The 1,153,433-nt window shown below is 39.8% G+C and overlaps 11 protein-coding genes, 6 long non-coding RNA genes, 4 other non-coding genes and 1 pseudogene across 47 annotated transcripts in view; 10 read left to right on the forward strand and 12 right to left on the reverse strand.

Moving 5' to 3' along the window:
- Nucleotides 1–25,556: 25,556 nt before the first annotated feature.
- HIBCH (3-hydroxyisobutyryl-CoA hydrolase) lies at nucleotides 25,557–152,273 on the reverse strand. Of its 4 annotated transcripts, XM_057303587.1 has the most exons (18): nucleotides 152,046–152,273; nucleotides 144,934–144,976; nucleotides 127,780–127,917; nucleotides 126,010–126,094; nucleotides 123,443–123,523; nucleotides 118,317–118,369; nucleotides 88,039–88,117; nucleotides 77,258–77,403; nucleotides 75,184–75,270; nucleotides 70,483–70,541; nucleotides 69,691–69,772; nucleotides 51,473–51,592; nucleotides 40,361–40,394; nucleotides 37,330–37,446; nucleotides 36,369–36,417; nucleotides 32,401–35,236; nucleotides 32,184–32,299; nucleotides 25,557–25,838 (listed from the first exon to the last, which is right to left on the reverse strand). In XM_057303587.1, the coding sequence occupies exons 1-14, from the start codon at nucleotides 152,078–152,080 to the stop codon at nucleotides 37,331–37,333; spliced, it is 1,158 nt and encodes a 385-aa protein (XP_057159570.1). In that variant the 5' UTR covers nucleotides 152,081–152,273; the 3' UTR covers nucleotides 25,557–25,838; nucleotides 32,184–32,299; nucleotides 32,401–35,236; nucleotides 36,369–36,417; nucleotide 37,330. The 4 variants fall into 4 exon arrangements, with proteins under 4 accessions (XP_057159570.1, XP_057159575.1, XP_057159562.1 ...); XM_057303592.1 differs by lacking the exon at nucleotides 32,184–32,299; XM_057303579.1 differs by having other exon boundaries at nucleotides 36,369–37,446.
- Nucleotides 32,295–36,180, forward strand: CUNH2orf88 (chromosome unknown C2orf88 homolog). Its single transcript, XM_026492331.4, has one exon. The coding sequence runs from the start codon at nucleotides 32,295–32,297 to the stop codon at nucleotides 32,580–32,582; it is 288 nt and encodes a 95-aa protein (XP_026348116.1). The 3' UTR covers nucleotides 32,583–36,180.
- On the reverse strand, nucleotides 145,065–149,663 carry LOC113247829 (protein SET-like; annotated as a pseudogene).
- A 17,751-nt stretch (nucleotides 152,274–170,024) lies between the features above and the next one.
- Nucleotides 170,025–195,582, forward strand: INPP1 (inositol polyphosphate-1-phosphatase). Of its 3 annotated transcripts, none has more exons than XM_057303577.1 (6): nucleotides 170,025–170,473; nucleotides 185,454–185,721; nucleotides 188,034–188,094; nucleotides 190,444–190,644; nucleotides 192,868–193,042; nucleotides 194,829–195,582. In XM_057303577.1, exons 2-6 carry the CDS (start codon nucleotides 185,518–185,520, stop codon nucleotides 195,400–195,402), a joined length of 1,215 nt encoding a protein of 404 aa, XP_057159560.1. In that variant the 5' UTR covers nucleotides 170,025–170,473; nucleotides 185,454–185,517; the 3' UTR covers nucleotides 195,403–195,582. The 3 variants fall into 3 exon arrangements, with proteins under 3 accessions (XP_057159560.1, XP_026348105.1, XP_057159561.1); XM_026492320.4 differs by having other exon boundaries at nucleotides 170,026–170,360; XM_057303578.1 differs by having other exon boundaries at nucleotides 170,368–170,477.
- Nucleotides 172,594–227,364, reverse strand: LOC113250662 (uncharacterized). 2 transcript variants are annotated; one of them, XR_007188440.2, is made up of 5 exons: nucleotides 227,173–227,364; nucleotides 223,742–223,927; nucleotides 218,675–218,723; nucleotides 191,907–192,033; nucleotides 172,594–178,364 (listed from the first exon to the last, which is right to left on the reverse strand). It is a non-coding gene; the product is annotated as an uncharacterized LOC113250662 (long non-coding RNA). The 2 variants fall into 2 exon arrangements; XR_008956035.1 differs by having other exon boundaries at nucleotides 191,907–192,036; nucleotides 223,742–223,930.
- On the forward strand, nucleotides 226,913–300,067 carry MFSD6 (major facilitator superfamily domain containing 6). 4 transcript variants are annotated; one of them, XM_026492305.4, is made up of 7 exons: nucleotides 226,913–227,047; nucleotides 248,592–250,191; nucleotides 276,170–276,267; nucleotides 287,827–287,988; nucleotides 288,887–288,985; nucleotides 290,356–290,636; nucleotides 292,583–300,067. In XM_026492305.4, exons 2-7 carry the CDS (start codon nucleotides 248,645–248,647, stop codon nucleotides 292,784–292,786), a joined length of 2,391 nt encoding a protein of 796 aa, XP_026348090.1. In that variant the 5' UTR covers nucleotides 226,913–227,047; nucleotides 248,592–248,644; the 3' UTR covers nucleotides 292,787–300,067. The 4 variants fall into 4 exon arrangements, with proteins under 4 accessions (XP_026348090.1, XP_048069973.1, XP_048069974.1 ...); XM_048214016.2 differs by lacking the exon at nucleotides 226,913–227,047 and adding an exon at nucleotides 239,492–239,771; XM_048214017.2 differs by lacking the exon at nucleotides 226,913–227,047 and adding an exon at nucleotides 239,492–239,654.
- On the reverse strand, nucleotides 249,056–256,697 carry LOC130541928 (uncharacterized). Its single transcript, XR_008956036.1, has 2 exons — nucleotides 256,108–256,697; nucleotides 249,056–249,607 (listed from the first exon to the last, which is right to left on the reverse strand). It is a non-coding gene; the product is annotated as an uncharacterized LOC130541928 (long non-coding RNA).
- Nucleotides 299,705–636,561, reverse strand: NEMP2 (nuclear envelope integral membrane protein 2). 3 transcript variants are annotated; one of them, XM_057303573.1, is made up of 13 exons: nucleotides 636,426–636,561; nucleotides 631,467–631,563; nucleotides 559,314–559,416; nucleotides 348,884–348,924; nucleotides 344,703–344,770; nucleotides 315,863–315,978; nucleotides 310,485–310,716; nucleotides 310,277–310,349; nucleotides 309,082–309,175; nucleotides 308,139–308,253; nucleotides 305,890–306,115; nucleotides 302,605–302,781; nucleotides 299,705–301,905 (listed from the first exon to the last, which is right to left on the reverse strand). In XM_057303573.1, exons 6-13 carry the CDS (start codon nucleotides 315,950–315,952, stop codon nucleotides 301,782–301,784), a joined length of 1,131 nt encoding a protein of 376 aa, XP_057159556.1. In that variant the 5' UTR covers nucleotides 315,953–315,978; nucleotides 344,703–344,770; nucleotides 348,884–348,924; nucleotides 559,314–559,416; nucleotides 631,467–631,563; nucleotides 636,426–636,561; the 3' UTR covers nucleotides 299,705–301,781. The 3 variants fall into 3 exon arrangements, with proteins under 3 accessions (XP_057159556.1, XP_026348099.1, XP_048069976.1); XM_026492314.4 differs by lacking the exons at nucleotides 344,703–344,770; nucleotides 348,884–348,924; nucleotides 559,314–559,416; nucleotides 631,467–631,563; nucleotides 636,426–636,561 and adding an exon at nucleotides 325,517–326,052; XM_048214019.2 differs by lacking the exons at nucleotides 309,082–309,175; nucleotides 310,277–310,349; nucleotides 344,703–344,770; ... (2 more) ...; nucleotides 631,467–631,563; nucleotides 636,426–636,561 and adding an exon at nucleotides 325,517–326,054 and having other exon boundaries at nucleotides 308,139–308,207.
- LOC113250927 (small Cajal body-specific RNA 20) lies at nucleotides 317,788–317,927 on the forward strand. The gene has a single exon (XR_003314259.1). It is a non-coding gene; the product is annotated as a small Cajal body-specific RNA 20 (non-coding RNA).
- On the reverse strand, nucleotides 381,726–381,827 carry LOC113250933 (small nucleolar RNA U13). The gene has a single exon (XR_003314263.1). It is a non-coding gene; the product is annotated as a small nucleolar RNA U13 (small nucleolar RNA).
- NAB1 (NGFI-A binding protein 1) lies at nucleotides 417,316–461,928 on the forward strand. 2 transcript variants are annotated; one of them, XM_026492312.4, is made up of 8 exons: nucleotides 417,316–417,422; nucleotides 427,667–428,504; nucleotides 440,418–440,551; nucleotides 443,119–443,170; nucleotides 453,535–453,624; nucleotides 455,471–455,633; nucleotides 457,374–457,487; nucleotides 459,420–461,928. In XM_026492312.4, exons 2-8 carry the CDS (start codon nucleotides 427,686–427,688, stop codon nucleotides 459,506–459,508), a joined length of 1,461 nt encoding a protein of 486 aa, XP_026348097.1. In that variant the 5' UTR covers nucleotides 417,316–417,422; nucleotides 427,667–427,685; the 3' UTR covers nucleotides 459,509–461,928. The 2 variants fall into 2 exon arrangements, with proteins under 2 accessions (XP_026348097.1, XP_026348098.1); XM_026492313.4 differs by having other exon boundaries at nucleotides 455,474–455,633.
- LOC113250950 (U6 spliceosomal RNA) lies at nucleotides 521,644–521,750 on the reverse strand. Its single transcript, XR_003314273.1, has one exon. It is a non-coding gene; the product is annotated as a U6 spliceosomal RNA (small nuclear RNA).
- GLS (glutaminase) lies at nucleotides 635,343–716,930 on the forward strand. Of its 3 annotated transcripts, XM_026492306.4 has the most exons (18): nucleotides 635,343–635,978; nucleotides 650,943–651,039; nucleotides 651,401–651,522; nucleotides 656,177–656,306; nucleotides 657,029–657,108; nucleotides 659,570–659,733; nucleotides 665,029–665,087; nucleotides 672,951–672,983; nucleotides 673,069–673,127; nucleotides 676,579–676,645; nucleotides 677,190–677,240; nucleotides 679,701–679,877; nucleotides 681,746–681,877; nucleotides 685,152–685,244; nucleotides 710,104–710,165; nucleotides 711,285–711,361; nucleotides 711,441–711,504; nucleotides 714,239–716,930. In XM_026492306.4, the coding sequence occupies exons 1-18, from the start codon at nucleotides 635,590–635,592 to the stop codon at nucleotides 714,393–714,395; spliced, it is 2,013 nt and encodes a 670-aa protein (XP_026348091.1). In that variant the 5' UTR covers nucleotides 635,343–635,589; the 3' UTR covers nucleotides 714,396–716,930. The 3 variants fall into 3 exon arrangements, with proteins under 3 accessions (XP_026348091.1, XP_026348093.1, XP_026348092.1); XM_026492308.4 differs by lacking the exons at nucleotides 710,104–710,165; nucleotides 711,285–711,361; nucleotides 711,441–711,504; nucleotides 714,239–716,930 and adding an exon at nucleotides 686,240–686,914 and having other exon boundaries at nucleotides 635,345–635,978; XM_026492307.4 differs by lacking the exons at nucleotides 710,104–710,165; nucleotides 711,285–711,361; nucleotides 711,441–711,504; nucleotides 714,239–716,930 and adding an exon at nucleotides 686,299–688,977 and having other exon boundaries at nucleotides 635,346–635,978.
- Nucleotides 716,931–721,007: 4,077 nt separating this feature from the next.
- On the reverse strand, nucleotides 721,008–759,608 carry STAT1 (signal transducer and activator of transcription 1). Of its 6 annotated transcripts, XM_026492310.4 has the most exons (26): nucleotides 759,396–759,608; nucleotides 758,936–759,088; nucleotides 757,365–757,528; nucleotides 756,071–756,199; nucleotides 754,771–754,915; nucleotides 753,394–753,492; nucleotides 747,147–747,236; nucleotides 746,050–746,128; nucleotides 745,013–745,104; nucleotides 744,657–744,808; nucleotides 742,878–743,036; nucleotides 741,132–741,224; nucleotides 739,530–739,589; nucleotides 737,487–737,516; nucleotides 737,304–737,397; nucleotides 736,140–736,181; nucleotides 734,767–734,850; nucleotides 734,254–734,352; nucleotides 733,068–733,203; nucleotides 731,592–731,641; nucleotides 730,796–730,890; nucleotides 729,856–730,001; nucleotides 728,064–728,249; nucleotides 726,930–727,005; nucleotides 725,901–726,003; nucleotides 721,008–722,181 (listed from the first exon to the last, which is right to left on the reverse strand). In XM_026492310.4, exons 4-26 carry the CDS (start codon nucleotides 756,196–756,198, stop codon nucleotides 722,167–722,169), a joined length of 2,253 nt encoding a protein of 750 aa, XP_026348095.1. In that variant the 5' UTR covers nucleotide 756,199; nucleotides 757,365–757,528; nucleotides 758,936–759,088; nucleotides 759,396–759,608; the 3' UTR covers nucleotides 721,008–722,166. The 6 variants fall into 6 exon arrangements, with proteins under 6 accessions (XP_026348095.1, XP_026348094.1, XP_057159515.1 ...); XM_026492309.4 differs by lacking the exon at nucleotides 757,365–757,528; XM_057303532.1 differs by having other exon boundaries at nucleotides 721,008–726,003; nucleotides 759,396–759,572.
- A 128-nt stretch (nucleotides 759,609–759,736) lies between these two features.
- LOC113250661 (uncharacterized) lies at nucleotides 759,737–769,523 on the forward strand. Of its 2 annotated transcripts, XR_003314150.3 has the most exons (5): nucleotides 759,737–759,897; nucleotides 762,408–762,529; nucleotides 762,751–762,818; nucleotides 764,579–764,835; nucleotides 767,786–769,523. It is a non-coding gene; the product is annotated as an uncharacterized LOC113250661 (long non-coding RNA). The 2 variants fall into 2 exon arrangements; XR_008956037.1 differs by lacking the exons at nucleotides 759,737–759,897; nucleotides 762,408–762,529; nucleotides 762,751–762,818; nucleotides 764,579–764,835 and adding an exon at nucleotides 764,855–765,014.
- A 1,457-nt stretch (nucleotides 769,524–770,980) lies between these two features.
- On the reverse strand, nucleotides 770,981–858,044 carry STAT4 (signal transducer and activator of transcription 4). Of its 2 annotated transcripts, XM_026492300.4 has the most exons (24): nucleotides 857,952–858,044; nucleotides 854,938–855,066; nucleotides 853,484–853,628; nucleotides 805,861–805,959; nucleotides 803,680–803,772; nucleotides 802,716–802,794; nucleotides 799,611–799,696; nucleotides 797,751–797,902; nucleotides 795,924–796,082; nucleotides 794,888–794,980; nucleotides 792,630–792,689; nucleotides 792,301–792,318; nucleotides 792,118–792,211; nucleotides 790,244–790,288; nucleotides 781,727–781,810; nucleotides 780,100–780,198; nucleotides 777,596–777,731; nucleotides 776,021–776,070; nucleotides 775,466–775,560; nucleotides 775,035–775,171; nucleotides 774,500–774,691; nucleotides 773,285–773,351; nucleotides 772,798–772,906; nucleotides 770,981–771,264 (listed from the first exon to the last, which is right to left on the reverse strand). In XM_026492300.4, the coding sequence occupies exons 2-24, from the start codon at nucleotides 855,063–855,065 to the stop codon at nucleotides 771,238–771,240; spliced, it is 2,247 nt and encodes a 748-aa protein (XP_026348085.1). In that variant the 5' UTR covers nucleotide 855,066; nucleotides 857,952–858,044; the 3' UTR covers nucleotides 770,981–771,237. The 2 variants fall into 2 exon arrangements, with proteins under 2 accessions (XP_026348085.1, XP_057159585.1); XM_057303602.1 differs by lacking the exon at nucleotides 770,981–771,264 and having other exon boundaries at nucleotides 772,594–772,906.
- Nucleotides 858,045–940,823: 82,779 nt separating this feature from the next.
- LOC130544410 (translation initiation factor IF-2-like) lies at nucleotides 940,824–943,295 on the reverse strand. The gene is made up of 3 exons (XM_057316029.1): nucleotides 943,149–943,295; nucleotides 942,580–942,657; nucleotides 940,824–941,966 (listed from the first exon to the last, which is right to left on the reverse strand). Exons 1-3 carry the CDS (start codon nucleotides 943,293–943,295, stop codon nucleotides 940,824–940,826), a joined length of 1,368 nt encoding a protein of 455 aa, XP_057172012.1.
- Nucleotides 941,150–1,115,896, forward strand: MYO1B (myosin IB). 6 transcript variants are annotated; one of them, XM_026492296.4, is made up of 31 exons: nucleotides 941,150–941,367; nucleotides 972,678–972,821; nucleotides 991,063–991,178; nucleotides 1,025,008–1,025,102; nucleotides 1,039,510–1,039,614; nucleotides 1,043,458–1,043,504; nucleotides 1,048,692–1,048,755; nucleotides 1,060,380–1,060,478; nucleotides 1,061,642–1,061,745; nucleotides 1,063,150–1,063,297; nucleotides 1,063,571–1,063,689; nucleotides 1,069,164–1,069,250; nucleotides 1,069,893–1,069,958; nucleotides 1,077,546–1,077,650; nucleotides 1,079,869–1,079,931; nucleotides 1,083,990–1,084,190; nucleotides 1,085,391–1,085,617; nucleotides 1,087,906–1,088,106; nucleotides 1,089,756–1,089,849; nucleotides 1,090,684–1,090,833; nucleotides 1,093,817–1,093,885; nucleotides 1,095,651–1,095,737; nucleotides 1,096,019–1,096,105; nucleotides 1,097,911–1,097,997; nucleotides 1,101,199–1,101,273; nucleotides 1,102,777–1,102,911; nucleotides 1,104,817–1,104,923; nucleotides 1,107,448–1,107,580; nucleotides 1,107,936–1,108,088; nucleotides 1,109,571–1,109,698; nucleotides 1,114,573–1,115,896. In XM_026492296.4, the coding sequence occupies exons 2-31, from the start codon at nucleotides 972,687–972,689 to the stop codon at nucleotides 1,114,694–1,114,696; spliced, it is 3,411 nt and encodes a 1,136-aa protein (XP_026348081.2). In that variant the 5' UTR covers nucleotides 941,150–941,367; nucleotides 972,678–972,686; the 3' UTR covers nucleotides 1,114,697–1,115,896. The 6 variants fall into 6 exon arrangements, with proteins under 6 accessions (XP_026348081.2, XP_048070392.1, XP_048070393.1 ...); XM_026492297.4 differs by lacking the exon at nucleotides 941,150–941,367 and adding an exon at nucleotides 958,245–958,705; XM_048214435.2 differs by lacking the exon at nucleotides 1,096,019–1,096,105 and having other exon boundaries at nucleotides 941,152–941,367.
- LOC130541933 (uncharacterized) lies at nucleotides 945,330–958,164 on the reverse strand. Its single transcript, XR_008956047.1, has 2 exons — nucleotides 958,075–958,164; nucleotides 945,330–949,191 (listed from the first exon to the last, which is right to left on the reverse strand). It is a non-coding gene; the product is annotated as an uncharacterized LOC130541933 (long non-coding RNA).
- On the forward strand, nucleotides 949,849–949,921 carry TRNAK-CUU (transfer RNA lysine (anticodon CUU)). Its single transcript has one exon. It is a non-coding gene; the product is annotated as a tRNA-Lys (tRNA).
- LOC130541934 (uncharacterized) lies at nucleotides 972,828–981,153 on the forward strand. The gene is made up of 2 exons (XR_008956064.1): nucleotides 972,828–974,378; nucleotides 975,266–981,153. It is a non-coding gene; the product is annotated as an uncharacterized LOC130541934 (long non-coding RNA).
- Nucleotides 1,115,897–1,152,281: 36,385 nt separating the features above from the next.
- LOC130541935 (uncharacterized) overlaps nucleotides 1,152,282–1,153,433 on the reverse strand; it is a 25,480-nt gene continuing 24,328 nt past the window's right edge. The window contains exon 3 of the long non-coding RNA XR_008956066.1: nucleotides 1,152,282–1,152,519. This is a non-coding gene — a long non-coding RNA (uncharacterized LOC130541935). The remainder of the gene's footprint in view (nucleotides 1,152,520–1,153,433) is intronic.

A 1,153,433-nucleotide genomic window follows, 5' to 3' on the forward strand; every position in this document is an offset into this window, starting at 1 on the left:
ATTCATTTATCAGTTCTAATGGGTTTTTTCATGGAGTCTTTAGGGTTTTTTTCTTAATTTTATTTATTTGAGAGAGAGAGTTAGAGAGGGAGAGAGAGTGCACAAGCAGGGGGAGGAGCAGAGGGAGAGAGAGAAGCAGACTCCCTGCCGATCAGGGATCCCAATGCAGGGCTCAGTCCCAGGACCCTGAGATCATGATCTGAGCTGAAGGCAGATGCTTAACAGTCTGAGCCATGCAGGTGCCCTCTTCAGGGTTTTTTAATGTACACTATTATGTCAACTGCAAATACTTAAAGTTTACTTCTTCCTTACCAGTTTGGATGCCTTTTATTCCTTTCTCTTGTCTGATTGCTGTGGCTAGGATTTCTAGTAATATGGTTACTAAAGGTATGAGAGTGATAGCAGCAATGTCCACAATAGCTAAATCGTGGAAGGAGCCGAGATGCCCTGCAACAGATGACTGGATTAAGAAGTTGTGGTCCATATATACAATGGAATATTACTCAGCAATCAGAAAGAATGAGTTCTCAACATTTGCTACAACATGGACGGCACTGGAGGAGATAATGCTTAGTGAAATAAGTCAAGCAGAGAAAGACAACTATCATATGATTTCTCTCATCTATGGAACATAAGAACTAGAATGATTGGTAGGGGAAGAAAGGGATAAAGAAAGGGGGGGTAATCAGAAGGGGGAATGAAACATGAGAGACTATGGACTATGAGAAACAAACTGAGGGCTACAGAGGGGAGGGGGGTGGGGGAATGGGATAGACCGGTGATGGGTAGTAAGGAGGGCACATATTGCATGGTGCACTGGGTGTTATACACAACTAATGAATCATCGAGCCTTACATCGAAAACCGGGGATGTACTGTATGGTGACTAACATAATATAATAAAAAATCATTATTAATAAAAAAATAAAAATAAAAATAAAGGTATGAGAGTGAACATCCTTGTCTTTTTCCTGACCTTAGGGGAAAAGTTCTCAGTTTTTCACCATTGAGTATAATGTTATCTGTGGGTTTTCATATAAGTTCTTTAATATGTTGAGGTATGGTCTCTTTAAACCTATTTTATTAAGAGTTTTTATCATGAATGGATATTGTCCTTTGTCAAATGCTTTTTCTGTTTTTAATCATATGGTTTTTACCCTATCTCTTATTGATGTTGATTGACTTGTGAATATTGAACCACCCCTACAATTCCTCTTTCATTTCTGATTTTGTTTGCGTCCTCTCTCATTCTATCTCATAAGTTTGGCTGAAGGTTTATCAATTCTATTGTTCCTTTCAAAGAAACAGCTCCTGGTTTCATTGATCTGTTCTATTGGTTTCTTTGTTTTATTTTGTTTTTAGTTTCTATTTCATTTATTTCTGTTCTAATCTTTAAGATTTCCTTCTTTCTACTGGTTTTGGGTTTTGTTTGTTCTTCTTTTCCTAGCTCCTTCAGGTGTAAAGTCCAGTTGTTCATCTGAGATTTGCTTCTTGGGTTAGGCCCATATTGCTATAAACTAACCTCTTAGAACAGCTTTTGCTGTATTTCAAAGATTTTGGACTATTGTATTTTCGTTTCCGTTTTTCTCCATGATTTTTTTTTTTAATTTCCTCTTTGATTTCTTGGTTGACCTATTCATTATCTAGTAGCATGTTATTTAACTTCCATGAATTTGTGCTCTTTCCAGATTTATTCTTGTGGTTGATTTCTAGTTTCATAGCATTGTGGTCAGAAAAGATGCATGGTATAACTTTGACCTTTTTGAATTTGTTGAGACGTGTTTTATGGCCTAAAGTATCACTTATTTTGGAGAATGTTCCATATGCACTTGATAAGAATGTGTATTCTGTTTTAGGATGGAATGTTCTGAATCTATCTGTTAGATCCATCTGGTCCAATATGCCAGTCAAAGCCACTGTTTCCTTGTTGATTTTCTGTTTGGATGCTCTATCCATTGATGTACGTGGGGTGTTAAAGTCCTCTACTATTATTCTGTTACTATTGATTACTTTATGTTTGGTAATAACTGCTTTATATATTTGGGTGCTCCAGTGTTGAGTGCATAGATAATTACAATTATTACATCTTCATGTTGGATTGTTCTCTTTATGATTATATAGTGTCCTTCTTTGTCTCTAATTACAAACTTTGTTTTAAAGCCTGTTTTGACCTATACAAGTATTGCTTTCTTTACACATCCATTTTCATGATAAATGCTTTTCCAGCCCTTCACTTACAATCTGCATGTGTCTTTAGATTTGAAATGGGTCTCCTGTAGGCAGCATATGGATGGGTCTTGGTTTTTTATCCATCTGTCACCCTATGTCTCTTGACTGGAACATTTAGTCTATTTACATTCAGAGTAATTATTGATAAGTATGTACTTATTGCCATTTTGTTACTTGTTTTATGGTTGCGTTTGTAGTTCTTCTGTTCCCTTGCTCTCTTCTATCATGATTAGTTGGCTTTCTTTAGTGATACACTTAGATTCCTTTCTCCTTATGTGTTGCATATTTATGACTGGTTTTTGATTTGTGGTTACCATTCAGTTTATATATATAACATCTTATGCTTATAGCAGCCTATACTAAGTTGATGGTTGCTTAAGTTTGAACCCATTCTTCAGTCCTTCCACCACCTACTACATTTTAGGTATATGGTGTCATACTTTACAGCCTTTTCTTTTGTGATTCCCTTGACTGATTTTTTTATAGATATACTTAATTTTATTGCTTTTGTGCTTTCTACTTTTCTTATTCCTCCTTATGGTCTTTCCTTTCCACTCAGAGTCCCCTTTAACATTTCTTGTAGGGCTGGTATAGGGGTCATGAAGTCCTTTAACTTTTTTTTTGTCTGGGAAACTCCTTCTATTCTGAATGATAGCCTTGTTGGATGAGTATTCTTGTCTGTAAGGTTTTTTCCTTTCAGCACTTTGAATATATCATGCCACTTTCTTCTGGCCTGCCAAGTTCCTGCTAAAAAATCAACTGATAGCCTTATGGGGTTGCCCTTATATGTAACTGTTTTCTTTTCTCTTGTTCCTTTTAAAATTCTCTCTTTATCACTACTTTTTGCCATTTTAATTACTACGTGTCTTGGTGTGGACCCCCTTGGGTTGATTTTGTTGGGTGCTCTCTGTGCCTCCTGGATCTGGATTTCCATCTCCTTCCCCAGATTTGGGAAGTCTTCAGCTATTTCTTCAATAAATTTCTGCCCCCTTTCTCTCTTCTTCTTCTGGAATCCCTATGATGCAAATGCTGTTACACTTGATGGTGTTGCTAAATTCCTTTAATCTAGTCTTACTTTTCTTCTTTCTCTCTCCTGTTCAGCTTGATTGCTTTCCATTACTCTGTCCTCAAGATTTCTGATCCATTCTTCTGCTTCCTCTAGTCTACTATTTATTCCTACTAGTGTATTTTCAATTTCAGTTAAGGAGTTCTTCATCTCTGATTCATTCTTTTTTATGCTTTCTGTTGTAGATCTCACTGAAATCCTCCTCTCTTTTCTCAAGTCCAGTGAATATCTTTATGACCATTACTTTAATAGATAGAGAATATCAGGCATATTACTTATTTCCATTTCATTTAGCTGTCTTGGTGTGATTTTTTGTCTTCTTTCATCTGAGACATATTCCTCTGTCTCATTTTTTTCTAACTCTCTGTTTCTGTGTGTTAGGAAAGTCAGCTATGTCTCCTGATCATGAAAGTAGTGGCCTTATGAAAAAGAGAACCTGTAGTGCCCTGCAGTGCAGTGTCCTCTGTTCACCAGAACCTGGCACTTCAGGTGTGTCTTCTATGTGTGTTGCATGCACCCTATTATTGTTGCTAAGCCACATTTGCCTTCAGTGCAGTTATCTGCAATTGGTCTCTTTGCCTATTGTGGGCAGGGGTTGGTCCCTCTGTTATTAGTGGGCCAGTCTGGGGCCACTTTGGGCTTGAGTTGGGTCAGATCAAGCATTTGCCAGGGCTGCAGTAGCACCAAACTGCAGGGCTTTTGTTGGTAGGTGGGGCCTGCAGTCAGACCAGCCATCTGCCTCCGGCCCACTGCTGGTGCCCCAGTTGGGCTGGTATGTGTGGTTATCTTCTCTTCCCCCCAGGGCAGAAGTCACTTTGAAGTGGCACTGGCCCCTGTTGGGGCTGCTTGCACAATGCCATGCTTGGGCTGTGCTTTAGATGGACTCCTGCCCAGTGCAGGTTGGATGGGGCAGGTCCATAGGAGTATGCAGGAGTGTGGTGGGTGGTGTTAGCAAGGTTTATACTGGTCCACTGTGGGAGGAGACCCCTTTGCAGAACTCCTCTGGAGGAGGGATGAAGAGGGTGGGACTGCAGAAGAATGTAGGATTGGGGCATGCTATTAGCAAGCTAGGTTAGAGAATGTTCATGTTGGTTCCCACAGGTGGCTATGTATCTGGGGGCAGGGGAGGAAAATGGTGCCTGCCAGCTCTTCTGTTCCTAGAGAAGTCTCCTAAAGATCCCTGTCCCTCCAGCACATGTTCTGAGATTAATAAATAAATCTCCTTCCCTATGTACCTGAGACATTTTTCAAACTGCTGCTTCTGTGCTATATGTCAAGACTGTTTGTTGTGCTCTCTCTTTAAGGCTAAGGACTCGGTGTCCTGTATCCTTCTGGGTCTCCCAGGGCCAAGCCAGCTGATTTTTAAAGTTCCAGTCATTAAGCCTCACTGATTGTAAGAACTTTCAAAGTTAAGCCCCTCTGGTTTTCAAAGCCAAATGTTGTAGGGATTTGTCTCCTCCGTGTGGGTCCCCCATGTCTCAGGTGCTGGGGTGGGGTTTTTCTTCTTCCCTCTCCATGCCTGGAGTGGTGTCCCTCTCTCCTGTGGACAGTCTTGTGGGTTAGTTTGGTTCCTCACTACATCTCCACCCTTTCAGCCATTTTTGATGTTGCTTTTTCTCTATGTGTAGTTGTGAAGAGTCTGTTCTGCTAGTCTTTGGGTCATTTTTTGGGTGACTTTTACTGATGCAGGTGTTATTTAGGTGTATACATGGGATGAGGTGAGCTTAGGATCCTCCTACTCTGTCATCTTCCCTGAGAGCCTCGAGGTGTCTTTTTTTTTTTTTTTTGTTAAGAACCTTGGTCAGGATCTGCCCTCAAAGAAATGAGAAATGGTTTCACAAAAAAGGATTTTACCAAACCCTAAAATCTCAAACAACTTTTCCCTTCCTCCTGTACATATAGTGTTAACATTAATAAAAGGCACACTGTACACAGCACATAGAACAGTGCTGCCCCCAAAGTTTACATAGGTAGGGTGGAATGTAAGATTCAGGAATATTTAGGTAAATCACAGATGATAAGTACTGAATTTATGGGAGATAGAGGAGTTGCTCAGCTTTAATATTCTAATGTGTAAACCTTGATCTTTTGGAACCACTGCCACGAAGGGCATCTACCATATCTCCTCACAAACTTGTGCTTGGTTCTGACCAATTTTGCATTATTTTAACCCTCTCATTTGACTTAGCTTGATGGTTTCTTTCTTTTTTTTTAATTTAGATGTATTATAGTCATATTGACTATTTTTACTTGCTAATTAAGTACTACCAGTTGAATTGGTGGGTCCAGTGCTGTTCTTTCTTCACGAAGTGGTGAATCTCACATTAGTGTTAAATCTGGGTTTGAAGCAGCTAAAATGTATTACATCAAGTTGTAAGTTTGATTTTTTTTAAAAAGTCTTATTTCTGATAAAATAATGTGTATTTGAAAAAATTTGGGAAAAAGGGAAAAGCATGAAGAGGAAATTTAAGTTATGCATAATGCCACCATCCAAAGATCAACTCTGTTGATGTTTTCCTAATTCTTTTTAAAGCATATAAACTTTAAAAATTAGAATCATACATATATGTTTTTCTGCTTTTAAAAATTATCAATTTTGAAGACTTGGCTAAATCTTCTAATCTTTGTAAATTTTTACTGTATTTTAGGAGGCAGACTATAATATTTTCCATGTTTGGTGTCTTTTTTAAGCTAATAATTGTACTTGAAAATTATATGATATTACAAGATAGGCTTTATAACAATTTTGAAAATATTTTCAGTGAATGGAAATGTAGAAAATTAATAGTTCAAACAACAAATATGTGAGTACACAGCACATGTTTTTAAACAATATTTTTGTTATTAGAAATCTAAGTTTTTTGTTTTGCCATAAATAAACCATTTGACTAGTAATTTAAAAGCTTAACAGGAGTACATCCTCATGTTACTAAGTATTCTTTTAAAAAGTATCTATGTATCTATGTATCTATGTATCTATCTATCTATCTATCTATCTATCTAAGGCAGGGTGGGGCAGAGGGAGAATGAGAGAGAGAATCTTAAGCAGGCTCCACACCCAGTGCAGAGCCCAACATGGGGCTCAGTCTCACAACCTTGAGATCATGACCTGAGCTGAAATCAGGAGTCAGGCACTTAACTGACTGAGCCACCCAGGCACCCCAGAAGTTATCATCTATTTATTATGAACTACCCTAAAACTAGGTGGCTTAAAATAACAAACATTAATTTCACAGTCTCTGTAGATCAGGAATTTGGGGGCAACTTAACTGAGTACCTCTCCCTCAGAGCCTCTCACAGTTGTCAACTGGGGATGTGATCTTATCTGAAGGCTTAATTGGGGAACAATCCAGTCCCACACACACTGCTGTACAGAGATGTCCCTCATTTCCTTGACTCATGGGCCTCTCCATAGGGCTTCTCACAACACAGAAGTTGACTTCTATCAGAGTAAGAGAAGGGGTTCAAGACAGAAGCCATGTTCTCTTTGAAATTTAATCTTGAAAATGACATCCCATCACTTTTGCTGTGCTCTATTGTTTGAAATGAATCATTAGTCCTAAAAAGATAGGGAATTAAACAAGGGATGGAGATTCCAGGAGGCAGAGATTACTGGGAGCCATTTTAGAGGCTATCTACCACAGTTATTTAATATTTAACTAATATTCCAAGATATAGACCTATGATAACAAATCTCATATCATTGTACATGTAGGTTATTTTCAATTCTTCTAATTATAAAAAGACTACCCTGAAAATTTTTTTTTTTTAAGATTTTATTTATTTATTCGACAGAGATAGAAACAGCCAGCGAGAGAGGGAACACAAGCAGGGGGAGTGGGAGAAGAAGCAGGCTCATAGCGGAGGAGCCTGATGTGGGGCTCGATCCCATAACACCGGGATCACGCCCTGAGCCGAAGGCAGATGCTTAACCGCTGTGCCACCCAGGCACCCCAACCCTGAAAATTTTTATATATAAATTTTGGTTGGCAACTTTGATAATTTCTTTTAGATTTCTGAAAGTGGGATATTTGGGTTAGAGCTTCTAACATGAATTATTATGCTATTATCGAACCAGTTTACACTACTATCTGTGTTTGAGAGTATTCATTGCACCCGATCCCCTTAAAGACAATTATTTTGAAGAATGGGTTTGTAAAATAAGTTGTTCCATAAATACACGTTTATCTGATTTAGCACAGACCATGAAATCTGAAAGGCAGTGTGATATAGCAGTGAGATCCCTGAAGCCATATTCAAAAGATTTGAGTTCTAGAACAGGCAGTACAATTTGTCTCTCCTGCATTGTTATCAAGGCCACTTGCTTCTCCAGGTAGGATATTTAACTTGCTTACATACAGTTCTACATCAATGTACTTTGCAAAATGTGGAAAAATAATTCCTTTCTGTTGCATAAAATCACAGTAAGACACCAGGGAAAGAGTAAAGGGGAAATTGGAAATGTGATATGCTCAATAGAAACAGAGATAGATAGGGGTGCCTGGTGGCTCAGTGGTTGAGTGTCCAGATCTTGATTTTGGCTCAGGGGTGATCTCAGGGTCTTGGGATAGGGCCCTACATGAGGTTTGCTGCTCAGGAGGGAGTCTGCTTCTCTCTCTCCTCCCTCTCTCTCCTTTTGCCCTTCCCCCATGCTCTAAAATCAAATAATCTTAAAAAAAAAAAAAAAAGAGATGGATAATTACTCTGAAAAGCTCCAGATACTTGGTTATCATTTGTAACTTAGAGTTACACGTACTCTTGCTCTTTTTATAGGCGTACGGGCATACCTTGTTTTATTGTGCTTTGCTTTATTGCACTTTGTAGATATTGCATTTTTTACAAATTGAAGGTTTGTGGCAACCCTGTGTTGAGCTAGTCTATCTGTGCCATTTTTCCAACAGCATTTGCTCACTTCATGTCTCTGTGTCATATTTTGGTAATTCTCACAATATTTTGAACTTTACATTATTATTGGTTATGGTAATCTCTGCTCAGTGACTACAACTTACTGAAAGCTCAGATGGTGGTTAGCAGTTTTTAACAAAGTATTTTTTTCTTTAAGTTATGTACATTGGGTTTTTTTTTTTTAGACATAAAGCAATTGTACACTTAGACTACAGTATACTGTAAACATAACTTACATGTACTGGTAAACCAAAACATTCTTTGCACTTGCTTTATTGTGATATATTTTTTTAAGATTTTATTTATTTATTTGACAGAGATAGAGACAGCCAGAGAGAGAGGGAACACAAGCAGGGGGAGTGGGAGAGGAAGAAGCAGGCTCATAGCGGAGGAGCCTGATGTGGGGCTCGATCCCATAACACCGGGATCACGCCCTGAGCCGAAGGCAGACACTTAACCGCTGTGCCACCCAGGCGCCTCTGCTTTATTGTGATATTTAACAGTGGTCTGGAACCAAACCCACAGTACCTCTGAGGTATTCCTCTATAGGAATTTCTTTCAAACATCTACAGTTAAATTATTTAAATCAGTTAACATTTACTGAGGCCCTTCATCATGCTCTGCATATAGAAGTGAGATGCAAAGATGAATAACAATGACTTATTACCTGTCTCCTTTTTTAAAGCATTTAAGTGCTGTGGTCATGTTCCTGCCTTCAAGAGTCCATCTGGTATGGGCACAGACTTGTAAATAAGGCAGAATGGGAAAGTACAGTGTTGGAGATAAATGTATCATGGAAACCCAAGAGCATGATAGAGTAATATTAGGTAGTGAGATGGCCTTTATACAGAAAGTGTACTTGAGATGGACACTCAGGAAAGGGTAAGTTTTTAAAAAGAAGAAACCTGTGTGTAGTAATAGTAGGAAGAAGGGGGGAAATGATAAAAAAAAAAAAAAAGCCTTTTTAAAAAAGAAAGCATTTTACAAATGTGAGGTAGGAGTCTATGGAGTAATTGGCTTAGCATATAAGGATGATTGGATCATGGTTTTCAGATTGCAGTGAGTTTAGGACTGAACATTCATTTTTGGTTTCATGTTCTGATTCAAGCTCAGGTTCCTAGTTTCAGCTACAGGATCTAAAGAATAGTCCAGCTGTAACAAACCAAAGGCCATATTCTGACATTGTTACCTGGTTCTTCATACTCCCACCCCACCTCCATTTAAGAACAGTGGCTTAAGGAACTGGCTTCAGAATTTTGCAGAGCTTAATTCATGCATCACGAGAGCAGCTGTGTCATCTAGCTGGGGCATGACATGACTAAGAAATGAGTATAGAATATAAAGTTTAAATGTTTTACATTCTTGGTAGTGATCTAGGTCACATTTTTTTTCTTCATCTAGTTTTTTCTCAACTAATTGGTGAAAAGCTACTCTCCGTTTTCCTGCAAGGATTTATATTTATAGTACTGGAAGGATTACTGTGAAGTGAAGTTCAGTATTCCTAGTCATGAATGGGGCTGGTTAGGTGAAGCCAGACATGCACCCAGAGTAAAGCTCAGAGGGGCCAGGAGAAATGCCTGTTTCTCTTCTCCACCTGCAGGACTTGGTAAATGAGATGAAGCATTGATAGCTGCCTTAGGTCTATCACGTGATTGTAGTGATTCGAAATCCCGATCAGCATTCTTAGATTATATTCTCTTTCCTTAATTGCAATCTTAAAGTATAGTAACTAAAGCACAAAAATAATTTGATACTATTAGTGTTAGGTGACAAGCTAAGATAAGGAAGGGAAATAACACTTACTGAACATCTTGCATGTTCCAAGGCAATTCTAGATGTTTTACATCAATTTTTATGTTGAAATCTGAGGTAAATCTCAGTTCACAGGTGAAGTCCTACCACACAGCTCTACTCAGGTTTATTAGAATTTCAAACATCATCCTTTCACTTAATAATACTGTTTTCCCTTCCTCTCCATTGAGAACATTTGACCCTAACTGTGACCTCATGAAGAGTCATCCTGAAACCACCCTGTAGGTGCAGAGCTACACACACGTGTGCTCTGTGTGCCCGAGGATGAATCGGGCTAGTCAGTTTCCAAAGACCACACGGTAGTGCTCTTCAGGCAGCCTTCAAACTGGCCAAAATTGTACTTCCTGTATTTTCCAGCTTTTACTTCTTGGTGTGAATAGTAGAGTTTATTTCTGTTTGCCAGTTTAACTAGTATCATTTGATCCTGTTACGAATTTAAAGTCTAAGTCAGTGATTCTCAGTATTACTAGGACAAAGACCTCTGTTCAAAGTCCAATTTTCATGGAACCCTTACAAGAAAGAAAATACGCTCTCAGTACCCATTATTAGAGAACAAATAATGACAAATATGTTATTAGGAACTCCATCATTTTTTAATGAATTTTTATATTTTTAATGAATTAGCATTTATTAATCACATCTACATTGAAATTTGAAAAGTAGTGTATATATGCATAAGGCTTCTTTTTAAAGACTATAATTTTTTTAAATTATATAGAGATTTGCATTAATTCAGGGCTAGGGTTCATTTTAAATCACAACTTGAGATATAAAACATCTTAGAAATCTGCTTAGAGGCTTAGAATATGATATAAAGTAGGACAATAGTAATAACCATTTCTGTTAATCTAGTATTTAAGATAGAGTTTCAGGGACTTAGAGGCCTATTCATTTTCAGGGCATATTTTAGAAATTACTTAGTTTTTGGCTAGAGCTTTGTGTTTGAGCCTAACTCATATTCAAGTTATGGCTTTTTTGACACCTTCCCTGGCATATTCCCAAAGAGCTTACTCACCAGGCTCGATTTGATGACATTGCATTCAGGGTGGAGCACCACAGCTCTCAGGTGAACAGCACAGAATGATGGGCTGCAGCAATTTAAATCTTCTGCTTGAACAATCCAACAGAAGACCCAGTAGTTGGCAGACCGATTCCGAAGGGAAGTGCCAGAGCTGTGGCCTGACACACTCTATATGTTTAGTGCTTTGAGGCTCCTAAGTAACATTGAGGGAAACAAGTAAAAATAGCTTTCTTTTGTTTTTGTGTGTGTGTGTGTGTGTGTGTGTGTGTGTGTGTGTGTGTGTGTTGGGATCTGGGGGGTAAAGAGGAGGATGTGGAGGGGGAGGCTTCCTCATATTTTATTTAGCTGCCAGTGGCATGAACAAAAAAAGGCCACATTAGCTATTAAGGCAAAGATAAACAAATTAAAGCCCTTCTCTGGAAATCTACACTACTTATAGCCTGAGTAAGTTGTCATCTTGTTCTTACTCTATCTCTGTTTTGTTCAATAAGTTTGAAAACACTTACATATTGGTCCTGAACACATAACAGAGACTCATTAAAGACTGGCTGGATGGATAAGGACTGTTCTCACTGACAGCCTTTTTTTTTTTTTTTTTTTTTAAGATTTTATTTATTTATTTAGAGAGCACGAGCACAAGTGGGGGGAGGGGCAGAGGGAGAGAGAATCTCAAGCAGGCTCTGCACTGAGTGCCGACACAGGGCTGAATCTTACAACCCTGGGATCATAGCCTGAGCCAAAATCAGGAGTCAGATGCTTAACAGACCGAGCCACCCAGGTGCCCCTCATTGACAGCTATTTGTGTATCTTTTTTTAAGATTTTATTATAGAGAGTATACATATAAATCACATCCTCTTTATCCATTCATCTGTTGATAGACTTGGGTTGCTTCCATATCTTGGCTATTGTAAATAATGCTACAGTAACATAGTGGTGCATGTATCTCTTTGAATTAGTGTTTTTGTATCCTTTGGGTAAATACCCAATGGTGGAATTACTGGATCCTGTGGCATTTCTATTTTAACTTTTTTAGGAACTGCCATGTTGTTTTCCACAATGTCTGCACTAGTTTGCATTCCCAACAGTGCACACGCGTTCCTTTTTCTCCACATCCTCACCAACACTTGTTATTTCTTTTTTGATTCTAGCCATTCTGACAGGTATATGGTGATATCTCATTGTGGTTTTGATTTGCATTTCCCTGATGACTAATGATGTTGAGTATCTTTTCATGTGTCTGTTGGCCATATATATGTCTTCTTTGGAAAGATCTCTATTCAGGTCTTCTGCCCATTTTTTGATCAGATTGTGTTTGGGTCGTAGAAGTTCTTTATATATTTTGGATGTTAATCCCTTTTCAGATACATCATTTGCAAAATCTTCTCCCATTCAGTAGGTTGCCTTTGCATTTTATTGATGATTTCCTTTGCTGTGCAAAAGCTTTTTATTCTGATATAGTTCCAGTAGTTCAGTTTTGCTTTTGTTTCCCTTATCTCAGGAAACCTATCTAAAAAAATGTTTCTACAGCTGATATCAGAGAGATTACTGCCAGGATGCCTGGGTGGTGCAGTGGCTGTGTCCAATCAAGCCCTGTGTGGTGCTCTGTGCTCAGAGCCGCTCCCTCTAAAAATAAATAAATAAATCTTTTAAAAAAAAAAAAAGTTTACTGCCTATGTTTTCTTCTAGGAGTTTTAAGTTTTTAGATCTCACATTTAGGTCTTTAATCTATTTTATTTCTGTATATGGTGTGAGAAAGTGGTCCACTTCCATTCTTTTGCATGTAGCTGTCTAGTTTCCCCCTTGTATATACTTTTTTTTTTTTATGATATGTTAGTCACCATACAGTACATCATTAGTGTTTGATGTAGTGTTCCATGATTCATTGTTTGTGTATAACACCCAGTGCTCCATGTAATATGTGCCCTCCTTAATACCCTTCACTGGGCTAGCCCATCCCTCCAACCCCCTCCCCTCTAAATCTCTGTTTGTTTCCTGGAGTCCATAGTCTCTCATGGTTCATTTCCCCCTCTGTTTACTCCCCCTTCATTTTTCCCTTCCTTCTAACGATCTCCCTGCTATTCCTTATGTTCCACAAATGAGTGAAACCATATGATGATTGTCTTTCTCTGCTTGACTTATTTCACTTAGCATAATCTCCTCCAGTCCCGTCTATGTTGATGCAAATGTTGGGTAATTGTTCTTTCTGATGGCTGAGTAATATTCCATTGTATATATGGACCACATCTTCTTTCTCCATTCGTCTGTTGAAGGGCATCTTGGCTCCCTCCGCAGTTTGGCTATTGCGGACAATGCTGCTATGAACATTGGGGTGCATATGGCTATTCTTTTCACTACTTCTGTATCTTTGGGGTAAATACCCAGTAGTGCAATTGCTGGGTCATATGGTAGCTCTATTTTTAATTGTTTGAGGAACCTCCATACTGTTTTCCAAAGTGGCTGTACCAACTTGCATTCCCACCAACAATGTAAGAGGGTTCCCCTTTCTCCACATCCTCTCCAACATTTGTTGTTTCTTGCCTTGTCAATTTTTGCCATTCTTACTGGTGTAAGGTGGTATCTCATTGTGGTTTTGATTTGAATTTCACTGATGGCTAATGATGTTGACCATTTTTTTAATGTCTGTTAGCCATTTGTATGTCTTCATTGGAAAAGTGTCTGTTCATATTTTCTGCCCATTTTTTAATTTATTTGTTTCTTGAGTATTGAGTTTGAGAAGTTCTTTATAGATCTTGGATACCAGTCTTTGTAGTGTCATTTGCAAATATCTTCTCCCATTCCGTGGGTTGCCTCTTTGTTTTGTTGAGTGTTTCCTTTGCTGCGCAGAAGATTTTTATCTTGATGAAGTCCCAAAAGTTCATTTTTTCTTTTGTTTCCCTTGCCTTTGGAGACATGTCATGAAACAAGTTGTTGTGGCCTAGGTCAAAGAGGTTACAGCCTATGTTCTCTCCTATGATTTTTGTGGATTCCTGTCTCACATTGAGGTCTTTCATCCATTTGGAGTTTATCTTTATGTATGGTGTGAGAGTGGTCAAGTTTCATTCTTCTAAATACCCATAACTGGTGATGGGTATTAAGGAGGGCACATATTGCATGGAGCACTGGGTGTTATACACAAATAACGAATCATGGAACACTACATCAAAAACTAAGGATGTACTGTATGGAGACTAACATAACATAATAAAAAATTATTTAAAAAAACTTTCATTCTTCTGTATGTAACTGTCCAATTTTCCCAGCACCATTTCTTGAAGAGACTGTCTTTTTTCCACTTGATGTTTTTTCCTGCTTTGTCAAAGATTAGTTGACCATAGAGTTGAAGGTCCATTTATGGAGTCTCTATTCTGTTCCATTGGTCTGTGTTTGTTTTTGTGTCAGTACCATGCTGTCTTGGTTATCATAGCTTTGTAGTATAGCTTGAAATCAAGCAATGTGATGCCCCCAGCTTTGTTTTTCTTTCTCAACATTTCCTTGGCGATTCAGGGTCTTTTCCGATTCCACACAAATTTTAGGATTGTTTGTTCCAACACTTTGAAAAATGTTATTGGTATTTTGATCAGGATGGCGTTGAAAGCGTAGATTGCTCTGGGTAGCATAGACATTTTAACTATGTTTATTCTTCTGATCCATGAGCATGGAATGTTTTTCCATCTTTTTGTGTCTTCTTCAATGTCTTTCATCAGTGTTCTGTAGTTTCTAGAGTATAGATCCTTTATCTCTCTGGTTAAGTTTATTCCGAGATATCTTATAGGTTTTTAGTGCTATTGTAAATGGAATCGATTCCCTAATTTCTCTTTCTTCAGTTTCATTGCTAGTGTATAGAAATGCAAGTGATTTCTGAGCATTGATTTTGTATCCTGCCACATTACGGAATTGTTGTATGAATTCTAGTGATTTGGGGGTGGAGTGTTTTGGGTTTTCCACATAAAGTATCATGTCATCTGCGAAGAGAGACGGTTTGACTCCTTTGCCAATTTGAATACCTTTTATTCTTTTTTGTTGTCTGATTGCTGTTGCTAGGACTTCTAGTACTATGTTGAACAATAATGGCGAGAGTGGGCATCCTTGTCATGCTCCTGATCTTAAGGGAAAGGCTCTCAGCTTTTCCCCATTGAGAATGATATTCGCAGTAGGCTTTTCATAGATAGTTTTTATGAAATTGAGGAATGTACCCTCTATCCCTACACTCTGAAGGGTTTTAATCAGGAAAGGATGCTGTATTTTGTCAAATGCTTTTTCTGCATCAATTGAGAGGATCATATGGTTCCTGTCTCTTCTCTTATTAATGTCTTATCACACTGATTGATTTGCGAATATTGAGCCACCCTTGCATCCCAGGGATGAATCCCACTTGGTCATGATGGATAATCCTTTTAATGTACTGTTGGATCCTGTTAGCTAGGATCTTGTTGAGAATTTTGGCATCCATATTCATCAGGGATATTGGTCTGTAATTCTCCTTTTTGATGGGGTCTTTGCCTGGTTTGGGGATCAAGGTAATGCTGGCCTCATAGAATGAGTTTGGTAGTTTTCCTTCTATTTTTTGAAATAGCTTTAGGAGAATAGGTATTATTTCTTCTTTGAATGCTTGGTAGTATTCCCCAGGGAATCCATCAGGCCCTGGACTCTTGTTTTGGGGGAGGTTTTTAATCACTACTTCAATCTCTTCACTGCTAATCAGTCTATTTAGATTATCAATTTCTTCCTGTTTCAGTCTTGGTAGTTTATAGGTTTCCAGGAAGGCATCCATTTCTTCCAGGTTGCTTAATTTATTGGCATATAGTTGTTGATAATAGTTTCTAATGATTGTTTCTGTTTCCTTGGTGTTAGTCATGATCTCTCCCCTTTCATTCATAATTTTATTAATTTTAGTCCTTTATCTATTCTTTTGAATAAGTCTGGCCAGTGGCTTATCGATCTTTTTAATTCTTTCAAAGAACCAGCTTCTGGTTTTGTTGATCTACTCTACTGTATTTCTGGTTTCTAATTCATTGATCTCTGCTCTAATCTTAATCGGTTGTCTTTTTGTGCTTTGGCTTAGGCCTGTTCTTTTGTTCCAGCTCCAGCTGTTTAAGATGTGAGTATAAGGACTGCATTTTAGATATTTCTATTCTTTTGAGTGAGGCTTGCATGGCTATGTATTTCCCACCTTAGGACCACCTTTGCATTGTCCCATAGGTTTTGGAATGATGTGTTTTCATTTCATTGGTTTCCATAAATTGCTTAAGTTCTTCTTTAATTTTCTGGTTTACCCAAACATTTTTTTTTTTAAAGATTTTATTTATTTATTTGACAGAGAGACAGCCAGTGAGAGAGGGAACACAAGCAGGGCGAGTAGGAGAGGAAGAAGCAGGTTCCAAGCAGAGGAGCCTGATGCGGGGCTCGATCCTAAAATGCCAGGATCATGCCCTGAGCCATAAGGCAGATGCTTAACAACTGAGCCACTTAGGTGCCCCTACCCAAACATTCTTAACCAGGATGGCCCTTAGTTTCCAAGTGTTTGAGTTTCTTCCACATTTTTTCTTGTGACTGAGTTCCAGTTTCAAAGCATTGTGGTCTGAGAATATGCAGGGAATAATCTCAGTCTTTTGGTATCCGTTGAGACCTGTTTTGTGATCGAGTATATGGTCTATTTTGGAGAACATTCCATGTGCACTTGAAAAGAATGAGTATTCTGTTGTTTTAGGGTGGCGTGTTCTGTATATATCTATGAGGTCCATCTGGTCCAGTGTGTCATTCTTGTTTCTTTGTTGATTTTCTGCTTAGATGATCTGTCTATTGCTGAGAGTGGAGTGTTGAGGTCCCCTGCTATTAACATATTATCTATATGTCTCTTTATTTTGGTTAACAGTTGGCTTATGTAGTTGGCTGCTTCCCTGTTGGGGCCATAGATATTTATAATTGTTAGATCCTCTTGTTGGATACATCCTTTAAGAATAATATAGTGTCCTTCTGTATCTCTAACTACAGTCTTTAGCTTAGAATCTAATTTGTCTGATATGAGAATTGCTACCCCAGCTTTCTTTTGAGGTCCATTGGCATGAAAAATGGTTCTCCATCCCTTCACTTTCAGTCTGAATGTATCTTTGGGTTCAAAGTGAGTCTCTTGTAGACAACATACAGATGGGTCATGTCTTTTTATCCAATCTGCAACCCTGTGGTGTTTCGTGGGAGCATTTAGGCCATTCACATTGAGAGTGATTATTGAGAGATATGATTTTAATGTCATCATGTTGCCTGTGAAGTCCTTGTTTCTATAGATTGTCTCTGTAAATTTCTGTTCTATATCACTCTTGGGATCTTCCTACTTTTATAACCCCCCCCCCCAATAATATTTCTTGCAGGGCTGGTTTGGTGGTCACATATTCTTTCAGTTTCTGCTGGTCTTGGAAACTCCTTGTCTCTCCATCCATTCTGAATGACAGCCTTCCTGGATAAAGGATCCTTGGCTGCATGTTCTTCTCACTTAGTGCTCTGAATATGTCTTGCCAGCTTTTTAAGGCTTGTCCAGGTCTCTGTAGACAGGTCTGACATTTTTCTGATGTTCCTCCCTCTGTACATGAGGAATCTCTTCCCCCTCACTGCTTTCAAGATTGTTTCCTTGGATCTAAGATTTGTGAATTCTACTATTATATGTTGTGGTGTTGGTCTGTTCTCATTGATCTTGGGAGGGGTCCTATCTGCCTCTTGGATACGAATTCTTGTTTCCTTCACCAGATTAGTGAAGTTCTCAGCTACAATTTGTTCAAATATCTCTTCTAGACCTCTCTCTTTCTCCAACCCCTCTGGGATGCTGATAATTCTGACATTGGAACATTTCATTGAATCAGTAATCTCCTGTAGCTTTTTTTCATGAAAATGATTTTTTTGCCCCATGTTACCTCTCTTTCCTTCTTTTTTATCATCTCATCCTCTAACTCACTAATTCATCTTCTGCCTCATTTACCCTGGCAGTCAGAGCATCCAGTTTAGACTGCATTTCATTCATAGAATTCTTAATTCTTGCCAGATTCATTCTCATTTTAGCCCTTAGAGAATCTATATTTTTGTTAATATTTTTCTCAAGTCTACACATCATCTTTTTTTTGAAAATAGAGATAATTTTTATTTATTATTTTTTTTATTTTAATTTTTTTTATTATGTTAGTCACCATACAGTACATCCCTGGTTTTTGATGTAAAGTTTGATGATTCATTAGTTGTGTATAACACCCAGTGCAACATGCAATACGTGCCCTCCTTACTACCCATCACCAGTCTATCCCATTCCCCCACCCCCCTCCCCTCTGAAGCCCTCAGTTTGTTTCTCAGAGTCCATAGTCTGTCATGCTTCATTCCCCCTTCTGTTTACCCCCCCTTTCTTTATCCCTTTCTTACCCTACCGATCTTCCTAGTTCTTATGTTCCATAGATGAGAGAAATCATATGATAATTGTCTTTCTCTGCTTGACTTCACTTAGCATTATCTCCTCCAGTGCCGTCCATGTTGCAGCAAATGTCAAGAACTTGTTCTTTCTGATAGCTGAGTAATATTCCATTGTATATATGGACCACAGCTTCTTAATTCAGTCATGTGTTGAAGGGCATCTCGGTTCCTTCCACAATTTAGCTATTGTGGACAATGCTGCTATGAACATTGGGGTTGCATATGGCCCTTCTCTTCACTACGTCTGTATCTTTGGGGTAAATACCCAGTATTGCAATGGCTGGGTCATAGGGTAGCTCAATTTTTAACTTTTTAAGGGACCTCCACACTGTTTTCCAGAGTGGCTGCACCAACCTGCATTCCCACCAACAATGTAGGAGGGATCCCCTTTTCTCCACATCCTCTCCAGCAATTGCTGTTTCCTGTCTTGTCAATTTTTGCCATTCTAACTGGCATAAGGTGGTATCTTAGTGTGGTTTTGATTTGAATTTCCCTGATGGCTAATGATTTTGAACATTTTTTCATGTGTCTGTTAGCCATTTGTATGTCATCATTGGAAAAGTGTCTCTTCATATCTTCTGCCAATTTTATGATATGTTTATTTTTTTCTTGCGTATTGAGTTTGAGAAGTTCTTTGTAGATCTTGGATACCAGTCTTTTACCTGTAGTATCATTTGCAAACATATTCTTCCATTCCTTGGGCTGCCTCTTAGTTTTTTTGACTGTTTCCTTGGCTGTGCAGAAGCTTTTGATCTTGATGAAGTCCCATAAGTTCATTTTATCTTTTGGTTCTCTTGCCTTTGGAGATGTGTCATGAAAAAGGTTGCTTTGGCCGATGTCGTAGAGGTTGCTGCCTATGTTCTCCTCTATGATTTTGAGGGATTCCTGTCTCACATCGAGGTCTTTCATCCATTTGGAGTTTATCTTTGTGTATGGTGTGAGAGAGTGGTCAAGTTTCATTCTTTTGCATGTAGCTGTCCAATTTTCCCAGCACCATTTATTGAAGAGACTGTCTTTTTCCCACCGGATGTTTTTTCCTGCTTTATCAAATATTAGTTGCCCAAAGAGCCGAGGGTCCATTTCTGGGTTCTCTATTCTGTTCCATTGGTCTATGTATCTCTTTCTCTGCCAGTACCATGCTGTCTTTGTGATCACAGCTTTGTAGTACAGCTCGAAATCCAGCATTGTGATGCCCTCAGCTTTGTTTTTCCTTTTCAACAGTTCCTTGGCGATTCTGGGCATTTTCTGGTTCCATACAAATTTAAGGACTATTTGTTCCAGTTCTTTGAAAAATGTCATTGGTATTTTGATCGGGATAGCATTGAAAGTGTAGATTGCTCTGGGTAGCATGGACATTTTAACTATGTTAATTCTTCTGATCCATGAGCATGGAATATTTTTCCATCTTTTTGTGTCTTCCTCAATGTCTTTCAAGAATGATTTATACTTTCTAGAATATAGATCCTTTATGTCTCTGGTTAAGTTAATTCCAAGGTTACGTATGGTTTTTGGTGCTATTGTAAATGGGACGGATTCCCTAATTTCTCTTTCTTCAGTCTCATTATTCATGTATAGAAATGCAGCTGATTTCTGAGCATTGATTTTGTATCCCGCCACATTACTGAATTGCTCTATAAGTTCTAATAGTTTGGGAGTGGATTCTTTTGGGTTTTTTCATATAGAGTATCATGTCATCTGCGAAGAGAGACTGTTTGACGTCTTCTTTGCCGATTTGGATACCTTTTATCCCTTTTTGTTGTCTGATTGCCGTTGCGAGGACTTCTAGTACTATGTTGAATCATAGTGGCGAGAGCGGGCATCCTTGTCGTGTTCCTGATCTTAAGGGAAAGACTTCCAGCTTTTCCCCATTGAGAATGATATTTGCTGTAGGCTTTTCATAGATGGTTCTTATGAGATTGAGGAATGTACCCTCTATCCCTGCACTCTGAAGGGTTTTAATCAGGAAAGGATGCTATATTTTGTCAAATGCTTTTTCTGCATCTATTGAGAGAATCATATGATTTTTGAATTTTTCCTTCTGGATAAAATCTAAGACACTGATAGATTTGTGAATGTTGAACCACCCTTGCATCCCAGGGATGAATCCCACTTGGTCATGATGGCTAATCCTTTTAATGTACTGTTGGATTCTATTAGCCAGGATCTTGTTGAGGATTTTGGCGTCCATATTCATTAGGGAAATCGGTCTGTAATTCTCCTTTTTGATGGGGTCTTTCCTGGTTTGGGGATCAAGGTAATATTGGCCTCATAGAATGAGTTTGGTAGCTTTCCTTCTGTTTCTACTTTTTGAAATAGCTTTAGGAGAATAGGTATTATTTCTTCTTTGAATATTTGGTAGAATTCCCCAGGAAAACAGTCCAGGCCTGGAGTTTTGTTTTTTGGAAGGTTGTTAATCACTGATTCAATCTCTTCATAATTAATTGGCCTGTTTAAAAAATCAATTTCTCCCTGTTTCAGTCTTGGTAGTTTATAGGTTTCCAGGAAGGCCTCCATCTCTTCCAGATTGCTTAATTTATTGGCATAAAGCGGTTGATAAAAGTTTCTAATAATCCTTCCAATTTCATTGGCGTTGGTTGTGACCTCTCCTTTTTCATTCATAATTTTATTAATTTGGGTCCTTTCTCTATTCTTTTGGATAAGTCTTGCCAGTGGTTTGTCAATTTTATTAATTCTCCCAAAGAACCAGCTTTTAGTTCTGTTGATCTGCTCTACTGTACTCCTGGTTTCTAATTCATTGATTTCTGCTCTAATGTTGGTCAACTGCTTCCTCTTGCGTGGATTAGGCCTGTCCCTCTGTTGCTGTTTCAGCTTCTTGAGGTGAGAATATAAAAACTGCATTTTAGATTTTTCTATTCTTTTGAGTGAGGCTTGGATGGCTATGTATTTCTCCCTTAGGACCGCCTTTGCAGTATCCCATAGGTTTTGGACCGTTGTGTTTTCATTCTTGTTGGTCTCCATAAATTGTTTAAATTGATTTTTGATTTCCTGGGTTATCGAATCATTCCTGAGCATGATGGTTCTTAGTCTTCAAGTGTTTGAGTTTCTTCCAAATTTTTCCTTGTGGTTGAGTTCCAATTTCAAAGCGTTGTGGTCTGAGAATATGCAGGGAATAATTTCAGTCTTTTGGTATCGGTTGAGACCTGTTTTGTGTCCCAGAACATGGTCTATTGAGAATGTTCCATGGGCATTAGAGCAGAATGAATATTCTTTGGTTCTGGGGTATAGTGATCTATATATATCTATGAGGTCCAACTTGTCGAGTATGGCATTCAAAGCCTTTGTTTCTTTGTTGAGTTTTTGCTTGGGTGTTCTATTTCTGATAGTAGGGTGTTGAGGTCCCCTACTATTAATGTATTTTTATCTATATGTCTCTTTATTCTGGTTAGGAGTTGGCTTGTGTATCTTGCTGCTCCCCTGTTGGGGGCATATATATTTATAATTGTCATATCCACTTGTTGGATACACCCTTTAAGAATAATATAGTGCCCTTCTGTGTCTCTAACTATAATCTTTAGTTTAAAATCCAATCTATCTGATATGAGAATTGCTACCCCAGCTTTCTTTTGAGGTCCATTGGCATGAAAGATGGTATTCCATCCCTTAACTTTCAGTCTGAATGTATCTTTAGGTTCAAAATGAGTCTCTTGTAGACAGCAAATGGATGGGTCATGTCTTTTTATCCAATCTGCAACCCTGTGGCATTATATGGGAACATTTAGGCCATTTACATTGAGACTGATTATTGAGAGATATGATTTTAATGATGCCATGTTGCCAGTAAAGTCTTTGTTTCTATGGGTTGTGACTTTCTGTTCTGTATCACTGTTGGGGCCTTTTTACCTTTATAGAACCCCCCTTAATATCTCCTGTAGGGCTGGTTTCGTGGTTACGAAATTGGTCAATGACTGGCGATTCTGGAAGGTCTTTATTTCTCCATCAATTCTGAATGACAGCCTTGCTGGATAAAGGATCCTTGGCTGCATGTTTTTCTCTAAAAGAGTTTTAAAAATGCCCTCCAACCCTTTCTCTCATTCCAGGTCTGTGTAGACAGGTCTGACATAATTCTGATACCTTTGCCTTGGTACGTGAGAAATTTCTTTGCCCTGGCTGCTTTCAATACTGTATCCTTGGATTTAATATTTGCAAAATGCACGATGATGTGACGTGGCATAGGTTTGTCATGGTTGAGCTTGGGAGGGGTCCCCTCTGCCTCTTGGACACGAATATTTGTTTCCCTTGCTAGATTAGGGAAGTTTTCAGCTACAATTTGTTCAACTACCTCTTCTAGAACTCTGTTATTCTCCACCCCCTTGGGGATGCCGATGATCCTGACATTGGAACGTTTCATTGAGTCAGTAATCTCCCGTAACCTACATTCTTGGGCGTGGATTTTTTTAAGTCCCGATTCTATTTTAGCTTTTTCTTCTACTAACCCATCCTCCAATTCGCTGATACGTTCTTCTGCCTCATTCACACTGGCCATCAGAGCCTCTAGCTTTGACTGCATTTGGCTCATAGAATATTTAATTTCTGCCAGATTCGCTCTCATTTCTGCCCTTAGAGATTCTATATTCTCATTAACATTTTCGTTAATACTTTTTTCAAGTCTACACATCATCTTGACCATTGTTACTCTGAGCTCCAGTTCCGATAATTTGGTTATATCCATATCCATTAGTTGTGTGGCAGAGGCCACAGACTCATTGTCTTTTTTTGCTGGGGGGGATTTCTCCTTCTCATCTTCCTGATGAGGAGAGGTTGCGGGGTTTTCCAGAGCCCAAATTATTGACCAGGACCCAGGCAGTGTGCACTTGTTTTATAGGGATCTTAGGGATGTGGGCTTCTTGATTTTTCAGCCTGCCTTCTGTGTTCTGGGGGAGGGGCCTGCTGCGCCGATACTCAGGCTACCCTGTTTGGGTAGAGTCTCCGTGTTCCCTGCGAGGGGGGATGAGGATGGGCACAGTGCGAACCGTTTTTTGGGGGCTTTTGTTTTCTGGAAGCTTTCCCTGTCAGTTCTCTGTGTCTCTTCTGAGAGAGCAGCAGTGACTGTATCCTAGCCTCTGCCTCAGAACAGAGAGATTGCAGTCTGCTCTCCACTGAGCTCTCCTGGTCACTCTAACTCTGTTTCTGTCGGTGCTGCTAAAACCCCACAGTGTCCGGGTTGTGCGCCCATAGCCGCTTTCCTGGTCCTTGCTCCCAGGGCCAGCTCATCTCTGCCCTTTGTGTTTCTAACACCTCCAGCTGCCCCAGGTTCCTGCATGTGCTCTCGAGCTCCCGGTTTCAGTCTGGTTTCCCTGCTGCTACTGGTCTGCGAGTCTGGGCCACTCCCCATTGCGGGAGGCTTCTGCCTTCCCGGCGCCCAAGCATGGCAGCTCCCTCCCCCTTCCATTTATCTTCCGATATCTGCGCACAGACTCTCAGCTCCCGCTTCGCTCCTCAATTCCAAGCACTGGAGATGTTCGTTTGTAGAGATCCAGATGTATCCTCTTATGTCTCAGCCTGATTTCATGGGTGTTCAGGATGGTCTGGTAGATCTCCAGCTCGATTCAGGCGACTGGTTGAAATAGGGTCCCCTACTCCTCTGCCATCTTTTTCTGTTCCTCCCCATTGTATATTCTTGACTCCTTTGTCATAGATTAATTGGCCAAATAGTATGAGTTTATTTCTGGACTCAATTTTGAAAACTGTATTTTTAAGACATTTTATATTTCTGTAGCCAGCCAGTTAAAATGACAAGAGCTAAGACACTTTTCTTGGTTAATATCCAGCATTTATTGTATTATGCCTTCAACTGATAGCCATAGTAACTTCCCAACCTGAGAGATGAATAATAGTCTTAAAATTAACTAACTTAGGACAGCTGATCCCATATGCTACCCTAAGAAAGCTAATTGTATGATCTGCTAAACTATTGACATGTATTAATAACTAACACTGTTGAAACTTTATTTCTTTTTGTGAACCAACTAATTAGGGAAGATGAAAATTATACAAAGCTTATTCTTTAATTGTATTTGCCTTTTAAGATGTCCATCAAGTATTTGAATAGCTACTATAAACAGTAGTAGCATAAACACTTTGGTTTGGGGTCTGACTTTCCTTTAAGGATCACACTTCCTTATTCATGATAAACCTCAAGAGACTTCTGTGGGATAGAAACTGCGAACTACAATCTGATTAAGCAAAATGTGGGGCAGTTTACCAGACCCATTCTATCAGGGCAACTGCATCTGCTGTGAGGATGTAATGAGCAATTCCATTAGTTATTGGATCAGCTGATCACCTAATGACATGAATATATCAATGCCATTTTACCCAAGACAGGACCTGAAGGCCAGAGTTGACAGCTAGCCCTAGGGTGGTGGTCTGTTTGGGAGACTGGGAAGCTCTGGGCCATAATGTACCTGCTGATGGAGACCATGCCAAGGACTGGGGCAATAAGCAAAGTAACAAGATCCTGGAAAGGAAGCATGTTGGTCTTTATTGGCAAAAATCAACTTCAAAACTAGTTCTGTAATTCAAGTTTTGAATATAATTCAATTTAGTGAAGTTCTATAAATTCAAGAGGAAGTTTAATACTTAAAAACATAAGCTATGATTAGATAAGGTGTTGTTGGAGCAGCTGTTACTCCAAGAAGAGCTTGAATTAGGGATGGACGTTCCATGATTACTTGCCATGTGATTTCTCCGAGTCAGTTTCCTCTGCAAGGGGAAATAACACCTGTTCGCCATTTCATCCATTAGTTGGGAAGGAGGAGATGGTAAACATAATTAGTAAATTGAAGTGATGAGCAACTATAGAACGGTAGTCTTCTATCCTTGATAGAAGCACTATGGCTAAACTAGCTGAAAGTTACGAAATAAATATCTTACTACGTACTTTGAGGTCCTATAGACAAATTGAGAGATGTGCTCAAACTAATAATACTCCATCCCTTACAACACTCTAGTTCTTTTGGTAAGTTATATAAGTTAAATATCCTTCTCCTCACTCCACCCCCTTTAGCTACAAGTTCAGAAACAATACTGTTAAGGACAAAAGACTCTCACACGCAATTTCCAAGTTGATTTCTCTTTTATTGACATTATTCCAACCCAAGGCAGTCTTCAAGTTCCCAAAGGAAGTAAGAAATGGATAAAGCCTTTGAACTGGTAATGGTGGGTAGAAGGCGGCTTCTTGCTCTTCTGTAGGTGCTAAAGAATATGACCACTGATGGGCGCCTGGGTGGCTCAGGTCATGATCCCAAGTCCTGGGATCGAGCCCTGCATTGGGCTCCCTGCTCCACAGGGAGACGGCTTCTCCCTCTACCACTGCCTGCCGCTCCCCCTGCTTGTTCTCTGTCAAATAAAATAAAAAAAAATATATGACCACTGAGTTTAGGCTAGTGTGAGAACAAAGGAAACCATATGGTTATTATAGGAATCATACAGCACCATGAGCTAGTCTGTGCTCTGGACGCTGCCCCACAACTTTAAGAGCTAGAATTTTAGACTGATATTAAAATTTGGTGTGACTGATTCAAGCAAGCAACCCTTTTCAGGTATAAATCTATCAGTCCTCTGGATTTAGGTCTCCCAGAATGTTCTCAAAAACTGTTACATACATTTTATTGGAGTAAAAATTGCAGTGGAATAACATAGATATTAAGAGTACAATTTAACAAGTTTTGACAAATGTAAATACCCATGTAATCAACACTATAATCAAAATGTGCATTTCCATCACTCAGAAAATTCTTTCATTTCCCCTTCCAAGTAGCCCTTACCCTATGAGAACCACTTATGGTGTCCATTCATGGGATTAATATTGTCTATTCTTGAAATTCATAGAAATATGATCAGCCTTTTATATCTAGCTCAACATATTTCTGAGACCCAAATGCAACAACATGGTTATCTACAGCTCATTCTTTTTTATTGTCAACTAGTATTCCATTTGATGGAGTTTCCCAGTTTGCTTATCCATTAAGCCTGCGGATGGACATGTCAGTTGTTTCCAGCTTTGACTGCTGTGAATAAAATTTCTATGTATATTAGTATACAAGTTTTTTTTGCAGACACGTTTCAATGTCTTAGATGAATACTAAAAATATATACACATCAATTTGGGGAGCTGTGACACCTTACCAGTATTGTCTTTGACATCATAAACACTTCATCCCTGGTTAGATTTTCTCAGTAACAATTTGTATTATTCATACAAATATACAAATACGATATACAATGTAGTTCTTTCATATATTTTGTTACATTTATCCTTGTTTATACTTTTCACCCAATTGCAAGTGGCATTAATTTCTTCTTCCAATTATTCACTAAGTACAAATGGTTGATTTTTGTATATCAATTTTAGATCTTGAGATAGACTATCAGACTAATTTCTCTTATGCTAGTTTTGGTCATGTGGTATTGATATAATATTCCCTTGTTGGTCTTGTATACAGCATCTATACTAATGTCTCTTTTCTTAGATACATCTTGGCAATGTGTGTCCTGTCATTTTTCTTAATCAGACTAGAGACTTATCTATTAAATCTTCTTTAAAAACCAGCATTGGTTCCATTGCTTTTCTCTATTTGCCCTTTTTGCTTCATTGATTTCTGCTCTTATCCATATTATTTCCTCCTTACTTTGGGTTTACTTTTCTTTTTCTAGCTTCTTATAGTAAAAGCTCAGATGACTGATTTAAACTAAACCTTTTTCGCTACAAGCATTTAAATCTATCAATTTCCCTCTAAGCTTTCGAGGTGCGTTTCAAAGATTTTGGTACATTATGGTTTCTATTTAGCTGGAAACATTTTAATTTCCTTGTGATTTCTTCTGTGCCCCATGGTTTATTCAGAAATGTGATAGTTTCCAAGTATCTGAGGGATTTTCTGGGTTTTTTATTGCCACTTATTTCTAATTTAACTGTAGTGGTTGGAAAATATACTTTAAGGTTTCAAGCTTTTCTTTTGAGACCACCATGTAGTCTATTTTAAGAATATGTATCTACTGTTGGGGATAGCCTTTTATAAATGTCAGCTCAAGTTGAATCCTAGTGTTGTTCAAAACTTGAATTCCTTATTTTTCCTTTGGATATTCTATCAGTTACTGAGAGTGCAATGTTTATTTCTCCCTTTAGTTCTGTCAGTTTTTTCTTCATGTATTTTCAAACTCTGTTAATAGTTACATATACATTTATGATTGTCATGTCTTCCTCATTGACACATACAATATCCCTCTTTATATCTGGTAATCTCCCTGGTCTTGAAGTCTGTCTGAATGTATTTTTTTATGCTTCCTATTTGCATGGTGTATACTTTCTAACCCTCTCGCTTGCAACCTTTATATTTAAAGTACCTCTCTTGTAGGTAGCATATAGTTGGATTTTTAAAGACTATTTTTTTAGACCAGTTTTAGGGTCACAGCAAAATTGCGCAGGCAGTACAGATAGCCCCTGCACCCCCACATACAGCCTCACCACTATCAATATCCCACTCCAGAGTGGTACATTCATTACATTAACGTACCATCATTACTCAGTCCATAGTTACATTAGGGTTCACTCTTGGTTTACATTCTATGGATTTTGACAAATGTATAATGGTATGTATCCACCATTGTAGTATCATATGGAGTAGTTCACTGCCCTACATATGCTCTGTGTTCCATCTATTCAACCCTCCCTCCTCTCTAACCCCTGGCAACAACCACTGGACTTTTTACTATTGCTACTGTTTTACCCTCTCCAGAATATTAGACAGTTGGAAAGACTGGCTTCTTTAAGGTTCCTCCTTTTCTTTTCATGGCTTGATAACTCACTTCTTTTTAGCACTTAATATTCCATTGTCTGGATATATCACTGTTTATCCATTCACCTGAAGGACACTTTGGATGCTTCCAACTTTTGGCAATTAAGAACAAAACTACTATAAACATCCATATGTTGTTTTTTGTGTGGACACAATTTTTCAGTTCATTTGGATAAATACCAAGGAGCATGACTACTGGTTCATACGGTAAGATTAGGTTTAGTTTTGTAAGAAACCACCACCCTGTCTTCCAAAGTGGCTGTACTATTTTGCATTCTCACCAGCAGGGAATGAGTTCCTGTTGTTCCCCATCGTTGTTGGCATTTGATGTCATCAGTGTTTGAATTTTCACGATTTTAATAAGTTATAATGATATCTCAGTGTTAATTTGTAGTTCCCTAAGGTAGAATGTTGAACATCTTTTCATAGGCTTGCCATCTGCATGTCTTCTTTGGTGAGGTATCTGTTCAGGTCTGTTGCCCATTTACTTGTTGAGTTTTTAGATAATCCTTTATCAGATAGAGTTTTGCAAATACTTTCTCCTAGTCGGTGGCTTCTCATTGTCTTAACAGTGTCCTCCACAGAGCAGAAGTTTTTAACATGATGAAGTCCAAATTCTCAGTTATTTCTTTCATGGATCATCCCTTTGGTGTTCTGGATTTAACTCCTAAACGTTATCTTCTAGGAGTCTTACAGTTTCATGTTTTACAATTAAATCTGTGATCCATTTTGAGTTAATTTTTGTGAAGGGTATAAGGTCTGTGTCTGGATTTTTTTTTTTTTTAACATGTGGCTACATGGTTGTTTCAGCACATGTTGAAAAGAAAGACTATCTTTGCTCTGCTGTATTACCTTTGCTCCTTTGTCAAAGATCTGTTGACTATGTGTAGCTTGAATCTTACTTTTTAACTAGCTTGCTTTTTAGCTGAAATTTTTAGTCCATTTCCTTCCAAATTTTTGATATGTAAGGGTTTAAGTCAGCCATTTCGTTGTTTTCTAATTGTCCCATTTTCTTCTTTCTTCCTATATTCTTCCTTTCCTGCTGTGCTCTGGGTTCAATGTGTCTAACTAACTCCTTATTGTTTATCATCTTTTCCCCCACTTCTCAGATTGGACAGATCTACAGATGTATGTTCAAGTTCATTCATGAGCTATTGGCTACTTAGAGAATTAGTTTTTCATTTTAGTTCTTGAGTTTGCTCTTTATAATTTTCATCGCTCTGATGAGATTCTCTACTTGTTCAGTCTATCACTTATGTTCTTGAACATAACACAACTTAATAGAACTGTAAAGCTGCTTAATTACCAAGTGCTGGGTCATTTTGGGGTCTAATAACTTTTTTCTTGGATGTGGGGCACACTTTCCTGTTTTGCATAGCAAGTAGTTTTTTGTTCTAGGATGGATATTGTGGATAATACTCTTGAAGGAGTCTGGATTATGTCATCTTCCTTTAAATCATATTGTTTTATTCTTTGTTTGAACTTAGTCCAATATGGCCTATGGCTGGCTAGACTGTTTTTGTAAAGTTTTATTGGAACATAGCCACTGCCCACTTGTTGACATGTTGTCTATGACTACTTTTTTTTTTGAGAGTGAGTATGCACAAACAGGGGGAGGGGCAGAGGGAGAAGAAGACTCTCTTAAGCAGCCTCCATGCCCAGTGTGGAGCCCAACCCAGGGCTTGAACTCACAGCTCTGAGATCATGATCTTAGCTGAAATCAAGAGTCAGACACTTAACCAACCAACTGAGCACCCATGCACCCCTCTATAGCTAGCAGAACTGCATAGTTGTGACATAGACCATATGGCTCACAAACCTAAATTCTATGCTACCTAGCCCTTTGAGAAAGTTTGCCAACCTCTGCTCTAGGATTCACACCTGACTCCTAAGGTTACTGTGAGGTTTCTCCACTGGGGTTGGTCTTGGAACGCCAAGGATTCCACAGCACTAACTTATAATTGTTCAATGCTCAGTCTTAGCAAATCCTTTTCCTGTACATGCACATCTTAAGTCCTCAAGTGGACTTGATGACACCCCATCAAATGGGAGACCCCATTTCTGCCTCTCCCCACAGCTCCCTTGTCTTTTGAAATTTCATCTACCTTCAACATTCCAACCTCTTCAACTCAGCAGGACTGCCACTCTGCTGGGGCCCAAACTCCCCAAGATAATGCTGGAAGATGTTCCCACGCAGGATGCTTAATTGTCAAGTTTAACATTCTGTGTTTCCTTTCTCTTGAAGATCACAGTCCTATGCTGTTGTTCGCATATATTTTGTCCAGGTTTAAAGTTGGTTTTGGTGAGGGTAAATCTGGCAGTACTTTGAAAGCTGCTTTTGCAAAACCAAAGATCCTAGAAAGCAGGACATTATGTTGACTGTACTCATTTTTTTTTTTAAGATTTTGAGAGAGAAAAAACAAGTGGGGGGGAGGGGCAGAAGGAGAAGCAGGGAACCCTATGTGGGACCTGATTCCAGGACTCTAGGATCATGACCTGAGCTGAAGGCAGATGCTTAACTGAGTGAGCCACCCAGGCAGCCTCCTCCTTGCCTTTTATTTGACATTCACTGAATAATCATTTTCAGGTTAACTATGTACTATGAGGAATGGATAAGGGAATTGTACAAACAGATACTATGAAAGTCGTTACATGCTGGTGATGTACAACCAGGACAGTTCCTGTCTTCAAAGAGTTGTCTAGTAAACCAGACAGACATTATACCTATATCTTGCTCCATTTTTGAAATACATCTTTAGAAAGGCATATGGAACTAAGAGAGCTAGATTTCCTCCAGTCTCTGACCATATATCATTATTAGGGGTAGTATTATGGGAGAAATTGGGTAGACTTTGTAGAAATCTATTGTCAAATGGCAAAGGTCACCTTTTCTGGACTTAAAATGCATTTAAATTCATTTTAAGTAATTTATATCTTAAGATCAAATTCAGTTGACTAACTTCTGAAACTATTGATTTTATGAATTTTTCTAGAGCTATGTCTTTTTGGTCCAAGAACTATGCCATAATCTGGGACCACAGTGTTATAGAGACTTCACCTGTGCTTTCTTATGGCTAGACTCCCTCGAGTGTTCCGTGATTCATTATTTGCATATAACACCCAGTGCTCATTGCAATACATGAGACCTTATTTTAGTCTGAGCTTTTCATATAGTTTCACAGGGAGCATCTAATTCAGAAGAAAAAAGAGGTGGCTTTGCCACATCTAACTTGTGTTGCCCAAAGGCTGTCATTCTGTCTCTTTAATTGTAAACATCTAACCAGGGGACAGAGCCTGACTCTAACAACAGTCCAAGATGTGTAGGCTCATGAGGTTTGAGGCAGGAACAAATGTTATATATATGCTTGCTTTCCTCAACAGTACAGATCAGGGGTTGGCAAACATTATCTATAAAGGGCCAGATAGTCATTACTTCAGGCCACATAGTCTCCGTCAAAACCATCTCTGCCATTGTAGCATGAAAGTAGCCACAGCCAACACACAAATAGCATAGCTATGTTCTAATAAACTCAATTTACAACAACAGCTAGAATTTTACCCAAACGCTAGAGTTGGCTGAACCCTAGTGTAAATAAATCTAAACTAGCAAAAGTTAAACTGTGTTTTTAGTTTTATAAAATTTTCAAGATCTTGAAAAAAGATTTTCCTATTTTGTAAATTGCAAGTTTTACTGAGTGGTTTTCTTTCTATTGATAAGATAAAGCTGTTATTACCTCACAGGTGACCAAAGCGGTAAAGAGGACTATTTCTACGTGCTACCTAATCACACGGTATTTTGCATTTGGTAACTTCAAAACGAAACTTTTCTTTTCACAGATAAACACTACAGGTGAAGACTGGTAAAAAGAAACATTGATTTCTGAAGTACCTGGAAAGGAAAGGCACCGGTCGGTATCACGTGGACAAGCTCAGTGTTTCCCAGAGATGCTGCTGACGTAGTCTTTGCTCCTGCTTTTCTTCACTCAAAGCTCTTCATAACATGGGCTGCATGAAATCAAAGCAAACTTTCCCATTTCCTACCACATTCGAGAGTGAGAAGCGACATGCAAGTGAAGAAAGCTTTATGTCTGAAGAGAGATTTCTACCTAGGATGCCTTCTCCAGTGAATGTTGAAGAGGAAGTGAAGGAACCACCAGGGCCCGAAACTGTGGTCTTCGAATTTGCACACCGCCTATCCCAGGAAATCTTGAGTGACGCCTTGCAGCAGTGGGCAGGCAATAACATCAAGTACTATGACATCCCATACATTGAGAGTGAGGGGCCTTGACGCCGTAGGATGATGATAACCTTCTTGAATTGTGGATAAAGTTGGTGCTAGTTTAAATACATGAAATCATAGCAAAAACTGGTGTGAATAAATACAAATAACTCCATCTAGATGTAAAAAAAAATGTCTATGATAATATCAAGAGTATAGGAGTACCTAAAATGAAATACATTAAGCACTTTTATGTTAATAGCAATTTCTATCTGCTTGGTCTTGGATTTGAGTCAAAGGTTAGCCCTGTACCACAGTAATCAGCTCTATGTCGTACCACTTTCTTCCTGTGGCACTAATAGTATCACCAAAGAAATGATTATTGTAAAGACACTCCTTTTAAAATAACTATTTAATTCACACACACAAACAAGTTATGAAAGGGATTTTTCAGCTGTCTTGGCAAGGAAATGGCACTTAAGCCACAGTAATTAATAGTGGGTCATTTGTCAAAACCATTTGTGTCAAGGACCCCTACTTAACACACATGATCAAGCAGTAAAAAGCACCCCTTGTAGAAGTCCACCTTCAAACCTGTCCTAAACTACCACCTTAAACCTCAGGGCCCTAACCACAGCGGTTACTGGATGACTGGAGACTTCGCACATAAGGCATCTGAACAGGATACAATTTACAGAAGTCATGATAGTAATGTTTATGGCATTGAGTTAAGCAGCCCAGTGATACAACAAAACAAGAATTTTTTACAAACAGCAATCCAGTAAATTTTAAAATAACAGGAGCCCTAGTCAAGGTAGAAAGCAGAACTTGTTCTCAGTGCTGCATGTATATGAAGTTTTACTGTCTCAAAGATGTAGAGAGTTGGTATAATAGACACTCGTTCTCATTTTTATTATTGACTAGGGGGGCAGTCCCCATTCACATTACTGTGGAACCAGTCTATGCACGAGGCTATACCGTTGCATTACAAAACAGAAGATCAAACACTCCTCCAAAGAGAGTACTCATGTATTTTTTTTATGGTAACAATGCCCATAAGGCATTTACAGCTATATACTATTTTCTTAAATTTGGCTTTTTGGGGAAGCTTCCCCCCGCCCCCAAGAATTAAGTACTGTTTAAAATCAATGGTAACAGGTACTGAGAAAACATAACCTGTAGAAAAATTGGAACTCAGTCCCTAGAATGGTCTTTTCATCCAGATTTGCTACACACTGAGTTTAGCTGGAAAGGGAATTATTTAAGTCTGTGTGCATTAAATTCTTTTATTAAGATTCAACAGACCCTTGTCACTGACAGCTAAAGCAAGGCAGAAAAAGACTTGTAACCTTTTTAATGAGATAAATATGTATTTGACCTTGTAAGCAGGCAGAAATGTTACCTCTGATTTTAACAACTGTTCTTTGAAACCCACAAATAGAGTGAATTCTCCCAGTTGCATGGAAAAAGAGAGTACTTTGAAGTGAGTCATGTGCCATCTTTCAGGTGCCTTTGGACACCTGGCATTCAACTTTCATTTCACCTAGTCCCAAGCTCTGAACTGTCCTGTTGTACTTGCAATCTAGAAACTTACAAAGTAGAAAAACCACCATCCCTGTTTATATAAGGATCTGAACTCCTAAGGCTAAGGAACAAAAGTTTTCTGAAAATGCGAAACATCTTTCGAGCTCACGAAGAAAAATTTAGGTTTTTGAGTATACTAATGACTTGGACAAAAGCCTAGATGTTGCCATTTTTCATTTTATATCTCACTTTTGCTGCAAAGTCATTTACTATATAAAAGATAGAATATTATGGTGAGAACACAAAGCCATAGCCACACTAAATTTTTCAGTGTACATACGGATGTAGACTGTTGAGTTTCCTCATAAATATTTTAACCTCAGGTTCCTCCTGTGCCTGGGCCCCTGTTTCCCAGGGGTGTAGCAGGGATGCTTGCCAGATCCATATCTAGCTAGAATTCTCATCTCTGTTGCCACTCTGACGCTACAGCAGTACGGTTTTGTCACCAAGCACCACCCTCTCGCTCCTGAATCATTTTAACAGAGTATAAGCTCTTGCAACATAGAATTCTTTTGGAAATATATGCTGTATTATGTCAAACCATGGACAAGGAACTACAAGCCTTGCATAATCAGTGAGTTAATAAACCAAGTTGGAGGCAGGGAGGAAAAAGAACCAGATAAACAAATTTGTGGTGCATGTGATAATCATCAAGATATAGTTTGGCCTTGATGACAAGACAGTGAGAACATCTTTGATAGGATAACTTCTTTTGCACCTTCATATCTAAACATTGGATTTACTTCATTTTGAACTTTTACGAACAGTAAAAGACTGGAAGATCTATTTGAGAAGGAAGGAACATATAAAACAGAAGACTGAAAGAATTATTAGCTACTGGAAAGGGAAACATTTGTTCCAACTTACACATCACAAACGCAGATGAAATAATAGTGGCCAAATTATAAGGGAAAGGAAACCGGAGAAAAGAGGGCCCAAGAAACAGCACTCACGTCAGGCTCCATCAGAGGACACTGCAAAAACAAGTCTCCACTGTTCTTGACTGTGGGAAGGGACACAGTAGCAGGTTCCTTTCTTCACCACATGGACACGTGCCCAGCCACTGAATCTTTTCCCTTGAGAACAGCCAGGATAGGGGCACAAGAGCGGCCACCAATGTGACGGAACTCAGACGGCAACTGTAAGCGCAGCAGATTATCACAGGAAGTGTGCCGGTCCCTCGCGGAACCCCACAGCAGCTTCACTGCCCCCTTCCCCAGGTAAAGGTCTCTTGTGTGCTATCACCTTTCAGCTGCAAGTCTCTGATGCCAGAGTTCTCAATTTTCAGTTGCCTTATCTCTTCTTTGCAAGCTACCTATGGTCATTAGCACTTTGTCAAAGCATAATTTAAGGGGATAAAAATGATCTCAGTTCCAAAGGAATAATTTGTGTCAAACTGCCTTATTAGTATTAAAAACAGACACAATGAAGGAGATAGCGTGACACTCATATCCTACTTAATATCACTGGCATTTTATGAGAAGAGGGAACTATACTTTTGTATTCTGTAGTTTAAGAAATCAAAGTTAGAGACTGTCAAGGAATAGTAAGTTAAAAACAAAGTTCCAACAAATATATTGTTTGCTTGATCATATGCCCTCATCCTGTATTTGTGTGGCCAAATAGGACATATCTTCCTTGGAGCAGTGGGCATAAGCTCCGATGTACTACCTGTATCTTACTTGGCAAAACTGAAGTTTAGTTCATTCTTTTCCCTGTAAGACTTAGCTATGAAATGGTATTTTTCCAAATATTTTTGTGAAAACTTTTTTTTTTCCTAACCATACAAAAGTCTAGTTGCCATTAACTAGCTGTGAGTTCTGATTAAAGCAAATGCCTATCAATATTGTGTACTGCCAAATTTTTTGATATAAAGAACTTAACATTTTCTGCATTTCTAGTGAATACAAAGTGAATAAAAATCCCGATACAAATAATTTCTTGGATCATTCAGGTCCAATTTAAGAGCTTTAAGAGTATAAAGGTAAACATGTCTATTATCATGCCATCAGTATTCTACATCTGTTCTTGACTTTTGGGGGGAAAATGCTTCATGTTAAATATTTAGAAAATGTAAAGCAACTCCTAGATTGCAATTTCCTCATCTAGGGGAAGGGTGCAGGATATGACCCCTGAGGTCTTTTTTAGTTCTGCCACTTTTTGTTCTTAAAAACCAGAAATTCTCTTAGTTTCTGAGTGATTTGGGATGAAGGAAAAACTATAATAAGTCATAAAATAAATGATAAAACGACCTTTAAAGATAATTCTTACCTTGAATTTAATGTCCCAAGTCTGGAACACCCTGCAGTTTCTTGTGTACCTTAAGAAAAACTTATTTTGTCAACGGTTTTTGAACGTATTTCTATTTTGAACAAAAAGTCCTTTTTCCCCCCTCCTGATTTACACTATGTAACAGCAAATAACTTAACACACACAAATTTAATGTAAATTGCAGAAAGCAATGTGTCTCTATTTTTGAGACTGGAGTTTCCTCATTTCTCATTCTTTCAGACTAACAAATCCTACAAAACAACCATCACTTTGACCATAGGAAGAGATTCTGGTTAACTTTAGGGAGGACCAAAGCTAAGTTAATAATACTAGAGAGAGAACCTCATAAAAACCTTTTCGCTTTGCCTGAGATTTCTAATATTATAAAAGGAACACTTCTATAATAATTTATAATTACTTTAAAACAGATTTATATACGCAGAAAATTCTCTGAAGCATTAACACAATAGCCAAAAAACTTCAGGATTATTTTTTAATAATCTATACATAAGTTTATTTAATCAACATAAAAACTACTACCCAAAGCCAAAACATAAAGTTCTCATTTCAATTAGATATTTAAGACCTTCAAATTTTCCCATTTTTATAAAACGGGTTGGCAAAGATTTTCTGAAAAGGATCAGATAGTAAGTATTCTAGCCTTTGCAGGCCTTACAATCTCTGTTGCAACTACGCAAAGCAGCCATAGACAATATGTAAACAGCTGAGCATAGCAATGTTCCAATAAAGCTTTATTTATGAACACTGATATTTGAATTTCATGTAATTTTCACGTATCATGACATACTAGTCTTTGATTTTTTTTTTTTCCTCAGCCATTTAAAAATGCAGAAACCATTCTTAGCTTGTGGAAAACTAAACAAGCAGCAGGCCAGATTTGACCCATGAACTATAGTTTGCCAAAACTTGTTCCAAAATAATCCCTTAAAAATCTAGTCACCTTAAAATTTCAAATCATTACTTCCCAGAGATTTAAAGTAATTATTCAAATCTTCATCAGTAACTTCTTTTAGATCAGCTGGTTTCCACTTTGGACTCTGGTCTTTATCTATTAAAACTGTCAAATGAAGACATAAGAAATGTTAGTACGTTTCTTTCGGGTATTACCAGATTTTAATTACCAAATTGACAGAAAGTACCTTACACGAGGTATATTTTCTATTGCACATTTTTTTTTCTGCTAAGTTAAAATTTTTGTCTGTGTTCCATTTTTCTTTTAAATTAAGGCCCCATAGGATTTGGATGAATAGCAATGTACCGATAATGACTCATGTGGTTATTTCCCAACCTAAGTCTAACGCCTGTAGCTTGAATACAGCCTATGAACTAATGTGACTTAAGCCTTAGCCTTCTTCAAACAAAATCGTAAATGAAATCTTCCTGTTATAAAACAGCTAAAACCAGAGTTGGTGTGGTTTAAAGGGAAGGCAGGAGAGGGTGCAGGGCCCAGATCTGCCTTCTCAACTCCTCCACGTTGAATTGAAAGGAAAATTACTTGAAGTAGAGGGAAGGGGATGACTTTATGCATAATTAAATGTGGATACTGCTGTTCTGCTGAACCCTCTAGTTCACACAGCTCGGAATTAAAATAGCAGACCACCTTCAGGTTATCCTAAGGAACTACTTCTCTTATTTCGGTGTAGTCATCATTTAGTGTGGCCACATAGCATCCCCACTGGATCGTTAAGTATGAGGCAATTGGCAATCCTCTCCTTTAAAAAGGGAAGGGGATGTCAGGTTCCTGGTTGTGACAGTATGCTATTGTTATATAAACGTTACTGTTTAGGAAAACATGGTGAAGGATACACAGGATCTTTCTATATTATTTCTTACAACTGTATGTTAATCTACAATTATCTCAAAAAAAATTTTTAAAAAAGAAAGAGAAGGGGGCTATACTTAGTATAGTTATGGTAGAGAATTTTAACTGTGCTTAAAGTGTGCATAATTCTTGTGGATACTGGAGGTTTGTTTTGTTGTTGTTGTTGTTAAAGGTTTATTTGAGAGAGTGAGCAAACAAGGGGGCAAGAGGGGCCCAGGGAGAGGAAGAGAGAATCTCAAGCAGACTCCCTGTTGAGGGTGGAGCCTGATGGGGGGCTTGATCTCATGACCCTGAGATCTGACCTGACACAACCAAGAGTCAACGCTTTAACTGCCTGTGCACTCAGGTGCCCCGCACTGGTGGTTTTTAAGGCTGGGCTGCTAGCTACAGGATTTTAGCTCGTATCAGATCAGTGGTAACACTGATGTTATGATCCTTGCCAATTTGACAGTTTTACATTCCCCAAACAGCATAAATAAAAACAATTCTGGAACATTCTTCAAGAATCTCTCCCCTTTTAAGCCCTCTGGCCAATGCTATCATGGTATCTACCTCCTTGACAGTCTGCTGAAGGGCAAAAGGAAAGAATATTAATAAAATCTGTATGTTCTTTTCACACATAGTTTTTTACTTAGCATAGATATAACAAGTTCCTGCCATGTAGACAGCTCAGGTTTTTTCAAGTCTCATGAGGCACCCACTCAAATTCCTTTTGGTAACTGTCTAGTTCTGCTGAAATCTATATTTATTTTCTTCTAAAACCAGGAAGAAGCTTATTCTAGCTGTTAAGAGTAAGAATTTTTGACAACCATTCCCCTAATTTGCTAGTTTATTTTATCTAATTTGCTAACATATTTTATAATTAGCAAACTGTAGCAAACATTTGGTTATTATGCAAGAACACCAGTTTTACCCAGAATAGATGTTGCTTGCAAAACAGGGAGGCTATGCTAAAAGATGAGGCAGTATACTTCCTCTTCATTGAAAAGTAGCTTGATAAGCTCCTGCATTATGAATCATAACCTTGATTCTGCTTTGTTTCAACGGTTTCCGTTAAATAATTGACAGTGTATATGAAAACAATACCTTTGTTTTTTTAAGTTTAAGAGGGCTGCTATAACATAGAGTGAATGCATTCAAACCCAAGTAGCACACAGGTCCTCCTAATATCAGAGGTCTAGGCTCTGATCCACATGCAGCAAGAACTTGCAGGGAATTAGTGCGGAAAAATGCATGTTTTACTTGTTTTTATAAAACATATAGCCATCTCCTCTGACTCAATTCCCTGGGTCCTCTAAAAGGATTTGAACCCCTGCTTATTTCTGATATTATATCATGCCGTAAGTTAAGAGAATTCTGTAACAGTGACCAGTCTTTATCAAAGCTTCCAGCTCAGAGAATATAATCTTTTATTCAGATAAAGTATATACACAGTCTCTACTATATTAAAGAGATCAATAAAAACATTAAATAATTAGATATGCAAAACACATACAAAGGGAAAAACTAATTTTATGCAACATAAATAACAGCTATTATTTATGGGGATATGGGCTTATACATAAGCTGTTTTGCAAATTTGCTAAGAACAAAAAACCATTTCACTTTTTCTAAATATGCTGACTTTGGAGATGATAAAAATTCATAAGAACATTAGCAGATGTTACTAATTATGTCATAAGTTTTTTCTCAATGTCAATGTTTAACTGCTCAGGTACAGGCAAAGAGGTAAGGGTAGGGTTCAACGCTGCTGGGAATGGCCAGGCCGGTACTAGAGAGGGGAGTGGTAGGGGACTTGAGGGCTTCTTGCAAGGGAATAAATGCACCTTTCCAAGGCTCCAGCAGCAGAATGAGTTTTCAAGCCCAGCTGTACTTAGCAGAGGCAGTCCATGGGATTGAAGAAGCAGGATAACCTCTTACATATAAATTAGGGGGCAGTGACACAGGTTATATGAATTTTTCAAACAATATTGGTTTCAAAAGACTGATATTCCCTTATGTGCTAGTTGGTAATATAAAAAAGCAATAACTTTGCAATCTTTATGAAAGCGGAATTTTCACTAATAAAACAACTATCATCCTTGATTAACAGTATATGCTCACAAATCCTATTTCCATAAGATCCAGGAAGAAAACAATCACCACTTACCTGCCCTGACACCTTCATAAAAGTCATGGCCTCCCTGAGAGAAAATTGAGATTAAATGGTGAATCTCCAGGCATCCTTCTTCCCAGTGATGATCTGTCTCCTCCACCCACTCTAGTCTCCCACTCCCACGGCCAAAGCCTGAAATAAACAGTCAGAGACTGGGCCGCCTTTATGACCCACTCCTTATCGCCACCTCCGATTCTTATCTGCTCAAGTGCATTCACTGTTGTGCTACTACTGGTCCTACAACTTTTTCACCACTCACTTTATTGTGGTCACTTTCCTTGAAAATGCCCTCATCTCCCTCAAGGCTTTTTCTCCCCTTAAAGTCACTCCTAGTAGGACGTAAGTAGCAGCTGAGGTCTATTGTTAAGAGAAGTACTTTGACAGGCACTTTAGACGTATCCTCTCCATTAAATTTCACACTATTTCTACAATGATAGGAACTATTCTTGTCTCCACTTTACAGATGAGGAAACTGGCATAAGAGAAGTCTTGGCAAAATCCCAGCACCAGCTGCCCCTACCATTTTTCTCTGCCTGCTTTTGAGGAGCTCAATCTTGCTGCAGAAAAGTCTATGATTGGTTTCATTTAAAATTCATGATCACGAATCTCAAACAGGCATGAAAAACTGCCCACCAATCCATGTTCTCTTCTCCACTTTCCAAGATAATCGTTTTAACGGCCTTCTGCCTTCTCAACCTCTACCTCTAGCAAATTTTACTCCCACTGTGTTCTCAGCTAATGACTTAACCTTCTATTTCATTACAAAAAGAGAAGCTCTAAGCCATGAACATTCTCTTCTTCCCACCCCTAAAATGCCTGCAGCCCAACTACACCCAACTGTACCATGCCTTCGCTTTCCTGACTATGGAGGAAGGGACCAACCCTCTTTCAAAGGCCCGTTTTCCCCACACTCCCACTCACATCTCTTCTCAAGGACTGGGCTTGAGAAGGTTATCTCTGTTTTTTCCCCTGGCATCATCAATGTCGGCAGCATAACCCAGTGACTGACTGTAGTTCAAATGTCTGGGCTCAGAAGAATGGATAAAGAAGATGTGGTATATGTATAATGGAATATTATTCAGCCATCAAAAAAAGGGAAATCTTCCCATTTGCAATGATGTGGATGGACCTAGAGGGTATTATGCTAAGCGAAATAAGTCAGTCAAAGACAATTATCATATGATCTCACTGATATGTGGAATTTAAGAAACAAAAGAGAGGATCATAGGGGAAGAGAGGGAAAAATAAAACAAGATGAAACCAGAGAGGGAGATAAACCATAAGAGACTCTTAATCATAGGAAACAAACTGAAGGTTGCTGGAGTGGAGGGGGGTGGAGGATGGGGTAACTGGGTGATGGTCATTAAGGAGGGCACAGGACGTGTTATCTAAGACCGAGGAATCAGAGACCTGTACTTCTGAAACCAATAATACATTATATGTTAATTTAAAAAAACAACAAATGCCTGGGCTCACCTGCTGGCCTCTACTACACAGTAACGACATGGCCTCGGGCTAGTAACTTCCCTAATGCCAAGTTTCCTTATATGAAATGGCAATATCAATACATCCATCAGAGGATTATCTTACTCCCAGCGCAGTGTCTGACATATAGTGAGTGTTCAGTAAATGTTAACTGCTTTTGGTATCAACAATCTTTTTTCTCTATTGGGTCATTCCCTACCATTTATAAACATGTTCTAGTATCTTCCACTCACTTGATTCCACAGTCTCAGCTCCTACCCTATTTGTTTCAGGAAGAAAAAGTTGTGTACATATAGCCTCCACTTGGCCATATCCCATTTACTCATTTACTCTCCAACTCGCCACACTCTAACTTCTGTCCCAACGCTCCTCTGAAATGGCTTGCCAAAATCCCCTGTAACTTCAGTGTTGCCATATGCTAAAGATGTCTTTATCCTCCCCTACTAGACACTTTGGCAATACTCTCTCCTCCTTGGAACACTCATTTCTTGCTTTCACGACCCCACACTCTCCTGATTCTCCCAGCTCTGTCCTTTTTCTCTCCCATTGCTCTTTCTCCTCTAACCCACTCAAAATGCTGGATTTCTTGGGGCTCAGATCGAGCTCTCTCATTTTCCCTCCATATGATCTTATCCATTCTTTACTTGACACATCAGCACTTGACTTACCGATTCTGTTAAAATGTAGAATCATGTCACTCCTCTACTTGAAAACATCCAGTGGCTTCCCGTTTGACTCAGAACAAAAACCAAAGTTTTTCACAGACTTTCCAGGCCATCCGTGCTCTGCACAGCCTTTCTCTACCCTGTTAACTCTGACCTCATCTCTCTCACTCACCGACCCTCCTCCTCTGCCCACACTGTCCACAGCTTTCTGCAGCTCCTAGGACAGGCAACACATTTCTGCCTCAGAGCTTTGTACCTGCCTCTGCCCGGATGCTCCTCCCCAAATCCCTGCACAGCTCATTCCCTCACTTCCTTCAGGTTTCACTCAAACAACACCTTCTCAGTCAGGTCTTCTCTGGTCATCCTACCTATAAGTTCAACCACACACCCCCTTTATGCCATATCCACCTTCCCACTTTACTTTCGCTCCTTGGTACTTATAATAATATGCTGTATATTTTACAATTTTATCTGTTTACAATCTATCTCCCCCACTGTAAAGTAAGTTCCAGGAGGGCAGGGATTTTGTCTATTTTGTTTACCTATGGATTCTTGGTGCCTCTAACAGTGCCTAGCACATGGCAAGCTTTCTTGTTTATTAAGTAAATAAATCTTCAAAAAAATTTTTTTAAAGATTTTATTTATTCAGGGGCGCCTGGGTGGTGCAGTCGTTAAGCGTCTGCTTTCGGCTCAGGGCGTAATCCCAGGGTTCTGGGATCGAGCCCCACATCAGGCTTCTCCGCTATGAGCCTGCTTCTCCCTCTCCCACTCCCCCTGCTGGTGTTCCCTCTCTTGCTGGCTGTGTCTCTCTCTCTGTCAAATAAATAAATAAAATCTTTAAAAAAAAAAGATTTTATTTATTCATAGAGAGAGCACACACATGAGCAGGGGGAGGGGCAGAGGAAGAGTGAGAAACAATCTCAAGCAGACTCCCTGCTGGGCATGGAGCCCAACGCAGGGACTCGGGATGACCTGAGCTGAAATTAAGAGTCGGATGCTTAACCCAATGAGCCACCCAGGCGCCCCTTCAAAGTTTTTTTTTTAAAAAGTGGCTCTAATGTCTTTCAGACTTAAATCTTTCACACACACCTCCAAACTCTGACTCCTAAATGCACTCTCTCCTTCCCTCACATTCATCATCAAGGCCTATCAGTTCTATTGCCTACACTGGTCCTCAAAACCATTCACCTCTCTCCAGTGCCACCACCCTCGTCTAAGCCACTACAACTTTGCAGCCTGACTACTGCCATAAACTCACATCTGGTCTCTACATTCACTCTTGAACCCTTCCAACCCCATCTCCATCCAGTGGCAATAAGTACCTTCTTAAAGCAAATGGAACCAAATCATCCACTGCTGGAACCCAAGAGACTTCTCAACATACTCATTTCTTACATTTTAGGTCACAGAGGAGCTGACAACTCAAAGATGTCTTCCCTTTGTCTCTCCCACTCCCTCCTGTCCCTGCATCATTCTCTTCTATCATCAACTTGTAGGTTTCCTTTGGAGCACTAACCACAATTTGTAATTATATTACTTATTTTGTTTACTTGTTCTTCCCAGTCTCAGTAGACTATAAATTCCATGAGAACAAGGACCGGTCATTCTTTCCACCACATAACACCTAGCACAGTGCCTGGCGATACAGCTAACATACTTGCTGAAGGAAGGAAGGAACTGATCAGTCCAGGCAGTGTGGTAAATGTACAGTGGAAAACACAGACTGTGAGCTATACTGGGTAGTGGTCAAGAGTGCAGGCCTGGAGTGAGCCCACCTGGTTTCACACAACATGTGCCTGCCACTTAATAGCTATACCACCTTAGGCAGGTTACTTCTCTTATGCCAGTTTCCTCATCTGTAAAGTGGAGACAAGAATAGTTCCTATCATTGTAGAAATAGTGTACAATTTAATGGAGAGGATACATCTAAAGTGCCTGTCAAGGAGTTAAGATGGCGGAGGAGTAGGAGACACCGTTTTCAGCCGGTCCTCCGAGTCGAGCTGGATAGGTACCAGACCAGCCTGAACAACCACGGAACCAGCCTGAGACGCAGGAAGACGCATCTGGATCTCTACAAATGAACATCTCCAGCTCTGAGTATTGAGGTACGAAGCGGGGAGCCATGAAACTGTGCACAGATATCGGAAGATAAACGGAAGGGGGAGGGAGCCGCCATGTTTGGGCGCCGGGAAGCGGAAGCCGCTTGCACGGGGGAGCGGGCAGGGCGCGCGGACGGCACCCACAAAACAGCAGACTGAGACCGTGAGCCGGGTGCGCGCGCCACCAGGCATCTCGCGGAACACCGGAATCCCGGTGCGCTCACTGGATCCAGACTGAGACCGGGAGATCCGGGAGCGCGCGCGGGGCGGCTGGAGGCTGGCGGCATTAGAAACACAAAGGACAGAGACGCGCCGGCCCTGGAAGTGAGGGCTGGGACGCCGGGTGTGGGGCGCACATCCCGGGACGCTGCAGGGTTGAGCAGCACCACAAGAACAGAGTTAAAGTGGCCAGAACATTAGTAGAGAATGGGCCGCAATCCCTCTGTTCTGTGACAGAGGCTGAAATTTGGCCGCTGCTGCTCTGACTCTCAGAAGAGGCACAGCAAACCGGCAGGGAAAGCCGCCAGAGAACAAAAGCCTGGAAATACCGGCTCAGGGAGTGCCCCTCCCCATCCCCCCTCGCAGGGGACGCGGAGACTCTACCCAAACAGGGTTGCCTGAGTATCGGCGCGGCAGGCCCCTCCCCCAGAACACAGAAGGCAGGCTGAAAAATCAAGAAGCCCACAACCCGGGCGCCTGGGTGGCGCAGTCATTGAGCGCCTGCCTTCGGCTTAGGGCGTGATCCCGGCGTTCCGGAAAGGAGTCCGTCATCGGGCTCCTCCGCTGGGAGCCTGCTTCTTCCTCTCCCACTCCCCTGCTTCTGTTCCCTCTCTCGCTGGTTGGCTGCCACAAAATAAATAAATAAAATCTTTAAAGAAGAAGCCCACATCCCTAAGATCCCTATAAAACAAGGGGCACGGCCTGGGACCCAGTCAATAATTTGGGCTCTGGAAACCCCGTAAACTCTCTTCATCAGAATGACAAGAAGGAGAAGCCCCCCCCAGCAAAGAAAAGACAGTGAGTCTGTGGCCTCTGCCACAGAAATAATGGATATGGATGTAACCAAATTATCAGAAATGGAATTCAGAGTAACAATGGTCAAAATGATGAGTAGAATTGAAAAAACTATTAACGAAAAGGTTACTGAGAATATAGAATCCCTAAGGACAGAAATGAGAGCGAATCTGACAGAAATTAAAAATTCTATGAGCCAAATGCAGGCAAAACTAGAGGCTCTGACGGGCAGGGTCGCAGAAGCAGAGGAACGGGTTAGTGAATTGGAGGATGGGTTAATAGAGGAAAAAATGAAAATAGAAGATGGTCTTAAAAAAATCCACGCCCACGAATGTAGGTTACGGGAGATTACTGACTCAATGAAACGATCCAATGTTAGAATCATCGGCATCCCCGAGGGGGTGGAGAAAAACAGAGGTCTAGAAGAGATATTTGAACAAATTGTAGCTGAAAACTTCCCTAATCTAGCAAGGGAAACAAACATTCGTGTCCAAGAGGCAGAGAGGACCCCTCCCAAGCTCAACCACGACAAACCTACGCCACGTCACGTCATAGTGCAATTCGCAAATATTAGATGCAAGGATACAGTATTGAAAGCGGCCAGGGCAAAGAAATTTCTCACGTACCAAGGCAAAAGCATCAGAATTACGTCAGACCTGTCTACACAGACCTGGAATGAGAGAAAGGGTTGGGGGAGCATATTTAAAGCTCTTTCAGAGAAAAACATGCACCCAAGGATCCTTTATCCAGCAAGGCTGTCATTCAGAATTGATGGAGAAATAAAGACATTTCAGAATCGCCAGTCACTAACCAATTTTGTAACCACAAAACCAGCCCTACAGGAGATATTACGGGGGGTTCTATAAAAGTAAAAAGGCCCCAAGAGTGATACAGAACAGAAAGTCACAGCCAATACAAACAAAGACTTTACTGGCAACATGGCAACATTAAAATCATATCTCTCAGTAATCAGCCTTAATGTAAATGGTTTGAACCATCCCATAAAACGCCACAGGGTTGCAGATTGGATAAAAAGAAATGACCCATCCATTTGCTGTCTACAAGAGACTCATTTCAAACCCAAAGATGCATTCAGACTGAGAGTAAGGGGATGGAGTACCATTTTTCACGCAAATGGACCTCAAAAGAAAGCTGGGGTAGCAATTCTCATATCAGATAAATTGGATTTTAAACTACAGACTATAGTTAGAGACGCAGAAGGGCACTATATTATTCTTAAGGGAAGTATTCAACAAGTAGATATGACAATTATAAATATATATGCCCCCAACAGGGGAGCAGCAAGATACACAAGCCAACTCTTAACCAGAATAAAGAGACATATAAATAAAAATACATTAATAGTAGGGGACCTCAACACTCCACTATCAGAAATAGACAGAACACCCTGGCAAAAACTAAGCAAAGAATCAAAGGCTTTGAATGCCATACTCGACGAGTTGGACCTCTTAGATATATATAGAACAATACACCCCAGAACCAAAGAATACTCATTCTATTCTAATGCCCATGGAACATTCTCAAGAATAGACCATGTTCTGGGACACAAAACAGGTCTCAACCGATACCAAAAGATTGAAATTATCCCCTGCATATTCTCAGACCACAACGCTCTGAAATTGGAACTCAACCACAAGGAAAAATTTGGAAGAAACTCAAACACTTGGAGACTAAGAACCATCCTGCTCAGGAATGACTCGATAAACCAGGAAATCAAAAATCAAATTAAACAATTTATGGAGACCAATGAGAATGAAAATACAACAGTCCAAAACCTATGGGATACTGCAAAGGCAGTCCTAAGGGGGAAATACATAGCCATCCAAGCCTCACTCAAAAGAATAGAAAAATCTAAAATGCAGTTTTTATATTCTCACCTCAAGAAGCTGGAACAGCAACAGAGGGACAGGCCTAATCCACGCACGAGGAAGCAGTTGACCAAAATTAGAGCTGAAATCAATCAAGCAGAAACCAGAAGTACAGTAGAGCAGATCAACAGGACTAGAAGCTGGTTCTTTGAGAGAATCAATAAAATTGACAGACCACTGGGAAGACTTATCCAAAAGAAAAGAGAAAGGACCCAGATTATTAAAATTATGAATGAAAAAGGAGAGGTCACGACGAGCACCATTGAAATTGGAAGGATTATTAGAAATTTTTATCAACAGCTATATGCCAATAAACTAAGCAATCTGGAAGAGATGGAATCCTTCCTGGAAACCTATAAACTACCAAGATTGAAACCGGAAGAAATTGATTCCTTAAACAGGCCAATTAATTATGAAGAAATTGAGTCAGTGATAAACAACCTTCCAAATAACAAAACTCCAGGTCCGGACGGTTTTCCTGGGGAATTCTACCAAACATTCAAAGAAGAAATAATACCTATTCTCCTAAAGCTATTTCAAAAAATAGAAACAGAAGGAAAGCTACCAAATTCATTCTATGAGGCCAATATTACCTTGATCCCCAAACCAGGCAAAGACCCCATCAAAAAGGAGAATTACAGACCGATTTCCCTAATGAATATGGACGCAAAAATCCTCAACAAGATACTTGCTAATAGAATCCAACAGTACATTAAAAGGATTATCCATCACGATCAGGTGGGATTCATACCTGGGATGCAAGCGTGGTTCAATATTCGCAAATCAATCAGCGTGATTCATCATATCAACAAGAAAAGACTCAGGAACCATATGATCCTCTCAATCGATGCCGAAAAAGCATTTGACAAAATACAGCATCCTTTCCTGATTAAAACCCTTCAGAGTGTAGGAATAGAAGTTACATTTCTCAATCTCATAAAAGCCATCTATGAAAAGCCTACTGCAAATATTATTCTCAATGGGGAAAAGCTGGAAGCCTTTCCCTTAAGATCAGGAACTCGACAAGGATGCCCACTCTCGCCACTATTATTCAACATAGTACTAGAAGTCCTTGCAACAGCAATCAGACGACAAAAAGGGATCAAAGGTATTCAAATTGGCAAAGAAGAAGTCAAAATGTCTCTCTTTGCAGATGACATGATACTCTATATGGAAAACCCAAAAGAAACCACTCCCAAACTATTAGAAGTTATAGAGCAATTCAGTAACGTGGCAGGATACAAAATAAATGCTCAGAAATCAGTTGCATTTCTATACACGAATAACGAGACCGAAGAAAGAGAAATTAGGGAATCCATCCCATTTACAATAGCACCAAAAACCATACGTTACCTTGGAATTAACTTAACCAGAGACGTAAAGGACCTATATTCTAGAAACTATAAATCACTCTTGAAAGACACTGAGGAAGACATAAAAAGATGGAAAGATATTCCATGCTCATGGATCAGAAGAATTAACATAGTTAAAATGTCCATGCTACCCAGAGCAATCTACACTTTCAATGCTATCCCGATCAAAATACCAAGGACATTTTTCAAAGAAATGGAACAAACAGTCCTTAAATTTGTATGGAAACAGAAAAGGCCCCGAATCTCCAAGGAACTGTTGAAAAGGAAAAACAAAGCTGGGGGCATCACAATGCCGGATTTCGAGCTGTACTACAAAGCTGTGATCACAAAGACAGCATGGTACTGGCACAAAAACAGACACATAGACCAATGGAACAGAATAGAGAGCCCAGAAATGGACCCTCGGCTCTTTGGGCAACTAATCTTTGATAAAGCAGGAAAAAACATCCGGTGGGAAAAAGACAGTCTCTTCAATAAATGGTGCTGGGAAAATTGGACAGCTACATGCAAGAGAATGAAACTTGACCACTATCTCACACCATACACAAAAATAAACTCCAAATGGATGAAAGACCTCAATGTGAGACAGGAATCCATCAAAATTCTAGAGGAGAACATAGGCAACAACCTCTACGACATCGGCCAAAGCAACCTTTTTCATGACACATCCTCAAAGACAAGAGAAACAAAAGACAAAATGAACTTGTGGGACTTCATCAAGATTAAAAGTTTCTGCACATCCAAGGAAATAGTCAGAAAAACTAAGAGGCAGCCCACGGAATGGGAGAATATATTTGCAAATGACACTACAGATAAAGGACTGGTATCCAAGATCTACAAAGAACTTCTCAAACTCAATACACGAGAAACAAATAAACAAATCAAAAAATGGGCAGAAGATATGAACAGACACTTTTCCAATGAAGACATACAAATGGCTAACAGACACATGAAAAAATGTTCAAAATCATTAGCCATCGAGGAAATTCAAATCAAAACCACACTGAGATACCACCTTACGCCAGTTAGAATGGCAAAAATAGACAAGGCAAGAAACAACAATTGTTGGAGAGGATGTGGAGAAAGGGGATCCCTCCTACATTGTTGGTGGGAATGCAAGTTGGTACAGCCACTCTGGAAAACAGTGTGGAGGTCACTTAAAAAGTTAAAAATTGAGCTACCCTATGATCCAGCCATTGCACTACTGGGCATTTACCCCAAAGATACAGACGTAGTGAAGAGAAGGGCCATATGCACCCCAATGTTCATAGCAGCAATGTCCACAATAGCTAAATCGTGGAAGGAGCCGAGATGCCCTTCAACAGATGACTGGATTAAGAAGTTGTGGTCCATATATACGATGGAATATTACTCAGCTATCAGAAAGAACGAGTTCTCAACATTTGCTACAACATGGACAGCACTGGAGGAGATAATGCTAAGTGAAATAAGTCAAGCAGAGAAAGACAACTATCATATGATTTCTCTCATCTATGGAACATAAGAACTAGGATGATCGGTAGGGGAAGAAAGGGATAAAGAAAGGGGGGGTAATCAGAAGGGGGAATGAAACATGAGAGACTATGGACTATGAGAAACAAACTGAGGACTTCAGAGGGGAGGGGGGTGGGGGAATGGGATAGACCGGTGATGGGTAGTAAGGAGGGCACGTATTGCATGGTGCACTGGGTGTTATACACAACTAATGAATCATCGAGCCTTACATCGGAAACCGGGGATGTACTGTATGGTGACTAACATAATAAAAAATCATTAAATAAATAAATAAATAAATAAAGTGCCTGTCAAAGTACTTCTCTTAACAATAGACCTCAGCTGCTACTTACATCCTACTAGGAGTGACTTTAAGATTAAAGTGACTAATAGAGTTTTATTTATAGTTTGATGAACTACTTTGAATACCTTAATAACTCTTTCAAGACATGAAAGTCCATTAGGGAGACCTACTTTCTAGTTATTAAACAAAATACTCCTTTAGGCTGTAAATTAATCTTAGGGCCCTCTACATATAACACAAAAGTGATGATTCTGCTTTCAAAGAGTTTATCACCCAGAAGAAGAAATCTCTATGACTCTGAAATGTTTCATAAAATTATTATTCTATGTGATTAGTCTATTTTAAGTGTATTTATAATGGCATTTTCAATGCTGATCTATTAAAACATGTAACACACTAATAACACCCATTCATACATTTTATATATACATATATTGCTCGTTTTACTAATGAGGAAATTCAGATTTACAGAGTTTACACTTCTTGCCCCAAGGCCAGAGACGGTGCCTAAAAAATGGTTAATTCTATTTTGAACTCCAGCTGAGATTAGAGGCCTTCTTACACTTATACACAAATATAACTGCTCTTTCTAAGGGCTTAAGAACAATGTGAGAGCAATAGTTCCACATACCTTTAGCTAATTGGCCTGTTGGGTTTCCACAGAGTAGATTTACAGGTAGTTTTAAGGTTTTTGTTTATAGTTTTCTGTATTTTACATGCCCCGCAATGAACACCTATTACTTTCATAAATAGAAAATAAGTACATATTTTTAAAATTCTTACCATACAAGCTTGACTCAGCCGATATTCCATAGTTAATACTTCTTGTAAGGTCTTTGAAGACCCCTCTTTGAGTTGCCTTAGTGTGATCTTTAGGGATGTTGGAGACATTTTATTAATTACCTGTGAGAGGAAAAAAAAATTATTTTTTTTTTTTACTAGTTTTAGCCCAAGAGTTCCTTTACTGTCTATAACAAACTGAGTTTTAATATAAATCTTACTAAAATTTGTTCCTTAAACAGTACTTTCACATGACACTTTCATAAAAGTGAGATTATGCCATAGCTTCATCCTGTCAAAGCACCAATGGTTTTCTATCTCTTGTAATAACAAAACATCATTCCACCAGTGAAATAAATGCTGTACCCATAATTAATAAAAGAAATCTATATTTTTGTAGCTTCCTGACATAAATTATGATCCCAACTAGGTAAGCAAACAATGATTACGCTTAAGTAAAATTAATACACATCTTACAAACAACTAAGATATCGGAAAACATTATACTTTATAATATAAAGAAGGTAGAGTTAGAAATATAGCTCATTCCTTCCCATTTTGTGACTACAGAGAAGTGTTTGAACTGAACTGTAGTCTTTATCTATAAATAAATCTACTTACCTTAAAAGTAAGGAGAGAAACAATTCGAGACCATGAGGTGGTCTTGTCTAGTATTTCAATATTTAGTAAATAAGAATAACAGGCCTGAGTCCTTGGCTACAGTGCTATGCGCCCCTTCCTTTTGAATTTAAAATGCTATTACTAGTGTTCGGACACGTGTACAACTGTGACAACAGGTGCTACAAGAGCTCCCTTGCTATGCAAATCTGATGCCTGCCCTGTTCTTTATAATTGCAATATACAGTTTTCAGGCCTGTTGTTGAGCGATTGCCTCAAAGGTAGAAATTTTACTTTCTGAGTTCAAAGAATTCCCCACATCAAGATTCCAGGTTCTTTGTAGCATCCTCAAGTGTGGCACACAGAGTCAGAGAACAGACTGAGTGGATAGGGCTATATCTTACCTAGCAGCTGCTAAAACTTAAACAGATGACTACTGTACAGGAAAAGTTCAGGGAAGATCAGTTTCCTACCTACAGTCACAACACTGAAGAAAAGGTGAGAAAGAGAAAAGCAATTAAGGCTTTTTATGCATCTGATTCATTTCCTGGGAACTCACTCTTCTGCCCTCAGTGCCATATGTACATGATCTCATTTAATGCCCCTGGAGCAATCCCACTCCATGTTCTCGCCTTTCTGGTTACAGACCATGAGGACAATGGCACCTGTCTAGCAGTCTGCATACTGTGCTAGGAGGCCCCTCCTTTCCACAGGCAAGTAGACAAGGGGTCCGTTCTGCTGACGAAACCACTGGTTTTCTCTAGCAAGAGCAATGCCCACGTGATTATAGGCGAACATCTGGAAGAACTTCATTCTCAATGCTGAAAGGTGTACTTAAACCAGCGACATAGCCACCTTCTATCTTTTCTAGTCTACAAAGTCAATGAAGCTATGATTCCCTTTCCAAAAGGCTGTAGTATATAGCCCCACAATCGTGTACCTCAGAACTACCATTATGGCTAACTGCCTATGTCCTCTTTCTTGTATACAACCTAGAATTCGAAAAACACAAACTCTGTCTTTGCTATACCTCCTCAGTTGGCTACCAATTAATTTCATTAAAAAGGTCACTTAATAAGAAAACCATCCCATTTACAATTGCACCCAAAATAATAAAATACCAAGGAATAAACTTAACCAAGGAGGTGAAAGACTTATATGCTGAAAACTATAGAACACTGATGAAAGAAACTGAAGATGACAAAAACAAACGGAAAGATATTCTGTGCTCGTGGATTAGAAAAACCAGTATTGTTATAATGTCCATACTACCCAAAGCAATCTACAGATTTAATGCAATCCCTATCACAATGCCAGCAGCATTTTCCGAAGAACTAGAATAATGTTAAAATTCATATGGACCCACAAAAGACCCCAATAGCCAAAGCAATCTTGAGAAAAAAAGAATAAAGCTAAAGGTATTACAATCCCAGATTTCAAGATAATACTACAAAGCTGTAGTAATCAAAACAGTATGGTACTGGCACAAAAATAAACAGAACAATGGAACACAAAGAGAGAACCCAGAAATAAGTCCACACTTATATGGTCAATTAACCTATAAGAAATGAGGCAAGAATATAAAATGGGGAAAAGATAGGCTCTTTAATAAATGGTGTTGGGAAAACTAGACAGCTACATGCAAAAGAAACTGGACCACTTTCTCATAGCATATAAAAAATAAGCTTAAAATGGATCAACGACCTAAATGTGATACCTGAAACCATAAAACTCCTAAAAGAAAATGTAGGAAGTAATTCTGACACAGTAGAGACATTTTTCTAGATATGTCTTCTAAGGCAAGGGAAACAATAGCAAAAATAAATTAGCGGGACTACACCAAGATAGCAAGATTTTGAACAGTGAAGGAGACCATCAACAAAATGACAAGGCAACCTACTGAATGGGGAAGATATATGCAAATGATATATCCAATAAGGGATTAATATCCAAAATATATAAAGAATTTATACAACTCAACACAAACAATCCAATTAAACAGGCAAAAGCCATGAACATTTTTCCAAAGAAGACATACACGTGGCCAATAAACACATGAAAAGATATTCAACATCACTAATCAGCAGCAAAATGCAAATCAAAACCACCATGAGATATCACTGTATTCCTGCCAGAATGGCCAGTATCAAAAAGATAAACAATTGTTGGTGAGGATATGGAGAAAAAAGGAACCTTCATGCACTGTTGGTAGGAATGCAAACTGGTGCAGTCACTGTGGAAAATATGGAGGTTCCTCAAAAAATTAAAAATAGAATTACCATGCAATCCAGTAATCCCAATTCTAGGTCCTTACCCAAAGAAAACAAAAACACTAATCTGAGAAGATACATGCACCCCTATGTTTACTGCAACATTTACAATAGCCAAGATACGGAAGCAACCCAAGTGTCCATCAATAGACGAATGAATAAAGAAGATGTGTTATGTATATACAATGGAGTATTACCCAGTCATAAAGCAGAATGAGATCTTGACTTTTGCAACAACATGGATGGACCTCATGCATATAACACTAGGTGAAATAAGTCTGAGAAAAAGAAATACCATATGATTTCACTCATGTGGTATTTAAGAAACAAAACAAATGAGCAAAGAAAAAACGAGAAACAAAAAAACAGACTTAAGGGGGCGCCTGGGTGGCACAGCGGTTAAGCGCCTGCCTTCGGCTCAGGGCGTGATCCCGGCGTTATGGGATCGAGCCCCACATCAGGCTCCTCTGCTATGAGCCTGCTTCTTCCTCTTCCACTCCCCCTGCTTGTGTTCCCTCTCTCGCTGGCTGTCTCTATCTCTGTCAAATAAATATATAAAAATCTTTAAAAAAAAAAAAAACAGACTTAAATACAGAGAACTGTTGGTTGTCAGGGGGCAAGGCTGGGTGGAGGAATGGATGAAACAGACAGGAAAAAATGGCCATGTAAGGGGTCCAGTTGTTTGTGCTTTTGTCATGCACACGTAAATACAGTAGGGGGAAAAAAAGAAAATTTCAATTGAAAAGCTCCACTGGTTCAGACATTTCATGAATAAGTAATTAAAGAGATTTCCTGTTAACGGACACCATATTAATAAAATAGTGCACTGAGGAGTTAAGATGGCAGAGGAGTAGGGGTCCCCTTTTTCAGCCGGTCCCCTGAGTCGAGCTGGATAGGTACCAGACCAGCCTGAACATCCACGGAATCAGCCTGAGACGTAGGAATATACATCTGGATCTCTACAAATGAACATCTCCAGCACTGAGTATTGAGGTATGAAGCAGGGATCCGTGAAACCGCGCACAGATATCAGAAGATAAACGGAAGGGGGAGGGAGCCGCCACGTTCGGTGCCGGGAAGCGGTAGCCACCAGCACGGGGGAGCGGGCAGACTCACGGACAGCACCTGCGAGAGAGCGGACTGAGACCGGTGAGCCGGGGAGCGCGTGCCACCAGACTGAAACGGAGCTCTGGTGCGCTCACTGGAACCAGACTGAGACCAGGAGCTCCGGAGCCCGCGGGGGCGGCTGGCGGCTGGCGGTGTTAGAAACACAAAGGACAGACACGCGCCGGCCCTGGAAGTGAGGGCTGGGATGCCGGGTGTGGGGCGCACATCCCGGGACACTGCAGGGTTGAGCAGCACCAACAGTAACAGAGTTAAAGTGGCCAGAACATCAGTGGAGAATGGGCCGCAATCCCTCTGTTCTGAGACAAAGGCTGAGATTCGGCTACTGCTGCTCTGACTCTCAGAAGAGGCACAAACCGCCAGGGAAAGCCGCCAGAGAACAAAAGCCTGGAAAGACCGGCTCACAGTGTGCCCATCCTCATCCCCCCTTGCAGGGGACACGGAGACTTGACCCGTGTAGAGTATCGGCGCAGCAGGCCCCTCCCCCAGAAGGCAGGCTGAAAAATCAAGAAGCCCACATCCCTAAGATCCCTATAAAACAAGTGCACACTGCCTGGGTCCTGGTCAATAATGTGGGCTCTGGACAACCACTCAACCTCTCCTCATCAGAATGACAAGAAGGAGAAATCCCCCCCAGCAAAGAAAAGACAACGTGTCTGTGGCCTCTGCCACAGAACTAATGGATATGGATATAACCAAATTATCAGAACTGGAGTTCAGAGTAACAATGGTCAAGATGATGTGTAGACTTGAAAAAAGTATTAACGAAAATGTTAATGAGAATATAGAATCTCTAAGGGCGGAAATGAGAGCGAATCTGGAAGAAATTAAAAATTCTATGAGCCAAATGCAGTCAAAACTAGAGGTTCTGACGGCCAGGATGAATGAGGCAGAAGAACGTATCAGCAAATTGGAGGATGGGTTAGTAGAAGAGAAAGCAAAAATAGAAACTTGGCTCAAAAAAATCCAATCTCAAGAATGTAGGTTACGGGAGATTACTGACTCAATGAAACGTTCCAATGGCAGAATCATCGGCATCCCCGAGGAGGTGGAGAAAAACAGAGGTCTGGAAGAGATATTTGAACAAATTGTAGCTGAAAACTTCCCTAATCTAGCAAGGGAAACAAATATTCGTGTCCAAGAGGCAGAGAGGACCCCTCCCAAGCTCAACCATGACAAACCTACGCCACGTCACGTCATAGTGCAATTCACAAATATTAGATGCAAGGATACAGTATTGAAAGCGGCCAGGGCAAAGAAATTTCTCACGTACCAAGGCAAAGGTATCAGAATTACGTCAGACCTGTCTACACAGACCTGGAATGAGAGAAAGGGTTGGGGTGGGGGCATTTTTAAAGCTCTTTTAGAGAAAAACATGCAGCCAAGGATCCTTTATCTAGCAAGGCTGTCATTCAGAATTGATGGAGAGATAAAGATCTTCCAGAATCAACAGTCATTGACCAATTTCGTAACCATGAAACCAGCCCTACAGGAGATATTAAGGGGGGGTTCTATAAAAGTAAAAAGGCCCCAAGAGTGATACAGAACAGAAAGTCACAATCTATAGAAACAAAGACTTTACTGGCAACATGGCATCACTAAAATCACATCTCTCAATAATCAGTCTCAATGTAAATGGGTTAAATTCTCCCATAAAGTGCCACAGGGTTGCAGATTAGATAAAAAGACATGACCCATCCATTTGCTGTCTACAAGAGACTCATTTTGAACCTAAAGATACATCCAGACTGAAAGTAAAGGGATGGAATACCATCTTTCACGCCAATGGACCTCAAAAGAAAGCTAGGGTAGCAATTCTCAAATCAGACAGATTGGATTTTAAACTAAAGACTATAGTTAGAGATACAGAAGGGCACTATATTATTCTTAAAGGGTGTATCCAACAAGTGGATATGACAATTATAAATATATATGCCCCCAACAGGGGAGCAGCAAAATACACAAGCCAACTCTTAACCAGAATAAAGAGACATATAGATAAAAATACATTAATAGTAGGGGACCTCAAAACTCCACTATCAGAAATAGAACACCCATACAAAAAATTGACAAAGAAACAAGAGCTTTGAATGCCAAACTCGACGAGTTGGACCCCATAGATATACATAGAACACTACACCCCAGAACCAAAGAATATTCATTCTGCTCTAATGCCCATGGAACATTCTTAAGAATAGACCATGTTCTGGGTCACAAAACAGGTCTCAATTGATACCAAAAGACTGAAATTATTCCCTGCATATTCTCAGACCACAACGCTTTGAAATTGGAACTCAACCACAAGGAAAAATTTGGAAGAAACTCAAACACTTGGAGACTAAGAACCATCGTGCTCAGGAATGATTCGATAACCCAGGAAATCAAAAATCAATTTAAACAATTTATGGAGACCAACAAGAATGAAAACACAACGGTCCAAAACCTATGGGATATGCAAAGGCAGTCCTAAGGGGGAAATACATAGCCATCCAAGCCTCACTCAAAAGAATAGAAAAATATAAAATGCAGTTTTTATATTCTCACCTCAAGAAGCTGGAACAGCAACAGAGGAACAGGCCTAATCCACACATGAGGAAGCAGTTGACCAAGATTAGAGCAGAAATCAATGAATTAGAAACCAGGAGCACAGTAGAACAGATCAACAGAACTAGAAACTGGTTCTTTGAAAGAGTAAATGAAATTGACAAACCACTGGCAAGACTTATCCAAAAGAATAGAGAAAGGACCCAAATTAATAAAATTATGAATGAAAAGGGAGAGGTCACAACCAACACCAATGAAATTGGAAGGATTGTTAGAAACTTTTATCAACAGCTTTATGCCAATAAATTAAGCAATCTGGAAGAGATGGAGGCCTTCCTGGAAACCTATAAACTACCAAGACTGAAACAGGAAGAAATTGATTTTTTAAACAGGCCAATTAATTATGAAGAGATTGAAACAGTGATAAAAAAACCTTCCAGAAAACAAAACTCCAGGACCGGATGGTTTTCCCGGGGAATTCTACCAAACATTCAAAGAAGAAATAATACCTATTCTCCTAAAGCTATTTCAAAAATAGAAACAGAAGGAAAGCTACCAAACTCATTCTATGAGGCCAATATTACCTTGATCCCCAAACCAGGAAAAGACCCCAGCAAAAAGGAGAATTACAGACCGATTTCCCTAATGAATATGGACGCCAAAATCCTCAACAAGATCCTGGCTAATAGAATCCAACAGTACATTAAAAGGATTAGCCATCATGACCAAATGGGATTCATCCTTGGGATGCAAGGGTGGTTAAACATTCGCAAATCTATCAGTGTCATAGACTTTATCAGCAAAAAAAAAAAAAAAAAAGCCAAAAATCATGATTCTCTCAATAGATGCAGAAAAAGCATTTGACAAAATACAGCATCCTTTCCTGATTAAAACCCTTCAGAGTGTAGGGGTAGAGCGTACATTCCTCAATCTCATAAAAACCATCTATGAAAAGCCTACAGCAAATATCATTCTCAATGGGGAAAAGCTGGAAGCCTCTCCCTTAAGATCAGGAACACGACAAGGATGCCCACTCTCGCCATTATTATTCAACATAGTACTAGAAGTCTTTGCAACAGCAATCAGACAACAAAAAGGGATAAAAGGTATCCAAATCGGCAAAGAAGACGTCAAACTGTCTCTCTTCGCAGATGACATGATACTCTATATGGAAAACCCAAAAGAAACCACTCCCAAAGTATTAGAAGTTATAGAGCAATTCAGTAATGTGGCGGGATATAAAATCAATGCTCAGAAATCAGTTGCATTTCTATACACGAATGAGACTGAAGAAAGAGAAATTAGGGAATCCATCGCCTTTACAATAGCACCAAAAATCATACGTTACCTTGGAATTAACTTAACCAGAGATGTAAAGGATCTATATTCTAGGAACTACAAATCACTCTTGAAAGACATTGAAGAAGACACAAAAAGATGGAAAAATATTCCATGCTCATGGATCGGAAGAATTAACATAGTTAAAATGTCCATGCTACCCAGAGCAATCTACACTTTCAGTGCTATCCCGATCAAAATACCAATGACATTTTTCAAAGAATTGGAACAAATAGTCCTTAAATTTGTATGGAACCAGAAAATGCCCAGAATCGCCAAGGAACTGTTGAAAAGGAAAAACAAAGCTGGGGGCATCACAATGCCGGATTTCGAGCTATACTACAAAGCTGTGATCACAAAGACAGCATGGTACTGGCACAAAAACAGACACATAGACCAATGGAACAGAATAGAGCACCCAGAAATGGACCCTAGGCTCTTTGGGCAACTAATCTTTGATAAAGCAGGAAAAAACATCCGGTGGGAAAAAGACAGTCACTTCCATAAATGGTGCTGGGAAAATTGGACAGCTACATGCAAAAGAATGAAACTTGACCACTCTCTCACCATACACAAAGATAAACTCCAAATGGATGAAAGACCTCGATGTGAGACAGGAATCCATCAAAATCCTAGAGGAGAGCATAGGCAGCAACCTCTACGACATCAGCCACAGCAAACCTTTTCATGACACATCTCCAAAGGCAAGAGAAACAAAAGATAAAATGAACTTGTGGGACTTCATCAAGATAAATAGCTTCTGCACAGCCAAGGAAACAGTCAAAAAAACTAAGAGGCAGCCCACGGAATGGGAGAATATATTTGCAAATGATACTACAGGTAAAAGACTGGTATCCAAGATCTACAAAGAACTTCTCAAACTCAATACACGAGAAACAAATAAATCATAAAATGGGCAGAAGATATGAACACTTTTCCAATGATGACATACAAATGGCCAAGAGACACATGAAAAAATGTTCAAAATCATTAGCCATCAGGGAAACTCAAATCAAAACCACACTAAGATACCACCTTATGCCAGTTAGAATGGCAAAAATTGACAAGGCAAGAAACAACAATTGTTGGAGAGGATGTGGAGAAAGGGGAACACTCTTACACTGTTGGTGGGAATGCAAGTTGGTACAGCCACTCTGGAAAACAGTGTGGAGGTCCCTTAAAAAGTTAAAAATTGAGCTACCCTATGATCCAGCCATTGCACTACTGGGTATTTACCGCAAAGATACAGATGTAGTGAAGAAAAGGGCCACATGCACCCCAATGTTCATAGCAGCTCTGTCCCCAATAGCTAAATCGTGGAAGGAGCCAAGATGCCCTTCAACAGATGACTGGATTAAGAAGTTTTGGTCCATATATACAATGGAATATTATTCAGCTATCTAAAAGAATGATTTCTCAACATTTGCTGCAACATGGATGGCACTGGAGGAGATAATGCTAAGTGAAATAAGTCAAGCGGAGAAAGACAATTATCATATGGTTTCTCTCATCTATGGAACATAAGAACTAGGAAGACTGGTAGGAGAAGAAAGGGATAAAGAAAGGGGAGGTAATCAGAGGGGGGAGTGAAGCATGAGAGACTATGGACTCCGAGAAACAAACTGAGTGCTTCGGAGGGGAGAGCGGTGGGGGAATGGGATAGGCTGGTGATGAGTAGTAAGGAGGGCACGTATTGCATGGTGCACTGGGTGTTATACGCAACTAATGAATCATCGAACTTTACATCAAAAACAAGGGATGTACTGTATGGTGACTAACATAACAAAAAATATTTTAAAGAAAGGAATGCCAAATTCAAAAAATAAAAAATAAAATAGTGCATTGACAACCCAAGGAAAACTAGTTTCCAACAATTCTTAGTATACTGGCAATTTGGCACAGAGACTCAGGGTTTGAACTATAAAGTCCAACAACTCAGCATAGAATTCCAGCTCCACCACCTCTGACATGATTGATCTAGTTTCCTCATTTGTAAATGGACACTGTAATACTACCCACCTCAAAAATGGATAGTGCAAAGTGTCAGAAACCAAGCCAAAAAGGGAAGGGAAGGGATGGAATACGTACTGAGCACATTTCCCTTAGCTCTCAAAGATGTTCACATGTATGCACACTGTATAAATGAGGAAACCAGCCTGATAAGAATTTATGCAAGGTCACACAGAGAGGAATCCAAACCCAACCCTGTCAACTCCAAAGCCTACTTCTTTCTACATGCAAGGCTATAAAGGTATCAATGTCGAAGGCTGATGAAAAGTCAAAAAGAACAAAGATGGAGAAGACATTATGTCAGGTGGTAGAAAGAAGTTAATAAAAACTTACTTGTGTAATTTTGATGGAAAGAGAGGGAAGACTAAGTCAGGATTGTAGCTTGATTAAAAACTGTTAAGAGAAGGCTTTTGGTAAGAGTAGGAAAGCTTTTGAAAATAAGGGCAGAAGGAAATGTGCATTCACCTAAGAAGGTAACATTTTGAAGATAACTGAAAGAGGGAGAGGACTGATGCCAAGTAGTTTCTAAATGAGGCAGGAAAGGATGGAATGAAAGCACAAATGGGGATGTTTCCCTCGGCAAGAAAGTGAGACACGTTAGGGGAATCAAAAGGATGATGGAAGAGAGTTAAAGGAGCTCAGGTAATATAGCCTCATTCATTAAAAAGGGAACACAGAGACTATTCCAGAAAATTGGATACATGTTTAGGACTTGGATCTTCAGCTATGTCAGACAGGTGTACGGCTACAATGTTGCAACCACACAACCTGATGAACATATTTCTACTTCTTGGTAAAACACTGGTTAGTGTTGTAACTAAATTATCTGACCCTTTAAAAATTAGCTGTCTCATGTATGCCAAAGAGCCACTTCTTTTTTCCTTTATTTTTATCAAATAATTCACATTCTCATCAATTCAATATTAGTGAGCATCTACTATACATTAGACACTTCAGAGGAGACAACAGTAAACAGGACATTCATTCCTGCATTCAGGGTGTTATCGGCATTATAGTCATTGCCTTTTTGGTAAGAATCCTAAGAACCCTTCTTTTGTTAAGCTTTATCAAATCCTAGGGAATTTCCAGCAAAAGAAAAACTCAGGATACTCCCTCTGCCCTTCCCCTCAGCATCTACCGGAATACTCAATAACATACATGCATTGACATGCATTACCCAAAAAACCTATATTGATACAATTAAAAGAACAGTATTCAACAAGCCTATGATGATACAATTAGAAGAATTCTACCAAGAAGGCCTCAAGGTTGACTGAAGGGCTGATACAGACGTAGAAGTCCAACCCCTTCTCTGATTTAGTAGGTGATCTTAGAAAATGAGCTTTAGAGGTTTTTTTTTTTCTTTATAAAAAAAGGATGTCATTTATGACATTCTCTAAAAGTCTAGGCTCTGTCGGATTTAACTCCAAAAGAAGGAACCCCAACAATTAGGAATTCATGTATATTTAGATCATTTATATTTACTATACTATGAACTGTGAATACTTTTCTAAATAATCTTAACATATTTTGTACTTTTATCTATAAATCTTTTCCAGAAGTGTTCAGATTGACAGTAAACCAACAGAAATATAAAATACCTGAACTAGAGCAAGTCAGTCTAATTCACGGTATACTGCAGTTTCTCAGAAATATTTTTTTAAAATATACTCTATATCATTCTGGAGGGTCATATTATTATATAAAGACCAAATAGCATTTTAAAGAAATGGGCACTGGTATTTCTTTTATCTTCAGCAAAGGCTTAGAGCCAGTCCAACAAGAGTGCTTTATGCAATCTTAAGACTTTTCCAGTAATTCCTTAAAAGCCGTAACAATTTAAATAAAATGCAAAGATAATGTCTAAAGAATCAAGTACTGCTCTTTCATGATATCCCAAATGCTCATGATACTGTTTTAGGATCACTGATAATCAATCCATCAGTGGACTGGAAAGCTATTTTCCTGTTTACATAAATTGATGTATTTTCTCCTTAAGGTTTATTGTACTCCTTCCCCAAAGACACAATGTACGCATCAATACTGCCATTAAATTACTCTTACTGGTAGCAATAAACAGCACAGTGTAATGGGCACCTTTAGCAAACATAATGCCTACTTCTATAGGTCAAACTTTTTTTTTAAATATAATTTGGTATGTCATTTTGATTTTTTTAAATAATTAGCTTTACTCAGGTGTAACTTAGATATAAAATTCACTCTTTTAAGTGTAGAGTTCTGTAACCTTTGATAAATGTATACAGTTGTGCAACTACTCCCACAATCAAGATTTGGAATATTTCCATCACCCCGAAGAGTTCTCCTTCCCTCAGACTCTACCCGCAGGTAACTGTTTTTTATCCCTATAATTTTGTATTCTCTAGAATTTCATAAAAATAAAATCATAAGTAAGTAGTCCTGTGTGTCGTGTCTGCTTTCTTTCACTTGGCACAACGCTTCTGAGATTCATCCATGTTGTTTCGTGTAGCGCTCTTCCCTTCTTACAGTTGAGCAGTATTCCAGTTTTTGGCCATTATAATAAAGTTACTATGAACGTGTGAGTACAGGCATCTGTGTGGCCATATGTTTACATCTTTCTTGGGTAAATCTCTCGGGGTGGGACTGTTGGGTCTTGCAGTAAATGTACATCTAACTTGTAAGAGACTGCCAAACTGCTTCCCTGCTGGCAATGTGTGAGTGGTCGACGTTCCATATCCTTACCAACACTGGGGCTGGTACTGTCAACCTTTTAAATTCTAGCCACTCTAACAGATACACAGTGACATCTCACTGTGGTTTGAATTTGCATTTTCCTAATGATTAAACATCTAGAGCATTTTTACATGTGTTTACTGGCCATTCACACATGCTCTTTGGTGAAGTGTCTAGATTCCCATTTTCTAGGGGCACTGTTTGTATTCTCATTAACTTGTACGTGTTCTTTATATACAATAAAGTCCTGTTATCAGATACAAGTTTTGCAAATATATTTCTTCCCAATCTGTGGTTTCTTTATTTTCTTCAAAAAAGAAAAGTATTTAATTATAATAAAGATCAATTTATCAGTTTTTTTCTTTTGCAGTTCTTGCTTTTTGCATTAAAAAATCTTGGCTAACCCAAAGTCACAAAGATTTTCTATGTTTTCTTTTAGAAGTGGCACAGCTTTATCTCCTACTATTAGGTGCATAATCCGCTTTGAATTGCATACGGTGGGAAGGAGTTCAGAGCATGTTACCTCAAGATATGACACTTCGGCATATTGATTATTTAGAGTTAAAGGCACTGAAGAAATAATATGACCCACCTTTTTTTCCAGGAAATAAAACTCCCATGTGAAAGATGCCCTCCGTGTAGCAGCAGGAAGACATTCTTATCATCAGAGACAGGGAACATGGGGCCAAGACATCTATACAAATAAACTTTGCTACACTAACCCTTATCTTCCCAGTTACTTCTTCACCATTTACTACCACTAGACCAAACTGCTTTCTCTTGTCAATTCTTCACAAATTTGTCTAAAAGGTACAAAAGCTTCCTGCTCTGGTTGTTTGTTTAGATCTTCATTCTCTTGTGCTCCCATGTACATGTAAAAATTTAATAAAATCTGTATGCTTTTCTCCTGTTAATCTATCTGGCTTATGTCAGTTTAATTCTTAGGCTGGGCTGGAGACCCTAAGAAGACAGGAGAATTTTCTCTTCCCCTACAGGTGCAAGGGAAGAGTCAAGTATTTTTTTTCTCTTGCATATGGATATTCAATTGTTCCAGGACCATTTGTTGAAAAGACTATCTTTTCCCCACTGAATTATCTTGGGAGTTCTGGGCAGCCTTTACTTTAGTGTTAATTTACCCCCACTACTAAAGTGTAAACCTTCTGGCTGATGGCAACACAAACTCTTCCCAGACCCGTGTGAGTCTTGTTAACTGTTCAGGCTACAGCTTTCCTCTGGTTCTTTCCCTGGTCTGGTAGAGTTTTACCTAAAACATGTATAGATCAATGTTCTGAAAATTCCTGCAGGAAGGAGGCCAAGTCAATCTTAGGGTTTTCCTATTTGTTTCCTTCCTCTCAGGAATCACAGTCCTGTGCTGCCTGCATTGTCCAACATTAACAAGGTTGTTTCATATATTTTGTCCAGTTTTCTAGTTGTTTTCAACAGAAGAACAATTTCTGTAGCACTTAATTTTTCATGAACACCTGTCACTTTATTTTTAAATAATACAGTACATGGCTAACTCTTAAAGCTTACAGAAAGTTTAGTACTCTTTTAAATTTAATTTCTCTAATATTTTGCTGCTGTCCTTTCTTAAAATCTATGCTTAATTATTCTTAGCTTTCCTTTTTCCCCAGTTTTTCACATGTATGACTTTATAGGAGCTTGTCATATTCTTATACATTAACTTCAAGTATAAGACTGAGTTTCTTTTATTCTTCACAAAATGAGCATTCAAAATCAAATAAATACATAAATCCCACACTGGTAATTAGAAAGAAGAAATTCCAAAGAATTTTAAAAGTTTTTTAATATTAAAAAAAGGAACTTATATGCCCTTTCAGCCTTTAACACAATAGGCTATCCTATTACATTATATTATCATATTACATTATGTCATATATTATGTCATATTATATCAATCACCAAGTATAAACACGTAAAAGACACGTCAAAAGCAACACTGGTTTCCCTGGCCATTTGCTCAGGAACACCTTCCTGGATACTAATTAGACCCACTGTTCCTTGTTCTCGTTTCTCTGGCCATGGACTTCGTACTCCAGCACTCCTAAGGATTAGTGATCCTACTGAAATACCTTTCCTTGGCTTAGTGTCCTTGCTGACACAGTTGGGCTTTGGGAGAGTAGGGTCTCAATCTCTTCTACTCATATTTGATTATTGGTATCACTTGCAATTCTACAAAAATGAACACTTCCCTCATTGGCCCTGAAGAACCTTCTTTACTTTGGCAAACGTGCTAGTCTTATTACCGGAAAAGGGAGATGAAACAGGATAGCACTTCCTACAGCTCAAAGTTAAAAACCAAAACCCAACTAAAAACTAAGCAGAGGACTTGAACTAGACATGTCCAGCAAGCATATGAAAAGATGTTCAGTATCACTAATCATTAGGGAAATGTAAGTCAAAATCACAATGAGCTATCACCTCATAGCCATCAGGATGGTAGAAAAAAGATAGAAAATAATGAGTTGGCAAACTATATGCACTGTTATTGGTGGGAATATAAAATGGTGCAACTGCTATGGAAAACAGCATGGAGTTTCCTCAAACAATTAAAAACAGAATTACCATATAATGCAGAAATTCTGCTTCTGGGTATATATCCAAAAGAATTAAACGCAGGGTCTTGAAGAGATATTTGTATACCCATGTTTATAGCAGCATTGTTCACAAAAGCAAAAAGGTAGAAGCAACCCAAATTAAATGCCCATCAATGATGGATGAGCAAAATGTGGTATATACATACAATGGAATATTATTCTGCCTTAAAAGGGAGTGAAATTTTGGTACATGCTACAACATGTTTCAACATTACGGTAGGTGATATAAGTCAATCACAACAGGACAAATGCTGTATGATTCCACTTACGGGGATAACCAGAGGAGTCAAATTTACAGCAACAGAAAGTAGAATAGTGGTTGCCAGGAACTGGGGTAAGAGGAAAATGGGGAGTTGTTATTTAATAGGTGTAAAGTTTCACTCAGTTTTGTAAGATGACAATGTTCTGGAGATTGGTTGTACAACCAGGTGAACATACTCAACAAAACTGAATTATATCCTTAAAAATGGTTAAGATGGTCTTTTTTAAATGTACTTTACCACAAATAAAATGTGCACGCACACACACAAGGGTATGGCAATTGGAGACTTTGGTTCAGGTCTCCCTAATGCGAGCTATGCACTGTGACATCTGAATTGCCCAAATAGCTTACGTGGATTGTTTGGCATCATGAACAACACACACCTAAAGGGGGATTAAAAGGAGATAAGAGGAATTCCAACCACAAGTATTAAAAAAAGTATTGAACTTTGAAGGAAAATCTAAGAAAGGACATGAGAAGCCATAAACTAAGGTACTATGAAAATTGCATCAGTTGTAAAGAATTTATGAGTCACTCCTATTTGTTATTTTTTTAACCCATGCTATCCTACAGTGATTAGCAGTAAAAAAAAAAAAAAAAAAAAAAAAAAAAAAAAAAAAAAAAAAAAAATTAGAAATCTAAAGAAAGGATTTACAAAAACTTATGTTTTTATTTAATGATAAGTAAGTATGTGGAAAAGATTATGTCCTTCCCCATGGGCAACATGAGTAGATGGCTGCAACTTGGACCATAAAAAGACTAGATGAAGACAGGAGTCCCTGAAGGGCCCACAGGGGTTAGGAGCAATCCTAGAAGCTTACTGACACAAGTATTAGAATCTTTTCAAAAATTTGTTCAAACATCTCATCTGCAAACCTTTCACTGAGGCACCAAGAGCTATTTTCACCTTCAGGGCTGTTTTTGGCGTATGTTTCTGGTTGAGACCATTAAAATGAACCCTGCATCTAAGCTCCATCAGGGAAGCCTCCGTGGGGATTTTCTGATCCTCACATCATGTTGTTCCCAGCAGATACTAATATTTTGGAGTCATATTTGAGCTATAGACCAACTGAATAAAAATCCAAACCTGTCCTTCTGATGAGAGTGCTTACACTCATCCTAGCCTACAGTGATCCTAGCTATGATGAGTGGCTTGCCAGGTACCCTCTTCTCAATGCAGAATAATCGTAATGCCAGAAGAATTGAAAGAAAACTGAAAAAATATTGAGTTCTATCCCTCAGTTCTGGGGTAGGACAGTAGTTTTAAAATAATATGTCATTTTGCATATCTGTACTGCTTTAAAGTGACACCATATAGGTATGAGGTAATGTGCTGCATGACTCTTCTCAAATGAAATTACTAAGTGCATACTTAATTGGGCCCTATTGCTCGGGGGAAAAAAAGAGGAATACTAGTTTCTATATTGCTCTGGAAACAAAAGAACCAGCTTAACATTAGAATCCTTGAAATATAAAATGATTATCTAGATTTAAGCAAGCATTCCTAAAAGCTGTTAAAACTCACACTAATTTACTATTGTGAGTTAAGAAAACATACGACTGATCTATCTACTCTAATTTATGCCTATCCTTGAAAGTTAACAGAATTCCAATTACTAAATAAGACCCTAAGAGACTAATTTGGGATTTCCACCTTAAGAATATAGTTAACAATGAGAGGGGTGTCTGCGTAGTTGGTTAAGTGGTTAAGTGTCTGCCTTCTGCTCAGGTCAGGGGGTCCTAGGATGGAGGCCCCCCCCTTGGGCTGTCAGGCTCCTGCTCAGTGGGGAGTCTGCTTATCCCTCTCCCTCTGCCCCTCCCTCCCCACCCTGGTGTGCAAGAGCAGCTCTCAAATAAAATCTTTTAAAAAAAGACAGACAATACAGTAACAATGGGGAAGTGTTTTCATCTTCACAGGTGAAACTTAAAATTTTTTGTAAGTTTTGTGACAACTGAAATGTGACAATTATACCTATCAACTGAAAAATACTATCAGATAAGGGCAAGCTATTAACACCTTTTCTATAAAGTAAAAGGAAACACACTTTTTTCTCTCCTCTGTGTATGTCTGAAACATTCCAAGTCTCATGCTCATGGTTCCAAGCATGTCAGTACTCGTGCACTCCTTTATACAAAAACAGCTTTTGTTTTGCTGTTACCAGCTGAGTCACATCGTAGAAAGATCCAAGTGTGCCTAACACTGACAAACACTGCTTAAAACTCAGCTTAGATGGGGCCTCTTACTAGTTTAAAAGTTTTTTTTTTTTTTAATCAAACCTACTGCTTAGAAAGACCATATACTGATCTGACCATATTCAACTGAATTTATAGATTAATGGCAGAATTTCAATATATTATAAAAAGACTACACTCCAGTAGGCCAACCTATCTAATAAAAATGTCCTTAATGCTTGTCCCCAGGACAAGGAGGACTCCTGGGAGATGAGACATGCCTACTGAAGTCTTTCTCTGTTACAGTCCCAGGACCTAAAAACAGCTCAGCTTTACTGTCAACATCCAACAGGTAGACAAGGCACGTGGGTTTAGATAAAGGTTTTGTGAAAATGCTTTCTGAGGCTCAAATGAGTTCAGAAAAAAAACAAAAACAAAAACCTGTGCAGTGGTCTGGGTCACCACCATGGAGCTCTGAAACAAGAGGCTTCAGAGAGGCTTCCTTACCACAAGGATTCACCACACTTAGGACAGAAATGATCCATACATTACCTTCAACTGTTCTAGGGCAAAAGATGAACCATCTTGCTGTAAATTTTCAACTATCTGTTCCACAGTATTGGCTGAGAACCAACTAGAAAAAAGGAAACACATGATTTTACCAATCTGCAAGCGATTTCTTCTTTCCAAAATAGAAATGACTCTAAACACAGGTTTTCCCCAAACTCCATTTCAATTATGAAAAATTTTCCAAGCTATTTTACAGGATGGTGAAATAAAACCTTGCTTCTCTGGGTAAGTGTTTGCAGTCTACTTTTATTAATGCAAAATAAAGCCTAAATTTTCTCTTATGCTTTTTTGCATCTATTACCTACAAATAAATATCTTAACTGTGAAAAACTGATGCTTCTAAAATGTGGAGATAGTTATCTTATTTTCCAATAGTTTGTATCCTCCCCTTCTGTTCCTTAAGCCAGTCTATCAATCTCTCAAATCACTGCACAAAAAATCTTTTGCTGATCAGCTTCATAAGACCTTCATAAAAAATGACTCTATGAAGATAAAAGATAATTCAATTATTATTTTCTAGCCTCTTTCCCATCAAAAAAAAAAAAAAAGTTTTGCACTAAATGAATCAACACGATAGATTATTTCAGTATAATGGACTTATTTCTTCCCTGAAAGAGTAGACAAGAAGCTACTTCCAAGAGAAAAAATAAAAGCACTATACTATCTGATCTCAGAATTCAGTGCATTAAACACAATGCAATTACAGTGTTAGCAAATTCAATTTAATATAGTCCTTCCAAAAGAATAGATGTACTGAGACCTCTCTTTAAGTACCTGTTTATTTTGTCCATGTGTTCCTCAAGTATAAAAGACTTGTCTTGATCAATCTTGGACTGTTTAAAAAAGAAAAATCTTGTAATTCACTTGAAGTAACCCAAATCTTCTAAAAATCCTTTAAAATGTCATCCTATTTAATGATACACTTTGTGACAGATTATCACTTTCAGTCAAATTATATCCAACAGCCTCATAAATAGCTACCACATGTTCGAAATTCAGATGGTGTTATTCCAGACTAGCTCTTAAATGTGCCAAAGGCAAAATATGTTCCTTCACTTTTATTTATATATTATTATATATGCTACATTATCATTAAAGTATGGCAATGAATTAAAGATTGTAAAGGACCTGAGACATCATCCAGCCCAAATTTCCATTTGATACAGAAAACTCCTACCACATCCCTGATATCTGTGTAGCACTGACCTCCAGGGAGAGAAAACAGTAGCTTGAGAAGGAACTCCCAGTGCTTGAATAACTATACTTAGGATTTTTTTCAAAAATTCTGGACCGAATAAGTCCTCTCATGTTTATAGGCCTAGTGAATCCTGCTTCCACCTCTTTTCTCACAAAATGCAGTTTTGTGTCCCCTCACAGTCAGGCCCTTGTTACATACAAGTTCCAGTTTATCAAGTGTGGAATGTACACATTAGCTATGGGTATGACTAAATCATAGCAAAGGGCATCAGGGCTGCACATATCCTTGTTTGTTTGGATACAACGCTTTTACTAATAGGACTAAGTCTGAGTTAGTTTGGGGGCAGTTCTATTATGTTGCCTTTTTGTTTTTTTTTTAACCCAGTGTTATTGTAGGCTACATTTTTCCAATGCTGTACTTTATAAATTTGGTACTTTGGACTGAAATACAAAATTTTCACTTATCTCTATTGTGATCCTGTGATTTATTTTTTTTAAAGATTTTATTTATTTTTAATAATATTTTTTATTATGTTAGTCACCATACAGTACATCCCCAGTTTTTGATGTAAAGTTCCATGATTCATTACTTGCGTACAACACCCAGTACACCATGCAACACGTGCCCTCCTTAATACCCATCACCAGCCTAAGATTTATTTATTTGACAGAGAGACAGCCAGCGAGAGAGGGAACACAAGCAGGGGGAGTGGGAGAGGAAGAAGCAGGTTCCCAGCGTAGGAGCCTGATGTGGGGCTCGATCCCAAGACCCCGGGATCACGCCCTGAGCCAAAGGCAGATGCTTAATGACTGAGCCACCCAGGCGCCCCTCTGATTCTGTGATTTAAAATAAGAAATACAGGGGCACCTGGCTGGCTCAGGTGGTAGAGCATGCGACTCTCGATCTTGTAAGTTTGAGCCTCACATTGGGTATAGAGATTATTTAAAAATAAAATCTTAAAAAATAAAATAAAATAATAAATACATATTTGGTCTTTGCCCATGTATTTGTTCTTTGTTCCTGGCTCACAGCTCCCCAAGACTTTGAAATTTCTTTAAGAAGAGTATCTTTTGTTGTATTTGGTCTTTTGTCCTGAAATTAAGGTGAAATGGGCCATTTGTTATTCATAACAAGCCCCTTTCCATCATGGTTATGTTAACAGGGTGACTTCTGGAAAGCTCCTAAGAACGGGGCTGGTCTCCAGGGGAACCAACCAGTTATTAGAAGATTGGAACTTTCAGTCCCACTTTCTAATCAAACCCCATACCAACACTACCACCATTTCTCACCTCCCTCCCTCCACCCCCAGTGAGGAAAAAGGGGTTGGAGATTGAGTTCAATCACCAATGACTAATAACTTAATCAATAGTGACTATGTAATAAAGCTTCCATAAAAATCCAAAAGGATGGAGTCTGGAGAGCTCCAGGTTAATGAACACATGCACGAGTGGGGAGAGTAGTACATCCCAACTTCATTGGGACAGAAGCTCCTGGGCTTGAGACCCTTCCAGACCTTGCCCTGTGTACCCTTTACTGGACTATTCATTCATATCCTTTACCGTATCCTTTATAATAAACCAACAAACACTAAGTGTTTCCGAGTTCTGTGAGAAATTCTAGCAAATTATCAAACCCAAGGAAGGGGTCATGAGAACCCTGATTTGTGGCCAATCAGAAGTACAGGTGACAAGCTAGGACTTGTGACTGGCATCTGAAGTGGGGTCAGTCTTGTGGGACTGAGCTCTTAGGTTGTAGGATCTGATGCTAACTCCAGGTAGACAGTGTCACTACAAAAATGAATTCTAGGACACCCAAGTGGTGTTGCATTGAATTGCTTGATGTGTAGAAAACCCACATATCTGATGTCAGAAGTGTTGTGAATGTGGTAGTAGTGTGAGAATAAAGGAAAACACAGGGAGTGTTTTCCCATACATTTATTACCTTTCCCACTGATACTATTAAACGGGTCACTCTAAACTTGAAGGCTTTTTTTAAATCCATATTCTTTTACCTTTTTTTCTTAGTTTCAAATCAATTTGATCAAAATGCTGTCAATGTTCTCACCCAAATCACTGAGAAAAAACTGAAAAGGCCAAGACGACTTCATCTGTAGACTAATACCCCCATGTTTAGCAGAGCTCTCTAAAGCCCTTCAAGTCCCACCCACGCCAACCCATGCTATATTTCCCCAACACGAGAGACTGCCAAATGCTTTGACAGAACTGGATGAAATCCTCACGTGCTCTGTGTTCATGTTCATTGCACTGAGCGTTCAGGGGTTCGGTCAATCCATTTTCATCTTCTTCAGTTCTGAATAAATTTTTATATTATTTTTCTAAATATTTCCTCCCCTATCTCTTCTCTGTTATGAATTCCTAATAATTAGATGTAGATCTCTTGGAATGATACCTCTAATGTTCCTTTCTCTCCATTTTCCATCTTATTATCCTTTTTGTCCTTGTATAGTTCTCCGCAACCTTCAATTTTAATCTAATCTGTTGTGGGGGTTTTTTCCCTTTTGTTATCACATTTCTTTTTTATTCTTTGACTACTATATTACATCTATTCTTATTTCACAGATGAAATATTTTCCTCTTAACAATTACAGTTTTAACAATTACAGTTTTTCTAAGTTTCCTTTTCCCTGCACTGCTTGAAGTGCCTTTTTTATTTTGACCAATTTGTTTTTATGCTTGCCATAAAAAAATTTTTAGCATGAAGTACTAAAATTAAGTAGCTTTATGTGTAAAGTTGATCACGGTTATAGGCCTGTCAACTGTCTGAGGCATTATAAAATGATTAGGCAAAGACCTGGATGTTTCATTGTTGAGGGGGGAATGTCCTCAAATGTCAATATCTACAGGTTTTTTCCTTTTTCTTCAAATGTACTGCTTAGGACTGGGATGGTACTATTGACTGAATGTTTGTGTCACCCCAAAATTCACATTGAAACTCTAATCCCCAAAGTGATGGTACTTGGAGGTGGGGCCTTTGAGAGGTAATTAGGTCAAGAGGGTGGAGTCCTTATGATGGGATTAGTACCCTTATAAGAAGAGACCTGAGAGAGCTCACTTTGCTGTGTGAAGATATAGAAAGAAGGTGTCTGTCTATCTGTAAACCAGGAACAGGTCCTCACCAAGAATCTAATTGTCTGACACCTGATCTTGGAGTTCCCAGCCTCCAGAACTGTGAAAAATAAATTTCTATTGTTTAAGCCACTCAGCCTATGGTATTTTTGTTACAGGTGCCCAAACTGAGAGGATATTTAATAGTCTGGAAGCTAACTAGGCAAAGAGGCTAGAGGTCTTCCTATTTATATGTTCTGCCTCTTTTTAGTAGAGCACTTCACTTCACCCTCCCCTGCGGTCAGCTAGGTCTATCTGATTTGACCTAAGCAGTAAATTTCTACTCTTCAGCCAAGCCATGAAAGGGTAGCTGGTGCTACAAGAGGGAGACTCCCGGAGGCCTAACTGCTCCTTATAAAAATTTGCAGGGATCCTCTTGTTTTTCTGCCCATCTCCACATCCCAGTCTTCAGGGGACTCTGGTACCTTACAGAGGGTATAGAGCAAGAACTGGCTTGCCTCTTACTGGCTTCCCCTACTGAAGGATAAGATATTTCAGTGCTCTCAAATGTAAAGTAGCTGCCCTTATCCTTCTGTTTTCAAGTTTCCAAAATATTGACATCTCATACCTGCCGCTGTCTCCTCTTCCGTTCTATTTGTCTTTGAGGATTTGTGCCTTTTTTATTCCTTTGTTACAATCTTAGTGGGGTTCTAGAAGGGAGCATGTATTCAACCCGTCATGTTTTACCAGAAGTCATGTACATTTTTATAGATTTTTGGCTCTTAAAAGAAAATTTAAGTTACACAACATAAATCAGGAATTAAAAGTGAACACTGAAATATATTTTATCATTATATTTAGATATGCGCCAGAGTTTCACTTTAGCAGCTCAACAGCGTCAACACTGAACCATCCATTAGAGAAATGTCACGGTGCACTGCAAAATGCCCTTGCAAGGGCCAATCACAAGGCTACACGCTGAAATTCACCAGCAATGAGAAGATAAGCTGTGTTGTTGTGTGGCAAAGAAGTCATCTTCTTGGATGTCTATCCTAACAATTCTGAAGCTCTGATCCTTCCATCAAGCCTTCAAGTTAATAAATCCCAGCATCCTTATATCTACAAACTATAACATTCACCAACTGCTAATTTTTCAATCATTTCCCCTTCCCCATGAATTAAAATCTGAAGTTAGAATACTGATGAGATTACCTTTGCATGGTAAGCATCTAAGACATCTGCAATATTTTCCTTTGAAGGAGATTTTAGGGCTAACAAATCTTCTTCTAACATGCCCAACTAAAAGAGAAAAAAAAAAAGGAAAACAGATTCGAACCCCAATACAAACACGGACTTTTTTTTTTTAAGAAACCTTGTACTCTTTTTAAAAATACGTGTCTTAAAATTATGATGTGCTCTCTTCAGCTGAATCAGTGAAGGAAATTTTCTCTGAAGTTGAATGCACACACATTCCCACACAGCAAATGCTGCTTTACAAGGAATTAGATAAAGATGGAAGAAACTAAAGAGGAGAGAGACATTCATGTTTGTTTCTCTCTATTAAACACTTGAAATGCAGTACTGCAACCAAAGATCTGAATTATAAATTTTATTTCAATTAATTTTCACTAAAATTGCCACATGTGACTAATGGTTACTACAGTCAATGCAGAGCTCTACAATATAGCCACACTTAACTCTCCCATCTATATCCCTCACATACTAGTCTATGCTCAGCCAAATGGGACTTTTTATTGTTCCCAAAACATAGCTAAGCTTTCCTGCCCACTCGCTTGCTCATTACATGTTTCCTCTATCTAGAATGCCTTTTCCTGACAATACTCATCTTATGGCCCAGCTGAACTGCAACCTCTATGAGAAAAATTCCAGTCTTTTAAGTTTTCCCTCCTTTCAATCTATTGAATACTTTCTCTATATTCTTTGTTTACACTTCTCATATTCTACTTTGTCAGATGAGACAGATGGTTATTTATCTTTTATCTTTTGTGCCCACCTCGAGTCTCATCGCCAACATTCATTACTCCTTTCTGTTATCCTGTATAGGCCCTGTGAATGGCAGTCTACACACTGTAGAGATTATTACCGGGCAGGCTGACAAAGGGAATAAGCTGTGGATCAGCACTCTCTCCCATCCTTAACTAAATTCCACCCTAATAAAGGGTGCCCCTCCAGAGTAGATAAGGGAGTCCCACGTTTGCTTCCTGTTACAGCTCAAGGGAAAGATGGGACAGCCACCTACTCCATGTGGCTGTGGATGCCCTTAACGTGGAGAAAGATCTGAAACTTCAAGCAATGTGATAGAAGGTTCTCATACTTTTTTATAACATCCCTTCTCCTATCCCGAACATGCCTCGCTCAAGATCAGATATCCATCTGGAGATCTATGTGCTTCCTCCTGGAAAGCTAAGTTCACCCCATAGTTTCAGAAATGGAACACATTAGCAAGGTCGGTTAGTCGATGTAGTCCAACTGGCTTATGGGCTCAAGGGTAATATAAGCCAGTTCAAGGAGAGTGAGTTCCCAGTTGAGGCAGAATAAATCCCAAATTTCTTGCTCGAAATTCTGAGGCAAAACCACCTTGAACTAGATTTTCTGTTACACTGACCACAAAGAGATTCAACTACTATGGTAGGAACTGCCATCGCCATATAGAGATGGATAAACTAGTGGATAAGAAAGTAAATTCAAGCTAGGATTTAAACCTAACTTGTCTGTCTGTACGTTCTTTGCCACTATGCTATTCTGTGCTAAGAAATTGGCCACAATATTAAAAAAAAAAAAAAAAAGACAAAGCTAAGTAATATGTGTCCCTTGCAAGAGCCTTTAGAAAAGTTTTTAAAACCATATTTTACAAATGTAACTCTTAAATGCACTAGTAGGGAAACTCATAACCAAGAGGACCTTTCAAAAATGTTTTTACAAAATAAAAGCCTATCTTTTTATATATAAATTTAGATTCTTATATATTAGATTTTCTTAAAGTAGGTATTTTTTTAACCGAAGTGTAATTATTCATGAAAAAATATTTACTGAAGGTGCCAGGCAAAACAGTCCTGAATCCAGACATAATTGTCTCCATTTCTCACATGAGGAAACATGATTGGAGAGCTTAATTACCTTCCCAAAGGTCATAAAGCTTTAAACAGTAGCTCCTGGATTCAGACCCATGTCTAACCAAAAGCCTGGGATCTCAAACACTTATAGTGCCTTCCTGTGCAGTATGAGTTATTCCAACTACACCAAATGCAATAATCCAAGTAATTACCTTTTCAGAATCTACAAAATGTGTAGCAATTCCTGCTGCATACACATCTCTTCCTTTCAGCCTGAATCCCGTCAATGCAAGGAAGTAACCAAGTTCTCCTTGAAGTCGTGGCAAGAAATAACCTCCACCCACATCAGGGAACAGTCCTGTAATTAAATAATGATGAGCGATAATAATGATTCAAATTAAAAAGATGAATATAACTCTTTATTTGAGATCATATGGCCATTTCTCTCCAGTATTTGAATCTATACTAAAAATATTACTAAGTACTTTCCAATGCAATCAGTATCACAAAAGACTTGCTATTAAATTGTTCTAACTTGAATATTTTTCAAAATTTTCATGTCTCATTTCTATAGAAGTTGATAAAGTACTTGATGGCATAATTTTGTATATAAGTAGTACTCATTAAATATTACCTAAAATTTCCTTATCACTATTTTTAATAATCTCTGAAACAGTAAAAAATGAAAATGAATCATTGAACACTACATCAAAAACTAATGATGCACTATATGTTGGCTAATTGAATTTAAATAAAAAAAATATTTTCTTTCCAAATGATAAGCAAAGAAAAAATACACATAATCTAAAGCTATATTATGTGAAAATTCATTATTACCATTCAAAAATCATAGTCTATTCTGTTAATCAATTATCTAATATTCAGGGTATTTAAAGTGATGCAATAACCTTTAGTCCTACACCAAGAGTGTTTATACCTAAGAAAATCACTTGCATTTCCTCTTTTCTTGGCCACCTTTTTTTTAAATTCCCTTATTCTCTCTACTGGTAACAACTGAAAATAGCATATATGCAAATTCTTGCCAGTACAGTACTTTTTGGTATTTAAGAGCTCCATAAACAACTGTGACCCTCTAGTTTTATAAACTAGATACCTATTCTAAGATTGCTTCACTTAATGAAATTGAGATAAAAACACAAGCATTCAAAATTCTTTCCAATTCTACTTGACAAAAAGTTCCTAGACTTGAAAGAATTAGCAGCATTCTACTGTAAATATCTCTTGGCACCTCGAACAAGATAGCTCTAAAGTTGAATTCATGACTTCCCCTGACTCCTATCATCTCTCTTCTAGTATCACTTACCTCAAAGAGTACTCAACCATCCAGTCTTGACACCTTCCTCTCAGACCACCAATGACTATGACCTATTGATACCTTCTCCTGAAAGTTCTCCATACAGTAGCCAGAGTGATCTTTTTAATAACACAAATCTTAAAGAGTTTTGCCTTCTACTGCTTAAAACTCTTCCATAACCATTTCCCCTAGATTAAAACCAACACTTTATCAAAGTCTTCAAGGTCCCCAGTCACTTTTTCAAGTACATCTCTTACCACTCATTTACTACATTTCAGCCACTCTGTTCTTTCAGTTCCCCAACATTCTACACTCTACATGCCTTCTACATTATATATTACCTGCCCCACAGCCTCAGCAGCACTCTGCCCAACTGAAAACACAGTCTGTTCTGAAATACGTTCCTCTGTTCCAGGGTACTACATTCTCTCTTTTTGCCCCTGTCTCAATGGCTGCTTCTTTCCATTCCCCCTTGCTGCGTCTACTTCCTTCACCTGACCCCTACATGCTGCTGTGCCTAGGCTTGATCTTAGGCTATCCCTAGACCCACATTTCCTTAGCACTTATGGCTCTAGATAACATTTATATACTGATAAATCCCTGTTATGGACTGAATTGTGTCCCCCACAAAAGTTTTCACTTTATGAAAAACTTTATGCTAATAAATTGGACAAATTTCTTAAAAGATCCACCCTACCAAAGTCTGTGCAAGAAACAGATAATTTGAATAGTCCTACATATTTAAAAACTTTGAATTTGTAGTTGAAAACCTTCCCCCAAAGAAAACCTGAGGTCTAGACGGCTTCATTGATGAATTCTACCAAACACAGAAAAAGATTATACCAATTATACAGAAACTTCTCCAGAAAATGAGGCCAGCATTACTCCCATACCAGAAGCAAGGACATTACAAGAAAGCCACAGACCAATGTCTTTCATGAACACAGATGCAAAAATTCCAAACAAAATTTTAGTATATCAAACTTAACAACATATAAAAAGTATAACACCTCATACTAGAGTGAGATTCATCCTAATAATGCAAGGCTAGTTTAATGTTGAAAAATCAATCAAAACAATTCATCATTAACAAATTGAAAAAGAAAAACCAATAATCACCTCAACTGATGCAGAAAAAGTTTTGGCTTTTTAGATTCAAAATCCATTCCTAATAAAAACCCTCAGCAATTTAGGAATAGAAGAAAATATCATCCTGATAAAGGGCACCTATGAAAAACTTATACCTAACCACCCACTTTATTGAAGGACTGAATGTTTTCCCTAAGATCGAGAATGAGGCAAGAAGGCCCACACTCAGCACCTCTATTCAACATTGTATTGGGGGTTCTACCCAGTGTAATAAGGCAAGAAAAATAAAGAGTATCCATATTGTAAAGGAAAATGTAAAAGTGACTTTATTTGTAAATGATGTAATTATTTATACAAAAAAAATCTGATACAATCTACAAAAAAATCTACTAGAGCTAATAAATGAGTTTAGGAAGTTTGCAGGACACAAAGTCAATACGGAATCAACTGTACTTCAGGTGGCAGTCCAAGATGGTGGCTTAGGAAGACCCTGAATTCATCTTCTTCCACAAAGACACCAGATCTACATCTACATATCGAGCAATTCCTGTTAAAAAAGAACTGAGAACCAAGTGAACAGCTTCTGGACAAAAAATGATAGAAGGAACCACATATACAACAGCAGGAGAGACAGAGATACAGGCAGTAAGACAGGAACACCACTCCCAATGTGATGCACAGTAAGGAGGGATATCACTGAGGGGCCCCTGCACAGACTCACCCACCCTGAGCACAGTGGGAAAAAATCAAAACAAAACAAACACAGCTGTTTAAAGAGCAATTAGAATGTAAGTGAAGAAAATCCACTTACTAACCTTACAGCATCCACCAAATAGGAAGGGCGCTGCTGGAACTCTCTGGGGTCAGAAGTGCCAACAAGCACCACATTTTACATTCCACCCCCCGCCCCCACCCAATCCACTTTCACAGTGCAGACGGGAGCAAGGTTCAGGCACTCTAGTCAACCTACTAGACCTACCTAAGCAAGTCCCAGATCCCTAGCCCACACAAATTGTGCCTGTCCACTAAAGGTGCCTACCCCAGTCCCAGCCGTCCTGTTAAGGTAACCCCAGAGAGCAGCATACTCCTGGCCCATCCCTGCTCCAGCTGCAACCAGCCAAAGCTGCCAAGCACACCAGTCTACAGGGAGGAAGCTCCCGCTCAAGGCCACTCCTTCCAGACTAGGAGAGGTATGTAGCTGTTCTAACTCACAGAAACAAACACAGAAAGTCAAACGAAATGAGGAGACAGAGGAACACATTCCAAACAAAAGAAGATAAAACCCTGGGAGTGGGGGGAACCTTAATGGAACAGAGATAAGTAATTTATCAGATAAACCACCTGATAAAGAGTTCAAAGTCATAGTCATAAAGATGCTCACTGCACTTAAGAATGAAGGAACTTCAACAAAGAGAAAATATAAGAACCAGAGCTGAAAGACAACTGAAATGATACAGAAGGACAAATCAGCATTTGAGAGACAGAACAGTAGAAATTACCTAATCAGAACAGCAAAAAGAAAAAAGAATTTTTAAAAATGAGGGTAGCTTTAGAGATCTCTAGGAAAACATCAAGTGTACATATATTCACATTACAGGGGCCCTAGGAGAAGAGAGAGAAAGGGGCAGAAAACTTATTAGAAGAAATAATGGCTGACAACTTCCCTAATCCAGGGAAGGAAACAGACATTGTTCAGGTCCAAGAATCAAAGAAAGTACCAAACAAGATGAACCCAAAGAGACCCACACCAAGACATAATAATTAAAAGTAGTGAAACTTAAAAATAAAGAATCTTAAAGGCAGCAAAAGAAAAATAGTCACATAAGAGGGAAACTCCATAAGACAATCAGCTGATTTTTTCCCAAAAAACTTTACAGGCCAAAAGAGAGTGGCAGGATATATTCAAAGCGTTGAAAAGAAAAACTTACAACTAAGAATACTTTATCCAGCAAGGCTATCATTCAGAATTGAAGGGGAGATAGAATTGAAGGAGTTCATCACCACTAAACTGGCTTTACAAGAAATGTTAAAGGGTCTTTTTTTTTTTTTTTTTAAAGATTTTATTTATTTATTTTTTATTTATTTATTTATTTGAGGGAGAGCAAAGGTGAGAGAGATCACAGAGGAAGAGGGAGAGGGAGAAACAGACTCACTGCTGAATGGAAAGCCTGATGCAGGGCTTGATCCCAGGACCCTGAAATCATGACCTGAGCCAAAGGCAGATGCTTAACTGATTGAGTTACCCAGGCTCCCCAAGGGTCTTCTTTAACAGAAAAAAGAAGGCCATAACTACAAATAAGAAAACATATGAAAGAAAAAAAAATCTCACTGATAAAGGCAAATACATAGTAAAGTAAAATATAGTAAAAGTAAATATATAGTAAAAAAATATATATATATATCAACCATTTAAAAAGCTAATATGAAAATTAAAAGACAAAAATAGTAAAATCAACTGTAACTACAATAAGTAGTCAAGGGATACATAAAATAAAAAGATGTAAAATATGACATCAAAAGGAGGGGGAGGAGTAAAAATGTAGGGCTTTTAGAATGTGTTTGAACTTAAGCAACTTTCAACTTAAAATAGACTGATATATTGATATATATATATCAATATATGTATGTATATATATCAGATCTCATATATGATATATGATATATATATATAAATATAAATATATAAAAGACATATATATATATCTATACACACACACACACACACACACACAGATTGATACATGTGAACCTCATGGTAACCACAAACCAAAATCCATAATAGATATACAAAAAAATGAAGAGAAAGAAACCCAAACATAATACTAAAGAAAACCGTCCAAGGGAATACACCAGTAAGAAAGGAACAGAGAAGAATTACAAAACAACCAGAAAACAACAAAATGACAATAAGTACATACCTATTAATAATTACTTTTAATGTAAATGTACTAAATGCTACAGCCAAAAGATATAGGTGGCTGAAGGGATTAAAAAAAAATGTCCCATCTATGCTGCCCACAAGAGACTCACTTCAGATCTAAAGGCACACACAGACCTAAAATGATATTCCATGCAAATGGAAAAGAGAAAGCTGGTTAGTGATACTCATGTAAGACAAAACCAACTTTAAAATTGTAACAAAAGACAAAGAAAAACATTACATGATGATAAAGAGGTCAATCCAAGAAGAGGATATAACATTTATAAATATTTATGCACCTAACACAGAATCCTCTAAATATATAAAGTAAATATTAACAGACAAAAAGGGAGTAATCCAGTAATACAATAATAAAAGGGAACATTAATACCCCACTCACATCAATGGACAGATCACACAGAAAATCAACATGTTAGACCATATGGACTTAGTAGATATAAACAGAACATTACTTTAAAAATGCACATGGAATATTTTTCATGATAGATCACAAGTTAGGCCATAAAACAAGTCTCAATAAATTCAAGGCAACTACAATTATATCAAGCCTTAACTGTATGAAACTGGAAATTAATTACAAGAAGGAAACTGGAAAAAAACCCACAAACACATGAAGACTAAGTAACATGTTACTAAATAACCAATGGGTTAAATAAAATAGGAATAAAAAGGAAACACAAAATCTATGGGATGCAGCAAAAGCAGTACTAAGAGGGATATTCATAGGGAAATACCCACCTCAAAAAAACAAGAAAAAATTCCCCAAATAAACAGTCTAACTTTATATCTAAAGGAATTAGATTGAAAAAAAAATAAAGGCTAAAATTTGCAGAAGAAAAGATCAGAGAAGAAATAAATGGACTAAAAAAAAAAAAATCAATGAAACTAAAATCTGACCCCTTGAACAAACTAAATCGATAAACCCACAGCCACACTCATAAAGAAAAAGAGCCCAAATAAATAAAATCAGAAATGAAAGAAGTTACAACTGACATCACAGAAATAAAGATTACTGTGTACACATAACAGATTACTACGAACAATTATCATATGCCAACAAATTGGAAAACCTAGAAGAAATAAATTCCTAGAAACACACAACCCTCCAAGACTAATCTCAAAGAAAATCTAAATAGACCAATTACAAGAATGAAACTCATTCAGCATTTTAAAACTCCCCCAAAACAAGAGTCCAGGACCAGAAGCCCTCACAGGTGAATTCTACCAAACATTTAAAGAAAAGTGAATACTTAACCTTCTCAAATTATTACAAAAAATAGAAGAGGAAAAATGCTTCCAAACTCATTTTATGAGGCTAGCATTACCTTGATATTGAAACTAAAGACGCCACTGAAACAAACAAAAATTACATACCACTATCCCTGATGAATATAGATGCAAAAATCCTTAACAAAGTATTAGCAAACCAATTCAACAATACAGTAAAAGAATCATACACCACAATCAAGTGGGATTTATTCCAGAAATGCAAGGACTTTAACATCCACCTATCAGGGGGCCTGGATGACTCAGTCAGTTAAGCATCTGCCTTCAGCTAGGGTCATGATCCCAGGGTCCTGGGATAGAGCCCCGTGTTGGACTCTCTGATTGTGAGGAGCCTGCTTCTCCCTCTCCTCCCCATTTGTGCTCTCTCTCTCGCTATCTCTCTCTCTCTGAAATAAATTTTAAAAATCTTTTTTAAAAATCCACATATCAATCAATACATAGCACTGTATTGATTGTATATGTAACACAAAGGATAAAATATGAAAATCATTTGATAAAATTCAACATCCATTTATGATAAAAAAAAAAAAAACCACCTCTCAACAAAGTGGGTATAGAAGGAATGTACAATGTATGGCCCCAATGTAATAAAGGCCATGTATTACAAATCCACAGCTAACATCATATTCAATGGTGAAAAGCTGAAACTGTTTCCTCTAAAATCAGGAACAAGACAAGGATGTCCACTCTTGATGCTTTTAGTCAACATTGTACTGGAAGTCCTATCCATGGCAATCGGCAAGAAAACAAAATAAAAGGCATCTGAATTGGAAAGGAAGAAATAAAACTGTCATCATTTGCAGATAACATGATACTATACAGAAAACCGTGAAGAGTCCACCAAAAAACTGTTAGAATAAGTGAATTCAATGAAGTCCCAGGATACAAAATTAATACACAGAAATCAGTTGTGTTTCTAAACCCTAATAAATGAGCTATCAGAAAGAGAAATTAAGAAGTCAATCCAAAAAAGAAATCCATTTACAACTGCATAAGAAAATAAATAAAATACCTAGGAGTAAATCTAACCAAGGAGGTAAAAGACTCTGAAAACTGCACAGCACTGATGAGAAAAACTGAAGACAGCACAAATAAACAGAAAGACATTCCATGCTCATGGACTGGAAGAATTAATATTGTTAAAATGTCCATACTACCAAAAGCAACATACAGATCCAAAGTGATCCCTATCAAAATTCTAGTATATTTTCACAGAATTAGAATAATCCTAAAATACCAAAGGAACCACAAGAGACCCCAATAGCCAGCATAGCCTTGATAAAGAAGAACAAAGCTAGAGGCATAATGCTCCTTGATTTCAAACTGTACTACAAAACTATACAAATTAAAACAGTATGGAACTGACACAACAACAGACACATAGATCAATGGAATAGAGACCTCAGAAATAAAACCACATGTATATGGTCAATTTATCTACGGCAATGGAGGGAAAAATACAGTCGGGAAAAGATAGTCTCTTCAATAAGTGGTATTAGGAAAACTGGACAGCAGCTCACAAAAGAATGAAACAGGACCACTTTCTTACACCATACACAAAAGTAAACTCAAAATGGATTAAGGACCTAAATGTGAGACCTGAAACCATAAAAATCCTAAAAGAGAGCACAGGCAGCAATTTCTCTGACATCAGCCATAATAACATCATTCTATATATCTCCTGAGGCAGGGAAAATAAAAGCAAAAATAAACTACTGGGACTACATCAAAATAAAAAGCTTCTGCACAGTGAAGGAAACAATCAATAAAACTAAAAGAGAACCTACTGAATGGGAGAAGATATTTAAATAATCAACAAAAGTAATAGGCAACCTATTGAATGAGAGAGGATATTTGCAAATGACATATCTGATAAGGGATTAGTATCTAAAATATATGAAGAACTTATACAACTCAACACCCCAAAAAACAATTGAATTAAAAACGGGAAGACATGAATAGACATTTCTCCAAAGAAGACATCCAGATGGCCAACAGACACATTAGATACTCAACATTACTCATCATCAAGGAAACAAATCAAAACTACAGTGAGATATTACCTCACACCTATCAGAATGGCTAAAATCAAAAATACAAGAAATAAGTGTTGGCAAGGATGTGGAGAAAAAGGAATCCTTTTGCACTGTTGCTGGAAATGCAAACTGGTACAGCCACTGTGGAAAACAGCATGGAGTTTCCTCAAAAAGTTAAAAATAGAATTATCCTACAATCCAGTATTTGTACTACTGGGTATGTACCCCCCAAAATACAAAAACACTAATTCGATGGGATATATGCACCCCTATGTTTACAGCAGCATTATTTACAATAGCCAAATTGTGGAAGCAGTCCAAGTGTCCACTGATAGATAAATGGGTAAAGAGATCTCTCTTTCTCTCTCTCTCTCTCTCTCTCACACACACACACACAGCAATATTATTCAGCCACAAAAAAAAGAATGAAATCTTGCCATATGCAATGACATGGATGGAGCTAGAGAGTATAATGCTTAGAAAAATAAGTCAGTCACAGAAAGACAAATACCATATGATTTCACTCATATGTAGAATTTAAGAAACAAATGGGCAAAGGAAAAAAGAGAGATAAACCAAGAAGCAAACTTTTAACTACAGACAACAAACTGGTGGTTATCAGAGAGGAGGTGGATAGGGGGATGGGTGAAATAACTGATGGGTATTAAGGAGGATACTTGTGCTGAGTACTGAAGTACTGGGTGATGTATGGAAGTGATAAATCAATATATTGTACACCTGAAACTAATATAACATTGTATGTTAACTATACCAGAATATAAAAACTTCATTTAAAAAATAAAATAAAATTTTAAAAGAAAACCACAATGAGATATCACCACACACCTGTCAGATTGTCTATCATCAAAAAGCCAAAAACCAGTGTTGGTAAGGATGCAGAAAAAAAGGGAACCCTCATGTACTGCTGGTGGAAATATAAATTGGGACAGCCACTGTGGAAAGTTAAGGGGGTTCCTCAAAAAATTAAAAATAGAACTACCACATAATCCACCTATTCCACTTCCGGGTATGTATCTGAAAAAATATAAAAATACCATATGCACCCCTATGTTCACTGCAACATTATTTACAATAGCCAAGATATGGAAGCAACCGAAGTGTCCATCAATAGATGAATGGATAAAAAAGATGTGGTAGACATACATATACGATGGAATATTACTTTCGCCACAAAAAAGGAATGAAATTTTGGCATTTGTAACAGTATCGATAGACGTAGGCGTATTACGCTAAGTGAAATAAATCAGAGAAGGACAAATACCGTATGATTTCACAATCCTAATCAAAATCCTAGAAGGTTTTCTAGTTGAAATTGACAAACTGACTCTAAAATTCATATAGAAATACAAAGGATTTTATAGCCAAAACAACTTGGGGAAAACAACAAAATGGGAGGATTATCGCTACATTGATTTCTACTACAAAGCAACAGTAATCAAGACTAGTGTTGGCACCAATATAACACATATAAAAGTACAAAAGCCATCAGTGGAGAAACAACAGCTTTTTCAAAATGTAGTGTGTGAACGACTATATCTTCATGTGCAAAATAATAAAATTTGATCCATACCTTTGATCCATATTTCACACCACGTACAAAAATTTCAAAATGGGGGCACCTGGGTGGCTCAGTCGGGTAAGTGTCCAACTATTGACTTCAGCTCAGGTCATGATCTCAGTCATGAGACCAAGCAGAGAGTATTGAGCCTGCTTGGGATTCTCTCCCTCTGCCACTTCCCACCCAACTCAGGCACACTCTCTCTCTCTCCATAAAAAAAAAAAAAAAAAAAAAAAAAAAATTCAAAATGGATCATAGATCTCAAAATAAGACTATTTTCTCCTAATAATCTTTTATCTAAAATTAACGACCAGTGTGTTAGTGTTGCCAGTTAAATATTCTTTTCTTTTGTGTTTTCAGATACAATTACTGAGCTAATATAACTTTGAGGTATCTTCCTTTCTTAAGAATTCTTCCACTGCTGAGGCGCCTGGGTGGCACAGCGGTTAAGCATTTGCCTTCGGCTCAGGGCGTGATCTCGGCGTTCTGGGATCGAGCCCCACATCAGGCTCCTCCGCTATGAGCCTGCTTCTTCCTCTCCCACTCCCCCTGCTTGTGTTCCCTCTCTCGCTGGCTGTCTCTCTCTCTGTCGAATAAATAAATAAAATCTTAAAAAAAAAAAAAAAAAAGAATTCTTCCACTGCTATATCTCAGTAAGATTCCATCAATTCCTTTAACAACAGTGTAATCTGAAATGCATCCAAAGATAATTCTAAAAGTGATGATGAAAAATTGGGGGTTTTTACCTATTGCTGTTTCTGGCATCGCAAAAAGAGACTTTTCTGTGGCCACTCGGAATTGCCCATGAACTGAGAGACCAACTCCCTAGGAAAATAAGGCAAAAAGTTGTTTAAAAATACTGTAAAAAAAAATATAAACAAACTCATATACACACAAACATTTTAAACCAAGTAAATTATTTTTACGGAATTTCTTTTAGGAGCTACACTGGAGAAAAACACTAAAACACATAATTTCAGGAATACTGGACAAAAAAATATATGGGTATCCCTGGTACCTGCAATAGGCTTGTTTTAGCTGTTTTCAATCAGTATTTTGTGTTATGTTTAATGTACTCTTCCCCATTCCCTCTCATTTTCAAATCCAGTATAGCGTTATAGACTAGTGACTGTTCCCAGAATGACTGCGTGTTGTCATCAGTGGAACCAGTCATCAAAAGAGCACAACCAAGCCATTCTAGCTAATTTCAGTACTTTGAACAGTATCTTAACACATTTATTCACATATTTCATCATTTATTACATAGTTCATAACATTAGTAACATCATTTTTCTTAGATACAACATTTAACAGGGCCTACTGTACACCTCTTAAAAACTGATTACTAAACATAAGTTTTAGAAAATAAGATTTGGCTGAAAGTCTCTATCTCTAATTTGTTGAATGTCACTGAAAAGGGAAAACTTAACAGTAATCTTTGAATAAAGATATTTGAAAAAACATAGTTTGAATAAAACGAAATAAGAGGTATACATGTGATGACAAAGTATCCAGCTAACACCAGTGCTCACACTATAACATGCATTTCCTATGTTATGTTCTTTTCACATTATTCAGAACTTCTGTTAGACTGTTTTTGTTCTCATTCTTGATCCTTTTTAACCAGTGTATTCTATCTTTGTCAGCATAGTATTAAATGAGTTAAAACAAAGTATTCAGAGCAATACCAGGCACTTCAGAGTTCTGTAAGCATTAACTAAATAGAAAGGGCCTCATTTCTATCTGGTTCTTCTAATCTTTCACTACAATTTCTTCAACTCTTTCAAGTGTTTTCATACTCAGTTCAGCCATTTAAAAGTTCTTGAAACTTTTCCCACGTTGGGTGTAGAGATTACTTAAAATAGTGTAGAGATTACTTAAAATATAAAATCTTAAAAAATAAAAAAGGAAAAGAAAAAGAAAAAGTATGGGGGTGGGGAGGCCTGGTTCAGTCAGTGGAGCGTGTGACTCTTGATCTTGGGGCTGTGGGTTCAAGTCCCACGTTGGGTGTAGAGACCACTTAAAAATAAAATCTTTAAGAAGAATAGCAAAATAAAAGTTCTTGAAACTTTAAAACCCACTTAAGAAACACTAAAACACACATGCAATTTCTTATAAATTTTACATACTATATGCTAAGCTTAAGTTTTAGAAGACCATGTAAATAAACATGAAAGTGAATAAAATTCTTCAGCCACTACCTGCATCTTCTGGTGTCAACACTTATAAGTTAAATCCACAATGTCTGATATTCTTCATACAGGCAAATATCATGTTATAGGTATTCTATTATGACACAGTCAACTGACAATACTGACCCAAATTTGACTGTATATACTTTAAGATTATGAAATCTTACAAATTTTAAATAAGAGTTACTTGTTTTAGTATTAACTTATTACATTATTTTAGAGGTCCTTGATTCATATTCTCTCCACTTTTAGTTTATCACATCGTAGCTGAAACTTATTAATGTTCAGGAATGTCTTGCTAAGAACTTAAGAGTTGGACTGGATTCCCAGTTTTCCAACTTTGTTCCTTTGAGTCCTAGGGCTCAGAACTGCCTCCATGGGGATGCACAGTAGGTAAATCACCAGGTTTCATGGACAGACCCTGCTTCAAACCATACTCCTCTGGTCATTGTCTCCTATCTCTTTTAATTAACTCTGATTCGACAAACAGCAATGTCTATATCCCCCTTTACTTAATATTTATGTATAAAGGTAAAATCTGACCACTGACCACAACCCCAATCCTAGTTTCCTCCCTCTTTCCAGAGAAAGAGTTACTATTAATTTGGTATGTAACCCTCCAGATTTTACCTTATGTATCTCTAATACATATTTGAACAAACGTGGATATTTATCTGAGAGACACACACACACACACACACACACACACACACACACTTCAAACTCTATTCATGGCATGCAGGGCTCTACATAGTATGGCCCAGTGTACCTCTGACTACATCTCCCACTATTCTTTTTTTTTTTTTTTTAAAGATTTTATTTATTTATTCGACAGAGATAGAGACAGCCAGCGAGAGAGGGAACACAAGCAGGGGGAGTGGGAGAGGAAAAAGCAGGCTCATAGCGGAGGAGCCTGATGTGGGGCTCGATCCCATAATGCCGGGATCATGCCCTGAGCCGAAGGCAGACGCTTAACCGCTGTGCCACCCAGGCGCCCCACATCTCCCACTATTCTTGCACACTTATTTCACCAACCACAGGGCCTTCATGCTGTTCCTCCAAAATTCCAAGCCTTTACAATTTCAATTAATCATATAATTTTAAAGAGAGAAAGACATACTAGAGAAGGCCTATCTGTCTGTCCCATCACTGCCCTTTCTCTACCCAAAGACTTTGCCCTTCCCTGAGCAGTGGCTGAACTAGGGATGGGTACCCAAGGGTAGCCATTCAAGGGTAACCAGAACTGAAAGGCCCAGGGAGCAAAGGGAGAGAAAGAAAAGTGCATTAGACAAGATTTTCACCCGTAGGAATTTAAACTAAAATACAGTGGACTGCTGTGAGTCAATGACAGCCAAAGCTTAAAGGTCATTTGAAATTTGAGCTGAAGAAGACATGACAGCCAAGTTAAAGCAGAAATTATAAAGGGTGATGATGAATAAACTGAGAAGGCTGCATGCAGTCCACAGAGCAAACAAAGCAAACCTACAAAAAAGCAGCAGAGATCGCTTGCAGTTCAATTTTTAGGAAGACAAGCGATGCTGCCCATTTTTGTCCATGGATTCCCATTTGATCCCCACACTTATCTAATAACTGCTCCATTCTCTCTTCTGGATCTGTGTGAGTCCATGTTCTTTTCAATTAAAAAAGTCTCTTGCTACATTTTCAATTAGAACCAGATCTATATCCTGTCATGCTTCAGCATCACACAATATAAGCTGTCTTGTATGCCTCTTCCTGCTAACACTGCTCATCCCAGACTAGTCACCCCATTACATCTTCTGAAATCCTCCTTGTTTGGCATGAGAACCACTTCACAGCCCAACTTCTCTATAGAGGGCCTTTATCTACCTCCTGAAATCAAAAGAGAAAGAAATTTATGAGCCCTGTATTCTTTGACATAGAAACTACAGATCCTATTTTCACTGAGTTATCTTGTATTACATATTATTTTGTATAATCCATAGCTGATAAAATGAATGAAATCAAAGACTTCAAGACTTTAGAAAGAATTAATAATAAGCTTTCAGAATAAGAGATGCTTGACATAAGTACCATTAAGAGCCAATTTTAAAAACCTTTTAATTAAGAGGAAGGCTGGAAAAGATGCAAGTCAGTGCACTTGGAGGTACTAAGAATAAAATGCTGATCAGCACTGAAAAGGATGTAGCACCTTCGTGGCAGATTCGGATCTGATTTTTGTATCTTATATAAAAGAATCCGTTATGGTTGTTTATAAGAAGTCCCCCTTGAAACTTTCAAAATTTACTGTTACATACTTTTTAACCATTAACCTGAGCTGGTACCCTTTGCTAGACTAAAGACTTCAAAGCCTTCGATTTTTATTGTATTAACGGTTATACTGCACAGATTCATTCCCCAAATGTAAGATGCCATTCTAATTCCTAACTCTCCTCAAATACTCTCCCTGCATCCTACCAAACCCCCTATTCAAATCTCATCATCTAAGTGGATATCTCAGTAGCATCTGGCACAGCTGCTTAGTCCCTACTTCAGGAAACACTTCACTTGACTTTGAGACACCATACTCTGCTGGTTTTCCTTCTATCTCCGTAGTTGCTCTTTCTCTTCTTCTTGACATCCAAATGTTGATCTGCCCGCACCAATGATCAGATGTCATTCCTCTACTCCACTTCACCTGCACTCTGTTCATTCTACATTCATTCTACATTAACGACTGAAATCAATTCCCTGTCCTGATTTCCCTAGAATTTTATATCTACCTGCCTACTTAATGTCTCCACTTATATATCTAATATTTTTCTCAATGTTCATACATCAGAAGTAAATCTCTTGATATCTCCTTAAATGCGGTGCTCCCTCAGTAAATAGCACCACCATTCACCCAGCTTCTCAGGCCAAAAACCTCAGCATCATCCTCTTTCTTTCTGATCTCCCAATCTAATCTACGAACAGGTCTTTACAGCTCTAACCTCAAAACATACTTTAGATCGGGCCACTGTTCACATCCCCACTGTTACAACCCTAGTTGAAGTCACTAGTATCTCTTGCCTGGGCTGGTCGCTCTTGCTTCTGTTCTTGCCACAATCCATTCTCTACACAGCAGCCAAGTAAGCTTATTAAATGTAAATCGGTTAAGGCTTTCTCCTGCCCAAAATTCTCCAGTGACTTCCTATTACATTAAAATATTACCAAAATTCCTCCTCATGGCTGATAAGGCCATTGTCTGGTCCCTTTCTAGCTCCCTGGTCTTGGAGTTTACCATTCTCTACTTTCCTCACTGGCGCTCAGGTCAGCCACATTGGCTTTTTAAAAAAACGTTCTTAATTGACACATAATACACATTCAAAAATATACAAATAGTTGCAAATGGTAAGTATACATGTCCAATGAATCACCCAAAAGTTAACACACCTATGTAACCAAAATGTAGATAAAAATTATCAGAAATTATTTTTTGTACCCTGTAAGTCATCATTCCCTCCTTCAGGCAACCACTATCCTGACTTCCAACAAAATAACATTTATGCTTTCTGATTTTATCTTGATATAATTAGAATCATAGAGTATATACTATTTATCATTTAGTCAACTCTATTTGAGATTCGTTCACGTTGTATGCATTTTTTTTTCATCGTACAGCATTCCTTTGTACAAATAACTTATTGATCTACAGTAAATAGCTAGTTAGGTTTTCTGGCTTGGGGCTACTGCAAATAATGATTCGATGACCATTCTCACGCATGTCTTTTGGTGCATGAGTGCACACATTTTGTTTGGGTATATACCAGGAAATAAAACTACTGGGTCAAAGGAAACTAATTTAATTTTTTAAAATAAGAAGTTTCCAAAGCAGTAGTACCAATTTTCTACTCTACCAGCACTACATGAGTTTGTTATTCCCCATCCTCACCAATACTTCAACTTGTCTTTCATAATTTTAGCCACTTTAATGAGTGTTAGTATTTCACTGATTTCAATTTCCATTTCCTTGACTAATACAGTTGAATGTTTTGTTATATTTGTTATCTGGATATCTCTGTAATATGTCTACTCTCATCTATTGTTCGTTTTTTCCATGGAATTTTTGAATGGACTGTAGAAATTCTTTATACATTCTGGATAGGATTCCTTTGTCAGATATATGCATTCTAAGACTTACTTTGCAGTCCATGATTTGCCTTTTCTCTCTTAATGATGTCTGAGAATGCACAGTTCTTAGTTTTGAAGTCTAATTTGTTATTTTTATGGTGCATTTATATAATATGTAAAGTAATCCTTCCCTACCCTGTAGGCAAAGCCATAAGTATATGTTCCAAACATTTAGAATCTTCCAGTTTCTGTTATTGCTTGCTAGCTTAATTCCACTGGGGCCAGAGAACAGTCTGTAAGATTAATCCTTTTATGTTGAGACTAATTCTGTGGCCAATTTTGGTCAATGTCCCATGCGCACATGAAATGAACATATCTGCAATTACTGAGTACTATTAATTGGATCAAGTTTATTGGACAATGTTCAAATTATGTGCATGCATGAAACATATGTGTATATATATATGTACTTATACTGAGTAGTTGTCTACTCCATTGTTGAAAGAAGTGTGTTAACTCTTCTCCTTGGATTGTGGTTTTTGTCTATTTCCCCTTTTAGGACTTACTTTTTGCAGAGATCAAACATTTTTAAATGTTTGACAATATGACACCAGTAGAGTTATTTCACATAGAGGTTTGCACCCATAGTTTCTCAGTTTTAGCATTACTGTCATATTGTATGCTATGGAACTCATTGAGTTCAGCTAGCTTCATATTCAGTTATAAAGAGTTTCAGACAAATATTTATAAACTATATTTCTACAGTTGATTGAGGTCAATAAAATTTTCAGAATCTGACCTTGGTCATCTTTTTTTAAATTTTTATTTATTTATTTTTATTTTTAGAAAGAGAGAGAGAGCACAGGGGCAGGGGGAGAGAATCTTAAGCAGGCTCCACAGCCAGTGGGAGCCTGACTTGGAGCTCTATCCCACCACCCTGAGATCATGACCTGAGCTCAAATCAAGAGTCAGATGCTTAACCAACTGAGCAGGTACCCCGACCTTGGTGATCTTAAGAGGGTGAAGATCTGAACAGAGTTTAATAGACTGAATTAAGCCCTACCTGCTAAGGAAACAAATAATGGAAATTAGGGCTTGCCAAACTGGGTCCCCTAATGCTACACTCTAGGAGTTTGGATGCCCTGGATTCAGACCAACTCTCACTTGGAGTGAAGCTCAGCTACAAATCCTTCTATTCCCAACTGGATCTAGATGATCTGGAATTACTAGTCCCCTCAGCCTACTAAACACAAAGGTACATCTTCCTTGGAGGAAGGTAATGTCACCCTAGGGTTCAAATAACAGCCAATTAGAAATAAGTAGCACCTGATTTGAAATAATCCAACATATACCACAGGACTAACACCAAAGAGAAGCAATACACAACAGATTCACAGGGCATACAAAGTTAGATTTATTAGAGCTAACCATTTTATAACTATGGAATATCCTTCTATATTAAAGTTTGTCATAAAATTTACCTTACTGGTTATTAAAATACATCAGCTTTCTTTCAGTTTACTGCTGGTATGGCATCTTTCTATTTCACATTTAACCCCTCTGTTCCTTTTAGTTATGGTGTCCCAAGCACTCTGACAGTTTTTGACATTCTTTACTTGTATTATTAGTAAATAATCATCATTGCAGTGCTGAGCTAACACTGAACTGATAAAGTAAAATTAATTTGATCCATTTTTATAATCTAGTATAAAAATTCTAATATAAACAAAAAAACTAAACAAATATATGAATGTAGTCAACCACATACTGTCACAGGAATGACAATGTACTTAATTTTCTAATCTTTAAAGGTAAAATTTAGTCACTCTAAGACTGTTTTTTAATTAAGAGACATAGATGAGTTTTTAGACTGTTCAGTAAAGGGAAAAGGCTGGCATAGCTTTATTTAAGGCTTTAAAAAAGATCTTATGATAGTTACTTTAAAAGCACAGTTAAATCCTTCAAATTAAAATATGTTAATTACCCACTAGAAGTAAGCATCATTTCTATATTTCCAGATAATATACTATTTGAAACAAAAGGTAACATTTTAAAAAATGGATAATTAGGGAGGAGGAGTGGGTGACTCCGATTCAATCAGTCCCCTGAATTTAGCTGGATATCTACCAAGCCATTCTGAACACCCACGAAATCAGCCTGAGATGTATGGATCTCTACAGGCAGAGGATCAGAGGTCATGAGGTATGGGACAGAGTTGTAATTCTGTGGACAGATATCAGAGGATAAACAGGAGGAGGCTGGGAGCCACCAGAAGCTGGTCCCTGGAAAGTGATATAACACCCAAGCACAAAAGCATCCTGCACTGGGGGACTGGCTATAGCTTGCAGAGCGGTGACAGCAGGATGGGAAGGGCCTGATAACAGTGCTCAGACAGGATCCAGGAGCTGAGGGGGGTGCGAGCCCAGACAGTGTGTGGCGGGGAGGGGGGGGGCACGGGTCCCTTGGACCTGCACCCTTGGACCCGCACCCGTGGACCTGGGACCGATCATGGTTTTAGAAGCACAGAGTGCAGAGACAAGCAGTGTCCTGAGTCAACTGCTGAGAGGGTCTCTGGGGACATGCACTGCTTGTGGGAGGCTGTGGTTTTCAGCGGTGCTTACAGAAAGGGAGACTGTGTGTTCTGGAGGGTTCAGAGAAGAACAGACTGTGACTTCTCTGCCCTGGGGCGGAGGTCTGGATGAGGACATTTTCCTTTGCTCTGATCCTCTGAAAGGGCACAAAAGCTGCCAGAGAACAAAAGCCCAAAAAACCGGTTTCCTTGGAGCCCAGCCCATGGGGTTGGGGCAGGGCAACTCCACCCAAGCAGGGTTGCCTGAAAAACAGTGAGGCAGGTCCCTCCCCCAGAAGACAAGCTAGAAGAACAAGAGGAAGACAACCCTAGGGTCCCCATAAAACTTTAAAACCCTAATACCAGTGGGAAACAGTATATTGAGCTCCAGGTGTTGCCTCTCGGCTTGTGTATTTCTAAGATACTTTTTTTTCTTTTTATTCTTTCTCATGTTTCTTCTGTTTTTTTTTTTTTTACCTATTTCTTATTTCAACTAGATGTTTAACATATTCCATAATAGCTTTTTAACTTGTACTTTTTCACACCTATATTTTATATATATATAGAGAGAGAGAGAGAGATAAGCTTCAGTGTAGTCTTTTTTTCCCTATTCAATATTACCTTTATATATATACCAATTTTCATTTTCCTGTAACTCTGGAAAGTAGTGTCCTCTAACAAAGAGAACAGAATACACCCAGGAAAAACTGAAACACCCTACCTTGCCCACACTGACAGATTGTAGCCCACCCCCTTTTTTTTTATTTTATAAATCTTATTCTTGGGTTTCATTTTGGCTGTGTTTTTTCGGTGGTGGCTTCCTACCACTCCAAATATTCCCAGGGTGCATCTTGTCTGGATTGTGGTTGATATTTTGGACTCTGTACATCCCCTCAACAGAATAACTAGGAGGAGGAACTCCCAACAGAGAAAAGAACCAGAGATAATAACCTCTCCCACAGACCTAATGGATACAGATATCAGCAAGATGTCAGAAATAGACTTCAGGGTAGCAATTATGAAGACAATAATTAGGCTTGAGAAAACCATTAATGGCAACATAGAATCTCTAAGGGCTGAAATGAGAGCTAATCAGGCTGAACTTAAAAATGCTATGAATGAGATGCAATCTAAACTGGATACTCTAACAGCTAGGGTAAATGAGGCAGAAGAATGAATTAGTGATCTAGAAGATAAACTGATAGAAAGGAAGGAACAGGAGAAGGCCTGGGACAAACAACTTAAAATCCATGAGAACAAACTTAGAGAGATTAATGATGCCATAAAACGTTCCAATGTCAGAATTATAGGGATCCCTGAGGGGATGGGGAGACAGAGGACTAGAAGATCTATTTGAGCAAATCATAGCTGAGAACTTCCCCAATGTAGGGAATGAAACAAGCATTCGTGTCCTAGAGGCAGAGAGGACCCCTCCCAAGATCAAGGAGAACAGACCAATGCCCTGGCATGTAATAGTAAAACTCCCAAATCTTACAACCAAGGAAGCAATCCTAAGAGCAGCTAGGGGGAAGAGATTTCTTATGTACGGAGGGAGGGCCATCAAAATAATGTCAGACCTGTCCACAGAGACCTGTCAAGCCAGAAAGGGCTGGGAAGACATATTCAGGGTACTAAATGAGAAGAACATGCAGCCAAGAATACTTTATCCAGCAAGGCTGTCATTTAGAATGGATGGAGAGATAAAGAGCTTCCAGGACCACCAAAAACTGAAAGAATATGTGACCACCAAGCCAGCCCTGCAAGAAATACTAAGGAGGATTCTATAAAAGAAGAAAGACCCAAGAGTTCCATAGAAACAAGGACTGTACAGACAAAGGATAACAATAAATACATATATTTCAGTAGTAACTCTTAACATGAATGGCCTAAATGCTCCCATGAAATGGCACAGGGCTGCAGATTGGATACAAAGACAGGACCCATCCATATGCTGTCCACAAGAGACTCATTTTGAACCTAAAGATACCTCCCAACTGAAAGTGAGGGTACATGTAGAAGCATTTATCATGCCAACAGACCTCAAAAGAAAGCTGGAGTAGCAATTCTTATATCAAATTAGAATTTAAACCAAAGACTGTAATAAGAGATCCAGAGGGACACTATATAGTTCTTAAAGAATCTATAAAACAAGAAAATCTAACAATTGTAAATATCTATGCTCCCAACATGAAAGCCAACTACATGAGCCAACTGTTAACCAAAATAAAGAGTCAGATTGATGATAACACATTAATAGGAGATTTTAACACTCCACTCTCAGTACTGGACAGATCATCTAAACAGAAGATCAACAAAGAAACAAGAGCTTTGAATGACACACTGGACCAGATGGACTTCATAGATACATACAGAACATTCCACCCTAAAACAACAGAATATTCATTCTTCTAGAATGTGCATGGAACTTTCTCCAAAATAGATCACATACTGGGTCACAAATCAGGTCTCAGCCAATACTAAAAGATTGAGATTATTCCTTGTATGTTATCAGACCACAATGCCTTGAATCTAGAACTCAATCACAACAAAAAATTTGGAAGGAATTAAAACACTTGGAAGTTAAAGAGCATCCTGCTAAAGAATGAATGGGTCAACAAGGAAATTAAAGAAGAACTTAAACAATTCATGGAAAGTAATGAGCATGAAAACACTTCAGTCCAAAACCTATGGGATACTGCAAAGGCGGTTCTATGAGGGTAATACATAGCCATCCAAGCCTCTCTCAGAAAATTAGAAAAGTCCCAAATGCACAAGCTAACCTTATACCTAAAGGAGCTGGAGTTGGGGCACCTGGGTGGCTCGGTCGTTAAGCATCTGCCTTTGGCTCAGGGTGTGATCCCAGGGTCCTGGGATCGAGCTCCTTATCAGGCTCCCTGCTCTGCTGGGAGCCTGCTTCTTCCTCTCCAAATTCCCCTATTGTGTTCCCTCTCTCACTGGCTATCTCTCTGTCAAATAAATAAATAAAATCTTTTAAAAATAATAATAAAGGAGCTAGAGAAAGAACAGCAAATAAAACCTAAACCAAGCAGGAGAAGAGAAATAATAAAGATCAGAACAGAGATCAATGAAATAGAAACCAGAAAAACAGCAGAACAGAGCAATGAAACTAGAAGCTGGTTCTTTGAAAGAATAAGGTTGATAAACCACTGGCCAAACTTATCCAAAAGAAAGGACAAAGGACCCAAATAAATAAAATCATGAATGAAAGAGGAGAGATCATGACTAACACCAAGGAAACAAACAATTATTAGAAATTATTACCAGCTTTCTTTATCTCTTTCTTCTCCTACCAATCTTCATATTTCTTATGTTCCATAGATGAGAGAAACCATACAAAGAGATAAAGAAAGGGGGGGGTAATCAGAAGGGGGAATGATGCATGAGAGACTATGGACTCTGAGAAACAAACTGAGGGCTTCAGAGGGGAGGGGGGTGGGGGAATGGTATAGGCTGGTGATGGGTGGTAGGGAGGGCATGTATTGCATGGTGCACTGGGTGTTATACGCAACTAATGAACCATCAAACTTTACATCAAAAATCAGGGATGTACTGTATGGTGACTAACATAATATAATAAAAAAATATTTTAAAAAATAATAAAAAAAGAAAAAAAGAAAAGAAATTATTACCAGCAACCATATGCCAACAAATTAAGCAACCTGGAAGAAATGGATGCCTTCCTGGAAACCTATAAATTACCAAGACTGAAACAGGAAGAAATTAATAATCTAAATAGACCGATTAGCAGTGAAGAGATTGAAGCGGTGATCAAAAACCTCCCCCAAGAGTCCAGTGCCTGATGGAGTCCCTGGGGAATTCTACCAAACATTTAAAGAAGAAATAACACCTATTCTACTGAAGCTCTTTCAAAAAATAGAAACAGAAGGAAAACTTCCAAACTCCTTCTATGAGGCCAGCATTACCCCGATTCCAAAACCAGGCAAAGACCCCACCAAAAAGGAGAATTATAGACCAATATCCCTGATGAACATGGATGCCAAAATACTCAACAAGATCCTAGATAATAGGATCTAACAGTACATTAAAAGAATTATTCACCACGACCAAGTGGGTTTTATGCCTGGGATGCAAGGGTGGTTCGACATTCACAAATCAATCAACGTGATACAGCACATCAACAAAAGAAAAGACAAGAACCATATGATCTTCTCAATTGATGCAGAAAAGGCATTTGACAAAATACAACATCCGTTCCTGATTAGAACTCTTCAGAGTATAGGGATAGAGGGAACACTCCTCAATATCATAAAACCATCTACGAAAAGCCCACAGTGAATATAATTATCAATGGGGAAAAGCTGAGAGCTTTTTCCTTAAAGGACATAGTGCTAGAACTCCTAGCTTCAGCAATCAGACAACAAAAAGAAATAAAAAGCATCCAAATTGGGAAAGAAGTAGCCAAACTCTCCCTCTTCTCAGATGACATGACACTTTATGTGGAAAACCCAAAAGACTCCACCCCCAAAATTACTAGAACTCATACAGCAATTCAGCAATGTGGCAGGTTACAAAATCAATGCAAATAAATCAATTGCTTTTCTATATGCTAACAATGTAACTGTAGAAAAAGAAATTAAGGAATAGAATCCATTTACAATAGCAACAAAAACCAAAAGATACCTAGATATAAACCTAACCAAAGAGGTAAAGGATCTATACTCTAGAAACTACAGAGCACTAATGAAAGACATTTAAGAAGACACAAAAAGATGGAAAAACATTCCACGCTCATGGATCGGAAGAATAAACATTGTTAAAATGTTTATCCTGCCCAGAGCAATCTACACGTTCAATACCATCCCTATTAAAATACCATTGGCATTTTTCAAAGAGCTGGAACAAACAATTCTAAAATTTGTATGGAACCAGAAAACCCCCGAATCATGAAGGGAATGATGAAGAAGAAAAACAAAGCTGGGGGCATCACGTTGCCTGACTCCAAGCTATATTACAAAGCTGTGATCACTAAGACAGCATGGTATTGGCGAAAAAACAGACACATAGACCAGTGGAACAGAATAGAGGCTCCAGAAATGGACCCTCAACTCTATGGTCAACTAATCTTTGACAAATCAGGAAAAAATATCCAATGGAAAAAAGACAGCCTCTTCAATAAGTGGTGCTGGGAAAATTGGACAGCTACATATAGAAGAATGAAAGTGGACCATTCCCTTACAGCATACACAAAGATAAACTCAAAATGGATGAAATACCTCAATGTGAGACAGGAATCCATCAAAATCCTAGAGGAGAACATAGGCAGTAACCTTTTCATCAGCCACAGTAACTTCTTTCATGACATGTCTCCAAAGGCAAGTGAGACAAAAGCAAAAATGAACTTTTGGGACTTCAAAATAAAACTTCTTCACAGCAAAGGAAACAATCAACAAAACTAAGAGCCAGCCCACAGATTGGGAGATGATATTTGCAAATGACATTACAGATAAAGGGCTGATATCCAAGATTTATAAAGAACTTCTCAAACTCAACACTCAAAAAACAAATAACCCAGTCAAAAAATGGGCAGAAGACATGAACAGACACTTTTCCAAAGAAGACATACAAATGGCTAACAGACACATGAAAAAATGCTCATCACTAGCCCTCAGGGAAATACAAATCAAAACCACAATGAGGTACCACCTTACACCAGTTAGAATGGCAAGACAGGAAATAACAAATGTTGGCGAGGATGTGGAGAAATGGGAACCTTCTTACACTGTTGGTGGGAATGCAAGCTGGTACAGCCACTCTAGAAAACAGTATGGAGGTTCCTCAAGATGGTAAAAATAAAGCTACCCTATGACCCAGCAATTGCACTGCTAGGTATTTAACCCAAAGATACAGATATAGTGAAAAGAAGGGGCACATGCACCCCAGTGTTCATAGCAGCAATGTCCACAACAGCCAAACTGTGGAAGGAGCCGAGATGCCCTTCAACAGTTGAATGGATAAAGAAGATATGGTACATATATACAACAGAATATTATTCAACTATCAGAAAGGATGAATACCCACCATTTACATCGACATGGATGGAACTGGAAGGGATTATGCTAAGTAAGTCAAGCAGAGAAAGACAATTATCATATGGTTTCACTTATATGTGGAACATAAGCAATAGCACGGAGGACGATAGGGGAAGGGAAATCTGAAGGGGGAGAAACCAGAGAAGGAGATGAACCATGAGAGACTATGGACCCAGGGAAATAAACTGAGGGTTTCAGAGGGGAGGGGGTGGGGGGAGAGGGTCACAGGGTGATGGGTATTAAGGAGGGCACATGTTGTGATGAGCACTGGATGTTATATAAAACTAATGAATCATTGAACACTATGTCAAAAAGTAATGATGTACTAACAGTGGCTAACTGAACATTATAAAAAAATAAAAATAAAAATGAAATACAAACTGCTAAAAAATAAAATACGAACTGCAAAAAAAATATGAAAAAAAGGAAAAAATAAAAAATGGATAATTACAAAGATTTTTTAAACATTTACTTATTTATTTTAGAGACAGAGTGAGAGAGCTCACAGGAATGCTCCCATGTGCAAGAGCGGGGGGCGGGGAGGAGGAGCAGAGGGAAAGGGAGAGAATCTCAAACAGACTCCCCACTGAGCCCATTGACAGGCTTGATCCCATGACCCTGAGATCATGACCTGAGCTGAAATCAAGGGTCAGATGCTTAACCAACTGAGCCACCCAGGTGCCCTGATAATTATAAGGATATTTAAAGTTAACTTAAGACATAGTCAACAACTCCATGATTTATATTAATGGCAAGATTAATCCCCCAATAAGCAAACAAGGACATATGTAGAGCAATTTAATTTGGTGCTTGAAAAAGAAATGTTCCAAATAACAGTACTGGATCAGTGTTAAATTTCTTGATTTTGGTGTCCTTATCCTTAGACAATACACACTGAACAATTTAACAATAGTTATCATGTCTTCAACTTTTTCTCAAATGGTTAAAAAGAAATTCTTCATAGATGTAGGAGAGAGGAAGAAAGAATGATAAAACAAATGTGGAAATAACAGGAAATATGAAGAATATATTAAAGTTCTCTGTACTATTATTGCATCTTTTCTGTAAAATTTGAAGTTGTCTCACAAAAAGGTTTTTTAACTAAAAAATAAAAATTAAAAACAAATGTTACAAAGGAAACAGTCAACAACCACAGTTAAGAAGGCAACTAACTCAGAAAGGCATACAATGGGGTGATATGACTAATGCTTATACAAAGGGTCGTGGATTTAAATTCTAGTCAGGGAGAATGACTAAGCTCCTGCCCAGAATGAACACTGCATCACAGTATCAGAGTATGTGAGAGTCCTCTCTCATCATCATTCAGGATTATAAACAGTGCTTTGAAATAGGTACATATTTTTGTTAGAAATTCAAATAGGTTTTCATCATACGTTATTTCACTACAGTATAAAAGTTAATATCATAACTATAAAATTAGTTTCATAATGTATCTCTGGGACCACATGCATTAGATTAGCAGTCTGACCAGCAGTCTCCACAGTAAAAACAAAGACTTTATTATGCTCCTCACATTAATATTAATAGGCTAGTATTGCATATTAATGATACTAATATACGGATTATATAATGTTAATGTATTTTAACAGACTGCAGAGATCAGCACTAAACAAAAATTTCCCCCCCTGCTTTCGATACATAATTCATATTATTTTTGGATAAAAATTATATTCAGCAGAAATAAATAACTGAAGTAGAAATATTTATTTATATGTTAACAGTCTACCATCCTTCAGGTACAGTTTTAAATAAAAAAGCCAGGGGGACACTTGAAAGTTGTTAAAAGAATAAATCTTATAAGCTCTCATCACAAGAAAAAAAAGATTCGTGTTAACCATGTGTGGTGATGGATGTTAACCTATCGTGGTAATCGCTTTGTAGAATATACACATACCAAATAATTATGTTGAATACCTAAAACTAATACAATGTTATAGGTCGATTATATTTCAATTTTTTTTAAATCCAGGGAACAGAAAAATTCTAGTATGTCATACATTAAAGCATAAATAAGAAATAGCTTAAAGATGCACACCTCCTAGATTCACACTCAAGGTTTTTTTACCTGAATGAGCACATCCCCCAAAGTATTCATATTTACAATTAAACATGTACATATACATATCACATATTATAAATACATATTTAACAAAAGTTTAAAAAGGAGGTCTAAGAAGCCACTGCTTTATATCATATACTCAAACAAAATGGATTATTATAATAGGAGTACTCTTAATCACCCTGATTTACCAAAAATTTCCATTAATTCTATAAAATATGTTAACTAACGTCTGTATTAACTAGCATCCTGAAAGCTACTCTCTGGCTATTTTTTGATACAACTGCATACTTTTCTGATCTGTTGAGTTTAGAGTTCACCAAATGTCAGTCATAGGTATTTCCAATCTGTGCCAGTTGTACTTGTTATGGTAAGTATGTACTTCAAATATTATTCATCATAAACTGATAGGAGTATAAAAATAAAGAGTTGTTTCTATGAGAACCAGGCTGAATAGAAAAATATGAAAAAGACAAGTCACCCCGCCCCCCCCCCAAAAAAAAAACTCTGGTATAGGGCAAACAGAACTATTTCAGTGGTTTTATCTTAAGGAATAATCCTGGTACTGTTATCCTAAAACTATTATATTTATTAGGACAAAGCAAATCTGAAACAATGTTAATGTTATTAAAAAAATTCAACGTAATAAGATACAAATATCAAAGAAGTAAAAATCTAAATTTGAATAGGATGTATTAAACTCAGGATCTATCTTCTCTTAAAAACAAGATCTATATTCTTAGCTCTGTTCACTGAAAAGGTATAGAAACAATTACCAACTTAACTAGTGCCCAGACTGTTATTGCTAACTACCATTTTCTACTAAGAGTAATCAGGGCTGTCTTGGAGAAACAGCTGACATGTAGGTCTAGGGAAGACAACATACAAGAACCTAGGATACGTTCTTAACCACACAGCAAAGAAACTGTCAAAGACTTCTGGGGCACAGGAAACCAACTGGAAGGTTCCCACTTTTCTGATTTGCCCCTTCTGTACCCCCCCCTTTTTTTTTCAGTGTCTCCTATAGACTCCTTGTTCTGCCCCTGGCCAATAAACATTGGGTGAGTTTGTTTTGTTTTTAAGATTTTATTTATTTATTTGTCAGAGAGACAGAGAGAGTACAAGCACAAGCAAGGGGAGCAGCAGGCAGAGGGAGAAGCAGGCTCCCCACGGAGCAAGGAGCCTGATGTGGGACTCAATCCCATGACCCTTGGATCACAACCTGAGCCGAAGGCAAACACTTAACTGACTGAGCCACCCAGGTGTCCTTGTTTTGTTTTTAACATTCTGGACTTGCTTTGGTTGTCGCTCTATTTCTGTCACATCTCTTTGCATAATAATCTTTTCTACTAATTTAGAAAACAAAGCATGTCTGCTCTAAGATAATGAATTCATGAAAAAATCCTCAGGTTCTGCAAAACCACACAGAGCTTATAGGAAAAACAGAGTTTGGGCAGTCTGCTCAAAACTTAGGCACAACTTTGTAATCTGAATCATAATAAAAACTATAAATGGTCCCAGGGATCTGATTTAGACCACCCAGTCAGGCATCTCATTATGAACAAAGAATGTCACAGCAGATATTTAAAATGCATAAAAATAAAGTGTGAAGAATGGCAATACTTTAATCAGGGCAGGGCCAATCCAATACGCGCAGACAAAGCAGGTAGAAGGACACCTGTAAGTCAGCGGGGCTCTGCCGTCAACATCCAAGTGCCAGGTGTAAGGAGTTTATCTTAGAGGTTGCCCAAAGAATAGGCATTTAATTTTTTTAAAATACAGACAAGAGAATTCCTATTCACTGTACATCGAGATAAGCACTTTTTTCTGCCTAGTTGATTATATATTTATTGCCACTTATCCTATCTCCCTTGTCTAGAAAAAAACTGCATATGAACCAACACTTTTACGTTATCCTAACATTATTTCACCATTTACCAATCCATTATGAGCTAATTCACATTATAGAAGCCCACACTGTCAAGAATACTGTGCCTACATGAGTCCCAAACTTACACTTCTTGCCCAGGCAACACCCTGAGTTTCAGACTTGCATAACCAACACTTTTATTCAGACAAAACACACCCACATGGATAGTTTGCAGGCATCTCGCATTTAACAAGCCCAAAATTAAACACATCTCCTTTTACCCTTCCTGGCCCACACCCCTAGCCATTCTTCCTCCAAAATCTTAGTGAACAGTCCACCATTCATTCCAGTGCCCAGTCTAGACCTGGAAGTCACACTTGCCTCCTTCTCCTCTTTATCCCTCCATGTCCAATCCTTCATCAAATCCCAAGTCTCCTCCTAAATCTCTCTCATAAATCTAATTTTTGGTTACTTCATTATCTCTACCCTACTTCAAAATCACCATAATCTCTCACCTGGATCTCTGCAATAACTTCCTAAACAATCCCTTTACTTTCCATTCTAACCCCCTCCAATCTGTTCTTCCCACAAAAGACTTATCATTCTAAAATGCAAGTCTGTTCAAGCCATCTCTCCACCTAAAAGCACTTAAAAGCTCTCCCTACTGATTTCAGGATAAACTACTTAACATATCTTATATAAGAGGACTGATCTGGTTTCTTGCTTACCTTTCTGGCCTCAGACTTCATCCACTATCTCCTTCATACTCCAAAATCCAGGCATACTGAACTTTACCCAAACATTCATTCATTCTCGCAACTCATTTTCACATAGGCTGCTAACTTCTCATTTAGTCCTTCCATACTGCATGAACCCCTTGCACACTAGCAGCAACCATATCACATTTCTCCACTATTCCCAACTTGTCCTTTCCTGGCTGCTTATATAACTTCCTCCAAGATGCTTCCCCTACACCATCCCCTTCACTAAAATACTCACATATACTCACACAGTTGAAGCTGGTACTCTTTTGTGTATTTCCAGAACACCCTATGCTTGCCTCTCTAGACAGGAAGCTCCATGAGGAAAGAAACATATCTACCTTGCTCGCTATTTTATCCCCAGAGCTTAACCAGTATCTAGCACATAGCACATATCCAATAAGTTTTGATGGTTGGGTGAAATGGTTGAGAACAATCTCAAATAATGGCTAAAATCATAATGAACCTTTAGTTAGTATTCAACGTCTTAAGTCAATATAGCTAGAATGAGTTCATTCTAGGGGCAAGAGGAACTCCCCTCCCTCTTCCTTCTTTGTGCAATAACATGATGCCTCAATAATGAACAGAGCCCTCTAGATCACAAATTATTCAACCCAACATGGTGCATGGATGGCACGGTGGATGAAAGAGAGGCAGGCTGAGGATGGCACAGGGAGGAGGTGCCTGACACTTGACCAAGAACCTAGGGGGTTTTCACAATTAAAAACAAAATGAACCAAAATCCTGACAAAAAGATCCACAGAAAAGGGCCAAGGAAAAAGGAAAACAACTCCCTGTAGATCTAAGAATCTGCAAGTCTCAGAAAGTTGCCAAGAATACCCATACTCCTAGAAAATCAAAGCTCTGTTTCTCAGAACTCAATAACTTAAAATGGTGGGTGGAGGGAGGCAGCAAAGCCAAGGTCCTGGTAGGGAAATACAAGCCCTTCCCAATTCTGTACTAGATATTCCTGGGCTAAAAGTCAAGGAGAAAAGAATAAAGTATAGAATCAAGAGCTCTATCTAATGAGACAGACAAGGAGCAAGATGGAGTTAAAAAGTATAGGAACATCTGTTAAAGATAATCCACTGCAATTTCAAAAATATAACCAAATGCTTACCCATGAAAAAGGCTGAGAAACTAAATGACCCTAAAAATTTACTATCAGAAATTGTACAACTAAAAGCCATCCTAACTCCCCCCGAATAAGGCCGAAGGAAATCACAGAATACCATAGGGAGAGAGGGAGACCCTACCACTATCAAGGAAAAAAAAAAAATCATCCACACTTGGAAAAGTTCAACAATGAACAGAGATAAAAATAAATGCAAATAAGCACATATTCTACACACTTAGAAATCCAAGGGAAACTTGCTCTCTAAATCTTCCTTTCACAGCCCCTACAGTCTGATTAATATTTCATATTCTTTTTCATATTTTCTTTTGATTATTCTTCCACTCTTGGTATATTTTATTGCTGTCTCTGTAGACAAGTTCACCTGTCAATATAGCTCCTTTTATTTTTACTTCCCAGGGCAACTGCACTGCAGTACCTTTCTTCAGTCCTGATGGTCATCCTTTATCTTTGCACATCAACTTCAAGTCTAGTTTCATCACTCTTGCAGTTGGCAACTGCTACCCTAAACCCACAAAGGACAAATAAGAATCACAAAGCCCACTAGGTATTTATCCAAAGGACACAAACATAGTGATTCCAAGGGGCACATGCACCCCAACGTTTATATCAGCAATGTCCACAATAGCCAAAGGATGGAAAGAGCCCAGATATCCATCTATAGATGAATGGATAAAGAAGATGTGATATATATATCACATTTATTTTATATTAATTATATTATTTTATATATATTTATATATATAATCACATATGTGAGTTCATATATATAATGTAATATGTATTTATATATGCATAATATTACATAGATAGATAATGGAATATTATTCAGCCATCAAAAAGAATGAAATCTTGCCATTTGCAACAATGGGATGGAACTACAGGGTATTATGTTAAGTGAAATAAGTCATAGAAAGATAAATACCATATGATTTCACTCATACATGGAATTTAAGAAACAAAACAGTTGAACATAGTGGAAAGGAAAGAAAAATAAGATAAAAACAGAGAGGTAGGCAAACCATAAGAGACTCTGAACTACAGGAAACAGAGGTTTGATAGAGCGGAGGTGGGTAGTGAGATGGGGTAATTGAATGATGGGCATTAAGGAGGGCACTTGATGTAATGAGAACTGGGTGTTATATGCAACTGATGAATCACTAAATTCTACCCCTCAAATTAATATACTACATGTTAACTAAGTTGAATTTAAAAAAAAATCACAGAGCCCAATTTGTATATGAATTATTTTCATGTATCTGAAATCAGGTCATCCTGATGTACACAACCTGACTTAGCAATATGAGTATCATTAGATAAGAATGCTACAAGAAACAAAAATTACAGGCCAATACTCTTGATGAACAGTGCAAAAATCCAAAACATATTAGCAAACTGAAATCAACATTACATTAAAAGAATCTTATACCATGATCCAGTGAAGTTTATTCCTAAGATGCAAGGATGGTTCAAAACACACAAATCAATCAATATGATATACCACATTAACAAAATGAAGGATAAAAATCATATGATCATCTCCATAAAAATCATATGATCATTTTGATACAGAAAAAGCATTTGACAAAATTCAACATTGTTTCATGATAAAAAGCCTCAACAATTTAGGTATAGATGGAATGTACCTCGACATAATAAAGGCCATACATGACAAACCCAAAGCTAACATCATACTCCAAGGTGAAAAGCTGAAGGCTTTTCCTCTAAGATCAGGAACAAGACAAAGGATATCCACTCTTGCCACTTTTTACTTAACATAGTACTAGAAGTCCTAACCCAAGCAATTAAGCAAGAAAAATAAATAAAAGGCATCCAAATTAGAAGGGAAGAAATAAAACTGTGTTTAAGGATGACATGATACTACATTTAGAAAACTCTAAAGACTCCTCCCCCCCAGCAAAACAAACTGTTAGAATAAAATAATTTCATAAAGTTTCAGGATACAAAATTGATACATAAAAATCAGTTGTGTTTCTTCTACATAACAGTGAATTTTCAGAAAGAGAAGAAAACAATCCCATTAACAATTGCATCAAAAAGAATAACTAGAAATTAATTTAAACAAGGAGCTGAAAGATTTATACACTGAAAACTGTAAGACATTGGTGAAAGGAATTGAAGAAGACACAAATAAATGGAAAAATATTCTGTGCTCGTGGATTGGAAGAATACTATTAAAATGTCCATACCATCCAAAGCAATCTACAGATACAATGCAACCCCTATCAAAATTCCAATAGCATTTTTCACAGAAATAGAACAATCTTGAAGTTTGTACAGAACCACAAAAGATCCCAAACAGCCAAAACAAACTTGAGAAAGGACAATGATGAAACATCACCCTTCCTGATTTCAAGCTATGTTACAAAGCTATAGTGATCAAAACACTACAGTACTTATATGTTGGCTAACTGAACATCACACACACACACACACACACACACCTGTGCTGACATTAAAAAAAAAAAAAAGCCACATAGATCAAATGGAAAATAGAGCCACATATATATGGTCAATTAATTTTCAACAAAGGAGCCCAGAATATACAATGGAGTAAGGACAATTACTTCAATAAACGGTGCTGGAAAAACTGGATAGCCACATAGAAAAAAATGAAACTGGACCCCTATCTTACACCATACACAAAAATCAACTCAAAACGCATTAAAGAATGTAATACCTGAAATCATAAAATGCCTAGATGAAAACATGGGTAAACTCCTTGATATTGGTCTTGGCAAAGATTTTTTTAGATGTGACACCAAAAGCAAAGGCAACAAAAGCAAAATAAACAAGTGGATTACTCAAACTAAAAGCCTCTGCTCAGCAAAGGTAACCACCAACAAAATGAAAAGACAACCTATGGACTGAGAGAAAATATTTGCAAACCATGTATCTAATAAGGGGTTCATATCCAAAATATACAAGGAACTCCTACAACTCAATAGCAAAAACATCAACAATCTGATTAAAAATAAAACTGAATAGACATTTTCCCAAAGACAACATACAAGATAGCCAACAAGTACACAAAACGGTGTTCAACATTCGGTAGTATCAGGGAAATGCAAATCAATACCACACTGAGATATCATCTCACACCTGTTAGAATGTCTATAATCAAAAAGATAAGGGGGTGCCTGGGTGACTTAGTCGGTTAAGTGTCTGCCCTTGGCTCAGGTCATGATCCCAGGTGCCTGGGATCGAGTCTCGCATTGGGCTCCCTGCTCAACGAGGAGTCTGCTTCTCCACCTCCCTCTTTTCACTGGTGTTCGTGCTCTCGCTCTCTCACGCTCTCTCTCTCAAATAAATAAATAAAATCTTGGGGGGGGGGGAAGACAAGGGATAATAAATGCCAGCAAGAATGTGAAGAGAACCTTACCTAGTACATTGTCAGTGGGAATACAAACTGGTACAGCCACTATGGAAAATAGTACAGAGGGGTTCCTTGAGAAATTAAAAATAGAACTACCATATGATCCAGCAATTCCACTCTGGACGTATATCCAAAGGAAACAAAATCATTATCTCCAAGAGTTATCTGCACTCCTGTGCTCACTGCAGCATTATTCACAACAGTAAAGATATGAAAACAACTGTCTACCCACAGATGAATGGATAAAGAAAATGCGATTTATGTATTTATATATATATATATATATACATACATATATATATATACACACACACATATATACACACACACACACACACATATATATATATACACACACACACACACACACATACACATATAATGGAATTTTATTCAGCCTTAAAAAAGAAAGAAATCCTGCCATTTTTGACAACATGGATGAAGATGGAGGGCATTATGCTAAGTAAAATGAGTCAAACAGAAAAAAACAAATACTACCTGGTATCACTTATACGTGGAACATTAAAAAAAAAAAAAAAGTCTAACTCATAGAAACACAGTAGAACGGTGGTTGCCAGGGACTGGAGGGATGGGAAAATAGGGAGAGACTTGTATTAGGATACAAAATTTCAGTTATAAGATGAATAAGGTCTGAGGTGGGAATCCTTTCACAATGTACTGGTATATCAAATAATCACATTGTACACTTTAAAAGTATGTTATAACTTTCCTTGTCAGTTATAACTCAATAAACCCGAAGAAAAAGAACATTAAAGATTATGTTTTATCATAACAGTAATTATGATTCTTATGTCTATCATAAAAATATTCCCACTCACTGGACAAAGGTTGGCTATTCCAACGCTTTGTTAATGACTTCATATTTAATCTTTTGAAAGCTGCTTGGATTTTCCATTTTAAAATGGGATGGCCCTTGGGCGCCTGGGTGGCCCAGTCAATTAACCGTCAGCCTTCGGCTCAGGTCATGATCCTGGGGTCCTGTGATCGAGCCCCACATCAGGCTCCCCACTCAGCAGGGAGTCAGCTTCTCTCTTGTTCCCTCTGCCCTTCCCCTCCCCCACCACCGTGTGTTCTCTCTCTCTCTAGCACTCACTCTCTCAAATAAATAAAATCCTTAAAAAGATAAAAAATAAAATTTTAAAAATAAAAATGGCATGGCCCAAAGGCGCCTGGATGGCTCAGTTGGTTAAAAATTCGATTCTTGATTTCAGTTCAGGTGATGATCTCAGGGTCGTCAGATCAAACCCTCTGTCGGGCTCTGAGCTGGGCATGGAACCTGCTTAAGGTTCTCTCTCTCCCTCTGCCCCACCCATCCCCATACATGCTCTCTTTGAAAAAAAAAAAAAAAGGCATGGCCCATGCATGTCTCTGTGTTTTCATTATACAATGTAAACACATTAAAGAGTACTATAATTTATCTTTTTAAATCAAGAGATTTAAATGATGTGGGGGAAAGAAGTATACTAAAGTAAGCTGAACTCAAAAGTTTCTTTAAAAATCTTCTTTAACGTAGCTAATAAAATCATTGCATCTCTTCTTTCATAAGGTCTGAAGTTCTTAACTAAATAGTATTACAAAAAAACACAGCATTTTATAATAAAAATGGTTTCATAAATTAACATTTATTCAGTTGTCACTAAAACAGAATACTTTTTAAAACTGAAAATGCAACTATTATTTCACAGACCTTTGCAATATATTAATATAATTCAATCTTTGAGGACTATTAATTCTTCTTATTAAAAAAGGACATGTATCAATGACATTTATGAGTGGTTAAACTTATTCTGATTCAGTAATTGAGCACTAGTCTATTCTGCATGTGGTTAACTTGTGTCCCATAAAGTCATGTGGGTATTGTCTATACTCACTATTCCCAATCCAATGCCCACTTCTCTATTCATTAGAACATATCCCTTTCTAAAGTATGCCTTAAACTTTACATTTTCCATTATTTTGATCACAAAACCTGTTGCTAGCAGCATGTTAGGACACTTTGAGAGACACAACAATACCATATTGTACCCATATTTTGAGTTGGCTTGGGGGAGCTAACCTTATTTCTACTGTAAAGTGCACTGTGGGGATAGAAGAGAAAAGAAGGAATGGAGAAAAGAAGAAACGAAGGAAGAAAGAAATTTGAAAGTTCTATAACACCAGTTGAGAGGGAAATATGGGTGGTACTACACATACAGAGTAAAAATTTAAAGACTTTCTGTTCTATATTTACTTAAAATTAATATTGATTTTTAATCATTTGTCTTTCTAAATATATTAACTTGAGAAAATATGAATTCAGATATTTAAAAGTGAAGGGGAAAGGAATTAAAAATCTGTCTTTCTGGGAAACAGAAATGAACTATTCTTTCACATTTTTATTCATTAAAAAATTGTTTATCTCTTGCAGAAACATCTTGGGATGACATAACCTTAAATAATTTTGATCAACCAAGTGAAGAAGCACTCAGAAACATTCATTTTTATTTTACCAAAGACCAAAATATCGAGTAATGGTCAAATCTGAAATATAATGGAATCTAGCCATCCCTTCTACTAAGTGCTGTGCTACTTACTCTTTGTGATAGATAACAAAAGATGGTAAAATTGTTATTGTCCTTGATGGAAAAAAACTTTTTCTATAGTACAAAGAAAAAAAAAATACAAAAACAAAAACAAGCTCTATGGTGCCATCTTTGGGACTGTTCAAATTTTCTTAACAAAAATTCCTTCTTACATTATAAGAAACAATTTATTGATCAGTATCAAGATAAAAACAATTACTATTTGTACACTTTAAGCCATATATGCTCTTATACCATACTTCTGTATTAGGATTTAAGATATATTTATATTAAACAATTTTATATAATACTAAAATTCTACTAACAATTCTGAAAATAAAGGCTTTTTGAATAACACATGACATGCTTTCAACACCTGCAGTAGTGGGTCCTCAAGTGAGTCATCCCCACTATCACCAGCAGCAGCATCAGAGAACTTGTTAGAAATGCAAATTCTTGGGCCACACTTCACACGGAGGAAACTGGAATGACGGTGGGAGAAGTCTGCATTTCAACAAGCCCTCAAAGTGATTCTGATACAAGCTTACCTGCAAAAACCAATGTTCCATGGGATTTTGAAAAAGGTCCACAGGTAACACTGAACCACACATTAGTGAAGAATCACTAGTAGATCAGCAGTTCATAACCTTAGCTACACATTGGGATCACCAAAGAGCTTTAAAAATACCTGGGTCCCATTCCAGTGCCTGATTTAATAGTTCTGCGAGGTGAGTAAAGCCTGGGCACTGGAACTTTAAGTCTCCCAAGAGATTCTAAAATGCAGCCAAGGTTGAAAGCCAGTATCTAGAGGATTATATTTTCAAAAGGAAGACTTCATTAAGAGTCTTAGATTAAGCATAGTTTGAAATGAGACATGAAAAGTAAGCCTTCAAAACCAAGATACATTCAGAATACCATTACAAAAAAAACCAGTTCACTTCAAGTCTGTAAATTTTACATTTTCAAAGGCTACATAAGATGTTATTTAGAGAATTGTTTTAATAAATAAATACATACTATGCATTCCTGGTTGTTGAGAGGGTAAAAAAAAAAAAAAAAAAAAAAAGAGGATATGATAGCCTTTGCCCTTTATAGACCACCTAATATATTTGGGCATATTTCATAATAAGTAACAAAGTATAAATGCCAAATATGGAATAGAGATTGAAGAATCAATGGAGGAAAAAATCACATCTAATCATAGTGTATTTAAGACTGTCAAAAAATAGATTAGAATGTCAGTCTTTAAGAATGAATTACACATAGAGTATTTGTGAGGTATGTAGGTGGGCAGACCTGATGGGAGAAAAGACTCATAGGGGTTGTTGGATTTTTTTGAAGGGGGAGGGGGCTGATTATATGTAATATAAAAGAACCTTGCTCATTGAGGGATTTCTCATGACTTGACTATTTTGTCAGTTGTCCCAAGGATGGTACATAACTGGCACCATTCCAGAAACACAGGACAGGCATGAGAGAAGTTAACTCGTTACATACAATGGATGCCTTCTGGCATCCATTTTCACACTTAAGATGACCCAGAATCACTTGGAGGGCTTGTTAAAGCAGACTGCTGGGCCCCACCTCTAGAGTCTAACTCTGGGGTAGGGCCCAAGAATGTATATTTCTAACAAATTCTTAAACGCTGCTGATATTGCTAGTGTAAAAATAACACCTTGAAAACCATTGCCTTAGGGCACTAAGACTCAATTCTCTGGTGGTTTTCTCCTTAAGGCTGATATAAAGTATATTTTCATTTTTATTTTGGAAGTCACTCATACTCATTAAAGTAAATACAGAAAACAGACAAGTAGAAAGAAGCAGCATCACCCTTACTCCCTCTATTCAAGACATTATCTTGGTATGTTTAACTGCAGTCTTCTCTTTAGAAATAAATGGAGTGTTCTTGACTGTAACATACATAGGAATGTATGCAAACACTGTACCAACTGATACATGTCATGGAGGCCAAAAGGCACAGCCAATTCACTCAGATGTAGTATGTAAGGGCAATAATTCTTCTCAGGCTCCTTGAAAAGATGGAATTTCTGTTCACTGATAGTACAAAAGGGCAGTTCACCAACCCTTTCATACCAAAACTAGTCTTGTGTTATTAAACTTGAGTGATCTCTTGGTCAACTGGACCAAGTATTTATTGAAATATTTTCAACAATGGTACGTCAGCAACATATTTTCTAAGCCCTTTCATTTCTGAGAATATTTTTCTTTTACGATTATACTAAATGACAACTTGGTTGGGTAGGAAACTCTTGAGTCTTAACCACTTTATTTCATAACTTTCTCAATCCATTGACTACTGGCACTTAGCGTAACAAACTCTGAAACCAGAACGGATTTACCTTCCTTGGTATGTAACTTGTATTCACTAACCACTCCTTCATCCCTACTCCCTGGCCTAAACACTTACACATTTTTTTCCCTAAAGCTTGTAATTTAGAAAAACTTACCTAAGCTTTTACCTAGATGTGGATCTCTTTTCAATGATTTTTATCTGAAAGACTGTGTTTCCCTTAATTATACATACCTCAGGTTTGAGAGGTTTTTGTTTTTAATTAAAGGAAGTCATCTTTAACTATATCGGACCATTATTTTTGTTCCAAGTGCTTGATTTACTTTCCATGAATTATCATTCCTTTGTTGGGTTCCCAGTATCCATCTTTTGCATTCATTACCTCAAAATGTTCCTTCACATCATTTTCATCCTTGTCCTTTTATGGTTAGTGCTTTTCAAGTTTGTCCTCCAGAGATATAGTTTTATTATCTATAATATTAAATTCAACTCCTTCTAATATATTGCTCTAAGGGGAACGTCAGTTTTGCTATTCCCCTCACCCTTTTTTTTTTTTAAGATTTTATTTATTTATTTATTTATTTATTTATTTGACAGAGAGAGAGAGAGAGACAGCCAGCGAGAGAGGAAACACAAGCAGGGAGAGTGGGAGAGAAAGAAGCAGTCTCCCAATGGAGGAGCCTTATGTGGGGCTCGATCTCAGAGTCCTGGGTTCACGACCTGAGCCAAAGGCAGACGCTTAACGACTGAGCCACCCAGGCGCTCCCCTCCTTCCTTATGTTGCCTGTTGCTCTTTCATCTGACCTTATTGTCTCCTGATGGGCTGTCTCTCCTATTTCATGGGAGCTACATCTTTTTATGTGTTATTAAGTATGCCCAACGTTTTTATTTTCATTTTTTCCTGGTTCCTTTCACATTCACAGGGCAGCTCTTCCTTCAACATTTCAGTTATTTTCCTTCCTCTTATCTGCAGTAATTTTTCAGGGATTTTTTGTTCAGTATTTTCCTCATGGTAACACTTCCTTGACAAAGAGAGCGTGATCAACTCATGCTCAGTAAATGTTAACAAGCCAAGAGGTACACATTGTCCCTTGATCCTGCTTTCTAACCACAGCTGCTAGTGGAATCCCTTCCCAAAATGACATGCAAGATCTAAGCAATTCTCAGTGCTCAAGAGGCTCTATCTAGTTTGGTTGGATCAGAAAAAGAGGGGGACTTCTTGTATTCCCAATGACTAAATCTCTGAAACACTGAACGTGGAATCTTTTAAAATTCTTTCCTTTGGCCTCCTACTACCTACCTAAATCATACCTTTTCCTGCCATGAAGACCCATTCTGACCTCTCACTTCTTTAATGGCTTGTCTTTGGTGTAGCTACTGTCCTACAGTTTTCCACTTTTTCCTGTCATTATTTCATGTTTTTCCAACTCTACAAGTTATTCAAGGCCAAAAACATTTAAGACTTCTTTGCAATTACACAGACATAAAATACTTTGTCAACTGATAAAAAATGCTGTTTCAGAGAACTTCATAAAGTATCCAGACACTTTCACTAAGGTGAGATTTTGGATAACAGATATAATTTAGGCAAACACATCCCCAAGATTCAGTCTAAAAATCCCTTAACATTCCAGTTTCTTTTCTGAAGCTGTTGGAAGCGATCAGTTTACTTAGAAGTAGAAAAAGGGCTCTATGTAACAACAGTAACAGAAAATTCAATCTATTCTGGTAGTTAAAAAAGCTTGCTAATTCAAGAAGCTAAAATAGTATATAACATTATTAAGAACATATTATTTTGGGTAGTTGTCTAAAAGTGTTATAAGCAAATATTATATCCTAAACCTGCAAGGATCCAAAATCCAAACAGGATTTTGCTTCAACAAGTTCTACTATATTACATTCATCGCCTCACTTCTGATCAGTAATGATTAATTTATTTTTAGTAAGCTCACATATCAGTGATGAGAGTAAGATAGTCTACTTACCCCACCCATCGTAATTCCATGAATAAGTGCAACATACGGTTTCCGGCAAGAACCTGAAGAAAAAAAAAAAAAAAAACCCAGAGCTATAATTAATTACGATGTTTAAAATACATTTACTTTTCCAAAAATCTCATGTTACATGAACTCTGAATATTTTCTTTAGGAAATTTTTTCAAGAAATACCAAAGTAGCTAAATATATGGCTTCTAAAATATGTTCATTTTAAAATGTCAATCCCTACACAATCCTGATAGTCTATTATCATTTAACAACTCAACACTTCCATTTAAAACAAATGAAAGCCTTTTATAGCTCAGCTACTGAAAAATATAATTAAGATTTACCTTATAAGCCATGGATGTTTATGTATACAGTTGTATTTTAAGGAACATAATTTGTTTTCAATACAAAGAGAAGTGCAGCATACAGTAAAAAGCAAGGACTGGGAGTTAGAAGACCCAGATTCCAGTTTCATCTCTGTTATTAACTGGCAAATCAAGTATATTCAATATATATATACTGAAATGAGATATACACACACACACAAATACTGGCAATTCAATATATATACTAGCATGAGGTATATATACATCTACACACACAAGTTAATGTATTGTATATGTGGATATCATATGTATGTATATGATTTATAGATAAATTTCCTCATCTATTAAATAATGAGATTTAATATATGGCCTCAGAAGTGCCTTTCAGCTCAAAAATTCTGTAAAATTTTACTGTGTTCCTTTTTCCTTTTTCCTCTGATAGAGGGAGTTGCTTATAACATAAAAATGTAAATCACTGAGCTTCTGTTACTGCTTGTTGCCAATATTACTTCCTTACTGAAGACCAATATAAAAATTCAGTTTTCTGGGTTTCTGTTTGGACTTTTTTTTGATTGAAGTATAGTAGACACAAAATGTTACATTAGTTGCAGGTGTACAAAACAGTGACTCAACAAGTTTATATACATTATGTTATGCTCACCACAAGTGCAGTTACCATCCGTCACCATGCAACACCATTATAATACCACTGACTATATTCCCTATGCTGTGCCTTTTATTCCTGCGACTTTTTCATTCCATAATGGGAAGACTGTATTGCTCACTCCCCTCTTCAACCATCTTACCTATCCCTCTACTCCCCTCCTCTCCGGCAACCATCAGTTTGCTCTCTGTATTTACAGGACTGTTTCTGCTGTTTATTCATTTGTTTTTTAGATTCCACATATAAGTGAAATCACATGGTATTTGTCTTTCTCTGACTCATTTCACTTAGCATAATACCCTGTAGATTCATCCGTGTTGTTGCAAATGGCAAGATCTCATTCCTTTTTATGGCTAAGTAATATTCCAGGCAATGTGGAAGGATAAAACTGCAGTTTCAATCCATCTAGCAGTTCTGTAAATATTTCCAGTTTGCCAAATGAGCCATTGAGCCATTGAAATTCTAGAATGAGTTTCATCCTAATTTCATATTTGCAAGTTCACTTCTATAGCCTTCAATCTTGAACTATAATTCCCTTCAATCTTGAACTATAATTCCCTTGGAAACTAGAATTCCCTAGAAACTATGGAAAGAAATTTCTCTATTGATTGAGATGGAGATACATACACACTTCATTTCAGCTATAGATATAGTTCAGATATAAAATATTAGAAGATAACTGATGCAGGAAATAAAGCCAGAATCTGTCAAATTCCTTATTAAACAAAATAGATCATTACAATGTATAGAAATTAAACCTTGAAGGCTTTCTCTCTGTATATTAATATTAAACAAACTCCTTAAACTTCTTAGAGGTTTTCTCCCACCTCCTTTTATTTAGTATAGAACTGCCCTAATAGAGTAGCCAAAGGTAGATACTGAAATTAAAATTAATTACAATTAAGTAAAGTTTAAAATTCAGTTTCTTGCTCACTCTAGCCCCATTTCAAGTTCTCATTAGCCACATGAATAAGCCACTCTAAGTAAATCTGATACATAGAATTTTAGACTCAAAGAGGAGATGTCCATTCAATGTAGCTCACTGAGCTAAATCAAGAAAGTCTCTTTTCCCCACTCCTACTTCAAATACATAGTAATTCTATGAAAAAAAATTTCAATGTACATCCAAGTTCAAAGCCAAAGAAAGGAAATCCACCAGTGCCAGAATAAACTCAAAATCAATAGCTGAGTGAAGCTACAGCCAGTGATTATGAGTGAACGTGCATTTGAGTCAGAAATAAATTCTGGCCCGCATAATTTACAAAATGGACTACCAGAAAAAAAACTCATCCGAGGGAGCTATTAGAATCACAACACATGACTAGAAAAACTATCTGCTGAGTCAGGAAGTCAATAAATTCCTTCCAAGAAAGGGAGAGAAAAAGCCAAAGAAAGTGAATGCTCAAGCAGATAATAAACACCACCACTACCACCGAACAAAAAAACATAACACCCCTAAGAAATTTGTAATAGAAGTAATATCTGTAACTTATTGTAAAAAAAAAAAAATGTGAGTACAAAAAGATTAAACTTAAAATTGAAAATTTAAAAGCTTTCCTGTGGACATCAGAAATAAGACAACATAGAATCATTCAACATTACAATAGAGGTCCCAGCCAAAATATAAGAAAAGTCATAATATAAAGATGGGAAAGACAGAAGTGAAAAAAATTATGTGCAGATGGTATAACTGCCTATGTAGAAAAGCCAAGAAAATCTACAGAAATATCATTAGAATAACAAATTTCAGCAGGGTTGCAGGATATAAGAACTTTAAAATCCAAAGCACTTCAATATGCCAAAAACAATAAATTACAAAATGTAACAGTAAAATTACCATTAAATGTACTAATAAAAAAAGTAAGCTACCTAAGAATAAAACTTCAAAAAAAAGGCAGCAACATCTTTATGGATAAAGTTACAAAACATTATTAAAGGACATAAAAAATCAAATCTAATTAAAAGTTCCAAACTGGTTTAGGGTGATAGTTACACAAGTTTACTAAAAGTTATTGAATTATACATTTGAAATGGGTTTTATAGTATGTAAATTATGATTCTGCAAGTTCTTAAGTCTGCATAAATAAAGAGACATGCCACATGCATTGATGGGAAGACTCAATGTGAAATATGTCATTTCACCCTAAATTAATCTATAATTGTCGTTTCAATCAAAACCTCAACAGAATCTTCTGTGGAACCAGAAAAAATAATTCTATCATATGGAAGCCCAAGAGCAGCCTAGACAATTCTAAAAGAAAACAAGGGCAACTTACACTACTAAACAGAAACATATCTTAAAGCTGTAATAATTTTGACATTGTAGTTGCATCATAAGTACAAACAGACCAGTGAACAAAGTAGCCCAGAAACAAACAAGGTTATGTATATGAACTTGATATATGACAAAGGTATCATTAAAATCAGTGAAAAAGTCATGAACTTTATAATAAAAGGCATTACAATATCTGGCTTTCTAGTTGAAAAATAAAAGTTAAATGATGTCACATGCAAAAAACAATTCCAAGTACATTAAAGACTTAAGAGTATAAAGAAAATACTGAAGCTATTAAAAGAAAATATGAGAACATTTTAATAACCTTAGTGTTATTAAGTGGTTTTTTTAATGCAAAAAAGCAGAAATCATAAAGAAAAACAATGGATACATTTCAACTCATCAAATAAAAACTTGTATATAACAAAAGATAAAGTAGCAGAGAGAAGTGTTCTCATGTATAATCCTTAAAAGTGAGAAACCCAGAATATATAAAGACCTATACCATCAGTAAGAAAAAGACAAATAATCCAACAGAAAGATGAGCAAAGGATAAGAAAATCTAAATGATTACTTAACACAAGCAAACACCTTCTATCTCACCAATATTCAATGAAATGCAAATTAAAGTTACAATCAGATATCAGACGTGCAAAGTTTAACACAAAAAATGATGGAAAAGACACGCAGAAAATAAAGTCTTATACTTTAGAGAAGAATCTGGAAACAACTGAAGACATATAAACTATGATCCATTCATCCTGCTTCTATTATTTCTAGAGAAACTTTTGTACATAGACACTAAGGGGACATACCTAACAATCTGTCCCAGTAAAAATTTGAAATAACCTAAAATATCAATTAATGTAGAAAAGATAAGTCCAGAGGGGTACATTCATAATACAAAATACTACGTAACAGTTACATTCCATGTTATTAAAAACTTTGAGGGGTGCCTGGGTGGCTCAGTTGGTTAAGCATCTGCCTTCGGCTCGGGTCATGATCCCAGGGTTCTGGGATCGAGCCCCGCATCAGGCTCCCTACTCAGTGGGGAACCTGCTTCTCCCTATCCCTCTGTCTGCTGCTCCCCCTACTTGTGCTATCAAATAAATAAATCTTAAAAAAGAAAATAACTTTGGTATTTACAGTAAATTATTATTTACATAAATTTCAAAAACAGAAAGCAATAACATTTTTGTTCATAAATATGTAGCAAAAATATTAAGTATGGTCTAGTACACTAAAAATTAATGACAATGGTTACTTCTTGAGAGATAATGGTTGCTTCTGGGGAGAGAAAATAATGGTACTAAGGAAAGCAACAAAGTGGACTGAAGTTTACAACCTGTAGTATTGTATTTCTTTCAAATAAATCTTAAAACATCAAGCAAAAATAAAATATTAAGTCTGTTAATTCTGGCTGGTGGGTACATAACTATTTTATTATTCCCTGCAATTTAACATTTGAAACACGTTTGATAAAAGTACTGCTTCACTTCCAGTGAAATCTGGAACATCAACTACAAAGACACTTTCATCTCAAGAGTTCAAGAATTAAGAAATGCTATTTCATTTTACATAGAAAACTGAGACCCAAGTTTTTTATTTTTCAAGAAAGCCAGTCTTATGATCAGAATCTGTGTTTTCATATTGATTGCAGGACAAATAGTAATTAAGTATAGCTTACTAATATTAAAGTGTGAATTGTTCTGGAATATGCCGAATACTCAGTTTTATTTATGCCTGACATATAGCACATAGAAGAGTAAATAAGAGTATCTACTGATACATTTTTAACAATTAATACTATGCAGCTTATTTCTTGATTCCACTTCCAAAGCTCTCAGTAGAGCATACATACCAATGGCATTGTTCAGCATATATTCTTCTCTAAAGAAATCTTGAGCTATCTTCTGGTTTGCCCCTCCAGCTTCAGAGATTGCTACAAGGAAAAAAAAAGTGAAGGAAGGAAGGAAGAAGAAAAAGGAAAGATTACAAATTTTTTAAAAAGTGCTTTCTAGTGGGGCGCCTGGCTGGCTCACTTGGTAGAGCATGCTGACTCTTGATCTCAGGGTTGTGAATGCAAGCTCCATGGTGGGTATAGAGATTACTTAAAATTTTTTTAAAAAGTGCTTTCTAGTTAATACAAAGAGAATAAATTCAAAATATTGTGATACTAAGTACTGGGGAAACTCTAGAATGGTTTGTTCAAGTTTTGAAGTGTCCATGCCACCGTTAGCCCTAGATCCATGGTCCATGTCAAAACTTCAAGGCAAAAATTCTAAGGACTTCTTACAAAGTGTCATACCTAATTTAGAACATACATATTGCTACAAAATTTATTTTGACACTTTTCTGTAGCACTTGAATAAACAGTTGCTGGATATATATTTCCAATGGTAATATGGCTTAACACAAAGTACATTATACATACAGAAAAATGTAAGTGCATGTGTGTACGCACATTTGCAGTTCAATATACTCCATCTAGTTAAATATTTCTGCCACATTCATTTCACCATGAAACATTTATTGAACATCTACTGTATTCCTATTCCAGTCAGTGGTAAGACTACTATCAAAACACTCTCTTCCATACACTGCAAGCTCATATGCCTTCCTGTCTTTAAATCTTATGAAAAATTATCTATTAAAATACAAATTAAAATATAAATGTATTTCTTCTTCTATGGGAAAGAGTTACATAAAAATTGTTGACTATAGATTTTTAGACTAATTTTAGAAGTCTGATACATCTTCCTTCAAAATGTTAAAAATGTTCACTTCTTTTCCTAGTTTTTGAAAGAAAGATTTGATGTCTATTTTTGTCCTTCTGTGGCTTTCACTTATATATGCACACCCCCAAACCCTCACCTATTGTTTCTTATTCAGTCCTTACCACTACTTAGCAATTCTAAAAGAGTGCAAATTACATTACCTATGGAATGTAGCACTTTTACCTCAAAAATCTTCTTTGATTTCCTCTTTTATTCTAATCAATTCCATAGAAGTTAAAATTAAATGACATTCATAATCACATTTAAAAATTTTTTTTCTGAGTGCCCATTTATCATCCTGGACTATAATCTTTAAAGCAACTAAATTTCCTGGAATTGAAGATCACTGTTTTATACACGTTAACCAGAATAAATCTGTGATCTGTAACTGTATTTCCAAACATCAATGTAAAGTTAGGCCTATATGCAAAAATAGCTCACAGTTAGAAGAAGCTAAAAACAATACATAAGGCTCTGCCTATCTGTAAACTGACAAGATCACAGGCCCAACTCCAGAGAAATGTTAGCTCTATGCTGGAAAACAGTATTTTAAAAATATTCATGTTGTGGGCAAAACAAATTCAAACACAATTCAGTTAACAAATCTATCTAAGCAACTGAAAATTTTAAGAATTAAAAATAGAATAAAAATTGATAGAATTAAAAAAATTAAAATTCAGTTACTTTAAATTTAATAGGTATCTGAAATTATGTCCTAAATCAAACTTGTTTCTTCCCATTCCAAATATAACAGTTTATGTAAACTCGTAAATTTGGTAAATAGATAAAACATATGTGTATATATGTGTGTATATCTATATATACACATATATTATATTATCTATATATACATATAGATAAAACATATATAAATGTGTATATCTATACACATACAGATATACACACATATATATACATACATACGAACACACACAAAATAAAAACCCAAAGGAAAAAACCATCCCTGGACTCCACAAGTTCCATAAAAAACAAAATACAAAATGCAAAAACAGTTTTCAGTATATATAAAATACTGACAACCAGTGGTGAGAAGTACATGACTTTGATCCTGAGATCAAACATTTCTTCTCTCTTTTGTCTTAAATAGTTAAATGTATACAGATTGACCTACAGAACTAGAAAGGAGAATTAATCTTTTTATCCCATCTCAGCATATTTAATTAGACACCTATAAAAATACATTAACAACAGGATGAATTCTACAAGTAAGGGCATTCTTGCTTTGGGATTATGCACTGGGGGAAAGCACAGGCGCAGTCAAGGAAACATGGGAAGGAATGTCATATTTGGAGAATGGCAAGTCACTCAACAAGGCCAGATTGTCAGGTTATATGACAAACTGAACTGCTGAATATCAGCTAACCGAAAATAAAAAGTGGACTCACAAAGCATAACTGGACATTTTGTTTAGGGTGATTCAGGGAGAAAGATAGGATATATGAAGGGCACACATGTAGTTTTAAAAAAACGCTATTCTCATTTTTCTAATATTAACTACAATGGCTAAGTCATTATAACAAAAAAATTCTAAGACGTAAAGCAAATTACGAAATATTACAAAAATTTCCTATTAGTTTTATCAGTCTACTGGGAGGGGGAAAAAAAACATTTGGGGGGGGGTAGTTTTTACCTCTGATATCACCCCCAGCACAGAAAGCCTTTCCTCCAGCTCCTTTTATAATGATCAGGAAAGTTTCAGGATCTTGTTCCCAATTCTAGCCAAATGTAAAAGAAGATGGTAAGGCATATTATAAATACAAACTACAAAAAAAAAAAAATCCATATGCATATATATGCATACATATGTACATATACATCTGTATAGATATATACCAATACATATAAAGTACAAGCTTTATAAAGTATATCCAAAAGAATGGATCCCAACTTCATTTTCTTTTCTGACATAAATTAGAGACTATTTCAACAAGTTGCTAGATGAATACATTTTGTGATCCAAATTGCATGATGGCTTCTGAAATCTTTGCCATGACAACTTTGAGACCAAAATGAAAAAAATATGGGCTTAAAAATATGTTACAGAAGCTTATAAATCAGTGAAAAAATAGAGAAAGAACATTTCTATTGCAGTGATATAGGGCTCTGCCCTGACAAATTTATAAGCAATCAACTGAAACCATGTATACTGATTAAATCTTGAAGTGATTTGAGCTTGGTAAGGACAGCTAATAAATAAGTAGGATGAAAGAGTCAAGAGCCAATGGAAATTCAAAAGGCGATAGACTAAAAAATCAGTTAACCAGAGACAGAAAAATCAACAGGAGCTCTATAAATTCTACACTTGAGAACAGAAATATAAACACACAAGGAAGATATGTAGCTGGACAGATGTGGCTGTCCAAAAGGCTAATGCAATATTGGACTACATTAACAGAAATATGGCATTCTAACATGGAAGTTTCTACTTTCCTCCACTCTGGTCTAATTCCAATCTGAAACACTTGGCTTATTTCTGTTTATTATATTTAAAGACACACTATACGGCGTCCCAAACAGACATGACACTATGGAAAAGAGACTCATCAAATGAAAAATTAAGGAATTGGTAACCAGGGGAGAATTAGTCTTTGTGGCTGACTATGTGAGGTACACTATTTCACTTCGTCTCCACCACAATCCTGTGAGATATAATCATCCCCATTTCACAGCTGAAGAAAATGAAGGACAGAGAGATTAACACTGCCAAGCTACGCAGTTAATAAAAAGAAATACAAGTTTTAAACAAAGTAGTCGGACTGTAAGTCATACTTTTCCACTGCACCATGCCGTTCACTTAGAACAGAAAAGCTTATGGCCTTTTCTGAGATAGGCTGGCCAAGCAGTTCAAAAACAGCTGTCAAAAAGCTGTCACATGGGGACGATGCAGACACCTGGGTGGCTCAGTCGGTTAAGGGGCTGCCTTCAGCTCAGGTCATGACCTCACAGTCCTGGGATCAGGCCCACAATGGGTTCCTTGCTCAGTGGGGAGTCTGCTTCGCCTTTTCCCTCTCCGCACTGCTTGTGCGCTCTCTCTGTCTCAAATAAAATCCTTAAAAAAAAAAAAAAAAAAAAAAAAGGCCGTCACATGTAAGGAGATTGGATTTGTATACTCATGTCGCAAGAGGCAGAACCAGTACCACTGGTTAAAAGGTCAGAGAAGTAAAGTGGCGAAACACACAAAGAAACTTGGAGCCATGTAAAAGTGGAAGGGGCTATCTCAGGAGGCCACAAACTCCCTGTCACTAGGGATGCCCAGGATAATCACACAGGGAAAGCACAGAAGAAATCAACAGGGCTTGGACGCTGATCCCAGATAGTCCATGGAAGAAAATACCAGAAATGTTCTACTGAGATACACTTTTAAAAGGATCCATATAATATTTTTAGGGAAATTACAAACCTTTAGCTGTGGATAAATGTGCCGAATCATACTAAGATTCAGAGCATTTAGGAACTTTGGTCTGTTTAGTGTTATCACTCCCGCACAACCTTTTCTTTCCAACAGTACTTCCACTGCATCCGTGTGCTTAGACATTCTCTGTGTGAAAAAAATAAAAACTTTAGGATAAAATTCATTAAGGTTTTGTCACAAGCCAACATCAAACCATATACAGGTATACCTCAGACATACTGTGGGTTCAGTTCAAGACCACCACAATAAAGGAAATATTGCAATAAAGTCAAATGATTTTTGTTTTGTTTTCCCAGTGCATATAACAGTTACTGTTATGCTAACTGTAGTCTAAGTATGGAATAGCATTATGTCTGAAAAAACAATGTACATATCTTAATTAAAAAGTAACTTATTGAGAGGAAAATGATGGAGGTGTAGGAGGACCCCAGGCTCATCTTGTCCCACTAACACAACTAGATAACTATCAAATCATTCTAAATACCCCAGAAATCAACCTGAAGACTGAAAGAACAAATTCCACAACTAAAGGGAGAGAAGAGGCTACTTTGAAGAAGCAGCCAAGTTAAATACATGGTAAAATATCATCAACTGTGGAAGTGTGAACCTGCTTGATAATTATGTTAAACCAGCTTTATGACTGAATAAAGTTGATATTGTGAAAAGAAAAAAAAATAACTTATTGCTAAAAATGCTAACCATCATCTGAACTTTCAGTGAGTCAGATTCTTCTCGCTGGTGGAGGGTCTTGCCTCAATGTTGATGGCTGCTGACTGATCAGGGTGGAAAGTGCTGATGGTGGGGGTGGCTGTGGTAATTTCTTAAAATAAGACAACAGTCAAGTTTGCTTATTGACTGACTCTTCCTTTCACAATTTCTCTGTAGCATGCAATGCTGTCTGATAGCATTGTACCCACATTGTAGAACTTCCAAAATTAGAGTCAATCCTCTCAAACCCTGCTGCTGCTTTATCTTCGAGGCTTATGTAACAGTCTAGATCCTTTGTTGTCATTCCAACGATCTTCACAGCATCTTCACAAGTAGATTCCATCTCAAGAAATCCTTTTTCTTGTTTGTCCATAAGAAGCAACTTCTCACTCATTAAAGTTTTATCATGAAATTCCCAGCAATTCAGTCACATCTTCAGGTTCCACTTCTAATTCTACTTCTCTTGCTATTCCCACCATAGCTGCAGTTATTTACTCCACTAAAGTCTTGAACCCCTCAGTCATCCATGAGGGTTGGAATCAACTTCTTCCAAACTCCTGTGAATGTTGATATTTTGACCTCTTCCCATAAATCATGAATGTTCTTAATGGCATCTAGAATGAGGAATCCTTTCTAGAACTTTTTCAATTTATTTTGCCCAGATCCATCAAAGAAATCACTCTCTTTTAGCAGCTATAGCCTTATGAAATATATTTCTTAAATAATAAGACTTGAAAATCAAAACTGCTCCTTGATCCAGGGCTGCAGAACAGGTGCTATGTGAGCAAGCTCCATGAGAACTCTTGGCTGACCAGGTGCATTGTCAATTAGCCGTATTTTGAAAGGCATCTTCTTTTCTGAGCAGGTTTCAACAACAGGCTTAAAAATTTCAGTAAACCATGTTGTATACAGATATGCTGTCATCCAGGCTTTGTTGTTCCATTTATAAGGCATAGCAGATTTAGCATAATTCTTAAAGGCCCCAGGATTTTCAGAATGGTCAGTGAGCACTGGCTTTAACTTAGAGTCAACTGGTGCATTAACCCCTATTAAGAAAGTTGGCCTGTCCTCTGAAGCTCTGAAACCAGCCATTGACTTCTCCTCTCCAGCTATGCAAGTCCTAGATGGCATCTTCTTCCAATAGAAGCCTGTTTCATCTATATTGAAGCTCTTGTTTAGTGTAGTCACCTTCATTATCTTAGCGAGACCTTCTGGATTACGAGCTGCATCTTCTACATCAGCATTTGCTGCTTCACCTTGCATTTTTACATTATAGAGATGGCTCCTTTCTTTAAACCTCATTTTACTAACCTCTGCTAGCTTCAAACTTTTTTTCTGCAGGTACCTCACTTCTCTCAGCCTTCACAGAACTGAAGAGACTTAGGGCCTTATTCTGCATTAGGCTTGGATTAAGAAAATGTTGTAGCTGGTTTGATTTATCCCAACTAAAACTTTCTCCATATCAGTAAAAGACTATTTCACTTTCTTACTCATGTGTTCACTGGAGCAGCACTTGTAATTTCCTTCAAGAACTTTTCCTTTGCATTCACAACTTGGCTAACTGGTGCAAGAGGCCTAGCTTTTGACCTATTTTAGCTTTTGCAATGCCTTCCTCACTAAGCTTAATCATTTCTTAGCTTTTGATTTAAAGTGTGAGGCATGTGACTCTTCCTTTCACTTGGAGGCCACAGTAGGATTACTAATTGACCTAATTTCAATGCTGTTGTATTGAATAGGGAGGCCTATGGAGAGGGAGATGAGAGAGAAGGAGATTGATGGAGCAGTCAGAACAGACACAACATTTATCAATTAAGTTCACCATCTTATATGGGCACAGTCCATGGTGCCTCCAAAACAATTACAAGAATAACATCAAAGATCACTGATCATTGTTCACCAAAACAATAGTGAAAATTTTGAAACATTCTGAGAATTACCAAAATGTGACACAGAGACACACAGTGAGAAAATGCTGTTGGAAAAATAGCACCAATAGATTTGTTCTACTGATGCAGGGTTGCCACAAACCTTCCATTTGTAAAAAACACAGTGCCTGCAAAACACAATAATACGAGGTATGCCTGTACATCAACACAAATCTTTCACACAATGGTAACTCATAAAATGGATTACTAGGTACATCTGACAAAGATTTCTAAAATTATTTAGATTCTGTAGGTAATCAAAATATCCATACCAAAACTACATACACAGTATATAAAAAATATACACATAGTAATTAAATCTTTTAATTTTTGAACGAATGGAGTCAACTGATTTAGAATAGAACCTAGTCCTAGAATTACTTGAACTATGAATAATCAAGACAATGTGTTTACAATGCTACCCACCCACTCTTCATGGACACCTATATATTTACATATAGAATGTATCTCTAGAAAGATACATAAGACACTGCTAAAATGGTTGTCTCCAGGAATGAAAATCAGACATATGAGAGAGGGGTGGGAAGACTTTTTGCTGCATGGCCCCTTTGAACTTTTTTAATTTTGTACCATATATATTTACTACCTATTCAATCCAGTATTTGAATATTAAAAAAAATAAGAGTAATAAATTAGATTTAAAAGGTCCTAAGCCATCTCCAGAAGGGAACTTCATTAATAGGCTTTATTCCAGAGGACTTTTGTTTGACTACGGGGTCCCCTGTAACCCCAGTAATGATCCCACATGTGTGGGGGTGTTGGAAAGACAGGACACATGCATATACATGTGCACTGACAGCAGCCCCTATTTCCTGCTAAACCATACACTGGCTTCATGGAGCACTCCAGAAGGTTGTAAGGCAGGGTTTTCATGAAGGAAGGCCCAGAGAGCCATGAGCATCTCTGTTCTCCCACTGGATATTCAACTGTATATAAGGAAAAACGAATGTTAAATCATTTAAGGAGAGTACATAAATTTGTTTCAGTACATGTTGTTGTAAAATAGTGTTTCTACTTATGTTCTTATACATCTGTTGTTGTGTTTATTCATGCTCTAAGTTCTGACTTTAAGAAATAACAGTAAGTCTATTTTTTTAATCTGTTCAAAAAAAAAAGTACTAAGCTATAGGACTTGTTTTCTTACCTTATTGGTACTAAAAAAAATAAAAAATAAAAAAGTGGTAAAAGGAAACTATACACAAAAATCACAAAAGAAACCAGACCAAAAGGATACCAAGTCCACAAGCAGACACAGCCTTCCCCAGACTTCACCTACCGCCTTCTCCTTCACAGTCTGACTCTAGCAGCTGAAAGTGCCTGGCTTCTTAGATTTTCTTCCAAGTTCCTACTGACCCACTTGTGTTATTAGTAGGTGAGTAGGAAGATGAAGTAGGAAGGTAACTTTTCTGACCCTCCAACTCCTCCTCTAGACCCTTTCCTAGCTTCTGTCAGTATCGTGGAAGATCTTATTCCCATAATCTTTTATTCCATAAAACTGTAGGGGAGGAAAAATAATTTTCCCTCTACACTTCCAGGTTCTTAGCTAAGAGCCCCCCCTGTTATAAAGACTATTAACAGTAGAAAATTTTCATTTCTTAAGGGGGCCCTACAAAGATGTGTGATCCAAAGGCAGCCAGGCAACTGAGGCTCATAAACCATCTTGAGCTAAGGAAAGAAACAGGGTCTGGGGCTTCAAAGGGGAGGAAAGCAATTCGCCAGGAAGGAAAAAGAGCAAATGTTTAGTAAACAAGTATTTGCCCTCCCATGCAGATAAGTCTCAAATATAAAAAAGTTATACTATGTGTATCCTTGCTCTCTTCCTGGTACAATTCTCCTTTCTAATTTCTTTCAGTCAGTTGAGAGGGAGGGGAAAAAGCGTTTCCTCAGTCTGCTGGATCTTGATTGCCTTCAACCCAAAATAATTCACATGCCAAAGTGACAGATTTTAAGGGTGGTATATTCTGCTCCCCTTTGAGACTTTTCTTGCTTCTTGAGGCAGGCCTGTATTGCTATATATTTCTCTCTTATGATGCTGTTGCTGCATCCCAAAGATTTGGACCATCGTGTTTTCATTTTCATTTGTTTCCATGTATTTTTTAAAATTTCTTCTTTAATTTCCTGGTTAACCCATTCATTATTTAGTAGGATGTTCTTTAACCTTCATGTACTTGTGATCCTTCCAAATTTTTTCTTGTGGTTGACTTCAAATTTCATAGCATTGTGGTTGTAAAATATGCATGGTATGATCTCACTCTTTTTGAACTTGTTGAGGCTGATTTGTGACCCAGTATGCGATCTATTCTGAAGAATGTTCCATGTGCACTCAAAAAGGATGTGTATTCTGCTGTTTCAGGATGAAATGCTCTGAATATATCTGTAAGGTCCAACTAGTCCACTGTGTCATTCAAAGCCCATGTTTCCTTGTTGATTTTCTGCTTAGATGATCCAACCATTGCTGTAAGCGAGGTGTTAAAGTCCCCTATTATTGCATTATTATCAATGAGTTTCCTTATGTTTGTGATTTATATACTTTACTGCTCCCAGGTTGGGCACATAAATATTTACAACTGTTAGATCTTCCTGTTGGACAGACCCCTTTGTTATGATACAGTGCCCTTCATCTTTTGTAACAGCCTTTGGTTTAAAATCTAGTTTGTCTAATGTAAGTATCACTTCTGACTTTCTTTTGATGTCCATTAGCAGGATAGATGGTTTTCCATCTCCTTTCAATTTGCAGGTATCTTTAGGTCTAAAATGAGTCTCTTGTAGGCAGCATATAAATGGGTCTTTTTTATCCATTCTGATACCTTATGTCTGATTGGAGCATTTAGTCCAGTTATATTCAGAGTGATTATTGATAGATATGAAAATAGTGCCACTGTATTACCTGTGAAGTTGGTGTTTCTGGATATTTTCTCTGTTCCTTTCTAGTCTTTGCTGCTTTTGGTCTTCTTTCCCACTCAGTCCCATTTAATATTTCTTGCAGGACTAGTTTAGTGGTCATGAATGCCTTTAGTTTTTGTCTGGAAAACTCTCTCTCTCTCCTTCTCTTCTGAATGACAGCCTTGCTGGATAAAGTATTCTTGGCTGGGTATTTTTCCCATTCAGCATACTGAACGTTCATGCCACTCTCCTCTGCCTGGACAAATTTTCTGTGGAGAGATCTGCTGCTCACCTTATTTTCCCCTGTAGGTTAAGGATTTCTTTTCCCTTGCTGCTTTCAGGATTCTTTCTAGATCTCTGTATTTTGCAAATTTTACTATGATGTGTTGGTGTTGGCTTGCTTTTGTTGATTTTGATAGGAGTTCTCTGTACCTCCTGGATTTGGATGTCTGTTTCCTTCCCCAGATTAGGGAAGTTTTCAGCTATAATTTGCCAAAATACACCTGCCTTTTTTTCCTTCTCTTCTTCTTCTGGGGTTCCTATGATATGAATGTTACTAAGCTTTATGGAGTCGCTGAGTTCCCTAAGTCTACATTTGTGATCCAATATTTTTCTTTCCCTCTTCTTTTCAGTTGGGCTTTTTTTGTGGTTTTTTTTTGGGGGGGGGGGGGTTAGATTTGAGAGAGAGAGAATATGTGTACACATGAGCGGGAGGAGGGGCAGAGGGAAAGGGAGAAACCAGCTCCCCACAGAGCAGGGAGCCCGACACAGGGCCTGATCCCAGGACCCTGAGATCATGACCTGAGCCAAAGGCAGCCACTTAACCAAATGAGCCACCAAGGCACCCCTCAGCTTCATTATTTTCCATAATTTTATCTTCTGTATCACTTATTCATTCCTTTGTTTCTTCCATCCTCGTGGTCATTAGATCTAGTCAGTTTTGCATTTTGGTTATAGCATTTTTTATATTGGCCTGACTAGTTTTTAGGTCTTTATCTCTTCAGTAAGGGACTCCTTGGCATCTTCTATGCTTTTCTCAAACCCAGTTAGTATCCTTACGATTGTTGTTTTAAATTCTGGTTCAGGCACATTACTTATATCTGTTTTATTAGATCCCTGGCCATGATCTCTTCTTGTTCTTTCTTTTGGGATGAATTCCTCCATCTTGGCATTTTGTCTAGGTATCCGTGTATGTGTTATGAAAGCCTGTTATGTTTCCTGCTCCTGAGAGTAATGGCTACATTAAGAAGAGGTCATATACTGTCCAGGGCCTGACACTTCAGAAAGGGTTTCTGGTTTATACTGTATGCATTCTGCTGTTGTGTTTTCACTGCTCTTTCCTTCAGGTCAGTCCTCTGAAGAGTTTCTCCTTCCCTGCAGCGGAGAATATTTGGACCTTGTCCACTGTGTGGCAAGTTTTAACTAGAGGTGTTTTGGTCTGCTTCTTAAAAGCAGCTAGATCCTATTTCCCCTACAGCTGAAGCTTTACAGTACTCTATGGTCAATAGACTGGTAGGTGAGAGGTGGGGGGGGGGGAGCACACTTGCTCTAGTGAAAAAAAGCACTGCACAGGGAGGTGAGGCTTGGTGTATGCGGCTCAAGCCTCCACTGCAGGCACTGTGCTACTCACTGAAGCTCGTCTGTGCCGATGGGTGGGGGTAAAAATGATATCAGTCAACTCTCTTGTCTCCAGAGAGGGGAGTTCGTGCCTGCCACTGTTCAGCAAACACTCACAAAAGAGAAAACAATCTCCCCTCATTTGTCCCAGGCTTCCCTCAGATCCCTGCCTTCACCCTTTGTCCGAGCTGTCTGCCCACCCGGTGGCCCAGTGCTCCTCTGTTTTATCTCAAGCATGCTGGCTGGGTTTCAAAACCCCACATTTTAGGTACACAGCATGGTGCCAATGTGCGCGGATCCTTTGGGGGAGGGTCTCACCAGGCTCTGGCTGGTGCCGCTTTGTCCCAGAAAGGCAGGTGCATGAATGCACAGGGGCTTGGAGTTTATGGTTAAATGCAGCAAAAAGCTGGCATCCACGTTAGCTGTCCTCTGCAGCTGTCTTTACTGCTATGCTAATGAACCGGGCAGCTCAATGGTGCCCATCGGCTCATTTGTCCCTGCAGAGGCAGTGCCATGTCTCCCAAATACACTCCAAGAAAGGGAACTGTCTCCCAGTGCAACCCAGGGGACCTTTAGACCACGCTGTCCACTCCTGGGCCTCTGCCGTCCTCCACAGACCACCTCTATACCTGCCAGGCTCTACCCCAGTGATAGCACAGACTTCTACAATTTCAGACTTTGAGCTCCGCTGCTTGTAAAAACTTGTGATTATCAGCCCCTCTTGTTTTGGGGAAGTGTTCTTCTTGTGCAATGCCCTGTGCCCTGCATGCACACTTGCGCTCACACTCAGCCTTTCTCTCCTCTCTCCCTGATCAGGGCTCCCTCCCTCCAAAGCACCCATGATTCTTTTCTCCCCCAAATCAGGTCTCCACACCTCCTATCTTCCACTACCTGCAGTTTGTTCTCTCAGTCTTTAGTTCTACTTCCTTGGTGTTGGAATGATTTGGTATCCAGCTGTGTTCAAAGGGTGAGGAAACTGCTCCCCTTCAATACCCATAGTGATGCTATTTCCTGGATTAATGCTTACTCATATGAAAAGACAGATGATACACTACAAAAGCTGCACTTTTAGATACCCACATCATTCTAAATCTTAAAATACAGATAAAAGTTTTCATATCATATAAACATGTTAAATACAAGTATTAATAAACTTTCTCTCTATACTAATTAAATTTCTTTTTGAACGAGGTCATTTACACCAGTCCCCCACCAAAAAAAAGTTTATGATCGTTTTCACTGAACAGTTTATATAAATTATCACCCAATACCAGAGGCAAATCCTTTAAAACTTTATTTGGTTTCAGCTCAGAGATGTTGAGAGCTGAAAAGATGCTCATCCTGACCTTGTAACAAGAAAAAAGACTGAACAGACTGCAAAGTAATGGTTTCTGGTAAGCTCAATCACAGGACTGAGGTGACAGGGCAAATGGCTGCAATAAAATCTGGAGAGAGACAGGTGCTTTCAGAGAGACACAGGACCAGAATATTTGCTAACTTCAGGCAAAAGCTTTCAGGAAGATTAATTAGAATTCTTGATGACTTGCTAGAGGCCAGTGTGGGCAAATGTGATAATATGAAGCTCCTGGGGGTGACAGTCATGCAGGGATTTCCATTCTGGCTGGCTTTTCCTCCTGGAACCCAACCAGGCTCTCCCAGGGAAGACTAGAGAAAGCTTCTGTGTGTGGTGTTGGCTGGGGTAGAGAAACAGCAGGTACAGCTAAATCCTTTCCCCTTGTCTTCCATAAAAAACAAAAAGGCTAAATTTGCAGGGGAGTAAGGAAGGACTTCAAAGCCTGTAGCCCAGGGTTCTGGTGGAGCCTCACTGCAGTGGGGGAAGGAAATGGAGGCCTACAAAAATAAAAGCCTTAATCTCAAGGGAGAGGCACCTTAAAACCATTGCCAAGGACTTCAGTGTTCACCAAATGCAACTGGGGAAAAGAAACAGGGGGCAAAGGAAAAGGAGAAAAAAAGCAGCCTATCCCTGGAGGAGGGACAGGAACATTTGTGAGGGCCACATCCCTGAAACTCTGGTTCACAGTGCCCTCCAAACATTAAGGCTCAATGGAATGCAACACAAAAAGCATGATCCTAAAAGAAAAACATTGATAAACTGAATTTCATCAACATTAAAAACTTCCATTCTGCAAAAGATACTATTAAGAGAATGAAAGAAAAGCCAGAAATTGGAAGAAAATACTTGCCTTACACATATCTCAGTAAGAAAGGGGCACCTGGGTGGCTCAGTCAGTTGATTTTGGCTCAGGTCATGATCTCAGAGTCAGGAGATTAAGCCCCGTGTCGGGATCCACGCTGGGCATGGAGCCTGCTTAAGATTCTCTGTCTTCCTCTCCCTCTGTCCCTCCCCACCAACCACTCTCTCTCTTTTAAAACACACAACACACACACACACACACACACACACACAACACACCCCAGCAAGAAAAACAACCCAATATTAAAAGGGGCAAAAAAAACCCAAAAAATAAAACTGAAGATCTTCACCAAACATAGAAGGATGACAAACACAGAAAATGCTCAAAAATCATAAGATCATTAGCAAAATGCAAACTAAAACCACAATGAGATACCACCACACACATTAAAATGGCTAAAGATACAGAACAATAGACACCCTCATTCTTCGTTGGTGAAAATGTAAAATCGTATGACCACTTTGGGAGGCAATCTGGCAAATTTTTATAAAGTTACACATAGATTTACCATACAACCCAGCTGTTGCACCACACGTGTTTACCCAAGTGAATTAAAAATTTATGTTCACACAAAAACCTGCACAAAAATGTTTGGCAGCTTCACTCATAATTGGTAAAAACTGAAAGCAACCAAAATGCTCTTCGACACAGAAATGGACAATTTATCCCAAAATGGAATACCATTCAGTGATAAAAAGGACCAAGTTATCAATTCACACAACACAGATGAATCTTAAATGCATTGTCAAGTGAAAGGATCCAAACCCCAAAGCTTATATATTGTATGACTCCATTCATAAGACATTCTATAAAGGACAAAACTATAGAGGGATAAAACAGATCAGTGGTTGGGGATAGAAGAAGCTGACTAAGGGAAAGCACCGGGAAAGTTTTAGGGTGATGGAACTGCTTATATGGTCTTGGGGTGGTGGATGCATGATTTATGCATCTGTCACAACCCACAGACACGTAGGTCACAAAAAGTAAACCTTTTTCTTTTGTATAGTCTGTTTACATTGAAGACAGCTAAGATGTAATGGGATCCCAACATGGAACGCAGACTGTGACAAATCTAATTGAATTACACATGTACGACAACCTCACTGAGTAATCATGGTGGTAGCTGCAGGGGAGCTGACCTAAGTAACTTCAGAAAACAGTCATCTGAGTATAAAAGGAACTGTACATCAATACCGTGCTCTAATTGGTAAATTAATTTTTCATGGGGGGTGGTTAACAATTGTGCAACTGCTTTGAATGTACACTAAGGTGAAACAAGTAACAGAGGAAAGTGACAGATAAGCAAGAAGGGAAGCTATAATGAACCCTGCCTTATGGTACTGGGGATGTCATCAAGTATGAACTCCTGCTTAGCTTATATATATATACACATAAAATAGAGAAACCACCATAGGTATGTAGAGATACATGTGTTAGTACACATTATATATTGCTATACACACATACCTTACCCTAGCTCTCTCCCCCTGGAGAAAGCCATCATACCCCAGTATCAAAGAGCACTCCCAGAGCTCAGATCTTGATTTCTAAATGCTATTCTCCAATAAAGACAACCAGGGCTCCTTGAAGAAATGGCTAACTCCAGATAAGGAAAACATGAGGAGCCGAGAGCACACATTCTAGTACCAAAAAGTAAGGAGGTGTTAAAATATATATATTATAAGGAAAAACAAAGCTGGGGGCATCACGTTGCCAGATTTCAAGCTATACTACAAAGCTGTGATCACAAAGACAGCATGGTACTGGCACAAAAACAGACACATAGACCAACGGAACAGAATAGAGAACCCAGAAATGGACCCTCGGCTCTATGGGCAACTAATCTTTGACAAAGCGGGAAAAAACATCCAGTGGAAAAAAGACAGTCTCTTCAATAAATGGTGCTGGGAAAATTGGACAGCTATATGCAAAAGAATGAAACTTGACCACTCTCTCACACCATACACAAAGATAAACTCCAAATGGATGAAAGACCTCGATGTGAGACAGGAATCCATCAAAATCATAGAGGAGAACATAGGCTGCAACCTCTTTGACATTGGCCACAGCAACCTTTTCCATGACATATCTCCAAAGGCAAGAGAAATAAAAGAAAACATGAACTTGTGGGACTTGATCAAGATAAAAAGCTTCTGCACAGCCAAGGAAACAGTCAAAAAAACTAAGAGGCAGCCCATGGAATGGGAGAATATATTTGCAAATGACACTACAGATAAAAGACTGGTATCCAAGATCTACAAAGAACTTCTCAAACTCAATACATGAGAAACAAATAATCAAATCAAAAAATGGGCAGAAGATATGAACAGATGCTTTTCCAATGAAGACATACAAATGGCTATCAGACACATGAAAAAAATGTTCAAAATCATTAGCCATCAGGGAAATTCAAATCAAAATCACACTGAGATACCACCTTACACCAGTTAGAATGGCAAAAATGGACAAGGCAGGAAACAACAAATGTTGGAGAGAATGTGGAGAAAGGGAATCCTTCTTACACTGTTGGTGGGAATGCAAGTTGGTACAGCCACTTTGGAAAACAGTGTGGAGATCCCTTAGAAAGGTAAAAACAGAGCTACCCTATGATCCAGCAATTGCACTACTGGGTATTTACCCCAAAGATACAGACGTAGTGAAGAGAAGGGCCATATGCACCCCAATGTTCATAGCAGCATTGTCCACAATAGCTAAATTGTGGAAGGAGCCGAGATGCCCTTCAACAGATGACTGGATTAAGATGTGGTCCATATATACAATGGAACATTACTCTGCCATCAGAAAGAACGATTACCCAACATTTGCAGCCACATGGACGGGACTGGAGGAGATTATGCTAAGTGAAATAAGCAGAGAAAGACAATTATCATATGGTTTCACTCATTTATGGAACGTAAGAAATAGCAGGAAGATCGGTAGGAGAAAGAAGGGAAGAATGAAGGGGGGGGGGTAAACAGAAGGGGGAATGAACCATGAGAGACTATGGACTCTGGGAAACAAACTGAGGGCTTCACAGGGGGAGGGGGGTGGGGGATTGGGCCTAGGCCGGTGATGGGTATTAAGGATGGTACACTATTGCATGGAGAACTGGGTGTTAAACGCAAATAATGAATCATGGAACAACTACATCAAAAAGTAAGGATGTACTGGGGCGCCTGGGTAGCACAGTCGTTAAGCATCTGCCTTCGGCTCAGGGCGTGATCCTGGCATTATGTGGATCGAGCCCCACATCAGGCTCCTCCACTGGGAGCCTGCTTCTTCCTCTCCCACTCCCCCTGCTTGTGTTCCCTCTCTCGCTGGCTGTCTCTCTCTGTCAAATAAATAAATAAAATCTTTAAAAAAAAAAAAACAACCTAAGGATGTACTGTATGGTGACTAACATAACATAATAAAAATTATTATATATATATAATATATATTATATATTAAAAGAATAGGATCATATCAAAAGGACACAAGAGCCAAAATGAAGGAATTCCTAATGGCCAAAGCTAGAAGAATCTGAGTAACAACATAATGTGATACTGGAGTATAACCCAAAGAATAAAGTACCAATGAGTCCACTCTGATATAAATAACCGAATAAATAAATGGAGAGGGATCTTCTCTACAGAAGATTTCTAAATAATACATGTAGAAATCCCCCTTCCATTAGGCAGAGCTCACTCCCCTCACCCTCTGAGTGTGGGATGAACTTGCTCCAAAGAACAGAATATGAAAAGGGGAAAATAAGTTGAGAGAGGAGAAACCCAACAAACACAACTTTAACCAAGTAATAAAGGTCAGCATCACCAGCAATGTTATATGACTGTCACTGCATCCCAGATGCATTCATCAAAACCCACAGATACTCTCTGTTGTGGTGTGATGAGAAGGGGGAGTTTCTTTTGTGATATTCTCTCCAAAAAACTTTTAACTGCAGTCTAATTATTAAAAACAAAACAAAAACACCAGACACAGCCCAGTTAGAGGATATTCTATAGGCTAGCTGGCTAATACTTCCCCCAAACATTCGAGGTCATAAAAAGTAAGACTCAGAAACTGTCACAGACCAGAAAAACTAAGGAGACATGACAAAGAAATGCAATATGTATTCTGGATTGGATCCTGGAACAGAAAATTAAGGGAAAGATTGGTGAAATTCAAATACAGTTTAAAGTTAATAGTAATATACCAATGCTCTTAATTTTGACAAACATACCATGGGAATTGTACTCATTTGCTAGCACTGTTGTAACAAAGGACCACAAACTAAGTGGCTTCAACAACAGAGAGTTAATCAAGGTATCAGCAGGACCACATTTCCTCTAAAGATGGCTAGGGGAAGGATCTGTTCCAGGCTGGTCTCCTAGCTTCTGGTCGTTCCTTAACTGGTAGCAGCCTAATTCCATTCTTTACATGGCATTCTCCCACTATACCGATCTCCAAATTTTCCCTTTATGTAAGGACAACCGTCATACTGGATTAGTCCAGTAATCCCTACTCCAGTATGACCTCATTTTACTATTTATGTCTGCAATGACCCTATTTCTAACTTGGCTGCTAGAAGAAGTTATCTGCCATGGGCCCTGAGGTTTCCTTGTACTTTAATGCTATATATGTCATGAACCCAAGGGCCTGACGTCTCTTTTTGCCTGGGTCATTTTCAGGGTTGTATTTGCTGCAAGCAACTTTAAAGAAAAGGTGATGTCTCCCTCTGGGACAAGAGAGCAGGCTTGCTTACAGCTTGCTACAAACCAGCAGGTTCCCCATATTCAATACTGCTGCCCTGTAGTGTAATCCGCTGCATATGCAAGCTTTCATCTGGGTCTTCCGTGTCACCCCTGTGGAACTTGGGGAGCAAGGGAAAACCAATACAAACATGATGCTCAGTGCTGCTCCATGTGCCACTAGTAACAGAATCCTTAGTCTCTCACTCAGGAGTTTCACATCTTCTGCCAGCTTCCATAAAATAGTAAAAGGCTAACTATTAGTTTGTAATTGGGACAAAAACAAAAAAAAACAAAAAACAAATCCCAAACCCAATGTTGTCCAGCCAGCCCCAAAAGCCCTTAGCCCTCCACCTGCCCCATCTCAATCACAGGCCTCTCCCTCTCTATAAAAATATAACTATCCTGGTTTTTATAGTAAACACAAAGTGTACATGCAAAAATACACCATCTGTTTGGTTTTTTTTTTAATGGATATACTTTTCAACTCTTTTTTTTTTTTCTTTTAAGAGAGGGAGATGGAAGGAGGGGCAGAGGGAGAGGGAGAAAGAGAATCTTAAGCAGGCTCCATGCCCAGCGCTGAGTCAAATGCAGGGCTTGAGCTCAACAACCCTGAGGACCATGCCCTGAGACAAAAATCAAGACTCAAACACTTAGCCGACTGAGCCACCCAGGCACCCCCTGTTTTTCAAGCGTTTTAATCTACAAGTTCTCCCTTCATCCCTCTCTTTTCCTTCCAATTTGCTGAAAACAGGCCATTTATCCTTTAAAATTTCCCAGGATTTTGCTGATTGCACATGCATGCTACCTACTTATTTTTAACAGCTGTGCATTCTTACATATCAATCAGTCCCCTACCAATAAACATTGAGTATATTTTCGATTTTTGCTATTACAGTGATGCAGGAATATAAAGCATGGATCTCCAAGAACTTAAGCCAAGTGTTTTTGCAGGACATTTACAGAGGGTCAGACTTTGAGCAAAGGATATTCCAGAATATCCTGTTAATGCCACTGGAATGATGTAAATGAATAGATAAAAGGATTTTTTTTCCTACCTGAAGAAATTCATGGCCTTTTCAAAACCTAAATAGAACTATTAGTGCATTAATCAAAATTATTCAAACAAAAGGGTAGAAGAAAAAAGATGAACTTTCCAGTATTAGCATAATTTGTATGTTAATTCTGCAGAAAAAATTAAATCCCTTTTCCAAAAATATCAAATTTTTAACTAAAACTTAGAAAAGGTTTCTATGAAGAAAAATTTATATTAGGAAAGATTAGAGAGCCTAGAGTCAGAAATGAAATTCTCATACAACCCAAAGTTGGGGGGCAGTGAGAACGAGGAGACAGAAGGGATATAGGGGAACAGAGAAGGGAAAGAAGAAATGTTTCTGGCCAGAGCTATTTTTAAAATAGGAGGAAAAGCAATTTAAGGTGAGACTTAGAACTTTCTTAAATCGTTATTGTTCATCCAGAAAAGACAACTGGTTCACATTAACTTTTATTTTCAAATATTTTATTAGGCAATCAGCAAAAGCTGTTTCTTATTTTTAACTTGCTATTTGAAAGTTTTCTATGGACACTATGCTGAACACTTGACTAAACTCTTCACTTATTCGTCAAAATCCCCCTAATGAATTATATACCAGGAACTCCTTTCCATAGATAAGGACTCTGAGGCCCAGAGAAGTTAGATCACTTGCTTGGAATCACACAGCTTTGGGGAAGGACCAAGATTCAAATCTAGGTTTTTCTCATTCTAGAACTAGAACTAATGCTCTGACCATTACAGTCCCTAAGCTGACTCTCCCAATTATCTTCTTCAAGTGATATGATCTCACCCACTTGAACCCACTCTGCAGAACTTTTTCCCCTCCTGTAAGGCCTGAGTGACCCATTATTTACATCTATTCAAAAGAGAAATGAAGGAAACTTGCTAAAGTGTATGAACACCATCAACACACAGCTGTGCTGAACTGAATGCATGAAGCCTGCCAAAATAAAATCTCTAAGACGTGCACATCTTTAGAATACCTTCTCTGCTAGAATGTGAAACTATTCTGCCAAAATCATAATAGCAACATTTCCCAAAGCGTCAAAAGGATGATTACCGCTGCTATGTAGAAAGATAAAATGACCCATGGTCAAATCAGTTTGGAAAAAAACAAATCAATGTAAATAAGTTTCATCCCTGTAAGACATTTTTGGATTTAATATGCAAATATTAAATATAAACTTTTAAAATACAATGAGCAGTTTTCTTACTTGTAAACTTTTTTTTTCCCCATGGATTATTTACCTCTTGGGACTTGTATTTTGCGGGCTACATTTTGGAAAACACTTTAGTGCCTTCATAAACATTGTGAGAAATGAACCTTTCCTTTGAGGAAAATCCAGTACCTGGTACATAGCAGGTATCCCAAAAATGTTTCATTAGCTGAATGAACAATCCAACATTCTAGTGATGCATTCCTGCTGTAACACAAGCCTAAAGCAAGCTGCGCATTGTCGATACCCAAATCCCAATCTTGAGCATACACCTTTCATTATATGTAACATCTGCTACCATCAAACAAGGCTGCAACCCAAAGACACATCCAAGAAAATATACTACCTTAAGCAGAACATAATTTCTTTTGACATCTGACTTTCCTCTTTATTCAATCACATATCCTTCCGACTCCTAAGATTTTCATCAATTTCCAGCTAATGTTGAATGTCATTAAATTTAATTTTTAAATTACTGTAACCCAATAGGACACCAAAGCATAATACAAGCAAGATTCTTAGTGTAATCTACCAAAATTAAGTAGTGGACCCATTACTTAAACCCAAGCATTCTGACTTGAAGATCCATGCTCTTATTCATAACCTTTTACCACCTCCTAGTTATGTGTCAAGTCTTGACACTATAAAATTGGGAACCATGGCACATGAAGAGCAACAAACTCTGCCAGTATTCCTCTACTTCCCTAACAATGACATTTTACATTACACATCATAATCTAACAATGCCAACAAAACAAAATCCAAACTTACCAAATGTTGCAGTATGATATTAGTCCTTTTGAATGAATTAAACCTGAAACAAACACAGAATACAATGAACACAGTAATGTGAGTAGTCATGTCTCAATGTATAAATATATTTCCTTTTGTTTTACCCTTTTCTAAAAGGTATTAGGGAAAAAATGAATTTGGAACAAAAAAAGGGTAGAGATTCTTTTCCCACTGTATTCTGTTCAAGGTATCTCCCCAAAAAATAAATCAAAAACCAAGGAATAAAGGAGAAGGGACCTCAAAAAAACAGAGCAACTGAACACAAGAGGGTGGGGGAGGTGGGAAGACTGCAACTTGCTCCCAGGGCATGGAGAAAATTTAAAAAGGTTAGAATCCATTAAAGTTCCATTAGTCATTCGTCTTTCATCCTCCTCTCCTTCCTCCCACTCATCATTATCATCTCCTTCATCATCATGCCAAGAACCAAGTAGCACTATAGTGGATTTGGCCAAATAGCATCTTTGATGACCTCCCCTGAGCTCATCTGCACCTCCAAAAGAATCATCGGTAAACCAGAAAAAGAGCTCTCTGGGTCTCTCATGCTCTCTCTTCCTGCTGGCTTTATTCTGCATTTAACTTGAACATTTTGTCAAATCCTTTCTAGATTTCCATTTGATTTCAGTGGACTTTGAAGATGGATCACCACTCTCATTTGGATGAAATTCTTTGGAAAGAACTTTATTTTCAAAGTAAGGTTTTCCATCCAAATAAAGATCTATTCTGTAACCTTATTTAACATCTTTGAATTCTGTCAACTTTTGCCGAACAATGCATTGCAGACACTTGGTGGATGAGTGATAAATGTTAACCCAAAAATGTAGGATCTGGGCAATCACTTCCAATCTCTCCTGAAAAAAGTGGTCAGCAGTGTCATCTGTCTGTTCTACTTTCAAAATCTCATTGGCTTGTTCAAGTCTACTGCATTCTGTACTTCATTAATATATTCGCCTGCTCCTTGCTGTTCTTTTTCTGAGGTCTCATGGGCTCCATTGTGGTTGAAGCTGAGTTCCTCTTTACTGACCTTGGTGGGGTTGGGAATAGGGGAGGCAAAGGGTGCAGGCAGCAACTTGGTCCAGCTGCCTCTAGTAATATTTTATAAATGGTCATCTTACAAAGCCAATAAAAATATTTACTTAAAAAAATTTAAATAATACTTAACATATGGAAAATAGTCATGACAGAAATTACAAAAAGCAAGCAAGCTATAAAATAAACATAACACACTTCCAAGTTTGTTTTAAAAGTGTTAGGCTAGGCATACAAAGCTTAAGACACAGCTTGGCAAAAGTGATCAATCAGTAATAACAGAAGTCGAAATGGTAGAGAGTGGGGGAAGCTGGGAGAGGGCAGGAGGAAATCTGGAGTGGTAGAAATTATCTCTATCCAGATGATGGTTAGAGGACTGTATATAAACGCAAAAGTTAACTGAGCTACAGACTTCAGAATAGTACATTTCAGTACTTCATGTGCATCACAACTAAGTAAAAGCACCATGGGGGTGGAGAGTGACTAGAAGGGGCATGAGGAGGGCCTCTGAGATGCGGATACTATCATTTTTTCTTGATCCAGGTGCCAGTGAAATGGATATGTTCAGTTTGTGAAAATTCGTCATATTTTTATGCTTCGGGCCTCTTTTTTTAAGATTATATTTATTTGACAGAGCGAGCACAAGCAGGGAGAGCAGGAGAGGGAGAAGCAGGCTCCCCAGTGAGCAGGAAGCCCGATGTGGGGCTTGATGGGATCACAACCTGAGCCGAAGGCCGAGGCTTAACTGATTGAGCCACCCAGGCACCCCTATGCCTCGGGCCTTTTTAAAAAGTTTCCCAGGGGCACCTGGGTGGCGCAGTTGTTAAGCGTCGGCCTTCAGCTCAGGGCGTGATCCCGGCATTATGGGATCGAGCCCCACATCAGGCTCCTCTGCTATGAGCCTGCTTCTTCCTCTCCCATTCCCCCTGCTTGTGTTCCCTCTCTCGCTGGCTGTCTCTGTCAAATAAATAAATAAAATCTTTTAAAAAAAATAAAATAAATTTAAAAAAATAAAATAAAAAGTTCCCCAAAAGATATTGCTCTTGCCTTCAAGCAACTCAAAGTATAGTGAAGAGAGATGCATATAAAAATAATGTTATTGGGGCGCCTGGGTGGCACAGCGGTTAAGCGTCTGCCTTCGGCTCAGGGTGTGATCCCAGCGTTATGGGATCGAGCCCCACATAAGGCTCTTCTGCTATGAGCCTGCTTCTTCCTCTCCCACTCCCCCTGCTTGTGTTCCCTCTCTCGCTGGCTGTCTCTATCTCTGTCAAATAAATAAATAAAATCTTTAAAAAAAATAATAATAATGTTATTAAGATATACTGGGATGCATGCTAAACAAGAAGTGAAATTTGAGACGTATGAAGTAAGGTCAAAGGTGGAATCCGCAGCAGCAGCAGCCTGATTAAGGACTGTGAACATGTACAGATACATATACTATCTGAGGGAGCTCATAAATCACCAACTTACTAATTTTTCCAGGATATTTCGAGATTTGAGGGGCAACTGTTTAGCTGAGGCATTAAAAAAAAAAAGGTAATATGCCCGTTGTCACCACTGTAGCCACATTTTAGGTGACTGAATTTATAAAAATATTTGTAATACATCTTTCCAGAGTTCTTACTTTCCTCTTAGATTACATTTAAATTGAATATTACTATCCCCCAAAAAAGGGAAACCACTAATTTGTTTAAATCAGTCACACTTCACATTCCTAGACTAGCATATTTTGAATCTGTCTTACCACAAGTAAAATATTCTTATTCTAGCCCAGTAATTCCATAACTTGTCTGCACATTAGAATCACCTGGAAACTCTAGTAAACATTCCAAAGCCCAGTTCACATCCAAGACCAATTAAAAATCAAACTCTGGAGGTGGGACACAGACATAAGTATTTTTGTTTGAAGCTCCCCCAAATGATTCCAAAGCACAAACAAGTTGTCATTAAAATCAATATTTTATAAAAATTAAACTGAAGTGACAGATACTAGCTTATTTAGGGGTATTTCTAAACGGAGAATTTCATATAGACTTTTAAAATCTGAACTATATTTATCCTGAAACACCATTTAAATTTTTTTTGAACTTAAAGACTTCCAAAAAGATAAAATTGAATTAAGAAAAAGTTAAGCACTAAGTCCTTTAGATCAAGAATAACCCTGAATTCCTTAATGAGACCAGTACCGAAATGCCAGTTCAAGGTTAAAGATGGTGCTGCCAGACTGGCAAGTCTTATCCAACAGCTTAAGCACCACCTGTGGCACAGAGACACACAGACCTAGCTTCAAGTCCTAGTTTCATTCCTGAGATAGAATTTTAGCTCATTCAAATAAAGGTAATGTAAACCTACAAATGCAAGTACACAGCACTGTGCACAGCATTTTGATCCCAAAAGCTCTGGACCAATTGCTACCAAACAGAAAAACCTAAGTACAACTAAGTTCCTTACCAGACTCTATAAAATCATATTCATTTTATTTGTTCCAATTTCTACTCAACCGTTATTTAAAATCTGCTATTAACTTTTACATCTCAAAAATATATTTGAATATTCAGAGTCCCCAAATAATTCTGAATTGAAGGTCTTCTCTTTCCTTCCTGTTGGCTCCAGAACTGCCATCTGGTGGAGGGGAAGAGGACATGCACCTTCCAGCTACAGCTAATTTACTAAATCATTTTAACAGACTTATTTCCTTCAGGTGACGGTCAGCTTATCTGCTTGGGGCAGTTGTTCTCAAAGTGTGGTTCCTGGACCAGCACCATCAGCATCTCAGGGGCACATGTCAGAAATGCAAATTGTTGGCCCCATCCCAGACCTACTGAATTCGAAACTGTGGGGTGAGCCCAAAAATCTGTGTTTAACAAACCCTCCAGGTGATTCTGACACACGCTGAAGTTAAAAACAACTGTCTTGGAAGGATGAGAACATTATCATTTAGGAGATTTCTGCAATTATCCAACAAATCACACATGAGTTTACAAAATTAAACAACTTTACATGGAACTGTTTAAGATGAGATAATGAAAACAGTGCTTGATGAAGATTACAGCAGAAGTAGGCAAGTTAGAAGGTGAATAGAACAGAAAATCAAGGCCAAGTAATTCAGGCATGAACTGATGAACAGCAGCTGTGGAAACAAAGGAATGATTAGGAGATATTATGAAGTTAAAACCTAATGGAAAAGAAAAGAACTTTGTCAATAACAATTCCAAGAATTCAAGCTAGGATAGCTAAGAGAATATAGGTACTGAAAAGGCTGGCAAGCAAACTAACTGGTTTGTAGAATGAAATATGAAGTCCATTTTCAGTTTCTTGAGCCTGTATTGACATAAGTGGAAACATTCAACAGCAAGTAGAGAGACTGGAGTTTGAAAGAAAAGGTACAACTGAAGCTATGTCACAAAGTCACGTGCATAGATAATCACTGAGGCATAAGAACGCCTCAGCTGTCCTTGAGGAATGAAAAAGCTGCAGCTGGAAATTAGTGGCCTGAATGCTGACTGGGTCTACTAATGTGCTTTGTCTGGTCAGCTGTGTTTTAAAACTAGACATTTAAAATCAAGAGATTGCACCAAAAAATTCAGTTTCCCAGAAAAATTAGTAGTTATAGAAACCGTGGGTCTACAGTCTACAATGGCAACATCCGCCTGGGGCTGAGAAGCCAGCTCCTTTAGAGCCATTTCTCTAGCTCACTAGTTCCCTACTAGTCCCCAGTGCTGTTGTCTAGCCAGCATTACTGAATGCTTCCTTCTTAGCCTCTGCATTGGGGTCTGTGACTCTTAACACAGACAAAATATAACAGAGAATCAAATACTGAGCCTTCGGAAACAACTACGTAGAAGAAAAGAGGCAGCTCAAGAAGCAAACACGGAAACAATGCAGTTCAGCAGAGTATAGAGCAGATGGAGAAAGGAGTACTATTAACAACTTAAAAGATCTACCTCTTTGAAGAGCCTCCCCCGACCCTTCACTTTCATTTCTAAATCTGACTCTGTCATACTTGTACTTTTCCTTAAATCTTTTCCTTTAAGACACTTATCAAAGTTTGTAACTAAGTATTAGTTTTGTTTAAATATTCGTTTGTCTGCTTTCTTTTGGGACTTCGAGGGCCTTAAGAAACAATAGCAAGTAGTCCAGATTGGCTACAGGGTAAAAAAAAAGTGCCTAGAACTTCCAGAAGCTAGAATATAACACTGAGTATTGTAGAATTCATGAAGTAAATTAGGGCCAAATCTTTGAAATCGGGCTGGGAAATTTTTATTGAATTCCGTAAGTAGGAGGACACCTCTAAGAACTTCTTAGCAGAAGAATGGCAGGCCCTGAATTGAACTTTAGCAAGATTAACCTGGCAATCACACACAGAAGCTATTCAAATTGGGAAGAAGTGCACCAATCAAGTTTCTGAAAAATGAACTAAAAATTTTGAGAGGATTGTTTAAATTTGAATCAGCAGGAAGAGATAAGGATTGGGAGTGTGGGAGAACTTAAATAACTTTAAAAATCTAGAAGAATAATAGCTTCAAGAAGAAAGTGCAGATGAGTACGGGTTACACTTACGTGCAAATTAACACCTGAGGTGCAAATGAGACATTCAGGTGGTTGTGACTTGCACTAGCATTTAGAATACATCAAGATCAGACATACAAATTTGAGTTATCTTCAGAGAGGTAATTTGGGAACTCCCCCCAAAATGCCCAGGATCTGTACTGGCACCACAAGAATTAGTGGAGAGGTAAGTGGGAAAGACAGTGCCAGAGAGCCAAGGAAGACCAGAGTTCAAGAGGGATTGCCCAACAACGTCAACGTTTATTTCCTCTCAAAAACACTCTGTGGCACCCTATTCCTTAATACAATTGTGGGTTAGGCTGTTACAGACTAGGTAACACTGGCCTCAGGTCTCTGCTTTGCTAAGGCAATACCCACTCCAAAGCCCTGGAAAAGGCATCCCTGATCAAAGGCCCCAAACTGCTCCAGAACTCAATCAGTCTGCACCTCGAGATGAGGGGTGGAATAAAGCCAGCCTGAACTCTGGGGATGACAGACTCTTTTCCAAGTCAGTTAATTTTGTTAACAGTTCTTCCCAATCTGTTTCTCAAATAATTTGGTATTTGCTCACAACTTCAAAAAGCAGCAGCAATAATGACATGTGATTTTCTTAATATTTGCCACGTCTCTCCCTGAGCTGTTCAGAGACACATGGACAGCTAATTTCGAGGTATTAAAAAAATGAAGAAGGAAAGCAACTCTTCCATTTTTCTTCATTGATTGAGAACCAGGTCTGTGGATACAATGTTAAACAAGCAGACGCTTATCTCTAGAGACATAACTATTCTTCTTAAACCAAAGAAACATTCCCATCCTTTTCCCCCAAGGCAAACTCAAAGGCTAAAGAACCCAGCAACTGAAGTTATGGAGTAAACAGGATGGTTCTCCCTTCAAGTGGTCACACCTGCTACCTGAATGCACATAGGCAGGCAATAGGCCTCAAGACTAACTCATCCCAGCTTCCTAAACTCAGGACCACCAGATTTACTTAGCAGAACTCAAGCTGCAGTCAGTAGCACTTTCAGGAGTTAAGCACGATGTTTGCACACACACTCCAGGCCACGTTATGTGTCCACAGCACTAGCCTGAAAGGTCCACACACCTGGATTAAGGCTGGAGCCATCCGGCAGAACTGAACAACAGAGTCACACCACGAGCGCCGGTGCAACAACTGCCAAAGCAGGAGCGGTTGCTAGCAGCACCAAGCATACCACAAAATTCCTCCACGCTGAAACCCTGCCCGTCCCCCAAGCTAGACTCAGCTCTGAAGAAAGGAAATGGGGGTCAAGGCTGAATAAGAGCCAGCGAGGCAGAAAACGAACGGGATGCTGCAAAGGCGCTAAACGCAATAAGCGCGAAACACAGAGAGGCGCCGGGCTCGGGTCTAAGATCTGCGCCTCCAAGCGTCACTAGAAACTTCGAGGCCAGGCCGTCCCCACCGGCGCGACAGCCTCTGTCACCTCGGCGAGCGCAGCCCAGGAGCCTGCGCTAGACAGGTCGCTCCCTCGCTCACTCACCTCGACATGAGCCTCCACACCTGCTGCAGCCCCATGGCAAACACACCCGCCCACCTAAAGTAGTAGGAGGCGGCGCACCCGAGAATCTCGTGGCACCTCACGTCAGACCCACCCACCGCCGCCCCTGCTCCTCCCCGCGCCGCCGGACACAGATGACAAGTCCTCCAGGCGGCCAGAGAGGCCCACGACGGGATTGTCAGCGGCGCGGCGCTGAGGGGCGGGGCGAGAACCGCTGCGGGAGGAAATGGGTTGAGGACAGGGGAAGAGGGTGGGGTGGGGCTTGGTTAGGGGGCGGGGCGGGGGCGGAGGCGGAGGCGGAGGCTGAGGGCGGGGTGGGGCAGGACTGAAGGAGTGGCGGGGAGCGGAGCCCGGCTGACCGGGAGAAAAGAAATTGTTTCCTAGAGGGGTTCCTGGGTGGTTCAGTAGATTACGCATCAGACTCTTGGTTTTGGCTGGGATCAGGATCTCAGGATCGTCGGATCGAGCCCCATGTTGGGCTCCCCTCTCAGTGGGGAGTTTGCTTGAGATTCTCCCTCTGTCCCTGCCCCCTCTCAAATAAATAAATAAATCTGGAAAGAAAGAAAGAAATTGTTCTCTAGAGGCTTTCTTGGGGATAGGCTTGACCAGCAAGGATTGCCATCAAACACTTTGCTTGAATTTAAAGATTTTTTAAATAAAAATTTAGTATTCTCTTCTTGGAGAATCAGATGAAATACACTTGATAATAGGACGCTGATGTAGTTTAATACTAGCCTTACCACAGCAGTTCTTTAATATTAGGATTGGTATATTTCAAGTTTTTTGGAAAAATGATAGAGCCCCCACTCTTCCTCAATGGCAGACAAAATTTGTCTCATTAGGAGGTGATAGATGCATCTTTACCAACAAAACTGAAAGTTACTGTTATCAGTGAAAACATAATTATATTCAGAAAGTAGCTTACTATCAAATGAAATTAAGATTCACCTTATCCATTAGGATCCACTGTTAAGTTGATTCAGGAGAATGTTTCTCTGTATCCAGATACACCCAGATGTCCAGCAGCAAACATTTCATCACCACTAAAGTATTGACACATTTGTCAGAAAAAAAGGAATTCAGTGAAGAATTCAGAGGGAGGGAAGTTAAAGGAATTAGTCTTAGCAAGTTAACATTTAAGAAGATACTATCAAGACTTTGATGAAAAATTACTTTTCTAACTTAGGTCAAATGTAATTACCAAATGCCCACTGAACAGAAGACAAACAGGCTTCACAGAAGGAACTACTGACCCGTAATTCAGTTTTTAACCAGCTCTGGAACATCAGTACCTGATATCAGCACCTGACATTGCCATCATGTCTCACAGCATGCCCAAAAAATGAACGGATCATTCAATCCAGTATGGTTTACTGGAAAGAGTGAGCTTTCCTGTTAAACAGCCCAAGATTCAAATCTTCCCTGTTCCCACAACTTCATGCTCATGCAACCTCCATCTCATAAGGCCCCATGTTTAGAAGGGCCCTGTGTTTGGTTTAATGTTCTACTTTTAACAATTTTTTAACAAGGTGCCCCACATTTTCTTTTTGCTGTAGGCAGGTCTACAAATTATGTAGTCGGTCCTGTCCTGTCCCTAGCATGCTAATAGTTTAGTTACCTTGGGCAAATCACGTAACCCAAGATGTTTTTCAAAAGTATTTAAACCTTTTTGTTGTTGTTGTTGTTTTGTTTTGTTTTGTTTAAAGATTTTATTTATTTATTTGACAGAGAGAGAGACAGCCAGCGAGAGAGGGAACACAAGCAGGGGGAGTGGGAGAGGAAGAAGCAGGCTCCCAGCATAGGAGCCTGATATGGGGCTCGACCCCAGGACCCCGGGATCACGCCCTGAGCCGAAGGCAGACGCTTAATGACTGAGCCACCCAGGCGCCCCTATATTGTTTTGGACTAAGAGTTCTAGTTGCAGACAACCCACAGAATAGGAAAAAAAAATGCAAAAGATATATTTAATAAGGATTTTGTACCTAGAATATGTAAAGAACTATTCAAACTTAATAATAATTTAAAAAGCATTCCATTTCAAGGTGAGCAATGTATCTGAATAGACAGAACTGAACAATAAAGTCTTCCAAAGAAGATCTACAAGTGATCAATAATCATATGCAAAGATCCTCAACATGATTAGGGATCAAGGAAGTGCAAATCAAAACCATAATAAGATATGACTTCATACCAACTAAGATGGTTATAATCAAAAAGACAGAAAATAACAAGTATTGGTGAAGATGTAGAGAAATAGGAATCTTCATACACTGTTGGTGGGAATGTAAAATTTAACGGCCATCCCTCAATTGGTTAAATATAGAGTTACCATAAGACCTAGTAATTCCGCCCAAATATATACCCAAAAGAAATGAAAGTGCAGTCCACACAAATGTTTATAGCTACTCATAATAACCAAAAGCTGGAAACAACTCAAATGTATATCAATGGATGGATTTTTAAAAAGTGATATATCTGGGGTGCCTGGGTGGCTCAGTCGGTTAATGTCTGCCTTCAGCCCTGGAGTCCTGGGATCCAGCCCCACATCGGGATCCAGCCCCACATCGGACTCCCTGCTCAGTGGAGAGCCTGCTTCTCCCTCTGCCCCTCACCCTGCTCCTGCGCATGCTCTCTCTCTCAAATAAATAAATATGATCTTTTTTTAAAAAAAGTGATATATCCATATAATGAAATAGTATTTGGCAATGAAGAAAATGAAGTACTGATACATGCTACAACATAGATGAACCTTGAAAACGCTATACTAAGTGAAAGAAACCAAGCACAAAAGACCCCATGGTGTACAACTTCATTCAAATGAGTGTCCAGAATAAGCAAATGTATAGAGACAGAAAGTAGGCTAGGGTTCAGAAGGGGTGGTAGAATAATTGGAGGGTGCCAGCTAAGAGGTACTGGGTTTCTTTCTGGAGTCATAAAAATATTTTTAAATGTATTGTGGTGATGGTTGCACTATACTAAAAGCCATTGAATTGTTTTGTTTTGTTTTAAGATTTTATTTATTTGACTGAGAGAGAGACAGCCAGCGAGAAAGGGAACACAAGCAGGGAGAGTGGGAGAGGAAGAAGCAGGGTCCCAGCAGAGGAGCCTGACGTGGGGCTCGATCCCAGGACTCCGGGATCGCGCCCTGAGCCAAAGGCAGACGCTTAACGACTGAGCCACCCAGGCGCCCCATAAAAGCCATGAATTGTATACTTTAAATGGGTGAACTGTATGGTATGTGAACTATATCTCAATTCTAAAATAAAAGAATTCTGGTTGCTCCACATCCTCATTACATTTTCGTGCTGTCCATCTTCAATTTTAGCCTGCTGATGTGTGTGTCACCTCATTGTGGTTTTAATTTGCATTTCCCTGGTGTCTAATGATATTGAGAGCTTTTTTGTATGCTTACAATCTTTTTTGGCAAAGTGGCTATTCAATTCTTTTGCCCCTTTTAAATTAGGTTATCTTTTTATTATTGTTTGATGTAGTCACTATCTAGTGCTGTTACAAACTGCTCCAAGATTCAGCAGCTTAAAATAACAAACATTTATTATCTCTCTCAGATTCTGAGACTCAGGAATCAGAGAGAAGCTGAGAAATGGTTCTGGCTCAGAGTCTCTCCTGAGGTTGCAGTCATGGTGTTTGCTGGGACTGTAGTCATCTGAATGCTTAACCAGGGCAGGAGGACCCCCTTCCAACCTCGCTCATGGCCCCATTGGCAAGCTTCAGTTCCTCGCCACATGGTCCTCTCCACGGGGCTGCTCACAGTGGAGCAGCTCCATTTCTCCAGAGTGCGTGATCCAAGAGAGAGAACCACCAAAACAGAAGCATAGTATCTTTTATAACCTCATCTTGGAAGTGACGTACCATCACTACCGCCTCATTCTATTGGTCACACGTACCACACCTGGTACAGTGTGGGAGGGGACTGCACCAGGGTGTGCATACTAGGTGGCTAGAATCATTGGGAGCTGTTTGGAAGCTGGCTACCACTCTTGATTTTTTTTCTTTTCCCATTCCCAACCAGTCATCAAGGCACGCCAATTATTTCTTTGAAGCATCTCTCAGATTTGTCCTATCCTCTTAACACTCCAATGCTACCATTCTAGTACCCACATGAAACTCATTCCAGATCTAACTTCTCTCTTCTCTCACAATCATCACACCCTTCAATTCACTTTGCATTTCACTGATGACAAATCCTCCTAAGATACCATGTATCTTTGACTTATTTTTCAGCTGCTAAATCATCTCACAATTGTCTATAGCTATGTTGTCCAATACTAGACACCAGTGGCTATTGAACACTTGAAATGTGATCCATGCAACTGAGGAACTAAATTTTTCCTTAATTTAAATTTAAAAACTGAAGCAGTGTAAAATGTTTTTAATATTGATTACATGTCAAAATGGTAGTATTTTAGATATATTGGGTTAGGGAAAATATATTATTAAAATGAACTTCACCTTTTTTTTTAGTGTGGTATAGAAAATTTTAAATTACATATGTGGCATTGAACAGCAGTGGTCTATAATATTGAGTTCATTGACTGACCTTTGAGGCAAAAAAAACAGGGCTCTGCGTCAACTACCCAAATTTATTTCTCATGTAACCTCCTCCTTCCTGTCACAATCTCTCCTGGATGTCCCTGAGGACAGTGTTGATTTCTTGCCTCTGTTCTGTGGCTCATGTGATTCCTCAGGGCAAGAAAGCTGTTCTTCAATCCTCTTCTAAAATTTTTCCATCCTGGGATGCCTGGGTGGCTCAGTCGTTTTAGCGTCTGCCTTCAGCTCAGGGTGTGATCCCAGCGTTCTGGGATTGAGCCCCACATCAGGCTCCTCCGCTGGAAGCCTGCTTCTTCCTCTCCCACTCCCCCTGCTTGTGTTCCCTCTCTCGCTGGCTGTCTCTATCTCTGTCAAATAAATAAATAAAATAAAATAATCTTTAAAAAAATAAAAAATAAATAAAATAAAATTTTTCCATCCTGAAGACCTATCTGGAGTCTTATCTTCCTGCAATAGTCTCTTATTCTAACCTGTACTGGGCTCTTTATTTATTTTTTTTCCTGAATTCAAGTTATACTTCTAACCAGCACCACAGTTCATCATTCATTTCTTGCTCAATTATTTGTTGAACGCTAATTTTCTCTCTCGAATTATACATTTCTTGAGGATAGAAACTATATTTTATATGTTGTCTGAATTTTTCAAAAACCCAGTGTTGGGAACATGATAAACAGCCATACAAATTTGATATATTGATTAACTAATTATGAAATATATTTTGCATACAAATAACTCTGTGTGTATTTTGATCAGTGTAAACCTGGCATTGGTATGGAAAAATAAGGTTGTAAAATTTATTTTTCAAAACACAGATGCTCCTCACAGATGAATTATGTACCCACATCATGTGAAAGATTATCCAGAAGACAGCACCAGGACTGAATGGCAGGGAAGTGACTCCTCCTACTTTTTCCTGTTAGAAATCAATGATTGGTAATCAATGAAAGGCTCTGAAAAGCTTGCAAAAAGGCCACCATTGTTGAGTTGAGGTCCCTCAACACACCAAGCCCCACCCCTCACCCTGAGCTCCACCACCAGACAAAGATCTCTTCCAGTGCCAGAAATGAGCTGCTTACTCTGACTGTCCCAATAGCCCGCTTCTAGAAGAGCCTCTGCAGCTCTGCCTTTTCTTCCCTCGAACCAGCCTGAGGCTGTGCTGCCTGGTCAGATCTACCCTGCTCTGTCGCCAGTGAGCTAGGTAAGAAGTCGTAAGGCTCAACCCTCCACCCCTTTCTATCAGACCTCTTGGAAGAGTACTGAAACCCACTCATTTCACCCTCTTTCCATTCCTGAATTTCCCCAAATTTTGCAAACTGGCCTTTTGTGGAAAAAGTGTTTTGAGTCAAAGCTGTTTTTGTTTTTGTTTTTTTGTCAAGCCCCAGGGAAAAAACCTGACCTAGAATGATCTTCCTGATCATACAACCCAAGGCTGTATAAGTGTAGTCTCAGTGTACCCCGTTGGCCAGCACCCACCACGGGATGCATAGAGAATAGTAGACCACCTGCACAGAGTCTCAGGTGTCCTCCCAAACAAAAGGAATTGAGTCATACAACTGGAGGCCAAGAAGCAAAGCATTGTTCAACTATTACTAACAAGCAGTGCAGAAAACAGATCTTTTTTTTTTTAAGATTTTATTTATTCATTTGACAGAGAGAGAGACAGCCAGCGAGAGAGGGAACACAAGCAGGGGGAGTGGGAGAGGAAAAAGCAGGCTCCCAGCGGAGGAGCCTGATGTGGGGCTCGATCCCATAATGCCGGGATCACGCCCTGAGCTGAAGGCAGACGCTTAACGACTGAGCCACCCAGGCGCCCCAGAAAACAGATCTTGATCCAATGATTATGTCAATTCAACTTATTGATCCCAAAAGGGTATCAACATTCTCTCTTATATGTAACAAGGTGAACAGTATGAGATACCGTAGAGCCTGTGACCCAAGAGCACTTCTCTTAAGATAGTTATGATTTTCTCCCTTGTACGATGGGCAGGATGAGTAGCCTCATAGACCTCAGAGTTTTGGAGATGTCCAAGGTTGAGTAATGATATCTGGGTCCCTTCCTTTTCCTCTTGCTCAGTTCCCAGTGCAAATTAAATAAGCCCTTCTGCAAGGCTAATATTCAGTAAATAAGCATCAGTATGGCCACATGATTGTTAAGGCATTGAAATATTTCTAAACCAATCAATAAATACCCACAGTCCATGTCAGTGAATCTGGTCAGTATGGCCCCAAGAACCCCAGGTGGGCCCTACTGAGAAAACCAACCTGGCACCTGCCAGCCAGCAGACCACAGCTGTCCACACTAGACCACACTGCCATGTGTTCATAGTGAACCGCGTCCTCTTAGGGAAGATAATAGTGCTTGTGTACCAGCAGGCACGTGCCTGGTGCCCATCAGGCTGCCCGTCCCTTGGTTGAGACCACCTGCTGCAGGCTGACCCCAGAGCTGCCCTCACAGCACTGCAGTGCACCATAGCTGTTCAATATTTTTAACCTTACCCTTGCCCTTTTGTACGTTTGTGCTACTCACTGCATGCCACCCAATGAACAGGACTGGACTATACGCGTTATAGTGCAGTTACTCCAAGGACCACATACACCAAAGCTGGATCAGAAAAATCTCAGACGTAGAACCACATCTGGGTGCCCTTTCTTCTCTATCTCCCTTTTCTTGGCCACATGCAATCTCATGCAGACTTGCGAAATATCTGTTCTTCTCTTGGTGCTTTGTCCAGTCATTGAGGGCATATTATAATCCAGGTACTATGTTAGGTGTTGGGTCCTGCAGCCTTGGAGTTTACACAACTCTATGGAAGCACTGGTAAGGCCACCTGTTATAATCTAGAAATCAGAGAGGGCTTCTCAGAAGAAGAAACTGCTTTAAACATAGGAGAACTCTGCATGGATAGAGCAGAGCATGGGATTCCAGCGTTCTGATAGTGGCACTAGACAGGCAGGGTGGGATCAGATCACGAAGGCCCATGAAGCCACCTTTAAAGGGTATTTAAGCAGAAATATGACATAATCAGATTTTAGTTCTATCAGTATCACTTTGAAGTATAGCCAGTGGATCAGAGAAAACATGTCTGGATCCCCGCACCCCTCCCTATATGTTTTCTGCACTTTCACACTTACTTGACTTGCAAGAAGTTTTGGTTTGCCCTGGCTTGTCTGATTCCAATTGTATTTCATGACATCATCTCACCATATGGCTTTTAATAGCTATTTATTTACATATTCCTTTGAGGGGATTCCTTGTCATATTTGCTAACTAGCCAATCTGTTTCTCATTTTCTTTTTTTTTTTTTTTAAAGATTTTGTTTATTCATTTGACAGAGAGAGAGAGCCAGCGAGAGAGGGAACACAAGCAGGGGGAGTGGGAGAGGAAGAAGCAGGCTCCCAGCGGAGGAGCCCAACGTGGGGCTTGATCCCACAACGCCGGGATCACGCCCTGAGCTGAAGGCAGACACTTAACGACTGAGCCACCCAGGCGCCCCTGTTTCTCATTTTCTGAACTCAGCGGAGCAATCTGATTAGCCTACCTTCGCCTTTCTGAGCTATGAATGTGCCACCTTGGATCAAGGGGCCATGGGATTTAATCATCTATTTGAATACTGGGCATGTTCATGGCTTCCAAGATTATGTGGGTTTGGCAGGGAAGGATGGCTTATTTCTCAGATTATCAACCAGTCTCCACACCAAGAGTAGTGATGCAAAGAGCAGCCAATAAAGCTAGGAGCATTAATAAAATAGAAAAATTTAAAAACAAAAATGGTTCCTGTAAGAAAAAAAAAAACATGCACAGAAACATTCTAGAAGAATATCTACCCCAAATGTTAACAGCAGTTATTCTTAGGTGGTGGTGAAAATATGGGTGACTCAGTACTTTTCTATAATTCTTCATATTTTCTACTGTTTCTCATTAGAACAGATGTTTTATTTTTAAAAAGTGGTTTTAAGGAAATAACAAATATTGCATAAAACCTACCATATTTTTCTTTACAAGTAATTCTCAAAATATTTTTTGGACAAGTTTTCTCTTTACTACATGCACCGGATTTCTAGGGAGTTGCCACCAGGTGGTGAATGTACCACATCAAAGAAGACTGAAAGGCTTCAAAAGAAAAAAAAAAAAAAAAGGCTGAAAGGCTTACGTTTTTTCCATAAAATACTCTCTCCAAATATAATTCTTAGAGAAGCTTTAATACGGCCGGTATGAAGGTAGTGAGTTATCACAACTGATTGTTTATAGTCAAGTTACAAATCAAACTCCTTGTTCTACTCTTTCCCCCCTTCTCACACTAATGCATTTGACTAAAAAAAAAAAAAAAAAGAGAGAGAGAATTTTAAAAAGAAAAAAAAGCTTTAATACTTTTCTTGATTCTGATATATTGCTTGTCAAATTATATCTCTAATTAAAAATACATACATAACACATACACAACGTAAGATGTAATACTAACATTGTAAAGACTGCAAAAAACATAGGCCTTGGTATATAATAATAGTACAGTGTCTATTTGTATATTTCTAATAACTGGTATATTCCTAATATGCAATGTCGAATTATCTTCATTATTTAAAAATATGTATATTATATAGGTACAGTCTTGAGGACCTCAGTTTAGCAATATATATTTAAAATTACCTCCTCGAATGAGTAAATGAGTAAACTGTTCTGTCCTACCAAGTTTGGTAAGCTGGGTTACAAATTCTGTGATGTTAGCAAGTCCCACAAGGAACTGTAATCAGGAAGATCTTTTGTAACAGTAATAGCCTTTAAACTCTTCTGGGTTTCCCTAAAACTGTTTGTATGTATGCACACATAGCAATAATAATTACAAAAATGTAAGTAGATTAAAATTTGTTTTAAAGCATAGACTTTCCTCTATGAACATTAGGTTCCCTAATACCTGGTATCTCTTTCGGGAAGGAGAAATAAAATCAATTGAATGTCAAAATAATATGTTTTTCTTGGGGCACCTGGGTAGCACAGTGGTTAAGCATCTGCCTTCGGCTCAGGGCGTGATCCCGGCATTATGGAATCGAGCCCCACATCAGGCTCCTCCGCTATGAGCCTGCTTCTTCCTCTCCCACTCCCCCTGCTTGTGTTCCCTCTCTCACTGGCTGTCTCTATCTCTGTCCAATAAATAAATAAAATCTTTAAAAAAATAATAATAATATGTTTTTCTACTTATACAAGAAAGCTTTGAGTCCTTTTCAGAGTCACTTTTATATTGTTCTAGTGCTCAGTTGGTGAGACTTTCTATTTTCTTAATACTAAATTCACTTTCCCCAAGAGCTAATGAAAGAAAGTTGTAATTATCAGTATTCCATGCAGCTACAATGCTCAAAAACCCTCCTTCCATCCTCCTTCCTCCAAATTCTAAATCAAAGAACAAAAATAATTCATCCCATGATGTTAGTGGTAAAATCAATGGAAATTTGTGAAATTTCTGCCTATATTTAGGAGCAAAAGAGTTGCTTAGAGCAAACAGATGGTGGAAGGCAAGACAGCAATGTTTGGTATGTGTTTTTAAGATTCAGAGTGGATGAAGTAGGAAATAATTTGCAGCCGATCAAAGATTTCTTTTTTTCAAGTTTTAATGTGTGACTTCAAGGACAACAACTTAGAGACAGCTGCTGCTATAGGCCGACCGCCTCCCAGACTCTGGAGTGTGTTAAGGACAGAACCTCCACACAGGCTGGAAGATAAGATTAGGGAAAGGGTTGGAGAGCAGGAGGCCAGAAACCGTATGGAGAAGTGCGTGGTGGCTGGGAATTCACTTCCTTTTCCTCATCTTGGTGTCAAGTAATGGTCTGCACCCTCATTTAACTCACTGGTCGTCACAGAAGCATCTGTTGAACTGCATTTACTATTATTTCCAAGATAAAATTTAACAGTATTTATCAGGCAATATATTTAACTTTTCTTGTCGAAAGAGGGGGAAAACCTGTATGAAGAAAGAAACTGTGAAATAAATTTAAAAAAGAGAGAGAGAGAGAGACAAGTGTATGTTCTTTCTAATTTTCCAAGGTTTTCTTTCCATTTATTACATTTCTTTTGTGGAAACTCGAGATTAGTCACAATAAGCAGACATTTCAGTGTCAGTATATTCTATAAAAACACTTGTGAAAATCATTTAGGGTCAGATTTAATATTTGTGAAGGCATTTTAAAAGCTAGGATTATTTTTAAGTTGTAAGGTATTAGGGGTCATAGCACAGTCCCATGTGCCCAAATATAGGTCTCCAAATATTACTGAAATAATGAGGCACTTAAATATCAGAGAAAGAAGTTACTTAACAAATTAAAAACCCAGTACAATCAGCATATGAGAGATCCACTTCTTGTCTCCTCTTGTCTTTCCAGTCTCGTGTTGGCTTACGTTTTTACCAGAATGATTTGGTAATACGATGTACACAGGAGATAATATGGGTGTGGGTTAGGAAAAGAACTTGACTCTGGGTGTTAAACATTTTAAAGAAGCCTCTTAAAGTTCTATCATGGAATGCTTAAGAAATTAAAAGATTTTTAATGTCCTATTCCCTATGAAATGAATGTCATAATCATCCTTGTCATGTAATATCCAAAAGATAGATTATGAAATTGTTAGCAGTTCTAAAAATAAAGCTAGGCAAACTCACTCCAAAGCAAAGCACACAAGAGGAATAAGCAATCAGGATTTAATATTCCGAATAACCAAGGATGCAATAAACTGATCTTACAAACTAAGGAGTATCACGGGGGGATTCAACAATAAGTTGATTTTAGGTTTTCTCTGGATAGCTAAAGAACACAAGAAAATATCCAGGAAAGTTTAAGAATTGGAGGAAATGACTCGTTGATAATATGAGGGCTCCAGCCGGTAACCTTTGTACTGAACAGCAGAACACCGGACACCTAATCAGCAGGGGCTGGGCTGGGCGGTTTACTAAGGAATGTTCAAATGAAGCCCAGGGGAAGGCAAGCCTGGGTCCCTTCCCTGAACTTTTGGCTCTCAGATTCCAGCATTTCTTTACTTTACTTCACTTTACTTTACTTTACTTTACTTTACTTTACTTTACTTTACTTTACTTTTTAATCCAGTGCTGAGTCAGAGGGGAGCTGAGACCCTAAGGATCCATATACTTCAAGCCTTTGGCATTTACTACTTTTTACTTCTAGGAATTCAGTAAGCAACATGTCTGTGGAAAAGTAAGTGAGAATGCATATAATTCCTATTTTATGAATGTATATACACACTGTGTGTGTGTGTGTGTGTGTGTGTGTGTGTGTGTGCGCGCGTGTGTGTGTGTGTAGAATAAAGATAAATACTTAAGCCCAGAAAATTTTGTTAGGCAGAAGCCTATATGCTCATGCACCAGAAAACACCTATAAATATACTTGCATGACTTGTTCTAAAAATTCATCCTTTGCTTTTGATACCTTCAACCACTTGTAGCCCTCAATACCATATCCAATTCCCTTTAGTTTATGTAGCTCAGTAAATTTGCACTGTAACTGAAGGAAGACTCAAAAAGTTGTAACATTCTATCACAAATGTTAAGGATTTCCACCTCAAATCTAAAAAAAATCATAGATACGCTTTGTTCTCACAAGAGTTGTTCAATCTTTTCTAAGACAAGTATAAATGATTCATACTAGTTAATGATTTAAAAGGAACACCAAAATAAGATTGTGCAATATGGTGCTAGGAATCTCTTACAACTAAATCAATTCAAATCTATTCCTTGTGTGGCTAACCTCCATTTTTCTATTTGTTAACTACATGATATCCTATAGTCAAGTCATCTTTACATACGTCTATGCATGTACATCTTTACCTATGACAGAAGATACATAGATGGCAAATGCTGCATGACTCATTAAAACCCAGTGAACTACAGTCAAAACCAAGTGTCCAGCAGCTGACTTCAGGTTGTGAGTTGTGCTAGTGGCAGGCATGCAACGTTGATCTATGTGAGAGCAACTGGTGACTTTCCATGCTAGTTTGATATGCCTGAGTCCAGAAAGGCTGTGAGAGCTGCCTGTGGCCACTGCTACTGCTGACCCTTATTCGAGAGGCTTTGGCTAATGCGCCATTAAAAATCATATTTCAAAAAAATATAAAGCGTATTTAACGATATGGTGAAATGCTCATATATGATGACTAGACAACAGTTCACAAAACAACATGTTTAGTAATATTTGTAAAAATAAATACACATGCAGAGAGAAGATGAAACATTAGACTGTAAAATGCTGATCAGTACAGTATTGGGGGTGGGTTTGTTTCCTTCTTTACATTTTTTCGTATTTTTGAGTTTCCACAAACTTCTCTTCATAATGCATTAATTTTATAACCAGGAAAAAGTCAACAATTTCATCTAAAGGCATTTATTTAGAATACTTAGAATATTTTGAAAAAGTGAATTTTGGCAGACAGTTACTCTATTGATATTAAGAAGCTATGCCATTGGCACAGTAATCCAGAAGACGGTGAAAGAAAGAAAATAGAAGGCTCAGAAATATGGCCTAGTGCACAGAATAGCTTAATGTATACATTGGCCATCACACATTCGTGGGAAAAGGATGTTTGCTCAAGAACAATGTCAGGAAAATTGGCTAGATATTTGGGGGTGGGGCAAGGAATCAACTTTGAGCCTCTCAAAATAATTTCCAGATCACTAAGAACTTAATTCCTAAAAATCAAAAGTAAAAGGTATTAGGAGAAATACAAGTGAATATTGGTCTGATCTCTTAAAAAGGCTTTCCTGGGCATAAAAACAAAGATACAGAGACAACCCCATAAAAAAAAATTTCGATTTTGTAAATAATAAAAACCCTACAATACAATGAAAAGGCAAACTAAGAAAATTATTCATAACAAATATGACAAAGGGTTGCCATTCTTAACATACTGTCAATGGAATTGAACAAGATAAATACTAAGACTAATATATTGCTAGTCTTGAGCTCCAGGAGGGCAGAGACATAGCTACGTTGTTTACTGTTTATACCCTTTAGCATTGTGCCCAGATACGTTACAAGGAATTGATCTGTATTGAATGAACAGAGAAATGGCCAAAAATGCAAAGGTGGCTAAAGAAGGGGAGAAGGCAGAAGAGGAGAAAAGGAAACACAAATGGCAAATAGACATGAAAAAAATTCTCTCAGCAATAATAAAAATGCAATTAAGACTATTATGAGAAATTAGAGAGGGTTTTTCATGTGTATTTGATAAGAGATGCGGTAATGAGATAGGCAACATTGCTCACAGCGAGGAGTGTTTTGAAGGGCAATTGATAAAGTCATAGTAGACTATATAATTCTAAGAGTCTGACCTAAAGAAGTACAATAGACACTGGATATTTATGAAGGATATATCTCTAGAACCCTTGGACTCTTTAAATCTGTGTTCTGCAGGGAGGTCCCACAGTATGCCTCGAAGATGAGGAAGAAGTTTCCTTTAACTCTGCATCTGACTTTAATGTATGTATTACAGGCGATATAAGAACATTTTCTTAAAGATTCCACGGAAAACATAAAAGTTTGAGCACCACTATATTGTACCATTTGATTTCTTCAATAAAATGCAATGGACTGTTACTTCTCAAAAACTACTGGAGAAGTGGGAAACAATAGCCAGAGAGTTACATTCCCCAACACTGGCCTCACAGTTAGTAATTTAAATTCCTGCTTTAGGAAACTTGTAAATATGTCTATAATTACCTTGCAAATGGTCAAAATCTCAGATATAAAATCTGAGAATATCCAGGCCTGCCACTTGAGAAATAAAAGATTCGTGTTCTGTGATGTTCACCAGTGTGCTTTAATATTATCAGTCTGTCCTAACAAGAACCAACTTCCACTCAGATGTCTCAACAGGAGAGATTTTATTGAAATGACTATTTACAGAAGTTCTGGGTTAGGTTTAGGGTAGGGTGAAGGGATACAGCATGACATGGAGATGATAAGAGATGTGAAGGTACCCAGGCTCTTGCAACCTAAGAAGCTGTTACCACCGCTAGGACTGAAGGGATAAGGGGAGGAGTTCAAATCAGTGGAGCAGTGAAGGGGAGCTGCCTTGCCTTAGAGGTCCAAACTGGCAAAAGACGTGGGAATAAATATCCCAACTTTTCTCCTTTTCCACCCTCCAACCCATGGGTATCACCCATTGGTTAATCTTACCTGGAAGCCAGCTGGCAAGAGAGCCCAGAGAAAATAGTTAATGAAAGTTCTGCCTTCAGAGAGACAAGAATCTAGCAGAGAAGGATGGAAAATGGATCTGGCAGAGACCTAGTAGAAAATAACCAGCATATGTACAATAGTGAAATATTGGGATCCCTGATCCAATAACAGAGCAATGCTTAACTAAATGATGGTATTAACCATTCTCTAATTAAGTCAATAATGGTACTCAAAAGACCATTATGCATTCAAGGAGCACAGAAGAGACAGCAAACAGCTCCATCTGAGAGAATGAATTCAGGGCAGATTTTCTCAAATTGACAACCTAAGGTGCTTTGCTGTTGCCTAAGTGAAGTTTCCTATAGCTTTGCTTATTACAAAAGAACACGTATCCACTATGGGAAGCACACACATAACAGAAAACCAAATATCTACAATCTCACCCCTACCCCAAGACCACTATCAACATCTTAGCGTGTTTACATCTTTCCAGATCCTTTTCCTCTACATACATACACAGGATTATGTTGTATTTGGGATGATAACATAGATACGGTTTTCTTAATTGAGTTATTCCTGTAAGAAGTCGTGAATACTATTTCATGCAATAAATATCATTCTGCAACTTTTTAAAAGATTTTAAACTTTTAAAATACTTGTTTCCTCATATCTGGTTATAACTAATTTCTATCCTCAGACATTTAGTGTTCTTTCTCTTTTGGCTATTACCAAACACACGGTGATGAACTTTCTTATAGTCTGCTCTTCCCACACATCACTGCCCTCACGCCAATTTCAGGCCACAGCCTGTTTTTCTACAGCCCTCAAGCTAATAGTTCTCATATTTTTAAAGGGTTTTAAAAACAGAAGCATATACACAAAGAAGAAAAGCAACAGAGACATATGTGGCTTGCAAAGCCTAAAGTATTTACTATCTGGGCTTTTACAGAAAACATTTGTCAATTCCTGTATTATGAATTCCCAGAAATGCAGTTTTTGAGTCAAAGGGTGTGAACATTTTTGAGGCTTTTACTGCATTTGGCCAAACTGCCCTCCAGAAACACTGAAGCAATTTATGTCCTTCTCAGTACTGAGTTTGGTAACTTGCCATGCATCCTGCCTCAAGGGTCCCTGGCCTAAATCACTAGCTTTTATTCTCAGTCACTTGATGGTACATTATCATTTTAAGTTTTCGCTTCCCTTAAAAATATGTTTGGCCATTTACATTTTTCTTTCATGACTTAGCTAATTTACATTTTTGTCCATTTTTTAACAGGATATTTATACTTTCTTTGTAAGACCTCTATTTTTTTTAAAAAATGTTACTCTCTTATCTCATATATATTGCAAATTTCTGGTAGTTTTTACTCGTCTTTTAATTTAATGGGTCTTTTTGATGAAAGAAATTAAAAATTCTATAGTCAAGTCTGTCATTTTTTCTTTGTGATTTTGCCCTTTGTTCCAAGCTTACTTTCAAATTAAAAGCAATTCAGTTATATTTTCTCCTTGAACTTTTAAGACTTCTTTTTTTAAAAAAGATTTTATTTATTTATTTGACAGAGAAAGAGAGAGCATGCGCAAGAGCAGGGAGAGGGGCAGAGAGAGAAGCAGACTCCCCTGCTGAGCAGGGAGCCCCAGGCGGGGCTCCATCCCAGAACCCTGAGATCATGACCTGAGCCGAAGGTAGACGCTTAACCGACTGAGCCACCCAGGCCTCCCCAAACTTTTAAGGGTTCTAAAAAATGTAAATATTTTAATCCTTCTCAAATTTAGTGTCTGAGAAAGGTTTTTAAAGCATGAATAGGTAATATAATGTGAGTCCTGCAGTCATATTGCTGGGTTCAAATTTGGCCTCACCACATACTACATGTTTAAATAAATTATCTAACTTGTCAAAGTCAGTTTTATTCTTTTTTAAGTGGCGATAACAGTAATGCCTACCACGGATTCACATAAGAATGAACAGCTATAAAATACAAAAAGCACCTAGCATAGTGCCATCAGCTATTATTATAGCAGCCAGAGAATCCTCCAGGCAAAAGAACTTGTGTTCTTTCAAGCAAGACACCACAGAAGCAGGATGGGAGCGGAAAGATGAATTCAGTCCAGGAGATGTAAAGTTCTAAGCACCATTTCCTGGAGTCTGACAAGACCAGTCGTCGAGTATTGCGCCCGTCTCCTGTCTTGGTGGTTACTCATTGTTGGAGGACCAAGTGTTGGGAACTCAACGGAGTCTTGGGCAGTTTGGGAAAACACAGATAAGAAAACCTGCAGCTGGAACTATACAACAGAACCTCCCAATTTCTTGCCAGGGAGTGAGTTACAGTATATAGATACTGATCTCCTTGGCCCTCCAGGTGGAAGGGCCCAGTTACTCCTACAGGAGCAGCCTCTTTGGTTTACCCTATTTGGGGCCTTGCAGGCTTGATCATTTCCTAGGCGTGCCATGGAGGGAAAGGATGTGCAGAAGGCCCAGTGCATTCACAAAAAACATTCCACTTGCTGGGCCAGCTGCCAGGCCCCTTCTACTCAAAATTTTATGTTGCTTTTTCAAAACTTCGACTCCTCCCCCGATTCAAAACCATTTTTTTTTAAGATTTTTTTATTTATTTATTCGACAGAAACAGCCAGCGAGAGAGGGAACACAAGCAGGAGGAGTGGGAGAGGAAGAAGCAGGCTCATAGCGGGGGAGCCTGATGTGGGGCTCGATCCCATAATGCCGGGATCACGCCCTGAGCGGAAGGCAGACGCTTAACCGCTGTGCCACCCAGGCGCCCCCAAAACCATTTTTAAGGTATACTGAATGCCACAGTTTAAAGGGTTGAAGAGAGAGAAGTTCCCTACTCATGATGTGCTTCCTGTCAAGGTGCCCTAGGCCCACACCTTATAAGGCAAGCGCCCAGGAGACACTGCTGTGGTTTGAACCACAACCAGCACACTTGACATTTCTATTAGAATAATGGGGCCCGATTGCCACGGGCAGGAAGTCTTATCTTCCCAGCTGCCAACACTTGTGCCAAACCCTTCATCTCCAAAGAAGTGGACGGGAAAATGGAGGAGCAAGATTTTACAAGCCAGTTTGTGGGCGGCTACCAAGAAAGAACAGAAACAGTGGATGAGGTGACCGGGAGCCCTCTTCTTCCTATCACCCCCACCCTGAATCATCACGCCGCACTTGTGACGTCGCAGACGCCTGGCCTCGGCGGGCGTGGGATGCCCTCGCCCGCCCCGGGAGCCTCGAGGCGTCGCCGCGTTTCCACGCCACGGTCCCTGGGGAGCCGAGGGGGCGGCAGCCCCGCGGATGCTGAGGTCTGCGAGCCGGGGCCCAGCCCGGCGGCGAGCGCGACGGCCGGCTTCGCCCTCCCCTGCGGCGACCTCCGCCGTGCTCCCGGCCCCTCGCCGTCGCGCCGAGCCCGCGGCCGGACGCCTGCAGCCCCTCGGCTAGCCTCCGCGCCGGCCACCTCCGCCGCCGCCGCATTTTCCTCCTCCTCCTCCCCCGCCTCTTCCGTTTCTGGAGGGAAAGGCTGCAGCCTCCTTCGCTCCGCATCCCCGGCTTAGGTAATACGTTTTCCTTCTTACGTGCCCCTCGCGTCCCGCCACTGCTTCCCTACTCCTCGGATCTGGGTCCCCGGGCTGGGCGACCGGCACGCGCCCCATCGCGCCCGCGGAAGGTAGGTGAGTAGATGGGGGCCGGGAGGCTCCGGGCTTCTCCGCCCGGCCTGTGACGACCTCTGCCCGCGGCAGCCGGGCTGCCACCCGCCCCGGCCCGCCCCGCAAAGGGGCCGCAGCCAGCCCGGCGGAGGAGCTCGCGAATCCCGCGGCTCCCTCGGCCCGGCGGAAACGAGCGGAAAGAAATAGAGGGTGGGAAGGAAGGTTAGCGAACAACTTGGTTTTGTTTTGTTTTGTTTTTTAAATCGATCATCATTAGCACTTCTAGGTCGAGGAACCTGACAGTTGTCGAGAGCAGTGGCCCAGGTTCAACAGGTAGATGGCGTAGCTGTCAAGCGCCCCTGGGTTTTGCTTTGGGGGATGCTTCTAAGAGTGTCCATAGCTGCTGGCTGCCGCTAGTGACCTACTAGATGAGTGTAAAATAGACATGATGGGACTATATTTAGAAAAGTCTTTACTTCCTTGCTTTTAATTCTCTGCATTTTGAAAGGCGGTTTTGTGAGATATGCATTCATAGTTGGTGTGGCCGGAATAGTAGGTGGGAAAAATTTAATGGGGGTTTGGCTGAGTCATGTACACTGTTGGACACAAAGAACATGAAAAAACAATCCCTAGATTATTTAGTCCTTCCATGAAGACTACATATAAACAAGGTGTATATTTTGAAGATTTCCAGTTCTAAAGCTGATTTTAAGGCGTTATAAGTAAAAGTTAGCTCCCTGTGTAAATGGAATTCACTTCAAAGAACAGTGGGTTAAGGCTATGTGGACAGACCACTTAAGTGGATCCCACACGTTGAATAAAACATTTTTTGGCCCTTTTCCTGTGATTCCTAACTTTGACACCAAACAAGTTGATAAGGATCAGCCCTGCTCAGCCCTATAATAGTCTAATGATGAAAATAATCCACTGAACTACTATTGACTGATGAATTAGCTAAGCGACCTCATTTTTTAACTTTAAAAATAGGGAATATAAAGAAAAAAAATAAAGGCAATGGAAGAGTTCATTTTTCAACACATATCTGTCTGAATTATTTAGAAGCTACTTTATTTTTAAGCTTTTGTGGCTTTTTAGACTAATCTTGCAGTTAGTTCTTGGTCATAAAAAGGATTACATAAGATGCATAAAGTTACACTTTTTGCATAGAATAAGCTACCATTTCTATTCATGCTTTTGGACTAAACCACCACGTGCTTGGAGACTGTAGCCTGGACTTGCCATTTGATGTGAAATATCTCATTACAAATTTAAATTATAATTATGCTTGTTGTAGTCCTAAAAAAAAAAAACAAAACAAAACCGAAACTCTGTCTTATTGGACATAGAAGTACTGTGAAATGAAAGTTATAAAGTTATTCATTATGTATGTATTTTTCTTTTATTTCTGTCTCTGATAATAATTAGGAAATGTCTTATTCTACTTCATCTTGTAGATAAATTGTGTAAAAAATGATGCTATATAAAGTGATTAATAAAAATAAGTGTTTTCCTCATTTATTAAAGGTGAGGATGGTATATCTGAGAACTTTTTCTGGATGTGTGTCCTTCATAAATGTCCTCGTTAAAATATTTTGAATCTTGTAATGAAGCTAATAAAACTCTGTACATGGATGTTTTTGTTTGGCTTAGAGTTTAGAAACAAAAGCAGAGTTGAAGCATTTTTCTTCCCATCTCTGTGGTTAGCGTAGTGTTTCCCAAATTTGCCTGATTTAAAAATTACGTCTGGTGGTGGATACATGGGGAAGGGAGTAACAAAAGTGGTTTAAAAAGATTCCCAGGTTGCAACTTGGGACTTCCTGAATCAAAATCTCTATGGTTAGGAGATGATACTTCAAATAGGTCAAAATGATACAATTAAAAAAAAAAAAAGGCAAGGTTGGGAAACACAGGTGGGAAATACTGCTGCTGGAATGAATAGCTGACATAACCTCTTCTCATTCCTGTACATAAAATGTTCTTAAATGGAAGCTATGGTTTTACCCATTTAGGAAATCTGAAACTTTTATATCCTTTTGTAGTCAAGCCTCCTGGTTACTGAACCTAGCAAACATTTTTGCATGTTTAGTCTCTTTTATGTGGTATGCAATGTTAGTTCAAGTCCTCTAATGTTATAGGAAACTTTTATTAATGGGCTTTTAATGCAGATTCCTGTGACTAGTGAACTACAGCAAAAAAACGTGCTTGATTGTTTCTCTTTCATATAACAACTTATTTTCTACCCCTTTTGTGCCCTTATCTAGAGAAGACAACCAAGCAAATTTTAATAACTTATTTATAGCTTTTATTAAAATGACTTAACCCCATGCAAAAAAAAAAAAAAAAAAAAAAAAAAGCTTTACTTGGGCATAAAATATGGTCAATTATATATAAAAACAAATTAGCAAAATAAAGTATTAAACATCTATAAAAGAATTTAAGATGAATGACCACAATGGAAAGGGTCAGAGTTTTCTTTCCTTTTCTTCTCTCCCCATTCCTTTTATTTCTCTTGTTTTCTTTTCTTTTGAGGGGTGAAGAGGGTTGTTTGCTGGCTTGTTTTTACTTTTAATCAACTAAATATTTAAAATCTCCTAACTTAATTATCCAAGTTTAAATTAATGTAAATATTTGCTAATTTTATCAATAGATACTTGTCCTTTTCTTTATACAGAGCAATGATGTAGGTTTCCCACAATGCTAATGAGAGTTATAATTAATAGCAAAAGAGTTAAATTCAAATGACCAAAGGAAACTGGTCTTTTAATATTGCTTAAGGAGAACCTAATTTAGTTACAGTGATGTCATAATTTTTCATTATCAGTTGCTTTTTAAATAGGATCTGATCTTCCAAATTCTAGAACACTTCTCAGTTTTTTTCTGGGAGTTTGTAAGAATCATATATAATCACATATAATCCCAGTTTGATCTGGGAATAACAGGTCTGTTTTAAAAATATGGCTGATGGTTGGGGCATCTGGGTGGCTCAGAGGTTGAGCATCTGCCTTGGGCTCAGGTCATGATCTCCAGGTCCTGGGATGGAGTCCCATGGCTGGCTCCCAGCTCAGTGGGGAGCCTGCTTCTCCCTCCCCCTCTCTCCCTGCATGTGCACGCGCTCTCTCTCTCTCTCAAAGGAGTAAATAAAATATTTTTTAAAATATGGCTGATGGTAAGCATCATTAATAGCAAAGAAAGGTGGCGATAGAAATGAAGAATCAGATCGAGAAGATAAATATTACCCAGCTTAGACAGTTATCCTTGGTGCAGGACTAGCACAAATGCAAGAGAATTTAGTAGATTTATATATTGGCTCTAACAAAACATTTATGTCTTTTTTCTATTTTGAACTTTTCAGGTAAAAAGGACTATATTCTTTTATTTGTGTTTCTTTAAAGGCAAATGTTACATTCAATATATTGGGTATTGATTTATTCAGCACTAGTAAATATCTGTTAAAAATCAACTTTTGCCTCTACAAAGTGGAAGTAGAATGACAAGAGGTATCCTGCTAAACCCAGTCTGCAAAAAATGATACATAACGTGATTTACGACCTTTGCTTTCCTGCTATAATATTCAGAGAATGTATTTTGGTCATGTTATTTTATCATTACAGTAAAAAAATAATAGCCATCTTCCAAAAAATCTGTAAAGAACTCCTTTGAATCACATTTTTACCTGTTATAACCTGAAAATTTGCATAATGCATAATCCCTTATGGATGAAGTTGGGTGGAAGATAATCCTTTTAAACATGTTTATCTCCAATGGAATGAAAACCAATCAATTAACTAACACAACTCCCACTGTGTGTCATGAGGAGATGGGAAAAAAATGTGTATCCTGCTCTTAAGGAATTTATAGTCTGTTAGAGAATAATGATGGCCAGGCTGGCTTGGGTGAGGGCCTTTGGCCCTCTTAATGTTCATTAGCCACTCCGCCCACACCCAAACTACTGCATATGAACATATAATCCAAGTATTAAAAACCAGTGTGATTCCTGTAAAAAATCAACTTCAAAACAATAGCCTAGTGCCCTTCTTTCAAACTAATTTTTCATGCCCCTCCCCCAACCTCATTTTTCCATATAATCAACAAATATTTAATATGCCCTCATTAGGTAGATGATAAATATCAACAGTTTTTAAAATGTGCATTTTGGGGGCGCCTGGGTGGCTCAGACCGTTAAGCATTTGCCTTTAGCAACCGTCGTGATCCCAGGGTCCTGGGTTTGAGCCCAGTGTCAGGCTCCCTGCTCAGTGGGGAGTCTGCTTCTTCCTCTCCCTCTGCCGTTCCCCCCACCCCAGCTCATGCTGTCTCTGCTCTCTCTTGCACGCACACACACTCTCTCTCAAATAATTAAAAATAAAATAAAATGTGCCTTTTTGAAACTATAATTTTATTTTTTACTTTTTAAAAATTGTAGTAAAATATATATAACATAAAATTTACTATCTTAGCCATTTTCAAGTGTGTAATTCACCGGCATTAAGTACTCCCTTTGCTATGCAACCGTCACCACCATCCATCTCCAGAACTTTTTCCTCATCTCAAACTGATGCTCTGGACCCATTAAACAATAACTCCCCACTCTCCTCTTCCTCCAGCCTCATTAACCACCATTCTACTTTCTGTCTCTACAAATTTGACTACTCTGGGTGCCTCACATAAGTGGAATCATACAATATTTGTTCTTTTGAGTCTGGCTTATTTCACTTAGCATAATGTTTCCAAGGTTCATCACATTATAGAATGTACCAGAATTCCATTCCTTTTCAAGGCTGGATAATAGTCCCCAACTTTTATTTGGAAAATAAGTATAAAAAACAGGTAAGTTTTGAACTAGAACAGATCCTAGAAATCATCTCCTTCAAGCTCTGTGTCCCTCCTTTCCTTTCCTTTTTTATGTTTACAAAAATAAGGAACACAAATCCCTTGTTGAGGGACTTGGAACACCTGGTTGATTCAAGGCAAAGCAGAGCCCAAGAACCAGCTCTCTTATGGCCTAAACAAAAGCTTCCTATCCTACCAGGAGTCCCAGGCAGACAATAAAAGGCAAGTGTTAAATGAGTTGGTGCCAAAAGTAAGTGTTGCAGGTGTTCAGAAAAAAAGATAAAATGATTGAAAAATGTTACCTTTGAAAGGAAACATTGAAACAGATTTGAAGAGTAGTAAGACTAGATTCTGATTAACAATTATCACAACTAAAAATTATATCCTACTGGAAAAGATTCTTTCTACAAGTCCTACATCTCTTGTCTTTTCTTTCTGCCTTGAATTATACATTACATTTGTATTCTTAAAAATATGTATTCTTTCCTACAGTTAAGATAGTTACACTGAATCTGCTTCTATTTTTCGTATTCTGTGGGATTTTGGACTATATTTGTGACACCATGGTTGTTCCAATCACCTCCTTGACAATATATATAAAAGTTTAAACATATAGCTGAAACGCAGCAAAAAGAAAACTATCTAAATGAATGGAGTTTCTATTTAGTGAAAATGTTCCTAACTCTGGAGAAGAGGCTAAAAAAGGGTCATTATCAAAGTTAAAGGTATTTTTACATAGTTTTCAAATGAATTCTGGGAAATCTTTGAATGGATACTTTAAGCAAGTGTCATGCTAATGTGGAATACTAATTAGGTAGGTCAACGCATTTTTTTTCTTGCCTGCATTTAATTTTTGTTACAAAGAAGGCAATGTAAGTTGACCCTTTAGCCGACCAGGCCCATCATTCTTGGTTGCAGTAGCTATAAAATTCCCTGTTCTGCTTCTGAGTAACCAGACACAGAGCTGACTGGTGCACCTCACGTTTCCTGAAATTGTCAGATAAAAATCAGCAGAGCGATGTTCCCTGTCCTCAATCTAGATCTCCTGAATCAATATATCCAGGGGGAAAGTCTAAATATCTGTATTCTTTTTTTTTTTTTTAAAGATTTTATTTATTTATTTGGCAGAGAAACAGCCAGCGAGAGAGGGAACACAGCAGGGGAGTGGGAGTGGAAGAAACAGGCTCCCAGCGGAGGAGCCCGATGTGGGACTCGATCCCGGAACGCCGGGATCACGCCCTGAGCTGAAGGCAGACACTTAACGACTGCGCTACCCAGGCGCCCTAAATATCTGTATTCTTAACAAGTGTCGCAAGTAGTTCTTGATCTTACTAATTTGGAAAACACTGCTTCAGCACGAGATCCCATTTATAAGCTACCAGAACATTGGAGACAGGACATTTTTGTGGTCTATGCTTTAAGCAGCATCCGTGAGCAAAAACATGGATTACTGTGGTCTGCCAGCAGCCTTGATAGAGCTGCGGTGAGGCAGATTGATCAGCTTAGAAGTAGCATGTGTGCCAATGCAATCGAAGGTTAGGAAGGAGGGAGGGAGAAATGTGAAGATTAAATAGATAGATTTACATACCCCATATTTAATGTCTTTTCCAACGAAACCGAATTAAACTTACTATTTTGGTCTTTTAATCAACTAAATTAATCTTAGTAAGATAGGTCACCTCTAGATGACAAAGCATAACCTCAGATTCTGATTTGGCACAAAATGTGGCTCAGTTGCTAGTCATCCAGATACAACTTTGGTTCACTTTTGTAAAGGAGTACAGAATACACGTAGACTTTCACATAAATCAATATGGGCCCACATACCTAACAGCACCTGGGTGATGCTGATAAAGTCCAAGTACAATAAACAATATCGCGAGGATGAATTCCGTGTTTACAAAGCTAAGAGGAAGTTCATCGGCTGACATTTGTTGAACACCTCTCAAGTATATGCTAAGAGTTATAGGAAACCGCACGCACCTTTAAATCTCCTGGCAGACAGAGCACAGATAAGCAAACCAAGGTACAAGTGCTGGTGAGATGGGATAGAGATTTGGCCTGCCTCTCTGCTCCCATGGCCCAGGTGCACGAGATGAAGGGAAGTCAGGAATGGTTCCTGGAGGAGCCAACTGTTGCATGGACTGTCCTCTTTCTCTCTCCACACACACATACTTTTAAAAATACTTCTTATCGAATTAGAAATACAGAAAAGTATACAGGTTCTAAGGGCACAGCTTGATGAATTTACACAAAGTCAACCTACTCATGCAGCCATCACTCAGATCCAGAATTAGCAATGCCTAAAAGCCCCCTTCATATCCTCCGTCAATAACTCCTCCCGCTTTTCCAAGGGGAACCACCATTGTGACCTCTAACACCATAAGTTAGTTTTGCCTATTTTCAAACTTCAAATAAATTCGGTTGCACAGTGTACGTATTCTGTGGCTGACTTCTTTCCCTCAGCTGTTTGTTTCTGTGAGGCGCGTCTGTGTTGCTGCCTATGGTAGTAACTCGTTCATTCTCACGGCTGATGTGACGATGTTATCTTATGTGAACAGGCCACAGGTTAGTCCAGCTTCTTATTGGTGATTGCATTATTTCTAGTGTTATGTCATTCCAAATTATGCTACTCATATATATTCTTGTGCATGTCTTTGAAGACATACATGCATGAATTTCTGTTGGGTATATGTCTACGAGGAAAACGGTTATGCTTCTATTCAACAACTTCCAAATAACTTCCAACATTGGCTTTACCAATTTCATCCACACCCCAGTGTAGGAGTCTCATTGCTCCACATCCTCACCAAACCTTGGGATTTTTAGTCTTTACATTTGAGCTATTCCATTGGATATGCAGTGGTATCCTGTTGTGATCTGAAGTTGCATTGTCCTGATAACTGATGAGGTGGAATATTTTTCCGTATGTTTCTTGGCCACTTGAATATCCTCTTTTATGAAGTTATCTGTTCAAGTTTCTTGACCATGAACTGATGATGAGAAGGTAAGTTAAACGTCAGGCATAGAAGGCAGGTGGACGGGCATCATCAACCAGAGAAGCAGCATTTCCAAGTTAAGAATCTGCCCAGAGCAAAGGAGTAAATGGACAGATAGTGGGAAATCAGTTATTAAATACTAAACTTAGAACCTATGAAGTGCTAACAGCAATATCACACAGATCGAAGTAAAATAACACCAAAAGAGTACGGGTGGTCCCAAACCGTACTACATAATGGATTCTGAGAGATGTGTGACAGTTGCATACCTGAAGGTTGAGCATGGCTTATCCCCTGGAAAGGGAAGTTAGTTTCCAGCGAGCTAAAAGGTAGTATTTAAATACCTAGTAATGCTTATGATACAGTTCCCCTCTGGCAGCGGTAACAGCTGGGCAGATGAAAGATCCACAGTGGTATCAGGAGAGGCTATTTTTAGCATGTTGCATGTTAGCCCTCGCTGGTGGCTCCAGCTGAGCCGGTGGAGACCCCCGACATCCTTTGCGTGGGCCCACTTCTGTTCCCTAGCCCATCTGCCAGGGCGGCCACCACTCGTAACGCTACTACCTAAAGCAGTGCTGAGTAGGGAGCAGGAAATGGAGGGGGAGCAAAGTCTGTTTCCCCTACAACAGCAGTGTGTGCCGAGTGGAGCCTTGGCCAGCCCCTCGGCATGTGCCCACCTAGGGAGACTCCTTGACAGAGGCCGCCACAAACACCTTCTTGTAAACACCCGGGTATCTCCTGGAAGTCTGGCCTTCTCCCCCAATGGCAATGACTGTCAGGCAGGGCCACCACACACTCGCTTCAAACTGTCCAGCGTCAGAGGACGAGTGAAAAACTGAATTCAGGATATGAATGGTGGGGGTGGGGTGGAGTCACTGTCTACTGGGCAAAAATGTAGGCTGTGTACAAGTCGTGGATTATCTGCAGGAAGAAACAAATGTCAACGGAAATGCTTTGACCTACTTGCTTATTCATGAGAGAGCAGTTCTGTTTTGTTGAGGGCCCTTATCCATGTGGTCACACTTCTGTCACTGTGAACAGCGAAAGGGCATGGCCAGCTTCTGGTACAGCCGGGCTCTTCACACAAGAGTGGACACACTTGGCCCTCGAATCCCCACAAAATATCCTGACAAAACGTCCTCCCTGACAGCATTATGATCCTGCCAAGCCGCCCACAGATGGCCCACCATGACGCCAGAGTAGTCGTGCAGCCTCTAGGAGCCAGGTTTCCAGCCAGACGCCCAGAAACCGAAGCAATCAGATCTGGCCTGCATAAAGGAACCTTATTCTGGGTCATTCAAAGAATCACAAGTAGTTCCCAGCCTTTGGGATTTAATGGACTAGTAAATTTTCAGAAAAGATTTCGGTGACCCATATAAAGTTGCCAGCCTCTTATTTTCTCAAGTAAGAACACGTGACTGTGGTTTCTGTGAAGTTGTATTTAAAAGCCATAGCTGTCATTTGTTATCCACTATACGCAAAGCTCTGGGCTGGGTACTTTTCCAGAAATATCTCATTTGATCTTCACAGTGTTCTGGCAACTAAGTATTATATCCATATTACAGATGAGGAGAGAGGCTCAGATCGGGTAAAGTAAATTACCTGATGCCACACAGCTAGTTAATGGCCAAGCAAGGAAAGCCTGCGTCTTTCCCACTATACTATTTATCACATCTGAAATATGTGTGTATTATTCAAATGTGATTTTTTTTTTTTTTTTTTTTAGATTTTATTTATTTACTTGAGAGAGAGCGCAAGCTGGGCAGAGAGGGAGAGGGAGAAGCAGACTCTCCACTAAGCAAGAAGCCTAATGTGGGGCTCGCTCCCAGGACCCCGAGATCATGACCTGAGCTGAAGGCAGACATGTAACTGACTGAACCACCCAGGTGCCCCTCAAATGTGATTTTTAAAACACTGGTGTTTTGATGAAAGACAGAATGGTTAGGAATCAAAATTGAGTTTTATCTGTATAGAGAGATTTGGGCTTCCATGAAAAGTCTTAAGAGCATTTACTCCCCACTTCAATTTATTCAACATTTCTCCAACTGGAGATGAAAAATCCCACAAAAGCTAAAGAGACTATTTCTATCTGACATTGTGATATACTTACATAAACATACATTTGGTCTAATGGTGAGGAATATAACTTTTTTAAACCTGTTCCAATCAGGGACGCATGGGTGGCTCAGTGGGTTAAGCGTCTGCTTTCAGCTCAGGTCATGATCCCAGGGTCCTGGGATTGAGTCCCACATTGGGCTCCCTGCTCAGCGGGGAACCTGCTTCTCCCTCTACTTGCCACTCCCACTGCTTGCTCTCTCTCTCTCTCTGAAAAATAAATAAAATCTTTAAAATAAAAACCTGTTCTGATCAAATATGCCTTGAAATAGGTTGTCACAAAGGCTTATGAGAGGTTATTTCAGTGTTCACTACCTCATTAATGATTTGGCTATTAAAGTGAATGGCTCCTAGTAGGAAAGATTGACTCACAGAATTAAATTTATTCACCATATAAATGGGGAGGAGAACCCTACTCCTTTTTTACTATTTGGCCAGAAAGCAAAAAACAAAGGAGTGGATTTTGTTGACATTTGCTAAGATTATCAAGGTCTTTCTTTCAGGAGAAGTGTTAGGGGATAAGGAGTAGTCCCCCAAATTCATATGTTGAAGCCCTAATCCCTAGTACCTCAGAATGTGACTGTATTTGAGACAGGGCCTTCAAAGAGGTGATTAAGGTTAATGAGGTCATATAGGTGAGCCCTAGTCCAATCTGACTGGCCTCTCTATAGAAAGAGGGAGAGAGGGGCACCTGGGTGGCTCAGTCAGTTCAGTATCCACCTTCAGCTCAGGTCATGACCCCAGGGTCCTGGGATGGAGCCCCAAGTCAGGCTCCCTGCTGGGTGGGGAGCCTGCTTTTCTCTCTCCCACTCCCCCTGCTTGTGCTCTCTTTCTCTCTCTCTGTCAAATAAATAAATAAAATCTTTAAAAAAATAAAAAATAATTAAATTTTTTAAAAAAGAGGGAGAGACACCAGGGATTCTCATGCACAGAGGAAAGGCTGTATGAGGACATAGCAAGAAGGTGGCCATCTGCACGGCACAGAGAGAGAGGCTTCCAAAGAAGCCAAACCTGCTGACACTTTGCTCTTGGAACTTCAGGACTGTGAGAAAACAAATGTCTGTTGTTTAAGCCACCCGGTCCGTGGTGTTCTGTTATGGCGGCCCGAGCGCACTAATACTAGAGGAGTCAGGTATTTGGCCTGAGCTAAGCCCTTCCCACTGATGCCAAGGCAGCCAGCTAAGAGAGACATCAGTAGAAATGATGGATGGGATTTTATTATCTAGCAAAGATGGTTTACATTGAGAGTTAGCGGGGAAAAAATATTTTTTTAGAAAGGAAGTCAAGTGTCAGATAGTGATTTTAATGGTCAAACTAGTGACTGCTATCAGCTAGGTCTGTTTCTGTATTTTTGCTATATAATGTACCTTATAATAATATGCTTATGATTATTTACCCAATAATTACTCCTCCCCTGAGTTAACAGCTAAGAATTTATGGAAGAATTCTCTTGGCTAGAGTGCTGGCTAACGGTGAGGATATCTGCCAGTCTCCTGAATCTTGTCCCGGCCACTTCCTTAGCTGTGTGATTTGGGGCAAATTACTTAAACATCACATCTTGGTTTCTTCACCTGTAAAATAGAGAGGATAGTACTTTCCTCATCAGTTGTGTGTAAATTACATGACTCATATATATAAAGGGCTTAGAAGGATCCCTGGCATACAGTAAGCACTGAACTCATTAGCTACTATTTTCACTAGGGCCTCTCTCTGCACAGGGATAACGGGTAGCAGAGCCATTGCGGCTACATGGTTCCACTGAGCTCTCTGCCAGCACGTGCAGCCCCCGTGGACTCGCCAGCATGGCGTTCAAGAAGAACGAGCGGGCCTGAAGAACAGTAGCTATTAAATCTCAGTGTTCAGCATCATCTAGGAGGCTGACAAAAATACGGATTCCTGGGCCCTGTCCCCAGAGACTCTGATTCACCAAGTTGGGGTACAGTCCAGGAATCTGTCTCTTTAGTGGGCACCTTGGTTAGTTCTGATACAGGTGGTTCTCAGATCCACTATGAAGAAATACTAATCGAGAAGAATTTCTTCTATAGTCAAAGCTATTAAATTATGGTAAATGTCATAACTTACTAATCACGACTCTATAATACATTTCATTTAAAGTATTTGAAATGTTTAAATAAAACTATCTGAGGTAAAAAATGAGCATGTAAACTTGCTTTTAAAAATCCTCTGAAAGTGGGGCCCCTGGGTGGCTCAGTCGGTTAAGTATCTGACTCTTGATTTTTGGCTCAGGTCATGATCTCAGGGTCGTGAGATCAAGCCCTATGTTGGGCTCTGCACTCAGCATGGAGTCTGCTTGAGATTCTCTCTCTTCCTCTCCACTCCCAGGCGCACTCTCTCTCTTTCTCTCTCTTTTTAAAATAAATAAAATATTTTTAAAAAATCATCTGAAAAATACTTTCTGCATGTGTTGGTAAGAGTTATGGATAAACCTGAAGAAATTTAGCATGGAATGCAAACCTCAGTTTCTCCACAGACTATTGGAGTTATGCTAGTTGAGTCATTCCTGGTGAGGATGAATTGTCCAGTGCCCACCTCAGGGTTATGGCCTTACTGAACTGAGGTGAGGACAGGTGGGGAGAGATCTACGAAAGCAGCTTACGGAGAAGCAGGGAGAATGGTGGTTCGGTTCTTCTGGAAGCAATGGTTCATTTGGTGAGAAAGTAGCAGGTTAGTTGTGCGAATTAATCAGAAAGTTTTGCATGTAGATAATGATAGCTGTGAGAGATATTTTTAGGGAGCCAGGACCCTGAAGAAAGGCAAAGAGTGCTAGGCTCTCTAGGATGGCTGGAGAAAGTTTAGTCCCAAGTTGAAACTGGTCGTTCAACCTGGAGCTTGACAAAAATATCATAGTGTTTCCCAGGATCAGAATAAAGAGTGATTAAGGTTGGACTCTAGGATAACTTTGGAACTGAAAAACCTGATTAATGTGTTATGATGAATTCCTAAAATCTGTACACCTGTTAACTGCAGGACTGAAGTTTGCAGGTGATGCTTCCTTCCTACTGGTCAAGTTGCTGTGCCCGAGTTGTGGGATGATGGTCATTATTGAGGAAATAGAGTAAAGTTCACAGGGGAGAAACTCGAGATCCCTGGGGCAGCTACGCAGAAACTTACCAGTGCTAAGCTGATGAGCTTTCTGTGTGAGTGAAGGGGGAGTGCTGCTTCCTGGAGTTTGTAGCCTCTGTGAGTAGCTCACCTGAGGGTTCCGAGAGCATCATGGGGCAAGTTTCTTGGTTATGCAACAGTGCAATGGTATAATGTTTCTTTAAAAAAATTTTTTTTTTTTGGTTTTAGTAAAGTTGAGGAAAATAGACAATACTGATATTGTTTATCTAGAAAGCTTTCAAGTTAGAGCCCTTAAAATCTTCATGCTGCTTTTCAGATAAGCTATTTGGATACTACTGGTTCACCAGATTATTTTCTCTTCACTTATAATCACTTAGAACATTTACTGAGAAACCAAAATTATCTAAGTTATTGAATTTACACTTTTGGGGCGTGTGTATTCCAAGATCTGTATGTATCCACGTGTGTATACATTTTATGCGTATTACTTTTAATTTATGTTTGTAACTTCTAATTTACAGCATACAGGTGCCATTAATTATTTCTTTTTGCTACTGTAAATAATATTAATCCTTCTTTTGCAGAAATATCTTAACCCAACTCTGACTTTTTTTTTTTTAACACGAATTAAGGCAAAATGGAATTACTGGTTAAAAGTAGTGACATGTCTAGGGATCTTGATACATTTTTCACAGACACCTTCTAGAAGCCCACTTGTTTGCATGCCTTAGAGCAGAGTATCAGCACGTGCTTCGACGTGCCTGCAGGAATGAATGCTAACTCACAACAGCCTTGTCCATCTAATAGTAAAGGAGGATGTCTTGTTTTTATTCACTTTCCTTTTCTTGCTGTTGAGGTTGGATATATTTTCTTATGGTGGTTGACCCATAATCTTAAGAAAATAGCATTTTGGGGGCAACCTGAAGACAAAGCAGCTGTGACCATTCACAATTAACTCCGTTGCCACTGGCATCGTTGTATCAATCCTCAGCCTCCAAGAGCCCATTAAGGGCATTTTTTTTTTTTTAAGACGGAGGGTGTTGATTATGAGACTAGAGAGCGTGGGCTTGTGTGTAAGACTGACTCAGAGCCCTGCCGTTTAGGCTTGTGTAACCCTGAAGAAGTTACCCAATCTCTCTCGGCTTCGGTTTCCTTGACTGTAAAACAAGGCTGACAGCCCTCACCGTAATTCTAACGATGACATCGCACGTTAAGCCTTTTGAAGCTTTCAGACAAATGTAGCTACTACTGAAAAATGAGAAACGTCTCTCTCCTAATTACCCAATAGCTCAAGGTATGACAACATACCTCTGAGAAGCCAGAACTTGGAAGTCCCAGCAAGCTGCGCGTTTTACTTTATTCTTTAAACATGTGCAGCAGTGCAGATAGTGGGACCTTTTTTTTTTTTTTCATTAAAAAAAATGTGGCTGGAAGATAGGTTGGCTGCCAGCCCAAGAGTGGCCTCAGAGTCTTCCAGGACACAATGGTACTTGCTGATGTGGTGCTTAGTACTTTAGAAAGTTGGCCCCAAACTGATAGGATAAGTCCTCTTCCACTTCGCCCTTCTTCCCAGTATGGTGAAAGAAAGCATTACTTCAAGTGCCACGAAGCCGGTGTGATCATTCTAAGGTTATTCCAAGACTTGGGCTTTTCTTTTAACATGAAACAAAGACGTCTTATCTATCTGCCTGTCAGGGATTTCTGAGGTAGATTCCCAAAGACTTTCTTTCACTGAGAATTCAATTCTTTGCATAATGGATTTTTGAGACTAAACGTATCTTTTGAAGCATTTAAAAAAATAAGTTTCAAATTTTAGGTGCTCTCTGGTCTTCCCCACGGACGGTGTGACTGACACACAGGGCTGTTCAGCCCTGCTGACCAGGTTGACCGCCAGATGGGTTGTTTAATAGTCCCAGATGCACCCTGACATCATTCCCTGAACCGCTTTCTCTTTCACATTCTTGTACTTTTCCAGCTGACGGCCCAGGGGGTGGGTGCCAATTCCACCAGCAGCTGCAACTGGAAAGCAAGGTTCAGAAATGTCAGATATCCTCCGGGAGCTGCTCCGTGTCTCTGAAAAAGCTGCCAACATCGCCCGGGCATGCAGGCAGCAGGAAGCCCTCTTCCAGCTGTTGATCGAAGAAAAGAAAGACGGAGAAAAGAACAAGAAGTTCGCAGTTGACTTCAAGACCCTGGCTGATGTACTGGTACAGGAAGTTATAAAACAGAATATGGAGAACAAGGTAAGAAAGGTCACAGCCAAGGTAATTGCAAAATATTTGCCTTGCGGTTTTTTTTCCAGTAGAAAAGCATGCCTTTTCCTTTTCCCTCCCCACCTCAGAATACTAGCATCTAGGATTCTAATAAGCAACTTGGGTTTTCCCCCCTTGTTTTGACTGCAAAATTACTAAAATGTTCATTGCAGGAAAAATTAAAAATACAGGAAAGCAAATACAGAAAAAAAATCACAGTTCTGACAGCTGAGGAGAAACATTTGGTTATGGAGCTTTTATTTATTAATGAGTTTCTTTTAAATAAGTAATACATGTTCTCCAGAAAAATAAGCAAAAATAAGAATCCTTAATCCTACCCCGAGAGAGAACCACAGTGATGTTTTACTAAATAGTGTAGGGACATTTTCCTTCTATGTGTATTTGTGAACATAGCACATTGAATTTGTTTCAGTAGAAATGAGAGCATACTGTTTTATTGACTTCTTTTTTTAACTTGACATATCATGTCCCACCTTTTGATGTCATCTTTTATCTAATGGTTTCCTCAGTTATGGGCTGGTGCAGTCCTGAAGACTGAAAATCCCCATTTATTCTAATAGAAGATCATTGTTTCTAACTAACAATGATTGTGATTCTAGGTATCTTAAGCTGGCTGGGAAAAGAAACTATTCATAAGTAGTAATAACAAATAATAACACCAGCAGATACTTATGAGTCCTTACTGTGTCAGGCACTTCTAAAGGCTTTAAATGTATTCAATTTAACAGTTATGATTTTATGAGGTAAGAACTATTATTTCAATGTAACGGATGAGAAAAGGGAAGCACAGAGAGGTTAAGTAACTTGCCGAAGGTTACCCAGCAAGTGAATGGCAGGGCTGGCTCTTGAACACAGGCTGACTCCCTCCAGAGTTTACGCTCTTTGCAATACTATGTTGCCTTTATGTGATAATCTAATAATTATACATTTTTTTAAGATTTGGGAGGATAGAACTTTACGACAGAAAGCACTACAAAATATTGGAATAGTTCCTATTGAAATTCTCAAAATATTGGGAATCATATGGAATCATTTAAGTGAATTCTTGACCATGGGCAGAAAGGGAATAAATGGCCCCTTGAAATCTCTACACACTATACTTTTTCATGCTCTGTAATATCTGGCTCCAATAAATGAAGTAAATTTATTTTTATCAAGGTATTTGGGTATAAGGGATCATTGAGCAATTGAATTAGAAATGTATCTATTAGTTAATATTTGCCCCAAAGCAGTTCAGCACTTGTTCATTCATGAAGTATATGACAGGACTTATGAACAAAGAAATGATATGCACTTGTGGCTAGATAAGACGTCTTTGTTTCATGACCCGTACATCCTGTAACCTCAGAAGCCGGTCTTTAAGCAGGCTTGGGAGACAGAGCTGCAGCCCTTGATGAATGGGCTCATTGCAGCCCCTGTCGACTTGCACTGTTCTTCCAAAGAGGGAAAAATAACAAGTGGTAATGGGCACTATTAAAATTATTGGCCATCTGCAAATTTCTGAGTTCAAATATTGGAAGCATTTCCTTGCTTTTGTTCCCTGAGAACATCACCCATATCATGATTCAGCATATAGTTGGAGAAAAGTTCTCTTTACTACAGAGGGGATCAGAAGCAAAATGTATCCAAAAGCTTCCTCGTCCTGCAGAGATGAGAGAAGATTCTTACTTAGCTCCATTTTTTTTCATTCTATATTGCTGCATTATCAGTCAATAAAATATTTCCCTTCTGTTTTTGCTATATTGCCTTCCTTGCCTGAAGTCCAATGATACCCCCAGTAGGTGCAGAAAACCCCTGAAAATGAAAGCAAACTAATGTTATCCTCTAAACTTAATTAGTAGTCGTCTCAGGTACTTGGGCAATGCTACTAGCTCACAGAAGCTACGAGGGTGCTGTTGAAGAGCGACAGTTAATACGTCTCCTTTGCAAATATTCTAGTTCTGTGGCCATTAGCTGGAAGGATGAAGTTTCTAAAGTATGGCAAACTCAACAGAACATAAGGAAAGCAGACTTCTACCACGATCTGGACTTCCTGGAGGGGCAGGGGAGCAGGAAACTGTTAGAAAACTAAGTACTGAACCAAACTGACTTGACTTTTTATACTCGGACTCATTTCTGGAATTGTAAATTTCTGAATTTCAGATTTAGTTGTGCTATTTAATTTGAAGCACAAAATAAAAATATGATCAGAATCGACCAAGTATGTGGGATTTGGGGGGGGTTGTTTTTGTTTTGTCTTTATTTTGTTTTTTGGTTTCTTTGTCATACTCTGAATCATTCAGTTTCCAGGCTTGGGGAAAAAGATTTTGGGAGAAGAATCGAATGAATTTACTAATGATTTGGGTGAGTATAATAATTTGAATGTATTTTTATAACTTAATTATCTTATGGTATTCTAATTTTCAACAACATCATGAAATAAATGTTTGGAAGCCTTTCCTGTAAATAACATATTTGAACGTTAAGCTTCATTCAGTACCTCAGAATATCATGCCATATACATTACAGAGGTGTAGTATCTTCAAATTATTTAGCAAGCCCACATGTATTCTTTCAGCTTTAAATAAATCCATAGCACTTAATATATGACAATCTTTGGGGAAGGTGCATGGCCCTTCGGGAATCTAGCAGCAGTTGAGATGCTCTCAGGAAGATGCACGTTACATGGACAGTTTTAGGTCCAAGTTTTAAGCCCATTCATGGGCCTCCTGGGGGAGTCCACAGACCTTGCCTGAGAATCCAGAGAGGCCCCCTCTCTTGAGCAAAGAAAATGTGTTCACCTCATCAGTTTTCTGGTCTCAGAACCTCTGTAAAAGGAGTGGGATTAAAGAAAAGGGTCCTTTTAGTACCAAATTTTAAGTCTTTAATTAGTTTCCTGTGGGCCAGATTATCCACTGGTGTCCCTCCACATTTCCCACATGGTGGAGAGAAAATATCAAAATCTCTGATCCTTTACAGCAAAACAAATTACTTTAAGTTTGTCTGGGTGTTCTGTTTGTTTAATGGTAGAAGATTAAAATAGTGAACTTTATCATTGATCATGTGACCAGTAGTTAAACACCCAGAGGCACAGTTGCAAAGAAAAAAAAAAACCTAATTTCTGGATTAACGCTGGAAGATTGTCTCCTTCATGGGCTATGTATTACGACGCAATTAGTTCTATGATGCTCAGAGAAATCTCATTTAAACTTAAGGATAAAAAACACCTGTGAATAACTGATAAGAAATCCTATGCTTGAAATCCTGTGTTTGGCTACCTCCAACACAGTTATTTTAATATTTCACTTATCTAGAATTATAGGGGCAAAAGACATTCCACATGCATATTCCTGAGAGCCGAAGGGGAGGATGAGGTTAGCACGCTGGGGGGCAGAGAAGTGCAGCATGGGATGGAGGAGGTAAGCGCAGGCAGGAGCAGGACGCGAAGTCTGCAGAAGGAGTCTGCATCTTCCTCTAAGTGTGATGGGGATTCGCTGGAGCATCTGAAGCACGGGGTGATGTGCGAGGAGTCGCTCCTTGCGTTGATCCTGTGACTTTTCCCGAGCCCGGTGTCGGGGCTTGGTTAAGTGGCAGTGATGAGCCTCATTATTCTCCAACTTCAACAGTTCAATTAAATTTGAATTTAACTTCACTAAATGCAACGGAATGTTTCTTGCTGCTTCCAAGCCATCACTGTAATAGAGTCACACTGTGCTTCCCAAACTTTAGTGATCACACGAATCACCCGGGGAGCTCTAGAGCTCAGCTGCGGGAGGGGGCCTGGAGTTCTGACTGTCAGCAGGCTCCCAGGTGATGACGCAGACGCTGCTCGCCCTTGAAATGGCCGGGGTAGCTGGGAGCGCTTGTCTGTGTCCCCCAGAAGCCCCCAAAGTGCCAGGTCTTGTTCTTTTGAAAAGTTCATATTCACCACTGCTCTCACTTTTTGTTGCTCTCAGTTTGCCTATTTTTGCCAGCCTCTTTCCTCCCTTTTGTTGGGAGCTGGCGCCCAGGTTCACCAAGGGTCTAAGAAGCATGCCTGAAGTGATGGTGGAGCGCCTGCATTTGGTAACCTGGTGTCACTGGGAGAAGTAGCTTTGCTTACGTCCCCATCTCCAGTGGGGCTCCCAGAGGAGAGCTATTTCTGTGGATGTCATTTCAGGCCACACAGTTTGCCACATGTGACGATTAGTTATACTTCATCTTATCGTACTTTACTGAGCAGAAACACTTTTTAGTTAAAAGCAGTATCACAGAGGGAGATAGAAACACTTCTGTGTGCTGATAAAACCTCTCCTCTCTTCAATAACATGGGCAAACATTAACAGGTTGACCTATGTATATTAAGAGGCAAAAGGCAAAAAACATAAATATCATCAAGGACTCGGTTCAGGGGTTCCTAACTGGTTCACAAGCCCCCTTAGACTCGATACAGAATTGTGTGCATGTGCCCACGCGGACATTTTTCTGGGAAGACATTTCTTTGATACTTGGAATGCATCCCTCACTTATATTAGGTATATGCGTGACTCCTGGGCACTGTGACCTTGTGAAGCCACCTGGGTGATTCTGGCAGTCAGCCAGGTTAGGAGCCACGAGTATGAACATTCCGCCCTCACCTAATCTAAGTGCACAGCTTCTGCTCCCCCCACCCCTCTGTTGTTTTCCTCCCAGGGAACTCTTGGGATGTAATGGCTTTTAATGTCTTTATCCTAGGGGAGAAGATCACCCTGAGACTGTGTCCAACAGAGGAAGAAACAGTAGAGCTTCTGAGCAAAGTCCTTAGTGGTAACAAGTCGGCGTCTGGAGCCTTAGCCAAAGTAGTTCATCAGGATGTCACCTTTACTGACCCGACTCTGGATTCAGTAGAGATCAACATTCCACAGGACATTTTGGGAATTTGGGTGGATCCCATAGGTAAGTAGTGGAGAGTGTTTGCTTTTATTTGTTCTTGTTAGTAATCCCTTTGTGGGGGAAGGCTTGGAAAAATAAAAATTGAGCTTGTAGTTAAATTCTCCTAGAAGTCTTTCACATTTGAAAGTTGTAAAATGAATAATGGAGAGTGGAGGTCTGTGTGTGATGATGTGTTGTTATAGATACGTGCATATTTATAACATTTCCAGAACAGTTATGTAGTTCTGTGTGTCTGTGCGTGTATCAGTGTACACACAGATACATATATGTAAGGCTGAATTAACTCTCTTTGAAAGACTTCAGGGGCCAGACTGGTAAAGATAACGGAGTAACGAAGCGATAGAGGCTATGACTAACTGAACGCACCTGCCGTTTGAAGAACAGTCAGCTTTAGCAGATTGTTGCCAATAGGAGTACGGTCCAGATTTTCAAGTTTTTTTTTTTTTTTTTAAGATTTTATTTATTTATTTGACAGAGATAGAGACAGCCAGCGAGAGAGGGAACACAAGCAGGGGGAGTGGGAGAGGAAGAAGCAGGCTTATAGCTGAGGAGCCTGATGTGGGGCTCGATCCCATAACACTGGGATCACGCCCTGAGCTGAAGGCAGACGCTTAACGACTGCGCCACCCAGGCGCCCCCAGATTTTCAAGTTTTTAAAGAGAAACCAAAATCCAGGTTTTTAAGTGGTGCCTCCCAATTTTTAACCACTGACTAATTCCATTAAACAAGCAAATAGTCAAAACCACTGTGTAGATGAAGCAAAACACAGCTGAGTGGGACTCACAGTTTGTGAGCCTTTTGTAAATTTACCTAATATTTTTTTGATCCTGACTGTGGTAGAACCCTAATCGAAGCTCCGTGTTAAGAGTGTAGGTCTGTTTCGGTGATGCTGTGAATACAGCGCCCTGGCTGTTGATTTGCAGCGTCCCTCCTTTCTTTCGTTCCCACTTGCTGGCATATTCCACCCAACACGACGGGGACCATTCCCAGGCAGATGCCCCATCCTCCCGTCTTGCAAGCATACTAGTATAACATTACCAAATGCCTTCAATCATCAGGGAATTCTAGAACATTCAATCAGCGGTTTACATATGCAGACTAAGACTCTTTCCCACAATCTTTTATCACTTCATGGTCAATTAACATTAGTTGAGGTTTCTGAGGGACAGGGATCTCCTATGTCTTGGTTCTATCCTGAGTTGATTCTGTTAGCCAGCTATGTGGCTCTTTCTGCCCCCCACACTCTTAACTGGGTGTTAACTCACCAGATGTTGGCAGTCAGCTGCTGGCGTGCATGTCTCTTAAAGAGAAACCTGGTTCCTCAGCTTGTTTTTCACAGGAGCACCATCAGTTTCTTCCTTTTGTGCCACCATCATGGTCTCTTTCCTTCTTCTACTTTGAGGTATCAAAAAAAAAAAAAAAAAGAAAAAAGAAAAAAAAAAAGGTAATTCCACCTCCAAGAGCTTTCTGGAAGGAGATTTTCCCATCCATCCATATGATACTTGCCCTTTGATTAGAATCAAATGTTATCCTGACAACTGGTTATCCAAACCAGTTATCCTGAGTCATTAGCTTTTAAATGCTTTTGACATGTGATGAATATTTGAGTGCTTATCGTATGCAAGGTGCCATGCTAGATGCCACAGGAGGTAGAGATGCGTCCTCCCCCCTCAAGAGTTCCCTTAGAGTTGGGGAAAATGGAACACAAGTGTTAAAAATGAAGTACGAGGGGTCAAATAACAATTCGATACAAGTGACACCCAAAGGTAAAACTTGATTGATTACTCTCTCAGTCTGTTCAGGCTGCTATAAAGAAATACCGTGGACTAGGTAGCTTAGAAACAACAGAAACTTTTTTCTCAAAGTTCTGAAGGCTGGGAAGTCCAAGATCAAGGCGCTGACATGGTAAGATGAGGGCCCTCTTTCTGTTTCGTAGCTAGCAGCTTCTCGCCGTGTCCCTGCATAGCACAAGGGACTAAGAATGTCTCTAGAGCCTCTTTTATAAGGCACTAATCACATTAATGAGGGCTCCACCCTCAAAGTCCTCACTAACTAATAGCATCCCCTTTGGGGGGTTAGAATTTGGGGAGGACACACTCACACCATAGCAGTTACCAAATTAGTAGAGGACAGAAATGATACAGGACAGAGTTTATAGATGTATCTGTCATTATCTTTTAAATAATCATTTCCTGAATCCAAACAAATTTGCTTCATCTTTTTCAGATTCCACTTATCAGTATATAAAAGGTTCTGCTGACATTAAGTCCAACCAAGGAATCTTCCCCAGTGGACTTCAGTGTGTCACCATTTTAATTGGTGTCTATGACCTACACACAGGGGTGCCCCTGATGGGAGTCATCAACCAACCTTTTGTATCACAAGACCTAAACACCCTCAGGTAAAGATGAACATCTCTGGTAGGCTGTGGTTTGGGGAGTTCGCCACCTCAGTTTTGCTCATTGTCTAGATGACCACTTGACATGACATTACCATGACCTGATACACTGAGGTATTCCTACTAAAGCCTCCAGGTTTGACTTAAAACTCTTTCTCTTGTCAGTCTCAGGTTTAATATAATTTTAGTAGGGGCTGGGTGCATGCTGACAGAAACTTTTAAAGAAAGTCTATCTTGGAGAAATCATAGTTTTGCATTTGGAATATGTTCCCTGTTTTCTAGAATCCATTCAAGACCAGATTGATAAAACAGTGGTAACACTGTCTTCCACTACATTTGAAACAAGGTCGATGCTATCATTATACAGCCAAGTCAAACATTCATGTAATTTTAGAAGAAATTCAAAACAAATACGAAAATTATCCAATGAAAAGACGAATAGGTACAGCCTGGATTAGACCTTGACTATGGGGTACTCTCCCTATAAATACTGCCTCTCCCCTTCTCCCCCTTGCACAGACTCCGGCAGGGAGCATGGTGGTGGCCAGGCTGGCCGTTGCCTCTGCTCCATGGCCTGTACTTGGGTTGATTCCAGCACATGGTAGAGTCCAAGTGGAAGCAAGCAGCTTTTCTCCCGAGGTTTCAGTTTTGAAACAGGCCCTATCTTTCCATGTGTATATGACTACACATTTTTGTTGAACTTTGAGTTGCTTTTACGCAACTAAGATTTGTTCTTTAATGGACATAAAGTACGCCTCTGCAATTTTGACATTTTGTTTCTCTACCCTGCCTTCTTTCAAACTGAAAATGTGTCTCTGTTATCTTTAAAGGGTTAAGAAATTAAAAAGAACTAGGACTGGATGCAGACATAATCGTGGCCTAGAAATGATTGGCAAAGTAATTCGTGCTGCCAGTTGTGGGGTGAGGCTTCCTGGACTTACATGAGATCCCAGCGCTGACTGACACACTCAGTTATATTCTGTAGTTCAGTTGCCCCCTCTGTAAATAGCGTAATGACCCAACGTGATAGAATAAGTTAACCATGGAGAAATAAGTGCTACTGGTGGAGTTGTGACCACAAATAATGAGTCCATCTTTCTTGGTGTGAAAGCCAAAGTGGAGCTAGTGAATAAGAGAATGAAAAGGGGTCACCAAATAAAGAAAAACTGGTAAGGATGGTAAAAGATTTGCAGGTTGAAAAGAGAGTTGGTTTATCTGTTCATTTTTTCCCTATTTAACTTTAAACGTGAAAAGTGGCAAATGAAATTCTGCTGTGTTCCTGGAGGCCAGAAATCCCAGAGATACTTTCCCATTGTCCTAGATCACATCTAAAACCCACAGCAGGGGTGCCTGGGTGGCTCCATTGACTAAGCATCGGTTGATGAAGCAACTGCCTTCAGCTAAGGTCTTGATCTCCAGCCCCTGGGATCGAGCCCCCTCCCCCTTCAAGCCCTCCCCCCTGGGGGCTCCCTGCTCAGTGGGGAGTCTGCTTCTCCCTCGGTCTCTGCCGCCCCCCCCCTCTTGCTCTCACACCCTCTCTCTCTCAAACACATAAAATTAAAAACAAAACAAAACCAAACCACAGCATTTCTAATCCACAGCAACATGGCAGCTGCAAGCCTGAGTTACTTTCACGAACGAGTGAGCTGCTTGCTCTCTATTTCTAGGCTGCAGGGTATCGAGACTCACTGCATTATCTATTTTCACATCCTTAAGCTGGAAAACAACATGAGTAATAAAAACAAATGTGGTAGCCTACCTCGCCAAACTGAAAAGTTCTCTTCCGCAGGTGGAAAGGACAGTGCTACTGGGGCCTTTCTTACTTGGGGACCAACATCCATTCACTTCAGCTTCCCGCCTCTAAAAGAAAGAGCTGTGACACACGGAGCCGGAGCCGAGTGCCTGAAGACCGCAGTGCCGAGGCCGAATGCTCCCACCGGTTTTCAGCCGTCATTAGTACAAGTGAGAAGGACGCTATCAAAGCCGCTTTGTCACGTGTGTGTGGCGAGCGCATATTCCCAGCAGCTGGGGCTGGTTACAAGAGCCTTTGTGTCGTCCAAGGCCTTGCTGACATCTACATCTTTTCAGAGGACACCACGTTCAAGTGGGACTCTTGCGCTGCTCACGCCATACTCAGGGCCATGGGAGGGGGAATGGTGGATTTAAGGCAATGCCTGCAAAGAAGTTCCGAAACGGGGCTTGACTTGCCACAGCTGGTGTACCACGTGGAAAATGAAGGTGCCGTGGGCGTGGATCGGTGGGCCAACAAGGGAGGACTGATTGCATACAGATCAAGGAAGCAGCTGGAGACATTCCTGAGCCTCCTCATCCCAAACCTCGCACCTGTGGGTACGCAGACATAGACCAACCCGTCCTCGGGGCCTCAAAACCCAACTGTGAAACAGTTTCCCACATCTCTTATCTTCTGGGGATAGCTTTGTCCTACTGATGGTCAGCATTCTCCTTCCTCTCCTGAGGAGCATTTTTCCATTATGTGTTCGTAAGAATGTTAATTTCAATAAATGAATGGTATTTGTGCAGCAGTTAAATGTGTGAAATTCTTCATAGTGGATATTGTGCTCTTACTGTTGCTTGAAACACTTCAATGAAATATCGAAGAGGAAAAATTTCTGCTCAGTTAGTAACACTCCTCTGAGCATCTAAGTCTTAAGTAAAATGTCACTGAAATATTAGGGAGAGCACAAAAAAACGCTGTGCTTGGGTTTTGTTTCCTGTCCTGAAGGGAAAATCTGCAGCTTTAGCCTTTGGCAGAACACTTAGAACTATGAATTTGATGCATAATTTAGCCAAGTTCATGTACTTTCAACAGTATTCTTATGTTTCGTTAAAGAATTAAAGCCTGGAGCACTGCATGTCCCCTCCTACTCTCTCTCACAGTCTGTCTTTCACATGGGCACTCTCTCTCTCTCACACACACTCTCTCTCTAATATTCCCTCATTCTCTAATATCCTCACAGACACACTCCGTTTCTATCAGTACGGCAGAAGGGGATAAAGACGCTTCTGCAATTCTTGCAATTTTTACACTTCAAAAACCAGGGGTAGAGCTAAATATAGACAGTCCTTGTGTCTACTAGAATCCCATATTGAATGTCCTCTGAGGGGAACGTGGACATCTTTTCCTATTCGCTTTAGCAGCCTTGGTAAGGACCCAGTGCCCCAGCTGGAGGGATCCGACTCTCCGCTCTGATTTCTTTCTGCCTTGCGCCCTCTGGGGGCCAAAGGATATTTCTACAGCAGCTTCTATTTTTCTATAATTACAAACAAATGAAAATGACAAACTTTTTTAATAGTATTGTGTGGCATACAGCAGATGCAATAATTAGTTGATAATCCAGCTATAGCATTTAAAGCCATCATTGTGCTTTGTGATGGATTGTTGGCTCTCGACCTCTATATGCTTACCACATAGAGTGTTATCTTAAAGGTTGATTTTAAATAAAAGTGAGCTCATTCTCCACGAACCACATTAAAAATGAAAGCCCAGAAACTAGTCCTGCTCCCTGATATGCGCCAGAATGGAGAAGCGGAATAGAGTTCAAGAAAAGGCATTTATTGTCCACATGAATTTTTAGAGCATGTAGATTATCAGTAAAATGCAGTGAGAACAGTCCTCTTCAATCCGGTCTGAACAAGCAGTTTATCAGTTTATAAGAGAAGAAGAGCTAGATAAGACCGGAAATCACGTCTTCTCTGCTAACATCCGCTATGCACGCTCCCTGCCAATCTGCAGGAAAGCCAAGGCCCGCCCTTGAGCGTGTGTCTGAGGACAGGTCTGCAGTTTTTCTCACATAAACGACACCCTGGGAGGATGATCTCTAGTATCGACTTCTTTAGAAGAAAAAACTTAAAAATACTTGCAAAGTGATCTGAGGACACATTCTGGATTTAAAATTTTTCCCTCTCTGTTTACAATTGTCTCATACTCTATTGTTTTAAGACTCACCTTTACCACTGGCTGGCTCGGTCTGTGGGGGGGATGCAACTCTTGATCTTGGGATTGTGAGTTTGAGCCCCATATCAGGTGTAGAGATTACTTAAAAAAATAGTCTTAAAGAGAGAGAGACCTTTATCAACCCTTTCCAAAACCTTTAATTCTTTGTTTTCAAAATCATGTGCCATCATTTTATATGTAATTACTCTATTAAAAGTACAATCAGGATGTATAGTTTTGGAAAGTAGTCAACAACTCTTGGCAAACATACAACTCACTTGACAGGAATGGGGGTGGGGGTAGTGATGGATGGTGGGGCAGGAATGAGAGAGCTTGCAGTAGCTGGAGTTTGAGGAAAACTGGCCACCTCTCTCTCCAGTAAAAGCTAAGCCTTTCAGTCGGGTTTGGGAACCAGTAGCTTGAGACACAATGCTGTGTAAATGTGTCTACCTTAAGCCAAGTATTTCCATAGGCCCAGAGTTCCATGCCAGGCTGGCTTACCAGCCTCACCGTTTCAAAGGGCTGAAAGCCCTCAGCCCATGGCTGAGCCCAGCTATGCCCTTGATGTATCAGGACAGCTTGCTGCAGGGACAAACTCGTCATTCAGTTAAATTGATATATCAAGTCTTAGAGTATAGAAGTAGGCAAAAGAATGAAAAGCCAGAGAGAGTAAATTATTTTTATCCTTAGGATACAGGAAGGAGTGCCATTCATTACAGGGAGAAATTGGTAGCTTTGATATTATTTTCCCCCCAGGATAGATATTTCTATCAATTTATCACACTAATATAAGCAAGGTCATACATGTGAAAAGTTATTTTTTAAAAATAAATTCTAAGGATTATAATTTCATTATCCAGATTACTTTGAGAATCCAATCTATAGGTAATCTAGGCTTGTACTTCCCAAATGATATCCACTAGCCTCGGGGGGCTATTGAGCCCTTGAAATGCATCTACTCTGAATTGAGATGTGCTACAAATGGAAATACATACAAGATTTTATGAAAAAAGTAAAATATTCATAATTTGTTATAGACATCTCTATAACACAATTTTTGCAATGGGACAATGGTTTTAAATTTTAGAACAAAATACCTTAACTTGCAATTTGATGAATATTGTAACAAAGCCAATAGTTCAGTAAGGCATTACGTTCACTATTAAAAGCAATTAGTAAATATTTAATAATAGTTTTATTTTCTAGATCCTATCTGTAAGTACCTCATTTACATTTTATTTCTCACATTTCCTATGTTGTAACTACTGATTTATTCCTTCTTTCTTGCAATCATACGCTACTGTATCTTCAATCACTGATTTAAATTCTATTAAAAGTAACACGACTATGGGAAAATTCTTGTCCACCATTTTGTTTCAATAGGCCAGAGTGAACCACAAACGAAACTTGACATATACCTTGCTACCAAACAAGGAATAACAATTGGTACAAGGGAAAGAACCTGGGTTTTAGGATAAACAGACCTGGGTTCACTGCCGCTTACAATGTGATCTTAAATTGGATACAAAGCCATGTAATCTCTTTGAATCCCAGTTCCTTCATCCAGTAAAATCAATGCCATCTCTCAGGAATATTGTAAGAGGCAGATGAAATAATGTACATACATATCTAACACTGTTGATAGATACTCAATAAAAATAGTTATGGATACCTTTATTATTCATATATAATGCAGTCAGTCTAAAAATTATCAGGAACCAAAAACATAAGTTAAAAGTGAAACAATAAGTTAAAGGAGAGACCTCACTTCACTTAGCAGTGTGGTTTGTTAATGGATATGGACTAATCTGGGAAGTTTAATTATTTTGTTGTAGTATAATAACATAATATTATACTAGCAGTTAACACATACTGATCACTATTCTCCAAGTGCTGTGTTAGACATTTACTTACACTCTTTTATTTACAATAATGAGCGAATTTGTGTATCCCTAGATGCCATGGCATAACACTGTCTTTTCCTCCTAACTAGATATTTTGCTTACATTAAAGCACTAAATTAGGGCACCAGGGTGGCTCAGTCAGTTGATCATCTGCCTTCAGCTGGGGTCAGATCCCGGAGTCCTAGGATCGAGTCCCGCATCGGGCTTCTGATGCCAGAGGGGAGTCTGCTTCTCTCTCTTCCTCTGACCCTCCCCCCTCTTATGCTTTCTCTCTCTCAAATAAAGTCTTAAAAAAAAAAAAGAACTAAGTTAATAATTTTTCAAGATCTTCTTTTTAAAACATTTTCTACAGATTCCGTTCACCTGTTACTCTATACCAGCCACTTGCTTGCTCCTATCACCACCCCTAACTCAGCCCAACTGTTCTTAAGGACTGGCTCCCATGTTGAGTAGGGTCCTAAAGATCACTGCCTTTTAGTGCACTTTATATGTTGCCAATCTTCTGCCCTGGCTTCTGACCCCTTAGTTATAGGCTCCCTGTATGAAATTTTGAAGTGCCAAGAGATGTGTATTCTATAAAAGGCTTTCTGCTATGTTATAATGATGGGAAGATAAAAAGCAGACCTTTGCACCTATGTGTAAAGTCTGTAAGATAGCCCTTCTGTCCGGAAGAAGTCCAGCCAGGCTAAGCCTGCCATAATCCTTTCTACCAGTAAGCAGTAGCTTTAACTATGAGCAAAATGCCAAAAGAACCACAGCTTAAATAAGATAAAGAGAGCTGGTAAGCTGAAAGCTGGCTCTACCCTAACGTCCCCAGGGACTCAGGCTCCTTCCATCCCCAGACTATGGCCCTTCTTCTCATGGTCTAAGGCAACAGGATCTGCATTTTGGGCAGCAAGATAGAGGAAAAGACAGAAAGGAAAGAGCAGGTGATTTTTCAGCTCATTGACCAGAACTAGTCATGTGACTATACTTATTTACAGAGAGCTGGAAAATGTACCCCGCCACGTAGCCAGCAGCCATGCACCCAGCTCAAACCAGGCATTTTATCACCCTGGAAGAGAGGCAACAGGCATTGGAGAACAAACAGCAATCTCTATCACTCAGTCTGACTGAACTGTCCGGGCTTTGGCCGTGGTCTGACCTCTGATCACACATCCCTTGTTCTTATCACTAATGTCTCATGACCTTTACAGCCAGACTAGTCCAACCCTTAGCCACACTCACTTATCTACTTATGCTGTACTTATCTACTGCATCCCCCAAAGAATTAAAAGTGCCATAAATATATACACTTATCAAAATGATAAAGGGAACTTCCTGCCAGTAAAAGCACAGATGAAAATACAAGATGAACATAAGCAGTTATTTCTCTCCCCAGATCTATAGAAGTAGCTGGGATTCCTGACCCTGCCAATTTCCCTACTGCCCCCTCTTATCAAACTACACCCTCTGCCTCTGTCTGTTGAATGTTTAGCATGCAGACAAGCTCGTGTCAAGTCTATACCGTGCTTAGCCATTGCCCTTAGGAGTCTGCTCAGCCCCGTCCACAGAAGCTGATCTAACTCCTTGTCCTACATCCACAGCCCGGAGTGTTTGCTGCAACCAGCTGAAACAGCACTGTCCATCGCGTGGGAGAGAAAGTCAAACACAGATACACAGGTAGATACACACATAGATACACACACAGATACACAATACACACACAGATATACACACAGATACACACACAGATACACACATAGATACACAGCAAAAGGTTACATTTGCCTTCTTGTCCCCCAGATTTGTTTTCATTTTTTTCTCTAAATGAGAAGAGAGAGTAAAAATAGTCAGTTGTAACCTTTTACACCCGTAGTTAACAACTCTAATTGTATCTGGCTTGGTACAGACTGGTTGAAACAGACGTTCATAAAGCAAGCCTAAGTAACTGCAAATGTCCCCTTAGAATGGCAAGGAGCACAATGAAAGCCTCCTATGTGCACAAGTAAATGTGTGAAACTGATCCAGGGGAAGTAGCTGTTTTGAGCATTGACATTTCTTAAAAGGTTTTATTTGTTTACTATTTCTATCTGATAATCAGACTAGCCAGAATTCTGGCTCTGTAACAAAATTACTGTAATCTTAATACGATTTTTCTTTTTCAGGCTGTATTTTCAATGCTCCTGATCCTGAAGGAGTCATGACTGTGCAGGATTAAGAGCTTATTTCTTTACCTGTTAGGAAGAAAGGAAGGAAGGAAGGGAAGGAGGAAGGGAGGGAAAGAAAGAAGGGAGGAGGAGAGGGGAGATGGAGGAGGGAAAGGGAGAGGAGAGGACTTGTGCAGCTGTAAAAGGCTCCTCACTCAGAAAGGCACTGTACTTGGCTCTGCCATTGCCATCTCAAAATTTTTAAAGTTTTTCTCTTTAAGGAGGTGGGCAGGGAGATAGGCAAAATAGGTGATGGTGATTAAGGAGGGAACTTGTGATGAGCACTGTGTGTTGTATGGAAGTAATGGGTCACTAAATTCTACACCAGAAACCAATATTACACTGCATGTTAACTAACGGAAATTTAAATAAAAATTTGGAGGAAAAAATAAAATAAAATCCTTTCCTTACCAAAAAAATTATCTTTGAACTTGTAAGTTAAGTCAAAAAGACATGAACGCATGAACAGGGACACGACATACAGTATGCGTCTCCCCACACCCACCCCACTACCCCCAACCCATTCACTCAACGTTCACGGTGCCTGGTGAGCATGGAATCCCCACAGGCCCATGATGTTCAATGAGACTCAAAGTGAGTACAAGGTAAGTATATTACATTTACGATCAAGTGGGGGCACTGACAGCCCCCAAGAACCAGAACTTGCTTCCAATACAGAAAGAAGGCAATGGCATTCTGAAAAACATGAGTGAACAACTAAGTGAAGCTATCACAACCTTTCTTATCTGTGTTATTTCTCGGTATTAGCAAATCACATCAGCTGAAAACCATGGCATGGAAGGAAAGGGAAAGACAGGGTCACCTATAATTCCTTCCCTTTCTTGTCCTACCTTGCCAATAAGCTGAAGGTAGAGAGGGCTGGCAGAAGGTGTGAGTATCAAGAAAAGAAATAAAAACAGTCAAGTTAGTTTCGTGGACTGTTTCCACTGTTCTGGTGAGAATAAAATACGTATTCATGTAGGAGCGATAAGAAATGGATCATGTAATTTTGGCAATTCCACATATGAGTTAAATGCTCTTATACCTGCATTTAAAACTGGCATTACACAATATAAAGATGAATAAAATCCATGATAATAAACTAAATTTTTAAATTTTCTTTAAATAGAATGACATTAAACAGCAAATAAACAATATTATGACAGGTTGAGAGAGACCATGGAAGAAAGGAAATATGTTTTATTTTAGTACCTTGAAGTACTTAAATACTTTAGTACTTTCCCCCCTGCTTTTCGAACAAAGGCCCCACATTTTCATTTTGCACTGGGTGCCACGAATGATGTAGCTGGCCCTGTATTGGTCTCATTTTCACTTCTAACCTCATTGTCTTTTGCTCTGTCTGAATTTTTGTCATATTTGCTGGTCAGGCCGAAAGCGAGCCCCCTGGTGAGTGAGGTCTCCCCCCGCTGAGAAGGGTCTTTTCTGTTATCCAAAACTGAGGTGATAAGGGAACCAGACTGTGTTTTGTATACATTTCTCACCCGGCAAGGAAGCTGGCCCTTTACGCTGTGGCATTTCAAGCACATTTGCTGCAAACTTACTATTCACACCCTCCACCAGATGTCTCCAGGAGATCTGTGCAGGCTCTTATGTAATATTAAAGGCGAATAAATTCTAACAAGGTTCATGTCTTGGCTAACCTCTTCCAATATGCTGCTTTTAAACTACATCATTATGCTTTAAGTATGCTGCTTTCTTTAAACAACTCATTTCTTTTATTATGTTTAGGGTATTCTTTTCATTACATGCTTCTTAAAGAGGTAGAACATAAGGGCGCCTGGGTGGCTCAGTCGTTAAGCGTCTGCCTTCCGCTCAGGGCGTGATCCCGGCGTTCTGGGATCGAGCCCCACATCAGGCTCCTCCGCTAGGAGCCTGCTTCTTCCTCTCCCACTCCCCTGCTGTGGTCCCTCTCTCGCTGGCTGTCTCTCTCTCTCTGTCAAATAAATAAATAAAATCTTAAAAAAAAAAAAAGAGGTAGAACATAGGAAGAAGTAAAAACAAGGAGGAAAATTTATCACCCAGACACGACTGCTGACATTTTAGTCTGTTTCCCTAGAGTTGTTTTCCTTCTTGTGCAAAAAAGAGTGAAAACATGAGCCACAGAGTGGGAGAAGATCTCTGTAATATATATCTGGTAAGGGACCTGTACCCCAAAGAGATAAAGGACTCCTACAGATCAACCAGAAAAATAAAGCCCAATTTAAAAATGGCCACAAGGTTTTTTGCAGTGGGTTTGCTGCCAGAACACAGGTGAACACGGAACACAGAAAAACACTGTGAAACCTGAACCACAATAGGAAAAGACTCCTATCAACGTTGTCGTCTTTGGATGCGTAGACTCGGGCAGGTCCTACCACTACTGGTTATCTGATCCCCAAGTGTGGTGGGCAGGTCCTACCACTACTGGTTATCTGATCCCCAAGTGTGGTGGGCAGGTCCTACCACTACTGGTTATCTGATCCCCAAGTGTGGTGGGATCGACAAAAGAACTATCGAAAACTTCGAGAAGGAAGTAGAGAGGGAGAAAGGCTCCTTCAAGGGTGCCTGGGTCTTGGATAAACTGAAAGCTGAACGCGAATGTGCTACCACCATTGATATCTCCCTGTGAACATTCGAGGCCAGCAAGTACTATGTGACCATCATTGATACTCCAGGACACAAAGACTTTCTCAAAAACACGACTGCAGGCACACGTCAGGCTGAGTTTGAAGCAGGTGTCTCCGAGAACCGGCAGGCCCGTGAGCACGCCCCTCTGGCGCACACACTGGGTGCAAAACCACCAATGGTGGGATTGGCAAATGGCTTCCACCGAGCCACCCTACAGCCAGCAGAGATATGGGAAACCATTAAGGTCAGCACCTACATTAAGCAAATTGGCTACAACCCCAACACAGTAGCATTTGTGCCAATTTCTGGCTGGAATGGTGACAACATGCTGGAGCCACGTGCTAACATGCCTCAGTTCAAGGGAGGGAAAGTCACCGGTAAAGATGGGAACGCCAGTGGAACCATACTGCTTGAATGCTTGAATGGACTCTGGATTGCATTCTGCCACCAACTCATCCAGCTGACAAGCCCTTGCATCTGCCTCCCCAGGACGTCTACAAAGTTGGTGGTGCTGGTACCTTCCCTGCGGGCCGAGTGGAGACTGGTGTTCTTACACCTGGCAGGGTGGTCACCTTTGCTCCAGTCAGTGTTACAACCGAAGCAAAGTCTGTTGAAGGGAGGCTCTTCTTGGGGACATTCTGGGCTTCAGTGTCAAAAAGATGTTCGTCGTGGCATTGTGGCTGGTGACAGCAAAAATGACCCACCCATGGAAGCAGCTGGCTTCACATCTCAGGTGGTGACCCTGAACCATCCAGGCCACATCAGTGCTGGGTACGCACTTGTGCGGATTGTCACGCAGCTCACATCGCTTGCAAGGTTGCTGAGCTGAAGGAGATTGATCGTCGTTCTGGAAAAAAGCTGCAAGATGGTCCCAGGTTCTTGAAATCGGTGACGCTGCCATCACAGATATGGCCCATGGCAAGCCTACGTGTGTTGAGAGCCTCTCTGACTTCCGTCATCTGGGCTGTTCTGCTGGTCATGACATGGGAGGGACGCTTGCTGTGGGTGCCATCAAAGCAATGGACAAGAAGGCTGCTGGCGCTGGCGAGGTCACCAAGTCTGCCCAGAAAGCTCAGAAGCCCCAGCACCTGCCAGCCTGGGCTTCCTCAGCGGTGGAAGAATGGTCTCAGAACTGTTTGTGTCACTGGCCACTGAAGTTTAATAGTAACAGACTGGTTAACGATGACAGCGCATCGTAAACACTTCAGAGGGAAAGGAGAATGTCTTCTGTGGGCCATTTGTTTTGTGTATGTGTGTGCGGCAGTTTTTAAGTTATTAGTTTTTAAGATCAGTACTTTTTAACAGAAACAACTTGACCAGAAATCTGTCACGGAATTTGGAGACCCATCAAAACAAATTTTAACGAGAAAAAAAAAAAAAAATGGCCACAAGACCCTTCACAAAAAAGAGAGTGCTTAAACAGCCATTAAGCATACGAAAGGGCGCTCGACATCCCTAGTCACCAAGAAAAGGCATTAAAACCACATCAAGGAGCCACTACACCCACCAGAATAACATGTATTCCCGAGAATTCAGAACAACTAAACATCTCTTCTCTTGCTGGTGGGAGCAGAAATCTGTACAACTACTTTAGAAAACTAACACATAGTTGAACAGCCACTTTAGAAAAATATTTAATAAAGCTGAACATATGTTTATTCTATGACCTTTTTCTAGGTATATGCCCAACAGAACTGCATGTAAATATACATCGAGAAACACTTTCAAGAATATCCATAGCAACAGTATTTATAATAGCCAAATCCTGAAAATCAAGCAAATGCTCAAACAACAGTAGAAAGGGTAAATAGATCCTGGTATACTAAAACAGTGAAACACCATGGACCAATCTCATGTACATTATGCCGAATGAAAGAAGTAACACAGAAAAATCGTGTTGTATATGATACCATTCATCATTCATAAGATGTTCAAAGCCAAGCAGAACTAATGGAAAGCGCTATCAAGATCCCTCTGCAGGAGTGGTCTCCTTCGGAAATGCCTCAGCTCACCCAAGATCACATCCCCAACCCTGGGGCTGGGTGTGAAGGCCTTTGTTGACATTTGGGATGACTCTTTGGAGCCTTCTGAGCTTCAGAGCTCCTGTACAGTCAGTTGAAGACTTTGTTGACATTGCAATTAAACTCAACTCCTACCTCTGCTCGACCATGCTTCTTTCCTTCCCCTTCTCTTCCCTCCCACAATGATTGGTCCCAGCTGCACAGCAATCTGGGTCCGCTGCCATGGGAACTTAATCTAAGTGACAGTAGTAGTTACCTTTGGGGTGGCAATGACTGGAGGAGGGCAAGAGAGACCTTTCTGGGGTGTCAGTAACGTTCTACACCTTGGTGGCCGATACATAGGAGTGTTCACTTTGTCAAAATTCATCGATATATTTTGTATATTTTACTATATGTATGTTATACCTCAATTTTAAAAAGCCAATGAATATACTTGAAGAATGTGTGTATTTGAACATTTCTCTAATTATTCCATCAAGATAAATTCCTAGAAGTGAAATTGCTAGATCAGAAATGGGCATTCTAAATTTGGGTGCCTATTGACAAAGGGTCCTCCAGAAAACGTTTACCAACTGATACCTTATCAGCAGAGGATGAGAATGTTCATTCCCCACATCCTTGCCAACACTAGAGAGCATCAGTTGTCTAATCCATGAAAAAAGTAGATCATGTTGTTTTAATATTCTATTGCTCTTTTTTAGAATTAATTACATGCTGATGATTAGTCAGCCAATTTTAAGTAATTAGTGAAGTCACTGCATTCCTTGAATTATACCATTTTATTATGCAAAATAAATAAAAGCTTAAATATTTATATTAAAAAAACAATATGCAGACATTATAGACAGGCAAGTTTGAATTCAACACAAGAAGCTTTTTGAAGGATTCAAGATGTCCGCCCATGGAATGAACTTCATTCTAACTACCGTTTATCCTATAGGCATTGGACAGGGGCTACTAAACTCTAGATGACCCTTTTTCTAGGAGTCGAGGCATGAGATCTAGTTTTCATGATGAATCGGATTATCTATATTGGGGTTTTTTAATCATAAAATTCTAATATACCATGCTTTTTAAAAATTATTTTCTTTATGTAGTTTTTCACTTAAAGATCTCATTCATTTCTGCAACTTCAACTATATATTTGATTCCCAAATTTATAAAAGGAAAAATGGAAAAGAGGAGGGCATAGATTGGAATATGGAAAAAGCCCTGATCTCTCTTTCAAACCCCAGACCTCTATTTCTATTTTTTTTTTTTTAAAGATTTTATTTATTTATGTGACAGAGAGACAGCCAGAGAGAGAGGGAACACAGCAGGGGGAGTGGGAGAGGAAGAAGCAGGCTCACAGCAGAGGAGCCCGATGTGGGACTCGATCCCGGTACGCCAGGATCACGCCCTGAGCCGAAGGCAGACGCTTTAACGACTGCGCTACCCAGGCGCCCCAAGACCTCTATTTCTAAATTGCCTGCCCGCCATTTCCACTTCCATGTCCTGCCAGTCCATGCAACTCAACAGCTCCCAAAGTAATCGCCTTTCCCATTCTGCCCTCCCCTCCTCGATTAGACTCCTAGTAGACTCCTCTCACACTCTAATTTTCTGATTTGAGGTCTCCTCTTCCGTATCCTGCCCTGAGGGAGAACTCTGGGGTCCTGTTCTCTTCCTTGAGCTCTTCCTCCCCACTCTCTCCCCATTTCCTGGCCTCCAACATCCCTTCATCCTTCAAACTCCCCAGTCACCACTTTTGGCCAGACCTTTCCCCGCCTCTGACTCCCCCTTACACAAGTACTGCAACAGGGCTTTGAGGAACCTGTATAGTTTAAGAAAACCTAGACTGGAGTCAGAGTGAAATCTGCTGCCGTGGGTGATTTGTGGCTATGGATGGGGACAACTCCCTGTGCTGCGGTCTCTTCATTGGCGGGACAGTCACAAGAGGCCCTTTCGATGCCAGGACTGTACAACTGATTCTAAGCCAGGCTTTCATTTCCCTCAGAACCCTCTGGTGACTTTTTATTACTCCTAGGCTTTAGCTCGGCATACAAGGCCTTCATCCTGTCTCCCACTGCCTGCCCCCCCAACCCCCCAAGGAAATGAAGAAAGAAAAATAGATGAGACTGTCAAAATCTTTTCTTAGATTTTGGGACACTCATCACCTAGCTGATTTTCACAGGGCTTCTCATCCTTTTACCCTCAGCGTGTTCAACTTAGGAACTGCAAAAAAAAAAAAAAAAAAAAAAAGCCTTCAAGGGAAATCGCATGCAAAGCACCAGGCTCACTGCTCTATATTCTTTTCTCTGGGATGTTAAGCCCTTAGATCCTGGCTGCCCAATCTCTAAATTCCAATTTGTCTCCCTAGTCCAGTGAGACAGCTGTGAGCTAGAGCTCTCTCTGTCTTTAGGTCTCACAATGTGAATTTGAGGATACCTTGGGGTAAGCAAAGACTTCTTGAGCAAAACACTAATCATAGTGGGAAAACTGGAGATAAGCTCAATGATCATTAATAAAAGAATGGCTAAAATAACTTGCAGTCTATATATAATGGTATGTTATGCAACCAATGAACAGAAAGAGTTAGGTGTTATGAAAATACACTCCGGGTACAGGGTGATGGTATATTGTGTACTGTGTTGCTAAGTGAAAAAAAACAATGTATAAAAGAGTGATTTGGTTTGTAAATTTAAAAAAAAATTTTTTTAACCTGTAAGTATATATACCAAACTATTTGTGTAATTATGCCAATAGATAGGATTACAAAAGAATCTTCATTTTCTGTATCATGGTTCTTTTATAAAAGAATTACTTTTATAACTAGGGGAAAGAGTGAAATAAAGTTGAACAACATTTCTTTAAGAACAAAGTAACATTTTGGGTCACCTGGGTGGCTCAGTTGGTTAAATGTCCGACTCTTGATTTCAGATGGGGTCATGATTGCAGGGTTGTGAGATCAAACCCTGCGTCAGGCTCCGTGCTCCGCACAGAGTCTGTTTGTCCCTCTTTCTCTACTTCTCCTTACTCTCTGTCTCTCTCTCTCTTTCTGAAATAAATAAATAAAATCTTTTTAAAAAAGTAACATTCGGGCTGCAGGTTATATACGCCCTCTGCAATGAAAACTTGATGAGAATAGGGACTTTTAGATACATGTAGCTGTGTTCCCAGTACCTAGAACAGTGTGACTAAGTGGGCGCTTAGTAGTAAATATTGGTCAAATGAACAAATATGTCCAAGACTTTGACATGAATGTTAAGATTGTGAAGCTAGTTTCCTATATTTAGTAATCTCCAAGGAGTAATACACATGATATTATGAAAAATACATTTTAAGGGGGATCACTTGAATATAGACATGTACTTTTCCTCAAATAACATACATTCCTAAAATAGGCTTTAAGTATATATTTTTCTCTGCGAAGACTGCGAGCTCCTTAATCTCATGGTCTGTTGTTTTTGTGTGTGCTCTGTATTACTCCATTTCAACAAGGACTGTACCAGAACTTTGAGCACCTAATAAATATTAACTGAAAAACTGCTCAATAGTTGATATTTTATTACTTATTATCAGTGATAAAAATGATTTATCACTGATATTGAAGGATGTAAATTTTATTCCTATTTTAGCAATATTAAATGCAGTAGAAAGTCAAATTACAATCTAGTTAAATGAAGACAGATGGAATAATGGTTCCTTTTACATCCTCTATGTGTCATGTCCTAATATTTCCATATAGGACACACAGAGGACCAATGATATTACAATCAGATTTTCAACAATAGCAATGCAAAACTTATGTTTACCCCACAGGATTTTTGTTTTAAAGGGAAACACTGTTTACTGCATAATTTTTTAAAAGCAGAGATTAAAATACTTGACAGGTACAGATTACAGAGAATCACAAAAACATTTACAAAAAGAGACCTTAAAGATGACCAATTCCAAGTTCATTTTATATAAGAGACTCTCATAACTATAAATGTTTTGTTATATGTATATGCTGAGGGAATTCAGTGCCCTCAGGCTTTAGGGTCCCAGAGTGAACTGCTGGGATGTTTTTAATAATAAATACTATTTGATTCAACAAAACTAAAAGGCAATTTATGGAATGGGAGAAGATATTTGCAAATGACGTATCTGATAAAGGGTTAGTATCCAAAATATATAAAGAACTTATAAAACTCAACACCTAAAAAATGAATAACCCAATTTAAAAAATGGGCAGAAGACATTAATAGACATTTTCCCAAAGAAGACATACAAATGGTTAACAGACACATGAAAAAAAACCTCAAAATCACTGATCATCAGGGAGATACAAATCTAAAGCATAATGAGATATCACCTCACCCCTGTCAAAATGACTAAAATCCAAAACGCAAGAGACAACAGGTGTTGGTAGAGATGTGGAGAAAAGGGAACCCTCTTGCACTGTTGGCGGGAGTGCAAACTGGTGCAGCCACTGTGGGAAACAGTATGGAGGCTCCTCAAAAAGTTAAAAGCAGAACTACCCTACAATCCAGCAACTGTACTACTAGGTATTTACCCAAAGAATACAAAAATATTAACTCAAAGGGATACATGCACCCTGCTGTTTACAGCAGCATTTTCTGTAATACCCCAACTATGCAAACAGCCCAAGTGTCCATAGATAGATGAATGGATAAAGATGTGTGTGTGTGTGTGTGTGTGTGTATACACACGTGTGTGTGTGTGTGTGTATATATATACACATGTATACACACACACAATGGAATATTACTCAGCCATAAAAAATGCAGTGCATTTGCAATTAACATGGATGGAGCTAGCGAGTATAATGCTAAGCAAAATAAGTCAGAGAAAAACAAATACCATATGATTTCACTCATATGGTATTTGTGGAATTTAAGAAACAAAACAAGCAAGGTGGGAAAAAAAGAGAAAGAGGCAAACCAAGAAACAGACTTTTTCTTTACAAGACTTTATTTTACTTATTTTTTTTTAGAGAGAGAGCAAGGGGGGGGGGCAAAGGGAAAAGGGAAGCCGACGCCCCACTGAATGGGGAGCCACCACGAAGCTTGATCTTGACCTGGGCCAAAACCAAGAGTCAGATGCTCAACCAACCGAGCCACCCATGAGCCCCAACCTAATTTTAGTTCTAATCATTCTTCATTTTGATTCCCCTGAATTTCTAGGTAAACAATCAAATTTTTATAACATGTTTCAGAGAGCAAACTTCTTAATTTTGATAAAGTCCAATTTATTATTTTCTTTTATAGTTTGTATTTCAAATATCCTATTTAAGAAAAATTGCCAGATTAAATGTAAATAAAGTTTTCCCCTGGAAGTTTTATGGTTTTATCTACTATGTTTAGTTGTATGATTAATTTTGAGTTAATTTTGTATGTGGTATGAGGTAAGGTGGAGATCCATTTTTAATTTTTTTATTACTTTTATTTTTATTTTTTTAAATAGGCTCCACACCCAACACAGGGCTTAAACTCATGACTCTGAGATCAGGAGTCACATGCTCTATCGATTGAGCCAGTTAGGCCCCCCTAAAAGGTTTTTAACAAAAAGGTTTTTTAACAGGTCAAAAATAAGTATATTTTTGATGTCATGTAAGTGGTAATACCTTATAAATGCAAATTACTTGTAAATTGCTTGTCACTACCCATACATGGAAATACAATTAATTTTTAATTGATTTTTGTATCCAGCAAACTGGATATACTCACTTATGAGTTCTATCAGTTCTTTCATTGTAGATTATTTAGGATTTTCCACATATACAAACATGTCATCTATGAATAAAGGCAGTTTGACTTTTTTCTCTCTTCAATCTTGATGCTTTTTATTTTTCTTGACTAATTATATTACACAGAACCTCTAGTGCCGTGTTGAATAGAGGTTGGATTTTGTCAGTTTGTTCTGTTGAGATAATCATGTTTTCTTTTTATTCTGTTAACACAGTATATTACATTGATTGGATTTTAAATATTGACCCAACCTGCATTCCTGGAACAAACCCCAGTGGGTCCTAGTGTGTTATGTATGGTCTTTAATATATTGCTGGATGCAATTTGTTAAAATTTCATTAAGAATTTTTGCATCTATGTTAGGGATGTTGGCTTGTAGTTTTATTTTCTTATAATATTTTTGTCTGGTTTTGGGATCCGGGTAATGCTGGTCTCATAAATTGAGTTGGGAAGAGTTCAAGATCTCCTCTTCGGTTTCTGGAAGTAGTTATATAGAAGTGGTATTATTTCTTAGTTAAACGTTTGGTAGGACTTAACCAGTGAAGCCATCAAGGCCTAGAATTTCCTTTGTGGAAAAGTGTTAAAGTACAAATTCAATTTCTTTAATAGATATATGGCTATTCATGTTCTCTATTTCTTGTTCAAGTAGCTTTGATAGTTTATCTCTGAAGAAATTTGTGTATTTCATCTAAGTTGAAAATTTTATTAGCATAAAATTGTTCATAATATTGTTATCCTTTTAATAGGGTTGGTAATGATAGTCTCTCTCTTTTTTTTTTTTTTTTTTGGTACTGGTAACTCCTATTTTCTCTTTTTATTTCCTGTTCAATCTGGTTCGAAGTTTATCGATTTCATTGATCTTATCAAAGAACCAATCTTTAATTTTATTGATTTGGCAAAGACGTTTCAGATACAACACCAAAAGCATAATCCATAAAATTAAAAGGTTGATAAGTCAGATTTTATAAAAATTAAAAACTTTGCCCTGCAAAAGGCACTGTAAAGAGAATGAAAAGACAAGCTATGGACTTGGAGTAACATTTGCAAATTACATATCTGGTAGAGGACTTATTTCCACAATATATAAGGAACTCTCAAAACTCAATAAGAATATAAACAACCCAATAAAAATGGGCAAAAGAAAGTGTCCCCCAATGGATGAATGGATAAAGATGTGATATACATAGGTATATAATATAATATTATATATATATGTGTGTGTATATATATATATAAAATGAACTATTAACCATAAAAAAGAATGAAATCTTGGGGCTCCTGAGTGGCTTACTCAGTTAGGCATCTGGCTCTTGATCTCAGCTCAGGTCTTGATCTCAGAGTTGTAAGTTCAAGTCCTGCACTGGGCTCCAAAAAAATAAAAAAAAAATAAAAATGAGATCTTGCCATTTGTGATAACATGGATGGACCTAGAGGGTATTATGTTATGAATTAAGTCAGACAGAGAAAGACAAATACCATACGACTTCACTTACATGTGGAATCTAAAAAACAAAGGAACAAACAGAACAAAACAGAAATAGACTCATAGATACAGAAAGATAGATACTGTTGGTTACCACAGGGGAAAAGAGTGAAATAGTGAAGGGAATTAAGAGGTATAAACTTCCAGTTATAAAATAAATTAAGTCATGGGATGTAATTTACAGCATAGAGAATATAGTTACAATATTGTAATAACTTTGTATGGTAACAGATGGTAACTAATCATAATCATTTTATAATGTATAAAAATACAGAATCAAGATTTTATACACCTAAAACTAATAGGATATTATTATGTCAACTGTACTTCAATTAAAAAAAGAAATACTTATTGCTTTTAAATAAACTTTCCAATAGAAATGTTTCTAAGCCTCAAAAGAAACCTAACAAGGCATAACGGATAGTAAAGTATCATCAATCTAGCTATGTGACCTTAGTGAGGTTAAGATCTGTGACCTCATGTTTTTCTTCTGCAAAATAGGAATAATAACAACTACCTTGGAATATTGTAAAATTTAGAGTTTGTGCATATTAATTAGCACTCGTATATGTTAATCTCTGGCATAGGTCCAAGTTCATGGTAAGTATTCAATCAGTGGTAGCCATTAACAGCTTCTTATGCTTATAATTACGGTGATTCCTTTATCTATATGCCTCCCTCATTAGACAATTGGTTCCTTAAAGGTAGTTACCATGCTTTTGAATTCATTTCTGTATCCTTATCCCTGTTCCAAATTTACTAACGTATGGTGCAGTGCCTTGTACTTAGAAAGTTTTTTTTATTTCAATAAAAGTTGCCTAAACTTATTCAATTTAAAAAAATGGGTGAAAGATCTGACAGACACTTTACCAAAGAAGAGACACATAAGCATATGTAAAGATGCTCAATATTTTTAGTCTTAGGAAAAGGCAAATGAAAGCCAGAATGCTATGCCACCGCCCACCAATTAGAAGGGTTAAAGTGAAACACTGTAAATAACGAGGGCTGGCAAAGTGTTGCCCCGTCGGGCTGGTGAGAATGCAGCATTACAGCTGCACTGAAAAGAGTTTGGCCCTTTCTTATAAAGTTAAACATACATTTAAACCATGCGCCCCAGCAATCTCACTCTTAGGTATTTAATCAAGTGAAATTTTCTTTACACAAAATTTGTATACAAATATTTGTACAAGTTTTATTAATAATAATCAATAACTAGAAACAGCCCAGATACCCTTCAATCAGGGAGTGGATGAAAGATTGTGCTATGTCTCTACGATGGAATGGTACTCAACGGTAAGAGGAATAAACCATTGATTCATAAAATATCAGTGGATCTTAAACAGATATTGCTAAGTGAAAAAAAGTCAGACCTAAAGGGCTACATTTTGTATGATTCCCTTTCTATGACACTCTGGAAAAGGCAAACAGTAGGCTCTGATGTGATGAGTGGTTGGCAGCAGTTGGAGATTAATTAAAAAGTGACTGAGCACAAGGGAATTTTTAAGGTGATGGAACTGTTCCTCACGTTACTGAGCTGATAGGTACATGCCTCTGTGCATCTTCTAATAACCCACAGAACAATACACCAAAATCCGTGAATTCTATCGTATGTGGGAAGGCGACTCAAGATAAAATGCAAAATGTTGGCAACTGATTCTAACTGCGGCACAAATCTAATTGCGTTACATGGGAGTGACCGCATTGAAGGGTTGGGTGAGAAGGGAGCTGACCCAAGCAGCTTTGGAAAACAGTGTTTTAAATTTTTTTTAACGATATTTTCAATTTGTAAGTCTTTATTGGGGGACTTAATTTATTTTTAATTTAAATTAAATTAATATATAATGTATTATTGGTTTCAGAGTTAGAGTTCAGTGATTCATCAGTCTTATATAACACCCACTGCTCATTACATGCCCTCCTTAATATCTATCACCCAGTTACCCCATCCCTCCCACCTCCCCCTCCTCCAGCAACCTTCAGTGTGTTTCCTATGATTAAGAGTCTCTTATGGTTTGTCTCCCTCTCAGATTTTGTCTTGTTTTATTTTTTCCTCTCTTCCCCTATGATCCTCTCCTTTGTTTCTTAAATTCCACATATCAGTGAGATCATATAATTACTGTCCGGAAAACAGTGTTTTGACTGGATATTATAAGGCCAAAAAAAAAAAAAAAAATTTCCCAAACACTATACTCTACTTTCTCTGGGGTATTAGTGAAACTACTTAAACTACTTGACATGCATCCTTGCTTTGAACAAATAAGTATCTTGTAGATAAAGCAAGCCAGGTTTCTCACTGGTAAAGAAAAGTTATAAATAAGCAAAGGGGGAATGCTAGAAGGAACCCTGTAATGCTGGACTGGAGTTGAAAATATCAGTATGAACGCATGTTTTGTTTTGAACTGTACATACAGTTAGATGTGTACAGAAATACGTACAGATGTATAGGGGTAAATGGGTTAGTAAACATACATACATTTCCTACTCTGTCCACTGATAGGGCCTAGAAGCAGTGACATTCCAGTTACAATGAGCACAATCAGCTGGTCTCTAAATTCCATCCTCCAGCGAAAAGAACCACAGCTCTCTGGAGAAGGAGTTGATGCTAGCGTTGGGACACGTAAGCTGGGCCTAGAGCACCCTGTGATGCCAAAGCCCCTAAAAATAAATAAATAACTAGGCCCAGAAATACACACCGAGTGGTCTGTCCCTACAACGGAGTGTTGCTCAACCTTATAAAGGAAAGGAATTCTGACACACACGACAACACGGATGAACCCTGAGAACATCAGGCTAAGTGAACCAAGCCAGACACAAAAGGACAAATACTGTATGATTTCACTTACACGAGGCACCTAGAGTAGTCAAATTCATACAGAAAGCAGAAGGGTGGTTTCCAGGGCCTGGGGGGAGGGGCGGGTGGGACGTACTGCTCAATGTGTGTAGTTGCAGCGTGGGCAGATGAGGTGGTTACAAGGACAGATGAAGATGATGCTTGCACAACAGTGGGGACGCGCTTAATGCTACTGAACTAGACACTCAAATATGGTTACAATGGGAAATATTATGGTATGTATTTCCACAATTTTTTAAAAAAATGAGTTTATGAAGCAACTAATGTGAAGCGTGATTTTAGAAAATATTTTGGCAAGGTTCGTGCCAAAATTATCCTGATTATATATTTAAAATTCTACTAAAAATAATAAATTATACTCCAATCCCACCTTGAAGAAAAGATACAAAAGTCAACCCGAAAAGAATAGCCCCAATGGCTAAATATGGAACAATTTGAGAAAGAAAATAAATAATGAAAATATTGAATTTCATTTTATTTTTTTAAAGATCTATTTATTTATTTGAGAGAGAGAGTGAGAGAGAGTGCGAGTGTGGGAGAGACAGAGAGTGATTCCCAAGTGGGTTCCATGTCTGGTGTGGAGCCCAACTCGGGGCTTGATCTCAGGACTCCGAGTTCATGATCTGAGCCGAAATAAAAAGTCAGACACTTAACCAACTGAGCTACCCAGCTGCCCCACATTTAAAAGATTTATTTATTTGAGAGAGATTGAATTTTAAGTCAAAGAATAGAATAATTATCCATGAGTCAATACTGATATAACTAACTGATTAAGTAAGTAAGTGGAAAAGAGGGGCACCTGGGCGGCTCAGTCAGTTAAATGTCTGCCTTTGGCTCAGGTCATGATCTTGGGGTCCTGGGATTGAGTCCCACATCAGGCTCTCTGCTCAGTGGGGAGTCTGCTTCTCCTTCTCCCTCTGTCCCTCCCCCTGCTCATGCTCTCTCTCTCTCTCTCAAATAAAGTCAAAGAATAGAATAAACATCCATGAGGCAATACTGATATAAATAATTGATTAACTAAGTAAATAAGTGGAGAAGAAGGGAAAACTTTTCTCTACAAAAGAATTCTAGTTGATAAATGTGTAAGTAATAAGGACAATATAAAATCTCCATTAGAATATGACAGTAATAATAGCTGTCAGCAAGAACAACCAATGAATGCTAAAATTAATGAATAAAGGTTTAAACAGAAATGGCATATTTGCATAAAGCATCAGTGTCTCCTTCCAAATATTGTCAATCAGAAAGGGAAAGATAGTGACTTGACAGTGGAGAGATCTAGGAGACATCACCTTTCTCAAGGGATCAAGATTAACATCACGGGTAATGGGACACAGGATGCGTGCGCTGCCTGGTATGATGTGAGAAGGGCACATACCTCAGTGACATTCTTCCCCATGGCCTCGCTGTAACCATGAGAAAGTATCAGTAAAACAAACCGAGAGTCATTCTATTAACTACCTGACTAGTATCCTAGGACTAGTAGCAAGGGAAACGAAGGGACAGGGAAGACTGAGGAGCCGTCACAGATTGAAGGAGAGACTAGGGAGACACGAGTGTTATGTGGAATCCTGGATTCGACCCTGGAACAGAAAAAGGATGTTGATGGAAAGACTGGTGCGATCCGAATAGGATCTGTATCAGGGTTTAGCAAAGTCAATGTCTTTGTTCTGATCACTGGACTGCAGCTATGTCGAATGTTAGCACTGGAGGAAGCTGGCGAGGGAGCTCTCTGTTCTACCTTTGCAAGTTCTCTGTAAGTAATAATTTATCTCAAAATAAAAGATTTAAAAACGAAAAGAAGACTGAAAATACCAGGGCAAGGATATGAAACAAGAAAGAAGTAGAAATACTTGCAACCCCCTTGGGAATTTGTTTGGTACTAACTCATAAAGATGAAATCTTGCATATCCTATGATTTAGCAATTATACTCCGAGGTATATGTGATAGAAATCCATGCATATGTGAACCAACAGACGAGTATAGGAGTGGTCGTAGCAGCACTACTGGTAATTGTCAAGGAATATAAATAACCCAAATGCCCAACAACTGAAGAATAAAAAAATAATGTGGTATCTTTGTATGTTGGAAATGAAATCACTTTACACAGCACTGTAATTTTGAGCAAAAGCAATCAAGTATAAAAGACTGTATACTTTAAATTCCTTTTACATAAAATTTAAAAACAGGCAAAACTAATCTAAACTAAAACTCTAAACTAAACTAACTCTAAAACTAAAAAAGTTTACAAATCAGAATGATGGTTACCTTTGGGAAGAAGGGAGGAGTAGTGATTTGTAAGGGAACCTTTTGGGGAGTTAGTAATATCCAATTTCTTGCTATTGTGATGATCACACAGAGTTTTTATTAAATTTATTATAACTTATTGAATTTTACCCTTATGATTTATATACTGTTCTACATATACTCTAAGAAAAAGTTTTAAAGATTAAGAAGCAAGTATATTTTTAGAAATTACATAACTGTGATCCATATTAAGTGCCTTGGTTTGTACTGAAGAGATCTGCAAGGCTGGAGACAGAGAAACCAATTCGGGCACCTTTTCATGAAGACCTTAGAGTAGCATGTGTAGGGAGGGGTAAGATGAAACCTAATTCTACACTTCCTTATATACCCAGGGCTTAACTCTACGCCACACTTCCGAGGATTTATTGTCATCTAAGAAACAACATATGATGATGATATGGTACTGGACTGCGAATGGACAAGAAAACATTTTAGAAAGTACATGAAGAAAATCACATTAAAACACTTACTCTTAATTTTTAAAACTCTTATTACATCATAAATTCTTATTTAAACTCAAGAAATATATAGAGGGATATTTTAGCAAACTAATGAAGAATTATCTACCTCACAGCGCTAGTCAGTCTTATTCCCAGTGGTGAAGCAAGAGGGGCACCTGTAAAAAAAAAAAAAAAAAAAAGTAATAACACAAGGGAACGACTATTGATCATCATGAATATTTATAATTGTTTTGTCAATGGGATCGTATTTTCAAAAACAGATATAAAGACTGGAAAGGAGACCACAATATTATCTATAGGTTGATATGATTATCCACCTGGAAAACTCCAGAGAAGTAAGCAAAAAGATACTAGAATAAAGGATTTCTCTAAGCTGGCCTTCTTTCCTCCTATTTAGATTTTAAGCCATCTTTTGAGTCTTTTGAGTCTACTGTAAGTTGCACTTTCTCCATGAAGCCAACGCCAAGGAAAGAAGGGACGATGGTAGAGGGAGCTAAGAGGAACCAACTTCATTACTCTTGTCACCTTGGAATTTTTCCATTTATTATCATCCATTTATTCAACAAATATTTATCACCTCTCCCTCCATGCCCCTTCCATTTCCTCCCATATGAGGCAATCAACCTCAAGAGTGTGGAGTTAATCCTCCCCACCTTTCCCTAGGTTCATACAAGCCAATTCCAACAGTCAGGTTCAGGGATGAGTGACGATGAACGGTATGGGAGGGCTGCTGCTTGCATCAAGTATCTGTTCTCTCTTCCTTGCACAGTAATAGAATTTTGTGTCTGTGCACATGCTTCTCAAGACTGTATTTGCCCGCCTTCCTTATGGCTAGATGAGGCCATATGCTATGTTCTGCCCCTGGAATTTAACTATAAGTAATATGTACAACTTCCGGTCATGTGCTTAAAAGAAAGGAACATGTCTTTCTCTTCTCCTTTTTCTCTTTCCCAATGACTGGAATGTGAACACAACAGGCAAAGCTGGAGAAGCCAGGCTGGGTTTTGAGATGGAAACTTTATGTTGAAAGTGACGGAACAGTAAGACCAAAAGAACACAAATCTCCTGGTCCCCAACACCCCTGAGCCCCCTATTTATGGAAACTTTGATATGGGGGAGAAACATACCTTGTTTAAACCCCCCTATGTGGACTGTTACATGCTAACAAATACAAATAACACAAATCTTGAACAAGACAAGCTGTTTCCTGTCTTTAAGGAGCTCACAGCCCAGCATTAAAATGCTATTTAATCAGCAGCACGGTAGGGCCGGCGCCTGGCACATGAAGCCCTTTAGGGACAGCAAGCCTAGTCTACAAGGATGTCCTGTTGTATCTGGCATGGGAAGGAAGAAAGGTGATGTGGTTCAAACCTGCTTTTAAAAAAAGTTCTTCTCGGATGCCTGCGTGGGTCAGTGGGTTAAGCGTCTGCATTTGGCTCAGGTCATGATCTCAGGACCCGGGGATCGAGTCCTGCAATGGGCTCCCTGCTCACTGGGGAGTCTGCTTCTCCCTCTACCCTTCCCCCCTGCTCGTGACCTCTCTTTCTATCTCAAATAATCTTTTTTTAAAAAAAGTTTTTCTCCAGGCTTCCGTGACAACACCCTCCTGAAATTCGTCCTCCTTCTGTGGCTGACCCTGCTTTGTCCCTCCTCCCATACCAACTGGTAAATGCTGACCTTTCCCGGGGCTCTTGTGTATTATCTCTCCAGGTGATCCCCTTACTCCCACGACAGGCAGTACGTAGCCGCTCAGTGCCGACGACTGCTGACCCCAGGCCTCTCTTCTGAGCTCTCGACTCCTATTTAATTGCCCACTTCACAGCCCCACCTGCGAGTCTTACAGGATCTCAAACGTATTATGCCAAAATGTGAACCCTTCCTTTCTTCCCTCCAACCTGCTCCTCCCACAGGCTTCTCCCTCTCAGTAAAGGTTATCACCATCCACCCAGTTTGTGTGAGCCAGAAACTTGTGAGTCATTCTTACCACCTCCTTTCCCTTGCCTCCCACACCCAATACATCATCAAGCGTGCTGATGCATTTCCAAAAACTCTCTCTCAGATCCACCCATTTCTCTCCAGCCCCACTGCTACCACTAAGCTCCGAGCTACTGTTAATCTCTCTCCTCACCGATGGGTATTTTTTAAGTGAGTCTCACTTCACTCTGCCCCCCTCCATGCCATTCTCCACACAGCAGCCACAGCGACCTTTTAAAGGTACATATCAGACCTCTTAAATGTCCTTCAACGGATTGCACTGAACGTAAGCTGGAATCCAAAATGCTTAATATGAGGCACAGGTGGCTGCCTCCCACCAACTTGTCCAACCTTATCTCTTGACATTTACCCTTCACTCCCCACTCATTCTGCTCCTCACCAGAGCTTAGCTCTTTGCTGCCTCATAGCTGCCCCTTCTGTGGGGAAAGGTGCGCCCCGAACTCTTTTCCTGGCCATCTCCTACTTATGTCTCAGGTCTTAGTGTACTACTTCCTCAGAGGCCTTCTGCCCCTCCAGTCTTCTCTTCCAGAGCTCTTTGTTTCGCTCCCTGTGGAAGACTGCCGGTTGACTCCCCAAATCCACTCACCCTTTCTTTTGTGGTAATAGTTTTAGCTGCTCAGCTAAACTGCGTCTCCCTCCTTCGCACCCAGATGTAGACGGGTGACCGTTGTAGCCAGAGGGATATGAATGGCGTGACGTGTACAAACACTAGGCCTTCCCTTTAGGTGACTGGGCTTATACTTCCCCATCCCCTGTGCTGGGAGTGGTGGGATCTGAAGCAGTCCCCTGGGACCAGGGATGGAATCCATGGGTTGTATGGGGCCACACTAACAAACTCGGCCTGCCTACTTATGGACGGTTATATGAGCAAAACAGATTTTAATCATATTTCACTACCAGCATTTTGAATCTCTTTGTCATAGTCCAGGGGCCTCGGCTGGGTTTTCAGTAGAGGAGTAAGTTCTGCTGGCAGCACGTCCAGGAGGCATGACACAATGGGAACGGTGCCCCCACAGTATTGTGCTGCACTGTGGGACTGCGAAGAAGTGACATGGTCAGATGTTCCCAAAGATGACTCTGGTTACAACAGGGAAAACTGAATGGATGAGAGAACACATTGAGGCAGAGAGGCCAGAGAAATGGTTGTTGTAAGGCAGAAGAGAGAGAACCTTATGGATGAACATAACACAGGGACAGAGCGCGGACGACAAATCCCAGTGATATTTTGAAAGGTGGTCTCCAGAGGGCTTGGTGTTGACTGGGTGTGGGAGGCAAAATCATTGCCTCCTAGAGATGCCCATGTCTTCTTTCCGGGACCCTGTGGAATGTGACCTTACATGGCCAAAGTGACTTTGCAGATGCGATTAAGTTAAGGCTCTTGAGAGGAGAAGATTATCCTGGATTATCAGGATGAACCCAGTGTAACCACAAGGGTCCGTATAAGAAGGAGGCACAGGAGGCCAGTGCCGGGAAGGCAAGCTGACACCTGAAGCTGAAGTTCGAGTGCTGTGCTCTGAAGATGGAGGACAGGGCTGTAAGCCAAGGGATGTGAGCAGCCTCTAGAAGCTGGAAAGAGTAAGAAGTGGATTCTCCTCTAACGCCTACAGATGGAAGACGCTTGAAGACAGCTTGATTTTAGTCCAGTAACACCCACGTTGGACTCCAGACCTCTAGGTAGGAAATCTGTGTTGTCTGATCTGCTAAGTCTCCGGTAACTTGGTGCAGCAGCCAGAAACTAAGACACTGGGGGCGTGGGTAAGGCTGAAGGGGACATCAACTGGGCAGATGACCGTTTGGGAACCCAGAAGTAAGACCGAGTGGAGGAGGGGCACAAGATAATGAAGGGATGACGTGGATCTCAGGCCTGTGAAACAACCCGCTGGACAACTGACCTTATGGTTCTGGCACTCAAGAGAAAAACTGTCCCAGAGAGAGGGATTTGGGGGCATCCTCGAGCATTCTGTGACTGAAGCGAAGGGAGCAGATGAGAGCAAGCACGGAAAAACAGTTAAAAGAGAGAAAGGCCAAGTTAGAATGGCAAAAATAGACAAGGCAAGAAACAACAATTGTTGGAGAGGATGCGGAGAAAGGGGATCCCTCCTACATTGTTGGTGGGAATGCAAGTTGGTACAGCCACTCTGGAAAACAGTGTGGAGGTCACTTAAAAAGTTAAAAATTGAGCTACCCTATGACCCAGCCATTGCACTACTGGGTATTTACCCCAAAGATACAGACGTAGTGAAGAGAAGGGCCATATGCACCCCAATGTTCATAGCAGCAATGTCCACAATAGCTAAATTGTGGAAGGAGCCGAGATGCCCTTCAACAGATGACTGGATTAAGAAGTTGTGGTCCATATATACGATGGAATATTACTCAGCTATCAGAAAGAGCGAGTTCTCAACATTTGCTACAACATGGACAGCACTGGAGGAGATAATGCTAAGTGAAATAAGTCAAGCAGAGAAAGACAACTATCATATGATTTCTCTCATCTATGGAACATAAGAACTAGGATGATCGGTAGGGGAAGAAAGGGATAAAGAAAGGGGGGGTAATCAGAAGGGGGAATGAAACATGAGAGACTATGGACTATGAGAAACAAACTGAGGACTTCAGAGGGGAGGGGGGTGGGGGAATGGGATAGACCGGTGATGGGTAGTAAGGAGGGCACGTATTGCATGGTGCACTGGGTGTTATACACAACTAATGAATCATCGAGCCTTACATCGGAAACTGGGGGTGTACTGTATGGTGACTAACATAATATAATAAAAAATCATTAAAAAAAAAAAAAAAAAAGAGAGAGAGAAAGGCCAAGAACAAAAGCCAAGTGGAGTATGCAAAGGCCAAAGAGGAAAAGAAAAACTCAGGGCTTGTGTTGTGGGTCACAGAAATCAGAGGAAGGGAGAGTTTCAAGGAAGGGACAGTCAATACAGCAGTCCTCCCTTGTCCCTGGGGGAGACATTTTGAGACCCTGAGTGGAACCTTGAAACTGCAGGTAGTACCAAACCCTATACATACAAATTTATGGTAAAGTTTCATTCACAAATTAGGCACAGCTAAGAGATCAACAACGTTAACTGGGACTAAAATATAATAATTATAACAATACACTGTAATAAAAATTATGTGAACGTGGTCTCTCTTTCAAAATACCTGATTGTATGGTACTCACCCTTCTTCTTGTGCTGATGGGAGATGATGAAATGTGATGAGACGACGTGAGGTGAACAACGTAGGCACTGTGCCATACCACAGGCTGGTAAGGGGGATCATCTGCTTCCAGACCTCGGGTCACCTCCGGTAATGGAACTCAGGAGAGCAACACCACACTAAGGGGGAGCTGTTGTTGCGTCCAATGCTGCTAATGGGGGGACAGAGAAAAGTAAATGACGCCATTTGCATACAAGTAAAATCCCCAACCCTCCGTATGGGAATATAGATGCTGGTGTTTCTATGAGCGAGGAAGAAGGACCGGTTAAGAGCCAGACTGATGCCAGACTACTTTGACTTGAATGTGGATTCTATCACTTAGTGGTGCGACCCTGGTTAAGTTACTTAACTTTGACGTGCACCAGGTTTCCCACTTGTAAAATGGGATAGGAACAGCTCCTACTTACATCTGATTGTTGGGAGAATTAAATGAATAAATAAATATACGGAAAGTACCCTGCCCAGAGTAAGTCCTATTAAGTGCTAGCTCTTGCTGCTATTACCATTATTACATATTGTAATGTGTTTGTTGTTGCCTTAGAACAATAAAGTCTGCCAAAGGAAATAAGAGAAACAAACATTATAGGGAGGAAATATCAAATTAAAGTAGAAGCGAGTGGCTTGTGAGCCAAAATAGTGTGTATGTGAGCGGACCACGGAGGAAGAGCTCAAAGGTCTGAGTGTGCACCAAATACGCTTGACGTGTAAATATTCATGAAGCACATGAGACTCAGTATTAGGAATAATAAAATGGCTAAAAGGTTAAACCGGCTACTCACTAGTGACATCTACACGGCTTCCATTTGTGCTTTGCCTGAGAAATGCAGATCAAATCCACAGCTACTCAGGAGGCTAACTGGTGAGCCAGAGCCAGAGCCAGAACTAGACATCCTGGTTCCTGCGTCTCAGCAGAGAAAGCATCTGCTGCCTCCCGCCCTGGGCATTGTCTGTCAAGTCCCCTGATTCCACCTTGGTTCTGGTCCTTGTCCCCATACTAGCAACACAAGGAAGGCTGAATCAAGGAGAAAGGGAGAGGGAGAGAAAGGCCCAGGTTCTATTCGTATTTCATAACATAAACCACCCACGTGTCCCCAATCCCAAGTGTGTTCATCCATCCTCTCTTCTTCCCCTGGCTTCTTACCCTGTATTGTACATTGACTCAAAAAGCATGTGATCTCAACATCTTAATTTTGGTTTTGCGCCTTTCCGTGGGGTGACCTCTGGGATAGCCCGCCTGGCAGTAAGTTGGGAAGCTAACCACCACACCCACAAATTACCTCACGGGGGTAGGAAGATGCAGGAGTGGCAGGTCACTTTTCTTTGGGCATGTGTGTATCTTTTCCTTAGTTATACTGAAAAGGGAAGGAGCTGCCAGGAAAAAATTCCCACCCTAACGAGGCCAACGAAAACAACATTTTCTGCTATGCTGACCCTTGAGGCTACACTGTCCTGTCTGAAACAGAAACACCAGCTTAAATCTCTAGGATGACTTGGCTTCATTATTCAACATGGAGCCGCCTTTGGGCATCTATAGTTTAAGAGTTACCCTTTTTTTCTCCAATTTCTTCCTGCACTCCTTTCCCTCCTTCTATAGGCAGGGGAGAACTTGAGCCATGTTAGACCTAGAATCTGTTCACTTTCTTCCCTTTTTTTTTTTTTAATTCAAAGGTTGCTTCTTTAATAGCTGGATGGAAAAGAATGGTAATTCTACTACGATAGCTACCAGCTGGGTACTTTGTGAGCTTTCAGTTCCAATAATGCAGTAGGAAACCGCACTAGACCCAAATCTCTCAATTCTCTAACAATCCACCTTAATCTCTTTCATTTGAAATTTTAGCATTCACTGCCTTTGTTTTTGCTTTTCTGCAAAAGTATTGCAACTGGATTTAGCATGAGGCTGATGTAGTTTAAGCTTCTGGGACCCTTCCTGTGCTCCAGCAAGGGTGATAGTGATTTTGTACTTGTAATTCTGTTTTATTTTTCCTAAAGAAGGACCTCAAATCCTAAAGCCTGCAGGGCCTATAAAATTCTCATCAATATAATTTCGTGGTTGAGAGCTTAAATCCTGGAGACAAAAGAAGACTTCCTTTTATTATTTAGTAATTTTGGAGAGGTCACCTAAAGTTGCAGCCTCGGTTTTATCAGTTGTAAAGTGGGAATGGTATTACCTGTACTTTTAGGATTATGGTAACGTGAAATAGCCCTTAAACAGTGTTTCATATATAAGAAATGTTCCTAAATGCTAGTTGTCATTATTATTGTTGTTGGTATTGCCTGAACAGAACCATAAGCCCCCTGAGAACGGTATCCGGCACCCCCAAAGCCCACCACAGGCGCACACTTACTGAGGGAATGCTTCCTTTTACAGCCAACTCCACTCTCCCCACCTTCTCATCGCGTCTAACCAGAAATACAACTTTCATCACGTTCTTAGCGCAACTCACACGGTTACCTCTTCAGCGACGCGCCACTCAGTAGCACCTTCCCAGTTTGAAAGGCTGATTAGCTTCGTTGCATCCTTCCCCGGGGAGTCCTGAAACCCCCACTGTTGGCCTCCAGACCACTGGCCCCTTCCCCTCTCCCCGGTCAACTGAGGACAGTCTGCCAAGGTCAGGGCTATAGGCGCTGAGATAACTCGTTAAGAACGTCAGCATTGTGTTTGCACTTAATAAGCGCTCAATAAATGACGGTGATGATGATTCCCAAGCAGGCGGCCATCTACGCCTCGCAGCCTCCCCGGGAGCTAGGCCTGCATCACTAGCCCGGGGAGGGACCCGGGGTGGGGTGGGTCGGCTCGGGCGCGGGCAAAGAACCGCCGTCCGCTCTCCCCGCGTCGGCGCGCTGCCCCGCAGAACCGGTTCCGGGGGTCCCCCGGGGCCGCCGGGGCGGGCGGGAGGCCGGGAGGAGCGGCCGCCGACGCAACCGCCGCCGCCGCAGGAGGCGGAGCGCTGCACCTGGCGGCGGGTCCTCGGCGCTCAGCCCTGAAACGGGTCCAGCCGGTAGCGAGCTGCGGAGGCACGGGGCCGCGGGGAAAGAGAGAAGGTCGCGCCGACGGGTGCGCTGGGTTCGCCGCGGCGGGTCGCCCCGGTCGGCACGCATCCCTCGGCCTCGCCCCGCCCGCCGCCACCCCCGAGGAGCCAGCGACCCGCCCGAGATGGTGCGCGCCGCCCCGACAGCCGCCGCCCCGGCGCCCCGAGCCGCCGCCCCGCGCCGGGGGGAGAAGGCTCCCCGCGCCCCACGCAGCTGAGCGCAGCGCCGCCTGCAGCAGGTGAGTCCCGGCCGGGCGCGCGGGGAGGGGGCGCTCGGCTGGGGGCGGCGCGGCAGCCCCGCCCTAGCTTCCCCTGCGGGGGCGGCAGGCCCGGGGGGCTGGGAGCTCCTCTCCGGCGCGCACACCTGCTGTCGGGGGAGGGGGTCTCAGAGGCGCGGCTCCCCGGGCCGGCAGGTGTGGGTGTCTCTGCTCCCAGCCCGGCTCGCCCGCGGCTGCCTCCCTTCCTCCCTCCCTCCCCTCGGCTTCTGTGTCGGTTGTCATCTTTATGGGGCGCTGGGGAGGCTGCAGCCGGCACCCCCGGCGCGCCGGGCGCAGGCAGCACTTCCGCAAACGTAACTGGAGTAGGGAAAACAAAGGCGCTGCCCGAGGGAGCCCTCGCCGGGCGCTGGCAGCTGCAGGGGGTGGGGGATGCTGGGAGAGGGCTGGGCCCCTACGTCCAGGCCCTTCTCCGCCCAGCTCGCCGGGCGCCCTTGCAGTAAACATCCTCAGGGGAAAGGGGGAAGCGAGAACCTCCGGACGGCCCCAGTGACAAGAGCGTAGCACTTGTGTGCCAAGAGAAGGAAATTGACAGCGTCTGATTCCCCAGGTGAATAAATACGAAAAATTACCTTTACCCCCATGCCTGCTGCCACCTCGTGCTTCTTTACTTAACTAAAGCCTAACATGGTCTAACATGTCCCTGGAGCTCTTTTGAGATACGAATGGGGATTACTAGCCTTTCTGGGTCCTATTTATCCCCCAATCCCCTGTAATTTTAAGTAGGAAGGGGGAAATTTTCAAATGCGACTTCTCCCTTCATTTCTCTCTTCCACACGCAGACAGGTGGATTAATTACCCTTAAGACAGGCACACGGGGCATTTTACCTCTCCCGCACACATTCACAACCACAAGCATTTCCTTTTCATCCAAAAATACGTAACAAACACCTTACAGAGCTCCTGGAAAGGATAAAACCTTGCCTAATAGTTGTAGAAAAGAACCTTAAATTAAAGAGTTGAGGTTCTAATAACAATTGGTATCTAAATAGTTACGTGTCCTTGGGCACATCACATCTTCCTGAGCCTAGGTGTTCCCACATGTAAAAGGAGATGGTTGGATAGTATGGTGGCCAAGTTTCCCCTTAATTGTTCTAGAAGTCCAGGATTTTGTGGAAATCTAACCTCTTCAATATAGAGGACTATGAGGGGTGGGTGGACAAACATCACTACCAACAACAGATGTGTATTTAGTCGATTGCTGGTGTGTGCGGAGCATCCCTTCCCAGGGACATGGAAACTAGCCAGCTAAAGGTGTCTGCATCCCTCCTGGCCTTGCTAAGTACCCGGCGAGGCTAGGAACCCTAGTCATTGGTAAGACTGGCTTCTGACAGTTTAAGCAGCTGACCATTAGCAGACAAGCAAGATATTTTCAGTTATTTAGAGAGCCAGATGGCTTGTGTTTATCCCAAGTTGGAAGTAAAATTTAGGATTGCTTGGGAGGAGGCTGGGATATTGCTACTGAGCCCAGCAAAGACACTGGGTGAGTAGGAGAGAGGATCACATTCCAATAATGCATTAAAGCTACTAAGCATGTTTACAATAATTTATTTCTAAGGTCCCTTCTGTTTCTGTACAGCTGAGGCACGCTGAAACACAGAGATAAACAGCAAGGGTTGCATGTTTGGTGGTATGAAGTACTGGATCACCAAGTCTACCTGGATTGGTGACAGTCACTTTATGAGCACCTACTATGTTCAAAACACCGTCTTACGCTAGTTTTAAGTCTCTGTGAGAGAAGTCTTTCCCCCAGCATTGTGGATGATGAAAAGGAAGCTGAGAAGACTTACAGAATTTACACAAACCACATAATCAGTGAGAAGGGGAGTTGGATTTGACCCCATGCCTCTGGCTCCAAAGCCTGGGAAATTTCCACATGGTGTCTTTCCTTATTCAGGACCCATTGGGCCTACACAGGTGCCCTCCTTCGTTTTTTGACTTTGAAAATTAACAGCATTTCAGTGTACATATATTACATATGTTAACATTTATCTATGTAAGATAATCTGTGTATTTATAGTGCATGCATATTAATGCATATATATTTACCCATTTGTTCTCACCATTTTTAGGTTGAAGGCAAGTGTAAGAAAAATGAAAATAACCAAAGATATATTTAGTATTAGGCCTACAGGTATTCTTGGCTTTCCTTTTTTCGATATTCAGGAAATCTTGATTTAGCAATCACATTGTAGGGAAAGGGAGATATGCAATAAATGTAAATATGTCTGTTAGCCACTTTGGTACATTGTCTTGGGAAAAATCAAGATATAGTAAGTGAAAACAGGAAACTGAAAAAAGAGATATAGATGCATATACTTAAACGTGCACGCAGGCACACGTATGCCTCGTTGTCCCCAAACCATCGACATTGGCTATGTGAAGGAAGTAGGATGGGGTGGGGTGATAAGAGGGTGCTTTTACTTTTTTCTTTATGAAGTTACATTTGGACTTGTCTTTCAAGGGTCCGTGGGAGCCTGATTGGTTGCCCTAAATCCCAAATGACACATTATGTAGTACTTAGCCCTGTTGTTGCTTTCAGTAACATTTGCTTCCTAGCTGGCTTCCTTCTCCATGTTTAGAAGACACTTATTTACTATTTTGTAAAATGGCACTGTCTTAATTTAGCTGGCCAGGAAGCTTTTGGAAACTCTCAGAGTCATTTGTTAAAACCATGAATTATTGGTGCAGAGCCCAAAGAAAAAAAACCAAACCAAAACAAAATAATCTAAATGTGAAGCCCCTAAACCTTGAGCCTGTATGTCAATACGTTGCCATAGATAATGCAACTTGTCTTGCTAGTCGGTGGGTCTAAGCAGCTCCCAAGCATGCCCACACCCCCACCTCGGCACTGACAAGGACCACCCAGAGCGTTGTATTAGAAGCAGCCTCCACAAGCCTGGGTCCAGTGTAACGTAAATGGTAAATGCGGCCGAGTAGAGGCTCTGCGGATCGCCTTGACGGGACGTGTGAGCTTGACCTGTGAACGTGAGAACCCTGTATCACCTCATGACCGGGCGGTCCTGCTGCATTTTAGGCTGGGGTGGGGGGGCAGATGGAATGAAATGTAGGCTCTGAGAAAAACCCATACTCCAGAAGTAGGAAAGAGGATTGAGTAAAGGAGGGCCGAGACACCTTTTCTGACATCTGTTCTGGCATGTCTTTGAGAAGGGAAGACAAATCCAGGGAACATTTTGCAAACAGAAAGCAAGAAAGTCCAACTTTGAATAACTCTGAGGAAATGTTTTGATCTGAGACCAAGAGTGGAACTGGGGGAGAGTGGGAGTCTGGTCCTCCTGAGTCAGCAGTGGCCAGAGGGAGCTGTGGTGTGGCTTTGTGGAGGATAAAAGAAGAACTAGAAAGAGGAACTGATGTTGTCTCAACAAGCCTGATTTGTGGGTTCACTGTGCCAAGGGAAAGTGAGTAAGGAGCCTGGGGCGGTAGTGAGCTGCCCGTGTGGCTAAGTAGAGAGACCTCCACTGCACAGACAGGTGCCCTCTGCCTTCCACGAGCTGCCTCAGCGTGGGCCCTGTGGCCCGTGGAGTGCCGAGTGGAGATGTGGCCAGAAACTCTAGAACCTGGAACAGCGGAGGAGCAGGTCCCTGGGAGCCATGTGGCAAATTCTTGTCTCCTAACTGCGCTGGGTACTTTTAGGGACAAGATTAAGAAAGAACATGCTTGGGCCCCAGGTAAACAAGGCCTCTCTTACCAGAGCGAAGTGTGAAGCCCCTACAGTAAACGTGAAGCAGAACCATACAAAGCGACATGCACACCATCTATGATTTAAAGAAATACACTGAGCTCCAGCATGGTCAAGCTTCTGTGGCTAATATGGAGTGCCTTCTTAATTCTGTTCCAAAGTAATTTCTGCGGAACTGTGTTTAATGAGCAAATGAAACCCAAATTCACCTTTATGAGGGAGTATGAATAAAAGATTTTATTGTTATACTTTCACAGGGTAAAAATGACACATTTTAATTTTACTTACTTTTATAGTCAGCTTTCCTATATTTTGAAGGTGTAACATCTTTTTTAAAATGATTTTTTATTGAAGTATACTTAACATAAAATGTTACATTAGTTTCAGGTATATAACATAGTGATTCTCTCCATTACACAATCGTTACTTCAATAAGTATTAGTTACCATGTGTCACCTTACAAAGTTGTTGCAATATTATTGACTGTATTCCCTATGCTGTACTTTTCATCCCCATGACTTCACTGGAAATTTGTACCTCTTAATCCCCTTTGCCTATTTTGTCCATCCCCCCAACATCCTCCCCTGTGGCAACCACCAGTTCTCTGTCTTTATGAGTCTGATTCTATTTTTTTGTTTGCTCATTCGTTTTGTTTTTTAGATTCCACATGTAAGTGAAATCATATGGTATTTGTCTTCTTGTCTGACTTATTTCACTTAGCATAATACCCTCTAGGTCCATCCACGTTGTTGCGACTGGCAAGATTTCATTCTTTTTTGCGGCTCAGTAATATTCCATCGTATGTACAGATACCACCTCTTCTTTATCCATTCATCCGTCGATGGACACGTGGGTTGTTTCTACAACTTGGCTGTGGTAATGCTGTAGTAAACACAGCATTTTTGAATTTGTGTTTTCATTTTCTTTGGGTAAAACACCCAGCAATGGAATTACTGGATCCTGTGGTAATTCCATTTTCCATTTTTTTGAGGAATCTCCATAGTGTTTTTCATAGTGTCTGCACCAGTTTACATTCCATCAGTAGCGCACAGGTGTTCCCCTTTTTCCACATTCTCGCTGTCATGAAGATACAAAATCTTTTAAGGGTATCTCAAAGCCCTTGTTACAGGCCTTTTCAGTTGTCTCTACAAGTAAGCAGAATCAGCCTAAGGGGAAGCAGACTTCAATTTAGCAACTCGCTGTGACTTTTCAGAAACTTCAGGATCAACGGTGTCCTGATTCCAACTCAAATGCCTTGTTTTTTAATTTTTTAAAAGGATTTTATTTATTTATTTATTTGAGAGAGAGAGCACGCGCAGAGGGTGCAGCAGAGGGAGAGGGAGAAGCAGGCTCCCCACTGAGCAGGGAGCCCAACCCAACCCAGAGGCTGGGTCCCAGGACCCTGGGATCATGACCTGAGCCAAAGGCAGACGCTTAACCAACTGAGCCACCAGGCACCCCGTCAAATTCCTTGTTTTTAAAATAATGCCTCTTTTGTATTTTGAAAGTGATAAATGCTCATTGAAGGAAAATCCAGCAAAGTATAAGAAAAAAAATTAAAGTAACTCCTAATTTCTCAGAGATATCCCTACTAACATCTTGTTATTATTTTCAAGTTTTTTTCTAAAACATATTTCATATGAAGTACATAGACTTATAAGTATAAACTTTTGCAATACATAGGGGTTTGTGTCCTGCTTTTTTTCACTTAATGTGATGCATACATAGATGATGAGCATTTCTCCATATTCTATTAATTCCTTTCTATTAGGTTCTATTTTGCTCTCATTGGATATACCATGATTTATTTAATTGCTCCTATTACTGATTGCTTCCTATGTTTCCAGTTGTGATTATTATGAAAAGTACTGAAATGAACATCTTTACATTTAAATTGTTGCATTCTAGAAAGGTTATAATTTTCTCAGTTAATGAGAGTCCCTATCAGTCTTATCCTTACCAGCACTGAATATTTTCATTTTCAAAAGTATTGGTAAGGCATGTGTGTATTTTTACTTTAATGGGCTAAGTGATCAGTCTTTTTCTGAAAGAAATTGATAGCTCATGTTAACTCTATCAGAGTTCTAACAGTATAAGAAACAATTATAGATTACATATACAGGAATGTGCTTAGGATATAAGTTATTGTTTTAGATGATAGCATTTAGGAGATATAAATAAAAATCAGAGATGGTAGCTGCATGTCTGTAGAAAAATGTACTTTAAATCTTGAGGTCTAGAGTTTGATCTAAATTATAAATTCATAAAAGTGTGTCTGAGCACCTGTAATTTTCTGTTTAAAATGTCTTGTCTCATGGGTAGAGTGTACTTTCTTTAACCCTCTTAACTTCCTCAGTGTCTTAACAGTGTCAGGCCGGCCAGGTAAAAACACCAGTCTTTTACTGAATAAGCTTTCATCAAATACCCATTATAAATATAACATTATTTTACATATGTATCCCCGTATGCCCCTGAGTGCTCTAACGTAATGTTAGAGCTCTAACGTAACACCTGGCATTGTGTTTTTATTTCTCCTTATAATTCTTATTTTTCCACAGTCTGCTTTTCCTGTGTTCCTAGTATTTTTAGATCTCGAACCCATTGTCCTATACTAATATATGTACCTGAGTCAGCCCTTTTCTGAAAAGATATGAAAAAAAAATGTGTCTCTATGTATAAAACAGATTCACATAACAAGGTTTAAAAATAAACCAAAAAGCATTTTAATAGAATTGTAATTTGTCTTTTTTTTAAACGAATGTATCTTCTCTATAAATTGCTTCTCAAGTATAGCAAGCAAAATTTACCGAGGAAAATCTTTCTCTAAAACCTTAAGCAAATCACTTCTTTCAGTATCAACCTTTTAAAAACCCTTCGTTTCATGCTTTGAAAAGATAAGTGTGAGATTTTCCATGTTGGCTTCTTGGCAAAGAAACAAAGATTGCGTTTATATTCATTAAAATAGAAAAGCATTTGATAATAGGGTTTCCGAAGGGTCAGCGTTGACTTGCGGTAGCCAGGTTCCCTGTGGCCTGGGCTGGCGCTGACCGGTTCCACCCTGCCCTCTTTCTCCTCTGACCCTGTACCTCTTCTCTTACCTGGAAGGGGTCTGAAGACACCATTTCAGTGTGAATAGATTTTCCAGGCGTTCACATGGAAATAGTTGTGCTTGTAGGGTACCCTGTCTCAGAAAAGGCAGGCTAGAAAGCTAAGAAGAATTATGTTAACATTTGAAAATGAGTAGAACGCTTATGTGCGACACACGTGTTTAGTGCTTTCAGAGACTTCTGGCAAAGACTCGTGGCTCCCACAGGTTGGAACTGTTGCCCAGGAGGACGCAGGTGGCCGGGATTCCATGCCCACTGCTGTGCCTACAGGGGAGTGAGTAGGGATGCTCTGGATGGGCCTGTCTGGGGGCACGTGTTGCTGGCATTCCAGATCGAAAAACAGTATTTCCTCTACTTTAAAAGTTACGCCCTCTGGGGGCGCCTGGCTGGCCCGGTCGGTGGAGTGTGCGACTCTTGATGTCAGGGTTGTGAGTTCAAGCCCTACATTGGGTGCAGAGATCACTGAAAAATAAAATCTTTTTAAAAATAAATAAATGAGAGTCAGGCACTCTGCGGCGCCTAGGTTCCTCCAGCACTCTGCTTCAGGCATCTGGGCTCCGCTGCTCCTGATCGTGGTTCAGAGCGAACCGGTTTCTAAGCTTCGGCACTTGAAGTACAGTGACTCTGGGAAACCCAGTCCGTTCAGCAGCTCGGTTATCCGCAGCCGACAGTTTCCTTGCGCGCTGCGGCTATTGCTGGCTGTTGATGGATAGCTGACTGCGCTTCGGGTGTGCGTGTGCAAAGGTCCTGTGGCCCGGCCGGCCCCCTTCGAGCCCTTTCTCTCCTTCCTGGCAATGAGTGTGAGCGGCGGCGTGTTCAGCATCTCTCACCCCATTTCCAACGGCCACTGGGGTTTGTTGTTGTTGCGGAGGCTCACAGGATCCAAGTATCTTTAAAAACACCCAACATTCTGTTCATGCTGTAGTTTGAACTGTTACATATTCCTCACACTGGGCTTGTCGTAAGGCAGGAAGTTAAATAAAGGCGTAGAAGGAAACGAGGCTCTGGGGCCCGCTTCACATTCATGCTGTAAGCTATTGGCACAGCACTTAATCAGAAACCTAAAACAAATAAGTAGGAATTTGCTTCCATGATGATTGATAAGGTCTAAGGATCTAAATTGCCAATTTTTGAATTATATTTATTTGTATCTTCCACAAAGTGAAAGTGAAAATCCACTTGGCTTATTGCTAAAGCCACATCTAGGATTAAAGCCTATCTCCTCCCCCACAACCACACCCTTGAGAGATGAGAATAACTTTTTCCTTTCACTCTCTTAGCAGTATGAAGGGAAATATGGTAGGATTTCAGCTCCAGTCTTTCACATTTCTTATGTCACAGATAGAACTAAAATGTTCCTACAGGTGGCTCGATTCTAAATGAATAGGCATTTCTGGCCTGGAGATAGCTGATTATCATTCCAGCCCCTAATGAACCATGTGTTCTCTGGTGAGCTGGTGTGCTTCCTCCTCCTACCCCATGCCCCTGCCCCCCCCCCCAAAAAAAATTAGGCTGGGGATGTGGAAATGGATATGAACATAAATTCACTCTTGCTCTCTCTAAAATAAATGAATAAATCTTTAAGAAAAAAAAGAAAAATGCTTTTTCATACATTATTTCATTTAAGCCTTAGAATCCTTCTGTGAGTTAGTTGAGTTAGGTTTGTGTTTCGATCCCCATTTCACAGTGAATAAAGGGAGGCTCAAAGAGCCACTGATTGGTCAAAGCCAGGAGAGCAACTGGACCTTCTCTCTGCACGTCCTAAAATTAACCTCTGTCACATTAAACTTTAGTAGAATATTGGTATATATATCCATCAGGTGCTTGTCAAAAATAATCTTTATTGTGAGCTTACAAGAGTAAAGGGCAATATGCTAAGTACTGGATTCCTCATTCAAGGAGTTTATAATCTAATTGGGAAGACAGGAAGTACCTATAAAAAAAGTAATAAAATTATCCACAAGTCTTACCACACTCAGGTATGAGAGTAATCGAAGGACTCAGGAAAATATGGTGTTTATTCTATTTCCAGATGTTATAAAAGATTGCATTAGCTGCAATTCATAGAGTACTGTCCAATTCTAGGGTCACCTGGGTCCTGGGCTCAGTCAGTTAAGCATCTGCCTTTGGCTCAGGTCGTGATCTCAGGGTCCTGGGATCTGAGTCCCTCCTCTCAGACTCCCTGCTCACTGGGGAGTCTGCCTCTCCCTCTGCCCCTCTCCCTGTTCCTGCTCTCAATCTCTCTGTCTCTCTTTCTCTTTCTCTCAAATAAGTAATAAAATCTTAAAAAAAAAAAAGTAATTCTATCAAGGATATTAATATTTATAATCAGTGTTAAGACCAGTGCACTAAAATAAAACATCAAGTGTTAGGAAATTCTTGGGAGTTGCAGTAGCAAAATATTGCCATTCTGTTTTCCACACTGAAACTTTAATGATCTTCGTAAAATACAGATGTGGCCATTGTATTCTCCTGTTTAATTCTCTTCAGTGGCTCTCTATTGTGCTCAAAATGAATAATACCAACAAGTTCTTACTATATGTCAGCTGCTGTGCCAAGAGGTCAACACGCATCATACTTTCCCATCCCCCACCGTCCCCCGCCGCAGCTACCCTGACGGAAAAGTCTTATGATGGTCCCCACTTTGTAGATGAGGAGACTGGGAGAAGTGGCTTCCTCAAGGCTACAGAACTAGTCAGTGACAAAGCTAGGATTCTAATGTCTGCCAGTCTCTCATCCCCGACTCAGCAAGCCCTTCACAGCGGGTAGAAGGCCCTTCTGGGTCAGGCCCTCCCCTGCTCCTCCTCTTGTGCGTTTCTCTCTCGTCCTCGAAGACTTCTTCAAGGCCCCACCGCAGAGACTCCTGTGTCAACTCCGCCGTCAGCACAGTGTCTCGTGGCTGGGTTTACCCCTCTCTCTTACCACTGGCCTTGACAGCAACGACTGGGTCTTCCCCACTGGAATTACCGATCGCCAAACACGCAGTCCATCCAATGGATGGTGCTAAATTTATATTTGTTGGATTAATGAACATCTTTAACTTTCAACAGAAGTCTCTAATGTGGTATTCTGTGTCCTCTCCTGTCACCCCTCAGTTTGAGTTGTAGGGCCCTCTGTGATCTGTTGCTGATGCCCCTCAGCCCCCAGTATTAACATTATAAGGATCTCCTGTTATCTCTTCTTTTCCCCTATCCTGGAATAGTTTTCCCACTCATCTTTGCCCAAGGCAAATCGTACACATCTTTTGGGGTTCAAGTTAAGTCCCTCATTCTCTTGACAACCTCTATCTGAAGTTTGGGCTCTCTGCTCTGAGCTCCAGAAGCACCCTATTGTCTGTAACATTTCCTGTTAATTATGCAGGGCTATGTAGCTTCTGTTATCCTTGCCACTTGTCATTTAAATCTTCATTGTGTTTTGGGTCCATCTTGTGAACCATAAAGCAAGCCTTTGAGGCTCAAGACCACATTTTAGACATCGCTGCCTAGGAGCTACGCAGTGCGTTGAGACATAGCCGCTGCACAGACTGCCTGGATTTGAAAGCCAGCTGGGCTTCTTGCTCCCCACTGACCTTGGGCTAATCATTTACCTTCTCTGTGGTTCATTTTCCTCATTGTAAAGTTGGGAAAGTAATCTTACCCCAGAGAACTGTTGTGATGATTAAATGAGTTAATACATTTAAACCCGTAGCAGATATTACTTAAGTGTTGTTGTGTTGTCGTTGGTAGTAACTGTGATAATAACATAGCCCACTGAGCCCTTATTAAAGTACAAATATGTCATCAAGATGGCCAACCACAAGGTGCGTATTAGCCGCCATGTGAGTCAGTTTGTTTGTCACCCAGCAGACAGGTTTTGCTATGAGCCTGGAAAGGTCCACCAAGAATAAAAGGGATGGCAGGTTGTGGGAGGAGTTTCTGTCTAAGTGGAATGATGTTGGTAGCAGCTGTGGGAAGCAGTGAGTGTCTGGAGGGCTCAAGCTGGACGTTGGAGGATCGAGCTGGGCTGACAGGACTAGAAGCAGTTCTGATTCTTTTACAATTTGATTTAGCCATAAGAGGAACCATGTCAAAATGCTCCAAAAGGAAGAGGAAGATTCCAAAATAGTCATTCACCTCTCTAGACCTTAATGCCCTTGTAGCTTGTGTAACTGTTATAAAACCAACCTTATGTTTCTTTTCCATGACATTGGCTGAAGGTCTAGCAGATGCTACAGCAATCCTCACGGGAAAAAGATCTGTTGGAAGTGACATTGAGTGCTCAGCCTCTGAGGCAAGTTCTTTCTGGAAAATTCTGGGGATTGAAATCAATGTTCAAAAATGTAGTGGCTGAATACCAGGACTCTAAGTCTTGTTTGGAGTGGTTTCTCTATGTCTCTATGTCTGTGCAGTTAGAGACCAGCCCTGAGACTCACATTGCTTAAAGGCATAAAGAATGGTAACAGTTAACAGTGCAGAGCTAGCTCTGAGGGTTTAACACGTGGATTTTCTCATTTTGCAGCCTCAGTACTGGTCTCTGGGCAATCCTGAGTTATGATGGAAATGGTGCCAAGAGGGGACTGTCCTTTCTGGGTTATCCAGGCACTGTTTCCTCTCCATCACTGATCGTTATGTCGCTGCTGTTATGTTCGTAAATCTGACCTTTGGCAATTATTATTCCAAACGATATATTCAGGTTTAAGGTTGGTTTTCGTTTTTTTTTTTTTTTTCTCCCTGAAAAGCTGAATCCATTTCCATACTCAATTATTTGTGGATACCTCGATATATGTTTGAACAGTTTCCATTTAATTGCATAATGAAGATAGCTATCAATTTTAACAAGAATTATTTCATCACCTGTCATCAATAATTCAGAAATACCTGCTAGTTGAATGACTCAATGTAAGTACTGGTAGAATGTCTTTCCAGGTTTTAAAAGGCTGTGCTATATTTTCACAGTAATGGTGTTGATTACTATCATTAGAGTGCTAGGTGAGAAAAGTTTTCTGCTTTTCTAATAAATAAAAGCCCTTCTTATGCAAGTAGGATTAACTGCAAACCTACAGCGGAGAGTTCCTGGAGAAGTTCATAAATCTAATTCTGTGTATAATTTGAAATGTCTTCTCTCCTTTTTAAAAGTTTCTTTTAAAAAAATCTTTTAAAAAAAGACTCAGAGGTTTAAACAAAATGTTAGCTTAATGGGTTCATGTTGTTAGACTACTTAATCAACAGCACCTCTCCTTGGTTTGTAAACAGATTAAGTACTTCATCCAGCATATAAATACTTTACTGCTCTTTATACTTGCTCTGTCAATCCTTACGGCAAATTAAATGTAATCTAAGTCAGCCAGAGCATGCCCTACTTTGGAGCATGTTTTAGTTTTATTAAAATACAGAGTTTGTTTTGGTTCATTTGCTTCTTTTTGTCCCTGATCCTGTGACTGCACAGATGACTGTAGTTAAACTGTATTTTGTCACTGTGTTTTAAATGTGATTGTTTTGGTTCCTTTTCCTCAAAAATCTAAATATAACCTGAAAATATTTAGTCTAAACATTAGTGTCCTGCCTGAATTGAAGCTAAAAGTTTTTGTTTATATTTTTAGAATTGAAATTCTTATAAAAGTCACTGGATTTGGCATTCATACAAAGGTACTGAATGTTATAGGAGAGGAACATTCCTGTAACCACTTTGCATTTCTTGATATTTAGGGAACCTCTTAACATCTGGACTCATGGAACAAGAGAAACCTTGCATGACCTTATGATAATCAAAATCATTGAATAAGATGGTGAGGAAAGAATGGTTTGGGAGAAAGTCACTCATCAATGTTTAAATCAACGTTCGAATGTAAGGTATTTTGCAGCTTTGAATTAGCATTTGGGCATCAGTTCCCAGCATCACTTGGGTAAGTCAGAGAGACTTACGCCCTTTTAAAAGGACTTGGTGTCCTTCTATGACCTACTTGTTGAAGACTCAGTGGTTGATTTATGGAAGATAATTAAAGCCCACCTGATTGGAATTCATAGTCAGAATTCACTCTGTACTCTAAAAACTATTTTTAGTCTGTGATAGAAGGGTATTGGTAGCTGCTTTTAATTATTGTCTTTTACAGAGATAAAGCTCACATGACTGCATATTTCTTTTTTAGTTTTGATTTTTATTTTTCAAAGAAGAGATAGGCATGTACAAAGTTGTTTTAAGAAGATGAACAAGTTTATAAAGCTTGTTTAAAAGTAAAACAACAACCAGTTTCTACCCCATCACTCATTTCCCTACCAGAGGCGACTCCTTCCTCTGCATTTTAGTCTTCCATTTTGATATTCACCTGTGTATTTTTAAATAAAATCCTTGTATTCTTAACTCCTGATTTTTAAGAGTAGGCATTATCTACTGACTTCTCACCATGGAAGATACAGAGTTAACTCTTCTTTCCTGCCCCAGCTCTCTATACCTCTTCAGCCTTCTCATTTCGAATCTTCCCAATGTGGTGATGTGGCAATTTGGTGACATAGTATTCACTGTTTGCATTAGTATGACTGTGTAATCACAGCTGAGACATGTAGTAAACTATGATTATTTTTCTTCTCCTGTGCAACTTTTCGTTTTCTTGTAATGTTTTGTGTACTTAACTTTCTCTGTACTTGCCGCTAATTCATCCCTAAACTCTTCACCAATTATCTAAATTTCCTCTTGGGACATTCAGATGTACTGTTATTCTGTCGGTGTCATTTTGCTGTCACAGGCTGTCTGGGGGCCTTCAGACCCACCCCCTGCTAGACCCGCTGCCCTGTGTGTCTGGCGTGCGGCTGTCACGCGGGGGTCTCCAGTCACCAGCGTGCTGTGTCTCTGCCTCTCTCCCACGTCAGGTCTTTTATGTCCTGTATCCCCTGTCTTACTCTCTCTTGATTTACTCCCTTGTTTTGGTGGCACACAATCTGAGAAAGGGTACACAAGAGGAATGTTTTTTGAGAAATTACGTAGGTAAAATGTCTTTATTTCACCTGTAAACTTGAATAATAATCTGGCTGGCCAGAGCTCCCACTGTTATTGTTGAGAAATCTGAAGCCATCTCTGGTTCCTGATCCTCAGTGTGTGATCCATTTTCTTCTCTGAAACTCTGCGGGGTCATCTGTGTGTCCCAGCGCTCTGAGATCTTCATCGTGTGCTTTGGCTTGGGTCTGTTTTATTCTCTGCGTTGGGCACTCAGTGGGTCATTTCAGTCAGATAATTCAGAGCTTTCAGTTCTAAGAATTTTTTTTGGATTAAAACAATTTCCTTTTCTTAATTTTCCTCATTTTCTCTTCTTGGAGTTCCAATTTTTTTAGATACTTGACTTTCTGGTTGATCCTATATTTTCCTTGTCCTTTCTCTCCTACTTTCACCTCTCTTCTTTTTTTCTTCTTCATATTTCAAGTTCTTAAGTTCATTTTTATTGAAAAAAATAATATACATCAGTGACCTTTTTACACATTGAATGCATCCATACGATAAAGACCCAGCTTGCAAATATTTTCTCCTATTATAATTTGTCTTTTCATCCTCTTAGTAGAGATGTTTGCAGAACAAAAAAATCATAAAATTCTCAACACCCTAGAACCCCATCTAGTCACTACCTTCCCCAAGGGGAACTCCTATTTTAAAAATTAAGCTTATTGTTTTGAGATAACTGTAGATTCACACCCAGTTGTAAGAAGTTATACATAGTTATACATACTATATACGTGGATAGTCCGTGTATGCCGTGCTCACTTCTCCCCGGTGGTAACATCTTGTAAAACTTTAGTACAACAGTACACCAGGATACTGACATGGATACGGTCAAGATTTAGAACATTCTATCACCACCTGAATTTCTCATGTCTCCCTTCTGTGGCTACCACTGCTTTCCTTCTGCCTCTGCTCCCCATGGAACCCCGGCAATCCCTTATGTGTTCTCCATTTCAATAATTTGTCATTCCGAGAATGATACATGAGTGGAATCATACAGTGCGGAATCTTTTGAGATCTCTGGAGATCTCGTCAGGTTACTGTATGTACCGGTAGTTTGTTCCCTTTTATTGCTGCGTGATATTCCATGCTGTCGATGTGCCACAGTTTGTAGACCTGTTTGTCCACTGAAGGACATCTGGTCATTTCCAGTTTGGGCATATTACAAATAGAGCTGCTATAAATATCTGTGTCTTGGTTTTTGTGTGAAATTTTTTTCATTTCTCTGAGATAAATGCCCAGAAGCGCGATTGCTGGGTCATATGGTCGTCACGTGTTTTGATTGTTAAGAAACTGCCAAACTGCTTTCCAGAGCGGCTGTACCATTTTATATCCATACCAGCAATGTATGAGTGATCTGGTTTCTTCTTATCCTTGTCAGAATATGGCGTTGTCACTATTTTAACTTGAGCCATTGTTACACATGTGTAGTGATATGTTTTTAATTAAATTTACATTTCCCTAATGGCTAGTGACAAGGGACATCTTTTCCTACGGTTATTTGCATCTCTATATCCTGTATCTCCTCTTTGGTGAAATGTCTTTTCATGTCTTATGTCTATTTTCTAATTGGATTGTTCAGATTTTATTTATTTATTTATTTATTTATTTATTTATTTATTTATTTATTTTTTACTGTTGAGTTTTGAGAATTCTTTATATATTCTAGATATTGGTCATTTGTTGAATGTGTCTTGCAAATATTTTCTCCTATTATAATTTGTCTTTTCTTTCTTTTTTTTTTTTTTTTAAGATTTTATTTATTTATGTGACAGAGAGACAGCCAGCGAGAGAGGGAACACAGCAGGGGGAGTGGGAGAGGAAGAAGCAGGCTCCTAGCAGAGGAACCCGATGTGGGACTCGATCCCGGAACGCCGGGATTACGCCCTGAGCCGAAGGCAGACGCTTTAACAACTGCGCTACCCAGGCGCCCCTATAATTTGTCTTTTCATCCTCTTAGTAGAGATGTTTGCAGAACAAGATTTTTTAATTTTGATGAAGTCTGATTTATCAATTTTTCCTTTTATGAATCATGCATTTGGTATTAAGTCTAAGAACTCTTTGCCTAGCACTAAAGCCTGAAGATTTCCTCCTGGATTTTTTTTCCCTAAAAGTTATGTAGTTTTACATTTTACATTTAAATGCACACTCCATTTTGAGTTAATAGTTATATAGGGTGTGAGACTTAGGCTGATGTTCATTTTTTTGCTCTAGCACCATTTGTTGAAAAGATTATCTTCTCTCCATCAAATTGTTTTTGAAATACCAGTTGGGCATATTTGTATAGTTTATTCCTGGGTTCTCTGTTCTGTTCCATTGATGTGTTTCTATTCTTCTGCCAGGGCCACATAGTCGTGATTACTCTGTAGCCATAATAAATCTTCTTTTTCAAAATTGCTTTAGCTTTTTTAGCTTTTTTTTTCCTTTTCTTTTCATATAAATTTTAGAATAATCTTTTCTATATCTATAAGAAAATCTTGCTCAGATTTCGGTAGGGATTGTGTTAAACCTGCGTATAAATTTAAGGAGAATTGAAATCTTTGCTGCATTGAATGTCCCAATTCATGAACATGGGTATGTTTCTCCTTTCTTTTTTTAAGTGGGCTCCATGCTGGGCCCAATGTAGGGCTTGAATTCATGACCCTGAGGTCAAGACCTGAGCTGAGATGAAGAGTCAGATGCTTAACTGACTGAGCCAACCAGGTGCCTCTGTCCATTTATTTAGATTTTTATTTCTTTCAACAGTATCTTATAGTTTTCAGCATATAGTCCCTTGTATTAATTTATATTCAAATATTTCTTCTTTTCAGGAGATTTTGTAGATTTCTTGGGATTTCCTACACAGACAATCATGTCAGCTGCAAACAGACACCATTTCTTTCTTTCTTTTTGATCTGTATACCCTTTGTTTTCTTTTTTGTCCTTACTGAAATGGCTAGAGCTCCCAACGCTTTGTTGCATAAGAGTGGTAAGACCAGATGGTCTCGCCTTGTTCCCTATCTTAGAGAAAAAGCATTCAGTCTTTCACCACTAAGTGTAATGTTACCTACCTGTAGGTTTTTGTAGATGATCTTTATCTAATTGAGGAAGTTTCTCTCTATTCCTATTTTTCTGAGACTTTTCATGAATGAGTGTTTAATTTTGTCAAAATCTTTTTCTGCATTAATTAATAGGATTGTTACTTTTTTTTCGTTAGCTTGTTAATCTGGTGGATTTACATTGATTGGTTTTCAAATATTGTACCATCCTTGTATCCTTGGAATAGATCTCACTTGGTCAAAGTGTACCATTCTTTTTATACATTGCCAAATTTTCTTTTCTAATAGTTTGTTAAGGATTTTTGTTAAGGATTTTTTCATTTTTTTCCAAGCATGTTTGTAATTGCTTGTTGAGGCACTTTTTGAAGTCTCGCTGGTTCTTGGTATGCATTATTTTTATTGAAACTTGGACATTTGGGGTATTGTGTTATGAAACTCTGGATCGTATTTAAGCCTCTGTTTTAGCTGGATTTTTCTGACATGCTCTAGCAGGGGAATTGGAGATATTGCCTCATTACAGCTAGATGGAGGTTGAAGTCCAGGTTCCCCACTCACTCCCCTTCTTGATACCTGCGGGTGAAGGAGCTCCTTGTTACTGTGAAGTAGAGATGGGTGTTCTGGCTCACCATTAGGTATCCACCGATACTTCCCTGCCTAGAAGAGATAGGAGTGCCTCATTATTGTTCCTTATGTGTTTTCCACTGACACCACAATGGGGGCGGGGAGAGGAATCTTGTTAGTGCTAGGTGGTGGTAAAAGTCATGAGTCTCTATTAGGCCCTCCTCACACCACCCCGGGTGGGGTTGTAAGTCCAGGATCCCCCAGTGTTCTCCACTGATGATGTCTTGGGGACATGGCCTCATTACCACCTAGCAGTGATGAAAGTCCCAGCTCCCTACTTGGCATTCTCTGATACTACCTCAGCTTAGGGGTTGGGGTGCTCTGTTATAGCCTGGTGAGTGTAGAAGTCTGTGCTCCCCCTGTAACCTTTGCTGGTGGGGGTGGGAGTCAGGACACATTACCCCACAACCCCAAGCCCCACTCTGTAGTATTTGGCTGGAGTAGAGCAGTTATCATTTAAGTTTTCTGTTTTTCTAGGCTGCATTTTTCCTCATCCTTTAGCCAGAGAGGGCTTTGTGGGTTTTTTGTTCTGGTTTTTGTTGTTGTTGTTGTTGTTGTTTGTTGTTTGGTTTTGAGTTTCTTTTGTGTTTGTTTGGTTTGCACTCGCTGGTCTTTCCAAGTTCTTTAGCCCCATTCATCCCTGTGTTGTTCTTTGGGTACCAGGGTCCTAGCTGGTTCGTCGTCTTCTGTCTACCTTTCAGAGTCTTCTGTATTTGCTTTATATATAATGTCCGAGATTTTTAGTTGTACTTAGCAGGAGCAGTAGGGAAAACTGTGTCTACTTAATTTCTTTGGAAGCAAAAGTCTACCCTGACTTTTAACACCATAAATTAGTTTTGCTTGCTTCTGTAACTCTATATAAATGGAATCATATGGGATGTGCTCTTCTGCTTCTTTTCTCAGTCCATATTATGTTTGTAAGATGCATCTTTGTCATTGTATGAAACTGTAATTGTTCATTTTTACTGCTGTACAGTATTTCATTATATGAATATAACAGTTTATTTATTCTGCTATAGATAGGTTGTTCCCAGTTTTGAGCTATTAAAACTGTTCTGCTGTGAACGTTTTTGTAGATGTCATTTGGTGAATACATTACTATTTAGTACATGTCAAGGAGCTGTCACCCGGTGTACCTTCAGGTCTGACAGCCGCCCCCAAACAGTTATCAGAGTAGTGTACCGATTTACGTTCCTCAACCTCATCCCTTCATCATTGATGCTATTTTTTCCACAAAAAATTTCTGTAACTTTTTCATTCAAGCATTCCTTTTATTTCCCTTCATCCTCCTTCTTCTTAAAAAATATGTATTATCTTATTTTTGTTTCATAGTTGCATTTCTTTTCTTCTGAAAATAATATATTTAGGAAATATTTTCCTCCTCACATAGCTCCTGTCTTCTCCATGTTGGTTTTTTTTTCTGTTTGTTTTGGTTCTAACTTTCACGTAAGGTACTTTCTTCAAATGTCTTACAATTCTGGATGACTGTTCATATTTAGTGATAGGGCTTGATTACTCTGAACTTCCATGTAGAGTGATTTGGTGGGTTGTTCAGTTAGGGAGGCTTCAGTGTCAGGATCCTCAGAGAAGAAACTTCCAGTTTCCTGCACGGAGGATGATAGCCTTGCCAGCTTCTGGAAACCTCGTGAGGGAAGTGGGATGGGGGTTCGGGGCAGGGCTAAGGCTTGGAATCAGGATGTACATGTTCATTAATGCCTTTTTTCAGTATGGTACCCCTACTCTCAACTCCAGCTGTTTCGTACGGCAGCAGAACCTCTGTTTTATTCTTTCCAGAGGGGAAAAACCTCTAGTTGTCTGGTTAGCTATGTGGAATGAAGGGGATTGAGTGTTCTTAGTTGGAATTCAGACTTTCCATTAGCAGCAGCCTCCCCCCACACACACACACTCACACACACACACACTCACACACACACTCACTCACACACTCACACACACTCTCACACACACACACACACACACACACACACACACTCACACTCTTACTTGCACTTCAACCTCATATGGCCAACCCATGAGACTCTGAAGGATTCGGAGTAATAAATTCTATTACTGGCTTTCCCCACTGTCGACCAAGGTTTCAGTTTTCTGAGATCTACTAAGTTATTTACCAATTGTCTAATTCTGGCTTCCAGAATCTTATTTTATTGCTCCATTTATGAGCTCTTTAATTCTTCTAGCTTGGATTATGGCTTTAAAAATGTGTGTGTGTGTGTGTGTGTGTGGTCATTTTAGTGGCGTCTAGGGATGGAAGTTGGATGTGCTCAGTCTGCCATCTTCACCCAGAACTGTCGTATAATTTTTATACACTTTAAAAACAACAAATATTTCTTTTAAGTTTGAGCTCAGAAATGAAACTAATTTAGAAAATAAGTCCAAAGGAGAATTATTGTTCTTCAGGTGATGAGATGGAATTGGAGCTGCTGACCTGGATTGGTGAAGGCACTGATGATGGAAGAAACATAAGTCTAGAACGTTGAGAAAAAAAAAAGACAGGGTTTTGCTTTTCCTTGATGTTTTGTGGGGAAGACAGGTTTTCCTTTCACGTGAAGGAAAACATGACTTGGGAACTAGATAGAGGTGGGGGCTGCACAACATTGTGAATGCACTAAATTCCACTGAATTGTTTACTTAAAACGGTTAATTTATTGTTGTGTGAATTTTACCTCAAATAAAAAGATTGCTTAAATCTAAAAATAAGCACATGAACATTTTTAATACTTACAGCTACATTGACACCTGGCTTCGGGGGGTAAAAGATCAACGGACTTATTACGCAGGTCTTATTACATGGTGTTTCCACTGTCCACCTAGCAGCTCTTTTTTAAATGTTTGCAAGCCTGATTCTGGAAGATTTTCAGCAAGTTAGTCTTCCTTTTGGGAAAAAGGGAGAGCAAGATCTATTCCAAGGGGTAGCAAGTGAAGTTATTCCTCTCTGGTAGAGAAGGAATTACTATGTATTTAACGTATATACCTCCTACATCAGAATATATTGATCGCAGCTTGACAAATCTTGATGCAAGCAAGACCTTCGGACTCTTTAATTATCTGTATAATGGAAGAAAGGGAAATTCTGATGGGACGTGGCACAGTTCCTATAAATTTATGCCACTGATGTATTGCTTATCTTTCATATGAAGCACCCTGTCTTATAAAAAGGTTTAATAGTATTTTATTGCCCAGAATGTAGCATTTGGCAGTTTATTGTGGTGCCTTAGAGAGTGCAGCTTAAAGCCATGATATTAGGATTCGGACCCTCATTCTGCCACTTCTGTTATTGAAGCTCACCGTGCCTCATTTTTCTCTTCTGTAGCATGGAGAAGATGATAGGGATATTGTGATAAATATGAATTAACACACAAAGATCTTTAAGTGTTGCCTGGCACAGAGTAAGCACTCAATAAATGGTATCTGCTATTTTTTTTCTGACGTTTTCTTAAAACTTCAATCCATAAAAGCACATCTGGAGAAACATATGGAATATATACAACATAAAGACTATTTCTTTACCAGGATATCTTTGTCGTGGCTGTTGTGACCAACTCCAGCTGCCAACGTGCAGTTGACTCCCTCTTTCTCATCACATTTGTGGTTGTGGTTAAAAGCTTATTTCTGTTTTTCTATAGAAACTGAACAGTTTTAGCTACCTTCATTTTCTAAAAGTTCTGCACTTCAAACATGCAATGGATTTGTTTGAAAAGTAAAACCAAGAAACTGTAAATACTATTTATTTTCAATTCTCTATATTTGGTTTAGACATAATCCCTATCATTTGTACAATTTCTCCAGGAATCAATGAAAAGATCTGAGAATGAACCTGAGCTATAAACCTGCCATTAGAACATGCAATTAGTCAGTCAGTGGCCACAAAGAGTATTTGATTCTTTGAAAGCTATTTTTCTCTTTTAGTATTGTATGGCTGCAAGTGATGAATGGGAGAATTCTCTCTCACAATTACTATTTTTAGGTGTAATTTGAAACTCCTCAGCTTCTTGCAAGATGAAACTCTGGGTTTAGATATTATTTTCATACTAAACCACCTTTTAAATTTTACTTTACAGATCAACAATCACGATTCTGAAGGTCATAACCTTTCTGATGGTGGTGGTGAGCCATGGCGTCAGACGATAAAGTCGCCATCTTAACTGATGATGAAGAGGAACAGAAGAGAAAGTATGTGCTTGCTGATCCCTTTAATGGTATTTCCAGGGAACCAGAACCACCTTCCAATGAAACACCCACCTCCACAGAGACAGCAGCCATTCCTGAGGAGGAAATAGACTGGATAGAGAAACATTGTGTCAAAATAAACAATGATCTTCTGATATCCAAGGTCTTCTATTTTTTCTTTTACTCTGCATATGGCTCTCTTTACCCACTTTTGCCTGTGTATTATAAACAGCTGGGAATGTCACCGAGCCAGAGTGGATTGCTAGTAGGTATCCGATACTTCATCGAATTCTGCAGTGCCCCCTTTTGGGGTGTAGTTGCAGATCGCTTTAAAAAAGGCAAAATTGTCCTCCTCTTTTCTCTTTTGTGTTGGGTTTTATTCAACCTGGGCATCGGATTTGTCAAACCTGCTACCTTGAGATGTGTACCAAAGATTCCCCCAACATCTCGCCCCACTAATTCAAGTCACCTGTTAACTATCCCGCCAACCAACTCTTCCATTCCCACATCACCAAGAATGCGTGAGAAAAGGAGCCTGCTCCCTTCCACGTGGCCAGTGATATTAGAAACAGGGCCCAATGTCACAGAAACTGTCATCTTTTCGACAGCTCCAAACAAGACCAGTGCGCCCACCCTGCAACCTCAGACAGATGAAATTACTGACCATATTATGGACTTTACCTTGAGTCCGAGCACAGCAACTCCTGCCTTCCCAGGGAACATAACCAGAGAGACAAGCACCACTATTGTCACTACCACCAAATCTTTACCTTCTGATCAAGTCACTCTTGTTTATGATCAACAAGAAGTTGAGGCTATATTCCTGGTGATCCTGGTAGTCGTCATAATAGGAGAATTTTTCAGTGCCTCTTCTGTCACCATTGTGGACACAGTAACACTCCAGTATCTGGGAAAACACAGAGATCGCTATGGATTGCAGCGGATGTGGGGCTCCCTGGGCTGGGGCCTGGCAATGCTGTCTGTTGGCATCGGGATTGACTACACTCACATAGAAGTGCTCATCGATGGAAAGGGGTGTAAACCCCCTGAGTATCGGAACTACCAGATCGTCTTCATTGTCTTTGGAGTTCTCATGACCATGGCTTTGATCGTTGCCACTCAGTTCCGGTTCCGCTACAACCATTTCAAAAACAATGAAAATAAAGGCAAAGAGGTGGAGATCCCTCAAGTGGAGAGGAACAGCTCCACAGAGTCCTCTGAGGAGACACCAACCACCGTGAGCCACTCACAGGCCTTCAACTTTTGGGACTTAATCAGACTGCTCTGCAGTGTGCAGTATGGCTCTGTGTTGTTCGTGGCATGGTTCATGGGGTTTGGATACGGCTTTGTGTTCACCTTTCTCTACTGGCATTTGGAAGACTTGAATGGAACTACAACCCTCTTTGGGGTCTGTTCAGTCCTGAGTCATGTGTCTGAGCTGACAGCTTATTTTTTTAGTCACAAGCTTATTGAATTGATTGGCCACATCAGGTAAGAACATGCTTACTATTGCTGCCCCTCAGCAATTGAATCTCATCTTTTTATAATTTACAGCTCCTTTTAGCACATGTAAGGAAATTGTCATTTGTGTTGGGGGTGGGGTTGGAATGGCAATGGGGCTTTCTGTTGCTCTTCCTCCTTAAAATAGAAACAAAAGGAAGTAAGTATTGAACCTACTTGGCTTATCTAAAACCAACAAAAAACGCTGCTTCCTGTCTGTACGCTAAGAGGCTCTTGCAGTAAATGTTTTCAGGTATAGGAGCACAAATTTAGTGAACTAGATTATTCTGTGGACTTTGAAGGGTCCACTGGTCCGATGCATTTGTGAAGGAGGCTTTAAGTGAATAAAGTGGATTAGGTTCTTTCAGCCTTCAGTTACTCTCAGCCCCTCGCTGACACAGAGCTCGAACACATGGTCGATGAAGATGTCCATTATATTTAATGAGGCTGTAACCCACCATAATCGCTAATCCATGGTATTACATGGAGGAGATTCTTACATGATTTTTTTCTGATTATTACAGCCATCTCTGCATTGTTGTCTGCCATGAAGACATGGGACATTTAAAAATCTTCCTTTTACCTAAATTTCCCATGTAATCTTTTTAGTTAAAAAACTATAAATGTCTAGTGTTTCTTATGTAATATTTTTCACCGTTAATGTTTGAAGTTGACTGAACAGTACCTTGCTTTTTACAAGTCTTCCTGCTCTGTTGTTGCATCTAAAATGTAGAGCCAGCTACATTTAAGCATCCTTACCTCAGAGAACAGTATGGCATATCTCTCCCTAAAATTTGAAATTGCTGTAACTGAAAGCAAGCAAGCATGTGCATTTGTGTGTGGTAATTGTTAAGTCTGTCTCTGAGAAATTAAAAAGGAGAAATAGATACTGACAAGATTTAAGAAACAGTGATCATTTTTCCTTTCCTATTAACTGAAGACTTTAATTAATTAATAACTTAAATAGTTTGATTTAATTTAAAGCTTCAGCCTCGAATCATTCTTTTCCCCAAACAATTGTGAATATTTTTTTCTTGTTTGGTTGGTTTTGCTTTGGGAGGCTGTGTCCTGCTGCTTTTGTTTCTCGAATCTTTGACCCGTTTGTTGTCACTAAACAAAGTCAAGCATTGTGTAGATGGTTCCCAGACCCACAGGGTCCCCAAGGCACATTCAGTGGGACCAATTTGAAAAGAGTCTTGTAATGTTAAGGACTTGGAATGTCCTTTAACTCTGTCCAGGTCATGTTTACATTCTCTGAACTTTGTGGATTGACCATGATGCATTTAGACACTTCTTTTCAGTTTGAGTGTCTGAGGGGCTTCTCTCCTCAACTAAGCATCATTTAAAAAAAATATTTTATTTATTTATTTGTCAGAGAGAGAGCACACAAGCAGGGGGAGCAGCAGGCAGAGGGATAACAGGACTTGATCCCAGGGCCCTGAGATCCCAGGGCCCTAAGCTGAACGTGGACGCTTAACTGACTGAGCCACCCAGGGGTCCCTCAAAGAAGCATCTTTACAATCACATTTATTCCCGGAAAGGTACTCCATTAGGTCTTACAAGCGCGCAGAGTTCCTGGATGTTATGGTTTCATCAGTCACTAGCATTAATTAAATATTGACTCTGTATAGAGTATGAGTATGCGTTCTGTTTTCAAAGAAATTGTTAGGCTCTTCTCACGTGCTAAGAAAAGAAGTTTCTTTTCTGTCTTTGCCTTTTTTCTGAGGTGTATATTTTCATGATAAAATCCTAGCAGTTTTACTACTAATTTTGGTAGTAAACCATGAAGCTTATACTTGTTTGTTTTTTTGTTTTTTGTTTTTTCCCTAAGCATTATTAGTTACTCATTACTTAAAAACCTTACAGCTCAGGGGCACCTGGGTGGCTCAGTTGGTTAGGTGTCTGCCTTTGGCTCAGGTCATGATCTCAGGGTCCTGGGATCGAGGCCTGTTGTGGGGCTCCCTGCTCAGCAACTGTGCCCCTTCCCCTTGCTTGTGTTCTCTTTCTCAAATAAATAAAATCTTAAAAAAACAAAAACCTACAGCTCATTCTACCTTAATTTTCTGGTTTTATGTACAGAAAATATCTTCCTTTTCTTATTTAATGATGTGATGGAAGAAAAAGGCTCTTGTGGTCACACTGCTGTCCCTGGAGTCTACTGGGATTCCATCAATTTGTGGTCATTTATCTCTTTTGGATTTTAATTCTGTCCATTAAACATATTATCTTAACCACTTTTTAAAGATTCTATGAGCCGGATTGTGCTTATGCCCACTATTCAAGCAGAACAGATGTGTTTCTTGTGGTAAGAATTTGGGGAGCCCAGTCAGGTGGTGGTGGTTGAGATCTAAGGGGTTTGAGAGTGCGATGAGGACAGTTCTAAACTTCTCACTAGAAGACTATCATATATTAAATAGTTGAAAAAAAGAAATTATCTTTCCATGATTGATAGTCTTCTATGTTTTCCTTATAGGATCATAAGGAGGAATCTGTCTGTGGCTCCAATGTATGCATGTATGTTTTTTCAGTATTCTGTGACTGTCTTATTGGGAGTTTGTTTTCAGGAGTCAGTACTGCCATAAAAATTGTAAATATCCTAGTTGGTCAGAAGTGGATTTGCCACACTTTTTTATATGGATTCATAGTGAATAAAAATTCATGCCAGAAAACAATTTTTTAAAATAGCATGTCCAATTTTGAAGTACGTAGTATTTTAACAGTTACACAGTTGGGGCCCAGTCTTTCGGTGAATAAACTATCAGTCTAACTACATACACACACACAGAGTAAATGATTTCTGGTTTTGATCTTGGATTTTGTCCTTCTCTGGAAAGTAGCTTTCTCCGGCAAGTAGGATAATGCTTAATATTTCCCCTCAAAAGGTAAATTTCTTTTGATGTGAAATCACAAGACTGTGGAATTTAGAGCAAGTATATTTCTAGGCGAATTTATGTAGAGGTGATAACTAGATTCTTTAACTAGAAATGTAAATGTATCTTAAGGGTATATTTATCCTGCTGAGTGTTTAACAGCCATGAGTAGGGTTGTGATCAATATGCATTACAATTAATCATTTGTAAATTTGTAAATCATTACTATCCAGTATTAGGCCATCACCTATGTTATTTGATTGAAATTTATTTATATTTTAAGGGACACAAAAATCTATTCAATCAACTTGACTTTGCCCTAAAATTCTTGTACTCGAGGTCAGTTTTGCCATGCAAATGTTATCTGGAAGGGATAATAGATTAACCATTTTTAGCCATTAATCACTTCTTAATAGTAGCTAAGTATCCCAGTGATCTAGCCAGTCAGCTTGGGAAAGAAGGAAATATATGACGCAAATAGCAAGAGGAGGAAAACAGGTTTTCCTGGTGTGGGAAGACCAAGAACAGAGAACAAGACACTGGGCTACCAGCTGAGGACACATGGGAGGTAGGATGTGACATTTTGTCACTGGAGGAACAGCAATCAGCATTTTAAGAAGGAAGAAACTCTGCTGTTGGGGTGTTCAGGGAAGGCTTCACAGAGAAGGTGCCTGCCACTGAAGGATTTGGAGAAATCTTGTTCATTTACTTAGATTTTGCTGCTTCTCCTCTGCCTTGTTCTTACCATGGTTTCGTGCCATAGTAGCTGATTGTAGGTCTGCTGGTTCTCAGATCCTGTCCTCACCGTGCATGGCAGGGTGCTGATTTCTGCGGGCAGCTTCCCCCAAGACCTGGTCTCCCGGCTTCTGCCTGGGCCCGCCCCTGCAGTAGTTCTCAAGCAGCAGACTTCACAGGAATGCCTTTCGGACTCCTACTGCCCAGGCTGCACTCAGACCTATTACTTAAGACTCTCGAGGCTGAACCCAGGCATTCACCTTTTTTAAAGTTCCCCAGCTGATTCCACCGCGTGACCAAGGTTGATAACCACCAAGCTGGTGAGAGGTGCAAGTGGAGGACTTGAGGGAGGGAGGAAGGGAAAAAATCCAGGGCATTTCCTTCTCCTTTTTTTAGCTCAGGCAGTGTCTTATGTGGGTTTTGTCCACTGTTCCCTCCAGTCCTTTCCGGTGGTTCTTTCCCGGCCTCCAGCACTTTACTCAGAGGCGGATCAGTGCTCAGCCACTGGGGCTCTCTCTGTGCCGCCCTTTGCTCCCTAGTCTCCACGCTGCTCCCCAGACTCTGGAGATCTGGAGATCTCTGCGCCCTGTCAGGCAGCCTCTCTGAGAGCCGCTGCACCACCGTGGGGCCCTGAGCCCTGCAGCCTTCCAACTGGGACCTGACAGAGGCTGCCTGAGTTCTCTCACCAGACTGGGCTTCTCAGCTCGTCCTCACAGCTCTTGATAAAAAAGCAAAAAGGATGTGGACCTTAAGCAAATTTTTTTCTCTCCTTATTTCTTAAAGGAGTATTATTATTATTTTTCTTCAGGGTGGGGGGAGGGGCATAGAGAGAGCGAATCCCTAAACAGGCTTCATACCCAGTGTGGAGCTCGACCTGGGGCTCGATCATACAACCCTGAGATCATGACCTGAGCTGAAATCAAGGGTCAGATGCTTGACTGACTGAGCCACCCAGGTGCCCCAAGGAATCCTATCTCTTTTTTAAAAAATGACTTTTACCATAATAAAAAAATTTTTAAAGACTTAATTTTCACAGTAAATATGAAATTATGTAATACATTATCTGAAGGAGCAAATGTTACTCTTACTTAAAGATCAATCTGCCCCTCTCCCACTGCTCCTCCCCCACCCCCATGCACTAGTCCTCTCTCTCTCTCTCTCAAAATCAATCAATAAAGATCAAAACCCTGCATGTTTGTTGAGTTTAGCTGAACAGTTATTTAGGCTTAGAGAATGCCAGGTTCACGGGATGCAGGGACTAGCGCTAAGACTGGCAGGTTGAAGGCCAGGTGGGTGCTGGGATGAACTTCATCCGTGAGGCAGCAGGGAATCTTTGCAGGTTTCAGAGCAGGGCAGTACCACAGATTTGCATTTACTTGCAATGCAGTGGGTAACTTTGAAGCAGGGCACCCACTGAGAAGGTTCTTAAAATAGTCCAAGGGAGAGGTGATACAGGGAGAAGTGATACAGGCCTGAGCTGCAGTGGCACCAACAGGAACTGAGGGAAGAGATGGATTTGGGAGACAAAATTGACAGAATGGTTTGGATGTGGGAAATGAGGTAGAGATCCCCAGGTTTCCAGTTTGGGTATGGTGGTTCCACTAAAACTAACAGGAAATTCAGGAAGGAGATACCGATTTGGGGGATTTGGGGGAATGTGATCTGAATTCAGTATTGCGTTTATTTAGTTTGAAATTGGAACGTCTAGATGGAAATGTCTAACAGATAGTTGACTACTACATGCTTGAAGCTTAAATTGTATCTCCAAGTTTAGGATTGGGGATACGGATTTGGGATAGTTCAAACTGTGAACACAGATAAGATCAACAAGGAAATTTTGTGGTCAAAGAAGAGAAATGGGCCGAGGAAAATCAATTATGGTTGTCTTCAAGATTGTATTCCAAATTTCTGACCTTATTGAAATGTTGGTCTATGCTTTATTGCTTAAAGTAGGTATTCTCATGCTTAAGAATGTTTTGTGTTGGGGGAAGTGTGTGGTACGGTATTTACTGTAACCTTTTTCTACATCTGCTTGCTACATCAAGGAAATGACTTTCTGAGCTCCCCTCCAATGCCATCAGCTGAGCCAGGAGCCCTCTATGAGTGTTTATAAAGTGGACCTACAACATAAACAGAGGAGAGACAAAAATAAAGGGAGAAGGAATGTAAGGAGTAGAAAGGGAAAGAAAGAAAAGTAGAGAAAGGAAATGCTGCTTTCTCAAGGGGAAGGTTTCTTCCTGCCCTTATTCATGAAAGGCAGTGCTCCATAATGGTTATAAGCAGAGGCTTGAAGTCACGTTACCTGGTTCAGAGCCCGGCTTTGCCATTTAGAACTGTGTGGCCTTGGACAAGTTATGTAAGTTTCTGCATCTCTGTTCTGTCATCTGTAAATAGGGATACTTTTAGTACCTACCTCTTAGTTTGGGGGGTTAATAAAGACGTATGAGATAAAACATGGCAACTGCTTAGCACAGTGAAGGGCATTCAGTTGATTTTTAAAAATTATTACTACTATGTCAGTCTTCAGATATATTATGTTGCTACAAGGGCCACTGAATAAGATAAAAACACAGGTGCTTAATACGATATCATAAGTGTACATACAGATTATTAAGGTTGCAAAGTGAAAATGTCTGTGATTTTCAAAACTACATTCTTCTCAAAAACATCTTGGTCAAATTGAGATTTTCTCCCCCCTCTGTATGATGACTATAGATTATTTATAGACTTCTTCGTGCCATTTTTTAGAGCTGTAAATAGCTGGCATACAGAATGGTTATAATTGTCGCTGTCATTAATTATATGCGATAGATTTCCATTTTTTCTATTCCCTTCCCACTTTACCTTCAAAGACATTGATATCCATTTTTATAGGAAAAGCCTTTTAGAGCTATTTCAAGCAAATACAGATCTCATTATTAAAAAACTGTAAGCTGTATAATCTCAAAAGTAGAAGAATTTATGATCAAGAGTTGAAAGAAAGTAATTTGGTTTTTATAGTCCCTTGAAAAGAACAACTTTGTAAAGAAATACGTGACCATATTATAGCTACCAGGCTGACTTGTTAATAACAGCATTACTGATAATTGAGCCATTCCTAGTTGAGAACAAAAGGCCATTATTGCAAGGTAGTATAAGTGAATCCAGGTGTCATATTTGGTTTGTTTTCTACCTTTGGTTGACTGAGGCACTGAATGAAAGACAGCAGAACTCACTCCATTTAAGCTATAACTTGTGGTTGCAGGCAGTCGCCTTCACCATCTCACAAGCTGACGGAATGTTCGTCAGAGCGTGCACCAACAAGAGTAAAGACAGCTCCTACAAATTCATTACCTAGACAACAGTGTGGAGACAATGCTGCAGTCCAGGGTAGGCTCAAGTTAGACATTTTCTATGGCCTGCAAATTGCATTGTGAGCGATATACCAACCTGGAAAAACTTACATGCAAAAAGACATGTACATGGATGTTTACTTGCTAATGCAGCTTTCTAACAGTGGAAAAGAGAAACAGTCTAAATATCCATCAAATGGAGAATGAGTATATTCAATATAGTATAGTTATAAGATGGAAGATTATGCAGAAGTTAAAAGGAGTGGACTAGATCAATATGTCAACATGAAAAGCTCTTAAAATACATTGAATGGGAAAAAAAGCAAGTTTCAGAATGAGGCATAGTTTGGTACATTTATGTACATTTTAACAATGGATTTTAAAAGTTATAACATTTTTATGGGTATACCTATATGTACAGAAGGAAGTTTAAATTTGGAGAAGAAAAAATACATTTCAAATTCATATTAGCCCCAGTTTTCTGGACAGGATGTAGAAAGGAGGGGACTGGGATGGGGAACAAAGAGGACAAGGAGAACCTCCACTTTATCTGTAATATTTTATTTTTTTAAGGAAATATGGAAAAATATTCATAATTTTCCATTTTCAGTGCTGGATATATGTATTCTCTGCAGAGTTTTTGTTGTTGTTGGAAAATAGCTGAAAGCTTGTCTATTTATAGTGAATCTAGTATAATTATCCTCATATAGAAGAATTGTGTGTGTGTGTAGCTGTATATATTTTAGAGACATATTGTATCCAAATATATCAAACACTGAGAATTTGTGCCCCTGATATGTACATTGCCCATGTATTTCCCCCTAAGTAGCATAAATATAAATGACTAAAAATCTACCTTACATAAGTATCATGGCCTCAGGTTTCTTTAAAATGAGATAGGTTGCAAATTTAAAGTATCTTATTGGGAATTAACATCAAAGTGCCCAACATCCCTGACTTGGGTAGTAATTATATTTCTTCATATATAAAAAGAAATTAAGGTACCAAAAAGCCAGGTGAATTCCCGAAGATCATACAGTTTATTACACGCAGTGAGTCTAAGTATGCACCAGTTGTTTATCTTGAGTCAGACAGTGTAGATTTACTGCCTTTTTCTTTGTTTTTGTACAAGTCAAAAATCTAAGTAATCTGGCTAACTGTATTTCTACTTATCCATGGAAATATTTGGCAGACTGCAGTTATATAATTGTGTAGGATACTTTGAAGAGTGGATAAGAAGGAGATTTTCTTAGTTTACCTCATAGCATACCTCTCCAAAGCCGTTCCAGCTGTAAGGAAGAACACCACTCCATTCTTATTTCTGATGTTTTAAGCATCTTTTCTTCATCCTTTCACTGCTGAAAACAGCATCTCTGATTAGTAATCTGTAAGCAAACAGTAACTTGTTAACTTGCCCCGCAGACTGACGCTCAGACATCATCAACGAGAGTAAATGTTATTTGTCTCGGTCCTGTACCTGTGAACCATGCCACTGTGTGCGGCCGCTGCCCGCTGAGCACGCTGAGCAATCCTCATGGACCGAGGGCGGGGACGGTCCTTGGCTGAATCTGTGGCATGTTGGCCAGACATTTTATTCCATTTAGAATGAGAAGGAGATGGGACCACATTGGTTTAGTCTTGACGTCAGTCATTTTCTCAAGCCCTGGTAGAATTTTTGGGTGGTCTGGTAGCTATCCTGTTTTTTTTATTCTTCTTTTTGCCAGTTTACCTATAGGGAGCATGTGTGTGTATGCACACGTGCACACTTGATCTAGGTTAAAATCCCACACTTACCATATGTCTGACCTTAGATAAGTCAGCAGGTTAATGTTGTTAAGGCTTTTAGGTTCCTCATTGATAAAGTGAGGTTAATAATTATATCTAACTTCAGAGCATTGTTAAGATTACATGAGATAATGGATAGCAGCACTAAGCGCTCAACTATAAACGGTAGGCAGTTTGACTACTGCTGTTAGTAATTGACTCCTTCAACAAGTATTTATTAAGCACACACTAGGTGGCAGGCACTTTTTCTAGACCCTGGGGATATATCAAGTGTGTAATAAGATAAACAGAGGCTCCCCATGGGACTAACAAAATGTGGGGGTAGACAATAAACGGTAAACGGGTTATTTTATGTCCAATAATGATGAGTGACATGTGGCAAAAATAATGCAGGATGAGGATTCACAGAGTGAGGAGAGGTGACTGTTTTAGCTTGGGGAGGCTGGGAGGCTTCCTCTGAGGAAATGACATTTGAGCAGAGTCCTGAAGAGAAGCCACCCAGTGAAGACTTGGGGCACAGAGGAACCCACAAGCATGAACGGCGTGAGGCGAGAGTGAGGGATAACAGGAAGTCCGCAAGGCGGGCAGGGATACTGAGGGCCTTGAGGACCACATGAAGAGATGGCATGTTACACATCGAAGACAAGTGGGAGCCAGTGGCGAGTCTGAGCAAGGGGTGACGTGAACAGATTTCTGCTTCCATGGTTTTTTTTAAAATGCCTACATGGGTGGTGAATTTATCATCATTATTTACCTTGCTCTAGTTTAGAAGGGGCCCGTTTTACTTCATTCTTGAATTACAGAGAAATTGAGTCTTTTTCTTCCTGAGTCACAAGCCGCTAATAATACACTACCTTTGTTGATTTAGCGCTTTCCGGCCAATCCAGATGAAGGGTTCGGGTTCGGTTTGGTTTTGTGTTTTCGCAGCTTCAGAATTTCAGAAGAGCCATACAGTCTAGAGAGTAAACAACAAAAAAATTAAGACATCTCCAACCTTAACAAAAAATATAATTACAGGATGACATAAAAAAAATAATAGTTGGGATGGTATCATTTGAAGGCTTACTACAGAAAAGTGCTTATAAAGACATGTACTAAATGCTTCACCTCCAAGCCCTCATTTAACCTTTTTAACGGCCTTCTGAGTTAGGCACTGGTATGTCTGTCTTAGAGAGGAGGGGTTCAGAGTGGTTACGTAAGTTGCCCATGGTGACACAGCTAGCTAGTAAATACCAGAGGTAAGATTCAAACTCAAGCCCATGATTCAGACTCCAAAGCCCATGATCTCAGCTACTTTATTTATTTATTTTTGATCTTAGCTACTTTATAGATTCATGGGCACAGGTGTAGGGAAGCAAGTATTTTGTCCTTTGAAGCAACCCTGTCTCACCTCTTAGTTTTCCCTTTTACTATTCTGAGTGACCAGTGTCTGGTACAACTTTTTCACCAGTCTCAAGCACTCTTCCATATCTTCCTGGTAAAATCTCCATTCCTCTAAAATGCCGCATTCTCTCAAATTATTCCTTTCACCCCCCCCAATGAAATTCTTATTTCTCCATATTAGCTGCCTTTAAGTAGTGTGTGGTTGAGAGTAAAACTCACGCTGAATATAAATGGCAAAAATTAATGTTTCTAATGATTACTGTGTATCATATAGAGTTAGTTCAAAATTAAATATGCTCACTCAGTGTTTTCTTTTTTTTTTTTTTTTAAAGATTTTATTTATTTAATTGACAGAGATAGAGACAGGCAGCGAGAGAGGGAACACAAGCAGGGGGAGTGGGAGAGGAAGAAGCAGGCTCATAGCGGAGGAGCCTGATGTGGGGCTCGATCCCACAACGCCGGGATCACGCCCTGAGCCGAAGGCAGGCGCTTAACCGCTGTGCCACCCAGGCGCCCCTCACTCAGTGTTTTCTTAAAGAAAGTCTTTATTAAAGACCAGGTTCTGTTCTAGGATACAGTGTTGAACAAGATAAACAAGGCACCTCTCTCATGGGGTTCACATGGCATGGAAGACCATAAAACAAACAAAAATGTTGGGTGCTACAGAAATGTTAACTTAGGCACCTAAGACACTGGAAATGGGAAAAGAGTAAAGCAAATCAAAGTGAGAGTACCTTGGGGTAGGATTTAGCATAGATGGAGCAAGGGAGAAGTTATTTTATGAACTGGATACCAGAGAGGTGTTGGTGCCACTCAACCAAGAAAGGGAACCCAGGGAGGGGTAAGAGGATACTGGAGTATGGAACTTAGGGAAATCTTATGAGACAGTGGAGATGCCCATTGGGAAGTTGTATTTGTAAGTCTAGATCTTGGAAGAGGATGAGGCTGGAGATGTCTTTCGGGAAACACTGATGTGTATGTAGGACAGCTAGCTCCATCCCATGATTTGAAGTTTTCGGTAACCATCTTCCTCCCCTAATTCCCTCCCTTCCCTTCAGCTAGTAAATCCATTTTGGGAAATCATCTGCCCCAAACAAGGAACATGGTACTATCAGTGTTATCTCTAGAAGCAGTATCAGAGAGCAGAACTATTGAAAAGAGACAAGTTCAGTGCTTCTAAGATGGGGATGAAAATTATATCCTAAAGTCAGAACATGAAGTTTTGGTAAATATATCCCTAATGTTCTCTTGATGTTATTCACTCATAACTCAAGACCTTCATCCTAGGGTGAGCCTCCATTCACCCTTAGGCATGGTGGCCCCTGCATTTCTGAGGCACTGGAGAAACACACTACTGGAGGGAATATGATGCCCAAAATAGCCTAATGGCTTAGGTGTGATTTCTGTGCCTAGGCTTATTTGATAAGTGCAATGTAAACTAAGAAAGCACACCAAGACCAGCAAACAAACCAATTATTATTTTTTAATACACATGCCTGAGTGTAGGATTATTTTTACATTGCCTTCCCTCAAGAATGCTACTGATAGCTGGAATATACATTATTCCAGAGATGATTCTTGTATCTTTTAAAGGGAACCATTTTATTCTGTTTCCTAATTAGGCTAAATCAGAAGATCACTTTTTCCATTTCTAATTTCTAGATCACCAATAAAAATAAAGGGAAAAATATTATTGTAGGCTTTATAATTTATAGTTTTCATAAATATTTTTATTTTTACAACTACCTTACAAAACAGTTATGTTATATTCATTTTACAGTAGCTTGTTGAGAGCCAGATATCCTCTATTGCTGGAAAGATCATGTTGACTCCCTGGGGGCCTAGGGTAGAGCACCTGAGAACCTGCAGCCAGGGTTCACGGAGCCCTAGGGTGGGTTCCTAATTGTGTCAGAGAGTGTGGGTATTGGGAACAGAGAAGCCTGTTGCTATGGACTGAATTGTGTCCCCCTGAAATCCATGTGTTGGTGCCCTAACCCCCACCCAGTGTGATGGTATTTGGAGATGAGGCCTTTAGGAGGTGACGAAGATTACATGAAATCATGAGGGTGGGGCCTTCATGATAGGATTAGTGCCCTTATAAAAAAGAAACCAGTGATCTTGCTCTGGCTCTTTCTATCAGCCATGGCAAGACACAGAGAAGGTGGCCTTCTGCAAGCCAGGAAGAGGGTCCTCCCCAGAATCTGACAGTGTTGGCACCCTGTTCTCAGATTTCCAGCTTCCAGAACTGTTAGGAAATAAATTTCTGTTGTTTAAGCCACCGGTTTTGTAGTATTTTGTTATGGAAGCCTGAGGTGACTAAGACATGTATCCTAACAGATAGAGCACGGAGAGCCTTAGCTGAGTATAGAGGGCTGGGATTCCCAAAGGTTGTAAGAGTCAGGGGAGACTAGAATAGGAGGGACCTGTGGCTTAACATTGAGTTGACTGTGGGAGTGAGTCAGTCAGTGACAAACTTATTTTTTGCATGTGTACTCATTCCTGGTAGCATGTACGGTGGCTGAATGGGCAGATCCACCATGAAAGCCTAGGAAGGAACAGATTTGCTATGATTTGCCCAAGGTCTACCCTTCTGAGTGGTGGAGTGGAGACACAGTCGGGGTTTCTGGCTTGCAGATCCCATACTCTTTTCAGTATATCAGATAATAACGTTGGCATCCATCAAAGTAGATGAAGACTGGTTTCATTACCACTTCATTACTCTTAATCAAGTTACTATTAATTACTAATACTCTTTCATTTCTACTAAGTTATTAAGTTATTCTTAGTTCTATTAATAAGATTTTGTTAGAAACCTAATATGTTTCCAATACGGGTAGAATATCACAGCAAATTTTTGTGAAACAAGATTTTTAAGGTAGAATGGTGATTAATTTTTGTGTGTTTATGAAAAAGAGCACCTTTTAAATTTCCCTCAGTTTGCCTCAAAGCCTTATGATCAGGGTGGAGGAGCTCTGCTGACTCTGGGAAGGGTGTGGGATTTGACAGAAGACCTCAAGTTGAGTCTTGGTTCTGCGATCTGTCTAGCTTTGTGATCCTGGCAACTTGGCTAACCTTTCAGGGCCTTGATTTCTTCAGCTGTAAAGTAGGACTCATTATAACTCTTGCCCTTTCTGTTTCAGAAGATTATTTGCAGGAATAAATGAGATACTAAGTGGGGAAAGTGCTAAAGAATTGGAGAACGTTATAGAAATATTAGTATGAGGCCTTAGGCATGGTGAGGGGCCTGCAGCAAGCAGAGGTCTCGGGGCAATTGACGTTGATTGATGCTCTTTTTTCCTGAATATCACAGAAAGGGAGACATGAGTGGATTTGAACAAAATCTAATATTCAGTGAGAGTTTCCTATTTTAAAAAAGAATAGAACAAAATTTCTAGTCATAAAAATATATTTAACAAGTTTGGGGCAGGAGTTTACTGTAGTTGTTTTTGCACTATTTTTTCCTTTCTTGAAAAACCCATAACCTAATTTTCTCTTCAGGGAAGGTGTTTAGCATTGTGATTTGGGATTACATTGAATTAAGTCTGAAAGCCAGTAAAAGTTTAAGAAAGAGAGGAAGAGAGGGTGATGACTCAAAACCAGTGTTGCTAGGGCTGCTGACTCCTCACCATGGCTTCTGTGGAGCAACTTCAGGGATCAGGAAATGGAAAAGATCAGGGCTCCTTTCAACCCATCTCAGAGACGTCCCAGGCTCGTCTAGAGACCCACAGTGTTGATGAACACAGCCTGTGCCTGTGGTCGGACCAACCCAAGATGGAGACTCTTAGGCAGCCCCTGTCTTTACTCTCTCCTCACAAACCTGTTAGGGGTGTGTGTGCAGGGTGCCCCTCCCTAGTTTCTGTTCCTTATCCAGCCCAAGCCAGATAGTCAATTTCTGCTTATATGACTTCAAAGTCTGCCGGCTTGGGGCAGAAATCCTGGCTCACCTTGTGTCCTCCCTCAACACTGACACCTGAGCTTTCTCCGGCTACCTTAGCAGAAATGGGCTTTTGGCCCTTTTTTTCTCATAACAAAATTTTGCTTCTCAGTAAACTTTTCTTTCGTGATCCAGGATATAGGACCGCTGTTGACTGGCATTTGCTTTACTGCTTTCCTCTTATGCCAATCCTCCTAATGATTCATCAAAGTTTAAAATGTTAACTGTCTTCTAAAGCCAACTCAAACATATATCCAACTTCCTTGATCCAAGAGCACAGCTGTTACCAGATACGTAACCACGCTGACATTGCCAGGCCCTGTCGCTGCTGGTCCAATCCGGGGGTACTTCTCAGGCCCTTGTCCAGGTCTGACTTCATGCAGGAACACAGCACATTGTTATAATCTATCAAAAGAGCCATGGGGGGCACCTGGGTGGCACAGCGGTTAAGCGTCTGCCTTCGGCTCAGGGCGTGATCCCAGCGTTATGGGATCGAGCCCCGTATCAGGCTCCTCCGCTCTGAGCCTGCTTGTTCCTCTCCCACTCCCCCTGCTTGTGTTCCCTCTCCAGCTGACTGTCTCTATCTCTGTCGAATAAATAAATAAAATCTTAAAAAAAAAAAAAAAAAAAAGCCATCAGGCAAGCAGGCAGGGACCTTGGCCTTGCACTGGTCAACCGATTTTGCGGCCCTGTTCTGCCTCGCTGGACCTCTGTTTCCTTGTCTCTATAAGAGGGTTGGACTTGATGTCGTGGATTCTTTGAGCTCTGACTGGAATGATTTAACTTTCTACTGCGGTGGGTTTTAGTGTGTGAAAAACCACACATCAGACCTCACTGCTCCCTCCCCACCCCCCACTCCTGCAAGGACTCAGACTCCAAATGGCTTTTGCTGATAAGTCAGAAATGTGCACAAAGCCATTCATGCAAATTCATCCAGGCCATGTCATGACAATAGACTTTCTGGTCAGAGATAGGCGATGTAATTTATGATAGCAGTCGCTGGGAATTGCAGAGAGGATTTTCTTTCTGGAAAGCCAGCTGACTTGAATGGAGGTTAGAATCCTAACCTTGGACATTTCTTCATGCACTGGCTCAGAAAGAATTTGTTAAAGACTTGGCTGCCCTTGCTGAAATATTTGCATTTAATTTAATGGTACTTGACACATCTGCACAGTACTGTGCAGTTTTTCTTTATGTGTTTATTTGATCTTTTCAGAACCTCTATAGTATAAGCAAGGCAGTTCTGACCATTCCTGAGAAAAGTCGGCTTCCAGGACGTCTGTGCCGCGGACTCCACCACCTCAGCCGGGGTGCAGCTGGCGCCCCACCGTGCTGCCCGTTGTACAAACGCGCTAATTAGCGCTGTTTGGCAAACCCTTTCACTTTACCTCAAGCACTGGAAAAGTAAATAGCAATCCCCTAGATTACATAAATGAATAAATGTAAGTCAGATTGGATTGTGCGAACTGCTCACAATCCTTTTCTAAGGGCGCAGCCTCGCTCTGACTTAGAAGCCCAGGGAGGCCGCAACTGCTATCACACATTTTATTCCTGATCGGGGGAGGAGAGAGCTCTTGAGTAAAACACTGGCATTCTTTACTAAATTTTGTTGGAACTGTCAGTAACCTTGCAGGTCATCTTTGTGGTCTGAATTGTGTCCCCGCAAAATGCATATGTGGAAGTCCTAACCCCAAGCACCTCAGAATATGACTGCATTTGGAGATAGGCTCTTTAAAGAGGTAGTTAAGTTAGACTGAGGTTGTTGGGATAGACCCCAGTCTAATATGATTGGTGTCCTTATGAGAAAAGGAGACTGGGACACAGACACACAGAGAGAAAAGACCATGTGAGGACACAGGGAGAAGATGGCCATCTACAAGACAAGGAGGGAGGCCTCAGAAGAAACGAATCCAGCTGATACTTTGATCTCAGACTTCCAGGCTCCAGAATCATGAGAAAATCAATTCTGCTATTTAAGTCCCCCAGTCTGAGGTATTTGTTATGGTAGAACTAGCAAACTAATACCATCACGGAGGCCTAGCTTGATCCCAGTTTAGGTTTCCTTCCCGCTAGCCCTTGGCAGATGGTTACTTACTGCTTTCAGTGATATGGAACTTGCTACCTCACAGGGTAGCCAAGATCTTGTGTCACTTAGGACTCTTTCATTTGAGGAGGCAGAAAACTCATTCCAAGTGGCTTAAGCAAAACAGGGAATCATTGTCTGAGAAGTCGAGCAATGGCTGCAGGTGTAGCTTTAACCAGGGCCTAATGATGCGATCAGAACCTGGGTTTCTTCATCTCCCAACTCTGTCTCCTATTGGGTAGGCTTCCTAGGCCTGAGCTGAAGTCTCAGGCAGGTCCAGGATCAAGTCTAGCTGAAAAGAGAGAATGCTGCATTCTCTTAGTTTCTGCTTAGCAGCTAAAGCAATTTCTGTTGTACTGACTGCTCGCAAGTAGTTAACACAGCCCATTCCCTCTTCAGCAGAAAAGGCCTTTATGCATTTGACTGTCCCCTCCTATAGCTTTGCCTCTCCAGGTCTCTCGTGGATTTTCCACAGAGCATCTTATCCCAGACTCCCTACTGTTCTTTCCCCTCCTGATTCTGGCTCCTTTCTTTTTTGTCAGTGATCTCCTAATTGTTACGACTTCCTGCTGTCCTCTGGCCAAAGCCAAGGACAGTGAGACTATTATCTCCTTTTGGTTTGGTCATGATACTCCTTCAGCCTGAATTTTGATGAACTTGTTTAATTCCCTCAAATTTAGCTTAGGGTCAAGTAAAACTCTTGAGGCCTTTTTCAAATTAATGGCTATACCAAATGTCAATGACTCTTGTCTGGAAATGATAGAATTTGTATTTTATGTATACGTCAGGTCATCTCATGGAAAATTTTTAAACAAAAATTTATATGGGGTGTGTGCATGTGTGTGTGTTTGGTCATTTGTATGTTACTCAAATGGAAACTAAAATGAAACAGCATATTGTGCTTTCCAAGTAGTTCAGTTCCATTAACTAAGGTTCTATTTTGTTTTGAACATCCTTATTTTTCTACCTAGAGATATACACAATCTAAAAAAAAGTAGACTGAGTAACTAAAGGAACAACAGAGAGATGTAAATATGGACAGGAACCGGCACAGTGACCCGACTGATGGTTTCCATAATTAGTGCAATCATTGGGAGAGGAAATATTTGAAGGAAACAAAATAAAGAATGACTTAAGACCAACAGAGGCTTAGAGTTCACTTTCACATTTTCTTTTTCTAACAGAAATAATGGAAGTATTGGTAGCTACACAAAACATAGGTAAATGAATAGTCTTTTTTCCTCCATTCACTCTTCTGACATACAATATGGTTCTTACGCTCTGTTCTACAAGGATGGGTCAGTGGCCAGTTACACCTGCCTAGTGATAGAAGCTTAGAAGCTTGGTGTCACTACTGGTGATCCCCTTGGCTGTGCTGTGGTTGGTAAGGGAGTGCCATTGACTCTTTTGAGCTTTGTGGCATGGATGCTCTTAGTCTTCTAGTGAGATAGGCCTGTGGGTACCCAAGAACCCTGTCATCTGCTTGTGCACATGTGTTGAAGGTCCATTGCATGATGCTTCAGGACGCCCCAAATGAACAAACCACAGACAGCTGTTCATTAAACTATTGCTTGTTCATACAAATGACTTAATATGTATCTTCAACCATAGCCTATTAACATTAATCACAAATGGTGCCAAATATGGGCATCCATTTTTTTAATCATCCTAGTTCTAGGTCTTTTTTATAGGTCAGTTCATTCTCTCACATACCCATCTCTTATACACACACATACACACACACACACACACACATAAAATTATAAGCATAATATGTACATAGTTCATATCTTGTTCACCACCATATCCCTGGCACTTAGCACCGTGTATTTAATAAATATTTGTTGAGTGATGTTCTATTTAAAGTGTTCATATTTTCCCTATGGTTGATGAACATTTGTTGAGTGCCTGCTGTATGCCAAGCACCAGGGATCAAACTCAGCCAACATTACATGAAATTGACCTTATCCTGCACAGACCATACATGGCTGGAGGACAGAGAGCTGGGCAGAGCACTGTGCCAAATAGGCTGCAAAGAAAGATGTTTTATAATGGAATCTTGTTTCTATTAGAAGCTTTGATTCAAAGGTTCCCATTGTGTTGACATATACTTTCTGATGAACCAAGCGGGCCTTGAAGCAAATAAGCACTTTTCTTAAGACTCTACAGACTGCCATTTGCTTTGTCTAGAAAGAATACAATAATGGCAATGCTGATTATTTCATGCACTTTTCTTAAATATTTGTATGTTTGTATGGTTTACTTATACCTGATCTCACAATAAGTTCAAAAGATAGAAAGAATATTGAATTCTAACTAGGATGTCACATTGTTTTTAAGCCAAAATAGAGACTCAGATAATGATCCCTTCAGGTTGGAGAACTATTGGCCAAGCACCATACATCATTTACTGTGCATATTTATAGCTACATGAAACATAGTGACTGATCTTTATTCATTCTTTGATAAAGTAAGTATATGCATGGGAAAAAATTCAAGAAGTACTAAAAGATATTCAGTAAAGTCTCTCTCCCACCCTGGGACAGCGTCCCAGTCCTCCTCTCTAGAGGCAATCAGTGTCATGAGGTTTTAGTGTATCTTCTCAGAGGTATTCTGTTCACATGTAAGTGCATACACATATGTGCAACTCTCCTTCTCTGACATAAATATTAGAATGTTATAGTTACTATTCTGTAGTGATCTTTAGCTTGCTTTAGATGGCAGCATGAAGGAGTTAGTGGTTGGCAGATTAATGATAAAACATAACATTCAAAATTTAAATATTATAAAACAAAAATATAAAAGTGCTAAGCTTTTGACGTAGGGTCAGACATTTTTCTTTGAAAACAATTTTGCTGGTTGGGGTTAAACCAAATGTATAATCTATGATTTCTGTCAGTTTTGGTTTCTTTAATGTGGAACACTAACTTATATTTTCAAAACAACCTGAGAGCTGAATTCTTCTGGTTTGTTTTTTTTTAACCCAGATTTTTTATGGTTGCCTTTCCTATGTCTAATCTGACAGTTTTAAATCTTGATTGTTATATAATTATCTTGACCTTTTAAATCTTGATCGTTATATAATTATCAAAAATACATAACTGCACAGCAAAGGAAGCAACCAACAAAACTAAAACAACATACTAAATGGGAGAAGATATTTGTGAATGACATATCCAATAAAGAGTTAGTATCCAAAATATATAAAGATCTTATACAACCCAACACCAAAAAAAAAAAATCACATAATCCAATCAAGAAATGGGCAGAAGACATGATCAGACACTTTTCCAAAGAAGACATACAGATGGCCAACAGACACATGAAAAGATGCTCAACATCACTCATCATCAGAATTATGCAAATCAAAACCACAGTGAGATATCACCTCACACTTGTCAGAATGGCTAAAATCAAAAGTTCAAGAAACAAATGTTGGTAAGGATGTGGAGAAAAAGGAACCCTTGTGTACTGTTGGTGGGAATGCAAACTGGTGCAGCCACTGCAGAAAATAGTATGGAGGTTCCTCAAAGAGTTATAGAACTACCCTACAATCCAGCAAGAGAACAGTGCTTCTTTTTGCCCTCCTATTTTATTAAAGTAAGATTACATTAAATTGTGTTACTGTAGGTTCATTGAGCACTTGAGCAAGGCAGGCTCTTTTTGAGTACAAGGATAAAGACATCTTCTTAGTCTCCCAGGAACTCACGATCTTCTGTGTGCAAGGTGTAGACTGTGACAAATAGTCTAATGGAAACAAATAGTCTAATAGTATAAAAAAAGAACAGGAGGAGATAGGATCAGTTGTTTCTGGAGACATTTGGTGACACTTCTCGGAAGGGATGATCCCTTTCAAAAATGGACTCTTTCAATCACAGATGCCAGTGTCAAGGACAGGTATGTTATCAGCTCTGGCATTGCTACGTAAGCACTTGGTCTGAGCATGAGGTGTGGGAGCTCCTGCCACATGTTCAAGTCACTGACTGTGGCCACATCTCCTTCCCTGTATCTTGTTGCTTTTGCTACCATGGGGGCATGAGAAGAGTATACCGTGATGGTGGCTTGGGTCACTTCCTTAGAGTGGGAATTCTAAGCAATGCTAGCTATGATCCTTTCAAACCAGTGGGCCATGGGAATGGAACACAGAATGGCAGGAAAGGACACGGAGAGAACAAGAAGAGGGAGGGAAGACAGGAGATTCCAGATAGTGATGATAAAAACCTATCTGCTAGACAGGGGCAGAAAAATCCTGGCAGGACATCCACAGTAACATTAATGGAGGTTGGTTGGGAAGAGGGAGATGGATATGAGAAAACATGAGTTTTCTAGATTGACATTTAACTCTTTAAAGGCTTAAACCTTGTATTTTAATGATTTTCCAGAGTTTGGATATATTTTTTCCTACCTTTTTAAAATTAACCATTATAGGAAACTTCATCTTCTTAAGGTCATCAGTATAAATTGGTGGTTATGCTTGAAATAAGCTTCCTTCTTGGGGAGGAGGGCACTGCTTACATTTGAATGCTTACATTAAGCTCCAAAATCTTGACTGTAATTAGCAGCTGATGTCTGCCTGGTCTAGAAAGACATCTGTAACAATATCTGAAGGAGTCTTTTTTACTGACAAGTTTATATAGGCTATAAAAGTATGATCTGCGAATAATGGAACCCAACTTAGGGGTGAGACCATATAATGTTCACCATACAGAAAACCTAAGCTGATTCATGCATGAGGAAGACTATAGACTGTGCTCCAAGTATCTGGTATAAATGACCAATTCTATCTCATTAGGAGCTGCTAAAAACTCCAGCCAGATGTAGCTGAGGAAATTGTCCAAGTCGTTTGTAACCTGTTCAAAATGTTTTCTGAATCTTAGTCTGTTGCTAGTCTGTCTTCATCTCCCACTGGGCCCTTGAGCAACACCTTCCGTGCATTGGAATGTGTGCATCTTTGTGTGTGGGCTTGTAACACAGGGGGCATAGAATTTTCAGTCTCTCTGCAAATACTCCACTTCCGATTGCTAAAAACAGTCTTCATCCGGGGTATTTTGTTTTTATTTAGTGGTTTTTCCTTTTTGAGGAGGTTTTAGGTTTCTCCAGTAGAGGCTTTGCAAATGCTTGCTGCCAATTCATTTAGCTGAGAATGGGATCCCTTTGTGTGGTATTGCTCTTTTGTCTCTCGGATCTGAGCATTGTCTGATAATCCTGCTTGGGTCTTTCTTTGAGGCTCATAGCCTGTGTTGTCTCTGGAATAAAGAATAATTTCCAGACTGGATCTGGACTGGAGAAGTTCAGTCACCTCTTCCTAAATCCTTACACTTTGTTTCTCCTTATATCTTTCAGACAACCTGTGTGTCTGCAAACACTTGAGGTTTACGGTTAACATTGTTCCCGTTGTTTCTCTGTCTGTGATGTTCTTCCCAGTTACTTCTGTCCAGTTAGTTCTAACTCAGGTGCCCTGGCACCCCCAGGGATAGCTAAGGGCCTCTCCTTTGTGCTCCCATAGTGCTCTGTGCATACCTTTTAGTATTTAACTTATTTGCTTATATTTCTGTCTCTCCGCTAGACTGCAAGTTCCTTGAAGGCAAGGAGGAATTCTCTTCATTTTTATTCCCCTTGAGTACAGCATACTATATGATACATAATGGTATCTCAATTACATTTACTGAGCAAAATTCATATTGTGGTTTAGAGAGACTTTCAGGGGGTATTCAGCCACATTATAGATGGGTTAAAATTAGAAAAGTAGGCATCATAACTAATCTACACTTTGTAAGGAATTGCAGAATGGGTCACAGTTATATCTGTATCGTGAATATTGTGTCTAAGATAACCACCAATTTGTCCTGCCAATACAATTCTGGTTACATAAATTAGAATGTCATAAGCACTTTTTCTTCTTTTATATTTTGCTCAAATACAGAATCAAGGTATTTGACAAGGGATTTGGGTTTTCCATGGTGTAGTTGTTTTCTGCTAAATCATTTGCTTCTTACCAATTGTGTTCCTCCTCTTTATAGGTAAGTTCACTTACACCACCAACCTATTCTAAAAATGCCTTTATTTCTTGCCTAATTTTATACTTACTTCCTGTTGTGATATAGGAAAGTGATGATGTTGTCTCCGAACATCTTTATTTTAGTGTTCAATAGATATCTGTATCTCACTGAGAAGCATTTTTCACCCCATTCTTCTGTATTCCCAGACATCTTAGTGCTCACGAATACCCTCAGGCTCTGAACGTGTGCTCTGTAGTCAGTATGAACGATCTGATTGCCCAGAAGATGATCAGGAAAACAGTTTAAATTTCTTTTTATCAGCAAATCCTTAATTTCAGGAAGAGTACATGAATTCATCTGCTAGGGCTGCAATAACAAAGCACCACAGACTGGATGGCTTAAAAAACCAGAAATTTATTTCCTTACAGTTCCGAAGCTAAAAGTCCAAGATCAAGATGGCAGCAAGTTGTATTTCTTCTGAGGGACTCTCCTCCTTGGCTTGTCTTCTTCCAGTATCTTCACCTGGTCTTCTCTCTGTGCCTGTCTCTGACCTCTTCTCTTTCTTCTTAGCAGAAGGATTAGGACCCACCCATACGACATCATTTTACCTTGATTACCTCTTTACAGGCCCTGTCTCCATACAGAGTCACACTCCAGGGTACTGGGGGTTAGGACTTAGGACTTCAGTGTAGGAATTTCATGGGGACACAATTCAGCCCATAACGGTGAATAATATCTCAGTTTAAATATTGCATTCAGGTATTAAAGAGATTCTTTTAGGTTGCTGAAATACTTTTAAGTGACTATTTAATAAATACATGCCTACTTCTTTTCCTTCTCATAGATCAAAATGTCTTCCTTTCCGCTCACAATTTTACCCTGGCCGCCCCAGAATCATTGGTGAGGAAGAAATGCTAGTGCTCCTCTCTCTCTTGGAATTCTGGCTTACAAGTTTTGTCAGAAAACAAAAGGGTACTCAGATACTTCTCTTCAAAATGAGGAGGAGGAGGAGGAAGATGATGCTGATGCCGCTGATGTAATTTTTTGAGTGCTTATTTTGGGTGATTCACTGTATTGCTATTATCACAAGCCTGCACCATAGATGTTATTATCTCTGCTTGATATAGGAAGAAACTGAGGCTCAGAGAGATGAAGTAACTTTCCCTGGATACTTCTTGTTCCGCTTTTCTCCTGTAAGGCATCTGTTTGGTCCTGAAGGACTATCAATTGTGAGATTAGAAATGTGGGACAGAAGCAAAAGATATCAAGCTGATAGCCACCTGGATTCTTGGTGGCAATCAGAGCCCTAAGGGTCCCAGAAGTTATAGACTCCAGTGGCTGAATTCCACACGGTAGAGGTTTGAAGGCACAGCACAATCAACCTCTTAAACTGGGCTGATTGACTTTGGGTTACTTTTAGGCTAGGACCTGTGGATTATGGCCTGCATTGAATAACAGTTGTCAGGATAACTGATTCAGAGGTGGTCTCAAAAGAAAGGTTCAGGAGATGCAATATGAACACAAGATATGTTACCAAAATTTTTTTATAATGGAATTATGGGAAAGTATTAGTGGGAGCTGCTTGGAATGAGCTAGACCAGTGGTTCTTCACCCTGGCTTAGTATCTGAATAAATTGGGAGGCTTTCTAAAGCATTATGCCTGGGTTCCAACCATAGAGATCTTTACTGAGACTAGCATGGGCCTGGACATCTGTTGTTTTTAGTAGTCACCTGAGTAAATGTGACATATAGCCAAAGTTAACAAGAACTAATGAGCTAGATCTGGGGTTAGCAAGCTACAGCCCATAGGCTAAATCTGGCCTGCTACCTGTTTTTATATGACCCAGAACTAAGAATGGTTTCTATACTTTTAAGTGGTTGAAAAAAAATCAAAGAATAATAATATTTTTGATGCAATAAAATTATGGTTGACCCTTGAACAACATGGGTTTGAACGGTGAAGGTCCACTAATACACAGATTTCTTTTCAATAAATACAGTACAGTACTGCAAATGTATTTTCCTTATGTTTTTCTTAACATTTTTCTCTATCTTATTTTATTATAATATAGTATATAATACATATAACATATAAAATGTGTGAACTGACTGTTTTTGTTATTGGTAAGGCTTCCAGTCAATAGTAGACTACTTATTCTGGGGGGAGCCAAAAGTTACATGTGGATTTTCTACTGTGCAGGGGGCTGGCACCTCCTAACCCCTGCATTGTTCAGAAATTTAAATTTCACTGTTCATAATTCCAATTTTATTGGAACACATCCATCCATGCTCATTCATACACTTAGTGTCTGTGGTTGCTTTCACACTACAATGGCAGGGTTGAGTAGTTGCAAGAGACATACAAAGCCTAAACTACTTATGGTATGGCCCTTTATAGGAAATGATTACTAACCCCTGAGATAGGCTATGTCAAGGTCATCAACAGAGCTAGATTAGAACTTAAAAAGAAGACATAGGTTTGTGTAACTTGTATGCTTGTGTAGTGTATTTTGCACTTTAATTTCCTGTGGGCTTTTTTTGTCGCTGTTGTTGTTTCTAACAGAAGGACCCTAGTTGATGGATCTGTAGCTAGTCTGTTCAGGAAATTTTTTATAAAACAGGACTGAAACATACACTTTTTTCCTCAAAACATACCAGTACAAAGAACGTAATGTCCACAGAATATGATAACCCAGAAATTTTCAATACTGAAGCTCTCCTAAATCCCTTTTAATATCCATTTCCTATCCCATCTCTGCCCCTCAACCCTTTTTTGTCTTTCTCCCATCCTTCTATCCTATATTTGCAGTTAATACCAGCTGGATTCCTCAAGCTTTCCTTTCCTTGATTCAAGGTTGAGAAAAGAGAACAGTGTTTACTGGAATGATTTTAATATAAAAATGTAGTTGAGCAAGATTAGGAAAATACCACTGACTGTCCTATTGGCTTATTTCTTTTACCTTCGAGTTTTCATCCACTTGAATTTAGAAAAAAAGAAAAGCATTAAGATTAGGAAGATTAACAGAAAATGGAAAACAAACTAGAAAGAGAAATCCCTACCATCATGTTATGTTTTGTACAAAGCAGCAGCCACCATTTGCTTCCAAACCAGCTTATCCAGTTCAGAACGAGAAAGAATGTAACTTTATGCTTGGATGCACCACTTAGGCCTTTATTTATTTTGTTTTTCTCATAACTTTGGTGGTGCTGTTTGTGAGGGAGAAAGCAATGTTGATATATATTTATTAGTTTGGTCAGCATATATCATGGATTTATTTTTAAATAATGAAGATGTATCAGTTGAACTGATAGGAAAAAGTATTTGATTTCCAAATAGTTTATTATTCATCATTGGATGATAGTTTTTGATGACCTTGAGAGTCTCCTTACAAAACTCCTTGATGTCTTGGGTATTGCATGTGAGACCACGTTCATATTCACGTTCTCATTTTTATCCTGTCCTTGCCCCATCATAGTGAAGCAGCTATAATCCCAGGCATATTTACCCTACAGTCATCTGGAAGGAGTCCAGTAATGTCATTACAGATGGCAGTGTGCCCAGACTACCTTAAAAAAGCATTGGCTGTGCTACTAATTAAGTTTCAGGAAGGGTGATGTTCGCTTTTATATTAACAAGTGTTTTGAAAAGACTGACGGCAGATATGTTAGAAGCAGTTTTCTTATTCCTCAGAGTTCATGGTTGAATTTAGTTGTCCTTTAGCTTCCCGACTCCTAACTTTGAACACTGCTGGATGATGGATGGTGTGGACAGGAGAAAATATACGTACTATTTGCATGTTTTATGTTTCATACAGGGCCTCAACTTATTTCCTTTTTTTCTTTTAAAGGGTTCTTTACATTGGTCTGGCCTGCAATACAGCTCGCTATATTTATATTTCCTATCTGGAAAATGCCTGGACTGTTCTCCCCATGGAAGTTCTTCAAGGTAAGTTAACAGCTGGAATGAGAATTATTTTTCTACCTGACTGAGCTATGACTATGTAAAAGTTTAGTGGCCTTGAGCATCTGACTCTGAAAGGAAGGGCAGACCTACTGTTTTATACGATTTTGAAGTGGTTGTTAAGGAAGAGGTGACATCAGGGGGTTGGCTCTTCAGTTACGCTGAGTGTTCTGTGTTTGTTGAGCCAAACAAAGCTGGATTTGTCTCACACCCTTGTGATTAAACAAAGAAGAAGGAACTCTGGAATAAACTCCATGTACAACTGTTAAGCGTATACATCCAAAGGTAGTTTTAAGTATAAAATGATTTATCTTTTAAAGACTTTGATGTTTTGGTGTTTGTAGGTTAACTGTACATATTAAAATAAGGTTGTCGTAATTATTCTGTTTCTTCAGTTTCTTTTATCACATCTAGTGATTTACAACTAAAGCTTTATAGTCAAGCTGTTATTTTCCCATGAACCTTTTAAATCTTTGCTCGAACATCCTGACCAGAGTTCCTCTCTTTGCTTCACTGGACTGTTTCCCTTCAATAGATAACTTTAAAAAAAATTTCTAGGGGGCTTTTGCCATGTGGCGTAGGAGCAATAAAAACCGGATTTCTATACAAAGCATGGCCACATTAGCTCATATAATTTAGACTATCTACTGAAGACCCTTGTTAACTGCTTGGCTGAACCATTTGGTGGCTGGCATAATGATTAAAGTAAAGGTTTAGGACAAGGTTATCAGAAGTGAGGTCTTCTGGGACGGCCCAGGCTACTAAATCATTAATTGTACTGAACGGTCTGTGATTGTATACAATTTAATTAGCTTTATAGACTGCCATTATCATTTTCCCTAAACCTGAGGATACAAATATAGCACAATCAACATAATTTCTCATCATGATGTCTAAGATGAAAGACTCATTATTATACATCTAAACAAAATGTACAAAATGCAAGCTCATTCATCAAATCCCATTGTGGCAATGAAAAAAAATCTTATTGAAAGGAGATATAATTTTTATTCACATTATAATTATAAAATTAAAATATATACATACTCTAAAGGTGCTTTTCTCAGGCCTGATGCAATGGTATAATTGGTGAAAAGAGATTTTGTTTAAAATAGAAAATGGAAATTTGGTCTTATAATAAATTATTGTTTATAATAATTGGAACTCTGGAAGAGTCTTGAGGTAGAGCACGTCTCAGCATTGTGTCATTTAAGAATAACAAAGCACTAAATATGGACCGTAGGAAAGAACTGTGTAATAACAAGGTCAATGCAACACAGTTCTTAGGATTTCTCATCATTAGTCCTATTTTATGGGGCAGGATCCTTGCCTTACTTAACTGCTTTATTGTTGGTATAGCAGCGTGCAGACTCTGTATTAAAAAACAAACTCACTAACTGGTATGCCCACAGAAAAGAAAGGACATCATAATAATATATGCATACATATTTTTTCTCCTTTTAATTTAACATGAATTAGATGGAAAAGGACATAAATGACTCAAGAATTAAGAGAGCAAAAGAGAGAAGCTTTTTAAATGAAATGGATAAAGGAACAACAAAGGAATTTTATAAGAGGGGGAAAAAATAAATGCTGTTATGAATCAAAAAACTTTTTCCTGTTCATTTACCCAAGATAAATTAAATAACTACAAGAGTCAGGTAGCATGCTAGGAATGTCATAAATGCAATAAAATGTAATAAAAAATAATATATTAACTTAGGCCCCAAGGCCCCGCCATCTGTTGTGGAAGCTGGATGTGTAAACATAATTACTAGTGTGTTAGATGGAATCAGAAAAATGTGCCAGGTAACAGAGAAGCTCCTTGGAAGGAGCAGGGGATAGAATGATAAAGATATTACTGAAAGATTCCCCCCAGGAAATCACATATGAACTGGATTTTGAAGGCTGCCCAGGAATCCACTATGGCATAGAGAAAATGCCACAAAGCCATGTGCCAAAGCCAAGAAGTGGAAAGCAGAGTGGCAATGTCAGGGAAACAAAGTGTATGCCGTGGCCATAGTTAAATATTTATGGATACCTCAGGGCAATTATCCTAGCATTTCTGGAGTTGGCCATGTTTGAAATCCAAACAGGCATTTTGCTTCCCGTGGCAGGCTACAATTTATACCTCTATGGTTCATTTTCTTTTCCCCTGTGCCAGTAGAAATCTAGTTACTGATCTGAAGCAAGTAAAAGGGGCTATCTGTAAATACATAGAGTCTCCTTGTCTCATAGAGGACTCTGTGACCACTTCTAAGAGCTCTTTGTGTCTAAGACTGGAGGAGACAGTCTCATTCCTTGGGAGAAGTGAGTGTTAGTATGTTTCCATTGTACAATGAAAACAAAATCCCTTGCCTTTGGTAGACCCATACCCACCCCACAGAAAACAGTGGATCACCCACGTGGAGTAAAATCCTGCATCACATGGACTGAAGAGGTTTGTTCTGCCAGTCTGGTTTCTTCCCCCTTTACAGATATTGTCCAAATGACTTTATAGTCTCTGTGCTTAAGGCAGCTCTACTTAGGGTATGGTAAAGACAAGGACTAATGATGACAAAACACTGATTTAATTACAGGACAAGCCCATGGTCATGATATAGATGCTCCTTAATTCCTTGACTAGAATTGTTACTGATGATTACCAAAGACCTAGTCTCAATGGGGTGGTGGCTGGGAAGTGGGATTTTGGCTCTCTTCAATGATCTTGACACTGAATAGTGCCCACTTCTATTCTTTGATTCCCAACCAGTGCCACACCAGATGGTCTTCTTTAAAAAAAAAAAGAGAGGTGAGGTCTGTCTCTTCATCCTGTTAGCCCTTGCTTCTTCCCCCAATACCACGAGAACTAGTACCACCTAGAGGGCAACTGAAGGGGAGGAGACAGGGATGTACTTTACTCCCTATCCTCCATTGCCTAGCTCGTCCTCTTTGAGTGATATGTAACCAACAGAGGAGGATCCCTTGTTATCCTTCATTCTTTGGAGCTCTTGATCATCATTTCAGCATTCATCTCCTTAGGTCATGTTGGTAATAATTAGCAAGTGAGATGGGGATGAAGTAAATTTCTTCCTCTCTGGGCCCCTAGGAAGGAGACTCTGCAGGTATCCATTTGGGGATCAAGGTAAGACTCCTGGATACTGTTGGGAATTGTAAGGATGTTTCTTTCCCACGATCTTCCTCACATTTAGTGGCCAGTATTCTTGCAAGCTTATGCTTTTAGCAGCCTGGCTACCATCTGCAGCAAACACGTTCTCTAGGCAACTGGCAGCACCATATAAAGAAGCAGAAGACATATTTCCTGCCCATAAGGAGCCTGCAATTTATTTTAAAAAGAGACAGGGAGTCTAAGTCCTGAAAGTATTGCTGGGTGAAGTAGAGGGGGTGTGAGCTTATATTTACTTGCAAGATCTCATTTTTAAAAACCCATAGCAATTTTCTCTATTACTTTTCTATAAGAAGCATTTAAACATTCATGGTTATGATGAGGTATATATACTTTACTATATATATAACAAGTCAAACCCAGATTTGTTATGCTCCTTCCTATGCGGATATTGGTTGTGAATCCTTACAAACTTTGAGACAAACGTGATCAAAATTATTCTTGCTATTAAAATGCATTTAACGAAATTAGGGCCAGCCCAGGGCTGCTGTAACCAAAGTCCTTTTGAGGTACTTGACTGAATGGTCTGAGCACTGAGGGGTGAAAATGAGGTCTGTGTCAGGTCCTTCTCTGCAGGATGCTCAATCAGTGGGAGCTGGGTTAAGATTTTGATGAAAGATGGCTTTTTAGTGTCACCAGTAGCAGGGCTTGAACTGGTATTTATGAAGCTTTGCTCTTATTTAGTATGCCTGTTCAGCAAGTAAGGACCATGTTTTCCTTCCCCTTGTGTTCTGGAAGATCATAGAGACATTATGAAAGGGTTACTATGCAGTCCTTCTCTGATGGTGGAAATCCTAGACGTGATTCCAATCTGTTAGCATCCATATTGGAAATTTTCCGTCTGGCTTAACCCTTGAAACACAAGTAGCTTGCCACATGAATATGCAGGATAGACAAATGCTTCCAGGTTTAGCATTTCAGTTGATAAACTGGCGTATAAAAGTCACTGGTGCTGTTAAAATCATAGTTTTAATCATTTAGTTTTAATCAGAACAGTCTTAGAAATTGTAATAGAGCAGTTTTATTCTTTGTCACACCCTTGGTTTGTTTGCAGTTAAAAGGTTCTTATATACACTTTTCTTCAAAATAGGCATTATTTTGTCCATTTAAAATTCACATTAAATGTTTCCGCTTCAAGAATCCTGTTCTGGCAACTGCATTTCACACTGAGCTCTTCCTTTTCTGAAGTGTTCTCAGATTTATGGACTGATACACAGTTTAGCACTTAATTGCTACCCAATTATTTTACCAATACTAGTTTTACTTCCTTAGTTTTAACTCTTAAATGTGAAGACCATGCTTATGCTTTTTGAATTCTCCAAAGAAACATGCACATAGGAAGATATACTGTAACTGCTTATTGTATGATTTTATAGTCTCCTGCAAAATGTACTGTAATTATGTGTTCTAATTTTTAAAGCCCTTGAGTAATACAGAAAGTCCTATCTCAAAAATTTATAAATGTGTAAAGAAAATTTGAAAACTAAATCTGAAAGCTGAACCTTCAATATGATAACTTTTTTCCTAGGATATCATCCTTGTACATCTATAAAACATCAGTGGGTTTTTAATAATTTATTCATGTTCCCACCTCATTCTAGAAATTATATAAGACAACTTACCAAAATATGCAATAATCTACAAGCTATTAAGTGCTTAGGCTTGAATTAGACTGTCTTGTATTCCAGCTCCCCTACCTACAAACTAGGTGTTTTGGGGCAAGATACTTAAGTCTGAGTCTTAGATTCTTATGCTATAGAATAGACTGCTATGAGTATTAAATAAACTAATAATCCATGCAAAGTATTTAGCATATTAGCTGGTACATAGTTAGCCTTCAATAAATGTTAGATAATATAACAATGAAAGTAAAATAAAAAATTATAAATAAAAATCAGGACCAAGGGCAATATAATGTAGAAGATTCTACTCTACGAGATGAAATTGCAGTTATGCATTAAAACCTGGCCATAAATGACTAGTCAGTGCACACTGTTCTTCAAGGTATCTTTGGGAAGTGAAATTTTTACTGTCTTTGATATGACAGCAGTTTTCACGTGAGGCTTGATATGGGGAAATACTGAGCATATAGCAGAATTTGTTGGCAACTCTTGACATCAAACAGTTTGGGTGGTGGTCTCCTAAAACTTCTTTTAAGGTATGCTGAGGGCATGGTGCCAGCAGGTAAAATTCACAAGGGCCTGTAAAACATTGTTGTATATTGTGTATACAATAAAGTGTATACACACAAAAAGTGTATACACACTTTTTTTTTTTAACGCAACCCACATCTTTTTTTTTTTTTCTTGAACTTGTAAAGTGAAGTTTAGAAACTTACAGAAGCTTCATTTCCTCTGTTCATTTTTCCTCATACATGGGATTTGGAACTTTTCTCCAACCTTTCCCAGGGCCCCTTTTATCTCCAAATGCTTTCCTCCTCATCCCCCAACATGCGGACCACTGCCTGCTTAGTTTCAACATTCTTTTGCTCCTCTGCCGACGTGTGTCAAGGCACTGCGTATGTTTGTTCTCAGGGAGCTCAGTCTCTCTCTCTCAGATCAGTGCTGGCCCTTTTCACCCACTAGACTGTGAACTCCATGGTGGTTTAAGAGGTGTTTTGTACATTATCATATCTTCAAAGCAGAGCAGGGGCTCTGGCACACAGTCTGTGTGCTCATTAAGTCCTATTGAATGAATGCATGAAGGTGATTCTTGTAGTGCTATACGTTGGTGGATAGGGAGCTTTGGTGTTTAACAATAATTGTTGCGTGCCTTATATAAAGTCTCTTTCACTCAATGCACAGGTGCTTCATGAAGGTGGCTGCTAGGTCCACTGTTCTTCGTAGGGTTCTCTGCTATTTTTGGAATGTCCGTTGCTGTTGGTGGCCCTGACTTTAGCAGAGACACTGGGCTTGCTGTTTACCTGATGTTTCCTTTTCTTCATGGACACATAGTTGGATGCTATTTCCCAGCCTCCACTGCAGTTAGATATGACCATTTGGCTAATTCTTTCCAGTGGAATGTGAGCAGAAATGATAGTGTCACCTCTAAACCCAGACCATAATATTTTCCATGTGCCATCCTCTCCTCCCCCCTCTGCCACCTGGATATTGGTACCCAATATAACCAGGTGTTGAAGATAGCAGAGTCTCTGCAGCCTGGATCCCTGAATGACTGTATGGAGCACAGCTGCTACTCCTCTTGATTCATGCCCATTAGACTTCATATGAGCAAGAAAAACACAAAACATCTAATGTATGAAACTAAGATTCCAAGGTTTATCTGTTACAACAGCTATCATTACTTTAACCACTACAGATTCTGTTTATTGTGAGCCCAATGGAGACTTTTTTTTTCTTTTCTTTTCTTTTTTTTTTTTTGGAAAGAACAGTCTCTTTTCACTAGGTTGATCTTTCAGAAGCTTTTTTTTTTTTTTTTAATCCTAGCATTTGAGAGGTACCCTGAAGTAACTGAAACGTATGCTTTGGTCCATCAATGCATAAGGTTTGTCACAACTGATTCAGTGTGCCAGTGCTACGGGAATACTTATGTTTTGTTTAGTGAGCATAAGTCAGTGGCAGAGCAAGAAAAACAAAACAAAAAATCCTAGTTCTCCAGTACTTTGTCAGTTCTTACCCCTCCCAGCCATTATGATGTGATTTCCTCAAGCCAAGCAGCATTTTACAAAAGAGCAGCTGTCTATTTGGGAAGAAAGGATTTTTTTTCTTGCTCATCCCTGTATACATTTATGGCAATAGAGTATTCTTCTGGGCCAAGACTGAACAATCTTGAAAATCATGTTACAGGATCAGATACCAATGCTGAATATTATACGGTAAAGAGTTATTTGGGACATAGAAAAAACTTGATAATATGTATGATGTGAGCTCTTTAGAGAAGAAGGAGAAGTAGGTAGTAAGACTATACTTCTTTTTCTTTTTTCATAGCGAGAGCGTGAGTGGGGAGGGGCAGAGAAAAGGAGAGAAGGAATCCCAAGCAGGCTCCATGCTCAGCACAGAGCCCAGTGTGGAGCTTGATCTCACAACCCTGAGATCATGACCTGAACCGAAATCAAGAACTGGACGCTTAACCAACTGAGCCACCCAGGCGCCCTGAATATACATTTTTTTAAATTGATAGATTGTTGGATATGTTTGATATTATCAAACAACCTCTTGAAGTAGATTGTTATATTTACTATATAATATTTTTAATAGTTGTTGTGAGGGTGTATAGTACTTAAGTTCTCAACTTATATACCTTAGGTTCAAATCCTGTTCTATCCTGTTGTCTGTGTGACTTTGGACAAGGCACTTTAATCTCTCTGTGCCTAGTTTCCTTTTTTGGAAAAGGAAGAAAAAAAATATTACTGAGAGGAATAAATGAGATAACCTATATAAAACAGCATAATTCCCAGTAAACTGCTATATTATTATTAATGAAAAAATTTAATGTTAGTCATAATTATTTCTCATGGTTCTTGATTATTCATATGTAGTGTATTCCCAAACAGTTAAGGTCTTGGTTGTAGGTACTGTGAAGCTATCTCTATGTTTCTGTTAGGCTTTGTAGGTAACCCTGAGGGGCCCCAGAAAAGGTAAGGAAAGACTGAGAAGCTAAGTTTCTGTGACCTATGTGGTCTTTGAGAGTCATACATCAGCAGTTAACATACAGTGTTGAATCACCACTCAAACATACACATTCAGTTAATGCTCTGAATTGCTTTAAGGAATGTAGTTCCCAATTATCTAATTAGTCCCAAAAAGCAGTAAGGAAACTCTAGAAATCTGACTACAGAGAATCTTTTAAAACTGCCACATAATACTAGCCCCCAAATTCTAAGAATAGTTTAGAATCTTTAATAAGAATCCTGACTTAAGTCATCCTGCTGGAAGATGCTTTAATTATCTTAGAAGACTCAATGTTTTAGAAAACCTTTAGAATTTTGAAGAAAAAGAAAGAAAGAAACCCCATTACTGCTAGAACTATATTTGACCTGGAATTATAACAAAAATATATTTGTTATTGTTTTGGTCACATAAATACATAGGCCCATCTTTGTCTACCTGTAAATCCAGCAATCGACTGCTCACACACAGACATACGATAGATTTGGCTTCACTATTAAAGGTAATTTATAATCATTTGATGCAGTTTCAGGTCTTTGACGATTCATCTTTAAGAACTGATTTCCACATCTATGTTGGATTTTACTAATCTAATTTTGAATACATTCACCTTATTTCTTGGACTATTTTTTTTCTTTAGTGTTGTTAATGAAGAAATATGTGTATCTGAAAAGAAATGGAATTAGCAGCATCTTTAATTATATAAAGGGAAATATTTAAACATATTTCCATTGTGTACTTTGTCAACATTTATAATTAAGACTCTAGGGGGCGCCTGGGTGGCTCAGTCAGTTGAGCTTCCAACTTCTGATTTCTGTGGTCATGATCTCAGAGTCCTGGGATCAAGCCCCTAGTCAGGCTCCACGCTTGGAGTTGGGGGGGAGTCTGCTTGGATTCTCTTTCTCCCTCTCCCTTCCTCCCTGCTCGCTCGCTCTCTAAAATAAATAAATAAATCTTAAAAAAAAAATCTACCAGGAATTATTCAGCTCTGAGAAAGCTGGCATTATCTAAGGTATTACAATTGTTTAGTCAGATAAAGCAAATACTTTGACTTCGTGGAAATTAAGTATGCATAATATTCCTAATCTAGACCATTTTTCTAGTTAAAAAATAACCTAGTTGAAATGATTACTGAAACATATATAAACCTCACAAAAATTATTTTTATTATTTAACTGTAGGGCATATATCTAACCTATCCAGTAAAAACAGTATTTATTCCATTATTGGATCCACTTAAGATCATCCCTGGTAATTTAATTGTATGCTAGACATTGTGAATTTTATGTTGTTGGGTGCTGGATATTTTTGTATTTCTATAAATATTCTTGAGCTTTGTACTGGGATACAAATAAATTACTTGGAAATAGTATGATCCTTTTGGGGTTTGCTTGTGAAGATTACTTAGGTGGGACCAGAGCAGTATTCAGACTAATTCCCATTCTTTCATAATACTAACACATGGCCCTTTTGAGTACTCTCCCAATCCCAGGAATCATGAGTTTTCCAGTTGGGTGGAAACAGGTACTATTCCTGGCCCTGTGTGGGTTCTGAGTAGTGTTTTCTGTAATGCTTGTGGATGGTTCTTTCCCTGGTTGTGGACAGTCGGTACCGTGCTTTTGCTGCAGCACTCTGTGCTGAGCACGTGAGGGAAACCCCCTACAGATGCCCGTGGTTTCTCTCTGTAAGGCTCTCTCCTCTCTTGTACTCTGCCCTGGAACTCTAGCTGCTGTGGTCTCTCCAGACTGTCAGCTTCATCTTCTCAACTCAGTGGCTCTCCCTCTATGCCTTATAGATTTTAAACTCTAAAGCTCCTCATTTGTTTCCTATCAGTCAGAGATCACTGTCCTTAATTGTTGATGTCCAGTGTCTTGGGAACTATTGTTTCATATATTGTGTCCAATTTTTGATTATTTCAGAAGGAGGGCAAGTCCAGTCCATTATTCCACTTTGGTCAGAAGCAGACTAATGTCAGATTAAATCTTAATATTAATCTTTTAGTTTAATATTTCAAAATATAAGTTATGAGATGCTATTATCTCCAAATGAGATTATTTTTCAGGGAGCAAGCTCATGACTTAATCTAGGCAGAACCAGATGATTTCTTAACCCCTTCTAGCTATAACATCTGTTGTGGCAGTATCTTTTTATTACATTTAAAGCAGTGCTCTAATAAAGATTTAAATTCAGACAATGCACAGTTACTATTACAAAATTAGTTTTCATCTGTTATCCTTTCCTCCCTCCCAACAAATGATGAAAATATAACGAAACGGGTATCAAGGCACTATAAATGGTCTCTACACTTTTTTGGAAAACAAATTGGACTATATATTAAAAGTCATAAAAATTATTATATCTTTTGAATCAGTAACCTTATTTGTAGAATTATAGCCAAATAAATAATCTCAGATGTGTAAAAAGCTGTATCTCTAGAAATGTTAGTCATGGTGCTCATTATAATGGAAAAAAATGGAAATAATTTTGTCATAATAGGTGTCCAGTAAGGGGTTAAAACCCAAAATATATAAAGAACTCCTACAACTCAACAGCAAAAACCCCCAGATAACCCAGTTCAAAAATGGGCAAAGGAGGGGCGCCTGGGTGGCACAGCGGTTAAGCGTCTGCCTTCCGCTCAGGGCGTGATCCCGGCATTATGGGATCGAGTCCCACATCAGGCTCCTCCGCTATGAGCCTGCTTCTTCCTCTCCCGCTCCCCCTGCTTGTGTTCCCTCTCTTGCTGGCTGTCTCTATCTCTGTCAAATAAATAAATAAAATCTTTAAAAAAAAATGGGCAAAGGACTTGAACAGACATTTCTCCAAAGAAGATGCATAAATGGCCAGTAAACATATAAAAAGATGTTCAGCATCACTAGCCATTAGGGAATGCAAATCAAAACCACAATGACATACCACTTCATACCTGTTAGGAAAGCTACACATGAAAAATGACAAGTGCTGGGGAGGGTGTGGAGAAATTGGAACTAACTCTTGTGCATTTCTCAGGGGAATATAAAACGGTGTGGCAACTGTGGAAAGCAGGCAGTTCCTCAAGGTGTTGAACATAGTATTACCACCCTAGGACCTAGTAATTCCACTTCCAGGTGTACACACCAAACAACAGACAGCAGGCACCCAAGCAGATACTTAACACCCATACACGTAGCAGCAGTATTCACAATAGCCAAAAGGTGGAAACAACTGAAATGTCCATCAACAGCTGAATGAATAAAATGTGTTATATCCTTGCAAGACAATATAAAAAAAGAGGGGAATTCTGACACATGCTACAACTTGGATGACCTCTGGAGACATTATGCTAAGTGAATAAGCCAGACATCAGAGGACATGTACCAATTCCACTGATAAATGGTTCCACTTATATGAGGTACCCAGAGTAGTCAGATTCAGAGACAGAAAGTAGAATGGTGGTTTCTAGGACCTAAGTGGAGTTATTGTTTAATGGGTACAGAGTTTCAGTTTGGGATGATAAAAAAAAATTCTGGAGATGGATGCCGTTTGCATACCACTCTGCACCTAATGCTGCTGAACTATGCACTTACAAATGGTTAAGATAGTATATTTCATGTTATGCATATTTTACTGGAAATCAAGTGTATGTCTTTATTAAGTGTGTGTGTGTGTGTGTGTGTGTGTGTGTGTGTGTGTAATTAAGTAAATATTTTGCACTCCAAAAAAGAGTAACCTAAGGAACGCTCATCAGACACTCCCACTCTTCTTCCTCTCCAGGAGTGACGCACGCAGCCATCTGGGCAGCATGCATTTCTTACCTCAGTGCAGCTGTTCCCCCTGAGCTGAGGACATCTGCTCAGGGCATCCTGCAGGGCCTTCACTTGGGTTTGGGGAGAGGTTGTGGTGCCATGATCGGAGGAGTATTAGTCAATTATTTTGGTAAGAATGGCTTTCACTTTTTCCCTTTCTTCTTTGTTGAAAACTTACGAATTTTCAGCAACACCTCAGTAAACACTCAAATTATTACTGAAGATTGCTAGAAGCTAAACTCCAGTATTCATATTATCTTTCTCACATTCATGGTAGTCATAATGGTAGAGCAGGGTGCTTAAGTCATTACGATGGTTAGAGCCAGCCCATAACTGTGCACACTTCTATGACAAACAGCCTAATGGGATGCTACACGATACCTCAAAGGAGCCAAACAAATGAATAAGCACATGTGCTTTGGTTTGAAGCAAGGTACCCTAAACCTGCTGATAATAATGCCAGAGGAAAAATTCATCACTGTTATTTCAGAAAAATCTAGCTATTTGCTGCCTTTGGTAATGTCACTACAACTCTGATAACACAATCTGTCTGCCCTGTCTGATCTCGCTTATCGGAAATACAAGGGGTGGGGTAGAGATGAAATTATCCTGCTCAAGGGATCTGAACTGCTCAGTCATCTGTGCAAGGTGGGCCCAGGGTATCTGAATATACAGCACTATTTGAGCTCCGCTGTTCCAACTACTGATTAATAGAGCTGTTTAACAGGTAAATGGTCTTTATGAAGAAGAGAACACCACTGAGTTTTATGGTAAGAGGCACTCAGAGACAATCTTTTATAAATGTAGTTTTAAAATCTGATGAGTGACCAATCCAATACCAGCATCTGGGGCTCCTGGCACCTACCAAGCCTGTGTTTTTCCACTATGTGAAGTGACTGGCTAGTCATCATTCTCTGGTTCATCCCAAGCTCTGCTGCCTTTGCCCTGAACTTCAGCACATTGACGGTTTGGGATGAAGGCTATCTGCACTTCTTGGAATTACTCTACATAGCGCTCTGTTTTCACAGGGGCTGCTGCGACCTTTCGAGGAATCGGTATGGCCTGCCTCGTGATCCTCCTGCTTTTTGCCCTGATCCAGTGGCTGGCAGTGCCAGATGAGGAAGAAGGTAAACCTGTCCATACCCTCTTACTGGTTCTAAAGGTTGAAGCCATGGAGAATTCTATACGTACCCCTCAGAAACCCAGAGGTGGCAACAGACCTGCCTGGCTAGATTTTCTCAGTGGTGTGTATCAATGAATTTATGTGTACCACTGCTAGAGAGAAGCTGTCTCCTGTCTTGAAACGAATGCTGGTCATTTTAAATAGCCTGGGGTTTTCTTGTTTTTGTTTTGTTTTGTAGTATAAGGTAGTATGGGAAGAACTGGTTTTAAATTTCTCTGGTATTCTAAAGGGATTTCAAATTTAAATCATATTTAAGCTATACAGTAATTTTACTATGAGGGATAGGGAGTGGTATTAATTGCTACGCTCTTACAATTATTTGAAAAAAAGTATCTTAAAACTTAAATTTGAAGTTTTCCCTTAACCAGGCATGACCCTCATTAAAATTGTCATACAGAAAGGAGGTTATATCAAATATAATGTACAAGTTGAATCAACTTTTTTTTTTTTTTAATTAAGAAAACCAACCAGTAGAATGGAAATATTCTTGCTTAGTTCTTGGGTCCCAGAACAAGGCTCATCTTCTTTGGTGTCCTATTCTTTTTCTTTTCTTTTTAAAGATTTTATTTATTTATTTGAGAGCAAGACAGAGCATGCACAAGCAGGGGAAGGGGCAGAGGAAGAGGAAATAGCAGACTCCCCACTGAGCAGGAAACCTGATGAGGGACTGGATCCCAGAACCCTGGGATTATGACCTAAGCCAAAGGCAGACGCTTAACCTACTGAGCCACCCAGGTGCCCCTGGTGTCCTATTCTTCAAGGAGCATTTGCCTCAAGCACCTCAAGTGCTTCTGTTTAGGGAAAAACTAGCTTGTTACAGAAAACCCCAGAGGCAGATTTTAATACTAACGAGTTATACAGAAAGAAAGACCAATGCTGATTTTTCTCATTTTTTTTTTAATCCTAAATGGATTATACAGTGTTAGTCCATACCTTCAGTAAAAGGCCAATAAAAACAGCTATTACTGTTTTGATGCTTATCTTTAAAAACTCAGTACTAGAAGTCGGCCTAAGACCACATTCATGATAACCCATGCCCATAGATTAAATTACGTCTAAGTGTAATGAAGAATACATTTCATAAATAAATGTAAGTTAGTATCTATTAATACCTATAAAGAGATCCTGGAAGATAAACATCACATCTATTGTTCAGTACTTGCACCAAGAGGCCCTTGATACATAGCAATTTACTAATGTTGCCAAGTACACTAGAATGGGGTTACGGGATTGTCTGCTTATTTATTTATTTTTATGTTTGTTTAAATACGTAGAAAATTCTGAAAAATGATTTAAACATGATTTTCTCTCCAGACAAGACAATGCTCGCAGAAAGGATTCCTGTTCCCTCTAGTCCAGTTCCCATAGCAACCATTGACTTGGTACAGCAACAGACAGAGGATGTCATGCCACGCATTGAGCCTAGACTTCCGCCCAAGAAAACCAAGCACCAGGAAGAACAGGAGGATGTGAACAAGCCAGCCTGGGGGGTCAGCTCCTCTCCCTGGGTGACCTTTGTCTATGCACTCTACCAAATTAAAGAGATGATGCAGCTAACAAGAGACAACCGTGCTCCTGAGATACAGCCTTTGCAGGTAAAGGTGCTCCCTTAAGTGGGCTCAGCTGTGTTAATTATTCACTCACCAAGATTTATGGAAGGTCTGGTGGGCAAAACAGACATGCAGACAAATAATTTTAGTATTCTGTGACAAGTGCATTATAGAGATGTATACAAGGTTCCACAGAGGGAAAATTCTGCCTTATGGAGCTCAGGAAGGCTTCACAGAGAAGATATTTCTTGAAAGAAAGAAAAATAAATCCAAGAAATTGTACATTTCTTCAAAATTTCAGTGTTGACAGATACCAGTTCTAGTGAGGATAGATGGTTCTTGCCATGGGAGACCATTATTTATTAATCTCTGTAATTCTGAAATTCTAGTGAGGACATTATATATTATAGGACTTCAATAAATATCTGATGGATTAATACCCTGAGCCACTGAATGAGTCTAATGGAATACTCAACTTAGTGGAGGTGTTGTTTTGCTGGTGGCCTCACATGAAAAATTCTGTTTTTTTTCTTGTCCCTAGAGATGTGGTCTCTCCTGAATAAAGTCAGATCATGTTGATAAAACAGTATGGGTAATTGTTAACTAAAGCTATATACCACTGCCTTTGGAAACGATCAAGTGTGACTTCAATGAATAGTTCGGCTGAAGTAATGAGTCTGCTTCCCTGTTTATATTAATCACATCCTTTTACTTGATGAGTCATGTCAGCTCTATATCTAAAGTAGCTTCGGAGGGTACATAAGAAAGACAAAAATAAAGAGTAATTTGGATAATTTCCTTTTTAGAAAATTTTAACTACCTTAAACTTATCATGACTTTGTAAACTAACATGTAATATTTCTAAAATTTAAACCAAGCCTGATTCTTCACCCATACTCATAATTCATCCTGGTCTGTGCATGATCTTATTTATCAAGATGATGAACTCACATGCTCAGTCAGAAAGGAGAGTCTTGGGGCGGGAGGAGCATATAAAGGGTATGAAGCAGCGAGGTCAGGCAGAAGAAAGGATGAGAGTTTCTGCTTGGATAGCAGTGTTTTCCGTACTCATTCTCATTTTCACGGAAACCTATTAGGCCTACATATCATCATTACATTTTTTTTCTGGCATGTTAAGATTAATAAAAACTGGCTGGTATGGCTTAGTTATTCTTATGAATAAGTGGTCATCATATTAAGATTTCTTTACATTTTAGAATCGATCACAGAAATAAAACTTTTTCTTTGGTGGTCAGCTATTTGAAGTGATGTATACTAATTCAGAAGAAAATCTGTTTTTAAAGAAGCATGTTTCCTGATTTCTATCAATCAGGAATGTATCATGGACTGTGGCGATGTGGACAGACATGCAGGGGTGATATGCTGCAGTATGTGTGGACTCACAGTTACTTACAATTGGTGACCTAAATGCTTGTTTCCAGTCCCCTTTTTTACACAGATGTTCTGTCTTGTTTAAACTTTTACTGTATACTTTAAATCCCAAATATTCATCAGGACTCTAATTTCAGAACATTCTTTTGCTGGCCTTGTCTCTGAGGCTGAGAATGCCTTACTTACTTTCTGTCAGACAGGTGCTTCCGGCTCTTGAATTCTATGTTCTCAGCAAATGGCCTGAGTTTCACTTCCATGCTGCTTGCTCAGTGACTTGTCACAATGGTGGCAGCTCAGTAAATATCTGATGTAAATTGTTTTCCTAGTAGTACCAGGCATTTTGGTAGAGATGTTCCTTTATCCACACGATACGTCTGCTTAAAGTGTTTGTGTTTTTCATGCGGCTTTGGCAGTTGCACATAGGAAAGGAGATGAAAGGTAAGACATTCTATCTTTATTCCTCTATTATTTGTTGCCTGAAGTTACTTCAGGATGATCTCCCCATGTTTCCTGTATCTTACTTGAAGGCGTATAAAAAATGTTGGATTTATTTGCAAGCAGCCCTGACTACAGAACATCTTCTCTTTTTATCCTTCCAGGGGACCAATGAGAATCAGGAAAATTCTCTAGCTGGTGGAGTCCGGCCTGTCCCATGTGAGACTCACTCTGACCCATCTAGAAACCAGCCATCCCCTCAAGCAGCAGCATCTCAGACGCAAAGCAGCCCCACTCCCCCCAGTGTGGACCAGCGTGTGGAAGAGAGGGAGGACCAGCAGGCTCAGCCTGCCGCTGGGGGACACTGAGGGCTCCCACTCATCTCACACCCTGCATGGAACTGGGCTCCTCTGCCAGGACAGACGGAGAGGCTCCCTGAACCTAAGACATGCCTCACCTTGAGAAGCATAGCACTATATACGCTTCTAAATACCTGAACTCATCAACACGGAAACACACACACATACACAGGAGCTACAGTACATATTGGCAGAAACAGGTAAACTTCCATAATCCCAGTGGAATCACAGAAGGGAAATGGGAGTTCGGTGAAGACTTCCAGTTCTTTGATTGGTTAGGTTCAGGACTATAGGACTTCTTTGCCAGTGCAGTAAGGGTTGAAGGCAGCAGTTACACTAAGTAAGTGGAGGGAAAGAATTGTTTCAAGGTAAATGCTGATACAGTTTCCCTCTTCTGATTATTTATTCTTATTGGGTTCTTAATGCAAACCGGGAAGAAATAAAATATACCTATAATTTTGTTTCTCTTGGAGAGAACTATTTAAAAAATTACATGACATATTTAAAAAAGTAGCCAGATAAAAGTTACTAGCTTATATGCTTTTGTTTAAAAAAAAAAAAAAAAGGAAAAAGTTTCATTAGAAACTTGGCATATCTCTAGGAAATATATTTTTATATGTATATGGTATATAATGAAAATAGTCAATTCTCGGAGCAGCAAAAGCCGCACTGACTACTGCAAACTAAGCTGAGCTTTAAAATGCCTTTTGTTTTAAATGGGCTTTAAGACCAGAGGAGGGAATATTTCAAATAAACCAACCAACTCAGTATCCTGTGGCTTGACAGACAAGGGTTTACTAAATATTATCGATACTGTAAATAGCCTCTATCACTATTTAACAATTTTATAGTGATTTGGGCTCTAAGTAGCTGATGGAATTTTTAAAAATCACTGAATTCCTAAGGGTTTCTTTAATTAAGCAACTATTTACAAATAACAGTATAAGATTTAAGTGCCTGGGAGAGGGATACAATTTTTAAAAACTCACGCAATGGGTAAGTTTTCGTTTTGTTTTTGGTGAGGGGAAAAGGTGATGAATAGGAAGCCAGGAATGGAAAGGATGAGAATAAGAAGTAACTATATTTTCCAATGACTAAAGAAACAAATCTCATATATTCTTTTCCATGAGGATACTGTCAGACACTGGACAGATCAGATAGGGATGTGCTACTGTAAGTATCATAGCTACAGTCAGAACAGTGGCTGGGTGATTGACGCATAAAGCCTGCTGCTAAAAATGAAAAGCTGAGAATACAAGGAAGCCCTGGGGGAGGGCTGTGGAAAAGGGAATGCTGCTTTAGCTGAATGAAGGTCAGTTATGGAATGTGTAATAACTGTAAGTGAGCATAGGAGAGAGGAAAGAAAAGAACAGAGTTAAAAATGAGCAACTCACCTTACCTCCTGACCCTGATTAGACAGGATGAGTTGTAAACTGAGGGCTTCTCCATGACACCATACTTCTGCCCAATACTGCATCTGGGAGAAGAAATTCTATACTTGGATGTCTAGCTTTGCCACAAAACACAGCTTAGAAATAAAATAACGGAAAGAAATAGAATTAAGCAAATAGTTATTTTTGCACTTGAACTGAAACGTACTGTACTGTAAATTATCATGACTCATTTTAAGTGACCTTTAAAATCAGATGTATTTATTATGCTTATGTAATTATAGAAATAAAGAAATGGATGACAGGCTGAACCTCACCTATGAATGTACAGTATGTGGATTTGTGACACTGACTTTAGGAAGTCAAAAACTTATACTGTGTCTTGTGTTTACAGTTCTGATTTATTCCTTTGAAAAGCCTGCTGTTTTGGAAATGCACAGTTGACATGCTGAAATAAAAATAAATATCATTTTTAAAAATTTCTTAAATGATAAAGATGTGACCAAATAAAAGCCCTTTACTCTAATGACTGAGACCAAATTCAACAGGCCTTTGTTATGGAACATTTACTATGAGAGCTGATTGAGTAATGCAGTAATTTCTAGCCTTTTAGGGCAGACACCTTCATGGGTTTGTGGACTTCCTTTTTCTTACTGTCGCCAAAGCACCATTTGGCATTTCACTATTTTTTAAATTTTCTATTTATTTATGGCATTTTACTGTTTTTTAAATTTTCTGTTTATTTACTTTTTAAGTAGGCTCCACGCCCAGCATGGGGCTTGAACTCACGAGCCTGAGATCAAGAGTCACATGCTCTACTGTCTGAGCCAGCCAGGCGCCCTTAAAAAAATATTAAAGTGGATTCAAATTAAATTTTGAGAATTTCATAACCCCAGTTGAGACTCCCTGGAAATCCCCAGAGTAATCACAAAGCCTGGGCTGATGTAATCACTGTCTTAATGTCTTATTTCATACTCTTTCTGACTGTAGAAAAAGTGAATTAGCTGAGTGCTGAGCTTGTATGGATCCAGAGAGGTTAGTTGCTAATTATTAGACTATTATTCAAAACCTTAAGTAGAATATTAGATGATTACAATACACATAGATCTACTAGCTAGTAAACCTCACAAAAAGCCTCAGTTATTCATAGGAAGAACATGCTGCTTTACTGGCATATTAATCTTGCCATGGGCCACAAGAAGTGGTTGGCTAAGCACCTCCCTGATTTGCATTTATCCAGTACTGTGGGGGGGGGGGGGGGGCTGCTCGTGCTACTGGGACCATTATTTAAGCAATTACTAGGCCAATCTGGAGTTAAGCAGTGAATCTTGGAAAAGGAGAACCACATCCACAGTTACGAGTGGGGTTGCGCGCTGAGGAGATTCTTTGTCCTTACAATAACCCAATACGGTATATACATACCACTTTCCCCATTTTAAATACTGGAGTAGCTCCTAGAATAGGTGAAGTCTGCAGCTAACAGAGCTTACCCCATGGGACCAAGATCACAAAGCCAGAATACCAATGATACAAATTCAAACCTGCCCAATGCCAAACTGAGGTCCACCAGCACCTACCCTCCCCCCTCCCCCCCCGCCCAGGAGGTGGGGAGGCCACTCCATGCTTCTGTGGTAGAACAAGTGAAAGCAGCCCTGGCCCGAACGTGTGCCTGATACATGTGTGTGGTTGTATTTCCATTAGGATTTCTAGATATTCCTAGATGCCTAGAAATCCAGTACCTTCAAACTCCTGGTGTTTGTTAGCTGTGAGTGTCAGACCCCTTACATGCTGGAGAACGACCTGCACTGTTTGCAACCCTGCAGAGAAAACTTGGGAGGTTGGCAGGGACCCTGAAGGCCAGCATCACAGGAGTCAGGAAGGACAAGCAGACAGATCTATTCAGTATCCAGGAGCACTGTTGCGTATGGTAGCTGTTAAAGCACTTGTAATGTGGCCAGTACATCTGAAGAAATTAGATTTCTCATTGTATTGAAATTTAAACAGCCACATGAGGCTCTTGGCTACCATTCTGGACAGTATAGTTACAGAGGAAGAGATCAGTTTGGGGAGATCTCTGGGCCTCAGTTTTCTCATCTCAGTGTGAAAGGCTGGACCCTAACATCTTACTCTGTGAAGATGAGGAATGATGTGACACAGCTGACTGTAAGCAAGTAAAAGGTGATTTTCCTTTTAGAAGGTCTTCTCTCCTCTGCCTCATGAGGACAAGATGAAGCTACTTCTGAAGCCCCAAAAGACTCCTATGCCATTTCAGCAAAGCTCTAGGAATACCTGGCTCAAGAATTCCAAACCATCAAGCAGATGGGGAGAGACGGGGACAGAATAAAGGGGTGAGAGAAAGGGGGAGTGGTCTCTCAAATCAGAAAGTAATTGACCTTATGCCAGGACAAACTGTGGCTTAAGAGAGTACCTGGAAACATGTTGATGTCTAGACTGGGGGAGAAATGAGCCAGTCCAGGGGGTGCCCAACTCCCACTCAGCTCGCATCTGCTTCCAGTGGCTGATGCAGGACCGCCTGCCCTACTGCAGCTCCAGGAAGATATTCGATGGCAACCCGGGAACCTTACAGTGCTGCGGGTGAAGTGCAAGTTCTGAGCCCCAAGTCTGGATTCGAGTCTCTGCTTTGCCAGTGAGAACTTACATATATAACTTCTCCGCACCTCAGAGCCCTCCTCTGTAAAACGACAGTGATTACAGTATCTACCTTACAGGTGGTTTTGAGGTTTAAATGAGGTACTTGACACACAGCGCACACTCTATAAATATTGCCTTCATTGTGTGACAAACAGCCCATGGCAAGAGGAGTGCTGTCTCACTTCCCCAACCAGGGCCTAGCTCCCTAGTAGTTTGTTAACATTTAAATCCGTAATACTACATTCTCCCAAATGTCTGCCTACACCCAGCAAGCATTCAGGTCCAACATGCATTATAACCATTAAGCTGCTTGCAGATATGAGTTAACTAAGAGATAAAATTAAGCAAAATATAAATTGAAGAGCTGGGAAAAATGACGAGTAACAAGGGCAATTCTATAGTGTGCAAGAGCCATAGACAGGAGAGGTTATAAGACATTTGTTCCACAGTTTCAATATTTTTTTTCCTTCTAAGGGATGTCAAAAAATGTTAAGCAAGAATTTTATAATCATTTAACAAGTCACATACCAATACTCTCTGCCAAATAGTTAGCTGAGGCTATTATTCTCTTCAAATGTAAACTTGTATTTTGAAAAGGTCAGGAACTTTTTGTTCCCCGAAAAGATCAATGGGGGTCTCGAAAAATAACATGGAGACCAGTGCTACTCAACTTAATTCTCTTTTATTCTTAGTGTACAAAAGTACCGGTCTGTGGTTGACGTAAGGTGGGGAAACTGGTCCACTGCCCTGGAGTTGGCACGCACCTAACATCAGATGTCGTCATCTCTTCAACTAATTAGCCACAGAGCCACTTACCTGACTCTTTTTTAAAGATGGCAGTAAAGGCAACACGAAGGCACGGGCCAGGACGCTGAGGCTCACCTTCTGATTCTTCCACTTTAGCTACATATGTCCTTTAGCAACCTTCTCTGAGTCTGTCCTCAGTTGAAAAATGGAAACAATGCTAAAGTGTATCACAGACTGATTAGAAGTCCAAATGAAGAGGCACAGAAAGGGCCTAGTATAGCACTTTATAGATCACTAAAAAATGCTGGTACTCCTCCCCTTTCTCCTTTTGATGACTGCCTTCTTGGAAAACGGGCCAAATCTAAAAAGTAAACTGATTCCCCCAAACAACTTAAACAAGAAACAGCGCAGCTACCCCACTGAATGTGTCTTCCTAGATTTATCCTAGTAAATATACACTCAACCCAAATCTCCAGTGACCTATTAAGGTATCACATTCAGGGGTCACAGCAAAAATAAGCAGTTACCCGAAAAAAGTAACTAGACTCCCCAGGCCAGAGACAGACTGCAGATTTTAACAAGAACATACCCAGTAGAAGGGGGTAGAGGTGCTGGTCAATGACCAAAAGAATTACAAAACAACAATCACAGAAAGGAAAAGGTGGTAGGGCCTGCATAAAGAAAGGGTGGTCTTTACTAACAGATTGAGTATCTCATCACATTAGCAACCGTAGCCCCACTGAGGGGGTTGCATTAGACTTTGGCCTGGTGACATTAAACATGTGAATTATGTAACAAACTCCCTTTGTTCTCTTTCTGCTCAAGCAACCTTCTTACCACCATTTGACCCCTCAGGGGTCTTCTGGGAGAGAATCGGCTGCTTTTATCAATTCAAGTGTTTTTAATCCTTAAGGCGGTTTTATTTTGGCTGTGAATCACTTAATAGACTATGTGAATTGGCTAATGTGAGACAGGTTTTCCTACGGTGCAACTAACAAAAATCAGGGTAATGAATCAATAAGGTCAAGATTCACACTCACGTGGTTAAGTCATCAATGTCATATCACCTACTGGGGGTCTCTCAGAAGGCAGCTTCCTAGGGTCACCTACAAGCACCTCTTACGGCAGGCTTCTTTAAAATTCTACATCCATTATGCGTAACAGCTGGACAAAAAAAGCTGATTTTAAAAAATTCTACTTCTTGGGGCGCCTGGGTGGCACAGCGGTTAAGCGTCTGCCTTCGGCTCAGGGCGTGATCCCGGCGTTATGGGATCGAGCCCCACATCAGGCTCCTCCGCTATGAGCCTGCTTCTTCCTCTCCCACTCCCCCTGCTTGTGTTCCCTCTCTCGCTGGCTGTCTCTATCTCTGTCAAATAAATAAAATCTTTAAAAAAAAGTAAAAATAAAAAAAAATTCTACTTCTTTAACTGGGAAATAATCACATACAGAATACTCCTTTTTCTTTTCTTGACACAATTGCAGGGGTCTTAATTCACCCACATGTTTAGCTGTATTGATAATCTATCGTCTATTCCAAGCCTCTTAAAATCTGAAATTTCTAGATTAAAAAAAAAAGGTCATAAATTCAAATATTATCCTAAACATCAGGTGGATACTCCCCTCTAATTCAGCCCTTAGTATTATTGGCAAATTGTACAACCAATTCACAAAGCATTTTTTGTGATATGTAAAATGTGTTTTAAAACCTTTAAAAATAACATTTGAATGATATAATTGTTTAAGCATGGCCACCTACGCTAAATCTCACCCACACATTTTGGTGTCAAATAGTCCCAACTTGCTAACAACAGTAAGCTTTTATGAGGCACCTTGCATAAGCAATAACAGAAAGGGTTCAGTTATGCTCCGTAATTGCACACCTATGGCTATAGGAAGCACGAGGCCAACTTTCAACCACCTGTGAAGGGCAGAGCCATTTTACTGAATAATCATTTACACAGTTTAAAGAGTTTTCAATAAATAATGGAGGGGGAGAGGAGGGAGAGAGAAAGGAAGGGAGGAAGAAGAGAAAAAAATCTATGGGAGTCATCAATATATTGCTTCATGGGGATTAGAACTGTGATCAGCACTGTAATAAACCCCAAATCAAATGAACACAACAGAAATACACCAAATGTATCACAAGTAATGCTTGTAATTGTTCAGCTTCTCACCATTCTCACATAACAGAAACGGACAAATCCATGATTTCCTCTAAAAATAAACATGAAAAACAGTATCTGGAAGACTCTTCTTTTCCTTTTGTTGTGATGGTTACATCCAGCTTGACCCACGAGAAGCTGCTTCCTTCTGTAGTCAGCACCTCTTCAAACTGGCAAAGGCAAGCCCCAGGGGGTCTGGCTGGGACAGCCCCTGGGAACTCCAGCTGATTGTTCACATGTTATTCACACACACATTCTGTCAAAAACCACCTCCTGGGAGGTGAATGTGGTGAGCACAAGCATTGATACATCTGATACATTTAGATCAGCAATAAATTTAATTATAAAAAAATCAGATTGAACTGTAACAAAAATGACATTAGAACCATTGATACTTACAAAACATCCTCATCATAATCATAAATTTGAATGGAAGATTCTTTGGTATTTGAATCAGTCTATGTGAAAGCACAGACTGAATTTAGTGCATTTCAAAAAATTGCAAAGCTCCTAATATTAAGAGGTACCTGGCCAAAAGAGAAACTTGTAAAACACTGACACACTGTTTCAAAGAGGAAATATCACTTGAAAATCAACCTAGAAAGTTCCAAACGGGAGCCATGCTTTATTCAACAATTTAGAAACACTCTACTGAACTTGGCTCAGGAAAGCGGCTCCTAAATTCTCTGTATGTCCTTCCTCCATATCCCTTCCTCTAGTAAAAGGAGAGTCCTCATTCTTTATGCCTCTATTCTTTAAGAACCCATCACAGCAAAAAAAAAAAAAAAAAAGGCTATGTTTGATTCTTAAAGTGAATCAACTTAGCACATCTTAACCCTTGGATTGTTTCCCCGTGTTCATATCTTTTCTCAGCTCTTATGGTTTGGCCTTCTTTCCCCAGGGTCAAAGTTTATAGTCAGTCCTCATTTCACTCTGGAGAATCACGAAAAAAAGATTTGTTCTCTCAAGAAAGATCACAAATCTGTTTTGTAGGAAACTACTGCAAATATATATAACTAAATTTGTAAAAATGGACCAGTCAACTCAAAATGTCCTAAGAAGTTGAATGTTTTCAATTTCAACATACAAAAAACTACAGAAAATAATTCTAATTTTTACATGTCTATAAAGATCTTATCAAGCTTTAAAATATCTTAAGAAATGCTTCTCTACTGTAGTTATCAAGTAGCTAATTGTCCATTATTAAAAAATAAAAAAGTCACCAATACGGTGAGATCAAGGCTGTAGGGAGATGGCCCCTAGGCTCACCTCTGAAGGTCTCTTCTTAACCCTGAGTTGTAGGAAACACTAGGGTTGGAGTTCTAGTTTGTAGTTTTCGACAAGTTATTTAACCTCCCAAACCTCAATTCTGCAACCATTAGCATTTTCTAAACTGTTCAAAGGAATATTAATTTCATGAAAAAGGGTTCTGTGGTCAAATTAAGTCAAACTGCTGCACACAATTTTTCTTTAGGAGATTCACAATGTGCATCAGCATTAATGGCTCTGAGAAGTCCTACAGTACATTTGTTTAACTTTGTATCAATCTTAGATGACCTCAGAATCCCTTTACTGACTAGCACTTATTAGCGTCCTGTGGATTATACGTTGGAAAATACTGGTCCAGTGTATCTCAGGTCTCTTCCAGCACTTACACTGATAGCATGTAGGAAGACCAATACAGTCTTTTGACACAGGTTCTGAAGGTTAAGAGAAGATGTAATGTCCTGGTGTTGACAAGGCAGAAGTTCGTGTTAACTCGCTCCTTGAAGATCAACATGATTCCCCTATTTCTAAGGGAAGTCTTCATTCAAGGAAAGTGGTAATGACTCTCACAGAATCTTGATGGCTACCTATAGTACAGTAAGTAGCAGAACTCCCCAAGAATGAAACGTTACCTTCCATATAGGTTAGTTTTCCTTTCCAGTATGACTCCTTCCCATAGAAAATGCTTTTGCCACTGTTCCCTAGAACAGTTCTGCCCAACGTTAACAGGATCCTTGCCCTTAACCCATTTCCTTGTCCAAAATGAAGTCAATGCACAGGCGGTCATCAAGCAGTCCTCAGGTTAAACAGCTGCTCTTCCAAGAAGGCACCCCCAAAACCATATTGCTCTTCATGTAGACTAATCTCTTCAGGTGACAAGTGGCTTCCTCCAAGAACAAAGTCTGCAAATCTAATAAGTATGTTTTTGTTTTAAATAAAGTTAGTGTTATCACAGGAAGGTTTATTTGGAAGATAACATGTTCTCTTGTTATTTATCTTCTTCAATTAAATTTGACTTTATGTCAATAAAGAACACCATTTATACATTGGATATAAAAATGGCAATGGCTTATGTGATCCTTCTAGAGATAATCAGGAAAAGAACAGAGAAACAGGCAGACTTAGAAGCACTGAGTGCTGCTGAACATACCCACTCCTGTTTTCTAATTCCTTCTCTCTTTCTTATTAGATTCATGATTCATTTGTTATTTTAGTACGTCAATACTTTCCCCCTCCAATGTTTAATTTGAGGGCACTGTTATTTGGATAAAGCTATGAAGAAGGGGAAGCAGTAAGGAAAAAGATGTTGGGGCAAAGATGTCTTTCTTGGTAAACTTTGAAAATGATCTTCCATACCAGTAACTTCCCACATGTAAGTTATCTTTCTGACCTTCCCTATCAAACACGTCAGGTGAGAATTTGTCCCGACATCGGCAGTTCTATGCAAGGCAGGGCACTGCAGAAAAAGCAGACCTTCCGACAGCCTCCACACCATCTGTTACCCAGGGCAGGAGTCTGTTCCTAGTCTGAGGTACGTGTAACAAACCACCACAGTATTTTCACACTCATTCTAACCCATGTTTAGTCCAAGCAGCTGAGCCGGGCTTACTTGTTGGGAGCCTGGAGTCTGGAGACGACCAACCACGCTGGGAAGTCAGGCCTGCGGCAGGCGCGGCGCAGCTCCTCCAGGGCGCTGCTCGTTTCCATATCCGCCTGTTCCCTGTACTCGTCTTCAGTGAGATACTTAACCACCAGCTTTTCTGATGTAAACCATTTCTTCATTTTCCTAAAACATGTGGCATTTGGTTGCTAGATTCCTGGTCATATTTGACTGTTCAATTCAACCCTTAAGATTTATAAAAATACATTTCTTAGAAAGGAACAGTAATACTTAACTTCCTTGATGTCACACTGTACTCCCATGGTTCTTACCGTGACTGAGGTATAGAGAACGTGCACCGTTTGGGCCTAACAGTACATTTCCTCTCTTCCTGGACCATCCTAAATTATGTTCCTAGGAATGTGAGGCTCAATTTCCGAGAGACATATTAATTGCATTTTTCTTCTCAGTGATTTTTAATTGCACAATCAGACCACTAAAAGTCTGGCTCTTTTATGCTTGGTCTGCTCATTATCTTGGGCACTAATGGAAGCAATTCTTTGAGATGCTTTTTTACAGAGACCTGGTAGAATCAATGACCACTTAGTCACTAGCCCCCCCCCCGCCAAAAAAAGACAAAAAAGAAGGGAGGATTTGTGGGATATCGCCTCCATCTAGTGGCTGAGATTCTGACTAATCCTAGAGAGGAGAAGTAAATATTGTACAAGGATCGTTTATGTACAATAATTTATAATAACTCCTCCTTCGCTACATACTAAGGAGCTCATAACTGGAATTTTTTTTTTCCAACCAGGAAAGTCCTAAAGGGAAGAATCTCATAAAAATGGCAATGACGATAAGGTTTTAACATATATGTTACATTTATCAATGAGTTTTTTAAGATATTCTTGGGCGGTTTAAAATTTAATTTAACCAGAGAGTCCCAAATGTAGATGAGTATAAGAATTACCAGGAGGTGGTTTAAACATATATTCTCTTGAGGGTTGGGACCTGAAAAAACCTTAACATTTTAAAGATTGTATGGTGTGAAGAGTCAGATTGGGGCACCACTGACATTATTTCCTTCTCCTTTTCTGAATACCTAGCCTGGTCTCCCTAGAGGAAAACCACTGGTCTCTGAGCAGAAGACTGGGGCACAGTCCCGGCTTTGAGGTTTCTCCACTGTGTCAACTGTGAATAACCGTTCTGAGCCTCACTTGCTCATATGAACAAAGTGAAAGCAATAACATCTACCTCATGAGGTCATTGTAGAGATTAAATATTTTGTGTATTTTGTGTAAAGTGCTTAGCACAGTGAGTGGCCTATAGTGAGAGTTCAACAAGGATAATTAAGACAGTAGCTACCATATGCTAGGATATATTCAAACAGCTCTTTGTAAAACTAAAATACTATACAAATCAAGGTATTATTTTTCTGGTTTGTAATTTAACCTGTATGTTCCTGTTTTATCCTTTTGTTCTTCACATAATTATTTACTAGCAAAATGAAAAGCTAAGGAAGTTACAAAACACTGTATTAGGTTCATGTTAACAGAATGCATAGCAAGTGCATAGAAGGACCATCATGCAGATAACACAACACACTTTACACTTGGCAGGGCAGCTGGATGTTTAAAGGGAAAGAGGCCCAAATTCTATCCTGGGTTCCTCAAGCCACGAGCCTGGCCAAAGGCCAGAGGGCTGGCAGATGTGGACTGGCCAGCCTCCTCCTAGCAGAGGGACCTCTGGTAATCCCAGTCACGTCGGCCTCTGAGATAGGACAGAAAGCAGCAGCTAACAGCAGCCCCTCTGACCCAGCCCTGCTGCCTTTCAGCCTTGCCAGCATTCTCTGCACAAGGGCCCTGTCCTGTCACTGGTACATTTTTAACACTGTGACACGGTTACATATGCAGTCCCAGATCCATAAACTACTACTTACCAGAGTCTCCTTCTTCTCAGCTAGGTTTACCTCACTGTCTCACAGCCCGACTCTAGGCCCTCATCACCTCTTGCCCGCACCGCTGTGATGTCACTGCCTCGGGGCCTCCTAGGTACATACACTCTCTGTGCCAGAAGGCAGTTGGGCCACATCCTGCCACCCAGGGAGGTTCATGGTCTCTGCTTTGATCTTGACTGTTGAATGTATTTTTATTTTCATATTAGTTGCCAACATTCAAAAATACTAAGATTTCACATTCAAATCCATATTCCCAGCTTTTCTAAAAAAGAACCCAAAAAATAAAAACCAGAAGATCTGGCAAGGCAGGGCCCATATTCCTACATGGCAACAATCAGCTCAAGCTGAATAGTAACTGCCCCCTTTTTGATGAGGCTGCACTGCAGAATTTCCCACAGTCCTCATGATGGCCCCACTGCCTTACCCTTGCTCAGCATCACCCACTCAGTACCAGCCCCAAGCAACTGGATTTATAACTCCGGTCCAAGCAGTAGGCAGAGAATGCCGCCTGAAATACGTAATGGCTTCTGGCCTCCACTACATACAGGATCAGACTAGATTCCTTAACACAGCCTGTGAAGCCTCCACAACCTTGCAGATGCCCACCTCGCTCACCGGCCTCATGATGCTACCAGACTGGGCCTTCTCCCTGTCAGGAAAGTCCTTTCCACATTTATTCACCTGGCTGTTTTAATTCATGAAGATTCAGCCTAGTAATGTCTTCTTCAGAAACTCTCCTGAACTCTACGTGCCATAGTCCCTGAACAGGTATATCTTAACACTTCAGAGATATAGAAAGGTATGCTGCTGTCTCAACAAGTACACCTCAAGGGGAGAAACTATCTCCTTCGTTTGTGCACCTGACACGAAACAGGTGTTCAGACTCAATGACTAAGAAGAGACATAATAAAGCTTAACTTAAAACCTAAAAAAAAGGTCCTACACATAAATAATACATTTCAGTCATTTTTCTAGTGCTATTTCATAAGCACAACAAATAACTTTAAAGCAATCTTGGGCCCTAATGAAAGGAAATGTAGAATGAAAGTAGAAATTTCAGGCAACCCAGAGTGCAAGTAATTTTGCTACTGATTTTAGTGAATTCTGGGTGAGCTGTAATTACTTAGTAATTGGGAAAGTCCTCTGAAAGATTAATGAAGACTAGAATGGAGATGGGATTCGATGCTTAGATTCTCTATCCTCCTCCTCTCTCAAATCTCCAGATGAAATGCAGTTAATTATGAGACTAAATATGACACGTGCAAGAAACTTACCAAAACAATAAATAAAACCAGAGCTCAAAATGTCAAATTTACAAGGCAAAAAAATACACGCACCACGTCATATAACTGAATGCTTTCAGTGGGTAGCGCAGACTCCTGGAGGACAGGACGAGGATCATAACTGCATACGAGCACTGGGGCACAGTGACACCACAATAGATCAGGAGCAGGGCGAGGAGCCGCAGTGTCCACGTCAGGAGATTTACGCTCCTTTCGTCAACAAGGGGCCCGTGTTTGTAACAAACAGCAAAGCTGAGAAATCCCACTGTTAGGACATAGCCTGTAAAAAAGCAGAACTTGAAAATTTGAACTTGAGAAGCTGTAGGAAAAATCCTGGCAAAGCCTTGACTTAAGCTAAGAACATATCAGAAAGCCTTCATATTTATGACTTCTTTTTCCGAAGAAGTAAGATTGAAAAACACATACAGGGGTAGTTATTCCTTCCATGTGAGATACTACGCTGCCTTTTGTAATAATTAAGGCTATTTAATAATAAATTATTATGATATATATCTGTTTTTTAGTCCAGAGTCCTAGATGGACAAATGTTATCATGGTTGCTTTGGTCAGGATTTAAGCCTCAGCATATATCACAGTTGGCTACAAACCCTATTTTTTAATTTTTACTTTCTAGTTAAAAAAGGAAAACACAGTTTTATAGTGGAGGGATCAGGCTGCACCCTAGTGCAGTGCTCAGTTTCTGCACTAATAATGGTGGGATGGGGACGCCTGGGTGGCTCAGTCGGTTAAGCAGCTGCCTTCAGCTGGGGTCATGATCCCCGGGGCCTCAGATCGAGTCCTGCATCAGGCTCCTTGCTCAGCAGGGAGCCTGCTTCTCCCTCTGCCTGCTGCTCCCCCTGCTTGTGCTCTCTCTCTGACAAATAAAATCTTAAAAAAAAATAATAATGGTGGGGAGATGCGATATTCTGCATCTCCTGCTGGGATCCAATGTGAAATCCACATCTCCTCTTATGTATTCCACCAAAAGTGTTTCACTCATATCTAAGCAAGCTTCAAGATCTAATTTCCAGTTTAGAAAATACAGGGGAGAGAGGAGCAAGTTAAATTACACCACAAAAGAGTAATCAGAGAAATCCAGAAAGCGGGACACTCTATAGGACAACTAGATTGGTCTCAGCAATGAAAAAAGGAATTGTTATGGATTAAAAAAGACTTAAGAGACACGGTAGATGCAAAATATGGTTCTGGACTATATCCCCCCCTTATACAGATCAACCATCAAGGATGCTTAGGAAATTTAAACATGACTTGAGTAATTTATGTAATTATTATTTTTTTAGACTTAATTGTTATTTAACTGTAGAGGAAAATGCTCTTATTTTTTAGAGATACTTACTGAAGTAGTTAGGGGAACATACCATGATACCTATAATTTACTTTAAAAAATATTTTATCATAGGGGCACCTGGGTGGCTCAGTCTGTTAAGTGGTCTACTCTTGATTTCAGCTCAGGTCATGATCTCAGGGTCCTGGGATGGAGCCCCGCAGCTGAGTTCCTGTCCAGCTGCAAGCTCAGCGGGGAGTCTGCTTAAGGATTTCTCTCCTGCCTCGGCCCCTCCCCTCTCCTGTGCATGCACTCTTTCTCTCTCAAATAAAAAAAAATAAATCTTTTTTAAAAATACTTTATCAAAAAAAGGAGAGTGAGCTAAAGACATAAAATCTTCAAGTAAAACAGAAAACTTACTGCTTTTGTTTTGGGTGGGTGGACTTTTGTGAAAAATTTGGTGCTTAGGGGTTAGGAGAAAACTGATCCTCCCATTCTCCATTATTTCCCAATTAAAACAAATAAATAAAAAGTTATAAAAAGTTGTTTGTGGTTACATGAAATACGAACAAGTGGTTTCTTAATAGCCTCTCTGTTTCTGAAAATTCAAGTTTTCATTAGTCATTTATATTTAGAATTTCTCACCTTTCATGCTGCATATATTAAGAAAAAGAAAGAGCCACATTTCAGAGAATTTTTTTCATTACAAATCAGACTTGGTTAGAGCTTAGCCACAATTCAATGGCATAAAGGCAGTCAAAAGAAACAAATACTTCTTTGCTCTTTTGATCATTAGTACAGAAAACTAAGAAAGATGTCATAGAGAAATAGTTTAAAATGAGATCTAATGAACTGAAATCATCAACTGTAGGAATAAAATAAAATATTTTTAATAGCACTTTTCCTTAGTTCAAAAGGAAAATTTAGATGTTGGAGAAAAACATATTTCCAAAGAAGGCCTCCAGTTGTACTTTTCAGCTTTACTGATAAAAGGACATATTTTTAAAAAATTACCTACCTAATATATATATCCTGTTTTCACGCCATAGCCACTTCAGATCCTCCATCAACTGGCACACAACATAAACTGAAGCAAACCAACAACCAACCATTAGAGCCCCAAAGGTGCTATACTGTGTGTGGAAAAAAATAAATGACACAGCTTTTGGTTCATTCACTCTCACAAAAATAGGAGTAAACAAATAAACCCTTTGTATTAGAAACTTCTACTTCAAATTGCATTGAAGTCAATTCAAGATACTCTCTAGAGTCTTGTTAAAGTTACGGTCCATGAGCCAGCAGCATCGGCATCACCTGGGAGCTTGCTGGAATGCAGACCTCAGGCCCTATGGCAGACTGAGTCAGAATCTGCATTTCAACAGGATCCTCGGCACATTAAAGTTGGAAAAGCACTGTTTTAAAGAAGAAATTTATCTCAAGATAATGCCGGTGTTGTAAGCTTCAGTCAGAGTATCACAGCATTATCACCATGAACTAATATTTATCCTCAACTAAGTGCAGAGCATTCTTTCATTAAAGGTGTTTCAGGGAACTCATAATGAAGAAATCTCCAGATGTAGCAATGCAGTTATTCAAGACCTTGATGGTTCAGCATCATGACATTCCTCAGCTCTGCTAATACAAGACAAATTTCTACACAGCATAGATCAGTCCCCTGCCACTCCTAAGAAAAATGTATTACCCTAAAGTAAAAGGGTCTCAAAAAAAGTATCACCAAAACTTAATACTTACTTTAGGGTATATATAATAACAAATAAAAATGGAAACTCTAGAAAAAGATACATTTTAAAGTCAGTTTATACAATATAGAAATACAGTTTGAATTAGTAACTGTCACAATCAATGTGAATTAACTTTGATCAATTTTTCATGTCTATGAGATCATGGCTTCCCTCTTTTATTCATTCCCTCTTTTATTCATTTATACACAGTATGCCTACCTTAGGAATAAACCTTTTCACCAGCAGCAGGACAAAGACTAATGTCATTAGAACACCTAGCACAGTCCCAGAAGAGTAATAGAAAATAGGACTTCTGTCAAGACAAGCAGATAAAAGCCATTTAAATGCTAAGCAGCACTTTCACTATTAAAACCATGTTTAACTTGATGACAGTAGCCATAAAGAATACTAAGGAGAAAAACTCAGATGGTAGCTTTAATTACACCCTACTCTTAAAAAATGAAGTCTGTACTTGAAATTTATGGTAAATAGCTTGCCACTAACTCAAAACAAAATGTCTGAGTTACTTTCTATGTTTAGAATCTGATGCAAGAAGAACTACTGAGCACCTATCATGTAGCAGACGCTGGTCTGTGAGCTGTGCACGCATTCATACAGCCCTGTGAAATGGCTTTCCGTGTCTAAATTTCAGAGGAAGAAAGGAAGCCACCAAGAAGTTAAAGACCATCCCCAAGTGAGTATCTGCCAACTGGTGGATTCAGGCTTGCAGCCTAGTTCCTCTGAGTCCAAGCTTTATCCTGGTTTCTAAAGGCCACGGATTACATTAAACATACTTAATTATACCATGAGAAAGATAAACAATATTAAGAATAACAAGCTAAGAATTAAAATATTATTGGAAAAAGACTCCTTTTTCATGAGAGAAGTTGTAATACACAAAGTATCAGGATAATATGTTTATCTAAGAGTCAGATACTTGTTAAATTCAACTTTCTGTATCAGAGCCACAAATCTTGGAGGCAGCCTGAATCTAATAGAGAGAGCAAGGCATCCGGCATCAGAAAACCTGAGTATAAATCTCAGCCTTAGGAAGAACTAGTCATGTGAAATGAATGTTGGTTACTCATCTATAAAATGAGAACAATAATACAAAGCTTACATAATTGTTAAGAGAATCAGATTAAAAAATGTATATTAATACGTAAGACAAAATAATGCATGTAAAAGCACTCTGTAATATATATATATATACATATACATATCATGTGTACTGTTACTAGTTTTTAAAGGCCCTTCAAGCACTATCTTCAGACCCACTGATTGTAAAACCTAAATCAAGAACTACAAGCTATATATGTGGAAATATATAGCATAGGATCAAAACTGTCCTATTCTCTTTTTAAAAGGATAAACGGTAATTCACAAAATTAACCATGTAAAAATGAATACTTACTGACTCAACGTCTTTGCATAAAAGAAGAGGAAAATGCCCGCCACAAACACAAAGAAGAGTTTGAAATCTACAACTGGAGTAAAAAAGACACACACAACAAAGATTTTGTGTCAACGTAGCTAGTAAAAGAAGAGAAAAGTCAATTTCTTGAAATGTCACTCCAGAAAAACTAAATACAGAAAATCAAGTGTAATGAAAACAGACTTACTGTTTCGATTCACACTAATTGTATAGACAAATATCTTCCTGACAGGCTTCACAGAGAAGCACATGGTCTCTCCATATGGATTGATGATTATGGTTATTTCATTAGACTCCTTCGGTGTCCAAAAATTATGAATCATACATTTGATAAAAGATAGAATGGTTTCTGGATACTGACAATTATGTCTTTCTGTGATATATACAATATTAAGCAGGCCTGAACTGGTAATTTTCACCTATAAAATGAGAACAAACAAATCCATAAATACATAAGCTCCTTAAAATCATGAGCCGAGGAATAAAGAGAGCCTGAGAGAAAGGATAAAGAACAGACATTCAGATGTACACAACTCCGGGGATCCCATCGATGGACCTACAGATCTGTATTTAGTTCAAACATGCTGGAGCACAGAGACTTTGCAAAGTGGATGTTTCTTCCCCGAGGTGATTTAACTCCCTCTTCTAGCAAGTCCTTGTGGCCAAGAGACATGTGAAAAAGGATGGCAGAAAGCAATAGGCAGCAAACTACTTGGTTTATAACGGGGTTTCTTTTTTTTTTTTTAATATTTTTTTATTATATTATGTTAGTCACCATACAGTACATCCCTAGTTTTTGATGTGAAGTTCCATGATTCATTACTTGCATATAACACCCAGTGCACCATGCAATACGTGCCCTCCTTTATACACATCACTGGCCTATCCCATTCCCCCACTTCCCTCCCCTCTGAAGCCCTCAGTTTGTTTCCCAGAGTTCCTAGTCTCTCATGGTTCATTCCCCCTTCTGTTACCCCCCTTTCTTCTTCCCTTTCTTCTCCTACCGATCTTCCTACTTCTTATGTTCCATAAATGAGTGAAACCATATGATAATTGTCTTTCTCTGCTTAACTTATTTCGCTTAGCATTATCTCCTCCAGTCCTGTCCATGTTGCAGCAAATGTTGAGAAATCACTTTTTGATGGCTGAATAATATTCCATTGCATATATAGACCACATCTTCTTAATCCAGTCATCTGTTGAAGGGCATCTCGGCTCCTTCCACAATTTAGCTATTGTGGACAATGCTGCTATGAACATTGGGGTGCAAATGGCCCTTCTCTTCACTATGTCTGTATCTTTGGGGTATAATGGGGTTTCTATCGCTACCATTTTCTACTGTGTTTATGCAAAAGCACTTCCTCTGGATCAGCTGAGCATATTTAATTCAGGCTTCTCTTCCCATGCCTCCTAAAGAAGAACCCAACCACAGGTCCTATTCAAGACTCACAACAAAGCACTAGCTACAGTACCAAGCAGACAGTGACAAACCAGTGATCATTAAATGACAATTGTGCTGCTGCCTTTGTCTATCCCTCTCTATTCATACCTTTCTTTGTCCAAGAGTAAGGTGAGCCAGAAAAGGGGAGTGAGATCACCAGCTCTGAATCTCAGGTATCAGGTGATATAGCCACTCCCTACCCTCATTTCTCCTGGCTCACTATTGCTATCTCTCCAATACTATTTCCTGTCATACATCTTAGGGATTCAATATGCACAATATATACACCAAACTCCTTCCAAATACTCTTGACTCTCGGCATCTTGACTCCTCCCTTCTTATGCTCTAGTCCTCTGCCTGACCTCAGCTAATCACGCCCATGGCCACACCCTGGACATTGTTATTACCAATCTACCGGCCCTCTACACGTTTCATGCATCCCACTGGCTGACCACCACCTCCTACTTTTCCAGCATGCCCTTTATAGGACCTCAACCCCAGGAAGCCTTGGATCAAGCATTTTTTCCCCCACTCCTCACCCATTTGATGTCCTTAGGCCCTTCTTACCAGCTAAATTCCATAATCAATCATTATAAATCATTCCCTTGCTTGTACCCCTAACTCCTTTGCACTGCTCTTGCTTTGTCACACCCACCTGCAAAATCCAACTCTCCACTCTTGCATTTGCACCACCAAACAGTGCTAGATAAACACATATCAGTCTGACTTCAGGCCCCTGGGTGTGAACCCGAAGTGGGACCTGAAGCTACAGGTGATCATACCACACATTCCTATCTACGCTCCACTCTCTTCAACAAAGATTTCATAGCTTTTCCTTCCTCAATACCAACACCTCCTCCCCATCCTCACTCTTGGCTGAAAATGGAAGAAGACGATGTCAACAGGCTCCTATCCCATTTCCCAACCACTGGTGGGCACCTGCAGGCATGTGGTCTGCTTCTTGCCTATTGGGAAGAACTTTCTGCCACAGAGGAGATTTAAAGGAGATTCTGAAGGCACAAGATCCACCTTTGTCTACTCAAGGACATCCTACCAATACTTCTTCCCTCTCTGTTGGACCATTCCTATTGACGTGGGAAACAAAGGCAAAAGAAAAATGAAATTTCCTTACTAAAATAGCCCACTGGTAAGTCCTTGAAACAAGCAGAGTGACATTCCTCTAGAAACTCAGCTGCCTCAATGTTAATACTTTGCTAAGGGCAAAAGTCAATCTTAGCTGGACTCCCAGAATCCTATGAATCTACTTGAATATATAAAAAGTTCCTCTGGAAACTTCCTTTATTTCTACCCCCCAAAATACATGTTGGTAATCATCCCCAAGCATACGATCCACCAATATACATCTGGAGGATCTCATGACTATTTTATTAGACAGTAATAAATGACCTATTCCTAACAACAGCTAGCCCCCTCAAGGTCCTGCAAACCTTGCTTGCAAAATTCTTTAGAGACGCTATCCCTAACCCCCTTCCAACTTGAAAGTATTTAATGGGCCACTACTCATGACCCCAGTGCAGCTCTTTATGCCCACGGGTCCTGGCCCCATGCTTTAATGAAACCACCTTTTGCACCAAAGATGTCTCAAGAATTCTTGCTTGGCTGTTGGCTTTAAACCTTAACATCTTTCCTACATCACTATCAGCATGCAAACACGTAGATACTTTTCCCACTGGGGGGGGACAAAAGCCTTCTATTGACCCACTTTCCCTTCCAACTATCCCCTTGCTTCCCATTACAATCAAATTCTTTGAAAAAGTTGCCCATACCTGAAGTCTTCAGTTCTTTTCCACCCATTCTCTCTTTAACCCTCTCCAATCATTGCGTGTTTCATTCCCAACAGACTATCCCTCACAAGGTCACGTGGCCTCCATGTTGCTAAATCAAATGGTCAATTCAGTCATCGTATTTGATTCATCAACAGCATTTAGCACTGCTGATCATTCCCTTCTCCTTGTAACAGCTTCTTCCTGCAGCCTCCTGGACATCTTCACTTGTCCTCCTCCTCTCTCGCTTCTGCTGGCTCCTTCCTCCTCCCTATATATAAGACTGACCCAGGCTCAGCTATTGGTCCTCCATCTAAACTCACTCCTTAGCACTATCTATAAACATGCATCACTGTTTACTTTTGCAGAAAGAAACACAGGGAAGACATACAGAAGCTAGTAAGACTGACTACCCCAAGGGCTAGCAGGAATGGGTAGAGGAATGAGGGGGAGTGACACTTCTCTGAGAATACTTCCACATAGAGTTGTGATTTGAAACCATATTAATACCATACATACTAATAAATGATAATAAAATCAACTAAGATAAGGAAAAACCCTGAAAACAAATAAAAACAAATATATTTCAAATGGAAATGGAAAAAAATAAAACCAAATATATTTCAAATGAATAATATAACCATTTTAAAGGAGGGTACGTGGGAATGAATTAACCTAAGTAATTTTGGAGCACAGTATTTAGAGGTAAAACACACTCTGAACAAACATTGACGAAGAAATAAATAAAAAACAAATTACTATTCTAGCATCAGGCAAATAAATCAACATATTGAGAATAATGAAAACCAGGTTCTCCACATCAGAGAAAAGTTACAAATATGGCAAGGAGAGAGATTAGAATGAACCCAGTAGTATAGAATATATCAGAACTCATGTTTTTCAACAGATGGAGAGACAGAAATAGATACATGCACAGGTGTATGGGTGTATATATCTGTGTGTACACATATGACAATGGTATCGAAGCACTGATAAACACACCTAACTCTGAATGCTCCCTGAAAAAACGTATGATTCCAGAGCTGGGTTTAAGAAATTGTAAGATAAGCCTGGAACATCTTGTTTGCCAAAAGATGCTCAAATGACAGGCACAAATTAAAAGGACACATGAGCTACTTTGAAGGGGCTCTTCCTGGTCAAATCTAGGACAATTTGAATATCAAAATAAATAATGAAGTAATGGATTGTAATCCACTGAATGAATTGGCAATCTGTGGATTTAATATAAATATGGATATAAATAAACTGGAGGAGGAAAAAATTCTTCCTTATTGAAGAATGCTGATGAATGTAGAAAGAATAATGGAACCAGAAAATGACCGTTTGATAAACATCATGATGATAACTGATTCATGCAAGCATCAACAATGGATGATAAAACTAGGGAGTGAAAATTTGATGAGGGAAAGGGTATTTACATAGTTTCACATTATCTCCTCAAAATACTCATTTATTACAAAGGGCAAAATGCTCACTGTACCGTGGTAAAATTGTAAATTGCCAGATGCCACCTTAACCAGGCGATAAAAGTGGTGTATATTATCAGTAACAGTATAAATCAATATCATGTGCCTTCTGAGATGCTGTCCTATCTCTTCCTTCAGCCTAGAATATGTCTCTTGGTATATTATCTTGGTAATTCACTAACTTCATTAAAATCTTTCTCAAATATCACCTTCTCAACGAGAACTACCCTGACCACTCTTTTTATAATATAACTTGCTCCCCACCTCCCTCATTCCGCTTACCTTACTCTACATTTTCTTTTTTCATAGCACTTACTCATTTTATAATTTTCTTCTCTATTACATTTATGGCCTATCCCTTACCTCTAGGAGTATAAACATCACAGGAGCAGGGATCTGTTTTGTTCACTGATGTATCCTAACAGCCTATAATAGTTCCTGGCACTTAGCAAGTGCTTAATAAATATGTTAAGTGCTGAATGAAGGAAAGTACTAGGCTACTGAGATTAACTATTATCTTGGCTATGCCTGGGATCAGAGAGGGGCTTGGGATAGCAATTATTTTGGAAAGTAGGAGAGAGGGTGTTGTCTTGAGTTGTGTCTGAACAGCAAGCACACTGTGCTCTCTTAGATACCATATTTATTTGGAGTGGTTTAGAGAAAGGCTGATGGAAAGTATGAGGAGTTAATGTCCCTTCCACATGACCCTTTCCCTTGGGCCACTCTATGTGATTCCCAAGTCAGCTTTCATACTGATGTACTGCTCTGTGTCATATAAAAGCTATTTTTCATTCTTGAAATAGTACATTTTAATTCTCAGTTCCTAAGACATGATTTAAATGTAGGATCTTACCTGCATAGTCGACCACATGTATTTCCACTCCATTTGAGAATTTCGATTGTAGCAGTAACAGCCTGAGTCAGAAGTTTCAATAAAATCCATTTCCTTCAGAGCTTTACACCTTAGAACTGAGAGATGGAATAGAGAATATATTTCCTAAGATATTTAATTTCTCAGAATCTTATCTTTTTTTTTCTTTTTTACTCATAAGAATAATGCTATTTTTTTTTTAAAGATTTTATTTATTTATTTGACAGAGATAGAGACAGCCAGCGAGAGAGGAAACACAAGCAGGGAGAGTGGGAGAGGAAGAAGCAGGCTCATAGCGGAGGAGCCTGACGTGGGGCTCGATCCCGTAACGCCGGGATCACGCCCTGAGCCGAAGGCAGACGCTTAACCGCTGTGCCACCCAGGCGCCCCAAGAATAATGCTATTTTTACATCATTCTCTAACCAATGAATTCTTCTACATGGTAATTACAGTCCTTCAGTCTTTTCAACCTACAGGAGACAGACAAAAAATTACAGTCTGGTGTCAATACTCTTATGATATATGGAAGGCACTGTAAGAACACAGAGAACAGGTACTTCAATCTTGAAGTAGAGGGCAAGAATTGGAGGCAGCTTCCTAGAAAAGAGGAACTGTGAGTGGAGTACTGAAGGTAAGTCGGAGGCAACGAGACAGAGAAGACAGGTTAGAGGGTGGTAAGTGTGTACAAAACCGTGGAGATGAGGGAAATCACGGAAGTGGTTCAGTCATTCACTGAGGATGGAGTGTGGGGAATACATGAGGGCCTTTCAGCATCTGCAGTAGAGAGGTAAACAATGGTTACGACTTTAAGGAGTGTGGACTTCATGCTGAAAGCAGAGTATTGAAGAATTTTAGGTAAGCATCAAAGTTTCAGCAGGAAACTGCTGACACTCCAAAGGGTGTGACTAAAGAGCTCCGTGAGGAAATGGGCAGAGTTAAGGCATTAACACTGTGAACTAAGGCATTGTGAACTTCCTAGACATCGACAATAGCAGGAAGCCTTTAACATCCCTAGGCCTGAAATGGCAAAGGTAGGACTCGATGTTATTGGAGCTACTAAAGCCCGGAGGGCAGTCTAATAGGATGCAGTCATTGCCAAAATGTGGGATGGTGGAATGAAGGTATGACTACTTCAACCTCTCTCTCCTGCCCTCCCATCAGGACCTCTCACTGGCCAAACCCAATGGGAACCAGAAGACAAAGAAGCCCAGGTGATACAATCCACAGATGTCAGCTTCCAGGCACCGAGCAGGGGAGGGAAGGACAGAGAATGGATCTGTGGGAACAAACAGAGAATAGCCAGTTTAATAGGGAAATAATAGGTACACAGTTGTTCTTAGAAAAAGCATTCTATAAGCAATGTGCAATTTTAGAGGTGAAGACGACTGAAAGTACAAGAACCACTAAGGAGACTACTGAAGCAATCTAAGCAAGAAATGAATCAGGTAGGAGGGAAAAAGAACAGATTAAAGACCACTTAGGACTGGAATCAACAGACTTTGGAGATTCATTAGATGAGGGAGAGCAAGAAGATGACATGAAAGTTCCGGTAAGTGGAAAGATGGTGAGGCCTTTCACCCAGATAAGGAACACTGGGGAAGATGCAAGCTTGTGCGGGGAAAGGGGGAGGAGTTCAATTTGGTACATAATTGAGTTTCGGTTGTGGGACTAAGTGAAGATGGATAGGTCTGCAGCTGAGGAGAAATTTGGAGACAGAAGTAGGTACATATGTGTGTCTGTATCTGTGTGTATAAATATATGTGCATTTGTGTGGTAGAGGTAACATATAAATAATACATAACACAACACCATATACTATTAATATACAGAAGAGGAGAGACAGGTACTTTATTAGAGGGTAAACAGCATAAGAAAACTGTAAAGTAATGGGATTAATTTTATTCTGTGGCTGCCTCTGTATCTGAATTTAAAATGAAGTGAGATGCCCTTTCCTCCCCAGTCACAGTCGGCGGCCAAGATCCGCCCTTCAGGATCACTGTCAGGGGTGCCATATGCTGGCAGGCTTGTTTTCCTGCCTCAGACACCTGTAGTTGCTGGGAGGCCCACTTGGTCTATACCAGGCAGGCTGACCCCCCAGCCAGACTAGGGTCTGAAGTAGCAGCACCAGGCATGGGGCCTCTAGCTCTCCTTGGATAGTGCCAGGCTCTCACGAGCTGATCCTGGCCTGTGTTGCCCCAAAAGTAGCTTGGCCCCCGGCCTGCCCCTTAGGCAACACCTAAGAAACACATCTAGAGAGGTAGTCATCTACACAAAGATGCCTTTGAGGGAGTGGAGCTGCTCACCTCCTGCTCTCCTACTAAACAAGGGCTTTGGCCCCAGGGGATATCACTCGGGGAGGAGAGGGTGTCCAAAAGTGGGGAATTTGTTGTGGAAGGGGCATCGGAGGCTACCTAACTCATTTTTCCCTGCCTGGATTAGTTTGGGTACCAGCCAGGCTGCTCCATCCATCTCTTCAGAGCCGCGTCTCCAGTATATCCACTACAGGACTGTGAGGAGCGGGGTGGCGAGGAAGAGCTGTGAGTGGGTGCTGGAGAGGAGGGAGCTCTGCAGGCATCAGGGCAAGGAGGTGAGACCGGACACTCAGTACAGCGGCCACAAGCACAAGCCCCGCTTCTAAGGGGTTAGCTTTATCGAGTCCAACAGCTCTGGCTCCACACAGTTGCAAGTGGGAAGTGTTCTATGTTAAAGTGCTTACTTCCGTCAGCTGACAAAATAATGTTTTAGAAAAGTTTTTCAAGTTCTGTTTTTCTTCACCAACAAAAGTCCTGAAAGCATCTTATTTTATTCTAAAAGCAATAAACCACTTTCTGTGGGGAAAAAAATAAAGTAAAATGAACTGAAAGTCATAAATTCTTCTGGATCCAGGATAGGGTGCTACTGCTACATCTGTCAATAGGGAACAGGCACAGAGAATGCTATGCGCACACAGAGAAATGCGCCTTATGCCTATCCCCCATCTCCTCCAAGGAAAGTGTGGTTAGCTGCTCCAGAAAAACCTCAACCCACTACACCAAAGTTGGGGAAGGATTGAGTAATTAGTAACTAGTCAACAATTACAACGATTTAGGGAATAATATTGAATAAGCCCACATAGATCCGTGTCCCAGCTAGAAGCATCCTAAGCATTCAGCTGGAGAAAGTGAAGACAGACTTGGGGAGAAGACGCAGAGAATACCCACCAATGTAACTGCATAAAAGTTACAAAGCTACACAAAGCAGGAAAGTTACATGAGAATCCAGTATTTTCCATTGTGACACTGTCAGATCATTTACTCTTTACTCTTTACTCTTAACATTGTGAGAAAATGCATATTTTTTAAATATACCAACAAATTTGCGAGTTTGAGAGTCTGAGATGCAAATACAAGATTCTAAGAGACAGGTCTCAAAAAGGTATGTGAAGGAAAGTCTAGAGGCGCTCTGCTTAATACAGGATACTAAAAATTAAAAATGCATCCCCCTGCATGGCCTATTTATATACAAGACCAAAAGGAGAATGCAGAACCAGCGTGACCAACACAAAGCAAACAATGCCGAGGTAAATTCTTGGGTATATCTGAGATGCAAATGACTCCTGGCCATGGGTTGGACAGGGGAGAGGGCACTCCTGGACATGCAATGGCTGGCAGCCAGCTGTAGAAAGGACAATATCAAAGCCAGTGCAGAACCTGGGAGCACAGGAGCAACTAAAGCACATTAAAAGCCTTCAGCTAGTGATAGCAGGGGTAGGATTGGAAGGAGGGCTGTGGACTGACTGACCTCTGGTAGCCCATGTTCTGCCTCGGCAGAACCTCCTGTGGCGTCTCTTGAGCAGAAACGGACTACACCAGGTGGCGAGAGTTGACAACGTTACACTGGGGGTCCTCAATAAAAGAGAGGAAGTCCTACCTATTGTTGGAAAGGGAGTGCACTCCAACAGGACAGGTAAAAGGGAGGAGGCCTCAGGTCCACAGACCCCGGCAGCCCCACGCCATTGTAAGAATGTTAACTTCCAGGCAGTTCTCTCTTCAGGTTTACCCCTAATACCACACTTGTGTTCAATGCCAGGGGCTCTTCTTAAGGTTGGCTCCAGGGCTGCTCCCCGCATCACCTCTCCTAGTGGGCTCCTCTACTTTGAGGAATCAATTCCCATAACAACAGCGAACTACTCCTCTTGTTAGTGGTTTGAGGAAATATCCTCTTTCTGGACCTGAACATTGCAAACAAATACTGCCTTCCAATGGGGTTTTTTTCCACTTGGTCCTAACACTATCTCCTAAATCATCTGGTATCTGTAACTCTTAAGAGCAAGATGGTGTAATTTAAGTATAGTGCAATAATTTGAATTTAGAAGTAAATGCTTCTGTCATCCAAGCCAGTCTCCTTGCACTTGGATTACTGTAATAGCCTTTTAGCTGGTTTCCCTGCTTCCAGAATCGCCCTATGATGTTCCCCTACAACCCATTCTCCAATCACCACATAGATCTTTTTAAAAGATCAATCAGAGAACATCATTTACCCGCTCAAAACTGATGACTTCACACTGCACACATAATAAAATCCACCCTCCCTTCCAAGGACCTAGTACCTCTGGCACTCTCTCCTCTACTCTTCCTTCTCTCAGCTGCTCAGGCCACACCAACCTCCTGCCCTCAAGATGCTGAGCCATTCCTGCCTTAAGTTTTCCTATGTGCTGATTCCTTGACCTGCAATCTGCTCTCCCCAGATTTTGGCAGAGCTTGTTCCTTCGGATAATTTAGGTTTGCCCAAACGTCACCTTCTCAGGAAGGCCTTCTCTGACCCCACTGTCTAAAATGGCACACTCCAACTCCTTTCACCCACTTTCTTCTCACTCTGCTTTATTTTTTCCTCATATTACTATTAGTTTATACTCTGTCTCTCCATAAAGTTAGGGACAGCATGTTCACTACTGTATCCCCAGCCTTTAAATATCTGTCTTTTGTATGTGTGTTATAATTTGAGGGGGTTAGTGGGTTATTTGGGCATGCATAACCGAGACAATGAAAGCCTCGCTATCTTTGTAATAGGCTGCCCAGTACCGGTCAGCACCATAAAAGGAGGTGCACTCTGGGGCGCCTGGGTGGCGCAGTCGTTAAAGCGTCTGCCTTCAGCTCAGGGCGTGATCCTGGCGTTCCGGGATCGAGTCCCACATCGGGCTCCTCTGCTGGGAGCCTGCTTCTTCCTCTCTCACTCGCCTGCTGTGTTCCCTCTCTCGCTGTCTCTCTGTCACATAAATAAATAAAATCTTTAAAAAAAAAAAAAAGAAAGGAGGTGCACTCTGACTCTCCCCGTGAAGCAACCTGATGTAATCAGACCCCTATCCAGCCTGTGTCACTGCTATCCCACCTATGGAACCCACAGGCTACATCTCCCCCTCACCCTACTCCATCATCAATATACCTTAACTACAGGGTTGAAAGCTATAATCCTTAAGATCCCTTGGGCTAGGGACCTTCTTTATCCTCCCTAGATAGAGGAGGGCCGAGAGAAGCAAGAGACACGAAGCTTGTTTTTGTTTTACTCATATGGTACTCATAAGTGTTCTCCCTGGAATTCTCCAGAGTGGCTTCCGGCTGTTGAGGTGAAGTTAATGTCAAATTTACACAATATATGAGACATAACAGACAAGGTGTTGGCATTTCATGGTATCCTCTGGCTCCCCTCATTGTTATTAACTCTCTTCAGAGATGAATTTCATTCAATCCACACAAGAACTCCCAAATATCTAAGGAACTAGGCACGGCCAGAAGAAACTACAAATCTAGCTTCATGTGAGTTCACATAAACCTTAAGCCATTCGCTAGTTGGGCTAAGCATAAGACAGTGACTATGACAATAAAGATTGTTATCTAGGCTTCTTCTAGAGACATTTTATTATATAGTTTCTACTTCCATTATTCATCTCCACCTAAGGGTGGGAAATAGAAGATATAGCCAGCTGGACTGTTTATCTGAACTCCATCAGCTGCTCAAGCCCTAACACTTCAAGCCCTGAAGTCTGGGAATCTGCCTGCATGCCTGCAGGTATCATTTATTCGTGGCCTGGGTCTTTGCTGGTTCATTCTGCTAAGATGGAACTTCCTGGAGGTAGATGTAGGCAAACCCAAAGATATCACAATATCAACAAAATCCCCTCACAATGCAATCTAGAAAACAAATGGGAATTCCTAGGGATTCAGAAAAAAATGTAATAATAATCACTCATTTGATCAGAAGAGAGTAATAGCTGCCTAGGGACAGCTACTGCTTCCAGGAGAAGCCGAATATGTTTCTATCCCAGAAGGTGACCCATAACCTAGGTATTCACTTCCTCAGACCTGATTCCAGATCCAGAGAAAGATCTGGAAGTGTGGGCTATCCCAGCTCTGCCTCATCTCCTAAGCATCTAGGAATATCTGCAGGGCCAGCCCTGAATGCCATCCTTACTATGCCTACCCCAGCAAGGCTGTGTCTCTAAGCCACGAAATGGTCATCACTTTCTGTAACTCCCTGCAGTCCTTAGAAGGTTCTCTTGATTCTGCAATAAACCTAACTTCTGACTTTCTGGACAGTTGTGCTCCAACTGCTAAGACAACTATTTACATTACCAAAGGATTTGAGTCAGGGTTACCTTACCCAATTAGATTCCTTAGTTCAATTTAAATAGCACTCAATTTATAAATACTCAATCTAATTTTAAGACCATGTAGCTTATATAAAAAAGGGACAGATGGGTTATTACCTGCTTTAACTAATAAATTACATTTAAAATTACTCCTTCGTACCGCTTTTGTCATTTATTAGTTTTCCTAAATGTAAAAGGATAAATTAAAGTTAAAAAATTTAGTCATACATAAGGTAAAAATATTCAGTCAAAACTTCAGAAAAGGGCAGGTAGTACTTAAACCTACTTATAGAATATGCTAAAAATAAAAAGCACAAACACTCCTCAAATCTTAGCAGATCTTAAACAACCTCCAACATAAAAAGTATTTCAGCAATGTTCCTTCTAAAAATTTAACCTTTACATGGCCCTCATATGGGAAGAAAATATCTTCAGAAGAAACTATAATAGAATAATAAAATCACTTACTAAATTAGACTGCCATTTTCTCCATTTGGCCTATTACTGCTTTTCTACTGGGACAAGGAGAGGGAAAAAAAGAAAAACAAAAAGCAAACACCAACAAAACTTAGCTCCTGAAAGTTCAAAGGAAGAATTTTTCTGGGTATTATTTATAAATTCACATTTTCAAAGGAATGTGCATGGAGCACCAAAGTTAGAAGGTAACTTTCTCTATTCTATTAACACTAGTTTTTGTAACCAGACTTGAACATAAATCTTGATTTTTGTTTCTCCAACAATGTTCATAGAGAATGAATCTGAAATTAGCACACGCTGATGCACATTCAGGCTGATTTTAACTTCAAGGACTGATTTTTCTACTCCATACATGAATTTGAAAGCTGTGGTTTCAAATGGCCTATCGCTGTAAAGTTCAAGCCTGGGAATTCAACACAGTAGCCTGAACTATATCATAAGACAACACATGGTTTCTAGGGTCCTCTCCCGGTGGCTGCAAACTATGAATAACAACTCTTCCTTTCAGCCAGCCAACTACCTGCGTCTCCTGTGTCACCTGCCTCTGAGTTTCCTCCAAATAGGGTGACAGAAAGCTGGCCTGGCTCTGGATGTTCTCTATTTTACGGAAGGGTGTGTGCATTCAAGACAGAATTTTACAACAGTTAAGTATCATCTAATCCAAGCTTCTTATGTTAGAGATGGGCCCCTATTATGAAAGGACCAGCTGTTTGATCTCAGCTCATAAAGCCACTTTTAGAGCAGCAATGTTCCTTAGACCTAGTCTAGTCCAGAGGTTCCAATGTGGTGTCATTGGCACACCACAGGATCCAGGATGCTCCACAGCCTGTCCCATAAAGCATATCTGGAACGGCAAGAATTGCTTTAAGGCTACATAAGTTGCCATTTTTCTTGGCTCTGGGTTAGACTTTTATCAACTCAGTGTACATCCTGCATGTCTTGGGCAGAACAGTAGTTCTGATTAGCATTCATGCAGCTCTTTGGTTAACAAAATAGAAGAAGTCATAGTTAACACCAAATGTTGTAACACAAACATGAGAAATATTGGGTTAACAGAAGGAAATAAAAATGTGAGGAAAATACTGGAAACCATTCTGCAAAGAACAACTTTATTTTACTGATGAGAAAACCATGGTCCATAAAGATTAAGTGCCTGGACCAAGGTAATTCTACAAGTGGGTAGGCGGATGTAACAAATGTCTAGAAGTCAAGTTTCTGGCTGTCGGCCCAGGGCTACTTAAAAATTTCTGGCTGCTGCCATGCTCAGAAACCCTCCTTCTTAGACACATCTATGATTTATTTTTTCATCAGCATAGACTGGTTACATTTCTCACTACTAAGCCTGCCTTTCCTCATCTATAAAATGGGTGTATTAATGGTACCTACCCTCAGAGGGCTATTACAGGTATTAAATAAGATAATGCATTTAAAGCACTTTTAACACTGCCTAGCACTTAGTAAACACTCAACAAATGTCTGTCCAATGAAAACTGGTATAGAACAGTTCCCCAAAGTGTAACTCACTGCCAGATTCCCATGAGTTGGCAGCTCTGGCAGATTCTGATCCTGTCTGCATCCTTAGACAAAGAACCCGGATTTCACTGGAGGAGATGCTACGCCCAGCATAAAAGACCACACTTGGTTGCCTCCCTTGCAAACAGAGGTGGCCAATGAGATGAAGAGAAGTCGGTGGACAAAAACTCCAGGAAATCTTTTAAAGGGTTTTATGCCGGGTGGGGTGGGGGGTAGAGAAGGAGCCAGAAATGTTAAGCTCTTAGCGTATTAGCAGTAGTTCTGGAGTTAGAACTCCTGACTTCCCCTTCCGTGCCAGAATCTTGAGAGCACTCCACGTAGAGGCCATAACACCACTATGAGCAGCTACCATTTCTTGTCTCCTGTGCAACATCGTGCACACGTTAAACATCGCAACAATCCTGTCAGATACTGTGTTTTACATGTGACCAGTAGCATGACTTGCTCCAGGTCACAGAGCTAGTCAGGGGCAGGGGAATTTCGGTCTAACTCTAAATCCAAAGCTCTGACCCTCTCTTGTCTTGAGTCCAAAGTAATAGCTATAGAGAGAAATACTGAAGTTTTCAACATAAATTGATGTACTATACAAAAGTCCTGTGTCGAACGTCGGGAGACTGGCGTCAGCCGTGCAAGTGACTAGCTGTGTGACCTCAGACAAATCAAACCACGTCTGAGCTTTGGTGGCTGCTTCTGTAAACGAAGGAACTGGGCTAGACTCTGGACTTTGCGGTTGCTTCCACTAAAATCTGAAAAGTGTCCAAATGCCACGAAAGAGACCAGGGAGCCCAAGCAGGCGGAATGGGAGGCTGGGCCTGCCGCGGCTGGCGGCCGCGCCCGCGGGGTGAGCCTGACGAGACGAGGAAGCGCCCAACAGGCTGCCTGCTCCTCGCCGCCGCCGGGGGCCGAGAGAGCGCCCGCTGGGCGCGGGGGAAGCAGGAGAGCCCGGGAAGCCGGGAGCCCGTGCGCGCGCGCGCCCGCCCGCCGCCCGTGCCCGCGGTTACCTGACAACGCCGCCGCCGCCGCCTCCTCCCCCTCTCCGCGCACAGCGCCTGCGGGCGGTGTAGACAAAGGCGGCAGCCACAGCAGCAGCCACCACCGCCCCGGGGGCGGCCGCATCCCGCCCCGGCACCAGCTCCGTGCCGCTCTGCCGCGGCCCGAGCCTTTGGGTGCCGGTTCGGCCGTTAGTAGCAGAAATGGCGCGGGGCCTACGGCGGGGGAGGGAAGGGCGAGACCCGCACGCGGGAAAGGCGGAAGCCCCGCCTTCCCGGAGCGGAGGAGGAGTCGGCACGAAGCTTCGGCGTTAGCCTTCGCGGTGCGGCACGGCTGGCCAAGCCGTGGGGCTTCCGGGCCTCGTCTTGCCCTGGGGCAGTTGGGCCGGATCCCAGTCCCAGTCTCTGCGCCAGGGTGGAAATTGTGGGAGGAGGGGGCCACTCTTCTGTCAATTTTGCCCAAAACTTCTTTGCCCCGTGTGTCACCTGCGGAGTTTTAGGGCTGAGCTCTCAGAGGCTCTATGAAGGGAAAGACCTTTCAAGAACCCCCTTTTTTACAAATAAAAGTTTATTTTTCCTTTTTTTATTTTCCTTCTCGTTTGTAACAATAACGGGCAATTTAGTTGCTTAAGTAACACTGACTTGTACGTCTAAGCTCCTAAACACATTTCAGCATAAAGAGGCTGTAAAACGTTCCCTCACCAATAAAACATGTGTTAAAATTAGCTTGCATTAAAAAAAGAAAAATACAGAAAACTGGTGGTTGCTAGAGGGAGGGGGTGGGGGAATGTGGGCAAAATGGGCAAAGGGGGTCAAAAAGTACAAACTGAAAATTATAAATAAGTTCTGGTGATGTAATGTACAGTATGATAACTGAAGTTAACAATAATGTATATTTGAAAGTTGCTAAGAGTAAATCATAAATGTTCTCATCACACAAAAAATTTTGTAATTATGTGAGATGATGTATCTTACTGTAATGATCATTGTGCAATATATACATATATCAATCATGTTGGACACCTAAAACTTACACAATATTATATGTCAGTTATATCTCAATAAAACTGGAAAAAATATCTTGAGTGGCCTTAATATTGATAATGAGTATAGAACCTGCAGACGTCAGTAAATTATATTGCTTTTTTTTTTTTTTATTTTTAAAGAACAGATCTTCCTCAGCCCCTGAAAACCCATTAATGTGATTCAATATTTCATACTAAACATTTACTAGAACAAAAGTTCATTTCCTCTTTTCTAATTCTGGTCTTCTGCTTAGGTACCTCAGAGAAGTGAATTGTGACAGAAATCATCCTCTAAAAATAACTCGGCTTCATTTTCTCCAAAGGTATGAGTAGGACTCACTAACTAGACTTTCCCTGGCTTCAAAGTAAGGTTTAACCAATTGTCCTCAAATCTCTGGCACCACGTGTATACCCAAAGCTGGTTTTGGAAGTTCAGAAATCTCCTTATAAGGAACTCTTCAAGGGGATGAGTTTTACAAATAAACTGCTATTAAACTTCCACCTTGTCTGACCTGAAGACTGTCTCCAGAGAAACAGCAGAACTCTTGATCCAAGTGTGAGGTGTGCACTTGCCTCTTGCACAACAGCTTTTTCTCCTAACCACATTCATTTTGATTTAGCTTAATTTTGGAAGGCACGATGAAAAGTAACTAAAAGAAACAGGTGGCTTCTTGAAAGATAAATGTGTTTTCCTGCAGCAGTATCTGGTAAAGAGCAGGCAACAATATAATAAATTAATATTCAAATTGCTATTCATGTAGCATACCTTTAGAAAATATCTGTAAAGAAGCTAAGTCAAAACACCACATTCCTCTCTATAGGAGAGCAAAAAATATTTTTCCAGAGATAAGAATCTTGGAAGGTGGTAGTTCTGTCACTGGGAGACAATCATGAGACCTCACCTAACTTCCCTAAAACTCTGATACGAAAACCTTAAGCTACTGCGGAAGGAGCATAAAACACTACTACCACAGGGCCATGGCCTTTGCCTTTATTTCTGGAGGAGAGATAGAAGTGCAAACTCTTTGCCCCCGGGGGAGCAGGAGGAAACACTGGGGTTCAGGGTCCTGAACTGAATTGACACAGAGTAGAGGTTGGGAACTTCTGGGAAACCCTCTTTTATTGAAGACATACCACTGAAACAAGGCAGGATTCGTCAGCAATGAGAAAAGGGGGAAGAAACACTGAAAAAGCCCCACCTCTAAGGCTCAGGTATACAGGACTTGCCTAAGAGCAAAGCTGACCAGGAGAAGGGAGAACCCTCTTGCCCCACCACAAGCCAAGCCCTAGCAACAAGCAACCCTACTCTGTACTGAGGAGGAAAAAGAATGTGGGGAGAGATCCCTCTGTAACACTGGCATACAAGAACTGCAGAAAGCTAAGGGACACTACGAAAAACTCTCAGCACTCCAGTTTCTATACTAAGAACAAGGTAATAGCAGAAAAATTAAAATCCTTTAGTACGGTGCACCTGGGTGGCTCAGTTGGTTAAGCATCTGCCTTCAGCTCAGTTCATGATCTCAGGGTCCTGAGATTGAGACCCAGTTCCCTGCTTAGCAGGGAGTCTGCTTCTCCCTCTCCCTCTGCCCCTCCCCCCTGCTCATGTGCGTGCGTGCGCTCTCTCTGTAAAATAAATAAATAAAATCTTTAAAAAAAAAAAATCGTGTGGTACACCAAAGGATTTATTGTTATAAAAATAATAAAACCCAAACTCAGCTCACCTCCTAACTAGATTGATTTAATCACCTACATTTCTAATCTGACAGAAGAAGAGGCATACTTGTTTCTGGGTATAAATATTTTTTACCTCAGCTTTTACTGTTCTTCTACAAGGATATCCATCATTTAATAAAAAATTGCAAGACACCCAAACCAGCAAAGAAAAAATCCATTATTAAAGAGCTTAAAACAATCAACAAAACCAGATTCAAAAATGACCCACATGTTGGGCTATGATTAATAAGTTAAAGGAGCTAGTGGAAAAGGTAGACAACATGTGTGAACATATAGGACAAGAACTCTAGGAATAAATATACTCATTAATCAAACCAAACCAAAACCCCCTATAAACAGGATGCCAGCAGAATCTTCTGTTCAAAACTTCCTGGAATATTATGCAGGCTTGCTTTCTATCTTTCCATTAGAAAATAGAGAAAAAGTCTGTCCATCAGCGGATCAGTGAAGTGAGAAATTTGTAGTTGGAATCACCATTAAACTTGTCAAGAGGATGCAAAAACAATTGTCACTGGATAATAACACCAGCCCATAATTTCTACACCAAAATGGGTGACTGAAAAAGGACAAAATTCATTGCCTCTTGAAGCTGTTGCCCAATTGTGTCATAGATCTTAGCTGTGGACTTCTGGTAAACAGCCCCTGTCCACCTCTAAGGTGGAATGAAGCACTGCAGCTTGGGTGATCTGGATCTCCTAGATAATGAAGAAGTTGGCACTTTTGCCAGAATGTTATCAGTGTGGGTAATAAGTAAATGTTTAGCATTGTGAATGCAGATTCCCAAGACAAACCCTCTGGAGACTGATTCAGTTCATGTGGGGAAAGCCCAAAATGCACCTTCCTAATATGTACCCCAAGTGATCCAAAATCATTAGAAATAAACTTTGAGTTTTACAAGTTTCATGCTTGAGAGGAAGTAGCTTTTTCAGCAAGTTTGTAACCACAGCTAAAATATTGTATGTACTTTATGTAATTCATTTTGGTATAATATTATATATATATATATATATATATATATATATATATATATATATTTTTTTTTTTTTTTTTTTTTTTAAGAGAGACAGAGAGAGCACAAGCAGGGGGAGAGAGAGGAGGGAGGCTATCCAATGAGCAGGGAACCCAATGTGGGGCTCAATCCCAGGACTCTGGGATCATGACCTGAGCTGAAGGCAGACACCTAAACAACTGAGCCACCCAGGTGCCCCTATAATATGATGTATTTTTGGGAAAAAAAAAGTATAATAAAGAGCTTCCTTAATATTATTTTAGTGACCTGAGTTTTTTAATTCCATTTGACTATTTCCACACGGTGTGGAAAAGATTATAATTCAATTTTCAGCCTCTGCATTTTTATTCCTAGAGTTCTTGTTCTTCATAACTAATTAATTTTCTGTAACTGTCATAGGATTATAACCAGTCATTATGAATCAGATGTAAAATTTAGCTCATGTCAGAAATTATTTAGGAACTTTCACTTGGTTTCTAGGTAGGTAGAACATTTAGTTACATGAATTAGAATAAAATAAAGTTCTACTACATTGTGTTCTTTCATAAAGAAAGAATTAGTCTGTTACTGCACTGACACCCGCCAATGATGTAAAAATTACAGAGGCTATATGTCATAACGTTTTCTTTTTAAAAATTCCCATTTTTGATTTTACTTAAAGAGAGAAAATAAACAGCAAACAACAGCAGGCTGTTCAAGACCTATCCATAAAGGAAAAAAGTAAAAATAGAAATTGACTTGTTGGATCATGTTTTTCTTAGCATATTTCATTTAGGAAATATTTTGAAATTGACTTGCCATATACTAGTTTGGAAATTTTAGTAATAATTCATGTCAAAACTAAGAGAGAGATAGCTTTTCAGTATGAATAAATGTTGGGAAAGATTAGAATAAATATAATTTATAAGAAAGATAGTATGTCCTCTAATATCAAATTAGTAAAGCCCGTTGTAAAAAATAATTGGTCAAATTTAATTCAAAACTTTCAATTCGAGTAGAGAGACGTGGAATTCTTTAAAGTAGTGGTTGTCAAATTTTGGTGTGGGTAAGAGTCCCATCTCCAAACGTTCTTATTCAGTAGGTCCATTGTGTGGCCTGGAAATCTACATTGGTAATTCTGAGGCAAACAGTCCTGACTATACTGTATTAGTGGCAGAAAAAATATTCAAAAGTGATTGATGGTTAGTTAATGGTGGCTAAAAAAATAGTATCTAAGGGGAAAAAATTGACATATTTGCTTAATCTTAAAAAAAGAAGATTGAAGAGTTACAGCTTTCTAAGAGTTAATTTAAGGAACTAGGATACAGAAAACTGGTAACCAGTTATTACATTTTCAAAGAGTAGAGCAATCTTTCACCTGGACACCATCCAACCCTACCATTCCACGTCACCTGATTCCTAAAGAAATTCTATCAAAGTTTTCTTTGCTGCCAACACACCCTTGGGAAGCATTTTTAATCAGCCTTTCTCTACAATCTAGGTCTTTCCCCAACCCCCTGCCACTGGAGTAATTTCTATTAAAACAATTATAGTGAAGTAATTATATATTTTTCTTTCATGGAAAGCTGTAAACTACAGATATGCTTATAGTTTAAATTCCTTAACTATCTTCATCGATCATTTATTGACAATGAAAAAGATTTGTGTATGATTCAGGAGCCCTTCAGTTCAGTTCAAACAGGGATTTTCTCTTCTTGCTTTCAGTTCTTGATCATGCACTTACTGCAGAATGTCCCTGGTGGTCACAGTCTATCCGGAAAATTCTTCAATCTATTTCTTTCATGTGTTTTTGGAAAGAACTCAAATATTTTTTTAAAAAGGCATGTAGGGGCTAGGAGATGAAGATAAATGTAACAGTCTCAAATTTTCTTCCTCTGCTTGTATGTTGTCTCTCTGTCTCTGTCTCTCTCTCCCTCTCCAAACCAGATCTAAATAGCCTATCTGTATTTCCAATATTGCTGTCTCTTTGCATTCTATATCTAGAATATATACATCTGGCTAGATCCAAGAATAATATGGAGTTGTTATAAAGATTTTGACTTTCCTTATTTTTCCAGGATGTTAACTGTTGATCATGGGAGTGGAAAGAAAGTATAAGCAACTGTTGGGAAGAAATGTATAATGTTTTATTTGTAATAAAAATATTTTATTTATGAAGAAAATTGACATGAATGTCTATCTGCTCTGACGGTTTCTATAACACAATTATAATTTTTAAATTAGTCATGTGTCAGTAGAGATCATGGAAAATAGAAATAATTCAATTAATATACTTCTAATTTTTGCTAATGTTATTAGTCCTATTTTGCCTGTGAAGTCTATCTGCCTAAAATTAGATATATTTTGCTTACATTAAGCAAAGTCTATAAAGCTAGATGGAAAAAATAATTATGATTTAGTACATTTCAGTAACTTTTCCGCACACTCATTTATATTTCTTTGCTGTGATTTATTAGGCCCTGTCCTTATTGGAAGGGTCAAAAACTCCATCTGTGTATTAAACAATGAAGACATTTATTATGTCACATGGAAGTAAGCCCCAAGGCAGGTTAATTCAGCAGCTTAAGCATGCTATCAAGGTCTCAGACTCTTTTCAGGTCTCTACTTCCCACTCTTAGCTTGTTGGACTTTGTCCATAAGCTTTTCTCCTCATAACTGAAAAGGGCTGCCATTGCCTCCGATATTGGGTCCTCATACCACTGTGACCAGAGGCAGGAGGCACTAACCTCCCTTTCATCTCTTGAATGGGAAGTGGAGCCATTCTTAGAAGCCCTCACTTTGACCCTCTCGACAGACTCCCTTGCTGGTGCTATTAGAAGTGACTAGCCCAGGGCTCCTGGGGGGCTCAGTGGGTTAAGCATGTGCCTTCACCTCAGGTCATGATCCCAGGGTCCTGAGATCGAGTGCTGCATCGGGCTCCCTGCTCAGCAGAGAGCCTGCTTCTCCCTCTCCCTCTCCCCCCACTTGTGCTTGCTCTCTCTATGTTCTCTCTCTCTCTCAAAAAATAAATAGTCCTTTAAGAAGAAGGAGGAGGAGGAGGAGGGGGAGGAGGAGGAGGAAAAAGAAGTAGTAGTAGTAGTAGTAGTAGTAGTAGTAGTAGTATTTGCAGTAGTAGTAGTGACTAGCCCATGCCCTTGCTAAATGGGGTGGAGTGTCTGGGATTTTCGGCCTCCTTGGTGGGAAGGGTATCACAGAAGACAAAGACTGGAATAGCAATAGACAGGGGAAAAAATCACTATGGTGATGTTTCTGACAGCTTCCAAAAGCCTTTGGAGGTTTCTGAAAATGGTAGTTGAAATTTATGCTGACTTAATAAATGAGTTTTATTCGTTATCCTAAACTTTGATAAATGTATTTTCCTGTAGAAATTTACACATTGACTCAAAATGGGAGTTGCTTCTATATCAAGTATTTTTCCTACTGTTGCTCTTGTTTGTTGATTCACACAACATCTTTATACAAATCACCGAATTTCCTAAATAGCAAGTATTTCCTATTCTAATGACACAGAAGAAAATTAGACAAAGGAGTATGGGGTTATAATAGGGAAAAGTAAGGAGACAGTAATAGGAATGGTAGAAAAAGAAGAAGGTAAGGGGAAAAAAAGGAAAGGTAGAGTAGACTGAGTGGTGACTATTTGGATGGTCTAACAAGAGAGAGTTCAGTTCACCAGGTCACTTGCCCCTTGGAATGATGGGCAGGGTAAGGCGTTGAGACTCTGGAGGAAATAGAAAGGAGGAGGGAGTTAACTCCTTTGTCAGGCATGCATTCTGCAAGTTAGAATTTGTCTGTCTTAACCACATTGCAGGTGTGTCCCTGGAAATGCATGTTCATATAGGCTGGCACTCCTTTTTCTTTCTTCTTTTAACTTAAAGATATTTTGCTTAACAACGATGCTTAAAATAATCCATCTAAATATTTAAGGCTCTTAACTTGTTTCAGCAATAATTAAAGCTAAACCCACTAATGTTTCTTGGATTTGTTTTAGGATTGAGAGGTTACTCTTCCTGCTTTCCATTTTCCTATTTCACCTGGTTCTTTATTGCCTTTTCCTAGTTTTCTCTCTTTCTACTCTTTGCCAGATACTATAATCACCAGAAATATTATAGGTTCCTTTTAACACTTTATCGATCTTGAATAATACACGACAGAATCTTGTTGAAATTCTCCCCTTGTTGTGATAGGTATCGATTATGTAAATAGGTTTTTGTTGCTTTAATCCTTACATCTATTGTAAAATAAAAGCAGAGAAAACAATACAAAATGAATGTATACCCTATTGAGTTATCATAAGGCAGACATTCTTGTAGCCAACCCCCAAATCAAGAAGAGAATTTTCCAGCTATTCCAGAAGCCCTCCATGTCCTTCACCATTTTCAAACCACTTACCTCCCCCAAAAGTACCCACCATCCTAATCTTTATGGTAATTATCTCCATGTGTTTCTTGATAATTATGTGGCAGAAGTGCACATCCATAAACATTATATTTCCGCCCATTAAATATTTTTAATATATCTTTCAAGTCTCATTCTACAGGTTCATTTTTCCACCACATAGAGGTGTTTTCGTACTCGCAGAGCAGTATGGCATGTTCCTCAGTCCTGGGTATTTCCTGAAAACTGGCAGCTGGATTCAGAAGCTTCCTGAACTTGGGTTTTATCTCTTTGGGCAAGATGATAGGTTGTGCTGTGTTCTTTCATAAGGAGGCATATGATGTCTGGTTGATTCTCTTTCTGTGATATTATTAACTGTTGATGTCTGGATCCATTAACTCCCTGGAAGGTTGCAAAATGGTGATATTCAAATTCCATCATTTCTTTTTCACTTATTGGTTGGAATACTTTAAGGAGACACATGTCCTTATTTATTATTTGATTATTCAGTGGTACACAGTTCATAAAGAAAAGTTAGGGTAAAGTACTCGGTTCTTTCCTTCACTTTACTAGTTTTTAAGAGATTAAATTGTTTTTTTATCCACCTCTGAAGGTGACTCTTTTTTTAAAAAAAATCTTATGAACTCATGATTTCAACATATTTGATAAGGTTTCAATCAATAGCAATTACTTCTCTTTTGAAGCTCAACTTTTCCTCTCTTTGGCCAACAGGATTCTTTTCAGGTTGGCTTCTGAGCCCTTTTGATACAGCATACTGGTATTTGATAACTTCTTTGATACTTGGTATCAGCTGTCCGGGTTCATCCCTTACTTGTCTTGCCCCAGACATGGAATCAGTCGTTTCCAGAAGTCCTGATTTTGTTTACAATTTCAAGATCACAGTCTCGGTGCTAATGCCTATTGCTCCAGGGATGGTTATTGTTTCTGGCCTTTTCAGTGGCAAAGATAGGAAATCTATCTATCTATTGATAATTATACCTACAGACATAATTTTATAGATAAATGTACTTATTATACTGATATTTCCAATTAAAATTCAGAACTCTGGGGTTTTTTACTTAGCCTTTTCTATGCTTTTACTACATCTGTATCTCTTTTCCTCCATAACAAGATTTCTGGTTCCCAAGGATACAGGAGATGACGGAATTAGAATATCTCATAATTACTCATCCACATTGTACACATGACAGGCTTAGAATAACAACACATATATTACTACCACAATATAATTACAAAGAACAGCTTAAAATATTTTTTATATGTTCTCCCCACTCTCACTTAGTTTTTTATAGTTGTGCTATTTCTACATTATGCAAGAATATAGCTCTTACATATTTATTCACTTTTAACTCTCATTTAATATTATTTCTTCAGATAACTAGGTTTTACTATATACCTCTAATCATTTTGTCTAAAACTCATCCTCTACTAGATTCTTCAGGACGGCTACTGAAAACACTATTCTCTGAGTTCTTACATATTGGTAACTGTTGTTCCATGCCTTTTATGGTTGAAAGTCAGTTTTGCAGGATATAAAATCCTCAGTTCACATTTTATTTCTTCTGTCTCTTAAATATGTTATTTCATTTCCTTCTGGCATAAAGTATAACTGTCAAAGAAAAAAACCTGATGATAATCTAATTTTTTATCCTATAAGTTACTTGGTGGTTATGACGGCATACTCCATGGAATATTCTCATTTTTTTAAAGTTCATTCATTTTACTAGAAATATGTCTTGGTATTGATTATTCTGGGTCAATATTTCCCAGCTACATTGTGTGCTTTTTCAATATGTAATTTCACATTGTTTCTTGTTTAAGGAAAGTTCTCTTTATTTGTTTTGCCCCCTGTTTTGCATCTCTTCTTCAAAGATTCTGGTTACTTGTGTATGAATCTTTTTTGTCCATCTTCACTATTTGTCACTTTCTCTCAAATGTTTTTTAACTTATATTTTTTAAACATTTTGTCCTTTTTATATTTTATTTCTCTTAAGGCATAATCTGTTTAACTATATTTGCTCTTGTGTTCCTTCTAGTTTAGTGTCGCTTCTGAATTTTTTTTAACTTCTAATTGTCTCCTGAATTCTGCCACCTCAGTGGCAGTGTTTTTAAAATTTTGCAAGTTTTAACAGTTTTGATTAACATTTTCATTTCATGTCTTGTGTCATTTTCTTAACGTGTTTTAGCTTCTCTTGAGATAGAAAGTTACAGTTTTGATTTGTTCTGTGTATTTCTTTCTGGTATAGGGATATTAGTCTCTACCCACTATTTTTCTTAGAAATATGCAAAGGATTTGGCCTCAGTAATTTTTTGTTTCTCATTTTTATGTGAAAATGGTCTTTTAGAACTTTTAGTAGGAGATGTGGTTTTAAGTAAGCTTCTCTAACTTCATAAATTCCCTCTTCTGCTATTTTCATGTAGTTAAGAAGGGTCAGCTTGCTTTATGAGATTTCCTGGGCCTGTTGCCTCCCCGCAACACATTTTTATTTGGGTCTCTTTCTATCTTTATGCTGTTGTCTCTGTCCAGCTCAATTTTGGTTCCACTCTCAGCCTTTCTCTTCCGTGGGACACTCTGTCCTTTGAAGGGAGCTCTGGCAGGTCAGTCTAGAGAGAGTTCATAGGGCCGACACTGCTTAAACACCTTCAGGCTTTGTAACAGCCTTGGTGCGCTCACCATCTACTAGACTGGGCAAAACCTACCTACGTTTTCCAGGAAATAGTCGTTGCTGTTTTGCAAGTCTGTCAAAGTCTGTTAAGCTTCCCTGCTTCTCTCTGCTTTTCCTGCTCAGAGGCTGGTATGATTCAGGTCTGTGGCTGTTCGTGGTTTGTCCTTACTCGTGTGCATTCTGAAGTCTTTGTGGATGCCTTGTTACCTAGCGCCAGTGTAGATGTTGTCCATGGGCTTTTTATTTTATAGAGTAGTTCTGTGTTTTTATGTTGAGATTTGGATTCAAAATTACATTGCCACTGTAGTCATCTTCCTAGAACCCACCAAATAGATTTAAAATATTCTTGGGGCGCCTGGGTGGCACAGCGGTTAAGCGTCTGCCTTCGGCTCAGGGTGTGATCCCGGGTTATGGGATCGAGCCCCACATCAGGCTCTTCTGCTGTGAGCCTGCTTCTTCCTGTCCCACTCCCCCTGCTTGTGTTCCCTCTCTCGCTGGCTGTCTCCATCTCTGTCGAATAAATAAATAAAATCTTTTGAAAAAAATATTCTCTTCTTTAAGCAGAATCCACATATTCACAAGAATTGAAAATGGTAAATTGCTAATAACTTCCTAAGCTAGGATAATTTTATTATAATTTCAGCAAGGTTTAGGGAATGTTTTTTCAATGTTATAAAATCCTTTGAGAGCTTTAGAGGTATGTATTTTTCAGTCTACTTCTGGTACAGTTAAAGAGAGAAAATTTCTGTGTCCTCAAACCAGTTTAAAATATTAATTGTTCCGGGTATTAATGGAAAAACCAAGTTCATATAAAACTTTGGTGCAAAGCAGGTTATAAGCTGAAAATAATAAAAATAACATTCTTATTGCTGTATTAAGAGGAAGTGTGTTTACACAGTGTCTACACATATATCTCATTTCCTCCTCAAAATAACCTTAGGGAGGTACTGTTATTATGAGTCCTACTCTTCAGAAGAAATTGAGCTTAGAAGACTTAAATGCCTTGGCTTAAGATTTTAGCAGGGAGGACTCTATACTTAAAAGGTTTGCTCTTCCGCCAAAGCCTCAGCTTTGGAGAGATCCCTGCGTAGCTTGCGGCAGGCAGTGGAACCTGCCTAGCCAGCTCTATCGACCATATATATATATATATATATATTTACGATTGATTGATTGATTGATTTTAGAGAGACAGAGAGAGAGAAAGTGGGGGGAGGGGCAGAAGGAGAGAGAATCCTTAAACAGACTCCATGATGAACAGGGAGCCTGATGCAGGGCTTGATCTCTCGACCCGTGAGATCATGACCTGAGCCAAAAACCAAGAGTCCGATGCTTAACCAACTGAGCCACCCAAGCGCCCCATACCAATCACATATTTCTCGAGGACCCCTGGGGTGACAAGTGCTGCAGCCAGATCTCTCTCACATCTGGTTCTCTCTCTCAATCTGGTTAAGAGCCATGTCTAGCACCTTAGAGCCTGTAAGTGACAGAGTGGCACCTGAACCTAGGACTCTAGACCCCTCAGTTTGCTTTTTTTCTGCTAGCTAACATCAGTTTCAGCAGTGTGCTTTGTGTGACCTGCGGCACATTGACCGCCGTGTGGCCTCACTATACCTGCATGTCATTGGACATGAGTAACTTCAGCTCGTGGTAGACGTGAAAGGCAGTGCCAGAGCATATCTGGTGCTTGCGGCAGTGCTTCTCCGACAGGAGAATCCTGTCCCAAACCTTCTGGCAGTTTTTCATTACATCCTAATATTTTACCTTAAAATTCATGCAAGATTTAAAATTTTAAATTTTACTTGGCAATACATCTGTGCTATTTGAATACAAAAAGACTATTTTCCATACTACTTGCTGGCAAGTAAAATTATTGCTATGGGGGGGACCAAGACTGTTTTCTCCAGTGGCTCTCTTGGTACCTCCTGGCATAGAACCATGTACTCCTAAAGTTCCCCAGTTCGAAAGCTTGTAGGAAGTAGGAGAAGTAGGCTGCAGCTCTATCATGGGAGTGTGAAGATTTTGCTAAATATTTGAACTTATTCTCTAGACACTGAGAAGCCAATGAAGCAAGAAAGAAACTGATCTGGTCAATTTTACAGGAATGGCTTTGAACTTTTATGATCATCATCTGTAGTAAGAAGTACATTTTACACATGGTGATTCATATTCACAGTATGTGTGTGTGTGAAACATATAATACATATACATATGTGTATACATATATGAAGGTATATAGGTATATATATGAAACAATTCACTAAACTGGTTGCACAACCCCTCGTAGAGTGCACCTCACAATTAAAAAAAAAATTAGTGGCAATATGGGGAAAGGGAGACAACAAGAGCACTCAAAGTGCAAATAGGTCAGGGTAATCAGGATATAAAGCAAGGCAGTGGCAGGGGGATAGAGCTAGAATCCACAGAAACTGGTTACTAATTGCCCATGAAAGTGATTTGGGGTTTCTGGTTTAAGTGAATATCCATCCTACTTACCAAGACTAAGAAAACAAAAAATAAAGTTTAGAAAGAAAAAGAATAAATTCTATTTGGAAGTGATTTTGAAGTACATGCATGACTAGTAGGTAGCTGGGTAGGAGAGTTGGAGCTCAGAAAGGAGATGTGAGCAGGAGAGAAAGATCTGGGACTCTTAAGCATAGAAATCTTAATTGAAGGCAGGGGGATGGGGACAAGATTGCCAGGTTGAGTGGAAAGAGTCAAATGAGAAGAGGGCCAAGGACAGAACCCTGAAGAGAGCACTTTCATTTAAAAGGAGGGCCAATGGGCACCTGGGTGGCTTGGTTGATTTTGGCTCAGGTCCATGATCTCAGGGTTACGAGATCAAACCCCACATTGGGCTCTGTGTGGGGCTCTGTGCTGGGCGTGGAGCCTGCTTAAGATTCTCCCTCTCCCTCTCCCTCTGCCCCTCCCACCCTACTCCCGCATGTACTCTGTCTCTCTCTCAACAAACAAACAAACAAACAAATAAATAAATAAATGGAGGGCAGAAGAAGAAGAGCCTGCAACAGAAACTGCGAAGCAGATGGGACAGCAGAGGGTCACCTGAGCCAAGGGAAGAGAATTTTCAAGGGGGGAGTGGTCAGCCGTGTCCAATGCCAGAGGAAGTTCTAATAAGATACAATTTAGCAATGAGAAGGGCATTATACCTTGAGAGATACCAACAAAATGGGGTACTAGTTTAGGCAAGCAGTCATAAATGCCTAGCAGGGAAGCATCCTAAAAAATTATAGTAGCCCTGGGAAGTGGGTGGAGAAGGGTACCCTACTCCCGGACAGAGGGTCTTGGGAGTAGGTAAGGCTGCGCTGCTTCAGGCAGGTAGTTGGTACCCAGAAAAGCTGAAAACCAATTTCAGAATTGTCTGCTCGGGGACTCAGGGGCCAGTCACCAGTTTCTGAAAAGGATGATGACAATGAGGCAGGAACTGGCTCCTAAGAGGGTGACAGTCATAGCCAGGTCTCCAACTGTGGCTGAGGCACAGAGATGAAGGCAGCTACCACCTCTGGTGTACATGGTGTGGAGCAGACTCAGGACATAGGGCCGAAGGTCCAGAGCAAAAAGAGAAGTCAGGTGACTTTACCGCTGAGTCCTAAAAGTGTTCAGACAAGAACTGCTGCCACTTTCTCAGCCCGGAAGGAACACTGAATTAAGGTGGGGGCCTGCAGGTAGGAGTCAAGCAGTTCCTGGGACAGGAATGCTTGAGGGCTGGGAGCAGTCGGCAGAGGCAGGTAAGGAATGCAGGGGCTGCGGGCCAGTGGCCACCATCAGATCACACTTGCCCCTCCTTTACCCACTGCTTACATACACCTCCCTCCTCAAGTGCTCGTTGAACTGGTTTGAGCATCTTGCCGCTCTCTCATTTTTAATATGTTGAATAAAATCCTTGTACATATTCATTCACTATTTGTGTGTTACTCATTTTCTTTTTTTGAGAATTATACCCTAACAGTATATATCATTCGAAATGAAAGAAAATATGACATTTGCTCTCCATTCTTGATCACCTTCTTTTAAAAACAAATTGGACATCTGGATTAAATCTTTGAACTTCTGGACAAATATGCCATGTGTTGGTGATACTGTGATTTTAGGTGGTATCTTCTATTTTAATTCAACACATATTTGTTGAGAGCCTCCTTTGAGCTAGGACTTTATATTTATTAACTTCCAACCAAAAAAATTTTAAATGCGGCTGTTCTTTAATAGTGCCATGGATTTATTGTGAAGTCAGTTCGTTCACGTAGCTCATTGTTAAGGTATGTAGGAGGTACAGCCATTAAGTTGACTTAATCCCCTCAACTATGAATTTAATGGACTGCGTTCTGGGTAGAGTTAGGGATCTAAAGATCGCTTTTCTAGTCCAAGTGATTCTTAAGTACTAAAATACTATATTTGTTTCTTATAATATCATTAGTATTTTTTTTAGAAATCTTAATCATTTATGTGACAGGCATCCAGAGACTTTATATACTGCATTACTATTGCAAATGGAACAGAGCTAACTCATTAAGAACATTTTAACATTTTTTTCCGGGAGGATTAGAAGTTGCTAACAGCCAGGAAGAGAAGGGGATGTTCCAGACCCCATTACCACCATTTTCCCAGGGTCTGGATCCTCTCTGCCCCCCTCAGTATTGTTCGTTCTCTTGCAGCCTGTCCCCTTCTCCAATCACCCTATGTGAGAAGACTCAAGAAGAGAAGGTAATCTCTGCCTTGAACCACCATCTTCTCTCAAAGAACACTTGAAAGTGACATGTAACACAGAATGAAGACCATATGTACTAGATTGCTAGGGCTGCCATAGACTGGGTGGCTTAAACCACAGAAATTTATTTTCTCACAGTTCTAGAGGCTAGAAGTCCAAGATCAAATATCAACAGAGTTGGTTTCTCTGAGGCCTCTCTCCTTGACTTTTTTTTTTCTTAAATTCAAATTCAATTAATTAACATATAATGTATTATTGGTTTCAGAGGTATAGGTCTGTGATTCACCAGTCTTATATAATATGCAGTGCTCATTACATCACATGCCCACCTTTATGTCCATCACCTAGTCACCCTATCCCTCCACTCCCCTCTGCTCCAGCAACTCTGTTTCCTGTGATTAAGAGTCTCTTATGGTTTGTCTCCCTCTGGTTTCATCTTGTTTTATTTTTTCGTCTCTTCCCCTATGATCCTCTGTTTTGTTTCTTAAATTCCACATATCAGTGAGATCATATGATAATTGTCTTTCTCTGATTGACTTATTTCGCTCAGCATAATACTCTCTAGTTCCTTCCACATTGTTGCAAATGGCAAGATTTCATTTTTTGATGGCTGAGTAATATTCCATGGTGTACACACACACATCTTCTTTATCCAGTCATCTGTTGATGGACATACGGGCTCTTCCCATAGTTTAGCTATTGTGGACATTGCTGCTATAAACATTGGGGTGCAGGTGCCCCTTCGGATCACTACATTTGTATCTTTGGAGTAAATACCCAGTAGTGCAATTGCTGGGTCACAGGGTAGCTCTATTTTCAACTTTTTGAGGAACCTCCATACTGTTTTCCAGAGTGGCTGCACCAGCTTGCATTCCCACCAACAGTGTAGGAGGGTTCCCCTTTCTCTGAATCCTCGCTAACATCTGTCGTTTCCTGACTTGTTAATTTTAGCCATTCCAACTGGTGTGAGGTAGTATCTCATTGTGGTTTTGATTTGTATTTCCCGGATGCCGAGTGATGTTGAGCATTTTTTTCATGTATCTGTTGGCCATTTGGATGTCTTCTTTGGAGAAATCTCCTTGACTTTTACATGGCCAGATTCTCCCTCTGTCTACACATGGTCTTCCTTCTGTATGTGTCTGGGTCCTAATCTCTTCTTTTGAGGAGACTAATAAAAGATTGAATTAGGGCCCACCCATAAGACCTCACTGTAACTTAATTAACGCTTTAAAGATCCTATCTCCAAATACAGTCACATTTTGAGGTACTAAGGGTTAGGACTTCAACATATGAATTTGGGGGGGAGGGACACAACTCAGCCAATAGCACCAAATATGTTTCTTTCCTTCTTTCCTTTTCTTTTCTTTTTTCTTTCTTTTTTTTGATTTTATTTATTTGAGAGAGAGAGTGAGAGCACGAGAATGAGCTGGGGGGGAAGGGCAGTGGAAGAGAAACAGGCTCTCTGCTGAGCTGGAAGCCCAATGCAGGACTTGATCCCAGAACCCCAGGATCATGACCTGAGCCAAAGGCAGACGCTTAACCGACTGAGCCACCCAGGCACCTCTATCTCTTAAAAATAAAATACAGGCACGTAAATATTCTGCAAAATGAATGTCAAATTACCATTATTATGAATAACATCACAGCTGTTCTCATAATATAATGAGTTCAGTTAATTATATTGTAGATAGATGTCTTATTTTAGTGGCCCCTAGTCTTGAATGCTACTGATGAGGGAACAGACGGCCAGCTGAGGACAAAGGAGAAACTGACATCCCGCAACCCCGCCCTCCCACCATGGGATGTAACTGACATTCCTCAGGCACTCCTGGCTGCCCTAAAGGACAAAGAAATAGTTAACCTATAGACACCACAATCCTGCAAGACTTAAGTCTCCCTCAGTTTACAAACGTCTTAGCAGTTTACAAGAACAAGCATTTCTATCAATAACCTAGCTTCCCGAACAATTAAATGTCCTTGTAATCTGCAGGCACCAGGAAGTTCCCAACCATCTTAATGTTAATGCCTTGCTAGAGGGAAAAACAACCGTAACTTGACAATAGCAAGGCCTCTGGTATCTTGTGAGTCTTCTTTAACATATGAAAGTATTTCCTCAACCTCCCTTTTTTCTTACCTCCCCCAACCCTATGGTATATAACAGCCACCTCTCACAACCCCGGAGCAGCAGGTCTTTCTGCCCACGGGTCCTGTCTCCGTGCTTCAATAAACCACCATTTTTGCACCAAAGACGCCTTAAGAATTCTTTCTTGGTCGTCGGCTCCGGACTCTACCCCACTGAACCTCACATGTATTCCGTGTCCTCATCACTACTAACTTTATTTTTTTAAAAATAAGAGGATCTTAGTTTTTATTTTACTGTGTAGTTATTGCTGCTCGCCTGTTTCATCTTGCCCTTGACTGGGTGTCCTCAACACATAAAAAAATTTTGCATGAAAAGCTAGTTTTTAAAGGGTAATTAAGGATATCAGTAAAACAGAGAGAAAGACAAGAAATCTTTGAACTGGGATTCACTGGGCTGACCGAAAAGAGAAAATTCAAACAGTCCTTTCCCTCTTTGGTAAATTCAGCAAGAAGCCAGCCCAGCAGACCTGAATTAGCTCAAACGGAAAACACAGGCAAAGACCAGGAGAAATGGGATGCTAACTCTTTAGCTAAGCTCTGGTCTGATAAGGCGAATTCTGGGCGAGGAAGCTGACATTGTTATACCAAGGAGTAGCGGTCTCCAGCCCTCCTACCAGATACCCACAGAAAGGCACTGCAGCACCAGAAAGGCCGCTCACTACTCTGTATCCCACTCCGCCAGCCCATATGCCTCTCTGTGGAGTCACAAACATTCCACACTTATTTCTGGTGGCTGCTGTGGGCGGGGCCAGGGCCCTTTCAGCCCAACTTGTTTGCTGATTGATTGATTGATTGATCAAATGTTACCAACCTCCCATCCCAGTTCTCCGCCAAGTCTGTTTAGCTCATTCCATAAACGTGGCTTGGCAACTCACTAAGATGAGCTCTATGATTCTGTCTTCACCCTAATGTTATATGAGTCTGTGCTTCAGTTTCAGACTTTAATGCAGAGGTTGAAAAAATGCCAACTGCAGTTTTAAAAGAAACTTAACATAAATGCCTTTGGCTAACAAATAAGGAAAGAAAAGTATCCCTTTCTTCCTAGGGTTTTCGGCCTTGTTTTAGATGGAAAATTTAAGCTCACCTCAACCATGAACCTTCAACTGGTTCCTCCGCTCTGCTTTGGGCCACTTGTATTAATGGAGGCAACACCGAGATCCCTCTTCAAGCTACATATAAACGGAGACATTCTTTGAAAAGGATAATTTTTAAAATTCAAAATGAGGACCTGTAAGATGGCATTATCAGCAAGCTTTGCTTTTTAAAATTAGAATTGCTAATGAATTGTTTTCTAATGCTCTTTTCACCATCCTATGGATATTTTCCTAAGACATTCACATTTGTGAAATGGCTTTGTTTTCTCCTCGTGGCCCCCTCATCACCCACACAAACCTGGCCTCCTACTCCTTGCTGACTCTGGGGCCAGCCTCTTCCCACACAAGTGCTCAGTGACCTGGGGCCCACCACCCACCCTCTCCTTTGTTCCACCACAAATCCACCCCCTCACCTTCTCTCCTTCGTCCAGGTAGACATTTTCATACTCCCACTGCTCAGCGGCCAAACCACAATAATAGCCTGGGGGTGGGAGAAGAAGAATGCTTTTTCTAATGACCCTTATGGTTTGTTTTTTTAATTAATAAGCTCTATCCACAAATGAGTAGTTTAGAAACAATTCTTTTATTCTTAGATTATTTTTTCAAAACTCCCTCATATACAATAATTGGATTTTCTATTTTTGAAAACTACCAAAATGTACGTGCACTTTCAGTGTTGTAACTTTTTTCAGTGGAAACAGATGCTCTTTTGTCCAAATTAAAATATTTTATTCACATTTTGAAGTGAATGAGTGTACCAATGAGACAATGGCTCCTTGGGATGGTTATTTGCAGTGACAGTGTCTGAGCTATAGCTGAAATCAATAGGCACCCTGACAAGATTAATTGGCTGTGAATTACGCCTGAGCTCTTCCAGAGCCAATATGAGAAATAAGGGCCAGCCCACTCATCAAAACCCTGCTAAGGACTCCCCACTCTGTGGGACTAGCTCTAGCGGAGGCAGAAAGGCCAGCCTCTGCTACTTCTGTGTGAGTGTGTTGTGTTTAAAGATTTATTTTAGAGGGGAGGAGAGAGAGCACGCATGGGAGGGCCAGAGAGGGAGGGAGGGAGAGACTCTCAAGCAGACTCCATGCTCAGCACAGAGCCCAGTGCAGGGCTCAATCTCATAACCCTGGGATCATGACCGAAGCCAAAACCTAGAGTCAGATGCTCAACTGACTGTGCCACCCAGGCGCTCCTACTTATGTGTGTTTTTAAGGCCACCAGAAAGGCTTTCCCCAAGTCATCCTCGCCCTGATGTTGCTATGCCTTAAGTTCCAGCATTAAAGAGTCATTCCTGAAACTTCTCAGTATTTATAGTATGAAGAATTAGAGAGATGCTGGATTTTCTTCCATTCATTACAACTATTTTCATCTTTCCATAGAGTTCAGATTATATATTACATGATGTGAACAGAATCTATTCTGCAATATCACAAATCCACTCTTTAATAAGAAAAATGAACCTAATCGTGGGTTTACTAAGGAGCGCGCAATTGAATTTTTGTTGGTACGGTTTGTTTTGTTTTGTCATTTGGCTTTTTCAATATTGTAATCGATGTGAACTCCTCACAGGCAGGCTGGGACCATTTCTCCACGAATCTCTCTGAGGTATAGCACCATATCTGACATAGAGTGGCACTCAGTCCGTGACTGGAAAATTGCTTCCTGTCCCTGGTAATTTCTTTTGTCATCACTAAGATCTAGGGGCAATTCTATTCTACTTTATATACACTACTAATTTACTCTTTATTTTGAATATAACAATGCTCTCCTTTAAATTTTCACAACACTGTATCTGTTCTCTTATGTATTCATCACTTTCTCTCTTGTATCGTTTTTAATCTCAGAGCTTTTCATGACTCCTAAGGACTTTTACGTTACAGCTCTATATGATTTAACTTCATATCCTCACATAAAGCAAGGCTCCTTACATAAAAAGCTCCTTGCATAAAAAGATGCAAGCAAGGTGCAAAAAGCAAATACCTCCCTGTCCATCCTTCAGCCACAGTGGTGATACGACTGCCAGTAAGTTTCTAGTTGCTGGCTTCTAGCTAAAGATGGTAAATGAACCTAGGCATTTATCTCCTCTAGGTAGAGGCCAGAAGAGGGGATAGGAATAGATGAGAGATGTCGACAGATATTTGATGGAAAGAGAATGACGGAGGGTTAACTGGCCCAATGGGAGAGGAAGCTACAATCTAAAGTGTGCAAAGTGGGGCATACTGAAGATAAGCAAGATATTTTGCCTTGAAGAACCAGAAGGAGGCTCGGAACTTGGGGGTCACCAGATTTGGTAGAGTGGGAGTGAGGTGTGCCACGTAAAGCAGGAAATAAGTTAAGAGCTTGAAAAGGAACAGTCAACTACTTTGCACCCTCGTGCACAGAAAATCAGCACCCAGGCTACTCCCAGGCTATCTCCCAGGAGGAGACACAAGGTTTGTTTCCTGGAGACACTCCGGTAGCAAAGGCCTGGGCATCAGAGAAACCAGGCCTGATAGAAGACATGGATATGGCATGGAGATAAACACTGAAATGAATTAGAAGCCTACGTTGGGAATGGTTGGATTATCTGTGTTCTCTTCCCTGCCACATAATCAGAGAACTGTTAATCAAGCAACGAACACCTAGGCAAGTGTTTTTCAAACTGTGGGTTATGAAATCAGTTACAATTAGTGGACTATGAAATCAGTTTAATGGGTCATAACCAACATTGCCATTGGTTGGGTTCGCCAGGAAACAGACTCTAAAACTGAGTTATGGATTCAGAATATTTATTAGGGCATGCCCTTCAGATAAATACCTGAAGAAGGAAAAAGAATCAGACCAAGGGAAGAGTGGAACTGTGACTCAAAGCCCAGTGACCTCTTCAGCCAAGCCCATGGGAAGTACTAAGCTAGAATGGCTCTTCAGAGTTGTCCCAAGTCAGGCCAAGATGGCCAGGCCTTTATCCCCTTTATCCTTTATTTGGAGATAAGGTCTTTAAAGGGGTGAGCAAGTTAAAATGAGGCCCTCAGGGTAGACCTCTAATCCAATGTGACTAGTGTTCTTATCAGAAGAGGAAGAAACACCAAGGGTAGGCATGCAGAGAAAAGGTTATATGAGGACACAATGAAAAGGTGGCTACCTGCAAGCAAGAAGAGAGGCCTCAGGAGAAAACAATCTGCTGAGCCCTTAACCTTGGACTTCTAGCCCCCAGAACCGTGAAAAAATAAATTTCTGTTGTTTAAATCACCCAGTATGTGGTATTTTATTATGACAGCCCTAGCAAATTATTACATCCCCCCGCATTGGGTGTGGCCATCCCAGGAAGGGCGACCGTGGACGCAGCAGCTCTCTGCACTTAGGCAATCCCCGAGAGAGCTGACAGCTGAAGACTGCCCCTCAGCAGCACTCCCAGCAGCTGGGCAACCAGTCCCTCAATGCGGGGCATCCGAATGGCACATCACAAGGTCTGTCACAAACATTAAAAAAAAGAAAGTGCAGTAGACTAGGTAGAAAGATCAGAGTGCATTACATGTAGAAAAAGGAAATGTTTTTTTCATGAAATTTTTTTTATCTTTATGTTTATGTATGTGTGTGTGGACTGGGATGTGATGGAAAATCACTTCTTACTGTCAAAAATGTTTACAAGTCACTTCCCTTGGCAAGAAATTAGAGGGTTGTTTTTTGAAAAGCTAAACTGACTCAGAAAAGAAACAAAATGTTTTCTCCACAATCCAAAAGTGAAGCCCATCACTCTGTAACCCCCATCCACCCACACAGAGTCCCGCATCAGCTTTTCAGCACCCTATTCTTAAATATAAATGGACCCCCCCAAAAAAAAGACCACCAGGCATGTAAGGCAACCTCTAACCTAAAAGAGAGAACTCAGTAAGAAAATCAGAAAGAGTACAAGAGGAAATGGTAGAGCATAGAAACAACACTCTTTACATGCTAATTTATAACCTCAAAAGTTATGAGAAGATTTTATATGTAAAATAAAAGCAGAATGCTATGATAAAAGAACAATTAAGAAAAAAAAAACAGGAGAGGGCTCTTAGAAATTAAAAATGCAATAATTAAAAAAAAAATTCCATAGCAGAATCAGAAGATAAAGTCAAGAAAACTTAGTGAAAACAGAACCAAAAAATGAGTAGATGAACAATGAGAAAGAAAAGATACGAGATTTCGAGATTCAGTCCAGTAGGTACAATATCTGACTAGAAGTACCTCCAGAAAACAAAGAAACAGAGAAAAAATTATACCAGAAGTTTCCTGGAACTACAAGGCTTAAGTCTCAAGATTGAAAGTGCCTACAAGTATTCAGCACAACAAATGAAAAAGGCACATCATTGAGAAGTGTCAGCCACTGGGAATAAAGAAAGAATCCCAAAAGCTTCCAGAAAAAGAAAAACAAATGACTGTAAAGTAGGAATCAGTATGCATGAGACTTCTCAACTACAACGTTGGAATGGAAAAAGCAATGGAGCAATGTCTTAAGAATTATGAGGGATCATTTTTTTAAACCTACAATGTATTACCCAGCCAAACTACCAAAGTGTGAGGGCAGAATAAACACATTTTCAGATACAGAAGAATTCAGGAAACTTACCTCTTGTGTATCTTTTGTAGGAAGCTACTTCAGGGGATGATCTAGAAAAATAAGGGGATAAAACAAGAAAGAGAAAGACATCAGGTCTAAGAAATAGGGGATCCATCACACTTGAGATGAAAAGAGAATCCACATGATAAATGTACTCTTTATTTTTATTTTATTTTTATTTATTTATTTGACACAGAGAGAGACAGCCAGCGAGAGAGGGAACACAAGCAGGGGGAGTGGGAGAGGAAGAAGCAGGCTCCCAGCGGAGGAGCCTGATGTGGGGCTGGATCCCAGAATGCCGGGATCATGCCTTGAGCCAAAGGCAGACGCTTAACGACTGAGCCACCCAGGCGCCCCTAAATGTACTCTTTAATCCCCATCACCTTTTTCACCCATCTCTCCCACCTGCCCTCTGCTAACCATCAGTTTTTTCTCTATAGTCAAGAGCCTGGTTCTTGGTTTGTCTCTCCCTGTTTTATTGTCCTTTCCTTGTTTTGTTTCTTAAATTCCACATGAGTGGAATCATATGGTATTTGTCTTTCTCTGACTGACTTATTTCGCTTAGCATAATACTCTCTAGCTCCGTCCATGTTGCTGTAAAGGGCAAGATTTCATTCTTTCTTTATCTGTCTATCAATGGACACTTGGGCTGCTTCCATAATTTGGCTGTTGTAAATAATGCTGCTATAAACATAAGGGTGCAGGTATCTCTTTGAATTAGTGCTTTTGTATTTTTGGGTAAATACCCAGTAGTGTAATTACTGGAATGTAAGGTAGTTCTATTTTTAACTTTTTGAGGAAACTCCATACTGTTTTCCACAGTGGCTGCACCAGTTTGCTTTCCCACCAACAGAGCACGAGAGTTTCTTTTTCTCTACATCCTTGCCAACACCTGTTGACTCTTGTGTTGTTGATGTTAGCCATTCTGATAGGTGTGAGGTGATATCTTGTAGTTTTGATTTGCATTTCCCTGATGATGGGTGATATTGTGCATCTTTTCATGTGTTTGTTGGCCATCTGGATGTCTTCTTTGGAGAAATGTCATGTCTTCTGCCCATTTTTTAATTAGATTATTTGGTTTTTTTTGGGTGTTGAGTTGTATAAGTTCTTTATATATTTTGGATACTAACTCTTAATCAGATATGTCATTGGTGAATATCTCTTCCCATTCAGTAGGTTGCCTTTAGTTTTGTTGATTGTTTCCTTCACTGGACAGAAGCTTTTCATTCTGAGGTAGTCCCAATAGTTTATTTTTGCTTTTATTTCCCTTACCTTAGGAGACATATCTAGAAAAATGTTGCTACAGGCAACATCAGAGACATTACTGCCTGTGCTCCCTTCCAGGATTGTAATGGTTTCAGGTTTCACAGTTAGGTCTTTAATCCATTTTGAATTTATTTTTGTGTATGATGCAAGAAAATGGTCCAGTTTCATTCTTTTGCATGTAGCTGTTCAGTGTTCCCAACACCACTTGTTCCCACTGCATATTCCTTCCTCGAACTCTGTTGAAGACTAACCGACCATATAACTATGGTTTTATTTCTGGGTTTTCTGTTCTGTTCCATTGATCTATGTGTGTATTTTTGTGCCAGTACCATACTGTTTCAATTACTACAGCTTTGTAATACAACTTGAAGTCTGGAATTGTGATGCCTCCAGTTTCGTTTTCCTATTTCAAGATTGCTTTGGTTATTTGGGGTCTTTTAGGATTGTTTCTTCTAGTTCTGTGAAAAATGCTGTTCGTATTTTGATTAGGAATGCATTAAATATGTAGACTGCTTTAGGTAGTATAAACATTTTAAAAATATTTGTTCTTTTAATCCATGAGCATGGAATGTCTTTCCATTTCTTTGTGTCACCTTCAACTTCTTTCTTCTGTTTTATAGTTTTCAGAGTACAGTTCTTTCACCTCCTTGGTTAAGTTTATTTCTGGGTATTTTATTATTTTGGGTACAATTGTAAATGGGATTGTTTTCTTAATTTCTCTTTCTGCTGCTTCATTATTGGTGTTTAGGAATTCAACAGATTTCTGTACATTGATTTTGTATCCTGTGACTTTACTGAACTCATTAACAGTTCTGGTAGTTTTTTGGTGGAGTCTTTAGTGTTTTCTATATACAGTATCATTTCATTTGCAAATTGTGAAAGTTTTACTTCTTTACTAATTGGAACCCTTTTACTTCTTTCTGTTGTCTGATTGCTGTGGCTAGGGCTTCCAGTACTATGTTGAATAAAAGTGTATACCATATCTTCTTTATCCATTCATGTATTGATGGACACACTTCAGCTACTTTTGCAATTTGGCTATTGTAAACAAGGCTGCAATAAAAAATATAGGGGTGCATATTATACTTTTGAATTAGTATTATTGTTTTCTTAAAGAATTACTTTTGACAGGTACATAGAAAAGTAAGCATACAAATAAAATGAGATAATCATCAATTCTAGGAATTCAAATTTGTACCCAGAGAAGCAATATAATCACAGTACATTACATGCTTTAGCCTTAAATAATACTTTCATCATCTTAATCATGTAAAAACTGATCAGTGATATGAGAAAAACAATGTGAAATAACTTTATTAGGAGAATTAGAGGAAGGTCTAAGGGACTAAATCCGTATCTTCCCTAGAAGGAAGTCACAGATAATATATTGAACTTTGAAAAATCAAGAAATTTCACAGATAATATATTGAACTTTGAAAAATCAAGAAATAGCAGTGGAAATGTGGAGATAAATACCAGATGAAATGGCTGAAAGCACTGAGTGTGGTTGCTTTTAGGAGTGGAAATAACATCAGATCCTGTAGGTTAGACAGGGAAAGAGGCTGCTTTTTTTCCTGTAGACTTTGAAGAGATATTTAGCTATTAAAACTCTGTACATTTATAACTTAGATGAAACTATACATAATTTTAGAAAGAGAAATGACAATACAGGCATGTTATTTTTGAGATATGGAGGCAACCACCTTAAAAGCTAAAGGGAAAAGCTTGAAAGTGGTTTCTTTTGGAGGAGTGGCACTGGATTTGATCTTCGCTGTAAGCCCTATTTGATTTTGTAGACTTGTGAGGAGGTGACATGGAAAAAAAATTTTAAATAAAAACAATTAATTTGCAAGAATGTATCTAGGCATGTAGACACTTAGGAAGAGTTTTGAATTTTGGTTCTGTTACTTGCTTGATTAGATTCCCAGTGTTCATAGCAGCATTGTCCACAGTAGCTAAATCATGGAAGGAGCCAAGATGCCCTTCAACAGATGACTGGATTAAGAAGATGTGGTCCAGGGGCGCCTGGGTGGCTCAGTCGTTAAGCGTCTGCCTTTGGCTCAGGGCGTGATCCCGGCGTTCTGGGATCGAGCCCCACATCAGGCTCCTCTGCTGGGAGTCTGCTTCTTCCTCTCTCACTCCCCCTGCTTGTGTTCCCTCTCTCACTGGCTGTCTCTGTCAAATAAATAAAATCTTAAAAAAAAAAAAAGAAGAAAATGTGGTCCATATATACAATGGAATATTACTCAGCTATCAAAAAGACCGATTTCTCAACATTTGCTACAACGTGGACGGCACTGGAGGAGATAATGCTAAGTGAAATAAGTCAAGCAGAGAAAGACAATTATCATATGGTTTCACTCATTTATGGAACATAAGAAGTAGGAAGATCGATAGGAGAAAAAAGGGATAAAGAAAGGGGGGTTAATCAGAAGGGGGAATGAAGCATGAGAGATTATGGACTCTGGGAAACAAACTGAGGGCTTCAGAGGGGAGGGGGGTGGGGGAATGGGATAGGCTGGTGATGTGTATTAAGGAGGGCACGTATTGCATGGTGCACTGGGTGTTATACATAAGTAATGAATCATGGAACTTTACATCAAAAATCAGGGATGTACTGTATGGTGACTAACATAATATAATAAAAAAATATTATCATTAAAAAAATAATAAAATAAAACCTTAAAATAAAAAAAAGATTCCTAAGTTTTAAAATCTTTTATGTCTTCCTTCCAAAGGGTAAGGAATTCATGAGAAAATAAATTTGTAAGCTCTAGTAGATTGAAAATGATCAAAAAAACATTCCCTTTTCTCCTCTTAAAGATAAAACCAGGGCACTGGTTTTCAGCAGTATCAGCTCATTCTTTGAAACCCCTCTCTTTTCTGTACTCACAAGGACCCTTCCATTACACCTTGGATGTGAAAGAAATACTCAGGGTACATGTGCATAATGAAGTCATTTTTAAAAAATCCTAAGTGAAGGGGAGCCTGGGTGGCTTAGTTGGTTAAGCCTCTGACTCTTGGTTGTGGCTCAGGTCATGATCTCAGGGTCGTGAGATTCTCTCTCTCCCTTTCCCTCTGTCCCCCCACCCTCCTGCACACTCTCTAAAAAAATGTAAACGATCCTAAGTGAAATAAGAAATGTTCTCTGAGTAATCCAACTAACCTTAAAATCCATCCAGTATTTCAACAATAAAGTGCAATATATAGTTTACTCAACTTCACTTTTCTCAAGCTTTAATGATTTTTGAATGGCTTCCAGATTCAAATTTTATCTAATAGTAAACAGAACCAATCTGTCCATTGTGGAATGACATTAAAGCTGGGCTGTGGTGAGTAGTTTAGGAGTGAGGGGTTGAGAAATTGATCCTTGCATTTCTGGGATTAGGCAGGCTCCCTGGATCAGTAACCTCTGGCCAACAGCACCCTAACTATTTCATATAGTACTGTACAATTATTATGATTTTTCTTTGAGTGCCACGTCATGAAAAGGGTTGGGAAGCACCGCCTTAAACAGGTGCCGTAAAAACCCATTGTAAGGATGGATATCATTTAGGTAAAGTCTTTTTCAGTTGCTTCCTTATTAAGTTTACAAAAGAAGTAGTTAAATTCACAGGGCTTTAAACGATTTTTTGATGCCCCCGAAATCTGAATGGAAATAACATTAGGTTTATGTATAAGTTTGGATTATTAAGTTTAGCTACAAATAACTTAATAGAGACCCTAAGATAGTCAGTTCAACAATTAGATCATTACTCTGTCCTGTAAAAAGAATCTGGAGAAAGTTAGCCCAAGGCTAGGAAGGTGGAGTCATCATCATCAAAAACCTGGCTGCTTTCAGCTTTTGGTCTCATACTGTTAAGGCATGAGTCTCAGCTCGGGGATTGCAAATGAGCACATCCACACCCCAAAAAGTAGGATGGAGAAGAAGGGTGTGCCCTTTTCCTTTTAAGGAGACTTCTGAGAAGTTACCATCCTATTTCCATTTAGGTCTCATTGTGAGGAACTAGTCACATGAGCACATAGCTGCAAGCAAGGTTGCAAACTGTGGTCTTTTTAGCTAGTCGGAATATGTTGAGCTTAAAATAGGAGTTTTATGAGTTAGAGAAGAATGATTATTTGGTAGGCAAACAGCAGCCTTCACATGTTTTAGTAACTGCCATGTAATTAATTTCAAACAAAACCATCTGTCGAGTAGTTATTTAATATATACTGCAAGAAAGGCTGACATAAGCATTAAGGAAGACCAATTAGCAACTTCATTATTTGAAGTCCTGATTACTTATTTTTTCTGGATTTAATAATTCATGATTAAGACAGTGTAGCTGGGGATAAAAGCGCACATTCTGAAGTAGACTGCCTGGCTTCCCTTTATTAGTTGTGTAACCTTGAGAAAATTGCTTAAGTGTTCTGTGCCTTAGTTTTCTTTTCCATAAGATAGAGATAAAAATAATAGTACCTATCTAACAGAAATTTGGAAGATTGAGTTAATACATCTAATGTACTTAGAGTAGTGTCTGGCATAAGTACTCAACAAATTCTAGCTATTAATAAATCTTTTACTTAAATTAAAATCTTTTTCTTTAAAATCAGACATAGCTATGACAATCCGATTCTCTATTAAGAATTTCCAGGTATGCAATATTTTTCTGGTCTTGCATTTGTAGGTACTTAAAAATGGTGATTCCTAGAGTGAAACCATAGTGCTTTACTTGAGCTAATAAAATGTTATGCTCCATAGTAGTAATAAGAAAGAGAAAGGAGGGGCATCTCTATAGCTCAGCTGGTTAAGCAGCTAACTCTTGGTTTCAGCTCAGGTATGCTCTCAGGATCCTGAGATCGAGCCCTGCATCAGGCTCCAGGCTGAGAATGGGGTCTGTTGGAGATTCTGCCCCTCCTGCTTGTGCTCTCTCTCTCTCAAATAAATAAATAAATATTAAAAAACAAAAAAGGAAAGAGAAAGGAGTTAGATATTGATCACATTGAACCATAACTGGTTTGTCTCTTTCCTCCTCCCCCTCTCCCACTTCTTTCTTTTTGTGGACTGTGTTGATGACAGCCCACCCCACCAGCCCCACAGTCAGATGGTCTCCTATTGACACAGGCCTGTACAGATTCTTGCTATCCTTATTCCCAGCACTGCAGCAAGCCTTGCCCAACTATAGTCCTTCCAAGTCATGCTCTCTAATAATTTCTGGCTGCTTAAAATTATAAATTGCCCAGATTGGGGTAAAAATATCATTTGCATGTGTATCCCTATTATTTTCTGGGTTGATTTCTCCCCCCACATTTTCCTCAAACATTTCCACAAATATGAGAGGAACTATTTTCCCTTTATAAAAACAATATTTAAGTGAAGTTTTGATCATTAGTTGCATTAAAACTAGGTTAAAACACTTTCTCATCTTTTTTTTAATAAAAAATATATTAAGGAAGTTTTAGAAAAATTAAAAATTCACATTTCCATTAACATATGGCTTTAATCTTTGGTCCTAAGACAACTGCTTCAGTGATTGCCATTTCCTTTCTAGTGGGAGGAGATAAGGCATGGTGGGGGGGGGGGGTGCCTGGGTCAGGTGGCTAAGCATCTGACTCTTGATCTCAGGGTTGTGAATTCAAGCCCCATGTTGGGCTCTACATTGGGCTCCATGTTGGGTGTGGAGCCTACTTAAAAATAAATAAATAAATAAATAAATAAATAAATAAATAAATAAATAAGGCATGGAGAACATGCACCTCAGCACTTTTCTGGGTAAAAGTGGGAAACTGCATACACTCCTCCTGAATTTTATTGGCAAGAACCTATTCATATGCCAATACCTGGATTCAAGAGAGGCTGGGAAACGTGGTCTTTAGCTGGGTATCCCTCTGACAGGCTGAAACTAGAGGTGGGGTTCTATTACTGAAAGAAGGAAGGAGAGAACAAAGATGGAGTGTGTTAGTGGTCTTTGCCACACAAATGTATCACACAGTGGCAAAATAGTAAAAACAATTTTATTTTGTTTTTTACTTAACATTATATCAAAAGCTTTTTTTACATCACTAGGTGATCTTCATAATTATAAAAGTTTTATAGTAATTTATTGAATGTAATCAATAAATTCTTTAGCTCTTCCTATTATTGAAAATGTAGATTCTTTCTAGTTCCTCACTGTTATAAACAATGTCACAATAGCTCTTTCCATGACTATAATTTTTTCATTTGCTTGAGATGATTCCCTTAGGATGAATTCCCGGAACTAGGATTACCAGGTCAAAAGAGTGTGTGAACAGTTTATGATTCTTAATGTTTTCATTCCAGACTGGTTTCTGAGAAGGCAGTACCAATTTGTTCCCAAAGGAAACATGCACATTTTTTTTTCTATGAACGTGGGGAGAGAGACATATTCACATATTGTATCCTTGTAGGTAGAATATTTTCAGTGTTCAGGGTCTGGTTGGAAAGATAGGAGCCACAAGACTTGGGTTTGAATCTCTTACCCTGCCACTTCCTAGCCATTTAGCTGTAGGCAAGTACTTACATTCCCTGTGCCTCAGATTCCTTATTTTAAAATTGAGGATAAAAATATATCCCTTCTAAGATTGTGTGGCAATCATTAAGGCTATTGACGCTCTGTCTTATCATCTTCTGTGCACATGTGAAAAATATAATTCCCTGCTGCCTTGAAGATAGATACGGCTATGCGACTTTTTTTTTTTTTTAAGATTTTATTTATTTATTTGACAGAGAGAGAGACAGCCAGTGAGAGAGGGAACACAAGCAGGGGGAGTGGGAGAGGAAGAAGCAGGCTCCCAGCAGAGCAGGGAGCCCAATGTGGGACTCGATCCCAGAACCCTGGGACCACACCCTGAGCCGAAGGCAGACGCTTAACGACTGAGCCAGCCAGGTGCCATGCTATGTGACTTTCTTTAGTCAGTGATATGGAAGCAAAAGTCACATGTGCCATCTCCAGGCAAACATTTTTTTTAAAGATTTATTTATTGATTTTAGAGAGAAAGAGAGATAGAGTACAAGCACAAGCAGGAGGGGCAGAGGAAGAAGGAAAGAGAATCTCAAGCCGACTCCAAGCTGAGTTCTGAGCCCGATGTGGGGCTCCATCTCACAACCCTGAGATCGTGACCTGAGCAGAAACCAAGAGTCAGATGCTTAACCCACTGCACCACCCAGGCATCCCACCAGGTGTGCGTTTCAAGGCCATCTGTGGTTTGCCACATTCTTTTTTCTCTTTGCCATGTGATCAGAAGTACTTTGGATCATACTAGCTCTTTAGAATAAGCATGGCATAGAGAAGGGCGCCCAGCCAACCTGTGATGGGTATGTAAATTGAGTAAAAGATAAATCTTTGTTGTTTTTTTTAAGCCACTGAGATTTTGGGATTGTCTGTTATTGCCATGTAACGTAGTCTATTCTGACTACTGCAGATTTACTTAGAATTAATAAAATAATAAGCTTAAGATGTTGGACCTATGAAAGAGCCTCAATATGTCCTTTACAATAATAATTACTACCATTGATCCAGTGCCTCCATATGCCAGGCATTGGTATACACTATCTCTAATCTTCAGAACAACCCTGCAATTTATAAAAGCCCCCATATAAAAAGGAGAAAAAGTTAGCAATGGCTAGTGTTTTACCTAACATCATCCAGCTAGAAAGTTGCAGAGCTGGGATTCAAATCCAGTGTATTTATTACCATTTTTATCTTTTTTCCCTTGTCTCTGGAATTTTTTGGCATTATTTTATTATTATTATTATTATTATTATTATTATTATTATTATTTACAGTGTTGTGTGTTTCTCTATAATCTTTGTTTATGAACTTTGCATTTATTCCTGCAACAAAACCTCTGTTTTCTTAAACTTATTGCAAGAGAACCAGAAATTGAGTCAAAGTTTCAGTAGCTTGCTATTCAAGCCCCTGCTTGCTCCCCAGAAGAAACCTCCTGAACCCCAGTACCTTTTACATTTTTCTTGGCTTGAATATGCCTGAGAGCAGTTACAATTTATGTGCTTATGAAAGGAAAAAATGGCTTTAAAATTGGAATGGAATGAGTCAGATTAGAATGAGTTAGATTAGATGAACCCAACATTTACGGACTCTGTCTCTCTTTCAACAGCTTAAGATTTAACACACATACCACACAGTTCGACCATGTAAAGTTACAATTCAGTGGCTTTTAGCATATTCACAGAGATGAGTATCCATCGCCCCAATCAATTTTGAAATATTTTCATTACTTCAAAAAGAAATCCCACACCGCTTAGCCATCACTCCCAAGTTCCCATCCACCCCTCACTCCACCGTCCAGCCCTAGGCAACTACTAATTTACTTTCTGAGCTCTGCATCTTTTTACAATATTTCCCTGAATGTCAGTTTCCCACTAGCCCCAACAAATGGTCCTTCTCCACACCCACCCACCTTCCCCTGCCCCACTCCCAACTCAGCAAAGCTCTTTGCTCAATTATTTTTAATTCAAAGCTCAAATTCTGAAGGTTCTGGTCTAATAAACTAATTTTTTTTTCTAAAAACTTTTTGCTTTACTGAACTAAACTTAGAATTCCCTTGCAATGAAATACTCAAGATTAAAAAAATAAAAGTTACTTTTTTTAAGCTTTCATCTGTTCATGACTTGATTTACCCAGTTTGTGGAGCTTTCAAAAGTTTTTCTTCTCTCTCACCATTCTCTTATGAGTCATTCACAGCTTGTTAAATCTTTATATAAAATGGTCAAATAAGGTTAAATTAAAATTGCTCTCTTATATGACCCTGGTTAGGAAAAAGGCAAAATTTGCAATTAATGGTTAAAAAGAGTATTAAGGATCATTTGTGAATTTTAGTGACTTATAGTCTCAATTACTATAAGGAATATGTGATTTACTTTTTATAATGCTCATTGCCATGGAAAATGATCGACAACTCGTTGAATCAGGTTGTATTTAAATTACCATGAGACTCTTAAACTACTTGACTCAGAAGGCTGAACACAATGATTTTTAGAACTAGCACCAACTTCCAAGGTTTGTTGATGGAAAGCTGTCCTGATGCTAATACATTTTACTGTCGTTAAATAAAACAGGAAGCAACAAAAGGCAGCTAAACATTAAGACGGTGGGAGATGGGAGTTATTCCTTAGGAGGGAAGAAATGAACGAAACATGTAAACGCTTATACACCCCTGAAGACGGTATTTCTTCAACATACTGAAATGAGGGTGAATTAACTAGGTTTTTTGGGGGGGCGGGGGGTCTGATATTAGTCTCTACTTGTGCTGTGCTGACTTGTTTTTTGTGTTTTGGATACGGGTGGTGTTAGCAACCTCTTAGTCTCTGGTAAAACCCAGTCTAAAGATAGAGGTGAAGCCTGGACATGCGAGTCTGAATAGGCACATCCCAGAGACATGAACGATATTAACACCGTTGGGCAGGAACGGCAATGCAAAAACCAGTGCTGATGAACAAGAACGCTTAAAGGGTGATGGCTTCATATAAGGACAAAGCAGGCACTTTATCAGCAAAGAGGATACGATATACCTTTTCTTTGTGAGCTTTGCAAATTCTAGTTTTGCCCAAATTACAACTGCCCTACTCTCGCGAAGCTTACCTTCAGCAACTGTTTATTCAGCAACTGCAGAATTATGGCTAGGAACTAGGAGGGATACAATATAGAAATGACAGGAGTCCTGGCCGTGAGACCGTGAGGGAAAGCACACAGTGTGTCTGTGTGTCGGCAAGTCCAGAGTGTAGACCACTTTATTGTGGGGAAAATGGGAGACAGAGATGAAAAGGAGCATAGGACTCAAACTGGTAGCTTCTTGAACATCAAATTTATATGTTAGGACTTTATTCTTTGGAAAGCAGGGACTCACTGATTTTCTTGTTTTGTTTTTAACTAGAAAAAAAGTAATCAGAGCTGTTTCTGGCTATTTATTCACATATTTTTTTTGTCCCACTGATATAATCTTTCTTGAGATGGTACATTTTCAGTGGACAAAAACGGTATCAATCTTACTTGCTTACTTAAGGTCCAACGCAATGTGGTAGGCTATGCTTAATATTTAGTTCATGTAAACAGCAGCTGTTGTTAAGAATTCATGTGTTCTTAGAATGGAAGGAATAAAGGACCCCCATTGTTCATAACATTTATTTAGCTATTTATTTAGAGGAAAATTCACCTCCCCAAGGAAAAAGAAGAAACTCAGGCAACAGGGCAAATCATTTGCCCAGGAAGAACACTTTTAAATCCTAGTGAAGCTCTCAGGAACTGCGCAGCATGGAAAGACTATAAATTCATCTGTTCTATATTTCATTGATTCAGCATTTTTTTCAATGTTATATCTGTAGGTAGATCCAGGTGATTAACATATATTTAAATTATCGACGGTTCTGGTTAAATGGAATCAATCTCATTCTCCTCTTTTATAGTCTTCTATATCATCTGTGGGTCTGTGGGGTCCTCTAGCCCCAAGGCAACTTGCCCCCATGAACAGGATGTGAGGGATGCCACCACAGGCATCCGGGCTGGAAGAGCCTCTACAGAAAGGACAGGAAAACCTGCAACAGAGTTAGAGGCAGGGAGGAATGGTGGTGACTACTCTAGAGGCTGCACTGGCTCCTTCAGGGATTTGAAGAGGGAAAACAAGAGTTTTTGTTGTTTCCAGAAATAGGACGTGCTGCCAGCTTCTTCCCATCCTCTGTCTTAGCCTGGCTGTGAGAGAACAGGCAGGCACATGCAGGCTGCCTTTCCTGCTTGTGACAGCTCCAGATTACAAATGTGCAGAACGAGATTACAGCGCCAGCATTCCCAGGCCCAGGCAGCAAAGCCGCGTGAGCTGGGATGAGGTGAAGGAAAATCAGGAAAGCGAGGAAAACAGAGGAGCGATGAGACGAAGAGGGAGTCAGGTGGGAGATAGGGTGCTCAGGTGTGGGGAAGGTCTGTGTAGAAGTAAGGATGAGGGCCTGAGACGGAAAGTCTTGCTGCCTGGGTGTGTGTCTCAGAGATGTGGGTGTGTCTGCAGAGGAAGCTGTGGGGGCATGTGTGTGTGCACAGTGCACGTTAGGGAGGGGTTTTATTGATGTAGGAGTGGGAGGGTGTGTGCAGTAGGGTGTGGAGCACGGGGGGAGAGAAAAGAGTGAGGAGCAAGGCGGGACTTTATGGAGTGCCAGGAACACCCATTCCACAAAGGAAAATCACCAGCTGCCAGCGAGTCAAATCTCCTTTATGGGAATGGATCAGCTCTCCACCGTGGATTTTGGCCACAGATCCGACCCCAGGATGTTTGCCAGATGTCTGACCCATGAAGGGAGGAACACAGTTTCTGGGTTTTTACCACACCCTGATCCATGATCTTTCCCAGGGACTGATGTTTTTGCTTGGGTATTATCATACTGCTGGTCACAGAGCAGCCTTTCTTGGCAGACAGTCTAGTGAATGGAACAGTAAATTAGAAAGAAATACTTTCTAGTCTTGATTTCATCATGTGTTTTTTGATGGCCTTTGGAACCCTACCATAATATTTCTGTGCTTGGTTCCAAATTTTCCTAGTAACAAAGAAGAATATATCAATCGGCTGAGTGAAATGCAGTATAGAATTAATAATTGCAATGACTAACTAGTTATAAAGACCAATGGTGACAAATTTTAATCCAGTATGAGATGCAACTTGTTCTACTTAGAATTGTTCAAAACTAGAAGATACTGACATAGAAGGAGGTATCATGTCATTAGAAGTATTCAAATAGAGGGAAGATGACCAGCTCTTGGGTGTTGAGACGGGAAGTCCAGTAGCAAATAAGAGGTGAACTTGAGATACTCTGAAGAGCTATGCAAAACTCCGAGATACTGTAATTCTAGAATTATACAGTACTTTGAATAATACAGAAGTATTTCAAACATTAAGGTGCTTTAGATATGAAATAACCAAGGCATTAAATGATCAACTAACGAAGACTGTCCCTGTGTTTAGCACTGTTATTAGACAGTCTGTATGTGCAGCCTAGAGGCAGAGAGACCTCGAGGCCCAAGTCTTTCACAGTAGCCCCCGAACAAATTAAATACAGAGGAAGTTATGCTATATATCAAGGAGAAGTGCTCAATAAAAACAGGTTAGAACTCTTTTTTTTTTTAAGATCTTATTTATTTATTTATTTGAGAGAGAGAGGGTGAGCAAGCACGGATAACCCAGTGGGAGAGGCAGAAGGAGAATCCCAAGCAGATTCCACACTGAGCATGGCGCTGAGGCCTGGCTCCATCCCATGACCCAGAGATCACGACCCGAGCTGAACACCATGAGTTGGATGCTCACCCTACTGAGCCACCCAGGCACCTCAAAACAGGCGCGAGCTCTTACCAGTCCTTCCTGAAGAGCCTCTGTTTCTGAGAGCGAACCAGTGCAACTTCACGTAGTACTGAGAGAATGCTAGAAGTTTTGTCTTCAGTGACAGAAACTCTCGGATGTTTGCTGACCACCAAGTTCAGATACACACCAGATGCTTGTTTGAGAGATGGTATGGAAGTCTTCGGAGCTTCTCTAGCTTCCAAGTGCTGCTAATAAGGTTTTCCAAGAGTTCGTGTGCATTTTAATCACGTGGGGACCTACTGAAGTGCAGGGTCTAATTCAGCAGGTCCGGGGGGAAGCCTAAGATTCCCTGTTTCTAGGAGATGCTGATGACGTTTGTCCACAGGCCCCTCAAAGAAGCAAGGCCGCAGAAGAAGGCTGTCAGGGAATTCTAGGTACTCACATATTTTCTTGGGCAAGGACGCACAATGCATCTGGGGGATAATATTTAATTCTATCCCATCCACGGAATCACAAAATTAGTAGGATAAAAGGAGTGAAGCCTTGCGATGCCTTCCCACAAACCATACTTAGGCTCTTTTTACTGGCCAAAAATTTATTATGTGAGGGAGTATGAGATCTGTGTGGGCTGGACTGGGGTCTACTTAGGGCGGTGATAATATAAGCTCTATTAGGTTAAATGTCAGGGACTTCTTGGGAATTCCAGACTACACTGTCAAGTAGATGAAGTTTGTTTTAGTACCCTCTTATCCATTTGTCTCTCCGTTCTTAGAACATGTCTTGCCCTAAGAGAGGACTTTGACCTTTTCTCTCAGGACTTAGACCTCAACTAATTTTCTTAATCTCCTTTAAGGAATCGGATGGTAAAGAATTTAAGGTGTGACCTTTCCCAGGGAACTCCAGAATTTCAAGACACAAAAGATAAACTCTATCAGCAATATGTCAGATTCTATGGCAGGTATAAAAGTATATTTTGATAAAGGACTGACTGAAGCAGCCTTTTGCTTCCTCCACAAGCTGAACTTACTTAGGATAAAAAGAGTGGGGAGAAGTGGCAGAATTGGGAAGAGTCCTGAGAACAGTAACCATTCTAACTCATGGGGATTGAGAAGGTCACAGGGTGAAAGTCTTGGTCCAAACGAAAAACATTTGAGGACATGAATCAGCTAAGATTGTTAACCATTCTCTGAATGGTTACTTATTTATCTTGCATTGATGAATCAGAAATAATTGGATTCTACCATTTCTCACCTCAGAATAGATAGTAACTAACGTTATACCATATATTTTTATCTATACCAGAAATGTAAGAATTATTTGTGTCATCCATTCACAGCTTAGCTCTTCAGCAATACTGTCCATTTAGAACACAATTACAAACTAAGAATTACACAAAAAGTTCTCTGAGCAGGCAAAACAGATGTCATGAAATCATATTTGAAAGCTCATGAGAGTTAAAGGTCTTAGTGTTCATATAATCAACATCTCCCACTTAATGTCAGTAATTCATTACTGAAAATCAGATGTTCTATATAAACAAAGCTGACTGGAAGCCTATTTCTCATTATTTTAAATGGGAAAAATTATAATGTGTTACACATCAGCCCTAAACCACCAACAAATTTCTTAAAAGGTAATGAAAACATAGTAAAATATGTATAGTATATGTTATGATGTAAAATGACTAAACAATGCTTGCTGATTATCAAAGAATTGACACCATTTTTAACAGCAGCTTTGTATGCTGTGGTGCCTCTCTTAGTACCAGTGACAGAAAAGATTACCTTTGTTGACAAATACACTTTTTAAAGCGTGCACATGTAATTCCAACTTTCTATCAATTATATTTCTTTTCCCACATATTGTTTTTTTAAAAATGTCCTATTGGGTTTTGAGTATGTAAATATACATTTTCCCCATAAAAACATCATCCAAAAATTATTTATATATATTTATTTGTAATCGTTATATAATATAATATAATATATAGTATATACACTTGATCTTAGCCAAAAGGCCGAGAAGCGATATATAGTATATAATATATATAAGTATATATAGTATATATAAGTATATATAATATATATAAGTATATATAGTATATATAAGTATATATAGTATATATAAGTATATATAGTACATATATATAGTATATATATATAAGTATATATAGTATATATATAGTATATATTATATATATTATGTAATACATAACATGTATGTAATATTTTTATATATGCACATTTATATATATAATCACACTATGAAGTTGAATATCAAAAACCAAGAGATAATTCTATAAGAAAAATGTTAACTGGGGAGATGTTTGTGGCATATGGCTAGTGGTATGCGGAGTCTACTTATAGTGGCTCATAAGAACCAATTGTTAAATTTTCAGGAATTTAGCCAGCTGACTGATATCACATTGGTAACTTGAAATTGGCCATGGTGGGAGTATTTATACCACAAAAGCAGGCAAATGATACAAATCAGGGACTCCTCCCACCCCCAGGAGAGCCGGTTGCTAAGCATTTAGCAGCTGAGTTACCACTGAGTATGTCTATATAGTATTTCATCAAATGTAAGATATCATTGGTTGTCGGGCGGATTATAGTATTATAGTAAGGATATGCTAAGCTTACGTCATAGTAAAAATAATCCCCAAACCTCACTGACTTACACAGTGAAAGTTTATTTCATGCTACAGTGAGGTCACTCATGCTGATAAAGTCTCCATCACCTCTTTAAGAGGCTTCCGGGGTTCACTGTGCTGAGAGAAAAGTCATTTGAAAGTCAAGACCTGGTTTTTATATGCTTTGATCCAGAAATAACATGGGTCACTTTCTACCCATATCCCTCTTGCCAGAACAAGTCACATGCCACAACCTATTTTAAAAAGCACTGGAAGTATAGGGAACAGATTAGGTAAGCACCGCTGGTCCAGTCACATACACCATCACATTATATGTTTCTAAGGGGAAAAAACCTACCAGCAATTAAACTATGACTTAAGGCTTTTCTTATAACACAGAATGAGTTATTTGGACATAGATTTTAAAAAACCATTTATCATGCATACCAAAGGGTAAATTATTCAAAACAAATTGGTTAAAGTATTCTCTAAAACTTCGGCACATTTATTTATTTAAAGATTTTCTTTATTTGAGAGAGCGTATGAGCAGGGGAGGGGGGGGCAGAAGAAGGAGAAGCAGGCTCCCCGTTGAGCAGGGAGCTCGATGCAGGGATCCTGGGATCATGACCTGAGGTGAAGACAGACACTTAACCAACTGAGCCACCCAGACGCCCCCCAGACGCCCCTAAAGCTTCTGCACATTTAGAAGCTGGTTCTTCTGAATCACTTGAGATTCAGAGTCACTGGTATCTCTACAGAGTATTAGACACTGTGTCACCAAGAGCATGAGTGAGGTGCCATTTCTTAAGAGTGCGCCTTTACTGTCTTTATTTTATTTTATTTTATTTTAAAGATTTTATTTATTTATTTGACAGAGAGAGACAGCCAGCGAGAGAGGGAACACAAGCAGGGGGAGTGGGAGAGGAAGAAGCAGGCTCCCGGCGGAGCAGGGAGCCCGACGCAGGGCTCGATCCCAGGACTCTGGGATCACGCCCTGAGCTGAAGGCAGACGCTTAACGACTGAGCCACCCAGGCGCCCCTCCTTTACTGTCTTTGACACTTGTTTCCAAACCACTGGCACCAAGTTTTAATTTTGGAAACTGACGGATCCTACTGGAGGTTGTTCATGGAAGTTTTCCAGACAACAGGTTTATACTCCCACCTCAAATATCCTCAAATGACTTGTTGTCTAGAGCTGTGCAGTTGTCCAGCCCAGCGCTGACAGGAACAACCGAGTCACTACGCTTTCAGCAAGCGTGGTTTCTCACGGATGTAGGCAATCGTGTCACACTCAGCTTGGCTGAGTGTGATTGTGAGAAGCCACCATTGTAAGATGTGTTCTGATTTCAGAGAGGTTGAAATATAACAAATAAAATAATAAACTAAGTGCGTTTTAGAATCTATTAAATATCATACTTCACTAAGGGTGAGGTTGGACTAAAATTCAGCCTTAAAGATTTTTGAAAACTGGAAGAGCAGAAGGAAGGAGAAAAGCACGGTGACTTCAAAGCTATAAGCAGGTTTTTTTCCTCTCAAGAGATGGCACCTTCGGGGCAGAATGTTCTTTTATTAGGGGAAAATAATCAGAATGAGTCGTTCAGGTGCTCAAACTAAGCAAAGGCCTTGTTTTAGATGGGTGACCCTGAGTTGCTAAATATCCCTGCTATTATAACTCAACAACAGATGCCTGCTTGGTAATCGGAGCACTGCATCTCTGCACACTGTACTTCCCTTAGACAAATCATTTGCTTTCAAGGGTGGATTTAGACTATATTGTGCCTGAGAAGTATCCCTTATTCACTTAGAGGTTTGTGTGCATTCTTGTTCAGAAGCAAAATCTGGAGACTGCATGAAGGATTAGCAGGCAAGATCTCATGTGAGCAGACAGACTACACGAAGGGGTTGGGCCAGGCCTGGACTATCAGCATCTGTGGGCAATGTAAGGTTGAGTAATCTAGAATGTATTGATGTTGGACTACTGTGTTTTGATGCATTACTCTGCTGGGAACCATGGGACAAGTTCACAATTCTGCTGGTCCGTCACCTTAGGAAAAGTAGTAAGATACTGGTACCAACAGGTGGAGATTGGAGAAGCTGGCCTTGAACTGAAGGGAGGAACATCTCCTTCCCATCTCTGGAGCTTGGCTGTGGGCTTGTGTTTGGAGTTGTGGATACTTCTGACCTGCCTCTGCAGTTGGAGTGGGAGCTGGGCAGGGGTGGGAACAAAATAGGCATAACTCGGAAGGGGTCTGAGCCTCCCTGAGTTCAGGGGTAAGCACAGCTGGCAGCCGAATCTACAGCAATACTACAACGTCATTCTCTTCTGTTTTCCCCAACCTTCCATTAAGCTTACTGATAGTGCAGCCTGGTCTCCGGAGGCCGTAGCGAAGAAATAAGGGCAGATCTATCTCACAGCTGAGATGACATGATGGAAGAGAGTGGGGCACTTTCCTCTGAAGTCAAAGAGGTGAGAGCAGCACATTCAGGAGGAAAGGGTGTTTCCTGAAGCCCACTCACAATAGAGAGAACAGAGGCCTGAAGTGCAGGGAAGACCAAAATTTTTATTTCAAGTAAGCACAGGGGGTGCCTAGGTGGCTCAGTTGGTTAAGTGTCTGCCTTCGGCTTGGGTCATGATCTCAGGGTCCTGGGATCAAGTCCCATATCCAGCTCCCTGCTCAGCGGGAGTCTGCTTCTCCCTCTCCCTCTGCCCCTGCTCTGCTCTCTCTCTCCCAAATAAATAAATAAAATCCCCCCCCCCAAAAGTAAGCACAAATACTCAAAGAAATGACAACGAATAAACACAATAGCTCTGTGGGACGGGGTTAGAGTAAAACAGTGCCCACCCATCTCTTTTGACACTCTGGCCCCCAAGATATCCGTCTCTTACGGCCCAGGACAATACTGTGTGTTCGTCATGAAAACTCCAAGTACTCAAACTTACAAGGTTAAGTTTGGCAGACTCCGTTTAAGATCCCATCAAAGTTCATACTACCACAGAGAGAGATTTTTATACAACGTGTTAATATAAAGAATATACTTAGGATATGGTAGCTGAACTCTCAGATATTTGGAAAACTTGGGTATTATGGGTGTTGATTTCCCTGAGAGGCCTGGACAGTCAGGGATTTGCTTCTTCAGTTCACGGCACTGGCACTATAGGACATCTCAGTATTTTCCCGGAAAGCATTTGGAGACGTTCCCTGTGTGTTTCTAACAATGCTCTAACAGCTCATATGAATCTAACAAGCATGAATTTATCTAAATCTTTCTTTATCCTATTTATATTTGTGGACTTCGCAACATCTTGAGGATAATGAGTTCCATATGTTTACTACCCACTGTATAAAGTAATGCCATCTTTTATTTATCTTTAAACTACTTTCATAGAATTTCAATGGGTGCCCTTGAGTTTTAGCATTCCAGGATTTGAGGACGTTCTCACTCCAGGGCCAAAGCTGGCACAGACGGGGCTTTAGGCAGATAAGAAGAAAGCACCCCCTCTGGCACTCAGTGTAGGAATGGCTGCTCCATCTTTCAGGCAGATGTGGCCTCATTCCAGGTTCATGGTTCAGTGAACAGAACATGGCAGGATTTCAGGCCCAGTGTGGCCCCCACTCTGCCCACCCCCTCCTCACCATGCCCTTGGCCGGGTGCCCTTGCAGCATACAACTAACTGATAACAATGGTATGTAGCAGCCCTGGGCCTCACCACAGCCATCCTTTAAAGATTTCACAGATTTTGATAATAAACTCTTTCAGGTACTACCTTCCTGCCATATCTTAGTCTTCCCATTGATTCCCAGGTCAGAGCTATTGACCCTGCTCTGCCCTTGTTGGGACGTGGGGCTCAGGCTGAGGAGCAGCCCAGGCACTTTCTGCCTTCTCCTCGGGACCCTCCAAATCCAGTGAGAGTCCACAGAACGCCCTTGGCCTTTGGGGCAGCTACAAAACAGAGGCCAGGGGAACAAGTCAATAAGAAATACCATCTCTAGGGTTTCAAATGGATAATGCAGAGATGATCATCTTATAGTCACAGTTCAGATTAATTTGCCCTAGACTCCCTGTCTGCTTGTTGCCCACATAGAGTGTTCCCAGATATTCTCTATCGTTTTTTAGATTGATGAGGTCTCTCTTCATTTTATCTGTATCAGCCCAGAACGGTACCACCTGTACCTGTCACTTTTCAGATTTCATTCTCTATTTCCTTTCCAAAAATGTATTCAAATCTTAAGTAATATAAGAACTAGCAATAAGGATAATACAACTTAAAAAAAAAATACTGAACATCATGAATTTATTTACCTTCTCCTTCAAAAAAAATCTTTAGGCCAGTTCTCTACTCATCTAGCCCAGTGCCTGCCTGACACTTGGTTGATATTCAGTGAAAGAATGAATGACTAGATTTCCCTCGAGGTCAGTTTTATTTTGGTTTCATGTGTTGTTATATAGTAGCGGCCTCTGTTGCACACATTTGCAAGGCCCTCATTCTCCTTGTTCTCCTTGCAACTTTAGTGATGCATGGGTTATGTAATCAGATCCTTCTAGTATGGTTGGCTACACCCCTTAGTCATCCAGTGAAATTTAATTGTTTAGCTTTCTTTCATCCCAGGTCTTTGTTCCCATATTTAAAAATATATCAAGTATGTCTAAAACTAACATTTCCATTTCAATTATATCTATAGATTAAATGCTTACATATTTTTCCCCCTTCTAATATAAGGGGGGTTCTCTGGGGAGAAACGTTCTATATAAACCTCAGCTAATAAAGGTTTTTACCCTAAGCACTTTTCTCTTCAATGGAGAATTCTGCTATTCTCAAATTACTTAATTAAAATATTTAAAAATTAACATAAAAAATTTTAAACACATAGAATCAAAAGTAAAAGGAACCCCATCATATACCCATCGTCCTGCTTTAACAGTTTTTAGCACCTTTTGATTTTCACCTGGGTTTATGTGTTTGTTTGTTTTAATATGCCTTGACTTCTATTGTCCCTTCTACTCCTGAAATTCTTAGGTTCTTCCTCCTCTTGTGGGGATTTTTATTTTAACCTCTTGTGGCAGGTTGAATATTTATTTATGTAATCATAAGCTCCCAACATCTCTACGTGTATCATCCACAGAATGACATAAGCTGTGGAATTCCTAGTCCAGGGTGCTTGCCTGCCATTCCCATATTGTTTATTGCTGGATATTTCTCTACCTGCACACCTTGTGAGCAAAGCACTGACTTGCCCTTTGTTGCTTTAAAGGATGTTTATATAGCAAAAAGTCTTGAAAGTGAGAGATAACAGGCATACTCATTGACAGTTATAGAAAGGTTCTAGTTCCCTGAGCTCAGGACTCATCTCCCGTAACACAGCCTACTGCATGGGCTGATGTCACCTGGCCTATTCTCATCACCCTGTGGGAACAGGGGCTTGAGGAACTGATGCAAACATGCCAATGCTCTAGCTGTTGCTATTACTGTGTGTAATAACCTCCTTCATCTCTGATCTAGGAATACTGGGGTTTTCTCCTAGCAGCCATGAAACGATGGCATACTAACTTACTGGTTTGTAAGTAGGGCAAATGTCAGACCCTTCACAGTTCTTGACAGTTTTGGCAATGATGGTGGGTGCTGACAAAACCATGGCTCTCTGGAAGAGAACAGATGAGTGCCTCACCGGCCAATTAACCGGATTTGAGGGAAGTCCATGGGAATCAGTAGTGAATGGACTAAATTATATGGCCAACTAGGAAATAGATGTTTGTCTGTTTGTTTTAATTACTTGCCTGATAATGACAAGGAATTAGAAAGGTGGTTGCCGGCTGAATATCAGGAAGTACTTTCAGAGATAGTTGCCTGACTAGTGCCTTGCTTGTTGGCTGCCTCTCCTCTGGATGGGGGAACTTCCTCACCAACGGAGGGATTAACCTCAAATCTGCTCCACTGTAACAGACAGTACTAAGATTTATCCTGGGTGGGCAGAAGGTTGCACCCCCGTTCAGACAACTTACATAGACATACATCCACACAGAGCGTGAAAGGAAGGAAATCTGCTACCACCATGGGCAAAACGCACACAAGTAATTAGAGCTATGACTGGTCACCTGGGAGACGAGGGGGTGGGGTCCGTAACGGTTATCAAAGAAGAATGTGACAGCTGTGCTTTCTTAGACCTCAAACCCTTCTGTGATCAATCTATAATGCCAACTCCAGATCCATGTGGAGATGACAGCAAAAGGTCTCAGAATTTTTTTGCAGTGATTCCTGGCTACTATGAGGGAGCATTAGCCTTCTTCGGGAGATTTTTCTGAGACAGAAAAACTCTTGTGGAAAACCATTTATGAAGCATTGACTAGGATCCAGGCTCTTACTCTTCTGGATTGGGTTTATAATGTTGATGAATGAGGATGAGAAAACAATCTCTCTATCTTCTCTGACCTCAGCCATATTAAGGAGAAACCATGAGAGGTGGGGGCTGACATTTCCTTATCCCCAGGGAGGATTAAAGGCCATACACATCCATTTCAGTAAGCTGGGGAATCTTGGAGTGGATTAAAACTTCTATGGCTCTGTTGGATACGGGAGCCCAAGTCACTGTCCTACCTGCAGGCTCACCTATGGAGTCTGGGTAGGGCTCAGAGTGGGGAAAGGAAGCCAGCCTGACTTGGTGGGTGCGGCCCTTTGAGCCAATTCAACGTACTGTTGTAGCAGCTGCTACGTCTTCACGTCAGTAAGAACTGACGCTTGTACTTCTCTGTCCCAAACATACCAGAGCGGATTCTCCCAGCTGACAAGAGCTGCATGCAGAGAATGCTAATGTGACACACACACATTTTTAGTGATGGCCAGGGATTCGGGTACCCGTGGAGGAGCCCTGAAAACATACCGGAGGCCTTGTCACGTGAACGAGACTGCTCCTGCTCCTGCTCTTCAAGTGCCAGCGGTAAGACGTGCCATCGGTCTGCAAGCTGGATTCGGCTGCAGTTACAACGTCCGGCACAACAGGTATAATGGGAGCAACAACCGAATTCAGTTGCCAGTGTATGTGTCAGCATTTAGTGAGCACCTCTACCCTCCAACGTCCAAAGCTTTCGTTATGTAATGTCCTGTCAACTGGCCTGCCAGAAGTCTCAGTTCAACCACTGTGACTCCCGAATTATCATACCTCTATTATCAGAGGTGAATGGTAAACCCTGACAAAATTCAGGGGCCTGCTGACCAAGTAGTTTCTTGAAACTCTGTGGGTGGATTCACTACACTCCATTTTTCTGTCAGTCAAGGAAAAACTGCTGTCTCTTTGACGACCTACCACCAAAAGGATGCTCATATTGGAGACTTTGAGTAACTGGAGACAGTATGTGCGTCATTTGGGGAATCTATTTGGTTCTTTATATGGGCTAACTTGCAAATCAACATCCTTTGAGTGGTGCCCCAATGAACAGGCTGCATTGGAAGCTGTCTGGAAAGTTATAACACATCCTCTCACTTGGGAACCCATAACTCTAATGACCCCTCTGAGTTACATGTCTCTGGGACTGATGATTTTGTTGACTGGAGCCTCTAGCAAAGGGAGGCAGCCTCCACCCGGAGATGCTCCTTTGGAGTTTCGGATTCCTTTCCTTCGTGATACAACGATCAGGAACGCTCCTGTTGACAAAGCCTACTAGCTTGCTACTGCGCTCTTATCAAAACCGAATGCCTGACCCACGGAAGCCTTGCTATTCTCTGACGTGATAGTCCTATTTTTGGGTGAGTCAACTCAGATTCAATGACTAACAAAAGGGGACAGGCCCAACGAGCTTCACTTGTCAAGTGAAAATGGTATATTCAAGAATATAACCAGCTTGGCCTCAGCAGCTTCTAGGCTGTACATGTAAAAGTGGTACCTACTCTTTGGGGGAAACTGTCCCCTATTATGCTAACTGAAGCAAAGTCACTGGTTCTATAGGGCCCTTAATTCACAGGACTTCCCCTAAATGCCTAGGCCTGATTATTGCATTAGGTGTAACCTGGTGTTGTTCACAGAACTGCTACGGTTGTTCAGTTTCAGTGCCAGTGATGCAGACCCAAAATAAACAAAGTTGCTGTACTCATTGGGCTGAACTCAAGGCTGTTCTTATAGCTCTGGACAGTACTGTCCTTGAAGAAATTTGTTACATTTTTTACTGATTCTTGGGCCATTGTCAATGGTTTAGCTATTTGATCTGTCAGTTAGAAACTAAAGACTGGCAGATTAAAGACACCCCTCTTTGGGGCTGAACACTGTGGGAATAAACTGTGGCTGCTGACAGAACTGTCTGGATTAAGCCCAGGTTAAGAATCTGTTGTCTGCTGAGACTGACTGGATTCAAGCTGCTAAGCCTGTACCGCCCAGATTCCTACCATCCCTGCCTGGATCCATCACCACACTAGCCACGGAAACACATCTACCATCACAGAGTGGGCATAAATTAAAGGCCTCTATGTTTCTGATGCAGAGGCTAGAGCTGCATGCCAGACTTGGAAGTCCTGCCAAAAGTTGACTCATTTGTCTTCTAATGAGAGAGGACACATCACCTGGGGCATCAACCCCACCCACTCCTGGCAGACTGACTGCATTTGACCTTTCATTCCCACTCAGACCTACCCACAGGACCTCGCTTCTATTGATACTTTTGCAAGTGATGGTGTTTCTGTTCTAGTGTGGGCAGCCAATTCTGGCCACACTGCTGTGACCCTTGAAACCAATCCATGTCAAGTTTTTGGCTGTCTGGACCCTCTGCAGTCTGACAATGGTGTACCTTTCATCATAAGCCACTCAACAGTGAGCTGATAGTCAAGGCATTTGATGGGCCTTTCCCGCTCCCTGCCATCCTGCATCTGCCATGTTGAGCATTGGAACGGTCTCCATAATGGGCTCAGTAATGCCTCTGACTCTACGTCCTTCATCTCTTCCTGGTCCCCGCACATTAGGATGACAATTCGATCACTCAACACAACTCTCTCCGGAAGGAGATCATTTTCTCTCAGCTGCTGCCTGGGTAATGATTAGGATGCAAGGAGTAGAAAGTTATACAGTTCTAATTAGAAAATTTAGGACTCTACTCTGGCCATTCCCAGTTAAGATACTTTTACTTTTTTCCTAATGGCAACCCCAGGCCAGCCTGGTTGGTTCACCTGCTATTGCTGTAAATAATAAACTGTCTTTTGTCTCTGATTTTTTATTTTCTTATTTCTTCTACTAGAATAAATGGAATTATAGTAGTGAACTTGTTAGCTTGCAAGTAGGGTGCAGTACGAGACTCTGCATAGTTCTTGACACTATCCCTACACTGAACAGCAGCCTGGATTGTGAAACAACACTCCCAGCGAAGAGCTCTGAAGAACTAATGCTTGCTTTTTACCTTTCTGCCTAGTGTTGTCAAACTGATCGTGGTAACTCGGTTACATGCTCTTATGGACTCAGCGAGATTATGCTAAGAACATTTTGACAAAAAATGGAAATGAGTAGGATTCAGGGACTATTTGTTTCCTTTATATTACCATGCAGGGGAAGAAACTGTGTGTTTTCTTTGCCAGTTGCCATCATACTTGTAGAGTCCAGGGTGTGATTATCTGTACGAGAGTGTACGTCTTAATGACCTTTCCTCAGTGGTGACACAATGTGTCAACAAAGAATCTAATTACAGTAAAGATTGTACGCAGCTCATATCAGCGAGGCCTAATTGAATTTTTAATATCATTGCTGATAGCCATGAATACGTTCAAGGAATTTGTTGTGAAAGCTCCTCTTATGTGTACTATTGTGGCTCAGCCTCCATGGAGCGAGGCTGCAGTTCAAGAGGTTCCTTGATACAGTAGGGCTAATGCTAGCTCGCACTGTGTGCGTGTGAGAGTGCGCGTGTGTGCACACGTGCTGCCCTTCAGAACATTTTAATGCCCTCAAGCCCGGGAAAAGTGAAGGAGCTGTTTTCTCATTTACTAAGGAAGGTTTCTGCAATTACCATAAAGCACAACCTCACAGTCTTTGTTTATGTTAGGGTGTGACCGTTCCACACATCGTGCTTCATGTTTTTGGACATGTGTGATGGCTGTTGCTCATGGAACCTTCATGAAGCTTAGGGGTCTGGAGACTGAAGATGGCACAAAGAGAACCCTGGAAATGACCATGGGCAACTGGACTATGGTACATGACTGTGATTGGGGAATTTGTGCATGATTCAATAAACACCTCTTGAGTGCCTGCTATCTGCAGGTGTCCTACTAGACGCTGAGAATACACAGATGCTAAACTATTTGCCCAGGAAAAGCTGTCAGTCTAGTGGAGGCACCATGAAAAGGCCTATAAACCAATAATTACTCTACGTGTGAATGTGTATACAAGATATTAAATGGGAATACAGAGGAGGAAATGATTAATTCTTCCTGGGATTAAAAAAGAAAATTGAGAGTGGAAAGTGGTTTTGAGGTCCACTGCTGTGTTTGGGTGTGTTGCCTATCATCTTGTGTTCTGTGCCCCGTGAGGCTGAGACCTCTTCAGAGGTGCAGGCAGAAAGGTGAGTTCTGGAGTCAGACGGCCCTGGGTTTGAATTTCAGCTCAACCAGTAACAACCACTTACTAGTTATGTGATGGAGTAAGAAATTTAACCTTGTCAAATCTGGTTTCTTTTTTGTTAAAATAGGAATGATGGTATTGATGTCATTTTTGGAGTGTTATTGGTATGGCTGAGGTCCAGAGCCGATGGCCAAGAAAAAATTCCTCGGATGTCTTTGGTGCAAAAAAGGTGGTTTGATTAAAGCTTGGGGACAGGACCCATGGGCAGAAAGAGCGGCTGCACTGGGGTTGTGAAGAATGGCTGATTACATACTGGGGAGTTCCGTGAGGAAAGGAAAAGGAAGTGTCCAAAAGGACTTTTCATATGCTAAAGAAGTAACTCTCAGGGTCCAAGAGGCTTTGCTATTGTCAAGCTAAGATTGTTTTTCCTTCCAGTAAGACATTAACCTTAGGGACAGTTGGGAGTTGCCTGGAGGAATGTCGCAGTATCCCACTAGCGTGGGGTCGGGAGTCAGGAGTGGGTTGCACGGTGTCAGCTCGTGCTTTGTCCTCAGCTTGCCTTCTGCTCCCTCATCAGGATCACCATACTGGGTTATGAGGATCTAAAGTACTCACATAGTAAGTGCTCCCTACACAGTAGTCTCCCTTCCCTCTGACCTTCCATTCCTTATCCCTGTATTAAGTGATGTAGAAAAGCCCAATGACCGGTTCACTGGGGGTGATCACTCGGTCATTCTTTCAGGGACTTGTGTCAGATTCCAGAGTCTTTGGGAGTTTGAAAGCCAAATAACTGAGTATGAGAAGAGGAGAAACACCACCACCACTACCACCACCATTACCAACAACACTTTTTATGGGTTACTGTACATAATTCTCTTTTATAATCCTCAAAAAAACTCTGTAAGGGAGATCATGTTACCTCTATGTTGGGATTATTTTCTGATCTACTGTAATATTTTGTTTTACTTCATTCATTTTGTTTTGTGTATGTGTTACCCTTCATAACCTTGAGATGGGCTTCTTCTTCTTTTTTTTTTTTTAATTAGTGAGAGTCCCAAGTTCAGGTACACCGCCGGCAGATGAGAAGAGCTGACTGTAGCCACCCAGCACAAGTGCAAGGAGGCCTCATGTATAAATGCGCTCGATTGGCCGAGAGTTTGGTGTATTTTCTATATGTGGAATATATACATACTTCCTCATTAAGAGCAATTCATGGTTAACTTGTATCAAAATGAAAGTTTCTTTAAAATAACGGGTAAAGAAAACAAATCTAGGTTACCCTTTGGCTTCTTTTTTATCAGCATATCACAAACTTAATGCTATTCAGAGCTCCTGATTGGAATGCTCCTTATCTCTCACCCTCATCAAGCTTAGCTGGAGGTCAGAACGCTCCCAAGGGTCGGGTATGGCCCTACGGCTTTGGAGTAGATTTACAGTTATCAAAATAATTTTTCTTTCGGTTGGCTATGCTTTCCTCCTATATCAGACAAGACGGCACTGAGGAAAAGACACGAGCTTATCTTTTTTAAAACCCCTGGCCAACCCCAAAGACTCTGTATGCTCTAGCTTCTCTGCTGTCAATGCTTCCGTTGGCTTTTGCAAAGCTCCTCCTATTACCTAGGATATGGAATAAACAGTTGTAACCAAAGGCTCTAAAATTCAGCATAGTTCTAAAAAGAAAGTTTCTTTTTCTCATGTGCTATAGACTGAAGGGGAACACTGAGGCCAGCCAGAGGGCTGTCCCATGAGGTCATTCAAGGAAGTCTGTCTCTCCATCTTGTTCCTCTACCGTTCCCTGGGGTTATATTCTCATGCCCCGGGGTCAAAGCTGGGTTGATCCGCGTCTAAGTTTCAGCTGGAGGGGAGAGTAGAGAAAGTCTTACCCAGTGGCTGTGTCCTCAAGGACATAATCTAGACAGTGCATACATTAGTTCATTTCCCAACGGCCTGAATTTAGTCACAAGGTCACTCCTAGTAGCAAGGGAACCTGAGAAATGTAGTTTATAACCTAATGGCCACGTGTCTAGCTAGAACTCAAGGAGTTCTATTACAAAAACAGCAGAGAAAGGATACTGGGAGATAGCAATCTCAGGCACACTCCATAAGACAAAAGTTGCCAGAGATGTAACTATGTTAATAGAAGAGCAGAACCTCTCCCCTCCCCTTTATTTTTGGTCCCCCATTCTTCCGTTTTTAAGTTTTTGGTACCTCCCCCCTACTATCAGCCCTATGTGCCGGCTTCTAGCTGCATCCTCAACAGCGAGCACCCTGGCTGGCCTCCCTGTCTCTCCCCTTGCCTCCTACAAATCCACTGTTAACACAAATCAGCAGACTATCAGATGTCAACTAGACAATATCACTTCTCTACTTAGAACGCACCAAAAACCTCTCCTTGCAAAGAGAATCAAATCTAAACTCAGTACCGCGGGCTGGAAGACGGCCCTCCTGGCTTCTGCTTACTTCTTTTCCTTCTCTGCACTCGGCCACTGTCTTCTTGTTGTTCCTTGAATATGCTGAACCTGTTCCTTCCTTCTTGCTGTTTCTTCTGCTTGAGGCCGTATCTTCACAAAGTTGTCTCCTTCTAATATTCAGATCCAGCCCATACGAGACCTCTTTAGTGAGGTCCTCCGTGAGCATTCCAGCTAAAACCCTCCTCTCCCCGTCACTATCTGTGCCATTACCCAAAAATATCTCCTTCATACCATGCAGCTTAGCCACTATTAATTATTATTTATTTACATGTTTATAGAATATAAGCTCCTGGGCATGGGACACTGTTCACCACTGTATCCAGAACTCCTAGCAGGTGGCTATGAACACACAGCATGTAGTCTGTGAATATCTGTTAGCTGATAGGCTTGATCTCTGTAAAATAGTAAAACTATTTATCTAACGGCTATTAGTACAGGTCCTAGCACATTGGAGGTATCCAGTAAGTTTTTATTAAATGAATAGACCTAGCTACAAATCCAGTGAATCAGAGAGACAAGGAGTGCCATTTGGAAAAGCTTTACATCAATAGTTTGTTTTTAGTGAACACTTTTCTAAATATTAAAGAATTCAATAAGCTTTGTAAAATATACAGATAAGTAGAAAGGAAAGTTTTACCACTGAAGGAAAATCATTGTTAACACCTTGGTAAATATTTATATAGACTTTTTTCCTATATGTGTGCACACACACAATTTTTAAAAATTGGTATCACACCATATACTGGCATACCTTGTTTTTCACTTTACTGCACTTCTCAGATATTACATTTTTTACAAATTGAAGGTTTGTGGCAACCCTGCACTGAGCAAGCCTGTTGGCACCATTTTTCCAATAGCATTTGTTCACTTTGTGTCCTTGTCACATCTTGGTAACTCTTAGAATATTTCAAACTTTTCCATTAACTATAACAAACACATGTCACGGTCATCTGTGATCTTTGATGTTACTATTATAATTCTTTTGGGGCACTGCAAACCGTGCCCATGTAATAGTGAGCTTCATTGCTGAATGTCGTGTATCTTCTGACTGTTCCACTGACCAGCCGTCCCCCCACCTCTCTCCCTCTCCTCAGGCCTCTCTACTCCCTGAGGCACAACAATACTGAAATTAGGCCAGTCGATAACCCTATAATGGCTTCTAAGTGTTTAACTGAAAGGAAGAATTGCACATTCCTCACTTTAAATCAAAAGCTAGAAATGATTTATCTTAACGAAGAAGTCAGGGCAAAAGCTGAGACAGGCTGAAAGCTAGGCCTCTTGTGCCAGTTCGCCAGCCTGTGAGTGCAAAGGAAAAGTTCTTGAAGGAAATTAAAAGCGCTACTCCTGTGAACACATGAAGAAGCAAGTGAAACAGCCTGATTGCTGATATGGGAAAAAGTATTAGTGTTCTGGGTAGAAGATCAGCCACAACAGTCCCCCGAGCCAAAGTCTAATCCAGAACAAGACCCTCACTCTCTTCTGCTCTCTGAGAGGCGAGGAAGCTGCAGAAGACAAGCTGGAAGCTAGCTCAGGTTGGTTCCTGAGGTTGGAGGAAAGAAGCCGTCTCTGTAATGTCCAAGTACAAGGTGAGGCAGCAGGTGCTGATGGAGAAGCTGCGGCAAGTTCTCCAGCAGGTCCAGCTCAGGTGACTGGTGAAGGTGGTTACGCTGAGCGATAGATTTTATAGGTAGATGAACAGCCTTACAGTGAGGGAAGACATCATCCAGGACTTGCACAGTTAGAGAGGAGAAGTCAATGCCTGCCCTCAAAGGACAGAGGACAGGCTGACTCTCTTGTCAGGGGCTAACGCAGCCGATAACTTTAAGTTGAAGCCAATGCTCATTGACGATTCTGAAAACCCCAGGGCCCTTGAGAATTATGCTAAATCCACTCTGCCTGTGCTCTAGAAATGGAACAACAGAGTCTGGATAGGGCACATCTGTTTACAACATAATCTACTGAATATTTTAAACCCACTGTTGAGACCTACAGCTCAGAAAAAAAGATTCCTTTCTAAAAAATCCTGCTCATTGGCAATGTACCAGCTCATCCAAGAGCTTAGATGGAGATGTACACCATTCTGCAGCCCATGGATCAAGAAGTAATTTTGACTTTCAAGTCTTATTATTTAAGAAATACATTTTATAACGTTACAGCTACCATAGATAGTGATTCCTCTGATGGATCTGGGCAAAGTAAATTGAACACATTCTGGAAAGGGTTCACCATTCTAGATGACAGTAAATATATTCGTGATTCATGGGCAGAGGTCAAAATACCCATATTAACAGGAGTTTAGAAGAAGTTGATTCCAACCCTCAGGGATGACCTTGAGGGGTTCAAGACTTGACTTGAGGGAATAACTGCAGATGTGGTGGCAATACCAAGAGAACTAGAATTAGAAGCAGAGCCCGAAGATGGGACTGAATTGCTGGCAATCTCATGATAAAACTTTAATGGATGAGGAGCTGCTTCCTATGGATGAGCAAAGAAAGTAGTTTCTTGAGATGGAAACTACTCCTGGTGAAGATGCTATAAAGACTGTTGAAATGACAACATAATTAGAATGTTACATAAACTTAGTTGATAGAGCAGTAGTAGAGTTTGAGAGGAATAACTCCAATTTGGAAGAAAATTCTACTGAAGGCAAAATGCATCACAGGCTACAGAGAAATTCTTCATGAAAGGAAGAGTCAATCAATGCATCAAACTTCACTGTTGTCTTATTTTAAGAAATTTCCAGTTACCCAACCTCAGCAATCACCACGTTGATCAGTCAGCAGTCACCAACCTTCAGGCAAGAACTTCCAACAGCAAAAAAGATTGTGACTCCCTGAGACCACAGATGATGGGATGGTTAGCATTTTCTTAAAGTATTTTTAAAAAAGATTTATTTATTTATTTATTTATTTATTTATTTATTTGAGAGAGAGTGAGCACGATCGGGGTGAGGCAGAGGGAGAGGGAGAGAAGCAGACTCTCTGCAGAGCTCAGAGCCCAGGCGGGGCTGGATCCCACGTCCCTGAGACCATGACCTGAGCCAAAATCAAGAGTCGGATGCTTAACTGACAGCCACCCAGGTGCCCCGCAATAAAGTATTTTTTAATTAAAGTATATAACATTGTTTTTTAAGACATAATGCTATTGCACACTTCAGAGACTACAGTATAGTGTAAATATAACTTGTATATACACTGGGAAACCAAAAAATTCATTTGACTTGCTTTATTGCAATAGTTGCTTTATTGAGGTGATCTGGAACCCAACTCACTCAGTATCTCCAATGTGTGCCTACATGCAGTTTACTTATTTATTTTTAGCTATGAGATGTATTTATTTTAATTTTTTATTTAAGTATAGTTAACATACAGTGTTATATTAGTTTCAGATGTACGATATAACGGTTCAACAATTCTACCCATTTCTCAGTGCTCACCAAGATAAATGTACCGTCATCCCTTTCATCTACTCCACCTATCCTCCCACCCACTTCCCCTCTGGCAATCACCAATTTGTTCTCTGCATTTGAGTCTAGGTTTTTTGTTCTGTTTTGCTTTGTCTCTGCTTATATGCAGTTTAAATAGAAAACTTGCCAAGTATACTCACAAGAAATAATGTTTCTTTTATTTATTTATTTATTTATTTATTTATTTATTTATTTACATGACAGGTAATGTGCCCAAGTCGTAACAAGGTTTGAGGGTGTCACGTGTCACACAACATCCTGGACACCCAATCATAATGCTTATGAACTACAAAAGGTCTCAAAACACTGCTCGAAGTGCAAGGATGAATATTAAGATAAATTAGATTCGTGCTTTAGCTACATTTCAGGTGGTGATTAGAGAAAGCACAGAATAAGTTTTGCACGGACACATCTATTAGCTGGCAGACTCATGGCCCACGCTAGGGGCTCTTTGCAGAGTAGGGAAAAAAAGAATTCTCAGAAAAGTTTGTCAAGCCTGAGATGCTGCTTATTTTTATTTAGATCTAATTCTTCTTCCTTTCCACAGAAGAGCATTAATTGCTTTTCTTTTCATCTTTCCTAGCAAAAGATGGGAAATATCACCAGAAGAAAACTACCAGGATTTTTTTTTTTACTTTTACCACAAACAAGTATATAATGCAAATTCCCACGATGGAACTGTATAGATATGGCTATGCTACCAAAATATCAGGAATGCTGTCTTTCTGGGAGGTGAGGGAAAACAACTAGATTTGGAAATCTGGTATACGACTGTATATGAATATACAAATGACATTTATAGATCCAGAGATACCCACCTACCCATAAGTATATAGAGTTGGCATCAAGTCACTAAGCATAAAAAACGTGGGTGTTTACAACTTTTTTTAAAAAGGCATTATTTGCATTAAAAATATGTTTTCTAATTTCCAAAATAGTCTGTGTAAGAAGTTGGGAAATTTGGGTGAAAAGATAAGAGTGGGGGAAGGAAAATACTAGAAAAAATTGGAAACATACGCATATACACATCACAGTCTCTTGTGTTTCCAGCCTTTTACATATGTGGAAGAAGGTGCACGTTGTGTTTCCAGGTCTGACTTAGCCCAGCAACCAGTATGAGTCTGGCCAAGTCACTTCCCCTCCTTGAGCCTTTGTTTCTTCATCCCCAAAATAAAACAGGAGAAAAAAGGCAAGAAGCCGACATGAGTATAGGATGTAGCTCCCCTCAGCAGAAGACAGTCCCATCCAGTCTAGCATTTTATGATTGTTACTGTATGTTAATTGTGTTATTTTGCACAGATTAATGATACGGGTTATTGCCATTTTTCTTTTCTTTTTTTTTTTTTTAAAGATTTTATTTATTTATTTGAGAGAGAGAGAGAGACAGCCAGTGAGAGAGGGAACACAAGCAGGGGGAGTGGGAGAGGAAGAAGCAGGCTCCCAGCAGAGGAGCCTGATGTGGGGCTCAATCCCAGGACTCCGGGATCATGCCCTGAGCCGAAGGCAGACGCTTAACGACTGAGCCACCCAGGCGCCCCTGCCATTTTTTCTTTTGACTGTTTGTTTGTTTGAAGGATGTTCGGAGGTAGTTTTGCTAAATGGTGCTTTACTTGCTTAAATTTCCTATGTGATCACTCCTAACATGACTGATGCTTCTCGTAGCTATCAGTTGTATCTGAGAGCTTCTGATGCTAGTGGATGTTTTAGTTGAGCCAAAACCCTCCTCAAGTGTGTTTACTATGGATGGTCACTGTTCACAAAGGGGGTGGTTGGTGACTTGCCTCAAGAAGACTGTGGTGAAGAATACAGTCACTTCAGACCTGTGGCGGGCAAGACAGGGGACTTATAAGGAAACAGTCGTGTACAGTATGGTTTTCAAGAAAGAAAAGGTACTTGCCATAAGTGATCCGTGGTATGTGAAAATTAAATTATGCTGAAGTCCTCTAAATCTTGTGAATACTAAAGACTTCATTACTATCCACAGAACAACACTTGAGAAAGGAAACACACTACCTGAAAATGTCCTGCTGTTCTTGGACAAGGGCTTGGAAGATGAGAAGGAAAAACTGACACCTAACCGAAAGGAGTAACATAAAAAATGCCCACGTGTCAGTCACTGTTAAAAAACAGTTAAACCTCTCATGACAGAAGGAAAGACTGCATAGAGGTGACCCATACAGTGGTCAAGAATCCCAGGCTAAGGCTCAGCCACAATTCTAAAACCTAAGAATAAAATCAACAATCCCTCTAATTGTTTATCACAATGCTTCCTTTAGAAATTTTACTTGAGGAGTTGGGGTGGAGCAAAGAATAAAAAAGTCCTTTCTGAGCCTGCCTCACATCTAGTTTGAAAGTAGAATTTCTTTACTGGAACTGCTGATCCGTGAGGCCACCACTTGACGTGGGTTTCAAAGGGCTCTTAGAGTCCAAGCATGGATGTGTTCTGTTGGTGCGCCAGCACCGTGCACATACACACACACCCGCCCCGTTTAGATCTCCAGGCCGGGCTTTCTCCACCTCTGAACTATTGGTATTTTGGGTCAGTGAATTCTTTATTCTGGGGCTGACCTGTGTGTCGTGGCATGTTTGGCGGCATCCCTGGCCTCACCAGAAGCCGGTACCATTTCTCCTCTCCCCTAACCTACACCCCCAGCTTCCCATGACAGCCCCAAATGTTTCCAAATGTTGCCAAATGTGTCCTGGGGGACAAAATCTCCCTTGGCTGAAAAGCACTGCTTCAGACTGAGATGGCAAGCTTCAGCGAGGGGGAAAAGAGGACAGAGAGTGAGGAACATGAGGCTTTTCTCTAGGATGCAGAGATGTATTCTCAAGGTTATTTCTATTTATGGAAATTTCTCAAAGATGCTTACAAGTGTTTTTAGGAAGCTGATTTCATTCCAAGCAAGCCAAATACTACAAATATCATTTTAAACTGTAACTTATAACTGCTTTTCTACAGAATGCCTTAATGGAGTCAAGCATTTGCCTTCAAGAATGCTATCGATTCATTCATTGCTTTCCTAACTTGTGGCACTGCTGGCCTTCCACTTGGAATAGCATCAAGGGCTGTTTGCTTTTTTCCCCAAAACTTTGCAAACTACTTTGATACACCCCTGAAAATACATGTTAGCAGAATAACTTATTTTTTACTGTAATTCTCAAAGAACTCACGTTGTCTACTTGCTAGGAGAGCAATTATTTTGAATCTGAATGTAACCGAGGCATAGTTACCTAGATCCATTCTACCATGCTGCCAGACAGGCTTAAAATATTTTGCTGGTAGCAAAGTATGAAGTTTGCATACAACACTGAGCTCACCAGGTAACCTTATGACCGAACCTCATATCTGAAGGGCGACTAGGAATTAATATACCTTAATTTGAAACTTAAGGATATGGCCTAATTCAGTGTTTACATATTATTTTTTAAAAGATTTATTTGAGAGAGAGAGAGAGAGAAAGAGGGCAAACGGGGGTGGGGTGGTTGGGGGAAGGGCAGAGGGAGAGAGAATCTCAAGCAGACTCCCTGATGAGAGAGATCATGGCCCTGAGATCATGACCTGAGCCGAAATCAAGGGTCAGACGCTCAAGGAATTGAGCCACCCAGGGGCCCCTTCAGCGTTTACAACTTACCTTGACTTGTCTTTTACTCCCAAAGAACAGGAAAACAGTACACATGGTGAGGGGTTTTTTTGTGTTTGTTTTTTGGTGTTGGCACTCCAGGACTTTCCTTCTACAATTTATTTCAACATCATTTATCGAACACTGTGAGTGAGGAACTATGCCAATTCTTGGCAGATTTTATTTTTGCAGTAAAATCAGATGTATTTCTTTTAAAATTGTGCTGTAATGAATCTCTTCTCTATCATTTTGATGTCAGTGAAGATTAACTACCACAAAAGTTAATGTTCTCTCCATCTATAAATGTAAGACTAAAGTCAAGGAATAGAAGAGAGGGAATCTACAAAAGGTAGGCAAGGTTTTTTAAAAAGCCAAACATATAATATTATAAGATTAAAATAGGTGATGAGCATTCTGTTTATCACTTTACTATTTGGCACCAAGTGGACAAAACATCAGACACTCTCAGACTAAACTTTTATTTTTATCTGGATGGAAGGCAGGCCCAGAACACCACAGGTTAAATTCTTGAAATGTCTGTAATTTCAGATGAGTTCTGAGAAAAATACATACTTTCTGGCCTATAAACTGTCCACCATATTTTTCCATATTTGCTACTGATTTATTGTAATGTGTTAAGTATCAGTAAATAGGATCAGCATAAATATTACTGCTGCATTCAAGGACTTTAATTCTTTTTTGTTTTTATTTTATTTATTTATTTATTTTTATTCTTTTTTGCTTTTAGATTCTGTATCTTTTGTATTAGGTGTTGGGTCCCTAATTTGGTGTTGATTTACTTGGTTGTGTGGGAGTTATGTAAAATTATCCAACCGATATAAGCCAGGTGTTCATAGCTCTTTATGCATCAGGCACTATACTGGAAGCTTTCCAAGTGTAGGTGTCTATGACCTATATAGCAAGCATGACAAAGATGGCACATGGACCTATTTTCAGTGTCGCTTAGGCAAGCTGTCCCCTCAAACTCCCTGACCTCCTCGAAGGTTCCCTGCCTCCCTAATCCCAGTCTCTTTCCCCAATCACTTGGGAGAACTGTCTTTGGCAACAGTCAGATCCATGGTGCCTTTCTCTACTGACATGGAGAGTTTGCAGCAGAACAATGGCCTGCACCCTCTCCCGTGGCTGAGTGCCATCTCTACACCTCTACACCCCTACGTCCTACACCTCTAGCTGGTCTGCATGGTACAGAGGACCTAGAACTTTAGAAAATTACTTTTCAAAGGCTTCTAACCTTGGCTCTAGATGACACAGAAAACAATACATTTGCCATCTTTAACAAAAAGTGTTATTTTAAACACTCTCTTGCTCTTCCTCTCATTCTTTTCTATTTATGTGGTTTCTAACTCTTGTTCCTTGATTATTCTTTTCAGAGGGAGAAGAAATAGGTCAAAAAGCAACCAGAAGATACTGGAAAAGGAAAAGAGACTCGCTAGTGCAGGGTGCACAGAGAGGATTATCAGCATTCGTTTTAGGGCAAGACTGGTGCTGCTGGAATAGAAATCCTTTGCCTAGTGGAGGAATGTATGGCAGCAGTCATGGAGCCGAGTGGCTGGGACCTTAGCAATGTGCCCTAGCTCTGCAATGCAGCTGGTTCTCCTGCCCTCCTGCTGCTCGCAGCTCTGGAGTCCTCCTGTGAAGGCTGCTCAGGAATGAGCTGAGGGAGGACAAACAACTGTTACGGGTTGAGTTGTGCTCCCCCCACCACATCCATATATGCCAAAGTCCTAACTCCCAGTATTTCAGAATATGACCTTATTTGGAAATGCGGTCATTGCAGACATAATTAGTTGAGATGAGGTCATTCTGCGGTAGGTGGTAATACAATATGATGAGGGTCCTTATAAAAAGGGGAAATTTAGACACAGAAGCATATAAGAATCCACGTGAAGATTGGAGTTATGCTGCCACGAGCCAAAGGACTATCAGAAACTAGAAGAGAAGCCTGGGATGATTCTTAGTGCCTTCAGAGGGATTAAAGCACTACCAACATCTGGATCTCAGACTTCCAGTTTCCAGAACTATGAGACAAGAGATTCCTGTTGTTTAAGCCACTCAGTTTGTGGTAATTTGTTAAAATAGGCCAAGCAAACTAATATAATAATGAAGCAATGATGGAGCTGTCCTGGTCTTGACCAGGATCTCCCCGGAAAGGTGCTGACTGATGAAGCTAAGAAGCTAAGCATGGTCTAATCCAAACACCAAGAAGGAAACCTGTATGTATCAATAATAGACATATACATGTAAGGATATAAATAAAGACACACTGCAACCATTTCTAAGCAATTCCATGAAAATAGTAATTGCTAAAGCTACCTGTTACATTACTTAACCACTCTTGGGCTTCCTAAATGTCAGAGGGTCTGTATCTCCAGCTACTAGGGTAATTCCAGAAGCCGAGCCCTCTAGGCCAACCTCCTTCTCAATTCAACTCAACTAACATTTATTAACCTATGTGCCAAGAATTCTAAGCAATGGCAGTAGAATAAAGCATCAGACACAAATCTGGCCCTTAAGTAGTTTTGTTATTTAGTAATTAATAATATTAGGCAGAATTCTGCAAGAATCTTTCATTTATTAACCTATATGGTATTCTGTCCTCTTATACCCAGAAATGCTCAAGACTCTTAGTCACAGGTGACAGAAACACAACTCAAGCTGACTTAAACCAACACACAAATAAAACCCTGAGCAATTCAAGGGTGCAAGTATGACTTAGGTAGTGTATTAGTCAAGGTTCTCCAGGGAAACAATCCATAGGAGAGACAGAAGGAAGGAGAGAAGGGAGGGGAGAGAGGGAGGAAGGGGAGGAGGAAAAGACAGCAATAGAGATAGAAATAGAGACAGAAAAGAGAGAAAAGAGATTTATTTAAGGAATTTGCTCACATAATTGTGGGACAATGTGTAGGGCAGACTGGCAGGCTGGAAATTGAGGTATGAGTTGACCCTGCACTCTTGAGTCTGAATTCTGCAGGGCAACAGGCTGGAAACTCAGGCAGTGTCTCTATATTGCAGTCTTGAGAAGATTTCCTTCTTGGGAAACCTGTCTTTGCTTTCAAGATCTTCAAATGATTCCTTGAGGCTGCCCACATTATGGAGGGTAACTGCTTTACCCAAACTCTGATTTAAATGTTAATCTCATCAAAAGAATACCCTCATATAAACATCTAGATTAGTGTTTGACCAAACGACTGGGCACTATAGCCTAGCCAAGGTGACACATAAAGGTGACCACCACAAGCAGTGTGGAATCTCAGATTGCCCCCAAATCATTGGAAATCCAGCCCTCCCCAGCTTTGGCAGGGAAGGCATTAGTGACCCGTTTTCCAGTCCGTGCCCTGGTGAACAATCACCGTGGCTAAGGGAATGTAATGGGGGGTGGGGTTGGTTGTGTTACAGAAGGGAGGTTGAGCAGACATCAGGAGCTGTTCAATTAGCTCTTCCTCCAACCAGGAGGAAGAGATAAGCGAGTGTCATTTTGAAAGCAAAGAAAACATTTTGTGCGTATCCAGTCCTTGAGTGCTTAAAGGTGGGGAACAGAAGGGAGAAAGGAGAGACCCTTTGGGAGAAATGAAGGGCTCTTGCCGGAATGTCCCATAGGCTCCTGCAGCTGGAGGTGGGCAGATATTCCAGTGGTCACACCAGATGCCATATGCAATGGATGGGCCTACTTCACATTAGCTTGGTAGCTTCAAACTACCTTTGAATCTCATGACATATTTCTTTGAGGAAAATTTATTTTTTCTCATTGATTTAAAGTCAGTAATTTCTGTTCCTCTGAACACAGAATTGCTTTTAATTATAAATGCATGACATTTAAAATTATTTAAATACAAATATTTTTACACCAACGGGTGTGGAATGTGGGGTGTGGGATGTGGGGATGGAAGCAATGAATTTTTTCCTGCGCAGAAACCCTGCTAGAAAAATATTTTCCCTTAGTCATCGTTACAAAAATCATCCCTCTCAGGGATGCTTGTTATTTAAAATTAAATTGAATTGGCATTTGGAGATTTTTGAATAATTTAGCTGGACTTATTTCAGTGATTACATAATGGCTACAAATGGGTCAAGGCCCCGGTCATGTCAGAGAATTAAGAAATGGATTTGTTTACATTGTTCTTCCGCCTTCTGCTTCTGCTCCTATCCCCACAGCGGCTCCCCCCAACTTCTCTCCCACTGGAAGCTCCAGAGGGATAGAGACTACCTTTCACTCCCTCCCTCCCTGGTGTTGTCTCTGACAGATCGCACAGTGCCTCAGTGTGGGTCGAGCTGCACTGCACTTTGTTATCTGGGGATCCTGGGCGTTTAGGAATACAGAGAACGCTCGGACAGTTCTGTAAATTCTCAGCAAAGTTCCTTTCTAACAAAGTCAACAATGCTATAACAACAACAGCTTTGCGAGTTTCTAACGCACAGCTGACGCTACTGGCAGCTGCTTACAACAAAAATCTTACTTGCAGCTAATGTCTGTCAAACAATGAAAACCCACTCTAGGCAAAATCTGAAGTATTTTTCCTATATCCCCACTATTCAACTTTTTTGAACTTCCCTCTTTTTACATTTCTCTTTTATGATAAAATGAAAGAATGTGTTACACTCTGAAAGGAAATCTGGGTATGAATAAGTGGATAGGGATGGTCCTTCTGCTCAACAATAGGGGTCTCCTTTCTTCTCTCCATTTCTGCTTTCCTTCTTGGGGAATGGCTGTGAAAGAGGCACAGACAGGGTCACCCTCAGAGCACCCCTAACAGTACAATGACTTGAATCCATTGAGGGTGACTAGAGGGGTCCAATATAAAAGATGGTCATGCTTTCTGCTACTCCAAACATCTACTTCTGGGACCTGAAAGGGCTATCGATCTTGAAGATCCATTTCTCTATGGATGGCAAGTCCACTTTGCCATACCCCAGCCACTCAGGCAAACAATCTCTCTTTCTTTTGAACGCAGGCCAGTCCCTTCCCCCAGCTATAACTCAACTCTTTCCATCCATGAGCTTTAACAAAAACTACCATGTGCCAACTCCGTGCATTGAAAGGAATTTGCAAATGTTATTGCTAATCTGAATACAGCCCTGCAAGACAGGTTAACATCGTTTCCATTTCACCTGTGCAAATCAGAGAGGCTAGGTAACATCCCCAAGGTCAAAGCATTAGCCAGTCAGGAAGTCTGGGTCTCTTCAGCAGTAAAGCCCATGTCTACTCCCAGATGGGTTTTAATGTTGTCTGGCAATCTGGCATTCATCTGTTAAAAAATGGACACTTTCATTTTGCTGCCTCCCTAACCTGAAATCTTGAATCACAACCTCATGCCTCCTATATTATTTTTGCCTGTACCCAAATGTCTCTTGGGTATTTCACATTCCATATGATCAAAACTGAATGCAAAACTGTTCCTCTGTTCCCGGTCTTTAACTCAATCAGGTCAGCTATTGGCACTAGAAATCCGGGACCCCTGACTTTCCCCTTTTGTCATTCTCTTTTTTTAAAAAAAATCAGCCACCAAGTCCTATAGATTCTTTCTCCCACATACACATACAAGTACACATATTCTGCTGTAAAATCCTCCTTGACTTCTCTGGAAAACTTGGTCCCTCTGCATTTCTGCTGCCGTCAATACATACCTTGATTATGAGAACACATACCACTGTACTTGGAGTGTCTGTTGACAGAGGACATGTCGCCCCCACCAGAGAGAACTCTATTTAGCAAAGATCTCCTATTGCCTGTGGTTGGAACTCAAGGCATTTTGCACGGTTTCTGGTACATGGTAAATCCTCAATAAATACTGTTGGGCTGAATTTAATTGGAGTGTATCCAAGGAATAAGGGTCTCATAGTGCGTATACTTGTGATCTAAATATCTCCTTACAATTAAGCTGAGGCCTGAGCAAAAGAGCTGAGATTTCAAAGTTTGTCTTTTAGGTTGGTGACCTCTTCCTTTTTCGTTCCTTTTTCCTACCAGTAACAGCCCTTCTCCTTTTAGATCCTCAAGTGACCTTTTAGATTTTTGCTCTGTGCCTTTCCCCAAATTAGGAAGGATCTAGAATCATCACTTCTACCACAACTGAAACCTCCAGCTCTACCACACACTAGCTGGGATCCTGGACAAGTTCTTAACCTATAAAATTGGTTCGTCATTTATAACATAAATATGAAAATACCTGCCTCCTAGGGTTTCCTTGGAGATTCAATAAAAAACAAAAAAACAAAAAAACCCCAAAACTCTCAGTAAAGCATTAGCACGATCTTGGCCTAATTAATGTTAAAAGAAGACTGCCTTATTTATTTATACCAATATGTTAATTCTTCTCAATGTATTTACTTTAAAAAATGGCTATTTAATTGTGGAACGCATTATTTCTTATTAAAGAAATCTATCTGTTCAACTAATATCTATTGAAACGTCCCTGGTGCCTTGCTTCGCATCTGTGAACACAGGAGAGAAGACAGGATCCAGCACTGGGAAGTGGAATTTCCCACCTTTGTGATAAGGTCAGCAGTACAGAGACTTACCTACGAAGTGTTTCCAGAGTTCAGAGGAAGGCGTGTGGCACAGCCTAGTGAGGGGTGCTGAGGGCAAGTTTCCCAAAAAAGGGTTCCACTAGGCTGGAATCAGTCAGAGGAGGGCAATCTTGTCAGAGGAAACATGAATAAAGGGACAGAAGCCAGACAAGGTTTGACAGGAGAGGACAAATGACAAGTCATTTGGTTCAGCTGTGGCTTGGGTGTGTGTGGGAGGGGGTGGGGGGAGTCGGAAAGATGAGGCTAGAAAAGATAAGCAGGCGGCCAAATCCTCAGGGGCAATAGCAAGTAGGTGGGAAAGGTGCGGGCTGGGGTTCTTCTATCCCAGGAAATCTCAACTATGTTTGCATACTGGAATCACTGGAGCTATTAAAAGTACTGAAACCTAGGTCCCTAGACAATTACATAGAAATCACTATTGTGATTTCACAATTACATAGAAATCACTATTGTGATTTCACAATTACATAGAAATCACTATGGATGGAACTGAAGCATCATTTGTTTTTTAAAGTTCCCCAAATGGTTCTAATATGCAGCTGAATTTGAGAACTGCTATATAATCTAGTCTTCAAAATCACACCAATCCAAACTCGGCTGTGAAGGCAACAACATAATAATCATTGACCTTTAGAATGGGGGGGGGGGGTAAGGGGCTGTATTTTTTAATTATTTAATTTCTTACCGTGGTAAAATATACATAACGTAAAGTTGATCATTTTAACCATTTTCAAGTGTATAGTTCAGTACCATTAAGTACACTCACACTGTTGTACAACCATCACTACCCATTTCCAGAACTTTTTTGTTATCCCAAAATGAAACCCTGTGCCCACTAAACACTAGTTCCCCATTCCTCCTTCCCCCAGCCTCTGGCAGCCACCATTCTACTTTCTGTCTCTATAAATGTGACTATACCGGGTACCTCATATAAGTACCATCATATAGTACCCGTCTTTCTGTGACTGGGTTATTTCATTTAGCATAATGTCCTCTAGGTTCACCCATGTGGTAGAATGTCTCAAAATTTCCTTTCTTTTTAAGGTTGAATAATAATCCATTGCATGTATATACCACATTTTCATCCATTCATCTATCAACGGAAACTTAGGTTGTTTCTACCTTTTGGCTATTGTAAATAATTCTGCTATGAATATGTGTGTACAAATATCTGTTTGAGTCCCTGTTTTCAATTTTTTTTGAGTAAATACCCAGAAGTGGAATTGCTGGATCATATGGTAATTCTATTTCAATTTTTTTGAGGAACTTCCATACTGTTTTCAACAGTGGCTGCACCATATTATATTCCCACCAACAGTGCAGAAGGGTTCTAATTCCTCCACTTCTTTACCAATACTTGTTATTTTCTGTTTATGTTGTGGGTTTTTTTTTTTAATATAATAGCCATCCCAATGGGTGTGAAGTAGTATCTCATTGTGGTTTTGATTGGCATTTCCCTAATGATCAGTAATGTTGAACATTTTTTATGTGCTTATGAGCCATCTGTGTATCTTCTTTGGAAAAGTGTCTAAGTATTATCCATTTTTTAATTGGGTTGTTTGTTTTTTGTAGAAGTTTCTATATACTTTGGATATCAATCTTTTATCAGATATATGATTTGCAAATATTTTCTCCCATTTCATTGGCTGCCTTTTCACTCTGTTGATAGTATCCTTTCATGAACAGAAGTTTTTAATTCTGATGAAGTTCATCTATTTTTTTCTTTTGTTGCCTGTACTTTTAGGGTCATAACCCCTGTGCTTTACAGATGCGTGTGCAGAGTCCTGCAGGTTGGGCTCCCCACAGAGAAGACTGGGGTGGAGGCTGCTATATAGAGTATATTAGGCAGTGCTCTTGGCATCACCACCTGTGGAAGGGAAGCGAAAGGAGCATGGCAGAAGGAGAAATTGGGCTGTGACGTAATCTCAAGGAAAGCCTCAACTGGTCACCACAGTGAAATCCAAAGCTGAGGAGGACCTTCACAGATGTCTCTCATTTGGGTGAAGGGGATAGCCTTTATATTTGACCAGTTAGTTATTAGATATGGGGGGTACCAGAAGGGGATATGACTGAGGGTGAGGCAGTTCTCTTGAGCCCAGGAATTCCAAAGGCTCACAGCTGAGGATTACTGGCCATGAGCACTCCCACCATCTGGGGAAAGAGGCCTTTATTATTGGAAGGGCATCTGGGCAGCGTATCATGCACTACAGTCTCAAAGAGGCCTCCTCGTGCTTGCTTTGACGCCCCTGGCCCATGGCACTTTACTATAATTTAGGGAGGCATCTGAGGTCACCAGGAACCCCCGGCCTATTCTTCCCACGCTTTCCCTTCCTTTCTTCACTCTTCATTTTTCAATCCCCGGTCTCTCTCTTCCCCACCTGCACTTCTCTTGAAGACTGCAGTTTAATGTCATGGCCCAGAGTTCTTGCCACCTCAAGCCTTTTATTCCTCAAGACATACTGAGCAGAAATGGAAGCAGAAAGTGTTTGCCTGAATCCTGGAGTATCAGTGGATGGGATGAGGGAATAGCAGAGAAACGTTGGGATAAAATACTTAGGCACAGAGAATCCCAGGACGGGAGCTCAGGTACTGAGGGGGTGGATACTGAATCAAGTAAGCAAGCACATGATGAGAAGATTAAGAAGAAAAAGGAGGATAATTAAATAATTTTTGACATTAGGGACACAACAAACATTGGCTTTAGTTTTAGATGCTGAAAAAACAGCAAAATGGGAAGAAAAATATACAAAGTTAATATTTATGTCGAATTGTTAGTCAGGACAATAATTCAGTATATAATAAAATGTGTTAAAACTTACATGTGTTAAAATCCTATCTCAAGTTGTATTTGATAGAATAGTAAATTCTTACATACAAATACGGGGCTTCATAAATTGTGGTTCACACTGTATGGAGATCTACTCACAAGCCCCAAACATCAGGAATGCTCACTGCAATGCATCCTTTTCTGGATGGAAGGAAACGGTACTTCCAGATCCCTCCTGCAGCCGGTTAGCTCTTACAGATACAACGGCTGAGTTCCTAATCCTAAACGCTGAGACTTGCTTCTCATAAAGATTTCTCCTTAATAATCTTATCTGTGTACTGCACCTATGTTTTGTGACTTTTTCCAAAAAAATTTTTTAGAATCTTTGAATAATTAGATTTATGAACATTTCAATTCCTAGCCCCTAGGTATCCCACTCTGCTTCGGTTTTCATTAAAGTCCACTACCCAAGGCCTCTATGTCATCTGAAGCCAGGCCCATTTGGAGGTTCAGTTATCTTTTTTTCTGAGTATTCCTGAGAAAGTATTATCTATTTGGAAACAGTTTAGGCAATCCAGATGGAGAAACAAAATGTAGATTTTATATTCTTCTTTTCCTTTTCTAGTTGTATGGCTCTAAGGATACTGGAATTTCCTTCCAAACCCACCCTACTGCACCCCACCCCAACCTCACCCAAAACTGAATTACACTTATCGGAGAGATAAGGAATATACACTGATAGAAAACGTTTCACCTGCACAGAATTTCCACTTGACTCCTATTTAATTTCTGAGTGTCATTTCCAATACTTGTTCTGACCCTATTTGTACTCCAGTCTACATCCTTGGACTAAGAGAACATAACATTTCTCTGGGGAGATTTACTCTGAATAAACCCCCAAATGCAAATTCTCTGGAAAATAACATGATTATACATTCTGTAAAAACAAGTTTCCGTATTTCCTTTATACTAGAGCCTCGCTTCTCTTAGGACGGCCACGTGGGACTTGAATGATGTCTTTAGCTGCGTTACGGTTTTCCTTATCCTCATCACCAATGATTATCGCTATTAAGTTTTGAGCCTACATTTTTATGATTCAATCTTGGAAATGGTTTTTAGAGTTTCATGATCATTTCCTTAATTGTTTCCGTTTTTCAGGCTTTTACTATGACATTAGCTATTGTCCTTTCTTTAAACTGCCTAAAAATTAGGACTTAAATTTTATTATCAAGTAGCTAAATGGAAAATCCCTCTCCTGGGATTCTTAGGGAGGCCACATGAGAAGCTTCCCAGGATATGCTGTCTCATCATAGAGCTAGGTTACAAGCTCAAGATCCTAGAACTAGGTCAGAAAACCCAAGACCTGAGCAGGTTCTCCACTCTGTTCACAACTTCATCAGTGTGATAACTCCTCTAGGCTTTAGCAAAATCATCCTGCCTTTCTGCGGCTTTGTCCCCACTGTTCGCTTAGTGTGGCTCCAATTACAAATCCAGTCTTACCTCCTTTTGTCTATCTGGTCTTCACTCTCTGCCAGTTGTTCTAGGCAGTTCCTTAGTTTTTATCATCAGTTTCTAGCAGTTCTTGGACTCCCCAGGCCAGAATGGAGCACTACAAATATATCTCTTAGGCATCAGTGGCATCTCATGAGAAACACCCAAACTTCCCCATTGAGACCCGAAAAAGGTATAGTACTACTGTGAGTTTTGGGTATCCTAATCTTCCTTCTTCCACCATCACTCCTTTCCTCCCTTCCACCAAGCAGAAGTTCTTAGATAGGAATAAATGGTCTCATCTTTGACAAAAGATATACCTCCCAATTACTAACTTCTAACTTCCTCTATGTTTGGGTTATAGTGTTACCCGAAAACAGAAGATTCTTTGTTCTTTTAACATTCTTATTATCCCCACAATTCTTGCGTAAAATGTTGGGAGCTGGTGGAATGAAAATAAGCAAAGAATAATCTCTCTTCTACTAGAGGTAGCAAAGTTGGTTCTCAATTCAAAGAGCAGAATTGGTCTTGCCATGGAGACTAATAGCAACCCATTTGTTGCTTGACTCTGAAAGCACACGAAGTGGACTTCAAAAAAATTTTAATGTTATGATTTGCTTTTCAGATTGTAATTGTCATACACAAATAATGCAAGGCTGAGCAGAGTCAAACTTGGGGTGCGTGCAGGGTCAGTTCCAGAAACATAAGACAGGTGGTGTTTCCAGTCTGCCATCTAAGGGAGAGGTTCAGGAGGCAGCCAAGGACATGACATGTTGGTCCCTAAGCATTACACAGAACTACGAGCAAGTACTAAAAGTTGAGAGTGATAGATGAATAATGGCCACTGGGGAAAATGGCAAGCTAATAGGCAATAGGAAGTTGGGAACCAGAGAACAGAAGTTAGAAAATAGAACCAAAGTCATTTAATTAATTCTGTCCTTCCGTGTCTTTCCTGGCTGAGACTGGTTTTGCCTGAGTGGCCAGCCCTGCATTGGCTCTTGGGCCTCGGCTTCTTAAAGGTACCACATGGCCTCTGGCACTTCTTTTTCCAGGATGTAAAGCAAGTCTTAATTTGCCAGATCCCCTCAGAACTAAACTCTTAGTTGGATTTGATAATGTCTTTTCTTCTCAGAAGTTTTTTGAGAAGGTTTTCCGAAGTTGACACCTTTACTGACTTCCTACAGCTTATTTTACATAATACCCATGGCATATGTGCTATTGAAATCTGTGCAGAAACGTACTGTAACCTTACAACATAAGGATAGTGTGGAAAGAAGCCATTATATTTACCTACCACAACCATTTGTTTGCTCTCATGTGGTGGGAAACAAGAAAGAATGCTTGGAGGATGGGAATAGAGAGATACACAAAATTTCCTTTTGCAGTATTCAGCCTTTTCCAGAAAAAAACATATAAGCTATCTCTAGTGGGCATTGTTTCCACATCTTACTACAATACTGAAAAGGACAGGAAGTCCCAAAATCTAACTTCTAGAGATCTAACTTCTAGATCTCATTAGCCTTAGTAATTCAGCCCTGCCCATCAATGGAACTTAAAAAGAGCTATGCAGGGAACTTCCTGAACCTGATAAAGGTCATCTACAAAAAACTCAGAGCTAGCATCCTATATGACGGTGAAAGACTGGATGCTTTCCCCCTTAGATTAGCACAAAGATAAGGATATCCACTCTTGCCACTCCTGTTCCACACTTTACTGGAAGACCTAGACAGAGCACTTAGGCAAGGAAAAAAACAAAACAAAATCAGAAGGCATCATATTGGTAAGAAAAAAGTAAAACTATCTCTGTTTGTAGATGACATGATCATGTATAATGAACAATGTTAAAGGTTGCAGGACACAAGATCAATATACAAATATTAATATATTTCAATATATTAGCAATTAATACTGTGAAAGTAAAACTAAGAAAACAATTTCATTTAAAGTAGCATCAAAAAGAATAAAATAGGAATAAATTTAGCAAAATACGTATAACATTTGTACACTGAAAACTCTAAAATAACATTGAAAGAAATTAAAGAAGATCTAAATAAATGGGAAGACACTCCAGGTTCACAGATTGGAAGACTTGATATTGTTAAAATAGTGACGCTCCCCAAATTGGTCTGCAGATTTAATATAGTACATATCAGAAGTCCAGCTGGCTCTTTTTGCAGAAATTGTCTCATATTTCCCTGTTTCAAAATTTACTTCAAAGCCTCAGTAAACGAGTGGAATAGTGGCATAAAGATAAACATACAGATCAGTGGAATAGAATTGAGTCCAAAAATAAACCCTCACATTTACAGCCAGTTGATTTCTACAAGAAAGCCAGCCAAGACAATTCAAGGGAACCACTAGGTATCTACATGCAAAAGAATGAAGCTGGATGCTGACCCTGAATTGTATAGAATGATTACCTCAAATTGGATCAAAGACCTAACTGTAAAAGTTAAAATTACAAAAGTCTTAGAAGAAAACATAGGAATAAAATTTTGTGATCTTGAATTAAATTTCTTAGATATGACACAAAAAACACAAGCATCAACAAGAGAAGATACTCGACAGCATCAAAATTAAAAACTTTTGAGCTGAACTTTAAGAAAATAAAAAAGAGAACCCAGAGAATTGGAGAAAATATGTGTAAATCAAACATCTGATAAGGGACTTGTACCAGATTATATAAAGAATTCTTAAAATTCAACAATAAAAAGAGAAATAATTCAATTAAAAATAGGCAACAGGCTTGAACAGATATTTCATCAAAGATATACAAATGACCAACAATCACAGGGAAGAAATGCCCATCATCATCAGTCATTAGGGAAATGCGAATCAAAACCACAGTGAGATAGATACGACTTCACACCTATTAGGATGGCTATCATCAAAAATGTGGACAATAACAAATGTTGGCAAGGATATGGAGAAATTGGAACCCTTATTCTTTATTTGGGAATGTAAAATGACATAGTCACTTCGGAGAACAGTTTCAGTTCCTCAAAAAGTTGAACACAGTACCATTGACCTAGTAATTCTAGTTTTAGGTATATATCCAAGAGAATTGAAAACATATGTCCACACAAAAACTTGTACACTAATATCCATAGCAACATCATTCATGATAGCTAAAAAGGGGAAACAACTCAAATGCAGATATCCATACAATGAAATATTATTTGGCCCTAAAAAGGAATAACGATGGATGAAACTTGAAAGCATTATTCCGAGTGCAAGAAGTCAGACACTAAAGGCTACATATTGTATGATCCCTTTTATATAAAATGTCCAGAAGCCATAGGGACATAGAGAATCTATGGCAACTTCACAGAGACAGAAAGTAGATTGGTAGTTGCCAGGGCTTGGGGGAGGGGGAATGAGGAGTGACTGTTAATGGATTCAGGGTTTCTTTCTGGGGCGATGAAAATGTTGTGGAATCTGTGATCATTGTGCAACTTGGTGAATACACTAAGAACACTGATGCACACTTTGAAAGGGTAAATTTTTTGGCATGTGAATTACATCTCAATAAACCTGTTATAGGAAGGAAGGAAGGAAGGAAGGAAGGGAGGGAGGGAGGGAGGGAGGGAGGGAGGGAGGGAGGGAGGGAGGAAGGGAGGGAAAAAGGGAGGGAGGGAAGGGGAGGGAGGGGGGAGGGCGGGAGAGAGGGAGGGAGGAAGAAAAATAAAGTGAGCTGTACAGAAACTAATCTGTGATGGTTTGTTTAGGTCACCATCATCCCTGACAACTTCAATGCTGTCCGGTATTTGCATTTATTAGCCTGTGTTTCATCGTGTTTGTTTCTTTCTCTTTCTCTCTTCTCTTCTTTTTAATTTTGAGGCTTCAATCCAAGTCATCCAGCCAAATGGATTCTCAAACACGTGTGTCCCACATATCTGAGTCAAGGGATCCAGATTCAGGTAGGAAATTATGACCAAATTCATGTTAGTCACAGATTAACAGACAGGGGGCCTCTAGAGACCCAAATACTTCTCTTTTTCAAACAATGGTGACATAAATTTATTAAATTAATGATAGGTTCCTTTTAGTGCCAGGTTAATATCTGAAAATAATAATCAATTTAAAAGTTAGAATGAACAAATGTAATAAAACACACATTCAAATGTACCCTGAGGAATGCCCTTTTATATTATCATATTAAGAATATATTAAAAAAAAAAGCTCTACCTGTGGGTGTATAATGATTTTGCATAGTTATGCAGCACCCTTCCTTCGAATTGCTCAGAATGCTTTACAGCATTTACTTCAGCAATTGTCACAACATCCTTGTGGGTGGCAAGCGTTGTGCTAACAAGTGCGGTACAACTGTAGGTCAGACAACCCAAGGACATGTAGTCGTCACATGAGGGCTAGAGCACGCGGAGGCGTGAAATCCAGATGGTCCATCTAATAATGCCTCACTACATGTGACCCAAGTGGCATCTCCCTGGACTGAGAACCTTTCTAACCAATGATGGTTTTGAGTTCCTGTTATTCTGGATTTTCCAAGTGTGTCAGCCACATCCTAAACAGATGGTCACTATCACACAATATGACTGTTTTTGATGTTAATAAGAATCGCATGGCTAACACTTCCTAAAAAAAAATAACTGGATTAGATATTGAAAATTGGACCTCAGGGTTTTTGTTTGTTTGTTTGATTTCCTGTTTTATTTCCAGAAAAGCATAGGAATGGGGCGCCTGGGTGGCACTGCGGTTAAGCGTCTGCCTTTGGCTCAGGGCGTGATCCCGGTGTTATGGGATCGAGCCCCACATCAGGCTCTTCTGCTAGGAGCCTGTTTCTTCCTCTCCCACTCCCCCTGCCTGTGTTCCCTCTCTCGCTGTCTCTATCTCTGTCAAATAAATAAACAAAATCTTAAAAAAAAAAAAAAAAAAGAAAAGCATAGGAATATTCAAAATCTATAAGGCGGATTTTGACATGAATTAATATCTACATTTGTTATATGTTCTACAATCTGGGAATTTTAGAAGGCTCTGTGAAACAAAAATGCTTTTTTGGATGACAAAAATTGAGAAGCCAAGAGCACAGACCATTTTACTTAACATTTTGGGCCTCAGTTTCCTCATTTGTAAAATAAAACTTAGGACTAACACTGATCTCTTAGGTTCCATGCAGCTATTTGGTTTGGTGATTATATTTTCCTGGTCATCCCCAAGCTTGGGCAGGGACCTGCATGTAGGGACAGTATCCATCTTATTTACCAGTACATTTCCCATGCTTATTAGCACAGTGCTTGGTACGTAGTATGGGCTCAAAAATATTTTTTGAAAAAGCAAATGTCTACCGTATTCTGTTTTATAAGATTTTCTTTGACTATGAGGCACTACAGTTGAAATTAAAGTTATCATAACAAACTTTCCCAGGAATTTATTTGTTGTATTGACAACGTGCTTTTATTTTTCTTTCATTCTTAATTTACTGACTGACTATCCTTCACAAAGGGATATTATTAAGCTTTGAAGATTTCCAAACACCTCTGGTGAGGGCATTTCTGTAAGTGTTCATGTGTTTCTCATTAATCTGAAAAGTTTATTTATACTTGCAGTATTTTTGGAATTTAACAAATAATAACATATTTATATTATATCAACACTTACTTCATTGTTTTTCCTTTAAAAGTTCTTTAAAAAAAACTTTTTAAAACAATTTTTCCTGGTTTTATTTCCCTCATCGCCATTAGTTACCAGCGGTGACTCTCTTCTTTTGATTGCCAGGATTTGTCCAGAAAACTTAGAGGAAATGTCCTATTTGTCTTTGATTTTTGCTTCCAAAGATGTGCCACGGAAGAATAGAAACTTCTTATGGAATGCATACGCTTTAGGGGCATCTGTCTCTAACTTGACAAAAATAAAATAATAAAGTTATGTGTTTCCTTCACACATTCAGAAGCCAGAAATAGATTTAGACGTACATTTTTCGATCTGTGTGCCAACCTAGTAAGCGGAGGGAAACAGACTGCAGGGAGGAGGGCTCCCGCCTCCCCTGGTGCTTTTCCTCCTCCGTGGGGCCAAGCTGCCCACAGCCCCACCAGTCGCTCCCCTGCCAGCTGCACTCTCGCCTCTGGGGCTGTCGTGCTGCCTGGTGGTGCTGGGTGTCATGGAAATCACAGCCTCACAGCGTGTCAGAGCTCAGTGACTTTGGACTGGCTCCTTTCACACCACTGAATGCTTGCTGATCACTGACTCCATTTTAGATTCTTCACATTTCACCATCCAAAAGGGCTTGCAGAAGGTACTGGGACCAGCAGACTCTGCTGTAGTATCTTGCGGTTGGTCTCCTTAAAGCAGAGGTTAAGAGAAGGTTCTGGGTGCTCAGAGTGATGGGGTTGACGGGGAAGGCCTGTCTGTTACGGCTCTTCCCCCTTCAAGGAAGGAAATCTCAGAGATTCCTGAGAGAAGAGAGCCCAACAGTATAACATGGTTTTGGGTAACAGTATATGCAGTACACATTTTTCCTTAGAAAATATAACATCAGTTTTGTAATGCCTTTCCCCCCAGCCTGCTTTCACACAAAATACCGGGTAAGGAGTGTCCCCCTGGCCTCAGCTGTGCAGATCAGAGTCACTCTCACTGGAGTTTGGAATTGAGACAGAAATGCTCAGCTGTCTGTGCACTGGGGAGCTGTGGATTAGCAGTATTTGGGGCTCTGTGCTCTGAGGCAGTGAAAACATCTGCAGAAAGAGAGAGGGAAAGAAAAATAAATTTGCAGAGAGAAAAGCAGAGAGGAGAACAAGAGAGAGAGGGTGCTTCCTGGCTTCCTACAGGCTTCCTGGCTCTTGGGTCTAGTCCCTCAGGATACTGGGCTGCCTCCAACATTTGGCCTGAAGTTCACCTCACAAAAAGCCTTTCCTAAAACATTGACTTCACGAGTGTTTTGACAACAAAGCACAATCATAATCCTTTTATCAAGGTCAGTTATCCAAACCCTCAAGATTCTGAACTACCACGAAGATCCCAGAAGTAATCATACCACATATCCAAGTAGTACAAGCTGTGTTTTTGGTCCAGAGGGGTGCAGACTGTCACTCCTAGCTGTGCCTGACACTCCTAACTATCCCCTCCTCAAAAAACAGTAACTCACCAATTCTCTATTGGGCGGTGGCTGCGTATTCTACATCAGGCCAAATGCTGAAGGTTTGAAAGTCAAGCAGAGAAAGACAATTATATGGTTTCACTCATTTGTGGAACATAAGAAATTGGAAGATCAGTAGGAGAAGGAAGGGAAGAATGAAGGGGGGGTAAACAGAAGGGGGAATGAACCATGAGAGACTGTGGACTCTGGGAAACAAACCGAGGGCTTCAGAGGGGAGGGGGGTGGGGGATTGGGATAGGCTGGTGATGGGTATTAAGGAGGGCACATATTGCATGGAGCACTGGGTGTTATTCGCAAAAAGTGAATCATGGAACATTGCATCAAAAACTGCGGAGGTACTGTATGGTGACTAATATAACAAAATAAAAATTATATAAAAAAGAAAAAGCCATTGAGACAGAGCCCCTGCCTCCTAGGAGCTTTCAATCTAGTGGAGAAGTTGGGTGAGTGGAGTGTACCATATCCCCCTGACGTACACTGGTGAAAGAATTCAGTCTTCTGTAACATCGTTCTCAGTGAAAACCTCAGTGTTGATAAGAAATAATAATACTATGCAGACGTTATTTGTTTAGTATTTCAAGAAGCCAAGCATGAGCATTAGCTACAAAAATCTCAAATATTTTAAAGATCTGACTAACTTAAAATTCTTTTGAAGATTTTGGATGAATGTTGCAGGGTTCTAGGTGAAGAAGAAACAATGTCTTTCAAGATGCTTTCATATCCAACCCAATGAAATAGATCACACACAATTTAACTTCCTTCTGCCGGTTGTGTGGAATGGGTCATACAGTACACCACCGAGTTTGATAGGATCATGTTGAATTTTTTACCAGGTTCTCTATGTTGACAGTATAGCAAAGTCCGTATTGTCAAGGAAACAAGCCTTACTTAGACACTGTCAGAGATCGGTTATAATGTCAACTGACTTTATAAGATTAAATCTTTATATTAATATTTTACTTTTATATTGACTATGCATCAAAGATCATATGCCGTTTTTAAGTTAATATGGTATTCAGAAAGGCTTATAAAAGTAACTTTCATCTGATGACAAATTAACACATTTATTGCAGAATATTTAGATAATAGACTAATATGGTGTGACTTAATCCACAAAACCATTTTATTGTCATAGTTATAACTTTTATATTTTTAATTTTTTAGATGCTTCCTTGTTCTATCAGCAGAAAGTCTAATATAGACTCTCCCCAAATTGTCTAAAGGCTCCAGGGGCTTAGTCCAAAGGTGGGTAAGGCTGTCATGTTTCCAGTGCAGAGTCTGGAAGGAATTGGTCTAGACCCCTTCACCAGTGCACAGTCCATGGTACCGGAATGCCCATGATGGTTCTGGCCATTGTCCGGCCGCAGCTGGGGTCTGAGCTGGGGCTCTGCAGTTACAGCTCCCTTAGAGCCCCCACATGCTCACGCATTCGGCTAGGGTGGTTGTGTCCCAAAGAGCTTCCAGCTTAGCCATGTGCTAGGCTTCCTCCAGTACTGCCTAGGCCCTTAGTTTAAGCCAGAACACCAACTTAAGTCTGCCCATTTCTAAAGATAATTTTATTTCAGGGCTTCATTATTCTTCTCTGATAATGAGCTTTAGCCAGACTACCCTGATAAATCTCAAAAAGAGTAGGGATGAATATTTGTCTCTGTCTTCCCAGACAGTCAAAGTTCCATGCTCAAATTGCCCAGCTCTTTCATCAGGAATCAATTTTATGATCACTATAATGTGTGGTAATAGGTGGTCACCATAGAGTAAGTTGTCTATATAGATTAAAAGGAAAAAAAAATCAAAATTATCGAAGACAGGCAGAGGGAAAATCAGGGTCCCTGCTGAGCAAGGATCCCAATGCAGGACTCAATCTCAGGACCCTGGGATCATGACCTGAGCTGAAGGCAGATGCTTAACTGACTGAGCCACCCAGGCATCCCAGCACTTACTTCTTTCAAGGCACAGATTGAATGTCACTTCTCTCTGATATCATCCTCTGGTGGAAGCCCCATCTGCTCAGACTTACCCCAATCTGTACCTCTCTAGTCACTCATGTTATGCCCTGTATTGTTCTTGTTTTTGCTCTTAAGTAAGCATTTGCTTTACTCACATATTTATCCTCCATGTCAACTGCAGCAGTGTTTTCCTTGCAAACAGTGCATACTTGACAAATATTTGTTGGAAAATATATGGATGCACAAGCTATAGAAAGATGACATTCTAATTTAATTAGCCCAAATTCCTTAGCCCACTAAAATCAAAATGATAAGTATCAAGTACCTATTACATGTAAGACACCAGGTATTTACAATTTCAAGCCTTTCTTAAAATCTACCTGGAAAAAGTACAGATGTGAAGAATTATGAAGAATAACATAACGAATACCCATATACTCACCCATATTAAGGAAGAACATTGGGGGTTACTCTTTCCAGGCCTTTATGTTTTAACCGTATTACACACTACTTATAATGTGTGTTTGCTGAATTATTTAAGAATATTAGATTCTGATGTAGAAAATGAGAAGCAAATGCATAGGAGGAAGAATGAAACTAAGAATTGAAGCAAATAGCTTAAGAGGCAAGCACAATTTGTAATATATGTCAAACAAGAAGAAGTAAGTTAGTAACCTATGAGATATGCTAGACATAGAATAAGTAGAGCATTTGTATAATGAACATAATTAGAAAAGGATGGAAAGAACAAGAGACTCCAAATAGTCATGATGCATTAATATATATGAGGCCATGAATCATCAAATATTCATGACATACTGAAGATACATGAGGAATATGAGGCATTCGCTATTAACAAGGTCTTACTTCAGGCAACCATTGGCTCCTTACAAGCTCTACACAAGGAATGCAAAATAGAATCCATGGCTGTCCATCAGGCCTATGTGTGAGCTCCAGCTATCAACCAGATGCACTTGATTCCAAGCCTATAGAGCAACCGTGTGTTCTGACTCCAAACACCTTCTGAGTGTACGGTCAACTTTGTTCAAATCTCTATTCTGGTCCTTGCACACATACCCTTAGCAAGGAAGACAGAAAGGACTGAGGACCAGGTAGTGTCATCTTTCCACCCTGTCTACATCATGTTTTAAATCTGTTAACCTAACCTATCCTTTCACCTTGCTTCTTGTTGTGTGTTTTCAATTGATTTAATACACCATGCGATCTAAGCATCTCATTTTGGTCCACAAGCCTTTCTGTTTTGCGATCTCTTGGATAGCTTGCTTGTTACTGTACTTAAAGACTTCCATTGTGCAAAGGTAACTGCCCACACGACAACAGTATTTACAAGTTTTAACCTGGATATAAATGGCATCATATTGTACATATTCATCTGCAACGTGCTTTTTTACTCACTATCATATTTGGGAGAATCTTCCAGAGACATATGTAGATCTATTTCACTTATTTTCACACTATATCCACTATATGAATATATCACAATTTGTTGATGAATTTTTTTATTCATCCAATGTAGGTTGTTTCCAGTTCCTTACTACCGCGATCAAGGCTTCTGTGACTATTCCGATACATATCTCCTTAGGCAAGTAACTCCTTAGGAGGATCTCAGATACACTCAAGAGTGCAAATTTCTGGGTCAAAGAGGATGCATATCTTTACCTTGACTAGACATTGCCAATTGCTCTGCAAAGTGATTGCTTCAATTTATACTCTTATCAGAAGTATATGAGTCCCTATGTTCTTAATCCAAGCCAACAGTTTGTGTTGTCATACTTTAAAATTTTTGCTAATTCCATGGATGCACTCTGGTTACAAAGAAGTAATAACTGTGACGGTTAAAAAAACCTTATGGTATTTCCTTAGTACTTCAATTATGAGGGAAAAATATGTGCAAATTTTGTCTCAGATTTTTGAACTTTCCCATTCTCTGTTTAAGGTGAAGTAAAATTTCCCCTTTTTCTTTCCAACTCCATGAACACCAAAGAAAAAACAACTTTGCAACAAAATTTGCCATTTTTTTCTGTAGCATTGGGAAGAATACCATGTTGGTTGTTTCATGTCACAAAAATATCCCTCTGATTATAAAGGAGCACAAGAAAAAGAACTTAGCTGTATCCATGCAAATCAGCCATCACTAAGCACATACCAGAGTGATGGTGGGTCAGTAGCTGAACAACTATTACTCATAGGCTGAGAATGCATTCACTCAAAAAAATTCTAAAAAGTTGCTCCTTGACCCACAATATCTATCATAAAGGCTTCTTCCATGCTTTAAATCTGACTATTATAAATTAATGTACGGGGGGGGGGGTCAAAATTTTCATACTTAAGAAATCTCCCAAAGAAACTATATCCCAAAAAATACACTTAGTACCTAGAAATCGCTAGTGCCTTATTTGTCACATCTCTTTCAAAAGCACAGATGGATGGGACACAGGACCTCTAAGTTCTATCTGATATAAGATGGAGACCACCCTCAACATCTTCCTCTCCCTAAACTGGCACTTTCAGACAGGCAAATCTTTGTTCTTAATTTCTTGCTTAAACCTTTTGGGTCACTCCCCAACAGCCCTAGCATTCTCAAACGTGGTCTAGGGGTCCCTTTTGCCTTTGATCCTCTAACATAATTGTTTTAAAAATGCAGATTCATTAGTCCCAGCCCAAGCTTACTCAATCAGAATGTCTGAGCACTGGAATTGCGTTTTCTATAAGTTATTCAGCTTGATTTTTTTTTTTTTTTTTGCAATCGAGAAATATAACACACATTAACTACTAAAAACAGAAATATGCAGTTCAATAAATTATTACAAAGTGAACAGCCATATAAGTGCCTTGCCAGCACTTCAGAAGACACCCCCTTGGGGCACCTGGGTGGCTCAGTTGGCTAAGCATCTGACTCTTGGTTTCAGCTCAGGTCATGATCTCAGGGTTGTGGGACTGAGCCCTGCATCAGGTTCCACACTCACTGGGGAGTCTGCTTAAGATTCTCTCTCTCCCTCTCCCCCCCACTCAGGCACACATTCCTGCGTGCTCTCTATCTCAAATAAATCTTAAAAAAAAAAAAAAAAGAAACCCCCCCTTGTTTCCCTTTCAAGCATGTCCGTCTTTCCAACTGAAGTACTAACCTGACGTCTAGCACCACCAACTTGGTTCCTGTACCACTGAAGCAAGAGCTGTAGTGACAGGATACAAGCCACACTGCTTAGTGTGCACGATGTGGCCTTGCAGCCTATCTTCAGCCTCTGCCCTCTTTACATGTTGTTCTCAAGTCAGGAGCCAGTTATGTTTCACTTCACAATTCCTGCCCTCATTCACTGCTCACGCTTCATGCTCTTCCACTGCCTCCAGACGTGCTGAGGAATGCTTGTACTTCCTCAGTCTTTCTAGTAAATTCATCCTTCAAGACCTGTCCAATTGTCAATTTCTTACAAGCCTCACGATGTCTGTCCCTCTGCCCCATCCAAGGCAGAGCCACGATTCTTTCCATCGACTGAGTAGCACGATCTTATATGTGGAGCAACTATTCTTTTACACGTCTAGTCCCCTTCCTAGACCAGGAATTAGGACAGAGAATTTTTTTTTCTAAATCCTCTGGAACATGTAGGCTTACTGTGTGTGCCTCAGTAAGTACTTAATTGTTGAACAAATACACAATCTCCAGGTATGAACATCTGTGGGAAAGGAGCACACTGCAACACCAACACTTCCAGGTATGTGTGGATTAGATGACGTTCTTCCTTCAGGAAATAACCTCAGATGCCAGGAGAATACTGGGTGCCAGAGAGGGAGGTGAAAGCAGTGGGATGAAATGCAAAGAGGGAGGTGGGAAGCTATAGTGCTGTTGCCTGCAGAGCCCTGCAGAGTAAGGAGCAAGTCAGACCACTCCAGGCAGCCTGAGGGCGGGGGTGGGGGTGGGGTGGCAGGGGGGATGGGTGCCTGAGTCCCCCCTTTTTTCTAAGACAGGACTTCTAGTTGTTAGACTGTTGTGCTGTGTGGGAAGCCTAGACGGTCCGGACTTCTTCACAATACCTTTTCCTGCCTCTTAATTGTTCCCAGACTGTCCACCTGCTTCTGAGGGTCCGTTCTTGCTTGAGAAATGCCACCTCACGAGTAACCTGCCTTTTCTTGACCTTAGCATACAAGGAAGGTAGAGCATTCAGTTCTTCACAACTCCTACCCATCCACAGTATGTGTGAGTAGGAGTGTAGGGCGAAAACGAGACACACAGAGGGGCCTTGTGTAACTGCCCTGGTGCCCGGAGGATCTGGATCGTAAGCATCTGGGCAGCCTGCCACGGGAATCTTCGCAGCAACGTAAATAGTCCTTACCCAAATGAACCTCAACTGCTAGGCACACTGAGAGGTCGGAAGAACAGGAATGAGAAGAAGGACTCAAATTTTATATCATCCAGAAAAGATACTGTAAAATAAAATGAAAATCTATCAAAAAGTAGTCTGAAAAAGAGCCACTGCCAAGGCTGGATCCCTGGGATGGGGGTAGGGGCGGCTTTAAGTTTGGAGGTGATCAAGGCCAGCACAGAGCTGGCATTCTTGAGAGATGGCTGTGTTTGTGAAATGCAAGAAGACTGGAACCCTGCAAACTGCACTCTTGGAGACAGTGGGCTCCTCCGTCCTCTCCTAAAGAACCACTGTGGCCTACAGAAGGGTCTCGAGCAGCACTGAGCCAGCACGGTACATGGTGGGCCCAGCTTTCTGCAGTGAAACAGGGGCAGTGAGAAACAGTGACATCAGTGGTGGCTCTGACACCAAGTCTGTCATTCTTTGGATGTGGAAGCCCAAATGAAAGAATGAATACCGCTCTTTGAATTACTGTACAAAAGCCATGGGACTGCATAAATCTCGGTAGTAGGGGCAACCACAAGAAGACACATGCTTGAATGATTAATCAGAAAGAAAACAAACAGATATGACTGTATTTGTAATATGAGATGAAAGCAGTTAAAGCAAGCTAAACCTAGATCTCTGTATCTATCTGACACATGGTAGACTCTCGAGACACAATTACACAGGATGGATTACATACAAAGACCTCAATACATATTTGTTAAATAAGTTCCTGATTTTCCTTCCCTCTTCAATTTCATTTTAATTTTTATTTCATTGTAAACTGCTTTTGAAGCAGAATCTTTGTTAAAAATAACTCTTAAATTTCTCCCCTGATTTTCAAAGTAATGCATGTTTGTTGCTGAAATTTTTGAAAATTAAAAAAGCATAAAAAATTAAAATTATCTATAATACCATCACCCAGACATAACTGTGTTAACATCTGGTCAACTTCTTCCCATATTTATTTAGGCAGAGAGATTATGGATCATTCTGCTCTATTCTATTTTGACTAGTAACATTATATCATGAGCATTTCCCAATATTATTCAATATTAATTGAATATTTTCCACCGTATTGATGTGATATAACTTAAGCAATCCATTATTTTGGATGTTCGGTTTTCAAATTTATAAATAATGTTGTGATAAATATCGATAATATCCTAGAAGTGAATCTGTTGGATCAAATAAAATGAATACTCTGAAACTATTGGTTCAATTTGCTAAATCGCCCTTCTAAAAGGTTGTTTCCCTTTTTACCAGAAATGTGCATAACCTTACCAAGAGCAGGACGATTTGTTTCCCTTTCTACCAGAAATGTGCCCCTAACCTTACCAAGAGCAGGATGATTTGGAAAATTTTATTTAAGGAATATATTTCATAGCTGGAAACAACTCTCACTCTGTCACTATTAGAGATGTTGTTTCAGTAGGAAATGAAAAAATATAGCAAACGATAGAAAATGAGGAAATCAAGGTCCTTATATTTTTTGACTACCATAAATTATTACCAATTCCGGGCAAGTTGATGGTCACAATGTATAAGTCTGAGTGTGCACAATATAATTCAAACTATAAATTTGGAAATTACATGCGAACAGAACAATGTTTGATTTACTTTTATTTCAATAGTTTTAAATCTCTTATTGTTCAGTACATGCATTGTTCCTTCACAGTGTCTGCTCCTAGAAGGCAGTTAGTGTTGAGTAATTTGTTATGACAAGTAGCCCAACTCACTAACACACTCAATTTCTTTATATTTAAACTAGTGCGTGGTGCGTCTTTTTTGAACCTGTTCTGCTTTTCTTTCCTTTTTCAGATATATACATGTACCTGACATATACACCATCTCTTCCAATCCAACTAAAAGATAATATACAGGTGAATACGCAAGTGAAGAGAGAGCAGGATAACCACTGTTTCTCTGTCCCTTCTTCCTCAGGATCTACCCCAAACGCTCCATCCCATCATTGCCATTTGTCTCAGGTCAAGAGTACACTTTTATGGAATTTATGTTAGGATGATCTCTTCTCTGTCTCTTCTTTGTTCTTCTTCAGGAGAGTCATGTATTTGGGTAGTTTCCCTCTGTTTGTTGTCTCCACTTCTTTCAGAATAGTTATGTCCACTTCAGCCAGCTTCTCCCAAGTGCACAGTGACTCTTTCTCTTCCTCTTCCTCTACCTTCTTCCAACTCATGCCCATTTACTTCAAGGAAGGCTCTCTACCCTTACGTGCTATTCCTATTCCCTTCCTCCTTTCATGAGCTAGAAGCAGCCCCGCATCTTGGCTGCCAAGTCACACACTTTGGGCAAGGAAAAGACCAAAATCCTTCATCCACCCTCATATGAAATGCTTAAAAGGGGTGCTCTAGCTGGTGGGTCCTCTGCCTGCAGAGCGTAGACTTGAAGAAAGAGAGAAGCTCAGAGAAAGGTAGGAGAGTGAGCATAGACTTGCTTATCTCAGCCAACTAGGTGGAGAACAAAAACCAAACAAACATAGGACTGTGAGGAACAAGAAAGCCCAGAATAAGGTGTGCAAATGGAAGATGATTTGGATAAACTCCAGAGACTGTGAGCAGAGTATTTTCCACCTGCTCTCCACCCCTTGCCTTGTGTAGTTGGCTGAGAATTACTAGTGGCCAGTGTCTTAGTTCATTCAGGCTGCCATAACAAAAATACCACAGACTGGGTGCCTTAAACAACAAACATTTATTTCTTCACTATCTGGAAGTCCAAGATCAAGGTACTGGCACTGGCAGATAATCTGGGGTCTTATAAGGATCCACTTCCTGGTTCATAGATGCTATCTTCTTGCTATGTCCTCAGGTGTTAGAAGGGGCAAGAGAACTCTTTGGGGTCTCTTTAATAAGGACACTCCCTGGGGCACCTGGGTGTCTCAGTTGGTTAAGTGGCTGCTTTCAGCTCAGGTCATGATCCTGGAGTCCCAAGATCAAGCCCTGCAACTGGGCTCCCTGCTCAGCAGGGAGTCTGCTTCTCCCTCTGCCCTCACCCATCCTGTTTTCTCTCTCTCTCTCAAATAAATAAATAAAATCTAAAAAAAAAAAAAAGTCAAATTAAAAAAACAAATAGGACCCTCCCATTGATGAGGGCCTTACCCTCATGACCCACTTAATAGTGGGGATTAGCATTTCGACAAATGAGTTTGGTGGGTGGGGGACACAGACATTCAGTTCATCACAGCCAGGAATAAGTGGACAGTAGTCAGTGTTGCTGAGCCCCGAAGCAGTGTTCTAGAACAGTTAACTATGCAAGTCCAGCACAGTGGATGCCAGAGAAGGGAAAAGGTGGGAAGAGAGGAGAAAGCGGAGTTGTAACCACCGCTGCCAGAGAGGACAAAGGAGGAAGAAAAACCAGGCCCAATTCTTTAAAAAGTGTCCAGACACTGTCTCTGGAAAGTCTTTTAAAAATGTCTTTACATACTCTTCTATCTTAAAAACAAATTTTTAAAATAAAACTAAAATTACTCTTCATTCCATTAAATGTTTAGTTGTATTTACTGTTTACTATTACATCAGTATTTTTCTGTTCATATTAGCAATGTATAGTAAATGTCTTTATCTGTAGAAGTCAACCACGTTAGACAACTTCTAAGATCCTACCTTGTCACCGCAGAGTCTGTAATTCCATATTTTCACTTGCATTTTGTAAGCATTTGTAGCCCGTGCTGGGAATCGGGCTCATTGCTTTTTTCACGTCCATAGGGATAGCAGTGCAAGTTAAAAATAACCAACTTATAAACAAGCTAGTAGAACTAAACTAGTTGTATGTTGAATTTCTGCAAAGTATTTGAACTACTTTAAATATACACACGAGGTTGAATTAGGCGAATGTCATAATACTTTACATCTTAAAATTCTACAGTGTCTTAAAATGCAATGTAGGAAGATATGCTTTTTTTTTTTTTTACAAGAGCAAGTATTTTTAAATTCATGGCTCTTGAAATGATCAGTTATTAAATATATTCTTATTAGTTTACCTTTAAGAAACATGTTTATAATTTCAGTATTTTAAAATATTCAAATCTCCATCCACTTAAAAATCTACTTCATCTACAACACACATCCCAAGCTTTAAATTTCATATTGCAAAATAAGGGTAATTTGAATTATATTTCTGGTAATATGAATATTACACATGACTCAGTTAATTGTAGGGGCACCACCACATAGAGTGGAAAATTCGTTAAGTATAGAATTGTTCTGAGGCGGTAATAGGAGAACCCGAGGATAGCTTTATATTCTCGTAGGTCATAAGCCATAATATTCTTTCTCTCCTCTCAGAACATTTAAAATCTATTATGAATTCTTTTGTTTTGAATCACTGAGGCATTTTAAAGTAAGAAACTTACTTTCTGAAAGTAATAAATTAATGCTCTTTCAGTGAAATTTTCACTCAAATGTCAGAACCACTACCAAATTTATACTTTTTCTTTTTAATAAAAACTTTTTTAGTTTCACCATGTGGAAATGGTTTTGTTTAAAGAACTCCTTATTTTTGCAAATGTACCAATCACTTAAGTACTTTTTTTAAAAGATGTTATTTATTTGAGATAGAGAGTGCAAGTGAAACAGAACACCAAGGGAGGAAGGGGTAGGGAAGGGCAGAGGGAGGAGAAGCAAGCTCCCCACTGAGCAGGGAGCCTAATGCAGGCCTCAATCCCAAGACCCTGAGATCACGACTGCAACTGAAGGCAGATGCTCAACACCTCTGAAGTACTCTTAATAACAAAATTTTTAAAATTCCATTAAACACATATGTACTGAATTCAAGAGAAGTATAAGACACACTTACAGGATAGAATGGAATATGGAACAATCAGAATTTATAATTGTTACCTTATGGGATGGAGTGCTTTTCCCTAACAAACCACCAGGTCCTGGCAATGGGAGATAATTGTGTGTGCCCAGGGTGTGGGGTGGGGGTGGGGGTGGAACGGGAGGTGGTGTTTAGGGTGACACGGGTGACAAAAGTGGTGAGGAAGTCAAGAAGAATCATGCTTCTTTATCTGAGTTGTCTCAGATACAGATGAATGCCTCAATTCTCTTTGTAAGCAGCCATACTGACTATACTGTTGTCATATAGACCCTGTAGACATAGAGAATTGGATGCCTAAAAGCTTAAAAATTCATCTTTTCTTCATTTTCCTTCCTCCCACCACTTCCCCCAGCACCAGGGAGTGTTTAAGGCAATGCAAAGTGGGCCAAAAATACCATTCTTAATGTGGGAAGAATATACTATCTAAATGCACCCAGAAAACAAACAAGAAGAGCTTTTAGTGTTTAACTGTAGAAATACGGTAGCCCCAGATTTCACTTTCCATGGTTTCAGTAACCCATGGTCCAGAAGTAGATGACCCTCCTTCTGACATAACATCGGAAGGCCAATAATAGGCTAAAACTATGTCACATGCCTAGTCATTCACCTCACTTCATCTTATCACCACAAGAAGGGTTAGCATAGCACCGTAAGATATTTTGAGAAAAAGAGACATTTACATAACTTTCATTACAGGATATGATTATAAATGTTCTATTTTATTATTATTGTTGTTAATCTCTTACTGTGCCTAATTTATAAATTTATCATAGATTAGTACAGGAAAGAACATAATATATATAGGATTTGGTATTATTCGTGGCTTCAGACATTCACTGGGGGCCTTAAAACGTATTCCCCGAGGATAAGGGGGCACTATTATAACTAGTCACCAGGCAGAAGAAAAAATATCTGCCCTAACATATTTCCTTTTCAGCATCATGTTCAATACCGGCCAAACATATACAGGCTCATGAAGAGAATTCAATGCAGTTTCTGCCAACTCTGGAAACAATTCTACTGGGAGGCTCGATAGTCCAGGTTAAGACTGCTCATTTCGGGACTTGTGAATCACTAATTGTACAAAATTATGGAAGAAAGTTATTTTCATTGTTAGTTCAGAACCAACAATGTTTGCAAAACATCAAGATTCCAGAGAGAAACTAGATTTTCGCAGATTTCATTGCTTGAAAATTTCCTAACCTGTATCTTTCCAAGAAATTGTCTTTATTTTATAACAACCTGTTAACTCTCTCTTTAGCAGAACAAGGTCCACAGCAGCAAAACCGTAACAGTAAGACAAACTTCCAGCAGTGACTTCCTCAGCTGAAGAATTTGAGGAAGCAAGCATGCTTATTCATTTGATATATCAACACAACTACTCCATACAGAACCTTTCACTCACACTGGAAGAAGAGGTTTAATTATATATATCCCATTATGGTATTACTCATTTTTTCAACATGCTTTTGAAAAGAAAAAAAAGTGCAGTCCTTTAATAAGGTCTTTTTCTTTCAGTGTTATCATCCCATCCCTTCCTGCAACATAAAGATGTGGTATGAAGAATTTCCCATCTCAAAGAATGCCTTGTATCCCCACCAGCAAAGTAGGCACACTCTGGGAGGCCAGCCAGGATGTGGGAATGGCTCCTTATAAAACTGGATTTTTATATGTATGTTAAAACGGGATTTTACCTGTATTCGCAGCAGTTGTAGATTTAGGAAATGTGTTAGATCCTTCAAAAACAAGCACATTGCTAAAATTCGGGGAATTCTTTCATTTTCCCGTTTTTGCAGAGAGGATAGATTCTAAAACAAATTTCCAATTTTGGGGGGGGCAATAGTTGAGGTACATTTATGGAGATGTTTCAATACTTTCTTTGGTTAGAAAAGTTTATGCAAACCAAACTCAAAAATTCTATAGCGTGCCTCGGGAACTCTATTTTAAATACACCCCAGGACTGTTCTAAGCGCCATCGGATTTCTTCACCGTGGAAATTGAAATATTAACCAGTAAAATAACAGGCAGGTTTTCAGGAGGGTTGAGAAGAGTGGAATTAAGTTACCCGGCAAGCAAGACAGTCGTCAAAGCTGCACTTCGGGTTTGTCGGTTCCCACTCTTCCCCTCCTCCCCCACTCCCAACGCCAAGACAGAGCTGTGGAGGGGCAAGATGGGCGAGGCAGTCTCTAGAATCGCCAGGTTTTTTTCCAGCGCGGCGCACCTGCCGCCCCCACTCCGTGCGGTCGCAGCTAACTTCCCGGTGGACGCCTCGGACCGAAGGGCAAGGGGCGCACCTGGAGCACCAGCCTCCCCGGCGGGGGCGAGCTCGGCGCCCAGATTCGTGGGCCGAGGGAGCTCTCTATTTTTTTCAAGTCAGCCTCCCGGAGGATGTTGGATTTGGCGGGGTGTGCTCTTTGAAATACTATATTGGGAACCTCACACATTAAAAAAGAATTTTTTTTTTTAAATTGCAAATCTTCCCGGTTCACTAGGCAGCTGGAGAGCAGGCCCGAAGCGGCGTCCCCTCCCGCCCTCCACCCCCGTTTCCCTCCTTCCCGCCCCCTCCCCCCGCCCGGAGCGGGACTCGCGGGAGCCGCCCCCTCCCGAGCGCCCACTTGGTTCCTCCCAGCTGCCGTGTGAATGGGCCGCCCTCCGGATTCCGCGGAGGGGGCGGCGGGAAGAGGCCGAGCCCGGGCCCCGGCGGCCGCCGCCCCCGCCCCCGCCCCGCGGCGGCCCACGCCGGGATCTGCGTCACTCGGCCGCGCGTGGGCGGGAGCCGGAGCGGCGAATGTAGCAAGAGCGGAATCTCCCAATGTGACAGCGCGCGGGGGGGTGGAGGCGGCGGAGGCGGGCGGGGGAGGGGGAGGGTGCAGCGCGCGCCGGGAGGAGAAGGGAAGGGAGGAGGAGGGAGGACGCGGCGGGGGAGGTGCCGCTGCCACCGCCCGCGCGCCGGAGCCCGAAGGAGCCGCCGCCGCCAACGCGGCCGAGCGGAGCGCCGTCGGGGCTGGCGGGCAGGAAGAAGCGGCGGGTCCGAACTGGGGGGGGAGCAGGGAGAGCGCGCCCACCACCTTCCCTTCCCCCCTCGATGGGAGCGGGGGCGTCCCGGCCGCCGCAGCCGCCTGAGGAGGGAGAGCTGGGGGCCGTCACTTCGGAGTTGGGGCTGAGCCGTCCTCGCGGGAGAGCGTGCCAAGACCGCTGCAGCCGCTGGCCGAGTACGTACCTGGTCGCTGTCCGCCAAGTGCGAGACGCGTTGGCGCTCGTGCGGCCGCGGGCGAACTTGGGGCGGCAGTGTCCGGGCCGCGCTGGCACCCGGGGGCCGGCGTCCAGGGGAGCGGGCCCCGCGCGGCCGCCACCGGAAGGAGAGGGCGGCATCTGGCTCGTGTGGGCGATTCCCAGAGAAATTCGGTGCGCCGGGGCAACGAGAAGAGGGCGAGCAGGGCAGCGGGCCTGAGTTGCGCGCGTCTTTCCTCCCGAGAAAACCGGGGGGGTGCGAGGCCATTCTCCTAAAGCAACTGGGGTCGTCGCGCAGGGCGCGGGGGTTGCGTGGTGTAGTGTGCGTGGTGGATGCGCGCGCCGGTCCCAGAGTTTTGCAGCCACCTTCCCCAAGGCCAGAATCTTTTTGTTGGTTTGTTTACTTTATAAAAATATTGCACTTACAGTCTTAATTTTTGTCTTGGGTATCTTCTCCTTCCGAATGTAGTTTTCTTTTTAAAAGCGGAAGGAGAGTTTTGCTTGGAAGTGGCTTACAGAAACTTGGCACCAAGGTGCAGGGAAGCGAGAGACTCGTGCTCGCTAAGGCCGAGCATGGAATTTGCAAACACATGTGGGACATACAAGCCTTGGACGCAGAGTTGTGTGACCTTATTCATGGAGGAACATTGCAAGTGCAATCAGATTTATGGTTTTCAACCTCAAGGTTCACAAGATTAAGATATGAAACGACACTTCCAAGTAAGCCTAAATGTTCTAAGGTCTCGGAAAAGGATAATTGAGTTGGAATATGCACGTATAGGTTCTGCAGACCAAGTTTGCAGCAGGTGATCAGAAGGAATCTTTGACTTGCATATAGCTTTATCCTACTCCTTGCGATCCGGCGGGCATGGAAAATTTGGGGGTAGCTGTCAATTTAAAATTTCATGCGAAAGAGTTGATTTGGAGTAACCTGTCACTACCAGTTGGTTTGCCAGTGACTTGTCTGCAAACTTAAGGAGTGCAAAGATCAGAAGCTGAGAGGGAAATGCTCAGATCTTGTTTAAAAATATTTTGGCAGTTTTAATAGGAACAGAGGAACGGAATTTAAAATAGATTAGTCACGTAGGCAATGCTAGGCTGTTTTGTTAGAAAAGTGTGCACACAGTGAATTACCTTCTTAGATTTTCACTTTTTTGAAAAATTTCCCTTGTAAAACATACCAGATTATGACACATCATAATTTATATGTGGGTTTCAAGAAGAAGTATTGGAAAAGGATGCTTAGGATTTACTTTATTTTGGGGTGGCGGCTGATATTTTCCTGAAGACTTAAAAGGACAGCTTTCAATCTAAGTTCCAGTAAAAGTGGCTCTTAGATTCAAGGCTATCCATTTTCCTCCGTTTTTCAGTGTTGAGACATTTTAATATTGTCCTTTAATTAAATTTAAAAATTATGTTATCCTTACAGGTATTAATATGCATGTAAAGGTTCTCTTAAGAACGTGTGGCTGTCTGGCAAGGTCATCCTTCTTTATTCTTGTTTGGGTGTTGGATGCTGGACAGTTAGGTTTTGAAATAAAATAATTTCAAGGAACCATTGGACAGTTTCTTGTTTTAATTTTATTAGTTTAGTATCTTGTACGAAAGTTAAAATGCCATCCTGGTATTAGAAACACTTCATATTCCTTGGCCCTGGTCATTCCCTGTTATATGTGAATGAATCAATAGTAATAATAAGAACATTGAGGCATTGTAGATTTTTTATTTTATTTCATTTTGCCTGCTAATCGTGGATGTAATTAAAATGACAAATCCTTAGGAAAACTATAGCTGATAAAAGGAAATTTAGTAAGATTATATGTCTAATAAATAATTTGGTACATTTAATAAATAATTTACATGTTGTCCTTTTTCAGGATTATTAAACAATTTAATCTCAACTAAATTAATTTAAAATTTTCCCTTTTTGTGACCAGTAAATAACATCCATCGTCCTATAAGGAAGTTAATATATTTTCATTCCCCTGGTTGTTAGAGAATCAGTTAAAGCATTCAGTAGTTTAATCACACTTTAAGGACATAATGGTTTATTAGTAAAGATTTTGGGGTTTTGCACTGTGGATGCTTTGAAAGAAGAAATTAAATGTATTACGAAGTGGGAGAGATTTTGGGGGTTTGCACTGTGGATGCTTTGAAAGAAGAAATTAAATGTATTACGAAGTGGGAGAGACCTTTGAAGAACCTATTGCTTGAACTTTAAATATTATTTATTTATTTATTTTTAAAGATATATTTATTTGACAGTGAGAGAGAGAGATTTTGCAGGGGGGAGGGACGGAGAGAGGGGGAGAGAGTCTTAAACAGATTCCATGCTGAGTATGGAGCCCAGTGTGGGGCTTGATCTCAGGACCCTGAGACCATGACCTGAGCTGAAACCAAGAGTCAGACCCTTAACCAGTTGTGCCACCCAGGCTCCCCTGAACTTTAATTAATTATTCAAAGTAAAAGGTAGTTGGATGGAAACAGAAGTATGTCAGGCTTTTGTATCTCTCTCTTTTTTTTTTTTTTTAAAGAAAGGTATTAGCCCTGGGCTGTTCCCTTTTTTTTTTTTTTTAAGATTTTTATTTATTTATTCAACAGAGTTAGAGACAGCCAGCGAGAGAGGGAACACAAGCAGGGGGAGTGGGAGAGGAAGAAGCAGGCTCATAGCGGAGGAGCCTGACGTGGGGCTCGATCCCAGAACGCCGGGATCACGCCCCAACCCGAAGGCAGACGCTTAACCACTGTGCCACCGAGGCGCCCTCAGGCTTTTGTATCTCTTGACCTGAACTCTGTTCTAAGACTTGGGCCTCATCTATTCCATTAGAAGTCTGTTTGTTTTGTTGGTGCTGTTCATGTGCATTATGAATATGGTGTTTTATGTTACTTTCATAGAAGTGAGCATTTTATAATATGTTTTGAACGGTCTAAGATCCTGCTAATGTATAATTGCTTTGCATATGCATATTTCATCGTGGAGTTTATTAAGTATATTAAGGAATAAATAATACCCTTTCAAGCATAAGATTTTTAGCCCCTTTGTTTTGGATTTAGTTTTATCTTACCTGCTTCTTTCATTCCTTTTAGTGGAATGAAGAATAGTAGTTATGATATTAAATGCAAATTTTCTTTTTGATCTGACATGTTCAAAAACTAGTACAATAGTAGAATATACGCTCTTAAACTTAATAATGAAACAAGTGGGAAATCTGAGAAGTTGGTGCTGGAAAAAAATAGTAATTCTCATCTTGTCAGAATTCTCACAGCTAAAACATGGCATTAAGCTTTCAAATAGTTTGTCATTTCTCAATACCTTTTATTTAGGGGGCTGCACAGTTATTTTGCACGGTATGTTAATTTAATTTTAAGGAGAAATTTCTGGAAAAAGCATGCCTTCTGCATGCTCAGAGGACATTCATGTTTGTTAAATGACTTGTCTATTGGTTGGTTGAGGAATTTCCAGCCATATCCTATGAAGGGGTCTGTAAGACATTTTTTTTCTCCATCTTCATTCAGAATTCAGAAAAAAATCAATAAGAGGGAACATTATAAGTTCCCCAAATTACCATTAATTCATTAGGAGCTATATATTTAGCTCATAGCTATGACAGTAATAAGATCCTGAATATTTTAAGATCACTGAAGGCTTACTAATAAATTTGCCTGGGTAAATTATTTGGTACTTGAAACATGCAAACACCAACTCTGCAATCTTAAGTAACCCATGATGTAACTAAACTATATTTAATTATTTTAGCTTGAGTTCTAGCACTAGGACAAAAGTTAGAAGAATTCATTTCCTAGGCTTAAGGCTTATCCTTGCCTGAGCCTGGATTGTCATAAACCTTTTCCGTTTCAACCTGTGGTGTACCCACCGCACCCTTCTCACCGTGCCCCCTATACCGTGAGGCTCCATTCTTCCAAACTCGGCAGTACTTCACAGGCTTTAAACACAGTCTCTGCCCTCAGGTGTCCTCATTCCTCCTTACCATTCCCAGTCCCTGCGTTTCACTCCTTTAGCATGCACTGGGTCTTCATCTTGATGTTGAGAGGAAAACAATCTGGTGGAACTAATTCACCTTAATCTGTAAAATGACTCATGAGCTAACTCTTCCCAAGTTTTTTCACATTTTTTATAAATCTGTAAGAGGCTGCTGTTAACTTAGACAGTTTTAAAGTAAAAATTTCAGGCTGTGTTGGGAGGAAGGAATTTATAGTCCTTTGCATAAAAAATAAGTCAGATCTTACTGGGATTCTGCCCTTGCTTTCTCCTCAGTCCTGAAGAGGTTTTGTTTGGAATGCCACAGACTTCATAAAAGTGTGTGTATACTCTGTGTGTGTAATTCCTACATTATGAAGAGGAGGATTCAGGAGTAGTGATTATGAATCCATTTGATATGTGTTATTTGTGGATAACTTATGTTGCATTTTGATTTATAGAAACAAAGAAGGAAAAGACCTAGAATCTTTCATGACCTCTTAAAATGCTGGTGTTGGGACTGGACTAACACATGAAGTATATTATAGTACTAACCACATGTAGTTCCTGTATCTGGAAATACATCCTTAGATCTCTTGGAAAAATAACCATGTTATAGAAATCCAAATACAGCCTTAAGTAAGAAGTATTGAGGATGAGAGAAGGTAGAAGCTTTTAGGGAAAGTAGTAGTTAAAGTTATGGGTTGGTCGGTCATTGGGACACCATTGGGATACCAGTTTACAAAGAGCATCCCTTTTGGAATATGAAAGGAGGCTGCTGATCAGATATTCTCAAATGTTGGGTTTCATTCAACAGCAGCCTTTATAGAGATGTTATTCTACATTGAACACTTGGCTAAGAAGTGGGGGATAGAAGATGAATGAAATCCAGTTTCTACCCTCAGGGAGCTTATAACCTCAGTTTTGCAGAGCTTGGTGAGGTTGCTTCTTTATTCCATGGCTCCTTATGCATAACACTTAGCATAGCATTTATAAATCACAGTGTTTAAGTGTCCACTTGTTTGTCTTCCTTCACCCCTTTAACTCATTCTCCATGAAGGATCATTGGAATAAGTGGGGAAAAAAAATGAGAAAGTGTGTAGGGTTCAGAGAAAAGAGAGGACACCTACACCAAGGGGGTGTGGGAAAGGCTTTATGGAAAAGGCCAGTGGAGGTGGGCAGGAGGGAGTATGCTGGCACAGGGGCAGGGAGTGGGAGGCACATTCAAGGAATGCCCAGTGTATCTGTTTGGCATAAGCACAGGGCCATGTTAGGGACCAGAGAGAAGACTGGGAAGGTATAGGTTTGGGTCTGGGATGCCTATATGAGAAGTTTGAATTTCTTTCTCTTTGCAGTGGGGAAATTTGCATAGGTGGGTAAAGAGCCACACCTGTACCTGTATTGCAGCGTGGGATGTATTAGATGGTAAGAAAGCTGTTTTCATAGTTGAAGCAAGAAGCAGTGAAAACTAGAATTAGGTGCTTTTGAGGCAGAGAAAGAAAAAAGGATGGTGATATGGCTTAAGGAGATGAAGACTTGAGGAAGGAAAAAGAAGAAAGCACAAAGATGAAAGAGTAATGATGCAACTAAAGAAGAGAGTTGGGAAGAGTAGATCTGGGATTCCGGAAGAAGGGAGGAAAATGGATACTTGCTTTTGGACTTTTGAAATTTGAGATTTTGACACGGTGGTAGTTGAATGCAAAATTATCAGAAAAATGATTTGTGTTGATGGTTATCAAACCTGTCCGTTATGAAGAAAAAATTACTGATGTTCACTGATAATTTTAGTATTTGTTGATTGAAAATACGTATACTGTAATGGCAACAGCTACTATGAATTCGGTTATGCTTTTAAATGAGTTTATAAGGCAGGGAAGAGAGCATGATATGCCATTAGTAAAGTCAGGTAGACAGCATTTCAAGGAGATCTTTCAGACTGCAGGGAGGTTAGAGGGAGAGGCCCGTGGTAACTCAGTAGTTACTTGAGAGCTTTGATGGAGTCCTAGGACCATGGGGCAGACTGAAGCTTCCTGGAATGGATTGAGGCAGTGAAGGCCCTCTGTCCTACACTAAATCCCCACATCCCAGCTTGGAAAATATAATAGAAGTTTTGCTTCCCATAGGCATATTGAGTGCTTCCTTGTGGTTCAAGGACAAAATAGGAGTTGAGCAGTCAAGTTTTCTGGGCAACCTCTTATTTCATTGAATAGATTAATGAGTAACAAATGACAACAAATGGCCTTAAACAAATCCATTGTTTAATTCCTCTTCCTCTGGAACTGACCAGGCTGAGCAATGTTTAAGCCGGTGCAAGTGGAGATTTCTGTGTATAGGTAGTAGGCCTTTGGTTTGGATTTTGAATGCGGTAAAAATTAGTAACTGGTTTCTCTTAACTGTGGAATTCATGTAAAGGTCAGACTCAGCGTGGTTGTTCCAGCATCCTGAAAAGGCTAGGTAACAGTAGTTTTCAGCTGAGTAGATTTACTGTTCTATTAGCTACCTGTTTATAGTGGTATTAGGATCTTTTCCTATTACTTCAGATCGGAGAGCTGCAGCTAGAAGCTTGCTCTTGGTTTATTTGACCTTCATGTTGAAGCATGAATAGATACAGCGTTTGTAAAAACAGAAAATCTCATCTTATAAGAATTTTCTTTTAAATCAAATCAAGTTAATGTACGAAGTGGTGGGTGTTTAAATTATCACAACAGGCTTTTGTAGGAAACTGAAACATTCTCCTAAAGCAAAAGCTTAAGGAGAAAACTCCTTTCGCAGCGGTAAGTGTGGGCCTTTAGAAGCCTCCTGGGACTCTGACTAGCTCACTTATTTATCTTTCAGCATCTGGTATCTTGACTTTAGAAATGCACACTTGGTCCTTTCAGTTATTATGGAGATAGTATAATAATTACTACTTTCTTACTGGTACTGCTTTCTTACCCCCTTAGGATCTAGGGGGTTTCCTTTCTTTCTGGGTAAAGATGAGAAACGATATAAATTTGGAATTAAATTTTTCCAAAATTATAGACATTTTAGAAGAATAAAACAAGTTTGAGTCTTTAGTTCTCTTTAAGTTTCTCTTTTATGTTTGTCTAACATATATTTTTTTCTTATTGCTAATAAAAAGATTCGAAAACTATTCTTACAGATTTTCTCACGTAGCCATTCCTCTATTCCCTAATTTTGGGGAGCACATATGATGAGATAATTGATGACACCATAAACCTTGAAAATTTATAGCCCTCTTAAAGGATTGTGTGAGCACGGGGTATTATATAAGACTGATGAATCACTGACCTCTACCTCTGAAACCAATAATACATTTTATGTTAATTTATTGAATTTAAATTTAAAAAGATTGTGCACGCACATGTGTGTTTATAAATGTATTTTTTTCTGTATACTCGAGTTGGAAGTCTTTGATTCTGTTGCATTAGGTGTATGATGGGAAAGGAAGTTTCCTTTCTCCTCCCTCAGACACTTTCTAGAAGTTCTTCTGTTTGGTATAATGCAGGTCAATACAGACTCTAACTTATGTCTCTAATTCCCAAGAGTTGTCTTTTTGTGGGCTAGTGTACAGCCGGATGATATACACTCTCCCTGGAGAGTCTCCCTGGAGTGGGAGAACAAGTAGATACTCCTGTGGGTGATTTAGAAGATGCAAAACTGTTCTTATTCAGAGGGGTAAAGTGGCACGAACCGAAGGTAGACTTAAAGAATCTGGATGATCACAGAACATGTAGGAGTTTGTGGTGCCCAGAAGGTGTACTAAATAGGGATCTTCTAGTGTAGTTTGCCGAATTTGCCAAATCATGGGAGTCTCCAAAGATACAACTCAGTGACCTGGGAAATTGTATTTTTTAAAAAGATTTTATTTGTTTTATTTATTTATTTATTTATTTGAGAGAGAGCTCACAAGCAGGAGGAGTGGCAGGCAGAGGGGGAAGCAGGCTCCCTGCTGAGCAAGGAGCCTGATACCAGACGCCAGGCGCAAGACTCCATCCCAGGACCCTGGGATTATGACCTGAGCCATCTGGGGGGTCTCGGAAATTGTGTTTCTTATTAGCACTGCAAGTGACAGTTCTGGGTGCTCTCAGAAAGCTGCTGCTCCCCAATTCAGTCTTTTTTTGTATCTCTTGTGAAGTCATCAGGTCACCTGGAAATACCCTTGTAAAATAAAGGACCATAAAATTTGAGGAGGTCACTAGTTGATCATAGCAGATTGTGGATGACACAGAGTTTGCTGAAGATGAGGCTTCCCAGAAGTCAGTCCTTCGGGTGGTAGGGAGGTGTATTCTCCTTGAACGGGATGACTTGAGACTAGAATTTTGATAGCATTCTGATTGATGGCATAAAGAACAAGTCCCAGATTTGGTGACCTCCTGGCCTTCAGAGATGTTGCTAGTACTCGTCTCTGTGCCTTATCTCCCAGGTAACTGTTGCTCTGTACTAGTATTTTGAATTGAGAGTGGAGCTTCCATTTTCCTCTGATGTACATAGATTCTTTTGCCTTTCTGCAGTTTTCTCCATAGAGGGCTACAGGGTCCTTTTTAATGCTAAAGGTACAAGTTGATTACAACATGTTTGTTTGTTTCTCTTAAATGGAAGTACTTGGCCAGCTTCTCTTTGTATGTGGGAGGTCTCCAGGCAACTGTGAATAACTTTTCAAGACTGCTAAGAGGTCAAGAAGTGCTTTGCTGGGTCTTGTTCTGTCTCTTTAAAAGCAGGCTTCTTAGTCTTGATTGGGCCCGAAAATTATGTTTATGTTTCTTCCTTGACTCTGTCTTAGGCTCTCTGCTGCTTCTTTGGAGGGCTCTTCCACCCTCCTCTGTTCCATCCTGTATCTCTAACCCTTACACACGCTGAGATGCCAGTCTGTTACTTTGCACACAGGGCAGATCTGTTGAAGCATTCTACCTTACGCCATCTGCGGGTGCCAAATGTTTAAAAGAGAATCCCATCATCCTGATTTTTCTGTATCCCCAACCCCTGTAGCACTTCTTAGAGTCTCACAGATGTAATTCCATAGTCAATCTATTACTCTTTTCTTCATGGACTCACAAAAAGTGCTAAAAAATGGTAGCCATTTACTCTCCTTCATCACTTATACCTAAATGATCACCAGGTCTTGTCATTTATTTGTTTGAATTTTTCCTGCTTTTTTTCTCGGTTCTTAAATATACCACCTCCTATCTTCTCACCTCCAATTCATACTGAAATCCATTTTCCTCTGCCTGCCAGACTAATCTTGCTAATTTGTCTTTATAAAATGGGAATTACCGTACCAGTCTCGAAGGGCTGCTGCAAGGATTACAGATATTTCTTGGCTTACAGTTGGTGTTACATTCCAGTAAGTCTATCATAAGTTGAAAGATGTCATGAGTTGCATTTCATGCACCTAGCCTACTGAACATCACAGCTTAGCCTAGCCCACCTTAAATGTGCTCAGAACATTTACAGTAGCTTACAGTTGGGCCAAACCATCTAACACAAAACCTATTTTATAATAAAGTGTTGGATATCCCATGAAATGTATTGAATACTGTTCTGAAGGTGAAAAGCAATGGTTGGTGTGGGTACAGAATAATTGTAAGCAAGTCGGTTGTTATCACTGTGCAGCTGACTGGGAGCTTTGGCTCACTGTCGCTACCCAGCATCAAGAGTGTCACTAGTCCAGGAAAAGGTCAAAATTCAAAATGGTATGGTTTCTACTCAATGCATATGGCTTTCACACCATCATAAAGTTGAAAAACCGTAGGTCGGACCCGTAAGTTGGGGACCATCTGTAGATGTAAAGTGTTTATCGTATTGTCTGACGCAATATAAGTATTCAGCAAATGGTAGCATGATATACCTATTACCTCCTTCTGAATTTGATTATTCTTCACTTCGCCGTCCATACCATGGAAGCAGTAAAGTGAATAGTCAAAACTACGGGATGTAGAGCCCTGTAGACCTTGGTTTGAGTCCTTAGACTTCTGCTTAACTAGTTGTGAGATTTCAGCAAATTACTTATATTCTTTATATTTTTCACCTTAAAATGGAAAGTTATACTGACCACTAGGATTGGTAGAAGAAGAAAATGAGATAACTTTTGTAGAGGGGGACTGCTTCCTTAACAGTCACTTGCTATGCAAATGCTCCTTGTCTTTGTTCTTCCCCTATGGCATTTGTCAATCCTGTAGTATCTGATGAAGAGGTTTGAGAATTTTGGAGCAAGTGTGATGAGTCTTTCCTCTCTTCTTCTTGCAGGTTAAGTCCATCCACAGTAATGGCCGCGGCCTTACCCAGGACCCTGGGGGAGTTGCAGCTGTATAGAATATTACAAAAAGCCAATCTGCTTTCTTATTTTGATGCCTTTATTCAACAAGGTGGCGATGATGTCCAGCAGCTCTGTGAAGCTGGAGAAGAGGAATTCTTGGAAATCATGGCACTCGTGGGCATGGCTAGCAAACCCCTTCATGTTCGAAGGCTACAGAAGGCTTTGAGAGACTGGGTTACAAACCCTGGCCTTTTCAATCAGCCACTGACTTCCCTGCCTGTCAGTAGCATACCCATCTATAAGTTACCAGAGGGGTCACCGACGTGGCTGGGGATATCCTGCAGCAGTTACGAGAGGAATAGCAATGCCCGGGAACCTCATTTAAAAATCCCCAAGTGCGCGGCCACCACTTGTGTGCAGAGCTTGGGACAGGGGAAGTCAGATGTGGTGGGGAGCTTGGTGCTGCAGGGTCTCGGTGAGTCCAGACTCTGGCAAGGCCACCATGCCACCGAGAGCGAGCACAGCCTCTCCCCAGCAGACCTCGGCTCCCCGGCTTCCCCGAAAGAAAGCAGCGAGGCGCTGGATGCTGCCGCCGCGCTCTCTGTGGCCGAGTGTGTGGAGCGAATGGCCCCCACGCTGCCGAAAAGTGACTTGAATGAAGTGAAAGAGCTGCTAAAAACCAACAAGAAGTTGGCCAAAATGATTGGTCACATCTTCGAGATGAGTGATGATGATCCACACAAAGAGGAGGAAATTCGAAAATACAGTGCAATATACGGCCGGTTTGACTCAAAGAGAAAGGATGGGAAACATCTCACACTTCATGAGGTAAAAAGCTCACGTTTTTCGTTGTATGTCTGTGGTATGTTTTATTTCGTAGAGATAAGCTTGGTATTAAAAGTAGCATTAAAAAACTTGAGGTGTTAGCAAAATATTAACTCTTTTATGAAAGTAGACCATATTTATCGCGTTAGGGTGTTTTTGTGTTGAACGTGCTGAGCTTTGGAACTACAGTGTGTGGTGACTTTTGGGAAAATACCAGAATTTAAGCAGTGAAAGCATAAAGTCTTTGTACTTAAAGGCAGTTTGTTTTTTAACTAAGAAATAAAATTGGGTTTTAAATATAACCATTCATTTAAAAGGCATTTGGGGAGCCTGGGTGGCTCAGGTCATGATCTCAGGGTTGTGAGATCGAGCCCCATGTTGGGCTTCACACTGGTCCTGCAGCCTGCTTAAGATACTGTCTCTGCCCCTCCCCTTCCTCTTTTAAATCAGTCAATCAGTCAATCAAAAAAATTTTTGTAGGCATTTTTTTAGAAAAAAATTTGTAAGAAGATGACCAGAACTTAAAAGTAATTTTTAGCTAGCATAGACAATAAACTTATATTAGATGAATGTTATCAATATTTACTATAGGTTTGAAAATTGTTTTGGTTTGACATTTGACATTAAAATTCTCATCATTGTATATTTGTAGCACTCTATCCAGAAATATTCTCCTTGAGTAGAATGCATATAAATCTCTTTTGCCTGTGTTCCCTTATTCTTCTTGTCCACCTGCTCAGTGCATCATCTTTAAGATGCAGCTCAAGTATAAGCTTAACTCTGTTCTGATCTGTTTTCCCACAAGTAAAATGACCTTCTCTTTCCTTTCCATTTTTACCCCTATCTACGCTACTGTCATAGTAACGTCAGCACTTTATTGTACTTATTTGTATACTAGTCTGTCCTTCGCAGTATATTTTGGGTTTCTTCAAGGCAGAGACAGTGTCTCATTCATTTTTATATCCTCAGAGTCTAACACACCCTATACATGCTTGGAAAATAAATGCATTTTCAAAGTTAAAAAGGCTATTTTTTTGCTAAATTTTTTTATAGCATTTATCCTGTAGAAGAAATAAAATATTCATTTGAATGTAATATTCCGTGTAAGAAACATTAGATTTTTTCCTCCTCAGACATGTACTTTGAACACAGAAGAGAATATATACTTACTGCAAAAATATTGAATCATTACAAAAGGATGTAAAGTAATTGAATCTGTGAGCTTTCAGATAGTTTTCTTTACGTAGACAAGTAAGGGATCGTATTTGGCACACTGTCCTCCAAATTCCTTATTTTAAAAAGGAAACTTAAAATATTGTACTCACAGTACAATATACTATTATATACCTTTCCAAGTGAATACACCTAGAGTTACCTTTTTTATTTTGGGGTTGCATTGTATTCCATAATGGGAACGTACCATGGTTTATTTATCTGAACCATTCATTTGGTGTCATTTAGGATGTTTCTAATTTTTTTGATACTAAATATGGTAGTACATGAACATTATATACATACTCCTTTACAGGCAGACTTATGCATGGTTTTCTATAGAATAGATTCCAACATGTAAAATTATGGGATCAAAGAATGTATAGATTTAATATTTTAGTAGGTACTGCTAAATTGCCTTCTAAAACCGCAACTTCTATAATTCCATTATTACATGCAAGTGTCCATTTCTCCACACCCTTGATAATACTGCATTTATCATTCTTTTTTTTTTTTTTAAAGATTTTATTTATTTATTCGACAGAGATAGAGACAGCCAGCGAGAGAGGGAACACAAGTAGGGGGAGTGGGAGAGGAAGAAGCAGGCTCCCAGCAGAAGAGCCCGATGTGGGGCTCGATCCCAGAACACCAGGATCACGCCCTGAGCCGAAGGCAGACGCTTAACCGCTGTGCCACCCAGGCACCCTGCATTTATCATTCTTTTTAATATTTGCCAGTCTAACAGATGAAAAATTTTCACTGCTCAAATTTACTTTCCTTAGTGAGGATGAGTGTCTTTTTATATGTCTAACAGACATCCAATTTTATGTTCTTATCATTTGTTTTTTTTTTTTTTTTTTTTTTAAAGATTTTATTTATTTATTTGACAGAGATAGAGACAGCCAGAGAGAGAGGGAACACAAGCAGGGGGAGTGGGAGAGGAAGAAGCAGGCTCATAGCAGAGGAGCCTGATGTGGGGCTCGATCCCGGAACGCCGGGATCACACCCTGAGCCGAAGGCAGGCGCTTAACCGCTGTGCCACCCAGGCGCCCCTGTTTTAATGTTTTAATTATTTAATGTTTTAATTTGTTTAATGTTTAATTTGTTTAATGTTTAGTTGTTTAATGTTTTCATGTGTTTTTCTTATCTCTAAAAAATTTTGATTGGTTAGAACTTTTTGTATTTTAGGGATATTAACCTTTTGTCTTAAGTTGTAAACATTTTCCCGGATTATCATTTGTCCTTTGACCTTTCAGACTCATTTGCCATGTGGAAGTCTAATTTTATGTAGTAATATTTATTGATCTTATCCTGTAAGATTTCATTAGTCTAATTCTCTATTCCTTTACTGGTATAGAGTTACTTTAATTACTGAAGCTAAGTAATATATTTTGAAATCTGGAAAGGCAGGTGTTCCTTCAGTAGTCTTGTATCGTAGCTTCTGTTTTTTTAGGTGGTCATGCATTTCTCCTTCCAGATGAAATTTTTATTTATTTATTAAAAGATTTTATTTATTTATTTGATAGAGAGAGCATGAGTGGGGGCAGGGGGCAGAAGGAGAGGGACAAGGAGACTCCCCACTGGGTGGAGAACCGGACATGGGGCTTAATCCCCAGACCCTAAGGTCATGGCCTGAGCTGAAGTCAGACGCCTAACCTGCTGAGCTACCGAGATGTCCCCACTTGTGAAATTTTTGATGTACTTACTAAATTTCCCCAAAATTTCTATTGGTATTTTTATTACAAATTCCTTACTCAAGGTATGGATTAATTTGGGAAAAACTGACAATATTTACAATAACGAAAACTCCCAGATAGTAGTATAGTGTATATATTTACATATTTAGATCTTTTGTATTCCTCAGTAATTTATATTTCTTTATTCACATATCACATAGGTTTTCACATTTCTTGTTAGGTAAAATACTATGTAGTGTGTGTATATATATATATATATATATATGCGCTTTTATTTTGTTTATAGGATATACATATATTTAAGATTTAAAAGGTATATAATTGGAAATGAATTTTTTTTCCACTTTTAAAAAAATCACTGTCACCGGCTGATTTTTGTATATTAATCTTGTTTTCAGCAATTTCACTATCTCATCTTTTTAAAATAAATGCTTTTAGGTGTGAATGCATACTGGAGCTTAAAATAAGGAAATTGGTTAGCAAAATGTTTTAAGTAACCATGAATCTGTGATTTGATCTGTTTTGGGCATATCCTTTTGCAATTGTTACATGTATTATTGTTGCCATACAGTAACTGACTGGCAAGAACTTAGGAATCCATCTAGAAAATACACTTACTGTTATAATTCAGATACACTTTGATGCTTTCTTTACCTATGAATTAATGGAGGAATCTGCCAAAAGGCTCTTATGGTTGTCATTAATAGGAAACAAAGGGCAAAACATGTTGGCAGTTTTAGTTTCATGCTTTAATCTAGTTTTAATATAATTTTTAAAATATAGCCGATGAAACACAAAGGTGAGTCAGTATTTTTATCAAAGTGAAAGTATGTTAAAGAGATGACTTTAATAAACCAAATCAACCTCACTTTTTCTTTTTAAGTCCTAACCTACTTTTAAAAAATAGGAAAATTATTTTACACTTGGCTTTTGCTAAAGGGTTCTTTGCTTCTTTGGATAAATAGGTACAGATGGTATTTAGGTAATGAGATTATCATGAGTTTCCCAAAATAAGAGAACACTCAGAATGAATGCTAGTAGGCTGAGATGTGGGGGTGGGGGCTTTAGAATATGTGGCTTGTATTTTTGAAACTTAGACCACTTGTTATTTGTAACTCAAGTATGTGAATCTGGTCCAAAAATACAGTTTAGATTGGATGTTTATGAATCAGGACGCTTCCTTCAAACTAGTAACCATTCAACAGCTTGGTGGAAATTACAAAATCTTGAGAGAATTAAAAGAAAGGAGGTACTACATGAAGTGTACCTTCTAGGTATGATAATTTCACATTTTCTCACTTGACTATTTAAAATGAGTGAAAGATATATGAGTTTTTCTAAATTCCTAAGATTAAAGAACAATACTGGTTTGTCTTCAAGTTTCCAAATAAGGAAATACATGATTCATTGTTAAGTCACGGTTAATATTTGAGAGTTTTCTTCATACACACCCTGTGGACACTGTTCTTTCAGTCTTTCAAGACCTACAGCTGTAATACGTAGGCCATTAGTGGATGAAAATCAGAAAGTTATCTACACCTGAAAACATTTTTTCAGCTCTACATAAAATTCTCTTTCTCATATGCATTTTTATGCTTGTTTCCAAATGTACTGTATATCAGGCAGTAAAGAATTAAGAAATTAATCATTGTTACGATAAACACTTTTTTTTCCCTTAAAGCTAAAGGATTGGCGATGGTCTTAGTACCTGGCTAGGTACAGCCTGGTTTATAGGAGTCAGACCATGAAAATAGTGTGAGTGGCTGGGCCTAGAACCACACTCGTTGTTGGTGTGAGGCAGGTGCTAAGGGACAAACCCCTGAAGTATTAGAAAGATGTTCAGGCAGGCAGGATGTTTCCTCTCTCCAAAGGGGTGTTAGGTGGTAAACTAGACAGGCAGTGTGTGTGTCAGATCTTAAATCAGTGAATGGATGAGGAGAGAGAACTTGAAAGTGGAGAATAGCAAGGCAGAGGAGAATGTAGGAGCTTGTAATACTCAGAAATATGAGCAAGTAGGCAGCTTGGCATTACAGAGTATTTGTCAGATAGCAATTTCTGATCAAAGAGTTCCAGAATTCAAAGATGGGAAGAGGAGGATGTAGAGTCAGTGGGTAAGTTGTAGACCTATCGGAAATTCTACAGTAACTGAGGTGCGTGTGTTACTAAGATAGGGTCCTAGGCCTGTAGAATATGCCACATTTAAGTCAGTTTTTCTTGTAGTGTTGAGAAGTCAAGGCTGAAGCTTTTGGAGGAGTCCAGCAGTCTTAGTTTTGAGAGGGGAGGACTGTTGAATCTGGGAACCCCATAGACCTGAATACATTATTAGTAAGTTACAGTGCTTTATTCTAAGCTCTTAGAATGTGTAGATTTCAGTGTCAAATACTTGAAAAGAAATGTTGTGTTTTTTTGATCATCTTAAAAGATGGGTTATAGGACTATCATCAGGGTAGTCTGTTTTTGAGTCATCTTGGTAAGTCACATTTTTCTAAATATGTCCATTTCATTTAAGTTTTCAAACGTACTATCATAAAGTTTATAGTTTTTAAGTCCTAATATTATTTGTATATTTCTCTCTTTTTTAAAGATTTATTTATTTGAGAGAGCGTGTACGCATGAGGGGAGGGGAGGGGCAGAGGGAGAGAATCTTCAAGCAGATTCCCGCTGAGCACAGAGCGTGATGTGGGGCTCCTTCCCACAACCTGTGAGATCATGATCTGAGCCAAAACCGAGAGTCCGACGCTTAACTGACTGAGCCACCCAGGCGTCCTCATTTGTTTCTTTTTTTCCCTCATCAGTTTTACCAGAGGTTTGTCTGTTTTATTCATCTTTTCAGGGTTCTCCAAACTACAGTCTGTGGGCCAAATGTGGTCCACCTCCTGATTTTGCAATAAATTTTCATCAGAACACAGCCAGGCCAGTTGGTTTATGTATTGTCTGTGGCTGCTTTCGAGCTACAACTTCAAGAGTTCAGTGTTGTAACAAAGACTGTTCGGCCTGTTAAGCCTAAAATATTCACCATCTGATCTTTTACAGAAAAAGCTTTCCAACGACCCCTGATCTTTTTGAAGGAGGAACTTTGGGCTTTGTTGATGCTCTTAGTTGTGCTGTGCATGTGTGTGTGTTCACTTATATTTTCTTATAGTTCATTTTATTGTTCTTTTCTGACTTAAGTTGGGTGCTTATTAGTTCATTGATGTTTAGCTGTTTTTTTCTAATGTGAGCAATTAAGGTTATAAATTCTCACTATATATTGATTCAGTGTAATTCCCAGAGTTTTGGTATGAAGTTATTTTTTTCCCCCAATTCTGATTACTTCTCTTTTTATTTATGATTTCTTACCCATAAATTATTTGAAGTGTTTTTTTCATTTCCAAATATGAGGGCTTTTCCTTAGTAATTTTTCTAATGATTTTTAACTGAATTACATTGTGTTCAGAGCACATGGTTTGCGTAAACTAAAATTTGTTGAGATTTTAGTTATGGCTCAGGTACAGTATTCTGTATGTGTCTGAACAATTTATTATAAGGTAGTCTTTTTTGTCTGCTCGCTGTCTGTCAGAGTTGTGTGAAAATCAACTACTGTGATTGTGGAATTGTTTGTTTCTCTCTGTATTTTGCAGTAACTATTAATCCTTAGTAACCCAGTTTTGCTTTAAAAGCCTATTTTGTTTGATATTAATATAAGTACCTGTGTTTTCTTTTTGTTAGTAATCGCTTGTTACATCTTTTTACCATCCTTTTACTTTTGGTTTTTCTGAATCCATGTTTTACATACATCTCTTGTAAATACCAGTAGTTGAATTAAAAAAAAAAAAACTAGGCAAATTTTGTCTTTTAACTGGACTATTTGGCCTGTTTACATTTTTTATGATGACTAATATTTGGAATTTATTTCCTTTATTTTATATTTCTGTCCCTCCCTCTCTTTAGATCTGATTTACTCTCTGGAATTAGTTTTCTTTAGCCTGAAGTATATCAGGTAGCATTTTCTTTTCTTTTCTTTTTTTTTAAAGATTTTATTTATTTATTCGACAGAGATAGAGACAGCCAGCGAGAGAGGGAACACAAGCAGGGAGAGTGGGGAGAGGAAGAAGCAGGCTCATAGCGGAGGAGCCTGATGTGGGGCTCGATCCCATAACGCCAGGATCATGCCCTGAGCCAAAGGCAGACGCTTAACCGCTGTGCTACCCAGGCGCCCCTCACGTAGCATTTTCTTAACGTAGGCCTACTGATGGCGAATTCTGTCCTAACACAACCCACTGGAAAACATCTTTATTTTGCCCTCATTCTTAATTGCTGTTTATTTTGGGTATCAAATTCTATATTGTCAGTTATCTTCCCTAGTAATTGAAGGTATTTCCTTGGCTTTTGGTTTTCATTGTTGTGTTTACAAGTCAATGTTATCTGAGTATTGTTTGCTTTTGAAATCTTCTGTTTACCTCTACCTCAGTTTTTTTCTTCCTTCTGATTTCTCAGTTTTTCTTCGTCTTTTTTTTACTGTATTGTTCTTTAGTCATATTTTTAACTCTTTTTATTTCTCTAAAGTCTTTGAGGGTCTTATCCTGTCATTTCTGCTGGTTTTTACTTTTGATATTATTTCTTTGGATGTTTTATGATTTCTGTCTATAACTCATATTTCTTGGAACTGTGGGAATGTTTTGAGACTTAGGAAGAAGATGGATTCTTCTGGAGGTTATTTGCTTTAGCTTCTACCAGGCACCTGTTTTCTGTACAGTACAACTCTGGAGCCCTGTGAAAAAAATTCTCAGCCCACATAGTGTGAGTGAGGGCTGAAAATCATGTGAAGGCTGATTTGGGGGTTTATGAAATCTCAAGGGAGTATCTTCTATTTTCTCCTACTCCGTAACAGGGTTCAAGACAGGTAATTTCCCTTGCATTCTCCTGGGAGTACAGGTGTATTTCTAATTCAGGCTTATAGTGGGTGTGTAGTGCTTTGGGATTTCAGCTTTGTGGAGGGAGGGGTCTCAGACTCCTCACCTTTGGTGGATCCTCGGTTTTTCCTCCTATTCTCTTCCCGCACTAACCAGCCCTGTGAGGTTGTGAAGACTGAAGCTCAGGGTCATTTGGTTTGGCAACTCTCCTCAACTTAAATCTTTTGAGATACTGACCTTATTCATTTTAGCCCAAATAGTCCTTACTGTTGTCTTGCTGGCTTGTTGATGCATTTAAGATGTTTTTGCCCCTCCCATTTTTATCCAACGTTTTTAGTTGTTTTCTCTGAGGAGGCCAGTCATTCCCTCCCTGGGCTGGAAATGAAAGCCTTGATCGCCTTTTGAGCCTCCCTGTCACACAGCATTCTCGTGGTATTTTTTATACTAATAACACCAAACGGAATGGCACAATCATTTGATTGTTAAAGATTATAATTTTAACTACCAGTAAAGAAAACTTCAAGTCTAGTTATAAATGATAGAAAGCTAACTTTAAGAAATATTTAACATAAAAATATGAACAGAATTTTGATATTTTTAGCCACAAAAAAGAGGAATTGGAGGAAGTAAACCAATTAGAGAGAATATCTATTTTATATTTTTAACAAAACTAGAAACTTCGGGGCACCCCGGTGGCTCAGTTGATCTCAGGGTCGTGAGTTCAAGCCCCACCTTGAGCTCCACACTGGGCGTGATGCCTACTTAAAAAAACAAAAACAAACCAGAAACTTAAAATGTTTACTTTTTTTTTCTTTTTTTTTTAAATTTTAAGTAGGCTCCCATGCCCAGTGGGGCTTGAACTCCTGACCCTGGGATCAAGAGTCATATGCTTCACCAGCTGAGCCAGCCAGGTGCCCCTAGAAACTTAGAATTTTTAAAAAGCTAGTATGGTATTGCAGTGACTACTATATTAGAATATTTATATAATTTTTAAAAATACATCATAATACTTACTGATTTAATTATTAACAATTAGTGTGAAATACAGAAAACATCGACAGAAAATAACATTTTTGAGGGGGAACCCTCAAAAGCTAAGAAGAGCTCAGCTTATTACAATTTGGGATGAGCTCTAGTTATTTCTGCAGCCTCAGTTTTAATACCAGAAGTTTCTCTAAGGGTTTGGAGAGCTCAGTCTACTTTTTTGATCTCTTTCGGCCTGAATTCAGTAACAAAGAATGTGTTATGTTTGTGTTTTTGGTTTCTGGTAGGATGATGGAGTACTAGAACACTGTTTTTAGTTTATGTTGAAAGGTTATTTTCTGTGGTTATGCATAAGGTGGTACCTCTGAAATGTTGTCAATTAAAATACCTTACTGACAATCAGAAGTTCTCTGTACTAATGTAGGGTACATAAAAAGGAGTTTGAGAACGTCTTCAAGGTCATTGTAGCTGCTGCTTTTCTAAAATTGAAGTTTATTTATTTAGGAAATCATTCTTTAAAGTATATTTCACTTTTAGCTCCAGTAACATTGTGCCTTTCAAGGCATTTAGGGAAGAAGTTGATCTATTGATGATTCTTTAGGAAAAGGTGAGAAGACTGAAAATACATTGTTCCTATTATGCTTTCATATTCAGTTGTGGGTTTAAAATAGGAGGCCTGGGTTTATTATAACCTTGTCTGTAGCAAAATTATTTGAGAATTAGCCAGTGTAAACTACAGGTGGAAATCTGGGGAGGGAGATGTTAGATATATGATTTGTATCATACACCATAACCCATTCTAAATGGTTTCAATAGTTAAGTGGAAAAAAAACCGTTAGGCGAAATTACAGGAAAACATTCATGTATTATTAGGGGGAGAAGGGAGTTTCTGTGCATGGCACCCAAGACAAAAACCATAAGGCCAATGATAAACTATGAAAAAGAAAAGCCACTGCATATGAAGAGTTAATGCTCTTAACGCATAAAGAATTCCTAAAGTCTATAAGAAACAAATACTGCAATAGAAGAAAAGAGGCAACTGCCATGAGCAAGCAAATTTTAAAGTAATTTAAAAGTATAATAAAAGTTTCAGTTTTATAGTCAAAGAAATATAAATTATAACCAAGTGATATTGAAAATACATCAAATTGGTAAAGCTTTTAAAATGAAATAACCAGTGTTGGTTGATTCTGGATAATGGATCTTCATATAATTGTTGGTAGTGTTATGATTTGGAGCAATTTTCCTGGAGAGTAATTTGGTGACTTATATAAATGTTTTAAAATTTAGTATATTCTGTGACTTAACAAGTCGTTCTTAGTTTATTCCAAGAAAATAATTGAATATGTGCAAAGATACGCAGTTAAGAATGTTCTTTGCAGCTTACTTTGTAGTACATGAAAAAGTGGGGGCAGTTTAATGTTCAGAGTGAGGTTGATTTAAATAATATATTGCTCTTTCCTACAATGGAATATTGTATGTCTAGGTAGTAAAAATGATATTGAAAAGAATATTTAAATTCATTTATCAGTCAACAAATAGTTATTGAGTATGCAACCCATGCCAGATGCTGATGTGAACAAGCCCAGTTTCTGCCTTAACACATGATAGAAGTAAAAAGTACAGCATACATAAGTGAAAAAAGGTGATTACAAATCTATATTCACATACATGTCTGTATGTACAAAGATATTTGAGTGATATACATTAAAATATTAATAGATGGGGGTGCCTGGGTGGCTTAGTCTGTTAAGCGTCTGCTTTCAGCTCAGGTCATGATCCCAGGGTCCTGGGATGGAGTCCCACATTGGACTGCCTGCTCTGCAGGGAGCCTGCTTCTCCGTCTGCGTCTGCCTATTTCTCTCTCTCTTTCTCTCTGTCTCTCATGAATAAATAAATAAAATCTTTTTTAAAAATAAAATATTAATAGCTAAAAGGTTTGCTTTCTGCATTGCATTAATAGATGGAAGGTTGCATTTCTTCTGTTGCTTCTATTTTTGAGAATTTTAAATACAGAATGTTTTTGTGAACAAAGTGGGATGCCCGGGTAGGGAGGAAGTAAATGCCTGCTTTTTTATGAAAGGAAAATAAGAACTAATACTAAGAACAACTTTATGCCAGGTGTGTCTCATTTATGTCTTGTTAGTCCCTTGAGGTGGTTCCCATTTTGATTATCGTATTTTTGCCTCTGAGAACACTGAGGCTCTGAGAAGTTTTTACATGCCCAGAGTCACACAGATGGTACGTGATGGAGCACCACTCTCCTCAGATCAGTCTGCCACCACATCCCATTCTCTTCTGCCATCAGTCATGTCTGCGATGAGTATGTTCCTTGCTTTTTAAAAAAGTTTGACATACCGCTTGGCAATTCCCTACATCTGTTAAAATTGGCAAAATTATGTGAAAAAAACCTTCTCTGATTTATTAAACAATTATAGATTTTGAATTTAGGTAACATTTGCTATTTTAAACTTCAGTACAAGGTGTTTTGTCAAGTAGCAACTCTGCATTGGCATCATTTAACACTTAGATAAAAGAGTGGAATTAGTTGAATATTAGAGTATTATTAGTGACTCCAAGACCTTGGTTTTCCTTTATGGCCCTCATCTGTGATAACTGGTGTTTTGTGTTTTTTTTTTTTTTTTAACTAAGTAATCTGATAAATATTTAACTCAAATCATCTAGTTTTATTCCTTCCTAAGAATTTTTGTATCTGTTCACATTGAAAAAAAAAATATCTGTCAGATCACGTATACTCACTTTTAGTTAGGGAAATATCATCAACAAGTCATATCAGATCCTTGGCTTTTCATAAAAATGAGATATGGAACATTTTTTACTTTATTTTGCTTATTTTCTGTGAACTCCTGCTAAACGAAAATAAATTAAGCATATAAATACATAAAACCAAGGTGACTATTTTGATTAAGTTCCGAGAGATGGTAGGTGATGTGATTTTCTTCTGAAATTAGGCCTTAGGACTAATAAGGAATAAAGAAAGATGCATCCTGATTTTTATAAACTATGATCTCATGTAATGATGTGACATTTTTATATCCTTAAGTGAAACATTTTTCTTATTGATGAAATAAAGCTATTTATAATTTTTAAACTTTGTTTTGGATATACAGCTCACTGTTAACGAAGCGGCTGCTCAGCTCTGTGTGAAGGATAATGCCCTGCTGACAAGAAGAGATGAGCTCTTTGCCCTGGCTAGGCAGATTTCTCGAGAAGTCACCTACAAATATACCTACAGAACTACCAAGTAAGTGTCTAACTAATTGACAGTTATTTTTGTATTGCTTGATAGAAGTAGAACTTAAAACACTACCCACTGATAGCATATAAGCATTTTATCAAAAAGTAGAAGTGTGATGTGATTGTGGTTCTATAAAATTAAAGAGTGAAGTGACTTTTCAAAACATTGTTAATGTGGTTTTTGTTGTTTTGTTTAATTCTCTTTTGTCTTGCTTTTGCAAGACAGTTCCCTAGCACTATAGCATTGTTCTGGTAGTGGTTTTAGATATTCTTCTCACACAGATGCTTTGGTTTTGAGTGTGATGATGGGATTTAGTTAGTCGGCATATATAGACCTATTTGTAAAACCACTAACTATGAACTTGTTGAACTCTTGGAGGAAGCAAAGTGGTTCCTTTTGCAAGGTGTTTGCAATCCAATGAGATTAGTTGAATAGATGAAAAGACTCCATTGGGCAGTATTTAAGGGAAAATTGGAAGATGCCAGATTACATGGAGTATGGACCTATGTTTGAAATACGAAGTGGAATAGGAATATTTAAGTAAAAAACTTATGTTGAAAAGCAGTGGTGGTTTTAAAATTTAATATAATCACATCTTACTATTCTTCATCTCATCTTCACTTAAACCCTAAGCAAGATGGCATAGTACCATTTTAGTTTTATTCACTTGTTGCGCGCGGACAGTGATTTCTAGTTCAGCCTCAGTTGTGTGTGCCACTGCTTCTCTGAGTAGTTGCAGGTGACCGCTGGCGTTAGAGTACTGCATGTGTGTGTTGAAAAACCTCATCCTGAGCACCCTCCCTGGCCCTAATAAATCACACTTTCCAGGGATGGAGTATTGGAATCCAAATGTTCACAAGTGTCCCAGATTATTCTTGTGCCTAATTCAAATTTGAAAAATCATTATTGAGGCATTTGCTGTCACCATTATGTCCTCTAACTCATAGCAGCTTCCTTTGCTACCTTGCCTCAAGAGCCCACATATTTACAAACTAACACAAAATTATGCAGACTAAATGAACAGGCTAAGAATATACAGAATATTATAGAACTATAAGATTTTTTTTTAAGTTGGATAATCAAGAGCTGATTTACCGATTTTTAAAATTTTTTTCACTGCATTACACAAAATTTTCTGCTTTATTTAAATAACTTAATCAAAGTGATACATGTACATGATTTCAGGAGTCCTAGTACTCAGGGCTTACACTGAAACTCAGCAGTTTCCCTCCTCCATCCCTGCCCTCTTCTGAATACCACACCCCAGAGGCAACTGCTTTCAATTTTGTGCTGTTTCTTGTAGTATTTACATTTATATACTTTTTAAGTTAAGTATATTTTTAAATATATACCATGTTTACATAATTTAGGAGCCAAAACTATGTGAATACGTAATATAAAAAGTTGCACTCCTGTTTTTTTTTTAACTCTTCCTCTCCTCAATGTAAGTAGTTTTATTAGTTTCTTTTTCATCTTTCCAGTGTGTGTTAATGTACTTGCAAACAGATACATATTTTCTCCTCATTTTTACCTTTTTTTCCAAAAAACAATAGGTACTAATTAGTCTGTATTTTGCTTTTAACATGTCTTGGAGATCTTGTCATAGTAGTATGTACACATATTCCTCATTTTTTTCAGCTTCATGGTATTGCATTATGTGGATGTACTCTGATTTTTTTTGAAGATTATTTATTTGTTTATTTGCAAAAGGGAGACTGTGTGTGCATGTGAGCAGGGGGAGGGGCAGAGGGAGAAGCAGACTCCGTACTGAGCAGGGAGCCTGCCTCTGGGCTCAATTTCATGATCCCAGGATCATGCACTGAGCTAAAGGCAGACACTTAACCTACTGAGCCACCCAGTTGCCCCACCATGATTTATTTAACCAGTCCCCTGTTGATGGGTGCTTGAGTTGATCAGTATAAATAGCATCATAATCAATAACGTCATACATATTTTGTTGATTCTGAAATACACTTTTTTCACATTTTAACATTTTTTACTTTGAGGGGTAACTTCAAATTGATGGCTTATTACAGTTAAATTGGCAGTAGTATTTCATATATCTGTAGTACCTTTGGGATAGAGTCCTAGCTGAGGGATCCCTAGGTCAAGGAAAAATGCATCTGTAGTTTCAATAGATAGACAAAATGCATTTTAATCTTACGTAGCCTTAAGCATTCATCTTAAATGGCCACTGTGGTCATTTTATCCTGAAGTGTTCCTACTTAGGATCCATAAAAAGATACCATGCTGTACAATCCTCCTTGATTTTTTTTTTTCCTTTTTCGTTATGTGATAATTGTTACATGTTTATTGAGTACTTTCTTTGTGGGGGAGTTCTTAGGTAGTGGCCTTTTAAAATGTATAATATAATTGTGTCTGCATAGTTCCCTAATGTTAATTTGGAAATGATGAAAAGTCTTTTTTGTTATGTCAGTGTTCATTATGAATATCTTATTTCTGGTGCAAGGGTTTCAGGGGTATATGTGTTTTGGTGGAAGTTTATAGATTGAGATGTCTTTAGAATAAAATTTGTTACCTTCTCAAGTTTTTCTCTCTCCCATTCCATTCAGGTCAAAATGCGGAGAAAGAGATGAATTATCCCCGAAGAGAATTAAAGTGGAGGTAAGATCATACATTATATTTTCTTAAGCTAATAATGTTTATTTACTAGTTCAAACTGAAGAAAAGGATGTTCCATAAACAAATGAAAAATGTGAATGAATTGTGGAATCTTTAAGACAATATAGAATTTTGTTGCTTTGAAGTATCTAATTTGAACTAGGATACTAAAGAAATTCTTTAAAGGAAACAGCAATAACGAGATTGATGTCTAGTCAGTTTATCAGAGGTTGATTTGTCAATAGGTGTTTCTTATACACTTAAGTCTACTAGTGAAATGATTTTTTTTATACTCTCATTTATATCATTAGTTATCTTATCAAATACGTTTAGAGGAGCTAAAGGTTATTTATATTAACGAGCTGAGAGAAATGACAATTTAGCAGCTCCAAGTAATGGAGACTTTCCTGTAATCAAGCCTCTTATAGAGGATCATGGTTGAGGCTGTCTTTTTTTTTTTAAGATTTATTTATTAATTTGATAGAGAGATAGAGTGAGCATGGGGAGGGGGCAGACGGAGAGGGAGACAAGCAGACTCTACACTGAGCTGGAAGCCCGACACGGGGCTCAGTCCTAGGACCCTGAGATCATGACCTGAGCCAAAATCAAATCTGATTCTTAATAGACTGAGCACCCAGGTGCTTCAAGGTTGTGTTTCTGATTTGAGGCCTGCAAGAGGTAAGGGGTAGTTGAGCAAGAAAAAAAAAATGCTTTTCTTAGGGCTGTCAGAACTATAGAATGGTTTCAAAACTACTGTTCCTTAATTTGGACTGAATGTTTTTTTAAAGGCTAGTCTGTAGCAGAGTAGAAATTTGAAGTCTGAGAGCTCCTTTCTTTTTTTACTTGGGCAGAGAATGGGGGTCTGTACTCTTTTAGACATCCATTATTTAATTTCAAGTTAAAGCAAATAAGCTGTGTTTACCGTAAATTCTCATTATTTTAACTAAGCGTCTGTTTGTATATAGTCTTTCAGTCACACCAAAGGTACAGTTATCTTTTTTTTTTTAATTAAGATTTTATTTTTGAGAGAGAGAGAGCGCGCAGGTGTGTGCTTGCACACACACGCGCGCACGCACACACACACACACACACACACACACACACAGAGGCGGGGGTGGGGGAAGGGGCAGAGGGAGAAGCCAACTCCCCGCTGAGCAGGGAACCCCATAGGAGACTCAATCCCGGGACCCTGGGATCATGACCCAAGCCAAAGGTAGACCTTTAACAGACTGAGCCACCCAGGAGCCAGCACAATTGTATTTTAAAAATGTAAATCCCTTTCTCATTTAACTCTTTCCAGTGGCTTTCTACTGTACCTAGAATAAAATCTACAGTGGTAGAGACGTCTAAGACCCTACACGATCTGACTCTAAATTTGTATCTCTAACCTCATCTGCTACCACACTTCCCCATTCTTACTGTGTCCCAGCTACACTGACCCACTTTCTGTTGTTGGAACATGCCAAACTCATTTGTGCCTCAGCACTCTGTTTGTTCCCCTACCTATATCTTTCTGTAGCTCTTCACGTGGCTTCAGCTCACAGCTGGGAGTTTCCTCTGACTTCCCATCCTCCCTTTCTGAAAGGGCACCCTTACCTCAAAATCACATTCAGGCTCATTCTCCTGGTTTGTTTTGTTTGTTTTCATAGCACTTACTGGTATCTGAAACTATTATGTATTTATTTATATTATCAGTCTTCCCTATTGGATGAGAATAGATCTCTTATCTGTCTGCCTACTACTTTATACTCAGATTTGATAATGGTGCCTTGCACTTAATAGGCACTTAATAAAATCAGTTAGGTGAAATAATGAATGGCTATGGTTAAGCATCTTCGACTTCTTAAAAACTTTAGCCTAAAGCGGTGGTTCTCGAAGAGAAGAGTTTTGTCCCCAAAAGGCCACACTTTAAAAAACTGTGCTTATATTTGTAATCAATGTCATTATTAGCTCTTGAGTAGTGTTTAAGATGGGTTACCTTGAGATACCATGCAAAAAAAATGCCGAAATTATCCAAATAATCTAACTGTTGATGATATAGTTTTATCCTATTGCATCCCAAGATAATGAACAAGAGAAGATCCCTGTAGATTCAGTGACTCTGCCACTGAAAGGGAAGGCCAGTGAACATAGAGACTGCTAAGAGGGCATGTGCCATCAGAGGATTTAGAGGAAAGAAGGTACCAAACCTGCCCAGGGACCACGATCCTTCTCACCATTGGCCCTCTATGTAATCCTGACTTGGGCTCTTCTTGCATTTAAGCCCTGTTTTCCTTTTTTGTCTGTGTTCAGAGATCACTGTTGTACATTTAAGTTTGAGATCATGAATCTCATGGACTGTTTGAGCTGTCATTTTTTCTTGTTAGGCTGTATTGATAAACCTTTCTGACCTCCCCGGTGGCCCTTATCTGAAATTTAAGCAAAGTGTTTTTTGTATCCAGCACAATGTTTTGAGTTTCCTTTAGTAGCTCAGAGTGTTGGGTTTTAGCATTAGATGTGACCCTTCTATTCCTTTAAGTATGTTCCCCCAGAGATATTGAATGATAGTTCTGTTTGGTTAGTTTATTGTTTTACTGGCGTTCACAAAGCCACTTGAGCCGTTCTGGACTTAGAATTAAGATAATCGGTGTTTCCTTTTTCTGTGAATAACAGTTCTAACCCTCCCTAAATAACAAGTGACTCATCAACCCAGGCTACTTTAAATGCTCTTATAGACACTAAACTCTTGATTTTGTTTCCCGGAAATAAATAGGGACTTGAGCTTTTAATTCAGGACAGTAGTTTACTTTTTTTGCTGGTTTGTTTTAAATTTTGTTTTGTTTTTGCTTTGTGTTTTAAAAGATGTACTGCAGGGCAGCAGTATCTCCAGAATGTGTGTGTGTTGTGCATGTGTGTACTTACACATGGATACAGTGTAATCCTTTGCAAAATATACAGTATTGGCATCAATCCTTGTCTAAATTCTCTTGTGTACTCTAATTCAGATTTGAGATACCAGAGCTACTCCTTCAGTTCCAGAAGCTGATACTGAAGTAGTGTTGTGTAGGATTGTTGCTCCCTTACAGCATTTCATCAGGTATTAGTGCGTTGTTTATACCTACTTTCTATGTAGCTTCCAGCGAGGGGGGAGTTCCTGGCAGGAGAAGAGATTAAGGGAGGCTCCATTGAGGAGATATTGTTTGAGCTGGGTTTTAAAAGAAAGGTAGAGTTTCAGAAGGTAAAGATGTGAGGTGGAGGGGCATTACAAAGATAGACTAGCATGGGCAAAGACAGAGGTAAGAAAATACTGTGCATGTTTAGAGAACAATGAGACCAATTTGTTCAGAAATCATGACTGACACCAAGGACTTCATAAGAAAGATTTTAGAATTCTTTGAACACACTGTTTCTTATTTCATTCGAATTACTAATTCTCTATTAAAAGAAAATACTATAAAGATAAGCTTAGCACATTATAAATTATAGTAGATTACTAATTACTAGGCCCAAGTTAATGAGAATTTTTTCTTTCATCTAAAATCCTTGACAATTAGCATATGTGCCAAGTTGCTGACTTTTTTTCATCTTAAAAAGATAATTTTTACAGTGAACAAAAAGAAATGTGATGTCCAGTAGATAAAATAGAAGTGACATCAAAAATAGACATGTAAGGGAAAGATACATTTTCTTGCATGCCATTACTAGTGCATTAGGACACACTGACAAAACGAGCACTTTGTTCAAGCTCGGTAAGGTGTTTTCTTGTTTCCAAATGCTGTAATTTCCTGGTCTGTTTGTGGAGGTTGGGTAGAAGTTTTAAAATCCTTGTCTGGTTTTTTTTCCTCTTATTATGTTGTAGGTTGTTCCCCTTTAAGGATAGTTAGCTATTTATTTGATTGCTTTTGTTTTTGCTGTGATTGGTTAATACAGGATACGTATTGTAGTGAAGTACTGAGGTTAATCTGTTGTCCTTAAATAGCGCTCCTTTCTCTAATTCCTAGAATAATGAAGTAAACAGAGGAAAAAGCCTGCTAGCTTGGGAAGGCCTTAGGGTGACCCATCACTTGGAACGAAGCCTCTCAGGAAGGCACCTCTTCAGCCCTGTATGTTAGTAAGTGAGGCTTGGGAATATTTCTCCTATCCGGGCTGGATGAATAGTTTGTACACCTGGAACACAGTCCTTTGGGTGGATCCACTTTCAGCTAAAATGAAAATGAATTAATGTTTGTTGTTTCCATTTTCATCAGAGACCTCAAATCTAGCTCTGGGACACTTGCAAAGATAACTTTTTTATTGAATCTATTAATGCCTGTCCCTGCTAGGCATTTGAAATTCATTATCACAAACCTTCTTGTTTATCCTTATATGGAGGCTTTAGGATTTCCATTTATAGCCGAAGAGACACCCAGAAAGTCTCAGGAACTTGCTCAAGCTGCCACATTGCTCTCTGGTGGCAGAGCCGGGGCTTCAAATCTAGGTCTGACTCCTAAACTGCAAAACAGCAGTCCCTTCCTGGTGCTGATGAGTATTCACAGAGCACCTTCGGTATCAGGGTTATAGCTTGTCTCCTGCTAGTATGGTATGGAGGGCCGAGTGCGTGCAGAAATGGTAGTCTTTAAAGAAGGGGGAAAGAGTGGCGGTTACCAGTTTGTTTCAAGAAGGCATAGCCAAGCTGTTGTTAAGTTTTGAGTGGGAAATTTAACAATATAAATGAGAAAATATATTTAAATATAATACATTGCCATTTGACAAACTGTTTAGAATGAGGAGAAGCACAATGTTGGGAAGATAAAGAGTAAATCAAGAAAAATTAGTTTGATTTATTTATATTATACCTATGACAATATATTCAAGACAGCTTCATAACTAGTTAAAGGAGATGAAACACCAACACCCAAAGTCTCTGGTGCTCATGACTTTTCAAAATAATAATTAAAAGTGGATTCAGTTGACAGCCTTTCTTTTTCACTAAGAACATAACGTGTTCTATGAACAAATCCTGTCATTACCTTCCATGTTTGTGAGTGAGATCTTGGAAGAGAGGAAGACTGTGTAAGAGAACTGGTCTCGGGACTAGCCACGGGCGCTGACTAAACAGGCTGTTGCTGTTCAGATCTCATCGGTGGGTTTTCTTCGTTCACTGAAATTGCTGGAGACTAGTCAAAGAGATGGGAGGTGACAGCATTCTTGATCCTGTGTGGGTTGGGAGTGCAAAGCAATCAGAGATAACTGGATGAAAGAAATGCAGTTTGTTAATAGAGACCAGAAAGTCAGAGAATTGGGGCTTGAAGAAGAAAGACTTAGAGGAAACATCTGCTAGCAGTTCTAGGCGGGTGGGGGTAGGAGAGGGAGGCAGGGGGAGGGAAGAGGGTCAGAACATCCACCTACACTGTTACTAAGCTTGTTGAAAGAAAGCTGGTCTAATTTGATGTAGAGTCTTCCCCTCTGGATCAGAAAAACAGAAGCATTACAATCTGCTATTCATATAGAAAGTGTGAGTAAAAAAAAAAAAAAAAAGGAAAATGCACGTGTGAGGCTGAGAACATCTGCTGGAACAAGCCATTTTAAAGACAGCTAAGCAGTGGCTTTAAAGCAGCTTGCTGGTATTTGGGGGCAAGGTTGAGGAGGAATGGGGGTGGAAACCAATGGGATGAGAGTAATTAGGTCATGAACAGCATCCCACCCTGTGTCTTTTATTTTCTCAGTGCTCAAAATCAGAATCTCACCAGTAAGGGAACACTGTGATTAATGGCAGGAGCCAAGAATGTGACATGAAGATAAATTGCTCATAGCATGGTACAGCTGGTTCTTGGGGAAAAAGCTGGAGAGACACGTAACAAAAGTCCTATACCAAACATCATGGGAAAGAGACCAGTTTCTTGGGAATGTTCTCACTCTTCTTTCCAAGCCATACATTTGGGGTACCTGAAAACATAGGTCATGAAGTGATAGCTACTCAGTCCTGTAGAGTGTGCCCGTAATGAACCACCGAAGACTGGGAGCAAATCAGAATGACTCATGTACTCAGTTTCGGAGAGATCACTGATTATTTGAATATGGTTGTTTATTGCTTATTGCATGTTTTTACTTCTCTTTATTAATGGAGGAGCAGTGTCCATTTCCCAAAAACTGTCACATGTAGAGTTTGAAGTTCCCCCTTCCAGCTTTTCCATATTGTCATGATCGAATAATCTTGTGTAGCAATGTGTACTTTTCCAGGAGTTACCATTTGCATTACTGCATTTAATCTCCACAAATCTCCACTGGGTGGAAGAAGCTGATGATTCCATCTCCATTTAAAAAATTGGGAACACTGGAAATAATGAGGTTAACTTTCCTGCCCGGGATCACACATCCAGTTCCTAACATAAGAAGACTAGATTGCTCTTTCTTCTGTAAGTTCCTTTAAAAACAGCACTGGACTATTGGAGGTTCTGGCCTGGGCACACTCCACCCAGGGCTTGTTGAAAAGCTGGAACTATATATTGTCCCCCTCACATTCAGATTGGGCTTTCAGAAACACAGATCTGGTTCGTTTCTTCCCCGAGACCTTCAGTGGCTTCTCTTTGAGTTTAAGATAAAGTCGACAATTCTTAACATGGCTTACAAGGGCTCACAGAATTTGGCCCTGCATATCCAACTTCTCTCACCAGTCTCTCTTTCTCAGTGTGTATTCCCTACGTTAGCTATGTTAAATATTCTCCAGCTTCTCAACTGTGTTGTCCTGTTCTTTTTGCCTCTAGGTTTATATATAAGCTGCTCTCTTTCCCTAGAGAATTCTCTTCTTTCAACTCTCAGCCTAGACATCATGCCCTCTCAGAAGACTTCCCTGACAGTGTCCTCCACTATGCTCTGGATCTCTTTGTCCTTTTCTCTCTCTAGACTATATGTCCGGAGGGCAGGAGTCATTGAATCCTCAGCATTGAGTACAGAGTCCAGAACCAATTAGGCAAGTGAGAAATTTTTCATGAATGAATAAACAGGTATTTCCAGATTTCCGTTGTTCTTTCCACTAAAACCGTTTCCTACCAGTATGGTCAATATTTTCTTGCTGGTTTTAGTGTTAAATACCCAAGATGTCTTATACTATGTAAGTAATCTCTAAGATATCTACACTATGTAAATATCCCCGAAATTGATCTTATTCCCCCTGTATCATAGAGATGCAGTGAGTCACGTGCAGCATGCTATCTATTCTACTTGATCAAATCTGGTAGCTTTAAAAGGGAACTTAATAAATATCAGTAGCGAACATTTATCTGGTAATATCTATGTGGCAAGCATTGTGCTAAGCGTTCTTCATGAATTTTTTGGTTCCTTAAAATGGTTCTAAAGTTAGTTGAGTAGGGCGTGATCCCAGGTTCCTGGGATCGAGCCCCACATTGGGCTCCCTGCTCTGCTGGGAGCCTGCTTCTTCCTCTCCCACTCCCCCTGCTTGTGTTCCCTCTCTCGCTAGCTGTCTCTCTCTCTCTGTCAAATAAATAAATAAAATCTTTAAAAATAAATTAATTAATTAAAATTAGTTGTGTAGACACAGAAAGATGAAAAGTATCACAGTAAATAAGTAGTAGAATTGGGTTTTGAACTTAGTGTAAATCATAGAGTTAAACCAGTTCAGCTTATGAAAAACCGAGCTGTAAGAGCTGTGCCTCTGTTTACTGCTATGAGTTTTATAAATGCAGTACCTCTGGGATTTACAATTTGAGCAGAGGCTTTGAAGCCAGTGTCTTTAGCTGTCAAATGAGAGGAACCTAGGGTCGTCTGTGTTGGGGATTAAATTAGATGGTACATGTAAAACACAGAACATAGTCGGGAACTGGTGGTACATGGTAATCACCTGGAAAATATTCACTTCTCTTGTTTTCCAGGTCTTCTCTTAGCTTCCCTCGTTGAGCTTCTCTCATTGAACAACCCTCACAGATAGGTGCTCTTCACTTAAAGGAGACATTGCTAAAGAGAAAGTTAGATTTGGAGGTCTAAATAAGTTCTTAGAGAAAAATGGAATGACTAAACAAGTGTACTTTTCACTTAGATTTAGATTGTATCCACATATATAAAGTTCATTCTAGCTCAGTTAATGATTATATTCCATATATTCTTCTGAGCCAAGGGTCCTTGGTCTTGTGGGGGCCTAGAAAGGTAACTATTTTCAATACTTTAAAAATGCTGATTGGGGCACTTGGGTGGCTCAGTCGGTTGGGCGTCTGCCTTTGGCTGGGGTTGTGATCCCAGGGTGCTGGGATCCCTGCATTGGGCTCCCTGCTCGGGGTGGGGGGGTGGTGGTGTCTGCTTCTCCCTCTGCCCCCCCTTCCCGTGGCTCATGCTCTCTCTCTCTCTTTCTCAAATATTGTATATCGACCCACCGTAAAGCTACATGAAACTACCTCAAGATGTCAAATTTATTTGCCCTTGACTCTGTTTCATTTCATATCTTTGAATTTTAAAACAGCAAATTATTACTTAAAAAATGAATTTTGGTAGATGAAATCTTTGAAAACATGAGATCCACAGTGGAGAAATAAGACCCTGATAGGGAAAAACTTTTGAATCAGTATCTCTTATTTCAAATAAGATAAAATATTTTGTTATCATATCTCTTTCTGCTGTAAGAACTGTTACATCTTTTTCTGCTGTAAGAACTTTGGTTTTTAATGATTTACCCTTTGCTACAAATACATAGCTCATGAAACTCGGGGAGAAATATTTTGGATGTCAGTGACCATTTCTGTGAGGAGTCCCTTAGTAGTTTTTAGTGAAGTTACTCAAACCACGCTATTGTGATGTTTGTAGATACAAATTTCATGTGAAGCAATAAGTGAGCAAAAAAACACAAAACAACTTGAAAAAAAGTAGTAGATGGATTGGCACTTAATATACATAAAGTATACAGTGAAAATCATTTAAGTTGGTGTATTGTCCAGGAGGAGGGTGCCCCAAGTTAGCTCTGTTTGATGTAAGAACTTGGTATGTACTGATGCCCTAACTTAGCAGTGATTACATGCTAAAGGCAGTATCTCAAATGCTCCTCACAACAGCCCTAACGGAGAGGTGCTCTTATCTGTACTTTTCACATGAGGAAGCTAACGTTCTGAAGGTTGGGTTAGTCCTCTGGTGTTACGTAGCTAGTAAGCGGTAGAATTGGAACATGAGTGCAGGTCTTTTTTCCTTTCTTCTTCTTCTTCTTCCTTCTCCCTCTTCCTTCTTCCTCTTTCTTCCTTCTTCTTGTTCTTCTTCTTGTTCTTGTTCTTCCTTTTAGATTTACTTATTTATTTTAGAGAGAAAGAGTGTGTGAGCAAACAGTGGGGGGACTGGAGGGGAGAGAGAGAGTCCTGAAGCAGATTCCCTGCTGTGCAGGGAGCCTGACGCGGGGCTCCATCCCACAACACTGAGATCACGACCTGAGCCAAAATCAAGAGTTGCTGCTTAATCAGCTGAGCCATCCAGGTGCCTCAAGTGCAGGTCTTTCTAATTCAAAGCCGTGACAAGTCAGCGTGGAAGAATTCTTCAGAAATTCAGGTTGGGATTACTGGGTAGCACTTTGAAGAAAATTTACATTGGTTCTTTATCACATTACATATAACAAAATAAATTCCTGGTTAGTTAGTCAAATTTTAAAAACAAAACAAACAAGATAAAGCTTTAGAAAAACTAGAGGGTAGGTTTGAGTATTTATCAAATCTCTAAAGCAGAATGCCTTTCTGAAGCTTATAGTGATAGAAGAATTTACAAAATAAAAGTATATAGAACTACAGTATATAAAATTTAAAAAATTTTTGAATATCAATACAAAAATATGAGTTGGCAAAAATTAAGAAAACAGCAACACCCAGCACTGGCAAGGAAAACTTACGGTCTGATTAACCTGTAAAGGCCCTTGGGGGAAGTAGTGAATGAAAAATGTTCATAAAAATGTTCATCCCTTTGCAGTAATTGTACTAGGAATCTACTGTATTGCGTTATCTAAGCTATGGAAAATGGTATTTCTATGAAAATATTTTTGCAGTGTTTTTCAACCCAAAAATAAGAAAAAGAACCTAAATGTCCAATGTGAAAATAGTGATTATTACTAGTTGAACTGCTAGATGAAATGCTGTATGAAAAGTTATATTACCATTATTATTAATGCTCATGAAGTCTGCATTCCATTGTAGATGTATAAGTCTTATTGTCTTTTTTATTTGTATTTTTAGTTAGGTTACAACCGTAGAAATAAAGTAATTGTACCATAAAAGACTGAAAGGAATTATTGTACATTAAAATCTTAATCACGATTACTCGGGCAGTAGGATTAAAGTGCTTTTTTTTTTTTTTTGGGGGGGGGGCCATTTTCTGAGTTGGTGATATTTTATTTACAAACTAAGGAAAAGGACTTATTCTTTGACCCATAGGATGGATTTCCAGATTTCCAGGACTCTGTGCAAACCCTCTTCCAGCAGGCTAAAACTAAGAGTGAAGAACTCGCTGCTCTTAGTTCACAGGTAACGTAAACCACCAGGTAACATTTCATAGTAATATCTGTAGGTTGAAAAATAAACGACTGCTTTAGCTACCTTCAGTTTTAAGCATCTGAGGACTGGATTTATTTCTGGTTGTTTTTGAAATGTCATCTGATCCACACCTGTATCAACAAGATAGCAGTAACAATGTAGTTTGATTTGAGCAGAATCTGATATAGCCATACTTGTAGTTTGTAGTTTTGTAGGAAGAAAGACAGATTCTCTACTTAAGAAAACTTTTTAAAAGAAGCAGTTTGATACCAGGAATAAAGCCATGTTGACTATGGCTGTGTGTAATACAACTCTGAGATAAAATAGTACTAATTCTCAATAAAACATTAATCATTGATATTATAGCTATTGTTAAAGCATTTCTTTTTTTTTTTTTTCTTTTTTTTTAAAGATTTTATTTATTTATTGGACAGAGAGATAGAGACAGCCAGCGAGAGAGGAAACACAAGCAGGGGGAGTGGGAGAGCAAGAAGCAGGCTCATAGCAGAGGAGCCTGATGTGGGGCTCGATCCCACAATGCCGGGATCACGCCCTGAGCCGAAGGCAGACGCTTAACCGCTGTGCCACCCAGGCGCCCCTGTTAAAGCATTTCAATTCATGCTTGAGAAAAAATTCTTACCTTAATATGTATCTTCAGGTGCTTTTGCTATTATTTAATTGTTGTATGCTGAAATTAACATTTTAAAAAGTCATTTCTGCAAATACTACCTTTTAGAAAGCCCTGTAAGTTTTATTCCTGTTGATCTGCCTGGCCACTGCTCTTGGTCAAATTTAGTAGTGCCAAGTTTTGTTTTTTCTTCTTAAGAGGATGAAAAATACACTTCCTCCTCAGAAATCTTACTGAAATTTTATCAATTAATTAGTAGTAAGTTCAAATAAATTGAAGTTACAGCTGCTTTTGATCTGGTTTATGTGCATTCAGAAAAATAGTATAAGCTTTTATCCTATTCTGTGAACTATTTTTTCTTTTATTGACTTTTACTGTTGTGAATCAGGATTTTTATAACTGATTTTACACAGCAGCTTCCTTGTACTACTCTTTTATATGGCATGGCAATGATTCATATCTGCATTTTGACTATTAACCTCCTTGGCAAAATAGCACAAATGCACTGCTTTGAATATCACATATAAGTAATTTAAAGCAGTACATAAAGAAGGAACTTATAAAACACATGCAAAGATGAGTTTCTGTTTATTTGTGTATTTTAAACTTGTCTTCCTATGATTGGTTGGGAAATAATGCAGTTTCATTCCATGATGAAGGGAAAGAGTCTCGTTGGCACTGGTGTTTTTCCTGCATAATTTGCATTGTTTAATTTTGGTGGGAGGTGTGTTTGTCTTGTTCTTCTAGACAGCCATTTTACACCTTTTCTCCCCCAACTACTGTCATCATATCAGAATATGTGTAGTGCCAGATCCTAAAATAAAAATGCCAAGATCTCACCCTGTGTGTTAGAAGCAGTTTATAGCAGATGCTGCTGTTGCTCTGAGGTTCCTTTTTAAAAAAATATTTTAAAGGACTCAGTACTTCGGGAAACAAAGCTAAGGTTATTTTGCCTTTGAGCTGAAATGGAATTCTATAAAGGATGAGCAGGAAGATTTTTTTTTCTTTTGCATAGAATCCAACATTTTATGTTTTAACATGATGATATAGACATCTAAGCATATTTATGGAACGTGTATACCACATGAAGTGTGAACTAATTTAATGAATACTAAATATATTTGCTGGAGTCTGAAATTGGCATCTTTAAACCATTAAAAAAATGTAGAATGTTTTAGTTCCTGATTTTATTTTTGCTTTACTTACTAGCAGCCTGAAAAGGTGATGGCAAAGCAGATGGAGTTCCTTTGCACCCCAGCTGGCTATGAGAGACTGCAGCATGCTGAGAGAAGGCTCTCGGCAGGACTCTACAGGCAGACCTCAGAAGAGCACAGCCCTAACGGCGTGGCTTCTGACAACTCCGATGGGCAAGGTGGATCTTAGATGACCTACGCTTTGAGAGCCAGTGACTATGTGCACTGTACAGAGAAACAAAAGTTGGCTTATTTTTAAATCCTGATATTTTATAGAGATTACGTTATATTTTCCCTATAAAAATTCATTTTTAAATTGTCTCTTTTTCAAGAAAGGAAAGGATTCATCCTGCAAATTTAACTTGCAGTTTTGGGGGCGGGGGAGTTTGTTTATGTATTTGTTTTTACCTTATTATCCCTAAACTAGCTGACACATGCAGTTCACTCCTCTTTTGTACAGGGTGAGTGGGAATGGGACATGTAAACAGTATAGATCCTTTTCCCCAAAGAAACTGATGCCGTGGGAGACGTTTATCATTTTTTAAAAGATGACAGCTTCATATTTTCTTAGACTTCAAAAACAAATTTGTGAAGTTTATAACATTTGGTTCCTAAGAGAATATGGTGACTGCTTCTGTACTGTGACAAGAGTACAGAGATCTGTAGAGCTAGTATAAGAATGGAGAGACTTGAAGAAATTTTGTGTTCTTTCAGCATTAGGTTGGCTTACAGTCCCTATGAAACTATTTGGTGTGGTACGTTGGAAGTTGTTCTCCTAAACTCTTAATTTTAGAAAGCTATGATTCATGAATATTTTTATCATTTAAGAAATTATTTTCATTTTTTTGTATTCACACATGAAGCAAATCTCAGGTCGTCGTCATCGACTCGTAGTATCTTCTTGTGTGCCAAGCACGCTTCTAGGCACTGCAGATGCATCAGTGACGTTAAGGCCCTGCTGCCTTGGAGCTGACACTCTAGTGAAGGGAGATGGACAGTATTTAGTACAGAAATATGTCTTCTAGTTTCAGATAGTGGTGTGTGTTTGAAGAAAAACAATAATTTTGTAGGACCTTCTTGGTTTAATTATTATTATATTTTTCTAGAGCGTGGCTTCCATTGTCAAAAAATAAATAGATTTCTAAGTGAGAATACTCTTCTTAACAAGCATTCTCTACCTGTAGAGTAAAATGTGTCGGCAGATCAGAGTGCTGGAGAAGAGCATTCTTCCTTTTTAAAAATATTATAGAAACTGTACAGTTGAGGTCTTGTTTAACCTCTCTAATCATCCTTGACAGTTAAGACTTAAAAATTAAGCAAAAGCAAAATTAACGAAAGACTGGATGACTCCAATTTGTGAAACCAGGCTAATGTCATGTGGGGTGGCAGTCTGCTAAGTGTGTGGATTTAGGTCTATGACAGAGAAGGCGATTTGGCATCTAAAACGTTTTTACCCAATCTGTGCTAATTCTGTCTCCACGGATTTGCCATAGGTTTTGTCGTTTAGTAATAGGCAATTGCTTGAAGCCATCTCTCTCTCTCTAGTACTTGTTATTATGTGTTAATGACATGTCTTGGTAAACTGTGCACTGGTAAGAAAGTGCCTTACAGAGGGGATGTATTCTGTGCCAGGGTTGGAGTGCTTACTGGAAATCTCAGTCTTTTGTTTAGTTCATGTTTCACTCTTAAAAACGTCCTGGCAGAATTGTAAACCTTGGAACTAGCATGAATTGCCATTTCCTTCCTAAATTATTATTTAAAATATTTCTCTAGCTATTATTTAAATTCTTCAGTGCCTGTTGGCTTTCCTTAGTCCTTTCCTAAGGAGTGTTCAGGCATTTTGTGAAAACTTATTTTTAAGAAAAACCATAGTGTGTGTTTTATATTACTCATATTGCTTTTTTTTCCCTTCTCATTAGGAGAAAGACCTTTGAATCTCCGAATGCCTAATTTACAGAACAGACAACCCCATCATTTTGTGGTGGATGGAGAGCTGAGTAGACTTTACTCCAGTGAGGCGAAGTCCCAGTCAGGTAAGAATATGGGATGTGATTAGAGAGAGTGACACTTGAATAAAACATCTTTAAATCCTATTTTCCTACCTTCCACTATCTCCATTCCTCCTTCCCCCAACTCCCAGCCAAAAAAAAGGGTCATTATTAACAATGTTACCAGTCAGTTTTTCTCTGCTTGAAAATAATAGATTGCCATAATAATGGCCAGTCTTTTTTAGAACATGGTATTCCAAAGAATTGACAGGGAAAAATTCGTGAAGATTGATACTGTTTTGATTAGCTATTACACAAATGGTGCCTTTCATACAAAATTTTAAACCAAATAATACATGGCTGATTTGAGTCATGTAATTGCCTTTTTCCAGCATTCATGCTGTGAAAGTGATGGATTACATGTTTGCTCTCACACTAAGAAAACCTTGTATACCAAAATCTAAACTTTCCTTCCAGATGCATTTTGGGGATGATATTTATATTTCAGAAGTAAATTGAACTCCATAAAAGGATAAGCTGTTCCTTATTATAGTTAGATGTTTATTTTTCCCCAAGAAAAGGTGAGTTAGACAAAGTATTGGAGGGGCCCCTGGGTGGCTCAGTTGGTTGAGCCGCTGCCTTTGGCTCAAGTCATGATCCCAGGACCCTGGGATCGATCGAGTCAGGCTCCCTCCTCAGCAGGGAGTTTACTTCTCCCTCTCCCTTTCCCTATCCCCCTCCTCCCTGCTCATGTGTGCACGCGCACATACATGCACTCGCTCTCTCTCTCTCCCGTTTTCTCTCTCTCTCAAATAAAATCTTAAGGGGAAAAAAAGACAAAGTATTAGAGACCAGCACCGTTTGAAAGTAGTATCATTCCATCTTTGAGTTAAAGTAACTTTTGGGAGTCACTTGAACTCTATTGCTTCATCTGTAAAACAGACATAATTTCTACTGTATAGAGTAGTTAGGATTAAACAGGGTAGCACCTACGAATTGCCTGGCTGATAGGAACTCAGTAAATGGTAGATACTATTTTTATACTCTTGCTAAATTTAAAATCCACTTTTGCATAGAGAGAGTAAATTCATAAATTGAACTGCCTAATTTCAGATAAGCTATTAGTTTTGGTTACACTTCTAGAATCCTTTTCAAAGTGTGCCTGTATATGTGGCTTTGTATCTTCCAGTATTTGTATTTTACATAAATACCAAATTTTATTGTCATTCTGTAGGGTTTTTGTGAGGTTGAAATAACTGTACACACCTAACTCCCAAGGAATGATCCCTGATGAAAGTAGTCTTCATTCTTTATCCCTGTTTCTCCCACCCTAATGTTTCGTGGCTAGAACTTTTAATAAGAAAGAGTTCCATGTTTAAACATGGAAGATGTTTTCTGTCTCATTTTTTCACTGATAGTAATTAAATGTTTTAGCTAGTAACTTTGTTGTATACGCATGACCAGTTTTATTTTACATATTTTTTTTTATCATGTTGAACCAAGCATTAAAGAAAAATACGGTTTCTATGCTAAGTGCTTTTTTGTGCCTTTCATGATTTAACTCTCATGCCACCCTATATAGATATTACTACCTCCGTTTTATAGAAGAAAGACACTAGGGCCTAGAAAGACACTAAGAAAGAAGAAAGACAATAGACACTAAATTCTTATCAGCCAGGCAATCCATGGGTGCTATCTTGTTTAATCCTCATAACTACACAGTACAAAATATGTCTGTTTTACAGATGAAGCAGTGGAGTTGCCTGGAGCGAGTAATTGGCAGATGCAGAATTTAAATCCATAATCCAGGCTCTTAACTGCAATTCTGTAAACATATTTTGTATGGAATTGCAGAATTATGAATAGTTGATACTGTTTGCTATGGAGTTTAGGGGTTTGTTTCATAAATTGGAATTTGTTTTTTGTGGTCCGTTGATTTAAAGTATCAACGCACTGTGTGTTTCCATTTTTATGCAGAGAGTCTTGGGATTTTAAAAGACTACCCTCACTCAGCTTTTACTTTAGAAAAGAAAGTCATCAAAACAGAGCCTGAAGATTCAAGATAGCTGTGATTCTCCACTGTTCTCTGGAAATGGCACTCAATTTAAGGATAATGCTCCATCATAGAAATAAGCCTTAATAACCAACGTTGCCTCATTCAGCTCAAACAGATTTCATAGCCAAAGCATAAGGACTGATCGTAGTATGCGGAAACCAGGAAGACAAAACAACAGCCACAAAGGAGAAAATTGAGAGAATGTTGCAATCTGTAACAAATACTGATCCATTCACATTCCTGTGTAAGTCATTTTATGTGGAAAAGCTTACAAATTAATATTGTAAGCACTCATTATTTAAGAATGTACAATGTATCTGTGTAATTTATAGAAGTAAAATCTAGATGTGGAGACATGTTTGGTCCAATAAATGTGGATACAGTTTATTTTACTTGAAATTTCACTGTCTACTTTTAAGTGTGTTTAGCATAAATATATGTTAGAGTTTAGAATCTTTGCAGTCATTAAGAAAGTTTAAGTGATGTAGCAATTGGCAAGGTTGCAGTGACTTTGGAAAAATGGAGAGCAAATGCTCAGTTTAATCCAAGGAAAATATTGTGGATTTAATATTTGATAAAACCGATTTTGTTTAACAGGAAATGTGTCATTTTTAGTAGTAAAATGTCACTTTTGCTGGCTCAGTCAGGCACATTTATGCAATTAATAAATACTAAAGTAAAGTTAAAAAGAGCAGTAGAGTAGAAAATCTCTCTTACTTAGTTGATTCAGATTGCATTATATCATTATCTCAAAAATAGGAAGCTATTCCTTGGACAGAGAACTTGAAACAAGTGAACTGATGTGTAAAAGCCGTGACTTAAACATTGCTGTTTAACAATGTGTTAAGTAGATAAAGACATAGTAAGTTAACCCCAAATATAAGGATGGTGACTGTTAAAAAGGCTATAATACATTATAGAGTAAGAACCATTTGATATCTAGAAATTCTTGATGTCCTGGATGGAGTCAGAGAAAGTAGGCGACTCTCCCTTGGGGAATGTCTTCCCACCCAGACCATACCAAGTGTGGACAATCACTACATCCACATTTGCAGACATAATTCTGTGGAGGTTTAGTTGACACCTGGATTCATTATTTATTTTACAATTTTGTATACCTTTCCTATTTGTGTATGCAGTTTTTTCTTAAAATTCATTTTAGCTTGAAAGTATGTTTTAATTCCTTCCCCCTATTTAATAAATGGGCTGTGTGCATATTTATGGGGGTGTGCTTAAATGTTATTAATGATGTTGCATACTTATGAGAATTTCACATTGGAATCCATAGTTTAAAAAAATACTGTTTCTACCAATTTACATTTTTTCTGTTGGTTTAAAAGAAGACATTTGACAGCTTTACCTACTTCCTCCAGATTCATCTAAACCCAGATATTGCTGAGAACAGCATCCTGAGTTGGAATATGTGGTGTTTTTTTGTTTTTAGTTCTGCTCTAGGTCATAACTGTGTAAAAAATATTAAGTCATAAACTGTTATACTAAAATTCATCAGCCAAATGTTAGATGAAATGTCTGGACTGTAGTCTCTGATCACTGTCACATATATGATTGCTTTTTCATTTTGATTTGTAGAATAGCTTTATAGTAGAAACACCAGTAAACAACTTTTATACTATTGAAAGGCTCTTTTCCCTACCTAAATGTTTTAACTGTACCATAGTGTTTTGCCCACTGAAGAAGCTTTTTATGGACCTTGCAACTTTGTTGCTAGCTTGAGGTTGATTATTGTGGTTGTATTGTTCACTGTGTGTAGAAATAGTATGAGTACGATTTAAATAGATTGTTCAGTTTTTAATATTAGCCATAGAACTGGTTAGTATCTCAGTAGTTTCATGAAACGTTCCTGTATTCTAATCTATTTTGAGAAATTTTGTGGGTTTTTTTTAATTGTGTCTTACAGTTCAAGTTTGTAGATTTTAATAAGCAACAATTTTTAAAGATGCGGTAATCTTCCAGTTAATATTTATCCGTCTTACATGACCCCTCCAACTGCATCTTTAAATCCATAAATAAGTTTCCGTAAGTATCACATTTTCCTGGTCTTTCAAGCTTAATGATAAGGGGGAAGCACAAGAAAAATTTCAGTAGAATACAGTTTTTATTTTGTAAACACTAATGTATTAAATTTGCTATACATTGAAGCAAATAATATATATTTTTATTTGAATTGTATATATGAATTGGATGTTATAACTAGTTGATTTTTTTCATTGTGTTAGAGGTATTTTCACTGAACCAGGTCAATTGGTTACCTCAGTATTACAGCCAATATAGTCCAAGGGACCATTTCTCCCCAAGTCTGTGTTGTACTTTATTATGTGAAGTCTTTGTTTCTGTGACTCTTAAATCTGTTGGTGAGGTGGGACGAGTGCACTTGCTTCCTGTGGCAATAAAGATTTTCTGTGCCTCACACATTTATGTGTATATAACTTTCTGCAAAACACTTTTCATAGTAGGTGATATTAGCCTCCCCTGCCTCGCCTCTCTGATTATTTGGGCTGGGCTCGGGTGTAAGGGGGCTGGGGCCAGGACTCATGTCTTAAGTTAAGATGAAATACTATTATCAACTATCTTCATTTCTAGGAAGTTATTTGGCAAACAGGTACTCAGTTGACTCTGGTCTGTTGGGGGATGGGGTTTGGTTTATATTGTTCTCAAGAGAGGTTTACAAAGACATTGTAAAAGCTCTCCACCATATCTAACCAACTAAATTAATAAAAGGAATGTTAGGATTTAACATTTATAATATATTAATACTTGTAAAGTGTTAATGTGATGTGGCCTAAGTATTATAGCTAATTATATGATACTGAGCTAACCTATGGTAGAGAATGAGCAAAAGCTTTGCAATGAAGGTTTTTTTGTTTTATTTTTTGAGAGAGTGAGATAGAGGTGGGTGGTGGTGATGGAGGCACAGAGGGAGGGAGGGAGAGAGAGAGAGAATTTTAAGCAGGCTTCACAGCCAGTGCGGACCCTGATGAGGGGCTCGATCTCACAACCCTGAGATCATGATCTGAGCCGAAATGAAAAGTTAGATGCTTAACCAGCTGAGCCACCCAGGCGCCCCTGCAGTGAAGTTTTAGTTGATGCATTTGGTGGATTAATGAAGAGCTTCATGGGGTCCCAACACATGTGCCAGATGGTAGGATGAGGGTGGAGGCCACAGAGGAAACACAAGGTGGGATCCTTGCCCTTCGTGAATCCAGTACCTAGTTGAATGGGACCTAATACCACTCAGATAAAATACAAATTTCAGTGTGTTACAGACTTGGGATGAGTAAGGAGCTGACATTTAAGTGTATTCTGTGTTTACGAGGCACTGTGGTAGTAGGCACTTTACAGGTGAAAGCAAATTGGTGTGATTGAGATGTAGAAGAGATCGGCCAGAACTGGAATAGTTAACAGAAAGAGGTGAGATGTGCTAGGAAGACGTAGTGGTAGTGCATTTCTTTTATTTTGAGGCCATTAAAAAAAAAATTACTAGTTTTAGCCAGTTAGATCTGCTTACCAGGATAACAGTTCTTTTTGATAGTCCCACTGAACCTGTCAAAAGGCAGGGGGGAAATGTGCTTTTTCTTGTCCTTAAATTAGTAAGACCACTTGGGTAAAGGCTTTAGGATTTGGTGATTATGGGGCTACTAGCACCTAGTGTACGTTTCCAATTATAGTTGATGGTATTTAAGACTTAAAACCTAAATAAGCAAGCAAGGAATTTTCTCACCTAGAGTCTGCTCACTTGGTTACTCAAATGTTAAAGTACTGTTGACACAATACCTCTTTCGCTTGTATGTTTGTAACTTCATTAATACTGCACTGAGTCTTCAAAAGAAAATCAACCAAGGTATTAACCTAATGAAACTAGGACGTCTGTCTCTTATAGGAAGTGAATTTGGTTAGTAAACAGCTAAGTTAGAATTGAGTAAATGTTTTGTGTTTGTAACAGCTTCAAGCATATAACCAAATATGGTAGCTGCTATTTAACTAAAAACCACCTTATGGTCCAGCCGTGTGCATGGGTGTTGTTTCAGGGAATCCAAGCTTATTTATTCATTAGTATCTGTGGGTGTCCTCATAAATGAAATTCTCAAATGGGCCTCCAAAAGTAATAAAAGAGTGATCCAATGTCCAGAAATTTATTTTTATTGTAAATATGTTTAATCTTAAAAACCTTGCTGTTAAATATTTCCTTACTAACTCTGTAAGATCATTCTTACTTTACATAGAAGTGATCAAAAACTAAATGCTAGGGCTAGGATTTTTTTTTTAATACTTTTTGAGTAAGCACTGGTTATAAAGCTTTAAAACCTCTGACTTCGTTTCTACTGACCTGTGAATATTAAAAAAGAAAAAATACCTCGAAGGTCTTTTTATTTTTTGTACTCAGAAAAAGCTAATCGGAAATTTATTTTTTAAGTTCAACTTGCAAATCTTTATCAGTTTAGCAAATTTTAATCACTTTTAAGGGAACTATGAACAATGATTGGTTCTATTTACAGAATTGGTTAACTAAGCTCTTTTATTTCTTTATTCTTTCATATTCTCCCTGTCTTTTAAAGGCCACAAAATGTTTAAGTATTAAAACAGCATCCTATTGAATTTTGGGTCTCCTGGTTGTGATATTTGGTCACAATTTTCCAAGGTTATTCTTCTGACAACTAAATAATCTACTTCCAACATATTACTCCAGTAATGTTAAAGGTTTAGTCTTTATAAGTTCATCTTCAATTAAAGGAAATTTGTATAACAATTGGATAAAACTCTCAAACAAGGAACATCAGAAATGAATGACATAAAATACTAATCTTAGGGGTTTTTTTCAACATACACATGAAATATTTAATTATGATCCTTTTTCCATTTTATTCTTTTTTCCCCACTTTATTCTTGTTGCCTGATTCCAGACACTTCAGTGAGAAATTGCCTCTACTTAATTTTTTTACTTTAGTGTACAGCGGCTGTCTTTTTAAGTTTTCCAGTGTAACTTCTCCAAAAAATTGACTTCTTCACAAACTCAAAGTTAATTGAATGCTGCCATCAAACATGTTGCAAAATGCAGATGAAATAAATATAATGCTTGTTCAAGATCAGATGGTAGTGCTGCATAAATGTTGACATCAGCCCAAGAATTTCCCTCATCAACTTAAGAACGAAGAGTGGCAAATTTTGTGAATGTCCTGGTAATCCAAACAATTTGGTAAACAGCCTAGTTTTGCTGTGGGTGAGCACCAATGATGGTGTTAAGTTAGATTGTGCTTCATATGTACACATTCTGAAACTTTATGAGTCATCTTTGCATTAAAAGTTTGCACCTCATAAATTTGTTTCAAGTGCCATGTTTGACACCCACACACAATCCTAAGCAAGCAAGGCCATTGTCTTATAACTGTCACAGATACCCTCTGCTGACAGGTCACTTAGGCTCATGTATGTAGGAAGATATTTAAGTAGTGCATACGTAGGTGGAATCTTACCGGGAACTGGCTCAGCAGAAGCATTTTACAATTTTCTGAGCCTCTCTACCACCCTCAACTGTGAACTGTTAAACCAGACACCTGTGGTCTAGCCCCATCCCCTGCTATTTGTTATCCTTCCCAGAAGACAGGGATTTCTTTGGTAGCATCTTCTACTGTAGGGCCCTTCAGAGTCTTATCATTTTAGTTAACGTTTTTTAAAAAAACACTCATTCCACCTTCAGGTCCCCAACAACATCATGTAAGGATGTTTTCCATCAACAGTTAAGATGGACTGGGTCGTCCTTTTTCTTTCTGAATTCAGCAAGTTACTCTGTCACCAAAGCGTGTCTGCATATTGACTGAATTTTTTTGCATGCATTGACTTAACTCTCAGGTTGAACCACATCTTTGATTTGTTTTTGTTGAGATGACAAAACAGTTTGTATAATGAGAAAGATAACCACAGAGATAGCCAGGTACTTCACTCCAACTCTTAGGGTATCAAAAAGGCAATTTGCACGTATTTTAAAAATTAGCATTTCAAGGTGAGATAAATTTGAGGTTACCTAACTTTGTCAGAGAATAAAAAATCAGTATGTTGTAATAATTGAAGGTGAGAAGAAAGCTCATTTCCCAAGACTTAGAACAGGAGAAAGAAATCACTTTCTCCTGTGTTCCCTTGTTAAAAAGACAACTAGTTCCGCTTTGGAAAACAAAAGATCTCAAACTGAGGCTCATACTCTTAATCTTGTGATTGTGTTACTGCCCTATATCAAACAAAATTACCATTTCCCAGCACCGGGCCCACTGCTATACATTTAATCCTCTGCAACTCCAGGAGGTAATTACTACCCCATTTTGCAGATCACACTGCTAGGAACTAGTAACTTGGGCCAGTCTGTTTGATGGCAAAGTCCACATGCACTGTATCCTGAGCCCGTGTGTCTGGCCTGCACTGTCGTAAGCATTTTGCATTCTAGAACAGTAAACACTTTAAAATGCAGGTGAAGCTTAACTAAACACATAGAAACAACGAGGCTGTGAGTACTGATCAGCTGGTTAGTTGTTAGCAGTGTCCAGATTCCAGCAGAAGCTTCCTAAAGGAAGTAAATATCAAGCCATGCTGAAGGCAGGTATTTAAGTAGAGAAGTAAAAGGACCTTAAACTGCCTGGGACAGGCCCAGGTCGGGGAGCAGGAACGTCACATTCAAGGACCGTTGGAAAACGTTAACGGACTAGAGCAAAGAATTCAAGCAAAAATTTCATTAGAGATGAAACATCTAGAAAAGAGAATGTCCATTAAATGAAATCTTTTGAAACTCCTATGAAGTTCTCCTTTAATTTGGGAAGTAATTAGAAGTTTTTCAGGAGGGTAGTGAAACAGTCCAAAAATGTTTGGAACACAAGAGCAAAGTAATACAAATTGGATCTTTCAAGTGTTCAAAGGAGCCCCCAAGAGCTGGATTCTGGCTCTGATGGATGGAGTAGTGACTGCTGCAGCGCCCAACACTCACGTGGCCAAAGGGAGCAGTGAGAATAAGGACCAAAGGGAACAAGAACGATGGCTACCCAATCGTGCAATAATTCATTCACTCAGCAAACATTTGTTAAGCCATCTGCTTAAAAATATCCAGGCACAACGTTAGGAACTGGGAACACAAAGATTTAAGACATTGTCCCTGCCCTTGAGGAACACTCACTATCTAACAGGAAGACAGCAATCAAGATCATTGATGATAAAGTGGCAGGACTTGATAACAGACTAAAGAAATGTCTGGCTCATGAGAAAGAACACATTGACCAATTGGATGGAGATTATCCATGCCTCTGACCCTGGGAAAAGGAGGGAATAGTAGGGTCACTTTCCAAAAGAGAACTTAGGAAAGAAAAGAGTTTGGCGTTCGATAATACTTTGTTTCATACATGTTCCGTTTTTGGAGTTGTAGATAAATGTGAGTAGGGCTGCCATGTAGGCAGCAAGAAATAGCAAAACAAAGATAATGTAAAAAGTCCAAGCTGGAGTTACAGACTTTTGAAAATTTGAAGTCATTTTCCTCGAGAGACTCCACCAAGAGCAAAGTTTGTTGTATAGATAAACTGATAATCCACAAATAAACCTTAACACCAAGATGAAAGGTTAAGGTGTGTTTTCAGTGTGTTGTTCAGAGGGAGGAGAGACAGGAAGGATTCAGAGAAAGAAACAAATTTGCTAGACTTGTAACCGGATTCATCTAATTCCATTTACATCTCCAAATTTCACCCAGAAATTATTAATTACAAAGAGAAAAAGCTAATTTACAATTGTGAAATCTAGTCCATTCTCCTTTCCTGAACTGAGTGCAAAAATTCTAGAAATAGCACTCTCACTTAACGCTTGCAGTTGTGACCTAGTTAATCCTTTTTTATCATTACAGTTGTGACCTAATTAATCCTTTTCACACCCTGCCAATTTGGCATTATTTTCCTTGTTTTATGAAAGAAAAAACTGCTCCAAAAGATTTAGGAATTCACTGATACCTAGAGAAGGAATTAGCTTACAGGTGATAATTGCTTCTGCTTTGGTTTCTGTCCCTAATGAGGAAGGAAAATTAGACTGTACATTAAAAAAAACACGTTGCCTCCAGCTCCTTTATGTGAGCTAATGTGCAGGCTTCTAATGAGACAATTATGGAAGGGTTGAAGAAGCAGCATGGGCACTGATGGCTTAAGATAAATTCAAAATCAAATATATAAGTATTGTACTTTATTTCTTAAACTGAGGGTCTTCTTTTAAGATAGAGAAACCATGTTTGGTTAAAACATTTTTTTAAAAACTCACGGGTTTTCTAAATACAACAAAAATGATCATCACTGACATTTTTAGGCACATCTATGGACATAACACATAGGAACAATTAAGGTACGATTCCTGAACTCCAAACATTTATGACATAAACAGCGTTATTCTGAACAAATGCAAAGAGTAAGAACTACAGACTGTGCCCACCACCCAGATCCATTCTCTGCCTTCACTCAAGGGCATGAATACCAAAAAATGGATATCACCGCAGGCTGTTGTGGGAGCTGCTTTCCATGGTGAGCTCTGCTTGACCTGCTGAGTTTGAAGGCCTCAGTTGGTCTTAGCCGAGCTATTTGGGATTTACTTGGAAACAAAAGCCTAGACATTGAAAAATCTGCAGCTTGGGTCAGGTGCTCCAGAACTCAGAGCACCTAAAACCCTTAAGCTCCTCATCCCAGCTCCTGTCCATAGTCTGTATCTCAAAAGACTGGAGTAGGATTCTGTAACATCTCATCGGGAACACCAAACTTTACAGCAGAACAGATTTGTGTAAAAGAAAACATTTGTTTTGTTTTCTTTTTCTATGTGTTTCAGTAAAATAACCTTTTACCAGTGAAATACTGATGATTCTCAACCCATGATGCCAGGCCACAATCAGCTGGCTACTTATAATAATTAAAATGTTTATTTTAAAACACTACTTTTATTTTATCACTGCTTATGTACAGTGTTTAAGGCTTCTGAAACACATAGCAAAAATCAAGAATGAAGAGAACGTTTAGACGAAAACAGTCATAATTCACCAATGAATGTATCTTTAAAGATTTGAAATATGTTTCAACTTCTAGAATGTACTTGTTTTCCTCATGCTAAAGGCAGCTTTGAGGTAGGATGAGAGCACTCTAGTAGCTGGAGTTCATACTCTCCCTGATCTCACAGAAACGATGAACTCTGATGATTTTCCATGACAGAGAACTTGTCACATCTGCTCTTCGCTTCCGTCACCAAAGGCAGTGGATGCATGCATACCAGCTAAGGCGGAATACGTGCCCAACCACATTCTGGCAGTTTGGAAGGATAGGCCTGCCCCAACTCAAAGAACATAAGAATCAAGAGTAAAGAGCTATAATAATTCAGATTTTAGTAGTCTACAAGGTCGTTAACTTTTATAAAAACCTCTCAGTTAAGGAAATTAGCCTCATTCTTTGAAATTTGCTGTTCCAGGTTAAGAAGCCCGAACCTCCTTGATCTCTTCTAGCTTTAATCATCTGTAAGGCTACAACCAAGCTGTCCATATCTATTTTGGACAAAGATGGCATTTCATTTCCAGGTAGCTTTTTTATTGATTAGAGTTCAACCTGAATCCTACAGATGGTAGAAGATTTCTGGCACTAGGTCACCCCACAAATAGTTGAAATTTGTGAGGAAAAGGACCTGATGGCCTCAAGATTATTTAAAATGAGAACTCCTGAATCTATCATCTCATATCTTAGGCTTAGGAATCTTTTGGCTCTCACGTCTAGGCCTACAATGAAAATAAAATGGCACTTGGTAAAACAAGTTCTTAAATCTATTCATATTGAAAAGCAAATTCAAGAAATTGAAATACCTCTCTCTGCTTAAAAAAATATATGGGAAGGAAAAAAATAAACTTTGATTATGTTCTTTTTATTTGCTGTTACCTGTTTTGAGAACCAGGTGAATGGGTGGCAGGCTACATACTCTTATCTTACATAATGACTGGCCCCAACAGTGAGCTCTTTATTGAGCTCATTCAAATCAGTGTAAGCACACAGGAAAGTTTTTTTGGAAGGATACAAGGCTATCTCAAGGAACCCAGGACAGGAAGTCAGTGCAGCTTCGGGCAGAACTGGAGTCCTAAGAAGTCGGGGGATTTAGAAGCGAAAGTTATTCTCTCTTGCTGTTTCACAGAAGCTGAATGCTTCCCACTTTGCCCTTCGCTCTGCATGTTTGTCAGACCCACAGCGTCTTCAGGCTGCTCAGGGCTGCCTGGCTCAGCCTGACGACGGCTTTCTGTCCAGACTTCAACAGGACTGACAAAGAGTCTCTAAAGCCCACTTCAGAATTCCCTCCTGAGAGAATGTGACTGCTCCAGCTTAAGGTGTGAACACCTTCCAGTGAGCTGTGAGAAGTTGGGTCATATCACTGTTTGCTTAGAAGGAGCCATGGGGCCAGATTTCCCCAAAGGGGGGCTTGCACAGATTCCCTAAAAACAAAGGGTCAGACAGTGAGAAGATACTAGGGAAAGGAAACAACTCTCACCCCTAGGATATGGGAGACCTCAAAGCAAGGCAAGGTAATCAACAACATCAGGAGCATCCTGGACTGACAGGATGGAACACGGCTGCTTGCTCCCAAGGTCCAGTCTCTTCTTGCTACTCCTCAGTGCTCAGAGGAAGCCTGTATCTGGAGAAGACATCTTAGGCCGGCAACTACCAGTTAGTGTGCGGGAGCTAGGATATCATCTTGTCCATATCTCTTTCCAGATGGATACCAACACGTCAGATTGTATGTTGCAACCACATTCTGATATCCTTATCAAGAAAGTGTTAACTACAGAGTTGCAATAAATAATACAGATTTTCATAATAAAAGTTGTGGGCCATTTAACCACCTATTAATCTCTATAGTGCTTTTTTCAAGACAGTCAGGAAAATGTAGATTAGCTTTAAAACTATAAAACTGTATTCATTAGCACCATTTTGGTTGCTAAATATATAAGCTCACTCAAGCTAGCTGAAGAAAAATTAGAAATTTATTTTAGAAATACAGTGATGTTTAAGGGTATGAGGATAAAAGGGTTCTAGTTGGGCAGAAACTGGGAAGCTAAAAAGGGTTGGGAACCCCCATCATCCTCTCCCCACTGTCTTCTCCGCTTGTCTTTGTGAGTCCATTTTAGTATCGTCCCTGACAACTGGCTTCTACCTGCTTCTATTTCACAAGGTGGAATAAGACTGCCAACGATAGTGAGTTTACCCACTTAGCGAGGTCATTTCTTGAAGTATGAATTCGTGTGTATGTTTCTGTTTTCTATTTCCTTCTGCTCCCCTAGAGCCATCCACACTGATTAAAAGAAAATTAGGGAGGTTCCAGCCAGTGTGCAAAGATAAAGAAACAGTCATTCCTTCCTTTTTTTTTTTTTTTAATTTAAAAAAGAGATTCTTTTGTAAGAGTCTATCAGAAACAATAGTTCTGGAAGCCAAACTCTTTTCTTTTTTTAAAGAGCAGTTGAAGGTTCACAGCCAAATTAAGGGGAACTTACAGAGATTTCCCATATATTCCCTGCCCCCACACGTGCATAGAAGCCAAAGCTTTTGATCTGAATGAGGCAGATTTTTGTTGAGGGGAGAAAAGGATTGTGAGAATTGGAAGGAAAGACCTTTAAGGAAGTAGGGCATAGAATTTATGTTCTAATAATAATGCACTGGAAAGAGGCTGGAAGAAAACCCTGACTGTAATTACCCCCTCCCCAGGGAGAAGGGAGCAGGACCTTGGTGGAGCCACGTGGATAGAGGCAGAGTTGGTCTAGAGAGACTGTGAGTACTTTATACCAGGGTTGGGAGCCACATGGGGGAACTCAGCTGGCCTGCAGGTCATCAGTCACTACTGGAGTAAGCCTACGCTTCCCCTGGCCCTTTGCACCAAGGAGCCACAATTAGCTGGGCTTAGTTGCTTTGCTATCTTTAGAGGCCCTTCCACTTTGCTATCTTTAGATGGCAGTGAGCCATCACATCACCTCGGCCCATCCAGCAGAAGGGGCCCTCCCGGGGGAGGAGGGATTTGAGGACTCAGGAATTTGAGGACCTCCATCTGATCTCCCCACATTCATAACTGGCCTTTCCAATAGAGCAGAACATTCCTAAGTTTTCCACCACGGAAGGTGGGCCCTGACCTCAGAGGCAGGTAGTGGTAATGGGCAAAGGATGCCACTGCCCCTGTGCTTGGCTATTACTGGGTAGTGGAAAACTTGACCTTGTCACAGGGTCACCTAGACTGCTGCTCTCTATCTCCAAGTCCAAATCCAAATTGCCAGGGAGGGGATTCTAATTGGCTTAACCTGAGTCAAGTGTATATACCAGTTCAACCAACTGTGGAGAGAGGAGTGGAGATTCCTCAACTTTAGGTGGTGGGGATATTTGAGGGGGTTGTCATAGACTGGACATATATTCCAAAGTGCTTTCATATGAAACTCTTTACACAGTAATAATTCATAGCATCGGATCATTACATATATGTTAGCTCCCAGACTTACAAAATTTAATGAACTATTATATAATCTTGGATGCAATATTTCTGTGCCCCACTTTTTCACTTCAACTATAAAGACACTGGTAAAAGTATCTTGAAAGTTTCTTATAACTCTTTAAGATTCTGTGATTCTCTTTATCTCACCCTATCTGTAGATGGCTACAGGCTGATCATTCAGAGAGCCAGTATTAAAAAATTAAATCCTGTGCTAAAGTAACCAATACCTTCTATACACGCAAACACATGACGTACCTCCTCACCACTGGCCCTGCGTGTCACTCCCCACCCCACCCCCCATCCTGCCCACTCTCACCATGCACACGTACATTCATATACCAAAGGTTGCTTGTTTCCATTCTTCAGGATTAAAGTCCTTGTCCTGAAACCATGATAGGAGACAGGACATTTTGCAGGACAGATGGGCTGAGGCAGAGGGAGGAGACGGCTGGAAAGGGCAGAGTGAAGTCTCTCCTCTAAATCCCTTGGCCGGATTTGAGTTCCTTCATGCAGTGGGGAGTTGGAGGCCGGAGCTGAGTGAGTTAGTCAAGAAGACTGTGAGATTTAGAGTAGGGGCACAGCTGCTTCAGGATCTCAGGTGACAAGTATGGTTGGAGCATGGCTGAGACACCCCAGAGACCGGCAGCTGTGGGAGCAGACCCTACACCCTGGACAAAGACACTGGAGATCTCCTAGGTTGGTGGCTACCATGAACCTTCTCCCTGCAGCCTTCTGAGGGGCAGATGTCACGAAGCTGGAGCTGAAGTAAGAGAGGAGGAAGAAAGCAAGCCTGGGGTGGATGTCAAGCCAGGTGCTGGTATGGTTTGGGAATACCACTTATTTGGGACTCACTTTGCTGGAAAGCGAATGTGCTGCACCGACTCAAAACTTTGTTTGCAGATGTTACAGGGGGACTTATAATCCCCTAAAAATTCATATGTTGAAGTTTTAACTCCCCAGTACTTCAGAATGTAACCATATTTGGAGATAGGGTCTTTAAAGAGCTAACTAAATTAAAATGAGGTCTTATAAGCGGGCCCTAATCTAGCATGATTGGTGCCCTTATAGAAAGAGGAAATTCAGGCACAGACACATACAGAGGGCAGGAGACATGGGGAGAAGATGGCCATCTACAAGATGATGAGGAGAGAGACTGAAACAGATCCTTCCCTCACAGCCCTCAGAAGGAACCAGTTCTGCCGACACCCTGGTCTTAGACTTTGAGCCTCTAGAATTGTAAAAAAAAACCTGATTTCTGTTGTTTAAGCCACTGGGTTTGTGGTACTTCATTTCAGCAGCCCTAGAAAACTAATACCAGGACATTGTTTTCCAAAGGAAATTTCTTGATTTCTGAATTTTATAAACTTCCTAATAAAACAGACTAAAAGATTCATTGTTATAACTATGGCTTTTTTTAGGAACGGAGAAGACATTACTATTATCCACATAAACTAAACATGTCATTACGGAACAAAAAAGCTATACTTTCAGCCTGACTAGTGACTGAAGACATCACAAATAGTGAACTAACCAGTTTCAAATGATTTCATAACAATGTTCTCTGAAAGAAACCAACTAACTGTTTAATTATTGAGTCCTATAGGATTCCCACAAAGGAATTCTTTTAAACTCAGACCTGGTTTAAAAGGTAACTAGCCTGTTGACTGTCCTGGGACTCTATCTAGTCTATAGGAATTCAGGTAGACACGCTGAAACAAATTGAAACTATGGTGATGATTAATTGCATAACAAGTTAAATATAAGTTCTTCTGCTCCTTTGGTGTTCTTGAGCAGAAATATCAAATAATCTCTAGTGAGTATCTTGCAACATACAAATGCCTATTGTATACTGCAATTTTAAGTTGGATACCAAACATGACATCAGTTCATGGTTTCCTGAAAATTATGTCACGAGGGGCGCCTGGGTGGTGCAGTCGGTTAAGCGTCCAACTCTTGGTTTCGGCTCAGGTCGTGATCTCAGGGTGGTGGAATCGAGCCCCATGTCAGTCTCCGGGCTCTGCACAGAGTCTGCTTAAGACTCTCTCTCCTTCGCCCCTCCCCCTGGGTGCATTCTCTCTCTCTTAAATAGATAAATTAATCTTTAAAAAATAAATAAAATAAAATTATGACACCAAATATGGCAAGGCATGATGTTGTTTACTGGAAACAAGTGATTTGTTTTATCACCTACATTTTGAACTCTTGATAGGATACCCAAGAAGTTTCCTACTTCAAAAATATGCAAAATAAAACCAGAAGAAGAGAAAGACAGACAGAGGGACAGAGAGAGAACTATAGATAAGGTGGATCTTTTGGCCAAATTATTTTAGTCTTGACTTAGGGCTATAGGAATAAATCCCTGAAAAAGGTGTCTTTCTTGTTTCTGTAAAAGTTTCTTGCACAGAATACATTTCATTTTCTGATTGTAGAATGAAAAAATTAAATAGAACAGTTTTGGCTGTCTGCTGGGTCAGGTAATTACTTTAAGGTTCTGTAACTGAAAGCTAATTGAAATTGGAACAGTATTCTTTTCCAAATGAAGCAAATTCCAATGGGTTCAGCAAAATGAAGTTTGATTGATATTAGTGACAGCAGTGATGGAAAAACTGAAAAGTAAAAATGTGCTACATTCAGGTTATGTAATAAATCAATTCTTTTGAACATAAAGAAGTCTATAGCTTTCGTTAATAAAATATCAGTTTATCCCAACCCTGCTAAACACATATGAAACAATATTTAAAGAATACTGGCTTGAATTTATGATATCTTTGTTAGGTTCTGCTTACATTATCTTCCCTATGTAGTTAGAAGAACTTTGTAATTAGGAAAAAAGAAGTTGATTCTTTCTCTTTTTCTGCTCAAACTACCTGATTCAAATATTTTTAGCCTATCAACTTCCAGAAGATGAGCCGCTTTCACCAAAATACACTCAGGAAAAATGTGAAGAGGAGACCAAAGAAAGGGGCATGAGGGTGACTTCTGACTGGTGCCTACATTTTTCTCTTCACTTAAATTTGAACCATGAGTCATTTTTGAAACTTATCTTTCTCTATCCTTTATATTTGTCAGATACCAAGTCCTGTTAATTCTTCATTTGTATTTTCTCACACATATATCCATTACTTTCTAGGCTTACTGTCACCCTTTAGTTCAGTCCCTTTTCATCTCATGCAGTTTCAACCTCTGTTTTTTCTATCATCCAATCCATTCTGTATATTGTTTCCAGAATAATTCCCCTCAACACTACTTTTCTCATTCATTGCCTTGTTAAAGAAAACACAACACAACCAACAATTTCAATGACACTCTAATACTAATATAACAAAATCCAAATTCCCTACACAAGCATTTTTTAGGCTAAGTCAGTACCATTAAGAGTTCTCTCCCTATCTAGAGGCCAATGCCCCCAACTCACTAAAAAAAGCAAAGTACCTGCTTTGGCTTAGATGACCTGGCACTTCAAACCTTTTGTCCCGTGTCTCATCACCAGAGTTCTCATTGCCTGGCCCCTTCAGATTTATGGTGAGTTTGGATTCCTGCTTGGCTTTGGATTAAGCTTCTTCCCAAAAGGGGCTTCTAAGATACAGTGCAGCCAATGATATCCTCTGACAAATCTGACTCAGCTGGGGAGCGATACCCTAGCATTCACCAGCTGGAAAAGGGAGATCAGACAGCCTTTAATGCTCTCTTCAGTGTGGACTCCAACTATATTTTTTGCCTTCTTTCCCTATGTAAATGATTTATTTCAGCAGATTTCACTTATGGTACCCTAAATCTCTATTCATCTACCCCGAGCCCCCAGCTATGAAAGTCCGAAGGGAAATTTCATATCAGAATCCCTATTATTCATCACCAAAGAATGATGAGGTCCCTCCTATCTGTTTTTTAGGATGTTTTCTACTAGCATATGGATACAGTTCTGGGAACCCAGTGTGACCATCTCTACGCCTCATCGTGTTCTTTGTTTCTGTAGACAGTAGGTCTCCTCATCATTGCCGTTAACCAGGTATGACCAGTTCTAGTACTCTGCTTGAGGGCAGATTACTCCAGCTCTGTCTCTGCCTGATCCCTTGGCTTGTCATTCCCTACTTGATGAAGTAAACAGAGCCTCCGTGAAATGGTGTGTTGGTGTTATTATTGTTTTTCTCCATGGGAGTGTCAAGTCCCAGGATAGCAGGGCAGTGTGAGAGAAACACTGGTTGTGTTTCTATCCAAGGTATTCCCTTGTCCCATCTTAGGAAAGGCCCTCCCCAGTTTGGGCTTTAAAGGAAAGATGTCTTCTGTAGATCCATCGTTCTGTCCTTTCCTTCCCCCATCTTCCCCTATGACACATTACGGGGTCATCCTCTTTCTGGGGAAATCCCTTCCATAGGAGGAAGAGGAGGCACTGCCCAGAGAAACCAGTTTGGTTCTTGAAAACTTGAGGTCTTCAGGCTTCAACAAGGTGTTCTTTGGGGCACTGAGGCTGGTTCAGTCAGCTCTGGAGGTGAGGGACAGACTCTAGGCCCCTGAATGAGGGTGAAATTGGATGTTCTAATCCCAGTTTCATCGCCGCACTATGAGAACTGCAATTGGTTTCCCTTGCTGGTAACCTAGAAGTAATCACACTTCACCAATGCAAGCATTACTTTTTGTCTAAGACAACACAATCTAAACTCACATTGAAGAAAGGATATTTCTCCTATTAATATGGCTTTTTTCTTACTCTTTTCAGAAAAATGGAACCCGCTGTTTTTGAGGGCAAGAAACACTTGTTTCTTTACTGGGCCCAACTCGTGAGTCACCACACCAGCTGTCCAAGAAGGTGGCTCAGGCTTTGCTCAGACTCTTTGGATTCCAAATTCCCCCTTGATAGGACTGTGACAATGAGGGGGATATTCTAGTTCATCCCATCTCTCTCTATTGTGCTCATATAGCAATTATATAATTTCTCCTTTACAACTTATGTGTAGGAAATACATATGGACATTGTGGGATATGCATAGATAAATGAGACAATCTGAATTCTAGGAGAATAGAAACTAACAAGTGATACAGCAACTAGTTGTGATATAAAAAAATGAAATAACCAATAGGTTGCAAATGAGGATGGAAGGGGGGTTGATTTTAACTGGGGAGGGTTGATTTTGATCAGAAAAGATTTCTTGGAAGTGGTATCATTTAATATGCTTCAATATGAGTAGGGTTTTGATAGGTGAACAATGGCATTAAGGTCAGATGAAATAACATACAAAGGCCTAGAGTATTGGAGAACATGGTACTGTTGGGGAACAGTATCGGTAAAACAACAAAAATGCATTTCCAGTTTTGTGAAAAAGAATATTCTCATCTAATTTTTGGTTGAGAAATGTAACTATGTTAATGAGAAGGTTGGAATGGAAAGACCCATATCAAATACTTGTTAGGGCTGGTGAGCTCTGCTTGGACATATCATGCTTTCTTAAGGTCTTCTGTAGCTAGCAGAAATCCAGTTCTGTCATTTCAATGCCTTAGAGGATCTTCTCCGTTGCTTGGGGCCTTATATCTCCCCATCGGTGCTATTAACCAATTTTGAATTCTCCTAGTAATACATAGAGAGGGCCAAAGTCCCTCTTTGTATTGTATTACACTAGAAATACCTTGAACGTACATAGTAGAAATATAGGTAACGTTATAGTTAGAAAAGAAAAACCATTAAAGCAAATAATGTGCTAATATCACTTCAATATTTACCTTATTATACATGATGGTTATTATGTATGTTTGAAGACCCATAAAATTGATTTTCTACCCACTGGGGAATAAATGGGCTATTTAAAACCAGAGGCTCACAAATAAATCCCCTGAGGTGCATGAGAGCACATTTCCCTTCTGATAATCACTCACAATTAGAACAGATCCTTGCAGATACATAAATTAAAGCAATAAAATGAGATAACTATAAATAGCACTGCTTATTCACACTGAAAGAATTGAGCTGTAAACTACAAATCCTTGCTCAAAATAACTTTGTTCTGTAGTTGCAAGCACTGATAAGAATAGGTTATGGCATCTCCAGATGAGAAGAAACCCTAGTCTTTTCTTCCAAACTAGACTGGCTCAAACCTCCCAAAGACACAAGAACCTATTTTGCGTGATCAGCCATACCAGTGAGCATCCACAGATTAGACAGAAAAAGAATTGAGAGTGCTAACGGGTGTTTGTCACACCTACACAGGATTCCTCTCTGAAGAGGACTGGGCAGAGGCCAGCAAATGTCACATGCGGTGCCAGTGTTCAGGGACAGAGTATCTCCTCTCATCCATGGGTGGGTTGTTTGAGAACTCTGTCCTGAAGATGCTTCTGAGATATTAAGTCTGAAATCAGGATACCAGTCGGGAGGTCTGTGGGGAGACCAAGGGCCAAGATATGGAACCAAAATAGGACAAAGGTTCAAAATCAGGGATTCTAAAGGGATTGGGGTAGACAGGCTGGGTCCCTTTAAAAGATCTGGAAGGAGGTGGACTACACTTCCATTCCTGGGTACTAAGTACAGATACTATTTCTTCAGAGCAAGTTTTCTTAACATGAACTGCCCGAAAGACAATTGACTAATTAAAGAACATGTTTTGCATAACACAAATTTCCTACAATTATAATCAAGAACTAGTATCAAAATAAGAAAAATGAAAATGCTATGGCTCACACAGGCTAGGAATACATTGCTGCTTTGTGTGGCTGGCTGCTCATTTAACTCTGCTTTCTTTTGTTATCTCATACGAATTTTGTGTTTTGTTTGTAATAACAATGAAAGTGATAATAATTGTGTATAAGAGGCTTTAGATCCTAACCCCATCTCCCATGCAAATAATGATGTTTATAACAAATTTTTTGATAACGTGAGCTTTCCACAGGAGTACAATTTATGCACTACACATGGCAGAACAGGTATTTTCATTTACATTTCTTTGCCTTAAATTTAATATCATTCATTTCAAAAATACAGAAAATGGCAAGAAGTGTATCTGGAAAGACACACCCTCAAAGACTTTACAATCCAGTTTAGATAAGATCTGCTCATGATTCTCCAGCTATTCAATCACCATACTTTCCTCAAAAAAAAAAAAAAAAAAAAAGAAAAGAAAAAAGTTAACTCTTTTAAATTATGTTTTTAGAACTATCAAGTCTTAGAGATGAACACAAAGTCAGAAATCATCTGGTTCCGGATATCCTCTCAGGTATGAAATATGAAAAATCATGAGTAAAGGAAGTGCTGAGGCCACTGAGAGGATGGGCAGGTATTGCCAATACTGGGCAAGATTTGGGCCAGGAAGATCCCGTAGGGGATTTCAGAGGTGGAGTCAGGATGGGGAAGAGCCTCCTTGCTTGCTTTATCTGGTGCTATAGAGAAGCCAATCTTTACTACACTGAAGATCTAATCGTACTGAAGTTAGAATTCTCAGAAAAAATATCTTTGCCAACTTCATGAGTAAATTCCATTTCTTTCAATGATGTGTTTTTGCAAAGCAAATTATTGTATGTTCCTTTGAGAAATGTGTCACTAAAATTCTGATGGCTTAAATATTTGATGAGAGAGCACAGTGTACAACTCTGTGTGGTACATACTAAAAGGGTTTTAGATCAGTAACTGTGCTAGAAAATTAAAGGAACATTAGATTTTGATCTCAGAATTTCAGCTGTAATGAACTGTATCCGGCATTGCTTGTGTGAGGCAGTCTGTGCTTTTATGTATATTTCTTTTCAACAAGTGTGCGGGCTTGCACGATAGAGATTACTGTAGAGATGAAGATGGGCAAGTCCAGAGTGGGTGTAACCTGCCTGTGGTAAAACGCAGCGGATAGCAGCCAAGTAAGAATTTAAACTGGCTCTGACCTACTGCAAAGTCAGGAAAAAATTATGGGAGAAATAGTTGTTTCTTCAACTTTCATACTCATTTTAAGAGAAAATCTTTTTATTTACTTGTTTTTTAAGCTCTTCAGCAGAATCTTCAGGAGCCTCACAATGAAACCCTGGCAAACTAACCTAATCATTTCTTATAAGTTGAAACTCAATATTCCTGTTGTCTCAATATCACCCGGCAAGTATCTTTTATAAAACCCTACAAAACAGGTCATCTACAAAAAAAGAAATTTAATCTGTCTTCTTTTAAAAGATAACACTAATTTTATTAATTTAATCTTCTGACATTTCAAAACACGAATCATTTTTATTATAAAATAATATACTCACATTATATTTTAAAAATACGGAAACTAGAGATGAAAGACATCAATTATAACTCCATTAGACTAAAAAGGCAACTGCTTCAATGTTGTTGTGATTTGTACATTTCAGTTTTTTCTTATGCATATTTTTAATATATTATGAATTCAGACTGTCCCCTTTTCATATGTTAACCTTAATATTTAAGAATTGGTAATTTAATCTTGACTTTTTCATTAATGCAAATAAGACTAGAAAGAGTGGGTAGAAAGAAAAAGAACAAAAATAATGGATAAAATTTCCTTCAGCCCTTAATACGTAAAATCTAATTTTTTCCGAAGGCCCCACCCCATCCTCAAGTGTGTAAGTGGGCATAAATATCTTGGTTATAAGCTCAGGCAGCTATAACAAAATATCATGGGCTGAATGGCGTAAACAGTAGACACTTATTTCTCAGAGTTCTGGAGATGGGAAGTCCAAGATCACGGTGCTGGCAGATTATTCTGTGTCTTGTAATGACCTGCTTCCTGGGTTGCAGACCATGACCTCTCACTGTGTGCTTACATGGCCTTTCCTTGATGCATGCACGTAGAGAGAGGAGCTGTCTTCCTCTTCTTATAAGGGTACTAATCTCATCATGGGGCCCTACCTTCAGACCTCATCTAAACCTAATGACCTTTTAAAGGCCTCACCTCCAAATATCGTCACTTGGGAGGTAGGGCTTCAACATATGAACTGTGGGAGGACACGAATATTCAGCTCAAAATAAAAAGAAAATTATAGTTTAACACAGAGTAAGGCCCATCATTGTGCTGTAAGCAGAGTCCAAAAAGTTCAACCAAGGAAAATGGGGCCAGTGTTATTGTGAGGGGAGTGAACGACCTGGGGGTGGAAACTGTCGCTAGTTGCATCACATCTGAACTTGAGCTATCACAGGGCATGTTATCTTTCTGTTTTGAAGGACCCCTTATAAGGATGGTATAAAAATAGAAGCCCCTCGTCTTCTCTTGTTGGATATTATTTCAGCCATTTTAAACTGTGTGTTTAAGGCTGATAGGTTCCATTTTCAATGCCAATTCTAATTAGTTAGTGATGGCCACCTGAACACTGCACTGGAGGGAACACAGAGGCCATACCTTGGCTGAGAGGAATCTACAGCCTGATTGATTAGTACTGTCCAGAATGACTCTGGGAAAGAAAGATGTAGGTTTGCATAATGTAATTTGGCCTTCCTGGGTTTTAGGCATGTTAGTTTTACTACTGAGGAGGACATTCAGGGAGATCCTTCCAGAGAGGCTGAGGCAGAGAGGGTAAGTTGCCTGAAAGGATTGCCAAAGAGAATCTGAGAGAATAACCAAAGCTGGTGACCTGAGTCAGGAAGAACTTGATTATTCCATGGACTCAGAGTAAGCTGATCCCTAAGGCCCTGTAAATATGAAGAACTAGGCTCTCTCTCCAACTGCAAATTAGGGGGCAGTTCAAGAGGGGGATGAAACAGGAAATGCCTTAGGCCTATTGTGATTTGTAAGAGCAGACAAGCTTGCAGAATGGATACCCACCATTAGCGCCCCATAGCTGGGGGTGGGATGAGTATGAGAAGTTGAACTTCACCCAAAGCAGTTCTCAACGCTGATTGCATCTCAGATTTACCTGGGGAGCTTTACAACTATACCTCTGCCTGAGATCCACCTTCTTGGGGTAAGCCCATGTATTTTAGCTTAAAAGCTTCCTAGAATATTGTGGGCCACCGGCCTAAAGGCAGAAGAACCAGTATACTGGTATTCCCAATTAATGAGAAGGATCTGAAACCTATTGTGGAAGAGAAGGATCAGGAATGGATCATGGTGAAAGAATTTGAGAAGCCCTCTATCCTCACTACCAACTAGTAGCCCACTGAACTCCATCTTGAGCTATATCTGAAAGATTTGAGGTCTGAAGGGAGGACTTCATTCAGTACCTTCTTTACCAAGTCTGGAACTGAATGGAGAGGGTGAGCAGGAAGTCGGATCTGGAAGTAGGATAGGAAAAAGTAAAAGAGAAACATGGAGAAATAACAAGGAACCCAAAAGTTCTCCCAGTCTTTAAATATGTTTGTAAAATACTACTCAGGGTCTGGATGCATGAGAGATTCAGGTGAAGGAGATGGAGATGCTTAGCTTGGAGGAAAGAAGCCACAGGGACCATAACTGCCTTTACATGTTTGAATGAAAAGTCGTAACTGCCCGATCTTCTGATAAAGCGAGGCATGTGCCAAATTCTAGAGTAAGTGAAGTCAGAAACGCTTGGCATGTAGAGAGGGTTAGACTTCCTTAGTGTGGCTCTAAAAGCAGAATTAGGATTGAGGGTTTTATTTTATTTATTTTATAGTTACCATTTTTTAATATATGGTGAGAACATTTAAGATCTACTCTCTTAGCAACTTTCAAGTATATAATACAGTATTGTTAACTGCAGTCACTATGCTGTACAGTACATCCCCAGAACTTACTCATCTTCTAACTGGGAGTTTATATATATCTATTTTTAATCATTTTTACTTTGTTATATTAGGATTGAGAGTTTTAAAGTTCCAAGGATGCAGAACTCAGCTCAACCACAAGAACTTTCTGTATGAGGGACATTTTATAGAGGTAAAAGGGCTTTAATCTGATACACTGAGTCTAAGTCCTGGACCTACCACTATTAGCTGTGTGATCTTGAGAAATGCACTTAAACTCTCTGAGTTATTATTTACTCACCACTAAAATATAGGCAATAATACAGTTTTGAGGCTCATATGTGATCATATATATAAAGGCCCAAATATAATATCTAGCATTGAGCAGGTAAAACAGAATGTTCATGGGAAGTTTTTTTGTTGCTCTGAAATTAACAACTGGAATCCAAAGATGAGGGCAAACACGTCAAGGACCAAACAATAAATAATAAGTGAATAGGAATCAGACATTCCTTTCAGGATTTATCAAGAAGCAGCTGAATGGGGCCTGCTTCTCTAACCTTCATCTCTGCCACCTGCTCCCAGTCCCTATAAGCAGGTAAGAGTCCGGAGGAGAGAACTCTGGAAAGTCATTTCATCCTTGGGAGGCTAAATTCTGATCAAATGTTTTTCCTGCCCTCTCCTCATTTACCAGTTGGGTGTCTGCTCATACCATAGATGGGCTGGTCCAACTCTGTGCAATTTGGTAAGTGGAAAAGAGAATTGGAGGGAGAGGCAGAGCAGAGAGAAGGGATAGAGTGCAGAATCTTCCATGACCAACATTTAGCATTTGGTAATGGATATGTGATTTTACCCTGGATCAAAGGGATGCTGTGGAAGGCAGCCAGGTTGAGGTTGTCTCACTAACGTCCCACCCAAGAGAGGTGGCTGCCAGGAAAGTCGAGCCTGGCCACAAGGAACAGCGGGGTGAATCACCAAGAATAGGAGCAGATGGTAGAAATGGTGAAGTGGGGGGCCTCTTATTGGGCCTCTGGAAAATTCACATAAGCACCAATGAGGGAACCAGATTTGGATGTCTGCCATGGAGAGGGAGCCAACAGCCAGCACTGCCAGAGAGGCCTTCAACACCCCAGTCAGGTAAGAAACACTTGTCTGTCGCTCCAGTCCCTCTTTCCTGTCTCCACACGGAGAGAAGGACTGTCAGCAGCAGAGGGGGGTGGCCCAGGGACAGGTAAGCCCCTCTGTGGTAGGGGAGCTGGTCAGGGCTGGGAGAGGGAACATGGTCATTGTATAAAAGCAAGATTGAAGTTTTAAATCAGACTAAACTGGGGTGAGTTTTTATCCCTGAAAGGGACGAGAACTCTAGAAGTCTGCCAGAGATATTGTCAGGGGACACAACAGGGAGATTGTGAACAGGGCAGAGTTGAAGGCAGTGACTGTAGAAAAACAAAATCATTCCATGTTTCACCCTCCTATGAACTAGGATTGTTTGATAAACCAGATGCGGTAGCTAATATTTTCATTAACAACAAAGTGGCAAGAGGCAAGACTGAATGATAGAGCTTTGGGGAAATGCACTGATGATGAATCACTGTGTGATTATGCGGGTGGGTTTCCCCTGAAGGGACTGGAACTGCTCACCCGCCAGCTGTCCTCAAAAGAGGTCAGCGGTGGGGCAGGAAATCAGAACTCTGGGACCTAGAGTCAGACTGACTGGATCTCCCAGGAAGGGCACCTTCTGAGGCCCTGGGGAGCTACCCAGGCACGAGGGCTGCTAGGAATGACGTGCTTCCTCCTGGAGGGGATGGAGCATTGACTCATTCTCTGTGTTCCCTTTCCCATTCATTGCCCTGAACTTCATTAAGATTTGATCAACTTCTTGTATGTTTTGACTTCTGATGTCCTGAGGAGAATTAAGGGAAAACTCCTCAACCACACTTGGGGCAAAGCAGCACAGAGGAAGATTGTGACTCCTGTCCTGAGGCCACAGTGTTGGTGGCAGCAGCCAGTCTTGGGCACTAGCTGTGAGGAGCTTTGCCCAAAAATAACCGTAGCACAGCAGCCAATTACATCGGAGGTAGTGTCCAAAATAGGGGTACTTGAGGGATGGGTTGCTGATACACATGACAGGGGACCCTGAGAGATTCTCAAGATTCTTAAGCACAGCAGGAGACACTGAGGGTGGGGGACTAATTTATGTCAATGCAACTAGTGTGAGTCAAACCATATCATTTGAGTTACACTATAATTGGAGTTATCCAACAATGAATGAGCTCCTTGCTACTACAAGTGTTTGAAAGATAAATATCTTCCTTTTAGGGAATCCTCTAAGGGCATTCCTGTGACATTTATTTATTCAACATGTATTTGTTTTGCATTTACTGCATATCAAGCATTGTGCTAAGCTTACCCACAGTCTCTATTAGTAACTGGAAACTGAGGAAACTGAAGCTTAAAAGTTACATAAGTTGTCTAAGATGGTAACAGCTAATGAGCAGTAGAGATAGGGTGTGACAACAGGTTGTTGAGCTCTAACCATTACCTTGCATTCACCCCAAAGGTGAGTATGCTAGACTACACTGGTCTAGTGGGGGAGGCTGAAACAGTGACAGACTGATTCACTGATGCAGACATGCACAAATTGTTATGGGGAAAGGAGAAGAAGGAATGGAGAGGATGGTCAGGAGTGGCTTCTTAGAGGATGTGTCTCCAAGACTGTGTCTTAAATGATGTGTAGGAGATAGAAGAGGGAGGGAGAACCATGGGGGTGGGTGAGAGGAGGCTGACATTCCAGACAGAGGGGCCAAGTGAAATAATTCTCACATAAGGCTAGTTCAATAAATACTGGTTGAGTAGCTGAAAGACAGTATGGACAAGTCAGGACACAACATAGCTTTTAGGGGACAGGGGTGGGGACATTCCAAGCACGTCAGCAAGAAATGCAAAGGGCAAGGCAGAGAGTGTCAGCAAAGGGCAAGGCAGAGAGTGTCAGTGAGGCTGCAGATATCTGGGAAGGCCGTGAGCCAGATGGGTGTAAAAAGAAAAAAAAAGAAAAAGCAGCTATGGGGGCAGCAGCTATGTTTGGAAGTTGCTTTCCAAGAGTAGAATTTGGAATCTAAGATTTTTGAGGTGGAGCACTTTCAGATGATGAGAAGATGCATGGGGTCACCATGGCAGGGTTGTCTGAAATAAACAGGGGGTACAGGCCATTGGAGTTTAAAGAATATCCCAACATTTTGCAGCTAGGGGGATTCCTTACGACATTAGGAATCTATAATTCTATTAATTATCTGGCTTTTCTTGAAATGAACGAGTTTGTAAAGTGCTTTAGTATCATTATACAAAAGCTGGTTGCCTAATTAAAAGTTGCTGTTTTACTTGGCTTTCTCAAATACACTGCCAGGTTGTTATGATCAAAGCCTGTGATTTTTGTAATAATACCCAATTAAGCATTTCAATTTGTGATGTGTGGACAGAGTGTCGATTTTGTGACTCTAACAGCCCATAACTTGTTGCAATGAAAACATATAGGTCCAGTTCATTGGTTTGCATGCAACTCATCAAGTTTGCATATGTATTACCTTAAGAAACAAATAGTCAACATAGGTTTATTGAGCACTTTAGCATGTTTTTACCTCTGAACAACTGACCTTGCGGAGGTCATGATTTCTTGTCACATGAACCCCTATCACACCCTGCTATTCTTTGTTTAGAAAAGCAACACAGATCCCAACCATGTCTAAGAAGCTGGATTAAAAGGGTTCACTACCAACTGTAATCATTAAAGCTTGACTTTTCACTTCTCCCCAGTAAGAAGATAGCATAGAAACACAAACACATCATTTGAGTCAAACTGAGAAGACTAATTTTGATCATCAGAAGAGGCGATGTGGCAGAAATGGGAGATCGTCTTTGACAACTAAATTGAAGATTGACTTTGTCAACTGCTACCTGCTTCTTCACAGCTGCAAGGCTTCTGGGGAAAAGATTGTTCTGGGCTCTACAGAGTCCTCATGAGTTTCTGTATCTTCTGGGTGAAACTCAAAAAGATGGCCCCTATGGAACACAATTCCTACTCAGTCTCAGTCTTGGAGATAGGACTCTATATTGTGTGTGCGTCTCACGGCACCACTCTTTCCCTGCTGCTCACTGCGAAAGATCACATTGATCTCAAGTCTATCATTTGAGAAAAACATTCCCAACCTTAAAAAAAAAATGGCCTCAAATTTCAACTTGTGAATTTTTTTATGGTTGACTTATAAAGGGCTAAAGACTGAGGGGGAGCATGGGAGGGTTGGAATGGAAATACTGACTGCGTTCTGACCTTACTGGTGCTGACAAGCATCTACTCCACTTAAATTATACAGATGCAAACACGAGTCTTGCACTTTTGAGTTTCTTGTGGGGTTATTGGTGAGAGAGACAGCACACGTACTGACTTCACTGGAAATTCCCTGGTAAAAAGACCCTTGTTAATATTCTGAAAAGTGGGTCTTCAGGCTCTGATACTCTCACTGACCATCAAACTATGATGCATCCCTGACCAGTGTAACTTGTGAGAACTGAGAGAAACAAATCTCCTTGAACCACATGACCACCAAGGAGGAGGAAGCCCCTGCTAGCGTGTAGGTACTTCTCGGCGGGTACGCAGTGTGTAAGTCCAGGAAACAGCAAAGGCCTCTACACATGACCTGGTGTTCCCAAGTGTCTTCTGCCTTTAGACAACACTTCTTGGGAACTTGGATTGAAAAGCTTCCATTATTTTGCTCTTTCAGGAAATGATTCACGGTATTTCCAAAACCAACAGAATCTCTCTCATACAGCAGAATATTTGAATTCCCAAAGCAGGAATTGCTCTTTGCAGACCTCCACAGCCTCCTTATTCATTACATGTATGCCTGTTAGTCTCTTATATGCTAGTGATTCTGGCACTTCAGCCCCCAATAAAATGAAGAATATATCTTTAAAAGGTTCACTTTTTTAATTAAAAAAAAAAAAAATCTCCGTTCTCCATGCAGTACATCCAGACTCTGGTTCTGTTTTCTAGGAGAGGGATTTTATGATGCAGAGGAGACATGTGTGGGGTAGTGGAAAAAACACCAGAGATCAGACTCATTAGATCTCAGGCCTGCATCTGTTATTTACTGGCAGTGGAACTCTAGGTTCCTCCTGTAACCCTTAAGCCTCAATTTCCTCCATTATAAGAATTGTCATGCTGGGGGCGCCTGGGTGGCACAGCAGTTAAGCGTCTGCCTTCGGCTCAGGGCGTGATCCCGGCATTATGGGATCGAGCCCCACATCAGGCTCCTCCACTGGGAGCCTGCTTCTTCCTCTCCCACTCCCCCTACTTGTGTTCCCTCTCTCACTGGCTGTCTCTATCTCTGTCCAATAAATAAATAAAATCTTTAAAAAAAAAAAAAGAATTGTCATGCTGCGTGCTGAAGGTTACCTGAGATCAGGAGACAATATTTGTAAAAGGGTTGTGAAAACCAAGATATCAAGCCAAATGATATCTGAATATTATTGTGAGGATAATTACTTGGAAACTGGACATTTTCTCACTTAAGGGCTAGGATACTACCTCTGTCTGCCTGTGGAGCAGAGTCCAGGGTCCTGGGCAAAGCATTCCAGTGCAGAATTCCTCTAAGTAGTTGGTGGTGTTGGTAATAGGATCTAGGCAGATGTTAGTGCCTGATCAGTAAACCTCTGCATGTGGTTTTCTGAAGAAAAGTTGGGCTGTACTGAGGCCCTTAGGTGCCAAGATGCTTTAGAAATATTCTGTCCTCTTCTTCTATATACTCTTATAGCTTGTCATATATACCTATACATTCTTATTGCTTGAATTTAGACATCCTGGACCTTGAAATTCTGCTATTAGAATTCCAACATCTTCAAAGTGGTTGGATCAAATTAGCAAAGGAGCAATGGTGCCATTTATATAACCAACTCAATTCATTCATACTCTCTGAGGTAGATGCTGGGTGTGCTGATCACAGGAGAAATGCTTATTGAACCAGCTTTCTGGGAGGTTGCTACAGAGGGCTCAATTCCTTCCTTCCCTGCCTAGGAATTGCTCTCAGCTGAAAGGGGCTCACAATGCCTAGACAATATGAGAGCAGGGAGGTCTGGCCCCCTGGGCTCCATTTAGGACATCTTTGAAGCACCATCCAGTTCCAGAGCTCTCTGTGGGATTGACTGAGGTCTTTGCCACAACTGCCCTCTGCCCAGTCTTGCTTCTCTTCCTTCCATACAGGTCATGTTCTGCCTATGCAGAAAAGAGTTAACTTAGCAGCCCAAGACTGTTATCCTTTGAAACATCTGCTTATAACTTTGGCCCTTGGCTGGGCTGGGAACTTGAGTTTCAGCAGGGTTTATATCATTCCCAGAACTGATAAGAGCAGCTTACTGTGCCTAAATTGTTGTAAAAACAACGTGGTGTATGCTAAACACCTCCTTTCCTTCTGGGAGTCTGGATTTTGGTATGTTCAAGGCCAAGGATACCTATGTGACCAATGTCCAATAAAAAACCTGGGCATGAATCTCTAATGAGCTTCCCTAGTGGACACCATTTTGCATGTGTTGCCACATAAGTTCTATGTGACTCCATGGGGAGAGGACTCTTGGAAGCTTGTGCTTGATTTCTTCAGGACTTCATCTCATGCGCCTTTTCCCCTTTGTTGGTTTTTCTTTATACCCTTTCGCTGTAATAACTTATATCTGTGAGTATAGCTATGTGCCAAGTCCTGTTAGTCCTCCTAGCGAATCACCAAACTCCCCGAAAAACTTTCTGCATGGAAATCTTCATTGTCTCAGAAAACTTGGCCCAAACGACCCACTTCCTCACGGCTCCCCAAGACCTATTTTTCCCTGCAGCTCTGTTTCAGTTAATTGTACCACCGCTCTTCCAGTCTGCTAATCTTAGAATCTCACAATCAAAACTCTCCCACCCAACTACCTGATAACTCTTCCAAATATATCTCTATTATCCAAAGATATCTCTATTTTCAGCATCTCCTAAATATGTTCTCTACATTTTCACCCTCACCATAGCCATAATTTAGGCCATGATACTTTCCATCTAGGTAATCACATCAGTTCCCTAATTGTTCTCTTCCCAAACGCACTGATACACACGGCTGCCAAGTTCATTTTTTCTAATGTAAATCTTGGAATAAGTGAATTCTTTTTTTTTTTAAGATTTTATTTATTTGTTTGACAGAGAGAGTGTGGGTGTGAGAGATAGAGAGAGAGTACAAGAAGGGGGACAGGCAGAGGGAAAGTGAGGAGACTCCCTGCTGATCAGAGAGCCTGACACAGGGCTCGATCCCAGAACCCCAGGATCATGACTTGAACTGAAGGCAGATGCTTTACTGATTGAGCCACCCAGGTGCCCCTGTTTTTTGTTTTTTAAAAAGATTTTTTTATTTTAGAGAGAGAGTGAGAGTGTGTGTGGATGAACAGGGGGAGGAGAGGAGGGGGAGACAGGGGAAGCAGACTCCCCACTGAGAACAGAGACAGGGGAAGCAGACTCCCCACTGAGAACAGACTCCCTCAATTGATCTCAGGATCCTGAGATCAAGACCCTGAGATCACCACCTGAGCTGAAACCAAGAGTCCGGCACAATCGACTGAACCACACAGGCGCCGCATGCGAATTTTTAACTTTGAAGCCAAACTAAAACAAAAGAAATCAGTCTTTTCTCATTGATTTTGGAATAATGTTAAACTTCTTAGCAAGGCATTCAAGGCCCTGAGAAACTGGCCTCAGCCACTAAGCCAGTCTTATTCTTTCCCTCTCATTGGGTTAAACCTCACACTGTTAACTGAACAAGTTTTGGTTTTTTGCCTCCTTTTTCCTTTGTTTATGTTATTAATTCCTTTGCAAAATGTCCCTTACCCATCTTCTCTTATCAAGGTTCTATCACCATTTTAAATGCCAAACTTCTTTTGAGAAGCCTCCTCCATAAAACTTTCCCAGTCTGCCTCCTTAAGGCAGAATTCAAGTCTTACCCTCAGCTCTTCTACAGCAAAAATGATTACTGTGTCTCTACCCTCTTTGATGCGTGTCTCTGAAAATAATAAGGCTTCCTCTCCTTTCTCCTTTGAGCTGAATCAATAGATTTGGCTAAACAAGAGCAAGAGAAAATTATTAAGCAGGAGTTCTTAATCCTTATGGGATAGAGAATCATTTATAATTTATAAACTGTAGGCTCTGGGCCAGTGGTCTTTAAATGTTCTGGTTTATGTGCCCCCAAACAAATGTGAACACATACTTCAATTTCATATGTACTTGTTATATACATGTACATTGTACCAACATTTTCCATACATTGTAGAACAGACATAAATAGTGATGTTCAAAAGATGAGATAAAAAGTAGGTGCAGGAAGTTCTAATATTTCCATGCCATGGCCCAGTGACTCCCCATACATTGAGTTGCATGCACTCCTTTTTGGAGAACCTGCTTCCCACTCCCAGGACTGTGTGCTTAATTTCCCCTTTGTGAATCAAAAGACTTTTCTTTTTTTCCAGTTGTGTTACACGTAAAGCTAGGAAATATAATTTCTCTGTGGCTGGGGTGCAAAAGGTTTATCTTTCTCAAGGGAAAGGTGAATTTCACCAGCAGTGAAGGTCCTGGTGGTTTACCTGCCCTTTGTGGCCAGAGATTATCCAAAGGACATCTGAGTCTTATTTTGATTAGAGAAGGCAGCTATTCAGACAGTCCCTAAAGACTTCTGGTATTGTTTTTGTTGGGTGGTTGTGTGTCCAAACCACACCTCTGATATGCTGTATGATTAGAAAGACTTTTCAAAGTCTGGGTTGGGCTGCAGGCAGGTTGAGGCAAAATGTTTTTCCCTTAGTAATGGCAGATCTAGCTTGATAATGCACAACTTTAAGTTGCCGAGTGACCTTAAAAATGTGAAGTTCTCAGCTCACTTTGCTGTCACAATAGACTTTTGAGCAATCCAAGCAGAAAAAAAAATGCAAGTGCAAGAAATATGTAAAGGGGGTGTGTGCATAAAAATAACTATAGAAAGTTTTTGGAAAATATGGTCAAATGCATATTAGCATCAAGCATAAACTTGAGAATAGGACACAGAGTGAGGTTCAAAACACAAGTATGTTACAAAAGAACATTTACACAACTTTGGATTAAATATCTTTGAATTTGAATTATTAGGGAAAGAGCCAAAAAGACAGAAAATTGCTGTTGTACGATAAATCTTTGGGCCGGTATCCCAGAACATTTTCTCCGCACAACTCTAAAGTGATTGCATTAATATTGACATCATCTGGAACTTTTGTAGTTACAAATGGACGCTCTTTCTACTTCTACAAACAAGGCTTACTGGAAACCACTACACTGAAAGTCATTAAAACATACCACAATGACTCCAAAAGGCAAGCTGAGCATCATTAATTGCCGTTTCACACACATCCCACACACCCCACACAACAGAGGTAATGATGGGCTGCAGTTCACATTCTAGCTCTGAGTCTGATGTTTCAAATCCAATCACCAGCCCACCACTAGGGATGGGCAGTTTGGGGTTTATAGCAAAATGCACCTTTCCCTGGGGGAGATTTCATTTCATTGAAGGCCGAAAGAAATGAGGCAGAAAGGGAATATAATTAATTGCTTTCTTCTCCTCAGCTGTGCTGCTATAGTCTCCATCTACCCGGGTTCCTCAGGCATTAGACTTTGCCTTGTATGCCGCTCCATTCTCACATTGCTCCAGGGAAGGGGGAAGCAGAGAGGAAGTGGAGAAAAACCCGTCAGACTTTCTGACAATCACTCCAGTGCATGATGAAGTAGATGCAGACCATAAGGGTGCAGTTAGAGGCTGCCTGGTCATCGTGTTCTTGCACAGCAAAGCTTGGGTGCCCATAAACAAAGGTACAACACGTTGTACAGGTAATTAATAGAGATGTATCTGCCTTTTCTGCAAGTGTTTGAGGAATTTAAGAGTGAACTGTAACTCATACAATAGTTGATGTTTCTGGAAATGCTACAGGTATCTTGGAACGCAACTAGTCAGTTAACACAGAAAAAGTTTAAAAAAGAAATGACTTTTTATGTCTCTCTGGAGTGGAGTTATAGTATTTTAAGATCTTCTGTTCTGTTGATCTTAGATCAAATCAGAAATGAAGAAAGCACCTCATTTATTCAGTAGCTGGTGAACCAAGAGAAGGGATACACCAAGATTTATAAGTTTCCCCCTAATTCTAGGAAAATAGGAATATTTGATATTTGTAATTCAGGATACCTGGACAAATGGTTCAACATTCAGTTTACTAATAGGATGCAAAGTTGCTAATAATAAAGGAAACACCAAACAGAAGTATAGATTGTAACTAAGTGGTGAGACTGCAACTAAGAGAGATCAGCAATATGGGAATATTTTTTTTCTGACACCAAGATAAATCTTGAAGCAGGAGTCCTCATCCAGCCAGTCAGAACTTGCCGGTGGCTTTTAAGATCCCCTCAGTAGAACTGTTAGCCATTTGTTGTTACTGTGCTGCTTTTTTCATTCACTGTCCATCCTCAACACCCTCTCTCTATGCTTTAGGAAAGAGAAGACAACTTAGAGTGACACCTCTTCATATACTCTTCATGGACTCAGACTGACCGAACTCAACCTCCACATCTCTTTTTCCAGCAGCTGTTAGGGCCTTCGAGAAAAGAAAAGTAACTCCTCACACAAAACTCAACTTACAATTCTGGGTTCAGTCAGGAAAACAGAAACCATGGTCAGTATTTCAAACATGAGGGATTTAATACAGGGAGTCGTTTACAAAGTGTTGGAAGGGCTGAAGCAGCAAAAGGAAGAAGGGGAGATATACAGAGTTCGGAAAGCTGCCTGTTCCTGCCCCTGGGCAGCTATAGATGTGGTCAATTCAGGGACTGGAATTGTCAGAAATTTCCCTCCGTGGCTAGGGCTATAAACAATAAAAAGATTCTGTTGCTGCCTGGGGAGCTGGAACCTGCAGCCCCACTGCCCCCTCCACCACTCTTGCATTTACAAGTAGAACACTTCTCCCTTCCTCTGACCTCTGATCTTTCCCCGTGCCTGCCATTGGCAGATGCCCACAGTCGTTCACTGGCAGGGAGTCTGAGAAACGTAATTTGCAGGCTTCAGGCCCCAAGGAATACAGAACAGATTACAAAAGTTTAAGTATAAAGCTGAAAAACAACAGATAAATAATCAACGCAGTCAGGCAACTTGCTCTAAACCAAAGCCTCCTAAACTTTCTTTTAGTTCATAGCATATATAGAAATTGGGATAAACGGGAGGATATTTGAGGACTTCTACATGGGGCTTAGTAAAACCATCTATTACATTTTATTTAAATTATAATTCTGATGAATAAGTATAATGCAAAATATAAGGGAAGTTATTAGATACTGAATTTGTCTGAAATTTCCAAATAAAATGTTTAATTTGATAAACTTGAGTTTGCCTCCTTAAACAGGACATTTTATGTGTGATTTATTCTTGAAATGGCTACATGTAATTCTTAACAATGCTCTTTAATAAAGAGCTCTTCAAATTGTTGATAGTCACTATTAGTAAGAAATTGTTCGCAAATGGGTGACAGAAAAAATAAAAAAACTTAAAATAACAACTCAGAAATGCACTACTGTTGTAAACATAAAAACTAATAGCTCTTCCTTTCCTTCACTGACAAACATAATGTTGACATTTCTTGTGATGACACAGTTTTTGAATTCTATAAAAAATTTTCAAATTCATTTCATGTGTTTCTATCACACATGCATTGTCAGTATGGTTACTCTGCAGCTAGCTTGGATGTCCCTAAAATGACACATTGGTTGCAAATAGGACCATTGACTAAATGTGAAAATAGAGATTTAGGGCAAATGCTGGCTCGGGAGCTACACTGGTCAGAAGCCCCTGCCCAAGCTGCCCAATTCCACTTTCTCTGCCTCTTGGGCACCCACAGCACAAACTCCCCCAACAGGACCAGAGCCTCCTCATTCATGTTAAGTCCATGTTGGTATCCTCTCAGTGGCCCTACTGAAAGAGGTGCCAGGTAGAAAAGCACCGCTTTGACTACAATCCCTGCATCGTGGCAGAGTGGGGATAAAAGATATTGTTCTGCTTGCCACCTGTGGGAGTCTTGGGGCACACTGTCACACCCCACTCCACTAAAGCATCAGTGTCTAGAATACAATTAGATCCATTCACAGGGCATAAGTTGGGCAGCTCTACCTCAAGAAACACATGGGTTTACCTACTGTGGGTTTCAAAAGTTTATTTGAGTCTAGCTCTGCTCGGAACTCCTTTTGCTGATTTCTAAAAACCTACACTTATTCTCAATATACAGAGATAGACATTGACAAAAATTCTGAACAGATTTCTATATCTTTGTAGCAGAATTTTGCATTGCAGCTTTGAAATAAGAATGCTGGAAAACTATCCATTGGTTAGTGTGGTTGGCAGCTCTAACTTGCCTCCCAATGATCCTTCTTCCTGGTATTCATGCCTGTGAGTGTGGGCTGGACCTAGTGGTTTGCTTCTCATGAAAAAATACAGCAGTGACGGGATGTCACCACCAGGATTAGGCACCAACGGGACACTTGCTTGCATCTTGTTTACTTTCTTTTGGTCTCTCACTTGCTCACTCTGATTGAAGCCAGTTGCCATGTTATGAACTGCCCTAGAGGAGGCCCTCATGGCAAGAAACCAAGAGAGATCTTCAGTCAACAGCCAGAGAAGAACTGAGACCCTTAGTCCAAGAGCCTGGAGGAACTGAATCCTGCCAACAACCATGTCAGTGAATTTGGATGCAGATCTTCCCCATTTGAACCTTGAAATGACTGCAGTCCTAGTCAACGACTTGATTACAGCTTTGTAAGAAACCCTGAGACAGGAGATCCGAGCTAAACTGTACCCAGATTCCTGACCATAGAAATTGTGAGATAATATTTGTTGCTTTAAACTGCTAAGTTTGGGGCTAGTTTGTTCCTCGGCAGAATAGTTGGGAAAGACATCTAGGAGAGCACCTTTTTGAGGGGAAGGGCATAATCAGTTTGTGAGTATACTCTCTCTTTGCCTTTTCTCTTGCTCTTGGGTAAAAAGTATGCAGACCTGATGGCTAGAGTTCTGGAAACCATCTCAGAGCATACAGATGAGTGTCTCATTTTAAGAATGGCATGAAAATAATTTCTCATATTATAATCACTCCTGTGCTTAAATATAGAGAGTAGAATGGAAAGCAGAATCATTCTAAGTAAACTTTTCTTTCTTTGCCCTTGCCCTCTCTCATATAGCTAAATTTGCAGAAGTTAAAGGTACATTATGATATATCCCTCTGCGTTTAACCTGTCTTCATCTACCACTTCAGAAAGCCATCAATTTCTATTGTATACCTACATGACCAGAGATTTCTTTAAAAGGGTTAAAAATTCCCAAAAGCCAATAGTACTTTGCAAGGTAATCCTAGGAGTTAAGGGTATTATTTTTGCATTTTATGTAGTATGCGTACTTATGTGTGCTAGGCAGTGAACGATAGAAATGGGGAAGGGTTGCCTTACTAGCAGTGGCCCTATCCATCCCTGAACTCCTTAACTATTGGCTTAGATCCATTGAGTTTGCCAGGTTAGTTCAACTGTGATAACCTGACCCAGCCACTAGGTGACTCCTATTGTCCAGGTACATTCTGACACTAGGGGTACATTTAAGAGGTGCAGGAAGTTAGGTAAGCATCAGGTGACTGTTCAGATGGAGCAGGAATGGCTCCCGAAGCATGGGACTGTAAAGAAAGTTGTCCCAATCTCAAGCCAAAATTGGGATTAGCCACACAATGTTAGAACTCAAAGACATCATTGAGAGAGCATCTCAGAGGCAAGCAATATTTACTTGTGAATTCAAGGAATACAAAAAAGTTTATAGGTTTCAGTTTCCCTCTTCCAAAATGAAAAGTTTTTTTAGGTCTCATGGAGAAATGTAAAATCTTAGAACTTACATCACCCAATTCATTGAATTGAAAAACATCAATGAGGAGTGATATTGCTTTCTAGACATGAAAATGTTAATATATAGGCATATTTATAAAGCCACTCTCTAAAGGCAGCTTTATAATTTTTCATCTTGAAGTGATACTTCAAGCTATATTGCAAAGGTAGGTAATGATTCCTGGATTGGGACTGATTATCACTGATGACTGTCATTTTACAAGTGGGAAAACTGAGGATGAGAAAGATCCAGAGATTTGCCCAAAGTCACGGTGCTGATGATATCTCTAGGCCTTCCACCAAGTCCTTTGACTTTCCAAATCCGGCACTACTTTAGGAAATTTAGGAGGGGGTCAGTGTAGAGTGGTTTGGAACTTGAGTGACTATTAGTTGCCTATAAAACGTTTTGTATTGGACAATTATTTTTACTTGATTGTGACACCAACTACTGTTAATTCATTTTTTAATAATTAAGTTAAAATTGATAAAGTGGGTTCTCCCTCTCCGTCTGCCTCTCCCCTCACTCATGCTCTCTCTCTCTCTCACTCTTTCTCGCAAATAAATAAATAAATAAATAAATAATTTAAAAAGTCTTTAAAAATTTGATAAAGTGTGTTTGGGTTTGTTAGGTTTTGACAGCCTTCATTCCAGTGGTCATGGGCTCAGAAGTCCTGTTTCTAGGGAAGGAAGCAGAATGGATCTTGAAGATAACCCGCTGTTTTTGCCACAACACACTTGGCTCTGTGTGGAAAGCTTTTATTTGCTTCTCTGCTTCGCAAACTCTAGTTCATCCCTATAGGTTTAGCTCAATTATCATCCTTCCTGCAAAGCCTTCTCTCTGTTTTCTCACTGGGTATTACAAATCCTTCTATCTTGACACTTTCTTGTTATTCATTTAGCCAGTTTTAAGTCCCTCCGTATGTCAGACATTATTCTGGGAACTGGGGATTTAGCAGTGACCAAAACAAAGTCCTTTCCTTTACAAAGCTTATCGCATCAGAATTTAGTATCCTTTGTACTCTAAGACTGTTTCAAATTGAGATAAGAAGGGCAATATTCAAACTTCAAGCAGTTTTATTCCCAACTAAACGTACAAATCTATTATCCAGGATTAATATAAAATAATTGGATAAGGCTTCAAAAGTACTTCATATTCTTTCCTATTAATCACAAAGGTAACATTTGTGATTTATAAATCATCTCTTTTACGGAGTCATGGACCTTGGAAGGACCTTGGGGATTATTTAATTAAACCACTTCAGTTCAGATGAGAAGTCTGAGAATGGAATCACAAGATTTTATTTGCTCAGGATTATGTTAATATCAGGGCTAGAAGTAGAATCCAAGAATATTGATTCTTATGCAGGTTCCTTTGATGTGTTGCATTTTGTGAAAAAGTATCACACTGAAAAATATAATTTAGTTACGTTTACAAAATCATCCTTTCCAGGGGCGCCTGGGTGGCACAGCGGTTGGGCGTCTGCCTTCGGCTCAGGGCGTGATTCCGGCCTTATGGGATCGGGTCCCACGTCAGGCTCCTCCCCTATGAGCCTGCTTCTTCCTCTCCCACTCCCCCTGCTTGTGTTCCCTCTCTCACTGGCTGTCTCTATCTCTGTCAAATAAATAAATAAAATCTTAAAAAAAAAAAATCATCCTTTCCAAAAATTATAGCATTAAGATTCAGGTAAAAAAAGTATTCCAAGGGGCGCCTGGGTGGCGCAGTCGTTGAGCATCTGCCTTCTGCTCAGGGCGTGATCCCGGCGTTCTGGGATCGAGCCCCATATCGGGCTCCTCTGCTGGGAGCCTGCTTCTTCCTCTCCCACTCCCCCTGCTTGTGTTCTCTCTCTTGCTGGCTGTCTCTCTCTCTCTGTCAAATAAATAAATAAATAAATAAAGTCTTAAAAAAAAAAAAAGTATTCCACGAATAGGGATATGTTAGTGTGTGTGTGATAGTGTTAAGGACATTTTTTAGTTCCAGTATGTGGGGGGAAAAAAGGGTATAAATAATTTGAATGTAAACATATTGGAGAATGGTAATACAGAGTTGTAAAATGTCAAGTTACATTGTAAGTGTGACAGATGACATATCACAATAAGGCGTACACAGCCCTTTCCTAAAATTTTATGGATTCCATTAGAGATCTTTATGTTAATTTGAGATCTGTGACAGTGCGCACACACACACTCAAAAACCTGGAAATAAATGTTTTAATTGAAAACTGATGTAAAAATAATGCCATTATGCACAGTTTTCAGCAACCACTGAACTCTAACACACATCCTTGCTCTTTGAACCTTCGTTCTCACACACCAACAGATGCAGTCTAAACACACGCCCCCACCTTCACACCTACGCATTCAGCCACTCACCTGTCCCTCACACACAGTTCTGACACATTAGTTCCATTTCCTTCATCTGTGGGAGGTAACACCAAGGAGAAATGAAAGTCAGGAGCACAGATGTATCATGTACAAATGTGCGTATTACACAAAGCCTGTGGAAAAAAGCTTTGAATGAAACAGCAATAATTTATTTCAGAATAATTAACTTCAGTAAAATCAGTGAATATATAGCCAGCGCCTTCAGCTTAAACTCATGAGACTAGAAAGGGAGACTGTGATTCAGAGTTTAATCCAATCCAATTTGATAACAATATATTTACACAAACACAATACGTTGATAATTTCCTGAGGAAAAGGGCTTAAAATAGTACTATTAAATTAGTTCTAATAGTCCTAAAAAGAAGAAAATAGTAGTTTTATTTCTTTTTTTGAGGTTTTTTGGGTTTTGCTTACATCTTCTTTTATTTTTTTATACTAAGTGTACTCTTTAATCCCCATCCCCTGTTTCCCTATACCCCCACCCACCTTCCCTCTGGTAACCATCAGTTTGTTCTTTATAGTCTAAGAGTCTGTGTCTTGGTTTGCCTCTTTCTCTCTCTCTTTTCTTTCCTTTGATCATTTGTTTTGTTTCTTAAATTCCACATATGCGTGAAATCATATTATATTTGTCTTTCTCTGACTGACTTATTTCCCTTAGCATAATACGCTCTAGCTCCATCCATGTTGTTGCAAATGGCAAGATTTCATTCTTTTTTATGGCCAAATAATATCTATATTTATCTATATCTATATCTATCTCCCATATCTTCTTTATCCCATTCATCAATTGATGGACACTTGTCTGCTTCCATAATTTGGCTATTATTAAGAATGCTGCTTAAACATAAGGGTGCATGTATCCCTTGGAATTGTTTTTATATTTTTTGGGTAACTACCCAATAGTGTGATTACTGGACCATAGAGTAGTTCTATTTTTAACTTTTTGAGGAACCTCGATACTGTTTTCCAGAGTGGCTGCACCAGTTTACAGTCCCACCAATAGTGTACCAGGGTTCCTTTCTCTCCACATCCTTGCTGACACCTGCTGTTTGATTTTTTTATTTTACCCATTCTGACAGGTATGAGGTGACAGCTTATTATAGTTTTGATTTGTATTTCCCTGGTGATGAGTGATGTTGAGCATCTTTTCTTGTGTATTTTGGCCATCTATCTTTAGATCTTCTTTGGAGAAATGTCTGTTCATGTCTTCTGCTCATTTTTGAATTGGATTATTTGTTTTTTGAATATTGAGTTGTATCAGTTATTTATATATTTTGGAGACAAACCCTTTTTGGATATATCATTTGCAAATATCTTCTCCCATTCAGTAAGTCTTTTAGTTTTGTTGGTTGTTTCCTTTGCTGTACGGAAGTTTTCTATTTTGATATAGTCCCAATAGTTTATTTTTGCTTTTATTTCCCTTGTCTCAGGAGGGAATATCTAGAAAAATGTTGCTACAGCCATGTCAGAGATTACTGCTTGTGCTATCTTCAAGGATTTTTATGGTTTCAGGTCTCACATTTTGGTATTTAATCCATTTTGAGTTTATTTTTGGGTATGGTGAAAGAAAGTGGTACAGTTTCATTCTTTTGTATGTTGCTGTCCAGTCTTCCCAACACCACTTGTTCAAGAGAGTTTTTCCCATTGTATATTCACTCTTCCTTGTTGAAGATTAATTGACCATGTAGCTGTGGATTTATTTTTGGATTTTCTGTTTTTTTTTAAAGATTTTATTTATTTATTCGACAGAGATAGAGACAGCCAGCGAGAGAGGGAACACAAGTAGGGGGAGTGGGAGAGGAAGAAGCAGGCTCATAGCAGAGCCTGATGTGGGACTCGATCCCGTAACGCCGGGATCACGCCCTGAGCCGAAGGCAGACGCTTAACCGCTGCCCCTGGATTTTCTGTTCTATTCTTTTGATTTATGTGTCTATTTTGTTTTAATTACTACCACTTTGTAATATAACTTGAAATCTGGAATTGTGATACTTCCAGTTTTTTCTTTTTCAAGATCGCTTTGGCTACTCGAGGTCTTTGGTGGTTCCATATAAATTTTAGGATTATTTAGTTCTAGTTCTGTGAAAGATGCTGTTGGTATTTTGATAGGGATTGCATTAAATCTGTAGATTGCTTTAGGTAGTAGAGACACTTCAACAATATTCTTTCTTCCAACCCATGGAATGTCTTTCCATTTCTTCGCATTGTCTTGATTTTTTTCATCAGTGCTTTGTAGTTTTCAGAGTACAAGTCTTTCACCTTTTGGATTAAGTTTATTCCTAGATATTTTATTGTATTTGGTGCAATTGGAAATGGAATTGTTTTCTTAATTTCACTTTCTGCTGCTTCATTATTAGCGTATAGGAATGCAACAGATTTCTGCACATTGATTTTGTATCCTGTGACTTTACCGAATTAATTTATCAGCTTTAGTGGTTCTTTTGGTGTAGTCTAGGGTTTTCTATACAGTATCATGTCACCTGCAAATAACGAGAGAGTTTTACTTCTTCCTTACCAATTGGATGCCTTTTATTTCTTTATTTTGTCTAATTGTTGTGGCTAGGACTTCCAGTAATATGTTCAATAAAAGTAGTGAGAGTGGACATGCTTGTCTTGTTCCTGACCTTAGGGAAAAAGCTCTCACTTTTTCACTATTGATGTCTGTGCGTTCTCCTGTAAGGCCTTTATTATGTTAAGGTAAACCTACTTTGCTGAGTGTTTTTATCATGAATGGATGTTATACTTTGTCAAATGCCTTTTCTGCATCTATTGAAATGATCATATGGTTTTTATCCTTTCTCTTATTGATATGACATATCACTTTGATTTGTGAATATTGAACCACTATTGCATCCCAGGAATAAATATCACTTGATATGGTATATGATTTTTTTAATATATTGTTGGATTCAGTTTGCTAATATTGACAATTTCTGCATATATAATAATGCGAGTTATTGGCATATATTTCTCTCTCTCTCTTTTTTTTTTTTTTTTGATGGTGTCTTTTTCTGGTTTTGGTATTAAGGTGATACTGGACTCATACAATGAACTTGGAAGTTTTCCCGACTCTTGTATTTTTGGGGGGGATAGTTTGAGAAGAATAGGTATTAACTCTTCTTTAAATGTTTGGTTGAATTCATCTATGAAGCTGTCTGGTCCTGAACTTTTGTTTTTGGGGAGTTTTTTGATTACTGATTCAATTGCATTGCTGTTAATTGGTTTGTCCAAATTTTCTTTTTCTTCTGCTTTAGTTTTGGTAATTTATATGTTTCTAGGAATTTATCCACTTCTTCTAAGTTGTCCAATATGTTGGCATATTTGTTTTCATGATTCTATTATAATTGTTTGTATTTCTGTGGTGTTGGTTGTTACTTCTCCTCTTTTATTTGTGATTTTGTTTATTTAGGTTCTCTCTCTCTCTCTTCTATTTGTGATAGGTCTGGTTAGAGGTATATCAATTTTGTTAATCTTTTCAAAAGACCAGTTCCTGTTTTCATTGATCTGTTCTATTGTGTTTTTTTAGTTTCTATATCATTTATTTCTGCTCTAATCTTTATTATTTCCTTCCTTCTGTTGGTTTTGGGTTTTGTTTGTTGTTCTTTTTCTAGCTCCTATAGGTGTAAAGTTAGGTTGTTTACTTGAGATTTTTCTTGCTTCTTGAGATAGGCCTGTATTGCTATAAACTTCCCTCTTAGAACCACTTTTGCTGTATTCCAAAGATATTGGGCCATTGTGTTTTCATTTTCATTTGTTTCCATGTAATTTTTTATTTCTTCTTTGACTTCTTGGTTGACCCAACATGTTATTTAACCTCTATTTATTTGTGGTCTTTCCAGATTTTTTCTTGTGGTTGATTTCTGGTTTTATAACACTATGGTTGGAAAAGATGCATCATATGACTTTGATTTTTAAAAACTTGTTGAAACTTGTTCTGTGACCTAATATGTAATGTATTCTGGAGAGTGTTCCATATGTACTTGAAAAGAATGTGTATTTTTCTGTTTTAGGATGGAATGTTCAGAATATTTCCGTTAAAACTATCTAGTCCAGTGTGTCATTCAAAGCCACTGTTTCCTTGTTAATTTTCTGTTTGGATGATCTGGCCGTCAATGTGAATGAGGTATTAAAGTCCCCTACTGTTATTGTATTACTATTGATTATTTTGTTTATGTTTGTTATTAATGTTTTATGTATTTGGGTGCTGCCAATGTTGGGTACATAAATATTTACAAATTGTTATATCCTCCTGTTGGATTGTCCCCTTTACTATTATATAGTGTCCTTCTTTGTCTCTTGTTACAGTCTTTGTTTTAAAGTTATTTTGTCCAATAAAAGTATTGTTACCCTGGTTTTCTTCTGACATCAATTTGCATGATAAATGTTTCTCTATCCCCTCACTTTCAATCTGTAGGTGTCTTTAGGTCTAAAATGAGCCTCCTGTAGGCAGCATATAGATGGGTTTTGTTTTTTTATCTACTCTGTCACTCACCTTACGTATTTTTCTTTTCCCTTTTCCTTTTCTTTTTCTTTTTTTTAGAAAGAGTACGAGCAGGGGTGAGAGGCAGAGGGAGAGGGAGAGAGAGAATCTTAAGCAGGCTCCATGCTCAGTTCATGGCCCAATGAGGGGCTTGATCTTATGATCCTGAGATCATGACCTGACTGAAATCGAGTGTGATGCTTAATTGACTGAGCCACTGAGGCTCCCCTGTCACCCTATGTCTTTTGATGGGAACATTTAATCCATTTATATTCAAAGCAATTACTAATAAGTATGTACTTATTGCCATTTTGTTACTCATTTTTGAGCTGTGTTTGTAGTTCTTCTCTTTTCTTTTCTTCTTTTGCTCTCTTCTTTCACAGTTAGTTGACAGACACTTAACCGACTGAGCCACCAAGGCATTTCAACTAAGTACAATCTTAAATGAATTCTAGAAAGCACCTATTTCTTTTAACTCATCTCATCTAAGTTTATTAGGTTGGAAGTATAAACTTGGAATTTATTTACTGTATTTTATTGTTAAAGGGTTACTTTTCTAAGAATGATTCACCCTCATTTGATCATTTCTCTATATGAAAGTTCTAAGGAATGTAGGAAGCATTATTTGAGCTAAGAATTATATTTTCAACTAAAGATATATAAAAGAATCTTAATTGATGAATTACAGTCTGTTCCATGTTGAGGAGAGCTGCCCTAAATCAAATATGACATATTTAGGCAATTAGATGTCCCAGAAAATCTGGGGCAGTCTAATTTTAGATATCTGGTGTTGTTACCAATCCTATAAAACATTTTTGAGCATGTATCACCAATATATGTATATTTATTTATATATCTATGTACTAATATGTATATGAACCAACATGTGCACATTATAAAACATACACTTAAAAAGAAAACATTTTAAAAGATTTTATGTATGTATATATATATGTATTTATTTATTTATTTTAGACAGAGGGAGAGAGAGAGAGCACTTGAGCAGGGGGAGGGGCAGAGGGAAAGGGAGAGAATCTCAAGCAGACTCTGCATTGAATGTGGAGCCTGCTCTGGGGCTCAATCTCATGACCCTGAGATCACAACCAGAGCTGAAACCAAGAGTCAGACACTTAACTGACTGAACCATCCAGGCACCCCCCCAAAAAGAAATTTTTAAAGGATGAGCTGAACTAATTACAAATACAAGTTTTAATACTCACTACTTACACCCTCCTAGGGCTCATGCACACACAACATGAAAATCATTGCCTAGTCAGTAATAGAGTCTAGGCTAGAAATCAGGTCTCCTGACTTATAGTTCAGTGGCCTTTCCCCTTAATTACATTGCCTTTCATTTTTCTAATGCCCCATGTAGCTAAAGTCTTGTTCTAGACAAGATGGAGTAGGTGCATCCCATTTTAAACCTCCTGCTAGTAACAATAACAATACCAAAAAACCCTGAACAAAATATACAAGCCATTTACCAGAAGATCTGAAAAGTGGGAAAAAAGTGAATTAGCTAGACATCTTGAGACTTGAGGAATGACCTGGTGGTGCATTTCCTGGGCTTTTTTCTTGCCCTCAATATATCTAGGTCTGTTTGCTAAAAATATTTGTAATCTGGAAACAAAAGTGGGCAGCGACAGAAAAGCAAAGAAACAAAAACAAACAAACAAAAACAGCAACAACATCAAATATACGAAAATCTTATTTCTCTAGCCAAAGGACTGGGAAAGGAGAAGCCCAATAGAACAGAAACTTCTTAACTGTATGTGGTAGGCAGAATTCTAAGATGTAGCCCCCAAGTTTCCTACCATTGAGTCCTTGCCCTACCTAGAACTGTGAATTTGATGGACATGACCTCTGGGGTTAGGCTATGTTTTATGGCATGGTGGACATTAAGATAAGGAGATTATCCAGGTGGTCCTGGCCTAATCACATAAGCCCTTTAAAAGTTAAAGAGTTTTCTTTGCCTGGTAGTAGAAGAGGAAGTCTGAGAAATTCAAAGCATGAGAAGCATTTGACATGAGGGTGGTTTTCTGTTGCTAAGATGGAGGAGTCCACATGGCAAAGATCTAAGAATGGCCTCTAGGAGCTGAGTGTGGTCCCCCGCTGCCAAGTAGCAAGACTCGGGGATCTTAGCCTTAAAACTGCAAGGAAATGAATTCTGCCAGCAATGTGAAAGAGGTGGAAGTGGATCTTTTCCTAGTTGAACCTCCAGGTGGGGATGTAGCTGGCCCACATCTTGATTTTAGCCTTATGAGACACTGAACTATGGGATTCTTAACTAAGGAAACCGTGAGATAATAAATTTTTGTTGTTTTAAACCAATAAGTTATTGGTAATTTCCTTGATCTTGAGCCAAAACCTATAAAGCCATGTACTCCCTCATCCCTACGGTGCTCCAGTAGTGGGGCTGGTTGGCAGAACTCTAACTAATTTCTGCTGTGTATTAGTTTCCTATTGCTGTTATAAAAAATTACCAAAAATTATTGGCTTAAAACAACACAAATTTATTATCTTACAGTGCTAGAGATCAGAAGGCCAAAATGGGTCTTACTGGGCTAAAATCAAGATGTCCATAGAGCTGCCCTCTTAATGAAAGACTTTCTGGAGGCTTTGGGGAGAATCCATTTCCTTGCCTTTCCAGCTTTTAGAGGCTGCCTGCATGCCTTGGCTTATGGCCCCTTCCTCTATCTTTAAAGCACATCACTCTAATCTCTATTTCCTTGACCACATATCCCCTCTTTTTTTGATCCTTTTGCCATGTTCTTATAAAGACACTTGTGATTACATTGGGCCCACCTTGAAATCTAGGCTAATCTTCCCATATCAAGATCCTTAACTTATACACATTTGCAAAGTCTCTTTTACCATGTAAGGTAACATATTCATAGGTTCTAAGGATTAAGGTGTAGACGATTTGTGTGTGTGTGTGTGTGTGTGTGTGTGTGTGTAGGGTCATTGTTCTGTCACCACAACGCCCTACAGAATAACATTCTAGAGGCTTTATAAACCAAATTGACATTTGAATCATAGCCCACAAAAGTGGGCTAGACCATACATTCTGAACATAAATAGGTTAAATACATGCTCAATTAGGATATCTCTTTTTTAGAGAGAGAGAAAGAGTGGGGTTGGGGGAGGGGCAGAGGGTGAGGGAAAGAGAGAATCCCAAGAGGCTCCATGCCCAGTGCAGAGGCCAACATGGGGCTTGATCCCATGACCCTGAGATCACGACCTGAGCTGAAATCAAGAGTTGGACGCCTAACCACCTGAACCACTCAGGCTCCCCTCAATTAGAATACCTAAATAGGAATCAGACTTTTATGATATCCAACTCACCAGGATATAGTACAAAATTGCTCACCCTATTAGGCAAATTTCAACTCCAATAAGAAAATATAATCAACAGATGTCAACACCAAGATGATGAAAATGTTGGAATTATCCGACAAAGATTTTAAAGCAGCTATTATAAAAACTGAAAAACAGAAAATCTTAGCAAAGATTTATAGAAGACATAAACATAAGCCAAATGGAAATTTTAGATTTTAAAAATATAATAACTGAAATAAAAAAATTCATTAGATGGATATTTTAATTGAACCTAGGATTTAATTTCTAAAAGTGACTAAATGATAACACTGACAGGTCAGTGCTACTGAAAGAAGAGTTTATTAAGAGGCATGCCACCATGCAAGGCTACATCAGGAAGTACGAGGGTCAGTCAGGAGGCAGGAGGAGCAAGAGGAAAGCACAGCCACAAGCCTTTATTTGGAAACCAATAGAAGGAATGGGTGAGGCAGGGTAGTCACGTTTGAACAAGTTTAGGATTGAATAGTTTGAATAATTTCAGTAGGCTTTGAGCTATGGTAGTGATACCTGGCCCCGTGTGATTTAGAGGAGAGGAAATATTGGTTTGGTGTGTGAAAGTTAGATAAAGAAGGTGGTTGGGGTACAGCTCTGGATTGGTAAGTTTGCATACAAAAAGCATGTGGTAGACAGAGTCATTTACTACTTCCAGGAATTAGTTAGTTCTGGGAGGGGCACTCTTTCCCTAGCCAGCAAGGCTTCCAAGATGTGAAAGCACCATAAATATAGAAAATAAAAACATATTTAAAATAATGAGTTCAATAGCAAAATTGGCAGACCAGCAGAGTCAGTGAACTTGAAGATAGAGCAGTAGAAATTATCAATATGAACAACAGATGAAAAAGGGATATTTTAAAAAATGAATGGATCCCTGGCACCTGTGGGATAATAACAGATGATTTAACATTCATGTTATCAAAGTTTCAGAAGAAAAAGAACACTAAGCTGAAAAATACTTGAAGAAATAATAGCTCAAACTTCTTAAATTTGGTGAGAGACATAAACCTACAGATTCAAGAAACTGAATGTACCTCCAAACAGAATGAACTTTTAAAAGTTCACACTCAGACATGTCACATTTAACCTCTGAAAAGCAAAGATGAAGGAAGATGAAGAAAAATTTTTGAAAGCTGCCAGAGCCAGAGAGAAACCATGCATTACTGATTGGGGAACAATGAGTCAAATTATAGCAGATTTCTCCTCAGAAACTTGAAGGACAGAAGAAAGAGGCAAACACTTTTTGAGTCCTGAAAGAAAAGCACTGTCAACTCAGAATTCTTTTTTTTTTTTTTAAGATTTTATTTATTTATGATAGAGCATGAGCAGTGGGAGGGGCAGAGGGAGAAGCAGACTTTCTGCTGAGCAGGGAGCCCAACGCAGGGCTCCATCCCAGGACCCTGGGATCATGACCTGAGCTGAAGGCAGATGCTTAACAGACTGAGCCCCCCAGGCGCCCCCCAGTATGCTTTATCCAGCAAAAAATATCCTTCAAGAAATAAGGTGAAGAAACACTAAGGGGATTTGTCACCAGCAGACTTGCTCTAAAAGAATGGCTAAAAAAAAAGCTATTCAGTTAGAAAGGAAATGACAATGAAAGGACTCTTGGAACATCATGAATGAAAAAAAAAGAGCAAAGGAATTATATAGATTGCATACTATAGAACATTCCTGAAGTGACAAAATTGTAGTAATGGAGAAGAGATCAGTGCTTGCAAGGGTTAGGGCCAGGAAAAGTGTGATTATTAAAGTGTAACAGAAGAAGTTTCTTTCTGATGATATGGTGATAGAACCGTTTTGGATTCTGCTTGTGGTGATGGTTACAGGAATTCATACATGTGGTAAGATTTCAAATTTTACCCTTGAAAAGAGTGTAATAAAGAAAGATTGGTGAAATCCAAATAAAATCTGTATCTGAATGAACAGCGTTGTACCACTGCGAATTTCCTGGTTTTGACATTTTACTATGGTTACAGGAAGTATTATCAATGGGGCAAGACTGGGTACACAGAAACTTTCTGTAATTTTTTTTTTTTTTTACAATTTGTCTTGACCAATTTCAAAATAAAATATTATAATAAAAATAGGACCTATTATAGTTTTTTTAATTTAATAATTGAGAAAGGTAGGATAAGAGCAGGTGAATTCAGAATTTGGAGAAAATCAGCTGAATTGGCAATTGCTGTAGGATAGATTTTGGTTGGTTCAGTGAGATCATTCTTTGCACACATCTCCACTTATCTATACACATACATGTGCATATGCACACTCACAGACACACACAAACACAATTATACTCACCTAGGTTTTAATATTTCCCTATTATCCTTCTACCATTCTCTTTCCAGCCATCTACCTTAGATTTTTCTGTGCTTAGCATTAGGAAAATTCTCTCAGGAGACCATCCCTCCTCCTGTTGGTGGTCTGACCCATTTAACTCTTCTCTGCACCCACTTCTGCTTCATCTCCTAACCTTTCTTGAAACACTTATAGCTCTTCTTGCCATAAAACTCTAGCCTCTATCTCTATCAAGTATGTTGCCAGCAGCCTAATAACATTGCAGCATTTACTGAGCTTTATTAGATAGGATGGAGTGAGAGGGCACAGGCCTGACTCAGAGGCCTGACTCATCACTAAGTGATGTCAGACAAAGGAGTCACCCTAGAGGTGCCACAGTCTCACCATCATATTCCTGAAGCCCATATGTCCTCTGGAGGGTAGAGGTTGGAGGAGAACTGCTCCATAAAAGTCTGAGGAAACCACGGCAGGTGAGTAGGAAGTTGGAGGAGAAGAAGGGAGTGGTGAGAAGTTAGCTCATTTAGGAGAATGTCATCCAGCTCACATCCTTTGATGACCATTCAGGCTTGGACTCAGAAAGGAGAAGGGAATTCAAGAGAACAGAAGGAACAGAAAATTTCTGATAGCCAAAGACTCTATTCCCATCTTGTTCTGAGGCTTGAGGGAAAGGAAGGGTCAAGGATGGTAGACCCAGTTCTGAGGCCACTGGGATGAGGGAATAGAGAGAGCTCAGTTGCTGTGGATGACTTTGTGGATCCAGTCTGTATAGTGGGAAACCCTGGTGTAGTAGCCAATATCACCTCTCAGAATACATCCTGCTGACCAAGATAGGATCCCATGGAGCTGATTCTGGCACAGGATTGGGGCAGCGGCTAATTCCTGTTAGGAAAAGGACAGATGGGTCAGGCAGGATAGCCAAAACAAAGATGACCTAGTACCTAGTGCCAAGTCCCTATCTGAGGGATCCAGAATAGAAAGACTTAGGTGATAAGGACTGGGAGAAATGTCTAGTGGACATCTTGAGCCCATCCCAGCATTCATTCTAGGCCACATCAGAGTTAGCCATGAAGAAATAAGAACACTCTGAGATGTTTCCGTGCTGGCATCTAAGTTCATTCATTATTGGAAGGACACATTCTTTCCTGGATCCCATTTACCTTTATATCTTCTTGAATGTAGAGACAGGGAATTAGATTGGTTGAGGGAGATACATGGATCCCAAAACAGTGTCCTAGGCCAAACTCAAATGGGGCAGAGGGAAAAGAGTTACCTTACATGTGTGTATGTTCTCCAGAGATGATCCCGCACAGAACATGTTCTCTGTGATTTTAACAGGAATTTGCCTTACAGGGGACTCTTGGCAGTCATCATTAGAGAACCAAAAGACAGTCTGGTTTATCTGGATATCAGGCTCTGGGTCTTTGCACACGAGTGTGTGTGCACGCATGCACGTGTGTGCGCGCGCGCACACACACACACACAGAAAGAGAGAGAGAGAAAAGGCTTTGTTTCTCTTTGATCCTTAACACGTTCATCTTCCTTTTTTCTCCTGTTCCCTCCCTCTTTTTGGTTATTAACCCTCCACCATCCAATGAAAGAAAAAGCCAAAATGAAAAGGAACCATAGAAGAAACATAATGAAATGAGAAAACCACAGTCTGGTCCCAGTGTTGTAAGCTGCATACCTTGGGCTTGTGTGCATGTGCTTTTGTTTGTGAATGCTTGTCTCTAAGTTTCTAATGAATAAGCCACACTCAGCATCACCAGTGGGATTACCTGCCAACCCCTTCTTCACCCAGACACCTTTTCACCTTCACCTGGGGGATGAATGAGGCAAGTACACTGGATTCCAGAGACCTCCAGCCATAAACAGTCATGTCACCAGTTTGGGCCTCATTTCCAAATGAATAAAACTAAAGGTTAAGATATTATAAGTTCTCAGGCTTCTTTGAATTCTCATGATCTATAATAATAATTATATGATAATCCTCTTTGAGTGGATACTAAAGGAGCCTTAGGGTCTGCCTTGAGGGTCACTCACCGGAATTCGTCCATTCCCAGCCCCAGCCAGAGACTGTGCACTTTTCCCCTCTTCTGTCATCTGTGGTATTGGGCAGAACCACCAGCTTCACCTGATCGTTGAGTTTTTGGGGATGACTCAGCTTGATAAGCATGAGGTCATGGTCAGCAGAATCCCGGGTAAAATCTGGGTGTTGGACAGTAAGCATGGGTCTTAAGTTTCCAACCTTGTTTTGGAAACTCTCTTTTGAAGTAGCAATGTTTATCTCAAGAAATCTGGAACAGGCCATGAAGGATTAGATATTATTCTATTGTTCACCTTGTATCCTTTCTTCCCCAACTTGCTTTGTGACTTTGCATGAATTCCTTCCATAACTTGCCAAGACCTCCATTTCCTTGTCTGACGAATGAGTAATTTCTACTGCAGTTCTATAACTCTTTGATCTGTACCACATTGTACATAAGCTTTTCTTCCCTATTGATTCATCCCCTAGTCCTCAGCCTCCCCAGTTCCCTCTGTCTACATCATCCCACACAGAAATCTAACTCATAACCACCTAGATCTATTTCCTGCCTCCTTCCAATCACTTCTCAGGCTTGAGATCCCCTGGGCAAGTTTCTTAAGGGGTGAGCCTCAGTAGCCCCTTAGCAATCTCAGTGACTAAGGGGGACTACCTCTCCCTCTAGGACCCCCATTACTCACGGCAAGAAGCAGTGGGCTGCAGTGAGAACCCACTGTTTGTGGATCAGGGTCCCCAAACAAGGCTCATATTCTGAGTTCAGGAAAACCAAAAAGGTGGGTACAGTTTTGATGTCCATCTGATTGAACTGCTGGGCTAATTTTACTTGTATTGGTGTCGGTTTTACATTTATTGTTGTTACTACTGTCAGGGGAAAGGAAGACAGAGTTTTAGAGATGGGCAGACATTCCAGAAGTTGGAAGTCTGAAACACTTTATGTGGTAGTGCTTTGAAATGGTCAATGTGTTATTGACATTTGAGGTGTTACTGAACCATTTCAGGGTCCTTCTGTTAATTTTCCCTTAGACTTCCCTCTGTATTTGTATCCTCCTTCTTTTTACTCCTTTTCTCCTTCCTTCCTTCTGCTTGATTCTTCTCTTTTCCTCAAGCTTCCTTCCTAGCTATATAGCAAAATCACATTATTTTGCCAACACCCACCATCCATTGTGCCAAGTCTTATTATCACAGTCTGAATCTTCTCTTGCACCCATGGAGCCAGAGAAAAATCAGTGGGCTCTAGATATCTCTGAGTGTGCTAGGAAACTTCCAATCACCAGGATCCTAAATTCTTATCTTTCTAACTAATATACTCTCCACCCATCTTATCTAGACCCATTTCCTACACTTTAGTCCAATATGACCTTTTCAAAGTTTTAAGCCAAAATAGGAACCTGCACTCACCAGTCACTGTCAGAATGTTGAAGATTAGAAAGAGGTGGTTCATGTCTGTGATCTCCATGCCCTCTTGCAGTAAGAAGACCTGGGAAGGGAGTGAACTACCAACGAGCTTGATCTTCTAGAAGCTTTGCGAAGGGAGAAATATCAAGGTTGGGTGGGGATATTTAAGGGAGCAAAGTGCTCTGAACCAAGGGAGGATGGCATTGAAGGGAAGAAGGACAATCAGACCCTATTTCTCTAGAGTGTCTGACCTCCCATTGTAGTCTGGGAAATTTTTCTAAGGTGAAATGCCTGACCACAGAGGGATGTCCTATAAGCCAAGAGCTATTAGCAAAGAGAAATCTCAACTGGCCAGTTGTGTCTGCCTTATTCCACTGTCTCCAGTAATATTTCAGCCCCGGTTCCCTTACATTTACTCACCTGTGTTCATTTAGTGTAGCTGATATTCACCTCTCTGTGTGACATTTACTAGCCCTCAACCTCAAAATAAACTCCCTCTTCTCTGAGCACCAGATCCCCCTCATCTAACAAACTGAGCCTTCCCCCATGTCACACTGACTCTTGCCTCAATGTCATACTGGCTCCACCCCATGGCATCCTCTCATGTCACAGTCCCCATACCATGTCATCCTCCCTCTAACCCCCAGATACCACTGACCCCTCCATGAAACTTTGCAAAGCCACGTGGAGACAGACAGGGTTCGGCATGGAGTTCCCTCAGAATGGAGTCAAAGGGATAATAAGTAGAATGTATTGGTTGGCTTTTGCTGGCAAATTTCCTCAAAACTTAGTGGCTTAAGATGGTAGTCAATTATTTGGTCACAATTCTGTAGGTTGCCAATTTGGGATGGTCTCAGCAGGGATCACTGATGCATCTGTGATCAGCTGACAGTCAATGGTCCCACACATATGTCCAGTGGTTGGCTTGTTGTTCCAGTTTCAGTTCCTCTATATTTTCACCAACACTTGGTGTGTTCAGTCTTTTAAAAACTTTTTTGAGATAACTAGGCCATGTGATCATTTATATGATGGTAGTTGTAAAGTTCCCAAGATCAGAAAAATGGTAAATACCAATGCCCAAATCTTCAAGCCTTTACATACGTCATATTTGCTAATGTCCCATAGGCCCAATCAGGTTGCATGGCCAATTCAGATTCACATGTAGAAAAGAGTCCACTACCTGATGGAAGATGTGTAAAATCATATTACAAGGGCACAGATAGAAAAAGGGGCATAGTTTTGGGCCATTTTTTCTTGCCATTTTATTGTGTAAATTTTCAAACATACAAAAAATTTAAAAGCCCTGTACTGTGAATACTGCCATGCCCACCACCTATTTTTGTTAACTAACACTTTACTATATTTGTGTTATTATATAGTTATCCTTCTATAGTTGTGGCTTTTGTTATAATCTACCACATTGAGGCAACCAGCCAGAGGAATCTGGCTTCCTCTCCCACCTCTCTGACAGCAACTCCTTTTCTCACAGCTGCCACCCTCACCATATAGCCCCTGAGGTGCTGTGATAGCTTTCAAACTGGCCTTCTTTGACAAGCTCTTTCTCGATACAATTTGCCAGGTTGTTTTTTTTTTTTTTTTCCCATTTGTTACGCTCTTGCTTAAAAGCTTGCAGTTGTTTCTAGTGCCCATTATTTCATGTCTAAACTCCTCTGTTTGGCTGCCAGTGCCCTCAGTAATCTGGTACTAACACATGACTCTGTAGGAATATGACATAATGGGCAGAGTCAGAGTTCATAGGCAAACTCAAAAGCAGCTTGTGTCCTTGAAAGATCTGTTGGTGAACTTCTTATCTCTCTCTAACCAACTCTAGTCCCTGTGGGTCCTAATGTCTTTTAAAATTGGCTATAATCTTTGGCTTTTAGCCCTCTTAGCTTGGTCCCACCTGGACATCTCCCATCAGCACCCTGTAGGCACCAATTTCTGCTCTGACCTGTATATCTTCTCCTTGTCAAAAATCCCTTGACTTTCATTCTTCTACAGTCATCTGTGTCCCTACTGGTGAGCAAGGATAGCTCCACCCCCTGACATTTGGTCAAACAGTGGCCTGTTTTGAATACATTCTTCTGATTGGCTGTGAGTCCTTAGCTATATTTCCTGGGTTCATACACAAGAAAGGATTCCATCCAACCTCTGATTTGACTATACCTCTCACTATACTTAAGAGTAAGAACTTTCTCTGCTCCCTATCTGTGCTAGGGCACCCACTGAGCTCCACTTGTTCAGACTGGGTTTTAAGAGCCCCTCAGATTCCAATTTGTGTTCACTGTCCCTCCCACCAAACTATTCCCAGGTGCATTATTTTTCTCTCTTCTCTACTATAGAGTTTTCACTCTGGGCCAGCTAGTTTCTTTGGTATTCTTCACATTAACCATTTTCCTACATGATTCTTTTCATAATTGGGGGCATCTACCTTACCTCACCCCTTATCAGGGAGTCTGCTCCTGACCATAACCCTTGCTAAGTGACTCAAACTTGGATGTCAAAGGGCTAGAATCTGGATCCTCAGAGACACTTCCTGGATCAATGTAGCTCTACTTCAATGCCCAAACCCAGTTCTGTCTGATCTGGGTCTGACACTTCCACACTCATAGCTCATCCTATCAGACCCTCACATGCTTCTGGATGATCTCAGACTTAAGACGTTTTATTTACCTGGTTCATGACCTTGACTTAAGAGCAGGATTTGTATCTGATTCAAATCTGTGTCTCCAGATCCTAAAATAATACCTGGCACTGCATAGGTTTTTTTAAAAAGATTTTATTTATTTATTGGTCAGAGAGAGAGAGAGCGCACAAGTAGGGGAGTGGCAGGCAGAGGGAGTAGCAGGGTCCCTAGTGAGCAAAGAGCCCAATGCAGGACTTGATCCCAGGACGCTGGGATCATGACCTGAACCGAAGGCAGATGCTTAACCAACTGAGCTACCCAGGCGTCCCTGCAGAGCAGATTTTATGCACACACACTCATGCATACACATATACTTTTTTTGGATGAATGAATGAATACTACCTATTTCCTGACTTAAAACTCCTAACAACCTGCCACATTGACCTGACCTCCAGAGAATGTAAGCTTGCCTTAGGTCACTTCCTTGTGAGTTAACGGGAATAGCACTTCCAGATTATGGTCTTTGATTCCAAGGATCTGGTACTAGACATTACTGGCACGAAATTTAATCTTTTTTTTTCTTTTAAAAGCTTAACTGAAGTATAATGATATACAATAAATTGCATATATTTAAAATGTGCAATTTGATAAATTAATGAACATATTCCCAAAAGATTCCTTATGCCCCTTTGTAATTCCTTCTCTTTCCCTCCAACCTACCACCCTATCACTAAGCAACCACTAATCTCTTTCTGTCACTATAGATTAATTTGTATTTTCTAGAATATTAGATAGAGTCATTACAGTAAGTTTTCTTTTTTGGTCTAGCTATTTTCACTCAGCATAATTAATTTGGATTCATACACATTGTTGTGTGACTCTAGAGTTCATTTATTTTCACTGCTGAGTAGTATTCTATTGTATTGACATACCAAAATTTGTTTACCTATTGATGGATATTTGGGTTGTTTGCAGTCTGGGATTATACAAACAGAGCTTCTGTGAATACTTTATATATGTGGGTCTTTATGTAGGTGCATATATGTATATATGTCTTTATGTAAACCTATGCTTCCTTTTCTCTGGGGTAAATAACTAAAGATGAAATGGCTGGATCATATATAGTAAGTGTACATTGAACTTTTAAAGAAGATTGTTTTCCAAGGTATTTTACATTTTTGGGGCCCCTGGTGGCACGGTTGGTTGAGCTTCCAACTTTTGGTTTTGGCTCAAGTCATGATCTCAGGGTTGTGAGATTGGGCCCCTCATTGGGCTTTGAGCTCAGCAAGGAGTCTGCTAAAATTTATCTCTCCCTCTCCCTCTGCCCCTCCCACTCTCTCTCTCTCTAAAGTGAATATATAAATCTTTTTTTAAAAAGTATTTTACATTCTCACCAGAAGTGTAAGAGTTCCAGTTCCTCTATATTTTCACCAACACTTGGTGTGTTCAGTCTTTTAAAAACTTTTTTAATTGAGATATAATTGACATATAACACTGTATTAATTTTAGGCATACAGTGTATTTGGTCTTTTTAATTTCAGCTATTCCCCTAACTGTGAAATAGTGTTTCAGCTTGGTTTTAATTTGCATTTCTCTATGACTAATGACGTTGAATATCTTTCCATGGGTGTATTTGCCATCCATATATCTTCTTTGATAAAGTGTCTGTTCAAGTCTTATGCCCATTTTTAAACTGGGTTGTTTCATTCTTTATAACTGAGATGTGAAGGGTTTTTAATATATTCTGGATAGGAGTTCTGCAATACTTCCAGTAGCTGGAGGAATGGACTCCTATAGGTCTATCCAGCAGACCTGTTTGTTCCCAAATTTTGAATCTTTCTCCTTCTAAGCTCCTGACTAAGCAGCTATACTATTCATCGCATGAGTCTTATACTTTTATTTCAGGCTACTTTTCTTTCCACACAATGTAGGTGATAAGATGTACCATCAAAGCTCTTCCCATCACTGCTGTCTTCTAGGGCCATGTTTGGATGGGGATTATAACATAGTGGTTCATTTCTGGCTTCACCACATACCGAGCTAATCCATTTGTGTATCAGGACATTTTTTTTTCTTTTCCATGAGCTGATCATAAGGGAACTTTGCCTCCTCCCCAAAAAATATGAGTGTAAGCTGAGAGACAGGCAATGGTGCTATAGTGGTGGATGAAACAGGAGTCTAAGCCATCTATAATGCAGCTTACTTGTCCTTTGATGTACCACTTCCACCTCACTATGGACTTCTGTTGGGCTCACATGACCTTATGACTTAGTGGATCTGACAGAACACACCTTGTAACAAACAGTTCTGGCTGCGTAGCCACTGGATGTCCCAAGATCAGGTGTTCTGTATCTACCAGGGCCTAGTAGCACATCAGGAACTATATTTTGAATGGTGTCTGCTACAGATGGTGTAACATTGTTCCAGAACTCTTAACATCTACATAATAATTCTTTTACTAGGGCTTGCTGGAAACTCCATAAAATGCCTTTTCCCATCACAGATACCTCTAACAGCATAGGTCTGCCAGGCAGTATGGCTAAGGTCTCTCATGAGGTTATAGGCAAGATGATGTCCAGGGCTACAGTCATGTGAAGGTTTGATTGGGGCTGGAGGATCTGCTTCTGAGATGGCTTATTCACATGGCTTTTGGCAGAAGGCCTCAGCTCCTTTTCACATAAATCTCTCTGAAAGAGCTGCTTCAGTGTCCTTATCATATGGTACCTGACCTCCCTCAAGTAAGTGATCCAAGAGAGAGCAAGGAATGAGGTTTTAATGTCTTAAAAGTCACATATCGTCACTTCTGCAATATCCTATTTGTTAGAAGTAAGTCACTAAGGCCAGCCCACACTCAAGGGGACAGGAATTAAGCTCCGTCTCTTGAAGGAAGAAATACAAAGAATTTGTGGGCATACTTCAAAACCACCGCATATGGTATCTTCAAATATTGTGGTGATATGCAGAACGTCCAGGCAGTCTAGGTTCCTTTGGGTTATATTATGACATAGAGCTAAGAATTAACCCTGGTCAAGACTGCAAATGTTTGTGTCATTCACATACTTCTGTTCCCTTCCCTTGATAGGAATAGAAATGAATGCATTTGCTAATCAATGTAAGGTACCTGAGGCCATATTAATCTGTTCCAGTAGAGATATTACATCTGGCATAGCAACTGCAATCAGGGCAACTGTTTGGTTTATTATTTCCCAGGATCTGACATTTTTGTAAGGGCAAGACTAGTGAATTAAATGGGGATAAATGAGGGCCATCACCCTGTATTCTTTAGGTCTTAAATTGTAGCACTAAACTCTGCTATTTCCCTGTTTTTTATTTACTATCATGTGAAAGGGCAAATCGATTTCAGATATTTTACTTTGTCTTCCCCACTAATACAGTTTTTATCCCACAGTACAAGAAATCAGTGTAGAGGTTCTGCCAGTTACCAAGTATTTCCATTCCAATTACACATCGGGATACCAGAGAAATTATTCTTTCTTACTTTTCTCCATGGCACTTATCACCATCTCTTAATAGTACTTATTAAGTATAACTTAATGTACTTAATTCATTTTAATATACTTAATATACTTATTCATTTTATTATCTGTCTCCCCAATGAATCTAATTTCCGTAACGACAGGCATTTTTTTCTTAAATTGATGTATTTCTAATGCCTACAAATTGCCTAACACATCCCAGAAACATAGTTCTAGCACATAGCAGGCATTCAGTAAATACTTGTTAAGTGAAAGAATAAATAGTGCCTGACTCTCAACATGAACTCATTGTTGTTATTGTTATAATGGCCCTAAGATTTTCCCATCTCTCCCAGCAAGTATGAATTCAAGTGTGAAACATTCACTATGGAGCAAATTAGGGAACAGTTTCTATAAGAAGATCAGCGATGACTGATGGCACCTCAGTGTCCCATGAAACAGTATATGTGTTGCTGTTTGGCTGAGAGATGGAAAGCAGACCATGAGGGGAACCAGTCCAGGGTCCTTGGCACTTTCCATCTCTCTCCTTCCCTAATGTGAATTGAAGTACATATATTTAATCGCTCATATTTTCCAGTGGTAATTATTGTTTTTTTAGCCACCTAAAATGGAATTTCTTGTTTTTAAAGCATTGAGCCATAAAATACTTAAATACTTTCAGACTTTCTCATGAAAAATGGAAAGATATGGCTATTGCCCTATTTACTGGTGCTTAGAAGTAGATCCTCATTTCAAAGGAGGCATGTGCTTTTCTATTTTATCACAGTCCTCATCACTCTTCATTGCCTCTTTCACATGAAGGCTAAATGACAGTTGTCAGTCACCAATGTATGAATCAGACCATTTTTTCTTAAAGTGAAGAAAAAGTGATATTGTTTTTATAACCGAGTCCATACAAAAATTGGGAAGAATAAAATGTAAAGAGAGAGAAATATACATTTCAAGAAAAATGAGAATAGTGTTTTGGGGAGGTAAGACAGAACAAAGATCATTCCTAAGCATTTAATATGTAATATGCAAACAAAGTATGACTAGGTACATAGAGTTCAATTCAAGATATAAGGATTTGAGTTTGTAACCCTTCCTCTAATCCAATAAAGAGGAATACATGGTATAATCTACCTACTGTATGATTTGCAAGGTACTTGTTTCTTTTTCTTTTTTTTTTTTTTTTAATCTGTAATTCACAATATCATGCATGGCAATTTTAGGTGGTTTTTTTTTTTCATATTGACATCTTACCCCCAAGATATATAATGTGCTACTTCAACTCCCAAGTTTTTCCCTTTAGGAATGGAAATAAAAAGAGACTCATTGCTAATTCATATGCTTCATCACTGTTGCTTCCTTATTTACATAAAAGTTTTGTAATTCTAGCTGAAGAACAATTTAATTAAAATCTTAACTAAGCACCCTCATTCTCTTCAATTTCGATATGAGGAAGGGTAATTTATTCTTCTAGTTGCTTTAGTTTGGTTTTAGGATCCAATAACAGTAATTACAACAGTAAAAGTAAAATTGCATATTGTAATTTGAATTCTGGGGTGTCCTTAGCTAGCAAGTACACATGATGACTAAACCAAGTAACAACATCAAGGATCATCATCTGGATGTTTCTTAAAAGGTCAAAAACAAATCCATCACAACCCAGCCATTAAGCTAAGCTTAAATGGTAGGGTCTTGGTGCGTATTTGTCAAAATCTCATAAGGAAACAAGAGTGTTCTCATATTTATCTTAATATGTCTTTCTGGGGCGCCTGGGTAGTGCAGTCGTTAAAGCGTCTGCCTTCAGCTCAGGGCGTGATCCTGGCGTTCCGGGATCGAGTCCCACATCAGGCTCCTCCGTTGGGAGCCTGCTTCTTCCTCTCCCACTCCCCCTGCTGTGTTCCCTCTCTCGCTGGCTGTCTCTCTGTCACATAAATAAATAAAATCTTAAAAAAAAAAATGTCTTTCTCCCTTTACCACCTTTCCCATCTTCATTCAAGCCAGTTATAAAAATAAGGCAGTTATTGAGCCCAATATTCACTGATAGCCAAGCAGGAAGCTTTTGGGTGTGAACCAGATTGGGGATGACTCACTGAAAACCAAATGTTTGTATGGAAAGCTCCCCCTAAAATGGCACAAAAGCAAATATTTATAAACATGTTAAAAAAGCATTTTGGAACTCTTGGGAGGAGGGGTTAAAATATCGCCACCCATTACTAATTACACCACTTTGATAAAACATCGCTCTGCTACCATTGTGCTGACCCAGGCTCTAAGCTTTTCAGAAACAAGGTTGCTATACTTGGTAGGACTGTCCTGACTCACAGTATTTTATTTTGAAATATGATTCTATTTTGATAACTTCAGCTCAATCTGTATTTTGAATGCATCAAAAATTCATGTGCTACTTGTGGAAGTTTTAAGTTTCCTATAGATATGTCTCAATTGCAATCTATACAGAGTTCATAAGAAAAGAGTTACAAATGGAAATTTGTTTCTTGCTGAGCAAACTTTGACCTCAAATGGTATAAGCATATATTTAAATTCTGTACCTTAATGTTGTTTATTGTTTTAAACACCCCTCTCTACCCCTCAAGCAAATAAGAAATGGTTGTTTTCATTGCAACAGATATTTTTGGTGCACATCAGTTCCTGCTTAGACTTACAAAGCATTCGCTTGAGACCCTAGAGCCCATGACTGAGACTATTTGGGGCCTATGGGAAGTCAGTTCCTGTTAGAAACTACCTCTGAAGATGAGGTGATGGTGGTGGTGGAAGTTTCGTGTTTTTTCATCTGGTCCAGATTTGAAAAGGAACCAGGGGGACAGGAAGTGGTCAGGCCAAGAGGCCAGCCCTCCTGCTAAATCAAGCTGCCTACCCTTTTTCTGTGACCCCCTACAAGGGTTCTTAGGTTTGTTGGTTTATTTTATTTTATTTTATTTTATTTTATTTTATTTTTAAATATGGAACACCTCACAAATTTGTGTGTCATCCTTGTTCAGGGACCATGCTAATCTTTTCTGTATCATTCCAATTTTAGTATATGTGCTGCTGAAGGGTGCACTTGTTGGCATATTTTAAAAAGGACATTGAGCCACCAGGCATTGATGATTGAACTCATTGAACTAAACAGTAGTACTCCTTTAGAATTTTGTCTTGTATCCAAAAAACTAATGAGAAGTGGTTAGACTAGTGGCTATAAAGAGATATGAATACAGAGGCTAGTATCAAGGAGAGATAATAACATCTTTGATCTACGTATTTGGGACTGGTGTTATCTTCCTCTGTAGCAAAAACATCCTGACGAGATTAGTGTATGGGGACTGAGTTATAGATATAGCTTTGCTTCCTTTAGCCAAGATCATGAGAAAATGGGTTCTCTAGATAATGAATTTCCTAGATTTCTGGAGTTTCCCCCATTAAATACCAAAATGTAAAAAAAAAAAAAAATTAACTACAGAAAATGGAAGGACCTCTATGGAGTATGATTGAAGGGGTAGGGGCAGTTAAGTGAGTTTTTACTTCTCCCTTTATGCTCTTCTATAAAGAATAAATTTTTAAATAAAATTAATACATATTATTTTATTATTTTAAAAAATTTACTTGGAACTATTTTTATACAAATAAATGGGTTATACATTTCTGACCTCTCAAATAGAGCCAAACTGAGTTTTCTTTTGATGATTATTATCATTCTAAAACTCAGTTCTTCTCTGTACTACAAAGCAATGATACCCTGAAGTAGTCCTGGGGTGTACTGAATGGTTTATTCCCACACCAAATGTCTGCAGACTTTTAATTTATTTCTCACAATTTTTTTGCTGTCTGTTTTGCTGTGAGATTGTCAGTTGTCACTTCATCCTGACAGAATTTCACCTACCTTTAGCAGCCTCTCTTTTGAATTTGTTGCTTTAATTTGATGCTCTCTAATTGGCTGACTGGTTGATAAGTCACATAAACAAACTTGTTTATAGTCTATGTAAAATTATATTAAATGAGCATAGAGTGTATGCCCAAGGGTCACTCCTACATGAACAAAAACAAAACAAAACAAACAAAAAAAGCTTTAGTACATTTATTTAGAGATTTCAGTCTTATCCTTTCCATTTGGATCCCAGCTGTATTCAGATATAGACGACACTGGATAAAAGAGTTATATATAAGTGAAATGATGCTCTGCTGTCATGTAATAAAATGAGTTGCATCCTTTTTTCCTTCCCTTTTGAAATTGCTCAATAGCAGACCAGGTAGATGCATGTGATATTAAACTGTAGTTATTCTCTTTCTTCAGGCTAATTGAAATGATAGCCCTAAACATGTTGCCAGTTCTAGAATAATATTTAAATTAGAAATAATTGCCGGGATTTGGATAAGAATTCATTTATAGTAAATGTTCTCAAATGTGATAAATGCATATTTGGCCTTCGTCCTTGGTTCCTGACACAGAGCTTCTACCCTTAGAATTTCCTGAAAAAGCGAAGGGGCAGGTTTTGTCATTTATAAGATCCTTTCAACCACACCAGAGTTGTATATGCTAATAGGACAACTCCTGGTGGGCCACTCGGTAACTTTAGGATGAGGGCTGGTTGCCAGACGAGCCAACCTTGTTAGTGAGTTAGAACTTCCAGCCCCATCCTGCTGACCTCCAGGGACAGAAGGTGGAGATTGACTTAATCGCCGATGGTCAATGATTTACTCAACCATGCCTATGTAGAGCAACCTCCATATAAACCACTAAACGATCAGGTTCAGAGAGCTTCCCAGTGGGTGAACATATTGAGCTGTTGGGAGGGTGATATGCCCGAAGAGGGCATGGAAGCTCTTTGCCCCCACCCTACCTTATATTTTGCCCAAGCAGTCTTTTGGCTGTTCCTGAGTTGTATCCTTTGTAATAAACCAGTAAATAGCAAGTAAACTGCTTCTGAGTTCTGTGGGCCGTTCTAACAAATTATGGAACCTGAGAAAGGGGTCATGGGAACCCCCAATTTATAACCTGTGCATCAGAAATATGGTTGGCCTGAGATTTGTGATTGGTGTCTGAAGTGGGGGCAGTTTTGTGGGAATGAGCCCTTAACCTGTCTACTAACTCTGGTAGTTACTGCCAGAATTGAATTGTAGGACACACAGTTCGTGCCTGGAGAGCTGGAAAATTGGTTGGTGTAAGGAAAAAACTCACAAATTTGATGTCAAAAATGTTGCGAGTGAAAAACTGCTCACCAGGCTTTTATGATCTCAAATGCTTGAATATGTACCAGGTTTGCCAAATCCATATGAAAAAAAAACATACATGTAGGCTCTCATCTACTGGGTAGATCAGACAAGACTCAGCTGACTCACTGATACATGGAAATAGATCAAACAAGTAGCATGTGTTTGAAAGGAACATTTTAGTTAGACAGCGAGTGGGGATTTTTTGACAATCGTTCTGAATGTGAGTCAGAGTGTAGGTTTGCGTGGGTGAGTGTGTGGGTAGATTCATCTGTGGGTGTCAGAAAGAGACAGCCAGAGATAGATGGCTGTAGTTTTGTAGCTAGTAAAATGACTGTAATAGTAAAGTAAATTTAAAGATTTAGACCTTCCTGGAGACTTTGAAATAGTTTTAGCTAAACAATGTCAACAGAAGGTTTATTTAAAATACCAATCGCTTCCCACAAAGAGTTTAATTACCTTACACAATAACAGGCAATTTTCATTTACCACTTACTTGAAATTTGGTAATTATCACAAGTGAAACCTTATCTTATATTCCTGGTAGCCAAAACTTTTTAAAATGGGAAAATTGAAATAAATTGACTGAGTTGCTTATCTAGAAAATGACCTTCAGCTGTTCATAGCATAAGGCTTGACAGCAAATAACTTGCAAAAGAAAAAGAAGCTAAAACGGGTAATAGGATAACAAAAATTTTATCTACAGCTGTAACAAGATGATTTCTGATATACTTACCTACGTGCAGTTATTCGGTAATACAAAAGTATGAAAAGATAAGGAATTGGTGCTAAAATTGCTTGCCTAGTTTTATCTGGGAGAGTAATGATGCCAGTGAAGTGGAGTCTATGCACAGAAACTCCATTTAACAAGAATTTCAGATTCTGTCTTTGACAATTCTATTATTGCATGCCTGGATCCTGCTAAGTGTGATCTTAGGGGCAAGTCCAGAGCCCACAAAGCTATTTGGAATATCACTTGAAACTAAAGCAAGTAATTCCTGGATGAAAGAGTTGATGGACAAATATGCACAGGGTAGGTAGAATCATTCAATATGCAGCTCACATATTGGAGCCTCTACGATGTGCCTCCTTGCTAAAATTTACAACCCTGCATCTGTCCTCCAGCAGCTCAGCCCTTGAATTAAAAAGTTAAAGAAGCTGCTAAGCATTGTTTGTGTTAGGGGCTATTACATACAGGTCAATGGAGGAAACAATTATTAATTCTTCATTCACTAACAGTGATTTTGTTTCCAAATGTCTAAATATAAAAATAATACAAGTTCATTATAAGAGAATTCAGATATGATAGAAAAGTTATCATTCATTGATTTAAGAGAATTCATTTAAAGCTATTAGACACTAAAGGAGCAGAGGTCTGTGCTTCATTTTATATTCTCTCTTTGTAAACTAACTTCTCCACTCCTTGCCATGTATCACTTTTCATTATTAACTGGTGGAAAATAAGTGATACAATGTACTTGCCTTGCAGGGCAAGAAACCAGACTCATCCTTTGTCATTACTACCTTTATGTCTGTATGCCATTATTGGTTCTCACATAGTGTAAGTGTAATTTAAATTTATTTCATAAGCTACTTGGGGCTAGGAAAAACTACATTTGCCTCTTATTCGTCTTGGTAAGATCACTCCTGCACTCCCAAGAAGGGACCCCTCTTCATTCTAAAGTCCTAATCATTAGCTCACATTTTCCTGCATAGCTGGGAAGTCAGATCCCATGTAATGAGTCTGAGGTTGATTAAGGGTGGCTTTGAGCTGCTGATGTGGAGGGTGCAAGATACAGAGAATTGTGTGAGCCTTGCTTTGGCACAAGGTACGTTTATGTTGCAATTATCCAACTAATCTGAAACCCCAGTGCTTAACACAAGAAAGTTTAATTCTTGCCTGTGCCACATATGCATTACGTATGGGGAGGCACTCTTACTCAAGGAGGAGGAGGATGGAAGCTCTGCCATCTTGTGGCTGCACCAGCTCCCTGTCACTGCCGCAGGGAAATAGACACAAGACCATCTCAGGTGGGCTTTTCACTACTTCCACCCAGAAGAAATACCTGGGGCTTCTGCTCACATTTTTACCCCTAAGATTTTATTTATTTATTTTTGAGAGAGAGAGACACAGGGAGAGCAGGAGGAGGGGAAGAGAGAGAAGCCAACTCCCTGCTGAGCAGGGAGCCCGATGCGGGACTCGATACCAGGACCCTGTGATCACGACTGAGCCAAAGGCAGATGCTTAACCAACTGAGCCACCCAGGTGCCCTTCTGTTTACATTTCATTGGTCACATGTTCTTCCCAACTTCAAAGGAGCTAGAAATTTGGGGAATAGATGGAATGATTGGTTAAAGCGGTCTCTCCCTTAAACCTAGGTGTGTATTTCTGACCACAGGCTGACATCATCCCAAATCAAATAAGTGATATTAAGTTATTCACTTATGTCAATTTTCTACTCCTTTGGCATGAATATTTGAGTGTGAGGTGTAGGTAGAGAATACACCTTACACATAAGCCCAATTTTCCATATATAATTACTGTATACATACTAGCTTATTATTTTCCACAATAGGTATCCAAAAAGGAGGACGATATTGTGAAAGAGAAAATAATAGCAAGCCCTCATTTTTTACCACTAATTCCAATGTGGGTTGACTAAAGGCAGCAACATGCCTGGATTTGTCAGGCTAGACTACTTTCTGTAACAATTAGTTAACCTCTGGTCTTTAGAATTCTGGGTAATTTCTTCTTTTCTTTATCTGAATTTTATAGTTTTTCTATAATCTCCGTGGCTGAAGACAACAGAATTTATTAATTGCATATGTTAACGATTTAGTGTGGGGATTTGACAAATGGCCTTCCATGAGGTGATTTAGGGATCTGGGCTCTTCCTTCCTGAGACTTTGCCATCCTACAAGGCTTCTGAAGACTCTGCATCAAGCAGACAAAGGAAAAGAACCGCAAAGAGGATCAGGGCCAGGCTTTACAGCGTATCATCGTTCCCACCGCATGGTGTTAGCCAGAAATCACAATCATACTTAGCCTTAGGGAGCCTGGGATATGCAGTCTGGCTGTGTGCATAGGAAGGAAAGAAATCAGTTTGGTGAGTGTCTACTACAATGTCCCTCATATGACCTAAATAAATAAATAAGAAGAAAAACTAAGGAATCGGATTAGAGTTAGAGCTGTCTAGGAAAAAGAACCTTATTTCTCTTGCTTTTTCCTTATTTCCCTCATTTATAGTTCTATGTTGCCTCTCTACAAGGTCTTCATTTTATTTTTTTAAACCAGTTTTTAAGGATCTTAATATTCTGCTTTGTTGAGAGTATACAGAAATGAACATGATGACACTTGGCTGGCTGGAATATAAGCTGATAATCTTACCGAAGGGAAATGTATCTCTATGAATCAAAAACCTCAAAAAAGGGTATAGTTAACAATTCTATTTCTAGAATTTTGTCCAGAGGAAATAAACAGGTAATATAAATAGATGCATGTACAAGTATATTTAGCACAGTATTGCTAATAATGGCAAAACACTTTCATGATATAAGTGTCCAGCAAATGAAGGTAAATTAATGCTACTTCTAATAAAATATCATGAATGGTGCCATAAATATAGTGATAGCAAATCATGTTCCTTATATATTCTATAAAAATAGCAGTTTACAAATCTCTATGTCTGGAATATTTCCATTTTGATTTTTAAAAAAATGATTATATATAATATATATCAAATTGAAATCAAAATGGAAATATTCTAGACATAGGTTCATAAACTGATATATATATAAAAGTTTTTTTGCGTATCTGTTTTTTAATTTTCTGACATAAACAAGTGATATTTTTCTAAAAAAGAAATTTAGTTTTTATTTATTTTATTTATACTTTAAAAGATTGTACTTATTTATTTGAGAGAGAGCACATGCAGGAGCAGGGGGAGGGGAGGAGGGAGAAGAAGAAGCAGACTCCCTGTTGAGCAGGGAGCCCTCTGCAGGGCTGATCCCAGGACCCTGTGATCATGACCTGAGCCAAAGGCAGACACTTAACTGACTGAGCCACCCAGGCGCCCCTGGTTTTTATTTGAAAGCAAAAAATGAAAACCCCTAACATTTAAAACAGAAACACAGAGTTTTAATCCATACACATTTCAAAGAAAAAAACAAAACAAAATACCACCTGGTTACCCACACTGGCTCTATCTTCCAGGCCTCCCTGCCTGAGCACCTAGAGGAGTCCCAGCCATCAGGGTGGGGGCAGGTGGGTGGGATGGGGGTTGGAGAACCAAGATCTTGGTAGGCCCTTGTCTCAGTGCCCGGCTTAGACACACTGTGGAGGCCACGCATAGCTGCTGCTCTTCATTCCTCACCTCCCTCATTCTGACAATGGTCTGCTTTCTTTCCTCTGAGTAGGAAACCTGCAGAGGCAGCTGGCTTGTGATATTTTGTGTAGGCATGTGAGTTATATGCAAATCACATGGAAAGACAGTCAGAATCTTTTCTCAGATGGTCCAAGTCAAGAATATTTATTTGTCTTGAGTCTGTATTATACCTAAAAGAGGGCACATAATTCTGATATTTTGCTTACTTAATTTCTTTCAGAAGTAAGTCAAGCTGCTGTCAGAAGAGGTTTCAGCTTTTTAAGTTCACTATTCATTTTGGAGTTATCCATGCATGCACGCTTACAAAAGTTAAATTATTTTCAAAGATAGAATAATTTTTCTACTACAATGGAATTCAAAGTAAGTGAAGAGCCAGAACATGACAATTTCATCTAAGAATCAACTTCCTTTATGTTCAAATAATTTGTAATATGGACTTATAACTGTTGAATGACAAAAACATTTTTAATTGCATTAGGTATTAAGAATAGTGATTTTATGAACTGTAGACTTCAATCAGCAAAATCGTATACCTCTGTCACTTACATACACACAAACACACATCCCAAAGGTTATTAATATCTGTTAAAATTATAACAGTTATACTTATTTTAAAACTAATAGAAAGTAGTGTACTTTAAAAAAGATAATACCTATAATCAAAAGTCACAGCCAATCTTGGTTTTCTATTAAAGACCAACTTTTATTCAATCAATATACTCTCTTCAGAAAATTACTGTATTATGGAACTCAGAAAAAAAACCTAGAACACACCAAGATGTCACTTTGCTAAATTATAACATCTTATACTAGCCTAGGCTATTTTTTGTTTTTTCAAAACAGGTTGAAAAAGAGGAAGTACTGATGATTGCATGTAACTCATTCTGATTTTACTGGTTAGCAGTAAGAATTCTCTTTCCTAACAGAGAAGGATAAGATGTCAACTCTCACAGTCATTCAGGATTTTCACTGGATGTAGAAGGGAATTAGCCCCGAGGGGAAGAAAATAAAGTGCCAGTGCTGGGGTGCAAAGGCCCAGGAAAGAGACCAGAGACAGGGCCCTTCTGCCTCCATCGGGAGCTCCCCAGCAGACTCTCGCTAAGTGCTGCCATTAGCAACTCTCTGCTAAGGTGCTGGCCTTTGCCACCACAAAGGACACGAGGACCAAAACAAAAGGTGTGTCCTGGGGGAAGCCTTGCACTCAGGCCTCAATGTTACTGCTTCTCTTGAAGATCTGGTCTGTCTTCTTATCATTGACTGCTCCCTTTGAGAACCAGCTCTAAATGCTGATCGTTGGCTCCTGATTCACCATTCCCAGCATCTCACTTTCTCAGTTTGACCATCCATGAAAAGATGTTGGTCAGTCTGGGGCTTCCCTCCTGCTAGGTGCCAGTGGGCACGGCACCTTCCTACTGCTGAACTCAGACGGTGTGTGAGGAGGGTTCACTGTATCTGGGCAGAAAGAAGACACAGAAAGCAGCTCACTGAACTCACCTGAGAATTCTCCTAGAACTGGGACCTGTCGGAAGGGCTAGTGTAATTACAAAGGTAATTGAGTGTATAGCTTGTTCTCTGATAACCGGAGATCATATAGTAACAGGTGAGAGAAAAGAATAAAACTTGGCGACTCAAGCTTTTTCTGATTTGAATCTCTTTGACAAAGAAGCTGTATGATGTCTTCTTATGACAGCCACTCATCTTCCCACACACTCATTTCACCCATCCTCCAATCCCCTCCCTTCCATACAACTCTTAGCTTCCAATACTTATCTTTTTGCTCACTACCCTGATTCTCCCACCTGACATCAGTGAACCCATTTACATGCCCTTGAACCTGTTCGCTGTTACCTCACGCATCCTGATTTCTGTGGTGTGTGTGTGTGTGTGTGTGTGTGTGTGTGTGTAGGCATGTAAAACACGCTTTTCAGTAGGTGGGCAGGTTCTTTGGCTAATCTGTGTAGCTATATTATTACATAATGTAATGTGTAGGTATATGCACCTCTACTTGTATGAATGGTTGAATTCTGATGGTGGTTTAAAATCAACCATCTTTATATACAAAGTGCAGACTGTAGGTATGTAGGTATGTACAAGAGGTATGTAACTCTTGTGTTTATCTGGGTATCTGTGTTTAGGTACCTGGGTGGTGTTTATACACATATAAGTCTGCATCTGTATACATCTGCATGCATATCTCAAGGCATAGCCAATGGCTTCTGTAAAGGAAGCTGTCTCCAAATCTTCCTACCTAGCTATGTTACCTTCTCATTTTTGGGGGGCAAATTTTATTGTGGTTAAAATATATGTAACATAAAATTTACCATTTTAATCAATTTTAAGTGTACAACTCAGTGGCATTAATTACATTCACAACATTAGACAAATAATCACCACTTCCTATTCCCAACACCCAAACAGAAACTGTGACTATTAATCAATAACTCCTTTCTCCCAGCCCCTGATAACCTCTAATCTACCTTCTGTCTCTATGAATTTGCCCGTTCTAGATATTTCATAGAAGATATTTCATATTCTTATGTTTCATAAAAGTGGTCAATTACATAATTGTCCTTTTTGTGCCTGCCTTATGTTATTTAGCATAATGTTTTCAAGGTTCATCCATGTTGGAGCATGTATCAGAACCTCATTCTTTTTTATGGCTGAATAGTATTCCATTATGTATATATGCCACATTTTATTTCTTTACTCATTGGTTGATGGACACTTAAATTGTTTCTACTTTTTAGCTATTGTCATACTGCTGCAATGAGCATTGGTATACAAATATTTATTCAAGTCCCTGTTTTTAATTCTTTATGGTATATAACTACAAATAGAATTGCTGAGCCATATAGTAATTTTATGTTTTGCTTTTTGAGGAACCACTGAACTCTTTCCATAGTGGCTGCACCATTTTACATTACTACCAGCAATGGATGAAGTTTCCAATTTCTCCACATCTTTGCCAACATTTATTATTTTCCTTTTTGACCATGGCCATGTTAATGGGTGTGAAGAGTGGTATCTCATTGTGGTTTTCATTTGTATTTCCCTAATGATTATTGATGTTGAGCATTTTTTCATGTGTTTATTGGTCATCTGTATTTCTTCTTTGGAGAATATTCTATTCAAGTTCTTTGTCCATTTTTAAATTGGATTTTTGTTTGTGGTTTTTTTTTTTTTTTTTTTTTTTTTTTTACTGTTGAGTTGTAGGAATTCTTTATATATTTTGGATATTAATTCCTTATCAGATATATGATTTGCAAATATATACTCCCATTCTGTAGGTTGGTTTTTCATTTTCTTGATAATGTCCTTTGTTGCACAAAAAGTTTTTAATTTTGATGAAATCAGTTTATCTACTTTTTCTTTTATTGCTTACTTTTGATCTTACTTAAGAAACCACTGCCAAATCCAAGATCATGAAGATTTACTTCTATTTCCTTCTAAGAGTTTTATGGTTTCAGTGCTTATATTTAATTCCCTGACCCATTTTCAGTTAATTTTTATATAGTATGTGAGGTAGGGGTCCAACTTTATTCTTTTTCCATGTGGAAATCCAGCTGTCCCAGCACTTTTTGTTGAAGAAACTGGTCTTTCACCATTAAATGGATTTGGCACCCTTGTCAAAAATCAACTGAGCATAGATGCATGGGTTTATTTTTGAACTCTCAATTCTAGTCTACTGGTCCATATGTCTATCTTTATGCCAGTACCATAACCTTTTGATTATTGTAGTTTTGCAGTAAATTTTGAAATCAGGAAATGTGAGTGCTCTTACTGTTCTTCTTTTTAATATTGTTTTGGCTATTCAAGGCCCCTTGAAATTCTATACAAATTTGAATATTGGCTTTTCCATTTCTGCAAAAAGGGTGGTTGGAGTTTTGATAGAGACTGTATTGAATCTGTAGATTGCTTTGAGTATTACTGCCACCTTAACAATATTAAGTCTTGCTACCCATGAACATGGGATGTCTTTCCATTCACTTAAGTCTTTAATTTCTTTCAGCAATGTTTTTGTAGTTTTCAGTGTATAGGTCTTTCACCTTTTGTTTAAATTTATTTCTAGGTATTTTATTTACCCTCTCCTTTTAATTGACTTAAAATCCTCCTCCATTGTAATTACTAGACTATAATGTGTCCATAGTGCACAGAACAGTGCCTAACACATAGCAGACATTGAACAAATGCTAACTGAATATTAGAATCTCCAAAATCATAGGATTTTGGAATTTAGAGGAAACAAACACTAATGCCAGTTTTACTCTTCTAAAAATGAGGAATGATGTTCAGAGTGGCTAAGTGAATTGCTCTAAATAGCACAGTTAGCTAGTGGTAGAACTAGAAGTTCATATCTCCTGAGAGTTTTCTGTGGATCAAAATGTAATTATCATATGCCAAGATTCTGTCTGCTACAATAAATAAATGGGTGTGTTTATAAACTTGGATGCTTGTCTTTGGATTTGGAGATTTTTCACTATCTAGCTCCCTATTCTCTGAAATGAATCTTAAATAATTGGGGTACCTACAAAAGTAGCTTGCATTTAAGACCAAAGAATAATGAATAATGTATGTATTTCAGCAAATGAGGTTATTGAAGTGGATATGTAGCTCAGTTAGTGATTACTTGGAGATATGTATCTATGAGGGCATTATACATGAAAGTCTCTGAGTGTGTGTATGTGTGTGTGTGTGTTAGATGGGATGGCTGAGTTTTATTTTGGAAACGAATTTTAGCCCATTAGATCTTTCCATGCTAAGAACAGATGATCTACTAGATTTTATCTCCTAAAGAAGTTTTCTCATTATAGAATTATAATTTCATTTAGAGAAAGAATGGAGAAAAGAGAAAAGATATGACAAGAACTATGTCCTTGTTTATAAACTATTTATAACTAACTATTAACTAGTTAACTAACTAACAATTGTCCTTGTTTATAAATTGTTAATGTGTTTTTTCCTTAAAAAAGAACCGCTTATTAACTCTTTGGCCCTCTCCTGAGATAAGGGTCAATCAGCCTGGAACAATGTTTAGTCTTGCTTTATTCTGGCCCTTTTCCACAGTTGGTCAGTCCCTCTGTCATTCTCTTACCTCTCCTGATATAGGTTTCTCCTAGGACCTCCCAAAGATGGTCAATAGTCATGGATCTGGGAATTGTCTCTGAATCAATGGTGCAAGACCAGCAACTCTCTGACTCTGGAATTTGGGAGCTGTAGAGGAGAATTGTTAGTTGCCTACTCAATATAATTTTCCTTATTAATAGCTCCCCAATTTTGTTGTGGGCAATAAGGTGCTTAGGAAAAACAAATAAACACACAAAACCCCAAATGAACAAAAACTACATTTCCCATTTTTCCTTGCAGCTAGAGGTTGTCATTAAACTAACTCTGGACAATTAGGCATAAGCAAAATTTTTTGGATGGGGCTTTCAGTAAAGATCTTTAAAATGGAGATGACAGCAGAAATACCTTTTGCCCTGTGTCCTTCCTCCTGGCTGGATTCTAGAGCTAATGCTAGAAGTGGAACAGCCCTCTTATAACTGTGGCAACCATAAGAGAAAGGTTAAGATGTCACAGAGATATAAACACTGACATCACTGTGCTGCTGAACGAATGCCCACTGACACCTACCTCTTTTTACACAAGAAAAAACCTTAATTGTTCAAACTGTTGGCTTTGGAGTCTCTTCAACCAGCAGCCCTATTGAACTCTTAACTGATACAGAAGCTTAAAGAGAAAGATGAGATAATTTGAGTCAATGGACTCCTATATATCTTATTGGTAAATTATATTTAGAGCAAACATTATGGAGAAGTTCTAGGTAGCCAACCTAACAGTGGTGGAATAAATCTGCATCTCCTCCCTTCCACCCCCCCCCCAAAACACAAAGAGCAAGAAGATCAAATAACACTACATAATGCCCATGCCTTCACAATAACTAGAAAACAGAGAATGTCCAAATTTCAAATTAACTGTAAATAGAAAAATAAACACTGAACCCCAGCAAGCGGTCCCCACACTCCTGATGCAAGCCCCTCTCAGGAAAACAAAGTCAGTTTGAGAAAAACTGTACAGAGTATAGAAAAGGGGGAGCTAGTGGTGGATTTAAGATTGATCTAAAGCCACCACCCAAAAGAGAAAGTCCACCCTAATTTTGAAAATACTGAAAAAATATGCTGGAAGATCAGAGATCAGAGCACTTACTATAGGGAAGGTATTTAGCCATGTATATAAGAAGCAAGGAGGCAGTCTTAAAAAGATAGAGTATTGGGCAGAGGGGTCAAAAGGAGGTAGAGGTGACTTTCAGAAATTATACAGGGCAAGGGGGAAAGACTTGAGGGGCAAATTTGGGAACATATCAGACCCTCTCTCCCTCTAAAATGGAAGAAAGGGGTGCATGTGTGGCTCAGTTGGTTAAGCATCTGCCTTCGGCTCAGGTCATGATTCCAGGGTCCTGGGATTAAGTCCTGCATCGGGCTCCCTCCTTAGCGGGGAGTCTACTTCTCCCTCTCCCTCTCCCCCTCTTCCCTGCTCATGCTCTCTTGCTCTCTCTCACTCTCGCTCTCCCTCTCTCAAAATAAATAAATAAAATCTTTTAAAAAATAAAATGCAAGGACACATAATCTCCTTTCTTATTATTCCTCTTCCATAAAATAATAAATTAAAAAGAAAAAAAAAAAAAACCATACTTTGCTACACTGACAGAAGAGGGCACTCTTGATCCAGAAATCTTGCAACCACCCCACCATTCAGCCCTGTCCACAGAAATGCAGACCAGTCCTCATGCAAGCAAAATCATTAAAATAAAAATAAAAAGAATCTAAAAAATAAAAAAATTAAAAAAGATAAAAAGAATACAAAAAATTCAATTCATAAAACTCCTCCCCCAAATAATGTTAAAGTAGGAGAAAACTCACCAACTGTAACACAACTCTCCAAACTGAATTATATATCTTCAAACAAGCATTTGGAAATATGAGAAACATCTTGAATCATAAATTCAAAAACTAAGTACAGTAACAGACAAAAAGCCAGGAAGAAATGAGATGAGAGTTGACTGAACTCAGGAAATAAATAGAATAAACATTTTACTGCACTACCTAAAAGATTGGAGACATATGTAGTAAGACATTTTATATACATACATACACATGCCATCCTTCAAGGTACATTCAAATGATTTCTCCACTGTGTAGCTTTTCAGAATGCATCCTAGCTGGGTATGACCTTTGAGACATGCAATAAATTATGTCTGCTATTATTGCTATTATCACTATTATTGGCAATTGATTGTTTGAGGACAGCAGGGGAGGGGAGGGAATCCTAACAAATATATCTAGAGCAAAGTTATAGAGTTTCTCATCCTCTACTGCCCACCTAGGCCCAGGCTTAACTTTATGGATGAGGAGACTGATTTCAGGGAGGTTTTCATGGTGGCCCAAAGCGAGTTAGTGACAGGGCAATGGAAAAAGTCTTCCTTTCTTTCTCTCTCCTCTTTTCTTCCTCTTGCTTCAGAAGACAAGGAGTACTTCCTCCTCTCTGAATCCACCTTCCAACACCCTCCAGATGCTATGGCCTCCTCCCTTAGCACGATCTCTCTTTTATATTCACTTTCCCCTTCTTCTGATCCATCCCCCCAAACTGAAGCTAAGTGCTCAAGTCACTCTTATTCTCAAAAGCAAATAAACCAAACCATCTTCCCTTGTTCTGTCATCCCGATTTTCCTCTTATCATTAAAACTTCTGGGGGCCACCAAGTGGCTCAGTTGGTTAAGTGTCGGACTCTTGATTTTGGCTCAGGACATGATCTCAGAGTTGTGGGACTGAGCTCTGCATTGTCCTCTGTGCTCAGCATGGAGTCAGCTTGAGATTCTCTCTCTCCCTCGCCCCTGCCCATGTGCGTGTGCACATGTGCGCACGCGCGCGCAAGTGTACACACACACACGCACACTCTCTCTCTCTAAAATAACTAAAAATAAAATCTTTAAAACTTCTGAAAGTAAACTATACTAGCTGTGAACTCTTCCTGCCTACTCACTCCTAAAACTCTTGCTCTCTTTTTCTTCTCCCATTCTGTCTGAAAGCTATCTGGTTCAATAACTGTTGGTTAGAGGATGGGAGTTAAGATGGTGGAGGAGTAGGGGACCCCTTTTTCAGCTGGTCCCCTGAGTCGAGCTGGATAGGTACCAGACCAGCCTGAACATCCACGGAATCAGCCTGAAAGGCAGGAAGATACATCTGGATCTCTACAAATGAACATCTCCAGCACTGAGTATTGAGGTACGAAGCGGGGAGCCGTGAAACCGCGCACATATATCTGAAGATAAATGGAAGGGGGAGGGCGCCACCACGTTTGGGCGCCGGGAAGCGGTAGCCACTTGCACGGGGGAGCTGGCGGACTCGTGGACGGCACCCGCGAGACAGCAGACTGAGACTGTGATCCAGGAGCGCGCGCCACCAGACTTCTTACGGAACTCCGGTGTGCTCACTGGAACCAGACTGAGACCGGGAGCTCCGGGAGCGTGCAGGGGGCGGCTGGCGGCTGGCGGTGTTAGAAACACAAAGGACAGAGACGAGCCAGCCCTGGAAGTGAGGACTGGGACGCCGGCTGTGGGGCACACATCCCAGGACGCTGCAGGGTTGAGCAGCACCAACAGAAACAGAGTTAAAGTGGCCAGAACATCAGTGGAGAACGGTCCGCGATCCCTCTGTTCTGAGACAGAGGCTGAGATTCGGCCACTGCTGCTCTGACTCTCAGAAAAGGCACAGCAAACTGCCGGGGAAAGCTGCCAGAGAACAAAAGCCTGGAAAGACTGGCTCACAGTGTGCCCATCCCCATCCCCCTCACAGGGGACACGGAGACTCTACCCAAACAGGGTTGCCTGAGTATCGGCACGGCAGGCCCCTCCGCCAGAAGGCAGGCTGAAAAATCAAGAAGCCCACATCCCTAAGATCCCTATAAAACAAGGGTGCATGGCCTGGGTCCCGGTCAATAATTTGGGCTCTGGACAAACCCGCAACCTCTCCTCATCAGAATGACGAGAAGGAGAAATCCCCCCCCAGCAAAGAAAAGACAATGAATCTGTGGCCTCTGCCACAGAATTAATGGATATGGATATAACCAAATTATCAGAAATGGAATTCAGAGTAACAATGGTCAAGATGATGTGTAGACTTGAAAAAAGTATTAACGAAAATGTTAATGAGAATATAGACTCTCTAAGGGCGGAAATGAGAGCAAATCTGGCAGAAATTAAAAATTCTATGAGCCAAATGCAGTCAAAACTAGAGGCTCCGACGGCCAGGGTGAATGAGGCAGAAGAACCTATCAGTGAATTGGAGGATGGGTTAGTAGAAGAGAAGGCTAAAATAGAATCTGAACTCAAAAAAATCCATTCTCAAGAATGTAGGTTATGGGAGATTACTGACTTAATGAAATGTTCCAATGTCAGAATCATCGACATCCCCGAGGGGGTGGAGAAAAACAGAGGTCTAGAAGAGATATTTGAACAAATTGTAGCTGAAAACTTCCCTAATCTAGCAAAGGAAACAAACATTCATGTCCAAGAGGCAGAGAGGACCCCTCCCAAGCTCAACCACGACAAACCTATGCCACATCACGTCATAGTGTAATTCGCAAATATTAGATCCAAGGATACAGTACTGAAAGCAGCCAGGGCAAAGAAATTTCTCACGTACCAAGGCAAAGGTATCAGAATTACATCAGACCTGTCTACACAGAGCTGGAATGAGAGAAAGGGTTGGGGGGGGGGCATTTTTAAAGCTCTTTCAGAGAAAAACATGCAGCCAAGGATCCTTTATCCAGCAAGGCTGTCATTCAGAATTGATGGAGAGATAAAGACCTTCCAGAATCACCAGTCATTGACCAATTTCGTAACCATGAAACCAGCCCTACAGGAGATATTAAGGGGGGTTCTATAAAAGTAAAAAGGCCCCAAGAGTGATACAGAACAGAAAGTCACAATCTATAGAAACAAAGACTTTACTGGCAACATGGCATCATTAAAATCATATCTCTCAATAATCAGTCTCAATGTAAATGGCCTAAATGCTCCCATAAACACCACAGGGTTGAAGATTGGATAAAAAGACATGACCCATCCATTTGCTGTCTACAAGAGACTCATTTTGAACCTAAAGATACATTCAGACTGAAAGTAAAGGGATGGAATACCATCTTTCACGCCAATGGACCTCAAAAGAAAGCTGGGGTAGCAATTCTCATATCAGACAGATTGGATTTTAAACTAAAGACTATAGTTAGAGACACAGAAGGGCACTATATTATTCGTAAAGGATGTATCCAACAAGTGGATATGACAATTATAAATATATATGCCCCCAACAGGGGAGCAGCAAGATACACAAGCCAATTCTTAACCAGAATAAAGAGACATATAGATAAAAATACGTTAATAGTAGGGAACCTCAACACTCCACTATCAGAAATAGACAGAGCACCCATGTAGAAAATCGATAAAGAAACAAGGGCTTTGAATGCCATACTCGATGAGTTGGACCTCATAGATATATATAGAACACTACACCCCAGAACCAAAGAATACTCATTCTATTCTAATGGCCATGGAACATTCTCAAGAATAGACCATGTTCTGGGTCACAAAACAGGTCTCAACCGATACCAAAAGACTGAAATTATTCCCTGCATATTCTCAGACCACAACGCTTTGAAATTGGAACTCAACCACAAGGAAAAATTTGGAAGAAACTGCTCAGGAATGATTCAATAAACCAGGAAATCAAAAATCAATTTAAACAATTTATGGAGACCAACGAGAATGAAAACACAACGGTCCAAAACCTATGGGATACTGAAAAGGCAGTCCTAAGGGGGAAATACATAGCCATCCAAGCCTCACTCAAAAGAATAGAAAAATCTAAAATGCAGTTTTTATATTCTCACCTCAAGAAGCTGGAACAGCAACAGAGGGACAGGTCTAATCCACGCAACAGGAAGCAGTTGACCAAGATTAGAGCAGAAATCAATGAATTAGAAACCAGGAGTACAGTAGAGCAGATCAACAGAACTAGAAGCTGGTTCTTTGAGAGAATTAATAAAATTGACAGACCACTGGCAAGACTTATCCAAAAGAATAGAGAAAGGACCCAAATTAATAAAATTATGAATGAAAAGGGAGAGGTCACAACCAACAACAATGAAATTGGAAGGATTATTAGAAACTTTTATCAACAGCTTTATGCCAATAAATTAAGCAATCTGGAAGAGATGGAGGCCTTCCTGGAAACCTATAAACTACCAAGACTGAAACAGGGAGAAATTAATTTTTTAAACAGGCCAATTAATTATGAAGAGATTGAATCAGTGACAAACAACCTTCCAAAAAACAAAACTCCAAGCCCGGATGGTTTTCCTGGGGAATTCTACCAAATATTCAAAGAAGAATAATACCTATTCTCCTAAAGCGATTTCAAAAAATAGAAACAGAAGGAAAGCTACCAAACTCATTCTATGAGGCCAACATTACCTTGATCCCCAAACTAGGCAAAGACCCCATCAAAAAGGAGAATTACAGACTGATTTCCCTAATGAATATGGATGCCAAAATCCTCAACAAGATCCTGGCTAATAGAATCCAACAGTACATTAAAAGGATTATCCATCATGACCAAGTGGGATTCATCCCTGGGATTCAAGGGTGGTTCAACATTCGCAAATCTATCAGTGTCTTAGATTTTATCCAGAAGGAAAAATTCAAAAATCATATGATTCTCTCAATTGATGCAGAAAAAGCATTTGACAAAATACAGCATCCTTTCCTGATTAAAACCTTTCAGAGCATAGGGATAGAGGGAACATTCCTCAATCTCATAAAAACCATCTATGAAAACCCTACAGCAAAAATCATTCTCAATGGGGAAAAGCTGGAAGTCTTTCCCTTAAGATCAGGAACACGACAAGGATGTCCGCTCTCGCCACTATTATTCAACATAGTACTAGAAGTCCTTGCAACAGCAATCAGACAACAAAAAGAGATAAAAGGTATCCAAATCGGCAAAGAAGAAGTCAAAATGTCTCTCTTCGCAGATGACATGATACTCTATATGGAAAACCCAAAAGAATCCACTCCCAAACTATTAGAAGTTATAGAGCAATTCGGTAATGTGGCAGGATACAAAATCAATGCTCAGAAATCAGTTGCATTTCTATACACGAACAATGAGACTGAAGAAAGAGAAATTAGGGAATCCGTCCCATTTACAATAGCACCAAAAATCATACGTTACCTTGGGATTAACTTAACCAGAGACGTAAAGGATCTATATTCTAGAAACTATAAATCACTCTTGAAAGACATTGAAGAAGACACAAAAAGATGGAAAAATATTCCATGCTCATGGATCGGAAGAATTAACATAGTTAAAATGTCCATGCTACCCAGAGCAATCTACACTTTCAATGCTATCCCGATCAAAATACCAATGACATTTTTCAAAGAACTGGAACAAATTGTCCTTAAATTTGTATGGAACCAGAAAAGGCCCCGAATTGCCAAGGAACTGTTGAAAAGGAAAAACAAAGCTGGGGGCATCACAATGCCGGATTTCGAGCTGTACTACAAAGCTGTGATCACAAAGACAGCATGGTACTGGCACAAAAACAGACACATAGACCAATGGAACAGAATAGAAAACCCAGAAATGGACCCTCGGCTCTTTAGGCAACTAATCTTTGATAAAGTAGGAAAAAACATCTGGTGGAAAAAAGACAGTCTCTTCAATAAATGGTGCTGGGAAAATTGGACAGCTACATGCAAAAGAATGAAACTTGACCACTCTCTCACACAATACACAAAGATAAACTCCAAATGGATGAAAGACCTCGATGTGAGACAGGAATCCATCAAAATCCTAGAGGAGAACATAGGCAGCAACCTCTACGACATCGGCCACAGCAACCTTTTTCATGACACATCTCCAAAGGCAAGAGAAACAAAAGATAAAATGAACTTGTGGGACTTCATCAAGATTAAAAGCTTCTGCACAGCCAAGGAAACAGTCAAAAAAACTAAGAGGCAGCCCACAGAATGGGAGGATATATTTGCAAATGATACTACAGATAAAAGACTGGTATCCAAGATCTACAAAGAACTTCTCAAACTCAATATGCTAGAAACAAATAAACAAATCATAAAATGGGCAGAAGATATGAACAGACACTTTTCCAATGATGACATACAAATGGCTAACAGACACATGAAATATGTTCAAAATCATTAGCCATCAGGGAAATTCAAATCAAAACCACACTAAGATACCACCTTACGCCAGTTAGAATGGCAAAAATTGTCAAGGCAAGAAACAACAATTGCTGGAGAGGATGTGGAGAAAGGGGATCCCTCCTACATTGTTGGTGGGAATGCAGGTTGGTACAGCCACTCTGGAAAACAGTGTTGAGGTCCCTTAAAAAGCTAAAAATTGAGCTACCCTATGATCCAGCCATTGCACTTCTGGGTATTTACCCCAAAGATACAGACGTAGTGAAGAGAAGGGCCATATGCACCCCAGTGTTCATAGCAGCATTGTCCACAATAGCTAAATCGTGGAAGGAACCGAGATGCCCTTCAACAGATGACTGGATTAAGAAGTTGTGGTCCAGGGCGCCTGGGTGGTGCAGTCGTTAAGCATCTGCCTTTGGCTCAGGGCGTGATCCCAGCGTTCTGGGATCAAGCCCCACATCAGGCTCCTCTGCTAGGGGCCTGCTTCTTCCTCTCCTGCTCCCCCTGCTTGTGTTCCCTCTCTCTCTGGCTGTCTCTGTCAAAATAAATAAATAAAATCTTAAAAAAAAAAAAAAAAAGAAGTTGTGGTCCATATATACAATGGAATATTACTCAGCTATCAGAAAGAATGAGTTCTCAACATTTGCTGCAACATGGACGGCACTGGAGGAGATAAATCTAAGTGAAATAAGTCAAGCAGAGAAAGACAACTATCATATGATTTCCATCATCTATGGAACATAAGAACTAGGAAGATCGGTAGGGGAAGAAAGGGATAAAGAAAGGGGGGTAATCAGAAGGGGGAATGAAGCATGAGAGACTATGGACTCTGAGAAACAAACTGAGGGCTTCAGAGGGGAGGCGGGTGGGGGAATGGGATAGACTGGTGATGGGTAGTAAGGAGGGCACGTATTGCCCTGGGTGTTAAACGCAACTAATGAATCATCGAACTTTACATCAGAAACCAGGGATGTACTGTATGGTGACTAACATAATATAATAAAAAATTTAAAAAAATAACTGTTGGTTACTATCTTTTAGACACTCTTAATCCCTGTCTTCTAAGATCTATAATCTTCTTTCCCTAGGCAATTCTACAACTCGTCGTTCTTCTTTTCTGGCTTGTCTTCCTCCCTCTTAAATGTAAGCATTGCCTAAAGTTCTCCACTACCTTCTTTTTCTGCCCTCACAGCTACAAATTGCAAATACACATCTCCAGGCCCATCATCTTTGGGTTCCAGAAGGTATCTGGAGCTCAACATATCTGAAACCGAATTTCATACCCTCTTCAACTCTACACCTCCTCCCAATCTCTAATCCAGCCCAAGTGGTTCTTGATACCATCTTTTCCTTTATCTTCTGTACCAGATCATTCAGAAATTCAACTAAAAACACTGAATATTTAGTATGTGCAGGGACTGGTTATGGGACTGGGGATAGGAAGCGAATAAACCCACTTTCTACATTTATGCTTACAGACTCAGTGAAAACCTGTCCAATCAGCATATACAACTTTCCTTCCATCCTCACTGTCATCCTTTCACCCTCATCGTCACCCTCCAAGTTCAAGTCAGCATTACCTCCTTCCTAGACTAATAAACCAGCTTCTGAAACTAGCCTGGCTGAGCTGAGTTGATCTTTGTAATCCTTGCACATTTTTCTAGTTTAACATATCTATTCCTGTTTTTATGTCTCCCTCTAGATGAAATGCCCTCCTTGAACTCTCCATCCTACACCTTATCTGTCCTTTAAGGCTCATCTCAAATTCCAAGCCCTCTTTGATGCTTTCTCTGACTCCTGAGCCACAAGTGTCTTCTTTCTCTGAACTCATGCAGACTTGCCCTCTGCACTTATGCCTTGCCAGCCATCTCTCTTGCCCGAGCTGCTTGCTTCACAAATTAGGATTAGAATGTAGAAATCTGTTTTACGTGACAGAAAGGTATATCAGTGATTAACTTCAAGAGAAGTTAGTTTATTTGTATAATATACTTTTTTTGGAGATTTGATCAACTAAACTATTAGAGAAGCTAAATATGGTAGGGTGACTTTTGTCCATTGCTTCAAAGGAAATCATGTGTGACTTCAAGAAAGTCACATGAGTTCTCTAGACCTCAGTTTCACCATCTAGAAAATTGAAAAGCTGTACTAAATGATTTTCAGTGCTCTTCCAGATCTAATATTCTATAGTTAAGGTTTTGAGGGGATTTGACTGGGCTAATCTGTTGATCTATTCCCAGCCCCTCCCCTTTTCTTGTCTTCTCTGTAGAAGTTGGAAAAGCTAGAAATCCTCTTTACCAGCCTTTCTTGCAGTTAGCAATGGCTATGTAATGTAGTTCTGGCCAATGAGATATAAGCAGAACTCTATAAAGAGGAACTCTAAGAAGCCATTTGCTTTTCAGATGAAAGGGATGACATCACTCCTGCGGTAGGCAGAATTCTCAGATGCCCTCTTGGTGTACGTGCCCTGTAGAATCCCCTCCCTTTAGTATGTAGAATCATGGGATATCACCCCCATGATTATGTTACCAATCGGTTGACTTCGAGTCAATCAAAAGGAAGATTATCCTAAGTGGGCCTCACATAATCAGGCAAGCTTTTCAAAAGAGATCATTTCCTGCTGGCCTCTTAAAAGAAAGCAACAGCCATGGTGTGAACTACTTTGGAGCAGCCTCTAGGAGGTGAGAGCCTCAGCCCTAGGAGCTGAATTCTACCAACTATCAGTGAGCTTCAAAGAGCACCCTGAGCCTCAGAGGACATGCAGCCCCAGCTGACACCTTGTGATTATTTGAGCAGAGAACTCAATTAACCACTGATCAGACTCCTAACCCATAGAAACTGTGAAATAACAAATTTGTGTTGTGTTAAGTTCCTATGTTTGTGGCAATTTGTAACATAATAATGGAAAACCAATACAGCTCCTTTTCACTTAGTCTCAAAAGCTGAGCACTTAAAAAACCATCTTGTTATCATAAAGGAAAAGTCAAATAAATCACAGAATCTCTGGCCTTGACCTCTTGCATGTCTAAACCATGGTCAGCAGCTGCTTTTCTCCAAACCTTTTTTTACACCAGAAAAAGAAATGTCTATTTGGATAAGCCAATACAAGTTAGCAAGCTTTTCTTTTATGTGCATTTAGAAATCATTTCCAACTAATAGAGCAAACTTCTGAAAGTAGCATGAGCAAATTTTTATTGGTTCATTGGCAAACATTTCTAAGGAATCTATAAGGTTTCAGATAGAACACACACACACACACACACACACACACACACACACACACACCAAGAATAAAAAAAAATCTTTGCCCTCAATAGGCTCATAGCCTAGTGTTGGAGGAAGGGGTTGTGAGGAACAGCAGGAGGGGGTGGGCAGAGAAATCAGGATACAATTAAAATCTATATAGAGTGATTTAGGCTATGATGGATATAAGAAGGTCTTGGGAAAGCTCAAAGAAGGGATACCTAGAACAGACTTTAGGGCTGGCTGGGAGGGAAGGACCGGATCTGGAGGTTTAAGATGTGGAGCAGAACTATGAGGGGTGAGTACAAGTCCCTCAGGAGTGAAATTCTGGCATAGAGAGGAGTAGAGGTCAGTCAGCCAAATAATTGACAGCTACCAAGCACCTAGTGTGAGGCTAGGGAATGTGCCAGATGCTTGGTGCTGGCCTCCAGGTTCTTGTAATCATCCCTTATCCCTGATGGAGCAGCATGAGTATTCTCCCTTGTCTAAGGAAATGGAAATGACACCTGACACTCCATCCTGTTGCCTGCTCCCCAGATTAGTGCCTTTGACAGCTGCCCCAGATGTAATCACACCCAGAGAACCCAGAGAGCAGCTTACCCATGGAAGGATCTAGGACAACGTTCTTCAGGAATGTGTTGTGCACAGGGAATTCAAGAAATTAGAAATGGATTTGACAGGGAAGACAAGCCCTTCAGCTTCTGAAGTAGAATCTCAAGGGGGGTTCAGGCTTAGTCAAACCACGTCATCTCTCCTCTCAACTTCTCGTTCTTACAGCCTAGGATTTTGCTTGGAAGTTAGACAGCCCCTGCAAATCTCCTTGAAATAAGTAAAGGAACAAATATGTCAAAATACTAAAATGTGAATTCTGAAATAGGGCCTAGAGAAAAACACTGGAGGTAAAAAGACTTAAGGCAGATACTGTTGCAGGAAGTTGAGAGCAACAACAAAATAAACCTTATTTCATCCACTGACCTGTTTTCATCATGTTGGAAGAGCAAAGATGATTTGGAATGCTAAAAATAAGAGGTACATCAGGGGCAGGGGGAACTATGTGTTTTTATCTCAGAGGACATCCAGTCCAGCCTCCCCTGGTTTTCCCGGGATGCTGGGGAAGCTTCCCACATGGCAGCAGGTAAGGAGCTTGCCTGGGACCTAGAGGTTTGGTTTTTTCTTCAATTTTTTAAACCGTCAGATTTACTGATGTTTAATATATATAAAATATACATATTACATATATGCCTATATAATATAGAATACAGTAAAATTCATCCTTTTTTCTGTGTACAGTTTGGTGATATTTGACAAATGTGTACCATAGTGTAATCCACCAAGAAGACGACATCCATCACCCCACCAGGCTCCCTCTTGCCCCTTTCTAGTCAGTTCCCCCTACCATAACCTCCAACCCTGCAACTAGGAACTTAATTTCCATCCATATAGTTCTGTCTTTTCTAGAATGCCATATAAATGGAATCATACAGTATATAGCCTTGTATGGATGGCTTCTTGCACTTAGCATAATGCAAGGCCAATTTTTAAAAGCTCTAATGTTGTCTTCCAAGGTCGTCTTTCCTTGTGATCTAAGACTCAGTGGGTGAGCATCAATGTGCATGCTTGCCTTAACAAATTCATTGGAGTATGACTGTAGACCGTAAATCAAACCTGCTGAATACTAAGCTGTTTCTCTTTGTTATCTGTTTGGATGTGTGTCAAGCTACACTTGTACGATGCAAACACTATAGTAGCAATGAATTTATACATGAATGTTGTTCTATTTATTAGCATTTAGAAATGCATAATTGCATTTTAATCAGTCAAGAGCATTTATGGGCCTATACTATTGGCCTCAAGGAACTTGCAAAGATAATTTAAAAAGACAGCATATAATTAAATCTATAGAATTTTACTGCTGAAAGGAGTTTTAGGGATCATCTAGTCATAGCTTCACAGAATTTCACAGCTGGCAGTGACCTTCAAGATTTCCCAGACACACCCATCATCTCAGATTTGAATTTCCTCCTGGGCAGCAAATTCTAAGAGCAGACAAGTGATGTAAATTTGTGTGAAAGTAGCAGTAGAGAGTAATAGGGCTTGAGGCTCACTGAAGAGGGTATGGTAGCACCTATGGTAATTAAAATTCAATGAAAAAAATCAACACTGTGGAAAACCAATAAATATACATCTCTGGGCTTGAGTCAGTCCTTGGGTTATTTTCTACAATAGCCTTCTCAAGCTTTCAGCTGGTGTAACAGATACTACTGAGACCCTGACTTATACACTTTTCATTCTTCCCAGTTCATTGTGTGCCAGCCTGGCTTTTAACTGCCAGCACAGCACCAGGCAGGCAGAAAATGGCAGAGGACTAATGGTTTCTTGGAGTGGTTTTCAACCTCAACTGATGGAAATTTGTATATGAACATCTCAGCTCTCTCAGGTTGTTAGGAGGATAACTGAGGTGAGTATTTTACACTGGCCTCCAGGATTTCCAAGTGGGATTAGAGTTCCTATTTCTACATTGGACTCTTGTGTGAACAGTATATCCTTCACTTCCAGCATCCTTTTCTTGTCTTACTTCTGCTTTTCCTACCACTCTTTCCTGGGATCCCCTGCCGGATAAGCTATTTGTGTGTGGATCCTCTTCTCAGGGTCTACTTCTGTGAGAAAATCTCAGGTTAATGTAGCCAGTGAATACTCAAACACTTCTAGAGATGAGGGACTCACTGCATCCCCAGACCCTTGAGGCTGTCTTGGGAAATCTCCGACCCACAGAAATATCTTCCCCTTACTAAAGTGAAACTGTCTTTCTATGACTGGCTAATGGTTCATTCTATGGGACTAGATACTATTGCCTAGAAATATCCCTCTTTAGAAAGAAACATTCAACCCAATTCTTAAATTGTTTAATTATTCTTGAATATATTCTACATCTCACTCATTTATCTACAAAAGAAAAATTGTTAATTGGTATACAAAAGCAGTAGTGAGAATCTGAAGTGACAAATGCCCAGGAGAGGGAAGGTTGGAAGAGGATAATGGACTTTCCTCATCACATGGGATGGAAACTAGATCCATAGTTATTTAAATGTTAAAGGAAGGGTCAATCCAGAAGACTGGAGGACATGACATCACTTTGTCTACATAGATAATACACGTATTATGTATATCATTCATGGTCTTAGTTTTTCACTCGGGAAAGCATCATGAAAATGTGCTATGTCTTGATTTTCAGCCTGACAGTTTTCAGGCACCGAAATTTGTTTACCAGTCAAATGTTTAATGTTTGTTCCCATATATAGTACCTAACAGGGCATCAAATACTTTGTAAAGGTGCTGGTATGGCATTAAATTCTCACCTTCCTCCCAAGAGGCATATTTTGGGCCTCTTTAAAAGGCAAGGAAGGTTCTGAACTGTCTGAACAATGTCCTGATAGCATCTCCCTATTCCTTCTCACCTTAAGAGAGAAAGGAGAGCTTCTGGAGAACAAAGAGCTGGGCAAAATGGAGTGCAAACCAGTATGACAAGTAGATTTCAGAACCCTGATGAACATCCCTTCTGACACTCTGTTCAAAATAAAGTACTTATTGAAGAGTTCAATGGACTAGTTTCCAAATTTTGAGAGTACTTCGAGGACATACATGGGTATGTTTTCACAACCAATTTCTGGGATACACTGAAAGGACTGATTACTTGCTAATATGTTTTTTCTTATACAAGACTACTCTGTGAATATGCATTCCTGAGTATTTATGAATAGTTTTTTTTTTAATTTTTGAGAGAGAGAGATAAACAAGTAATTACTAAATTCAAGGCTACACCTATTCCTCCCACTTCTCCATCTGATATAATTACAGTAAGTCTGGGTTGTGCATATCTGAACATTTTCTGGTTTTGATTGTCAAGCAATCAAATAGCATTTCTCGCCCCCATTCAGACCCATAATTTAGAAGCTTCTCTACAGTGACACTTAGTGCAGTTTAATTATAATGCTCTTCAATCCAGAAAGCTATTTAAAGGACGATAGAAGCTGTGCATTTTCAGTCCTTTCTCTTAAAAACGATTCAGAAATGTATGTGTAGCTGATCCCAAATTGAAACTTGATACCTGTGTTGTGCATGACTTTGAACAGCAATGCGTTTTCCTTTATAGAATGGCTGATATTTTAAAATATATGTTTCTTTCCACGAAAGAGTACCGAGCACAGTTATGTCATTTTGAAACTTTTTCACCACGACAACTAGAAGAAAGCATGTAAAATTTCACAGTCATGTGCATTCTGTTTCCAGCAAATACTTTTTCATTTAAAATGAAATTCTCAAGCCCCAAATGGGTAGGTGTTTTAATTCAGCATTAAAATAAAGAACTGCTTTTTCTGGACATATTCTCTTCCCTTCCCTGGCAGTTACTGGTACCAACTTGCTCTTAATTATCTCCCATTCAATGCTAGTCATAACTGCCTGCCTACTTCACACTCAGGCCAGCCCACGGTACTCACCCTGGCCCCCTCTGTCTGAATCATCTTCTTCCACCCACGTCCTTTCCCACTGCCATTTCCTTTCTCACTTCAGTGCTCTTTTCAGAGGGACATTCTTGCTTTTCCAAAGCTTTTTTTCTTCATTCTGTGTTATGTCCCCTTTATATTCTAGAAAACTGCAATTCTAAGGGAATTTTCTTCCCATCACTGAAGGCAAATCATGCCTAATACATCGTAGAATCTGTGCTTCTCAGCTACCCATTAATTCTAGTGTACTTCAGGGAAAAGTAGGATTTGAGAAACTGGACATTCGTTACCTTCACTCTAACATGCAAAAGATAAAACAGAGTCATTTTTTTAAGTTTCTACCTTGGCAGAGACAAAGGGGCAATTTAAATAGTCAACCTACAGTTTGACATTCCTGTTTCCAGGATTCTCTCACTGATTTTTTTTTTAAATTCTACAATTAAGTCCTTTTTTTTTTTTTTTTTTTGCTTCCATATCTTGGCTATTTATTTATTTATTTATTTATTTATTATTTTTTAAAATAATTTTTTATTATGTTATCTTAGTCATCATACAGTATATCCTTAGTTTTTGATGTAGTGTTCCATGATTCATTATTTGAGTGTAACACCCAGTGCACCATGCAATATGTGCCCTCCTTAATACCCATCACCGGCCTGTCCCAATCCCCCCCCCCCCCAAGCCCTCAGTTTGTTTCCCAGAGTCTCTCATGGTTCATTCCCCCTTCTGTTTACCCCCCCCTTCATTTTTCCCTTCCTTCTACCAATCTTCCTGCTATTTCTTAGGTTCCATAAATGAGTGAAACCATATGATAATTGTCTTTCTCTGCTTGACTTATTTCACTTAGCATAATCTCCTCCAATCCCATCCATGTTAAGTCCTTTCAAATCATTAACTTTCAAGTCTCCGTTTTTTTCTTAGGCATAAATGCTGACTGAAAGGCTCCTACAAAGTGTGGGAGCCTGGAGGCATAAGGATTTGATACCTGGAGGTATCCAAGCTCTGACCAGCTAACAGAAACTTTGTGTTAATATTAGCCCAGACCATGAAAGCACAATTAAATGTTTCATCTGTATGCATTATTTACTTAGTAATAACATTTTCAGGAGGTATCCATGCATGAAGATAAATCCTGGGCATGCATAGGACAAATCATTTGTCATTATCTTACCAAGACTCCTTACATAGGTCTTGCAGTGACCCCAACAAGCAAAGGGAGGAAAGAGGAAGCCAAGGTTAAATGGTCAGTGATGGCCCCATTGAGGAGGTCCCTTTTCATTAAGAAGTTTACAGTTAAAAGAGATACCCTTGGCCCAACTCCTCATATTATATGGGAAAAATGAAGTTCAAAGTCCTGACCTGTCCGAAGTCATTAGGGAATTAGTTTTTAAAAAATTAGAACCCAAGTATCGGGGCATCTGGTTGGCTCAGTCAATTAAGTGTCTGCCTTCGGCTCAGGTGGTGATCCTGGGGTCCTGGGATCGAACCCCGCATCTGGCTCCCTGCTCATTGAGGAGTCTGCTTCTCCCTCTCCCTCTGCCCCTCCTCCCTACTCATGCTTTCACTCTCTTTCTCTCTAAAATAAATAAATCTTAAAAAAAAAAAAAAAGAACCCAAGTATTGCCACTGACAAAAGGAAATCTGTCTTTGTGAGTGCCTGGCACTGTGCTGTTCCCTTTTATCATTTCACCAAGTCCTCACAATAACCCCACAGAAAGGCATCATTATCCCCATTTGACAGATAAGAAAACCAAGGGTCATGAAGGTAAGTAATTATTCCAAGTTGACACACATACTGGGCAAGTGATGCTGCCACATGGACCTTCTTGCGGATGTTCACAGCTAACGGTTCACAGCTTTGCGAGCACTCACACAGGAAGTGCCAGGCAGTGAACTGAGCTCTTCAGAGTATCATCTGACTGAAGTCTCACAACAACCTCTGCGCTGTTGTTTATATGTATCATCTTTACCTCCATAATGAAAGCATGGGATTTTAGGCTTCTTTTGTGCCTTTTCTGCTATTTTGTTGTTGTTGTTATTTTTTGTTTTGTATGTCTCTTTAGACACAAAGACCATTCCAAGAAACAGATGGCAAATGGCCCTTTCACATGTTATTGCCTGGAGTCCAAACTGCCAGTGTATTTTAGGAGATAAGAAAGTAATCATACTCTCACAACCCTTAGCATTTTCCCCTAAGGACTGAATGGAAAGTATTTCTTTTCTTTTCCTTTTTTTTTTTTTTTTAAGATTTATTTATTTATTTGAGAAAGAAAGAAAGAGAGAGAGAGTGGTGGGAGGGGCAGAAGGAGACAGAGAATCCTCAAGCAGACTCCACACTCAGCGTGGAACTCAACACGAGGCTCAATCTCATGACCCTGAGATCATGACCCTGAGATCATGACCTGAGCCAAAATCAAGAGTCAGCAGCATAACCAGCTAAGCCGCCCAGGTGCCCCAATGAATGGAAAGTATTTCTGAGGGAAGATGAATGAGGGATGAAAGATGGCAGCCCTGCCTATCCTTGGAAGTTTGCCAGGGGGAAAATGAACTGAGAGGAGGTGCTTAAGATCTTTGCTCTTACTTTAGGTTTGATTGGGTGGGAAAATGGAGATGAGGGGAAATGTGTTTTTATTATTTTAATTCATCTGCAGTTACACACAGCACAATTCTAACTGCTTAACTCAGAAAATAAAGCAATCTACATTTAAATAAAGTTCTGACTTGTGTCACTAACAACCTATGCATCAAAAATGAGGTAGGGAAAATTAGGAGATATAGATGATAAAAATAACAAAATTTAATGTGTAGTTTCTTTGAAGATTTGTGAACAGACCTTCCAAATCACAATAATGCATTTTAAATGTGACACATTAACTTGGTACTCACTTCATTCAGTCATCCCCCTCTGTCTCCAAACCTTCTCAATGCCCCCACCCAATGTCTGGAACACACTCCCTTTCTCAGCTCTATGAGCTCAAGCCTTTTCAATTGTTCAATCATCCCTAAAATTCTTACCTTTCAGGATGTTTTTTGTACTAACTGGAAGTGTGGTGGTGATTTCCTTTGGAATATCTGTCTGAAACAACCTTTTATTCACTTATAAAATGAAAGTCTAGATTAGATCATTGTTGAGGTGTCTTCCAGGTCTTAAATTTTATGTGTTTCTAGTGTAATGTATTAAATCAACAAACATGTATTGAGCACCTACTAAATGTCAGGCACTGTACCAGAAATTGGGGGAATCAGGATGCAGTTCCTCTCCTCAACCACCTTATTCTTTGGCAGGGGAGAGGGGATCAGAGATGACTATCACTCAATATTAAAAATGATAAAATCAAGGTATGTGCACAGGGATCGAGTGGCTAATTCTGTCTAGGTGGTTGATTAAGTAAAACACAGAGAAGATAGCATCTGAGTTGAGCCTTGAGAAATGAGTTAATAGACCCAGACAAGAAGGAAAGAACTTTCTGGACAGAGGGAGCAGCTTGAGTGATGCCATAGAAACATGGGAATATCTGGGTAGAGCAAAGAGAGCATAGATGAGCATACTGGTGGGGCAGTAGGACTAAGACCATATCCTCTGAGAAGTCAGTTATCCAGTATATTAGTAATCTAGGGCTGCCATACAAAATACTACAGACTGAATAGCTTAAATAACAAAAATTTATTTTCGCACAGTTCTGGAGGTTGGAAGTCCAAGATCAAGGTGTTGGCAGGTCTGGTTTCTCCCCAGGCCTTTCTCCCTGGCTTGCAGACAGCCACCTTTTTGCTGCATCCCCTCGTAGCCTCACAGCAACCAGACTAGCTACCATCAGGTCAGTGTATTAAACCTCAGTCATCCCATTCATAAGAAAACCCTTAGGCCTCACCCAAATGACTGCATATTCTGATTTTACATTTAATTTTTAAGAGAGTTTATTTGTTTTGCCACTTTAGGACTGAAATAGGGAATCCTAGAAGAAGAAGACTTTTGTTAATAGCAATAAAAAATGGTGGCTGACAGACTATATTTTCCAAAGATGGCTGCAACAACCTCTTCCAACCCTCATGCTCTCTTCCAGTGTAATCTTGCCACTGCCCCATTAAGAAGTGGAGTCTCAATCTCATTCCCTTGAATCTGGGGCTCACCTTATGACTCACTTGTTATTAACACAATGGCACTGCATGATTTCTGAGGCCACAAGAAAAGGCCATGAAACTTGCACTTGCTTCTCTTGTAACGCTTACCTTCTGGAAGCCCCACTTTGGGGCCTTCCCTCTCAGAACTCAATCACCAGGCTGGGAACAGTGCAAGCTGTGTGAAGACGCTCCGTGTAGGTGTTCTGGTCAATGGTCCCAGCTAAACCCAGCCTTTAGCTATTCCAGCCCAGGTGCCAGACAGGTGAGTGAGATGCCATCCTGAAACTAGATCCTCTAGTCCCAGCTATTCCAGACATCATCTATTAAAGTCACTCCTGCTCATCTGAGTCTTCCTAGCTGAGGGGCCAGACATCATAGAGCAAAGAAGAGCTGTCTCTACTTGCTTATACTGAATTCCTGATCCATAGAATCTAAGAATATAATAAAATGATTTTTTTCATGGTGCTAAGTTTGGGATGACTTATTAAATAACAATAGTAAATGACTCAGACAATTAAACCACTAAGGGAAGAAAATTTTTGAAAAAATACTTACAATAGATGTATGGAATTGTTGAATCACTATATTATACACCTAAATGTTGTTCCTGAAAACTTCCCTATTTATAATATAGTATATGATTTGATGCTCACAATAATATCCAGTCTCATTAAGAAAATGTTAAATTTGGTTCAGGATATATACCTTTAGAAGGGAAGAGAAATAGATCACACAGTTTAGAAAGATATACCTCAAATTGGTTAATATTTAAAATGTTTTGGTGCTTTAAAAGGAATGTAAGTTTCCATTATCAGGAAAATTAAAATACATAAACATTATCGTTCTTTCATAATATGGATAAATTAGGCTTTACTATAATTTTTAACTGAATGTATTTCATATTTATTGGTGTTTGTGTTGCTTGCCAAGAGTCAGTCTTGAGAACTAGCATACACATTAGGTTTTTCAACAAAAAATTTGAGGAGGCTTTGATGTTTGCTTAACCAGTTTCATACCCCATTAGGTATACCACATATGGATAGAATCATCATTAAGAAATACACTTTGACAATGGTAATGATGTTAAATTATGACCTCTCTAGAGACCAGGGACCGTGCACTATTATTCATTTGTGTATCTCTGATATTGCCTTAGTTCAGTGCTTTGTATGTAACAGAAGCTCAAAAGCAATTTAATGAATTGAATTAAATTGACATAATTATGATTAGATCTTTAAATCACTTATGTCTAAAATTTTTCTCCAGAACACTATAGAGAAATCAGCAAAAAGATCTGAAATAATTATCCCCAAGTAATACAAAATAGCCATGTAAAATACCACCCACTTTTAAAATGGATATACAAATGCATTACAATAAGCACACCGCATGAGAGACTTCTCTAATTTTATTTCCATGGAGTTTCACACCATTAAAGTGGTATTATAAAGAGCCCAACTGCAGTTCAGGTCAAGACTAACATTGAATGAGGATTCTGCATATGGTTACATACACTTGTCTATATGTGTATGTGTGTGTGCACATGTGTGTATGTTTAGAAGGAAAGCAGATTTATTAGCAGAAATAGAACTTCAGGTCTCATAATCCCATCACAAATATTCTTTGCAATGAGCAGACGGTGACTGGGGCAAAGCAGGGCCTGATGGATGGCTCTAAGGAGACAGAGGGCACAAGCAACCATATTAACATCAAGAGTGCTAGCTTTCCTCCTGGAGACCAGCAAAGCCAAAGTACTCTTCCCACCCCGTGAAGGCTCTCACCCTGATGCTCCCACTAGCATTCATTCTAGTAGAGCTGGGCCCCTGACTAGAGACAAGTCAGGTAGAGGTTCCCTCTCAGTTGATCTATTGTACAACTCAAGATTGCAGGGATAAACTGTTGACGAAATTTTATCTTTGCTGATAACTTAACTGTGTGCAGACAGTATAATTGCAGCTGGGGATGCAATTAAAATTCAACTCAAAATATATGGTCCCTATCCTTGAGAATTTATAAACCAGGGAGAAAGATAGGCTCAGATATTTCTAGCTAGCTATAGTCATTTCTGACTGTAGAAGTCAGATGCTGATCTATGAAATGAGTAAAGTGTTAGATGGGGAATCTGAGGAGGGGGGCCGTTACCTCTGATATTTTGGAAGAAGATACAGATCTCACTTGAATCTCACTTTTGGTAAATGGTTCTGATTAAAACAATTAGCACTATGAATTTGTAAAATGCTTTTAATAAAACAATAATAAAATTATTTAATTTATTGAATATATACAAAGTCCAGGATACCAGCACTATGCTATGCACTCAACTATTCCTCCTTTTACCCTTAAAAGAGCCCTAGAAGTAGGTACTGTTATTATCCTTGTTTTAATAAAGAAGTTGAAGTTTAGAGAATCAACTTACCCAAGGTCATACAATAAGAAAATGGCAGAGCCAGGATACCAGTCCACATCTGTCTGACTCCAGAGCTCAAGATTTGATTTACTACTTTGAAACGCACATCTCTGTCTCCCCCAACTCGTGTGTGTGTGCGTGTGTGTGTGTGTGTGTGAATTTTATTTTATAAATGAAGACACTGAGATTTGCAAAAGTCAAATGACTTCCTTATTTCTATATCATTGAAAGTTTTGACAAAGAAAGCCAAAAGACATTAAACAAACAACAGAGTACACTATCTTCAAATAGTATATCCACAGAGATCAGGATATTTCAAACTAAATTTTGCACTGCTCAGTGTCAAGAAAATATCTGTGTTCCTTGCCTCCACAATATATGACTGATATTTAAAAATATTTCTATGTTCTGATTTTCCCTTGCCCTTAAGAAAGAAAAATTTAACACAAGACTTAATTTGTAACTCAAGATTTATCTGCCTTTATCAACGCAAGAGTTATTAGTTGTCTTGAAGATTTTCCAGTTAATTCCTAATTAATTATATATTTCAAATTGCTTGTAATATGTTCCTTTTTAAAAAGAGTAGAGAGCTTTATTGGTAGGTTACAATTATAAGATTATACAGTTCCTACAACTAATTTAAAAGTGATTAATGAAGACTCAAGTTTCAAAATGGCAGGAACATTATTTCAAAAATGTTAATTTCCCGCTCATTGAGAGCAGCAAGAACCTCTTCAAATATTTATCTTCAAAAGTGTCAAAATTTCCTATACCAAAATATATAGACCACAATTTTTGAAAAAGATTTCTATGGCATCTGGTGACACAATGAGTTATATACCATATCATATCAACCATTCTATCCATCTGGAATAGGAACAAGGAACTCTCTGTAGCTTGTATTATTCCCTTTAAAGCCCAGGAGGCCATAATTCCTCTCCACTTGAGAACAGAATTATATATAGCCTTCAACCAGAAAGTTAGTCAACTGATCCCTGGTTTCCAAATTAACCAACAAGTATATAACTAGGGCACAATGCTAAAGAAAATGTACAGGGGCACCTAAGTGGCTCAGTTAAGTGGCCAACTCTTGATTTTGGCTCAGGTCATGATCTCAGGGTTTTAGGATTGAGCCCTATGCCTGGTTCCATGCTCAGCGGAGAGTCTCCTCAAGGATATTCTCTTTCCCTCTGCCCCTCCCCCTGCTCACACTCTTTCTCTCTCTCTCTCTCTCAAATAAATAAATAAATCTTAAAGAAAAAAAAAAAGAAAAAGTACAAATGGACATCTGGTATCTCATACTGGAATAAGCAAAGAGCAAAGAGCAAACTTAAGTATGTGCTTAGGGTACCACAAAATGCCAAAAGAGTTTAAAAGTAGTTATTAAGGGGTGAAAGTGGACTTTAATGAACTACATTACATTGACTTTATGAACATATTTTTAAAAAAATTTTATGGCAGGGGCACCGGAATGGCTCAGTTGGTTAAACCTCTGCCTTCGGCTCAGGTCATGATCCCGGAGTCCTAGGACTGAGGCCGGCATCAGGCTCCCTGCTCAGTGGGGAGTCTGCTTCTTCATCTCTCTCTGCTCACCCTTCTCATGCTCTCTCTCTCTCTCAAATAATTAAATTAAATTTTAAAAAATTTTTGAAATACATATATGAGAGGTTGAGGGGTGGGGAAGGCCTTATAACCTTTTTAGTGGTTGGGGTTGCTTAAGGCAATCAACCTTATTTATATCTCAAAACAGAACAATTTGACGTAATATACAATTGATTAGCCAGAATCCCCAAAAATGTGTTTATTTATGACAAATATTGGAAACTTTTAATTCAGTTCATAAAATGGTTCTAGTCAACAACAGAGCCTATTTCTAAGTTATTGTCCTTATGTGACTCAGTGTTTCAACAATGGATTGTTTAAGCTGAGGCTTCAATAGAGATTGCAGATATACATCCCTGGATGTTTATTGAATGCATAAATTAATGAATGAACTAGAAGCAATAAACCCGGATTCAAAATTCACTTTTTTCTTTTTTCATTTCTAATCTGTGACCTTGGATCACTTACCTTGAGCTTAGGTTTCCACAGCCATAAAATGAAAATTATATACTATATATACTTTATGGAGTTGTTAGGATGATCAAATGAGATAATATAGTAAGACCATCTCATAAAGGTAGTTAAATATCTTATTTGGGTATGGGAGAATTATAAATGAGACACCTATTTGAAGAATTGTATTAAAATCCTTTATAACCTTCCCCTAATCATTCATTCAAATAGATATAGAATACTATAGGCATGGTATTAGGTACAGAGAAACTTTCGCGATAAAGACTCAGGAAATAAGATGTTTTATGTCCATTTTGACATAGTCTACAAACTATGTAGTCTTTGATATAGCCTATAATTCCTTGTACTTTCAACCTAACCATCTCTCTGTGGTGTCCTTCCATCTTTGAGAATAAGAGAGGAGGTGAGAGTGTCTGTTTTACAAATTGCCTAGTGATTTTCAAAACTCAAAGTTTAATGGTTTGTTTTTTTATAGAGTCATGATATAGGTGCTAATGTCAAAACTGCCCAACCAAAATATCATCCCCTCCATGACCTCACAATCAAAATATCATCCCCTCCATGGCCTCACAACCAAAATGTCATCCCCTCCATGGCCTCACAACCAAAATGTCACCTCCTCTTGAAACCACCCTCTTTCTCTCTGGTCTCCAGGATCTGTCTGGATCACTGTCTCCTGGCCTCCCTGCCCTAGCTCACTTGGCTCCTAACCTGACCTTCAGCACACTCTTCAGTCATTCCCCATCCTGAACAGCTTCTCCATCCTCTCTCCCTCCTGCCCCCAATCTGGTTAGGGGCCTTTCTCACCCTTAGAGTAGGGTATTCAATGAAATCAAGTTTGGTTTTTTTCTTTACTGAAAAGACATCATCTCAAACATGTTAGTGGAAACATTAATTCACCTTTGGAGCAGATTCCTTTGCTTTAGGAAAATCACTAGAATACTTTTATAAACATAATAACCACCTATTATTCTTAGAGAAAAATGTTAAGTCACCATTCATCTGAAAGCTGGTACTTCAGACAAACATGTTAAATGTGCCATTGATCAACATACATTTTGCTATCTTTAGCATAAATACACCCTTGCAGAGACAGATATATTTTTTTTCCTAAATATGGATTTAGTCTTATGCCTGAAAATTTTCCCCCTCCCCTTGGGAGATATGAATGTCTTTTATACAAAAATTTTCTTACAGATTTGTTTAGAACAGTCTATACCAGGAGCCAGGTCTTACCTTCTCTTAACATCATGCTGCAGTAAAGAACCAGAATGGCCTTGTAACAGTTTTACCATGGCTAAATTGTTGGCAACCCACCCATGGGTTTTTTTTAATTGAATAACCAGACTTTGAAGTACGTCTTTTAAATTGTTACTATCACCTTGCCTATTCTCCTAAGGCTAAAGAGTACCTGGTGGATGAGGTTGAAGAAATTGGATGTTTCCATGGTCAATCATTCTAGGGTGGAAGATGAGGCAGGCCTGGGAATGGACTGGAAGAGGGCAGACTTCTTTCTAGTTATAGACAAAGGAGAGGTTTAAGTGTAAGAACTCCACAACACAAAGATGCCTGGGGGACCTGCCACGTCTCCAACATACAATACTAATTTATTTATATTTAAGATTAATGGAAGAGTCTAAGAGTAGCAAGTAACTTTTCGGCGCAGTTGAGTTACAAGGTACTTTCTGTATGGTGCTTGAGTTATCCCTAAGCCTTCAGTTAAATCTTAAGTGTTATGGTAGGTTTGGCTGTGCTCTAGGAAGGGAAAGCTCTGTATACACCAACTGTAAAACGGAAAAGAGCAAAAGCAGCATGGAAAGACATTTATAGGACTTCAAAAACTAAGCTGTAGGATCTGGAGCTATAACATCTAGATCAGGATGGCTGGTCAATTGATCAGTGACTACCTGGATAGACTGTGGGACATGGAAGTGTTCCTTGGGGATTTATAGAAATTATTCAGGAAGTGAATCCAGTAAAAGAACAGATTTCTCACAATTCTCTCTGAGGTCTATTGCTATTGTTTTGGGGACTATTGATGCAAAAGCACGTGCCTTTTAAAGGTTAAAAGAATTTGGATTCCATTTTTAAATTCACTTTGTCTTTTCTACAAAACCATCAGCTTATTGATAATAAGAACTATGTCTTCTTTATCTTTGCATCATCACAGTTTCTAGAACAGTGTCTAGAACACAATAGTTGCCCAAAAATGTTTGCTGAGTTATGCATGGATAAAGTCTTTCACAACATTGTCTTCAACTTGATGATCTGACTTAAGTCAATAGTCTTATTTAAAACTGGTTATGAGAAATACACTGAAATAGAATTAGTAAGATGCCTCAATCTTCTTTATTATAAGGCTATTGCTATAACTTTCAAGTTGGAAAATATGTTTTAAGCACAAATTCCTGCAAAAAATCTGTGCAATCATATTGCCAGATAATCAGGAAACCAGAGGTGACCCGAAGGTCACCTTCACTTTACGCACGAGGAAATCAAAGCCTCAAGTAATAAAGTCACTTGCCCAATGTCACACACCTCGCAAATTATGGAGTAAGGGCTAGAATGTACCTGTTCTGATTCATTGCTCTTCTTGGTACTACATTATATGCTTCTACTAAATCCCACCATTCATAGGTTCATGTTACTCTGAAACAATTGTTGGTATAGAGATTTTTTTTTTTACCATCATACTTTGCTTAACTTTATGAGTTTTGCAGATCCTTAAAAGTCTTCAGAAAGACCTATGCTGGGGCCCCACCCTAAGTTAGTAGGACTTAAGCACTGGTATTTTAATAAAAAACTGCCCAAATGATTCTAATTGCAGCTCATATTAAAAATCATTGCCCTGAAATTGTTTTATTCAATGTCCTTATCCATTTTCCAATTCTTTTGTCCACCTCTCCCAATTTCTCCCTCATGCCCTACTCTATGGTTAAGTAGGAAACACAGAATGCAGAGTCCTCATTTTGGGTTTCACTACTGACTGGTGGGAACTTCCTAAATTAGTGAAGTTCAATGCAAAAAATATTTAATTTTACATTAAACACAAAAGATATCACCACTTGTGTGGGACAACACAGTATTGCATTATTTTAGAGAATAGGCTTCCATAAAATCATGACCAGAAAGAAACATATAATTCATATTTCAGCCACCAGGGAAATTTTTACCTGTAGATATACATCCTCTTTGTTAAAAGTCTTCAAGGAGAAGTATCTCATATTTCCCTTCATCATTCTTAGCCACACTGCTAAGAATGTTTTTTATTTAACCAATTCAGTGGCAATGAAGAACAATGAATAGATTGCCTGTTTACTTATCTTTACTCGTGGACTCATGAATTCATAACTTGGCCTTTTTCCCTTCAGGCTAATAATAAATGAGTTATCCTGTCATTAAGGCCTAAATTTTTCAACCATTTAAATTTTTCATTCCTCTTCTCTGAACAGCATCAGACCTCTGTATGATAAAGTATTTATCTATGTTTTAACATATCATTTGAAGATGAAAAATGCAATGAGGTCATCATTTTCAAAAAGATTAATTTAAGAGAAAGAGAGAATGAGAGAGAGACAGTGTGTGCATGTCATTGGGGGGAGGGGTAGAGGGAGAGCGTCTCAAGAAGACTCCCCACCTGAGCTTGGAGCCTGACAGGTGGGGGGCTCAATCTCATGACTCATGAGATCACGACCTGAGCCGAAACCAAGAGTCCGATGCTTAACCCACTGAGCCACCCAGGTGCCCCTAGCAATGAGGTCATCATTTTTAAGTATTATAGTCACCAGGTCATAAATCATAACTACCTTGCCTTGTATCTGAAAGCAGAATGCAAACATAATGCTTTCTTCCTTTGGTAATGTCTATAATTTACACATAGCATTAATAAGGCTCTGGGTATAATTCAAATGTACAGATTACACTCACAATGCCATAAACATAAGCTTTTCTTAGAGCAAACTGTCACTGAAGCACCAACTCAGATAACAGAATTAGTCATTAACTCTTCAGGCAGCCTTTACATTTTCTTTATGGAGTATTTTCTATGCCCGTCGTAATATTGTGCCATTTTTACCAACTAGTTAAGATTTCATTGTATAAACAGTAGCTGAATATATTCATGTCAAAGATAATCATTCCTTTAAAAGGTTTCTTTGTCAGGTATTCATTAAAGTAGGTTTCACTTCAAAATGATAGTCACTAATAAAGGGCAAACATCTTACCCATTTGGCAGGTTTTTAAAAAATAATTTAATTCTATTAGCGCTGTATCAAATCCTCAGCCTATATTAGGTCTCCTATATTAACAGCACAAAGATCTGTTTTATGAATGCACACAACTGGTGGGCATACAAAGTGAAATCATCTGTGTATCATATAAAAACCACAAAACAGGAAACCACAAAAGGGATGATGTTCCTGGGTGCATCAGAAATTAATTATTGGACATACCTATTTGCACCACTGCTATCCTTTGTAAACAGTGCTTCCACTTTCTTATATTCGTCTTCAGAAATTCATTTTGTAATAAATTCCCTAAATAAAAGCTTCTCCCCAGCTGATGTTTACCACTCCAAGCTGCATGAAGCATTGGCATTTTGCTTCAAGACAGGAGGTAAGAGGAATAAATACAGTGCCAGCTACATTTCCTCCAGATCAGATATGTGAATGTTATGAGCATTATAATGGGTAGCGTGGGTGACACAGAATTTCACAGAAACGCCTACACAAAGAGCAGCTCTTCTTCAGAAGGCACAACAGACACCATTTTGTCTCATTCCAAAGCAGTTCACAATCTTCTCCAGTTTTTCAGTTGAAGCTTTCAGATACAGTTTTTTAAAATCTAAACCTGATATAATATGATGAATTTTTAGGAGGGCAATTTGATTTCTAGACAGTGGGAGAGGGAATAGATAGGTACAAGAATTGAGGTCACAGCTTGTAAATATATCTGAATTCTCTGAAGGAGCAAAGTGAGAATAGCCTTTATGTACAGTCACATGGACACTGATAATCATTAAATTAAAGCCAATATGAAAAATAAACATCCATTCTTAGATTACTTCATCGGAGAGAACCACATTTGCCTGGGAGCTTGGTGACGGGGGTGGAGGAAGGGATTTAGGGTAAGAGTAAACGATGAATCCCACTCCATGTCGTTCTGTGGAGATATGTGAGAAACCAGCTGTGGACTCCTGCGTAGGAAGCCTCACCCTGGGAGCCGACCTACTGGGACTGTGGGCTAACTGTGAATGCAGCACTGTAGCTGTTTCAGGAGATAATAGGTGATCAGCGGCTTTGTGTGCTTTTGTGGTTTTGTGGGGCGGGGGTGTTGTTGTTTTGTTTTGTTGGCAAGTCAAAACATATATCTAAGTCAAAGTCAGCTTTCAACACTGTAATTTGACATTTTCCCAAATTTAGTGTTAGCCCTTATATAATTTTGGGGTGTATCTTTAAGAACTCCCTCCAACCCCAGGGGCACATTCTTTTCTATATCCTGAGTACTATCCATCTTCATCCTTTAAGAGAAGATTTTATTTTATTCTATTTAATTTTATATATGTGTTATTTATGTGTTATTTGTTATACACATAAAATTTTACCATTTTAAAGCGTACAATTCAGTGACATTTACTACATTCACAATGTTGTACAATGATCACCACAATCTAGTCCAAGAAAATTTTCATCATTCTATTTCGTTTTTTGCATTTTCATATTGAACTTTTTGGCTTTGTTTGTTGTTGTTGTTTTCAAATTTTTGTTTAAATTCTAGTTAAGATGTAGTGTAATATTGGTTTCAGGAATAGAATTTAGTGATTCATCATTTACATATAACACTCATCACAAGTGCCCTCCTTAATACCCATCATCCATTTATCCCATCCCCTGCCCAACATTTTCATCATTCTAAAAGGAAAGCCCCTACTCATTAAACAGTCACTCTACATTACCCCCTCCTCTGGCCCTTGACAACCAGTAATATGCTTCTATCTCTATGGCTTTGCCTATTCTGGATATTTCATATAAATGGAACCATACAATATGTGCCCTTTTGTGTATGACTTCTTTCACTTATAATGTTTTCCAGGATCATCCATGTTGTATCTATATCTGTTTTGAAACAACAGGAAGTCATATGGAGCCTAGTCTGGTTAATAAGCTAATATTATTTGAAAAAAGTTTAAGTGGTATTATAATGTAATGATATTAATTTTCCTATGTGTCTTATGTTTTGCTTTTTATGCCTTTGAGTATATAGGTTCTATCTACACTTAAAAAATACACACAACTAAATAAACATGACAATACAGTATTACCTACACTCAAAGTATAAGTCTTTTTTTTTTTAAGATTTTTTTTTTATTTATTTATTCGACAGAGATAGAGACAGCCAGCGAGAGAGGGAACACAGGCAGGGGGAGTGGGAGAGGAATAAGCAGGCTCATAGCAGAGGAGCCTGATGTGGGGCTCGATCCCATAACGCCAGGATCACGCCCTGAGCCAAAGGCAGACGCTTAACCGCTGTGCCACCCAGGCGCCCCTCAAAGTATAAGTCTTGCTTGGTTACTGTCAAGTAGACTTTTATAAGGTTCTCTTTGCAGGAGGCAGGGGTTGGTTAAAGGATGTTACACCGAAGACGTTATACCGGAACTATGACATCTCCCTAATGAATAATGTGAGGTATTCATAAATCAGATCTCAGAGGCAAAGCATTCAAATTAGGCTTTTGTAGTCTCTCTTTGTAACATCCCTCCTGTTTAATTTTTCCCTTTTCCAGTTCTCCGACAAAGGTGAAGTACCTAGTTAATAAAAAATATTTACTCTAAAATATTTATGACTTACTGAACTTAGAAACTAATGGAGAGATACTTGCTTAATTCTACAAAATTAATTGCCTTTGGAGCAAGAAGTAGAGAAAAATATTAAGAACAAGATCTTTCCTAGTCCCCTCAAATCATACCACATGGACCAATGTGGTCCTCAAACTTCTGTGTGTCTAAGAATCACTGGGATATTTATAAACAATATAAATTTCTAGGCCCCAGAGATTCTGATTCAATCTGGGTGAGGATCAGAAATCTACAGGTTTTGGTTTTTTTTAAAGATTTATTTATTTATTTGAGAGAGTGTGTCCACACAAGGAGGTGCAGGGAGAGGGAGCATCTCAAGCAGACTTCCGGCAGAGCACAGAGCCCAAAGCAGTGCTTGATCTCATGACCCTGAAATCATGACCTGAGTTGAAACCAAGTGTCAGTCCCTCAAACGACTGAGCCACGCAGGCACCCCAGAAATCTATACTTGTGATAACTATCCTAAATTGGTGGTTTTCAAACTTTAGTGTGTCTCAGAATCGCCCTGAGAGCTTGTTAAAACACAGATTTCTGGACCCTATTCCCAGAGGTTTTGATTGAGTAGGTCTGGAGCAGCTCCTGAGAATTTACCTAACAAGCCCCCAGGTGATGTTGGTGCTGCAGGTTGGGGACCATATTCTGTGGTCTTTGGTGATTCTAAAATAACTGTGCCTTGGCACGCCTGGAGACATACTGATAAACTAATCACACTTCTGTAAATCAGGCTAAGTTGTGTGGCAGTCTGTGATAACATAGCATGACTTTCAAAATGATGGAATAAAATAAAGCTCTGTTCCTAGCTGGGAAGCATCAGTACATTTCACAATTTTAATATTGTACCATTTTAATATGAAAAATCAGTCGTGGACCAAAAACCAATGCATGCAAAACAATATTTTCTTTTGACGTTCAGGTGTGCATATAGAAATTTTTAAAGTCTTGTTGTAGATTTCATTTAAAATAATACATTAAGGAGGGCACTGTGTTGTGATGAGCACTGGGTGTTCTACTCAACTAATGAATCATTGAATACTACGTCAAAAACTAATGATGTACTATATGTTGGCTAACTGAACATTATAAGAAAACTTGGAAAATAAAAAAATTAAAAAAAGAAACTAGAATTTTCTAAAAATGTAATAAATAAATAAATAAATAAATAAATAAATAAATAAAATAATACATCAAAAAAACCACCCAAAGCGCTAAGAACGTCACTGTTTAACAGCTTTGGGTTTCAATTAGAAAACTGATTCAGGAGTACACCCTACTGGATGTTTCTGATATTGCAAAGGAAAAAATTGTGAAAGTTTTAGCATTTAATATCTTTCTTTTATGTAGTAATTTCTTTCTATATTTCTTCATAAGAATGGTATAATGGAAATGTCATGAACTTTGGAGGGCTCAACATCTTCCTTTTCTTTGTGAGCCTCTTTGCTATGTTATGTCACCTTAAGCAAGTTACTCAAGCTTTAGGTTCCTACTCTGTATAACAGGGTAACATAATAACCACCACCCAGCAGAACAGTTGTGAAAAATCAGTGGAATAAAACATTTAGATTCCCAGTACAATGCTGGACTTGTTTTGGAACTTATGACCTTTATACAGATCCATGTCTACATGTGCACATATGTATCACCAAACAGAAAAGATAAAAAAAAAAAAAACACTTTCTGATTTTTCTGTATAAGTTCCCCCAAACTTAATTCTGCTTCAAAGCAACAATATTTACCAGAACATGTGGGGACTCCACGTTAGTACCCCTCTGCGTTTTGATTTCTGACAGTTCTATGCATTAATGAATCAGGGAAGACTAGGCCCTGGTAAAGTCACATTATTTTTACTGGTATTAAAATTTTATAATGAAGTGAAGCATTCCAGATAAATAATTTCCTGTAAATAAGTTATTTAAGTAGAATCCATACACAGTGCCTTCAGTCAATTAATTCTTTAATGTTTTCCCTAGGGGAGGACATTTGTAAGCTGGTCCTTACCTAAGATAAGCACTAGGAAATGACATCACATTGATGTCAAGGCCCAAACTGTGATGTCTCCAGACCCTAATTGTGCTTAGGAACTCATCACATTTTGAGGCCCTCACATCTCCCTTTTGATTCATAGAGGGTCCATGGTGATCTCATGTGTGCTTGGGAACTGGTCCGTGCATATTTTCTGCTGTAGCCTCCTGGTCAAGAAATCCAGAGATATGATTCGGTGACCTACAGTAGGGCTCCAGAATGTTTATTAAAACAAGTGATCCAGGAGATTCTGATGAAAGGTATCCAAGGGTTATATAATGTAGGAAAAAATCCTACATGGGAAGCATTGTCCTAGGAACGAGCAGGAGTTGGTTTTCTGCTCCTGCTTGCTGTAATTATTGGAATAGAATCAAGCAGTACTTCTACATTCAATAAGAACTCTCATTAGCTAGGCAGAATATCAGTTATGATTACCAGGGGCACTGTGGTTCAATTTAAGTGTCCTTTTGATTCTAGTGTTGCAAACTACCATGATTTATGAGGCCCTTGTTGCAGTAAAAGACAATTATTAAAAGTGATACTATCCCTGCCTCCTTACCTGCTGCCCTATATTAGAGTCAGATTGTTTAAGCTAGCTCAGGGCCCAGCAGAGTGTGGCACAGAGAAGGCATCCAGTAAATACATGTTGAATGAATCCTTGTGTTGCCATAGTACCAGTTACTTCAAAGATTGGGGTTTATTTGGAAGATATATTTTTTAGACTCAATATTCATGATCAAGCAGTCTTTCCAAGCTTTGAGTGCCTATCCAATGTAGCTCTACTCCAGATAACTCAGGGATTTGGGGAAGTTTGAGTCCTGGTATGCCCAGAGAAGACTAGCTACGTAAGATAACTCTGGCTCCCCGTCATTCACTTACAGCAGCTTATCAAAAATCACATTCCTTCAACATTCTTAAAATAGCGTTAGACTAGGGCGTGTATGAAGTTCACATGAAGAGGAAATTAATTGGGACTCAATGTTTTGAATAGTTATATGGGGATTAGGCAGGTTCTATTATTAAAGGTCAAGTGTTAGACAAGTAAGTAGGATTTCTTTTTACCTTGGGTAATACTTGTTAGTGTTCTTAAAGTAATGTGGATTTACTTACAGAGGTCACATGATAGTTCCTTCTTACTTCTAATCAGTAAACATGGATTACTTCACTTTTTATTGCTCTGTAAAAGTTGTAACTGGTAGATGACAATGCCTTGTGTACCAGGGTCGCAATAATATAAAATTATTAACTTTTATTTTCTTCCCCAAGTCAGGAATTTCTGAGAGTGATAACACTAAGATAAACCCTGAATTGGGCTCTCCAAGAACCCATACGGAAAAAGCCTGGAAGAATGAAAAAATGAACAAAAAAATAGCTTGATGAAAAAAGAATGGTTTTAATCTGTTTAAAAAAGAGTTTAAAAAATTCTCACCATGTTCTCCTGTTTACTATGAATTTTAAACCACATGCATTTATTACTGTTTTAAAATAGATCATTGTTAAAGAAGAAATAATTACAAAGATATTACTTATAGAGTATTTGCTTTTAATAGAAAATAATCAAGCAACCATAGAAATAGGAACTCTTTTTTATTGAGTCTAGCATGAGAATTAGGTATTATGTTATTCTAGGTTCTTCCATGCCATCTAGTGGGAGATTCAAAAGGTTTTATCTGAGTTTTGTGTAGATTATTTAGCATCATTTCTTTCAACTTTTCATTTGTAGCAAATCAACCACATTATACCTGGTAACTGGTGCATGTCAAATTATAGGCTGAAAATGAAACTAAAGCAGATGAAGCAGAGTGTAAGCCCTGCCTTATGTTACAAATAACTTTATGATAGAATATGCTCAAGTTTCTAGCTCACATCACTAATGACACCAATGAGAGATTTCATGGTTAAAATATAGGCCATTACTGCTGCTGGTAAATCATTATATTATGGTATGATGACACATACTGATTTATTCAGGCGAGAATATCCTCAGGACACAATTCCTAGTTGAAAATAGAATATAATGCCTTTTCATATGCTGTTTCCTGTCTTTCCTCTCTTCAGCCCCTCCCCCTTCTCTGCATGATGAAATCTTACCCATCTTTCAAGATTGCTCTGATATCATGTCCTCTGCAAAATTTGCCTTTGTCACAATCTACACAGTCTACCTGCATGCACACAGATGGAAACACACAGAGAGACCTGTGGGACTAATCTGTCCTCCTGTTGCATCTAGAGTACTTTGTTCTCACACTTCTGTTACCACATTAACTAGTATTATTATTTTCACAAACAGAGCTCCTCGAGGACAAGAGCTGTATCTTTTTCATCTTTGGATTAGACACAATGAATGAATGAATAAATGAATGAATGAAAGTATAGAGTCATCACTACTGCTCATTTCTCTTACTCAGTTGGTTGCAGAAGCCACTCATATTCAACTCCCAGTGACTGCGCTGAAAACAAATGGAAAATTATGGAGTATGTGTGAAGGCATGGGTGGGAGAGTAGGAACTGACAGATCAGCAGAAATAGCTTTTCAAGGGATATGTAATGAGCTTCCCCTTTCTGTACCTTCTTCCTTCACCCTTAGTCCCCTTCTCCCCTAGGACCGAAGAGACAAAAAACTGAAGAGACATCTCACAGTTGGCGACTTGGCTTAGTTCCACTGATGCATGCTTATGGATGGCAGTGAGAGTCACAGAAAACTCAAGTGCTAATAGTGACAGTTCGGTTGGAAGTGAAGGAAAAAAACTACAGTACTTGCCCTATACCATAATGCGTATTCATAGGCAAAGCCTATCTCTTGAGTCCAGCTCCAGCTACCTAGCCTTTCTGGGGGATCTCTTTTACTTGCCCCAGATAGACACTAGGGCTCCTCCTGTGACGTTCAAAAGGAAATAACCACCTCTCCTGAGACTCAAGGGGAGAATCCTCATTGGCTGACCACTCTAGCCTGACAAAGCAAGCTCATCTCCAACCCCCTACAGCACTTACAGAGCCCTGACCTGGAGACACTGTTACTCTGAGTGGACCCATGTTCAGAGGACACAGAAAGGAAAGGAAGCAATAAACATAATCTCACCAGAACTATACGGTTATAAAGTGTGTTGTAACTATACTCCAAATCAAGGTCAGCCCAGAACTAGAGAAACTTGTGATTTACATTATCACCTTTAAATCCTAATTGCAGGCAAAACATATAATCCTTCTTTATCTGTCCTCCAACTTGATAAGAATGAGAAAAGCAACTTTAACCCATTTGAGGTTAAAATTGCCATTTTTCATGTTTATGGTTTTCATTTTATCAGATGTTCAGGCTGAGAGAGTGTAGGCCAAGTTTTTTTTTCTTCTGAGCATTAATATGGGAAGTACATGTAGGATCTGTAGCATATGGATGAGGAGGCCACAGGCAGTGAATAATGTGGTCTAAGGGCCACAGCTAAGAGACCACTGAGGACAAACGGAGCTAACTGGGAGAACTGTAATTAAGAGAGGATTTTGAGAGTTCTGGTCTCTGTCTCAAAAAATGGCGTCACTGTTTTTTCAGTGAGTTCAAGCCAAACCTTGGTTTCTATCTCCTCGCACACCCATGCATTCATCTGTCATGTGAATTTCATTAAAAAAATTTTCCCAAGTATATCAGTATGTCCACTTCATACCATTCCAGTGCCACGAACCTAGTCTAAGCCACCATCAGTCCCATTAGAACCACCTAAGTGGTCTCCCTGCTCCCACCCTTGCTGCCACCCCCTACCACTTCCAGACTATTGTCTACACAGCAGCCAATATGATCTCAGCAAAGCATAAGTCATATAACATGTATCATTTAAGGTAACAGTAGCTACTATAATAAAGAAACCCCCATATTTGAGTAATGTGGATTTTACTTCTCACTTGCCTAATAGGGGATTCTTTGTCAGGGCCAGGCTAACACAGGGCAAAGCCTAGTTATCTTCAATATATGAAGTTAACATCCATATAGCTGATAGAAATGGAAAGAAAAAGTGAGGCAGGCACATCTGTTCCTCTGATATTTGCCCAAGAGAGACACGTAAATCACTCCTGTTCATATTCCAATTGCAAGAATTCATCCATGGCTTCTCTTGATGCAAGGAGATGCCCTGACTGGGCAGCTGCTCCCCTGAAACAACTCCACTACTCTATAGCTCTTAAATGGACAGCTGCCATCTGTTAAAATGTAAGGCAGAGCTTATTCATCTGCTTATAATTGTCCTAGAGGTTCCTGTCTAACTATATCCAAAGCTTCTAGATCCTCATGATCTGACCACTTCTACCTCTCTGCGCTCCAGCTCCCAGGCCTTTATTCTGATCATTGCTTATTGCCAACTCAGCATTTGTTGTTCTCTTTGTCTAGAAGATTCTTTCATTAGATCTTCATATAACTGATTCCTTTTCATCATTTACATAGATATGCGGTGGGACCCAAGAATCTGGACTTTAAATGGCACTTTAGGTGACTCTGATGCAGATGGTCAATGGCCCAAATTCTGAGAAACACTGGGACAGTAGTTGACAATATGGACTCTGAGAACAGAGATACGTAGTTCCAACATTACTCAGACCCTTCCACCAAGTCTATAACCTTGGGCCATTTACTCAGGTCAAATTAAGTACACAGCATGGAGTCTGGCACCTAGTAAGTGGCACAAAGGAGTGCCTATAGATGCATCATGCAGTTTTAGAAGAAGTAGGGATAGAATTAGACAAAAGGAGATTTGAATCTTAAATAAGCAAGTGTTATGACTCCTGGAAAATAGTTTGGATGTGCCTCGTGAGATTATGGAAGGCCACTACAGAGTCTTAAGCAGTGGAGTGATGTCTGATGAGTGATTTGAGATGCCTCTGTTTACAACCACTCTGAGCAGTTATTAAAGAAGGTTAGATCTGGTGGGGAGAGCCTGACTAAGAGACATGCCAGTACTCTGGATAAAAGAAGATCCTATTGTATGGACTGAACAGAGAAATGGATCAGGGAGAGGAGAAAACAGAAAGAAGCAGCAAAAGAGGTTGGCAGCATGAAAACCGAGGAGAAAAGATGGAAAAGAAATACGTGTGATCTCAGTATGGGCAGAGCCTTATCTAATAGGAGGGCAGTGATTCCTAGCCTAGATTATACCCAGGAGAAAAAAGACTAAGGAACTTCAATAGACACAGCAAGTGGTACAATACAATCCTCAAAGCAAACGATTCCATAGAAGCCAGAGTTCAGTGGCTGAGGTTTTGAAGAAGTCATGCTAGTCACAGCTGAAGGGAAAACTGGTGCTTTGGTGAGGCATCAAGTCAGAAATTGCAATGACAGGGGCGCCTGGGTGGCACAGCGGTTAAGCGTCTGCCTTCGGCTCAGGGCGTGATCCCAGCGTTCTGGGATCGAGCCCCACATCAGGCTCCTCCGCTATGAGCCTGCTTCTTCCTCTCCCACTCCCCCTGCTTGTGTTCCCTCTCTCGCCGGCTGTCTCTATCTCTGTCGAATAAATAAATAAAATCTTAAAAAAAAAAAAAGAAATTGCAATGACAACAGGAAATTGCCTTTTGACTTTTCCATAAAGTTGCAATATCCTAGCTGAGGGGCAGCTTCTAGGGATGAGAGGGGTGCAGGGGGGAGGGGAACAAAGTCAAAGAGAGTCAAAGCCCTAGATATAGTTAAAAGGTAGATACATCTTGTATAAAATGTGTGTTCAAGGAACACTAATGTGAAGGAGAGAGACGGAGCAGCAGCCAAAAGGTGGCAGAGTGAACTTTGATCCCCTGATGCCTGTTTGCTAGTAGATAGGAGCCATTCTTTTATCCAGATACAACCTGCACATGTGCTCACTCTCTCTCATGCGTAAACTTTCCACTGCTAACGAACAAAATCCCTTTGACTCTCCATACCAAAGCCATTCACACGCCTACATTATAAACTGACTGCTGACCTAGTTTGAGTATAATGAAAATTCCACGTAGGTAGGGTGGATCCAGGTTTTGTGAGGGCTAAAGCTTGTATTACTTGGTTGATCCTTCTTAAGAAAAAGAATATAAAATACAATGTTAGGTACCAAAAATGAATATTTATTAGGGATAAGAAGAGGATTCATGACAAATTACCTTGGAGCTTTGGAAGGCCAGATCTCTTCCTTGTGACACTTCCCTATGCCATGTACTAGAAACGCTTACGTAGAAGTACAATCTCACTTCCTCCCCACTTAGAACACTCTACGACCCCAGAAACTTCCAACATTCACAGAGATCCCAGCAAGTAAGGCGCTCCAAAGCTTAAGCTTCAATTACTGCACAGTGAAACTGCCTTTTTGTCAAGATGTTTCTCCTCTGCTCCAAGGTACGGTAACCCTAATACCTGACTGAAACGAAGGACTTCTACATGTCCTCTTTTTAATAAAGTTACTATGTGTGCTTTCCTTGAAGGTGGAGGGCTAAACATGGTCATCAGGAAAAACCCTGCAGAGGTTTGAGGCTCTAAACTCTTCCAAGATACATTGCCACATTCCCAACAGTACAAATACTGTTTAAGCACCAGCTGTACCTTAGAGAGGAATTTGCTTTTTGTGGTTTCTTCCATTAGCCTCTCCAGACTCCCTCTTTCTTCTGTTCTGTCCTGCTCTGTGCCCCAAGAGGCTGACCCATATAGATGTCAGCTGGCTCCCTTCATGCCCAGCTCATGGTCAGGTTTGGCAGCGAGAGGCACCAGTAGAAGAAAAGTGAGGTTAGGTTATTTCTTTTGCTGGCTCTCTTGCTGCATGTTGGCTACAAACTCTCCTTTCAGGCAGTCCTCTCACACAGCCATGCTCTCCAGGGTCTGGAAACAGTTCCATATCTTCCATCTTCAGGCCCGGGATAAGTAATGTCTCCCCCTATCACAAGTCCTGGGGGACAGTGCCATCCCTTGTTGGTTTCTGTAAACACCGTCCACACCTTTGTGAACAGTTCCTTTATCAAACTCTCCTCAAATTACTCAGTTTGAATGCTTATCTGTTTTCTGCTTGGACCCTGACTTATTTCATGTTATAATTAACAAAGAGGGAAAAGGCCTTCCAAAACTTTTCCTTGGGAGCCCAGAATTAATAATAAGGTGAAATAAAAAGCAGTAGCTGACACTAAATGTACCAGCCAATAGATTGTGCCAAAAGGATGGTCATAGCTAGTATGTCTGGCTGCCCTTCCTCGTGGCAAGTGGGGGTGCTGGGAAAGCAGCACCCCTAGTAAAAGATCAAAGTGCAGCATCGGAGTTGTTCACTGTCTGCAAATCACATGTTCCTCCAGGCAGAAAGGACCTTCAGAAAGGACCTTATAAGGTAAAAGAAACCATTTGATTAGCTAGTCAGGTTATTGAATATTTTCTGCTTGAATACTCGCAAAGGTGGAAAGCATTACTGTACAATAGCCCATTCTGTTACAGGGGCATGTCTAATTGTTAGAACATTATATTAAGCAAAATCTGCTTCCCTTTAACTTTCCTTGGGTCTATTTCTTTCTTTTGAACAATATAGAGCCAAATGTGATCTTTCTTCCTTATGGCAGACCTACAATTATCTGAGGAGAGCTGCCTTTTCTCACCACCCTGGTGTCTTGAATAACCTCTGGTTCATCAGTGCTCCAGTGAAAGTATGGTGTCCAAAAATGGACGTAATACTCTATGTAAACTCTTGCTTGAAATAGCCATATAACACTCAACTAGGCTTTTCACATCATTCTTTCTCCACCCCTTAACAAATATTTCTCTTACTTCTAGGACACATTTAAAATTAATCCTCTTCTTAACACCCATAGCTGCTACTTCCTTTAACTGTACTAAAATTATCTTCTCCTCTCACATCATTTCCTATTTCAAATGCCTCTTTTATAGCTACCCATGGCTTTTTCCATCCTATTCAAGTTTCTTGATTATACTGTTACTGCCTGACCCCAATCATTATTTTTACTGCTTGCTGATTTCCTTTTTCTCCCTTCTCCTCCACATCTTTGTTCCCTGTCACCTCTACTGAATATACTACTGACTTCACACTGAACTTTGTTTGAAATGTTCAGTCCATTTTTGTCATCCTTTTCAATTTTAGAAGTCCCTTTTATATAACCACCTCATAAAACATAGAGAAAAGTACACACATAGACACTAAATCCAAATGATCTTTAATCCTTCAAAGTTCATGAGCATCCTCATTTTATTTTTATTTTATTTTTAGGGGGGGCAGGAGGAGAGGAGGAGGGAGAGAATATTAAGCAGGCTCCATGTATACCACAAAGCCTGATGTAGCTCAATCCCACAACCCTGAGATCACGACCTGAGTTGAAATCAAGAGTTGGGTGCTTAACCAACTGAGCCACCCAGGTGCCCCATGAGAATCCTCATTTTAGTGTCTTGATCTCATTCTCTGAATTAAATACTAGTGTCAAGGATAAACTGTAGAATCAAAATCATATCTTACAATGTTTCATAAAAATGTTAAGCCTTTTATAATTACATAAAACCTGTAGATTGACAATCATTTCATTGAAAGATGCATGATACAAATAATTCAAATTATGTAATAAAGTTCTCATTAAAATATTTGTCACACGGGACTCACCAATACTTAGCTTTACTTCTCATTGTGAGGGAGGCTTACAGTTCATTTTCCTGAGCTCTGATGAAAATCTGCTCCCTGACCTTGTTTTAAAGGAAGGGATTGAGCTAATTACCTAGTACTTACCATTTTCTATCTATACCATGCATACTTCAGGACATAAGCCAAGCTTAAAAAAATGTGAATATAGATACAGAGACTGATATACAATCTTGCAATGTTTGTCTACCAGAATTCCTTTGGTTATATTTATACAACATTTTTATAGCAGGCGCTCAAAGTCCTCCACAGATATTATCTTTAGAATCCTCATAACATAGTCTTTAAACAAGTAGAAACTAGAGAGGATTGCATTCTTTTTTTTTTCTTTTTTGTACTCATTTTTGGTGGGTTTTTGTTTGTTTGTTTGGTTGGTTGGTTGGTTTGGTTTTTTTTTTTTAAGAATAGTCCTTTAAGTGGGGGCAGGAGGGCCTTTCTCCTGAGGTCATTCCTCTTGACAAGTTGATGGCTAGCCTCAGGTCAAGGTCACACATTAAGGTACTCATGTTCTAAGAAAAGAATTCTAGTTTAATGATCCACCCACAAGATCTGGCTGACTTCCATATGTACAAAGTCAGAACTAAGACTGCAGAGTAAGATACTGACTAAAGCTCTGTCTACAAAACTCACTACGTTTTCTATTAAAACATTTCTGGAAGAAGAATCAAACTTTCAAGTACTATATGATGCTAGTCACATAGTCATGACCCCTCAGGCCCCATTCCTCCATGATATCAAGCTCTCATGGATTTGCTACCTTCTCTTCTCTAGACTTCTGAATATGTACCCCCATCTTACCATCTTATTATCTTTGGAGTTAGCCTTTCCTTGGACTACCAATGTTTGCCCAGAATGAGTCTGAATTTGCTACGCTTTTATTAGGACTTGCTCTTAGAAAGCTAACCTTCTCCATGAATACTGAAGTCACCATTACCATTTGGCTCAAGTTCCTATTAATTTCTTACTAACTCCTCTTTCTCTTGACTTACTTCCTCTTCCTCCTTGCTCCCCAAATGCCCTGCCACAAATTCCATAAAAGGTTATTGTACTCCCTGCTGGTGGGCCAGACAGAGTCATCCCCACATTATGCATAGTGGGCTATTCATGCACTACAAGTCATTCTTCCCTAACCAGAAGTATATAAAAGAACTATGGCTTGACAAGAGCTTTTTGCCCAGAAAGAGGCTCATAATTCAGCATTCTTATTGCTGACATGTTGCCCTAAGTTACTCAGTTGCCTGGATTTGGGACCCTTTGTCTCCCTTGAACTCAGGTATTTCCCACTTAAGAACTGCTTCTTTACTGGGAAAAAAAGATTTGCAAAATACATACCTGATAAAGGACTTCTATCTAGGATATTTAAAGAACTCATAGCTTAATAAAGGCAAACAACCCAATTAAGAAATGGACAAGAGCCCAGATGTCCATTGACAGATGAATGGATAAAGAAGATGTGGTATACATACACAATGGAATATTACTCAGCCAACAAAAAGAATAAAATCTTGCCATTCGCAATGACATGGATGGAACTAGAGGGTATTATGCTAAGTAAAATAAGTTAGTCAGCAAAAGATAAACACCATATGATTTCACCCATATGTGGAACTTAAGAAACAAAACAAATGGACATAGGGGAAGGGAAGGAAAAATAAAATAAGATGAAAACAAAGAGGAAGGCAAACCATAAGAGATGCTTAATTCTAGGAAACAAACTGAGAATTGCTGTGGGGGGAGATGGGATAATTGGGTGATGGGCATTGAGGAGGGCCCTTGATGTAATGAGCACTGGGTGTTATATGCAACTGATGAACCACTGAATTCTACCCCTGAAACTAATAATACAGTGTATGTTAGCTAAATTGAATTTAAATAAAACATTTAAAAAAAGAAATGGACAAAAAAAACCCAGATTTCACAAAAGAAGATATTCAAATATAAAATAAGTACATAAAAAAGATGCTCAACTTCATTAGTCATTAGGGAAATGCAAATTAAAACCACAATGAGGCACAACTACACATGCATCAGAATGCCTAAGTTAAAAGACAAATAATACCAAGGCTTGTCAATGATGCAAAGTCTTTGGAACTCTCATACATTGCTGTGGAAATGCAAAATGGTAAAACTACTTTGGAAAACAGTTTGGCAATTTCATGTAAGATTAAACATGCACTTAATACATGAGCTGGAAATCTTACTCTTAGGCGTCTACTCAAGATAAAAGAAAAATATGTTCCATACTAAGATTTGTACTTTAATGCTCATAGTAGCTTTATTCAGAATAGACCCAAACTTTCTAGAAACAATATAAATCCTCATTAACTGGTGAATGGGTAAATAAATTGTGGCATAGCCATCCAATGGTATACTACACAGCAATAAAGAGGAATGAACTGTTGATACAAGCAACAAAATCAGCTAATCTCAAACGTGTAATTATGTTCATTGCAAAGAGCCAAACAGAAAAGATCACCTACAATGTATATAAATTCTAGAAAAGGCAAAACTATAGTGATGGAAAGTTGATCAGCGGTTTCCAGAGGCAGATGGGTAAAATGGGATTGGCTGTAAAGGGATATGAGGAAATTTTTTAAGGTAATTTATACGTTCTATGTTGTGATTGTGGTGGTAGTTTTTAACAGGTTTTTTTGTCTGTTTTTTACAAAACTCAATTGTATGCTTAAAATTGGCGAATTTTATTGAAGGTAAATTATATTTCAATAAAGATGATTTTTAAAAAAACAAAATACGACAAATAAGATTAATGGATGGTGTTTTAAAATTTAGGGTTTTTTAAATTATTATTCAGGAATGGTGAGGTCAAGAGGTCAAGAAATGGCTGCCACTAAAAAGTTAGCTTGTTCCTCACAGTTCCCAAGAGGGAGGGACATGCATGCCACAGAGGGAACATAGAGAAATACCCGGGCTGGTTAGAAGGCAGAGAGAGCCAGGGGGAAAGGTGGGTAAGAGCTTTTATTGTGGCTTCCATGGCAAGGAAGGGCAAGGCAGGCGAAACAGGTTTTGGACTGGCTAGTTTGAGTAACTTCAGCAGGCTCTGAGGTATAGTGCTGTCTCAAATTGCCTGATCCATGGCCCTGGGGTGATTACAACAAATAGTGGCCCTAAGTGTGAAAGCCCCTTAGAGGGGGTGGGGATGTGGGCTCCAGATTGATTAGTTAGCAAAAGAATGGCACTTTTGCAGGCAAGTCACTTACTATCTCTAGGAATTGGGTAACCCTGGGAGCAGCAGTCTCTCCAGGGTCAGCAAGGCAAGACCCCAGATGCCAAAACACCAGGAATACAGAAAATAAAAAGGCATGATTAGAAAGATATGTGACAAAATAAATATACCAAAATGTTAATCAAAGAATCTAGGTGTTGGGTATATGGGTGTTCCTTGTATAATTTTTTCAAGTTCTCAGTATACTTGAATATTTTCATAATGAAAATTGAGAGGAAAATGCTTCTTTAGGTATCTCAGTTCTTACCTAGTCATGACTTCTAAGAGCCTGTTTCTCTACCCTTGTCTTACTTACCTGCCTAGATTCTTGATTTCTCACTTGCTCTGAACATTACTGTCGCCTGTCTTAGTTATGAAATTCAGCTGATTTTCCTTATCAGCCAACTTATTTGATTCTAGGAGTCACACCTGAACTAGCCAAGACCTCTTATTGCACAGTCACTAAATAGGCAGGGCTAGCCCAGGGCATAACGTGAATTAGATGAGTTCCATTTTCAAGTGCCTTATATACTTTCTTCCTCAGACCTCTGCCCAATACATACACATACCTCTGTTATAGATTGACTTGTGTCCTCCCCCAGATTCATATGATGGAGTCTTAACCCCCAGTACTTCAGAAGTGACCTAATTTGTGAAGACAGGAGTTTTATAGAAGTAATCAAGTAGAATGAGGTCATTCAGTTAGGCCCTAATCCAAAATGACTGGTGTCCTTAGAAAAACTGGAAATTTGGACACAAAGAGATACAAAGGGAAGATAATATGGAGAGACATAGGAAGAAGACAGGCACCTATAATCCATGGAACACCTGAGGATATCAGAAGCTAGAAGAGAGGCCTGGAACGGATGCACCCCCGGCACCTTCTGAAGACTGCACAGTCTTGTCAACACCTTGATTTTAAACTCTGTCTTCCAGAACTGTGAGACTAATATCTTTTTGTTCTAAGCCACCCAGTTTGCGGATATTTTGTTATTGCAGCCCTACAACACTAATACAATTGCTATAGTCTCTCTTCCTCTTTTCCTGGTCACCAGTGCCCTTGTATCCTCTAAGGTACCCCACCTAGACTTACAGTAATGGGCAGTGTCTCAAGTACACATTCATAAAAACTCTAATTTCCAAAGTGCCTGTACCTTGGAAAGTTACCAGGGAAGAACTTAGATCTGATAAGTTAAAGTGAAGCCAAAGAGAATGGACACCATTACAATGTGCCATAACTCTTATGAGGATTGGTCCAGATGCTTGTTAATTCACAGGAATGTCTATAAAGATGCAATCTCATGCAGTTAAGAGGAGGGCAAGGAAAATAATCTTAGGTGTAGGAAACATCTCATAGTTTCTCAAATCACACCAGTTAAATTGCCATGCATTTTTACTCGGAAGTGTCCATGCAGGCTAAGAGACAACTTCTCATTCAGAAAAATGTGCAGGTTAATGCACAGGTCAACAAATAAATGCCTGATTGCCTCCAGGGTGGCACTCAGTGTGTAGAGGTATTCTAATCTGTGGTAAACCGCCCCAAAAAATCCATATTGTCACTGGCCAACCTCTTACCCCCTTTGCTTCTATGCTAACACCGGAAATGCCGAGACCAGAATGGCATGTGTAAAGATGTTTTTCTGGTTCTATTTGCTAAGGGAGGGGGAAAGCCAAGGACTAATCTTGTCTCAGCTTGCAGAGAGCTGAAAAATGTCTGTACAGAGGATTGGGGACACATTTGTCACACGTGGCCAAGAGAAAGCATTTGGCAGAAACAAGAAACAGAAGTGAGAAAATATAGAAATGACTGTTTTCTGTAGGTTAAAACAAATTAGTGAGGACTGATATCCAATTTCGGAGAAAGTACTCACCATTTCCAATAAAAAATTTTTTAAAAAGCAACACCTTAGTTAAAGAAAAAAGATGAATTTTTAATTCACTATAGTGCTTTCAATCAAGGGGTTTGCCCTTTTGGCTATGTGTGGGGGGGGGCAACTTTGAAGGGAGGTCTGAATTATGTAGATATATGCATGGCAGTGGCAGTCTGTTAAAACAGTACACCTCCATAATTCCTCTTATGGAATAAGAGACAGTTCTTGGTTGTCTGGGTGGTCATATTAGATTTAGATATTGGGTTTTATGGGTTCTCAGGACAGATCTGTGAATGCAACATACTATGGTCTTCTAAGAAGAGCAAAAGGAAGACATTTTGAAAGAACATGGCTATATTTAATTAATCTAAGTATGTTCTGTTTCCATCATTGATTCCATTACTTTTTCGACACCTCATCATTTTAATATTATTCAACACTTTAATGTTTTCAAGGAAATAGTTTTGTCATTTCAACAATCTTATTGTTTAATTTTACACTAACATATATTTAACACTATTCTCCTAGTTGAAGATGTAGTGTCAATTCACAATGGAAAGGTAATTTGTTAATCATTTGCATGCATTCTTTTGTCACTCCTGAGATGTGACCATATTCCATCCTAAATTAAGTGCAGAACTTGAGAGCCTGTAATCCAATGAGGTCACCAGAGTGATCAATCAGAGGTCAGTTGGCACTTATGTCCTCTTCCCCTAGAGATCAGAATGACGGTTTCTCTCTTCCTTGCATCCTTCCTCCTTCTCTCATTTCAATTTGTGCCTGGCATGGGCATATGTGATCATTAAGATACAAAGTCTCTGCTTTATAATCACTTATTGTTAGAGCTTCCAACCCACTCCCAGGATTCAGTTAAAAGAATTCAGTCTGCTTCCCCAACTCCATACTTCCCAATCCTACACTACCTTCAGTGTCCTTTCAAGTTGAGCAAAAAGCTAAAAGTTTTTCTTCCCCACCTAGGTCCCCCTTGGATGGTCACTAGTTGTATTACTTTGTACTATCATCTACTCTGTGTCTTGCTTTGCAGTTTTTAATCTTGTCTCCCATACTTGACAGTGAGCTCCTATGGGACAAGACTCATCTTCATATCCTCCTAATGGCTATTACATTGCTTTCTGCATAGTAGGTGCTTAAAGAATACCTACTGAATGACAGGGTCCATCCAAAAATTAAGTATTGAAAAGCAACATATAGTTTTTTTGATAGACTACATCTTTTGTCCAACAAGTTGCTCATTCCTAGAATTCCTTGGATAAAAAGCACCAGGTGAAAAAGGCCTCTTACTATTGGTGTGTAGTAATTTCAATGCCAACAAAAGTCTAGCACTTTGGATTCACTTCTGGAATTGGGTCAATTATGAAGCTCTTGAGCTCCTGAGCAGGAATGGAGGGATGTAGAATTCAAACTTGGAGTGTTCAGGTTAGTGTAAATATATTCTTCTAAAAATAAATACTTAACTAAGTGTCATTTCCTGACACATAATGATGAGAAAAATATTTGATTGTAAGAAATTCTTCAAAGTCACTCACTCCTAATAGAATTCTAGTTATCCCTTTATTCTTCAGAGAACAATGTTTCAGTTAATAGATCAAACTTAGCATTATGCTTTATCAGTTAAACCTTAAGCTCTTTTCATTAAAGACAAATTTGCACAATATTATCCTGCTGCTAAAGATTTTGCTAATCCAGGAACGGGAAGCACATTGTATTCTGTTGCATAGTTAACTCTGGTGAACAAGGCTGAAGTTAGTGTTTAAGCCTCATAGACTCTGGAGCCTTGTTGCCTGGATTCATATCCCTCTCTCCAGTCTTCCAGTTTTGTAATCTTTGTAATCTAGTTAGCCTGTCTCAATCTCTTCATGTTTTAAATAGAAATAATTGTCTGTCAACCTGTGCTGAAGTGAGTTTATGTAGCTAAAGCTCTTGGAACACTGCTTGAGCCCAGTAAACACCATGTGAGTTATTGTTTAAGGTAGGCAGTAAGAACTTGAATCCCTTCTCTTTGAATTCAGATGGAACTGAATCTCATTTTAAGGTAGGTCAGTGGCTCTTAGTAAGGCTTCATCCTTTTTCTGGCACCTGAGCAAAGCTACCCCTAAGGCCTGAAAGCTTTTCAGCCAATGGAAGTCTTATCACTGGTATCTTTCCTCACTTCCTTTTAACACTTTCTATGACATCTCTGTTCAAAGTGTTGTGCCCTCCACCACCCCCACCCCCCACCTGGGAACATAAATTTCTATCCAAAGGAAGGAGAACTACAGTGTCACATAACAACTGCAAATCTATGTAACTAACATACCACCTCTCTGGTCTTCCGTGACTCCCATTCACAGGAGAAAAATAAAATTGTAGCTATTTTTTGATTAGTAATACTCACAGGGCTTAAGTGGAATTAGCAGGATCTTTTAATATCCCAACCATCCACTCCATATGTTTGGCAAATAAAAAGAAGCAAATTAATGGTGATATTAACTAACTTTAAAAAGATTAAATAAAGAGGTTTAGAGATAGAAGTAACAGATGGCAACTGAGGTGTCTATCTTAGCTCATAGGCACAGGAGGGAAAAGGGCCCCTGATTTCTTGTGGATGACTACTTTCCAGAGCCTGCCAGTGTTTCTCAATTGCTTGGCATGCTTCTATAAAAGGTCAATTCCTAGGGCTCACCAGCGCAAATAGGATTCCTGCTGTAGGACCTAGCATCTCTATTTATAACATGTTTCCCCCAGGGGATTCTAGTGTCCCCAGCTCTCCCGCTGCTGCCTCATTTCTCAGAGTGATGAATAGAACACAAGAAATTTGGGATAAGAGGAGGTCTTAGAAGTTATCTAGGGTACTTCCCCTTTACACAGAACGAGGAGGTCCATAGAAGTCAAAGGACTGGTCCAGGGTCATTCAGATTGAATACTGTTAGCACTTCTGAATGGTTCCAAGAACTACAGAATTGTGCACTCACAAAACCTGATTGAAGTGCAAATTATTTGTTTTGCTAACACACATAGCATTTCCCAAAATATCGAGAACAATAATGCTGTGTTAACAGACTGCCACTGCCATGCATATATCTACATAATTCAGACCTCCCATGACTAGTATGTCTTGGGAACTTTCTAATTAGCTTTCTTTTCTTTTCTTTTCTTTTTTAAATCAACATAATTTTATACTCTCTTTTGGTTTCTGTACGTCAGGATTGCAGGAAGGGCCCAAGTGGATAATTCAGGATCAGGGTCTGTCTTTTTAAAAATATCTTTATTGAAATATAATTCACATATAAAATTCAGCCATTTAAAGTACAATTCAATGGTTTTTAGTGTATCCAAAAAATTGTGCAAGAATCACCACGATCTAAGTTTCCAACATTTTCAACATCTTAAAAGGAAATCCTATATCCATTAAGTCACATCCCATTCCTCCCCAACCTATCCCATGCCCCCATGCTTGAGATTCTCTCTCTCTCTCCCTCTGCCCCTTCTCCCCTCAAAAAAATAAATAAATAAACACACCTTTTCAGTTCTCTTGGGTAAATTGTTGGACACTCGTTCATGTCAGGGAATTATTATTGGAAAACCGTACCTATTAAACTTGTTAATTCTCATAGTCTTTTAATGGGTTCCATTGGATTTTCTACACTTACGATCATGTGATTTGCAAATAGAGATAGTTTTACTTCTTCTTTTCCAATGTGGACATCTTTTACTTCTTTTTCCTGCCTAATTGCTTTATATAGAACCTCCAGTACAATGCTCAATGTAAGTGGCAAGACTGGACATCCTTGTCTTTTTCCAAATCTTAGTATGATGCTAGCTGTAGGGTTTTTGTGGAAGCCCATCATCAGGTAGAGGACATTCCCTTCTATTCCAACTTTTTCATTAAAAGATGCTGGTTTTGTAAAATGCCTTTTCTGCATCTATTGAGATGATTGATTTTTGTCCTTCATTCTATTGCTATCATGTATTACACTAATTGATATTCAGATGTTAAACCAACCATACCTAAAATAAATCCCACTTGGTTATGGGGTGTAATTATTTTTATATGCCACTGTATTTGTTTTGCTGGTATTTTGTTAAGGACTTTAATGATTACAATCATAGGGAATATTGATAAGCAGTTTTCTTTTTCTGTAGTATCTTCATCTGTGTTGGTATTAGGCTAAAACTGGCTTCACAGAATTATTTGGGACATATGCCCTCATCTTTCTTTTTTGGAAGTGTATATGAGGGATTGGCATTAATTCTTCTATAAATTTTTGGTAGTACTTACCAGCAAAGCTATCTGGTTCTGAACTTTTCTTTGTGGCAAGTTATTTGATAACTAATGCAATGTCTTCTTATAGATCTATTCAGATTTTCAATTTCTATTTGAGACAGTTTCAGTAAGCTACCTAATTTGTTGGCATATGCTTGTTCATAGTTTCATTTTCATTGTTCTCAAAGTATTTTCTAACTACCCTTGTGATTTCTTTCTTGACCCATTGGTTATTTAGGAGTGTGTTATTTAGTTTCCACGTATTTGTGAATTACCCGAATTTCCTTGCTACTGATTACTAATTTCTAGTTTCATTCCATTTTGGTTGGAGAATATACTTTGCATGCTTTTAATCCTTTTAAGTTTATTGAGCCTTATTTTATGGGTACCGTATAGTCTATCCTAAAAAATGTTCCAAGTGCACTTAAGGAAAAAAAATTCTGTTGTTTGGTAGAATGTTCTATAGACTTATTCACATTAATGATCTGTATGCTTATATTTTGTGTTAGATATGTTTAGATTCATATCTACCATTGCACTTTCTTTTTCTAAATTTCGTATGTTTTTCTATTCCTCTCTTCCTCTTTATTGTTTTTTTTTATATTAAGCGGATATTTTTATAATGTAACATTTTAATTCCTTTTATAATTTTTAAAATTATATTTTTGAGTTATTTTCTTAATGGTTATTCCTCAGATTACAATATACTTCTTAAAATCGACTTCAGACTTTTACTAAATCAATTCTAGTTAATATGGAAATGTGCTGTCATTACTACTATATAGCTTCATGCCCCACCCCTTTTTTGTGCTATTATTTATAGCTATTGTGTTTGCTTGCTAATACCAGTGTCATGGGGCAAACAGCATCTTCTCAATTGTTCTCCACAAAAATCTTCTTTGTTTTGGACAATACCCTTAAGCATGGAATTTCCACATTCTGTTCCAAATAAACTCGGTCCCCTCAGGCAGAGGTGGGGGGAGGCCCTTTGTCCTTCTGGCCTGCCTCTCCCCATGAACAGAATCTCTGAACCACTGTACAGGAGCTGGGAGCAGGGACAGTAGCCTGATTCTCCCAGGATGACACCCAGCAATATGTGCACATGCTGGAAGTGAGGGATGGTAGCCCCTGATCTTCTCAACTTGCCCTTGCCAGTGTGGAACCTCTCTAGGAATGGTTGAAGTAACTGGGGCAGGAGTAAGCAAGGCCAGTATTTTGGGCTTGTCCAAAGGTTCTGCCTTTAGGAAAATTTCAAGAGATATTAGATGATTTTTAAAAATAATTTTCACTAACTTAAAGTTGTTTTGCTGGAGAGATTTGCTGAACTCCTCATTCTGGAAGTCCCAATTCCCAATTCGCTTTTTTTTTCTTTTTAAAGATTTACTTATTCATTTGAGAGAGAGAGAGAGAGCACGCACATGAGTGGGGGAGGGGAAGAGAGAGAGGGAGAGAGAGACTCATCAAACAATTTCCCCACTGAGTGCAGAACCCAACTCGGGGCTTGATCCCAGGACTCTGAAATCATGCATGACCTGAGCTGAAATCAAGAGTCTGCTGCTCAACCTACTGAGCCATCCAGGCACCCCCTCCCAATTTGCTTTTAAAGAGGTACCTTTCATAACCTCCGTTGGTCTGGGAAGATTTTCCTATACTCCTCTGACAACATTAACTACAAATCTTATAAAATGACACCATCAAGCAGAGAAAAATTATCTGAACATTAGGAAGAGAGGGAGAACTAGCTAAGGTCTGGGGTAGGCCATTTCCCCTAAGGGCAGGTCAAACATCATGAGGAAGAATCCAGCAGCAAACAAATGAATAACTACCTGGGTACAGAGTATAGGTGAAAAGCACCAGGAGGTAACCCAAATTAAGGTTTAGTATCACAGTAGTCCCAAGAAGTACATGTGTGAAACGATCTAAGAATAAGTAATTTGTAAAAATCCAGAAAAGAAAATATTATGTAGCAGCAGTACCCATAGACACAGGGAGATAGGATTCTATAAGAAAGAAAGAAGGAAAGAGAGAGAGAAAGGAAGGAAGCAAGGAAGGAAGAAGGGAAGGAAGGATAAGATGGGGCACTTTGTGTTGGGAAAAGGCAGAAGTCCAGTTTTTGGAATTGAAGAATGAGGTAAGAACCAGCAAGGTCAGTGTGCTCTGCACCAGAAGTCATTTTGGTTCTCCAGTCTAAGCTTAAATTACTCCCAAAGCAAGGTACAGTGCTTAGTCCCTGGCTGCACATTAGAATCACCTGGGGAGCTTTAAAAACATCCTAATCACAAACCAATTACTTCAGAACTTCTGGAGTAGGGCTCAGGAATGAGTAGTTTTTAAAGTTCCCCAGATCATTTAAATGTATAGCCATTTTAAGAACTACTATGATATGTGGGCAAGTAGGGAGTTGAGCTGCAATCAAAGGAGTGTTAGAATGGGAGGGAGACAAGCAGATTGTATGTTTTTCCTTTTTGAAAATCTCACCAAGTATTGTCTGAACTTCCTGCCCTAGATTAATAAATTTCTATATACGTGCACCAGGCTTTTAAATTGATTGTGCTGTTACCTTACATCTCACACTCTGCTTGTTTTGAATGTTTACTTTTTCCATTAGACTACAAACTATATTGTAATTCTCATTTCAAATAAATGTGACTTTATTATGTACATATTTTATTGACATACTCTACCATATAGCTATCCAGCAAGGATTCCAGAAGAAATTTAGGCATATATTGAAACGGCTATTAGATTGCTGAGGATGGCCTATGCCAACAAATTGGACAAACTAGAAGAAATGGATAAATTTCTAGAAATATACAATCCTCCAAAACTGAATCAGGAAGAGACAGAAAATCTGAACAGACTAATTACTAATAACAAAATTGAATTGGTAGTCAAAAAACTACCAAAAAAAAAAAAAAACCTCCAGGACTAGACGGATTGACAGGTGAATTTCACCAAACATTTAAAGAAGAGTTAATACTTATTCTCCTCAAACTATTTCAAAAAACAGAAGAGGAAGGAAATCTTCTAAATACATTACATAAGGCCAGCATTATCCTGATACAAAAACCAGACAAAGACACCAGACACACAAAGTCTACAAGCCAATATCCCTGATAAACACAGATTAAAAATCCTCAACAAAATATTAGCAAACCACATTCAACAATACATTAAAAGGATCATTCACTGTGATCAAACGGGATTTATTCCAGGGATGCAAGGGTGGTTCAATATTCGCAAATCATCGTGATACACTACATTAACAAAACATCAGGTAAAAATCACATGATCATCTAAATAGATGAAGAAAAACATTTGAGAAAATTCAACATCCATTCATGATAAAAACTCTCAACAAACCTGAGCTAGAGGGAACAGATTTCAACATAATAAAGTCCATATTTGAAACCCACAGCATCATATTCAATGGTGAAAAACTGAGCCTTTCCTCTAATATAAGGAACAAGACAAGGATGTCCACTCTCACCACTTTTATTCATTATAGTACTGGAAGTCCTAGCTACAGAAATCAGATGAGGGGAAAAAAAAAAAGGCATCCATATTAGTAAGAAAGAAGTTAAACTGTCAGTTTGCAGATGACATGATACTATACATAGAAAATCCTAAAAACTCTACATAAAACCTATCAGAATTAATAAATGACTTCAGTAATGTTGCAGGATACAAAATTAATATGCAGAAGTTGGTTGCATTTCTGTACACTAATAACAAAGTAGCAGAAAGAGAAATTAAGAAAACAATTCAATTTACAGTTGCACCAAAAAAATGATACCTAGGAATAAACTTAGCTAAAAAAAAAATAAAGGGTTTGTACTCTGAAAACTATAAAACACTGATGAAAGAAATTGAAGACAACATACATAGGTTGGAAAGATGTACTATGCTCATGGATTGGAAGAATTAATATTGCTAAAATGTCCACATCCAAAGCAATCTACAGATTTAATGCAATCCCTATCAAAGTACCAATAGCATATTTCACAAAATTAGAACAAATAATACTAAAATTTGTTTGGAACCACAGAAGACCATGAATACCAAAGCAATCTTGAGAAAGAAGAACAATGCTAGAGGTAACACAATTTCAGATTTAAGATACACTATAAAGTTGTAGTAATCAAAACAGTATGGTACTGGCACAAAAATAGACACATAGATCATTACGCAGAATAGAAACCCCAGAAATAGGGGCGCCTGGGTGGCTCAGTCGTTAAGCGTGTGCCTTTGGCTCAGGGCATGATCCCGGCATTCTGGGATCGAGCCCCACATCAGGCTCCTCTGCTGGGAACCTGCTTCTTCCTCTCCCACTCCCCCTGCTTGTGTTCCCTCTCTCGCTGGCTGTCTCTCTCTGTGCCAAATAAATAAATAAAATCTTAAAAAAAAAAAAAAGAAACCCCAGAAATAAACCCATGATAATACGGTCATATAATAGACAATAAACGAGTCTAGAATATACAACGCAAAAGAACAGTCTCTTCAGTAAATGTTGCTGAGTAAACTAAACAGCTTTATGCAAAAGAATGAAACCGAAGCACTTTCTTACACCACAAACAAAAATAAATTCAAAATGGATTAAACATCTACACATGAGACTTGAAACCATAAAACTCCTAGAAGAAAACTTAGGCAGTAATTTCTTTGATATTGGCCTTAGGAACATTTTTCTAGATATGTCTCCTTAGGCAACGGAAACAAAAGCAAAAATAAACTATCAAGACTACACAAGATAAAAAGCTTGTGCGTTTGAAGGAAACCATCAACAAAACAAAAAGTCAACCTCCTGAATGGGAGTTGATATTTGCAAATAATATATCCAATAAGGGGGGCGCCTGGGTGGCTCAGTCATTAAGCGTCTGCCTTCGGCCCAGGGCGTGATTCCAGGGTCCTAGGATCGACCCCCACATCGGGCTCCCTACTCCGCTGAGTCTGCTTCTTCCTTTCCCACTGCCCCTGCTTGTGTTCCCTCTCTCGCTGGCTGTCTCTCTGTCAAATAAATAAATAAAATCTTAAAAAATATATATATATTTATATATAAATATATATTTATAAATATATATTTATATATAAATATATAAATTTATATATAAATATATATTTATATATAAATATATAAAAAATTTATATTATATATAAATATAAATATATATATATATCTCCAATAAGGGGTTAATAACCAAAATACATACAGGGCTTACACAACTCAACACCAAACACACACACACACACACACACACACACAAACCAACCACAATTAAAAATAGGCAGATGACCTAAATAGACATTTTCCAAAGAAGACATAAAATGGCAAAGAGATACATGAAAAGATACTCAATATCACTAATCATCAGGAAAATGCAAATATCACCTTACACCTATCAGAATGGCTAGAATAAAAAAGACAAGAAATAAGTGTTGGTGAGGATGTGGAGAAAAAGGAACCCTTCAGGAAATAGTGGTGGGAATGTAAATTGGTGCAGCCACTGTGGAGGTTCCTCAGTATGGAGTTTCCTCAAAAAATTAAAAATAGAAATACTACATGATCCAATATTCCACTACTGGGTGTTTATCCAAAGAAAATGAAAACACTAATTAGAAAAGATATATGCAACCTTATGCTTACTGCAATATTATTTACAATAACTGAGACATGGAAGCAACACAAGTGTCCACTGATAAAATAATGGATAAAGAATATGTGCTATATATACAATGGAATATTATTCAACCATAAAAAAGAAAGAGATCTTACCATTTGTGACAACAGGGATGGACCTAGAGGGTATTATGCTAAGTGAAATAAGTCAGACAGAGAAAGCAAAACACTGTATGATTTCACATATATGTGGAATCTAAAAACAAAACAAACAAAAAGCAGAAATAGATCCATAAATATAGAGAATGAACTGATGGTTGCCAGAAGGGAAGGGAGAGAACGGATTGGAAAAATGGGTGAAGGGAAATGGGAGATACAGACTTCCAGCTCTGGAATAAATAAGTCATGGGAATAAAAAGCACAGCAAAGGGAATATTGTCAATGACGTAGTAATAGTCTTGTATGGTGACAGATGGAGCTAAACTTGTGGTGAGCACAGCATAATGTATAAACTTGTCAAATTCATATGTTGTACACCTGAAACTAACGTAATATGGTGTGTCAACCATACTTCAATAAAAAAATTTGGTGAGGATGGTCTAAATGAAGTCTGCTTAAGGGGAATAAGAGCTTCCATTAGTGTTGCCTCATTCTCTGCCACGCACTGCCAGTTTGCACCACTGCTTCTCCATCGCACCACTACTTCCTGGTCAGTGCCTAACTCTCTGTGATGGTTAATTTATGTGTCAACTTGATTGAGCTAAAGGATACACAAAGAACAGGTAAAACATTATTTCTGGATGTGTCTCTGAGGGTGTACATGGAAGAGATTTGCATTTGAATTGGTAGACTGAGTAAAGAGCATCCACTGACACCAAAGTGGGGCATGATCCAATCCACTGAGAGCTCCAATAGAACAGAAAGGCAGAGGAAGGGCAAATTCATGCTCCCTCTATTTGAGCTGGGTATCCATCCTCTATTGCCCTTGGACACCTGAGTTCCTGGTTCTTGGGGCTTCAGACCCAGACTATAAGTATACCATTGGCTTTCCTGGTTCTGCTTGAACAGGCAAATTGCAGTTACAAATACAAGATAAGGAGAACACTTGAACACACAGAAGGGAGAAACGTGCCTAGTGTCGGTTCTGCAGCGGTGGCCAGAGTCCAGTCCACCAGTGGTCCGTTGCCTATCGGGAACGTGAGATGGGGCAGAACCAGCCTCGGTCCATTCTGCATGGTCACGATAGGGTCCCTGTGATTCGCTCTGTCTCGGGTCATCCCGCATCCCGTAGCGTTTGTGCTTGTACTTGTGCTTACACAGCTGCCCAGAAGACAGGCTGGGGGCTGCTGTTGCTGTTCACGGACCCCTTGGAGGGACCCTGGCCTTCCCTTGGGTCCGTGTGGGCACTCTGGCTTGCTCCGGGCTGCCTGGGGTCTCACCAGCAGGTGTGCGTGCGGGCGGGCCAGTCACCCTAGAGCCTCAGCCCCTGGAGCTCCCGTCTACATGTGCTTTCACCCCCTCAGCCTGCAAGGGTCAGATTTGCCATCCAAACGACGACCTCTACTGTTTTCTTTTGTATTTTGATAAACACTGAAGAAGCTGGAGCTGTTAAACTTTATCTTGGGGAGGGGCGCCTGGGTGGCACAGCGGTTAAGCGTCTGCCTTAGGCTCAGGGCATGATCCTGGAGTTGTGGGATCGAGCCCCACATCAGGCTCCTCCGCTATGAGCCTGCTTCTTCCTCTCCCGCTCCCCCTGCTTGTGTTCCCTCTCTCGCTGGCTGTCTCTATCTCTGTCAAATAAATAAATAAAATCTTTAAAAAAAAATAAAAAAAAAAAAACTTTATCTTGGGGAAATCCTCAGAACTGGTTTATTTGGTGTCGTGGAACCTCTTACTGCTTTCAATACACGATTAGTAATCAACTGTTTTGTATACGTGTTTTCAGTTTTCATTTCGACAAACAAACCCTGTAATTATAGCTACTAGAATAAAATCTCTTAACTATTAAAAAAAAAGAAAAAAAAAAGAAAACCAGCAAATCATGAAAGAGCAGAAGAGAAGATCAGAAAAAAATGACAAAAACTATCACAAAACAAATGACAAAATGGCAATAAATACATTTCTATCAATAATTACTTTGAATGTGAGTGGACTAAATGATCCAATCAAAAGACACAGGGTGACAGAGTGGATTAAAAAAAAAACAAGACCCATCTAAATACTGCCTACAAGAGACTCATTTCAGACCCATAGACACTTGCAGATTGAAAGCGAAGGGCTAGAGAAACATTTATTATGCAAATGCATGTCAAAAGAAAGCCAGGGTAGCAATACTTACATTGGACAAAATAGACTTAAAAAAAAAGACTGTAACAAGAGACAAAGAAGGACACTATATAAATAAAAACAATCCAACAGGAGGATATACGAACTATAAATATTTATGCAGCTGAATACATAAAACAGTTAATAACAAAGAAAGGAAATAATTGATAATAATATAGTAATAGTAGAGACTTTAACACCCACTTACATCATTGGACAGATAATCCAAACAGAAAATTAACAAGGAGGGACACCTGGATGGCTCAGTCGTTAAGCGTCTGCCTTCGGCTCAGGGCATGATCCCAGGGTCCTGGAATCGAGCCCTGCATCAGGCTCCCTGCTCTGCTGGGAGCCTGCTTCTTCCTCTCCCACTCCCCCTGCTTGTGTTGCCTCTCTCGCTGGCTGTCTCTCTCTCTCTGTCAAATAAATAAATAAAATCTTAAAAAAAAAAAAAAAAGAAAATTAACAAGGAAACAGTGGCTCTGAAAGACACCCTGGACCAAGTGGATTTAACAGATATATATTCAGAACATTCCATCCAAATACAGCATAATATACATTCTTTTCAAGTGCACGTGGAACACTCTCCAGAATACATCACATATTAGGTCACAGAACATATCTCAACAAATTTCAAAAGATCAATGTCATACCATGCATCTTTTCTCATCACAATGCTATGAAACTAGAAATGAACCACAAGAAAAAATCTGAAAAGATCACAAATACATGGAGGTTAAATAGCATGCTACTAAACAATGAATAAGTCAACCAAGAAATCAAAGAAATAAAAAAATACATGGAAACAAATGAAAATAAAAATACAATGGTTCAAAACATTTGGGACATAGCAAAAGCAGTTCTAAGAGGGAATTTTATAGCAATACAGGCCTACCTCAAGAAGAAAGAAAAATCTCAAATAAACAACCTAACCTTATACTTTAAAGAGCTAGAAAAAGAGCAACAGACAAAACCCAAAAATGGCAGAAGGAAAGAAATAATGAAGATTAGGGCAGAAATAAATGATATAGAAACTAAAAAAACAATAAAGCAGATCAATGAAACCAGGAGCTGGTTCTTTAAAAAGATAACAAAATTGATCTAGCCGACACATTAAAAAAAAGAGAGAGAGAGAAAGGTCTCAAACAAAATCACAAATGAAAGAGGAGAAATAACAACCAACATCACAGAAATACAAACAATTGTAAGAGAACATCATGAAAAACTATATGCCAACAAATCAGACAACCTAAAAAACATAGTTAAATTCCTAGAAACATATAGCCTACCGAAACTGAAGCAGGAAGAAATAGGAAATTGGAATAGGCTGATTACCAGCAAGGAGATTGAATCAGTAATCAAAAAACTCCCAAATGGGTAGATGGCTTCACAGGCAAATTCTACGAAATAGTTAAAGAAGAGTTAATACCTATTCTCAAACTATTCCAAAAAATACAAGAGGAAGGAAAACTTCCAAACTCATTCTATGAGGTATCGCCCTGATACAAAAACCAGATAAAGTCACCACAAAAAAGAGAACTATAGGCAAATACCTGTGATGAACATAGATGCAAAAATCCACAACAAAATACTAGTAAACTGAATCCAACAACACATTAAAAAAATCATTCACCATGATCAAGTGGGATTTATTCCTGGGATGCAAGTGTGGTTTATTATTCACAAATCAATCAACATGATATATCACATCAGAAAGCGAAAGGATAAAAAACATATAATCATTTCAATAGATGCAGAAAAAGCATTTGACAAAGCACAACTTCCATTTGATAAAAGCCCTCAACAAAGTAGGTTTAGAGGGAACATACCTCAACATAATAAAGGTCATAGATGAAAAACCCACAGCCAACATCATACTGAATGGTGAGAAACTGAGAGCTTTTTCCCTAAGGACAGGGACAAGACAAGGATGCCCACTCTCACCACCTTTATTCAACAGATTACTGGAAGTCCTAGCTGTAGCAATTAGACAACATAAAGAAATAAAATACATCTAAATTGGTAAGGAAGAAGTAAAACTTTCACTATTTGCAGATGACATGATAGTCTATATAGAAAACCCTAAAGACTCCACCAAAAAACTACTGGAACTGATGAATGAATTCAGTAAAGTCTCAGGATACAAAATCAACGTGCAGGAATGTTTCATTTCTATGCACTAATAATGGAACAGCAGAAAGAGGAATTAAGAAAACAATCCCATTTACAGTTGCACCAAAAATCATAAAGTATCCAGGAATAAACCTCACTAAAGAGGTGAAAAACCTATACTCTGAAAACCATAAAACATTGATGAAAGAAATTGAAGACAACATAAAGAAATGGAAAGACATTCCATGCCCATGGACTGGAATAACAAATATTGCTAAAATGTCCATACTACCCAAAGCAATCTATGGATTTAATGCGATCCTTATCAAAATATCAACAACATCTTTCACAGAACTAGAACAAACAATCCTAAAATTTGTATGGAACCACAAAAGACCTTGAATAGCCAAAGCAATCTTGAAAAGGAAAAACAAAGTTGGAGGCATCACAATTTCCAGAATTCAAGTTATATTACAACCTGTAGTATGGTATTGGCACAAAAATAGACACATAGATAAATAGAACAGAAAATCCAAAAATAAACCCATAATTATATGGTCAATTAATCTTCAATAAAACAGGAAAGAATATGCAATGGGAAAAAGACAGTCTCCTGAACAAGCGGTGTTGGGAAAACTGGACAGTTAGATGCAAAAGAATGAAACTGGACCACTTTCTTGCACCACACACAGAAATCAACTCAAAATGAATTGAGGACCTGAATGTGAGACCTAAAACCATAAAATTCCTAGAAAAGAGCACAGGCAGTAAAGTCTCTGACATTGGCCATAGCAACATTTTTCTAGATATGTCTCCTGAGGCAAGGGAAATAAAAGCAAAAATAAACTATTAGGACTATATAAAAATAAAAAGTTTCTGCACAGTGAAGGAAACAACAAAATAAAAGGCAACCCACTGAATGGGAGAAGATATTTGCAAATGACATATCCAATAAAGGGTTAGTAACCAAAATATATAAAGAATTGATACAATTCAATACCCAAAACACAAATAATCCAATAAAAAAAATGGACAGAAGACACGAACAGGCATTTCTCCAAAGAAGACATCCAGATGGTCAACTGACATATGAAAAGATGCTCATGCAACATTACTCATCATTAGGGAAAGGCAAATTAAAACAACAATGAGATATCACTTCACACCTGTCATAACGGGCAAAATAAAAAACTCAAGATTAACAACAAGTGTTGGCGAGGATGTAGAGAAAAAGGAACTCTCATGTGCGCTATTAGTGGGAGTGCAAACTGGTGTAGCCACTGTGGAAAATAGTATGAAGTTTCCTCAAAAAGTTAAAAATAGAACTACCCTACAGTCCAGTAATCACACTACTGGGTATTTACCCAAAAAAAGAAAAACACTAATTCAAAGGGATATATACACTCCAATGTTTATAGCAGCATTATTTATAATAGTCAAATTATGAAAGCACTTAAGTGTCCACTGATAGATGAATGGATAAAGAAATGGAATATATATAATGGAATATTATTCAGCCATAAAAAGAATGAAATCTTGCCATTTGCAACAACATGGGTGGAGCTAGAGAGTATGTTAAGCGAAATAAGTCAGAGAAAGACAAATTCCATTTGATTTCACTCATATGTGGAATTTAAGAAAATAAACAATCAAGCAAAGGGTTAAAAAAGAGAGGGGAAGAGAAACCAAGAAACAGACTCTTAACTATAGAGACCAAATGGATGGTTACCAGGGGGTAGGTGGGTGGAGGAGTGGGTGAAATAGGAAATGGGGATTAAGGAGTTGCCCTTGATGTGATGAGCACTGGGTGATGTATGGGATTGTTGAATCACTATATTGTACACCTAAAACTAATATAACACTGTATGTTAACTATATCGGAATTAAAAAGAAGTTTTAAAAAAGAAAATAATCTGTTAGGTGTTAATCAGGCAATATAGGAATGTTTAGTCACCCATCAACTATTCTTCTAATGGTATTAACAAATAATTTTACTCATCATCATCAAACCTGGTCTATAAAATGGGCTTAGATAAGATCATCTTAAAGATCACTTTAAGGTTGAATGTTATTTTATTCTCTTAGTCTAAAATGTTGACTTTGTATCAAGCCATACCTTTTCCCAGTTTTATTGAGAAATAATTGACATATACAGACTGCTGTGTAAGTTTAAGGTATACAGCATGATAGTTTGATTTACATATATTGTGAAATGATTAATATCCATCATCTCATATAGATACAATAAAAAGAAAAGTTAAAAAACACTCCTTATGATGAGACCTCTTAGGAGTAACTCTCCTAACTTCCCTCTATATCATACAGCAGTGTGAACTGTAGTCATCATATTGTACATTACATCCCTAGTACTGATTTATCTTATAACTGGATGTCTGTGCCTTTTGACCCCTTCCTCCAATCCCCCAAACCACAAATTTGTCTCTTTGTCTATGAGTTTTTTTGTTTTTGGTTTGTTTTGATTCTACATATAAATGGGATTATACAGTATCTGTCTTCTTCTGTCTGACATTTTATTCAGCATACTGCCTTCAAGGTCCACCCATGTTGCTGCAAATGGAAGGATTTTCTCATTTTTTTATTACTGAATAGTATTCCACTGTTTATATATACCACGGCTTCTTTATCTATTCATGTTCAGTGGACACTTAGGTTGTTTCCATGTCTTGGTTATTATAAATAATGCTGCTGTAAACATCAGGGTACAGATACCTTTTCTAGTTACTGTTTTTATTTTCCTTTGAATGTATTCCCAGAAGTGGGATTTCTGGATTACTTAGCAGTTCTATTTTTAATTTTTTGAGGCACTTTCATACTGTTTTCTATACTGGCTACACCAATTTACAAAAAAGTGCACAAGGATTCTCTTTTTTCCACATTTATGCCAGCATTTGTTATCACTTGTTTTTTGATGATGGCCATTGTAATAGTAAAGCCATATCTTCTTTCCTTCTGCAGTAATGAAACAAGACTGTTCCTTCAAATGACTATTCAGACCACTTCAAATGACCACTCAGTCAGAGAGTTTCATATTTTAAGGTCATGGCACTAAACACTTGTGGCACCAAGTCCAATCTCTGGAGAAATGTGAAAAGTTGCCTCTTTCAAATGTCAGCATTATGACCGATAGAGATTTTGTCAGGATTTTCCTGGAGTCTTAGGAATGTTTTGAAGGAAGAGGAATGGAGAAGACTATGGGAGATAAAATAACCATTCTAAGAATCTAGAGGCCCAGACCTAGAGCAAAGAAAACAGACCTAGTCTTTGCAGAATTAAGAGCAACTGATGGAATTTAAGGGTAGGCAGATATCAGGTCAATGTAAAGAAGCTCTCTCTAAAATCCAAGCTGTCCAGATTGAAAGAGGCTGCTGCCTGTGAGTCAGACAGTTTCCACACCTGGAAGGATCCCAACAGAGGCTAGTGAGCTATCATTTGGAAACGCTGTAAACAAGATTCCTGCATTTAGTCAAAAGTGGGACTAAACAATATCTAAGCCTCTTTCCATACAAAAAGACCCAGGAATCATCTTCGTCTTCTTCCACATTATTAAGCTCTACCTGCCATTTCACTTCCTCAACATCTCTCATATTTCCATTTTTAGCTCTGCTACCACTAAGGCTGAAATCTCCTACTAAACCTTTACATGAATTCCATGCTCAAGGCAAACTTTACTAGAGTCAGTGCTCATGCCTCCCTCTTTGTTGTGAATTCCATTATTTCTCATCATTCAGCTCAAAATCTCTTCCCCAGGGAAGACTTTTCTGCCCCAGCCTAGCGGAGCCCTTGACTACCTCCATTTAACAAAACAGTAGTTTACACATACTTCCATTTTGCACTTATCACTTTATATTACAATTTTATGTTTATACATCTGGCTCCCCTACTAAATGATAACCTCCCCCAGGGCAAAGATCATGCCTTATCTTTGTATTACCAGCACTTAGAAGAGTATTTCCCATAGAAGTTGCTCAACAAATATTTAGTGAGTAAATAAATCAATGAATTAGTCATTGGGATTCCATATTTCTGTTAAGAGTTCTTATATTCATATGACACCTTTAAGAATGAAAATGGGATGTTTGGTAACTAAGGCCAGTATTTTTATATCTAAAATAGTACCTCTCAGCTTTAACGTTTTTATGTACCTCATCTTTTCCTCTGAAGGAGTGAGCTTTGCTACAAATGACTAAAGGGAAGTATCAACTGCAACAATGAAGAGAAAAGTTAAAAGTTCTTGCCATGAGCTTTTGGCTCTGAAAACACCCCACCTGAAGGGCTAATCAACATCGATAAGGAAAAGGAGAAATCAGGAGGTATAAAGGAAGAAAGGAAAAGGAAAGGAAAGGAAGGAAAAAGGGAAAGCAGTGAAGAACATACATGGGCAGGAAAATGTAAACATCAGAGGACAGAGTGAGTGAACTACAATTTTGGATTACATATATCAGTGCCATTTGTAACACTCGGATTGGAAAGTGATGCTTGGAAGATCCTGGAAGTTCTCAATCTGCGGTCAAAAATAGAGCAGAAAGCGGTACACCACCACTTCTGGGAAGGTTTATGAAGGTGATGAGCCAAATGAAGATGAGCCTAGAGATGTGTGCTAAAGAAAAATGTTCAAAGGCACCAGGGTCCTGGGATCAAGCCCCACATTGGACTCCCTGCTGGGAGCCTGCTTCTCCCTCTTCGTCTGCTGCTCCCCCTGCTTGAGCTCTCCCTCTCTCTGTCAAATAAATAAATAAAATCTTAAAAAAAAAAAAAGGATGTTCAAACTCCTGATGTGAGGTCTTTCCTCCCTGTGGCATACGCAGAATTCCTTTCTCCCTGTACCATAAGAGGTGATTGTTGGCTCTCTTGGCTAGGACCAGCCTGAGGGAAATTTGGGAAGTAAACAAAATTTAACATTTATCTATTCTGTTTTTACAGCGACTCCTTCCTTTTTATAACCCCTGCCATTATCTCCAGTTTTCTTCAATTTCCCCCATTGCCTCTTAATTTCACATGCTTACCCAGCCCTCTCCCCCATCTGAGACACCCCATCAGGGCATCCTAGTTATTGCATTCTCAGGGTTTATTCTCCCTTAACCCTCCATGGTGGCCATGGCACCATGTCCATTCTCTCTGGCAAAACCACATGACTGGTCTGAGCTAAATTGTTAATGACTGACAATTGACTGACTTTGATTCCCAATGTGTTACTCTTCCCACACATGCATTGTGCTGGAGATTTTTAGTGGCTTAATCAAAAAGTAGGGTAAATATTAAATGCTAAATAAAGGAAACCATTTAAAACGTTAATGCACACTATGCCTTAAAATGAAGGTCTCATCCTTAAGGAGCTTGAGATCCTTAAGAAATAGATTTCACTGAAATAAACAGGACACACAGTACCTCAGACTTTCATTTCATGCTAGTGATTTTTGATAGCAGCTGTTGTTAATAAGGGAGGAGTATATTTGTCAAAGCAGCTAATCATCTTGTACTTAAAAAAAAAAACAAACCAGAATGTAACAGAAATTTGGAAATCTGCCCAGTATGCTTTTTGAGAAATGGATGGCAATGGTTGACATCTCTTTTTTGTGCCTCTTTCTGACACTGCCGCACAGGGGCACACCCTGCCCATTCTCAGGGTGAATCTGAAGACAGTGTTGTCTAATACTTTAATGACACAGAAATGTGTTGTCTCCAAACTACACTGAAGAAGAATCAAATGAGGCAACCATAAATTATTAACAGCTGCTCTTATCAACCTGTTCTTCAAGAATACTGGTTGCTTTTATTTGTGCCTAAAAATTCTTTCCTCTGTGTTAAGAGCAAAAAAAAAAAAAAAAAAAAGGAAAGAAAGAGGAAAAGAGAAAGAAAAGGAGGGAGAAAATGAGGGAAGGAATGTCCCAGCTCTTTACTGATGAACAGTTCTATGTCTTTGATCAAAGATGTCAACATTTTTTTTTAAGATTTTATTTATTTATTTGAGAGAGAGAACGAGTGAGACAAAGCACACAGAAGCAGGGGCAGAGGGAGAGAGAGAAGCAGACTTCTCTGCTGAGCAGGAGGCCCAACTCTGGGACTCAATCCCAGGACCCTGGGATCATGACCTGAGTGAAGGCAGATGCTTAACTGACTGAGCCACCCAGGTGCCCCAAGCTGTCAACATTTTGAAATGAAAGCTTCTTGGAATATTTATTTTTCTTCCCAAGATTTAGCTAACAAGGGCCTTGACTGGCAGTAGTTGCTTACTTTATTTCCCATATATTTTTTCAATAATTATGATAATTCTGTACATATTTCCATGCCTCATTTTAACCTTTTGGGTGGCTCTGTGCTGGACATCTGAAATAAATACTTGAGGCATTTGTTTTTCCTCTCTAAAGAAGGGTATCTCTGATTTTCTTTTGCCTTTGCCTACATTCTTTTGACATAAAAAACAAAAAACAAACAACAACAATAGACAGGATAATGAGCTTTGAGGGGATGAACCTCAGAAAATGGCCTAGGATTCAGGGACTTTGGTCCCTGGCTGGCCTACATGTTGTAGGGTTGGCTTACTCTTGCACTGAGATTTTTCTTGAGAATGTTGTTCTTTTCCAGAGCTGAGGCCCTAATGCCCAAGGCCAAGAGAAAGCAAACACTTTCTCCTTGTCCTTTTTCCTACTCCAAGATTCCTTTTCCAGGAAAAGGAGACAAGACATAAGCTACATCTAGGAGACAAGACATAAGCTACAAACGGCAGGGACTTTTTAGTCTGTTTCATTACTGATATATATATATCAATGTCTGAAACAGTGCTTTGGCAGTTTGGCCTTCGATAATAATTAGAGGATTACATAAATGGCTTTCATTAAAATTAATCGAGACTCAATAATGGGCATTTCCAAAGTTCAGTTATTTCAGAACAACACCAGAAAAGCCTGGTCTAATTTGGGAATTTGCAAGGCTAGCCCCCCAATAGTGGGAAATTTGCCTTCACGAAGATATCACAGAAGAATGGGTATTAAATGTATCAACTAAAATTTAGACATGTCAACTCAAGAAGAACAATCAAATGCCTTGAGGGACTCAAAGACTGGGTATTAAATGTATCAACTAAAATTTAGACATGTCAACTCAAGAAGAACAATCAAATGCCTTGAGGGACTCAAAGACAAAGCTAAGACACTCTTTAAAATTGCTAAATGACAGTTCAGTTAAAGCATAATAAGCACAGATTTAATTAGTATTTCCTTTAGAAGGGACCAGAGGATTTTTAAGCCCCAATTTTTCCCCCGGACAACCAAGTTAGAATGATTAGATCAAATTGTGATAATGCTCAGCTCTTCTTCAACTAATTAGCCAACCATTTGTAGGATGCCTCCTTAGAATCTGATATTTTTCCAAGTTTCACCACTCTTATTAAAGCTCTGACCAAAGGCTGTAGCTAATCGTTTTGGTACCTTCATAAGAGTTAGAAAAAGGTGCCCCCTTGGAATTTCAGCTTCCACTTTCCCTTGTGTAGGGCATAACTTTATTCCACTTATGTAGCTACTGAGCAGATGAACTTATCACTTACATCCCAAAGAAAACTGAGACCAAGGCCAAGAGACCTTCAACTTCCAGCTTCTCCACCTCAGATTTCACTATACATTTGCACATTCCCCCTTGTCTAAGGGGACACATTCTTTCCAGACTTGCCCCACCCTCCTGGGTGCTTCCTCCTCTCCCTTCCAGGGCCCCATTTACCCCCTCACACCTTTACTCCTGTGCTTTCCTCAGTCTCCATGTAGGCTCAAGTCCCCTGACCTAAAAAACACAAAAACTTTCTTCGCACTCCGTCCTCCAAAGTTAAGCTTCTTGAAAAAGCACTAAACAGCTTTATCCTCACTTCTTCACCTCATATTTGCTCCTCAACCTTCTCACTATTGTATCTCATCCCACCTCTCCATTCAGATTACAGTTTAAGATGGTGACATAGGAAGAGCCTCAATTCACCTCCTCCCACAGACACAATAAGTAACAGCTATATATGGAACAACTTCCTCTGGAAAAAAACCCTAAAGGCTGGCTGAGCAACTAATACACCTCAGGCAAATGAGAAGAAAACCACATCCAAAGGGGTAGGAGAGGAGAATATAATCTCACCATATATCCCAGTCCCAGCACAGTGACCCACACTGGAAGGGAACTCAAAACCCAGAGCTTTTGCCTGAGGAGTGAGGAGTTTGAACCCACATCAGGCACCCCCACTTTTAAGACCTGCCCCTGAGAGATGAGCCTCCAAAACATCTAGCTTTGAAAACCAACAAGGCTTATATCCATGAGACCTACACGACTGTAGCCATCTAAGAAATGGTTCTTAAAGGGCTCCCTTGCTGGGACTCATCTGTCCCAGGGCCCAGACCAAAGGCAACATTCTGCTCAGACTTTAAGTGAAAGAGGCTCATTTGCATATATTAAAGTATTGGCCTGAGATGCAGGTATATAATTTAACACACACATCTAAGAGCCTGCAGGAACACTCTCTGGGGGCAGAGATTGGTAGGCACCATCTTCATGCTCTCCTTCTGCCTTGCTCTAACCAAAAGCTGCCATCTCCCGCTTTTTTTAAAAAACAAATTTTCCAGTGGGTGCCACCTTTATGCCCCTCTCTTCCTTGCTACAGCCAGTGGACCTTTTTGTGCTGTCCCTCTGCAGTGCTCCAGGATGCCAGTATCTCCCAGGGGGAAGCTCTTACATGTATCTGGTGCCCTGGTTGATTTTTTTGTTTGTCTTTTTTTGTTTTTGTTTTTTTGTCTGGTGACCTAGCTTTTGCAGCTGCTGCCCAGGGAATGCTCCTTGACCACCTGGCTCCGGTGGCCAGGCGGGACTCTGTTCTGGATCTCGCATTACTCTAATGTGAAAAAATAGTTCTTGGCAGGCTACCGCCCCAGGGCACTGCAAAGAGAGTGGACTGAAGCACACCCCCAGTCTTTCTGTGAAAGAGGCCTATTTGCACATGCAGAAGTTTTGGCCTGAGGGACGGGCTTTCGGTCTGGTGCACACCTAGGGGTCTACTGAGTTGCTTTTGGGGAATATAGGCTGATGATGCCATCTTTGGGCTCTTCCTCTGCCTTGCTACAGCTGGGTGGTATCTCCCAGAAAATAGATTATGCACTTGTTTGGAGTCCTGATTTTTGTGACTGCTGCCTAGGGAACACCTCCAGATCACCTGGCTCTGGTAGCTATCAGAGCTTACACTTGCAGTTCCACAGGACAGTATAAATTTGCATACTTTAAAAGCTGCTGCCTGAGGGTCTGGTTTCCAGGCAGCTTGAATGAGTGTAAGTGCTAACTGAGATCTTCTCCTGTGGGACACTGACAGGTCTTGGCATGTCCTCAACTACTGGGAGCTATTAAAAATATTATAAGCTGCTTGGATCATCACAAAGCTTAAAAGACAACCAAGAACTAGGGCAGGATTGAATGATATGGTTCATTTCCCACACAAGGCCAACCCTTTAAGAAAGGTAGCTGTTTCATCTAATGCATAGAAACCAACACAGAGAGTCAGGCAAAATGAAGAAACAGAGGAATATATTCCAAACAAAAGAACAAGATAAAATTTCAGAAAAAAACCTTAATGAAGTGGAGATAACTAATTACCTGAAAAAGAGTTTCAAGAAAAAGTCATAAAGATGTTCATGGAACTTAGGAGAAGAATGGATGAACACAGTGAGAACTTCACCAAAGAGATAGAAAATATAAGAAAGTACCACTCCACCCAAAGACATTCGAAAAGGTCACTCTGGGGGTGCCTGGGTGGCTCAGTTGGTTAAGTGTCTGCCTTCCGCTCAGGTCATGATCTCAGGGTCCCAGGATTGAGCCCTGCACGGGGCTCCCTGCTCAGTGGGTAGTCTGCTTCTCCCTCCGCCCCTCCCCCTGATCATGCTTTCCCTCTCTCACTCTCTCTCTCAAATAAATAAAATTTTTTAAAAAAGAAAAAGGTCACTCTGGACTCCCCAGATAACCATAATTTCTCTTTTTTGTCCTTATTGAAGTCTTTGCATCATTTGACTCTATTGATCTTCTTTCTATAAACTTTCTCCTCCACTGGCTTCTTTGAGACCACTACCTCTTTGACTTCTATTTCTTAGCTTATTATTCTGACTTTTACTGATTTAAAGAAGCCAGGGGCAGCAGCAAGTCTCACCTCTATCTAAGCTTTAAAGATGAATTTACCATGGAGTGTAAGATCACTGAAAACTTGCACAAACTTGACATACTGATAGAAAATATATTTTATTTTATTTTATTTTATTAAGGAAAATCATATCTAAGTAATCTGTTAGGCTTCTTTGAGAGTAAAATTAAATATCTTAATGAGAGCACACCAATAAATGTGATGTTTGTATTAGTCTTTGATAAGATTCCATACTAAAAACACTTAACAAATAAAAATCATCATAGAAAAAATTTTATGACCATAAAGAACTGCTCTAAAAGCACTAAATAAAAGATAAGGATAAATGGGCACTTGCATGTATAATTAGTGCATTGAACAAGCTTTGCCTTGTAGCATGTACTCAGAAAAACAACTTTTTCTCTTTAATTGCCAACTTATATTTATTCAATAGGTCTGGTCTTTCCCCTGCATCTCTGTAGAAACTTAGCTTTTCTTCTTACCCTTACATAAGAAGAGTTTACTTTGCTGGTATACTTTAAGATTCACTCTTGCCTTGAGCAGGTGGGGTTGATACTTCACAACTCACGAAAGGAAGGAAGAAAGGAAGGAAGGAAGGAAGGAAGGAAGGAAGGAAAGAAAGAAAAAGAAAAGAAAGAAAGAGAAAAGGAAAGGAAGAAAGAAAAGAAAAGAAGAAAAAGAAAGAAAGAAAGAAAGAAAGAAAGAAAGAAAGAAAGAAAGAAAGAAAGAAAGAAAGAAAATCAATTGTTCAAATGCCCAATAAAACCACCCTTATGCCCCTGATGTGCGTAAGGGCCCTAAGCATTATAAAGCTAAAATTAGTAAGTTTACAATTAACTTAGGTACCTGATACCTTAGGACATCAGCTGAAACTTCCACTTAACATTCCATTCCCCCTGTATGAAGAGATTTAAACAGTGGTGTAACACTGGGGATTGGCTCTAAGGCATTCTTATGAAAGGGTTTGGTAAATGATTCAGAGGTGAGCATATGTGTGAAATCTCCAAAGTGGCATATGCCATGAAACTTCCAGTTAGTAAAATGCCAAGTGCAGGATAACCTACAGGAAGATGGCACCAGACTGGGCGAGTGGGCAGAGAAGTGGCAGATGATGTTCAAGGATAAGACAGAAGATGCTTTCAGGACAAAAAATCCAAACACCATTCTCAGGTAGTCTCCAGGGTATCAGCCATGACCCTCTGGAAGGATGGCCTTCAGAAAGGTATAAACCTACACACAAAATGAGGTTCCTATTTACAGTTCTTAAGTTACTGGAATCTTTTGCATGTTTGAACTAAGGTTTTTTGTTTTTTGTTTTAATCTTCATTAAAGTCATTCTTTTCAGTGAAACACAAGTGTTTGAATTTTGAAATTGAATTTCAGACTGCATTTTATAGCAGGGATTTACTTCAGTCTGTATTTCCATATATATTTGTAATTAATATGATGTTTTGAAATCTAAATTTATTCTTCTTCACATAGAACTACATAGATCTTGGGGCATCCGGGTGGCTCAGCTGGTTAAGCATCTGCCTTAGGCTCGGGTCATGATCTCAGGGTCCTGGGAACAAGCCCCATGTCAGGCTGCCCACTCAGTGGGAAGCCTGCTTCTCCCTCTGCCTGCCACTCCCCCTGCTTGTGCTCTCTCTGACACATAAATAAATAAAATTAATTAAAAAAAAAGAATTACATAGATCTTTATTATGAATGTGCTAATAAATTCTTTTTGTCTCTATAAAGATGTGTTTGTGTATCTTTCTCCATGTATTTTTTATTGTGCATGTGTGTGTGTACACTTGGTAATACAAGTATGTAATTACTTGAGGTATAATTAAAAGTCTTTAGGAGACTCTCTCAAGATCTTTTTTTTTTTCCTCCACTGAGAAGGTGAGGCACTGGGTAGCTGCTACAATTTCCACTATTAAAAATAAATGCCCTTCAGACAGGAATTGGATAAGCAGCTTGTTTCTGCAAGAGTTGAACAGCAGCCAGTTTCACACAAACTCATTTCATAAATATTTCTCTCTTCCAAAAAAAAAAAAAACATGAGAAGATGGATGGATTCAAAATTCTCCAGGAAGGTACTAAAGATTCTGCACAGGATTATCCCAGGGGGAAAATTCCATCTGTTCTCTCTAATAGCTTAACTTGCTCTGCTCTGCTACATATTTCTTAAACAGGACTTTGGAATTTCTGCATAAGATCAAATATTTTTCTCGTTGTCCTGTTTTATTAAATTACATATTTATTTGAAAAATCATTACCCTACGTTATCACTTATGGTATTATTTTAGGGTAGAAAAAATATTTTGTCACAAAGAAAGATTTCATGACATCTCTATGATTACATAAATACTTAAGTATCTTTTTAAATGCCTTGATCGATTGATTTTTAGATTGTCTCAGTTCCACCTGCTTTCTCTGCCTCCCTAACAAGCCTTCTTCAATCCCTGTATAACTTCCTATTTAATCCTGCTCGCTGGCCCATAAAGGTCATGTTCCAAATATTATCACCTTTATGTAATGATCACATACAAAGCCTAACCATCCCCTAAATGATTTCAATTTGAAGCATGACCATAAACCAATGTGAATAATTTTCAAAGTGAACAGAATTTGAAAATCGTTCAATAAGAGGAACTCCTCAAATCTTAGCATTGAATAAGCACATAACTTTTTTCTGCTGAGTCCTTTGAATATATAAGTGCTGTAATATTTATAAAGCCATTCACACTGTTTATACTTTCACTTTGTATTTGGTATTAATATGCTATACTGTGTATTCTCTTTGGAGTAAAATGTTTTGTCACTTTAATATTCATGTTAATAGCTCTCATAACAGAAGTGGGTAGATTTTAATTTTTAGCAGTACTTTTTTTTCTTTAATACATTCTCATATTTAAATATGAAAGACATGAAAGTGAATGTCTAAAAGATTTTTTTTAAATTAAGGATATTTCTTGTATTATATTTGTTTGCCAAAAAACTCTTGGGCCCAGTAATTCACAGTTTTAAATTATTTGTTTGGAACATTAGGGACTTTTCTACTGTTTCAGTCTTCCAATAAAAAAAAAAAAGAAGAAGAAGAAGTAAGCAAAGTCCATATGAAGGCACTCTCAACTCCCCTGTGAAAGGCAGTACTTTATAATAATACTTTCCTCATGGACTCCTGTAATTTTCCATCACAAATTAGTACTCAAGTTCCTTTCAAGCAGACACAACTTTAACATGCTCTAATACATGGTTGACTTTGGGGTAGGAATTGAAACCAGCCCAAATCACAATGTACTCTCCCACTTTCTGCTCTAAACATTTTTATATGGGAACATCAGGTTAAAAGAAACTAATCTTAAAAGAAAGAATGAGGAAGACCCAGAAAAGCCACACCCAGTCTGGGGAGAGCAGGTAAATAGAAGATAAGCCAGTCTTACCTGCCTGCCTTACTGACCAAGGGTATGGAAGTAGGTTGAACATTATATTCATGTGTAAGAAATACCCACCCTAAAGTGTGTTGAGAATACTGAGTTTTTATAGCCCTATAAGGCAGGTAGTATTATTATCCCCATATTTTACAGATGAGAAAACTATCTTTCAGGTCATTTTTAGCACCAGTTGGGGAATTGGCTAACTGCCTGAGTGAGTCATGGTCCAGATGCTCAATCCTACAGCCATGAGGGCCGAAGACAATTACCCAATGTTTTTGGCACTCCTTGCTTTAGCTATGCCCAGCACACACCCTGAATATTTGATAATATGTGCTTAAAAAGTAACTCCATATTGTACTGATTATCATTCAAATTATCTGTTTTAATGAATCTCATTTTCAGTGTTTGAATCACCAGCTCCCATATCAGTACTGATTTTCACCTTGGCCATTTGTGCCAATATAAGGAAGCATTGGCATGGATATTGGAAGTGGGCAGACTGCCTACCCAGCAGGACCATGCTCCTCACACAAATGAGCCAAACACTGAAATTCACTGTCACCTCATCCCTTAAAATTAAAGTAGAATTGAGGAAAGCTACCACCAGGGGGCAATAAATATCTTATCACATGGTCAGAACAAGTAGCCATATTTTGTTAAAATGACATTGCACCATCAAGGAATGCAATAATTGAACACCAATACAGAGATCAACATAATTTTAAATGACAAAATTTTAGGTATAATTTGATATATTTTAAATTAATGCTTAACTACTTTAAATTAGCTTATTCTAACTCAGTTCTTATCCTCTAGCTGAAACAGAAATTTGAATATTCATCCTAAATCCACATCCTGAAGAAATCAGGTCCTTCCTAGAGAGGCTATATATTTTGTTACTTCAAACAAATTTATCGTCTGCTCATTCTCTTAGTTGCAGGTAAAAGCAAGAATTGTATAGCTGCCATGAGGAACTTGCTTAGATGGAGTCTCCCAACTTCATACTTACCTTGTTCTCTTTCTAGCAGGTGGAAGAAACTACTGGAGGGGATAAGAAAGACAGCATTCTCCTCCTTTTTTGCCTTCTCACTTTTTTGTGAGTCCATTCACAACCAAAACAGGCAGAGAGAGCAACTGATGGTCTCCAAGGTCAAGGATGGTTTTGGCTGTGATGATATTTCTCATTCCAGACTCCTAGACCATTCTCATTGTTCAGGGTCAAACTTTCTGGTACTGTAGAAAAACTATTATTGCTCTCTAGAGGCAGTTTGGGATGGCAGACAGAACTCTAGGTTTGAGTGAGAAATGCTTGAGTTATTACTCTATCACTCACTGAGTATATACTACTATTTACTGTAGTCCAAGGCTCAATTTTCTTGACTATAAGAGCAGGATAATACTATTTGACCTTACAACTTCCCTCATGTTGTTGTAAAGAATCAAAACAATCCATGTGATGAAACAAAGTGTAAAACACTATATAATACAAGGTGTTACAATTTTGAAAATGCCTGGAAGGCAAACTGACCAAAGATGGTTATTTTTATGACTCCGAGGGTTTTAGGCAAGAGTCACTGGGGAAGATGACATAGTATAAAGCACAGAAATCTGTCTCCCCACCTAGAAAACAACTGCACTTGCAGAATATGTCTGATGTTGGGAATTTCAAATCAAAACCACACTAAGATACCACCTTATGCCAGTTAGAATGGCAAAAATTGACAAGGCAAGAAACAACAATTGCTGGAGAGGATGTGGAGAAAGGGGATCCCTCCTACATTGTTGGTGGGAACGCAAGTTGGTACAGCCACTCTGGAAAACAGTGTGGAGGTCCCTTAAAAAGCTAAAAATTGAGCTACCCTATGACCCAGCCATTGCACTACTGGGTATTTACCCCAAAGATACAGATGTAGTGAAGAGAAGGGCCATATGCACCCCAATGTTCATAGCAGCATTGTCCACAATAGCTAAATCGTGGAAGGAACCGAGATGCCCTTTAACAGATGACTGGATTAAGAAGTTGTGGTCCATATATACAATGGAATACTACTCAGCTATCAGAAAGAACGAGTTCTCAACATTTGCTGCAAAATGGACGGCACTGGAGGAGATAATGCTAAGTGAAATAAGTCAGGCAGAGAAAGACAATTATCATATGATTTCTCTCATCTATGGAACATAAGAACTAGGAAGATCGGTAGGGGAAGAAAGGGATAAAGAAAGGGGGGTAATCAGAAGGGGGAATGAAGCATGAGAGACTATGGACTCTGAGAAACAAACTGAGGGCCTCAGAGGGGAGGGGATGGGGGAATGGGATAGGCTGGTGATGGGTAGTGGGGAGGGCACGTGTTGCATGGTGCACTGGGTGTTGTGCGCAACTAGTGAATCATCGAACTTTGCATCAAGGGCCAGGGATGTACTGTATGGTGACTAACATAATATAATAATAATAAAAAAAAGAATATGTCTGATGTCACTATTTTGAAATTCTAAAGTCTATTGAAGTCTTACAACTTCCAGGGGAAGGCTTGGATGGTAAATTGTGGTTAATTTCAAACAATTTCAGCTCTTAGCACAGTAGCAGCTTCCCATCCTCCACCCCTCAGACCTGTGGCAGGCAGCTGTACACATGTTCTAGAAGAGCTTGCATGCTGTCTGCCAGAGCCAGGGTGGGAGAAAACAAAAAGCAAACAAGAAAACAAAAACAAAAACAAAAACATGTCCTCCAAATATGTGGGATCTGTTCTCTGATTGCTGATTGTTGTTTCCGACCACAGAGGCACAGGCAAAGAGGCAGTGATCATTGTTGTTACACCTCTCTCATTTTTGCAAGCCTCTCTCACTTCCGTTGAAGGGACTTCTGGGGATTTTAAAGAACTGGCATCCTTTTTTTTTTTCCTTCATTTTTCTCTTTTCCCCCTTTGGGAGCCATACACTAAAGACTAGGATATTCAAAAGCAACCACATATATAGGAGAAATTAGAAAGTCACCACACATAGCCAGACAAAGGCACAACCTCAGAAAAGACCTGAAAAGATCTTAAATTTACACTTCAGACTAATTTCCCAGCATAGAAATAGCCTACAACAAACCAAAATAGCAAACCTTGGTGGGGAAGAGGGAGAATCTTACTTTCCAGAGTTACCAAATTATTAGATTCAAATGTCTGTTTTTCAACAAAAAAATCACAAAGTATACAAAGAAACAGGAAAATATGGCCAATTCAAAGGAAAAATTAAACCAACAGAAACTGTCCTTGGAAAAGAAGTGATGGTGGATCTACTAGACAAAGACATTAAAACAACTGTCTTAAAGATGCTCAAAGAACTAAAAGAAGATGCGGAGAACGTTAAGAAAACGACGTATAATAATATGGAAATATTAATAAAGGGATAGAAAACCTAAAAGAAACAAAAAAGAAACTCTGGAGTTGAAAAGTACAATAACTGAGAAATGGAAAATTCACTAAAGGGATTCAAAGGCATTTTTGAGCAGACAGAAGAATCAGCAAACTTGAAAATAGGACAATGGAAATTATTAAGCCTGAGGTACATAAAGAAAAAAGATTGAAGAAAAGTGAAGAGTTTAAGGGAACTGTGATTTACTATCAAGGAGACCAACATACAGTTAGTGGAAGTCCCAGAAGGAGTAGAGAGAGACAAAAGGGGAAAGAGAATAGCTGAAGAAATAATGCCCCAAATTTGATGAAAGACATGAACATAAACATCCAAGAAGCTCCAAGACCCAAATAGGATGAATTCAAAGAGATGCACATTGAGACACATTATAATCAGAGATTCTTAGAAGCAGCAGGAAAGAAGCAACTCATCAGAAACTTTGGAGGCCAGAAGACAGTGGGCTAAAAGAAAAAAAAAAAAAAACACCTGTCAACCAAGAATATATTTGGCAAAATTTCTTCAAAAGTGAGGGAATTAAGACATTTCTTAAAAATTAAGACATTCCTAGATAAACAAAAGCTGAAGGAGTTCATGACCACCAGACTTATCCTGCAAGAAATGCTCTAGAGAATCCTGCAGATTGAAATGAAAGAACACTAGATGGCAACTTGAAGCCATATGGGGAAATAAAGATCTCAATAAAGGTAAATACATGGGCAATTATAAAACCTACTGCTATTGTTGCAATGATTTGTAACTCCACTTTTTTTCTACATTATTTAAGAGACTAATACACTTTTAAAAATTCTTAACTTGTGTTTTAAAAACACAATGTATAAAGATATAATTTTGTGACATCAGCAACTGAAAGGAGCAGGGATGGCGATGTAAAGAAGAGTTATTGTATGTTTGTGAAGTTAAGCTGGCATAAATCCAAGTTAGAGTGTTATAACTTTAGAATATTAAATGTAATCCAATATGGTAACTACAAATAAAATGATGTAGAATATGCTCGAAAGGAAATGAGGAAGGAATTTAAACATTTCATTACAAAAAATCAACTAAACACAAAAGAAGACAGTAATGCAGGAAATGAGGCACCAAAAAAGCTATTAAGCATATAGAAAGCAAGTAGCAAAATGACACAAGTAAGTCCCTTATCAATCAGCCTTAAAAAAGTTCTGACACATGCTACAATACGGATGAAACTTGGGGACACTATACTAAGTGAAATAAGTCAGTCATAAAAGAACAAACATTGTATGATTACTTTGTTCATTTCTTTTTATGTTTATTGTTTCTACCTCCATACAGCATGAGCTCTGTAAGAGTGGCCTACACTGTGAGCTCTATGAGAGTGGGATCTTTCTGTTTTGCTGACAGCTGTTTCTGTACCACATAGAACATAATGGCATATGATAGGGATCAAGAAAATTATTTGTTGAATAAATAAATGAAAACATTTTTTTTTAATTTGAGAGAGAGAGAGCACACACAAGCAAGCAGGGGAGGGGCAGAGGGAGATGGAGAGAGAAACTCTCAAACAGACTCTATGCTGAGCACAGAGCCCAACAACATGGCTCCAACTCAGGACCTTGAGATCATGACCTGAGCTGAAACCAAGTATTGGATGCCCAACTGACTGAGCCATCCAGGCGCCCCATGAAAACAAAATCTGATTTTGTTTGCAAGAGGTACTACCTCTCAGTTTCATCCAAAATTTAAAGACCCAGTGACTGATTTGTTAGCTTGTCCTGCTATTCTTGGTTTAGGGGGTAAAAAAAAAAAAAAAAAAAAAAAAAAAAAAAAAAAAGTGTTTCATATCAAAGTACATATTTTACCAAATCCCATATATTTTTATATCCAAATCCCTCATTTATAGTTCCAGCCTCCATATAACATTTCTAATCAACTACCTCCTCTTCCAATTTATTACTTATGAGCCTATAAAATACTTGAAAGAAAAATACAAAAGCATCCATATACTCCTCATCTAGACTCAATACTTTTTAACATCTTGCCACATTTGCAATCTCTCCCTTTCTAAACACACACACACACATATCTCTAAATAAGTTATTACAATGATAACTATAAAATGGTAATTTTCTTTTTCTATCATTCCTTCCATATTTATTATCTAGCTTTAGTCATAACCAACAATTTCTTGACACTGGATCATATGAAGGGATATTTGTATTAACAGTGAAGCAGATTCAGAAAAAATATTTTAGTGGTCTTGATGTACTTTTGAATCAACCCCATTAGTACAGTCCCCAAACACAGAAAGTGTGTGGAGCTCACAAGCTCTGAATACTGGAATTTACCACTATCAGAAAAAATGAAATTCTGAAATATTCATTTTCCCCCTTTCAGTACAACAAGTAAAAGTGTCCCTGTATTATTCTGTTGTTATTATCATTGGACCATCTAATCCACAGACATTTTAAGTAATTTTGCTATTAACATTAAACCAAAAAGGATATAAATTGATGGTGTGTGTTTGAGATGTGAGAAACATTTTGAAATTGGAAGAAAGCTAATTTTAAATGTGTACAACATTTTCAAATGGACCCAGAGAATTGGAGAGGAAAACTCAGAGTCAACATTTTATTGACACTAATTCTGTGAGGCACTAATGCATTATTGCCATGATACAGTCCAATTATTCCCAACATAATTTCTTAAATTTAAATATAGTAAATGGAATTTTCCCCCCAGTAGGTTTGATAAACTAGTTAATTTTTACACAGGTTAGTATTAGAACTAGTTTGATGGAGGAGGTTGTCTGGAAGAGGAGTCAGGAAAAGTCAATCTGGAATTTGAATCCTCTACATGTAATCTACAAGAATAGCAGAGAAATTACTTATGTTCAGGGTTTTAATATTAATTTGCCACTAGTCAACTTAGGTGAACTTGAATTGCTTAACTAGTGAGATAATATTAAGTTCTAAAATGTATTCACTCATTCGTTCATTCATCAAACATTAGCAGAGCTCCTCTCCATGCCAGCTACATGCCAGAGACTGGGAATCCCTGGGTGAACACTGCAGTTCCTGCCATCAACTGTCCTCAGTTTCCTCTGGCTCTAAGGAAGTATCTCTCTAAGGAAGCAGGTGGAGGTAAGTGTAGGAAAGGATAAAAGGGGGACAGAAAAAGAATACTAAAGGGTCAACAAAGAGTCAAGGCAAATATGAAGATTAACAGAAAATGAAAATGGACCTCAGAGGTGAGAAGTCTTGAGCTGTGAGATGTAAATACAGCTTGCCACAGACCGCTCTTTAGTCTGAGCGTTATGCAGACACTTGATGGAGAAGCCAGGCGAGGGAAATCCAGACTGAGTTTCACTTGCCAAACCTCATGCTTGGGGAGGACTTGATCTGCTTCTAAAAACAGGCAACTTTTTCCAATTCACAGAAAGACACTACATAGGCTATCTATGTCTTTAGATCCAAAGTTCTGCATGTAAAACTAAAAATATTAAAGAGAGTGACAGTTGGTGGTGCTGATACTCTGTACTCAATCAAGGGTCTTCTTAACAATTTCCTCACATGTACAGGATTTAAGAGTATATTTTCAGGACTTCTAGGTTATACGTCTTCGATTTAATTTAATAAGCTATGGTGATAGATTTCTTAACATGAAGCTTAAGTTCTTCATCTACTTTAAGAATATATTTTCAGAATATTTGAGATGTAATATGTTAAAATACTCATGTCTTGTTTACCTTTGTATTATAACATTTTAAGAATCATCTTATTCCTATTATTATATGACTCGAGAAAAATACCCAAGTTTCAGTGTAAACCATGGTCACTTATTATTTGAACAAGATTATTTTCATTTACATTGCTTCAAATCTTAACATTTGTGGTTCTATATAAAACAAGAGGAAGCGGCCTAATCTTTTTAAATATAGAATGTTGATATGGAGTTTAAAGTCCATTTTTATCCAATTTCGATTTCCTCTGAAACACCTGGAAGCATTCCTCATGCTTAAAGAAAACAGCTTAGGCACTCGTGCTCTTAAAAATTGTACTGTGAGCCTAAAACACAAAACAAAATATTGTGTGGCTGTATTTTATTGAACCTAGAATCTAACAGCTTTTTGGCAAGCCAATCTAGTATTTTTGACTCCTTACATGTCAAAAATTATTAAGAATTCACTGTGCAAAGCATTGTGAAATTAAGCAGATAACAGAAATGATATTGTTTCTGCCTTCAAAGGGATAAGGTTATTTTGGCATTGAAATATTTCTTTTCAGAACACTGATAGCAGCAGCAATATGGGTCGAACATGGGCAAAAATGTGTAGTTGACGTCTCCTGTTTTGATCTCTCTTTCAGCCACCCAGTTGCTCTTCTGGTGTCTCAGAGTCCCTTGTGGCTCATCTCTGGAAGTTCTCCCCTTTCCAATCCCTTCTTTTATTATGCCCATATCAATATTACTTGCTTATGATCTATTTTCTTAGGGATTAGTTGCCACAGTGACAGCTAACTAATCTGAAAAACTAATCCATGCTAAGGTATGTTCTAGTTTTATCCCTTTGAGTAACATATTTATGTTTTACTCTCTTTTTTGAGATAATACCTTAATGCATAAAAGTGACTCTACTGGTGGAGATTTCTACATGCATAATGGGTCATTTGGTGTCCCTCAAATAAATCATTCAAGGGGCTGTCAACATTGTTTCCCTGTCCTGCGGGTGGAGGAGAAAAAAAATGGGCAGTCTTTTTTTTTTTTTTTTTAAGATTTTATTTATTTATTTGAGAGAGAGAGAGAATAAGGGAGAGAGAGCATGAGTGTGGGTGGGGGGAGCAGAGGGAGAGGGAGAAGCAAACTTCTTGCTGAGTAGGGAGCCTGACATGGGGCTCAATCCCAGGACCCTGAGATCATGACCTGAGCTGAAGGCAGACGCTTAACTGACTGAGCCACCCAGGCTCCCCAAAAATGGGCTAAGTCTTCGCATTGCTTGGAAGAATTCCTAATTACATGCTTATCAAAACCCACGAGTGGCAGGTGGTTTCTTCCCTACCTTGTAGGGTCTTCTGTTTCAACAAGCTCAGCCCAGTTTTCCACAATTCCTATTAGAATAAAATATATTTCTCAAAATAAGGGTGCAAGTCACCTGCATTCTGGGCAGGACAATTCTTTGTATTATAGAATGGTATTGTACATGGCAGGAAATTTTAGTATCCTTGGTCCTAACCCACTAGCATCTCCCCTGCTACTCCACCTGTCCAGTCACTCTGACAACTAACATGCCTCCCACACATTCCCAAACATGTGGAATAACACTGGTGATGACTATTAGCCAACCCTTTTAGAGCCAGTTAGAATCATCTCTGCAGAAAGCACAACATACTCCATTAGCCACACCCTCACAGGAGGTGAGTAGCCTTGAACTTCTAGTGACCAAATCTCTGTTCAGGAACACAGTGTATGAATGGGAAAAGGCAGATGTAAACTTATCCCTCAGCATCCTCAAATTAATTCCAGTCAACTGTCTTACCATAAGTCAGGAATACAGACTAACAGGATGGGAAATTTTTCTGAAACTAAAGGCTTTCTTCAGATGGCAGCTTAATAAGGAATCAGTTGGTGGTTTGACATTGATCTTTCTAATATTGTGACAGTATCCCTGAAAGAAACTATTCCCTTTGGGGGTAACATAAATTCAGAATATCACCTATTTTTGGAGTCACATTTGGTCTCATTCAAAAGATCATTTTTTAAAGAATCAGTACATCAGGAAAAATAAGAACAGAAGTCTCATGTCTCAAATGCCATGGTAACACACTAAAGTATTTATTTTTTAACAATTGCTCACTTGACACAATTTCCAGTAAGTCAGTTTGTATTAATTTTATTAATTTTCATAACCTTAGGATTAAACGGTTTAAAGATATAGGTAAGAATAAGAACTAGATAACATTGTAGCAAAACAGATTTCTAGTTTATGGTAAGGAGATCAAAGTTTCAGGGGCCATAAAGAGTTTCATCAGGGGACTAAAGTCCTTTTGTATTCTTTTAGATAAGACATATATATAAAAGGCTCATGAAAGTGCCATTTTATTAAATAATGCTCAAAGAACATGACTGACAAGAAAATTAGGTGAAAATAAATTTTAAAACAACTTTTTAAAAAGAAAATTATGTGGGAAATAAATTGTGAGACAATTCATTTAAAAGTCTGTGGTAACTCAAAGAGGATAGAAAGTAGGGAACATGACTTTTGAAAATATGAATATGTTCTTGCAATATTAACGGTTATCCCCAAAATAAGGGTTAAGATGGGCTTCTATTTTAAATATTGAACATTTGGTACAAAATGATGCTGACTTGGTGTTATACAGGTGGTTAAATGATTGGTTACGTTGATAAGAAAGCCAACTATATTTCTTCCCTAATGGTCTGTATGTTAGTTAGAGGCCAATTTAGGAAAATGGTCACTTCTACTCAAGGTCCAGGAATGCAGAAGCCATGTTAACACGGCTTTATCTCCAGTGCCTGGGCAGAGTGCCTAGCACATAGAAAGCCGTCAAAGGAGTGGATGAGTTGAAAAACATTCATTTCTTTTTTCTAGTGTAACAGAAACACCCTAGATGATTCTCTCCCTGAGCCATTTTCAATACAACTTCTGACTGCTAATAATAACTCTCATCTGTATGCATTTATTGTGTGCCCAGCAACAATGACCATTATTTCATTTAATTATTAAATCAATTTCATGGCATAAGCATTATTGTCAACATTTTCAGATAAAGGAGCTGGATCTCAGTAATTTGCTCGGGATTGTATGGCACCAAAATGCAAATCCAGGTCTCCAAGACCTGGGTCTATTTATTGAGTCCCTGTTGTGAGTGAGATACTGTGGTAGGAGATAGATTTCATAAGATAAGCCTCTGCCCTCTGGTGAGAAAGAGGGTCATGTAAACAAGTCATTCCATTCACTATTAAAAGGGCTAAAATAGAGAAAGGTATAAGGCAGCAACTAGTAAAATTTAAGAAAAGAGAAGTAATTACCTGAATTTAAAGATGCTGCTAATCATATGATGATAGAATGACAGGATTTATGTGTTGGCGCTCCGATTCCAGGAGGCAAGTAGGTTATGTAAGATGAGCGAAACTATCACATCTGGACATCAAACAATTCCGTCCCCAGGTCCTACTTCTCTTCAGGCAGCTCTGCACAGTGGGTCAGCCCCCGTATATCGAGCAGTGCTGCACTACCTATACAATGCTTACCTCAAATGCCCCAGGGCAATTCTTAGTTCACACCACTTGCACCAACATGCAAAGTGTCTCCCTGTTACTTCTGAGAGTCACTGAAGGGGTGCCTCACACGTAGAGACAAACCGGGTCCTTCTTCTCCTACTTGGGTTCTTTCTTGCCAACATCCACTGGAGCTGAAGCTTCCTTAGGAAACCTGCTGCCATCTCTGCGAAGGACTGTTAAGCAGTCCAGACCCATGACCCACTCCTAAGTCTGCCTTTACCCAGCAAAGGCATGGTAGGTGGGAGGAAGTCCCCTCTGCAATCCACTGCCTCCAGGGCCCCAGTGCTAGCACCCACTGTCTCACAGTAGAATTTCTTCCCCTCTTCATTACCTTTAAGCAAAAATGTATCTCAACAGGAAGAAGCAGCAGTTTTCTGTGCGTTCCCTATGCTGTTTAAATACTTCCAAGAAAAATGTTTTCTTTCCCTGCTAATGAAATACAAGTAAACACACATACACACACACTCACACAGGGAACTTGGAGATAGAAATCTAGCCCAGAGCTGCACAATCGGCCATTTCCCTTACCAAACTGGAATGCTCAATACCCTGTTCAGATTAAGGGTATTTGCCTTATATTTGTGTAGTTAAAAGAAACCACACTGGGGTTTTTTTCCCCCCTAAAATGAAGGAACCATTTACATTAAATATGAATGAATATTTACTTGTAGAGACCAAAAAACACAAAAAAAATTCACAAATTTTAAAGTTCAATCTCAGCCAAGATTGCATATAGGTGAAGAAATTGAGAGTTGGGAAGACTAAGTTTGGGGGTTAAAATCATACAGGTAATGGCAGAGCCAGGGTTAGAATTTAGGTTTTTCAATTCCCAGTCCAGTCCTCTTTCTTTGCGGAGGGAGGGAGGTGGAGGTTAAGAGAGGTATAGTTTGATACTTTTTCCTCTCTGGGAGAAGGAAGAATGGATTTCTCTGTTCTCCCTCAGCTAGTTTTTGGTCAGCTTTTGGTCATCTGCTAGGTATGTGTCATTTCTGGCTCTTGCATTTTCAACAGAGTCGACTCTTGTGTACTGAGCTCTGGGCCTCCGTGGTTTTATGGAATGCTCAACATGAGCCTCCTCCAAAGGGAGACTTGTGTAGCACTTCTCATTCTAAAAATATGCTGTTTTGGTTGAAATGGTTAAATTACTAAGGCTTATTTTATTATGGTTTGAATCGTGCCTACATTCCTTTCACTGTTTTCCTTTTCAAATTCTTGTTTTATAATCTACCTCTCCACCTTTATGTTTCTATCTTTTGAACAAGCTGATCATGATATGCTCCACATTGCCTAGAATCAGTTACTTCTGTTTCCTAATAAATTCGTTTCTCTGATTGTCATTAATGTTCAAACATTTTCCCTTAGTGTGGTTGCTTAGATATACTGCCAGGGGGTCTGGAACATATTTCACCAGGACCAGGTGTAGTATTAATATTTTTGTTCTGACTCCCTCTCCATGGTCCAGGGAATAGCTCCTTTTCTTCAACTTCATCAGAAAGTAGAAACCTATGCATCTGCCACATTCATAATGCTTTTGGCTTCTCTAAGTGTTATGTGGAAAAAAAAAATGTTGGGGGTGAGTTTGTAGCAGCTGTTTTACCACATTCCTGTGAAAATGCCTGCAGGCACAGACTGCCCCACTCAAGCCAAAAAAGACCTTCGGCCTTGGTAAATCTGCCTTGGCTGATCTCGGTCAGAATGCAGGGTCCCAGACTCTAGTATGCATAAGAAACACCTGGGGGTGCAGATTGCTGGAATGTACCCCCAGACCCTAGGATTCTGTCCATAGGGGGTAGGGCCCAAGGACCCTTCAGCAATATCCTGGTGATTCCAACGCAGGCTGTTTGCAGAGCATTCTTTGGGTTTTAGAATTAGGTTCATTTCTTAAAAAAAAAAATATTTTTCTTAAAATTGTAGCTGGATGGCCAGTTTTGAGGAACGCTATATAGAGGGGGATTAACAAACAGATGGGGGGAGTGGGCCAGATTTCTGAAGTCCCTTCCTTCCCACTTCTTTGATTCTATGATTCTGCATTTTTTTTGGATTATATATAATACATCTGAATCCATGGAATTTAGGCTCAGTACAGAGAGATTTCTTGGCATCTTTTTCTCCCTACTGAAGACCCTGCAAAATGAAGGGTTATGTTAAAATGTAGAAAATATGTGTGTAGAAGCTTTGGTAACTTTCTGGAATTATTCTTTGCTAACTAAATAAAACCACAGTCCACAGTCTATGGTCTCTCCCCATTCATACCTTCTGGGCACAGTTTGCTTAGTTTTACAAGATTAGGACTGAAGTGGGTTAGTTTCTGTAAATAGGAGCAAAAGAGGAATGTGCCCTGAGAATTGAGGCAAGCCTTAGAACCCGAAGGCTAGGGCCTGGAATATTGGAACACAGCAGGGCTCAATTATGGGTGGAGCAGCCAGACCTTTTGTGATGTGACTTTAGAGGAGACAAGGGCAAATTTCATTAGTGGGGTCATGGCACCAAGGAGGACTGCCAAAGCCTCACACTATGTAAAGATAAAACTTAAAGATATACCTGGAAGATGATTCCTTAAATACACTCTATTACATATAAAGGATTTCCATAAATGTTTCCAGAAAGCTGTTTTAACATGGAGGGGGGGGAAACTGCCATAAAAACTTGGAGTGAGGGGCATCTGGGTGGCGTGGTCAGTTAAGCATTTCAGCCGAGGTCATGATCTCAGGTTAGGAAATTGAGCCCCATATCGGGCTCCATGCTGAGCAAGGACTCTGCTTGAGTTTCTCACTTCCTTTCCCTCTGTCCCTCCCTTCCCCCATGCTCACGCTCCATCTGAAAGAAAGAAAGAAAGAAAGAAAGAAAGAAAGAAAGAAAGAAAGAAGAAAGAAAGAAAGAGAAAGAAAGAAAGAAAGAAAGAAAGAAAGAAAGAAAGAAAGAAAGAAAGAATCTTTAGAAAGAAAGTTGGAGTGAGTGGAGAAAATAATGCAAATAAGGTAGACAGCATAAAAGTAGACAGTTGGCACCATGACTGTTCTTATTTCATTTATCTTATTCAATAGGCAAGATACACCATAAAATTCTGGAGAAAAATACCTGACTATGTGGCAACCTCAGCTAATGAAAGAATAGAAATTTTGTGTCAAGTTAAAGCACAGAGGACCCTGACAAAGCAAATGCCACTGTGTTCTTATACTTTAGACGGAGGACCTCGGGTTCTCACTCAAAGGCAGCCTCAGGTCTGGCTATTAAATGGCAAATATACATTTAAACACCAACATGGAAATCTTTCCAAGAACTTCCCTAAGAGCTGCCTCCCACATTGGGGGTTTCCAAACAGGGGTAGTGTGAAGGAGGATGTCAGACCAGGATGGAGAGAGGAGTCATAAAGAAAAATCAAAGCCAGATGGGAAGGAAGACTCAAAGTGGACAAGAAACTTCAGGACAGACTGTCAGTCTAGACAGGCTTCAAAGGTCAGATAACGCAGAAGGGATGGTACCTAGCACAGTGTTTGGCACTTGGACATATTTCATAAATTGTCATGGAAGGAAGGGAGAGAAGACAAGCTTCCTAAGTGATTGGAAGAGGGCTATGAATTGTGCTTTCATGACTAAAAAGTAATGGTAATGGTCTAAATCTAGAATCCAAAGAAAAAAGGGTATTAGTACTTCCTTTCAGAGACCTATGCAGAAACACAACTCAGGAAACTAAAGCAGGTGGCTTAGCCCATTGGTAAATGATCCAAAGACAATGTGACACAGGCTAGAAACAAGGTACAAAGATGTGCCTGGCAGGGACATTTCTGCTGAGAGCTCAGGAGAGGGAGTGCCTTAAGGCAATACTTGTAGTTGATCTCTTCTTTCAGAGTTAGTGGCTCCTGCACTTCCTCTTTCTCAAATCCCTCTTTCTACATAAAGTTTAATTTTGCTCCAGAACCATTTGCAAATGTTGAAATGTAGTGAACACGGTGAAAGAGAGGAAGTGAATTAAACAGGAAGTAGAAAGAGGCCAGGATACAAAGGTCTTTGACAGAGGCATTTTCTTTCTCTTGGTTCCTGCGTGTGACTCAAGGGAAGACGCCCAAATTTGACATCAGGTTGGCTGGAGTCATGTTCTCCAATTTTCCATGCATGGCGGGGAGGGGGTACAGATCTTTCACTATGTCTTTTGGTGGACTTTATAGGTTAGTAAATCTGGAACTCCAGCAGCAAGCATTTCCTGCATGCTTTCTCCATGCCAGACTGCAGTCATGAGAGAAGTACCCACACTACGTGGCCCTCAGAAACTTACAGTCTGGTGGGGGAGAAATAGTCACATAGGATTACTCATTTGCTTGAAAGAAAAGAACAGGATGTTGTGAGAGTTCTTAATAAGGAAACATATTTGAGGAGGTGACATTTAAGCTGAGACCTCAAGAGTAAGATTTTGCCAGTAACAAAGAGAAAAGGTGAGGGTTTCAGGCATGTGCAGAAGCAGTGATGGTTTTCAAATAACAATTAGGAGGTCCTTAGAGGCAGCAATTTGAGTGGTGAACTAGAAGCTACTTTGACATAGCATTTTGCATAAGATTTATAAAACATCAATTATGCTTCTCAAAGGGAAGATGGGCTTAATGCATATTATAAGAGATAAAGCACCCCAAATCTTTTGTGCTACTACTATGCAGGAGCCATCAGCTAGGTCAGGCCTATTTGAAGACCCGAATGAAGGCAACTGTGGCCTGAGCCATAAACCTCACTGGGAGACTGGCAGAAGACGAAGCTACAATTCAGGTAGAGCCAAGGAGCCTTGTTGGGAAGGTTACAAATTGTTAATTTTATCCTAAATGTAATGGGAAGAAATTAAGTGTTTTAAGTTGGAGAGTAACGTGATCTGATTTTATAGTTTAAGACTATTCCAGCTTAACAGAAATGAATTGGAAGGGACAGGAGCTACCAACTGTTGATTTCTGTATGGACCTGTCCCTGACCAATACATATGCATTACTCATTTAATTCTTACAACAGCCCACCAAAGTGGGGGAACTGAGGCCCTTCAAGGTTATATAAATTGCCCAGCATAACACTAGGAGAAACAAAAAAAATAAAATAAAAAGTGTACAATTCGTTTTATTATTGTGCAGTTAATGCATGGGGCATACCAATAATATTGCAATGATTATTTTGTTATAAAATTCTGTAGGTAGGTGATGGTCATATCCAGAATGCAGTGATCACAAAAGGGTTTATATGTGTTTTTGCAGAAGGAAGTTCCTGACCCTGGCTGCTCATCCAAGAGATATTGGATACAGCCATGTATGATTAAAGCTATTACAGGATTTTGCTTTTAAAACCGTTCTTATCATTGTTAAATGTGCAAAAGACCTCTTTTCACTGTTTTGATCTCTTTGTCGGGTTGTTTTCCAGGCAGTGGTTGCTAGGAGTGAAAGAGTTTTATTATTTAGAGCTAAGTAGAGCCTAGTGGAGCCTAGATATCTCAACCCTTAAAAGTACAAAAAAGAAAGAAAGAAAGAAAGAGACAGACAGAGAGAGGAAGGAAGGAAGGAAGGGAAAGCAAAAAAGAAACCCTATGGTAACTGACTTGAAAATTATTATTGCAAAACCATTCGTACCAGTCCACCTGCTTTTTATTTACTTGTGGTTATCTTTTCACTAATGATTCTCTGAAAGCACACGTTAAGGTTTGCTCCAAAATACTGTCCTGGAGACGGTTGGAGACTGATTGCCAGGGCTCTCTCTCAGGCAACAGCTGCTTCTAATAACAGTGAGCACGTGCATGCTGAGTGACTACAGAGCCCACTGCCATAAGTGTGAGTGCCAGCCGGCTGCACAATGCGTGAATTACCCTTGAATATAGTTGCCTTTATAGTCTGATAATGCTTACTACTGGGGTAAACCCCACTGAGACTGAAGTTGTACCAACCAGGTTACAGAGACATTGTTCCACATCTGGGACCAGTTCCCACCCAGCCCTAAAGTTCTTGGTTGGGTATCCCTTTGCCCCTTCTCATATCACCCCTTAACAGTATCTTTGATTATTAACCTAAGAGTGTGTGTACCCTTTTACTCTTGCAAAACTGCCATGTGCTAGGCTGCTTATAGCTTTTGTCCAGTCACTGAACTTAAAACATTGTTTAACCTTGTTTGATATTTACAATGTGTCACCTGCAATTCCTATAGTATCTGTTGGAAACAAATAGACAAGAAATCCCATCAGTAAGTGTCTAATAATCTCCAGATAAAAGTTACAACTGCATATAACCTGAATCACATGCTCATAATCACAGTTCAGACCCACGTGGCACTTTTGAGGTCACTTAGGCCAAGCTTCCATTTAATAGATGTGGGAACTGAGGCACTGACAGGTCAAGGGATTTACCCAGGTCAACCAGCAGGGTACTGCTCCAGACTGGAGCTAGAATTCTAGTAGCCGCACTCTCAGTTCAGAAAGCCTTTAGAGATCTGTATCCATTACTAAACTCTTTAATATATAAACATAAATTTAGTCCTCAGAATTGGACTTAAAATTTATTTACTAGATCTCTTACTGTACAAGGACTTGATTTTCCCCTCAACATTTGGGCAGATACTAGTAAGTATACACACTTAAGGCACTTCCCTTGGCCCATGTCACAAATTATTGAGAACAAACTACAGTTATGAAGAAGACTAAGTTTATCTTCAGAATGTCCACCTTTGTTTCCTATCCTCTCTTCTCTCTTCTCTTTGGTATTCCTCTCAGTCTTGCTGGTATCTTAAGATCTGTATCCCAACCCATTCATCAGCCTTTGGACTTCCATGCTTACAATTTAGGATAACCCTTTATGTCTAGACCTTTTCCTACCTCATTTCCTCCTCTGTCTGTATAAACTTACTTATACACTATATACTATCCTCTTAGTTTCTTCTCTCAGGTATGATGTTAGCAAAGCTCATAATCAGCATACATGTGCTCCTGTCTTTGCCTATCATGAGATGTCAAGTTATCACTATTTCAGTCATTCTCTTGGATTAAGATACTATTTCTAGAAACCTCTATTAAAATGTAAAGAATGTTAGCTGGGAGGCAAAATCCATGAAGGCAGTACTGTGTGAAAGCAACACCCCTGCTAGAATTAAAATCTAAGCCTGTCTCTCCCCAAGTTGTAAGCATTTTCATTTGTACCATGCCTCCTTCATATGTAGAAATGTAATAGCATCTGGTGCTCAATACAAGTGTAGCTAATAAATACCGAGGCTGTAGGTGACTCAATATTTTTCCCCCATCTGGAACACATAGGTTAGTGACTATGTAACTATAAGATTAACTTAAGGATGGATTATGAAGACATGTTTTTTATTTTTTTGACCTAGATTACATTTATCAACTTTGGAGTTAATTATGGAAATAAGAACTGCTGGTCAGAAATGGCATTCAGTTGAAAAAACATAAAATATGCTTATTTGAATTCATGGATTCAAATATTTTGGACATCAACTTTTGGGTAAATGGTCATTTTATAGGCTGACCTTTATATGTGCAGCCAGTATGATTGGCTTCTCTATGATCCAATGCTCTTTCTCCCACCTTCCTCTCATATTAGTTGGAATAATTAGGATAGAATGTTTTCTGTGGCAAAAATAGCCCACAAATCGGTGTGCCTGGGTGGCACAGTCAATTGAGCATCTGCCTTCAGTTCAGGTCCTGATCTCAGGGTCCTGGGATTGAGCCCCATGTCAGGCTCCCTGCTCAGCAGAGAGTCTGTTTCTCCCTCTCACTCTCCCTTTGTGCTCTCCCTTCTCATTCTCTCAAATAAATAAAAAAAATAATAATAACTTAAAAAAAAGTAGCCCACAAGTCGCAGAAGCTTAAAATAACAAAACTTCTTTCTCTGACCTCAGAGACCAAGGTAGATAGAGCAGCCACCAGCTTTAAGTGTTAACAGTTATAGTGGCAGAGGGAAAGAGACAGTAGAAAATTATCCATTGGATTTTTGCGCTTGTAACATTTTCCTGGACAAAGCAAGTTGCATGGATACATACAACTTTACGAGAGCAGAGACGTGCAATCCAACACAGGTGGATACCGGAAATCTTTAGTAGAGAGTGCGAATACCACTTCAGATTACTTATAATTTCCTGAACCTACCATTTAACTTATTTCTTTTTTTGTTCTTGAAAGAATGCCCTTGTCAATCCTTATGTACCTGGATCTCTACCAGTAAATGCTACCTCCTTTCTAGAATATTTTATAATCTCCCTGATAGAATTCATTCCTAGATCTTTATCTATTGAATATACACATATATGTAATGTTTATAGCATCAGACTAATATATTTTAAGTAAGCGTTTACGTTTATCTGAGTTTCATCTACCTCTTCAAACCAAAAGACGATGTTTTCCTTACTCATCTATGTAATCTTAGCTCCCACCATGGTGGTTAGTGCCGGTCGAGAGTCACTAAAAACAAGGTGTCCATAAGGTCCTTTTGCAGTTTGAATTTTTAATAAATTTCTTTTTCTTTGTGAAATATAATAGAGGAGGAATTTACTCAAGATTTAAATAAAATTGTAAAAGGTTCATTTTTTTCTAATATATTTCCTTTATTTTCTAGTTAATAAACTCCTATGTTACATTAATTAAGCCTCAATTCAGTTACTGAAAATGATGTTATCTAAAATGTTGGTGGAGAGGCACCTGGGTGGCTTTGCTGGTTAAGTGTCTGCCTTCAGCTCGGGTCATGATCCCCGGGTCCTGGGATTGAGCCTGACATTGGGCTCCCTGCTCAGCAGGGAGCCTGCATCTCCCTCTCCCTCTGCCTTTCCCCCTGTTTGTGTTCTCTCACTCTCTCCAAATAAATAAATAAAATCTTAAAAAAAGAAAATTAAAAAAAATAAAAATAAAATAAAATGATGATAGATATGTTGAAAGCAAAAAGATCTACATCCTCCTGTCTAGCTGGAAGAGAGATGCACACAAATAATTGGAGTAATGCAATAAATGAAGATATTACCAAGTAAGCCCTGATATGGAGAGGAAGAACCCTTTAACCCTGCCTAGAGAGGTCAGGGAAGGCTTCCCAGAGGAGATGCCATTTGAACTGAGTTCTTAGAAAAGACAAGGGATATCCAGATGAGATTAGTAAGGGTCAATGGTAGGGGTAAAAGCCACAGCAACAAGAAATATGTGCTACTTTTAAGGCAAGTCACTGAAATATTGAACAGATTATTAAACATTTCTGTGTCAATTTTCTCCTTTGCAAAATAAGATTGTACCCACCTGCCAATCTCAAATGACTGTTATAAGGGTAACAACTGTTATGAGGGTAAATGTGTGGTTATATAAGAAATTGGAGAGCATCATGAAGATGTAAGATGGAGACTTTGAAGGGTCAGTGGAATTTGGATGGGTAGAGGGAAAGGGGCTTAGGACATACAAGATGATAAGAATGGTGTAAGTAGACTCTAAGGAGAAAAGTTGGTTAGGCGAAGGAAAATTGATAATTTTGCCAAGAGTGGAGGACAGCAAGTTAAAGTTCAAACACTAACCAATAAGGCACAAGTATAGAAGGAGAGAAGGGAAGCAAATCCAGAGTTACAGAAATGATTCAGAGTCCAAACAGGGGCAAGCTTCTTAATGCTCATTGTATCTCCAACTCCATCCTTTAAAGTGTGCAAGGCTATCATATGTGGCCCTCAAACAATATGCAAATAGGTTATATATAGATATATAATTTAGCAGTGTTAAAAAATGAGAGAGAAAGCAGATGTGATAAATTGTAACTCAAGGCAAAGAGAGAGACACAAAATCTTCTACAGTGTGATTTTGAATCAATCAGGATGTCTTAATGGAAACCCAGATTCAAAATAATTTAAGTAATAAGGAAATGTATTATATATAACAAAGAGGGAAGGCATCAGAATTGGTTGCTCATGAATGTCAGTAGCTCATGAATGTCAGGGACATTCTAGATTTTCTGTCTCCACTCTGTTGGCCTTGCTGTGTTGGGTTTGTCTTATGCTAGTTCCTCTCTTTAGTAGCAAGATAGCTGCAGCAGTTTCATGGGGAATGGAATTTCCATGGCTGGCTGGGACTAATCATCTGGAGGAGAATATGTACTGGGGAATAAAGCTTAAAGAAAGTTACATTGCTATCATATCTGATTGCTTAGGACAGGGTTGGAAACATGGCGGCCCATGGGCCAAGTTATTCTTGCAGATGTTTTGTTTGACTAGTATGGTGTTAAAAAAATTGAATGAGTTGCTTACTTTTATAAATCAGAAGACTTTATTTTTAAAAATCATATTTCTGCATTATCTTAAAGAATCCAAAGGTCTAGCTAACTGTGCCTGCATTCCACTTAGTTACTTCCCCTTTAGACAGAGCATTCCAATTCTAATTTACTAGAGCCTCATCATTCCCTAATGCATTATAACATAGTCTCCTTTACACAAGTTACCTACTGAGCCTTTCACTGGGGAAATTATTTCCAAAGATTTTTAAGAGCTTTCTGGTGTTTTGTATCCATAAACATGTCACTTGTAGGCATTTGTCCAAAGGCTCAAAAGAATAGAAAGCAAGAACCACATCTAGCTGGACAGTGAGTCTTTGCCAACTCCACTGTATTAGTTGAGTGACTTTATTAATTTATAATTTTCATAGCCATAAATTTAGCAATTGACACCTGTCCCCAATAGGAATGTTAAAAAGATAAATAGCTTAACTTCAAAGGAAGGAAGGATATATTTTTATTCATATTTTATTAATGAAAAATTCCTTTCATATTTATGTCTCAGATAGCCAAGAACCAAATAATTTTTTTCTATAAGGCTCTCAGTTAAATATTAGTCACTCTTACCTTTTTAAAGCCTAATTTAGTTCAAGGATATTGTCTGTTGGTTGCACTCCTGAAGTATGTTTACAGAGTAGCTATATTACTTACCAGCTGCATCAGCCATCATTGATTAGGCAAAATTAGATAAAGTTTAAAAGGAATCATTAAAATTAAAAAAAAAATTAAAAAAAGGAATCATTAAAAAGTGAAAATTGGATTTGTAATATTTTCTACAGTTATAATTGTTAGAGAAAAGAAACAGCTTTCAACATTATAATAAAGCTTCTTTTCTTTAACTATAAAATATTTCAAACATAGAAAAACAGAGGGACCATAACAAACACCATGTATGTATCAACTCCCCAGGTACCATATTTGCTTCAAATTTTTAAAATTATTTTTAAAAAAATCAATCATTACAGATACAGTTGAAGCTCTCTGTGTACATCTCTTCAATCCCATTTCTCATTATAAATACCCAGAAATAATAGCCATTAAAATCAATTTGATGTTTATCATTCCTATGCACATTTGAAACTTTTAAACCAAATATGCATAAATCTATAAATAATATATTGTTCTGCATGTTAAACAATTTTATAACCATGGCATCTTAATATACTTCAGCTGAAACTTGCTTTTTCTCAACACTGTTTTTGAGACTTACCCACTTTAATACATGATACTGTATTAATCTTAAATAATGTATGTTATATGCAAATATAACATTAATTCATTCTCCTACTGATTAACAGAATTTTTTAATATATATCAGTTTGTTGTACTATTGGGGGTGCATATGAGTAAAGCTCTGCCTCAGAACTTACCACATAGGTATTGTTACTGTGAGAAGCAGCTCAATCACAAATCAAACTTTCTTTCACACAGTTGCTTCTTGTGACTTAAATTGGACAGAGGGAATCACAGTAACTGTAAATGTCAGATGCTTAAGAAGTATAGAGGTATTTGAAGGAACCCATTCGCTATAAAGGATAAATACTGATTTCTTTTTACCCTAGAACGTCAAAATACATTACTGTGAACTCAGATAGGTTTTCAAAAATGTCTGAATTTTGGATTTAGCTCCGTAATTTCACTGGAGTTCAGTAATTGGTTTCTGGATTAGTAATATGATTTTACCACTGGATGAGCATACATAAATATACCAAAAAACAGGCTCATTTTTCTTTTTCAGAGCTTAGAAAATGTGACAAATTTCAGATGTTGAACCAACATTAGATTTCATAGCATAAAACCAACATGCATAATGGATATAAAGCTCATACTTCAAACCACTAATTTTCCATAATTAAATCCAAAAATATATGATATATTGAAATATCACTCAAACATCTCCTACCTGAACTTTGGTTTTAATCATCCCTGAAAGAGAATGCCTATTCTGACTGACCCTTCAGTGATACTCAGTTTCAACTGCTCTGGAGGTTAACAGCCTATCTTTTAGAGTTCTCAAATACTCTGTGTAATCCATTATTAGTCTCACGGTGGCCAAGTCATCTTCACTCAAGCTGGATGATACATCAGTTAACCTAAATTAAGTTATTCTATGGTAATAACCCCTAAATTAAAATTACTTACAGGCAGGTTTCTTTCTCTTCAGGTTATTGGTCTATTGCAGTCATCTTCAACTTTGTTCCATCATTCTGGGACCATCCCCTCTTTGGGACATGCCATTCTTGTCACACAAGGAAAAGAAAGATGTTAGAACTAAGTGATGACTATTAAAGTTCCTGTTCAATGTGGCACTTATCACTTCCTTTCATATTTCATTGAACAAATTAAGGCAAAAGGCCAAGACTGCCATTTAACAGGGTGAGGAGGTAAAGTCCTCCCATTGGAAGGGACATAAATATTTGGGAACAATTTGATTTACCACACAGGTTGTTTTCATTCTCAAGAAGGTATCTTTTTGAACGACTTTTGGAATATTTATAAAATCATTTTTTTAGGTTTTTGCTAATTATACAAGCAAGACTTTATCTTTGAGATGGAGTTTAGTCCAATTTAATATTTTCTATTATACTACAAAAAATAACAATTAAAATTACTCTGAAAAATCAATAAATATCTAGAGAACCCATGCATATAATTGTGATCTATGTAAAACCAATATTAACTTTATAAACTGAACTAATTGAAATCTTTACCGAATCACTCTAAATGAAGGAAAATAACTGATTACCACCGCACTCCTGTTTCAGCCATCAGGAGACCCACAAAAACAATTTCATGTAGTTAGTATTTTGGGCGAGACCATTCAAGTGGTCTCTTCAAATCGGGTGAAAATCTCTCTCACTACTTTTGTGTGATGTTACAAGGAAGAGAGGTTTAATTTACATAGATGGCAAATAATAGATTTTTAGACTTAATTATATATGACATGTACATTTTCTTTTTAATCTAGCAATTCTTCTTTCTATAGTACTTTTTAAACGCTGAGCCCAGCTCTGCTTAATCTTACTGTCTTTGTAGCAGTCTATTTCTATTTTAAGATACTTTGGTAATTATTGGTTTGTTTTCTAAAAATGGAGTAAATGATATCATTTTGGGGAGCTAACTTCTTCTTAAATGATATTTTATGATTAAATGGCTTAAAACAACTCTTTCTGGCTTTTTGATAACAGATGTAACAACTAAATCACACTGCACAACAAAATTTATTCACTCATGGAATAATAATATTTGTAGCTAGCACTTATAAAATGCTACTGGTATTGTTCTAAGTGGTTTATGTATATCGATTCATTTAGTCCTCACAACCCTGTGAGATAAGGTATTAATATTATCCCCATTGTATAGATGAAGGATCTATAATATTTAACACAGATCTAAATTCAGCTTTGGAATAATAAGTCATGTTTGACAGGGTTTATCAGCAAGACTAGGAAGTTGGCCAGTTAAAGCAGGAAACCAACAGAAGAAAGGGAAGTAGTAGCAGAAGTTGTTTAGAAGTTTCCTGAATCTTACTCTACTCCCTTAATAGAAGAATTTCAAACAAACAAACAAAAAACTTAGTCAATTCTTTTAAGCTACTGGCAAAGGAGAATTATTTTCTATTTAGCTTTAAGTCAACAAATAATAACCTTTTCATTCTTGTGAAAAGCAAAATCTGGAACTTATACATAGGTTTCATTATGATCTTGAAACATTAGCCTTTTTTAATCTTCAAAGGAACACAGGAACTCAGGAATTGTTCTTCTAGTTAGAACAGAAACAAAGTGTATAAATTCTAATTTTTCCTTTGGACAGTTCATTACCTTCTCAATGACTATGGGACCACAACCTACTGTGGGATGGCTGCACTTATCTAGTAGCAAAGAGGAAGTCTATGAGTAGCTCTGACAACCCAGCCACCTGTTAATCTGGAGACCCATTTTCTATTTGTAGATATGTTGGTGGACTAATGTACATGTATAAAATGTTTTCTTATAGGGATAGATTTTGTTTTATGTGATGACATAATTTAACAGGTAAATAATCTAATGGAAATAGTAATTAACTCCAATTCATGGTTGCCCAGTTGTCTTTGATTAAACAACATAACTGAAGATTAAAAACATCATATAAGATAAAGAAATCAAATGAAAGTATAAATGAGTCCCATTTTTATTTTATTTATAGTAGTTTTAATTTGCTGTCTCTAACTTTTTCATGGTTTTCGCAAAGGGATTAAATTTCATCAGACTTTAAGTTCCTCTAAATGTTAGGAGTAACATGTGTCCATTTTTATCAGCTCATACCTGAAAGTAGAAACTCTAGAAAACACTCCATTACTAGGTTTGTTTTCCATATTTGTTAAGTATACTATAAAGTATTTAAACCTTTAAACATTAGAAAGAATTTTCATAAGGAAATTAGAGAAACTAAGAGAAAATCCAGGAGGAAAATAATAACGATTTGTCAATAGCTTGGATGTGGTTGAGAGAAAGGTTATCAGTCAAAACTGATAACCAGTTATAACTAAGAGGTCACACTGTACTCAGGTTTATCCCATTGGTAAGTCAGATTAGAAAGGTTAGGCAGGGCTGGTATTTGTTACCTTTTCTTCAAAAGTTGATGTTCCTTTTCCTAAATACATTACCATTTTGACTCTTCAAATTTTAGTGACAGGTAACATTAAGTAGTAATAAAAGCCCTCTAAAAAATTTGCAATTGTCTTAACTTTTTTTAAGGCAACTAGGTGATTTACACATGATAGTTTTTTTTCAGGTTCTTCTGGTTAAAGAGCAGACAGAAAAAACTTAAACATGGCAAGACTCTGATATGCCAAAGGTGACATAACATGTAGGCACAGCCAGATTTCCTATTAATCTAGTGCTATATTTTAAGATTCATCAGATTACTAAATCTGGTGATCAGTTAATGATGTACCTGACATACATACACCCTTCCTGTTTCTTAAAAATCATCCCATTGACTTTTGTGCATCTATGCATTTAAATGTAATTGTTTCAAGAACTCTTCAAAAAGCCTTTGTCATGAAGTGAAGTGCATAGGTAGGCTCAGAGAAAAACTCAATTTATCAGATCCATGGCTCTTTTTCCACAGGTCCAAAAGGATAAATGGATAGAGTGACACTAAGCTTAAACGTTTTAGAGAACCAGTATTCGGATGCTCCTATTTTAAAATGATGAAGCAGCTTTTAAAATAGAAAAGTATCTACAATTTTGCTTCCCAGCAAACTAGTGTTAAGGGAATCACTGCTGTCCAAAAATATTTTTGAGATACCAGTGTACATTAAAAAAATAATTTTTAAAAGGAAAGCAGTCCTATTCTGGAATTTCTCCCTCTCTTCGTCCTCGATCTCCAACCCTCCAAATGGCTAAGTCGCATAGCTGAAAGGATTTTGCTCATTTTTTCCAAAACACTTCACATCTGGGTAGTGGCCAACCATGGAAAGTTTCAAGTAAATGTAACATTTGGGAGGGAGACGAGGCTCGTCTGGGGCTGCCTTCTCTGGACCGCGGCCATCAGAGGTGTCACCTCACGCCCTTACCGGATAGCCAGGGCCAACTGCAAGCTTGGACCAGCAGAGCTCGGACGGCCCGGCCAGAGGCCAGCTCCGGCCAACCCCGCCGACTGCTGGCCACTCGGCTGCGGGGCTCTTGCCCGTCAGAGGGTTCGAGGCCCCATAGTCCAGGAGCCAATCCGCTTCGTAAATGTCGAGACCCCTGAGTCCCCGGTTTCCAACATGCGCAGCCTCAAGGTTGGCAAAGCGAGAGGGAAGGGACAAGGCAAGAGCCCCGCCTGTCTCCCACGCCTCACACGTCAGTTTGCCCCCCCCCCCCCCAACGCCAGTCCCCCGCCCGACTCTCTGCGCACCCGGCGCCGAGAGAAATTTGACTGCTCCAGTCACCAATCAGGAGAGAGGTTGAGGATATGAGCCAATCGGAGCGGGGAAAGCCGGTAGGACGCGAGCGTCCTCCCGCCTCCGACAGGGTGAGCGCGGAATGTCTCCGGCCCTCCCCTGCGCTTCAGCCTCAGTGCGGAGTCCTCGGCGGTGTGAGGAGCAGCGGTAGCCGGCGGCCTCGGAGGAGCAGCAGAAGCTGCGGGAGCCGGAACCGAAACCACACCCACGGCGCTGCTCCTGTCCTCTTTTGCCCTCTCGCCGTCCTACCGGAGACCGCGTTCCCGGAGTAGAGCTGACGCCCACTCCCAGAGCATCCTCCCCAGTCGAGCGGGTGCTGACAAACCCAGCGGCATGATGCGACTGCGAGGCTCGGCAATGCTGCGGGACCTGCTCCTGCGGCCTGCCGCCGCCTCCTGCGCGGCTCTGAGGCGGGCACAGCCCCTCGCCACACAGTGCCGGCGTCCCCGAGGCGGGGGACAGGGGGCCGCGGGCCCAGCGGCCGCCGCGCGACTGTACCCGTGGTGGGGCGGGGGCGGCCGGCCGGCGGGGCCCCTCGCGCGGGGACTGTCTAGCTCCCCCTCGGAGATCCTGCAGGAGCTGGGCAAGGGGAGCCCGCAGCAGCAGCAACCCGGGGCGTCGCCGCCCGCGGCCCCGTCGGCTCCCGGCCCCAAGGACGGACCCGGGGAGACGGACGCGTTCGGCAACAGTGAGGGCAAGGAGCTGGTGGCCTCAGGCGAAAAGTGAGTGTCTCCGCTAGGCGGAGGAGGCCTCCCCCTGCGTGGGGCCCGAGTCCGGGCCCGGGAGGGGCCTGCGGTGGGGCGGGATGGGAGCGGAGGTTCGAGAAAGAGAAAGAAAGAGATGCCGGGCGGCCTGCGCAGTCTGCGCCATGTGATTAGGTCCGGCCCCGCCCGCGCCTTCCCTGCCGGCGCCCCTCCGCTAGGCCCCCACTTCCCTTCCCCGCCCCCGGCGCTGGCCGCCCGGGAGGAGCCGCGGAGGGGCTGGAGGGGCCACCCTGGCCCCCAGCTCCCCCGCCCCGGGAACTGCGGCTGCTGGCTTCGCGCCGCGTGCTCCGCTCCCCGGCCCCCGGCTGCAGCACCTGGCCGCCTGCCCAGCTATTCGTGGGTGATGCCACACGAACATCTCCACCGAGTGACATTTAGGAGTCGGTTGTTGAGCATACCCTGTACCTTCCTGACTCTTGACTCGTCGCTTTTCAGGCTCAGGTTTCCTTAGAAGCCAACCTTCCTTCGATCTCTGCCACCATCTCTTTGGAAACCTAGGCTGGCAGAATATTCTTAAGATTTCTGGAGTGGCTCTTTCAGGCGTGGTGTGGAGCCATCTGGGGCACCGGAAATACTGTTTTCGAAATGAGATTAGGAGGAAAAAAGTCATGTGGCCGAGATGGGGCACGCAGTACAAGACTACCTGTTTGCACTGGGGACCAGCTTTGGCCTGTCTCTCTTTGGCCTGCATGTCTTTCATGAGATGGGCGAATTTTTAAAAATAAAAATCGAAATAGCCGAGATGAAATGTGATTGGTAAAACACTGAAAAATCCGAGTTATGTAGCTTTTGTGACTTAAATAGTGATAGAATGTTAAGTAATCTATGCCTCACAGCAGTTTTGACTTAAAACAAAATTGGTTTTTCTTACACAATATGTGAAGCAGTTTCTTGGATATTTTGTGTAATATAAATGGACCCAAACTTCGTTTTCCCAATGTGGATAAAAATATATCTGTATGCTTTCTTTATACTTTACTACTTTGCTGACATTGTACTGACATTACGCGACCTCTTTTGCCTGCCTGTGACTTATGTTACTGTCTGCAGCCTCAGATCACCTTAAGTCAAAGTGAAAGTGTCGTTTGATTTTTTAATATTTTCAATCTCAGGCCTGCTTAACGTTTCCTGTAATTGAAGTTGGCACCTTCCTAAAACATTCCAAGCTAAAGTTTTCCCAGACTGAAAATGTTACTTTAAAAAAACACACTTGGTGATGGGCAAAATTTGTGGTATTCTGTGATATTGATTTTGTGCCACAAAGTAGCCTTAGGACCATGGGTAGGTCATTTAACATATTTAGTTAGATGATTTAAATCCCTTCAAGGTCTAAAAAGCTAGACTTTTGTTAAATTTCTACCTCTCTCATGTTTTTTAGGGACTAGAATGTGTGTGCTTAATCTCATCTGGTACTCTTGTACCTTATCATCTGGTTTACCAGGCTTGGGACTAGTTTAAATACCTGAGCTCAGAGTTACAGAATTGTAAAATGCAATTGCTAGCATTTAAAAGTTGTTCTTAAAGGCTATAGGATGGGAGCAGCTTTCTGTTGAAAATGTTTTCCAGTCTGTGTCTCTTCAGTGTCCCTCTTTTTTCCTTTTTGTCAGATAGGAAATTGAGTTCCTTTTGTGATTTACATGTTTCCCAGAAGTTTCTGTCTTCATTGCCTTCTGAATAAGAAATTACCTCTTAGCAATAACATTGAAACACTTTGGCTAATACTTACAACAATACATAAGAATTGTCCTGTCCTATATCCTAACCACCAAAGAAAACCAGTCTAGAGAGGGAATCCTTCAAGAATGTTTGCTCATATGCCCCGGGAGTTTGAATGACCAATAAGATAATCTAGTTTACTTAGTTCAAAGGAGTTTATTTTCCTGCCACTGAAGTTTGGAAGTTTGGAAGTTTGGAGTAATAGCTAGACTGGCTCAGGAGCGATCCAAATATGTGATAATCCTGAGAGCTTTCAATCAAGGATTTAAAGTGAACCCCAGCTGCCTCCAATCCACATATAAAGTTGAAGAGCAGTGGCCTCAGGATTGCCAAAAAAAAAATTAAATCTTATTAAAGATTCGATTTCCTGAATGATCTGGTTTCCACATGTAGCTTTCCTCTTTTGACTCCTTCCATTTTGCCTTTATGTGATAAACATTTCTCTTATTCTGGGAGGTAAGCTTCCAGTTGATCCTGTTATCCTTTCTAATGCTCAGCTTCCAAAGCATAGTTCATCCCTCAGTCAGCAAGCCATCTGGAATGCCAGCACTCAAGACTCTGCCAGGTTTTATGGGGGATTATTAAATAACCATGTGAAAATTAAATGAGTTGACATTTTGTAAAAGGCTTAGGACTGTATTTGATATGTGTTAAATACTGCATAACTGTTTATTAAATAAGAAAATTGCTTCATTTATTGTAAAACATGACAAGGACATTGGCCTTTGAATTTTAGGTTCATACATGAGAAATTTCGTTCGGTTTTTTAGTTTCTAGAAAAAAATTCTCTTGAGAAATTATTGTACTTCTTATATGAAACTATTTGATTTGCACTGTTTATCTTTTTGGCCTGTTTACCAGTAAGCTCAGAGTGAATTAATAACCATAACAATTTTATTAATTAACATGGCTGAGATATTTCCTTTTCCTACTTTACTTGGCCTGACTATATTTTATTAACCTTACCATATTAATTTTCTGGAAAGAGGTGGGATATAAGCAAGTTAACCTACTTATCTTTTTTTCCATAGTTAAATTCTTTGAACCAGTGTCATTCTAGGCTATACCATCTTCTTCAGCCAACTTCAGTCTGGTTTAGATTCCTGATTTAGCTTAAGATTTTATTAGTTTTTTAAATATCTTATAGAAAATATAATGATCTTTGCTCAGTTTTGACTGTAGTGCACTCAATTTTTATTGCTATCTTTTCACCATTTTGAAAACCACTTCACTTGGCTGTCTTCATTTTTTAAATTGTTCTCTTTGCTTTCCTGGCTCTTTTTTGGATTTGCTCATTGAGTAAACCCTGAGGCTAAAGCCTTTGCTTCTTTCCCACTTGTCTGCCTTCTCAAGGACATATGCCTTCCCTCAGCTTTGACTCTCATGGTAATATTTCATCTCTCATCCAAACTCTTTTCTCACATCTGTCTCCACATATTTGATGACCCAAATTTAAAATCTGTGCCCCCATATTCATTCTGTCCCATTTCAATATATTTTGCATACTGTTCTGAGATTAATTACAGAGTTTTAATTTCAAACTACCACTCTCCTTCCAGAATACCAATACGGACTGGAGTGAGCATTGTATCAAAATTACAAACTGTGCTGCTTGTAGCATTCAGTATTCTTTTTTTTTTTTTTTTAAGAATTTATTTATTTATTTGACAGAGATAGAGACAGCCAGTGAGAAAGGGAACACAAGCAGGGCGAGTGGGAGAGGAAGAAGCAGGCTCATAGCGGAGGAGCCTGATGTGGGGCTCGATCCCATAACACCGGGATCACACCCTGAGCCAAAGGCAGAAGCTTAACCGCTGTGCCACCCAGGCGCCCCAGCATTCAGTATTCTTGATCAACCTTAATGCCAAATGGTTGCCGAACATGGACATTTTATCACACTGTTCTCCATCAAGCATGGCTTGCTTCGTTTCATAAAGCTCAGAAGTGGGTATCCTATCTTAGTGAAGAGTCCCTGAAAATGGCTAGCAGGTGGGGACGAGGGACATTTTTGTTACCTTTTGTTTGGACATTTTATTGTTTAATTAGAAAGGAAAAGGATATAACAGGAAAGGACTAGGCTGGGAAAATAGCAGCATGTGTATGTTTTTTAGTAAGCAGGTAATTCTACAGGGTACAGTATTGACAATACAGGATACAGTATTCCATTAAAACAACGAGATCATTTTTCCCCTATCAGATTGGCAGATGTTAAGTTAAATCAAGTGTTGTAGAGGATGTGGGGAATAGGAACTCTTACATTTCTAGTGGAAGTATTAATTAGTTAGCTATTTTAGAGGGTGGTTGGTAGTATCTGTCAAAAACTGCATACCCATGATGCATTCAGTAATTGAATGTTTGTTCATCTGCATGAAGTGATGGCATTTAAAAATATATTTTAAATATGCATAGTTAAAATGTATTAAGGGGCACTTGGGTGGCTTAGTTGATCAAGTGTCTGTCTTTGGCTCAGGTCATGATCTCAGTGTCCTGGGATCAAGGCTCCCCCCCACCCCCAGCTCATGAGTGCACCTTCTCACTTTCTCTGTCTCTCTCTCAAAATAAATAAAATCGTGTTTGTGTGTGTGTGTGTGTGTGTGTGTATAGTGAAAGAGCAAACAAATATTTTCAGCCAGCTTCAGATTGTGTCTTATTTTGGTAGTTAATATTTATTAAATGGAAAGCGAGGGGCAAAAAAATGTAAAGTGAGGAGCAAAGAATCAGTGAATCCTATGCTGTAAGAATTAAATCTCAAAGTAAGAATAAATGCCTGTGCATTCCAGCAAACATTGAATTGGGTCTATACAACAGTACTGATAGTGAAGTTGAGACAGTATTTGGCAGGTATAGATCATTTCAAAGTGAAAGAACCTCTGTGAAATGGGTGACAAATTCTGTCATCCTTTACTAATGCATTTGCTTTTAATTTGTAAAAGTGGACATATTTACAATTCACTTAAAATCCAGATTGAAAGTATATTTAATTGAGGGCTTTCAATGAACCCTTCTGATTTTATTTGTGATTTCCTGTATTAAAAAGTTTTTCTAGGTTACAGTTATCGGTAAGTTTTAGTTTACTTTTAATGGCCAGTCATAACATTTTTTGCTGTCTAATGTTTATATTAAGCCACATGCATCTATTTAGTCATGGATATATCTGTGGTGATCTGTAATTAACAAACTACATGCTGCTTATTAATTTTTAGATGAAGTTCACTGAAAGAATGAATTAGATCTTGAACTTCAGTTTCTATAAAGTTTTAGCTTCTTTTCAGGCTTTACTGTTTACAAAGAAGTCTGCCTACTCAAAATCAACTAACTTAGGAAACGACTACCAAATTGAATTCAATTTTTTTTTATGAGGGAAAAGTAACGGGTGGGAGGGGCACTATTTTAGTCGGAAAAAGCTAAATGTCATCTTGAAGAGAACTTTGTTGAAAACATTTGTGAGTGTGAGTTTTAAAAAATTATTTGAACTAAGTTAAGATATACCACTTTCTTGTGATTATGAAGTGAAGAAAAATTATGGCTGTTGAAACTGAAAGTCTGATTGTAGGTTTTGCATTCTTTGAGGAGCTCAGTCTTAAATCCTGTATAAATCAAGGAGTTGCCTGTCTGCCTTTTCACTTTTTAAGTCATTTACTAGTAAGAGGAATGCTTAAGAAAGCTGACTGAACAGATACATTTGTAAAAATAGTTACTAATTGTTGATATCTCTAAGTGAGTTAAATAGCTTTTAGGTAGACACTTACTATGATTTTATCCTGGGATCTATTCAGTTACAAAATTGCTTTGGTTATGAGACATGATGCATACCACTCATTATTGTACTTGGTGATTTTTCTGGCCACCTACAATGTAGTATGAGCATGTTAATGTGTCGTCTTGGCTTCCTTTGGGAAGTATTTTCTTGGTTGGTATGTAACATTATTGCTTACTGATTTCTAAAGAAACATTTATAGTGAAAGCACTAATTTTAAAACATGGAACTATTGATGTTGCCTAATGGACAATAAGTTGATAACGTTCAGGATCTGCATATGTATTTTGGCCTTCTAATTTCCATTACTGACCTCTAAAGATTTATTTTTTTAAGATTTATTTATTTTGGGGAGGGGGAGGGGCAGAGGGAGGAGAAGAGAGAATCTCTAGTATCGGATTCTACACTGAGTGCTGATCCCCACGTAGGCTTCTCCTAATGACCCTAAGCGGAAACCAAGAGCCAAACACTTAACCAAGTGTGCACCCAGGTGCCCCTAAAAAGATTTTATTTCTTTGAGAAAGAGAGGGAGAACAAGTTGGGGGGAGGGACAGAAGGAGAGGAAGAAGCAGACTCCCCTGCTGAGCAGGGAGCCCGCTGTAGGGCTAGATCCTAGGACCCTGAAATCATGACTTGAGTCAAAGGCAGACAGACGCTCAACCTACTGAGCCACCCAGGCACCCCTAAAAAATATTTTTTTAAAAAAGATTTTATTATTTGAGAGACAGAGAAAGCACAAGCAGAGCGTGGGGCAAAGGGAGAGGGAGAAGCAGACTCCCCACTGAGCAGGGAGCTCCTTGCGGGGCTCTATCCCAGGACCCTGGAATCATGACCTGAGCTTAACCAACTGAGCCACCCAGGCGCTCCTAAAAAAGGTCTTTAAATTGTTATCTTCATGACGGTATTCTGAGTGACATAGGCACTTAAGATGCTTGGTGGGAGTTCTTAAGAGTACGGACTTTTCAAGAACAGTTTTTAAATTGTATGAAACTTTAAATATATTCATACATTTTTAGGAATCTAGGCCAACAAACTAAGTTGTAGAAAGATTTATTCACCAATATTTTTGGCACAGTATTATGCATACTAGAGAAGAATGGAGAAAAACTTGTGTTCAACATTAGTGGAATGGTTAAGTAAATGATGATACATATGAGAGTCTCTTATTCAGTCATTTAAAATGTATACAGATACTTTTGGGGGTATAAGAAAAATGGTAAGCCAGAAGTTAGAGTACAAAATTTTCTATGCAATGTGATCTAAAGTGATCCTTAAGCTTTTAAAAAAATGCATAGGAAAAGTATCTGAGGAAAATAAACTGAAATGATCAGCAGTTGTAGTTTGTGAGAGTGGACATTGTTTTTCCTAACTCTTTAGAGTTACTAAGATTTCTCATTATGAGTACAGTTGACCCTTGAATAATGTAGAGGTTAGGGGTGCCAGCCTCCCCTCACAGTCCAAAATCCCCTGACTTCCCCAGAACTTAACTAATAGTCTACTGTTGACTGGAAGGCTTACCAATAATGTAATCAATTAATACATATTTTATTATGTTTTGTGTATTATATGCTATATTCTTATAATAAAATAGAAAAGAATGTTATTAAAATCATAAGGAAAAGAAAATACATTTACAGTACTGTATTTATTGAAAAAAATCCACATACAAGTGGATCCACATAGTTCAAACCCCTGTTGTTCAAGGGTCAACTGCATATATAACTTCTATAATTAGAAGAACCACATCTGTTAAATTTTAAAATTGTAAATCTCTACTTTGCTGTCTTAGTCTGCTAACCTAATATCCTGTTTCTGGTACATATAACAGGAAGTACCTACATTACATTAAAAAGTTAAGAAAAAAGATTGTGAGTGGATTTGTACAGCTCATATCAATATTATCCAATTCACTGTTCGGAAATATCAAGCTTTTTTATTTTTTATTATTTTTCATTTTTATATATATTTTTTAAAGATTTTATTTATTTATGTGACAGAGAGACAGCCAGCGAGAGAGGGAACACAGCAGGGGAGTGGGAGAGGAAGAAGCAGGCTCCCAGCGGAGGAGCCCGATGTGGGACTCGATCCTGAAACGCCGGGATCACGCCCTGAGCCGAAGGCAGACGCTTAACGACTGCACTACCCAGGCACCCCTATTTTTTATTTTTTTAAAGATTTTATTTATTTATTTGACAGAGAGACAGCCAGCGAGAGAGGGAACACAAGTCGGGGGAGTGGGAGAGGAAGAAGCAGGCTCCCAGCAGAGCAGGGAGCCCGATGTGGGGCTGGATCCCAGGACCCTGGGGTCACGCCCTGGGCCAAAGGCAGATGCTTAACGACTGAGCTACCCAGGTGCCCCAAGCTTTTTTATTTCTAAACTCTTCTTGATGTAAGTTTCCTTAGAAAATGTTGCATATTTTTTGCTATAGCAGAAAGTTATAATGAGTAGAGTTTAACATTTCTTGTTCCAACTTAGGTTTTACCAGAAGGGAGCATTGCCATAGTGATGCTCTCAGGCAAGTGTTGGCAAACTTTTTCTCTGAAGGGCCAAATAGTACATATTTTTGTCTTTGCAAGCTATCTGGTCTGTGTTAATACTATTTAAATTAGCTGTTATTAGCAAGGCTGTCATGGACAGTAGGTAAATGAATAGGCATGGCTGTCTTGCAATAAAACTTCATGTACAAAAACAGGGGGCGCTACTATAGTTTGCTGTTGGTGGCCCCAGCACTAAACTATATTTAGTTGTGTAATGTATTCTCTCATATACTGATTGGTTCTACTTTGAATGCGTTTGTTCCTTTGTGGATTTTTGTGTCTTGTGTCAGCGCTACGTCTTGCTCATGTTCTTCATGTCTCCATTTTGGCTATCTTCTCTTACTCTCACCTTCCATACCTAATTCGCTTTAGCTTTTAAAAATATTTTGGGGTAAAATACACATAACATAAAAATTTTTTATCTTACCGTTTTTAAGTTTACAGTTCAGTGACAAAGTACTCTCTCTCTTTTAAAAGAATTCAGATAATTAGGCTTTATGTATAAAATGTGTGAACATAGAGTGTGTGTGTATCTCAGTGAGTAAAGTTTATAGTCTTTAGTATAGGAATTTAGGAGGACATCTGTTTTAGCAGCTCAAAAACTGAGAATTAGAATTGGAAATGACTTTAAAAACATCTAATTCCACCTCATTTTACATATTTTATAAGTTGGCCACATACACTACATGGCCTAACTAAATGACTAAAGTTCATACAATATTAGGACTAACTTTGTTTTTTCATCCCCTATTAGATTAATAAAATACTCTACTTAATTGATTACTTTTTTAGGTACAGGATTGGAAGAGACCTTAAAAACCCATCTCCTGGGGCACCTGGGTGGCTCAGTTGGTTAAGCATCTGCCCTCGGCTCAGGTCATGATCCCAGGGTTCTGGGATCAGCCCAGCGTTGGGAATCCCTGCTCAGTGGGGAGTCTGTTTCTCCTTCTCCTGTCCCTCACCCCCTCACTCTCTTTCTGTCTCTCTCTCTCTCAAATGAATGAATGTTTAAAAAATCTTAAAAAGAAAAAATCTCCCTAGCTGATGTTTTTTCCTCTTCTTTATACTCCCTGAAAATTGTTACTCATCTCTGCTTGAATTACTGACTGGCATTCATTCCCTTAGAATATAGCACCTTCTGTTTCAGAGCTGTTTTGTTTTTGTGTATCTGAAGTCTGCCTTACATTAACTTCTTACATATTTTAGTTATTTCAAAGACATCGTTTCTAGAATGTTATTAAAGTGATACAATAACAATTCACATGATATCTGTATTTTTACAACTAGAGTGATTTATTAAATTATACTTGACTGAAGGAATAGGTGGTTGAAAGGACTAACAGAGTTGGACATCAGGGACTTGATCTGCCCAGGTCCTTGTCCTCCCTTCAGAGACCAACAGACTGCTCCCTGGATTAGAATTCTAACGTTGTACATGTGGACAAATTTGCAATCAGCTGATACAGACAAGGCCACTTCCTCACATAAAGATGGCTTCAGTGCTTCTTTCTTTGGCGTGCTCTTAAGTAAATTTCAGTAAAGTCCAATCAGAACAGCAGCCCTAATTTAATACAATCCCATCCTCACTTTGTACAAGATTCAGTTTTAACAAGGTCGAACAACAGTTTAGTTATCTAACATAAGTAATTCCCCTATTAACATTTTGATTTGAAATTCTTCAGTCTTATCTTTCATTATTCTGAATAAACTCCGGGTATTCCTTCTAAAATGGAGGGCTGATAATTGAGTGTAGTTGGTGTGGTATACGGGGAAGTATCCAGGACTTGAAACCAAAGACCAGCTTTCCAGGACTAACTCTGGTCCAGACACTTAAGAATTGTGTGACATTAGACATGTTGGTTGGCTTTGAGACTGTGTTTATCTGTAAACCTTACTTTAGCAGATAGGGTTTTAAGATAGCAGGAGACCCTTTCTTAACAGTAAAGCCTTAAAATATGTAAGGTTTTGTTTTTAAATTCCACTAATAATTAGCCATGGTGCAAAATGATTTGGAGAATAAGCAGAATTCGTCACTTTGTCAGACTGTCAGACTTATAATATGTGGTCAGCCCCTATCAGTTCGACTCTCAACCCCATAGGTTTATTTAATTAATTAATTTTTATTGAAGTATAATTGACATACCATATTATATGGGTTCCATATGTACAACATAGGGATTCCACATTTGTATGAATTGGGAACTGATCAGAATAAGTCTAGTTATCGTCTGTCACCATACAAAGTTGATATAATATTATTGATGGTGTTTCCCATTCTGTAGTTACATCCTCATAGCTTATTTATTTTATAACTTGAAGTTTGTACCTCTTGATTCCTTTCACCCATTTGGCCCCCACTTCCCAACCCCTCTCCCCTCTGTGAACCACTACTGTTCTCCATATCTATGAGTCTCAACTGGTTTAATCTGCTAATTTGCTGGTGTTGATGGACAACTACTACTATCAATCAGATGACTTTAAATTCAAAATGTTAAACTGATTTAAAAACAACTCTAATTTTTTAAAGATCATTGTTTTAAAATGACGACATAAGTAAAAAATACCAAAGCATTCTTTTGTATTCTGTTAGTGGACCTTTTTTTTTTTTTAATCTAGATGGGGGGAAAAGTTTCTGATTATCTGATGGGTTTACTGTACTGTACTATGCATTTGAGTTACAATGGAGTTGACCTCCGCAAACAAACAAAAAGAAATTAAGGAAGGTAATACACCAGTCTTGAAGGTTTATAGTTTAGAGAAGTCAGGTAACATGAAATATTATTTAACAAAATAGGACAATATAGTTGATTTCAATTTTTTTCCTTCTCATTTTGCAGTTCTTAATAAAGGCTTGCTTTTTCATTTTCCTTCTTTCATTTGATACTAGAATTTTTTAATTAATAAAATTTTGAACTGATGAGGGAGAGTTTGCAGTATTGCTCCTAATTACAAGTTATACTTACTTGATTTCCCGCTCCCATCAAGGCAAAACTGAATGTTTGCTTTGTACTTACTAATACTTTTCTTACACTTCTGTCATAGTACTTGCCACATTGCTGTAGTCTTGGCTTTCCTAGATAGCATGCTTGCTTTATTCATCTTTATATCTCCAATGCTTAGCACATAATAGGCTGTATAAGAGAAGTACAAAACTTAGTGATGTAGCCCAGTGCATGCTAAAAAGAGTATAGAAAATCTGGTTGGGGAAAGCCCTCTAAAACGATTGAAATGATCATTGATGCCTTAAAGGGCTAGGAAAAGGAAGGTTATAAACAGAAGGCTTATATAGATAAAAAATTAAAGGCACGATAGCAGAATTTATTTACGGGGTGGTGAGTCTAATTAATTAGAAGTGATAAGTTTAAGAATAGATAGTACAAAGCCAAATACAGAGAACTGAATACCAGACTGAGGAGCTTAAATTGTCCTTTGGTATTGGGTAACTGATTTGATTGATCAGTAAACGAAGTCAGTACCTCTTTTCATGTTGCAGAAATTGGCCCTGAATTTAAACTCCGTATGTAAATTTTGAGGAGGTAGTCTCCTCATTTATTGTTTAATTCATATAGATCTCTCTCAACCCTGAAAATTAGGTATTTTCACAGCTCATAGGTAGAAACAGGTACCTAAATCATATATTTTACGCTCTCACTGGTGTTCACTGTAAACACCCAGTGAATGCTTACCTTCATTGCTTTGGTTGTTCTTTTTTCTTTGCTGGAAAACCCTTTCTGTTGCCATGTTTTCTACTCCTACCCATCTTTCAAGTCCAGTTGAGGTTCTGTGTCTTCTAAAAAAGCTTTACCTTATTAGTCTACAGTGAAGTAATTTTTCAGAGTGGATCCCATAGTCTCATTCTTGTAATTCCTTATTATGTGCATCTTCTATTTTCAATTTAGACTATAAGCAACAACTAACATAATGTTGTACATGTCATAGATGCCAGTTAAATACATGGTATTTTTCTTTTTCATTTTCTTAAAGAATGATTTTTATGTTGTAGGCAAGTATTTTGTTAAGGGTAAAGTAGAGGAAGGAATAGATAAATGAAGGCACAAGATGATGGTGAAAGGATCTTAAGGGCAGGAATTAGAAAGGAAGTGAGGGGAATTAAAGGGAAGGAATAAAAAGATATGAAACAAGGATTTTTCTTTGGATTTACTGATCTTTGTATATCTTATTTTAGTTGCTGAGTGTCATAACCGTTTTATATTCTCCCTAGGGAATCTGGATGGCTCACTCAGGTTTATCAATAGTTGCTAATGTAATGATTTGAAATTCTCCTTTAATCTATTTTTTTTTGTCATTAAAACTTAAATACTCCTGAAGGATTTCTAGTTACTCTATGCTTAAAACTATAGTTTTTAGCTTTTGAATTTTAATAGCAAAATACATTACTGTGAAGTGTTGCCACAAAGCCATATTAAATTTGGAGAGAGAAAAGGCAGCAATATCAAGAAAGATCTTTGGAGTAATTTCTTCCTGTTTGAAAGTTTGGGGAGAATCTTGTCATTTATTTGTTTACCGGGGAATTGAAGCTAACTCATTCTCAGATCAGAGTGTGAGCTTTTAAATGCTGAGATAGGTAGTACATTCTTTTTATCAATTTTGACCTATTTATTTTGTGAGCACATTTTTTAGAGATGACTTAAATCTCTCTTCTATGGATAAAAATTAGGCTCATCCAAAAGCAAGTAAATATTTACCTTTTTTTTTTTTTGCTAGCTGTGACAATACATGGTCATTTAAATTTTTTTGTGCTCTGTACCATAAGCTAAAGAAGTGTATATTTTATGCTATTTACTTAGCTTTTAGGCAAAGCAAATACCATTTACTGGTGTGGTAAATATATAGAAAGCTTATTCTGCAGTTTTTTAAAGTGACAAACTACCACTATCTGAAGTTTATTTGACAAACCATTTTCTGTAAATAATTGGTCTGTTATTTTCCACTGCTGTTTTGATGGCTAGCTCAATTTTTCTTTAAATATTAAGTCATCAGTATTGTTGAATGCTGTTAATGGTTTTGGATCAGGGTAAGACCTAGAAAAATTATCCCTGATGAAAATAATAACTAGCTAGCAAGTTTGAGAGCCAGTATACTGTAGTGGTGAATACTTTGAGCTCTGGATTTGGAGACATGGGTTCTAAATCCATTTTTTTGCCACTGTGCAGTCTTAGGAAGCTTCTTGACTTATCTGAACTCCTGTTTCTTTATATATATAGAAATTCGTATTTCCAGAATATGTCATTAAATTATGGTAATCCTATTTGTTTTAAAAAACTTTGGGATGAAATTCGTACATTTTAAGGTTGACTTTAAAACCTAAAAGTTGGTGTCACAACTTTAAAACCAAGTTTAAATGATATTAATACCAACATTAATGTTTCTTTTAGGAGCAATTTTATATGCTCATGTGTAACTGTTCATGTTCTGTGAACCAACTCTATATTCTGTTGTCTTTTAAGATAGAAATATATGGGCCACTAATAATAGGGAAGTAATTAAATTAGGAAATAATTAAGTACATATCGTCTTACTGAAGTAAGACTGTTAAGTAATCTTGGGTAATCCAGGAAATATTTACATACCTAGAAAAGCTCTTTTTAACAGTATAAAAACAATTTTAAACAGACTTGATTTCTGTGATAATTTATTTTACAAAAGTAATGTATACAGTTTTCCCATGAAACTTGCCATTATACCTATGGCTAGTCCAGAATTGTTCTTGATTAAGTTCTAAAATTAAGAAAATGAGTATTCCATCCTTCCTATTTCTTTAATTTTCTCTGTTGCTTTTTTGAAATACAGATAAAGTCTTTTCCAGAATATTTTATACACCCCCCCATATTTCTCCCTCCTGTTTTAATAGGTGGGGAGGAGATCTGTTTTACCTTAGATCTGTAATCTTTGTAACACCACTGTAATACTTACAGTCACTGATGTTCAGAATATTGAAATGTGTTATAGTTTCATAGCTAAAAAAAAAAGACATTATAATAAGTTCATTATGGTTTGTTTATTTGAAAGCTTTTCAGTGGATAGGAAAAAATTCCTTTCTTGTTTAAATGTTTGGTTAATTATAGCATCTTATACTAGTTTATTAATTAAGATTTTAATGTATTTTTTATGGTAAAAAATTTTATTCTAATAGTCTTCTTTGTGATTTGTGACATTTGGTCTGTATACGTAAGCCTAGATCACTTTAGAAATATTAACTACAATTACCATCAATTGAGTACTTAATCTCTGCCAGTCATCATTCTAAATGTATTGAATGTTTCCAGTCACCTGTTCCTCACAACAAACAACCCTGTGAGGTAGGCACTATTATCTCCTCAGATGAGGAGACTGAACCATGGAAAGGTTCTTTAATTTATCCAAAGTGACTCAGCTAGTAAGTATTATAGCTAGGATTCAAAACTGGTACACTAATCTTTATTGTGCAGTATGCAATTGCTGTCTCCCCCCGATTTTACAATCAGGTTAACTATTTTAATAACATATAAATATAGTCATCATATTTTTAAAAAGCAGAACAAAGTATTGACTCTTACCTGAACATTTGCTGAGCTCTATAATTAGTCTTGGGTTTTGTATTAGGCTGTACAGGAGGGTATCACCGTAACAGATGACTAGGCATTAGTACCACTAGAAACGGTAATCAAGATTTTAAAACCTGGGATTTAAAAATATCTATATTCATTAATAAGTCATTTTCTACTTTTTCAGTGTGATTTCAGTAATAACTGGTTTGATTTTGGTAAATTAGCATTTATCACGACAATAGTCTTGATGAGTAGATCAGCTCAGCTGTAGTCTGATTCAATGATTATTTAATAATAGATGTACCTAAAATCCATTAGAATGTTTGCACAAGGATTAATTTTGTTTTCTTTTTTCCTCTTTAGTAAAATAAAACAGGGTCTGTTACCTAGCTTGGAAGATTTGCTGTTCTATACAATTGCAGAAGGACAAGAGAAAATACCTGTTCATAAATTTATTACAGTAAGTTTTTATATTTTTCTATCTTAAACTTTTTAAAAATCAGTAATACTGAATCCGTAATACAGTAATATTGAAATGTAGTCTTTAAGTTCATCTGACATGTAGATCCTGACTGACACTGTTTCTCTTATTATGTTTTCAAATTCTCATCATGCTCATTTCAAGGTAATCAGTGAAAGAAAATGAAAGAAACAATGAGAAACTTGTGCAGAAAGTGGGTAATAGTGACACTAAAATGCCCATATACATATTCAGGTCCTGGGTAGAAGTTTATATGTGCAGAAATAAAAACTTATAGTTGGAATAAGCATATACATTATTTGCACTATGTATTTACAAACTCTTATTTTTTTAAAAACAGGCACTCAAATCTACAGGATTGCGAACGTCTGATCCCAGGTTGAAAGAGTGTATGGATATGTTAAGATTAACTCTTCAAACAACATCAGATGGTGTCATGCTAGACAAAGATCTTTTTAAAAAGTAAAAATTTCTGCCAAACCTTTAATGGTGACTTGCTATGCTATATGGTGATTTTTCTTTTAAAACAAAATTGCATCTTTGAAGGCCAGTGCTTCCTGTGTAACTGAAAAAAGGGGGGGGATTTATAAACATCAATTGTTTGAAGAACATGGTGCACATAAGGTTCTATAATACACAGGGGCTAAGAGTAGACTTTATTTGAAACTGCTCTAAGGAAATGTAGGCATGGGTATTTCCAATTTACAGAGCACACTCTGTCTTGTCACAGCTTAAATTGATCTCCAGTTCATCTGCATGTCTTACAGGCTTTTTCAGTATGGTCTCTGTTTCTTTCCTACAAGGTTATTTAGATGACGTCATAAAATGAGAAGTCTTCAGACGTATTAATACACAGGTTTTTGACTACTTTTATTTCCCTCAAAATATTTAAAAACTGAAGACACTTTAGAGATTAATGCCTTGATTTGGTTGAATGAGCAAACTTATTTTGATTTTCCTATATTTGCCTATTTTTTTAGTATTTATCTTCATTCATGTGTTCCTACTTGTCTGATTTCTTAATGGTTTAAAAGATAGCATGTTTATAACGGATCCCAAAGAGGTAAATGGTATTTTAAACTACTAAGAGTTAGATAAAAACCTGTGAAACTATAAACACTACTGTAACACATTGGCTTTTTCTAGACCATAGGGTAAGTTGAGAAAGATTCAAAGAATTCTAGCATCTACCTTGAAAATTTATTTTTATGTATGTATGTATGTATTTTTATCTATTTTTCTTTTCTTTTGGGGACTAGATGATTTGTTCTAGATATCTCCTGGGAATATCCTAGAGTATTAAGTCATTTGAAGGTATAACTGTTTAACTGAGGTCCTTCAGAGTTTCCTGGTATGCTGTGAGGCACTGCTGACAGTTATGGATTCTTGTCTTTTTACCACAAGGCTCTTGATTCTGTTAACTCAGCTGACCTTATAAAGTATAGATTTTAGTTTCATGTTAGAATTGGTGCTAGGAATTTTGAATCTTCAAGATATGTTTCTTTGTGGAGGGGAGTAAATAATTTCTTGTTAGCTGTGCCTTTGCAATAAGGATTATTTTTAGTGTTCATGAACTGTTTGAGCAAAGTACTCTTGATTATGGTGCCTTGTGAAGAGCTATTTTGGTGTATCTGAGAATGAAGTTGTCAAAGAGATGGTAGGTAGATCTGTTGATAATAGGTATGAGGAATTGCTTTGGAATTTTAAATGAAAGCAGTATTTTATACCTTTTTAGTACTGTTTAAAATTTTGTTGTGCTTTATAAACATGTAACTGTGTTTAAATATGAAATTAAAAGTAACTTAAATATACTGATTATGATGCCAGGAAACATAAATTTCATATAATTTTCTGCCTATAATTATATAAAAGAATAGCAATTATCATATTTTAAACACTAATCCAATTTTTTAAAAAAATTGATGATTGTAATATAGGCAGTTCCCAACTTGACAAATGCTTAGTGTTTTATATGAGCAGTCCATGGAAGAAAAGTCTCCGTCCGTAGGCATGATGATTTCTGTTTTCATCTCTAGAATGAAGTAATTCAAAACCTCTATTAACCTTTTGAGGTCACCTAGAAAGGTGATTGCTCCAGAGAGATTCTTTCTTTTTTTTTTTTTTTCCAAAATAAGTTTTCTAGTTTAGTGTTGCCTTAAGTAAACTATCTCCTCTCCATGCAGGTGGGAAGGAGATGTTACAGTGGAATTCATTTTCTCAGAGTAATAATTTATAAAGGTGGATAGGTTTGGTTGAAGTCAGTGTGTTGATAATTTTACCTAAAGAACGTTGTTGGTTAATATATTTAGCCTTTGAAGTAATCTGAGAAACAAATATCACATACGATTTTTTTTTTTAAGATTTTTTATTTATTTATTCGACAGAGATAGAGACAGCCAGCGAGAGAGGGAACACAAGCGGGGGGAGTGGGAGAGGAAGAAGCAGGCTCATAGCGGAAGAGCCTGATGTGGGGCTCGATCCCATAACGCCGGGATCACGCCCTGAGCCGAAGGCAGATGCTTAACTGCTGTGCCACTCAGGCGCCCCACGTTTTTTTTTTTTTTTTTTTTTAAGGGAAAGTGAGTTCTAAGCATACTGTTTGGAGCATAATCTATATTTGAAAGTTGGAGACTGCCTGTACCCATCTAGATAATTAATTGTTTTTAATGCTAATAATCCTTTAAACTGATAGAAGTGGAAAATTGTGTTGAAAAGGAATGCCTTATTTATTTATGCATTTTTAACCATACAGGTATTAGAACTATTTTTATGTGTGATCATGATTTTTTGGTCTTTTCTGTTTTAGAGGAAAATGAATGGTAGTCTTTGCATTTGTATATTGATTTAAAAAAAAATTCATATCCATTATGTTATTTTACTGATGAAAAATTGTGAGATAGTTTCTAAAACATGTGCGTTATAGTTGTTAATCATAAACATTTAAAAAGAAAGATTATTATTCCCAGTTTGCAGATGAGCAAACTAAAAGCATGAGAAAGATGTGACTTGCTGAAAAGTGTGAGCCCTTCCTTTTCAGAATTCATTTTTATATGGGACTTCTAATTTTCTAGTTCCATTCATGATATCTATATTCAAATAACTCCCAATGAAAACATCTACTACCTGTAAGTTTCATCAGTGTGCAGTAGACACTTTTTTGGCAAGATTGCTTGCGTTAGCCGCAGTAACTCACCAGCGAAGTCAGTTACCACAGCTTGATAGAGGGGAAGGCAACAACAAACCAGTTTTACTGACTGTACAGTTTTGTTAATTATAAAGCTTCCTTTTAAAAGTGCTGATTGATTTTAAATAGTTAAATAGTTAGTAGTAGGTTAATAATTTAAGTTTGTTTGGCAGTCCTCATATTTTTTCATGTATAACTTTTTGAAAAATTAGGATTTAGGTTTGATACAGATACAGTGATTTAAGATCAGAAATTGTCTTAACTTTTTCCTGTTGAGAAATGTGTTCTTTAGTATATATTTCTTACAACTCTCATATGTGCAAATTGAATTGCTATTTAAAACATTAAATATTAAATCAGTGGCACACAATAATTTTTAGATTAACATTGAAACTATGAGAAAACAATTTATCAAAGTTTATTGAAGTAAATATCTGCCATCTCTGGGATGTCAATTATTTCTATGTCTGTTGGTTAATAATGGAAATTAGGACTATAATTTTTTCATGTTGTAATTGGGGCACATCTTTATCCTTGGAAATATAACCTCTGTTATTCTAAATCAGTATTTTAATTTTATACTGACCAAGTGAGTATATTCTCTGAATTTTTTATTCATAGTTAAAAGTTAAAATCTGACTTTTAATTTTAATTTGATGTTTCATTTAGAACAGTTTTAATTAAAATACTGAGATATAAGAACTAAAGAAATACTGAGTGTCTAGTTCTTCATTTATTTATAATTAATGCAAGTTAGTTGCTTGCAGGTACAGTTTTCTTATCTGTAAAGTAAGGAAATCATCTTTCTTAAAATGTTGATGTTTTCATGATTGAACAGATGAATAGTATTTGAAACTTACTTTTTATAAAAAAATGCCAATTTGGATGTTTTTTTTTTTCTTTCCAAAGAAGCTAGTATAGTATCACATCATTTACCTGTGAGGAATCCAGTTACGTAACTTCCCGTAGTTAGTGGCTTGACTTTCTCTTGCTAAGTACTGAGACTCTTAAGAACACAAGCTTAGAAGATGGTTCACTGTAACCTTTTAAAAAAGTTCTTCTCTAAGGTTACATTAATATATCGATTTTCTGGCTTAAGTCCTTTTTAGAACAAAGCAAAATATTGCTTCAAATTATTAAATTTCATGCTCTCCCATCCACATGGTTTACCATATCTTTTAAAATAGTTTTTAACAATAAGACCTTTTTATTCTATAATGTATTACATATCTTATAGTGAATAGAATAATGTGATTTCACATACTTGGTGACTCATATAATGTGAAGTTAATTACTATACTACTTTATATATAATGTTATTTAAAATTATACATATTGTTACAAGCATTTTAATAAGTATTTTATTCTAATCTGACTAAAGTTGATTTATCTCCATTCATTAGCTTGGAAATACAGATTTTTCAAACTGTAATTTAACGAAAATATGTTAAAAATAGAAAAAGTTTAGTTTTTTTGTGAAATACTACTAATAATTATTTAGGAACTAAGGGATATATGTCTGAAGTTACTTAATGGATCAATAAACAGGATCTCAACTATGACATATTAAAGTCCAATTTTTGTTAACCAAATGACATGCTGAATGTTTAACCCTGGTGGGCTTAAGAAACTTGTCTTTAGATGGTCTTGATATTTAACCTGGTGGAATGCTCTGCTGTTTTAATCTTTGACACAATTTTTAGGCAATCTAATTTATTTCATTAACTTGTTCAACAGCTTACAAGCAACTGCATGAAAAACTGCTTGAAGGAAAGAAAATAATATAGAAAGTATAATTTGTAGATTTTAGTTTGTTGTATAGAATGATGAATTTCTCTATTATTTAAATATTCTCCTAATTAATATTGTTATTACCAAGTACTAATATTTGAAAGGCACCCAGTAAATTAATTTTTTTCTCACATTCCACAGATGCGTTCAGAGCAATATTGTTTTGTTGACACAAGCCTTTAGAAGAAAGTTTGTCATTCCTGACTTTATGTCTTTTACCTCTCACATTGATGAGTTATTTGAAAGTGCTAAAAAGCAGTCTGGAGGAAAGGTAACATTTTTGATGTGAATATTTTCCTAAACCAGTCACTTAATTCAGTTCAAGTTAAGGTATAGAAATTCAAGTTATGGAGTTTTCTTGTGCTTTGCTAGTTAAGAAATTTAAGCTAAGTGGAGCTACTGGAGTAAATGCTTTTAAAATATTTTAAATATTCAATTTTGTTATGTAGGCTGCAAAGAAATCTTAAGTTTAAGAATTCTTTTTGATTTTCAGGTGATGGAAATGGCTTTTAACTCTTTAATAAAAGAGTAACTTTATTAAGAATTTCTGTAAATGTGATATCCTCTTAACATTAAATTTTAAAAATTCTCTAAATAAATTACCAAAGGCTATTTTATTTTTTCTCTGTATTGAAAGTTTTTAGATAATGAAACCCTGCTATCGTGACTTTGATTAAAGAATTCTATTTCTTTACCTTTTAAAAAAATCAAGTCTTAGTTCCTCTTTTAGACTATGCTTTTCTAGGAATTGAGAATGCATTGGAAAACATGGGATGAGGGAGGCGGAGAGAAGTCAGTTAGATCTTACCTGTAATCCTCAAGTCTCTTCAGCCCTTAGTTTTTATGACTATTATTATAAAAGATAGACCACAAAGCCATTGAGTGCAATAAAATAACTCTTCATCAGTGGAAGCTAAAGTAAGATAAATTTTTTGGTAGAAGAAATATTATTTGCTTATATTCTGTTAATTTTTTTCCCAATATTTTATATAGGTTGCAGATTATATTCCTCAGCTAGCCAAGTTCAGTCCTGATTTGTGGGGTGTGTCTGTGTGTACAGTAGATGGACAGAGGTGAGTTTATTTCAAATTCATGAAAACCAACTTTAAGCTTTCAATTTTCTATAACAGTGAACATGAGGGGGGGAGGAGCATCTTCTGTGATGGAATTCAGGAAGGAAAATAAGTTTAGATTTTAATTTAATTTTTAAAAACTCAACTGAAATAGTCTTATACGAAACTTTATGAGGCACTTCATCTCATTCAGTTTTAGTCTTGTTATTTGAGTATTTATTTTTCAAGTACCTGCAATTACAGTTTTCTTAGGAAAAGCAGACTTGTCAAAACATGAAATTATTCACTAATGAACTGACCGCTAATAAAATCGGTTCCCATTTCTTAGTTTAACATTAACAGCCTCTCACTGTCTTTGTTGCTCATGCCCCTGATCTGAGCGGTGTAATAGTTAAAACAGTACAGTATGATAATAGTCTATTTCCATCTGTCATTTGCAAAGTGAAAAGTCATTTGCAAACTCAGGATCTCATAAGTTCATGAAAGTGATCTTTGGGAAGCGTTCATGCTGTAGGCAGAGCCATTGACAAATGACATTCTAGCAGAATTATAAAAAGGATAATGATGTGAAGGCACTTCAAAGAGAATGATTTGGTTTTAAAATCAATGAATTATGCGAGGCACTTGAAAAATTGATAAAGTTCTGGAATATTTTTTCAAGAATGACTTTTTATTATACTGTAAGTGAGTTATAAGGATTTATTATCATGTTATAATTTGGTTTTGTCAAGTTAGAAAAATTATGCCAAAAAAGAAAAATCAATTTTTTTATTCATTTGAAGGCTTAGCTCAGAGTTATAATCTTTGTGTTCCTTTTGTTTTTTACATTTTAAATTGAAATGTAACTTACATAAATAAGGTGTACAACTCCTAAGTGTATACAGCTTTATGAATTTATATCAGTGATTAATTTTATCCTACATTTTGTTAAAACTACAAATCATTTAGTTTTATAATTTTCAGTCTTAAATACCTTCTAAGTGATCTTTTTATTTTTTTACCAATTATCTTCCTCAAATATTTACATTAAAAAGACATATCGCTTAGCCCATTCTTTCTTAAGGTATCTGAGGCCCAAAATTCATCTAATACTGGCAGAGGTAAAACAAATACCTGGGTCTCTTAACTTCTAGTTTGTTGTTCTCTCCAGTATGACAGGCTTTTGTTCTCATCTGGGCCTGTAAAATGTACTAACCATTAATTGTGTGTTGAATTAAATGTTGGGTGCTATAAAAGGACACAAATACATAAAAAGACATGGCTTTATTCTTATGGACCAAATTCTAGTATGGAGTGATAGCCCTGATTTTGTATTTGGAGGAAATGATTATAATGCAAGGCTTGCATTATATGATTTTTCTCTTAAACATTCTCTGTGTGTGGAGGTGATTCTTTTAGGTTAGTTGTCTTATCTAGAAAATTTTACAAGTTGATCTTGGAATAGAACATATGTATTTTTAAATCCAAAGGTAATAAGATAGGCTCTTGTCAATGATTGTCAAGTTGAAGTTATAGTCTGAATTAGAAATTATTCATAAACATGGTAGGAAGAATATTATATACTTTTGCTATCTATACATATGTATTTATATTCCATAATATACTTGGAAGTAAGGTGGCTGGCCCTCTGATGTTTCTTTGCCCTTTGATGTCTCCTTTAACCCCATTTTGCCCAGGGGTGGTTATTAATAGTACCCAGTTTCACTATGAATGAGTTTCACTCTGAATGAATGAGTGACTGGTCTGTGTTGGGGCACCTGGGATACTGGTGAGTAAAATAAAGATCTCTGCCCTTGTGAAGCTTACATTATAATAGGGTCAGTGACAGTTTTTCCATTTTTAAACCTATTTTGTACTTCATGTACATCCCAGTTTGGAAACATATAAGGCTTTCTTTTTGTTCTGTTGTTTAGATACGTGGTAATAATGATGCCATTAATGCCAGCTCTAATACAGTTTATAAAACTGGGTGCTGTTTATTTTAACAGGGTTGGAATTATGAGTAGATAAGGTTCACAGGATGAGGCATTTATAGACAAGTTCTCAGAGAATGGTATTGAATCCAAACTGAGCTCTATTTAAAAACTAACCACCATGGTGTAGCCATGATTAAAACCTACAAGTGAAAAAGTGGTGACTAAAAGGGCTAGTTCAATTTATATGCTTGAATACAGGTAGGAGTAAAGAGGGCCATACCCTCTGGGCCTGAGAGGAAAATTATTACATTACTTATTTATTATCTAATTCTGAATCATATTATTACCTGTGTACTTTTAAGTTTTTGTCTTTTTCGTAGTATTCTTCTTAAAACTTAACATTTATTCTTTAATATCCAAGTAAACCTGTGGTTGGATTATGGGAGAACCTTTGTAAATTAGAATTAACATGTAAAAATAACTCCAATTATTCAGACATTTTTTCCAGTTGATTTTAATTATTTTTTAAATCTGCTTTTAAATAGGCATTCTATTGGAGATACCAAAGTTCCATTTTGTCTTCAGTCCTGTGTAAAACCTTTGAAATATGCCATTGCTGTTAATGATCTTGGAACAGAATATGTGCATCGATATGTTGGGAAAGAGCCAAGTGGATTAAGATTCAACAAACTGTTTTTAAATGAAGATGGTAAGAATTACATAAAAGTTAGAAAAAGAGATACGTCATTTTTCTATTTAAATCTAAGAAATTGGGACACCTCAGTGGCTCAGTCGGTTGAGCGTCTGCCTTCAGCTCAGGTCATGATTCTGGGGCCCTGGGCTCGAGTCCCACATCAGGCTCCTTGCTCAGCGGGGAGCCTGCTTCTCCCTCTGCCTATCACTTCCCCTGCTTGTGCTCTCTCTCTCTCTCTGAACAATCAATCAAAGAAGTATTTTTTAATTTTTTTGAAGAAAATTAAAAACATTCATACTTTTTTTTTCATTTCTCATGGAATTTCTGTTAAACAATAGACATAGTTTGTTTAATCACCTACTTTAAAAATATCATTTTTTAGGCCTGTCATACCATTGGAAAATGGAATAAGATGGGGCAGGGAATAAGATTTTCATTTCACTTCCTAACCACGTATAGGAGAATATCTTGTAGTAAAATCTCACAGTGTCTGGGATTTGCTGTAAAATAATTCAGTGAGTATAGCTGGGAGTGCTGGGTGTGATTATTACTGTATGCTAGTAATTATCGAGGCTAACTTAGATGGCCACATGGGTGTTTATTCTTTCTACTTTTGTATTTTATATATATTTGAAAACTCCAGGATAACAAGTTTTTATGGTGGCTGTGGTTGAAATAATGAATATTTTTGCTTTTTCTCTTTCATAACCTTTAATATTTGAAAGAAACATCTTGCATTAAATTGTTGAATAATAAACAAGTCTTACTACTTAATAGGAATTCAAAAGCAAAGGGGGAGGACAAAAGTAGTACTTTCGATCTGATAGAGGTTTTATTTTATTTATTTATTTATTTTTGAAGATTTTGTTTACTGAGAGAGAGAGGGAGAGCATGAGCTGGGGCAGGGGGAGGGGCAGAGGTAGAGGGAGAAGCAGACTCTCCCCGCTAAGCAGGGAGCCCAATGCAGCACTCCATCCTAGGACCTGAGATCATGATCTGAGCTAAAGGCAGATGCTTAACCAACTGAGCCACTGAGGCACCCCTGATAGAAGTGTTTTTTCGTTTGTTTGTTTTCTGATAGAGGATTTAAATCCAAACATCAACCTAGGGGTGCCTGGGTGGCTCAGCCGTTAAGCGTCTGCTTTAGGCTCAGGTCCTGATCCCAGGGTCCTGGGATCGAGCCCCACATCGGGCTCCCTACTCAGTGGGAAGCCTGCTTCTCCCTCTCACTCTCCCCTTGCTTGTGTTCCTTCTCTTGCTATCTCTCTCTGTCAAATAAATAAAATCTTTAAATAAATAAACATCAACCAATGTATTGGTTTCTATATTTCAGTCTTTCCGACATATGCTATGTTCCTCATTTTGTGATGAGTTAAAATAGAATCAAAGAAAGAGTGAAGGAATTTAGTGGTTGCAATAATGGTTGTGAGAAATATACTTTTGCATTTTTTGTTTGTGCTGGATAAAAAATGAAATGTTGGGGCGCCTGGGTGGCTCAGTCGTTAAGCGTCTGCCTTTGGCTCAGGGTGTGATCCCAGGGTCCTGGGATCGAGCCCCACATCAGGCTCCTCTGCTGGGAGCCTGCTTCTTCCTCTCCCACTCCCCTGCTGTGTTCCCACTCTCACTGGCTGTCTCGCTCTCTCTGTCAAATAAATAAATAATCTAAACAAAAAAATGAAATGTGCCTTATACTTATTATTGTTTTATTTTTTTTAATGAAGTTATAAGAATGGTATTTTCTTGGGGCACCTGGGTGTGGCTCAGTCAGTTAAGCGTCCGACTCAATTTTGGTTCAAGTCATGCTCTCAGGGTCCTGGATTGAGCCCCTCTTGGGGCTCCAAGCTCACCAGGGAGTCTGTTTGAGATTCTCTCTCTGCTTGTCCCTCTGCACCCCCCCACTACGCTCTCTCTTTTTCTCTAAAATAAATAAATAAATCTTTAAAAAAAAATGGTATTTTCTTGTGCTTCTCTGTTTTGAGAGCAATTATATTTTCTTACATATTTTACCATAATCTTTCTGTCCTGAAGCTGCATTTGATTTTATGGACATTTTCATAAACTAACAATTTCAACAAGGACATCATATGCAGAAGGACCTTATTTATTAAACCCATTGATATCCAGATTTAATATGGAAATAATATTTTCTATCAAAATTGAACATTTTACAAGAAAAATTAATATTTTCCTATGTAAGTCAAAATGGAGTAATCTAGATGGTTCTGGTGAATTGTGATTGATTATGAGAGAGGTATTTAAAAAATAGAAATGAATACAGGAATTCAAATGTGAAGAAATATTTGAGAAACAAAAATAAAATGGGCATGGAGTAAATGAACTTAACATTACAAGTAATACATTTTTTTTGCTCTGTAGAAATTATATTTTACTGACACAGTAGTCTATAAGAAAAAAATCATAAGAACTCAGAATTTAGCACTGGTTTATGATAACTGAAATATGAAGTTCAGCAAGAGGTTTTACCTTGATATTCTTTGACTTTTTCCAAACCAGTCCCCCCACCTGAGCTAATACTGGGAGCTTAGGAGTAACGGGAAAATGAAAGCCTCACTGTACCACTCCTTCCCAAGTTCTGCATAGATTCTGTGCTCTAAAGTTTTGGTTTTAAACTAGCCCCAGATAAAAACAATTTATAGGTCTTCTTCATATTTAAAACTTCAAGAGTAGACTTACGGTGAAACTATACGCTTTGTGTATGTGCATGTGTCTGTGCATCTAGCATTACAAAATTTAAAAAAATAAATATTTATATTCTCCTACCTTTATAAGACTGTGGTAAGTTAAGATTAATATGAATATAATAGATAAAGAAATTACAGTGCTCTTTTAATGTTGGTAGTTTTACAGTGCTTTTACAGCATAAAAACATTTTAATCCTGTGGTGGAGAGTTGGCCTGACACTTTCTGTAATTATAGATGAGGAAATAAGTTATTTGATGGAGATATCAATTTTGGAAACAACCGTCTTCTAGTGCAGTCTTTTTCTACCTTACAGTAGAAATTAGATTAATTAACAAATACTTACATAGCCTTCTTCCCCTCTATTGTTAACAGGTGTGGAGGGTAAATGGATCTTGGTTCTTCGAGTAACTTATCTAGCTAATACTAAAGGATATGGGAAACAATTATGTGTATCTAATACATGGAGAAGAAATACAAACTCTTGTCTTACAAGTGTGTAATTGACAGAAGCCAAAATATGTATGTTGGTTTATATTGTGAAGGATTTGAGAAAGACAGGCATTGAATTAATTTACATGAGGAAAACGACTGAATTGTATATAGAAAGAGCAAAGTTTGGGTGGTTGGGTAAATGGGTACTGCAGGATTAAACTCTATATAGAATATACTTTTTTATATAGCCCTTTAAAATTCCAGTATAATACTTAAAATATAAATATATTACTCTGAAATTAATGTTTTTAGTTCTTTAGTGTATGCATTATTAACTTTGACTTAGCTTCAGTTATGAACCACATCTTTGGAAGGTTTGAGAAGCTTTTGCTAGTATAATATGGAAGAACTTTCTTCATGTTTTGTTCCTTTGGAAAGAATAAATACATGCTAAAATTAAACAGTTTTGTGCATTCTAGTTAAAAGTACCCATAAATTCCAGATGTTGCCCATGTTCATTTTGTCATTATACCAAGCTAATGTATGTCATTACTTCAGATGGTATCTTTTATTAATTAGCTTAAGTGTTATTTCTGCTGTCATGAGTATTTTTTAATTAAGAATTCTAAATGGAACTTTTCAATCCTCCCTTCCTACGTACAGTGGAGCAGGAAGCAAGTAGATTTTACAGTCATAGTTTTTAGACCGAGGTGTTAGACTGCAGTAATGCTGGTGTTATAATATCTGGTCTATTTCCAAACATTGAGGTGTCTGGCTTTTGAGCCAAAGGCAGAGAGAGCAGTTGCTTACATCTGAAAATTGCACTGTCATGCCATAAAATGCTTTCTTGTTCTTTGAAAGATCTTGAATGCAGCTGATGTGGTATTTGCAGAATATTTATGATTTAGAAAATATTAAATGCACACATTTTGTGGTACCATTTGGAATATACACATTAGCTGCCTCCTAAAGGCCCTAGAGCCTAAACATGATAATGTCAAAAAACCGTGAAAGGGGGGCGCCTGGGTGGCACAGCGGTTAAGCGTCTGCCTTCGGCTCAGGGCGTGATCCCGGCGTTATGGGATCGAGTCCCACATCAGGCTCCTCCGCTAAGAGCCTTCTTCTTCCTCTCCCACTCCCCCTGCTTGTGTTCCCTCTCTCGCTGGCTGTCTCTATCTCTGTCGAATAAATAAATAAAATCTTAAAAAAAAAAAAAAAACCATGAAAGGGCAGATGCATAAACATCTACACAAATACAAATATAAACTAATTTAGCACAGCTTGATTTCTGTATTGTTTTTCAAATAAATACATCTTTATTGTCAGAAAATATACGAAGAATACAGAATATAATTTAAATCCTCTGTAGCACTTTTATCATAGGTATATCCCTTTATAGTGTTTGTGTTTTCTTTTTCTGTATATATATGTGTATATTCATAAAAACAAAAACAAAGCACTTTTTTTTTTTTTAAGATTTTACTTATTTGACAGAGCACAAGCAGGCAGAGCAAGGGTAGGCAGAGGGAGAAGAAGCAGACTTCCTGCTGAGCAGGGAGCGAGGTAGGGCTTGATCCCAGGACCCCATGATCATGACCTGAGCCCAAGGCAGACGCTTAACCGACTGAGCCACCCAGGTGCCCCCAAAATAAAGCACTTTAAAAAGCATGAGTGGTTTCATACTAGATGTGCTTTTTTCAAGGTTATTTTTTAATAGTAATATTATTTGAGTGCATAAGGGTGTGCCATGTACATTTAAGCATGTCGTGTGTTTTAATTCATTCAAGCATTATGACTCATGGAGGTGTTGTGCTTTTTATTACTCCCAATATACAGTGGGAAAATTGAGGCACAGTCAAGTTCAGTTACTTGCCCAAGGTCAAATAGCTAGTAAATAGTAGAGTTAGAAAATTTCAATGTATTTTTATACTACTATTTACTGTCTTTCAATACATGAATCTTTCTCTTCCCATATAATTATTATAGAAGTATATTATTGGTTTGATAAATAAATGACTTAAATGTATTATTTCACACTCTCTTCCCCCTCCAAAGAAAGAACTGTAACAATATCTTATATAAAGAAAATAGATATATGTTCACGGGAAATACCTATACATCATGGAAAATGATATCAAGTATTTGAAATAATGCTCTCGTTTTTATATTTTACAGATAAGCCACATAATCCTATGGTAAATGCTGGAGCAATTGTCGTGACTTCATTAATAAAGGTAAAATGTTGACAATTCCTTTTAACCTAGTAAGTTTTTAAAAATAACTAAGGCATAAAGATGAATCTTGGATTATTTACGTAGAATTATGAAAAGCTTTGGTGTTAAAAAAATTAATCTTCTGGTATAAAGCTAAAATTCTTATTTATTTAAAAATAAATAATGTAATTTCAAGGACGAATTTAAAAACAGATGACTCATTGTAAGAGTTACTCAGTTACTCTTGACCTGAAGATCTGGCAAAAATTCAAAAAGAAGTCTCTGCTGAACAATAGGCACAGAGGTTTTTCTTCCTAAAGTTTTGATATTTTTTTCTTCCCTTTCCTTTTGGCTCTTCAAAAATGAACAGATGTAAACACTGTTAAAAGCATTTTACTGTTAACTGTTTGTCATCAGCATATGTAGGAACAAATGTTCTGGTACTTTGTGTTAAGACAAAGTACGTTTAACCCTTGAATATTCTCAAGTCCCTTCTACTCTCAGGAGCTACATTCACGATTTTCATTTGAACTTCTTTCATTTGTTTTGCTTACTATCATAGCTAAAATAAGTAAGACTTATTCCAATTATTAAGTTATATTATTTTTCTTATGCTTTGTTTTACATTGTATGTTTTGATTGTTTTAGTGTCTGGTTTGCCTTAATAATTGGAAGCTCTAATGTTGTTTGGAATAAGTATTTGAAAATGATTTGAGTGTGTGATACTGTTTAGATTTTTAATTTCTAATTATAAATTTCATTTATAGTCAAATAAATTTTATTTATGTTTGGAACATTTATATACTTTCTTCAGTAAATCTGTGCTTATCTTTTCCAAGCATAAAAAACATAGCTACATGGCTTTGTAGATGCGTTAGTGAGGATGGGATACCCTGGTTACACAAAGAATGTTTGGATATAAATTATGCCTTTGGCCCAATTAATAAAAATTTACCTAATTTGTATACTAGAAATCCTTTTTCATGAATTTTTCATGTTCATGAGAAAAGCCTTTAAAATAGAAGACTATTATCATAAGAATTATATATGTTTAGTTGTTATTTTAGGGCATATACTTTGTAAGCATTGGCCCACTTAATCCTTGTAACTCTAGTGAGGTAGGTATTATAGCCAAGTGTTATTCTTTAATGTAACTAATTTTAATAGACAATGGAAGTTTTTATTTTGCCCATTAAAACATCTAGCTATTCATGACTGTTTTACCTAAGATAAAAGTTGTCAGGTTGAGGTGAAAGAATATTGGTTTATTGTAGAAAATTACAATACAAATCCGTGTTAGGCACAGTTCTTCATTCAAGTAGCTTGCTTACCTTGTAGTGTGAGGTGGACACAGTATAAATGGGTGGACACAGTATAAATGGGTCCTTACAGTGAAATTCAGTAAGCACTGCGATGAGAGAAAAATCTCATTAATAATTGTTTAGATTTGAACAAGTACCAAATTAGAGGTAAGGAAAGTTAAAATAATACAACCTATGTATTAGTGCTTGATGAGAAAACCACTAGAATGGTTCCAAACCTTTTTTGGGTCTTCCCAGAAACATGTTCACATACAATGATTTTATATAAACTTTAAGGAGTTTACAGACACCCTTTGAAGCTGATCTGTGAATCCAAGTTGAAGAACTCTTATATTGAAGAAAGAGTAACATAGCACACCAATAGTATTTTCAGGAAAGGGCATATGTAAATGATTAGAAGACGCCTTCCTTAACTGCATGCAATTAAACATCTTTTGTTTAATGATTCATGGGTTTCATATACTATGCTGAAATGCTGCATGTGAGAAATGCATGTCTGGTCATATCACACCATCACTTCATCAGTTTCACTTCTCATGTTCAGTCATGAGCCATAAAAGTCACATTGAGCCCCATTAGTATGAAACAGTGAAAAAAACACATATACACAACATAAGTGTGGTTCAGTGTCCAACAGTGCAAGAATTTAACCGAGTCATCTTGTATTTATAAATTTGATCAGTGATTTTAAATATATAAACATTTTAAATTTACTGGCAAAGTTGAAAATGAGGCTTTGGGGTACAGTTCATATTTAAGGTCACTTTCTTGCAATTTTTGTTTTGTTTTTAGAAGTGTTTCACAAGTTTCTTTTTCTTTAATGAAGTTCATCTAAGTCTCGGAGGGGTAAGCGTCATCTCCCTCTGTAAAACTACTGCCCCAGAATGTAATACTTCCTTTAGACTGTTGTGTTTTTTTTTTTAAAGAATTCAGAACTCCTCTAAAAATCTGTATGTGATCTGTGAAGATTTTATGATCACATATTTATGAATTGGTAATTGAAATTGAGGTAGCAAAACCATAGCTGGAAGGGTCTTCAAGTCCAGCCTTCTTACATTATATAGATGCAGCGAGGAAACTGAGACTAGATAGGGACTGACAGCAGTAGAGTCGGGCTTGAGCTATCTGATTTGTTTGCTCTTCATTAGAATTCACTCTGCCATATAAAATGTAGGTGTTTGCTGTTTCTCTTGATGACATCTTTGTCCTTACCTAGCATGGTTATATTGTCCCAAATGCAGAAATTTTATTTTCTTAATTTTAACTTGTACAAAAGATAACAATTTATTGGCTTTAAAGTCACATCTAATTTTTAGTGGGTGTGATGTGATCATTCTTTGGACGTTAGTCAGTACCTGCTATCTGTAAGGAACTAACCCTTTTCTCAAGGAGCTTGCATTTGAGTACCCAAAGCGTGGATATTTTACCATGGCTACTAGATATGAATTTTGTTTTTTAGCTCTTTTAGTTGATAACCTTAAAGCTATTTTTTCTTTCAAACTTCAGCTTTATTTGGTGCTATTAAAACATTCTCCTCATGTTAGTCTTCTCCCACCCTGCCCCCAAAATTAAGTAGAGTCTTTAGTAAGACTCTTTATTTCTTAATTTTGTAGTATTGATATTTTTTCCTTGTAGGATTGGAGATGGTCCTCAGGAAATGGGGGAAGAGGCAGAGCAAATGTTCAAAAGGATTAGCAGATTGTGGAAAAAAGGAGGATTTGGACAGAAGGAACCTGTTGCATAAATTCTTAACTACTAAACTTATAGGAAAACTCCAATATTTAAAATTTTAAACAAAGCTTATATAGGTAAATACCTTCAAAAAAAACCAAATGTCATTTTGTACTTAAAGTGCACACAATTTAAAAAACTATAAAATTAATATCCTTTCTTTTTCATTGTGGTAAATACTAAGTTTAAAGGAATACTTTTTGATGCAGTTTGTTTTATCTGATGATGATAATATGATTGCTTGATTTAAAAGGAAGAGTAAAAATAAATTTGAAAGGAGCACTGTTAACTCTGGGATAGCGGTATATGTATGTAATATTTTTCTTTGCAGTGGTAAAAATTTCACCTAGTTTTAGTTTAAAAGTTAAGATCTTTGGATAATTTGAGGGTTAGGGTGGGAAAATGAGGACTACATATTTCAAGATAATTGCCATACTTTTGCTTTTTTATTTTAAAGGTAAAGAGTAAGTTACATTGTCTTCTGTGTTTATGTCTCTCTTTATTGTAGTGGTATTTTCCAGTTTTTGTCATTTGAAGAAGCCCGATTTTTTTTTTTAATCAGAAGTATTTTTAAATTTAAAAGATCAGATTTTTTTTCTTTTTAAAAGACAAGTCAGTCATACTCCATGAAAATAAGATGAAACTAGTATGTATGTAGTGCCCAGTTTGGTTATGTTAGCAGCAACCTGTTGGATGTGCCTGTGAGCCACAATTTTAAGGTGGTTTGTGGCTCTGGGGAGCACTGAATGATGCTTTGGATTTGGGATTTTTATTGTATTATTGTTTTATTCACTCCATGTTTATATCAGTTGAATTGTTGGAGGTTTTTTAATGAAGGGCGGATAATTTATTGCCAACAGAACTTTTCTCTTTGTGTTTAGGGCTAATCTAAATAATACTAGGTTTAGAACATTATTTTTTACCTGTAATATCTATTTTAAGTCCTCCAAGTATTATTTAGCTTTAAAGCATTTTCTGTGGCAAGGTTAAACTAAGAGTATTTTATAAAATCATTTTCAGTTACTTCTTTTTGCCTTTTTTATGCCTCTTTCCTCAGTGATCTCTAATTTTCAATTGGCTTTACACCTCCATACTTTATGAATGGAATCAAGTGATTTACTTATAAAATAACTGATTAATGCATGGACTTTAAATGAATCATTTTTATATTAAATTTATTAGCTTATGTCCCTGTTAACAGTAATATTTTCACCTATGTTTTAATGTATAATACATAATTGAGTTCAAGAGTATGTTGTAAAAACAGGCAATAAAACACGCCAACATAGTTATATTAATTCTTTTAATAGTCAGTGTTTAAAACTCTGTACCTGTTTATCACATTTTCATTCATAAAGTTTTCTTCAATTAAATGGAAATTTTTTAACTTAGTGTAGGTATGTTTACAGAGAAATTAATTTGTATACTTATCTAGTCTCTAGATCTGATTAATACCCTTTTCAAACAAAACATGGTTTGCTTTTTAAAAGTAATTTAATCTCCGGCATCCTGTAAGTCTTCCTTAACATACGAAAATCCCTCTAGAAACTTCCTTTATCTCCACTCCCCCACAACTTAAATGTATACAACAATCACAGTGCAGCTCATTCTGCCCATGGGTCCTGTCCCCTTCCTTTACACTTTTTCACACACGCCCCCCCCCCAAAAAAACTATAAAATTAAGTTTGGTGAATGGATTTGGCAAATATTTTTTCCAATTTATTTTTTTAAGTTTTCCTACTGTACTTACTATGTATCACTGTAACTTTTTCTAAAATTAAAATAACATACCTAATAATGTTTGTACAGTGACTTAAAACTGGGATAAACATATCCCTGGTTATGGGAAATTTTTTTCCAAGAGATAAAGGGACATTAATAGTTTTAAGACTATCAGTTTCCAAATCTCAGTTTTTCTTAAAATTAGTCTGCCTTTGGTCCACATTTCTCCCCATTTTTCATAAGAAGGCACACTTCTCATGTTTCCCAAATTTTATATGGTGCACTGCTTCAGGTTGTAAAAACCAGTTGGGCACCAACAAAAGAGAATATTTTGAAATATTAGAATCAGTGGTATTGAGGATATGAATCATTGTAAAGAGTGGGAACAGCCCTCTCTCTACTAGGTTGTTTCTAGGTCTTTGGTTTCAACAAAATGGACAGAGGATCTAATCAAGTTGTTAGTAAGAAGAGCATTAAGTATAATTTTTAAGGATGGATTACTGTGTGACTTGTATACGTAAAGAACTGAGTGGTATTGTTATAACAAAACCTTTTCTATTTCTATCTGCTTCTGTTGTCAGCAAGATTTCTCAACTCATACATGTGTAAAAATTTTAAATAGGAAGAGATTTAATTTCCTTATTCTAGCAGTAGAAAATATCCACCTATACATGAACTAATTAAAAATCAATTACTACTTCAAAGAGAAAAGACTATTCTAAAGTAACAGTTGTAAATTATTATTAACAAACATTTTTTTTCTTTAACTTTTTATGAAAAATTTCAAACATATACAAAATAAACGTGATAGTGTAACTATCCCCCATGTACCCATTCCTGGCTTCTGATTTTCATAACATCTCTTCACCCCTCTGCACCCTACTATTAGATAATGATGATGGACTTTTTTTTTACAGTTTACATTTTTGCTTTTGGGGGATTTACTCTAGTTTATTTTGTATGTGTATGTGTGCTTTTTTGCTCACATCTTTGCAAATAAACTTTATACAGTTATTTTTTTAGAAATTAAAATAACATTTTGTATTGATTATTAGAGCCCATATATCCCTGGGGTACACGGATTCTTCCCAAGAGATACAGGGGCAAATATATTTTATTGACTTAAGTTAAATACTATTTTCAGGGTAGAAAGTAAGAACAAACATTAATCAAGTGCTTTTACATTTAAATGGGGAAGTTTTGGGGAGAGACTTTTTTGGGTCAACAAAAATTAGTGAGATACTTTATTTTGCTTGTTTATATAATCTGCCTAGGACATTTCAAGTAGCTTATCCAAAATGTTATGTAATGATTGACATTGGTAAATATCAGTTGTTTTTTAAAAGCAGCATAGAAGCAAAACTCAATTGTGCTTTAATTTAGTAACCTGCAGAGTAGACCAAGCATGTGACCATAGTCTAGAGTTGAAAGGTTTTTTTTTTTCTTTTTATTAAACATGACAGCTAAATAAAGAAAATTTGTATTTGTCCTGTAGGGCAACAGTTTAGGTTAGAGAATGAAAGTTCAGTATAACTTGTCTATTTTACATTGATTAATTGTATAATGGTAATTATCCATGTAACATCCCAATGCAAATGCTGACATCCTTTTCCAAAAGAGTTGTTTTTTTTTTTTTTTGTGCTTTTTCAAAGATTAAAAAGGTTTTTGTGGTTTAAATGTTGTTACATATTTTACAGCATTAGGATCTATGGAATATTTTGACAACTGCAACAGTTCAATGAAGTTGGTAATTTCTTCTTTTAATTATTTTTCATTGAACAGCTTTGGAGTTACATTTCTACTTTTTGAATTCTGGTGTATTATAAGGAAAGAAAACTTAAAATATGTCAAAAGGCACTTTAGAAAAAATACATAGATAGTGATTACAATATGGCTGTAGCTAAATTATCCTTATCTTGTTTAAGCTTTGTTAATGCCTAATTTTGATGAAATAGTGTGTCTTTTTCAGCTACTGATTGTATATGTGATTGACATCCTTTCTTAAATAAGTTGATTTGTAAGGTTTCACAGATTATCAGCCACATCCTAGTCCACTTGTAAAGTGGAGAATGAACCTGGCTTTATTCAGTTAAATAATTCTCTGGTACAGGTTTCCCCCCTCATAATAAAATTTTAAAGTGTAATGTTTTGGAAGTTTTGAGGGTAAAGTTAAGAAATTTGTTCTTAAATTTTTAGTTGTCAAATTATTTTAAACCTGTTTTAAAAATTAGAGATGTATTGTTTCTGTTGGGTGCACATCACCAATTAATACGTTTGATTTCAGATCTACATCTTACTGATTTGTAAACTTCGCCGAGGTAAAATGAAACCATTTGGCTACTTGAACTGATCTACGTTACATAGGTTTTTCCTATTGACATTTGCAGTAGCTAACATATCAGAAATAGAAGTGATGAAACAATACATCTTCCATGCTCTGAATTGGCATAATGCTAAATTCAAATGTAGCTAATTTTTTAGAGACTATGGAATATATATTTTTTTAGTTCAAGTATTGTTAAAACAAGTGAGATGTTAAAGGTAGAGCTTTCTTTACACTAGCAAAATGTATTCAGAATGTTTGCATATACTAGAATTATAAAAGATTAGTTAGTTTTGCAACATAACTCATTTTTCTAACTCTAATACTGGTTTAAGGTTATTTTAAAAATATAAGTAGATTGTTCTTAATTGGAAACCATAATTTATAAATACTCAATTCTTTTCTAAGGGTGAAACTTTATTTTAAGTTTTTTTTAAAATATGAAATTAAATAACATGTTCTAGAATATTATGTGTTGTCACGAAAGATAAGGGGACTTGGGGTAACTAAAATTCTGTAACTTTGGGTTGGGTAAAGATATACTTAAAATAAAGCATTCCCTTTGTAATTCAGATCCATTTTCAACATATTGGTGTTAATAAAAGAACATGTAAAAAGTTTATGTAAATATTAAATTATTTTAGAGTATTTCCTAGTCTTAAAAGTACTAATGCACGGTATATTAATTATAATGATAGCAGTTTGAAATTTTGATATTATATTCACTTAAAACTTAACTGTGGGGTGATGTCTGTATTAACATATTTATGTCTCATTTCTTTGCAGCAAGGAGTGAATAATGCTGAAAAATTTGACTATGTAAGTGTAATATGGAATTCAGTTTTCATGCTGTATTTGTTATATATTTGTTTTTTGACTAATGCTTTCTAATTTTGGTTTATAGGTGATGCAGTTTTTGAATAAGATGGCTGGCAATGAATATGTTGGATTCAGTAATGCAACGTGAGTCTGATTTATGACTTAAGTTTTTTATAATAGGCCAGGCCTCTTTAAATTAACAAAAATAACTAGATTATAGAAGTCTATTTTAAATACTGTCTTTTCCCTGCTCCCTTCCTCCCTCTCCCCCCCCTTTATTATAATACGCAGTGTACTTAGAATTAATCTGTTTTCTCTTGTTGGTGCTAGGGCTTATTTCAGTGAATAAATACATGCTTTGAACAGTTTTAATAAACCTCTTGTGGGTAATTACAGAGTTAGAAGGGAACCCAACTTTTCTTTAAATTACTGATAGGGACGCCCGGGTGGCCAGTCGCTAAGCATCTGCCTTTAGCTCAGGTCATGATCCCAAGGTCCTAGGATTGGGTCCCGCATCAGGCTCCTTGCTCAGTAGGGAGACTGCTTCTCCCTCTGCTTGCCACTCCCCCTGCTTGTGTGCTCCCCTCCCCCCCGACAAACAAATAAATTTTTTTTTAAATTACTGATTTCTTTTTATTCAGTTATTCAGTTTTCTCTTTGCCTGTAATACATGTTTTACCTCTCTCTCTCTTTTTTTTTTTTTTTTTTTTTTTTTTAGATTTTATTTATTTGTTATTTTGAGAGAGCTAGAGAGCGTGTGTGAGCTGGGGTGGGGGGCGGGGAGCAGAGGGAGAGGGACAAGCTGACTCTGGGCTGAATGAGGAGCCTGTTGCGTGGCACAATCCCAGGACCCTGCTGGGGTCAGATCATGACCTGAGCAGAAACTAAGAGCCGGACGCTTAACTGCCTGAGACAGCCAGGTGCCCCATCTTACCTCTCTTAATTTTTCTGCCTGGTTAACTTGACTTTCACCCAATTTTTTATTTTGAAATTTGCCAATCTACAGAAAAGTTGAAAGAATAAACAATGAATATCTGGGTATCTTTCACCTATGTTTTCTGATTAATATTTTGTCTCATTTGCTTTTCCTCAATCTCTTTCTTTAAATGAGGCATTTAAAAACGTGTATCTCTCTATATATGTACAAACATGTAAATATACATGTATATGATTGGATTTTTTTTTCTGAACTAATAGAAATAAAGTTATAGATCTCACATTTCACCCTTAAATAACTCAACATGTATATTCTAAGAATAAGGACATTCTCCTATATAACCACAATACCATCAACGTATTTAAGATCATTAACATTAATTTAAAAGTATTAATATGTAAATGTCCCTAATTGTCCCCTAAATGCCTATTACGGCCATTTGCCCCCAGGAATTAATCAAGGTTCATGCAATACATTTATGTCTCTTTTGCTTTATTAAAATAGAAGAGTCCCCCTGCCCCCTACACCCTTGCTTAATAAAATTTTATTAAATGGCTTTCTTTGAGGAGTGCCAATCATTTGTTTTACAAAGCAGGAATTAACTAACTTTCTCTATGAAGGACCAGATAGTAAATATTTCAGACTTGTGGGCCATATAGACTCTGTGGCAACTACTCATTTCTACTATTTTTGTAGGAAAGCAGACATAGACAATATGAGGTGGTGTTCCAAGAAACTTTATTTATAAAAACAGGCAGCAGGCTGCGTCTGGCCCATGGCCTATAGTGGATATTCTCCATTTTGAATAGGTCTGGTTGTTTCCTGTGGTTAGATAAAGCTGAAACAGTTTTGGCATGACTACTAACTAGGTGATACTTTGTACTACATATTTCAGGAGGCAAAAATTTTCAGGTTGTCTGCTGTACCAACTTTATTCATCAGCTAAAGTATCTTTTTCCAGGAAGTTTTTCATGAATCTTATCTCACCTCTCTTCTGTGGTCTCATATTACCATATTTAATTGAGCTTACTCTGTGTCTCTCTGCCCCATCACTGCTATTAGTTCTGATCTCCTTTAGATCTGGATAGAGTATCTTCTAATTCATTTTTGTATTCCTGTTACCTGGCAGATAATAGGCACTTGATAGTGTTTGTTGGACAGAGATATATGCTAGGCATTGTGATAATTGCTGAGTAGTTAGTACACTATGCTGATTCTTTTTAAAGGTATGGCAAGTTGACAAGTTTATTTTCAAGAGTTTTTCCACATTCAGCATTGCTTTTCTGACCTTAGAAACATTAAAATGTATAGTTAGGGGGGACTGCCACCCCCCAGTCCATGATCGATAATGCAAAGTGTGTCACCCACAGTTCCTCTTTTGTCAGCAGCCTTCTGGACACTTGTAGGTTGATTTCTCAAATGTACTGCAAATTAAATCTGTTAAATTAAAACTCATTCTCTTTCTTCTCAAACTGCTCTTTGCTCCAGGGTTCCCATTAGTTGATATCACTATCCTTTCAGTAGACTGCACTAGAAATCTAGACTTTTGTACCAGACTTCAATCTCTTTCCCGTCAGGTTGGAAAATTTGCTGAACTGCTCTCATGTTTGATCATACCTCTCCTTCCATTCTTATCACCACTACCGAAGTTCAGGCTTTCGGTGGCTCTTTTTACTCTGGTCTCCTAGTAACCTCAGTCATCCTTTCTTTTTCCCCTTTCCCAAATTGATGTCATACTTATCCTTCTAAAATGTAGATCTGGGGGCGCCTGGGTGGCGCAGTCGTTAAGCAGCTGCCTTCGGCTCAGGGCGTGATCCGGGCGTTATGGGATCGAGCCCCACATCAGGCTCCTCTGCTGTGAGCCTTCTTCTTCCACTCCCACTCCCCCTGCTTGTGTTCCCTCACTTGCTGGCTGTCTCTATCTCTGTCAAATAAATAAATAAAATCTTGAAAAAAAAATAAAATGTAGATCTGAAAAGGTAATTTGATTGAAAGCCTTTAAGCTTTCATTTTGTTGGCAGTCAGGAGCCATTTTTAGCATTGATCAGTCTTGTTAATGTGGTCCTAGTCTCCTTTGTTAGTTTGATGTTTCTCCACTCTTCTCCATGAACCCTGTTTTCCAGATACATCAGAATATGTGCCATTCTTCAGTGAAGTTCTAGCTTTTATATTTTTTAACTTTGTGCTACATGGAATTTGCCACTGCCTAGGCTTCCCCCTGAAATCTGTTAATCCAACAAATGCTGAAAGGCCCATTTCATGTGTTCCTCTCTCAGTGAAATTTCCATAATCAAGTTGGAATTGATTATTATATTTTCGGAGGATCCAAAAGATTCTGCAACTTTTTAGTATATTTTTTAATGGTGGAATATTTGATAATTTTAAAATTATCTTTACTCACAAAATATGAAGATTAGAAAGGGCCTAGCTCATTTCAGTCCTTTTACAGCAGAGGAAGTTAAAGCTAAAAGAATTGTCACTTAAATGACTTCCCCAAGACACATAGCTAGCGTATTGACAGAACTGGGACTGGAACCTAGCAGTCTTAACTCTTAGGTCAGTGTTCTTTATACTATACTTTGCTATACAAATTAAACTACAGAACAATCATACTCTGAAAGAAAATAAGTAAATAGAGCAATTTTCTTTTCTTCCTAGGTTTCAGTCTGAAAGAGAAAGTGGAGATCGAAATTTTGCAATAGGATATTACCTAAAAGAAAAAAAGGTTTTTGAATTTTTGTTTCTATTTCAAATTATTTTATTTAATAAAATACATTAATATGTATGCTAAGATCTCAGCAATAGCTTTTAAGCAACTACCTATTATTTAAGGTGCAGGAATTTTTGCAAAACACTCTTGAGTTAATGGTATCAAAATGTTAATATTTTTAAATCTGTTTAATATCTGGCAGTATTCAAATATTTGACTAGTTATATTAATGCAAGTTTTGCTTAAGGATTAGCCCATTTTTCCAAAAGTATAATGCCAGACTATTGTTGATTACATTTGATTTTTAAATTTTAAGGGGTGGTCCAGTAATTTAGTTCAAGAATTATGAATCAATTTATCATTGTGAAACTAGTATTTAGAAATCTGTATGTGATGTAGTTTTACTTTATTGTTCTCCATTATTTTATGTTTATACTGTTTATAGGTTATGTGCTATTTTCTCAAGATGAAACATTTGTGTACATTTTAAATGTAATCTTTATGTGTCATTTACTTATGTGCATATATTCTTGTTTTTACCGCCTTTCTGTTTTTTCAGTGTTTTCCGGAAGGCACAGACATGGTTGGTATATTAGATTTCTATTTCCAGGTAATTTACTTTAACTCTATGAATTGTATATATAAATGGGTATGTCACATTATGCAGAATATAAATGTCTGTGAAATCATGGCTCCAGGTTAAGATAAAATACATTTACCATTGACCTTCCAAAAAAAGCCTTCATGAAAGATAATTTCATGTCTTTTTCTCCTAAGATGTCATGCCTCAGAATGTAATATGGAGTTTTTTTCTGTAAAAACATTATATTTAAGAAGTGTCAAAAATTATGTATAACTCCAGAAATTGGCTTGTCCTTATTATAAACTAAGCTGATTTCTTAGCTTTTCAATTTTGTTTGGAGGATTTATTTGTTTCTTTATCAGAGGGTTCATATTCAGCATCTTAAAGAAGCAGCTTCTCAGTTGGTTTAATTCATTTTTGCAGTGTCATATGGTGGGTTTTTTCTAAGTTAAAGTAGCTCTCCACATTCATGAGGGAGGTGGGCCACTCACATAATCTGCTGTGGTTATGGAACTCAGTTTTAAATAGCCTTCCTGGACATTGCTCTTTTCTCGCTGTGTTTTCAGTTCAATTCATTCCTATGGATTTAATACCACTGGTGCCTCTGATGGGCTATGATATCAAGCTACATAGTAACAAATTAATTATTACTGATTTCTAGTTAACCTTACATTTGTCTGTCTTTACTTTTGAAGAAGTGCTTGAATTTCAGTATTGCAGTAATCTTCAAGAACATATAGGGGAGGTTGATAATGAAGTAGATTTTGATGGCAGTTTGTCACCTGCCAATGTGAAGAACTGTGAATCGAGAATCCAGAATATCAATATAAAATCAAGGTCTCATCTGGCCACTTTTTAGCCATGTGACCTAATTTCAGTTACTTAGACCTAGTTTCATTATGTGTAGCACATGCTTGCCCTAACTTTCTGCATTACCTTGAGATGATGTGTGTGAAATTCCTTTGAAGCTATAAGGTGTTATATAAAATATAGCATCATATTTACTTTTATCCAGTAGCCCTGTTTTTTTCCCTACCCATATGAATTTCTTCCATACATTAATGCTTCTTTTTCTTTGGTATACGTACTTTACTTTGGCTATTACAGCTTAGATGCTACTAATCTACTGTGAAATGTCTGCACTTCTGGGCAAAAATCAAGAGAAGACAATAGAAACACTTTTTTGGAGAAGGGCTGCATGTAGTTGAATATCCATCAGGGTATCAGGAAAGTTCTCTCAGATTGGGATTTGTCAAATTAGTAGTATATCATCTTATGACAAACAAAATTCTAATTAATACTAAGTATAAATTGGGAAATGACCATTGGAATTTAAATCCTCTTTATTTCAGGAAGACTTTCATGATTAAATATACTATAAGTCTTTGCTGTCTGGGTCAGTATAGTAAGTAGGTCTTGTAGTTTTGAAGAAATAGGGAGGAGATTTTAATATAAATAAAAGTAAAAGTCAGTCAAAAAGTGGCTCCCAGTCAGTTTCCTTATTAATGCACTGTACCTGATTAGTTTTCCTTCTTGCTGTTCCAAACCCTTTTGTGCCTCTTGTAGAATCTTGAAGTATGAGTAAGGAAGGCTTGCAAGTTGAGAACCTAGTCTTTTCCTCCTGCTCCCCCTTCTCATCCTCTTTCTCCTCTACTTCCTCCCCTACCCCCCATAGTTTTGGTTGCTGTTAAGGAAAAATAAAATGGAGCATATTTATTGTTTCAGTTTTATGGGTAAATTTGGGTTTGCTGTGATAAACTATTTCCATTATTTTGATTATATTTAAATGCAAAAATTTCAAATTATACTGTACCTGGACTTTGCCTTTTTTATTGATCATAGTTTATCCAGCACCCATAATCAATACCAAATAAATATTTGAATATTAATAAGTGGTTTAAAAGGTAGCATTTTGATTTAGGCACACAGCATATCCAGGCTAGAGCAGTCTTAGAGTTTTCTTCCCTTAATGTTTTGCATGTTACAACATAGGGATGCTAAACTTTGCTATAGTGAAATATTAGGCATTTTAGCATTTTTTTCCCTAAATTGGCAATTTCTCATGTAGATGCTGTCTGTCATACTACTGATGTATGTTGCTTTACCTTAAAAATAATATCATGGCTCCTTTTTCTTTTGATTTAAAAATAATTGTTAGTGTATCCTACAGAAAGTATTAATATTTAAACAACTTTGTATATCACTTGGGTCAGTTATAAATCTTAGTGCTTAGGGGCTGGCTTTTCCTATCCTAGTTTTGCCATTAGAAGACTAGATAACTGGGCAAATCAGGATAAGCCTTAAAGGGGCTTGAACGTTGTTCAAATTAAAATCTTTGGAATGTTATCAAGTTATATTAAAATAATCCCCTTGGAAGAAAGATTTCAGATCTGCATGAAATACCAGATAAAACAGATTTCCTTAGACGTCAACTGCAGTACAAAAAATAATGTGAACCTAAATTTTCAGAGTTTTTCTTCCTTTCAGCTATGCTCCATTGAAGTAACTTGTGAATCAGCCAGTGTAATGGCTGCAACACTGGCTAATGGTGGTTTCTGTCCAATTACTGGTGAGAGAGTACTGAGCCCTGAAGCAGTTCGAAATACACTGAGTTTGATGCATTCCTGTGGCATGTATGATTTCTCAGGGCAGTTTGCTTTCCATGTAAGTAATTGTTTAATCTTAATTTTCTATTGCACAAAACTAGCCTGGACTAGTTCTTTTAAAAATACAGTTTGAACTTTGGTTCTAAAGCTGCGCATTTTGAGAGAGAGACTTGTTTTCAAGGTTAATTTGTTACAGACTTGGCAAGGAATAGACTTAAGCAGTCTACCAGATATTCTTAAGAACTTGAAGTTTAATTTATAGAACCTCATCACTTCTACTTATAAGGCATTCCAATGTACAAGGTTAGTATAGACTTTCTCTGCTTTTTCTTGTTAATATTTAGCATTATGGTGATTACATACCTCAAGAATTCCTTAAGTTCAGAATGAGCGCATAATTGTGATGTTTAGCATCTTTGGTTATTGTCATAGATATTTTAAAGCACTTAAAGTATATTTAACAAAAATATACTGCTTTAAGCTCTGTTGTGCACTTGTGAACATTTGTGTCCACTTGTGAAATGTATAGACTTTGTAACTCATTCTGCTTATCTGAAGACATAATGCCCAAAAAAGTTTTTATTGAAAATTTTAAAACGGAAAAATAGAGAAATGCATTTAATGTTACCCACTACTCAGCTTCAGTAATTATCAGTACATGACCAATATTGTTTATCTTTATTCCCCACCCTTGCTGTAGTTTAATATATAATTCTAAATGATAAGGACATTTTTAAAAACCCATAGCAGCATATTACATTTAAAAAGATAAAAACATCTTGATCTTTAATAGCATCAAAATATTTAGTGTTCAGATGATCTGGATTGTCTTATAAATTATTATTTTCTAGTTTGACTTGGGATGCAAATAAGGGTCATATGCTGTGATTGGTTTTATCTCCCTTTATTATTATTTTTGATACATTTTTTTAAAGATTTCATTTATTTATTTGGCAGACAGAGACAGCATGAGAGGGAACACAAGCAGGGGGAGTGGGAGAGGGAGAAGCAGGCTTCCCACTGAGCAGAGAGCCCGACCCCGGGACCCTGGGATCATGACCTGAGCCGAAGGCAGACACTTAACAATTGAGCCACCCAGGCGCCCCTATTATTATTTCTAAAATCTCTGTTCTCCCCCTTGACCTCTCTTTTTTCTTGTTATTTTTAGTTGAAAAAACTGGGTCATTTATCCTGTATAGTTTCTCACAGTCTAGATTTTGCTTATTGCATCCATACCATTGTCCCTTGTATCTTGTATTCCTGGTAAATTGGTATATCCCATTCAGGTGATTTTTTTTTTTTCTTAGATTTTGTTCAAGATTACTTCTAGCAATAGGTATTCAATATTGGAATATTAGTAAGCCGTTAGTGAATACTGCCCTGATGATACTAATATTGTCTTTTATCACAGTTATTGTCAGGTGTTGCATAATGCAAACTTAAAAGTTTTGAAGAGAATTAATTTGAATTACCATCTTATCTCTATTCCTCAGACAATTCTGACAGTATACCACAGAGAATCTTTTAAGAAGATATAATTTCTCATTGTTCTCTAGTCATAGAATATTTTTTTCAAAGTAACTTTTTATACTTCAATACATGTTTATTATAGAATTAAAAAATGTAGACCAAAAGACTAAAATAAAAACATGGATAGCCCCACAATTTAGATGTAATCTACTTTAATCCTTAGAGTGTATCTTTTCAAATTTTTCTATATTCAAGTACGTCTCAACTGTTTAATAGTGTTTTCTCATTTATTGTATTATAAACATATTGGAAAACACTTTTCTACACCAATTGTAATGTTAGAATTCTGTGTGTATGTAAACTATAATTTTTAAACCAATTCCCTTATTGTTGGACATAACTTTTCTTTTTTTAAAATGTTAACATGTATATCCTTTTTTTTCAAATTATTTTCAGGTTGGTCTTCCTGCAAAATCTGGAGTTGCTGGGGGCATTCTTTTAGTTGTCCCCAATGTCATGGGCATGATGTGCTGGTCTCCTCCTCTGGACAAGATGGGCAACAGTGTTAAGGGAATTCATTTCTGTCACGTAAGCATATTTTCTTAATGAAAATAATGGTCATATAAGTGGAACCATCCAATGATTCAGTTATTTTAGTTTTAATTCCACTATAGTTAACATACAATGATATATTAGTTTCAGGTATACAATATAGTGATCAACAGTTCTATACATTTCCTAGTGTTCGTCGTGATAAGTGTACTCTTGATCTCCTTCACCTATTTCACTCATTCCCCCACCCACCTCGCTGGTAACCAGCAGTTCTCTATAGTTTAGTCTGTTTTTGGTTTATCTCTTTCCCTTTATTTGTTTTGTCTCTTAAATTCTACATACAAGTGAAATCATATTGTATTTTTCTTTCTCTGACTGGCTTACTTCACTTAGCATTATATTCTCTAGATCCATCCATGTTGTAGCAAATGGCAAGATTTCATTCTTCTTTAGGGCTGAATAATATTCCATTGTGTATATATATACACCACTTCTTCTTTATCCATTTATCTATTGATGGACACGTGGGCTGTTTCCATATAGTTTGGCTATTGTAAATAATGCTCCAATAAATATTGGGGTGTATATATCCTTCAAATTAGTGTTTTCGTATTCTTCGGGTAAATGCTGAATAGTATGATTACTGGATATAGGGTAGTTCTTTTTTAACATTTTTTTTTAGACATTTTAAGGAACCTTCATTCTGTAGTTTGCATTCCCATCAACAGTGCACAAAGATTCCTTTTTCTCCGCATCCTCATCAACACTTGTTTCTTGAGTTTCTGATTTTAGCCATTCTGGCAAGTGTGAAGTGATATCTCATTGTGGTTTTGATTTGCATTACCCTGATGATGAGCAACGTTGAACATCTTTTCATGTGTCTGTTGACCATCTGCACGTCTTTGGAGAAATGTCTGTTCATGTCTTCTGCCCATTTATTAATTAGATAATTTGTTTTTTGGGTGTTGAGTTTTATCAGTTCCTTATATATTTTGGATACTAACCCTTTATCAGATGTGTCATTTACTATCTTCTCCTATTCAATAGTTGTTTTTTAGTTTGGTTGATTGTTTCCTTTGCTGTGCAAAAGCTCTTTATTTTTATATAGTTCCAATGCTTGATTGTTGCTTTTGTCTTCCTTGCCTCAGGAGACCTATCTAGAAAGATGTTGGCGATAGCTAACATCAGAGAAATTATTGCCTGTGATCTCTTCTGGGATTTTTATTGTTTCAGGTCTCACATTTAGTTCCTTAATCCATTTTGAGTTGATTTTTGTGTATGGTGTAAGAAAATGGTCTGCTTTTATTATGTTGCATGTAGCTGTCTAGTTTTCCCAACACCACTTATTGAAGAGTCTGTCTTTAAAGCATTGCATATTCTTTCCTACTTTGTCAAAGATTAATTGACCATAGAATTATGGGTTTATTTCCAGATTTTCTGTTCTGTTCCATTGATCTATGTGTCTGTTTTTGTGCCTGTACCATACTGTTTTGATTACTACAGCTTTGTAATACAACTTGAAGTCTGGAATTGTGATATCTCCGGTTTTGTTTTTCTTTTTCAAAATCGCTTTGGCTATTTAGAGTCTTTTGTTATTTTAAACAAATTTTAGGATTGTTCTAGTTCTGTGAAAAATGCTTGGTGTTTTGATAGAGATTGCATTAAATCTGTAGATTGCTTTGTGTAGTGTGGACATTTTAACAATACTTGTTCTTCCAATCCATGAGCATAGAATGTCTTTTCCATTGCCTTGTGTCGTCTTCAGTTTCTTTCATCAGTGTTTTATAGTTCAGAGTACAGGTCTTTCACCTCTTTTTAAGTTTATTCCTAGGTATTTTATTATTTTTGGTGCAATTATAAATGGAATTGTTTTCTTACTTTCTGTGGTTTTATTATTAGTGTGTAAAAATGCATTGGATTTCTATATATTGCTTTTGTATCCTGTGATTTCACTGAATTCATCTATCAGTTCCAGTAGTTTTTTGGTGGAGTCTTTAGGGTTTTCTATATAGACTATCATGTCATCTGCAAATAGTGAAAGTTTGACTTCCTCGTTACCAATTTGGATGCCATTTATTTCTTTTGTTGTCTTTGCTGTGGCTAGAACTTCCAGTTCTATGTTGAATAAAAGTGGTGACAGTGGACATCTTGCTCTTGACCTTAGGGGAAAAGCTCTGAAGTTTTTTTTCCCTATTGAGTATGATGTTAGCTGTGGGTTTTTCATATAAGGCCCTTTATTGTGTTGAGGTATGCCCCCTCTAAACCCGCTTTGTTGAAGGTTTTTATCGTGAATGGGTGTTGTATGATCATGATCATGATATGATCACATTATCATATGATCATGATCATAGAACCATCCAGTGATTCTATTTTGTTTTACTAATTTCAGTAGTTTATTGATTTTTGGTATTCTGCCTGCCTGTCTGCCAGTTACTGGGGTAGCTGTGAAAGTATTCATAGAGGAGCTGTAAACTGCTTCTATCAGATAGCTCCCATATACTCATTCCCACAGAAAATTACATTTGAAGCTGATGTTTTAATTGTCATGGTTTTAAATAGTTTTCTGTTTCCAAAAACTCAGGTAAAGTTACTAAATTTGGAAAGGCTTAAATTTAAAGCCCAACATAAATTAAGGTTATTATAGTTTATTATGTCATTGTTAATCTGCATGTTTGAATATCTTTATCCATAAACTCCCTTGAAAAGTCTCTTTCTTGAGGACATAAGCACTGCAAAATAAAATTGTTACTACTCTTGATTAGTTCAGTATTTTATGTTGTTACCCAAGTTTGCTAATATTTCAGCTTCTGGTTTTATGTACATTTACTACTTCATAGACTCTATATTGAGTACTGTAATTTTTCTGCAAACTTCCTCAATTAAAATTCTGATTTATTTTTCAGTTTTATATTTTACAAAAACTAGAGGATGACATTGGATTGCTTATAGGTTATAGATTATAACCAGAATACTGATTTATATATTTGTGGTGCTTTTGGTTATTTGATAGAATAGTTCTTTCATATGGCCTATTACTGTAGTGGCCATTTTATAGGAAATGAAAGTTAAACAATTTGATAGTTGAGCCCTAGGGTCATGCTGGTAAGCAGTGTTCTCAGATTTTTTATCCATGTCTTCTCATTCTGATTCAGTTCTCTTTTTGATGCATTGTGCTGCTTTATTAACATGCAGTGGTATTTTCTATGAGATAGTAGTTAAGTTGGATAAATATTAGTGTGATTTGTTAAAATATGAAAAAACAATGGCCAATGAATAGCCAGTTTCTTATACCTGTTCTGTTTATTTGCAGGATCTTGTTTCTCTCTGTAATTTCCATAACTATGATAATCTGAGACATTTTGCAAAAAAACTTGATCCTCGAAGAGAAGGTGGTGATCAAAGGGTAAGCAAAATTCTTATTTAGATTATTATGTAATGTTTTTCTGCGAGAGAAAAATAAGATTAACCTATTTGAATAGAACTTAGTTTAATTGTTAGTGGCCTCATATATTTGCTAATCACAAATAAGTGTACACAAGTTGTTGACATTTTTACCCTGGACACGGTAGTATATAGATACTGCTGTTTTATTTAAATTTAAACTGGTTAACCTAGCAGCAGAGTTTCCCCACCACCCATTTTCCTGCTATTTTAAGCAATATTTTTAAGAATTGATTCTGCTAAAAAGAAAAAAGAATTGGTTCTGTTACAAGACAACAACATTGGAAAGTGCTTCATGGTATAAAAGAAAGCCTTGTTTTTACTTTAAATATTCGTCAGTTATAGTCTTGAAGTTTATTTTGACGTTGATGGATATATAAATGGGAAAGGGATTAGAGTATTAGTGAAAGACCTTTCAAAGCCTCATAAGTAAGTTTTATTGGCCACTACAGGTGAAATACTTTTCTATAAAAAGTGTTTAATACAGAATTCTTGACACTCTTATTTTAAAGTAATATTTGTTTATCAGTGTGTTTGGCTTCATATTATTGCACATATATACTTCTTTAGAGTTAATATTTAAGAGTCAGGACTTAAATTTCAGGAACAAGATTTTTTGTCTTCATAGTTATTCACTGGAACAAGGACTTGTTTTGAGTTTTAATTAAATTCCTTTATATCCCATCTGGAAAATGTTTATAGTAAATAACTAATTAGACTTGAAGCTAATATGAAACTCTTATAAGTAGAAATTATTTTTATGCATACTAAGAAAATTTTCCTATTGTTAGTTCTGATCAAAGTAACTTCTAATAATTTATGAGAATTATGCGAAGCCAACAGAATAGAAACTTCCATGAGAGTCAACATGAGTAACATGGAACAAAACATCATATGGTGGTGGGTGAAAATGTTAACAGATTTTAATAACATTCATTGAAAAATACCGTTTTATAGCTTGGACCTTTCTTCACTCAAGTGCACTAATAAATTATGTATGTTGCTTGAACAACTAGCATTCCTTTGGACCATTGGACTATGAAAGTCTCCAACAAGAACTTGCTTTAAAAGAGACAGTATGGAAAAAAGTGTCACCTGAGTCAAATGAGGACATCTCTACAACTGTAGTATATAGAATGGAAAGTCTGGGAGAGAAAAGCTAAAGAAATGGGTTCTAGTTTCAGAATGTTCTTCATTTAACCTCTCAAACATCTTTAGCTTTTTTGCATACTATAAATATTTATTTGAGTTTTTTGTGTTTTCAACCTTGGGTGCTGGAGCCATAAAGCTTTTTTTCCTTTTAATCTTTGTATAAAGATAATAGATTAAAAAGTGGATTTGTTGGTCTTTTAAAAAGTATTTATAAATAAGTACAGCAAACTTGCTTTATTTTTAAAAGATGCAAAAAGGAAAAATTCCTTTAAATTTTTTCATGGTATAATTAAAATTTTAACTTAATCCTCATTTTAAAATAGTAACAAATATTTAATTTTTTGGTTCTAAAACCCACACACTGAACTCATAAGTTTCATTACATTTTGTTTTTTCTTTCCCAGTTTTAAAACTTACATGATGTCTGTAGGGGCAGTAGAAAGTTATATCTGTGCTAAATACAAAACTAAAAAGGAAAAATTAATGAATCCCAAATTATTTAACATAGCAGTAGATTATAAAATTAGCTTAAGTTTACATTTTATGCCATTTTTAGTGATAGATTGGCTTTAAATTTTTAAAACTTCATTTTAAATTTTATCAAACACTTTAAAATATAAATCATGTCTTTGCTTTTTTTATTTTGCAATTCCTCTATGTTCTGTCAAAATTGTCATGTACAGGAGTGTCTTATGTTACTAAAACATTCCAGCCAAAGAATTTCAGAAGTAAGATAATGACGTTTCACTGTTAAAAAGCTATAATGGTTACTCAGAAGGAGCAACAGTGAGTGTCTTCAAGTGAAATGTTTACCTGAACAATTTTATTTTCGTATTATCCACGTTACTTTTTCTATGTTATATTTAAGTATGAATGGTGAATTCTTGGTTTTAGCTTTTAATATTTTTATTACCCTAATGATTTCACAAATGCTAATGAATCTTTTATGATAAATTATAATAACATCTCATAAAGTTTGTTTTATTTGAACTCTTTTAGAGTACTTAGGAAATGAATTCAGTCTGATGGTAGTAAGTATGCTACTAAAATGTTAGATCTGAATCTTTTTGTTTGGTTATAAAAATGCAATATTGAGAATCAGAACTTGTTTTTAAGAGAAGGACTGTTTGAATAATTTACAATGTTTAAAGTCTGTCTTGGCAAAGTGATTGTAAAATTCTCTTGGACCTATTCACACTTCTTCCTTCTTCCAAATACCTCTTTGGTTTTCCCACAGTTTCCCATACCTGCAAGGTGTTTTAGTTTTTGTTTTATTCATTTTTAAACTTGTAGATTTTGGAGAGGCAGTGATGGGGCCTGGGGATTAGAAGGAGAACTTGATAGTCTTCTTTTTTTTTTTTTTTTTTAAGTGTCATGGTATATATGTGGTGGATAACATCCATGAAAGTAAATAATACTGTTGTAAAAAAGATTTCACTGAGTAATTTAGATACTGTGCAAATATAAATACAAAAAACCTGATTATATGATGTCTGGAGCTTGGGAACTGTGGTAATAGAAAAAGAAGTCCTCCCTTCCAAAGGTGTTGGTCAAAAGCTTTTTGGGCTAACTTAAGTATTAAACTTAAATATTTAAATAATTATATGTTAAGTTTTAGAGGATTTTATCAAGGATTTTATGGTTACTTGAATATTTCTGTAATGTACAAATATCCAGTGCATATCTCACCGGATGTTTCTGGTTTGGCCATTTACAGGGGAGTGGATTTCTTGAAGCCTCACCTCTGCAACACCTTTAAACAGTATCATTTGTACTATGAGTTCCACCAAAGCCATTTGCAGTTTGGGGAGTGTCTTAATTGATAGATTGGGAAAAAAGCTTTTTTTTTCCCCCTTATGCTATTGTTACATTTTACTATTTCATTTGAAGATTGGTTTTACTTTGTAAAATGCAAATTTAATGTTTCCTATTGTGTCCATATTTATAGGTTTCAAAATTATGTTGTTAATTTATGGCACTTATGTTGGTAAGGAGTAAACGCACACTTACCAGTGAAGTACTGTTATCTATGCTAACTGTGTTTAAAACTTGTTAAGGATGAGCATCCAGAAATTTTTGTAGGACAGTATCCAAATGGAAGAAGGGGGAAGATACTGTGAATAGGTCCCCAAACTTTACTTTAAAAAAAAAAAAAAAAGAAAGAATCTTTGCCAGATTTAAGGACATTCTTTAAATCAATTCCTTCAGTATTTTTAATACCTTTTCAAATAAAGTTCTTGAAAAGTACCCAGTATTGTGGATTTAATGTTTCATGCCATTACTGATTCTTGATATTCAAGCATTTAGAAGTTAGCACATTTGTTTTTCTTTTTTTTTTCATTATTAACATTTCTTTTGAAATGCATATCCTTCCTGAAATACTTTATTTTTAGCATAAATGTTGTGCATTTTATCTTAGTGTTTGGATTAAAACATTTGTGTTATTTAGCTTTCTTTCATTTGCTTTGTATATTTAATAATGTACCTTTTATTTTCCAGTATGCCTACTTTTTGTATTGTACAATAAATTTATTTTAAGCTGATTTTATTGTTTTTTTTTTTTTTTTGATGAAAGCAACTCTAGCATTTTAAGTACAAGTAGTTGGAATTTTAACTTAAAAAATTTCCTTTATGAAGATACTATTAAAATGTTTTATATTTTTAATTCTGAGGCTGTTGTGAAGAGATATGAGAACTACTCAAAAGGGCTTTGTTTGATTTTTTTATTTTTAAGCAAAGTGTAGAGTTGGTGGGGTTTTTTGAGGGAGAGGACATTTTCCTATTGGTTGTACTAGAAGTATTTGAATAAAGACTTTTCTCCCAATTTTTTTTTTTTGTTGTTTTTCTATTTGACAACTTAAAAAAAAAAAAAAAAGTCTACCGTATATACTGTTTCTGCTTTCTGAGGAAGAGTATCTCACTGTGTCGCTGTTGTTTTATCTGTTGTCTAGCATAGGAAAAACATATTGCTAAATCAAATGAAGAGTATCCTAATACTACTTTAGAATTGTCATTCACAGTACAATTTGTAATTGAGTGGAATAACTATAATATAGAAATTCATCTTAACTACTTTTTAAGGAATTTAGTTTTCAAAGGAACTTACTTCTTTCTGTATATTTATACAACATAGTCCAAATTATAATAATGAGGCTCCATGCATTGTTAGTCAAGTACAGTACAGCTGACTCTCAACAGAGGTTTGAACTGCATGGGTCCACTTACATAATTTGATTTATAGTACAATACTGTAATGTATTTTATCTTCCTTATGATTTTCTTAATAACATTTTTTTCCCTAGCCTACTATAACGTACGAAATATGCTTTAATTAACACTGTATGTTCTTGGTAAAGCTTCTGGTCAGCGTAGGCTATTAGTTGCTAAGTTTTGGGAGAATCAAAAGTTATGTGCAGATTTTCAACTACATAGGGGCCGGTATCCCTAACCCCCACTCCAACATTGTTCAAGGTCAACCGTACTTTAAATATTTCTGTTTGATCAGATCTGTCATTTGTATCCGGAGAAGATGTTCCAAATATATTGTAGAATTTTAAAACTATTTGAAAGGAAAATACCATTGCTTATAAGAATTTGTATTTATCTGTGGGATTTTTTGTTAAAGTAAAATCTAGTAAATTTGGGGACTAGTAGATATGGCGTTCAAGTGTCATGATATATTCACAATGTAATGTTTATGATTGCTTACTTTTAAAGATAAACTTGGAATTTTGTTGTTTTTTAATCCATTTAAAGGAAAAGGAGAGGTGACTTAAAGAGCTTGGTGGTCTTGGTCTGACAATGTAGAGTTTTATGGGCATGTATATATGTGGAAAGAAACACTGATATATACTGATATGTCAGTCTATATCTTGATAACTTATATATAATGTATGCATGTTCTATATGTATGTGTTTGTGAGTGTATCTATCTGTGTCTGTCTGTTTATCTGTCCGTCTGTCCATTCACCCATCCATCCGTCTTCTGAAAATCAGCAGCAATCCTTTCCACATAGTATGTTATGTGTAAATGGTTCTTTGCTTTATTCCTATTCCAAGTTTTATCGTAAAAGAACTCTTAACATTTTTGCTGTCCCCAGGATTTATAAAATATAACATATTTTACTTGTTCAATTTAAAGATTGTACTTTCTCTCTTTGTGCCCATTCACTACTTGTGCTGTCCAAGTAAGAGAGTAGCAGTATCGGGGAACTCCATAAAAGGGAAAGCAAAAATTTATTATATGGAAGGATTATATTCAACTTAAAATAATGTACAGCTTATGGAATAGTTTTATTCCAAAAATTGTGCACAATTTTTATTTTAAGAATGTGCTTTACTATCATATATGAAAATTTGGGTGTTTCTCCTAAACAATCTTGAAAATGCTAGAATGCAATTTTTTCAAAAAGTAACATGATTTCTGCTCAGTTCCTTTACTATTTTATATTAAATGTAATATTTATATTGTGTAATAAAACCAAAACCGGATGTTGGAGATCTAGCTGTTATGAGGCATCATGGCCCATCCTTCAGATTTTCACGTAGATTTATTCAGGATACTTTACCTTAGTCCATTCTCTGTCATGGAGTTCAAAGGCAAAATTAAACAGGAAAATATATTCAAGTATATTAAGTTCAACCACTTTTATTTCACATTGTAAACATAGTTTAAACATTTGTTTCTTACATTGCATAGAAATGGAAGGAATTCAGTTGGACTGGGAGAGGTCCTTTTATCCTTCTCTCTTCCCCTGCCCAAGTAGTTTATCAGAGCGAATACCGTACAGACTTGAAGAAATTTAGAGTTACACTTAGTCTGTTTTCATTTTTAAAACTACTGTAAAGGCATCTAAAGCAAAAATCTGTCCAACGTAAAACAGAGCTGGCAAAACTTGATGTTAAAGAGCCCTTAATTTCTTAAATAGTGATAGAAAAGGTGCTTGCTTTTTAAATAGAAGATGTTAAGGAGACTGATCATAAATCTTTGTATTTAATGAAGTGATTCTATTATACTATAGTTTTGAAATGTTCCTTTTAATTATATTTCGAAATATGAAAGTTCATTAATTTTAAGGTTGACTTTACTATTTGTTTTGTAGATTGTAGATCCACTGTAGTGATTTTTAGAAGTTGTAGCTATAGAGATTTTTAAGATACGCAAAATATGTAAAGCCTATGTTGATTAAACTTTTATAATGGCTTTCTAATCAATTACATTAACCTTTAACTAAAATGAATGACACAAATTAGCACTTGAATGTATTGCTTTTTTGGGTGGTATTTGTGGTATTTTTTTGCATAAATTACTTTTTATTGAGAACTTACATAAGGGGTAAAAAAGAAAAAAAAGAAATTATGATTCTTGGTGCCAAATGCTACAATGAACTCCATACAGTTCAGTATGGAGGCTCACAGGAAAGAGTAATGAAGTGACAAATATTGGCAATTGATCTCACAACGCCCAATATTAGACTTTCAATTCTAAATCTCATTTACTAACTCAGAAATATTTAATTAAATCTCAGTGATAAAGAACAACTTGGTATATATATTTTTAAGCCAAATTTTAATATCTGAGGATACAATTTTTCTGGACATAGTATTATTAAAAATAATGATTTTTTTTCTCATTAAGTATTTACCTTGCTGAAATACTTCTAATGTTAATTAATACCTCAGATGATTGAAATTGTCTATCTGGAAAGCTTAGCTTTTAAAAGGAAAAGTTCTTACCTGAAATAGTTTTAGATTTGTTTCCATATTAACATGACTGGTGATTTTTATTTACATTATGAAAATCTCCTCATTCCAGTAATTCCACTTGGAGCCCTGTGTTATAGTTTTGGTTCATATTCTATAAACAGCTGAAGAATTTGTTTTACTTTTAAAACATAGTTCAACCTTTCTAGTTCTCTGTGATGTTCTTTCATTTACCATAATCTTGTAATTTATTAGAATTTCATAATTGAGGGGCACCAGGGTGTTAGCTTAGTCAGTTAAGCGTCCGACTCTTGATTTCAGCTCAGGTCATGATCTTGGGGTGGTGAGATCAGGCCCCGAGTTGGGCTCCACGCTGGGTGTAGAGCCTGCCTAAGATTCTCTCTCCCTCCCTCAGTCGTGTGCACACATGGTCTCTCTCTAAAAAAAATAATAAAATAGGTAAGAATCCCATAATTGCACTTGAAGGTAATCTTAAAGTTTATCTGGTACAAATTCCCACTTAGCCAACCCCCTTTTCCAGGTTTCTTAGCACCTTGCTTTCTCAGTTAACGTATGTTCAATATTTTTTTCTCTGTTTTGCTGGAGTTGGTCTGCTTTGTGTTTTGTTATGACAGCCTTTTGTTTATCAGTTATTTGTAATGAAAAGCATATTTGACAATAGTTAATATGACTAGTTATTTGGCAAACTGATTGTCCCATCAGTGATTATAACTATTTAATTGTATTTTTCTAGTAAACAGTCTTATGCCACAGTTTATAAAGACTAGTAAAGTTAGAAGTGAATGCTACAATTATACAGTAGTTCTAAAAATAAAACATACTCTGGAACCTTTGAAAGAAAGTTTAAGGGTAGCAAAAATGTGGCTCTAAAAATAAATGTTGCACCATTTGCTTTTTAAAACAAGTTCCTTTGGGGTTAGGTTAAATATACAGGTAAAAAGGTTAAATAAGCAAAAGATTATTGGAGTTCTAAACAAATGTTTTCTAGAAGAAAAATTCTTTTTCTTTGCAAGTTAGCTTTTCCCAGCCCATACTATTATGTAAAATATGTAGCTTATTTCCTTTGTTTTTATTTTACATGTTTGGATTTCTGGGTGGCTTCATAACAAGGCACCTCATTTGTCAGTATGTTGTTCTATCATGTATATTGTCCTTAGCACCAACCTACATTTAATAGTCCTGGGATTTTTATTTTTTATTTATGAAGGAAATTTATATTGCTGTTCTTGAAAAGCATTACTTTTTTAAAGGCTTTGTTGACTTAGAAATGTTACAACTTAAAATCATGTTAGTCTTAAAAAAAGGTATAGGTTTCTTCTCAAAATTTAAACTTGCCTAATGGGTAGCTCTTTTCTCTACAAGTTTATATAGATGAGAACCTGAACTTTTAGGAGACTGGCTCTTACTCAGTATAAACTCTGCTTGTTTTCACATTTTATTAAAATTAGAATGGTCTTGAAGTACTCCCATCAGTCACACTGGTTATTCATATTTGGACCATTCCATTGTAAAATTGAAATCATGATCTTTAGCTTCTTATTAAACTTTTCTTTCTAATTACTAATTTTCATTATTTTGTATGTGCCTTTCACAGATCATCACTAAGGGGCAATTACAATTATCCTTTGAGGGGATTCACTTAATTCCATTAAATGAGATTAATTATGTTGTATAAAACCACAGTATAAATTATTCGTTGGACTCCATCCACATTTTGTTGTTTTGTTCTTTCTCACAGTCACTCACAATTAAAGACCCTAATCGAAAAATTCAAAATATATGAATTTCAGGTATTCTTTCTTTTAAACTTTTTCCTGTCATAACTCGTTTTTGGCTGAAAATGAGGTAACATAAAAATTACATCAAAGTTACTCATAAAATGGGTTTTCATTTTTAAGCCTTCATATTGCTGATATGTTCATTTCCAAATCTTTGTTGACACTTGCCATTCTAGAGTTATTTTCTTTAAAAATTAAAAACATGAGTGTTAAAATTCATGCTTTTTTCATTATAATAAAGTTCATTGTTGATAATTTATTATTTTACCTTCAACTTTGAATACAAAATCTGTGGGTCCAGGTCCCTGCACAAGATTTACAATATAAATAAAGAAATGAACTAAATAATATTGTTTCTACTTTGAATTGAAATGAATGTTACTTTTTTTGCACAATGAAACTTTATTAACATCTCGATGAAATTATAAAACAAGTGACTTTGTTAAAATTCTATGGTGACTAATACTATTAACCCTTTTAAATCATACCAATAAAATATTCCTGCCTTAATGTCTCTTCTTTTTACCTGAAAGAGAAGCTTTAGAGAATCGTTTTAAGGAGGTGGGGAAGTAGAGCTTAACTTTCTACTTGTGTGTTTATGAAGTGTTTCAACTAAAACATGTTATGACAACAAAACTTAGAGTACTTATGATTTTTTTTTCACCTGAAGGAGAAACAAAGGAAAAAGAAAACAAATTTGCTATGTTTTTAGCCAAGTAATAAAAACTTGAGAAGCTTTAATTTTTATTTTGTCTCTGTTGTGCACTTTTATTTTACATCCACCATATATGTCTGCCACAGAATCAGTACTGCTGTTTATTTGGTATCCCTTACATGTTGGGCTTTGTCATGTCATGGTCTCATGTATTAGTGCATTTACCTTATATTTGGGGACTCTGGATAGGGGGGTGTTGCTGTGTTTGCATATTGAGTTTTGTAGTTTTTGCTTTGCAAAAATCCCCATTCAGTGCTATTGTGAATTTTAGAATTTTGTTTTAGTTAAGTATTTAGGATCTTCTGCAAAAGTTCTAAGTAGATTGAAAGTTGCGGTTTATCTAGTGCTTTTTGGACTTAAATAGGATCAGTGAATGCTGGGAAGTTGGGCATAGGATCTGGGTAGGTAACCTAATGTAATATAAGGCATGAACTTCTGAGTCTTGTTTTCAACCTTAAACATTCATACAAATTTTATTCTTTTTTTACCTGCTTTAATATTTTTTAAAACATAGTATTTACTACAAGTTCTGTGACTAACCTTTTCTCCAGAGTTGGAGTAAAATTGGCTTCAGGAAGATGTACAATTCTCATTCATTCTGATGTAGGTAGTTGTTAATCTGTAAACAGTCTTAATCACAGGTTTGAAGTTACCATTTGTACCTAAAATTGGCAGTGATTTTAAAAAGAATGTCTCATTTATGCCTGCTGCCTGTACCCAAAGACCTTCAAAGTCTAGAGTTCCTTTCCCAGTCCCTTATAACAAGAAGCTTAGCAGTGTGCAGACTAGAACTGAATATATAGTGATCAGCCCTCAAAGGTATGGGCCAAAATTTAGGTAATCTCAGTTTGCTCAAGCAGTCCAGTTTGCTAACCTAAGGATCTTGCAGTTTTCTGTAGACTTCCTCTTTTGCTTTCAGTGTCAGTAATTTCAGTCAACTCCAGCAACAGTGCCTGCCCAATACACCAGCAGCAGACACCTGATAACATCAAAATTTGAATAGCATGACTTTTAGCATTTACCATAACTTACTATGGGTTAACCAGTGCAATGTTTTGAGAATTTTTTAATCCTCCTGAAGTCTATGAAGTAGGTACTATTATTACCTCTACAGATTTATATAGATCTTGTAAGTTCCCTAAAGTCACCGAACTCTTAGATCTATAGAACCAGGATTTGCATGAAGGCAGTTTTGACTCCAGAGCCCATTTTGGGGTTTTTGACCATAGACTATATTATTTCCCATTGCAGAATGTAAGTGGAGTAACTTATGTCTCCATGTTAATAAAATTGGGATATTCCATGAAAGTTTAAGGACAGTAACAATTTCAGAGTGCCGTGATAGAACAAAAAGGGAAATTTCATATCAAACAAGGTTATCCTGTGATAATTTCAATTTTCACTATAACATATAATGCAGGCGGTGTCTCCATCACATCACCAATATCCTATAATTGATTTTCAAATATTTATTTCACTCATAGAAAAAAGAAGTTCCTATCTCCAGAGATACTTTTACTAAAAGTTAAGTATGGGAAATTATTGGGGGGGCTTTCAGCAGACAGCACATTTATGTTCTAAAATGTTTAAGTGGGAAAATTAACTCCAATATAACTTGACCATAGTAGATAACAAGTCAGCCCCAACCATTACAGTGAAATAATTTTATAGCTTAGCTTTCTTACAAGTGTTTTTCATTACTTAAAAAGTTTCCTTATTGTATATTCCTACAGCATTAAATATAAATTAGTGAATTAGCACTAAAAGCTGAGGTTTATTATAACTCTTTAAGACTTAGAAGATTCATTTTTAAATCATTTTAAGTCTTTGTGTGTCTCCTCTAAATGTCTGTCAGCTAACCTCAATTTATTAAAACCTATATAAACCCTGACTCCATACAGCTTTTCATAGAGCTCAATTGTAGGGGTTTTCATTTATCTTCTGTGTAAGAGTTCTATGATCTGGAGCCTCAGTATCCAAATATGAATTCATCTTTGTTCACATCTGCACTTATTTTTAGAATAAAATTTTTTTTTGGATAGAAACTAGAATGATTCAGTGGTTTAAAAAAACCAAATTTTGTATTCTCATCTACAGCCATTTATAGTTCTTGTATATGTGTTTTAATGATAATGTTAGATATAAAATCACAAAAACATGCCACGTGTACTGGACTATGAAGAAACACAATTCTGCTATTAAATTACATCTAAAAAATAACTTCTACCTATCCCAATACCCTTAGGGAAGCTGGTAGTATATGTACCCATTTTCCAATTAAATTGTTCTTCCAGTATTGCTTTTATAATAATGTAGTAGGATAGGAGTGGTCAAATAGTTCACTCTTTTTATGAAGTTGCTTTTCCACTAAAGTGCGTCTAAGAAAGTGGCCAGGACTCTTCTGATTTCTTGGTTTCTAGGTCTCCAATTCAGTATTATTAGTCCTGTGTACTTAGTTATCAAACAACTTTTCATCTATTCTGTATACCAGGAATTTTGTTTTCCTTTTGCGTGAGTTTTTTCCTCTTCATTTCTGGCATTACATATAGATCCCCTACCAATGTCTAAGATTCGATCCAGCTATATAAATACAGATGGATAACTTTTCAAATTATTTTTTTCCTACGAAGAACCAGTTCTCTCTCAGTATTTCACTAGTTTTTGTTTAAGCAGTACACAATTAGTTTAAGATATTTAGCGAATTTTATTTGATGGAGTAGTTCAGATTTTATATAAATTAGCTTTAGCATTATCCTATTTTTCATTCACTAATTGCTTCTTCATTCAACCAATATTTTTTTGTCTCTTGCCTGATACATGCTAGATACTGCAGAATACTTAGGATATGTGATAGTTAATGACTATGATCAAGCCCTTGCTTGTTTGCAATCTAGAAGGGGATGCAGGGGGCGCCTGGGTGGCTCAGTCCTTAAGTGTCTGCCTTTGGCTCAGGTCATGATCCCAGGGTCCTGGGATCGAGCCCTGGGGCCTGCTTCTTCCTCTCCCACTCCCCCTGCTTGTGTTCCTCTCTCGCTGGCTGTCTCTCTCTCTCTCTGTCAAATAAATAAAAATAAATGAAATCTTTAAAAAAAATAGAAGGGGATGCAGATATTGAATAGTTAATAAAATAGTTTAAATGGTGATAAGTGATTTGTTCATATTGATACATGTAGATGTGTAGTACATTTAACTTATTAAGGCGGTGAGATGGTATATACCAAATGACACTGTTTATACACCTATACAACAGACTCTGAGATAACTGTGCAATGTAGTTAAAGTACAAGAACATGCACACCAGTCTGCACTCAGACTTACCTCTGGGAAGGAGGGGAATGAGTGCAGGGGGAATACTGAGCCGTATCTATAACATTTTATTTCTTTAAGAAATAAAATATTTTTATATGTATAATAATATAATAAATGATAGAAATGTACGGAGTGCCAACAGAGGTAATAGCAAAAAATATTTTGTGTGGATGAAATAGATATGGTTGGTTTTCCCTGGAAGGTGATAGTTAAGTTTTGAATGAGTTAGAGGAAGGGTGAGGATTAATAGGATAGTCTGCCTTGAAGGCCCAGGGACAGAAGGAGCACATTTGTGAAGGTGAAAGAAAGCAAAAGTTATGGGAGAAGGGTGAGGCAAGGTGATTGGAGATTGGCCTTGGATGAGTCTCCGAAGCCCACGTGATGTAGGGTAGGCCTTGTATCTTAATGTGCATTTGAACTGTTAGTGTGTCCTAATTTTAAGATGCAGAATCCTAGGGCACAACCTCCGAGATTGTTTTAAACATCTATATTTTTAATAAGTACCCCAGGTGTTTCTGCTGCAGATAGTTCTCTGAACAGTTTGGGAAATACTTATGTAGGATCTTACATGCCACATTAAGAGTTTTGGACTATTGAAAGTGCAGTGGGAAACTTCAGGGCTTATAAGAAGGGGAATGACATGATTTGGCTTTAAAACCCCACTTTGTAGAGAATGGATTAGAGGCAGACAAAAGTTGAAGTTCTGGGCCTGAGATGAGATGTGGTAGTGGCTAAAAATGGGGAAATAGATGTGAGAAAGGTAGACAGATACGAGATGTGTTTGAGAGATGAAGCTTGGCAGCACTTGGTGATAGTATTTGGTGGATGAAAAGAATGTGATGTCAAGTAGACAGCCAGGTTTTAGTATAAGTGATAGGGCAGATGGTGCTGTGTTTCTAAGATGGCAAACACTGGAGAAGCAAATCTTGGGAGTACAGGGAGAAATGAATTTTGGTTACTGTAACAATTAAGGATCTGTTTGACCACATACTAAGAGTATGATTAGTAGGGGTTTAGATGAATGGGGTTATTTTTCTAATATAACAAGAAGTCTGGGGATAGAAAATCCAGAATGTGTGCCATCTGTAAGATATACTCCAACCAACGTTAGTGTGTTGGCTTAGACTTCCTGCCTGTCACCTTATAGTTGCAAGATAACTGTTTCACCTTTAGCCTCACTTGAATGGTCAAAGTGGAAGAAGAAAAGAAAGAGGGATACCTAAATCAGATAAGTTCCCAGGAGCCCATCTGACACTTACTGACCAGACTAGCTACAAGGGAATCTAGGGAAGAATTTTTGGTTGGCACATTGCTATCTCTAACTAGTAGAGATTCTCTTAGTATGGATGGGGTAGGGAATGGATCATAGGTACGCAGTTGGTAGTGTGAGAAAAGCAACTTCCATTTGACATATTTATATTTGTGAGGTACCCGAGTAGTGATGTTGAGTATCAGATATAGGCCTAAAACTTAGGAGAGTGGTCTGAGTTGGAGATATAATTCTGTGAGTTGTTAGCATGGTGAGAGTAGAGTTGAAACTGCCAAGCTGTGTGAGAAAGTGCAGAATGAGAAGGAACCTTAAAGAACTCCCATTTTAAAAGTAGAACAGTACACAGGTCTCCCACTACGGAAAAATGTCCCATTAGGAGAAAATCCAGCACAACATAGTAGAAGTCAAAGAAAGAGTATTGTGAGAAATTTAGAACAGTCAACTGTACCATAGCAGATAAGCATTAAGTAAGATGAGGGGTGTCCATTTACATTATGTCTCTCCTAATTTTCTTTTGATGTTAAAATGCCCTTTTATTTAGTAAATGATATCAGTAGATGGTTGGGTTGTTTTTATTGTCTGTGCTCAGAAAATAAAAAATCGGCAGCCCATATTGGTAACCTCCTCCCCACAGTTAAGAACATTTTCTTGGCTTTGAGATTTAAAGGTCAAAGAACTATTGAAGTAGAGCAGGTTTGGCTGCTGATAGAAAAGACCCAGTAAAGAAGCAGAACTTGAAATAGATACAGGAGAGTGGAAATGACCAATAAAATGATGTCTCTGGAAAGAAATGGAGCTCTCAGCACACGTGGAGGATTAGGTTTGGTGGGAGGAGAAACATCTCTTCCAATAAAATAGGACATTGAGAGGCAGGCAGGTAGGTAGGTTTGCAGGCATGGTAGGAGAAGTTGAACTTTCTGCCCATTGGTTTCCATTTTCCTGAAGAGTATGAAAGGAGGCTTTCTGCTGAGAATGAGTTGTGGAGTTGGAGGGAGGCTATGCGGTTTCAGGGCATGTAGAAGATAGGAAATGTTTGTTCTTGGAGAGTGGGGCAGAGCCGAAGAAAATACAGCAACATTGTCAGACTACTATTGAGGTTGGTAACCACGGATTTGCAGTGACGCTAATCTGTTGCCTCCCGCCCCCCTCCCCCATTATCCTATAGCCGCATTCCAAATTTAGGTTCAGGAGCTGCGGAAGATCAGGCAAGGGATTTTAGAGCATTTACCAGATAGCGATTTTAACAGTAGGCTTTAGAATCTAGTTTAGACCCTCCCTACATAGAAGACATACATTTAGGCTTTTTTCTTTTAGAATTTGATTCTACTTAAAGAATTTTCAACTAATAAAGATCACACTAACAGACGAGTTCTGTGTATAATTTTGCCATGTCCATCCTCCTTGCTTCACATAAAATATTACTGGTAAGAATTATAAATGTTAAAGTACAGATACATGCTCAACAGTCTCATGATAAGGCCCTGAGAATGGTGCTGGAGTGTTTTGGTGTTTTTTTTTGGCCTATTTATATATATATATTTTTTTCATACAGTGTTACATTGCATTATTTTTAAGGGTCTTAAAAATATCCTATTCTCCAGCAGTTTCTTGTATGATGTCCTGGAGGAACCTGTTAGCACAATTTGATGATATTACAGTGCCTGTGAAAGTGCTTTGAAAAGTGCACAGCACTAGAGAAACATGTTACTGTGCCTTTTCTGTGTTCATCAAGGCGGCACGTCAGACTTTGCTCAGTAGAACTGTAAAAGACACATTGAAGAATGCAGAGAATTAAGTATGGCTCTCTGGAGATGAGAAATCTCTTTCTGAAATCCAAGCGGTCAGTGGGAGTGTGTCGTGGTTGGAATAACTATAGAATACTCGTGCCCCTGTGCTTTGTCGTAGCAACATTTAGGGCATGCGAAGGGGAGCTCGGTCCTTTAAATTGAAGACGCGATTCTGTCTCTATAGCTGCCAAGTCTTTGTTTTGTTTCTTGGCAGAAAGAGAGCCCCGTCTCTTTTCGGGGAACTTGTGTATATTTATTTTTAATTTCTACCGGAAAGTGTGAGAATCTTTTGATTCTATTTGCCCTGACCCTGTTTTGTTTGTTCGTTTGTTTTAAAGTATTACATACAAGAATTTGGTGACCGTTTTCTTTTCTTATTCTTTGCTTTTAGTTTCTTTGACCCTTTGGGGTTTTACCTGCTTGTTTTTTTTTTAGTTAATAGGAATTGTAAATGAAAATGACACTTTATCATGCCAGGGGTGTGGCACCTTGTCATCCCTCTGAACGCGCTAATGTTAACAAGTCTTCATGGAACTTTACATCAAAAACTAGGGATGTACTGTATGGGGACTGACATAATACAATAAAAAAATATTGTTAAATAAAAAAATAAAATAGCGGACTAAACCAATTAGTGATTTAAAAACAAACAAACAAATCTTCATGGAGTTTTACAAATATTTGGATAAGAGAGAAAGAGAGCTGGGAAGATAGTGGATATGAAACTTTGATAGTTGTGACTGTGCCATATAAATACTCTTCGATTTGCCACATGGAAAATGCACTTCTGTTCTTCAGGGAAATAGCTGCCTTTCCCTTGCTTATTTCAATTTTCCTCCTCTTTGTTGCTGACTTCTTAATTAGGAATGCCGTTTGTCATGCCACACAAGGACACGTTGTTAGCTACTTTTATGCTTGGATATAAAAGGAGGGTTGCTAATGGGCCCATTGGTATTTTTTTAGGCCGTTCATTGGCTTTTACCAGAATAACATGAGCCACTGAGATAAGAAGTTGTTTATTTGCTGCTAATGCTGTAGCAATCATATTTGCTCTATTCACATTGACCCAAAACTCATATTTCACTTTTAAAGATTTAAGTGCAGAGACTGAAGATATCTTTAACCTTTTTCCTTTTGTGACATTGGTATGCCAAGTTGAATGATTTGTTTTGTTCGTCTATTTTCTTTTCAATTAAGAACAAAATACCTTTGGTTAGCACCTTGATAGAAAATTAGTATCTCTGATTTCCCTATGAACTGTTTCTTAGTTGCTATTTTCTGAATTCAGTCTTGGTATTGTATTGGTGAGGAAATCTCACGTTAGGTTTTGTTAGGAAATCTCTTGGCCCAGTAGATATTGCACAGTGGTTGAGAGCGCTGACCCCACGAGCCTCAGTCAGACTGGGCATGAGCTCTCACTCTGCCACTTACCAGCGTTATTACTTTGCTCAAGTTAATTTCAATGCATTAGCCTTCAGTTTCCTGTCCTTTGAATAATAACTGATAGTAAAACTTGAAGCACTTAGCTCAGTCAAGAGAGAGTAGGTGGTTCGTATTAGCTGTTTTTTCCCTAAATAATGTATACTCTGAATTTTTGTCTTCATGGGTTGTCAGATTTCTTTGATATACTTGTGACTTCTTAATTTAAGAATAAAAATTATTTCAAGTTAATCTATTCACTGAGAAATTTTGAAAATGGTATGCTTAGAAGAGTTTATTCTTTTATCAAGCAGAATGCAGTATTTGGATCTGCCATTTTGAGGTTGTATTTTGTAAGTGAAATTTCTATGCTCCTCTTTAGAGTAAAATTTTGTGTTCAATTTATTCCTCTCTATTAAAATTATTGTGTGAGCACCTCCTGCATTTGTGTAAAAATGTGGAAATGTCATGAAGTTGCTGGACTGTTTATTCCCTTGAAGGATTTTCTCTAATCCTCTGATCATGTCAGTTTGGATTAATTTTGTCTATATATAGCAGATTAATAGTTGTGTCTGAGTAAGTCAGTGGGAGAGCTTAGGAGCATGTAGGCTCATACTCATCTTCCACTTTCTAATCACAAAAGTACTATAATTTTGTTTTTTCATGTCCATATGATATTTATATGAATATTCAATAAGCGAAAGAGGAAATATCTTTGCTCACATACACATTCTGCAGGTTTATATTTCTACCCTTGTTGGTAAGAGATTAATTTACATTTGCTGACAACTTAATATTTTTCTTTAGCTATACTATAATAGGTTTGCATTTCTTAATCTGACCTTAAGAAAAATATTTATGAAAGAAGGCTGAAAACTTATTTTCATTTAAAGGCTCTAAAAGGCCAAGTTGGCGTGAAGCTTTTAAAACAAAATTGGATCTGGCATGATGATGGTTTATTTAACAGATGACGGAGAGTATCCGTTCCATGGCAACAGATACTGTAGTGAGCTGGAAATGAGAGAGCTGCTTACACCAAACTAGAAGTGGTAGGAACGGAAGGGTGGTTTTTCAGTCACCTGCTTTTTTTTTCATTAAAGCCTTTCCAAAAGGGCTGCATTTGTTTTTGTATGAAGACAGAAGGTAATGAGGAAAAACCAGGGTAGCCACAGTGTCGCAGTTGGTAACAGAGTTGGAAATAACATACTTGGAATAAAGCTAATGAATCAATCCTCCCTCCCTTCTTCCCTCTTTGTCTCTCTTCTCCAACCTTTCCCTCCCAACCTCCCCTCCTTTCTTTTGATATTTAGCAAAGGACCTTTATGGATTAGAGCTAAATTGCCATTTAATCCTTTGGTTTTCTTCTGTCTTTTGGATAATAGTCTGAGGTCTATTAAGGACTCATATCACCATGGTCTAGTTGTACAGAATTGAGAAGGTAGCCCAGCGACATTACTAATTCATATGCTATATGACCTTGAGCCAAGGCCCTTAACCTCAGTGATAGTAATAAATAAAATATACCTATAATTTTCTTTTACAACCAGCCTATCAGATATGTTTAAAAACAGTTACATCTTTTTTAAATGTTGAATTTTTCAAGGCGGTTCACTACATAAATGTAAAGTGGTATTATGTAATTCTAATTGCTGCTTGTACAGAATTGAGGCATTTGGGAGAAGGAGACAAAAAGTCACACAATTCAACTTTTAAACAGGCTTAAAATGAATAGAATGATAGGTTTGGAGAATTAGGGATGTCTTGTTTCAGGATTGTAAAATTGACAATCTCCAACTGCTTCTAGCTGTTTTGGGGGAAAAAGTATGATTTTGATATGCCAAGTATGCTAGTGTTAAATGAATTCATGTGAACTGTAACATTTTTGTCCTACTGTTGTCATGACTTTGTATAAATAAACTAAGATAAGGTTGACTGGTTCTGGCAGGTTCCGACACAGAGATTTGATAAGGAAAATGTAGTAGTACTGGAAAATGTGCAGTATGAAGGGAAAGCTGGTCAACATTTAATTTATGAATTTTTAGTGGCTACATGCCCAAGTGAAGTTTCTCTTTGCTACGGGGAAGCATACATGAAACATCAGAGCCCTTCATTTATATAGGCTACTGTTGAACTGTGTATGTTCTGCTTCTTTGTACTGAGGAGTGATTGATTCATCATAGCAGATGACTCTGTCTCGACAGTTACTGTGAACTCACTGTTTTCTGCACTGGCCTTCTTGACAGGTATTTTAAAAGGAACATAACCCAAGTATCCATTGGGGAGTTACGGGATTGAGCCCTAATCAAGGGCTAGCACACCCACATCCTTTGCAAGAGTTGGCTTGGAGTTGCACAAGTCATCTCATAGGGTGTCCTGGTCCTTCAGTTCGGTTTATGATGCTCGTCATTCCACAGGGTGTGCCAGTTTAGCTGGGAATACTTGCGGAACTCTTTTAACAAGACCAGGAAGTGGACCGTCCCTAAATGAAATAACATTCCATCTGCTATCTCAAAACTGTTCGACTGTTCCATTTTCTTTCTTGGCGTTCTATCCATAGCTCGTTTCATGATTTATGCAAACCTTAAAAATATAGGTGGCTATTTGCTGGCTTAAACATGGTTTTAATTTTGAATGGTGCCAGTGCCTGTGTTCCCCCTAGTGTTTTTCTGTCTAGGAGTGAATGGCACTCATTTTGTGATCAAGCTCCTTCTTGTCTTGATCTATGACTTGGACTAGATTCAGCCCTGCAGCTAGCTTTTTTTTTTCATGGGAAGACTAATAAGCTTCCATGTTACCCTTTAATAACTTTTTTAAACGCAAGCTAGTATTTTTTTCCCCTGATAAATCACAGAGCCTTTGTACATTACAGTTTTCTGATTTTTTTCTCATTTTGTATTTCTCTCTCTGAGCTGAAACATGCTTGTGAATAAAGTATTATTATACTCTCAATGAACTGATTATATTCTAAAACCACCCACTCTTTGGCCTTATTTAATAAGGAGTTTTAGACCTTTGGAAATATTGAATAATTAAGTGACACATAAAATATATAAAATATCTCTTCAAACTAGCTTGGTCTAAATTCAGAATTTTGAAAAGGGGATATAGTTCATACATACAGTCACTGAACATCATCAAGGATTTATTGCTCAGAAGGACTAATATACCTTAAAGAATAAGAACTATGGGTAGTTAATATATGAGTGGTATCCATGTCGGAACTCTGGATGTCTCTTGAGTGATAGAGGAGATAAAGTACATAAGTAAATCTACCATATGTGGTAGTGCCATGGTGAGGGAAATGTCAGAGAAAGAGATGACTTCTGATTGAAGAGATTGGAGTAGAGCTCCTAGAGAGGGGCTATGAAAATGCGGGGGGAGAACAGATGCTTTCAGGCAATAAAAAGTATGTACTATAGCTTGGAGCAAAAGGTACATTCAGGATTGTAGTGGGAGATGGGGGTCTGATTGATGACTCCTTGGTACATGCTGTCACAAAACACCATGCAGGCGACTGGCAACAAGTGACATGGAGAGTGGCTGCTGGATGAGATGCCTGAGGAAGTGTGGTAGCAGAGAAGGAGCTTTCAAAGGCTTCCCGGCCAGCCATGGAAGGAATGGAAGGGCTTGATTAATCAAGCCCTAATCAAAACCCAAAAGGAGAAAAAGGAGCATAGACAACAAAGATAAAAACAAGAGCAATAAGTAAGACCAGTTTTGTTCTGTTGAGGTTGAGAGAGAAAAGTGAGCTAGCTGGAGTGAAGAATCTTGAATGCAAGGCTAAAGAATTTAAGTTTTATCAAGAATAATTTGGGGATTTTTTTGACACTCCCATGCTGAGAAACCTTTAATGATCAGAGCAATATTTTGAGAAGATGAGTGGAAATATGTGGGGAAGTTTTGGTGGGTGGCAGGGCCAGAAGCAGAGGGACCAGTGAGGAGGATTGAACAAATCTGGTGATGATAACTGAAGTAAAAGTTGGGGTAGAAGAATCTATATTGATTACAATTGAATTCCCCAAGGGGTGGTAACAGTTCGAATATTTGATGCTTTGGGAGAGTGTGTGTGTGTGTAGGTAAAATCAGCTATGTAATGTGAAATATAATATATATGGTGTCAGATAATGATAAGTGCTCTGAAGAGATAAAGCAAGGTAAGGGATAAGGAATGATGACAAAGAGGTATTTTAGAATCTGTGAGATAACTTTTAAGTAGAGACCTGAATGCCATGAGGGCAGGAGCCTCACTATCTGGGGAAAGTGCGTCTTGGGCAGCACAGCAAGCGTAGGCCCAAAGACGGCAAGGAGACCCCTGGCTGGTGGAGAGCTGCAAGGGGCAGGGGGTTAGGGAATGACATACACAAGGCAAGTGGGGAGTAAGGCGTTTAGTGTTCCGAAAGCCATGGTAAAGAGTTTGAATTTTATTCTGGTATGATGGGAGGTCACTGGGAGTGCTATGACCTATGTTTTCAAAAGATCCCCGTGGTGGGAAGGAATGAACAGTTAGGAAGTGATGGCAGTCCTCCAGGTGAGATAAGGTGAGCCTAGGGTGATATTACTGGAGGTGGTGGGAATCCAAATATGTTTTGGAGGTAGAGCAAATGTGTTGATGAGCTAGACATGGGTTGTGAGAAACAGAATCAAGGAATATCACCAGGGTCTATATGGTAGGTTTGTGTGAATTAGAAAAAAGCTAGTTCTGCCTTTACATAAGCAGACCCTCTCAGCATGTTTGTCTGAAGAAGGCTCCCTTCCTCCCATCAGATGTACTTGGGTGCTGGACACCACAGCGGGGTGAGAGGAGCATAGGCTGGGTACCCCTACTTGGCCAGGCATCCTTTAGGGGGGCTCAACCGGTGCAATCAAAGGCAGCAGCCCTGGATGATAGCTTGGCTTTTGGCCTGAGCAACTGGGTGAATTGTAGTGTCATCCCCAATTGAGGGAGACCATAAGAGGAACTAACTGAGGTTGGGAGGTAGAAATCCAGTTCTGTTGTGTGTAAGTCTGAGAGCCTGTTGAGCATTCTAGAGGCAATGTCAAGTAGGCAGATGGATATGGACTTTTGGTGGGGAGCCATCAGAGCTGCAGAGACGCTTGCTATTTTTGAGTTTGAAATGGCAGCATGACAAGCAAGTGGAGCTGTTGAGTTAAGGCTTAGGAACAAAGATTTAGATTAAAGATGTAGATTGGGAAATCATTCTGGTGAAAGAAATGTATGAGACCTTTGAGGAAAATTATACTGCAAAAGGACGGAGACTGCCTTTGGTGTATTCTCCGTCAGTGGGAAGTGGGAGATGATTCTGCAAACAACCTGGAGGAAGATCTGGGTAATCAGCACATCAGCACCGTGGAAGACAAGGAGCAAGAGGGCAGGCCTTGGTGGGGAGGTCATCAAGAAGCAGGGCTTGGGAAGGCTGCTGGAGCCTTTGAGAGTAGAGGTAATGGTGAGGAGGCAATATGCAGGGAATTAGAAATACAAGCTACTTTCAGAAAATATGCACCAAGAGGGGGTAGCGGTAGGGTTTTATATGCTGGTTTTTCAAAACAGGTTGAAGTTGTGTCCACATTAAGGCAGAAATAAGGGTAGCAGTGAAGGAGAGAAAGGTTGAAGGTTCTGGAAATAAAAAGGAGAAATGAAGGAGCAAGTTTAGGTGATTGGGAGGATAAATGTTTAAAAGAACAGGTAAAGAAGTTAGTCTCAGACGTAAAAAAGGATGGATGTGTTTTGCTTTGAGGTTTGGAGAGAAGGAAGGGAGAATAGGTATTAGAAGTAGATGTTTTGCATAAGAGAGGAAGGAGAAGTGAGAACAGTTATCTAAGTACAGCTGTGGTCAGGGTCATCTGCTTTAGGGGGCACCACTGGTCTTAAAGGCCTGAAGACAGAGCGAATGGGGAATCAATAAGAAAAACTGTCAAGCAATGATGAGAGACCAGCTGGAAATATGAAGAATAATTTGTAATCGCCCATCAGTATTTTTTCTGTGGTCCCAAGAGCACAAGAGAAATTGGGGATTCCAATGTGAGCCAATTAAAAGAAAAAAAGAAAAGTTAAGGACACTTGGAACAGTAGTGGTTTATAACCCAGAAGAATGCCTATCAAAATCACCTGGAGACATTTTTCAAAAGGCTGTTTTTCCTAAAATGTATCATATTGAGGTGTGGGAATAGGACAGTTAGAAATGGGAGGGGAGATGTTTCTATATACTTTTAGAACATTCCCTGTGATTCCATGAAGCTTTTCTCACCTCCAGTGAGAAAACTATTCTGGATTTAGGGTTAGTAAGAGATTGACGACAGAGCACAGGCTGGGCCGGAGCAGTAAAGGGCGGCTCGGAAGGGGAGCTAATGCACTGAAGGGGTAAGAGTAAGGTTTTCTGGAGTAATGTCAGCAATACTAGTAAAATTTGGGGGGTGTGTTCAGCTACTTAGACAGGTTCCTGTACTGCAGAACTTTACAGAGCCTTTCATATGCCCATGAATCTCGCAGAAGGGGATATAATATTTTAAGAAAATAACCTGACTGTAGGACCCTTTTTTCCCCACAGAGTGTCTGTGCACAGTCTCTACAGAACACGTTGTGAAAATGCCGACCTAGAGAAGTCCAGTGATGGCTAGTTCCGTTTGATTTAAAGGGAAGCCGTAGGGAAAAGGAAGCCCTGGGGAAAGGGGAAAGGGGAAAGGTCCAGGTTAAGCCCTTGAAAGCACGGCTCCCAGGTTCGTGGCTTTGTTGGTGGATAGCTGGGTTACTTTCCATCCCTCCAGTCCAACTCCTGTTTCCACCATTGAGTCCAATGTTGGTTGGATCATCAATATGAATATCGAAGTTGCAAAAGACAGAAGTGGGAATTTATAAAGTATTTACATTGTATGTTCCACAGTTTCTCAAAAGCAGGGTTGGATAAAGTCTCTATGAAAGCAAGCCAAAATCTCATGACATTTTAGAATAACTAGCCTTTTCCTTAATTGTAAGGACAAGCAAGTGGGTAACTGTCAAAAGAAGATACACTTTGAAGTCTCGGAGCACTCATTAGCAGTGACTTAAAATCTGGGGAGTTTGCCCCCCTTTTGAGAAGAGGTGGTGTCTTAGGCTCTGAGAATGCCCCAGTTTATACTACCTGGGCATTGACTCGAAGACAGTCTTTCCAGGGGAGTAGTCCTTAAGTTTAAGGTGATTAATACTGATGTTGTCTCCTGGGATTTCCAGAGAAGCCAAGGATTGGCGAGGACAGTGATTGCTGGCAGGGATTAGACATTTATATAGCACGATTTAGTTTTTAACAAAGATGTGATGTGAATTTTATGAGTATAAAAGTCCACTCACGGTACTGAGACAAACTAAATTAGAAAGGTTCTAAACAATTTTCATTTTCCCCAACTATGTGTGTTTCCCAGGCCCCAAATTTCCAATGGGGAAATTCCGCACCAATGTCATTCCATTCCCTCCTTCATGTGGCTTATCTTTATTGGTGAATTTTCTCTCCTAACCCTCTATTTCAAGAAAAATCACACGTGTGTGCTTTTTGGTAATACAGGTGTACTTGTGGTAACTTTCTGTGTGTGACCCGGCTGAAGAGGTCAGAGCACATGGAGATCACTTACCGGTGACAGCAGTACCTTCTATCTATTTATTTCCCCCCATGGATGCCTGAACTCTCTTTTCTTCACAGGTGAAGTCAGTGATAAACCTTTTGTTTGCCGCGTATACCGGAGACGTGTCTGCACTTCGAAGGTGTGTTAACACGGTGGTGTACGAACTCAGCACATGGCTTACAGAAATTCATGAGGTTGCTGCTTGGCAGATGGCCATTTTTTAAGGCTAAAGTCTCACTTCCATTTCTAATAAAAATGACCCAAACAAATTTATATTAAATCCCCACTCAGGCTTTCTATGCAGTCTTGTCCTTTTCGACCTCCTAAAAAGCCCAGGCGTCTGTACTCCCCAGTGTAACCGGTCGATGAATCTGGCTAATTAGTGTTTTATTGGCGTTGAACAAATGCTTGCTCAGTCCCTGTATCCCTTCCCCTTCCCACATTTGGAGGTGAAGGGGGAGTGAATAAAGGGGCATCTAGTGTTCCGAAGATCACCAGGGTTAGAAAGGTTGTACAGTACTGCACACTTAGGATCTCTTGTACCAAGCAGCAACTGAATTTTAACATGGAAAAATACCTATGCTTAATTTCTACCTTTGTCTTCAAGTCTGATTAGTATTTATATCAACAGTATCGTATTATAAACTTCAAAGTAGCTAGGAGACTAGATCTTAATTGTTCTCACCACAAAAAAGAAATAATTACATGATGTGATGGAAGTGGTAGCTAACACTACTGTGGCATCATAAATGTATCAAATCCCGCACGTTGTCCACTTCAAACTTCCGGAATGGTCTATGACCATTTTATCTCATTAAAACAATGTGCACTTTAACAATTTTTTTAAAAGTTTCCTGATTAGTACTCGTAAACTGTACACTATAAAATGTTAGTTTACAGAATGAGCGCCTTAGTAAAAACATCGAGCTTTAGTAATAGGTATTAGTTTCTTGCCCTTCGGAGACACGAACCTTGGTATGCCACTGTTCTTGAGTTTTGGACAATAACGTAATGAAGCTGAATTCTGTGAGAGTTGCGAACATTTCCTTTTACCCAAAAAGAACAAAACTGAGGAGAAGAGGGGCGGTGGCATTTACTCAAGAGGCCTGTGTACTGGTTGAACAGGCTCTCAAGTTCCCATTAGTGAACTCGCTAACGGTTGTCACTTGTCTCACAAGACCTTAGGTTGATGGGGTGAATGCTGTAAGTGTGAATTACATTTTCTAGATCCTGAATGGCTGTTCTTACGTGTTTTCAGATTTGCTCTGTCAGCCATGGACATGGAACAGCGAGACTATGACTCTAGAACAGCCCTCCATGTAGCTGCTGCGGAGGGTAATACACGAACCATTCATCTTTTTTTCCCCCCAACTTCTACTTAATACTAAAATCTGCCTGTTTTGTTTTGATACAGGTCATGTTGAAGTTGTCAAATTTTTGCTGGAAGCGTGCAAAGTAAACCCTTTCCCCAAGGACAGGTGAGCACTTATATTACCTTCTACCATGTAACTGGTGAGTCAGGGTTTTATTAGACAGGGCTATAATATTTAAGTTGATGGCATATTTAAATCCACTATGAATATATTGGAGACATTCTTGAACTTGCTGTGGCGCCTTACAAAGGCACCAGACAAAACCTTGTTTCTGCTAGGGTGATCATTCTCTCTCGCATATCCTGTCTCTCATCTAAGGATGGTCTCTTATTCAGAATTTTTGGGGTTAGTCTGTCAGTCAGTGCACTGCATGAAGAAAACAATGCTTTGTGTTGAAAAAGAAAAAAATAGGAATTTTGTCCTTAATGGGCTTTTAACTTCATAGGGTAAAGATAAACATTTATAGGAGCATATTAAAAACGTGTAAGAAAATTACTGTCACAGAATGCTAAAGCGAATATATTAGACTTTCTTGAAATTCCTAGATTTGGCTGGTATCCGTTTTAGAAGGCTCTGTGGAGCTGAATTTTAATCAGTGCTTTGGGGGAAATGAGATTTGAAGGCACGGAAAGGAGAGACGGGCATCTGTCTGCAGTGGGAGAAATCTGCCTGGAATACATTTTGCTCCTCTCCTCTCTCCTGGTCCACATGGCAAACTGCATTTCATCTTGAAGTAAACGCTGTCCACAAATGGCCAGTCACGGGAGGCTTGAGAGTGCAGCTATATTACGTATATAAATATATAAAGTCAATTCTGTGCTCATGGACTTGCGTATCATGTAACTGGAGTTATGTAACTGGATGAATCAGTAATGAGAATAAAGGTTAAGAATTGAAGGAAAAAATACTTGATAGAGAGGGTTGATAAATTTCATTAGGAGTTTTGGATTGGATTTTTGAGGACTGTATCAATAAGTTCGGGGCAAGTTGATTATTCTCTAGCTATGAGATCTTTGTTTCACCATTTTTTAAATTAGAAGTTTGGGTTTTATTAGATCAAGCTGCTTGCAAGAAATGCAGAAAAGTTGTGTCAGTGTCTGAAAATTGTTGGTGTTGTAAGTATGGTAACACTTTGGTTATCTCATCATGACCTTTACTGGCAATATCCTAAAACCTCATGTTAGGGGGACATTCCTCCCTTTTATCCCCAAATGTAATGGTCATACCAGCTCTTTCTTGAGCCAGAAACTGACGAGAGTGTTTCCCCCACCCAACCTTGTGCCCTGTGTTTATAATGCCAACTAAAACACTATTCAACACATGCCAGAAACTTTGTGCTTTGTATTTTATCCTTTATATCTAAAGACTGAAATGTTTTGTTTTGTTTTTTGCCCTACACTGGCCTCTAGGAATGTGGAAGTAGATGTACCCACTGATAGGCAGGAGTTAGCTAAATAACTAACTTGGTAACTGAGTATTCAACTACTCTAGAATATAAGCTAAACTAAGACAACTCTTTTCTCCATTTCATAGAATCGGTGTCCCCTCAAATTGTAAAATAGGCTTGAGTGAATGTAGTGTATTCTTTAAAGTTGACAGTTTGTATTATTTCATGTAAGAAGAGTTGTCAAAAACATAACTTGCAGTTAACATTCAATTGTTCCAGAAAGACAGAAAATGATATGCTGTAGATGACTGAACAGTCCCCCCACCTCCCAGTTTAAGGCCACAGACTCCCTAAATTAATGAAGGCCAGTGTGGAAAAGGAGCTGTTTTTGGAGAAACACGAAGATACATGTAAAATATTACTTACCTGATTTTAAAAATGAAGATTACCAAATTTTATCCAAAAATATTTTTTGAGACTATTCAAAAAACCTTTCCATTCCATGCCGTGACCCCATTAAGGAGGTAAAAGGTTGAAGACAGAGCTGGAAAGGAAAGAAGAAATGACAAGGAGGAAAACCAGAAGGTTGGGGGAGTAGCGGGAGTCTGGGCGCCCGGCAGCCGTGGAGAAGTTCAGTGGAGAGAGACGCAGGGAGGCTCATTCGTTTGTCAAATATCAGGCAACTGATTCTCACACTCTCATTTCCTAGCGTTGTGAGTTTCACAGTATTCTCTTCTTTCCAAAGGCTGTTTAGCTGGTTAATCGCTGCTGGCAACTCTTTCTCTTTCTCTTATCTTCAGTCTTCACCTCTGTCACTGAGGAGCACACCCCAGAAACACACTTAGAGTGAAAGCGCCGTTATTGTTCGCGCGGTGCAGTGGTCCACTGGCGCCCCGGGCTCCCATCCTTACCAGAGATGAGGACAGTGCCAATCCCTCTGGGGCTGATGCCGCTCCTCCAGTGTGTGTCTGGGCCCTAATGAGGTCACAGTTATTTCCAGACTTCTGAGATTTGTTGTGATTTTGAATTGACAGGAACACAATTTTTCAATCAAAGGATAGGGTGACGGGTGTTATATACCTGACTTTTCCTTGGACATTTTATTTAGGGAGCGATCCTGTGGGCTTTTCATGAAATTAAAATTCAGGCATTCCAGAGGATTCCACTGTGTCTGTCCACACTAGAGCTTCCCCTCCATAGGCACTGAGATATGTGAACAAGATCCATTTCTAGAAGATCGTTTTCCCTTCCCCCCATCTCAAGTGGCCTGTAAGACCACTTTTTGAATTACGAGTCCCTTTCTGCATCTCAGTTAATTTTTACTTGGAACATGGCTAAAATGGCTAAATTTGAATGGCCCTTAAACCTGTGTTTAGCATCGGAGAGCGCTGGAGTATCATCTCTGTACGGAGATTATCTAACGACCCAGTCCCTGCTGTGCTACTCGTTTAGGTGGAATAACACGCCCATGGACGAAGCGCTGCACTTCGGACACCACGACGTATTTAAAATCCTCCAGGAGTACCAAGGCCAGTACACGCCCCAGGGAGATTCCGGCAACGGAAAAGAAAATCAAACGGTCCATAAGAATCTTGACGGATTGTTATAACGGTCTTAAACCCAAAATATAAATCACTTACCTATTTAATTGTGGAAAATGATTATGAAGAACCTGTGTATTTCTATCTGGTAGTGATGTATATTTTACATTTGTCATTTCAGTGTTACTGGAGTTTTCTTCATTGTACACACAGGACAAATCTGATCTCTTTGGGAAAAAATAGAAATAAAACAATCTCCCTCCATAATGTGAGCAATATTTACCTCGTGCATTGTATAATTTGATGTAAAAGAAATAGTTACCAGTGCTAGCTTAACTGTGTGGTCTTCAGACTTATTTTTGTGTGTTCTGTGAATTTTCAATTTGTATGATGAACTTAGGCATTTATAAATTAAGCTCTGTTGTACAGTCTGTCCACATGGGTCAGGGCTGCCTTTAGAAACAAAAGAGTGTGATTTTCAGGACTTCACATGTAGATTTAGTTTGAGTGTCTGAACAACTATATGCACTTAGGGTTATTATATGTTTTAAATGTCTCCCATCACCCTAGCTACATGGTGTGACTCTTTAAAAAATTAAAATAGTTAACAACTGTTAGTAGCATAGACCAATTCTGATTAGACTTTATCAGGGAATCTGTTTAAGATATGTTTGGTGACCAAAATATATATGTGAATGTAGTTATATAATACTTTTGAAAAAATTTCCTTTTTCTATATCCCCCTTAGTCCAGCCTCTCTTCCCAGACATTTAGCTATTTGCCTCTTCGCTTTAGCTGGGAATGCGGGTGCTGGCACACTATGCAGTTTTCATGTTTTCCACCGTAAGTCAGAAAATGCCTCACATATCTGGCATCCAAGCTACAACTATGCCATTTGTCTACAGGCGATGAACCAGAGACAAATTACTAAGCTAAGTACAAATTAGTCAAATTCATCAAGCTAAAAAAGGAAGGGATGGGCTACTGCAGCTCTTCCAGATAGGTTTCAGTTTCCAGGATAAAGATGAGGGTAAATTCGGATCAGTGCTCTAAGCTACCAAAGTTATTATGTTGGTAGGAAACTGTTACAGTTATTTTTAAACCCATAATTAAAGGCATCAAGATATTTGTTCTATTTGGGGGACCACTAGATCATTCCAGTTTTCTCCTGATTCTCTACTGTGTAATTGTTGGTGGACTCTACAGTTTAATAAGAAGAAAAGGCCATCTCATTTTAAATTGAGACCCACTGTGTGTCTTGGGGAGGAACTGCACCTATGCTTTATCTTGTCATACCTCAGAGGTAAAGGGGTTTGCTAATGAGGATTTCTGACACTAAGCACACACGCAGGCACATACATATACAAATGGACTTTTTCAAAGCCGTGTTAAGTGAAACAAGAAAATCCTCAGATACAGGAATGCTGTTATGATGCAGCAAATTCAGCAAGTTCCCTTTTTCCCCCTTTTCTATCAGCACACACTGCTGCTTCCAACCTTTATCATCCCTTTCCCCGCTAGCAGCCTCCAGGTGTTTCCATTTTGGTTCCAAAGTCAGTGGCTTCAGCCATTGCCCTCTTAGGACCTAGACAGCAGCTCCTTTGGAGGCACCGTGGCCAGTGTTCCCTAACTGAGCTGCATCTGGCGCGCAGCCATGCCCACGTGTGTGCCTCTGCGGGGAGTAAGGTGGGCGGGCGTCCAGCCCTGCTGCTGTGCTCCTGCCCCACGCATCTATCAGGCCATGCAGACAGGTAGTATTTGCAAAATGCTGCAGAGAACAGCATTATCCCCACAGATATTATGGGGTAGATATTCTTTAACTGAAATCAACAGAAAAAACTTGGCTCAAACAGCAGCTTGCTCCGTGTGATGAAAATAAAACATTAAGATGGTGCCATTTGTGTGGCTTAAAGGTTACCAACACTTTTGAGGCTTTAAGGAAAAGAGGTTCTAACTGTTGTTTGGAAACAAAGAGAGTTTTCATCTTTTTTCAGATCAAAACTATTTTGTAACATCTTTGTGGTTTAGTCAAATGTGCCCTTATTTCCCATGAGGTAATTTATGACGATGCTGGTTCCTGCTCTGGCTGTCTGCTGTTGGCTGTAATAACAAGTACACTTGGTTTCAGTGCTTTTGCCTGTGCTCTTAACTGCTGCCATCAGTATACTCCAAAGATCTTTTTGTTTTGGGTTTAGGATCGTAAGTGCTTTTTCTGTACCATGGGAGCTCTATATGGTCATGTTCATTTAAAGCTTTATATACATTGTTGTTTTTGGTGGTCTCCACTCTCATGATCTCATTTTGGGGTGTAATGTGCTGTATCCCACTACTGCCCCACACTGCCCTTTAGCCGCAGAGCTGGATTAGCTATCGACCATTTGATGCTGTTGTCTGTCTGGTGGGGACGGAATGACCTGATGTGGGATTTCGATTCTTCCTGGGGATTGTACAGCTATGAATGTATTTGCTTCCAGAACCTCCCAAAGTGAATCTAATCTTAAAACTCTAAGTTGTAAGTATTCTGAAATTGGGAAATATTTATTTTAAATGAAATCAGGTAGTGTTGCTTTTTACAGCATAATAAATACATGTATAAAAAAAAATACCTGTAAAAAATGAATTTTTTAAAACCACTACGGTTCTTTTCCATCACTGGGTTAGGAACTCTGCTGAGCATACAGACTGTATCTAGTTGGTTCAAAGCAATTTCTAATGCCTACTGTGAGCCAGGTGCTATGCAAGGTGTCAGCTGGGGTTATCACAATGATTGAGATGATGATCCTGTAAGGAGCGCATCCTTGAAGGTGGGAGGGAGGATGGACAGGCATGTTTCCAGTACTCTAGAAGCTAACACTATCATCTTGCAGTTAGGACACACTCAGTAAGTATCTGTAGAATTCAATCAGTAAACATGTCCTTCACTAGGAGGGGTTCTAACCTCCTTTAATGAGAAGAGAGGTGGTTTTCACAAAGCCCTGACATCTATTTAGGGAGGTGAATCTAGTACTGCCACACTAGGTCTGAGTAGGACGAGCTGGCCGACTACCGCCCCTTACTGGTTCGTGGGTAAATGGAATGGCATTCGCCTCCAATGCCAGAATCCCCTGGTCTACAGGTTTAGGGTTAGTGTGTGGCTTTCTAACCATGGAGATGGTATGCGAGTACCACGACTGCCATTTGCAACTACCAAAGTTGTTTGTCACCAGTAATCTGCTTTGCAATAGTGTCAGACGGCGTTAGTCGTCTGCATTGCTGACATTTTAGGACTGAAAGAGACATCAGACATCTCTAATCTAATCCCACTCTCAGAGATGAAGCTGAGACCCAAGAGTGGGCTGTGATACAGAACTCTCAGTCTCGTGTTTTCTCTACATCCTACCGCACTGTGCCCACTATGGACACAAACCTCGGCTACTTGCACATTAGCTAAAACCTCTCTGTGGAGTTTTAAAGACAAGCATAAGTGGTACAGTGTTCAGCCTTGCAACGTGTGGTCACCAGAAGCTACGCGAATATACACCCCCAGACAGAAGCAGCACACCGGCGCAGGGAAAGCAGCCGAGGAGTAACACCAAATACGGCAACATTCAAGGATGCTTACCCTTGATACACAACATGAGCGTCTTGTTTTTGTGGGATTGTTTTTAAGGGCTGGGTAATCTTCCTAATTTTACCTACTAACCTTCATAGTAAAATGAGTAAATTCATGAATCACAGACCAGACAGAACAGGGAAGCCACCCATGAATGTGTTAGGTGGCACTTAAAAGGGGGGCTTTTTAGGGAAGGGGTACTTTATAGTCATATAAAGAAAGGATGTGATTTACTAGAAGATCAGGGAAGGTGTGTGTGTTTGGGGATGGGAAGGATTAGAAAACTGAGTTATTACAAAGGGACAAAGATTGGGCATTTTATTTCTATTCTGGAGCCTGAAGCTGATTCCAGGCCTCCATGTACCCCAGCCTTGACCCTAGCTGCTTCTCCACATGTATTTTTTTCTTTTTTAAGATTTTATGTATTTATTTAAGAGAGAGAGTAAGAGAGAGAGAGAGAGGGAGCACACAAGCAGGGGAAGTGGTAGGCAGAGGGAGAAGCAGACTCTCCACTTAGCAGGGAGCCCGATGTGGGACTCGATCCCAGGACCCCAGGATCATGACCTGAGCTGCAGACAGACGCTTAACCAACTGAGCCACCCAGGCGCCTCTCTCCACACATCTTTTAAAGAGTCTACTAGAATTGAGTCCAACAAGCAGTCATAACAAAAAAAAAACTCCTGCTTCATTCACGTACAAAAAGAAGGGGAAAGGCTGCCAACACACCAACACTAGGCATTAAAGTGGTGTGGTGGCAACTAAGAAACACAGAATTTACATAGTATGAGAATGCAATACCATTATCAGCTTCCCGTCAAAGGTTCCATTAAGGCACCTCTACACTTGCAGGCCCAATATAAATTTAATACGGTTAAAACTGCTTAAGAATGGTACTTTTTTTTTTCAATTGGCCAAGTAAGAGGTTTAATTTCTCAGTGTAGCATACACATAACCTGAAGCTAGTTTACCAAAACCTGGAAGCTGAGGGTGTCAGTATCTTTTAAGAGCTATATAAATTCATCTTAGAAGGTTCTAAAAACCGTATTATCTTTAGCTTTCCTAAAACTGTTGTAAATGCCATTTCCTTGAAATCGTGCATATTTGTATATAACAATAAAGGTTATCTGTAGCTTTTGGCTATGTTTCACAAAACTTATGTGTTCATAAGTAAGATGATTAGAACATATGATCCAAAACATCTTAGGCTCCAAAAGAGCAGGGATCTTTGTTTTTGTTTGTAATGCTTCCCAAACACCTAGAATAGTACCTGGCTCATGGCAGGTGCTCACTATGTATGTGACGAACTAGTAGAGTGAATGAATCTTAACTAACCAAAAAAAGCCACTCAAGTAAATACCCCTTGCTTGGGGAACAGCATCCCAGTTCAAACAGTACGTACCACAGTTTTAAAACAATTTCTAGTTTTTTCCCTGTTTACCCTGGGACAGTCAGAGGTGAAAGGAGTGCTTTGTTTATTGAGACAAAATATTCCATTTTAGCTTCCAGGCAATAAATAGATTTCGGTCATTTAAGGTTGAATATATAGCTCAATCATTTATTGCCATTTCAGAAATCTCCTTCCTTAATAAGGAGAAATTTTTCCCAGGTGGTCAATGAAAGCTCTATGCTTACCAAACCCTCTACAAACACCACACCGGAAGTACTCTTAAAACTCACAAACTTCCCTACGTCAAGATCGACGTGGTGACTCATGATAATGATCAATTAGCTATGAATACAAACTTATGGCTAGGCAGGGCCTTATCTATCGGAGAAAGACGTTCTCCATGTTTATTACAAAGAAACTTTATATTTCCTAGATGTAAGTACTGCAGACACAGAGATGAGAAAGGTCATATTTATCAGGATGCCAGAATTCAAGCCGCCAGCACTATTCCCTGACAACTCTTCACACAATAGTGAAGTCCAGCCTGCCAGATTTATGTCTGAGTGGTGATTATGTCTTTCATTACACTATTTTTTCCCAGCACGTGGTGCCTTTTACTTTGAGAAGGCCATGGCTTTCTAGCTTACAATATCTTTGGAGAAAAATGGCTCCTTTTGGCATGCGCGCAGTGACTCCTTGGGAAAAGCTCCTCTAATCTCGGGATGTGGGTCTGAGATGTGGCTTTGGAGACAAGACAAGAGTCCCACTTTCCATGTATTTTTAAGTTAGAAACTTATATTAGCAGTACCAAAATACGTTCCACACTGCCAAATTATTTGTGCATTTGGAGGCAGCTGTGGTCAGCAAGACCAAAGCACTGTGCTTGCTTGCTTGCTTTTCATGGCACTCGCTGCGGCTCATTCCAATAACGCTTCCTGCCTGCTGTCTTCCACTGACCCACCCACCACGGCGGGTCGGACCACAAGCAGGGTAAGAAAGGGCAGTGCTCAGGAACGTGGTGTCGTCAACCTTACTCAAAATAAGGACTCACACGTTTGTATGTTTAATCACAAGTAAGAAAAAAATGAGAAAAACATCAAACCTATTCATAATGCCAGTAACAACTTTTAAAATCTTTACGCCAACTTTGTTTATAAGAGACTAACTTTAGAGTTTCAATACTTCTCAAAAGTAACCAAAATCTCTTGGCTGGCACAGTAAAATGAAACCACGCCAGGTTGTTCTCAAAGGGCCAAAACATACCGAACAGTTAAATGCCGACAATTAGAAACTTTTTTTTTTAATGTTCTCTTTTTTCCTTCCTCATTTCAATTTAAAAAGTAAATGCGAAGCCAGTCAGGTTCACGTGGTCTTACGTAAAAACTGAGAGGAGGACAGCACCACGTGCCGATTATATTTAATGCAATACATGTCGTTTAAATCTTAAAATAGACTTCAAGAAAAGTTTATCCCCACCAGAAAATATGGCATTTACGTAATACTATAACCGTGGTGGTGACGGTGGGGAACTGAAGGCGCAGCTACAGAGACAGCAGTCTGCGAACGTTCTGCGGAAGAACGCTGCCAAACCCGCCCCGCTAAGCCACGTGTGTGGTGTCAGTGCTAGTGGAGGAAGACGGTAAGTAACAGAATACGCGTCACGACACATCAGAAAGCAGTCTAGAAAAAGCACAGGAGAGATAATGGAACCATTTGCAAATGTATTTGTCAGAGACACACATTTATCAGTGAAAAACATGCAATTCTCAATGCAGTTACACAGGACGAGTTTTCAAATTGTTTGAATTCTCATATGATTCCTGGTTAATTACTTGTCAGTCACTACTTTTTCTTCTCAATTTGAAAATTTTATGACTAAGACTAAATACCAGCTAATAACAATAAAGACACATTAACCCATTTAAGAAACAATTAAATTTCTGAGTTGGTCTAGATCTACGATTAACTTCAACTTTTTGAAGAGTAACAGGATTTTTGCCTAGAGAGAGCGGTTATTAATAGCCTGGCTCCCTTGACAGAAATGTGAAGATAATTTCATTTACTGGTGACTATGATAAAGGCGGAATATATTCAGCTTTGGATATTAAGGTTTAAACAGAAAAAAAAACTACTCATGAGTCTGGAAACCGTATTTCCTTCTACTGATAGTAGCCAGTATCATAAAGCCATAACAAACAGAAAAGCTAATTCTCCCAAGAAAGAGAATTTGCTTTTAGCTTTAAATGGCCAGTGTGGAAAACGTAATAAAATAAAGAACACAACTTTTACACCCTGCCCAGATACAGGATGGCTACCTTAGATAAACAGTTGATGTAATTCTGCGTGACTTAGCTTTGAACGATTTCATACATAAACCAATGGAAAACCTCCAGCCATATTTAAAGCAGAGGGAACAAATAAGAATTCTCCCGAACAGAAATTTGCCTATCCTCCATCAAGAAGTTCCCTAAATAACCGTGGGATCTATCCAACAGCCTGTGACGGGTGGGCACGGATTTTGTGCACAGCATTTTAAGAGCTGCTCAACTTCTCACCTTTCCCAAAGGATTCTCATTCTAGCCCTGACGTCTTCAGTGTATCTGGATAGTTTTCATTTGTAAAACCCACTCTACGGAGAGGGCCCTTCAATTTTACCTTTCATAAGACGCATGAAGCCCTTCAGAGTAACAGACGTTTCTGAATTAGGGAAAAATCCACTTGCTATCAACAGGTTGCAGCAAATTTGTTCGTCTTTGTCTCATTTCCCTAGAAACATGGGATGTGAAGGAACAGAGTAGCAGGAGGGAATCACAGATGGGAAGGAAAAATGTCGCCAGAGAAGACGAGAAAAATTCATGCTCTATACTGCATTCATCTGTAAAAAGATAAAACGTGGTTAAGTTTATTACACAGCCCTCATGAAATGCAGAGCCACATATTTAACACGGCCTGTCAGTTCTGCAATGGGCCAGCAGGAAGACATTCCACAGCAAATAACCACCATAGAATTAGCGGGCCTTCAGCATGTGCTATTTATCCTTTTGCCTGGACTAATCGAGACCTTTTCTATCATCTAAGCTGGCGGATTACTCCTCTGCAGCCTGCCAGCTTAACTCTGTCAATTCATCCAGGCCGCATAAAGCTTTTTGCTGTTATGCAAGTCTGGGGGCAGAGCAACGTGGCAAATCTGCTCCCGCAAAACAAGGGCAAGGCGGTGCTGAGCTGCCTGCCAGAGGGAGGAAGGGATGGGGGAAATGATGAATTTGCCTTAAAGGCCACGCAGTAGGAATAATAAATGAACGTCTCTCAGGTACAGACTAGAGAAAGAGAACTAGGAGGAAGCTCTTCCCTCCCCCAGCAGTGCCTCCTGCCAGAACAGGGCACCGTGTGGACAGGAAGCTGCACACCCGAAGAACCCCAGCCTGCCACCGACTTCCTATCTCACTTCCCGCCGGGCTCTCCCCCCGGCCAGGTGCTCTTCACCCGGGCTGAGTCTCCCTCCAGCACTGTGTGAAGACGTGTCTGACGGGCACGCCTGCGTGTGGGTGTGCTAGCGGCAGCTAGTGGGCAGAGGCCAGTGCAGACAACAGCCCCCGGAAACAGACAACTAGTGGGGTCCCAGAATACCAACAGAAACACAGGACTAGACTGTCAGCCTCTGGAGAACTGCCCTTTATTTTAAGGTTTTGGAAAATTCCTTTAATATCTATTTCGGAAGCCACAGAGTGACCAAAACAATAGAGTCAGAATTTGTAAGAATTTATAGCTGTTTCTATAATGAGTCCATTATTTTTAATGCTAAGTGCTCAATGGCAGGTAGGACACAGTGGGCTCTTACGAACATTATTTTGGATTAAAAGCACAATGAAGGTTTTGCCCCTATGTTTCAGTGTGTAGCTGAAATGTGTAGTTAAGAGAGTGGACTTCTGGAGAGAGGGAAAGTGAGAGACAGAGACAGAGAGAAGGAGAGAAAGCCTGATTCCAAATCCTGTCACCGTCTCTTACTGGCACGTGTGATGGGGGTATATCACCCAACCTCTCTAGATCTCCGGGTCTTTGTCCTTCCAAGGCAGGCTAACAGTACCTCGCAGAAGAATGTGCTGGAAGGATGAAATGAGATACCATGTACAATGCCTAGCGTAGCAGAGGGACACAGAGGAGGGTTAATAAATGTTCCTGTTGTTATTATCAGCTTTGACCAAAGGCCGGTAGGAGAGTAGACGGGTTCTCACATAGTCCCTGAGGAAGAAGTTTATTGTACAGGAAATCCAGACTAAACAAACACTCAAGTCATCCTGCAGAAAACACTGGTGCTCTGTGTCTCTTGGACAGTTTCCTCAGGGGCCTGCGGTCCTCCTGTTCCTGGCCCTGGTCCAGAGCTGCTACCTGCAGACGTGGCTGAAAGAGCCGGCTCCGAGAGAGGCTGCTCCGTTGCAGAGCATGTGCCCTCCTGCCAGGAGCCGGTGCTGACTGGAAATCATGGCCAAGGTTAAGGACAGATCATCTGAGACAAAGTAGAGCCCATCCAATTTGGGGACTAATCCAACTTTTATTTTGTCCAGCCAGTGCCTTGTCCATATAATCACTTCTCCTAGCTCTTTCAGTCTTCTAAAGGTTTAACCTGGAGAGGTGTGTGTGTGTGTGTGTGTGTGTGTGTGTGTGTGTGTGTAAAACAGACTTCTTTTGCCCTACAAATGAAATGAATGAAGTCATCTGGAATGGAATGGCTATGGGGGGGGGGTTTGTCCATTTCCTGGCATTTATTTAGAGAATTTAAATCGCTCTCCCAGTCTCATTCCAAGAGCACAGAGGAAGTGGTCACACCGCTTGCACAGATGGAGACAACTAACCCATCTTATTTTCTTAAGGTCCAGGGGAATAATGGTGATGACAAGAGCTGGAACCCTGACTTCCGAATCCCAAACACAGGCTTCTCACCCAAAGGCCACGCTGCCTTTGTCCTACTAAACTGCAACGAGACCCAGTGAGTCCTGTGCAAACAGTTTCTCTGTGGTGGATGTTTTGAATGAAACGAAGCTCTGCTTTTTCTGGGAGGCATTCCAGGAGAGCGGACAAGAGCAGGCACGCTAGAGACTCCCCGGGTGGGTTCAAATACTCATTCCATCATTTACTAGCGGCGGGATCTTAGTCAAGTTGTACACTTTGGGGGGCTCCTTCTCCACACTGTAAAACTGAGAGTAACAGGAACAGCTAACTCAGAAGGTGGTCATGAAGACTGACGAAGCCACTGCCGGTGCAATGCCTGGCACACGGTAAGTCTCACGTACTCATGGTGCTGCTGCTGATTGTGGTGATAACGTAACTCACTCAGGAACGACAAAGAAGGGCAGCCATTTTGTGGTTCCATCAACAGATCTTACACTCTTGGAACAGGGCTTTATATTTGTTGCATTTTTGTCTCAGGTTTATAAAGCACTTTATAGCAGACTTGGGGGCTACCTTCCAATAGAGGACGCATCCTTGCCCATAGAAAAGGTTCATTTTACACTTGCCAACAGGAAGTGACTTTTTTCATTCTCAACAATCAGGAACGTAAGAAATTATGGTGTCTAGAGAGTGGAGCCTGGGCTTCTTTGGGTGAGAAAAAGGGACCAAGAAAAAAGTTACATTCCAGAAACTTGACTTTCAAGAGGTGTTATTAATGTCACGTGCACACACAGATACATGACCTGGGTGTCTGAAGGGCGGCACCCTCTCTCCACCTCTCCCTTCCCTGACCTCCTGCCTCGCCCCTGAGCACACAGTCTGTGCCGGGCACCAGTTACATGGTGATGAAGAAAGGACCGTAATAACTCAAGGAGGACTTCTTTAAAGGAGTAAACACATTTTAACAAACTGGAATAGCTTCACGTGGCAAAGAGCCTAAAATTAAACAGGGTCAGCAAAATCCCAGCCAACCAAAAAAAGTCTTTAAGGGGAAAGATTTCGGCCCGACAGGCAAACAATACTATTTGATTTACTGAAAAACATTCTCCCAAAGGGAACAGATTCTCTCTTTTGTGGACAACCCTGTTCCTATTGTGGTCGTGACACTCATCACTCTTTCACTCCTAGAACCTTCTACTCTTGGCAAGCCCCCGACCACCGCAGGTGCGAGCAGCACAAATCAGTCCTCCAATGTGAAGCAGGGGACTGTCACTGTTGCTGCTGAAGCCTCTGCCAAGCATCAGTCCTCTCTCTTCCTAAAAATAACACTCCTGCACCCAGACACAGAGCTGAAATAACAGGCCGAAGGAAAACGTGTTCTTATCAGAGACACGGTAGTTCCTTAATATATGAAATTTCCCCAAGGACAACTTCAAAGGGCAGAGGAGGAACTTTTGAGTATTTGAAATGTCATTTAGTTTCTGGAAGGTGCAGAGCGCCAGGAATAAAGCATCCTGGCGATGGTGGAGCTTGGGTAAGCACCGCAGGCTCCGGTGTGGCAGGGCTGATCGAAAACACACCCTCCCTGACTCTGCCCCAGACTCCTTCCGATTCCCTGTGGCCGAGCGGGGCGGCTGCAGGCGCCCTCGCCGCCCCAGAGAGCACCTGCTCCGCCAGTCCCTGTCCCTGTCCCCGCAGGGTACTCACCATACTGTCGAACTCTACGGAACCCACTATCCGAGACACCTCGTCAAACTCCTCAGGGGACATGGGGAGAAGGTTGTCTGTGGTCTGAAGTCGAGAGGGGTGACTAAAATGGGGAGAAAGGAAAAGGAAATGTTAACCTCGAGATCGTGAAAGCGGTGGGCACCAACTTCGACATTTCATCTTTGGCCTGTGATGGAATTTTCACTTTAGGTTTTATTTTGGCTCGGTACATCTGCCGGTGCAATCCATTTGGAAAAGTACAGATGGCGGGAGGCTCCTGTCCCCAGCCCGGCCCCTTGGGAAACGTCCAGGACGCTACAGATGTGAGTGAGAAATGGCCAGACTCGGGACCTGTGCCGCTCCTGCCTGGTTAAACCTGCGGGCGCCGGACGGGCGGCATGGCACCCGGAAGGGCCGGTGCCTCGGGGCTGAGCCTGGCCCCAGAAGCTCCAGAGAAGTATCTGGGGAGTCCCTCGTCCCTACCTTGAGATTTGTATGCAGATAAAGCTGCTCCAGAGTGGTTTTACATGAAGGCTACATCCAGTCACCCCAAGACAGTGCTGCAGGCCAAATAACTGACAATGACTTTTCCAATTTTTTTTCTACCTTTTATAAAATGAAACAACAAAATCAAAGCAAGCGAAAAAAATGTATCTCAATCATCACTTTGGCCTTTCCTCAATTGCAAAGAACTACTTTCCCACTCTGATCCATTTTTGTTCATTTTATTTATACTTTTTCAAAGTATCAGTTTGAGGGGGGGGACTTAAATACAACCTTGGGTGGTGGTGGTGGTGTTTGGGGTTTTTTTTTTTTTTTTTTGGTCTGTTTCTTTTTATAAAGGCAGTAAAATTCTGATAGGCAGTGACACCAGGATCTCTAGTTAGGATCTTTTCAACAAGTCCAACTGTGACGGCAGCAGCAGCAATTACAATGAGAAAGCAAAGTACAAGCATCTTCAACAGGCCGCAGCCAGGAGCGGGGCTGGTCTGCGGGTTTTAAACATGGCTCTCTTCTGTGTTCACTTACACTTCAGACACAGAAATCAACTCAGTCTTGATGTATCCAGTTCCTTTAGGGCCATCGAGTTCCATTGGTTCTGGGGCTACAAGCAAACACATCAGGTACAACTTTGTTAGCAGAGCTTACCCAAGGACAGACGACCGACGTTCTCTTTCATCAAAATTCTACTGTTTGCCCTGACAGTCAGGTTAGGGTCCTGTAGCTGTAAGGGGCTGTGACTTCCCTGCCTGGGGCACCTCAAATTCCGGTGGGAATGCAGAAACCACTCAGAGGGAAGGGAGAAGAGCTCAGGACAGAAGTCAAGCTGCGAGCTTTCTCCTCCCCAGGCCTGAAATCCTACAGAAGCTGGAGCACAAAATGTGCGAAGCTGTATGTGGATTAGTGGTCCTCGTCTGGTCGGTATGATATACACCGCTGTCGAGGTGCAGCTGGGGGCATTTTCTTCCCAAAGCAACCGCGTGAATACTGAGATTTCTGGTTCTGGAAAATAATACGCTTTGTTGGCGTGTTCCAAACCAGAGCAGCGTAACATGAACGTTCTCAAATGCAATTCAGTAAAGACGGAGAAACAGGAGACCTGTGTTCTAAGCCCAGGTCTGGTCTTAACAACAATCACTAGAAATAATATGATCTCATCAATTAATCAGATCACCCTGAATGAACCGTTTTGCTTCTCCTGGGCCTTCGTTCTCTCAATTTTAACAGGAACAGGCCGGTATAAATCAGTTGGCCATGGTGTTCCTGCCTTTTTACCACTCCGTATGTGGAAAACTAATGAGATAATAAATACACGAGACCAGAAATGGACTTTTTCAAAAGTCCTAAAAGAAGAAATTCTTTGTTCATTTCTTATGGTCTGTATCAGGCCAAATAACATGTTATATTTCAACTACACTGGGTTTATACCATCTTTGGGAAAGCTGCTTACAGCAATTCCAGAGAAAGTGGTGAGTTAATGACACAGCAAGGGTGACGTCTGTGCGGGCACCGTGCACCTACAGGAAGGACAGGGCCGTGTGCGTTAGTAAACCCTGGCTCCAGCAGACCTCTGGACGGTGATGAAATGAGAACATCACAGCAGGAATGACTGAACTGTGCTATTACTCATCAGGGCAAGGACCATTCACCTTCCCCACCTACCTTCCTTTGGCCTGGAGTAATATTTCCCAAAGGCATGGTCTTTATCAATATTCGGATACAGATACTTCAGGGGATTCTCTGGAATATTTTCAGCAGCCATGACTTTGTAATTGCGAATAATATCAGGGAAAGTAACAGCAGAAAGTTCTTTCTTCGTGTAGGGCTCGACGGCATGGAAGTAAGGTTCTAAAAAGAAGAAGATTTAAGTGAGTCCCGTGGATCATCCCAAAACAACAGGGGAGAGAGACAACACATCGCCGAGCGTACGGATTGGAGTGACCCCGCTAAGAACTACTCACAGTGATTGGATTTATAACACAGCGTGCTGCTGCATTTCTAAATAAATCATAATCCTTTCTGAGAAACAGGGAAAATAAAGGCAATGCAACAACACCGCACTTGTCATTATTTGTTGAGACTGGTAAACCTGGCAAGAAGAGGTTTATTAAACATCTTCGGTAGCCTGCATGTTTAATGATGTCCCCACCCATGGGCAGCTAAAGAAATACTAACTGGGTCATCTTGCCTAAAGTTACAGATTAAGTTAATAAAAAAATAAGCTCATTTTCTGGTTGCTTTTCTTTTCAGATTGAAGAATGTAATTTTTTATTAAAATAAATGATAACAATACACGGAAAAAAATTTTTTAAACAAAAAAAAAAGGATCCTATTTGCTAGTTTATCTTCTAATCCTTAATGCAATAAACCCATTTAATTTACTCGTGGTCTTATTGCCAGCCTTCATTTGTTATTTGTTTGTTTGTTTGTTTTGTTTTTATAATTTTTTATTATGTTATGTTAGTCACCACACAGTACACCCTTAGTTTTTGATGTAGTGTTCCACGACTTCATTTGAATCCTGCGTCCTGACTGATCCAGAAGCTCACTTCAGAGGCTGCTGTTCGGATGCTCTGCAGACTCTGCAGGCCTCCCACAGCTCTGGAGCCGGTGCCGCCCCGCCCAGGCTTCCTGGATGCAAGGATCCCCTCAGCTCTGCCTCCAGCGTGGCTAGCTCCTTCTCGCAGTTCGCTCAGGAAAGGCACCACCGTGGGAGAAGATGAAAAGGCCGTTTCTAACATCCACTGCCTACCCTGGGCCCTAATCCCAGTTTTCCTGAATTTTCATTAGGAGAAAAAAATACATGGAACAGTATCTCCTGTTTTTGCATCTTTCCCCTGAAAGCAGGAAAGTCACTGGATTCCTACAACCCCTCAAAGAGCTCAAACTAGAAGCAACTGCAAAAAGGAACTCGGCTGTCTATCATTGTCTCATTTCTGCTGTTCGTTCGGCCTCCTCCCCAGAAACCTGTTTCAGGGTGCGGAGGTGCTCGGAGCCTTCCTGCCATAAATTCATCTGGTGAAACAGAAACCCAAGTGAGAACCAAGACAACCTTGCAACTGCTCGGTTTGCAGGCAGGAGTGGGGGGTGGGGGGCGGGGGCGGTGCTCGGAGCACAGGACCCCTCTCCAGGAGGGGCCTGCCTACCCCTGTGCCGCTCCACCTGGGGCTCCCTGCAGTGGGTCTGGAAGCACAGGCCTCCAGAGTGGGTTTCCTCCCCAAACGGCCTGTCAGCCAGGCTGACTCACATCCTTCGTCTCCAGATAACCAACCTGACAGAAAGGGGAGAATTCGGCCTTGTCTTTAAAAACCATCATTTCCACAGTACGTCCCAGGCAGCGAATCACAAATACTCCTGGCACCGTAGCAACCCCGGGGGGGGGGTTGGGGGGGCAGGGGGCCCGCAGGTTTCCGCAGCCCCCCATCACGCGCACCGGCGCGGCGCCCGCGCTTACCGCCTCCGTTCTGCGGCCGCTCCACCCACGTGAACGTGATGGCCCCTTCCCGGCAGCTCTCGCTGAAGCGCAGCAGGAACGTGCCCGGCTGCTGGTCCTTGAGCAGCGCGCGCTCTCGCTCCTTGCTGATAAAGCCCACGATGCACCTGCGTGCGGAGAGCCAACAGGCGCCCTTAGCTTCTGCCGTGCTGCTCGCGTTCACGTAACTGACAGACCGTGTCGCTGACTGAACCTTGCGAACACGGGATAAAACTGTATCGGCCTTTTTAGGTGCGTTAAAACCTATTTAATTGACACTTCAGGTAGCATTTCGCTTATACGTGTGTCTGCTTAAGTCCAAACCAATCACTAACACCGGGCCAACAGGATGCTGTGGGTGATCAATAAATACTTGCTGGATTAATGAGCCTTTTATGTTTATTTGATGACCTTTTTTTTCCACTTGATTTTTAAAGGCCATGGAAATGTCTGAATGCCTGCATCTTTTATACTGGAGAGGAAGGCTCTGACAATATATTTTCATGTTCTAGCACTTCTGGTAAGTTAAAGCCTTTGCTGAAATATCAACTGACCCTGGGAATAAATTAGATAAAAACAATTTACGAGTTAGAAAGGTTTTTCTTCTTTCCTGGAAGCAATATAGTAAGTCGGTGCTTAAGAAATTTTTGTTGAATGAGTGAATACATGAATGGCACTCAAAAAATCTTATTTAAGTGTTGAAAATAAATATACATATACTATAAAAGTGTAAGTTTAATCTTATGAGGTTCCACTATCACGAAGACCCTACAGAACAGCCTGGAAGCATCCATTTCGGTGAGATGCACACAGGTCTTGTCAAATGATGAGGTCTGTCCAGGTCAGGCGGGTCCTAGGCTTGCAGTAAGGGAGAGTGTGCTAAAATTATGTTTCAAAAATAAATCTTATCAATGGCCCTTACCCATCATTCCAGAGAGAGAGCAGGTGTTTTTTAATGAGTTCAAGGATGCTTTCAATCCAAAGCCAGAAAGGAAAATTTTTATCATTTATATTTTCCTGCAAGTGTACAAATGCACACATTAGGAACAAAGACATTCAAAACAGTGACTTACCATTCCTCTTCCCACCATTCGATTTTAATTTGGAAAGTCTGCCCAGCTGCCAAAACTAACACTGCCCCCTACTGAGCCGCCCCTCCCCTTATGGGCATGCAGACACCAAGCTCTCTCTTTCCAGGGCCAGGCTCTGCTTCCCTCTCTGAACTATAGTGAACCAGCCAGGGAATGACCTCCAGGGTGAATCACAGAACAAAAGCTGCCCTCCTACTAGTAAAATCCAGTAGCGTGAGCCTGTCAGCATTGTCTGGTGACCCCAGTGGGGTCTGATTATTCCTTCCAAATGGTCCCTCTGCTTGAGCAAACTCAATGGGCCCAGGGGGCTATCCGAGCCAGCACAGAGCACACATTTCTCATGGATGGGGCGAAAACGCTGCCAGGCAAGGGACCGGTGTGGGTAAACGGAAGACTCATTTCAGATAGAAAGAATGTTATCACACGCACAGGCGCTTCCTGTCAGACTCACACTTGGAGACTGACCTTCTGCACTGAAGGAAAGTAAACACCTGCTCTAGGGTTTCCACGGGCCAGGGACAAATATGCCAAAATAAGCACAAAGATAAGCAACCACCACAGCAAAGAACAGGAGAACCTCAACAGACAGTGAGAGCCCAGAGCGCAGAAAACTCAGACGGTACCCACCTTGCAGAACCTTGTCCACGGAATGAGACCATCGGGGCCAGCATTAGGACCTAACCAAATAAAAATAAGCTTTTTCAGGAAACAAACTGACTCCGAAGCTTTGGTTAGACAGATGGCTCTTGTATTTCTTCTCAAAGAGCCAACACCCAAAAGAGGAAGACTGTATATACCTGGTTGATACTCTCACACATTGATGCTGATTAACTGTGCTTTCTGGAGAAGCCTTGATATGGTCCCCGTCTATGCAGTACCACCTCCTACTGCCGCCTCCTCCTTCCTCACAGGCTCCTCTCCCACTGGTCTTTCAGAGCTTTCTCAAGCTTCAAACTAAGACCAAGATCACCCCTAGGTGATCTATTTCACTGATACTTGACTTTTTAAGCTTATTTTGGATATTATTTGGGTGTTTCTCTCAGCCCTCCTCCAAAGAGGACGTGGGCTCAGGGAGGTTGGTGCAGATCAAAAGCCAAGTGAGAGAAATGAGAGAGGGGAAGGAAGCCTAGGGGTTATCAGCTACACAAACTAAAGCAGCCCAGGCCGTATAAGGTAGTGAGCCTGCCATCTCTCTTTGTGGAGAACCACAGAGAAGCCATTATAGGCAGAAAAGATAGCTGTCTTGATTCTCACCAAATAAGGAAATGGAATATGCAAATGGAATATGGTGATTTCTTACATCTTATTAAATGGCATTAAGACCCCTACTGTGACAGCTACACGCCACGAGAAGGCATACTGAGAGCTACTTGGTTAGGAAGAGTCTACTGATATTTGCAATATACACAATTCTTCTGTATAGAAAGCAAATCTGGAAAAAAAAGTTGCTTGGGGATTTTTAAAGAAATAGTTCAGATACTCCCATTCGTTAAAGATTTGACCTTGAGGCTAGTAGGTCTTTCATTTCCTTATGAGGAAAACTAATAAATCCATGAGATTAGCTACTGAATGGGGAATTCTCTGTCATGGCCTGGACCCTGCCAGTCAGTCAGAACTACTGTTCAAGGATGTCATCCTGCTGTGGGCAGGGTCTCCATGTACCTGGACCACTGAGGCAAGAGCCGTGGGCAGTGCTATGCGGCGGGTGGCCCCAGGACCTTACTTATTCTCACCGTACTGGGGACTTACTTTTTTCTCCCCAAGGTTAATGAGACTTTGTCTTTCTCATCAAGGAACTTCTTTTAGCCACAACTAATATATTTTACACAATTCAAAAACATTTCCCTTAGGAAACCCGCTCAGTAATGTTAACATGAGATAGTCGGGAAATGATTCATTTAAGTTTTTTATCAGGTCTATACCTACTTCCAAGGTGAGCTATAATTTTCATTTACTGTAACAAGCTGCAGCTGGAAAAGCCAAAGAGCGCTCTTTTTTTTTAACACTCTTCTACCTTGATCAAAATAGAGAGCAAAGGGGGGAAAGAAACAAGTCGAGCTATTTTTATGAATTTCAATTTTCATATACGGAAAAAGTTCCTACCGAGTAGTTTCTCTCCTAGCATGTTGAGCTGGTCCACATTGAGACCTCTTTTGGTGACAGAAGAAAACTGCCAGCTGAGCACCTCCGAGAGCTGGGACCATCGTGCACAGGGTGGGTTCAGGAAGAAGGACAGGTTCTAGAGAAGGAACACCCAAAAGCTCAGGCCGCTGGTCCCAAGCAAGGCACTCAAACCCGGATCTGTCCCGAAGTTCGGTTCTAGCTTCTGTGACACAAGTTTTCACAGAAGAGAAACACAGTTGATTCTCATTATTTGCAGGTTCACATTCATGAATTTAAACTACTCGTGCAAAGTTACTTTAAGCCCCAAATGGCTACTTGTGGCACTTGGGGGGTCATTTGTGGACGGACCCATGAATAGAGCGGTGAGAGACTGGAGTCACCCGACACATATATTTCTAGGAGCGGCAAACAAAGCAACTGCCTTCTTGTTTCAGCTCTCATACCACAAGCACGGGTCCTTTTTGAGATCTATTTAGGGCCACATTTTTTGCCTTTTGGGTTAATTTCATTTTTAAAGTGGTCCCAAGGATAGCGCTGAGGTGCTGTGTGATGTTCCTAAGTGCAAGATGGCCGCAGGGCGCCTAATGGAGAAAATACGTGTGCTTCGATGTGCTTCGATCAGGCGTGACTTACAGGGCTGCTGGCCGTGAGCTCAATGTTAATACATCAACAGATACATTAGATAAGGTGTCTTTAAACAGAAGCACACATAAACAAGGCCACGTATCGATAGGTTCGGTAGCAATCGTTCAGCATTTGCTGATTCAGCGTTCACAGTGACTTTCTAGAATGTAAGTGCAGGGAATAACGAGAATCAGCCGTGATTAATCAACAGTGAATATCCACACTTAAGAATGCAGCATGCTTGTTTAGCAGATATATACACTTTTTTAAAAGAAAAGCAATAAATGAACTCATCCGCAGTAAAAGTTATAGGAGATCTATTGCCTGAGCTTATTCATATAGAAGGAGAATCATAATTCTCACTTCTAATACATATATATGCTTCCCTTTTCCAAAATTACTTAAAATCCTTAACAAAGCCACTGGAGTTACGCCACTTTTCCCCCAACATCTGGCCCTGAGGGGCTCTATGAGATGTGCAGAAGCCAGACGATGGGGTGTTTGGTTAACGGCTATGCAAAAGCAGATGTGTCTTCCATACCCGGGGTTCTGTCACCAGCATGTTGTACCAGAGGATGGAGGCCCAACCACTCGGGAGCTGGCTGACGTTGGAGATCACCACAACGGGCAGAGAGGTAGTCTAGAAGATGACAAAGACCTTGAAACCATCAGAATCACAGAAATATCACCTGGAGACCGCTTTGTAGCCTCAAAACTAAGCAAGGGATGGTTTGTAAATTTGCACGTATTTTATATTTGCACACTAAAAATGTAAAGTTAAGTTCTTTTGTCCGTAGCTTATTTTCATTATATCATTAAGAAATAAGTCTCCCTGCTTCATATAACAAATTAACATAGGACACCTCAATGAGAACATTTAGTTTGTAGCATTTAAAGCTGAATTCGGTTCTCCAGCTTCCCGAATCATTCAATTAACATCAAAATAGTATTAGCTGAAAAAGATCATCTTTTTTAGCAATTAAGTAAAAATGTCTAAAATAAAAACTGAGAAATAAAAATAACATTTTCCATGTCTGAACCATGTAAGTCTCACCTCGAGGTCAATGACCAAACCAGGCTGGCACAACTGGGTCTCAAAACTAAGGGAGTGAAGCTCTTCAGTAACGATAAGAGGGCCCTTAGAAGAGAAAAGGGAAAAAATAAAAGGAATATAGTGATTCGTTTACACATCCTGCAACTTTCAAGGGCCTCATAAGCACTGCAGCAGGCTGCAGAAAGCCTCACCCCCAACCAACTGCAATTCAGAAAAAAGTTCCCATTTCAAATAACGCATCCCAGGTTTAATTACTGTCTCTCGGTGTTCTCTCAAGGATAAGATTTCTGAAAGCACGACCAGGGTTATAGATTAACAGAAAGAAATGTCCATAGGGAAACAGCAGCTTCTAATAATGGGTTTCTTGGTGATGTGAAGCTTCCCGGCTCTCAGCCCCTCTGCCCGCTGCCCCTCTGCCCTGCTCCAACTCCAGGCAGACGGGTGGACAGCGCACGTGTTCCAGGAGGGATTAGTTACTGGAAGGACTGATCTGCATAAGCTTGGTGGGTCAGAAAGTCCTTGGTTTAGGGAGAAATATAATAGTTTCCTAAGCGCCTTCGTACACATTATCTCACGCAAGCATCACAGCAACTTAGAACCGGAGAGGAGAGGCCACTCTCTAAGCTCACAGGAGAGGAAACTAAGCCCCAGGGCGGGGAGGGGGTGGTGGTGTCACAGTGAGGGTAAAGGTCAAAACAAGGGCTAGGTGGCGTGTGTCTGCACTGCGCAGGGGGTGCCTGCCCCACTCTTCCACACGACCTCCGCTGGGTGTGGCTGTAAGGAACGCCTGCTATGTGGGCACAAAGCCTGAAACGGGTCCAAACCAAAGCAACTGCAGACATTCTGTCCTCTGTCCGTAGTTCAATTTTTAATGCATTACAAACATCACTCCTCCCCAAGGATCTGGCTGTAAAAAGGAAACGGAAGGAAAGACGCTGCCACTGGGGAGGGAACGCAGGAGTGAGAAAACCCTCTTGCCACACTTCATTCTCGGCTCAGCAGTCCCGGGCCCGCCTCCAGTCCCGGCTCACAGAGTAATGCCGTGTGCCCTTGGCTACATCCTCCACGCTTCCCGGGACCTGCTTTCTCTGCCCGTGAAACGTGAGCAGCACAGGGGCCCGTTACAGCGACTCCACTGTGCTGTCTGGGTGGGGCCGGGGACGTCGTGGGCAAAGTCATCTGACCAGCACAAAGCAGGAAGGCAGTGGGTTTTTACTGCTGTCACAGACACACCGTGTCCCAGAGCTTATCTACTGCTCTTCCCTGCTGGGTCTGAACCCCTCTTTGAGGCGCTGCCAGCCTTCAGCACACTGAGCCAACCTGCCTGGACACACCTGCTGGTTAGAGACCGTTCAAAACAGAGAAGGACTCACCTCGTTAGTTCTGGTGCCGGCATTTTTCTGCTCTTTCAGTTGCTATAGAACAAGAAACCATCTTAGTAAACAGCATGATAACGTTCACAGTTGCTATTTTCATCTACAAATCACACCGAAGTCAGGGTTTAGAAAGAATAAAGGATGTGAAATGATTTTCAGAGTGCAGAACAAGACAGGAAATGACCCCTGTGCGGGCTCATGAGCCTAAGTGCCGTCTTCCAGCAGCCGAAACCATGCGGACACCAAGCGAACATGGAAGGATCCCAGGGAATCACACCCTACTCCCTGCCCCCGTGCAAGCTTTGCTGAATGATCCCCCTTAACCTTCATGAGCTGTTTCATGCTCCCCAGTCTCAGGGCACAGCTAAGCCTACCCTCAAAAGGCCTTCAATCCCCAAAGTTTTAAGGAAGCATTCTAGAGCCCTGAGAGCAGTTCTGGGTACCGTCAGACTCGCAAATCTGGACTGAGTCTCTCATATAAGGTCTAGCTTCACTAACTATGAATTTGCTGGCTTACAGAATTGCTGCCAACGAACCTACCTGTAGGTTCCAGCCCAGGGAGCGCACAGGGGTTGGGGCAACATGTCAGACAACCTCACAGAGGCGGGCCAACGGCACCACCCGCTTATAATCCCCTGCTGGATTTCTACGGCCTGGTGGAATGGGCCTGCTCCTCTGGAGACAAAGCAGTAGGGGCAGTGGTCATGGGCAAGACCACCGGGAAGGAGAATGTGAATAATGGGCCGAGGAGAGACTCCTGGGGTCTGCCACACTTGGAGCGGGGAGAAGGAATGGTCAGGATGTGGGAGCAACAATCAATTCTAAGGAAACCACAAGAGGCCAGAGTGATTGATCACTGAGGTCACAGAGGCACCAAGAACAGATCACTGATGTGCACACTGGCTTATGGAATATTCTGCTGAGATTGCTACGCCCCAAAAAAGTATCTCTGGAGAAGAGACTGGCAGAAAACTGTAACAGAACAGGACTGGGATAAGGAGGAGGAACAAAGATTCAGTGTGAAGTCAGCAGCCACACTCTAGAAAGACTTCCCCTAGGGGTGCCGTCCACATCACACAGCGAACTGGGTGCCACACCATTGAAAATGAAGTCCTACTAAGCCAGACACAACCCAAAAAAGGGGAAAACCGGTCTCCCTACCAGGTGTCGGAATTCTGCTGCCAGACTTCCATTGGTGGACTCCTCCATGTTCATCACTTTCGTATGTGTGCCCAAAATGTTGAACTTTCTAAATCTAGACAACACAGAGCAGAAATACTTAAAAGGCTCAGAACTTTTAAACAAACGAAGACAGTAAAATATTGTACAAAGTGCTTGACATACCCTTTTACTGTATTTCTCTCATTCACATCTCTGAAAAAGAAACAAATATATATATACATAATCATATGTGTATTTAAATTTTGAAATGAACTTTAACAAAAATACAGAAGTATACGTATAAGTAAAAAATCAATATAAAATCCACACCTGTGGGTTTTCCGTTCTTTCCTTCCTTCCCTCCCCCCTCAGTCGACCAACACGAGCTCTGCCAAGGATTGCTGAGTGACCTTGGGCAAACGAACCATCGGGCCTCACATTTCTCACTTGCTCAATGTGTTGCTACCAGCACCAGCCTTGCAGGATGTTGTGAGTGGTAAGCTAGTTCACGAGGGGAAAGAGCACAGAGCACACCCTCCCTAACCATAAGTACGCAATGCTTCTGGCTGTTTCCTGAGCCTGCCCTGCGTGAGGCACTGAACTAAGCACAGAGTGGCAGAGAGCCGGCTCTGCTGTGAGGTTAGGGAACTTCCAACATGACAGCTAAATCCTTCTTTTTATTCTCTATTATCTTTAATGCTTTTATGAAAGTACCAGAATAAATGATTTGGGGGAAACTGTCAAGTTTAAGTTTTAAATCTGAGGTTAAATCTTGAGCAACCTGGCCCCTTACATCAATGCGGTGATGACTGTCATGTTCTAGGCTCACATGTATCTGTCAGGCAGGGCTCAGTTACATGGGTCACACTCACAGCACACTCACAGTTACGTGGGTCAGTTGCCTTTCCTATCCCAACTAGAAGTTCCATGAATGACAATCACCATTAGCTATGCGAGGGACCAACTTTCTCCAGTTCGGGGGGAGAACTTAAAACGAAAGGAACAGCATGACACAAAGCTGCCTTGTCAGAGCTAAGAAGAAAACCCAGAGCTGGAACAGAGAGAAAAGACAAAAGAGCTATAACAAACCAAAAGAGAGAGAGATAGAGCACAGTGTAACGGCCATAAAATTTCTGCCACTCTTCCCTTTAAGAGATAGGAGTGTACTTCCGTGTCCCTTGAACCTCAGGTGATTCTGACTGGGTTCTGCCAACACGCCCCAAGTCTTGCCCCAGCAGACCTTGCACGCTGCTATTCTTACGGACCTGGAATGCTGTCACCGTGCGAAAAAGCCCAGGCTAGCCCCTGAGAGCCCCATGGAGAAGGGCCCAGTTATCCCAGCCAGGGCCTCAGACATGTAACAAGTCCAAGCTGGACCACCCAGAAACCACCAAGCTGACCCAGACCAGAAAGACCACCTATAGCTCACAGAATAAGAGAAATAACAAGCTTTTGGGTTTTAAGCCCCTAAGTTTTGAGGTGATTTGTTAAGAAGCAAAAGCTAATACACAGAGAAACCACAGCTGATGGCAGGAAAGACAAAGGCGCAGAGTACAGGGAAGAATATTGTTACAGAGCAGAAAGACAAAACACCGGAGGAAAATGACTTGGATTATCATAAAGGGCTCCGAAACTTGTTAAACCAATATGTTACACACAAAACAAAAGCATTAAAAAATATTAAGGGTGGGGGCAGGGAGGGGAGCCAGTGGCTGGGTCAGGGCTAGTCCAGGTCTAGGGTTGGAGGGCAAAATGGGAGAGGTCTGCTCCATTTAGAACCCCGTGAGAGAGCCTGCCCATTCTGGATCCCTACTGTCCAGAAAAGACCAGTCCCTGCAAAATCTGCAAGTGCATTCCAGGAATAACACCACAGGGGCTGCGGTCACTGCAGCCCGGACCGTCTTCAGCCTTGTGTTTGACCAAGCACCCCGCCTCCCCTGGGGCTGGCCTAGGAGGAAGGAGGGGTGGAAGACCAGGCCCGAGACTTGATCCTTATGAGCTTATATGCATAAAACACTCATTCTTTCACTTGTTTATAGTCTAAAAAGGCACCAGCACGCTGCTATCAGCTCAAGCGGAAGCTCCCCGTGTCCAGAATGGGAGCTATCAATTTAAATCTCCCGGGATCACTTACATAAATAGCCCCCGAGCATCAGTCCGTGTTTGGTTAACAAAACCAGCATTTCAATAGTGTACATATCTTAGATAATATTAAAGATATCTTACTTATCAAATAAGACTTTGACTTTCAAATTGTAATTGAGCTCTTGCAATTTCACCAGCAGTCTGGAAAGAAAAATAAAAGTCATTATTACTTTAAAAAATTATCTATTACAGCTTATTTATTATGCCAATTCCCTATTGGTGAGCATTTCAATAACCCTCCCCCCTCCCCCCCCCAGTTATGACAAACAATGGAATCGACATCCATGTATGTCTACTTGGATTTTTTAAAGTGTATTTGCAGATAAATTCCTAGCTGTGGAACTGCTGGGGCAAAACTGTAACACTAAATTCTGACAGAAAGCAGCAGCTTTTCCATTCCCACCAAATATAAGTAAGGGTACCTGCTTCCCTATATAGCCTTGCCAGCACTGGATTTTATCAAAATTTCTATTTTGGGCCAATTATACGGGTAAAAAATAACAAATGTACTTTTTACTAAAACTTGTATCTAATGTTTGTTGTGTTGGGAAAAAATAAGGACTCTGACCCATAATCAGGAGAAAGAGGTTAACATTTATGTCATCCCAGGGTGGTGTGGGAAGATGGAAGGAAGGAATGCTGAGCTAAGACATGCGTGTGTCTTCTCTGATGAGCTGGAGACCTTCGGCAGGAGTCCTCACTGGTCTGTTCCGCTTAATGGGCAGGTGGATGGGATTAGGCTTCTGGCGCCCCTTCTAACTGAGTTCTCACCCCGGGGGCCCTTGGGTGTGGTGCTGTACACCAGCAGCCAGGGAGCCTCAGCTGGAGACCAAACTCAGCAGCACCGCAGAAGAGAGGACTAAGGCCAACTGTGAAGGCAAGTCCAGCTCTGTGGAGTCCAGCTGCTCATCAGTAGAAGAACAGCTAAATAAATTTGCAATTCAACAGAGAAAGGACAGCCCTATGTTCTCACATGGAAACACTTCTGCAATTTATTATCAAGGAGAAAAATAGGCTGCAAAACAACACATATAGCAGAACCCTAGTTTTTAAAAATAAAATCCTGTACATGTTATGTATGTGTGTATGTGTGTGTATCTATGTACGAAAAAATGTGTATACACACATGCAAATGTATTTACTTCTGTATTTGTGTAGACACGGACAGCATTCTTCGAGGGAGGACTGACACTAGGCTGTTTACCACAGTGGTCTACAGATATCTAGATCACAGACAACTGTGAAACACTGATGAAAGCTACGAACCCATTCACCAGAAAAAGAGACGTGTCATGAGTCCATATTCACACACACTGCGTGTGGTCTCAGGGGTACATAAAGCCCAGCTTACAAGCTTCCACTCAGGAGGGCACGAAACTGCTGGGAACTTTTGTGTCTGTCTACTCGATGCACTTCCGCCCTTTCGAATTCCTTGGAACAGTGAACGTGCATCCCATTTACAGGGGGAAAATCAGGTGTGCGTGTGTGTGCATAAACTGGTTATGTTTCTATTCCTTTTAATAGAAAAGACAGACTCTTAGATATTCTAAATAAGAATTCACATTGAAATGCCTACTGCAAAACTGCTTCCTCTAAAGCACGCTACGGGACAGTGTTATGAAGGAAGTGAGGGGTGCAAACTTCATGGCAGGAAGTGCAGGGTTTCCATCTTTTCTTGGTTACCTCAACTTCACAGTGAACTGGACCCCGGTCTTCAAGACCAGTGGCCTCTGAGGATGAGTTGGCATGCAAGGCTGTCTTTCCACCACAAAGGAGCTGTAAATTCCAAGCAAAGTGCAGATTAGCATTTCCATTGAGGCTGAGGCAGTACAAATTGCTTTCCCCAAACAGGAGAGGGGGTTAGAGGGCACAAGCTAAACCTCGGTTTGGAAGATTCGAACAAGTTGGTGAATAGAAGGAGGTTTGCAGGTCAGCACAGAAATCTCCATACCCTATTTGCACTCAACATGAGATCAGAGTAGTTGTAGTGACCTGTGACACCTTCAACAATGAATACCCTGAGTTGGGTTGTGTTCATTTACGAATTTGCAGGAAGAACCAAATTCACTAACTAGACTTAACTGTGGCAACCGCTTCGCAACATGTGGGAATATCGAATCATTATGTCGTACACCTGAACTTACGGTAATGTTGTATGCCAATCATGTCTCAATTTAAAAATAAAAATAAATGAAAACAAAAAATAAAAAGAAATTTCACTACAGTTGAAAACGAACCACATAACATACTGATTGCTTACTACCATAATTTGAAATGGGTATTTTGGGATACTTTGGAAAACTGTTCATCTAGTAAAATTGTTTAGTAATACTTATTATCTAATAAACATTTCCATATATTAATTTTCACTTAAAAAAGGATCACATTTGCATTCTAAAACCTAAGTAAATAAATATCTTTCATTATTTCAAAATACAGCACTGAGGTATTCCTGTTTGGACATTAGCCACAGGGAACTAAGGATATTTTTTATTTTGTCATGTTAGCACACGAAAAAATTGCAATATGAACTCTACTCTTCTACCCAGTGCCATTTATTTATCTACGAAGCATGTTTGGAACGCCTGCCCGTGGGCAAGGCACTGTGCAAGGTCCTTGTGGGGGAGAAAAGATGACAAAGGCACATCTCTGTCTTCCAAGAACTTCCAATTTATATCACAGACGACAGAAATACATACACAACTACATATCGATCCAGAATGGGAGAAGAATAAAGACAGCCATGCAGACCAGGAAGGGAGGTAACATGTTTGGGAACTCTGGGGAGAATTCATGACAAGATATAAGCTGAAACTTTCGGGAGGATACAACATTGACATGAGATTCAGAGAAGGTGGCTGTGGGGTTGGGGACATAGGAGAGGCATGGCGAAGTGACTGGATTCGGTGCGGACGAGGTCGGCCTGGAAATGACGTGTGTGGGAGCGCTCACCCTGGAGGGGCCAGCTGGGCCAGGCTGGGGAACTGGGGCGCCACCTGGACGAGCAGGTGACAACGAGCCAGGCTGGACTGTGCTCTGGGAAGCAGAGCGTCACTGGGTCTAGGGAGGCAGGGACTGAGAAGGCAACCGCGTGGGAGGCAACTACGCACGAGTTCAACAAGAGGATCTGAGAGCCTGAAGGAGGCTGATGAAGCCTTGGTGTGGGAAGGAGGGGACAAACAGCACCAGGACAGACTTGACAGGTCTCCACAAACACTGGCCCCAGGGGAAGGAGGAGTAAAATGACCACGTTCCCAGGCTAGGTGGCCACAAGAATGAAGAGCCAATGGTACGGACAATGAATTTGGGAAGAGGTGACTGCCCTAAAAAAATTTACATCATCTATTAAACTTTTAAACCATCTGAATCACCATGAAATTTTCCCCTGGGCAAAATAGTTGCAGAAGATGCCACCGAGGCTCGAGTTACCTCTGGATGAGCTGCTGGAAAAGGCTGAAGGTGCGGTCCCACAGCCCTTGTTTGTTTTTTGTGATTGGGTCGTGTTCGTAGGTGTACTTCTGTTCCAATTCCTCGAGCTTTTTAAGCTGCTGACGAACCTGCTGCAGACTCTCCGCAACGATGGTGAACCTGGGAACGTACAAGACACAGGGGCCTCCATCAGAAGCCGTCTCAAGGCGGCCTAGGTTCCAGGGAATCGTGGGAACCAGCAAGCGGTTTCCACAGGCAACACCTGATGTTATCTGCACAGCCATGCTCTGCACTGAAGGGAGAAACAGAGCACAGGGTTCACCTTGCCGTTAAAGAGGGGGATCCTAGCCCAGTGCTTCCCAACTTTGTTCAAGCCACGGAACACACAAGACCGGGACAATCTGTCGACAGCACCGTGGGGGGCCCTGGAGGGCATCTGTGGCCCTGGTAGAGGCTCCTTGTGGCCTAAATGACCACAAGGGGGCTCCAGACAGCCCAGGAACTCCCTAGGCAGCGGGAGGGGTGGGGGGGGGAGGTAATCAGTGCTTCTCAAGGGCCATTGGGGCACACTGGGCTGGGAAGCGGTTCTAACCAAGAAATTTGGAATACAAGCAGACAATCCACAGGATAAGTATTAATTGTTCATTTAAAAAAAAAAAAAAACAGCATTCAGAGAACCTCCTGAGCTCTTTGGTCCTTGGGCGCTTGGGAACTGGTTTCAGGCTACCATCCCCTCACCCTGCACTGTGACCCACCTCTTCCATCCTCTCTGGTCTGTCAGCCCTCCCCTGGACGACACTAGTATGCTCACAGTTACCCAACTGGCCATTCTGTCTCTAGTCTACTCTCCAGACTGCTGCCAGAGTGACCTAAGTCCAAAAAAAAAAAAAAAAAAAATCCTCCCAAGAAGTGAACCTGTACTTAAATAAAAAGCCCGCCCGGCTCATTAGTACCCACTGGATAAAGTCCTGTTCCCAGCACCGTGCGAGAGCCTCCTCAACCAGGTTCCAGCTTCCTGCCCTCGCCAGCACCCCATTCTCCAGCCGACCAGTATGGAGTACCGCAGGCCCCCTCTCACGCCCAGCCTCGCCTCTCCCCTCCTCTCTGTCCCTGCCGGTCTCCTCTCTGGTCTCCAGGAAGGACTCCTCTTCACTCTCAAGTCAGTGCAAGACCAGTTCCTCTCGGAAACCTTTCCCGGTGACTCCGTCCCTCCCCCTCCACAGAACTCTGGACAGCCCTTCATCAGAGCACTGGCTGCCTTTTACCGCAGAGTGATGACATCTACCTTCCGCCTAAACACGGAGAGCTCCTTCCTGGTGAGGACCAAGAATCACTCATCGTGTGTTCCCAGGTCCTAGCCAGTGCCCGGCATACAGCATTTAATGAGGATTTACTGGACGGATGACTGAATGAATTGTCCAAACTGTTATTTCATGGAATCCTGGAAAATGTCTCATGCTATTTTGTTTTCAATAAAACATTAGGGCTCAAGCTGTTCAATGTGTTATGTGATGACTATGTCACCGGTGTTTTGGCACAAAACGCATCCCATGGGATAGGCACAGTAGGGAGAGGAGGGCTCCAAACCCAGCAGAACTTGGCTGAACTCGGCCACAAGCATGAAAAACGTGCACTTTCCAAGTGTTTCCAGGGCAAGAAGAGGCTGGACTATATTAAAGTCTAAACCAAAGTGTTGACAGGGTCCTTCCAACTAACAGTAACTCGAATGTGGACTTGATGAGTTCATGGGGTCGGCCAGTCAGATTTGGAGAATCGTACCAGTTCTGCAGCTGATCAAGACAAGCGTTGGGGGGCCCCCCAATACAGGCACTCTGCTGTCTCTGCTTCCATTCCACCAGCTCATCATTAATCAGGGCTTTCTGGGTAAGTTCCGTGACATTCAACAACTCTATTATTTTGTGAACTACTTCCTACAGGGAGAGGAAGAAACAAAGTGAAGTAAATTCATCTTTAATCACTGAATTTAAAAATATTTTTTAAAAGCAAAGCAAATATCTCAACTGGGGCTCTAAGCCAAGTGGTTATAAAAATAATTTTTCCTCTATTCTAAACTTCAAGTCCATTATTTATAGTCTGCGACAAAAGCAACGTTATTCTGGAAAGTGAATCACTACCTTTCTTTTATTGTCGAGCATTAAATACATCTTCTGGATTAACATCTGCTCTTGTTTCTGATCATTCTTTGCCACGCCATTGGCTTCATGCTCTGTGAATTGGGAGAGATGGCAGATAAATAGGAATGTAAAAAAACCAAAACCGCCTAAATCCAAGATTCACATACACTTAGAAGAACTATAATCCAAATGCTATCTGGTGACAGATCAAAGTTTGGTCTTCTATTTTTACCGAACAAAACCAAAAAAATGTCCGAAGTTTAAAAACCGGACAGGCTGAAACAAAGTACTTGGTTTCAGTGACCCAGGTGAACTGGAAACGGAACTGTCTGGCTCTTAAATCATTGTCAGAATATTACCTAAATGACTATAAGCAACAAAATTCAAACTCCCAGATAAAAAATTTATAAAAAGTGTATGTGTAGCTTTGAAAGAGAAGTACACAATTAGGAAGGAGTAGTTGAGCTTCCTTTCTCTCATACTATTCCCTAAATCATCCTAATAATCTCTCCACATTAACCCTGGTATCCTCCAAATGGTCGCCAGGGTTTCAGCAATCATACGGAGCTGCAACGTGTGAAGAAGCTTCAAGCAAGGACACTTCACGCACCTGTCCGCCTATGTCACGCAGGGGGCTAGGTACAGGAAGTAGAGTAACACATAACCAGTGGTTGCCAACAGGGGGTGACACTGGCCCGCCCCCACCTCCCCCAGCATTTGGCCATGTCTGGAGACAGTTTTGTCCGGCCCCACTGGGGATCAGGGAATAGTTCTACTGCCATCTGGTGGCTAAAGGTCAGGGATGCTGCTGAAGATCCTATAGGGCCCGGCTCAGCCCCTCACAACACAAAATTATCTGGCTCTAAATGTCAACAGCACAGAGGTTAAGACCCTGGCTTGCATCATCAAGAAGCCAAGACTAGCAATTCAGAGTCATAAAACATTTGGTAAATATGAAGCCATACTTGCCTTCTCTATCTAGTGTCAACAGAAAAAAAGGACAGCCAACAGGCACTGCTTCAAACGTTAACTCTTACCTCTGTTCTGCAAGGTTTTGCACTTAAAGTCATATTCATCTTGTAAATCTTCTAGGGTCTTGATTTCATGCTCTATACACTACAAATAAAGACACAAACAGGTTTTCCCACCGATCAGCTTCCAAAGACTTTGGTAAATAGATTATTGCTTCTATAGGACCCAGAAAACCACGGTAACAATCCTGCTCCCTCAAAGATGGATTCCACTTGCAAAATTCTTATCACATACATAATAATGTCTATTTCCTTAATAAGTATATAATAATTTTTTAGGAGGAAAATATATGGTTATTTTCAGACCGGGCTCACTTGATTTCTACTTTAATAAAGTGTTTCCCTAGGAAGCTGCAGGACAAAGTTGCTTCAAAGAATCTGGAATTTGGAAAGACACTGTCTGAAGCACAAAGTCAGATCCATGCTGGTGTGACCCAGATACCCGTGAGATGGCATCCCTCAGCTGGAAGGCCTTTCCCACAGATGCAGGTCTGGTGTAAAGCAGGACTACTTATCCCTACCGCCCAGAAAGCCCTAACAGTGGAAGGCAGTGAACACACACCACCAAGGGCACCAAAGCAGCCCTCAACTTCCATAAATTACCTTGCAGGCTTTATCTTAAAATTGTTGTGGATATTTTATTTTAATTGGAAATGTATCACAATTCCTTTTAGTGAAATGTTTCTGTTCCCCTTCCCAGTCTTAGAATAAAACAGGTGCTTGAGAAAGATGGGCCATGTTTGTCCTGAGGCTCTGTGTAACCCCAGAATCACCCCAATTTGAGAAGCACAGACATCAAAGGCTATTTCGAGCAGCAACATCTAGTTTACTGGGTGATGGGGCAAAGTCAATAGTTACTGCACAATCTTGCAAGGAAGAAAGAGATAAGCTCAATGTTTGAAGTTGTACAGGGGCCATAAAAGTCTATCTGCTCACTGGTTTAACTAATTTGTTTACATATGGTTTGGAACTTCCTCAAAACTCTTCCTCTCAACTACGTAAAAGACTGAAATCAGTTCACCAAGTTTACACTTGAGCAGTTGAAACGTTTTTCGTCTCACAAAAAGTTAGAGGCTGAACATATATATTGACTCAATACTCACCATAACTTTATCTTTCACATTTCTGACTTTGCTGTCGAGCTCCTTCTGTTTGTCTAACATCACCGTGCTCTGAATGTTCCCCGACTGCGCCTGGAGTGAGAGGTGCGCAGTTAATGACTACCAGTTCCTCCGCATAGTTACCCGCTGGTTACTCTCCAAACTCAAGTCCATACCCTGTGCACCACCCACCTCCCAGACCTTCCAAAACCTCCTACAAGCTTCCCACATGAGTGTTGACAAGAAATATCTCAGTTGTCAAGGCCCTGGAAAATGCTGGCAAACTGTTAAGAAGGCTACAGAAAGACTAGGCTCAGTTCATGCCTACTATAAACAGTATTTCTGGAATTTTCCATTAATTCATACAGTTGCATGGTACCACATAAGAAGTTTACTTCAGGGTTTCCCAAATTTTGTAGACAAGATTATTCCTATTAACCCTGTACTTATTTGTCGTAAAGCCTTGACATTCACAGTACGGTCCCCAGACCAGCAGCACCTTACACCCGGGAGCTTGCTGGAAATGCAGACTCTCAGCGCCTAATCCGATTACTGAATCAGAAGCCCCATTTTGACAAGATCCCAGGTGATTCAGAGGCCTAGCAAAAGTGGACAGCACTGCCATTAAGGACTTCAGTGAATATGTGCCACTCTAAAGTAATAGCTACTATCAACCCAGACACACAGAGTAGTCAGTCCTCACCCTTAGGCAGACTCAGACGTAGCCGCGTCTATGTGTTCCTTATTTAAGGTATTCCATGGTTTATCCACACAGCATGACTTACTAGGTATTAAGTCAAGGTCAGACAATGTCCTAGACCCAGGTGGTAGAGTGGTAAACATGAGACTGTTCTCGTACAAATTAGATTCTAGAAAGGTGCTATTTTTGTTCAGAGTTAAAGCCCCTCCCACGGTCCCACGGCCAAAACTGTGCGCACCGACCCTTCTTACAGAGTCCTACACAGCACAGATTCCATGTGGGTATTTTTACATATTCATATTTATCAGTATTTTCTTCTTTTATATCTGGATTTTCCCTATGAGAAAGCCTTTCCATATTGACAGATTAGAGAGGAGTTCACCCATTTTTAACCCAGCACTTACATGGTTACTTGTTCTTTTTTCCCCCCTACTTTTAGATCTCTAATCCATTTGAAGTTTATTCTTGTGTTTACTGTGAAATACGGGTACAATTTTAACTTTTTTCTGCAACTGGCTGTGCACTTGTCCAACAACATTTAGTGAAAAGTTCCTATTCTCCCCAGAGCTTTGACTTGCACTTTTATCACACAAATTTCCTTACATATCTGGGTTTAAGTTCTAGATTTGCTCTGCTTTTCCACGGGTCTTTCTCTCCCTAAACCCGAACCCTGAATAGTGCTTAACTGTGCAGTGTTTGGCATATACCTAATAGGGCAAGGCCCGTCTCACTGCTGTGCTTCCCCATGAGCTCCTTGCTGTTCTTGCACGTTTATTTTCCTGATGACTTCCCCAGCTTCAGAAAGTAACTTGTTACTTCTATTGGGAATTTTTAATACTTCTATTAAAAATATGAATAACTCAGGGAGAGCTGATATCTCTACGATGTTTTTGATTCCTATGCCTCTCATGCTTTTCTCTTGTCTAATTGTATTGGTGAATACCACCAATATAACGTTATTTAAATAGCAGCGGAAACAGTGGACATTGTTCTGACTCACTGATGTGCTCCAAACTATGTAAGATACTGTGTATAGCACTGAGAGATGCATATTTTAATGCTAAAGAGGTATCCATCAGTTCGTATTTTATTTAATGTCTTTTATCAGGGATGGGTATTGGAGTTCGTCAGCCCTTTTCAGCAACTACAGAGATAAGCATATGCTTTTTCTTCCTTGTATCTAGTTACATAATGAATTACATTAATGCATTTCCCAATCACAATCTATTCTATAATTATAATTTGGAATAAATCCTACTTGGTCATAATATATTGTTTTCTTAGTGTATTACTGAATTCTGATCACTAAAATATTTTGTTTAGGATTTTACTTTAATATTTATAAGTGAAATTGGCCTATAGCAATATTCGTTTTTGTTCTTTTTTATGTTTAGGCGATCAAAGTTATTCTTTGTTTACAGACAACTTTGGAAATTTTCCTTCATTTTATATAATCTGCAATTGCAGAAGTTCAAAGCATCTGGATTATATCTGTGTAAAGTGTGTATTAAAAATATATTAAAATGACTGGTATTCCTAGGTGCCACATGTCACTGAGGAATAAACAGGGCTGCTCTGGCCATTTGGAATGAGCTGTCACCTCGACCAGCTCCATAAGGCTTCCTGCCTCTGCACCAGAATCTCTTGCTGCTGTCCGCTAGAAGTACGGTGTGGATGCCACGTCCTGTGGGCTCTCCTACCAGCTGGGCCACTCCACCCAGACAGAGGGACCAGGCCACGGGAGCATCCTGACCTCCCGGTCCTTCCTCCTACACTGTCAAGGGTTAGGTGAGCAAATGGGGAAATACTGGTTATGAGAATGCAGCTGCATCTCAGCTACCAGTCAGTTCCTGCTGTCACACTGGGAAATGCTTGCTAGAAAAATCCGGGGCCTGTGGCAGAGACCTAAGAAACATCCAGCTTCACACTTGAGCAGTCTGGCCCAGCTACTGACACAGCCAGTTACTGACAGAGTTACTCTCTGACTCCTCCCCCTCCCCCTCCGCCCCTCCCTCCCTCTACCCCAGTCCCAACTGTCAGGTGGTGCTTCAGCATTTTACCATCAAGTACTGAAAAAATACCAACAATATCACCAATGACCACCCTACACTTGTGACTCTCATACTACTTCCACGGTGAGTCTTGAACTTTTTTTTTTTTTTAAGATTTTATTTATTTATTTGACAGAGAGAGAGACAGTCAGCGAGAGAGGGAACACAAGCAGGGGGAGTGGGAGAGGAAGAAGCAGGCTCCCAGCGGAGGAGCCTGATGTGGGGCTCGATCCCAGAATGCCAGGATCACACCCTGAGCTGAAGGCAGACTGAGCCACCCAGGCACCCCACTGAACTTTTTAACTTTCTGACAAACCAGGAAAATCAGGAAACCAGAGGAATAGCAAACGCTAAAGCTGGGTATGGAAGTGCTGAATCACTATATTCAACACCCAAAACTATTATTACACTGCACGTGAACTGGAATTTAAATATAAACTCTACAAAAACCATTAAAGTTGGAAGGTCCTCTACTCCTATGTTCTCATTTCACACCTGCACTTCTACCGATCCTGTTTGGAGGGTTTTAATTAGACCTGAGCTCCTCACACACCCCAGACCAAGGAAAAGTCTGCTCAGGGAGGCTTTCTTCAACAGAACAAGCAGCTGCCCAAATAAGAGGACATGGGACAGGCACTCGCTGGGTGTCAGAGGTCCCAGTCAGAATGCCCTCCTATCCCATCTCACGAGTCTGAAACCCCAAGAGAGATGAAGAGACTTCTCTATGAATGGGTTTTAGAGTCAGACAATTCTAGGTTTAAATTCCAAAACTCATTAGCTCTGTGGCCTTGAGCAAAGTACTTGATCTCTCAATCTTAGTTTTTTTTCATCTGTAAAATGGGGTAAGAATACTTAAGTTCAATGACAGTTTTGAAAGCATTTATTCAAATAAAATAATGTTTATAAAATACTTAGCACAGGTCCCGAAATAAGCATTCAGTATATGGTAACTCTATAATTTTAAGATTTTATTTAATTGTCATAGGGAGAGAGAGAAAGGGAGAGAATAGGCAGGGGGAGTGGCAAGGGAGAAGCAGGCTCCCTGCTGAGCAAGGAGCCTGATGTGGGGATGTGGGACTGGATCCCAGGACCCTGGGATCAGGACCTGAGCCAAAGGCAGACGCTTAACTGACTGAGCCACCCATACGCCCCTGGTAACTCTATTATCACTGAAGATCACAAAGACAGAATAGCAAAGGGAAACCTGAGAGCCACTTTATGTCTTTCCTTTCACTGTGGTGAACCTTATGGACCTAAATTTTATCCATACATACAATTTTTTCACCACACACACACACACACACACACACACACACGATAAAGAAAAAAAAAACACCTTAGTGTGCTATAATGGGAGCAAACAAAACACTGGTAGTTTACTAAAAAGTATCTATATATAATATTCTTTAAACATATTTTCTAAAAGTTCTTCCATTAAAACAAAAAATAATGAGAACAAGATTTTCCTATCCCAACGTTTCTATAAAATTTCATACTCTCTCAATGCTCTGAAGGGACTCTGAAGTTTGCATGTTTTTAACTTGTTGAATTTCTTGAATCCCTGCGTACCTATCAGTTTCCACAACTGTCAGTCAATTCACAGACACTCTTGTTTCATCTAGATTCTACCTATGCCTCTGGCCCCCAAAATGGGATTACTTTGAACCAAATACAGACATCAATTATTCCATACATAAGTATGTTAGTATGAACAGTAGATACATTATTAAAATGTATTTACTTCAACAAGGGGAGAAATGGCAAAGAAATGTTTCTCAATTTCCCAGTCTATAATAGGTTGGGTAACTTTGGTGCCATTTCCCTTTCCCTGATGGCCTCAGACATCCAGATCCTTCCCTCCAACCCCAAGAAGGACTTGCTTCTCTTGTTCTCAGCTGGACAATCAACTAACCCTCCCTAAAGGTGCTCACCGATAACTCAAGTTATCTTCTGAGAGGCTTAAAATGATCCTCTCCCCAGTTACCTACATTTTTTAAAGGGGAGACAAACTCTGGCAAGCCTTCAAGACCCAAACCATACCCAGGAGAGGCTGATCTGGGAGAGGAGAAATCCTCTACTCTGCCTCCCAATGCCAACTCCAGGCACTGGGGCCAAAGGTGAGGAGAGAAATGCTTGGGTGCCAAGGTGGAAAGTTTGTTCTGCCCATCTCTGCTCTTGGCAGTCCTCTCAGTTTTGAGATACAGGAGTGGCCAGTCCATTGCATAGCATTAAGATGAAAATCCCACACGATCAAAACGTCCTGCTGAAAATCTCCCAGGTGCAGAATGCATGTTGAAGACAAGCATAGCTGCTGCAGAGAAGAACAGGCAGCCAACACTGATACGCACTTCTGCTCACTAGGCCAGGTACCAGATGAACTAGTTTGAGTTGAGAACAAATAATGCCTATCTTTAAATGCTTAGTGCAGCAAGGTGCTTTCAGTGTGCCAGGAACTAAATGCCCAGGGAAGCAGCAGATTCACAAGGACAGGATCAAATCCCCAGAAAGTGGCTGGAGAATGCATTCACCCGATAGTTAAATTCGAATACTCTGGCATTCTTCCCCTCATATTGGAAGGGTCTTACGCAGAACAATCCATACGGTGGTTTCACAACTATAGTTTCACTGCCTTCTGGGTTGTTCCAAGCACAACATCACTCAAGAAGGGAATGAACAGATGCCATGCCAATTTTAAAAATCTGAACCCTGATCGCCAGGAAGGTTTGTATGAGTATTAGTAAAACCATGATCAAAAATCTTGGTGCTAAAAACAAATCTGACTCATTCCCTGTTTGGATGTCTTATATATTTAGGAGGTAAATCGATCCTATTCAAAACAAAGGTCTTGATTTTCCCATCAACTCATTCTTCTCCTCCAAAATGTACTACGTCCTTCAAAAGCCCTCCTCCTGTCTTTTCTGTCCTCCCCAGCTCGATGAACAGTATCTCCAAGCAACTCGAGTCGCAAACCATCAAGTCATCTTTCGTTTTGCACTTTCTCTCACTCCCATGTCTGATCCTTCAATATAAGCCCCACTGGTACCATGTCCCAAACATAATCTTCCCACTTCTTCTTACCTCTACCAACTGTACCTTTCCTGAGTACATTTCTACTTCCTCTCCCTCTGTCTGCCTGCTTCCTTCCCTGTCCCACGCCTCAGAGAAGTTCCCTGACCCTGATCTAAAGACACAACCCCACCCCCCAGATACTCTGTTACTGTATCACAGTATCCTACTTTGGTATCTGCATAGGAAATGGCACTATCTGAAAATATTTTGTTCACTCTCCCTCAACAGAATGACTTCCAATAGATTGTGGTCCTTTCTTAAAGCCCAGGTCTGTAAAATCTCTATATCTGATTTTCCCCATTTCCTGGGGCTATAAAATCAGAGGGATATTCACTACTGCTTTGCACAGTGTGTTGAATAATATTTGTTGGATAAATGAATGAATTTTTATTTTACTATAATTTTCAGTGTTCCATTAGAAAAAAAGTACCTGATTGAATCTCTGGGCATTTTCCAGGATCTTCCTTTCCTCCTTCAGACAGTTACAGATGATCATAGACATCTGTATTGGGTCTTCCTGAAAATTATCCTAGATATGGATTGTTAGAATAGAAACAAACTAAATTTCAGAATGTTTAAGCCATTATATATTATAAACTGAATTTGTTCCTATTCACTGAGAAGCCTCATCTTGTATTTATTAAATTCTACACAAGCTATTTTTGGTAAAATCAAAATATTCTTTTCATAAATTATGACAAAAGCTTTCTAGTAAATGCTGGTACCTAAATTATTTCTTGATTAAAAAACCAAGCATCTTCATACACGGTTCCTCTAACAGTTTTACTTTAATTTCTGCTGTTTTTGAGGCCATTTATGTTCCATTAGGATCCTGAGACAATGTAAATGATATGAAAACTATCTATGATATTTCTCAATGAATTTATCTGTTGGTCTCTGCTTTGAATTAGATATTCTTTTCAGTTCTTCTATTTCCTTGTCAAAGCAGCATATAAAACACTGGCAATCACGGCCCTTTATAACAGGTATATTCAAGCAGTCTGTAGGAGAGCAAATTTCTGTAAATTTAATCTGACTTCCCCTGTCACTGGTATTATAAAATCATAAATATGTTCATAAAGGACGAAAAAGCTTCTAATTACGTACGTTGAACAGTTTGATTGTGTTGTATGAAACAAGAAAATGATCGCTCTCATCTCCACTGAGACAGAAAAGTTCTGTTACTACAGAAGTAAATATGGTAGCTAGGCTGAAGGGATGCCAGGGGTACTTTGGAAAAACTCCTAAAACTCTGTAGCCCGGTCTCCTATCTGGGATTCCCTTTGACTTGCTCTTCCATGGGAGGGCAACTCGTCCAAAAGCAAGGAAAGGTGGAGCCTAGTTCCAATTCACCGACTCTATCAGGCCTAGGGGACATCAGACCTTTCCGGACTTCTTCTTCATCTGTATACCAAGGGCTTAGACTGGACTCACCACTAAAGTTCCTTTGAGCTTCTATCTGTTACTACAGCTCACTGCTTTTAAGACGCAACCCTTTCCCTTGGGTTTCCATTTCGACAATTTTTAGTGAAACAAGGTGACAGCATCGCATTTCTCTCAGAATTACTGACACCTAGCAGGTGATACACTTAAACCTGAAAATTCCTTATGTGTTCGCAAAATAAATTGATATTTTACTTTGCTCGTGCTATAAAATATCAGCAATACAAAGGAGTTTATTCTCTGTCTCTGAAACTTTTAAAAAGACCAAAGAATGCATGCGCAACTCAAGAGTATTTGTTCAATGAATAAAACTCCTATATAGGCTTGGGAATATTTTGACTAAAGTGCAAAAACCAGGTCATACCTGAAGATTACGCTTGCTTTTCCTTATGTTATGCTGCAACAAAAAATTATTCTCCAAAGAAAAGCGACTATACTGATCATCCAGCTGTGACAGGAGGTCATGAAATCGGATGGTGGCAAATGAAACGTCATTAGCAGCATGCTCCCTGGGAGATTTAAAATGTATACATTTCATTTTAGATAGTACTTCAAACAGACAAAATAAACATTGCTTTCCTACTGAAAACTGCTTGAGAAACCAACTTTCAAGCATTCTCTTAGGTTTTTTTCCCTTCTTTTAAGACTGATGTTGCTTTGAACAGCAGTTTGTATAATATATCTATTCCATACAATTAGCATGAAAAATCCCAGAACTCAGATTGTGCACGAAACTGTTAATGGTAATTATCTCTGGAGGGGAAAAAAACCAATAGCGGCCTTTACTTTGTATGTCATTTAAAATTTTTGCAATCAGCAAATAGTAAATTTTAAAATAGAATACATATCAGTTTTCAGAGATATCCCCCTATTTTTACTACCTTCTTCCTATTTCTTTTTTTTTAAATAATTTTTTACTATGTTATGTTACTCACCATACAGTGTATCCTTAGTTTTTGATGTAGTGTTCCATGATTCATTACTTGCGTATAACACCCACTACACCATGCAATATGTGCCCTCCTTACTACCCATCACCGGCCTATCCCAATCCCCCACCTCCCTCCCTTCTGAAGCCCACAGTTTGTTTCCCAGAGTCCATAGTCTCTCGTGATTCATTCTCCCTTCTGTTTACCCCCCCTTCATTCTTCCCTTCCTTCTTCTACCGATCTTCCTGCTATTTCTTATGTTCCATGAATGAGTGAAACCATACGATAATTGTCTTCCTCTGCTTGACTTATTTCATTTAGCATAATCTCCTCCAGTCCCGTCCATGTTGCTGCGAATGTTGGGTAATGGTTCTTTCTGAACCTTCTTCCTATTTCTAATCAATGTTTTACCATAATTCGGCTATCATTATTTTCTTTAACTTACTTCTTTCTATAACCTGGATTTTAATGTGGAAAATAATTGGTGCCAGCATTATCTAACTTGTCCAAAGCATTTAGGAGCACACACCATGATCAGACGGACAAAACTACATAAAAGTACTTAATGACTAACACAGTTAGCTGTGCAGAGACACATGCCATTGTTCAAACCAACACATTTTTCTGCAACAGATAATCCAAAAGGCTACAATGAGATTCATCTCTTAGCCAATGTGGCTCCAAGTCACTTATCGCTTTAAAAGCACAGAAAATCTTCAAGTAAGCTTCCCTTACCAGTCTTGTTTTTCTAGCCACTGTGCCAGGTACTGTCTGATTTCCATGGGAAAACTGTCATCATAGAGCTGGTGAACCTGCTCCAGGAATTTGGAGTCAAGCTGTTGGAGCTCATACCACTGGGACATCCTACAAGGAAACAGAGCACACAACCTAGGTCAGGAAGGGAAGACCACAGCTCCAAAGAAGGCATATCCAGCACCGTGCTTCTTTTAAATATCTTACTTACTCCAAAACATAATTTGTCTCTGAAATGTATTATTTAAACGCTGTTTATATTCCGAACCCTGGTTTTTTTATTTAGGTTTGGGGATTAATATGTTTTTCTTCCCCAGAATATCTATCTTCAGGCCTTTTGCTCAAATGTCAACATATCAGGGAAGCCTTTTTGGACATCACTTCTTACTCCATAAAACACTATCCCTCCGCCCTGATGTGTTTTTCTCCATAGCACTTATCACTTATCTAGCCCACCATAGATTTTCTTTTTTATTTTGATTACAGTCTGTTTTCCCCACATGAAGGGAAAAATTTGGAGGGTGGGCGGGCTGTTCACTGCTCTATCTCCAGAACACAGTGCCAGGCACATAATATGACTTTGAAATGAATCTGTACTTTTACCAAATAAAAAATGGAAAACATTATTTCATTAGATTTGCTTTCACACAAATCCTAAGAACCCTCCAAAAGTTGCTCTCTTAGAAATACAGTACATCTGGGGCGCGTGGGTGGCTTAGTTGGTTGGATGTCTGATTCTTGATTTTGGCTCAGGTCATGATCTCAGGGTCATGAGGTCGAGCCCCACATTGGGCTCTGGGCTCAGTGGGAAGTCTGCTTGAGATTCTCTCCCTCTCCTGCTGACCCTGCCCCTGCTTGTGGGCTGGGCCCATTCGTTCTAAAATAAATAAATAAATCTTAAAAAAAAAAAAAAGGAAATACAGTACATTTGCAATTTAACTCAAAGAATTTTAAACCCGTATTTTATATTTTGTGATTCATATGGCAAAATGAATTATTTTTGTCCTATACCTTTTAAGACAGATTTTCTTCTTGGCCCACTACAAACAATAAAACTATTACAAAAACCCTTAAATCTCGTAATAATTTCAAGATTGAAACAACGTTGTTAAATATAACTTCAAAAGATAAAGTAATACTACCTCTTTGTATAACTGTAAGTCCATTTTTGCATAGCAGTTCTAAGGAAATGAAAACAAAACCGATTTAAGGAAGTCCTAACATCTACGGGGAAAACGAAGAGCCTCCCATGACCACAGCGTAACTTAGGACTTACACCAGTGCACAGCTGGCAATATGCAGAGCGGGTACATGTGAATCTTGTCCTCCAGGCCTCTGAAGAAGGGGTCTGGATTTTCAAGCAGGGTATGGAAAAGTTACCCATGCTTGCTGTCAAGTATGTGGGTGCAGGCGCGTAGTCATGTCTACTCCATGAATTTCCTTCCAAAGAAAAGGAAGGATATGGTGGGACGATAAAGCCAGTTACCACCACAAATAACCCCTAGAAATGGACACAAACCTGGCACACAAAATTTGGCACACCTGCTATAGGAATTTGATTTTTCACTTCAAATTAATTTTACCTGAACGGGAGTCTCCAAATCTGTGGCTCTCTCCCCACCCTGGTAGGTGCTTAATAAGGATGTGCCTAAAGCAAATATGTTGGCCAGGACGTCGGCCAGAGGGGGTACAACACCTCTTACTAGATGCAGGACCTCAGGCAGCTCACTACCCTATCAACAGTGTGGTTGTTAAGACTGGATGAAATGGCACACACTCAGCACCTGGCATGGAACAGGCAATTAATAAATTCATGAATTTATTAATCCAGAATCCATATCATCTTCTCACAAAACCTGTCATCAGTGCAAGGAGGGACATGACCATCGCCCAATCACCTGGCTCAAATTCCAATGCTATCCTTCCTGCAGTCCCAAGACCTCTTACCTCTCTGCCTCCACTACTTCCTGGTCTAGCTTCCTGCTGTACAGCCACATCACTATCTTGCTCAAAATTACTGATTTGCACCCTGACCCTATCTTCATGCATTAACAAAGCAAACCAGTCACCAAATTATCTACAGTGTTTTGGCTATGCCCAACATTTCTGCTCTACTCCAGCTGCCACTCACGCTTGAAAACAGCCTCCTCACGAATTTCTGCCTCTCTAAACCTCCCGTGATTCAAAAGTAGATACGAATGCTCCTTCTTCCATAAAGCTGTCTAACACTTACCCAGACACAATTAAGCTTTCTTTGATTTGTGCCTCATGGCATTCTGTTCCCTCTATTACAGCATCAGTTCCTTAAAAAGCTCTAGGATTCACCCCTGCATGAGGCAAGTTTCAGACTTGCCAGGACCATGTCTTCTTCTATTTTTTTTTTTTAATCCTTGGTATATTACACAGTGTCCTGCACATGGTATGTACTCAGTTTACTGAATTGAAATCTAGTATATTCCATACTGAATTAGAAAGTAAAGGGCAAACCATATTATGCTCCACCAAGTCTGAGTTCTGCATCCTCATTAAGCAGCAGCTGCATACTAGATTGTGCTGGAGGCTCGAGTCTTATTTCTGTCACATAAAAATAACCTCTCCAACCTGTACAAACACTTGAAGCACAGTCAAACACACACACACACACACACACACACACACACACACACACTCTCTCTCTCTCTCTTTAATATTAGTCACAATTTTTTAAAAGACTAATAGCATTTGGGAATTTGCGGGAACTTTTATATTCCAAGAAGACATTAAGCTCCTTCATCTTTAAACACAGATGCAGAATTAAAATTCCAAAATTATGCACTCATTCATTCGTTTTCATGAGCAATTACTGACCTGTCACCTTGTATCCCACCGAGGGGCTAAGGATCCCACCCAAGCAGCAGTTATACACGTGAGGTGCCTAGACTGCTGGGTTTGCATGCACAGGGTGTGAGCGTCTAACCTAGACAGCTCTCCAACGATGGCACAAGGCAAATGAAAACTTTTCTGTGAAAAAAAGAAAAGGTGACTGTGGTGAAAGTGGGAGGGACGGAAGGAAAAGTGGGGGTGGGGGGGAGATGTATTTTACGGCCGAAAATTCTGTTTCACAAGACTTCTTTACTGCTAGAGCACGACTGGCAGGGGCAATCGAGTCATTACCAAGAAGGACACCTGGGGGATTCGGGACGCAGTCTTTCCAGGATGACGGGACTCGCCTTCAAAGCCCGCCCTCGCCGGGCGTCCGGCTGCCAGGCCCCAACGGCGTGATCCTGGCACGTCCCACCCCAGCACCCGGAAACTCAGGCCCACTCACTCTGCGCGCCGGGTCGGGCAGCGGTGGGCGGAGGCGCAGCGACGCTGCCTTTCCCGGGTTCCCGCACCCGGTTCGCCTCTGCTGGATCTGGGGTCCGACGGTCGTCGTCCCGGGTGCCGCGGAACCACTCCGCAGACTGTGCAGAAAAACGAAAGTACCAGCTGGGAGAAAAGACAGTTCCCGGCGCCCCGCCTCCTTCCGCCTCCGCCAATCACCGGGCGGCTGCCGCGCGCGGCCAATCGAACATGGCTGTTCCGCAGGGGCGCTGCCTCCCCGCCGGGGACCGCTGCACCGCCAACCCACAGAGTTCTTCCTTAGCCTTTGAGCAGGGCCCCGTGGGAGGTGACGTGAAGCCGGCTCTGTGTTGCAACCCGGCCGGTTGGCGGTTACCTCTAGACATTTTAGACAACAACTAAAAGGAAGTCTGTGTTTGCAGAGGAGGCCCAAACTTGGAGAACCTTGCATGAAACCCGTATCTGTGAACCCAAGGCAGAGGACAGAGGTGGGAACTTTGTCATTCTCGACGCTAAGTTTAGCTGCTCACTGGCTTGTTGTTAAACCCAGGGGACCGTTTTTTTTTTTTTTTTCTGCCCTCACCTTACTTGACCACTCAGAAACGTTTGGCGCAGTTGACACCTCCATTTCTCAATACTTCTTCCTTGTCCATGAAACAACAGCCACTTGTTTCTTCCTACCTCTATGGTATTCTTTCTTCATCGCTGCCTCACTCCACGGCCAAACTGTTCAACGTTAAAGGTTGTCAGGGTCCAGATGTTGGTCAGTTTTACCTACATTTCGCACGCTGTCCTGCAATGACTTCACCCACAGCTTCAATTTCCTTCTAGATGTGAAGGGCTTCTACATGTGTGTCCTGTCCACACCTGTGTATCCTGCCCACACCTCTCCTGTACGTTCCAGACCCACATGTATGGTCCTCACTTGACATTCCACTTGGAGGTCTGATAAGTTCTGCAAACTAGTTATATTCAGAACCAACTCATCATTTCTCCTCAAACCTGCCATTTTTTTCTAGAATTGGCATATGTCAGAGAGCTAGGAGTCATCTTTGACGTTGCCTTCTCCCTCAACCCCCACACCTAGACCTCAAGCCTTGTTGATTCTTCTTGCTAAATATTCCTCAAGTCTCATCAACTTCTCTCCATCTCATACCATCCCCACTTTTTCTCATTTGGTTTATTGCAGTAGAGTCCCAAATGGCTGCCTCACTTAAGCTCTTAATTGCCCCCCTTTTTAAAAGTTTACTTATTTTCTTAGTAATCTCTACACCCAACAAGGGGCTTGAACTCACAGTCCCGAGATCAAGAGTTGCATGCCCTACCAACTGAGGCAGCCAGGTACCCTGCCTTTAATTCCCTTTTAATCCATTCTCCATACAACAGTTTGAGTGATTTTTTTTTTTTCAATTTCAAAGGAGATCATGTGCTTGCCAACTTGAAAAATCCCATGATGGCTTTTCTTACAGAACTCGAATTTCTTAATACAGCTTACAAAGCCTTGGTTCCCCTATCTCTTTCTCTAATCCTATCTTGTGCCACTCTTTCCTTTCCATACTTAAGCATTTTTGTTTTCGAATATGCCAAGCTCTTTCCCCAAACTCAGGGCTTGTCACCAGCAGTTCTCCATTTGGAAAGCCCCTTGGAGGCTCTTTCCCCCAACCTCTTTTCTGGCTAACTTATCTTTTATGTCTTAGCTAAAACCTTAGCTTAAATGGCACTCCCCCTGGTAGCATCCCAGAGGCCAGCCTAGATTTGATCTTATTGGAATGTATGCCCATAAGAGAAATTGGCTCCTTCAAGTAGATGGAACTTGAATCAAGCCTTGAATAATAAGGCAAGCTTTGGTAGGAAAACTATCTAAATAATTTCCCATGGATATGCTTATATGTCTTTCTATTATGTTTTTCTCTTCCCACATCTATACACTCCTTCCTGTCACATATTCACCTTACAAGGCCAGTACTGATCTGTGATAGCGATGACCCTTGGCACCAAAGTAGCTGCCTTCTATAAGAAGAGATGCCAGGCCACTATAAAATGCCTTTCCCCTCCTACTCACCTACATTTAGGGCCCAGACAATGTTTGAGAAAATCTGACTCTAGGAAGAGTCAGAACTTGTTATGAAGTTCTATGGATGCCTCCTTCCCTATGTCTTTATCCTCCTTCGCTATACTGTCATTGACCATACTCTACTGTAGCTCTCAGCGCTTCAGAACTGGAATGCTACAATAGAGACTGGGCAGACTACCTTCTTCCCATCCCTTTCCTCTCCACTGTATTTGCCAAATTAATTTCTCCAAAACTTTAACCACATTGATACGCTCAGTCCCTGCTCAAGAGCCTTGACAACTCGCATTGCATTTATGATAAAAACAAACTCTGTCTGCTAGTCTGGATCCTCCACAGAATGTCCTTACCTCTCTTTCCAGCCTTGGCTCCCGTTGTCCCATTACCCAAACTAAACTCTATCCTCTCTTTTTCCCCCCATCCCCAAGCTTTTAATTTTCCTGTTTCTGTCCCTTTGCTCATACCATTGGCAAGTATTGCACTTACTAAATGGCAAGTACTGCTCCTTACTCCCTTGACTTATCAAATCTTTACCCAATTTTTAAAACTAAGCCCAAATCCTATATTCTCCTTCTGGAAACACCTCATCCGGTGGTGATTAATCTTGTCTCTGAAATAATATGATACATAAGTGTCTCCATTTATGTTGACAGTCACCATAGACTCCCTATATTATGGCTTTTGAAGTGTCCAAGCCTTATTCCCTCCAAGATTCTAAGTTCTAGGAGGGCAAGCTTATGTATTTATATTTGTATTTTGTAAGTATGACTGACATCCTTTTTTCCTTTCCCTTCCCACTCCTTGCCCTGGTTCACTCTGGCCCAACATGGAATAGAAGCATGTGAGGTACACTCAGGTATAACCAACCTGAGACTTCGAATGCTCTGTGTGATCGACTTGTCCTCATGCGCTCCTTCTCTGCACTAGGAGATGGCAGGTTCCAGCAGCCACGGCTCCTCCAGCCTGGGTCCTATGTGCCAAGATGTGTAGAGCCCCCCTGAACCTACGACCGGGAGCAGAACTGCTGCAGCCTACCCACACACCCATGAGTAAGAGCTGTTTGTTTGTGGTCAATGTTGTAAGACCCTGAGATCCCCCCCCCGCCCCCACCCCGGCCGAAATAGCTGACTAATTCATAGATGACAGAATCAAAAGTCTCAATTATCTAAAGGTAGAATGTTGCTGTGCTGAAACCAACTAGATAAAACTTAACACAGTAAATGCAAAGACCTGTTATTTGTTTGTTTGTTTGTTTGTTTGTTTGTTAAAGGCAACAAATGACAGGGTGCTCTTTGCTGCCAGTGCCCAGCTTAGGAATACTTTTCAACACTGTATCTGGTAAGTCACTAACAATCAATAAGAAATGGCAGGTAAGATGAAACTACTTGCCACCCCCTGGCTGGTGTTTATTTAAAGGAGAGTCAAGGATGGTGAGGAGTCTAGAAACCACATTTTATGATGAGTAATTGAAAGCACTCATAAATTCACATGATGTTACAGTGGAAAGATTCTTAGAAACCATCCCAGATCTCCAATTTGAAGCAATTTTTTCCTGGAGAAGTCCTGGAGAAGATAGTATCATTCCTGTTCTTCATTCATCCCTTCTTTGATTTCTAATCACTCGGTTGTATTTATTTAATTATATATACAATAACTATAGATATAAATATGAAGTTTACAATGCAGCTTAAAAACCAAGGCAAAAAGATAGATATCGGTTATATAATTCCCATTAGAAGAAATTAGGATCTCCTGGTAGATTGTTTTTAATAATGGCCCCATTAGGGGCACCTGGGTGGCTCAGGTGTTAAGCATCTGCCTTAGGCTCAGGTCATGATCCCAGCATCGGGCTCCCTGCTCGGTGGGAAGCCTGCTTCCCCCTCTCACACTCCCCTTGCTTGTGTTCCCTCTCTCCCTGTCTCTCTCTGTCAAATAAATAAATAAAATCTAAAAACAAAAAATAATGGCCACATTATTCCTTCCTTTTATCTACTCACTTTGGCAATGTGACTCTGTAGCTCCTTTCAGCAACAGGTGGGGACTATTGTCCCGCCCCTTGAATTTGGGCTGGCTTGTGACTTGCTTTGACCAACATTATACAGCAGATGTGACATTGTGCCATTCTGAGTCTAGGCCTCAAAGGGCCTTGCAGTACTCCCCTCCACAAACCCTGCCCTGCCTCCAAGGCCAGTCAGCCTAGCCCGCTGCAGCATAAGAGAGTGCACAGAGCACGCAGAACACAGCTGAAGGGTGTGGCTGTCAGGGCTTAGGCCTCAGACCTGTGAGACAGCAAGATCAGAGACCTGACCCAGATGAGCTGAACTGCCCAGTCTACCGCAGACTCACAGGCAGTGATAAACACTTGTAGCTTTATCCCCACTGAGTTTTGAGGGGAGTTTGGTTTGCTCTGTAGCAGATCACTGACGCAGACCTTACGGAGGAAAGCAAAGCATCCTACTACTGAGTTACAAAATGGAATTTCTCAGGTGGTGCAGGACCATTGCCCTGCCCCCACCACGAATATTTTTCTTGGGGTCTCTCAATCCCCAGCAGTACACTGTGCTGTGTGTTCTTATGAACCCGTGAAAAACGTACTCCCTCTGTGTTCTGTCTTAATAGCCTTGGTCTGTTTCAAAATGGCAGCTACAAATCTGATGGAAAAAAATCTACAGTACAATATTACATTTTAGACATATTTTTCCAATATTGTAGTAAAGTTGGTAACTTATATCCAATAGTAGGAATTACACTTAATCAGGGTAAACTGTATTTGCTAATCTGTTAATACAACGGGATTAAAAGATTTCTAAAATTCTCCCTAGTTCTTTTTTTATATTCATATGCTAGAATATGAAAGTTATGCCTTCAAAGACTATTTAGTTATTGGAAAATATCCATGTATAAAATTAAATTAAAATGCAGGAAAGAAAACATTCTATTACTGTAAGAATATATAGAAATGTAAATACATGGAACGCTCAGAGAGAATGGGAAAGGGGGAGACGGAGGGAAAATATTTGACAATGTTTAAGTTTCTGAGTGGTGGATTACTATATAATTTTTTTCTTTTTTTTCCCCCTACAATTGTCTATACTGAGCACATTCCAATTCATAGTGCAAACACCCTTGTGAACACCTGTTGAAGTCCAGTGCTTTCTGCACAGCAGCCCATGCCGGCCCAGGATGCGGTACACTGGAAAGTGCAGATTGTCTTCCGTTTGAAATGGTTCCAAAACAGCCCGGCCGGCGTGCGGGGGGAGGGACGCGAATGCTCGGAAGAGCCGTCCCACGTGCTTTCGGGGAAACGGCCCTGGAGCGAGAAGGAGCAGAATTGGGAGGAAACCGAAAAGCGAAAGTAAATAGACTCAGGGAGCAGTACGCAGGCGCTGGCCCGGGGATTTTCCCACTGACTGGCTGCCGGCTCAGCGGTTGCCCCCCCAGCCTCCGGGGGTGGGGTGGGGGGTGGGAGCGGTGAGACGGGATGCGCACGCTACCCCCGGACGGTGGGCACCTGCCCAGCGCCCTTCTAGCTGCGTAAGTCTGAGAGTAGCGGCCCAGGACAAGAAGAAGGGGGTGTGTGTGTGTGTGTGTGTGTGTGTGTGTGTGTGTGTCCGTTAACTTTGGAAGGAGGAAAGTGAATGTTTTCTAATTCGTTAAGGTACTGGAAACCTTAACCGTTCCGCGGCCCAGGACAAGAAGAAGGGGTGTGTGTGTGTGTGTGTGTGTGTCCGTTAACTTTGGAAGGAGGAAAGTGAATGTTTTCTAATTCGTTAAGGTACTGGAAACCTTAACCGTTCCGCTTGCTTCCACCTTTTCTTTCTTCTTACCCTAGAGGCCACCCTTTTTCCTCCCTCTTCTCCATCGCTACAATCTGTACGCACGCTCAGATCCTTCTGTCTTTCAAGCTCTGACCCTTCCCCAGCTGGTGTAAAGGTGAAGGTGGAGGGCCGGCTGGTTCTTCAGGAGTCCTTTTGCTATATATGCAAAAGGAGCTTTTCTTTTTCTCCTGGGATCTTCTTGCCCCCTGCCTTCTTCTTTATGGCGATTATACCAGAGGGAGTAGGGGAGGAGTGTAATGATTTCAGAAGTTTGGCAGGCCCAGGAGAAATAGTTTGGGTCCTGCCTGCCATCTGTGTGACTTACTGAATGATTCCAGGAGGCACAGGCCTCTTTGGGCTCAGTGCCATCACTAGCAAAGGATACTAACTTCTTAGGGTGACATAGGTACCAACCTAGGACTTCAGTGTGTGAAGGGATCCATCTTACTATACCACAGCCTCCAGTTTCATGTGAGAGTGACCCCTTGTCCCTGTGGCTGCAACAAACACCCCAGCAAGTGCTCTTTACGTAATTCCCACAGTGCAAATGGACATTGATTTTCCCCTGTTTGAAGGACAGGACAGGCTATATAATTTGCAGGGCCCAGTGCAAAATGAAAATATGGAGTCCCTTATTCAAAAATTATAAGAATTTCAAGAAGGCAATAGTAGGGCATTAAACCAAGCATGGAGTCCTTGTGAGTGCTGGCCCTGGGCAACTGCTCAGGTTGCACACTAATGAAGTTAGTGTGAAATCGAAGGAAAGGAGAGTTCTCCCACAGAAACCTTTTTACATATTTACTTAAAACAGATGAAAACTTAGATAATGAAGGAACAAAAACAATAACACCACTCCTTCCTATAGCACTTGCAATAAAATCCAGAGCCTTCAGCTTTTCCTATAGAGTCCTACATGATGTGGTCTTGCCCCTCTCTCCTACTCATGTCATTCCATGCCTCACCACGTTACCCTCCCTGTGGCCTCCTTCTGTTCCTCAAGTACTCAAGATTTTATCGGCCAGGGTCTCATGTATGTGCTGTTCTTTTAGGATGCTGTGTTCCTGGCTGTGTCCATGGACTTGCTCCTTCTCATTCTTTAGGTCTCAGATCAGATCTCTCTCCAGAGAGACCTTCACTAACCACTGCTTGCAGCTACTCTATATAGTCTTCATAGTACTTATTAAATTTGTCATTTATTATTTGTCTGTTTTCATCTCTCCTCACAACAGAAGGGACTTGGTGCTGTGACAGCCTGCCTCATCTTGGGTTCCAAGCCTAGCGCCCTGAGGCATCTGTGTATGAATTACTGTCTCTCTTGGGACAACTGAGAAAACAGTCAAGGAAATCACTGACTGTGGCTTATGGTTCAGATGGGAAACCCAAGTTGAGAAAGACAGTCCCTGATACACAATCTCATTTTTTTTTATGAGTGCATCACACCTTGACCAATACTGGAATGAGGAATCACAGGTGAATTCAACCATTCAGACCTCAACACTGGCTCTAGACCTATTGAGCTATAATTGAGGGGAGGAGAATAAAGAGCATGTGTATTCTGAAAAACTCCCTGAAGGATTTTAATGAGAGCACCACTCCTCCACACCCTTTCCAACCTCTCTCCCATCTCCACCCTATCTAGACAGCCTCCGGGCTTCTTCCTGTTGGCAGCGCTCTATGAGGCATCTAAGTGAATGACTTTCAAGCCTAATGTGAGAGAGTGTTGTGTAAGGCTTTTACCCAGGGTAGGAGTGTAAAGGCAATGAGTTCAATAAAGGTGGAGATAAGGGAAATTGAAAGAGCACTTGGTTCATCTGTGCATGGGCAGATGTCTGGGATGTTAGGCACATAGAAGATATCTAAATTAATGGGAAATTAGAATGAGTTAATAATCAGACATTCTAATCCAGAGCATTTCTACAGAGTCTGGAAATTATGAATGAGGTGGAGTAGAGGGGAAGCAGTAGCAAGCATGTTTGGTTAATCAGTTTGAAGTGTAGTATTAGTGACTATTCCATAATTTTAGAATTTGTAGGATTGTAAAGACAATTTAGCTTAGTCTTGCAGGCAGAAAGGAACCGATTACTGACCTCTGTGTGCTCAAACATTAAATCATTAACAAATACTTATTCAGGGGCAGAATGTGTTAGATTTTAGGGCTAGAACTGTGAACAAAGTCTTCTTGGTCCCTGTACATACAGAGCTTGCTTAGAGTCTAATGAAGAAGACGCTGATAAGCCTTTACAACAAAGGTGGTAGGAATGGTACTGGGAGATCTAGAGCATCTGGAGGAGGCGTGAAGTGACCTGAGTCATACAGGTGTGCCCGTGGAGGGGGGGGCGAAGACTTTATAGAACCTGAAGGATGTGTGAACGTTATCCAGGTGGCAGGGATGGGGTTAGAGAATTGAGAGGATGCAGTGGAGGAAAGGCGGAGGGAGCCCAGGCCATCAAACTGAAAGTAGTTCAGTCTTGTGTGTGTGTTTTGCAGGATGAGAAGCTGTTGTTGGGGGAGGTGATGAGAGACGAGTTGAAGACTAAGAAGAGACTAAACGATGTATGACTTTGGAAAGATCTGTTGAGAATTATGGTCATCATCCAGAGCTGGGATTCTTAAGTTTTGGCCATGGGCCCCTTTGGCAGTCCCATGAACTCCTTCAAAGAGTAATGTTTTTAGTTGAATAAAATAAAATACATGAGATTAAATAGAAAACCTGGTACACTGAAATGCAGATATCAAAATATTAAAACTAACTTTGTGACATAGTGATATAAACGCTCGTTAATGGCATTAAATAAGATCTCGCAGCAGGTCTGATGAATGCAATTTCAAAAGTGTGCTTAGCATAAGCCATAGTTTGAGATAATTGTAACAACTGTAATGTGACAAAAATGTGTGGGTCATGGTTTGTTGACTTCTAATTAAAGGAAATTCTAAGTTTCAATTAGAAGTCTGTAAAAATAGACTGACGTTTGCCATCCAAACTCATGAACCTCCAGAATTCTATCCATACATGCCGGGTAAGACCTGCTGATGCAGAGCACCAGAAGCCATACAAAGATTATAAACAGGGGGTGAAATGATGTGATTTATTTTCAATAGCGCCCTCTGTCTACATAGGAAGCTGCATAGAATTGTTTGGTGTTGACTCTAGGGATGTTGCAGAGCGTGTCCTTCGTCATATTTGTAGAGTGTCCTCTTTGAGGACTCTGGTGAAAATGTTCTAGGTCTCACAGTGGTGGTTACACAACTGTATGGGTTTGTCAGAAAAGGGTGAATTTTATTATGTGTATATTATACTTCCTCTAGCCAGACTTTAAAAAATGTAAGCAATCAGGGGCGCCTGGGTGGTTCAGTCGGTTAAGCGGCCAAGTTTTGGTTTCAGTTCAGGTCATGATATCCATGTCCTGGGATTGAGCCCTGTGTCGGTCTCCACACTCAGTGGGGAGTCTGCTTGAAGATTCTCCCCCTCTGCCCCTCCCCAACTTGTGCCCACACACACACAAACACACACACTCTCTCTCTCAAATAAATAAATCTTTTAAAAATGAATGCAAGCAGTCAATCGATGCTCATGGTCAATTTGAAAAAAGAAGAAAATTATCTGTCAGAAATTGAAGTGTGTGCACAGAGGCAGTTTGCTAAGTCTGGACTATAGTTATCTGCTGTTAGAGTATAGCAGTAATTGGTTTGACCTCTAATTCTGTTCCTTCTTCTGCAGGGAGCTCTGGGCCTCCTAAACATGTGAGGTAAAGAAAAATCCCTTGGGTTTGCCAGAAGTATACTCATTCCTATGGGTTTTGGGGGGGCCTTCCTTGCTACCTTAAGATGTTGAGGAAATCCACTTGGACACTGCCTTCTTTCAACATTTATTCCTGATAAAGGCACTGATATTCAGTACAGTTGGTCAAAGTGAGTCTATGTGAAAAAGAATTTAAGAAGGGATTAGCAAAATGGACATCTGTGATTGGTCTGGGATGGGTGAGGGGAGCTGTGAAAATGGGATTTAAAAAATAAATCTAGGGACACCTGGGTGGCTCAGTCGTTAAGCGTCTTCCTTCAGCTCAGGTCATGATCCCAGCGTTCTGGGATCGAGCCTCGCATCGGGCTGCCTGCTCAGCGGGTAGCCTGCTTCTCCCTCTCCCACTCCCCCTGCTTGTGTTCCCTCTCTTGCTGCCTCTGTCAAATAAATAAAATCTTTAAAAAATAAAAATAAAAAATAAATCTATATTTTATTTCATTAAATGCTACTTATTTGCTGCCAATTGTGAGAAAAAAAAAATTTGGTGGGAGGATTTGGTGGAAATGTGATCTAAATTCCCTTCCTGTTCATTGTACTTCTCTCACGTGGCACTCGTTATCCTCAACTAAACAGGTATCTCCAGGAATCCCCTGACAAAATCCCATTACTCTCACGAAGATGATTTCCAGAATGTAAGACTCACATTTTTCGGAACTAACTCTACACTGTGAGCAAGAACTTGGTTTTGATTTTCTGAATCTAAGTACAAATAGTCACTTACTGAACTCATTCTTACTACATGGCCTCTGCCTCTATTATAGGGAGCAAACTACAGATGTCCTTGTATTGTCTGCCTTCAAATAACAATGATAGTTGAGATCACATATGAAAACTTGACATTCTGCTACCAGGCTCTATATTGAGTTTTTAAAAATTTTGCTGAATAAGAGTGCAAAATACTTTTAATATGTATATTCCAGGGAATGAAAAGCTTCTGCAACCTTCTTTGGCTTCTAAGTCCAATTGTTTGAGTGTATCCTGGTAGGAGATTACCTCTTTATAATTCAAAACATCAATCAAAATATAATAACTTTAAACCAGGTTTATGATTATTTCCTCTCCTTTTGCTGTCAATTGATATATTTGAATTGCAGAAAAATGGGCATGTAGAGGAGAGACTAGGAGAATGCACCTCAAGTTAGCCTCGTGGTCCTCCACCCAACAGACACCTTGACCTTAAGAGTACTATCGGAAGGGGCGCCTCGTGGCTCAGTCTGTTAAGTGCCTGCCTTTGGCTCGGGTCTTGATCTCAGGGTCCTGGGATTGAGCCCCGCATCAGGCTCTTGCTCAGTGGGGAGCCTGCTTCTCCCTCTCTCTCTCCCTTTTGCTTTCTCTCTCTCAAATAAATAAATAAAATCCTAAAAAAAAAAAAAAAAGTACTATCAGGAGCTTGCGAAAGAATAAGGGAACTGGCCTTGGGGCAGGTCCAGAGTTTGCCTCTGGAAGAAAAATAGATGATCCAGTTGGGCACATGTGAGTGGGTATAAAGGATTTGATTGGTAAGATGGAATCTCTCTGAGGAGGCAGGTTATATTAAAAACTTTTTTTTTTTTTGACATCTTTTCCGTTAAACATTAGCTTCTCCCTGTTTGACTTGCCTCAGGGACAGAAGGTAGGTGGAAGAAGTTAGAGGGGGTTCCTCCAGAGGGAACTATCTGGTAGTTCCAGATAGTTCCAGATAGCTGATGGCTTTTACCTGCTAGAACTCAGGACATTAGCTTATTTGGCTTTTCTCTCAGGTCTTCTTGCTGGGTTTTGAGTGATGTAGGTGTGACTGTGTCATTCTTGACCTATTCTGAAATCTTAAGACTTAATCCTTCTAGAGACAAAATTGTAAGTAACATGTAAGTAACAAAATAAAAAATGAAACAAACACAAGCAAGTCTTCTGTTAATGTTATATTGACACTGGTTTCTTGAAGTGTCTTATCTTGCAAGTTTATCTGAAGCTTTGGTTTTTAGCATTTCAATCAGGACATTCCCAATTGGTGGTGTCATGCCAGTGAGAGGAGAGCTTCAGACTTCAACCATTTTCTGGAACCTGGTATATACAAAGCTGAAGAAATAAGATATGATTGTTGGCAAAGATCAGTCCTTAAGCTTTTCATTTGCTTCCTTTTGAGTGTCAAGAGTTTATCCTGTCATTCAGCAGAATACGGAGACTTCATCTAAAATTGGAAAATGAAAATGACTTTTGAAGAAGCTATTGGTTTTTGCAAATAAGTCATAATTTTTTAGGTAAACACCCTTTTGTATACTAACAACTTCACAATCTTTCTACCACTTAACTGTTCAGTATTCACAAATTTCATCCCACAAAAACGTAGTGAGGAAATGCGTGCAAAATGTAGCAGAAGTTCTTATAACTAATGATTTAAGACAACCAACACTGGAATAAGCTATCAAAAGGGACTATGGGTTTTCCATCCCTGGAAATCTTTGAGAGGACTACAACTCACTTGGTTTATAACCCGTGTAGAGGAGCAAAAATTTGCCACCCTAAAATGCGTCTTTTTAGCATGTAGATTATTTTAGGCTGATTATTCTTAAGAAACAAAAAGCTAGGAAGAAACTTTGACCTTCCCCCTAACTGTCTAAAAGAATTTAGATAGAGGATCTGGCTCCAGGAAGGGAGTTACCACCATCGATAACTACAGTATAATATGAATTAGGTGTGGTAGACAGGGAGGAACTTAACAAAGTTTGCTAGTTAAAATTCTTCTCTGTGCCCCCATTGTTTCTGTATGGCCCAGCAAACATTTTAAACAAATGGAATATTTACTCTTTTTCATCTTCCCGTGAATTGTCTTCAATCCCTTTGAAGTCCCAGATCCCAGCCCCTTCTCCTTAGCTCAGAATGGCATATAAGCCTCAATTGCTTGTCTGTGGGCCTCATATTCTTATGCCCCCCCTGTTAGTACTTTATTTAGTTAGTAATTATTTGATTTTCTCTTATTAATCTGTTTCATGTCAATTTAATTCTTTGATCAGCCAAAAGCACTTTTAAGGGTAAAGTAAACATTTTCTTCCCCAACACCCAACATACAAATTTCTTGGGGCTCAGGGTCCCTCCAAGATTCTAATATTCTAGTATGTTCATCTGGATGTAAATTGAATCACTTGATAGTACTGAGGAATAATAATAGATAGGATGCATCCTAAATCACATTATTGCATTTAAGATTGTGATTAAGTTCTCAGGAGAGTATTATTATGCTGCTACTAACTGTAAACCACATACTACTTGAAGAAGCTCCTGGGACAGGACTAACAATGCAAGTAAAAATTAAGAAAAATTGGAATTTGTGGTTCTTGAACTAAAATAAATATTGAACTAGGCTTATAAATAGTGACTAATATACATTGTCTACTAAAGTGGGAGAGTGGTGGGGAGTGGTAGAGCAAATGGTAGAAGTAGCGACAAAGTGTACGTGAGTGAAGAAGAGGAATACTTTGCCCCTTGATGGCTTTTGATGGAAAGAACTTAAAGCAGTTCAAATGGTGAAGATGTCTGTTTTCAATGCCCATACCAGTGACCCACAGGAACATACAGACACACCCAGTGTTATGCTCATGGATTTGGTCCAACAAAAGTGTTTTCTCACTTCTCAGGCAGAACTTCAGCCCCTTTGATTAACAGGTACCACATTTGCTTCATGAGGAGTGCCCTTGACCAGCAATGGAAAAGAAAGGGAACATACTGCCGTTTCAATTGTTGTGGGACTCAGGTTTTCTCTCAGCACTGCATATACGCTTGGAGACATGGGAAGAAGATCTGATGGAGAATGTGGCTCAGTTGAATCACTTCGGCTTAAAGAGATAACAAGGTACATGTTGAAAAGGATTAAAAATAATAGCTTCTGGTGACACTGTGTCAGGAACTCATTTCTAGGGTTTCATCTATTTGTTTCACTGAGATGCCTAATTCATTGTTTGAAATCAGAGCACTCAGTGTACTCTGGAATATACGGCATATAAAAAGGCAACTTTGTAATTCCAGTCATGGTAGACTATGGTGCTTCCTGAACTAGCTTTACGTATTAAAGCAAATGGGACATTGAGCATTAAAATGCTTTATTGTCAGGTATATGTACTCTGCTCTATCCTAAAATTTCCTGTAGAAATCCTTTTTTTGAAAAAGATAAATTCAGTAAGAGAGATATTTTACATGTGGCTAAGGCTACTTACATTGTTGAAATGGGTATAAAAACAGATGGAACATAACCTTTGTCCCCCCTTTCTGTTGGTCTTGAAACTGGAAAAGAAAGGCAGGAAAAAATGTTACCAATATTACTGATAAAAATTTTTTAATCTTTAGGAAAATATAAGTAATGTTAAAAAGTAGAGAGATGTTATGATTGTTTAGTGACTCACAAAAATTTTTAGTTGAATAGATGAAACGATATTTTAGAAGAACATAAAATGTGCACAAGAAGAGAAAAACAAATCTCTTGGCAGGCCTAATCTGACTTCACATATTTTTGTCTCCAAAATGCATGAGGAAACGTGGGAGTCAACTATATTACCTGTCTTCAGTGGTATGTTTAAGTTTGATTATATTTGACTGATTTGTGTATTGGGGGATTTATAGTAACTCAGTAGGGTAGCAGCAAGTCAGCATCTGTGGGTGCCAATTGTAGGCTATTCCACAAGATAGTACTCATAGATTTAGTTGCTACAGAAGAACATTTTAATGGATTGTATATACTTTCATTAGAGATACAGAATTGTAAACTTACATTACAATTACAGAGCTAATTTTATTTATATTCTTCCACGTATTTAATAAATATTTACCAAGCACTTCTTTTGGTCAGGTATTATTTTAGCCCCTTAGGGTACAACCGGGAAAGGCAGGAACATCAAGACTTGTAATTGGCAGGCCAGCAGGTGGGGAAGGAAGTGCTGAGCCCCTTGGCCCCTCCCTGGCAAGTAGGTCATCCAAGCTGAGTTGTGAAACTACGGTAAGGTAAAAAATGTAAAGCTTATAAACCCTGGGGCTTCTTTTGCAGAAAACAGACTCCCTGAACTCTTAACAGCTCCCTAATCTTTACCTCCTCTTTCTTTTCCTCTCTCCCAGTCATAGACGTGAAGTCAGCACCACTTCTGTTTGGGAAGGAGAAAGCCAAAACTCTAAGGCGGCTAGGAGAAGGCGCCATGGCCTTGTGAAGTCTGGTCACAGCCACCAATTACGAACTACTCTGCTGGAGTTGGGCAGCCCCAGCTGTCCCTCTTCAGGAACTGCTGACGCACTACTTCGTTTCTAAGGCTTTGACCTCCACATACCCCCTACGTCTTATGACAATCAAAGTAAACATAAAAAGAGGAACTTGATTTACTTTACTCCAATATGAGGTTATTTGCCAAAAGCTGAGGAAAACAAGCAAACAGAAAGAACCTAACCTTCGCATGGCTGGGAGCTGTAGTGTTTACCGAAGGCTTTGTCTTTGGGAATGTCAGGATAAAGGTACTTCAGAGGGTTTTCAGGAATGTTTTCAGCCATAATAACCTTGTAATCTCGAAGGATGTCGGCGAATGGCAGAGCAGACAACCGGCCCTTATTGTAGGGTTCTACAGAGTGGAATCTCACTTCTCCTGGAAAAACAGAAAGGGTGGGTCGGGGGAGGAACATTCAGGTTCCTGCGGGCGTTCTTTGGGGACATTCTTCCTGCCCACGTCATCTTCATGTCACTGGCTATAAAACAATGTCAGCCCTTTCCTGCAGTGTGGACAGTACAGATTGCCACACAATAGAGGACACCCACACAGGCTGTGAGAAATTCATAGGACTCTCTTCTGGAACAACGGTAACAACTAGTACTCAACCCCCCTGGAAACATGGAAAACAGCACACCATGCTACACACTTCTGAAAACTGAAATACCAATAGCCAAACTCAGTACTAATTTCACACATATAAACGACAGTGAGCACGTACCATTTTCAGAATGGTCTACCCAGGTGAAAGTTATTCCTCCAAGGTGGCTTTCACTGAATCTTAACAAAAAGGTTCCAGGCATTTTATCCTTTAGCAAGAGGCGCTCCTTCTCTTTGCTAACAAAGCCCATGACATACCTAAAAATAGAACAATGCATAGTTTTATCTCATCGAACACTGTAATTTATTACATTTGTATTTATTTCATTCACAAAGAACAGACCTAAATTTGTTCTGAGTATAATAAAAAGTCAATGAAATACTGCTAGAAGATTAAACATCAGTACTCTATGAAGAATGTAAGCAATGAACTATTCCCCAACTCCCCATCACTAAACATGCTTAAAAAGAAAAGAAAAAGAAAGGAAAAAACCAACAGCTTAAAAATAAGAACCTAATGAACTCATATGGAAAATATAGCCTGTAACTCACCCATCTATCCAAAGAGGAAGAATGTGTTTCTTAATTAGATCTAATATTGCTTCAAGCCATGTCCAAAAGGTAAATGCTTTACCAGGTAAGTGTTCCTGTTGTAATAAGCAAACACGTCAGGACAATGATTATTTTAATAGCCATGTTGATATAATAATTTAAGTTCCATTTTTCAATGAAATACTTCATTTAAACTTTTTTAAAAAAACTTATTTTAGAGACAGAGAGAAAGCAAGCCCGGGGAAGGGGCAGAGGGAGAGAGAAAATCCTGAAGCAGACTCCCCACTGAGCAGGGAGCCCAATGCAATGCAGGGCTCTATCCTAGGACTCTGAGATCACGACCAGAGCAGAAACCAAGAGTTGGCTACCCAACTGACTGAGCCACCCAGGCGCCCCAAAATACTTCCTTTAAAGAAGACAATAGTTTAGAGTTAAAAAAAAAAAAAAAACTGCATCCAGGAAATCCTCAAAATCCCAGATTATGTTATGGAGGCTTAAAAAGAAGAACTACTTAAAAAAATTATCTAAATGATATTCTTGCTCCCCTATTTGTACCTTGCAGAACTTGGCCCAGGTGAGATGACCATCATTGTAGCTAGATTGGACTAAAAGAAAAGAATGAGATTTTTATCAAACAATCAGACTTTTCAATTTGGTGCTCAATTTAGATTTTACCCAGCCCCTTTCAGAAATTTCTTAAGCACCTGTTATGGATTTGCAGTGTACTTAATGCTAGAAACAATAAAAATTAAAGATATGAAATTTATTTTCTAAAAAATAATTCTTTTCAGTGAAGGAGCTAAGATAACTTTAGAAAGAGGGTGAGTGTCTAGGGCCAGGCCCCCATGAATAGATAAGATATAAATTATCAGAGAAGAAGGAGGAGGAAACCACACTCTAGTAAGAATAATGTAGGATGAAGCATAGTGGACATGAACACGGCTTATATAGGAGACAGCAAGAGCTGCCTAATGTTGGTAAATAAACATAAAATACATTTATACAGGTTAGATATAGCCAGATTACGAGGAGTCCTAATTATTACTATGAAAAAAATGAACTCGAGATCCATTAGCCAATAAGTAGTCACTGACTACTTTGATCCAGAGCAATGAAAGTGTACAGGAGTTTCTATCTACATTTTTAAGGAAATTATACTCATAAGGATTATTTGATAAAGATCTGAAAGGATATGGCTGCTATCTATACTACATATTTAAAAACTTTATTCACTCAACAAATAAGCCTACCATTGCAGTTTATAAACTAAATAAGTTCAAAAAGCATATTTATATTAATTAAATTTTTTAATATTCCCCAAAGAGCTGATTAATTTAAATACCTATTGATCAGAGACTAGGTCCAAGTGGCAACCCAGCATCACTTGCCAAACCACACACAATTTCACTATTGATGCTCAAATGCATCTGTGGCCCCACTTCAACTAGATTTGTATACAAATCCCATCTTAACTCTTTTTGGGTGCTAAATGTGTTCACCCCAGACTTGTCAAAATATAGATATCTTTTGATATTCTCTTAGAAAAATCTTACTCTACAGTCACTACAGGAGGTAGAAAAGATTCTATTTTGCAAACTTTAAGAATGTTAGTCAAAACTGAAATTTTCTCGATATGGAGAATTAAGAATTGCCTGGATGGCTTTTAATTTCTATTAAATTCCCTGGCCCTGGAATCAGCTATTGTTGAGATGGTTAATGACCATTGTGATATTAATATGAAAATCAAAGCACCATTAAGGCTTCACAGTACACTCAATGGAAATGGCATAGAAACACCCTGGAGACTGGAGAGTGGAATGGAAAGGAAGGGGCTTTGGAACTGGACAGGCCTGGCCTGTGTCTTGGCTCTGCTGTGTATTAGCCGTGCAGCCATGGCAAATCACTTAGCCTCTGAACTTAAGTATCCTCACCTATAAAATGGATAGAGTAATGAGTTATCCTTTCCTAAGAAAGATAACAGAACATTTAGCTCTATGTCTAGCAATATACTGGGTACTCAATAAATTGTGACTATCATTATTATTAATAATAGTAGTAATATCACCTGGTTCTTTAAAATGCTTGAGTACCCCAAACAGAGGCAAGTCTTCCACATCTACCCACTCTCACCTGTAAGCTTCTCTGCTAACATATTGAGTTGATCTGAGTTAAGGCCACGGCCAACGTAGGATGAAAACTGCCAGCTCATCACTTCCAGGAGTTGACTCAAAGTGGCAGATGGAGGATTATTAAAGAAAACCAGGTTCTGAAATAGAGTTGTAATGATGATTATATTCATTAATCACACCGAACACACTATAATTCAGTATATAAAATTCCTCTTTTAAACTCTTTAGGCCAACCTAAGTTAATACAGAATATTGTCTCATCTCTGTTGTGCTTTTTAATTACACTGATTTTGTCTTTTCCTAGAGTTCCTTAATCCTTGAATCCAATATAATATATGGCTCCATCTTATCCTTAAAAGAATCATTGGGCATCTCTTAACTTTCCCTGGACTATGAGCTATCAATCAAGTCATACAAGTGCTTAATACTGTCCAACAAATCACTGGGCAAATATTCTTTTCTGAAATAGTATTAATCTTAAGCAAAATCTGTATCAAGTTATTTAATTACTTTATCATGGGTTGGTACAAGTTACACCTTGACCAAACAAAGAATCCCAAAGCACAAAAATAGATAAGTCTCAGGCTAAAGTAGATGACCCTACAATGTGAATTCATAATTAACCTGGGTCCGGTTTTATGAACAATGTATTAGTCTTTTTCTTTTGATCTGGACAAGAGACTCTTCTATATAACTAACTGCAAACAAGATTGCTTGTACCAGAAACTGGGTCAACAACAGCAAAAGAGAAGACTTCATCTCAGATTACTGGAAAGCAGAAGGTGTGAAAGCCAAGAAAGATGTTCTAAAGAGAGAAGGAGGGGAAGAATTGAGTAATGTAGAGCAGTACAGGGAGAAGCATGAACTACGCTGGGCAGCAAGAAAAGGAACCAACCCAAGAGATTTCAGAAGGTGGGAATAAAAGAGGATACAACATCCAACAAGGAGTGGGAGATAGGAAAGGAAGGAATGGAGAGAAAGAATTTCCAGATAGGCAGTTTTCCCCGAACTACAGAATTGTGTCTGGATAAATGACCCAAAGGCATAGAACCTAATTGAGGTCTGGGGGCTTAGGTTTTGAAGCAGAAGAGAGTGAAGAAGAGAAAGCAGAGTTCGTTGTTTTGCTGGACTCTGTAAGTAGGCTGTGCATCCACACTGTAAGCTGTAAATGATCTGCATCCCCACATTCCTCATCCAGGAGCAGAGCAGAGTCTGGGACAGTTAGTGTGACAGCTTTGGTGGCTTTCTTATAGAAGAAGGATTTGCTGAAGAAAGCAAAGTGCAACAGTGCTGCACTCAGAGACATAGAAGTGACCCATCTTTCCTCCTCCATCCTGAAGTTGAACTGAAAGCTCTGAATATGCATATCTCCTACTGGGGAATCACGTTTAATTCCAGGGGTGTAGGCTCTTCTTGGTTTTAAAGACCAGATAACTTCTGTAATGAGTGGGTGCTGCTGTCACTGCAGCCTGAGAGGAACTGACACACCACGCATGCTATGCAGTTAATCTGTCCCAAAATGCCAGGGCATGGGAGGATGAGAGGGAATCGGGCTGAGTCATTTTCCATGCTGTTTCCTTATTGGGCACATTTCTTTTAAAAGGGAAAGAACACTTAGAGCTAACTTATCACTTCTGTTCTTATTGCTAGAACCTAAGGTAAAAAAAATTTTTATTCTTCACTTAAGAGTGAATATTTGCTTTGAATTAAGAAGAAATGTTATTTATATTTAACCTATTTTCTCTAGACCTTCGTGGTTTCCAGGACAACGCAATGAGATTTTGTAAGAGGGAACAAGGGGAAGGGCTGACTCATCTTTTTTGCCGCTCCCTTCCCTGGTTGTCTTTTAAGACGAGCATCTGTTTTCATCTAGCTTTACAACTTGAGGCCAATTTTTGACCAATGTCTCAAATAACCACCAGATGGCATTAAAACCCAACTCAAACCTAGAATGGATTTCATCTATAATCAACTTGAAAATTTGTATAGTCAGAGGGTAGTTAGGCAGGACTGGTTGGTATTCTAGTCACTTACTTGGAAACCAATTTTCTACCTTTGTAGAAAACTCAATGTGGAGGTGAGGCCAGTAGTAGTTGAGGAGGTAAACACAGCAGTCAGATGGTAAATTCTAGACCAAGAAGCCTCCCCACAGCCCAATTAACAGAGCCACAGGATGGACCTAGAACTCTCTGTGATGCACATAGTTGGGGGCTGATCAGACAGACCCTCAGAAGTAACCAATACCTGTCTGTCAGTTTTGCTAGCCAGAACTCTCCCAGCATCCAAGACATCAAAACATATCACTTTAAATATAACATGAGAGGATTCATGCAGCTAAATATATTGGCGTTCTGGAAGTAAACAACCCACAAGACATGCCAAATTTCATATATATAGATACATGACTATACATTCAAGATTCATATATGTATCTTTAGATGCAGATGGGTTTTTTGACAATAAATCAAATAGAATTAAAGGAGGAGAAATAGGAATAGACTCTACCTGGGAATCATTGGTTGACACATTGTACCAAATGACGGATGCCCAAGCATTAGGTAACTGACTGACATTGGAAATCATCACCACAGGTAATGAGCTGGTCTGGTTAAAAAAAAAAAAAAAAGCAGAGTTATTACAGGTAGTTGTACCTTGCACTGATTTTATACTTGACCCTGTCCCCTAAAGGGCCATCTCAAGCCAGCTCTACTCCTTTAATCCTGGTGTCTACACTGCCCTGGTTACTAAAATGTCTTGTGAAGGTATGGGAACTTTCTGAGCATATATGAATCAAGGTATAGGGATGAAAGAGGCCATAAAAACAGGAATCCTTTCAGAGAGCTTGGTCAGTTAGCTTCTCCAGTATCTTCCTGTGACATTATACAGATATTTATACTTATATCATATATAGCCTAAAATGCAACTAATTAGAGCTTGTTATTGATTTTGTGACTGTTTTCTTAATAAGTTACTATAAAGAATTTAATTTTAAATTTATCTATGAAATGGATCCAATATTCAATTTATGATATGACATCTAATTAATGTCAGTACTAGACATGGGCATTTTCATTGCAGAAGATGGAGGGGTAAGCAATGTTGGAATACAAAGCTTTATGAGAAAGACAGCTGCCTGGTCTGCTGTGAAATAGCAGCTTAGTAGTATTGGTCCTGTTGTTTTCAACCTCATGGAATAAACAGGCTTTTACAGGCTTTTACAGGCTAATGTGCAAAACTAATCAACCTACATTAGTCCCTTCCCATTAACAGAGCTGAAATACCCAGCTTAATAGCTCATGGAAACAGAAGTTTAGGAAAAAGAGATGAGGAAGGCGTTTGTGGAAAATTTTTACATATTTACACTCATTAAGATAAGAAAGGGAAAGTGAAGTCTACAACAATACATCCCACAAATAAGATCATATTTGGGGTGTGTGAAACTGTGTTTGTTCCTTCATGCACCCATTTATTCATTTCTCTAACCTATGTTGAGCATCTACTATGTGCCGGGCATTGAGTCACCGGTAATGAAGTGACAAAGTCATGATGCTCTGCCTTCAAGGAGCTCCTAGTCAGTCATGTTCAATTTAATCCTCAAAATTGCTTTATTCCTTCTTTGAATATAACTGTGACTGTTATAAGAGAGTCAAAACAATGTATCGTTAACATTCCTATCATTTCTCTTTACTCATTACATTAGAAAAACTTTCCTTCTGAGGGATTTTATGTACAAGTTAAATTTTTGAAAATATATCATTATGTGACATGGTTTAAGAATACTTATTTCTCTTTAGGCTTTCCACTAAGTATTCATGACTCAGAAGATTCCAGAAAATGAACCAACAAACATGCACTCTGGACAAGCAACTATTCAATAGATATTGTTGATAATGCCCATGAGATTTTATCGTTTATATTTAACCAGAATAGTATACATTCTAAAGGTAGAATGTTGACTAATTAGTAACTGTCTGACATACTGGTTTTCTAAACTAAATAATTTTCTTAACAAAATTCTAAACAAAAATAATAAATAGGGTATGTACTAAAACCTAACAAAGACTCAGCTTTCGTCTACAAATGCCAGCCAATTACTGAATATATTATTAGTAAATAGTTGATTGACACCTACCTCCAAATCTATGGTCAGGCCATAGAGGCAGATCTGTGATTCAAAGGTTATAGAATGAAGCTCTTCAGTCACCATGTGACAGCCCTAAGGAAGGAAGAAATCAGTTGTTGTCTTACAAATGCACTCCTGCTATCTATTATTAGGCCCGTGTCTACAAAAATTAATAAAGTCTTAAAGTTAATGTCCCAAACATTCCCTATTATGGAACATTCCCTCTTATTGTTTAAAAAAGTTATTTAAAGTATATACAGAGTGAGAGACCTTATTTCCACAAACAGAATGTTTTTAAGTCTTCCTAACAATATAATTTGACTTTTAAAATTCCAGCATATTTTCATCAGTTTAAATGCAGACAAATAATTCTTTACTTTTAATTTTAAAAAATTAGTCCTTTTGGCTTACAAACTATTAATAAAAGCAAGGCATATGTGTATAGATATAACAGAAACAAGTCAGTGTCATAATGAATTTGTTTAAAAAGTGAAAGGAAGTTTTTTTAAGAACAAAAACAAAAAAACAAAAAAAAAATAATTGTGCAACAGAATCAGAGGGCAATCAGCCCAAATTAGAGAAAGAGATGCAGGGTTCCTAGAGGGATGTTGCCAAGAAAAAAGAAAAAAAAACCCAAAAAACAAAAAACTCAGATTGACCTGTTTGACTATATTGCAAGAAGTTTTCAAGTTTCAGGGTGGCTCAGTTGGTTAAGCATCCAACTCTTGATTTCAGCTTAGGTCATGATCTTAGAGTTGTAAGATCAAGCCCTGAATTGGGCTTCATGCTCAGCACGGAGTCCGCTTGTCCCTCTTTCTCTGTTCCTCCCCCCTCTGTGCACTGTCTCTCAAATAAATAAATAAATAAATAAATACATAAATACATAAATAAATAAAATCTTTTTAAAAATTCTTATTAAAGTGCACCTGGGTGGTTTGGTCAGTTAAGCACCTGCCTTTGGCTCAGGTCACGATCCCATGGTCCTGGGATCGAGCCCCACATCAGGCTCCCTGGTCAGCCGGGAGCCTGCTTCTTTCTCTCCCGCTCCCCCTGCTTGTGTTCCCTCTCCTGCTGTCTCTCTCTCTGTCAAATAAATAAATAAAATCTTTTTAAAAAATTTTAAAAATAGATAAAAATCTTATTAAAAAAAGAAATTTTCAAGTTTTGAAGCAAAGTTTTGGGCTACATAAGTGACAGGTACACAAAATAAATTGAATGGCTAAAACAAAATTGAGGCAAACTAATAAATCCAGGGAACACTGGAAGTAATATACGAATGGAAATGCAATTATACTATGATATATGGCTCAGCTGTTAATAATTTTTATATTCACAGTAATGTTAAAATTGAATATATTGACTAAACCAAAATATGTTCTATGATGATACTGTGAAGATGGGGGGAATTTATATGCATAGAGAGCTGGTATAAAAGAGCCATAGTTTAATCTTTTATAGAAAGAATTCAGAAGTTAAATGTATAAACTTTTAAAAATCAAGAAGTATTAGTATGATATTAGCATAATACTTCGACTCAAAAAATGATCACCTCTGGAAAGTAGGTTTGGTGTGGGAAGGAGTGGGACAGAAATTGCTGTTTTGCCCTAATAAAATCTTACAGCACCTTCCTATGTGCCCAAGACCAGCAGCATTGTCAGCATCTAAAAGCTGTTTAGAAAAACAGGTGTCATCCCAAGCCAAGAACTAGATTCTGCATTTTAACAAGCACTTTGGGTGAAATTTGTGAGACAATGAGTCTCAGTGAGCTACATCCACATGGTGTTTAGTTTCAAAAGAGATGTGGAAAATTTGGAGATGATGTAGAAGGATTAAACAATTTTATTTTCTTTTTAAATTATTTTTATGTTCAATTAGCCAACATATAAAACTTCATGAGTTTTTGATGTGATGTTCATATTTCTTAAGTAGTCTCCATGCCCAGCATGGAGCCCAACGTGGGGCTTGAACTCACAACCCTGAGATCAAGACCTGAAATCAAGAGCTGGACATTTAACCAACTGAGCCACCCAGGTGCCCTGAAGGCTTAGACAATGTTAAAAAATAAACCCTGTGGGAAGCTGTAAACAGAAGAGGAAAAAGTCAGGATGGCATTGGGTGTGGCAGAGTCAGCTCTGGGAGAAATGATCTAATATTGAATATGTATTAATAACAAGTTGGAATCTACCTGTATTAAATTTCAAATCACAGAAACAGTTCCAATATGATATGAAGGACAATTGCATGAGGAAGACTTTATTGACAATGAGGAATGTTAAACTTAGGATTTGTTACTAAGAAGGAAGTACAGAATTAAAGACTCCTCTCTCCCTTGGGTTGGGTCACTGTTGGTACCTTACACTGACTTGAAGTAGCTGGATTCACTAGATCTTTGTGTTATGGCACCTGTGGGTTCACCATCGAAAGTGTGAGAAACCAGGACTCCATAGACAGAGCAATGACACTCAGAGTTGTCCATTGACTTTGGAAAACGACTACATGCTTTAGTTATCACTTTACTCAATTGGAATGTGGATGGTGAGAGGTTTCCTCAGTGACTCAAACTAATTTCTTTTTTAAGATTTTTTATTCATGTATTTGAGAGAGAGAGAAAGAGAGAATGAGAGAGCAGGGGAGGGGCAGAGGGAGAGAATCTTCAAGCAGACTCCCCACTCAGCATGGAGCCTGATGCAGGGCTGGATCCCAGGACCCCAAGATCATGACCTGAGTTGAAGTCAGACACTTAACCAACTGAGCCACCCAGGCAACCCCCAAACTAATATCCAATGATTACTTAAACCCCTGATGCAGTTGTGAGGCACGTTTAGAATGAAATCCAGCGAGGCAGCTGACATGTAATACACATGCCTGGAGAAAAGCGGCTCTGAGAAAAGGAAGCGTCATTAACTTTCAAAGCTCACATGGCCATCAGTCATAGACCTTACTACTTTATCAGTGTAGTCCAAGCCAGGGACACTATTCAATTTCACAGTCCCAGGATCCATTCTTTATAGAGTGGGGAAAACATCATAGATAAGATGCGCCATTAATAGCTGTGTTTAAAAGCCATTCTAATCATCTGAGATGATTATGGATTTAAAATATCCATATTTATGATATTTTTATTATATGGCACCGAATAATGTAAATGGATTGACTTCATTGTAATTGTAAAGAAAAGCACACATTGGATAATCTGCTAAGAAACTGGAAAACTGGCAGAACTACTTGACCAGGCTCCTGGAAAAGAAAATACACAACCTTTGAAAGGTAGGTATAGATGTCACCATATTCTTTTTTTCCCCCTCTGCTCAATGCCTAATAATACACCCTGGAAATCTAGAATATGTTAACAAATCATTATGGCTTTTGACTTCAAAGGAAACCCCTGTTAAAATATGACGGGATAAGACTAATTTTCATCTAAATTCTTTGCTCACCTCTTTTTTAAAAAAAGATTTTATTTATTTATTTGGGAGAGAGAGAGCACATAAGGGGGGGAGAAGCAGAGGGAGAGGGACAAGCAGACTTCCCGCTGAGCACAGAGCCCTGAGCAGGGCTGGATCCTGGGACCCTGAGATCATGACCTGACCGAAGTCAAGAGTCAGACACTTAATCACCAGAGCGCCCCTCCTTGCTCATCTCTTAACAAGCCATAATCTACGATAATGTTGCACGGGGAAGACTACGTGGAATAGACAATAATTAACAATAACCCATTCACTTAGTGAATATTTGTTGAATACCTAGCATGTGCTAGACACTGGGTTAGATGCTGGGAACCAATGATAAAGGGGGAGATAATGGTGCAATCACATGAGAGATATACCTCAATCACAGAGTCATAGGAATAAACGGAGTAGGACAACTAATTCTCAGCCCATAAAATAAGGGGACTACATGGAGGGAGTCCCATAAAAAGTCTACAGTTTTAGTGTTATTCTTGTATCAACATCTCTTTTAAAAAGTGTTACCACTACTTAAATTGTTCAGAAGGAAATCAACTTTCCATGAAAACGCCTGGGCTAGTTGGCACGTGAGTAGTAGGTCTGTGCTTGAGAACGGTGAACCTTGAAAGAACATCTGTTTGGCTATTTTGTTCAATGAAGCTCAAGTCACCCAGGCTTTACTAATAGCTTCTTTGTGCTTCATGACTTTCCACCACATAAACAAAATTACCTACCACCTCAGTCTGTGGCGAGAATTGTCATTTATCAGTTAAAGCCCACTGACAAAGAGCAGACTTGAGAGGCTGCAATACCAGCTTGCCTGCTCAAACAGTTTCCACATTTCAAGAATGACTCTCTAGCCAGCTTTTTGCCAGAGAAGGACCTCTGGGAAAGCCTGCTTCCTGAGAATGCTTATTTTACAGGGACAACCTGATGCCTTCCAAGTTTGGCCGTTCGCTAGGTGATGGAATTGTGTCTTCGGGGTGGCTCTTTCAAGGAAAGAACGAAGGTGGGAGAAAGAGGCAGTAGCAGCTAACCTTGATTTGGTTACAGCACGTCGACAGATTTCCCATGGGGCGTTGTGAAATTGCAAAGCAAATTATTAGAATTAAATTCATTTTTTTACAAAAAAGTAAAGACCGTACTCTATGTTACACTTTTGCAGATTACAGAACCTTAGTCAAAAAAGCTTTAGAAACTGTCTAAATCCAATGGTTTTCAAATGTTTTTAATCTTGAAACATATTCTTGAAAAGAATTTCACCGCCTGGGTTCCGATCTGTAAAATATATAAAATAGAGCTATCTTGACTGAAACAAGGCTGGGGATCCCAGAGCTCCACCTTTCACCCCCAACCCCCAAATCCAGAGATGGCTCCTAAGGTACCTCTTTGGTTGTTCTGGAAGAGTATATGTCTAATGCAACTTCCTCCCTTTATCCCGTCCTACAGCCAGGACCCCCTGCACATCCTGACTCACCACCTCTTTTTGGATAATGTGAGTCAAACAGCCATGGGTGCTAGGGAGATTTTGAATGGTGCCCCTAGGGAAACTATCATTCATGGTATCTTGATATGTTCTCAATCATTTAGTAAGTATCCAGTCCAAGTTTTGACAACCACAAAAGCAGAACTGAGGGGCCCAATGTGTGTGTGTGTGTGTGTGTGTGTGTGTGTGTGTGTGTGTGTCGGATGGGGGCGCAGGTGCGGTGGTAGTAGGAACCTAAGACATGTGATCCTATAAAAAGGGCATACATACACGGTGCTTTGAGGTCTTAGGGACCTGGAGCCAGAGAAGGATGTGCTCAGGGGCCCCTGAGGGGGAACATCTCTAGCCAAGCACTTTGGCAGGTGGGTAGAGAAGAAGGATCAGCAGTTTGTCCTAAGTCAGGTACCATCTTTACAGATATTTCTCCACCTGTGTAAATATGTGTTCTTTACAAAGGGGCAGCCCTGGAAGCTGATCAGGAAGAGCCATAGCGGACATCTGCACAGCACAGCGCAGACTCTCCCACGTACCATCTCCTTCGGTCCTCTTAACAACCGCGTAAGTGCGCGTCAACCTGATCCCCATTTTACAGATAAGAAAGTGGGAGCTAGTGAGGGTAAGTGGCTTGCACAAGGTCAGCTGCCTGTAAGAGCCAGACCCCAACACAGTGCTATTTCCAATCTCCAACTGATACATGGAGGAGATAAGGGAGAGGTCAACAACATTTCCTGAGAAAGCATTATTTTAAATTTCTTCTACACTTTGTAAGGATTCTGGTGCAAGATAGCTATGGGATTTCTGAGTGGGTGGACAAAGTGAGAAGAATAAGAGCGGCAGCTAGAGTACAGGAGAAAGGATGAGATGCTACTCAGAAAGATCTTCCTTCTAGGAATCCCAGCAAGTGCAGGGAGCGTGCTGAGGTGAGGGGCAGGAGGTCAGCACTACTCCCAGCGCAGGCTTTATGATTCCCAGACGCAGCATGGCATAGTGGCCAAGAGCATGGAGGTGGGAGCCAGACTACCGTGGTCTGAATCTTGGCCTGACCACTCTGTGCCTCAGTTTCCCTACCTAAAATAAGCACACTAATAGTAACTAGTTCATAGCTTTGTCACAAGAATTACATAAATCAATGTCAGTGAAGCTCTCAGTGCCCAGGATGCAGTAAATGCCACGGGAGGATTTGTTAAATGCATTCTCATCTGGCTGTGAACTTCCGCTGCGGGTGCTCACAGATAAGCAACAACCACTACATGAAATCCGAAAATGAGGTATCATATCCTAGCTTCCTATTTTCCTGACATTTTGGTTACTACCATCTCTGACACTATGACTTTATGAAGTCCACTTTATCGCTAGATCTTCCCCCAAGCTTTTTCCTGACTTCTTTTGATCATTCCTACTGCCTGGCCAAGCTCCTGATTCCTCTGTTCATCTTTCTGAGCCCTCTTCATATGTTTTGTGACTTTACAATAGTTCCTGCAGCACATGAAACAACCTTCCGGTCTGTGGTGTGTTTTCAATGTCCCTAGGTGTCATATTACAATTCTATCATCAGGGGGAGCTCGAGGAATAGCTTAAAATAAAACGGAGCTAGCAAACTTGGGGGTGGGGAAGAATAAAATCATTCTGGCGTGACTGCACCATTTTGTTATTAATCAGAAAATAAGAGGACATACATTCAAAGTATATAAGTAGACAGTGTTAATAAGACATTGCTTGGTTATTATATAGGAGAAGATTATTTTTGTAGATTTCTACTCTAGGGAAACCCAAGTAAAGGCTTTGATTTTACATTTATAAAGATGACAATGTATTGGAGAGTTGAGCTATTTAGATTTATTCCCATTTCAACTGTTTTACTTAAGAAAAGTTCAGAAGCATTGTATTTAGTCTATTCAGACCTAACAAATACTGTTCAGGGATGATACACTGCATGAAATGTTTGTAACTCTGGCCGAAATTCCAGGGAGATGCATGAAATGACTTTTTACTTAAAATGTGCTAATGTTTCAATTAGGAATTTTGGAAAATCTTTATGGATTTCTATGAGGTGGGAACAATAAATCCTACTTATCTGGTTTATTAGAATATCCTTAAACTCAAAAGCTCTGCTTCTGTGATATCTGGGTGGTAGAGACCTGTTTGCAGCTCTTCCCTAAGCCAAGGCTCTACCCTGGGAGGAAAGCTTAGCTCATCTTTGGTGTGGCTGTGATATCTGGCAAATGCTCTTTAAGACACAATTAAAGGAATGAAGAATTCTTGGAAGGGAAAATGCAGAGCATTAAACCTGTTGGGGTCAATCTTTGTGGTTTTGTGGGGAGGGTTAGATTGATTGCAGCTGAATGCTGGATTTTTGAAGTGCAAAATTTTCCTTCCAAATAATTCAAAGAGATTTCTCTTAGAAGCTGTGACTCTAAAGCCAGGAGACTGAATCCATACCAACCACACCAGCACTAAGTTTCCCTGCTTTATGACAGCGCTGTGTAGATGAGCTTACATACACAGCATCTCTGAGCAGAGCGCTTTGGGCATTACTACCTTGATCCGTTAGAGGAAAAACATGCAATATTTCTCGATCAGATCATTTGCAAAGGATCATATTTTCAGTCACTGTTAGAATAGACTCAAATCCAGGTTTTCTAATTCCAAATATGTAAAGCATAGACACATGCCCTAGCATCTAGGCCAACTAAACAGATGATCTCCAAGGCCACTTCCAATCCAGGATCTGACCGCTCTATCAGTTACTGACTCAAGTGCAAACACTTGGACCGCATCAGTTTGTGCTGTGAATCAATTCACCCAGTGGAATGCAAACCTTACATATAAGGGCAAGGATTGATACCATAAATTAATAGGACTGGTTTTCACCTGAGATTTACACATCGTATGTCATGAAGTTTGAGACTTGCCTCTTCTCTGTGGAAAATGAGTGATTTTAAGGTATCCGTAATAGTGGAGGACCGACTAAAGACGTTATGGCACACCTATAAAACGCAATACAGAGCAACCACTTTCAGTCCTGCTCTCCAGGGGGATTAGGTTATGGAAAGCTGTTCACCTTACATTGTTATGTGCGGAAAAAAGCAGGTTATGAAACAATGTGTGTATATATATCTTTATAAGTAATATATACATAGATACAGGTCTACAATGATGTGAACCAAAAGGTTAATAGTTGTTCTTTTAAGAGGGTGTTATTAGGGTGCCTGGGTGGCTCAGTCGACTGAGCGTCTGCCTTGGGCTTGGGTCGTGATCCCGGGGTCCTGGGATTGAGTCCCACATCAGGCTCCCTGCTGGGAGGGGGGAGCCTGCTTCTATCTCTGCCTTGCCTCCCTCTATCTCTGTCTCTCATGAATAAATACAGAAATTCTTTTAAAAAAAAAGAGGGTGTTACCATATGCAATTTCTGTTTTCTCCTTTTTAAGACAAAATTTCTTATACTGTCTGCAATTATCAAGTTTTAATTTGTAACCAGAGAAACACAAATTTGACTTTACATAAAATTATAAAGGGCAGTTTAAAAGCTTTGTAAAAATAAGAGATTATAAGGTTATTTCTTTTAAAAAGTATCTTGTAGAAAGCATTTTGTACCTCATTTCCTTTGCCTCCAGCGCTGGACTTCATTTCCTTTGGTTGCTTTGCAAGAAAAAGAACAACAGTGTTTAGACGGAGAAGCATTATCAACTAAATATCAAGCTGGTCACACTATGGCAGTGATTTTCTTGGCCATAACTTTGCCTTTTAGAACAGTAACCCAGATGTCTTCTAATTCTTGGAAACCCAGCACAGTCGCCCAGATTCGACAGAAAGCAGCTCTCTATTTCATCTCATGGGACACCACTTTAGAAACTTTCACTGAGGTAAGTGAACAAGTTGGTAGACTCTTACCACTATGTTTTTCAGCCAACAGTCTGGAAAGAGGAAATCACGCTGGGATGTTTTAAAATCTACTGAGCACTCCTTTGTACCTGGAAAGTAGCATCTGAGCTAAGCTGTGATGATTCTCAACCCCTGTGAAACCAAGTCCAACACTGAGCGCTGGGAAAAGAAATGACGGGACAGTGTGCCCTACGGCACAGGAAGCCACTACATGTCACTAGAGGCTTAGTGACACAAAAATGTTCAGGATATGGCCTACTTAACTTAAAGAGAAAGGCAGACAACAATTTATATAGTGTGTACAATCTGATTCCACTTAAAAAGTCCATATACATGTATGTATAATATAATGAAAACAAAAGTAGTTAATAGTGTTACAAGGTAATGAGATACGGGTGATTTTTAATTTTTAAATGTTTGCCTCTCGGACTTTCTACCTTTAGTTTTGTATTAAAAAGCAATTAAAGTTATTATGCAAAAGATAATATATTTAAAAATGCTTTGCAACTAGATCAGGACCATAAAAAGTAAGGTTTTGTTAATTTATATATTATACCTGCTGGAAGAAAGACCTAAACCACTTTTTGGTATGTTCCTTGTTCTCTTCCACATGACTTTTTTTGAGAGACAGACATCTCTAAGTTAAGGTCTCTTACAGCTTTACTTATTAGCAAACATTGTCCATTACTGAAAATTTCTTAAGGATAGAAATTGAACGTAAGCAAAAAGAGCACTAGTTATAAGGATGTATAACACATGACTTGTCATTACACTTCATTTTTCAGTCTCACACTGGAGGGATTCAGTTAAAAAGAAATGTACTCTTCAATACTAAAGATCAAACAAAAACAAAATCAAAACCAAAAACCAGCATAAATTTGTATACACAGGTATCTATAAACGTAATTTTTATCTTTTAGAAAGACCCTTTGAGGCTGATTCGGTGGTGCCCCAACACTCAGGTGAGGTACTTCCTAAGTGTTAATAAACCACGAGTAACATGCATCTGGCACGAAAGCGGTAGAGCCTTTGGGAATCTAAGAACTATACAAAGAATTAGAAAGAAAGCAGGAGGAGAACTCTAGGTTAAGAGGAAGTGGTAAAAACAAGAAGCAACAGGGTGAGGCTGGGTCAGAAGCTTTCTAGACATGCCAAAGCGAACTGTGTGCAACTGCCATACCCAGGAACATCCTACTTCCTCAAGCTACTCCGAAAATGAAAGCACCTTCGGCCAGACATGTTGTTGCTGGATATCATTTCTTGGGGAGATTTAAAAAATAAAATCAGGAATGTCTATCCATTATAAGACCAATTATCTCTGTCATCATTATCAAAATATATTGACCAATTGCCATCCATATTTAGGTACCATATCACCATTGTTGAGAACTCAGACTTCTGAGTTAAGGTTCTGTGTTCTTTCTGACATTTTTTAATTCTTCAATGATGGCATGCTTTGTTTCTTAATATGGCCCTTAATCTCATATAAGAAACCCCCCAAACCCAAAGTACATTGACTTATAAGGCCTAGTCATAAAGATGTATCTGATTTGGGGAGGAAGAGAAGCTTGTGTAACTGAACTCACCAAATGTCGAAATTCTACCGAGAGACTTCCATTAGAAGATTCTTCAATGGACATGGCTTTGACGTGAGTTCCACAAAGGACAAATCTTCGATTGCTAGAGGGAAAATCTTAGCTATTTACATGGTCTCAGGTAAAATATATTTATGAGAACAGCAAAAAAAAAATCTAAAATAAATTTCTTACCTTAGAGTTGAAACATTCCTGTAAAACCAAGAAGATTCCTTAAAAAATGAGCTATTTTATAGATGTAGTAAAAACTTTCTTTGATACTTTAGAGGATGGTATAATATAGTCATAAATTTTCATTTCAAGACTTTATAGTAAAATTTTCTAAAGTAAGTCTTCATTGGAGTTCTATTAAATGTTTGAACTTCAAAGTCAAATATTTGAAGTACATTGATATGTAATGTCAGAGAAATACATTTAAAAGTTTGAAATTATTCTATAAAATGAGGAAAGTTCTTTCTAAAAGTCTCACATTTTCATGTTTCAAAATGAAATTAGAAACTTACTTGTCAATTGATGCTTTCACCTTTACTTGATAGTTTAGTTCTGGCAATTTTATTAGTAGTCTGGAAAGACACATAAACAAAGAATCAGAGGCAAAAATGAAAAGTGCTAAAAGTCTTTTTATATTTAAATATTTAAATATATTTATGTCATATATGTAAATCAAATTTAGCTCATCTCTAGTTATATGTTAGTGTGTTTTAAAAATAATCAATTCATTGTTGAATTACTATATTGCACACCTGAAACTAATATAACACTATATACTAAATATCCTGGAATTAAAATAAAAATTAAAAATAAAAATGTCCAATTCTTTAGTTTGTCATGTTACTGATATTGACACCAGCCACTTAATATCATATTGACAAACATTTGCAAAGTATTTTCAGTTGATGTACATCGAATAATACATTGGGCTAGTGAGGGATGACCACGTGAAATAGGCAAGAAGGATCATACTTCAGGATCTGATTCACTGGAAGATGCTGATGACTATAGGGAATCCCGTATCACCCCTTCCTCTGAAATAGGAGATGGAACACTATGTTAGGGAGGGGTTTTAGGGAAAGTCCTGAATAACAAGTGAAGGATCATCTATCAAGACAGTGGAGATCAGGGTACAGAGAGGAAGGACGGGGGCCCAACTGACAGGTGGAAGAGGAAAGCGGGAACACTCAAATCAGGGACTAATGGTCAATGCCCCTGGTCATCAGTTCAAACAACATGCAAGGTGATGCCCAGTTGGGGGTCTCTTCCACTCGGAACTCTTGACTGAGCAATTTCTACTCATCTCCCTTTTTGTCCTAGAGAGTATCCTAGACTTACCATATCATCTATGGGGGTGCCTCAGGGAAAAGGAGAATGCCCATCACCCCTCTAACCTACTTCCCTTTAGTGTTACTATCTTCTGGGTTATATAGAGATGTGGGGATGAAGAATGAACAACTCTTGAAAACCATGAAATTTTAAAAGAGAACATGGGATAGGCTGGTGATGGGTAGTAAGGAGGGCACGTATTGCATGGTGCACTGGGTGTTATACGCAAGTAATGAATCATGGAACTCTACATCAAAAAAAAAAAGAGAGAGAAGCTGGCCTCTGGCTTTTGTTCTTGGTTCTTAAGTCTTGCTGCAAATTTCACACAAAGGAAACGATTAAGAATTTCAAGTAATGTATTTAAAATGCATACTGAAGAAAAATGCTTTCCCTTTAAAAATGGAGTTCTGAGGTGACGGGTGTTAACTAAACTTTTTGTAGTAATCGTTTTGCAGTTTATGTAAGCCAAGTCATTATGCTATACAGCTTAAACTTCTATAGTGCCTTATGTCAATTACATCTCAATAAAATGGAAAGGAATAAAATAAAATAAAAATAAAGTTCTGATAGTGATATGGGATCAGGGAACCTATCATGGGGCCCTAAATCATTATCTTCCTTGGCATCTTCACCTCTTGTCCTAGTCAGAGGTGAGTTAGTGATTAGGAATTTAAAGCTTGGGGGCCTTGGAGATTGATGCATGACGAAAATCTTTGGAAGTTGAAGCTCAAATTCATGATTTTAAGTGTCATTAGGGAAAATGATACATTTTGGTTACTCAGGCTAATGGAAAGGATCAAATGCATAGACAAAGCAACAATAACACAAAAGTCATATGTCTTTAAATCTGGTACATAGTAAGGATATATTGGAAATTACAGCACTGAGAGTTTTCATGGAAAATCCTAAAAGCTACTTCCAGGCCATCACGGGGAAAAATATACCACTATTATTTCCTGGGTAAGATATTCAAAGGCTTCCATATTCTGTCCCCAATTCTACCACTCCCTGCTTTACACACTTGCAAAACAGACCCAGGAAGTCATTATTTCTTTAATCTTGTTCTCCTACAATCCCACTCTCCTTCCTCTCTCTGCTCCTCCCAGAAGGTCCTTCCTCAAAGGGACCACAAGATTTCTCTAGACTCTTTAGTCTTCTCCCAAGTTAATCTTTTCAGCAGTTGATCCCATGATGCCCAATACTGTGATTCCATCCTTTCATGCTAACATCCCTCAGGTCTTCATCTTTACTGTCATATTCTTTATAAGCAGGGCCCTCATATTAACATTTCTGAGGGTATCTACCATAACTCAGTGCTGGCATACAGGAGATGCTTAATACAGAAGAGTTGAATGAAAGGCACTACGAGAGAAATTAGTCTTATTTAAACAACGGCTATGGCTCCACAAACAATGGAAAAGACAGAGCACATTGGGCCTACCTTAGCTTTACAGTGAACTGGATAAGAGTTTTAAGTACCATCGGTCTCTGGGGGTGGGTTGGCATGCATGGCTGTCGTTCAACCACAAATGAGCTAGATTAAAAGGAAATAAAGCACGTCATTTGAAAGCATTGAAAATATCGACAGGCTGAAAACCACAGAGAAACAGGATGCCGTCCTCTTAAAAAATCCAAATTTTCTACATTTACAAGACATTCAAACCTCCGTTAAGCTCAAATCTTTCCAAAGACTTCTCATAAAAAATTACCAGGAGATGGAAAAAATGCCTAACGATTGGAAAAAAATGCCTAAAGACTGTCCCTTAAATAACAACAGTAAATAATTCTTAATTATTATACTTGAGAATAAAAGCCTATTTTTATCATACTAAACATAGAGTAAAAAGTTAATTTCATGCCATCATTGAGCTGGATATTAGAATTTCCGATACATATTAGTGGGATTTTTTTCTTTAGCTGAGCTTATACATATAAACATGGCCTCTGCCCTTCATTTCTTGGATATGTACTTAAGAAGAAATTGTCAAAATCTTCTTTTCTAAAATGTGAAAAATGAACTTCAGCTGGATACTGTGGTTGGCTCACAGAAAACTGAGTCAGTTTTTGGGAGAAGTGCTGAATAAATAGTGAAGAGCAGAAATGTTTCTGGAACTCTCTGGAGCTTTATTCACTTTACCCTGAGGCTCACTGTTTAACACTTCCCTACCTGGGGCGCCTGGGTGGCTCAATCGTTAAGCTTAAGCGTCTGCCTTCGGCTCAGGGCGTGATCCCAGATTTCTGGGATCGAGCCCCACGTTGGGCTCCTCCGCTGGAGGCCTGTTTTTTTTTTCCCACTCCCCCTGCTTGTGTTCCCTCTCTCGCTGGCTGTCTCTATCTCTGTCAAATGAATAAATAAAATCTTTAAAAAAAAAAAAACACTTCCCTACCTTCCTTGACCTTAACACCAAAACCCCAGCCGGGGTGTCCTTACAACTCCACAGGACTGAAGCTGCCATGACACATTTAAATTTACTTACTTCTTAAAAAGGTTGTAGATCAAGAAGGTGACTCTTTCTAGCAGATGTGCTCTTTGCATGGGGATGGGGTCCCCTTCATATGTCATTTTAGTAGATTGTTCCTCTAATTTCTCCAATTGCCTTCTGAGTTGGAACAGACTTTCTGCCAATAGTGTAAAGCTATCGAACAACAAATGAAAATCAGCAGATAGTTTTCCCACTTAACAATCTACCATTTTAGCTGTTAACCACTTCAGGGAGCAATAAATTATTAAATAATTATTCAACTAACACAATCGTTCACTTAATTCCATTAAAGGTAGTGGGAGTTCTTTATGTTTATTTCCCTAATCCTCTTTTTCCTCTAAGATGCATGACACATGGAAAATGTTTTCAGTGTTTTGTCAATTATATGTAGTTATAGACATCATTTATAAAATTTCATCAACATCAGGAACCGAATCTCTTTTAACGTTTGTTTAAAAATCTGTTAAACATTTGGATATTAAGAATATGGTACTCATTAATGGGTAAAGAAAGAGAAAATTTAAAACTTTAAAGATACGTGATAAGAAGAATGTTATGTGTAAGAATACTAAAGAAAAAAGCCAATATGAAATGGGCTCCCTCCCCCAATATGTTTTTTACAAATCCTAACTATTAGCCAAAAATGATCTGTCTGGAGAAAGGTATGGGCTTAGAGTTTTACTAACTACGTGGTGATCTCACCTTGGAAATGGAGGCAGGAGCTTGGGCCCAAAGTCTAGGGAAAAGACAGTCTGAAACAGACACCCAAGGGACCGTTAAACTAGAGAGGAGGCAGGATGTCTGGACAGGCTTGGTAAGTCCACGTGGCCCTGACAGCAGCTCTTTCTACTTAAAAGTTTACTCCCCACATAGTGCTGTGGAAAGATCCGTCCACCCCCCACTGATTTTGGTATAAGCACCCTTATCTGCTAAGTTCTCGATCGCTTCTTTTGTTGTTTATTATTTTTATTATATTATTTTTATTGTGTACATTACTGTTTATTGTTACAGTGAGGTTAGGGAATCAGAGCATCTCCCCACGGACAATTAGTAGGTTTTAAAAAGAGCCCAATTCCTTACTGTTCTTGAGAAGTAGGCCTGGCAGGCCAGAGCTTTACTGCAAGTGGCCACCATTAGGACATATTTCCATCATACTGAATTGTACCCTTTGAAAGCAATTTTAGATTGCAACTGAATGTTTTCCTTCTTTCTCATTATTTTTTTCCAAATGTTCTTTCAATCAGATACTTTTATTTTGCATTGATGAGGAAAACCCTATCGACATTTTTTCTTGTAATACAAAGGATAGTATCCGTATGTGATTGCATATATGTGTGCATAGGGGATGTCAGCTGTAGTAGTCATTTAAGATTTTCCATTTAAATACCAAAATAAACCACTCTGTTGAAAACACAAAACTAATGTTTAACTCTGACTTAAGATACACTTCTAAAAACTGAGATATCTTTTCTCAAGCTTTTGAAGCTAGTACTTCTTACGTCCTTATAGAAAGTTGTATTCATTGCTGCTTTCAAAAATTCATTTGAGTCTTTTAAAGTTAATATATTATATGAGAGAATTAAGCAATTCTTATGCATTCTATAGATTTCTACAGATGCTTTTTTTGGGCCTCAAGGGAATAAAAGTAAAAATACATATGCATCTATTTGTTCTCAACTGTAGAATTCCCAGCTACTAATAAACCATCAATAAGTTGAATGAATTTATGTTTTGGTCTGAGCCTGCCTTCTCTGGCTGAGCGACACTGAAGTTTTGTACTTCCTGTGGTTTTCACTAGAAACTAAAGTCAATTCGTTTTACCAGTTTTGCAGCTGGTCGAGACCATTGTGGAGCGGCCCCCCGATGCAGGCAATCTGCTGCCTCCTCTTCCAGTCCTGCAGCTCTTCCATCAGCATGCTGTTCATTAACAAGTCCGTTTCATTTACAATTTGTGTCATCTTACTGAGGGCTTCCTAAAAACAAAGGTGACTACTGAAAAGATTTCATGAGATACAACCAAAGTCACTCATAATCCAACCTGTGAAATGATTTGTCTGACCTCGGCGATAAAGGTTTGGTTAAAATTCTCACCAAATATCTTATCAAATACTATCTTCTATTTACCATAGCACTGTCTTTTTGGACTTTCAGTATTAAATTATTATAATTAAAAAATGTCATAAAGGAAGAAGCACGATCACAGTTAACAATCTCATAATATCTCATAATATCATTTAATATCATCTAGTACAAATTCAAATACTTTGAATACTCCTATGACAATACTGAATCTTCTAGTCATACAGCCATATCTCTGCTTTTTAAAAAGACATAAATTAAATTTATATTCTTATAAATATATGCATTTATTCTAAAATGTAGTGACTAAAATTTGAGCCTTTTTGTGTTAGTTTTTTAGGACTTTATCTGGATTGAGGGAGGCATAGTGGAGAAGTTTAACTTTTAAAAACCTAAGGACTAGAAGATGTGAATTCCTATCCTGGTTTTGTGACAAGGCATGTGAATTTGAATAAACCACTTAACTTTGCTGGAACTTGGTCCTCTGATCTATACAATGAGGTGATTGGACCAAATTATTTCCAAGGTTCCTTCTGTCCTTAAAATCTTATTTCTAAAGTAGAATAAGATAGCATGCATAAAACATATAGCATAGATTTACTATGCATAAATGCATTAAGCTTATCTTGGATTAAATATTTGTATGTTTAAAATCCGATTTCTGGGGCACCTGGGTGGCACAGCGGTTAAGCGTCTGCCTTCGGCTCAGGGCGTGATCCCTGCGTTATGGGATCGAGCCCCACATCAGGCTCCTCCGCTATGAGCCTGCTTCTTCCTCTCCCACTCCCCCTGCTTGTGTTCCCTCTCTCTCTGGCTGTCTCTATCTCTGTCGAATGAATAAATAAATAAAATCTTAAAAAAAAAATCCGATTTCTAACTGTTGAAGTTTATAATGTAAGGTGAAAATAAATTTTACATTTGTTTGTGCTCACACAATTTCCTGCACAAAAAATGAAGCTGAACTTTTAGAAATAAACTCTTGATTTATCAGTGACTGCTCAAATTTCAACTGCATTATTTTCAAGGAGAGATAGAAAGTTGAGATAGAAATGTTTCCCCTCTTTTAAAATATTTAATTGAGCCAGAAAAAGCTTTCTCCTCTCCTTGAAAGGAGGTTAGATTGAATATGTTGCGTCGTCAATGAACTATCCTGAAATCTATGCAATTACTTAGCATGAGGTAATTTTTCAGAGTGGAAACTGGAACATTGACTTTTCTAATAAAAGTTTAGCAGCCACCAAGTAATATTTTAATTATACATGTAGTAGAACCCATATCAGCATATTAAGTACAGAAACTAAAACGGTCATGTCTGAAACAGTGGCAAATAAAAGCTGGGTAAAATGTTCACCTTGAAATTAATGGTAGCTACAGTAAATGTAGTGTATAAGCAAGATAAATAAACTCTAGATAGGGCCAGCATTGTAAACTCAGGAAGAGAAGCATGGCAAACAATATGAAACTCTTCCTAGAAGCATTGCCATTTATTCATTCAGCTTAAATAGAAGTGAATGAATCCAAGAGCTTGAGTCTTTTCAGTAGGAGCAGATATAGGAAAAGGAGAAAAATAGGCAAAAGGCTAAATTAACATTCTTCGCTAACCTTTCTCTTGAAGTCAAGACTGTTAAGCATTTCTTGCAGAGTCAAAACTTCCTGATTCATTAGGGCGTGGTTCTTGTCCCCCTGATCTGTGAAGGAAAAGAGATGAGGTTTAGAGTCCTCTCCAAGGCGAAGCTCTCTGTCCCGCAAGCCAAGTCTGCTGCAATCCCCATCCTTAAGTCTTAAGATACAAGAGACTAAATGCGGCCATTGCAGAAGAGCTTGAAAGTAAGTCCCTATCTGTTCATTTGCCAGGAAAGATCACCTCCAAGCAACCCAGGAGGGAGCTCTCTATCTTACAGACCTTGAGAGACCATTCCTCACACCATGCTCCTTTTTGGGGTGGGGAGAGGGCTAAAAAGGTTTTTGAAATGCATTCCTTCTTAGATACGTCTACATTGATAATAAGCCCTAGCTTGTTGACATAAGTAGGAAAGGGGCCGTCTTTGTGCCCATTAGTAAATCGTACTTGATTCCTCCTGAACCCTTTTCCCACCTGTTCCCGCTCTGCTTCTTATCCAGGAATTACGGGAAACTGCCTGGAAGGGTTGCAGTTTTATCCACTTAGTCTCATGAACTAATAAAGACTAAATCCTTTGCTTCTCCCCCCCTCCTTTTTCCTTTGCAAAATGGACTCTCCTCACAGTAAAACTAGAAGTAGGAAAGAATTACAAAGAAAAATCTCTGACTGAAAAAACCCCAAATGGCTTATCCTCTTAAATGGGAGACATGGAATAAACGTATTATTTAACTTGAACCTTTAACTTTATTGATACATCGCAAGTGATTGTTTATACCAACCCTCTTGTCTGTGAAGACTGAAGGTCGGAAATGCCGTTCTGATTTGAGTAATTGTGAAAAAGAGGCCCCAAAACAACACTGTCCCAAATTTCTCCACAAAACAGCACTGACCTCCGGGAAGTCATTCCTGGTTGTATTAATTCACAAATTCGCGAATTCCTAGATTCCACATGTAGTAAAATCTCGCTCATGTAGCCTTTTATAAACTCAAAACTTCATTAGCTAATACTTCTCGGTCTTCACCAGCAAGATATAATTTGTTTCCCATGTGTCTTTCATTTCACTTAAAACATTTCATTTTACTTGCAACCAACTAAATGAACACTTGCTGATGTTAGTGACAGAAGGAGCATTTTTATTCTTCGTAATGCTCATGAAGCACTGATTATAGTAACGTAACTCTAATTGTCATAAATTAAGTCCAAAATAATTTTATTGTTTAATGTATTTTGTTACATTCTACGTCTTAAATTGGTGGTTCACATATGAGATTTGGGGTGAGACTGCTTTCAATGGACTGTAGTGCCTGGTGAAATTGGCAGTTCTAAACCTTTTTAAGATCAAGGACCCCTTTGATAATCTGATGGAACCCATGTTTGTGCCATTTCTTCTGAAGGGAAAAATTGTACATATAAGAAACTATGAACATTTTAAAGATTTATTTATTTATTTATTTATTTATGTATGTGTGTGTGTGACAGAGACAGGGAGGGAGGGAGGGAGGGAGGGAAGGGACAGAGGGGAAGGGAAAGGGACAAGCAGACTCTGCTCTAAGTGTGGAACCTGATGCGGGGCTTAATCTCACGACCCTGAGATCATGATCTGAGCCAAAATCAAGGGTTGGTTGCTTAACTGACTGAGCCACCCAGGTGTCCTACAACTATGAACATTTTAAATATCATTTCATGGTCAATACATCCTGAAGATGCCAAGAGAACACATCACTCCTCACCTATGCCAAACAAGATTCCTATCCTAATAGCCTTGCTTTTACATCTGAGATGAAAGTTAAGCATTTGGTCCCAATCATCCATACTTCCATCCAGATGAATTTTAAGCTAACATTTCAATAGTTAAAGACGCTTCTGTAAATGAAAGATTTCTATCCAATTTGTTTTTAAAAATTATTTTAAAATAATTTTAGAATTACAAAAGAGTTGCAAAAATAGTAGAGGTCTCATCTGCCCTTTATCCAGCTTTCTCTAATATCTTACATAAGCAGAGTACAATTACCAAAGCCAGCAAATTAACATTGGTACAATCCTATTAACTAATCTCCATCTAATTGGAATTTCTCTGATTGTCCCACTAACAGCAAGACGCTTCAAACGATCAATCCCGTTACTTGTAAATTTTAGACCTTGTAAATATTCTCACTTCCTTCCCATTGTTTCATATTTCCTTTCTTTCCATTTAAAATAAAAAATCTAATTGTAAACAAACTCAATGTTTAACCACAAAGATATAGTCAAACAATTGCAGTGTCCTTATATTTTGACATTTATACAATTACTGAAATGATGTCTTTGAAGATTTTTTATGATATGGGAAAATACTTAAAACTTTAGAATGCAATACACAAAACTATATAAAGGATTATCTCAAGTTTTTTGCAAATAAAGAGATATGTATGTATTTGAATGTATAGGGAAAAGGCCGGAAGGAGATATACTAATATTTTGACAGTGTTTATCTACAGACAGTAGAATTTTGTGTGATTTTTAATTTTTTAATGCTTTTGTCTATTTTCCAAATTTCCTATAGTGAATCACACTTCTACTTATAATTTTAAAAATCTTTTTTAAAAGCAGTCTCCAAACCTGTGTGGGGCTTGAACTCATGAACCTGAGATCAAGAGTCGTGGACTCTATTATCTGAGCCAGCCAGGCACCTTACATTTCTATTTACAATCTTGGAAATTATATTAAAAAATGCACCTAGGGATGACATTAGTAATTTCCTGATCATACTAGCGAATTATCATCACTTTTCTTAGTTGTGATAATGATATTCTGATTCTATAGGAGAATGTTTTTAGTTTTTGGAGATGCATGCCAAAGTAGGAGTGATTTCTCATGAGCTTTATAATTTATTTTGAATTGGTTGGTAAAAATATATATATATTTATATGGAGAGAAAAGGAGGAAGCAAAATATTCCTTTCCTGTACTATCTCTTCAAAACAAAAACAAAAACCCTTCCCTTAGGGAAGTAGATGAATTTATCAATTTTGTCAGTATAAAGAGGAAATCCTAGTCATGTTGTCTTTATGTCTCTAAGTAGAATTATAGACAAAATAAGAACTTACCCATTGTCTGAATTGTTTTATACCTGTAGTCAAATTCATCTTGCAGGTCTTCTAAATATTTGGTGTCTTGTTCTGTCATCTTTTTACAAAAGAAAACAAACTCACTCTGTTGTTCTAATTAAGCACGTCAGTGAAACATCATCTTCAGTATTTCAAAATACACTGTTTGGTGCTTCTGGCCTCCAGTCACGTCCCAGACTAAGTTTATAGAACCTAAATTTCTAAAGAGCTAATACCCATGAAGGTTGAATAGCACTGGAAGAACCAGACCAAATCTGCTTTTCCATTTGCTCTTCCTGATTGTTTGGAAATCTTGCAGCATCTTGCCTCTTATTTCTCATTTAGTTCCTAATGATGCTAAGGTCTTTTTTTGCTGGACAATATGGATGCCTTTTCCCTTTTAGTTCCATAAACCTCTCCATTAATTTATCAATTATCTTTTCACTTAAAGTCTTTATTCTAATCTGCTGTAGTTTATGGCAATTCAGTCTACATTTTTTTCCCCTTTCTACTTCTTAGAAAAGTATCTATGCTTCCTCTATGTGTCCTGTTCCTTTCTGTTTTGAAATTCCACTTTGCTCTTCTCCAAACCTGGTAATGTCTGTCTGCTCATAATAGGTATTAAGTGCCAAGATCTGGGCTAAAGGCTTTTCTTATGTTATCTCATGTAGTCCTTTCGCAAAAATCCTGTGACGGTGGTCATCCTCACTTTCACAGATGAATATGCAGATATTTACAATGTGAAGGTTGAGAGGCTTGGAGTTTGGTGGGGTAGGGCCAGTATCCAGTAAATTGAAGCTGAAAAGCTCCCCCCCCCAAATCTTTTCTAATATGAACATCGTATGTGAGAGATAGTTATTTTATTATCAAATTGCCCTATGATTTCTGTAGGGACTAACTTTGGGCACAGTTAGATGTTTGAGGGCAATAGCTAGCCTTGTTAGGTTTCTATGAGATCACTCACCTGCACGCTGTTTTTAATGGCAGCCACTTTGTGCTCCACATTCCTCTGCCTTTCTGAAACTGAAGAACTTTGTAAGGACTTCTCCAGAGGCCCCTGAAAAAAGAATGTCTTGGAATTTCAATGATGTTAATAAAACAAGTTCAGGATAAATGTAGTATATGGAGTATACTTTGAACTGAGGTTTGGAGTAATAGGATATGGAATACTATACAGTCATTAAAAAGCACACTTTAGAAAAATATTTAATGACACTTAAATAGCATTAAGTTGTTAAGAAATAGAGCAAATTATAAAAACACCATACATTTATGATCTCTCTTCCTTACATATATATGTATGTATACTTTTATTTATACATATATGTATAAATATATGGGTATATGTATAGACATGTAAACTTAAGTACATATGATTAGAAGAACACACACACCAAAACATTATCAGTATGTAAGTGAAATTACAGATGATTTTATGTCTTAAACTTTTTTTCCTAATTTTCTCTAACAGACCTACGTTACTTTTGAAATTCTATAAAATGAATACATGTAATTTAAAAATGAGTATAGCAAAACTACATTAAATTGGACTTAAATTCAGAATTAGGAATGTTGAATCTGCTAGGATGAGATTGACTTTTACACTGAAACAAAGGGAGTTCACTAAGAATATCTAAAAATGTTAGTCTAGTTAAATAGAAAGGCTAACCAACTTTTCCATGCACCATTTCTTGGTCATTCAAACAATCTAACATTGAGTGTTCCTTAGACATAAAGACAATGAATGTGTTCCTTGGATATCAAACCACACAGATACCCAGAGATGAGAGTTAGAATGGCAGCAATCCCCTTGCCTTAGAGTTGGGTGGGGAGCTACGGTTAGAAAGGCTGACAACTTGACGAAGCAAATCAGTGGTGGAACCTCAAGTAGAACCAATGTGCTTGGCTATCAATCAAGCATTCTTTCAATTACACCACATTCTTCAGATTGGAGAAATAGTTATAAAATCCCTCCCTCCCTCCCTCTCTCTGCATACACACACACACACACACACACATGCACGCACGCACACACATACACAACCATATACTTGTTTATTGGTTTACAGTTTTTAAGTTTACAAACCAGTGCTTGTGGTAGTATATGGTACTGGCAGATTGTTTGTAGTTTCTAATTTGACAGATACCTGACATTTGAAGTCAACACCCACCCACCCACACACACTAAAGATAAGAGGGATATAAAAAGGATAGCTGAGAATATACATGAGAATATCATATATTAGTAGTTATTTAGCATCTTAATTTTTACCCAAAATGCACTGACTCAAACTATATTTACTTGAGAAGCACTATACTTTAGATTTTAAATTAAATAAAAATACAATCCTTCATCTAAACAATAAGAAGAGCAAATTGTTAAAATTTCATACTTCTCCAACAACAACCACAACCTGACATTAACTAAGTCTAACAATTTTTAAAAGCTCAAAAAAAGATACTTTTCTGGGACCTTTAAAAATAAATACCGTGGTGTGATTTATTAAATTACAGAGGACATCATCTGGAAAATTGATTACTTACATACTCTTTTCTTTTATAAGGATTAACTGAAAAAGTATTCCCAAGGACATCATTGATTCCTCTATTTGTCTTTGATAGGGGCTCTGAATTCATTCAGGATAGTGTGATAAAATGTAATTTAAAATATGGCAGGGCAAAGTACACTGAAACAATCAACAAGCAAGTATTTATGGAGTTTCTATAAAATGAAATTTTGTGTGTGTAGTTTTGGACTTGTGGGGAGGGTAGGAATTTGGGAGCCATAGAATGTTTTGAGCAAGATCAATCCCTGAGGATAATCATGCTGAGGGAGGCAGTTAACTATATTCCTCAACTGATACTGTAAGACTGCGGCCAGAGTGTGACCAATGGAAACAGAAAAGAATGTATAGATAGGATTCCAGAAATAAACTCTAGAAAGCCTTGGTAATTATCTCAGTATGAAGGCAGAGAAAAGGAATTACTCAAAGATGATCCTAAGACCTTGATTCCAAGTGATTGGAAGGATGGTGGCACCATTCACATAGGTAGAAGAAGCTGGCTGGAAAGAAGATAAGAATTTCTGTTTCAGAGAAATTGAGTTCAAGGTGATAGCAAGACCGCAAGTTCAGAAACTTATTACCTGAACGGGCATGTTGGCTGCAGCCAATATTCTCCTCTCCTCCCTTAAACAATTTGAAATAACCACAGCTACGTGCATTGGGTTTCCATGAAATTTTCCCTGAAAACAGTGAGCAAAAACAAACATATAAGCTTAAATATATACATCATAGGAAAACATCACTACTTGTAAATCAAAAACAATCTCTCAATAAATATACGAAATTATTTGGGATTTGTTTCAAAACAATCCATTCTAAAGACACAGAAACTTGTATTGTGAATGAAATTCCTATGTAGCATATTGCTCTCTCTCTCTTCAAAAATCATTTTTTTTAAAAAGATTTTATTTATTTATTTGACAGATAGAGACAGCCAGCGAGAGAGGGAACACAAGCAGGGGGAGTGGGAAAGGAAGAAGCAGGCTCCCAGCGGAGGAGCCTGATGTGGGGCTCGATCCCATAATGCTGGGATCACGCCCTGAGCTGAAGGCAGACGCTTAACTGCTGTGCCACCCAGGCGCCCCCAAAAATCATTTTTAATAATTAAAAATAATTCTTGAACACCTCTGTAGGAAAGGCCCGGAACACACACTCGGGAGGATCCATTTATTTTAGGCTTAGGATAGGTTTTAGGTAAGAGTTACTTCTTTGTAAATTATTATGAACCAGGGTGGTCCCAGCTGTTCACTTGTTAACTCTGTACTTCATGGTATGCTTAAAGCATTCTCTTGGTCCCTGTCCGGTGTTGTTCATGTTGACTAGCTTTTAACTGTATGAATTTACTAGAGGGAGACTATCACACATTTCAGCAACAATATTTTTTTTTTTTTAAGATTTTATTTATTTATTCAACAGAGATAGAGACAGCCAGCGAGAGAGGGAACACAAGCAGCGGGAGTGGGAGAGGAAGAAGCAGGCTCATAGCGGAGGAGCCTGACGTGGGGCTCGATCCCATAACGCCGGGATCATGCCCTGAGCCGAAGGCAGACGCCCAACCGCTGTGCCACCCAGGCGCCCCCAGCAACAATATTTTTATCACACCTAAGCATATACATTTTTTATTACCCACGCTAATGGTGTGGACGTTGGAAACTGGCAGCCTGTGGGTTTAATTCAGCCACTAGGTGCGCCGTGGAAGTTAAATACTGTAATCCCTTCAGGAGCAGCATGTACCATCGCCACCGTGCCCACCACTGAGAAACCCAGGCACTAATTCACCTTACCTGCCACGACCCTGCAGGTGTTTCAGTTGTCTTGGTTTATAGGACTAATCCCAACAACACCATCATTTTAGTCAGTAGTGTTAAACGTCTTTGTTAATAGACATTTTCCAAACCAGGGTTAACAGGAAGCTTAATAAATGTAGATAAATACATTTATTTAGTTTCCCTCTACTCTCCTCTCTGAAGGACGTGCTAATTATCTATGAAATGGTCAAAGGGGTCAATAAGAGAAAGAATAAAATAACAATCCATAAGGTGGAAAATTAACAATTAATCAAAAGGAAGATTTTACATATTGATGAACCAAAGGGTCTTTCAAGGGAAGAAATGAGGTTGTAAATATTTTTATGACCTTCACTGCTGCCATAATTTTATTAGATGATGCACATTAATTAGGACTTTTATTTGTAAAATGAGGGTAAACACCAAGTTTCTGAGTTCTTGCTCTTCCATTTACTACAGGCTTCAAAACTTTTTTCCCTCTTAAATCAGAAAGCTCCAAAAGAAAGAAACAAAAATGAATTGACAGAGGCTCATAAGGTAAAGAAATTAAAACGATCCTATTTATGAAGCAGAGATACCAAATTTCCCATTTCTGCATGCTGACAATTTCAGATTCTCTCTAGTTAGAATTTGTTCCTGTTGTTAATTTTCCTATTTATTGATGTTTTCCGTATACCTTCCATTCAGCTTCCCAAGAAAAGGGATGTATTCATTTTGCTTGTTTCGTAAATATTCCATTGTTAAAAATAAATGGTTTCTTCTGGAGCTCCTTCCGAGGAGCTGTTACTTATGTAAATTTCAAAACTCCTCTTCCTGCCCAAGATCTGGAGTTCCTCTTAGACCCTGAGAATCACCATTATTTGTCCTTGTTTTTCTCACCATTACAGGAGCTTTTCCATGAGCATTCAGATATTATCTTTCTACATTTCTCAGCTCCATTGCGCACATTTTCCTTTTCCTACTTGCACTGTTTACCTTCCCTTTCAGATTCAGCTTCCCCTCATGTTTTAGAAGGTTAAACTATTCATTTTTCTTCCATGTTCAGAGAACAGGAGCACCACTGTGTGCATCTAGGCTATCTTTTCACTTTCCTTTGTATTTTTCCTAATTTAGTTCCTCACTTAAATGTATGAGACAAAAACTTCTTACAGAAAACTGGTCATTATAGATCAAAACCAAATTAGTGCCTTTTATTTTTGTAAATATCAAAGATGTACTCATATTCACCTTTCACTTAACCACGTATACGGACCTCAAAATAAAAATGCAACCAAAATCAAAAACACACCAAACCAAAACAAAAAAAACACCCCCGAGTGTATGTTGGTGGGAGTAAGAGAACATGCTTGAGAGAGAAACTGCACATTTTCTGTTGTGTGTCTGTCTTGTCACATGAATGTGTAGTGCATATATCTTCTGCTCTCTGGCTTGTGTTTTCCCACGTGGCAATGAATAGAAGTTTCTATTTTAGTGAAGTCTAACTTATTAATTCTTCCCTTTATGGTTAGTGCTTCTTATGACTTAAGAAATCTTTCCCTGGGGCGCCTGGTGGTGCAGTCGTTAAGCGTCACCTTCGGCTCAGGGCGTGATCCCGGCGATCTGGGATCGAGCCCCACATCAGGCTTCTCCGCTGGGAGCCTGCTTCTTCCTCTCCCACTCCCCCTGCTTGTGTTCCCTCTCTCCCTGGCTGTCTCTCTATGTCAAATTAATAAATAAAATCTTTAAAAAAAAAAAAGAAAGAAATCTTACCCTAACCTGCAGTCATGGAGGGATTTTTTTCCTGTTTTTATAGTGTTGTCTTTCACTGTAACTCACTTGGAACTTGTTAATAATGAGAGGTCCTTTTCACGTTTTCTATATAGATACTCAGTTCTGACAATATTTATTCAACATTCTGTTTTTTCACCATGCTTTGTTGGACCAACTCTTTCATAAATCAAATGTCCACATGTGGATGAATTTGCTTCGGGACTCCATTCCATCTTAGAATTCCGTCTATCTCTGTTTTGTCAACAGCCTATTTTAATTACTAGAGTTTTATAGTAAGTTTTGATGTCAAGTAGAATAGGTTTCTTTGCATTTCCATATAAATTTTAGAACCAGCTTGTCAACCTGCATACATATATATAACCATGTTGAGAATTTGAATGGCACTATATCTTCAGATACATTTGGGAGTCCTGACATCTTTATAATTGTGTTCTAATCCATTTATTAGGGTCTTCTTTAATGTCCCCCTACTAAGCATTATAATTACCTATATGGATCTTACACATTTTTTGTTAGGTTTATTTCCATATAATTGGTATTTTGATAACAGAATAAATAGTATCTTTCCTTCCGAATTGTTTTTGCTGGCATGTAGAAATATATTTGACATCCATATACTGATTTCGAAACTAGCAACTTTGCTAAACTCTTGACTCTAATAATGTGTTTTTAATATCGCTTAACAATTCTAACAATTTATCTGTAGACTCTCTTGGATTTTCTACATACACAAATCATATCTTGTGTAGATATTGATAAAATTTCTCTCCCTTTTCTAACATCTAAATTCCATCAGAATTTTACCTTCATCCTAAGTCTTATTTAGAAATGTATTGGTTAATTTCCAAACATAGGGGTTTTCTACTTCTCTGTTTTTTAACTAATTTTTAAAAAAGATTTTATATATTTATTTTATTTTAGAGAGAGAGTGTGAGTGAGCGAGCACTTGAGTGGGGAGTTAGGGGCAGAGGGAGAGGGAGAGAGAGAATCTTAAGTACGCTCTACGCCCAGCACGGAGCCCGATGCAGGGCTCCATCTTATGACCCTGAGATCATGACCTGAGCCAAAACCAAGAGTCAGATGCTTAACCAGCTGAGTCATCCAGGTGTCCCTTAACCGATTTTTAAAATAGATGTAAAAATTCTAATCCAAGTAGATGTTCTGAGTGACTACAACCACTTAAAATTTGCTGAGACTTGCTCTGTGGCCCGGCAGCTGGACCTCTCGTACGCTTATGGAGAATGCGAAGTCTGCAGTTGTTCCCTGCAAATGTCTTACACAGGCTCATTAACCCAAGTTTGTTCATTGTTTTGTTCAAATCTCTGCATCCTTGTGGATTTTTTTCCTGATTAATTTTATCAGTTATTGAAAAAGGTATGTTAAAGTCTATTCTGTGGATTTTTCTCTTTGTGGTGCTGTCACACACAGTCAGACTTAGATATTACTAGTGAGTCAAACCTTCCATTTCTGTGAACTGCACTTTAATGATGCTTTTAGCTTTGAAGTAAAAATATAAACTATGAAATAATGCTTTTTATCACTTGGAATTTTTATTTTATACTTACTGAAAGGACTGGATTTATTGCTATGGAAATATAAATATTTAAAATCACTTATCAGTACTGTGCATGTCTAAAAAGGGTCAATACGTGTGAAGCAAATTGGTTAACGTACTCCTAAAACTTCTTCACATACTTAGAATTCAAATTTTCTGAATCTCTTTTCAACTTAGACTCATTGTAATTCATATTTTTCCATAAAATAATGTCCTCTGGGACATCAAGAATGGCGGTGAGGCAGCATTTCTTTAAAGTGTGCACAACTACTGTCTCCATCCTGTAAGTTTTGATGCTGACACTTTCTTGATCTTACCAGAAGTTCTTAATAGAAAATCTTCAGACAAGAACCAGGACTCAAACTCCTTCTGCAAGTGGTCCTTAAATGGTTTGTTGACAGAAACACTGAGGGACTGTACTGGCCTAGTCATGCCATCATGATTAACAACCATATCACTATGCTTTTAGATGAAATTATTATTTAACTGCTCAGAAACAGGTCCATAAAATCACTGAGGACTAGAATACATAGTAGGTACTGGATGTCTATTCCAGAAGCCTTCTAACCAGTCCTCCAGCAGCTCACCCATTATCCATACTCTTTTGGTTCACCCCCAATAATATATTTGAAGAAGTTCTTCTTCTTAGACATTGTTTAAATTAAATATGGCAGTAACTTCAGCAATTGGCAGGTGTAAGATTACAGTGACACACTGCTTGTCATAATTCAAACTCATATTCTTGATCACTTTAAAGATCTTTTTGCATTGACAGTGTAATTTTAAGTCTCATCAAAGAAAACAAATTCCCACGCCAGGAATTACCTATTTGATTAAACACATATTGAACTTCTTTCCTCCATGGCATCATGCTGGAAGTTAAGTGCATTCTGTTCCAAATCAGCAGGAAGTTTCTGATAAATGGATACCATACATCTTCAAGATAGCTCCTTGCAATGCATGATTCATTTACTCTGGCTTCCTATTGCACTGAGATTTCATTCACCTATTGTGAGGAATTTGGCAATTTCTCTTGCCACTGTTGCTTTGTTGTATGCTAGGCAATCCTTCTGCACGCATCTCAGTAATAAAATATAACACAACTTCTTCTGCCTAGGTGCGTCTTTCTTCCTTTCCTACATCCTATAAAGCACTTTACTGTTACTTTCCATGAAAATATGGAATTCAGGATCATCTGTCCAGTGACAAATAATTTGCTTAACAAATATCAAATTTACACCCTGCTGATTTGTTCCCACGCCATTCTGCATACATGATAGCTATTTGTTTCAATCCTAAAGCAGTATTACATTGATGACACTTTAAAGAGCAATTAAACTCAACATATGTTACGCCACCAGTGCACCTCATTCAACTGAAGTGACAACAACACGAAGAGCTGTGACAAAATTTCACATCACAGGCAATGACAATGACACTGTGTTTGTCACCTGACAACAATAAGTAAGAGATGCTATTGATTATAAGATGCATTTTCATTTCAGAGATTAAAATGCTGAAAAAAGGTGTCTTAGAATTAACAAACATGCCGTTTTACTCTTGTTGCTGCTTTATGTGAAATTCTTTGGCTTTCCTTCGGATTCCTCTTCTCCTGCCCTTCCATCTAATTTCTAATTTTGATTTGTCACTAAAGAGTGACTAGTTCATCTGCTTTTTTTCTCCCAAAGGGTCCAAGGAGTACCAGAATCAGAGGTAAAGGATATGAGAAGTCTTGCTCAAAATAATCTCCTCCATTCGGGTGGCACAGAATCAGATTTCACAACTAGACATTCATTCCTTTGAGTTCTTTCTCCAAGGATCCCCTTTAAAATGCAAACACAGGAGGAAGAGTTAACACTATATTTAATTAATTTCCTCTGCATTGTGCAAGAATGATCCAATGTTGTTTTCTGGCTGCAGTGACTTGGCCACTGCAGGATGAAAGCGATGGGTTCCAGGACTAATAAAGGGAGAAGTTCCGGAAGAGCCTGGAATGAGGTTGGCAATAGTAATCACTGGGGACGTGGGACGCTGAAGAAACGTATAACCAACAACTGTCTGAGCTTGGGTTCCTCCAGAAGCTAATCCGGAAATATGAATTCCAGTGCAAAATGTGTAATTTGGAGTCTATTCCAAAAAATACAGTTATGGGAGGGAGGGTAACTGAGACAAAGAAAAGAAGGCATCCGGAAAAGGGGGTGTTATCAAGCCATTGGCTGAGATGGGCTGGGAGCCAGTGAAGAACATGTGACAGAGCCATCTACACATGGGTTTCAGGAAATGGGGTATTTTTACACCAACTCTTGACTTTGTTAGCCCTGAAGCAAAAGAAATGTAGATGCTGGCACCCCACCACATTGAACTAAAATGATGCCCAAGGGGATATGGGCAGGGCACCGCCTGCCTCTGTGATACCAGCTCTTCTCCCAACCTCAATGAGAGAAATTTTGACTTCTCATTGGTTTACACTACCTTCAACACACTATGCTCAATTGTTGACGTTTCTTCTTTTATGGTATCTCTGGAATATGAAGCAGTTGTCTTCAATTACAGAGTAAAATGTTTTCATTCACATTTTTATTGGCAATCTGCACTCTACTGCACACTTCTGGTTGCCAATTAGCTCTCTTCCATTTTATCATCCCAAATACTGCTGTTATATCATTTTTATCCTTGCACCATACCAGCGCCAAACACACTGGCCAATTTCTACTTGACAATATGCTCTCAGCTCCAGCCTTTTACTATTTCCTTCCCTCTATTCTGAGCACATGATTTTTCTTAATGGCTTCTACCCAGCATTTCCTAACTAGAATCATAAGAACATGTCTATGGTGGGGAAAAAAAAAACCCACTAATTTGAACAAGAGCTGATCTAGTTGTCTTCAAGGCTGATTTAGATGTAGAAGGATCAGTCTAATAGATTTAAAAAGCAATTATCTTTCATGATAATTAAAACCACTGTGAGATACCACTACACATCTGTTGGAAAGGTTAAATCCAAAACACACTACACCAAATACAGATGAGGATATGGTGCAACAGGAACTTTCAAATGGTACAGCCACTTTGGAAGATAGTTTGACAGTTTCTTACAAAGTTAAACATACTCCTACCATATAATCCAGCAATCATGCTCCAAGGTATTTACCCAAATGAATTAAAAACTTATCCTCACACCAAAACCAGCAAGTGTTTATAGCAACTTTATTCATAACTATCAAAACTTAGAAGCAACCAAGATATCCTTCAATAGTCAAATGGATAAACAAACTGGTACATCTATATGACTGAATATTATTGAGTGATAAAATGAAATGAGCTATCAAGCTACACAAAGAAACTTAAAACCATTGCTAAATGAAATAAGCCAATATAAAAAGGCTATGTACTCTACAGTAAAACTATGGAAACAGTAAAAGGATCAGTGGTTGTTAGAAGTCGGGGGGGCAGCGTGGGAGGGAAGGATGAACAGGTGGAACACAGGGGATTTAGGGCAGAGAAACTTCTATATGAGACTGTACTGGATGGATCTATGACTCTGCATATAAGACCCACAGAACTGGATAACACAAAGAGTGAGCCCTAACGCACACTATCGATTTTAATAATAATGTATTCTTGATTCATCGGCTGTTAACAAATGTACCACCCTGAATGCAAGATATTAACGACAGAGGAAACTCTCTGGTAGGGGCGAGGGGAGACTAAGGGAGTAGACAGGAACTCTCTGTACTTTCCGCTCAGTTTTTCTGTAAACTTAAGACTGTTCTCGCATATCCTTATGCTATTTCTCTTGCCAGGAATGAACAAACTCAAATGAATAGAGTCACCTGCCTTTCTTGTTCAGTTAGTTTTAAATCCTCTCATCACCACAAAGATTTTCTTGATAAAAGAGAAGTGAGGTATAGAGTATCCACGGATAGAAATGATTAATACCTTATTTCTATTTATGCTGATAGTAATACATCCATCTTAAGACAAACTAGCTAAAAATTAGCTCAGATATATATAGCTTGTCTTAGCTTATTTTTTTCAATGAAAAGAAAACACTCTTAAAGGAATCAAGATTGTCTTCTGTCAATTCTGAGTATATTTCCTGCACCATGTTCTACGTCTGTGAAGGCTCAACTCATTCTGGACAATTGCTCTGCGAAGCAGCCAGAGAGCTCTCTCATAAACTGAGGGACCTGGGTTTGTGGCTGTTACTAGCTGTGTGACCTGAGGCAAGTCACTTTTTAACCTTCATTACTTTAATTGTCCTATTAGTCAGTTGGGATATTGCTGCTTGCCCCTCATCATAGAGTCACAGTGAGGAACATGGCAGACGTTTGAGAAAGAGCTTTGTAACTTGCAAAGCGCTCTATAAATAGAAGGAGTTTTCTTTGTTGCCTCTTCAGGGTGGTAGGAGAGTTTAAAGCTCACAAATGGTAAGTCAAATAGAAGATAAAAATCTTCCTACTGGTTTCACAGAATTGAATGAAAATACTAATTATAAAGACAATGAAGACTGAGTTATGTTTGAGGAAATACATTTACACAAATATAAAACTCCAGAAAAAGGAAGACTATGTATTTGGGGCTTTCAGAACATTAGACAGTAGGGACTTTATCGTCATTTCTTTAGGACTAACTTGTGCATGCACATAAATACACTAAAAGCTGCTTTGAATTAAAAAAAAATTAACCCACAAGCTAGCAATTAGAAATAATAATAATAGAGTGTTTTCACTTGAGCATAATTCATACAATCTTTGGAAGAAAATAATTAACACTACACTTTCTAGGCATGGGAAAAACCTGGAAGGAACACATCAAAGTCTCATTAGTGATTCTCCTTGGAGAAATGGGATTGGGAGGAATGGAAATTTTCACTTTTACCTCAATTCTTTGGATAAAAAATTATTAGAATTTTTTAAAAAATAATTGAGCATGTGTTACTTTTATGATTAAAACTAAATAAGTGATAAACTACACATACATACTTCATATCAGATTCTTATCTTTGCTTGATGTAGGCAAAGGGTTTTGAAAAAGATGAACGTTGGCTTTGAAACTTTGAAAGGAGGAAAAAAGAGAGCCTGGAGCCTAGTTAGATCATTATGATGACTAAAATTCAATGTTCCTCGGGAATTCACAGCCTTGTAATTAAGAGATAAATGACTGCTTAAATGACAGGAAGAACACAAGGTAGATGTTAACAAACCCTACTTACAATTTATATGTTTGAACATAACAATAACAGAATCTGCCATTTGCTGAATACCTATTATATGCAAGGGGCTTTATAAGCTTTGTTTTTAATGCTGATAATAACCTGCAAGGTACATATTAGGAAGCCCAGGGGTTATGTTGTTTGTGTAACGTCATAGAACTGGGAAGTTAGGGAGAAGAAATCCTTCAAATCTAGGTGTATTTTATTCTATAAACAATGACCTTTCCAAATGATCACTGTCTTTAAAAAAAACGCATTCCTTCTTTATTTAACCAAACCCCTTGAGCCGCAGCTGCGTTTAATTTTATTTTCCTTGGAAATTATAATAGTTTCTATGATAAATCTGTTCAAGGACTAACCACTCTTTATTGGAATTCAAGATAGTTAGACACAGTGGTAAAAATAAACAAATCAAAAGAAAATGAGCATGTGTTTGATTACAAAATTATTAAATCACTTCCTGAGACAACTGAGGTCTTAATACCTCTGGCAGTTACACTTACCTTTGAGAGAGGCAATCTGCCATGGACCCTGGCTGTCCCTGCATGATCTTGCTGGATATGGCAAGAGTGCAAGGCCCTGACCATTCTACTCATTTTTCAGAGTCGTATTTGAAGCAAGCAACCTTAAGTGAGGTAAAGTCTCCCGTCCAGGTAAACAGCAGGCTTGCTTTTATATATATATATAAAAACAGTGAATTCCTCAAGTTTAGTGTTCTTCTGTAATCTAATCCACTGAGTGTGCGGACAACTATGATGGGTGCACTGCATCGCCCCAGGACTTGGGGCTTGTGGGGGAACCAATGCAAATGAGCACAAAGCTCAGACTACTGCTTTTGCTGCGCATAATACAGTTACCTGTCTCTGATCCAGAGACATGTCTTTTTTTTTGCACCCATGAAAACAATAACAAGCTCACTTGTTAGCTTGAAAGGAGGATAAAATCCCAGGCCCTGCACAAACCTTGATACCTACTTGTATTGTTAAACTTCTCACAACCAGTTCCATTATTTATTTCTATATCTGATTCCCCATCTAGACTCTGCATCTTTCAAAAGCAGGGACTGGTCTTCTTCAAGACTAATCTTGAAATAGCTGTCCCCTTATAGGAACTTCATAAATGCATGTTGAATGATCAAATGACCGCGTGAATAAATTACAATAATCTCCTCCTAACCGAGGTGATAATAGAAAAAGCATATTATTCAATCTCTGTATTGGTAAAGGCCTTTTTTTTTTTTAAGAGGGGGTGAGAGGGGCAGAGGGAGAAGGAGAGAGAAAATCTTAAGCAGACTCCTCCACGCCCAGCATAGAGCTTGAAGTGGGGCTGGATCTCATGACCCTGAGATCATGACCTGAGCCGAAATCAAGAGTTGGACGCTTAACTGACTAAACCACCCAGGCACCCCCTAGACCTCTGTCTTTGAATCCTTCTGGAATTTTTACTAGTCATGTGTCCCTAGCAGCTAGGAAGACGAGACTAGAGTCTTGAGAGTACTTGGAAGAGGACAGCAGGTATGAAATACTTCTGGAGACTGCAATTTTGCTTCTCAAAGTCCTGATGGGATCCTCACCCTGGATGACCAGTATCACTGGTACTGAGGCTGCCTTCAGGAGACTTAAACCATGAGGTTTTCCCGAGTGGGTTCATACCCAAGCCGAGTCTCCTGCTTTCCGTATGGTAAGACATATCTTTTTTTGATGGTAAAGGAATCGGTATCCTGGGCTTGTATCTGGTGAGATCTTTTGGTCACCCTTTCACTTCTATTCTTGTGATAACAAGTATACACCATTATCATAATTACAGAGTATTTATTTAGAAAAGAGTATAAAGACAGGAAAATGGAATAATAAATGTAAATCTTGGTAAAGATGGTATACACACATCTCTCTTGCTGATGATATAATTTAAGTACAGCAAAAACAAGAGACTCTGATAAAATATTCTAGAATAAATAAAATGACATTTTCCCCCCTACACTGGCAATAACCATCCAGAACTGGAAATGGGGAAATGTTACAATCAGAATAAGAAAAAATAATTTTTAAAACTTAAGAATATATTTAACAAGAAATGTTCAAGTCATATGACTTAAACTAGCATCATACTGAAGACTTTAATGAGATCTGAGGGTCATCTGGGTGGCTCAGTCCATTAAGCATCTGCCTTCGGCTCAGGTCATGATCCTGGGGTCCTGAGATCGAGCCCTGCATTGGGCTCCGTGCTCTGTGGGGGACCTGCTTCTCCCTCTCCCTCTGCCTGCCGCTCCCCCTGCCTGTGCTGTCTCTCTCTCTCTCTCTGTCAAAATAAATAAAACCTTTGGAGCAATTGGGTGGCTCAGTCGTTAAGCGTCTGTCTTCAGCTCAGGTCATGATCCCAGCGTTCTGGAATCGAGCCCCGCTTCAGGCTCCCTGTTCAGCGGGAAGCCTGCTTCTCCCTCTCCCACTCCCCTTGCTTGTGTTCCCTCTCTCGCTGTCTCTCTCTCTGTCAAATAAATAAATAAAATCTTTAAAAAATAAAAATTAAAAAAATAAACGAGATCTAAGAGGGCATAAATTAAAAACATAACAGGATAAACAACAGAATTCTAGGATGCAATACATAGTATCATAAAAATGTTAATTGTCCCAAATGTTAAATGTCCCAAAATATATTTAATGTAATTGAAGTTAGTTGCTTTCAGAGGGTTTGGGTTGAAGGGAAGAGTCAATAACATTCACATGAAAGAAATGTTGCACAACAGTTAAGAAATTGCAAAGGCTAATTTTTTAGTGCTTAAAATGTGTCAGGAAATTTTCTAAGTGTTTTTTGTTTTGCTTCATTTAATCCTCACAACAACTGTTTGTGATAAATATTATCATCCCAATTTACAGACAGGTAAACTAAGATAAAGAGATGTTAAGGAACTTGAAGCCAGGATTCAATTTGCCACCAGAGTGTGTGCTTCCAATTGATCAACCACTAGGTCATTGTCTCCAAGTTGGGGGAGGAGGACTTTCCATATACTATGAAGTGTAGTATATTTCTAATTCATAAATATACATCATAATCAATAGTATTGACATAAAACTAATTAGCAGAACATACCAGAGTGGCGGAAAATAATCATGAGAAAATTAACATACGAAAGGTGGTATTTCAGTTCAGTAGGAGAAAAATGATTGTTTAAAAAATCTGTCTGGTACACTTGCCTATCAGTCCAGAAGAGAAAGTTGGACCTCTCTGAGAAGAATTCTATCTAGATTGAAGACTTAATTTTTTTTAAATGTTATACTAAAATTTAGGGGAACACGTATAATTTGGGAGACTTTGAGCCATAGTAGGATCTCCAGGAACTATAGTAAAAAAGATGGATTTTTCACTACATTTGAATACTTTTTGCATGGAAAAAGTTGTCATAAAGCCAAAAGACATATGATAGACTGAGGATAATATCAGTAACTCATATGAAAGAGCTATTTATCATGAAAGATATTTTTTAAAATACTAAAAATTTTTTATTGAAGTATAATTAACATAATGTTATATTAGTTTTAGTATAATGTACAGTATAATGTTTCAATGATTCTATACATTTTTCAGCATTCATCACAATAAGCATACTCTATCTATCTATCTATCTATCTATCTATCTATCTATCTATCTATCTATATCTATCTATTTCGACCCCACCCCACACACACACTTCCCCTTTGGCAACCTCCCGTTTATTCTCTGTATTTAAGAGTCTGGTTTTTTTGGTCTCTTTTTAATTTGTTCATTTGTTTTGTTTCTTAAATTCCACATATGAGTGAAATCATACAGTATTTGTCTTTCCTTGTCTGACTTATTTTGCTTAGCATTATACCCTCTAGGTCCATCCACATTGTTGCAAATGGTAAGATCTCATTTTTTTTTATGGCTGAACAATATTTCATTGTATATTTATACCACATCTTCTTTATCCATTCATCTGTGGATGGATACTTGGGTTGCTTCCATATCTTGGCTTTTATAAATAATGCTGCAATAAACATAGGGGTGCATACATCTTTTTGAATTCGTGTTTTCATTCTCTTTGGGTAAATACCCAGTAGTGAAATTACTGGATTATATTGTACTTCTCATTTTAATTTTTTGAGGAACCTCCACACTGTTTTCCATTGTGTCTACACCAAATTACATTCCCACCAACAGTGCACAAGAGTTCCTTTTTCTCCATATCCTCACACCCACCAACACTTGTTTCTTGACAGTTGTGAGGTGATATTTCATTGTGGTTTTGATTTTTATTTCCCTGATAATTAGTGATGTTGAGCATCTTTTCATGTGTCTGTTGGCCATCTGTATGTCTTTGGAAACATGTCTACTCAGTCCTCTGCCCATTTTTAAATTGGATTTATTTGTTTTTTTTGGTGTTGAGTTCTGTAAGTTCTTTATATATTTTGGATACTAACCCCTTATCAGATTTATCATTTGCAAGTATCCTCTTCCCTTCAGTAGGTTGCCTTGTTGATGGTTTTCTTTTTGTGCAAAAGCTTTTTATTGTGATATAGTCCCAATAGTTTATTTTTGTTTTTGTTTCCCTTGCCTCAGGAGACATATCTAGAAAGATGTTTCTACAGCTGATGTCAAAGAAATTACTGCCTATGTTTTCTTCTCAGAACTCTATGGTTTCAGGTCTCACATTTCGGTCTTTAATACATTTTGTATTTTTGTGTGTGGTGTAAGAAAGTGGGCCAGTTTTTTTGTATGTAGCTGGCCAGTTTTCCCAACATTTATTAAAAATACTGTCTTTTCTCCACTGTATATTTTTGCCTCCTTTGTCATAGATGAATTGACCATATATAAGCATGGGTTTATTTCTAATATATCAAGAGTCCTTTGCAATTGATGAGAAAGCCCAAGAGAAGAAAGTAAATAGGAGAATGACAAAAGAGCACATCCAAATAACCAATAAATGTGAGAAAGGATGGGGCGCCTGGGTGGCACAGAGGTTAGGCGTCTGCCTTCGGCTCCGGGCGTGATCCCGGCGTTATGGGATCGGGCCCCACATCAGGCTCCTCTGCTATGAGCCTGCTTCTTCCTCTCCCACTCCCCCTGCTTGTGTTCCCTCTCTCGCTGGCTGTCTCTATCTCTGTCGAATAAATAAATAAAATCTTAAAAAAAAAATGTGAGAAAGGATGCCCAGCTTCAGTCAGAGAAAAGCAAATTTAAGATAGAAAGAGAGATATTATTTCTCAACCATCAGGTAGACAAAAAATGAAAAAGAATGAAAATACCTACTGCTAATGGAGATATGGGCAGAGGGTCCTCATACACTTCACTGATGGAAATGTAAATTTTACAACCTATTTGGAAAGCAATCTGACAGTATCTCCTAAAATTTAAAATACTTACTCCTTTGACTAGCAAGCCCATTTCTAGGAATTTATCCCATAAACAGAAGAGCACTAGCCCATAAGAATGCATGCGCAAAGTTGTTTGTTACAACACCGTTTATGATTGTGAAAAACCGGAGGTAGAGTGCTTGCTCATCTAACAGGAATGGCTCCATAAACTGGGCCACATCCACTCCACGGACCATTTGCTACCATTACAATCTAGAGATTTCTGTGATGTAAACTTTGGAAAGCAGAGAAACGAGTAATAAAACTTCTTTTTTGCAAATGACAAAATCTTGACTTCCCTACTTACAAAATTCCATAAACACGCACAATACATATGGGGATAAATTGTACATTTTCCTATTTTATTTAAGTAATCAGGTATAGGTATAGAGGAGCACACATTGGTTAACAATGATACCTTTGGGGGTGTTGGCATGGATGGAGATAAGAAGAAAAAAAGAAAAAAGTTTGCAATAAAAAGCAGCATGTATAATACCTAATTTATGGTAAATTATATGAGTGTATGTTCAGTAAAAGCATGAGAAGGCAGTGATCAAAATGTTCATGGTGGTTATCTTATTTTGGTGGAATTTCTGGGGATTTTTAGTTTTTTCTTAGACTTTTCATTGTTTGAATAGTTACAAGATTTGTATTATTTTTTTTAAAGATTTTTATTTATTTATTTATTCGACAGAGATAGAGACAGCCAACGAGAGAGGGAACACAAGCAGGGGGAGTGGGAGAGGAAGAAGCACGCTCCTAGCGGAGGAGCCTGATGTGGGGCTCGATCCCATAACGCCGGGATCATGCCCTAAGCCTAAGGCAGACGCTTAACCACTGTGCCACCCAGGCACCCCAAAGATTTGTATTATTAAGCAGTTGGAAAAAAATTTAAAAACTATTTTCATAACAAAAATTCCATTAGTAAAAACTTTTATTAATTTACATCCTGGGCAGAAATTAGAAAATTAGAACTCCTAAAGCAGAAAAATCATTCCAATCTGAAGAAATATAACCATTCTCTGAAGATTACTGACATTTACACAGTAACCCTCAAAGTGTCCCTTTGAGTGTACATTGAACAAAAATCCACAATCTATTTTGAACCTCAGCAGAGGTATTAATACAACCTATCCAGGACTGAGAGAAATGGAAACTGAAAAACTGCTTATAGTTCATAAATAATAGAAAGTGAGTGCACAGATGACCTATCACTCAACCGTGGACATGAAGCCAGGTCACAGACCCAGTTCTAACACAATGAATTCTACTGCTGGTTTACAGGTGCCCAGGGTGACACTTTGGACTGGCCTACAATGCAAGCCACACTAACATCTTTATGCTTAAAGTATCTTTTTCTCTCAGGGCACCTCTAGAAAAGACGCTAACCAGGTAAAATTTGTCCCTTGGTGACAGAGGCTTTGAAGCTGACCAGCTCTGGTTTCCATGACTATTTCTACTTCCAGCTTCCATCAAAATGTATGATCTCATTCCCTTAGTTTCTTGCTCACTTAGAGCCAATTAAATATAATCACTTTCTCCTATCATTTTGGATGCAAAATCCTATTAAGCTGTATGGGTTTCTCTATTTTATTACCTCAGGACCTCAGTCACTTGACATGCTGAACCAGCAGCATTAGTACAAGGCCTTTGTGGAGACACGGTTTACCCAAAAGAATGCCCTGGAAAGTCCTCAGGATTTGAGGTCAGAGTCAGGGTTTTACCCCAGTCCTATCATTAACTATGACATTAAAAAAAAAAAAAAAAGGTACATCACCTCTCTGAGCCTTGATTTCCTCCCCTATGAAATCGGTACCCTTTCTCTCCTAGGTTGTGAGAATCAAGTGGGATGTTTGTAAGATCACAATCATTAAACAAAGGTCATTTATGTTTTTCTCTGATTGCAGAGGCAAAATACCCTTTGAAGAAATTTTTAAAGTGGAAAAATCAGTGAGAAAATAAAGTCACCCAAAATCACGACATCTGGAGATAACTGATGTTAATATTTTGATGTACCCATGTAGTTTATTTTCTGTGTGTATGTTTATACATGTTTACACACACTTTAAAAAAATAAAATTCAGAGTACATCCTGTATGTCAGTATGTATCTGCTTTTCCATTTAATTGATAATTATAATGTCAATAAAACATCTGCAATATCATCTTAATAGTTGTTAGATGGTTATCCTAGCCCTAGTCTGATTTGTTTAATAAATTCTCCACTGTTGGCATTTAGATTATTGACAATTTTCACCATTAAAATGCTGTGATATATTGTTAAAAGCAACTTCATTAAATTACAGCAGTTGGATGTTGTTCATTCGTTTTTGCCTACTTTGTAGGTCAGAAACGGAGAAAAGTGCGTTAAAGTGTCCCACTACTACTTGACTTATCTCATATCTTGTGTTTATTATAACTTTTGCTTTACGTGTTGATTCAAAATGTTTCGTTGCATACTGATCTGTGAATGTAGATGCTCATTTGAAATCGTCTCTTACAGTCATGTCATATTTGTCCTGACGACTGCTTTTGGACTGGAATTTGACATTGTCTAACAACCTCCTAATCATTGTGAGGATTAAACGAGATGTTTCACGTCCTTAGTACTACAGAAATGTCAGCTATTATATCTCATTTCTATTTTATGATATTATTATCATATCATACATAGTGACCATGCTTTCCTTTTGTCTACATTTGCCTGATAGATCTTTGCCTTGTTTTTTACTTTTAACTCTTCTAGAGCCTCATTTTAGGGGTTGCTTGTAAAGAGCATGTTATTGAATTTTCTGTGTTGATTCTAAGTAACAATCTTGTTTTTATAGAGAGCTTAACCCACTTGGATTCATTGCCACATTTAATAGATTTCATTTTACTTTGTCACCTGGTTTTCTATTTCCTTTTGCCGGTCTTTTGCTATACAGTCCATACTTCTTTTCTTTCACCTTCTCCACAGTGTTTAGAAGGTATCCACATAGTTCGACATGCTTCTAGCAATAACCTTTGATTTTATCAGAGTTATTTTTGCAGCTAGTGGTTCTCAGCAGTGTTTCCACCACACCCATCTGCTGGATGGCTTCATGCAGTACATGCTCCTCTCCCCGTGTACCACAGCGTGGATAACATGGGCTGGGTTACGCACAACTCCCAGGGGCTCCATCTCTAATCTCCCGTTCTCACTTGCAGTAATCATAAGACACCATGGCTGCATGATATTGTGACTGAGACGTCATTTATAGTGTCTGGAGTAAAAGGTAAGCTTTTGAAATTCCATGTCAGAATAACGAATGTAGCATACCTTCATTAAATCTCCCAACTCTACCTCTAAATGTTTTTTTTCTTTTCATTTGGCAACCCAGAAAAGTATTCTTCTAGAACACACACACACACACACACACACACACACATACACATACATATATTTGTTTTGTTTTATTTTGAAATAATTTCTCTACCCAATGTGGGGCTTAAATTCACAAACCTGAGATCAAGAGATCAAGAGTTTCACGCTTTACCGACTGAGCCATCCAGGTGCCTCTAGAATATATTTTTGACTGTTATTTTTGTTCCATTTGTTTTGGTCTCTTTAATTATATGTGTGTTGGCCCTTCTGTCTCTGATTTCCATATACTATTTTCCTCCACTTCACTACATTGTGTGCTTCAAGTGTGCCTCCCATATATCCATATCACCCATTTATTATTTGTGGTATCAATTCTATCCTTTCCTGTGTCCAAAAGAAATTTAATTCTACCCCAGTTTCTCTTTTTCCCTCCTGAGAAACACTTCCTGTCTTAGGTACCATCTTCTTTTCACATTATGCTTTTGAATTTTTAATTTCAATCTATTTGTCTCTATGTGTCTTTGAGATTAGGCTCAAACCGTGGTTACTCTTCATAGAGACGGAGGAACTGTTAGTATAGGAGCAGGTGTTGGAAAAGGAAAGGTAAAAGCAGATTTGGTTGATAAAATATATATAAGACACATATTTAAATCACCACATAATAAAGAATAGGTTGTGGGAAAATACTTTTTTGAAAATCTAATGCCTTGATGTATAACTAGCTGAAATCCAACTCCTCTCACCACCTCCTCTGCCACTACCATCCCCGTTGAGCCCAGCTAAACATGGCAGCCAGAGTGATCTGGTTAAAATCAAAGTGGGGTCAAGCTACTCCTCTGCCAAAGCTGTCCAGTGCTTCTCATTCCAAAATAAAATCCAAAGCCGTTACACTTTCCTACCCAAGCCAAAGTCAGGAGTCCCGGATGGCACATACATCATGCATCATATTCATGCTGACCTATTCTTTAAAAGAAAAAAAAGGATAGTTTGTACAGCAACCAACTCCCCTCTTCCAGTTGATTATGAATACATTGGATTGCCTGAAATAACACTCTTTGTCTTCCAGATTATAAATATAACCATATCTAGTGAATACAATATATAAAACACAGGAAAAGCATACATACAAATATAAAAATCATCCCTAATTTTACCCACTAAAGATAAGCATCATTAACATTTTTATGTTTTTCCTTCCAGATTTTTCAAATTATTTTTAAAAATATATATAGTATGATATAAAATTGAGATGTAAGTTTGTATTCTGCAGTTTTCACTTAGTGAATAACACACCAGGATTATTTTTTCATGTCATTAAATAGTCTTCAAAAACATGGTGTTAAATAAGGTTAAGCTACTAAATTATTTCCGTAGGCACAATCTGTGGAACCATTTCCCTCTTATGGACATTTAGGTTGTTCCTCATTTCTAAATATAGTAGTTAATGATCCTTGCTAGTAGACATGAACTGACAAATCACCGCTAACTTCTAGAGTGGGACAGAGTTGGCATCAGCATAGGGGGCTTGTGATGGTCTGAGATGGTGGGCGTATCACTAGGGTTTCCTGTGAAAATTGCAGAAGAAAAAGCAGGAGGAAAACATCGATCGGCTTTCTGTTACCAAGGGAGGAATTTCGGTCAGGTCACTGTGGCCTCAATTGAATCATCGGTAACATTAGGAGTTGGATTAAATGGTGTTAGAATGCTAGCTCTCTTAATTTTTGTTTTGCTATCAACCTGTTTCAAGCCAAAAATAATTAGCCATTCATCAGAACACAGATATTACAAAAGAACTTGAAACCCCTGGGGTCTCATTTGTGCTTTTGCGGTTTTGTTGGCAAATAAATCACTTGGTACTGGGAACTCTTCCAACTTGGCAGAGCAGAAGACAAATCAAAACGCATGCCTAATTCTGTTTAAGTTTCATGGCTTAGTGGTTGCTTAGAAAAAAAATTAAAATGTGTCCAATTCAAGGAGCTTTCTGGGAAAAAAGTGCACATGAGTCAACAAATCACTTTAGGCAAGGCAAACATACATTCTTCAGGGCCAGAGCGAGACTGCATCCCTGTGACAGCACGCCTGTGCCCAGCATTCGAATTAGACCAGATCCTGTTAAGAATAGTACAGTATGTGGAAAAATCTCACTTTTATGTGGGAGCATTCCTGGAACCTTCTGGGCGAGAAAGATAAAGAGAACTGCACAAGGATGTTGCTGTCTGAAAAGGTGACATGTTCAGTGCTCGGTGATATACCCAGGGTGTCGGTCAAGTGATACTGGAGTTGATATTGATCAGTGTATTTACGGAATTCAAATACTTCTATACATTTAACCTCATCAGTAGAAACTTGTGATTGGACAAAATAAACAGAAGTGTTTTTTTATGTAGTGTCTAGGGAGGTCAGTAAAAAGAAAAATGTTTAAAAGCTTCAGAGATTCACCTTCTTGATCTTTTGAGCTCTTCGGTGTGATGGTCATCCTTTTATCCCCAGGGTTAAACCTGGTGTTGTTGGCCTCAATATGTGCTGAAAACATGTTTTATGGGCTGAAACCCACCAAATCATCCTTATTCTTTATAATTTTCCTGCCTGCTACCAATCTTAAAGAAACATGTCATTTATCCTTAGTTCTAGATGCCGTATATTAAGGAATATTTACTGAAGGCTTTCTGAATGCCAGGTACCATGCTCTATAGGCATTTTGTCATCTGGCTCTCTAACAGCCCAGTGATAAGGGTGGAGTGCTATTGCTCTCCCATTTGATGGAGAAGATAAGGATAGCAAGAAGAAGAGGGATTAAGTCACTTGCCAAAAAGTCACTTAGCTGGTAAACCAGAGCCAGGAGGCAACCTAGGTAGTCTGACTCACGAACACATGTGCACGTAAACATTATGCTATTACTTTTAAATTCTGTTTCCACGTTGTGGTTTTGATGTGGTATTTTTTTCTTAAGGTCACTGTGCGTGGCTTCAGTTTACCCAGGCTAAGTGGAAGTATTCAAAACATGATTTCTTTGTTTTTTAGTGTTTCAATCCAGATTACGACCATTCCTTCCTGCCGTTCTAAGGTATGGTCACAGGAAGAGAATTACGACGACAGCTCTGGTTTTTCAGCAAGTGTTTATTATGTGGGGAAGTCCCCAAAATTTCTATAGGCTCAAGAGCCCCACTTTCCATAGAACGTTTCTTTGTTAGTGACCATATTTTATAAAAAGAGGTCATTTCCATGTTCCCTGAGAAAGTACTCTTGTAATTTATGAAGCATATCAAGGATGAAATAGGTAGACTGTTCTTTGTTAAACTTATAGAGTCACAACCAAACATCAGGGAACTTATTTGGAGAGAAGTAGAGCACATAACTATAAATGTAGTGGTAATTACAGTATTGTTCTAGATGAATATCCTTTTACAAACATATGTTTTTCACTTACAGTGATACTTGGAGAAATGGGTGCAGAAACTGATTTTGGAGTGTTAGGACGGGTAAGTCAAATGTGGAATGAAGAGCAGGAGTGGTGGGGGAAGAAGAGGAGGGACAGGTGAACTATTGCTTATTTCACTTGAATTCATGTGTGCAAGTTACATAAAGCTAAGCAGATGCATTTTTCTCACTTGAAAAAAAGGAAATCTTTTGGGCAGCATCAGCAAAATAGGGGTGATGAAGAGGTTAGAGGGAGAAAACAAGTCTGTGCCCTGGGACCATGATTCTGTGGTCAGACCTGACAGGTTCAAACCAGCCAAAAGGTCACAGCCAAAACAAGCACGATTCACTGATGGAAACTCCCCTAAAATTCTAAAACACGGGGTAGTTGCCCTTAAAAATTTGATAGAGGTTCGCTAACAAAATCATTTTTCTTAATTGAATTTTCCATGTCTACTAACGATGTGGAAAAATAAAACTGCATGTATGACACATCTTTTTCCATTTGGCAAAAACAGAAACCTGTTGGTTTCAAATGGAAAATCACAAAAATATTAGCTTTGTTTACTTTCCTGTTTATCAAAGACACTCTACTTATCTGAATTATTCACACACTGACAAGTATTAGCAATGTGATAGGGTGTTTCTGTTGCTGAGAAAAGGAGCGTTTTTAGTTGAGCAATGGAGCACCTGGTGTGTGCTGAGTACTTTCACTGATTTCCTGTGGTTCTCATCCTGGGGAGGCGTTCCTGGGAGGCAGGTGGAATTGTCCCCTTTTTACGAATAAAGAACAGAGGCTGAAAGGGAATTCTAGTAGTTCTGATGAAAATTCTTTGAGCTCTTCACAGAAACATGAAGTATGATTAAATATTTTTTGAAAGAGAAGGAGGGAAGCCAGAAAGTTTTCCTTTTGCATGTCAAAGAGGAAGAGGCCTCCTTCAGGCGTTCATGCCACAAAGATCTGCAGAAAACCGTCTTTGTGTGAAGTTCTGTGTTTGGTGTATCTGTCCTCACTGATCTCATTTAGTTCTCTTCTAAACAGTCTGGTAAGACAGGTACTGTGAAGCCCTGGCTCACAGATAGGAGAACGGCACTTTCTCGAAGGGAGGGGGCCTCCCTGGGTCATTTATTTGTCAGAGGCCAACCTGGAACTCAAACCAGATTTCCATGCCCCTCCAGAAGTCTTTCTGTAATAGTGGAGGGAGACGTTTAAACACATTCATTGTTCTTTAATTTTTAAATTGCATTAGTTTCCTCTTCTTCCAGTGCTTCTTAAAATGTTTCCATCTTGTTCTTTCCCACATTTCACTCCATCTCTCAAAAACAACCCCACTGTTGGCTTTATGGGGTCATTTAGAGTTCCCACTCCGGCTTTTGTTTTTGGCCTCCCACCTCTGTGAGGGGAAGAGGAGTGGGAGAGAGTACAGATAACGGAGGCCCAGGGTGCACAGTGCATGTACACTCCTCACAGAACAAACCACTGGTGGAAAATGGCCCCAGTGTAGATCCAGGAACGATGCCGAGGTGAACCTATTGATGTTGGAAACACTTTTGCCATTTTCTCTTTCTCGCTCAACACGGTCTAGCTTCTTTGCATTTAAAGTCTCACAAGGGTCTCTTGATGGACTCCCTGGAAACTTACTCGGGCTTCTCACAAGAGCAAGGTATTTGGTTTACCAACTGAGGGTGTGCCAATATTCTAGCTACTAAATGGTCCTTAATAACATGGTACATTCCCCAAGGGGTCCCATTCACAAAGAAAGGCCACAATCATCAAACCCTTGGTTTCCAATCTGTGCTGTCACCTCCCACAAAGGATCTAACCGCTGCACCATCTAACAAAGCCCTGCAGCGAACACCAGCCACACCACAGCCTGGGGGGGCCCCCCAGGGAGACACTGCTCCTTGCTTCTCATGGGAACAAGGCCATGAAACAATCCCTCCTATTCCTCAGTCTACATAACCATGGATTTGGTTTGATGCCAGTGCTAGGAAGAAAAAGTCTCCTTTGGGCATTTATTCGACAAATATCCCAGTGGCAGCTATGTGCCTGGCTCTGTGACAGATGCTGAAAGAAAGTGTATGAAAGGTGCCAAAGCAAACAAACAAAACCACACACGCACAAAACCAAAAAAAAAAAAAGGAAAGCGTAAAAGAGGAATGGGTGAAAACCCTTATACTTCATGAGAGCCTCAAGAAGTGTTAAGGAAAAAGGACTTGGAAGGGGCACAGAGAGGAAAATATCATTTATAAATATCTTCTGTGTACCATGTGCTCTCAAATGCCATCTTACTTAAAGCCCAACACATCCCTCCTCCTTGTTCCTGTTTGACAAACAGGGCATCTGAGGCCCAGGGGGAGCCAGATCCCAGCCCGTGCGACATCCGCGGGTCTTTCTGCCGCACCATCTGGAGCCGAGAGTCATGGACTTGCAATCTGCAACTCTGAAAAAAGAGTCATCTGTCTTTCTTTAAAGTATTCTTTCATGGCACACATGTACCTAAGCAGGAAGAGTTTACTGACCACTTAAAACGATATCACTGAAGGAAAGACGTATGAATTGTAGTGGACACAACTCTGCAGCACTCTATCACTGAGTGAGCTTTGATAGTTTATAGCACCAGACTGGATTACTTTAATTTTAAACATAATATTTCAATTGTAGAACTTTACATACAGAATGCAAAAATATAGATTTTACATGCATTCATATAAGGGGAAAATTTCAAAATTAACTTATGGTTTTAAAAAACTGCAGTGAGGGGCACTTGGGTGGCCCAGTCGGTGAAGCATCTGCCTTGGGCTCAGGTCCTGATCCCAGGGTCCTGGGACCGAGCCCCGAGTTGGGCTCCCTGCTCAGCGGGAAGCCTGCTTCTCCCTCTCCCTCTGTTTGCCACTCCCCCTGCTTGTGTGCATTCTGCCAAATGGATAAAAATCTTAAAAGTAATAAATAAAAATAAATAAAAAACTGCAGTAATATTACATCTGAGATAAATTCTTATCCATCCTTTCCTCTCTCCTATCTTAACTCCCTATCTCATTCCTTTTCCATTTAGATACCTACTTAATATTTCAGGAAAGCATGTACAGTAAATATTAAAATAAATATAAATTAAGTAACAGAATACTACCAAATTTAAGAATGTGATTGTTTTTACTTTTTGCATATTCTAGAGTATAGAGAATTAATAAAAAGTATCATAAATAAACAAGTTTCAGTACATCCATACAATGGAATACTACTAACAAAAAGGAAGGAACTGTTGATACATGTAGAAATATTGATAAATATCCAAATAACTATGAGTAAAGGAGCCAGTTGTAAAGGAGCCCAAAATGCACGATTCTATTTATATTAAAATTCTAGAAAATGCAAACTCATCTTTAATGAGTAAAAGCAGATCAGTGGTTGCCTGGGGGTGGGACCCAGGGCAGGGAGGAGTGAAAGGGACAGATTACAAAGGGGCCCAAGGAAATTTTTAGGAGAACAGATATGTTCATTGTCTTAATTGTGGTAATGGTTTCATGGGTGGATATTTATGTCAAAACTTGTCAAGTTGTACACTTAAATACGTGTTTATTATAGATCATTATATCTTGATAAAATTGTTAAAATGATCATAGACTATATTTTTTCAGAGAAATATAAAGACAAAATGTGGAGATAAATTAACTGCATGTGTATAATTCTTGGGGCACGGGGTCTGGATTCAGAAAAACTGAGATTGTATCTTAGTTCTCTCACCTCTTAGCTACCTGACCTTTGTAAGCCTCAGTTTTCTCATTTGTAAAATGGAGGAAACAGCGGTAATGACCTCACAGAGTTGTGAGGATTAAATGACCTAATGAAAGTAGTTAGCACAGTATACCCAGCATACGCTGAGTGCTCGCCATTATTCTGAGACATACACATGCATATGTATGCATATATGTGTGCATATATATTTTTTATAGAAACAGATCATGTGGCACAATGTACGAACCCAAAAGAAGCAATGAATCAATCTATGAAAAATGAAACTTTTGTTATCACTGTTATCACTTTTCCATCCTATTTTTAACAACTAAGTCAGTCTTATTATTGTTCCCATTCTCCAGCTAAGAAAACTGAAGCAGAGGGAGGGTAAGGTCAACCAGCTAATGAGAGATAGCATTGGAAGCAGAATAAAAGACACTAGGCTTCAGACCTAGGGCTCTTTGCACAGACCACAGGAGGAAAATTTAAGGTCATTTCTTAAGAGTAGTTAATAATTATTCTGTGACTCAGATTAAGCACACAACTTCTAGTCCCACTGCAGAACGAAGAGTAAGGAAAAGAATCTTTTGCCCTACACTCCAGGGCCAATTCACTGTGCTCCCTTCCATGCAGGGCATTCCCATGGTTCTTGGTTGCTCCATGACTCAAGGGAGTGGGCCAGGGATGCCCACAAATCACCTGACCCTGGCTTTTATGTCTCCCCCAACTGCTTTCCTATCTCTATGCCTTTGCATACATGGTTTTGCCCATGTGTAACACCTGCCCACACCTTTGTTTCTGAAGATCTTACCCAAACACTGACAGCCACTGCTGTCAAACATTACTGAAGCCACTCATTGATTCGTTTGCTTATTCCATCAATTTGTCCTGAACAGTAATTATTGCCAGGCACTGATCTGTGTGCTTAGAAACAAACAAGTGTCATCTTCTCCCATCTTTCCCTTTTTCGAGTCTAAAGTTTTGGAGTACCCATATTGTAGTTCTTCCTTTACCCTTGAGAACTATGGTAGGGGCACAGAGCAGGGCTTGAGGCATGGAAGACAAAAACTTATTCAAAATTTATTGAACTTAAGAGAAGGGAAAGTGTTGAATTTGTACAATAAAGAAGTTTTTTTATATATATAAATGATACTCAGAAGCTTACACAAAGTAGCCAGATCTGAGTAAGGCTGAATTGGTTTAAGAAAATCTAGGAAACTTCTGGCCTCACAGGGAGATGGAGGAAGGCAAGAGGTGCCACCTTTTGCCTTTTGTTGTCATTTGAAAAAGAGATCAAGTAAGTTACAGATAAAATTTACAGAGTGCTCCAAATTGGAGTTTCAGCAAAATGACCAGAGAAATAGAAAAATAATTACAGAAACCTGTATCATGAAAAGCTGTGGAAATTTTTAATTTTTTATAAAGTAACTTTTTCACAGAGGAATTTTACTCAAGAGCAGCAAAGAATGTTACAGGTTTTTAAAATAGAGAAAGTGATTTATATAGAGAAAATGCTGTCATGCGTATCATCATTTTTGACATGCTTCTCCCTCCTGCTCAAAACTACCATAGACAGGAGGAGGTTTCCCTCGAGATTCTAGTTATCAAATCTGATGTTTAAAATACATCATTTCTTAAGAAAGCTGTGGTCTGAGCAAAGGTGTGACACACATACAGGAAGCTGCTGTTTTAATTTGTCTGGGCCACAATTGTTTTACAACTTAGGTAGCTCTTCAGGCTTCGTTTACCCAACTGAATTACCATAGAGATGGGGGAATAATTACCAATGAAAGTCATGAAAACCTCAAGCCTTCAGTGTTGTGCTCACTGTTGAGTTGCTAATATAATTCTTAAAGCTGACGTAAAACTAGTAAGACATAACACTTAGAAAAATGTATAGCCTGAAGTCTTATCAAACTCATGGCAATGAGACCATATATCAAGAAGACGTTCCTTTCCCTAAACACACACACACACACACACACACACACACACACACACACGCACATTTTGCTGGTTACTTGTTGCATATATATTCATTATGTCTAAGGTCCTTTCCATATCTAAGCTGTTGTTTCTCTAAGATGCTTAAGCAAACAACGTAATAAACAGAGCATGTAGTAGGCTCTGTGAACAGTAGAGATAGTGGGGAAACTAAAGAAGAAAGAATACATCAAAAAAATAAGTATTTAAGAATAGTTTCTGTCTTACTGTTCTATTCTCACCTCCTCCATAAAGTTGAACAGGAAATCACAACTCTTAGTTGCATAATTTGTGTTTTCCATTCTCTGTATATTTTTCAGCTGAACATTTATTAGAAATATGAAGTCAGTTCTAGTGAGATCACCATCGAGACAAACCTCATCATATGTGACGTCACTTCCGTTTGCAATCAAAGCCCCAGGGCTCTCCCGCCACTACCTTTCACCTGCCAAAGGGTCACTGGCTTTAAGGGGTACAGAGATTAGGGGATTCCTTGGGAGTGGGAAACAGCAAATATGAAAATAGAAGGATGCAATTTTACTTCCAATTCAGTTGGGCAGCCACACTGTTTTGTTGGGTGGGTGAAAGGCAGGTTCCCACCCTCACTGGCAAAATTTGATGTCTTGGTTTCTGTGTTGTACTGGTTGCTAGTTACTTTGTTACTTTTTGTTCTCAGAACTGATGTGCTAATGTACATTAGTCTGTGTGCTTGAAAAGGTAAATTTATTGATTTTCTTCCCCTACCCTTACTTTGATTTTATTTTTTGACAACAGGCATGGAAATGCATTATTTTTATAAAGAGGAAAATATTTATCTGTTTTTCAATGCCACCAGCACTTTTGGAGCCTCTGCTATATGCCGGAGATTATGCTAGGTATTGGAGAGCTGAAGTTGAATGAAATATAATTCTACCTGCAGGTGAATTCATCAAGAATTGGTTCACGAAGAGCCCATTTGTCAAAGTGATTCCTGGCTGTTGGCTCTCAAAAACTCGCAGTCTAATACAAAACATAGATGTGTAAGCAGCCGTGAGATGTCTGCTTTATTAGTGGTGTGAACAAAGCTTTTGTTCAAAGCTCAGGGAAGAAAATGATCCTTCTCTGAGGTTAGGAATTGATTCAATGAGAAAGTGTGATTTGATCTGGGCTCTGAAGGAGGAGTTGGATTTAATCTGTGTTGTATCCTTAGTTTGTTTTGTTTTTTTCATGACTTCAAGCAGGATGACAGAAAAAGGTATTTTTTTTTGAAGGCCAGTTTGAACTCTAGATATCCTGCCAAACTAAGCACAAAGGAGGTCTTCCTTTTACTTATGTGCTTTCACCCAGTGCTTATAAGAATTCCTAAATGTATTTGAACACAGCCTCCTCCTCCTCCACATAGGACTCACTGAAGAAAAAAAGAGCATTTCCATTCTTCCAGCTTTCAGTCTGTTGGTGAAGCCATTTTCAAGAGATGCATGCACAGGCCTGATGTCGGATGGGCTTACAATTACAAGTTCTGACCTCAGTAATGTGCCCCAATGGCCTCTGCAGTGGCTGCTTGTACACTGGGCTCTCCCTTCTTCCAAGTAGTGCCCTCCCAGCTGGTGGCCATGTTGTGCCTCACAATGGCAGTCAGGTTTATAAACAATCCCGACCCAAGGGATCAAGAACCTGGATGTATCTCAGCTGAGGAAAGGCTTGGGCTCACAGGCAGACAGGAAATGAAAGAAAACCATGGCAGCTATTAGTCCATATAATGACTTAACGTGACTCCCAGTAAAGCAACCTAGGTAGTCTAGCAGCAGGACACACAGCTTTTTAAGAGGGGGCCCCCACATGTCCCTCCGCTTGGTGCATTTGTGCAGGCTGTAACCTGTCCATCCTGCTTCAACACCTTGAAAGTTCTACTGTTTTGAAAATATCTGCTTCGGTTTTGTGTTTAATGCCATTTTATCAGACTTCGCAAAAGGCTATGGGCCATTTCTATTGTGTCTCCTTTGGTCCTTATTCATTGTGCATAGAATGCTGCTCCCAGTGGAGCAAAGTTTCATAGCTTCCAGCTCCATGTTTCCAATAAGGATTTTAGCCTGCATTTAGTATTTTGGAGTCTGGGTTAGTACCTGACCTCAGTGTTCAGAAATAACAACTTCCTACCAATGCATAGATAGTGAAGAAGCCCTTAATAAATTAGGTATCTTCTTATATATGTTACACCAGAAATATAGTAATCAATATACACCAGTTCTTGGGGGGGGGTCTAAAAATGTTCTCTGATTTTACATACTAGGTCCTTTGTTGCTGAGCAGGGCTACGTGAAAAGGTCAGATAAGACTGTGTCCATTCCATAGTGCTGCTTAATACTTACAGGAGTAAGGGATTAGTCAAATGGGACTAATGAACCTGTGTTCATGAAACCTGTGGTTCAAATGAACAGTATGGTCAAGGAAAAAACTTTGAATGTTGGATCATCAGAAAAACTTCATTTGCTTGAAATGTACTCTGCTCCTAACATGAAACCCTTTGGTAAGGGCCATAACTGACAGAATGGAAATCTTTATGGTTCCCTTTCACTGTGTTCATTCCCAAGGTGAAGCAAAGATCACAGGTGCCCTTTGTCCACTGGTGTTGACAAGAAGTAAAAAGTGTGATGACGCAAAGCTTTTAGACCGATGACCTGGTACCACCTTTCTCTACGGGATCATAGCACCCATTACATTCCAAACTGGACTCACATGTCCCTCATGAGTTGGTCTGGTTGCTATACAATTACTTTGCAATCTGAAGTTTTGATAAAGAAGAATCAGCTCAGTAATAAATAATAATGAAAACCAGTAATAATAAAAAATAGCCTAATAAAACTTCAGCAATGTTACTTTAGGTCAGAACCCTGGGTAGCCTAGAAAATTATCTTCTAATAAAATGACTGTAGATATACATTAAATTAGAAGGAATAACCTCATAGGAAAGTTTTGTAAAGCATATTATATTCAATTTAGATCAAGGTGGCATGTTTTAGAAATGGTCCACGATGGCTAACTTTCCTAGTGAAAGCAGGGCACCACGGGAGCCTACTCACAAACTCAGCTCCAGTGTAATTACGTGCAATTATTGAACTCCACTTGGGCACATCACACACATCACGAGGGCACATACCCAACATCAGCAGTGCTCCTGGCAGAGAACACCCTCAATGCATATTTGTTGAGTGACTGAATGACTAAATAAATGAAAATAAATGTTCTCAGACGAACTTCTCACAAATGACAAGAGACTTGAGGGGGAGAGTAAATAAATCTTTGGGAATCTATTATTTCCTCTAGAAAAGCAACTCCTATATCCCCTCCTCTTAAAGTGGCAAAGAATGATGAGCTCTATGTGAGATCTCCACGAGATTTTTTTTTTTTTTTTTTGCATTACTTCGGGCAACGAGACTCAGTCTTAGCTACACATTATAATCACCAGAGGAGATTAAAAAAAAAAAAAACCCAATCGTAACAATCTCTGAGGTGGGGCTGAGCATGGCTGATTTTTCCACGTGTGTCTGATGATTCTAATAAGCAATGTTCAGAACACCAGTTTTCCCAAACTAGTCTGATCATAAGAATCACAATCCACAATCCGCGCTCATTCCTGAGCGATATCAAGGGTTTTTAATCTCTGCCAGTTTGGAAGATAAAAAGTGACCTCTGCTTTGTTTGACAGAGAAGCACTCGTTTCTAATTCTTTAAGGCTGTGTGACTTCAAATTTCACCTCCCATAGAGCTGCCGTTGCGTCTAATTTAGTGTCAACACACAAGTAATTTATTGTAGGGCTATTTTCCAGGCTATCCTGGGGCATTTCCTTTTGTCCTGAAATAATACTTCTCCAGCTTTCATTAGACTATATCTTTACTACTGTTAAGTCGATTCTCATCTATCTAAAGGAATTGCAGCGTGTGATTAAGTGTCAGGATGAGCTCTTTGGACACCGAGGGCCGTGGGAGTGCAGAGGGAGAGAAATCGATGTGAATTTTAATGACACATAGAGAGGACTAGGGCTGGAGCTTGGTGGATGCTGGGAAGTCAGGGGAGCCTAGTCCTGGACAGAGGGCAGGACAAGTCACGAGCAGAGGGTCTATTCTAAGGATAGGAAATACCCATATTCTAAGTCCACCACTGCTCCCTTTTCTTCTGATGCTTCTGCTTGGGACGCGTCTCTCCGCTGTAAATCCTCGGACCCGATCTCTCCAGTCCGTACTCCCAAACCCTATCCTTGACCTGCTCTATCAGAACTGGAAATGGGGAGCTCAAAATCTGCATTTTTAAAAGTTCCCTAAGTGATTTTTATAATGAAACATTAACTTAGGGGATGAATCTACACAACTCAAGAGGAAGACAGATGGGACAGTATGTCCCCCAAAGAGAACCAAATGCAACAAAATAGTGCTTGTGTCTAAATAAATCAGATATACCATTTTTCATTTATCAAACTGGCAAAGATTAAAACACTTTGTACCACTCAGTGTTGATGATGGAATGAGCTTTTACACACTGCTGGTGGGAATGTGAATTGGTACATTACTAAAGGACAATTTGGCAATTCTTATCAAAGCCTTAGCATTTTTCATATGCTTTGACATAGTAATTCCACTTTTAGAAATTTATCCTAAGGCTGTAGTCTCAACACTGGCAATTTATCAGAATTGCTGGTGAAGCTTTTATGAACTACAACTTTCTGGGTCTCACTCCCTGCAGATTCTGATTCTGTAGACCTGGGTGAGTTCTGGGAATCTGGGTTTTGAAAATGCTGATGTAATTTGGGCTTATTTTCTTAATTGCAAGTAATAAAAAAGTTTTAAAAAATTGGTGAGAGCCCCCATCCACCGTTTTCTCCCCTCACTCCCTGTGGGCAATCACACTGGACATATTTTTTGTTTTTCCACTCAATAACATATATTGTAGTCATCCTTCCATTTCAGGATATACAGATCTAATATTTTAATAGTTATTGTATGTTGAAATAATTCAACGTATTTAACCACTGTGGACATTTCAAGATGGACATTTGAGATCATTTTTACATTTTTGTTGTTATAAATAACAAAAACATGAACATCTTGTATGGACAGCCTTCTCTTTACCTATGTGAGAATTTCTATAGGATAAACATTCAGAAATGGAACTGCTGAGTCACATCAAACTTTGATACTGACAAACTGCTTTCCAAGATGGTTTTACCAAATGTAGCAGACAAACCTGCCACTAAAACTCCTTCCTCCTGACAGGATGCAGTAAGCCCTTGGAAGTGGGAAATGGCAGCCCACTCAGAAATTACATTTCTTAGCATTCCTTGCATGATGCAGGAGGCACACAACTAGTTCTTCCTAATGGAAAGCAGATAGAGCATGTCATTTCTAGGCCACGGAATCCCAGATATGGCTGTGACTTCATGCTCCTTCTCTTCGTGTCCTGTCTGTCTACAAAGACATCCAGTCCCCTTTGGAATAGACGAGCTACACTATGGAAGGAACTTGGATCCTTGAATTGCAATGAAAAGGAAAAGAATAAAATATTCTTAACCACATAATAACCAAACATTAGACTGTTGTGTGCATGACAAATAAAATCCTATTGTCTGTTCTTTAATACAGTAACTAGCGTTATCCTCACTCATGTATCAGTTTACATTCATGGCAACAGTGAATATCAGTATTAAAAACAACTCTGCAGGGGCGCCTGGGTGGCTCAGTCAGTTAAGCATCTGACTTCAGCTCAGGTCATGATCTCAGGGTCCTGGGATCCAGCCCCAGAAGCCCTGTGTTGGGCTCTGCACTCAGTGGGGACTCTGCTTCTCCCTCTGCCTCTCTCACTGCTCATGTTCTCTCTCTTAAATAAATAAATAAATAAATAAATAAATAAATAAAATCTTAAAAAAAATAAAAACAACTCTACAGGTGATTTTGATGCATGGAGTTAAGACCCACTGTCCCCCCACCCCACCAAAAAAAAGATCCACATCCCAACAGAATACTCATGAATATGAATGGGTTTTTGACAAAAAGTATGTGTACTTCACTTGATTATATTGGTGAAAAACTGGAAAAAAAGTAATAAATGTCCAATTAATAGGTGAATACAAATGATGCTGAAAAAGAATATTTAAAGGCATAGAATGCCATTCCATGATTATTTGATCATTTCAGTGAATGCATTAAGCTTCAGCAGGAGGTGAGTAAAATAATATTAATTTTTAAAATAAATTAAAATACATATGTAAGTAGAAATATCAGCAGGAAATATACTATAACGTTAACAGTGGTTAGCAGTTAAAGATGGGATTACAGATGAAGTTTTTCCTTTTCACTTATCTTTGATTTTCTAAATTTTCTTTATTGGATCACCTTTGTAATAAGAAAGTTCTTTCAAAATTGGTTGGTATGGGGCACCTGGGTGGCTCAAGTGGTTGAGCGTCTGACTCTTGGTTTCGGCTCAGGGGTCGTGATCTCAGGGTCATGAGATCCAGCCCTGCTAGAGTCAGTCTCCACCCTCAATGGTGCATCTGCTTGAGATTCTCTCTCCCTCTGCCCCTTTCCCCACTTGCACTTTCTCTCTTTCCAATAAATAAATAAATCTTTAAAAAAATTGGTTGGTATGATATTAACCTACATCAGCTCAATAGCTTATGAAAGTTGGCTCCCTCTGAGAGGAGACCTGAAACCAACGCTTATCACAAGTCCTCATATAGAGCAGTTTATCAACCAGCACATGCTTGTTAATTGATTGACAAGTTTGGAGATTAGGACCTGTATGTAGAGCTAAAAAGAGTTATAAACAGCTACAGACATAAGATATTAATAGTTGCCCAAATACAGTTTCTCTCTTCTAATGCCTGAAGAACTAGTATTTAAAAATGAGAATCAGTCTTCCATTCACTGAGAAGTTCTTCCATTGACTGTTAAGTGAACAATGAGAAAATGGGTGTAATTAACAGAAGAGTGACAAAAGAAGCCCCTTCCTGATGACCATGTTGTTAAGGCTTTGGAAAGGCTCTGAAGTCTGTGCATATAATACCCTTCCCTAGAGATTTTAAATAACAGGAAACAGACTGAGGTGGTACAGTTGTGGTTTTAAAACCCAAAAGATGGGACACTCTGGGGGCCCTTCTTTGCTCTTTGATTTCTTGCTTATAGATGAGAATGTAGGAGGGGAGAATGAGTGGTGTTAGATTCCAATTATAGCACTTAAACATGACAAACAAATGTTAGATGTGGGGTTTTAAATTTCGTTGTGCTTATAAAGATGAAATGGAGTAAGAATTGGAAACTAATGGCCCATTTCTATAGGACTGATTAAATTATGGTACGTCCATAAGATGTGAAAGATCTACATAAGAACACTGTAAAACACTGCTGAGAGAAATTAAAGACCTAAATAAATGGATGTTTCATGTACTTACCAAGGACTGGGGCAGTGCTAACGGGAAATGAGAGATGCTGGTTGAGGGTTCAAAGGTGTAGTTATGGGGGATGAATAAGGCAGCATGAGGACTATAGTTAATAATACTGTACTGAATATTGGAAATATGCTAAGAGTGTGTGCTCTTATCACACACGCAAAAATGGTAACTATGTAAGGAAATGATATGTTAATTGTCTTGGCTGTAGTATTTCATTTCATTTCATTATGTGCAGGCATATCAAATCATCATGCTGTATACCTTAAATATATACAACTTAAAACATATCTTTATTTCTTTATAATATATAAAGAAGAAAACTAGGTTGTGCTTTGTATCCCATCTGGTAACTCAGCTTTGGAGAACAAAAGAAGAGGTAATACTTTCAACTCATTTTATAAGGTTAGTATAACCTTGAAAGCAAAACCAGAAAAGGACTGAAAAAAAAAAAAGATATATCTGCAATTAGATGTGAATCCTATATAAAATATTAGCAAGTAACTATAAACAGCAGTATATAAAAATCAAAGAGTTTATCTCAGGAACATAACAATGGTTCAATATAAGAAAATCTATGTCACACACACTAAGTGTAGATTAAAAGAGATAAGTATATAATTATCTTAATAGATTCAGAAAAATCATTGGATAAAATGTGATATTCATCAAGATTTCTAAAAATCTCTGTAAACCAGGATTATAAGGGTATTTCCTTAACATCACAAACCTACAGCAAGCATTACCTTAATAAAACATTTCACCTGTTATGACTGCTTCACTTCAATATTGTAATGGAATTCTTAACCGATAAGAGAAGAAAAAGAAATAAGCATGAAACTTGGAAGAGAATAAATCTCTCCTTACTGCAGATATGATAGTCTGGAGAAAATAAAAGAGTTTGCATAAAGCTGGAATCAATAAGAGAGTTCAAGAAGATTTGTATTCAAACATCAGTTATACTCCTATTGATTAGCAATAATCATATGGAAAAGATTTCATTCTTTTTTATGACTCAATAATATTCCACTGTGTGTATACAGTATATATTTATATACTATACCATATATATATATGGTATAGTATGTATATATATATATATATATATATATATATATATCTCACATCATCTTTATTCGTTCATCTGTCAATGGACACTGGGGCTGCTTCCATAGTTTGGCTATTGTAAATAATGCTGCAATAAACATGGGCTGCATATATCTCCAGGGATAAATTTAAGGAAAGATATGCTGTAATTTTATAGGAAGTTTAAAAGCAGCGTTGAAGAACATGGAAGACCTGAATAAATGTATCACTGACCCTTGAACATGAGTTTGAACTGCATGGGCCCACTTACATAAGTTTTTTTTCAATAAATATATTGGAAAACTTTTTGGAGATTTGCAGCAATTTGAAAACACTCACAGATGAACCACATGGCCTAAAAGTATCAGAAAAATTAAGATAAAGTATTTTTAGAGAGTGCTGATTTCAACAAGAAAATCTTATCATACAAATTTTGCTTATGGGCGCTAAATTGCATTTCCAATAATGACATGACATTTGCTGCATTTCGTTAGGGATACTCATTGCAATAAGGCAATAATCATTTTTTCAATGTCAGCTCAACTCTTCATTTATTAAACAAGACACTGAGCCCTACTATGCTCTGGGCTCTGTGTTAAGCACTAGAGATGCAAAGATGAATGTGCTCAAGGAGCTCTCAGTCTTGTGGAAGAGACAGTTAAGTACGGAGACACATTACTTCCACTCACTTCCCATTAACTTCCTGCTGCAACTCCACTTAGAGTTGACCAAACTCATCTTGCTTTCCCACTTCCTTCCCCAGACCTAATCTTCATTATGCATCAATATCCACATGATAACCCAAACTAAAGCCCTCAGTCATCGCTTATTTCTCACTCACACATTTCCTATCTGTTCACTCATTACATGCCAATTCTTTGAACAAATTACTTCACAACTCCAGCCCATTTATTTTCCGTCCCCACTGCCACTGCCCAGCATCCTGTTTCCTTTCCTTTTAGCTACTGCAATAATGTCCAAATGTCTCCATGCCCGTTTCCACCTCTGCCATACTATCCTCCACACTGTTCCATCAAGTCTCTCTCTCTGTCTCTGTCTCTATCTCTACCTCTTTTTCTGTGAAGACTTTTTATTGTTCACGGAAAGAAATACAAGAATCTAAAGGAGAAGATGTGATGAGCTGATGGTGTGTTGAGCTACAGAGAACCAATGAGATATTAATTTTTTTCCAAAGTAAATCCTGACAGATATGAGGTAAGTTATGAGAACCTGGTTAAGTATGAAAGTCCGCTAGCCATTTATGTTTCTCACTCCCATATCTTTCCACCGAGAGAAAGTTCACAGATTAGATGATAGAAAATACGAACCTTCTTAAAAACAGATAGACAAAGGGTCTTCCCATTTTTTAGCCACCAACATACTTCTTGGCTATCCATACCACATTAGCACCTCATTTTACACTTGGGAGCCCACTCAGCAGCTGGGAGTAAGATCTATGTCCTCGAGGAAAGTAGCAAATCAGAGGATTATGGTAATAGAGTGGGCTGCCAAGTACTTGTCTTTGGATCCTCATTTTTGGGGAGAAGTGGAGGGGAGAGATAGGTATCAATTGGGCAAATCTTTTGTCTATCAGTCATCTCTGGAAAAAGCAATTATGCAAGCGTGGAGGGTGCGTGGTGGCTTAGGGTGAAAACCAACTTCTTTTCCAATTATGAACATCTCATTGATAAGTTAAAATGGATGCCTTTAAAGTGGTTTGGATCAGTTAAAGGCAATCAGTCAATGTCTGTGAACTAAAATTAGCTATCTACTAAGTTCGGATATCTACTTGATCATTACTCAGTCAAACCACAATTTTAAATATAAACATAAATTGGTTTCAAGCTAACAATTGGTTTCTAACTTGTTGACAAGTGGATTTGTTTTTGCTCCAATTTGTATGCTTTTGTTTATTAAACCAACTTCTGCAAAATGTACATAGAAGTGTTTCAAAAAGCAAATGTTTAAGGTAACAAGTTTTATGAACTGTCTTGGTTTTGGTTAAGTATCTTTTTGGAAAGCGTCTAGGTCACCATGGATTTAGACCAGTATAGACAGCTTTCCTATGGGTCTTCATCTTCATGTGATAGGGACAACTAAAATAGAAAACTTAAAAAAAAAAACCAACAAAAAACTGTTGGCAGAATGACGCAATTCTCCTACTTTTAAAGTGAGTATCTGCCCAATTTTTTCTTCACAACCACCACGACACCCATAGCAAAAGAAACCAAGGAATAATAAAAGTCAACATGTGACTCTAAACATCCTCATCTCCTCTTTCTCAGCTAGCATCTGTGCCTCTACCCACTTTCCCAATGGCATGGTTAGTCATCACACTACAGGCTGTAGCAATCCTTTTTTCTTCTTGGTCGCGGCTGCTCACTCTGGAGTTGGCAGCTCCTCTCTGAACTTCTGCTATCGTCCATCAGGCCAAAAGATTTACAGGCCACATCCGTGTGTGTGGAGTTTCCATGTCAGCTCCTGGACAGATTATGTGGGCTTCCTGTTTCCCAAACCAAGGGTTGGACTTGACTTTTCATCATCTGAATAGTTTAGTTTTTGTTTTCCTTTGACACACAACTGTTTTTGTATTAAGAAAAATAAAATGTATTCAATCTCTGGCTCAGTTCTCTAAATTCAAATGATTTGAGGAAAGGAAATATAGGGACAGGAATGAGAAAAGAAAATACTTTCAACCTTAGGAGAATTTTCTAATATTTCTTTGCCTATAGTAGATAAGGGGGCAGGTCATCCTAGAGAGAAAGCTAGCTCTGGATATGTTTTCAGTTATAACATATATTTACGCCACACTTTGGCTTAAAAACTTTTGACTGCTCCCCATTGCCAAAGTCCAAACAGCTCAGCATGGCATTCAAGATCCTCATATGACCTCCTTTTAATGCTTTAAGTGCCTAGCTTGTTTGAGGATAGGCATTCTTGCATTTTGTTCCTATTGGTTTTTTTTTTTTCCCCTCTGTATATGATTTCCTTTCTTCCTTTCTTCTCTTCTCTTCACAGCCCTGAATCATCCTTCTAGAATCAGCGCAAATGTTCCCAACTCTGCCAGTAATGATTGTAGATGCTTCTCCCATGGTGCTTACACCACTGCATCATAAATATTTATTTGCCCTTTTGTCTCCATTCTAAATCACAAACTTTTTGAACATCAAGGTTTTATCTATGTCCTCTTCACCTTGTATGTTCAGGAATCAATACAGCCTGATGTTAAAATTCATATGATGAAACCAATAGTCAGTCAACAAATATCTATGCAGTAGATACAGTATACTCCAAAGCAAATTATATGAGCCTCACTCTCAAAAATCCAAACTGCCATTTGGAATAAAAAAAACCCATATGTGCACTATACACAAAATCATTATTGCATAAAGAAGCTCTGGCATACACTTCAAAGAGGATCAGAATTCAGAGAAAGGACAAATGACTACGGACTCGAGTAATAAACTGGTAGAGAAGACAATAAGGAGGGAGAACAATCCAGGCAGGCTTGGATGAGATAAGAGAAAGGCCTGGAGGACTATACACAAAATGATTCATGAATGAAATTTCAGGGGGGAGGATCTTGAGTTGATCATGCTGGATTCTAGTTCAGCGCGGTGTGCACAGGACAAGGAATGGCACTGCACACCATCCGCCTTCTGTTGACTATCCCAAGTTATGCAGCAAACAAAATCTCGATAAATAATTCACGTTCCATCTTCGACAGCATGATATGCAGGCCTCTAAGCCTATGAGATATAAGCGTTGTGACACTGGCACCGAGTAATTATCTCAGAGGAAAACAGATTTGGGGTGTGTGTGCAGGGGACTTGGGGAAATAACCGTGGAGTGAATGACAAACTGGCTCCCCTTATGAGCAACAGGTGACGTGAACGACTGGACCCTCCACTCAGCTCTCTCAGAGTTAATCCAAAGTGGTGATACCGGGTTGTTTTCAGGTCATAGGTTGAGGTCACCCCTTCACTTCTCTTTACTTGTGGTATACAGAGGGGAAGGAAGAGGAGTGAACCGAGAAAGTAGCAGGAGTTAGAGGGTAAGATCTGGCAAATTCAGAGTAGATTAGCAGTTAAAGCAGCTTTTTTTTCTCCCTTCCTATTGCAAAAATGTTTCTAATCCTCCACCTTGTCATGTTAAAAATCTCACTTCAGCTGATAACTCAGGACCAACAATAGGATTTTTGCAGCCTTGGGTGAGAAGGAACCTACCATCTGCTCAACTTTCGAGGAGCTTTCAGCTCTAGCCCATATTTTTGTTCAGGCAAACACAAATGAGAAACCCTCTGAGGAAGAGGCCACAGTGATGCAGAGAGCAGAACTTGTGAGATGTGGGTTACACTTGTAAGTGCCCCCTCACCCACGGGGTCTAAGACTCTCATTAACAGAATCCTTACCCTGGTCGGCGAAAAATGGTTGGTGGGTGGTGGGTTGTTAACCACAGAGTTAACGCCAAAACCCTGAACACAGCCTTCTAATTGTTGGAGATGTTTTTTCTATTATCAGACAAGCTTGCTGATGCCTGCTTCCCCTTACTTCCCTAACACTAATTTTTGAGGAGTGGCTATAGAAGTTCCTCTAAATTAAAAACCAAAACATAGGGGGTGTGAATTGTTTAGACTGTAAGCTTCATGACTTCCTCCAATAGTATCTCTAGTGCTTAAAATGTGACTGGTAACACAGTAAGGACTCATTCAATGTGTGTTGACCAAATAATAAGATTGCTATATAATTTTTATAAAAAATAAGCCCAGTACAAAGTGACACAGAAAGTATGAAAATGAAAAGATGAATTCATTTACCAATTGGCAAATGGTAATAAAAGAAAACCACACCATAAATTTCAAGATGAAAAACAGCAAGCGTATCAAAGAAGGATATTTGAAGTTGGTTTTTTAAAGTTTAATTCACCAACATCGTCTTGTATCTATGCTCCCCATGACATAGTAACAGGTACAGAAAGCCAAAGCTTCTGAAGTTAAGAAGTGGTGATAAATCCACAAAAATAGAAAAAGACTTCAGTATGTTAATTTCTCTCTTTTTTAAAAGATTTTATTTATTTGAGAGACAGAGACAGCAGGAGCAGGAGTGGAGACGCAAAGGGAGAAGGAGAAGCAGGCTCACTGCTGAGCAAAGAGCCCAACACAGGACTCCATCCCAGGACCCCGGGAACACGACCTGAGCCGAAGGCAGACACTTAACCAACTGAGCCACCAAGGTGCCCCTTCAATATGTTAATTAAAAAAAAAAAAAACCACGGAATTTTCTAATAGTTCTCCCCAATTTCCTCTTGACTCACAATAGTCCGTCCAACAGCCAGAGTGAGCTTTTTAAAACAGAGAGCAGTTCATGTTACACCCCTGCTCAGACCTGTCAATGGCTTCCCGTTACACTCAGAATAAGATCTGGATTCCTTGCCAAGGCCTCCCAGGCTTCTCTACAAGACGGCTCCCACACACCGCTTTGATCTCATCATCTTTTGTTATTTCATGTTTTGGATACAATCCACAATTTGTCTAATAACTGCTGAGGTTTGTCCATTTAACAGACATTATTTGGATTTTTTTTCTGATAACTCATTTTATGCTTCCAATTTAATTTTACAGATTCTAAACATTTTTTTTATTCTTTCTATTTTCACTTACAGTGGTACTTTTGAAATTTTACCATGCATGCTTAACATCTGTGTTCAATTTCTTTCAGTAGTATCTATGTGGTGAATTTTCTATTTTGCATAATAATTTAGCTGGGTATAGAATTTTAAGTTGATGGATATTGTATTCCAGCTCTGTAAAGAAATTATTCTACTCTTCTCTCTCTTGTGTTTTAAATTTGGCTTTCAGTTTGTCTCTCATTTCTGTGGTAATATATTTGTTCTCTCTTGCTACTTTTGGGAACTTTTCTTTCTTTCTGATGTCCTTTATGCTTGAGATCTGTATTTCTAGAATCCAAGAATGTATGACAGTCGTCAGTGCAGCTCTTAATTTACAGTTAAAAAATTTGGGGGGTTTCTATAATTTCTTCTAATGTGATGAGCTTACCTATGCAACTGAAAGTCTGTTACATTTTATCTAGCATTTCTATGTACTTTTTGTGGGGTTGTTTTTAAATTTATCTAGAAATTATTAGTCAATACTGAGATTATAGCCTATTTCAAAATGAACAGTGAAAGCACTACATATTAAAGTATAAAAATACATCTCAAAAACATATAGGGTTAAATTTATTTATAGGGAAAAAAGAGAAAGCCTCAAAATAAATAAAGCACTTGAAAAAAGAAGTCAGAAAAAGAACAAAAAATTAAACTGAAGAAGTAAGATGGATACACCACCGGATTGATATGTGATATATGACCACTATGAGTATGAACAAGGATATGGAGCCAGGACTCTTACTCTATTAGGAGAGTGTAAACTGGTCTTGCCATTTTGGAAAACAATTTTGGCATTATCTAGTGCAATTAAAGATGTACATACTCCACGATCCGGCAATTCCACTCCTAGGTATCTATCCTAGAGAATTTCATGTACATTTCATGCACCAAGGAGCACACACAAGAACGTTCAGCCCAACATCATTTGAAATAGTGAATGAATACTAGAAGTAACCCACATGCACATCAACAGTAAGACGGCTAGGCTGTGATATGTTCACACAATGGACTACTAGGTAGCAAAGAAAATGAATAAACTGCTGCTGCACACATCAACACGGTTCAATCTTAGGAACAAGATTGAGTGAAGAGAGCAAATTGTCAAGAATAATGTAAGACTGAGTAACTTGCAAACCTATACACTGTGTCGTCTAGGGATGCTGACATATGCGGTAAAACTATAACAAAAAGGAAGAGACTGATAAATGCAGAATTTAGATTGTGGTTACTCTGGATGGGAAGAAAGCAGAGTGGAGTTGGAGAGAGGGCACAGGAGACTTCCAAGATTCTGGTAACCACTGGGGACAAAGTGTCAACAGCCAGCCTTCTATCCGCATACGTACGTATAGATGTCTGGAATGACACTCATCAAATATTAATGTGGTTACATGCAGGCAGTAGATTTTGGATTATCTCATATTTTCTTTGCATTTTTTCTGTATTACTTTAATCTTTTTATTATAAATATGCACCATTTTAATTTTTTTTTTTTGAGAGAGAGTGTGCACACACACACGGGGAGGGAGGGACAAAGAGAGAAGAGAGAGAAAACCTTAAGCAGACTCTATACACGGAGCTCAAGCCCACGACCCTGAGATCATGACCTGAGCCAAAATCAAGGGTTGAACTCTTAACCGACTGAGGCACCCAGGTGCCCCCACTTTAATTTTTTTACTGTCATTCTGAGGGAGAAAGATAGAGAGGAAGGTTCTTATAGACTGCATATTCTGTTTCCTTAATTCGAATGGTATAGTCCTAACCCTTAATGTGATGCTACTAGGAGGGGGAGCCTCCGGGAGGTGATTGGGTCATAAGGGTAGAGCCCTCATGAATGGGATTAGCATCTTTATAGAAGAAAACCTAGAGATTTCTCCCCACTTGTGCCATGTGAGGTCCAGTGAAAAGACAGCTGTGTCTGAACCAAGAAACTGAATCAGACACCGAATCTGCCAGCACCTTGAACTTCCTTGCCTCCAGAACTGTGAGAAATAAATGTCTGCTATTTAAAATCCACTCAATCAATTATATTTCTGTTATAGCAGCCTGACCAGACAAAGATACAGTGAGGAAGATGAATAAGGAAAAGAGGCTTGTGATAGAAAGCCCAAGAACAAAGATCCAGCTACCAAGCTTCTAGGCATTTACCCAAATGGGTTGAAAACTCATGCCCACCCAAAAATCTGCACACGAATGTTAATATCAGTTTTATTTGTAATTGCTAAAAATGCATCAACAAACTATAGTACATCCATACAAGGGAATATCGTTCAGCAATAATATTACTAAGCGAAAGAAGCAATCTGAAAAGTCTCTAGACTGTATGATTCCAACTATATCACAGTCTGGAAAATGCAGAATAGAGAAAAAGTAAAAAGATCAGTGGTTGCCAGGAGTTTGGGGTAAGGAAGCGGAGGATGAATTAGTAGAGCAGAGGAGATTTTAGGGCAGTAAAACTGAAATGGTGGATATATGACATGTTGCATTTGTCAAAATCCATGGGCTTGGACAGCACAAAGAGTAAACCCTTATGTAATCCTGGACCATAAGTTAATAATAATGTATCACAATAGGTTCATCAATTGTACCAGATGTATGACAGCAATGCAAGGTGTTTCTAATAGGGGACACTGGGGAGAGGCAGGTAGAGAGGGAGTATAGGGGAACTTTCTGTACCTTTCACTCAACTTTTCCATAAATCCAAAACTGCTCTAAAAAAATAGTCTATTCATTTAAAAAAAAAAAAAAAGCCTAAGAACAAGGCAAAGCATTCTTGAAATATCTAGGGCAGGTATTTCTTTTTAGCAAATTCTAAGCTTACCACATTCTTTAGAATTTTTTAATGCTTTTAACACCCCTGGGGTACATACGAGTGTGATTCTGCTCATACTGCTGAGGAAACTGAGGCCAGAGAGTGTAAACATCTTGCCCCGGGCTATACAGCAAGTGTGTCCCAGAGCCAGGATTCAGCCTGAGGCAGTCCTAGCTCCTGGCCTTGACCTGAAGCTGCCTCCCCTTAAAGAGGCAAAGGCGAGCTGGACATCAGTGTTCAACTGCTTCCCACCTCAGAGTAAATTATAATATTGAAAGTGGAGACCTCAGCTGCTCTGTAAAGAACTAAAATAAATCTGCCTTACACTGGTTTAATTCCCCTGGAATTGTATCGTTTGCTCTTTTTTTGCTGTAATAGTTAAATGGATGTAATAGTTAAATGCATGGATTGCATTTAAAATCTCAGAGGATGAAAATGTTCAAACCAGATGAGCAAGGTGTCAACAGTCATTTGATAGGAGGTTTTTTTCTCTTTTAATTCTTGGGGAAGCAGGGGGTGTTGTTTTATCAAAAAGACTTGTCAAAAAAAAAACCCCAAAAAATAAACAATAGTGGGAATATAATATATTAAAAAGAAACATAAAATGCAGGCTTGTTTAGGTCTACAACCATAGTTGACAATGTTCTCTATTACTATTTTTTACTGTATTCTGAACAAATACAAATACCCAATAAGTTTGGCTTATAAAATGAAGGAAAGAGCAAGTGTTTTGTCAATTCAAAATATCTTAACCAACCAACTGTTTTTTGAGTTCCTAGTTTGTAGGAAAACCACAGTGGGTAACAGAGGGAGTAGGGAGGTCAAAAAAGGAGGTCAGGCATTTACTTCAAAGAGCTTGTGACCTGCTTAGACACATCCAGCACAGGTGCTGGTTATCTTGCAACCCGTGCTCCATGAAGGATGAGGGTGAAGGTTTCACTCACGCACTGGGATACCCACACGTCCCCCAGGAATGACTGGGAACTGGGTTGGAATGAAAGATGTGGCACGCATTCCTAGCCATGGAAAGAGTCTCAGAGTCTTTGAAGAGTGAGTCTGGTATGTTTGGGAATAAGGAGATCTATTTTTCTGGGTCAGGGATGTCGAGGAGCATGGGGCAGTTTGTTGGGAAGGGTCTACAGAGATAAGATGCTGGAGGGCCGGTGACAAACACAGAAGAGTTTTTGCTTGAGTTGAAATGTGAATGAGAGTTATTGCAGGTTCTTGAACTCCCTCAAAATCTTGTTTCCACCCCCCCATCCCAAAATGACCTGTACATTTACCCTTGATTTGTCCTAAGAAAATCCTGTTCTTTTCCCCATCAACAACAAAAACCATTTATTGGAAACCTTTTTTTTTTTTTTTTGCCAGAATAAAAACTCCAGTCTTCTTTACAATCCTCCAAAATAAATAAGGATCATCCCCATTTACATGAAAAAATGTGAGCATTCAGAAAGATTAAGTGATTGCCCAAGGCCGCATTTTGAGAATTTCAAATTTCAGAATTTCCGAAGACCATGCATCACCCATTTTATTCATCTGTGTCCCTCTGGCCAAGTGACCTGTAGAACCTTTGCTTCTAGGCTGGATAAATATGACTGATACACATATACACAATACACATGCACACATTTTTATTTTAGGCTCTGGGGCCAGTCTCTGCCGCTGCAGCGCAAAGGCAGCCGGAGTCAATACGTAAATGGATGAGCCTGGCCCTGTTCCGCTAAAATACAAAAATTTGAATTTCACGGAATTTTCATGTCACAAACTTATTTATTTTATTTTTATTCTTTTTCAACCACTTAAAAATGTAACAACCTCAAAACAGGCCAGGACTAACTCACATTTGACTTGTGAGTAGCAGTATGCCCACCCCTGTTTTAGGTTTACTGATTGGAGCCCTAAGCTAATGAAGCCAAGGTTAAATGGCTTGTCTCTGTAAGAGACTGCTTGCTTTATGCTGTGAAAAATCCGGTTCTGTTGACAACAAGTTATTTTCCCACCTGGGCCATGTGTTTTGCAAATCTGTAGGGAATTACAAGGGCAAGATGGCTCGGTGCAGTCCATACAATAGGGAAAACAACATATATGCCCCTCCCACAAATGTCAGTAACTTCCAGCACATTTCAATTATAGTCTAGGTAAAATTTTCTAAAAATGTATTCATTGTAACTTTGGGATTTTAAGACTGCCTCACTGAGAAATGGCACATGCGTTTTTCATGTTGTCTAATACACTGTATAGACACTCAGGAAATAGTACAGCAGTTCACATTCAGAGTTCGTCATGTATGTCAGCAACTCTGAGTTTAACTCATATTAGCCTGTCCTTAATTCGTTAGATCCCTGTTTCACTCCATTCATTCATTCATCCCTTTAATCAATGACTATTACACATCTATTATATATTCAGTCTTGTGGCTGGGAATTCAAAGCTGAATACTAAAGTCCACAGTTTGGGGAAGAAGACAAACACATAGAAGTTCCACCGATGTAGTATACACTAAGTGCCACAATACAGATGTGTTGCACGTGTTGTGAAACACAGACCACAGATGGAAGGGCTTTGCCTGGGCGAACCTTTGGAGAGCTAGAGGCTCGGGACCTAGGGCTAGGGGCTAGAGAGTTCCAAGGAACGCTTTGGGAGAAGGTAAGATGTGAATCAAATCTGGAAGGATACAACAACCACGATGCCTCTATCTACAAAAGGGAACTATACTAACTAAACTGTTACATGAGAGAGAAAGGCAAGAGAGGACTGGTGGATAACCATGAACCTGTTATCTTTGAAATCCTTGGTCCAGCATTGTCAAATTTGAACACACAAATCACATACACCCTCCCACTTGTAGTGTATTTCAGATTCAAAATTTCATGAAAAACAAATATTAATACAATAAAACAGAGCATAAAATTTAAAATGATAAGAGAATTCAAATTTTCCCTCTTAAATCTAAATTGAAAATAATATAAGGGTACATATTTGATTTTTTAGCTGAATTTAAGACGCATAAATCCAGACATTTTTGAAAAAGTAGAATGCATTCTCACCTGAAGGACTTTCCTAATTCTTTTTAGATTGTGTATCAAGAGCAGATTTTTCTCTTTGGAAACACGACCTAATTGTTCATCCAGTTGTATTAACAAATTTTGAAAAAGAATTGTTGCCATGGTTTCATTGTTGGAAGCCGCCTCCCTAAAAAACGAAAGTGTTATTAAACGGCAGGAAACAACTTAGTAAAATATCTACTTTTTACCATACTAATTTTAAAAGAGATCAACCTATTCCACAGTGACAAGCATTTAAAGGCTTTTACAAATTAAATTGTATACATCAAAGTAGACTCAACAACACTAATTGTTAGGGAAATGCAAATCAAAACATGAGATACCACTTCGTACCTATTAGGATGGCTATTACTGAAAACCCCAAATAACAAGAGTTGGTGAGAGTGTGGAAAGACTGGGACCCTTGTGCATTGCTGGTGGGAATGGAAAATGGTACAGCCACTGTGGAAAACAGGATGGAGATTTTTAAAAATGTAAGCAGAGAATCACACACAGCAATTCCACTTCTGGGTAGATACTCGAAAGAACCGAAAGCAGGACTTGAACAGATATTTGTACATCAATGTTCATAATAGCTTTATTCACAATAGCCAAAAGATAGAAAAAATTCCAAAGTTAATTGGCAGATGAATAAACAAAATGTGGTACACATCTACCATAGAATATCATTCAGCCTTAAAGAGAAGGAAATTCTGATACATCCTACGTGAATGAACCTTGAAAAAATATGCTAAGTGAAATACATCAGCCACAAAAGCACAAATATTGTGTGATTACATTTACATGAATACCTAGAGTAGTCATATTCAGAGAGACAGAAAATAGAGTGATGGCAGCCAGGACTGGGGTACAGAAACTGAAGAGCTATTGGTTAATGAGGACAGAGTTTCAGTTTGGGAAGATGAAAAAGTTCTTGAGATGGACAGTGCGCAGCAATGTAAATGCACTTGATGCCATTAAACCGTATGCCTACAAATGGTTAAAATGGTAAATGTTATGTTATGTATATTTTATCACAATAAAAAAAGAGGACTATTCAAAGCAAAAAAAATTATTGTACATGACAAACAGATCTTTAAAGAATGATTGTAAAACATAAGAAAAAATAATTATTTACATTGCATCTGTAAATTGAAAATTGAGATAAACAATGGGTTTACTTCTTGGCTTTTTAATATTCAGAAATTACTGGGATTTGGGCTTACAAAAAAACCAAAGCACTGGAAGCACTGAGTTTTCATCTACAACAGATGAAACCAGAAAGGACAATGATTCTCTTCCTTTGGGGAAGCTTTCCAAATCCTTGAAGAAAATTCTTTATCTGAAAGAAGGCATCTACCCAGTCAAAAGCAGATCACAGAATAAATGCACAAGGATAGAGCATAAAGCATTTGTACATCAACCTCTAGGGAAAATACAATAATGTTTGATCATACCAGTCTTGATTTTCAATCCACTGAGCCAACAGATGTCGAATCTCCATAGGAAAGTTGTCATCGTAGAATTGATCCACTTGCTCCAAAAATTTGATTTCTAATTGTTGAACTTGATTCCACTGAGACATGCTATAAATGAAGAGGTAAAATTAGAGTTTAAAAATAATGTTAATAACTGTGGTGTACATTTTTCTCCCTTAGGTTCTTTTTTTTAAGATTTTACTTATTTGAGAGAGAGTAAGCAAGTGAAAGAGAGAGAAAAAGAGAGAGCATGAGCAAGCACAAGCAGGGGGAGGGGCAGAGGGAGAGGGAGAAGCAGACTCCATGCTGAGCAGGGAGCCTGATGTGGGGCTAGATCTCAGGACCCTGGGATCATGACCTGAGCAGAAGGCAGATGCTTAACTGACTGAGCCACCCAGGTGCCCGTCCCTTAGGTTTCAAACCAAGACAGTGTTGTCCACTAGTTAAGTAACTGAAAAAATTTTTCTTTTATAGTCACCTTTTATAAGAAGACAGTAAAGAGAAAATGCTTTCAATCCAAAGATAAAGCCTTCTCAGCTTTTTCCTAAGTCATCCCTAATAAAGGAAAAAAAGTTCTCTATCCCCAAACCATGTTCTGCTTTGCTCTAACCGGAACTCCAGAACTTTCTCCAGAAAGCTTTCACTCCCCCTCAACACCTCCAATCTGTCACACAAATCTGTGTTCTCAACAAACTCCTTTCCTATCCCTTGCTCTCTCTGCATTCTTGACTTTAAGCAACCTGAAGGCAAACATACTCAACTGTACCTTCTCAGACCCTCTTTAGACTTTCTATATGAGGGGCACCCAATAAAAGTTTCTCGTATGTCAAACTACCCAATCCTTTCTTCTTTATTTCAGATTTGTCTGGCTTCCAGAGTCAAACTTATGTTCCTAGACCTTTAGTCAAAGTGGGTCCTAGCTTTATGAAGAGTTTCAAGTACACATTTTTGTGGGCTCTAGTTCTTTCAGTTCAAAATATCTCTGAATCAGTACATATTTATATTTCTCTGTACGATGATCCACTATGACTGGGCAGAGCTTTTATTTTTTATTTTTTATTTTTTTAAAGATTTTATTTATTTATTTGACAGAGATAGAGACAGCCAGCGAGAGAGGGAACACAAGCAGGGGGAGTGGGAGAGGAAGAAGCAGGCTCATAGCAGAGGAGCCTGATGTGGGGCTCGATCCCATAACGCCGGGATCACGCCCTGAGCCGAAGGCAGGTGCTTAACCGCTGTGCCACCCAGGCGCCCCTGGGCAGAGCTTTTAAAGTCGACTTTTCATTAATCTCTGGTGTGCAACTGACGGCAGTTAAACCCTCAGGTTAATTGAAGAAGAAGCCACACTAGGTATGTATTTGGCAGCCTCTCACAAAACAAAAGTATGTGTTTCCCCCACGTTATCCTACTCTCACCAATTTAGAAGCTTTAAACATTTCCTAACTCAGGGAGATTAATACGACATCTTGAAGTTATAGTATTTTACTTTTTCCAAAGTCAAAGTTCTGATAGTTTTATCAGCAATTTTAGATCAAGGAACAAAACTTTTACATGATTAATCACCATAATATTTCGGCCTATCTTGTAGGTAAGTTAAGATTCCCTTTTGCCTACAGCAGGTCGTGGTAACAGATTTCATATATTTCATATACATATTTCTTAGGTTTCAAATGGAACCATTCTGGGGCACCTTTTCCCTGATCTAAATCTATAGAGGAATGTTTTGCTAAAAGAAAGGAACCAGGAAAAGAAATAATGTTTTATTTTCATATCACTTTATATCTTGAAGACCTTTACATGCACCATTCTAGGCATATTGTGGTGTCTCAGTAAGTGTTGTTAAATGAATGGCAATTCTGATGTGGCTGTGAACAGGGCAGGTGGAGAGTAAGTTTTACTCCAACTATAAAAATGGAAAAAAATCTGAGGGACAAGTAAGCAAAATGACTCCTACCCAAGATGCATAGCTCCTAAGGACCGATCTGAGGTCTCCTGCAACCAGACACAGTTGTCTTTGCAGACGCTGCATAGATATATAAATCTCACAAAATTGGAACATTTGTTCCCATGCTATAATGACATTGTCCTGCTATATTCCTGTCAACTTATTCTAGATAACAGTGAGAGAACATGAGCTGAAAATGCATTACAATTGTCATGGCTACTTTTCTTAAATCCTTGCTATGATTTGGATGAAAATCTGTTTTCTAAGAATTAACTGGACTGAACCTGTCCCAAAGTTAGCAAAATTACTTCTAGGACCCGGGTCTACCTTCTAGAGAGCTGAACTTAAGGCTGAAGACGGGAAGGATAAGATATATAGTCCAAGGACCCTCTTCTTTGTTGAAGCCTCTAGAAATGCCTTTAGTCATCCTTAGCTCCCTTCTTTGCTTTCACTCTCAAGTGCTACTTCTCCCATCACAAGAAAACTATAGAACATTTCTTTTGAAAATTGAGTGCCTGTCTATTCGCTTTGAATGTCTGGCCCTAGATAAAGGGGCATTTTGTCACACTGTCTGGGAGCTAATAGTGCTGCACTGGCTCTGTGACACACAGCTTGCAAAGGAGATGACATACCCTAAAATATCACTCCCTCCCATCAAAGCCACAGCCACTGGCTACCCTAGCTCTGGGCTTTTCTCTGAAACCCAGGTACTCAATCTCATGTCAGACATTGTAGCTCAGAGACGCTGGAAGGAAAGTGAAGAGGGGCTCACTTTCTGCACTTCCCGAGGACACACCTCCGCATCAGCCACAAGTGTCCCTCCCACCGTGCAGATTTGGGGGCTGAGCACCCGAGTCTCACCGAGCGCGCGCATCTTTGGATCATGGAGTCGGACGCTATTTAGAATTACCCATCCTCATGTGAGCTAAAGTGAAGCAACTATCACAACACCAAGTGAACAGCACAGCCTCGGCAGCATCCTGCATAAGCACTTCCTGGCCCGTGCTCCTCCGGAGAAGCAACACGAAGGTGTGGTCTGCCTACTTACCTGGCTCTCTCAGCCCAGGTCCCAGGCGGTGTCAAGTCCAAAGTCAGAATCGCCCTTCACAGTCCCCAGGACAAAGCCGCTGACGCCATTGTCAGTAGGGGATTTGCATTTCTCCTCCCACTTGAGGCTTTCCTGTGCGTCAGTGTTAGAGTCTCTGGGACTTTACTTGAGTCGGTTCCCACCCACTCTCTATTCTAGAAATGCTAAAGAGCAGAAACAATCAGGCTGAAGCCCCTTTGCAGGGCGCCCTCTCCTCATCCCCACCAATCACTCCTGTAACTGCAGGTGGCCCAGGGCCCTCAGGAGGTGGGTGGGTAGGTGGGGGCTACACACACCTCTTTTCTTCAGGGGTTTCCCAGACAGTCTGAGACACCCCCGCCCCCCTGCAGACTTACTTGCCTGGAGCTAAATTCCTAGCTTCCTGTCTTCCTTCTTTCAGGCTTCACTCACCCTGGTGAGACAGCCCCTGGGAGAGAAGGGGTGCCAGGACCAAAATATCAAACTCTTAGACCTCACGGTGCTCCAATTCCAGTGGAGTCTGCTCTCTAGGAAGAGGACAGCCTCACCCAAAGGTTCGGGCCAGCTCCTGTGCAGGCTACTCACGCCTGCCCTTACTAGCCCAGCATCCTCATTCTCACCTGCCCAGTAGCCCTATACCTGGTTGCTATGGGATGCTTTTCTCCCTTTGTGACATGGGCCTATTCTAGAATCACAGAGCTGGAGGAAGCCTTGGTCTCATCATTCTGTCTCTTTCATATCTGAAGAGACCGAGGCCTACAGAGGTGACTGGAGTTACTCAATGAGTTAGCTTCTGAGCCTGGATAAGAGGTCAGGGTTTTGCAGTCCCTCCCTGGTGGTATTTTGTCTTCATTTCTTCCAAGCTAGATGTTAAGCCTCAACACATGAGTTCTACTAAATGTTCAAGAAAATAAAGATAAAAATAAAGGAAGATAGACTGAATGAGGCAGAAAGAATGACTCGATTTGCTTATGCATGAGTCTACAGCAATATACCAAGGTAAAGGCCTGCTTCCCCACTCAGACCCGCCATCACGCGGGTACACTTACCCGGGGTTCTCCTCTCCCTCATATCATGATCACGTGCTTAAATTCACCACCCCTGTCCCTCCAGCACACAAAACAAGTCAGTCCATTCCAAAGTCACAATCTGCACCACTCTATTCCAGGGTCAGGCAGGCTTGGTCTTGGCTGCTTGCTCACTGGGCAGTTTCCAGGAGCTTCTGCTTCTCTGTCTCCACCCGAAGAAAGTGCCTCATTTGGGCTATTCCATATGCTACAAGGCAGAGTCTGGTTTTCTCTGGGGAAGCAGTCTGTCCTGAAAAAGTCCAAATTCTTGGCCCTCAAAACTCTGTACAATCTGGACCCAACCTATCCTGGAATCTCCCCCACTCCCCCACCCCCACACTCCCTACTCAGGAGCCCGAGATCTGAGGCAGACCAGTCTGTTCTGCTCCCTAGATGAACCTCTCCTATTTCGGTATCGATGCTCCCTTCAACTGCAGCTTCCTCACCTCGTTTGTCTACTTACTGAAATTGTATCCCTCTTTTTTCTAAATTTAATTTTAATTCTAGTGTAGTTAACATACAGCGTTACATTTGTTTCAGGTGTACGATATAGTGATTCAGCAAGACAACAAGTCCATATATTACTCAGTGCTCATTAAGGTAAGTGTACTCTTACTCCAGTTCCTCTATTTCACCCATCCCCCACCCACCTCCCCTCTGGTAACCCTTACGTTTGTTCTCTATAGTTAAGAGTCTATTTTTTGGTTTGTCTTTTTTAATTTTTTTGAAATCCTTATCCTTGGTGAAGATTTCACTGATGACCCCAACCCACAGCAATCTTTCCCTGCTCTGAATTCTCATCACACTTCCCATCCAAACTAGTGCTGTCCCAGAAAAATAAAATGCAAGGCCACATGTTAAAATTTTCTAATAGCCACGTTAAAAAAGGTAAAAGGAACAGGCAAAATTAATTTCAATGCTATAAATAATCCAATAATACAGAATATTAACATTTCAGCATATAATCAATATAAAAACTATTGATGAGATGCTTTGCATTCCTTATTTCAGACTAAATCTCTGAAGTCTGGTGTGTAATTGGCACTTTCAGAAAATCTCCATTTGGACTAGCCACATTTCAAGTGCTTACTAGCCTCATGTGGCTCGTGGCTACCCTATTAGCGCAGATCTAGACCACTCATCTAGCACTTTTCACTTCCTGCCTTCTAGTGTTAGTCATACTGGTTTTGTGTGTCTTTATCATTACACTCAACTGCTGAGTGCCTGCTGTACAAAGCAGAGACTTTTTTCTCTTTTTCCTTTTAAGGACCTCACCTCGGGACTCCCTCAGCAGTTTTCAAACTGATCTCATGACACCTTTATCCTCTGAAAAATTGTTAACAAATCCAAAGAATTTTTATGTATTACTATTCTGTATTAAATTTGTATTTAAGGGGGAAAAATTAAAATATTTATTCACTAAAAATAATAATAATAAATCCATTATCTCTTAAAATAGATTTTTTAATGAAAAACAAGTATATTTGTAATACAAAAAAATTAGTGAGGGGACCTGGCTGGCTCAGTCAGTAGAGCATGTGACTCTTGATCTCAGGGTTGTGAGCTTGAGCCCCACGTTGGGTGTGGAGATTACTTAAAGCAAATAAAATCTTTAAAAATTTTTTTTGTTAAATTTTTTTTTAAATTAAAAAGCTTAGAATGAGTCGCATGGATTTACATTTTTAAAAATCTCTAAGGTATAGGTTGAGAAAAGACAGCTGGATTCTTATATCTGCTTCTGAATTTTATCTTTTGCAGTTGTTTTGGTTGAAGTATTGAAGAAAATTTGGACTTGCAAATACGTAATTGGAAAAGGAGGAGCATTTTAATAGCTTTTGCAGATAATGTGGATATCCTTCTTTGATGAGACAACAAAACTCGACAAGTGGTAGTTTTTTAAGGGTTGGTGCACTGTGGAATGTGAAACTCCATCATCACGCTTTATATATACTGTTACATTAAAATCTGTTGACATATCTTATATTTTTTCTTTTTAAAGATTTTATTTATTTATTTGACAGAGATAGAGACAGCCAGCGAGAGAGGGAACACAAGCAGGGGGAGTGGGAGAGGAAGAAGCAGGCTCATAGCGGAGGAGCTTGATGTGGGGCTCGATCCCACAATGCCGGGATCACGCCCTGAGCCGAAGGCAGACGCTTAACCGCTGTGCCACCCAGGCGCCCCGACATATCTTATATTTTAAATGGAAATTTTACCCGCACATGATTTTGTAATATCACATATTGGTTATTTGGAAAAAATGAATCCACTAAATTACGCAGATCTTCTAAATGCTGACACAATTCATTGTACAAATCAGAAAATCGTCTTAGCTAATATCACCATGGATCTCATTAGAAAAGTATTTTTAAATATTGGGAAATTGTTAAGCTCAGAGGGAGGATGCAAGTTTTCCAAATTCTATTTTTCGCTTGAAAACTCCAATTTTATTATTGGAAACCAACACTGCCAAGTGTTTTCCCTGAAGTGACAGTTGCACCCTGTTCGTTTTCAGGAAAATGTCTTCCAGATACCCAAGTTTGATTTTGTCAAGTCATTCCTCCAAGTAAGAATGATGTTCTGTGACACTAAATCACACAAGTGCTTTTCTTTGAGACAATCATCATACCTCAATGTGTATACTTCTCATTTTATGACAGAATATTAGAGGCATTAATTTAAAATTTAATAAAATTAATTTTCCTGCTTCATTGAGAACGTTATTGAGTTCAACTGGCATTTAAACAATTTTAAGTGTGTGGTGGTAAAGAGCACAATGACTGCTAGAAAAATTTGACATCACTGCCTTGGTTCACACTGAGGCACCAACATTACCCACCATTGCTTTGGTACCATCAGTTCAAATGTTAACAGAGTGAAAAGGCAAAACTGTATTATTATAAAAATAGTTTTATTTTCACAGACAGACAGCCTTTCCTAAAAAAGGTCTTGGGGACCACCCCCAGAATCTGCAGATATTTATGAAACCTCTGCCTTATCTACCATGACCTGTCCACCATAATCAGTTCATCCAGTGGTGTATCATGAGGGAATCTGTGCCCAAATGAACACTTTTTTCCTTGTTTAAAGCATCTGCCTTAAACCTCTGTCCACCTTCCTGTTTCATGAACTGAGCCTGGCTTCTAAGAACAGGTAACTCTACGTCCACTTTCCTTTTCTTTCTTAGAATCAAGTCTAAATAACCAGGTTCCCAGTTTCATGGCCTTACATTTACCTGGCTTCATCAGTCCCTTAGAGTCAAGAACAAAGAAGAAGGGGGGGGGGCGTGGAGAAGATGAAGAAAAAGAGGAAGAAAACCAAAGAAAAGCACACTAAAGTGAAATCCCCAGTTTGCCAAACTCAAAGACCACAACAGATTCTTCTCCTCCTGTAATTGCTGTCCCATTTGCCCTAGTTAAATCCTTATTTCTATTTTTTCGCCTCATCTTAACAGGGAAATATCAGATTATAGACTTGCAGAAAAATAGATTCTAGTTCTGATCATGCCTCTTTCTAGTTGTACAAAGTCAGATCAGCTACCACACTTCTCTGAGCCCCAAACTCTCTGTAAAAATGGGGATATTACATCCCACATGAAATTGCTGGGAAGATTCAAAGATCTAATATAAGGAATGAGAAAAGGGAAAATATTCAGTAATAGCTGCTATTAATAGAATAATAATAACCAAGTTGTGAGGAACTTTGAAAGTGACTAGGTTAACCCTCCTCCTTCCCTTCTCTCCTCACTGTACAGATGGGGTTTCAAATGGAGATGGAGAGAGAGCAAGTGAGATAGGCAGGTTCACATCTGCATATCAGAGGCAGAGAGGATTCAGTCAGTTCTTCTTGACTACTTTTTATACCATGTCTAAGCAGAGCTGCTTGTGTGGGAGTTAACGAGAGAAGAGGAGGGGATATCACTTTCCCTGATGCCAGTTATAAGCCAGCCCCACCTTCTCCCAATTCTTGTACAAAGAATATAAACATTCGTTCATTTTCATTTTTGTGGAAGCACCTTATCTGTCCCATCCAAACTTCCTCTCTAATGTGTCCTAAGGAAACTAGGGGGAGTTAGAATTTGATGCTGGACGAGGGAATGTGTACATACAGAAAGACCTACTGAATTCTACAGTAGCATATGTTAGTATCAAATGATATTAGCAAGGCTAATTGGGACAAGACAGTCTGGTGTGGGTCTTAGCTCACCTGAATGCAGGTGCCTCAAATTCCAGCAGAACGGGACCAACACCTTCTACAAATGGCTTTAAATATCTATCTTGTTTCTCAAGTCCAGTTTCCAATGACTGTGCTCCCTCTACTGCCACCTCAGGATAATTGCAATTTATAAAACACCATTCTTTCCAATAATCATAGCACTTTTCAGCTCTAACTCCATGCCAAAGTGCTGAGATTTACATGCATTGTTTTACCTAATACTCACAATGCTCCAGAGCATTAAGTATCACTCTTATTTCTAATTGACAGACGAAGAGATTAGGGTTAATGAGGCTAGAGGGACTGGTCAACGGTAATCAGATGATAAGGGACGGGTTCCAAAGTCAAACTCAGGACCGTCTGAGGCCAGAAACATTTGTAACCATTTGACTTTACTAAAAATCTTATCTGCTCATATAAGAAAAGCAATAAATGTCTCAGAGAGCTATAGAAGGAGTAAGTTTAAGGATCTAAACACAAGTTTCAAAACAGAGAGGCTTATTGCATAGTCTATTAATTAAAGATGATGCGTATACTCTGATTCTCCAGATTTCCCTTGGGACATACGGACAGTTAGCCATGCATTTAAAAGTCCTGCATGTGTCATGACGATGGCCACATTGCTAACAGAGTTCCAAACCATTTAGCAAATTATGTGGTTCTACAGCATCTTGCTTATACTGTGTATAAGGTGACTGTTTCTGCTGAGTCACAAATTAGAAAATAAGGTTCAACAGCAGGCTAGGATATTTGAATTATAGACTCTTCCAAAAAAAATTCCACGTTTCTGGTCATTTAACCACCTTATTCCATTTAATGTATTTTTCATATGTTGGTCTCTCTCAGAATTGAATATTTAGTGGGTCAGAACTAAATGTTATTTTTCTTCGTATTACAATATGTGGCATGGAGCGGCTATTCAGGAAATGTTTACTGAACTGACAGAGGGCTGATGGAGTGCTTCGGTACTTTAGTCCATCCTGAAGAGGGCTCTTTCAGATGGCTTGCCTTGTCCAGGCACTTCATTCTCATTAAGGTTGTCACTATCCTTGATAATTATAATAATATCTCACATTTATAGGTTTATAAATGATTATATAATGCCTACATAATGATTTAATGTACATCATTTCTATCTGAACACCAAGTTGAAGAGGGTAGAGGAGATTATCTTTCCGTATCTCTCTCTCTCTCTAATATTTTAGGGAGAGAACTATCTTTGCTTAGGAAAAATCTTTGGGTTAAGCTGTTTGAGGTAGTAAGAGAAAGTGAAAAAGACAGTTAAAGGGCTCCATTTAAAGACATAAATAGAAACTGGGAATGTGGAGCAGATAGCAAAGAAAAGAAAGGAAGGGAAAGAGAAAGATATAAAGGGAGCTAAAGAGGGAATCGGGGAAAGAAGAAAACATGGCACAAAACTTGCGAAGAATAAAGGGTCTCAGTAAAAAATTTCTACTGTGGACTCAAATGACCCATGTTTAATGATCTGTATCAAATTATGTTTTGTCTCTGTGGCATACCACCTCTTTCTCCTCAGGCCTCAGAATGACAGGCATGGTTTTTATTGTGGTCATACTGAAGGAAATAAAAGAAAGGAGTATCAAAAAGAGGTATAGTATATCTTTCCATTTACTTAGGTCTTCTTTGGTTTCTTTCATTAATGTTTTGTATATAAATCCTAAACACTTTTGTTAGATTTATATCAAATTACTTTTCGTGGTTTTTTAAAATTTCAAATTCCAGTTGTTCAGTGCAAATAACTTTTGTATATTGACAGTGTAGCCTGTGACCTTGCTAAACTCCCCTCTTAGTTCCAGAGGGGTTTTGTAGATTCTTTGGGATTGTCAGCATATATCTGTGAATATGTTTTACTTCTGTGAAACTGTTTTATTTCTTCTTTTATTTCTTTCTTTCCAATCTGTATGCTCTTTATTTCTTTTTCTTGTCTTATTACACTAGCTAGGTCTTCCATGCAACATTGAATAGGAGTGATGAGAGAAGACACCTTTGCCTTGTTCTTGATCTTGAGAGGAAGGCATGCAGTCTCTCACCATTAAGTATGTTAACTGTAAGTTTTTCAAACATACCTTTTATTAGGTTAAGGAAGTTCACTTCTATTCCTTTTTTGTTTGTTTGTGGGTTTTTTATGTTTTGAGAACTTTTATCATGAACAAGTATGGAAATACGGGGGGGGGGTGTTTTGTTTTTGTTTGTTTACATCTATTGATATGACCAAATGTTTTTTCTTGTTTAGTCTGGTAATATGATGAATTACATTGATTTTCAAATGTTAAATTAGCCTTAGATTCTTGGAATAAACCTCTTTTTGTTGTGATGTATATTCCTTTGTATATATTGCCAGATTTAATTTGCTATTATTTTAAAAGGATTTTCAGCTCTATTTTTATGAGAGATATTGGTCTGTAGACTTCTTTTCCTGTAATGTCTGTTTTATTTTGTTATTAGTCTCAGAATATGTTGAGAAATGTTTCTTCCTCTTCAATTTTCTAGATGAGATCTTGTAGAATTGGTATTATGTCTCCCTTAAATTTGAAAGAATTCATCAATAAAGCAATCTGTCTGGAATTTTCTTAATGGGAAATTTTTACCTTACAGTTTCAATTTCTTTTTTTCTTATTGAGGAATAATTGGCATATAACATATTAGTTTCAGGAATACAACATAACGATTTGATATTTGTATACATTGCTAAAATGATCTTCACAATAAGGCTAGTTACTATCCATCTCCATGCATACATTTTTTTTCTTGCAATAAGGACTATTATGATCTACTCTTTTTCTTAGACAGTCTTAGACAGAAGACTATTCTGGTTACCTATATTCCCCTTGAGTGAGCTTGATGGTTTGTATCACTCAAAGAATTTATCCTCTTCATCTAAGTAGTTATATTTGTAGGCATAAAGTTGCTAATAATATTCTTTTTATTCTTTTAATTATAATCTATAGTAATGTCACCCCTCTCAGTCCTGATACTAGTAATTTGAGGCTTTCTTTTTTCCAGGACAATCTTACTAGAAGTTTATCAATTTTATTGATCTTCTGAAAGAACCAGCTTTTGGTTTCATTGATTGTCTCTATTGTTTCTCTCCTTTCTCTGTCATTGATTTCTGCTCTTGCCTTTATTATTTCCTTCTGCTAACTTTGGTTTCAATTTGTTTTTCTTTTTCATGTATCTTAAGATAGAAGCTTAGGTCACTGATTTTTCTAATACAAGCATGTATATATTTCCTCTTTAGCATAGCTTTAGCTGTATCCCACAAATTTTGATGTATTAGAGTTTAATTTTCATTTATTTTCTTCAAAATCTTTTCTGATTTTCCTTGTGATTCCTTCTATAATGTATGGGTTTGGTTTGGTTTGGTTTTAGAAGTGTGTCACTTAGTATTCAAATATTTTGAGATTTTTCTAGGTATCTTTTTATTATTTATTTTAACTTAATTCTATTGTGATTGGAAAACATGCTTTTTATTATTTGAATTACTTTAAATTTATTGAATCTTGTTTTATGGCACAGAATATGGCCTATCTTGGTCAATGTTTAGGATGCACCTAAAAGAATGTGTTCTCTCTGGCTGCTGGTTGTAATGTTCTGTCAACATCAATTAGGTAAAGTTGGTTGGTAGTGTTATTCAGGTTTTATGTTTCACTCCAGATTTTTAGCTTATTTATTCAGTTGTTATTATCAGAGGAATGTTGAAATCTTCAGCTATAATTCTGAATTTTTCTCCACTTCCATCACTTTGTGTTTCATGTATTTTGAGGCTTTATGTTTAGGTGCATAAATGTTTAGGATTCTTTTGTTCAATTGATGATTTTTCCCTGTGTGATTATGAAATGACCCTTTTTAACTGTGATAATATTTTTTGCTCTGAAGTCAACTTTGTTTTATATTTATATATCCACTTCAGCTTTCTTTGATACATGTTAGAATGATATGTCATTTTCCCAATAGTTTACTTTTAACGTTATTTATTTTATATTTGACGTAGGCTTCCCATAGGTAGCATATAATTGGGTCTTACTTGTTAACCCAATTTGACGATTTCTGCCTTCCTTGTGTATAATAAGCTTCCCCCACTCCGGCTGTTGAAAATATGTACATATTTAGCTCTGCATGAGCTCTAGACGTTGTTCTACCCACTCCTTTCTAGTGGTTTTATCCCCCTAACTTTGGGTAGTTCCCTCACAGACACGCACTAATCAATACTCAGCAGAAGAATCAAGGGGAGTGTTCCTCTGTCTCTTCTCTGGGGCTCTGCCCTGTGAATTTTAGCTAACATGGCCTCCCCAAACTCTCAGCTCTGTCTTCTCATCTCGGGAGACTGTCAGGCTCTGCTTGAGTTCCCTCCTTTTGTGTTGCAGCGTGGAAATTTTCTCCAGAAAGTAAGATGGAGAAGAAAGATGGCCTCATTTCTTCAGTTCCCTCAGAAGTCATTCTCTTACACTGCCTCTGTTTGCCAATGCCTAAAAACCATTGTTTCATATATTTTTCTGTTTTTTTTTTCTTTTCTTTTTTAAGTTGTTTCAGGTAGGAGGGTAAATCCAGCCCTGGAAGGGCCGCCAGATTTCACGAAACAAAACAAGACTCTCCGTTAAATCTGAATGTCAAATCCACAGCAGTACTTGTGAGTATATGGATGACCCATACTTATAGCATATGTCTGAAATCTAAATTTAATGGGGTTTCCTGGATTGTATCTGGCAATTCTAATCCCTGTTAAATCCATCATGTTCAAAGCAGAAGTCCCCAGACACTCCTTTAAGTGCTAGAGCTATATATTTGTTTGGAAATCCACTCAATTCAGTATGAAATATTTACTGAGCTCCTACACTGTGCTGATCACAGTGAGAATGATTTAGGGAGGAATCTTCTTGAGGATATATCAAATTGGCAGAGAAGACAAAATAAGCATATGAAACTAAAAGTGCTCAGTTGACCTACAATACTAAGCATAGAGTTAAAGGCCAAAATGAATTGAAGAAGTCAGAAAATACAGGAGATATGGTTCGCAGAAAGGGTGAAGGGTGAAAGAACTATATTCAGTAAGGCAAAGGGCAAGGATGTTCTGCCTGCCTAACGAAGCTAAGACAGATGCAGAACTAAGACTGGCATCCTTCCAGACAGTGAGGAAAATAACCTGAACAAAAGAGAAAATGCCTTGGGTGAGTCATGATAAACAAGGTTAGTTGGTACCAGGACATCTGGGAACAGATGTTCAGTTTGTTCACTGCACAAAGGTGCCTGGTTGGGAGGATGAGTGAGGACTGAAGTCTAAACTGCTCCAGTTTCCAGGACGTGAGCCTCTATGCAGAACCTCATCCAACTGGAGGAAGGGATGCTTTCTCTTTATTTTAAGTTGCTCTGTGGGACATTTAAGGTCCTGGGTGGGAGCTTCAGCATCTCCCTTCCATGTAGTCACAGTACAATTACTTCTATACCTCTGACCCAGATTCTTCAGTGTTGGAGTCACTATGGGGAAAAATGGGGGGAGATGTTAGAAAGTGCAGCATTTCTGAGCCACAAACATTGCTCTACTGGGCCGCTGTGGAAAAAAAGACTGGGGAGGGACAGAATCAAATTTACTTTTATGGTTTGAAGGAGAAAAGTAGGTGAGCAAGATGGAGCTGATAGGGCTTTGGATAGAACCCCTCTGAAGGTCGACATCGGCAGCGAGTCGTCTCTTTGTTAACAGACGCCATCCGATGAAGGATGGCCCTAAGCCAACGCTGTGAACTCAGAGACCTCCTGGAACAGGCAGTTAAGGGGCTCGTGGAGAACTTTTCTAACAGGCACCCAAAAATCTTGTTTCTCTGGAAAATCTTTCAGGAGAAGCTGCAAATCAAGATTTTTAAGAAAAAACTGAATCTCAATTGTTGGCATAATTTAAAAAATTTATCTCACATCCCCACATACAACCCACAAAACACCGTGTCGACTTCCACTGCTCTAGGCCAATACTGCACATCTGCAGACATGAACGCTCCTCATGGGCCTTCTCATTCTAATGCACTATTTCCTAGCCCTAACCCTGGCACATGCTAGCTGCACTCTCTCTCAGGGAGCCCCCAAAAACGGAGAGAAAGAGAAGGGGGAGACGGAGGAGAATCAAGGCAAATATTACTCTATATAGCAAGAGAGGATGAATGCAAGTATTTTGGAAGATGTGAATGAAAACAGCTACTTTCTCTCCTCATTCATCAGTCTGATCTTCTTAAAAGAACGAGGCAAGCAGATGCAGACTTAACTGGCTGGAACTTCAGCTTCACGTTTAGTTTTATTACCAACATTTCATACTAGTATCCTTATCTGGAAACTGGGAGGGCTGTTCTTACTCATCTTTACAGAAAAAGCCTCTAGCAGAACTTCACCAGTTTGGAATAGCTTGCTACAAAAAAAAAAAAAAAAAAAAAAAAAATCCCCCAAGCAAATAACCACCTGTAACAAACAAATGATTTGTGAAAAAACCGTCATGAGAAGGGTAAATCTTTTTTTCTTACACATATGGAAATTACTGAGGACTGTGCAGCCCAAAAGCCATCTTAAGTAAACTAAACCAGATTAGATGCCTCCACAGATCCACAGAAGACAAACCTAGGTATGTAGCTCCACTGGGTGAAAATAATGAACTAAATCTTAAAAATGAAGGGTTGCCATCTTCTTTCTCTTAAGAATTGTGCGGCTTCTCAAATCATTGCTGATGAGGATCAAGAAATGTGTGTCTTGCCTGCTGGACTACTGCCTGCATTGATCTTTCTGTGTGGACTACCAAGTTCCTGCTTAGTTTTACGCTAGATTAGAGCAAAGAGGGAAAGTCTAACACACAAGGAAAAATACAGTTTTTAATGGAAAAGTGCTGTTTTAAGGACAGCCAGTCCTATTACATAAATCTTTCTCTGTTGGTCAAGTCGCAAAGATTTTTTCCTTGGTTTGGAGGCTAGAACATTAACCAAACACCAGAGGGCACTGTTCTCACAGGGAAGCCAATTCACAGGGAGACTGAAAATGGAGGCTTCTAAATTCCTTTCACATTTAAACCAGAGGAATGTTAGTCTCTAGGCTTTTGTTGTTTGGGATTATATAATGGCCTTGTCCCTGAGATATCACAGGGTTTACAGAATTAATAAACTAGACCCTACTAACTTGCTCCACGGCTCTGGCCAAGGTATCAGACAGCACTTCACACCAGGATGGATGGAGGGGAAAGAGAGGCAATGAGAACAATAATACGTAGGTCAAAAGATTACAGGGATTTGTTCTTGGCTTTGCTTAACCTGAATACCTGAATGGTGACATTGTTAGATTCATATCTAGATGAGATCTGAGCCAGGAATTTGGTCAACTGAGATAAAACCTTTCTTTGTGCTTTATTTATTTAGGTTTGTCAAGTTTGCACACAGTGGTAATGCCAAGATACCCAGCATAACTTGCCTCTCCACACATTTGCCATATCACCTGCCCAAGTGTGTCATTTAAGTAAAGATGGTGGACTCCTTATGCAAATGCACCTTCAAGACAAGTCCTCTGGTGGTCCCTTCCAAATAAGTTGCCACTTTTTTTTTTAATGTTTTATTAATATATTGTGTTAGTCACCATACAGTACATCCCTGGTTTCCGATGTAAAGTTCGATGATTCATTAGTTGCGTATAACACCCAGTGCACCATGCAATACGTGCCCTCCTTACTACCCATCACCGGTCTATCCCATTCTCCCGCCCCCCCGCCTCCCCTCTGAGGCCCTCAGTTTGTTTCACATAGTCCATAGTCTCTCATGCTTCATTCCCTCTTCTGATTACCCCCCCTTTCTTTTAGGAAATTCTAGAGCCACTACTGCTTATAGGTTGGTTGGCTGGCTGGTTATTCCAGAGAAGTTTCTCTAAAAATCCAACTCATTTCTTATATAAAGGCAAGGCCTCTGCATTCCCTTCCTTATTTGCTACAAGGGGTAGAAAAATCCACAAGGAAATTATAGGAGAAGTAGTAATCTTTAACAAGTGCTGTTATGATATAAATGATTAATAATCGTTTATTACACAAAGTAACATCCATTCTCATAAACACTGAGATCCACAATAATGTACTGAAGAGCTGTCTCTTCAAACTCCCTTTTCAATGGCATTCAATCTGCAGAGGCAGGGTGGAGAAGCTTGTTGTTTGTGGCTGTACCAGATGCAACATGAAACTCTGACACGACTGCATAGTGGTAACTTGTACCGTAAGTGTATTGTCCTCTTCTTGCCCACACTCTGCAATACTGCCCCACTGTAAACAAGACGTCTGGCTTACCTGGGTTATCCTCTAAAAATGTTTAAACTAAAAGAAAAGCTGACATCATAGCAGAAGGCTATGTTCCCTGTATATTTCTAACTTCCTGTGCCATTCCCAGAGAAAGCCACTGGGTATTGCTTAATAACGATAACAATGGATTTCATACAATGGTTGGCAAAGGGAGAAAAAACAGTTAGATCATCCAGTCAACTCATCTTTCCAGCAAAGGGCAGAATCCCCAGATAGGGAACCTAACACTCTATTTCAGGCAAATAGCCAAGTAGTAAAAAATTATACTGACTTCGTTGTCTCCTCTAGCAATACTGACTGAGCAGTGAACGTGTTTTAGTTGGCTGTACTCACGCCCTACTTAATTCTGTCAATGGGACCTTCAAACACAGTGCTGCTCTTTTCTTTGGAGATAACCAATAGAGTAAATGTTGTCTGGTGGAAGGTAATTAACTCTTGTAAATGATGCCTGCGCAAAACTCAAGGTCAGGTTACTACCGAGGACACCTTTACAAGACAAGGCCAACACAGAGCAAAAGTCCTAGAGAGTTCTCCTGTCTGGAGAGTTTTTCACCTTTGCTGTATACTGCATTGTGTGAACTCTGGCTCAGAAAGGGCTATTGTTTCAGCCTTGTTTATTCACCTGACTGAGTTTATTCAACAGTACAGCTGAAATGCTTGGTTTCTCACCCTGAGGCTTTGGTCTTTAACCAACTGTAAAGTCTACCTTGTTCCTGGGTACATTTTAAGTTTAAATATATAGCTAATTCAAATTCTCAAGGTGGATTTTATAATATTCGGGGATGGCAGACTAGAACTATCCAGACTGGCTGCCAGATTCCCGCTTCACTTTGGGCTTTGTTGTGAAGAACCTAGAAGTCTCCATCCAGCAATGTTTTATTCCTCATAGTGACCTAGGCTCTTGGACCTGTGGCGGGACCCCAGGCAAGGTACTCAATCTGTCTGACTCTCTCTTTGGGATGGTGAGTGGTAAGGACCACAGAAGCCTGGAATTTCTTCTCCTATCTATGAAAGATGTTACTGAATAAAGACAACATATATCCCTGGGTCTAGTTGTATCCAAAGTCCTGGACCCCCAGACCTCCCACTTAACCCAGGGAACCAGTTCCTTTCTGTCCCCCCTTAAGCAACTTGCAGATGAATTTCTATCAGAAGCAATCAGTTATTGCCTGACTGACAGGGTATCAATGTAGTACCACACTATGGAGTAGAAATAAGGACAGAGGGCCCCCAGAAAGAGAACCGGAAACTGACAGTAGATTATTTATAAAGAAGCTGTATTCAAAGCTACAAGGAATATGACTTACTTCACAGTGAACTTGCTGAATTGGTTGAAGTTTTGCAGGGTTACATCTGTTACTCTTTAACATTTCGTGGCGGACTGAGGAAGTGCCAGCACACTGGGAAAAGAGCCAACATAAAATGGTTGTATAATAAAAGGGAAAAAGGGTTCATTCTGAAAATTAAAGACCTGTAAGCTCAACTTGTACAGCAAGGGGAAAAAATTGCCACAGTGAATAATGTGAATAGAACAAGATATTGACTTTACATGAACTACATTTTCCCCCGGCCCAATCTAATATTTTAATCTATTGACAAATGATGGGCAAATTATAGCTGTGTATCAGAGCCAGGACTGGCGGTGCAAATCACACAGCCAATCCAGAGAAACTGAGACAAGAATGCACTCTCAAGTTTCGAGTAATGAAGGCAGAGACCAGAATTGGGGACACACTTGTGCCAGAGGTCTAAGACCAAGGGCATTAAGACAGTAGAAGATGCTTTGCCATTTTCTGTCCTTAAAAAATTGAATATTTAAGCATGGGCCTATGTAGATTGTTTAGTTCCTTTGAAACAAAGGGCTGTCACTACATGACTGCTTTGCACATTATTATTTATTCATCCATCACTCACTCACCAAACACTTATTAAATGCCTTGTTTTTGCAAGGCATCTTAATACATGTAAAGAGAATAAAAATGGCGAACAGTTGGTGAGGTTTTCCCAGTGAGAACAGCTGCATCAGGGAGCATTTTGATTATGATCTCATCAGTACTGACTATTCTATTTTAAAAATTATCAAAAGAATAACAGTTAGGACGTAACTACATCTTGATTACTTTTTCCATTACTTGGAAGATCTGATACAAGCTAAGACAAAAATTCAAAGAAAAATTAATGTCTTAAACAGCTCTTTTAATCACAACTTGGCTCTTTTTTTACTTTTTTTTTTAACCTAGAATTGAAAGTATCATTCCAGCTTTGTCTGTAGATCCTAGATTTCTGACTTTTTAAAACGTATTGCTTTATACAGTTTCAATATACTGCTAACCAATGCCCTGCTCCTACCAACTACAAGTGCTGTCTTTTACCCACAACCTTGTTTATTTCATAGTTGGGAGCAAAACAAACATGAAACAAAACATATGGAGAAAAGATTATTTCAGACTTCTGACTGTTCACTTCTATTTTTACTTTTCTTATAAATCAGTAAACTGTTATTCTTACAACCCTGTTTCTCTCTCTCACTTTCTGTGGCTTTTTGTTACTATGTTCTCTTGCATAATAACTCATTAAATAAGCTTTATTTAAAGATCTTTGACAAGCTTAAGTGAACTCTCACCTTTCATTATGATCTTGATGTAAAACATTCTAAGCAGTTACTAAATAATTTCCTTATAACCGTATGCAGGTGTCCATAAGATAAATCAGTGGGTGGTTTATTTATACCTCTATTAATTCAGTAAATCACTGAGAACCAACAGTAAACAATGAGCTATAATAAGTTAAAACCAGGTGAGATGTCAGCTTGTGCAAGACACATCCTCGCTATCAAATTTGATCCCAATTGCTGAAAGAGACAAATGTTAATATTGAACAAAAATACCTCCATATGGGTAATTTGTGGTTCGTATCAGGTAATTTGAACAAACCAGGAAAGACTGGATGGAGAAGATGGACTCTAAACGGTGGGGTTGGGATTTGTGATAAGGACTGGAAAAAGATATCGTAAGTGAAGAGAAAAGTGTGAGCACAAGCCAAATAGACAGAAAAACACTGTGTTCAGGCAGGTAACGAGAGGCGTATTGGCAGAAGCAAACTTCATACCGGCAAATAGAAGTGGGTAAAGCCAGCGAGTAGTGAGTGTTGTGGTGTTCTGAACGTCAAGTTCATGAGTTTGGAGTGTTTCGATGGCCTGACTGTCCTCCCCTAACTTCATTCTCAGCCACACCATAGTAACGATATGAGAAAAGTAATTTTAGTAAACAGCGCATTTCACATAATTATTTTACTTTAAGATTTTATTTCTTCGAGAGAGAGACAGTGCGAGCATGAGCGGGGGAGGGGCAGAAAGGGAGGGACAGGGAGAGAATCTCAAGCCGACTCTGTGCTGAGTATGGCGCCCAACTTGGAGCTCGATCTCTGAACCCCGAGATCATGACCTGAGCTGAAGCCGAGAGTTGGAGGCTAAACTGACTGAGCCACCCAGGTGCCCCATAATTATTTTACTTTAAAGAAGTTGTGTGTATTATCCAAATAGGGAAAATAGCATAATCTCATTTAGTCTTAAAATAATCCCTGCAAGATAGTTATTACTATCCCCATATTATAGATGAGGAGACTTAGGGTCAGATGGTTCAACTTATACGAAGTCAAACAGCAATTATGGGGCAAAGTTGTGATTTTAACCCAGTCCTGTTTGATGCCAGTTCCTTGGCACATACAGATTCAGAAGCCATCTTCAGAGACATGAGAGTGGAATCTGTAAGTAAGGGTTCAAGACACAGAAGCAGAGAAGTACAAGGACTTAGACTCATCCACAATACCTACTTCCAGGCTGCATCATTGCAAAAGGAAACTATGGATTATGGTCTCCCTAAAGCAAGGAATTCAATCTGATGACTTCAGATCTTCTCTTAACCCCTGCAGTCTATGGTTGCTTAACAGATTTCTACTGCTCCCCAAACATTTCAGTTTCAAGAGCTAAGTTGAAACAGTGGGGAATTCGTTCACATTTTGAAGGAAATGTCTTTTATAGTGCCTATTTCCCTAAAACCCCCAAAACAAACTTTCAATACCATCCCCACTGCACTCTTTTCTGTCCACGCCTCTTTCAAAATCCAACAAAATTGACTCCAGCCTGCTTGGAGTTTAAGCCAGATCTGCTCTTGGTTTCCTAAGCCAAAGTGGGAAACACAGTTAGCAGAGTTAGAAGCCCTCCGTGGTGCTAAAGAACAATGGAGCAGAGAGCTTCAAAATCAAAACCATGCGTTTGGTAGTAAACAGCTCCAACTTTGGTGCTTGATTACAAACTAGACATTCTATTTATGACATGATCTGAGCAAACACAGGAACCCTCTTAGGCATGGGTGGAGAGATGTCTCCTCTCACAGGACAAAGAAGAGCAGCATCTGAAGGTGTTAGGATCGTTGTGATTCTGGACACCATCAAAAGCCATGGCTTTGAGGGGGTTCATTGTGATAGCCTCATAGGGAGCCTCCAGAGGGAGAGGTTGTGTAGAACTTTCCTGAAGGTAATGAATGTCAGCACATTCCCAGCTAGACCATGCATTCCGTTCTTATCAAATGAAACTGACCTCTCTGCCCTGGCATGTTCTCCTTGTTCATCACAATGATTAATTTCAAGTTCACAGTGATGCAGGTTTCTAGATGAATTGCACAGTTCACTCCAGATGGCACATATGTACCTCTGGAATCTCCTAACCCTTATGGAGAGGCCAGGCACTAGCTTACAAGAATGAGGATTTTAAAAATAGTTGGCTTACACTCAGATCTGCACCCTACAAAATGCTCTGCTCAGACTAGCCTTTCTCGTTTCAGCTGGCAGAGATCTGCCCCTACTCATTTTCCATCGAATGCCAAGTGACTCATGTGGGAGTCACGAGCGAAATGAAAACGTTTGGCACATAATTCAAAATTTTCAAGTATATTTTTTCAGCCAATGGAAGAACTAGGATTCATGAGAGACAAGTCAACATTCAATAAGCCCCACAATCATGCTTATTCACTAGAAACTTCTAAGTTAATGGCCCTGATGCATGCCACTGAGCTTCCTGTAGTGAGCAAAAATCTTGTTCCATCTGACATCACTGTCAAAGGGGACAAAAAAATGCAAAATAAATTTTATACAGTTGTGCAAAATTTGCTGGTCAGAAATCACTCTTTGTAGGTGCATTTCTGCATCAGGAGGATTGTTATCAGCATTGATTGCACTCAGATTTCCTTCTCCGCACCCCAAAGCTTTATTGGAGGCTTACATGGCTCAGGTCATGGAGAATGAGTTCATTCACATTTCTATCTTCTCCCTTTTCAAAACTAAGCCTTCATATTTTCTTTAGGCATTTTCTTAGGATTCCAAGGAAAAAGGAAGAAAATTGTTCTTCTGTGCATCTAGGCTGTCCAAATACCTATATGGGCAAATGGCTGCTTCACCCCATCTGCTCTTCTTTGCATCCCAGAACTATCACCTCCAGAGAAACCTCTGCCGAGGTTTCCATGGAGCTTCGGGGGAAACCTGATTGGAGCCTCCAGAGGCTCTGTGGATGTAAATGTGGATGAGGATTAGACAGTGAAAATCCAGGAGCAGAGTCCGGGGACACAGAGTGCTACACAGGGATGGCTCTATAACTCTGTTCTCTCATTACCTGCAATTCCTCAACTGAGTCACTGACAACACACTCACGGAATACCTCCCATGCCCTGGGAAATCAGAGATCAGTGCAAAAGAGTCCTTCTCGGGGCGTCTGGGTGGCTCAGTCGGTTAGGTGCCTGCCTTTGGCTCAGGTCATGATCCCGGGGTCCTGCTCTGCAGGAAGCCTGCTTCTCCCTCTGCCTCCCCACCCCACTCATGTTCTCACTCACTCTGCTCTCTCTCTCTCTCTTTCAAATAAATAATCTTAAAAAAAAGCGTCTTTCTCTTTAAAGAGCTAACTATCTAATGGGGAAGGTAGGAGCTTTGCAATAAGCTCACAGTGTCTGAGGAGGGGAAAGGCATCACTTAGGTGAGTTTTGGGCTAGGTTTTGAAGGCCAGGTGGATGACTGATACAAACAAAAGAGGGAACTGCACTTACAAAGGAAAAGACCTGATCTGCTCGGAAGGGGTGTAAGATCTGTAGGAGGGTGGACCTTGTAGAGGCGGCAAGGTGGGTTGGCTGAATCAGGGAAGGCTTGTGGTTTCATCCAGAGGAGGAGGTGGTGTGATTAGCGACAGTGTTGGGGATAGACCTGGGCAGGTGGGTTTTAGAGGGAAAGAGGCCAGATTGAGGGCTTTGCAGAGGTCTCAGCAAGTGCTGATGTCGGCTAGGACTAAGGCAGTGGCAACAGGATTACTGGGGAAAAGCCATTTCAGAGACTGTTTTTGAAGTGGAATTGACCGGATGTCAATGATGAGTGAAAAGTCCACAGAGATATCTGGTTTGGGGGAGTAGGCTGATGACAGCTATGTTGAAGGAGGGTTCTCTTTCACTTGTGCTCTCTATCTCTCTGTCTGTTGGTTTCTCTCAATCTCTCCCTTTCTCCACCTCAGTCCCATCTCTCTGTCTACCCCTGTTGTTCTCTGTAACTCTCCATCTCTTTGTTGTCTCTTGTGGTGCTGTCTTCTCTCTACACACCAGCTCTGCTCTCCTCTCTAACGACCAGCTTCTTCACAATCCACATGGGCTCTGCTCCCTGGTGACTTTAGATGACAAGTGCCTTTGACATTCCATAACCCTTGTTCAATCCCATGAAATTCTGTCACTTTTCATTGCACTGCTCATTATAAAGTTTGTTCCATTTTTCTTCGTTCAAATTTGCAATAGAATCTAATTAGACCAGCTCTTCTTTCTATGCTACTAGCTCAGAGGGTCATTCGTTCTGGATGCTTATCAGAATCACCTGAGGGGCCTAAAAAAAAGTACCAGTGCCTGGGCCCACCCTACACCCCCTGAATCAGAATCTTTGGGGATGAAAAGCATAGCATAAACATTTGTTTTAAAGTTCCAGGGGTGATGCTGATACACAAATAGGACTGAACCCACCACCAGAGGTGACAAGTCATGGATTATAATTCATAGCAGAGACCTTGGGTCAGGGGCTCATAACTATTCCAGTTTCGACTGGGGAGGGGAGGATGGGGTAGATTGGAGGGTCACACTGTACAGACATGGCGATCCAGGGACTGTGAGTAGGAAGAGGCATGTGGAATAGGCAGTGGTCATACAGGCACCATGAAGGAAATGTGTTTGCTACAAGGGACTTGTGAGGGGTCAAAAGTTAAAGCAGGCTTTTACAGTGCTTCTCATGGGTTCTGTGGTAAGATGGAGAGGAGGGGCCCTCAACCTAGATGGGAGGAGTAAGAGGTAAGGAGGTAACTCCTAAGTTGAAGCTTGGGGAGCACTGCAACTTGGGGGAGTCTGCCGAAGAAGATGAGACACAGGACCACAGGCAGATGAGAGTCATGCATCCAAAGCACAGAAGACTCTTGGGCAGAATGGCATGAGAGATTCATACTTTGAGCATCCTTGGCCACCCTTCCCAAACCCATAGAAAACCTCAGAAAACTCCTTAATTTCTTTATTCTGGAAGTCAGTTAAGGCCCTGCCAGGACCTGGAGGGCTGTTCGAGCCAGAATGGGGGGTCTTGTCAGATGGTGGTGAAAGAAGAGACTGCAGAGGTAAGCAAGGGCTCGATCATGAAGCTTCGCAGTCCCTTTAGTAGAACACTAGTTACCATTTATGAAGCAACTACATGCCGGGCATTTTATGTGCATTGCGTCCTTTAATCCTCACAGCACCCAGAAGGTCAGTATTATTACTTTCATGTTATACCCTTGGAAATAGAGGCTTAAGTAGCTTCAATCTACTCATCACAGTCCCAAAGCAGGAAAACAGCAGAGCTGGAATTTGAACCTAACCATTCAAAGTCTCAGCCCTAATATGAAAAAAAGGCAGGGAGTGGAGGAATGCTATATTTAGAAATGAGAGAAAAAGACACAAATATTGATGTAGTTTAAGATATTGCATCATGGGGTCATTTCAGCACCCAAATTGTTTAAAATATTCATAATCGTATCTGTATGGGTAAATGTTACAAATATTCTGTATTTTATATTTTTGTTCTTCTCAAACAGTTTAGCAATATAGAGAATATTGTCATTCAACAAAACCTGGTGTGGGCACCCAGAATGTAAAGTAAATAAAAGGGCAGTTGCTCAGAGCACTTGGAGGTGGGAGATCAATGAGGGGCCAGTATCCTCCCATCTCTCCGCTCAATTATTTTCCCCAAATTCAGGAACTCTATGGCTCTAGTTGATGGCTCACAATAATTTTTAGAATCCCAAACATTTTTCTACCTACCATTCAAGCCAATGGATCTGGGAAGCCATCAAATGTCATATGTGGGTGACAGAGGGTATCTTTGCCAAGGTGGAATGATGTGACTGTGCAGGAAGGCTCTGGCCACCTGGGGGACCCACTCCTGTGTTGTCACTGGGGCTCCTATGACCTACAGGGAGGTAGAACCAATCACAGACCTGGTTTAATGCCCACTACCAGGGCAGCCACCTCCTTAGAGAGGTACTGACTTTTGTCCTCAATGCCACAGAAACAAACAGTGAGCATAAACCTTGCTTTTGGATGACTGCTTGCCAAGACTGTCCTTGGTGAAGTTCCCAGTTAGCCACCCAGAGTCAACCAGAGGCAACGTTTAATTGCTGGTCCTCCTTGGTTGTTTTGGGATTTTTTCTAAGGAGGAAGTGGGAAGCATCATAAAGTAAATCACACATGTTCAAATATAAATTATTTTATGGCCAGCACAAGCTACCCCTAAATCCTTCTTCCTTTTGGGAAGTAAGGAAGTTTTAAGCCCAGTGCAATACAGTGACTGGTGTCCTGAGGAGTCTCTAAGGAAAGTACGATTTTGGCACCAAAACTGAGAAAGTCCTAGGAAAACTGAGACAGATTGGCTACCTTCAAAACCCAACATATCACAAAACATTAAGCTGTTCATTGACTGCACTTAGGGCCAGATCTTGCTTTGGGGTTCCTAGAGAACAAATCTCTTTAATGTATATTAAATGTACTCTTAACCAAGTCAAAGTATTTATGTTGCAAATTCAACAAATACATTCACTGTATCAATGCAAAGAAACAACTTCATAATCCAATTAAATGTGGATATTTACTTACTGCTTCTGATGGTTCATTCTATGTGTCCATTTGGATAGGTCATAAATATTTGGTCAAACATTATTCTAGATGTTTTCGGGAAGGTATTTTTTAGATGAGATTAACATTTAAATGAGTAGGCTTTGAGTAAAGCATACTATCCTCCATAGTGGAGGGTGGGCCTCATCCAATCAGCTGAAGGCAAATGAAAGATACCCTCTGATAAAAAAGGAATTTTGATCAGACAGACTGCCTTTGGCCTCAAATTGCAATTCTTCCCTGGGTCTCCACCCTGCTAGCCTACCGTTCTGCAGATTTTGAACTTGTATCTCCATAGTTGCATGACTCAATTCCTTAAAAGAATTCTCTCTCTCTCTCTCTCTCTCACACACACACACACACACACCACCCTATTGGTTTTGTTTCTCTAGGGACCCCCAACAATGCACTACTAACACACAATTTAAGTCATTGCTTCCAAATAATTAGTTTTACAATTACTAGAAACTAATAACTTGATAGAGTTGTTTGAACCTTTAGAAATTTAGAGGGATTTTCTAGCATTGCCCTAGAATTCTGCAGCAACCACTCTTCATTCCATGCCTATTTACCGACTCCTCCCATAGGTCATCACACACCTGTGTATTTTGAATACAAAACTAACTTACTGTGGCGCCTGGGCGGCTCGTGCAAGTTGCTACTTAGAAAAATAGCATGACGCTGGTCACAAATAAAAGTTTAGTCCTCGTCGTGGAACACCAAGTGACAGTGAGACAGAGCTGCTCATCATGAGCTGAGTGGTATCAGATCCAAGTCAAAGGCCATGTGGATATGACAACAATCTACTCCAAACCGGAAGGGATACATTCAGGATTAGATTCAAGTCAACCCAGAAACCTGAGTAAATTACGGAGACAAGAGGCTCCAGTCGGCTTCCCCTAACTCTGTTGTACCAGCACCTTTCCTTTAACCTGCAGCACGCGGCGGGCGCACGGCGGGCACGCAGACACACGGCGGGCGCACGGCGGGCACGCAGGCACGCGGCAGGCAGGCGGCACGTGGCACGACGTGGCATGACGCGGCACGCACGCACGCACGCGGGCACGCGGGCACGCATGCACAGCACTGGGGATTCCCTGTGGCGAACTGGCAGAGGTAGAAAGGACTTGGGTGTGGTTCGCAAAGGAGTTGGTGTGATATGTTGGGCCTAGCCAGGAGCAAATTGCTACTGTACTTACGAAAGCCCCCCTCAAGCCTGACCCTGATGGAAAGTGGTTAAAAGAAATCCTCCCCTCAGGCAGATTTAAGAACAATACACTAACTGCTAACGAAGGAGAAGTGGCCTGAGGAAAGGAGATATATGATTCCTGAGCAGTGGGAAATGATTTGACTAGAAGGTCAGTACTTATGAGGAACAAGGTGCAAAGACATGATGCAAGAATGGGTAGCAGAAATGTCTGTACATAGGCTAGTGGGAGTGGACGCAGTGCATTTTTAATCACATATTAAAACCTAATAGAGATTATCTTTTTTTTTTCTTTTTTCTAGAGATCAACTATTTTATACAAAGCTTTCAACAACCAAGTAGACAATGAATGGTGGTCAGCTTCTTACTGAGTCATCCAGTGTTTGTGCCATGGGGCCGTGGATCCATGGTGGCCAGGACGGAAACTAAGCATGGATCAAAACCCGTGGACTCCCTCTCACTAAGGCTGATCTAGCTCCTCCCGCTAGTGAATTACCTACCTCCAGGATCAGAAAATGATGATGAGCCATTGATATGCCCTCAATCTTGGGAACACCTGCCAGCCAGCTGGTAGCAGGTAAGTTACATCAGATCCCTTCTACCTTAGCAAAAGCAGTGATCCATACTTACCTAAAATGATATTCTTGAAACAGGTTTGCCTTCCTGCCCACAGTCCCTCTGCCAATGCTGCTATCTAAAGGACGTACAGAATGTCTGAGCGACTCACACATACATGACATTTCCTCAGAGTAAAGGACTTATTTTACAGCAAAGGAAGTATAATAACAGGCTCGTGGCTATATAGTTCATTAGTCTTAGAATATATCCTATCACTCAGAAGCAACTAGTTTGATAGAATAGTGGAATGGCCTATAGAAGTCTCAGCTAAGGTGTCAGCAAAGGGACAACAACTTACGGGCTTGGGGTACTGTCCTTCATGGTGTAACTAATTAGATAGATACCGCATATGATACAGAATTAACCCCATTCCACCATAAATCCAAGTGGCCCACAAATAGAATTGTAGAATTTGAGTGTCTCATCCCCACGAACTTAGTCTCTGTTAGTTTAGAGGTCTCAGGGCCACAAGTTTCACTAAACTGGGGGTTACAACTGCCACCTGGCCACTCTGGGCTCCACATGTCAGTGAGCCTACAGGGAACAAGAGAAGTTACTATGCTGGAAGGCATGATTGGCGATGATTCCCTTGAGGAATGAGGGTTGCTGCTACAGACAAGAGTGTGTGTAGAAGTCAGGGTTTCCCGGGGGTATCTCTTAGTTCTGCTGTGTCGAATAATCTCTGTTAAAGGCAACTGCATCAAGAATGATTTGATAAGACTAACAACTCAGGGCTGAAACCCCTCAGGGATGAAGGTCCCTGTCATCATGGCAGGCAAGCAGTTCAACCAGACTGAAATGTTTGTCAGCGGGGTAAGGAAAAACCTAGAATGGGTGTTGAGGAAATGGTGACTCACCAGTGTCTGTGCTGCTTTGCGATCAGCTGCAGCAGCAAAGGCTGTGGCTTGATTTGCTAACCTTTTTTATGCCTTTGAAAGGATTGTACATGGACATCACCTTAAAGAACTGGACTTGTATTTCTCCTTCTGGGAAAAGTAAGAACTTCTTATTATCATATGGATATAAAGTCAGTGTATCAGATCTGAGTAACCTAAGGAAGGGATCATGACAGGCCTGTCCTCCCCTCTCCTTTGGTCTGCCTGTGAAAGGACAAGGACCATGTTACCAGCATCACTCCCACATGCAGACTGTCACGATGCTTAATGTCATCAAGGGAAGAATCAAGGTGTTTCTGTGAAACCAGTCCAAGAGGTACTTCATGATGAAGCCTAACTAGGGAAGCATGGATCAGGGGAGGGGGATGTGGGTAGTGGGGAGTAATTCGAGAGCCACCTGTTGATTCCAGCTTTGGTTCTAAGGACAGCAAGAAGAGCCTGCACCTGCTGCCTTAAGGGTGTAAATTGGCTCAAAATCTGAAATGTTCTTGATGTGCAGCAGGGCTGGTACTGGCTCACCAAGTTTTTTCTTTTTTTTTTTTTTAAGATTTTATTCATTTATTTGAGAGAGAGACAGAGGGCATGAGAGAGAGAGCGCGCACATGAGCAGGGGGAAAGGGCAAAGGGGAAAGCAGGCTCCCTGCTCAGCGGGAGCCCAACTTAGGGCTCGATCCCAGAACCCCGGGATCATGACCTGAGCTGAAGGCAGATGCCCAATCAACTGAGCCACCTAGGTGCCCCCACCAAGTTTTCTCCAAGAAATGCAGTCACTGAGGAAAGAACAGGCCTCCTGCTGACCAAATCAGCCACATTAGAACCAGGATGTGCAATGAAAAAAATGAGAAGAACTTTGCACATTTTGTTTGTGTTAAATAAGAACTCAAGTGTTTTGTGTATACACACACACACATACACAGCAGTACAGAGAAAAAGAAGAAAACTTAAACTTTACCTCTTAGAAGAATCCAGAAAAACAAATTGTGGAGACTCCAAGAAGAGTGTAAATACATATATAATACATAACGTATATCAGTTTGTTGAAATCTGAATTGAAGAAGAGGAGGAAAGACAGCCTGGAACTTTGTTCAGCACTGGAATTTATACACCATTAAGTCACTGAACTGAGATTCAGGTAGCCATGGAAAGGACTGTACTTGGAACTCAGAAAGTAAAGACAATAAGCCCAGAGTCCAGATTAATTCAGTCTATGGGACAAGTCAAGTTTCAGTGATCAAAGCTAACTGTCCACAAACAATCTCCCTACCCAGCACTGCCACAATTTTTGCTTAGGCAGTAAGTTAGTTTTGCTTTGTTTTTTAAAAGATTTTATTTATTTACTTGAGAGAGAGCAAGAGAGCACAGATGGAGAGGAAGAAGCAGACTCCCCACTAAGCAGGAGCCTGATATGGGGCTCCATCCCAGGACCCTGGGATCACGATCTGAGCTGAAGGCAGTCACTGTGCCGCGTGCGTGCCCCGGGCGGGCGTGCCCTGGGCAGGTGTGCGCATGCTGCAGGTTAAAGGAAAGGTGCTGGTACACCAGAGTTAAGGGAAGTCAACTGGAGCCACTTGTCTCCGTAATTTACTCAGGTTTCTGGGTTGACTTGAATCTAATCCTGAATGTATCCCTTCCGGTTTGGAGTGGATTGTTGTCATATCCATGTGGCCTTCGATTTGGATCTGATACCACTCAGCTCATGATGAGCAGCTCTGTCTCACTGTCACTTGGTGTTCCACGATGAGGACTAAATTTTTATTTGTGACCAGTGTCATGCTATTCGCTTTTTCTAAGTAGCAACTTGCACGAGCCCCCCAGGCGCCACAGTAGTTAGTTTTGTATTCAAAATACACAGGTGTGTGATGACTTATGGGAGGAGTCGGTAAATAGGCATGGAATGAAGAGTGGTTGCTGCAGAATTCTAGGGCAATGCTAGAAAATCCCTCTAAATTTCTAAAGGTTCAAACAACTCTATCAAGTTATTAGTTTCTAGTAATTGTAAAACTAATTATTTGGAAGCGATGACTTAAATTGTGTGTTAGTAGTGCATTGTTGGGGGTCCCTAGAGAAACAAAACCAATAGGGTGGTGTGTGTGTGTGAGAGAGAGAGAGAGAATTCTTTTAAGGAATTGAGTCATGCAACTATGGAGATACAAGTTCAAAATCTGCAGAACGGTAGGCTAGCAGGGTGGAGACCCAGGGAAGAATTGCAATTTGAGGCCAAAGGCAGTCTGTCTGATCAAAATTCCTTTTTTATCAGAGGGTATCTTTCATTTGCCTTCAACTGATTGGATGAGGCCCACCCTCCACTATGGAGGATAGTATGCTTTACTCAAAGCCTACTCATTTAAATGTTAATCTCATCTAAAAAATACCTTCCCGAAAACATCTAGAATAATGTTTGACCAAATATTTGTGTACCATGACCTAGCCAAAGGGATACATAGAATGAACCATCACAAGCAGTAAATAAATATCCAAGCACATTTAATTGGATTATGATGTTGTTTCTTTGCATTGATTGACCTGTCCTCTCCCACAAAAGCTATAGCTTTACTCCAGAATCTTAAGGATCTATATTACGATTCTTCTCATGAGACTTTTAAGAGGTTCTACACAATGTTCTTACCCACAGACACGTTTAGAACCTTCAGACCAGATTAGCCATATGGCTTGAGTGGCAGGGCAGCCTGGACTTGCTACTACAGATCCCTTCTTCCTCTGGACCACATTAAACTGGCTCCTCCTTCTGTATATGGATATAGTCAGATCAAGTGAGAGGGACTCTGGCATTCTACCTGGCTGTCTATCCATCTCACTCCTCGGAAGATCACGATCACCCACCACCAGCAATCCCTGTGGATCAAGGCATCCCCCCAGCCAGATTGTTCTGAGATGTTAATCGTGGTTATCAGCTTGGAGACCATGTTGTAAATCTTGAGGAGAACAAGTAACATCTCATAAGACTTCAGATGAGATCACTGCATTGTCCCAGGATGAGTAGAACAGTCTTTCTTCTCTAGGGAGGGAGACAGGCTATTTCTGCTAGCCAGGAGGGGCAGAGACATTTGCACATTCACAACGATCAAACTTGTCCACTCAAATGTCCTCATTTCAGCTCATAGGCTCCTACTCTTTCCCTCTCAGGACCCTCACTTTAGCATAGGGGCATTTGGAAGCTGTGCATTTTGTCTCCTTTGTAGGTTTGCCACCCAGAACATGAGATCCTGGGTATGATGCTCTTCCTTGTCTGCCTTGCAGCTGCAGGAGACAAGAGGGTTTCAAAAGCTATCTTGGAATCCCTTTGTTTTCACAGCATGCTTTAAGTGGGCAGTTAGCTTCTCTGAGCCTGTTCATTCCTTTTTGCAAATCTTCCAATGCCATCAAAAGTAGTCGTCCTATAGGACAAGCCTTATAATTATCGTTTCTCCTTTACCGATGAGGTGCAGCAGCCACGTGACATACCAGTACTCACCTTCTTCCTACACCACATACCAATTAAATCCAGGTGAATATTTTAGCAATTGTGACATCAATGCCTGCCAGGGATTAGTGACACCCAGTTTATCACCGTAAATGGGGACCCGAAGTTCTATCCTGCAGGTCAGCTTACTAAGGGCACTCCATGTACCACTCTCTTAGCCTGGGTTCCTTAGAAAACAGGACCTGAGGCAAAATTTTATGTGTTAACACTTTACTGTGCGGCAGAATCCCAGGGGAAAAAAAAGAACTAATGCAGGGAATGAGGAAGAGCCATCACAGGATGGTTCATGACCATGGTAGCTGGAGAGCTTCACCACAAACACATTACTTGCTTGGTCTTGAGCAAACATCTTCAGAAGGACGGAATGGAAGTAATTGCATTTTGGAACAGTCTATTGGTGGGGGGAGGGGGCACGGACAATTTATGTGCTAATGGTCTCTCATTTCTTGTCTCCCATTGGTCAGAGTTCACCCATTTTGTCAATTTGCCCCCAAGCCAATTTGCTTCAGTACTGCCTCCAGGAAGCCACTGGAGCTTCTGAAGGTCCAATCCAGGCAGCATGTGGCCACAGTCACAGTGTTTGTTTTCCTTAGTTGGTGGTGTCTGTTGAAGCTTCTCAGTTTTCAGTGAGAACTCCGGCAGCAGCTGATAGCCCTTAAGACTGCAAGAATGGATGAGCTGCTGCTAGGACCTTCCTGGTTGGGGAAGAAGGTTGATGGCCAAAGTCAGGCTTTGGAAAATAGGCAACAATGAGTGGATCTGGGTGGCACATAAACTGGGCCTAGTATATTCATTTTCCCTTCAAGGACATAAAGCTTGATTTTAAAGTTAAACCCACTTCTTAAAGGTGTAGCAAGCTGGTGTTCTACTTCTCTTAATGAGAACCTTTCCTCATTTCAAAATTTTATAGGCACACAGGACTGGAAAGTTCTGTGCAAATCATTTGGCTCAGACTCCATATTTTTCAGATGAGAAGCAGGAGTTTTAGAAAGCTGCTGTGACACTCTCAAGTCAAACAGTGAACGGAAAAGAGAGACTGCCCACGTCCACCTCAGGCTTCATTCCACAATATAAGACAGGTGAAGGGGGAGAGTAATTGGTACCCCCCACTTTTGCCTTTATCAAAGATTTTTGATGGTTGGTGTTGGCTTCATGAGGTAATGTGTAGAAGCTATTTTAAGAACATTCAAGAAAAGATGTTACGTAATTTTGAAGCAATATTGTTTGTTTTGGAACAGATTTTTTTAAACAATGCTAGCCTATGTTGTTGTTGAATCAAAGTGAATTTTATGAGAATCTACATTTCCAGAGGCAAGACCTCATCTTTGGAAATGAAATAGAATATAATACAGAGGGGAAGTGCAATAAGCAAAGGTGAGTGTGTCAGAGTTATTGCCTTTCTTTAATTCTGTGGATGTTCCTCGACTCACAGTGGGGTTACATCTCGATAAACCTGTCATAGGTTGAAATACTGTAAGTCGAAAATGCATTTAATACACCTAACCCACCAAGTGTCGTAGCGTAGCCTAGCCGACCTTCAGTGTGCTCAGAACACTTGCATTAGCCTACAGTTGGGCCAAACCACCTCACACAAAGCCTGTTTTATAATACAGTGTGGAATATCTCATGTAATGTAGTGAGTACTGAACTGAAAGTGAAAAGCAGAATGGTTGTCTCAGTACAGAAGGGCCGTAAACCCATTGGCTGTTTCTTGTGGTTGTGGGGCTGACCAGGAGCTGTGGCTCAGGGCGCTGCCCAAGATCACATCACCAGCCTGGGAAAAGATCAAATTCAAAATTCAAAGTATGGTTTCTACTGAATGTGTTTTGGTTTTGCACCAGAAAAATCTAAGTCAAAGGTCAGGGACCATCTGTAAATCTTTTGTGTTAAACAACTTTGAAGGGTTGGCTCAGAGGTCTTCTTCCCGGGATCTTATGTTCACACCTAAGTGGAAATACAGCACACTGCCCTTTTCAGCACCACTACGGGGGCAGCATTCATAGCTGTCATAAAGGAGCATACGCACCCTTGACAGCATTCATAATCGTCATAAAGGAAAATATGCATAAAGGAAATAGAGCAGAAACCCGTTGTTCCTTGAAAATAGCCCCATTTCTAGCAACTCCAGTTGCTTTACCCTTGGTGGACACACTGACTTTGGTGACATCTGGAGAGGCTTGCCTTCCTGACAGTAGAAAGGCCTGAACTCTGCCCTCCGACAGCCTTGCTTTCTGAGCCTACTGAAGCTGCACTGGATGTTCTGATCTCCTTGCGTTTTATGTTCCCAATAACATCCTAGCTTTTTGTTTTTATTTCTGGTCTGAGAAAATTTAAAAAATAATTCTGGCTTGCTAAAATCTGTTTCCTATCATGTCTTAAATTAGCCTGGCACCAATTTGTTGGAATATCTGCCTCAGCTCTGTGGGAGGAAACTGATGAGCCAGCCTTGAATTTCCACGAGTGGATGCCAGCCACGGTGTGTCCTGGCGCTCTTTTTGGATGCTTTTTGCCAAGGGCAGAGTTTGACTTCTGATTTCATAGTGAATCAAACCCTGAATGAGAAGACAGCCATAGACAGGAGGCAAAACAGCATTGCTTCAGTCTGTCAGCGCTTCTCCTTCTATCCTTCTCCACCACAGAAGGATCCATTGATATGCAGCAGGAAAAATACAGATGAGATGCAATTCAGTGAAGTGTGAAAAAAAAATCATAGGTAGTTTCCAGGCAAGGCGGTCACATCAGCAGTGCAAGGAAAGCATTTCAGCTAGCATTCCCACCGAAAGGATGCTCGCTTCCGAGGCCTGCCAGGTGCTGTTCTGGATGCTGAAAACCTCTCCTGGAATGGAAGTAAGAGCACACTTACTCTTGAGCATGCAGAGCTTCCTGTTTTACCCCTTTTAGATTGGGAAAGACCATTGCCCTTCTGGGGCACCAGGATGCCGAAGTCTGAGAAATATGTAATCATCACTTCTTTTGTTGTTTCCTGAATTATGCAGGGTGTTCTTTCCAGTGAATTCTCCTTTGGAGGCTTTCTGAAATGTCAAGTCTATTACCTCCTGCCCAGGAAAATCCATTACAGACTTGCACAAGTGGAGCCAAAAAAGAAGACTTTACCCACTCATGGAGACTGAGCAAGGGCTGCAGAATTGGACCCTCTGCTAGTGCGCATTTTGGCTTTTTCTCCCCTTCCTTTTGTATTAAGGAAGTTTGTTGAATGTTTCTCAGACCTGAGAGGTGTGGTAAAGCCCGCAGAAGTCCAGGAGGGACAATCTCCAAGTCTTAAATAGATACTGAAGGATTTTCTGCCTCTCCTTGAATATACACCGTTAGTAGGGCCGTCTAAGTAACAGCACTAGAGATATTCCTGGGTGCCTCTGAGGTTGGGGGCTGGACCTCCTATATGATCACGGATGCAGAGTTATAACCAAAACGAGGAGCAGGAATGCTCACGAGTGCTCTATACTAAAATAGGTGAACTGTCTTTTACATGTATGCACAAATATAAAACTGAGTATAATATCATAACCAGGATGTTGATCTTAATACAGTCGTTGATCTTATTTATATGTATAGCAATGGTATTACTCATAAAATATAAATTCTTTAAAAAAGAATATATTCTAAGAAATAAAGCCTCTGATATTTATGAAAGTATATGCATGGAAGCATTAATTATAATTTAAAAAAGCAAAAAACATAAATGATATTTTGGCATATCTCTTAAAGGCATACTATTCAAGTTATTGTCAGGTGGTGGGATTAGAAGTGATTTTTATTTTATTTTCCTTGCTTTTGTTTCTATGTTTTTCATCTTTTCCACAATTAAATATTACCCTTATGATAGAAATATTAACCATTTAAAAGGAGAAAAGAAAATTTTCCTTTGGGTATCTAGGAACACAGCCTGAAAGTGAACATACAAATATCTAGAATGGTCAGAATTACCTTTAGAATGGCCAAGTTTAGTTTGCTGATATGTGTTGTTAGTTTGGTTATTGCTCCGTCGATGGTGTATGCGTGTACCTATGAATATTTTCAGTTAAGATAATTATAAGCTCACATGCCATTGTAAGAAACAAGGCAGAAGGTCCCTTGCACCCTTTACCCAGTTTCCCCTGATGGTAACATTTTGCTAAAGTATAAATAATATATCACAACCAGAATATTGACATCGATGCAAAATACCAGTTTTATTCAGATTTTCCCAGTTTTACTTATGCTCATTTCTTTGTGTGTGTGTGTGCATATGTGTGTGTATTAAGTTCTATACAATCTTATCACTTATGTACATGTATGGCTACCACAGCTTAGAGATGGAGCAGTTCCAACACCCAAAGGGTCCCTTTTGTTGTTCCTTTTAGTAGCACACTCACCTCCCTTGCGCCATCTCCTCAATCTCACATCTCTGGCAACCACTCATCTGTTTCCATTTCTATAGTTTTGTCATTTCAAAAATGTGATATAAATGTACACTATGTAACTTCTGGGGATCAATGTTTTCATTCAGCAGAAATTCCTAGACACTGGCCCCAGTTGGTGCCGCCATCAAAGCAGTCTGCCCTTTTAATTGCTGACTAGTGTTCCATGTTATGTATGGACCACAGTTTAAGCATTCACCTGTGGAGGGATGTCTGGGTTGATTCCTAGTTTGGGCTATTGCAAATAAAGCTATGAACATTTGTGTATAGGTTTTTGTGTGTCCATATGTTTTCATTTTCTGGAATAAATACTTAAGGAGCACAATTGCTGGATCAAAAGACAGTTGCATGTTTAGTTTTATAAGAACCCTCCAAACTGTTCCAAAGTGGCTGTATCATTTTATATTCCCAGCAGCAATGTATGAGTTGTCCAGTTTCCCCACACTCTCCCCAGCATTTGGTATTATCACTTTTATATGTTAGTCATTCTGATAGGTGTGTGATATCTCATTGTGGTTTCAGTGCGCACTTCTGGAATGGCCGATGATGTGGAACACCTTCATGTGCTTATTTGCTTTCTGTATATCTTCTTTGGTGAAATGTCTATTGATGTCTTTTGCCCCTTTTCTAATTGGATTGTTTGTTTTGTTTTTAAATTTTATTTATTTATTTGACAGACAGAGAGAGAGAGCACAAGTAGGCAGAGCAGCAGGCAGAGGGAGAGAGAGAACAGGCTCCCAGCTGAGCAGGAAGCCCGATGTGGGGCTCGATCCCAGGACACTGAGATCATGACCTGAGCTGAAGGCAGTCGCTTAATGAACTGAGCTACCCAGGCACCCCTAATTGGATTGTTTGTTTTTTTAACTCCTGAGTTTTGAGGATTCTTTACACTTATGGGAAGTAGTCCCTTGCTATGTATGTGATTTGCAAATATTTTCTCCTGGTCCTTAACTTTTCTTTTTATCCTTTTCACATGGGATCTCACAGAACTCAAGTTTCAAATTTTATCATGTCCAACTTGTTGATGTTTTCTTTTATGGATTATGTTTTGGGGGCAGAATCTAAGAACTCTTTACCTAGTCTTAGGTCCCAGGCACTCTCTACTATTTTTTTTTTAAGTTCTATAGTTTTATGTTTTACGTTGAGTCTATTATCCCTTTTGAGTTAACTGTTGTATGGAGTGTGAAGTTTAAGTCAAGGCTCAATTCTTTCTTTTTTTTTTTTGCCTCTGATGTCCAAATGCTCCAGCACCATTTGTTGAAAAGCTATCTAGTCTCCATTGAATTGCTTTTGCACCTTTGTCAAAAATCAGTTGGGTATAATTGTGTGGGTCTCTTCCTGGGTGTCAAGAGTGTTTTGACACAGCAGCCACTTCACCTGGAGAGATGGAGAATGAGGAGTTACTGCTTCACTGTGCATGAAAGGAGTGGGGTCTCTGTAGGGTTATTAGTGTAATAGAGCCAAATGGAGAATCAGTGAGTGAGCACAGAACCTAGCCCACAGAGGAAACATCTGCCCAGCAATTGTTGAAACATCAGGTCTGAGCTTTAAAAAAATCACTCTTGCTCAAGGCAGACAGCAGAAGATTGCAGTGAGTCCTCTGCCCTCCTATTGTTTCTCACTGTTTTATCACTTAAAGGAAATGGGGCTCTTTTGATTCTTCACTATTTTCTGTTACAGATGCTTTTTAGGATATCTCTTTGAGCTCCAGTGTTTGCCAGAGGTTACAATTATCACCTTCAAAGTAGTAGTTTTTCCCCTCAGTCCCCTGCTGCTCATGCATTTGCAAGTGTCCAGACTGTGGGATGCCTCTCAGATTTTCTCATGCTAAGAGGTCACCATGAATCTGGGGGACCTGATGAATCATGTTCAAGAAACCTAGTTCTGACCCAGTCTCCTTCATGCAGGTGTCTCTCTGTATTTTCTCTGAGTCAGGATGCTAAACATGACTTTGCCTTAAAATTGTTCACATTCTTTGATCATTTGGAGAGGTCTTTGAGGGATAAGCTATTTGTAATCTTGAATTTGCCCCGACCATGGTTACTTCTACCTGTGTTCTCTCCACCTTTGCTTCAGGCACTTAACTCCTTTTAATCAGAATAACCTCCAACATGGTTTTGTGCACACAACAAATGCTTAGAAATTTTCTTAATCAATACTAAGGGAATAAATCACCTATCTCTCCTTCTTCTCTGTAATCCATTTATACCATCTTGTCCTTTGACATTTTCCCATGGGAGCATCTTGCTTCCCTGTTCGTGTGTCTCATAACACAAATGGGAAAAAAATCTCATCCTCTGTGTGTGTGTGTGTGTCTCCTTTTGTGTCTTCCTCTTCCTCATTATATTTTCATCATATTTCTTCTTGTCTTCCTTTCAGTAGGGGTAGTGAATTATAACTTTGGTGGTGTGAAATATTTATGAGGACTGAATTAAGTGTTTCCATCATAGATCCTTGAAATTCTAGCTTCTTAGACTACATGAAAATAGTTTCACATGTAGTTCGAATCAATTCTCAAATTTTTAGCAGTGGAAAATGGCACTTGTTATTCGATCAGTCAGTTAACAACTATTTACTATCAACCCACTGTATGTAAGGAATAGTGCTAACAGTGGAAGCTATCAACAGTGCAATCTTCTGGGCACCTTTGGTTCATCCTGATCCAGGCCAGTGTCATTGCCTTGAGAAGCCCATATGGAGGTCAGCGAAGACACACAAAGACACACTCATGGTACACTTCATGTGAAATGTATGGCAAAAGCTCCTCATAGGACACAGACTGGTAATTCTGGGCCTTCTCTGCTTAGACCACACAGTATTTGGCTTTGCTGAATCATGCCCTCTGGTGATCCCTGCTGATTCTTCACCCTGATTCTTTACCCTTCTGTAAACTTATCCATCAAATAGTCAAATGAACAATTATTTCTCAAGAGCTGATTTCCAGTCCATAATAATGAACATGCTAAGGGCTTTGATACATAATCTAAGTTAATCTTGACAGCCCTCGAAGTCAGTATTAGTAGTAGTATTCCTACTTAATAGATGAGGAAACAGAAGCATAGAATGTGTGGAAACCAATGAAGGTCACCCAAATGAGAACAAGCACAGAGCTTGTTATAGCAAAGAAGCCAGCCCCCTTCACTTGAATTTGGCAGAGACTAAGCAGACGAGTGGGAAAGCTTTTTAGTGGGGAAAAAAGGAAGGCTTCAAGTCTGCCCTTTTTGGATGCTGTTGGCACAGGGAAGCTGTGGGCAGGCTAAGTAGAAGCAGGGCGTCCTGTGTCACTGGTTATGGGAGCATAGTTGGCTTTCTCTGGTTAGTCCTAAGTTGGAAGTGGAGGCAAAAATTATGGAAGTTGTCTGTTCTCAACCAATTCCTGACCATTTGAGGCCACTTGTTTCAGAGGTGTTATTTGGATTCATGAACTGGTTGCTAGATTGAATGGTCTGACTTGCTGGACTGGTTAGTGTAGGTAACAGGCTGGCTTTCTGGGCTGGTTGCTACAGGCTGTTGATCAGAGTTCTGTTTTTATATATCGTCTGGCCATTGTTCTTCTGTATAGTCAAACTTTCAAGTGTTTAAGCAACTTGTCCATGGACAGATAGCAAAATTAAGATTCAACAAGAATAAGTATGAATTTTACCACCTCAATATATTGTCTCTGTGGAAGGATCCCCAAGGAAAGTGTGGCAGAGAGAGCCAAATTGCCAAATCTGGTTGCACTTCAGCTGATACCTGCTAGTGGACACTGCTGGGTGTTTCACCCATCTGAGCCCCATCCTCCTTACTAAACAAACCCAGGTATTAAGTCTTTTTGCCATCCAGCCAGATGGCCTCAGGGGAATTGACCCTTTCTCCCACTCCAAGAACCCTGATTTTTCTAAGTTGAACAGTGGGTGGCATTGCCCCGGTCAACTTTCCCCTCCACCCTCAGACATAACATGTGGCCTAATTTGGCCCAGAAAGAATGGAAGACAGTGGGCAGATTTGTTTCTATCTGGGTGGCAATAAAGGAGCACATATGCACCCTTTGCTGCTGGTGGCCATCAGTGATGACAACGGCAACTGACCCTCGGTGGAGTCAACTCTGTGGGCAACAGAATCAGAAGACAAGAGACATCAATGAACTAGTGGCTTGACCAATTCAGCAACTGCCCCTCCTCTTGACTTCTATTACAGAAATAATAAATTTCTTCATTGTTTAAGCCAGTTTGATTTGGACATTCTGATATAGAGAGCCAAAAGTACCCTAGTAAACTCAGCAGTGCCTTCATACCCTGTCCCATGTCCAGTGGCAAAGTCTTTTGACATTCAGCAGAGCAAGGTGGCTGAGAGCTATTGCACTGGCCCCAGAGCATCTGCATTGCAATTCAGCCTCACCTCTCTCTCTAATAGCTGACTTCAGGTAAGCTACTTAATTTCCCTGTGCTTTACCATTTTGTCAATAAACTAATGATAATGATAACACCCAATTTATAGGATTGTGAAAATTATAAGAGCTAAAATGTGTCAGGGGCTGAGAACAGTGCCTGGATCATTATAAGAGCTAGAAATATGTTCATTGTTGGTATTATTATCAGAAACTCAGCAAACATTCTCTTACGTTTCTTTCTTCTAGAATTAAAAAAAGAAACTTCCTTTTTGTGATTCACTGAAATCATTTTCATTATTGAAGCTAATGAGTCCAGTTCAGCTTTTTCACCTCTGCCTCAAACGTGTAGCCAGGCTCTAGCAGCCCAGGAACAAGGACAGAGGGAGGGGCGACCCTGCCTCTTCCTTTACATGCCTCGCGTTCTGACAGCTGATGGTTCCACCCTGTGTTGAACAGACTCACCTTTGGTTTCACTCTGCCTCTTCTAATTTTTTTAACCATCTTAATAACTGTCATGTCAACATCTTTCCTTTAAAAGCTGTTGAAAAGCCACCACTTTCAGACAATGTGTTCTGAGGGAACTGACACGTAGTCCATTCGTGATTTTATCAGTGTTCTGTCTCCCTTTCAATGGGGAATACTCAACCAAGAAATGAGAAACTACACTCCCCAAGTGCTCACTCTGTGCCAGGTACTTTGCTTGAACGATATATTTCTATTAATGACACACACACAAATTGAGTGATTTTCTTTTTTGAGAGTTTTGTATCAGTCAGGATAACCTGAGCTATATATGAGTAACAAACAAGCCTCCAACTTTTGTTGTTTTAAAATAACAGAGGCTTGTATCTCCCCTCAACCTACGTGTCCTCCTCAAATGGGGGAGGAGGAGCAGTACTTTATATCAAGAGTTGGCATATTTTTTCTTAGAGGGCCACTTAGTAAACATTCTAGGTTTTCAGGCTATATAGTCTCTGTTCCAACAACTCAATTCTGCCATTATCACTTGAAAACATACATAGACAAATAGGTACAGCTATATTCCAATAAAACTTTATTTATAAAAGCAAGCAGCCAACCCAGGGGCTGTGGTTTGCGGATCCATACTCTATGTCATCTTCACTCCAGCACCCAGCCTGGGGGAGACTCCCATCCTTTGGAGTGCCGCCCACCAAGCTGGTGTGAGGAGAAAAGCTCATGGAGAGTCATGAGCCAGCTCTTAAATGCCTCACCCAGAAGTGAGCTGTATCACTTGCATGCACATTTTATTGACTATAGAAGATCACATGGCCATATCTAAGTTCAGGAGACAGGGATGGTGATGCAGTCCTCTGTGGGTCTAGGAAAGAAGGACCCCAGACACTGACGAGGGGCAGTGATGTCTGCCACGTATTACATCATTCTTCCATTCATCTCTTTCTGTGGCTCTATTTTTGCTGAGCCGTGCATTCCTAGTTAAGGAAATGAGTTACAAAGCTGTGGTTTCACTTATGCTCTTACAGGTATATTACTCAGTTTCTGGATAAACTAGGTCTCTTTTCCTCTTTTTCCTGCTTTTGTCCAGCCTCTAGGCTTGTTCTTGCTTAGCAACCAGAGCACTAAAGAGCCAGAGGGAAAGTGATGTATAAAATGCAAATGCATCCACCGCAGGGATGGTGCCTGGGTCTCATAGCACCACCTCGGAAAGTTCTTCTGGGGCTCATGGTCAGGCTTGGGGCGTGCAAATATTTGCATATTGTTATTAACTAATTTACACAGTCTAGTCAAAGTAACCATTCTTTGTGGTGATATCTGCCTTGTGTTGGACAGCTGCGTGTCTTAGGGGTGTGTGTGTATGTGTGTATAGGATGAATCTTAAAGAACCAATTCGGTCCACTTTTTCCATAGGTTAATTTACATCTCATTACCATCTTGTTTTCCTCTATTTCCTCTTTACATTTTCTCTCCCCTTCTTCTTAATGAGCCCTGATGTTTTTTTAGAGCAAAGTTAGATTGGAGGCTGTGGGAGTTAAAGATAACTTTTTGGTTAAATTCCCTTTGCCTATGTGCCTGATCATACCTTGCTCCAAGTTTCTTGCTCTCATCCATTGGTCTACCCATCCAGCATTTGAATGGGTAACTGCCTATCAGCCAGGCTCTGTGCTAGGCACATAATGGGGCTATCACTGTGACTAAGAGAGACACAGTCCTTGCCTTCATGCGGCTGAAGATGTCAGTCAAAAAAAAATTGTGATAATTGGTGAGAGACCAGAAGAATTCTGGAAGCTGGGGATGGTAAAGGAGGATCTGTCTCCTGGAAGGTAAAGCAATGGCAGGGGAGAGTTCCAATTACTTTACACAAGTAGGAACACTATTAAGGGATTTTATTTAAATATTTTTGTTCTTTAACCTTTTGCTTCCATTGTTTATACCACTGCTGTCTTTTGCTGTGTTTGGAGAACAGCAAATAACCAGCAAGTTCTCAGAAGGTTTCCCATTTGTAATAGGTTTCTCATTTATCTGGGTTTGGCTTAAAGATCAAATTGCCTTTAGGGCTGCTCCTGCTTCTTGCCAGAAAGAGCTGGCTCTTTTCCCACCCATCTGTGTACAGCGTTCCTCAGGTGAGAATTCACACAATTTGAATTGAAGCACGAAAACTTTCCAGGAGATAAAGAGAGCAGGAAAGGCAAAACTCCTTTATTTTGTGGACACCAAGGCTCAAGATTGAAATTTTGTGTTCTCTATCATTGTGTAGTTTTCTTTTGTTTTAGTGTTTTTTAAATTTTGTGGGGAAAATGTAGATCTGGTTGGAATGCTGACCAAATAAAATGAATACAATACTTAAGTAAAGGTATTTTAAGAAAATGATTCTTAACATAAAATCAGCACGTGTTCAAACCGACAGAATCATACACAGTGGCAACTCATTTATTTTGCAACCTGGAAAAATGTGCTATTCCATATTACAGAATTTCCAGAAAACTTTTGCTTTCTCTTTTGTGAACAAAATTTAAGAAACAAAACAAAACTAAGGTATTTTGAATTAATTAAAATATTTCTATGGTATTTCTATGGTATTTCCTATTTCTTAACCTAAACATAATTTATTCTTTTCTTGATGATCCCAGGTATAATTATTAATTCAGATGATCCTAATTTTCTGTAGCATATTGATGCCCTTGGAGCCTACCTAAGAAGTCTAGGACAATTTATCTCAATACGTATGTAAAACTATTTACATGAAAGCACATAAAAGATTTGGCTGATTTTTAAATTGGTTATCTGGTTTTGTTTTGGTTTGTTTTTGGTGTCTCCTTCATTGTTAGGGGTGTCAGAAGTTACTTCTCCCAGGCAAAATATATCTGTCTTTAGTAACCACAAAACTAAAAATTTATTATTTTTCTTTTATTTTGAGCACAGCTATTAGGATAAACTTTGATGCATTTAACATTTAGAACAAAACTAACAGCGGTTAAAGCAAGATAGATTGTCATGTGTAAGAATTCCAGAGATAGGTAGTCCAAGATGAGTATGGTACATCTTGAATTTCTTAGGGATTCAGGCTCCTTCTAGCTCTCCACCACAGCATCCTCAGGGCATATGTTTTACTGTCACAGTTCCACATGGCTCCTAATGTCATCACATCAGGGTTCCAGCCAGCCGACTAGAGGCAGGAAGGCAGAGGGCTAGGTCTCACCTTTATAGGATACTTCCTGGATGTTTTACAAAACAACATTTCTTCTTGTATTTCATTGGTCAAGAATTTGGCACACTTATAGTTGTAACAAGACCAGGAAATAATAGCTTTTATCCCGGTGCATGAACAAACTTGAAGTTTCAACTGTGTTGAAATGGAAGAAAGGATGTCGGGGTCAACTGCTAGCAATCTCTGCCACATTCCAATACCAAATATGCACACCTATTAGAAAATTATGTAGAGATTTTGAATAATGTGGGTTTTTCCTAGGAAGTAAAATGAATGGCATTGAATGCATGGACTTATCTATCTTAATCATTACCAGGCTTTTGAAAATTTTCCAGATTCTCAGCTGGGTTCTGAATACTAAATTTGCTACATAAAGGGCATTTGGAAACTGAGGAGCCACTGTGGCTGAGGAGAGTACTAATATATAAAATCCATTTGTAGAGTTCAAAAAATTCTAGTTTGCCATACTGCATAGATGCATTACAAATATGGGTGTTTCCTCTCAAAGTATGTGCTTCAAATCCATGCAAGAATTGTACATTGCTGGGCGCCTGGGTACTCAGTAGGTTAAGCGTCTGCCTTTGGCTCAGGTCATGACCTGGGATCCTGGGATTAGCCCCATAAGGCTCCCTGCTCAGTGGGGAGTCTGCATCTCCCTCTCCCTCTGCCCCTCCCCCCTGCTTGTGCACTCTCTCTCATGCATGCTCTCTCTCAAATAAGTAAATAAAATCTTAAAAAAAAAGAAAGAATTGTATGTTGCCTGAACAATTTGGATTGGAACCTTACATTCAGTTATATCTACTTCCCTTATCACTGTTTCTCAACTTACAGAATTTATGCCAGGACTTACTAGAAATAATTTTCACATTACATAATTTCTAGAGTATAAACAAAATCTTATTTTGAGGTTATTTTCTGCATTTTGTCTCTCTAAAAATATTCCTTGCAATATTTGAAACTTTGGGTGAAGAAGGTGGAGTACACATGAAAGTAGGATACCAGTTTGTTTAATATATTTGTGTTTGGCAGAATGCCCGTGGACATTATTTCTTTGGTTCTCTGACATTTGGTTTAAAATCAAAACAACACTTGCATGAGCAAGACATGGACCTGATTCAGAACTGGGCTTCGTGCCCCCAAGCCCCTGAGTGACTTAGCGCTTTGGATAACTCTTAGGACAGCGCACATACTGTGCTGATGAATTGTACAGGCTGGATTCTGACTGCCCTGATTGAGCTGTGCTCACAAATGTGACTTTTGTCTGTGAAGCAAATGTGGAACGTGGAAACAGCAATTAGCTCACTCCTGGGCTGATGACTAGCAGCTATGCACTAATACAGCACTGGTTGTTTACAACTGTTCAACCTGGTGCTAAATATTTTGAATATCTCCCCTCATAAGAATTAGATCTTCCTAGCCATATACTAAGGACTCACCAATGCAAGATTTCCAGCCCTCCCGGGAGGCCCACCCCACACACCATCTTCTGAACGTCAAGCTGTCCACCAGAGTAGGAGTCTGGCAATTGGCAGCCATGCCTGAGGAGACAGGTGCCTGAGCTGGGGCAGATGATGTGGAATTCTTGTCTTCCACATTGGACATGGCCGTCATTGACTCTGTTCTCACTCCAGCACCTCAGCCATTCCTGGCCTCAACACATGGCGGGTGGAGTTTTAGCAGTGGGAATAAATGCTTTCTTGATATTCCATTAGAAGTAAAAGGTACAATAACAAGATGGCATAGGCATGTTCCTTCTGCCCCCTCTGCAGGCATCTGCCTCCATGGTGTGTTCTGCCCGGACTTTCACACATTCCTGCAGGAGGAGAATCTGCTAAAAGCTAAACACAGAGAGCTGCCTTCCTGCCTGTCTTCACATGGCATTTCCTCAGTCTGTGCACTGGGGGGAACAGGCTGGCAAGCTGCCTGGTGTCTCCTCTTGTAAGGATACAAATCCTATCAGACCCTGATGACCTAATTTCACCTTAATTACTTTCTTACTCCAAATAGAGTCACACTTGGGGATTAGGGATTCAACATATAAATGTGGGGGAGACACATTCAGTCTGTAACAATGGATTTGAAATGAAACACCTCGGAGGGGCAATGGATCTCCCAAATTTCATTCTTGTTGTCTGGAAGATTTACCTGCAAACCAGTGACTTCTTCCCTTGAATTATTCCCATTGGCATGACTCCCTCCCTCCTTGCTTGGATGCTTCGCCTCAGAAGCTACTTCCATTTGGGGGGATGGATGATGGTAGAAGTCCCAGAAGAGACCCAAGTAAGTCCCTCAGTGGAGTTGAAGTGGGGGCATCCTGATTGTGCTTTAGGCTGAAGCTAAGAATGACCACATTTCCAGAACTAAAAGCAGGGCAGATGTCCAGACTCAAATAAAAATATTTAAAGTTGGAATTTGTCCAGATAATACATAGTATATGGCTGCTCTAGGGTGGGTGCAAGAGACAGCAGGGGAAGTAGAAGTAAGAGAAAAAGGAACCTTCCTGAGGAGTAAGATCTAGCTTTTATCCACAGCTCTCAAAAGAACCTGAGGGTCACCTATATGTATTTAGGCCCTGTATGCTCAAGGTCTACACCTCACCCAAACACCTTCTTTCTGCGCCATCCTGGCTCTCAAAACTGCTCTCAGGGTTTCCTCAACTAGATTTCCCATGTCTCTTTCTATCCATGTGAGCAAATATTGTGCCTCCCTTAGTAGGTTACCAGAGCCAGCACCTGGAAGCAGAAGCAGGTGGGGTCAGGGCAAACCAATGGACTGAACTTTGACCTCTGGGGCATGTGTCGGAAAGCTTTCTAGGTCCCTGTTCCTGGGGAGATTGCTCAGGTTTCTGTAACTCCAGAAAAGGTATAGACCTCTTCCAATTCTGCCATGTACACAACCCTAGAGGGAACAATTTGCCCCAAAGTCTACATGAATGGTGCCCTGAGGTCACGCAGCGCACAGGCTACAAGACTGTTTGAGGTGAGCTTGCCTCTACCTGGTGATTCCTTAGTTTCAAAGAAATCAGTTATTGTACCCATCGTCTCTGATAATAGGAATGGAAACCGGGCCAATAATGACAAGGCCAAGGTTTGTTTCTGTGCTTGTGCAAAAAGTTGGATTTTCCATACCATTTTATTGCTCTAGTACATACCTTGATATTGGAAGTGACCTGTGCTTTCATGGATCTCCACTCATCAGATCTCTTCTAGTTTTGCAAGGGGCAATTTGCCTAAGAGATTTATTTATTCTGGCTAAATGCTGCTTCCACTCCCTTGAATATCTAAATCTCCTGGGAGGGTGGGGAATAGGTTAATAATTCTTCTACTTACAAAGCTGACTTGATCTAGTCTGTGACAGTCCTAACATATGCACAATTACTTAAATTAGGGCTGTAAAGGTGTCTCTGAAGCTTTCAAGGCAGGAAAAGATTTTTCCTTAACTATTTCAAATCTAGCAGTGATGCATGCTAATATTCAAGAATCTCTAAACCAGTGGTTCTCAAAATATGGTCCCTGGAACAGCATTACTGGGAAATTTGTTAGAAATGCAAAGTATCAGGTCCTAGTCCAGACCTATGGAACCAGAACTCTGTGCTTTAGCCAGCCCTCCAGGTAAGTCTGATGTATGCTCACGTGTGAGAAGCTGCCTTCCAGGTCTAGGAAAGTGATCCTCAGTCTCGGCTAGACATAAGAATCCCCTGGGGAGCTCTTAAAAATCAGATGCGCAGGTGACACCCAGAAAAATCAGAATCTCTAGAGAGGGCTCTTAGGCATGAGTTCCCCAAATGATTACACGAGCCATCAGGTAAGAACCACTGCTTTAGGAACCACTCACACTGTAGCATGTTTAAACATGACCTGGAGTACTCGTTACATACGGAGACTTACTGCCCAGAGATTTTGAATTGGTGGATCGATGGTGAAGCCCAGCAATTTGTCATTTGAACCAGTAGTCCAGGTGATGTTGCAGAAGATCCATGGACCGCTCCATAAGGAGTACTACCTTAGAGCCGGGATTGCTGAAACAATCTTGAGGGAGGGCCACACTTACAGGAAAGGAATGAAGAAGCCAGAGGTCCGAGCATTTAAAGTTGCAGGCTAGAGGCACCTGGGTGGCTCAGTTGGTTAATGGTCTGACTTTGGCTCAGGTCATAATCTCGGGGTCCTGGAATGGAGCAGCCCCCTACCCCAGTCAAGCCCCATGGCCCTGCTTTGGGCTCTGAGCTCAGCAGGGAGTCTGCTTGCCCCTTTGCCTTTGCCTCTCCCCCGACTCATGCTCCCTCTCTTTCTCTCTCAAATAAATAAATAAAATCTTAAAAAAAAATTTGCAGCCTAAAAAATTCAACAGATGAGTGCATGGAAAGGACAGGGAATGGAACCACAGGCAGGTGGTGAGACTGTTTAATTATGATGTCCCTGTCAACCATTGCTTTTACTGACCTGGAGAGCTAATGAGCTCTCTTCATGAGCAAAATAATGACATCAGGAGACTGACTTAAATAACACATTAAGTTGCGCGGACCTGCGCTGGGGGCTAGTACATCCTAACAAAGTGAATCCTCAAACCAGGAACAGGGCAGTGGCATGAAAACAAAGACTTTGGAGTCAAGCAGACCTAGATTTGAATCTGGAGGTCATCACTTGCTAGCTATCTTGGGCAAGTTCCTCATCTCTCTGACTCTGTGTTCTGATCTGTCAAATGAGGATATTGATACCTCCTTCATAGGGTCATTATGAAGATTAACGTGAAAAGCACTTGGCACCCACTAGCCTCACAACAAAGGGTAGCTATTGTTACTCTGCTAGCCATTTATCTATCAGAGTCTGGCTTTTAATTTAGTGTACCAGATGCTGTCCAGTAGTTTTGACATCTTGAGAAATCCCTCCAGCTCCTCTGTATAGACTCACAGAATTCGCAATGAGCAGAGACATAAAAACTCGCTATTATCTTTAAAACTAAATAAAAGCAACTAAGAATAGATAGTCTAGGGAATATTTTTTTATAAGACTTGCACTTGATTAAGTCCTCCAAACTATTCTCTTCAAGTCTTTTGAGCAAACTCTACCCATAGCAATCTAACTGGTAAAAAGTTAACTTGGGAAAAGAATCTTAAATACTTTCCCAGCTGTGCCCTAATTGTATGTTTAGGAAGAGTATCCGTGCATTTTTTACTGTGGTAACATCAAGGTTAGATGCTGCTAAAGAGAATTTTACAGTGATTCATACTGTTTTCTTATTCAAGAAAGCCCTTCCTAACTTTCTTCTGGTAAGCCTCTGGAAATAAAAGAGAATATGGTAGAGGAAAACATTAAGAATTGAAGTTAGGAAAGAATTCAAGGAGTCACCCAGTTGATTTTTTTGTTTCAGACAGGAAAGTCCAGCCTGGCCTGAGGCAGATGGAGGCTTCTATCAGCCTCAAGTAAAAAGTTAAAAGCTCCTTACCGCTCTGCGGCATTCCTCCTACAGCGGGATAAACATGCAGGGAGGGCAGCTGGGTATCACTCCCATCGTAATTACCCCTCAGACCCTTGAAGATGACAACTGAATCATCCTCTGTCCTATTTTGTTCCAGGGGAAAAGTCCAGTTCCTTAAAACTGGCCTCAGAAGCTCTGTCTTCCAACCCTTTAATCACGCTGGCCTTGGTGGGCCCTGGCCAGGCTCCCTGCTTCTCTGCCCGCCGGCTCTCCGAGCTGGAGCAGGGCCACGGATGGCGACCTGGCCGTGCTGACAGGAATAGGAAAGCCCCTCTGTTTCCACACGCGCTTGGAAGCCAGGAAAGGAGTTAGCAGTCCTCGCCTGCTCTAGGTGTAGAAAACTGCTGTGCACAGGGCCAGGCGGGGACGTCGTGGGACGGGAGAGGATGGTGTTGGATGAGCCAGGCCCCGGCGGGCAGCCCAGCTCAGCTTCAGCAGCCTCTTGCCCCGAGGCCCATTGCTGCCAGGCCGCCTCCTCCTTCTTCTTCTTTTTAATTTACTGCATTATTACTATTTTTTAACTGAGCTATAATTGACATATAACATCATATGAGTTGCAGATGTACAACATGATTCGAACTAGATCACTGCAATAAATGTAGTTAACATCCATCACCATACAGTTACATGTTTTCCCTTGTGATGAGAACTTTCATGATGTACTCTCTTAGCAACTTTCAATAGCAATGCAGTACTATTAGCCATAGTCACCATGCCGTACGTTACATCCCCATGGCTGACGTCTTTTTAAGTGGAAGTTTGTACCTTTTGACCCCCTTCACCCATTTCACCCACTGCTATTCCCTGCCTCTGGTAGCCACCAATCTGTTCTCTGAATCTATGAGCTTGGTTTGGGGGGGGGGGTATTGTTGTTTTAGATTCCACATCTCAGTGAAATCATATGGTATTTGTCTTTCTCTGTCTGACTTATTTCACTCACTATAATGCCCTCAAGGTCCATCCATGTTGTTGCTAATGGCAAGATTTCGTTCCTGTTTATGGCTGAGTAATATTTCATTATATATACATATATATATATATATATATATATATAATATTCCATATATAATGGTATATATGTGTGTGTGTGTATATATATCATATTGTCTTTATTCATTCATTCATTCATTGATGGACACTTAGGTTGTTTCCATATCTTGGTTACTGTAAATAATGCCACACATGAATATGGGGGTGTATATATCTTTTTGAGTTAATGTTTTAATTTTCTTTGAATAAATACCCAGAAGTGGAATTGCTGGGTCATATAGTAGTTCTAATTATAATTTTTTGAGGAAACCCCATACTGTTTCCCGAATTATTGCCAGGTCTTCTGATTTTTCTAAAAAAAATAAAATATGTGACTTTTGAAATCTTTTGATTAAAAAAATAATAAAGTCAACCATCTCAAAAATATTGAAACATTCTGTGGGCAAACAAAACATGTTTGGAGGTTGAATCAGGTCCTTGGGCTTTCTGACGATCTCTGTCCTAGTTAATGGGATAAAAACAAAAGGGGGCTAGGGATGAACTAGGGACACAGACAGATGGGCAAACTGATTTTTAGCAAGAAACAACCACAGAAGTGAACAATGATAAGCATACATTTATAAGAGGCGAGAAAAATGATTAATAAAATACTAAGGTAATTACCATTTTAACACAGTGCCTGGAACATAGTGATGTTCCAGAAATCTTTGTTGATAACCACTTTACTTTTTAATATTGCTTTGCCATTATAAAGCATTTCGTGATTTCCCTGGCTCCTCAAAACAACCCTGAGAGGTAAGAATATTATTCTTCCCATTCTCATTATTTGCAAACCTCCCACAGCTAGGAGAAGCAAACCAGAGCTTCAATGCAGATGGTTCCTCCTCCAGTATTTCTCCCTTTTGGATCGTGTTTTCCTAAAATCTAGAGCCTAAGTTGCGGGGACATAAATGGGCACTGGTATATGTAGTGTGATATGAGAGGCCATCCTCCCTTCCTCCCACAAGGTGCCCCTTCTCCTCACACATACTAAAAAAAACCCACCCTCAAACCACAGTGAGAGACAGACCATGAAGAGTAGGCTTTTCCCCTCCACTGTCCTCAGCCAACCAGTTCTCTTTAGAGACAACTACTATAACTACCTTAGGTAAACTTAACTAAATATTTTATGTAGTTGTGTCCACGTGTGTATGTTCTCCCCACTACTATCTTTTCACACAAAGGTAGTATTTTATATTGCTGCTTATTCCTTTTTTAAAAAACTTAACTCTGTATTTTAATAACTGTAACATTCTTTTTAACCAGATGCCTATTGATGAATCTGTAGGTTGTTTCCAGTGTTTTATAAATAATGTTGCAGTGAATAATTCTGTGTATCATTTCACATACAGAAGGAAATCTATTGAATAAATATAAGAGGAATTGCTAAATCCAAGGGCATATGTATTTTTAGTTTTTAAAGCTTGCCAAATTGCCTCCTCATAAAGCCCAGCGTATACCCTCACAAGCAATGTATAGAATGCTAGCATCCTATTTTGTAAAAATCTACTTTCCAGTTTATTCACCTACCTCCATGGTCATACTCTAGACCATCCAAAACCACTTCATTTCTGAAATCCAAAATTCCAATGTGCATCAAGTTGCTGTTACTTCATAACGGCCATGTTTCAGTGTATAAAAAAGTGCCCCAGAAATTCCATTACTAAGAATTTATCATAATTAAAAAATCAGAGATGTACACAAAGTTTTATTTATATACATATATATTACTCTGTCGTTCTTAATGGTGAAGCATTGAAAATAATCTACAACAGGGGCAGCTGAGTGCCTCAGTCAGTTAAGCATCTACCTTAGGCTCAGGTCATGATCTCAGGGTCCTGGGATGGAGCCCTGCATCCAGCTCCCTGCTCAGCAGGGAGCTTTCTTCTCCCTCTCCCGCTCCCCCTGCTAGTGTGCACTCTCTCTCTCCCACCCTCTCTCTCTCTCTGTTAAATAAATAAATAAATCTTTAAAAAAAGAATCTACAACAGTAGAGTGGATTGGTTAAATAAATTATAGTATGCCAATAAAATTTGTGTTTTGGAAAAATATTAAACAATTTGGGAAAATATTTACACTATTCCGTTAAGTGAAGAAGCATGTGACAAAAGTTATATGTAAGTGTGCTCCCTATTTAAAAAATATAGATGCACAAAGTAAAAAACTAAAAAGCACAGACTCATATTTTAATAGTTGTTATCTGAATGGTTGGATTGTGTGTGATCTTAATCTCTTTTTTATGCTTTTCTAACTTCTCTACAATATATATGTACTTTAACAAGCTATTAAAGTTAGTATTTAGAGAAAAGGAAGAGAGTGGGAGGGAAGAAAGAAGAGGATAGGGTAGAGGGAACAGAGAGAATGCCAACAGGGGCTCGGGATCAGGACAGCTGAGTCTGGGTTCTAGCATTACCATTTAAGAGGCTGACCATTTTAGGGAAAGTCATTTCATCTTTGTGTCTCAGTTTCTCTCTCATCAAATGGGACTAACAGTATTTACCCTGCCTCTCAGAATTGTGCCTATAAAACAGTACACGAAGGTGCTTTGGGAAAGTATGGTATTTTGGGATAAAAGACAGCACCATTGTTATTCATTATATTGTTTAATCACAGCTATCCTTCCTGTAACTTGAGGTTTTAGACAAACAGATTTTTTTTTCATCTAAAATGATTAAACCAAACGTACTATTTCCTGTGGGGCTTTCCAGGCATTTGAGAGAGAGGCTAAAAACTTCAGTCAGTCAATAGAAGTATCCATTTTACTGAAACAAGAAATAAAAATTTCTCCCACTTACCCAACTCTCTGAAATCCCCATCTTCTTCCTACCTTTGGGATGAAGTACTGACAGCGTCATGCCAAAATAAAAAAATTATTTGAAGAAGAGAAAATTTCTTTCATGCTTTACATTCTGTGGAATAAAGCCTGTGGCCAGCAATTTGTGAAAAGAACAGGAAGATGCATGGAAGGGCTGAGCCATAGATCACTGCTCTGAGCAAAGGTAATTGCTGTCCATTGTGAGGGTCTGAGCAGCCAGCAGTTAACCTTACAGCCCTGTATACCTGCAAATTAAACTCCTTAGACTAGCATTGAATACTCTCCAGGGGTTAGTTTCAAAGTGCCTTTGTAAGATTATTATGCAATACACAATCTACCCTTCAACCAAACTCGAATACTTTTGACTCTTATTGTTTGAAATTTTAGTATTTCTGTTGTATTTTTGCCAATCAAATAAGTATAAAATGGTATATGATCGGGTTCTTTATTTGTATTTCTCTGATCAATATTAATATTGAACATTTCTTCATATGGTTATTGGCTCTATGTGTTTCTGCTGGATGTATTAATTTCTTTTGTTATTTTTCCTAATTTTAGGTATTTTTCTTATCAATTGTTAGAAACTGTTCCTGATACTAGTCATTTGGATACTATTCATGTGTGTATCGCAAATATGTTCTCTCAATTTCACAATTCTCTTTCATTTTCTTTTAAGATATCATTTGATAAGCAAAATATATTAATTTTAATATATCACTTTATAGAAGATGTTCTTTAAAAAACTTCTGTAAGAAATCTTAAGATTCTTACGAAATCTTACAAGACTGCAGGGTCTAAATCATACTTTAGTTATTTTTTTATTGAAGTATGTATAATTAACATATCATTGTATTAGTTTCAGGTGTACAATATAGTGATTCAACAATTCTGTATGTCACTCAGTGCTCATCAAGTCCATAATTGCCATGCCCTTCATTTTATAAAGATATTTTTGCTAGGTATAGAATTCCAGCATGCTGAAACATATTTTGCTTTTCAGTGTGCTAGAAATGTTGTTATCTGCTGGCTCATGTTAATTTTGACAAGAAATTAACTATTATTTTGCTCCTAATTACTTACTTTTCTCCTGGTTAAAAGTCACATTTCCCTGCCTCTTCTGTTTTTAGAATTGTGTTATCTGTTATTATCTATATTATCCAGAAGATGATCTCTTTTTAGTATTTTTTGATTAGGTGCTGGGCATTGTCATTTTACATTGTTGTGTGTCTGGATTTTGTCATTCTCCTGATTACTGTCCCCTCACCTCGGTGAGTCCTCTGTACTCTGCTTGGGGTTCTCCTGCTTGCTACACAGTCTAGAAAGTGCCTCCATGTAGAGAGCCAGAGTGATCATAGGATGACTCTGAGTCCCTTTCCTCAGGGATCACTTCCCTACAGTACTTGTTTTCCAATATCTGAAAGCTTGTTTTTTCCCTACACCTCGTGCAATTTTCTTGTTGTTTACAGAGAAAGCACAAGTCCAGTACCAGTTACTCTGTCATTTTTTGCCAAAAGCAGAAATTTTGTTACATTATAAAAATAACGATCCAACCAATAAGCAAATAAATAAAGGTTTTCATGCATTAACCAAGGAAGAGTGTATCACGAACCATGAATTAGGATTAGTTCAGTCCCACAACCTTGAGGCCCTTTGCAAAATAAATTGAAAAAAGAAACAATTCCACATCTGTGCTGTCTGTTACTGCCCTCAACGCTGAAAGGCCACATCTTTAATCAATATACCATTGTTGCTACAATGCACTGCTGTGGTGCTGGCATCTGACTTTTATTTTTCTCCATTGTAGCCTAATCCTCCTAAGTATAATAAAGACGTATGAGATGCCATAGGAGTATTTGCTTTTTGGGAAAGGACTCAAAGATTTCCAGATGATTCTTCCAGAATGAAAACGGTATACTACGCCCTAGATTTCCAGAATTCACTCCATGTTCACATTATTCCTTCTCTCTTACGTATCTCATTCCTGTCCTTCCTTAATATTCAGATGATAAATCACTTCCTTTATTTATTCTTTCCTTGTCAATACATTCAAACTGAGACTTAGCTTTCCCTCCTCTGTGTTTCCACATCTGTTGATTTATACTTCACATAGGATAATTATCAGTTCTAACCTGTGTTGTGCTCATACACGTGTCACATTTGCCTCCCACCCAGTAGGCTGTGAGGTCATTAAGGGAAGGACTAAATTATAACAACCACTGTGATCTCCTAGCGCCTTGGACCCGTCTGTCAAATAGTAGTGCCTAGTAAATCATTGTTGAACGAATGGTGAAGGAGAACGGAAGGGCCTCCAAGACAAGTTGCCCGGGATCCACTTTTTACCTACATCCAGTGCTGTTCATTGCAGTTTCTTAATGCAGGCATTACCGTTCTCTGGCCGTGTGCTTCAAAGGTCAGTGATCCTGATGTGGTTATAGCTCATGCCAACTTCTCTTCACCCGGAGTTGCCATGGAAACTGCATGTTCAGTGGAACTGCCGGTAAGACTTCATGTTTCTTCTTTTCATCTGCTGTATTCCTCTGCCAATTCCCTACTCCATTGTCACCCTCTCTCAATCACTTAAGCTCTGGACGCTTCTGTGAGCTAAGGATAACAGTAGTTTCCATATGCATACTTACCCATGGAGAGGAGGTATGTATGTGTTTAAATGATAGTTTCTTAGTCCCTCTCTGATGCAGTTTCCAACATTGAGAACACTTGGCTCAGTGATTTTTGCCTCTGTAACTTTTCCTCTCTTTAGTGTGTTGGCTTATTTGTCTTTGACCACCCAGTGATTACAGAATTAGTCTTCAAATTGCTGTATTCTTTGGGAGTCTGAGTAAGCTGGAAGTCACAGTGCCTCTCAAGCTGAGGAAGGTTTATTCATGTACTTCTGGATATTTGTTTTGAGCAGTCCCTCAGTTATTTCTTGTTGCCATGCAATGCCCTGGGTACTGGAGATACAAAGTTGAGTAAGTTTTAGTCTCATGAAATTTATCATTTAGATAGAAAGATGGATAAAAAATAAACATGCAATGCATGAGTGTGATAGCAGAGGATAGGGAACAGATGGAATGCTCTGGAAATGTAAAGAGGGAATAACTCGGCCTGAAGAAAGAGTACAGTAGTTCAGTATCCTTGAGAAGGGAACATCTCAGCTGGGTCTTCCAGAATGAATAAGAGTTCATCAAGCAGAGATAGTAGGAAGAGAGTTCAGCAGGAGGGAATAGCACGTGCAAGGGCATGAAACTTGAAAGAATATGGTTTGTTTGGTAGGTTTGGGAGGAAAGCAGTGAGAGGAAATTGTTGGAAAAGTAAACATGACCCCATTTGTACTTTTTATGATCTGCTAAGAAATGTGGATTTGTTTCCATAAGCCCCTGTTTCCTAAATATTAGTCATTTTCCCATCACTTTCATGTTGTCACCATGTATAATGTATAATACCTGTACCAATGTTCACTTAATGCTTTCCTTTAAATCAAATTTCATTCTCCTGACTTAAAATAGTATATCATGTAGTATTTGATCACTTAAAAAAGACTATATATCACTTATATAAATTCTGAATCAGAATAGAAGGGATACTCGTGAACTCATTATTCAATATAAGAAGTAAATGTTACTATCCAACTTAAGAATTAAAACATTTCCAGTTCCATTGCTCTATTTATATGCTTCTTCCCTGTGTCACCTCCTTGCCTCCCCCAAGAGATTACCACTATTCTGTATTTTGTGCTCATTGGTCTCTTGCTTTTTGAAGAATTTTATGTCCTATGTATAGATTCATTAACAGCATCTTGTTTAGCTTTGGTTTTGAGCTTTACCTTTTGATTTGTGACAGCCTTGTGGAAGCAAGATTGGACAGGAGTGAGTCTGGAGGTCGGGAGCCCATTTATAGATAATTGTGATCTTCTGGAAAAGAGGTGATGCGAACCTTTATTAGGGCAGCGGGGGGGGGAAGGGTCAACACCAGCTATGTCAAAGACAAGATTGCTGAAACCAAGGGATCATATAAAGAACTATATAGTATTAGCTTCTTTAGAAATCTGCCCTTTGTGATATTTCTAATACTAGAAATACAAAATTCTTTGTTTAAGTTATTGATAGAAATAGTTTGTATTTGATCTTTGATATGCTGGTGGTTTCCTGTGGTTTCCAGGGAACAGGGAAAAGCAAACCCATATGCCTCCTTCCTGGAAGGTCTGCTCTGTGACCTTTAAAGATCATTAAATAAAAGCATGTGCCTTTGAGTAGTGTTTAAGTGTGGCACTTTATGATACTATGAGGCAGCTGAACCCATACTCAGATCTTCTTTTTTTAACTCCACAACAAGTTCCGCCCTCTAGGCCATTATGTCTTCAATTTGCTTTGTAATTTACCACACCCAGACTTCCCCATATTTGTTTTTAAACAAAAATCTCACCATCTTTTTATAATTTGTCCATACAGCATCGCTATTGTTTTCAGAGTAACTTTGGAAAGACCCAACAGTTTGGGCAATATTTGCAAACTGTAGTTAATTTAAGGCTGTCTACAATACGGGAGATTTTTTACTTTAAGAAGTTGAATTAGCCAGTTTTATTGAGACTAGAGCAATTAACTTCTAGTTTGTGGTTGGCTTGAAACAACCACTCACTGGAAGGGGAGTCTAGGTACTCCCCCAAGTCCTCACCCTGACCTGCATTGGGCAATTTGAGCAAAGCAGAGTGGCTCAGAAGAAGCATTTCCAACCAGGAGGACACTCATGCTATACCAATTAGACTTAGAAACTGGTTCAACTCGCTGGAAAAACCACACAGCCGAAGTGTAAAAAAATACAAAGTGATCACTTGTGAAAATACAGGCAGAATACAGTACCTCTCAGGTTAATTTAAATCATCTTTTGAGAGTCCGTGCCCCCTCCCGCATCCCTAGTCATTTAATCAAGCAATTTTCTTAGTTTGAGCCAGACTGGTTGTTCAACAAATCGACCGACTAGTAAAGTCAGTTATTGGGAGAAAAAAAATCTTGGATAAATTAGCCATGTTCATCGGTGGTGGTGGAAATTCAGATAGTCTCTAGAGGTTCCTCGTGCCTCCACTTGGTTGTGCCCTCTTAAACTATTCAATTCAATTACACTAACATTTATTTAGTGCCTATTGTGTAAAAGTTCCGTTCCTGGCACCTTGCTAATATCGTATTATTTTTCTAATGGAACTAGGCAACTTGGGAAGATCTCAAACAAGTTATATAATAGGATCCCCTATCTCATTCTGGGGAAGTGATATTATTTATCTCAAAACAAAAATTGGACGATTAGGGAAAGGGGGGTGTGGGTCACTGGGAATGGGGAAGCTGGGGAGGGCGGCTCTGTTGTTCCATCCTCCTTAGTGGAAATTCCGACAAACTTGAAGCAGGAAGCCTAGTGCAGAAAGGAATTTGGTGGTTTGGGGATTTGGGGGAAGTAAGATCTTAGGATCTACTATTTGATGCTAGATAAAGATGTGTAACCTAATTCTAACAGACTATGATCCTTTCAGGATTTTGTGGCCACCTTGATGGATTGACAATACATCCCTTTCACACCCATGTTCACCCAGCCATTAATTTTATTTGAGTATATACTTCTATTCTGGAGTTTTCCCTCTGAATCAGAGAGTTTAGCTTTGTTTTTATTTTTTATATCCTGATGATTGGTGGTGGGGAGGGGAAGGATGAGACAGGAAACAGATAAGCTGACAAAATGACAAAATATGATTTTAATGTTTAAGTCAGAAGAACAAAAAGCTATTTATGAGTTGTGATATTGTTTGGTACCGAAGAGTAACACAGATGTAATTAAGTCTTTCAACTCAATGTTTTATCCAGAGAGATCTTTTCAGAAAATCAGGTAGTATTTATCTCATAAAAGCAGCCCTGGTTTATGAAGCTCATTTATGTGACAGCTGTTATAACCAAGATGTCTGGACCCAGGAGCCGGAAATATGAACCTCTCAGTATCCATTGCATGAGGGAGTGAGCATGCATTCACAGGGAGCATAATATCTCACCTGTGTATTGTGCTTTTTGCATCTTTCAAAGGACTTTCACATCTATTAGAACATGAAATTGTGTTGCTTACTAAAATTCATTGTTAATTTTTTTTTTCCTGATGGTCATTTGACCATCATTCTATAGACTGTGTTGCTGAACTAAAAGTTTAAGAATCTTAGGGTCAGAAAGGACATTTGATGACATTTTGGTCTGGGGCTTGAACTGTGAATAGATCTAAAGTTCTTCCTTGAAATGCAAATACGTCTGGGAAGGACTATGTTACTAGTTACAACAGCTGAAGATATGATTATTCACATTTTAGCTTGTAGCACTTGGCAGTGACCTGAAAAGAGAGAGAGGGGGAGATTCAAGGTGATAAAGAAAGTTAGCTAGAGGAGGAGGATGCCTCCAGGAGGGGAGGGAGCGCTTACCAGGGCTACTGGAGACACAAAGTCTGTCCCTTCATCTGGTCTGTAGTGGGTGGGGGGAGGGAGGCAAACTGCATCAAGTGCCTCCACTATCTGCTTCTGGACAGAGCACCCATCATCCTCAGGTTATTTGCTTGGTCAGCCCACAAATACATTCTGTCCCTAGACTCTATGTTCTTTGCAGACAGGGACTCTTGTCCCTCACCATAGCTTTTCTGCCCTCCTCAGCATACAGTAGACACTCAGGAAATATTTACAGCATGAATGAAAACTTTAACCCACAATTGTATGCCTAGTTGTAATAGCCAGACTTCTCTCTTATGCCATCCTCATTTTCAAAAGGAGTAACTCTGGAGCATGCCAGATTTTGAAATGTTTCCCTGTCTTAATCCTCTAGAAAAGATAAAAGATATCTAATTTCCCTGTGGGATAATACAAATAACAGACAACACGTACTGAGTGCTGATCAAGTGTTGGACACTGTCTTCTCACTGTCTACAGATTAATTTATTTTGTTCCCACCACAGCTCTCTGAGATAAGTGCTACTATGATCACCATTTTAAAAATTAAAAAAGACACAAAATTTAAGTCTCACTGTAAACAAATTTTACCTTTCTTATTATGATAAAAGGAAAAAAGTGCTGAATGACAAAGAACTTTCTTTTTTTTTTTTTAAGATTTTTAAAAATTTATTTGACAGAGAGAGAGACAGCACAAGCAGGGGGAGCTGTAGGCAGAGGGAGAGGGGAGAAGCAGACTCCCTGCTGAGCAGGGAGCCCTAAGCAGGGCTCCATCCCCGGACTCCGGGACTTCAGGATCATGACTTGAGCCGAAGGTAGACACTTAACCAATTGAGCTACCCAGGTGCTCCCCAAAGAACTTTCTTCTATTTGTTTAGCCAAATTTCAGTGTGGACTCAAAAAAATTAAATACAACAAAAAAAAGACAGAAAAATTCATCCCTAGGAAGCCTAGGATAGTGCTTAAGTATATCATTGTAGAACAATCTATTAACAAGTTCCTAAAATCCACATGAATGTGGAGCCGTGTTAGAGACAACTGTTAAGTGGAGGATATTTAAAAAAAAAAAAAAAAAAAAAAAAAAAATGGAGGATCCAAGATAGAACAACTGTGACCAGCAGGTGGCACTCGCGCCTCTAAATACGGGGCATGCATGGGCAAATTCTTCCCTCAGTGCCCTGGGCAGAAAGACAGGTTTCCCAGGCCCACAGCTTTGTATCCAGGGCTAACTGAGGAGCGGCCAGACTTAGTGCACTCTGCCTATTTTGGTATGAGAGGAGGGACTTCTCATCATAGTCATTGTACTGTAGAGGAGAGATGCACCTTTGTTTCAAATCCAAATTCAAGTGCCAGTTTCTTCAAATCCCAGCCCTGCTAGTTACTATTGTATGACCTTGGGCAAGTTACTTACCCTTTCTGTGTTCCAAGATCCTTATCTGCGAACTGAGGACAATCGTAGTACCAACCTCATTCTGCATCACCTGTTTTAACTGCTCTGCTCACAGAAGGCCCAACTGCCCATTCTATGAAATGGAATTAATAATATGAACTTTCAGTAGCTGGGCACTTAAATGTAATCAACATTTTACTTGACTCAGAATATACCATCGAGAAGATGAGTTTCAGTCTTAAATGCTAATGTAAAGCCATGACTATTTACTAGATGTAAGATGGTCATTAGAAGAGGAGATATAGATTTAGCCTCTGCAATGAGCGAGTCTCTAGGTGCTTCTGCTGCAACGATGAGCAGGGCGGGTATTACCCTCCCTCTTGTGATGCTTCTAACTTAGCAGGGAAGATACATGTTAAACAAACAATCACACAAAAGTAAATATTTCAAGTGTGCAAAGTCTTACAGGAATGTAAATAGATGAACCTAACCTAGTCTTCAGCTCAGCGAAAGCTTCAAAGAGAAAATGATAGTGCAAGGTAACCAGGGAAGTAGCCAAAAGGAGGAATAAGCATCCCAGGCAAAAGAAATGGCATTTGCGTAGGTCCCTAAGAGGGAAGTAGCCTGAGAACATTCCAGTATATCTGGCTGAAGGGGAGAAGAAGTGGCACAGAGAGGCCGGAAGCTGGAGAGGTCTCCTGTTGGGCAAAAAGAAGTATTAAAGGATTTTAGGTAGAAAAAAAGACACGATCGTGTGCATTGTTTTAAAAGGTTGTTATGACTGAAATGGGGAGGCTGGATTGAGACGGTAAAATGGGTTGGGGAGAGACCAGTGCAAAAGCTTTGGTACTATTTTAGCCAATGGCAGCCTGCACCAGCATAGCAGGAAGTGAGATGCGGGGAGTCAAGGTTTGTGGCTTGAACAAGAGGATTGACAATCTTGCCATTTCCCAAGGTAGAAATCATTAGAGGAGAGGTAGCAATTTTGGAGCAAAGTTCTTGTGTTCGTTTCAGGATATTTTGAGTCCAAAGGCACTTACCAAATTTAAGAGGAGCTGTTTAAAAAGCACAAGTATGTGTGGAGCTCAAAGCAAAGATCATGATTGTTCATCCAGATTTAGGGTTTACCAGCATACAGATATAACGGGAACTCTAATGGAAAACAAACCCTTTTTTTTAGATTTTGTTTATTTGTTTGTTTGTTTAGAGAGTGTGAGCAGGGGAAGGGGCAGAGGGAGAGAGAGAAACCCAAGCAGACTCCATACTGAGCACAGAGCCTGACGCGGGGTTCAATCCCAAGACCCTGAAATCAAGACCTGAGCCAAAATCAAGAGTCAGACGCTTAATTGACTGAGCCACCCAGGCACCCCCAATGAGACCTTCTAAGGAGAAAGTCAAGGGTGAGAAAGGAAGGTGTCCTGGGACAGCATTGGAGGGAACTCCACCATTTTCTAAGGTGGTAGAGATTATGAATCAATAATCAGTAACAAAACAGAGACTGAGCTCAGAGGTGTAGGAGCAAAACTGGAAGGCCCAGTTCCCCTCCGCCAAAAAGGATTATGAAAGAGGAGGTCAACGGTATTGAAAGCTATTGAGAAGTCAGGGAAGCTAAGAACTAAAATGTGTTCTTTGGATTTAGGGACAAGGAGATCGTTGGTAACGTTGGTGGGATCAGTTTCTATGGCACGTTGAAGGCTGAGCCAGAATGCAGTGAGCTGAGAAGTTAAATACGAAGTAAAGAAATGGTAATAATATATGCTAAAAATATTTTCTAGAAATTTGCCTGGGAAGATGAAGTGGGAGGGCTTTTCTTCATGGGAGAAGCATGGGCCATTTTAATGAGAATACAGCAAAGCCATTAGAAAGAGATGTTGATAATATAGGCAAGAGAAAGATTCCACAGAAAACAGCAGGGGATTGGATTCAGGACCCAGAGGGAAGGACCACTTCCTCCCGAAGCACAAGAAGGAGGTAAACTCAAGAACATCTGGAGCATTGGTAGCTGGCAGTTGGTGTGGCGTCTACGTAGTGCTTGTGATTGTCTCCTGAACACAAAGGGTGTCATCAGCGGACAGTCCGTGCGGGTGAGGTGAGCAGAGGGAAGATCTGAATCGGTCAGAGCGCAAGCTGAGCAAGATGAGCACCCAGCTGTGGTCGGTGACCCCTGACGTACAGTGACGCAAACAGAAGGTGTGCGATCTTCCGCCGTACCGTTTGTGGCCCAGAGGTTACCCGGAGACGGTGCAGCTTCGGATGCACTCCCTCACGCGTGTGGATTGTGCATTCGCTCTGTGCCGGCCCCTGCGCTCTGCGCTGGGTGCTGCTGGGCAGGTGTCAGCAAGGAAGACGAGGGCAAGGTCATTTGGGGTGTTAATGAAAGAGTGATGTAAATCAGGAACCAGAGAATCTTAGCTGTGTGGGGAGCATGTGTCCTCTAGCCTCTTGGGTTCTGAGCCTGGACCTGGGAACTAAACTGACAAAAGACAGAAGAACGGAAGAGCATGCAGTTTTCACGTGGTGTTAATATTTTCATGTGGCGTAGGGCCCTCCACGGAAAAGAAGTCTAGACCCAAAGCAGCTGAGAGTTCTGAGAGCTTATATGTCCCTTCAACAGAGAACCATACACCGTGGAGATGTGACAAGACAAAATAAAACGGGTGTGGGGCTGGAGCAGTAAATTGTGGGACAGTGATGGGTAAATATGTGGAGGAAACTAATGAAAGATAAGGGGTTTTTTAGTAGGTCTGTTTATACAGATTCATCTTGTTTCCAGTGATAAGAATGTTCTCCTTTTCCTGGTACAGAGGCCATCTCTCTCATGGGAAATTTATATCCTGCTTTTACCTAGAAAGGGGAGGCACATGCTGTTTCTTAAGTGCCTTCTGCTCAGAATAATCAGTATACCAAAGTGGCATATTGGAGCATGGCGGGTTCTGATCCCCTTCAGCAAAATAGGGAGGAAAGTGAAGGAAAGAGAGAACCAATGAATATGTAGACAGCAGAGTGAGAGAGCCACTGGAGGTCTCAACGAAATGAAAGAACGGGTATCCTGAGGTATTTGTTACAACCACAGAAGAACAGCAGCTTGTGGCCAGAGACAGAGATCTCTGAGTTACTGATGCGAATCGCTAATGTGGCTCTGAGAACTGGTGGCTGAGGTGAAGGAGAGATGATATCACAGCAACCAGAGTGACGAGGTACAAATTTGAACATGTCACACTTACGCATTAAACTTGGGTTGTTCTTAGGAAAAAAATACAAAATTCTTAACACTGTCTATAAGGTTTGCTTACTCCTTCCAGCTTCTCCTCATGATACCTCTTCCCAGCCACTTTGGTCTTTAACCTCACGTCCTTTGAAAAATGCTGTTTTGGGACGTCTGGGTGGCTCAGTCAGTGTCCCTCCCCTGCTCGTGCTCTTTCTCACTCAAATAAATAAATAAAATCTTTTTAAAAAAAGAAAAGAAAGATGCTGTTTCTTTGACCTGAACTCCCACTCTTGCCTAGCCCTGAAAAGTCCTATCAAGTTAACCCTTACTTAACCTTTTTTTCTTTTAGATTTTATTTTTAAGTGATTTCCACACCCAAGGTGGGGCTCGAACTTACAACTCGGAGATCAAGAGTCCTTCGGTCCACGGTCTGAGCAAGCCTGGTGCCTCTACCCCTACTCAACCTTTAACATTTAGGTATCAGCTTAATGCCAATGCCTCGAAAAGAGCCTCCTTTGCCTTTAGACTAGTTCTATGAACTTTTCCTTCATAGCAATTATTTTAAGTTATCATGAACGTGTGTGATAGATTTTTTTAAGATTTTATTTATTTGAGAGAGAAAGCAGGAGAGAGAATAAGCATGGGAGAAGGGCAGAGGGAGTGGGAGAAGCAGGCTCCCCGCTGGGATCATGACCTGAGCCAAAGGCAGACGCTTAACCGACTGAGCCACCCAGGTGTCCCTTTGTGTGATCTTTAAATGTTATTTTTGTGTCTCCCCCACCAAATCATAAGCCCTATGAAAGTAGCAACCATGCATGCTTTGCTTCTCATTGTACGCCACCCATGAGTCCGGTGCTTAGTACATAATAGGTACTTACTGAATGTTTGTTATTTAGTAAGATTTAGTTGGATAAAGAGGTTGACTTATCCAAAGTCATTGATTGGACTTGCTAAGAACAACAGTACTAATATTTATAAAATGTTCTCACTAGATTTTACAGCTTACGACATTTACATGTGTGGCACAATGGATGAACGACACCAACAGGCACGACTGATAGTAAAGAATACACAAACTTAGTGATTGTGATATAAAACGAGAGGTAACACAGCATGGAGGTTTGATCCCCAGGTGTCTCCTGCAGAATGACCATTGCAATAGGGCAAAATGGTCCCTTTTCTATAATCACAGGAAGCTTTATTCTATTCTGATCTCTCTTCCTGCATGACCATTGTGGAAATTCTAGCTCCCCACATGCCTACCCACCAGGAGCAAGTAGACAACCACTGCAAATGCTGGAGTCTTGGCTGCCAGACTGAGTGAAGAGAAAGTCAGGTTCTCAGGAGTATGCCCCAGGAGGACCCAGGCCTGTCTGAGGTCTAGACCTGCCCATCTCTTCCCCTATTATCTTGAGCATTCATTTAAACAATTGATAGCAAGATACTCTGACCTGTTACCTAAGAATTTGAGTCATGTATTTTCTTGTAACCCTACAGGCCTTCTTTCATTGTGCAGCTAGAGCACAGGCCATCCATGGACTCAGAGAAAAAAGAAGTATTTTCCTGACTTGAGTTCAGGGAAAGAGAGAACAAGGCATTCTCAGGTGAAGTTAATGGATTTGAGAGACTACACAATGACGCTGGAACAAGATTTTCTGCCCCAAAGGATTGTTTGATGAGTCAAGAGTGATAAGTTTCCCTGAGTGTCAGAAGGGAAACAAAGTACACGGGCTGCTAGTTTGTTCCTAGAAAAAAAAAAGATGTCTCCCCTGCCTTCACTGTTTGATGAGAGACAACAGAAATCCCGGGTAAATAGAGGCCACTGCCCCTAGTTACAGATGGAGCTTGAGGAAGCTTCAAGATGTCAGGTTAGAAATGGCTATGCAGTTTGCCAATGAAGTTTGTCTCAATTTAGAGCACGCCCAGACCAAACTTGATGTGGCTTTGGGAAATGATTCCAGTTTGCTCATAAAGAGCACAGAATTGCTAGAGGCCCTCAGAGAGCCTCCCAGGCCATACCCTCTGATGTGCAGGGGCCTCAGGAAGAGCTCTGGTAGCAAGGAGAGTCACCAACCATGAGGGGCCCTTTGGATAGGAACAAGGTCTGGTCAAGCAGCCATCTGCATAGCCAATCCCAATGACCAGATGAGAAAACAGACTTCAGCAGATGTCACCTTGGGTACCTGCCTATTCCGCCATTCTTCCTCCACCATCTTGGCTCCCTCAAACTTAGAGCTGGTACCACAGACAACGAGAAAGAAGGTCTTTGAATTGTCTAGGATTATGTTTCTGCTCCTGGAGGAATCTAACTTGATATCAACTGAAGAAATGTACCTTTTCATTATTATTGAGAAATAAAATTATATTTCTTGCACACTTGAGTTTATGAAAAGAGACGCATTCTCTATACTCATATTGCCAGTTATCTTTTCTTGCATTCATGTCTGGTCTCCACCCTGGACCACAAGATACTCGAGGCTGGAAAGTAACCCCTTCCTGACTTCTTTTCTTCCTGTTCAGCACCGTGTACATAATAGGCCCCATTTTTGCGAGAACACCTATGGAATAGGATGTGCATGGCCATTCTATTCACACATCAGTTGCCAGAGTATCAGTTCAAGGATCTCTCAGCTCTGACTTCATTTGTAAGTTCTCCCAAGTATTCATTTGTCACATTAAGAGATGCTGATTGGGGTGCCTGGGGGACTCAGTAGGTTAAGTGTCTGCCTTCAGCTCAGGTCATGATCCCAGGGTCCTGGGCTAGAGCCCTGCATCGGGCTCCCTGCCTAGCGGGGACCCTACTTCTCCCTCTCCCCGCCCCCCGTTCATCTCTCTCTCTCATTCTCTCTTCCTCTCTCTCTCTCTCTCTCTCAAATAAATAAATAAAATCTTTTTTAAAAAGAGAGAGATGCTGACTCAAAGGAGGACATGCATCCCAATGTTCATAGCAGCATTATCAACAACAGCCAAATTATGGAAAGAGTCCAAATGCCCATCAACTGATGAATGGATAAAGAAGATGTGGTATATCTACAATAGAATATTACTCGGCCATCAAAAATAACGAAATCTTGCCATTTGCAACGATGTGGATGGAACTAGAATGTATTATCCTATGCGAAATAAGTCAATCAGAGAAAGACAAATACCATATGATTTCACTCGTGTGGAATTTAAGAAACAAAACAGATGAACATGGGGGAGGGAAAGAAAAATAAAGGAAAGAAAAACAGAGGAAGGCAAACCATAAGAGATTCTTAACTATAGAGAACAAACTGAGGGTTAATGGAGGGAGGTGGGCGGGGATGGGCTAAATCAATGATGGACATCAAGCAGGGTACTTGTTGTAATGAGCACTGGGTGTTATATGTAAATGATGAGTCACTAAAATCTATTCCTGAAACTAATACTACACCATATGTTAACTAATGTGAATTTAAATAAAATCTTGGAAGACAAAAAAAAGACATAACAAATATCTGTCAAGCCCCTATCACACACATACATACATACCCCTTGGTGGGGTGTAGTCCTGGTTATTAAGTAGCTCGTTATTGGAGGTGCAGACATGATGTAGTTGAGTGGATTGAACATACATTGACTTTAGGACAACACCTGGGAATTATTGTTGTCTGTTATTTTAAACACGTGTATAATCTGATTGCAAAACTGACAAATGTTTATCTGAGAAAACTTGCAAAATTTTAGAAGTAAACAAATTGCACCTAATAGCTCAGAACCTATAAAATTAAAAGTAGTCAAAAAAAAAAGGAGTTGTCAATGTTAACATTTTGGTGTATATCACTACGTATGCATTATAAAAATGTATCATTACCTATTGGAGTGTGTTTAAGAGATCCCTGATACGTTAGGGTGTGTGTGTGTGTGTGTGATTTATGGTTTCCCTTAAAAAGGGGATGATGGTATTTGAGAGTTGCAGTGACTAAATGTGTTTAGTGACCAGACACAGTGCATTAATGAAAGAAGTTTGAAAATACATTGATGATTAGAAAAAGTTAAAAATTAGACTTCTGAGAGCTGCATGGTGGGAAATCAAATAAAACATATCTGAATCTAATCTGTGATGCATCCATGAAAATAGCTCTGATGGTTAACTTAAATGTCACCTCCTCCCTGTGGCTCTCCCATCTTCCCTCTAGCAGAATTAGTCAACTAGTCCCTTTGCTCTCCCAAATATTTCTACTATCTATGTTTAACAATATGTTCATTATTTTAATACAAATAATAAATACTGCTATTTCTATGTTATATTGTAGGGAAGAAGTACAGTGATTAGGTATATGTGATTAAGAACATAGATTTTGGATTTAAACAGACCAAATTTAAAGTCTAGCCTTATCATTTGCTAGCTATGTGACCTTGGACAAGCTACTTAGCCTCTCTGAACCTGTGTCCCCATCTGTAAAATGGAAATAATAGCACTTACTTCATAGAATTATTGTGAGAACAAGTAGGACAGTATTTGCAACATGCTGACCCACCCCAAAACACAGTCAATTAATAAATAGGTATAATTATTTTTATTACAGAACTTGCCATGCTGCATTGCAATAACTGGTTTAGGAAAGCTTTTGTCCCTTGACTGTGAACATTTAGACAACAAGCCCTGGGTGCTGACCTCTCTCCTTCCCAGCAGAGTAGCTCATATTTATAAGCAATTCATACATGTTTGCTGGAAGATAAAATAGCCATGGAAAGTGCCAGACCAAATGCTTTGTCCTCAAAAGTTCTGTACCCTTATTGAGATTTTTACAACCAATTCTAACTACAAACCTTTGACTCTTACAATCATTATTATACAGGGTTATTTCCACAGGGTTTAACAAAAGCTAACATTTAATGAGCACTTACTGTGTGGTAGGTTTTGTCCTGGGGGTTTACACTGTATTTAAACCACTCCAAGAGGTAGATGTCAGTTCCTCTTTAACAGATGAGGAAACTGTTAGTCCCAGAAAGGGTGCTGGGAACTCTGTGATTTCTGAGATTTTGTTAGGGTCCTCAGGAAAGTCTTGGCTCTCTCTCTTTCCGTTTGAATACTTAGGAAGGCAGTGAGGAAAAGAAGCAGCCACATGTTTTTCTTTCTCTTTAGTAAAACATTTTATTTACTTTGCAGTCCCTTGTCTCTTCTGGAAAAACAAATGAAAGAAATTCTTGCTTCATTCATGATTCTACCCCTGTGGAGGTCCAGGGCAGGATTTCTTCCCTGCAGAGCTCTGTAGGGACACTAATGGAGGTTACAGAGCTCCACTGAGTACCCCAAACAGTAATTATTTTGTTAAGACGGGTTTGAAATAGACTTCCAATACATGCAAATAATAATAACAATAATTGATATCCCATCTATGTGTATAAAAACAATCACGTCACCCGTGCAATCATAAGACTATCAATAAGCTAAATAAAATTGAGAATGGAGGGTATTAAGAATTTCTCAAAAAGCAACTTGCTGTCAAAGAGAATATTTTATCCCCTGTGATTATGCTGTTGTGTTAAGGAAATTTATCAATTATTTGTTCATGTTGCCTACAGGAGTGAAAGATGTTTTAGAAAAAGGAAAACCTTGGAATTATTTTACTTCAAGGAAGCTGATTGGAATCTGTCCAAATTCCACATTTGTTCCTATTGACCAAGTCTTCTGACTTGGGAAAATATTTTTAATTCTCTCCCCCTTTCCTCAATGTCCTACAAAGACCTGCATTAGGATGGGAAACATTTTCGAAGTCCCAAAGGAGTCCTCCATTTGCCTGAAAGATAGAGTGGAGCGCGTGCCTCGAGGGGCCCTCAGGAAGAGGATGAAGATGCCTCAGAATAAACTTTTCAAACATTCTATGCATACTTTCTTCATTCATACTAACATCTGCTATATGATAGATAAAATGTGGTTCTGGAGATCATTATATGATTTTCCTTTCACATGCATACTAAGAGATGCAAAAATGAAAAAAAAAAGGTTATTTTTAAGAGAACAACTGCATGGTGCCTGGCATATTTAGTCTATCAAAAGTTGGCCTTAGATTGCTTCCAGAATTAGAGAAATAGCAGAGGCCACAACATTAGATGGAGATCAATTGTTATTCTTCTCTCAGGAAATATATAAATTAAAAGGAATAGGGGAAAAAACCAGCCAGGTCCCTGCAATAGGAATTTTGCCTTATTTTTGCTAACATTCCCATACTTCTCCTAATAATAAGCTCAAACACATGAAGTAGGAAAAGGAATGCCATCCACTGAAACTATCTTCTGATGTACTACTAAGAATTCACATGGGAAATATGTACTGAATTTTGAAATCAGTTTAATTGTAAGGGTAGCTGGAGTCTGCTCAGAAGTACTTTCTATAGTGAAACAGGTAGCCCTTCCTTGGAAAAATACTTTGAAAAATACTATGAATGTGGGACTTTGTCCTGGAATTAAGACTAGGATTGCTTTTGGCTTCAGCTTTTGGTAGGAGAGAATATTCTGAATGGATAAAATAAGAAGCATAGTGTACTAAGAGTGGCAGATAATGCCTTCCCTCAAGGTACTCATTAAATGTTTGATGAATAAGTGATGGAGAAAGCTACCGGACATTTGGGGTATTAGGGCTGCCATTGGGGACATCCAGAAGCAATGTGTCTCATTTACTCCCATTAATTTTAGGTGTATTCTTCCTTTTTTCGTTCATTCATCTGTTGATGCCTTCCCTGCCCCAGCATCTGTCCTTGGCACTGAAAATACAACTATGAACATCATAGATATTGCTCTTATAGAGCTGACATCCTAAGAGATAGCAAAACAAAGAAAGAAAACCTTAGTCGGTAACCTCAGGCCGTACAAGTGGTCGTGGCTCTGATCCTATCTGCGTGGAAGTTAGGACATGCCTGAAATGAGGAGCAGCAAAAAGGCCTCTCTTGGGAGCTCCTGGCTCTGGACCTTTCCTAGGGACCTTCATCATCTGAAACTCTCAATCAAAAACCTGAAATCAAGAGGGCACTGCATGGGTAAAAACCGAAATTGTCAGGATAATAAATAAATCTTTTATACCTTCTTATAAAATGCTCACTTAGGCATGTTAGGCTTTATTTACTTAGTTGCATCTACCATCAGAAAAGTCAGTCATTTTAAAGTGAGTAGATATCCTTGAAGACAATGGACATATGATTGGTGCTACAGAAAAGGGATTATTATACACTGGTCCTGTCTTACCTCACTGCCCCTCCTCCCACCTTTATCATCACCATCCTCCCTCATTTTGATTTATATATTATAGTCGAGTCAAAGGCAGGGTCTGGAGCTTACATTTTCAACAAGGCTAGCTCACCTCATCCGCTGATGCCAATTTTCAAGTCATTTGTGGCTTTGTAAAAAAGGTGCTTCTTTCCTCTAACTTGCCATGTGAAAGTAGTCATAATTTACCTTTTATGTATAAAAGTTTTCTACCATGCAGAAGGAGGGAGCCAAAGTCTGGTTTCATTTGTTGCCAACCATTCCAGTTCAGGCAAGCCCTTCAAGTATCAGTGCGTGGGGCAAGTCCCTAACCGGATTGCTTGACTTCCAGCATCAGATTTTAAATGTCCAGGCTGTTGAATTAGAACTCACATGTATGACTCCATGTTTGGATGTTGTTGCACAGACGGTGTCGAGTTTATTTTCCAACTGGGTCCACTGTTGTCACGTGCAAGCCATTGTTACCTTTCCCATGAGCCTGCGGGACTGGGTTCTGAAGAGCGAGGGCATGGGACAGAGCCAGTCCAACGGTGTGTAGGGACTGTTTGCCTCCTTCTCACTGCCCTCGGCAGGACCACGCAGGGTTGGGTGGCAGCAGGAAAGCCAGGCAGCTGTAGGGGGCAAGCCCAGGGGGCCCGATTCCATACCAGGCAGGTGGAAGAAATGCTGTCAGACACCCTGACAACTCCGGGCCATGTGGCATAAGTGTGGCAAGACTAGAAGCACCAAGATCAAGAGACTTCTTCATCAAGAAGGAAGTGGTCCTTGTGGAACAAAAGTGTGTGGTAGTCTGTGGATTAAAAGTCAGGACAGAATGTCAAGAGTTATGATCAAAAGCTGTGCCCCCAAATTAAAGGAAGGCCTTCACACAATGATCATGATCTGACACTCACTGGAGAACATCACTATTATGTCTCCTAGAATAAAACAAGAGACAACAACATTCATTTCAATGTTGCACCGAATATTGATGCACGCATTCACCTTTTAATCAAAGTTTCCTCTCACTTCTTGGCTTCCAAGATTATGTGGTGTATTTGTTATCTATCGCTGCATGAAAAGTTATCCTAGCTTAAAACAACAAACCTATCTCACACAGTTGCTGAGGGTCAAGAATCAAGGAGTGGCTTATCTGGATGGCTCTACCTCAAGCCTCGCTCACACTCACGAGGCTGCAGGGGAGCTCTGGGCCAAGGCGTGTAGGCATCTGTATGCTGTCTGAATGCTTCCAAGATGGCTCACTCACATGGCTGCTGGCGGGAAGCCTCGGTCCTCACCAGTGGGCCTCTCTGAGGGCTGCTCAAATGTCCTCATGACATGGCAGCTGTCTTTTCCCAGAGCAAGTGACCCAAGAACAAGGCAAGAGCCCCAATTCCTTTTATTATTGATCATGAAGACACATACCGTCACTTCTGCCATCTTCTGTTCATTAGAAGTGAGTGATTAAGACTGGTCCACAGTCAAGTGGAGAGTGGGAATTTGGTTCTACCTTTTAGAGAAGGACTGTTGAAGAATTTTAAACTCCTACCTATAGTATTCATCTAGTATGTCAGAAAATGTAGTATACTCAGGACCAGTTGAAGGATTTGTGGGGCCCAGTGAGAAATAAAATGCAGAACCACTTTAGAATCATTAAGAATTTCAAGACAGTGACAGCAGAACATTAAACCAAGCATGGTCTCCTCTTAGGTATCAGGCCCTGTGCATACGCAGGAAAGGTCATCCTGAGTATAGTGCTAAAGAGCACACATGGTCCTTGAAATCAAGAGTTTGAATCCCAGCCCCACCGCTTCATAATTGTGTGACTCTTGGGAAAATTACTTAACATCTGTAAATTTGAACATCAGTTTTTCTAAAATGGGCATGATTAATTTACCTTCCACTTAGGGTTTCTGTGAGGACTAAATGAAGTAAATACTCTAGGCTTATAGGAGGCACTTGAGAACTTGTAGCTATAACGATTACCTTTCTAAGGAGCTTTAGTGGTAGAGAAGAGAAAAGAGCCATTGAGTTCATAACTCAAGTTGGTGATTTAGATGATCGTAATAAACTCCTTAAGGTAGGAATAGCACCTCACGCTCTCAGTGCTACCAATATCTCTTTTCCCTAGCGCGAACCCATACGTTCATGATTTTGAAAAATGTGTCCTGTAAACTACAAGAACGGCCAAGTCGATGTGCTTCAGAAATGGCATATTTTCAACATTGTAAAAGAACCAAAGCTGCTATTTTAAGAAAATCCATATAAGAAGATCAGTGTCTCATTGGCTGTTTTAACATGAGGCATCTATCAGAACCTTAGAAATGGTTGCCGTGAACTACTTTCTATTAATAAGCTCACTTGATGAGGCTGCATATTAACTGGGAACTTCCCATAGCAAGTCTCTTTGAGTGGCTCGAAAACCAAACGCCAAACCTGGGACTACTCCTGGTTGAGGTTTCATCCCAGCAATATTCGTTTATAAGACAATACAGGGCTTCAGGCAGGCTTTCAGCTTCTTTTCTTACGAGCTGAGCACGGCCCAGTGAAGCGAACAGTGAGGGCCCACAGCCGAGGTGGGCCCTGCCCGGTATTCCGGCTAGCCTGCTTTCGAGATGCTGTGTCACACCAGACACCTGGCCTTCTTCAAAAACCCTGTCAAGTGTTCCACGGGCGCCTTCCACTAGACTCTTAACCACAGTATATTGTTGGGCCCAGACGTCTTTGCTCACCTGGCAAAAATCACATACACCAGCCCATGAAATAGAGTCCCCAGGACCAGGAATCCAGTACTGGGCTCTGAAGTGCTCCTGAATGTGCCCCCCAAAATTGATACACATTCCAAGGGTGCCTCTCCTGCTTCTTCTAAAAAGATGGTCTCAGCAAGAACCTGAGTAAGGAAAGACAGAGGTACCGGTCATTTATCTGCATGAGCAGATAAACAGGCAACATTAAGAAAAATAATGCGAGGGGGTGCCTGGGTGCCTCAGTGGGTTGAGTGTCAGGACTGTTGGTTTGGGTTCAGGTCAAGATCTCATCTATCAGATGGAGCCTCCTGTCAGGCTCTGTACTCAGCAGGGAGCCTGCCTGAGATATCTCCCTCTGCCCCTCCCCTCACTTGCGCACACACACGCACTCTCTCTCTCTCCTTCTCTCTCAAATAAATAAAATCTTTAAAAGAAAAATAATGCGAGTTGGATTCTTTTCACAAGTGCATTAACATTACAAAATAAACAAGCCAGGTGTAAGTGTGAATAGACTTTCCCCCCCACACTTAACTTCAGGCAGTGCTGTGATCTTAGCCAGAGTCTTCTATTTCTCAAGGAACTTCTTTATTTATTCTCCAGTCCAAAATTAGTTCCCTAATTTGAAACAGCAATAAACAAACATTACTAAAGAAATCCCTTGGGCTCCCTTCTCCCACACCCTCTCCCCCCACACACATTTTTTTCTGCTGCTTTGTTTGTTCTCAGTTCTTTTTGCCTTTGTGCTCAACACGAGGACCTGCAGTGGTTTGACTTTCTGAAATCTCTTTGTAAGTCTCTCGAAAGATATTTGAATTCCATTTTGACAGGAAAGAATTAAATTCACATTAATTTCAATCCATTATGTATTAAGTCCAAACAAACTTCAGTTACATCAAAGTACGGATTTTAGTCCTCCCCTGGTTTGTAGGACTCTGTAATTCTGCTGTTGGCCTGTTATAGATACCACTGTACAGCGGGTATAAATGGAGCCTCTGGTCTGAGCTGTTGCTCTAGCAGACTTGAAGAGAGATCCTCCTCTTCTCTTCTATCTCTTCTTGGCTTCCAGTCTTTGCCACCTCCTCTTCCTTTCCTACCTCTCTTCCTTGGACTTCCCTTCCTTCCCTTCTGTCCATCAACAAAGAACTCCATAGCCATGTGGCTTTTCTCTTCAGACTCGTCTATGTCTCCGTAAAAAAGAATGTGCTCGTCATTTGCCTGGTTGCTCTGGCATTTGCCCTGCTCTGTTCTCGATCACAAGGGACTGCCTTTTCCTGTTTCTTTGCCTTCTGGCTTTCACATAGGCTGAGCCAATGGGAGGGATGGGTAGAAGGTTGAGGGGTGCAAGGAGGGGAGAGCTAGGAGTTTCTCTTTTTCTCTTTCTGTTTTGAGTGGTTTCTCTGGCAGTGGCTGCTGCTTCATGATTCCAACTGCTGTCAGATAGCCCCTCCCTTCATGGTCTCAGCATCTGCCAGGAATTCTCCCTCTGAGCTTCTGGCTTCTCTGTGATGATTCCATCTTCCAGGCTCTGATAACACTACCCTCTCCCTGGGTTCCTCCAGCCTTACAGGGTTGATGACTTCTGACTTTTGTTCATCTTTAGGCTCTCCTCACCCTGTCTACTTCACTCTTTGGTTCTGGTCCTTCCATCACATGTAAAACAAGTGCCTGTAGTAAAATCTCTTCATTTGAAACACCTGTAGAAGTTTCTATTTTCTCACCTGGGTCCTGACTGAACAGGGGGCTCCAGATGATAACAAGAATAAACAGCAGGAGCTTCTGGCTTGGGGCCCACGTGGAGGTGCTGGGAGAGAGGCGTGCTTGGAGAGAGAATGGAAGTTCTGTGCCCCTTTCCACATATTTGATCCCACGTGTTTCTTCCATCTGACCGTTCCTGAGTTATATCCTTTTACAACAAACCGGAAATCTAAAATCAGTTTAAGAAGATTATAACCTGTGAATCTCTCAGATCTCAAGTTTTACAAAGTCCCCACAAGCTGAATGCGGATGACAGGAAGTCAGAGTGGCAGAGCCTTAAGATGGAATGAACCCGAAATGACCACGTGGCGGAGGGTAGCCTACTGAGCAGGAACCTCAAACTGGCGCGTGTACAAGAAAGAAACAATTATTGCCTTCGCGCCTCGGTATATTTGGCTGGTTATTTGTTACAGCTGCTTATGTAACTTTACCAGGGGAGAATGTGAGTGGTCCTTGGAGAAGAGATAATACTTAAGCAACAGCTTAAATCTTGAAAGTGTAACTTAAATAATAATCATATAATATGTATGCAAATTTTAATTGATTTTTGGACTGATGAGATTATCAAATTTACAGTGGTAAAGGAATCTCCCTTGTGTATCACTCAATCAGCTGGGTAAATGTGTTCAGACTAACGCATGGGTCGGTCTGTCAGTGTTGAAAAAGAAGCACAAAATTCCCAGACACAAGGTGTAATCATAATTTTGATGTAGTGAAACAATAAACGTGAAAAGAACAAATTCAGAAAACACCACCACCACCACCAATAAACCACCATAGCAACATCTCCGATCAGCAATTTTCCAGAGTGGAGTGCCGCTAGGCATGACCTTATCCCGTGCCCCTTTAGGGTCTTTACACATGCAGCACGCCTTATAAAACTAACAGCCGTCAAAACCCCATGTCAAGGGTAGTTTGGGGTGCCTCTGAGGGGTACACTAGGGAAACAGAAGAAACATCCTGTTGCTTGCATGCTCCTAAGCATGGAGAGGAGGATTTGCTGGCCTTGCCTCACTAAGGTTTGAGTTTCCAGCAAAATGGTATGTGGTCTTCATGAGTGATTTTCTTTCTCATTCCCATCTGAGTGGGCACATCCTGGCTGCTTGGCACCACTGCCTTGGACTCCAGTGATGTGGTTTTGTTCACCACTGTGGTCAGTCATCTTGAACCTCATCTGATAGTAACACATCTTCGCTTATGAATCTGGGAAATATTCGCTATAGAACAGTGGCTGGTAACCTTTGGTGAAGTCAAAAGCCTTTTGGGAGAATCTGGGGACTGATAGAATCCTCCCCCCAGAGAAATATATACATGCACCACAACTGTAAGCAAGCATGTGCACACATATGCTCACACACACACACACTCGCTCACACACACACACACACACACACACACACTTTGACATAAACCCAGTAGGATTTTGATCCCGCATTAACACTCTCTCATTCCCCCACCCTGCCACACAGTCCTTGGTCACATATTACTCTTCTATCCATAATCAGGATGCCATGGGTATGGCCTATGCATGTAGCTACAGTTTTAGAAATAATTTATTTTCTTCCTATTCACCTATTTTTAAAAAATACAAAAATCTATTAGACACTATTTGGAGAGAGTCTTCCTTATTTTGGATTTATCCTGAGGCAGATAGTTCCACGTCTTACTTATGTTAAAAGATTTCTCTACAGTGATATTAAATGTTTCTGCACATGAAACAGTAATTTCTTCCTGCTGTTTTGAGATATCTGTCTTTCTTATTGGCACCACATGAGATATAGTTCTATAATTGGGGCAGAGATTTATGGAGTGTTATTGTTGAATGGATGTTTATGTTGCTTTCCTGTGGTGAAAGACCCATAACACAAGACTTCCGTTTTAGGATTGATCTGGGGCCTAGTGTAACATGTAGGCTGTAATAAGTCACAGCAGATGCTGCCTATTCTGTCCCTGCTATCCCATGTGGGTTCCAGGGTGGGTAATTTTGCTCATTCTTTTGGCCTTTGCTATGGCTTGTCAGGGACTGGACTCATGTTCATAATTCTGAGAAGTGCTCAGCTGTGAAATAAGTACTGAAAAGATGAAATGCAATTGATCCTGAGCCATTGTGATCTTTCAGTCCCATGTAAGCAAGAAATAAGTATTTAAAGTGGCCCAATAAATCTTTTTGAGTTTAAACGTTCATAGATTAAAAATATTTATGATTTGACTTGGGCAGGAAGGCTGGGGAAAACATATGCATTGGTTCTGCAGTAGAGATAGAAAGCAATGGGGAACATTTGTGATAAGCTGAATGAGGTCAGCCTAGGGTATCTGTTTCTACAGAAATAAGAATCCTTTAGCATCAAAGTATGAAAATGTATACCAGAAGCATAGGAGATGTCAGTTCCAAGATGGATTAAAAATGAAAAATGGCTTTTAAAAATATTTATACCTATTTGTTGTATTTAAGCGTATTAGAAGAGGATACTACACTAAATTTTGTGAGGTTTGCTATGAGAGAAAGAGGTAATTTTTCAAGTTAAGCAATAAGAGTTATGCAGGACCCATGAAAGAAGGTACTGGAAAAAAATTGGATTCATTCATGCAACAAGAATTTATTGAGTACCTGCTATGTTCCAGGAACTATGTTGAACGTGGGAATAAGGAAATAATAAGATGTGATTCTGTCCTTAAGATTGTCTCAGGATAGTGAAAGAGACCGATAAGCAGATGCTGAGGCCTAGAGGTGTCTAGGGGCAGTATCAGGGATCTCATTGCCTGTAGGACTTGGAAGGCATTACAAAGGAAAGGGGAGTTATATACACGTGATGAAGGTGCCAAAGACCTGAAGCTAGACCATACATTCCTGGAAGGTTCCAGATCTTGACCATCATGTTCACCATGGCATCCTAGTGATGGAGCCAACATGGGACTGAGTAGGCACTCAAATACTTCTTAATGTAGGTCAAGTGTCATCTACTTCACTCTTTGGCCTTGGTATATGATGCCTGACCACAGGCAAGAATGAGAGTCCCCAAGGTAGAACGTCTCCTGTGGCTGATAATCTAGAGTATTTACATATGAATCAAAATCACTCAGTGGGACTAAACCATTTAGGCATGGAAGAGGCCATGTGCCAAGAAATAAAGAGATTCTCTTTCCCATGCCCAAGCTTAATTGGGGTGGTGATAACTGCTTTAGGTTGATAAAGATTCACAAAGAAAATTGAAAAGTTTTTAACATGCTTTTCCATTTAATGGAACTGTGGACTTGTAGAAGCATGCTAGATCCTGCAGGACCCCTCCCCGAGGAGATGCTAGTTTTCATACAAGTTTTAAGAAGACTTCAGGAGAGTAGGAACTTTTGAAGCAATTTATAGACCCAGGGCCCCAGAGGAAGGTATTTGAGGAAGGCATTTAACCCTGAGCTCTGTCAGGGTCATCTAAGATTTGGGCAGAACTTGCCAAGCACCCACTTGTTGAGATGAGGGTTGGGGCAGGTGAGGGCAGGCTTGGCAAGAGGGCCCCAGGGGGTCAAAGACATAAACGTCTGCTCCCTTCTTTTAGTCATATTGACATGTGTGGATTTGAGGAGAAACGCCCACATTTTGGTGTGTCTGATGGGAAAAGAGGTTATTCATCTCTTCAGTAGAAGTTCTGCTTGCTTTGGAAGCTGGTTACTTTTTAATGCCCTGGCTCATGGGGTCCACTTCTTCCTCTGTATAAGGTGGACTCTGCCTTGATGCAACTCTCTTTAAAGTTTTTCCAGCTTTATTCGGAATTGAAGTAGATCACCACTGTGAAGCCATCATAGGACCTGTTTTGTTCTACCTTGCTGAGAAAGTCTTTAAAATTGCTCTAAGATCCATCTGGAACTAACTGAGATGACAGGCTGGTTGAATTTACTTAAAGTAATAATATATGAAATTCGTTCACCAGTTCAACAATGTTTATTGAATATCTTGAATGTTCCTAGGCTCTGGGGACACAACAGTGAACCAAAGAGATAAAAATTCTGCCCTCATGGAGTTTCTCATCTTGTACAGAAGATGTTAAGATTGAGAACACTGCTGAAGCAGCTCTCAAACCTGCTACCAAGCCTTGGCTCATACTTCCAAGTTAAATTTTGATTTATTTAGTCAGTAGTACCTCAACCTGGATTATATGTCATCTTGGTTGTTAAGAAACGAACCTTTTTTTTTGTTAAGCAATTATCTTTCTCTACCAGCATTTTCCTATGCTGACACTTGTGATGAATGTATATACTAGACTCAAATAAATGGACATTTTGTTTTAGGGACTGCAGCAGAACCCAAGTCTTATTTTGCATGTTTGCTAAATGGCTCTTCATTTGGGATAGACAGCCAGTATTTTTTGCCTTTGCCATAATATTTGCTCTTCCTTGCAGTCCTCCTCGAGTCTCCTCAGCAACGAGATGACAAGCTCCCCAGTTATCATTAGAAAAATGAAAATGCTTTTAAAAAAAGATTGGAAAAAAGTCTAGCTATTCTTCAGGTTGATTTATTGTTTTACAGCAAGGTTTTGCCATAATGGTACTAACATGCTACAGCTTGAGAGAAAATAAAAAAGACAATTATTTTACTAGTTCAAATGACAGAATGCAAAGGGGAAAAATGCAGGCAATTTAAATTTCCTGGCAATGGGTCTATAATTTATTTGAGGGATCAGAGTATTCTGAGCTATGGACAAATGAATTTTGTGGAGGAGAAAAATTACACTTGGAGTTTCCCTGCCTGATTTTAGTGCTCAATTACATTGTTATGTTTTTATGAAGAATAGTTGTTTTTGATCTTCCCATAGGCCAGTACCTATAAGGAACCGATCTGTGAGGGCTTTAATTCTTCCTTTTTTTAATCTTCAAAAAGCTTTAGTGAATTTTCCTGCCCGGGAGAAATTCTATCAGCCATTTTATCCTCTAAGATTCTTGTTGGCATTTATCTACTGTTTTAATTTTTTTAATTAATTTTTTTTATTGAAGTATAATTGACATAGCATTATGTTAGTTTGAGGTGTGTAGTGTAACAGTTCAAAATCTGTATAAATTGCAAAGTGATCACCAGTTGATAGTTCAGTGAACATCTATCATCATCGTAGTTACAAATCATCTTATTTTTTTCTTTTGATGAGAGTTTCAAGATCCACTCTCCTAGATACTTTCTTTTTTTTTTTTTTAAGAATTTATTTATTTATTTATTTATTTATTTATTTATTTATTTGACAGAGAGAGCACAAGTAAGCAGATCAGCAGGCAGAGGGAAAGGAAGAAACAGGCTCCCCGCTGAGCAGAGAGCCCAACACAGGGCTCAATCCCAGGACCCTGGGATCATGACCTGAGCCAAAGGCGGACATGTAACCGACTGAGCCACCCATGCGCCCCTCTCCTAGCCACTTTCTATCTCCAGCTTCTTAAATACTTAGAGTAAGAGTAGTGTTTATTCTCCTGGAGGCTGAAAATGCCATAGAAATATTTTTTATACTACCTAATGTGAATTTCAAATAATACTTTATTAAGCATTTTTCTTTCTTTTTTTTTTTTTAAGATTTTATTTATTTGACAGAGAGAGAGAGCACAAGAAGGCTGAGTGGCAGAGGGAGAGGGAGAAGCAGACTCCCCGCTGAGCAGAGAGCCCCACAGAGGGCTTGATCCCAAGATACTGGGATCATGACCTGAGCCGAAGGCAGATGATGAAGCATTTATTTTCAAACCACTCTTTAAATACATAAAAAAGGTTTCTTTTGCATGAAACTATGTAAGATATACTATTTAAGTGTTTACTGAATTTAAAGATTTTATTTATGTATTTATTTTAGAGAGAGAGACTGAGAGAGTGAAAGCAGAGGGAGGGGAAGGGGGAGAGGGAGAGAGAGAATTTCCAGCAGACTCCCAGCTGAGGGAGGAGCCTGATGCGGGGCTTGATCCCATGACCCTGAGATCATTACCCTAAAATCATGACCTGAGCAGAAACCAAGAGTCGGACTCCCAACCAGCTGAGCCAACCAGGCACCCAAGAACACTTTTGAAAACAGGTAAGCTCTCTAAGATTGTTCTTATTGTCATGGGCCTGGAGCTTTCTAAATGAATTACTTCTTTAATCTAGATATCTATCATGTAGTTGAAGAAGCACAACATTTATAAGAGAACAACTAGAAAGATTTTATAACCTGGAACAAATTAATAGGTACTGAGAGGATGTGGCATCAAGACGTTACCATGGAAGAGAAGGCAGGATCCAATTCAAGAAAAGGATCAGGAATAGGTGAGAATTGGGTTTGGTCTAAAGGATAAGGAAAGTGGGTGACAACTAAGTGTTTGGGTAGGTAGATGAAGAGAGAAAAGATGGCCAGAGCGCTCTTAGATTTTTTTAGAACTGGAGGCCCTTAACACATTAGAGATGATGTAAAATAACTCAGGACAGGCAGCGTGAGCCTTCTGGGTAAAATTCTGAGCTAGCTGCAGATAGGGCCAGTGAGAACATGTAAAATTATGACTTCCGGCTCATTAGTTCTTTTGCTGCACCAAAATGAGGTAGAAGCAGGTAGTGTGGTCCTTTTGTTGTTTATTTCCCCCAAAGTTGAATTTAGAAAAAATTATTTTTAAAAGGACTCAAGTTAAAAACACCTACGATAAAAGAAAAACAACAAACCCTACACGCTCAGTGGGAATTCTTTTCCTGGGACACACACAAATGTGCTTTTATATCTACATTTTCCCACAAGGATGGCAGGATTTCTTTTGTTTTAATTTAAATCATTACATGTTTTCATTGTGGTAAAGTACACTTCTTATATTCTTTTTATTCCCATAATTTGATAATTTATGTTTTTCACCCTAAAATCATAATAACAGTCTTTCTGCTTCTTCATATATTCTACTTCCTTTAAATAGGCTGATGGGAAAGTAAAAAATGCTTTTGTAGTTGGTGGATTTATTATCCATTCTTGACAGTTACTAGAACTGTAATCTGCTTCTCTTAAATTCAAAAGTTGTTGATTGATTGACTTTTGAAAAGAATGGCCAAGAAGGTAAAAGTATTTCAAAACCTCATGGTATGTCTTCAGGAGTTTGGATTTTGAGATTTATGAAAACTAGGTTAATGGTGTTTTTGAAAGAGAAGCAGCACATTGCTCTAGAAGCACTTTTGGCTTCTAATAGCTTCTTGGTTCATTTTCTCAGTGATTATTAGGACATGATCATTAGTTTCTAATATTTTCTTTTCTGAATTTGCTGAAAAACAGGGAGAGAGCCATAAGTGTCCCCACTATGCTAGGTCCTTCTAGAGGAAGAATTGTTTCCATATAACTAGGTCCCCTATCTTTTCCTTGGGGCAGGAGCTCCAAAATCTTCCTAAGAGTAGCTTTCTCAGGAGTTCTATCAGCACATACTTGTCCCAAACCCACTTTTTAAGAACACTTGGTCCTATTCAAAGATGAAAAGCTGATAGTTTCCCCACTCTTTCAAACCATTTGTTTACATTTGGTATTTGTGAACCTGCCATTTGAACTTGTTATTTTTTGGAAAGCTGGACTAGATACAGAAGTCAGAGGCTTCCTTATTGCCAAGCTGCTATAGGTCATCTGTTTGGAACTTGAAATCAGATGGGCAAAGTGGAAAAGTGAGCCTAAATGTGTCTTCGTGTAGCAGGTCCATACACTGTTGTGAAGGCTGGTGTTCATCAGGCGAGGTCAGCAAGGTCTGAGGCAATGTGATTGCTGTGGAGACTGGAGTCAGACTGCCTGGGTTCAAATCCCATCTCTCCCACTGTGCCCAGTGTCAACTGCTATATAATGACCTCTCCAAAGACAATCTCTCAATATTGTTATGCCTCCTGATTCAGGGCACCGACTAGGTTCAGTTGGGTTTTCTCGCCAGGTCTCTTATGCACTGTGGTCAGTCAGTGACTAGGGCTGGAGTCACCTCAAAGGCTCACTGACTCACGTATCTGGCTGTAGCCTGGGTTCTCAGCTGGCACCATCAGCTGGAATATCTACGCCTGACCTTCCACATAGACTGAGCTTCCTCATAGCATGGCAGCCATGTTCCAAGGGTGAGTGTTCCAAGAGAGGGCCAGGTGAAAGCTCTACCTCCTTTCATGACCTAGAATCAGAAGTCATACAGCATCACTTCTGCTGCGTTCTATTCGTTAGAATTAAGCCACTAAGTTCAGCCACATTCAAGAGGAAGGCAATTAGACTCCACTCTTTAATGGGAGGAGTGTCAATGAATTTGTGGACATGTCTTCAGACCACCACTGCCGCTTATTAGCTGGAAGACCTCTCTGGTTTCGGCTTTCCTTGTCTTTAAAATAAGAAAAAGAAAGAACCCTACCTCAGGTTTCTGTGAAGATTAAACAAGAATGGAACAGTACCTGATATTCAATATACCTTAGCTTACCCCATTATCATGTCTTCTGCAGATCTGAATTTGATGCACATAGTGTCATCAATGGTGATACAGTTCCAAGCAGATACAGTCTGGGCAATTGTCACCTTTCCAAACTCTACTAGTGACATTTGACAAATCCCAGTGCCTGTGGTTCTTATGCCTCTGGGAACAGAGTTACTATATATGGTATGAATTCTTTGGTTCACCTCATTTTAGTGACAGTTTCCAGATATAGGTCAGTCCATTTAAACCTGGCCCCATTTATGGCAATTTATTTCATTACAGGATAAAGGAGTTAGAATCATGAGTAATAATTACTGTGCCTACATTCCTTTGAACACCTTAGCCAAGTAATCCTCACCTCACCCAGTGAGTAAGGTTGGAAGAGCACCCTTCCCTCCTCCAGGATGAGGAAACCGGGACCTGGGTCAAGTGGCATGTTCTAAATTCCACAAAGAGGCAAGAGGCAGGCTGGAGTGAGAAGCTGGAGGTCCTGACTCCCTGGCCCCTCCAACATGCCTAAATAATAGGCAGACTAATACCCCATCATTGGTCATTACCCAGTGGCCACTGATAACGCTATTTTCAGACACATATGGGTATTTGAAATTTAAACTACCTTTCATTTTTTGTAGCAGAGAATTGGCCAGTGTCTACTTAGCATAATGTGAGTTATTAAAAACCTTGTAAGTAAAAGCATACTTTGCTACTCAATACACTTCCATTCTCTTTCGGTCAAATTAATCCTTGCTGATATTCTCTGGTAGCCAAACTTTTTTATCTAGGGCAGAAGGAACAATTGAGAACACTGCCAGTCTTTGCTGGTATTTGCCCCCAGGCTGGCTCCTAGTTGTTTCCCCCGCCCCAGTTATTACATTTCTTGCTTGACGTCAGTAAATTCAGGAGTAAAAAAGGTATAAGGCCGTGCTCTCCGTGGGTGCTGGGCGAGGACACCTCCCCTTTCTTTCCTCTCTTCCGTTCCTGGCCCCATCTAGGCTTGCCCTCGGGTGCGCAGGCTGCCGCTCGCGCTCACCGGGGGGCGCTGTGCAGCCGGCACCGGGCGCCCGGAGGTGAGTCGGCTCGGAGGCGGTGGCTCCGGGTCCTGCCCGCGCGCGGAGGGGCGAATCCCAGGCGGCGAGGTCGCCGCCCCCGCCCCTCGGCCAGCCCCTCCGTTTGCCGGGGAGAGGGGAGTGGCCGCACGCCTCCCGCCGCAGCCGAGCTCTCCGCAGCAGCCCAGCACTCTGCAGTCGGGCGCGCACGGGAGCCCAGCGCGGCGCGTGGAGGCGGTGCGGGAGCGCGGGGCGCGCGAAGGGCCGGCAGCCGCGGGACAGCGTCCGCCCAGCAGCCTCCGTCGAGCAGCCGCCGCGGGAGCCCCGCAGCTTCGCGGTGGGCCCGCGTCCCGGAACGCGAGGACGACCAGGAGGCGGAGCGGGGCCCCGCGAGGTAGCGCGAGCGCTTTCCCCCCTCTCCCCTGCCCGCTTGCACCGGCCGCGGCCCGCTAGGGGCGGCGGAGTGGGCGCCTCGCGCCTTTGTGCCCGACGTCCCCGTGGCCCCGCCGCAGGCCGTGGGGCACGGGTCAGCGGGGGTTGCGGCGCTCTCCTCCGGGCGCTGCGGCGCGGCGGCGAGAACCCGCGCACGCTGGAGGTCGCGCGGGGTGGTCGTGACTCCGCAGTTGCTTCGGGGGCGGGTGGGAGAGAAGGCTTGTAAACTAAGTTGCTCTTACTTTTCCCCATCCTCCTTGTACCTGTGGACAGAGTGGAATCCAGATCTTCCTCGTTCTCACCCACAACCCCTCCTTTTCTCTGGCCCACAGCTGTTTCCTGGCCCCCTGGTTCTAGGGAAGGGCACGGAGTGGCCTCAGGGAAGGAAAGCGTTGGGAGAACAATGGGGCGTCCTGGGGAGTGGGGTTCAGGTGCGGCGTGCCCCGGCGGCGGCGGCAGGGGAGAAGGGGGTCCAGGACCCGATGGGGCGTCCCGCGCGTGCAGCTGCGCTCTGCTCCTTTGTTCCGCCGCGGCGGAGGGGGCTGCCCTGGGTCTCGTTTCCTGCCCGGGATGGGATTGATTCACGGTCGTTGAGAAGGAAGGGGAGGGAGCGGGGCCGGAATGAAAACCAGATTAGGAACTGGAGTCCTGGAGGGTGCTTGCTGGGGCTGGGAAGAGGGTTGGGAAAGGGTTGATGAGCGTGCATTGGAGAATTGATTGCCGGCACACAACATTTTGTCCACGGGCCCTGTGGGTTTCTGGAGCTTCTTTGTAATGCTTTGTTCAGACCGTGGCCCAGCGTTTATTGCCGCAACAAGTTGTGCACTTCCTTGAGTTCTAGGCGCTCCCAGTGTTGGTTTGCTGAAATCAAATCTTAGTTACAGTGGAAGAAGACCTTTTTTTGTTTGTTTTGTTTTGTTTGGGATCAGGGTATTTGTGTGTGTGTGCCCGTGGACCAGTGTGTGTAGCTAGTGGCTATTAGCTTGAATGGGTAGGAGGCAAATTTTATAGAATTGATTTTGACATAAAATAATTTTCTCCATTGTAATGTAACAATTTTCCAGGAATATTTGAGGGGAAACCACTATAAAATTAGACATTGCTAAATAAATGAATCAGATTATGTAACACTTGAGTTGAAAAACCCTTTTGCAGGCTTTCCCAGAAAACACACCCCACACCCCAGTGTTCGGATTTTGAGTTGAGGATCCACTCGCTGCGTCTGTGCTTTCTCTCCCCCAGAGTGGGCCACCTGGAATAAGAAAGAGAACTCATACCATTATGATGAAGAGGATTTTTTTTTTTAGGGGGAGGGAGAATTAAATGTAATATGGTGGACATTTGTTGAGTGACCCTTTCCTAGATTGGAATCAAGAAACCCAGGAGGAAGAAGGGTTGACCTAGGGAGGGAGCCAGGGGGATTAAATGAGTGTTTTTGAATGGGGTATTCCAAGCGAAGAGACTGTTTTGGGAGGAGGCTGACATTTCTAGGCATTCATGAGTTGTGCCTATGGGACACTGGTGGAAGGATCCCAAAGTCAGACTGAAGGTTAGAATTACTGTGGTGATAAATGAGGAGACATCCAGTTGTAGTAGTCTGGCTGTCGGCAGAGTGGCAAAGGACCCAGAGCTGCCTCTTTGACAACTCTGAGGACCTCCGGTTAAACCACCCCACTGGGCATTGATTTTAAGACAACCAAGTCTGAAAGCCTCTTAACCTTAGAAGGGGAATTAGGAGCTTACTCCAGGGGAAAAAATGTTTCCTGCCCACGAAGTGGTAATGGAAAAGAGCTGTATAAGCTGCTGCTGAGGGTTTGTCTTTTTCGTGGGGAATGCGGTCACATTTTCAGGCCAGGCTGAGAAGCAGTGTGACTTGTCCTCAGGAGCCATTATGATGTGAAGTTGAAGTGGGATGTTGTCCAACCATCAAGCTTTTTGTTGTTATAACTAACACACTGTCTGGCAAAACATGGTGCCACAGTCAGCAAACAGGGAACAGAGGGAGACTTCTTCGTTGTTGTTGTGTTGCCATTTTGGACTTTCCATTTATGTTGGGAATTGTTTCGTGAAATATAGGACGGTTGGATCCCTCCCAAGTACTATTCGGAATATACATTAACAACAAGGAAGCCTGAGACTGTGTTAACTGCTGCTGGAGACACAGGGGTGGGGTGGGGGGTTCTCTTACATAGCTTGTCTCTGGCCAAAGGCTCTCCACATGGATCTCCCATTGTGTGCTGAGGCTGATTACTGGCTGCACCCCCTTCATGGGTTGGGATGAATCATCACTTTGTCAAGCCTGGTGTTAAAGACTCATTCCTGGGTTGCTGCACAGTTATGCAAAGCAAGGAGGAGCTTCTGACCTCAGGGGGGAAGGAGTGGGGGTAGGAGTGGTTTGGCGAAGAAGGGATCCTCAGAGTGTGAGATCCATGTTTTTAGCATCTGTCCCCCCTTTGGGTGAGATTCTCCCCTCTTCCCCCTCCCTTCTACTAGTTTTAACAGATGGGTATTTGGATTTTCATTAAATAGCCTAACAATAATTTTAACTATCATTTAGTAAGTGTTTACTATGTATAATGGGTTTTGCATACATTACTCTATGAATCCTCGCAACTTGCTAAGGTGGGTATTATATCCATTTTACAGTTGAAACAAGGCCTAGGGAGTTTACTAGCTTGCCTCTTAACATCCCACTTGCGTGTAGGTAACTAGTAAGTGGTGGAGGTGAAATTTGAACTCCCATCTCTGTTTCCAAAGTCCGTATTCTTTTTAAGTAAACACTGTAAGGTATGATTTCTTTTTAAAAATTGGAATAACAACAGCTTGATTATCTATTTGATTAGCCTTTTGCAAATTTCTTATCACTTTCCCATATATTATCATAACAATCCTATCAGAAACCTCTGTGGGGCACCTGGGTGTCTCAGTCGGTTAAGGGCTAAGCATCTGCCTTCCACTCAAGTCATGATCCCAGGACCATCTCCCCTCCCCCTCCCCAGCTCCCTGCTCAGTGGGGAGTCTGCTTCTCCCTCTCCCTCTGCCTCTTCCCCTGCTTGTGTTCTCTCCCTATCTGATAAATAAATAAAATCTTTTAAAAAAAAACCCTTGTGAGATAGGTTTGGAAGTCACAATAGTGACATCACAACTCTTAAAAGTGTATTTGCTAAAAAGCTTTATGTTGTGTGATGGCCGGTGTGAATAAGCTTTAAGTGAAGGAAACTTTATTTTTAAGAAGTTAGGCTGCCAACATATAAAAATAAGTTCTTTTTTGGAAACATTTAAAAGTGGTGGGATGGAATAGATCTTACATAGTGTTTAAGCATTTTATATTTATTGAAATCCATTTTAGCTCTTTTTATTTTATAGCCTTTCATAGAACAGCACCCTTTGGAGACCCAATGCCAGAGTGTCTTTTTAGAAGACAAGTAAGGAGGGAAGGAATGTTATTATAAGAGGAAGTGGGACATCAGAATTGGAAACACACGCAGCAGCAGGCCGTGGAGTTTCCCAGCACATGCTTTTGGTCCTGGCAGTCGCCTTTTACAGAAGACATTCTTCCTTAGGGAAGTGTCAAGGGTCTTTCTTTATAATACCTCTGAGATCATCAAATTGCTGTGCTCATGGGAACACATATTCCATGGAATTTCTGGGCTCACCCTTTCCCCACAGGGAAGTGAGCTTAGGTGTCCATGTGAAAAGGGAATGGAAGTGGTATACTGTCTTTGGGGTGGCATGGAGAGTGGGTGTGGGCAGGAGACACCTGACCTTGGCCCAAGAGGGACCACCAAATGCAGGAGCAGAATGGATTTTCACACTTGGCATCATCGATTGTTTATGGATTTCTCAGAATGCTTCTGGGCCAATGGAAAAGTCAATATTGTTTTTTGTTTGTTTCTAAGATAAGACTGTCAAGACTGAAAGTTCTGTCTTTACTTGTTTAATTATTTCAGATAATGATAGGGTATCATTTGGGGGCTTCGGGGAGTGCGGTGTAGGTGCAGTAACTTCTGTCTCTTGTCATTAAATTGCCCTTCCCTGGCTGTTTGGAGGGAGGCAGACACATGTCTGCTGAACTCTATCAAGGTGCGCCTTCCAGCCTACCCGCCGCACAGGACGATGGGCGCTGCACGGCATCTCGCTCCCATAACCTTCCATAGGTTTCTCTTCTGTTGTCAGTACCTTCTTCATCCATTCATATTTTATTAAGCACACGGTTGATGGGAGGCCATGCATTAAAAAGCAATAAAGGAAATCTATTGTGCCTCAAAGGACACAGCAGGGCAGGCCACCCTGCCTGGAGTGGATGTTGGAGAAATAAAGAAAGTGACTGTGACAGCTGTGGTGACCAAGGCCACGCCAACACTTGCTGCCCAGACAAAAGCTGAAAACAAACAAAAGCGAAAGAGTGGGAGGAGACTGAGCACGGTGCCCGCTCCTTCTTTGTCCTCGGTGATTTCATTTCCTCCAACCTCTGGTGGCGTGGAAGGGGTCAGGCCTCCGAACACCTGCCCCTGGTTGGGTTGGTTGGGATGGTAGGAAGCAGCATTCTGCAGGAGAGTGTAGGGAATCCTGAGGATGGATCACATGCCATTCCATGGGAGAAGGTGCCAAGTCACCTGGTTGGCTCTGGCACGGGCTAGGTCCTTGGTGCCTCCTGCTTCCTTCCCTTCCACCTGCCAGCGTCCTGTCCTCGTTCTGTGTTCAGCCTGGCTGGTGATTCAACCCCGCTAAGGCTGTTCGCAGACTTCAGCCGTATTCGCCTTGTGGACAAGAAATGCCAAGTCCCCAAAGAATGAATCATTCATGTTTTATGTGACGTTCATGCTATTGTCAGTGAAGTGTTGGGTGCTTTCTTTGTGTCAGGCCTCGTCCTGGATACTTTTTGTTTTCCTTTTTTCTTTTTTTTTAAGGTAGGCTCCATACCCAGTGTGGAGCTCCACCTCATGACTCTGAGATCAAGACCTGAGCTGAGCTCAAGAGTCTGAATCTTAACGGACTGAGTCACCCAGGCGCCCCCTGGGTATTTTCTGTAGCTTGTTTGTTTAACGTCATTGCTGTCCTTCAGTAGGAGATGTTTCTGGATGAGGGAACTGAGTAATTTGCCCAGGGCTGGTAGAGATTAAGCCCAAGACTGTGTGCTTTCCAGAACAACGTGCTGCCTGGCGGTGCAGTGTTCTTTGAAGCTCTGGGCCACTCTTGAAGAGGTCGTTTTAAGGAGTTGGAAGGAGAGCCTACCTGGACAGTCTCTCCCTCCTGGCTTGCTTCCTTTGTCACCTGGAGTCAGGGTTCCCATGGGTGTCCTTGGCCAGTCCACAGCTGGGCGGGTTGATTGAAATGCTTCTCAGTTTCTCCTTTTCTGGGCTTTGTGCTAGGCTCTCCCATGATGCCTCATTCTCCCTGAAATGAGGGTGACTTGGTGAACAAGATTCAGCCTGCTGGTGAGGAGCCAGCTTGCCTGGTGATCTTTCCCTACCCTCTCCCTGCACTTCCTTATCTGCAGGAATTAGATGGCCATCTGGAAGTTTCCAGGGGCTTTGTCTGGTTCTCTGGTCTCCAGTCTATCCAAGAGCAGTATGTACGCTGCTGGGCATCCAGCTGGAGTTCAGCGTCTGATGTATATGAATGAAATGGTGTGAGCGCCCCTGCAGAGCTGGGGCTTAGGGAATGACTTTGGACAAGGCGGGGAAGAAGAGGGTTGGTATGGAATTTATATTCTTCCAAGACAGGCAGTTTTAGAAATTGAAGTCTGGAGAAAAGTGAAAATTGACATTCTTCCTTTGCTTATCCGATAAACACCGCTGAGCTTCTAAAAATACCAGGTGCCTGGCTTTCCTTGATAGCTTGAGAGGCCGAGAGGAAACCAGGTCTGTGCCTTCCGGGGACTTTCCCACCGATCCTGTGTGGACTCAGGAGGCTTGGAAATTGCACAGATGGCTTCATTTTGCCTTGTGAAAATGAGACTACAATTCAGAATTGTGTCTTACACAGTTTTAAACTTGTTTTAAAAAAAAAGAAAAGAATTCAACATCGTTAAAGAGATTTTTGAAAATGGAATTGAAAAGACAATGGAACAGATCGTTAACTATTGGCTTTTGTTAACGGTGTACGTGCCCATCATTTTCCTACTGGTTTCATGAAAGCATTTTTCATACACTTAAACCAAAACAAACAGCAACAACAACAACAAAAACTCTTGGGTTTTTCAAAAACTTTTCAGTCTCCGTTAAAAAATCCCTCCCGTGCCGGCCCTGTGTGCGCTTTCCAGTACCTCTAATCTCTCCTCCCTGAGAGCTGCTTCCTTTTAATTTTTTTTATTATTAGACCCTGCAGTGCTATTTGCAGTTCTTAGCTGCTCGTTTTTTCCCTTGAAAGTTCTTCGAAAGGATCATCACAATGTTATTCACTTAGAATACCAGCCCGAATGCTCTTAGGAAAAGCTTAATTTTTACAAACGCTGGGCTTAGTCGTGTGCGGGAGGCTAGTGTTTGTGGGCACTCTGCTCACAGGTGTAAGAAGTTGACCCCAGTTTTGATCTACCCCTGATGTGGTGCGCCATCTAGGAAAAAGTTCTCGTTTGCCTTGAAATCTTCACGGTGTCGAGAGGTATTCATAAAAATATATGAACTGCCACATTGGGTCAGAGTTAGACATCTGCTTGGTGCAGCAGCAGAAAACTAAGTATTCTGTGGCATTGGGGGAGGGGCCAGAGTTAGACTTCATAGCTTTCCCGGTTTCATGGATCTCTTAAACATCTCTAATTGCACACTCTCTTAAAAGCCTCTCATTCATATATTTAAGTTCATATACTCAAATTCTTGAATTGTTTATTTTTATTCTATTTTCTGTATATTTCACACCTTTAAAGGTAGAACTTGATAGTATTGGTATTTTGACTTCCAAGTGCCCAATTTTTGGAATACTAGAGTATTAAAGTTGAAAGAGCCTAAAGTCACTGCTGTAACTCCTTCATCGTATTTGAGACCTGCTCAGGCTCATAAAGTTGACGGGGATAGATCTGGGAACTTGACTGTAGTCTTTTAACTTCTTGCTCAATTTTCCTTCTAGGGGAGTTTCTCACTGTCTTCCCAAACGCATCTAAATTCGAGCTTAGTACCCATTACCTGATAGTTGATCCTCTTTGACTTCACTGTTTGTGCTGATAGCATTCCTATCATCATCTGGGCTTGGGATTCCAGAGCATTACCTACTTCTCTGTTTTCTGTGACCCATCCATTCATCTGGTCAGTTGTTATGTTTGGGGTTTATTGTTGCCTTTTATTTCCAAATCCTTAAGCCTCTATTCTAGCTCAGACCTCTGAAAGGCTGGGTTAGTAGAATGTAGCAATTTCCAAAGTGGGTTATTCCATAAAAAGTTAGTAGGTTGGAAAAAACTCTCATAAAGTGAGTAGATATGTACTGTGAAAAAAGGTATCCTTGGAGAAATAGCTGGTTAAACCACATTTTAAATAAGTTTCTTTGCAGAAAGACTTCTCATGGCTTTTTATTTGTGACTGTGGGCTGTGACTATAGTTCCTTCATGGTGCCATTTCTGGATCCATTACTGGCTGACTTTCCATGAGAATATTTGTTTGATGTGAGCCACACTTGGTTCATTCTCCGATGTGTCTTATGCTTTTTTCCTCATTATTCTCCTGGATCTCTCCTTCCCCCTGGAAGCGCCTCTCCATCTGTCTGTACAGCTTTCAGAACCCAGTGGCGTTACCATCTTTGTCAGTTTCCCCCAGACTCTTGCTCTTCTGAACTTACGGCATTTATTGTTTCACAGCTTAAAAAAAAGAGAAAATACTTGAAACAGTCAAAATATTGAAAGTAACGTTGCATACCCATAATAGTTAAATTACTGGAATTCGCAAAAATGACATTTTCTGTATTTGTGTCTGTTGCTGTATCTCACACACATTGCATTCTTCTCTTTCTCCACACTGGTAAACTTGTACATGTTACCCAAGCATGTGGCTTGTTTTAGTTTTGGGGTTTAAATTTTGTGTTATTGGTGTTGCACTGCATTTAGATAGTATTCAGGGAGGATTGCCGTCTCCGGGGCTTCATGGTTTGCCATCTGCTAACTGATACACCTCTCTATTTTTCTATGTCTTTTGTCCTTCAATGAAATTTTATAATTTTACATGGAAAACTGTTTTACATCTTCTGTTAGTTTTGTGCCCAGGTGCTTTATGGTTTTTGCGGTCATCGTGGATGGGCATGGGAATCGCATGTCATATTTCTGACTGGTGTGACTGGTGAACAAGAAGGGAGTTGATTTTGTATTTGTTTATAGATGGTTCTTGGCTGATCAAGTTTACATTTGAACTTGTGTTTGTTCTAGAGCCTGAAGTTGGGTGGCTTATCTAATAGAGCACAAAACACCAACCTGTAATAGAAATGTCACAGTTCACTCTATTTTTAAAATTACTGTAGGGGCACCTGGCTGGCTCAGTCAGAAGAGCATGAGACTCTTGATCTCAGGGTTGTGGGTTCGAGCCCCACGTTGGGTATAGAGATTACTAAAAAAAATAGTAATAAATTAAAAAAAAAACTGTTCCTTTAAAAAATAAATTAAATTACTATAATACTTTTAGAAGTAAAAGGAGGTGACTTTTTCGTTCTTTCCTATATGGATTTATTCATTCATCAGGTGTTTGGGTGCCTAGTACGTGCCAGATACTAGGTGCCGAGTCTTTAATGGTGATAGAGCAGATGTGATTTCTGCTCTCATGGCGTATGAGGGGCGAGAGGCATTGCAGAAATGCACGTGGATATTTGTGACATCTTCATGAATTGTGATGGGTGCCGTGACGGAAAAGGACAGGGGGCTGTGAGTATAAGGAGGTCGGGAAGAAGCGGCAGTAGATTGCAGATCCAGGGAGGGCCTGTCTGAGGACACGGACATTCTTGCGGCCACCTGGGGGATGAGTTGGTGCTGGAGGAAGAGAAGCCTGAAGAGCTTTCCAGGCAGTGAAAACCAAGTTCAGAAGCCCTGAGATGGGGCTCTGCTGTTTAGACTCATGGAAATTTTAGTCATCAATGACTTAAGTTATTGCCTCTTAGTAAATCATCATCATAGTGGTATTACATAGTGTGTAAATTACGATGACACGAAAATATTTATTTTTGATCAGTATGGTCCTCTTCCTCCTTAAATGAAACTGCTCGAGTTAAGAGAGCTACTTCTGTGATATGGCTTGACCTGGGCTTCGGTCCATCCTCCATCCCCGAACCCTCCCAGCCCCCCAGTCTGAGTGCCGCCATTACCCGTGCACTGGCTTCTGCTGGACACATCAGGATCCTGCTCACACTGGGGCCTTGCTCTGAGTCTGGAGAAGCCCCTTCTGCCCTTACTGGGAGGGTCTTGAGCAGGGTCACCTTTGGCTCCTCCAATAGCTAAGCCCTGCCCCCTCTCTCTGGCACCTTCTTCAAATGCACACTGAAGGCTTTGGGGTAGTGGAGGGGTCTGGTGTGAGTTACACACACCTCCACTGGAGTAACGGCTCTTTGGTCATTGAGGCTTTGCACGTGGGACAAGCGTGACAGAGCCTGGTTCTCTCTTAAACAGGCCTCAGTGGGAGGCAGTGTGGTGTAGTGGCTACAGCCCGGCTCTGCGCAAAGTATTGGTTTGGAGACTTGACTCTTCTGCTTAGTAGTCCGTGACTGGGGGCATGTAGCTTAATTCGTCCAATTATGCCTCTGTTTTCTCATCTGCAAAATGCGGGTCATAAGAGAGCCTTCTTTTGGGGGTAAGGATTCAATGTGTTCACGTGTACGTGTCTAGAAGAGTGTCTGCAAACACGCCTCGTAAATGTTAGTTACTACTCCTTGGTCGTTCCTGAAGGTGGATTCCTGGGGTTCTTCCTCTTCCTGGCCAGACACTCAGATCCTTTTGAATCCAAGCAATGCGTATGATTTATGATTTGATACGGGACTCTGGTTACTCCGGAAAAATATGTAGGAATAAAGATGGCAAAGAAATAAACCAAAATGTCAGCAGTGATTGTGTTAGTGTAGTAGACTGTGGTGACTTGCTGTTACCCCTCTTATTTTACGCATTTTCTATAATCTGGTTATGTTACTTCTGTACAAATAATAATATGATAAAAATCTTATGAGAAAAGGCCAGGCTGGCAGTTGCCCTAGTGGTTCACTGAAGTGGGGTGGAAGAGGGGGACGCCTGGGTTCTGCCTGCTCGGATCGCATTTACACGCGGTGGTGGAGTACTTTCCCGTTTATGCTTACTGTTGCCGAAATGCCACGGCATTTATTAAAGTCCTTAGTAGAGCTCTCTCAAAACGTTAGACAGTGGGGGGATGCTGTTCCTTGTGGGACCCTTTATTCTTTGTTTCTTTTTCTGTCATTATTTTCCTTTTTTGTTCCTTCTTGCGCTCCCTGAGTGGGCCTCCAGCCATCTGTTACTCGCTCTCTTTTGGGCTCCTGTAATCCCCCTCCCCCTTGAATATTGTTCCTTTTAATCCCCCATCTTTCTCCTTTCCTTGCTGTCATGCAGAAATGATGCATACACTTCTATAATTCGGAGAGTAGATTTTAGATTTTAATTCTTACTGTTAATTGTAAAACGAAATATAACTTTTTGCCCTTAAAAATCTAAATTGAGCTGCCTTTTGTTTAGTCACACCTATAATTATTTAATTGATTGATTGATTGATTTACTTGCTAACTAACTCCCTAACCTCTGGGGGGTCTGTGCCTCCTAAAAGCACCAGGCATCTTGGGGGATTGGGAGGCTGAGAGCAAGGGAAGATTGAGGAAATGCTGAAGTTAAATTTTTCCTCTTTCGCGATTTTGCTTAGGGTGATCTGTATTGTTCCCACTTCATTATGTGTCAGAATTTTTAAGCGTTTCCAAACTGGAAGAACAGAATTCTGGAAAATTACCAAAGTGCATTTTTACAAAGAAAACGTTGCCAAATCTGACACATTTCCTCAAAAGCCTTTTGGTTTTAATTACTTTTTAAAAAGTTCAGGGAGCTTTCCAGCTTTCCTTTCATGCTCTCTTGTATAATTGTGAGCGGAGAAATGGGCTTTCCTACTATGTTCATTTTATCTGCAGGCATTTATCCTGAGGCAGTGGCATCCTAGAAGTACCTCAAAATAACACTGACACAGATTCCAAAGAGGATATGACAGCAGTATTGCCTGGCCTGAGTGGAAGAGCTGTTTTCCTTGAGAAATATTGCTGATTTCAGTGATATTTCACAGTGGAATGTGAAATCTGTTTGAGGGGATTTAAATGAGGGGATGCCTTCCTCTACCTTATTTCACAGTTCATAATGTTTTTCATGTCTAGCCACAAATGCCTAATTTGAATGTGACATAAATATGAGCATTCTTTCCGTGCTGTAAGGAAGTCTAGTACAATTGCAGTAAACTCTAGCTCTGGAGAACGCGTAGAACTAGGAGTTCGTATTTGTTTTTCAACAGGATTCGTCATAGGAATCCACACCTACGTATGTACGTACCGGTGCTGCACACCGGGTTTTAGCACGGACACTCCTAGGTGCGGGCATGATTTCTGTGGCTGTTGCCTGTTTCATTTCATTTACACCAAAAATGGAGGAGGAGAAATTTGTTGAGTTCGTTGGTCTGAGGCATCCAAGGATGGGGCGCGAGGGTTGAAGAAATAAAGGTGAAACTGTCAGCGCCATCTTAATACTTGCCCTTTGTCGCCAATGTGGAAAACAAACAAAAAGGTGTAGGTCAAATGTTAAAGGAAATGTACCAATCGACGCCCTTAGGGGCGACCAGTTTTCTGTTTCATGGACTCTCGGGTGGAGTAGTTGTCAACGTCTCTCCTCTTCGGATGGAGAAGATGCGCCTCTTTACGTGGCAGACAGGCTGGCAGACATTTGACGTGGAGGTGGCTTCATCTTCTGTGATTCAGCTTCTAGCTTGACATTTGCTCTCCTGGCAGCAGCTTGCGTGCGATGATCTTTTCTTACCACAGCACTTAATAACCGTGGCAGATGTTGGGAGCTCCACTGTCCTACAGCTGTTTATATGTCCAGTTGGATTTCTTGAAAGAATTAGTCAATTTTTTTAGGATCTCATGCTGAGGCTACAAGTAGTAGGATTTAAGGGGAAATTTATTTAATGGGAGTTTGCATTGGATGTTGCAACAGATGTAGTGTGGAGGTGGAATGACAGCTGAAGGCGGCTCTGTAGTAAACCTCCCATTTATCCTTCAGCCAAGCAATTCAGAAAGTCCAACATGGCTAGAACTCTCATCTGGACATTCTGTACTAGAGAATCATCCTAATAACGTTCCAGAAAGTTTGGAAAATGGAGGAACTATGGTCATTTCTGAATATTCCTTTCCACGCTTTTTATGTGTATGTTTTAAGATCTGTATTGCTGCCAAGTTTTTGAAATAAATTTTATAGTTGTATATTATTCCACTGAGTACCATAATGTCCTCAAACATTTCTTACCGTTGGGCATTTGGGTTGCCTCCACCATTTTGCCGTTGTAAATAATACAGTGATGAACATTTTTGTACATGGGACCTTTCCCATATTTCGAATTATTTTCTGACAGTAGACATTGAGAACAAGCTGATTGGATGAAACATTGCTGTGAATATTATGCTAGCTGGAATGTGGGAGGGCTCCCCAAGTTTCTGGCCTGTGAGAGGCCGGGAATGGCTGGTACACACAGGCCTGAAGGGGATGGATTCTGTTTGGGATAGGGGGTCTCAGGGCAGTGAGTGAGGCTCAGCCAATCACTGAAGTACAAGGCCTGGACCTCAGGGCCTGAGGTCCAGTGAACGGATCGCCAGCATCTGGCTGAAAATGTGAAGATTGCTTGGAGGGTGGAATGAGAGGAGAGGAAGGTGGGTGATAGAACTCTGAAGAACATTGTTTTGTGACGAGTAGAGGAAGGAGAGGCCACCAAGAATAAAGAGTGATGGAGGTAGGAAGTGGGCAGCCAGGAAGAAATGGCCCCATGGAAGCCAGGGCAGGAGAGAGTTTTAAGGAGTGCAGTGGGCAACAAACAGGGGATGACATTTTATCTGAAGCTGTTTCAGTGGCATGTGGCAAGTGTCAAAGGTAGGCCTTGTCAGAAACCTTGGTTGACTGGAGGAAGAGACTGGAAGTAGGCAGTTGCCAGAAGGGTCATAGGATGGTTTGTTAGTCTGCCAGCGCCACCATGACAAAATACCACAGACTGGGTAGTGTAAACAACAGAAATGTATTTTCTCCCAGTTCTGGAGGCTGGAAATCCAAGAATAAGGTGTCAGCAGCTTTAGTTTCTTCCGATGCCTCTCTTTGGCCTGCAAGCAACCACCTTCTGTCTGTGTCCTCATCTGGTTGTCCCTCCATCTGTGTCCTTTGTGTCCCAGTCTTCTCTTCTTATGGGGACACCAGTCATATTGGGGAAGGGCCTACAATAATGGTCTAGTTTTAACTTAATCACCTCTTTAAAGGCCCTGTGTCCAAGTACAGTCACATTCTGAGGTGTGGGGGTTAGGGCCTCAACATGTGAATTTGGGAGGGGGACATAATTTGGCCCCTAACACATGGCTTCTAGGCCTGATAACCCCGTCTCCTTCCTTGCCCGGTGCTCTCCATCCTCCACATGGTTGATCGTCTGCTCCTTCTTGTCACACTTGTCTCTTGGCTTTGGTGACTTGTGTTCCTCGGTGTCAACCCTCAACTCCTCCTGGCCCCTTGGTGTCCACATCCTGCAGGGTGTGGGGCTTGGCCCTCTTCTCTTCCTGAAGTCAGGTTCCTCTGTCTGTCTTCAGCTCCTCAATGGCAACTCCTCATTCTGTAGCAAAGTATTCGTCCTTCCGGGTGTCAGACTCGCTCTTGTTTTATTTTGATGATGATGATTGATTGATTGATGGATTGATGTTTTATTTGATGAGAAGACTAAACCATTTGGCGATCCTGTCCTCATGGTTGCTTATCTCACAGTTAAAGAAAAAATAGTGGGAACGTTGATTTAGGTCAAGGTTCAGGAAAACTTTCTCTTTGAGTTCACCTCATATTTCACAAATTAATGTTTTTCTCCCTAGAGTTTGGTTTTGGGTTTCTTTCTTTTCAAGCGTCTACCTTGGTTAAAATAAGACTGAGCGGGTTGCCATCTCAGTAGATCTAGGGCAGAATTATTTTGGCAGGTATGGTATTACTGATGTGGGGTTTTTTATTTGCTTGTTTTTAAAGCTATAGAGGTTCAGATTATCCTCTCTGATGCTGAGGAGGGAGCCTTCACGTGCATATTGGGGAAGGGGCCAGGGTTGACTTGCTGAGGATGTTCCTTAAACTGTGGTTGGTTGTTTTGAGGTTTCTGGTGCATATGTGTTTACACAGTGTTTCTCTCAATAGTCTATTGAAATATATGAATATGATTTCTACATAAAAGTTCCTATTTTTATTGAAGAGGCCGAGTATCAGATTTCTAAAAGTATTTAAATTATGGATAGATTTACTATTTGACCACCTAAAATGGAAGCACTCAGATTTTGCTGGGCAACCTTGAGAGGACATTTATCTCTGTTGACAATTTTAAAGCAGTATGTAATTTTAAAGTATGAAACTCAAATTTAGTTTTTAATAGTAACTTATGTGTTTATTCTATCTTTAAGAGCCGGGTTATGGAATGACATGTGACCTTGTACTCTTGACTCTATGTCTGGTTGTGGGTTTGAAGTGTTATTTTTGTGCTTTCTTAAATGACTTAAGCACTTCTGACTGTACATTTGGGACAGAAAAAAATATGACAGTTGGATATAGTTTTGAAAAACCAGCCAGATTTTTAACCTGGTAATACGATAGTGCTCCTCCCTTATAATTTTGTAGGCTCACAGCTTTAGAAAATAGTATGAGGTCTTAGTGACCTCCAGACTTGCTGGATTAGTTGGTGTTCTTTTTCTCTGCAAAATACATCAACTGATGCCCATACACACTAAATGGTCAGAGCTAGAGGGCTACCCTGTAGTCTGCTCTTGGGTTTCTTTCTTTCTTTTTTAAGGTTTTATTTATTTGTTTGAGAGAGAGCCTGGGGGGAGGGGAGGAGCAGAGGGAGAGGGAGAAGCAGACTCCCCACTGAGCAGAGAGCCCGACTTCCTTGGCCTTGATCCCAGGACCCTGGGATCGTGACCTGGGCCAAAGGCAGACCCTTCACTGACTGAGCCACCCAGGCGCCCTGCTCTTGGGTGTCTGTTCCCACCAGTGGACATGTGTGCGTATCCAGACTCACCTATGTTTTCTTTTCCCCAAACCTGTTTATGCCAGTTGTACTTATTACTCTATTTAATATAAGGATTTTAAATATATGTGCAAAAATAATTACTGTTTTTGCGACAATTTATTTGAATTTGACTGTTTTGGAAAGCACCTGATAAAAAGTAAGGTTCTAAAAAGGAGTAGCGGCTGATTTTAGAGTGGCTGAGGTAACTGTAAAGGAGTTGGGGAGTCCTAAAAGAAGAGTATTCCCGCTGATATTGTCAGCCGTTCAGGATAGGTGGGTTCCGTTGTGATTCTGTAAAAAGCTGGGAATCTTAGTGGCTCAGAGCAATAATCTACGCTCACACGGTGCGTCCGCAATCCCAGGTCGAGGCTCTGCTCCACGTCGCCCTCGTCCTTACTTGGGACACAGTGTGAAGGAACAGCCCCCTCTGGAGCCCTGCTGACCCCTGGGGTGGAGGGAGAGACTACGGGGAAGCCTGTGAGACTGTGTGCCCGCATTCAGCAAGGTGGGGGGATAACCTTCCCACCGAGGAGTAGCCAGCATTTGTCCAGAGTAACGTGGTCTACTCCGCGCAGTTTCTCCAGTGTCTTTACAGCCTCACCATTTCTTTAAAGAAATTCGTCCTTTTAAAGGGTGATGGCTTGAGATGGTTTATACAAGAAAGTACCGCTGGGTACTGCAGAAGACGCCTCAGCATTACAGCAAAACATGGGCAGATAAATATATGATGATAGGTTTTAATTTAAAATAATATGTTTTGGTATTTATCTTTTTAAAAGACTTACAACTTTGACTTTTTTTTTTCCTTTAAACCAAGCAGCCAAACTGTCAGTCCTTATGCATTTGGAGGAGAGAGCCTAGTTTAAAGTCTCCTGTCTCTCTTGCCCACTCCATCAATTAGTGTTCTTCCTTTTATGATGGAGTCATCTGTTATTTCTCTTGCACTTATCCACCTGTTTCATTTCCATTAGTTCTACCCTAGTTCTAGATTTGTGCCTCAGCTGGTTTCCCCACTGCTAGCTAGTATGGTACCTTTACTGTACCCTTCAGGACAAACACTATCCCACAGAGCTCCACTTGATGTCAGTGCCCACTTCCCCCCTTGGCTTTTTATGCAGTGCACAAACTGAACAACTGTACAGAGCAGTTTTGCTTCTTGCTTCTAGCTCTCTCACAACTAATTTAGACTGTCCACTAAGTAAACAACCTTTACATTTTTTGTTGTCTGTCGCTGCTCACGACATTTTTGATGATTCCCTATCATCTATAATGGCTATCTTCGATCTTATTTTCCATCATACTGTCACCAGTGACTCTCAGTCACACTTGTGGCCCTCTGGAGCATAGACACAGTAGGTACTCTTCCCTCTCCTACCCCACCCATTCCCACCACATTCTCAGCTGTAAGCTCCTTAGCTTGGACTTTCTGTCTTGTCTCAGCTTACCTTTCCTCCCAGTTTCACGGCCCACCATGTCCCGCCTCAGCTGTCTTCTGCTGCCGTTCTGCCTAGTCACTGTCTTCTGAATGGTTTGTTCTTCTTGCTTTAAAGTTCTTCTGCTGAACCACATACTGCTCATCCTCAGAAAGTCAAGGTCAAGTTTCCCGTCTTCAGCCATCCTCGTCTGATCCTCCTACACCGTAATAAGAGCTCCTCCTCTAATCATAAACCTGCGGTGAATCATCTGCCCTGTGTGAGCACTTGTTTACGAGTTATACGGCTCTTACGTGTCTTCTTTCCCCAGTTAGCTTGCCAGTGCCTGGGAAGTAGTAGATGTGTCTCTAATTCCTTTCTCCCAGAGTCTATGTATCCCAGGTACATGGGTCAGAGCAGTAGCCCGGAGAGAGGAGAGTCCAGCCCGGTTAATCACAGAATACAGTTCTGGATGGAAGCTCAGGCTGCTTCTTCCTGGCCACAGGATATTGACCTACTTTCCCCTTCTTATCTCTGTGCAAAATATTTGTTGTACTTAGTGTGTTCTCCCTGTCGCAACGAATGTTTGTCTCTTCCTTTCATACGAACGGAATGCTAAAGTACTAGTTAAATCGGTGGAAAAAACAATGGAGAAGAAAAGTTGGTAAGCAGTTTTATTTAATTCCTAAACTAGGGGACCTTACAATTACGTCGCTTAAAAAGTACCCTATAGTTTTCTTTTAATCTATCTATCTGCCTGCCTGCCTGCCTGCTTATTGAGAGACATGGTTAAGGGTGGATTGTGAATTTTAAGTTTTTATGCCCTTTAATTTGATGACTTACAATATAATAATGCGATATTTTGAAGACCTTTTATTTTGATAGAGTACTGGTAGAGGGAAATGAATTTTTCTTAATCAGGCATATACAATATAGTTCACTATTGAATATCTTATTTCTTACCCAAATTTCCCTTGGGAAAATTTATTTTATACATGGCCAAACTGATTAACTTTAAAAATTGATTTTTGTGTAGCTTTACAGGTTAAGTGTGCGTTTATATTCAAGAGGCAAAAAAGTATATGTGTGTGTGTGTGTTGGGGGGGCATTTGTATATTTGTGTCTTCATATAAATATATGAATAATTGCTATATCTTACAGAACTTTTGGAAATGAGAACTATTATTCAAATTTAGTTAACATTTATAAATTCAAATTTAGTAAACAAATGTTAGTAAACTTTTTAATTTATGCACTGCTTATATGTTGATTTGCTGTATCTTATATGTTTTACTTCTTCATAAATACTTTAGAATGTACTTAGAGATATCTAAGGTATGTATTATGGTGCGTTTGACTTTAAATTCAGTAATGCTTCCAACATGAGAAAAATTAGAAAACTTTTGGCTCAGAAAATACTTCCTAATTCTGATTGTTGATTTTAATCAACTTAGGTAAAGCAACCCACTGCAATGTAGCTATTTTCTTTAAAAATTCTTTTTTAATGACAAAGTAGTTCCGCCTTCTCAATTTACATCATCAGTGTCTTTTTTGGAAACATCTTAGCTATTTTTGTTTGATCAATTCTCAAGTAATAAACACTCATGAAATCCTAATGTAAGTGTATAAACATCTCTCCCTTTGATTACATAGTTTATTTATTAGACTTCGTTTCAGTGGATAACGGCTTGAGGAAGTTTCTGAATTTTTATTATTCTAAAAAACTTTTTCTTAACCGCAAGTACAGAGACATTACCGAAGATGCAGTGTTGAGTAATGTGTATTTTTCTTCTTTTACTATATAGGTTTCTTAATTTTGTAATCTTTAAGCCCCTTTTTGCTTTCATAACTAGATGGACTCATTAAGATCACCAGTGCCATTTTGCAGCTAGCCATATAGTTGTAAACAGAACACAGTCACACGTGCCTTGATGCCTGTAGTTATGAAGATCCTGTTGACTCCTTGCATTTCCTTCTGTGCTGTGTATGGTTAGACCCTTAGGACATTTTTTTTGCTGGTGAGGTCAGAATAAAGAGCTACTTTCCTGAACCTCTGAGTAAATGTCACTGAGAAAGATTCTTGTGGACTGGCATTCTTGGTCTTTAACATTCTTTATAACCAGACAAGGATGAATGTTCACCGAAAAATTAAGGGACTCAGTCTTCCCAGATTTGAGCATTTTTTGTTGACTCGGTAATGACAGACTGCGTCAGGATCTTGGGAGATGACGTATTCCCCCTTTGTGGGGAAACTGAGGCTCAGTGTTGGCAGTGTGTCCAAGGTCTCACTCTGAGCTAGCTGTAGAGCTGAGTCTACAACTTGGATCTTCTGGGTGTTTTTTCTGGAGCCACTCTAGTAGTCATTCTAACCTCTGTGATTTGTAGAAGGCAACAGCTGATGTTTTCCTGAGAGCTAACTTGCTTCCTTACCCCAAAGAACAAGTGCACTAAATTCAATACATTTCCCTCCACTGTCTCTTAAAAAAGCTTGAATGATGGGAAGGTACCTTTTTAAGTCTGCTGTGGTGCACCCTGGGCTGTTTTCTTGTGAGCATCTTTGTTCAGCCAGATGTCTTAAAAAGCCAATCCATAGGGACTCCCAAAACTGACGGGTACAGGAAATGCTATGTGAATGCCCACCAGGTGCAACGCACTGGACTTTTAATTGTAAGGGAGTACCTTGAGTGATGGGATGGTAGGATCAAGTATAAAGAGAACAGAAAGAGCGAATCTACAAGCAGTGTCAGCAGGTGAAGGGGGGCAAGGGACAGAATGACTTGGTGAGGCTCTTAGCACGTGGGATGGGATCTGGACCCTCTGATTAACAAGCCAGTTCATTTGGAAGGAAAGTTGGTTTTCCCCAGCTGGCTGTATTCAGTTTAATATTCACTGGCCTCACTTGGTGTCTGTGCACCGGCCAGGAACAAATCCAACCTGTCGGGTGTGTCAGTTACATTTGAGCACTTTTACGTTCACCTAGGGGTCCTGGGGCCTCAGGTTTGCCAATCTAAACACGTTCGGCTTCTTGGAATTTTTTTATCTACCTTGAGGGAACACATTGAGAAGTCTATGGGTTGTAATTAGCATATCCCACGCGCAGCTGAGTTTGTGTTTCTGGCCGTAATAGACGTTTATGGTTTTTGGCTACCTTGTCACATAGGAACTTATAGGACTTTTCAGACGTTAGCTCATTAATTCTCCTAAGACCCAGTGTGAGTAAGATAGTGTGGCCGTAGGTTCCCCCTAAAGCCAGACTGCTTGCTGTCCACTCTAGACCTTCTAGGATTTTGGCCAGTGAGGGCTGCCAGGTTGGGGGTGGGTGGTGGGTGGAGAGGGAGGGCGGGAGGTGGCTTTTGGACCCTGTTTTAGTGGTGGATGGCATTCTCTGATGTTGCCTTGCCCTTTGGCATTTTCCTGCCATGAGTCTGCAGAGCTTCCTCCAGGCAATGACGTTGGGGACAGTGATGTTGGCTGCATTTGCTCCTCAGGGTATTGAACCCCATGGTATGACTTTTGCAAATGAGGCAACTCTGTAGGTTATTAACCTCGGATACACATGCCAGTAGGTGCGCTGTTCAGGGTCAGAAGAAATGGGCATGGGGAAGGGAGGGAACTAGCATTCAGTGAGATCCTGTCCTCTTAAGGGCTTTGCTTTCTTAGCCAGGCTGCCTAGTAACTCTGGGGAATGGATGTTGTCATCCCTGAGTTTTTGGGTCAGAAATTCAAATTCCGGAGATGAATTAATTCCCTTGGGTTCGGACCTAGGACTGTGATCCAAAGCCTGTGCTGTCCCATATTGGGGCAGATCAAAAGGGAATTCTCAGGCATGGGAAACTCTTGTTACCAAACTTCTGTAGAAAATGACTCTCCCCAGTGTGGAAGTGAAGCTTCTCTTTAAAAAACTGGGTGTGTTGCAAAGAGTTTGCTGACTTAGGAATTAGATTGATGGGTGCATGTAATGGAATAGGTGTGAAAGACCATATGGAGCAGTCAGGAAAGCTTCCTCCTTGCCCTGCCTCTTCCAGAAACCAGTCGTGCCACACCTCCTGGGTCCATTTCTCTCTCTCCTAAGAGAAGGGCTTGCCTGGGATCCAAACACATTTTGCTCAGACATCAGAAGAGATACTTTGTAGCTTGTAATCCAAAACCTTCAGCGTTGTCATAGCAGCCACTGTCCTGTTTGACTCAAAAATCCTTCTAATTAGTCTAAATAATATCCTCCCCATTTTCACAGTTGGAAAAAACTTTGTTTTTAACCTGTCATTTTACGAATTGTAAAGTTCTGCGCTATCTTTCAAATCCTTAATAACCGGCCAGTTCCTAGGATTGAACGTAGCTGAGCTCCTGGTTGATAGTGTTTGTTGGTAGGCCAGCCTTTTTACACCCAGACAGAAACAAACCTTGACTTTGACACTGGGTGGTTCCTGGCCACTCTCTGCCTATGGGGTGATACCCCCTGGGGTGTTCACTCTTAGATCACCAGAATGTTGAATTAACTGCCCCTCCCATTCACAGAGCTTTTTAGGATTAGAGTCTGGCTTCCTGGCTTATGGGCTTCCATATGCTTCTAGATAGTTGTTTTCAGTCCCTGTCCAAATCATGCTATTTTATCATTGTCTGATAATTTAATGTTAATTGTATTACCCAGAGTTTGAACACAAGACAACTTACTAGATAGAAATTGCTAGTAGTTGGGCCCATTTCTTCCCTAATCCAAGATTCTAGCAAAAACCGCCCTACCAGCAATCCATTAAATGTTCATAACAAAAAGCTATAGAGAAAAGGGGGGGACCTTCAAGATGAAGTGGCTTTACCTGTGGGATAAAGAATTGGGAAATCAGATAACAGTGTTTTGTGTAGTTAACACTGTGACTCGAAACACCTTACCTTGAGTTTCCCTAAGAAGTGTTTTGATAGGAGTGCAAATCATCATCCCTGAGACCTTTCACACCTGCATGCTGGGGCCCACCTTCTCATTTACCCCGGGGAGCCCTGCAAAGCACCGTCTGTGGTTCTCTGCCCCTTCCCCCCGACTCTCCTCTTCTTTGAAAACCATGCTACTTGAGAAAATTGTCCTTCCACTTGCCCTTTAGGTTGGTAAGTACTGAGAAGCCGTGTTGCCCTTTGGTTTCCGTCCCCAGTCTTTCACATTCTTTGTGTATCAGTTGAAGTTCTGTGATGATTCTATGTCTCTCGTGGCCTGGATGGGAAGGGTAGAGTTGACGGAAACGGTCTTGGCAGGAAGAGCAGCCTGTGCGTCTCTGATGCGCATTCATGCCTTTGCTGTGCACTCCAGAGCCCTGTGTGCCCGCCACTGTGCCAGCCGGTGAGGGGGTCACTCCGGCCTTCCCCAGGGAGGCGGACACCTGCAAACGCACCGCTGCGCAGGACATCCGCTGGCTTCCTCCGCACATGATGCCTGTGAGGCGTGGCCACTCGCTCTCGTGGAGGTCGGGGAGGATTTATTTAAGGCACGAAGCTTAGCCGAACCTCTTGAGAACCTACTGCTAGAACCACTCTCAGGTCTAAAGCAGCTTTTCTGTCTGTCCCCCGTGGTCCCAAGCTGCTTCTCTCTGCACTTGTGTCATTCCTCTTCTCGGATTAGCTTCAGAGGAAGCCCAGAGTCTGGCAGAGGCTCCCCTGAATGGGACACCCCGTCCCCTGGAGGCTCGTTGACTTCCTCATAGGCACCTGACGATGGCTGCCGTCCTAATTCCGCATCCTTGGAGGCAGGCGTGCTTTGGCCTGGTGCAGAGCCTCAGCGCCGTTAGCGACGGCCTGGCCGGAGGAGCCGGCGGAGGCCTTGGCCTCTTCGTGTGTGGTGTGTGTTGCCTTGGGTGGGAGGCTCACCAGGGAGGACACTGGGGAGGAAGGCCAGGCTCGGTTGTGAAGTCTCGATCTCTGAGAAGGAATTACTGTGCGTGTGCTAAAAGATAGCTAACATAAAACTTAGCAGTTTAGCTTTTTTTTTTTTTTTTTTTTTTTTTAGATTTTATTTATTTATTTGCCAGAGGGAGCGCGCGAGCTCAGTCAGGGGGAGTGGCAGGCAGAAATATCTGGAGAAGCAGACTCCCTGCTGAGCAAGGAGCCCAAAGTGGGTTTGATCCCAGGACCCTGGGATCATGACCTGAGCCGAAGGCAGACGCTTCACTGACTGAGCCACCCAGGCGCCCCAACATTTCAGCCTTTTTAAGTGCATAGTTCCGTGGCACGGAGTGCATGCACCCTGTTGTGCATCCATCACCATCGTTCCTCTCCAGAACTCTTTCATCTTCCCAAACTGAAACTCTGTGCTCATTAAACCACAGCTTCCCATTCTGTCGCGTAGCCAGCATCCTGCTTTCTGTCGCTATGTATTTGACGACTCTAGTACCTCACGCAAGTGGACTCATGCAGCATTTGCCTTTTGGCAACTGGCTTGTGTCACTTAGCGTGATGTCGTCCGGTTTCATCCATTGGGTGGCCTGTGTCACAATGTCCTCATTTCTTAAGGCTGAACACTGTTGCACTGGCTGCACACAGCACGTTTAGTTTATCCGTTCTTCCGTGGATGGACACTTGGGTGGCCTCTCGGCGGTTGTGAATGATGCTGCTTTGAATATGGGTGTGCAGATATCTTTCTGAATCCCTGCTTTTGTACCCCAGAGTGGAATTGCTGGGTCATAGGGGGATTCTGTGTTTTATGTTTTTAAGGGTCTGCTGAGGAATTTAGATATCGGCTTATAGGCTGTGGAGAGTCATAGAGGCTTTAAATCCAAGCTTACCTGACCAGGTTGTGATTTAGAAAGGCGACTTGGGAAGTGTGGCCCATGCATGGGGGAAGGAGAGGGATGGCAGAGGCTGTGGCGGCAAAACGAGGCAGGGGGAGACCACGGAGAAGGCTGTTGCCTTCCAGGTGAGAAAGGATGAAGGCTGAGCTAGCCCAGTCACAGCAGGGGGGGGGGATTGCAAATGATGATGATGATGTAATCCAGAGCCCAGAGCCGGGGTTGGCTTTGGGGGGAGAAGGTAAGAGACAGGGAAAGGCCAGGGGTGAGAAACTGGGTCTGTTGTGACTTTGTGGAATCTAGGGAGAATAGGAGGGTTTTGTTTTCGTTTGGGGGATATTTTGGTATAGGATGGTGGGAGATAGAAGGTTTGGACACGTGTTGAGATGTTAGGCTCAGCCAAGTGGGAGAGATGGTTGGTGGGCAGGCTGTTGACAATCTGGGTTGCTCATTTGAGGGAGGGGAAAAGGTAAAGAACCAAGGGGCAGATGGTCAGGCAACTTGGTTAAATTTAAAAGCGGTGGGGATATTATTGGTGTACCTTCATTAAGTTCCACAGCTCTTCCAGATCTGTTTCACATTCCTACCTGGAGGCAAACATATATCAAAATTTAGTAGTGTATCAAAGTTTATATCAAAATTTATCAGACCAGAAACGATGGCCAGTTCTTTGGTTATAAAAATCAGGTTTCATCAGGATTCAAATGAATTCAAAAGGATTTAGACTGAAACGTGAGCGTGTTAAATTTGGCTTGTATTTTGCTCAGCTACATTTTCTGATTTTTTTTTTTTTTTTGTATAGTGAATATGTGTTGTTTTTAATCGTTAAAAGGTCATTTGAAATTTCAAAAGTGGTTTATTTTCTTTTCCTGCCTCTTATTGGGCTGGGACCTCCTGGAGGGGGTGGTGTGGGGAGGGGGACGTGCCATGATGATTCTCAGAGTGTCCAGAGCACTTAACACAATGCTAGAGACCAACAGGATTCCATCCTGTAAGTGGTGGTTGAGCTGAATTGCATGGAAATTTAGTCTAACTGCTCTCCGAGAGGAGATGTGTGCTATTTTAAAAGATCGAGGAAGGAAATTCCAGTTTTTCTTAGTCATTTAAGCTCATTGTATCAGGCGCTGAACCACGTCCTATAGACTTGGCCCCTCTTTTGCCTTTGTCTTGCCACCAGGATTTGCTGAGATTTATTTTGTTCATGAAATCTTGCCACATTGGCCCAGTTTGGTTCCTTAAATGTGCTTCTCATGTTATTCTTAAAAGCTTTAGTGATCTCTTTGGGAGTCAAATGGCTCAATTCTGTTTCCTGTCCTTTGTGGGTAATATTATGTTTTCAGAGGACTGGATCAAAGTGGCTGGAGGCTGCAGTCATTTTTTTGCCTTCTGCTCAGACCAACCATGGCAGCTGCAAGAACGTGCGTTATTGAACGATTCAGTTGTCAGTCGTACATTTGCGTACTTGTTTCCCCTTTGTGTTTCTCTGACTGCCTACCGTGTGCTAGGGCAGCGCACTGTGCCCTTGGGGAAATGCGGGTGCATATGCTGTGACTCCTGACGCCAAAGAGCTGATTCTCCAGAAAAGGGGCTATCATGCATACAGGACCCCTCTGCAAGGAGGTCAAGAGTGGAACCAGGGTCAGCTTGGGACCATTGTTACTATGCTAGGAAGACTCCCCGAAGGTGCTGCCTCTGAGCTATACTGCTAATGACCTTACAATAGATGTGTTTTCCACGTCCTCATTTCCAGCTGCCAAAGCAATAGAGCTCTGCTCTCAGTAAGTTTTCCGGCCAAGTGGTTTTTATGGCTTTGCTTTAAAAGTTCCCTCAACTTTAAAATTATGCTAATGACTTGATATTAATCCTTGTTAATCACCGCACCCTCAGCTGTGATCTGTGAATGTCCTTTCCAATTTTACAGTAAAACTGTTTCAACTTAAAATATATACGTTTGTTCTCATCTGTGTTAGCCTAAGAATTTTGAATAACACGGGAGACCACTGGATGCTTTAGTTTAGCTTTTCCTTCATCTTTTCTCAGTTGTTATTCACTTGTTAGTCAATTAATTAATTATTAACTTGGAATAGCTTTTCACTGTTGCTGTTCTATATGGAATGGAATGACCATGCATTTCTCAGGGATGCGCCGTCTGGTCTGGCTGTGTCTGTGTGCAGGGCTCTTGGCTTGGAGATGCTGGTCTTGACTCCGAGCACAGATGACATTAACATTGTAGGTGGCTTGTAATTTAAGGTTAAGTATTAGGCTTCAGGTAGGCATTTTAAGATGCTTTCGAATGTTTATGCTGCATTTTCTTTTGGATTTTGAGGACTTTTTGAAATGATGCTCTCAGTATTTTAAGTGGTATTTTTACACTGAGAAGATTCTAGTAAATGAATTGGTACACATTGAAATATAGGTAGTAACTTTGGAAATTTATGAGATGAGAGGAGGTCAGGGAAAGAAGAGTTACAATCATATATTTTGTTTTTCTTGGATGGACAAGCAGGTGGAAAGCTGGGGCGGCCCTGGAGTCATCCCTGCAGCAGCAGGTGGGCTGGTGGCTGGGCTAGATCAGCACCTTAGATAAAGAGACCCTTCCTTCCTGCAGGCTCCTCCGTGCTTCCTCCAAAGGCCACTCCTGTGATAGTACTTTGTAGATTGCTTTCACCAGTACGAGAAAAAGGTTAGGTTTTACATAATAATGAAGCTGTAACAGTGGTATAATCCTGTATGTTGGGCCCTGTCGGTAGCGTTCCTGTCAGTTAGGGATCCTGACTGTGTGCAATGCAGGAAGGATGTAGAGACTCACAAAATTGCCGAGAGGTTGGAAGACCAGGAAGGATACGGGCTTGGAAGATAGCCAGGAACTAAAGAAAGGCTGGAGGCCTGGGCAGCAGGATCCGTAGCAGAAGCCTTGGCGCCGGGACCTCCTGGGCTTCATGCTGTGGCCGTTGCTACAGTGAGTGATGAGTATTCCCGCAGCCGTCACCCCCAGCTTTCACCATCACCCAGGACTCCCGATCCCAGGACCATGTGATTGGCTCTCCTTGGGGTGGAGACGGCACATCTGCCTCCTCTGAATTCTGCAGTGGGAACTGGGTACTACTTCTCAGTAGATTACTTGTCATCATAAGGTAACTGGGGACTCCCTAAAAGGGAGATTAGGTACCAATAGGAGTAGGACTGTGTACTGGATAATGTCCCTTTAAAAAGAAAGACAAATGTCGGCAATGGCTGTCCCCTTTGGCTGCCCAACATTCATATACACCTTTCTCACCGTACTTACGCTTATGAAAAGAATATGCTTTGGCAGGGGCTGCCGTGCATAGTGGTTTGTTATTGTGGTTCTTAGGAGTTGGAGATCTTGGGATTGACTCTCTTAAGGATCAAGTCGTTGTTAAGTCCTGTCAGCCACACTTCTTTGGCAGCATAGATCCCTTAAAAGTGTTTTGGTATTCTAGATTTCTTTGCTTCCATGGACTAGTAACCACAATCAGAGATACTGCCACCTCCCAGGGTTTGAACCTACAACTTGGTCTGAGAACTTGTCTCCTGGTGGTGGGATCTAGCTGTGGATGGTCTGCAGAGTGTCTTAGCTCTTGGTTCATAGAATGCCCCTGGAAGAGTAAGAAGTGGACGAAGCAGTAGAGTGGGTGATGCCCCTCGTGTGCTACATCTTCATGGTGGAGTGCTATCCCTGCCTCACGCCATGGAGACCGAACAGGTGGCGCTTAGGACAGGTCACATTTCCTCCGCGTTTCCCACCTCCAGCTGGAGTGACTCCATTTAGCAGCCCACTCTATTCTCTGCTCTGGCTTTCAGACAGGCCAGTTTCACAGCAAGCCTGTCTTTTTCTTGTAGATCCTTAAGTAGCCAACACATACTCCAGCGTCCGAATTTTTTTTAAATTCTGTCAAGTTGGAGGCACAAGGTCCAAGGCATAAGGCACGACAAGCCACGGTTTTATTTTTTTTAATTTTTAATTTTCTTAAAGATTTTATTTATTTATTTGACACAGAGGGAGACAGAGAGCACAAGCAGGGGGAGCAATAGAGGGAGAGAGAGAAGCAGGTTCCCCGGTCAGCTGGGAGCCCGATGTGGGGCTCGATCCCAGGACCTTGAGATCATGACCTGAGCTGAAGGCAGACGTTTGACTGACTGAGCCACCCAGGCGCCCCAAACCACGGTTTTAATCAGTTGTTCGCTATCACATGTCGAAGGTGATCATCTTGCCAGTCCAAGATAGTAGGTCCTCACGCTCCCCCCGCTTCCCGCTCCACCTTGTGGCCTTGGCTAAGCCAGTCCATGGTCCTCTGTGTGTTACTTCTAACACTCCACTTCCTTGTACCAGCTTCTTCTATTAGGGAAGATGTTTTCTGTTGCAAATAATAGAAAATTCAACTCAAACAGTTTAAACAATAAGGGGGAATTAATTGGCCTCTGTGTGCGTAGACTTAGGAGCTATGGAGCAGGTGTCAATTGCAATTTGATCTAGAGGTCTGTGATGTCATTAGGGCTCCTGCACTAATTCTCAGTTATTTTTTTTTACCCTGCTTTCCTCCATGTGTTGCCATCCTCGTCAGATTAACCCTCTCCCCAACCCCCTCCACGAAAGCAGAGGTGACATGGCCGTGGCGGTTTCATGTATCACATCTGTAAATCCTGCCATCCAGAGTGGAGAGAGCCTTTGTCCTAATATACCAAGCCAAAGCCTGTGAGGCTGGCTGGTATGACCAGCCCTGAATCGATTACAGTGGCCGGAATATGGTAATGTGTTGATTGCCTCAGTCTAGATTATGCACTGTATTCCTGGCACATGGGATAAAATTGACTTCCTTAGAACAACATGGGGTTCTGTGGAGGTCTTGGGAAGGTTGAAGATAGACATATATGTGTCAAATATATGCTTTACGTACGTGCTCATTGGATTCTCCCATTTGACTTCCTCTGATAGTTTATGGAAATATTGAGTCAGTGATTCTGAGCCAAACCAAGGATGGATCCAGTAGTCACAGTAAGGGGAATTGGTCCATTTGTAGGATGCGAGGGAAGTGCCTCTATGCTGTTTTTCTCTGTGTCCATTTTTACCCTGAGAATGAAGGGGGGGTGTGTGGGTGTCACTGTTTCCTCCCCCAAAGTACTTGGATGCTAAAAAAGACAAAACAAAACAAATCCGAAATGGAACAAAACTATGCTTGGATAACTGAATGCTGGTATCACCTTCTCAGCGGATTTACTTTATTGGTGTGTTTTGGTTTGCAAAGGTTTTGTTTTCAGAATTTTTCACTTATACCAATTCCCTGTAGCTCAGCATTTGTTTTGTCCTCTCCCCCACTTTGGATTATGAAGTTGGGATAGAAGTGTAAAAATTAGAACCCATACAAACCTGCTTGAAACTTGTATTTGAAAAGATGGTAAAGCAGGTTTAATTACAGAGAAAGATTGCTTAATTATTGTTACCTGCAGTGAGGTCCTTGTCTTTCCGCTGCAGTTTCCATAAATAGACTTCAGATCCAGCCCCCGGGGCAGAGAGTTCCCTTTCAGCCTCTTTGCTTAATTTAAATTGCTGGTTTGAGGTGGTTATTTTTGAAACCCTTCTCAGGTTGACTTCCCCCTTAATCCCTAAACCTTCTTCCCTCATCTGCCAAATTATATGTAATGCATCGCAGATAGAGTGCCTTTGGCATCTCATGAGTCTGAGAACTTGAAATTTGATTTCAGTGTTAATTTATTGCGACAAAGGTTGGGCACTCATGTTCCTATTCCCGTGCACGTCTTTCCATGGACTTGGCATGAGACCAGCTGCTCTCCTGGGCGTCTGCTTCTCCAGAGAGCAGCAGGTGCCCCCTCTCCCGCCCGTTTTGTTTTAAAACAGAGCCTGTCCTCGTTCAAAATGCACGAAACCGTTCTGTTGTTGGGTTTTAGTGATACCTAGGGCCATTTATTCTGGGTGTAGTTGGCGTGAAATAAAAAAGTATATATTAATGAAAAAGTTAACTCCATTTTTCTCCTTTTGAATATTAAAATACTTCCTTAGTGGGTTATTTTTGTTTATGAGAGACCTTTCCTTTCTGCTTCTTTTGGTCTCTCTTTTCTGGCTTTTTCAGTGTACACTTAAAATTTTTTTTCTAATAGGGTCAGCAATAAAGGGTGTGTTTGTGGATTCATATAAATCACAGTAATTAATAATAAAGAGTTATATAATTCTCACCCCATCACAGTTCTCTTGCAAATAGCCCAAGTAAATATAGTTTCTGTTGCCTGTAGGAGACCTACTAGATATTCTAGGCTAGAATAGGAAGACATTTATTTAAATTGCTATCCTAAGCAAGCAGACCAACCTTTGTGTAAGGTGTAATATGCATGGGTGACTCCTTAATGAGAAGAAGTAAATGTACTTCCCCCTCAGTATTAGGGGCATGAATATATCTGAGTATTTATTAGTATCCTGAAGTATTGTTTAGTATTAGTCTGCTGAAAGTATACACAATTGTCTTCTGTGTCAGAAGCATTTAGAGGGAATGTCTCAGATGAATGTGATCGTACATCCTGGTAATGTTAGGAAAAGTGACATAAAACACTCTAATTTCCTATGTTTGTATATTTGAAAGGAGTTTAGGACTCTTGACGGCGATCAGATTTGAGGGCATGGGGATTTAACATTCTGCTTTTGGGCGGCACCATTCACATTAGTGGGGAGGGGAGAATGCTGCCTTTGTAGTGTGTTTCCCCTTGGTAGGCTCGCAGACCGGGCTGGAGGGAAACTAGTATTTCTGGTCTATTCATTGCATGTTCGTTTGATTTTGGTGTTGTAGTGGTGGGTCTGTTGGGGTGAGAATGAAGAACGTTGAGGTCAGTCTTGGCAGGTTATATAGGCAACCTCTGATTTACAACAGGGTTGTGTTCCTTTATGAGTCAGTGTTGACGCCTGCAATGAGGTTTCCCCCCAGAGGTGCCAAGTTAGAAGTAGTGATTGAGTTCTCTAACACAAAATTTAACGCACTCTTAAGAAATCATAAGCAAAATTTCTTATCTCTCTGAGCTTCCTTATCTTAACATGGGGATAATGATCCCAGTAGCTACCTCATAGAGATTTTGTGAAGATGAAATGAATGAAGGCATATAAAGTCCTGGATACAGCGTCTGATAGGTAGCAAGTACTCAAATGTTAGTATCATCTTAAAAACCACTGATTCCTGGGAAAATACTTTCTGAGTTTCATCACAGAGTACTGAGAGATACCATCTTGAGGGAAGCAGGTTCTTACAAGTTGAAGTCTGACATTGGTATGCAAGGGCTGGTCGAAAGGGGTGCGGTGGGTCCTCTTGCTAGAGTTTTGCAACCTCTGGCTGGGAGAGGGGATGGTCTAAAGAGGTGCAGACGTCCACTTACAAAATAAAAAAGGTACAGGGATGAAAAATACAGCATAGGGACTATAGTCAATAATACTGTAATAACTTTATAATAATACTGTAAGAACACTTTCTGTGGTGAGCATTCTGTAACGTACATCCATGTTGCATCACTATGTTGTACACCCGAAACTAATATAATATTGTATGTCAGCTATACTTGAGGTGAAAGAAAACGGAGACCCTGGTTTCCTAGTGGCTTCTTCTGTAGACAGACGTAGCCTGGAATGGTGCACTGGGAGGGAGGGTCGAGCGTATGGGGCTTCCAGCGGCCTGGCAGCCACTGCAGCCAGCCTCGGGCCTCCTGACGTGGGTTGGAGGGGAGGTTACGGTGTTCGAGAGGCAGATGAGCGCCATTTGAAACTACCGGTGTTTCATTTCTCTAGTGGTGCTGAGAACGCATCTGAAATAATTTTGCCCATTAAAATTTTTCCTTTCCCCCCCATCTTTCCCACAGGAAGAGACAATGGCCAAAATGGAGGTGAAAACGTCACTTCTGGACAATATGATTGGGGTTGGAGATATGGTTCTTTTAGAGCCTCTCTCTGAGGAGACCTTCATCAACAACCTCAAGAAACGCTTTGACCATAATGAGATATACGTGAGTACACACCGGACGTCATCTGTGGGGTTTAGACTTTGTGTTTTGTGGCCGAGAGCTGGCTTCTCTTTTCTAGACTCTTCTTCTTTCTCTTCGCGTAGTAGAGTTCAGAGGTATTTGTTTAAACTCTCAGAAAGAGTTTTGTGTTTGCTCATTCGGCACGTGAGTAATATCGGTCAGAGTCAAGTTTCCATGTGGTGTTTATGGAGTGCCGACTGTGCAGAGTATCGTTGGAGGTGTTGGAGGCCTTGTAAAGCCGTCGGGTACTGAGTTCCTGTCCTCTGAGGACCAGATAACAGGAGGAGTTGTAAAATCCATAGGCATCTTCTTGGATGCCTTCAGAACATTAGCATTCCAGCCTCTGAGAAGCTTCCCATTAAAATGCAAGGCAGTGAACTGTCAAAAAAGACATGAACCTGGTTGGCGTTTGTCGTTAGCAGAGAGACAGAAGCAGACGATCAGAGAAGGATCTATGTTTGCTCCCTGGAGGTTTGGGAATAGTCCTGTTCTGCTACACGGGAGGATAGTGTCATGTACAAAAATGAAAACACGTGAAGATATGCAATAATAGAAGGAGAAGGTTTGTGTTGTAAAAATTCTTTGTTAAAGGATGTCATATTGTTAGTTTACCTGTCAAGTTCCTTACATATATTTAAAACGTGCAGCTTTCTTAGGGATTCGCATTAAGCCCAGAAGTCTGCGTGTCTTCAGGTAGAGCTGTGTTGTCAACTCAGCCAAGAAGACGGGGCGCTGCTGCCCTGTCCCAGCAGCTGAGAAGGAAACAGGGTGCATTGGATGAAAGTGGTTTTACCTGATTCTGCCTCGCTCCTGAGTTCTTTTCCCACCTTTTTATAGTGTATCTGTATTTGGAGATGAATTGGGACATGCTTCATATTTTTCTCTCTGTCAATGTGGGAACAGTAAGAAGAAATATAAATAAATAGAGCGTTTGTAACCGATATGAGTATGATCAATTATTACTTTTGTGGAACAAATATATTTTAAAAAGTGCTATGCAAAGCTCTATTATTTTATGCCACATACAGTTTTCCTTTCCAGTTAGCCAATTATATTTTAGGGATGACTTCAGATAATTAATTTCTTTTTATTGGGTGGGGGAGGGGCAGAGGGAGACAAAATCTTAAGCAGGCTGCGCACACAACGCGGAGCCCGACGAGGACTCAGTCTCACGACCCTGAGATCATGACTTGAGCCAAAATCAAGAGTTGGACACTTAACAGCCTGAGCCACCCAGGCGTCCCATGATAATTCCATTTCCTAAGGAAACAGTAGTCATCATCTGGGACTGGAACTTTTTATCTTTTTGATTTGTGTTGCTGGAAGTAGGGGAGGTTGACAGTTACTTGAGATATGTGGATAGTGCTTTTGGAATATTGGTGGGATAACCAGATCCTAAGTTCAGAGATGTAGTTATGTAAAATGTTGATTGAAATAGAAAAGGTATAAAACGCTTTTGCAGGGCAGGGAGGAGGTGCCGTCTGGTTGGCAGCCGGGCTGGTGTCACCTTCCCGCAGAGTGGAGCGGCTCGGCTTTCAGGTGGGAAACCTGTGCGGCTCTGTGGCTTTCACTGAAAGTGTGGTCTGATATCCAGTAAAAGACAGACTTTTAAACATTGGTCTTTGAGATGGAGATAGGAAGAATCAATTCTATCGTAAGTAAAGCTGCTGATCATTTTTCTTTTTGGCTCGAGGAAACGCAGATCGCTTTTAGCGGGATTGAAACGGGATGGAGAGCAGCACATTACATGCATTCACATACCTGATTTCTTGTGCCCAGTAAAATGAAACAGTCCCCTTTTTAACAAAACGCCAAATGTTAATGTTCATGGGTCTTCAGCAGACGAAATGTCTGGGTTTCAGCCCCACCTAATTTTATTTTCTAACCGTTTGAGGAATGCCCTTTCTGGTATAACAAAAACAAAAGCAGAAAATGACTTTCTGCTTCCAGATATTCATATCGATTAATGTTTTCCAAGGTATGTGAGGGCTGTCATTTCCATGAGATGTGTGCCTTCATTTTATAATTAAACATACACCATATTGGAAGGTTAGGCATTCTCTATTTTAAGCAAAAAAAAAAGGTTATAGAGCAATGTGTATAGTATGATCCTTTTTTTTAAACGGGTTTATGGATGTGCATGTGTGTCTGTATACTTGTATGCACGCAGAGAAAGGCACGCTAACGTCAGGCCCCACAGCAGGGTGGGATGAGATATGGGGGACAGGGAAGGGTTACCCTTTTAGATCTCTGTATTATAGAACTTATTAGGTCAAGCATGTATTGTTTTTGATAATTAAAAAAAATACTATACACTAAATTTGATCACCACACCTCTGCAACCCCATATGTCATATATACCACCCTTGAGAAATCTGTTTCTGGCTCTTATTTTGATACTGTTCCTGCTTTGCTTTTGTTCATAGGTCGCTGCAGAATTGTTTAGCCTGATGCCAGAGGCCAAGTTAATAGGACATGTAATATTTTACTGTCTTGTACTTCACCTTGTTTTAAAATTGTTGCCCGGACAATGAAAACGCAGCTTTTTTTAAAAAACAAATCTCTTTTGGGGCGCCTGGGTGGCACAGCGGTTAAGCATCTGCCTTCGGCTCAGGGCGTGATCCCGGCGTTATGGGATCGAGCCCCACGTCAGGCTCCTCCGCTATGAGCCTGCTTCTTCCTCTCCCACTCCCCCTGCTTGTGTTCCCTCTCTCGCTGGCTGTCTCTGTCTCTGTTGAATAAATAAATAAAATCTTTAAAAAAAAAAAATCTCTTTTGTAGGCTCATAGTTTTATACTGTAAAAGTGGGTGATGGTCCATGACGATCCATCATATGAACAAACTGAATAGTCATTTGTATGTTTAGAAGCCATGGTTGATAAGGGGGCCAACAAATGGAAGGACCTTGGCCCAGACTCTTGAACTCCGGCTATCCCTACAGACTTAGCAGCCTCCTTTGTGAACAAGCTCAAGATCAGGGGACCCTCTTTTTCCATCCTGCCGTCTGTCCACTCATCCCGCACCCCCAGTATCTGGAGATAAGAAGTAGTCCCTGACTTCACAGAGGTCTCACAAGGGACTGGTTGACCTCTAGATATAAGTTATCAATTCTTTAGAGCATTCATAACTGTTAGTGATTTTCTGACTTCAGCCAGCTGACTTTGGAAGTAGAATCCCTTGTGATCCTGTCATAATAAACCAGAAGCAGCTCTGGGTAGACCAGTGGATTCACACACACATTCCTGAATCACTGACTGTGGTCTGGTGACCAGAATGAACTGGGTGGCTTAAGAAAATGATGTCCACCTCTAAGATTGGGGTAGGGTCAACTTTTTCCAGAGTAGATGGCCTGTATGCAAGTAGGTGAATACCCAACCAGATATATTGATTAACATATTAAGAGGAGGAGAGAAAGAAAGGGGATTAATGCTGACGTGGTCACTGCTATAAATCTATCATGTGTTTGGTAGGGAGTTACTTTATGGATGTTGGTACCAAAAGGATATGCCCCATGGGAAGCATTTATCATTTGAGTTGTAGGCTTTAGGTGCACTCATGCTTCGTAGACTTTCTACTGAAGAACTCCTGATAGCAGAGAAGAGTAAATAGGTGCCGCAAGGACTCTGGGAATATAGTTGAAGTCCATCCACTTCAGAGAAATTTTGTTGAGATATTTGCTTCCAAAGTAATTCAGTTTTATTCCATTCTGTAATGCATATGGGTTTGTTTTTGTCTAATATGCTCCTTGCAGCCCTTTGAATAATATGCATTTTTGGTGCTGACAAGTACATTTAGTTTGTTTTCTATCTGAATTTTTAACGTTGCACATCATTCAGATATAGAGGGCTGAATTAGTCCAATTTAAGCATTTTAAGTTAAACCAATTGTAACTGTGAGCAACTGCTTTGAAAGTTGAGTAAAAGTGTCTTAATTTTTAGAAGCTAGTACTAGAATGGGGATCCCTGTAAAGACGGGGTCAGATACTTTTATGAAAGCTCCTCCAGTGCACACTCCAGCAACATCCATTCTTTGCTTTGAGGTGGATTCATGCACCGAAGCCTTGAGTTGGTTCCTCATCCTGTTTGTGGCCAGGGAGAGTCCCTAAATCTGGGACAGTTCCAGACATTGATGCGATCTTTGCAGTAAGAGCCGTTCGGTTGGACATGGAGGAGGATCAGGTGAGCGTAGAGAGAGGGAGTGTTGGCCCAGTGGGGTAACAGGCAGGGTCAGAGACTCTGTTTGCTTTTATTCCTCCTTCCTGGCAGAGCGCCGTTCCGGCTGGGACAAGTTGCAGGATGTGCCTTTCGGTCTAACAGTCTGGGGTCAGTGTTGGGAAATGCTGGTTGTGACCTCACCGAGCACTGCTCTTCTGTATTCTTTCTGCCTTGGTCAGACCTTCTTCCGGCCTCCCCACCCCCGGCCAGACGGAATGGGGGCAGGATTTCATGTGGACTTGTCATGTAGGAGACCCACCCAGACGCAATTCTGTTTTTAGGGTGGCTGGTCAGGACTGTGGTTCTGTTCAGGAACAGGAAAGCTGCAATTTAGGCGAGAACAAGGTCCAGGGCAAATTTGGAAACTAAAGCACCAAGGTGTCTGTTCTCTGACAAGAAGTATTTTTGGTGCTGACAAGTCGATTTAGTTTGTTTTCTATCTGAATTGTTGGGTTGGGGATCATCCAGATATAGAGGGCTGAATTAGTCCAATTTTAGGGTCTCAAGTTAAACTAATTGTAGATGCAAAAGTGACTGCTTTGAAAGTCTAGTAAAAATTGCCTTAATTTTTAGAAGTTAGTACTAGAATTAGGATTCCCATAAGGATGAAATCAGATGCTTTTATCAAAGTTACACAACTAAAAGTGCACAATCTGTTCAGTTTAAAATAGTGCAAAGTAAATGACTAATACTAGCTAACATTTATATACCCTTCGGTAGTTTCAAAGACACTTTCCATTTATATAACTTATGGGTATGGATGTATTCCTGGGAATTTGGCATTAATGACATGTTAGTTTTCTATTGCTGCATAAACTTCGCAACTTGTATAACATACATTTCTTACCTCAATTATTTCTGTGGGTCAGGTATTTGGGTGTGGCTGACCCGGGTCCTCTGCTCAGGGTTTTACCAGGCTGTCATTGGGGTGTCGGCCAGGTCTACAGGCTCACAGGAGGCTTGGTCCTTTAACAAGCTCATGGGGAGTTTGGCCAAGAGCGGGACTGGTGTTCAGACATCCATTTTAATGTCATTCCTGCTACCCGGACATTCTCTGATCTTTTTTTCTTTTCAAAATTTGCTTTAAAAAAGTCTTTTCTTTTTTTTAAATTACAATTATGCTTTTGGAAAATGCTTTTGGAAAAAATAATTCGGATGGTACAGGCACACATAACATAAAAATGTGATTTTTCTCAGCCCAGTACCCAGTCTCATTTCTAGAAATAATAGTAGTTAAGAGAGTGTTGGGTCATTTTCCCACCTGTTAGCTTGATGAACAATTCAAATTTTTTTCTAGAGTTGGAAGTAGGAAGAGGATGCTCTTTACCTAGAGAACCCAGCCCCATAAATGTTTGAGTGAAAAAGGAACCATTTTTACCATCTCTGCCCATCCCACCAAGACCAAGTGGGGAAAGGAGGAGGGATTCCCTGACCTGGCAACTGTCAAGTCACGTAGACTTGATAGCATACGGGTGGTTCACCATGAGTGGACTCTGCCTCCTGGGCTCACTGAAAAGGTGGACCTTTCAGGAGACGTGAAGAACACATGGCGTGTGTTTCCCAGAGTGTAGCTTTGGTGTTTGGAACAGAGACAGCATTAGAAGGCTAGATAAAGCTGGTGAAAAAGAGCAATCACAAGGCTGGAGAGAATTGTTGTGTCTAATTTCTCTTGGAAAGTTTTATCATATTTTTCCAAACAGTCATTTTTGGTGATAACTCCCCAGTTTCAACCTGTCTCAGCTCTTTTAAAACCTTTGGTGATTGGAAAATTTCTTCCTCTTAGAACTTGGAAAATGGGCATATCTTCATCTGTTATTTACCAGGCTTAGAGAGTGGTTTCATCATGCAGGCACTCTGCAGTACTTGAAATATTTGTATAATATTTATAATAGATTAATTTAAATGTTCTGGGCAAAGCCATATTTGAGGCTTGATTTGGAGGAAATGAAGGCCTGACCTCGGGCCTGCATCGGTGTTATGATTGGATGGCAGTATGGCGGATGCTAGAAGGAGAGACCAGAGCTCCAGTCCTGTCACTTACTGTCTGTGAGACCTAGGGCAAGTGCCTTAACTCCCGGGAGACTGTTCTATTATTGGTAAAATGATAAATAGTAACAGCTCACATTTATTAAGCCTTATGGGTACAGTGTGCTTTTCTAAGCACTTTACATATATTTGTTCATTTAATTTTTATTAAAGTTCTACACATTCTAGTTTTTAAAATTATCTTCATTTTACTATAAGGAAACTGAGGCTCAGAAAAGCTAAGTAACTTGTTTAAGGTCACATGGCAAGTAGGCGATACAGCTGGGCTTCACACCCAGGATGTCCGGCTCCAGAGTTCATGCTTTTTTTTTTTTTTTAAAGATTTTATTTATTTATTTGACAGAGATAGAGACAGCCAGCGAGAGAGGGAACACAAGCAGGGGAAGTGGGAGAGGAAGAAGCAGGCTCCTAGCAGAGAGCAGGGTGCCCAATGTGGGGCTCGATCCCAGGACTCTGGGATCACGCCCTGAGCCGAAGGCAGACGCTTAATGACTGAGCCATCCAGGCGCCCCGAGTTCCTGCTTTTAATATTAGTCCTGTTGACTGTACATGGTTGCTCCGAGCATTCAGTGATACCACTAATGTCCAGGTATTTGCAGTCTGCAGTGTGCTATTCAAAATAAGTGTACTGTTGAGGGCTGTATAGATCTGAAACAAGGCAGTCTCACTAATCCAGACTCACAACTGAGATGAGAAGTCAGCATTCCTGCCACATGTCGAGTCGGCATTCCACAGTGCAGTAGTGACATGAACGAGTGTGACGTGGAGTGTGCTCCGTTCTGAAGGCGTAGGCTCTCACTAGTCCGAGAAAAGCGATAGCAACTGTTGGGATGATGTTTCCCCCTCTGGAAGGTGGGAGAAGACCTTGGAAGGAGATTGTTTTTCATCATGTTCCCTGGGTGGCAGGAGATTGACAGCTGCATGTGGTCCTTCACCTTATGAGCACACAGTAGAGGAGGGGGGGCAGATCAGCACAAGGGGCATGTGGCCCAAGTCATGTGACCAACTTAGCACCCCCCCCCGAACCTATGTACCTATTTCTGCTGTTACATCTACCCCACAGATCTATATTGATGGCAGTCCTAATTTCTAAAGAGTTTCTCAGACTCTATTTGGGAGGGCTGGAGGCTGAGATACAATGTGGCATGTTTGAAAAGGCACAAGCCTTTGGCCCATAGACCTACGGTTGAATCTTGGCCACTCACAACCACGGGGACCACTGTGAGTAATTGAGAGTCAGTTTTCTCATCCACACAGTAGGTGTCATGATGCTTATCTTGTTGAGTCATGATGGAGATTAAGGGGCCTCAGCCTGGCACATAGTTAAGGTGTGGAGGACCTGGCAGGTGCCATGACCATCCGAAAACCTTGGAAACCCAGAATGACTTTTCTTCAAGGTTTCAGATGCTGAGATTTCCTTGTAATTACAGTCATTCTCTTTCTATCCTCCCTGACTCTCTCTTTCCCTCCCTGTCTCCCACTCTATTCCTCTTTTCCCTACCCCCCTCCCTCTTTGATTGAACAGATTCACTTTTGTTGTATTACTACTTCCATTAGCCACAAATGCTGTTTTCAGCTAGTAGTATACCTGTAACACAGGACCACTCTGTACCTTAGCTGAGAGAGTTTTATTAGGTCTGGAGAACGATACATATTTGGAAAATACTTGTCTCATTATAGAGTTTATCTCAACAGAGATATTATAGTATTGTGTTACTCTGCTCTACAATAAAGGCTGCCTGAGGTGATATTTTTAGCCAGTATTTCGGCGTGGCATAGAACTCATATATAGTTCTTTAATTCATAGTCTGAAATGACTGGCAGCACAGGAACAGAGGATTATAATATGATGGTGGTTTATCTTGGACTAACAGTGACCATGCCTGACCAGCTTGCTGGCCTCCCTTGGCAGCCATGGTTTGGGTGACCCCTGGCCTATGTATGGGCTCTGGATCTAAGACCAGCGATTTATGGCACAGCAGAGAGAAAGAGATGAACAGGGCTTATTTCTCAAAAACTCAAACTTTGAATTGAGAAATACAGAAAAAATAAAATATCAATGAAAGCAGATGCTGGCAGTTGTGATGTGGTGAGGCCATGATGGGCCACGTTGCAAGCGGAAACTATGAGTAAGCATCTTTGAAGTAGACCAGCCATGGAACGGAGAGTGAGGAAACCAGTAGGTAGCAGGCCCAGAAGCAGCAGAAACATGAGCAGGGGATGAGCACATTGATGGTGGAACTGGACAGGAAGCCTTCACCAACTTCTGTTGCCTCAGCTTAATGCCGTCCTGCACCCATACTCACTCTAGGGTCCCAGCTTTTCTTGTAGCTTGCTGATAGGTTGCTCAGGGGCTCCTGGGTGTGTTCCTTAGTGCAGTCAAAGTCAGTATGTGAGGTAACTTGACAGCGTCTCTGTGCTGAGTAGCTGAGAGTCTGCCCAAATCACACTTCTCTGTTCTAATGTCACAGACTTTGGTTTAGAGCTTTGGCATGATACTGTCTCTGCCACTAACGGTGAGATCTTGGGCAAGGCTTTTTTTTTTTTTTAAGATTTTATCTATTTATTTGAGAGAGAGAGGGGCAGAGGGAAAGGGAGAAGCAGACTCCCTGCTGAGCAGGAAGCCTGACAAGGGACTAGATTCTAGGACCCTGAGATGATGACCTGAGCCAAAGGCAGACGCTTAACCAACTGAGCCACCCAGGCGTCCAGCCTTGGGCAAGTTTTTAAAACCTTTGAATGCCTTTGGTTTCTTCTGTGAAAATGGGCTATTATGAGTTATATATATATTTTGCATATGTATCATAAATATGTTCTTAGACTGGGTATGTGAGGTGCACACATGAATGACGTGATTTTGGATAGAAGACCGAGACAGTAGGCTACACTGGTTATTGACCTTACATTTGTAATTTTTTCCCTCAGGCAGTTTTTCACAATTTTGAACTGTGTCTAAAAAACCAACCAAAGTGTTTGCTAGACCAAACTGTGTTTTTAAAAAACCAAATAAGACAAAAGTCCTCTTCGAGGGAATCTGGGAAATCTTACAAATGGCTAATTAAAAACACTGTGGCACATAATGTCTTGATGTCTTGTGACCAGATTCTCAGGATCTGAGACCCAAGAAGAGGGTAAATTCCTCCTCACGAAGTGAATAGCATGTTGTTGTCTCTGAAGACTCCACCAGCTTGTCTTATGTAATCATTTTCTCGGGATCCTAGGCTTTTTGTGTTAGTTTCATTAAGACGGACCTCATGTGCTCATCTGGTAACTCTTCAAGTCCCTGTACACAAAGACCATTTTGTAAGACTTTGGCATTATAGGACTCCTTAATGAATTTCACTGAGATATTAGTGATGTCATAAGCTTTCAAGTCCTGACGTGGGTATTTACAATGGCCACAGATTCCTACAGAGCCGAACTCTGAGTTTCTGTGATCACAACAGGTAATATTTATGGGACACTTGCTGTCTGTTGGGTGCTGTGTTCCACAGTTTAACACAGAATCCCATTTAATCCTCCAAATTAGACAAAGGAGGAACCAGTGTCCTCCTCCTTGTCCAGATGAGAAAACAGGGGCTTGGAGAAGTTAAGTATATTACCCAGGTTCACACAAAACTGGAAAACTTTCCAGATAACTTGGAACCAAGGGTTACACAGTATGTCAAATGCATTTGAAGCATTAAATTCTGTATGACATAGAATCTGAGTGACGAGCTCAAAAACACTTACGTTGGTCTGTTTCAGCATCTAACCCCCTCACCCAACACACTGACTTTTTTTTTTTTAAGATGTATTTATTTATTTTAGAGAGAGAGAGAATGAGTGCATGCATGTGGGGGGGCAGAGGAGAGAATCCCAAGCAGACTCCCCACTGAGCGTGGAGCCTAATGTGGGGCTTGATCTCATGACCCTGAGATCGGGACCTGAGGTAAAACCAAGAGTCAGATGCTCAACCGACTGAGCCACCCAGGCTCCCCTGTTTTTAAAGATTTATTTATTTATTAGAGAGAGAGAGAGAGCTAGAGAGAGGGAGTGCACACACTGGCTCTTACTTTAGAACGGTTCTGACTCGATGGAGCTCAGTCTCCTCACTCTGACATTTGAGGCTCTTTGCAATTTGATCCCAGTCTTATTTTCTGGGCTATTATTCATTAGAGGTCTTTGCTCTAGTCAAGCTGTCTCATTCCTGTCTTTGAAATATGGGTGGGTAAGCCTTTGTGCCTCTATTTATGTTTTAATCCATGTTGGAGCATGTGCCAGAATTTCCTTCCTTTTTAAGACTGGACATATTCCATTGCATCTCTAGACCTCGTGTTGTTTCTCCATTCTTCCATCAGTAGACCCTTGGGCTACTTCCAGCTTTTGGCTGTGGGGAACAATGCTGCAGTGGACCCAGGCATACAGATAACTGTTTGAATCTCTGGCAGTTCGTACTTAAAAAAAAATTTTTTTTGAAAGATACAAGTGTCTTAGTAAAATAAAAAAAAATAAAAAAAAGAGGAATTCAATCATTACCTAAAACCTGAATTCTCTTATGCCACTCTTCAGGGGAGCATTACTTTATGTGAATCACCCCCATCCTTTTAGACCTGCTCAAATTTCCAACTTTCTGGATTGTTCTTGAACCTCTGTTCACAGCGACCATCCCCTCACGTAGATGGAAAGCACTCACCTAGGCCATAAGAAGACAATGACTCATTTAACCAGGAATCACTTAAATCTTATTTCATCTCTTTTTGCGGCTAGAAAACTCTTAAATTTTCCGTGTGATGGTACAGAAGTCTCACCTCCTAAGCTCTGGTATAAACCACTCGGGAGCACAGACCCCAGGAGCGTCTTCTAGTTCCACCATGCCTAATGCGATGTGCATGAGGAAGGCTCTTAGTAGCTGCGTGGCTTGCTTCTTCCGTGGTTGTAGCCTAAATCCTGTCGGGGCAGTTGGTGCAGCTGAGCAGCCATGGGAAGGGGTGTTTTTAACTGGGTCCTGACCCGGGCTGGATTTGATGTTATCGCTGTGCAGGTGAGAGTGGCTTGGAGACACGTGGCTAGGATCCAGGATTTGGAGGCATCCTACGCATTCTTTAATACTTCTTTGGTGCCATTTTAGGCTAAATCGTTAGCATTAAGTAAGATATTTCATGAAATATGGCCTGTTGCCACTCTCGGTTTATTTCTGACATTCAAGGATGGTTATTATATAGTGTCTTGCATTTCTTCATGATGGAGGGACACACTTTGTGTGCTGGAATAAACAGTAAAAAAAAAAAAACTTTTCTATTGAGATGAGAAATTTTTCCTGTAACTACATCTTTTCCTCCGCCACCTCCTTTTTCCTTTCTCCCTGGTGGCATGAGGGTTTCAGCGTTCCTCAGATAGTCAAATAGGAGGCTTTTGCCCCACAGAGTGGCTCTCTCTTGTACAGAGAAGATGCCCTTGGAAGGCATTGTACAGCACCAGTTTCTACGATCAGGCATTCTGCTTGGCCACTTTTCCCCCCAAGCTTCGCAGGCCTAACAGCATGGATGGTGTGCTCTGATGAAAAGAGTGGACTCTTGGCTCCTCGTCCTGATTGCACTTCTGTTTGATAATGTGGTCAGACCACTTAACTTCTTTGTGTTCCGTTATATGGACGTTAAGATGGAGAATTCATATCTAACTCATGGGGATCAAGGGAGAATTTAGTCAAAAGGTGTATAAGTGCATATTTTATGCCAGCACTTTTTTTTTTTTTTTTTAGATTTTATTTATTTGAGAGAGCAAGAGCGAGCACAGATGGGGGAAGGAGGGAGAGGGAGAAGCAGACCCCCCTACCCCCCACGGAGCAGGGAGCCTGACGTGAGGCTTGGTCTCAGTACTCGGAGATCACGACCTGAGCTGAAGGCAGATGCTTAACCCCCTGAGCCACCCAGGTGCCCCTGTGCCAGCACTTTAATAGGTTTGGGGGTGAGTTTTGAAGGAATTGTGGAGACGGTAAACAAAGAACTGAAATATAGGAAGCTGGTAGAGGGGCAGGTGAGATTCCTGGTTAGAGTCTCAGCAAAGCAAGGGCTTTAAAAATATATTTTGGAAGAAATTGATACTGAAAGCAGCGTTAAAGCAGTCATGATGGTGAAAACAAGTCATTATAGGATTTCCATACGTGTATTTTATGGTTTAGTTATAATTTTATTTTCAGTTTCATATGGGGAATTGAAATGTCAACTTTCAGAATTTAGGGCTTCTGGAGATCTTAGTGTTGCCCGGGGAAGAGCTATGATATGAAAGATGTGAAACTCTTCTGACTTTTTTGTGTACGTACACTAATGTTTTGTTCAGTTAGCTTTGCGGACGAATGTGCGCACAGTTGCACATAATTGAGACTCGAAAAATATTCAAACTGTGCTTCACAATTTAACTTGAAAAAAGTTTCTTTGGTTAGATGTCTTTCCAAAATGTATTGTGTGTATCCTTGTCACCAAAACCAGAATACTGTCTCTCGTGGTGGCCTCTGATCGTCATGCCGAGTTCTGACGCGGTGCTTTGTAATGAAGCACTCAGGACCAGCTAAGCCTAGCTGTTGGCTCTCACTCTAAACACTCTTCATTTTTATGCTTTCAAAATTATGACGACTTCTTACTCCTTTTCTTTCTTTCATTCTTTGCTTCTCTTTCGCTCTCTTTTCCTTTTTCCATTAGTGGCCATTGTTTCTTCCCTTAGGGTAGGCGTTCTTAACTCAGTATATCAACTGTGTGCAAACTTTTATGTGCCTGTTCTGTGTGTGTTTTTTCTGGGGCGACGTTTCCTAGCTTTCATTGGCATTTCACAGGGATCTACCACTAAACAAAGGTTAAGAAGTGCTCTGTAGCAGTATTTTTTAAACTATATGTTTCAGTCTGTTAATGGCTGATGAAATCCACTTGATGGGTTAGGACCAGCAGTTTTAAAAAAATTTGTAATGAATAGAATTGAACAAATGACTATCAATGTATCACATACGGTAAGAGTATTTCGGGTTTTGTGGAAGTTTTGTTTCATACATATGTGTGTATGTGTATGTAAATATACACTCACACATACTTTGTTGTGATGAAAATTTATTTCTTACAATGAGTCATAGTTAAACGTTAGAAATATACTGCTACAGAACGGCCCCAGTTGAGAGGTGTTGCTGGTGTTTCTGTGTAGTGTGCCGAGTTTCTTAGAAATGTGGCTAAAATGAAAGGAAGTGAGGCCAGAAAGATTTTCTCTCCTTTTTGAAATGTTTACTGAATTGATTCCATGGGAATATTTAAAGAGGAAAGTAAGATAGAAGACAGTGACACTGTCATAGCTGCTGCCATTGAGAGTAAAACACGGTTCTCTGGGTCCTAAAGGTTAAGACCACAAGCGGTGGTTTTCACCTGTGGTTACACATGACTTTATCTGGGGAGACTTAAAAAAATGTATTTATTTATTTGACAGAGAGATAGCAAGAGAAAGCACAAGCCGGGGCCCAAGGGTGGGGGGAAGGACAGAGGGAGAGGGACAAGCAGACACTCCGCTGAGCGGGGAACCCAACACACGCTTGGTCGTAGGACCCTGGGATCATGACCTGAGTCAAAGGCAGACACTTAATCGACTGAGCCACGACTGGGGAGACTTTAAAAGATGCGAATGCCTGGTCTTTGGGTTACATGTATCAGGGGCCTCTTCTGGGTTCTGATTGCTGGATGCAGGTCCTCCAGAAAGGGCTTCAGCTTTCACTGTGATCACAATAGAAATACTTGAGTATTATTTGGTTATTCACAAGACATCTGTTCTGGAATGCTACAGATATCTGAAATATGAAGACGGAGATTGTTTTGACTTAGGAATGTTTGTACATTCTTCATTTAATGTCTGCCCTTGAGAGATGAAAGATAAAGCTGCTAATCGAATCTGCCATTTATAAAAAGTTAGAGCTTTTCCTCTCTCTCTTCCCTTTTTTCTTCCTTGTTCCCTTCCCCAGCTTCCTTCCCCCTGCCTTCCTCTCCCCCTTCCCCTCCCCTTCCTTTTTCCTTCCTAGATGTCAGAGGCTGGTCCCACAGGGCAGTGGGACTAAAGGGGGCTCTCCAGTGTCGTAGTGGTGGTGTGCATAGGCCTGAGTACTTGGGGGTGCCAAGGGCTGGGAACATGGAGGTGGTGAGCTAGGAAGTGGCTGAGATGGTTAGGAGATTGGTTATATTGAGTAAATAAGTACATTGATTGAGCAAATACATACATACGGGGGAAATGAGAGCTGGGCTTGTCTCTGTTGGAGAAGGTAGCTAGAACCTAATTGATAGATGGTCTTGGCGGTTACGGGGAAGGAGTCCCTTTCAGTGTAATTCACTTAACGGGAGAACATCTTCTGGATTCCGGTAGGATTTTCTCTGGGTTCTTTGGGGACAGGGACAAGGTTGAGGTGTGAGTGCAGCCATAGAAGTGGTGGTCTGCTGGGAAATGGACCGAGCCACAGGAGGCCTTTTTGTGAGCGCCGCTGGTACGGGCACTATCCGAGCTCCAGAGTAGTGGGGTATCCTGCACACAGGATACACCCGCCTCTTATTACCAGTCAAGTAAGTGAGTGGAACCCTGGCGTGTAGGGGATAAATACTGTTTGCTGCTCACTTTATAAATCTTTATAAAGATTTGTAAGCTTTTCTTTTTTTTTTTCTTTTTTTCTCCTTAGCAGATTCAGAATAAAGTGGAGACACCCAGCCCTTTCACGTACATACTTGACTTTAAGAAACTCTGTGTCTTATCTTCAACCTCTTAATGCCAGTGGTTGCTAAATGAGTTAGTGTATAGTTCTTTTTAGAGCATGGCCCAATAAGAAGATACCCACTTTAAATAATATACAGTTGCTTATTAAAAAAATAATGATATATTATCCTTTGTAAGTCCAAATGTTAATTGATGTAAACATGAACTCTCTCTGCTCTCTGTGGTTCTGATCCGCAAGAAGGAGGTGTAATCTGGTACTGCAGTTACCTGAATGTCGGGTGGAAAGCTGCCTACGGCCAGAGTTGCATGGTAGCCCCCCCCAGTCAGCCGCTCTCAGGAAGTCTTCCGTGTTTCAGAGAAAGGAAGACTATGATTGAGCGTTTGATTATTCTGTTGACACAGTGAGGGAATATTTAAATCTCTGATGAATGCACATAGACCCTTCAAGGAAGAAACCCGTAAACAGCAAGGGCAGGCGTCATGGTAGAGGACAAACCTAGTTAGGAATTCAAGATTAGAGGATACGTATCGGAAACATATACATAACGTAGAATGGAGAGAGAGTGCAGTTTCTTTTACGGTTTCCTTACTTAGATTGATAAAGCTTGTCCTGCTTGGCCCCTCTTCCGATTCGTTTTGAGCTGTGCTGGTGTACCAGTAATTGTTGCTGGGTAACAAACCAGCTCCCCAACTTAGTGGCCTAAAACAACAACCATTTATTTGTGCCCAGTTCTCTGGGATAGCAATTTAGGCAGACTTTAGCTCGGTGTGTCTTCTGCTGGTCTCTGACTTCAGGCATCTGGGGGCCTCACTGGGGCTGGACGGCTTAGAATGGCTTCACTCGCAGCTGGGTGTCAGGCTCTGCAGCTCAGGGCACCTCAGCCATCCGTGTGGCTCAGGCTTATTTACATCACGGCTTCCAGCCACAGCCATCAAAACGGGGTTCATCCTATGCAGGTACTTTTCAAGCCTCTGCTTATGTTTCATCTTATAATGTCCCATTGGACATTTGACAATCAAGTCACATGGGCAAGTCCAAATTGAAGGGCTGGAGGAATAACGTGTCTCTCGATAGAAAGAGTGACAAAGTCACATTTCAAGGGGGTATGCCTGCAGGGATGGAAGGAATTGTTCTAGCCATCTTTGCAAACAATATCCCACAGGAGGAACCTGAGGGGAAAGGCTATAGTGTAAAGATTTGTTCGGTGGCCACACGTGGCATATAGGTTTCATAAAATATTCGGCACTCTATGCAGTGTACTTGCTATTCTATTTCAACAGAAGAATAATTATATGAGAGTCACTTTCTTAGTGACAAACTAGCACTATACAAATCATTCAGTTAACAAATATTTACGGGGCATCATTAATGGGTCAGGCTTTTTCGAGGTGGTAGGGGAAGAGCTGGGGGGGGAAGCACACATAATTCAGTGTGTATAAAAGTCACAAGTAACAAAGAGAAACTTATAACTCAGTTGTGTGGCTTTTGATTTTGGGTTTGAGGCAGCAGAGTTGTTCTATATGTCAGAATGCTACAGAGGCAGATTTTTATCAAGAATTTAGCCACTGTGAAGTTTGGTTTCAAAGAGCAACTTGACCATTGGTTTCTCTGCCAACAGCAAATATCTGTTTCAATTATTGTGTTCTAGAAATAACTAGAAGAGGAGAGTCATGTACTTTTCTACTGAAGAAGGCCGATCTTTTAATCAACAGATATTAAAAGAATAACCAGCCATTGCATTTTCATAACTACGAGTGTAGCTAATTCTAGTACATTAGTTAGAAGCGATTGAGACCATTACTCCAGCATTTCTCACCTACTTGCCCAGGTAGGCTGGAGTGTGAAGAAACCTTTTCGAAAATGCAGAAAGTTAGGGAACTTAGAATCATCTCGCGTCAGGCCAGATTAATTGGTCCTAGTGATAGAATGTCAGAAATGAATGTCAGAAATAAATGTAGAAATTTGTGTGGGAACAGAGTTTTCTTTCACAACAGTGGTCTTGTCTGTGCTTGACAGGATGAAAAATTATGTGTAGAAATGACCTGTTCAGTTTTCTGGGTTGGGGGGGGAAGTCTTTTGTAATTAAAATAATTGTGACCTATGTTAAAAAAAAATAAATCAGAACACTCATACTGTTCTGTTCTCTATTCTGTTTAATTTTCTAGAAGGATCTGACTATCTTGAATCCTGTGGTGGCAATATGGGAAAAATTTGTTGCTCTAAAAATGCCACTTTTTGTTACGTGACGCTGGAAAGGTGGAGAAGTTAGGGCTGACTTTTTTCCCTTCTTTTTTTCTTTCACCTCTTTCTTAAGAACATTTTTATCACCTACATATTTTTGTTCATGTCTCCCCCCCCCATGATGTTGAAACTGAAAGGAAAAATGAAGCCACTAAAATGAGTTCCAGTTACGTGACTTTTGCTCATGGCCTGGTGCTAGTCTTTGTACGGAATGAACTGAACCAGACTACTCTGGCTGCCGGGAATCCACATCAAAATGAAAGAGAAGATTAATAGCGTTCGGGATTGTGGTGTGAGGGGGTTCGTGTCTGCTAAAATACGATATCGATCCCTCCAAAAGTACATTTACATTCCACGTTGAATTTAAATTTGACATTAAATGTACTCTCCTTTGGAAAGTACATTTAATTCTGATGTTACAGTATGTTAGATAGAATATGAGATTATGTTGTTTGAATGCCCAAGGGATAACCATGGCTTTCATATGGAGCCGTATGTTGTCTGAGCCCACTGGAGAGGTTGACAGGCTGGGGTAAGGCCAGTCCCCACGTAAAGGCCCTAGTTGATAGGTATGGATGTGGTTCAGGCGGAGGGAGGCTCTGGGTTACAGTGGGCTGAAATGGCAGGATAAAGATGAGGGAAGGAGACACCAGTTCTAACCGGAATAAGGGAAAGCATAGCTGTTGCTCAAAATTAGCTGTGGTTGGTGACAAAACTCTTGGCAAGTGTGACAGGACTGTGGAGAACTCTTATCCAAGATCATAAATTAATCTAGAGATTTATTTTGAAAGGTATTTTCAGTGTATAAATCTGTGCCTTCCATTTATCAGCAACATGAATAAACATTATTGACCATCTGTCTTTGGAGATATTAAGTGTTCTTGAAAAGTATGAATGGTCAAGCAGTAGAACTAGTTTTGTTTTTAAAAGGATGAGATCATGAAACACTGAGATTTAAGATGTTAAAACACATCCTGTGTAATAAGGAGGATATTTTTTGCTCTTTCTTTTGCAGACGTACATTGGAAGTGTGGTTATATCTGTTAACCCATACCGGTCCTTGCCCATTTATTCACCGGAGAAAGTAGAAGATTACAGGAATAGAAATTTTTATGAACTGAGCCCTCACATGTAAGTACAGGATTAAAGCATTAAGTTTCTCTTTCCCTGCAGAGATGTGGGGTTGACAGATGTGTCCAGCTGTTTCCTTTGAGTCTCGGGAAAATGTTTTCGTCATTTTTTAAAATTAGATGAAGGAATGTGAAAGTTAATTGTTATGCCTTATTTTAAATTTCAAAAAAGGCAGAATACTTCATTTGGCGTCAGGCTCTTTAAGTTCTGAAATATTTGGGTTCAGTATGTAAAATATGTTCTGTTACAAATTGTGTGTGAGTAGCAGCTGCTGCTAATTATTTTTGCAAATAAAACAAGAATGTACATTGTTTATTCTTTTAAAGAGCCCAAGCAGCATTTTCGTGGGTTGGATCAAGATAGATCCCAAGTGTTGGGTTGTGTAATGGTTTTTGAGCAAAAGGAATAAATAATACCTTCAGTTTATAATCTTCACAGACACTGACATTGTTCACCAGATGTGTATATTAGGCCGGTGATTTCACCTTCCCTGAAGCTAGTCACTTGTTTGATTTTTCTGAAGGTCACGTGTTAGTGTAAAGAGTTCCTGTAAATAACAATCTACGATAATTACATAGCGCCAAGGTTGAAGAACTCTGAACTAAAGTGAGAGAGCGTGTAGAGTGTTAGTTGCGGTCTAGCAGAAAAGAATTTTCTCTCTCTGGTTGAAGATGAGCTATGAGCTCTATAACTTTTGATAGAAAATAAAATCTAATAATTAAAGAATATATATAGATGTATTCGATGTTTCTCTTGATAATATAACACACACTGACATTTTTGGACTGTTTGGAACTAAAAACTTAAGTAATTCCTGAAAATGGTTGTTAAAAATTAAATACTGGATATTTTGTCAGTCTAGTGGATTCTCATTATTCTGTTTTCATCTAGATTTTGCAAGTCATGTTGTTTCATTTTGCCTAGAGAAAAATAAAATCTTGAAATTTGTTTTATAAAGTTATCCCTGTAGTTAAGTCCCTGTAATGAAATACTTTATTTGATGACTGGATATTTGTTTTAAATTCTAGGCCTTGATACCATGCTTCCCAAAGTAAGATGCTTGGATCAGGGGTGTTAGAACCCCCCGGGAGCTTGTGAAATATCTAGTTTCCTAGGCCTTACCTCTAATAAGCCAGGAATCTATGTTTTTCCCATTTTCCAGGTGATTCTTATATACATGCAAGTTTGAGAATAAGTTGTCTTAGATGTATATTTACCAATATTTTCCTTTCCTTAACTGCTTATAGCAAATCATGATCTTTGCTGCAAGTAGTCTTCATAATATAATAATGGTTTGTATTTATTGAGTACTTACATATGTGATAACTCATTTTATTCTCAAAATAAGTCTGAGGTGTAGGTATTATTACAAATGGGGAAATTTTCCCAAAGCCACACAGCTCATGGATGGGGAGCTGGGCTGTGAAAACGGTCATCAGCTCTGCCTCTCAGCTAGAAATGGGTTCTGCCATTTTCTTGGTAGGGCTTCTTGCTGTGTACCTCCATCCACACCCCAGGCCCTCCAAGGTAACCTTAGCTGTGCCTCAGTTTATTTCCAGAGGCAGCGTGTCATTCTTCCATTTGCAGCTTTAATCTCCAGCTTGGATGTCTATTCTAGAACACAGAAGTTCATGCTCTGTGATATCCATTTTTATCCCTGCCCCTGAAAGATTTCTAAGAGCCTGTGTGGCACTGCTACTCTCGTTTACCCCCCTTACTTCCCAAGGAAAACAGCTACGATCAGCTATAAGATAAATATCCAGTGTGCTTAGACTAAAGACAAAATCTTTTTTTTTTTTTAACTCGGTAAATGTTTATTGAATTGAGTTAGGTGACAAAAACTTTTTACCATGGTCTATGAAACACTGTGCATGGAGTGGCGTGCAAGGTCCGAGTTTACCTAATGAATCTGAATTTGCCAGATTGGTGTCACACCCGCCTTCCCATCTCGCTTTGTTTTTTAAGTCCTCACCACACTCCTTCCCACCTGGTCATATTTGCACATTCTGTGCCTCCTGCCTGGAATGCTTTTCTCTCCCTTTTCCCCACGGCAACTCCTGTTCTTCTCTTAGTTCTCAGATTGCCTTAGACCTCCTCAGGGAAGAACTGTCCCTCCTCCCACCACCCCCCATTCCCCACCTGGTCAAGGTCAGATCCATTGCCCTTGTCACAGTTATAGTTTAACATTGCTTTATGGGGTTTTTTGATTCATGTCAGCCTACCTGCCATGCCAGCTCACCATAAGGTTATTAGCACCTCAAAGTAAGTTAAGCGCTAAGAATTTATTGAACAGGATTTGGGCTCGAGCCCCAGCTCTTCCACTGTCAAGCTGTGTAATCTTGAGCAAATTACTTGAAAAAAACTTCAACTCAGAAATTAAGCAATTTGCTCTATTCAGTGGAAAAATAATGATTAACTCCTAGGATTTTTGTGAGGGGTAAATATCTAGTAGATATTTAGATGTCAGGTGCTTAGTATGGAATGGGCCGCAGCCCTGTAGTAAAGGAGAGCAGCTGCTATTAACAGGGATAAGTGAATTATTGTCATAATGAGAAGTATGGGACGCATTGAGAGCATCCGGACCTGCCCTTCCTTACCAGTTTCTCCTCCATGGTGGGGCATTTTCCACTTCCTTTATTTTTTTATCTTTCAAAGATTTTTTGTTTATTTGAGAGGGAGAGAGAGTGAGAGCATGAGCAGAAGGGCAGAAGGACAGGGAGGGAGACTCTCAAGCAGACTCTGTGCTGAGCATTAACCCGTTGCTGGGTCTCATGACCCTGAAATCCCCACCTACGCCGAAAACAAGGGTCCGAGGCTTAACCGACTGTACCACCCAGGTGCCCCTCCACTTCCTTTAAAGCATTTTTCCTGCATCATTCTTTGTGAATGTCCAACTTTGATACCGTCTGAAATAGGGTCAGCGCTAGCTAGGTTTCCTACTAAAACCTAGTCCGACATTCTCAAATAGGAACTATGCAGTATAAGATAAAGTGACTTTAGGCTTTTGATGTATTCCAACCATAACTCTTTCAAGAACTTGGTCCAAATTTAAATAAAAAATTTAAAGAGCTGCTCAGACTACAAGTACAGTTTGAAAATTTTGCCAATTAGTTTACCCCAGATGACATTTGGAATTTAATTTGACCTAGTGTTGACTGTTAGTCTTCGGAAACATCCAGGTACTTCCCTTATAGCTCACGTATTTTTGAAGGTGTCCAGAAATTATCTTTCTTTAAATTTCAGATAATCGAAAAAATATTTAAATTTCATGTAAGTACGTGACTTTGAGATAGTGGATGTGTATAAATGAGTAAGATGAAAATAAACAGTGGTTTTGTACCTATATTCCTTTTCAAAGGTATTTTCTGTTGTCCTACCTCTTCTCCTGCTCTCTTCTCTGAACTCCTCCCCCTCTACGTTCGGAGCCACACCTTGAGTGTGGTATCACTGGGTGTCATGTCCAGAGAAAGGAGGGCTCCACGGGGCAGCATAGATGACACCGTTTGCCTTTCTCATTGTGTAAAGAGTGCCTTTCCAGTGTGATTCTAAGGTTCTTTGCACATTAGGAATTTTTTTTTATGTATCCCAGCGAGGACTTAGTCCCTTCAGACAACTCAAGAACTGTATTCATGGAGAATGAATACCCAACTACATAGACAGGAAAGAATGATAGGGGAGAGATGAAGAGATGAGGAAAATAATTAGACTATTTAGTTTCCCTCCACTCAGTTAGAATAGCACCATGACAATCCACCTGATATTTTATTTATCAAATCCACTGGCCTTTTGTTGGGTGATTGCTTTTGGCCTTGCAGTACTAGATTTGGCTTATTATTATCCTGTGGATCTTCCTAAAATCAGAGCATGCTACTTCCCTTCCCAGAAACCTTCATGGGCTCCCTGTTACTTTGAGTGAACTCCAAGTTTCCTGGCTTGGTGTTCAAGCTCTGCGCGGTCCAGCCTCAGCTCCCCTCTCCAGGCCCACACGCCAGCAAGCTCCTTCATGGAACCTCCTTTTGAGTCCAAGCCTTTTACGTCTTCTTTCCATTCCTACTGCACACCCCATCTGTACTGTTAAAACCTTGCCAGTCTCCTCGGGGCTGTCTGAAAGCCCAGTGCACAAGTGACTTCTGCCTCTGAGTCACCGGAACCCCTCGTTGCGTTTCTGTGTCATCCTCTTTAATGAGATGGAAGCTTCTATAGGTCAGGATCCTTTCCCTGCCTACGTCTGTGGCTTTCATTGCTTTTCTCTCAAGAGCTCAGTGACTGTAGAGCAAAAGGGGTTTTAAATCATTTTTCATTTCATTTTACCTGTATTATCTCATCTCTGGCAGGTCAGTGAAATCAAACCATTCTTAGTAGGATATTTACAATTTTATTCAAAATTTCATGGAGTATAATGAGAATTTCTTCTCATTCTTATATAAAACATAAGCTAATACTTAATACTATTTTTATGGTGCTCCTCAATCCTGAGTGTTCAGGGTCCATTTATTCATGTTCTAGAGCACTTTTACTGTCTGGGGAAGTGTCTAGCCAAGGGGACATGGCAACATAGCAGAAGAGAGTGTTGTAACCCCTGCCAGCATCCCCTCCTGGTGGTCACAGCCCAAGAGCAAGCTGAAATATGTCCTTAGCTTAGGATATAATGTGGTAGCCATGTTTACATTAGGCACTACGAGCAGTATTTGAAGCAAGTAGTCTTTCCCTCTTAGTAAATGAAAAACCCTGTAACAAAGTTTAAAAACTGAGGAAAATGGCTTAAGGCTTTGAAAAATTTTGTTATTCTCACCTAAAAATGAGAAAGTAATTAACGGGAGGATTTGGAGAGGGCTCATGTCAGTGGTCCAGACATGAGCCCTCTGTCACTAGGGAAATTTTGTGCCCCAATTCTGGGCCAGATTGATTTGCAGGACCACATGCCATTACCCATAGAGTGATGTTGCTGGAAGGCTTGTGTGTTTTATGTCTTTGTTACGTCTGTTATCATTTTACTCCACGGTAAACCGATAAATGTTATAAAGAATATTTCTGGCTGTATCTCAAAATGTACTACTGCTGTGGGTGTCCAGAGCTTAGAATAAAGGTCCAGGACAGAAGATCCAGATGTTCTCCCTTTTAGGATATCAGTATTTTTCTGATACTGATCCAACAGCAGAGTTGGAATTCTGTGAATAAAATTGTATTTATTTTAAGGACTCTTAACGACAGTTTGACCCTGAATTCTCATAGAGGTTGTTTGTATAAAAGAGTGTGGAAGTTCTTTCTTAAGGAGAAACGGTGAGAGACAAAGTTAGTTGATGTGACATCATGTTGCTGAGACCTTTGTATTATTTCTCTCATTTCAGTTTTTGGAATAACTGAGCCTCTCATTGATACTGTACCTCTCCAAAACTCACTTGCAGAATCCATTTTGTGCTTTCCCACCTAGTGTTCTTTCTGCTCCCTGCTTTAGAAAAGTTACTCATTTACTGAGCAAATATTTATCGAGCACGCACCATGTTCCAGGCTGTCTGTCAGGCACTGGGATGGGGTTGTGAACAAAGCAGATAAAATTCCTGTTTTCGTGATAGAGACACTGTCTTCTTCTAACTTAAGTATACAGAAACCAAGATTGTTCCAACCATCAGTTCGGAGGGAAAAGGATAGAGTAAAGGGAGGGAAGCTTTTGTGGAAGACAAAATGAACGTCATTAGTGATCTTTGAAAGCACCATTGATCCCTGTTCTCTCGTGTGGTTTGAGTCAGGAGCTGATAGGTTGTGGTCTGCAAGGTTTTGCAACTGTGTAGGCCTCTGACCTTACGAGTGGCTTGTGCGGGACAGAGTCCACACTCTGTCATGAGTTCCGGTGTAGACTCCGTAAGCTAACATTTCCTATTGGAATGACACTGTCTTGAAAAGAGTTGAAATTGCCTTTCATCTTTCTGCATGACTCATGAGTCAAAATAAGCAGAAGGCAGTCCCCCTGTTTGCTTTCAGTCTTGGCAGGTGTTTGTTTGATTCTGGACAATCACGGACTAGAAGACTTCTTGATTTAGAGAGACTATGAGAGGAGTAACAGTAGTAGAGAGCTGGATTGTAGCTGTGCAGCGGCGATATGACGGTCAGGGGCAGCCATTAAATTGAAGGCCTCCCAAGGCTGCGGGGAGAAGAAACATTTGTGGGCCTAGCGCATGTCCAGCTTTTATAAAGCTCCTTGTACTGAACTTACTGCCTTTGACTCTCAAGCTTTTATTCTCATTTTATCGTTTTACTGGATGTGTACTCTTGGCAGAAAGACACCTCAGCTAATTTTTCTTTCAGATTACCAACCGTTTTGAACTCAAGTTGGAAGATTGGTTCTTTGCCACCATAATGTTTTTATCACGAAGATCATTGTGATGTAAGAGTACATTCAGGGGCACCTGTGTGGCTCAGTCAGTCAGTCGTCTGCCTTCGGCTCAGGTCGTGATCCTCTGGTTCTAGAATCGAGCTCCGCATCGGGCTCCTTGGTCAGCAGGGAGCCTACTTCTCCCTCTGCCTGCTGCTCCCCGTCCTTGCGCTCACTCTGTTTCTGACAAATAAATTAAAAAATCTTAAAAAAAAAAAAAAGAATCCATTCATTAATGAAAAGTGTTTCTGTGTGTCTGAGAAGGCTCAGATTCCTAATTTCTAGATCCCTAATGAGAATTTATATCCCTTCTCACAAAATGCACATCTCAGACTTGGAAGTTTATTTTGAAAAGTCTGTTTGCAATGCCAAGCACATATTCATACCAGCATACATAGTTATTTCAGTGATACCATCTTAAAGGGAAAAGTTTGGTTCTCAGCTAAAAAACTTTCTTCCTGCCAGAATGTTACAGGTCTTTGACAGGCCCTGAGAAATTCTACAACATCCTAGAAGAGATCCATTTCATCCAAAGGAATGGCACTGAGGCCTCAGCCCTGAAAATGATTTATCTAACGCTTCATCCCCAACAGAGAGAACTATAGTTGGAACCCATGTGGGGAGCCCTATCTAGCGAGGGTATATTTAGGGTTGGTGGCCAGGGGCACCCCCTTTGTTGTTGAAATAAGAAGCATGGCCAAGGTCTGTTGCTGGAACTTGTTTGGCAATAGGACAGGGTAGCTAGGGCAGAGGGAGCCGTGTGGGTGTTTGTCTGAACAGGGATCAGCAAATACTAGTCCTGATCCAGTCTGGGGCAGTTAACAAAGCCAGAGATAATGGAAACAAGAGTTCCAGAGCAAACAGAGTAAAGTGTGTAGGGTCCCAGACTTAGGAGACTGGAGAAGCAAGACTGTGTCCTGGGGCTGTCCTGGGACAGAAATCCATACAAAGGGGAACAGGCCTAGGTGTGCCAGCCCCGGCAGGGACTTGATGCTGCCCGTGTTGTCCAAGATGTGCTTCCTTCCCAGCTCCAGCCTGTCTCAGGAATCCCAGATCCCTACATGGAGTGATTCTTTACTCATTCAATCAGCTTTATTAAGCGTCTACAATATGTGTGAGGTGCTGTGGATACAAAGACGAATTTGTCCTTAAGGATTCACAGCCTACTATGGGAGAGAGACCAGTAAATAACTGCAGGAGGGAGAGAACTTCCACGAGAAAGGTGGGAGATATAGTGGGGTGCCTGGGTGGCTCAGTCGGTTGAACACCTGACTTTATTTTAGCTGAGGTCACGATCTCAGGGTTGTGAGATTGAGTCCCATATCGGGCTCCATGCTGAGCATGGAGCCTGCTTAAGATTCTCTCTCTCCCGGGGCGTCTGGGTGGCTTGGTTAGTTAAGGGTCTGCCTTCGGCTCAGGTCATGATCCCAGGGTCCTGGGACCAAGCCCTGCATCTCCCTCTCCCTTTGCCTCTCCCCCCAGCTTGTGCGCTCGCTCTCACTCACTGTCTGTCTCTCTCAAATAAATCTTAATCTAAATAAAATCTTAAAAAAAAAGATTCTCTTCCTCTCTCTCTACCTCTCCCCCTGCTCTCTCTCTTTAGGAAAAAAAAAATAACTTATTAAAAAAAATGTGGGAGATGTACAAAGAGCACATGGCATTCCTGTTGAATTGCATAATTATTGATAGTGCCCCTTGCATTCCCAGAGGTGTCTGAGTTTGGGTCCCTGGTGGCTAAGGTGCTTGGAGTGTCCGGGAAGGGTGTGCAGCCCTGCGTGAAGAGCTAGAAGATGGGACAGTGGGAGTCTTGTATGATTAATTTGCCGTATAGATAAGGAATAGGATTTTAGACCCAGGAAATAATCGTGCCATCGGAGGAAGCAGTGTTGATTCCGTCGTTCAATATTTGCTACTCGAGTGCCTGCCGTGTGCCAAGTGGTGGTTCTTCGGGTGCTGCGCTAAGTCTCAGCCCCGTGGGGCTTCTGTTCTAGAAGGGAGAGAGACAGAAAGCAAGAGAAGCAAATAAAGTAAAGGATGTTGTGGATGGTGACGGGTGCTCTGGAGAATGGGGGGCTTCCTCTCCGCCGCTCCCATGTCCGCAATTCCCGGTGTGGGGGCAGAGTGGCCCGTGTGGACTTAGGGAAGAGGATGTGTATCTAGGTGCACGTTCCCCAAATTGGATTCAGTCACTCACAGTTACTGCTTTTATAAACGTGCTTCGGAAAGGTTTTAGGTAAAATTCGAATGCCTCATTAGTGCATGGATTCACAGAGTAGCTGTTTTATTTTTAAGGTCATCATTTGTTTCTGTCCAGTTGTCCAGGCCCCTTAACTTGCTGGCTCTGTGTTGCTTCGATCTGAACTTCCTCTTCAGGTGATGACGATTTGGGAAGCAGGTAGACCAGCGTCGCTGTGTTGTGCTGACCCCCCACCCCTATGTTTTTTGCATTCGTGGTCCTTGGGTAGATGTGTATACTATTATTTATTCGATTATTTATTAATTTATTTTTGAGCTTTATTTATTAGAGAGAGAGAGAGAGAGAGCACGCACACGTGTGCACACGGGAGGGGAGGGGCAGAGGGAGAGAGAATCCTCAAGCCGACTCCCCACTAAGCGCAGAGCCTCATGCAGGGCTCCATCCCATGACCCCATGATCATGACCTGAGCCCAAATCAAGAGTCAGATACTCAACTGACTGAGCTTCCCAGGTGCTCCTGCATGTGTATATTACTAAGAGTGCAGGTTTTTTGGGGGGGTTTTGTAGTCTTGTTTTTTTATTCCTTAAACCCGATTGCTTAAAATGTCAACATTGAGACATTCACTTCTTTTTTTTTTTTTAATTTTTTTTTTTTTTAAGATTTTATTTATTTATTTGACAGAGTTAGAGACAGCCAGCGAGAGAGGGAACACAAGCAGGGGGAGTGGGAGAGGAAGAAGCAGGCTCCCAGCGGAGGAGCCTGATGTGGGGCTCGATCCCATAACGCTGGGATCACGCCCTGAGCCGAAGGCAGACGCTTAACCGCTGTGCCACCCAGGCGCCCCTGAGACATTCACTTCTGCCTTCGTTTTCCATGTCCCTTATCTCTTGTTTGTTTTCAACCCCCATGGCCCAACAGCAGATGTTGTGCATTTTCTGACGCCAAATGTTTGTTTTTTTCTAATACCAGCTAATTCTCTGACACTTACTGGGTGTCTAATGATTCTCTTGAAGTCCGACGCTATCCAGATTAGTGCAGATTCCCCAGGTCAAGGGCTCGGTCCTACAACCCAGCCCTGCTTTGGATGCCTGGTGCGAGTGGAGTGCCCAGGCACTCCCCACACTTCTACCCAGCTGATTACAAATTTGGGGGTTTCCACAATCTTGCTCAGGTTCAGTTATTTGCTAGAATGACTCCTAGAATTCAGAAAACACTTTCTTTCCATCTGTTGATTTATTATAAAGGCGACAGCTCAGGAACAGCCCAATGGAAGCAACGCATAGGGCAAAGTGTGGGGCTCAAGGGGCGCACAGTCTCCACGACCTCCCTGGGCACGCCGGCTTGCCAGCCCATCGCTCCTTTCACCAACCCAGCAGCTCCCTGAATCTCCTTGTTCAGAACTTTTTATAATCTAATCTGAAGCTCCTCCTTCCCTTCCTGGAGGTGGGGAGATGGGACTGAAAGTTCCCATCCTTTAGTCCTGCCTTTGGTCTTTCTGGTGACCAGCCCGCATCCTGAAGCTAGCAGGGGTCCCACCATGACTCACCTCATTAACAAAAACTCAGGTGTGGGTGAGAGGCTCTTGTTATGAATAACAAAAGACATTCCTATTACTCAGGAAATTCTGAGGGGTTTCAAGAGTTCTGTGCTAGGAATCAGACACAAAGACCAAATACATTTCTTACACCACAGATGTGGACATGTGCGTACTTCATTCTTGAGTGTTAGCTTCCTGAAACCAAGTTAATGTTGGGGTTTCTGTATGATGCCCTGGAAACCGGAATTAGTGGGCCTCCTTTTTCCAAGAACTATCTTGAGGGTAGTTCACCAGTTCAATTCAATAAACACTGAGTGTCCTAAAGACCCAACTGTCAGCTCCCCTCTTAGGCACCCCCTCCACATGGGCCCTGGATCCCATCCAGCCCTTCTTGTAATCCTTAAGGATCTCACTCTGCCATTATCTCCCTTCTCCACTGTATTCTCGTCTCTTCCTTCTCCCTCTTCATTCCCACTGACATACATGCTGTACTGTTTCTTGTGACTCCGTGTCTCCTAGCTAGCACATCATTTGTTTCCCTCGATTACAGAACTCCACAAAAATTGCATACCCTTGTCCTGTTGGACTTTTATCTCCTCACTTAACAACAAGATCACCTGTGACCTCCGTGTTGTCACATCCAACTGTCAATTTTGAACCCTTCTCTTCCTTTAATTATCAGTAACATGTGATAGTATGACCAGTTCCTTCCTGAAACCCTTTCATAGAATTTGGCCTTCTGGCCTCCACACCTTCCTGTTTGCCCCCAGCCTGCTGGCTGCTCCGTCTCTGGCCTCCCCTGGATGAGCCTCTTCTCCTACCTCGGAACGTTGGTGCGTCTGAGGGCCTGGTTCTGGGCCTTTACTTTCCCCTTCTGTAGGCATTAGTTACAGGAGCCCGAGTGGGCTCTATATACCCTCCCTGTGCTGCTGCACCCAGAATTAGGTCTCTAGCAGGACTTCTCCCCTGAGCTCCCAGCTGTTCAGCTACATTCACCTCTTCAGTATCTCCGTGGGTGTCCAAGGGGCATCTGGAAGTTCAGTATGTGTCAAACCAGACTTCACACTGCCCCACTCCCTCGCCTTGTTCCCATCCCAGCCTGTGGCAGCACCATCTTTGGCTACTCATGCCACACGCTGTCTTTCTTTTCTCTCCCACCCCACGTTCAACCCATCATCAGGTCGCGTTGGCTCTCCTTTGATATACCCAGTCTTACCACCTCCATTGCCACCAACCTGTGTTGCTTAGTAATTGGAGAAGCCACCTAACGGGTCCCCTTGCCTCAGGTCTACTGCTGTCTCCCCCTCCCACACCTCATCCCCCCCACCCATCTTTCTCTACAAATGTTACAGCTACTGGCTAAAGTGATTTTTCTTGCAGATGCCCATCATATTGTTTTTCTTTGCTGCTCAGAAACCTGTAGTGGCTCACATGTGTCCTGCAGGGACCCGCTTGCTGTGGGCACTGACCAACTGACTGCATGTATTGCCTCCCGTGTCCCTGCTGCAGTCAGTTGGTCCCCCAGCTGCTCCTCTAACATGCCAGGCACTGCATTACCCTTCTCCCGTGGAGGGGCTGATTTGTTCTCTCGGTCCAGTTAGGAAATGTCTTCAAAAAAAAAAAAAAAGATTTTATTTATTTGGCAGAGAGAGAGCATACAAGCAGGGGGAGGGGCAGAGGGAGAGGGAGAAGCAGGCTCGCCACTGAGCCGGGAACTCATTGCAGGGCTCGATCCCGGGACCCTGGGATCATGACCTGAGCCCAAGGCACATACTTAACTGACGGAGCCACCCAGGCGCCCCAGGAAATGTAATTGTTAGTGATGACACTGCGTAAAATAGCAGACCCTGCCCCAATCATGCATCGTCCCCTTAGACTATTTTACTTTTCCTTGTTAATCTTTATCTGACATTTCTCTAGGTGTTCATTCACGGATGTCTTTATTCTTTGTCTCCTGGACTGGAATACCATTTCCATGAGAGCAGGGGCTTTGTTTATTTTGCATATCCATGTATCCACAGCAGTTGGAATAATGCCTGGCAAAGAGCAGCCACTCCGTAAATATTTGTTGGGTGAGTGGATGGATGAATGAATTTGGGGGCCTGCTATTTGTGTGCAGAAGCTGTGTGTAAAAGACACACATGGTCTTTGTCTTCAAGAATTTTCCAGGCTAGTTTGAGGGAGGAAGGAATAGCTACATAAATGGGTCATTTTAATATAATAGCATATTTGTAACGACAGAGAATAAGTTGGAAGTACAGAAAAATTGGTGGGTTCAGGGATTCTGAAGGCACCACCTATGTTGAGTCTTTCGGAAGGAATTCTAGAAATAGGTGGCGACTGTGGTATAGGAACCAGCTATGGAGAAGATGAAGCAAAAAGCCAGTCTGGGCTACGGCACAGTGAACCAGGAATCTTAGGAAGGGGGGACAGGCATTTGCGTTGAGATGATAGCTCCATGTAGAACTTTTTTTTCATTTTCTAAATAAAACATTCAGATACCAGTCTACTTGGGTTCTTGAGGGGATTGAAAGATTATGAAGGTTACTCCAGAGTAATAGGAGGAGCGTTTGAGGTGAGGGTGACACTTAAAATTACAAGCTTATATGTATGGAAAAATTATCATCTTGCATTTTCAGTCACCAACTGGAAAAATTTTTAGACTTGCTAAATATGCCTAAATATGTATGTGTATAAATGCAATGTTCTACTGAATGAGTGGTGAATGACTGCATGTAGAAATGACTTATAAGTGGAAACAGATGTTAATTCATTAGGTTTTATGGCAGAACCTCTAGTTGCTATTGGTGATGAATCAGATTATTCAGGAGGAAGAACCTGTGATACTGTCAGGATCAATATACTGATTTGGGGCCATTATTGACTTCTGCAAAGGATGCACACTGCTTTGGATACGAAGCCCTTCCCTTAAGATAGTGGCCGGTGTCTGGATGCACGGGTGTTCAGCTTGAGGTCTGAAATTATATCCACTTCCATTAGGAACATCCTAAGCCTTATGGATGGCTTAGCCTAACTAAAAACAAAAAAATTAGTGATAGAGGAATAAATTAGAATGTATATATTTTCTACTAATCTTTTTCCTTCAGTCCACCTCAACAGCAAAAAATTAGAAAGCACCTGGAGGGAAGGAGGATTTGGCTGGTTTCCTTTGGGAAATGCATGTAGGCATATGCTTTAGGTTACCTTCTTCAGACCGGAGATCGCCATCAAAGGGGTCCATTCCCACTTCATATTCTATTTTCATGAAGTATGCATCTCTAAGAGCTCTTGGATGTTTCTTTAGGTATTGCTGGTTTTTAAACGATTGCTTTGATTGCTTTCAGAAGACATTCTCATACTCATGTACCCTCCCTCCCATTCTGTCCTGCGGCGTTGCTGCCGCTTCTGTCTATAATTACCTTGGCCATTATTAAGAGTAGAGGCTTATACATAATTTGCTCATGTGGATAACATTACGGATAAAAACCAGGAAGGACGTTGAAAATGGCAAAATTCCCTCAGAGGTCACAGAAATGTATTAAAAGTGTTCCTGAAGTATCGAGATGTTAAGACATAACTTACAAAGTGAACACGTGGGGCTATTTAAGACTACGTGATGCGGATGAGTCATCGGCCTCTGGTTACTCATTACCTGGAACGCGCCTATAATGAAGGAGGAAGTGTGGAAATGTGTACGGGTGTTTGTTGGGCATTGTTCCTAAAACAAACAGAAAACACTATATAATGCTCTGCATATTTGCTTCCTTTTCATAATGTGACGTAATTTTCACCATCATAGTATTGTGTCTGTGATAGTGAATGCCATTCTTTGCCTTGCAGGCACAGTTAAAGTGGCATAAATGAATCTGAAAACTTGAAAATCCCTGTCATTTTTTTATATGTAGGGACTTTAACTTTTCTTCGGGGTTTGCGTCTATCTGGTGTGGATCTTGAATAGGACTTTTACAATTAAAATCAGTCCTATGTGAAAAATTTGGCTGTGGAAACGAACAAGTGGAGTTGGAGTCAAGTTGTAGCCGGTGACCAGTTGGTCGTGAGCTCTCTTTCACTTGGCTTCTTCTCGCCTGCTCCACTCTTTCTTTCATTTCTCCTTCTCTCCGTTCACCCTGGCCTTGCATTTTGTTACCCTCACTCCACACTTCACATCTTCACATCCTTCCCATCTTTTAAGCTGTAGGAACGGTACACCTGCATTTTGAAGCTTCTTCCCAAAAGGTCGTTTCATGGCCCTAACTAGGCATATTTTTCATAGCATGCATTATGTCACAATTATATGGCATGGTATTGTGTGCTGTCTTATATGTTTCATTAATTGTTTCCTATTTATGGGTTGGATTTATGCAAGAGGAAGCATCTTTTGCACAGAGACTATACATTATACTCATTTTGTTACCTTAAGATGAGTGGTCTTAAAATCCATCAGGTATGTTTGCTTATTTACAGTTAAGTTCAAGTAGTACCACAGTAATGTACTCTGTACATTATAAAACATACACAAGTATAGGGGAAAAAGATGAATAAAGACATAAAAATAGAAGTTCCGATATTTTATATCCATACTCCAGCGGTTCATCTTGGGCATGCCCTGGGCCCAAACCTCACTTTGGAGGCCTAGTGTTCGGTACATGTTAGGTACTCAGGAAATACTTATTATTATTATTTTTTAAAGATTTTACTTATTTATTTGACAGAGATGGAGACAGCCAGCGAGAGAGGGAACACAGGCAGGGGGAGTGGGAGAGGAAGAAGCAGGCTCATAGAGGAGGAGCCTGATGTGGGGCTTGATCCCATAACGCCGGGATCACGCCCTGAGCCGAAGGCACACACTTAACTGCTGTGTCACCCAGGCGCCCCCAGGAAATACTTATTTTTAACCTGCAGCAACTCTGTGCTGGTTGCTAACAACATTTCCGGCTGTCCAAGTGAAAATCAGAATTATAGGCTGAATAGGGTGGGTTCTGCTTGGATGACAAACCCTTACATCTCAACACATGACACGCGAAGATTTGTTTCTCACCGATGGTGCAGTCTGATGAGGACCAGATGTATATCCTCAGAGGCTCTCCTCCACGTGGTGACACACATCCAAGCTGCTTCTGTCTCGTGGTTGTAAGAGCTGCAACACGTGGCTTTTAGGTTTGCTGTGGTAGGTGAAGAGAGAGCACGGCCAGGCCTTATTCTCTGGTCAGTGCACGGTCATGAGCTCAGCCTAACTGCAGAGGTAGCTGGGGAATACATGTTTCCCCTGTGCCCGGGGAGGGGAATAGGTGCTGGGATTTAGTAAATCTGTTCCAGGGCTTCCTGTTTGCTGGAATCGCAGTACCATGTGAAGTATGCCTCTGCATGAATTTAAACACGCGGTCAGTAATATAATTTCGAAAAGAAAGCAGGTCCTTTTAAAGTACTTTCAAATCTTTTTTCCTTGTCATGACTGTAATTACAGTGTGTTTTCACATTTCCACTTTAATCTTATTTGAATACATTTTATTAAAGATTTTTTTCTCTTTTTAATTTTTAATTTTTATTTATTTTTTAAGTAATCTCTACACTCAGTGTAGGTGAATGCATTTTAAATTATAAAAGTAAAACTGTTCGGGGTGCCTGGGTGGCTCAGTTGGTTAAGCATCTGCTTTGGCTCAGGTCATGATCTTGGGGTCCTGGGATCCAGTGCTGAGCCCGGCATGGGGCTCCCTCCTCAGCTTTGTCCCTTCTCCCCACTCGTGCGTGCTCTCTCTCCCTCTCAAATAAATAAATAAATAAAATATTTTTTTAAAAAAAGTAAAACTCTTCACTCATTTTTCATGTTTCTGTTATTCCTTTTTTTTTTTTCCCCACATTGCTGTTCGGCATAGAAACTAGTCACTTATTGGTTTATTGAGAACAAAGGTTTTCAGCAGTGTCACATTTCATTGTTCTTGTTTACAGGAGTAGTTAATATATGAATATTTGATATGTTTAAATGCTTTGATAATTTGTGGCAATATATCTATTTTTGGTGCAACTCCCATATTATTGATTTTCCTTGAACCAATATGTTTACTGGGAGTTTTAGAAAATTTGATGCTGACCTTGTCTGTATTAATTTACGTATTCATCTATTGGGAATTGTGGCAAAATAGTTCTAACCAGCTTTGAAATTTAAGCCAGTGCAATGTTAATTTTTTTGGAATCAACTCTTTCCAGATGGGGGGGTGAATAAATAAAACTGAATTTCCCCCACAAATGGGGAGTTTAAGCTATGCTTAAGGACAACTTAGTTAATTTCTTTTTGCAAATATGGATACAGTCAAAGATGGAAGGTGAAGAAGTATTAAAATTTTAGAAATGATTACAGAAGAATTTTAATATTATTGCTGACCAACAGATTTTAATTTTAAGGCAATAATCTTAATTTTCATGATGAGAAAACCAAAACCCACCTCTTCACCCCCAATATAATGTCACTCAATATAATTTCTCTTATATAATGTAGATAACATGTTATTTCTGAATTTTACTTCCAAATTTATACCAGTCATTCTCTTGTTAATTTTGGTCCTGATCAAGTACTTGCAAATATATTTGAAGTATATCCTTTATATACTCTTCTTGTATCCTCTTACCTGGAAAAATATCCCTGTTTTTGTAAATAGTTTTGTTGAGTATAAAAAGCAAGCTTTAGTTTATATAACTCTATGTATTTATTAAAAGGCGGGTTATCTTATGTGTACATATCGTGTTTTACCTACAATACAGTATCTCCTTTTGGGAATAGACTAAGTTTTCTCTTGTCTTTGAATGGTACAAGAGTGCCAAATTAAGTATCCTGCTCATTGTCACTATTAATATTTGTAGGTCAGCGTACCCAAAGGTGTGGTTAAAAATCATTGTCAGCTAGCCCTTTGAAGGCATTCAATAGAGCCCTGAAGTATCATGGATAATCCGAATAGGATTCTGTTTAACTCTTCAGCCGATGCACACTTGGATGTTGGGAGCTTTGTACTTAGAGTTCTCTCCGTTTGGAATGCCCTACCCCTCAACTGCTGGGTGTGTGGGGCTATCAGTCACCTACCTACCTACCTACCTCTGTATGCCTCTGTCATTTCCACATGTCCTTCTTCCTCACCTCCTTCAAGTCTTTGCTCAAATGTCACCTTCTCAGTGTACCCTTTCTTTTCTTTCTTTCTTTTTTTTTTTTTTTAAGATTTTATTTATTTATTCGACAGAGATAGAGACAGCCAGCGAGAGAGGGAACACAAGCAGGGGAAGTGGGAGAGGAAGAAGCAGGCTCATATCAGAGGAGCCTGACGTGGGGCTCGATCCCACAACGCCGGGATCACGCCCTGAGCCGAAGGCAGACGCCCAACCGCCGTGCCACCCAGGCGCCCCACAGTGTACCCTTTCTAAGGGTCACAGCCTGCTCCCCTTTCCCCCTTTCTGCTCTGTCCCAGCACTTGCTCTTCTCTGTGCCTGCTTTAGTTCTCTCCTCACCACCTTCCAGCAAGCTGTACTTTACTTATTTTTTTTTATTGCCTGCCTTCCCCCTGCACCTCACCCCGTAGAATGTTCAGTGTATTCCCAGTGCCCAGAACAGCGGCTGGCCCATGGCAGACAGTCTGTGATATCATTTACCTAGATCCAATAAGCCTTAATCACATGTGAAAAAATATCTCATGTTCTAGGAATTCATATCAAGAGATGAAGCCAAATTGTAAAGACTTTGTCTTAGCTTGATATTTAATGACTGCTGCAAGAAAAGGGAAAGAGAAGGGGGTGGAATTTCAAGTAGTATAATAAAATTTTAAAATCCAGGAAACAACTCCTTCAAATATTCATAGTAGAGAATGGAAAATAATAAAGTTATTCAAGTATGAGATTTGAGTATATATTGAGACTATTACAGCTAAATATTCACAGATTAACTTGCACTGGCAGTACAATTATTTGTGGTGTTTGAGTTGTGGATGTGAACAAAGAGTTTATGAATGGGAAATATTTAATTCTAGGGTTCCTTTCAAATGTAAAATTCTATGGGTATACGATTCTCTTTTTTTGAGAAATGCATGGTATATTTTAGGAAAACAAATCATTACACATTTTTTTTTAACATTAGTGAATGAAAGGTTTGCTTAGCTCTCTAGAATAGTTAATGGGGCATATGTGGGGACATTTCATTCTGTAGAGTTTCTAAACGAGAGGTCATGGTCTGCGTTAGATTAATCAAAGATTACTACAAATCTAGACTTGAAGCTTGGTTTTGCCCTTTTCCAGCTTCATTGTCAACTGGGCATTTGTGACAGAGACTCTTCTAGAAACTTGGAGATGTAACTGAGAGGCCTTATTTGCATTAAAAAGCAAATATTTTCCAATTCCCTTTTTAGAGATGACTCTCAAGAAATGAATCTTAACTGTTTTTGAGTTATCGGTGGCCGAGAGTTGGCTTATTTACATTGGAGATCTCAGTGACCGGAACAATGCATTTTCATAACCCTATGCTTCCTTTTTAGTATCTCCACAAAAGCATATAAGGCAAGAGTCCTCTCAGAAGTAGCCAAGAAAGGAGAAGAGTAATGGATTTTTGCAGAAAAATTGGGAGGTTTGAGGTGGTTGGGTGAGGGACTAGGGGGTAAAACAGAAAACTAGGAATGTGCAAATAATTTCAATAGCTTCAGAATCCATGTCAGCAGTCATGCATTCAGAATTCCCGTTTCCATAACATGTGACGGGGCAAAAGCTCTCCGAAGTTTCTCTCTCGACTCAGTGTTGCTATAATTTATTCTGCTTGACACTGAAGACTTGTGAATAGTTTTGAATGTCAGAGTTTTAAGTGAATAAATGAAAAATTTCTGAGAAATTGCCTTTCTTAGCTATGCTTATAAGAGGGCCCATATATTTTGAAGCAGATTTATCTGCCTGTCATCTACCTATTTATCCATCCATCCATCAGTGTATCCTCTCCCCCCACCAAACAGACAAAACCCAAAGAAGAGCTATTACTGTTTACATGGAGTTTAGTTACACTAATTGCATTATTTGTCTTTTTATAGTTCAAAAATGTGTGCGGAATGTGATGGCAGCTAGTTATTATATCCCCCCCCACATTGAAAATTGACAGGAGACAGCTTACTAATTTATAGCCAATAATATAAAATGACTAGCTTTTTTTAAAGTCACAGTAAAGGAAACAGAAAGTAAATGAGACCCAAGCAGAAGTTAATACCATGATGTCCTGTATGGTTATTGAACTTGGATTTTCATTTGCTGGTAGTCAAAACCAAAAGGAGAATGCGATCAGTTACAAAATTATTTTTGTAACAAGATCAAAGCACTTGAGTTGCTCAGGAGACGTAAAGTTCGCCTTACCAGTTAGATTTAAAAGAAATTTCTCTTCTGGGACAGAGGATGTAAAGAATGTCATCTTGAACAACACCTCTCAGAATTTCTCTGCAGAAAATAGAGGAGTGGATTTTGTAGAGCTGCTGCTTAGGCTGCTTCTCTGGCAGCCCAGCTCAGCCGTGCCACTAAAGGACATAGCACCCAGAGCACGGGGGAGGAAGAGGAAGTCCATTAGGGTATGCCAGCCAGTGGTCGTCATCCTGCGCTGCTCAGGAGAGCGCAGAACTGACTAGATTCTGTGGACCGTGGGGCCCTGAGGAACAAGGCATCGACACCCGAGGTGCTTCCAACGTGCGTCCAAGGTTAAGAGCCACCAGTGCAAGGACCTAACTTACTGAGGGTTTGAGTTGATTGAGGGAATGCAAGGAGCAGGGAGGTTGCACTTTCTCCTTCCTGTGATAACTTCTGTGACAGTTTCATATGTTCCCTTTATTTGTTTTCTGTTTCCTCATAACTGGGCTTTGAATTAAAGGTGTCCCGCAGGCATTTAGAGGTTGTGTTCTTTGGAAGAGTCCCAGAGTCCACAGTCTCTGTTGTCAAGAAAAGACAGAGCCTTAATTTTAAACCCACTGAGTAATAGGTGGGGCAGTCATCATTTTATGGAAATTGGCGCAGCAAACCGAGACTTGTTTGAATAGATGGCCCCCTCTCTGTAGAGCTGTGGCCCGGAAGACGAGATAAATGGAGAATTCTCTAGACTGGCACAAGTTTACGATGCTGATTAGATAATTGCGTAGGGCAGAAGGATGGTCCCCGTCTCCGGGCCCATCACCCGCCTGGGGACTGATTGCAGTCTCGGGTATTTTCTCGTCAGTGGGGTTTTGACGTACACACATAGGGGAGAGCAGTTATATATGTGCATTCACGGGTATGTGTTTTCTTTTTTGAAACCTTAGCACTAAGGTTAGGAACCATAAAACATTTTTAGGAATCAGAATTCCCTGTTCGAATGACCATTTACACAGATTGCAGGGAAATCCTCCTCCATTAAGTGTTTGCAGTTCTGAAACCTCCCGAGAAATGTGTCTTTGTTCCAAATATTGCAGATTATCTTCTCTGTCACTAAGCCTGCTGTTGGCGTATAGAAAGTGCCGGCGAGGGTCATTGGCATATTCTAGGACCTGTCACTGAATGGGTTGGAGTCAGTAGAGTGCTGGATCTCAGTGGCGAGAAAGACACAGGGAGAGGAGCAGAGGGCCATTGCCATGGGCTTTCTAGGTGTTTTTACCCGTTTGAGTTATGAAGATTTAATGTGTGAAGACTTTTTGAAGGTTTATTGGTTTATGACAAAAATGTTGAGTGCCCCACCTCTGCGAGTCCCAGTGATTTTCTTGGTGCAGACAATCTGTCCTGTAGCACATAAATTGCGGGACACTAACTCAGTGCCTCCTTCCAGGGCGAAGGGTTTTTGTTTGAGGGGCAGAAGGGGTCTGTGATGAGTGTGACTCTTAAAAGGCCATGGTGAAGGAAGAGGCTTGAACTTGAGAGTCTGGAGAGCAGAGACAGACTCATTTTCATTTTCACACCCTCTGCGGCCAGGCCGGTTCCTGGCGGATTGATTGTGGGCGCTCCGAGGCTAGTGGCTACCACACTGGGGAAGGAGATGAAGGATAAACATGATCATTTGCGGGGTGCCTGGGTGGCACAGCGGTTAAGCGTCTGCCTTCGGCTCAGGGCGTGATCCCGGCGTTGTGGGATCGAGCCCCACCTCAGGCTCCTCCGCTATGAGCCTGCTTCTTCCTCTCCCACTCCCCCTGCTTGTGTTCCCTCTCTCGCTGGCTGGCTGTCTCTATCTCTGTCAAATAAATAAATAAATAAATAAATCTTAAAAAAAAAAAAAAAAAAAACCATGATCATTTGCTCAAGGGGAACCGACAAGAGTGCCTGTAAAACTCTTGGGAGAAGAGAGGTCATATCAGGTGGGTCTCTAGGAAGGGTAGGAGCAGGATAGTCTCAGCAGCCGGTCCTGGAGATGACTCATTGCTTCTGCCTCTTAGTTTAAGAACTGGCAAGGATCTGGAGTGTTACTAGTGCAAATGTAATCACGCTTTGCCTTTCTGAAGCAGAAGGTTTTAGGTGATCATTTGCCTGTGTCTTCAAAAAGAACATACAGAGACCAGCATTAGAGAGAATTGCTGAATACTAAAACATAACCTAAATGAAGAATTTCAGCTAGCAAGCGTAAAGTAGAATCCCATCTCTCTTTAACTTTCTTCTGTGAGTATTTTAAATCTGCGGAACTCTTTCTTGTAAAGATATGAATGTGCACTGACATACGCATACTTGAATAACATTTCTTTTGATTTCTCCTTTATTAGTTGTTTTTTTTTTAATAAATAGTTGGTAAGCACACACAGATTTGAAAACACCATACATTAATTTTGTCAATTCCTTGCATGAATTGAGAGAAAAAACTGTTAGGATCATTACAGAAATTTATTCTGAGCCTATACTATATGTCAGGCATGGAGATGGTGAGTCATAATTCCTGCTCTCAAGGGAGAGAAACTGTAATAAAAAAAAGTCCAAAAATAAAAACACCATATGCTAGGGATTTAATAGATGTATAAAGGGGATTTTATAGGTATAGAGGCAGAGAGCTCCTGGAGCCAGGGGAATCACCCAGAACTTCCAAGGGAAGAGGGTATTTGGTGGCGGCAGTGGAGCAGAGGGGACCCGGCAGGGAGGTGAACCAGGAAAGAGAGCTAGACCCTCTCCTGGAAAGAGCCTTGCTTGCTTTTTAACGTGTAGCACACCCGTGAGAAACAAAGCTCCTAGAGACTGGATTCTGTGTGAAGACCTGCCTTACCTTTACCTTTCTGGGGAAGCAGGAACCGGTCAAGAGACACATGAAGGAAGTCTTTAAGTTCAAGATTTTGCGTTAAAGATAGTGGCTTGTCTTGAGCTTGTATTCTGTAATAAAAACATCCACTGGCTCTCTGCATAGCTCTCAAGGACCTAGTATTTGTATCCAGAGTGCCTTAGGCATAACTGGTTCTCATCGGCGTCTCTCGCCCCTACGCAGCTGATGTGGGAGGGTTGTTGCTGGCTCTCAGGACTTTATTCTAGTTTCTCAAAGTTTGGTCTCTGCCTTTATCAGGTACCTTTTCCCGCTGCAGACATCTGGTAATAAATACTACCTGCTTGCTTGCAGATCCGAGTGTTCTTGCTCTCCAGTAAATATGTGACCTGTGTCAGTGCATTCGTTTTCTTGTGGCCACCTTGCCGACAGAGTGACGTGGCTTAAAGTACTTGAAAGCAGATGTTTGAGTGCTCTGTCTTTGAGGTCACCTTGGAGCCGTGCTTTTGTGGGATGGAATGATGAAGGAGTTGGATCAGACCCCTTTGGGAATGGCAGGGCACTTCCTCTGGATCAGCGTTGAATCTTCTTGCAGCAGAAGCGTTGCTGTTGCATCATTTCCTGTGAAAAGTGCTCGACCATGCTCTGCGGGGGTGGGGGTGTTGGGGAGCCAGGGAAACTTGTCAGGGAGGGAGTGACCCATTCACATTTTAGAAGGAGGACGGTTGCAGGAAAGTCAGCCTGCGGCCCGAGTGGCATATGGTATTTTTGGCTCACCCATTCTTATGTGGCCACTTTGAAGCCATTTTAAAAAGGTAAACATTTGAACATTGAAAGAAACAAACAACATGTAGAAAACGGTAACTACTGTGCAAAACAGTAGTAGCATCTTGAGTCTTCCTTACCTTATCATAGAGTCTTTTCCCTTGGGTGGGGACCAGAACTGGGGTAAGGGAGGGAGTGGGAGGGAGAACCATCTGGAAGACACACCCAGTAAGGAGTAGTCATCCTTTGTTCACCACCCTGGGTCTTCTCAGAGAGGGCTGTCAGTCATCCCAAACCCAGAGTCTGCTCTTTGGGGTGAGGGATAGGGTAGGGTGGGAGGGGTACGGTGAGGGGGTTACTGTATCTCCATGATCTGATTTGTGGTCCTTTGATTCCCCCACTTCAATCACTGAGTCTCTCTCTCTCTTTTTTTTTTTTTTTTTTTTTTTTAAGATTTCCTTATTTATTTTAAGGAGGGAGAGAGAGAGAAAGAGAGAAAGGGCACAAGAGAGGGAGGGACAGATGGAGAGAATCTCAAGAAGCAGACTCCCTGCCAAGCGCAGAGCCCAACGTGGGACTCTGTGTCAGGACCCTGAGACCTTGACCTGAGCCAAAACCGAGAGTCAGATGCTTAACCAACTGAGCCACCCAGGCACCCCAATCACTGAGTTTTTTTTTTTTTTAAAAATCAAGACAAGGATTTGGCTGTGTAATAATGGACTCATTTGTTTTCCTGTGGAAATCCAGATGAAAGGTTTCTGCATTTTGTCTATGTCCTGAATTTGCAAACTTCATTTGAATAGATTTTAAACCCCATATTAAAACCCTGGAGGTGTGGGAGGGAGGGGAGCCTGTGGGCCACTAGGATCACTTAAGTTCAGTCCAGACTCCTGGGACATTCTCGAACACATGTCTAACACTTCTCTCTGATGCCTGAACAATAGAAGTGTGCGATGCTTAAGAGTGAGAGTACTCCACAGAACCATAGCTTTGGAAGACAGCAATCCTATAACCTTGCTTTGAGCTTTCACAAATTTTTCTTTACAGAAGCAAGCTTTACTAAACTTTGTTACAGAAACACATAAAACAGTAAGTCAAATCTGGCTGTACTGAGGCCAGGATTAGGAATGGAGAAAGAGTCATGGTGTATAAATGACATTGTATTTTTTCAGTATTGTATCAAGATGGCTTGTGAAAATGTCTTGCCAGAATATAGACCCCTTTAAGAGTTACTGAAGCTCAGGCCAGGAATGAAGAACTTGTCTAAGGCAATAAAAAACTGGTGATGGGAGGAGACTAAGAGGTGGATTTGAAAGGTATTGGGTTCCTGGATTAAAGAGTCAAGCAAAATTTTAATTAAAAAAAAATTTTTCCTGATACCAGTATCCCACATGCCTCAGGGAAAGGTTTTGTTGTTGTTTTTAAGTAAGCCGCATAGACCAAATGACTTGTCCTCACATGACTAGATTATTATCTAGTTAGATAGTGCATGATTTCTCTACACTGAGTGGGTGGGGGTAGGGATGATATCATTGTCTTCATCTGCCGGACACACAGAATGCTCTTATTGAATAAATGACTACTGAATTCTCTTAAAATTATTTCCAAAATGTTTCCTTCATCATGGTATCATGATGTATGTTTAGCTAATAACCGAAGTCTTATTATAACAATAATTATTATTTTTACCTATTCACTTCCCTTTCTCCATAATAATGTATGCAAACCCAGATGTTTCATTGTGTATTCACAGTGGTGTGTGTGTGTGTGTGTGTGTGTGTGTGTGTACATGTATCTACTTATTATCAGGCATCTTGTTCAAATTTGTTGATTTCATTGAATTTTGCATCTACTCATGAAACGGTGGCAGATCTCGCTTCCCAAAATGTGGATTGATTTGTGACTTTGATTCTATAAGGTAAACATTCAGACTTAACCCCGCTGGCCTTTCAGTCCTTTATCGAGTAGCTCGCTCCATTTCAGACACCGTTCGCGGTGCCCTGTAAGCCTCCTCCTCCCGTAGACCGGGAGCACAGACCAGGGCTGGAAGAAGTTGGTAACAACCTTCCACTACTGCCCACTACCTCTCCTCTATGAAAGAAAGAAAGAAAGAAAGAAAGAAAGAAAGAAAGAAAGAAAGAAAGAAAGAAAGAAAGGAAGGAAGGAAGGAAGGAAGGAAGGAAGGAAGGAAGGAAGGAAGGAAGGAAGGAAGGAAGAAAGAAAGAAAGAAAAAGAAACTGAAGCAGTAAGAAAGAAAGAAAGAAAGAGAAAAAGAAAGAAAGAAAGAAAGAAAGAAAGAAAGAAAGAAAGAAAGAAAGAAAGAGAAAGAAACCGAAGCAGTGTGTGCTTGGGGTTCCCGTTCCAATGCCATCTCCGTCCGATGCCTTCTGTGATAACTGCAGCCAGATTTCTCTGCACTTCTTCAGTACCTGGTGCGGAGAAAGGTCCCCAGCACAGCATCTTCTGTTGTGGACGAGCATCCCGGTGTCTCTCGCTTCTGGAGGAAGGCTGGGGCTCAGCTTCATAGTGTCCTGCGTACATAGCAGGCACGGAGGGGCTATCCAAGTTAAATGACATGGGTCTGTATTTAAATGTCATAAACCTGAAAGGTTCGCTTCACTGTACAGACTTCGATGCGAGGTACCTTAGATCGAATATCTGTGCCAGGCTCGACAAAGACATGCAGAGTGACCTAGGAAGTGGCACATCTTTAGGCTTTAACTCAGTAAGGAACATCTATCTGGGAAATCAGCATCTTGAGAATTTGAAATCATTCTGTTTACTCTAATGAATAAAACATGAAGTCCTAAGGGTAATGAGGAAGGTCTTTGAAGTAACATCTCTTGGGATAAGTATTTCTAGGATTTGTAATAAAGTCATAAAAACGGACAATGAAATTACTTGGAATAATCTATTTTTCAAAAAAACTTGGAAACAGTTGTGTTGGGAATTTGTTTAAATTGTGTTTACCTTGAGCAGGAAAGGCTATTTTAATAGATTATAACTGTAATTATTTTTATGAGAATTGGGTGATAAAAGTTGGGTGATTATTAGTATTCTTTTGTTAAAAGGGATACTAAAAATACTTAAAGGGCTTACTGAATTTGAATTAAAAGCCCAGTTGTCTCTTTGTTCTTTCTTCCAAATCAGGTGTGTGTTGTTAATTTCTGCACGGGGGAAATAACATAATTTCCTCCTTGCCATCTGCGTCCTCCCAGCCTCTGTCCTTGCATATGCCGTGGGGGTCAGATTTTGCAGCTTTCCATGACATACCTTTCTCAATAAAAGTCATTTTTTCCTTTTCTGAATGTTTTTAGGAGATGGCTGATGTGTTAATTACCTTCTCCCACCTCCATTTTGGGAGACTTCAGTGTCTTTCCTGTTAGATGTTAAGCTTCTAGAGGACAGATTTTCTTAATGATTGTCCTCAGAACGCACACAGTGAGTACGATGCCTTTTCTCTCATGGGTGCCTATGAACTCCCTGGGAACCCCGGCCTTGCGGATGTTCTCTGTCCTCCACACACTCTTCCATTTTGCTTATTAGGGGATTGATTTGATCTTGAATGATGGAAGCCATTCATCTTCATTAATTTGTGAGGTAAGGCCCTGCAGCAGCAAACACTGATGACGCAGAATTCGCCTCTTAGTTTCTGGATGCTTGCCAGACCCCAAGCAGGATGCTGCGCCACTGGAGGGCTTTCCCCCTGTGGCATCTCATGCTCTGGGCTCCATTTTCAGAAGGAAGTCCTGAGTAGTACGAGGGATTAGTGCTAAATTCCAAAGAGCAGCTTCCAGGCTCTGAAAGCAGATGTTTCCTCCTCATTGCTTTCATATCTTGAGTCCAGTCCTTTTCCTTCCTGTCGTAATTTAGTCCTCTAAACCTCTTGTCTCTTCCTAATGCGTGTCTCCAGTACCTGGCTTTTGCAATCTACCTTTGAAAAAGTATCACCCCTTGGCCCAGTCCCCCTTGGTAGCACTCTCTAGAAGAAGTGACTCTCAGCTGGCTGGCCCTGGACGGGGTACACGTGAGGATCTCCATTGTAATCTTGATAATGGTTAGGCACATAGGGTCAGAAGAATTTGGGTATACCCCAAAGCTGCTTCATCACAAGAAGATTATAAATAAGATTTCTAGAATCTTGAAAGATTACCTCTTCAGTGCTCTTTGCTGTTTGCTTTGGATTATATTCCATAATTAGCATGTGAACATTTGAAATAAAGAGCTTTGTTTGTAAATTCTAAGAAGAGTTTCTTGTCCAACTACACAGGGATTTCTGCTGTTCCTTAAAATATTATAACACAAGTGAACGATTTTATATATACAGAATATTCCAGTACTGTGATTTTTTGTCACCTTAGTGGTTACATTTGATTGCTAAACATTAAAAAATATTTTTGAGTGACCCATTAAGAAATAATGAGAGGCTGGGTATATGTTGAGGTTGACTCAGGCAATCTATGGAATTTTACAAAAATACTGTGTAGGAGTCTATTTTTCAAAAACCAATGTAATTCTAAAGGAAGAAGAAACTTTTTGTGCCTGTTTGTCATACCCTATTTTAAAGTCTGACTTTTGAGCATTATTTGATGCTTTACGTTTGTCACTTCAGAACAGATGTCATCTTGAAGTGATTCATCCCTGATGAGATTATTTCTGTTTTGTAGCTAATAGAAACAAGCCCTTTTCAATCACGTAGCCAAAAGAAAGCAGTGTGGCTACTTAATATTTAGGATATACAAATGTCTATGAATTTAGAAAATTAAGCATTGGTAAAATATTCAAAAATGATTATAGCTCATGTTTTAAGATAATTAAGTCTCACCTGCTCTCTGCCATATGCCATGTCATCACATAGTGTCCCTCTTATATGGCAACTAGGGACCTCTTCCAGTTTAAATGTATTTTTTAAAAGTACGGCGTCATTTCTTTTTTTTAACCAATCGTTTTGGCCTAGTTTATCTTTTTTCATCTTACTTTCTTTTAGCCTGTCTATGTCTTCATATTTTAAATGTGGCTCCTATGGGCAGCATATAGTTGGATTTTGTTCTTATATCCATTCTAACATCCTCTGCCTTTTAATTAGAGTATTTTTGTCCATTCACATTTAATGTAGTTATCAGTGTGGTTGAATTTAGGTCTACCATTTTTTAATTTATTTTCTGTTTGTCCCCTCTGTGTTTATTCTTCTTTTCTGGCCTTTTATTTTTGGATTATTTGATTTTTTTTTTTTTTTAGAATTCCATTTTAATTTTTTAGTAATTTTGTAGCTCTTGTGTTATTATTTTAGTTGTTGTTCCAGGTATTGTAATATACTTTTCAGGACTATTATTGAGTTAATATTGTCCCACTTTATTGTAACATAAAGGAATCTTGCAGCCATGTAGGTCCGTTTGCCATCCCTCCCCCATTCCTGTTCTTTATGTCTGTTTTCCTATTTCCTTTTTCTTCATAGTGTACGTCTTACCCTTCAATGTTTATTTTGAGAAGAGGCTTATTTTTGTTCTCTGTCTTCTGTTGTTCTGAGGCTTGGACTATGAGAAATGTTTACCAGTAACGTGGCTATGAGGGGATAAATGTATTGTGAAAATGTGTTAATTTACCATGTTTATGCTGGCATCGGACAAGAATGCAATAAAGCTTTCAGGATAAAAAGTTGCAGTTCCTTATAATAAAACTACAAAGACTTACTTTCCCTGAAGTTTTCCCTTCAGATGTCTGGTGGTAGAGCCTAATACTACTTTAACAAGGTGATATTTTTCAAGTGGGTGAACATTTTCTGACTTAAGAATATGAGGCAATGTTTGATGTACAGATACTTGCAATAGTATTTTACAAGGAAGGCCAACATTGTGTCTCTCCTCAAAACTAAGCAGGCGAATCAACAAACCTCACAGTGTGCGTGCAAAACACACCACACATAATTCCCTTTCTCCTTTTCCTTCTCTTCCCCATCCTTCTTGTGGACTATCTTAGCCCTTAATGAGGTTCAAATGAAATTAAAAATTGGTGGAACACTTGGAGATGAGGAATTTAAAAAAAAAAACGCATTTGTGTGTGTGTGCGTGTTACGTAATTTTAGAAAAACCTGGTTTTTAGGGCTGACCCAGACCTAGAAAGAAAAGAAATAGCGGAGATTTGTAGGTATCAATTGGAGATGAGAATTTTGATACTGGCTATCCTAAGAGAATTAAAGTCAGAAGCCGAATTTCCCTGGTGTGATTCAAAAATATCCTAGAATTCAGGATTGAATGAAAAAGGCAGTTCCATTTTGAGAGCTTTTGATGAAAACAACATGAAACAAATTGGTAGAAACAGTTACCTAAATTCAGGAAAGTTTCCTGAGACAGATTTTGTTCTGTTAAACTTTGGCTCACGGGAGATGACAAACTAACAAAATGGATTAGCCTGCATTAGGGAAAGATCTCAAGCATCTCATTATGGGAGATCCAGAGAGAGTGAAAACTAGAGGTCTGCTGGGAAGCACATAAGCTTTAGGTGGTGGCGGTGATGTATTTGCTGTGACATCTTTCCTGCTTTGCATTGTAGATGAAATAAACTTAGAAAGGTGACTGCAGGGTGGAGAGCATGGAGTTTTGGGAAAAGAAACCCTGCCGTCACCTTTGATGACCATGAAAGCAGAACTGCTGTGGAGATTAACATTCTGAACAGAAAGATGATGGGGGAGGAATGTAAATCGGGCTAGATAACTTTGGACATGCGACCCAATATCCCACCCTGACGGGAAATAACAGATGAGCCCCAAATCAGACTCCTAAAACCGAAAAGCGATAGATAGAGCCGTTTGGGAATGTGCAGTGAGCATCCTTGGTGTTGGGGAAGGTTTGGCTCTCCACGAACACAGCAGCCGTGTAGCTGACCTGGAAATGAAGGGGAGGCTGGCTTTCAAGTGTCAGTCTCTATTCTTAGAGCTCAACTAGAGGACAGAAGAAGTGGATGAAACCGCGCCCTTGATGTGGTGGGGCATAAAACCCGTGCTTGCCCCTGACGCTGTCGTCATCGCATTAGGATAAACCGTTCATTTCTGCGTGTGGTGAACAACAATGCTGACATGCTCACAAAATAATACGAAGCATATGGCTCGCAAGTGTTTTTAAGTAAAAACTTCTCTAAAGATTTATTTAGGTTCCTTAATTACAGAGTGGTTTGGAGGACTGGCATGTGGTTTCAGTTTACAGTTATAAATGTTGGCCTTGGTGCTGGGTACGTGCTGATGGTGCCAGAGAGAAAAAGAACAAGACCGGGCGCAGGGCTTGTGTCCTTCGTGGCCTGTCCCTCGGTCATTGTTTTAACTATGTCAAGTCACGCCTGAGTTTGTACGAAGAAGTGTGTGACCGCGGGTGTACTGTGCTGTGGACGGTGTGTCAGTAGTCCAAGCCAGCTTCTCCCGTGCTTGTGTGCCTCAGGTGGTGAATTTTCAGGGCACTTTGACCTCAGTGGCTGTCTAGAATCTTGAAAGAATAGCTATCCTGTTTAGCCTTTATGTTATATAAAAATATAGTTAGATGAATCAAGCCCAGTTTGGGGGAATGGCAGTTAAATATTTCTGTCTTGGAGACAAGAAAAAAGACAAAGTGTTTAACTTAAGTGTTTTGATGTGAAATAAAACCATGGCAGGGTCCCTTGGTGATCTCCTAAAGCCTGTGCGTGTGTGTGTGTGTGTGTGTGTGTGTGGTATACACACACACACACACACACACACACACAATCCTCTGTCGTTATTCATGTGAGAAGTAATTTTGCATCATTTGGGATGTATGAAGGGTGTAATACATGAAACTAACTTGCAGTCTTAGGAGCATAGAAGAGGTGTATGCTAACCCATGAGTCAGTGAATATGGATTTGGAAAAGTTCGCTTGTTTTTGCCATGATGTGTTTTCCTGCATTTCTTGCCAATGAGGATGATGATAGGGGCATCTCTGCACTGTTGCGTGGAGGTGAGAGGAACGGGAGGGGAGTGAGGCTGGTAAGAAATCGAAGCACTGCTTTTCCTTCCTGCAGGAAGGTCATGAGAAGAAATGAATTTCCTGATTACCATTCTATGGGGCTCACTGCAGTAGTGACTTTGTCAATACTTGGAGAGAATTCACTCATTCATTCTTTCATATTTTGGTATTGACGGGGTCTTGTGTTTATAACTGTGCAGGACGGCACAGAGATTAATTAGATAGAAAGGCTGTGCCCTGGAGGGGCTTATGTTCGGTAACAGATAAGAAGATGTGTACATAACAGATTGTAACACAGAAAGATTTCACATGTTTATTTCGGGCTTTACAACACTTAAAGAGCTTTTATATAGCCTTCTAAGCTAACACATGTGGCTCCATTCTCCAATTTGTACATGAAGAATCTGCCGTTCGGCCAGGGCAAGGGACTTGCTCAAGGTCAGGTAGGTGGTGAGTTGTGGATCTGAGGTCTAGAGAATCCTACCCAGGGCATCTTCCGCTCCCACCATCACTGTGTTTTTCACTTTCCCTGGTATGCAGTGATACCTGGAGGCATCAGAGAACACGAAAGAGGGATGCTGAGTGGTCTTGGGGGGCGAGCAAGGTGCTGGTTAGATAGGGAATGGCTGCGAGGGATTTGAGGGGAGAGTAAGACCTTGCTGGGCAGAAGGAGATCACCATGCACTGGTCACAGAAACAGGCTAAAGGCACCTGCTAGTCAAAAAAGTCCCTTGTGCCAGATATTTCCATTCTTCTTTCTTTCTTTTTTCTCATTCAGACATTGATTCAGCAAATGCATTTAGAGTATACTTATTATGGGCAAGGCATTGGATTCATCGAAATCATGGTTACAGAATAAGGCTCTCTGAGGGTCCCACAGTAGTCCAGCCAGAAGATAACATCACAGATAGTGCTAAGAGGATGTGACAAGAGGGGAAGAATGTGGTATACGGTATTTCTGGGTAAGGTTATGACTTTCCTGGGAAAGGGATCACAGACATGTCACGTCATGTCTTAGTCTGAGTTGGGTCAGTTTTCTTTAAGGAGGCTAACTTTTACTTCATAGATCTGTTTTGAGGATCAAATCTGATTTTGAATATGCGAGCACCCCATCCCGGCACAGCGAAGGCGCTCAGTAAACTGTCAGTATTAATGGTGCTACACTCTTTCTCAAGAAAAGCCAGTCATGGATTGAAAGGCTGTCTGTGGTCTGGTTAGCCACATCTGCACTCTCCCTGGAGCCCGGCCCTTCCCTGGCCTCCCTGTCTCCAGACGGGTGTCACGTCCGCTCTTGTGGCTCTGTCCCAAATGCAGACACGCTGTATGGCGGTGGTCAGAGGCAGGGCTCAGTTCTGGCTCCAGTGTGTCCCACTGGCCGTGGGACCGTGGCACGTTATGTCTTCTGTGCCACAGTTTCATCTCTGGAAATGGGATTAATAATAATTTATTCTTAGTAGTTTTGTTGTGAGATTTAACATGATTAAATAGGAAGGGCTTGGGGACAGTGCTCTAAATGTTGCTGTTTTTAGCTCTGATTACTATCTAATTCTTACCTGATCCTGCCACTGTCCTGCTTACAGTCCTGGAGTGCGGCTCCCTTATCATCTCTGTTCTCATTTGGAGTCTGCCCATCTCTCTCTCTGGTTTATCGCTCATCTGTTCCTTCCTTATGCCTTGCCTTCCAGCAGCAAGGAACTGCTCGTAGACCCCCCTAACCCCCCCCCCCCATACTCTAGGTTATTTTCTCTTTTGCTTTGTTGCCTAAAAGCCCTTAGTCTTGCTGCTGTATTCTTTAGGACTGGTTTTTCTACCCCTGAAGATTGTGCAGCTCCATTCCCCAACCCCTGAGGCCTCTGTCTTGTTCTGCAATGTTTGCACATATCTTTCTCATTGCTTTTAACTTGTAGGGTTGCTGTTTTCTATTTCTATCTCTCTCCCTTGCTTTTGACTGAGAATTCCTGAAACAGGGCTGAGTCTAACTTATCTTTACATTCCCAGCATATTCTTTACACAAGGTAGACGCGTGGTAAGTACTCATTGATAAATGAATTAGAAGAGAGACTTTACCTATTTTAAACACAGTACCATATTGTCAAAATTATTTTTCAGTAGCTAGAGGGGGCACATTTTACCTCGTCTGTAATTTCGAGGCAGGGAAGATCAACCTGAGGACTGACTTGGTCTGGATAGGGGGCCCTTTGTCATCACAGGGCCCAGTGAGGAGCTCCAGGGCCTGGGACTGGACAGGACCCGTGGCAGATGTGTGATACCTCTGGCCGCTGGTGGGTGGTTAGCCTCACTTAGGTGTCTGTGAAGGCAGTAGTTCTGTCTTCAGCTTAATGATGCTAATACCAAGTATTTGGTATTTGATAGCGTTTTTCTAATGTTCGAGAAAAATTTTTTCTCATTGTTTTGAAACCGGTGTATTGTTCTGCAAACCTCTGCGTCATCCAGTTTTGAACATGTGATGTGACATTTTCTCCTTTTTTCTCTGAATTGCCCAGATTTTAATAAAATGAACCTGAAGTATTGCGTGTGGGTTAAATAAAGCAAGTCTTCGCAGTGCAGTGAATTGGTACCATTTTGTTTACTAGGGAATGCGAAGGAAAAGGTAGCCTGGGCCACAAGGATGGATGGGTTTATTTATTTCCTTTAAGAATTTGAAGGAAATAAAATCCGATGTCTGAGCTTCCTATCTAAAGCATATCAGTGTCCTTTGAAGAGCTTGTGGTTACATCTGATAAACATGATAATGAGCTGAATTTTAAGGACTTTTCTCCCATTATCCCCTGCAGATTTGCCCTGTCAGATGAAGCTTACAGATCCCTAAGAGATCAAGATAAAGACCAATGTATTCTCATTACTGGGGAAAGCGGAGCAGGAAAAACAGGTAAGGCCAGCCCTGGGCAACCTTCCTTTCTCCTCTGTCGAAGGTAGATGCCACACAGATGATGATCGAGCAGGGGGCAGGTGGGGCCTCATTAGCATGAAGCTGCACAGGGCCACTGTGATGGCTCCTTTGCGGGAGGCTGCTGATGAGGATCCTGGAATGTTCTCTGGGAAGGACTTAGATCTCTCACAGGAAGAAACGGGTACCTGTCAAAGGGATTTCAACCAATGTGGGAGTTTGTCCAGATTCCGGATCTACTTCAGGGTCTTTTACTTTTCCTCCAAGGCCCCAGACCTGTGAGGTCTTACCATTTCTTTGACGAATGATGAATTGTTTGGGCTTTGAGAGGCCACAGGCACATCTTACCCCTGGTAAAGAGTGAGGAGGGGATATACTAGAAAAATGCTTAATTTCACTCCAAAGTCTTTGAAGCTTAAGGAATTGAGATTTTTCTATATATTTTTAGATGGGCTGGCAACCTCCCCATAAAACAGACTCTTGAATAGAGAGATTATGCTTTTTTTCTTGTACTTTTAATAAAAACAATTCATATGATTGATGATGCTTTTGAGTGAAAAAGTGATTTTACACATGGTGCCCAGCTAACCTGGAAAAAATTTAGAAGAGCTGTGCTCTCTGAGTCCAAACTTGGGCAGGTCAGAACCACTGTTGTCAGTGAGTTTCTTTGATGGAACTAATACGTCCCTGAAGGAGGAGGAGAATGAGGGAGATGGTATTTTCGCAGCCATTTTATCTATAAAATGTTCTTGTTTTATACGCAAGCCTCCGATGATTCTACTAGTTTGCCAAAAAGGGATTTAAACATTTCTACTTTGCTTGGCTATTAAGTGATCGGATTAGCATACTTTGAGCCTTTGATTATTAAGAGAAGAAAATTGCCCATGGGTATTTCAGTCAACTGACTGAAATGAATATTTTGTTCATAAGCCCCTCTTAAAACTTATGCCTTTAAAGTCTTATTGACTGGCATGTAAGAACGGAAAGTAACAGGGACGCCTGGGTGGCTCAGTTGGTTAAGTGTCTGCCTTTGGCTCAGGTCATGATCCTGGAGTCCTGGGATTGAGCCCAGCATCAGCTCCCTCCTCAGTGGGGAGTCTGCTTGTGCCTCTCCCGCTGCCCCTCCCCCTGTCTGTCCTCACTTGCTCGCTTTCAAATAAATAAATAAATAAAATCTTTAGAAAAAAAAAAAAAGAACGAAAAGTAAGAACGGAAAGAAAGCATAGTCTTATATCATTGGAAGGGATTGTAGTTGTACACTTCCTGCTGTAGGGTCCTTCCCATAGAACAGCCAGACTCCCTGCTTTTGTGATGGAGGGCTCACTGCTTTGGAAAGCAGACTGCTACATTTGCCATACAGGTTCAGCTAACGTAAGTTCTTTCTTACCTAGAGTTGGATTCTGCCTCTGCCTAGTGGTCTTACCTCTGCCGTCTGGAACCTTATCCAGTTAGTGTACTTTCTTTTCTACGGGGCAGTCACTCAGTTATTTGAAGTCATCCATGGTATCTTCCTAGGGCTAAATAAACATCCCTTGTCTTCAAAAATTCCCCGTGTGATGCACATTCATTTACTCATTCATCCAGGAAATAATTTTTGTTTTAAGATTTATTTATTAATTTTAGAGGGATAGGGAGGGGCAGAGGGAGAGAATCCTCAAGCAGACTTCTTGACAGGGGGCCCAGTCCCAGGATGCCAAAACCATAACCTGAGCCAAAGCCAAGTCAGCCACTCTACCGGCTGAGCCACCTATGAGCCCCCAGGAAATAACTTTTGAGTACAAATTAGGAATACAAATAAGGTGAAAGGTACTATACTAAGTACTTGTGATACACTGGTGAGCCAGGTACCATCCTTGTCCTTATTGAATTTGTAAACTAGTGGAGGAGATAGACAATCTCTGTGTTTTATATAATGTACATAGTACGTGTACTGCATAAGCACATATATTGTATGTATGCCTGTATACATATAGTCCATATACAGAATGTAAAGTGTAGTGAAGGAAAAATACAGGGTGCTTTTAAGAGCATATACTAGGAAGATTAGATCTCATTCTCAAATCCCTCACTATCATGGTCCTATTAGTCTGGAATGATCCCATTTTTCTATATGCTTCACAAAATTACATCCCAAGAAGAGAGACAGACGCAATAAATACTTCCAGTTTGGTCTTGGTTATGGTGGAACTATTCCCCCTCCTAATATGGATACCAGGCTTTTGTTAATATAACACATGTATGGAATCATACCAGTCTTTTCATCAAGCAAGATATTGTAGGTTTTTTGTACGTCCGCCTCTGTTAGGTCAGATATGCTCAATCTAGTATTGTCGAACGAAGTATTGTAAGCTTAAATGTAGAATCTTGTTTATTTTTATAAAATTTAGACCATTTTTATAGCCTCTTGTGAAACTGACAAATTCTGATTCTGTTCCCTCCCATGAGGGAACCACTGCCATGCCATTGGGTAATAACAGTAGCTACCCTACATAAGTACACGTTGTGCTGGGCATCGTGCTTTAGCATATTACATGGGTAGCTATTCTTCTTACCCCAATTTTTATCACGGGGAAATTGAGCCACAGAAGGTTAACCAACATGTCCAAACTTCCCAGTGAGAAAGTGGCAGAGCTGGAATTCAACACTGGTAGTATATATAAAGTTCTAGAGTCCCCACTTCTTTTAGCCAATTCAGCCTGATTTGACAAAATACCATAGACCGGGTGGCTTAAACAACGTATTTATTTCTCATAGTCCTGGAGGCCGGGAAGTGCAAGATCAAGGTGCCTGCTGATTTGGTTCCTGGTGAAAACCTTCTATCTTTGTCCTCACATGGTAGAGATAGAGCCAGAGAGAGAGAGAGAGAGAGAATGAGTGAGAGCGAGATAAGGACACTAATCCCATCACTGGAAGTTTTGAGGAGCCTCTGTGTACTGTTCTCTGTAGTAGTTGTACCAATTTACATCCCACCAGCAGTGCCCAAGGCTTTCCTTTTCACCACATTTTCTCCGGCACTTGCTGTCTCTTGCTTTTCTTGATAATACCCATTCTAACAAGTATGTGGTGATCGCTCTGGGTTATTTTGAATTGCATTTCCCTGATGATTGGTGATGTGGAGCACAGCCTCAGGTACCTGTTAGCAGTTTGAATGTCTTATTTGGAAAAATACCTATTCACGTCCTTTTCCTATTTTTATATCAGATTATTATAATTATTTACTGCCATTGAGTTGTTTTAGATATTAACTGTTTATCAGATACATGACTTGTCAAATATTTCCTGCATTTTGTAGGTTGCCTTTTCATTTATTGATTGTTTCTTGGGCTCTACAGAAGCTTTTCAGTTTGATGCAGTCCCTCTCGTTTATTTTTGCTTTTGGCTGTTCGCACTTCACATGTCATAGCTAAGAAATCATTGCTAAGACCAATATCAAAGAGCTTTTGCCTTGTGCTTTCTTTTGGGATTTTTATGGCTTCAGGTCTTAGAGTTAAGTCTTTAATCCATTTTGAGTTACTTTTTGTGAGTGGTATAAGATAGGGTTCAGTTTTATTCTTTTGCATGTGAGTAGTGAGTACCCGGTTTTGGCAACACCATTTATTGAAAAGACTGTGTTTTCCCCATTGAGTATTGTTGGCTCCCTTGTTAAATATTAGTTGACTGGAAATGCATGGTTTTATTTCTGGGCTCCTCTATTCTGTTTCTTTGCCCTATGTGTCTGTTTTTATGCAAGTACCATAGCTTTGTAGTGTTTTGAAATCAGGATTTATAGTGCTTCCAGGTTTATTCTTCTTTCTGAAGATTGCTTTGGCTATTTGTGGTCTCTTTGTAGGTCCATATGAATTTTAGGACTTTTTCTTCGTTTTCTGTGAGAAATGCCATTGGAATTTTGATAGGGATTACATTGAATCTGTAGATTTCTTTGGGTAGTGTGGACGTTTTAATACTATTAATTCTTCCAATCTGTGAACACAGGATATTTTTCCATTTATTTGTGTCGTCTTTAATTTTCTTTCATGAGTGTCTTATGTTTTCAGTAGAGAGATCTTTTGCCTCCTTGGTTAAATTTATTCTTAAGTATTTTATTGTTTTTGATGCTCTTGTGAATAGGATTGTTTTATTTCTTTTTCAGATACTTTGTTGTCAGTATAAAGAAACACAACCGATTTTTGTATGTTTATCTTTTCTCCTGCAACTTCATTGAATAAGTTTATTAGTTCTAACAGTTCTTTTGGGTGGCATCTTCAGAGTTTTCTATGTATAAGATCCCTCTACAAACAGAGACAGTTTTACTTCTTTCTGATTCTGTATCTTTTATTTCTTTTCCTTGCATAATTGCTCTGGCTAGGACTTCTACTGCTATGTCAAATAGGAGTGGTGAGAGCGGGCAATTTTCTCCCGTTCCTCATCTTAGAGGAAAAGCTCTCAACCTTTCACCATCGAGTATGATGTTAGCTGTGGGCTTGTCATTCATGGCCTTTTCTATGTTGAGGTATGTTCCTTCTGTACCCAATTAGTTAAGAGTTTTTATCAGGAAAGGATATTGAATTTCATCAAATGCCTTTTTGCATCTATTGAGATGCTCATATGATTTTTATCTTTTATTCTCTTAATGTGATGTGTCACATCTATTGATTTGCATATGTTAAACCATCCTTGCATCTTAGGGATGATATCACTTGATCATGGAGTGTGATCTTTTTTTTTTTGTTTTTTAAGATTTATTTATTTTGAGAGAGAGAGCGAGCGGGTTTGCGTGAACAGGGGTGGGGCAGAAGGAGAGGGAGAGAATCCTGAAGCAGACTTCCCACTGAGCATGGAGTCCAACGCAGGGCTTGATCCCAGGACCCTGAGATCATCACCTAAACTAAAATCAAGAGTTGGATGCTCAACTAACTGAGCCACCCAGGCGCCCCCGTGTGTGATGCTCTTAATAAGCCATTGAATTCAGGTTGGTAGTATTTTATGGAGAATTTTTGCATCCGTGTTCATCGGGGATATTGATCTGTAGTTTTCGTGTAGTGTCCTAATCTGGCTTTGGTATCAGGGTAAGTTTGGCTTTGTGAAATGAGTTTGGAATTGTTACCTCTTCTTCGGTGTTTTGGAAGAGTGAGAGAGATTGGTGTTAATTCTCCTCTAAATGTTTGGTAGAATTCAACAGTGAAACCATCTGATTTGGGGAGGTTTTTGATTATTGATTCAAGCTTACTCGTTATTGGTCTGTTGCATTTTCTATTTTTTATGATTCAGTCTTGGTAGTTTGTGTGTTTCTAGGGACTTATCCATTTCTTATAGGTTGTCCAGTTTGTTGGCATGTAATTGTTCATACTAGCCTCTTAAAGTTCTTTGTATTTATATGGCATTTGTTGAATGTCTCCTCTTTCATTTATAATTTTATTTATTTGAGACCTCTCTTATTTCTTGGTTAAAGGTTTGTGAATTTGGTTTATCTTTTCAAAGAACCATCTCTTAGTTTTATTAATGTTTTCTGTCATTTTACAGTTCTATGTTTCATTTAATTCTGCTCTAATCAGTATTATTTCCTTCCTTCCCCTAACTTTGAGCTTAGTTTGTTCTTCTTTCTCTGGTTCCTTGAGGTATAATATTAGGTTTATTTGAGATCTTTCTTTATTCTTGATGTATACATTTGTGACTATAAACTTTCCTCCTAAAAGTTGCATCTCCTAAGTTTTGATATATTGTTTTTCTGTTTTCATTTGTCTCAAGATATTTTTTTATATAAACATTTTAATGGTTTCGGTTGCACTAAAATAAATGTCAAGTCCATTGTGCTTGTTACATAAGGTTCTGTGTGAACTAGTCCCTACCTTACTTCTGGAACACCTCACTCTCATGCTTTTCTCCTTTTCAATAATTGCAGCCCGTGCTACTTTTCATTAGAAGTTTTGCTCTCTATTATATTTAGGCGGTATTTCATTATTTAGTTTCCCGTCCCTTTTTAGATCATTCATCTGATCTCTGGGGATGGGCTCTTAACCTCTATTTGTTCAGAAATTTGTGAGATCTTTAGGTTGTCAGAACTCTGTCTTTATAGTAGACACTTTAAGAGGACACTGGTGTCTTGGGGCAAAGTTTTTGCCTCTCTTCTGTCACTAACCAGTTCTTTCTTATGAAACAATTGAATTCTTAGAAGTAGTACAGCTTCTCGTTCGCTACCAAGTTGACCAATGGAAATGGTAGCAAGGAAAGTTAAAAACCATATCCCTTGACAGGAGGCATTTATATTGGTATATCTCATGCCACCTTCTCCTTACCCCAGTCCTTTTGACTGTATCTTCAAGCCTATTCACAGCACATCTTTCTTTTTATTTAAGCATGAGGGAGGAAGAGATGAAAATATTCCTATGGCTATTAATTTTTTTAGGTTTTTGCTCCTTCTTCTTCATGACTGAAGATACGTTTTTTGAGAATCTGATTGTATCGCTTTGTTCCTGAGTCATCAGAAGTGGGTTGTGGTCACTGGCTTGATTGGTGTTGGCCAAGTCTTCATCTACTCTGGAACATACATTCCAAGAAGACAACACATCCACTAATTAGCCATGTCAGTGCGTGACCCCCTCCTTCTCAGAGGGTTGTAAACCACACTGCTCCCTCCCGTACTGAGATTCCATCTCCTGGTGGGCTCACGTGTCTTCCTTATTGAAAAGCTAAGTGGAGGTTGCTGGTACTATTTCAGAGGGGTTGCTGTTCATTCTTTTCTGAGAAAAGCAAAAACACCTCATTCCTCTGGTAGAAATCTGGTGGGATGGAGTTCATTCTTTTTTTCTGTAGTTTTCTCTTCTCTTGATATTTCGTTACGTAATAACTTGTCCTTTGGGTTTCAACAGACCACTCACCACTTGGAATCCTTTTCTCCCTCTTCTCCCCAGATTTCGTCCCTCCTAGGATCCCTTTGCCCTCTGTCATAAGAACGGACAGCTGCGTCTTGGCCTTTGCTTTTTCCCTCTGGTAGGGTCATTCTGTTTGCTGTACACAAGGCTAGGTGCTACTTCAGGTGGGAAGCTGGAGGGGGGTACCATAGCCTTCTAGAGCAGTGCTTCTCAGACCTTCCACCATGAAACATCAGTCTCCCCTCCCCAGATCTGTACCTGATTGATATCAGAAAAATGAAATAAAAGAAGACATAGAAGAAGCAACCTCTAATTGTTTTTAGTTTAAACAGACAAAATAAATGACCACATTGCTATGAAAACTTACGGAAGCCTGTTCTCATGTGTAGACCGGTAATAGTCCATCGACCTACCAACTTTGAGTAGTGCTGGGTTTTGGATCATACCTTGAAATAGCACTGCCTAGAGGTCATTTGATGCCTTTATCTTATTTTTGAGCTACTGTGATTCCTGGATCTTGTCATGCTTCAGCTGTCCATTATCATTAAACCTCCTAGTGCTGAGAGGTGGACCCTAGTCCTGAGAGCTGCTATTTTAAAATATCTACTCAACTACACTCTTTGGTAGCTGCTAATAAGCTCTTCCTTTTCATTTATAGATCCCAACAACATCTGCTGCCTCTCTGTCCCCAGGGACATTTAGTGCTTCGTTTACTTATTCCATCTCTTTCCACTTTTCTTTCATTTTGAAAGCAGTGATACAGAAATTACCTCAAATTTTATCATGGTTTTAGTTGTCATTAGACTATCCATCTGAGTAAAGCATAGAATTTATGTGTTGATTAATGTCTCTGTTTCATGGAGATTACTTACGGGAAAATGAAATGATGGAAAATAATATAGAGATTGCAGCATGGTCGTGTGAGGAATTTGGAGGGGGGTTTCATCAGTTTTGTGGGGAAGAGGGATGCCAGGCCACTTTTGAAATGTCACATTATCTCGTCCACATTATCTCGTCCACTGAAATTGTTTTTGAGTACACATCGTTATTAAAGATTTTGTTGGTAATTAAACGAAAGAAGAAGAGAACTAACATTTATGGAGGGCCCAGAATGTGCTGTATAATTTACACATAGTATCTCTTTTCGGTAAGAATCTTTACTTGATAGCTTATACAGGACTATTCTGCAGTATCAGAGGGCTTATTTTACAAGAAGTAATTAATTTAATGAGATTGTAAACCCCCTTGGTGGATGATGAGGTTATTGGCCTTAAGCAGTGGAGATATTCTTATGCTACGTGATTATATAATGTGGGCACTCAGGGAGAGGCATGAACTCTTTGAGTCCTTTGGGGTCCTATTTAATTCATTACTGCTGTGCTAAATAAAAAATTCATCATGCCTCATAAAAGTGCCCGTATTTCTAGGCAGTGAACTCAGAATTCACTACTGTGAATACAGATAGTTCGTGGAGAATCATTCAACCACTGCTGGGGGCAGGGGAGGCAGAACATGAAGGAACCATCATAACTGCATTTTTTCCAAAGACATCAAAATAAATCTGTGGGCCTAGGATGATGATCCTGACATAAGAAAACAGTATAAATTATTTGGTTTCTAATTTTACAGTTACATCAGTTTCTAGGAACTCTCCAGCCATCTGCTAAGAGAGTTATGAAACCTGCCTTGCTCATTAAGACCTTTGGTTCTGAACCCCAAATAACCTTGTAGGACTTTACATCTGTATGACTTTACATCTCCTCACAGAGGTGTCCTAGGGAAGCAGAACAGCTAAGCAGACTGAAGCCCAAATTATAGTGAGCTTGTGTTTTGTTTCTTCCCCATGTGAGAAAGGCCTCTCTTGATCCACATGTTTTATATTAATTATCAGAGATCTCGTGGCCAACTTCCAGGAGCAGAGCAACTTGTATATAGCGTTGTATTTCAGTAGAAACACTGCCGTCATGACTCCTCTTAGAGTAAAGACTGCATTTCTCATTGCGAGACCCATGCTTTTTGTGCCACGACCAGAACAGTTTGAGGCCTCCTGTCTGACTAGTTTGGATATGCTGCAGCTGGCTTACTTTACAGTCTTGCAGACTTGTGGCTGCTGAAAAGGGTGTTCCTCTGTGTTGCAGAATCCTTCTTTCATTGTACACAAAGTTGGCCTCATTGATTTAGGTAGTCTTAGTCTTTAGGTCACTTGACTGTGAGACCTATGTAAGCTCAGTCCCTAGGAAAACTTGGATTTTTTTCTTTTTTTAGATTTTATTTATTTATTTGAGGCAGGGGGAAGGAGAAGCATGAGCACGGGGAGGGACAGAGGGAGAGGAAGAAGCAGGCTCCCTGCTAAGCAGGGAGCCCAAGGTGGGGGGTTCCATCCTAGGACCCTGAGATCATGACCTGAGCCAAAGGCAGATGTTCAACCAACTGAGCCACCCAGGAGCCCAGAAAAACTTGGATATTTTAACCAAGGAGATAGAGAAGTATAGAGATAGAAGAAGCAGATAAATATATCAGTATGTGTGTGTGTGGAAATGAGTGGCGCTGTTTGCTATATGACATGTCTGTGTGTTATATGATCTATACGTGACATTCATGGTGTTGCATGTACTATGAATGCATACGTGGATACTTTTAACTCCTGGATAAATTTATGAGAAGTTCTGTGACGAACACTCAAATAAGCCTTTCTTGTATCCATATGTTTTTGGGTTTTTTCCTTCTGATGCCGTGACTGAATCCATGGGAGCCCGTTCAGTTAACACGCACAGGTTTTGCTGTCTTAGCAGCAAGATTCCCATCCTGTTGTCCTTCTGAGTGCAAATGTTGTCCACTGAAGTGTTTGTTTTTCCTTTCTCATTCACCTACTGCTACTTCACAGTGGTTTCTTTCATAAAAATATTACTATGTAATTATATGATTATGTGATAATTGCATAGTAACAGGTGACATATATTGTTCACAATCCTTTACAAGGTACCAGAGAATACAGAGTTAAATTAGTTCTCATTTTTTCCTTATCAGAAATTTAAAATTCCATAATCTATCTTCTGTACCCCTTTCTACTCTTTGTCGAATGAATCCTGATCCAGTCTGATTTACAAGTATTGTGTGACAGGCCATTTGCCCATTAGCGCAGAATATCTGTTAAACCCTAGGTGTTCTACCATTTTCTGGTGAGAAGAGACTTTTACTTGGAAGACTTAATATTTCGTTTGTCTGACTGTTGATGAATTTTAGGATTCACGTTACATTCAAACATATATGTGTACATAAATTTACATATGTGAAGTATCTGTGAGTGAGAGAAAATGATAAACTAAGAATTGATTCTAAGCAAATGCTGTTATGTTTTGCCAGTTTTAAATGCCAGTGTTCTTAGGTCTGAAATAGCTGTGCTTTTCAGAGTTTTGAGTACACGTGAAGAATATGCCTTTTTGTCTCAAGTAGAATCATTTTCTATTTTTACAATGTACATGAAAGACATTGTCAGTGAAGAGTGTGATTACTGGATGAAAGTATCCTCTGTTCAAGAGTGTTGTTTTGGAAAGTGCTTCTAGTTGTATGCCATGATTGCCAAGGTCATGTTTAGTTGGTTTCTGTAACAATCAACATAATCCAAAAACTGGACTTTGAAATACAGAAGATGATAATTCTTGATTCTTAGAAATATATTTCAGTCATAGAGGTTATTACGTGAAGTTTTGCTTTGGATAAAAATCTACATACTCGAATAAAGATACAACTTTATTTGAACTTCAGTACAGAAGGGCCAAAAGGAAATGAAGCAGAAAGCTCCATGAGACAACTGTATTTCCTGTTTCCAGCATGGTGAAATATTAGGAGAACGGTCTTCTAAACTATGTTGGACCTTGCAACTTATCCTTACTCTTCTACTTACTTCTCTGAAGTGTTGAGTATCTCATGAGCTGCTTAATTTAGATCAAGTATTATGTCAGGGGAAAAATTCTAAGAGTTGTCTCTTTTAGATAATGAGATTGTTTAAAGAAAACTACCCTTACTCCTGGCTTCCAAAAATGAATTACGAAAATGAATCCAGGATTAGATTTCCCGAAGATAGTGAAGAATTGAATGTATGAACTTTTTAACAACTTAGGAGTAAGTATCCTTGAACTACATTTAAAAATTATATTTGAATTACTTAAATAGATTTTAAAGTTAATAAACGTCATTCCTAATTTCAATTAGGTTAACTCCTCTTCTATGTCAGTTGATACTGTGGGTTTATATTTAGTTTAACAGCCAGATGTAAGTTCAATCCGAATTCCAAAAGATCTGCTCCTTGTACCGTTTTTTAAACAGATTTGACCCTGAGAAAACTTGATTCTTTTCATACTGGCCATTAAAAATTCTCTGAGAGGCCAAACCAGTTCCAACAGCCACCAGAGAATTTTGATTCTTGGTTGATTCCTGCCCCCACCCCCACCCCCAGCATTTTGTCCCTAAGAGTCCATCCTGGTCCAGAACAGGATTTCCAGAGAACTCAGCGTGGTCATGTATCTGAAGTTTGAGGTTTGGCTACAGTGAGGTCCATAATCACTGGAATAAACAAAACAGCCTGACCTGGACTTTTAATATTTATTGTGAGTTTACCTAAAAGGAAACTTACTTTTTCATCTAAAATAAATGTGTGTGTGTGTGTGTGTGTGTGTGTGTGTGTGTATTTGCCACCATCTGAGACTGTTATTGTGCCTATGAATACTTCCAGTCTTGTAGTAGTGTAATGGGTAGAAAGATAGGCCAGGAATTCTTGTCAGGGATATAATAACGTGTGAAGGTGGAGGCGAGGATGGGGAGCGAAGGTACCAATGACAGGTGGAATGATGGGAAAGCAGGCCTGGAGGTGAGTTGCTTCAGAGGACAGACTGGAGTTGGGATGCGTGGGAAACTCAGGAGAGGTGGCCCAGAGTTGGAGACCAGACAGCACAGGATGTCAGGAATTTCCTGGGAGGGCAGCCTCGCCTGAACTCGAAAGCCAGAGAGCCTAGAAAGAAAGTATCCTGAAGTGACCGGAAGAAGAGTTCCAGTTCAGACCAATGGGTAGAGGGAACTTGTCAAATGACATGTGATAGCATATAAACTCTCTCTCCATATATAATTCACCAGCTTTTAGATTCTGAAATCCTGAGAACAGTGGAAAATGTAGTTCAGAAACTTTACACAGTGGAAGGTGTGTGAAGGGACAGGGCCCTTTGGAGGAAGGGAATCACAAAGATGAAAAGATTGGCATTTCTCAGTTGCAGTCCCTAAAAGAAGACAACAGAAACCAGCCATCACAGACCACCAGAGAACCTGTGTGGACCCATTTTCATTACCCAGAAAGCACACTGGAGGAAGACTTCACTGCAACCATTGCAGAAGTACCCAGTCTCCCACCTTATTTCTCAGGGCTCCATGAGATTGTTTGCTTTCCCTATACCCTGTTTGCTTCTGCGTCAGGCCTTGAGAACTATGTGACCTGGTGTGGATTCTTGGTGCTCAGTAGCTCTGTTAGTCAATGCTTTTGGGTTGCTTTAAAGCCCTAAAGCAAGTGCCGGGCACTGTGCCCAACGTGAATTCCAGTTGTTCATTTATTACTTCTTCGTGGTGGGACTGGAAGCCACCTGTAGGTTTCTCTATGAGAAAGGGCAGTGTTGAGATCTGCCCCCTTACACCTGTGGGCAGGGGTATCGTCACTCAGATCAGAGGAAGGCGTCCTGCTCTCAGATGGTGGCACCAGTGCACAGACTTTAGAGAAAGCAAGATTTCTGATGAGTCTCCTTGCCTCGACTGCCCAAATGAAGGGAATTCTGCTGATAGTTAATAGTCGAGCCCCTCCCTGGTTATGGAAAATCAGAACGAGGACAGCTCCGTGAGAAACAGATCCCATGGCAAACCAGTCTGGGAAATGTAGCATTCTAGAGCCTTTTCCAGAATTCCGCCATGCACATGATTCTCCAGGAAGCCCTTTAAAAAGAAACCTATTTCACTTCATCTAATTCATTTGACTTTGGACCTCATTTTCCCTGAATATTAATATTCCTTGGAAGGCAGTATTCAAAAGATCAGGTTCTAAGAGGCAGATGCTGGGAGGGGACACAGGCTGATAGACACCGAAGGATAAAGCCACCAAAAACAAACCTTGCCCACCTTTGAGCTAAGAATTCTTTGTATGCCACACGTGGCTGGCTTCTTTTAGCAGCTTACCTTTCAGAGTTACTGGTGAAACCTTTGAAAACAACTGTGCCCTGAAAAAGCTAACTTTCTTGTTACCAAATCCTTACATTAGCTGCTGGGCTTTTTAATTGAGTTGAAGAGTAACTAATTTAGTCTGGTTGTGAGCAAACTAGTTTGATTTGAAAATATTTTTGAGGAGGATAGTTCTTTTAAACTTTAAAAATACTTCTGTAAAACTACCCAGGTTACCAAGTTATTTTTGGCTTGAATTATCTGTGTATAATATTGTAATTATGTGTGAATGATTGCTTTAAGAAGATAGTTCTCCTGACATTGTTGTTGATTATATTACTCAGCAAATTTTTTTTCATCCTGGTGATAATCTTTAAGCGCAATTCTTATTGTATCGGAATGAATGACATGTCACTGAATAGAAAGCACAAATATATTTTTTTAAATTTTTAATTTTTTTTGTTTTTATTTAAATTCCTGTTAATACACAGTATAATATTAGTTTTAGGTATAGAATTTAGTGACTCAGCACTTAGGTACAATATCCAGTGCTCATTACAACCAGTATACTCCTTAATCCCCATCATCCATATAACCCCCACCCCCACCCCCCATGCCCTCTGGTGACCATCAGTTTGTTCTCTATAGTTAAGTCTGTTTCCTGGTTTGCTTCTCTCTTTTTTCCCCTATGATCATTTGTTTTGTTTCTTAAATTCCACATGAGTGAAATCATATGGTATTTGTCTTTCTCTGACTAACTTATTTCGCTTAGTAGAATACTCTCCAGCTCCATCCACGTCGTTGCAAAATGGCAAGATTTGATTCTTTTCGATGGCTGAGTACTATTCCATTGGATATATACGCCACATCCTCTTTATCCATTCACCTGTCAACGGACACTTGGGCTCTTTCCATAGTTTGTCTATTATTGATACTGCACTGTAAACATCAGGGTGCATGTACCCTTCGATTCAGTGTTTCTGTATCCTTTGGGAAATATCTAGTAGTGTAATTGCTGGATCGTAAGGTAGTTCTATTTTTAACTTTTTGAGGACCCTCCGTCCTGTTTTCCAGAGTGGCTGCACCAGTTTGCATTCCCACCAATAGCGCAAGAGGGTTCCCCTTTCTCCGCATCCTCGCCAACACCTGTTGTTTCCTGTGTTGTTGATTTTAGCCATTCTGACTGGAAAGCACACATATTTTAAAAGATTTCCAAAACATTATTTAAATCCCAGGTATAAAGGCATTTGAAAACAGTATTAGTGGATCTTCTACACCCATTTCCTTCCTCTAAAATTTTTTTCCAGATTTCTTCTTAATTTATTGATAGGATTTGTTTTCATCCACAGAGGCCAGCAAGCTTGTTATGTCCTACGTAGCAGCCGTTTGTGGAAAAGGAGCAGAAGTGAACCAAGTCAAAGAGCAGCTTTTACAGTCCAACCCGGTCCTGGAAGGTAGGATTTTCTGTGTACATTGGGTCAGTGTGACTCGTACAGTAGATCCAGTTTGCAGGGCTCTTCAGGTACCTGGTGGGCTGGGAGGGGGGTTGGGAGCGGGGAGAGAGGAAGGAAGATTCAGGCCCAGACCTGCCGAGCAAATGAGCTGTGTCCTAAGGACTCTTGGCTTCAGGTGCTTAAAGAAGGAGACGGTTTACTCATCTAAAAGGAGCTTTCCCACTTACATTCATTTTTTTCCCTTTCAATTTTTATTTGAATCACTCCAATTTTGCCTAAAAATAATCACCTGATATTTGCATTTGATTTGATGGCTAGGAAAAACTTGGTGAGGAAGTGCCGCGTGAGTGCAGCGCAGTTTATCATTCGGGATAATACCTGTGGCTGCTTATTTCTGTTGTCAGAAAGGCCGTGCCAGAGAAACATCTAAAGGACGGCTGTTTCGAGGGTCACGGAAAGCTTAAACCTGACTCTGGAGTTCAGATTCTGTGGTTGGCCATCTGTGTTAGCCGGCTCGGGCTGCTCTATCAAAGTACCATAGACTGGTGGCTTAAACCACAGAAAGTTATTTTCTTACACTTCTGGAGGCTCAGAAGTCCTAGAGTGAAGGTGCTGGCAAGGAAGGCCTCTTGGCTTGAAGAGGTCGCCACCATCTTGCTGTGTGATCACATGACCTCTTCGTTGTGTGTGGTGGTCAGGGGTGGGGACCCTGGTTGGCTTATGACCTCATACAACCCTAATGACTTCCTAAAGGCCCAGCTCCAAATACAATCACATTGGGGTTAGGACTTCAACATAAAAATTGGTGGGAGACGTATACGTGTAGTCCATAATGTCATCAGAAAAAGCCAGAGGTGAGTCCCCCTAATGCATGGAGGTTGGCATAAACCATAGGCATGCACCATTCTTTGCTTTGGAAACAGTAAATCAGTCTTTCCCTATTGATGGCAAGCCCTTAATTTTTGCTTTATATTGTAAGCATGTCTTTATTTTGTCACTTGATACAGTTGTGATAGAGTAGGGTTTCTCAACCTCATTTTGGACTGGATAAATCTCTGCTATGGAGTGCTGTCCTGTGCCTTCATGGTAAGATGTTTAGCCGCATTCCTGGCCTCTACCCACTAGGTGCCAGGAGCACCCCTGCCCCTAGTTGTCAGCATCGAAAATGTTTCCGGACATTTCCAAATGTCCCCTGGTGGGGAAGGGTCCGGAACAGCCCTGATTAGAGTCCTTGGTGTAGAAGAGTAGTTTGGTTTAACTCTTTATTCAAAGTCATGGAGGGTCGAGATTTAACGTGGATTCAAGCAGAGGTGCTTTGGGGTGAGTGGGATGCCCCTCAGCGTGGAGGGACAGAACCCTGCCTGTGTTCTTTGTTACCTGGACCTAGTCCCTCCTTCATCCCCCAGATAGTGAGATAAGACTAGTGAAAATACTTTACCGTGAAAAGCAAAGGCTGAAACATCTATTCCATTGTTACCCATCTTTCGTCTCCTTTGTCACCTTAATGAATAAAGAAGCTATTACAGAAAGTGCTGTATCTTCATTTTATTGTTCCAGTATTTGATTTTTTGTTTACTTTGCCTTTTGCTTTTAAGTTAGGGTGCTGTACGTGTATTTCTGTATATGCTTATTTTAAGAATGCTGAGATCTAAAGGAGAAGCACTGTGGAATGCTATAGCTTGCATCTGTGATGAGAATCTGGCCCTTTATTTGATGCTGTTTGGAACTAGGCCCCGGTGCAGGAAATGGGAGAAATGTCTGCTGTGGGCATGTATTATCTTTTATGGGAATGCTTTACTTTTTAACTGGAACTGCTACTGTAAATGAACACTTAGAACAATGAACTTAAAAAAAAACCATTGAGGAATGTGTCTCAAAAGTGTTCTAGAATGGAACACTTGTTTTTGATTCTGTGGCTCACAATAAAAGACTTTAGTGTTTAGAGCTGTGTGTGCAACTTGGGTTTGTTTGATGAAAAGATGGTTTATGGTGTGCAAATGGCTCCCTGAATAAAGTTTTTTTGAAGCAATTCTTTCACTTGACCTTGACCTTCAAGCCACAATAAACTGTCCTTTATGCATCAGCATCTCAGGCTGGACTTTGGGGCTGTGCAAGTTAGTTAGCTTGGCCCCCTACATGTTCACACCCACTGGGAAGGCTAGCCTGTACAAAGCATGAGAAATGTCGTGGTCTTCGTGACCACTAGGGCGACACTCAGCATTTTCAGGGTTGCGTTCATTAAGGCTCTTAGCTGGTGCTGGAAGCTAGATAATGATGTGAGCCTTTTCAGTAAGTATCCTTTTTTGAGTATTTCCTGTGTGCAGGTTTCCCCACTCAGTAGAGCACCTCAGCTGATTTTCTACTGAAGAGGGAATTTGGCGTCAGGGACCTACCAAACTATACCCCTCCCAAGCTTAATCGCTGACACAAAGAACTTTCCCTGTGTTGACTTTGAACATTTAGACTGAACTGAGCCAGCACCAACTATTTTTTCAAAAACACAAAAAAGCCAACTAACATGAAATATCACGCATCGGGTTTGGCTACTGAATATCCCGGGTGAACTTAGATGGAAACCCGCGGTCACGTGACTGCTTTCAAAACTTGGTTCAGCCTTTAGCCCTTAGTCATCATTTGAGCTCCTGTTACTCTAATCTTCCCTCTGTTTAATTTAGTGACGTTATGGAGGCTTCCAGGGATTTGATGCCTGGCCTCTTAATCTCAAGATTCATTTTTCTGGTTGCCACATTACTGAGTACTCTTTAGTTCTTGCAGCAGGGCCCAGGGATCCTAGTAACAGGGGTGGGTGGGATGGGGAGTGTTTGGAGAAATGCAGAATTTCATGACCATCCCCAGACCCATCGAACAAGATCCTTAGGTGACTGGTTTGCACATTGAGGTTTGAGGTACACTGCTGGGCTTCTTGCAAAGCGTCAAACAGGGATCCCTCTGCTTATATGCCTTATGTTTATTCAGCTTCCTTCTCTACTACCATGGCCCAGATTAATTTGCCACTACTTTGTGCGCAAGCTTGGTGAAACAGACCTTTTTCTTTATGACATCATGAAATCTCTATATGGAACAGGAGCATTCTGACCCTGGGTGGCATCGACCTATGGTTCTTATGTGCCCTCATTTTTTAAAAAGGGACTCCTTGGGACACTGGGCTCCTCGCAGCAGCTAAGTTTGGAATAAACTTGGATTCTGCATTATGGGCCAATTTGGTTTTCTTTATTTTCTGGAAAGTTGCACTAAGGTCTGATGGGTATAACTATAGAAACCGTGTAGTATTTCCAAACTACTGGAAATTATGTTAGTTTCCAAATCTCTTACTCTTTCTATATTTCACAGTTACATGTATAATCAATTTCAGTAGCTTCATTTTAAAGTAAATTAAATAATTTAAAGTTTCTTGTGCTTTTTTCCATCTGGAAACGTCATCAAGTTCCATAAAGCCTTTGACAATATTAAGTAGTCATCTCTGAAGTAATCTTATTTACACTGATGATAATGAATACAAGCCTTGCTTGCTATCCACTCAACTGACTACTCTTAAAACAGCAAAAGGTATTTAATTAGGCAAGATTACATTTATAGTAATACTTGAAAAAATTCTATGAATCATAGGAATGATCTCTTTTTCTATGAACTTATAATAAGACGTGGAAGCTTTCTTAAGATTTGTGTTCAGTATGTTTGTATGGGAAGCTCAGACAGAAATGTCATTGCTACAAGTTGTATTTTCTAGGATTTATAACTATCGAATACTCCATTTGCTTTAAATTTCTGCTCGAAATTATTTTTCTGTCAATTTTACCCATGCATCTGTTTCTTTCTTACTAGCTTTTGGAAATGCCAAGACTGTAAGGAATGACAACTCCTCTAGATTTGTAAGTATTTGTAGAAGCATAAGTGTTAACACTAATATTTAGCTCATGTATGTTTAAACAACCAGTAGATGTTTAGTATTTCTTAATATACACATTTGAAAAATAAGAACACCATTGCTGTTGAGACGCTGAAAGTTCTCTAAGGACTATTTTTTGCTATCTGGGATTTTTCTTTTTAATTCTTTTTGGAGTGACAGCCTTTTCTTTCATACTTTTCTTGTCACGTATTATAGAATTCCATGGGCAATTGAAATGAGGCTTTTTAGAAGAACTCTTTACTTATCTGAGTTTTGGTATTTAGAAATCACAACTAAGAGTCAGATTAAGTAGAAGGAAGGATAAACTGGGTGTCAAGTTTGTGTACTCTATAGTTTTTGCCCTTTATTCAGTGGGACGAGGAAGGATGGAAGTGTCCTCTTTATAGAGGTGAAGTCATTAGATTTGACAGCTCTTGGCAGGGGGTGGGGAGGAGGACTGGATAGTAAAAACTGCAGTGAATTGATGTTTCGAGTTTGGTTGAGTTGGAAAATGCTGAGTGCAGGAAGACACACCTTCCTGGCCTCATCTCCCGACTCTCCCCAACATGCACTGCGCTTGGCAGCCCGCTGGGGGTCTCTCCAGCTGAGCACTCGCTGTCCTGCCTTTGGTCTTTATGGAAACACAGACACTGCCTGGTGGCGGGTGGGGGAAGTACATGGAGTGTGATGGTGACATTTCGAAATTGGCCCCTTTTTTCTATAGTTTAACCAATCTTATAAATTTTATAATAAAAGGCCACTTTCTTTATAAGCTCTCTTCTCATATACATTAGGTGGGACCATTTTGGATGATTTTTATGCCTCTCTTCCAGAGACCCTTCCTTCCCTTTCTCCACATCACTTCTTTTAGTCTCCGTCTTTGCTTTTTTTCTCCTTAGAGTCACCCAGTGCTTAAGGCAAGACGGTGACCTCGGGTAGAGGTAGTTCTGGTAGCTTGGAAAGTGGAAGGCTGAGGTTCCTAATTCCAGGGCTGTGAATTTTTTCCATTGGATTAGCCCTTTACGTGGTTATAGCTGATTTGAGCCATGCCTTTTCCTGTTGTGGTAACATGGCTAATCTCATTATATAAATAGAGTTAGAAGCAAGGTGTGGGCAGATAGAAGTAATTCCAAGAGATCAAGCTCCTTTATGGAAACTTTTTTTTTTTTTTTTGCTGTTTGCGAATTATACACATACACTTTAAAAAATATCTAAATATGTTTGGTCTATAGACTATAAAAATGAAGAAAACCATATTGCCTGAAGAGTCATTACTACTCTGTGATGTTTGAAATCTAGTGAAGGGCTTGGCAGGTGATTGGGCTTAATAAGTGACTTCAGAGAAATCCTATTATAACATGGGTATTAGGATACAAGATTAATACTTGATTACAGACTAAATCATTTCATGCCTAGTTTTTAGTAATTTCTCTGCTTGGTAGTCTGTGACTTGGCCATTAATATACTCAAATCCACATTATAATTTGATAGGACTCTGCTGTATTTACAGTCACTACTGTATATAACAGTGGTTTATGTATTAAACATTTGTACTCTCGGGAAATTGCATTTCCTTTGACTGTGTGATGAACTTGATCTCTTCACTGAGCAGTGTGGTAGACGGTGGTGTGGTGTAGTTATGCATGCTTATTGCCACTGACATATCAGACCAGTGTTCTCATGGAGGTGCCTCACAGTGCCCCCCACCCTCCACGTACCTCTAGTTCAACCTATGGAACTTCTGTTAAAAAAGTGACCCCCACTGTTTTTGAAAAGAGACATTTAAGGCTTTGGAAGTCACTGTTCTCGACCAAGGGTTTCAGGGGAGGGAAGAGGCATAATATCAGAGCGTCTACTATCTGCAGAGAGCCAAGCTAGGAGAGAACGCATAGGGTCCGGAAAATTCCATTACCAACCTTTCATTCAGTAAGAATAAAAGAACCCATACAATGTATTCATTTGTTTGAAACCTCCGATTTGGGTTTTTGGTTTTGTTTTTCTAAAACAGTTAATTAAGCATAGGTCTCCCTGCATCTCCTCTTGCAGCCTACAGACCTTTCCCTACTGGCATCCAGAGTGATCTTAACAAACTTAAGTCTCATCACTGCTCTGCGGAAAGCGCTCGGCGGCTCCTCCTTGCACCTGGAGTGCAGTATAGGCTCCTCCCCGAGCCTCCCGTGCCTCCCTGCGGGAGCAGCGGCCAGCTCTGCCCCGCTCTTGCACGCGTGGCTGGGCTGCACAGGCCTTTGTGACAGTCAGGAGTGCCGAGCGCCTTCTTGCCTTAGATCTTTGCAGCTGCCCGTCCTTCTGCATGATGTGCTCTGTGTCCAGATCTCTGCAGGGTCACTGTCTTGCACCATTTAGGTCTCACCTCAAATGTCACTTTCATGATGCCTTTTCTAGACTCTGACTTCATCATGCTTTTATTTTTTTCAGGCATTCATTAGTCTCTGGAATGATTGTAGTCACTTTTCACTTTCTCTGTTTCTCTCTGATCCTGGACCTTAGAGAGGAGGAGCCGTGGGAGCAAGTAGCTCGGCCTCCTTGTTCACTATGGTGGCCTCAGACCTAGAACAGTGCCTGGTGTCATAGTACATACTCAGAAAACATTGATGAATGAATGTTTTTAAGAAGCTTGTAGACTAGTCAGAAAAAATGGACATGTCTGAAAGTAATTATAACACAACATTTAAAATCGTAAGTTCCCCATGAGTGAGTTCCAAAAATTGTTTTATGGAAATTCGGAATAGAGAAGCTGGAGGAGCCTGAGGCAGGGGACAGTTCTGAGTGGGCCCGTAAGATTGAAATGTGCCAAAATTGAATAGAAAGCAGGAAGAGCTGGCATGGGGAAGCGGAGGAGAGAGACCAGAGGGGACCTGCACTTGTCCGAGTCAGTGGCAGGATGAGAGGATCTGTGAAGAGAGCCGTGGGCCAAAAAGGCCTGCAGAGATGGGTCGGGGCCTCACCTGGAGGGCTTGGAGTATCAGGTTCAGGGTCTTGGACTTGATTTTCTAGGCAGTGGGAAGGCGTTGGTTTTCTCTGAGAAGACTCATGACAAGCTCCTGGGAAGAATGCCATCCCCAGATCCTCTGAGTTCCCAGTGCTGTCCTTTCGTTTATCCCTGGTCAGCTTCCTTTCCCACTCTGCCCGGGGTTTACTGTACTGTCTGCAGACCCCCTATCCTTTCCTCTCAGCTGATGATAGTATGCTTGCTTCATGGAAATCATTGTCATCATCATCTTGCTCCTCCTCATCCACGTCCTCAGCTTTGGTGGCTCACCTGTTCCTGAATCTATAGAAACACCCTCCTGTCACACCGGGAGGTTCTCAACTCCCGTCTTTCGCTGATCCCTCTGCCTGTGCTCTGAATGTGGTCACTTCCTGTGTCTAGGAAGCGCCTTCCATCAAAATCATCTCCTCTCATATGGTCAGCCTCTGACTTTCCTGTGAAGCTACTCTTTCTCCCCTCCCATGCCGCTCCTTCGCCTGTGCTGTTCCTGCCAGCATGGAACATAGCTATCTACTCGGTTACCTGGGCCACATTCCTTGACTTTCTAATCACTGCCCTCCTCCTGTCTTAACCTCGTATGTCCAACCGGGATCTGTCATGGTGACGCTCTGGGCAGCAATCAGCTCTGCTCACTCTTCCCGATTTTGCTCACTCCTGCTTAAAGCCATCAACATTTCTCCCATGACTCCTGCCACCTCCTGTCAGCTAGGTCTGGTCTTGCTCCTTAGCAGTCCATCCCACGTTATCTAGGTTGATCTTGTAAATAGGCAAGTCTGATCATGGCCTCCTTGTTTAGAAATCTTTAATGACAGGACTTTGCTGTCAGAAAAGTATCTTGATGCCATGAGGTGTGCCAACCTCCCTCACCAGCCTCACAGACGCCTGTTCCTATGGCCGCTCCTTCCTGCTTTCTCGCCTCCTTGCTGCCTGACTTAACCCGGACACCTCACATTTGAGCTAGGGCAGACTTCAGCCTTTGTCTTCTTCTCTTCGTGCGTAGCACCCTGCCCCTCTGTGGGATCTGTCTCCACACACAGGAATGTCCTGTTCACCTGCGCAGTTCCCCTCAGACTGGAAGTTCCTTGAGGGCAGGAACTATGCCTTGCTTTCCCTCGTCCCGACTTCGGTATCTAAGAAATGCTTGGTAGACGTTTGCTTAATGAATAAGAGAAGACTTTTTAAAAGGACAGATGACCCTTGATAATGAAGAAAGGAAAGGCACGAGAGCACGTATAAGCTAATGAAAAGTCATGGACCGCATTGTTGATGGAGTGCCGTGTGATCATGTTTCTTACCCTCTACTATTATTTTGAAAATAGAAGGAGTTAAAGTAGTCATTCTTTGGGAGAATTATTTACAAGCCATCTATGTGACTATTACTAAAGTAGAACATGAAACAAAAGCAAAGACCACTTATTAGACCAACACACTCTTTTCCAAACAAAAACCAGCTGTCAGGGTTATTCTGTTACGCTTGTTACTCTTTAACTAGACAGTTATAGACCAATTCTTTAAAAATGACAGTATGAAACTCCATGTGTGTTTCTGTGTGTTTAAGATGCCATCTATAAAATGTCATAGGAACCTGGGATATATATACTGCTGTATAATCTGGATCAAAAGCCAAAGAGAGTAATAATGATCAATCTTTGATTCCAGATTGGTCACAGTGTATAATCATGCATTTGATTGAATAGATATAAAAACAGAACTTTATGTGTTCCATTTTATCCACCATCCAGTATACTTGGAGTTTCTAGCCATGGCTTAAAACACATTTTACTTATAAAAATGAAATAATTTATATTCCCAACTGGTGCATATACAAGGAATACTTACTTTTCCCAGTTTTTATTCTTGAATTGAATACACACACACTCTTCAGACATTTGAAACACGTATCTGAAATGAAAAAAATCACATGCTGGCTAAGAAGATCTCTTCTTAAATTAGCAACATGATATGTTAGCTTTGAGCTAATGTGGTATTTAGTATGAATTATTTATGGAGGCATATTGTTTTGCCTCATGGTTACATAAGTTGTGTGTTAATTATATTTAAACAAATGTGTAAAGGGCTTAGCATGCTATTCTCTAAGAAGATACGCTGACTGAATATCTTGAGGTAATCTTGAAAACTCACAAAGTCTTTCTTTGGCAGGGCAAATATATGGATATTGAATTTGATTTTAAAGGCGATCCACTGGGAGGAGTGATAAGTAACTGTGAGTATTTCCCTTGAATCCTTTCAAAGAAGTTCAGAATAGCAAAACATGTATTAGAATATTTTAGATACTTTTGAGTCTCTAAGAGATAGGCATAAGACTGTAATTTCTTTTCCTTAGACAATGCATTTCAGACAATGTGTTAGACTATGATTTCAGAGTGTTTTATAATTCCTAAACCTTTTTTTTTTTTTTTTTTTTTTTTTTTGAGAGAGACCAAGCACACGTGCCTGAACGGGTGGAGGGGCAGAGGGAGAGGGAGAGAGAATCTCAAGCAGACTCCTTGCAGAGCGCAGAGCTGGACACGGGGCTTGATCTCACGAGCCTGAGATTAAGAGTCGGATGCTTAACCAACAGCCACCCAGGCACCCGTCCTAAATCTTTTTTAAAGATCACTTAAAGTCTTTACCATTGAAAATCTTAAAAATTTTGCTAAACAAATAAGAATTAGTCCAACTGGTATTTTATATTCTATAGGTTTTTAAGTCAATTCATTAATAAAGGATCCTCCAGTGGTAATTTTCTTTAACAAAATTATTTTATGATTAAAAATAAAATATAAATAGTTGATTTTAATTTAATAACTTTTTAGCAACTTTTTGGGTAACATTTACTCAATAAAATGAGTAAGCCTGTACCTCACATTTTATTGTGGGAAATGTTGTCTTTGTGTATTTATGTCATTGAAATGTGATAAACCTGGTAGGTAGAAATACAGATTTCTTAGCCTTTTTTAGTCATGATTGGTAGTTATGGAAATGAAATGTTCTTGTCAAAGGTGAAAAAATGAACATTGTCAGGTGAGTCTGCTGAACAGCCCCAGGTCCAGAGTTTTCTAAAGTGGGCGTGATGGTCAGTATTTTGTAAATATGGCCTGTTACCAGTACTTTGGACCTGCGGCATACACAGCCCACCCTGACGTTTCTGCTCATGCTGATTTCATAGTTGATTTGTTTGGAAGACCAAAGATGACACCTTAGGGTTTGTGCACTTCCTCCTGGAGCCACAGCCTGGTTATCCTCTTGAATCCTCCTCTGATTTGAGGCCACACCACTGAACCTCCCATCACCGCTGGCCTCCTCACCACCCAGTGGTGCTATTGGGATTGAAAAAAAAACCTTCAGTTTGCCTTAGAAAATAAGTAATAAATTGGCTCAGGTAGCCAAAGCAGTGCTCATTAGATTTGTTACAGCAGTGGCATTCCTTCTTCAATTGAAATTTCATGCTGAACCCCAAATAGGAACTAGAGAAAGCAAGATCTGACCTGGTTGAAGAGAAGGTAAGGAGCCAGAACCTCTCGGCCCCCAGGTAGCCCCTGAGATCTTTGCTGATGAACTCTAGAACCAGAGGACTGCCATTTGAAAAATCAGTGGTTTAAGTGATTTCAGGAAAGTATGCAGCTGATTTTTGTTTGTTTTGTTTTTAAAACACCATTCACAGAGAAACCTAGGGCCAGAGTTTCCTCATCTTTGAAACAATAGGGATTGAACTGGATGAATTCTGCGGTTCTCCCCATTTCCACTGTTCTGTAATTCTTAAATAGTTTAATTTTCCATTTTAGTTTCCACGTTGTGTGCCATGCATTGGGATTAGCCATATTTGTAAAAATATGTAATTGTTTGAGAAATGTTTGAAGAGAAAGCTTTACTATGAAATGAAATTGGCTGGGATAGTGCTACTTAGGTTATGTGTCAAATTGAAAGGCAAAGTACTCCTGCAAACCGTGTATGATGTAACCAAAAGCACTGAGGACCACCCCGCCAAGCTTCCGGCACGATGTTGTGGCAGCTAATGATAGCTGTGAGGGAAGAGGTGGGCCTCAGTTTTAAGACCACTGTTTTAAGGAAGGATTAACTTTTATTCTGAAAGATATTCATAAACCATTAGCACTTACTTTCTACAAGATGGATTAACTCTCATTATTAATTTAATACACTATTCTTAAAATGAGGGTAATGCATCTAAACATTGTGGAATGATTGAATCAAAATTACTTTTGAAGACTCTAGGAAAATATTTAAGGATTAGTTTATTGAAAGTATTAGAAAATAACTTAGATTTTACGTTTTGAAGTTTAAGTTCCAAATAGAAATGTCTTCCTGCCCCCTAACTAATTCTTGCAGTATCCATGGAGAATAAATATTAAACACTCAGTTCTTTTCCAGTTAAGATTAATATATCATCATGAATGGATTTCATATGGTGTTCGTTACCATTTGTTCCCACAATGAAATTATATGGAAATTTGTGGTAGTGGGAACACCCTGTATTTTAGAGTACCCTTTGCTTTGGAAAGGAAAGGAATACGTTAGCGGTAAGAGCAGAAAATTTCACCCTGTGTAGATACAGGACTGACTCATAGGTGGTCAGGGGGAGTTGCTGTCTGCTGGCTTCAGGGGTGTAGCGTAATGGGCAAACCCACTCTTGTCCTCTCCAAGCTGCCAAAAGTCAGCTTCTTGTAGTCTAGAAAAGAAGAAAGGACTTGCCATTTTGTGGGAAGTGTATTTTGCCTCAGTTTCCAGCAGCCGTGTAGTAACAGCATCGATCATTGTCAGTTGTACTGATTACCTGGAAAAAGACACACAATCACTCAAGCCAGCTGGGTTCCCAGGGAGTGGAAGAGAAAGCCCAGTAACTTACTCTCTCTTCCTAAAAGAGGTGTGCTCAAAAACAAGTCTTGAGTTCAGCTGGAAACCATGTATCCCTGGGGTTAGTATCATGAGGCCAGGGGTGTTGTGGAAATAGAAAATGGCATGCATGTTTCAGTAGGGAAGATAAATGTGGAAGCATCTAGCACGTCTCGGCTTCTGTGAGATAATATTTCTGCTCCTTTGTTAATGCTTATAAGTCTCATAAGATTTGTGCGTTTGTATTTGAGGAGTTGAGGCCTACTGTTATGAACTAGAAACCTTGGACACCTGTTGCTTTCATTAGTAGTTGTAGGCACTTTCTTATAGCTGTGGCACTTGATGGCAGTTTTCACTGTGGAGAAAATGTACTACAAGTCTCTAGGGATTTTATCTCCTAGAAGAGGAATAACACAGAGGCAGATACGCTGTGAAAAAGCCTTATGATTTCAGGCGTGCATATATACCTTCCTCACAGTTTAAGGCAGGAGGTATGGCTTTCCTGTTCACAGTAGTGTATCAAGAGCCTAGTGTAATACCTGACACACAGTAGGTGCTCAGTAAATGCTGAAATGAGGATGGAATTGGTTTTATATAGGCAGGCCCTACCTTTCACAGCTTCATTATCTGGGGCATACCTATGACGTTCCTTATGCAACTCTTCTCACGTGGTTTTAATGTCTAAACAACAAGACAACAAGTGACTTATTTTTCTGTGCCTCCATTTTTTCATCTTTAAAATGGGATAATAATAGTACTGATCTTATAGAGTTATGAAAAGGTGTAAATTATCTGTTAACATCTAAAGTGCTTGAAATGGTGCCAGGCACCTAGTAAACATTGAATAATGTTTGCTTTCTTTTCATTATTATATACTTGTGTGTTTATGGTCTCCAGCCCCTAGCCAAATATATGTCCTATAAGGACAGAGATTTAGTTTGTGTGGTTCATTGCCGAACGACAGCAACAAAAATATAGTGTCTGACACCTGAAATATATTTCTTGATTGAATAACTACACAAGTACACAATGAGTAATAAGTGACCTAACTGACACAGAAAACTTTATTGAGAAATAAAACTCCTGCTTTATTGGATAATTTTATCTGAATATTTAAAAAAAATTTTATTGAGGTGTAATTGATGTATGACATTATGTGAGTTTCAGGTGTACCGCGTCCTGATTTCATATCTGTATACACTGCAAAATGATCACCACAATAAGTCCTAGTTACCATCCGTCACCATACATAGTTACAGAAACTTTTTTTTCTTGTGACGAGAACTTTTAAGGTCTACTCTCTTGGCAACTTTCAAATATGCAGAGTATTATTAACTGTAGTTGATATGCTGTACAGTACATCGCCATGACTTATTTATTTTATATGTCTGAATATTCTATGCTAATCATTTTAAAATGCTTTTTCTAAATCCCAGAAAGGCAACAGAATTATTGGTATTCAAACTTCATCTGTCACTGCCTTCTCTTTTCAGCTTGAAAGAAATTATATCTTGTGAATTATGAAGGAAAGCAAATGTTGAAATTAGTGTTTGGTCCCCCTCTTATTACTGCCCAGTAAACCACCCCAAACTTAATAGGGTAAAACAATGGCCCTCTTACATGCTGTTGGATACTGTGGGTCAGGAATTCCGATGGGGCACAGTAGGCTTGGCTTGTCTCTATGATATATGGGGCTTCAGTGAGAAAGACATATGGTTGGGGGTGACTTGCATGAGTGGATGCTGGATCTTCTGGAAGCTTTCTCATATGTCACATGTCAGGCTCCTGGGCTAGGATGATTCAAAGTGTGTGCTGAGTTGGGATGACTGACTAGAGCCATCTACATGTGGCCTCCTGTGGTTTGGGCTCCTCACAGATGGCTAGGTTCTGAGAGAGAATGTTCCAAGAGGAAACATCCTGACAGAGAACAAAGAGGAAGCCTGCAGTAGCCTGGGAGATCACACAGTGTCACTTCTGCTGCACTCTATTAAGTCAAAGTTGGCACAAGCTTGCCCAGAATTGGGGTGGGGGGCACGAAGATTCCACCTCTCAATGGGAAGACTGTCAAATAATTTGTGACCCTTTTATTTTAAACGGCCTCAATCTGATGGATTGTTTTCAGAAATGGTCACAATAATTTCTCCCCTTGTGTCTACACCCTTGGGTAGTCCTCTCTGTCAATGACTCAGAGTTTGGCCATGAGATTTATTTTGGTCCATAGAACAATTAGTAAACGTGGCACAACCAGAGACTTGAAAGTTGTTTGCATATTGGAGCTTGTCCTCTCATGCTCCTCTTGGGAACGCTCTTGTTACCACCATGTGAATGAACCTGGGTTAGGCTGCTGGCTGGTGAGAGACCACATGGAGTGAACCACCAGACATTAGAGTGAGGGCACCTGAGGTCAGCCAGCTGCCGACAGACCGCCAGCCTGTGAGCGAGCAGAGGAGAGATCAGCTGAGCTGGCTCAGACCAGATCTACAAAGCTGATGCTCAGACTCATGAACTAATAAATGGTATTGTTCTAAGCTGCTAAGTGTTGGGACAATTTGTCATGCAGCAAAAACGAACTGATTCAGAGGTCTAAGAGATGACCTACTTTCCCCCACCTAGTCTGGCATCATGAAAAATAGGCACAGGAATCAAGCTGGTGAGGAAGCACATTTATTACTGTTAGAGGCAAGGTTGAAGAAAGTGGCTTTTGGTTTCTCATCCAGGCAGGTGTGCTAGGAGTCATCTGGCAGCCTGGCAGTTAGGCAGGCATTGACAGAATTAAGCCACCTCTGGCCTCTCCATGTGTGCATTGCCCCAGTTTTCTTAGACCACGCTGGCGAGTAGGGCTGACCGTGAATGCCATGTGGGGATCCAGAGGGCTGAACAGTATGTGCATGCTCATTCCCCTCTCTAAACCTCCCTACTCAGAGCCATCCTTCCCCCTGCTTGGTGAGGAGTGAGTAAGGGGCTGAGAGAGATCCTCCCACAAGGAATCAGTAGAGCAGGAAGAAGCACCCACCCCGCCCACAGGGCAGGTGGCGGATGGAGCCAATCTCTCTGAATTCCTAGTCTATATTTCTTTTGAATTTATGGTACAATTGGCTTACACTTTTATGTGCTATCTATCTCATGACATGTTTATATATATGACACATCCATGCCATTTGTAGGATATGGAATATTGTTTTACTCTTTTAAATGGTTTGAGATTTATAGCTTTGTTTTTCCTTTTATATCATATCTTTGATATAATTGATGACAAGTTAGGAGCAAAACAGCCAGCCAGCTGGAACACTTCCTAGAGGAAACTCCGCACTGCTTTGTTTCCTGAGAATATGTATAGATTGAGGTGGCTTTGGAGACTACCCATCCATGAGTCAGTTCTCAACAGCTAGTGAAGTTTCATCAGTTAACAGTGTCTGTGTTTAACCTGTCTTCTTTAGGATTGAAATTCACCAAAAATCAAGACAATGCATTGTCTAGTTTATAACACAAGACTGGGCTTTCTTAGTGCTTCAGTATTCAGAGTGCTTTAGTATTCAGAAGGTAGAAATAATCCACCATTGGTTGTGGAGTATGCATATAGCAATAAAACAAATTTCAAAGAGCAGTTGTTACTGTGTTGTGGATGGCTTTGTATAAAAATTGATGCTTTCCTTCACCTCAGTTTTACTTTGGTGGTTTTTCTATTACAAAAATATGTTTACTGTGAAATATGTTTACCACGAAACAAGATTATATACAAACATAGAAGACGTCAGATGTTAAATATATCTAAATTAATTAGGATAGTATATCTAATAATATACTATGGGCTATATTTCATTAATTTTATTTCAGGGTTGGGTATGGAGTTTTAGATTCAGGTATGTACATATATGAGCAAATTTTTAATTATTAGATAAACATTAAATTTGCGTTAGGAAGAAATTTGTTGTGAAAATACATATATGCTATATGTATATAAACAGATCCTAATCAGAAACAGTAGTTGATTAAGTAGATAATAAGCCAAGTTGTCCTGGTGTTTTAAAGCCCCAGTTAATGTTTCGCGCGCAGACACCAGATGCCTTTTCACAGCTTCTCATGGAGCAGGTCCAGCTATCTTTATCGCTGATTTTATACTTTAGGATACTGGCTTTTGAGTAAAACTGGAAGCTGATTTCTTAAAATTTCCCATGCTGCCATAGAGGTGGAGGTAAGGGAAAACTGTAATGTGGCACGCCAGGTGGTTCACATGTCTCAAGGCCCATGAGCTGCATGCAGATGGAGCTCCGTGTGACACCCAGGCTGAGAGCCCCGCGGCGACTGTTCGCAGGTGCTCTGGTTCACTGTAACACACATGCGCAATGCGCGATTTGTAAGAAGACCTTCGCCCTTTTTTTTTTAAAGAGTTTATTTATTTATTTATTTATTTATTTATTTATTTATTTATTATTTGAGAGAGAGAGAGCGCACAAACATGGGAAGGGGTATAGGGAGAGAGAAAAGCAGGCTCCCCACTGAGCAGAGAGCCCAATTTGGAGCTCAATCCCAGGACCTTGGGATCATGACCTGAGCCAATGGCAGACGTTTAACTGACCGAGCCACCCAGGCGCCCCCCAACCCCCGTCTTTTTGACTTTGAAATTTGTTATTAGTGAAACTTCCTGATTGTCAGCCTAAAGGATTTTGTTGTCTATTTCCAGAAAAAGTAGAGGGTTGACTTGAGAATGTATGCCCTAATACGTGAGCAGACTTAAGCTCATAGTCTCTTTTCCACTGAAACCACCATCGGTTGGGCTCACTAACACATCTGCTACTTAGATCGCAGGCCCATTGTTATGGCTAAGTGCAGCAGTGAAGGGGCATAAATTGATTGGAAAAGCTAAATGCCGCCCAAACACTTTTTTCGTAATACTTACCTTGAGCAGCTGGAAAGGAGCACAGGATCTCTGCGGCTTGGCCAGAGTTGTGTGTCACGGGCTTCCATTGTCATTCTGGTCTTCTTGGCAAAACTGAGACCAAGCCGATTATTCCTTAAGTCTTGGACTTGGATGGATTGTTTCCTTTTTTTTTTTTTTCCCCAGGAAGAGAGACTATACATAAAATAAATTGGATCAAACTATCTAATCTTTAATCTGTTATGTTCTAAAGTAATGTCAAGTTTTCTTCTTCCCAATTGCTACTTATCTTGCTATTCTTTTGCCAGTTAGAAGACTTCCTTCTCCAGCAGGTGCAAACATGGACATTTTACTCCTTTCATGTCTGTATTGTGAGGAGGTTGGCCTATGCAGTGCACAGGCACATGTCCGTGCCCTCGCCTCACTGGTAATTAGTAAAACTTCGAAAGCCCCTGAATGAGGGCCTGGTTCTGGTAATAGGTTGGCAGTGGTATGGTGGGGTAGGTGGGGAAGTTCTGACTCCAGAGTTTTCTCTGTCCCTGTCTGTTGGTTTTCCCCTTTAGGGTGGCTTAATGGGTCTGTCTCCTCCCTTAAAACTCAAGTTTGTATCAATTTAATATGAACTTAAATATATATTTTGAGAGGGAAATGTATCTGCACTGGAATACACGGAGACGTAATACTCTCTTCTCTATACTCAGCATATCCTGCTCTCTTCTTTACTAAATCTTGTTAGCAGAGGCTCAGTCAGTGGTGGCGGGAGCGTGTGAAGCCAAAGAGAGGGCTGAGCCAGTGTTTGCTTTGACTAATTCAGGGGAGCATTCAGTAAATTGAAATGATCAGGTGGCAAGTCTTTATATGTTCTGTACTTTGAGTAATTGTTTGATATGGCTTCATACTCTTAGATTATGTTGGTGCATGCCCATTAAAAATGAATAGGGAATGATTTTAAGCATTAGTCAATTATTTTGGGGCAAACCTTTTCCCTGATTGCTTTTCTACCTGGAAGCTTGTAACACACGAGAAAAGTCATAAAGACTAGAAGGCTCTAGAGTAATAGACTAAGCGTTTAGGTGCTAAAACCTTCAACTGCTTTGTAATGAAAGGTTTGTCATTTTGTGATTGAGTTGCTTAGGTGAAGTCATATATTTTATGTAAAGTACAGCCTTTCCTAGTGTTTATGGATTTTGCATCCTTTTTGCTAGAAAATTACAAACAGCATAAGCATGATATCTTAGTCACCTAAAGCTTTGAATTCTGGCTCTGTCACTTGGTAACAGCGTGATGTGAGCCTCGTTTTCTCATCTATAAAATAGGGATTATAAAACCAACCTCATGGGAGTATTCGGGGCCGAATATGTTAATGAATGAAAGGCACCAAGTGCATAGCAGAAGGTCAGTGAAAGTTCCCATCCTGCTTCCCCTTTGCACCTTTCCTTTTAAACACACATCGTATTATGTTTCACATTTGAATGTGATAGTCATTGCCGATCATATCAGCATGTGTGGTTCAAGAAGTACATTGGCCAACATTCCTTTCCACACTGTGCGCACGCGAATATTATTCTTTAACTTGGTGGCTGTTATCTGCTGAATCTTCTAGCCATCGTTGTTGTATACTCTCCACTTTCTGTGAGCATTTGTTCAAAAAGTGCCTGACCTGAGGCTGGCCAGTGTGCAGCTTTTGCAGTGTGGCCCTGTCATGTTTTGAGGGCATTTTTTCATGTCTTGAAGTACCACGGTTGGCTTGTTGGAATGTGATTGGATAGGTGCCATCAAACTATTGTTTGTCGTCAGGAAACAAGAGGGCAGCAGGCTGCCAATGCTTGCAAGGTGTGTGACAGGACTCCTAACGCTATGGAAGAGCCTGGGGTTTGTGGGCTTTGACCCAAACACATGGTCATTCTGCCTTCCTCACCCCCATCTCCTGCTCTCTCTTGAGGGCCTAGACATCCCACCTTGGAAAGAACTGCTGCTGTTGGTTTGGGTGGTGGGAGTAATCGTAGCATGTGTGACTCATGTAGGCCACGAGGAAGAAGGTCTTCATATTTGCAGTTGGTGCTGGTTGCATTTCCCAATTGTTCCAGCGCATAGTGGGTGAGCATTAAGTGAGCCGACTGGAGGAATTGTACATGAGCAGATAAAGTGACCTGTAGCATTTGTTTATATTTTTCATGTAGTTAAGTTACTTGTTTCTAGGCTTGAGAAATTTGCTCTAAAGATTAGCTTCCTAATGGAGAATCTGCCCATGCTCTGTGGATTTTTTCTTTCAAAACTGTGCCTATACTCCTAGAACCCCATAGGATCTTGGTCACATGCTAATAAGTACAGTCGTACTGCATTCTTATCTTACCCGCTTATTCTGTCTTCTGCTTTGTATGTCAGTATTTACTTATAAACTGAAACATGCAGTCCTTAGAGATGACGAATAGTACACAATCCCTTCTTTTTGAAATCTTGTCTCACTTGTGCTCTTCAATTTCTGTTTTCTTCCTTTTTGCTAAATATGACGTCTTCCTTACTCTCTGTGTACGATTTGAGGGCACTGGCAGTCATCCAAATCAGATGAGAGCTGGAGGTGAAGATTAAAAGTCCGGAGCATCCTGGTTCCTATGATTTTTGAATTTATGTATTTTTGTTCTTGTTTTTAATTTTATGTGTCCTTGCAACCCATCTCTGCATTCTTACAAATGACCTCGGGTATTGGGAGGCCCCTAGGACTTCTCATTCATCAAAGCTGCACTCTTTAACTTTACCTAGCCTCCTTTTTACATGCTACTGTGGATTCCAGAAATACAAATTGAGAAGTTCAGCGTCCATTCCCAGAGAAATTGTACAACTTCTCTCCCTCATTCCTTTGATAATGTTTAGATTTCAACCTGATTAGAATTCAGATATGTCTGGGGGCGCCTGGGTGGCTCAGTCGTTAAGTGTCTGCCTTCGGCTCAGGTCATGATCCCAGGGTTCTGGGATCAAGCCCCGCATCGGGCTCCCTGCTCAGCGGGAAGCTTGCTTTTCCCTCTCCCACTCCCACTGCTGGTATTCCCTCTCTCACTGTGTTTCTCTCTGTCGAGTGAATAAATAAAATCTTAAAAAAAAAAAAAAAAGAATTCAGATGTGTCTGTTCTCTAGAATTAATAATGGGGTGATCGTTTTGGAATTTTACAACTAAATTTGGCTTTTGCCCACAGGATCCAGACCCTCTTTTAGGTCACTGGTCGGTGATAAGCAGGAGTTCAGGTGAAATAGTCTGCCACTGTACTTTGACATCTCTTGTATATTGCCACCGTGGCTCTTTTCTGGTTGGTTGGCTTCTTTCTCCCTCCCTCCTTCCTTCTGTCCTTCAGTTTTGGACGAAAGTTTGGAAATTTGATAAGACATCAAATTATTGGATGAAAAAGTACCTGGAACCAAGGAAAATATGCTGCCACATAACCACCCCAAATTTCATGAGATAAAAAGCACCTTTTCATTCTCTAAGACATAGAAATATCCAGAAAATGTGCTTCCCTTATCCCAGGTGGCAGGCTGTGTGGATATGATGAGGTGGGGTTTGCATTTGGATCACACGGCCTGATTTCAAATCCTGCTTAAACTCTTGGACTGTTTTTTTCATCTGTTAAATAATACTTGATAAAACGGCTGTGAGGATTCAATGCGGTAACAATGAGATATAAAGCACTTAGCGCATAGTAAGATCTCAGGAACATTAACTTCATAATTATTCAGTGGATTCATAACTGAATGGCTGAATTCCATTGCTTAGCTTTGTAATGCTGTGTTTGAAGAACTTAATGTCATCACATATTACATAAAACCAAGAGAACCTTAAGACACAGACTGTATCGTCTTTAATCAGCTCGTCAAACGTATTGCTGACCTTACTCTTTATATTCGCAATTGTTCGACAAGAACCTGGTTAGTTTAATTTGGTGATTTTAGTTGGAGCTGGGCTTCTTCCTGAAGGAAGAATGGAAAATGTAGCTTCTGTTATTGTTTCATTAATATAAAACAGAAAGTGAAAAAGAAAGTGAGGGGGGTGTGTGGATAAGAAGAACCATGCTGGATTTGAAAAGCAAAATTAAAAATACATGACAATTTGACTCTTTTCTCCTCTTTAGATCTTTTAGAGAAGTCTCGAGTTGTGAAGCAACCAAGAGGTGAAAGAAACTTCCATGTGTTCTATCAGCTGCTCTCTGGTGCCTCTGAAGAGCTCCTCAGTAAGTCCCTGTGCCTGTGCTTTCATTTTTAGTGTCACAGCATTTCCCAGAGCATTCTTTTTCATGTTCTTAAAATGTTTCCCTGCCTGTGGTTGAGGTGAAGAACATGGGCTGCTTGCTTCTGTCATCCTGCCCCAGCATTTGCTTGCTGAATATCCCCGTACCTCACCGGAGGCTGGGCACAGGTCTCAGATGGCTAACTCGAAGCACTAACGAAATATTGGGGGGGGGGGGGGAGAAATCATAATTTTAAACAATAAAATGGAAGCATATAATTGTTCCACTCAGGAAGAGGAAATTAGGAGGGAGCAGGAGATGAGAACAATTGTTAAAAAAAAAAAAATTTGCTCAGTGAAAATTAAACATAGTGGGAAAACATTTGTAATTGATAAAAGAGTTAAAAATCAGACCTTTGGCTATTTTAGGGAATTCATAGAAGTCCATCAGAAGAGTATCCAATAAACTAATAGCTAATTGATGAAAGTTTTGAACAAATAGTCCAAATGAGAACTATGGAAAGTAAACAGCATTTGGGGCATCATCCTCACTAATTATCAACGAGCGTAAACTAAAACAGCACTGATGCATTCACTATACGTGTGTATTAGCAAAAGTCATGAAAAAGGACAAAGCTGGCAGAGTTGTCGGGCCCTGGTCTGCTTAGGGCGTGTGGGTGGCACTTCAAAGTGAGGACTTCTTCCTGGGGACTAGTTCGCAATCCAGAATAAGTCATGAAATGATCGGAGCCCACTGCACAGGCGCACCATTTTTTGGAATAGATCTCAATGCAGTAATTCAGAAGACTCCAAAGAACACTTCGTATGAAGACCTTTATCACTGCCCTCATGTCCAGTGGCATGGGAATCACTAGGCAGATATCTGATACGTTATAATGAAATACTGCATTGAAGATGTTTAAATTATAAAAATATGGAAGGCACTTACTACGAATAAATGTAAAAAAAAAAGCAGTTTGAAATATGTACAACAGTGGTAAAGGTAGATTTTAGAAAAATGCTGTTAATATTTGGGTATCAATTTTTGTTCTGTTGATTGAGTACCTAATACGAAAGTCATTCTATCTGGAGGTGTTAAGGAATGAGATGTTAAAGATGCATAGATTTATTGAAGTAACTTATCAACTTGTGTGCATGATTCAATAGATAAACTTACACTCGAGCGGGATTTCAGCAGATATAACTACCTGAGTTTGGACTCTGCCAAAGTTAATGGAGTGGATGACGCAGCAAATTTCAGAACTGTGAGGGTAAGCAAGCTACAGTCCTTCCATTGCTCTTCAAAACGGGTGACACTGTATTGCTCATTTGGAATTGGTAACAATTCTGTTTTCTCAGACGTCTAACTCATGCACCCTAAGGTTTTAGAATTATGCAAGAATTTCTTATATTCTTATTAAAATCATACAATATTTTAAAGGCCCATGCTTTACTAGAGCGTGCGATTTTACTGTTTATCAAAAGGACCTTTCTTATATTATCCGGACTCTTTTAATGCTGTATTTAAATCAAATATTTTCATAGCCATGGCTTAGTAGTTAATGTACAACTGTGAAAACTGTCCTAGAAAAGCATTAAATCAATACTTTTTTGAGAAAGAAATTCATGTTTTTACATATTTTTCCAAAAATCATATGTAAACCAGCATGATTGGCATTTCATGCTCATTAGAAAATGAATTATTTTACACACTATCCTAACTTCTGTGTTTATGTGGCACTTTGAAAATTACTCCTAGTAGGACATGCTATAGTAACTGTACTTTTCTGCCCACTGGGACAGCTGTGGTGGTGAGGAGGCAGGGGAGAAGGTCAGATCAGCTGAAAAGGGACCGGCCGCACATCTTCAGGGCTGAGTGAAATGACATGGGGTTCTTTTCCTGCTCTCTGTATTACTGTATATGTTAGAAATTTTCCATGACCAAAAAGTATATAATTTGTTAAAACTCTGTAAACATCCTCGTATGGGAAGCCTATTGATTTTTCGACATGATTTAAGAGTTGGGTTCAAGTCCAGTTCTGTAATGCTTTGCCTGGCAAATCATTGGCATTCAATAAAAGTTTATGACTAATGGAATGTTCCTTGTTCCCTGTAATGCCTCGGGTCAGGCACTTCACCTTTGCAAACCAGTTTTTCTCAGGTAAAATAAACCAGGGAGGTTTTATGTAGGAGGTTATAAAAAGCTTTTTGTTTGGTTTTCTTTCTAGCATCAGAACCCAGTGTAAAAAAAGATACATATGCACATGCATACACACATGGGCGTGCGCGTACACACACAAACACACACACATACACACACACACACAGAGCTGCTGCAGACGAAATGGGTTAGAACTCAAGGCTCAGCTCTCAGCCTCCTGTTCCTCCACGTTCCTCTCTGCACCCTTGCACCCCCTTGCCACAGCACGCCCACTGCCCTGGGGATGCTTGAATCGCAGCATGAAACCACTGAGCAAGTCAGAGCCCCGCACTGGTGCTACGTCAGGTCTGTTAATAGGTTTGCCTTTTGTAGAGCTTATTCTCGGAAACTTGGTCTTTTCATTGTTATTTTTTTCAGAAACGAATTGGTTATCAGATTCAGTAAATAATAATAATAATAATAATAATAAAAGAATGATAGAAAGAAAACAGCTGCTTTTCTCCCCCGCCCCCAGAACGCCATGCAGATTGTGGGTTTTATGGATCATGAAGCCGAGTCAGTCTTGGAGGTGGTGGCCGCGGTGTTGAAACTGGGGAACATCGAGTTCAAGCCCGAATCTCGAGTGAATGGTTTAGATGAAAGCAAAATCAAAGACAAAAATGGTAAGTCAGGGGAGAGTCAGCCTTGTTTAGCAAACTTGCTTTGAACTTCTGCCCAATTTTTAATCTAGAAAGTAAGACTTCTGCTTCTCACGGGTTCGAAAACACTTACCAGTGAAACTCTACAGAAACATAATTAGAGAGGAGTGTTAAGTCTTTTGAGTTATAAATTTTACACTATTCGGTTTGAATGTGATTTAGAAAGAACACCGTAAGCCTTAAAAATGATTTTTAGCAGCACCCGGGCAGTCACTGTCTGTGTCCGTCCCCCCACAGAGTTAAAGGAAATCTGTGAGTTGACCGGCATCGATCAGTCCGTTCTAGAACGAGCATTCAGCTTCCGAACGGTTGAGGCCAAGCAGGAGAAGGTTTCAACTACACTGAACGTGGCTCAGGTGGGTGAAGCATAATGCCCAGAAGTGAGTTTTTAAAAAGTCTGTGATACTCGTATTTAAGTGGAAACAAACTTTTTATTTTGCAGGCTGTTCTGTGAACTGTCAGGAGGTTGCAGGCCTCGTCCTGAGCACTGGGGGCACAGCAGCAAACTAAGCAGATAGGGATCCTTGCCTTGTGGAGCTTCATATTTTGGCAGGAGGAGGAGTCAGACAATAGGCAGCAGACCTGGTCAATAAATAAATTTATATAGCAAGCTAGCAGCAGACAAAGAGAAAAATTAGAGCAGCGTAAGGGAGACCCACAGTGCTGGGGCCAGAGGTCAGGTCTGAGTGAGCTGGCAAATGACACCAGTGGTAGGACCTGCCATATTTCAAAGGGTCATTCTGGGTGCAGGGTGGCGAGCAGAGTGTAGGGGGAGGAGGGGCACAAGCAGGTGTCTTAGTTTGGGCTGCTGTAACAGAATGCCATTGTCTGGGTGGCTTAAACAAAAAAAAACCCGTTTATTCCTCATAGTTCTGGAGGCTAGAAGTCTGAGATCAGGGGGCCAGCACGGTCGCATTCTTGGTGAGGACCATCTTCCTGGGTGACAAACAGCCACCTTTTTGCTGTATCCTCTTCACACGGCAGGGGTGGAGGAAGGGAGAATGCGTGGATGTCCTCATCCCCTCATAAGGAACACTGATCCCATCTTGGGAGCTCTACCCTCATGACCTCATCTAACTTCTAAACCTAACTATCTCCTAAAGGCTCCACCTCAAAATTCCGTCCGATTGGGGATAAGGGCTTCAACAGAGGATTTGGGGTGGGGAGGAGGGACTACACATACACTACACATACATTCAGTTCACGGAGCTGCAAGGAATTGTGTGCTAGCCTAGAAATGATGGTAGCTTCGCCAGGTCGTAGCTGTGGAGTGAGAAGTGGGTCTGGGTGTCGTTTGAAGGTAGAGCCGTGAGATGTGCTGCTGACTTGATAGGCAGTATGAGAGAAAGAGAAGAGTCAAGGGTGACCCCCGACACTTTCACCCAGGCAACTGGGAGAACAGAATTGCCCTTCACCGATTTGGAGAACACAGTGGGAGAAGCCAGTGTGTGGTCAAATGGCCAAACTGGCCTCCCTGCCTGCCTTCTTGTCTACTGTCCATCTGAAGCCAGTGAAGTCTTTCTAAGACACAAGTCTGAGTTGCGTATTTCTTCTGTCCTTTGGTTCAAGCTAAGTGGATGAAGGGATGGACGGATGGGTGCGTGTGTGGCTGTTATACCAAGGCATCTTCTGGAATCCTTTTCACTATAAACCCTTTGTTCTACGGCTTAGACATTTTCTCACCAGTCAGCGCTGATCTGGGCTGGAAGTAAAGGACTAATTCGGGACCTTTCGCACAGAGCCCTACATTATTCTCCCCCCGTAGTAGTCCAGCTGTGTTCTCCTCCTCTTTGTAAGTGGCCTTAAGCATCTGTAAGACAGTAGGCGGATTTACCTCCTCTTGACAACTCTGAACTAGTCTCTGCCACTGACCCAAGGGTGCCTGTGTGCCTGTAGCTTTCTTTCAGTGTTGGTTTTTTATTTTAGGTGAGCTGTTTTGACTGTGAAAAATACTATAACTTTGTGTATATGTAAGTTTTCTAGCTATAACTGTTGTGCGTCCTTCTTCCTAAATTATCCTATCTGTCCAGGGCAAGCTTACTAATGCGAAGTCAGATGGTGAGTGACTGACTTAATCAAGAAAAATTCATTGAGCCTGCTCAGCACAGGCCCCGTGAGCAGCGGCAGAAGGGGTGAAAGGAGACTTCATAGAGAAGACGGTTTCCGAGCCAGTCTTGAAGGGTTTAGCTGTAGAAAGAATGGGCAAAAGCGCATTTCTTCTTCTTCTTTTTTTGTTTCTTTTATTTATTTTTTATTATATTATGTTAGTCACCATACAGTATCCCTAGTTTTTGATGTAAAGTTCCATGATTCATTACTTGCATATAACACCCAGTGCAAAAGCACATTTCAGAAAGAAAACAGTGGGAAAAGGAGTCGGCGTCTGGGAGCGGGTGGGTCGGGCTCGGCTGTGGCTTTAGACTTGTGAAATGGGTTCAGAGCAACGCGGCTGGAGAGGTTAAGTGTGGAGGCGGTTCTCAAACTTGAGTGCACATGAGTACCCCCTGGAGGGCTGGCCAAACCCGGTTTGCAGGCCGTGCCTCTGGCGCGTTGGATTCAGCGCGTCTGCGGTAGGACTGAGGACTGTGCACGTCTCACATGTCCAGTGCTGCTGCCGCTGCCACTGGTCCGGGGACCACATTTTGAGAACCACCATATTGAAGGTCACACTGAGTTGAGATGTTTTGAATAGCCAGAGTGGGGATCGTTAAGTACGTGCTATTGCAAAGAGAAAACGCCTGCTGTTTAAGAAACCCCTTTAGGAGTATCCACGTATATGTGGACATATGTGGAATGTATATGTGGATATATTGTGGCGTGTTTATTGTGTGTTTTGGTCTTGCCTTTTAACCATCCTCTACGGAAGCCAGGCCCAGGTGCTTCCTACTTCATGGGCGTGAGTCGCCTTGCATCCCTGGGTTAAACTTTTCCATATTCTTTTAACCTTTGGCATAAAAGAATTTGGCTTGAGGTCCTTGATTTTTCAGCTCCTTATTCAAGTTCTTCTTTTTTTTTTTTAATGTAGGGTTTAGGTTTCTACCGATCTTATTGCCTAAAAGGTTTCTATTCTAGCGAGAAATAATTTGTTTTACTAACATTTCCTCATAACTTCCATTCTTGGGCCCCATTATCATCTTTATCGCCCGTTCCTCATTCTGCCCAAGGCATTTCAATCTTTCCTCAGATACAGCAACGGATAGTGAATGATAGACACTCAAGACAGAGCTGTCATTCAGCTTCTGCCACATCCTCTCTCCTTGGCTTCCACCGCCCCACATAATCTGACCCTACACAATTGATCTCAGTTTATTCCCTGCTGAGTTCTCTAAGTGCCATAATAATTTTTACCCAGTGCTTTTGCTCTTACTTCTCCCTTACCCACATGCCATGGCTAATTCTTCCTGCCTGTCTGAATGCTCCATGTAATTACATCTCATCCAGGAAGCCTTCCTAGATTCCATCGGCCCCCACTTCTCCCTTCTCTTAATTCCTTTTTCTCCTGCTGTTGGGCACTTGCTCTCTGATCGCTCCACTCATCTTGGTTGGATCTCCACCCTAAGGTCCCACAGGGTGGGCCACAGACTAACATCGGTCGTCTCCAAAGCACATTCCACTGAGGGTCTTTCTCAGTGAGCTTCACACAGCTGTGGAACACGTAGTCTCCTCATATTGTGCTTAGAATCCGAGATGGTCGGTCAATGAGCACACTTGGTGTCTTCCTTAGTTCTACACACCTCATTAGTGATCCTTCAGTGAGAACAAACATTTCTTCACCTTCCTTGGAGGACGTTATTGTGGAAATGAGGTGGCATGAATCTGACTCCGGGAGTCAGGCCGGGCGGATGGGCAGCTCTTGGGGCCAGGTAGAGCTCAGTGGGCATAAAAAGGTAGTTTTATTGTTGTTGTTCTGTTTCATTTTGTTTGCTTGCTTTTTAAATTTTGAATTTGAGTGCCTTCAATGTGGAATGCATCTTTCAATGCCTGCAGAGCCCACTCCTTCCCATTCACTTCTATTGAGCAGTCCTTGGAAACATTAGAGTTTGAGACTTCTGGAATAAATACGTGTTGGAAGGAAGCAAAGAAGGTTGATATATTGGCTGTGAATACACTTTAAAAAATATAAAGCAGAGCCAGAGTAAGTTGTCACTATTAGTTCAATTGCATATTGGAACGGTGGTTGGTTGGAAGCTGACAGCATACTATGAAAAAACCAGACGCCACGATGACGACATTCTGATTAAAAATAGGTGATGTTTTGAGATTATACAGTGTTTGATGTAACTGGAATTTATAAGAAGAAAGCAGAAAGGATGAAGAAAGTGTTCTATAGGCTCACAAGTGGGAAAGGAAGAGGATACTTCAGAAATCATGATACAAATACATGTCTAGACCTGTGTGCCAGGCACTGTTCTAGGCACTTGTACAGCCTATTTTAAGAAAGTAAAACCTAGAAGAAAGAAGGGTAGAGAAAAGGCATTCGTCTAAACCCAGGTCTCGTCCTCTATTTCAGCATTTACACGCATTTTCTGCAGTGGGATCATTAACCACCGTCACCCTCCAAGACAACACTGTGCGGTTGGGTTCTATTTGTTTGCCAACTTCTGGGTGGATTTTCTAGCTCTCGTTGGAGTGGCTGCCTGAGATGTAGGAAGTAAGATTTGGGATTAGCGTGGAAGTGTCAGGTGAAGGGGAAAAAAGGTGCTCTAAAGCAGCCGTACGTTGCCATCGAGGTGACTGTGTGATTGAAGTTGTTACACTTCATTTAGAAAGAAACGTGGAAAAAGAACTTCCATACAACCTAATTCTTCATAAACTAAAAATGTAATGGTTTACTTTCATAGTAATGCCCACATTTCTACTCGTAAGCAGGGAAATGCACACATGGGGCCAGAGTGTTAAAAACAGCAGCAAACCCTCCAGCTCTGCTCCCCGGAGGCTGCGGGCGCTCATCAGCATGCCTCCCCGGGAGCGCTGCATCGCACATCTCTCCTGTACGCACGGTGGGACCCACGTGACACCCCGTGTGTTTGGGGGCTCTTAGGTTCGCCCCGGCAAGCCTCCCTTTCTCCGGTGTATGCATTCAAGGTCAGGGTCCGCGAGACTATGTCTTCTGCCTGTTCTTTGTCACGTGCCTCTGAACAGCTTCAAGGAAATGAACAACCACGTGAAAGCATCTTATTTTTGTTTTATCCAGCCTGTTGTCCAACAGTATTGTGACACTAGTCGTTATGGAATTTTTGTAAATGTTGAGAAGGTTGAATGGAGGAAAAAATTTACAGATCACATCAGTCAGAACGATTTTCATGTTTTTTCTCTGAGTTTCCTTTCCTATGTGTAGGGGTTAAAAAAATAGAGTCTTCGTATAAAATGTACAGTTTCTTATTTTCATAAAACATAAGCATTTTCCATTTTATTACCTAATTTTCATAATGATCATTCTGTGATAACTGTAACTTCCCTTTCAGTGGACATTCATTTATTTATTTTACTATTCCCCGGTTGTTGGACTTCTAAATTGCCTCTGATTTTCCTCTCTTCTGTAATACAGAGAAGGATATCTTTATGGAGAAAGTGTTTGCACTATTTTGAATTAGTTTCCTGGGATGCAAAAAAGCATAATAATTGGGTATAAATGATTTGCCCAATTCTCTTAACGGTTTGATTGTTCGTCCAGAGTATAATGAAGACTGCCTCTGAAAAGAAATTTCAAATAAAAGAGCTTTAAATATTTAAAAGATACCTTTATTATTTTATTGAAATTAAGCATTGTGACAATTGTGGGTGATGAGATTTTCTTTTTTTTTTTCTTTCCTTCTTTTTTTTTTAATAGGCGTATTATGCCCGTGACGCTCTGGCTAAAAACCTCTACAGCAGGTTGTTTTCATGGTTGGTAAATCGAATCAATGAAAGCATTAAGGTACTGAATTTCAATAACCAGATAAATCAGATGTCATAAATGTTATTCAGAGTGTAAACATTAAGTTAAAGATACTTTAATTTTATACTCAGGTAATTGATTACCACTTACAAAGGTTGTTCCTTGAAAAGGATTTACCTTGCATAGGATGTTGGAATTTGTCAGGATTCTATTTACTTTGTTTTGCCATGTATGTTGTAAGAAATCTCACCCATCAGTGGTCTAATGGTCTTTGCAGAATTACTGTGAGAGCATCCCAGGTCTTGGTTGTGGTTCATCTAACTACTTGTGCGCACATGGCTGAAAAGGTCACTTGACCTCTCTAGCTAGTGATACGTTCTTCAGTAAAATGAGGGTATTAGCATAGTGCGATTTTTGAAAGGCCCTGCTTATATTGTAATATTGAATGATCTATTATTATAATAACGCATCACTAATACCATCTTTAAATAAATCACCTATTATTAAAATTTCTGGAAGATTCCATACCAATATTCTATCACATTTAAAAAAACAAAACTAAATTACAATTATTCTCCTAGTTGCGAGATGCAATTAACTTATATGTGTATAGTCCTTAGAATGCTTTTAGTGTTCTGTTTCAGACCCATATTAACCCATCAACTTTAAACTTTTTTTAAGGCACAGACCAAAGTGAGAAAGAAGGTCATGGGTGTTTTGGACATCTATGGCTTTGAAATTTTTGAGGTAAGCTTTTTTATTATCTTTATTAATGCAGGACAGTTAGAAATTAAATTGCATATTCTATAAACAACATTAAATTTCATTAATATAACTTTGAATCTACAAAAAAACCTTGCAGATGTAACAAAATGTGTGTGTGTGCGTGCGTGCGTGTGTGTGCGTGTGGAGTGCTGAGAGCCAGCATTCTGGAGACAGTGCAGTCAAAGGAAGAACTTCTTGTATCAGTATTTGACTTTTGTAATTGCAAATTCAGAATTCTCACTGTGAAATTGCCAACAAGGTATATGGACATTGTGCCTTCGTCGTTCGTTCATTCGTAAGAAAGGGAAGCAAAATGGTGCCATGATAAAGCTTGGAGCCCAGGAGCCTGGCCAGAGCTGGTCACCTCATCCCTGTTGGACTCAGGCAGAGAGGGTCTGGATTGAGTGATTTGTTTGGTCTCACCCAACTTTGATCTTTCTATAGGAGTTCTGTTGCAAAGGTGGAAAGAATTTCTGTGGAAGTTCATAATGAATTTTTTAAAAAGACTCCATGCCTATTACAGATTAGGTATTTAAACATTATATACTTAGATTAGAATTTCCTATTTATCCTCTTGCTAACTTTGGCATTTAGAAGCCATTTCGAGGACTTTTTTTCCCCCTCCCCCATTTTAAGGACCTTTAAAAGCACTAACTCCTACTTTTAGGGGTGGTGTTTTAGTTCAGTTCTGGAAAATAACAAGTAGATCAGGCTCCTCCTTTCTTTATTCTCCCCATAAGTAATGATTTGTGAATTCCTTTAAATAACCAGGCGGTGCCCAGAATGACCACCCAAAGCCTTCATCTGCTCCAAATTATCAGGTTCACAGAATAGAAAAAAATCGGCCCCTTCCCTGTAGCTAAGCCAGGCCTTTCTAGCAAATGTCTTTTTCTTACAACATTTATTTCTGTGAGAGTACCTTCTCCCTGTTTGATCACAGTCCATATTGTGTCCAGTCATTGAGGGCTAACTGTATGTAAGCACTGTGATAAGTGGCACATATATTGTCTGATTTAATTTTCACAAAAATGTCATGAAATCGCTGCAGTTATTCCTATTTTATAGGTGAGGAGGTGCGGCTCTGAAGGTCAAGTAGCTCTCCCAAGGTTACATGGCTACCAAAGGGCAAACTCAGGACCTAAACACTAGGCCTGCTTAATAAATAATGAAAGACCTCCTGTAGGGCACTTTTCTCCCCAAACTCACAGGGTCCCCAGTACCTGGAAATAAGGAGAAAACCCAAATGTGATGTTTCTGATGCCCTGTATTTCTGTGCCCTTGTCATCATTCCGAGCTGGCCAGCATGGGGAGCCCCCTGGGGTTGTTTGGTGTGCGGATGGCCGAGTGGGGGGCACCTGTGCCGTGTACTGGCTCCTGCCCCCCCCCCCCCGTCCAGCCCCTCGAAGATGCTGTTCAGCACAGTCTCCACTTGTACTGGTGCCCCTTTAGCAGACTCGGCAAAGGGAGGCCCCTGGGCTCTTGGTAATAGGGAAGAATTTGAGGTTTTTAGGAGAATTGCTTGAATATATTCAGAACTATCCTGAAATTTAAAAAAAAAAAATTTTTTTCTAAAAAAGATCCCAAACCAGAACTTTGAACCAAGACCAAATCTAACCAGTCATGTCTATAGCAGATCTTACGATGCCCCTGTAAAATCATGAGAAATTAATTGTCCTTCTCCATGCAGTAAATGGCGTTTTTTTCCAGTTTTTTGAAAGAATTAAGATTTGTCTTTCATTATAACTAGTTGTTCTCTCCATTTTCCTGCCTAAACCTTCTCAGATTAATCTTCCAAACATCTGGATTTTTAATAATGTGCTTAATTATTTATTTTATAATTAAATTTACTCAGGGGAAGTCAGAATAGAGATTTGGTTGCACACTTCTAGATACTTTTACCTGCTTTTTGATACAGAATTAGAGAGGCCTTTTTTTTTCTTTTTAATGTATTCACATTCACACCTCAAGTGCCATCCTACATTTTCCTGGATTATCAGCAAAATTAGAACACATGGAAACATCAGGAAGTCCATCATATTGAACATGAGGTAGCCAGGTAATTAGGACTTAAAAGTACCACAAGCTGAAGTATAAACTCAGGGTCTGGCTTAGGAGGAAGTATTCCGAATCCTCATCAGTGCACAAATGAAAATCTCTAGGATATTGCCTACCCAAGTGAAAAGAGACTGATAGAGTGTAGAGAGAATTCTGGCTTTGTTTTTCCATGAGACTTGACTGCAAGGCTTAAGGGTTCTGCCTTTTAGAACACCCTGGGCATCACTCTAAAAATTGGACCGTGAAGGTTCAGAGAAAAAAATTTTTAATGTTTCTAATTCTGCCTCATGACCCTGTCGACAATTCCCATGAAAACCTTTTTCAGCTGAGCTGGTAGAAACCTTTCAATCATTTTGGTCCGTCTCTAAATGGAAGAGGGAAACTGATGCGTTAAACCATGGGATGATGACACATGGATTTGACTGCAAAGCATTCCAGGGCCAGCTGCGTGAAGAGCCCTGCCTTGCTGGCTGCATGTGATCTGATGTCAGTTTGGAAAACAGATTAGTGGAACACACTGATACCAAAAATAAGAGGAAGTGAGTTAAAATGCATAGAGAAGAAAAATCTTATTATAAATCCTCCTTGAACGTAAGTCCAGTTTAGCAAAGGAAGAGAGTTCTATAATCCAGACGCTCCTAGTCCCACACAATTAAGTTTGGATGCTCTTGTAACTGCTGTCTGAGAAACATTTATAGCATCACCATAAAGTAACAAATGAAAAAATTTAATTCAAAACGAAGTTGACCCATCTAAATTGATTCAGCTTTTTTTAAAGTGCTTATCTGAGAAGTACTAAAAATGTCAGGTAGTTTCCTGGGAAAATCTAATAAATTATTAGTGTGCTGTAGACCAAAGCAGGACAGCAGGCTGGATATTTCACTCTTCATACAGTTGAGCTAGTTTCATACAGGCAAAGTTATTTTGAATCAGGGACTCTTTATTCCTCTTGCCCTTATGAACCTCATTGAAAGTGACCCATATACAGTAAGAATATGATAGGCTGGATGCAATGATTGTTCCAAATAAAAGAACCTAATAGGCGAACAAGAGTCAGTGTAACCTGGTAAGTCTGTCTCATGATATGAGATTTGTTTTCTAAATTGTTTTTTTTTTTTTTTAAGATTTTATTTATTTATTTGACAGAGATAGACACAGCCAGCGAGAGAGGGAGCACAAGCAGGGGGAGTGGGAGAGGAAGAAGCAGGCTCCCAGCAGAGGAGCCCGATGTGGGGCTCGATCCCAGAACTCCGGGATCACGCCCTGAGCCGAAGGCAGATGCTTAACGTCTGAGCCACCCAGGCGCCCCTCTAAATTGTTTTTAAAAGAAAATTGATTCTGGTTATAGGCAATACCTTCTGTTTCAGCTTTTCTCCTTTAATTTTGTTCTTCATGTGCCAGAGGAAGGAGAATTTTAAGTACATTTTAGAGTGGAAATGATGGGAAATAATATGGTTTATAATATGTATCTGTATATCATTATCCTTGCTTTTTAACTTTTTTAATCAAAGCTTATTTTAAATTATTTAACAAGAGCACTATAGTGCTGTTTTTCTTAAAATTTACCATATTTGAATATGTACTGGGAAGAAAAATGTTGTGTATTTAAAGAGTGCAAGACTTAAATATTACTTCTCTTAAAGAGCATAAGGTATCATTAGCCTCCTCTATTGCCAAGAAAATAAAGATAAATTAGTAACAGGCCAATATTTTTAATGCATCTTTCAAATCCTCTCAAGCAGAAAGTTCATAACTGATACTTAAAGAGTGTGAACTAGTTGTGAACTTCACTGGGAGTATGGTTTTCTGTTTGTTTGATGTTGACAAGGTGGACTCAAACTCAGGAATTCTTGAAAGAAGCCCTAGATTTTGAAATTTTGGTATATTACATACGTCTAAACCTAGCAAGTTCTTCCCACCCCAGTCCACACTTGGTGAACACACTGTAAAACAGCATAGAACCTAGACACCTTGCTGTGTACCTGTTTTCCCTAGAGCAGTCTGGTGTGGATGGCGATGGTTCTAGGCTTCACGTAGGGAGATTGTATGATGGAAAATTCTGGATATGCTTCTTCGACGATGCTCCCCAAAGTTTTAGTTTTATCATAATCAGTCTTTACGGATAAACATGAGTTAGACAGTGGAGACACGTTCCATGCATGGGGCATGGGTAGAACATGGGAGAGAATGAGTGGGGAGATGAGTCATTCAAGCTCCTGCCCACTTCCTCCTGAGGAGACTTTGATTCATGAGACTGACATGTGGGAGACAGCGCCTGGCGCAGGGATCGCTGGCCACCCACAGTTCTTGACACAAAAGTATCCAAATATCCAATTGCTGTGGGGCCTTTAGATTCAGGGGGTGGCTCCTAGACCCACCTGGGGAGAATGACCCACGGGGAAAACCTGGTGATATTTAGTGTCTGTACACATGAGGGCATGTTCCGGACCTATGCGAGTTGCAGCTCTACAAACTGTTACCAGGCTGTTCCTTAATTTTTTGCAAATTATAAATGTTTATACGTTATTTTTAATGATTTGCGAAGTCCCGTTTCCCAAAACATGAGGGCAATGTCAACAGCTTACACGTAGATCATGAGACGTGGGATTGCCTTCAGTTTGGCGATAATGATTGCTCTGGTGATTCGTAACATGTTTTGCAGGCTGTGAGGTGTGTTGGCAATAGATGCGGAGATATTTCTGAGGGGAAGTCAGCCGGTTTCTGCCTTGGTGATCGTGCTATTCTATTTTTGTTGTTGTTCTTTAGACAGCGGAATGAGGAGAGACACGTTTTTTCTTAGGCCGTCTCCAGAACGTTCTCTCCTTACCACATTGTTTATGTTTGATGGGAGACCTCGCAGGGACAGCACAGGGTGGGTTGCTGTGGTGAGAAAGAGGAGGTGCTTTGGATTTTGCTGGATCTCTTCACTCTTTTCATGACCTGCCAGTTGCCTTTGTCTCTGACTCTTTGGGGGGAATGTATCATTTATTTTTCCTGAGAATTTAGAATTGGAAGCATTAGATCCCGAAGCCTTGGGACTTCAAGCAACTTGTATGAAGTATTATTCGAGTCAAACTGTTTTTATCCTGTGTAGCTCACACCTAGCAGAACCGCAATTCAGATACCGCATGGAGGTACTGGGGCCTGTTTTTTGAACTGATTGGAGATGTGTCTTGATTTCAAGTTTTATGCCAATCAGAAACATAGCTTGAATGGTAAAATCTGTCATTTGCACCAATGAATAACTATCAAGAAGTATTTACTTTTAGAATCTCATTGCCAATTAAGAACTGACTGCATTTTGTGTAATCTGTCCCTTTTTGCACCAGAATGCAGTAAGTATGAACGATTTGCAGTGACAGTCTGTTGCATGCTCCTGTGTTAATGGCTTCTCCAACTGTGTGGATTTTGCAGTAAATGGCTATTGATTAACTGTGTGCGGTTATGAAATAGGGAATTCATACTGGAATTTTTAAATATTGAGGGGAAATCTAGTTTGGTTCTAACTCACCTCTTAAGTTATGTTGTAATTGTGAAGCTTTGCCTCTGATTTCTAACCTGCTTGTGTGTATTTCATAGTCCCGTTGCAAAGCCTACCTCCAGCTGTTCATAGCCGTGTAATGTGTCTAAGGACACTATTCTCCTCTTGCTTCTCCTCATTAATTACCATTTGAAGATTTAGCTTAATTTTGTTTAAATAGCTCTGTAAGCATAGACTTATCAAATAACAGAAGGGATATTAACTGTTAAATAAACCATTAAAACTTTAATTTCATTTATAAGTTTTTCATTTAGGGTAGTAGTATTATATAAGGATATATTTTACCAAAGAAAGCCAGACTTCCTTGTAGAGAAATGGCCTTATCCTGATCATATTGTAATAAGGCATCTAGACCAGATTGACGTCAGCTTCTAATCAAAACTGTTAAGCCCTGAAGATTGGAGCACATGGCTTTTAAAACTTTATGTGAAAATGAATACTGGGGAATGCCCTTCATGTCTCAGACTGTTTGTTGAAAGTATTGAAAATAAATGTGTTCCCTTTAGTAAAAACCTTCATGATTAAAAACCAAAAACAAAAAACTCTTATCCTTGACCGGATTTAACATTTAAAAGATTAGCCAACGATCATGTGTATGTGTCATTTATGGTTTAGAAAAAGTTCTCCCTGATTAATGAGTTCATCACTGGTGATAGGAAACCCTTAGCTGAATTCCGGGAAAGAATGTAGTCAGATCCTGCATCATAAGTCTCGTTTTAAAACGTGTCCTATGTAGGAGCAAAGTTGATTTTGCAAGTTCAGCTTTTGAAAAGCTCTATGACTTTTTGCTTTCGTCATTTAGCAGAGAGATTCGAAGGTCAGTTGCTCTGTGTGTTCACGAGCAGCAGCGAGCTTCAGTTTCACCCTGGGGTGTAGCTCGCTAGGGCCAGCACTGGCCGCCTCGCAAGGAAGAGAGTCCAGCTTTTCAGTGGTGGGGTCATACGTCCCTTGCTCCCATAGCCACCATCTCCTCTCCGCAAAGACAGACGATAGAGGTGAAAATAACACATCTTATGACCAGATCTACCTCTTCCCAGGTGGTGTAGTTCTTGGGGAAGTGTATTCATTGAACAGACACACATTTTGTGCCCTCAGTACTGATGGCAATACGTTAAGCCCTGCGGATGGCCCAGAGATGATGTAGGCCTGGCCCTTCCACCAGCGTGCGTAGGAGGTAACGCTAATATGAAGGAGAAGCTGCTGAGAACCATACAAGCGATGAATATGTGAGCCTTCGGAGAAGAGAGTTTCTCGCTAGGGAAATGATTTTGATGTGCTGATTCCCTTGAATCTCTGTTTTTTTAGGCACTTCTCTCATTCAGTCACTCATCAAGTCATGTGGAGACTTGCTAGGTGCAAAGTGCTGTGCAAGGCACGGGTTTAACGCTGGTGAACAGAAGAGACACGTGGTCAGCCCTTGCCCGTCTAGTGAGACAGATAAGGCTGAAACTAATCAGTACACGTGTACACATATGCCCACACGCATATACATGTAGCGCGGTTTTTAGAAAGTGCTGGCATCTAAGAGTCAGAATGAGGGAGCTGACCCTGGATGGGGGAACAAGAGGTCAGGTCAAGAAGACTTTCTTGAGCTGCAGAGTTTTGCCCCAGAATGGCAGATTGAGAACTTGGGTGACAGAGATTATAAATCTCATTGTTCTTTTTTGGATCCTTTAGGGGAAATTATTTATGTTTTTACTTTTTTACCATGTGTGGGGTGCTTCTCTGTCACCTAAAAATCTTCATCTTTCAAAATACCGCATCAGTTGTGTATACGTCATTCACCTACTTGGCTCGTGAACCATTTCTCGAGTGCCTGCAGTGTGTAAGCCTCTGTGTGCTGGGCCGCGGTTATATCTGCGAGACGGTGTGTGTGTGCGACATTTCTTGTGGATTGAGATGTTAAGAATGTCCCTGCTGTGGGAGAGCTAATGGCATGGTTTATAAAGCTGTCTTCATTTTTCTCCATGTAGGACAACAGCTTTGAGCAGTTCATTATTAATTACTGTAATGAAAAGCTACAACAAATCTTCATTGAACTAACTCTTAAAGAAGAGCAAGAGGAGTATATACGGGAGGTAATGCGGAAATACACTTTTTTAAAGGCTTCTTTTTTACTCTTCATACAAATTGTGGATTCAGAAGTCAATATAAACAGGACCCTAAAATCAGATTTATCTAAGTTTAACCCTATTTTATCTTTTAAAAGTTCGTTTGTTATGACATCTAAACTAACTGGGATTATCTTTGCTGCTCTGCTGCTAGTGCCTAGAACAGTGCCTGGCACATAGTAGGTGCTCAGTAAGTATCAGTTGATTGGCTTGAGTCTTAATGGATTCTAACGCAGTGATGTAAAACAACAGTGTGTTAACAAAAAAAAAAGTCAGATGAACGAGCAAACAGCAATGGTACATCCATACCAGAGCATACTACTCAGGCAATAAAAAGGAACAGACACCATTTGCAGCAACATGGGTGGACCAACAAATACTTGATCAAGGGCTTATCTGAAGAATATTAATCATGGCTACTCCAGAATAAAACATTAAAAATGAAAGAAAAAATAATAAAATGTCAGTCCATTGTCCAAAAAAAAAAAAAAAGGAGAAAACAATTGATAAACACAGTGATAGGAAGGAATCTCAAATGCATTATGCTAAATGAAGGAAGCCAGATTCAAAAGACTGCATATGGTAGGATTCCATGATATGTTGTCCAAGAAAAGGCAAAGCGGCAGAGACAGAAGAGTCAGTTGTTGCCCAGGACGGGAGTTGTGAAGAGAGCGTGACTGCAAAGGGGCAGCTTGAAGGGAAATTTGGAGGCTGGTTGTGGTGGTTACAGGACACTATGTATTTGCCAAAACTCAGGAGAACTATATACCCAAGTTCAGTGTCACTCTATATAAACTTGAAATACTTTGAGACTTTGTTCAATCTTGAAAAGCATTGATTTTCTGAAATTTTATAATAAAAACAGGTAGTGTTTGTTGAGTGCTTACTATATTGCCAGGTGTGTACTAGTGTTATGTATGGATTAGCTTACATAATGTAATTTGAAAATAATCTGAAGTAATGTTTATAAAGGTTCATCCTTAATCGTAAAACCATATGTGGTTTTCACCCTTTCATTTTTTTAAATAATGTTTCTTGAAGTATAAAATTACTTCAAACAAAAGGAGAAATTATTATATTGTATCTATATTATATTATATTTTTGTTTCTTTTTGTTTGCTTTAATATTTTAATAATGGTATTACCTATTTTTCTTCATTTTCTATAGTGTTATTATAAATCATTAAGGACACTGAATCCTTTTTTTTTTTTTTTGCTTCAATAACAGAATTTTCTAATATGATTGTTATCCGCAGTGTCTTAGTAAAATAACCCATGTACTCGAAAGCTAAATCATAAATATTCCATCTTTCTTTTAGAATGATCACCATGCTTTAGAAACATTTCATACTTGGCTGGCACCTTTTTTAACGTAAACATCCTAAAAGCCAGATTCGTTCTCTTCCTGTCTTCTCAGCATGAGGAGATGGCCCAAACTTTGATCTGTAACTTAAAACAGTTTGTACAGATTGTCTAAAACACGTCTAAGAATATATAGGAAGATCCCTAGCTTGCTGTATGAATTAAATTCCCCTTAGAAGAAAAATAAATGTTTACACTTACAGGCAGACTGTAAGCAGATCCAGAATGATGACATTTAGCCTCACAGATTTGGCTTTATAGCTAGTATCAGAACCAGGAGGTCGATTTTTGTGTCTTTCCTTATGTTGGAAATATTTTGTCTTAGCACTGGGATATTTTTACATTTGAAATAGTCAACTGCCCTACAATATGGGGATGACTCTAAAATTAATTTTTTCCTTGTGATTACAAATTAAGAACAGAAAAAATGTGGGCCTTAAATTCCTAGGATCAAGTTCTGACTTATTTCCTTATAAACATTGTAAATATACACAAAGTAATATTGACCCAAGGGCCTGTTGAGTAAATGTTTGGCGCAGGGCCAATGAAGTGCATGGGAAATTGCCACAGATGGGAGAGTGGAATGGGAGGCGGTCTCAGAACAGGTCAAGGGCATGCACTTTAGTCACATCATGTCAGTGGTAGACCGCTGAAATTCAGGAAGTTTTGGGAACCGGAAGATGACATTTTGCAGCATTGATTTTATAAAGGAAATACTCAGAGAGAACGTGAGGCATGGTAATGTGGCGCAGTGGCTGTTTTATAGATGGTGGTGTGTGGCCTCATCGTATGGAATCTGATTTTGTTCTCTTTTGTTTCTCAGGGCATAGAATGGACACACATTGACTACTTCAATAATGCTATCATTTGTGACCTAATAGAAAATGTGAGTATTGGTTGGGGACGCCTGGGTGGCGCAGTCGTTAAGCCTCTGCCTTCGGCTCAGGGCGTGATCCCGGCGTTCCGGGATCGAGTCCCACATCAGGCTCCTCCGCTGGGAGCCTGCTTCTTCCTCTCCCACTCCCCTGCTGTGTTCCCTCTCTCGCTGGCTGTCTCTCACATAAATAAATTAAAAAATCTTAAAAAAAAAAAGAAAAAAGAAAATGTGAGTATTGGGTACAAGTTCCTAAAAAATTGCTTAGTAATAATTTCCTGCTTACGAAAGATCTCACTGCCTTTGGTGTTGAGCTGTAGCTTTTTCCCTATTTCGACACTGTTCTTTAGAGAACTGCACAGTCTGGAGACTCTGCCATCAGAGATCATACACAGTTCTCGAACACATACATGGACAGCGGGACGTTTTGATCCTTGGCTAGGATTTCCGATGCACCTCCCATGGCCGTGTCACAGAGCCCATGCATGACATTCACATGCCAGGCCCTCGGCCACACCATGCGGCTGTGTGCTGGGAGCCCAGGTCCAGTCCGTGGCTCCTGGGAGTAGGAGCACTGACTGGTCAGAGGAGGCTCGGAAAAAATGTTTTTGCCAAATCAAATATCCATTTCGTTTCTAAAATTCCAGCAAGCTCTTTAATACACTGTTCAATGGTTATTATCAAAAAGAGAATTATTGGTGAGGATGTGGAGGAAAAGGAACCTCTGTGCACTATTGGTGGCAGTGTCGATTAGTGCAGCCATAGTAGAAGGCAGCATGGAAATTCCTCAAAAAATTAAAAATAGAACTGTTGTATGATCCAGCAATTCCACTTCTGGGTATATATATGCAAAGGAAACAGAATCAGGATCTCGAAGAGATATCCTTACTCCCATGTTAATTGCAGCATTATTCACAATAGCCAAGATATGGAAACAACCTAAGTGTCCATCTGTAGATGAATGGATAAAGAAGATGTGGTGTATATATACAATGGGATATTATTCAGCCATGAGAAAGAAGGAAATCCTGCCATTTGTGACAAAACAGATGGACCTTGAGGGCATTACGCTAAGTGAAATAAGTTAGGCAGAGAAAGACAAATGCTGCATGATAGCACTTATATATAGAAGCTAAAAAAGTCAAACAATAGAATGGTGGTGGCTAGGGGCTGGGCGGGGGAAATGGGGAGATGTCATTCAATAGTTACAAGGTAAGTTCTAGAGGCCTAATGTATAGCGTGGTGATTACAGTTAACAGTGCCATATCATATATCAGAAAATAGGAGAGTAGGTCTTAAATGTTCTCATCACAGAAAAGAAATGGTAACTATGTGACGTGATGGAGGTGTTAACTAAGGCTGTGGTGGTAATCATTTTGCAGTATACAAGTGTATCAAATTATCACCTTGTATACCTTAAAATTCCACAGTCTTTTATGTCAACTGTATCTCACTAAAGCTGGAAAACATTTTTAAAATAAATTAATAAAGAACAACAAACATGTTCTTCAAGTTAAGGTAAAGGAGGATAAAGGGACATGGTCTTCCAGTTACATGTTCTTCAAGTAAGATAACAAAAAACATTTCAAGTTAAGATACAAAGGAGTATAAAGGGACAGTCATGGGAGCTGAGCTAAGTGGGACCCAGGAGTGACTCCAGTGTAGACCCAGCCTTGGTTCAAGCAACCTATGTGGGGGATATTGTGTGTGTATGTGTGTGACATTGCAGGTGGCCCAGCGCCACGGGAATTTTCAGGTGGCCAGCTATGTCTGTATATATGTGAAAAGGCTTAAAGTATGAAAAATACTAGATAAATCTTTGATTCCAAAAGGTTACTAAATATTTTGTTTTTACATCGTAGTCTGTAGTTTATTATAAATGAATTGATTGCAGGAAGATTGATTGGTATGTGAAAACCTGGAAACTTTTTTTATGCTTAATATTACTCACACTCTGCGGGGCGCCTGGGTGGCACAGCGGTTAATCGTCTGCTTTCGGCTCAGGGCGTGATCCCGGCGTTATGGGATCGAGTCCCACATCAGGCTCTTCCGCTATGAGTCTGCTTCTTCCTCTCCCACTCCCCCTGCTTGTGTTCCCTCTCTCGCTGGCTGTCTCTATCTCTGTCGAATAAATAAATAAAATCTTTAAAAAAAAAAAATATTACTCACACTCTGGGCCTCGATAACAAAATTACTGAAAGTTTTTGAAACAATGCGTAAACTTTATTGTCCTGCAGTCTTTTTAGCTGTCAGTGGTAGGTTAGTGCTGGAATAGAATCACAGGCTTTAAATGTCCAGCAAGTCACTTTCTGTTCATCTATAACAAGACCTTTTGGACATTATGTAATTATCCAGTATCTATTCCCTCAGTTTTCAAAATATTCCTGAAAGCTGTACCTTGAATTAAATGGAACATTAAATTGGATATTCTGAAATATGACTGTTTTCCTATTAATAAATAAACTTTGTTTTGAAATATTTGAACAATGTTGGAATGCTAACATTCCACCTAAAGCAATTCAAAACTCTAATATCCAGAAAAATCAGTAAATTTACTGAAAATTTTTTCCTTGTAAATTTTGTGACCAAAGTAATTGGCTGTGAGAACTTTAACTTTCACAAGTCACGACTAGCACATTTTCCTTCATAAATATAACATTGAACTTAATTATTTCCCTTCAAGAAGGAAAAACAGAAAGAGAACCACAGTAATACACTTAATTGAACTAGATTATCTCAGTCCCAAATCCCCGTGCACGTATGATTGAAGAAACTCAGGTTCACGTAGGAACCTGGGTACATAAAGGAAATGTTTCCTTCCAGGGTTACCTAACAATAATGTTTACTCTGGGGCTGTTGTGAACACACTTGATTCCTGAGAGTCCACACTTCCCCTGGGGTTTTGTGTGGAATGAGCAAATGCTGGTCAGAGGATGTCACGGCCTTGTGAGGAGAAGGGGAGAGGAACCCGGAGCTCTGGCCCGGCGGAAGTGGGTGGGGCTGACGGTCAGTAGAGCGGATTGTTCTCTTTGGAATGGAGACGTGTGGGCCCATAGGGGCAATCCAAGGAACAGCAGCCTTTATTTAGCAAAGTAGAAGATTCCGGATTTTTGATTCAGTTTAACAGGGCTGACTGCTCTTGGGATAAATATGATCATAGGGTTTGAATACACAACAAATTCTCACTCGTGTTCAACATCCATTTCGAAATTTTATGTGGAGGAATTTTATTCTTTTTTTTTTTTTTTAAGATTTTATTTATTTATTTGACAGAGATAGAGACAGCCAGAAAGAGGAAAAACAAGCAGGGGGAGTGGGAGAGGAAGAAACAGGCTTCCAGCAGAGGAGCCTGATGTGGGGCTCGAACCCAGAATACCAGGATCACGCCCTGAGCCGAAGGCAGACGCTTAACAACTGAGCCACTCAGGCACCCCGGAGGAATTTTATTCTAAACAGATATTCTTGAAACACAGCTTGATTGCCTTGATCCCCAAATCACATCTTTTTTTTTTTTTTTTTGCTAGAAAATAAACTGTATTTTGAACACATGAAAAATCTGAAAACATATGAAACCAATTTCCTTCTCAAGCTACGAATCAAATAATGGCCTTAGAAGACTGTGTTTTGTGATTTATGACCACATGTCATAGAGATTTCATTGTCACATTTAGTTTCTGACATTTACGTTTGTGTCTGAGTGTGTTTGGAGTATGAGGTCTGATTTGCCTTTTTCGAACAATGTGAATTTCAGTCAACAGCCCACTGAGGTAGCTGAGGTGACAGTCCTAAGTCCTGTTCTGTGGGGATGGTGGGGCTGAGGGGGGCAGAGGTGGGGGAGGGAGACTGAGAGAGACCCCTCCTCCCCCCAGCATGCACACACACCTGTGACACTGTGGAAGGGGGCCGACTTCTGTGGCTTTTTGTGACCTGTTTTGATACTGTGCTTTTTGTTGTAACCAAGCGGAATTTTCTCGTGACTAAGTTAATTGTGTTTGACGGTGTCATTAGGAATAATTATTTAAACAATACAGTGAGGAAGGAAGGAAACCCTTTTTACTTCCTTTTCGCAGAACACAAACGGGATCCTGGCCATGCTGGATGAGGAGTGCCTGAGACCTGGCACAGTCACCGATGAGACCTTCTTGGAGAAGCTCAACCAAGTCTGCGCCACCCACCAGCACTTTGAGAGCAGGATGAGCAAGAGCTCTAGGTTTCTCAATGACACATCCCTGCCTCACAGCTGCTTCAGAATTCAGCACTATGCTGGCAAGGTATGGGGGAGCCGCGAGCACCCAGGGAGCCTGCACTCCTTCCCTTGAGAAGGCCATGCCTCAGAGGTGGCGTTTGGACCAGTGCCAACTTGTAAGATGAGTTGCCAAAATCGTAGAATCAGTAAATTGTTCAGTAGAAGTAGAATCTGGATCATGTTGAGCAAAATCTTAACTAAGAGCTGAAAGCAAAAGCCAGTGGTCTTAATGGAAGAGCTCGAATGTATTTTAAAAATCGATTTTATTGTCTCCAAGCTCTCCATTATCCTATAAAAATAGATCTGTCAACACGAATAAAAGGAGATTTACTAGTAAAACTTAGTCTCTAAAGACTGACAGTAAGGTTTTACAAGCACGATCACTTAGCAAAAACAATGAATTCTTAGATTGAGATTTTGAAACAACAGTGGGGAAAATACCTTCTTTTTTAAAAAAGCACTTATTCATTTGCTTAATATTTGAGGGAATTGGTTTTATGCCACCTAAGATCTGTAAAGATAATGTTAAAACCAATCTTGACAGTAGTTTAATTTTTAGAGTCCTAAAAGAGTATCAGTTGATGTGAATACCTCCTTTCTTTTACCCAAGGTTGCAAACTCCAAAGAGGAAAACATTCTTAATTATATATTTAGTAAAAATTAAAAGTATATAGTATCTGAATTTCTGTTAATTTCAAAAAGTTGGAACTTGGTACTTCTTTTTTTTTTTTTTTCCTTAGAAAAGATACTTTTTTTTCCTTAGAAAAGATACTTTTCTGGTCAATTTCTCTGCCTGGTTAGGAGGTCTGAAAATATCAGTGCTATCTCTGTTTTCTCCTGTCTACTTTTAAGCAGACTAGAATTGGCACATGTGAACTAAAAAAAAAAGAAAGAGAAGAAAGAAAAGTAAAACCTCAAAAATGTGTTCCAACACCAAAAAAGCCTAAAATCCTTTGAAAATGTTATGATAGCATTTTTGGAGTTTATTCTTGCAAATCCTGAAGCGTAATAGAATTTATTTTGAACTCTTCTGTGATTTAGACAGATGGAATTTAAACTTGGAGGCTAATTCGGTATTAGGAGTGTGACTAATGTGGCGGGGGAGCGGGGAGGTTGATGGAGAAAGAAGAGGCTGCATTATAGATAGTCTTGGAATATTTTGAGCAGTTATGTGATGCCCAGGACTACAGTGTATCAGCTGTTGAGTTTCATGTGTTGCTCATAGGTGCTGTACCAGGTGGAAGGATTTGTTGACAAAAACAATGATCTTCTCTATCGAGACCTGTCCCAAGCCATGTGGAAGGCGGGCCACACCCTCATCAAGTCTTTGTTCCCCGAAGGGAACCCCGCCAAGATCAACCTGAAAAGGCCTCCTACAGCAGGCTCTCAGTTCAAGGCATCTGTGGCCACACTGATGAAAAACCTCCAGACCAAGAATCCAAACTATATTAGGTATTTCTGGCACATAGAATTCTTTGACAGGTTCATTAGGAAGGTACTTTCAAGGAAGACCATTTCCCTGTTTGCCTAAATCTGAATATAGCCCCTAGAGAGGATAACTGAAGTTCTTACCTGTCGAATAATGTGGTATCTTGGGTTTGCTTAAAAAATACTCCAGTGCCCCTCCCACCCCTTCAAGCAGGGAATTTTAAGAAGGTGGGAGGGGAAGCGTGGTGGAGAATGGGAATAGCTATTTAATGAAATTACATTGTTGGCACATAGGGTTTTTCACTTTTTGTATCTTTATTTCATGACATGTTCAGAAATCTAAGGGTTTTTCTAGTAAAGGTTTTGCATAAAACTCTTCTGTTGGATTCACCTTGTTGCATTAACTTAGAACACAGCATTAAAGCAAGTGGGGCTTTTTAGTTACAACTTTGGTGTTAGAAAATATGTCTCTTTCTTTTCTATGAGACTTACAGATTTGGAGAAAGGAATGACTCACAAAACAATCTTAAATTTTTCAAAGCTACAGAAAGAATTCCTTCAGAAGCATGTGGTCTTTTTTTCCTGTTTCCAGGGCACCTTAGATCTCAAGATTCAGTAAAGACCAATGAGGATTGGAGTTTTCAATGTGTGTATTTGGTGAACTAGATAATGGGGGATGTGTGTCTAATAGGTCCGGTTTCATATAGTGCACACACACCGTACATCCCTTCCATAACTGTCTTTGAAAAGGCAGTTGTGAGGAACCTAGCAGGAAGAACATTTTTGTGTGGTTTGTTTACCTAATATTTATATTAGTAACAAATATAAATAGTTAAAACCCACTGGTTTGATTGCAATCAGGTTGGAACATACAGTAGGTAAAGATCCTAGTCTCAAAAAAGGAAAGAAAAAAAAAACAGGAAACTTTTCTGTGGTCAGTTGCTTTTGTTATTCTCAATTAAGTGGACTTTAAAAAAATTATTATGTAATAACAATTTACGTGATGTGATATGCACAGATCCTAGGTGAATAGCTGTCATTTTTTTCACCACCGTATATACTTTGACAGCTATCACCCTGGTCAACATAAGGAACATTTGTTCACCCCAGAATGTTCATTCATTCCCCTTCCCTTTCAGTGGTTTTACTGTATCTCTAAGAAGTCTTAATAAACTATAAGCTGATGAATATATAGGCAGATATTGCCATAGATATTCAACAGTGTATTAATTAAGATATAGAGATTGCTTCCAGAAGATCCAAACATAACAATGGCTTAAACAAGACTCACTTAGTTCTTATGTAACTTCTAAGGACTAGGGCCAGTCCAGCACCTTTTTCTATTTTGTCGCTCCGTGGTTCCCAGGGTGTTTCCCTCATCCATGTTGTCAAAGATGGCTTTCTACCATGGCTCTACATTCCCAGCCAGCAGTTAGCAGGAGAAGAACAAGGGGAGTGTAAGTCCCTTCCTTTTAAGGATGCACACAGAAGTGCCATATATTAATTCTGTTGTGATCCTAGCGGCCAGACTTTTGATCACATGGCCACACCTACCTGCAGAAGAGGCTGGGAAATGTAGTCATTCCTTGGGCAGCAGAATGCCCTGTTAAAAAGGAGGAAGATAGGGGCGCCTGGGTGGCTCAGTCATTAAGCGTCTGCCTTCAGCTCAGGGCGTGATCCCGGTGTTCTGGGATCGAGCCCCACATCAGGCTCCTCTGCTGGGAGCCTGCTTCTTCCTCTCCCACTCCCCCTGCTTGTGTTCCCTCTCTCGCTGGCTGTCTCTGTGTCAAATAAATAAATAATATAGTAAAGTATATAAATCTTAATTGTACAGCTTGTTGAAGTTTTACATATGTATACACCTGTGCAACCCCACCCAGACCAAGATACAAAACATTTCCATCATCCCCGAAGGTTCCTTTGTGCCCCTTCTCTGTCGATCTGCACTCCTACCTCTCCCCAGAGGTAACAGCAATACTGATTTCTAACCATAGGTTTGTTTTTCTTGAATTTCATATAAATGGTATGAAAAAAATATGTACTCTTTTATGTCAAGCTTATTTCAGTCAACGAAATGTCAGTGGTAGTCATCCATGTTATTATTGTATATATTAGTTTATTCTTTTTTAACTGACATGTATGTCATATTCTATTCATTTTTAGGTTTCTGTAAAATGATTTGAAATAATGTCAAGAGAAATGACTAGGTTTCCCACGAATAATAAATAATTATCACAAAATAACTATATACTTTGTAAAACACAGATCTATCCATAAGAGATTTAAAACCTAAAATCTTTGTCATTTTTTAGGTGCATCAAGCCAAATGATAAAAAAGCAGCACACATCTTCACCGAGGCCCTAGTATGTCATCAGATCAGGTACCTGGGTCTTCTAGAGAATGTCCGAGTGAGAAGGGCAGGCTACGCCTTCAGGCAGGCCTATGAACCGTGCCTCGAAAGATACAAAATGCTTTGTAAACAAACCTGGCCTCACTGGAAAGGACCTGCAAGGTAAGAAATTCATTGATCACATTTAATAGTGAAGTTTTAAAGCATACGAACACCGTGCTGCTCTCGTCACATGCTGTCACTAGAGCAGGATTCTGCGGCACGTTGGCTGCATCCTCTGTGTTGGACACTCTTCCGTCAGGGTACCATTTTGTGCCAGTTATTGATGGATTATAGACGCCTCGATTGTAAGGTCTGAACAGGGCTAATCAGATCCACATTTGGAACTTATATGTCAGTAGAATTTTAAAAATACACTGTGGCAAGTTCGTAGGAGGGGATTTGTAATTGCTAAGTGTATTTGTGTAGAATCATAAAAGGAGTTAGAGGCATCTTGGATCACTGCTCTCTGCTTTTTGGTTTTTTTCTCTGGGGGAATTAACCCCAGAGACAGACAGCGAGTGGGGGCAAGGGTCTCACTCTCCACCTGGGTCTGCACCAACTGAGAAATAGATACAAGAGCAGATAGGACTCAGAGTCAGTGTTACTGCTGAGAAAGCTGGATTGGAGAAAAGGGCAGAATCCCCAGTCCTACGGCTTTCAGCCCATCCTCCCTGAGTCGTACTCAGCCATCGAGTCCCAGACAGAGCGCCGGACCACTGCAGACCCGTCCCATGGAGCAGCCCCTGTGAGCTCTCCACATGCAGAGAGAACGCGTGTGCTGCTGCAGAAGGGAAAACAGGCTTTGCCTGTCCTGTGCTCTTCCTTCTGCTCTCGCCAGTCAGAGAAGTTGCCCCTTCTCTGCTGGTGGTAGAAGCTGTCCCAACGAGCACAGGAAGGCCCGCATGTCTGTTTTACGGGCCTGTGCGGGAACTAGGGCTTTGATTTCACTGTACTGGTTTTGCCTTCACATTCTCACTGGACCCGGCCTGGAATGGGAACATCAGTAATATTAGAGTCTCACCCTGTATTACAAGGAGATGAACTCCAGACATATGATGTGGTCTCCACTGCACAAGTCAATGCCCAGATAATGTGGGATCTGGATACTGTTTGTTCCCACTGCTACTTTCCAGGGTATTATGGTCGGTATTTACCATAATGTACAGAACGTGTCTTCCCTCCCTGCCTGGCACCTAGTCCATAAGCAGGTGGGGTGAAGTTTGGTTAAAGGTGGATGTTGAAACCGGGGTCCAGGATGGAGACATCAGAGCCCAGTTCAGGCCTTGCTCCCATCACATAAGGCCATGCTTCATTACACCCCATTGGTCTGGCACTAGCACTCTCTTGGGCTCTCTACCTCCACGAGGCACAAGCGCAATATTAAAAATATTTTCAAGAATTAACTGAGTGGGTTCAAAATAGATGTGAATTTCTTGTACCCCCTCCTGGTTCTGGTTGGTACTTTGTTACGGGTATATTGGATACAGAGATTGCCTCTGCTAATGAAATCAAGATACTGGCTTTAATACCATATTTTCTTAGATTACATAGTTTGAACCCAAATTTACTCTTTTAACATTACTGGGTTTGGTTTAATTTGTGGAGTTGAGTCTGAAAAATCTTTGACAAAAGCCTGCTTACTGAAAGACCAATTATACTTGAAAATAAAGCTATTTTTTTATGGTGCCGAGAACCTGATACCATGATTGAAGAGAAGATAAGCTCTTTTTGTAACTCAGAAAACTCATTGTTTTTATTTATTTTTATAGGGCTGGCGTGGAGGTTCTGTTTAATGAATTAGAGATTCCTGTAGAAGAATACTCCTTCGGTAGATCAAAGATATTCATCCGGAACCCGAGAACAGTATGTAACCGAAACTTTGGCACTCTGAACTCACGTTATAATCATATAGCCAAGTCCTTAAAGGATATTTAACTTCATAACATCGCCCAGGCTGCTGCCAGGAGGGCACATTCCTGTTTTTTCTGCAGACATCCAGGAGGATGAGCGAGTAGGGGGCAGTAGAACATGTGTATTTTTTATGAAGCATCAAAGTCTTTGAACTGATAGATTGTACAGCACAGTTATTACAACAATACAACCTCCCTAATTCATAGGAATTGGAGGCAGATTTGGTCTATATTGATTATAGCTGATTACGCAATAACTTTAGGAAAGACAACTCTTATTTTGAGGTACGTGGAAGCATTCCTATTGAAAAAAATTTTAAGGTAAAAAGGACACTTAAAATTTTACGTAGGAACTGCAGGGGAACAAACGTTTTTATAAACGAATGTAGAGTAGCATGAAGTATAATTAACACAGCAGTGTCTTCGGTGATTTGGGAAATGTTTGAGTTGCTCAAAAGAGAAACATCATCAACAATTCCCTGCCCTTAATGGTTGCGTTCTCATGGATAGTGTGAAGGTGAGTCTGAGCTTCCGGGTCAGCCCTTCTCTGATTGGTCATAAATTCTACATCACCATCTTGTTAATAGTGGATCTTGTATGAATTCATCCAAATACGTCTTCTCATGGGTTGTTAGCCCTATCATCTACAATTAAAACAGTTAATTCATTTTTTTTCTCAATGTGATTGATTCCAGCATCATGACTTTTTTCCTCCTAGGGATGTCTTTCATGCATGTCATAAGATTTTGGTAGACTTTTGATAAACCCACCTATTGTTTCTTACTAGTTATTCAAACTAGAAGACCTGAGGAAGCAGCGTCTTGAGGACTTGGCCACTCTCATTCAGAAGATTTATCGGGGGTGGAAATGCCGCACACACTTCCTGCTAATGAGAAAAAGCCAAATTGTGATAGCCGCCTGGTACAGGAGATACGCAGTAAGAGCCTCCCACCTTTTTTAATCTGTAATAATGATGCTCTTTTGCAAGTATTTGTTATATACTTAACTATGTATGTAATTTTTACATATTCGGTTCCCCCGGCAACTTCATGGAATGAGTGCTCTTGTGGTACCTTTGTCAAAGACGGGGAAACTGAGGCATGAGTCGTTAAGTAACTTGCCCATGGGCACACAGCCACTGAGTGGCAGAGATGAGGTTTGGATCCAGGACAACTTTAAAGCTCAAGTTTAATATGTCGCGCTGCCTTCCGCTGATATAGAAACATGTAGTGGGAAATCGAAATCTTGAAATTGCTCATCAGATTGGAAGAGGCAATGTCATTTAACTCTTCGTATGGTAGGGTCAGCTTTCCAGAATAATTGGCTGTTCTCCACGTATTGTAGCGGCACTGAAAATGGCTTAATTCCAGAAAACTGATGCCCCATTTTAGTAGAATTTTGCGTTTGGTGAAAGAGTTGGATTTCCTTAGTCCTCAGATAGCTGGTCCTATTAACTAGCGGAAAAGACTCAAAAATAAAGTATGTTTACTTGGTGGACATGGAATTTCTCTTTGGGATTTTCTTTCTCACTGGATTATAGATGTTTCATTGCAGGAGTAACATGTTTGACGGGAGCCCGAAGGTTCGCCTTTAGGCCATCTTCAACCTGGGCTGTGTTCTCACAAATGAATTTTAGTGATAAAAACACTAATCCCAAATGCTTTTTCATTCCATGCATTTGCTCTAGAGAGTGAGTCGGAAGACGGATTAAATTTGCAGTCAGATCTCCTTTAGGGTATTCTGTTTTTCTGCTCCAGAAACATCTTAAGTATGAGGCAGTGTATAACCAGGACATAGTGTTGCTGACCTATTCTCATGTCACATGTTATAGTGTAGTATGTCCAAGTTTGAGAAATTAAGGACATACTTAAATGATGAAGCCAAAGAAAAAAATTGCTTGATGTTTAAGAGAGTATCTTTAAAATTGCTTCCTCTAGTCAAAAGGGTACAACCACTAGTACGGGTGTGGACATGTGAACCTGTCCAGCCACGACGACAGATGCATTCCTATGTATTTTGCAAAGGCACAGAGTGGTTGTCACCAACCTGGCCGTGGTGGATTCTCTTCCGTGCACATAACAAGGGCACTTGGCACTTCTGCAGCTGGTTCATAACGCTCTGGTTTGTATTTGCCTGAGAAAGAGGGGACCCAGAAATTGCCAGTCCTCAAGGATTCTTTTCATCACTTATTTTGAGAACATTAAGAAAATCCAAGTTTGGAAGTGTAGCGAATGCATCTGTCTTGAATCCTGTGAATGCTTTTGCAACACCTACTCTGCCAGGCTCTGGGGAGAGCACCGTGAACAAAACAACCTCGTTCCTGACCTCCTGGGGTTTATGTCTAGTGAGGACAATACGGGGGTAAGCAAGTAAATAATCAGAGCAGTTACAGATTGTAGTCAGCTAGGAAGGAAACAGTACTGAGATAAAGAAGAGTGGGGAGATAGGGTATAAATTTACATAGCATGGCCGAGGAAGACCTGGGGGGGGGCACTTCATCAGAAGGCTGCGAGGAAGCAGACAAGGCGGTGAACCAGGAAGAGTAGGTGCCGTCTGCACCTTTCCTCCCTGTCTAGAGCTTTTGTTTCCCCAGACCAAAAAAGAGCTCCCGTGGAATGCATCATTAAGTCGTGATGTTCTGTGAGAACTACAACGGATATGAATTTGGAGAATAGAAACAAATAATAGCCTCACATTCAGAGAAAGTCTTAAATTCGCCCTAGTGTTACATCTGCTTCAGAATTTGAACTAAATACCTCAAACAGTTAACTGCATGTTATCCAAGCCAGTGATTAAACTCAGTATTTTTCCTCAACCAGATAACTCAGACATTTTTTCCATGCTGGTTTTCAGTTGCTGATTATTTTAAAATCCATGTTCTGTCCTATTTAATGGTTCTATGAGATGAATTTAAAAGTGAGATAGAGTTAGTTTCAAGCCATTTAGGAATTTCAGAAGAGAACAGTGAGATGCCGAATGGATGTCAGAAGTGGTGGCCAGAGATGGTGGGTACTTTGTTCTACAGCATGGAGTGTTCCTCTGTGAGGAATCTAGGAGGTGTTGCAGTTCCTCGTTTGACAGACGAGGAAACGGAGACCCAGAGAAGGTAGTGACTTGTCCAAGGTCTTTCTCCCTGGCCTTCTCTTGTTTTGCTGCTCATGTGTTGATAACATCACCTTGTGTCCTCTGAGCTTCCAAAATATAGCCCAGAGTGCCGAAAGGCATGTCTCAGCCCTCAGTAAAGGGAGCTGAGCAATCTAGCATTTCCAAAGTGAAAGAGGCACCACATGACTTCAGTACTTTGAAAAGCTATGAAATTTCTGGGATGAAATCCCAGATGCCCATGTGCCAGTGAATATTCCACACGAAATACAGGAAGAGCTCACTTTTCTAGGGGTAGGATTCCAGTGGCCTCCACTCTCTGAGGCATCACCCCTGGACGTTAAAAGGGCCCCTGGGCATTGAGCTTGCTTTGCCAACATTTGGCCTGGGGCCTTCTTGGAGGCTCACTGGGTTTGCCTTAACCTTCCCCACCTGGAGTCAGCCTTGGCTGTATCTGAACGTATTTGGTGCTCACTCGACTCTCCCAGGATGCTGTTTCTGTTTGCCGTTGCTGACTGGTGTCCACCGCAAGTCCTTGCGTGCAGGAGTGGGGTTGGATTCACATTTATACCCTCACAGTTCTATTTAAGTGATGATCATTGATTATATTTAGCATCCTTGAAGCGTTCTCTGGATTAACTGTAATACTTCTGGATCGTTCGCAATTTTGGTTTCTTTACATATTGGTTCCCAGAAGGAATATGGGAGATCAAGGGTTAATTGCACTAAGTGAGCAAGTCCTTTTTCTCAATCCTTGCAGTGTGTGTATTACAGATATGTAAATAGAGCTGCTAATATCTTTCCCTTTTGTCCTACAGCAACAAAAGAGGTATCAACAGATCAAGAGTTCTGCCTTGGTGATTCAGTCTTATATCCGGGGTTGGAAGGTAAGTTTAAAAGAAGTGAGCCTTATTTATTTGGGGTTTTCAGGTTCTTCACAAAGGATGATGTCTTTAAGGTCACCCTGCAGGGAAGAGCTCCTCGTCTCCTGCCTACCCTGTAAACAGTCAGATAGAAAGAATAAATATTATGGGCGACGCTGGGGCCCCTGTGACCATGTCTTGGCTGCGTCCTTCCAACTGGCTCTCTTTTCAAGAGCTTTGTTCTCTGAGCAGGAAGTCCTTGAAATAATACCGTACATGATTTCAGTATCCTCTTGCCCCCTGTTTGCAGGGGAAGTGTAGATCCGGAGGGCTGTCTCTCTCAATGTTGCCTCTGCACCTGTGTGTCCTGCCGGACCTCAGCACCCCCAGCCCAACTCCTTCCGTAACTTCCTGGTGACCATCTTGTGGGCTGCCCTGTAATGATCAAAACATCCTGAGGTTTGGCCATTCTAGTGAGGATCACAGTGCACTGATCACCTAGTTCCAGGTCCTTCCTGCAAGCTTGGTTCAGAGGTCAGCAAACTACAGCCCCTGGACCAGATCAAGCCTATGCCTGTTTTTGTGCAAAGAATGGCTTTTATATTTTTAAAGCATTGTTTAAAATAACAACAAAAAAAGAACCATCTCACGAAGTGTAAAAATTATATGGGATACAAATTTTGTATAAATATATATACAAATATAAAACATATATATATAAAAATATATATATAAATAAAAATACAAAGTGCATATAAACAAAGTTTTATTGGTACAAAACGTTGTTTATTTATTTACATCTCGTGGGTGGCTCCTTTTGCACTGTAACATCAGAACTGAGTAGTTGTGATAACGAACATAAAACCTGCAAAGCCAAAAATACTTACCATCTGGACTTCTATAGAAAGTTTACTGACCCCTGCTCCCTGCTCTAGGTGGAAGATACATCAGGGCCTGTCCTGACCACTTTCCCATTGGGAGATTTTGTGGAGTGAGCTGGATCTGGAGGGGCTACTCCAAGGTAGTTCCCAGGCCCAGAGCCCCTTCAGAGGCTAGAGCCCGGGGCCAGCAATCCAGTAGCATTGACTGACCTTTGTCTAGGCCTGTGGGACACGGTGGTAGTTGTCCACAGCAAATGCCAAAATGCAAATCCAAGCACGTAGAGGAAGTGACATTACTGCCTCTCAGTTCTTGTTTGGCCTCATCACTGGGTCATGGGGCTATGGCTGGAGTCTGAAGACCTCCAGGACTCGGAGTGCACCTCCAAACCACGTGTCCCTGGCCCCCACAAAATCAGTTTCTGGCAGCTGCTGGGAAGAAGCCACTGGTTTTAGACCAGTGAGATTATTTTAGCAAGTTTAAACATCTCTTTTGAATAAAAAGTACAGCTACAGTTATATTCCGTACAACAATAAAATGATAAATGGATTTTGGTGGATCATTGGAGATCCTCCGACCACGTTCTGAGAGCCGTTCTTTCCATCCGATGTGCACCAGTTTCTGTTGCTTTGTGCTTAGATTTTCCCCCGTCCCACGTTAGGGCCCGGGAGTGGCTGTCTCAGTCTGAGTGGGGGCTACGCTGTCATGCTTGAGGACGTCTTCATTTACCACCTTCTCCTCGTCCGTTGAGGCCTAATAAACAATTTCTCCTTTTCGTTAAGCTATAGATTTTTTACTTGAGAATGGATATGATGACGTTCTCTTCAAGTTTTTTTTTTTCAAATCGCCATGGAATTTCACATTTTGTTGTTGTTAATTCTCCATTTTCCTGGGTGATTCTTCCCCTTAGGCCCGGAAGATTCTGCGGGAACTGAAGCATCAGAAGCGCTGTGAGGAGGCAGTCACCACCATCGCGGCCTATTGGCATGGTACCCAGGTAGGCCAGAGACTGCCCCCCAGGAAGGCAGCGGGTCGGGAGTGCCGTGTGGGGCCACGGACCCTCTCCTTCGGGGGCCGAAAGTGTTTCACTGGCTTAAGCTACTGAGCACGCATTGACCTCTCTGTCCCTCCGACATGTTGGTGTGGGGTGGCGGCACACGCTTCCGCGTTAACTGTGTGACGGTGACTGGTGTCTGTCTTCTTCTTTCCCCTTTGGGAACCAGCAGTAACCTTTCTTGCCTTAAACTTTTCTGTAACTCCTTTTCAAATGCATCACAGGCGCGAAGGGAACTGAGCCGGCTGAAGGAGGAGGCTAGGAATAAACATGCTATTGCAGTTATTTGGGCTTACTGGCTTGGATCGAAGGTACTTGGTTCGCACATCCCGTTCCTCCGTCCCGGAATCCGCCATAATCAGTTCGGGTCTTTAGCCTGTCAGGGGCCGAATGAGTCCAGCTAACAGCGGCTCACGCTGGTGCATGTCCTCGCAGCCGGATGTAGTAAACCTGGATGTGGTAGCCTCAGTAGTGCCCATCAGGATCCCTAAGCATGTGTAGGCCAAAGAGACTAATTGCTTATTAATGAGGCACTAGTATAGTTGCTCTTTTAAAAAAAAAAATCTCTCAAGTAATGTGCATGTTTAGTTTTTTTTTTCCTTCCCCCTTCCCTCCCTCCAACCCCCCAAAATATACTGACAGTTTTCTTGAGGTGTTTTTGTTTGGTGGGGTGGCAGGGAGGGGCATGCTGGGAATGTTAAGGTTTGGGCTTCGGTTGGTCTTCTGCAATCTGATGATAATAGGACCCCCTTTAACGCATGCCTTAAAACATATTAATCCGTGAATGAAATTGTTTTAGGCTCCCTGTGGCAGCCATTGATTATTATAAGCAAAATATTATATGTGGAAAGAATGATCATTTGTGATTTAACAGAAAGCTGTGTTCATGCAAAGCTAGCTATAATTGCCACTGAAGAATCCCAGGAATTTCAGCATCAGCTGTTTGTGTTCAGAAACAAAGGCCTCCTGAAATACTCTTGCTAATCCCCAGGCAGAGTCGTGGGCTCTGTGAACATTTCACATACCCCAAGGGACGAGACTTTTAGATGTTTTTGTTACTTCGAAAATCAAAGGTCATCTCTGCTAAAAATGTGTATTCCAGTTAGAAACATAAATATCAATGGAGTCCTATGTTTTTAAATTTACCTTGTCAGCATTAGAAGCCCATCTTGTGAGAAAAATGAGAAAAGTCAACATTTGCCTGTATAAGGATCCTCATTTGCCAAAAGCACTCGCCAGAGTTGTTCATTTGTATTTTCCCTTGAAAAATCTGTGCAGAACAGACTAGCTCCTTTAGTAAGTGGAGGAAAGTGTCCTAGCAGAGGCAGAGGGACGCTTCGACACTTATCCTTGGGTTTTCCCCTCTGAGTGAGCTCATTTCCCAGTCAGTACTACCGTGTAATGAAACATCAGTGCCTGTTTCATCTTTCACGGTAACATGCCTCAGTTTGCCTCTTCCCTAAGTTTGATTTTGAAACCTAGAAGTCATTTCACTTTTTATCGTCGGTGTATTTCACTGTTTGGGGCCTTGAGCTCACACTGAATTTCAATACGGGCTACTTCTGATTTTCTGATGGGGAAGGATTTTGAGTTTCGTTTTTTTGTTTGAACTTCAGAGAAACAACCCATCTTCCTTCCATTTTCCAAACGGTTGTTCACAAGAGCTGTCTTTTTATACATCCGAATGAATGAACGTAGAAACTCATAGCCTCTTTAGCCCCGTGTTCTGGCAACGGAAGGAAGGCTGCTGAAGGCATTAGCTTCCACTCACTGTTTGAAGGCTTGGATAAGGGAGAGAGAGACGGAAGTGGGAAAGGGAGAGAGGACAGGGAAGGAAGAAGGAAAAAAAAATGCAAGTAGGGGGGCAGAGGCGTGCTAACCTTAGGTACCTCGCAGATCGCCTTCCTCTGGAACAGAGGCTCAGTGCACTAAAAAGACAAGGGGCTGCACCGGCCTTATGCTGATTCTTTGCGTTTAAATGATTATGCCCGATTCCTCTATCATTCTGAAATCCTTATTCGTAAAGTGGCTCTTCTGTGTGGTGGGGTGTCTTTTCTGGTCATTTGTGCTGTCTGCATTGGGCTATCTCTTTTATTTACTATCTAAAACATTCTAGGCTCGAAGGGAATTGAAACGCTTGAAGGAGGAGGCTAGGCGTAAGCATGCAGTTGCTGTCATTTGGGCTTACTGGCTTGGACTGAAGGTACTTCCCCACCCCTTCTTTCTGCCCACGGTGACCTCAAGGAAGCCTAGCACTTACTAACCCTGAGAAAACGATTGATGATGCTTGCTTATGGTCTGCACAGTCTTTTACAATGTCATCTTGCCTAATTGCGTTTCTTTTTGAAAACAAACTTGTGCACTAATATTTGCTGATTTTATTGTGGTATATTTCTTTAAACAACCGGTTTAAAGTCATAGCACTCTAGCATATTTTATCTGATAAGACGCTTTGTTATCCAAGTTCTATTTTATGTTCTCTTTATGAGGATGAAGCTTGTGTTTTGTTTTCTGTTTTTAATTCACAGGACAGAGTTACAGTAGTTGAGCTAAAAGCTGACCCCTGGTCTGCAGTGGCCAGCTGGGGGATATCAGCCTTTTGTTTCCCTCTGTCCACCTCTTCTGCTCCAGTGATGGCTCCTGGGCAGAGCTTTCTGCAAAGTGACTGCCGTTCTCACTGTTCAGCATAGAGCCCAAAGGATTTTGCATAAAAGTACAGATTCGGACAAATAAGACCAGCAGTGTATCATTCCAGCTAAAGAGAGAACTTTAATTCAAATGCCTTTTAATTCAGGACAGGGTTTATTTCAAAGTGGTGCTTCCTCCTTTAGGTAAGGATGCATGTGAGTAAATATGACTGAGCCCCAGAAAACCTTGAGAACAACGTTTAGGCAGTATAAAGGTTGTGTCTTCCTAATAGTCAGTAACTCATCGCCATCGGGTGCCATCCATATTGTCTTTAGGGATAGTCAGGCCCCTTTTTGACACTATTCCTCTTTATTATTTTTGCTGTTATTTTATAACAGTTCATCTTCTTCTAAATATTTAAATACCATCCAGGAAACCATTGGCTCTGGATCTAAACAGCATTAGCAGTGTCTGTACGTTCTGCTTTTGAATAATCTGCATTTTTCCCTAAAAGTTTAGTCTATAAACTCTTAGTAAATTAACCTTTTTGATTATACTGAATATACATCAAGTAATTTTTGAAGTAATTAAGAAGTACCTTAAATAGGAATTTAAGATGTTCTGTTTCAAGAATTCTGAACAAATTCTATAACTACTTTTTTTAAAGGATTTTATTTTTTATTTTATTAGCTTGTTCTAATTTGCATTCTGATTTTCATAAAAAGGAGGAACAAAACATTGAGTCAGGATTTTTATTCTGTGTAATGATTTCTACCAGCAACATCACATTTATCTTCAGATTTCTGGGTTTAACTAACTGCATACGGTTTCAGAAATACTTTCATATTAGGGGCTTATACTAGCAACCTATAAATCAAATTCAGTTTGTAGGTGAATTGTAGGTTTTAGTTGGAGGTAACTGGGCTTCCTCTAGATATAACTCTTTTTTTCCCCCAGTTTCCAATAAAACAGAAGTATTTTAACGTATTACCATTATTATTGTTATGAAATAAGGCCAGACTTCTTTGAAGTCCAAGAATGTAATCATTTCGTGCTTTTTTTTTTTTTTAAGAATGTTGTTGATAAGACCAGTAGTTTTGTCCTTTTAAGTGATTAAGTTCTTGGGGAATTGATTACAAAGTTCAGGGGATCCTTTCAGGACTGCCAGAGCCCACGAGGGGAACCATTCCTTATGCCAGCACGTTGTCACCAGGCCTCTTCTGTATATAGCTGTGAATATCAAAAAGCATGTTGCAGAGAACTCATGTACAATGACATTCAACTAAACATAGTAGGACTTCCACTTTATGCATGTGTTTACATGAAACCTCACTTTACCTTCCCTGCTTTCCTACGCTATTAAAATTCCAGGAGCCAATTAACAGCTTTCATTTTTCTTCTCCTTGTCCCTTCTAACTTTATTAGTTTGAGATTCGAAATGGTTCTGAATCTAGCAACTCTTTGGCTAAAAAAAAAAAAAGCAAAACGGTAATCAGTAACCTAGAATAGGAACAAAAAGAAAAACTGCCTGTATAATGGATGGGGAAAGTTTTAGACCTTAATAGTCCACAAGTGGAGAGAATGGGTCTGGTGCTCACCTGCCGCGGGACCAGGGAGGCCAGGTGGATGAGGGAAGCAGCAGAGGGCAGGTGGATTAGGAATGACGGGGCTTCAGGCAGTTCGGAGCATGCCTGTCTCATAAAGGCAAAACAGCTCCTACGGTCCATGTAGTCCTTGTTCTGTAGAAATGGGGCTTGCTGTTGCTAGATCTTAGAAAATTTTAAGAGAAATGTGCAGTCTGAATTCCTATGTGAAGTTCTTAATTTAAAAATAGGCATATAAAACATTTTTCTACAGACTGAATTTGGTTAGTAGGTGGCTAGCTTATAACCCCTAATGTAGAAATATTTTGAATATGTGCAATTAAACCCAGAAAACTAAAGACAAAAGACAAAGGTACATAATGTCTGAATTATTCAAATAGGCTAATGTTTTGCTAAAATCTAATGTTCTTATGTACAGCTGGATGATAAATATTTTAACTATTTTTCCCCCAGTTTCAAGACTTAACCATATTATTCATTCATTCGGTAAACACCTCAGCTAGTTATTTATTTGTTAGACATTAGTATGCAAAGTAAATATGACAGTGTAGCAAGGAGCAAATAGGAAACTAAAACTAATAGGATGTCCTAAGTGCTGTGATAGTACTTAGTAGAAACTGGCAGGAGCAGAGATGAGAGAAAAATTAATGCAATTAAATGGAAGATAATGAGAGTTCACAAGTTGCCTTTTAAATTCTTATTTTTAAGCACATTGAGTTCTCAGTGTGCAATCCCAAAGTCCTGTCTTCTGATGCAAGGCTTTTGGAAACTGCAATAGAGTTCTTCAGGCATTTTTTTACCTTTTAAAGAACAATCTGCAGTGAAAATGACCTTAGATAATTTTTTTTTCTGAAATGTATTTTGATTTGTGGTGAGTTTGCAGCTATATCTGTAGAGCGTTTCTTGTCAAATCATCAGGCTCTTTAAACACTAGTTAAGAGGATTTAAAACATCAGAACACTCTGGTATTATCACTTTGCATCTCTTAATTTCGTTTTCTCTGATTTAAAACCCACTGTCTCAATGTGCTTCAGTTATTTTACCGTATCCAGAAAAATCCCGTAGAGATTTTACTCGTCCCACCTGTGTTCGTCTCTAGTAGAGGGGCACCAACTGTGTGGGCATCTGCCGACCGCACGTTAACCTCTGTATTCTGCTGCTTCTTTTTAAAGGTACGTAGGGAGTACAGGAAATTCTTCAGAGCCAATGCTGGAAAGAAAATATATGAATTTACACTTCAGAGAATTGTAAGTTTACACTTTCTATATGGCTGATTGGCATTATTGGATTAATTAGTTAATAGCATCGCTTCAATAATAAGTGACTTGTTGGTAACAATTAAATCCTAGCTGTGACACTAAGAGATTATGACTTTTTTATCATTTCCCCCCAAATTCAGGTGGACTTGTGTCAGGAAGTTATTAGTGGCCCACATATGATTAATAAAATAATTAATTAAATGTTCTGTGGCTCCTGGGTGGCTCAGTTGGTTAAGCATCTGACTTCTGCTCAGGTTGTGATCTCAGGGTCATGGGATCGAGGCCCACATCGGGCTCCCGCTCAGCGGGGAGCCTGCTTCTCCCTGCCCCTCTGCCATTTTATTTTAATGTTCTTCTTCTTTGACAGAGAGAACAGTCTGGGGAAGGTAACCCAAGCAAGCCAGGTGTCTTAGTTCAGGCTACTATAATGAAAATACCACAGACTGTGTGTCTTAAACAATAAATGTTTATTTCTCACAGTTCTGGAGACTGGGCAGCCCAAGGTAGAGTGCTAGTGTGGTCTGGTTCTGGTGAGGGCTTTTCCTGGTTTCCTCACAGGAGAAGACAGAGAGAAGCAAGCGCTTCCCTGGGTCTTCTTGAAAAGACCACTAATCCTGGGAGCATTACCCCTCGTGACCCTATAACCTAATTTCCTCCCCAAGGCCTCGTTTCCTCATTCTGTCCCATTAAGGGCAAGAATTTCAACATAGGGATTTGAGGGAAATGCCAACATCTTGTCCTGCTGAGCCGCCATGAGCTGCCGCAGGGCAAGGGTGGCGAACAAGGCAGTGGGAGGAGGGGTGAAGGAGAGCCAGGCTGTGCCACTCAACCAGGGTGGAGTCTAACATTCCCCTCCATCTACCAGACAAGTATACGTAGTGGTGGAGAGTGCAAACTCTGGAGCCAGCTGGCTCTGCCACGTACAGATTTGTGACGAGCGCAGATTACTTCTGTGAGCCTCATTTTGTCCCCTGTAAAATGGAGCGACAGTAGAAAGCTCTCACAGTACCTGGCCCATCTCAAGTACTCTAGAGTGGTGCTGCCCAATAGAACTTTCTGCCGTGAAGAAAATGTTCTTATCCTCATGGTACCATAGAGGAGACTCTAGCCACGTGTGGCTAACTTGAAATGTGATAATATGACTGCTGAACTGGATTTTTTATTTTTTTAATTACTTAAGATTTAAGTATCAATAGCCACGTGTCGCTGCTAGCTACCTCTTAACAGATTTCTAGTGTTAACCAGTGTAAGTATTCATGTTAATATTGAAATTAGTATTAGTGTTAGCATTCTTCTTTTCTCCTAACCATTTAGTGGAGCTTTGGTTTTCCCAATCAAGACAGAGTAAAAAAGAGGAGTTACAACATTTTATCAACGAAAACTTGCTAAATTCCACTGAAGAATGGTCTGTTTGATCCTGGTTTATGTAAAGCGGTGTCTTTTGTGGCATATTTTACTCATCTAGCATTTTCTTGGTCAAACCCAACATAGGTGCAAAAATACTTCTTGGAAATGAAAAATAAGATGCCTTCCTTATCTCCAATAGACAAGAACTGGCCACCAAGACCTTACCTATTCTTGGACGCTACTCACAAGCAGCTAGAAAGGATCTTCCACTTGTGGAGGGTAAACAATGCCTCGTGAGGGTTTTTTTTCAGAGACTCCTTATCATGTATTTTGAGTGTTTGAGAAGTGTTATGTAAAAGCAGATTTTAACCACATTCTTCCTTTAGCCTCGAGGAGCTGTACCTGAGGATTTCGCTGTTTTTGAACCATGCACTGTGCTTCGCTTCTGTGAGGATTTCTAGAGCAGCCCGGTGTTCCCGTGGCTGTCTCCTCTCCTCCTTGGCTGGAAAGGAGAATGCATGGCTCCATTCCACATTCCAGTTGCTTTAAAGTAGTTCAGGTTTTTGTTTTGTTTTGCTTTGTTTCCTTATTTCATCTTCACCTGAAGGAATACTGCCTGAGACAGAAATAATAAAGTTTGAACATCTTCACACAAGGTAGTGAAATCCTGCAGACTGTAGGAGTTTGCTTTCTGAGATCTACTGAGTACCGCTTAGACGTACGTGAAAACAATGCACGCATTTGGTGGACTGGAAAGGAAGGCTTCGGAGTGCCTCGCAAGACATTAAAGAGATTCAAGTTTCCCTCTACCTGAATTAAAGGGAAGCTGAAAATCTATTTGATAGTGCCTTATATTTTAGCTTCCTTCAGTTTATGAAAACATCACGTTTTATTTAGGTGTCGCCCAGCGTGAATACACAGAATACTTGTATAGATATTGACTTTAATAATTCGGTCAATTGGTGTATTGAATGTTAAATATGTACAAATATCAGATATAATCATTGATTGAAGGGCTCCTAGTTAGTAAGTGGATGATTGATGGACATGTCTTCCAGGAAGCTCTTCCTGCTGGGCACTGTAGGCTTGTCCCTTACCATAACTGCATATGCAGAGTGACATTATCACGGATTAATGTATTATTGGTACCCGGTCAACATGTGGAACTGGATTCTCACTTCCGTCCCCTCACTTAGTGAGTCACTTTGGGGAGATTCCCCATGTCTCAGTACTCATCTCTCCTTTTGAGTCTGACGGTAGAACTGTTTTCAGGAATAATGATGGGGAGCCTCTAATGCTGGGGGTCTGCTCTGCTTCAGCTCCCCGCTGGCTCCTGGCCCCTGAATCTTGCCCATACCTCCCTCGCATGGGGGGTAGAGAATGAGAAGGATGTGTTTATTCCTGAAAGGGTGGGCAGCAATGCTGACATTCCTTTATACAATTATGTCGGTGGTTCTCAGCTACACTTGTAACTGAATTTCTTTGAGTTCATCTAAAAAACCTGGCCCTGTCCCTCCAGCCACTCCCTTTCTGCCTCCAGTGCCATCTCAAAATCCAGGTAAAGGGGAGATTTCTTAGGTCCCGGCCACATTGTAAGATGGTAATGGGGGATTCGGAGAAGTATTTTTCCAACCAATCGTTGTAGCATATTTGTGAGTCATGAAATCAATTTAGTAGGTTACTGACCAAGGTTTTAAAATGAAATACGGTAGAATCGAAAATAATGGGGCACAGGACATGTTGAAAATTGTCTCGTGACGCTTTTGTGTCCGTTGTCTGTATGTGTGTGTGTAAATGTGTGCAGTGAATTGTGATGTACAGTGTTGTTCTTACTGTGAGTCTTTGTGAAAGAGTGTGACAGCCTAAGGATTAAAGGATTGGGCGGGGGGAGGCTGACATCATAGTGGGAGGGTCAGTACTCCCCGCAGGGCCCATGCCAGCAAGGCCCTTCGGTGTTTTGAAGAAGCATCCCAAGTTCCACAATACAAACAGTAGTTTTTATGACATTGTCCAGGACCAACCTTTTAAAACCCAGAAAGGAAAAATGCTTTTGGTTTTCTAAATGGCTATTTTGTACGCATTTAGTCTTATTCTTGATGCTGTTAAATTGACTTAGCATATTTAAGAATGAGTAAGATTTATTTATATAAGTGATTATCTTCCCCCCCTTTTCATTTCTCACAGTGTAAAAAATACAGGGACCAATTCACAGACCAGCAGAAACTTATTTACGAAGAAAAATTAGAAGCCAGTGAACTCTTCAAAGACAAGAAGGCTTTATACCCATCTAGGTATTATGGCTTTGCTTTATCCATAAAGTGTTTTAAAAGTTTCTCAGATATATTTGTAGGTCTAGTGGCGTTTGCTTTTAGTAATCCATGAGGGGTTTTTAATTTTATGAACCATTTTATGATCAGCTGGATATGAATACACATAAACACATTCGGGCAGTGGCTTTCACAGCATACTTTCATGAAATGAGATTACATTTGTTGGTTTTACTTCGTTGGCATTAGCCTGAACACTTCACTAAATAATTAGAAGTTGTCCTTTAAAATAGAAATTGTGTAGTCTATTAAGAATAATTTACATTGTAAATTCCTGTTAGTTTTCCATCGTTTTCACAGACCAGCCCAGTGAATTTCTGTTGGCAATCTCTGGTCCTCCCCATTGCAGTCTCACTTGAACAGCTGGGTCGGGCTCATTTGCATGATAATGAAGAGTGAACCATCACTTTCTGAGTATTGCCCGAAGCCCTGGTCTCTGATAACCTTTGCTCTGTTAAGTCCTTGGGCACGATGCTAGTGGTCTGTGCAGCCAGATCCATTCCTTTATTGTAGACACCAAGTGCTCCATAAAAGAAGGAACACCAGTTGTTAAGTTTGCCAAGTGAAATCATTGGTAAAGACTGCTTACCTGAATGTCCTTACATCTCCCAAGTTCATCATTTCTCCCCCAGAATTCCGAATATCCCTTTTTCATCGATGTTTCTGAAAAAAGTTAAGATTGAACGATTTCAAGCCAAATCTGTAACAACTTTTAGCTTCTCCCAGAGGACGGCCTAGAAAGGAGAAAGCATTATATGCTAAGTATATTCACATGTATTACATATGCTGTGCTTATATTCTCCGTGTCTTTACACACTACTGAAAGCTCTTCCTTTGAAAAGTTGAAATAAACTTTGTTGCCAGGCTCATGTGGTTTAAATATTTTAAATGACACAGCTTGCTGGGTCAGCTGATTTGGCAGCTTTTGATGGTCTAAACTCCCTTTAAGTCGAACAGAGAGCATCGAAATCCAAAGTTGTCCAAACTGCCTGCTGTATAAAGCACATTCACACGCGAAAAGGGCCTATATACTCTCTCCAGCAATTCATTCATTTAACTCTTTGATAGATTTTTAAATTGCAGAGTAATTGTCTTAATTAACATTCCCTGTGGATGACTCTTCAGAAACGGGAAAGAGAAAAATACATTTGTGAAGAAACAAATTCAAAGGCTCTTAGCACTTTTTATTATTAAAAACATGTTTAAATGTGAACAACAAGAAAAAAATATTAATGCCACGCCAAGTCCTTTTGAGGTAGTTGTATCCATTTTCAGGGACGGTGGCCCGTGCAGCCTGCGGCGGTGGAGGGTGGAATAATTTACCTCCCACCGCAGCGTGAGCAGCAGCCCTCCTGGGTGTCGGCCTTTTACATGCTGGGAGCCGTGAAACACTGACCACCTACGTGGATTTTCTTCCCTGATCCTCCGCCCACAACACAAGCATTTAAAGTTGTATTTGCAGGGGCGCCTGGGTGGCTCAGTCGTTAAGCATCTGCCTTCGGCTCAGGGCGTGATCCCAGCGTTATGGGATCGAGCCCCACATCAGGCTCTTCCACTGGGAGCCTGCTTCTTCCTCTCCCACTCCCCCTGCCTGTGTTCCCTCTCTCTCTGGCTGTCTCTCTGTCAAATAAATAAATAAAATAAAAATAAATAAAGTTGTATTTGCAAATTGTCAGAACATTATAGCTCAAAATGAAGTCATGGTTGGTTTTTTTCGGGGTTTTTTCTTGTTTTTTGTGGGGGTTTTTTGGTGTCTTGGGAGAGGCTTCCCTGAAAGTGTCACCCCACAAACCTTTAGGGAAATGGACATCTTAGTGCGTGATTGTGCCACTTTGCAAGGTGGAGTTTGTTTGAAAGAAAACCACTCTGGTTCTGAATGTTTACCTTGTCCACTTAGGGGCATATCCTCGGAGGAGAGGCCTGACTCTTCTTTCATACTTGGCCTAAACAGAGCCAGAGTTACATGGTAGTATTAAGTGCTCTGTAGTCTCTTCTAAAGGGCTCGCTCTGGATCTATGCTCCCCCAGACGCCTCTTGATTTTCTTATTCTCTGCAAGAAAATGAAGTTTTTCTTTGAAGCAGGTGACGGTAATGATTTGTGCCCTTTTTTCCATTGCCACATATTGTTGAAAGACACTAGAAGTCCTTTGTGGGCAGCTGTTAACTTTATATTAACAAATGAGAAGGAATTGCCTCTCCCCTCGCATGAGACCATGCACGTGTGTCTTGACTCTTTTTCTTGGAACTCACTTCTATCTTGATTGTTCCATGCGATAAGATTTTTCTCAAAGTCCTACCTACAAAATGCCATGATCCCATCAAAAGTGTATTTGAAATAGGTTTCAGGTTTCATTTCCAACTTCTATTTAGGACATGGATAAAATTTACTTTGATGAAGTTGCGTGCTTCAGAATTGGCTGACATGTTGCCTTTCTCCAGTAATGCCTCCATCAGGAACTGTGTCTAATGTAAGGGAATTTTTCTCTAGCGTTGGGCAGCCGTTCCAAGGGGCTTACCTGGAAATCAACAAGAATCCCAAGTATAAGAAGCTGAAGGATGCCATTGAAGAAAAGATTATCATTGCTGAAGTTGTGAACAAAATTAACCGGGCCAATGGGAAGGTAAAAATGCTAACCCTTGGAGACCTGTGGGAAGTGTTTATCAGTTGGGACAGTCATCTTTCGTTTTCTGATTATTCTGATTTACCTTTCATATTCTCAGCCGAGTTCCTGTAAAGGGAGCTGTTTCCCCTTACCTTTAAGTTTAGGTGGAATTTTGCTTGTTCTCTGAAACTTACATGACTAAAGACCTGTTGTCTGTGTGTTTAGTGTGTTCTCAGTTTACTTAGGTATGCATGCTGAAAGATACGGGATCAAATGGGCATTTCTGCAAATAAGGAATGCTTTAAAGTCCTGGACCACTTGGGGTATTTTTGATCATTGGCTTTACATCCTTATTTGTTTTGTTTTGTTTTAGAGCACATCCCGGATTTTCCTCTTAACGAACAATAATCTCCTTCTTGCTGATCAAAAGTCGGGGCAGATCAAGTCAGAGGTTCCCTTGGTGGATGTGACCAAAGTATCGATGAGCTCACAAAACGATGGCTTCTTTGCCGTCCACCTCAAAGAGGTAAAGGTCCAACTATTGATTTGACCTAAAGATTTCTCCATTTGCCCAGTTTCTGAGCCACTGACTTAAATTTTCCACATCTGAAGAATGTTATTACTTGAAGTTTATAATGTATAAACTTTTTATTGATTTGCAGATTTTGGGTATATTCACTCCCATGTAAAATCTCACAGGCTTGGTTTTTCGGTAATTGAAATTGATTAACTGAAATTGCGTTGACTAATCACATTTATTAACTTGTGCATTGCGTTCTAATTTCACTGAGCAGCTTTGATTTGCACTCACTGTGATGTCCTTTATTTTGAGAAAAAGCGTGGAAATCCAAGGATGTTTTACGCTTCCTCCTGTTGTTTATTCTATATACCAACTTAGTAAATGTCCCTTTGTTCATCTTTGTGAGTTTTTTATTAAAGAATGTAGCCACAATAAAACAACTGCCTAATAATTTTGACCTAAAGATTTTTTAGTGTTTTGTGCTTTTTCAGCTTAACCTAGGACCTCCTGATTTGAATGGCATAGCTAAGAATGTAGGCTCTGGAATTGGTCTCACTAAGGTTACAGTGACCTTGGCCAAGTCATTTAACTTCCACGTGCCTACCTAATTTTTCTCCTCTTTAAAATGGAGAGAATAACAGTACTGCTTCATAATGTTGTTACAAGGATTAATGAGACACTATGTATAGTGCCTATCATATAATAAATAGTCCCTGAATAAGCAGATGTCAGCAAATATTAATCCCATTTAGGGACATGCATCTAGTTGGTGACACACCTGTCTTGTTGCTTCTACACTTAGGAAAATCCCATATGCTCAGTTCAGCCTGTTTTCCCTCCTGTGGATCTTAAAGGGAGCATATCCGGTCCTAAGACAATGATTCTGAGCCTTGATTACACTTTATAATGCTGATGCTCAGGCCGTACCCCCGCCCCCAGTCCCACCAAGTCAGAGTTTCTTGGAATGGGCACAACCATGCTACTTTCTGCCAGCTCCCCGTGTAGCTTAGGTGAAGAGCCCCTGCCCTAGGATATTTGTTGGGAGTGTTGTTGTTGTTCTTTTTTTTCTCTAACCAAATCACAGGAACTTTTTCAGTCGCTGTCTCAGAATGAGTTACAGGTTGGGTCAGAGCTTCTCAAGCCTGAATGTGCAAACAAATCACTCGGGGACCCTGTTGCGGTTCCTGTGCAGCGGGCCTGCGGCAGGGCCTGAGGCTCTGCTTTCTAACAAGCTCCCAGGGGATGCTGATGGTGCCTCGGGTCCATCTACCAACTTTTGGGGAGCACAGGGTTCGGTGACCTGACTAGAAGTGCTCTGAGCAAGTTGGGAGAAATGCCGCTTTTGTTCTTATTGTGTATTTGGAAGAGTGGACTTCAGTAGCTGATGTTTTCAAGAGACTGTAGACACGCGTTCAGCCAAGCCTGTAAACACTTACCTCCTGCACTGTCTTTAATTATGAGAGTCTGCGTCTTGCTTTGTCCTTGCAGGGCTCCGAAGCAGCTAGTAAAGGAGACTTTCTCTTCAGCAGTGATCACCTGATTGAAATGGCCACCAAGCTGTACCGGACGACTCTCAGCCAAACCAAACAGAAGCTCAATATCGAAATTTCTGATGAGTATGTGCATGATCGTTTGAATGTGCCGTTTCACTTCTGGCTGTAGTGCTCTCGTCGAGCACCCCAGTCTCATCCGTTTATACAACTGCCACCTTTAAGTAGCAAGTGTGTGTCCGATATTTGTTCTAGATGGTGGATGGGCAGTGAAAGGTGCTGGTCAAGTCCTTGCCTTCATGTCCCTGACATCCTGGTGGAAGAGACAAATATGCATAAATAAGAAATGGGTGATATGACTTTAGTTAACGACAAGTGCTTCTGGAAGGAAACAAAGCAGGGTAAGGGCCAGAGGGTGCTATTTTTGATAGGGAGGTCAGGGAACTTTGTTTGATGCGGTGACATTTGAGTCGAGACTGGAATCAAGGGAGCAAGCCAGGCAACAACCTGGGAGGTGCCTTCCAGGCAGGGGGCAGCAGGTGCAAAGGCCCTGAAACGGGAGCGAAAGTGGCAGAGTGAAATGGTAGGAAAAGAGTCTGGAGAGACAGGCAGAGACCTGGCCATGTAGAGCTGGGGAACCGAGGTAAGGAGCTGAGATTTTACTGGATGATGGAATGCCGTTACAGGTTTTAAGTAAGGGGGAGCTTGATCCGATTTGTGATTTTCAAAGATTGCTTTGGCTGCAGTATGGAAAATAGCTCTAGGGAGGCAAGAGTGGAAGCAGAAGAAAGTTAGCTTCTCTGAGCTGTCTAGGATGATGTGGCTTAGGCTAGGGTGTGAGTGGGAGGTAGTGAGAAGTAGTCAGATTCCAAATGTAATTTGGAGGAAAACAAGAGGACTTATTAACAGATTAGATGCTAGGTTTGGGGCCTGAGCCCAAATGGTGGTACCATTGACTGCAACAGATGACACCGAAGAAAGAGTGGTTTGGGGGTGGCCAGGGCGGGGTGAAGTCAAGAGTGCTGTTTTGAATATGTTATATTTGCGATGCCTTTTTTTCACATATACATAGTAGAGTTCTAGAATAAGCTTTGCATCTTGACCATTGTGCTAAGACTGCTGTGTATAAATTTGAAAGTTTGCTTTTTTTTACTTCACAGTAGGGCTCTAATTATAGAGACCGACCACTTCCGTGCAGTTTGGAGCATCCCCCCTCGTGCTAACTCTATCGATATGAGACCTTTTTAATGAATTTGAGTTACTATGCTGATCGATACTTGATGGGTTGCTTTACTTTTCAGGAGATTATTTACTACCTGCTTAGATACTTCTTTGCGTGTATCGAAAGAATTTACATAACCGGCTTGCTCAAGAAATGATTTTATTTTCTCATTAAGATTTTTCCAGCCTATTCTATTTCACTTCTTTCTAAAAGTCTTTCTGAAATAAGTTCATACCCATTCTTACCCCTCCGTAAGCCAGACTAATCCTCCTTAATGTTTTGGGATTTACGAAACCTTAGGTCCATCATCTGTCCTCATTGTACATTAAGGATGATATTGAGGTTGGTGGGAGGGTGACCTTCATGTATCCTCTCCATTGGAAATTGCAATTTGGAGTAAATAACGTTTCTTGTCGTTGGGTCTTTTCTCTGTAGGGAAAAAAAAATATAATGGCTAGTTGGGCTCCAGTCACTTAAGATTTAACCTGTTAGGGCCCGTTAGAACTTTAACCTCCCTTTAGCGGAAATGTTTTAGAGCTTGGGATGCAGGGCTTCTGTTTTGGTGGAACTAGTGATTCCCACCGGCCCTGGGAAGATTCTCTGTGTTCCAGAGGCAGGAGCTCCTTGGTATATGGATGAAGCAGGATTTAACCTGTTAGGGCCCATTAGAACTTTAACCTCCCTTTAGTGGAAATGTTTCAGAGCAGGGCTTCTGTTTTGGTGGAACTAGTGATTCCCACCGGCCCTGGGAAGATTCTCTGTGTTCCAGAGGCAGGAGCTCCTTGGTATATGGATGAAGCAGCCCCCTGGCTGGCTCCCCACGTTAACGAGGCTGTCTTGACAGAGAAAGTCACATCAACATCCAGGCCACAAAGGATTGCTACTTTTAAGCATTTCTCAAGCTGGTATTCGGAGAACACTACCCCTGCCGTGGAGGAAGTACCCGCTGGTGGAAATGTATAATCCTTCTTTACTACAGCTCTTCCCAGATGAGCTGTCCTGGCGAGCATCATTAGTCTCCTGAGGGGCTGGCCGGGAGAGCGCGAGCTGTGTCTCTCATACGTCATCAACCACAGAGCCCGTCCCGTGGTTCTGGCGGTTTGTGTGTGAGGCACATGATTATGGGAGAGTTCGCTCGTGGGTGGCAGAGACCCTGCCTTGTCGCAGAGAAGGGGGGTACGATGTTCTGAATGTGCAGTCAACATGCTTGTGTGCGTGCAGGTTGGCAGGGTGGCCATGTGAAGAAAACAAAGCGTTTAAACTGGTCCATAACACCTGTCTTTCTCCAATTCCTGATTGTTAGTTGGTTTCATAGAAACAAAGTAGCCGGTGGAACCCCGGTAGCACTGGTGGGCCCCTGCCCAGTGAGCAAGGGAGCTACGGGGCAGAGAAGGGGCCGGGGAACCTGCTTCATAACCTCGAGAGCTCATAAGCAGGGATTATGCACCTCCTTGGAGAGAGACCATTTTAAATTTAAACAAAATTTGACAAAGTCATGGGCAGGGATGCCCGTGATGTATTTTTTTTTCACTCTCAGTGGCTTGAATCCATTTCACTGCCAGCTCTACAGATGAGTATTATAGACAGTGTTCATTTGAGTGACCGAAACCTTCCTCAGTGCGTCCTTCTCAGAAGTAGAAGTAATTATTTTAACAAACCCAATCCCCGTAGTCGTTCTGGATAAACTGGATGTAGATTTCCAGGAGGTGAGTCAAAGTCCTATTTACTCCTTAGGGCAGTTTTAACCTGCTTTGTAATTCACTGTCCTTCAACTCCCAAGCTTTTCAGTCCATAAATAGATTGCATTTTAAGAATGACCTTAAATAAAATGTGTCATATTTCTAAAAGATTTCTAAAAATGAAGTCCTGAACGTATTGGAAAAAACCAAAGTGAATTTGTTCTATTAAACGTTTTAAATACATGAATATGTATGTACATGCATACACACCCACAGATACATCATTTTAGTGTATACAGTTGTTTTTGTGAATATTTCAAATCAAATCCTCTCAATTCTTTTCACTGTGAAGTTCTGACTGGTATTGGTGCTGTGAAAGTTTGCATTCAACATTATTGTTTGCTGGAGCATGATTCTCTGAGTACTGTGTCCTTCCTGTGGGCCATGCTTCGATTTTCTCTTCTATGAAATAGAGATAAATAACATTACTTGCCTCATAGGATTATTTCAAAGTTGCAATAATATATGTAGCTTACTAGGAGCAGTGCAGTGCATGGCAAATACTCAGGACATCTTCTCTATTATTGTTTCTGGAGTGAATTGAACTCATGATTCGTGAACATGAAGACAGCCACTGCTGAAGTTATGGGGAAAAGAGCTCCCTATACTTTTATTATACCAAAGTAGTATTTGAATATTAAAATGTCAAAATACCTGATTTTTTAAAATGTGCGTATTGGCATTAGACTCGAAAGGTGCTTTCTTTCTTTGAGGCACGTAGATATAAGTATATATATTGATGATATGATTTTGGAACTATAGCTCTTTCTTTTCAGTGCTTTCAACTTGAAAACAAACAGCCCATTTAGAAGCTCAGAAGTACTATCCTGTTAAACCAACTGATAAATCAGGACCTTATGTGTCACATTTCAGTCCAGTAGATGTTTGCAGAGCACGGGCTCCGTAGACCTTGACACTGAGACTAATGTGCACAGAACAGAGCTGTTTTGATGTTTGTGTACTTGTGGTGGAGCCAGTGAACATGTGATCTGTCACATCACTGTTAGAGTGACTCAGCTAGCTATATGCCAGCAACGCAGGAAATGGTTCCCTGAGAAGCATACTGGAAATGTGGTAACATTGTATTAACTCTTACGGTGGAGAAAGAGCACTAGCTTTGGGATCGGAGAGTCTGGGTTCTGGACCAGCCATACCACTCTCCTGCCTCTGCAGGGATGCCATCCTTGCGAGCAGGGACTTCACTGGATATGTCCGGGTATCCCCCGCAGCACCCAGCCCAGGAGGAAGGCAGTATGTTTGTGGTAGGAAAGTGTGACAAATAATCTTGTGGACAAGCACTTGATCCCTGATGGTCTGTGAAAGGAAAGATTTGGACTAGAATATGGTTTCCCCCAGTGTACCACACATACTACTGGTAGGGTAAGAGGCGGCTTTGGGTGTATGCTGATAGATTTTGTAAATTTTATAATATATATATATATATATATATCTCCAATATCCATTTGGTGGAAATTAAAAAATATGAGGGGCAGATCAAACTTGTGATTTTATTATTATTGTTATTCCATAGGTCACAGCTTTTTTGAAATATATTTATTTATGGTAGAAACAACTATTAGTATAGTATATGGATATGACAAATATTGTTTAGAAAATAGGTGAGTAACCAGTGTTTGGAAATCATAGTCTGGAGGGTCTCTAGACCCCTTTCCAGAAATTTTTCATTTCATTTTCTGAAATTGTTCGTTTCATTTTCTGAAATTGTTGATAATGTAATAGGACCATCCCCCAGTTTATATTTTTGCTATGCAAAAATGGAGAAAAATGGGAAAATAACATGTTGGGCTTTCCATTTGGAACATGGAAATAATTCTTAGCCCTTCTCACCTTACTGGAAAATGGTGGGTTTCATGAACTTCAGTTTCCTTGGGGCTGAGTGGGGACTGCAGGAAGTGCTGATGGGAAGTGGGACTACTCATCGAGGTCAATAGCCATTAAGAAACAAAAGCTTGTGTTAGTGTCATCATCCACAGTCATGTGTGTACTTTTCTTTAATTCGTCCCATTCTCTTCTTCTAGGTTCCTTGTGCAGTTCAGACAAGATAAAGTATGTGTGAAGTTTATTCAGGGCAACCAGAAAAATGGGAGTGTCCCAACGTGCAAACGAAAAAACAACCGTCTCCTGGAAGTCGCTGTTCCTTAACTGGCCCCTCCTCTCTGCTTTCATGGACTTGTTTCCTTGTAATAGTGCAATTTTGTTTTGTTTTGTTTGGGGTTCATTGTATGTTTGGGAATTGCCAAAGGCTAATACTGTTAGAGACCCTTGGCAAAATAAAAAAAAATATTTGACTAATCAATTTTTATTATTGGAATAGTTTTAACCCTTAAAATACACAGTCTGTCCTGGGACAGGATTATAGAAACTAACAGCATCTGTGCTATGTCATACGTGTTCTTTGTTTAGCTGTCATGTTAGATCTGTGTACCCGCAATCAGCCTATTACTCATGTATCATTACTGTTCCTAAGTAGAGAAAATGGTCCCAAGAGAGAATTGCATTCATTCATTAAATATTTATTGAGTGCCTCCTCTTTGCTAGGCACTCCGCTGGGTGGCATGAGAACTGACTAGGAAGCCTTTTGTTTTTCAAGCCGTGGCATTCTGGCTGGCCTGAGCTGTCTTGACTAGGGCTGAAAGAGGTTGAAGATGTTGAAACCCAAACAGTAACTATTGCTGGTGGACAACATTATTCCGCATCCCCTAGTGTGATCTTAACCAATACACTTCAAGAAGGGCTGGTCCTAGGAAGTAGAAATATATGACTGGGTAAAATGCCTCTACGTGTGGTTTCTATTTGAAAAGAGAAAACTGACGTTTCAACAGGACTTTTAATTTGTTCAGCTCTTGTCATTGCTTTTAACAGTAGAAAACAGAGTCAATCTTATTGTAGAAAAAGTGGCAGAAGTAGTCCAGTAAGATTATATTTTCCTGTTTCTGGTAAACCTCATATATGATCCTACGTAGGCTAATATTTGCAGAGTGTTGTTTTCACCCAAATTTGAGTAAATATTTTAAACAGCTAATACAGTCAAGAGCTGAAAGCCTTTCAGATAATGGCAAGCATTCTGTACGACGTGCAATAAATATCCAAGATCCTTTTTGAAGGTTTTATTTAATATACATTTTGTATGAGAGAGGTGATTGGTACAGGGTGCATATTTTAGTCAAGGATCAAAATTGTTTATGTTAATTTGCAGGACTTTTTTTTTTCCCCCCAAATTTACAATAAGGATTCATTTTGAAAACTACATTTTAAACTTTGGAATCAAATTGTTTCTTATTTGGGAGGATAATGTATATACATTGGTATGTTGAATAATAAAACTGTTCTAATTTGGTGCCATTTCCTGGATCACAACTGTATTTTTATATTTCAAGCTATGTTCTCATGTTGTGTGTCAATGTCATATCACACTGAAAGGCTTTACCAAACATTATATGTTTTCTGTGTAATTGAATTTCGCTGACCTTTTATAAACCAGAAACATTCACTGAAAGTATTTTGGGGGGGACTTTCTTTTAATTTTTGTACTTTAGAAAATCGCTCCCATAAAGAAATTCTCAGAAGCCTTTGTGTTTATTGGCGCAGGTAGAGGATAGCATTACTTTCTCTCAGTCTTCCGCACCTTGTACCTAGAGTGGTAGACTGATAGTTCCTGAAATAGGTGAGTAGAAATTTGGAACTGAGAGGTGTTTTTTAAAAACGTTTGAAAGTATATGTAATACATTTACACTGTTCAGTGTGCAAGTGAGTATGAACAGAAATACAGTGCAAATTCTCCATCCCGTCACTCTCCCAGCTGCTCAGTTCCCGTGCCCCCCCCCACATTAGCCATTGTTTTTACTTGCTTTTGCACGGCTTTTTGCATATGCTTCCAAAACAAAATAAAAATATAGATTCTTATCTCCTGCTTTAGTAGACAAAAGCTAATACTCTATAGACTTTGTTCTTTGTCGTTTTTGCTTTTTGTTCTTTACTGTGGCACAGTCTTCTGGTATATGGGTACGTTTATCCAGTCCCCTCCTGATTGTCGCTGGGTTGTTTCCCAAATGGAAGTTTAAGTCCAGGATGAGAGGCCCAATATTCTGCGGGTCTGCTTATTCAGTTTCCCAAATACCATCTCTGCAGATTGTTCACTGCGGTGGTTAGCAGCAATAGCAGTTAGCAACAATAGCAGTTAGCAACAATAGCGTTAGCAACAATAGCAGTTAGCAACAATAGCAGTTAGCAGCAATAGCAGTTAGCAACAATAGCAGTTAGCAGCAGTACATTTCCCAGAGTTTATTTCCAGTCGAGAAGCCATTTAATCTCAGACTTTGTGGTAGGTGTTCTGCAAGGATTTAAAAATATCTCTACAAAGTAGTTTGAAATGACAGTGTTTTTGCACATAATCCATCACTTCTAGTCTTGTCATTGAAATACTCAATAATTTTTGGTCATGAAATTCATTCTAGGTGGGTTGTGACTTGACTTGAACAAGTTTTTCCACACCTTAGCAAGAAAGCTTCCCTATGCACCAAGATGAAATGTGCATCCTCAGAATTTCCTAAACCAAGCTCGCCAGCTGAGGAGAGCATCCTCGAATGGTACAGACTGGAAGTGAGAGTTCCTCATGTTTTCAATACATGTAGTGATACCTCCTTTTTTTTTTTAATTTAAATTCAATTACTTAACGTATAGTTTTATTATTAGTTTCAGAGGCAGAGGTCAGTGATTCGGCAGTTTTATATAACACCCAGTGCTCATTCCATCACGTGCCCTCCTTAATACTCGTCACCCAGTCACCCCATCCCCCCATCCCCTCCCTGCCTCTTTTTTTTTCCTCCGTAGGGAGCAAGAGCTAATGCTTAAGGTAAATATAATTGCTGTGAGCAATTATTTTGAGATTTTCAGCTCAGAGACAGAATATTAAACCCTGACTTGATCATGAGATTAGAGTGGGGTCGAAAATCACAAGAAAAGCTTGTTTTAAAACTTAACCAAACAACCATACAAATACCCCTTCCCAACTGAATCAAGAATCTCCAGGACAGAGTTTGAAAATAGGCACTTACAAGACAATCACCAGGTGTGTTAAGTATGTTAAGGTTTGAGACCCACCAAGGAAAATAGAGCCGCTCTGTAGCTACGCAGCCATGTGTCTTAACGAGTCCTCTGGGAGGTGATTCCGATGCAGCCCTCGGGCGTCAGAACTGGCCTAGAGCGTCTCACGCGGTGCGGGCCGGTCCTGCCAGTGCTGCCCACCCGCCCCCCGTGCCCAACGAGCGTTACTGATCAACTGTGGCGTTGCCCTATTATAATGGGTGAGCAACCAATCTTTCCTTATCTTTGAATTCCGGTCACTGTGCTGCAATGGAGAATGAAAGTAGGGGCTGCACTCCACATTCCCTGTGTGCTCTGGCCTGGCCACACGGCCCTAACTTGTTCTCGGCCACCACTTCGTTGCCCGGCCCCTGGAGCGGCTTATAGGCCTAGAGAGATGTGCTTGAAAAAAATAAGCAGGTAATGAGTACTAGATATCAGACCATGGTCGTTACTAAGTTTACAGTGTGGGTGACATGCTACCCTTGACTTTGACTTCCACATACCACGGGGCAAGAAAGAACATGGGAAGTGACTCTCTAATAGACTGGTTACGGTTTTGGGTTCCCCATTCTTAGAACGGTAACTTGGACCCGGTACTTGGATGTCAAACCTTCAGCTCGAGTTTGAATACCTTTTCTCATACCCCAGGGGTTGTCGGGTATTTCTGTGATAGCAAAGCACCAGGGCCAAGAGTTCTGAGAACCAGAGGCATCTCCTCAGGAGGGAGGATTTGGCTGAAATCTGGGAGGATGAACGGTTTTATGATGCCATCTCAATTAGCATGCTGAGTGAGAACTGTCAAATTCCTGTAATCAAGTATAATTATGGTAATTAGAATATGGTTCAGAATTCTTAGTCTAAGTATGGTAGACAGCAACATCTTTTATATGCTGTTTTTTGCAGAATAGGTAAGACGTTTAGGTTCTAACGTTCTCCAACCACAAGCACTCTTTAAAATGGTATATACAGCTGGGGAAGGATTTTGTAAATTCCTAACATGTTTATTAGGTTTTTACGAGAAGGCATTCTAGTAAGAGCCTTTTGTTTTTAAGCTGGGTATTGGTTTTCTGCTAACGAGTGCAGCACTCACATTCACTCAAACCGTTAGGTGCGGGGGTAAAAAGGAAGAGAAGGAAGGACAGTCATTTTGCTCTTCTTTCCTCCTGGTGGGAAAAAAGGCTGTAAGTTTTCACTGTCCACTTGAAGCTGTAATGCTGAGAAGTTATGTCATCCTTGGAGGGGCTGTTTCTTTGGATCTCCCTGTAATGATTCCATTGCATGCTGGCCATTCTCAGCTTCTGGTTCTCGAAACCTCAGGAAACCACGGCCTTGACAAGCTGGCACTTGCTTTCTGGTCTCATCAGCTTCTATTTCAATAGCGACTCGGCGGAAAATTAATTCTTTTTGAGTTGGTTTCCTGCAAATCTTGGAATAGTTTGCCTCCTCCTCTCTGGTTTGAAGATCATTTTCAAAATCTGGAGTTAATCACAGTTACAGCATAAACCACAATCTCTTCCTCATTAACTTTTTTTTGCTGCCATGGTGGTCAGATGTCCTCTGCTCAGCTCCATAAAATCCAAAAATCTAACTTTGTAACCAAGGAAAACAGTGTCAGCTTCTCAGCATTTAAGGAGGAAACTGGGAACAGAATTTAATTCCCTATTCACCCAAAGGCCTGGCAGTACTGAGTGACAGAAGCAGATCAACCAGCCACCTTATTTTCACTTAAAAAATGTTCTTTTGTCCAGTTTTTAAATATAATGGACATGCTACATTGTATTAATTCTAAATGGATAACATAATGATTCCATATATGTGCATATTGTGAACCGACTGCCACAAGTTTAGTTAACATCCGTCACCTCATGTACTTATAATTCTTGTGATGAGAGTGTTGAGGATTACTCTCGAGGTCATTCACTTATTTTATACTCACCCCAACTTCCCTTTTCTCTTTTCTCCTTTCTAACTTTCTCTCACTAATTAGTAGATCTGGCATATTTTCTTTAAAAACATGTACTTTTTAATGACATACACAAATAAATGTACACATACCAGAAACATACCAATCAATTTTTACAAAGTGAACACATCCATGTACTTAACACCCAAAACAAAAACCCCTTTGTCCACCTCCGTCACAAGTCCCCACGGAAGTAACTTTCTCTCGTTTTCTGGTACCATATATTTATTTTGCTCTTTTTTGTTTTGGGTTTTGTTTTTTGTTTTTGTGTTTTGTTTTTGCTTCATATAGATGAAATCCTGCTATATATGCTCTTCTGGCCTTTCCCACTCAGCACTATAACAAACTCACTCACGTTGTTGCTTGAAGCTGAAGTTTGTTCTGTCTGTACGATACGCAGTGTGGGGAGACGGCAGTTTTGTAATCCATTTTACTGCTGATGGGCATTTGGCTACGCTGCCTAGCGCTGCTGCCGGCGCTCTTGGACACATCTGTCCGTGAATATCCGTCCGCACATCTGCTGCATATATACCTAGAAATAAAGCTGCCGGGTCACGGGGGAAGCCCATGTTCGCTTTCAGTAGATCGCATCAGGCTGACTTCCACAGGAACTAGCAGCAGCCGCGGGGCTGGCATTTGCTCTACACCCTTGCCCCACCTGGTATCATCAGTCTTTTTTAAATCTTGGTCCCTCTGATGGACCTTAGCTTTAATTTGCATTTTCCCGATGGTCACGAGCTCAAATACCTTTTCTGTATTGGCAGTTTGCACTCCATCTTTTGTGACGTCCCTGTTCAAGTAGTTGGCCTTTTTTTTTTTTTTTCCTGTTAGGATTGTCTTTTCTTTTTGGCTTGTAGTTATATTTTGGATACGAGACCTTTTATCAGATACACGATGGCGTGTGTCTCCGCACGGTCTGCGGTGACCGTTTACTCCCTTACCAGTGCTTTGGATGAACACGCGCTCCATTTCGGTGCCGCCCGTTTTACCAGTCTTTTGCGTTAGGGTTCATACTTCTTGTTTCCTGTTGAAGAAATATTTGTTGCTCAAGGTTGTGAAGGTATTTTTGGTTTCTTTCAGAAGCTTTATTGTCCTGCCTTTCATATTTAGCTCTTTAGTCTACTAGAATTGATTTTTTTTTTTGAATGGTGTGAAGTAGGAAGTCAAGATTTTTTCCCCGTGTGGATAGCCAGTGTACCTGCAACACGTTATTAAAAAGGCCACCTTGCCCACTGCCCTGTTTTTAGATTCTCTATTCTATTAAACTGATTATCATTGTGTCAGTACTAGCCCGTGTCAGTTACTGCAGCTCTAGGACTTGTTGGCATGGTCATTTCGAAGTGAAATTCGTAACTCAGGGGTCCTATACTCTTGTGAAAGCAGGGAGTAAAGCATTAAGACTAATAAATACACATTCAGGTATTTGGAGTAGCGATAGTTCATCGGAGTCCTGAAAATACGAACCTGAAGTCAGCCCTTTTCTCTAGCCGCTGGGCTTTGGGCATGGGGGTTCCTAACGGCATCACGTGGGGAGAATATTAAATGTTTCCTTAAAGTAAGTTAACTTCTAATTTTCCATGCTATTTTGGTTTTCCATTGACGTAGAAGTTTCTATCCATATTATTAATTATCCCCACTTGAAGTTTTCCCTCAAATCTTCATAAAATTACTGTCTTACAGAAGTGCACGTGAATATTTCCTTTTGTTTTCAGGTAAGACTGTTTTCCTCAGGTGTGGTTCCTTTGGTGGTGAGAGAACTCCAATAGTTTTTCTAATTCTTTAACAAACTTCTCCACTATTTTTGTCTTTTACTACTGATTATCTCGTGCAATAATGATTTATAGATGAGGCCAGCTGGTGCTAGAAGCGAAGTCCTTCTCTAGAACCCTCACACTTTTTTTAATTAAAAAAATGTTTCTAAATAACTTCCTAGTAATCACCCAATTCCTTCTGTGCAGTTAGGAGCTAAATTCGGAATTGCCTTCTCTAAAATGATCGCTATAAATTCAGCTTTTCTGAGGTTGAAATTTTAATTGATGGAGAGGAATACCACTGAAAAGGCATTTAGTAGCATGTTTTTCAGTTTTTAAAGGCATATGCATCCTTTCTTTCCTAGAGGAGCAAATTGTAGGCAAAGGAAAACATGCTTACCTTTCATCTTATATGCAACAATAATAATTGCCTGGAAAGGTCCAAGTGTCCGTAAGTCAAACAGGAGATAAGTTTGTATCAATCTAAGCTCCTGCACAGAGGATCCGCAGAGTTGTTGAGGCATCGCAGAGCAGAAAATAAATGTGCCTTCGTTTAGAAACCTGCAAGTAGTCCTTCACCTACAAATCCAACCTTCCTTTTTTATCCGGTAATATAATGTATATGGTGATGCTGCTGTTCCGGTGTCTTTTATTTTTTTCCAACGTCAGTATTTATTAAATCTACATATTCAGCATATTTATTTATGATATTGAATATGAATGTTACATTTTAAAGATATCGTCTTTCCCAAGTACACAGCCCTTTTTTTTAAGTTTGTATTTAAATTCTAGTTAGTTAACATAAACTGTAATGTAAGTTCCGGGTGAACGATACAATGATTGAGCACTAACGTACCCGGTGCTCATCACACCAAAGGCACTGACTTCTAACACGGGGCAGTGTCGTATTTAAGCAGAGTAATGAAAACTTACTCTCCTTGTTTTTGCCCCTAAGAATGAACCAAAAATGAATTTCCTGAAGTTTGAAGCAGCTTTTAGACTAGAAGCTCTCAGAATAGAAGATTGTGTCTATTAGATTCCACTCAACACTGTTTTACTCAAATGAAACTACCTAATACTTTCTGAAGGGGGAAAATCAGTTTCTATTCAGATGACCAACCTGACTGTTTTTGAGAATCAAGTTCGAAAAGGGCTTTACAAGTTTAATGCTCCCAAACATACCATTTGCACAGGAAGGGAAAGAACTTCTTCGTATTTTGAGCATTATTTTGTAGAAGTTGAGTGACTATAAGCAAAAATGAAAAGAAAGGTAGTCTTAGATATTTTGGTATTTATTTCTATTGGAAAACACCTTCACTTTAGTGTGGTTTTGGATATGAACGGGGCCAAAAGTTCTTATGTCTGGGTACTGTTATAGACAGACTTGGCATGAGTTAAGGTAACGATCCAGAAAATGGCAATCGTTGGAATTTGTCTTCGTGATGCTCTTGGATTGTTTGGTAACAGCTGTCTTTACTTCCTCGCACAATTTGGCCTTGCATCTGAAAAAGAAATAGGATCTGGTAACATTAAATGAAAGGCACTTGGGAGCTGTTGCTGAAACATTATAAAAGGGGAAGGAAATCCACCCACCAATTTGTTCTTCCCACTAGAAAAACCCCCCACAGATGAAGATGCCATGTGTGGCTTCTTGAACTGCCATCAGACCATACCAGACACCCAAAGTTTGTTTGAAAGAGTTTACTTCATGAGTGTGGTTTGATACATATAGATGTAGATACAGCCTTCATAACACCCCCCCCCCAAAAAAGCCATTTGTGATGGGTATATGTGGCTAATTAGGAAATGGGTACAAGTCTGCTCAGAAGTCATCATTAGTCACATGGTTGCCACTTACCTCCCAAACAAACCTGTCTTCCAGTACTTCATCTTTGAGGTAACCACTGCAGCATTTTTTTATTACGTTCTGCTGAGACATGGTACATTCTAGCAATAGGAACTGCTTTATGTTGAGGGCAGAGGTTTGAATTCTTCCAATTTTGCCACCAAGTCCTATTGTGATGTGATCAAGTTATTTATTTTTCAATAACTACACCACCATTTAATCTTTTCAATATATTCAATTATAAAATGCTTTTTAAACCAAAATCAGATCCCTGAGGGGTCCATTTTGCTCTTAGACTTCACCTCAACAAGTCTTGTCAAATGTGTATCATTAGATAAAACTGCCAGTCAGCATGGTAGAAACTCTACACTGCCCTTCACACGAAGGCACTTAGAGCGTGTCTGAAAGACCGCCATCTTGATTGAGAACATGGATACTGAGGATGACAAGTGTTAGTGAAGGAAAAACACTTTCAACTCTTACCTAAAAAGAGAATGTTCCTTTTACACAAAGGAATTTCAAGGATATCAGTGAAATAACATTAAGAAATTATCTCTGTCATCTAGAGTGGTTCCCAACATTTTCTAATAGGAAGACCCCTTCTTAATTTATTCATGAACACTGGCATGTGGTGGCCAGGCTTTTAGCATCATCTGACTCAGTAAATAACATAATTTTTATAAGTGCGTGACTTAAGTAAATATGCATTTTCTTAATCATAGCACCTCTCAACACATTTGCAAAATGGAATTACATATGTCTGCAAGTCTAATTAATACAGTCAACAGGCTTGGTTCATGTGAACTTGATTCCTTGCAAAAATGCCAAAGTTTGGGAATTGCGCATCCATGTCCTCCAAATCCTTTGCTTTACAAATAAGAAAAATCAGGGTCCAGAGAGGTGATGTAATTGGTCTAACATTTTACGGTCACTGGCAGAACCAGACTGTAATCCACATCTTCTGGTGTTTCTACTCCCCACCACAGGCTCCCTTAGCAAGATTAGGAAAACATACCCAGACTCCTGTGTTTTCAACTATGAGTTTACGGTGGTGGCTATTCATGGAAGATGCCACAATACAAAAAGTAAGCAGGAAAGATGAGACCCCAATGTAGAAGCCAAAACTGTCAGTGCCTGGCACATAGTAGTTGTTCAATAAATAGAGCAGATGGAAACACAACTTCTTTTCCATACCTAACCCCCTGCCCTCCCTGAGTCTCAATTCCGTCAAGCCTGAAGCTCTCATTGTCTTTGTTCACTCTTACACAGTTGAATGTTCAAACTGGCTCTTCCCAATGATAACGATCTATAATAAGTCAGTTCCTACCTCTGTCCACTCTCCCCACCATCCATAACTTTAACAGTATAATAACTGTTTATTGAACTCACCTTCCATACCTGTGGACTGTCCCTGTGGCAGGAAGTAGCACAAACAGACTGTTCTCGTTTCCAAATGTTTCAGAAAGAAACTTTCTCTCTTTCAGTTCTAAGGAAAGTAACGCTGACATAAACAATGAAATAAGCTCTCCCTTGGTCTTCATTCATTCTTTCTAATATTCTAGGAGTTATCTCTAAGCTAATTAAGATGGTGAATATTCCAAAATGAAATCATATCTTTAACGTTGTACGTAAAACTATCCTGCAGCAGGAACACCCATTTTGGAAACACATTTGCATCTTCCTCGCATCCGTGAAATTGTTACTTGAGTCCCAGTGGACTCATTTTTTTTTTGTGGAAGAGCCAGTAGAGATGTGCACTGAAGACGCTCTATGTCAGGCAAAGCCAGGCCTTAATTGAGATGGTCTTATCCCGGATTCAGTGCCCTTCCAGACAAGTCCAGCTTATACTCCTCCGATTTCTCCCAAAGGGAAGAGGAGAGAACAGATATCTTCAGCTGCCCGAAAAGACATGGGGCATTTAAATATTTATTTGGTCTCTTAAAAAAAATTGTTATTTTAAGCTTATTTGGTATTGACCCTGTGTAAAGTAATAGTATTTAAGTCTGTATGAGACTTGGCACTTTATTTTTAAAAAGCACACACAATTGTGGATGCAAGCAACATACCATTTATTTAATAAGAAGGATCAGGGAGACAGATTGAGTTTCGGGAGCCTGGAATAAGCCAATGCCTGCTACCTCTGATAAACAAAGTAGTGATGGGGACTTGTACAGATTTGCACTAGTTCGACTTGGAGGCCCTAACATTTTTTATCTTTTAGGAAGAGCATTTTAGAGCAGGTCAGAAGCTCCTGCTGGAGCCGGCCACATTAGATCTTCATCTTGACTTATAAACATACACGCGACATACCCCAGGGCTTCTGGAGCACACACTGACTCGTGCTTGTTTTTTAAGGACAAACCTTCACTATTGCTGATTTTGCCCTGTTATTCTCCTCGCTTGTGTCAACCTCCGAATCCCACCACCTCGCAGCTTCCTTGGGGCAGGTGCAAAGCAGGAGCCTGAATGATCGCCATGGCCGTTTGGCTCGGAAGCACTCCTGAGATATCTAAGGAGGATTCCTCACCGTTTTCTCGTAAGAAATTAGATAACCCAAAATTCCTCATTTGGGTAAATTGATCATAAATTGATGAAGATTGAAACGGCACACAGTAAAATGTGCTACAGATGACAGTTTGGAGAGCTGCTGCATGGAAACCACCACCGTGCAGTCCACCTTGCTTCTCTTCTACACCAACTCTGGGGAAGCCTGTCTTCGACCTACAGCAGCATCGCGTTCTCCTTTTGGAAGTGGAGGTCTGATACCCCGCTTCTTCACCTGAACGCGGTATGAATCCCGGCCCTGGGTGCCCTGCGCGCACGGCAGTCAGCGACCCTCCAAAAACGCAGCCCCCGAGCCACACACAGTGTCTTTGGTGTGACAACCTGGCCTTCTCCCCTTCAGGAGGAGCTGACATGTTTGAAGCCACGTCCAGTGAGAGAAAATCAAAAACAAGCGACAGAAAGAAATTTAAAAAAATAAAATGATGAGAAGTAAAATCTACAAAAATGCTAACCTTTCCGGAACATGCCTAAAACGGACATGCTTGTATTTTCTCCTGGGGATAGATTTGGTCATTGATGATGACATTCTGCACAGCGCAGAATGTGGTTGGTTTTGTTTGTTGTTTTTTTAAAGAAGGAAGCCATTATGCTCTTTGTTGGATCCCTTTTATTTTCTAGACCCCCTAATAAAATAGTTCTGCTGTAGAAGAAAATGAGAATAATAAAATCATATTTGTGTTCCACAAACTAAAACCGCCGCAGCTTCGGAAGCCCTTCTTCAGCGCCTGAAGCCCGGAGTAGAAAGCCGTGGTCGTGGCATCTTCAGCGCGTCCTCCAGCACGTGGTGTGAGTGACAGCGGACAGCGGACGGAGCAGCAACCCGCTTCCTGAGCTCCAAGTGGCTCTTGAGCCCACACAGCTGGTGCTTTGGACCATAAGGAGAAATAACTGCATCCGCAGAGCTTAATTTCTACTCCATGTAAGATTTGTAGGGAAGAGCTTACTACCGTCCGTCCCCTTTGAAGCCTTGCGGCTCCAGCCTAAAGCAGCTAACTGTAGAGACTCTTACTCCTTCTATTTCTGGCACTTCTTCAACAGGGAAGCCTTATTTGCATTTAAATTTTGAATATGGGGCCTTTCTTGACTTAGCGGTGCTGTTCATAAGGTTTCCAAGGGCTTGTGACTGACAGCTGGATATTTAAAGCAATCAAATGTATATTATTCTTTGAAACCATATGATTCAGTCTTTCTTGTGGCTAAATTGTTTTCTGAAATAGACCATGTCTAGAATCCTCAGTTCTGAGGATGGAATGAGTGTGTGTGCACACTCGTGCATATGCACATGGGCGTACATCAAAACACAGCAACACAAAACAAAAAACCTTTGCTATGTGCTTGCTTCTTTGAACTTTGACCTCATCTTGCAAACAGATCTCATCTGTGGTGCATCTAATCAGGATACGGAGATATTTTTGTAACTATTTTGCAACATAAAGCTGCATCTTTTTGCTTCCCTTGAAAACAACACGTCCTGTCCCTCAAAGATCAGAACACTTGGGTTAAAATTTTAAAAAGGAAGAGAACAGAATAGAATTCCATGATGCTGGCTTGGACTGTATCCAGCATCCTCGACCCAAGTCCCAGATGCCAGGCCCCTAGAGGTCACTGTTAGTTCCTTCCCTGCTACTGGAAAAAATGTAGCTTCCTTGCATGCCATCGGAAAGACTCACCATCGCTCTCTGCAGGGTGGACTGGTGTGTTGGCCTGTGTGGCTCTAGGCCATGCTGACCAGTGGAGAAAAGGGTGAGACAGATGGGACAACCAAGGATGACATCATGGAGATAGGGACGTGCTGTGGCCAAGCTGCGTGAACAGAGCGGCAGGCAAGGCACAGTAACCAGGGCTAAGAATGCGGGTTTGGCCTGGTGAAAAGTGGGAGGAAACACTGCTGTCGTGGCCGAGGCAATTCTAGTTGGATGCCATAGTCTCTAATAAATAGTGCAAACCGTAGCATAAAACTTATATTTTTCCTCCCAATAAGCCTTCCAAACTCAATGATAAAAATAATTTTATTAAATCAAAAGTCATTTGTCTAAATCACAAAATTAACTTTTCAGAAAGACGACATGGGAACTTCCTAAGGGACAAAACATCCTATATGATTGAATAAGGTTGTATTTTGCCTCGGCCATCCTTCCACGGGTGGGCTCGCACTGACCCACTCTGGGCCACGTTACTTTGTGCCTGGAGAGGAGATGGCACCTGCTTCCGCTCAGCCGCTCCCTCCCAGTGACGTCATAGGACTCCTCCGCGGGGCATTTCCATCCGTTCCGCTTGGTTCACTGCAACTCTGAGTTTACTCTTTTCTGCTTGCACACACTCTTAGACTTTCCTTCTTGTCCCTTAGCTTCTCAGTTTTTGCAGAAAAATTATGTTCTTTCTTCATCTTTATGACATTTATGAGCCAAAACTGTGTGCTAATAATGTCGAAGTGCCTCTTTCCTTTACAGCACTTAGCTATCTTTAAATGTTTATGTTCATTGGTGAGATTCTTTTGTTGAGTTTCCTTCTCCCCTAGAAGAGAGGAAATTCGTAAAGGTGGAGACTGATTTTTCTCAATCCTATTTTTTTTTTTTAAGTATCCGCAGCTTCTAGTGGCAGGTACATGGCAGATAGATACTCAATAAATATTTGCTGAATTATTAAATGTATGGATGAATGCAATATTTATTGAGCACGTGCTATGTATCTGATACTGACCTAGGTGCTGGGGATATAATGACAAATAAAATAGGCAAATAAAAGCTCCTGGAGCTTATATTCAACTGAAAAATGCATCAAATTACCTTAATTTAAGGAAAAGAAAAAGCAACTAAAAATAGACATAAAAAACTGGTATGATCAAGCTCTAAAATCCTTGAAAACTGAGCATTCTATCTCCTTGTCTTTTTCTAATTAAAACTCTCCTATGTGCCAGTTTTCAAGTGGAAATATTTCCTTTTTTTACTCCATTATTTTTCTCTCTTAATGATTAATATTATATAATATTATTTCCAACTATGTGTCTTCGCAAACGTGAGGTGTTTCAGCCACATTATAATATGAATAGGCTTTGGATGTGAGCATAGGAACCCAACTACTATTTAGAACAATAGATAAGAAAAGACATTCATGTGTCTAATAATGAACTTAACTCTAGAAATACACTCTATCTGCATGAGTAGATGGGATGTCAGCCTGCACAAAACCCAACAAAATGTCGAGAGAAGCATTGCAGAGTGTTAATACCTGGTTTTTAAAAAACTCGTTGCAAGTATTTCATCTATTCATTGCCCCGCGAATATTGTTAAGAGGAAGAACTTGATGGTGACTTTGCAACGTGGGTGTTGGTACTGTCTCCTTCCCGGGTTGCTGGCCGTCCACAACTCAGACTTCTACTCTTCCAAAAGAAAAAACTAACACAACACAACTTCTGTCACCCTGTTGATGTGGACTACCACTCACCAGCTAGCAAAGGTCGGCAGACCTTTCCAACAAGTCACATGAATTCTTGTTAGGCATTAAAATTTAAAGGTGTATTGTGACAACTTTCTCCCAATGAAAATGTACGTTGATCTTGCAGAATTTCTTTTATTTTCTTTATTTTCCTGCCTTATTGCGTCCCTTTCATTTATCCATTCATTGTACCAAAAACTCACAGAGAGGAATATTAGGAGGACTAATTAACAACATAAAAGGTATATTACACGCCCCTCAAAAGCGTGAAAATAAAAATCGTGCCCTGTGTACCAGATATATACATATGTGGCAGGTTCATTGTCATTGAAGTTAAAAGACTGAATTTAAAAGTTATGGTAGCGAGGACTTTCCATTGAGCCTAACTCAAGTTGAAACTTTCGCTATCTTCTCTATCGTTTATTTCATACAATTACGAGTGTGACAAAAGGCAACACGCATATCTATATTTAAGATGATGAAGAAATGGCATATATTCATTTAAATGTATTTAGTTCTACGGTAAATTTTTTATACATATCAATTCTGGTCAAATATTTTCAAATACTTTGGTAATGAGTCTCTTAAAAATGAAATCTTCCTGCCGAGGCAAATGTTTTATGAGTCTTGTTACCGTTGTTGCAAACACCGCAGTGTCTATATGCTCGTGTGAATCATGGTGTGTTGAGAGGTGTGGCGTGTCCCACCTATTGAATACGGGTAAGCCTAAGTGTCAAACAAGCATTTACTTGTAAATATGTGTTAATCTGAAGACTCTACCTCTTCTAGGAACTAGAATCTTCTACATGTGCACCTCATTTGAAGAAAAACTGGTATGGAGACCTATACTTTGGAAAACATAATTTAGGGCTAGCCTTGCTTCATTAAGGACCCCTTCCCTTTCGGAAAGAACTTCCCATGGGGCTTTAATAGATGGCCAGCACCATTAAGTGAATTTTTAATATTGAGTTTCCAGCTTTTAGAAAGACGGATATTGTTTAAGGGAGGGGGTAAGACTCCTGCGTTCCCGTTATATAATTCTCCCACTCCCCTAAATCACCCTCTTCTGGTGTCTTTCATTGCTTTAGGGCACCTAAGTGAGCCCGTTTTCTTTCTTCATTTTTCCAGTCATGAGACTTTTCTTCATTACTTAAAAATGTAGTCAACACAGCAGCCCTGTACCTCTCAAGATGTTTTACCTCCTGTTTGAAGCATTCTGCTCAGGGCAGGTATTATGATCTGGTCGGCTAGGAGGTACTGGCGAAAGGTTTCCTAAAAAAGCTTTCTCTCAACCCATTAGGGAAAATGCCACATAAATTATTGAGTTCATGATATCCCTGGAATGCAACACATGTCTCCCTCAGAAAGGGCCTGCAGTCTTAAGTGAGAAGAAACACAAACCTAGCACTCAGACTTGCTTCAGGCTTGCCCCTTGAAGATGGTTTTCACCCCACCTCGTTCCCAGTGTGGGAAGTGGGACAAAGGATTTTAGGAGCCTAAGAATCAAAGTCAGGGCACTCGCCTGATGTAGATGGGGACTTGAACAGGCCAGATGTTCCAAGTCACATGTGGAGAAGTGTTTGTGGTTGGATTCTGTTTGAAACTGATTGTTGATACTCTCATGAGACAGCCTGTGACAAATTGTATAATAAAAATGTTAAAAATAGCATATTTATTCCCTGGAAAAGCTGAGTTCCCACAATTCAGTTAGCTGGGAAAATTGCTAAACTTTTTGGACAGAAAGTGCTGATTCTCTGTTATAAACCTTTCATTACACATAGGACTTTTCATTATAATTTTTATTCTTCTGAACTTGGAGCAATGTTCCAGCTATCAATTTTTTAAAGACATAAAACAAATAAGTCAATTTGTATTTCTTAATAAAATTTTAAATCCAAATAAAATGAACTTATAGATTGATAAATGAACTACAAAAATGACAGTGAATTTTCCAGAAAATTCTATGCCCTGTCCAGGAGAAATATGATGTGAGCCACAAATGCAATTCACATATGTAGTTTTAAATTTTCTAGTAACCACATTAATAAAGTAAAAAGAATCAAGGGAAATTAATTTTAGTAATATATTTAATATATTTTATTTGACCCCATGTGTCCAAAGTCTTATAAATTCAATATGAAATCAGTGTAAAAAAATTGAGATATTTCACATTTTTATCTCAAATTAAAGTTTCAAAATCCAGTGTGTATTTTATACTTACAGCACATCTCAATTCAAACTACCCACATTTTAAATGCTCAATTGCTACTTGTAGCTAGTGGTTACTGTATTAGAGGCCTGTACATTACCACAGGCCTATATCCTAGCAAACATTTGAACAAAACAAGAAAAAAATCAATCCCCTGTCTAAAAATATGTAGATATTTATCAGTGTTTCCTAGGGCCATTGATACACAATGGAGTGGTGGGATTCTCAGAGGCATAGATCTTGCCTAAGAATGTAGGAGGTGAAGAATAAGTAAAGAGAGAGCAGGGAAATAATTTGTGTGGTTGGGACTGAGGGGAACTAGGATGAGAAATATTTGAATATCTAATATTTCAAATAGCACTATGTATCAGGAATGCTTTTGGCTACAAGTAACACAAACTGGAATTAGAGTGAGTGTTATGGTTAATTTCATGTGTCATCCTGACTGGGCCCTGCTACCCAGATATTTGGTCCAACATTCTTCTGCATGTTTCTGTGGGGGTGTTTTTGAATAAGATTAACATTTAAATTGTTTGACTTTGAGTGAGATTGCCCTCCATAATGTGAGTGGGTTTCATGCAATCAGTTGAAGGCCTTGATAGAACAAAGACTGACCTCCCCGAGCAAGAGGGAATTCTACCAGCAGATGGCCTTTGGACTTGAACCACAGTGTCAACATTTCCCTGGGTCTTCAGCCTGCTGGCCATCCTGCAGATTTTGGATTTGTCAGCCTCTATAATCATGTGAACCAGTTTCTTAAAATAAATCTCTTTGCATAAACATACACAACCTATTGGTTCTGTTTCTCTCTATAGTACATTAAACCAAGAAGGGGTCATTTTCAAAAACAATAAACAAAAACCAAGGGTTTATTTTCTCACAGAAGAAGATATCTGGAGATAGGTAGGTGCTGATTTGGGTTCACCGGCCTGTTGATGTCACGGCAGCGTCTCTGATCTCCTCTTTCCCTCATGCTTCCTGCCATGTGGTTACAAAGTGGATGCTGCATCTCCAGACATCACATGTGCATTCAAACCAGAAAAAACAAAAACAAAAAACCAACCTGGGATGATATTAAGAAAACAAACACTTTCAGAGCACCTGGGTGGCTCAGTCAGTTGAGCGCTGACTCTTGGTTTTGGCTGGGGTCATGATCCCATGGGTACCTGGATCAAGTCACGTGTTGGGCTCCATGCTGAGTGGGTAGTCTACTTGAAGATTCTCTCCCTCTGGCCCTACGCCCACGTGCATATGTGCCCATATTCCCTCACTCTCTCAAATGAATAAATACATCTTTTTAAGAAAATTTCAAGATCCTCCCCACAATCTATTTAGATCACGTTGTATCACAAAGTCACTACTAGCAGCAAAAGCAACAGAAAACTCAAGTGCTTTGGTCTTCCAACCTGTATAGTAGAAAGTAGCAAGAGAGGAAGAGATTGGAAAGTACTGTAGATTAACCAATTCATGGGATCAAACACTAAGTGCAAGTTAGTATAATCTTTTTGGAAGGAAATATATACTTATGTATCTAGATAGATAGATATACGTATACATATATATCTACATATACATATATTCTAGATCTACATAGATATCTAGATAGACCTAGATATACATTATTTATGTGTATGTATACATATATAGATGTATATATATAGATCTAGATCTAGACGTAGATAGATAAAATACGTCACACCAATTCAAAACATTCTATAAGGAATAAGCATTAAGCTATTCCTTTCACTATTATCTATAATTTTGGATTACAAACTTCTCATTTTGGGTGCGCAGTCTCCAAACACCTTTTCCAGTTAGAGGGAAATACAAGAAGGTAGTAAGGCAGGACCCACCACAGAAAGTAAAGCAGCAGGTATTTTTTCCTCTCTGGGAGCTATATTGTGGCCATAGGACCTTCACAGTGACTCAGACACTCATGGAACTTGGGGTCTCTGGGGAGCAACTCAAGGTTCAAGATCTATTATTTGAATCTGCTGCTACAGGGGGTCTAAAACCCAGGGTGCTAGGGCAAACATCAGAGGTGGCTGTGCTTGGGGAGGCTGCTGATTGCACTGAACGCACAGGTTTCTTGGCAAGAGCAGGTGAGATGCTGCTTGACAGAGGCCCTGGAGCATGGTGAGTCCGCCATGTACACTTCCTCTGTGTGTTATGCGATATTGCAGACCTCTCTTCCTTGTAGCCACTCTGTAGCACCCCCTTCTCTTAAAACAACCCCGCCTCCCTGTGATCACTGCCCTGCTCAACTGTGCTTGCCTTTTCTGCCTCCAGTCTCCAACTTCAGGCTGTCTCAGAGCCATGTTTTCTTATTTGCAGACCTGATCAACTGGCTCTTGACATTTAAAAAAAAAAAAAAAAAAAAAAAAGGACTCCCATCACCATTACTTACTGAATAAATTCCAAACCCCATAGCCTGGCAGCAGGACAGCTCCAGAACGGGAGAGACTATGGACAGCAAACAATGGAGGGGATTGGGAAATCATCTTTTTTTTTTCTTGGATTGCATTTTATACATCAATAAAATTAGTTCAGTTTAAAAAAAAAACAAAAAACAACTTCAGAGGATCCTGATGGCCACATTGGGAACAATTTGAGAAATAAAATGTGCAATGACAGTAAAAATTAGAACCCTTAAAATAAGAATACATGAGTCCATACTGATATTAATAAATATTTGAAAGAAAAAATAAATTGAGGAAAAGGGAAAACTCTTTCTTATAGTAGAAATATAAGTAATAAATGTAGATGGAAATGTTGGCAAAAACTATAGTAATTGCTTCAGGCAAAAATCAATGGATGCCAAAATTAGTAGGTGAAAGTATGATGAGAAACACTGTATTTGCATGATCTTACATGACACATATTATTTTTTTATAAAGGGTAAGATATTAAATTTACAGTAGAGAATTCTAGCAGAACCACCTTAATGAAATGATCATACGTTAACATTCCCAGTAATGGAACAAATCATGCCTCCTGTGGGATGCTAGGAGGACACCTATTGCTTGTGCGGTATCTTTGCCAAAAACACATAACTTACATTAGTGGTTCTCAGCTGAAATTGATTCCCTCTCTCACTCAGGGGACTTTTGAAAATGTCTGGAAACATTTTTGATTGTCAAGACTGGAAGCAAGCTACAGGCGTCAAGTGGGTCAAGGCCAAGGGTGCTGTTAAACATACAATAAGTACAACGCAGAGGACGGTTTCCAACAACAAAGACTTACCTGGCCCAAAGTGTCAATAAGGTCAAAATTGAGGAATCCTGACTTAAATTTACTTGTAAGGAACCATCAGATAAACCCAGATTGGGAACAGTCTAAAGAATAACTGGCCAATACTCTTCAAAAATACAAAAGATAACAAAACTGGAGGAATTGTTCAAAGATAAGGGGGACAGAAGAGACAGACATCCAAATGCAATATGTGATGCTGGACTGAATCCCAAGTGAGAAAGACGGCACTAGTGGAGCAGTTGAAGAAATTTAAGTGAGGCAGATTAGAGAACAGAGTTATATCACTGTTAATTCCTGATTTTGAGACTTGTACTATGAATATGCAAGATGTTCACATTTAGGAAGACTAGGTGAACAGTAGACAGGAATTCTTTGCACAATTTTTGCAACTTTTTCTTGTCAGTCTAAAATTGCTCTAAAATGAAAAAAAATTAAGTGAAAAATATTTTTTAAGTTTTATTTAAAATCAATTAACATATAGTATATTAATAGTTTTAGAGGTAGAGTTAGTGATTCATCAGTTGCATGTAACTCCCAGTGTTCATTACATCAAGTGCCCTCCTTAATGCTCATCACCCAGTTACGCCATCCCCCCACCCACCCCCCTCCAGCAGCCCTCAATTTGTTTCCTATAGGTAAGACTCTCAGATGGTTTGTCTCACTCTCTGATCTTGTCTTATTTTATTTTTCCCTCCCTTCCCCTATGTTCATCTGTTTTGTTTCTTAAATTCCACATATTTAAAATAGAAGAGAAAAAGGAAATGGAAGACATAAACGGATTTGAGAAAATGTGATAAATATTGAAGATAGGCAAAGAAGATAGAACATAAGGATAATATAAGAACTTTCCTGAAATTAAAAAAAAAAAAAGGACTTAAAACTGAATATTGAAAGAGCACACCATCTACCCAGGTATTATTGATCCATACTGACTGAAAGCAAGAAAAATTTTACTAAAATCACTCAACTTTAAAGAAAAGGAAGCTATGCCTTGAATATCTAAAAGAAAAGAAAGAGTAGGTAATTTATAAGAAAAAGAAAGATTATTATGCTTTTTGACACTAATGTTCTATGTGAGAAAAATATGGACTAACAAATTTCATATCCTCAAGGAAACAAGTGTGAATCAGATTTTTTTAAGAGTCAAGTGTGACTTTCAAGTATAATGGGCACAGATAGAACACAAAATGTTGTTTCCATGAGCTCTTCCTGTGAAATCTTCTTGAAAATAAGCCTCAAACAACAAAATAACTGACAGATATAGTCTGACATAAGACATTTTGGTGAATATTCAGTATAGAGGTTCCCTAGAACTAAGATGACTGACTAAATGCTAAGAGAAAATGCTCAGAGCTGGGTTGTCTGATAGTGTAGATATGCACATGTTACAAAATGGAGGAGAAAATATTTTCGGTAATCACATTGGTATTAGTCTTATAGCTGCTATCCTGAGACTGTTGTGTGTATAACATGTGATAAAACAAATGACTACTTAACACGATATTCAATCCTATCACCTCCTTTATTCCTGAGAGCAATTCTATCATCTCATTTGTCTCTGGTTCCTTGAGAACCAGGATTCTGGATATGGAAGAAAGAAGATACTAAAGTAGTAGAGAAGAGGTTAAGTAAAAACTCTGTGATCTCAAAACTGAATTGGGGCTATAGATATAAACCCATGAAGTACTTGATCTTATTTTACTTCCAGATATGTCCATTGAAAAGACCTAGAACCAATAAAATACACAATAGAAATGAGCATCTCTAGCATGCAGATTGTGGTTTTGCAATAATATCATTTTTCAGTACAAGGGACCAGGTCTCTTTGGAGAAGTGATGGGTTCTGGGTGTAAGGTAGAAAATGAGCAAGATGACCCTGGGGCATCTTGTCACACTAGATGGCACAGAAGCTGTCAAAGACTACAAGGGTTATGTCTAAAGGACTGTTGAGTCAACTTGAAGAGGCTCCCATGGGCCAAAGATGGAAAATTTCGAGTTTATAATGGTAATTGCAGTGGATTGAAATTCATCAAATATATTTAAATCCACAATCTCATTAAACTATGAGTAATTGTTACCTTTTGGAGGATGATAAGAAGCCAAATCATCAGCTTGAAATCTGGCAAATAGAGCTAAAGAACTAAGCATTTATCCTCCCTTCTCTAGATGAACTGTATCGCTGTGTAACCATATATTGGATGAAGGGAAGTGTCTCTTACGAAAGTGTTCTAACTAATAAATGAAAAAACGTATACCTAGACTATCACCATTTTGCAACCTTATGGGGAAAGGAGGGACACTTCAAGGTGTCCGGGGTGACTGGTGAGATTCCGTTTCATGACCTTGGAGGTGTTGGCCTTTTCATGATTCAGAAAGCTGTATATTTGATGTGTGTGGTTTTCTGTATTAGTGTTTTATTTTACAATAAAATTGAAAAGGAGATGAAAAAGAAAGAGGACAAAATAACTAAAAGATTGAGCGAAATTTTCCATAACTGTTAGTTTGGGAGGGCAATGTCTCACAGAGGTCATGGTTGATTTGACATAGAAAACTTACTTCTAGGGGACTTTGGGTTAAGTTTCCTCCAATTTATTGTAACCTTTCATGAGCAGTAGGTTTATTTTTAAAAATAAGTAAACAAAACAGTGATAAGCTTCATCCCTGGCTCTCCCAGAAGTGGTGAGAAAATAGAGTTATGTGTTTTCTCTTGCAAATGCATTGCTTAATATTACCTAAAACATCTCTGTAATTTATCAGGGCAATAAATTTCTCTGAATCAGTTAGGCAGCGTGACAAGATGCATGACTCAGGATTGTTCATTTATGCTACCTACAAACTCTTGTTACCTCGGTGAACTCGTTCAGACATGTTGGTACTTGCACTAGAGGTACATGGAGACGGTGCCTTGCATACTGAAGGTGCTTAATAAATGTTTGTTCCATAAAGTTTAAGTGAATAAGTTAGACAAGAGAACATATTAACCTGCATCATGAGTACGCAAATAGTTAAAAGCACACTGTGGGCTGACGTGCTGTTGGTGGGTTTAGAGCGGGGAGGTCCTCCGCTGGAGTGTCTCCGAATTCAGTCTTCTGTGTTGGTTGGTCCTTGCATCATCTCATGGCTTTAAATAAGCTGATGGCTAGCAGACTTCTATCTGCAGCCCAGACCTCTCCCCTGATGTCCACATATAAATTCTAAGAGCCTATTGAACCGCTCTACTTGGATGGCTAATAGGCATCTCAAACTTAACTACGTCCCAGCCAAATTCCTGATTTCCACCTCCACAAACTTTCTCTACCCCCAGTTTTCCCATCTGAATAGAAAGCTACTTCTTCCTTCCAATGGCCTTAATCCCAAATCTTGGGGTCATTGCTGATATCTCTCTGTCTCTCACATCCCACAGGCAATGTATCATCAAATATTTTTGACTTTTGAAATAAATTCAGAAATCTGACCATTTCTTAGGACATGCATGACTTCCACTGGGGTTCAAGCTGTCATTTTCTTTTATTTCAGTATATTTTCAAATATATAAAACAGTTGCCAAAATTGTATAAAGAACTCCTGTATACATACCCATTACTCAGGTTCATTAATGTTTTCTGGTTTTCTTCAATTACTTTACATTCACTCATCTTTCTTCTCTTACCTTTCTCAAACACACAAACATAACACACACACACACACACACAAATATACATGCATATATTTTATTCTGAACCTTGATTAAAGTGGTATCTACCTGGTTTTTCAGTGTGAAGTTATATTTAAGTTTATAATTAATAAGTAATTTTTCCCTTTATAATTCATAAATAATTTGGAGGGAGATGTTTAAAACTATATATAAAGATGTCGTTTTTCTCAAATTTTCAACCACTTGTTTTAGCTTCTATTGATGATTTTCAAAATCCACCTTTCCTTTACATTTATTAGTTGCCAACATTCTGTGCAAAAGAAATTTCCTATTTTCCCATTTATGTATTATGTATTTGTTTATAATAGTAGGAAGTTGCGTGCATATCCATTGTGTTATGTTTCATTACTTTTATTGTATATTTTGATGCCCAATTGGATTATCCTCACATTTTATATCTACATATGTCATAATCCCATAAGGAAATAATGCAATATACTCTTTATTTTAAAAAGTGAGCAATCTTTAAGATAAACTGAGAAAAAAAAAGGTGGTCTTTTATTTCTACCCGCTGATTTACCATTTCAGTGCTTCTCATTCCCTCCTGCAAATATATTTCCATCTGGTGTCCTTTCTCTTCATTTTGAAAAAAAAATCTTGTCATTTCAGAAGCTCAGGTCTGCTATTCGATACTCTCTTCTCCCGGAACACCACGTACACAGATATCACACCACCTGATATTGTCTCACAGGTCATTTCAACACTATTTTTTTTTTAAAGATTTTTTCTTTCTGTGCCATGGATTAGATAATTTCTGTTAATTTCTTTCTGTTCCATGAATTATTATAATTTCTATCTTGAAAGTCACAGGCTCTTCCTTCTGCTATCTTGTCTATCATTAAGCCCATTTTGTGAATTTTTCATTTGAGATACTCTACTTTTCAGTTCTAGAACTTATCCCTTTTTAATAAGTTTCCATTTTTCTGTTGAGGTTCACCAATAATTATGGCCAAGTACTTGAACAGAGTGATAATAGCTGCATTCAATTTGTTTCCCATTAATTCCAGTATCTGGCCAGAGCTGGTTTCTATTGATAGCTTTTTCTCTTGATCATGAGTCACATTTTCATCTTTTTTTCACATCTAGTAATTTGAATTTCAAGCTACACATTATGGATGATGTATTGTACAGACTCTTGAATTCCGTTATCCAGTTATTCTAGCAAACAATTCACTTAGCTAAACTTAAACTTTAAGCTCTGCCTCCCCTTTTGTGAGTAGTAAATCTCTGGTCGGTTCTTCTTCTTTTTTTTTTAATAAGGTTTTTTTTTTTAAGGTTATTTATTTTGAGAGAGAGAGAGAGTGAGAGAGCGATCATGAGCTGGGGCGGCGGCAGGTGGAGAAGCAGACTCCCCGCTGAGTGGGGAGCCCAATATGGGTCTCAATCCCAGGACCCTGGGATTATGACCTGAGTTGAAGGCAGATGCTTAACTGACTGAGCCACCCAGGCGTCCCTCTTTAGTCAGTTCTCACAGTCTTCTTCCTGTGTTTTCCCCTGGGCTTTTTTACCCCGTATGTTTACAGTTCAGGGATCATTCAAGGAGTGGAATGGAATTTATATATAGTTTTTTGGGCTCCCCACTCAGTGGAGTCTTTTTTTCTGAGATTTTTCTGTTCAATTTCCAGCAGCTCCTGCAGTCCCCAAGTTCTGTCCTCTGACGCCTCAGACCTGGAAGACTGTGGCTTCTGAGTAAGTTCTGGCTGTCCCCACGATATGGACCAAAGCCTGCTATACCGGAAAAACCCACAATCTCACTTCTTGTGATTCTTTTCTTTCAAGGGTTTAGTCGTCTCCAGTTTCTGTCTGTTTTTGATCACTTGACAGTGTCTTATATTTTTAAAAAACATTCTGTCCAGAGTTCATAACTGTTACCCATGACAGCTTACGTCTGATACATGTTCCTTAGCCATTCCTGAGAACCCACCATCATGTCTTCCCTAGAGCATGACCTTGGCCACCTGACGGATCTCCCCACTCCCACTCTTGCCCCTTTGATCTGTTTTCTGCTCAGTAGCCCAAGATACCTTTTAATATTTAAGTCATATCACTTTACTTTTCCGGTCAGAGCTCTTTATTTATTTATAACTACATTTAGAATAACAGCCAAATTCTCTATAATGATCTGTAAGTCCCTCCACCATCTGCTTCCCTCAGCACCTCACGAACAATCTCATATTCTGCTCTAGGCACACGTGCCTCCTTGTGCCGACACACAGTAGATACACTCCTGTCTCAAGGCCTTAGTCCTGGCTCTTCCCTCTTCGTACTCCCTCACTTCCCTCAGGGCTGGATCAATTGTCACCTTCTCAGTGCGCACTCCCCTGACCATTCTATTTGAAAGGCACCCTCCCCTCCTCCCCTCTCCCCACCAGCACCACTGGCCTTCCTTATCTCCCTTTTCTGGTTGTAGTTTTCTTTATAATACTTACCACCATCTAAAATATTATAATTTTACTATTTTGTTTATTGTTTACTTCCATTAGAAAAAAATAAGCTCCAGAAGGGCAAAAGAGTTTTTTCTCTTTTGTTCACTGCTCTCTCCCCAGGGTCAGAATAATGCCTGGCAGTTAGAAGATGCTCATTGGACATTCGTTCAAAGATAGTTGGTTTCATTTGGATTATTCCTCTTTGTCAAGCAAGTGTATACTTAAACTACGGGTACACATTCAATAATGGCGTTTGGCTTCCTAATGAGGGATCAGGTGGTAAGATAGGTCTACCAAGGTTTTATGAGAAGATAAACCCATGTCCTTTCTGTCCTGATATGGAGAATAGCAATAAATAATCTTTATTCTACCGAAAGACCTGTCCAACACTAAATTTACACGGTAGTTTAATTGCAGTGTAATACAAAGCACATCGACGTTGGTGTTGGGCATAGAGCAGTATGGGCTTTATTAGCGACACAGCGCTGAGTTATTTAGTGCCTCTGAGACTCACTGCCTACTCTAAAAGGATGACAGGGCCATATCTAGGTTTATTAGTTGAAATTGGGTAAAGTTGGGAGTGACAGAAACATCTCAAATAATAAAACATCAAACAAGATAGAAGTTTTTATTTTATTTTATTTATTTATTTGACAGAGAGAGAGACAGCGAGAGAGGGAACACAAGCAGGGGGAGTGGGAGAGGGAGAAGAAGGCTTCCTGCTGAGCAGGGAGCCCAATGCTGGGCTCGATCCCAGGACCCTGGGATCATGGTCTGAGCCGAAGGCAGATGCTTAACAACTGAGCCACCCAGGCGCCCCAAGATAGAACTTTATTTATCTTTCATGTGTAAGTCTGGAGGTTGGTCCAGAGTGGGTATGGCACTCCATGCTATTAGGAATCCAGGCTCCTTTCATCTCACACCTATGTCTGTAGCGAGTTCATTCCCAGGTTCATCTAAAGTTCCAAGACGGTTGCTCCTGCCCCGGCTACTATGTCCGCTCTCCGTCCAGCAGCAACGAGGAAAGAAGTAGAGGAAGAAGCAGTCTCCAAGTCCACCACAAAATATTTATCCCAATCACCAGAACTCAGATAAAAACCCACATACAAGGGCACTGGAAGATGTAGTGTTATATTGGAGGGCTAGGAGCCCTGCTGAAAATTTTATTAACACGGAAGAAGGAAAGAATGGATATTAGGGGCAAATAGTAGCCTTCCTGTCTAGTTTAGAGTAAAGCTTAAATTACTAAGGTTCGTGACACCTAGAAAGCATTTACGCTATTAACCATCTCCCTCCCTTTTCTACATGAAATCGCCTCTTGGCCTTTCTCTTTCAAGAAAACTGACATTTTAAAATCTTTTCCTTCTGGTTCTTATTTCTTACCCGTTTTTGCTGTACTTTCCTGAACTTTCCTCAGTCTTCTACAACTATTACAGGTAGAGAGGAAATCTACCCACGGCAACCTAACTAGGGCTGTTCGAGCGGATGCTAAGCCATCGAGGCCCATCCTTGGGTGAGTCTGTCATCAGTAGCAGGGTTCCTAACAACAAAACCATCTGATTGCTGGCTTTCAAAAGGTGTTTCTCAGATCATTGGAATTCCCTGGGATAAGGTGTAATAAGGCAGGTGGACAGCATTCTATCTGTTCTTGTGCAGATACTTTTGGCTCTGTTCTCAGCACTGCATGCAAAGTGAGGTTCTAAGATCTCACACACCGTCTCTAAATGACCGATGCTTTCATTTTCAGTGGAGGAATTATTTCTTCAAATAAAATAAAATCTCGTGACTATACCTCAAACAGATCAAAGCCCAGTTGTACTGGCTGAAGCAAGGGTGAAGCCGTAGGCAAATTACTGGTCTAGGTCACCGCTTGACCATTGAGAATCAACTCAGAGGGGATGACTACTACAGATCACGAAAAGAGATTTGGCCAGGAAGTCAAGATTCTTGTTCTCTTCAGTTAACTTCAGCTATAAACTGAGGCCTGGTTGCCTAGCAACTCAATCCAATCCAGGACAAACTCTGCCAATACTTCCCCCAGACTCTGCGGCTCAAAGTTGCAGAGTTAACGATTAAAAGTCAAGAAGCTGATCCACAGAGTTATAAATAAAGCATAAATGAACAAACTGCCACCAGGCCTTCCATGTACTGGAAGCCCGAGGGCAGAGGAGGCAGACCGGGTGAGGAGAGTGAGATCAGCGTGCAACCCTCCAGGACAAAGAGTGAATAGGTCTCATTTCCCAACCACTCCGTTTCCCTGCCATCTGCCTTCCCCAGACCCCCCTCCCCCAACATGGCCTTCTGCATTTCACTTTTCTCACTATTGTCTCCTGCATTTCACCTTCTAGTTCCTAGTCTTTCCCTTCGTTCTCACTTTAAAAATGATCACTCCTGAATTTTGCCAAAAATGTTTTTCTGACTTTTCATACACATTGACATATCTCCTTCTTGGTTTTTCTTAGAGATTTCATTTATTTTTATTTTTGTGAGTGAGAGAGAGGAAGAGTGTGTGAACACGAGCAAGGGGGAGGGGTAGAGGGAGAAGCAGACTCCCCGCTGAGCAGGGAGCCCGGTGTAGGACTTGAACCCAGGACCCTGGGATCAGGACCTGAGCCAAAGGCAGACGCTTAACCGACCGAGCTACCCAGGTGCCCCTCTCTTTCATGTTTATATGCTTAATGCAGTGGTTCTCAAATGGAGGCAGTTTTGTCTTCCAGGAACATTTGGCAGTGTCTGGAGATATTTTTGGTTGTCACACTGGAGCAGAGGTGTGGGAAACTAGTGGCATCTGATGTGTAGAGCCAGAGGGCTCTCAACTTCCTACTGTGTGGGGGTCAACCACCCCCCACAAAAAAGAATTATCTGATCCCAGATAGCAGTAGTGGCGAGGCTGAGAAACTGGTGTAAGGCATATATTCTCAACAAGGATAGTAACTTAAATATTACAATGACTTAACCCTGACCTGACAAAAATCTTATTCCTTTGTTCTTGGTACTTAATTTCTTGGGGAGTAGAGTAGCAAATAGAAAAAAAAAATGTCAAAAAGTGCTCCTTATGGGGGCACCTGGGTGGGTCAGTCGTTAAGCGTCTGCCTTCGGCTCAGGTCATGATCCCAGGGTCCTGGGATTGAGCCCCGCATGGGGCTCCCTGCTCAGTGGGAAGCCTGCTTCTCTCTCTCCCACTCCCCCTGCTGGTATTCCCTCTCTCGCTGTGTCTCTCTCTGTTCAATACATTAAAAAAAAAAAAAAAAAAAAAAGCGCTCCTTATGGGAGCAATAATGCAAAAAAGTCGAGCAACATTGGTCTAACGTTGGGGGATTTTCAGGGTGAAGAATCAGTGAGGCAATCCCTTGTACAAAGCACACGGTTGGAACTTAGCAAACGCCGGCTCCTGCTGTCGACATACAGCAGCCTCCTAGAATTAAATATGAGTTTCAAATAGACGCGTCCTGATCTTTCCAGGAAGAAGGGCAGGCAGGCCAGCTCTCAGTGGCTGAGTTCTTCTTTGAGGAAACCATATATATTCTTTCAGGCCCCAAAGGCACCTTAAGATGTTTTGGGCCAGTGATTTACTTAATGACACCCAGTGACCTAGAAGAATTAATGTGCCTTTAAGTGATGAATTTTTATGGCTTCCCCAAAGGCCCTGATTTATTTGGTAGTTGAGCACTGTAATGTAGGAAACAAAGGCGAGAATTTTAAGAGCATCCCATTCCCAGCCTTGAAAAACTTCTGCTCTCAACATAGTGTGTTTCTTTTTGCTTAAAGGCATTTCTCCTATTGAAAAGGGTGGAAACCCCATTTCTTCTCTGTAGGTCAAAAGCAAACATATCTTGCTGGGAGATTTTATTCTGTCCAGGGTATTGGAAAAGTCAAATAATAAAATGACTAATATAGGTAACTTCAGACTTTGGGTCAATAACCTCTGTTTCCTCTAACTAGGGAACATTTAAAAAAATCTTAATACAAGTTTTTATCAAAACTGGTTGGAATCTCCTGAGATATCACACTTTTCCTGAGAGAAAAAGACAATAGGAATGTGTAAAATTGGGCAGACTTTCAGTTTGATATTCTTTCTTTAAAGGCTGTTTGGTTTTACCAAGCTCTTCCCCCCTGGGCCTGGGAGCAGTCCCAGGAGACAGTTGACTCAGGGAGAAGAGGCTCCACGGCGCTTCAGAGGCTGGAGCCCAGGGCAGTGGCTGGCCTGGAAGAGGTGAGGAGTCAAACATTTTTTTTAAATCAGAAAATACTCTTACAGCTTTGAGGACAAAGTTTGGGGCTTTGTTGGTCAGAGTAATTAAGTGGAGGTCGGTCCAGGAATGTGGCCTCCTCGAGCCACACAGCTGCAGAAGACTCTGGGAAGAAAGGCTCCTCACTTCCTGTGACTGTGGGTTGTTCCACTGGGACTTCCTGTCACGGGCTGTCCTGAAGGCTCCAACCATCCAGCCATCCCCCCACCCTTCGTTTTTCCTCCTACGAGTTTCCATCATCTTTAAACAAAAGAAAAAGGGGAGAGTGAGCTCATTGAAAATGATGCCAAAAAGATATTTTACAGAACTACTTTCTAAATGAATTCACATGTCTCAAAACATTTTTCTGCTAAGTAATTTTAGTGATAGCTTAAAAAATAAAACGAGACAGGAACAGGAAGGAGAGAAAGGCCTTTATGAGGCCAAAATAGAAGTTTTATTGGATACAGTTTCAAAAATAGAGTCCCCAGGTTCAGATCCTACTGTGACAGTATAGGGCAAAACCACGTAGTTTTATACGCATACAACATTTTCATTTTAAACATGGTCTGGTGTTCCAACAGAGGAAATTATTTTGGCGTTGTGAAAGTGCTTTACAGAGTCCTGTAAGAACAGTTCAATTGCGTTTCATCGTGCTTCATATTTTTAATTTTAGTGTCACCATCATCAATTTGATTTAATAGCGCATAGAACACGCATTGTCGCTGTTAAACAAATAAGTGATCTAAGGACCTCGGATGACCAGTCCACAGGCCAAACGCAATGGCGTGAAGAGCATATGCAATTTCATAGGCTCAGCCCTTCCTTCACACTTCCAAGTGCGACCACGAGAAATGAAATGTTTTATACCAATCACATGGATCATACACACTGAAAAGTGTTCCGGCCCCAAAGCTCAAAGCTGTTGATAATAATGCCTTAAGCCTGTGTGCATTTCACCAGTGTTCAAACACTTTCTTCATACCTATTACCTCATTGATACTCCCGGTGATCTATCCGGTAGGCCTGGCAGACATCGCGCAGTCGACGTGGAGCTCATCTACAGTGTAGGTATGGAAGAAGAGAGCTTGTCTAAAACATTAATTTCGGACTCTGGGTTGGTGGGAGTAAACGTTCAGAGCTCCACTAGCACCTGATTTCCAAAAAGCACCTCTTCCGAGTAGCAGAATCACAAAACACGCCCTAGGTGGACAAATCACAGAAGCCCCCTTTCTCTAGGTGCAGGGCTCGGGGGATAGGGAACACATGGAGTTCGCCCAGGCTGCACCCTCACCCCTTGGTCAGGCACTTTTGCATAAGACACAAGCCCAAATGGATGCAGTCGTTCTGACAACCTTCGTCCTTCTTGGGCTTCTCCCCAGTTCTGTTAGGGTAGGTGCCATCGTTCTTGGATTCTGTGAATTTCCAAGACCTCAGAAAGGGGAGGTGGTAGAGCAGGGGAACAACTTCTGGTTGTCCCCACACGTGGCCCTCTGAGGTTCATCGTTCTTGTCTACATATTGCTGCAGGCCAGGTGGCCCTCTACGGTTTCCATCACATGCTTAGGGTCAGGAGATGTTTGCTTAGAAGCCATTTCCCCTCAGAGCTTCTGGAAAGAGCAGCACAATTGCCCTCTGCTTATGGCCCTCACTCTCTCAGACTTCACCTCTGTCTCCTTTCTCATGCTCGCTTGCTTTCTCTCACACTTTCTCCTCTTTCTCCCCACAAATAGTCCAAAAGATCCTTTTCTCATCTGGGGAGAGAGGGCAAGAGAGAAAAGGCACACTTCCTTAAGACTCAGGTTTTTGTAGACCAAAGCCAGACCTTTCTCTAAGCTGCCTCTGTTACAGCCCTGCTACAAGCCTACCTAGAGACCATGAGAACAGCGCCAACTATTTCCTTGAATGGAAGGAAGAACAAAGGCAAGAATACAAGGTGGAGAAAATCATCCATTCACAATCCCTGTTTTTTAGATGGAAAATTAACTGGTATAAATGTTGAAACCAAGATAAAACAGGCCAGGATCTGCTGGATTTTTTTTTTTTTTACATCACAGCAAGATGGAGCAAGCTGGGTGTCCAATTACCAGAGAAAAAGGATAGGCCCAACCTGCCTATGTTTTGAATTGACTATGGCATCAAGATGATAAAAGATAAGAGCAAAGTGGCTCCATTGCTTGCTGTCCACTCTACTGAGTAAAAGATCTTCTCTTGGGAGTAATGGAATCCGGCGCTGCAATGTTCTCTGCAGGCTGGCAGGCAGTGAGGCTCCCTGGGAGAGCCCGAAGGTAGATGGCGAACGTGGATATGGGAGCCTTGCTACCTTGTGTTTCCCATATGGTGAGCATACTGAAAGGCGTGGCATTCTCAGAACAGCCCCTTCGATGTGTTGGTTCTCTTATGGAGAGTAACATGTACTTTGGAATACATGGGAAGGCTGCAAATCCGGATGGGGGTGAGGTGGGGTGGAGGTGGTGGTGATCAAGGGAGAAATGGCATCTCTGGGGAGACATAAAGGTTGAGTAGGAATTAGTCAGGAGAAGAGTCTGAGGGAGAGAGAAGAAATAGAAGGAAGAGCATACATAAGGCTTACAGGTGAGCAGACACAGCTTGCTGGGGAAACAGAGTCGATCGGTACTGACAGAGCAGAAGCACAGGGGCAGGATAAGGGAATGGGGTGGGGGAAGAATTGGAAATCTAAGATTGAAAAATCAAGCAAGAGAAGTTAGTGGAGGTGAAATTGGTTGTATGTAGCAGAAAACTCGAATAATTGACTTCAACAAGGTAAGCATTACTTTTCCTTACGTTGGGATGCCTGGGTGTCTCAGTCGGTTAAGCGTCTGCCTTCAGCTCAGGTCATGATCAAGTCCCACATTGGGCTCCCTGCTCAGCAGGGAGTCTGCTTCTCCCTCTGCCTGCTGCTCCCACTGCCTGTGCTCTTTCTCTCTCTGACAAATAAAAAAATAAAATCTTAAAAAAAAAAAAGAGTCTGTACTTTCCTCATGTAATAAGTGGGAGGTGGGTAGGTATTTGCTGTTGTTGGTTGAGTGGCTCAATATTATCAAAGCTGACATTGCAGTGAGCCTCTTGGGTTTACTTTCGTGGATCCAGTCAGCACTTCCACTTTCAGGAATGAAGGAGAAAGCAAAAAGAGCAAAAATGGTACATACTTATTGAATCCAACTTCTAAAGGAGTTTAGCTGGGAGCCCCCTGCCGAAACTTCCATTTATTTCTCATTGTCCAGAACCACAGCACAACAGAGACTTATTTGTCTTCCAGACATCACACAAAAATGTTGGGATTCACTCTGAATGGGTAAATTTGATACATATTTCCTGAACCAATCACTGCGGCCGACGCACTGATCAAACCAATCCAGGCCCTTGTTATGTTATTCCTGAACGACGCTTACATAATCGCATCCTGCCAACCCCTGCTCTAGAGGCTTCAGACATTCCATTACTGCCGGCCAGCATCCAGGACTCTCCTCCAAAGTGTCAGCAGTTAAATTCAACAAAAATATATGAGACAGCTACCACGGGTGGATAGGCTGGGCCAGCCCTTGCGGTCTAAGCAAGCACGGCCATTTCCATGCCCATACCTTGCTCCCTCCTTCCCCTCATTCATCCTATGCATTTCACCTCCTTGATTCCGGGGTATCCTTCAAGACCCAGCTCACGCTCCAGGCTGTCCTAGATGTTGGCCTGTGCATTAGCTTATGAGGATTCCTCCCTCCTTCTAATTTATAACACTCACCGACCAACACCACATGACTAGCAATTAAAAATGGACTACCTTGTTGCTACTTGGCTTTTACATTATTGAGCACTGTTTGAAGCTCCATGTATGTCCTATCTTGTCTTTACACCTTGCACATAAGACCTTTAGATATGTTTAATATTGAAGGAAGAAAACCAATGGGTGAATAAAAGATTACAACTTAACTGCTCCCCAAACATTCAGTTGCAGTCTTAAGATCATTATGAAGCTTCCTTAGATAGAACTTGTCGCTTGTCCTCTGAACAGTGTTGCCAGATTTCTGTTGAAGTGAATCCAAATACATTGGGGGGGACTTAGTCTGTTACACCGCCAGATCCTCCTATATATTTCTTACAGTCACTTCTCCTGCAGATGGAGAAGTTGACTTCACAGAGTCTTAGATAAATATCAGTCAGGGGCTAAACAGGTGCTGATAGCACAGGAGGCTCAGCACGTTAATATCTGTTCAAGAAAACAGAATGTGATTGCTAAATTGCTTGTTGAAATAGAAGAAATGCAGATCCCCCAGTAGCTATCTCATTTGATGCATAGCAAATGGATGTCTTCAGAAAAGTAATAATCTATTGCTAAATAAAATTATACCTAAATAGTAGCCAAATTGTCTAAGAAAGCCTAATAAAACTCCGGAGAGTTAATCTTGAAGCAGCAAAAAATTCATTTGACTTATATCAGTCATCAATCTGGCTTTATGATATGATTCTCAAAATATCAAGGGGCCTTTGACTTTTTAGTAAAAGTGATGAGGATTTGAGAACAAAAATCTCTTGTCTTTCCTTGCCCACACTTTAATTGATAGCAACAATAGGGGTGCCTGGGTGGCTCAGTCAGTTAAGCATCCGACTCTTGGTTTTGGCTCAGGTCATGATCTCGCAGTTGTGTGATAGAAACCCGCGTAAGGCTCTGTGCTCAGGGCAGAGTCTGCTTCGGATTCTCTGTCCCTCTCCCTCTCTTTCTCTGTCTCAAATAAATAAATAAATAAATATTTAAAAAATTGATAGCAACTATATTCTGTGTAGTGCTTTGCTTTGCTCAAGTCTTTCCTCAGCATTTGGCTTTGTCTTCATGGGCACAATTCTCCTTACACATTCATAGATCATTGGTTTATACAGCATATGCTATGTTACATAATTATAGGAAAGAACAGGTATCATAAACAGGTTTGGATACAAATGCAATCGACTCTTGATAGAAATATAACTCGGCTGATAAGAGCAGAAATGAGAAAACAAGAGAATAGCCTAGAAGCCACAAGCGAGTAATCAAAGTGCTGTGGGCATTATTTGGGGTGTTCTGAAGGGACGGAGACCGTCTGTGGGAGATACATCAGCGATCAGTTGAAAGCGTCTACTGGACAATGGTATAGAGCATCTCCCAGTTTAGGCAAGCCAAGAGAAAGAAAATTCTCTCCCTCTCAATTCTATATAGCAATATAGGGGAAGAATCTCACTGGGTCATGGGTCGACCACGAGACTGACTGCTGTTCCCCGCATCACGGTGTTCTCTGAGAGCTCAACCTCCGTCACGCTGAACGTGACCGGCGCTCCTGGAGGCGCGAGCAAAACCAGCGCAGCAGCCGAGGGGAAGTGACTAAGTCAGTAGACAAACCCTGATCTCATTAGAAGCAGGGCCTTGTGCTGGCAAGTGGTAATGGAAAATTCTTGCAAGGAGGCTACCTCAGTTCAATATCAAATTCCTCTCCCCTCTTTTTAAGATTGCTTAAAATTTCTTAAGTAAAAAGTGTGATATAATAACAATAACAAAACAACAAATGGCCACCAGTGATCATGTGACTGTGATGGGTCAGACACTGCGCCAAGCACGTTATGTGATTATTACCGAATGTATCCTCTCATGAACCCTAGTCTCCACTGGGCCCCTTACCGCATTTCCCTACTTCATTACCACCTGTCAGATAACCGTTTTACACCTTTGTAACTTTCCTTAATCTCGCCATCTCTCCCATCTTTGCTCAGTTGATGAAACTGCTTGTTATCTCACTGAGAAAAAAGGATCTATGAGGAAAGCTCCCACCACCTCATTACATACCTACCTATACCTGTGCACATGTTCTCTGCCTCCCTTCTTGTTACCATGGCTCAACTGTCCACACCCCTCTCTGTGACCAACCCCCCAACTTGGGCACCAGATCCCGAATCCCATGCATCCCCTCCTCTATACCGAAGGACTTAGCTCCGTCAATTGCTTCTCATCCCCAGGGCGTCATCAATTTTTCCCTTTCCCCTTACCATTTTCAGCAGCATACGGGTCTGCTGTAATTTCTCCCATCTCAAAAAAATCTTAAAAAATCTCTTGTGACTTCATATTCCAGTCCAGTTATTACCACAATTCTCTCCTCTCCCTGATGGAACAAAAATCCTGATGGAGTTATCCGCACTTGCTGTCTCTAATTTCTTCCTTTCTTTTCTCTCTCGAACTCTCGGCAGTTAATCTTTGGCTCCTACCATTCCATCAGTGATTAATTCTCTGTCCTCAGTTTGTTCGGTTAACCAGCGGGGCTGAACAAAGCTGATTATTCTCTTCTCCTTGAAACACATTTTTCACCTTGTTTCTAAAGCAATCTTCAGTTTGACTCCTACATCACAGCTGCTCTTTTTCAGGCTCCTTTGCTGGTTGCTCCTCATCCCTTTACCCCTGACGTTGTGGAATCCCTCAATCTGAGTCTCTTTATCTATACTCAGTCTCTGTGTGAGCTCATGGATTTCAATATATGTATAAACTGATGGCTTTTGATTTATTGTCCTTACTCACAAGTTTAAGGCATTGATGGTGTAATTTATATACCTAACTTTGATCTCTTCCTTGAATTTGAGACAAATGTCTATTTGCATGTCTCCACTTGCATGACAATAGGCATCTCAAAGTCGATAGTCAGTTCTGCTATAACACGTATTTTGAAACTGTGAATTTGTCTTTATATGAGTGATACATTAGGGAATCATTTTAGCATAACACGAATTTTGCCTTTGCTTATGTGCGATTTCATCTGTGAGAAATACTAGGTAAATACAGAAAACCGCACCCCACTGAGCCCACAGGAACACCCAAAATGCACACACACACACACACACACACACACACACACACAATATCCGCTGGCTGGGGCTACCTTAGTTCACATGGTGTGTTATCCTACTTTCACTCTTGTGCACTTTTCTATATTTGACAACACTCATCTGACATCCCAAACATCTAAGGATTCTAGCTCAAAAATGCCAAGCAGAGCAGAAGTATTTAAGTATTGAAGAGAAGCTTGAAATGATGTAATTTTTTTTTTAAAGATTTTATTTATTCATTTGACAGAGACAGCCAGCGAGAGAGGGAACACAGCAGGGGAGTGGGAGAAGAAGAAGCAGGCTCCCAGCGGAGGAGCCCGATGTGGGGCTTGATCCCGGGACGCCGGGATCATGCCCTGAGCCGAAGGCAGAAGCTTAACGACTGCGCTACCCAGGCGCCCCGAAATGATGTATTTTTTACAAATGAAGGAAAACAGGTGTTTCTTTGCAATGCACAGTATCCCGTTAACTGAGACTCCTGCAGATAGGAAGAGACCGTGTGCTCCCTTTGCATGGTTCGGTAGTAGCTGCCATATCTCAGCAAGGGCGTGATTCGGAGACGCACGAGTTCCTGTTAACATGGCGTCGTGCAGAACAAAGATTGCTTGTATGTGACGTCTCCTGAGCAACAGGCAGAAAGGAGTCCACGTTGCAGACTATGATAGACAATGTCACAAAAATAAAAATAGAAAAATTATCTATAGTTGGAACAACTTTGAGTACTGTGAAGTCAATAAGAACACGGCCTAAAGACATGGAAGAAAGATAGTTGAACCTATGGGTTAAAGACCAAATAGTGAAAAACGTTTGCTCAAATGCCATCTTGTCAGGAAGGCTTTCTCTGACCATCTTACCTAGAATTTCACTCCTAATTCCTCAAGCCACGGTATTCTCTACCTGCCTTTTTTACACAATTCTTTTTTTTAAAGATTTTATTTATTTATTATTTATTTCAGAGAGAAAGAGAGGAAGAGAGAGAGGGGGGTGGCAAGAGCAGAGGGAGAGGAACAAGCAGACTCCATGCTGAGCACAGAACCCAATGTGGGGCTCAATCCTGGGACCCTGAGATCATGGCCTGAGCCGAAATCAAGAGTCAGACGATTAACCCACTGAGTCACCCAGACGCTCCTACTCTATTCTTCTTACTGTATCACCATTAGACATGCTATATACAGTATTTTAGGTATTTATCAGTTTGTTTCCTGTCAACCTGTGGCAATCTTAAAACATGGCTGCAAATTCTTAGACACTTTTCTCATAGAGAGGAAGGGTCTATGCCCTACCCCTTGATTCTTGGTAGGTATGGTGAGAATGACTTCAGAATCAAGGTCACAAAAGGCCACATAGCTTCTTCCTGGTTCACTGGAACTTGCCCTGGAGACTGAATGTCCTGAGGCAGTCATGCTGTGAGGAAGCCTTGGTCACACTGAGACATGGTGTCCAGTGCCAGCTGTAGCAACAGCTAGGCCGGGTTTTTGAGCCATACTAAACCAGGTGCTCAGAATCGAATGGAAACACAGAGAAGACTAAAAGGAACAGTCAGAGAAGGAGGAGGAAAGCCAAAAGGGTG

The sequence above is a fragment of the Ursus arctos genome, unplaced genomic scaffold, assembly GCF_023065955.2.
Source record: "Ursus arctos isolate Adak ecotype North America unplaced genomic scaffold, UrsArc2.0 scaffold_1, whole genome shotgun sequence".
Taxonomy (NCBI): domain Eukaryota; kingdom Metazoa; phylum Chordata; class Mammalia; order Carnivora; family Ursidae; genus Ursus; species Ursus arctos.

Excerpts from the sequence above, each read along its gene's own strand:
- MFSD6 (XM_026492305.4), top strand. The coding sequence starts at position 248,645 with ATGGCGTCAGACGATAAAGTCGCCATCTTAACTGATGATGAAGAGGAA. Across the intron at positions 287,989-288,886 it reads AGTATTAGTCAATTATTTTG|GGGCTGCTGCGACCTTTCGA; the intron begins GTAAGAATGGCT and ends CTGTTTTCACAG. Across the intron at positions 288,986-290,355 it reads AGTGCCAGATGAGGAAGAAG|ACAAGACAATGCTCGCAGAA; the intron begins GTAAACCTGTCC and ends TTTTCTCTCCAG.
- INPP1 (XM_057303577.1), top strand. The coding sequence starts at position 185,518 with ATGTCAGATATCCTCCGGGAGCTGCTCCGTGTCTCTGAAAAAGCTGCC. Across the intron at positions 185,722-188,033 it reads AACAGAATATGGAGAACAAG|TTTCCAGGCTTGGGGAAAAA; the intron begins GTAAGAAAGGTC and ends TGAATCATTCAG. Across the intron at positions 188,095-190,443 it reads TGAATTTACTAATGATTTGG|GGGAGAAGATCACCCTGAGA; the intron begins GTGAGTATAATA and ends TCTTTATCCTAG.
- NAB1 (XM_026492312.4), top strand. The coding sequence starts at position 427,686 with ATGGCCGCGGCCTTACCCAGGACCCTGGGGGAGTTGCAGCTGTATAGA. Across the intron at positions 455,634-457,373 it reads TGACAACTCCGATGGGCAAG|GAGAAAGACCTTTGAATCTC; the intron begins GTGGATCTTAGA and ends CCTTCTCATTAG. Across the intron at positions 457,488-459,419 it reads TGAGGCGAAGTCCCAGTCAG|AGAGTCTTGGGATTTTAAAA; the intron begins GTAAGAATATGG and ends ATTTTTATGCAG.
- CUNH2orf88 (XM_026492331.4), top strand. The coding sequence starts at position 32,295 with ATGGGCTGCATGAAATCAAAGCAAACTTTCCCATTTCCTACCACATTC.
- HIBCH (XM_057303592.1), bottom strand. The coding sequence starts at position 152,080 with ATGGGGCTGCAGCAGGTGTGGAGGCTCATGTCGAG. Across the intron at positions 77,404-88,038 it reads GATGCCAGAAACAGCAATAG|GACTGTTCCCTGATGTGGGT; the intron begins GTAAAAACCCCC and ends ATTTAATTACAG. Across the intron at positions 69,773-70,482 it reads CACATGGACAAAATAAACAG|TTGGTTCTCAGCCAATACTG; the intron begins GTACTTAAAGAG and ends CCTTTTTTCTAG.
- STAT4 (XM_057303602.1), bottom strand. The coding sequence starts at position 855,065 with ATGTCTCAGTGGAATCAAGTTCAACAATTAGAAATCAAATTTTTGGAG. Across the intron at positions 781,811-790,243 it reads CTGGAGGCAAAGGAAATGAG|GGCTGTCACATGGTGACTGA; the intron begins GTACAAAATGCT and ends TTCCTTCCTTAG. Across the intron at positions 776,071-777,595 it reads GTTAGCAGAGAAGCTTACAG|TCCAATCTAGCTACAATGAT; the intron begins GTGAGAGTGGGT and ends CTTTTCTTTTAG.
- NEMP2 (XM_026492314.4), bottom strand. The coding sequence starts at position 325,631 with ATGCGGCCGCCCCCGGGGCGGTGGTGGCTGCTGCTGTGGCTGCCGCCT. Across the intron at positions 315,979-325,516 it reads GGCGGCGGCGGCGTTGTCAG|TTCTAAGGTGTAAAGCTCTG; the intron begins GTAACCGCGGGC and ends TCCATCTCTCAG. Across the intron at positions 301,906-302,604 it reads AGACTCCAGGCTCCCAACAA|ATTTGCAGACTTTGTTCTTG; the intron begins GTAAGCCCGGCT and ends CATACTTATTAG.
- GLS (XM_026492306.4), top strand. The coding sequence starts at position 635,590 with ATGATGCGACTGCGAGGCTCGGCAATGCTGCGGGACCTGCTCCTGCGG. Across the intron at positions 656,307-657,028 it reads AAAAGCAGTCTGGAGGAAAG|GTTGCAGATTATATTCCTCA; the intron begins GTAACATTTTTG and ends TATTTTATATAG. Across the intron at positions 679,878-681,745 it reads CAGGGCAGTTTGCTTTCCAT|GTTGGTCTTCCTGCAAAATC; the intron begins GTAAGTAATTGT and ends AATTATTTTCAG.
- LOC130544410 (XM_057316029.1), bottom strand. The coding sequence starts at position 943,295 with ATGGCTCCTGAGGACAAGTCACACTGCTTCTCAGCCTGGCCTGAAAAT. Across the intron at positions 942,658-943,148 it reads GAAACATTTTTTCCCCTGGA|GTGGCCCACTCTGGGGGAGA; the intron begins GTAAGCTCCTAA and ends TTCTTATTCCAG. Across the intron at positions 941,967-942,579 it reads TCCGAACACTGGGGTGTGGG|GAAACGAGACCCAGGGCAGC; the intron begins GTGTGTTTTCTG and ends CATCCCGGGCAG.
- MYO1B (XM_026492296.4), top strand. The coding sequence starts at position 972,687 with ATGGCCAAAATGGAGGTGAAAACGTCACTTCTGGACAATATGATTGGG. Across the intron at positions 1,061,746-1,063,149 it reads CAAATTTCAGAACTGTGAGG|AACGCCATGCAGATTGTGGG; the intron begins GTAAGCAAGCTA and ends CCCCGCCCCCAG. Across the intron at positions 1,089,850-1,090,683 it reads TCATCCGGAACCCGAGAACA|TTATTCAAACTAGAAGACCT; the intron begins GTATGTAACCGA and ends GTTTCTTACTAG.
- STAT1 (XM_057303538.1), bottom strand. The coding sequence starts at position 756,198 with ATGTCCCAGTGGTATGAGCTCCAACAGCTTGACTCCAAATTCCTGGAG. Across the intron at positions 745,105-746,049 it reads CAAAACCTTGCAGAACAGAG|AGCATGAAGCCAATGGCGTG; the intron begins GTAAGAGTTAAC and ends CCCAATTCACAG. Across the intron at positions 734,851-736,139 it reads CCGGCACCAGAACTAACGAG|GGCCCTCTTATCGTTACTGA; the intron begins GTGAGTCCTTCT and ends TTCTCTTCTAAG.